We start from the raw sequence: 957,090 nt of genomic DNA, 5'->3' as shown, positions 1-957,090 counted from the left end.
GGGAGGGGTTAGGGGTATGGTATGTATGAATTTTTTTCTTTTTTCTTTTTATTTCTTTTTCTGAATTGATGCAAATGTTTGAAAAAATTATCATGATGATGAATATATAACTATATGATGATATTGTGAGCTGTTGATTATATATCAAGAATGGAATCATCATATGGTAAGAATGTTCATGTTTGTATGTTGTTATGTTTTAAAAATAAATTAATTAATTTAAAAAGAAGATCAAGGGCTTGGCTTATTAAATTGGGAGTGCTCAGTGCTTGAGAGAATATCAATAATTTCCCAGGTAGGGAAACTAAATAGTTTCCATACCTTTTTCTTCAGTGCCTCAAGGGGTTCTGCAAAAATACTCTGGACTATCTCATGGAATTACATTAAGCTATACAGAATCATAGGATATCATTCTCTATTCTAGACTCCATGTATTTAGGTTGTTTAAATAAACTTGCAAGACTGATTAAGTTAGTGTGCTACAAAAATTTTAATTTTGGACAAAATAAACATGTCTTCCTTTGGTCTCACACACTAGTTGAATTTTAAAATACAGACATCATCCTTTAACCTGTATTCTAATTTACCTTAGTCCCAACTAGATCAGCTTCATTCATATCTCTAATTGAACTCTTTTTCATCTGCTTTAACAGTTGCTGTGTGGGGTAATGCTGACTTTCAGAGCTGAAGAACTCTAACTCAGCCTTAGGTGTCACACAGATAACTATAGACTCAGAGAACTACGAAGTCATACACAAAGAGCATAGCATCTCTGAATTTAGAAATAACACTTAAAACTCAGGAATAAATGTGACTGCTATAAGAGTTTACAATCCAGGCCCTAGTTTTCTTACAAGCATCTTTGAAAATTTTTAAGGGGCCAAAAGGTTCTAGAGTGCCAGCAGAATACAGAAAAATCTGATTGCCAAACCTCTAGATTAAATACAGTCAGTGGCCACAAAAGGCTGGGTTATCACAGTTACCTCTCCTATTTGGGGTTCCAGAGCCTCAGGCAGATCCTATCTGGGAGTCGCCAAATTGCTACTGGGCAAAAGCCGTGAGTTTAACGCCTGATGCACACAAATGACCAATTCCTAAGACTCCAGGGTTCAAAGAGAGGGAGTTTATTTGCTAGTTGTAAAGCAGAAGATCAGATGACCTATTGGCACAAAATTCTGTCTTCCCCTCTACTGAGTGGCTGTAAGAAGGAATGAAGTTCGTGAGGCATGCAACTAGGTGAGGACAGTGTGTTGAGTGAAATGTCAGAAACAAAAAGAAAAATATTATCATACTTCATGTATATAGACTAACTATAATTTATAAACTCAGAGAACAGAAGTTGAGAGCATGGCCTATCAGGTTGGAGCTTATTGCGAAGGGTCTTAGATTGTAAGCTTTTACAGAAGTCACATCTATTCTGGAGTTGTAACTTTTATTTCTAAATACTGAGCCATTTGTGTATAATCTGGTCATTCCCTGAAACTTCAGGTATTTGGGTGACACCTGAGACTCAGAGTTAGAGATCTGAAACTATGAAAGTCAGCAGTACCTCATACAGGAACTGTTAAAATTTCAGTTGAAAAAGTGATCAGACTTTGATTAGAGATATGAATGAAGCTGATCTGGATAGGACTAAGGTAAATCAGAACACAGGGTAAAGGGTGATATGGCCCATATTTTAAAACTTCAACTTCTGTGTGAGACCAAAGGGAAAGATGCTTATTTGGTGCAAAATTTATATTTAGGGTAGCACATTATCTACTTTACCTTGTATGGTCAGTTTATTCGAAAACCATAAATACATGGAATCTTAAATAGGGCGTGAGATCTTGTTGGTTTGTTCAGGTTAGTGTGATGTCCCGATACATCCCTGAGTAATTTGGGCAGAGAATAAAAAAATATTTGCAAAGTCCCCTTAAAGGACTGGGGAAAAAGGAGGAAATATTAAGCTTCCCCATCTGGGGAATTCCTGATATTCTCGCAAGCAGTGGGAACAACCAATTCAGTAGGCTGAGATCTTACTCTTGGGGCTCGTGCCTATGAAACTTATTCCTGCAAAGGAGAAGCTAAGCCTACTAATAATTACACTGAAGAGTCACCTCCAGAGAACCTCTTATTGCTCAGATGTGGCCTCTCTAAGCCAATTTGGCAGGTGAACTCACTGCCTTTCTTGCTACGTGGGACATAACCCCCAGGAGTGTAAATCTCCTTGTCAATGCGGATATGACTCACAGGAGAGTCGGGACCCAGCATCATGGGATTGAGAAAGCTTTCCCGACCAAAAGGGGGAAGAGAGAAATGAGACAAAATAAAGTTTCAGTGACTGAGAGCTTTCAAACAGAGTCGAGAGGTTATTCTGAAGGTTATTTTATGCATTATATAGATATCCCTTTTTAGTTCATGGTGTATTGAAGTGGCTAAAGGCAAGTACCTGAAACTATTGATCTGTATTCAAGTAGCCTTGATTCTTGAAGACAATTGTGTAACTATATAGCTTTTACAATGTGACCATGTGATTGTGAAAACTGTGTGTCTGATACTCCCTTATCCATAGTATGGAGAGATGAGTAAAAAAATAAGGACAAAAATAAATAATAGTGGGAGGATATGGAGTAAAAAAAATGGGTAGATTGCAATACTGGTGGTCAATGAGAATAAGGAGTAAGAGGTATGGGATGTATTTGTTTTTTCTTTTTATTTCTTTTCCTGGATGGTGCAAATGTTCTAAAAATGATCATGGTGATGAATACAGAATTATGTGATGATATTGTGAGCCATTGATTGTAAATTTTGGATGCCCTGCATGTGTGGGAAGATATGTCAATAAAAATATATATTTTTAAAATTGTCTCCCTGAACTACAGTTATTCTAATAGTTTCATAGTTTCAAAAGATGGGCAGATTTTAGAATAGCAAGCACAATGGCTCCAGATGATATAATTAGAGATAATTTAGATAATTAGAGCATGTGCATATTGATTTCATGCTTAGTCACAGAATCTCTAGGAAAATGGTGACCTTAATATGATGGGTGTGATTTTTAATATTATAATGAAGTATAGGTCACTTATATGTTAATGTCTATGCTATTGCACATGTCAGGTGGGCCCATTTTGTTTAGATCAAGATAACTTTGTGGTTATCAAGATAACTTTGGAATTGGCCTAGGGCCTTTCACTAATAAACATTAGGGGCTGTCTTTAGTGATTACAAGACTCAAAAGTTGAAAAATTGAATAAAATGGTGTGTCAGTTTGAAACTGTTGTGTACCCTAGAATGGCAAATTCTTTAATCCTGATTCAATATTGGTAGGATTTTTTTTTCAGTTTAAACAATGGGAATTTATTAGTCTCCAGTTTGAGGCTGAAGAAATGATGTCCAAATCAAGACATCATGGAGGCTATGTTTTCTTCCCAGAGACTGGCTGCCAGTGATCCCTGGTTCCTCTGCCTCATGGCAAGGCACATGGTGGCATCTGTTGGTCTCTTCCTTCTCTTCCGAATTTTGTTGCTTTCAGTGTCTTACTTCTGTGGCTTTTCTCTCTCTGTATTCATTCTGTTTCTAAAGATCTCCACTAATAGGATTTAGACCCATCTTGAATAAGGTAGGTCACATTTTAATTGAAGTAGTCTCATCAAAAGATCTTACTTATAATGTGTTCATATCCACAGAAATAGATTAACATTTTTTTGGTGCAACATACAGCTTCAAACCACCATAAACCAGTAGATGGGAAAGAATAAGTCCTTGGTCACAGGGCCAGCAAGAGTGCTGTGACCCCACAGCTCACCTTCTGATAGGGCTCTTGGTTCTATGTCTTTTGGTCTTTGAGGGGTGTAGGAGGACCTAACTCAGAAAAAGTTGAAGCAACTGCTTCCTGAGACTGCTGGAAGTTAGCACTAGGGTGTCCTGCTACTGTGGGCAAGTGTATATATATATATTTTTTAACATGGTAGGATCTTTTTAATTGTTTCCATGGAGATATGACCCACCCAATTGTGGGTGGGACCTGTTGAATTAGGTGGTTTCCATGGGATGCATCTCCATCCATTCAAGGTGGAGTCACTTACTAGAGTCCTTTTAGAGGGAACCATTTGGAAAAGCTTCAGAAACAAGAGCCGACAGAGCCAAAGATGAGACCCAGATGTCTGGGGATGCAGGGCCCAGCAGACATCACCATGTGCCTTCCCAAGAAATGCTAAGCAAGCTGGAACCTGGAGAGCCAAGGGAAGCCAAGAGTTTAAACCAAGTGAGGAACCCCCACAGGAAACAGAGGCTGAAAGCTACACAGCCCAGGAGCAAGGGACCAGCAGATACCAGCCAGGTGCCTTCCCAGCTGACAGAGGTGTTCCGGAAAGCATCAGTCTTTCTTGAGTGAAGGTAACCTCTCATTGTTGCCTTAATTTGGACATTTTCATGGCCTTAGAACTGTAAACTTGCAACTTAATTCCTTTTTTAAAAGCTGCTCCGTTTGTGGTATATTGCATTCTGGCAGCTTTAGCAAGCTAATACAATTGGGTATAAGTGAGGGTCAGTCACAAGGCTTTTACAATCACAAGAGCACAAGATAAAGGCTATATAATCATTATCACAGATAAGGCAGCTGGATTACAGTTCAGAGATTTCTGGCATTTCACTCTAATATACCAGAAAGGAAAAAAGAGAAATATCTATATGATTCAGTAATCATAATCATCCCTTAAATCCTAACTTCTTGGTTACACCCAAACTCCTCATGGACTCAGGATGCATCACCCTCCTAGCATGTGAATGTATTACCAATGTATTACCAATCACGGGTGCTCACCCAGCTTCACTGTCCAGTTTTTATTGGGGTTTCTTTACTAGTTGTGATTGATTGAAACAACACTCATGTGGTTGAACGCAATCTCCAGCTCTGGAGGTGGGGCTGATATTACTTGGCTCAAAAGCCCCAACTCTCTAATTAGATGCCCTGGTCTTTTGGGTCTGGTCAGCCCCCACCCTAAGGCTCTCAGAGTGGCTGGGCCCCTTGAGGGATCATCTCAAGGGTATAAACTATATCAGGTGTCAGAGACAGAGCCCCATGAATAACAAAGACAGTCCTGTCACTCAGGAAATTCTGAGGACGCAAAGGTTAGTTCCCAGGAGCTTAGACAAAGGTCAGACCTGTTTTTGGAGGCCAAATTTCATACTTTATAAGCTGTTCTAATGTGTCATATATTTTATGAATTAAGCCTTTAAATGTAACTCCAAAAAAAAGGGCAATAATGATATCAGTACTTCCTTAAGAAAGTAAATTTTTATCTCAACGGTCCTCTTCTCATGAAAACCCAGTTTCTACTGATGTTCTTTTGGGGATTTAGATACCCGTTCCTTGATTCACTGTTGCTAAGGAAACCACACTTTAGATATATACATTCTCAAATCAGCCTTTATTTCATGCTACCAAAGAGCTGGTTTTTATTTTAATGTCAGTGTGTAAGGCGGCAGGTGGGCTATTTAAAATAACATACATGAAATTGACGTATTTATACTTGGAACTTGTACAACTTATTTACAGACATACAAATACAGGACAATGCTTTAAAAATATTTTACAATTATATGTTCCAACATTTTCAGAAATAAGATGAAATCTTCTGTAAACCATCTCACTACAATAGGTAATAAAAAGGCTTCTTCAGGCCCCGGTGGCTCAGCAGGCAGAGTTCTTGCCTGCCCACGTAAAAAAAAAAGGCCTCTAAATATCCTTCATTTATATAACCATTTAAGCGTTAGTTTTAAAAAATTCATCAGAATCACCAGCATGGTTACACATCATTAGTCACTGCTCAGCAAGATAAATTAGACTCCTTGATTAGCTGTTAGGCTGTACATTGTGTTCTACCTTGTGTTCTAGCAGAAAAGAAATGCCCCTGCACCCATGACTTAATTCTACACTCAGTTTTATAAGAGAAAATTGGCTTGGAGGGCTAAAGATGAGATTGAAAGCATGGAAACCTGCTGACTTTTAAAAAGTCTCCACAGTTGGCAGGGGTTCTGATGGGTGGGCCCTTAGCCTTTCCTTCACTCACACTCTCAGCATGGGGAAGACTCTGGTAGGGAGCATATGCATAACTACGTGGAATCTACAAAGATCATCTTCATCTTCTACTGGAATTTAGTATGGCCGAAATGACAAAGTAGATTTTTCTTTCCAGTGTTGTAAAAAAATTTTTAAAGGTAAATACAAAACAATGAATACAGAAATTCTTCAACAAAAGTCACGATTTGTTCTTGCATTTTGACATAGAAAAGAAATTCAATAGTTGACATTTTTTCTTTCATTATCAACCAAGATAGTACACAAATGTTTTCTAACAAGTCAAATGCAAATTTGAATTAGTTTTATAAAAATACATTAATAAACTTTCATGTTATATGCAAAACTTGAAATATGTTGAATCCTACTTTTTATTATTCTTTTGGAAAAATTAGCCTCAAATATTGCATTATATAATGTTTTCTGGAATTACTGTTTGCACTGCATTTGAACAATAGTCTTCTCCTTTTTCATTTTGGGCAAATTCACTCTATAATCTGCGGTTTGAGTTGAGGTTCAATGTTTGCTGGGAGGTAAAATTTATAGTTTAAAACCACACACAGGGTGGTGCAATGGTGGCTCAGTGGCAGAATTCTCACCTGCCATGCAAGAGACCTGGTTTCAATTCCCGGTGCCTGCCCATATAAAAATTAAAAAAAAACAAACACAAATTCTAAGCAAATCACATGGTTCGTGGGTCCGTTTGGTGCTGTAAATATAAAGGGTTTGGCTATAAGCACTTAAAGACTTTGTTAGGTGTGGACCTTGAAAATTGTACCTTGAGCTCATATGCTCCAAAATTTTAAACTTGGACAAAGTGGCAATATTCTGATAAGCTAGTTTCTTTGCTAAAACAAGAAGAAAACATTATTTTGACCAGATACTCAACGTAATTTTATCCAAAGATGCTATTTTTAGATACTGCATTTACAGGATAAAAAAGAGGGATGACACTAAGTTCAAATACATGCATTGGTAAAAAAAATTCAGAACAGTTAAAAACTGAAATCTAGATAACTTACTCTATTTATTTGCTTTACAAAGGCAAATATATCAGTAACAACCAAAAGGGTTCAAAATAAAGGGGAAGAAAACCCAACTTGCTTCAACTTGAATAAAGGGCTCCTTGCTTCACTTTGTGCAAGCCCCAGGGCCTTTACGCCATCCACAATTCAGTTCTGTAAGGCACTAGCGGTGCTATATGCAGAGCTAGATGAAAAGACAGAAAGCTGTGTTGAAGATGCCATAAATTCTTTAATTTAGTCACAGAAAATGGCAGGTACCTGAAAGGAACATAAGAAACATGGCTTTTCCTTTACTCCCTTTTGCTTTGTTTTCATAATCTTCCATTAGATGCGGAGCTGGAAGTGTATCTGCTCCGACTGGAACGAGTTCTCCAGCCCAGGTATTCTGGCAGCAGCAGCAGGCAGGGGTGGGGTAGGGGGAGGGTGTGCGGCTCAATGAAGTCAATGCAAATGATAAAGAGAAGCATAAGCTACCAGCCAGCAGCTTTAAAACCTGTGTGTAGAGTGCTTGTTCATAACGTTTAGGTAATCGCAGGATGATACACAGAACCATCCTCTACAAGAAGAGGAAGTGGTGATTGACTGGAGTTGGGGGAGGCCTAGCATACTGGCCTTAAATACAACTCTATCTGTTTCACTGGTACTATGCAAAATCTTTAGCCTGAGGCTACATTGTTTTTGTTTTGCCTTTCAAAGAACAGTCCAAGTAGCCATAATACTTGACAGAATGGTCCAAACAGCTTTTGATTTCAAACATGGCTGAAAAATGCAGTGGGGCATCACCTTCCAAACCCACACAAATATTTAGCATAGTTCAATGGTCTTCACGACATGAAAAACACCTGGAATTTTTGTTGAAATTGTAGATTCTAAAGCCACATCCCAGACCTACTGAATAAAAATGCTCCAGAAGATTCTAATGAAAAACCTTGGAAAAAGATAAATAGTATGTCAATGCCTCCAAGAAAGATAAATATCCTTCTGAGACGATACTGTTTGTGGTATGTAAAATAAACCTACTGTCTAGGAAAGCACAGTCAGTTTAGACTTTGGTGTTGGGCTCTCAATAATTACAGAATCAAGTTTCATGTGAAAAAACAATGGTGTTTAGGTAAACAATTCAATGGAAACTGATATAACCTCCCCTAAAATGGAGATAAGAAGCAAAATATTCCTGTTAGGAATCATGGAAACAGTCCCTCCTAAGAATACATAAAAGCTTTGTGTAAGCAGATGCCGGCAGCAGCAGACTTGTCCTTGTTTCGGCCAGGCCAAGCCCCAAGGCCCGGGAGTCCTTAAACAGCAGAGAGCTGGTGCTGCTGGGGCTGCTGGGGCTGCTGGTGCTGCTGGTGCTTGGGCGGGGCAAGTTCCAAGAGAGCCTGGACCGTCACTGCAACCTGGCTCAAACCTTTCTCTTCTAAAATGTGGAGAGGCAAACATAATTGTTCCTGAAATGGGACAACATAAAATAAAAACAAAAGAAAGAAAAGGATGAACACCACAGAACTAAAAAGAAAAAAAAAGGCCCCCATTTTCCCCTCCTAATAATCTATGGGGAGTGAAAAGTAAGTAATGGACTTCTATTAATGTGAGGGAAGCAGACTGTGACTAGTAGTGGAATCCCTTTCAAATTGGTATGTTCCAAGGACTGTCACTTTATTCAATACAATTACAAACACATACAGATCATTTTAAGAACTGGAAAATGTAGGACAAGTCACATAACATATAACAGAAGAAAAAGAGAATACTACGAATGCAACAACTTTCACCCCTGATAATAAAAGAGCAACAGAGATCTATAAAACGAGGCAGGTGAAAACAAAGCTGGCAATTCCAAGTTACCAGATGGCACTGTCTAAAAGAGATAACTTTTTTTTTTAGGAGAAAGTACATAGAAAATCACATACCATAGATATTTTCATACCAAAATTCAGACTGCATGAGACAGGGATGCCCACTACCTGCACTATAATTCTGATTTTGAAAACCATGGTTTTTATACCAGGTAGGGGTGACAAGGAAGAAAGTGAAGTGCATAAACTCTTGAAATTCACATGTAATTAGAGAAATATTTTCTTAATTTGGATAATTCATGGAAGGTCCAGTTGGAATTAAAAATGTGAATTAACAGATAAAAAAATTGCATTAGTAGCTCACTCCTAGTATTTAACAGATTAAATTATGCTGGCAAACTGTGATGCGGGTTTAGTCAGGAACATCTTAATCACAATATATTTGAAAAGTGCATACATGTTGGCTTAAGGAAGTGAAAAGCTTCTTTCTATTTTGTTGGTATCACTGTTGGTTAATTCTTTCATAAAGAGTAAGAAAAAAGGCAAATCTTAAAAATAACATCATTATTGGTTACTAAGATGAAATATTCAAGAAAGAGAAGGGATTGCTCTCACAAAATCTAGAAAGAGGAATTCTGTTTTCACTAAAAAAGAGACTGTACATTGTTAATGAAGCAAACAGAATTTTTCTCTGCTTTTCATTTATTCGATATTACTTGGAAGTTTTACAAAATCAGTTGCAATAAAAATATAGTATTTATTTTTGAGGCAGACGTTTGTACTTGTGCTTCACTATTTTATTTATTTAATACTTAATTTGGGAAAACAAAGTAACTACTATCTTTCAGTCTCATAAAACTAGCAACTTGATTAAATACTTTCAGAGTACAACTGTAAGTATAGTTTAATTATATGTAAAATGAATCTGCATGTGTTTTACTCTCAGAAGAAAACATATTTTTTCCAAGGCCAATTCCCTGATCTCATCTCAATAGTTTCCTGTGACTCATGCAGCCCAGTGGTTTAGATATTGCCTCAAAAGTTTATGGTTTTAGATGCATATTTAGTTTCTGGCTGGCTTAGAGGGAGTGCTATGTGTTCTGAAAAGCAAGCACAATTACTACACCCTAAACCACAGGTGGGACCCGGTGTTTTTTTGGTGTTTTTTTTTTTTTTAAAAAAAAGGACAAAATTCCACAGAACTCTGAGAATTATCACTGCTTCAGATATATCTTAACAAAACAAACAAGACCCTGAACTGTGGAAGTCACTGCTACTGCATAATACGGAGGTTTTTCATCACAGCATTCTATGTTTCAGCATGAACAGTGGGTAATCTTTTAATGTGTTAAATAACTGTTCCGTTTAATATGGAAGAAAATAAAAGCAATCAGATCCCTTGTGCCAAATTCTGAAATGGGACTGTAAAACTTCAAAATTGGCACTATTACGTTTACTTGGTTGTCCAATTTTGTTAAGAGTTCAGAAGATTCTTGAATTTTCAGAAATACTACTTATGAGAACTAGAGTCAAAATGCAATTTATTAAGTAATTTCAAGCATTAAGGTCCAGCAGCTAATGCTTATTAAAACATTCTGAGATAGGCAAAATTCATTACCTTAAGTACAGAACAGAGTGGCTGCCTGATACTTTACCTCCTATTGTTCAGATATAATCTTCCCAAAGGCCTACAAAATATGAGCTCACCTATTAACATGGTTCTTATACCTTAGAAACTATATAAATTCATTTTAAATTCTAAAAGTGAATCTCAGTTAAGGATAACAAACACAGTTTAATCCAGACTGCCTAGCCCCTGAAAGGTCAGCTCTAGATTATTTGCTTGTTGTGGACTATATTAAATGTATACACTGGGCTCAGAACAACAATCTAGGAAATATTTTGGACTGAACATTCTGACCAAATTAAAATTATTAATATTAAATGGCCAGTGCTTTCTAAATGTTCAGACAGCAAATTCTTAGGTGGACCTATGCTACCAGTAACAGGATACTTCAGAGTATCAGGGCACAGTTCCAGCAGAGATTTAAAGGACCAGGTCCCCCCCAAACCAGAAAGGGAACAAGTATTTTCCTAATGAGCAGCTGTTAAGAAATGTTCAGCAACTCACAATTTCAATACTTCCAGTTGTGTTGAGGCTTGTAAAAATGGCCAAATAAGGATTATTGTGTCATGTGTCATATTCTAAGAACAGACTCAGATTTGGATTAGTAAAAATGCTTCAGCATTTATATAAGAGAACAAGTCTGCCAGTAGAAAAAATGCTAGTCCTTTACTCTTTTATTTTGCAATCATAAATGCATATTAATATAATGGGCTGCTCATCTGACATCTAAAAGGAAAGGGTTTTATCTACTTTATGGTTAGATCTTTGATATCCAGGAAAAAAAGAAGACAGCATGTATATAAATGATTCTGAATAAGAAACAAATCTCCTTTACCACACAGAAATGAGGTGAAAAATCACTGGAATGCAATGTTTCAGCTAGAGGGGGAAAATCCAGTAATAAAACATACAGAGAGTTAACATTAAAGTACAATAAAATGCCACAAAACCCAGAAGTTGAATAGATAGAGAGACAAAACTGGATTCTTCTGAATGTTCCCCAAGAGAAAGCAGTGTCTCAACAGTTCTTTTAACGCTCAGGTTTAGCTGAAGGATGTCGGAAGGGGAACAAAGAATGTCCTGTCCAAAGTGTGAGCAGGAAAGGAAAACAGAAAAACAAAGTCAGTGGATCAGAAATGCAGAATTGAGTGTAGAATTCAATAATATGATCATCTCAGGAATATTCAAAGAAACACATCCTGTAACATTTTTACTAGGTTGAATGAAAACAGAAGGCTGAAAAACAAAACTGTAAAGAATCAATGTACTAAGCTTGATTTTACTACTAAATGGCAGGAAAAAACTGGCTTTTGGTGACTATTATGAACATTAAGGATACAATTGACAAAACTGGATGCTGGCTTAGGATTGTGTGTGGCCTGAGAGTGTTGAGAGCTTGCATGAAACAAGCTCTTTCTTGACATTCTTCCCTATTCATGAAAAAAGAATAGATGGGAAGGCAAAGAAAAATATTGGGGATAGGCCGAGGAGAGGCGAGTTTTCAAAAAAAGCCAAGTAAACCAGAGGGCTCAAAGACTGAGGAAAGGATAAAAAGTAGGGGATATTTTACTACGTAAAAGTCAGGTATATTAAGTGATTTGGCTTTCCTCTGAAAATCGAGTCAAGCCCATCATAACTAAGTCCAGTTCACTGTAAAACGAAATGAGACTTAGTTTAGCCTTAGAGATAACCCAAATCTTTCCATTTTACAGATGAAGAAATTAATTAAATATATTATTGGTCTTGACAACACGAAAATATTCTTTAACACATAACTTAAGAACTCTAGGACATAAGACCTTAGATTCAAATAGAAGTTTTATTACCCATTGTTGTTTTTTAAAAATGTAACAAATATTTAATAAAAGCATAATGATGGGTACATGGGTGGTTCAGTGGTAGAATGCCTGCCTGCCATGTAGGAGACCTGGGTTCAATTCCCAGCCCATTCAATTGCCTCTCCCCACCCCCTGGCAGAAAAAAAAAACCAAAGCATAATGATAAAGCAACTATCCATAGGCCCAACTTCATCATTAGTGATTCATTCATAATTATAAATTTTATTTTATATTTTATTACATGGGAGGCACTGGCAAACGAACCCAGGTCTCTGGCATGGCAGGCAAGAACTCTGCCTGCTGAGCCACCGTGGCCCACCCTCATTCATAACTTAACTTGTACAACACTTTAAAAATTATACTGAGACTGGAAACTATTTGCCTCCCATATTAAATCCTTTACATTTTCCAAAGTGGCCATTATTTTCCCTCATTTTCTTTTCAAGTCAAACAAAGCAAAAGGAATTATAGGTTTCTTTTTTCCTCTTGTGGCAGAGGGGCCTTTTTCTCATTTTCCTTCATTTTGTCCTAGGCAAATGTAGCAGCATAATAGGAACACATCTTAAACTGGTGGTGGTGCTAGAACTTTGGATAGAAGTCGAAGGGGAGAGTGAAGAGGTGGCCTATGTGGAATGGCTATTTCCTCTTTCTGGAAGGGAAATGGGTGAGGAAGGAATGAAGTGTCAAGAACCCCAGTCTAACCAGTCTGGAAAAAAAACAGTCATCTAAAATTGTATTTTTTCTATCTCTAATAAGTAAAATTGTATTTGTACTTGCTTTCAAATAACACAGCTCTAGTAGGAGCAGGGCAGGCTAACCCAGGATAAATCCTGTAAACCACTGCTTGGCAAATGCTGAATTAAATGTGGGCTTTAATTAAATGAAATCAAACTGTTTTTGGATTTTGCTGACTGAAGGCAGGCACATTCTGAAAGAACTCAGGTATAAGGATTTTAATTGTGAGATAAATGATGGTGCTGGAAAGCCCAGTGAACAGGTATAATGATTGTAAAGTTGCTAAACAGTACTAACAGGTTTTCGCATAAACTAAATCTGTTAGTGTGTCTTGTTTCTGGGGGCCTTTATCACTCTTCTCTCTAGCTGTGCAGTAATTCTATTTATCAACTCATATCTTTTTTGTGCTTCCCATCCCCTGCACCAGCCTATGCCATATTCTCTTATTCAGAGACACTGTAGTATGGTACTGGAGCAAGTACTGGGCATGTTGGTGTAATGCGATGATCAGGTAGGAATATTTTCAGTAGGGAGAAGGAAAGCATTGAATGTTAATGTTCATATATGAATATTAGAACCTGCTTGTTAATATGGAGAGAATGTATACTATTATTTAGAAACCTACAACGCTCTCTTAATATATTTAAAAATGGTTTATTCTAGAAGCCTTTTAGAAAATAATATCTGATATAAAAACAAAAAATTTGCTATGAATTTTTCCATAGGGAAAAAAAAAGTTCCCTGTTAACAGTACAACATTGTAAATGTACCTAACAACACTTAATAATGTATGTGAATGTGGTTAAAAGGTTAAATTTTAGTTTGTATATATGTTACTAGAATAAGTCTAAATTATTTCATAGTAGTTTTTAAAAAGTAATAAAGTAAAAGGGCAGGCAACAGTGGTTCAGTGGCAGAGTTCTCGCCTGCTGTTCCAGAGACCCAGGTTCGATTCCCAGTGCCTGCCCATGTATAATAATAATAAAAAAGTAATAAAGTAAGGGGTACATGGGTAGCTCAGTGGTAGAATTCTCTCCTGGGTTCTGTTGGAGATCTGGGTTCGGTTTCCGGCCAATGCACTCCAAGAAAAAAAAACAACAACTGTTGCTGTGATGATGGGATATTCACATGGAAAAGAACGAAATATGACCCACACAGCACATCATACTAAATAAAAAATTAAGTAATAAAGCATTAAAAAAACAAAGCTAACTAGAGCATTCTTAATCTGAGATGTGCTTATTCTGATATATAGACTGACTTTTTGTTGTATACGTATACATAATTTAGTTATATACATAATTTTTCCAAGTCAAGTAGAGCAAGTGGAAATGTTTGAAGAGGTCAGAATAATTATTTTTTATTAATTCCTTAGCATTTATTACAATATAATTACTGAAATTTATATGTGTATGATTTCGTCACTTGGTCCTTAGAAATCATTAAGGAAAAACTGTTCAAAAGTATACTGATTAGGGGCAGGCCACAGTGGCTCAGCAGGCAGAGTTCTCACCTGCCATGCCGGACACACGGGTTCGCTTCCCGGTGCCTGCTCATGCCAAAAAAAAGTATACTGATCAACTCATAATGCAAAATTATGTTAATCATCATCAACTTAATTCAAAGCTATTGCTACAAGATTTTAGAGTTGCATTTCTGCATGTAATTAGGAAAATCATATCCAATTAGGCAAAATAAAAAATGATAAATGTATTACCTGAGGTACACCAATTCTTCTGCAAGCTTCCAGAAAATTCTCCACATTTCGCCTGCATTTTGCCATTGTTAATTTAGGCTGTAGTGATAGAAGGAAGGAAAATGAGGCTACAAGCAAATTTTATAAAAAACTGGTGAATTTTTAAAAAACTCTGCAGACCAGGAATCAGTAAGCTTTTTCTTAAAGGACCAGATAATAACTATCGTAGATTTGAGGCCATAAAATCTCTGTTGTAATTATTCTGCTTGATAGTGGCCATGAACAATATGTAAACAAATAATTTAGGCTATGCTCTAATAAAACTTTATTAACATAAAAAGTATGGCTGACTCCTACACTAATCACTTGGCTTTGATTTTCTAACGCAAATGTTAAGGAGAGAAATTGGGGAGGGAAGATAGTATTTTAAAAATTCTTTTTCCACTGTAAAGCAGCATATAGTAAAGAAAATTTGGAAAAGTAGTAAGAAAATTTTAATTACCCACAGTCTCAACATTCAAATATAATCACAGGTAACAGGTTCATTTCCTTTTAGTTTTTTTTAAAAGAAGATAACTTTTTAAAAAACTAACAATATTAGTTCATAAACAGGCTCTAGATGCAACATGTCACCACTCAATGGCAAACTTAAGTTCTTCTTTTCTGACATTTGAATTGTAAAAGTTTGGGCCAAAGAAATATTTTCCAAAGAGTGAAAATTTCTCATAGGAAACTCCTCAAATTATTAACAAGTAAACTTGTTTTTCTGAAAAGATCTCTAATGATTAAAAATACAGAATTGTATCAAGGGATATAATCGTGGGCTTACCATGGGATATAACATATGGAAGAAATATGTATAACATATTCCAGAATAATTAACAACCTCAACTGAACCATCTCTTTAGTTGGTTTCCAATATGTTCAAGCATCAGGCATGGAAACCAAATGTGAGGAGGAAGTCTGATCTCAAGTTTTTACAATGGGAAGCAGATGGAATCCTGTACCATCTCTGGAGAAAAAATGTCACTTGTAAATATCTGGGTTTCTTCAAATATGGAATTTAATAATTCTGTCAGAAAAAGGGGAAACAAGATAAATAATATTTGGATGAAGTTACTATCATCTTGGTTTGAGAAATACAGTGAGGCTAGGATTAGTTTTGTCATAAAATATATAAAGGCAACAAGTAGAATGGAAGGAAAGCAATAATCATTTTGAAATTTCAAAGGGAAAAACTAGCCAGAAAGAGGATAGAAATTAGGTTTCTAAGGAGGGCACCCTTTCTTGCCTGTGCAAAATTCCAGAATTCTGGTTTAAAAAAAAAAAAGTGAAACAAATAGAATCATGATATATTTAATAGAAGGAGTAAAACAATCATGGGGATTACTAACAGTGGAGCTGGGCTCTTTCTCTTCCACATTTCTTTCTTTTTTTAAAAAACTTTTTTTATTGTATAGAATAACATATATACATATTTACAAAATAAAAAAGCAATAGTTTCCAAAGCACTCTTCAAAAAGTGGTTACATATGAAACTTAACCCCACACAGGATAGGTCAAGTCTACTTAAAATCTAGGCCTAAGAGTCACCCCCAAGAGAGCCTCTTCTGTTGCTCAGATGTGGCCTCTCCCTCCAGCCAACACGACGAGCAGTCTCACCACCCTCCCCCTTGCTGCGTGGGACATGACTCCCAGGGGGTGTGGACCTTCCTGGCAACGTGGGTCAGAAATCCTGGAATGAGCTGAGACTCAGCATCAAGGGACTGAGAAAAACCCTAGAATGAGCTGAGAATTAACATCAAGGGATTGAGAGAACCTTCTCGACCAAAAGGAGGAAGAGCAAAATGAGACAAAGTGACAATGGCTGAGAGATTCCAAACAGAGTCGAGAGGTTATCTTGGAGGTTATTCTTACGCATTAAGTAGATTATCACCTTGTTGTTCAAGATATAGTGGAGAGGCTGGAGGGAACTGCCTGAAAATGTAGAGCTGTGTTCCAGAGGCCATGTTTCTTGATGATGATTGAACAATGATATAGCTTTCACAATGTAACTCAGTGAATGTGAAAACCTTGTGTCTGATGCTCCTTTTATCTACCATATCAACAGAAGAGTAAGAACATATGGAATAAAAATAAATAATAGGGGGAACAAATGTTAATATAAATTTAGTTTGAAATGCTAGTGGTAAATGAAAGCGAGGGGTAAGGGGTATGGTATGTATAATCTTTTTTTTTCTCTGTTATCGTTTTGTTTTTATTTCTTTTTCTAAATCGATGCAAATGTTCTAAGAAATGATGAATATGCAACTATGTGGTGATATTAAGAATCACTGATTATATATGTAGAATGGAATGATATCTTAATGTTTTGTTTGTTGTTAATTAAAAAAAAAAAAGTGGTTACAGGATATATCCCAGAGTTTGTCATGGGCTACCATACGATCCTCTCATATTTTGCCTTCTAGCTACTGCAGAATATAGGAGGCTAGAGGGCTTAAATAAATTTTTTATCATCACAATTGACTGTTTTTTCCTTCTTTTTTTTTGTGAAAAATAACATATATACAAAAAAGTTATAAATTTCCAAGCACAGCACCACAATTAGTTGTAGAGCATATTTCAGACACTGACATGGGTTACAATATCACAATTTTAGGTTTTTACTTTTAGCTGCTCTAAAATATTGGTGACTAAAGGAAATACCAATTTAATGATTCAGCATGTATATTCATTTGTTAAATCCTATCTTCTATGTATAATTTACCACCACCTTTGGTCTTTCCATACCTCTCACTGGAGTTGTTTGGGCTATGGTGATTCTAAATTTTTGATATTGGAAGGATCCCTCACTAATATATGATGGGGAGATGGAACTATCTGATGTTCGGAGAGGCTGGGCGAGGTTTCAGGACTTATCTGGACCAGGGACCCATCTGGAGGTTGTAGGTTTCTGACAAGTTACTCTAGTGCCTGGAACCCTGTGGAATCTTATAAATTGCCCTAGGTGTTCTTTAGGATTGGCTGGAGTGGTTCTTTAGGATTGGGATTGGCAGGCTACAATAGGTAGCAAGGTTTACCTGAAGCTTGTGTAAGTGCAACTTTCAGAGTAGTCTTTGGACTCTATTTGAACTCTCTGCCACTGATACTTTATTAATTACACTTCTTTTACCCCATTAGGTCAGAATGGAATTGTTGATCCCATGGTGCCAGGTCTGGATCCAGTCCTGGAAGTCTTTTCCCATGTCGCCAGGGAGACTTTCACCCCTGGATGTCATGTCCCATGTAACGGGGAGGGCAATGATTTCACTTGCAGAGTTGGGTTTAGAGAGACTGAGGCCACATCTGAGCAACAACAGAGGTCCTCCAGAAGTAACTCTTAGGCATGCTCATAGGTAGCCTAAGCTTCTTTGCTACCTACATAAGCTTCACAAGAATAAGCCTCCTGATGGAGGGCATGGCCTATTGATCTGGGTGTCCCTAATATTTGACACAGTATCAGGGGATTCCATGATGGTAAGGTTTAATAGTTCCATAGTCTTTCTCCCCTCTCCTTTTTTTTTCACATGGGCAGGCACCGGGAATTGAACCCGGGTCCTCTGGCATGGCAGGTGAGCATTCTTGCCTGCTGAGCGACCGTGGCCTGCCCTCTTCCACTTTTTAAAAGTAAAAGAATTGAGATGAAGAAGGGAAGAACTGAGACAAGCCGCAAAGAGGCCACAGCGCCAGCAATGACTGAGCCAGCCAAGTCACCATCCCATACCGGCTGTCAAGGATATTTATGAGGACAGGACCCTGACATCGCCACCAAGAATGCAGATGAAACTAACCACAACCCCCAGTTTAGGCCTATCATCTGTCTTTTGGAGTAAGAAACCAAAAATTTGGAGGAAGATGAAGAAAGCTGTTCTGGTGTCCTTCAGAAAACAACCCCCGAGGCTGGAAGGATCAAGGCACAGGAGACGTCAAGCTCCTGAAGCACAAGGAGAAGGGGCAAGACCCTGAAGATCTGCACCAACCACCACATCACACGTCTGTTGGAGTGAAGGCAAAGGTGGGCTCTGACCAGCGCCTGGGTCTGGGACGCACACCCTGAATTCACTGACTAGTGTCCCAAGCCAGAGCTGCTGACCATCTGATTTGTAAAGGCCAAAAATGTACAGAAATTCAAAACAAAGTCTGAAGAATTCAGGAAAGAGAAAAAAAGACCAAAGAGAGAAAAAAGAAAGGCCCAGGCAAAAATGATGCTGAAAAGGTAGCTGACAAACTAGAAGCTCTTTCCTTATGGAGAAGGGCAATTTTTTTTTTTAAGAGGTTAGAGTTCTTTATTTTGTTTTATCGTTTTGTAGTGAGCCACTTGACCAGAAAGCTACCTGTGTGGCACTGCCTCAGTTTTTTAAACAATAGATAACCACAGTATGGTCTTTCCTGTCCTTGTTTAAAATTTTAGGAGGGTCACACCCACTCCAAAGGAGGCCTAATTTACCAGACCTCATTCTAGCTGTGCCTGAGCATCTGGATTCTAGTGAAGAGCTCCTTAGCAGATAGTTGACTGGAGTCTGGATCTAAGTTCTACCACATACCCTGAAAACTTACAGATTTCCAAAAATGATTAGAGGTGGAGATAAACCTTCTGGCTCTGACCCTGGTGCTGAAATCCTTGGAAAGAGAGAGGCTAAAGCAGGAAAATTCTGGTCAGCACCATAGGCCATGCAAAAGCCAATGAACAGAAAGGCTGATTGTAGGAGTTCTTGGCCTTTGAGGGCTTCCAGCCCTCCTAATGAGAAAAAAAATTTTTTTAGCCCTTTTGCTCGGATTTGCAAGGCAGTTTAGTGGAGCAGGTACAGGCCCAGGCTTTGGAGGCAGATAGACCTGGGTTTTATTTATGTCTGGGCAGAGAGTGGTTAAATATACAAAATACAGATTTCAGATCCTAAGGGTTAAGAGTGGGCCTTGGAGTTGGCTGGCTTCAAATTCTGGCTCTAATACTAATTTTCTATGCAGACCTGGAAAAGTGTTTAATTTCTCCAAGTCTCTGACTTCTCATCTGTAAAAAAGGGATACTACTGTATTGAATTGATTCTAAGAGAATTTTTTTCCCACATAGTTATATCTCTATATGTGTCTTACAGTTGGCATTGACCAGACATGCTTACTACTTTAACCTGAAATAAAATATTTCTAAGTGATAAGAAAGTGCTAACTTGAAATATAATATTTCTGAGTGATAAGAAAGCTTTGTATCATGTTGAATTGTCAGTGTTTTTCTTTCTTAGTGGTACACCATTAAGGTATCTTAGATTCAATGGCATATGGTAATGGTATCTGCTTCAGGATATTGTGTGAGGATGAACTGAGATAACTTGGGGAAAGGAGTTAACATCGTGCTTAGGGCAGAGGGAGGGCTCAGTAATGTTAGCTATTAATAAGTTTCTGAATAAAATAGCCAATTGCTTTAGATAAGGGAAAATAGATAAAAAGTGAATTCCAGAGGATGGGACAGGGAGGAATTGGTACTACCAGCCTTGGTCAAAAAGGGAATAAAATTTTATGCACAATGGAAGACAGATTAAAATTAAGGTAAATTGTCAAAGGCAACCCCATCCTTGGGTTGAGAGTGTGGAACACGTCCAGTAGGGACCCAAGGGTTGTCCATAGAAAGAAAGATTTTGGGAAACCAAAATCCTATCCAGAAACACCTCCAAAGGGCTCTTCTCTGACCTAACTGAAACCACAGTCAGAGCAAAGCTCTATTACAGTACCAGCTGAAGAAACGGGTACCTGCATAAAAACTCAAATACACAACCTATAGCCAAGAAAGAGCCTTGGGAGGAGAGAGCAACCCCAGGGTGTTGTGTCAGAGGCTTTGAGAAGGGTCCCAATTAGCATGATGTCCAACCTTCATCTCTCAACCGATCCCTGTAGCCACTACCAGGATTTTGCTCAATAAGGAAAATGGGAATGAACCCTCACACCTGAAGAAAGACAAACTTTGGTCCTTTCCCTTTTGAGCTGGGCTTTAAGGAGTCACTTTACTGTACTCAGCGTGGCCGACAAGACTGATGGGCCCACTTGCAGGCCCTGCTAGCCCATGTGCTGAGCCAGTCTTCAAAGAGAATGTGAGACTATAAATGGCCTTATTCCTGCCATCTAGTGGGATCTGGAATGAAGTATCACTGTTAGCCAGAACAATACCCAGGACCTAGCTGGCACACCCATAACACTAGATTGATCTCTTGATCTCAATAACTGGGTGAACATCCTTTGTGAACATGGCCCTGGGTTACTAGCTGTCTGCCTTAGGGCCTGCTTATGTAGTTGGTTTTGCCCTTAATTTGGTGCCTCCTTAACAAGAATGTAAGTATTAATTTTGGTCCTCTCCCACTCTCCATAGTCCTTATTGATACTATTGAGGAATAAGCATGTCTTAAATTATAATGTCAATAGTATTTACCACATTAAAAATGGGAAAATTGAGAAAACTATGTGATTCATCATGCTTTTATATAGGGTAGCTGAACCCTATGTCGAGGTGTCCAAGACTGTCCCTAAAAATAACTGGCCCATGCTGACTGGGCTTAGTTAGGTTTGACTTTCTAACTATGGTCTCTTTACAGAACTTCCCTTTCTATTTCTCATGCTAATGCTGGATAGCCCCATCAAATCCCTAAACCTCAACTGCTTTGTATTTTGATAACTCCTAATCTAGAGTCTTAATCTTAGACTAGGATACACATATCCTATATAATATGCCTTTTGGGGGTTGTGTACTTGCATTATCTCTAGCTCTGGAAAAACTGCTGAAACTCTGTGAAGGAAGAAGGAGATGGATATGCTCTCGGTCTGTTCCACTGTTCTGCAGCCACGCTTTGAGGAAAATCTCCAGGCTGACAACATCATTGTCTATAGCTTGAAGGTCAATGTCAGTTCCCAGGATAAAACTCTCCTGTTTCTAACTCCTGCTGGACTCTGTTACCAATGACATATTCCAAGTTTATTCTCGAATGTCCGTTCACATCAGTGGGACCATACAGTATTTGTCCTTTAGTTTTTGGCTAGACTCACTCAGCATAATGTTCTCTAGGTCCATCCATGTTATTACATGCTTCATAAGTTTATCCTGTCTTAAAGCTGCATAATATTCCATCGTATGTATATACCACAGTTTGTTTAGCCAGAGAAGGGCAATTTTAAGGTCCCCTGGATGGTCTGAAGGCAAAGAGGCCAAGGAGAAAGCTGAACAGAAGCAATAAACTGTCTTATCCTAATCTTATTTCTTTTTCTTTCCTTTTCCTTTTGTTCCACTCCTTCTTTTTTTTTTTTTCATTTTGTTTTTTACATGGTCTTTATATAAAGAACTAAATTTCAACATTCAGGCTGTTTTTTTCCCCTAAGTTTTTGCTCTGTTGAAGATGACCTCAGAAAATCAGTTTCCCAGTCATGAAAATGTACTGTGCTAACCTCCTTTTCCATAGTGGAAATAGTTATTTTTAAGTCATTGAAAATAGTGAATAAAAAACACATTTGAAAATGAAAAAAAAAAAGTGAAAGTGTTAAAAGAGTAAGCTGTTCACTGGTCTAGAGATGCTGTGTCTTCTCAACTCTGGGCTATTTAAGAGGGAGGTAAATTGAACTGAGGCATAAGAGAAGGTACTGTGGTGAAAGAAAGGCCTTAACTTCAAGAAAAACACAGGACAATTGCTTTTCATCTAAGAGAATCCTTTATTGACTAGAAATTTTCTCTTCCCTTTTATCAGTTTCCCTTTCTACCTTGTTGACACGGAAGCAAAAACAATAAAACTAGCTTTTATTCTTATTAAGGGACCTTAGCTAAAAAGCCTGGGATCCCAATCTGAGTTTCAGAGTAAAGGCTGGGAGTGTGTGCCTACAGGAATACAATAGATGAAAGAGACTGAGAAAAGAAGGGGAACGGGGCATTTTGCTCTACAAAAGAAGAAACCTTAAATTTCTGAAACTCTACTATTCAGATGGGCCAAGACCAATGGAAAGGCCAGAATGAAATGGGTTTGATGTCACAAGCAGAAAAACAACTTTGCGTCTTTGCAAAAAGGTAAAAGGCTAGAGCTCATGTTGCTAAGTTAAAAACTGGTCTACGAATCACTATCATCTCAGACAAAAAGAAAAGAAAGCTCAGAATAATGATCATGGAATCTGACTCAGTATCATTTATATGATGTAGCACCCTAAAACACATAAGGTGTAGGATATAAAATTACCTCTGAGATTTCCCCTTCAGAGAGCAGATTTCCAGCTGATGAAGGGGAAGAGAAGTGGGGGAACATTTATTTCTCCACTCACTCACTCACTCCTGCCTTCTCTTAGCATTTTATCTAAATTCCAGGGATTGTAGGTCAGTGGTTTGTATTCTGATAAAAGCTGTGAATCTACTCTTCAGAAGAATACACATATACACAATTTCAGGGAGTCTGTGGAGTCCTGAAGCATTTGAAGTCCATGAACCCTTGTTTAAGAATCCCTGTTCAGACGATATGATACTATACGTAGAAAACCCAGAAAAATCCACAACAAAATTACTAGAGCTAATAAATGAGTACAGCAAAGTAGCAGGCTACAAGATCAACATTCAAAAATCGGTAGCTTTTCTATACACTAGTAATGAACAAGCTGAGGCAGAAATCAAGAAACGAATCTCATTTACAATCGCAACTAAAAAAATAAAATATCTAGGAATAAATTTAACCAAAGAGACAAAAAACCTATATAAAGAAAACTACAAAAAACTGCTAAAAGAAATCACAGAAGACCTAAATAGATGGAAGGGCATACCGTGTTCATGGATTGGAAGACTAAATATAATTAAGATGTCAATCCTACCTAAACTCATCTACAGATTCAATGCAATACCAATCAAAATCCCAACAACTTATTTTTCAGAATTAGAAAAACCAATAAGCAAATTTATCTGGAAGGGCAGGTTGCCCCGAATTGCTAAAAACATCTTGAGGAAAAAAAACGAAGCTGGAGGTCTAGCGATGCCGGACTTTAAGGCATATTATGAAGCCACAGTGGTCAAAACAGCATGGTATTGGCATAAAGATAGATATATCGACCAATGGAATCGAATAGAGTGCTCAGATATAGACCCTCTCATCTATGGACATTTGATCTTTGATAAGGCAGTCAAGCCAACTCACCTGGGACAGAACAGTCTCTTCAATAAATGGTGCCTAGAGAACTGGATATCCATAAGTAAAAGAATGAAAGAAGACCCGTATCTCACACCTTATGCAAAAATTAACTCAAAATGGATCAAAGATCTAAACATTAGGTCTAAGACCATAAAACAGTTAGAGGAAAATGTAGGGAGATATCTTACGAATCTTACAACTGGAGGCGGTTTTATGGACCTTAAACCTAAAGCAAGAGCACTGAAGAAAGAAATAAATAAATGGGAGCTCCTCAAAATTAAACACTTTTGTGCATCAAAGAACTTCATCAAGAAAGTAGAAAGACAGCCTACACAATGGGAGACAATATTTGGAAACGACATATCAGATAAAGGTTTAGTATCCAGAATTTATAAAGAGATTGTTCAACTCAACAACAAAAAGACAGCCAACCCAATTACAAAATGGGAAAAAGACTTGAACAGACACCTACCAGAAGAAGAAATACGGATGGCCAAGAGGCACATGAAGAGATGCTCAATGTCCCTGGCCATTAGAGAAATGCAAATCAAAACCACAATGAGATATCATCTCACACCCACCAGAATGGCCATTATCAACAAAACAGAAAATGACAAGTGCTGGAGAGGATGCGGAGAAAGAGGCACACTTATCCACTGTTGGTGGGAATGTCAAAGGGTGCAACCACTGTGGAAGGCAGTTTGGTGGTTCCTCAAAAAGCTGAATATAGAATTGCCATACGACCCAGCAATACCATTGCTAGGTATCTACTCAAAGGACTTAAGGGCAAAGACACGAACGGACATTTGCACACCAATGTTTATAGCAGCGTTATTTACAATTGCAAAGAGATGGAAACAGCCAAAATCTCCATCAACAGAAGAGTGGCTAAACAAACTGTGGTATATACATACGATGGAATATTATGCAGCTTTAAGACAAGATAAACTTATGAACCATGTAATAACATGGATGGACCTAGAGAATATTATGCTGAGTGAATCCAGCCAAAACCTAAAGGACAAATACTGTATGGTCCCACTGATCTGAACGGACATTCGAGAATAAACTTGAAATATGTCATTGGTAACAGAGTTCAGCAGGAGTTAGAAACAGGGTAAGACAATGGGTAATTGAAGCTGAAGGGATACAGACTGTGCAACAGGACTAGATACAAAAACCCAAAAATGGACAGCACAATAATACCTAATTGTAAAGTAATCATGTTAAAACACTGAATGAAGCTGCATCTGAGCTATAGGGTTTTTTTTGTTTTTGTTTGCTTGTTTGTTTGCTTGTTGTTATTGTTTTTTATTATTATTACTACTTTTATTTCTTTTCTTTATATTAACATTTTATATGTTTTTCTGTTGTGTTGCTAGTTCCTCTAAACCGATGCAAATGTACTAAGAAACAATGATCATGCATCTATGTGATGATGTTAAGAATTACTGAGTGCATATGTAGAACTAAATGTTGTGTTAATTTCTTTTTTTTTTCTTTCCGTTAATAAAAAAAAAAAAAAGAATCCCTGTTCAATGTATAATGATAGTGACTAAATGTACAAATTTAAAAATGTTTTTGCATGAGGAAGAACAAAGGAATGTCAATACTGCAGGGTGCTGAAAATAGATGGTAATTCATATTTTAAAACTTTAACTTATATGTGAGACTAAAGCAAAAAATGTTTACTTGGTACAAAATTTATATTTTGACTGATGCATTTCCTAATATAACTTATGTGGACAGCTTAATTGAACACCCTAAGTACATGGAACCTTGAGTAGGGCATGAGATTTTGTAGGTCTGTCCAGAGTGATGCCCCAATAAATCCCAGAGTGATTTGAACTGTGAATAAAAAAGTAGTTGTGACACCCAAGATGGCAGCTTAGTAAGGTACGCGCGTCTTAGTTCCTCCTCCAGAGCAACTACTAGGTGAACAGAAACAGTTCAGAACAGCTCCCGGGGCCACGGCAGGGAATGGACACACAGCGTACCCCAGTCTGGACTGGCTAGACTGACTGTGAGACTCTGCTGCGGTGAGATCCCCGAGCGGTGGGTGCATGCTTCCCTGAGCCGCGGCAGCTGGCGGCCGGAGGTCCTCCGTCCCTCCTTCCCGGGCCGGCTGAGAGTCTCGGAGAGGCAAGTTTCCCAAGCCGCGGCGGCCGGCGCCCCTCTTTTGCGGGCGGCTTCCTGGACCGGCTACGAGTCTCGGATCAGAGGGCTACCCAAGCCGCGGTGGCCGGCAACTGGCGCCCCTCCCCTGCGGGCGGCTTCCTGGTCCGGTGGTGAGTTCCCCAGACCGCGACGGCCGGTGCCCCTCCCCTACAGGCGGCTTCCTGGTCTGGTGGCGAGTTCCCCGGGCCACTGCGACCGGCACCCCTCCAGGGAGAGGAGGGAATTTCCGACAGTGGCAGGGACTGGGTCCGACCAAACACCAATAGTGGCATTAATAAAGGAGCCACAGGGTCCCCTTAAGCCGAGGCAGCTGGCGCCCCCACCACGCGCGGCCCCCCGGACCAACTGAGAGAATTCGATCGGAAATCCCCAGGCCGCGGAGAACGGTGACCGGGGGGATCCCTTCTAAATACGTGACTCCCGGGTCCGGCTGGGAACGGTGAACTCTCCCGGGCCATGGTGGCTGGCGCCCTTCCGCAACGCTTGGCGCCCCGGGCCAAATAGGAAATTCGGACAGTCGCTCTCCCGGGCTGCGGCGGCCGGCGATCCTCCCCGCTTTTGGACCCCCAGGCCAGCTGGCACTCTTCCAAGCCACTTCGGCTGGCGAACCTCCCACACGGCGAAGTTTTCCAAAGTTAAAGGACCCACAGCACCTTTTACTGGTGGGACCCGCAGACAAACATGTGCCACGAGCGCCACCTACTGGGCAGGATAAGAAAAACAGAACCCAGAGATTTCACAGAAAAATCTTCCAACCTGTTGGGTCCAACACCCAGGGAAATCTGACTAAATGCCCAGACGCCAGCAGAAGATAACGGATCACGCTCAGAAGATTGAAAATACGGCCCAGTCAAAGGAACAAACCAATAGTTCAAATGAGATACAGGAGCTGAGACAACTAATGCTGAATATACGAACAGAAATGGAAAAACTCTTCAAAAATGAAATCGATAAATTGAGGGAGGACATGAAGAAGACATGGGCTGAACAAAAAGAAGAAATAGAAAAACTGAAAAAACAAATCACAGAACTTATGGAAGTGAAGGATAAAGTAGAAAAGATGGAAAAAACAATGGATACCTACAATGATAGATTTAAAGAGACAGAAGATAGAATTAGTGATTTGGAGGATGGAACATCTGAATTCCAAAAAGAAACAGAAACTATCGGGAAAAGAATGGAAAAATTTGAACAGGGTATCAGGGAACTCAAGGACAATATGAAGCACACAAATATACGTGTTGTGGGTGTCCCAGAAGGAGAAGAGAAGGGAAAAGGAGGAGAAAAACTAATGGAAGAAATTATCACTGAAAATTTCCCAACTCTTATGAAAGACCTAAAATTACAAATCCAAGAAGTGCAGCGCACCCCAAAGAGATTAGACCCAAATAGGCGTTCTCCAAGACACTTACTAGTTAGAATGTCAGAGGTCAAAGAGAAAGAGAGGATCTTGAAAGCAGCAAGAGAAAAACAATCTGTCACATACAAGGGAAACCCAATAAGACTATGTGTAGATTTCTCAGCAGAAACCATGGAAGCTAGAAGACAGTGGGATGATATATTTAAGTTACTAAAAGAGAAAAACTGCCAACCAAGACTCCTATATCCAGCAAAACTGTCCTTCAAAAATGAGGGAGAAATTAAAACATTCTCAGACAAAAAGTCACTGAGAGAATTTGTGACCAAGAGACCAGCTCTGCAAGAAATACTAAAGGGAGCACTAGAGTCAGATACAAAAAGACAGAAGAGAGAGGTATGGAGAAGAATGTAGAAAGAAGGAAAATCAGATATGATATATATAATACAAAAGGCAAAATGGTAGAGGAAAATATTATCCCAACAGTAATAACACTAAATGCTAATGGACTGAATTCCCCAATCAAAAGACATAGACTGGCAGAATGGATTAAAAAACAGGATCCGTCTATATGCTGTCTACAGGAAACACATCTTAGACCCAAAGATAAACATAGGTTGAAAGTGAAAGGTTGGGAAAAGATATTTCATGCAAATAACAACCAGAAAAGAGCAGGAGTAGCTATACTAATATCCAACAAATTAGACTTCAAATGTAAAACAGTTAAAAGAGACAAAGAAGGACACTATCTACTAATAAAAGGAACAATTAAACAAGAAGACATAACAATCATAAATATTTACGCACCGAACCAGAATGCCCAAAATACATGAGGAATACACTGCAAACACTGAAAAGGGAAATAGACTCATATACCATAATACTTGGAGACTTCAATTCATCACTCTCATCAATGGACAGAACATCTAGACAGAGGATCAATAAAGAAAAGAGAATCTGAATATTACTATAAATGAGCTAGACTTAACAGACATTTATAGGACATTACATCCCACAACAGCAGGATACACCTTTTTCTCAAGTGCTCATGGATCATTCTCAAAGATAGACCATATGCTGGGTCACAAGGCAACTCTTAACAAATTTTAAAAGACTGAAATCATACACACTTTCTCGGATCATAAAGGAATGAAGTTGGAAATCAATAATAGGCCAACAGCCAGAAAATTCACAAATACGTGGAGGCTCAACAACACACTCTTAAACGAGTGGGTCAGAGAAGAAATTGCAAGAGAAATTAGTAAATACCTCGAGGCGAATGAAAATGAAAACACAACATATCAAAACTTATGGGACGCAGCAAAGGGAGTGCTAAGAGGGAAATTTATTGCCCTAAATGCCTATATCAGAAAAGAAGAAAAGGCAAAAATTCAGGAATTAACTGTCCACTTTGAAGAACTGGAGAAAGAACAGCAAACTAATCCCAAAGCAAGCAAAAGGAAAGAAATAACAAAGATTAGAGCAGAAATAAATGAAATTGAAAACATGAAAACAATAGAGAAAATCAATAAGACCAGAAGTTGGTTCTATGAGAAAATCAATAAGATTGATGGGCCCTTAGCAAGACTGACAAAAAGAAGAAGAGAGAGGATGCAAATAAATAAGATCAGAAATGGAAGAGGAGACATAAGTACTGACCTCACAGAAATAAAGGAGGTAGTAACAGGATACTATGAACAACTTTATGCTAATAAATACAACAATTTAGATGAAATGGACGGGTTCCTGGAAAGACAAGAACAACCAACTTTGACTCAAGAAGGCATAGATGACCTCAACAAACCAATCACAAGTAAGGAAATTGAATTAGTCATTCAAAAGCTTCCTAAAAAGAAAAGTCCAGGACCAGACGGCTTCACATGTGAATTCTATCAAACATTCCAGAAAGAATTAGTACCAACTCTCCTCAAACTCTTCAAAAAAATCGAAGTGGAGGGAAAACTACCTAATTCATTCTATGAAGCCAACATCACCCTCATACCAAAACCAGGCAAAGATATTACAAAAAAAGAAAACTACAGACCAATCTCTCTAATGAATATAATGCAAAAATCCTCAACAAAATTCTAGCAAATCGTATCCAACAACACATTAAAAGAATTATACATCATGACCAAGTAGGATTCATCCCAGGTATGCAAGGATGGTTCAATATAAGAAAATCAATTAATGTAATACACCACATCAACAAATCAAAGCAGAAAAATCACATGATCATCTCAATTGATGCAGAGAAGGCATCTGACAAGATTCAACATCCTTTCCTGTTGAAAACACTTCAAAAGATAGGAATACAAGGGAACTTCCTTAAAATGATAGAGGGAATATATGAAAAACCCACAGCTAATATCATCCTCAATGGGGAAAAATTGAAAACTTTCCCCCTAAGATCAGGAACAAGACAAGGATGTCCGCTATCACCACTATTATTCAACATTGTGTTGGAGGTTCTAGCCAGAGCAATTAGACAAGAAAAAGAAATACAAGGCATCAAAATTGGAAAGGAAGAAGTAAAACTATCACTGTTTGCACATGATATGATACTATACGTCGAAAACCCGGAAAAATCCACAACAAAACTACTAGAGCTAATAAATGAGTACAGCAAAGTAGCAGGTTACAAGATCAACATTCAAAAATCTGTAGCATTTCTATACACTAGTAATGAACAAGCTGAGGGGGAAATCAAGAAACGAATCCCATTTACAATTGCAACTAAAAGAATGAAATACCTAGGAATAAATTTAACTAAAGAGACAAAAAACCTATATAATGAAAACTACAAAAAACTGTTAAAAGAAATCACAGAAGACCTAAATAGATGGAAGGGCATACTGTGTTCATGGATTGGAAGACTAAATATAGTTAAGATGTCAATCCTACCTAAATTGATTTACAGATTCAATGCAATACCAATCAAAATCCCAACAACTTATTTTTCAGAAATAGAAAAACCAATAAGCAAATTTATCTGGAAGAGCAGGGTGCCCCGAATTGCTAAAAACATCTTGAGGAAAAAAAAACGAAGCTGGAGGTCTCGCGCTCCCTGGCTTTAAGGCATATTATGAAGCCACAGTGGTCAAAACAGCATGGTATTGGCATAAAGATAGATATATCGACCAATGGAATCGAATAGAGTGCTCAGATATAGACCCTCTCATCTTTGGACATTTGATCTTTGATAAGGCAGTCAAGCCAACTCACCTGGGACAGAACAGTCTCTTCAATAAATGGTGCCTAGAGAACTGGATATCCATAAGTAAAAGAATGAAAGAAGACCCGTATCTCACACCTTATGCAAAAGTTAACTCAAAATGGATCAAAGATCTAAACATTAGGTCTAAGACCATAAAACAGTTAGAGGAAAATGTAGGGAGATATCTTACGAATCTTACAACTGGAGGCGGTTTTATGGACCTTAAACCTAAAGCAAGAGCACTGAAGAAAGAAATAAATAAATGGGAGCTCCTCAAAATTAAACACTTTTGTGCATCAAAGAACTTCATCAAGAAAGTAGAAAGACAGCCTACACAATGGGAGACAATATTTGGAAATGACATATCAGATAAAGGTTTAGTATCCAGAATTTATAAAGAGATTGTTCAACTCAACAACAAAAAGACAGCCAACCCAATTACAAAATGGGAAAAAGACTTGAACAACACCTCTCAGAAGAGGAAATACAAATGGCCAAAAGGCACATGAAGAGATGCTCAATGTCCCTGGCCATTAGAGAAATGCAAATCAAAACCACAATGAGATATCATCTCACACCCACCAGAATGGCCATTATCAACAAAACAGAAAATGACAAGTGCTGGAGAGGATGCAGAGAAAGAGGCACACTTATCCACTGTTGGTGGGAATGTCAAATGGTGTAACCACTGTGGAAGGCAGTTTGGCGGTTCCTCAAAAAGCTGAATATAGAATTGCCATACGACCCAGCAATACCATTGCTGGGAATCTACTCAAAGGACTTAAGGGCAAAAACACAAACGGACATTTGCACACCAATGTTTATAGCAGCGTTATTTACAATCGCAAAGAGATGGAAACAGCCAGAATGTCCATCAACAGATGAGTGGCTAAACAAACTGTGGTACATACATACGATGGAATATTATGCAGCTTTAAGACAGGATAAACTTATGAAGCATGTAATAACATGGACGGACCTAGAGAACATTATGCTGAGTGAGTCTAGCCAAAAACTTAAGGACAAATACTGTATGGTCCCACTGATGTGAACGGACATTCGAGAATAAACTTGGAATATGTCATTGGTAACAGAGTCCAGCAGGAGTTAGAAACAGGGTAAGATAGTGGGTAATTGGAGCTGAAGGGATACAGACTGTGCAACAGGACTAGATACAAAAACTCAAAAGTGGACAGCACAATAATACCTAATGGTAAAGTAATCATGTTAAAACACTGAATGAAGCTGCATCTGAGCTATAGGGTTTTTTTTTTTAACTATTATTATTACTTTTATTTTTTTCTCTATATTAACATTCTATATCTTTTTCTGTTGTGTTGCTAGTTCTTCTAAACCGATGCAAATGTGCTAAGAAACGATGATCATGCATCTATGTGATGATGTTAAGAATTACTGATTGTATATGTAGAATGGTATGAGTTCTAAATGTTGGGTTAATTTCTTTTTTTCCGTTAATTAATAAAAAAAAAAAATTTGGAAAAAAAAATTACCAAAAAAAAGTGTTATCATCAAATGTAACAAACTTTCCACACCAATGCGAGTTTTGCTGGTGGGGTGGTGTATGGGAATCCTGTAGTTTATTCATGATTGTTTTGTAAATTCACAAGTTTACTAATAAAAATTTTTTTAATTAAAAAAAAAATGTGAAAAAAAAAAAAAGTATTTGCAAAGTCCCCTTGGGGGAATGGTGAGAAAGGGGGAAAATTCAACTTCCCCAAGTAGGGAATTTCTGATAAGCAGTGGGGACAAGAGCAATAGGCTGAGCCCCCAATCTTGGGGTTTGTTCATATGAAACTTAACCCCGCAAGGGATAGGCTAAGTCTACTTAAGATTAGGCCTAAGAGTCACCCCCAGAGAACCTCTTCTTTTGCTCAGATGTGACCTCTCCCTCTCTCAGCCAGCACAACAAGCAAACTCACTGCCCTCCCCCTTCTCTACATGGGACATGACTCCCAGGGTGTGTACCTTCCTGGCAACGTGGGACAGAAATCCTAGAATGGGCTGGGGCTCAGCATCAAGAATTGAGAAAACCTTCTCACCAAAAAGGGGGAGAGCAAAATGAGACAAAATAAAGTGTCAATGGCTGAGAGATTCCAAACAGAGTCGTGAGGTTATCCTGGAGGTTATTCTTACACATTATATAGATAGCATCTTTTTAGTTAAGGCATAAAAAAGAGGCTGGAGGGAACTGCCTGAAAATGTAGAGCTGTGTTCCAGTAGCCATGTTTCTTAAAGATGATTGTATAATGATATAGCTTTCACAATGTGACTGTGTGATTGTGAAAACCTTGTGTCTGATGCTCCTTTTATCTACCTTATTGACAAATGAGTAAAACATATGGATTAAAAATAAACAAATAATAGGGGGACCAAATGTTAAAATAAATTTAGATTGAAATGCTGGTTGGTAATCAGGGATGGGGGTATGGTATGTACGATTTTTGTCTTTTTATTTCTTTTTCTGGATTGATGTAAATGTTCTGAGAAGTGATCATGGTGATGAATATACAACTATGTGATGATATTGTGAGTTACTGATTATGTATCAAGAATGGAATGATCATATGGTAAGAATGTTCATGTTTATATGGCATGTTATGTTTTAAAAAAAGAAATTAAAAAAGAATCCCTGCTCAGGATGCTTCCAGTAGAATGGTTAGTCAAAAGGACAGAGTGGTGTATACTCCCTATCACTCTGCAAAGCAGAAGGACTCATGATTTTTGCTTTAAGTGAAATCTATAAGAAACTGCTATCTTCAAAAGCTTTTCTAGAACTTCAAATGACATAATGCATGGTTTTAGAGATTAGAGCACTTGTAACTCATCTTTGACCTTTTGTGTCTGGCAGAATGCCCACATAGGGAAGTTACTCAATAAATATTTGAGTAAATTTTGGTTTTGATTTCACTACCAAGTTTTATATGCTTTAATCTCATTTTATACCCATATTTCTCTGACTAGTAAGAATGTCCATTTGTTTCATTTCTCTAAATGGTAAATAAAAAATAGTTTAATTTTTTCCTGTACATATTTTACATTCTTAAATGGAAGGCACTGTGGTCTGGTGAACAGAGAGTAAAGAAGCTCAGTCATCTTTATTCTCAAATTTTACTTTCTATCTATCTGCTCCTAGTTACTACCTAAGTATCTTTCTCCTGAAAATGAAAAATGACAGATGTGTTCTTTAAGAAAAAATAGTTATAGAAAAAAAATTTTCTTAATTCACTGACAGAAACTGGAAAGAATGCAAACTGAATAAATCCTCCCCTCACTGGCCTTTGCCAAACAGCATGTCAATTCCCACTCCCTTAACTGCCACCCCCGAGAACAAATTGTGTCCTTTGAGTCTTTGGGAGCATAGTTGACTTTGGTAATGTTATAGTTCTTTTTTATTCAAAACTGATAATAGAATACTTTGTCCCCCTATATATTTCAGCCTGCATTTCCTAAAGCATAGGACGTTTTCCTTTATAGTCATAACCAAGGAAATATAACAATAATTTCATAATATCAAATATTCAGTCCAGGTCTTAACCAGGTTCCCCAGAAACAATGCCTGTTTTCTGAGGTTACTAAATAAAAAGTGGCTATCGATTTTTCTAAGATGCAAATGCATGACTCTATTTTTGGATGTGCTAGATGGGAACGGCCATATCAGACTCTTTGATTAAGAAACTCATAATTAAAAGAACATAAGGTTCTTAGGAGGGGCAAAGGATTTGCATCTGCAGAGGTAACAAGAAGAATATTCAGAAGTAGCATTCTATAGATCTAGACACAAATGCAATTTGAATCAGGAATTTGTGTCAGGAATGCCTGCTAAACAACACAAATGATGAGAGAATGAGATGACGGCAAAACCTTGTTCAAAAGGTTAGATGCATCTAAGCATGTTATAAATGTACAATATCCATTCAGAGTCATCAGAGGAGGGTGTCACACTACAATCAAACACAATGTGGGAACTCTGATTATATCCTGGTTGCGTGCGTGCGTGTGTGTGTTTGTACTGGGGGGAGAGGAGAGCAGCTATAAGAAGTATTCTTAAATAACTGGGGAAATTTGAATTTAACTTCTGGTGCCTCATCTAATTTTCTTTTACCCAGAATGTGCATCCACCCTCACTTCTTGCCCTACCCCTCTCTCCTGTTGGCTGCTAATGGCACATAGCTGTCTCCTTCTGTAGAGAGTTGTCTTATTCCACCTGGCCTGGGGAAGCTAATATGTTTCCCCTTCTCCAGAGCCTGTAGGTAATGACTGATTGACATGGGACTGAGTCCTCTTGCCTCAAGGTAGGATAAACTCTGTGGGGCATTTCACTCCAAAGTTCCCTGTAGGATCAAGCTGAAGTTTTCTTCTAGCTGAGCCTGCATCCTTGCTTAGCTTTATTCCCCCTTCCCTATACTGCTTCCCTCACTCCCTGTCTTTGGAGAGGAGTCCTTCAATTAAATATAGGTACCCAAATACCTGTCTCAGGCTCTGTTTCTGGGGAATCTGGTTAAGACCTGGACTGAATATTTGATATTATGAAATTATTGTTATATTTCCTTGGTTATGACTATAAAGGAAAATGTCCTAAGCTTTAGGAAATGCAGGCTGAAATATATAGGGGGACAAAGTATTCTATTATCTGTGACTTTTAAACTATATAGAAGAAGCTAGTATGGGAAAATGCAATAAATGTTAGATGGGAGCAGGAATTTCAAGAGTGTCACTGTAGTAATGCTTTCAGCTTTTCTGCAGGAATGAAAATTTTCATAATAAAAACTTGAAAGAATAATAAAAGAGGTATGTCAATTCAAGCCTATACTTTCTCTTGTGGTTGCAATCCTGATTACTGAGGTCAAGTTCTGGCTATCAATCTAAAGAAAACCTACCACTCATCTTGAATGCGTATTATTCCTCATTTCTACCCGAGGTTGGTCACTAGGTGATGCCAGTTTCATCACTGAACTAATCTTCTCAGTCTATCCCCTCTCTCCATCTTCCTTCCCCTTATTCTAATTCAGGGTAGTTTTTCTAGCCTGAACTAATGCAACAGCCTCTTAGATGGGCTCCTTTCCTCTAGTTTTATCACCTCCAATCTATCTTATCAATCACTTAGCAGCTAGAATGACCATTTTACTATAATTATAATCATATTACTCCCCTTCTTAAATTCTTTCAGTGTTTTCTTACTGTCTACGGTAGGATAAACTTCTAACTCTCTGATCAGGTACATGAGGCCTTTGTAAGATGGCCCCTGCATACCTCTTTAGCTTCATCCACTGCCATTTGCCCCCACACCCTGTGTATGATCCATTGTGAACAACTTAAGGATCCCTTGAATGTGCCGTGATCTTTCTTAGCTTTTGCATTTAGGAAAACAATTTCCTATGCCCGACATGCCTACCTCCCTCTTTGTACTGCTGGTATATTCCTACCCATACCTGAAGAATAAATTCAAATTTTACCTCATCTGGAAGGCTTAAGTGGTCCCTTTTTTGTATGCCTATAGCACACCTAATATAAACCTCTCCTAAGATTTACCACACTCCTATAATTTATTGTTTACATGTTTATTTTTCCCTACTAGAACTGAGACTCAGGCAGGAACTGGATATCTGTATCCCTAGCATCTAGCACAATGCCTGCTACTGTGCTTAATGCACGCTTGATGAATAGCCAAACATTTCTCAGCATTATAAACTTACTACAGCCGGTGAGGGAACATGAATGCTTGGGACAGATCGAGGCCGCACATGATTGGCCAAATGGCAAAGAACAACACCATCGGTTAGAGCTGCTCCAAGATCACAAGGAAGAGATACTTTCAACCGGTACTCAATATGCTACAAGAACAGAAAAACATGTAATATATTAATTGGAAAGTGGTTGATACATAGGACATAATGGACTTATAATGGGATATATTTCCTTAGAAATCAAGATAAAAAAGCGATAACAAGAAACACAATACCTATTTTACCTTACCCTTCTATCCTGAGTCAATAACTTAAGTAAATCTAATGTATATGTATGTCATCTGGTCCACAGTAGCCCAGTTCAGCAGAAATCCATTTACAGTTTCTGATTTATAAAAACTGAACTATCTTTCAATTCCAAAATGAAATAAAAAGCAAATCATACTCTTGCTGCTTTCAAAATCCTTTCTTTGCCTTTGGATTTTGACAGTTTTGCCATAATATGTCCTGGTGTAGATCTCTTAAGAGCGTGCCCTGCTTGGAGTTTTTGTGCTGCTTGGATGTGTATATTCATGTCTTTTTCATCAGATTTGGGGAAATTTCAGTCATTATTTCTTCAGATACTTTTCTGTCCCTTTTTGTCTCTCTTGTCCTACTGGGACTCCAGTGTTGCATTTATTGGTACACTTGGTGGTGTCTCACAGGTCCCTCAGGCTCTTTTCATTTTTTTTTCCCTGTTATTTATTTCTTTCTGTTTCTCACACTGGATTATTTTCGATTGCTTTGACTTCAAGTTTGCTGTGCTGGTGAATCGCTCTACTGTGTTTTTCATTTCAATTATTGTAATCCTCAGCTCCAGAATTTCTGATTTGTGCCTTTAATAACTTCTGTGCTTTTATTTTGGTCAAAGAATGTTTTCATACTTTCCTTTAGTTCACTGAACATAGTGAAGAAGTTGATTTAACCTCTCTGACTAATAAATAAATACTTTCAATGTATTAAAAAAAAGCTAATCACATATATGTAAGTGTGTATGTGTGTGTATATATATATATACGTCTAAAAATATTACTTTTATAAGATTTCTTACTATGGGAAACAGAAAGAAAAGGAAAATACTTTAAATGAGTAGGGCCTAGAAGTGAACTATATGGAATCATCTTGCTCATTTTCTTAGTAAACAGTTGAAAATAATTGCCTTAAGAGCAAAATTTATTTTAAATTCATCACAACATACAGCACACAATGGACACTTGTGATTCCATTGAAAATTAAATGTCAGATGAACAAGTGATGTAAGGATTATGGATTATAACATTATTTAAAAAGTGTAATTCAAAGGAAATGTACACACCTTTCGTAGTTGATCTATTAATTCCAGCTCTTCTTCTCGCTGTCTTGACTTCTGTATTGTTATGAGATCTGCAGAATCAGTGGTAGGAGCAGATGATGAAAAAAAGGGGGAAGTATGACCTAGAAAAATATTAATGTGTAAGAAAAAAACGTTCTAGACTACTTGGATCTATCTGAGCATGGTGTCCTTACAAGTATAGAACTTTCTACTTTCTGGTTGACTTTTTAAAAAAGCTCTTATTAGGGAAAATTTTGAATATACACAATAATAGGGAAAACTGTCTAAAAATGATCAAAACTCCATTACTAGTCTGGGTCAACTACTTTTGTTTGTTTCATTACATCTTTAATTGAAAAAATATTGTAAAATACCATGTACAGAATACAAATAGTAAGCATACAGCTCAATTATCACAAAGTATACACAGCCGGATCATAAATGCAGTATCATTAATACCAAGAAACCCCTCTAATTCTTCCTCCCAATAAGTACCTAAAGGTTACTACTGATGTCTAACTTCCTTTCTCCCCAGTCCCCCAAGGGGACTTTGCAAATACTTTTTTATTCTCTGGCTTCATTTTTAAATCTTAGTTTAAGTGTGTCTATCAGTTACATTAAAAAAGACTTGAGATGTTTAGTTTCATTTCCAGGTATCTTCTCCTAGGGGACCCAGGTAAAAATTTGTCATATAAAGTCAAAGAACTTGAGATTTTAAGTAAATTTTAAAAATTACTGATTTATTTCTTTTAAAACACAGAAAAACCTGGGAAAGAGTTCCCTGCAGAGAGGAGGGAGGTTCTTTAGAACCCTGAAAGAGTGTTTCATTTGTTCAAATACTCTATAACCTGGCTTCAGGTGCTACTGAGAAACTTGAAATCCTAACAAACTCAAATTCTCTTCCTTTAAGGTCAGTTAGAATACAGACAAATGCAGTAAGTTTAAAGCTTTGCCAAAGTTCAGTTTAGAAATTTAAAAGCATGTCACATTTAATGGCATTGTATAAAGTCTCTCCGCTTTGTAAATCACTTCACCTACCTTTATTTGTTTCTGCCCTGACAGCTGCTCGGAAAAGGAAGCTTTCAGGACGCTGGGGCTGATTTCTCGGAATGACAACAGCAGGAAAAGAATATACAGGGGAATGATGAACTATATCAGCATGGAAAAGCAAAATAAGTTTTAGGGAAATGGAAATAAATATAATAGCAGATATATATGTCATAAAATTTTAATAAATAGGAAGTAAAGAAATAAAATTAAACAATAATATAAAATTATAATTGTTTATTAATGCAAAGTATGGGATAGAAAAGTAAGCCTGAAAGTGGGAGGTTGCTCGTATATAATTTTAGCCGTCATGTTATTTTTTGCATAACAGTAAAAGCAGAATGAATGTTACTACAGTGAATAATACACAATAAATGTTAATACAGTTAATACAATCTCTTGCACACCAATAGCCCTGGTAGCTATGCTTATTTGATCATGACAAATGTTTGAACAACCAGTTGACTTAAAAAATGAAAAACGATGGGAAATTCTCAATTTTGTGTCTGTTTTCCTATCTTAGAAAAAGATGCCACAGTTACCTAAGAAGTAAACTATCAGAAAAATCCTCATAAGGAAATATAATCCTCATGTGCTTAATTGTGCCTCTGTGTTTATTACCTGTTTCTGCTGTAGGTGAACCCGATGAGGCAATGGATCTGTCATCAGTCTGTGGAGAAGCAGATACGTCAAAAATTATCATTTAAGAAGAGATATTTTACACATTTATGGCAACTTTGGGATTATAAAAGAAAAAAAATCAGCCAACTCCTCTTCAAAAGTAAATCTATTAAAAAAAAAAAGTAGATCTAGAAATGAGTATTTGGGAAAATGAATTTTGTGAGTTTTTTAAAAGCCAACCTTTTTATATAATTGTGTAGAATACGAGAAGGTTTATGTAATACATTCTGTAAAGGTAGTCTCATTATCTAACAGTTCTCTAAGATTGTGAAAAGTGATCATCATCCTAAGGCAGAAAATTTTACTGAAAAATGTATGAGAGAACAAAATTTCACTTTATAAGACTTTTTGTGGAATAGCTTCTGAAGTATTTTTTTCCTTTGGAGAATAAAAGTTAATGTTTTAAGGAAGAGTGAAGGTGGTTTCTTAACTACAGTTAGGAAAAAAGGTGTTTAAGAGATGACAGATATATTTTCCAAACTAGTATTTAAGTCCAAGATGTTTTCAATGCATTGACCAAAGAAACTTTTGTAAAAAGGAGGATGAGCTAGTTAAACTGAAATAAAGTTTATGAGAAAGGGGTCACTTCTGAACATAGTGACCTTAAAGCTAACAACTAAAGCAGATGGACAGACACACATATACACACACAGAATAGCACACATGATCACAGTCTTTTTTTTAATTCTGTCAATATTTCTAGAAATCTTCTATCTCTACAATTGGAGTTGGTCAAATGAAATTAATGACGACAGGGAAATTTAACTACTAAGAAATAAAAAATAAATATATAGAAGACAGGTTGTCGAGTAAATTCTTGGACTGATCTGTAATCATTTTCCAGTAATGATTCCTAGGTTCAGTAGGCTGAAGTGAGACTAACATGAAAGCTTCCCTCCTGAGTAACGTGTTACATCTCCATTAAAGAACAAGACAACATGCTCATCAAGTTCATAGATGCAAATAAACCTAAGTTTAGGGCGTTGAAAACGAAAGGAAATTCAAACAAGAAATTTAATATAAAGTAATTTGTATTACTTTATAATATAAATTAGTAACAGAATAGAAATTAGTGACAGAAATAGAAATTAGTAACAGAATAGAAATTAGTAACAGGAATAGCCAGGCAGTGAAGCAAAAGCTGGGCATACTTTTAAGGAGACAAAAGTAGACCATCCCTATTTTCAAAGTGTGAAATAGGAAAGGAAAGCCAGTTAGCTAAACTAAGACCTGTTCAAGATCAATGGTACAAACAGGAAGAACGTTCATAGCTGATCTATTCCTTTGAGAAAGCCTTCTTGACAAAAGAAGAGGGAAGAGAGAAATGAGACAAAGTTTCAGTGGCTAAGAGATTTCAAACAGAATAGAAAGGTTATCCTGGAGGTTATTCTTACGCATTACATAGATATCCCTTTTTAGTTTATGGCGTATTAGAGTGGCTGAGGGAAGTACCTGAAACTGTTGAGCTGTGTTCTAGTAGCCATGTTTCTTGAAGATGATTGTATAATGATATAGCTTTTGCAACGTGACTGTGTGATTGTGGAAACCTTGAGTCTGATGCTCCTTTTATCCAGGGTATGGACAGATGAGTAAAAATTATGGATAAAAAATAAATTAATGGGGGGGGATAAGGGATAAAATAAATTGGGTAGATGGAAATACTAGTGGTCAATGAGAGGGAGGGATAAAGAGTTTGTGATGTCTGAGTTTTCTCTTTTTTCTTTTTATTTCTTTTTCTGGAGTAATGCAAATGTTCTAAAAAATGATCTTGGTGATGAATACTCAACTATTTGATGATACTGGGAACCACTGATTGTACACCATGTATGGAATGTATGTGTGTAAAGATTTGTCAATAGAAATATTTTTTAAATGTCTCAAAAAAAAAGTTGATCTCTTCCTAATATACAGGAAAATATAAAAAAAAATAGGGAAAAAACCTCTTAGTAGGAGGAATGAGATTAGAAATCTAAAGATATTAGATATTAAAGATTATATATTAAAGATAAAAGGACAAAGTTCATATGGCACTTTATTAGATAAGAATGAAGAGTTGAAATAAACGACACCAAATTGCACTGAATGTTATCTACTTCCAGGAACACAGCAACACACAGATGGGTGTGATGAAAAAACAAAGCCATTGAATAGAGAGGGAGCTTGTAAATGATGATTTCTAAAATGAACTTTTATTGAAACTTTAAGTCTCAGTCATTTACATTCTAGAATACTAAAATAATTAGTTTAAACCACTCTGGGGGTATTAACTATATTTGAGAAATCTTAGAGAAATGGAGGGCAAAAAAGGGCTAAAAATGATCTCAGCTATTAACATAAACCCAACTTTTAAGTCTGGTTAAGTAATAAAAGAAATAAAATCATGTCAAAATACAGCATATAACTGCTGAAATGTGAACAGGATAAGATATCAAAAAATAAAAAATAAATACTTAAAATTTTTAATCTCTTGACAGTGCAGCAGGTCTGACAGACAAAAAAGTTAAGACTTGCTATCTATCTTAAATCTGGAAAATTTTAAATTTAATTTTTCATGATATTTATTATAAAACAAGAACATATGGTTTGGATCACACAAGTCTTGGTACATTCAGAAATGGCCTTTCTCAAGAAGGATCTAAGGGAGTTACCTTACATATAGATCCTTAGCTCTAAGGTATAGATATAGGTATAGAACACACCTAATGTTCTAAGGTATCCATTGAGTTGGGTCTAGTAAATTAACTTCTCTCCTACGCATCTAGATTGGTACTAGTTACGTAACTTCTTTGAGAGAACTCTGAAATAAGCCCCTCAAATAATTTTCTGTATTATTGTTCAATAAGGAACCCAGAAAAAAAAAAAAAAGGCTGGTAAAGGCATGTAAAAGGATCTGAGTTTATTTAGGAAGAAGAGAAGATAAGTCTCAAATAAAATAATAGTCTTCAAATAAAAAGAATCTTAGATTGCTAAATAACAAGAAATCTCTACTCTGGAAAGAAAACAAGAAATAGCATAAACCACAGCAGGACAACATAAATTGTACAAAGACAGGACCTTGATAGTGAAGTTTATTAATTATTTACTATGTCCCATATGGGATACAAATATGGAATTACCATCCCTAGGAGTTTTCAAAACATAAAATACCACAGGTTCTTAATTTTAGAGTTAGTTTGCCTTCAGTTTTTCTAGAAGGTGAAATTTATCATCTTATGACATTACTGTTGCTATACAGCAAAATTATTCTTAAAGGGCCAGGCAGCAAATATTTTAAGCTTACAGGCCATATGATCTCTGTTGCAACTACTGCACCCCTGCTGTTTAGTGCAAAAGCAGCTATCATAATAAATAGAATGAATGGGCGTGGCTGTGTTTCTAAAACTTTATTTCCAAAAGCAGGTAGTTTGGGAGTTATCATTTGCCAACCCCTTCTATAGAGGTTTTGACAATGATAGCTTTGGGGACAGGGGCTCAAATTATTTTGCATGCATGTTAGACAACATAGTTAATTTGACATTTTACCAATGCAAAAATAATAACTCATGATAAAAAATAACCTTTGTTAAGAAAATTAAGATGGCATTGCAACAAAATCTGAATACAAAGATTAACATACACTCTATGGCTGTCTCTGGCATGAAAAACTTTTCAAAAATTTCAGGTGTAATCAATGTTAAATCCAAATAGTTTCATAAATTTAGGAATATTTCATATAATCTGAGAATCAGATTGTGTTAGGCCAATCCAATAACAAATTTAAGATACCCCGCTGTACACCTCCCACCAAGTTTCCTGGTAAATTATAACAACCAGAGATACCTTAACAAGCTTGAAGGCAGAAGAATGAGGCAGGGTAGCAGGACAGCCCACTTGATTCAACCCTGATGACGACTACATTTCAAATGAGAAAGAAGAAACAGAAGGCAGCATTTAAGTCAGCAAAATATCAGGCAGGCAGATCTGATCAGTAAAATAAGGAAAGGAAAGGCCATTGACAAATTTTCAAATGATTCACTAAGATACTGATAGAGCAGAAAGAGATTATTTTGGGGGAAATTCCATAATACATAAAACACAGTTTTTTCTACCTGTGTAATTAAAAATATTCTCAACGCCTTATACCACATTAATCAAGAAGTGAGAGGCATCATTTATGAAAAATACTGCCTACCATTTATGAAGAAATAAAACTAAAAACATCATAATCTTTAGGAAAAACAGCCTGTGCTGTTCTATGAAAGGGGAGAGAAAAATTCAGTCTACGCTAATTTTAACTGAGCAGATCTGCCATGAATATTTTTTCAATAGTAACCCAAATTAGATTTATTACAATTCAATTTAATAGCTCTGACAGGGAAGACAGGACATGAGAATTCTGTACCACACTTTGAGGAACAAACATTTCATTTCTATAACCAAGAAATTACGATCTAAGGGATGATTTTGGTTACTGAATCATTACATAAATATTCCTTTTTCTTTCTGGTATATTGGAATAGACAGAGGAAAACACCTGAAATCCTTAAACTATAATTCAGCTGCCCTGATATCTGAAATGATTGTAAAAGCCCTTATCTTGTGTCTTTGTGATTGTAAGAGCTGTTACTCCCTTTATCCAGTCATTTTAAAGTAATATCTAGGGCAATGGTCCTAATGCAAAGGAACAATCTGAAGTCAGATATTCACTAGTTCTAGTCTCTTACATTTGTAAATTCTATCAACTAGACTCTGCTATTGCAAAGATAATTGTCTCCCTTCCTTTGGCTTATACCTTTAGCATTGAAATGATAACTCTCCTTTCCCTCCTTTCTGCTTAGGATTCCCTATTGAAGTGATAACAGTCTCCCTTTCTGCTTAGAACTTGCTGTTTGAAATTGCAGTAACTTCATCTCCCCTTGCTAAAATCCATAAAAACTATGAACCCCCTAAACCGGGGGAGACAGATTTTGGGCTGAAAGACCATCTGCTCTCCTACTATGTGCCTAGTAATAAGCTTTTTCTCTCTTTGAAACCCTGGTGTCTCAGGAACTGTTCTTTTGAGCATATCTGGCAAAAGAATTCACTGCCTTTGTCTGGTAACATTTCTACCTTGGTGAAACTCTAAACGACCCCTAAGGGAAGGTGAAATTTTCCTTTTCCTTGAGTCCTTCACTCTCTCACCAACCAATACAATTGAATACTCTCAGAAAGGGTATCTTCTAGGATACTTCCAAACACTTACATAAAGTTATTAATGTACTGAACACATTTGCTTTTGCAATTTATGCCATACCAACAAGAATTCTGAGAATAAGGGTAAGTTAGATATATGAAGTGTTAGAATCTACGGATTAGAATTTTGATTACAGGTAAGAGCTGTTCAAAACATGATAATTTTCAAATTGGTAGGGAATGGAAATGAGAGAGAAGTTAGAATTTTCACAAAGCTATGTAGTAAATAAGATTTTACCTGCTAAAACAAACAAAAATACCAAAAGTTTAAAGATATTAAAGGCTTCATAACTTAAATAACTAAAAAATTTAAACTAAGATCACTGTTAGAATGAACTGGAGTGATTTGGTCCAACACTCATAACCATGTAGTAAGCTAAGGTTGAAAGGGGTTTATTGTAAAGGGGGAAGAGGTGGAGGGAGTTGGAAGGGGGAGGGGGAAAGGGTAAAGGAACACTTTCTTCAAGAGCCTGAAGAAAATGTCCATGTGTTGTGAAGTCTTTCTCCTTTTATACTCTGAAGTTCGCTGTCCCTTATTGTTCCTGAATTCTCCATTTGGCAACTTGTCTTATTGCCTTTGGCTAGTATTTTTGCTTCCTTTTTTTTGTGCCTGTTCTGACCTGTTTGCTCCTTCTTGGGTGGAGTTTGAGGTGTAAGTCCTTCTTTGATGTGGTTTCTTGCCCCAGGCAGCATTTGGCAAGAAGCATTAAGTGTTGTGGCAAGGAGGAGGGGGGAAGGGAAAGGGTCTTGAGTCAGTGGACCAAGAATTTCGGCCATTGGTGCAGGGGGAGAGGGGGCTGGGGCCCAAGCTCTGTCCCCTGCGACCTGTCAATCACAGTTGTCTATATCATGGTATAAATGAACAAAAACACAAGTAAGCATTTAGAAAAAGCAATGAGAAGGTCAATAAATACAGCTGATAGATAACTATGTCTCATTTTCCTTGATGAAAAAGCATATAACACATAATGTGTGAAAGAAAAATTACTGCAACATAAGCTACCTAAAGGTAGCAGTGAAGAAACAGACGTACCAAAAAACAAGACTTTTACAACAGTAATATACTGTGTAGCTTGACCTGTTTAGATTTCTTGGGGGCTCTTCTTAACCCAAAGTATTGGAATTACTGTCAATTTCAAACACATATAAAAGGGCTCAAAGTCGTTATGTTGGCAAAAAGGGTAAAAGGCGTTTCGGAAGAGGAAGTGAAATGAGCCTAGATAACTCTAATAATGCAGATGGGATATTGTAACAGGCAGGCCTCTCCCCCTCTTTCTGGTTCAGCTGTCTTCTCTGTGGAAAGTCCCCAACCCCCCCTCTCCAGACCTTCAGGAAAGGGTAAAACTGCAGGCAAGCATAAGACATATTCCTGGGATAGGGGCCCCTCCCCTAGCCTTCAGGAACTGGTGAAACTGCAAGTAGGCAAGGTAAGATATTCCTGGGATGGGGACCCCTCCCTTAACAGTTCAGTTTTGTGCCCTTCTCAACTTAAACCAGCCAACTGTTTACCTGTCTTTAACATGTCATCCTGTCTATAAAAACTGATGTTAACTTTTTGTTCAGGATTCAGACTTTCAGAGGCTACTCAGCTGAGCCCAGTGGCCATAGAAAATAAAACATGCTTCCTAAAACTACGGATCCTTAGTCTTGGCCTGTTCTAATTTCGAGGAACGTTCCCGGAGGCCTGTGGCCTCGTTTCTGGTTTTCGAGCTACATTTCTGGGGGCTCGTCCAGAATGTAAGGCCGGTATATTAACACCTCCCTCGCCCGCGGCAGTGGCGGCGCCCAGACCAGAGACCCGGACAGAATCCAGAGCCAGCAGCGGGGCGTTTCTCTGTCTCTCGGATTCCCCGGGTGGGGCGCCTGTCACTACTGGAGTGGGGACAGATCCGGGACAGTTGCTGGAACCAGGTTTGTAGGAGCACCGCCTGTCTATCTGGTAAGCGCCCGGGTGCATCAATTTCAGTGGAAGGGGAGCCTGATCAACTCCCACAGGCTATCCGAGTACCGTTCTCCGGTGGGAAGGCCAGGGGAAACGGACGTCTTCAGGTTCGGTTCTGGGAAGGGCAGTGTGGGAGGGGTATTAGAGTGTGTGTGTGGCACTGTGTGAATGAGAGGAAGTCCCGGGCCATGCACCAGGCCGTGAGTGAGTTCGGATTCTGCAAGTTCGTGGCGATCCTCACATAGCTCCGGGTGAGCAACCTGGCTAGGGGTTTATACCAGACCACCAAAGCCAAGAGGCACCCAACATCCCCATGGGGGAGCCGCCAGACTGAAGGAAGCGACAGTTTATTAAAAACCCTTTGTTATTTGTCTGTAAGCCCTCCCACTAATCACTGGCACCACAGATATGAGAGCGGAAGTCAGTAAGACACTATTGCGGTGCATGATTTCTAACTTGAAGAAAGCTTTTACTAATGACTGGGGAATCAAGCTGATCCCTGACTGATTTAGGAAACTGTACAAATTAAAATAGACCACTTTTAAAAAGGAGGATAAAAAAAAGAATTTCTCTTATATTATGGCTTATTATTTACTCTGTCTTATAAATTAAATTTTTTACATTTCAGAGTAAGAGGAAAACATCTGTGTAAGGGTTTTAAAATTTATCTCATGAAGAGAATCTGTTCTTTGCCATTGCATGACCTTGGTGAAAAAAACAAAACAGTTAGAATGTGCACTTTAGCTGGGAGGATTGGCTATCCTCCTGGCAGGAGGTATAGTTTAATAAAAATATCTAGGTTCCAGGAAGCTCTTCTTGGTCCCTAGCCAGTTCCTGGAGGACCAAATTGGGCCTGGTCATGTAAGCTAATTGGAATTTGGTCACTATTATGTGAAGATGTCATAAAAAGAGGAAAGAGAAAAGAATCTTATGAGAGAAGAGCACCTCATTAAAATCTTATGCTCTGCTATGTATCTTAACTAAGGAAATTCTGCTGTCCCCAAAGTTGCTATAGATTTTTACTAATGAGGATTAAAATGCTGCTTCTGAAACTCTGGCACTTTTCTTTAGGTATTGATGCCATCTCATCTGGTGATGTAATTATGCTTTATTTTTAAAGATTCTTTTAATTATTTTCTTTAGTTACTTTCCTAATAAAATCTGTTTTTGTATCACTGAGGTCTGTGTTGTCTGCAAATCTGAACCCATAAATTAAATGGCCACAAATATCATGTTGCCTTTAGTGCACAAAATTGACACTATAAACAGGATCCGCATTTCAGCACAGCTTCATAGTGGTGAAGGTCAACAGACAAGCTTTAAAAATTTGTGCAGAAAATGTGGAGTATGTTCTTCTAAATGTTATAATGCTTTATTAGAATCATTCTTGATAAATTTTAAGTTGCAGTTTCTTATCTTTTTGTATGCAGAATGTTTTAAATTTAAATGTTTTCTCTCCCTGGGTTACACTTTCTAATGCTTTAAAACATTTGGGAATTTTAAGTCAGTAGCCCCTCTTCAAAATTTACTTAAAGTAAATTAACAATAAGTCATAAGCTTTAAACATAAATTAGGAAATAATGTCATTTTTTTAATGAAAAAAAGGTCCTCTAAGGTCAAAGTAAAAACCAAAGTGTGCTTGTTTGAAAGGAATTATGCCCCCTAGAAAAGCCATGTTTTAATCAAAATCCCATTTCATAAAGGTAGAATAATCCCTATTCAATACTGTATGTTTGAAACTGTAATTAGATCATCTCTCTGGATGATGTGATTTGGTCAAGAGTGGCTGTTAAACTGGATTAGGTGACAACATGTCTCTACCCATTTGGGTGGGTCTTGATTGGTTTACTGGAGTCCTACAAAAGAGGAAACATTTTGGAGAATGAGAAGATTCAGAGAGAGCAGAGCAGAATGACACAGCCACGAGAAGCTGAAGTCCACCAGCCAGCGACCTTTGGAGATGAAGAAGGAAACTACCTCCCAGGAAGTTTTATGAAACTGGAAGCCAGGAGAAGAAGCGAGCAGATAATGCTGTGTTCGCCATGTGTCCTTCCAGATGAGAGAGGTACCCTGACCGTGTTCACCATGTGACTTTTCAGGTAAGAGAGAAACTCTGACTGTGCTTGCCAACTGCCCTTCCACTTGAGAGAGAAACTGAACTTCAACGGCCTTCTTGAACCAAGGTATCATTCCCTGAATGCCTTAGATTGGACATTTCTATAGACTTGTTTTAATTGGGACATTTTATCGGCCCTAGAACTGTAAACTATCAACTTATTAAATTCCCCTTTTTAAAAGACATTGCATATTGCATTCCAGCAACTAGCAAACCAGAACAACCAAGAAACCCCAGGATGGGATAATTTACCTTACTCCTCACTTGCAGAGGAATGAGCAAAATGTACAGGACCCTGTAAAAATTGGGGAAATAAAATTAAACAGGAAAAGCCTATTTGGGTTGTTCTGTGTCTAGAAAGCATACCATTAGAAAAAGGAAAAAAATAAAAAAGAATTGGAATATATATAAAAAAGGATGGGCTATGGTAATGGAATATAGAAATATGTATGAACAGAAAAATTGAGCAATCTCTGAAAAAAAAAAAGAATTATGAAAAGGAATTGGCAGAATTAGAGGAAAAACTGTCCATGCTGCAGAATCAAAATTTTCTTTTAAAAAAAAATCAAACTTATAATTATCAGTTAGTAGCTGAAAGGGCTGCAGTCCATGTAGCCCAATATAAATATAAAAAGAGATAAGGTAAAATAAACAAAGGGAAAATACATAGTGTATTAGCCACTGCCACTGCTAATTGAAACCCTGATAAATGGGATGGTAATGTGTAGATTAAAGCAGATAATGAAAAACTGGGAATATTTTAGATTAAAAAAAAAAAAAAACCTAGTAAGCCATTAATTACCTGGATGGTCAGAATTGCTGATGCAGAGGCTGGAGGGATGGTGCTGGACTATGCCGACTGCATGAAATTTATAGGAATTAGCACCAATTCCTTCATACAGACTGCTTTTCAGAAGTTTAACCAGCAAACTGGAAAAAGTTCTAACTTGCTGACACTGGCTGAACGAAGGTATAATAAGCAATGCCCTGCTACACTATGTGGCCATGAAATATTAACCCTGGTACACTTTATAAAATGCTACGTAAAAATTAAAAAAAAAAAAATTTGTGTGTTGAAGTTTCAAATATGCATTAACTGGAGTGTTTTGGATATTAAATATTGTTCTGACAGATTCAATTTTTTTTTTTTTTGGCTTAAATAAAGGAAATGTATTGTCTCATGGTTTTGGAGGTTGGAAGGCTTTTTTTCTCTCAGGGCACACAGCGTTCTGGCAGGTTGGCAATGTTTTGGGTTCCTTGGCTTTCCTGTCACATGGTGATGTCTTCTCCTTTCACTTCTGAATTCTGCTGACTTCCAGCTTCTTCTACTTCATGAGGCTTTCTCTTCATAAAGTCTCTTGGTTCAAGAAGGCCGATGAAGTTCAGGGCTTCTCTCTCATCTGGAAAGGCACATGGAGAACACAGTCACAGTTTCTCTCTCGGCTTGGTTCAAGAAGGCCGACGAAGTTCAGGGTTTCTCTCTCAAATGAGAAGGCACATGGCAGACGCAGTCAGGGCTTCTCTCTCAGCTGGAAGGGCACATGGTGAACACTGTGTCATCTGCTAGCTTTCTCTCCTGGCTTCCTGTTTCATGAAGCTCCCTGGGAGGCGTTTTTCTTCTTCATCTCCAAAGGTCACTGGCTGGTGGACTCTCTGCCTCATGGTGCTGCAGCATTCTCTGGTCTCTCTGAATCTCCTGACAGATTCAATTTTGATAATAATCATGTGTGGTGAAATGTTTGTTTAAGGTGGTAACCTGAATATGAAAGCTATAAAGGATATGCTTTTCCTGAGAGAAAAAGAATAGTTTTGTCCTGACATGAAATGAACGGCTGTTACAGAATAAAGAATGTGGGATAAAGCCTGAATGATGTAGTAAGTTGCCGAGGGTTTGTGAAAAGGAAATTATGGTCAAAGTTTAAGAAAAAAAAAAAGTTTTCAATGAACTAGAAGGAAAGGTATTAAAAACAGTACCCAAACTCTTTAGCATCTACCCTCCCTTACCTGAGGTTAAACCAGGAAACATGGTATGGGTAAAAGGCTAAGAAGAAAAAAAAATTGAGGCTCCCTCCAGCCTTAACAGAAAGGTCCTTACCCATTGTTTTAGTAACCCCAACAGCTGTCAAAGTCATGAAGATCATCCTATGAATTGACCACTCTCAGGTCAAAAGGGCCACCGCAGACAACCCCTGGGAGTGTACCCGACCCCGAACACCTGACATGCATCATTCTCTGGGAGCCACTGTGCCCTTCTCCATTGCAGCTGAGATCAGCTGACCAGCCCACAACTAAGGCCTGAATGACCATCGCTGCCCTGCTCTAGCTCACCAGAAGCATCTAGTCAATGCAGGGCTGAAGCCTGAGGAGACTTCCAAGCCCTGTCTCCGTCACCCTGGAAGCTGACTGATCTATGCACACTGGAAGATTAAAGAATCAACACATGACATCCCGCCTGTTTGTTTTTTCTTACTCTTTGCATTTGTCTTTTGTTTGGCAGTTCTAGCCCTCCAGGAAATAAGTCTCCTGGAGTTCTTCCCAAAAACCAACTTTACCCTCTTACCCAGGTAACTTCCTCCCCTTCCTAGCTGCTGCCCAGAGTGTGTGCTTCCATTTCTCCCTGAGCCTAACTGTATTTTCGTGTGGTGGTACTCCCCGTAGCCAGCACCATGCGCCTCACTCCTCTTTTTCTGCTTGGCATGGTCATATATCCTTTCAAGGGGAATAATGTATGCCAGGCATGCCTCAAGACTACCTATGTTGGAAAAAGGTAAAAACTATAACCAGGATTCATGCCAGGGCAGTTCTCAAACTTGACTTATTCTGTATGTACCCTAAAGAAAAATCCCCTAGAATACTACAATCCCACCTCGCCAGGTTCAGTGATGGCTGTTTTTGCTACTCTAGGACGGCAAAACTGTGAAGGCCTCCTGAGAGCTGGTGCTAACTTTACCTCTTGCCCAAAGTTATGAGCTAAACCCTCAGTGAAAAAAAACCTGGGCTCCCGAAAACATGTAACCAAAGCTGCCAGAAGGTGAAGGAAACCCAAAGCAGGTGCTGGGCATAGAGGCCAGGGGGTATAGGCTGTCAAAGCGACAGATCAGACCCTCTCAGGGGATGTTGCCCCTCCCTCACTTGCACACCTCACATCACCCTACTTGGCCCAGGAAGATGGCTGGTTAGCCAAAGATGGGTGAGATTCCTCAGGGGAGGAACAACCTAAGACAGGCACAGTCACAAAGAGGCCATCAGGAGAAAACTTGAGGCCAACAGAGGGAGGGCACAGACCTTCACCCCCCTCAAACTGTGCATGGCTACATTGTTTCTCATGCCCAGCTCAGATCAGGAGGTACCAACAACTGCAACAAAAAAAGGACAAAATATGAATGATGTTATAATCCTAAAAGTTGGGGTAAGCATCAAAGGGGGGGAAATGTAGCACGCAGGCCTCTCCCCCGCTTTCTGTTTCAGCTTCCTTCTTTGTGGAAAAATCCTCAAACCTCCTCTCCTGACCTTCAGGAATGGGTAAAACTGCAGGCAAGCGAGATAAGACACATTCCTGGGATAAGGGCCCCTCCCCTACCCTTCAGGAACAGGTGAAACTGCAAATAGGCAAGATAAGACATTTCAATATGGATGAAAGCAACAAGGAGCTTGAAGAGTGACCCAAAGAAAACAGTGTGATGGCTATTAAATGTCACTCAATACTTATTCAAATCCTACTTTCAAGGTCTTTAAATTAAATTCAGTACTTATCTTGTAATATCAACAAACCTTTCCATCACAGAGCAATTTAATGAGCAGTCACTAGATGTGCTGCATTCACACGCTCATTGAAGAAATATTCATTAAGCACCTAATTTATCCCAGGAACTATGATAGGGACTGAGTATACACAGTTAAAACAGATAATATCTCTATGTGCACGAAGCTGAGAGTCTAGTAGTCCAATAAGGGAGAGATATAAAACAAATACTCGAATAAAATTACCGTGAAGGAAAAATCACTGGAGACATAATAGGAGGGAGGATGAAGAAAGGCCATTTTAAAGATATGTCACTTAAGCTAATACCTGGCAGGTGAATAGGAATTAACCAAAGAGTATATTCAGGGAGGGAAAGGCATTCCATGCAGAGGAAGCAGTATGTGGAAAGGACTTGACATATTTGAAAAAATGTTGGTAGAGTGGGAGCTCAGAGATAAGACTGGAGAGGTAGACAAGATAGAACTTGCAGGAGGTTGCAGGCCATGTTAAGAAGTTTGAACTTTATCCTAAAGGCAATATGAAGCCCTTAAAGTATAGTTTCGAGCAGATCAGAAGTATGATTAAGAATATGATTTTTTTTCTTGCACAGTACTGGGCATTATTTGACATACAAAGAAATATGAAAACATGGTCCTTGCTTTTAAAGGCTATCTAATTTAGAAGATCAAATATGTATACTTATCATTAAAATACAGGAATATGTATTTTGACAAATGGCTGAAGCTATTTCAAATTGCATGTTGAAGAATTTTTGTTCGTTTATTTTCAAATTCCACTTTTTCCTTCACAAGAAAGTCTGGGCAGTTGGATATGTGTTATTTATCTTCAGTTTTCCCTGGTCAGCCAGATCTAGATTTGAGTCTAGTCTTACATTTATTAGCCATGACCTTGGACAAATCATTTAACCATTCTATGCTTCAGTAATCATTTGCAAGTTGGTTAACAAAATTGCCTACCTCTTAAAGTTGCTGAGAGAAGTCAATGATAAAATTTTTGTGTTGTATCTGAACCATTCAATATATGCATGAATTAAAATGATTTGCTTCTCATGCCAATGAACTCCCAGTAAAACTCCAGACATTCATGGTTTTATAATCTATAAGACTGCCTACTTAAAATGTGTTTTAGCTATCTCAAAGGAAATGATGACTATAGGATACATAGAAATTTTAAGAGGGTATGGAAGTTCATGTAGTAAAAATCTCATGTTGAAGCATGCAATTAAAGTAGCTGTATGTACAATAGTGACAAGTTACTAGCAGTTACATATATCAGGAAGTGCTAAAGACAAATTAGATTTTTGAACTGCTAGTTTTCAATACTATTGTGAAAAAAAACATAAAACATGATAGGAAAAACAATACTTGTAATGATCAGAATTATCTTGTAAGGCTGAGAAAAGTTAAGACTTTCAATAAATCTCATGTTATATTCATTTTAAGCTGACAAAACAGGCAATGAACATAAATCAATGTTAAAAATGATAAGTAGGTAACATTCTATTAAAGCATTCTTGAGTTTATAAAATGGACATGGAGGGATAATCATTAGATGTAAGTATTCAAAAACAAAAATCGGGATGTTCAGCAGCTTAAAATAGATAACAAAACAAGATGCCAAATATACAGCATGGAGTCAGAGAATCTATTTAACACAGGTGACTCATGGATCAAATTAATGATTAATAAAGTAAGAGCATCTGGAATTAGAAGCAACATTTATAAAACTATTATTATGTTATGCTGCATACAAAAAAGCCAGTGTTCTCAATATAAATGTTTACTTTTGGAAGCACTGACAAAGATAATTGAATCATAGCTGCAGAATGCTGGAGCACTAGGTAAACCATAAGTGGTAATGTAGGGAAACAAGCTGTAGCTATTTGTAAAGAATTTAGTAATGCTGCTTATCATGTTTTATGGTATTCAGATAATTTCTGAGTGAAAAGTACAATTGCTATTCTACAATCTATAGACATAGCAGTGTAAAACTCCATTTTGTGCAAGGATCTTACCACTAACAAGGCACTATCATCAGTATGCTGAGACCTTCTGGATGGAAAGGGACACTGGAGAGGTGGAGAAAAATGAAGCAGTGTCAAAAAACAAACTACATGCACACACAATGCATTTCACACACAAGGAAAGAGACATTAAGACATACTTGTAAAGATGCTAACATACAGGACCACATTTACAGCCATCTGGAATTGATGCACCAGAATAGCTTATAAGATGATTCTGAGTACTGTTTCTTCCAAAGAGTTTAAACAACTTCAAATATAATCTTATTGCTTAAAAACCTCCTAAATCAAGGAAGGAGTGGAAATTATTATTCTCCAAGAAAGCTGAAGTATAGATATAGCAATAACAAAGAATTTGTGGTCATTTAGTAAGTCAGTGACAAATAAAACAATAAATCCAAGGGTCATGATTTTTAGTCTAGGCATCTCTTCATCAACCTCCTCAGACAAGACTATAATTGTAAATTAAAAAAACTGTACATTTTAATTTCCTGAGAAGATTGTTTTTGGATAATGAATTACCTCAGAATCACCATCAAAATGGAAATGTTGGGGTTAAAAAGGAAAAGTATATTTAACATATCAAACTCTGGCTATCAAATGTGTGCAGGATTATTACCACATGAAGAAAAGACAACTGAAGAATTTCAGTGAAGTATATATATCAGGTATTATATCAATGCATAATTATATATATATATCACATATATTATATATATAATATATCAGGTATTATATCAATGCATAATGTTCTCACATGAATAAGCAAAAAGGAGTTATTATATGTCCAATAAGATTTTAAAAAATCTTTCATTGGATTATTTAAAACATTTCAAACACTACATTTTCCCACACCAGCAACACTTGTCCTTTAAAAACACTGTTGAAAATTGATGCTTAAAAAGTGTGTTAGGCTTTTTCAAATAAATTATTTTATAAAAAGTTGAGTTGAAATTCACAGAAATAATGCCTTTAAACATTTTTTAGGGAAATAATGATCATAAATTGAAGAAATGAAGGGAAAGGTAAAAGAAAATGGTTAATGAGAAAGCCAACTATAATATATAGTCACTTATTAACTTCATTTTAAACAGATAAGAATAGGTTCATAAAATTTTAAAAGACTAAGTAATTTTACATTCTAACTTGTAATGAAAATGTGCCCCTTAATATCATAAAACTAATATGTACATATAATCAGTGATATGCACACTTAGGAAGTGACTATTGAAGCTGAAGTACTATGTAGTCTTTTTTGTTTAATGAGTCAATGCAACATTTGTCTGTGTCAGATACAACTACTGGAACTCTCATTATACTTCTAAAATGGATGAGGGGGATGGATAATGCCTCTGGTGGGGGATGGGACAAGAAGCATCATAATTTCCAGGTGGCTGTATATAGATTTAAAAAGCCCCTTCTACAGATTCTGATAAACACCTTGGTCTGTGTCTTTTTCTTCTTCTTAAGTAGAATTTTGTGAGTGGTAAAAGAAAAATATGGCAATATTTTTCACTGAAAACATAATAACCACATCAAAACATTTCATTTGCATTGCAATAATAATAAATTCCAAAGAAAAGGCGACTTACCTCACCATGTAAGGAGGGTTGTTTCCGTGGACTTTGTGATGCTTTCTGCTGTATATCCAACCCCCGCCACCCAATACAAAAAAGGGAAGTTGGTTAGAACCTGGAACACGTGGCAATGAGAAATTCTACTTACTAAAATAATCACTCACATTAATTTCTGTACTTCTTGTGTTTAGTGCTTTTCTTGACTTATTGGTTAGAAGATGTTACTTTTCCTCTTAAATAGCTTACAATTTTAATGAGGAGAAGAGCAAACTGGCACTATTATCATATATCCATAAGCATTGATAATATAGAAATAAAAAACTATATGTACATGCACACACATATTCACAATTAGAATAATGAACTCTCTCTATATTTGTTCAATGAAATCATTCTAATAGCTTCATACATCACTTCTAGTGCTAACAATTTCAGCTCTCTCCTATCAAATTTTGGATTTGTATTTATATTTGCAAACTGTCTCTTGTAAACCCCAAGTCACCTCATATTCAACATATCCAAAACAAACTCATAAATTCCCATACTAACAGGGTCCTTTACCCAATTTTCTAATTTTTGTAATTATATAATAATAATAAGTATAGTATCTCAAGTGAGTCTTCTAACAACATGAGATAAATATAATCACATTCATTTATAGATAAGGAACTAGATTGCAAGAGAAGTTATGTGACTTGTGCAAGGTTGCAATGTTTATCAATAACTTAGTGTAACTGTGATTTGTACCTATGGTTGCTGACTCCACATTCTACATTTTTTCCACATTACTAGATCCCTGTTAAAACCATTTTTAGCCTCAAAACCTTCCTGAGATCTTTTTTTTTTTAATATTCATTTTCAAGGATTTATTCAATGTTCGCTACACATTTATGTACAAGGCTCACTGATGCTTGTCTTGAAATCTCTTCATTTACAAAATCCATAGTAGTAGGGATGCAGCACCACCATAATAGTATTAAGTATTAGCTGCATCCATAATATTTCTAAAATACTTAATATTTAATAGTTAAATATATTTATGAGGAAACTAGAAGCATAGAATGATTCAGTAACTTTACAAAAGTCAAGCACATAGCCAGTGGCAAAGCTAGATTCAAACTCAGACATTTCTGATCCTATGCTCTTACCACTGTCTCCCCCTTGTAACCTTAGAAGTAATCTAGTTTGATACCTTCATTTTGCACCCTGGTTTAACTATTGCAATTACTTCTTATTTCATTTTCCTCCATGTAGTCTCTTTTTCCTGATTCTACACGAGCAGAATAGCTTTTCAGAAATATCTCTCTCATATTTTTCTCTTGCTTAATAACCTAAACTAGTTTTCTTCTGCAATACAGATCAGTATCAAACTCTGATTTGACATTTAATCATAACAGTCTAAAATGCAATCATTTATGTCTTTTAGTTGTATGATTTCTACAGAAGTAAGCTAAATGAGTTACTGCATGCAAAACACATAGACCAGCAGTTGGGACATGGTAAATATTAGCTGTTATTATTTGTTAAGAGGCAGTATAGCATTGTAGACAGAGCAGGCTTTGATGCCAGCTTTCCTGGATTAGAATCCTTGCTTTGCCATTTATCAGCTAAGTATTTAACCCTAGGCAAACTGCTATCCTCTCTAAGCCTTAGTTTCCTTATATAGAAAAGGGAATAATAATAATAATACCTATCTCACAGGTTTGCTGAGAGAATTATTTAAAATAATAATTATATATTTTAAAATATATTTTAATATTTATATTATATAGTTAATAATTATATGTTTTAAATAGGTTAATATGTTTATATATATATGAAGACCTTAAAATAATGCCTGGTACATAGTAAGCATTCAACAAATTTAAAGAAGTATTACCATTATCACCACCACCATCACCATCATTTTCACCATCTCACCAATTCATTTATCCTACCAAACACAATTTTTCTACTTAAACTGATAGTCTCTCATTCCTAGCTCCCAGCCTGTTTACATTTCCTCAACTTAGAGTGAACCCATTCCTATACCATGATCCATTATTTTCTTCCTCGCTAGGTCCCATCTACTTATTCTTCAGTGTCCTATACCATTTTCTTTTAAAGCATATTCTGATGAATCTTGTTCTCTAATCTCTTCTTCATCTTTGTTATACAACTAGTACTTTATTACAACTTGTCTTATTTTCTGTTTTGTATGTTTGCTTTATATCTCTGACAAAAACTAAGTTTTGCCTGGTGGGCAGGAATTTGTACTTTTTCCTCTTTAGGTTACTTACACAGGCATAAATATGGCCAGCCTTCCATAAGGAATATCAAATCAATGAATGAACAAACGAAGTTAGGCTTTAGAAAATCCAGATATGCCTTCTAACTGCAAAAACTAATTTACTATATATGACTACATTATTTAACATCCCTAGACTTACAGCTTCTCATCCGGGAAACGTGAATACCTCCATCTCCCCTATCTATAATACAGAAAGACATATTTTATAGATTAAATAAACCAATAGAGTAAAGTCCTTTGATTAGTTTTAAAGGAATATGTAAAAAGTTTTTATTTGGTAACAGATCAAGTAGGGATTTGAAGGAAAAGGGAAATGGTGTGACAAATTAGGAGAAATAGTATATGGATACCAGGTTACCTAAACCAAAGTACAAAGACAGAAGGAGATCATGATCACATGGTCAGAAGCAAAATAAGAGTTCTTGGCTAAGTAACTCTTCATTGTTATAAGACACAAAAGGAGACGACATCTCAGGGTAGAAAGTTTTGAGGGGAAGAAGAAGAGTGATAGGGAGGGAGGGACTAAGAGAGGTATTTTTGTAAGTTTCTTTTTATAGGAACATTAATTTTACTTTTTTGCCTTTGTTGTAAAGATTTCCATAAATCAGCTGAAAAAATAATAGGTAGTAGAACTTATCAGATAAGGAGGAATTAGATGAGGAAGAGACCTAAAGATCACCATTATGTGCTTGATACAGTTGAAATAAAAAAAAACATATATCAAGTGCATGGTACTTGAAGATGATGATCTTTGGCTAAATTTATAACACATAGGAGAGTAAGTATTTCAAGAATACAGGTAGTGATTCACTCATTCAATTATTCACTTAATGAATATATATTGAATTTTACTATAGGCTAAGACCTGCCTAGATCTAGAGATGTAGTAGTGAATAAGACAAAAATGGTCTCCGGCCTCATGGAATTCATAGGTGAATGGGAGAGACAGATATTAAACAAACAAAAATAGGAATAATTATTTAATAATGAAGAACAAATTCAAGGCAATTTCTGAGCAGAAAGACATAAGTAATACAGACAAAATAAAATAAAAGGAACAAGATTTAGATGTTCCATAGAGTTGTAAAACCTTCAGAAGAGAAATATTAATAGGGTTTGTTAATTTACTGGGTGAGGAGAGCAACACAAAGGGAAAAATCAAAATGACTCTAAAGTATTGATCCAATTTTTGGTATTCACTACAGTAATGAAGTTGGAGAGAGGTTAGGGTAGTAGCTTACATTTACACAGAACTTTATTATCTTTTTCACTTTCATGACCTTATTAATCATTACTCGGACATGAGAGATTGAGGAAATGGCAGATGGATAGTTAAGTGTGTCTAATGACAGCCTGCTAAGAGGAAAAGGTTATTGTCCTCTGATTTGTCCTCATGCTTACCTGCATGAGGACAATTAATCTAGTCACAAGAAGGAGACAGTCACCACTATTTAGTCAACAGTCCTTATAAAAAGAAAAAAAAATTTTGAGTTGGCATGTCAATTAAGGCAACAACAAAGCAGCAATTCCTTCTAAGTAATTTTGAGTAATATTCAATGGGTTAGAATGACTCACCTTGACAAAGTCCAGGACAGCTTCTCTCTGAATTTGCTTGGTTCTTATTTTCTCCTCCTCATACTGCAAGGCAGCAAGCTGTGCCTCTCTTCGAGTATGCTCTACTAATTGTTCTCTTCTCCGATGAAGTTCCAAGTCTGCATGTAATAGCTGGAACGAAAGTATCATTTTGTTTATGGAAGTGGGGATAAGAATCAACTTATCAATATTCCTTAATCAGTTTACGGACTGACCCAAGCAATGCTTACATTTAACACTTCTTTAACTGTGTTTACTGCTATTTTCTTCCCATCTTTGTACGAGTTCTTATATATTCTAGGAAACCATCATGAGAGTAAAAGATTTTCTGTCTAGAGTCTAAAAACAGTTAGCAAATATCAAGTGGGTATGTTTGAGGACATACCTGTATGACTGAGGACACAGGTGATAATGTTTACAGATAACTGGTAAATAATGGCAATTTAAGTATTACAAAGGAAGAAAACCACCTTATTTAACAAAACAACTAAAACAAAAAACCCCAAAATCTAGCATTATGAAAATTACCTGGTTGTGACTTGGTGACAGTGATAAGAGAGAAGATGGCTCAACAGGAACCCTGACCCCAGGGGGGAAAAAGAAAAGAAAAAACTCTTTGATAACAAGACAAGACAGATGGATATATAAAGGATAAGTGAAATTTTACTGTTAAAGTAGCTTTCTATTAATCATTAGGCAAACAGTCTAGTCAGCACCAAAAGAGTAACTGCATTTTGTAAGCTTGAGCCAAAGTCATTAAATTAAGTTGCAGGAATACCCAATGTCTCTGATTCATGTTTCACATGATGATTATCACTGATTATAGCTAGCTAGCAACTGTCGAAATCAGCCAATGAGGACAATAAAGTTATCTGAGATCATGTTTTCACACAGTTGCATTTCTTCATAACACACATTATCTATCTACTTTACTACCATGATTGAAACAAGATACACATACAGTGAAACTCTTTTATATACAAAGATATTTAGCAACAAAAATCTGGAATACGATAGAATCTGGCTACTGTACCCGTAAAATATTCGTCTTATTTTCAATTGATGAAGAACTTTAATAACAATAGTAAAATACCTTTTGATTTTATTTATAAGAAAAGATGAAACCCAATTTGATGCTTAAAAAATAGTATTTGCCCTTCAGTTTTATCAGTATTAATTCTTACAATATGGGTTTGTCTTTTTTTTCCTGAACCAAATTTAGTTTTTAAGTCTCTGTAACTCTTATGTGTCTCTAAAAAGAAAAATATTGGGGCAGTGACTAAAAAAAAAATTTTTTTTATTAATTAAAAAAATTAAACAAAAACATTAACATATATGATCATTTCATTCTACAAATATAATAAGTAATTCTCAGTATCATCACATAGTTGCATATTCATCATTTCTTAGAACATTTGCATCAATTCAGAAAAAGAAATAAAACGAAAACAGAAAAAAAAAAAGATTATACATACCATACCCCTTACCCCTCGCTTTCATTGATCACTGGCATTTCAAATTAAATTTATTTTAACATTTGTTCCCCTATTATTTATTTATTTTTAATCTATATGTTTTACTTGTCTGTTGATAAGGTAGATAAAAGGAGCATCAGACACAAGGTTTTCACAATTGCACAGTCACACTGTGAAAGCTATATCATTATACAATCATCCTCAAGAAACATGGCTACTGGAACACAGCTCTACATTTCAGGCAGTTCCCTCCAGCCTCTCCATTACACCTTGAATAACAAGGTGATATCTACTTAATGCGTAAGAATAACCTCCAGGATAACCTCTTGACTCTGTTCAGAATCTCTCAGCCATTGACACTTTGTCTCATTTCACTCTTCCCTCTTTTGGTCGAGAAGGTTTTCTCAATTCCTTGATGCTGAGTCTCAGCTCATTCTAGGGTTTTTCTCAGAAATTCCAGGATTTCTGCCACACATTGCCAGGAAGGTCCACACCCCTGGGAATCATGTCCCACGTAGATAGGGGGAGGGTGGTGAGTTTGCTTGTTGTGTTGGCTGGAGAAACAGGCCACATCTGAGCAACAAAAGAGGCTCTCTTGGGGGTGACTCTTAGGCCTAAATTTTAAGTAGACTTGACCTATCCTTTGCGGGGTTAAGTTTCATATGAACAAACCCCAAGACTGTGGGCTCAGCCTATAGCCTTGGCTGTCCACACTGCTTGTGAGAATATCAAGAATTCAACTTGGGGAAGTTGCATTTCTCCCCGTTCTCACCATTCCCCGAAGGGGACTTTGCAAATACTTTTCCACTCACTGATCACATCACTCTGGGATTTATCGGGGCATCACTCTGGACAAACCAACAAAATCTCATGTCCTATCCAAGATTCCAAGTACTTATGGTGTTCAATCCAGCTATCTACATGTTACATTAGGAAATGCACTAGTCAAAATATAAATTTTGTACCAAATAAACATTTTTTGCTTTAGTCTCACACATAAGGTGAAATTTTAAAATATTAATTACCATCTATTTTCAGCACCCTGCAGTAATGACATTCCTTTGTTCTTCCTCATGCACAAACATTTTAAAAATTTGTACATTTAGTCACTATTATTATACACTCCAGGCATTCCTAGATTATACCATCTCAATCTTTATCATCTATCTTTCTTTCTGATTTCATTTAGGGGCAGTGACTTTTTGACATTCAAAGACTGAAATTCTGAACTATGATTATTAGCTATCAGATCACTGGGTTGATTTAAAAACTTAAAGAAATAAAAACAAAACCCATAAAGTTTCAGTAGTTTCTTATTATCTAACAATAATAACACAAATTCTTCAATCTAACATTCAGAACTCTTAACCCATTTAATAAGCATACTTACATTGGAATCTAAGTAGCACAATCTCTACATTCACCATATTAATTTCTTACTTCAAGACTTTGATAATGATGCCCTTCCAAAAGAAAAATGAAGTACAGGATCCCTTCCTCATGTCATCCAAATGCTACTCAGCCTTTAAAAGCTATTAAATTTTACTTCCTTCATAAGGCCTCTTCCAAAAATCCTAATCTATGGGACTTTTCCTATTACCTGAAAAGAGCCTTTTAAGAATCTTATTTTTCTTCTTCCTTTGATGTACTTATATAATCAACACTTCTTTTGCATGATTAGTGTCAGTTTTTTGGATATTTTTCAAAGGCAAGCAGAAACTAACATTCATTGAGCTCTTACATATGTGTGAAGAGCCTTATATTCTGTGTTATGTGCTTTATACATGCAGCATTTCTTGATTCTTAAAGAAATCACTCCACTCAATTACTCTTCACAATAATCTTATCAAGTAGGTACTATTATTCTCATTTTACAGTTGAGAAAACTGAAGCACAGAAAATGAAGTACCTTTCCCTAGGTGACACAGCCAGTAAGTTGTGGAGTTGCATTTGAATCCTTGTCCATCTGATTCTACAGTAGTTTGCCTCTCAACTACTCAGTTGGCAGCCTAAGAGAACTGAAAGGGATCTCAGAAATCATGGGAATCCAAGCTACTAATTTTACAAAAGAGAAGAATGAGGCCTTCAGAGGTTAAGTGATAATTACTTACTGGCCAAGTCTGGATTTAAAATTCAAGCTACCTAAACTGTAGTTCAGGGTTCTTTTTTATTACACCAATTTCTCCTCTACAGCAACAGAAGCTGGGAGGGCAAAAGGGAGAAGCACAAGATTTAAAAGCAAATGATTATAAATATTAAAGAGAAATGACCTGAAATGGCAAAAACTAGTCTGTGACAAGTTAAAAGATGAAGGCAGAAAGGGAAGCATGGCATATGAAGGAATAAAAGTGGTAGTGAAAGGTATTTGAGAATTATAGTTCCTTCATGCCAACCACCTGGTGGTAATGTTGGCCCATTAGAGCTTTGTTATTCATTGGTGTTATCAAGCTATTTATGTGGTATGATTTTTTTCATTTATAAATATGTTTCTCAATGGGGGCATAACTGACATTTTCGGTAAGATAATTGTTTGTTGTATAAGATTATCCCACACTTTATATGTAGCTTAGCCTTATTCTCTGCCAGGAGTACCTGCATTCATTTTTTTAAAATGCAATTTTGAGATATATCTACATACTATATAATCATCCAAAGCTTACAATCAATAGCTCACCATATCAACACAAAGTTGTGCATTCATCACCACCAATTTTAGATTATTTCATTACCCCAAAAAATAAAAAACAAAAAAGAACATCTCAAACATCCCATACCCCTTACCCCTCTGTATTAGTTATTTATTTTTGTCTTTATTTTCCTATTTCTCTTCCCATACACTAGAAAAAGGCAGCATAAGTCACAAGGTTTTCACAATCGCACAGTCACATCGTAAAAGATATATAGTTATATAATCATCATCAAGAATCAAGGCTACTGGATTACATTTCAAAAGTTTCAGGCACATTCTTCTAGCTATTCAAATACACTAGTAGAAACTAAAAAGAAATATTTGCTATAATGCATAAAAATAACCTCAAAGATGACCTCTTGACTCTATGTGAAATCTCTTAGCCACGAAACTATCTTGTTTCATTTCTTTTCCCCCTTTTGGTCAAGAAGGCTTTCTCAATCCCATGATGCAGGACCAGGTTCATCCCTGGGAGTCATGTCCCACATAGTGGGGAGAGTAGAGAGTCACTAATTTTTATTTCTGTAAAATTAATCTTCTGCTAATGCAATCTAGTATGGTTTTCATCTCTAGTTGTTCCATTTCATCCCCTATGTTCTATTTCTTTGCAGAAACTTTCTATTTTTCTATTAATTTCAAGAGGGGTTCACCCTTATTTCTCAGACCATTCTTATATTAGCAGATTTAAAGCCTCTGTCAGTGTGCTGGTCTGAAAGGAAGTATGCCCCCGAGAAAATCCATGCTTTAATCAAAATCCCATTTCATAAAAGTAGAATAATCCCTATTTAATGCTGTATGTTTGAAACTGTAACCAGATCATCTCCCTGTGATTTAGTCAAGAGTGGATGTTAAACTGGATTAGGTGATGACATGTCTCCACCCACTTGGGTGGGTCTTGATTGGTTTACTGGAGTCCTATAAAAGAGGAAACATTTGGGAGAATAGGAGATTTGGAGCAAGCAGAGAATGCTGCAGAATCATAAAGCAGAGAGTCCACGAGCCAGTGACCTTTGGAGATGAAGAAGGAAAATGCCTCCCGGGGAGCTTCATGAAACAGGAAGCCAGGAGAAGAAGCTAGCAGGTGAAAGAAGTGGGACTGGGAGCTGTGCCACAGTGAGCCAGGGGAGGATGATGGAGAGTTAACTCATGAGAAGCATGGGCAGGGAGTATACGGGGGAAATATGAATATGTACATCAAGTTGCAACAAGACCTGAGGGAAGTTTTGAAGTTCCTGGAATTGGCTTGTGGACAGTGTCCTAGGGGAAGTGACCAGGTGGGACCCTCATGCTGCTGCCAGGGAAGTACCTGACTTGCATCTAAGTGGAGGTGCATGACTTTGGAGACATCCTGAAAGCAAAATAAGTAGGACTTGCATCTTGATTGAATGAGGGAGGAAAGGAAAAGGTCAAATGTCACTCATAGAGCTTGGTCTTGACTGTGAGTTTGGGAAAATAAGGGAGGAGCACCTTTTCAGGGTCCTGGGCTCAGTCAGTTCTGACTCAGCCTCCCTTAGTGTCTGGGACTTCTGGACAGATGGTCACCATCTCCTGTGCTAGAAGCAGCAGTGACTCTATACTAGTTAGTTGGTAGTTCATTTCACACCTCTTACTCTACACTGGGGCAAACAATGATCTATTTTCTATCTTTATGGACTTGCCTTTTAAAAATATTTCTTATAATGAAGTCATAGTATCTGTGTCCCTTTCTATCTTCTTTCACTTACTAAGATGTTTTCAAGGTCATCCATTTTGCAGCATGCATAAGTAGTTCATGCCTTTTTGTGACTGAATAATATTCCCATGAATGCATGCTTCTCTGGTGCCATTCCACCAGCACGACCTCCCTGAGCATCTCAGGGCTCCAACCTTGAGGATGAGGCAGATGGTCTTGTATGTCACATAAAAGCAGGGCCACTTCACACAGTGGTCCAAGTTCATCTTCTGAGTGAATACTCCCAAGGGATTTTTTTTTTAACATTAATTCTATTTTTTAGGATAGCGTCTCTTCTGCTACCCCTTCCAATAAGCCATTTCTAGAATATGGAAACATAGGGATAGACCATCTATTCATTCCTCTTGATTTTATTTATAAGATGCAAATGGTCATATGGTTTGCTAACTTGCGATCATCATTTTTTTTACTTTCATTTCTTTCTACCAGGTATCAGAAATTACACTGAGGGCAACTCAAAGTAAAAAAGTGATGCCACTAGTTGGAGGTGTCTCAGACTGTGTGCCTTTGTGTCTCTAAAGCCTCTTTTTCTCATCTGCATGCACGGGCAGAGGGTGTCCCTGCATTCATTTTGGGAAACAATTTCCACATAACAAAAATATTTTCAAATATCCTCTGGGGAGTGCTGTTGTCCCCTGTTGAGAAGTACCTACACATTATACTTTCCTAAATTAAAAAAACACAAGTAAAAACTTAAGTTACACTATTTCCCTCTTTCTCTCCACATTTTTTATTATAGGTTCCAAATCTTTGAAGTATTCACAAAATTCTCTTTCTTAAAAATTCTAGGCATCAAAAAATAAGTTTTAAAAGAATAAATTTTGTTTATAATTTTTAAAAAGTACAGAATAAATTAATGATTTCCCTAGACAAGATTTTAAAGAACATTGAATCTAGGAAACGACTTCCTTCAATTTATTAATCCTAGTCAATCTTTATCTTACCACTCTAAGTTAGTACATCTGCAGTCAAAAGTTTTCAACATAACAGGAAGAGAGGGTTGACAGGGTAAGATTTTAACTGGCATATAACTAATAAGGAATGAAAAATGAGTGAATATAGTCACACTTACTGGTCTGGGAGAAGCAACATAGGATAGTAGTTAATGGACTTTGGAATTAGTTAAGACTGTTTGAATTCAAGGCCTGTCTTTCACTAGTGGGTGTTGTGAAGAATACAAATGGAAAATTCCTCGTATGACAGCACAGGTTCAGATTAAGAAAAGATTCTCCCAGGGCTATCAGAATAAGAATTTCAAGACTTGGAACTTGGATATTACACCTGGGTGATGGAGGTTGCTCAGCAGCAGAATTATTGTAACATGTGATAATATTCCACACACTACGTGTGCTATACAAGTGGTATTTACATGCAGACATGGCTAACGGTATAATAAGCAGCGAGCTCATAATTATCTACTCTTTTGACTGGTATGTATCTCAATCTTCCCAGACTGCCTAGATTCATGTCCTAATGCTCATTTGTGAAAAAATAATGGAGACAATAACCTTAGCTTATGTATATGCCTTGCATTGCCTAATGTTTGCTTTGGGAATAATTCAAAATTAAAACAATCTTAAATAGTTCAAATCATCATTCCTATACATCCTCACAAACCCAGACGAAGCACTATGTTTTGGCCTCATTCATTGAATTAGGTAAGTTATTTAACTTCCCTAAGCCTTAACTTCCTCATTTATAAAATGAAAATAATTAAGGTCTACCTTAATTAGATGTTATAAAGATTAAATGAGATATTGCAAATAAAATGCAATTCCTGGCACACAGTACCTGCCTGAATATTATTAATGACTCATTCATCCGGATACAATCTTAGAAAATAGGTGCCCCCTACTTTCGGTCTCATGCATTTTTAGTATCTTCTGGAGCTGTAAATGTAAAAGGAAATCTTACAGAAATTGGACATGGAAGTCACAGCAGTAAAGGCATACATCAGGGTTATTGCAGATTTGGTTTCAGACCAGAGCAATAAAGCAAATATTGCAATAAAGTAAATCACATGAATTTTTTTGGCTTCCCATGGTATATAAATGTTTAAACTATACTGTAGTCTACTCAATAGCATTATATCTAAGAACAAAAATACAAAAAACAAAAAACAGAAACAGTGTATATACTTTAATTTAAAAATAATCTATTGCTACACAATGAGATAACCCAATCAGTTGAAGGCTTTTAAGGATGAAGAGAGACTTCACTGCTGCTTCAGCCAGTAAGCCTCTCCTGGGAGATCATCCAGACCATTCATTGGAGCCGACAGCTTCACATTCTGCCCTATGGATTCTGGACTCTTCCATTCACATGGTTGTGTGAGACACCTTTATAAATCTCATATCTGCACATCTCTCCTGTTGGTTCTGTTTCTCTACAGAACTCTAACACTGCAGGCAAGAAAGCAGTATAAACCTCAGTGCACATCTCCATCAGAGCTCTTGGGTCACCAGGTGCATTGTCAATGAGCAGTAACATTCTGAAGGGAATCGTTTTTCTGAGCAGTACATCTCAACAGTGGTCTTAAAATATTCAGTAAACCATATTGTAAACAGATGTGCTGTTATCTAGACTTTGTTGTTCCATTTACACAGCAGAGGCAGAGTAGATTTAGTATCATTCTTATGGGCCACAGGATTTTCTGAATGGTAAATGAGCACTGGCTTCTATTTAAAGTCACCAGCTGCATTAGCCTCTAATAAGAGGCCTGTTCTAGTTTGCTAGCTGCCGGAATGCAATATAGCATTTTTAAAAGGGGAATTTAATAAGTTGCTAGTTTACAGTTCTAAGGCCATGGAGATGTCCAAAAGCAAGTCTATAGAAATATCCAATCTAAGGCATCTAGGGAAAGATACCTTGGTTCAAGAAGGCTGATGAAGTTCAGGGTTTCTCTCTCTACTGGAAAGGCAGGTGGTGAACCGGGCAATGTCTACTAGCCTCCTTTCCAGGCCTCTTGTTCATGAAGCTCTCCAGTGGCTTTCTCCTTCATCTCCAAAGGTCGCTGGCTGGTGGACTCTGTGGTTCTCTCATCTTTCTGTCATGGTTCTGAAGCTCTCTCCTCTTTCTCAAAAGGAACTCTCTCCAAAATGTCTCCTCTTTTATAGGATTCCAGTAATTAATAAAGACCCCATGGGATGGGTGGAGACACGTTCCCATCCAATCAAGTTTAATACTTGAGAGAGTCACATCTCTATAGAGATAACCTTATCAAGTTTCCAACCTATAGTTCTGCATAGAGATTAGAAAAAAACGGTTGCTCCCACAAGACTGATTAGGATTAAAATATGGCTTTTCTAGGGTACATAAATCCTTTCAAACCAGCACAAGGCCTAAATTCAATACTGTTGTGTCTCAGAGAATAGGGAGGCCTGAGGACTGGTTGGTTGGTGGAGTAGTCAGAACACACACATTTATCAATGACATTTGCCATCTTATATGGGTGCTTTTTGTGGTATCCCAAAACAATTACAATAGTAATATCAAAGATAACTGATCATAGGTCACCATCACAGATATAATAATAAGAAAAGTATGAAATATTGTGAGAATTACCAAAATGTGACACAGAGACACAAAGTGAGCAATTACTGTGGGGAAAATGACGCCAATAAACTTACTCGTGCAAGGCTGCCAAAAAATTTCAATTTGTAAACGCAATATCTGCAAAGCACAATAAAGCAAAGCGCTTACAACAAGGTATGCCTGTATATCAAAGGTCAACCTGGGTGGATTTGCATAGGACTTTACCAAGTAGAATTCTGACTAGAATTCTCACCTTCCTAGACTGATCTTTTGCTCTGAAGACCCAGAGACTTAATTCTGGCTATTACCTGGGGAGTTTTTAAAAGCAGTTCAAACAATGGTCCAAGGACCTTGAGCATCTCCAAGACCTTCTAAAAACTATTTTTATAATAATACAGAGACCTTATTTTCCTTTTTCACTGTATTGACCTTTTGCTGAGATGACAACAGCAATTGTTGGTAAGACTGCTGGTGTGTTAGCATGAATCAAGACAGTGGCACCAAACTGTGCAAGTAATAATGGCATCCTTTCTTAAAAATATTTTTTACAATTTTTAAAAATATTTCTATTGAGAAATCTTCACATACATACAGTCTTTACATGGTATACAATCAATGGCTCACAATATCATCACATAGTTGTGCATTCATCACCATGATCATTTTTAGGACATTTACATCACTCCACAAAAAGAAATAAAAAGAAAAAAGAAAAAACTCATACATACCATATTCCTTACCCCTTTCTCTCATTGACCACTAGCATTGCAAACTACCCACTTTTTTACCCTTTGTCGCCCCTTATTATTTATTTTTTATCTTTAATTTTTAATCATCTGTCTCATAACCTGGATAAAAGAAGCATCAGACAGAAACAGGGTTTTCAGAATCACACGGTCACAGTAGTTATATAATCATCTTCAAGAATCAAGGCTATTGGGACACAGTTCAACAGTTTCAGGTATTTCCCTCTAGCTACTTCAATACATCATAAACTAAAAAGGGATATCTATATAATGTACAAGAATAACCTCCAGGATAATTTCTCAACTCTGAAATCTCTCAGCCACTCATTCTGGGATTCCTGTCCCACACTGACAGGGAAATTTACACCCCTGGGAATCATGTCCCATGGTGCAGGGAGGGCAGTTAGTTCATTTGCTGAGTTGGCTTAGAGACAGGCCACATCTGAGCAACAAAACGGATTGTCTGGGGATGACTCCTAGGCATAATTATAAGAAGACTTAGCTTCTCCTTTGCAGAAGTAAGCTTCACAGGTGTGAGCCCCAAGATCAAAGGCTCAGCCTTTGAACTGGTAGTCTCCACTGCTTGCGAGAATATCAGGAATTCCCCAGATGGGAAAGTTGAATATTTCCTCCTTTTTTCCCAGTCCCCCAAAGGAACTTTGCAAAGACTTTTTTATTCTCTGCCCAAATTACTTGGGGACTGTAAAGGAAATAAATGTAGAGATGAATAAGACTGAACTATAACCCAGGCAGGCAACTGCACATCAACATTTAGTATTCACCGCAAGTTACAACTGAACAATATTTTCTCTGACAAAGTGAAGACATGAATAGCTAATTAGGCCTGTTGGCCCAGGTCCTGGCTAAGATAAGCTACAGACATCATGATGCCTTCATGGAGAGAGTGGCTCTGGAATGCTTTGTGATACATTAATCAATAAGGAGACCATGTGCCAGTAACCAGGAACTAGCCCCTCCTGAGTATGTGCACAAGAGCACTTCAACTCCTGGAATAGCCCATATGAATACTGGTCTTGCTAAGGAAGACTTTGGAAGTCTTATCCAGGAGGGGATGCTCTGCCTGGGACTCTGTGGACTGACTGGGACTCAGATAAGCTAAAGTCCGGGACTACCCCAGCCAGAAGTATGAGATGTGGGGACTTTCCCTAGTTTGGTGAGAATCTTTCTTTCTCTCTCTCTTGCTTTCACTTTTATAGTCTGCTGGCCAGGTTTAAAAGTGTCTTATGTTTGTTTGTTATACTTGTTTATGTCGATGCACGTATTGTTTTTTATATAATCATTTTGAATTAATAATCAGAAAATTCAAAATAAGGCTTTTTAAATAATCAATAAACTGTTCAAATTGTTAATCAAAGCATGCCTTTTGCTCCTAAATATTGCTTACGTGAAACTGGGATATATCAGGGCACCACACTAACCTGGAGAAACCAACAAGATCTCACTCCTTGTTGAATACTCCATGTAATTATGGTGTTCAAATAAACTGACCATATAAGTTAAGTTCGATAATGCACTACCCAAAATGTAAAATTTGCACCAAATACACATCTCTCCCTTTGGTCTCAGCAGAAGTTGACATTTTAAAATATGGATGATATCTCATCCTTTACCCTGTACTCTGATTTACCTTAGTCCTATCCAGATCAGCTTCATTCATATCTCTAGTCAAAGTCTGATCACTTTTTCAGCTTTTTAAACACTTGCTGTATGGGGTAATATTGACTTCCAGAGCTTCAGAGCTCTAACTCTGAGTCTCAGGTGTCATATAAATACTTGAAGTTTCTGAAATGACCAGGTTATAAGCAAATAGCTCAGTATCTCAGAATTTAGAAATACAGTTACAACTGCTGAATATTTGTGACTGCTGTAAGAGCTTACAATGTAGGACCCTTTACATTAGGCCCCAACCTGATAACCCATGCTTCTGACTTCAATTCTCCTAGTTTGTATACTATAGTTAGTCCATATAAGTGATGCATGATAATATTTGTCTTTTTGTTTCTGACATTTCACTCAACACACTGTCCTTAAGGTTCATCATCTAGTTTCATGCATCACAACTTCATTCCTTCTTGCAGCCACTCAATAGTCTGTTGTACGTATATACCACAGTTCCCTCTTCAATCCCTCAGCCGCTGTACCCTTAGGCCACCTCCATCCATTGCGAATTGTGAACACTGCTACCATAAACACCAGTGTGCAAATGGGTGTCCCTACTCTCAGTTCCTCCAAGTATATACTCAGCAATGGGGTTGCAGGATCATATAGTAAACCCACGCCTAGCCTCCTACTGAACCACCACCCTACCCTCCAGAGGGGCTGAACCTCTCAGCTTCCCTACCAACAGTGAAGAGCTACATCTCTTGCTCCACACTTTCTCTAGCACTTTGTCGTTTCTCTCTGTCCGTTTTTAAAGTTTTATTTGCAGTAACTGTATTCTTTACTGCCATGCAGTTGCAGTGAAAAAAAAAGAGCAGTTTCAGTTAAGAATGGCTTTGATTAAGGAGAAAATATTAAAAGTTTTCCTGAATCTTGATTTTTGACAACATGTATATATTTCCTCTTTTTATTAATTATATATTTAAAAATATATATAACGGAAACATTCTTAACTTTTGATCATTCTGTTCTACCTATATTTTCAGTAATTCACAATATCATCACATAGTTGCATATTCATCATCATGATCAATTCTTTGAACATTTGCATCAATTCAGAAAAAGAAATAAAACAAAAACAGAAAAAAATTCATATACACCATACCCCTTACCCTTCCGTTTCACTGATCACTAGTATTTCAATATAAATTTATTTTCACATTTGTTCCCCCTATTATTCATCTTTATTCCATATGTTTTTCTGGTCTATAGATAAGGTAGATAAAAAGAGCATCAGACACAAGGTTTTCACAATCAGTCACATTATGAAAGCTATATTATTATACAATCATCTTTAAGAAAGATGGCTACTGGAATGCAGCTCCACATTCTCAGGCAGTTTCCTCCAGCCTCTCTGTTATACCTTAACTAAAAAGGTGATATCTATTTAATGCGTTAAGAATAACCTCCAGGATAGCCTCTCGAGTCTGTTTGGAATCTCTCAGCCATTGACGCTTTATTTTGTCTCATTTCTTTCTTCCCCCTTTTGGTCAAGGTTTTCTCAATCCCTTGATGCTGAGTCTCAGCTCATTCTAGGATTTCTGTCCCACGTTGCCAGGAAGGTCCACACCCCTGGGAGTCATGTCCCACGCAGAGAAGGGGGAGGGCACTGAATTTGATTGTTGTGTTGGCTGGAGAGAGTGAGAGGCCACATCTGAGCAACAAAAGAGGTTCTCTTGGGGGTGACTCTTAGGCCTAATTTTAAGTAGACTTGACCTATCCTTTGTGGGGTCAAGTTTCATATGAACAAACCCCAAGATTGGGGGCTCAGCCTGTAGCTTTGGTTGTTCACACTGCTTGTGAGAATATCAAGAATTCAACTTGGGGAAGTTGAATTTTCCCCCTTTTCACCATTCCCCAAACGGGACTTTGCAAATACTTTTTTATTCACTGTTCATATCACTAGGATTTATCTGGACAAACCAACAAAATCTCATGTCCTACTCAAGGTTCCATGTACTTATGGTGTTCAATTAAGCTATCTATGTACATTATATTAGGAAATGCACTAGTCAAAATATAACTTTTGTACCAAATAAATATTTTTTGCTTTAGTCTCGCACATAAGGTGAAATTTTAAAATATTAATTACCATCTATTTTCAATACCCTGCAGTAATGACATTTCTTTGTTCTTCCTCATGAAAAACATTTTTTTTTAAATCTGTACATTTAGTCACTATCATTATACACTCTAGGCATTTCTACATTATACCATCTCAGTCTTTATCGTCTTTCTTTCTGATTTCATTTGTGCCCCCAGCCCTTCTCCCTCTATCATTCTCACTTTCAGCTTCATTCAGTGTTTTAACATAATTCTATTATAGTTAGGTAGTTCTGTGCTGTCCATTTCTGAGTTTTTATATTCAGTCCTATTGCACAATCTGTATCCCTTCAGCTCCAATTACCCAATATCTTACCCTATTTCTATCTCCTGATGGTCTCTGTTACCAACAAAATTCTCCAAGTTTATTCACTAATGTCAGTTCATATCAGTGAGACTATGCAGTATTTGTCTTTTTGTTTCTGGCTAATTTCACTCAGCATAATGTTCTTAAGGTCCATCCATGTTGCTACATACTTTATAACTTTATTCTGTCCTACAGCTGCATAATATTCCATCGTATGTATATACTACAGTTTGTTTAGCCACTCGTCTGTTGATGGACATTTTAGCTGTTTCCATCTCTTTGCAATTGTAAATAATGCTGCTATAAACATTGATGTGCAAATGTCCTTTTGTGTCCCTGCCCTCATGTCCTCTGAGTAGATACCTAACAATGGTATTGCCGGGTCATATGGCAATTCTATTTTTAGCTTTTTGAGGAACCGCCAAACTGCCTTCCACAGCGGCTGTACCATTTGACATTCCCACCAACAGTGGATAAGTGTAGCTCTTTCTCCACATCCTCACCAGTACTTGTCATTTTCTGTTTTATTGATAATGGCCATTCTGGTGGGTGTGAGATGATATCTCATTGTGGTTTTAATTCGCATTTCTCTAATAGCCAGGGAAGTTGAGCATCTCTTCATGTGCCTTTTGGCCATTTGTATTTCTTCTTCTGAGAAGTCTATTCAAGTCTTTTGCCTATTTTGTAATTGGGTTGGCTGTCTTTTTGTTGTTGAGTTGAACAATCTCTTTATAAATTCTGGATACTAGACCTTTATCTGATATATCATTTCCAAATATTTTCTCGCATTGCGTAGGCTGTCTTTTTACTTTCTTGATGAAATTCTTTGATGCACAGAAGTGTTGAATTTTGAGGAGTTCCCATTTCTTTCTTTCTTTCTTTAATGCTCTTGCTTTGAGTGTAAGGTCCAGGAAACTGCCTCCTAATATACGACTTATGAGATATTTCCCTACATTTTCTTCTAACAGTTTTATGGTCTTAGATCTAATGTTTAAGTCCTTGATCCACTTTGAGTTAATTTTTGTATAGGATGTGAGATATGGATCCTCTTTCAGTCTTTCACATATGGATATCCAGTTCTCTAGGCACAATTTATTGAAGAGACTATTCTGTCCCAGGTGAGTTGGCTTGACTGCCTTATCAAAGATCAATTTGTTCATAGATGAGAGGGTCTATATCTGAACACTCTATTCTATTCCATTGGTCAGTATATCTATCTTTATGCCAGTACCATGCTATTTTGACCACTGTAGCTTCATAATATCCCTCAAAGTCAGGTAGCGTGAGACCTCTGACTTCCTTTGTCTTTCTCAGGATACTTTTAGCTATTTGGGGCACCCTGCCCTTCCAGATAAATTTAATTGGTTTTTCTATTTCTGAAAAGTAAGTTTTTGGGATTTTAATTGATAATGCATTGAATCTTTAAATCAATTTAGGCAGAACTAACATCTTAACTACATTTAGTCTTCCAATCCATGAACACGGCATGCCCTTCCATTTATTTAGGTCATTTGTGATTTCTTTTAACAATTTCTTGTAGTTTCCTTTGCATAGGTCTTTTGTTTCTTTAGTTAGATTTATTCTAAAATATTATATTCTTTTGGTTGCAACTGTAAATGGAATTTTTTCTTGATTCCCCCTCAGACTGTTCGCTACTAGAGTATAGAAACACTACAGATTTTTGAGTGTTGATCTTGTAACCTGACACTTTGCTGTACTCATTTATTAGCTGTAGTAGTTTTGTTGTGGATTTTTTTGGGTTTTCGACATACAGTATCTGTCGCTTCCACGGGACCACAGTGCGAAGGACATTAAGGAATGACGAGTGAGACAGATGGGATCACGGGGTCTGAAGATTAGTGACAACAGACTACTTTATTCTTAACTAGTTCCTGTGTATATACTGCAGGGTTTATGTGTGCATGAATTTCGTGAGAAAACAGAGTGCTTACTTTTCAGTGTTTACCCCCTACATAAGATAGCCATAAAGAACTTGGGGTTAAGAAAAAACAAACATTCTCTCCTTCCCAGACTGTTCTCCATTAAGCAGATAACAATCTCCACAGTTTACTGCCACTGCCACTCTGAAGCCAGTTGCTCCCAATAAATTCCACAGGTCTTGTATTAACCCTTGTTCCTACAAGTATCATATCATCTGCAAAGAGTGACAGTTTTACTCCTTCCTTTCCAATTTTGATGCCTTGTATTTCTTTTTCTTGTCGAATTGCTCTGGCTAGAACTTCCAACACAATGTTGAATAACAGTGGTGATAGTGGACATCCTTGTGTTGTTCCTGATCTTAGGGGGAAAGTTTTCAGTTTTTCCCCATTGAGGATGATGTTAGCTGTGGGTTTTTCATATATTCCCATTATCATGTTGAGGAAGTTTCCTTCTATTCCTGTCCTTTGAAGTGTTTTCAACAAAAAGAATGTTGAATTTTGTTAAATGCCTTTTCTGCATCAATCGAGATGATCATGTGGTTTTCCTGCTTTGATTTGTTGATATGGTGTATTACATTAATTGATTTTCTGATGTTGAAACATCCTTGTATCCCTGGGATGAATCCTACTTGGTCATGGTACATAGTTCTTTTAATGTGTTGCTGGATTTGATTTGCTAGAATTTTGTTGAGGATTTTTACATCTATATTCATTAGAGAGATTGGTTTGTAGTTTTCTTTTTTTTGTGAAATCTTTGTCTGGCTTTGGTATGAGGGTGATGTTGGCTTTGTAGAATGAGTTAGGTAGCTTTCCCTCCTCTTCAATTTTTTTTGAAGAGTTTGAGCAGGACTGGTACTAATACTTTCTTGAATGTTTGGTAGAATTCACATGTGAAGCCATCTGGTCCTGGACTTTTCTTTTTGGTGAGCTTCTTAATGATTGGTTCAATTTCTTTACTTGTGATTGGTTTGTTGAGGTCATCTATTTCTTCTCGAGTCAAAGTTGGTTGTTCATGCCTTTCTAGGAAGTTGTCCATTTCCTCTACATTGTCATATTTATTAGCATAAAGCTGTTCATAGTATCCTGTCATTACTTCCTTTATTTCTGTGGGGTCAGTGGTTATGTCTCCTCTTCCATTTCTGATCTTATTAATTTGCATTTTCTCTCTTCTCCTTTTTGCCAATCGTGCTAAGGATCCATCAATCTTATTGATTTTCTCATTTTGCCCTTTCTTCTCTTTTGATATAGGCATTTATTTAGAGCAATAAATTTCCCTCTTAGCAGTGCCTTTGCTGTATCCCATAAGTTTTGATATGTTGTGCTTTCATTTTCATTTGCCTCAAGATATTTACTGATAATTCTTGTAATTTCTTCCTTGACTCACTGGTTGTTTAAGGACTACATATATTTTTAATTATATACACATGCATACCCAGGTATAATAATTGTCTTGAGGAAAAGCACTTTTGTGATTATTTGAGTTGTAGCTGAGCTAAGCTGCTTTGTCAATGAAACATTTTTACTTAAATGACTGACAAACCATTGTGGTTATTCAGATTTAGATGTTTGGCAGACATTTTCTCAAAAATGAATGAAGTGAGCCTGTCACTTCAAGGAAAAAACCCATATTTGTCACCATTGAAATGATTCAAGATTTCAAGTAGAATTAGAATTTGTTGGCTTAAAGTTTAGCAATATTGTGAAGGAATGAATGAATGCATTTTGCATATGGAAAAAACATGTCTTTCGGGGGTACAGAGGGTGGGATGTGCTAATTTCAAAGTGCTGTGCACACCAGAAAGCCATGTCCTTTAATCTTGATCCAATACCACAGGGCAAAAACTCTCTTCATTGGATTATCTCCAGGGTTGTGGCTGCTGAAGCTCTGCTGTGTGATTTTGATTAAATTATCTCCAGGGGGAAATGTGTTGATTAAATTATCTCCAGGGAAATGTGTGGGTGTGGCCAACACGAGTCCTAGAAGATTGAAGATATAGAAAGAAAATGCCCCTGGGAAACTGTTTGAAACAGGAAACTGGGAGAGAAAGGTAGCCCTTTGGCTTCCCATGAGATACTAAGTAAGCCAGAACCCAGAGTTGCATCCCAGAGGAGCTAAGTGAAGGCCCACAGATGCTTACAGAGGAAACCACAGCCATCAGAAACTGGAAGCAACAGAACTGGGAGCAAGGAACAAGGACCAGCAGATGCCAGCCATGTACCTTCCCATAAGACAGACACTGACCTTTCTTAAGTCAAGGTATCTTTCCCCGGATACCTTAGTTGGACATTGTTATGGCCTCAGAACTGTAAACTTGCAACTTAATACATTCCCTTTTAAAAGCCATTTCATTTCTGGTATATTGCATTCCAACAGCTTTAACAAATGAATACACCTTCCCAGTGCAATCATACAAACCAAAGTCCTTGGCCAAAGCTTCCCCACACCATGCCAAAAACGGAGATAGATTTACTTTTGTTTTAAGACTCTCTTTTTCTTAAGTTTCCATTGTCTGACCAACCTGTTTTCAAAGTGATACATTCTCTTTCTTTTTTGCTGGTCTTGAAAGGTAACATTTAGCTATCAATTTTGATTTTAAACTGCTGCTATATAATCATTACTGTGAATTTTTACTATAAAGCAATAAAAATATATTTTATTTAATGTATAATGATAAAATAAAAACATTATACATTTTTATACAGTAAAACATACATACACACAGGCATAAAAAGGTACATTCTAATGATTACATATTTAGAATAACAGGCATTAACTACAATTTCTTCCCTAGATTATTAATTTCATTGCTAAAATTTTCTTTCTTTTATTGGCCATCTATAAATGAACTGGACCAAAAAATTAACAGGACCAAATGTACTAGGATCAATTAAACCCATCACAAACAGTTTATAGGCCATAATTTGAAGAATATGTTTCAGTAATGTTTTCAAGAAAAACTTCCGAAGATATTACTTTCTTTCACCCCATTTCATTAACCACTTTTACAACAGAGCCCCTTTAAAAATTGGCTAAATCCATTGTCTGTACTTTGTCTCATCCCAGTTTATTTAAAACCCACTCTAATCTAACCCTGACTTTCACTGAAACAACTCTTTTCAAGTTTGTCAAGGACCTATTTATATTCCCTGGTCCAGCAGCTATTCTTGGTCCTAACCTTACTGAATCTCAGAGCAGTGGGTGGCTTTCTTTATACTTCTTTTTTGGCTTTTAAAAAGGGGAACTTAATAAGTTACTAGTTTATAGTTCTAAGGCCAGAAAAAGGTCACAGTTAAAACAAGTCTATAGAAATGTCGACTCTAAGGCATCCAAGGAAAGATACCTTGGTTCAAGAAGGCCGATGAAGTTTAGGGTTTATCTCTCAAGTGGAAAGGCACATGGTGAACACAGTCAGGGTTTCTCTCTCAGCTGGAAGGGTACATGGCAAACATTGTGGTGTCTGCTGGCTTTCTCTCCAGGCCTTTTGTTTCATGAAGCTCCATGGGAGGTGTTTTCCTTCTTCTTCTCCAAAGGTTGCTGGCTAGTGGACTCTCTGCTTCATGGTTCTGTGGTGTTCTGAGGCTTTCTCCAAAATACCTCTTTTTCAGGATGACAATAAACTAATCAAGATGCATGCAGAATGGGTGGAGACATGTCTCCATTTAAACAAGTTTAATACCCACAATTGATTTGAGTCTAATCAAGTTTAATGCCGACAGTTGATTGAGTCCTAGCTCTGTGGGGGAGATAACCTAATTAAGTTTCCAACCTGTAGTGCTGAATAGGGATTAGAAGAATGTTTATACTTCTTTACACTGCTTGCAGTAGTAAGATTCAGTTGTCAACTTGGCCAGGTGAAGGCACCGGGTTCTGTTGCTGTTGACATGAGCCAATGGTACGTGAACCTCATCCGTGGCTGATTATATCTGCAGTCGGTCAGGAGGCATGCCTGTTGCAATGAATGATGTTTGACTTAACTGGCTGGTGCTTAAATGAGAGAGCGCAACATAGCACAGCCCAAACAGCTCAGCGTACCTCATCTCAGCACTCACAATTTAGCCCAGGCCTTTGGAGCTGCAGAAAGAAATCACCCCGGCGACAGTTGTTGGAACCCAAAGGCCTGAAGAGAAGGCCAGTAGAGACCATCCTGTGCCTTCTCACATAAGAGAGAACCTCAGTTGAAAGTTGGCTGCCTTTCCTCTGAAGAACTAACAAAATACATCCCCTTTTATTAAAAGCCAATTTGTCTCTGGTGCGTTGCATTCCGGCAGCTAGCAAACAAGAACACTGCTTGAACCTCTGGGACACCACCTATTTTCTCCTACCTGCTGGCCACTCCTGCTGAGTCTCTTTTGTTGATTATTCAAGTTCAGTTCTTGCCTCTTTACTTCAATCTCATTTATCTAACTGCTAACTTGATAGCTCCACTTGGATTTCTACTAGGCTTCTCAGATACAACATAACCAAAAGTTAACCTGAACACCATCTCATGCCCCAATTTTGTCCTTCTTTGTTCAGCCTCCTTGAATATAACATAGTGTGTGCTTCTTGAACATACACATAGCCATGTACTTGCCCTTACACTTTTGTCAGGTTTCTACTAAAATATCATCATTAATCATATAGCATTGTTCTCTCTCTCCCTTTACCCTAACATTACTAGCTCTTTCGTCCCGCTTTATCTTTTTTCATAGCATTATGCATTGCTTGATACATATCTGTTATATTTATTTTTCAGCACCCAGTAAAGGGTAAACTCTATGACAGCAAGGACCGCGTCTGTTTTGTTCACTATCTCTAGCTCTCAGAACAGAGTCAGATATAGTAGGTGCTCAAGTAATAATTTTTGACTAAATGGCAGTGGCAACTTTCCCTACCTAGACCCCAAAATAAAAGCATGGAATACTAAAATATAAGAAACAAAAATGAAGGTAAATCATATGTATCTCTTTTACTCTTGAGCTTATTTGAGCTAAGTAAACCGGACATTTACTTCTATAAGGTAGACTTTGAACTGCCCCCTGCTTTTCTTTGTCTGTAAAATCATATAATTAACGTGACTAGCTTTGTCTACGTAACACGGAAAAAAAAAAGCCCACAACCTTCCAGATGTTACTTAAATGGTCTCTAATTCTATGCTGTTTCTTATAGAAGTTAGTGAACTTTACAGGATCTATTCTGATATTATCATCTATTCTGAAATACAATAATTCAGATTATAAATGTCTTTAAAAATTCAGTTTTTGATAATTAAAATAACAAAGGATAACTTTTGATAGTTTGACTTCAAATTTATATAATTCATCTTGGCAAATTACTATAAACCATTACCAATTTATTACACTTTTTACTTAATATGTCCCCCTACATTTATTATGCATCAGGAGGATAATGCTTATGCGTGATGGGGAGTGGGTGGATGGGAAGAAATGTGCATGGTGGGTGAGGGAAGGGAAAGATAATAGGGATAAAATAAGAAGTAAGCATCCGGGCCGCGGTGGCTCAGCGGGCAAAGTGCTTGCCTGCTATGCCGGAGGACCTCGGTTCGATTCCCGGCCCCAGCCCATGTAACAAAAAACGGAAAAACAAAATACAATAAAACAAGAAAATGTTTAAAGATGTTTCCCTTTCTTCCTTCCTTCCTTCCTTCTATCCTTCCTTCCTTCTCTCTGTCTTTCCTTTAAAAAAAAAAAAAAAAAAGAAGTAAGCATCCTCTTTTTCTGCTTACTACCAGAGGGCTAAGATAACAAGTGGGCAAGTTGCAATTTCTTCCCATCCTCCCCACCAAAAAAAAGTACTCATGACTTCCGTGTCCAGTATTGTGGCAGATCAGATGCCCTCAATGACTCCTCCAGCCAAAACAATGCAAATGCTAAAGAAAATAAAATAAATATTTTTAATGAACTCCTGAGCTGGAATGAAAGTAAAGAATTAAGATTCTAAAAAAGAACTAAAACCAGGAACTCTGGGTAGGTAGGCCTTTGACCCCCATGATCTCTGGCTCCTAGGGTGCTACTCTGATGAATATGTTACATTAAATGGCAAAAGACTTTGCGTATGTAACTGAATTTACTTTTTTGCATATGTAATTAAATTTACTAATCACCTGGATTATCCAGGTGGGGTTATGTGTCCTTAAAAGAAGAGGAAGGAAAAGAGTTTGTGAGAGAAATGTGGCAGAAGGAGAAGTCACAAGAGATTTGCAAAGTGAAAAAAATGTGGTCCACATTTTTTGCTGGCTTGAAGATGGAAAGGGCTATGAGCCATGGAATGCTGATTACCTCTAAAAGTTGAGAATTATCCCAGTCAACAGACAGCAAGGAAATGGAGACCTCAGTCTTAAAACTGCATGGAACTGTTTGGAAGTAAATTCTGCCCAAGAGTGTACAGATAAGAATCCAGGCCAGCTGATAACTTGACTTAGGGCTGTGAGACCCTAAGCAGAGAACTCAGTTGACCCTGTCCAGACTTCTGATCTAGAGAATAGTGGTATAACAAACCAGTGTTGTTTTAAGATAACAGATTTGTGGTAATTTGTTACTGAAGCAATTTAAATCTCATACATAATACATTCTTTTTGCATGGCAAAAAAAGTTGGTTTTCATCTTGGGGGTTTCTGCTAAATCCTGGGGATCTTGAGCTTTACCTATGCAGGAGATTGATCGGGAGAGGCAACAAAGATTAGGTCCACCCAAAGAGTGGAAATGTATTAGAAACCCCTTCTTGAAACAAGAACCTTAAAGGACCACAATCTCATAAGAAGACATGACAATTTCAAAGCATATGAAATTTAACTAAATACTTATGAACTAACTGATAAGACTATAAAAAGCTAAGTTAGGATCTTTCATTTTCAATATTCTCCCACATTCTTTTTCGGTCCCCTATTTCCAATAACTTTAAAACCTTATCAAATGTGGTGGTTCGGTGGTAGAATGTTTGCCTTGCATGCAGGAGACCTGGATTCAATTCCCAGACCATGCAACCCCCCCAAAAAACCTTATCAAATGTAAGTAAAGAAATATTTGTGACAGTTTCTACACAGTAAATTAACTGTCATTTAAAAATACACATATCCTCTCTCTCTAAGTCAACTTGGCAGGTGAAGTAAATGCCCTCTTCCCTATGTGGGACATGACTCCTGGGACATAAATTTCCCTGGCAATGTAGGGCAGAACTCCTGCGGTGAGCCAGGACCTGGCATCATGGGATTGAGAAAGCCTTCTTGATCAAAAGGAGGAAGAGAAAAATGAGATAAAATAAAGTTTCAGTGGCTGAAAGATTTCAAACAAAGTTGAGAGGTTATGTAGGAGGTTATTCTTATATATTACATAGGATATCCCTATTTAGTTTATGATGTATTGAAATAGCTAGAGGAAGTGCCTGAAACTGTTAAACTGATTTCCAGTGGCGTCAATCTTGACGATTATATAAGTGTATAATTTTTACAATATGACTGTGTGATTGCGAAAACCTTGTGTCTGTTGTTCCCTTTATCCATGGTTTGGACAAATAAGGTCAAAAAATAAATAAATAATGGGGGGATAAGAGATTTAAAAAATTAGGTAGATTGCAATACTATTGGTCAATGAGAGGAAGTGGTAACAGGTATGGAATGCATGGGCTTTTTCTTTTTCTGGAGTGATGCAAATGTTCTAAAAATGATCATGATGATGAATACAGAACTATGTGATGATATTGTAAGCCACTGATTGCATGCTTTGGATGGACTATATGGCAAGTGAAGATATTGCAATAAAAATGTAAAAAAAAAAAAAAAAAGATGGAAGGCAAAAAACCAAAGACTGGGAGCTTTTTTAGACTATGATATAGTCTATGCAAAGAAATTCTTTAGAATTGAAGAATGAGAGGTATAACTCTAAATCGTCAAGTTATTTTCAGAAATATTCAATGGGGCACTAAGTACAGTGGAAAGATCATATTAATTGAAAAAAAGAATGATGATATTTAGCATGATCGCTTGTCTTTCTTTCTCTGTTATCCTGCCCAAAGTTTAAAGAAGAAACTTTTTAGGACTTTGAAATTAAGTTAGCTCTCTTTATGTATGAATCTAGACATATCACCACAAAATCTCATTGTTATTAAGTATCCTCAAATTAATTAACTGTATGGTTCCAAAGCAATTAATTAATAATTTAGGCTGACCTGAATTTAGAGTCAATAGATGAATTTTACCTCTTTTTTTAAAGATATAAGCACAAAAGCACATTGCCACTTGGCTCTAAATATATGGTATCTAAAATATGTAGTATCTAAACATCTTCATTATACATAGATTTCTACAAAACCAAAATCATTTCATGAACTTGTCAGTGAGTTTTTAAGACAGAAACAAATTAAGTAGAATTGTTTTTTCATACCTGTTTTGGTGTGAACATCTTCTTATGTCTTCTGTTTTTTGAAACTCTCTAATGGGTACAGGCTTTATTGGTGAACCCTAGACCAAAAAAGGAAGAAACAAAAATAAGAGAAGTTAACCTATAAATGCAGAACTCTGTGATGACATAGTTCTTGTTCAACTTGGCATTTAGAGTTCTGTAGATAACACTAAGACATGTTTTAATAGAATATTCAAATGTGAACTTTCATGTTTAAAAGTATTATAGACTATATTACTATTTTTATAAAAACAAAAATATTCACAATCCATAAAAGTTTATTTTAGTTTAAAAAATTAGATTTCCTTTATCATTGCATTATATAAGTTATAGTGACCATATACAGAAATTATAGTGACCTCCCCAGTAATTTAACTCAACAATAACATTTTAGAGTTGGAAAGGGTCTTAGAGGTCAGCGAGTAAGAACTGCCAAACCAGGGCAATAATTTTTTCACACTGTCCTGACAGTTGTGCAACCTCTTTTGAGTATTTCTATGCAGTAGAGAGTCCACTAGGCAGATCACATTTATTATTTCTCTACCATCACAAATTATTACTTGTCGTAGTCATAGTAGTAGTCAGGATGTTTGTTGGAATATAGAGATAAAATAAAAAGTAACTTCCATTCATGAAAAATACAGTATTACTTAAAAGAGAAATATTGCGATTTATTTATAAACTAAAAGTGCAAAGGTCAATTCTAATAAGCATTACTGAGGAAAATTAAACTGATTAAAGTGATATGGAGCTAACACTGCCAAATAAAAATACAGGTCAAAAGTGGAGGCTTATGGGTTACCATATCATATATTTTCTCAAATCAGAATCTATAGATGCAACACAATTTTATTCTTTTTTTATTTTTTTGCAACACAATTTTATTTTAACACCAAAAATAATAATCAAAATGGGCATGCATCATGGGAAAAATAAGAAAACAACTTATCCAAAAAGGATATGTAAGAATCAAATGTAAAACTATTTATTGTCTATCTCCAAGAAATAGGTACATCACACGTAACTAGAAAATCTTCTTTGGTGAGCTGCTACAAAGGACCAAAACTGACTACCTAGTTTTTGGGTATAAGGATGATATAAAATGAGCTATAATTCTAGAATCCTCGTGAAAGATTATTCTAATTTTATTGAATATATTTGTTTTATTAACCAAAATCTCTCTTAGTATGTTACATCAGTGATTTACCACTTTGGCTTTATTATTATGCAATTAGCTAAAATTATTGCAAGAGGAAAATGTGCAATTTTCAAGATAAAATGAATATGATAGTGGTTTAAATTAAATAAATAAATATGTTATACCCTATTCAGGTTGGGAATGGCCTATGTATATGAGAGGTGTTATAATAAAATTGAAAAATAGCACAGTGTTTAAAACATCACATAAGTTTTTTTAACAACTGACTTTTTAGATAGTATTCAGGAGTATAAAAAGATATTTCTTCAGTGGCTGTTAAATCATCTAAAATAATATTGATTTATCAAAGTTTTACAGATGCCAAGTTTTAGAAAGCCTTTACAGCATAAGAATCATAAAATGTATAGAATGTTTCCATACATAACAGGCAGCTGGAACTGAAAAACTTGTGGTTAGAAAATAATGAAGATAATGAATTAAAGAAATGGTACTATATAATTTTTTACTAGTATTGTAACAGGTATTTTTGTTTTTAATAGAAATAGCATATCCATACAGAAAAATTAATCATAAAATGGTCAAAATAACTACAAAAAGAAAAAAGGAGAGGGTGCATAGGTAGTTCAGTGGTTAGAATGCCCGCCTTCCACAAAGGAGACCCGGGTTCGATTCCCAGACCATGCATTCCCCCTACCCATCCCCCAGAAAAAAGAAAGAAAAATGGACTCCTTTTAACAATTATAATTTTATACTGTTAATTTTACTGCAAATTATTGTCCTTTTGCTCTAATAGGGATGCTGATAGCCTGTCCCAGAAGTTTCATCAATCACTTGGAATACTATTATCTCTGGGTGCAGAACTTTGATTCATAAAACTTTATTCAACTTTAAATACCCTTGTATCTTCTGTACACAGATAAAAAATGCCATGCTCAAAAGCCTACAGAGAGCAAAACCAAAAGATTCTTTTTTAAGAAAATGATACTATCTCCAGAGGACCTCTTTTATTACTCAGATGTGGTCCAACTCTGCAAGGAAAATCATTACCCTCCCCCCATGTAGGACATGACATCCAGGCATGAAAGTCTCCCAGGCCTCATGGGATTGACAATGCCATCCTGACCAGAAGGTGGAAAAGAATTGTTACAAATAAGTCTCAGTAGCTGAGAGAGTTCAAATAGAGTTGAGAGGCTATTCTGGAGGTGACTCTTACTCAAGTTTCAGCTAGATATTGCCATTTATTATGGTTTGCCAGACCCAAACCCAAACCATTCCGGCAACCCAAAAGAATACCTAAAGCTCTATTTGAGGTTCTACAAAGGTTCCATGCAATACGATTACTTTCTAGAAACCTATAACCTCTATGTAGTTCCTAGGCCAGGTAAGTCCTGAACTCAGAGAGGCCAGCCTCTACAGAACATTGACTAGTTCCATCCCCATATCCCATATTATTGACAGCCCTTTCCAACATGGAAAAGTTAGAATGGACATAGCTCAAATACCCCTAAAGATGGGAGAAAGATCAAAGGAGAAGGTGGAGTAATAACAAGGACATAGAGAACTTAAAACAATTTGATAAATGAATTAGACCTAACAGATATATATAGGTCATTACACCCCAAAACACCAGGATATACATTCTTCTCTAGTGATCATGGAACATTCTCCAGGATAGATAATAGATGGGGCATAAAACAGGTCTTTATAAATTTAAGAACACTGAAACTACACAAAGCACTTTCTCTGATCACAATGGAGTGAGGCTGGGAATTAATAACCACCAAAGAATAAGAACTTTCACAATTATACAGAGATATTAAACAATGAATGGGTCAAAGAAGAAACTGCTAGAGAAATCAGTAGCTATCTGGAGCTGAATGAAAAAAAGAATACAACCTATCAGAACTTATGGGATGCAGTAAAGGCAGTGCTGAGAGGGAAATTTATAGCCTAAATGCCTATATTAAAAAACAAGAAAGCAAAAATTGAGGATGTAACTGCTTACCTGGAAGAATTTGAGAAAGAACAGCAAACTAACTTGAAAGGAAATGGGAGAAGAGAAATGATAAAGATTAAAGGAGAGTTAAATGAATGGGAAAAGAACAATAGTAAGAAACAATAAAATCAAAAGTTGGTTCTTTGAGAAAACCAATAAAATCAATAGGCCACTAGCAAGGCTGACAAAGAAAAAAAGAGGATGCAAATAAAATCAGAAATGAGAGGGCAGTCATTATCACAGATCCTGAAGAAATAAAAAAAAAATCCTAAAAGGATACTATGAACAACTAAATGCCAACAAACTAGACAGCTTAGATGAAATGGACAAATTCCCAGAAACACACAAACAAGCTACACTGACTCAAGAAGAAATAGAGACTCTCAACAAACCAATCACAAATAAAGAGATTCAAACAGTTAACAAAAATCTTCCCTCAAAGAAAAGTTCAGGGTCAGATAGCTTCACAGGAGAATTTTATCAAACATTCCAAAAAGGACTAACACCAATCCTGCTCAAACATTTCCAAAAAACTGAGGAAAAAGGAACACAACCTAACTCATTTTATGAAGTGAACATCACTTTAATACCAAAACTAGGTAAAGATGCTATAAGAAAGGAAAGCTACAGATCAATCTGCCTAATGAACATAAATGTAAAAATTCTCAACAAAATATTACCAAAGCAAATCCAACAGAACATTAAAAGAATTTTACACCATGACCAAGTGGGGTTTACACCAGGAATGCACAGATGATTCAACATAAAATCAGTTAATGAATTACAGCGCATTAGCAAATCAAAAGGAAAAAAATCATATGAACGTCTCAATTGAAGCTCAAAAAGCATTCAACAAAATTCAACATCCTGTTCTGATAAAAACACTTCAAAAGGTAGGAATCAAAGGTAACTTCCGCAACACAATAAAAGATATATAGGCAAAACCCATAGCCACACTGCACTCAATGGTAAGAGATTGAGAGCTTTCACCCTAAGATCAGGAATGAGACAAGGATGCTCTATGTCACCACTATTATTCAACATTATACCAGAAGTTCTAGCAAGAACAATCAGGCTGGAAAAAAAAATAAAAAGCATCCAAACTGGAAAGGAAGAAGTAAAACTTTCGTTATTTGCAGATGACATGGTACTATACTTGGAAAATCCTGAGAAATCAACAACAAAGTTACTTGCTAATAAACAAATTCAGCAAGGTGGCAGGTTATAAAAAAGTGCAAAAATTGATAGTGTTTCTATACACAAGCAATTACCTAACCAAGGAGTCAATCAAGAAAAAATTTCATAAAATAGCAACTAAAAGAATCAAGTATCTAGGAATGAACTTAACTAGGGATGTGAAGGACTTGTACACAGAGAACTACATAAATTGTTAAAAAAAAAATCAAAGAAGACCTAAACAGGTGCAAAAACATTCCATGCTCATGGATGGAAGGTTAAACATAGTTAAGATGTCAATTCTAATCAAATTGATGTACAGATTCAACACAGTACCAACAAAAATTCCAACAACCTACTTTGAAGACGTGGAAAAGTCAGTTACCAAATTGATCTGGAAGGAAAGGAGATCCCAAATAGCTAAAGGCACCCTAAAAAGAAGAACGAAGTAGGAGGATTAACCCTCCCTGATTTTAAAACTTATTATAAACCCGTAGTGGTCAAAACAGCATTGTATTGGCAAAAAGACAGGAGTATTGACCGATGGAATTGAATTGAGAGCACAGAAATAGACTACCAAATCTATGGTGAACTGATCTTTGGCAAGGTCCCTGAATCCACTGAACTGGGACAAAAGAGTCTTTTCAACGAACAGGCATGGGAGAACTGGATATGACCAGCCAGAAGAATGAAAGAAGACCCTTACCTTACACCTTTTACAAAAAAAAACTTCAAATTGGATCAAACACCTAAACATAAGAACCAGTAATATAAAGCTCCTAAGAGAAAATGTAAGGAAATAGCTTCATGACCTAGTAATAGGAAGTAGCTTCCTAAACTTTACACCCAAAGCACAAGCAACAAAGGAAAAAAAATAGATAATTGGGAACTCCTCAAAATCAGATGTCTTTGCACCTCAAAAGACTTTGTCAAAAAGGTAAAGAGGCAGTCAACTCAATGGGAGAAAATATTTGGAAATCACACATCAGATAAAGGTTTGATATCTTATACATATAAAGAAATCATACAACTCAATAACAAAAGAACAAGCAATCCAATTATAAAATTGGCAAAAGATATGAGTAGACATTTTTCTGAAGAACAAATACAGGTGGGTAAAAAGCACATGAAGAGATGCTCACTCTCATTAGCTATAAGAGAAATGCAGATCAAGACTACAATGAGATACCACCTCACACCTATAAGAATGGCTGCTATTAAACAAACAGGAAACTACAAATGTTGGAAAGGATGTGAGAAACTGGGACACTTCTGCACCGCTGGTGGGAAGGTATAATGGTGCAGCCACTATGGAAAACAGTCTGGTGGTTCCTCAGAAAACTAAATATCAAGTTGCCCTATGACTCAGCAATACCACTACTTAGTATATTCCCAGAAGAGTTGAAAGCAGTGACACATACAGACATTTGAACACCAATGTTCACAGCAGCACTATTTACAATCATCAAAAGATGGAAACAATCCAAGTACTCTTCAACAGACAAGTGGATTAACAAAATGTGGAATAATATTCAGCAGCAGTTAGATGAAACAAAGACAGATGGATGAGCTTTGAGTACATAATGCTGAGTGAAATAAACCAGACATAAAAGGACAGATACTGTATGAATTCACTTTTATAACTATGGTAAAGGTAAAATCAAAGGCTTATAATACAGAATATGGGAGACCTAGAGATACACAGAAGCTTGAGATGGGCAAACAGTTTTCTAATGAGGTTGAGCTTAATTGCAAGGGAAGAGACATAGTGAAGGCGGTTCACTAGTGGGTCTATAAGTAATATTACTATATTGAAGGTGAACATGACGGAAAGGGTTTGTATAGACTTGTGTCCCACCAATTAACACCACAAATACAAGTAAGTTCCTGCATGAAGTACTCCAAAGGTGTGGATGTTGCACAAAGTGTATAATTTCAGGGTATGGAGGGAAAATGATATTGCATGCTATGGGCTATGTTTAAGAAGAAAACATCAACAATACTGCAGCAATATCAGGGGCACATAATGGGGGGAGGGACAAGAGTTAGGGGGAGGTATGGATTTTCTATGTGGTGAGGGTATGCCTATTGGCTATTGTTCTCTTAGGGACAATGAAATTATCTAAAGTTGATGGACTGCTGACTGTGGACATTATACATGAAGCCCAACAGATGGAGGTGGGTGAAAGATGCACTGACTGAGAAGCAGACTGATGAATGATGTTGTAAACATATGATTGAACATGGTGCTGCCACAAAAAGGAATGAAGTTGTGAGGTACGCAACGATGTGAATGAACCTGTGGGACATTTGGTGAGGCAAAATAAGCCAGAAACAAAAGAGCAAATATTATATGAACTCATTTAGAAAATACTAACAAGAAAACTGGGGCCTAGATTGTAAGCTCTTTGATAGCAGAGTGGTAATTATTTAGTCCAGAGTGGTAATTATTTTTGGAAATTAATGAGCTGTTTTATATATGTGTAACCTGATATATAAGATAAGAATGAAGCCTATCCGACTAGGATTAAGGTAATCCAGAATACAGGGGAAAGGAAGACATTGCTTGCATTTTAGAACTTCACCTACTCCAAAGCCCCAAAGGAAGAAAGTTTTCTTATGTCCGGAACCTAAATTTTCTGTAGCACATAATCTAACACGACCTGTCTGGATAGATCATTTCAACAATCCAAACACAGGGAGTACAGAATGACAGTCTTTAATTCTGCATAGCATAATGTAATGCCTAGATATACCCCAGAACATATTAAGAGAAAATCAAAAAGTACTGGCAAAGTCCCTTGAGGGATGGGAGAAAAAATGGAATTATTAAAATCTACCACTGGGGAAACCCTAGATACTGTGTCAAACATTAGGGTCACCCAAATCAACAGGCCAAGCCCTTGATCTTGAGAAGCTTATGTATGTAGCGGAGAAGCTTAGACTACCTATAGATATGCTTAAGAGTCACCTGCAGAGGGCCACTTTTGCTGCTCAGATGTGGCCTTTCACTCTCTAAGCCCAACTCTGCAAGTGAAACTCTTGCCCTCCCCTCCTACAATGGGATATGATATCCAGGGGTGAAAATCTCACTGGCGGCGTGGAAGAAGAACCCTAGGGATGCACCTGGCCCTGGTACCATAGGAACAACTATGCCACCCTGACGGAAAGGAGGAAGAGAAGTGCGACAAATAAGGTTTCAGGGCCTGAGAGTTCAAATAGAGTCAAAGGCTACACTATAGGTCACTCTTGCACATGCTTCAGTTAGACGTTGCTACCTATCATAACTTGCCAAACCACAATCAAAACCATTCCTGCCAATCCTAAAGAATACCTAGGGCATTATATAAGATTCTGCAAGGGTTCCATGCACTAGGGTAACTGTCCAAAATCTACAACCTCCAGATGAGTCCCTGGACCATATAAGTCAGAATATCAGCTAGTTCTATCCCTCTATCCCATATTATCGACAGCCCCTTCCAATGTGAAATAGTTAGAAAGGAAATAGCCAAAATACCTCTAAAGAGTGGGAGAAAGATCAAAGCTGAGGATAGGTTATACAGAGAAGGTTGGGTTTAACAAAGGAGTATGAATGTTGAATCATTATACTGATATTTCTTTTAGCCTCCAGTACCTTAGAGCAGCTAGAAATAAAAACCTGAAATTGTGGAATTGTAACCCATATCAACTCTGAAATCTGTTCTACAACTAATTGTTGTGATGTACTTTGAAATTTATGGCTTTTATGTATACATGTTATTTAAAGAGAAGAAGTATAATAATAGATAAGATTGGATTTAACAAATGAATATGACTACTGAATCATTATATTGATATTTCTGTTGGTCTCCAGTGTCTTGGCGCAACTTGAAGAATAAATGAAAAATCATGGAACTATAACCCACACCAAACTTTAAAATCTGTTCTATAACTTCCTGTTAAAATGTACTTGGAAATTTATTGCTTATATATATATATATATATATGTTATATTTCACAATGAAGAAAGAAATATTAAAAAAAGAAAAGAAAGAAAAAAAACAGCCCCAAGTTTTTCTCAAATAACCCCTGCTCGGAGCTGGGACCAACTCCAGATATCATCACTACTCATAGTGAAGTAGAGTCATTTTATTATGCTGAACACATATATTCAAGAATGCTATTTCCACTTTAGAGCCTTCACAAATTGGCAGAGATTCTCCAGTGAGCTGAATGCTCACTTGTTTTCTAAAGCTATTCAATGCTCCAGTAGAAGGGACATGCAAGATTTTTAACGGTAAGCAATTTACATTCTGTGTGATTTAGCACGAAAGCTCTAATATAATTAAGCTCATTATACAAATTTTATGGTTATGTTCACGTGTTGTCCCCAAAGTCTTACTGATCAAACTATGAATTACCAGTTAGTACAATAAAAAGGCAATAAAATGAACAATAAAAAGCATAATATTCTTTTGCATTTCTTCAAATGTCTTCCATTACTCTAAGCTACATTTTATCATTCCTTTATCAAAATCCTGAAGTCTACATCCTATTTGAGCAATAAATCTAGACTGCATGTGAGACTACTATCAAATTTCAGAATAAATCTAAAAACTCTGAAACAAACTGGGAATGAACTTAATAAAACAAATAATTGGTCCTGAACAAGCAAATCACTGAAATTCATACTATTATGAAGTGGTCTTACTAGGAGATAGCAACATATACACAGTTAGGCTTAAAAGTATTCACTACCTCATACGAGATTCGCCGTTGTTCAATATATGCCATGAACTGTGAACTGAGACTGTCTGAGTCCAGGGCCTTGCGCTGCCTCAGCTCTTCTTCTTCTTCCTCCACAGTACAGCTGTCAATGTAGTCAATCTGATCCAGATCATGTTCCACTGTACACATGACACACATACACACACACACCAGAGAAAGCATTCAGATTAGACAGCCAATAGAAGATAGTTACTTAAATTGTATTCTCTCCTTTTCCTAACATTTTCCCTATCTGAAAACAGGAAGAATGAGGAAAAGTTTAAATGACATAAGCCTTTACTATTATTAGACTATGGCCACTCTTAAGAAAAGGCTCCAGAAAATCTTAATCTTAATTCACTAAAGAATGTAGTAATTGATGGTTATTATTGGAATATAGATCTCCATTATTTCTTTTGCTTTTGGTAATACCTTACTATTTAAACTGAGCAATGAAGTTTGAGTTTGTGAGAGTGGAAGATTAATTTTAAAGATTGAAAGGTGCACCTACTTCTAGGATTTCTTTTTGTGTCTTACGTTTGAGGCTTATCTCTTTGGGGAATTAGGAGGCAGCAAATCTAGCAGAAAAAACTCAAAGAAAAGTAAAAGGAAATACAAAAGATAAAGGATAAAGCAAATGGACCTGGAGAGACAGAAACAGATATTATTATTTCCTTTTCCAAAACTATACTAAACATTTTAAAAATCATGATCAGAAGAAAGACTTTCTTATTTGCTTAAGCACTGTAGATATTTTGCAGCAGTTTGTGGGCCACATTATTATTTCATCTGAAAAGTCTGGGAATACCCCATTATTTTTAAGTTTAAAAAGTCATTACTCTTAAAAAAAGTCATTTCTCATTGCTACCTATCATAACTTGCCAAATTCCAACCAAAACCATTCCAGCCAAAAAGAATACCTGGGGCAATATATAAGATTCTACAAAGGTTCCATGTACTAGAATAACTCTCCAGAAACCTACAACCTCCAGATGAGTCCCTGGACCATATAAGTCCAGAACATCAACCAGTTCCATCCCTCTATTCCATATTATCGACAGCCCCTTCCAGCATGAAATAGTTAGAAAGGGAATAGCCAAAATACCTCTAAAGAGTGGGAGAAAGATCAAAGCTGAGGATAGGTTATACAGAGAAGGTTGGGTTTAACAAAGGAGTACGAATATTGAATCATTATACCGATATTTCTTTTAGCCTCCAGTACCTTAGAGCAGCTAGAAATAAAAACCTAAAACTGTGGAACTGTAACCCATACCAACTCTGAAATCTATTCTACAACTAATTGTTGTGATGTACTTTGAATTTTATGGCTTTTATGTACATATGTTATTTAAAGAGAATGAGGAGCATAACAGAACAATAGGATTAAACCAATGAGTATGACTGCTGAATCATTATGCTGACATTTCTGTTGGTCTCCAGTGTCTTGGAGAAGAAGAAAAAATGAAAAATTGTGGAACTGTAACCCATACAAAGAACCTTTTTTGTTGCTCAGATGTGGCCTTTCTCTCTAAGCCAACTCAGTAAGTGAACTAACTGCCCTCTGATGTGTATTTAATACTTAATAGCACATCCAAATTCAGAAAAGCCACACTTGAAAGGTTCAATAGCCACATGTAGCTAGTGGCTAACACAGTGGACAGGACAGCACACTGCTAGACATTATTTTAAGTGTGAAGCAAACTGAGAAATATATCTCATATGAAAAGCAAAATTGAAAAGAAAATCACTGAAATGTAAAGGGAATGGTTAATGATGGGAATAATGAAGACAATAAGAGAAGGAAAAAATAAAGAAAACAGACCACTTAAATGAAATATTATTCAGAGAGGAACGCTCTTTTCATATAATATAATGGATTTCTGAAAATTGAAGTAATTCTTTCCTACTACCCCTCAAATTTTAAACATTAGGATTTAGTAATTCAAACTAAAGTATTGCTAAGATCAAGAGGTTATCTCAGAAGCACAAGGAAGCAAATACATCTTTACGTTAATGAACTATAAGAACTATTCCTTTTTAAATGCCAAAATAAGGAAAACTGAGACCCAGATGCCTTGAAGAGCACAATTTCAGATGGAAGAACACGTAAACATCAAGAAATTCACTGAATTCAAAATAATGAGTACAAAAGAGAATCTTTAAAAAGGAGAATGGTATTTCAAAGAAGATCACAGGTAAATCAAGACAAACCGATTTATTCTAGGTGACTTGTCTTTAACGAGGTTTCCTCCCAAAATAAAAATGAGATTTTTTTTTTGGAATATTATATTCTACCTATAAGCCTAAAAACAGACAAATTGAAATGCAATGCCAATGGAAAATCATTTTTTTCAAACAATTATAAAAGAGAAAGTCTTTATGAAGATGAGTAAACAAGTTACAGATAAACAAACAAAAGGAGTGAATGTGAAAAAGACCGCGTTAAAAAGTTAAAATGATTATGAAGATTTTATATTTCATCTGTAATTATGTTTACCTCCACCATTTGTTATCACTAAACTGCTAGGATTCTCTTGGTATTGACTTTCTCTCCGTAGTCTCTGTTCTTTAGTAATCTCTGCTACTCGAAGAGGCAGATCTGAAAATTCATCTGTAGGCTTAAAATAGAGCAGAAACAATAAAATCCACATAATTTAAAATTGGGGACAATATAAGCATGAAAAGCATGGGTATAATACAAGCTCATTAAAATTAAGATTTAATAATATATAGCTAGATTCAAGACACACATGTACATGAATTTAAATTATCTGCATATTATGTAATTATATGGGCATAGCCACGCTTATGTACACAGCCCATCCACACATACATACATACACAAAATTCCAAATTATAAATGGGCTGTGTTCTAAAAGTGATTTTGCTTTGGACTCCCAATAAAACAATATTATAAATAGTAAATTATCAGACTAGCTAAAAAAGTTTTTTATAAATATATATATTGGATACATGGAAATACTAATGGTCAATGTGAGGGAAGGGTAAGGAGTATGGTATGTATGAGTTTTTCTGTTTTCTTTTTATTTATTTTTCTGAAGTGATGCCAATGTTCTAAAAAATGATCAACATTTTGTGATGAATATACAACTATGTGAATGATATTGTTAACCACTGACTATATACCATGTATGGAGGGTTTGCATGTTAAAAATGTATGTGCTTGTTTTATTGATAAAACAATGTACAACATTGTTGTATCAACAAAAATTTAAAAAGAAAAAAGTTTATTTTTTATAATTTAATCCAATTTTTAGCTAAAATATTATACCTTAGTAATTAACATAATACTAATAATTAAACAAAATAAAGATAATATAATTAGCTAAGAAAATTATTTATCCCATCTCTTTGCCCTTCAATTTACAGTCCTATTTGTTTCCTTGCCTTCCAGCACCCTATTGTAACCTCTGCTCAAGTCTACCCAGCCCCTCAAAATTCAGGTTGCAGCTGTAACAGGCTCACTTCATGTTTGCCTTCCAGGATATTATATTATATTTATATATTGTAATAGGGTAGCAAACACATAAAAATATACATTATAAAAAGGTGGGAAGGAAATAAAATACAATGTTTGTATTATAGGACTATGTGGGACTTCTGCCTCTCCCTTTGACTTTTCCATATTATACCTGAAAAATTGAATCCAATTAAGACACTTTCCATTTTCATCATTTTATTTTCTCTTAGTCAGGAATTATAACATGCAGAATGGAGAAACACTTACTTCATTCCCTGACCATCTCTTATCACCACTGTCCACACTATTGAAACCTGAATCAAGGGCTCCATAAGGGCGACCTGAGAATAGTTCTTCATGGCTGCCAAAAAATAATTTTAATTTTTAGCGTAAAGTTTGATATTTTAAAAATTAAGTACTTGAACTAAACCAAATGCAATTTTACTAATAAACATTTTCATGGCATTTAGCCCTACAACTATTTGAAACTAAACGGACATTCTTTTAACTTTTTAATATGAAAAATTTCAAATACAGAATAAACAGAATAGTGTAATATAATATATTATAATAGTATAATGAGCACATCAGCATAGCGAGTAAAATAATCCAGACAAAAATTCTAACATTCTGCCATTATTGTTTCATCCGCACCTCCACCAATTCCCATGCCCCCACTCAATAGTTCTTTCTCCTTTAAAGTGAAATTCACATGTACTGAAATACACCTCTTAGCTATATAATTCTGAAAAATGTTTATACCCTTGTAACATATACCCCTATCATGATGTAGCACTTTTTCACTTTGTCAGAAAATTCCCATCCATCCTTTCCCAGGCAATCCTCTCCACCACCACCCTGACTCCACAAGTGTGTGCTCCTAAGAGGCAATTAGTGTTATGACTTTTTCATCTTAGTGTTGTAAGCAGAATAATAACTCCCACTACCTATCCCCAAAGATGTTCTTGTCCTAATCCCTGGAACCTCTTATGGCAAAGGGGAATTAAGGTTGCTAATTGGATGATCTTAAAATAAAATGATCCTGGATTATCCAAATGGCCTGTAATCACGTTTCCTTAAAAGACAGAAGGAGGCAGAAGAAGAAATCATTGCAACATGATGCTAGTGAAGATGGAGGACCCAGGCCACAAGCCAAGGAATATGAGTGGTTTGTAGAAGCTTGAAAAAGCAATAAACAGATCCTACCCAGCACCTACACAAAGGAACACAACTCTGCCAGCATTTTGGTTTAGCCTGGTAAGACCTGTGACACACTTCTGACCTAAAGAACTACAAGAAAATAATTTGTATTGTTTAACCCACAAAGTGTGGGGTAATTTTTCGTGATAGCAATAGAAAACAAACAAATTAGTTCTGCTTATTCTAGAATGAATAAAAATGGAATCAAATATACTCCTTTGTATTTTTTTCCTTAGAATTATGTCTGTGAGGCTCACCATATTGTTACATGTATTCCTAGTTTATTTCTCTTTATTACCAAGTAACATTCCATTGGATGAATTTTATTTTACTGTTGATGGACATTTAAGTTGTTTCTAGTTTTTGGTTATTGTAAATAAGCCATGAACATGCATGAACAAGCCTATGTATGGACACCTGCTTTCATTACTCTTGAGTTCAATAACTAGAAACAGAAAGAATGAATTATAAAGTAAGCAGAGGGTTAATTTTTAAAAAATAGTTAATCTTCAGCTTAACTGAACACCATAAGTACATGGAACCTTGAGTAAGACATGAAATTTTGTTGGTTTGTCCAGAGCGATGTCCTGATAATTCCCAGAGTGATCTGAACAGTGAATAAAAAAGTATTTGCAAAGTCCCCTTTGGGGAATGGTGAGAAAGGGGGAAAATTCAACTTTCCCAAGTTGAATACTTGATATTCTCACAAGCAGTGTGGACAACCAAAGCTATAAGTTGAACCCCCACTCTTGGGGTTTGTTTGTATGAAACTTAACCCCACAAAGGATAGGTCAAGCCTACTTAAAATTAGGCCTAAGAGTCACCCCCAAGAGAACCTCTTTTGTTGCTCAGATGTGGCCTCTCTCTCCAGCCAACACAACAAGCAAACTCACCACCCTCCCCCTGTCTATGTGGGACATGACTCCCAGGGGTGTGGACCTTCCTAGCAACATGGAACAGAAATCCTAGAATGAGCAGAGACTCAGCATCAGGGGATTGAGAAAACCTTCTCGACCAAAAGGGGGAAGAGTGAAATGAGACAAAATAAGTGTCAATAGCTGAGAGATTCCAAACAGAGTCGATAGGTTATCCTGGAGATTATTCTTACACATTAAGTAGATATCACCTTGTTATTCAAGATGTAATGGGGAGGCTGGAGGGAGTTGCCTGAAAATGTAGAGCTGTGTTCCAGTAGCCACGTTTCTTGAAGATGATTGTATAAATGATACAGCATTCACAATGTGACTAAGTGATTGTGAAAACCTTGTGTCTGATGCTTTTTATCTACCTTATCAACAGATGAGCAAAACATATGGAATAAAGATGAGTAACAGGGGGAACAAACGTTAAAATAAATTTAGATTGAAATGCTGGTGATCGATGAAGGGGAGGGGTGGGGGGTATGGTATGGATGAATTTTTTTCTGTTTTCGTTTTAGTTTTTTTTCTGAATAGATGCAAATGTTCTAAGAAATGATCATGATGATGAATATGCAACTATGTGATGATATTGTGAATTACTGATTATATATGTAAAATGGAATGATCAAAAGTTAGGAATGTTTGCGTTTGTTTGGTGTTTTTTGGTATTTAAAAAAAAAGTCAATCTTTTTAATTTTAGCCATTCCAGTGGCTATAAAATGGTATTTCACTGTGGTTTAAATTTGCATTTCTGATGACTAGTGATTTTTTTTTTTTTTGCCGCAGCCTTCATTGTTGTTTTTCTTTACCTAGAATTCTACAAATCTAAAATTTATCAGTTGATTAATCTTTTTTTTTTACACGGGCAGGCACAAGAATCGAACCCGGGTCCTCTGGCATCGCAGGCAAGCATTCTTGCCTGCTGAGCCACCGTGGCCCACCCTGATTAATCTTTTTAATAAACAATATCCGATTTTCCCACTGATACAATTAAAATCTGACTTTTTCAGTTCTTAGTTCAGAAGCTTATTATGAAAGACACTGCAGTGCTATTGTGCAGTGGTTTGAAGCTATCATGCACCCCAGAAAAGCCATGTCCTTTAATTCTCATTCAGTATTGCTGGGTGAGACCTTTCTGACTGTGCTTCCATAGAGATGTGACCCACCCAACTGTGGGTGGTAACTTCTGATGAAATGGTTTCCATGGAGATGTGTCTCCACCCATTCAAGGTGGGGTTGCTTACTGGAGTCCTTTAAGAGGGAATGATTTTGGAACAAGCCACTAGAACCAACAGAATCCACACATTCAGAGACCTCTGGAGCAGAAGGAAAATGCCCCCAAGGAAGCTTTATGAAATGAGAAGAGAAAGCTAGCAGACATTGCCATGTGCCTTTCCAGCTGAGAGACAAACCCTGAACATCACTGGTCTTCTTGAACCAAGGTATCTTTCCCTGGGTGCCTTAATTTGGACATTTTCATAGTCTTGCCTTAATTTGGAAATTTCCACTACCTTAGAATTGTAAACTTGCAACTTAATTCCCCTTTTTTATTCCATCACCAATTGTGAGCTCTAGACACCAGCATTAAGGTCATTGGCATGATTAAATGTCTGACAAATATCTTGCCCAAAGGTATATTAGCTCCTCAAGAAAATATAACTCAACGGCCATGGTTCCATTTTCATTCTGGCTATATTGCATTCTGGCTGCTTATAGACTAAAACATGCAGTAACACATCTTATAAGAAGGGAAAAAAAGTTTCATTCAAAACAACTCACCAAGTTCTGACAATAGCAAAGAATAACATGGAATAGAGATTGGAAGGAAAATCAACTGAGTGTAGACAAATACAATTAAATTAAATGGTATCCTTAAAAAAAAAACTATTTTAAAACTCACAAGTAAAAAAAAAAAACCTCACAAGTAGAGGGGAGGCCTTGATCCTTATTTTTAAAGATGTTCATTAAGCTTCAATGATTGTTTGCTGCTATCCTCATCTACAGTCATGCTGAGTAAAGCTATAGCTAAATGGAAGTTAAACTGTGTTCAAGAGGTATTAACGTTTACATCTTAATATCTGCAGTCTCTCAGAGAAAGCAAAAGTATCTAAAAACAGTGCTATGCCAGAAACTGATTTCTTGACCAACAATGTTGCTTCAGTATGCAAAGAACTGGTTCATTCTAAAGTGGTCATAGTTGTTGATGACAAGAGGCTTTGTATTTTTATATAGCATATCTTTTGGTCCAGGTGAAAACAAGTTTTTTGAATAATTAAACTTTGACACTTGGGAGTTACTGTTGCTCCTTCCATTCCCATTAGGTCAATGTATGGCTTGCAGCAATAAAGTAGAAGTTTAAAACTTCATGATACCAAGTAGTCTGGGGTATGGTGAGTAACATGGCTCACCTCTGTGAGGTGCAGGGTCAAACTGCAAGAAAGAGTATTTTAGAGTATCATCAAGTTCCATGATTGCAGCTTTGTTACCACAATGATAACAATGGTTTGGAGGACTGAAAATCGTTACTATCTTCTGATCACGGTACCAGTTATATCCTTCCATCACCAGTTGGTAAGCTCTAGACCTAGTGTTAAGGCCATTGGCATGATGAAATGTCTGAAAAACATCTTGCCCAAAGGTATATCAGCTCCTCGAGGAGATATGACCCAACTGCCAAGGTCATCTGGATCTGACCACAGCAAGTCACATATTGAACTCTGTGCTGGTTTGAAAGGATGTTATGTACCCTAGAAAAGCTGTGTTTTAATTCTAATCCCATTCTGTAAAGGCAGCCATTTCTCCTCACTGCTATTCAGTACTTGATGTTTGAAACTGTACTTAGATCATCTCCCTGGAGATGTGACTCAATCAAGAGCCGTTGTTAAGCTGGATTAGGTGGAGATGTGTCTCCACTTATTCGGGTGGGTCTTGATTAGTTTATTGCAATCCTATAAAAGAGGAAACATTTTGGAGAATGTGAGAGATTCTCAGACAGCAAAATGACACAGCCACAAGAAGCAGAGTCCACCAGCCAACGACCTTTGGAAATGAAGAAGGAAAATGCCTCCCAGGGAGCTTTATGAAAGGAAGTCAGGAGAGAAAGCTAGCAGATGATGCCATGTTCGCCACTTGCCTTTCCAGATGACAAAGAAACCCTGACCCTGTTCACCATGTGCCTTCTCACTTGAGAGAAACCCTGAACTTCATAGGCCTTCTTGAACCAAAATATCTTTTCCTGGATGCCTTAGATTGCACATTTCTATAGACTTGTTTTAATTGGGACATTTTCTCAGCCTTAGAACTGTAAACTAGCAACTTATTAAATTACCCCTTTTAAAAGCCACTCCATTTCTGGTATTTTGCATTCCGGCAGCTAGCAAACTAGAACAGACCCTCACTGGAAACTTCTTGTAGGTGATGGAGTGCTCTGATGTGATCCACTGTATCTATGGATGGTGAGAGGCACCATGTAGACAGAAGATCTGCTCATCCACCAAGGCAGAGGAAAATAGTTAAAAAATGTGTAATATATTTCTAAACATTTGCATTTCCGTATTTCCTTAAACATACATATAGAAACCATATACTTGTGTGATCTGTCTGCTCTCATGAATTCCCTCAAAGAATGGTGATGCATTCATGGTAAGGAACCTTAAGAGCTAAAAGCAATGTGTCATGGTTAGGGACAGGTGTCAACTTGGCCAAGCTGTGGTACCTGTTCATCTGATTGGGCAAGCCCGGGCCTGTCTGTTGCAATGAGGACATTTCATAGGATTAGGTCATGATCACGTCAGCTACATCCACAGCTGATTCCATTTGTAATCAGCCAAAGGGGAGTGTCTTCTGCAATTAGTGATGCTAAATGCAATCATGGGAAGCCTTTTAAGGAGGACTCAGAGGAGACAGGTTTCATTCCTGCTTTGGCTGGTGAGCCTCTCCTGTGGAGTTCATCCAGGCCATCCATTGGAGTCATCGGCTTCGCAGCCTGCCCTGTGGATTTTGGACTCTGCGTTCCTACAGTCACGTGAGACACTTTCATAAATTTTATATTTGCAAGTGTTCCCTGTTGATTCTGTTTCTCTAGAGAACCCTAACTAATACACAGCGTAACCGTTCCAACTGAACAAAAGCCTTTGTCATCACACTCTCCCATGGACAAGTAATGATTTGCCACCAGTTCTAAACAGTTCCGTGAGATCATGAAATTGTCCATACAAATCTCCAAGACTGAGACTGGACATCAAACCACTTGCACATTGGATTATTTTGTCAGGATTTCTCTAGACTTCTCACAAAGGCTCTTGACCCTGGGACTTTGAGAGTTGCTTGTACTAGCTCAACCGCTCGATCCACTGGTCCAGCTCTTTGGTGAGTACTTTCTCATCCACAATGCTCCCTACTTGAACCGGCTGCCGCACTACTCCCACGCCACTATCTGCACACAGACTACATACACACACGCCTGTTCCCAGGGTGATACTGTGGCTACTGGTTGGCTCCTGTGCTGGCCACTGACTCTTTCCACAGTGCTTGGTGACTGGCCACTGTGCAGCCTCCTCTTCTTGCTCTAGTTCTGGAGCTTGGCTCTCTGATGACTAGTGTTGCCAAACATCATTTTATGTATTCATTAGTCATTCATATATCTTCTGTGAAATATCTACTCAAATCTTTTGCCCATTTTTAAACGCAACGTCAATGAATCTCATATATATATACTGGGAATTAAACCCGGGTCTCTGGCATGGCAGGCGAGAACTCTGACTGCTGAGCCACCATGGCCTGCCCTCAGAAATATTTTGCTAAGTAAAATAAGCCAGACACAAAATGCTATATACTGTTTGACTCCATTTATATGAAATTCTAGAAAAGGCAAAACTGCTGACAGAACGCAGATCAGTGGTTGCCTGGGTCTGTGGGCTGACTGTAAAGGGTTATGAGGGTAATGAAAATGTTCTATATCTTGATTATGTTGGTGTGACTGTATCCATTTCCAAAAACTCACTGAATTGCACACTTAAATACAGAAATTTTACTGTTTTTAAATTATACCTCAAAAAACTTGATAAAAATGAACAAACTGCCAACGTGGTTGTTCCATTTTTACATTTCCATCAGTAGTGTATGACAGCATCAGTTGTTCCACATCCTCACCAACTTTTGGTGTCACTGGTCTTTTTAACTTTAGTTATTCTAGGGGGTGTGGTTTAATTTGCATTCCCATGATGACTAATGATGCTGTGCCACATTTTTTTGTATGCTTTTTGGCCATCTATAGATCTTTCTTTGTTAAGTGCCCGTTTACATCTTTTGACCATATTTTAATTGGTTTGTTTGTCAATTGAGTTTTTATCAAGTTGTAGGTGTTCTTTATACATTCTGGATACAAATTATTTTTCAGATATATGCTTTGCATATATTTTCTCCCATTCTGTGGCTCGCCTATTCATTTTCTTAATAGTATCTTGTTATGAGTAGAAGCTTTAAATTTTGATGAAATCTAATTTATCATTTTTTAATCTTATGGTTACTGCTTTCTGTGTCTATGAAATCATTGCCTATTCCAGGTTACAAAAATATTCTCCTATATTTTCTTCTAAAAATTTTATACTTTTAAAAGCTAGCTTAATTAGAAACTAAAAACTGATTTTTCATCAAAAATCAGATTTTCAGATTTTTATCTTTTTCATCAAAAAGATAAGGCCTAGTTTAAAACACAGCCTATTAATGTTTTTTGTTTTTTTATATTCATCATCATGATCATTTCTTAGAACAATTTGCATCAACTCAGAAAAAGAAATACAAAGAAAACAGAAAAAAATTCATACATAACATACTCCTTACCCCTCTCTTTCACTATTAACGTTTTATTTAATAAGCCTGCTTAACTTGAAAAGCACCTTTTTTTTTAGTATGCTATTTGGTGGGGGGTTTACATTTTGTTATTTTTCCTCATGACTATTCCGTTATTACTGTACCTTTGGTTCAATTTTTTTGGGGGGGATGGGGAGTGCATAGGCTGGGAATCAAACCTGGGTCTCCTGAGTGGCAGGCTAGAATTCTACCAGTGAACTACACTTGTACCCCTTGAAAAGCAGCTTTTAATAGTGCAAATTTAAAATAACGTTCTTCTACTTTTGGATTCCATATATTCTTACATAGGTCATGTACATAAATGTTTTCCATGAGCTTTAGTGTCATGCTATCACATATATCAGAATGCAAGGCACAGCGAAAGAGCAAGGCCTATGGATTTCAGAGCAGGAATCAGTTTTGCTACTTACAAATGTTATCTCAAAGAAGTTACTTGGTAAAACGACTTCTACCCACTTGCCTATGTGAAAGATCTATGTAAACTAAAAAAAACCCAAAAAACCTTAACCTATATGAATATGGAACAGTTTTTATAACTTAATTTATAAGGATCTTACTTTGTATGTAATACAGACTTCTCTGTGCTAAATAAGCATTGATTATAAAGATCCAAAGATATAGCTACCCTTCTGGCCTCTTCCTCATTTCTCTTTTTAGCCTCCCTCCTCAAACATCATTTAGTAAAAAATCTTTCTCAGCGTAACATAAAATTACCTTTCAGAAAGAAAAGCATTAGATGCTATAGGGTATTCACAGGAAAGGAAGATTCTACAGACCAATTTAGAAAAGAAAAAAAAACCTGGTATAGTTAGTTATAAATGTTTTACACTTATGGTTAGATTTATGTGTCATCTTAGCCAGGTAATGAAGCCCAATTGTTTGGTTAAGAAGCACTGACCTAATTGTTAGCGTGAGGACAATTCATGGACTTAAATCATCAGTAAGTTGATTGTATCTGTGGGTGATTGATTATATCCACAACCAACTGAGGAGATTGCTTTCTGCAATAAGAAACATTTCATCCAATCAGTTGAAGCTTTAAAAGAAAAAGTGAAGTATTTCAGCAGTCAGAAAAGAGAATTTTCATCTCTACTTCAGCTGGCCAGTTTTTCCTGGGGAATTCCTTAAAAACTTCATCAGAGTTCCCAGCTTGCAGCCTGCCAAATGGAATCTGAACCTGTGCATCTCCACAGCTGCATGAGACAATTTTATAAAATCTCATAGTATTTAGAAGGAAAACTGGAGGATAAAATATTGGACTGTATAACATAGTAAACCCTGTTGTAGATGCTGACTGCAGTTAACTGTACAAATATGAGAATGTGCTTTCATGAATTAGAACAAATATACATCACCATTACAAGGTTTTAATAATAGGGAATATATGGGAAAAATGCAACTACGGAGTATAGCTAACGGTAATATTCCTTTCTCTAATATTCTTTCTTCAATTGTAACAAAGGTCCTATACTAATGTTAAGTGTCAATAACAGGGGGATATAGGGGTAAGGGATTTTTCTTTTTGGGCTAATGAGAATGTTCACAAATTGCTTGTGGTGATGAATGCACAATTCTGTGATTATACCAAGAGTTACTGATTGTACATTTTGGATGGACTGCATGGTGTGTGAATAAAAGTATTTAAAATTTAGGATGCTGAATGACCCTTAGACATTTGAAGCCTTACTAAAAGCCAAGCAGTGCTAAAATTAACTTTATAAATACATAATGTATAAATAAGAGGGGCAGACAGATAAAATCAACAAGTTGGTCTATCATAAAACCTCAGCCAAAGATAGGAAAACTGGGGAAAAATGAAGACTATGCAGAGTTTAAGCCTGTAAGAGTAGAAAGTCTTTAAAAGCAGTAAGTTAAAAATGTTACTCCAGAAAAGTAGACTTTTTTACTATAAACTATGTGCTATGTTAATCTAGGGTTGCATTTTTAAAGAGAGAAACTTGTTGGATTTCTTTGCTTTTAAACAACAAATCCCTAAATTAAATCTTCACTTCTCATGGCAGTGCAGTAATGTTTTCTCCTATGGGAAATCTGAAATAAATCTTTACTATCATTCCCATTTTATAGGTGAGAAAAAAATGAACAGTTTTAAGTAACTTGCCCAAGCCCACATAGTCTGTGGCAGAGACAGGAATTGAACCCACTTCTAATATTGGAACCTATATTCTTAATTTCACCACACTATGTACTCTCCTAGGGCATTTGGTTTTAGGAGCACTTTATATTTTCAAAACATTTTTTTCACCAAATTATATTCTCTTCAAGTAAACTGACTGAAAGGCAAAAAGAAAAAAAAAAGACTTGATAACTAATTTGTGTGCATGTGTGTGTGCGGGATCTTAAGGATTGCCTTTTAATAGTTCTCATTCCATGGCTATTGATTTTGGTATAATTACTTCATTTTCTGATAAATACTTAACTGAAAGTTTAACAGTCTAACACTATGTATTTTTATAAACCTCAAGCTTAGGTTTGCCTGTTTTAAGATAAAGCTTTTAAATATTGACAGTGCTAGAGGATAAAGTACCTTATATATAAAGACAAAGATATCACTACTTATAAAATATGAAATATTTTTTAATTAAAAAAAATCCAATTAGCCCATCTTTCATTTATGCTTGTTTTGATCTTTTGTCTAAATGATCTGTCTGCTTTGATCCTTGTTTTAGAGTCCAGGCCTTTAGGCGAGGTACTGTATATGTTTTTTCACTGCAAAGTCAGGACAAAGTACCTAATTTTAAAAGCTTTCTAATGAGAAATAGATTTAAATCACATTGAAATTTTTTCTTTTCTGCAGCTGCCAGAAGAAATATGTATATTTCAAGATTCACTAAATATCTTTTAACTTTATGTACATTTTTTCAAATATTTTCAATTTGAAATTTCAAAAATTTTTGATTTTTGAATTTTTAGAGGATATGGTTTTATATAGTGTATTTTCACACAGGTAGCCAATTAAAATAAGCCCAGTTTTACTGTGATACTTTTCAAGTAGCCAACCAGAGTAGAATTAATACAGCCTTTACATTGTCATCATTCTTTTTTATGCAGTTACTTTCAGCTTCTCCAGGCCCACACTCTCTGGCTCAGAGAATAACCTGATAAGATTAGAATGAGGCATACACAAAGGGTAACCAACACCCCTGGTTTGCTAAGGACTTTCCTAGTTTTAGAACTGAAAGTCCTGTGTCCTGGGGAATCCCTCTGCTCCAGGCAAACTTGGATGGTTAGTCACACCATATACAAAAATGGCCTTCAGGAAGCCAGGTCCATCTTGCCCTGTGAGAAAATTCAGTCTCCTTAACAAACTACCCAACATAACATGACTTCAAATGCCATGGATAATGTCTCTTTAGTAGAAGATGTAATGTGAATCAGTATAGTGCAATGAGGAGTTAAAAATGTGGCTTTTCATGTTTCCTGAAGATGATTGTTTAATGATATACCTTTCGCGATGTGACTGTGTGATTGTGAAAACCCTGTGTCTGATATTCATTTCATTTACAGTATGGACAGATGAGTAAAACATATGGATTAAAAATAAGTACATAATAGGGGGAACAAATATTAAAGTAAATATAGTAGATTAAATGCCAGTGATCAATGAAAGGGAGTGGTAAGGGGTATAGAAAAAAATAGGGGAAACAAAGGCTAAAATATAGTGGGTAGATGGAAATACTAGCAGTCAATGAGAGGGAGGGGTAAGGAGTATGGTATGTATGAGTTTTTTTCTTTGTTCTTTTTTCTTTCTTTTTCTGAATTGATGTAAAGGTTCTAAGAAATTATCATGGTGCTGAATATACAACTATGTGATGATACTGTGAGTTATTGATTATATACCAAGAACAGAATGATTATATGGTAAGAATGTTTGTGTTTGTATGTTGCTATGTTTTAAAAAAAAAGTGGCTTTTTGTAGTCTGAGATCTGGTTTACAACTTGGTAGCACCAATTACTGACTGTGTGACTTTGACTTGCTTAACCTCTCTCAACTTCAGTGTTTCCTTGTTTTAAGTTAAAAAAAAAAAATCTCCTAGAGCTACTATAAAGATTAAATGTGAAAATATAAGCTAAAGATTTGTACATAATAGTAAGTTAGCTATCATTATTATTACTTCTATGAAAAATACACCCTTAAGAGAGAGAATTTCCTATAATAACAAGTTACTAAGTCTCTTGAGTTTAGTTCAGCAAACATTTATTGAATGTCAAGTAAGACACCAAGAATATAAATATGAATAAAGGTTGGTTATTGCTCTCAGAAGCTCAGGCTTTTTGGGAGAATTAATTTCATAACTGGGATTACAGAGACAGGACTTTTTTTTTTACCAGTGGCTTACTCCTTCCTTAGTTTTGTTTCTCTGCCACATCATTGTAAATAAGTATATTTAGCATCCAATATAAAGTTGCTTAAAATCACCTCAGCAAAGTATAGGTCAGTATAAACCACCATTTAAAAATATGTGTGCCCCATAAGTACTTGGAATCTTGGGTAGGAAATGAGATTTTGTTGGTTTGTCCAGAGTGATGCCCCGATGAATCTCAGAGTGATTTGATCAGTGAGTGGAAAAGTATATGCAAAGTACCCTTCGGGCAATGGTGAGAACAGGGAGAAATTCAACTTCCCCCAGTTGAATTCTTGATATTCTCACAAGCAGTGTGGACAACCAAAGCTATAGGCTGAGCCCCCAGTCTTGGGGGTTGTTCATATGAAACTTAGCCCCACAAAGGATAGGTCAAGCTTACTTAAAATTTAGGCCTAAGAGTCACCCCCAGGAGAGCCTCTTTTGTTGCTCAGATGTGGCCTCTCACTCCAGCCAACACAACAAGCAAACTCACCACCTTCCCCATCTACATGGGCTATGACTCCCAGGGGTCGCTGGGCCTTCCTGGCAACGTGGGACAGAAATCCTGGAATGAGCTGAGACTCAGCATCAAGAGATTGAGAAAACCCCTAGAATGAGCTGAGACTTAGCAGTTTCTCATCAGGGGATTGAGAAAACCCCTAGAATGAGCTGAGACTCAGGATCAAGGGATGAGAAAACCTTCTCGACCAAAAGGGGGAAGAATGAAAGGAGACAAAGTATCAATGGCTGAGAGATTCCAAACAGAGTTGAGAGGTTATCCTGGAGGTTATTCTTACACATTAAGTAGATATCACCTTTTTAGTTAAGGTGTAACAGAGAGGCTGGAGAGAACTGCCTGAAAATGTAGAGCTGTGTTCCAGTAGCCATGTTTCTTGATGATGATTGAATAATGACACAGCTTTCAAAATGTGACTATGTGATTGTGAAAACCTTGTGTCTGATGCTCCTTTTATCTACCTTGTCAACTGATGAATAGACCACATGGAATAAAAATAAATAATAGGGGGAACAAACATTAAGATAAATTCAGTTTGAAATGCTAGTGATCAATGAAAGTGAGGGGTAAGGGGTATAGCATGCATAATCTTTTTTTTTTCTGTTTTTGTTTTATTTCTTTTTCTGTTGTCTTTTTCTGAATTGATGCAAATGTTCTAAGAAATGATGAATATGTAACTATGTGATAATATTGTGAATTACTGATTATAAATGTAGAACAGAAAAAAAAATGTGTGCCATGTATAAAATAAAAAGGGTATCACAACAGCGAAATTTGCTAAAGGAGTTGGAAACATTTAAATTTGGAAATGAATAAAAAAATCTGTGATCTTTATAAAAAAAGTAAAGAAAGTTTGTGTATCATTTTTATGTTATACAAGATCAGAAAGGCAAGTTACATACTAAGGATTCAAAGTACCACAGCTCCTAATTTGTATGGTATAGCCGAAGAACTACAGGCTTAATAAAAATTTTCTTTAGCAAGACAGACCCTATCTAAATTGGTCCTAGATCACGGGAGACTGCTATCTAGTAACTAAAATATCTAATATTGAACTAGGGCTTTATGGTCCGCCAATCATTTTCAGACAGAGGTCCCTTGATACTCACAATTACTATTGGGGTTTTGTGCCAGTTTGAATCTGTTGTGGACCCCACAAAAGCCATGTCCTATAATCCTCATTCAATATTGCTGAGTTGGAGCTTTTTGACTGGTTCCATGGAGATTTGACCAACCCAGTTGTGGATGGTAACTTCTGATTAGATGGTTTCCATGGAGATGTGTCCCCACCCATTTAAGATGGGGTTGCTTACTGGAGCCCTTTAAGAGGGAACCATTTTGGAAAAAGCTTTAGAACCCACACAGCCAGAGACCTTTGGAGATGAAAAAGGAAAATGCCCCCAGAGAAGCTTCATGAAACAAGAAGCCTGGAAAGCTAGCAGACATCCCCATGTTCACCATGTGCCTTTCTAGTTGAACCCTGAACGTCATCAACCTTCCTGAACCAAACTGTCTTTTCCTGGATGCCTGAGATTGGACATTTCTATAGGCTTGCTTTAATTTGGACATTTTCATGGCCTTAAAACATGTAAACTTGCAACTTAATAAATTTCCCTTTTTAAAAGCCATTCCATTTCTGGTATATTGCATTCCAGCAGCTTGTAAACTAGAACAGATATAAACTGGATAAAGATCATACTGAGGAAACTAAGGTTCTAAGAAGATAAGTGAACTGCCCAATGGTATGGGGAGCCAGATTTAGAACCATGGTTTCTTACTCCCTTCCCACACTCTGAATGTACTGCTTACTACAATGCAAATTCCATTCATTTTTATCTCTTTGATAAAGACATAAAGGTACAATATCATTCACAGGTGCATGAGGAGACATGAAAATTAATATACACACATACATACATATTTATATAATTGCAACAAATAATTTCTAGTATGTTCTGAAAGAACTGCAAATAAAGTAACACAGTTTTGAACAAATGGAAAATATAGAAGACATTAATCTAGTGAGCATAATGATGGGTTATTATGGCAACAAGAATGTACTGCATATATAATTACCTATTCCTTTGGAGAAAAATGATGTCTTTATGTTATTTAGATTTCATATTTAGGAAAGCTTCCTCCATTTATTCAAGCTTTCTTTAAGCAAAGACATAAAGTTTTGTTTGTTTGTTTGTTTTGTTTTTTGGAGGGACAATCCACAGCATTTTATTCAAATTACTCCATTTCATTCAATAATCTGCCATTTAGTTCCTGGCACCATGAATGTTACTGTCATTATGGTTTCTCCCTGGAAAGGACCATGGTTTTAAAAATTACAAGAGAAGTGGGGGAACACTGAGATTTTTAAAATATATATTTTTATTGATAAATCTTAATATACAAACATTCCACACATGGTGTACAATCAATGGCTCACAATATCATCACATAGTATGTATTCATCTATGAACATCCTTTAGAACATGTACATCATTCCAGATAAAGAAAAAACCCACACACCCCATACCCCTCACCCCTCCTTCTCAATGACCACCAGTATTTCCATCTACTCAATTTATCTCAACCTTTGTCCATCATATTATTTGTTTACTTTTTATCCATATTTTTTACTCATCTGTCCATATCCTAGACAAAAGGAGCATCAGACACAAGGTTTTCACAATCACAGAGTCACACTGTAAAGCTGTATCACTATACAATCATCTTCAAGAAACAAGGCTACTGGAACACAGCTCAACAGTTTCAGGTACTTCCCTCCAGCCACTTCAGTATACCATAAACTAAAAAGGGAACACCGAGATTTATTTGTAGACGTTTATCTCTACTAAAAATAATTCACAAATCATAGTCCTTCAGATTTTTATTTTCACTTGGAGTCTTTTTGGGGATGAAATAGAGATTGTCTCACAAATCTTTGATTAATACAAATAACCTGCCCTGTTGTACCATGTAAAGGAACTGAGAACTAGTTCTCAGAGAACAAGCAGCGGTCCTTCAGGAAAGTAGACCCAATGGCTCTTAGGGGTAATAGACATCCTACCAGTGTCAGCAGACAGAATCAGTAACCCCTTCTCTTATCAGTAGTAGCAATTTCTACCCAATTGGTAATTATAAGGTATAACCAGGTGAATAGGAGAGATAGTAACTAGAGGGTAACGCATGGGTTAGAATCTTTAGAACAGGGATGTGTGCATGTTTGAGGAAGACAGAGCTGGGGGAGACACAGAGTCTAGAGAATGTGTCAGAGAAGAAGATTGTGTGAATAAAAAATACGGGTTTCCCACCCGGGGACCGACATAAAGGTGGTATTAACAGTCAAGGATAATCTTGTTGCCAGGTTTTTAAAATAATACAATGTTTTTAAAGTTATACAATGAAGTTGCTCTATTTAAAAAAAAAAATCAGGCTAACCTCAAAACTTAAGGGACAGAGTCACAGAAAGGAACAGGTTTGCAAACAGCACTATAGACCTCAATCAAAGTCCATATTCATACAGATGATGATGCTTCCTCAGATGCACATACCCAGTAATCATTAGTATCTTACACTCAATCTTTAAAGCTGCAGTAGCAGTTTAATTTTTCTACTCTGCTTTTTCAGGAGAGGAAAACTTCCTTATCAAGGATCATCAACTCCAAGAAGGGAAATAATTAGTACACACATAAAATGAAAAGCTATCTGTTGTACATCTTTTATGAGCACAGGAGAATATTTAATGAAAATTTAAAATAGGAAAAACAAAATTTCTTTAATAATTAAAAACAAGGGTTCTAAATTATAAGCAATTAACAAAGGTAGGAGGAAAAAGAAAATGGAGAGAGAGAAAAGGAGATGATATAGAAGGTAAAAAATTTCTGTCAATACTGGTATTGGTCCCCTCCTGTTCTCACCTCTGTCACAATCCTCCTTTTACAGATGTAGTATAAAGTATGTCAGACCTAATCCCCACCATCTGCCGAAACCTTATCTTTATGGCCTTAATACCATACATTTGCTTTCAGTCCTCTCAGAGTTAAAAATGTTAGACCTAGAGCTCTTAGAAAAATGCTTTCATAGATATGCACAAATTTTAAAATTTCTCCTTGTTTATTTCTATAAATATACTAATAGCTACATTATTCTAAACTTAAATAACTAGATTACAGCTGGTATGTTTTAATATCCTTCATACTGTCTATACAAACATTCAATCTAATAGCCAAAACAGAAAAAAACAAGAATGAAATTACAAAGTTGTCTCTGAGGACTATAAGCAGAAGAAAGCTAGGGAGGCAATAACATCTGTGACCAAATCAATTGTTTATTCATTCAATAAATATCCGTTGAGCATTACTGTATGTATCAAATATTCAACTGAGCTAGGGATACAGTGGTGAAGAAGACAAGAGTGGTCTGTGGCCTCATGAAGCATGCAGTCCCAAAGGGTAGAAATCAAATCTCAATAGAGTAATTATTTATCTGAGAAATCATGTTTTGTATATGTGAAATTCTCAGAGACCTTGAGATTACCCCTTTCTACTATAAAACATTTATATATATAATTTAAATTATTTCTAATAAAAATTTTATACTATACTACAAATTTCCCTTTTCTGGAAATGATATATAATTAATATACATTAGCAGTTTCTTAATGAACACCAATTATACTGTGCTGTAATATAGTGAACTCTTAAAAGATTACTGAACCATGGAAGGTCCTTTGCATATATGCTTAATGGTATCAAACTACTATGCTTTTAAAGCTTTTATGCTTTAAAATATCTTATGAAAAGTATGAAATATATCACAGAGATATAAAGAATGTATATATATATATATATATAAAACACACACAGTTTTAAAAAAATGATGGGACATTATTACCAATACCTCTGAACTCCCCTTAACCTCCTTTTATATGGAATCTTTTTCACTTCCTCTGAGAATTTTTTGTTTAATATGTGCCTGCCTTCTAGAATTTTCTCTTTTAAATCACTTTTTGTACTTGTTACTATGTGCATTAGAAACTCTACTACAATGGAAGTTTATTAATATGCTATAGACTACAGGAAGAGATGCTCAATGTCCCTGGCCATTAGAGAAATGCAAATCAAAACCACAATGAGATATCATCTCACACCCACCAGAATGGCCATTATCAACAAAACAGAAAATGACAAGTGCTGGAGAGGATGCGGAGAAAGAGGCACACTTATCCACTGCTGGTGGGAATGTCAAATGGTGCAAACACTGTGGAAGGCAGTTTGGAGGTTCCTCAAAAAACTGAATATAGAATTGCCATACGACCCAGCAATACCATTGCTAGGTATCTACTCAAAGGACTTAAGGGCAAAGACACAAACGGACATTTGCACACCAATATTTATAGCAGCATTATTTAAAATTGCAAAGAGATGGAAACAGCCAAAATATCCATCAACAGACGAGTGGCTAAACAAACTGTGGTATATACATATGATGGAATATTATGCAGCTTTAAGACAGAATAAACTTATGAAGCATGTAATAACATGGATGGACCTAGAGAACATTATGCTGAGTGAGACTAGCCAAAAACTAAAGGACAAATACTGTATGGTCCCACTGATGTGAACTGACATTAGAGAATAAACTTGGAATATGTCATTGGTAACAGAGACCATCAGGAGTTAGAAACAGGGTAAGATAATGGGTAATTGGAGCTGAAGGGATACAGACTGTGCAACAGGACTAGATACAAAAACTCAAAAATGGACAGCACAATACTACCTAATTGTAATGTAATTATGTTAAAACACTGAATGAAGCTGCATCTGAGCTATAGTTTTTTTTTTTGTTTGTTTATATATATTTTTTGTATTCTTTATTTTTATTTTTTTCTCTATATTATCATTTTATTTCTTTTTCTGTTGTCTTGCTATTTCTTTTTCTAAATCAATGCAAATGTACTAAGAAATGATGATCATACATCTATGTGATGATATTAAGAATTACTGATTGCATATGTAGAAATATATATATACTATAGACTAGGAAATTGATAAGCAGTTTCAATAATGGACTGCTTTTAAGTAAGGTTTGGCAGATTCCAAGAGAGCGCATGAGGATTCTCTTTGGAGTAAAGTTCATGAGCATTACTGTGCCTTCATTGGGGCATCTAGATCACCTTTTTTTTTTTTTTTTTGCCATGGGCAGGCACTAGGAATCGAACCAGGGTCTCTGGCATGGCAGGCGAGAACTCTACCTGCTGAGCCACCATGGTCTGCCCTATATCACCTTTTTAAAGGTCTTTTATAATTCCTGCTACTTAAGATTGTTCTAGATGGTTGCGGTTGCCAAGTAGAGGACATTACAACTTAGGTGTATAATGTAGCTGAGGGATTCGCAGACTCAAAGAATCCAAAGTGACATTAAAAGTCATATCAAGTCTAACCACTTCAGTACTCACCGGTAATATGAAACCTCCAAAATTGAATGACTTGCCTTAAGTCACAAAGTTAGTGGCAGAACTACTGGTTAGTATTCAAGTTATTTAGACCAGTGGTTTTTCAACTGTAGGTGATTTTGCAACCCCCACCCCCACCTGCCACCTCACACCCCATATCTCCATCCAGGGGATATTTGGTAATGTCTGAAGACATTTTTGTCTGTCACACTGAGCAGGTGTTACTGGTATTTAGTGGAAACACAGATGCTGCAAAACCTCCTACAAAATACAGGACAACCTCCCAACAAAGAACTATTGGTCCAATATGCAAATACTGCTGAAGTTGAGAAATGCCGATTTAGAACTATACTTTGTCAAATCTTTATAATCAGTCCACACTTAAGAAATGCATTTTGAGAATAAGTGTGTTAAACAGGATATTTCCCTTTAGTTAAACATTCTGGCAGATTTAAGGAACCAGTTTGATTCCCTGCAATATGGAAAAAGATGAATAGGATATACTCACCAGGAGCCAAAACCTAAGTGTCTCCTATCATAATCTGGCAGATCTGGAGCAATCTTACAAGCTTGTATGTTCAGGTATTTAAATATGTGGACTTTGCCTTTGATACATATCTAAATAAAGTAACATATAAGCGCAACCAAATTATTATTCATCTGAAATATATATGCTCCTTTTAAAAACCAAAATTATAATCAGTCTTTTATTAAGGTAAATTGCTAACAGAGACATTTCTATTAAGTACACACGATATTAAAAATCTAGTATCCTTATTATAACAAAGTATATTATCTGACTCAGTATTATTTTAGGCATTTAACTAATGTAAATATACATTTCGTTTTTTAATTATTGATAAGTCTCGGTAACATAAAATACAAAAAATAATTTATGATAATAAACACTGTTAAAATACCAAGTAAACTGATAACTGATTAGTTTTGTACAGTCAGGGATCTAAATCATATCTCCCCCTCACTCAGGGATTACACTGACAATTTTTACTTTTAGGAATAAAAAATGAAGTATAATTATGCTTTCTATTTTTGCTTTCTGTAACGGAGAAAAACTGGAAATGATTAAATATTAAGGTTATATATTTTTCTGTTATTATCTGTTAATGTCTGTTCTAAATAGTCAAAACATAAATTCTTAAAAATCATAAGATTCCCTCTACATTTACAAAGGTTTACTCATAATAAAGTTTTATTCTTGTTATACAAATACTATAAGCTTACACAGATCAAGAGTGATTTGCAGAAAAAGAAAGGTACAGTGAAATATACATGAGTTGGCAAAAATGTAACAAATTGGAGGATTTCTAGAACCTAAATGTAAAGTTATTATATAATTATTTTATTAGTAGTTGCATTTCCACCACTGATAAACAAATAGCTAAACTGGCTAAATGAGGAGCTTAGGATTTTAGAAAAGAGGGAGGCACAAAAACAATGGTGTAAGAAATGCATTGAGAATTTTTAGTTTTGGGAGCTGAGTGTTTTCATATGTTTCAAGCATTTACACTGTTTCCATTCAAGTTTTACTAGAAAAATATTAAGATGAAATCAACTAAAATTTTCTTAGAAAAATTAAAGAATTTCACTGAAAATAAAAAAGCCAGTATTTTTTTAATTAACTGAAAAAGACTTCTAGAAAAATCTCCTACCATCCAATCTGTTTATTCAAGGCTTCTAAAAATATACATATACATGTAAATTTATTTTAAAAGAATTTCTTTTAAATGCACATAAATTAAAATTGAAATTTCATCTTCTAGTCAAAAAAGCTCATAATATATTTTAAGTTCAACCATGGTTACCTGTGCAGGAGGAGACTGTAGTGGATTGTTATCTAGGATGATCATCTGTAGGTGCCTTAGGTTCCGATAACAAACAGGGATTGTCGTAATTTTATTGCAGGAGAAGTCTAACTTTATCAAAGGCAACTCTGCCAGTTCTACATAAAAGTGAAATAGAAATTAATATTTAATAATAATTTTTAAGTAGACAACCAAAACTCTGAAAACAAATTACCATCTTTTTAATGCTGCAAATTTAAAAAACGTCAAATTAAACTTAAAACCTTTTTGCTACTAAAGGTCAAAAATCTTTCAGATCGGACTTCCGGGTCAAGATGGCGGCTTAACAATGTGCGCGTTTTAGTTCGTCCTCCAGAACAACTACTAAATAACCAGAAACAGTACAGAACAGCTCCTGGGGCCACGTCAGTGACCACACACACAGCGTATCCCAGTCTGGACCAGCTGGACCGGCTGCGAGCACCCGCCAGAACCATAAGTTCCCAAAGCTGCAGCAGCCAGTGCCCCTCCCCCACAGGTCGCTTACCAGAGGGGAAAGGAAAGGACTTTACCAGCAGCAGGGACTGGACACAATCAAACGCCAATTGTGGAACTAATTAACAAATTCTGACTACTAAAAATAGGCCTCCAGCTTAGGTGAACCTGATCAAAGTGGAGGTTGCTCATTTTTACCCCGGCGCCAAGGGGGCAGGACTGACAGAAAAAGGGGGGAAAAAAAAAACAAGGAAACAGAGGTTTTTCTGACTGTGTATCTACAAAGGCTTGACTGCCTCTGGATACAGTGGCAGGACTTTTCAGGCGGCAACTGCCCCAGGCATAGGCAGAACTGAGCTCTTTTGGGGGCTTGTCTGGAACCTGTGCCTTCCCCAGGGGAGGGGTGAAGCCCCCACCCAGGTGGAATCCCTCCATCAAGGAATTCAGACACCAGGACTTGGTAATTTGAAGCCATTAAAGCCAGCCCACAACCTCTCCTCTGTCTCCACCACGCCCCCAGCAGGGAGAGTCTGCCAAAGTTAAAGGTACTGCATCATCTTATGCTGGTGGGACCTGCAGTCAGACAAGCACCACATATTGGGCAGGATAAGAAAAACAGAGTCCAGAGACTTCACAGCAAAGTCTTTCAACCTGCTGGGTCTCACCCTCAGGGAAAACCGACACAGGTGACTCTTTCGTCCTGAAAGGAGGCCAGTTTGGTCTGGGAAAATCTGGCTGGGGTATATAATATCTACGTAGATCCTCCAAAGAGTGGCGGGGAGTGGGGGGGGAGGAGGAAAGGCACCACACAAGCAGGGCAAGAAACAAGAAAACAAGAGCTGAAAAATTCTCCTCTGTTAAACAAAACTTAAGCTAAAGGTCCAGATAAAGCTGAACGGAATGTCAAAGAACAGATAGACAACAAATTCATCCAGCAAGAAAACCCTAGATAAAAGAAGTGAAAGCAATCTCCAGAATAAACTAATTAAGGTAATTAAATGCCTAGACACCAGCAAAAAATAACAAATCACACTAGGAAAACTGAAGATATGGCCCAGTCAAAGGAACAAACCAACAATTCAAATGACATACAGGAGCTGAAACAATTAATTCAGAATGTACGAACAGACATGGAAAACCTCATCAAAAACAAAGTCAGTGACTTGAGGTAGGATATAAAGAAGGCAAGGAAAGAACAAAAAGAAGAAACTGAAAGTCTGAAAAAACAAATCACAGAACTTATGGGAATGAAAGACACAGTAGAAGAGATGAAAAAAACAATGGAAACCTACAATGGTAGATTTCAAGAGACAGAACATAGGATTTCAAAACTGGAGGATGGAACATCTAAAATCTGACTAGAAACAGAAACTATAGGGAAAAAAATGGAAAAATATAAGCAGGGATGCAGGGAATTGAAAGACAATATGAAGCACACAAATATACGTGTTGTGGGTGTCCCAGAAGGAGAAGAGAGGGGAAAAGGAGGAGAAAGACTAATGTAGGAAATTATCACTGAAAATTTCCCAACTCTTATGAAAGACTTAATATTACAGATCCAAGAAGTGCAGCGTACCCCAAAGAGAATAGATCCAAATAGACATACTCCAAGACATTTAATAATCAGAATGTCAGAGGTCAAAGAGAAACAGAGGATCTTGAAAGCAGCAAGAGAAAAGCAATCCATCACATACAAGGGAAGCCCAATAAGACTATGCACAGATCTCTCAGCAGAAACCATGGAGGCGAGAAGACAGTGGGATAATATATTTAAATTATTAAAAGAGAAAAACTGCCAACCCAAAATTCTATATCCAGCAAAATTGTCCTTCAAAAATGAGGGAGAAATTAAAACATTTTCAAACAAAAAATCACTGAGAGAATTTGTGACCAAGAGACAAGCTCTGCAAGAAATACTAAAGGCAACACTAGAGACAGATACGAAGACAGAAGAGAGAGGTGTGGAGAAGAGTGTAGAAAGGAAGACTATGAGTAAAGGTAAAAAGAAGGAAAATTAGATATGACATATAAAATCCAGAAGGCAAAACAGTAGAAGAAAGTACTACCCATGCAGTAATAATACTGAATGTTAATGGATTAAACTCTCCAATCAAAAGACATAGTCTGGAAGAATGGATTAAAAAACAGGACCCGTCTATATGCTGTCTCTACTCAAAGGATACGAGGCCAAGACACAAATGGACATTTACACACCAATGTTTATAGCAGCATTATTAACAATTACCAAGAGATGGAAACAGCCAAAATGTCCATCAACAGACAGTTGACTAAACAAACTGTGACATTTACCTAAGATGGAATATTATGCAGCTGTAAGACAATAAAGTTATGAAGTATGTAACAACATGAATGGACCTTAAGGACATTATGCTAAGTGTGATTAGCCAGAAACAGAAGGACAAATACTGTATGGTCTCACTGATATGAACTGACATTAGTGAATAAATTTGGAATATCTCCTTAGTAACAGAGACCATCAGGAGATAGAAATAGGGTGAGATATTGGGTAATTGGAGCTGAAGGGATACAGATTGTGCAACAGGACTGAATATAAAAACTCATAAATTGACAGCACAATACTACCTAACTGTAATGTAATTATGTTAAAACACTGAATCAAGCTGCATGTGAGAATGATAGAGGGAGGAGGGCTAGGGACATAAATGAAATCAGAAAGAAAGATAGATGGTAAAGATCGAGATGGTATAATCTAGGAATGCCTAGAGTGTATAATAATAGTGAAATGTACAATGTACAAATTTTAAAAATATTTTTGCACGAAGAACAAAGGAATGTCATTATTGCAGGGTGCTGAAAATAGATGATAATTAATACTTTAAAATGTCACCTTATGGGTGAGACTAAAGCAATAAATGTTTATTTTCTACAAAATTTATATTTTGACTAGAGCATTTCCTAATTAATAACTCATGTAGATAGTTTGATTGAATGTCATAAGTACTTGGAATCTCAGGTAGGACATGAGATTTTGTTGGTTTGTCCAGAGTGATGCCCCGATGAATCCCAGAGTGATTTGATCAGTGACTGGAAAGGTATTTGCAAACCCCCTTCGGGGAATGGTGAGAGTGGGGAGAAATTCAACGTCCCCAAGTTGAATTCTTGATATTCTCACAAGCAGTGTGGACAACCAAAGGTATAGGCTGAGCCCCCAGTCTTGGGGTTTGTTCATATGAAACTTAACCCCACAAAGGATAGGTCAAGCCTACTTAAAATTTAGGCCTAAGAGTTATCCCCAAGAGAGCCTCTTTTGTTCCTCAGATGTGGCCCCTCTCTCCAGCCAACATGACGAGCAGTCTCACCAGCCTCCCCCTCTCTGCGTGGGACATGACTCCCAGGGGTGTGGACCTTCCTGGCAACGTGGGACAGAAATCCTAGAATGAGCTGAGACTCAGCATCAAGGGATTAAGAAAAACCCTAGAATGAGCTGAGACTCAGCATCAAGGGATGAGAAAACCTTCTCGACCAAAAGGGGGAAGAATGAAATGAGACAAAATGTCAATGGCTGAGAGATTCCAAACAGAGTCAAGAGGTTATCCTGGAGGTTATTCTTACGCATTAAGTAGATATCACCTTGTTGTTCAAGACGTAGCGGAGAGGCTGGAGGGAACTACCTGAAAATGTAGAGCTGTGTTCCAGTAGCCATGTTTCTTGATGATGATTGAACAATGATATAGCTTTCACAATGAGACTCTGTGAATGTGAAAACCTTGTGTCTGATGCTCCTTTTAGCTACTATATCAACAGAAGAGTAGAACATATGGAATAAAAATAAATAATAGGGGGAACAAATGTTAAAATAAATTTAGTTTGAAATGCTAGTGGTAAATGAAAGCAAGGGATAAGGGGTATGGTATGTATAATCTTTTTTTTCTCTGTTATCGTTTTATTTCTTTTTCCAAATCGATGCAAATATTCTAAGAAATGAATATGCAACTATGTGATGATATCAAGAATTACTGATTGTATATATAGAATGGAATGATATCTTAATGTTTTGCTTGTTAATTTTTTTTAATTAATAAAAAAAAGTTAAAAAAAAATCTTTCAGATCCAAAGTAATTTTTACAGGAAATTCCAGTTAAATATGATGGATTTACTCTCTTTTAAATACAAATAAAATTAAAATGAAGGAATAAAAATAACATAACTTTGCAAGAACAAAGAGAAGGAGTAATATCAACAAATGTTTGGAGGAAAAAAAGCAGAAAGAAGAGTGATTAACTAATGTAGCAGAGTAGGTATAAAATGAAATCTAGTTACCTAAAGGTGGGAATACTAATGAAAGCAGGTTCTTTAATCTGAAGGAACTATAGAAAGTCTCAGAAACTGGTGGCCCTGATACCACAAAAAGATGGAGGAAAAAGAGGAATTGGGTGAAAGCTTGTTTAAAGCAGTCATATGCATAGGTCTCCATTCCCAGTTCACACAGACAGGGTACTTTCTCCAATCCCTACAAAAATCAGCAAGCTACTCTAGAGAACTGGATCAAAAAGGCCATGAGACTGGTCCACCAAATGGCAGCATAAGACGTTCCAGGATATCATTCCCCCACAGAATCCACAAACAATGAGGAAAAACTGGCAGAGCCATTTTCCTCAAAATACAGAAAACAGTGAAAGGGCTGCAGTATCTGCTTGAAAAATGCTTCTGGCACTAAAGGAAATGTCTGTTATATAACTAGCAGGATACAAAGTTAAGACACTGAGAGCTCAGGGATTAATTCCCAGAATAAGCAAGTTAAAATAATAAACGTACAGTGTGCAACAAAAGATAAGACAAAGGAAATGATGTTCCATAAAAAAGAACAAAATAAAAACCCAGAAACCATCAGCAAAGAAGACTAGACATTGGATACACGAGACAAAGAGTAAAAAAATAAAAAAAAAATAAAATAAAAAATTTGCAGTATGATCAAGGAGATAAAGGAAAACACGGACAAAGAACTAAAGGATATGAAGAAAACAATGCTAAATAATTGGAGAATCTGGAAAAAGAGATAAAAATTTTAAAAAAGAATCAAAAAGAACTACTAGGTAGTTGAAGACCACAATAACAGAAATAAAAAAATTCCCTAGAAGGTTTCAACAGCAGATTGGAGTTGGCAGAAGAAAGAATCAATGGTCTCAGACAAGACAAAATTATTTAGACGGAGGAATAGAAAGAAAAAGTAACTTCAAAAAGTGAACAGAGCCAAAGAGACTTGTAAGACACCATACAGTGTACCAATATACACAATCTGAAAGTCCCAGAAGGAGAAGAAACTAAGGGACAGAAGGAATACTCAAAGAAATACTGGCAGAAAATGGCCTAAATTTAACAAAATACATGAATAAACACATTCAAGAAGCTCAATGAATTCCCAGCAGGATAAAACAAAAGGCACAAAGTTATCAAACTTTGTCAAGGACAGAGAGAGTTCTGAGAGATGCAAGAGAAAAGCAACAAATTATGTACAATGAATAAGAAGCCATGGAGGCAAGAAGGCAGTGGTAATAAACTATCTAAAGTGCTAAAGAAAACAATTGCCAACCAAGAATTTATAGCCTGCAGGTCTGTCTATCAAAACTTAGGGAGATATTAGGGCATTTTCAGAGAAACAGAAGCTGTGGGAGATCAATACCAGAACATTTACCCTACAAAGAATGCTTAAATACCGGTACTATTTTATTGTTTTCCTCGGCGTGTAACACCACTTTTTACTCCTTGAAAGTTCTAAAATGCAAGCATATAAAAAGAAATAATAAGTCTATGGTCTTGGACATACCATGTATAAAATAAAATTTGTCACAAGCAGAACAAAAAGGAGAGGAAAGAGAGTATGGGAACAGTGTGATGTGTATGCTACTGAAGTCAAGTTGGTATCAAATTAACCATGATTGTTATAGATTTAGAATGTTAAATTTTATACCATAGTAACCATAAAAAATACATATATATGAAAAAATGTAGTCAGAAAGAAACCAGAAGGGACTCTGAATAGTAAAATACAAAACAAACAAAAAAACTCAAACAAATAAATATGAAAAAGGCACTAATGGAAGAATTGAGGGTCAAAAAAGATTTAAGACTTAAAAAAAACCAAACAGCAAAATGGCAGAAGAAAGTCTTGCATTATCAGTAGTGACTTTAAAAATAACTGGAAGTGTGCACGGGTGGTTCAGCGGTAGAATGTTTGCCTTTCATGCAGGAGACCTGGGTTCAATTCCTGGACCATATACCCCCAAAATAAATTTAAATAAAATAAATAACCGAATTAAACTCCCCAGTCAAAAGGCAGAGATTATCAGAATAGACAAATTCAAAGACATAGTAGGGTGAAGAGAAAGGATGGATTAAAATATACAAGGCAAATAGTAACAAAAAGAAAGTTGGGGTAGCTGATAGCAGTATCATATTAAATAGACTTTAAATAAAAAATTACTTACTTCACAGAAAAAGATTACTACTATATACTAATAGAGGTCACTTCAACAAGAATATATGAATATATATAGCCTATTGGCAAACCCCAAAATATATGAAGCAAATACTGATTGATTTGAAGGGAGGAATAGATGGTTGTACATTAATAACAGTAGACTGCTATATACCACTTTCAATAATGGATGGAACGTCTAGACAGAAGATTAGTAAGGAAACAGATGACTTGAATGGCACTATAAACCAAGCAGACCTAACAGACAAACACAGAACACTTTACCCAACAGCAGGAGAATACACTAATTGTACACGGATCATTCTACAGGGTACCAGATGTAAATCACAAGTCTTAATAAATTAAAAAACATTTAAATCATGCAACATACCTTCTCTGACCAAATTAGAATAAAGGTAGAAATGAATAACAGAGGGAAAACTGAAATATTCACAAAATGAGCAAATTTAAAAACATACTAAAACATTTATCAATGGGTCAAAGAAGAAATCACAAGAGAAATTAAGAACTATCTTGAGATGAACGAAATTGAAAACATAACATACAGAAATATATGGGATGCACAAAAGCAATGCAGAGAGGGAAATTTATAGCCCTAAATGTTACATTAAAAAAGACAGCTCTCAAATCACAAACGGAACCTCACAACTGGAGGATCTAGAAAAAGAACAAACTAAACCCAAAGTGGGAAGAAAGAACATAATAAAAATTAGAGCAGAGATAAAAAGAGAATGAACAAAACCAAAAGTTGGTACTCTGAAAAGATCAATGAAATAGACAAACCTTTACTTAGACTGATGAAGAAAAAAAGAGAGAGGAACCAAATAACTAAATTCAGAAATGAAATGGGGGACATTACTACCAACCCCACCAAAATAAAAAGGACTATAAGAGGATATAGACTTTATGCTGGAGACTCCCGGGGAAGATGACAAAGTAGGGAGTTCCAGGACTCAGTCTTTCCGCCAAAACAACTATTTAACAAGCAGGAACTGTCTGAAGCAACTATTTTGAAACTCCAGAGACCAAAATAACACATCCATGGAAGAGCAGGAGGAAGAGGCTGATAAATTATGGTAAAAAACCTATTAATGGCTCTCTCTGTATGGCAGCTATCAGTATCCTTACCCCTCTCTGTAGGCCACCGCTGAGTCTAATCCAGAGCAGCTGACAGCAAGGGACAAAAAAGATCCTCTCAGCTAAGAATAAGCATATGCATGGTCAATAACAGGTCAAAGCTTTCGATTAGTGAATTTGGATCACCTGGTCCCAGTTCTGAGGATTGCTATTGTTTCAATTCACCCATGACAAAGGTGGCCACAATCACTGGATAGGGGTAGCTGTAACAGGGATTTAAAGACAGGGGCTTCTTCAGGGCTGTGGGGGACAGTTAGATAAAGGGCCTCATTTGTTGGGCAGGCCATAATATCTCAGCTTTGGGGAGCCATCAGAGAAGCTTTTGGTACCTGTGCTGGTTTGAAGCTATCATATACACCAGAAAAGCCATGTCTTTTAATCCTCATTCAATACTGCTAGGTAGGATTTCCATGGAGAGATGACCCACCCAATTGTGGGTGGTAACTTTTCATTAGATGGTTTCCATAGAGATCTGTCCCCACCCATTCAAGGTCAAGTTGTTTACTGGCGCTTTTTAAGAAAGAACCATTTTGGAAAATGCTTTAAATCCACGAGAGCCACCACAACTGACAGAGCTGACAGAATGGTCAGAGCGTCAGGGAACCAGCTGAAGAAAAAGCTAGCAGATCTCACCATGTCCCTTTCCAGCTGAGACATAAAACTTGAACATTATTGGCCTTCTTAAACCAAGGCACGTTTTCCTGGATGTCTTAGATTGGACATTTTTATACTTTTGCTGTAATTTGGACATTTTCACAGCCTTAGAACTGTAACTTGCAACTTAATAAATTTTCCTTTAAAAAAGCCATTCTGTTTCCAATATACTACATTCTGGTAGCTTGCAAACTAACACAGTGCCCTTCTTGACCCCCAAAGTAGGAAAGGTCTGCCTTGGGCAGATATCACTGATAGAAGGATTGAAACTCAAGAAAATCTCTCCTTTATCACCACCTGGTAACAAAACCAGGACATAGACATTCCAGGGAGTAAACCCCAGAGTTGACATTTTAAAATATTAAAATTTATGCCTTCCATGTGGGAGAACCAAGTTCAATTCCTGGCCCATGCATTCCCCCCTCCCCCGCAAAAAATTAAAATTTACAATGTGCAACAAAAGAAAAAATGACAAAGAAACGAGACATGATGGTCCATCTAAAGAGGATAAAAATACAGAAAACACAGTGCTGTGCATGCTATTGAAGTTAAGTTTGTATCAAAAACAAAATAGTTATAATATTCATAAAAAATAATATTTATTTTATATAAAAATTTAACCCTATGGTAACCACAAGGAAAACAGATAAAAAATATATCCAGTTAGAAATGAGAAGGCACTCAATATGGTACAGCACAAGAAAGCAAATAAAAAGAAGGCTTTAATAGAAGTAAGGGACAAAAAAAGTATAAGACTTACAAAGGCAGAAGAAAGACCTGTATAATCAGTAGTGACTTTAAAGGTAAATGGATTAAACTCTCCAGTCAAATGACAGGAATTGGGAGAATGGATAAAAAAAATATGGCCCAACTATATGCTCTCTGCAAGAGACTCACCTTAAGGTCAAGATATAAGTAGGGTGATGGTGAAAGGACAGGAAAAAAAATTCCATGCAAGTAAAAAAGACAGCTTTTTTTTTTTCTCATCAGACAAAATAAACTTTAAGTGAAAAACAGTTCAAGGGGCAAAAGGGTCATTACATACTGATAAAGGGGACAATTCAACAGGAAGATGTAACAATTATAAATATGTATGTACTGTACTGGTTTGTAAGGATTATGAACCCTAAAGAAGCCATGCTTTAATCCTGATCCAGTCTTGTGGGAGCAACCCTTTCTTTTAATCCCTATTCAATAATGTAGGTTGGAATCTTTTGATTAGATTATCTCCATAGATCTGTGACTCGCCCAATTGTGGGAATTAACTTTTGATTAGAAGGAGATGTGACTCCACCCATTCCAGGTATGTCTGGATTAGTTTACTGGAATCCTTTGAAAGAGGAAGTATTTTAGAGAAGCTTCAGAATGAGGAGAAAGTCACAAGATCAACAGAGCCACAAGAGGAGAGCGCCACAAGAACCATGACGGCCCATGCAGCCAAAGGCCTTTGGAGATGAAGGAAAATGCCCCAGGGGAGCTTCATGAAACAAGAAGCCTGGAGAGAAAGCTAACAGATGTTGCCATCTAGTCAGAAGATCAATAAGGAAGTCAGGACTTGAATGATACACTAAACCACCTAGACTTAATAAACAGACATAGAACACTGCAACCCAAAGGACCCAGGATACACATTCTTTTCATGTAAACATGGGACATTCTCCAGGAGAGACCATATATTGGGTTACAAAACTCTCAACAAATTAAAAAATATTGAAATTATACAATGTACATTGTCCAACCACAATGGAATGAAGCTAGAAATCAATAACAGATGGAGAAAGGAAAAATTCACAAATATGTGGAAATTAAACAACACACTCTTAAACAACCAATGTATTAAAGAAGAAATCAGAAGCAAATTAGGAAATATCTGGAGGTGAATGAAAATGAAAATACAATACACCAAAACGTAAGGAATGCAATGAAGGCAGTGCTAAGAAGGAAATTTATAGCTCTAAATGCTTATATTAAAAAAAAGAAGACTCCAAAACAAAGACCTAACTTCAAAACCAGAAGAACTAAGAAAAGAAGAACAAACAATCCAAAGCAAGAGGGAAGGAAAGAAAAAAGATCAGAGTGGAAATAAATGAAACAGAACACCCAAAATAAAAATCTAGAGAGAGAATCAACAAAACCAGAAGTTGGTTCTTTGAAAAAAGACAAAATTGACTAATCTTTAGCTAGACTGTCAAAGAAAAAAAGAGAAGTGATAAAAATAACAAAAATCAGAAATGAAAAAGCAGGACATTATTACCAACCATGGTGAAATAAAAAGGACTATAAGTGGATACTATGAACAACTATATGACAATAAATCAGATAACCTAAATGAGATGGACAAATCTTAGAAACATACAAACTGTCTACACTGACTCAAGAAGAAACAGATCTCAACAAACTAATTACTAGTAAGGAGATTCAATCAATGACCAAAATCCTCCCAACAAAGAAAAGCCCAGTACCAGATGGCATCAGAAGGGAATTCCACCAAATATTCCAAGCAAAATTAACTGCAATTCTGTTCAAACTCTTCCAAAAACCTGAAGAGGAGGGAATACTCCCTAATGTACTCTATAAGATCAATGTGTCTTCATACAAAAGCCAGACAAAATATACCACAAGAAAAGAAAACTATAGACCGATATATCTTATGAAAATAGATGTAAAAAACCTCAACAAAAGACTAGAAAACCAATTCAGCAGCATATTAAAAGAATTATATATCATTATAAAGTGGGATTAATCCCTGGTATGCAAGGTTGGTTCAACAGAAAAAAAATCAAAATAATAGGGGAAGATAAAGGGTAAAAATTGAGTAGACTGAAATACTGTGTCAATGAGAGCGAGGGGTAAGGGGTAGGGGATGTGTGAGTTCTTTTTTTCTTTTTATTTCTTTTTCTGGAGTGATGCAAAATGTTTAAAACGATCAATTAATATAGTATACCACTATGCTGATTTGAAAGGATATATGTATCCTAGAAAAGCCATGTTTTAATCCTAATCAATCTTGTGTGAGCAATGGTTTCTTTTAATCCCTATTCAGCACTATAGGCTGGAAATTTGATAAGGTTATCTCCATGGAGATGTGATTCAATCAATTATGGGTATGAAACTTAGATGGAGACGTATCTCATCCATTCTATGTGGGTCTTGATTAGTTTACTGGAATACTTTAAAAGAGGAAGCATTTTGGAGAAAGCTTCAGAATGACATAGCCACAAGAAGCAGAGAGTACGTCACCCAGTGACCTTTGGAGCCGAAGAAGGAAAACGCTACCTGGGAGCTTCATGAAGCAAGAGGACTAGAGAGGAAGCTAGGAGATGATGCTGTGGTCGCCATCTGCCCTTCCAGATGAGAGAGAAACCCTGAACTTCATTGGCCCTCTTGAATCAGGGTATCTTTTCTGGATGTCTTAGATTAGACATTTTTATAGACTTCCTTTAATTTAGATATTTCCTTGGCCTGTAAACTAGCAACATATTAAATTCCCCTTTTTAAAAGCCATTCTGTTTCTGGTATATTGCATTCTGGTAGCTAGCAAACTAGAACAACCATATTAACAGACCGAAGGAAAAAAACCACATGATCATCTCATTTGACATAGAAAAGGCATCTGACAAAAATTCAGCATCCTTTCTTGATAAAAACACTTTGAAAGACAGGAGTAAAAGCAAATTTCCTAACTTGATAAAGACATATATGAAAAACTAACAGCTAATATTGTATTAAATATTAATTATTATTAAATATTTAATACAGCTAATATTGTATTAAAAGGTAAAAGACTGACAACTTTCCCTCTAATATCAGGAACAAGAGAAGGATGCCCACTATCACCATTGTTATTCAACATTGTACTGGAAGTTCTTACCAGAGCAATTAGGCAAAGAAAAGGAAACAAAAAGCATACAAATTAGAGAGGAACAAGTAAAACTTCAAATATTTATAGATGATATGATCCTATATACAGAAAATCCTGAATAATCCACAATAGACCTACTAGAGCTAATAAATGAATTCAGGAAAGTGGTAGGATACAAGATCAACAACCAAAAATCAGTAGTGTTTCTAAACAAAAGCAATGAACAACTGGAAAAATATCCATTCACAATAGCAACTAAAAGAACCAACAGAATAGAACTGAGAGCTCAGAAGTCAACCCTCACATTTATGCTCAACTGATTTTTGACAAAGTAGCAAAGATCATTCAATTGGAAAAGAATAGTATCTTCAACAAATGGTGATGGGAACACTGGATCTCTACTTGCAAAAAAAAAAAGAGGTCCCAGATCTCACAACATATATGAAAAAATAAATAAATAAAAATAAAATAAAAGAATGAAAGACCTCAATATAAGAGCTAGAATTATCAAATGCTTAGGCGAAAAATGTTTGTAGGGAAGCATCTTCAGGACTGTATGTTAGGCAATGGTTTCCTAGACTTTATACCCAAAACACAAGCAACAAAAGAAAAAAATAGGTAAATGGGACCTCATGAAAATAAAAAAATGTTGTTCTCCAAATGACTTAGTCATGAAAGTAAAAAGACAACTTACAGAATAGGAGAAAATATTTGGAAACCATATATACAAGAAAGGATTATCAATCAGAATATATAAAGAAATCTTTAAACTTAACAAGAAAAGGACAAACAACTCAATCAAAAATAGGCAAAAGACTGGAACAGATATCTCTCCAAAGAAGATACATAAATGCCCAGAAAGCACATGAAAAGATGTTCAACATCATTAGCCATCAGGGAAATGCAAATCAAAACCATAATGACATACCTTGCACACCCATGATAATGGCTGTTTTTAACAAAATGGAAAATAACAAGTGTTGGAGAGGGTGCAGAGAAATAGGAACACTCATTCACTGCTGGTAGAACTGCAAAATGGCAGTGACTGTGGAAGACAGCATGGCAGTTCCTCAGAAAGCTAAGTTTAGAACTACCAAAGGACCCAGCAATCCCACTACTGTGTACCCTAAAGAAGTGTAAGGAGGGGGTCAGAGATTTCCACACTGATGTTGATAGCACCTTTATTCACAATAGCTAAAAGATGGAAGCAAACCAACTGTCCATCAACTGATGAATAAAGTATGATATATATTTATAATGGAATACTATTTAGCTGTAAAAAAGAATGAAATCCTGACATATGCAACATGAATGAACCTTGAAGACATCACGTTGAGTGAAATGAGCCAGTTATGAAAGGACAAATATTGTATGATCTCTTATTTGAAACAATCAGAATAAGCAAACTCACTGGCCGAGCGGAGATGCCTGGCTATGCTTATTGTGGGTGGCTGTGACCAATTAGCAGGTTGCTGTGGTACTGATGCATTGGCGGTGCCTCCCATACCAGCAGAGCTGGACAAGCAAGCATGATACTCAGATGATGAGGGTCCCTTCATGTACCCAGGGCAGTGCTGCTGCCACGGGACACCTCCATTGTTTGACCATAACAAGGGCTGGCTTCTTACCCAGCAGGATCCTAAGGCTTTTGTAGCCTTTTGGCCATTGTGGGCCCTGCCTCTGCCTCTTCTTCTGAAATATCTTGGGGGCTTTGTGATCTGCAAATCCAAATGAGTGCTTCATTCTCAAGATAAAAATGGAGAATGGAATGATACCTATGTGGAGAATCCTCAACAAGGATAGATGTTCCTAGAATCCAAGGAGTTTGTATCCTGGAAAGGCCCCTTGTCTGATATGTAGGAGGCAGGATATCACACAGACTTCAAAGGAAGGCCATAGCCCATTAAAACCAATAAGCAGTAATGCACCCTCAACTGCAAGGGACACTGTAAAATCCTTTTTCTATGTGTGAGAAGTATAAGATCATTCTAAAAGAGGAAGATTCCAGGGGCTTATAAATGCAAAGGTTTATACCTTGGGGGCTCCCTGGAATGCTGACAACTCAGGATCTAAAAGAAAGTTCTGCATTAATAAGCTGCAGAATGAATGTGGAAGTAAATGTGACTTTATAATCAGTAATAATACTGAGTGAGGAACACTATGCAGGAAGAAATCTTCCATAAAAAAGACAGGCAAGGAAAAACATAGGCCAACCTTAAATTTACCAAATACAGCAAGCCTGAGATCACCTGCTAAAATGGCCAAATAAAAGACTTTATGAAACAGCAATCCTGTATCTATAGTAGCTGTAAGAAAACTTTCTCCTCTAAATCATAATACTAAATAAGAGAGATGATTTACAAGAGCCCCATGCATAGGGAAGTCTTCTCTGAGAGAGCAGGTCTTTTTATGCATCAGGAAATTCACAGAGCTGGGAAGTTTCATAAATGACACAAGTGTGATAAATGTTTTTCCTATATATCTGGACTTCATATTCATTGGACAGACCACATGGGAGAGAAGGTCTAAAAAAAGTGATGACTGCAGTAAGTATTTAGTACAACAAAGCTTGAGCTTTTTTTCCTAACTTTGTGATTCTCTTAATCACTGTGTCTCTACAGTAGATATACATTCTAGTTGCTATATCACATGTATATATATATATTTTAATGCAATTTTACTGAGCTATAGTCACATACCATATAATCATCCAAAGTAGAATCGACGGTTCATAGTATTATCACAGTTGTACATCCATCATAATTTTTGAACATTTTCAAAAATTTCCAAAAAAAATAAAAAGAAAAATAAAAAAGAACACACAGAACATCCCATACCCTTATCCCCCCATTATTTATTTATTTTCTTGTCTTTGTTTTCTTACTCACTATCCATATATTGTACAACACATATTTTTTTTTCTTTTTTTTTTTTTATTACTTTCTTTTTTTTTATTAATTAAAAAAAGAATTAACAAAACAATTAGAAATCATTCCAATCTACATGTACAATCAGTTATTCTTAATAACATCACATAGTTGCATATTCATCATTTCTTAGTACATTTGCATCGATTTAGAAAAAGAAATAAAAAGACAACAGAATAAGAATTAAAACAATAATAGAAAGAAAAAAAAACAAAAACAAAAAACCTATACCTCCCATGCAGCTTCATTCAGTGTTTTAACATAATTGCATTACAATTGGGTAGTATTGTGCTGTCCATTTCTGAGTTTTTATATCCAGTCCCGTTGTACAGTCTGTATCCCTTCATCTCCAATTATCCCTTCTCTTTTTTCTTTTTTTTTTTAATTAACGGAAAAAAAGAAATTAACCCAACATTTAGAGATCATACCATTCTACACATGCAATCATTAATTCTTAACATCATCACATAGATGCATGATCATCATTTCTTATGTACAACACATATTTTTAAAAAATATATTTTTATTGACAAATCTTCACACACATACAGTCCATACATGGTATACAATCAATGGCTCACAATATGATCACATAGTTGACATTACATATTTTTTAACTTGAATTGTTTTTCAGAAATAGCTGAATGTAAATAGTAGGGAAGAAGAAGCAAGCAAAGTTAGAAGTTTTCTCCACCCAGAATTGCCCTCTCCAGCCTCTTTCATAAGACATGAAAGATCTCGACCCCCCAGGGGGGGATGCTATGAGAAGCAGATGGTAGGAGGAGCAATTAATAATATGTAGTGTCTGCTTCTGTAAAATATGTAAAAAGTCCTCAATTCTGTTTCATTGAGGATTACATATCAATTCCTTTTTTAGCATGACTGTCTATTGTTAATCTACCATTATTATGAATTTGTTTATTCATTCATTCAACAAATATTCATTAATATTTCCACTATGTCAGGCATTGTGCAAAGAGTTGGAATGCCAACAAATAAAACAAAAAAGGTCTTTGCTCTCTGGAAGTTTGTTTCTAGTGGAGGAGACAGATGATAAGCAAGTAAACAAGTAAATAATGTAGTTCATGATAGTGATTAAAGCTCCATGAAGAAAATAAAATAGCGTGGCGATTTAGAGTGGTGGGGTGGGGTGGGGGTGGGGGTGGGGGCAACATCAGCTAGCAGACAGGCAAAGCCTTTCTGAGAGGTGGCACTGGAACCAACCAAGGCCAGAAGGATGAGAACCACCAGTCGGCAGAATGTCAAGGTCTGAGCCAGTGAGGGCTTGCTGGTGCATTGAAAGAAGAGAAGACCAGGCGGCTGGACTACAGTGAGCAATAAGGAGGGCGAGGCATACTGAGTTGCTCAGTATCTTTTCATAGCCACCCTCCCTTTTTTTTTCTGGATTTGACATTAAAATATCATATATAGGAACTCAAGGAATGCTTAGAAGACTAAAATTCCACAATGGCAAGAATAAAAATCAACCAATTTTGAACTGTTTTTCTCCTCCCTATTTTCACTGCTTTCCCAAATGTAGTCCTTTTGCTCAGGAAGGCTTTGTGGAAATTAAGGTTCTCTGCAACTCTGAAATGGATGATCAGGTTAGCAATGCCTGTCAGCTATCTAGGAGGCTGGAAAATGAACTACTCAAAATATTCATTGAACTACTGAAACAAAGTTTGGTTTTCTCTATTTGAATTATTTCTTCTGTTTGACTGGAAAGGGGGTTTTATATAACTAAAACCTTAGCAACATGAAGATTTAAAAGGAGCAAAAGATTCATTGGGTGGGCTATGAAATTGGAGATGGGATTTTGAGGGTGAATTGGTTAATATCTGTATTGAAATCCAGTTATCACTTCACACACATTTCCTCCTTTGAAAATGAGAGGGCTGACTTAGTTATTTAATAAAGCCCCTTACAGGCCTGAATTCTGAGACTATGATTTACTATGATTTATGTCTTATCATTTGTTTGTGTCACACTGTGGAGCATTAGACAAAAACCTAGATTTTTAGTTGACAGAGAGCTAGTTGAAATATTATTGATAAAATTTTACTTTTAGGAAAAACTAATTTAATTCTAGCTTTATTACTACAGAATTGATAAACAATATATGACATATACATTCAATGGAATATTATTCAGTTGTGAAAAGTAATTAAGTTCTGATACATGTGACAACACAGATAGTCCTTGAAAATATCCCAACCAAAACCATTCCAGCCAATCCTAAAGAACATCTAGGGCAATATATAAGATTCTACAAAGGTTCCATGCACTAACTACAGGAACTTTCTAGAAACCTACAACCTCTAGATGAGTCCCTGGATCAGATAAGTCCTGAAACCTAGAGGGCCCAGCCTCTCCAGAACATCAGCTAGTTCCATCTTCCTACCCCATATGACTGACAGCCCCCTCCAACATGAAAAATTTAGAAAGGCCATAGCCCAAATACTCTGAAAGAGTGGGACAGAAAGATCAGAGGTGATGATAGAGTTATACAGAGAAGGTAGGGTTTAACAAATGAGTAAGACTGCTGAATCATGGTACTGATATTTCCTTTAATCTCCAGTATTTTAGAGCAGCTAGGAGTAAAAACCTAAAATTTTGGAATTGTAACCCATCCAAACTCTGAAATCTGTTCTACAACTAATTGTTGTGCTATACTTTGAAAGCTATTATTTTTTAGTATATGTGCTGGTTTGAAAGGATGTATGTCCCCTAGAAAAGCCATGTTTTAATCTAAATTCCATTTCATAAAGGCAGAATAATCCCTATCCAATACTTTATGTTTGAAACTGTAATCAGATCATCTCCCTGGAGATGTGATTTAATCAAGAGTGGTTGTTAAACTGGATTAGGTGATGACATGTCTCTACCCATTTGGGTGGGTCTTGATAAACTCCTGGAGTCCTATAAAAGAGGAAACATTTTGGAGATGAAAGAGATTCAGAGAGACCCAGAGAAGAACGATACAGCCATAAGAAGCAGAGAGCCCACTAGCGAGTGACCTTTGGAGATGAAGAAGGAAAAAGCCTCCCAGGGAGCTTCATGAAACAGGAAGCCAGGAGAGAAAGTTAGAACAGTATATATGTTATTTTTCACAAAAAAAGTGATGATAAAAGATACATACATTCCTTCTAGGCTCGAATGTTCTAGAGCAGCTAGAAGGAAAAATCTGAGATGATGGTGTATGGTAGCCCATGACAAACCCTGGGATCTGTCCTAGTAACTTTCTTGTTGAAGAGTGCTTTGAAACCATTGCTTTTTTTCTTTCTTTGCTTTGTATGTATGTTATATTATACAATAAAAAAAAGTTAAAAAAAAATAATGGGGTGAGGGGGGTAATATGGAGACCCAGGGCATGGGCAACCCCTCCATATTGAGAGCAAGAGGCTGCATGTAGCTGCCTATGTGACCAAGATAGAAGTTAAAAGTCAACAGATCTCAGGAAGGAAGGAATGTTCAGATAGTATCATAAATTTATTTTATAAAGCATTAAAACTCCTCTCCCCTGATCACTGCTGATAACAAATCTCCAAACCCTTGTGTCATGAGACCCTGCTGAAACTCTGTTCTCATATCCTATGGAATGTTTTTGTCCTAAATTCTTATAAGCTGCCTCTTGCACTCCTGACTTTGCAGAGTGCCACCTGCATCCTGGATGGCTACCACTGGAGACCCTCTCCTGTTGATAAGTCCTAATAAAACTCAGGTTGCCTCTGTGCCTAGCAGGTTCCTTTATCTTGGGGCTGCACCAACCCAAGCACTCTAAGATCTAGGGTGGAACAGGTATAAACAGGAAATCTGTATTTTCTGCACGTTTTTTCTGTAAACGTATAACAATTTTCAAAAAAGGTCTAAATTCAGGGACCCCAGGCAGAATGGAAGGTAGTGATGAGTTGCCAGATGAAAATGGAGAATTAAATAAAAGTCTACACTTTTAATGGTGAGACCTCAGCAGCTTCTCATCCTCAGCTGCTAGAATGGCATTAATTAGGAATACACAACAATGTAGAAGGAATGAAGGTACTCTCTCTGGAGAAACTATACAGTCATATATAAATGACCTTCAGATACTGATATGGACTGTTACCCAATCAAATACCCAGCTTGCTATATCAATTACCATGATACAATTCCTTTCTTGTACACTCAGAACTTGTAGTCAGCTGTAAACAGACAATATACGATCCACAGGCATTTACAAAAGTTTCCAACCTGCAAGATGAAGTTCAAAACAAACCAACAGAAAAAAATAACTTAGAAGAAACAGATACTATGCTGGAAAGAGAAAAAATTAAAAACTAGAATTATATCTCTTCTCAGTGAGACAAGATGTTGGAACACTAAAATTAGAAAAGGATGTTTTTTAAAAAAAATCAGAACAAGACGACTTCTTTCAAGACTTCTTGAAAAATATGCTGTAGAAATAAAAAATTCAAAATGGCAGGAACTTAAATCAAGGAAATCTTCCCCTGAGGGTAAAACAAATTGAGAAAGAAGAAAAATCTATGATCAATCAGAGGCCTAACATTCAATTAATAAAAACATTCAATTAATAAAAATTCCAGATAGAGAGAACAAAGGAACCACAGGAGAAGAAATTATCAAGAGAAGTGTAAAACAATTTCCTAGAATTGAAGATATGAATCTCTGGTTTGGAAAAGAGCCCATCAAGTCTCTGGCACACTGAATTGAAATGCATCACATCAAGGTATGGCATCATAAAATTTCAAAGCAGAAAAAAAAGAGAAGATTCTAAAATCCTTCAGAGAGAAAAAACTGGTTACATATAAAAGGACTGGACTTAGGAATGGCAATGGGCTTTTAATTTAACACTGAAAGCTGAAAGATAATGGAGAAAAGACTCAAAAATTCTGAAAGAAAAAGATTTTTCAATCTAGAATCTACAGCCAAACAAATTATTAATTAAGATTGAAGGCAGATATGTGATTGTGAAGACCTTGTGTCTGATGCTCCTTTTATCCAGGGTGTGGACACATGAGTAAAACAATACGGATAAATAAATAAATGGGGGTGGGAATAAAGGATAAAAAATTGAGTAGATTGAAATACTAGTGGCCAATGACAGGGAGGAGTAAAGGGATATGGGATGTACGAATTTTTTCTTTTTAATTTGTATTTCTTTTTCTGGAGTGATACAAATGTTATAAGATTGATCATGATGGTGAATACACAAATATGTGATAAAATTGTGAGCCACTGATTATATACTATGTATGGACTGTATGTATATGAAGATTCCTCAATAAAAATATTTTTTAAAAAACGATCGAGGGCAGAATAAAGATATTTCTTTTAATCTGAAACCTCAAAAGAATTCCCTCTATGACATGTTCTCATAAAACTATTAGAAGTTGTGGTCCATCAAAAAAAAAAAAAAAAAAAAAAAAGAGGAGTCCAGGAATCAGAGTACTCTACACAGGAGACAAAAAGCTAGGTAGCAACATTGGAAAAACACCAATCCAGATTAGAAGTGAAGGAAAAACGACTCAGTGAGAGAGATATGCAGGATAAAAAATGGAAGTGATAGATAATCTGATCGGTTTGACTCAGAAGGGGTATTGAGAGACTGCTGGAAAAAGTAGGAGAAATTAGCCATAGGTACATAACTAATTAAGCAAATGATAAAACCAGGAATTATTAACTCTAGAAAACAAAACCAAAAGATGTACAAGAAAGGAAATGAAATGAAAGTACATCACTTGCATTGGTAGGGAGCAATATTTACTTAGCTTAATATATAAAGTAAAAAACAATCTGACCAAAAGCTGTAATCAAACTATTCTGGGAAGATGGGAGAAGAGAAGTAAAGGTATGTTATGGTGATAATGTAAGGAAGTTAAATCCTCATCTACCATAACAGGAAGTTAACATAAGTGTTAAAGTTGATAAATCCATCAGCAGTTGTAAAAGCACTTTTATCTAGAAATATGTAACACAAGTAGAAAGAGTCAGAGGAGTTAAAGGTAGATACTTCTGGTCATTAGAAATGGGGAAGGGAAAGAATTGAGGCAAGAGAAAGCAATTGTCTATTTTACACTATTTAATACAATTAGACTTTTAAATGATGTAATATGTTATTTGATAAAAATAAAATTAATTAAAATTCCAAATGGCAAGTTAACAAAAGATGTAACACATTATATACCAAACTCTAATATTTTAGAGATCACCAATGAGTTATCATGAACTTACATATTAACTTGTTTTTGTGTAGATGTTTAAGTCTTCTCCTGCCATCTCAGTTTAATTGATTATTCTGAGATTACAAAATAAGCTGTTAAAAAACATTTGAAACTATTCAGGTGACATAATTTTCTTGGTAGGATGCAATGAAAAGAAAATACTGAAATAAATTAGATGGCATAATTATTAGACTGCAATTATCATCTAAAGTCTTCAATTTTAATACTTAGAAAATGAATCCCAGTGTTTTCCTTAAAAAGATTTCACAGTTAAGTAAATATTATTACAAGATTAAGCCTCTTAAGATCAACCACAGTAGGTGGGTTCTGAAGAGAGTTGTAATCCTGGATGGAAATTTTGGGTTATAAGATGTAGTGAAATAATTTTGATCAATTCTTCTGAGGACCTTCATTTACATTGCCAAAGTAATAGAAAACTGATTAAGGAGGAAATGAGTAAGACAAGAGTTATGAAGGCTACCACACAAGCTCAGGAGAGTAAAGATACATAGGATTCTGGCTGATGTTGTTGTTGAGTACAGGTAGGTTGGAAAAGTCACTTCCTGACATGTTTTTGGGATCCAAAATGTCAAAGTTACGTGGAGAACTGGATCAAATTGGTATAAACATTTGGATTCGACGGTGAAAGCAAAGTATAAGTAAATATGACATTTATTATACACTATAAGTCATATTTTGTAGAACACAGAACATCATTGCCATGGAAATACTTTCTGAAGAATTCTTATTTTTAAGATATGCATTCTGAAATGTCTATGGGTAAATTTCTGGAATTTGTTTCAAATTAATCTAGACAGTAAGGTAGAGGGAAGTGAGTGGGGATACAGATGAAAGAAGAGTTACCACGAGCTTATGGTTATTGTAGGTGGGTGATGGGTACACAGGGTTCATCGTTCTCTAAATTTATGTAGAAAATTTTCCATAAATGAAAGTGTTATAAAAAAATGCATTCTGAATTCAATAAAATAATGGTTCTCCTCATTTCACTATCTTTGCTAGACTTTTCTTTCATGAATTTCATATTTTTGAAAGACTGACAAATTATACTTAATTTGTTTAACCACATTTGTTATTCAAATACATATATAACAAAATTTATGGTCAGCCTAAGACAATGGGTCACCTAGGGCAGTATCTTTCTGATTCATTATTCATTCTACATATTAGCCTCTGTTTGAACATTTCCAATAAAGGATAAGGTTATTAAATTCAGTTCAAAGTCCATCTGTCTGTGCTAATTGTGAGAATGTTTTTCATTACAGTAAACTATTCTCTTATCAAAAACACATTCTATTAACCCCAATAAATGTGAAAGTCCCAGTGTGCCCAATCTAATTTATAGATTGTGTAAGTTGACAAAATCTAAAAATAAAATCACTGGTCTATAGTTATCATAGCTTTAGGGAAGAATTTAACTTTCAAAATTCACAATGGAACTAAATAAGCCATTACATTTCAAATATTGGCCATATCCTTTACACATTTTTGTCTTTTACCTACAAATCTAAGAGATCTTTAAAATAAGCAAACAATAAAATTTCACAGAATCTTACCTTGAGGCAAACGTACTAAGTGATTTCTTCTTACATTAAGGTCTCTCAAGGCCTCCAAATTACCAATTTGAGAAGGTATTGTTTGAATTTCATTGCAGCTCACATCCTGTATCAAAAGGACACAAAGTAAAGAAGTGCTCTAATATTACAAACTCTGCTTTAATCTATATATAAAATCAGGTTGAATAAGATAATGCCTAAGGAAGGACCGTCCCAAGAATTAAAAAAAAAAAAAAAAAAGATAAGATTCCATGTCCAAGAACGAGTCTATAGTGTGTACTGGCATCTAATTTTAAAAAGCAGTTGTATGTATTTTTTTAAACTAGTTTTATTGAGATATATTCACACACCATGCAATCTGTCCAAAGTATACAATCCATGCCTTATTGTATATTCAGAGTTGTGTATTCATCACCACAATGAATTTGAGAACATTTTCATCACTCCAAAAAGAAAAAACCAATACCCATATACCCTCTTATTACTGAAATTTAGCATCAATGCGGTACTTTTGTTAAAACCAATGAAACAGAATTAAAATACTACTGTTAACTATAGTTCATTGTTTGCATTAGATATATTTTTTCCCATATACCACCCTATTGTTAACACCTTTTAATCATAATGTACATTTCTTCTAGTTCCTGAAAGAACATTCTTATATTTCTACTATTAGCCCCAGGAATCATCTATAACAGGATTCATTATGTTATTCTGTCCCAAGTTTTATCCTCTAGCTTTCCTTCTTGTGACACATACAACCCTAATCACACCCATAATTCAGTGCTGTAATTACATTCAAATAATGTGCTACCATCACCTCGAGGTCTCCATCTCTAAACATATGCAAAGAACCTAATTAAAATTCCTGCACAAATTAAGCATCAGCTCCCTGTACATGACTTTAGCGAGCAGAATTAAAATCAAATGATTTAAAAATATATATTTTTATTGTAAAACCTTAACAAACATATAAACATTCCTGGTATATAAATATTCTATAGATGGTGTACAATCAATGGCTCACAATATCATCTCATAGTTGTGCATTCATCAACATGATCAGTGTTTTGAACAAATCAAATGATTTAAGATGTAGAAAGGAGATTTAGAAACTCAGATTGAATGAAAATGTTGTTGAAAACAGAATACATAAAAGTATAAAACCAAATTTACTTAAGACAATATTTTAATTTTACATTGATCTAATGAAACTAGAAGAAACAAAACTATGATGAAATTATTGAAAGGAATCCCCGTTTTTAAAACTGTTCAAGAATATAAATTAAAAATGCATGGAAGATGATTCAGATTACCCTTTAGCAAACTGAATATGAGGGAAAAGATAAATTACAGATAACTTCAAAGGCTATGGGAAAAAACAGATAATACAAACAACTGATTAATTTGATTCCTGTAAAAACATAGGTAGGCCTTCTGATATGTTGGTTAAAAGATTATGCCTCTGAAACCTGTTCTACAACTAATTGTTGTGCTGTGCTTTGAAATTTACTGCTTTTTGTATTTATGCTATTTTTCACGAAAAAGAAAAAAAAGTTGATTGGAATGGTAAAAAAATATTTATTCCTTCTAACCTCCAATGTTCCAGAGTAACTAGAAGGAAAAATCTGAGATAATTGTACCGTAACCCATGACAAACTCTGAGCTTTGTTCTATAACTACTTGTTGAAGAGTGCTTTGAAAACTATTGCATTTTCCTTTGTACCATTTTCATCTGGTCCAAACAAAATGTGGTATATATATACATGATGGAATATTATGCAACAGTAAGACAAAATGACGACCTAACGTCAGACTGATAAGCTTTGAGGACATAATGCTGAGTGAAGTGAGCCAGATGCAAAAGGATACATACTGTATGATTCCACTTTTATGACCAGCATAAAGGTATAATCAGAGGCTTCTAATACAGAATATAGAGGACTTAGAGATACGTAGAAGCTAGAGATGGGTGAACCGTTAGTTAATGTGGCTGAACTCCAATGTAAGATGATAGATAGGAGTGTAGGTGGTTTCCTAGTGGGTCTATAAAGAATATTACCACATTAAAAGATGAACAAGATTGAAAGGGGTTGCATAGACCAACGTGTCCCATTGATTAACACTAGAATATGAATTAGTTCTCACAAGAATTACTTCAAAGATATGATTATTGTACAAAGAGTGTCTAAATCCAGGGTACAGGGAGTAAACTGCTATTGCACGCTATGAGTTATGTTCAATAGGAAACCATCAGCACTACCACAGCAACAGCAGAGGTAAATAATGGGGTAAGGGACAAGGGTTAAGAGAATGTTTAGATCCTATTTGGCGAGGGTGTGTTTGTTGGTTTTCTTTCTCTTGTGAACGATGAAATTATCTAAAATTGAGAATGTTGCTGGACTGTGGACTTTGCGCCCTCTACATGATGCCCGATGAATGCAGGTGGCTGAAGGATGCACTGACAGAGCAGTAGACTGGTGAACAATGGTGTATATGTATGAATGAAGGTTGTGCTGCTACAACAAGGAACAAAGTCGTGAGGCATGCAAGGATGTGAATGAACATGTGGGATACTTGGTGAGACAAAATAAGCCAGAAACAAAAGAACAACAATGGTATGGTCACCTTTACAAAATGCTTATAAGAAAACAGGGGACTAGTTTGTAAGCTTTTAGAGCAGACACATTAAGTCTGAGTGGCGATTATTATATCTGGATTTTGAAAGGCTGTTTTATATAGAGAACCTGATATTTAGAGATAAAAATGAAGCCGACGTCAGGCTATGGTGGCCCAGCAGGCACAGTTCTCACCTGGCACACCAGAGACCTGGGTTTGATTCCCAGTGCCTGCCCACACACACAAAAAAATGAAGCCAAACAGGTTGGGGTTACAGTAATTCAGAATATAGGGGTAAGGAAGACTGTCTATATTTTAAACCACACATATTCGTTGGGACCAATGGAAGAAAGGTTTATTTGGTCTGGAACTGAAATTTTCTGTATTGTGTAATCTAATTCAACCTATCTGTATAGGCCATTTAAACAACTGAAACACAGGGAGCACAGAATACGAAAGAGGCCCTTTAATCCTGTACAGATTATTGTAATGCCTGGATACATCCTAGAGTATGTTAAGCAGATAATCAAAAAGTATTGGCAAAGTCCCCTGAGGGATGGGAGAAAAATATGGAACTATTAAACCTTACCATCAAGGAATCCCGATACCATGTCAAACTCTAGGGACACCCATATCATTAGGCCATGCCCTTGATCAGGAGGCTTACTCTTGTGACGCTTATGTAGGTAGCTGAGAAGCTTAGACTACCTATAGGCATGCCTAAGAGTTACTTCTGAAGGACCTCTTTTGTTGCTCAGATGTGGCCTCCATTTCTCTAAGCCCAACTCTGCAAGTGAAATCATTGCCCTTCCTTCTACGTGGGACATGACATTCAGGGGTAAAAGTCTCCCTGGAGACATGGGAGATGACTCCCAGGGATGAATGCAGACCTGTCACCGTGGGATCAACAATGCCATCCTGACCAAAAGGGGAAAAATAAGTGTAATTAATGAAGTATCAGTGGCAGAGAGAGTTCAAATAGAGTCGAGAGGCTATTCTGGAGGGTGCTCTTATACAAGCTTCAGTTAGACCTTGCTACCTTGCTACAAGCTCCCAAACCCCAACCAGGACCATTCCTGGCAATCCTAAAGAACACCCAGGGCAATATATAAGATTCCACAAGGATTCATGCACTAGAGTAACTTTCCAGAAACCTACAACGTCCAGATGGGTCCCTGGTCCAGTTAAATCCTGAAACCTAGCCCAGCTTCTCCAGAACATCAGATAGTTCCATCTCCCCACCCCATATTAGTGACAGACCTTTCCAATAGGAAAAGTTTAGAATTGCCATAGCCCAAACACCCCTAAAGAGAGAGATGGTGATGGTGGAATTATACAGAGCAGATAAGATTTAACAAATGAATATGAATGCTGAATCATTAAATTGGTACCTCTTTTAGTCTCCAGTATTTTAGAGCAGGTAGAAGTAAAAACCTAAAATTGTGAAACTGTAACTCATGTTAAACTCTGAAATATGTTCTACAACTAATTGTGGTGCTATGCTTTGAAATTTATAGCTTTTTCGTATACATGTTATTTTTCACCAAAAAAAAAAAAAAGAAAGAAAAAAGTCGACTGTGATGATAAAAAAATATTTAAGCCCTCTAGCCTCCTATATTCTGGGGCAGCTAGAAGGAAAAAACCTGAGAGAATCGTACGGTAGCCCATGACACACTCTGGGATCTGTCTTGTAAGGACTTGTTGAAGAGTGTTTTGAAAACTATTGCTTTTTTATTTCTTTGCTTTGTATATATATTATACTATATAATTTAAAAAGTTTAAAAAATATATAATGGGAGGACTTCTGGGAAGATAGAAGAATGAGGACAGGCAGAACTCACTCTTACATCATAAAACAATGAGAACAGGCAGAAAATCTTCAAAGTAGCAGTTCTGGGGCTTGGGGGACTAGAAAAGGACCACTGCAATATACAAGGAGGAGCTGGATGAAAAAGAGAAGAAACTATGATCAAGAAACAGGGCCATTAACAGCCTTCCAAAAGGAGTCGTACCATCTGTTTAAGACCCCAGCTCTGGTTTGGCTGGGAAATACTGACAAACCAAGTGTCAAAGGAGACCTTCAATGCAAACTCTAGCAACAACAAAACCTTACACAAGAAAGGGAAACCATCTTTCAAAATAATTTTATCAAGATATCAGCAAGAAACCAGCAAAAAATCAAAAGGCACACAAAGAAATAAGAAGACATGGCCAACTTGGCAGGTGAACTCTTTGCTCTCCCCTGTATGTGGGACATGACTCCAACAGGTAGAAATATATCCTGGCATATATATCTTTGCAACGTGGGACCTGATTCCCAGTGATGAGCCAGGACCCAGGATCATGGATGGGTATTAAAAAGGCTTCTTGACCCAAAAAGGGAAGAGAGACACTAGACAAAATAACATCTCAGTGGCTAAGAAATTTCAAACAGAGTTGAGAACTTATCCTGGAGGTTATTTTTACACATTAAATACATATCCCTTTTTAGTTTATGGTGTATTGGAGTGTCTAGAGGGTAGGTGCTCCAGGTGAACAGCTAAGTCCTTGATTTTTGCTCTTTCTTGTTTATTAATATAGGCATTTGGGGCAATAAATTTCCCTCTCAGCATATTCTTTGCAGCATCACATAAGTTCTGATATGTTGTGTTCTCATTTTCCTTCATCTCCAGATAGCTTCCGATTTCTCTAGAAATTTCTTCTTTGACCCATGGTTGTTTAAGAGTGTGTTATTTTTATCTCCACATATTTGTGAAAGTTCTTTTTCTTTGGGGGTTATTTATATCCAGCGTTATTCCACTGTGATCAAAGAAGGTGCTTTGAATAATTCCGATGTTTTTTAATTTATAAAGACCTGCTTTGTGCCCCAGCATATGATCTATCCTGGAGAATGTTCCATAAGCACTAGAGAACAAAGTATATCTTGGTGTTTGGGGGTGTAATGACCTATATATGTCTGATTAGACCTAATTCATTTATCAAGTTAACTTCTCTGTTTCCTCGTTGATCTTCTGTCTGGTTGTTCTATCTATAGAGGAGAGTGGCATATTGAAGTCTCCTACTGTTGTTAAAACATCTATCAGTCCCTTCAGTTTTGCCAATGTCTGTCTCCTGTACTGTGGAGCTCCTTGATTGGGAGCATACACATTTATGATTGCTATTTCTTCTGTGTGAATTGTTCATTTTAGTATTATATAGTGTCCTTATTTGTCTCTTATGATGTCTTTACATTTAAAGTAATTTTGTCCAATATTAATATAGCTACTCCTGCTTTCTTCTGATTACAATGTACATGGAAAATCGTTTTCCATCCTTTCACTTTCAACCTTTGTGTCTAAGATGAGTCTCTTGTAAGCAGCATACAGCTGGGTTATGTTTCTTAATCCATTCTGCCAATCTGTATCTTTTAATTGGTAAATTTAATCCATTAACATTCAGAGTTACTAGTGAAAAGGCATTTCTTGAATTCACCTTCTCAACTTTTGGATTTTATTTGTCAGATCTATATATTCCTTTCCTACTTTTCTTTTTTGCCTTTTAAGTTACCCTTACTGGTACTCTTCAATTCTGCACCATCCTCCAGACCTCCCTCTCCTGTCTTCTTTTTTTCAACTGGTTGAACTCCCTTTAGTATTTCTTGTAAAGCTGGTGTCTCTCTTTTTTTTAAATTTTTTAATTTATTAATTAAAAAAATTAACAACAAACAAAAATATTAACATATCATTCCATTCTACATATACAATCAGCAATTCTCAATATTATCACATAGTTGCATATTCATCATTTCTTAGAACTTTGTATCGATTTAGAAAAAGAAATAAAGACAACAGAGAAAGAAATAAAACAATAACAGAAAAAAAAAGATTATACATACCATAACCCCTTACCCCTCGCTTTCATTTATCACTAGCATTTCAAACTAAATTTATTTTAACATTTGTTCCCCCATTATTTATTTTTATTCCATATGTTCTACTCGTCTGCTGACAAGGTAGATAAAAGGAGTATCAGACACAAGGTTTTCACAATCACACAGTCACATTGTCACAGCTATATCATTGTTCAATCATCATCAAGAAACATGGCTACTGGAACACAGCTCTACATTTTCAGGCAGTTCCCTCCAGCCTCTCCACTACATCTTGAACAACAAGGTGATATCTACTTAATGCGTAAGAATAACCTCCAGGATAACCTCTCGACTCTGTTTGGAATTTCTCAGCCATTGACACTTTGTCTCATTTCACTCTTTCCCCTTTTGGTCGAGAAGGTTCTCTCAATCCCTTGATGTTAATTCTCAGCTCATTCTAGGGTTTTTCTCAATCCCTTGATGCCGAGTCTCAGCTCATTCCAGGATCTCTGTCCCACGTTGCCAGGAAGGTCCACACCCCTGGGAGTTATGTCCCATCCAGAGAGGGGGAGAGTGGTGAGACTGCTCATCGTGTTGGCTAGAGAGAGAGGCCATAATCTGAGCAACAAAAGAGGCTCTCTTGGGGGTGATTCTTAGGCCTAGATTTTAAGTAGACTTGACCTATCCTTTGTGGGGTTAAGTTTCATATGAACAATCCCCAAGACTGGGGGCTCAGCCTATACCTTTGGTTGTTCACACTGCTTGTGAGAATATCAAGAATTCAACTTGGGGAACTTGAATTTCTCCCCGTTCTCACCATTCCCCGAAGGGGTCTTTGCAAATACTTTTTAAGCCTGGTCTCTTGCTGATAAATTCTTTCAGGATTTGTTTGTCTTGAAAATGTTAATCACTCCCTCAATTATGAAGGACAATTTGGCTGGGTTCAGAATTCTTGGTTGGAAGTCTTTCTCTTTTCATATCTTTAAATAAATCATACGAGTGCCATCTCGCCTCTATAGTGCTATTTAAGTAGTCTGAACTTAGTCTTCTGTGGTTACCCTTATATGTAGTAGATTATTTTTTTCTTACCACTTTCAAGATTTTCTGCTTCTGTTCTACATTTGATAAACTGATTAGTATGAGTCTTGGGGATGGCCTATTTGGATTTACTCTATTTGGAGTTCATGTAGCGTCTTTGATTTACATATTTATATCTTTTATAAAGGTTGGGAAGTTTTATCCCATTATATCCTCAACTACTCTTCCTAGCCCTTTATGCTTCTCTTCTCCTTCTGGGACACCAGTAATTCTTATATTTGGCACTTTGTTTTGTCCATCATTTCCCCGAGATCCAATTCAAATTAGTTCATCTTTTTTGCTGTTTGCTGTTTTGAGTATTCAAAATTAGTTGTCCTGTCCTCTTGTTTGCTTATTCTTTCTTCTGCCTCTTCAAAACTGCTGTTGGTCTGCAGTATCTTTAATCTCTGCTATTTTTCTATTTATTCTTTCAAATTCCTCTTTATGTTCTTCTAGTATCTTCTTTACCTCCTTTTTGTCATTAGCCATCCCATTTATTTTATTTAGCAGAGTTATATGAACATCATTGATTAGTTCTTCCAATGTCTGTGTCTCCTCTGGTGTTTTAATTTGGTCGTTAGTGTGGGCTATATCTGTTTGCATCATGATATGCTTAGTGATCTTCAGTTGCCTTCATGGCATATAAATATCTTGAGTGGTTTACTTTGGAAGTTGATTTACTTCAGTAAAGGTTCATATTTGTGGGATGGAAACACAGCAGGATGTGGGGCGTGGAGCAGGGCACAACAGTGTGGCAGTGTGTTGCAGTGCAGGTATAGGTGCAAGTTGGTGATGCTATGCTAGTGCCTATGAGCATGGGTGCCCAGAGGGGGTACAAGAGACTTTTAAGTGCACAGGTCTGGGGAGTGGGACCCTGATGTGCACTGGTCCAGGGTGCAGGGCCCTTTGTGCACATGCACAGAGCTCAGGCCAGCGGGTCAGCATTACATCTGTGTGGGTTGTAGGCAGATGTGGCCCAGCTGTGCAGGTCAGTGCTTGCCCTGAACTGGGGGGAGGGGGGGAGTGGGGGGACTGGGAGCTGTGCACATGCACATATCTGGGAGGACCATAAACTGATATACACATGCAAGAGCTCAGGGGGGAATGACTGTATGGGCTGGGGGCAAATGTAGCCTGGGTATGGAAGTTAGCACCCGCAGCCCTTATGTGCTGACAATCGCCTGCAGAGGCAGGGAGAGGGAGGTAGGGCTTGGGAGGGTCAGGGGAGACTGCACTTTTGGGAGAGGTGGGTTGGGTGGGGTTGGGGCAGGTGTCTGTGTGCTTGGCGGGGGGGTGGGAGGTGGGAATGCACATGGGGGGTTGGTAGGGTAGGGGGACTTGGAGCACAGGGAGAGGGTACGGGTGACAGGGCTCAGGTGCATGGGGTGCTGGGTGAGTTACAGGTTGTGGGACTATACCGGTAGGGGAGTGTATTCAAGGAATGCAGCTCAGCTTACTTCCTAGTTTCCATCTCCCTATCTGCGCATTCTTAAGGGCTCCAGGCTTCCCTGTTAGGCTGTTTGCACCAGCCAGACGGTCTCCAGTTCTCTGCTTCTCAGTTCCTCAGCTTCTGCAACCAGGGCCTCCCTATGTGGTGCAGAAGATCCTCCCAGATCACTACACCCTGGAATCACCATCTCAGTTGACCTCTCATCCCTTCTCTAGCTGTTCCCTGGAGCAGGGTTGAACTTGACCTAACCTGTTCTGCCATCTGCAACTCATTTTTGACAAGGTCATGAAATCCACTGAACTGGGACAGAATAGTCTCTTCAATAAATGGTGTGAGGAGAACAGGATATCCATATCCATGGGAATGAAAGAGGACCCCTACCTCACACCCTACACAAAAATTGACTCAAAGTTAAAGCCAGTACCACAGAACTCCTAGAAGAAAATATAGGGACACATCTTCATGACTGAGTGACAGGAGGTAGCACTAATACGAACTAACTAGAATATCTAAACTCATAGTAATAAAACACAAAATGTATGTTACCAAGAGACAGACTGAGTAAGAGAAAGGGGAGCAGTTGCCTAATATACAGAAGTGTTAACAGGTTGAACTTAAGTGTTTGGAAATTTATAGAGGTAAGGGTACCTTGATATTGGGATTACAAGGAATAGCGCTGAATTGTAGGTGAATTTGGTAGAAAGGGTTTGTTTAGGGTCATATCTGGCACCAGAAGGAAAGCTAGAGGTTTAAAAATAGGATTGTATAACACAGTTGGACATTTTAAAGATTCATACTACAAATATAAATAAGATCATTCACAAAACAGTATAAATGTACGACATTTCTACTAAGAGTTAATAACAGATTGGCATATGAGAAAAAAGCACTTATTGCAAGCTACAGAGTATAATTAACAGTAATATATTAAAATCTTTTCATCAACAGTAACAAGTATACCACATCAACACTAGGGGTCAATAATAGGGGGGAATAAGGGGGATGGGATATTTGTGTTTTCTTTTTTTATACCTGTTATTTTTCTTTTTGGAGCAATGAAAATGGTTTAAAATTCAATCTGATGATGAATACACAACTAGGTGATGATACTGTGAGACACTGTATATTTTGGATGTATTATTTAATGTGTGAATACATCTCAATAAAATCTGCAGAAAAAAATGATAAAGGGAAAAAACAGAAAGAGGAAATAGTATCTTGCAATAAGATATCAGGTAGAAATCAGTTTTGGGGTAGCTAATTTTTACTCTGTCACAGGCTCCTTTTCTATGTCTAAGGGCATTTTTTAATCCCTTTTGTAGAAAGCTAAAACTAGCTTTTGCAAGATGTATTTTTTTTGTTTTTCAGTATTTTTATTGATAATCATGCTGGTTTGAAAGGATGTCTGTCCCCTAGAAAAGCCATGTTTTAATCAAAATCCCATTTTGTAAAATGGCAGAATAATCCCTATTCAATATTGTATATCTGAATCTGTCATTAGATCATCTCCATGGAGATGTCTCCCAATCAAAAGTGGCTGTTAAACTGGATTAGGGGAGATGTGTATCCACCCATTTGGGTGGGTCTTGATTGGTTTACTGGGGTTCTATAAAAGAGGAAACATTTTGGAGAATGAAAGACTCACAGAGAGCAGAGAATACTGCAGCACCATGAAGCAGAGAGTCCATGAGCCAGCAACCTTTAGAGATGAGGAAGGAAAACGCCTCCTGGGGAGCTTCATGAAACCGGAAGCCAGGAGAGAAAGCTAGCAGATGACGCCGTGTTCACCATGTGCGCTTCCACCTGAGAGAGAAGCCCTGACTGTGTTCGCCATGTGCCTTCTCAGCTGAGGGACAAAACCCTGAAATTCATCAGCCTTCTTTTTTTTTTTTTTTTTATTAATTAAAGAAAAAAAGAAATTAACACAACATTTAGAAATCATTCCATTCTACATATGTAATCAGTAATTCTTAACATCATCACATAGATGCATGATCATCATTTCTTAGTACCTTTGCATCGATTTAGGAAAAGAACTAGCAAAACAACAGAAAAAGATATAGAATGTTAATATAGAGAAAAAAATAAAAATAATAATAACAGTAAAAAAAGACACAAAAAAACAAACAAACAAAACATATAGCTCAGATGCAGCTTCATTCAGTGTTTTAACATGATTACTTTACAATTAGGTATTACTGTGCTGTCCATTTTTGAGATTTTGTATCTAGTCCTGTTGCACAGTCTGTATCCCTTCAGCTCCAATTACCCATTATCTTACCCTGTTTCTAACTCCTGCTGGTCTCTGTTACCAATGACATATTCCGAGTTTATACTCGAATGTCGGTACACATCAGTGGGACCATACAGTATTTGTCCTTTAGTTTTTGGCTAGACTCACTCAGCATAATGTTCTCTAGGTCCATCCATGTTATTACATGCTTCATAAGTTTATCCTATCTTAAAGCTGCATAATATTCCATCGTACGTATATACCACAGTTTGTTTAGTCACTCGTCTGTTGATGGACATTTTGGCTGTTTCCATCTCTTTGCAATCGAAAATAACGCTGCTATAAACATTGGTGTGCAAATGTCTGTTCGTGTCTTTGCCGTTAAGTCCTTTGAGTAGATACCTAGCAATGGTATTGTTGGGTCATATGGCAATTCTATATTCAGTTTTTTGAGGAACCGCCAAACTGGCTTCCACAGTGCTTGCACCCTTTGACATTCCCACCAACAGTGGATAAGTGTGCCTCTTTCTCCGCATCCTGTCCAGCACTTGTCATTTTCTGTTTTGTTGATAATGGCCATTCTGGTGGGTGTGAGATGATATCTCATTGTGGTTTTGATTTGCATTTCTCTAATGGCCAGGGACATTGAGCATCTCTTCATGTGCCTTTTGGCCATTTGTATTTCCTCTTCTGAGACGTGTCTGTTCAAGTCTTTTTCCCATTTTGTAATTGGGTTGGCTGTCTTTTTGTTGTTGAGTTGGACAATCTCTTTATAAATTCTGGATACTAGACCTTTATATGATATGTCGTTTCCAAATATTGTCTCCCATTGTGTAGGTTGTCTTTCTACTTTCTTGATGAAGTTCTTTGATGCACAGAAGTGTTTAATTTTGAGGAGCTCCCATTTATTTCTTTCTTTCTTCAGTGCTCTTGCTTTAGGTTTAAGGTCCATAAAACCGCCTCCAATTGTAAGTTTCATAAGATATCTCCCTACATTTTCCTCTAACTGTTTTATGGTCTTTGACCTAATGTTTAGATCTTTGATCCATTTTGAGTTAACTTTTGTATAGGGTGTGAGATACGGGTCTTCTTTCATTCTTTTGCATATGGATATCCAGCACTCTAGGCACCATTTATTGAAGAGATTGTTCTGTCCCAGGTGAGTTGGCTTGACTGCCTTATCAAAGATCAAATGTCCATAGATGAGAGGGTCTATATCTGAGCACTCCATTCGATTCCATTGGTCGATATATCTATCTTTATGCCTATACCATGCTGTTTTGACCACTGTGGCTTCAAAATATGCCTTAAAGTCCAGCAGCGTGAGACGTCCAGCTTCGTTTTTTTTCCTCAAGATACTTTTAGCAATTTGGGGCACCCTGCCCTTCCAGATAAATTTGCTTATTGGTTTTTCTATTTCTGAAAAATAAGTTGTTGGGATTTTGATTGGTATTGCATTGAATCTGTTAATCAATTTAGGTAGGACTGACATCTTAACTATATTTAGTCTTCCAATCCATGAACACGGTATGCCCTTCCATCTATTTAGGTCTTCTGTGATTTCTTTTAACAGTTTTTGTAGTTTTCTTTGTATAGGTTTTTTGTCTCTTTAGTTAAATTTATTCCTAGGTATTTTACTCTTTTAGTTGCAATTGTAAATGGTATTCGTTTCTTGATTTCCCCCTCTGCTTGTTCATTGCTAGTGTATAGAAATGCTACAGATTTTTGAATGTTGATCTTGTAACCTGCTACTTTGCTGTACTCATTTATTAGCTCTAGTAGTTTTGTTGTGGATTTTTCCGGGTTTTTGATGTATAGTATCATCGTCTGCAAACAGTGATAGTTTTACTTCTTCCTTTCCAATTTTGATGCCTTGTATTTCTTTTTCTTGTCTAATTGCTCTGGCTAGAACGTCCAACACAATGTTGAATAATAGTGGTGATAATGCACATCCTTGTCTTGTTCCTGATCTTAGGGGGAAAGTTTTCAATTTTTTCCCATTGAGGATGATATTAGCTGTGGGTTTTTCATATATTCCCTCTATCATTTTAAGGAAGTTCCCTTGTATTCCTATCTTTTGAAGTGTTTTCAACAGGAAAGGATGTTGAATCTTGTCAAATGCCTTCTCTGCATCAATTGAGATGATCATGTGATTTTTCTGCTTTGATTTGTTGATATGGTGTATTACATTAATTGATTTTCTTATGTTGAACCATCCTTGCATACCTGGGATGAATCCTACTTGGTCATGATGTATAATTCTTTTAATGTGTTGTTGGATACGATTTGCTAGAATTTTATTGAGGATTTTTGCATCTATATTCATTAGAGAGATTGGTCTGTAGTTTTTTTTTTTGTAATATCTTTGCCTGGTTTTGGTATGAGGGTGATGTTGGCTTCATAGAATGAATTAGGTAGCTTTCCCTCCACTTCAATTTTTTTGAAGAGTTTGAGGAGAGTTGGTACTAATTCTTTCTGGAATGTTTGATAGAATTCAGATGTGAAGCCGTCTGGTCCTGGACTTTTCTTTTTTGGAAGCTTTTGAATGACTGATTCAATTTCTTTACTTGTGATTGGTTTGTTGAGGTCATCTATTTCTTCTCGAGTCAAAGCTGATTGTTCATGTCTTTCCAGGAACCCGTCCATTTCATCTAAATTGTTGTATTTATTAGGGTAAAGTTGTTCACAGTATCCTGTTATTACCTCCTTTATTTCTGTGAGGTCAGTGGTTATGTCTTCTCTTCCATTTCTGATCTTATTTATTTCTCTCTCTTCTTCTTTTTGTCAATCTTCCTAAGGGCCCATCAATCTTATTGATTTTTTCATAGAACCAACTTCTGGTCTTATTGATTTTCTCTATTGTTTTCAATTTCATTTATTTCTGCTCTAATCTTTGTTTTTTCTTTCTTTTTGCTTGCTTTGGGGTTAGTTTGCTGTTCTTTCTCCAGTTCTTCCAAGTGGGCAGTTAATTCCTGAATTTTTGCCTTTTCTTCTTTTCTGATATAGGCATTTAGGGCAATAAATTTCCCTCTTAGCACTGCCTTTGCTGCGTCCCATAGGTTTTGATATTTTGTGTTTTCGTTTGCATTCGCCTCGAGGTATTTACTAATTTCTCTTGCAATTTCTTCTTTGACCCACTCGTTGTTTAAGAGTGTGTTGTTGAGCCTCCACGTTTTTGTGAATTTTCTGGCACTCCGCCTATTATTGATTTCCAACTTCATTCATTTATGATCCGAGAAAGTGTTGTGTATGATTTCAATCTTTTTAAATTTGTTAAGACTTGCTTTGTGACCCAGCATATGGTCTATCTTTGAGAATGATCCATGAGCACTTGAGAAAAAGGTGTATCCTGCTCTTGTGGGGTGTAATGTCCTATAAATGTCTGTTAAGTCTAGCTCATTTATTGTAATATTCAGATTCTCTATTTCTTTATTGATCCTCTGTCTAGATGTTCTGTCCATTGATGAGAGTGGTGAATTGAAGTCTCCAACTATTATGGTATATGTGTCTATTTCCCTTTTCAGTGTTTGCAGTGTATTCCTCACGTATTTTGGGGCAGTCTGGTTCGGTGCATAAATATTTATGATTGTTATGTCTTCTTGTTTAATTGTTCCTTTTATTAGTAGATAGTGTCCTTCTTTGTCTCTTTTAGCTGTTTTACATTTGAAGTCTAATTTGTTGGATATTAGTATAGCACTCCTGCTCTTTTCTGGTTGTTATTTGCATGAAATATCTTTTGCCAACCTTTCACTTTCAACCTATGTTTATCTTTGGGTCTAAGATGTGTTTCCTGTAGACAGCGTATAGAAGGATCCTGTTTTTTAATCCATTCTGCCAGTCTATGTCTTTTGATTGGGGATTTCAGTCCATTAACATTTGGTGTTATTACTGTTGGGATAATATTTTCCTCTACCATTTTGCCTTTTGTATTATATATATCATATCTGATTTTCCTTCTTTCTACACTCTTCTCCATACCTCTCTCTTCTGTCTTTTCGTATCTGACTCTAGTGCTCCCTTTAGTATTTCTTGCAGAGCTGGTCTCTTGGTCACAAATTCTCTCAGAGACTTTTTGTCTGAAAATGTTTTAATTTCTCCCTCATTTTTGAAGGACAGTTTTGCTGGATATAGGAGTCTTGGTTGGCAGTTTTTCTCTTTTAGTAATTTAAATATATCATCCCACTGTCTTCTAGCTTCCATGGTTTCTGCTGAGAAATCTACACATAGTCTTATTGGGTTTCCCTTGATGTGATGGATTGTTTTTCTCTTGCTGCTTTCAAGATCCTCTCTTTCTCTTTGACCTCTGACATTCTAACTAGTAAGTGTCTTGGAGAACGCCTATTTGGGTCTAATCTCTTTGGGGCGAGCTGCACTTCTTGCATCTGTAAGTTTAGGTCTTTCATAAGAGCTGGGAAATTTTCAGTGATAATTTCTTCCATTAGTTTTTCTCCTCCTTTTCCCTTCTCTTCTCCTTCTGGGACACCCACAACACGTATATTTGTGCGCTTCATATTGTCATTCAGTTCCCTGATCCCCTGTTCAAATTCTTCCATTATTTTCCCTATAGTTTCTCTTTCTTTTTGGAATTCAGATGTTCCATCCTTTAATTCACTAATTCTAGCTTCTGTCTCTTCAAATCTACCACTGTAGGTATCCGTTGTTTTTTCCAGCTTTTCTACTTTGTCCTTCACTCCCATAAGTTCTGTGATTTGTTTTTTCAGTTTTTCTATTTCTTCTTTTTGTTCAGCCCATGTCTTCTTCATGTTCTCCCTCAATTTATCGATTTGATTTTTGAAGAGGTTTCCCATTTCTGTTCGTATATTCAGCATTAGTTGTCTCAGCTCCTGTATCTCATTTGAACTATTGGTTTGTTTCTTTGACTGGGCCATATCTTCAATTTTCTGAGCGTGATCCGTTATCTTCTGCTGGCGTCTGGACATTTAATCAGATTTCCCTGGGTGTGAGACCCAGCAGATTGAAAGATTTTTCTGTGCAATCTCTGGGCTCTGTTTTTCTTATCCTGCCCAGTAGGTGGCGCTCGTGGTGCTCATCTGTCTGCGGGTCCCACCAGTAAAAGATGCTGTGGCTCCTTTAACTTTCGAAAACTCTCGCTGTAGGGGGGGTTCGCCAGCCGAAGCGGCTTGGGGGAGTGCCAATCTGAATCTCCCAGCCGGCCCGGGGATCCACGCGCGGGGATGGTTGCTTGCCTCCGCGGCTTGGGGGAGCGCCTGTCCAACTTTCCCAGCTGGCCCAGGGCACGAAGTGTGGTGGTGGGGTGCCGGCCTCTGTGGCTTGGGGGAGCCCCTGTCCAAATTTCCCAGCCAGCCCGGGGCGCCAAGCGTGGTGGGGGAGGCGCAAGCCACTGCGGCTTGGGGGAGTGCCTATCCACCGTTCCCAGCCAGACCGGGAAGCCACGTGTTTGGAGGGGACCCCGGTCGCCGTTCTCCGTTGCTTGGGGATCTCCGATCCAATTCTCCCAGCTGGTCCGGGGTGCCGCGCGTGGTGGTGGGGGAGGCGTCAGCCGCCGCGGCTTTAGGGGACCACCTGTTCAATTCTCCCAGCTGGCCCGGGAAGGAGGGAGGGAGGGACTTCGGCCGCCTGCCGCCCCGACCCGGGGAACCCCGTGCCCCTCGGCGATCTCACTGGAGCGGGTTCTCCCAGCCAGTCAGCCATTCCAGAATGGGGTATGCTGTCTTCTTGGTCTCTGTCGTGGCTCCGGGAGCTGTTCTGTATCATTTCTACTTCCCTAGTAGCTGTTCTGGAGGAGGAACTAAGACCCGCGCGTCTTACTAAGCTGCCATCTTCTCTGGAAGTGGCATCAGCCTTCTTGAACCAAGGTATGTTTTGCTGGATAGATGCCTTTGATTGGATAATTCTATAAACTTGTTTTAATTGGGACATTTTCTCGGCCTTAGAACCGTAAACTAGCAACTTACTAAATTCCCTCTTTTAAAAGCCATTCTGTTTCTGGTATATTGTATTCCGGCAGCTAGCAAACCAGAACAATAACGCAACATGGAAACATATAAACGTTCTTAACATACAAACATTCTATACATGGTATACAATTGATGGTTCACAATATCATCACATAGTTGCACATTCATCACCATGATCATTTTCTTGAATATTTGCATCACTCCAGAAAAAGAAAAAAAGAAAAAAACTCATATATACCATACCCCTCTCCCCTCCCTCTCATTGACCACTATTATTTCCATCTACCCAATCTATTTTAACCTTTATTTTTTATCCATATCTTTTAGTTATCTGTGTATCAGATACAAGGTTTTCACAATCACATAGATATACTATCAAAGCTCTATCATAATACAATCATTGTCAAGAAACCATGTTACTGGAACACAGCTTTACACTTTCAAGTACTTCCCTCTAGCCACTCTAATACACCATAAACTAAAAAGAGGACATCTATATAATGTGGAAGAATAACCCCCATGATAATCTCTTGACTCTGTTTGAAATCTTTCAGCTACTGATAACTTTATTTTGTCTCATTTCTCTCTTCCCCTTTTTGATCAATCCCTTGATGCCAGGTCCTGTCTCATCCCGAGATTTCTGTCCCATGTTGCCAGGAATGTTTACACCCCTGGGATTCATGTCCCATGTACAGGGGGCGGGCAATGAGTTCACTCACTTTGTCGGCTTAGTGAGAGAGGCCACATCTGAGCAACAAAAGAGGTTCTCTAGGTGTGACTCTTAGGTCTAATTTTAAGTAGGTTTAATTTATTCTTTGCAGGAATAAGTTTCATATGGGTGACCCCCAAGGCTGAGGGGTTGGCTTACTGATTTGGTTGTCCCTACCGCTGGTTAGAATATCAGAAATTCTCCAAATGGGAAGTAAATATCTTTTAAGTATTCAGAATTTAATTAGTGGAAAGAGAAACTTTAAGTGACTTAAATATAAGAATTTGAATTGGCAATATGAATTATTACTAGTTTATATTATTAAGCAAAGTTGCAAAGAAATGCCAATAACTATATATTTCAGACTTTATTTCACAGGGCTAATTAGGTCATATATAGTGGTCTAAAATATAGATTCTAGATTTAATGTATTTGTGATGTTTTACATGTTTGTTTTTTCTACTCAGAATCCATCTGAAAAAAAAAACCTGAGGTTAAAATGTACAGAATTCCTATTGGAGTGAGGAGAATATTTTGGTAATGGATGGTCATGATGGTAGCATAACACTGTGAACATAATTATCAGCACTGAAATATCTATCTGAACCTGATCAAAAGGGGAAATGTCAGGTTGGTATATACACTACTATAATAAAAACTAAAAAAAAAAAATCCATGGAACTACACAGCAAAAGCAGTGAACACTCAGTTAAACCATGGACTATACTTAACAGCACAACTATAAAAATGTGCTTTCATCAATTTTAACAAATGTACCACATTTATGCAAGATGTTAATAATAAGGCTGTATATGGGAATGCTATGTTTTATGTATCATTGTTCTGTGAACCACAACTTCTCTAAAAAAAGTAGAGAGAATCTGTGGGCCAACTAGATAAAATGTGTATTTTTCTCTTCATCATGTTCATCTTTGTTAATAAATCTAAATGGAATTACACTCCCAAATATTGATAGATATAACTGCATTTGTCCATTTCAGTAATATCTGTAACACAAATAGTGTTAAAAACATGGAGTATGGAGTTAAATATACTGGTTTCAAATTATTTTTCTGTTATGTAATCTTGGTCAAATTACTTTACCCTATCTAAGCCCAACTTTCCTCAGCTATAAAAAGAAGATAATTATAGTATCAATCTCATAATGTTATTATGAGGATAAAATGAGAAAAGTTTTATTCCCATACCCAGAATATAAAAACTGAAGAGGCATTTTCTTATTATGACACTTTATAAGGAGTGCCAAATAAAGGAGTTCAATTAGGCTTCTTAGTAACATGGCAGTAAAGTTTAGTTTACATTTTTTCCTTTTTTGAGGGCATGGGGCAGGAATCAAACCTGAGTCTCCTTGCATGGCAGGTAAGCATTCTACCACTGAACCACCTGTGTACCCTCATATAGTTTACTTTCCAGTGGAAGATAGGTTCTAAAGACAATATGTAATGTGAAAAATAAGCCTCACCTTTGAAGTACTCATTCCCCTATAGGGGCTCACAAAAGTCAAAATATTGTCAGGTGTTCTAGTTTTCTAGCTGCCAGAATGCAATATACCAGATATGGAACAGGTTTTAAAAGGGAGAATTTAATTAGTTGCTAGTTTACAGTTCTAAGGCCGAGAAAATGTCCCAATTAAAGCAAATCTGTAGAAATGTCCAATCTAAGCCATCCATCCAGGGAAAGATACGTTGGTTCAAGAAGGCTGAGGAAGTTCAGGGTTTCTCTCTCCAGGGAGAAGGCACATGGCGGATACAGTCAGGGCTTCTCTCTCAGCTGGAGGGGCACATGGTAAACACAGCATCATCTGCTAGCTTTCTTTCCTGGCTTCCAGTTTCACGAAGCTCCCCAGGAGGCGTTTTCCTACTTTATCTCCAAAGGTCGCTGGCTGGTGGACTCTCTGCTTTGTGGTGCTGCAGCATTCTCTGCTCTCTCTGAATCTCCCATTCTCCAAAATGTTTCCCCTTTTATAGGACTCCAGTAAACCAATCAAGACCCACCCAAATGGGTGGAGACACGTCGTCACCTAATCCAGCTTAACAACCACTCTTGACTAAATCACGTCATCCAGAGAGATGATCTGATTACAATTTCAAACATACAGTATTGAATAGGGATTATTCTACCTTTATGAAATGGGATTTTGATTAAAACATGGCTTTTCTAGGGGGCATACTTCCTTTCAAACCAGCACATCGGGATAAACAAAATTTAATTTAAATAATTCAAATGGATTGTCAACTTATATACCAAAAGTTTAGTAGTATAGAAATCACCTAATTAAACTGTTTATAACGCAATGTGGGCCTATTAAACTTATGGTTTATTATTATTATTATATTATTATAACATTTGTGGGCCTATTAAACTTATACTTTCAGGTCTTTCTTAATTCTGTATTGAAGCACAAGGGTACTAATAAATATAGAAAATTACTCAAAAACACATCGCATTAATGAGTATTTACCATATAAAAGAGTATAACTATGGGTTTATTATCAATAGATCTTGGACAATCAAAAAAATGAAACAATAACTTACAAGTTCTGTCAAATGTCTGAGATGCCCAATTTCTTCTGGAAGTGAGACCAACTTGTTATTACTAGCAATTAAGACTTTCAATGGTAAATTACACAAATGTATTGGCAATGTCGACAGTTGATTCCGACTAAATGGGTGAGATAGAAAAACAGAACAGAGTCAGAGTTTACCAACAGAAGAAAAGTTTTCTAACTTTCCCATTTCATATTCAATGACCAAAAAAAAGCCCTGCAAAGATCAAACAGAATAATAGATTTGGGATCTAGTTTTCAGTTTATGGCTTGTCAGTTTTGTGATTTTAAGCATAACATTTAACTAATCTGCTTCTTAAAAGATTCTTCATCTATAAATTGGGGATCTTAAAACCCCTTCCTAGTTATCTTACAAGGCTGTCGCAGCATAAAATGAAATACTCTATAAACAGAGTATATTATTTTGCCATAGTAAAACTTATGTAAGAAAAAAATAAAATGGGGAGGTAACTATCATCTTTACCTGCTCCTTCAAAAGGAGAGTTATAAACATATTTTTGTAATCAATTTCCCTCATCCTTATAATATTCTAACCAAATGTATATAAATGATCCAAATACAGCTCTATAAAAAGCAAGTGATAGGTTGTGACTTCAAATATATCATATCAACTTAGTTAAAGGAAAGGAATTTTTTTATTTATACAAAAATACTATACAAATCAGAACCCACAAAATAAAATACTAAAACACATCTATCATCAACATAAAAATAAATTTTCGCTTACGTAGATTAAACCTCTTAATCACTAGGACCAATCCTCATACTCCACCCCACAACTCCTACTTTCAAGATCTTATGCTGACTTAACTAATATAGATAATGAGCCTTAAAACCTTTTTAATCCAATAATTCTACTCTTAGAAATGTATCTTAAATTAATAGAAAAATAAACATTTACATACAAAGAGGCTATACTTGTATTACTTTTATCATGATAATAAACTGGAAAAAATGAAGTATCTAACAGTAAGAACATGGGTTAAAAGTGTATCAACTGTACAGTAAAATACTTACATATGAAAATATTTCCAAAAAATATTACATGAGAAGGGTGAAAACATTTAAGAATCTGACTAAAAGCCGAGAAAAGCAGAAGGAAATGAATCAACATGGTATATCTGGAGTCATATGATTATAGGTGATCTTTTACATTTTTATACTTTTGTACATTTGTACATTTTCTCCAAATAATATTTACAACTTTTATAATGAAAGAAAAACAACAAAAGAGTTCTTATAAGAGGTGAAAAATAAAATAGATGAGTTGAATAAATGCATTTATACTTCCAGAACCTAATACACAAAAATACAGGGTCACATGAGCCAAAATTTATTAACTAAAGTTTATTAAATAAAAGACATGTAATTCTCACTTGATGAAATATATTTGAAAATGTAATTGGAAAAACCACTGCAACAAAACTGCTGCAGGTCTATTAGGCTAACAGCTAGGAGAGTTTGTTAATTCTTGAAAAGCCAGAGACTAAAGGGAGCAACATGAGGAACATAGGAAATAAAACCAAAAAACATGTATAGATGCTGCTGATATGAACAGATAACGTAGATTTAATGAAAGGGAAGAAAGAATTGAAAAGATTACATAATACCACAAATTTTAAGAAACAAACAAAATCTTTACCTGATATTTAAGAATGTTAGAGCCTGTAGGTTTAGAATTGCTTCTGGGATACATCGAATACAATTTTGATACAAATTGAGATTCTCAAGAGAAACAAAGTGACATGCTTCTATAGGAATTTCTGAAAGGCGGTTTCGTGACAGGTCTGAAAGAAAAAAAATTAAATTTAAAATCAGTTCTTAAACTTATTTTATTGAAATGTTAAATAAGCAGGTGTTATGATTGTCTGAATTCCCTGCCTATTATGGAGATCAGTCCAAAATAAGCAAACGTTTACTTACTGACTGAATTTATCATTTTAACATATGCTTCTAATCCTGTTGCTGGGGAATGCTCATTCTTTATGAGTCTCCAGATATACTAAAAAGAAAAATCATTATTCTTGGTGAGTAATACAAGTTATAAGGCCAAAAATTATCTCAAGATCACATTACTAAGTTTTAAGTATATTAGGAAACAAATGAATCCTTAAAGTCCACGTTCCCAAAGGTATGGAAAACATCCTGACATTTTTAGAAAGCCAAAACAAAACAGGACTTCTGGGAAGATGACCGAATAGAATGGCTCAAGATTAGCCCTGCTCCACAGAAAAGTTAGAGAAGGGACAGCAGGGTGAATGAGGTGGCGACTCGGGAGTGTGGCTGACCTGGGACAGCCTTCTGCACCTCATAGGGGACCCTGGTTGCAGAGGCTGAGGAACTGAGAAGCAGAAAGCTGGAGCCCGGAGTAGAGGCGCAGGAGCCTGCAGGAGTGCACGGAGAGGAGCCAGGTACTATGCAGCAAGCCAGGCCGCATTCCTTCGGCATGCTACCCTCACCAGTACAGCCCCATGACTGGCAACTCACCCCACACTCCACGCACGTGAACCCAGTCACGCGCTCCAGGTACCCCACCCCACTTCCCCCAGAGCACGAATCTGCCCCCAACCCCACTCAAGTGCAGCCCAACCCACCTCTCCTGCACCCCTCCCTAGCACTACCTCCCCCTCCATGTTCCCTACAGGCTTTGCCAGCACATAAACGCTGTGCACACTAACCTCCATACCCAGGGCTGCGGGCACTAACCATAACCAGGCTACCCCTGCCCCCCTGCCCATAGTGTCACACAGCCCCACCCACACCCCCTGAGCTCTGCAGCACCTCTAGGCCCACGCATGCACTTGGGGCCCCAACCACATCATTCAGTTATGGGAACCACACTTTACAACAGTTGTAGAACCCCATATGTGCATGGCCCACAGCCATACTTCCCAGCTCTGAGAAAGTGCTGACCTGTAGAGTCAGAGTCACATCTGTCCCCGATCCATGAAGTCATAATGCCGACCTGCTGCCACAGCTTTATAGATGTCCACAAAGTACCCTGTGACTTGGACCAGCGCACACAAAGGGTGGAGCCCCTCAGATTGGTGCACCTGCACAGGTACATCCTCCCTGGTCATTAGGCACCCACATTCACAAGGATCAGCATAACATCTCCAGCCTGTACCTATGGCTGCCCTGCAATGAATTACCACACTGAGTGCTCCACCCCATACCCTGCTCCCTGCTGTACAACCATCCTGCAAACACAAGGCCTTAGACTACTGAAAGAAATCTACTCCCAAAGTAAATCAATCAAGATATTTACATGCTACAAAGACAGTAGATATCACATATCACAATGAAGACAGATATAGCCCTGCCTAATGATCAAATTAAAACACCAGAGGAGACACAGACACTGGAACAACTAATCAAAGATGGTCATACAACTCTACTTAATAAGAGAAATGTGGTCACACTAGGAAGCCGGCGTCTTCTTTTGCCCGCGGGGTATCCGCGGCATAGAAGTGGCAGTGGCTGCTGGGATGAGGCAGAAGCACTACTTTGAGGCTGCAGCACAGAAGCTGCAAGCTGGCTGTCCCAGTCAGGCCTGCTATCTCCTGTAGGGGAAAGATGGGAGAGGAACCAGGAGATGATAAAAGCACTTTTGAAGAAACATATCCCTAGATAAAAGCACTTTTGAAGAAACATGTCCCTACTGTTTCCAGTCGCTGGTGCTGGATAACTCTCGAGTGCATATGAAACCCAAGCCCAGACTGACACCCCAAGTACAGAAACTTCTCCATTGAGAAGCAAAAAATTATACACTCAGTTTTAAAGAAGCAAAAATTGTGAAAAAGTATAAAGACTCCAAAAGTGTATTGTTGATTACTTGTAAAACATACAACAGAGCAGTTAAACATCCTGGTAAAAGTAGAAGCTTTCTATCAGCACTGCAGAACAATCCTAGCACTCCTACAAAGAAACCCAGCCTGAAGGACACCAGGGAAAAAGACTCAATGTTCTGCAAACCTAAATCATGATATGGTTGGTTCCAAAGGCAAGAGTCCAGCACTGATTTGCAGAACACCTTCATCTGGGCAGTCGACACTCATTTTCTCTTCAAAGAATGGGAGCAAAGCAAGAAAACACTTCTCCCAACTAAAAATGTTACTTAGTCAGAAAGAATCCCCCAAAATTCAAAGGTGGACTTCAGAAATTTCTTGTCTTCTCTTTGAAGGATTTTGAAACTAAGAAATAGCTAATATAATTTTTGAAAAGTAAAGTTAGAAAAAGAATTTTTTTTACTAATCCTTAGAATATATGGAAACTAAGTCCAAAAGCAAATTCTTCTTGGCATCCTTCAGTGTCTATGGAGATAACACCTCATTAGAATGAATAACCAATCTGTCCCAGAAAAGATGGTTGTGGGGATCAAAAAAAGTATGTGAAAGGTCCTTGTAATATATAAATATACAGATATTGAGCACTATTATTTTCCCCTCCTTTAATCAGCAGTTTTTTTGTTTGTTTGCTGTTTTTCATATGGGCAGGCACCAGGAACTGAACCAGGGTTTCCGACATGGCAGATGAGAATTCTGCCACTGAGCCACTGTTGTCTACCCTAATTAGCAGTTTTTATTATTTCTTTCCTGCCATAAGAAAATTAAGACATAAATTTATGAGTCAGACTCACCAATGAAGATTTCTTCCAGGTATCTATAGCTTTAATGCTAACTCAAAATAAGGATTAATTATGTGTGTCCTTGTTTTCCTTCAATCACTTACATAACTGTATAATAATAAAATTTGACATTATTCCTATTTTGAGTGCAAAATAAATATCTGGGGCAGTCTTGAATTACAGGTGATTCAATAGGATACTGAAATTTTCATTTTTAACACTATGTATTGCTTCTATAATAATATTTCATGATAGTGATATTTTAATTTGCTCTCATAAAGACTTATTTGTAAGTCTAAAAATTATATCAGCACATAACATAGTAAGCAACAATTGAGCTATCTTAAATATCTTCTGGAACATAAATACATATACATATTTATATACATTTTTAATGATAAGCTAGGATTGTATTCAAGCTGTCTTTTAAAAACTCTTTAAATAAATAATGTAGATAGTTGTAATGAAAATAAGTGAGACAGCAAATGACGTAAAGGAGATCAAGAAGACAGCAGAAGAGCATAAAGAGGAATTTGAAAGAATAAACAGAAAAACAGTGGATATCACAGAGATTGAAGACTCTGTTAACCAAATAACCAGAGGTACACAACACCAGATTTGAAGAGACAGAAGAAAGAATAATGATATAGAGGATAGGATAACTGACTTCAAAGACTCAAAACAGCAAATGGCAAAAAAAGATGGAAAAAATCGAATTGGATCTCAGGGAAATGACAGGCAAAACAAAGTGCACAAATACAAGAATCACTGGTGTCTCAGAAGGAGATGAGAGAAGTAAAGGGCTAAGAACAGTAGTTGAGGATATAATGGGGCAAAACTTCCCAACCCTCATAAAGGACATAAATATACAAGTCAAAGAAGCCAAATGAACTCCAAACAGAACAAATCCAAATAGGCCTTCCCCAAGACACATACTAATCAGTCTGTCAAATGTTGAAGAGAAGCAGAAGATTCTGAAAGCGGCAACAGCAAGATATCCTACTACATCAAGGGAAACCATATAAGGTTGAGTTCAGAGTACCTTACTAGCACCCTGGAGGAGAGAAGGCAGTGGTATGATATATTCAAGACCCTGAAAGAGAAAGACTTCCTGCCAAGAATTCTGTACCCAGCCAAATTGTCCTTCAAAATTGAGGGAGAGATTAAACTTTTCACAGACAAAGAAGTCCTGAAAGAATTTGTCAACAAGAGACCAGCCCTACAAGAAATAATAAAAGGAGTTCAGCCAGCTGAAAAGAAAAGGCAGTGGGAGGAGGGCACAGAATTGAAGAGTACCACTAACAGTAATTTAAAGAAAACAAGGAGAAAGAAGGAAAAGAATATATAGATCTGACAAATAAAATGAAAAGGTAACATGGTAGATTCAAGAAATGCCTTTTCAGTAATAACTCTGAATGTTAACAGACTAAACTTCCCAATTAAAAGATTCAGACTGGCAAAATGGATTAAGAAACATAATAAAGCTATATGCTGCTTGCAAGAGACTCATCTTAGACACTAGGATACAAATAGGTTGAAAGTGAAAGGATGGAAAAAGATTTTCCATGAAAGTTGTAACCGAAAGAAACCAGGAGTAGCTATACTAAAATCAGACATAATAGACTTTAAATGTAAAGACATCATAAGAGACAAAGGAGGACACTATATGCTAATTAAAGGGTCAATTCACCAGGAAAATATAACAATCATAAATATTTATGATCCCAATCAAGGAGCACCAAAGTGCAAGAGACAGACCTTGGCAAAACTGAAGGGAGCAATAGATGTTTCAACAGTAATAGTAGGAGACTTCAATACACCACTCTCCTCTATAGATATGACAACCAGACAGAAGATCAACAGGGAAACAGAGAAGTTAAATAACTTGATAAATGAATTAGACCTAACAGACATATATAGGTCATTGTACCCAAAAGTACAAGGTTATACATTCTTCTCAAATGCAGATGGAACATTCTCCAGGACAGATGATATGCTGGGGCACAAAACAGGTCTTTATAAATTTAAAAACATCGAAATTATTCAAAGCACCTTCTCTGATCACAATGGGTTGAAGCTGGATCTCAATAACCACCAAAGAACGAGAACATTCACAAATATATGGAGATTAAATGACACACTCTTAAACAACCAGTGGGTCAAAGAAGAAACTGCTAGAGAAATCAGGAGCTATTTGGAAATGAATGAAGATGAGAATACAACTTATCAGAACTTATGGGATGCAGAAAAGGCTGTGCTGAGAAGGAAATTTATTGCCCTAAATGCCTATATTAAAAAACAAGAAAGAGCAAAAATCGAGGACTTAACAGCACACCGTGAAGAACTCGAGAAAGAGCGGCAAAATAACCCCAAAGCAAATACAGGAAGAGAAATAACAAAGATTAAAGCAGAGATAAATGAATGAGAGAAAAAAAGAACAATAGAAAGAACTATAAAATCGAAAGTCTGTTCTTGGAGAAAATCAATAAAATTGATGGGCCATTAGCAAGACTGACAAAGAAAAAAAGAGAGAGGATGCAAATACACAAAATCAGAAATGAGAAGGGGTGTGTTACCACAGACCCTGAAGACATAAAAGAAATCATAAGCGGATACTATGAACAACAGAGGATACTATATGCCAACAAACTAGACAACTTAGATGAAATGGACAAACTCCTGGAGACACACAAACAAGCTACACTGACTCAGGAAGAAACAGAAGATCTCAACAAAACAATCACAAGTAAAGAGATTCAATCAGTCATCAAAAATCTTCCTACAAAGAAAAGCCCAAGGCCAGATGGCTTCACAGGGAAATTTTACAATACATTCCAAAAAGAAGTAACACCTATCCTCTCAAACTTTCCCAAAAAACTGAGGAAAAAGAAACTCTGCCTAACTCATTTTATGAAGCTAATACCATTTTAATACCAAAACTGGGTGAAGATGCCATAAGAAAGGAAAACTATAGGCCAATCTCCCTATTGAACACAGATGAAATATTCTCAATAAATTATTAGCAAATTGAATCCAACAACATTATTAAAAGAATTATACACCATGACCAAGTGGGGTTAATACCAGGAATGCAAGGATGGATCAACACAAGAAAACCAATTAATGTAATACAGCACTTTAGCAAATCAAAAGGGAAAAATCACATGATCATCTCAATTGATGCTGAAAAAGCTACTGACAAAATTCAGCATCCTTTCCTGATAAAACACTCCAAAAGACAGGAATCAAAGGTAACTATATCAATATGATAAAGGGAATATAAGAAAAACTGATAGCCAGCATCATACTCAATGAAGAGAGACTGAAGGCTTTCCCCGTAAGTTCAGGAACAAGACAAGGATGTCCACTGTCAACACTATTATTCAGCATTATGCTAGAAGTTCTAGCTAGAGCAATCAGGCAGGACAAAGAAATAAAAGGCATCCAAATTGGAAAGGAAGAAGTAAAACTCTCATTATTTGCAGATGATATGATACTATACTTGTAAGATTCTGAGAAATCTACAGCAAAGTTACTTGAGCTAATAAACAAATTCAGCAAGGTAGTGGGATATAAAATTAATATCCAAAAATCAGGAACATTTCTATACACAAGCAATGACCTAGCTGAGGAGTCAGTTAAGGAAAAAATTCCATTCAAAACAGCAACTAAAAGAATCAAGTACTTAGGAATGAACTTAACTAGGGATGTAAAGGATGTCTACACAGAAAACTATATAGCATTGCTAAAAGAAACCAAAAGAGATCTAAATAGGTGGAAAGACATTCCCTGCTCATGGAAAGGAAGGCTAAATATAGTTAAGATGCCAATTCTCCCCAAATTGATCTACAGATTAATACAGTACCAATCAAAATTCCAACAAGCTACTTTGAAGATTTGGAAAAGCTAATTACCAAACTCATCTGGAACAGAAAGGGACACTGAATAGCTAAAAACATCCTAAATAAGAACGAATTGGGAGGATTAATGCTTCCTGACTTTAAAACCTATTATAAAGACACAGTGGTCAAAACAACATAGTATGGCAAAAGACAGAAGTACTGAGCAATGGAATTAAATCGTGAGTGTAGAAAGAGACCACCAAATCTATGGTTAACTGATTTCTGACAAGGCCCCCAAATCCTCTGAACTGGGACAAAAAAGTCTTTTCAATAAATGGTCATGGATGAACTGGATTATCATTAGCCAAAAGAATGAAAGAGGAGCCCTATTACACCCTACACAAAAATTAACTCAAAGTGGATCAAATACCTAAATATAAGAACTAACACCATAAAGCTTCTAAGAGAAAATGTAGGGGAACATCTTCAAGACCTAGTAATAGGAGGTAGCTTCCTAAAATTTACACCCAAAGCACAAGAAACAAAAGAAAATTAGATAAATGGGAATTCCTCAAAATCAAATGCTTCTGCACCTCAAAAGACTGTCAAAAAGATGAAGAGGCAGCCAGCTCAATGGGAAAAAATATTTGGAAATCACATATCGGAGAAATCTTTGTTTTCCTGTATTTACAAAGAAATCATACAACTCACAACAAAAGAACAAACAACCCAATTATAAAATGGGCTAAAGATATGAATAGGCATTTTTCTGAAGAGCAAATACAAATGGCTCAAAAAACACATGAAGAGATGTTCATTTTCATTGGCTATAAGGGAAATGCAAATGAAGACTACAAAGAGATACCACGTCACACCTATAAGAATGGCTGCTATTAAACAAACAGGAAACTATAAATGTTGGAGAGGATGTGGAGAAACTGGGACGCTTATGCACTGCTGGTAGGAATGTATAATGGTGCAGCCACTATGGAAGACTGTTTGGCAGTTCCTTAGGAAACTAAATATCCAGTTGCCCTCTGACCAGCAATAGCACTACTTGGTATATACTCACAAGAGCTGAAAGCAATGACACAAACAGACATTTGCACACTGATGATCAAAGCAGCATTATTCACAATAACCAAAAGATAGAAACAAACCAAATACCCATCAACAGAAGAGCATATCAACAAAATGTGGTATATACATATGATGGAATATTATGCAGCAGTAAGACAAAATGATGTCCTGAAGCACATGACAAGATGGATGAAACTTGAGCACATAATACTGAGTGAAATTAGCCAGACACAGAAGGAGAGATACTGTATGATTCTACTTTTATGACCCGCATAAAGGTATAATCAGAGGCTTATAATACAGAATACAGGAAACTTAGAAATACATAGAAACTAGAGATGGGTGAACCATTAGCTAATGAGGTTGAACTCCAATGTAAGGGAATATATAGGAGTGAAGGTGGTTCTCTAGTGGGTCTATAAGTAATATTACCACATTGAAGATAAACAAGATTGAAAGGGGTTGTACAGATCTATGTGTTCCACTGATTAAAACTAGAAATATGAATTAGTTCTTGTAAGAATTACTTCAAAGACATGATTCTCGTATAAAAAGTGTTTAAGTCCAGGGTACAGGGGGAAAACTGCTATTGCATGCTGTGAGCTATGTTCAAAAGGAAGCCATCAGCACTACCATACCAACGGCAGAGGTAAATAATGGGGTGAGGGACAAGAGTTAAGAGGATGTTTAGATCCTATTTGGCAAGGGTGTGTTTATTGGTTTTCTTTCTCTTGGGAACAATTAAATTATCTAAAATTGAGAATGTTGATGGACTGTGGACTTTGGGGATGCCCAATAAATGGAGGTGGCTGAAGGATGCACTGATGGAGAAGTAGATTGGCAAACGACGGCGTATACTTATGAACAAAGGTTGTGCTGCTACAAAAAGGAACAAGGTCGTGAGGTATGCAAGGATGTGAATGAACATGTGGGATATTTGGTGAGACAAAATAAGTCAGAAATAAAAAAACAACAACATTTACAAAATGCTTATAAGAAAACGGGGGCCTAGATTATAGGTTTTTAGAACGGACACATTAAGTCCTGAGTGATGATAATTATTTCTGAATTCTGAGAGTTACTTTTATATAGAGAACCTGATATTTAGAGATAAGAACGAAGCCAAACAGGTTGGGATTAAAGTAACTCGGAATATAGGGGTAAGGAAGACTGTCTGTATTTTAGAACCACACATATTCATTGGGACCAATGGAAGAAAGGTTTATTTGGTCTGGAACTGAAATTTTCTGTATTGCGTAATCTAATTCAACCTATCTGTACAGCCCATTTAAACAACTGAAATACAGGGAGCACAGACTACGAAAGAGGCCCTTTAATCCTGTACAGATTACTGTAATGCCTGGATACATCCTAGAGTATATTAAGCAGATAATCAAAAAGTATTGGCAAAGTCCCCTGAGGGATGGGAGAAAAATACGGAACTATTAAGCCTTACCATCAGGGAATCCCCTGATACTGTGTCAAACTCTAGGGACACCCATATCAATAGGCCATGCCCTTGATCAGGAGGCTTACTCTTGTGAAGCTTATGTAGGTAGCTGAGAAGCTTAGACTACCTATAGGCATGCTTATAGAAGAGTTACTTCTGGAGGTCCTTTTTTGTTGCTCAGATGTGGCCTCCGTCTCTCTAGCCCAACTCTGCAAGTGAAATCATTGCCCTCCCCTCTACGTGGGACATGACATCCAGGGATAAAAGTCTCCCTGGAGACATGGGAGATGACTCCCAGGGATGAATGCAAACCTGTCACCGTGGGATCAACAATTCCATCCTGACCAAAAGGGAAAAAGAAGTGTAATTAATGAAGTATCAGTGGCAGAGAGAGTTCAAATAGAGTCGAGAGGCTACTCTGGAGGTTGCTCTTCTACAAGCTTCAGTTAGACCTTGCTACCTATCACAAGCTCCCAAACCCCAACCTGGCAATCCTAAAGAACACCCAGGGCAGTATATAAGATTCCACAAGGATTCCATGCACTAGGGTAACTTTCCAGAAACCTACAACGTCCAGATGGTCCCTGGTCCAGTTAAACCCTGAAACCTAGCCCAGCCTCTCCAGAACATCAGATAGTTCCATCTCCATACCCCATATTAGTGACAGACCCTTTCAACAGGAAAAGTTTAGAACTGCCATAGCCCAAACACCCCTAAAAAGAGAGATGGAAAGATCAAAGGTGATGGTGGAATTATACAGAGAAGATAGGATTTAACAAATGAATATGAATGCTGAATCATTAAATTGGTACCTCTTTTAGTCTCCAGTATTTTAGAACAGCTAGAAGTAAAAACCTAAAATTGTGAAACTGTAACCCATGTCAAACTCTGAAATATGTTCTACAATTTGCTATGCTTTGAAATTATAGCTTTTTCATATATATCTTATTTTTCACAAAAATTGAAAGAAAAATAGTCGATTGTGATGATAAAAAAAAGTATTTAAGCCCTCTAGCCTCCTATATGCTGGAGCAGCTAGAAGGAAAAATATGAGAGGATCATATTGTAGCCCATGACACACTCTGGGATCTGTCTTGTAACTACTTGTTGAAGAGTGGTTTGAAAATTGTTGCTTTTTTATTTCTTTGCTTTGTGTATATGTTATACTATACAATAAAAATTTAAAAAGAAAAAAGACAAAAAACAAAACAATATTTTCCCTTTCTTTATCTATTGAAGGTTCTTAGGGTCATATCAAAGGGAATCTGAAGCCGTCTTAGCTCACAGTGGCCAAAGATGACACAATCTGAGCTTCAATAAAGATAAAAATTGACACAGATTTAAATCTATCAAATATATTGAATGACATGAGCTTATAATCACACATACACACAAAATGATAACAGCAAAACACTTTATTATCTTGAAAACTAACATATTTCCTATAGAAACTGATCACTGATTCAGTTGTCAACTTGGCCAGGTGAAGGCACCTAGTTCTGTTGCTGCGGACATGAGCCAATGGTACGTGAACCTCATCTGTTGCTGATTTACATCTGCAGTCGGCTAGGAGGCGTGCCTGCTGCAATGAATGATGTTTGACTTAATTGGCTGGTGCTTAAATGAGAGAGCGCAAGGGAGCACAGCCCAAGCAGCTTGGCATACCTCATCTCAGAACTCGCAGGTCAGTCCAGGCCTTTGGAGATGCAGAAAGGAATCACCCTGGGGAAAGACGTTGGAACCCAGAGGCCTGGAGAGAAGGCCAGCAGAGATTACTTTGTGCCTTCCCACGTAAGAAAGAACCTCAATGGAAAGTTAGCTGCCTTTCCTCTGAAGAACTAACAAAATAAATCCCCTTTCATTAAAAGCCAATCCGTCTCTGGTATGTTGCATACTGGCAGTTAGCAAACTAGAACATACATCTATCAAATATATTGAATGACATGAGCTTATGATCACACATACACACAAAATGATGACAGCAAAACAATTTATTATCTTGAAAACTAACATATTTCCTATAGAAACTGTATCACTGAGTAACCAAATAATTAAAAGAGGGGCAGCATCTCTATATAAAATGCTCTGGCTATGAATAAAAATGATTAGTAGAGAAAATTTCTTGGATCAAGGTGGTGGTCTTGACACTTCAGCATCTCATTTCCCACAGAAGTTTTGAGCAAAAAGTAAGAAGTGGTAGAAACAGCTTTCTCAAAGCTCCAGAAAACAGTTAAAGTATTGCAGTAATGGAGTGAGCCTTGAATCAAGAAAAAGGTCACTTAAAAGCAGTAGGATCTGAAGGTGCCCTGGCTGGCCCTTACCCCACCTTCCATGGGCTGGGTGCCGAGCCCTCCTGCTCCCAGTGAGTATCCCTGGTCCCGGTTTTGGAGTGAGTAGTGTAACCCTTGTGTAACCCTCGTGCACATACTGGGAACTCAAAAGGATATTATTGAGACATAGCAAAAAATACAAACATAGAATGTAAACCTGTATCACTGCTAAATTTCTTGAACTTGATAATCAATAAGGTGATTAGATAAGTGAATATTCCTGTTTGTAGGAAATGTACATGGAAATATTATGTGTTCAAGGAGTATGATGAGTTCAACCTGTACTAAAAGGTTCAGAAAATAAATAAATTAGATAGACACATAGGAAGAAAGGGAGGGAGGGAGGGAGTGTGGGAGGGAAGGAAGGCAGACAAGTATGGAAGGTAGGAGGCAGGCAGGAAAGAAGGAAGGGCAATGGTGGCAAAATGTTAAAATGGGTGGATCTGGGTTTCTGAAGGGGTGGTGGTATGCTGGGATTCTCTCTTGGGGGGCTGCAAGTGTCCTGTAAGTATGAAATTATTTCAAAACTAAAAGTAAAAAAAAAAAAAAAAAGATTGATAGACTATTACCATTTTGCAACACTCCGTGAATTAATGGATTTCAGATTGAACATCAATGATGTTATCTTTACAAAAAAGACAATCAGAAATTAGTTGCCTCTTACTTGCAGAACACTGCTTATGTCTTGCCAAAGGAACAGTACCTTAGTCTGTTCAAATTTCTGGATCAGCTGTATATTTTCAGGAAATACAGACGACAAAGGAATATGCTGAAGTATAGCTATTCTCTCATTATTATGCATTTAGACTTAATTAAATATACTGTGAGATTCTTCTGCTCATCGATTTTCTCTCCTCTTCATCTACCCTCTCTCTGCTCAGATTTAGTGAGATTCTTTTCCTTGAGAACTATCTTCAGATAGAAGAATTGGCTAATATAGTACCTGAATTCCTGCATACCTGCAAATATCTTGCTTTCACCATAATAAGTAAATATCTTGGCTAGATAAAGTATTCATAGGTCTGCACTTACTTTCTAGTTTCCATAATTGAGCAGTCCAGTACCAATCTGATTGTTTTTCCTTGTTCTTGTCTCCCAATCATCTTCAACACTTTAATCTGGAACTCAGTGAGCTCTTTCAGTCATTCTTCAAAACAGAAGTCTCCTCTACCATATCTTTAGTTGCTTCAGCTCCTTCATCTGATCTTTCTTTCTTCTGTTCTGAAATACTCTTCTCCTTGAATTTGAGTCTCAACAATAATTATCCTCTCCATCAGCTCACATATAGACATATTTGTTCTCACTTTTATGCTGTATAAGCTTGTATAACCTGCCAGAATGCAATATACCAGAAATGGAATGGCTTTTATAAAGGGAATTTAATAAGTTACAAGTTTACAGTTCTAAGCCTATACAAATATCCAAACTAAGGCACCCAGATAAAAGGAAAAATCTGTGATGACAGAATGGAAGCCCATGACAAACACTGGGATCTGTTCTGTAACTACTTGTTGAACAATGTTTTGAAAATTCTCGCTTTTTTCTTTGTTTGTATATATGTCACATTATACAATAAAATGTATAACAAATGTAAAATCCAGGAAGGATTTGTGGAAACTCCTTATGTCTGATGGACATGATCCAAGGCACTGCATACAAAGCCAACCAGAGTGTTGTGGGACCTGTATAAACAGAGCCACTGCCAGTCTGGACTGGGAAGTTCAGAGAAGGGACACACTGGAAGAAAAATAACTTCAGAGGCAAAATCATGGAGGCCAGGGTCTGAAGTCAAGAAGCCTTGGGCCAGGAGAGCAGACCCACCCAAGCACGTGAAGAGGGTGAGTTTGCCCCAAAGGCAGAGGGTGGGCCTTAAAAGTGGTTGCAGTGGAAGAGTCATACCACCTCAGGCTTTGGAAAGGGTGAAGCACATTCTTTGGGGTTTGGGGAGAGCCTGGCTGCCACCACATGGAGGGATTCAGCGTGTGCCCCGGAGATGGCAGAGATCCTAGGTGCACTTCGGATCCCTGAGAGGATGGAGCCAAAAAAAAAGGTGGTCTTGTTGCGTTCAGAGAGAGGCAGGCCTCTGTATAGGCTCTTGGAAAGGGTGGGACTGTGGCTTTCAGAAGCCCCGAAGATAAATGACTCTCAGACTTTGAAATCTAATGGACTTTGCCCTGCAGGTTTTTGAAACTGTATAGGTCTGGTGACCTCTGTGTTCTTTCCTCTCTATGGAAATGCATGTATGTATCCCAAGACTGTTCCTCCTTTGTATGTCGGTAGTAAATAACTTGGTATGAGTCTTCAAAGGTCCAGAGACAGGAGAATTTTGCTTTAGGATAGACCATGCTTGTAATTAACTTTGAGATTTTGTACTGGTTTTAACCTTGTATTGTATTTGTAATGTTACTGAAATGGTTTAAGGTTCTCTGATATTGTTATGGAATGAATGTATTTTGTATATGGGGAAAACATGTCTTTTTTAGGGTACAGAGGGTGGAATGTGTTGGTCTGAAATGATTTATGTACCCTAGAGAAACCATGTTTTAATCCTAATCCCATTTTGTAAAGGCAGCTGTTTCTTCTAATCCCTATTCAGTACTGTATGCTTGAAACTGTAAGCATACAATGAGATCATCTTCCTGGAGATGTGATCTAATCAAGAGTCGTTGTTAAACTGGATTAGGTAGAGGTGTGTCTCCACCCATTTGGGTGGGTCTTGATTAGTTTCTGAAGTTCTATAAAAGATGAAACATTTTGCAGAATGAGAGATTCAGAGAGAGCAGAGCAGAATGACATAGTCATGAGAACCAGAGTCTACCAGTCAGCGACCTTTGGAGATGAAGAAGGAAAATGCCTCCTGGGGAGCTTCATGAAACCAGAAGCTAGGAGAGGAAGCTAGCAGATGACGCCGTGTTCGCCACGTGCCCTTCCAGATGAGAGGGAAATCCTGACCGTGTTCACTATGTGTCTTTCCAGATGAGAGAGAAACCATGACTGTGTTCACCATGTGCCTTCTCACTTGAGAGAGAAACCCTGAACTTCACAGGCCTTCTTGAACCAAGGTATCTTTCTCTGGATGCCTTTGATTGGATATTTCAATAGACTTGTTTTAACTGGGACATTTTCTCAGCCTTACAACTGTAAACTAGCTACTTATTAAATTCCCCTTTTTAAAAGCCATTCTGTTTCTGGTATATTGCATTCCAGCAGCTAGCAAACTAGAACAGCATCACTGTCTGCTTCTAATCTCAAAGGTTTTCTGTAGATATTCTTTATTTGATTAAGGAAGTTTCTTTCTATTTCTAGTTTGCCAGGCATTTATTTGTTTTATTAGTGATGAATACTGAACTTATCAATCTCTTTTTCTTCATCTATTGAGATGATCATAGGATTTTCATTTTTTATTATATTAAAAAATGTGAAATTAAATTTTACCCTCTATTTCATTTACATGGAATTATTTTTTCCTTTCCATTAATTCCTTATTCTATTCATGTGGAATGAAATTAGCTGACTTTCTAATGTCAAAATAAATCTTGCATTCTTGAGATAAACCCAACTTGGTCATGATATACTGTCCTTATATTAGCTGGATTCAGTTCAATATTTGGTTCAAAATTTTTGCAAATGTGATCACTAATGAGATTGAACTGTGATTTTTCTTTCTCATACTATTCATTGTCAGGGTTTGATATTAAAGTTGTGCAGGTCTCATAAAATTTAGTTTGGGGGTATTCCCTCTTTTTGTATTGACTGAAAGGGTTTATACAGATTTCAAATTATCTCCTTTTTAAAGAGTCTTTTTAGAATTCACTGGCCAAGCCAGCTGGGTCTGGAGTTTCCCTTAAAGGAAGGTTTTTCATTACTGACTTTCTTTAATACTTGTAAGACTATTCAGGTTTTTTATTTCTTCTTAAGTCAGTTTTATGTTATAATTTTCTAGGAGCTTGTCATTTTATCAGAATTTTCAGTTTTATTGACATGAAGTTGTTCAGATATCTTTTATATTTTTTAATATTAATAGCATCTGTAGTGATATTAATCTATTTTGGTTAATTTGTCTTCTTTCTTTCTTGAACAATCTCTTCAGAGGTTTGTCAACATCATTAAATGTTTTCAAAGTATCAACTTTGGCTCTGTTAACCCTATTCATTGTATATTTTCCATGCTGCTAATTTCTGCTTCTATTTACATCATCATCTTTCTTCTATTTGAGGAAAGAGGCTGTGCTAGTCTTTCTATAATTTCTATAGCCTATGAATGTTAGCCATTTCTCTTCAAACATGTGCATTTAAACCTCTAAAATCCCCTCCAAATACTACTTTAGCTGTATCCCATTAGTCTGTTTATTCTAATTATTAAAAGAATACTCTAGTTACATTTTGCTAATGATTCTTAGCAACTGTTTTGTGGTAAGAGAATATTTCCTATGTGATTTCAATCCTTTGATGTCTGTTGAGACTTTCTTTATGGTACAGCATATGGTCAATTTTTAGAAATATTCCATGTGACTCTGAAAAGAAAATCGGGAATAATATTCTGTTATGTCTATTATATTACATTTGTTTGATCACATTTGTTTAAGGCTCCTATATCCTTACTGATTTTGTCAGCTTATTCTATCAATTGCAGAGAGAGGGAGATATATTATAATCCTCCATTGTTATCAGTAATCTTATCTACTTTTCCCTGTAATTCTTTCAATCTTTTTCTCTCTCCCTCTCTCTCCGTGTTTTGCTATTAGGTATATATAAAATTTAAAATTATTATATCTTCCTAGTAAATTGAACCTTTTATAATTATGAAATTACCCCTATTATCCCTAGGAATGCTACTGTGTGGTGGACAAACTTTAATGTGGCTCCCATGATTTCTGCCTCCTGATGTTCATTCCTTGTATAAACCATCCCCCTCTTGAGTGTAGGTGAGATCTATGACTTGCTTCTAACCAAAGGAACATGAAAAAAAGGCAATAAGATGTCGCTCCTGTAATTATGTTATATAATACTCTGTGTCTTTCTAGCAGACTTGCTCTACAGTCTCTCTTTCTTTGTTGCTGGCTTTGAAAAAACAAAATGACAAATTCTACAGTTGCTTCTGCCAGCAACATGAGGGAGCCTGGAAGTGGACTGCTTCCCAGTCAAGACTCTAGATGAGAACTCAGCCCTGGACAACACTTTGACTGCAGCCTTGCTAAGTTCCCAGCTAAGCTGTACTTGGACTCCTGACCTACTGAAACTGTGAAATACTTTAAGTTCCTAAGCTTTCGATAATTTATTATGCAGCAAAGAAAACTAATACAGTATTTCCAAAGAATTCTGCCCAGCCCTAAGTTTGGAATGTACTTCTTATTGACAATATATAGATAAATTTTGCTTCTTAAAAACTACCTAATGGGACACTTTATTTATATTTAACAAAACTACCCAACATATTTGGGTTTTTTAAAGGGTCATATTATTTGTGGGAGACACAGTTCATTGCCTTTAAAATATCTATTCTCTCTGTCCTTTTTCTTACAATTAGAACCTCAATTTGTCAATTGTGTTCAACAAACTGCATAACTAGACCAGTGACTGATCCATCCAATTTCATTAATCATTTAAAGTTCAAACTAACGAAATAAAGAAAGATGCAAAATTTAAGCTCATTTGAACTGGAACTGAACTGATATAGGAAATAAGCATTTATAGGCAGTGCTCTGAATTTGTATATAAATTGTATGCCTGAAAATTATCTCATGTTTTCCAGAAGGGGGAAAATTTCTTAATTTTTGTCGACTAATTTTACATTAATGCCATATACTTGAAAGGTGTTTCCTTTCCAATATTCTCTACATCAGTACATGATGCTTTTGTCCATCCGGTTGCTTAAGTCAGAATTCTATAATCATCACTGATACCTTTCTCTTTTCCACATCCTAATCCTATCAGGAAAACAATGTCAGTTTCTTGGTCTAAATATATTTTGAATTCATCCATTTCTCTTCATCTCCTCTGTAACTGCCTCATAGGATAATTCTAAGTATCAACTAAAATAATCTATGGAAAATTACTTTTTATACTATAAAATGGAAATAATATTCCATTATTTATTTACTTAGAGGCAAGTATAATGCCAACTTCACAAGGCTGACAGCAAGAGAGCAAAACTAAACAAATAAAAAATCTCCCAAAACACAGGGTATAGTACAATGGAATAAAATATAGCAGTACAATACAATAATTTATAATGATATTTGATCACCCAAAATAAGGAATATTATTATGTTCAAGATACTCTGCTTTAGTGTGAACAACCAAAGGTATAGGCTGAGCCCCCAGTCTTGGGGTTTGTTCATATGAAACTTAACCCCACAAAGGATAGGTCAAGCCTACTCAAAATTAGGCCTAAGAGTCAGCCCCAAGAGAACCTCTTTTGTTGCTCAGATGTGGCCTCTCTCTCCAGCCGACACAACAAGCAAACTCGCCACTCTCCCCTTGTCCAGGTGGGACATGAATCCCAGGGGTGCAGACCTTCTTGACAACGTGGGACAGAAATCCTAGAATGAGCTGAGACTCAGCATCAAGGGATTAAGAAAAACCCTAGAATGAGCTGAGACTCAGCATCAAGGGATGAGAAAACCTTCTCGACCAAAAGGGGGAAGAATGAAATGAGACAAAGTGTCAATGGCTGAGAGATTCCAAACAGAGTCAAGAGGTTATCCTGGAGGTTATTCTTATGCATTAAGTAGATATCACCTTGTTGTTCAAGATGTAGCGGAGAGGCTGGAGGGAACTGCCTGAAAATGTAGAGCTGTGTTCTAGTAGCCATGTTTCTTGATGATGGTTGAACAATGATATAGCTTTCACAATGAGACTCTGTGAATGTGAAAACCTTGTGTCTGATGCTCCTTTTAGCTACTATATCAACAGAAGAGTAGAACATATGGAATAAAAATAAATAATAGGGGGAACAAATGTTAAAATAAATTTAGTTTGAAATGCTAGTGATCAATGAAAGGGAGGGGTAAGGGGTATGGTATGTATAATTTTTTTTTCTGTTATCGTTTTATTTCTTTTTCTGAATAGATATAAATGTTTCAAGAAATGATTATGATGATGAATAGCAACTATGTGATGATATTGTGAATTACTGATTATATATGTAGAACGGAAAGATCAAAATAGGAATGTTTGCATTTGCTTTGTGTTTTTTGGAATTTAAAAAAATAAAATTAAATTAAAAATTAAAAAAAGATACTCTGCTTTAAAAGGCAAGACAATGTAGAAAACATTTAAAGATTTACATTAAACTAAAATAAAAAGGATTTACATTAAATATTTTAAAACATTTTATTATTTTCTTATTATTATATTATTCTTCAGTAATGTTAAACAAATGAAGAAACTACTGTATCTTTGGGTCACTAGAGTGACACACAGATAACATCATCACAGAAGCCTGCTGTTTTCAACTCTATTTCAATGTAATAAATCTTATTTTACAGATTGCAAACTCAATTGAGATTTGCCAATTAGTGTAAAATGCCACACACTGGATCATAAACAATTTTGCAATGAAGATATATTACGTTACTTTTATGTACCACATCATGAATGTGGCTTTGGCCTTTTACCAACCACTACTGTTTTTTTCTAATCCAGTGATTTAAGCCAACAACTATAAAATCTTTAGCACAGCCATTAGACATATTATTTGGCTGACCAAAGCAGAAAAGTCTATTTTTTTTTCCTGATAAAAATATGATGAAACTTTTGACAGGAAAATATTTGTAAGTTTCAATTAGCTAAAAGAAATGTATGAATGAAGAAAGTTTAAGCATCTATTTTGTAATTAACCATGATTAGTTTCCTAATTTACAGAAATTCCTATCCTTCAAGTTAAACTCATCTGAAAGGTACTGTAAGTTTTAAAATAACATGTTAAAGAAAAAAACCTAAAAGACAGGAAAAATTCCTTAAAATTAATCTCAAACTGTGGAGCACTCACTTCTGAACAGTACATTTTTAGGTGTGTGGGTTGCATAAGAATGATCACTCTGGATTCACACAGAAGATATTTAATTAGACTCTACTACTACGCTGTTAGGGTAGGAGCTATGTTTGTCTTGTTCAATTCTGTATACTGTATACTTGGCACCCAGGAGAGAACACCACGTAGCATGTATTCGATAAAGTACTTGTGCGAAGAATAAGCAAACAAATGGATGAAACAAAAATTGTGGACTCAGAATTGAATAAGATATCTTGTCCTCTATCTATAGCAAGACTACATTATTAACAGTAAAAAAAGGCCAAAACACAGTTTTACTTTTAGGTTTTTTTATGTTTGAAGAAATACTATATAACTTGGATTGAAAATAATTTCTTTCTAAACAAAGAAGCATTTAGATAAAATAAATCAAATCTAATTATTGAGGGAAAAGCCTCGATATTATTTGTATTGAACCACAGACAAATATTATATATATATTAAAAGGCTGAGATGGGTTGCAACTGTAAAATAAAGTATATATGCTATTTTAGGAATATATAGAGTGAATAATGGCTTTAGACTTTTTTTTTACATTCTGCAATGCAGAATGATTTTAATTGCTGACATCTCCTTCGTCTTTAAATATATATAATTTATCTATTTACAAATTATTTGCATGGACTCTTGGATTTTTATTTTATTCCATAGGTTATAATTCATTATTGCCCTTTATTTTGATGGTCAAATTGCCCCAGATTTGACTATGGGAACTCCCCCTCCAGGTTAGCTCCTGTGTCTTTTTGATATGCCCCCTTCAGTTTTTTTTGAGCATTTTCTACTACTAGCACAAGATAATACCTGGCGTTTCTTGTAATGTTTTGGCCCCAGTTCAGGAACCAGATATTTCTCACACTGTATAACAGAAACTTTTAGAGATCTGGATTTGGGTGTATGTATAGGAGAGGGAAAATCTACCAATTCCAAGGGAAGTTGTAGAATAAATAATTGGGTTGTTTTAAGCCATTGTGCTTAAATTAGCACAATGTGCTTCAATTAGCTAAATTAATTAGTGTTATCAATTACACAGCAACAGATAACCAAAAGAGAAATTGGCACCTGAAATGCTGCTGCAACAAAAACCTAAAACATCTGGCATCAGTTTTAGGACCAGGTAGCAGGAAGTGCCCCTTAAGGGCCTTGCTGGGCTGGAAGGGAAGAGAAGAAATTACTTTTAAAGGCTGGAAAAAGGGCCACTAGTTTATTTTTTAGTAGGACAATTAGAGAGAGAAATTACAACTTGCACTAACATGGATGATAGAAAAGGTATCGAACTTATGGGTTTAAATAACAAAAAAATCCATGGCTATCTATAAAGAGATTCACATTAGAAGTTAAGAAATCTATGACAACAAAATCACTAAGCACTGATCTTAAATGTATATATTTTACACACACACACATATATATATATATTCCAGCAATTTCCCATATAATTTTCTTTTTCTCTCCTCACTGATTTTTAGATATCATTCAAATATGTCACATATTTTTCCTGTTCAAATAACGCAGGGAAAACAAAAAAACAACCAACATAAAAGAACCTCTTAGCTTATTCAGAAAATATGGAATTTTGCCTACAATGGGTTCTGGGTTAACATAAGATTGGAAAATATTCAATTTTAGTATTTTTTAGAATCTACAACAACCATCCTTAACTGTGATCCAATTCTGGCTATTTTCTTTCTTCTTGAAATACTGCGGATCACATACTGCCAATAAAGAGTTTTCAAAGTTTTATGAACAACCCTAAAACAATGCAGTGTCAAGAAAAATTATTTCTTAAATTAGAAGTATGATATCATCAAATTTTAGTTCTGGCCCTACCATTTATTACGATATTAATCTCCAGAACATTTCAGGATCTCCATCCTAGCACTTTTAGCAAGATGCTTTCAAATATTTTACCTTTTTTTTTTTTGCAAGTAAGGAGCATGCTGAGAGGTACTTTTTTTCTAGGTCTGTCTCTCCTACTAATTGTTCAATAACTTTACAATTTTATGAATTAGAATTGGCTGACTCCTATTTTCAGGGGACAAACATGGAGCCCAAAGACATAATACCAATATGGATTCTTAAGTCAGAAAACGTTTTTGGGAAACATTTAACTAGAGTGGCATTTCATCTCAGACTGTGGAGCCTGGAGTTTGTTTCCTTGGCTTTGCTATTTACAGACTATATGACCTTGGGAAAATTATTTAAACTTTCTATACTTCAGCTTTCTTATCTGTAGACCAGGAATAACGATAGTAAACTTAATCTCATAATGTTGTAATCTACTTCTTCCATTGTAATGATCAGCCAAATTATAGTATAGGGTTACTGAACTTTCTAATTACAGTTCATCTATCTTGTTCTTCATTATAATGAATTACTTTTCCTGAGCCACCCATTCTCTCCCAACTTTCCACCAAATATTACCTCTCTTTGCTCTTAATATGATTTTAGATTCACCTCCTTTTTCTATTTCCAACCCCTAGTTTTATAATTATCATTGATTGGGACAACTCATAATTTGTATACTCTTGGTTAAATTCATGTTAGAGGTATACTGAAGTAAACCTACAAACATTCAAATATGAGGGATTTCATAATTGAAAATAGATGGTCATTGTCCCCAAACATTGAAGAATTCAAAACATAATTTCAGACATATAGTCTGGGATTCTGTTGGACATACAACATGGTGGTGAGACTTTTAAACAATCTAATCTCTCATTCTTTTGCATTTATCTGCTCTAGACTTCTCCATGTTCTTCCCTATGTGGAAAAAATTGTTCTGTTTGAAAATAATTCAAGAAATATATTAACATATTTCAATAAATAATTTTGGTAAATCTTTAGTTTTCAAAAATCGATACAATGATGTCGATGGTAGCACAACATTGTGAATATAATTAACAGCACTGAAATATTTACCTGAATATAGTTAAAAGGGGAAATGTTTAGGTTATATATATGTTAACAGAATAAAAAAAAAATCCACTGACTGCACTACACAGTGAACCCTAAATTAAACATGGACTATAAATAATAGTACAATTCTAGGAATGTGCTTTTGTCAATTGTAACAAATGTTCCACACCAACGCAAGGTGTTCATAATAGAATGAATATGGAAGTTCTGTATTTTATGCATAATTGTTCTGTAAACCACAAATTCTCTAATGAAGTAAAAAAATGAAAAAAAACAAAAAACAAAAAACAAATAACCACAACCCCATACGGATGTTTAAGAAAAAGAATTGGGTATAGCAACAAATGAAAAAGTATATAAAGACTCACACCATTGAACTTGCATATAAACAAGGATTCCCTCTGCTCCTTGTCCCTGTTCTAAAACTGAGGGCTTCCCCCCGCCCCCTACAATCACACCACCACATTATAAAAGCTATACAGTTATACAATTGTCTTCAAGTATCAAGGCTACTGTAATACACTTTGACAGTTTCAGGTACTTCCCTCTAGCCACTCCAATACACCATAAATTGAAAAGGGATATCTACATACTACATAAAAATAACGTCCAGAATTAGATGGAGGTAGTCTAAGGGTACAAAACTGAGGGAAGGAAGGGGAAAGTATAATGTATCAGAACACAAGGTTGATCAGAATACAGGGTAAAGGATATATTGAGGCATCACACTAACCTATACAAACCAACAAGATCTCACACCCTATTCAAGATTCCATGTAACTATGATGTTTAAATAAACTGACCATACAAGTTGAATTAGATAATGTGCTATCCAAAATATAAATTTTGCACCAAATAAACATCTCTCTCTTTGGCCTCACACAGAAGTCAAAGTTTTTTATATGGACAGTATCATTTTTGTTAGGCCTGGAGGACAGGATCCCTTTCCCCATGATGTGACCCACCCCTGGCAAATATTTCAGAAAGCCCTCTCTCATCCCAACCCACGCCAGCCGAGCATCTCCTTCACCCTCCAGCAGCTGTCCTCTTGTGATAACCTCCCATTACTCAGCCTCCACCCTCTGGCAGATGCATTCTTGTGGTAAATTCCCCTTACTATCCACCCTCCAGCATTTACAACCCTGCATGCCTAAGACAGCTTTAATCTAAGCTTTACCAATGAACAGCTGCCAACTCCTAACACAGCCCCCTATTCCTGAAATCTAGCCAATAAAAGCCTGCCTAACTCCCTAACTCAAAAGTCATAAAAACCCTATTCCCTGTCACCTTGGGGCAGTCGTTTCTCTCTCTCTTGAAATGCTGCCTGGGCAGCTCTGTTTCTCCCTGAAATAAAGTCTTTGCCTAAACTCTTTTGTCCTGCCTCATTCCTAGTAAATTTGCTGAGTTTGCCTTTCAATTCTTTATCCTGTATTCTGATCTTCCTTAGTCCTATCCAGATTAGCTTCATTCATACCTCTAGTCGAACTTTAAACAGTCGCTGTATGGAGTAATGCTGACTTTCATAGCATCAGTGCTCTCACAGTAAACTGCTGCTTTCTAATTCTGTTTGAGACTATCAGGAACAGAAGGTCCAGAAAAGAACATTATCATTTTACTAAGATAATATTGCTCACTTCTTATCAGGTGGCAAAACAAGAAAATAAAAACAAAAAAACTAAGAAATACCAGATTCCTTATAACACAATGATTTGTTAATAATTTAAATCTTTTAAAATAAATTATAAAAAATCTATGTATGTTCATTCTATGAAGCCAACATCACCCTCATACCAAAACCAGGCAAAGATATTACAAAAAAAGAAAACTACAGACCAATCTCTCTAATGAATACACATGCAAAAATCCTCAATAAAATTCTAGCAAATCGTACCCAACAACACATTAAAAGAATTATACATCATGACCAAGTAGGATTCATCCCAGGTATGCAAGGATGGTTCAACATAAGAAAATCAATTAATGTAATACACCATATCAACAAATCAAAGCAGAAAAATCACATGATCATCTCAATTGATGCAGAGAAGGCATTTGACAAGATTCAACATCCTTTCCTGCTGAAAACACTTCAAAGGATAGGAATACAAGGGAACTTCCTTACAATGATAGAGGGAATATATGAAAAACCCACAGCTAATATCATCCTCAATGGGGAAAAATTGAAAACTTTCCCCCTAAGATCAGGAACAAGACAAGGATGTCCACTATCACCACTATTATTCAACATTGTGTTGGAGGTTCTAGCCAGAGCAATTAGGCAAGAAAAAGAAATACAAGGCATCAAAATTGGAAAAGAAGTAAAACTATCACTGTTTGCAGACGATATGATACTATATGTAGAAAACCCAGAAAAATCCACAACAAAATTACTAGAGCTAATAAATGAGTACAGCAAAGTAGCAGGCTACAAGATCAACATTCAAAAATCTGTAGCTTTTCTATACACTAGTAATGAACAAGCTGAGGCAGAAATCAAGAAACGAATCCCATTTACAATCGCAACTAAAAGAATAAAATACTTAGGAATAAATTTAACCAAAGAGACAAAAAACCTATATAAAGAAAACTACAAAAAACTGCTAAAAGAAATCACAGAAGACCTAAATAGATGGAAGGGCATACCGTGTTCATGGATTGGAAGACTAAATATAGTCAAGATGTCAATCCTACCTAAATTGATTTACAGATTCAATGCAATACCAATCAAAATCCCAACAACTTATTTTTCAGAATTAGATAAACCAATAAGTAAATTTATCTGGAAGGGCAGGGTGCCCCGAATTGCTAAAAACATCTTGAGGAAAAAAAACGAAGCTGGAGGTCTTGCGATGCCGGACTTTAAGGCATATTATGAAGCCACAGTGGTCAAAACAGCATGGTATTGGCATAAAGATAGATATATCGACCAATGGAATCGAATAGAGTGCTCAGATATAGACCCTCTCATCTATGGACATTTGATCTTTGATAAGGCAGTCAAGCCAACTCACCTGGGACAGAACAGTCTCTTCAATAAATGGTGCCTAGAGAACTGGATATCCATAAGTAAAAGAATGAAAGAAGACCCGTATCTCACACCTTATACAAAAATTAACTCAAAATGGATCAAAGATCTAAACATTAGGTCTAAGACCATAAAACAGTTAGAGGAAAATGTAGGGAGATATCTTACGAATCTTACAACTGGAGGCGGTTTTATGGACCTTAAACCTAAAGCAAGAGCACTGAAGAAAGAAAGAAATAAATGGGAGCTCCTCAAAATTAAACACTTTTGTGCATCAAAGAACTTCATCAAGAAAGTAGAAAGACAGCCTACACAATGGGAGACAATATTTGGAAACGACATATCAGATAAAGGTCTAGTATCCAGAATTTATAAAGAGATTGTTCAACTCAACAACAAAAAGACAGCCAACCCAATTACAAAATGGGAAAAAGACTTGAACAGACACCTACCAGAAGAAGAAATACGGATGGCCAAGAGGCACATGAAGAGATGCTCAATGTCCCTGGCCATTAGAGAAATGCAAATCAAAACCACAATGAGATATCATCTCACACCCACCAGAATGGCCATTATCAACAAAACAGAAAATGACAAGTGCTGGACAGGATGCGGAGAAAGAGGCACACTTATCCACTGTTGGTGGGAATGTCAAAGGGTGCAACCACTGTGGAAGGCAGTTTGGCGGTTCCTCAAAAAGCTGAATATAGAATTGCCATACGACCCAGCAATACCATTGCTAGGTATCTACTCAAAGGACTTAAGGGCAAAGACACAAACACACATTTGCACACCAATGTTTATAGCAGCGTTATTTACAATTGCAAAGAGATGGAAACAGCCAAAATCTCCATCAACAGAAGAGTGGCTAAACAAACTGTGGTATATACATACGATGGAATATTATGCAGCTTTAAGACAAGATAAACTTATGAAGCATGTAATAACATGGATGGACCTAGAGAATATTATGCTGAGTGAATCCAGCCAAAAACTAAAGGACAAATACTGTATGGTCCCACTGATGTGAATGGACATTCGAGAATAGACTTGAAATATGTCATTGGTAACAGAGTTCAGCAGGAGTTAGAAACAGGGTAAGACAATGGGTAATTGAAGCTGAAGGGATACAGACTGTGCAACAGGACTAGATACAAAAACTCAAAAATGGACAGCACAATAATACCTAAATGTAAAGTAATCATGTTAAAATACTGAATGAAGCTGCATCTGAGCTATAGGGTTTTTTTTGTTTTTGTTTGCTTGTTGGTTTGTTTGTGGTTGTTGTTTTTTTACTATTATTACTACTTTTATTTCTTTTCTTTATATTAACATCTTATATCTTTTTCTGTTGTGTTGCTAGTTCCTCTAAATCGATGCAAATGTACTAAGAAACAATGATCACGCATCTATGTGATGATGTTAAGAATTACTGAGTGCATATGTAGAACGGTATGATTTCTAAATGTTGTGTTAATTTCTTTTTTTTTTTCTTTCCGTTAATAAAAAAATAAAAAATAAAAAAATCTATGTATGTATTGTTTCATTGTTTAGCTCAACAAACTCTTGATTTGCTTTCAGAGAAGCCAGGCTATCAGTGTTTGCTCAGATCCTTTCTTTCAGATGTAGTCATACAATTGCACTCGTATTCTTAACTCTTCTTAGAGATGGCTTAGGCTATCTTCTTTTTTCTTAAACAAATGTGACTTTTATACTCAAGATGGCTAAGATCACTTCCTCACATCCAACCAAAGTAAATCCAGTTGAACTACTTAATACAAGTATTTTAAGTTTAAGCTTAAGTTCTTCAAACTTAGAACAGGTGAGCCTGAACTTGTTCAATTCTAAATGTAGTTCTTCAGAATTTTAGCAATTCTTCAATAAACAGGTTACCTAAGGCCTAAAGGAGAAGCAACAAAGGAACATTCTTCCCAAATCTCCTATGCAAAATATAGATGTATTGGCCATTGTGGATTGCTTATTATCATAAATATATATTTGCAAAGCACTTTTTAGGGAGGTTATTCAGCTTACAATGATCATCTGGATTTCTCCCTGTCATTCACAGAAGCTGATCTTCCCCACCCTCCAGCTTTTTGGTCATATATACCAGTGATTCCCAACCCCAGAGACCCTCTGAAAGGAAGTAACACCGAACATGAGACTCTCTCCCTAGCTTGATAATCTGGCAAACTCCTGACCATCCTTCAAGAGCCATCACAAGCACAACCTTACCACATACATTTCCTTTGACTTATCCAGACATTCAAAGTATTTTCCCACTATATTTCATCTATTACTCCAATGTAGTAATTATTACATGGTACGGAAATTCATTCATTTTAAGTTCATTGAGACCAAGAGCTTTCTGCCTTTAACATCTAATACAATACTTGATCTTATTAAAGGTCCAGTTAAACTGCCAGAATTAAGCAAACTCTGTGTGCTAATATTGGGTATTTCGTGCTCATCAAATCTCTAATTAGCTATTTTATGCTTCTTATTAAAAATGGGAAGATTATTTCTGAATAAACAAAACTTAGTAAGTAATTAATAAATTTTTAACATGCAACCTCCATTAACGGGAGTATGATAAAGAATCCCTGATAAAGAAAATGTTGTAGGAGACACACCTATATACCAGGTCAGATGATAACCACAACACCACCAAAATCCTCTTCGAGATGAATTAAAAATCAAATGGATACTACTCAAAGTAGGGGGAAAAAATGTAACATCTCTTTTTAGTGATATGTACTGTAACAATCTAAAAGTAAGGACTCTTCTAACTGCCTTATCCTATGCCTCAGCAACTAAAGGAATAGACAAACTATTAAAAATAAAAATCCAAAATTTTCTTGAATGTTCAATCTCAAAAATTAGTCTCAGAATAGGTAATAAAGGATATCAATTGTTTATTAATTTCTTTATTTCCTGTCCTCTATGCCATTTGCTTAACCAAGGAGAAAAATGTTTAATATTTCATTCTATTTGGCTATATAATTATAAGAACTGGACTTAGCTCTTTAAATCTCTAAGTGAAGCCAGGAAAACAGAGGTTCATTCCAGTACAAACACAAATAAATATTTTCAACAGTATGGCTTTTATTAAGAAATACAAGAAGTCAAAAGTCTTATGTTCATCTAATAACTCCTTCAGGCCATCCCATGCACTGACATCATCTTTTCCAAAAAAAGCCCTTTATGCAATATCCACATATAAAGTGCGATTGAAGCAGGACTATTTAAGTCCCTGGTTTCCTATCTGGCTCTGAAAGAGTTAACAGACAACTGTAAGTCCCTTGTTTCTTATCTAACTCCAAAGGAACTAATACAAAGCTACAAACTTTGGATGAAAACTTCCTGGGACAAAAATTTCCCTAAAGCCCCCAAACTTCCCCAAACCACTGAAAACTCCCTAAAGCCATAAACACTTGTAAAATCATGGGCCCAAAGCAAACTCTTAATTAATGATAGGAAGCATTAGCTCACAAGGATTGTTAGATCATTTGCCCATTAACAGATTTTATTTGTGACAAAAAAGGGAATTTCGTTAGCTATCTCCTCCTAGAACAAAGAAGACACTTAGTATTCAAAGGTTACTATGGAAACCTGCCTCCAACAAAATTTTCCTGTAACACAAGCTAACCCACTCCACTCAGTGTTATCCCTCCCTCCCTTGGGCATGTCCCGGTTAACTTCTTTAACGTATACTTTCTCTCCTCTTGGGCACTGGTTACACCATCATTTTTATGAGAAGAGTCACTGCTATGAATGCTACAAGGATCTGGGATTTGACAAATATTCTGTGAAAGAGATTTTAACACAGAGCAATACAATTTATTTATTTATTATATATATATTTTTGTATGCTATATGGCGAGGTCACATTTCATTATTTTTCCATGTGAGTATCCCGTTACTGTGCACCATTTGTTTAATTTTTGTTTGTTCAGTTTTTTTACTTGTTTGTGTGTTTTCTGGGAAGTGCATGGACTGGGAATTGAACCCAGATCTCCCGCATGGCAGGCAAGAATTCTATCACTGAACTACCCTTGCATTCTCTACAATTTATTTTTAATTCAAAGGAATAATATTCTTTAACATAGAAATGATAAATGCAAACAATAAAAAAGTTCCAGAACACACATTCCAATATGAAAAAGCAAAAATCTTAAGAAAGTCAACTTAAATAATTATATAATGATTTTAAATATGATTTGATACCTTATGTAACAATCTCCAATGATACTGTTCATGGTGTGTGCTAGGTTGAAATGATGTATGGACCCTAGAAAAGCCACGTTTTAATCCTAGACACATTTTGTAAAGGCAGCCGTTTTTTCTAATCCCTATTCCGTATTGTATCTTTGAAACTTTAATCAGATCATTTCCCTGGAGGTGTGATTTAATCAAGAATGGCTGTTAAACTGGATTACGTGATGACATGTCTCCACCCATTTTGGTGGATCTTGATAAATTTCTGGAATCCTGTGAAAGAGGAAACATTTTGGAGAATAAGAGATTCAGAGATCAGAGCAGAACAACATAGCCACAAGAAGCAGGGAGCCCACTAGCCAGCGACCTTTGGAGATGAAGAAGGAAAACACCTCCCGGGGAGCTTCATGAAATAGGAAGTCAGGGGAGAAAGCTAGCAGATGATACCTTGCTCGCCATGTGCCTTTCAGCCAAGAGAGAAACTGACTGTGTTTGCCATGTGCCTTCTCACTTGAAAGAGAAACCCTGAACTTCATCGGCCTTCTTGAACCAAGGTATCTTACACTGGATACCTTTGATTGGACATTTCTATAGACTTGTTGTAATTGGGACATTTTCTCAGCCTTAGATCTGTAAACTAGCAACTTATTAAATTCCTCTTTTTCAAAGCCATTCTGTTTCTGGTATATTGCATTCCAGCAGCTAGCAAACATGAACATGGTACTTCCTGTGAGGTAATGAATAATACCAAGGACAGAGAACATAAAAACAGATGCTCATTCAATGTAAGTATTGTGGTAACTGATAAAAGTCTGTTATTAAGATTTAATCTTTAAATCTGCCACATTTAAAAAAACACTCTGTACTCAGTTATCTTTTGTGTTTGTTTGTTTTCAGCCACAATGCCATTCCCATGGAAAAGAGAATCCAATGAAGAAATTACAATATTTCGTAATGCTTTTTCTTCCAAAAATCGTATTATTTCTACACAACTTGTGGCCTTTCTGTTTAAAACTGTAATTTTTACTTTTAATAAAGTACTGAATTTATGTAATTTAAAATGCCAATCAGCAATTTCTGACTCTGGTAAGATGGAATACATGTACTTTTCCCTATTTCTCCTGATAAGCACAACTAAAAATCCTGGACATTACATATAACGCAAACAGAAGAAGACTGCAAAAGGTTGAAATAAGAAGGCTGGGATCTCAGAACCTAAGGAATGACATAGTGATGAATGCCCTGAGTTTTCTTTTTGCCACATATATCCTAGACTTAGAGTTGAAGTCTCCAAGGTGTGAACTCAGAAACACCAACAAGCACAACAAAAGCCTGCTCTCTCCAGCCAGGGGACCGTGAAAAGGAAAGCCCAGCAAGACAGAAAACTTTTAAAAAATAACTGCTCTACTCCATTCAAAGACCAAAGAAAAACTGCAGTCTCACCTGCCCTGCCCCAACCAATGGCAGCACTGAATAGGAAGCCTAAACTTCTGTCCTCATCAAACAGTAATGAAGCACTGGACTCTCTCCTTGCCACCAGGATGGTGTCAGAGAAGACCAGATACAAAGCTTGGACTTTCATACCTGACAATGGTAATAAGGCCTCCTTCAAGCCATGGTTTCAGTAAAGAACATAAGGGAGAGCCCAGACTTCTACCCCTACTCAGCAGTAACAAGGCATATCTCCCTCTCCCCATAGGGGTGGTGTCAAAGGAGGCCTAGTGAAGAGTCAGGACTTTCACCACCACCCAGCAGCAACATCCCCCCATCTAATGGTGTCTGTGGAGTTCACATGAACAGCATCAAGAAGGAACTCTGCCTGTAACTTCCATTCCTGTAGTATCAATTAGGAGACCCCATCCTCAAGTGTCAATGAAGACCAAGATAAGAATCTAGATTTCTACCTTCCCCACCCCAGTAGTAATAAGAAGACCCCTACTATAATCAGAGTGGATTAGAGAAAACTAGCTAAAAAAGGTTTAAATAATAAAAAGCATAATACCCCAAATGTCAATCACTTCTCATACCTCAAACTGAATGAAAAAAGACAATTTAAGTAGATGACAGAGATATCAGACCATCATAAAACTATTTTAATAAGTAATTATGAACATGCTTGAAACAAATGAAAAAAAGAAAGCCTGAGCAAATAAACATAAGGTCTAAGCAAAGAAACACAAGACATAAAGAAAAACAAAATGGAAATCTTAGAACTGAAAAATGCAATAACTGAAATAAAAAACTCAGTGGATGGGGTCAATATAAAATAGAAAAAATAAGGGGAAAGAACGGGTTAACTGGAATATAGAAAAACAGAAATTACCCACATGGAACAACAGAGAGAAACTTAACTTAAAAAAACAAAACAAGCGGGAGATGGGGTGCTCCCGCCGCCATCTAGCCCTCTTCTTCCCCCTTCTCTGCCGGCACTCCCGCCACCATCTAGCCCTCCTCTTCCCCTTTCTCCGCCGGTGTTCCCGCCGCCATCTAGCCTTCCTCTTCCCCCTTCTCCGCCAGCGCTCCCGCCGCCATCTAGCCCTCCTCTTCCCCCTTCTCCGCCGGCGGTGCTCCCGCCGCCATCTAGCCCTCCTATTCCCCCTTCTCCGCCGGCGCTCCCGCCGCCATCTAGCCCTCCTCTTCCCCCTTCTCTGCCGGCGCTCCCGCCGGATCTAGCCCTCCTCTTCCTCTTTCTCCACCGGCGCTCCCGCCGCCATCTAGCCCTCCACTTCCCCCTTCTCCGCCGGCGCTCCCGCCGCCATCTAGCCCTCCTCTTCCTCTTTCTCCGCAAGCGGCGCTCCCGCCGCCATCTAGCCCTCCTCTTCTTCTTTCTCCGCCGGCGCTCCTGCTGCCATCTAGCCCTCCTCTTCCTCTTTCTCTGCCAGCGGTGATCCCGCCGCCATCTTGCCCTTCTCTTTCACCTTCTGCTCCGGCGGTGCTCCATCCGCCATCTTATCCTTCTCTTTCTCCTGCTCCAGCGGCTCTCCAACCACCACCGTGCCCTCTTCCGCCTTCACCGGCTCCTCCGCGACGGTCCTCGACAGCCTTGCCATCCTCACCTTTCCTCCTCCAGAACAGCGACTAGGGGAGTAGAAACGATACAGAACAGCTCCCGGAGCCACAACAGAGATAAAAAAGACAGCGTACCCCATCCTGGAATGGCTGACTGGCTGGGAGAACCCGCCCTGGTGAGATCGCCGAGGGGCGCGGGCTTCCCCAGGCGGGGCGGCAAGCGGCCGGAGTCCCTCCCCTTCTCCTTCTGGGGCCGGTTGGCAGAATTGGGCAGGCGGTCCCCTTAAGCCGCGGCGGCTGGTGCCCCAACCACGCGCGGGCCCCCGGACCAACTGAGAGAATTAGATCGGAAATCCCCAGGCCAGGGAGAAGGGTGACGGGGGGGGGGGGTCCCTTCCAAACATGTGACTCCCCGGTCCGGCTGAGAACGGTGCACTCTTCTGGGCCGCGGCAGCTGGCGCCCTCCCGCCACGCTTGGCGCCCCGGGCCGACTAGGAAATTCGGACGGGCGCTCTCCCGGGCTGCGGCGGCTGGTGACCCTCCCCGCGTTCGGACCCCCGGGCCAGCTGGCACTCTTCCAAGCCGCTTCGACTGGTGAACCTCCCCCACGGCGAGAGTTTTCCAAAGTTAAAGGACCCACAGCATCTTTTACTGGTGAGACCCGCAGACAAACATGTGCCACGAGCGTCACCTACTGGGCAGGATAAGAAAAACAGAACCCAGAGATTTCACAGAAAAATCTTTCAACCTGTTGGGTCCAACACCCAGGGAAATCTGACTAAATGCCCAGACGCCAACAGAAGATAACGGATCACGCTCAGAAAATTGAAAATACGGCCCAGTCAAAGGAACAAACCAATAGTTCAAATGAGATACAGGAGCGGGGACAACTAATGCTGAATATACGAACAGAAATGGAAAACCTCTTCAAAAATCAAATCGATAAACTGAGGGAGGACATGAAGAAGACATGGGCTGAACAAAAAGAGGAAATAGAAAAACTGAAAAAACAAATCACAGAACTTATGGAAGTGAAGGATAAACTAGAAAAGATGGAAAAAACAATGGATACATACAATGATAGATTTAAAGAGACAGAAGCTAGAATTAGTGAATTGGAGGATGGCACATCTGAATTCCAAAAAGAAACAGAAACTATCGGGAAAAGAATGGAAAAATTTGAACAGGGTATCAGGGAACTCAAGGACAATATGAACTGCACAAATATATGTGTTGTGGGTGTCCCAGAAGGAGAAGAGAAGGGAAAAGGAGGAGAAAAACTAATGGAAGAAATTATCACTGAAAATTTCCCAACTCTTATGAAAGACCTAAAATTACAGATCCAAGAAGTGCAGCGCACCCCAAAGAGATTAGACCCAAATAGGCGTTCTCCAAGACACTTACTGGTTAGAATGTCAGAGGTCAAAGAGAAAGAGAGGATCTTGAAAGCAGCAAGAGAAAAACAATCCATCACATCAAGGGAAACCCAATAAGACTATGTGTAGATTTCTCAGCAGAAACCATGGAAGCTAGAAGACAGTGGGATGATATATTTAAATTACTAAAAGAGAAAAACTGCCAACCAAGACTCCTATATCCGGCAAAACTGTCCTTCAAAAATGAGGGAGAAATTAAAACATTCTCAGACAAAAAGTCAATGAGAGAATTTGTGACCAAGAGACCAGCTCTGCAAGAAATACTAAAGGGAGCACTAGAGTCAGATATGAAAAGACAGAAGAGAGAGGTATGGAGAACAGTGTATAAAGAAGGAAAATCAGATATGATATATATAATACAAAAGCAAAATGTTAGAGGAAAATATTATCCAAACAGCAATAACACTAAATGTTAATGGACTGAATTCCCCAATCAAAAGAAATAGATTGGCAGAATGGATTAAAAAACAGGATCCTTCTATATGCTGTCTACAGGAAACACATCTTACACCCAAAGATAAACATAGGTTGAAAGTGAAAGGTTGGGAAAAGATAATTCATGCAAAAAACGACCAGAAAAGAGCAGGAGTGGCTATACTAATATCCAACAAATTAGACTTCAAATGTAAAACAGTTAAAAGAGACAAAGAAGGACATTATCTACTAATAAAAGGAACAATTAAACAAGAAGACATAACAATCATAAATATTTACGCACCGAACCAGAATGCCCCAAAATACGTGAGGAATACACTGCAAACACTGAAAAGGGAAATAGACTCATATACCATAATAGTTGGAGACTTCAATTCACCACTCTCATCAATGGACAGAACATCTAGACAGAGGATCAATAAAGAAATAGAGAATCTGAATATTACTATAAATGAGCTAGACTTAACAGACATTTATAGGACATTACATCCCACAACAGCAGGATACACCTTTTTCTCAAGTGCTCATGGATCATTCTCAAAGACAGACCATATGCTGGGTCACAAAGCAAGTCTTAACAAATTTAAAAAGATTGAAATCATACACAACACTTTCTCGGACCATAAAGGAATGATGTTGGAAATCAATAACAGGCGGAGTGCCAGAAAATTCACAAAAACGTGGAGGCTCAACAACACACTCTTAAACAATGAGTGGGTCAAAGAAGAAATTGCAAGAGAAATTAGTAAATACCTCGAGGCGAATGAAAATGAAAACACAACTATCAAAACTTATGGGACGCAGCAAAGGCAGTGCGAAGACGGAAATTTATTGCCCTAAATGCCTATATCAGAAAAGAAGATAAGGCAAAAATGCAGGAATTAACTGTCCACTTGGAAGAACTGGAGAAAGAACAGCAAACTAATCCCAAAGCAAGTAAAAGGAAAGAAATAACAAAGATTAGCGCAGAAATAAATGAAATTGAAAACATGAAAACAATAGAGAAAAATCAATAAGACCAGAAGTTGGCTCTATGAGAAAATCAATAAGATTGATGGGCCCTTAGCAAGACTGACAAAAAGAAGAAGAGAGAGGATGCAAATAAATAAGATCAGAAATGGAAGAGGAGACATAACTACTGACCTCACAGAAATAAAGGAGGTAATAACAGGATACTATGAACAACTTTACGCTAATAAATACAACAATTTAGATGAAATGGACGGGTTCCTGGAAAGACATGAACAACCAACTTTGACTCGAGAAGAAATAGATGACCTCAACAAACCAATCACAAGTAAAGAAATTGAATTAGTCATTCAAAAGCTTCCTAAAAAGAAAAGTCCAGGACCAGACGGTTTCACATGTGAATTCTATCAAACATTCCAGAAAGAATTAGTACCAACTCTCCTCAAACTCTTCAAAAAAATTGAAGTGGAGGGAAAACTACCTAATTCATTCTATGAAGCCAACATCACCCTCATACCAAAACCAGGCAAAGATATTACAAAAAAAGAAAACTACAGACCAATCTCTCTATAGAATATAGATGCAAAAATCCTCAATAAAATTCTAGCAAATCGTACCCAACAACACATTAAAAGAATTATACATCATGACCAAGTAGGATTCATCCCAGGTATGCAAGGACGGTTCAACATAAGAAAATCAATTAATGTAATACACCATATCAACAAATCAAAGCAGAAAAATCACATGATCATCTCAATTGATGCAGAGAAGGCATTTGACAAGATTCAACATCCTTTCCTGTTGAAAACACTTCAAAAGATAGGAATACAAGGGAACTTCCTTAAAATGATAGAGAGAATATATGAAAAACCCACAGCTAATATCATCCTCAATGGGGAAAAATTGAAAACTTTCCCCCTAAGATCAGGAACAAGACAAGGATGTCCACTATCACCACTATTATTCAACATTGTGTTGGAGGTTCGAGCCAGAGCAATTAGGCAAGAAAAAGAAATACAAGGCATCAAAATTGGAAAGGAAGTAAAACTATCACTGTTTGCAGACGATATGATACTATACGTCGAAAACCCAGAAAAATCCACAACAAAACTACTAGAGCTAATAAATGAGTACAGCAAAGTAGCAGGTTACAAGATCAACATTCAAAAATCTGTAGCATTTCTACGCACTAGTAATGAACAAGCTGAGGGGGAAATCAAGAAACAAATCCCATTTACAATTGCAACTAAAAGAATGAAATACTTAGGAATAAATTTAACCAAAGAGACAAAAAACCTATATAAAGAAAACTACAAAAAACTGCTAAAAGAAATCACAGAAGACCTAAATAGATGGAAGGGCATACCGTTTTCATGGATTGGAAGACTAAATATAGTTAAGATGTCAATCCTACCTAAATTGATTTACAGATTCAATGCAATACCAATCAAAATCCCAACAACTTATTTTCAGAAATAGAAAAACCAATAAGCAAATTTATCTGGAAGGGCAGGGTGCCCCGAATTGCTAAAAACATCTTGAGGGGAAAAAACAAAGCTGGAGGTCTCGCGCTGCCTGACTTTAAGGCATATTATGAAGCCACAGTGGTCAAAACAGCATGGTATTGGCATAAAGATAGATATATCGACCAATGGAATCGAATAGAGTGCTCAGATATAGACCCTCTCATCTATGGACATTTGATCTTTGATAAGGCAGTCAAGCCAACTCACCTCGGACAGAACAGTCTCTTCAATAAATGGTGCCTAGAGAACTGGATATCCATATGCAAAAGAATGAAAGAAGACCCATATCTCACACCCTATACAAAAGTTAACTCAAAATGGATGAAAGATCTAAACATTAGGTCTAAGACCATAAAACAGTTAGAGGAAAATGTTGGGAGATATCTTATGAAACTTACAATTGGAGGCAGTTTTATGGACCTTAAACCTAAAGCAAGAGCACTGAAGAAGGAAATAAATAAATGGGAGCTCCTCAAAATTAAACACTTGGTGCATCAAAGAACTTCATCAAGGAAGTAGAAAGACAGCCTACACAATGGGAGACAATATTTGGAAATGACATATCAGATAAAGGTCTAGTATCCAGAATTTATAAAGAGATTGTCCAACTCAACAACAAAAAGACAGCCAACCCAATTACAAAATGGGAAAAAGACTTGAACAGACACGTCTCAGAAGAGGAAATACAAATGGCCAAAAGGCACATGAAGAGATGCTCAATGTCCCTGGCCATTAGAGAAATGCAAATCAAAACCACAATGAGATATCATCTCACACCCACCAGAATGGCCATTATCAACAAAACAGAAAATGACAAGTGCTGGACAGGATGCGGAGAAAGAGGCACACTTATCCACTGTTGGTGGGAATGTCAAAGGGTGCAACCACTGTGGAAGGCAGTTTGGCAGTTCCTCAAAAAGCTGAATATAGAATTGCCATACGACCCAGCAATACCATTGCTAGGTATCTACTCAAAGGACTTAAGGGCAAAGACACAAACACACATTTGCACACCAATGTTTATAGCAGCGTTATTTACAATTGCAAAGAGATGGAAACAGCCAAAATCTCCATCAACAGAAGAGTGGCTAAACAAACTGTGGTATATACATACGATGGAATATTATGCAGCTTTAAGACAGGATAAACTTATGAAGCATGTAATAACATGGATGGACCTAGAGAACATTATGCTAAGTGAGTCTAGCGAAAAACTAAAGGACAAATACTGTGTGGTCCCACTGATGTGAACCGACATTTGAGAATAAACTTGGAATATGTCATGGGTAACAGAGTCCAGCAGGAGTTAGAAAGAGGGTAAGATAATGGTTAATTGAAGCTGAAGGGATACAGACTGTGCAACAGGACTAGATACAAAAACTCAAAAATGGACAGCACAATAATACCTAATTGTAAAGTAATCATGTTAAAACACTGAATGAAGCTGCATCTGAGGTATAGATTTTTTTTTTTACTATTGTTATTACTTTTATTTTTTTCTCTATATTAACATTCTATATCTTTTTCTGTTGTGTTGCTAGTTCTTCTAAACCGATGGAAATATACTAAGAAACGATGATCATGCATCTATGTGATGATGTTAAGAATTACTGATTGCATATGTAGAATGGTATGATTTCTAAATGTTGGGTTAATTTCTTTTTTTCTGTTAATTAATAAAAAAAAAAAAACTTCAGGGACCTGTGGAACTATTACAAAAGATCCAACATTCATGTCATTGTAGTCCTGGAGAAAGAGAAAGAAGGCAAGCTGAAAAAAAAAAAAAAAAAAACCCAGAGAAATAATGGCTGAAAATTCTTAAATCTGTCAAGAGACAGACACCTACAGTTTCAAGAAGCAGAGCAAACCTCAAACAGGATAAACTCAAAGAAATCCACATCAAGACACATTACAACCAAAGTTCTGAAAACTAAAGACAAAGAAAATATATTAAAAGCAGCAAAGATTTGAAAATGAAAAAATAAAAAAGGGTGGCATATTACCTATAGGGAAAAAAGAATCAGAATAACAGATTTCATATCAGAAACCACGAAGGCCAGAAGGAAATGGTTATGTGCTGAAAGAAGACTGACAAGGCAGAATCCTATAGCCAGTGAAAATATCCTCAAATGAAGAGAAATCAAGATATTCTGAAAAGAGGAAAAGTACAAAAATTTTTGTCAGCAGACCTACCCAAAAAGAATGGCTAAAGGAAGTTCTCTAGAAAGACAGGAAATGATAAAAGGAGGACCCTAGGAAACTAGGATAAAAGAAGGAACCTTGGAAATCAGAAAAGAAGGAAGAACTTAATAAGCCACAATATGGGTAAATAAGCTTTCTTTCTCCTTTTGTATTTTCTAAATTATATTTGATGGTTGAAGAAAAATTATAACATTATCTGATGTAGCTGTAAATGTATGTAGAGGCAATATTTAGACAAATTATAAATGGGAGGGTAAAAGAAGGCAAGGTTTTTATACTTCACTTGAATTGGTAAAATGATACTTGTATACTGTGATAAGTACATATAATGTAAAACCTAGGGCAAACACTGAACTATACAAGGAGATACATTCAAAACAGCAGAGTTGTTGGATCTGGGTATGTGGGGGGTATACTGGAGCTTTCCATATGGATCTATATTAGTTTTGCAACGGAAGTGCAAGTTTGAAATTATTTCAAAATAAAAACATTAAAAAAAAATTACTAGCCATGGAAAAAAGTAGGAAAGTATGACCACTAATGAAGATAAAAATCAACCAATAAAAACAGATTCAGAAAAGAATTCACCGGGAATATATGTTTGTAAAAATAAAATAACAGAAAATAAAAATAAAAAAGGGCAAAAAAGCTAAAGAGGCAATAGGAATCTGAAAAGAAAACAAAAAACCTTAATCACATTACAAAGCCCTTACAAAGTACAGATTAATCATATTCTACTGCTTTGGTGGGATGTTCACTTTTCTTTTTTTGTAAATGTTGTATGGTGGGTTCACATTTCATTATTGTTCTAGTTTGTTAGCTGACAGAATGTGATATACCAGAAACAGAATGGCTTTTAAAAAGGGGAATTTAATAAGTTGCTAGTTTACAGTTCTAAGGCCAAGAAAACATCACAGTTAAAGCAAGTTTATAGAAATGTCCAATAAAAGGCATCCATCCAGGGAAAGATACCTTGGTTCAAGATGGCCAATGAAGTTCAGGGTGTCTCTCTCAAGTGAGAAGGCACATGGCGAACACAGTCAGGGTATCTCTCAGCTGGAAGGGCATGTGGCAAACACAGCGTCATCTGCTAGCTTTCTCTCCTGGTTTCTGGTTTCATGAAGCTCCCAGGGAGGCATTTTCCTCTTTCATCTTCAAAGGTCGCTGGTTCATGGACTCTGTGCTTCATGGTGCTGCAGCATTCTCTGCTCTCCCCGAATCTCTCATTCTCCAAAATTTTTGTTTCCTCTTTTACAGGACTTCAGAAACTTATCAAGACCCACCCAAATGGGTGGAGACATGTTGTCACCTAATCCAGCTTAACAACCACTGTTGATTAAATTACATCTCCAGGGAGATGATCTGATTATAGTTTCAAACATACAGTATTGAATAGGAATTATTCTACCTTTACAAAATGGGATTTTGATTAAAACATGGCTTTTCTATGGGACATACATCATTTCAAACCTGCACAATTATTTTTCCATATGAGTATCCTGTTATTGCAGCATCATTTTGTTGACATTTTATCTGTTTGTTTTGCTTGTTTGTTTGTTTTTTGGGAAGTGCATAGACCAGGAATCGAGCCCAGATCTTCCGCATGGCAGGCAAGAATTCTACGACTGAACTACCCTTGCACACCCAAGATGTTCATCTTTATAATGATTTAGGCTTTATTTATATATCTATTTTTGAGATTCAGAAGCCCAAGTGTTCCTTATAAATCTTGTACTATAAAAGGATTCTGTTTCAGCAATTAACAAGAAGGAAAACAATGAGAAAATGGTTCCAAACATTAGCTCAATGTTGTTAAAGAGCTTACAATTTGTGGTCAAATAAACTGTAAAACACTTTCCATTAAGGGAAGCAAATTAAAATAAAAGACAGATGATAATAAAATTAGCAGTCAGGGACTATCAAAGTTATTTTAACTATATTCCATATGCTCAAAATGATAGAGGAAAATTGAGCATGTTAATTAGAGACAAAGCTATAAAAATGATACAAATTAAACCTCTAGAGATGAAAATTACAATGTTTAAGATGCAAATACACTAGCTGGGGTTACAGCAGATTAGATACTGTAGAATAAAATGATTAGGAAACTTAAAGGCATAATAATAGAAACTATCTAAAGCAAAGCAGAGAGATAAAACAGAGGAGGAAAAAAAAATGAATAGATGGATGGGCTGTGGCATAACTCCAAGCAGTAGACTCAATATGGAACTGGAGTTGCTGAAGGAAGGTGGGCAGAAAAAAAAAATTGATGAAAAATGGCCAAAACGCTCCAAAATTTCTACAGATCCAAGAATTCCAATGAACTCCAAGCACAAGAAGCATGAAGAAAACTAAACCACACCACATCATAATCAAATTTCTTAAAAACCAGCGATAAAAAGAAAAATTTTAAAGCAGCCAGTGAAAAAGACATGTTACAAAGGAATAAAGAACAGCAGCAGATTTCTCATTAGAAACCACGTGAACCAGAAGACAGTAGAGTAACATCTTTAAAGTACTAAGAGAAAAAAACGTTAACGTAGAATGCTAAACTCATTTTCTAAAAAAGGTAGCATAAGGAATCCTTGCACTGGAACTGTTTTGAATCTTGACTGTGAAGGTGGTTACATTATGTATACATGCGATAAAATTACATAGAACTAAACATACACATACATGAGTGCATTTACAGCTGGTGAAATCAGTTTCCTGGTTGTGATGGCTTACTATCATTGGGGAAAAGTGGCTGAAAAGTATGTAAGACCTCTGTATTAGTTTTTTACAACTGTCAATAATCCACAGTTAACTCAAAATAAAAAGTTAAAATAAAACAAAAAAATCACTCCTAGATAAATCAAAATGGAGTTCTAAAAATGTTCATAATGAATAGGAAGGGAAGAAAAAGAAGGGAAAAATAGAAAAACAAAAAATCAAAATGGCAGTCTTCTATAGTAATATGAATAATTACACTACATGTAAATGTTCCACTTACTTTACACCACATGCAAAAGTTAATTCAAAATAAACTGGACACCTACATTTAAGAACTAAAATGAAATTCTTAGAAGAAAATATAGGGGGAAATTTTCATGACCTTGGATTTGTCAATGGTTTCTTAACTAAGAATCAGAAGCACAGGCATCAACAACAAGAAAATAGATAAATCAGACTTCATCAAAGTGAAAATTATTGTTCATCAAAGGACACTATCAAGCGAATGAGCACATTCCCCTAGTATACTGCAAATCACATATCTAAAAAGGGTTCAATATCTAGAATATATAAAGATCTCCTACAGCTTAAGAACAAAAAGACAAACAACTCAATTTTAAAATGGGCAAAGGACTTTAACAGATATTTTTTCCTAAGAAGATAAACATATGGCTTCAGGCATATGAAAAGATAATTAACATTATTAGCCATTTGGGTAGCCATTAGGGAAATGCAAATCAAAACCATGAGATGCCACTTCACACACACTAATATGGCTATTATAAAAAAAAGTGAAAATACAGCAAGTGATTTGACCAGTTGTATAGTAATGAAGTGGGAATTCTACTAGAAAGAAATGGCTGTCTCTTCATCCTCCTCCTCAGCTGGTGGGGTCAGTGAAGTTCTGTCATTGGATCTGGTTTCAGTCATGTGGTAATTCTACTGGGGAGGGCAAGGAGCTCTTATTAGAGTGCTTCAGCATTCAAAAAGCAATTAATCCAAGACCTGGGTTCGATTCTCGATGCTTGCACATGCAAAAAAAAAAAAGCAATTTATATATATATATCTGCAAAACTGTACAAGCCAGAGAGGACACATGCCAGAACTGACCAACTGAATAGTATCATCCTGTCATTCATTCAGTGTCTGGAAATCCTCTCCATTCAAGTCCAACGTCAAGATCTGCAGTTAATAAAATACAGTATTTCTGACCTAAAATATTTCTTTTTGCAAATGAATGCGATTTCAAATCAGGATCAATCAAAATGAAACATTTTTTAAATATTCATTTTTTCTATTTTCAGATATCTAGTTCTACAGATTCCAACTTTTTATAACCTCTTCCAGAATGCGTGCTGGAAAAATTGCTTTTGTTTTTATGGGCAGGCACTGAGAATCGAACCCAGGTCTTGGATTAACTGCTTTTTCAATGCTGAAGCACTCTAAAAAGAGCTCCTTGCCCTTCCCAGCAGAATTACCACATGACCCAGAAATTCCACTCCCGCTAGGTAAATATCAACAACAACAAAAATTAAACGGGGAATTAACAGATGCTCACAGCAGCACTATTCACAATTAACTAAGAGATAGAAACTCAAGTGTCCATCACCAACATATGAATGGATAACAAAATGTGGTATATACATACAATAGAACATTATTCAGTCACAAAAAGGATTGAAATAGTGATGGATACATGTTACAAAATGATTCAGCCCTGAAAACATTATAATAAATAAGCCAGGTACAAAAAGACAAATATATTGTATGGTTCCACTAATATGAGGTATTTAGAATATTCATAGAGAAACAAAGTAGGAAGAGATTACCAGAAGCTGGAGGAAGAGGGGACTGAGGAGTTATCGCTCAATGGTTACAGAGTTTCTGTCTGGGCTGACGAAAAAATTCTGGAAATGATAGTGGTGTTGGTTACAAAATATTGTAAATGCATTTAATACTGCTGATTTTTAATGGTTAAAATAACAAACTATATGTTATATATATTTTACAATTTTTTAAAAAAAAGATATTATATAGGGAGAAAACAGCAAGGGAAATGCTCTAGAAAAAGGAGACTAAAGAGCCATGAAAAAAATGCATACAGTCTAAATATATATCAAAAGACAGACACTGGAAGAATGGATACAAAAATTTAATGGAACTATATGATGTTTACAAGAAACTTCAAAACTAAGGATATAGGCAGATTTAAAGTAAAAATTACAATTAGCACCCAAAACAGCAGATGTCTACTTCTTGCTTACTCCCAATTTCTGCTCCCCAGAGGCAACCATTTTCAACTGTTTAAACTCTAATTCTGGCATTTACCACCATATTTATATATAACATATTAAATGCACAGCAGGTTTGTCAATGCATGGCCTTCTATACCAGTGTTCTAAAATATCACAACAAGGAGCCCTAGTGTTGATATATTTTTTCTTTATTTGTTATGCAGGACACTTGGCGCGCCCTTTCAATCAAGAGACTTGTGTCCTTAAATTTTGAAAAGCTGAAATGAATTATTTCTTTGATAATTTCCTCCCCCTTCTTCGTAATACCTGTCAGCTTTTTCTGTTTTTTTTTTTTTTTATCATGTTTGTTTTTCCATCTTTAAAGTCAGAGATAATCCTCAAACATTTAGAGGTTTTTGGTTTCCCTTTCATACTTTAAAACGTAGCATTAAAATTCTGGTTGGAAGCTCTGTATGTCAGGTAAGACTTGTTATGGGGTGAACTTCCCTGTAGAGTATGATATAGAGACCTGATTATTTCATTTGGGTTTGATAAATATCAGTATTCGCTGAAATAAGGAGTTAGATCTTGTTGGATTATACACATTAGTGTGATGCCTCAATATATCCCAGAATAACTTGGGCAAAGGATAAAAGAGTAATTGCAAAGACCCCTTGGGGGACTGAGGGGAAGAGAAAATATTAAACTTCCCATCTGGGGAATTCCAGATATTCTCCCAAGCAATGGGGACAATCAATTCAATAGGATGAGCCCCCGATCTTGGGGCTCACAGCGATGAAACTTATTCCTGCAAAGAAGAAGTTAAGCTTACTTATAATTATGGCTGAGTCACCCCCAGAGAACCTCTTTCGTTGCCAAGATGTGGCCTTCCTCTCTCTAAGCCAACCTGGCAGATGATCTTACTGTCCTTCTCCCAGGGATGAGCTAGGGACCCGTCATCCTGGGACTGAGTAACCCTTTTTGACCGAGAGTATTAAGAAAAACTAAAGTGTCTGAGAGATTTCAAACAGAGTTGAGAGGTTATCCTGGAGATTATTGTTATGCATTATACAGATATCCCTTTTTAGTTTACGGTGTATTGGATTAACTAGAGGGAAGTACCTGAAACTGTTGAGCTGTGTTCCACTAGCTCGGATTCTCGAAGACAACTGTATAACTATATAGCTTTTACAACGTGACCATGTGATTGTGAAAACCTTGTGGCTGATGCTCCCTTTATCTAAGGTATGGACAGATGAGTGAAAAAATAAGTTCAAAAATAAATAAATAATAAGGGGAAGATAAGGGGTAAAAAAAACATTGGGTAGGATTGCAATACTAGTGGTCAGTGAGAGGGAGGGGTAAGGAATATGGGATGTATGGGTTTTTCTTTTTATTTCTTTTTCTGGAAGGATGCAAATGACCTAAAAATGATCATGGTGATTAATATACAACTATGTGATGATACTGTGTGCCACTGATTGTATGCTTTCGATGAAGTGTATGTGCATGAAGGTAGCACAATAAAAAGTTTTAAAAATAAATAAAATAAAATAAATACCAGTATTCAAAGTCTTTTCTTTTAGGCCAGTGAGTTTCCCCAGAGAAACTCCAGTCTACAGAAGGGAACATCAGTCAAGTGAGGAAAGGACTGGAGATCTTACCATTCAAAATGATAGTTGTCACTGATACCTATTTGCATCTTGGAATCTTGCCCTTCTCTTTAGTGGTGCCTATGCCCAAATGCAGTTCCAATTTATTCTCTGCAGGTCCCAACCCCTGCAGAGAGTAAATCTTCCTGATTTTTCTATTACAAACTCTCCTTTAAAAATAAATTTTTAAGATAAAAGGCTAAAATTTTTTTTTTAAGTCTTACTGGAAAAGCCATCAAGGATGCTGGAGTCTAAGAAGGACCACAAAACCATGCTTTATGTGCATACCTTAGCTCAGGAAGAGCAATAATGTATACCAAGTGAATTGGAAAAATGGCTTCATTTTTCGCACAGTTATGTTTTCTACATACTCCAGGAGAGTGGGATGCTGAAAAATTTATGTAGGCTGATAAAATTTTGAAACATACTTACAAAACTGGACTATGAGAAAAACAATAAAGAAATGTAACAAGATAAGTGAAAAATTAAATCAAACTCAGAACTCTTAATTTAATTTCACTAAGATCTTGAAGTCTTGAGACTTGGGTTCTAAGTCTTGTTTTGTTGGTGACTTATGCTCAGCTAGAATGACGGAAAAGTCATTCTATAAACCAAGAAATGTGAAAATGTTTAATGATAAAGATGAAAACTCTGTTCTTTAGTAAAAAGTATATTACAAATACAAGGTATTATTAGTGATGGAAACTTTGCTGCCAAACATGAAATTAATATTGATGGCTTCTCACTTAAGAAAAAACAAAGCTAAAGAACTAAAATAATTTCTTAAAAAGTTTTAAAATAAATCCTTAAAACAACAAAAAAGTTGAAAGTAAAACAATACTCTAAAAATATAATTCATGAAGGAATTAAATTATGTATTACACAAAATGATTTCAAGAAAAAAACTCTAGGAAAGTATGAGACAAATTACCAGTAGTAATCAGTCAACCATCTTACCTTTTATATTCAGGGACATGTTAATTTAGAACCATGGCAGTTTAATATATCAACTTAATACTGTTATATATTATTTTATAAATTCACAATGAAGTGTAAAATAAATTAACAAAATTCAAATCATTTCTAATAATCTGAAATCAAATTTAGATCTAAAAATCATACTTCAAAGTTATATCCATGTCTAGAAAGAGGTCTGAAACAGGTACAGAATACCTTTTTACTTCATAAAACCAGGGGAAGAGGAGAGAAGGAGAAAATAAGAGAACTAATATTTGCTGAGTATATATAAGCACTGAAACACTGAAACCGTTGTGAACTGCTTCCTATTGCCATAATTTCAGTCAATTCACAAACCTGCTTATGAAGTTAGACGCTGCAATATAGGAAGGTTAGGAAACTTGCCTGCGGGGTACATAAAGCTAGTAGGTGATGGAACTAAAATTCAAAAGTATGTCTCTCAGGGGATAAGATGGTGGGTTCACAGTGAAGATCTGTGGAGGCTTGAAAATATGTGTGCCTAGAAGCAGATTTTTAAAGCAGTCTCTCTTCAAAACATCTTTTTATACCACTGTTCTTTTTATAAAACTGTTCTAGTTTTCTAGTTGCCGGAATGCAATATACCAGAAACAGAATGGTTTTTAAAAAGGGGAATTTAATAAGTTGCTAGTTCACAATTTCTCGGCCTTAGAATTGTGAACTAGCAACTTATTAAAATTAAAACAAGTCTATAAAAAACCCTAGAATGAGCTGAGAATTAACATCAAGGGATTGAGAGAACCTTCTTGACCGAAAGGGGGAAGAGTAAAATGAGACAAAGTGTCAATGGCTGAGAGATTCCAAACAGAGTCGAGAGGTTATCCTGGAGGTTATTCTTACGCATTAAGTAGATATCACCTTGTTGTTCAAGTTGTAGTGGAGAGACTGGAGGGAATTGCCTGAAAATGTAGTGCTGTGTTTCAGTAGCCATGTTTCTTGATGATGATTGAACAATGATATAGCTTTCACAATGAGACTCTGTGAATGTGAAAACCTTATGTCTGATGCTCCTTTTAGCTACTACATCAACAGAAGAGTAGAACATATGGAATAAAAATAAATAATAGGGGGAACAAATGTTAAAATAAATTCAGTTTGAAATAGTGGTAAATGAAAATGAGGGGTAAGGGGTATGGTACGTATAGTTTTTTTTTTTCTCTATTATCATTTTATTTCTTTTTCTGTGTCCTTTTATTTCTTTTTCTAAATCGATGCAAACGTACTAAGAAATGATGAATATGCAACTATGTGATGATATTAAGAATTACTGATTGCATATGTAGAATGGAATGATATCTGAATGTTTTGTTTGTTAATTTTTTTTTTAATTAATAAAAAAAAAGTTAAAAAACAAAAGCAAGTCTATAGAAATGTCCAATCAAAGGTATCCATCCAGGGAAAGATACTTTGGTTCAAGAAGGCCGATGAAGTTCAAGGTTTCTCTCTCAGCTGAGAAGGCACATGGCGAATACAGTCACGGCTTCTCTCTCAGCTGGAAGGGCACATGGCGAACACGGCATCATCTGCTAGCTTTCTTTCCTGGCTTCCGGTTTCATGAAGCTCCCTGGGAGGCGTTTTCCTTCTTCATCTCCAAAGGTCGCTGGCTCATGGACTCTCTGCTTCGTGGTGCTGCAGCATTCTCTGTTCTCTCTGAATCTCCTTCATTCTCCAAAATGTTTCCTCTTTTATAGGACTCCAGAAACTTACCAAGACCCATTCAAACGGGTGGAGACATGTCGTCACCTAATCCAGTTTAACAACCACTCTTGATTAAATCACATCTCCCGAGAGATGATCTGATTACAGTTTCAAACATACAGTATTGAATAGTGATTATTCTGCCTTTCTAAAATGGAATTTAGATTAAAACATGGCTTTTCTAGGGGACATACATCCTTTCAAACTAGCATAACCACCCAATAAATATCTTGATTCATCATGGCAGTAGCAGCAGTAAAATGGGCAATACCAAGTAAGAACCATTTTGAAACATTTATTTCTAATACAAAATGGAGCTTTACATTTTGTCAGAAATCTATATACTCTTCCTTTCCAAATGACTAGCACTGCAAAGCAGAACTTGCTTTGACATCCAATGTCAGGATGATAGTATGCTCCCACCCTTCTGTGGATATTTCAAATGAACACACAAACCCTATCCCTTAATCAGAACCTGTGAATAATAATGAAGAAAGACATGACCAAGTGCTGAAAATGAGATTAGGAGAAAAAGGAGAACATCTTAAGGACACATGATAGAACAGCTTAGCAAATGTTCTTTACTCCTAAGCATTGCTGGTATCCTCATGGACAGTATCACAGATGTCAGAGGAAACTGAATCTCCCAAAAGAGATGATTTTCAAGTTCTCTTTAGGAATCAAAGAGAAATGTTATCTATTGCCTTATTTGCCACTTGAGAAAATGTAATCTGGTATATTTACTAATATATCATATAGTTTCATATACAAAAAAAAAAGCACATCTCTCTAAATTCACAACCAGTATGCATAAATATACAAGCTCTTTTCTTTATAAAGCACTGGTATTTTACAAATTATTTTTTTAATACTGGAAAACGGGTACATGATTAACAGGCAGTGTTCCACTATCCTAGTAAAAACCAAAGATTTTCTAAGAGGCACTATTTAATACAGATAAAAGATAACATCGCTAAGTTACATCTTCAGAATCCTAATAACAAGCTAGACACAGAGACTCTTAATAAATATTATTATTATTATTTATTTATTTTTTTTTACATGGGCAGGCACCGGGAATCGAACCCAGGTCCTCGGACATGGCAGGCAAGCACTCTTACCTGCTGAGCCACCGTGGCCTGCCCAATAAATATTAATTTTGAGATGTATAGAGGTAACAGGCTATATGACTTTGGTATACTTGTACACTATGAAGTCACTGGACTAGACTTTCCATCAGATCTTATGATAGCATGGCCCAAAAATTAAAATAAGAGGAGGCAGGGGTTATTTTTCTAAGTCTTATATTTCCTGCTTCATCTTCCAAGTCTCCCAGAATTTTTACTTCTTGATATTCATGGGGAAAAATTGTCATAATTTTTTAAAAACGTAAATAATAAAACTTTTAATATTTTTATATTGTGATCAAAGTCTACATACTGTCCTCCAAATTATTTCTAAAAAAAAGTAAAAGGAGGTCGAGCTCACCCTTGCTCCAAGGAACTGCTAGAGAAGGGACGGGAGGGCAACTGAGATGGCGATTCCAGGGTATAAGTGACCTGGGAGGGTCTTCTGCACCACATAGGGAGGATGTGGTTGCAAAAACTGAGGAATTGAGAAGCAGAGAACCAGAGACCCATCCCCAAATCCCTACCTGAAGCACACCCGCACCTGCCCCAGCACAACCCACCTCTCCTGCATAAGCACAGTCTCTCTCCTCCCCTCCTGAGCCCTATCTCCCCCACCTTGTCCCCTGTAGGTGGTCGCCAGCTCACAAAGGCTGCAGGAGCTTACCTCCATACCCAGAGTATACCTGCCCCCAACCCACACAGTCGTGCAACCCTACAGCACCCTCCCTGAGCTCTGAACACAGGTGAGGAAGACATTGTCTATATTTTAGAACCGTACCTACTCTTTGAAGTCAAAGAAAGAAAGGGTTATTTTGTCTGGAACCTAAATTTTCTGTAGCACATAATCTAACTCAACCTGTCTGGATAGCTCATTTGAACAAATGAAATACAGGGAGCCCAGAATAAGAATGAGGGCCTTTAATCCTTTATAGTTTAATGTAATGCCTGGATACATTCCAGAGAATACTAAGCAGACAATCAAAAATTACTGGCAAGGTCCCTTGAGGGACAGGAGAAAAAATATGGAATCATTAAATTTTACCATCAGGGAAACTTCTGATATTGTGTCAAACATTAGGGACACCCAAATCAATAGGCCAAGCCCTTGATTTGGAGGCTTGCTCTTGTGAAGCTTATGTAGGTAGCAGAGAAACTTAGACTACCTATAGGTATGCCTAAGAGTTACTTCTGGAGGACCTCTTTTGTTGTTCAGATATGGCCTCATTCTCTCTAACAACTCTGCAAATGAAATCACTGCCCTCCTCTCTATGTGGAACATGACATCCAGGGGTGAAAGTCTCCCTGATGGCATGGGAGATGACTCCCAGGGATGAGTCTGGTCTTGGTACCATGGGATCAACAATTCCATCCCAACCAAAAGGGGGAACAGAAGTATAACAAAGCGTCAGTGGCTGAGAGAGTTCAAATAGAGTTAAGAGGTTGCTCTGGAGGTCACTCTTAGGCAAGCTTCAGTAAAACACTGCTACCTATTATAAGTTGCCAAACCCCAACCAAAACCATTCCAGCCAACCCTAAAGAACATCTAAGGCAATATATAAGATTCTACAAGGTTCCATGCACTAGGGTAACTTTCCAGAAACCTACAACCTCCAGATGGGTCCCTGGACCAGGTAAGTTCTGAAACCTAAAGGGGCCAGCCCTTCCAGAACAACAGCTAGTTCTATCTCCCTACCCCATAATACTGACAGCCCCTTCCAACATGAAAAAAGTTAGAATGGACATAGCCCAAATACCCCGAAAGAGTGGGATAGAAAGATCAAAGGTGATGGTGGAGTTATACAGAGAAGGCAGGTTTTAACAACTGAATATGATTGCTGTATCTTTCTACTGATACTTCTTTTAGTTTCCAGTATCTTAGAGCAGCTACAAGTAAAAACCTAAAATTGTGGAACTGTTACCTATTTGCTCTAAAATCTGTTCTACAACTAATTGTTGTGCTGTGCTTTGAAAATTTATTACTTTTCTGTATATATGTTATTTTTCACAAAAAAAGAAAAAAAAGTTTATTGTGATGACAAAAAAATATCTATTCCTTCTAGCCTCCTAGATTCTGGAGAAGCTAGAAGGAAAAACCTAAGATGATGGTATGGGAACCCAGGACAAACACTGGGATTTGTCCTATAATGACTTGTTGAAGAGTGCTTTGAAACCTATTGCTTTTTTCTTTCTTTGTTTTGTATATATGTTACATTATACAATAAAAAAAGCTTAAAAAAAAGTTAGTACAGAAATATCTTACATTTTTAGGACTAGTTTATGATTCTAAAATTAGTAGTTATGCATTTGATATTGCTAGATACTTCAGGGACTCAAAACAGTATCCCTTTGTGTGAACTATCCCATTTATCACACATTTTTCCAAACCTGACTAAAATAACTGCCATAAGTGAGTGGAAAAGAACATTTAATATGTATGTGGTTACTTTAAAGTCTTATTTCATGTGTAATGTGTGAAAACATTAACAATTCAGCTCTTACACACAGCCACTGAAAAAGCAAATGATCTTCAGGAAATCCTTGGCTTCAATATTGCAAATACTCGCATGGTCACAACAATAATTTTATGGTAATCTATGATATCTTCTCACCCCTCCTAAAAGATTGTTCTACTATTTATTTTTCTATTGAAATAAAAAATGCCAGCAGAGTTGATTACAGAATTTCCCCTAAAACATACATTTATTTCAGATCTTTATACCCAACAACGACTGTTCCCATGCTATCTGTATCTCAATAAAGCCTACATAAATTGTAGAGTTGGGGTGAGGAAATATAAGTAACAAAAATCTTTTTACCCCCTAATTCTCTGTTTCATTGTGTCAGTACAATATAAGACTTGTGTTTGTTTCTAAGGCAGAAAAAAAAGAAAGAAAAAAAAAACCCTTAGATGAGAATATATTAGAGCTACAGGTTCCTCATTTCAGAGTGAGGTAGGGTTATAAGATGGTGTGCTGGTTTGAAATGATGTATGTATCCTAGCAAAGCCATGTTTTAATTCTAATCCCATTTTGCAAAGGCAACCATTTCTTCTAATCCCTATTCAGTACTGTATGTTTGAAACTGTAATTAGATCATCTTCCTGGAGAAGTCACATCTCGCTGTGATCTTGATGTGATCTTGAGTGATCAAGAATGGTTGTTAAAATGGATTAGGTGGAGGTGTGTCTCCACCCCTTTGGGTGGGTCAGATTAGTTTACTAGAATCGTATAAAAAAGGAAACATTTTAGAGAAAGCAGAAGACTTAGAGCAGAGAATGCTGCAGCACCATGAAGCAGGGAGTCCATCAGCCAGCGCTCTGGAGATGAAGAAGGAAAACACCTCCCAGGGAGCTTCATGAAACAGGAAGCCAGGAGAGATAGCTAACAGATGATGCCTTGTTCACTATGTGCCCTTCTTCCAGCTGAGAAAGAAGCCATGACTGTGTTTGCCATGTGCCTTCTCACTTGAGAAAGAAACTCTGAACTTCATTGGCCTTCTTGAACCAAGGTATCTTTCCCTGGATGCCTTTGATTGGACATTTCTATAGACTTGTTTTAATTGAGACATTTTCTCGGCCTTAGAACCGTGAATTAGCAACTCATTAAATTCCCCCTTTTAAAAGCCATTCCGTTTCTGGTACATTGCATTCCGGCAGCTAGCAAAGTAGAACAGACAGGGAATTATAAATGCTATCATTTTCTGAGATATGTTCTCAGCATCCCACATATGAACTCTGAAAGCTTACATCCATAGAAACTTTGTTACAAAGGGAAAGAATTATTTACAGTATTATATCCATGGTTCTGAAACTGGAATATGCATGGGGGTGGGTTACAGAAAAACTACAAACTAAACATTACTTGTTTTGGTTTTCACTAATGGGAAACTCACTTGGTTTGGTTTTCCTTAATGTTTAACAATTAAAACAAGCATAAAAATAAAGAGTGGAATTCTTAGGAAAACTCCAAGCATTCAAATTTCAAGTTGGTAACTTTCAAGCTCTACACTCTAGACCTTCCACACCTTCTCTGCTGTTAGGGGTACTTTTATTTAAAAAAAAAAAATTAATCTGTGTCATACTGTACAAACACATATAACACATACATACATACATGTACATATACTTTATATGGCAATAGGAGTGATGCAGGAGATCATGGCTATCAAGTACAAAGAAGTATGAAAAATGAGTCAAGCAAACTATCATGACAGAAAAAACAGGGCAGCTTGTGGGTGGTCTAGAAACCTATCCCGGTTACAATATAGCACTGTTTCTATGAGGAATGCTTTCAAATTTTACTTGTAAATTAAGCTTAAGTTTTTAAAATTGCATATCAAACTTTAGAACAATTCCACTTCTAGAAATTTAACCTCTTCTTACCCCCAAAAAATAGAGGAAAAAAAAAAAAAAGAGATGTGAGCAAAAAGTTACATGAAAGGATGTTCATCTAAGTTATTTATAATAATGAAAAATTAGAAATTGTCTAAAAGCCTGATAAAAGGGATCTGGATAAGTACAAAGATGATGAAATACTATGAAGTTATTAAAATCTTCTTACAAGAGTAAAGATGCAAAATGTCAGAATAGGAAGTTTTACAGATTGCTCCCTCCACCACAACAATGAATGAGCTAGAAGATGACATTGGAATTAACTAGGTGATAACCAGGTTGGACATTTAGATTAACCACAGGATTGCTAGACAGGTGAGAGGATGCTAAGAGTTCAGCTTTTGCAAAAGAAAGAGAGTGTGAACCAGAAGCCAGCCCCCATTCCTCAGCCCCACAGTAGCAATGAAAATGGTAGCAGCATTCCAGCAGCAGTTGGCCAGGGTCAGGGCACAGAGAAGAAACCTATACATAGACTGAAGGTCAAGGTTGCTCTGGGATCCCTGAGACACCAGTGTAGATTTTTATCCTTTGTTTTGGTTGTCTGGGCAGTAGTAGCTTCTAGCTTCCCACCAGCATCTACAAGGACCTATACAGTGGTGAATCAGTTTTTAGTTAGTATTCTTTCTTTTTTGAGTGTTTCTTAGTATGGTAGATCCCACTAGCTTTGGTTTTGGCCCCCTTGGCAACAGCAGCTTCTGGTCTCACAACAGCATCTAATGGGATGTAGAGCCAGTGTACCTTTTTTTGGTTGATTTTCTTTCTCTTTTCTGATGTTTTTTGTTTTGGGGTGGTTTTGTGCTTGGAGTAGCAGATGCCTAAGGAAGCAGTGTGGACTATGGCCTTGGTTTCATCCTTAACAATAGCATAATAGCTTCTAGCTTCCCACTGATATCTTCCAAGAGACTTAGAAGGTAAGTGTATCTTTGGGGGGAGGGGGAGCATATTTTGTTTGTTTTGTTTTCCTTTCTCCTTTCTTTCCCTTCCTTTTTTCTTAGTCTGGCAGACTGAGGAATGAGAGAACTAGATTTCTTGAGTGAGTATAATGTAATACTCAGAATGTCCAGTTCTCAACAAAAAAATTACAAGACATACAAGAAAACAGGAAGTATGACCCAGTCAAATAAAAAAAAGAATTTCACAGAAACTACCCCAAAGGAAGCCTAGCCTGTGGAATTACAAATCAAAAACCTGATACCAACTCTGTTAAATAGGATCAAAGAACTAAAGGAAAACATGGCAAAAGAACAAAAAGAAATCAAGGAAACAACAAATTAACAAAATGAAAACTTCAACAATGAGAAAGAAATTATAAAAATAAACAGAGCCCAGGAACCGCTGGGCTCTGTGTACCAATATATGCATCACAGGAGTCCCACAAAGAGAAGAGAAAGAGAAACGGTAGAAAAAATATTTGAAGAAATAATGGCTGAAAACACCCCAAATCTGATGAAAGATACGAATATACAAATCCAAAATGTTCAACAATCTCCAAGCAGGGTAAATCAAAAGAGATCCACACTAAGACACTTTAAACTGAAAAAAAAGAGAGAGAACCTCGAAAACAGCAAGATAAAAGTGAGGTAGAGAGTAACAAATAAGGTATCAGTGGCTGAGAGAGTTCAAATGGAATCAAGAGGTTACACTGCGCGTCATCCTTATGCATGCTTCAGTTAGACATTGCTACCTTGCTACCTATCATAACTTGCCAAACCCCAACCAAAACCATTCCTGTCAATCTTAAAGAACACCTGGGGCATTATATAAGATTTTACACTGGTTCCATGCAGGTGAGTATGAGTGCTGAACCATTATACTGGTATTTCTTTTAGCCTCTAGTACCTTAGAACAGCTAGAAATAAAAACCTAAAATTGTGTAACTGTAACCCATACCAAACTTTGAAATCTGTACTACAACTAACTGTTGCCATGTACTTTGAAATTTATTGCTTTTATGTATATATATTTCACACACACACACACACACACACAAAAGTTAAAAAAATTAAAAGAAAGTGATGCATCACATACAACGGATCCTTAAAATGATGAGCATTCAATTTCTCATCAGAAACCTTGAAGGCTAGAAAGGCAGTGGGATGACATATTTAAAGTGCTGAGAGGAAAAAAAAGCTGTCATCAAGAATACTACAAAACTGTCATTCAAAACTGAAGGAGAGAATGGAATGATCATATGGTAAGAATGTTTGTGTTTATATGTGGTTATGTTTCATAAATAAATTAAAAAAAAAAAAAACTGAGGGCAGGCCACAGTGGCTTAGTAGGCAGAGTTCTCACCTGCCATGCCAGAGACCTGGGTTTAATTCCCAGTGCCTGCACACGCAAAACAAAATCAAAAAACAAAAAAATTGAAGGAGATATGAAGAAATTTACTAATAAACAAAAGCCAAGGAAGTTCATTATTATTAGATCTGCCTTACAAGAAATACTGAAGGAAATCCTTCACGTTGAAAGGAAAGGACATACTAGAGAGTAATTCAAAGCTATACCAAGAAATAAAGACCTTCACTATAGGTAACTATATGGATAAATACAAATGTCCGTACTACTGAATTTTTCAATTGTAACACTGTCTGTTACTTCTTATATGGCTTAAAATTCAAATGAATAAAAACAATCATACAGTCACTGTGCACACATGTATAAAGGTAAAATGAGTGATATGAATAATATAAAAGGGAGAGAGAAATACAGGAACAGAGTATATGTAGGCTACTAATGTTAAGCTGGTTATAAACTAACACATAACAGATTTATGATATTAAGTGAAATTTAATTATAATTAATTAAACTAACACATAACAGATTTATGATATTAAGTGAAATCCCCATGATAATCAATGAAGAAAATACCTAAAAAATCTATAAAAAAGGAAATGAGAAATGATTTAAAAATGGCTCATTACAAAAGATCATCTAAACAAAAAGGAAGGCAGTAATGAAAGGTCAAAAAAGGAATAAGACACAAAAAACAACCTGAAAAATGGCAGAAGTAATTCTTCCCTTATTGGTATAACTTTAAATGTAAATGGATTAAACTCTCCAATTAAAAGGCAAAGGCCAGGTGGGCCATGGTGGCTCAGCAGGCAGAGTTCTCGTCTGCCATGCTGGAGACCTTGGTTCGATTCCCAGTGCCTGCCCATGAAAACAAAAAAGGCAGACTGGCAAAATGGATATAGAAACTACGATCCAAGTATGTGCTGACTCTGATCAAGAGACGCAAACAGCAGGTGCACAGGTGGTTTAGTGGTAGAATGCTCACCTTTCATGTGGGAGATCTGGGTTCAATTCCTGGACCACACATCTGCCCCCCCCCAAAAAAAAAGAGAGACACAAGCAGGTTGAAAGTGAAGAAATTACTCTTTGCAAATAGGAAACAAAAGAAAGCTAAAGTGATTATAAATTTCAGACAAAACAGACTGTAAGTAAAAAAACTTACAAGACTAAATAAAGCAGACATTTAAAAAAATTACAAGAAGCAAAGAAGGACATTGTTTTGATAAAAGGGTCAATTCAAAAAGAGGATATAACAATCATAAAATATATTCACCTAAAAACAGAGCACCAAAATATATAAGGCAAGCATTAACAGAGTTGAAGGGAGAAATAGAGAGCTCCACAATAATAAATGGAAATTTCAATGCATCACTTTCAATACTGGGGGGGAAATCTAGACAGAAGACCAACAAGGAAACACGGGATGTGAATAACATTATAATTAGATCTGACAGTTTAGCCATTAAAGAAATGCTCTAGCATAATTAATCACTAGATTTGCAAATCAAAACTATAATGAGATACTCCTTCAAACTCTCTAGATGGCTATTGTTTACAAAACTGAAAATAATTGTTGGCAAAGATGTGGGGACAAATAGGATCCCTTGTACATTGTTGGTAGGGATGCAATATGGTACCATCACTATGGAAAACAATTTGACAGTTTATCAGAAAGTTAAACATAACTCCCATACGACCTAGCAATCACACCAGAAAACATGGACTCAAACAGGAATTTGGATATCAGTGTTCACAACCACATTATTCACAACAATCCAAAGACAGAAACAACCCAACTGTCCATTAACAGACAAGTGGGTAAATAAAATGTGGAAAATACATACAATGGAATAGTATTCATCTGTAAAAAGAATTAAGTTTGATGCACGGTATAACATGGATGAAACTTGTAGACATCAGGTTGAATGAAATAACTCAGAAACAGATGGTAAAATACTGTTTTTTTTCTCTAACAGAAATGCTGAGAATAAGTCATAGAGACAGAAAGCAAAATAGAGGTTACTAAAGATTGGGGGGATGAGAGGGAATGAGAGTTACGGCTTAATGGGTAGGAGTTTCTCTTTGGGATGACGAAAATGATCTAAAAACAGTGACGAAAGTCACATAATGTCAATGTACTTAAAGACACAGAACTGTACACTTAAAAATGATATTTATGAGTATTTTATCACAATTAAAAAAAAGAAAAAGAAATATAATGAAATACATCTGATGAAATGATTTGATGTCTTGAATTTACTTTTTAAAAAATCCAGTTCGGGTTTTTTGGTGGGGGAATAAATGAAAGAAGATTAGCAATGAATTGATCACTGAAGTTTAGTGATGAGTACTTAAGGTTTCCTATACTATTTTTTCTTTTAGATTTATTTTAAAATTTTCAAATATAAAATACAAAACAGCTAAAAAACTAAAAGTGAGAATGTGTATTGTCATGAAGAAAATATATGGGAGATTTCAAACCAAATGTTCACTAACAGTTATCTCCAGTAAGTGTAATTATGGATGATTTTTGCTATCATTGTTAAAATTTTTGTACTACACTGACATGTACAACTGTTACTAACATAAGAAAACTACTAAACTGAACCAGTCTGATTAATCAAATAAAATTAGTTTCATTGCTTGCTACTCTTTCCTCATTGTTAAGGCCATAACATGATTCCTCCTGATTTGAACACGTAATATTTTGGTAGACAGTCAATGTACCAGTATATAATTAATGCTTCTGTTAACAAAGAGGACATTTTTCAATGGCACTCTTTGTTAAACAAGATTTTTTTGTCTAAAAGAAAACATTATATATACCCCTCAGATATGAGCCCCATTTGCTGCCTCCTCATCTCTTTGCCTTTGTCTTCAAAACCATTATTTACCACTGTTTCAGCTCTAGTGACCATACTAGCTTATTGTCTTCACAAATGTAGAACATTATATTACTATTATTTTCATAAACAAATAATAAAGTATAAAATTTCAGTTCTATTCAAGACAGTAAACTTCAACTCTGCTGTCCAATATAACTTTCTGGATGGCATGTACATCTAAACAAATATACATGCCATCCAATAGCCATTAGCCACATGTGGCTACTAAGTACCTGATATGTGGCTAGTGGAAAAGAGGAAAGTGATTTTTAATTTTAATTCACTTTAAGTTTATTTTCAATAACTACTCATAAATAGTGGCTTCCATAGTGGACAGCAGAGCCCTAGAAAAATTTGAAATACATATACTATAATCAAAACAAAATATATGTAAATAAGGATTCAAGTATAAGAAATATATGATGTCCACTAAAGATTCCACTGCTTTCCAAGATAAATAAAATCATAATTTTGCATGAAAAATTCAGCAACCTTCATTTTCTACCTTGCAAATAAGTATTATCTCCTTAAATGTCTCAATTCCCATGGCTTCAGTAACAGTACATTAGTTTGCCTCACCCATCTACATTTCTTTTTTCTTTTTCTTTTCTGTGGAATCTTAGTCCCTCTCCTGACATCAACAGTAGGCTTTTTCCAATGCTGAGTTCTTGGCTTCCTGTCTTCCATTTGGAAGGGATTTCTTACAGCAGCAACTATAGTCCTTATTTGCTCTCTGTGAAATAGCACCACTTCACCAAATAACCTCATTCACAGCTTCATCTGTAAAATAACTTAGATGACTACAATTCCTCCACATTTAAGATTCTATGAATACAGGCAACCCAGAATAAGAATAAGGGCCTTTAATCCTGTATAGTTTAATGTAATGCCTAGATACATCCAGAGTATACTAAGCAGATAATCAAAAAGTATTGGCAAAGCCCCTTGAGGATCGGAGAAAAAATACGAACTATTAAACTTGACTACCTGGAAAACCCGATACTGTGTCAAACATTAGGGACACCCAAATCAATAACCCAAGTCCTTGATTCTTGATGGTCTTGTGAACCTACATACGTAACAGAGAAGCTTAGTCTAACTATAGGCATGCCTAAGAGTTACTTCCAGAGCACCTCTTTTGTTGCTCAGATGTGGCTTCATCCTCCCTAAGCCCAATTCTGCAAGTGAAATCATTGTCCTCCCTCCTACATGGGACATGACATCCAGAGGTGACTCTTCCTGGAGGCATGGGAGATGACTTCAGGGATGAGCCTGGTCCTAGCACTGTGGGATTAACAATGCCATTCCAACCAAAAGAGGAAAAGAAGTATAATAAGTAAAGTATCAGTGGCTGAATGAGTTCAAATAGAGTCGAGAGGCTATTCTGGAGTTCACTCTTACAGAAGCTTTAATTAGACATTGCTACCTACTATAACCTGCCAACCCCCAACCAAAACCTAGGGTGTTATATGAGATTCTACAAAGGTTCCATGCACTAGGGTAACTTTCCAGAAACCTCCAACATCCACATGGGTCCCTGAACCAGATTAAGTCCTGAAACCTAGAGGGGCCAGCCTCTCCAGAACATCAGCTAGTTCCATCTCCCTACTCCATATTACTGACAGCCCTTCAAATATGAAAAAGTTACAATGAGTATAGCCCAAATACCCCTAATAGTGGAAGAAAGATCAAAGGTGATGGTGGAGTTATACAAGGAAGGTAGGGTTTAACAAATGACTGTGATTGTTGAATCATTATAGTGATATTTCTTTTCGTGTCCAGTATCTTAGGGGAGCTAGAAGTAAAAATGTAAAATTGTGGAATTATAACCCATACCAAATTCTGAAATCTGTTCTACAACTAATTGTTGTAAGGCGTTTTGAAATTTATTGTTTTTGTACATGCTACTTTTCACAAAAATTTTTAAAATTATATAACTGGAACAGCCAAAAAACAAAACACAAAAACCAAAAAATAAAGGTATTTTCAAATTACTGGGTGCCAAGAGTCATGGATGATGGAGGGAGAAGGGGATAAAGGATAACCCAAGGGAGATCTTTATGGCAACAGAATCATTCATATTTTTATTATGGTGGTAATTACAGGAATCTATATAGGTTATAAGATGATAGAAATATACTATACATTATACCAATGTCAATTTCCTGAGTTTGATACTGTAGTACAGTTACATAAGAGGTAACCACTGGGGTAGACTGGGGCGAAGAGTATAGGGACGTCTCTGTACTATCTTCTGTAAATCTGTAATTGTTTCAGAATAAAAAGTTTTAAAAGATTGTGCTGTGCTTTGAAATTTCTTTTTTTGTATCTATGTTATTTTTCACAAAAAAAGAAAGAAAATGTTGACTGTGATGATAAAAAAAAATTCATTCCTTCTAGCCGCCTATATTCTGGAGCAGCTACAAGGAAAAATCTGAGATGATGGTACAGTAGCCCATGACCAACTCTGGGATATAACAACTTGTTGAAAAAAGTATAACAACAAGTATAACAACTTGTTGAAAAGTGCTTTGAAAATTACTGCTTTTTTTTCTTTGCTTTGTATATATATTATACAATAAAAAAAGTACTTACATGGTTTACATGGTTTTTTTAAAAAAAGTACTTAGATGGTTGTTGAATATATATATTTTATATATACCCCTTAGCACAATATGCTAACCACTCAATAAATGTTTGCTACTATTATCAGCAGCATAACTATCTTTCTAGTCTTCCAAGTTTAACAGCTCAGTCATCTTTGACTCATCATGTTCTTTTTTTAAAAAATGAATTCAATAAGCATTTGTACATTATCTTTATCTTCCAGTATGATTCCTTTCTCAGGTTTTCATTTTCTCATAGATGTGTATTATTACTACAGCCACCCAACCAAATTATTCGATTTTAAATGATTATAGAGCAGGGCCTCTTATTTTTATTTTCCCTACATTACCTAGCATAATGCCTTACATATAAAAATTCTGCTATTAGACAATTCAAATAAACTTTACAGCTCCCTATTTATTCCCCCACTAGATTCCTCGAGTTCTTTGAGGATAGGGAATGTCTTGGTTCTCTTTGTATATTTATACCTGTCAAGGTTCCTTAGTATGCCTCATGAATGAATGAATGAATGAATGAATGTTGATAAGTCCCCCTGTCTTTAAACCTATCATTAATCTACCTTCCTCATACGGGAAAGGCAGCTCATAGAGCTGGATTCTCTAATCCAATCACTTCTTCTGACCAAACTGGCCTCAACACAAATCATTAAGAGCTGTCTCACATTAGTTAGGACTCTTGTTTTGCATCAAAACCTCAGTCTAAATTAAGCAAAAAACGAGTTTATTGGTGCACCTGATTTGAAAGTCCAGGGACAGTACGAACTTTAGGAATGGCTGTTGATCAAAACAGGCTATCTTCAGAACCTGGCCTCACTTTTTCCATCTTTTGGCTCCGCTTCCCACTTATTGACAAGATATCCACTAGTGGTTCCAGGTTCAAATTCTATTTCTCTCACCAATCCCAGTATTCACACACATCTCCTTCTCAATAGCTGTAGCAGAAAATTCAGAATTAACTGTCATGTACACTATCGGAAAATGTGACCAATTCTGAATAATCACTGTGGTGAGAGAGGTGGACTACACTGACTGACCATTAGCTAAGCCTGAGTCATATGCATATCCTTGTGTCAGGGTGGGATCGACATTACTGAGAGGAGTGGTTCCCTAGGAAAATCAGGTTTCCTAGAAAAATCAGGGTATCATTATCAGAAGAAAGGGGAATGGTTGATGGATTGGCAAAAATAACTGGTATTCCTTATACTTCAAGCCTTTTTACATGTTGTCCACCATTACCTGTAACGTCTATCCTGTTTTCTGCCCATCAAAATCCAGCTTACATCCTTTCTCTAAATCTCCTGTGATTCCTTCCTTGTCCACTGGATCATGTCACCCATTTCTAAATAAATTATCTAAAGATCTTTTTAAACAAACAAGACAAAAATCTCAAGAAAATGTTTCAGAGTATTTTAATCATGTCCAATTATAATCTGCATAGGTAACTTTGTTTCCCACAAAGTAAACTCCTGAAGGACAACAGCTCTACCACACACATTCTGTGCTTTATGAAAAACAGTCTGTGAGGCAACTTTGCTATGCATAACATTCAAATAATTTTAATAATTCAAATAAGTGGGGACAGCAATATACTTAAAAATTCAGCGCACAGTAAGAGAAAACTTCTTTGGGATTACCTGCTATTCTTCACAAAATCCTTAGGTTTCCTTTTTTAGTTAATAAAATGTTTCTTAAAAAGCTCCAAACATTGCTTCTAGAAGTGCTTAAAAGCAAGTAAGATAACGAGCTAGATAAACTCCTGTAATCAGCTTGTTCTTGAGCTTCAGGCTTAATGTTGTAACACTGAAATGACTCACACCAATATGAAATCACCATGCCATATAGCCATCACCTGGACATAATCAGGAAATTGTGGGTATAAATGACAATTTTAGATGTTGTTTTGCAGAACACAACAAAGACAAGTGGCTGCACATACCTTACTTAGCAACAAATTCAATTTTAGTACCATTCGCTAAAAAGTACAAATTATATTCAGTAAAACTGTCTCCAAAAAGAGATTAAATAAGCAGGCATTTTACACTAGAGCAAAAATTTCTTTTTCAAAAGAACGGTTTCTTGATAGTTTAACAATACTGCTTATTTTTCTAACATGAGTGCATCATTTGTAATAGTTATCAATCTTCAATGATTGCCCAAATATAGGAATTATGTGAAATCTAAGATTTTAAAATAAATAAAACAATAAATACAAGACAAAAAGTACTACATATTCTTTGGTTGCAAAAACACTATATGAAAATAAAATATTTAACTAATCATATTATACAAATCTATGTAAGAGGTTATTTTCTTCTTTTTACTTGTGTAAAACATGAATAGGCTCAGTTTTTAATATACTCCCTGAAGAAACGATATTTTAAACACAAGGGAAACATACTATGTTGAACAACTCAGTCCTCAGACATTGTCCCCTACAACTGAGAAAACCAAGTAATACCCAATTTCTTATCCTTCCTGCGTTAAAAAAAATGTATAAAGCAAAGTAATGTTTTAAAAGCGAAAATGGACTACAGATATCTATGTAGGCAATCTATGTATCCTTTCTAAGCAGTTTTCTATCAGCTTTGGGGGGGAGGGCTTGAGGAGTAAGGGAGGTTATTATTTACTAACTGGAAAGTAATGGGAGCCTGAAGATTGTCTCATTTTTACAAGAACACTCGGTAAGTCAATTCAAAAAGACAGAGGCTTAGGTTCAAATTAAAAAACAACTGTTTCGGGAAAAAACGCCTTCCTGATAAAGGGGACCACAAGAGATCTCAGCTACCAGGATCTATGAACAGCGCGCGACTTCCCAAGTTTTAGCAAAATCTATTTGGCATTCCATATCCGAAAGGCCCTGCAGAGAGCGGGTGGGGCAAGGGTCCATTAAGGCAGTGCAGAAGTTAATTTTATAGGGAAAAGTAAGAAACCACGCATCAATCCCCGATGTTCCCCCTTCCAGACCGCACTAGATGCTGCTGCTGTCCGTCGCCTCGCCCTAGGCTCGCAGTCCGGCCCGCAGGCCCGGGAGGGCTAAGTGGTTTGGGCACTTGGCTTCTCACCGTTACCCGGGTCCTACCCGAGCCTAAGGAATCAGGTGCTGTTTTTAGCACCGAGGTTGTAACTACCATTGGCAGGGGCGGCCTCCCTTGGCCTCCCCGATCTCCTGCTGGCAGAGATGCCCCTCGCCCAGCTCACCGGCCCGGGTGGTGTCCGTCAGGTCGTGGTTGGCCGCTCCCCGGGGAAACTCCCTCAGTTTCCGGCCGCTCAGGCTCAGCACCCCTGTTATCGCCGCCTCCTCCAGCGCTCGATCAAGAGAGCGGCTCCACGAGCCCGGGCCAGGACCAGGGGCCGCTCCAGAGCTTGGGACGCAGCTAATGCCGGCGAAGTTACCTCCTGACATTGCTACCCCAGAGTACTCGGCAGCCGCGGCCACAGTCACCAAGCCCACGGCCGCCATTTCCCAGCCGACAACTCTCCAGCCCGCCGGCTCAGCGCATGCGCAACCAAGACTGATGGGTGGGCGGGGAAAGGTGCACACAGACCCGGGACGGTTCCCTTGATGGGCAGGGAGGAGGTGTCCCTAAGTACAGAAAGACTTTCAAGGGAAATTATAACCGTACTCCCAAATCTACAATAGCTCCCTACTCTAGGCTCCCAGTAGCATTTGTAAAATGCCTCTAGAATAACTTTCAGACAGCGCTCCTCACCAAAACTTCTATGCGTTTTTCCTTTAGTGGAGGATAAAAATAAGCAGTAAGACTTAATTGTATTGCTGTCAAGAAGGTGGGAGCAGAGGAATGGGATCTTAAATACCTCTGTCCATTATAAGCCAGATCATCTAAGTCAAGATAAAAGCAGCTTTGTGGATTTATTAACTCTTACTGCTTGAGAGAAAAATTAAGTGGTAACTGAAGAAGTGGTCAAAACTGAAACTATTCAAGTAGTGAAAAGTGGAAAATACCACTTCATCTTAAACCAGTTAGACCTATTTATAAAGCAAGGAGTCACCAGCAGTCTTCAGTTTTGCACATTTAAGCCATTCCTCCTGTGATATAAAATTCACCTACAACTAATAAACTAGTTTTTACTGTAGGAAATAGAAGACGGTGGTTAGATACCATTCTTTTCTTAGAGGGATATTATCTAATTGTGGAATCCTGACAAATTTACCGATTAGAGAAAATATGAAAGGACTGAATTGGGATGATGGGGATTATTTATCCTTAGAATTCAGAGAAAAGCAATCTATAGCATGGAGAAAGGTTTTGAATCAAACATAAAGGATTATATGCATAACCAGCGTGGAAGGTGAGAGCAATATTCCAGATTGGGAGGAGGATCAGTATTGTGTTAGTTAGATTCAGTTGTCAACTTGGCCAGGTGAGCATACCTAGTCTTGCTGCTGCGGTTTGCAAATACTAAATATCTTGGAACAGTTTTTGGATGGCTAAAGGGACGATTTTGGAGGAACCGTGAAGAGAATGATGGAGAAGTCCTGGAGGGTTTGAAGAGACTGTTGGTGTAAATGGAACTACTACCAATTTTGACAAAGGAGGACACAAAAGGGAAAAAATTGGAGTTTGCAGAGTGAGAACCATGGAAGTTCGGGTTTGAAGCCAAGAAATCTCGGCCAGGAGAGTGGACCCACCCATATACATGGTGAGGGTGAGTTTACCCTGAAGGGCGAGGATGAGTCTCCCCTCTCATTGCAGTGGAAGAGTTGTGCAGCCTCAGGCCTTGGAAAAGGCATAGCACGCTCCTTGGGGGACTGGGAGAGCCTGGCTACCACCATGTGGAGGGGTTGAGCATGTGCCCCAGAAATGGCAGAGAGCCCAGGGGTGGCCCTGATGCCTGGAGAGTGGAGCCGAGAGGTGGTCTCCTCGATGTTCCCCGAGGGATTTGGAAAGAGGCCAGCCACTGCATAGGCCCTTGGAAGGGGTGGGACTGCCACTTTCTACAGCCGAAGGATAAATGACTTTCAGACTTTGAAATCCAATGGTGTTTGCCTGCAGGTTTTCCTTCCAGTTTCTCCCTATGGATCCTGTGTTTATCCTCCTTTGCATATTGGCATCAGATAATTTGTTTTGAGATTCACAGGCCCACAGCAAGAAGAGAAGTTTTTGCACCTGTTTAAAGTGATGCTTTAAGTTGCCAAGTTGACAAGGGAAGGGGTGGACATGTGTTAGTTAGATTCAGTTGTCAACTTGGCCAGGTGAGCATACCTAGTCTTGTTGCTGTGGACATAAGCCAATGGTAGGTGAACCTCATCTGTTGCTAATTACATCTGCAGTGGGCTAGGAGGCGTGTCTGCTGCAATGAGTGACTTTTGACTTAATTGGCTGGTGCTTAAATGAGAGAACGCAATGTAGCACAGCTAAGCAGCTTGGCATTCCTCATTTCAGCACTTGCAGCTCAGCCCAAGCCTTTGGAGATGCAGAAAGAAGTCACCCCGGGGAAAGTTGTTGGAACCCAGGGGCTTGGAGAGAAGACCAGCAGAGACCACCTTGTGCCTTCCACGTAAGAAAGAACCTCAGTGGAAAGTTAGCTGCCTTTCCTCTGAAGAACCAACAAAATAAATCCCCTTTTATTAAAAGCCAATCCATCTCTGGTGTGTTGCATTCTGGCAGCTAGCAAACTAGAACAAGTAGTATGAACACAGTATTTCAGATTGGGAGGAGGATCAGTATGAACACAATTATAATGGTACATATGGAGGATGTTAAGACCACAGGTCAGAAGTCCATGTAAGGGAGCAATACAAAATAGGTTGGAGAGATCCTACCCATTATTCAAGGCCCAACTCTTCAACGAAGCCTTCTTGATTAGTACTTTCCTGAACTTCTAATCAATGCAAGAGATTATAAAAATGTTTTCTGTTGATATCAATAATGATAGATTAGCAATGGCTGCCCAGACAGTTGTTTCATGAATTACATTCCAGGTCCTTCAATAGGATTCCACAATCAATTGTCAATCTCTGTTGTAAGCATGGGTCACTGCAATAGCAAGCAGTATATTTCTCATCCCTGCAGATAATATTTATCCAATGCATGAACTAGTTTCTGTTAGTCTAGTCTTCCTAAAATTGTTTTATGGCAGTGTTAGATTTTAAGCTATTTAAAAACAGGATCTAATTTTATAATTTTTATTATTCACAGTGACTAATAGCAATTTATATGTTCCCTATTAACATTATAAAGCTATAGATGTCTAAAATACACCATTATGTCATCTACATTTGATTACCTGTATCTCTCACATTACACTTGAATTTTTCTGACAAGGTCTCCATAATTTGGCCCTATTCTTCCTATCTACATTGCACGTGCCATTATAATCACACCATAATATGCTAGTCCCCAGATTGATGACTGATGTTTGTTAGTTCAACCTAATGTTAAGGTCCTTGATATTATAGATACTATGCTACAATTATCTTCTATATCTCAGGGCTGAGCATTCTTTAGGAGTTAAAAAGTAGAAAGAATGAGTGGGAACAAAATAGAGACAGTCAAGATTGAGAAGAAGAAAAAAGAATTAATTTTTAAGCAAAACAGGATATGTAAGTATTCAAAGGCCAAAATAAAGATGCTTCAGATATGGGGGGGGAAATGAAGTTACTACATCATGTGAGAACAAGACCTAGCCAAAGAAAAGATGGAAGATACATCAAGGGCTTAATTTTAGAAAATGAACTTTCCTGAAACTTCTGTGCATTTAGGGTTTGACCCACAAAGTGTAGATGGAATATGAGGGAATTCTCAACTTACTCCTTCAATCATCTCCATAAAGTAGGTAACATCATCATCTTATGAGAATAAGATACAGGAAATGGAGTTTTTGTTGGAGTGCACCAAAGAGTCTAGCAATGAATAAAAGAAGTAGTGAGAAAGTTGTAAAAAGGCTGTAAGCAGTAACTTCTGCTCGGTGGTCTGGAAGCAAGCGGTGAAAAAATAGGCAGTGGGGGTTCATTAAGTGCTAGGAATTGATACAGTGAACTTCCCTGCTTCTTCCAGTTTTTATAGGTTAAAAGTTAACACATTCAAACAAAGGGCAAGTTTCAAATCTCAATAGCTCTTGACAGCTCTATATCTCACTATGCCATGCAGAATTAAAGTCCACTTCCCTACCTCTACGCACTAGAAATTATGGTCACTCACTTAAGATTCCACTTTTACACTTCAGATTCCACTTTTATAAACTCTGAGATAGGATCAGAACCTTGGCCAATCCATTCTCTTCACATGTTAAGGAGAAATTGTTTAATAAATGTTCGGTCTTTTCCTTTCTTACTCCTTTAATAATAAGAAACACTGTAATTTATTTTTTAAAGCTTTATACAAGAAAAGGGAATTTACACAATGTGATTTTCTCCTCAGGGGAAAATGGAAATGGAAGATGTAGAAATTAAACATATACATGCTCCTTTTGGGGGAAAAAGCTCCATATTAACCTTTACACATTGGCAAACCTCATCTGAATACACGCAAAAACAAGGACTTTCAGTCCCAGAATGGTATCACATTTGTCTTTAATCAATCTTTTTTGCTGATTTGATTTGATAGAAAATAAACTATAAGAGCAGAGAAAATGAAACACTGAAAGTCTACAATTTACAAGCATATCTTTCAATCCCTATTTATAGTCCACAAAAGTTCAAACTCAGGTTATAAATTCTTGTGTTTACTGAATTTTTTTTTAAAGAATAATTCCAAACTGAGTTATACAAAAAGAACTCTTTTTAAGGGAAGCTGAAATCACATCGTTTCTTTTTACAGTAACAAAAAAACAAATAATCATATAATTTTGATGAAAATTCAAGGCTATACTATCCAGAAATGAAGAAATAATTTTCTACAATAATATGGCTTGCATTTAGAATGTAGGGCATTCATTCTCTGTAGTACCAAAGTCAGGTATTTTTTTCTCTTTCTTATCTCCTTATTGTAAAAACAAATCAGAAGAAAAATTACCCTAAAACTAGAACTAGAAACATCAGTACTTATCGTGTGAATTATGAAGCTACTGACAGCAAAATACAGTGATATGCATAAACCTATCCTAACAGAAAATAACGATTGGCAATGAAGTCTGTAAGTTACTTCATATTAAGAAGTATTTTATGACTTACTTATAAGCAAAATTGTGGTGAAAAGTTTAAGCCTATCAGGAAAAAATACATAATGTCTAATAAGGAACATGGGCCTTTTCTAATAGGTCTATCTAAGTTGAATACCAAAGTAACAGACTCTCGTAATTGTCACTGGTAGAGTTAGATTTACCTACCATACCACAAATGCTAAAAGCATTGCTATTAGCACTTAGATATTAGCACTTTAGATATCTGCCAAGCCACACACCATTCCAGCTTTAATTTGAAGAGTAAAGAAATTTTTTTGCAATATCAGACATATGCTAGAATTATTGTTATTGTTGTCTTTGAGAATTTAACAGCTTACATGTAACGCTAAACAGAGAATACTGTAATCTTTAATAGAGACGAAATATGTAGAACTAAAAAAAAAAACCAGAAAATAAAACAACTATTATTTCTACCTCAATGGAATCTACTTCTACTTTCTGTGGATGCTTAATTCCCAGGAACAGTTTATAATGAACGAGAATCAGAAGATCTGGGCTCAAAAAGTGACTCTGCCACACATGGGTCTTGAAAACTTTGGGCCTAACTTTACTTTACTGGGATGTAAAATGAGAGGTTGAACTGGATGATCTCTAAAGGCTCATCTAACTCTGATGTTCTGCATTCTAAGTAAACAGATTCTTTTTTTTTTTTTAACTTCTGTTGGCTATCTTCTGTTGGAGCTATGAATGAAATAGTCAAAGAGTAGTCAGAGGGATGCCAATATCAGAGTCTATACTGACTGACAATTTAAATAAGTAACTTTTCAAACCTAGTAATTATATAATCACTATAAAGATCCTTACAACAAACTCCACTCTAAAGACCACATCTCAATCTTTATAGCTAAGAATAAATTATGTGAAACCTGTACATTTTATTTTTTTTTAAATTAACATCTTCAGAATAGATCTAAATGCAACTTTTCCAAAAACACCAAAAAGTACAGGTAAAGCACGTCCTCATTAAATACAAACTTTCAATTTGTGATGCACTGCATCAATGTTTTACATACGCCTTGATGCAAAGGGAATTTTAAATGGCATCCTGTTTTAAAAAACAAAAAATCTTTAAGTACTAAAAAAGAATGACTACAAACCATATTAGCAGCTAAACTTTCAAGAAAGGAAATTTCTTCTCTTTTGTGTATATACAACATATTAGCACTCAGTTTTAATTTATTTGTACCAAAGGCAAAATTTTATATTTAAAAAGAAAATTAAATTACAGATGCATAAAGAATAATATACCAAAGACATTTTGTTGTTTGATGCACTTAATGTCAATATTTGGGGCAATTTTTAAGGTTAAAAAAAGGCATTAATAATAGTTCTGTACAATATTTAACACAACAGGAAAATGAAAACTACCTTCACACCATATTTTCACAAATTGTTCTAATCACAACAAACGCATGTTCAGTTGTTTTTTCCTTTGCTTTAAAATAAGCTACCAGTAATTCTAACCAGTCTAAAATGTACTGCTCCTGGACCAAATACAAACATTCATACTTGCAAAAATTGTTTTTGCAAAGGTACCTTGGCCTCCACAAAAAGCATAAAATAGCTAGAGAGACTGCAGTTTATTTTCAAATACTGTGACTGACTTCCAATAATCCTTTATCAGTAGAAGTATTTTCAAAACACCAGATATTTAGGATCGGATTTAATTCTTTGGTATAAGCATGAAACTGTTAATGACAGTTTTCCATGGCTTCTGAATAAACCAATAAGAAACCTAAGGAGCATGAGTGACAATGAAATCTAGTATACAATGCAAGGCAGGCAAGAGTGATAAACTAAATGTTCTTTTTAATAGGAAAAGTAAACACTAATATTATACTCTAGAGAAACTAACACACATTTAGAGAAAACCAAAAGATCAAGCTTCGTAATGACCAAATTTATAACTTCTAGCTGGAATATTTTGCTGCATTTTGGCATTATGCCATAACTTCTAGTATACATCTATCAGAGGACTCTAAGATCTTGACATAAAAGACTAACTCCTTGTACCACGCCAGTAGGGGTAAAAACCAAATTGTTTCCTCCCCACAAATTCCTGAACTTTATACCATAAATTAAATCAAAGAGAGAGGTATAAAGCAAGGTTATATTGCAATTCTCTTTTCACTTTTGCATTACTTTCCTTTGTGACATAGACAAGTATATTTTTCTTTTTGGAATAGGATACTGCATAATTTGGCAAACTCAAAAGGTTTTAAAATCAACTTTTTAAATAAGAAAGAAGTACAGGTCTTTATGGTTATTAATTTTACTACCAAAATATCTAAGGGACTCAATCTATGTAATAATTATAGTTCTTTTAAATATTATTTGAAAAATACTTTGTGGACATTGGACCAAGATTATACTACATCCAAACAGAATACCTCTACCTGGATTTTAAAGTTTTTCACTCAGTTACCTGTTCCTCAACCTGCTACTTTCTTTCAAGCTTTCTTCATTTACTAAACACAAATTATGAGATTTTTTTACATTGGACCTTCTCCTACAAGGCTCTATCAGATAACTTTGTAAACATGCATTTACAGTCTTTTAACACCAACATCTTAAACTGAGACTAATGCCTAGAGCCATATTTCATATTAAAAGTTTTTCACTGAAGATTTATTATCATTCTGAGGAATTAACCTAACACTAGCTGAAAAAAAAAAAGGAACTGAGTTACAAATATTCCCCTGAATCTTAAAACCCCAAACTGGAATTCTAATGAAATTTTTAAAAAACATTTTTACTGAAGAAAAGGCAACTGCACGTATTACATCGAAACTATTAAAGTATAAGTGACAGCAATGAAGGGCCCCTACTCATATTTCCAAAGACCAAGATTTACCATGGCAAAACCTAAACAATAGGCAAAGGAGATGAAATTCTAAATAGCACTATCACAAAAATAATCGATTTCTATCTTTTTCTTTCTTCTGCTGCATGAGGAACCAAAGAACTCAAACAGAGGGTTGTTCTGCTGAATTAACCATGAAAACTTTAAGAACAGATAGGTATATAGTCCCTGTTATTCTTTCAGGGCATTATTTTATACATGTTTTAAAAAAACTTCACAAATAAAAATAAAGAGTTATTTAGCCTTGCGAATATTTTGCAATAAAGTTTCTTGAATTTCTATGACAAACTCTTCAAGCAATTCAACTTTTCAAATAGAGCTGTCATTCAAAAAGTCCCTTTGACATGGGATCTATCCCACGGTTACAAAGCGGCTTCCTCCTTTGTTGAATGTGAAAGTAGCTCTTTGTTCTTTCAGGATCCCAAATCGCTCATTCAAAGTCATCCCTGTCTAGAGAAAAAGAAAAAGAAGAAAACAATTAACAACTTGACTGAAAGCCATATTTCTTTGGAACAGTAATGTTATAATAATAATAATAGTAGTAACAATAGGTAACATTTTCTGACTATTTTGCATGACCTCATTTAATCTAACAATAATCATAAAAACATAACTGGTTAGAAAAGTTGAGAGAAATTACTACACTTGTCTAGTAACAGCTCCAAAATTTAAATTAAACCAGGCAGTCTGTCTCAGAATCCAGGTCTCCTATATACTGTAATGTCTATATTACACACTATGTATTATATACATATACTATATATAGTATAATGTCTAGAATTTATAATACCCAAAGATGCTTCATGTGAATTACTTTCAGGCTGTACCACTAACTCCAATGATGCTTCTCATGTGGTTTTTGATTAACAATCAACAGAAAGCACACCCAAATTATATTTTCACTATTTGTGAAAGGAAAGTAACAACAGTAACAAAACAAAATAAAACCAGATCTGAGCAGCAGTGAGTGGCCAGGCAGAAACTCCCTGAATCAACTGTTAGCAGCTATGGAGACTATGGGAGCTCAGTACAACATCCAGGGAAGTGTAGGACAAAGAGTCTGAGAAACTATGGTCAAAGACTATGAGTAATTCCATCCACAGCTCTTGGTGCCCATTCCCCACCTTCAAAGAAAGCAGCAACAGGCAGTCTGATCCATGCCTGGGAACTGCTGTGGATTGAGATGGCCATGGTGGGCCTCCACCCCAAGAACAGAGGGGGATACAGACCAGTACTAAGCCAAATACTGGCTGGCAAAGTTAGAAAATGGGATCACACTGGTCTAGGCCATCCCTGTCAGACACTACTGGGTACCACTGTTTCGACCATGTCAGAGACAGAAATGTCAAAGGACTGTAACAGCTTGCCTTCATAGGACTGAGGAGAACAGGTAGCCAAAAAGCACCATCTGCTGTGCATTTATATTTGCAAAAATGTGCAAGCCTCATGATATGGAGGAAAAAGAAAAAGGCTTTTTAGAATTTTTCATGACTCTTTCTCTGCTAAAGCTCTTTGGATCTGGTGTGTGCCCACTGCACAGGTACATGGCCCTGTTTAGGCTGGGAAATACTGTTAAACAAACTGTAAAGAAGAGGCATAACACAAATCCAATCAATGGACACAATCTTACATGAGAGAGAAACTAACTTTCTGAAGAAACCCATAAAGATAAGATGACCAGACATCAGCAGAAAATCACAACTCATAATAAGCAGGAAGATACGGCCCAGCCAAAGGAACAAATTAAAAGGTCAGGGGAGATAGAGAACTTGGAACAAAGTTGTTCAAAGTTAATCAAAGATGTTCAAACGAATCTCTTAAATCAATGAAATGGCTAAAAAAAAAAGAGGTGAAAGGGAAAACTAAAAATGTAGAATCTGTTCTATTCAACTGATGTGGCCATTACATGACCTTGATAATAAATTCTTGTAAAAGTCTGTTTACCCAATTGAGGTTACCATTACATGACCCTGGTAATAAATTGTTGAAATGTGCACTCTAGCTGGGAGGACTGGCTAGCCTCCCAGATAGAGATGTATTTGGGCCCAGCCACATGAGCTCATTGGAATCTGGCCACTATTATGTAAAGATATCATATAAACTGCATGCAAGAAGTTAGACTAGGGAGAATCTCATGAGAGAGAGAGAAAGAGAGAGAATCTTATCTGGGAAGAAGACCATCTGCTGTGGACTTTTGCCAGTCAGACCCTGAATGCTGTCTCTGAGATTCCCTAGCACTTCTCTTAAGGTGCTGATGCTGTCCCATCTGGTGACATAACTATGTCTCATTTCTAATAATCTTTTAATTACTTTCATAATAAATTCTCTTTTTATATCACTGAAGTCTGTGTTGTCCGCAATCCGAGCCTATAAATTAAGAGGCCACAAATATCATGATGCCTTTCATGCCACAAGAAGATATTGGGGGTGCAAGGGTAGCTCAGTGGTAGAATTCTCACCTGCCACATGGGAGGCCCAGGATCGATCCCAGGCCCATGTACTTCAAAAAAAAAAAAAAAAAGCTCAACAAATGGTGCTGCAATAACAGGATAGTCACATGAAATGTGATCCCTACCATACACTATACAAAAAAAAAAGGATATTAGAAGAAAATAGGTGAGCATAAACAAGAATTTGAAAGCTTACAAAGAAAAATAACAGACCTTATGGGACCTAAAAGAATACATTAAATAAAAAATACAATACAGGCCACTGCTGCAGAGCCGATGCTGGGGAGGAGGAGCAGCCACTGCCACCCAGAACTGGGCCCTTAGGGAGGAGGAGGTGAGAAGATTTTGGACAACCCCAGTGCTGCTGACAGGAACATGGAGATATAGAAGATCAAGAAGTTCATCAAGAACTTGGAGGCAGCCCGCAGGTTAGTGCCATATTCAGCCCCCCAGTATCCTCCTGGTTTCTGGACCCTTCAGGGTGGCCACCCTGCACCGTGCCACATGGCTGGATGAGGGGAACCAGCAGTAGCCAACTGGATCTGGACTCTGGCAATGGCACAAGCATAATTTTGTTGATCATTCCTCCCAAATACCATATTTCAAGAGTGGCAAAATGTTAGCAGACGAGTTTGGAAATGGATCTATCATTAAGTCACAATTAAACCACCTTTCATTCCTTGCAGCCATTACATCTGTACAAGAAACTACCTCCAAATGTTCCGGTTGTTTACTGTGGAACAACTATAATGGAAGGAAGAAAGGAAAAGAAAGTCAACATTGCCTTTGAGCCTTTCAAAATCAATCAACACATCATTGCTTTTGTCTAACAACAAATTCCATTATGGAGGCTCTTGCAGCACTACTTTCAGATAACAGCAAGTTTAGCTTCATTGTAAGAGATGGTAGTGGTGCCTTTTTTTAGCACATTCCAAGGAAACACAAGAGAAGTACCGCACAAATTCACTGTGGATCTCCCAAAGAAATACATTAGAAGTCAGTTTGTATTGCATATGCCCTGTGCAAGAACGGAAAAATGACATAACTATGTTTGGAAAGTAGCTGAGACTGCTGTGCAGCTGTTTATTTCTAGGGACAAAGCAAATGTGGCTGGTCTTGTTTTAGCTGGATCAGCTGACTTTAAAATTGAACTAAGGGGTGGACCATGGTGGCTCAGTGGCAGAGTTCTCGACTGCCATGCTGGAGACCTGGGTTCGCATCCTGGTGCCTGCTGCCCATGAGAAAAACAAACAAAGAACAACAACAAAAAAACTGAACTAAGTCAATCTGATATGTTTGATCAGAGCTTGCAATCAAAAGCTTTAAAATTAGTTGATATCTCTTATGGTGGTGAAAATGGATTCAACCAAGGTATTGAATTATCTACGGAATAATTTCACGTTCTCTCCAACATGAAATTTATTCAAGAGAAGAAATTAATCAGACATATTTAAAAATTTTTTTATTTTTATTAATAAAACCAATCCACATACAATATGAACATTCTTTTTTTCATCACATAGTTGTATATTCATCATCATGATCATTTCTTAGAGCATTTGCATCAATTCAGAAAAAGAAAAAGAAAACAGAAAAAAAAATTCATATATACGATACCCCTCGCCCCTCGCATTCACTGATCTAGCATTCCAATCTACTAAATTTATTTTAACATTTGTTCCCCCTATTATTTATTTATTTTTAATCTATATGTTTTACTCATCTGTCCATAAGGTAGATAAAAGAAGCATCAGACACAAGGTTTTCACAATCACACAGTCACATTGTAAAAGCTATATCATTATACAATCATCTTCAAGAAACATGGCTACGGGAACACAGCTCTACATTTTCAGGCAGTTCTCTCCAGCCTCTCTGTTACACCTTAACTGAAAAGGTGATATGTATTTAATGTGTAAGAAAAACTTCCAGGATAACCTCTCAATTCTGTTTGGAATCTCTCAGTCATTGACACTTTATTTTGTCTCATTTCTCTCTTCCCTCTTTCGGTCAAGGAGGTTTTCTCAATCCCTTGGTGCTGAATCTCAGCTCATTCTAGGATTTCTGTCCCACGTTGCCAGGAAGGTCCACACCCCTGGGAGTCATGTCCCATGTAGAGACAGGGAGGGCGGTGAGTTTGCTTGTCGTGTTGGCTGAGAGAGAGAGGCCACATCTGAGCAACAAAAGAGGTTTCTCTTGGGGGTGACTTTTAGGCCTAATTTTAAGAAAGTTTAGCCAATCATTTGTGGGGTTACGTTTCATGTGAACAAACCCCAAGATTGGGGGTTCAGCCTATTGCTTTGGTTGAACAGGACAATATTTTGATGAAATCAGCCACAATGTGGGAAGTACTGTTTTGGAGTAGAAGATACACTAGAGGCTTTGGAAATGGGAGCTGTAGAGATTCTAACAGTCTATGATAATCTGGATATAATGAGATATGTTCTTCATTGCCAAGGCTCAGAAGAGGAGAAAATTCTTTAACTCCAGAACAAAAGAAGGATAAATCTCGTTTCACAGACAAAGAGACAGGACAGGAAAATGAACCAACTGAGAGCATGCCCCTGCTGGAATGGTTTGCTAACAACTGTAAAAAATTTGGAACTACACTGGAAATTGTCATAGATAAGTTACAATCCTTGTGAAAGGATTTGGTAGAATTGGAGTTATCCTGTGCTACCGAGTAGATTTCCAGGAAATGTAAAACTAAGGAGGACAAGATGAATATTTTTACCTTGATGACTATTATGTAGTTGACCTCGGTCTGGCAAACTGTGCCTCATCCTCCAGCATTCAACCTAGGGAGCATACCCTTGGCGGAATCCAAAAAGATCCTTGCCTTACAACTGGGACTTTTCCCAATTTAATCTACAAACACTGGATAGTGAAAAGAAAACCAAAACAAAACTAGACCCAACCCTACACTTTGGTTTGTCATGATGTCAGCACAGCAGCCTACAATTAATTTACTAAAAGTCACTTAGGACTAATTTAAAAAGCATTCCTTTTTACTTTTACTTGATGGTAAAAGTGGTTTCTTTTGAATTTTATGTGGAAAAAAATGATTTTTTTAACCCTCATACATACCAGCAAAAAAACTTTAACGGCTATAAACCTTAAAAAATTAATAGAAGTGAGATCATTAAAAAACAGCAAACAAAAAGCAAAAAACAATTCAAACACATGGAGCCCAAAATGGGAATTAGGGATTGTAATTCCGTATAGCTTACAGTAAAACTCAGACATACCCCAGAGTATGCTGGGTAGTTAACTTAAAAGTATTGGCATTCTCGTCTGCCATGAAGGAAAGCCGGGTTCAATTCCTGACCCATGCACTTCCCAAACAAAGAAACAAGCAAAACAAACAAACAAAAACCTAAACCAAACAGTTTCAACAAAGGGTGCTGCATAAGGGATACTCAAAAGGAAAAAATAATGAAATGTGGTACCCGCCATATAGCATACAAAAGAAAAAAAAAAAGGCAAAGGCCTTTGGGGGACAGGAGAAAAGAAATGGCTCTGTTAAGCCTTACCACCAGGAAACCCCTGATACGGTTTCAAATAATAAGGTCTGCCAAGTCAATAGGCCAAGCCTTAACTTTGTATTTCTGTAGTGAAGAATGTAAGCCTAACTATAATCATGGCTAAGAGTTACTTGAGAAAACACCTTTTGTTGCTCAGGTGTGGCCTCTCTCTCTCTCTAAGCCCAACACTGCAAGGAAAATAATTACCCTCCCCACTACATGGAACATGACATCGGGAAGTCAAAGTTTCCCTGGCAATGTGGGATGTGAATCACTGGGACAAGTCTGACCCTGGCACCATGGGATTGACAACACCTTCCTGACCAAAAGAAGGGAAAAGAATTGTAACAAAATAAGGCATAAGTGGTTGAGAGAATTCAAGTAGAGTCAAAGACTATTCTGGAGGCTGCTTTCACGTGAGCTTTAGCTAGATATTGCAAAATACCACAATTTGCCAAATCCCAACCAAAACCATCCCTACTAACCCTATAGAACATCTAGGGTTCTATCTGAGATTCTACAAAAGTTTCACGTACTAAGATTATTTTCCAGAAACCTATAACCTGCAGATGTGTTTCTAGACCAGATAAGTTCTGAAACCCACAAGGGGCAGCCTCTCCAAGAACATCAACTAGTTCCATCCCCTATCCCATATTGTTGACCCCATTTCCAACATGAAAAACTTAGAATGGGCAGAGCTCAAATACTCCTAGAGATTGGGAAAAAGATTAAAGGAGAAGGAGGAGTGGACCCAGGGTTCCAGCAAGATGGCCAAATAGGATAGGTCGAGTTCAACCCTGCTCCAAGGAAAGCAGAAGGAACAGGAAGGCAACTGAGATGGCGATTCCAGGGTGTTAGTGAGCCAGGAGTGTCTTCTACACCACACAGGGAGGCCCTGCTTACAAAAGCTGAATTAATTGAAACACAGAGAACCGGAGACTGTCCAGCTGGTATAAACAGCCTAACACACCTCTTTCCAAACAGAAGCCCTGAGCCCTCAGGAGAGCAGGAGTAGGAATGCTCTACCTCTGTGTCCCACATGCTGCACCCTGCTCTGCACTCCAAGGTCGGCCTGAGCTGCACCACATACACACAACTCATGCACTGCACCTCTACAACCCTGCAACCCACACGTCATACTCAAAGGCACCAGTGTAGCATTCCCAACCTGTGCCTATACCTGTGCTACAATGTATCACTGTGCTGTTGTGCCCCACCCTGCAAAGTTGCCTATCCTGTTCCACATCCATCCCCTAAAAGCAAAACTTTAGACTACTGAAGGAAATCAACATACAAAGAAAACCAATCAAGGTATTTACATGCCACGAAGACAACAGAAGATTACTAAAAACATCAAGATGCAGACAGATATAGCCCAGCCTAATGACCAAATTAATCCCAGAGGAGACTCAGACTTTGGAATAATTAATCGAAGATGTTCATATCACTCTACTAAATAAAATAAATGGGATGGGTACTGATATAAAGGAGATCCAGAAGACACTAAAAAAGCACAAAGGGGAAGAAAAGCATAAAGGGGAATTTGAAAGAATAAACAGAAAACTAGCAGCCATCACAGAAATTAAAGATGCTACAGACCAAATGAAAAATAAACTAAAATCTGTACAACAGCATATTTGAAAATGCAGAAGAAAGAATAAGTGAACAAGAGGATAAGACAACTGATTTTGAACACTCAAAATGCAAAAGGCAAAAAGGATAGAAAAATCTGAATTGGATCTCAGGGAAATGACGGACAAAACAAAGCATATAAATATAAAAATCATTGGTGCCCCAGGAGGAGAACAGAAAAGGACTAGGAAGATTAGTTGAGGATATAATGGGGAAAAACTTCACAACCATTATAGAGGGCATGTATATGCAAATCAAAGAAGTCCAATGAATTCCAAATACAATAAATCCAAATAGGCCTTTCCCAAGAAACACGTTACTTGGTCTCTCAAATGTTGAAGAAAATCAGAAAATCCTGAAAGCAGCAAGAGAAAAAAAAATCTACTACATACAAGGGAAATCACATAAGACTGAATTCAGGTTACTCAACTGCCACAATGGAGGAGAGAAGGCAGTGGTATGATATCTGTAAGATCCGGAAAGAGAAAGACTTCCAGGCAAGAAATTTGTACCCACACTAATTGTCCTTCAAAACTGATGGAGAGATTAACATTTTCACAGACAAACAAATGCTGAAAGAATCTGTCAACTAGAGACTGGCCCTAAAAGAAATACTAAAAGGAGTTCTGCCAGTTAAAAAAAGAAACAGTAGTGGGAGATCTGGAGGAGGGCACAGAATTGAAGAGTACCAGTAAGGGTAATTTAAAGGATAAAAAGAGATAGAGGGTATTGTGGTCAGGTTCATGTGTCAACTTGGCCAGGTGGTGGTACTCATTTGTCTGGTTGGGCAAGTGCTGGCCTGTCTGTTGCTATGAGGACATTTCATAGAATTAAATCATGATCACGTAGCCTGCTGATTCCATCTATAAACAGCCAAGGGAAGTATCTTCTGCAATGATTGACGTTAAATCTAATCAATGGAAGGCTTTTAAGGAGGATTCAGAATAGACAGTCTCTCTTCCTGCTTCAGCCAGCAAAACTCTCCTGTTGAGTTCATCCAAACGCTCCATCAGAGTCATCAGCTTCACAGGCTGCCCTACAGATTCTGGACTCTACGTTCCCATGATTACATGAGACAATTCTGTAAATTTTATATTTACTGATATTTCCTGTTCATTCTGTTTCTCTAGAGAACTCTAACTTTTACAGAGGGAAAAGAATATACAGATCAGACACAAAATCCAAAGGATGAGATGGTGGATTCAAGAAATGCATTTTCAGTAGTAACTCTGAATGTTAACAGAATAAAATTATCAATTAAAAGATACAGATGGGCAGAATGGATTAAGAAATAAAATCCAGATGTATACTGCTTATAAGAGACTCATCTTAGACAAAAGGATACAAATAGAAAGGATGGAAAAAGATGTTCCACCTAAGTGGGAACCAAAATAAAGCAGGAGTAGCTATATTAATATCAGACAAAAAACAGACTTTAAATGTGAAGACATCATAAGAGACAGACACTATATATTAATAAAACAGACAATTCACCAAGAAGAAATAACAATCATAAATGTTTATGCTTCAAAAAAAGGAGCACCAAAGCACAGGAGACAGACACTGGCAAAACTGAAGGGAGCAAAATAACTTTCAAAAATAATAGCAGAAGACTTCAATAACCACTCTCCTCTATAAATAGAACAACCAGACAGAGGATCAACTAGGAAATAGAGAAGTTATACAACTTCATAAATGAACCGGACCTAATACACATATGTAGGTCATTACCTACCCCAAAACAGCAGGATATACATTATTCTCCAGTGCTCATGGAACATTCTCCAGGATAGATCATATGCTGGGGAACAAAACAGATCTTTATAAATTTAAAAACATCAAAATTATTCAAAGCACCTTCTCTGATCACAATGGAATGATGCTGGATACAAATAACCATCCAAGAACAAGAACTTTTACAAATATACGGAGATTAAATAACACACTCTTAAATAACCAGTGGGTCAAAGAAGAAATTGCTAGAGAAATCAGTAGGTATCTGGAAACAACTGAAAACAAGAACACAACATATCAGAACTTATGGGTTACAGCAAAGGCTGTGCTGAGAGGGAAATTTATTGCCCTAAATGCCTATATTAAAAAACAAGAAAGAGCAAAAATTGAGGACTCAACCACTCATCTGGAGGAACTTAAGAGCAGCAAACTAACCCCAAAGCAAATAGAAAAATAGAAATAAAGATTAAAAGCAGAGTTAAATGAATGGGAGAAAAAAGAACAGCAAAGAGAATCCATAAAACCAAAAGTTGGTTCTCTGAGAAAATAAATAAAATTGATGGTCTACTAGCAAGGCTGACAAAGAAAAAAAGAGAGAGGATGCAAATAAACAAAATCAGAAATGAGAGAAGGGTCGTTACCACAGACCTTGAAAAAAAATCAAAGAAATTACAAGATAATACTATAAAGAAGTATATGCCAACAAACTAGACAACTTAGATGAAATGGACAAATTTCTGGAAATGCACAAACAAGGTATACTGACCCATGAAGAAACAGACGAGCACAACAAACCAATAAAAAATAAAGAGATTCAATCAGTCACCAAAAATCTTTCAACAAAGAAAAGTCCAGGGCCAGATGGCTTCACAGGGGAATTTTATCAAACATTCCAAAAAGGACTAACATTAATCCTGCTCAAACTTTTCAAAAAAATTGAGGAAAAAAGAACACTACCAAACTTATTTTATGAAGCTAACATCACTTTAATTCCAAAACCAGGTAAAGATGCGACAAGAAAGGAAACCTACAGACCAATCTCCCTAATTAACATAGATGTCAAAATTCTCAACAAAATACTAGCAAATCAAATCCAATAACACATTGAAAGAATTATAGTCCACAACCAAGTGGGGTTCACAGCAAGAATGCAAGGATGTTTCAACACAAGAAAATCAATTAATGTAACACAGTATATTAACAAATCAAAAGGGAAAAATCACATGATCATCTCAACTGATACTGAAAAAGCATTCGACAAAATTCAACACTTCAGTGATAAAAAAAAAACACTTCAAAGCATAGGAATCAAAGGTAACTTCCTCAATTTGATAAAGGGCATATATGAAAAAATGATAGTCAGCATTATATCAATGGAGAGAGACTGAAAGCTTTGCCCCTGAGATCAGGAATGAAACAAGGATGCCCTCTGTCACCACTATTATTCAGCATTGTACTGGAAGTTCTAGCTAGGGCAATCATGCAGGAAAAAGAAATTAAAGGCACCCAAATTGGAAAGGAAGAAGTAAAACTTTCATTATTTGCAAACCACATGATACCATACTTGGAAAATCCTGAGAAGGCTACAACAAAGTAACCTGAGCTAATAAACATATTCAGCAAGGTGGCTAGATATAAAATTAATGTGCAAAATCAGAAATGTTTCTATACATAGGCAATGACCTAACTGAGGAGTCAGTTAAGGATAAAATTCCATTCAAAACAGCAATTAAAAGAATCAAGTAGCAAAAAACAAAACAAAACAAAAAAACAACCCTGAAAGAAAAGACCCGGAGTCTGCCCATGCCAAAAAAAAAAAACACTAAAAGAATCAAGAACCTAGGAATGACCTTAACTAAGGATATAAAGGACTTATACAGAGAAAACTACGTAACATTGCTAAAAGAAATCAAAGGAGATCAAAGACATTCTCTGCTCATGGATAGGAAGGTTAATTAAAATGCATCCTGAAAAAGAAGAATGAAGTGGGAGGATTAATACTTCTTCATTTTAAAAATTATTATAAAGCCACAATGGTCAAAATATCATGGTTCTGGCATAAAGCAGAAGTACTGACCAATAGAATTTAATTGCGAGTCGAGAAATAAACCACCAAATCTACCATTAACTGATTTTTGACAAGGCCCCCAAATCCACTGAACTGGGACAAAATAGTCTTTTCAATAAATGGGCATGGGAGAACTGGCTATCAGTAGCCAGAGAATGAAAGAGGACCCTTACCTTACACTCTATACAAAACTTAACTCACAGTGGATCAAACACCTAAATATAAGAACTAGCACCATAAAGCTTTCTAGAAGGAAATGTAAGGAAACAGCTTCAAGATCTAGAAATATGATAGCTGAATCATTAAACTGACATTTCTTTTAGAATCCAGTATCTTAGAGCAGAGAGAAGTAAAAACCTAAAATTGTAGAACTGTAACTCATACCAAACTCTGAAATACGGTCTACAACTAACTGTTGTGCTGTACTTTAAAATTTATTGATTTTTTGTACATATGTAATATTTCACAAAAGAAGTCGATTTGTCCTATAACAACTTGTTGAAGAGTGCTGTGAAAACTACTGCAGTTTTCTTTCTTTCCTTTATATATATGTTGTATTATACAACAAAAAAAGTTTTTAAAAAATTTAACTCAAAGTGGATCAGACACCTAAATATAAAAACTAGTACCGCAAAGTTTCCAGAAGAAAATGCAGAAAAATATCTTCAAGACCTAGTAATAGGAGGTATCTTCTTAAACATTACACCCAAACCACAAGCAACAAAAGAAAAAAATAGACAAATGGGAACTCCTCAAAATCAAATGCTTTTGCACCTCAAAAGAGTTTCTCAAAAAGGTGAAAATGCAGCTAACTCAATGGGAGAAAATCTTTGGAAATCACACAATGGACAAAGATTTGATATTCTATATACGTAGACAAATCATACAACTCAAAAACAGAAGAACAGGGGAACAAGGGGTCAAGATGGCAGTGAGGTGTGGGATTTAGTTTGTCCTCCGGAGCAGACAGTAAATAGCCAGGACCAGTACAGAACAACTGCTGGGGCCACGTCAGTGACCGGACACACAGAGTACCCCAGTCTGGACCAGCTGGACCGGCTGCAAGCCTACCCAGTACCGTGAGTCTCTTAAGCAATGGCGGCCAGCACCCCTCCCCCACAGGCTGCTTCACAGAGGGGAAAGGAAAGAGAGTTTGCCAGCAGCAGGCCCTTAGCGCAACCAAACTCCAACTGTGGAATTAATTAACAAATTCTGACTATTAAAAATAGGACCCCAGCCCAGCTGAACCTTGAGTAAAAGTGGAGGTCACTGGTTTTTGCCCTGGCACAGAGGGCAGGGCTTATGGAAAAAGAAAAAAAAAAAAAATAGAGGTTCTTTTGATTTGAAAAGATCTGGGCCCTGAAGGAAAGGAGGGGGCACAAGGGACTGGAGATACACAAAGCAAAGTAACAACTTCAGCTCTTCATTGGCAAACCCGAGGAACATGGGTCCTCTCAGAGAGGATTTTTCTCTTTTCATTTTGCTGGCTGTATCTCTATAGCTTGACTGCTCTTTGGATACAACTGCAAGGCTTCTCAGGCTCCACTGCCCCAGGCATAAGCAAATCAAGCTTATTTGAGTGTTTGGAGCCTATGCCTTCCCCAGGAGAGGGGTGGGGGTGAGAGGCCAGCTCAGGTAAAATCCCTCCCTAAGGAATTCAGACCTCAGGGTCTCAACAGTGAACCAATTAAAACCAGACTACAGCCGCTCCTCTATCTCCACCATGGCCCCAGCAGGAAGAGTCTGCTGAAGTTAAAAGTACTGCATCACCTTATGCTGGTGGGACGTGCAGGCAGACAAGCACCACATACTGGGCAGGATAGTAAAAACAGGGAGCCCAGAGGCTTCATAGGAAAGCCTTTCAATCTGCTGTGTCTTACCCTCAGGAAAAACTGATACAGGTGACTCATTCCTCCTGACAGGAGCCCAGTTTGGTCTGGGAAACCCTGGGTGGGGTCTATAATACCTAAGTAGACCCTTTTAAGGGGGGAAAAAAGGCACCATACAGTCACGGCAAGAAACAAAAAAACAAGAACTGAAAAAATCTGCACTGTTAAACAAAACCTAAGCTAGAGGTCCAGAATAAGCTGAACGGAATGTCAAAGAACAGATAGACAACAAAGTCATCCAGCAAGAAAATCTTAGGTAAAAAAACTGAACCTCCAGACTAAACTAATTAAGGTAATTAAATGCCTAGATGCAAGGAAAAAAATAACAAATTGTACTAGGAAAAGTGACAATAAGGTCCAGTCAAAGGAACAAATCAGCAATTCAAATGAGATACAGGAGTTCAAACAATTAATCCAGACGGTCTGAACAGACATGGAAAACCTCTTCAAAAATCAAATCAGTGAATTGAGGGAGGATAAAGAGATGGCAAGGAATGAACAAAAAGAAGAAATCCAAAGTCTGAAAAAACAAATCACAGAACTTATGAGGATGAAAGGTCTGTACAGTAGAAGAGATGAAAAAAAACAATGGAAAACTATAATGTCAGATTTCAAGAGGGAGAAGATAGGATTAGTGAACTGGAGGATGGGACATCTGTTCGGAAAAGCAAAAGAAAATATAAGGAAAATATAAGCAGGGACTCAGGGAATTGAAAGACAGTATAAAGTGCATGAATATATGTGTTGTGGGTGTCCCAGAAGGAGAAGAGAAGGGAACAGGAGGAGAAAAACTAATTGAGGATATTATCACTCAAAATTTCCCAACTCTTATGAAAGACTTAACATTACAGATCCAAGAAGTACAGAGTAAACCAAGGAGAACAGATCCAAATAGATGTACTCCAAGACACTTACTAATCAGAATGTCAGAGGTCAAAGAGAAAGAGAGAATCTTGAAAGCAGCAAGAGAAAAGCAAACCATCACATACAAGGGAAGCCCAATAAAACTATGCGTAGATCCCTCAGCAGAAACCACGAAGGCGAGAAGACAGTGCGATGATATACTTAAATTATTAAAAGAGAAAAACTGTCAACCAAGAATTCTATATCCAGCAAAATTATCCTTCAAAAATGAGGGAGAAATTAAAACATTTTCAAGCAAAAAATCACTGAGAGAATTTGTGACCAAGAGATCAGCTCTGCAAGAAATACTAAAGGGAGCCCCAGAGATAGATAGGAAAAGACAGAAGAGAGAGGAGTGGAGAAGAGTGCAGAAAGGAAGACTAGGAATAAAGGTAAAAAGAAGGAAAATTAGATGTGACATATAAAATCCAGAAGGCAAAATAGTAAAATAAAGTACTACCCATGCACTAATAACACTAAATGTTAATGGATTAAACTCCCCAATCAAAAGACATAGACTGGCAGAATGGATTAAAAACAAAACCCATCTATATGCTGTCTCTACTCAAAGGATATGAGAGCAAGGACACAATTGGACATTTGCACATCAAGGTTTATAGCAGCATTATTTACAATTACCAAGATATGGAAACAGCCAAAATGTCCATCAATGTACGAGTGGCTAAACAAACTGTGGGATATACATACGATGCAATATTCTGCAGCTGTATGACAGAATCAAGTTGTGAAGTATGTAACAACATGAATGGACCTTAAGGACATTATGCTGAGTGTGATTAGCCAGAAACGAAAGGACAAATACTGTATGGTCTCACTGATATGAACTGACATTAGTGAATAAACTTGGAATATGTCCTTGGTAACAGAGATCATCAGGTCATAGAAATAGGGTAAGATATGTGGGTAATTGGAGCTGAAGGGATGCAGATTGTGCAACAGGACTGAATATAAAAACTCAGAAATGGACAGTACAACACTACCGAACTGTAATACAATTATGTTAAAACAGTGAATGAAGCTGAATGTGAGAATGACAGAGGGAGGAGGGCTGGGGGCATAAATGAAATCAGAAAGAAAGTTAGACGATTAGCACTGAGATGGTATAATCTAGGGATGCCTAGAGTGTTTAATGATAGTGACTAAATGTACAAATTTAAAAATGTTTTTGCATGAGGAAGAACAAAGGAATGCAATTACTGCAGGGTGCTGAAAACAGATGGTAATTAATATTTTAAAATTTCAACTTATGTGTGAGACTAAAGCAAAAAATGTTTATTTGGTACAAAATTCATATTTTGCATTTCCTAATATAACTTATGCAGATAGTTGATTGAACACCTTAAGTACATGGAACTTTGTATAGGACATGAGATTTTGTTGGTTTGTCCAGGTGATGCCCTGATGAATCCCAGAGTGATTTGATCAGTGAGTGGAAAATTATTTGCAAAGTCCCCTTTGGGGAGTGGTGAGAACAGGGTAAAACTCAACTTCCCCAAGTTGAATTCTTGATATCCTCACAACCAGTGTGGACAACCAAAGCTATAGGCTGAGCCCCCAGTCTCGGGGTTTGTTCATATGAAACTTGGGGAGGTCAAGCCTACTTAAAATTAAGCCTAAGAGTCACCCCCAAGAGAACCTCTTTTGTTGCTCAGATGTGGCATCTCTCTCCAGCCAACACAGCAAGCAGACTCACCACCCTCCCCCTGTCTACATGGTACATGACTCCCAGGGGTGTGGCTCTTCCTGGCAGTGTGGGACAGAAACCCCAGAATGAGCTGAGATTCAGCATCAAGGGATTGAGAAAAACTCAAAAATAAGCTGAGATTCAGCATCAAGGGATTGAGAAAAACTCTGGAATGAGCTGAGACCCAGCATCAAGGGACTGAGAAAACTTTCTCGACCAAAAGGGTGGAAGAGTGAAATGAGACAAAATGTCAATGGCTGCGAGACTCCAAACAGAGTCAAGAGGTTATCCTGGAGGTTATTCTTATGCATTAAGTAGATATCACCTTGTTATCCAAGATGTAATGGAAAGGCTGGAGGGAACTGCCTGAAAATGTAGAGCTGTATTCCAGTAGCCATGTTTCTTGAAGATGATTGTATAATGATATAGTTTTCACAATGTGACTGTATGATTGTGAAAACCTTGTGTCTGATGCTCATTTTATTTACCTTGTCAACAGATGAGAGGAACATATGGAATAAAAATAAATAATAGGGGGAGCAAATGTTAAAACAGATTTAGTTTGAAATGCTAGTGATCAATTAAAGGGATCAGTAAGGGGTATGGCCTGTAAAATTTTTTTTTTCTGTTTGTTATATTTTTCTGTTGTCTTTTTATTTCTTTTTCTGAATTGATGCTAATGTTCTGGGAAATGATCATGATGATGAATATGCAACTATGTGATGATATTGTGAATTGCTGAGTGTATGTGTTGGGAATGTTTGTTTCTTGTAATTTTTTTTTAATTAATAAAAAATTTAAAAAAAAAAGAAACAGAGAATCTGAATAATACAATAAACAAGTTAGACTTAACAGACATTTATAGAACATTACACCCCCACAATAGCAGGATACACCTTTTTCTCAAGCACTCATGGATCATTCTCAAGGACAGACCACATGCTGGGTAACAAAGAAAGTCTCTATAAATTTAAAAACATTGAGATCATACAAAACACTTTCTCAGATTGTTCTAGTTTGCCAGCTCCAAGAATACAATATACCAGAAATGGAATGGCTTTTAAAAAGAAGAATTTAACAAGTTGCTAGTTTACAGTTCTAAGATCGAGAAAAAGTCCCAATCACAAGTCTATAGACATGTCCAATCAAAGGTATACAGGGAAAGATACATTGGTTCAAGAAGACTCATGAAGTTCAGGGTTTCTCTCTCAAGTGAGAAGGCACAAGGAGAACACAGTCACGGTTTCTCTCTCAGCTGGAAGGGCACATGGTGAGCAAGCTGTCATCTGCTAACTTTCTCTCCTGCTTCCTGTTTCATGAAGCTCCCTGGGGGGCATTTTCCCATTTTGCTCCAAAGGTCTCTGGCTTGTGGGCTTTCTGCTTCTTGTGGCTATGTCGTTCTTCTCTGCTCTCTCTGAATCTCTCATTCTCCAAAATGTTTCTTCTTTTATTGGACTCCAGTAAACCAACCAAGGCACACCCAGATGGGTGGAGACATATCTCCCCTAATCCAGTTTAACAACCACTCTTGACTGGGTTACATCTCCAGGGAGATGATCTAATTACACACAGTACTAAACAGAGGCTATTCTTCCTTTACAAAATGGGATTTTGATTAAAACATGGCTTTTCAAGGGTACATACATCCTTTCAAACCAGCAACAGATCATAAAGGAATGAACTTGGAAATCAATAATAGGCAGAGTGCCACAAATTCCACAAATGAGTGGAGGCTCGACAACACACTTAAACAAACAGTATGTCAAGGAAGAAATTACAAGAAAAATCCGTAAATATATCAAGGCAAAGGATAATGAAAACATGACATATCAAAATTTATGAGACACAGCAAAGGCATGCAAAGAGGTAAATTTATTGCCCTAAATGCCTATATCAAAAAAGAAGAGCAAAAATTGAGGAATTAACTGCCCACTTGGAAGAACTAGAGAAAGAACAGCAAACTAACCCCAAAGCAAGCAAAAGCAAAGAAATAATGAAGATTAAAGCAGAAATAAATGAAATTGAGGACTGGAAAACATTCCAGAAAATCAACAAAACCAGAAGTTGGTTCTATGCGAAAATCAGTAAGATTGATGGAACCATAGCAAGGTTCACAAAAAGAAGAAGAGAGAGAGCATGAAAATAAATAAAATCAGAAATGGAAGAGGAGATTTAACCAATGACCCTGCAGAAATAAAGGAAGTAATGAAAGGATATTATGAACAACTTTATGTTAATAAACTCAACAATGTATATGAAATGGACAACTTCCTAGAAAGGCATGAACAACCAACATTGACTCGAAAAGAAATAGATGACCTCAACAAACCAATCACAAGTAAAGAAAATGAATCAGTCATTAAGAATCTCCCCAAAAAGAAAAGTCCAGGACCAAATGGCTTCACACGTGAATTCTACCAAACACTGCAGAAAGAATTAGTACCAATTCTGCTCAAAATCTTCAAAAAAATTGAAGAGGAGGGAAAGCCACCTGACTCATTCTACAAAGCCAACATCACCCTCATAATAAAGCGAGACAAAAGATACTACAAAGAAAGAAAAACTACAGACCAATCTCTCTAATGAATATAGATGCAAAAATCCTCAACAAAATTCTAGGAAATCGAATCTAGCAGCATATTAAAAGAATTATACACCATGACCAAGTAGGATTCATTCCAGGGATGCAAGCATGGTTCAACATAAGAAAATCAATTAATGTAATACACCACATCAACAAATCAAAGCAGAAAAACCACGTCATTTCGACTGATGCAGAAAAGGCATTTGACAAAATTCAACATCCTTTCCTGTTGAAAACCCTTCAAAGGATAGGAATAGAAGGGAACTTCCTCAACATGATAAAGGAAATATGTGAAAACCCCACAGCTGACATCACTATCAATGGGGAAAAACTGAAAACATTCCCCCTAAGATCAAGAACAAGACAAGGATGTCCACTATCACCACTGTTATTCAACATTGTGTTGGAAGTTCGAGCCAGAGCAATTAGACAAGAAAAAGAAATACAAGGCATCAAAATTGGAAAGGAAGAAGTAAAAACTCTCACTGTTTGCAGATGATGTGATACTATATGTCGAAAACCCCAAAAACTCCACAGCAAAACTACTACAGCTAATAAATAAGTACAGCAAAGTGGCAGGTTACAAGATCAACACTCAAAAATATGCAGTGTTCTATCCACTAGTAATGAACAATCTGAGGGGGAAATCAATAAAAAAATTCCATTTACAATCGCAACCAAAAGAATAAACTATTTAGGAATAAATTTAACTAAAGGGACAAAAGACCTATACAGAGAAAACTCTAAGAATCGTTAAAAGAAATCACAGAATATCTAAATAAATGGAAGAGCATACCGTGTTCATGGACTGAAAGATTAAATATAGTTCAGATGTCAATTCTACCTAAATTCATTTACAGATTCAATGCAATACCAATTAAAATCCTAAAAATTTACTTTTTAGAAAAAGAAAAACCAATAACCAAATTTATCTGGAATAGCAGGGTGCCCTGAATAGCTAAAAGTATCCTGACAAATAAAAATGAAGCCAGAGGTCTCACACTACCTGACTTTAAGGCATATTACAAAGCTACAGTGGTCAAAGCAGCATGGTACTGGCATAAAGATAGCTATACTGACCAAGGGAATAGAATAGACTGTTCAGATATAGACCCTCTCATCTATGGACAATTGTTCTTTGATTACGCAGTCAAGCCAACTCACCTGGGACAGAATGGTCTTTCAATAAATGGTGACTAGAGAACTGGATATCCACATGCAGAAGAATGAAAGAGGATCCATATCTCACACCCTATACAAAAATTAACTCAAAATGGATCAAAGACCTAAACATTAGATCTAAGACCATAAATCTGTTAGAAGAAAATGCAGGGAGATGTCTTATAAATCTTATACTAGGAGGTGGTTCTCTAGACCTTATACCCAAAGCACGAGCACTGAAGAAATAAATAAATGGGAACTCCTCAAAATTAAACACTTTTATGCATCAAAGAACTTCAGCAAGAAAGTAAAAAGACAGCCTACACAATGGGAGATAATATTTGGAAACAATATATCAGATAAAGGACTAGTTGTTCAATTCAACAACAAAAAGACAGACAACCCAATTACAAAATGGGCAAAAGACTTGGACACTTCTCAAAAGAGAAAATACAAATGGCCAAAGGGCACATGAAAAGATGCTCAACTTCACTGGCTATTAGGGAAATGAAATCAAAACCACAATGTGTTATCATCTCACACCCACCAGAATGGCCATTATCAGTAAAACAGAAAACAGCAAGTGCTGGAAAGGATGTGGAGAAAGAGGCACACTTGTCCACTGTTGGTCGGAATGTCAAATGGTACAACCGCTGTGGAAGGCAGTTTGATGGTTCCTCAGGAAGCTAAGTATCGAACTGCCAAATGACCCAGAATACCATTGCTAGGTATCTATTCATAGGACATGAGGGCTAGGACAGAAACAGACACTTGCACACCAATGTTTATAGCAGCATTATTTACAATTACCAAGAGATGGAAACAGCCAAAATGTCCATCAACATACAAGTGGGTAAATAACCTGTGGTATATACGTGGAGAAGCCTAAACCTGGTAATCTCTAGTCTGAGTGCATGATGTCTTTTAAGATGTCTCTGCTATGTGGCCTCTCTCTCTCAGCCAACACGACAAACAAATTCACTGCCCTCTCCGTCTCTATGTGGGACATGGCTCCCAGGGTGTGGACCTTCCTGGCAACATGCAACAGAAATCCTACAATAAGCTCGGGCTCAGCAACAAGGATTGAGAAAACCTTCTCAACCAAAAGGGGGAAGAAAGAAATGAGACAAAATAAAGCATCAATGGCTGAGAGATTCCAAACAGATTCGAGAGGCTATCCTGGAAGTTATTCTTATGCATTAAATAGAATTCACCTTGTTAGTAAAAATGTAATGGAGAGGCTGGAGGGAACTGTAGAGCTGTGTTCCAGTAACCATGCTTCTTGAAGATGATTGTATAATGACATAGCTTTCACAATGTCACTGTATGATTGTGAAAACCTTGTGTCTGATGCTTCTTTTATCTACCTTATGGACAGAGAGTAAAACATATGGATTATAAATAAATAAATAATAGAGGGAACAAACGTTAAAATAAATTTAGTAGATTGAAATGCTAGATCAATGAAAGGAAGGGGTAAGGGGTATGGTATGTATGAATTTTTTTGTTTTCTTTTTATTTCTTTTTCTGAATTGATGCAAATGTTCTAAGAAATCATGATGATAAATATACATTATGTGATAAAAAATGTTCATATTGTATGTTGATTTGTTTTATTAACAAAAAAATGATCATGGTGTTGAATATACAACTATGTGATGATATTGTAAGCCATTGATTGTATACCATGCATGGAATGTTTGTATGTTAAGAATGTATGTGCCAGTACATTGTATCAATAAAAATTAAAAAAAAAAAAAAGCAAACAATGCAATTATAAAATGGGCGAAAGATATGAATAGGCATTTTTCTGAAGAGCAAATACAGATGGCTCAAAAGTACACGAAGAGATACTCATTTTCATTGGTATAAAGGAAATGCAGAACAAGTGTATAATGAGATATCACCACACAGCTATAAAAATGGCTGGTAAGCAAACAGGAACTATAAATGCTGGAGAGGATGTGGAGATACTGGGACACTTAAGCACTGCTGGTGGAAATGTATAATGGTACAGCTACTATAGAAGACACTTAGATGGTTCCTTAGGAAACTCAATACTGAGTTGCCCTATGACTCAACAATAGCAGTACTTGGTATATACCAAGAAAAACTGAAAGCAGTGACAGAAACAGACCTTTGCACACTGATGTTCACAGCAGCATTATTCACAATTAACAAAAGATGGAAACAATCCAAATGCCCATCAACAGATGAGTGGATTAATAAAATGTGGTATACACAAACAAAAGAATATTATGCAGCAGTAAGACGCAATGATGTCCTGAAGCACATGACAAGATAGATGAGCCTTGAGGACATAAACCTGAGTGAAATAAGCCAGACACAAAAGGATACTGTTTGATTCCACTTTCATGATCATGGTAAAGGTAAAATCAGAGGCTTGTAATACAGAATATCGGGGACTTAAGAGATACATAGAAGCTAGAGATGGGGGAATGGTTAGCTAATGAAGTTGAACTCAAATTTAAGGGAATAGATAGAAGTGAAGGTGGTTCTCTTGTGGGTATATAAGTAGTATTATCATATTGAAGGGGAACAAGATTGAAATGGGTTGTACAGGCCTATGTGTCCCACCGATTAACACTAGAATTATAAATAAGTTCTGCAAGAATTACTTCAAAGGTATGATTTGTGTACAAAGAGTGTTTAAGTCCAGGGTACAGGCAGAAAACTGCTACTGCATAGTATGGACTATGTTTACCAAGAAAACATCAGCAGTATACAGTAACAGCAGGGGTAAATAACGGAGTGAGGGACAAGAGTTAAGGGGAGTGTTCTAGTTTGCTAGCTGCCGGAATGCAACACACCAGAGACGGAACGGCTTTTAATAAAAGGGGATTTATTTTGTTAGTTCTTCAGAGGAAAGGCAGCTAACTTTCCACTGAGGCTCTTTCTTATGTGGAAGGCACAGGATGGTTTCTGCTGGTCTTTTCTCCAGGCCCCTGGGTTCCAACAACTTTCCCCCGGGTAACTTCTTTCTGCATCTCCAAAGGCCCAGGCTAAGCTGCAAGTGCTGAGATGAGGAATGCCAAGCTGCTTAGGCTGTGCTACATTGCGTTCTCTCATTTAAGCACCAGCCAATTAAGTCAAAAGTCACTCATTGCAGCAGACACGCCTCCTAGCTGACTGCAGATGTAATTTACAACAGATGAAGTTCACATACCATTGGCTTAAGTCCACAGCAACAAAACTAGGTATGCTCACCTGGCCAAGTTGACAACTGAATCTAACTAACACAGGGAGGTTTAGATTTTCTATTTGGTGAGGGTATGTTTATTAGCAGTAACAATAAATTTATCTAAAATTGAGAGTGTTGACAGACTGTGGACTTTGGGCACTATATATGATGCCTAAAGAATGCAGGTAGCTGAAGTAGGCACTGACTGAGAAATAGATGGGCAACTGATGGTGTATACACATGATCGAATATTGTGCTGCTACAAAAAGACATGATGTTGTGAGGCATGCAATATTTCAAAGGAACCTGTGGGACATGTAGTGAGGCAAAATAAGCCAGAAACAAAAGAAAAATTATTGTATGGTTTCCTTTAGAAAATGCTTATAAGAAAACAGGGACCTAGATTGTAAGTTCTTATAGCAGAGATATTTAGTCTGGAATGGTAATTATTATTTCTGGATTTTGAGAGGTTGTATTATATATGTATAACCTGGTATTTTAAGAACAAAGCTTATCAGGTCAGGAGTAAGGTAATTCAGAACACAGGGGTAAGAAAGACTATGTCTAAATTTTAGAAACAGACCTACTCTTTGAGACCAAAGGAAGAAAGTTTTATTTTGTCCAAAACTTAAATTTTCTGTAGCACATAATCTAACTCAACCTATCTGGATAACACATTTGAACAACTGAAATACAGGAAGCCCAGAATAAAAATGAGGGCCTTTAATCCTGTGTATCTAAATGTAATACCTTGATGTATCCCAGAATATATTCAGCAGATCATCAAAAAGTACTGGCAAAGTTCCTTGAGGGATGGCAGAAAAAATATGGAACTATTAAACTTAACCATCAGGGAATCCCTTGATACTGGGTCAAACATTAGGGACACCCAAATCAATAGGCCAAGCCCTTCATTTGGTGGCTTGCTCTTGTGAACCTTATGCATGTAGCAGAAAAACTTAGCCTACCTATAGGTGTGCCTAAAAGTTATTTCTGGATGACCTCTTTGTTGCTCAGATATAGTCTCACTCTAACCCAACTCTGCAAGTGAAATCATTGCCCTCCCCACTATGTGGGACATGACATCTAGGGGTGAAAGTCTCCCTGGCGGAATGGTAGATGACTCCCAGGGATGGGTCTGGCCCTGGCACGTGAGATCAACAATACCATCCTGTCCAAAAGGGTGAAAAGAAGGGTAATAAATAAGGTATCAGTGGATGAGAGAGTTCAAATAGAGTCAAGAGGCAACTCTGGAGGTTGCTCTTATGCAAACTTCAGTTAGACATTGCTACCTATCATGACTTGCCAAACCCTAACCAAAGCCATTCCAGCCAATTCTAAAGGGCAATATATAAGATTCTAGAAAGGTTCCCATGCACTAAGGTAACTTTCCAGAAATCTACAACTTCCACATGGGTCCCTGGACCAGATAACTCCTGAAACCTAAAGGGGCCAGCCTTTTCAGAACATCAGCTAATTCCATCTCCCTACAACTTTTTATTGACAGCCCTTCAAACATGAAAAAGTTAGAATGCACATAACCCAAATACCCCTAAAGAATGGGAGAAAAGTCAAAGGTGATGGTGGAGTTATAGAGAAGGTAGAATTTAACAAACGAATATGACTGCTGAATCATTATATTGATATTTCTTTTGGTCTCCAATATCTTAGAGCAGCTAAAAGTCAAAGCCTAAAATTGTGCAATTGGAACCCATATCAAACTCTTGAAATCTGTTCTACAATTGTTGTATTGTGCTTTGAAATTTATTGCTTTTTTGGTATATGTTATTTCTCACAAATAAGAAAAGAAAGCGATGATAAAAATATATATATATACATATTCCTTCTAGCCTCCAGCGTTTTGGAGAAGCTTGAAGGAAAAATATGAGATGATGGTATATGGTAGCCCATGACAAACTCTAGGGTCTGTCTTGTAACTACCTGCTGAAGAGTGCTTTGAAAACTATTGCTTTCTTCTTTCTTTGCTTTGTATATATATTATACAATAAAAAAAGTTTAAAAAAAGAGGAGGAGGAGTTATAACAGATATAGATAGGATTTAAGAAATGAGTATGACTGCTGAATCATTATACTGATATTTATTTTTGTCTCCAGTGCCTTGGAGCAGCTAGAAGGTAAAACTTAAAATTGTGGCACAGTAACCCACATGAACCTTTCGAATCTATTCTATAACTACTTGTTACAATGTACTTTGAAATTTACTGTTTTATATATATACATATTTCATAATGAAAAATATTTAAAAATAGATATATAATAGAGGCACACAACAGCAGATCTGAAGACGCAGAAGAAAGAACCAGCAAGCTAGAAAAAAGAGCATCTGAATTCAAACAGACAAAAGAAGAGGTGAAGAAAAGAATGGAAAAAGTGATCAGTGTCTCAGGGAAATTACTGACAAAAAGAAGTACACAAAAATACTCATCATGGGTGTCCCAGAAAGGGATAGAAGGGAAAGGGCCAGAAAGAATATATTTTTTAAAATGACTGAAAAATTCCCAACCTTTTTGGAAGAGAGAAGCACACACCAAAGAAGCACAATGCACTCCAAAGAGAATAAATTCAAAGAGTCCCACTCCAAGAAAGATACTCAGATTGTCAAGTGCCAAAGATAAAGAGAGATTTCTAAAAGCAGCAAGAGAGTAGCAATATAACATATACAAGAGAAGACAAATTAGACTAAGTGCTGAATTCTCATCAGAAAGCATGGAAGTGAGAAGTCAGTGGTATCATATAGTTAAGATGCTGAAGAAAAAAACTGCCAGACAAGAATTGTTATCACAATAAAAGAGTATTTGCAAAGTCCCGTTTGGGGAATGATGAGAAAACGGGAAAACTCAACTTCCCCAAGTTGAATTCTTGATATTCTCACAAGCAGTGCGGACAATTAAAGCTATAGGCTGAGCCCCCAATCTTGGGGTTTGTTCATATGAAACTTAACCCCATAAAGGATAGGTCAAGCCTACTTAAAATTAGGCCTCACAGTCACACCCAAGAGAACCTCTTTTGTTGCTCAGAAATGGCCTTTCTCTCCAGCCAACACAACAAGCAAACTCACCACCCTCCCCCTGTCTATGTGGGACATGACTCCCAGGGGTGTGGACTTCCTGGCAATGTGGGACAGAAATCCTGGAATGAGCTGAGACTCAGCATCAGGGGATTGAGAAAACCTTCTTGACCAAAAGGGGGAAGAGTGAAATTAGACAAAATAAAGTGTCAATGGCTGAGAGATTCCAAACAGAGTTGAGAGGTTATCCTGGAGGTTATTCTTAAGCATTAAATAGAATTCACCATGTTAGTCAAGATGTAATGAAGAGGCTGGAGGGAACTGCCTGAAAATGTAGAGCTGTGTTCCAATAGCCATGTTTCTTGAAGATGACTGTATAATGATAGAGCTTTCACAATGTGACTGTGTGACTGTGAAACCCCTGTGTCTGATGCTCCTTTTATCTACCTTATCAACAGACGAGTAAAACATATGGAATAAAGATGAATAATGGGGGAACAAATATTACAATAAATTTACAGTGAAATGCTGGTGATAGGTGAGGGGGAGAGATGGGGGGTATGGTGTGCATGAATTTTTTTCTGTTTTCGTTTTATTTCTTTTTCTGAATAGATGCAAATGTTCCAAGAAATGATCATGATGATGAACATGCAACTATGTGATGATATTGTGAATTACTGACTATATATATGGAACGGAATGATCACAAGTTACAAATGTTTACATTTGTTTGGTGTTTTCTTGTATTTAAAAAACATTTTTTAAAAAAAAGGAAAGAATTGTTATCACAGCAAAGCTTCCCTTCAAAAATGAGGGAGAGTTTAAAATAGTCACAGATAAACAGATGTTGAGAAAGTTTGTTAACAAGAGAACTGCTCCATAAGAAATGCTCTAAACCTGGGACATTTTCTTCAGGCTCTTAAAGAAAGTGTTCCTTCACCCTCTTCCACCTCCCTCCCTTTTTCTCTTTCCCCTCCCTCAAGAAAGCATTCCCTTACCCTCTTTCCCCTGTCTTACTCCCTCTTCTTGCAATAAATCTTTCCATGCCTTTGAAGAAAAAAAAAAGGAATGCTCTAAACCTAAGGGATTGGATAGAAGTGAAGGCATTCATTAATGGGTCTACAAGCAATATTGCCATATTAAAGGGGAATATGATTGAAAGCGGATATATAGATCCATGTATCCCATGATACCAGTTTGAATCTGTTGTGTATCCAAGAAAAGCCATGTCCTTTAATCCTCATTCAATATTGCTGGGTGGGAGCTTTTTGATTGTTTCCATGGAGATGTGATTCACCCAACTGTGGGTGGTAATTTCTGATTAAATCGTTTTCACTGAGATGTGTCTCCACCCATTCAAGGTAGGGTTGTTTACTGGAGCCCTTTAAGAGGGAACCATTTTGGAAAAAGCTTTAGAGCAACCAGAGCCACCAGAATTCAAAGACTCAACAGAATGGACAGAGCCCCAGGGAAGCTGTTGAAGAGAAAGCTAGATCTTGTCATGTACCTTCCTAGCTGCAAGAGAAACTCTGAACGTCATCAGCCTTCTTGAACCAAGGTATCTTTTTCCTGGGTGCCTTATCTTGGATATTTTTATAGCCATGCTTTAATCTGGACATTTTCATGGACTTAGAACTTTAAACTTAAAACTTAATAAAATTCTCCTTTTCAAAAGCCGTTCTGTTTTTGGTATATCACATTCCAGCAGCTTTCGAACTAGAACAGATTTAGTACCAGGGAAGTGGGGTGCTCAGGAGTTTGTAAATACCAAACATGTTGGAATGAATGGCTTTTTAAATGAATAAGGGGAAAGATTCTGGCAAAGTTGTGAGGAGCTTGATAGAGATAGCCTAGTATGCTTTGGTAGAAATGTGGACTCTAAAGATACCTATGACAAGGCTCTAGACAGAAATGAGTTGTGTATTATTACAAACTGGAAGGAAGTCGATCCTTGTTTTAAAATGGCAGATAATCTGGCAAAACTGACAAGTGCTTTTGGCAGATTTTAAAAGTCATGAACTGGGATATTTAGTAGCAGAGGTTTCCAAATTAAATGTGGAAAATGCAGCCTGGTTCCTCCTTGCAGCTTATAGTGAAATGAAACAGGAAAGAGAGAAGCTGAGAACTGAACCCTTGGGTATAAAGAAACCAAAACTTTATGGTCTGGAAAATTCTGGGCTTCCAAAAAGGGAGACCCCAGAGAACAGTGCCCCACATGAGGATTTAACCAAACATGGAAACAGTCAGCCATTTTAGAAAAAGCAAGGATTGGAAATGGAGTTATCCAGGAAAGATATGGGGAAACTCTTTTTATCTTATAGGCATGATCATTGCCTACTACATAGAAAGCCAACAAGGGGGTTGTGGGATCTGTATAAACTGAACCACTGCCAGTCTGGACAAAGAGAAGCAGAAAAGGGACATGCTGAAGGAAAAAATAACTTCAGAGGAAGAACTATGGAAGCTAAATTCTAAAGTCAAGAAATCATGGGCCAAGAGAGCAGACTCACCCGAGTACTTGGAGAGGGTGAGTTTGCCCCCAAGGCAAAGAGTGGGCCTTCAACCTCATGGCAGTGGAAGAGTTATGCTGCTCCAAGCCTTGGAGAGCATGGAACACATATCCTTGGAGATTGGGGAAAGCCTGGCTGCCAACCCATTTTTCTGTAAGGGTTGAGCATGTGGCCCAGAGATGGCAGAGAGCCTGAGTGCGGCCCCAATGCATGGAGAGGGTGGAGCTAAGAAAAAGGTGATCTCCCCAACATCCCCCAAGGTTGAATTTGGAGAGGGCCACTGTGCAAGCCCTTGGAAAGGGTGGGAATGCACTTTCTAAAACTCCAAAGATAAATGAGTCTCAGACTCTGAAATCAAATGGAGTTTGCCCTGCAGGTTTTTAAAACTGCTTGGGTCCAGTGACCACTATGTTCCTTCCAATTCCTCTCTATGGAAATGGGAGTACATATCCTATGGCTGCTACTCCTTTGTATATTGACAGCAGATAACTTGTTCTGAGTTTTACAGGTCCAGAGCCAGAGGAGCATTTTGCCTTAGGACAGACCATGCCTGTAGCTGAGTTTGAAAGATTTGGTACTGTTTCTGACTTTGTACTGAATCTGCACTGTTACTGAAATGGTTTAAGACTTTGTGATACTGTGATGGAATGAATGTATTTTGCATTTGGAAAGAACATGTCCTTTGGGGCTCCAAAGGGTAAAATGTGCCAGTTTGAATCTGTTGTGTACCCCAGAAAAGCCATGTGCTTTAATCCTCATTCAATATTGTTGGGTGGGAGCTTTTTGGTTGTTTCTATGGAAATGTAGCCCATCCAACTGTGGATGCTAAGTTTTGATTAGATGGTTTCCATGGAGATGCATCTCCACCCATTCCTGGTGGAGCTGCTTACTGAAACCCTTTAAGAGGGAACCACTTTGGAAAAAACTTTAGAGCAACCAGAGCCACCAGAACCGACAGAGTCAAAGGGACAGACAGAGCCCTGGGGAAGTCAATGAAGAGAAAGCTAGACGGCTATTTGCCTTCCTAGCTAAGAGAAAAACCCTGAATGTCATCAACTTTCCTAAACCAAGTATCTTTCCCTGGATGCCTTAGATCAGGCACTTTTACAGCCTTGTTTAATTTGGACATTTTCATGGCCTTAGAATTGCAAACTTGCAACTTAATAAATTCCCTTTTTTAAAAGCCATTCTGTTTCTGGTATATTGCATTCCAGCAGCTTTCAAACTAGAACACCCATTTATTAACACCAAAAATATAAATAAGTTCTTACGTGAAGTACTTCAAAGGTATGAATCTTGTATAAAGCATAAATAACATCAGGGTATGAGGAAAAACTACTATCGCATGCTATGGTCTATGCTTAACAGGAAGACATCAACAGTACCACAGCAATACCAGGGGTAAATAATTGGGAGGAAGTACAAAAGTTAAGGGGAGGTTTGGATTTTCTATTTAATAAGGGTGTGTTTATCGGTTATCTTTCTCTTGGAAGCAATGAAAATTGTCTAAAATTGAGAGTGCTGATGACTATACAACTGAGTGAAGGTAATGTGAGTAAAGGATTATTGACTTTGGACATTATACATGATGCCTAATGTACAGATGTGGCTGAAAAATACACTGACTGAAAAGGAGAATGGTGAACTGCGGTGTACACATGATGGAATATTGTGCAGCTACAAAAAGGAATGAAATTGTGAGACATACAATGAGGTGAATGAATCTGTGGGACATTATGTGATGCAAAATAAGCCAGATAAAAAAAAGGAAATACCGTATAGTCTCTTTTAGAAAATAATTATAAGAAAATTAGGACCTAGATTGTAAGCCCTTACAGCAGTCACATTTAGTCCAGAGCTGTAACTGTTATTTCTAGATTTTGAGAGGTTGTGTTATATATGTATAACCTGGTGTTTCCCTGGAGCCTTGAGTACCTGTGTGGCACTTAGGACGCAGAGTAGGAGTTCTGCAGGTCTGAAAGTCAGCATTGCCAACAACTGTTAAAGTGAAATTTAACAATGACTGTTGAAGTGAAAAAGAAATCAGGCTTCTATTAGAGAAAAGAACAAAGCAGATCAGGTCACGACTAAGCTAAATCAGAATGCAGGGGTAAGGAGGACACTGCCTACATTTTAGAACTTCACCTACTCTATGAGACCAAAGGAAGAATGGTTTATTTTGTGCAAAATCTAAATATGCTGTAGCACAATCTAACTCAACCTGTCTGGACAGATCATTTAAAACAACTCAAACACAAGGATCCCAGAATGGGAATGAGGGCTTATAATTCTGTATAGCTTAATGTAATGACCTGATACATTACAGAGTATGTTAAGTAGATAATTAAAAAGTACTGGCGAGGGCGGACAATGGCAGCTCAGCTGCAGAGTTCTCGCCTGCCATGCCAAAGACCCACGTTTGATTCCCAGCACCTGCCCATGCAAATAAATAAATAAATAAATAAAAGTACTGGTGATGCCCCATGAGGGATGGGAGAAAAAATACGCAACTATTGAACTTTACTACCAGAGAAACTGCTGATAATGTCCCAAGCAATAGGGACTCCCAAGTCAACAGGGTAAGCCCTTGATCTTGAGGCTTGCTTTTTCAGACATACAGTCCACACATGGTGTACAATCAATGGCTTTACTTATCACCACAATAATTTATAGAACATTTACATCACTTCAGAAAAAGAAATAAAAAGAAAAAACTCATACATTCCATACCCCTTACCCCTCCCTCTCATTTACCACTAGTATTTCAATCTACCCAATTTATTTTATCCTTTATCACTCTTATTATTTATTTTTTCTCATCTGTCCATATTCTGGATAAAAGGAGCATCAGATACAAGTTTTCACAATCATATAGTCACACTGTAAAAGCTCTATCATTATACAATCGTCCTCAAAAATCAAAGCTACTGGAACACAGCTCAACAGTTTCAGGTACTTCATTGGGGCTTGCTCTTATGAAGCTCATTTATATAGCAGAGAAGCTAAGCCTACGTAGTTATGTCTAAGAGTTACTTCCAAAGGATCATTTTTGTTGCTCAGATGTTGCCTCTCCTCTCTAAGCCCAACTCAGCAAGTAAAATTATTACCCTCCCCACTACATGGGACAGGACATCCCGGGGTGAAAGTTTCACTGGCAATATGGGATCTGACTCCCAAGGATGAGCCTGGCCCCGGCACCATGGGATGGACAATGCCTTCTTGACCAAAAGGGGAAAAGAATTGTAACAAAATAAAGTATCAGTGGCTGAGAGAGTTCACATACAGTGTGACACTCTCAGGAGGCTACTCTTATGCAAGCTTTAGCTAGATACTGCTATTTACCAAATCCTAACCAAAATCATTCCTGTTAACCCTAAAGAATACCTAAAATCTATCTGAGATTCTATAAAAGTTTCACATACTAAGATTACTTTCCAGAAACCTATAACCTCCAGATGGGTTCCTAAGCCAAGCAAGTCTTGAAACCCAAAGGAGCCAGCCTCTACAAAACATTAACTAGTTCCATCCCCCATCCCAAATTATCTACAGCCCTTACCAATATGAAAAAGTTAGAATGGGCATAGCCCAAAAACCTCTAAAGATTGAGAAAAAGATCAAAGGAGGAGGAGGATTAATAAGAGAAGCAGACAGGATTTAACATAAGAGTATGACTACTAAATTATTATATTGATATTTCTTTTAGTATCCCAGTGGCTTGGAGTAGCTAGAAGGAAAAAACGTAAAATCGTGCAACTGTTAACACATATGAAACTTTGAAATCTGTTCTATAACTACTTGTTACAATGTACTTTGAAATTTATTGTTTTGTATATACGTCATATTTCAAAATTTAAAAAATTGTTTAAAAATTTGAGTATTAATGTACCTATTAAGGAACATCAGAGAAAAGAAAGAAAAAAGGATCTGGAAATAATACAGATATTATAGTTCTGTAAATGCTAGAAAATTAAATATTAAAACAAAATTTTAGTCAATATACATCAGTCATGTTGCTTAGGACATCTATTTCATTAGACAATAATTGTTTTATTAATTAAAATAGCCTCAGTAAATGGCCCAAATAAAGAAAAAGAAATAAATTTACCTGTTTTCCAACACTATTTATGTCAAATTGTAGGGGTACACCTTTAGGAACCTTCTTTATATCAGATTGTTCCCGCTTTGCCAAGAATGAGGGTACAGCAGTACGACTTAATCGTGGTTTCTGAGTTCTATTAGGAAAAAATTAAAATGAAATCAGACCAGTTTTAACAATCAAAGGAAAAAAAATCATTTGGTCTTTCAGATATCTTGACTTATATAATGCTTGAATATTTCAGGGCTACTTTACTTCTACTGTAATGAAAAATATACTTCTACTATAATGATTGAAATGTTTAATTAAATTAGGGTCCTCTAGATAACAATGAAACTCTTAAAAGGCATGTAGATCTCTACGTTGTGAAACGTAAAATCCAAAATATACTGGGTCAGAGGGGAAAATGTACAATATTACCTAATTTTTTGTTATATAAACAGAAAATATATATGAACATATTCTTATACACGTAGACAGCTTTAAAAATAAAACCATAAAAGAAACTGTTAAAAGTAGTTATAGTTAAAAAAAGTAGTTATTATGGGACTGATAAAACCAGAAATGAAGAGAATTTTTAATTTAACTTTATACTATTCTAAAGTATTTCCATTTTGAACCATGAGTCTTACTTTTATTCTTACATCTCAGTTTATCCTAACTTGGATATCAAACTCTGAGCAGTAGCCCAATACTCTTCTCCTGTCTTATATATTAAGGGGTTCAATATCTAAAAAAACAAAAAGACTTACACTGGGCACTGCACTGCTCCAGGATTGTCAATGGAGACAGTTAAAATTCCTCCATTAGTTGTAGAAGTCCGCCATCTAATTTCAAAATACAAAAAAAACCAAATTTCATTATGAAGGAAGTTTATAAATTCTCAAAAGTGTTCTTCATAAAAACATAAATTTTAAATGTAGCTGTTAACTTTTTATTAGCGTTCAAGAAATACACATATTTGGATTCAATCATGATATACTGAATTGGAATCTTGGGTATAGGGACTGGACACTTTCTTTATTAAAAATTTCAATGTAATAGATAAATTCACATTAAAAAGTCAAATAGTAAAAAAGGGCTTCTAAAGAAAACCAACAGAGAGGGAGGGGACAAGATGGCGGCTTAGCAATGTGCGCGTTTTAGTTCGTCCTCCAGAACAACTACTAAATAACCAGAAACGGTACAGAACAGCTCCCGGAGCCATGAGAGGGACGGGACACACAGCGTACGCCAGTCTGGACCAGCTGGACTGGCTGCAAGTCTCTGGAACCGTGAGTTCCCCAAGCTGCGGCGGCCAGCACCTGTCACCCCTCCCCCATAGGTGACTTCCCGGAGGGAAAGGAAAGAGACTTTAACAGTAGCGGGAACTGAGTCCAACCAAACACCAATTGTGGCACTAATAAACAAATTCTGACTACTAAAAATAGGCCCCCAGCACAGGCGAAACCGGTCAAGGCGGAGGTCACCTATTGGGCTAACTGAAAAAGAGGAAAGGGGAGGAAACAGGTTTTTGTGGCTGTTTCTACAGAGGCTTGGCTGCCTCTGGATTCAGTGGTGGGACTACTCAGACTGCAACTGCCCCAGGAATAGGTAGAAACAGACTGTTTTCAGGGATATCTCCCACGTGTGCCTTCCCCAGGGGAGGGGTGGAATCCCTCTCTCAAGGAATTCAAACCCCACGGCTTGGCAATTTGAAGCCATTAAAACCAGCGTACAACCTCTCTTCTGTCTCCATCACGCCCCCAGCAGGGAGAGTTTGCCAAAGTTAAAGGAGCCATAACATCTTTTGCTGGTGGGACCCGCAGACAGACAAGTGCCACATACTAGGCAGGATAAGAAAAACAGAGCCCAGAGACTTCACAGGAAAGTCTTTCAACCTGCTGGGTCTCACCCTCAGGGAAAACTGATGCAGGTGTCTCCTTCCCCCTGATAGGAGGCCAGTTTAGTCTGGGAAAACCCATCTGGAGTCTGTAATACCTATGTAGACCCTCCTAAGGGTGAGGAGGGAAAAGGCACCTTACAAGCAGGACAAGAAACAAGAAAACAAGAACTGAAAACTTACCCTCTGTTAAACAAAACTTAAGCTAGAGGCCCAGAAAAAGCTGAACTGAAGGTCAAAGAACAGATAGACAACAAATTCATCTAGTAAGAAAACCCTAGGTAAGATAAGTAAAGTAATCTCCAGAATAAACTAATTAAGGTAATTAAATGTCTAGATGATAGCAAAAAATAACAAATCACACCAGGAAAATTGAAGATATGGCCCAGTCAAAGGAACAAACCAATAGTTCAAATGAGATACAGGAGCTGAAAGAACTAATTCAGAATAAATGAACAGAAATGGAAAACCTCATCAAAAACCAAATCAATGAATTGAGGGAGGACATGAAGAAGGCAAGGAATGAAAAAAAAGAAGAAATGGAAAGTCTGAAAAAACAAATCACAGAACTTATGGAAATGAAAGATACAGTAGAAGAGATGAAAAAAAAAATGGAAACCTACAATGGTAGATTTCAAGAGACAGAGGTTAGGATTAGTGAACTGGAGGATGGAACATCTGAAATCCAAAAAGAAAAAGAAACTATACGGAAAAGAATGGAAAAATATGAGAAGGGGCTCAGGAAATTGAATGATAATATGAAGCGCACAAATATACGTGTTGTGAGTATACCGGAAGGAAAAGAGAAGGGAAAAGGAGGAGAAAACTAATGGAAGAAATTATCACTGAAAATTTCCCAACTCTTATGAAAGACCTAAAATTACAGATCCAAGAAGTGCAGCGCACCCCAAAGAGAATAGATCTAAATAGACGTTCTCCAAGACACTTACTAGTCAGAATGTCAAAGGTCAAAGAAAAAGAGAGGATCTTGAAAGCAGCAAGAGAAAAACAATCCATCACATACAAGGGAAACCAATAAAACTATGTGTAGATTTCTCAGCAGAAACCACGGAGGTGAGAAGACAGTGGGATGATATATTTAAATTACTAAAAGAGAAAAACTGCCAACCAGGAATTCTATATCCAGCAAAATTATCCTTCAAAAATGAGGGAGAAATTAAAACATTTTCAGACAAAAAGTCACTGAGAGAATTTGTGACTAAGATACCAGCTCTGCAAGAAATACTAAAGAGAGCACTAGAGACAGATACAAAAAGACAGAAGAGAGAGGTGTGGAGAAGAGTGTAGAAAGAAGGAAAATTAAGATATGACATATAAAATACAAAAGGCAAAATGGTAGAGGAAAGTACTACCCAAACAGTAATAACACTAAATGTTAATGGACTGAACTCCCCAATCAAAAGACATAGACTGGCAGAATGGATTAAAAAACAGGATCCTTCTATATGCTGTCTACAGGAAACACATCTTAGACCCAAAGATAAACATAGGTTGAAAGTAAAAGGTTGGGAAAAGATATTTCATGCAAATAACAACCAGAAAAGAGCAGGAGTGGCTACACTAATATCCAACAAATTAGACTTCAAATGTAAACCAGTTAAAAGAGACAAAGAAGGACACTATCTACTAATAAAAGGAACAATTAAACAAGAAGACATAACAATCATAAATATTTACGCACCGAACCAGAATGCCCCAAAATACGTGAGGAATACACTGCAAACACTGAAAAGGGATATAGACACATCTACCATAATAGTGGGAGACTTCAGTTCACCACTCTCATCAATGGACAGAACATCTAGACAGAGGATCAATAAAGAAATAGAGAATCTGAATATTACTATAAATGAGCTAGACTTAACAGACATTTATAGGACATTACACCCCACAACAGCAGGATACACTTTTTTCTCAAGTGCTCATGGATCATTCTCAAACATAGACCATATGCTGGATCACAAAGCAAGTTTTAATAAATTTTAAAAGATTGAAATCATACACAACACTTTCTCGGATCATAAAGGAATGAAGTTGGAAATCAATAATAGGCAGAGTGCCAGAAAATTCACAAATACGTGGAGGCTCGACAACACACTCTTAAACAACCGGTGGGTCAAGGAAGAAATTACAAGAGAAATCAGTAAACATCTCGAGGCGAATGAAAATGAAAACACAGCATATCAAAACTTATGGGACGCAGCAAAGGCAGCACTAAGAGGGAAATTTCTTGACCTAAATGCCTATATCAAAAAAGAAGAAAAGGCAAATATTCGGGAATTAACTGTCCACTTGGAAGAACTGGAGAAAGAACAGCAAACTAACCCCAAAGCACGCAAAAGGAAAGAAATAACAAAGATTAGAGCAGAAACAAATGAAATTGAGAACATGAAAACAACAGAGAAAATCAATAAGACCAGAAGTTGGTTCTATGAGAAAATCAATAAGACTGATGGGCCCTTAGCAAGATTGACAAAAAGAAGAAGAGAGAGGACGCAAATAAATAAGATCAGAAATGGAAGAGGAGACATAACCACTGACCTTACAGAAATAAAGGAGGTAATAACAGGATACTATGAACAACTTTATTCTAATAAATACAACAATGTAGATGAAATGGACAAGTTCCTAGAAAGGCATGAACAACCAACTTTAACTCAAGAAGAAATAGATGACCTCAACAAACCAATCACAAGTAAAGAAATTGAATCAGTCATTCAAAAGCTTCCTAAAAAGAAAAGTCCAGGACCAGACGGCTTCACATGTGAATTCTACCAAACATTCCAGAAAGAATTAATACCAACCCTGCTCAAACTCTTCAAAAAAATTGAAGTGGAGGGAAAGCTACCTAATTCATTCTATGAAGCCAACATCACCCTCATACCAAAACCAGGCAAAGATACTACAAAAAAAGAAAACTACAGACCAATCTCTCTAATGAATACAGATGCAAAAATCCTCAACAAAATTCTAGCAAATCGAATCCAGCAACACATCAGAAGAACTATACATCATGACCAAGTAGGATTCATCCCAGGTATGCAAGGATGGTTCAACATAAGAAAATCAATTAATGTCATACACCATATCAACAAATCAAAGCAGAAAAATCATATGATCATCTCAATTGATGCAAAGAAGGCATTTGACAAGATTCAACATCCTTTCCTGTTGAAAACACTTCAAAGGATAGGAATACAAGGGAACTTTCTCAAAATGATAAAGGGAATAAATGAAAAACCCACAGCTAATATCATCCTCAATGGGGAAAAATTGAAAACTTTCCCCCTAAGATCAGGAACAAGACAAGGATGTCCACTATCACCACTGTTATTCAACATTGTGTTGGAGGTTCTAGCCAGAGCAATTAGACAAGAAAAAGAAATACAAGGCACCAAAATTGGAAAGGAAGAAGTAAAATTATCACTGTTTGCAGATGATATGATACTATACATCGAAAACCCTGAAAAATCCACAGCAAATCTATTAGAGCTAATAAACGAGTACAGCAAAGTGGTAGGTGACAAGATCAACATTCAAAAATCTGTACTGTTTCTATACACTAGCAATGAACAAGCTGAGGGGGAAATCAAGAAACGAATTCCATTTACAATTGCAACTAAAAGAATAAAATACTTAGGAATAAATTTAAATAAAGAGACAAAAGACCTATACAAAAAAACTACAAAAAACTGTTAAAAGAAATCACGGAAGACCTAAATAGATGGAAGGGCATACCGTGTTCATGGATTGGAAGACTAAATATAGTTAAGATGTCAATTCTATCTAAATTGATTTACAGATTCAATGCAATACCAATCAAAATTCCAACAACTTACTTTTCAGAAATAGAAAAACCAATAAGCAAATTTATCTGGAAGGGCAGGGTGCCCTGAATTGTTAAAATTATCTTGAGGAAAAAAAAACGAAGCTGGAGGTCTCATGCTGCGGACTTTAAGGCATATTATGAAGCCACAGTGGTCAAAACAGCATGGTACGGGCATAAAGATAGATATATCGACCAATGGAATCGAATAGAGTGCTCAGATATAGACCCTCTCATCTATGGACATTTGATCTTTGATAAGGCAGTCAAGTCAATTCACCTGGGACAGAACAGTCTCTTCAATAAATGGTGCCTAGAGAACTGGATATCCATATGCAAAAGAACGAAAGAGGACCCGTATCTCACACCCTATACAAAAGTTAACTCAAAATGGATCAAAGATCTAAACATTAGGTCTAAGACCATAAAACAGTTAGAGGAAAATGTAGGGAGATATCTTATGAATCTTACAATCGGAGGCGGTTTTATGGACCGTAAACGTAAAGCAAGAGCACTGAAGAAATAAATAAATAAATGGGAGCTCCTCAAAATTAAACACTTTTGTGCATCAAAGAACTTCATCAAGAAAGTAGAAAGACAGCCTACACAATGGAAGACAATATTTGGAAACGACATATCAGATAAAGGTCTAGTATCCAGAATTTATAAAGAGATGGTTCAACTCAACAAAAAAAAGACAGTCAACCCAATTACAACATGGGAAAAAGACTTGAACAGACACCTCTCAGAAGAGGAAATACAAATGGCCAAAAGACACATGAAGAGATGCTCAATGTCCCTGGCCATTAGAGAAATGCAAATCAAAACCACAATGAGATATCATCTCACACCCACCAGAATGGCCAATATCAACAAAACAGAAAATGACAAGTGCTGGACAGGATGCGGTGAAAGAGGCACACTCATCCACTGTAGGTGGGAATGTCAAATGGTGCAACCACTGTGGAAGGCAGTTTGGCGGTTCCTCAAAAAGCTGAATATAGAATTGCCATACGACCCAGCAATACCATTGCTGGGAATCTACTCAAAGGAATTAAGGGCAAAAACTCAAACGGACATTTGCACACCAATGTTTATAGCAGCATTATTTACAATTGCAAGGAGATGGAAACAGCCAAAATGTCCATCAACAGACGAGTGGCTAAACAAACTGTGGTATATACATACGATGGAATATTACGCCACTCTAAGACAGAATAAACTTATGAAGTATGTAACAACATGGATGGACGTAGAGAACATTATGCTGAGTGAGACTAGCCAAAAACTAAAGGACAAACACTGTATGGTCTCACTGATATGAACTGTCATTAGTGAATAAACTTGGAATATGTCATTGGTAACAGAGACCATCAGGAGATAGAAATAGGGTAAGATAGTGAGTAATTGGAGCTGAAGGGATACAGACTGTGCAACAGGACTGGATACAAAAACTCAGAAATGGACAGCACAATAGTACCTAAGTGTAATATAATTATGTTAAATCACTGAATGAAGCTGCATGTGAGAATGATAGAGGGAGGAGGGCTGGGGACATAAATGCAATCAGAAAGAAAGATAGATGTTAAAGATCAAGATGGTATAATCTAGGAACGCCTAGAGTGTATAATAATAGTGAAATGTACAATGTACAAACTTTAAAAATGTTTTTGCATGAGGAAGAACAAAGGAATGTCATTATTGCAGGGTGCTGAAAATAGATGATAACTAATACTTTAAAATGTCACCTTATGTGTGAGACTAAAGCAAAAAATGTTTATTTGCTACAAAATTTAGTTTTTGACTAGTGCATTTCCTAATATAACTCATGTAGATAGTATGATTGAATGTCATAAGTACTTGGAATCTAAGGTAGCACATGAGGTTTTGTTGGTTTGTCCAGAGTGATCCCCCGATGAATCCCAGAATGATTTGATCAGTCACTGGAAAAGTATTTGCAAGCCCCCTTCAGGGAATGGTGAGAGTGGGGAGACATTCAACTTCCCCAAGTTGAATTCTTGATATTCTCACAAGCAGTGTGGACAACCAAAGCTATAGGCTGAGCCCCCAGGCTTGGGGTTTGGTCACATGAAACTTAACCCCACAAAGGATAGGTCAAGTCTACTTAACATTTAGGCCTAAGAGTCACCCCCAAGAGAGCCTCTTTTGTTGCTCAGATGTGGCCTCTCTCCAGCCAACATGACTAGCAGTCTCACCACCCTCCCCCTCTCTGTGTGGGACATGACTCCCAGGGATGTGGACCTTCCTGACAACGTGGGACAGAAATCTTAGAATGAGCTGAGACTCAGTATCAAGGGATCAAGAAAAACCCTAGAATGGGCTGAGACTCAGCATCAAGGGATTGAGAAAACCTTCTTGACCAAAAGGGGGAAGAGGGAATTGAGACAAAGTGTCAATGCTGAGAGATTCCAAACAGAGTCGAGAGGTTATCCGGGAGGTTACTTTTACGCATTAAGTAGATATCACCTTGTTATTCAAGATGTAGTGGAGAGGCTGGAGGGAACTGCCTCAAAATGTAGAGCTGTGTTCCAGTAGCCACGTTTCTTGATGATGATTGAATAATGATATAGCTTTCACAATGTGACTGTGTGATTGTGAAAACCTTGTGTCTGATGCTCCTTTTATCTACCATGTCAACAGATGAGTAGAATATATGGAATAAAAATAAGTAATGTGGGACAAATGTTAAAATAAATTTAGTTTGAAATACTAGTGATAAATGAAAGCGAGGGGTAAGGAGTATGGTATGCATTATTTTTTTTCTGTTACTGTTTTATTTCTTTTTCTGTTGTCTTTTTATTTCTTTTTCTGAATTGATGCAAATGTTCTAAGAAATGATGAATATGCAACTATGTGATGATATTGAGAATTACTGATTACACATGTAGAGCAGAATATGTTAATGGTTTTGTTTGTTCTTAATTTTTAAAATTAATAAATTTTTTAAAAATCTCACCAAAAAAGTATTTAGCTCACATATATCTTCTATTTTTCCTACATATTTCCAAAGGTTTTAATACTTATATCATTATTTTACTTTTGATATACAGGCATATCTCAGAATTATTGTGGGATCAGTTCCACGTAAGTGCAATAAAGCAAATATTGCAGTAAAGCTAGTCCTATGAATTTCTTGGTTTCCCAGACATATAAAAACAATGCCTACACTATACTTTAATCTTTTAAATGCGCAAAAGGATTACATCTAAAAAAAAAAAACAATGCACATTCCTTCATTAAAAAATACTTTATTGCTAAAAACTGATAACCATCCTCTGAGCCTTCGGTGAGACATAATCTTTTCGCTGATGAAGGGTGTTGCCTTGATGTTGGTGGCTGCTGACTGATCAGGGTGGTGTTGCTGAATGTTTGAATGTTGGGGTGGCTGTGGCAATTTCTTAAAATAAGACAACCATGAAGTTTGCTGCATTAATTGGTTCTTCCTTTCATCAAAGATTTCCCTGTAGTATGTGATGATATGTTAGCATTTTACCCATAGAATTTCTTTCAAAATTGTAATCAGTCCTCTCAAACCCTGCCTCTGCTTTATCAATTAAGCCTCTGTAATATTCTAAATCCCTTATTATCATTTCAACAACATCCACAGCATCTTCACCCAAAGTAGATTCTACCTCAAGAAACCACTCTTTGCTCATCCATAAGAAGCAACTCTTCATCTGCCAAGTTTTATCATGAGATTTCAGCAATTCAGTCACTTCTTCAGGCTTCAGTTCTAATTCTGGTTCTCTTGCTACTTTTAACACATCTGCAGTTGCTTCCTCCACTGAAGCCTTGATCCCCCAAAATTATCCATGAATGGTAGAACCAACTTCTTCTAAATTGCTATTAAGATGTTGATAATTTGTTCTCTTTCCAGGAATTACAAATATTTTTAATGACTTTCAGAACAATCAATCCTTTCCAAACAGCTTTAATTTATTTTGCCCAGATCCACAGAGGAATCACTATCTATGGCAGCTACAGCTTTACAAAATGTATTTCTTAAATTCTAAGACTTGAAAGTCAAAATGACTCTTTGGTCCATGGACTACAGAAAGGATGTTGTGTTAGTAGGCATGAAAACAAGATTAATCTCGTGCATCTCATGCCAAGCTCTTGGTTGACCGAGTTTGAGATTAATTTCCTTCAAGAACTTTTCTCTTCCACTCACAATTTGACTGTTTGGAACAAGAGGACTGGCTTTCATCCTATCTTTACTTTCGGCATGCCTTCCTCACTAAGCTTAATCGTTTCTAGCTTTTTTATTTAAAATAAGAAATGTGTGATTCTTCCTTTCACTTGGTCTTAGAGGCCATTGTAGGGTTATTAACTGGCCTAATTTCAATACGGCTGTGTTTCAGGGAACAAACAGATAGTCCCAAGGAGAGGGAGAGATATGGGGAACAGTTAGTCAGTGGAACAGCCAGAACATACACAACATCTATCTTCAATAGGCGCAGTTTATGGTGCCCCAAAACAAGTACTATAGTAATATCAAAGATCACAGATTACCATAGCATAATAATGAGAAAGTCTGAAATACTGTTAAGAATTGCCAAAATGCAAACAAAGACACAAAGTGAACACATGTCGTTGGAGAAAATGGTGCCAACATTCAAGCTCAACGTAGGGTTGCCAAACCTTCCGTTTGTCAAAAATGCTGCAAAGAGCAATAATGCAAAGCGCAAAAAAAAAAAAAAAAAGACAGCTGTCTATATCTTTAAACATATTTCAACTTCTATGTCTTTCAGTATTGTCTCTTGACCCCCTACCTTATATAAAAGGCTAGCAGTATTTCAATTCCTTTCTTGTACCTTTTCTCTGTACCTCTCACTTTCTGTCAGCTCTACCTTTATATTAGTCAAAATCTGAGGTTTGCATTATATTGTCACCAAATTAAGTATTTTGTGCTTTTCTGTAAGTTGATTCTCAAAGTTCAAAACAAATAAACAGCATTTAAATCATCACAATTATGTAAATATTGTTCACTGCAGAGGCAAACAGACTATAATTTTCTATTCCTTATGGTTTCCCAAATCATAAGCCCTGTGCTAACAAGTATTTGTAGCATCAAGTTCAAATAGAATTACACTTCAAATGCTCAAATCATGCCCCATTTTAGTTGGTATCATATCTGAGCCATGATTATATTCTATTTTTGTTTTCCAAAAAGTAGCCATAGCTTTAAATGGCAGATTTTTTTAACGACTTTTATAGGGTTGAGGAAAAAAGAACATGTAAAGAAAATAATTTTTTTTTTCAATTTTACAAATTTTCTAAAAGCTTTAATGGATTTTCTTTGTATTTACTCCCTGAACAGGTTTACTTGTATAAAAACAGTTGTAGAAAAAAGTAGCTATTTCATTAAGATGGAATAAGTAGGGAGTTAAAAAATAACTGAATAATGTATTTGGTGCTAAAACTGTTACAATATTGACATGTGAAAACTTAAAGGTTTTTCGGTAAAAAAAAAAAAAAGTAAGGCCTTTGTTGGAGTTCCAACATAAGAACAAATAGCAAATATAAGTCTATTCCTAAATAACATGTTTAAATCTTTCAAGACGTTGGTATTTAGGGCAATAAAAGTAGGAAAAATATAACAGAAGGAGATAATTTGTTCTCACATCCCAAACCCAATCAGGCTAAATGGTTAATTTACTTTGGGTTTCATTTAAATTCTTTTGGGTTAGGGCACATGGTGATTTGGATAGGTAATATCCTGAGAGGTCTTTTTTTTTTTTTGGCGTGCATGGTCTGATAATCGAACTCGGGTCTTCCCCAGGGAAGGCAAGCATTCTACCACTGTATACCACCCATGCACCCTCATCCTGGGAGTTTTTAAATGGCATCTTGAAAAAAATTCGAACTTACTGGCGAGTTCTCTTTGCTACTACATCGTCTAGCAGTTGTTCTGTGTTCAACTGGGCCTGAACCTGAAGTGGGAAAGAAAAAAACAGTACATTCCACAGACAGTAGAAGATTCGAATCCAAAGACCTATACTGCCCTGCAACTTTATAACCCAGTGTGGTGTGCATATGCAGAGTGTCCCTATTCTGGAAACATCTCTCTGTTTAAATTCGATATGAGAACAAGTGGCAAATACAAGTCTATTCCTAAATAATATATTAAATCTTTCAAGACATTGGTATGTTGGGCAATAAAACTAAGACAGAGAATAGGAAAAATGTAATAGAAAGAACTAATTTGATATCATGTTCTTCACATCCCAAACCCAATCTCTACCTCAACCATGGGACATGCCTATAAAGAAAGCTAAACATGGCTGCTCAGGATCCTTTGTTTAGGTAAAAGAAACCACCACCAAAGCTTTTTCATACCTTCAGGCCTCTTCTGAAAAGAAAAGTTGCCTGACGTGTGTCTTTCTGATGGCTTAATTTATTTCCACTTCTGGTAAAATTGGCTGGAATATTATTCCTGCAACAAAAACATAATTACTATAAATAGTCTAAGACACAACAGACAACATTCGAACATCTTGAAAAAAAATAGGCAAAAATAGTTCAAATCAAGGGCTGAAAACCTGTGGTCCACTAAATGCAGAAGATTCTAAATCATTTCCAACATGAAGCTACTGAGATTTGATTTGGAGGTATCTCCCTCTGCAGCATAACACTTAACAACCTAATTAATTCTAAACTAATTTACCTCCCAAGTATTCAGCTCTCTAACATTTCAACATAAGACATCTTCTTAAGACATTAAAAATAAAATATGCAATGTTATCTCTTAATTTTGGTGAAAGACAAAGTGACAGGTTTATTTACAGGATAAACACAAAGAAAATCACGTAGGCACATTATAGTCAATACGCTGAAAATCGAAAACGAGATAAAGTTTCGTAAAATAACATCTCCTCCAGCTTCTCTTCCTTTTTCACTGGAAACCTTTACATTTTAATATAAACCACAGAGAAATTTATACTGTTCCATTTCTTGTTCTTTTACACACAGAATAATAAATTTTTATTATTATTATTATAAGAAATTATTTTTACTTGACTTTTACTAACTTCTCTCTGGTTTCTATAAAATGTTGATATGGTAGGAGAGAACAGAATTTCATATTTATATACCAAATAAATAAGTGCTTAGCAGGTTAACTAATCTTACTCCCAATCAGACAGCTGTTCAGGAGCAACATTTCCCTTAGTTATTTTCATCAGACCCAGCTAATCCAATTATCATGTAGTCTCATGTAAATGACAGGTTCTTATTTGAGAAGTTCATTAGTTACTTTCTTGGTCACCTTGTTCTTTTATCAGAGAACAATGCCATAATTACAACAGTAGGTCATAATTTTTAAGTTTTTGTTGTGCCTTTCAACATAGTTTAGCAACAATTTTAGCTTCACAAGCATTCACACAGAAGTTTTTCCAATTTGTGTTTTCCATAAATAATACGCATTGTAAGCTTGTGTCTTCCATAGACAGCAGACATTGTGAGCTTGAATAATAAATTCAGCTTTCAGAAACTCCCTATTTTGTTAGAATTTTTAACAAAGTGATCAGTTTTTATTATTTAACTGTGTCAAGAGAGCTAAAGAAGCAACTAATATTTCTTTAAGTTTTAAAATTAGCTAAATTTATTGATAATACTGAATCTATGAAATAAGGAAACTACTATGGAATGCTTCCATGTTGGATGTATTGAAAGATATTCTTAATAGCTGTCTTGAAAATGATGAAATAACGAGAACTAGTGCAAATCTTTTCCTCTCAACACTTAGTACAAGAAGTAAGTCTTTACTTATGCAGAGTTAATACATTACTGTCTTATATTTGAGTACTTACTTTCTGTTTAACTGGTTAGGTCTCTTGAGAACAGCAACTGGTTTCCTCTGTACTTCATTTTGTCTCAGAAGGTTTGCCTTCCTTTTTAACACAGGAAAATACCGCTCTATATTCTTTCAGAAGGCAAGAAACTATGTTATTCAGTTTGCTATATACCTTTCTACAATAAATCTTTCAGAGGCAGAATGGGAAGAGACTGACAAGTGCTTCAATGAGAATGAGAGATGGGAAATTTCCTATCTAAGCCACTGAAAAGATGACAACCAGATTATAATCAAAATACTTGAGAGACAAAAGGAGAGCTTTGGGGCAAGAAAATGAATTACTTTCATTTTGGATATGTTTAATTTGGGGTGCACTACGGACACACAGGTGATGAGAAATGTAGCTCTGGAGCTCAAGACAAAAGTCTAAAAGCCTTTTAGAGATACAAATTGGCAAATCACTTACTTTAAACATGATTCTTGGTAATAAGATAAGAGGGCCAACTTTCAAAACAAATGGGTAAAAAATAAAAAAGGGGAAGTCACCACAGAAAAGAAGTCTGCCTAGAAATGGTTACAAAGAGAAAAAGCAATTACGAAAATTCAGTATCGTAGAAAATCCAGACATACAAAATATCCACCTTTTCTTCTACTATATATATATATAAATTCAATTCATCAATCAAAGCCTAATTCAGGTTACATTATTTTCAGTAATCTCCCTCTTCTTTTTCTACAATATAATCTAGTCAACACAACCCATCACTTAAAGACTTAAAGATGGCCTATCATATTCTTGTGTGAGGTCTATTAGTTTGATCTTTTGTTCTACTTTAAAATATCATTGACAATATGGGTTATATCTTATAAAATAGCTGGATTCCCCTATATTCTAAGTATATAAGAAGTGTTTGATAAATATTCCTTAACTGGACAACAGAAAAATTATAGTCATTTTCATGACCATTGTAGAAAAGGAATAAACATAAAAACAAGAATGAGGAGGAGAAATGCTATGAAGTTTAATGGCCCACTCCAAGCTTTGTATTCTGTTTTTAATGACATCAAAAGCCCTTTTTAGGTAAATATGAAAATTCCTTCTACAGTGCTATTGTCACATGGAAATTTCCTTATGAGTACTTGTCACATTATAATCATGTAGTTATTTAATGTTTATTTTCCCATTAGACTGAGTGTTCATGAGGGCAGGGATTCTTACTGAATTCATCATACACAATCTCTTGCACCTAAGATATAGTGAGTACTCAGTCAACATCTGGGAAATAAATGAGTACACGGACTGGAACTATAACAAACCTTCATATATGATGAACATATGTGCCATGGTCTAAGGTTGATATATGTGATTGAATATCTGTGTTAAAAAAAAATTCACAAGTTTGGTTTCACTATAATTGTGATATTAAAAATTACTTGAAGGCAGGCCATGGTGGCTCAGCAGGCTCTAGACTGCCATGCCAGAGACCCGGGTTTGATTCCCGGTGCCTGCCCAGGAATTAAAAAAAAAATTAGAAAAATTACTTGAAGGAGAGAAAACAAGACATTTTTCTTTTAATCATTTTTTTTTTTACATGGGCAAGCACCAGGAATCAAACACGGGTCCCTGGCATGGGAGGCAAGAACTCTGCCACTGAGCCACTTTTGCCCACCCTACATTAATTTTTAAGGCATTATTTATATGTAATAAAAGTTTAAGTATATGGTTTGATAATTTGGGAATTAAATACAGTTGTGTAACCATACCATAATCAAGATATAGAACAATGTCCTTGCCCTGAAGTGATTCCTTGTACTCCTCTGCAGTGGATTCCCTCCCCTCTCAAAACTCTCACCCCAAGCAATCACTGACCTGTCACTATAGTTCTTTTTCTTCTACAATTTCATACAAATGGAATCATACAGTACATAGTACATAATCTTTTGTGTTTGACTTCATTCACTTAGCATGCTTTGAGACTTATCCACGTTGTCATGTGCATTAGTATTTTACTCCCTTTTATAGCTGAATTGTATTGCAAACTGCAGATACTGACATTTATTTTTAACTACCAAATAAGACAAATGATTAAAAAAACAATCTATTCATTAACAGAAAAAACCAGCTATAAATACTCATTAACAAATTTTTTTTTAAGTTCACTGAAATATTAAATGGCTTCGTAGAATCAGAATCAAGTCATAAATTTTACAGAACATGATATTATTCCAGACTTGGGAAATTCTGCATATAAAAGGGAAAAGTTATAAAACTGGAATTGAAAAAATTATACTTCACAGTAGAAGGATTACTCAGAAACTTAAGTACAACTTTTATTTGACATATTTTAAGTAACTTTCTTTAAGCAAAAAGGAATATTCATTCTTAGAGACAACCAATGCCCCTATAAGTGTTATATAAACACATGTATACATGTTTCCCAATAAGCACTAGGAATATAAATGTGAGTATGCTATCTTTCCCCATTTAGTCATTCATTTCACAGAGAAGAATATTTCACATATATTTATTGAAATAATGTTTACTCAATAAAAATAAAGAAACCATAGAAAGGAAAAGATAAATTAATACAAAGTCTAAGTATGCTCAGAATATTTTGTAAGTGTAATTATCTATAAGTACATACTGCAACGCAAGATCAATAAGTTATACATGAACTTGCTTTAATAAATAGAAAGGGATGGAATCAGTCATTAACATATAACTAAGGCCCTTCCTATTTCTCTCTGTGCTTCAAAGAGTTTCTTTAGAAATATCTGGTCCCAACTGCAACAGACAACTGTTAAAAAGGTGGTAATAGCACAGTTCAGAAAAAGGAAAAAGAATTAGGTAATCGAAAAAATTCTACCTCCTGAAATGGATATTGTGGTGGAAACAAAAGATAGAGTAACAAGTGTGTTTCTTGCCCCATACAAGCTTAAGAATGAATGGGCAATAGAGGCAACTGTCACAACTCACGAAAAATGTCTTGGAGTTGAAAGATAAAATGAGTCAGATTCTTATATCAAAATAACAAAGGACCCTACAGGAATGAGCACATTGGATCCAGTACAAAACTGAGTTACTAAAGCAAATCCAAAACAAGAGAAAGTCTCAAGGAATGCAGAGAAAAGGGGAAAAGAAAAAAGGATTCACATTTCAAAGATTAAGAAAACAATTTATAAATATCCAGACAAAGAAAACAGGTTACCTATGGAGGAGCAAAAATCAGGCTGACCCCAAATTTTTCTCTTGCAACAATAATTGCAGGAAGACTGGAACAGTATGTAGAGTTTTAAGGGAAAACGATTTTGAGTAAAAAATTATATACACTGCCAAGTTATCTTTGGTATGAAGACAAGTGAAAGATATTCTCAGATATGCAGGGGTTGAGAAAAAATTTGCTAAATGATGCACTGCAGCCAAGAGAAAATATGAACTAAAAAAAATACAAAAATTGTGAGGCGACTGCATGAAAGAATTAATGATGAGCATTAAACCTAGTGAAACTGTTATTCTGGAGCAACTAGAAGGAAAAATCTGAGATGATGGTATGGTAGCCCATGACAAACTTTGGGATCTGTCCCGTAAGTACCTGCTGAAGTGCTTTGAAATTAATGCTTTTTCCTTTCTTTGCTTTGTATATATGTTATACTATACAACAAAAAAAGTTAGAAAAAAAAAAAACCCAGTTAAATTGTTACATATAGGGGTTAAAACTAAATGCAAAAATTGATTAGTAAGCTGGATCTAAAATTCCAATTTTTATTATTTTAAACTGAAAGGGGCATGCTAAATGTTCCGTATATAAGGCAAATAAAAACCATATTTTTTAGCATGTGTGTAAAGATGCAGGTTATTAAGCTTAACATAATGGCTTTGCCACTGTGGCTAGGACAATTCATCTAACAAAATTCAAAATCAGTAAGTACAGTTTCATTTCCCCCATTTTTAGTTAAAGAGGAAAACAGCAAGTTTGCCCTTAATGTTAATATTGCAGTGTTCAAAGAAATAACCAAAGTACTGGTTGGACAAGGAAGAGATAAATCTTCTTTTATATACATCTGGCCTAGGGAAAAATCAGTGCTTTCATATAATAGTTCATGTGACTAAATCTGACATTAAGGTAAGTATTAAGCAGAATATTTTGGATTGGAGAGGAAGTGGTTAAAAAAAAACAAGAAAACAGCAAAGAAATACTATTAAAGAAGCATTAAAATTAGCATAAAATAGACTGAAAGAGGTACAGACGAGTTATCATATTCAAAAATTGGTTAAATACCACTAATAAAAAGATCCCAAAAAATTAGTCTTTTTTACCAAAAAGAGGCAAAAAATTAGTCTTTAATCCAGGATACTCAAATTGCAGAAAACAAAAGACACAAGGGTTTAAGAATAATGGAAGCCAAAAATCAGAGAAATTGATAGGGAACATTTCTATTAGATAAAATTCAAACATTTAACAAGTTACATTTAAAAAAATACAGTGAAGAATTAATATTTAAGAGACTTTATATGGTAATTAATGTGGCAAACATTTGTAAAATAAATATAAATAAATGTTCCATAACTTGATGTAGATGGTAGTTTTACTTATGCATACTTACATAAAAAGAAATAACTGTACACTTAAGGTTAGGGTATTTTATGCACTTAAAATTCACTGAGTAATTCTTCAATTAAAGAGAATGCATAAAGAAAAAAATGTAATTAAGAAGTTTTCTAAATTTCTGGATAATAGTCTGCTTCACCAGTACTATATTCTATCCTACTCAAGCTATTAATCAGTGTTTTGGTTGAAAAAAGTGTTAAGAAATAGTAAATTTCAAACCATACCCTGCCAAAATGATCAAACTTACAGAATTTGAATAAATGAGATCTTACTATTCATAGCATTCTATAATTTAACATTTTCAATTCTGAATATTTTCAAATGACTCAAAAGACTACATGTAGTAATCTACAATTTTTATAGGAACAAGTCATTAGTTACTAAGCAAACCCTTCCAGCATCCACATCTCATTAATGTTTTCTAACCCATGAATGATCAGTAACTTCTGTGATAAAATTTTGGAGGGCAAGGTATCCATTGGTAGTGGTAGAAATGAAAAGGAAAGGGCTCTAAAACAGTTTCTGGTTTTAGCCAGAATATGTAAATTTAAGATAACCTCAGAAATAAACATCCTGAATTTTTTACAAGCATGCATTACTTCCATAATCAGAGAAACCACAGAGATTAAAAAATTGAATGAACATTAAATTTCGTGGTAGGTCAGACTAACTGAATTTACAAGAAATAGAAGAAAAACCATTGCGAAACTATCTGAAGGAATGCTTTAGCCAATTCGAAAATTACTCATTGAGATGGAAATAAAACTTCAGTTAAACGTTTGGAAAGTGGGTAACTTACTGTAACTCTAATTTAAAATATCAACTAAAGGATATGTATTTATGGACACAGATGAAAACCTAAGTCCACATGGACATATACATGACTGTTCATAGCAATTATTAATAGCCATAAAGCGGAAACAACCCAAATGTTTACCTCCTGATGAATGGCCAAACAATATGTGGTATATTCATAAACTGTGTCATCACACAGCAATAAAAATCAATGAAGTATCGATTCATACTACAACATGGTTGGATCTCTAAAACATATGTTAAATTCCAGATCACATTATTTTTGTATGATTCCATTTGTATAAAATGTCCAGAAAAGGCTAATCTACAGAAACAAAGTAGATTAGTGGTTGCCTGGGGCAGGGGTTGAGTGTGACTATGAACGGGCATGAGCTTTCTTCTGGGGTGTCAGAAATGGTCTAAAATTAGAGGTGGCTATGATTTTTTCAGCTCTGTACATTTGATCCTTCAAGTTCATTCACAGAAATATTTGTACAAATAAACGAGAAAGGTATTTGACCCAGGATTAAGCCATCATGCTACCTTGTCACTTAGAGGTGGTCGATTCATAGGACTAATTCCTTTTTGAATTCCACTTGCTTTCCTAGCTGCAAGACCAGTGATAATCCCGTAAGGACGTCTCTTTCCAGACGTGACTCTTCCTCTACGATTAAAGCTTTTCTTACCAAAACCTGCAGTAAAAAAAAAAAAGAAACATTATTAATCTAGGAACATACCTAAGGAAGGGCACACAGGGCAATTTTTAATGAGGGTAGAAGGTAGAAGCATTTTATTGTTACAAATATATTCTTTTGTATTACACAAAACATTTTATTTTTTAAAAACCTAATAAGCTGCAGTGCAAAGGGTTCCATGGACATGTTGGACTGCAAAAGATTAGAGGATTCTCACATGTCCACTCAAGCCACTTTATTCTGTCATTACAGGATATTTTAGACTTTCCCTGTGCAACATGGTAGTCACTATCCACAGGTGACTACTGAGTACATGAAATATGACTACTCTGAATTTGCGATAATACAAATAGAACATAAAATATGTAATTAAAAATTTCATATTGATTACATGATAAAATATTTTACATATTAAATAAACTATATATTTTGAATTAATTTCACTTTTTTGTTGATATTAACTTCTGTAATACAGATCCTACAGATTTTTTTTTTTTAAACAGGGGCAGGCACCGGAAACTGAACCTGGGTCTCTGGCATGGCAGGCAAGAATTCTGCCTGCTGAGCCACTATGGCCTGCCCACAAATTTTTAAATTAATATGCAACACATTTCATTTCTCCTAGACAGCTCTAGTTTAGTGCAGAATCACGACATCATACTCCATTTATTTACTACATTGCAACTGGGCTTTGTTACTTTAAGCCCCACTCCATTCAGTCTGTTTTTGCTAAAATCCTAAATACTTTTTCCTAATTTTAAAAAAATAAACATGCTTACTGAAGAACTCCTAGAAACCTATAAAGTTCAGATAAAAAAATAAAAATCATCCATCAACCTACCCCCTAGTGATAGCCACTACTAACACTCCATGTTTTTCCATTCTTCCTTTTACTTGTACACTCAAATTTTAAAAATTAACATTTTTAGTTTCAACTATTTTAAGAAACCCCCAAAAAAAGTAATTAAAAGAATTATATACCATGACCAAGTGGAATTTATGCCAGAATACAAGGGCGGTTCAATATCTGAAAAAATCAACATAATACACCATAAAAACAGAATGAAGGGGAAAAACCATATGATTATTTCAATAGATGCAGAAAAGGTTTTGACAAAATCCAGCACTCTTCCTTCATAAAACACTCAGAAAACTAGAAATAGAAAGGAACTTTCTCAACTTGGCAAAGTTCATTTATGAAAAACCCACAGCTAGCAGCATACTAATGGTGAAAGATAAAGATTTCCCTAAGATCAGGAACAAGGTAACTATGCCTCCTTTCTTCATTACTGTATTAGAAGTTCTAGCCAGAGAATTTGCCAAGGAAAAGAAACAAAAGGCATCCAAATTGAAAAGGAAGAAGTAAAACTATCTTCATTTGCAGACAACATGATCTTATATATAGGGAATCTACAAAAAACTAGAAGAGTTCATAAGTTCAGCAAAGTGTAAGGGTATAAGATTAACACACAAAAGTCAATTATGTTCCTATACAATAGCAATGAACAATGGGAAAAGGAAATAATGATAATTCCATTTACAAAAGCATCTAAAAGAATAAAAATATTTAGGAAAAAATTTAACCAAGGAGACAAAAGGCTTGTACACTGAAAACTACAAAATACTGCTTAAAGAAATTAAAGAAGACTATGGGTGGGCAATGGTGGCTTAGTGGCAGAATTCTCACCTGCCATACCAGAGACCCGGTTCCATTCCTGGAGCCTGACCATGCCCCAAAAACAAAAAAAAAACAAAAAAAAAACAAAAAATTAAACAAGACCTAAATAACTGGCAAGACATTCTACGTTCATGGACTGGAAGAGATGATTCAACTGTAATCCCTATCAAAATTCCAGCAGCCTTTTTTTTTTTTTAATATTTTTATTGAGAAATCTTCACACACGTACAGTCCATCCATAGTACACAACCAATGGCTCACAATATCATCACATAATTGCGATGATTCATCACTATGATAATTTTGAGAACATTTGTATTGCCCCAGAAAAAGAAATAAGAAAAAAGTAAAAACTTAAACATCCCATACCCTTTACCCCTCCTTCTCATTAACCACTAGTATTTCAATCTACCCAATTTTTTATCCTTTATCCCCACTGTGCTGGTTTGAAAGGATGTATGTCCCCTAGAAAAGCCATGTTTTGATCAAGAGTCCATTTCATAAAGGCAGCATAATCCCTATTCAATACTGTATGTTTGAATCTGTACTGAGATCATCTCCCTGGATATGTGATTTAATCAAGAGTGGTTGTTAAGCTGGATTAGGTGATGACATGTCTGTATCCATTTGAGTGGGTCTTGATAAGCTTCTGGAGTCCCATAAAAGAGGAAACATTTTGGAGAATGAAGGAGATTCAGAGAGAGCAGAGCACAATGACATAGCCTAGAGAAGCAGAGTCAACCAACCAGCAACCTTTGGAGATGAAGAAGGAAAACGTCTCCCAGGGTGCTTCATGAAACAGGAAGCCAGGAGAGGAAGCTAGCAGATGATGCTGTATTTGCCATTTGCCCTTCCAAATGAGAGAGGAATCCTGACTACGTTCACCATGCGCCTTTCCAGATGAGAGAGAAATTCTTACTGTGTTCACAATGTGCTGTCTCACTTGAGAGAGAAACCCTGAACTTCATCGGCCTTCTTGAACCGTGGTATCTCTCCTTGGATGCCTTAGATTAGACTTATCTATAGACTTGTTTTAACTGGGAAATTTTCTCAGCCTTGGAACTGTAAACTAGCAACTTTTTAAAACCCATTCTGTTTCTAGTATATTGTATTCCAGCAACTAGCAAACTAGAACATCCACCTATTATTTTTTTAATCCTTATTTTTTAATTTATCTGTCAATACTGTGGATAAAAGGTGCATTAGACACAAGGTTTGCACAATTACACAGTCACACTGTATATAGTTATACAATCATCTTCAGGCATCAAGGCAACCAAAACACAGTTCAATAGTTTCAGGTACTTCCCTTTAGCAACTCCATATAACATAAACTAAAAAGGGTTATCTATATAATCCATAAGATTAACCTCCAGGATTACCTCTCAACTCTGAAATTCTCTCAGCCACTGAAACTTTATGTTGTCTCATTTCTCCCTCTCCCTTTTTGGTAAAGAAGGCTTTTTCAATCCCCTGATGCCAGGTCCTGACTCATCCAGGGAGGCCACCAGTAAAAATGGAAAAAACAATCCTCATATTCATAAAGAACTGCAAGGATTCCCAAACAATTAAAACAATATTGAGAAAGAAGAACAAAGTTGGAGAACTTCCCAATTTCAAAATATACTACAAAACTACAGTAATCAAAACAGTATGATGTGGGGGGTGCGAGGGTACTTCAGTGGTAGAATTCCCACCTGCCATGCAGAACACCCGGGTTTCATTCCTGACCCATGCACTTCACAACACAAACAAAGAAATCTACAACAAAACAAAAACAAAGAAACTAACACGCAAAAAAATTCAACAAATGGTGCTGCAATAACAGGGTACTTACATTGAAGAAGAATGAAATGTGACCCTGTCACACAGCATACCAAAAAAAAGTATGATGTGCTTTGAAATTTACTGCTTTTTTGTAAGTTATTTTTCACAAAGAAAGAAAAAAAAAGTTGATTGTGATGATAAATGTACAGTTATATGATGATATTGTAAACCACTGATTGTTCAACATTTTACTAGAAGCTCTAGCTAAAGGTAATCAGGCAGGACAAAGAAATAAAAGGCATCCAAACTGGAAAAGAAGAAGTAAAACTTTCATTATTTGCAGATGATATGATACTATACTCGGAAAATCCTGAAAAATCTACAACAAAGTTACTTGAGTTAATAAATTCAGGAAGGCTGCAGGATGTAAAATTAATGTGCAAAAATCAGTAACGTTTCTACACAAAAGCAATGACTTAACTGAGGAGTCAGTTAAGGAAAAAATTCCAGTCAAAAGAGCAACTAAAAGAATCAAGTACCTAGGAACGAACTTAACTAGGGACATAAGGACTTTACATGGAAAGCTACGTAACACTGCTAAAAGAAATCAAAGAAGATCCAAAGAGGTGGAAAGACATTCCCTCCTCATGAAGAGGAAGGTTAAATATAGTTAAGATGTCAATTTTATCCAAACTGATTTACAGATTCAACACAGTATCAATCAAAATTCCAACAACCTACTTTGAAGACTTGGAAAAGCTACTTATCAAATTCATCTTAAAGGGAAAGAGACCCCAAATAGCTGAAAGCATCCTAAAAAGGAAGAACGAAGTGGGAGAATTAACACTTACTGACATTAGAATTAATTATAAAGCCACAGTGGTCAAAACAGCATAGTACTGGCACAAAAAAGAAATAGACCACCAAATCTACCGTCAACTGATTTTTGACAAGGCCCCAATCCACCGAACTGGGACAAAACAGTTTTTTCAATAAATGGGCATGGGAGTACTGTATATCAATAGCCAAAAGAATGAAGGAGGACTCTAACCTTATACATGAACATCTAAATATAAGAACTAGAACCATAAAGCTTCTAGAAGAAAATGCAGGGAAACACTTTCAAGATCTAGTAATGAGGTAGTTTCTTAAAATTTCCAGAGCAAAAAAAAAAAAAAACTGATAAATAGGAACACCTCAAAATCAAATGCTTCTGCACCTCAAAAGATTCTGTTAAAAAGGTGAAGAGGCAGCCAAATTAATGGGAAAAAATATTTGAAAATCATACATCAGACAAAGGTTTGATATCCTGTATACATAAACAAACCATACAACTCAGCAACAAAAGAACAAACAACCCAATTATTAAATGGGATAAAGAAATGAATAGGCATTTTACTGAAGAGCAAATACAGATGGCTCAAAAGCACATGAAGAGATGCTCATTTTCATTGGCTATAAGGGAGATGCAGATCAAGACTACAATGAGATACCACCTCACACCTATAAGAATGGCTGCTATTAAGTCCCCTTCAGGGAATGGTGAAAAAGGGGGAAAATACAACTTCCCCAAGTTGAAGTCTTGATATTCTCACAAGCAGTGCGGACAACCAAAGCTATAGCCCGAGCCCCCAATCTTGGGGTTTGTTCATATGAAACTTAACCCCACAAAGGATAGGTCAAGCCTACTTAAAATTAGGCCTAAGAGTCACCCCCAAGAGAATCTCTTTTGTTGCTCAGATATGGCCTCTCTCTCTCCAGCCAACACAAAAAGCAAACTCTATGTCATGTCTACATGGGACATGACTCCCAGGGGTGTGGACCCTCCTGGCAACGTGGGACAGAAATCCTAGAACGAGCTGAGACTCAGCATCAGGGGATTGAGAAAAACCCTAGAATGAGCTGAGATTCAGCATCAAAGGATTGAGAAAACCTTCTCGATCAAAAGGGGGAAGAGCGAAATGAGACAAAGTGTCAATGGCTGAGAGATTCCAAACAGAGTCGAGAGGTTATCCTGGAGGTTATTCTTACGCATTAAACAGATATCACCTTGTTATTCAAGATGTAAGGGAGAGGCTGGAGGGAACTGCTTGAAAATGTAGAGCTGTGTTCCAGTAGCCATGTTTCCTGAAGATGACTGTATAAAGATATAGCTTTCACAATGGGACTGTGTGATTCTGAAAACCTTGTGTTTTCTGATGCTCCTTTTATCTATCTTATCAACAGACGAGTAAACCATATGGAATAAAAATAAATAATAGGGGGAACAAATGTTAAAATAAATTTAGATTGAAATGCTACTGATCAATAAAAGGGAAGGGTAAGGGGTATGGTATGTATGAATTTTTTTCAGTTGCCTTTTTATTTCTTTTTCTGAATTGATGCAAATATTCTAAGAAATGATCATGATGATAAATATGCAACTATGTGATGACATTGTGAATTACTGATTATATATGTAGAACGGAATGATCAAAAGTTAAGAATACATTTGTTGTCGTATTTTTAAAAAATATTTAAAAATTAATAAAAAAAAGATCAGAAGAAAAAAAAAGAATGGCTCCTATTTAACAAACAGGAAACTACAACAGTTGGAGAAAATTTGGAGAAACTAGGACACTTACGCACTGCTGGTGGAAATGTATACTGGTATAGCCACTATAGAACACAATTTGGCAGTTCTTTAGGAAACTAAACATTGAGTTGCCCCTATGACCCAGAAACAGCACTACTTGGAATATACCAAGAAGAGCTGTAAGCAGTGACGCAACAAGCATTTGCACACTGATGTCCATTGCAGTATTATTCACAATTGCCAAAAGACAGAAACAAACCAAATGCCCATCAACAGATGAGTGAATTAACAAAATGTGGTAGAAACATACGAAGGAATATTATGCAGTAGTAAGACGAAATGACGTCCTGAAGCACATGACAAGATGGATGAGCCCTGAAGACATAAACCTGAGTGAAATAAGCCAGACACAAAAGGATAGATACTGTATGACTCCACTTTTATGACCATGGTAAAGGTAAAAACAGAGGCTTATAATAATAGGTGACTTAGAGATACACAGAAGGTAGAGATGGGTGAATGGTTAGCTAACGAAGTTGAACTCAAATGTAAGGGAATAGACAGAAGTGAAGGTGGTTCTCTAGTGGGTCTATACCTAATATCATATTGAAGGTGAACATGACTGAAAGGGCTCGTGTAGACCTATGTGTCCCACCGATTATTACTAGAAATATAAATAAGTTCTTGCTAGAACTACTTCAAAGGTAGGATTCGTGTACAAAGAGTGTTTAAGTCCAGGGTACAGGGGAAAAGCTGCTATCGCATAGTATTGGCTATGTTGAACAAGAAAACATCAGCAGTACCACAGCAACAGCAGGAGTAAATAATGGGGGGAGGGACAAGAGTTAAGGGAGGTTTAGATTTCCTATTTGGTGGGGTTGTGATAATTTTAGATAAAATTACCTATAACTAAGAGTGTTGAGGGACTGTGGACTTTGGACATTACAAATGATGCCTAATGAATTTAGGTGGCTGAAGGATGCACTGGCTAAGAAGCAGATTGGCAAATGGGGGATACATATGATCAAATACTGTGCTGCTACAAAATGAAACGAAGTCGCGAGGCATGCAATGATGTGAATGAACCTGTGGGACATTTGGTGAAGCAAAATAAGCCAGAAACGAAAGAACAATTATTGGATGGTTTCCTTTGGAAAATGCTTATAAGAAAAGGGGCCTAGATTATAAGCTCTTATAGCAGACACATTTAGTCCAGAGTGGTAACTATTATTTCTGGGTTTTGAGAGGCTGTTTTATATATACATATATATAACCTGGTATTTAGAGATAAGAATGAAGTCAAAGAGGTCGGGGTTAAAGTAATTCAGAACACAGGGGTAAAGACACTGTCTATATTTTAGAACCACGGATATTCTTTGAGACCAAAAAAAGAAAAGTTTGTTTTGTCTGAAACCTAAATTTTCTGTAGCACATAATCTAACTCAACCTATCTGTACAGCTCATTTGAACAACTAAAACACAGGGAGCCCAGAATAACAAAGAGGGCCTTTAATTCTGTATAGCTTATTGTAATGCCTGGATACATCATAGAATATAGTAAGCAAATAATCAAAAATAACTGAGTAATGGGAGAAAAAAGTATTAAACTTTACCATCAGGGAGACCCTGAATCTGTGTCAAACTTGAGGGACACTCAAATCAATATGCCAAACCCTTGATTTTGAGACTTACTGCTGTGAAGCTTATGTATGTACTGGAGAAGCCTACCTATAGGTGTGCCTAAGAGTTATTTCTGAAGGACATCTTTTGTTGCTCAGATGTGGCCTCACTCTAAGCTCAACTTTGCAAATGAAATAATTGTCCTCCATCCACATAGGACATGACATCCAGGGGTGAAAGTCTCCCTGGTGACTTGGGAGATGAACTGCCAGGGATGAGTCCAGCACTGCTGGATCAATAATTCCATCCTGACCAAAATAGGGAAAAGAAGCATAACTAATAAAGTATCAGTGGCTGAGAGAATTCAGATAGAGTCAAGAGGCCACTCTAAGGGTTGCTCTTAGGCAAGCTTCAGTTAGACATTGCTACCTATCATAACCTGCATAACCCCAACCAAAACCATTCCAGCCAATTCTAAAGAACACCTAGGGCAATATATAAGATTCTACCAAGGTTCCATGCACTAGAGTAACTTTCCAGAAAACCTGTTACCTCCAGATGGGTCCCTGGACCAGATAAGTCCTAAAACCTAGAGGGCCCAGGCTCTCCAAAATATCAGCTACTCCCATCTCCCTACCCCATATTAGTGACAGACCCTTGCAACATGAAAAAGTTAGAATGCGCATAGCCCAAATACCCCTAAAGAGAGAGACAGAAAGATCAATGGTAATGGTGGAGTTGTACAGAGAAAATAGGATTTAATAAATGAATATGACAGCTCAATCATTAAATTGATATCTCTTGTAGTTTCCAGTATCTTAGAGTAGCTAGAAGTAAAAAACCTAAAATTGTGGAATTGTAACCCATGTCAAATTCTGAAATCTGTTCTACAACTAATTGTGGTGCTGTGCTCTGAAATGTACCTTTTTATATATACATGTTATTTTCCACAAAATAGAAAAAAAAGTTGATGATGATGATAAAAAAAAGTATTTACTCCTTCTAGCCTCCAATGTTCTGGAGCAGCTAGAAGGAAAAATCTGAGATGATGGTATAACAGCCCCTGACAAACTCTGGGATCTGTCATATAATTACTTGTTAAAGAGTGCTTTGAAACCTACTGTCTTTTTATTTCTTTGTTTTGTATATGTTATATTACGCACCCCAAAAAAAAGTTTAAAAAAAAATGGGCAAAGGGCTTGAACAGACTTCTCCAAAGAAGACATACAAATGGCCAAGAAACACATAAAAAGATGTTCAACGTAATTTGCCAGTAGGGAAATGCAGATACCACTTCATACCCATAAGGATAGCAGTATAAAAAAATGTCCAAGGAAAATAACAAGTGTTGGAGAAGATGCAGAAAAATTAGAAATCTACTGCATTGTTTTTAGGCATATAAAATAATGGAGCCACTGTTAAAAATATGATGGTTCCCTGAAAAGCTAAATACAGAATTACAATATGACCTGGAAATTCCACTTCTAGGTACATAACAAAAGAAATAAAAACAGATTCTCAAACAGATACTTGCACTACAATGCTTACAGCAGCATTATTCACAATAACCAAAGGTGGAAATAACCTATGTCTCTTAGCTTGCTTGGGCTGCTATCACAAATAATGAGTTGGTTTAAACAACGTAATTTATTGACTCATGTTTTAAGGCTTGACGTCTAAAATCTACATATCTGAAAGGCTTGCTTTCTCCCTAGTCTGTAGCACTGTGGTGTTGGTCGCAGGCAAACCTTGGAGTTTCTTGGCTCTTTCATCACCTGGTGTTATTTTCTTTATTTTCTTCTTGGTTCCCACTGATTTTTCCTACTTCTTCCTGTGGCTTTCTCCTTAAATGACTTCCAGTAATCCAGATTAAGAACCACACTAGTGAGGTTCCAAGATGGCGGCTTAGTAAGGTACGTGCGTCTTAGTTCCTCCTCCTCCAAGGCAACCACTAGGTGAACTGAAGCGGTGCAGGACGGCTCCCGGAGCTACGGCAGGGAATGGACACACAGCGTGCCCCAGTCTGGACTGGCTAGTCTGACTGTGAGACTCGGCTGCGGTGAGATCCCCGAGCGGCGCGCGATTTCCCGAGCAGCGGCAGCTGCGGCGGTCAGAGCTACACCCTCCATCCTTCCCGGGCCGGCTGAGAGTCTCGGAGAGGCAAGTTTCCCAAGCCGAGGCGGCCGGCGCCCCTCTTTTGCGGGCGGCTTCGAGTCTCGGCTTCGAGTCTGCGGCTACAAGTCTCGGATCAGAGGGCTATCCAAGCCGCGGTGGCCCCTGCCCCCGCGGGCGGCTTCCTGGTCCGGTGGGGAATTCCCCAGGCCGCGGCGGCTGGTGACCGACGCCCCTCCCCCGCAGGCGACTTCCTGGTCCGGTGGCGAATTCCCCGGGCCCGCTGCGGCCGGCAACCAGCCACAGGGTCCCCTCAAGCCGCGGCAGCTGACGCCCTCACCACGCGCGGCCCCTGAACCAACGGAGAGAATTGGATCGGAAATCCCCAGGCCGTGGAGATCGGTGACCGGGGGGTTCCATTCCAAACACTTGACACAAACGCGTGCCACAAGCGCCACCTACTGGGCAGGACAAGAAAAACAGAACCCAGAGATTTCACCGAAAAATCTTACAACCTTGTTGGGTCCGACACCCAGGGAAATCTGACTAAATGCCCAGACGCCAGCAGCAGAAGATAACTGTCCATGCTCAGAAGATTGAGAATATGGCCCAGTCAAAGGAACAAACCAATAGTTCAAATGAGATACAAGAGCTGAGACAACTAATGCTGAATATACGAACAGAAATGGAAAACCTCTTCAAAAATGAAATCGATAAATTGAGGGAGGACATGAAGAGGACATGGGCTGAACATAAAGAAGAAATAGAAAAACTGAAAAAACAAATCACAGAACTTATGGAAGTGAAGGATAAAGTAGAAAAGATGGAAAAAACAATGGATACCTACAATGATAGATTTAAAGAGACAGAAGACAGAATTAGTGATTTGGAGGATGGAACATATGTATTCCAAAAAGAAACAGAATCTATCGGAAAAGAATGGAAAAATTTGAACAGGGTATCAGGGAACTCAAGGACAATATGAACCGCACAAATATACGTGTTGTGGGTGTCCCAGAAGGAGAAGAGAAGGGAAAAGGAGGAGAAAAACTAATGGAAGAAATTATCACTGAAAATTTCCCAACTCTTATGAAAGACCTAAAATTACAGATCCAAGAAGTGCAGCGCACCCCAAAGAGATTAGACCCAAATAGGCGTTCTCCAAGACACTTACTAGTTAGAATGTCAGAGGTCAAAGAGAAAGAGAATCTTGAAAGCAGCAAGAGAAAAACAATCCATCACATACAAGGGAAACCCAATAAGACTATGTGTAGATTTCTCAGCAGAAACCATGGAAGCTAGAAGACAGTGGGATAATATATTTAAATTACTAAAAGAGAAAAACTGCCAACCAAGACTCCTATATCCAGCAAAATTATCCTTCAAAAATGAGGGAGAAATTAAAACATTCTCAGACAAAAAGTCACTGAGAGAATTTGTGACCAAGAGACCAGCTCTGAAAGAAATACTAAAGGGAGCACTAGAGTCAGATACAAAAAGACAGAAGAGAGAGGTATGGAGAAGAGTGTAGAAAGAAGGAAAATCAGATATGATATATATAATACAAAAGGCAAAATGGTAGAGGAAAATATCATCCAAACAGTAATAACATTAAATGTCAATGGACTGAATTCCCCAATCAAAAGACATAGATTGGCAGAATGGATAAAAAACAGGATCCTTCTATATGCTGTCTACAGGAAACACCTTAGACCCAAAGATAAACATAGGTTGAAAGTGAAAGGTTGGGAAAAGATATTTCATGCAAATAACAACCAGAAAAGAGCAGGAGTGGCTATACTAATATCCAACAAATTAGACTTCAAATGTAAAACAGTTAAAAGAGACAAAGAAGGACACTATCTACTAATAAAAGGAACAATTAAACAAGAAGACATAACAATCATAAATATTTACGCACCGAACCAGAATGCCCCAAAATACGTGAGGAATACACTGCAAACATTGAAAAGGGAAATAGACACATCTACCATAATAGTTGGAGACTTCAATTCACCACTCTCATCAATGGACAGAACATCTAGACAGAGGATCAATAAAGAAATAGAGAATCTGAATATTACTATAAATGAGCTAGACTTAACAGACATTTATAGGACATTACATCCCACAACAGCAGGATACACTTTTTTCTCAAGTGCTCATGGATCATTCTCAAAGATAGACCTTATGCTGGGTCACAAAGCAAGTCTTAACAAATTTAAAAAGATTGAAATCATACACAACACTTTCTCGGATCATAAATGAATGAAGTTGGAAATCAATAATAGGCGGAGTGCCAGAAATTACACAAATACGTGGAGGCTCAACAACACACTCCTAAACAACGAGTGGGTCAAAGAAGAAATTACTAGAGAAATTAGCAAATACCTCGAGGCAAATGAAAATGAAAACACAACATATCAAAACTTATGGGACGCAGCAAAGGCACTGTTAAGAGGGAAATTTATTGCCCTAAATGCCTATATCAGAAAAGAAAAAAAGGCAAAAATTCAGGAATTAACTGTCCATTTGGAAGAACTGGAGAAAGAACAGCAAACTAATCCCAAAGCAAGCAAAAGGAAAGAAATAACAAAGATTAGAGCAAAAATAAATGAAATTGAAAACATGAAAACAATAGAGAAAATCAATAAGGCCAGAAGTTGGTTCTATGAGAAAATCAATAAGATTGATGGGCCCTTAGCAAGATTGACAAAAAGAAGAAGAGAGAGGATGCAAATAAATAAGATCAGAAATGGAAGAGGAGACATAACTACTGACCTCACAGAAATAAAGGAGGTAATAACAGGATACTATGAACAACTTTATGCTAATAAATACAACAATTTAGAGGAAATGGACGGGTTCCTGGAAAGACATGAACAACCAACTTTGACTCAAGAAGAAATAGATGACCTCAACAAACCAATCACAAGTAAAGAAATTGAATCAGTCATTCAAAAGCTTCCTAAAAAGAAAAGTCCAGGACCAGACGGCTTCACATGTGAATTCTACCAAACATTCCAGAAAGAATTAGTACCAACTCTCCTCAAACTCTTCAAAAAAGTCGAAGTGGAGGGAAAGCTACCTAATTCATTCTATGAAGCCAACATCACCCTCATACCAAAACCAGGCAAAGATATTACAAAAAAAGAAAACTACAGGCCAATCTCTCTAATGAGTATAGATGCAAAAATCTTCAATAAAATTCTAGCAAATCGCATCCAACAACACATTAAAAGAATTATACATCATGACCAAGTAGGATTCATCCCAGGTATGCAAGGATGGTTCAACATAAGAAAATCAATTAATGTAATACACCATATCAACAAATCAAAGCAGAAAAATCACACGATCATCTCAATTGATGCAGAGAAGGCATTTGACAAGATTCAACATCCTTTCCTGTTGAAAACACTTCAAAAGATAGGAATACAAGGGAACTTCCTTAAAATGATAGAGGGAATATATGAAAAACCCACAGCTAATATCATCCTCAATGGGGAAAAATTGAAAACTTTCCCCCTAAGATCAGGAACAAGACAAGGATGTCCACTATCACCACTATTATTCAACATTGTGTTGGAGGTTCTAGCCAGAGCAATTAGACAAGAAAAAGAAATACAAGGCATCAAAATAGGAAAGGAAGAAGTAAAACTATCACTGTTTGCAGACGATATGATACTATACGTCGAAAACCCAGAAAAATCCACAACAAAACTACCAGAGCTAATAAATGAGTACAGCAAAGTAGCAGGTTACAAGATCAACATTCAAAAATCTGTAGCATCTATACACTAGCAATGAACAAGCGGAGGGGGAAATCAAGAAACGAATCCCATTTACAATTGCAACTAAAAGAATAAAATACTTAGGAATAAATTTAACTAAAGAGACAAAAAAACCTATATAAAGAAAACTACAAAAAACTGCTAAAAGAAATCACAGAAGACCTAAATAGATGGAAGGGCATACCGTGTTCATGGATTGGAAGACTAAATATAGTTAAGATGTCAATCCTACCGAAATTGATTTACAGATTCAATGCACTACCAATCAAAATCCCAACAACTTATTTTTCAGAAATAGAAAAACCAACAAGCAAATTTATCTGGAAGGGCAGGGTGCCCCGAATTGCTAAAAACATCTTGAGGAAAAAAAACGAAGCTGGAGGTCTCGCACTGCCTGACTTTGAGGCATATTATGAAGCCACAGTGGTCAAAACAGCATGGTATTGGCATAAAGATAGATATATCGACCAATGGAATCGAATAGAGTGCTCAGATATAGACCCTCTCATCTATGGACATTTGATCTTTGATAAGGCAGTCAAGCCAACTCACCTGGGACAGAACAGTCTCTTCAATAAATGGTGCCTAGAGAACTGGATATCCATATGCAAAAGAATGAAAGAAGACCCATATCTCACACCCTATACAAAAGTTAACTCAAAATGGATCAAAGATCTAAACATTAGGTCTAAGACCATAAAACAGTTAGAGGAAAATGTAGGGAGATATCTTATGAATCTTACAATTGGAGGCAGTTTTATGGACCTTAAACCTAAAGCAAGAGCACTGAAGAAGGAAATAAATAAATGGGAACTCCTCAAAATTAAACACTTTTGTGCATCAAAGAACTTCATCAAGAAAGTAGAAAGACAGCCTACACAATGGGAATCAATATTTGGAAACGACATATCAGATAAAGGTCTAGTATCCAGACTTTATAATGAGATTGTTCAACTCAACAACAAAAAGACAGCCAACCCAATTACAAAATGCGAAAAAGACTTGAATAGACACCTCTCAGAGGAGGAAATACAAATGGCCAAAAGGCACATGAAGAGATGCTCAATGTCCCTGGCCATTAGAGAAATGCAAATCAAAACCACAATGAGATATCATCTCACACCCACCAGAATGGCCATTATCAACAAAACAGAAAATGACAAGTGCTGGACAGGATGCGGTGAAAGAGGCACACTCATCCACTGTTGGTGGGAATGTCAAATGGTGCAACCACTGTGGAAGGCAGTTTGGCGCTTCCTCAAAAAGCTGAATATAGAATTGCCATACGACCCAGCAATACCATTGCTGGGAATCTACTCAAAGGAATTAAGGGCAAAAACTCAAACGGACATTTGCACACCAATGTTTATAGCAGCGTTATTTACAATTGCAAAGAGATGAAAACAGCCAAAATCTCCATCAACAGACGAGTGGCTAAACAAACTGTGGTATATACATACGATGGAATATTATGCAGCTTTAAGGCAGGATAAACTTATGAAGCATGTAATGACATGGATGGACCTAGAGAACATTATGCTGAGTGAGTCTAGCCAAAAACTAAAAGACAAATACTGTATGGTCCCAATGATGTGAATCGACACTCGAGAATAAACCTGGAATATGTCACTGGTAACAGAGTTCAGCAGGAGTTAGAAACAGGGTAAGATAATGGGTAATTGGAGCTGATGGGATACAGACTGTGGAATAGGACTAGATACGAAAACTCAAAAATGGACAGCACAATAATACCTAATTGTAAAGTAATCATGTTAAAACACTGAATGAAGCTGCATCCGAGCTATAGGTTTTTGTTTTGTTTTGTTTTGTTTTGCTTTGTTCTTACTATTATTACTTTTATTTTTTTTCTCTATATTAACATTCTATATCTTTTTCGGTTATATTGCTAGTTCTTCTAAACCGATGCAAATGTACTAAGAAACGATGATCATGCATCTATGTGATGATGTTAAGAATTACTGATTGCATATGTAGAATGGTATGATTTCTAAAAAAAAAAAAAAAAAATAGACAGCACAATACTACCTAATTGTAATGTAATTATGTTAAAACACTGAATGAAGCTGCATCTGAGCTATAGTATTTTTTCTTATATATTTTTGTATTTTTTATTTTTATTTTTATTTTTTCTCTGTATTATCATTTTATTTCTTTTTCTGTTGTCTTGCTATTGCTTTTTCTAAATCGATGCATATGTACTAAGAAATGATGATCATACATCTATGTGATGATAGTAAGAATTACTGATTGCATATGTAGAATGGAATGATTTCTAAATGTTGTGTTAGTTAATTTTTTTAATTAATAAAAAAAAAAAAAAAAGATTCTCTTTCTTAAGAACCACTCCTGGTACCACGTTGAATTAGTTAGGTTTCTCTAGAGAATCAACAGGAAATATTCATAAATATAAAATTTATAAAAGTGTCTCATGTAACAGTGGGAACGTCGAGTCCAAAATCTGTAGGGCAGCTGATGATTCCAATGGAGTGTCTGGATGAACTCCACAGGAGAGGCTGGCCAGCCAGAGCAGCAAGAGAGCCTGTCTCTTCTGAATCCTCCTTAAAAGACTTTCACTGATTAGATTAAGCATAACTCATTAAAGAAGGCACTCCCCTTGGCTGATTACAAATGGAATCAGTTGTGGATATAGCCAATGTGATCATGATTTAATTCTATGAAATGTCCTCATAGCAAGACAGGCCAGCACTTGACCAACCAGACAAACAGGGACCACCACCTGGCCAAGCTGACACTTGCCAGGTGACCATGACACCCTCTCTGTCTTACATTCTGAAAAGCATTATGAAGGAGTATGAAAGACATCATCCAGTGCGATAATTTACTCTCTCAAGCTTTCATTCCATTTACCCTCTCTGGAGAGTATCTTCATTCTCATTACTTCAACTACCACTCGATGAAGATCTTTCACATTCTCAGTCCCACAAGGAAAGGAGTTTAATACTATCAGAACCACCTACAGAGCTTTAAAAAAAAAAAAAAATTGCTGGGTCCTCCCTCCCTTTTTGGTGACAGGACCTCTTGATACTCCTAAAAAATCACTGAGGACTCCAAAAATTTTTATTTCTGTGGGTTATGCTTATTAGCATCTAGAATTAAAACTAAGAAAATTTAAAACTACTTATTTCATTTAAAAATAATAAACTACTACATAACAGTTATTTTCTATAACAAAAATATTTAAATAGCAACACCGTTGCTATTTTGCAAATCTGTTTATAATGTCTGGCTTGAAAGAACATAGCTAGATTCTCATATGTGCTTCTACATTCAATATATTATAATTATCAAATGTTGTGTAGCCTCTACAAAATCCACTGACCAATCACAAGAGATTCAAAGTAAAATACACAATGTCTTGGAATTACTATGACAACAGTTTTGCTCTTGTGGACCCACTGAAACTTTTAACCCAGAGGAATCCAGACCACACTTTTAGAACCTTTACTATATAGTTTTCTACCACTAAAGGACATTTAAGTGGTTTCTATAAGTAATTAGTGAGTGCCCAAGTTATATTTTGGACATGGAGTTAGGAAGATTTCATTCACCTGTTTGTTCAACTACCCAAAAATATTTATTGTGAGAACGTAAAATGGTACAACTGCTGTGGAATGCAGTTTTGTGGTTCCTCAGGAAGCTAAGTACAGAATTGCCATATGATCCAGCAATACCACTGCTAGGTATCTATTCAAAGGACATGTGGGCAAGGACACAAACAGACATCTGCACACTAATGTTTATAGCACTATTATTTACAATTACCAAGAGATGGAAACAGTCCAAATGTCCATCAACAGATGAGTGGCTAACCAAGCTGTGGTATATACATACAATGGAATATTACACAGCTGTAAGACAGAATAAAGTCATGAAGCACGTAACAACGTGGACAGACTCTGAGGACGTTAATGCTAAATGAAATTAGCCAGAAACAAGCACAACACTACCTGATAGTAGCACAATAATGTAAGCATACTGAATGAAGCTGAATGTGAGGATGATAGAGGGAGAGGGGCTGGGGGCACATATGAAACCAGAAGGAAAGATAGATGATAAAGACTGAGATGGTATAATCTAGGAATGCCTACAGTGTACAATAATAGTGATTAAATATACAAACTATAAAAATATATATTTATTGAGTATCTGCCAAGAGCTCTCTGTCCTACTTGTTCTCTTACCTCAAGCTAACATCCTTATTGATATTACAATGTAGAAATATGTCTTTTTCCTAGACAATCAGTATTTAAAGGAATCCCACATCTGTTTGCACATTTGCTAAGAGCAGAACTCTATATCAGCCCCTATGACATTAGTGGGGAAGAAAACATACTAGCTCCAGCTAAACTTTATGAGATCTTAAACTGCCCCAGATACAATGTATTTTAAGGCTTAGTTCATAACCCTCATAAACAGCAAGTCTTTCTGATCCTTCATGGCCTAGATTATATTTTACCATATACATTAAATCACTCCAATCTTCTTAGAAAAAAATTCCTATATTAAGACCTACAAAACCATATGATATTTTCTCACACACTGTTTTCTCTGGCAGTTATTTTCACACCTGTTTATGCTCCTAAAAATTAACTGCTTGAAGTAAAAGATCACATTTACAAATCCTCAGAACCTGGTCAATTCAGAGCATGTATCAGGTACTTAAAATATGGCTAGCACAAAGGAACGCATTTCTGGCTCCATGAACTCTAAACAGTTATTTTCAAACAAGTCATACATAAATTATGACATTTTTAGTGGAATTTATAAGAAATCTTTGGAGATAAATCATTGGAATTAAATATTTACCTGTTACAGCTAAATATTTGTAATGAAATTTACTTCCTTAGGTTCAAGTGTTATAGAAATGGTCAGGCACATTTATTCTGGAGTTGGAACTATTATTTCTAAATTCTGAGATACTGAGCTATTTGTGCATAACATGATCATTTCCTGGAATTTCAGGTATATGTGAGGCTCACAGTTAGAGCTCTGAAGCCATGAAAGGTAGCATTATCCCCATAAAGCAACTGTTAAAAAAGTTATTGCTAAACTTCAACTAGAGATATGAATGAAACTGATCTGAATAGGACAAAGGTAATTCAGAATACAGAGTAACAGGCTCACCCCTATGAAACTTATTCCTGAAAAGGAGAAGCTAAGCCTACAAATAATTGCCTGAGTCACTCCCAGAGAATCTCTTTTATTGCTCAGATGTGGCCTCTCTCTAAGCCAAGTGAGCAGGTGGACTCACTGCCCTTACCCCTAAGTGGGACATAACTCCACGGTGTAAATCTCCCTGGCAACATAAGACAGAACTCCAGGGATGAGCCAGAACCCAGCATCATGAGACTGAGAAAGCCTTCCTGACCAAAAGGGGGAAGAGAGAAATGAGACAAATTAAAGTTTCAGTGATAAGAGGTTTCAAACAGAGTCGAGAGGTTATTCTGGAAGTTACTCTTATACATTAAATAGATATCCCTTGTTAGTTTATGGTGTATTGGAGTGGCTGGAGGGAAGTACCTGAAACTGGTGAACTGTTCCAGTAGCCTTGATTCATCAGAAAGACTGTTTAACTACACAGTTTTTACAGTGTGACTGTGTGACTATGAAAACCTTGTGTCTGTTGCTCCTTTTATCCAGGGTATATACAAATGACTAAAAAAATAAGGATAAAAAAAAAATAAATAATGGGGATGGGGTTAAAGGGTAAAAAGTTGGGGAGATTGAAATATTGGTGGTCAATGAGAGGGAGGGGTAAGGGGTATGGGAAATATGAATTTTTCCTTTTAATTCTTATTCTGGAGTGATGCAAATGTTCTAAAAATGACCGTGGTGATAAATACACAACTATGTGATGATATTGTGAGCCATTATTATATATCGTGTGTGGACTGTATGTGTGTATAGATTTCTCAATAAAAATATAAAAAAAAAAAATTGGTTTCACCCAGGGGACCAGAAAACTGTTTTCTTAAAAGGCAAGAGATTAAACATTTTATGGTTTTATGAACCACACAATCTTCATCACAACTACTCAATTACGCCCTTATAGAGTGAAAGCAGCCACAGACAATATGTAAAAGAATTAGTACAGCTGGATTCCAAACAAATTTCACATACGGGTACTGAAAAAAAAGTTGAAAAAGTGATCAGACTTCGACTACAGATATAAATCTAAGCAGGATTAAGGTAAATCAAAATACAGGGTAAAGGCTGATATGGTCTATATTTTAAAACTTCAACTTCTGTTTGGAAGAGCTGTTTATTTCATGCAAAATTTATATTTTTGCTAGAGCATTATCTAATTTAACTTGCATGGTCAGTTTATTCAAACACCATAATTACATTGAATCTTGAATAGTGAGTGAGAGTTTGTTAGTCTGTACAGGTTTAGTGTGATGCCCCAATACATCCCAGAGTAATTTGGGCAGAGAACAGATAAGTATTTGCAAAGCCCCTTGGGGGACTGGGGAGCAAGTGGGAAATATTATTAAACTTTCTCATCTGGGGAATTCCTAATATTCTCACAAGTATTAGGGACAACCAAATCAATGGTCTGAGCCCTCAATCTTAGAGCTCACCCCTATGAAACTTATTCCTGCAAAGGAAAAGCTAAACCTAAATCATTATGCCTAAGATTCACCCCAGAGAACCTCTTTTGTTGTTCACATGTGGTCTTTCTCTCTCTAAGCCAAAACAGCAAGTAAACTCACTGCCCTCCCCTCTCTATGTGGGACATGACTCCCAGGGGTATAAACCTCTCTGGCAATATGGGACAGAAATCGTGGGACGAGCTGGGACTTGGCATAAAGGGATTGAAAAATCTTCTTGATCAAAACGGGGAAGAGAGAAATGAGACAAAATAAAGTGTCAAGTGCCTGAGAGGTTTCAAACAGAGTCGAGTGGTTATTCTCAAGGTTAATTTTACACATTATAAAAAAATCCCCATTTTAGTTCATAGTGTATTAGAGTGGCTAGAGGGAAATGCCTGAAACTGTAGAGTTATGTTCCAGTAGCCATGTTTCTTGAAGATGACTATATAATGATAAGAGCTTTTGCAATGTGACTTTGTGATCACGAAAATCTGTGTCTGATGCCTCTTTTATCTACGGTATGGTTAGGTAAGTAAAAATATAGATAAACAAATAACAGGGAGGACAAAGGTTAAAATAAATTGAGTAGATTGAAATACCAGCAGTCACTGAGAGGGAGGAGTAAGGGGTATGGCATGCACGAGTTTTGTTTTGTTTTGTTTCTTTTTTAACTCTTTTGCTGGAGAGATGCAAATGTTCAAAAAAAATTATCATGGTGAAGAATACACAACAATGTGAGGATATTGTGGGCCACTGATTGTACACCATGTATAGAATGTTATATATGTCAAGAATGTTTGTATATTTGTTTGTTGTGTACAATAAAAAACTAAAAACTTACCAGAATTCTGTTGGATTCCCCATCGTATTCTCATCCTAAATTGCCGGGCACCATTTTGTTGGAGTCTCCTATTTAGTCTTGGAAAATTTTGCTTCTTTCCCTCCTTTCGATTCAATTTGATTATATCATCTATGTGATAGAGAAAATGCCATAATTATTTTCATTTTGAACACAATGACTCAATTACTTAGTCTCATTTTCTAGTTGATAGATTTCCTAAGCCCCCAACCTCTTTTTTACTTTCAAAGTACCTACGTAACAGGATAATAAAAGGAAGATAAAACTCAAAGCAGTCATTTTATTTGGGAGTTTTATAGGAAAGTTTAAATCAACAGCTCAAAGCAGATCGATCAATCAATGAAGTGTTCTACTATCCATAGTATTTCTTTCCCTGATTAAAGTAAATGAGTGAAAGCCTATTCACAAAAACTACTAATCCTTACTTTCCATAATTACTTAAGTAGCTACTGTTTCAAGTTGACCACCTTCGAGGGCAGGCCACAGTAGCTCAGCAGGCAGACATCTCGCCTGCCATGCCAGAGGCCTGGGTTCTATTCTCAATGCCTGCCCACGCAAAAAAAATAAAATAAATAAATAAAATTTTTTTAAAAAGATGACCACTTTTCAATAAAACCATAGACAGTCAAAAGAGAGAAATTCTTCAATGGAAAGAATAAATTTCTAAATCAAATGCATCTCAATTTAACAAAAATCTGCTGAGTACAAACTATGTACAATTAAGGTATGTGCCAGGCTGTGCTATAACCAAAACAAAAAGTAAGACATGGTCTCAGTTTTTAATAAGTTTAAATTATTGATGGAAACAGAGATGTAAATAGTAAATACTAAACAAAATTAAATAACTGTCATAATAAAGGTACACTAAGAAAAAAACTGCTATTGGCTCTCTACTTCTCTAGCAAAGTACTTCAAGATTATCTTATTTTACTTTCTACACTGATCTTTCTAAAAAACGTTATTTCAAAACTGCTTTCACCTGTGTCTGATGGTCCTTTTATCCAGGGTATGGACAGATGAGTAATAAAAATAAAGATAAAAAATAAATAAATATTAAGGGCAGCAAGGGGTTAAAAATATGGGTAGACTGAAATACTAGCGGCCAATTAGAGGGAGGGACATGGGAAGTATGAGCTTTTTCTTTTTTATTTCTGTTTCTGGAGGAATGCAAATGTTCTAAAAATGATCATAGTGATGGATAATACACAACTTTGTGATGACACTGTGAGCCACTGATCATATACTATGGACGGACTGTATGTGTGTAAAGATTTCTCAATAAAAATATATTTTTTTAAAAAAGTGTTTTCAAACTTCCACGAGGTAATTCACAAACATCAAACTGTTCTCATACTAAAACAGAACAGTGTGAAATTGAGGAAACCATATGTACTCAAGATGCCTATTTACATCTGTTTAAGGAGATTATAAAAATATTTAAGAAGTATCCAGTTTTTACACAGTCCTCAACTCCCGTATTAATTTTAATGATTAATAAAGAAAAAAAAATACATGTGAAGAACTTCTGGGAAAATGGCAGAATCGACGAGCTCAAGCTTAGCCCTGCTCCACAGAAAAGTTAGAGAAAGGACAGGAGGACAACTGAGGTGGTGATTCGGGAGGGCGGCTGACCTGGGAGAGCCTTCTGCACCACATGCGGCAGCTCTGGTTGCAGAGGCCGAGGAAGTGAAAGGCAGAAAGCTGGAGCCTGGTGTGGAGGTGCAGAGATGAGAGCCCACGGAAGTAAATGGATGAAAGAATGGGACTAGGAAGTAAGCCAGGCCACATTCCTTGGGCACAAGAACCCCGTCACCTGCTCCCATTCCCCATGCTCCATGCACCCCCACCTCACCAACACCCCGTGCATGTACCTGCCCTCCCACCCCCACCCCAAGTGCAACCCAATCCATCTCTCTTGCATCCCTTCTGAGCACTGCCTCCCCCTGCCTATTCCTTGCAGGCTGGTGCCAGCACATAACGGCTGTGGGCACGAACCTCCATACCCAGGCTACCCCTGCTCCCCCACACCTCCACCCCCGCCCACAGTGTCGCTTAGCCTCACTCCACCTGACCTGAGTTCTGCACATCCATTCATGGCACTCCCAGGCCCACACATGTGCACCGGCCCCCAATCACGTCACTCAGCTCTGGGAACCGCACTTTACAGCAGTTCTAATACCATGCATGTGCATGACCCTCAGCCACACTTGCCGGCTCTGAGAAAGTGCTGACCTGCACAGCCGGGTCATGTCTGCCCCCAATCTATGAAGGTATAACATTAACCTGCTGCCACAGCTCTACAAGTGCACACAAAGGGCCCATGTGCCTTAGACCAGCGCACACCAGGGTTATGCCCCCTAGATCGGGGCACCCACACAAAAAGGGAGAGAGTCCCTTTTTGGTAGAGCCAAGTGAAAGCCAGCAGATGCTGCCATGCCTGCCTTGTGCCCTTCCAGCTGAGAGAGAAACGTTGAACATCGTTGGCCTTCTTAATCCAAGGTATCTTTCCCTGGATGCCTTAAATTGGACATTTCTATAGTTTGCTTTAATTGGGACATTTTCTCAGCCTTAGAACTGTAAACTAGCAACTTATTAAATTCCCCTTGTTAAAAGCCATTCCATTTCAGGTATATTTCATTCCAGCAGCTAGCAAACTAGAACAAAAATATATGAAAAACCAATAGCCAGCATCATACTCAATGGAGAGACTGAAAACTTTCCCCCTAGGATCAGGTACAAGACAAGGATGCTTATGGTCACTACTATTATTCAACATTATGCTAGAAGTTCTACCTAGAGCAATCAGGCAGGACAAAGAAATAAAAGGTATCCAAATTGGAAAGAAAGAAGTAAAACTCTCATTATTTGCAGATGATATGATATTATACTTGGAAGATCCTGAGAAACTGAAAGCAAAGTTACCTGAGGTAATAAATAAATTCAACAAGGTGGCGGGATATAAAATTAATTTGCAAAAATCAGTAACATTTCTATATACAAGCAATGACCAAGCTGAGGGGTCAATCAAGGAAAAAATTCTATTCAAAATAGCAACTAAAAGAATCAAATGCTTAGGGGCGGGCCACAGTAGCTCAGCAGGCAGAGTTCTCACCTTGCCATGCCTGAGATCCAGGTTCAGTTTCCAGTGCCTGCCCATGCAAAAAAAAAAGAATCAAACAAATGAACTTAACCAGAGACATAAAGGATTTTTACACAGAAAACTACATAACATCGCTAAAAGAAATCAAAGGAGATCTAAATAAGTGGAAAGATATTCTCTGTTAATGGACAGGAAGGCTAAATATAGTTAAGATGTCAATTCTCCCCAAGTTGATCTACAGATGCACAAAGTACCAATTAAAATTCTAACAACCTACTTAGAAGATTTAGAAAAGCAAGCTACCAAATTCATCCAGAAGGGAAAGAGACCCCGTACAGCTAAAAGCATCCTACAAAAGAAGAGTGAAGTGGGAGGATTAACACTCTCTGACTTTAAAACCCATTATAAAGCCACAGTAGTCAAAACAGCATGGTACTGATACAAAAACAGAAGCATTGACCAATGGAATCAAATCAAGAGTGTATAAATAGACCACCAAATCAATGGTCAAGTGATTTTTAACAAGGCGCCTAAATCCTCTGCACTGGGACAAAATAGTCTTTTCAAAATTGTACATGGAAGAAATAGATAGCAATAGCCAAGAGAATCAAAGAGGACCCCTATCTTACATGTTACACAAAAATTGACTAAAAGTAGATCAAATACCTAAATATAAGAACTAGCAACATAAAGCTTTTAGAAGAAAACACAGGGAAACATCTTCAAGACTGAGTAATAGGAGGTCACTTCCTAAATCTTACACCCAAAGCACAAGTAACAAAACAAAAAAATAGATAAATGGGAACTCCTAAAAATCAAATGCTTCTGTACCTCAAAAGACTTTGTCAAAAAGATGAAGAGGCAGCCAACTCACTGGGAGAAAATATTTGGAAATCACGTATCGGACAGAGGTCTGATTTCCCATACATGCAAAGAAATCATACAACTCAACAACAAAAAAAAACCCAATTATAAAATGAGCTAAAGATATGAATAGGCATTTTTCCGAAGAGCAAATTCAGACAGCCCAAAAGCACATGAAGACATACTCATGTTAACTGGCTATAAGGGAAATGCAGGTCAAGACTACAATGAGATATCACCTCACACCTAAAATAATGGCTGCTATTAAACAAACAGGAAACTATAAATGTTGGAGAGGATGTGGAGAAACTGGGACACTTATGCACTGCCTGTGGAAACGCATAATGGTGCAGCCACTATGGAAGACTGTTTGGTGGTTCCTTAGCAAACTAAATATCAAGTTGCCCTATGACCCAGAATAGCACTACTTGGTATATACACAGAAGAGCTGAAAGCAACAACACAAACAGATTATTTGCACACCAATGTTCAGCATTATTCACAATTGTTAGAAGATGGAAACAAACCAAATACCCATCAACAGATGAGTGGATCAACAAAACGTGGTATGTACATAGGGGTGGGTATCATGCAGCAGTAAGACAAAATGATGTCCTGAAGCACATGACAAGATGGATAAGCCTTCAGGACATAATGCTGAGTGAAATTAACCATACAACAAAAGGACAGATACTTTATGATTCCACTTTTATGACCAGCATAAAGATATGATCAGAGGCTTATAACACAGAATATAGGGGACATAGAAACTAGAGATGGGTGAACCGTTAGCGAATGAGGCTGAACTCCCATTTAAGGGAATAGATAGGAGTTAAGGTGATTCTCTAGTGGGCCTATGTGTTAGTTAGATTCAGTTGTCAACTTGGCCAGGTGAGCATACTAGTCTTGTTGCTGTGGACATAAGCCAACAGTACGTGAACCTCATCTGTTGCCAATTACATCTACAGTCAGCTAGGAGGCGTGCCTGCTGCAGTAAGTGATGTGTGACTTAATTGGCTGGTGCTTAAATGAGAGAACGCAATGTAGCACAGCCTAAGCAGCTCGGCATTCCTCATCTCAGCACTAGCAGCTCAGCCCAGGCCTTTGGAGATGCAGAAAGAAGTCACCCCAGAGAAAGTTGTTGGAACCCAGGGGCCTGGAGAGAAGACCAGCAGAGACCATCCTGTGCCTTCCACGTAAGAAAGAACCTCAGTGGAAAGTTAGCTGCCTTTCCTCTGAAGAACGAATGAAATAAATCCCCTTTTATTAAAAGCCAATTCGTCTCTGGTGTATTGCATTCCAGCAGCTAGCAAACTAGAACAGCCTATAAATAATATTACCATGTTAAAGATGAACAAGATTGAAAGGGGTTATACAGAACTACATGTCCCACTGATTCACACTAGAAATATGAATTAGTTCCTGTAAGAATTACTTCAAAGATGTGATTCTTGTATAGAGTGTTAAAGTCCAGGGTACAGGGGGAAAACTGCCATTGCATGCTATGAGCTATGCTCAAAAGGAAACCATCAGCACTACCACAGCAGCAGCAGAGGTAAATAATGGGGTGAGGGACAAGAGTTAAGAGGAGGTTTAGATTTCCTATTTAGCTAGGGTGTGTTTTGTTGGTTTTCTTTCTCTTGGGAACAATGAAATTATTAAAAATTGAGTATGCTCATGCACCGTGGACTCTGGGCCCTCTACATGAAATCCGATGTGGGTGGCTGAAGGATACACTGTTGGAGTAGTAGATTGGTGAACAATCCTATGTACTTATGCACAAAGCTTGTGCTGCCTCAAAAAGGAACAAAGTCGTGAGGCATGCAAAGATGTGAATGAACATGTGGGACATTTGGTGAGACAGAATAAGCCAGAAACAAAAGAACAACATTGGTATGGTCACCTTTAGATAATGCTTATAAGAAAATAAAAGCCTAAATTGTAAACTTTTAGAGCAGACACACTAAGTCCAGAGTGCTGATTAACATTTCTGGATTTTCAGAGAGAAAGATAAACAATAAAGACTGAGATGGTATAATCTAGGAATGCCTAGAGTATATAATGATAGTGACTAAATGTACAAGTTTAAAAAACGTTTTTGCATGAGGAAGAACAAAGGAAAGGTAATATTTTAAAACTTTAACTTATGTGCGAGACTAAAGCAAAAAATGTTCATTTGGTACAAAATTTATATTTTGACTAGTGCATTTCCTAATATAACTTATGTAGACAGCATAATTGAACACCTTAAGTACATGGAACCTTGAGCAGGGCATGAAATTTTGTTGGTTTGTCCAGAGTGATGCCCTGATGAATCCCGGAGCGATTTGAACAGTGAATAAAAAGGTTATCTGCAAAGTCCCCTTCCGGGAATGGTGAGAAAGGGGGAAAATTCAACTTCCCCAAGTTGAATTCTTGATATTCTCACAAGCAGTGGGGACAATCAAAGCAATAGGCTGAGCCCCCACTCTTGGGGTTTGTTCATATGAAACTTAACCCCACAAAGGATAGGTCAAGCCTACTTAAAATTAGGCCTAAGAGTCACCCCCAAGAGAACCTCTTTTGTTGCTCAGATGTGGCATCTCTCTCCAACCAACACAACAAACAGACTCACTGCCCTACCCTTGTCTACGTGGGACATGACTCCCAGGGGTGTGGACCTTTCTGGCAACGTGGGACAGAAATCCTAGAATGAGCTGAGACTCAGCATCAAGGGATTGAGAAAACCTTCTCGACCAAAAGGGGGGAAGAGTGAAATGAGACAAAATAAAGTGTCAATGGCTGAGAGATTACAAACAGAGTCGAGAGGTTATCCTGGAGGTTATTCTTACACGTTAAACAGACATCACCTTATTAGTCAAGATGTAATGGAGAGGCTAGACGGAGTGCCTGAAAATGCAGAGCTGTGTTCCAGTGGCCATGTTTCTTGAAGATGATTGTATAATAATATAGCTTTCACAATGTGACTGTGTGATTGTGAAAACCTGTGTCTAATGCTCCTTTTATCTACCTTATCAACAGACGAGTAAAACATATGGAATAAAAATAAATAATAGGGGAACAAATGTTAAAATAAATTTAGATTGGAATACTAGTGATCAATGAAAGGGAGGGGTAAGAGGTATGGTATGCATGAATTTTTTTGTTGTCTTTTTATTTCTTTTTCTGAATTGATATAAATATTCTAAGTAATGATCATGAGGATGAATATGCAACTATGTGATGATATTGTGAATTACTGATTATATATGTAGAATGGAATGATTGTAAATTAAGAATGTTTGGGTTTGTTTGTTGTTTTTTTTTATTTTTTTAAATAAAAATATATATATCTCTGGATTTTGAGAGGCTGTTTTATAAATATAACCTGATATTTAGAGATAAGAATGAAGCCGAATAGGTTGGGTTTAAAGTAATTCAGAACATAGGGGTGAGGAAGACAATGTCTATATTTTAGAACAACATAGACCAATGGAAGAAAGCTTTATTTGATAGGGAAGTGAAATTTTCTGTAGTACATAACCAAATTCAACCTATCTGTGCAGTTCATTTGAACAACTGAAACACAGGGAGCACAGAATAAAAAAGAGGTCCTTTAATCCGGCACAGATTATTGTAATGCCTGGAAACATCCTAGAGTACATTAAGCATATAACCAAAAAGTACTGGTAACATCCCCTGAGGGAGGGGAGAAAGTATATGGAACTATTAAAGCTTACCATCAAGGAATCTCCTGATACCATGTCAAAACTTTAGGGCCACCCAAATCAATAGGCCATACCCTCAATCATGAGGCTTACTCTTGTGAAGTTTATGTAGGTAGTGAAGAAGCTTAGACTATCTATAGACATGCCTAAGAGTTACTTCTGGAGGACCTCTGTTGTTGCTCAGATGTGGCCTCAGTCTCTTTAAGCCCAACTCTGCAAGTGAAATCACTGCCCTCCTCCCTATGTGGGACATGACATCCAGGGGTGAAAGTCTCCTGGCAACGTGGGAGAAAACTTCCAGGTATGAATCCAGACCCAGCACTGCGGGATCAACAATTCCATCCTGACCAAAAGGGGGAAAAGAAGTGTAATTAATAAAGTATCAGTGGCAGAGAGCTCAAATAGAGTCGAGAAGCCACTGTAGAGGCTGCTCTTACGTAAGCTTCAGGTAGACCTTGCTAACTATCATAACCTGCCAACCCCCAACCAGGACCATTCCAGCCAATCCTAAAGAACAGCTAGGGCAATACATAAGATTCCACAAGGGTTCCAGGCACTAAAGTAACTTTTCAGAAACCTACAACCTCCAGATAAGTCCTGAAACCTAGCCCAGCTTCTCCAGAACATAAGATAGTTCCATCTCCCTACCCCGTATTAGTGACAGACCCTTCTAATATCAAAAACGTAGCACCTCCAGAGCCCAAACAATCCCAAAGAGAAGTATGGAAAGATCAAATGTGATGGTGGAATTATATATAGAAGATTGGACTTAAATGAATATGAATGCTGAATCATTAAATTGATATCTCTTTTAGTCTCCAGTATTGTAGAGCTGCTAGAAGTTAAAACCTAAAATTGTGAAATTACAACCCATGACAAAGTCTGAAATATGTTCTACAACTAATTGTGGTGCTGTGCTTTGAAATTTATATTATTTTTTTATATAATAAAAAATCATATTATTTGAAATGTGTATATGTTAAAAAAAGTCAACTGTGATGATAAAAAAATAGTTAAGCCCTCTAGCCTCCTATATTCTACAGCAGCTAGAAGGAAAAATATGAGAGGATTGTATGGTGGCCTATGACAAACTGGGATCTGTCCTGTAACCACCTGTTTTAGAGTGCTTTGAAAACTATTGCTTTTTTATTTCTTTGCTTTGTATATATGGTATACTATACAATAAAAAAGTTAAAAAAAAATACATGAGGTCAACAACTTTTTACTAACACTTCACAAAACTAATTATCAATATTTTTTCCAATCTGTACTAAGAAGAATCACACAACAAACTATGTCAATACAGTCTTTTTTGAAGTCAGAGAAGAAAATATAGATTATAAAGACTCTTTCTGATATAATACTGTTACACCTCACCCATCTATAATCTTCAAGACTCTTATTCACATTCAAACAAATATTCATAACGAATATTTCAAATTTCTTCAAAGTACTTTGTCAACTTCACAACTTTGTCAATTGTGAGATAAAACCTACAGTTACAAAAGAGTTCATCAAAGTTGAAGACATTCAAAAACAGCTTTTTTTTTTTTTTTTAAATAAAAAGGCTTCAAGGCAGTGCGTTGGTGGCTCAATGGCAGAATTCTCGTCTGCCATGCCAGAGACTCAGGTTCAATTTCCAGTGTTTGCCCATGTTAAAAAAAAAAAAGGTTTCATGACTATTAAATATATAAACATGTCAGGAAAACAATACTTATGAAACACTACTTTCCTTTAATGAAGTACTACTTAGTCTTTACCAGAAGTCTGAAATCCCAGAGTCATGACAATATACCAAAAAAAAAGAATTTGGTCTGGTGACAAAAAACAGGCAGGGTGCAATTTGATTTACTAGATGACTTTCAAAATAGAGCATATAGAGCCTAAACACAACTAAAAACTAAAAATAGCATGCCATATGAAATAAAATTGTTTCACATTTAAACATTTTATTATCTAAATCCTCAAATAAGTTACATAAGCTACCACATCAGAAAGAATTCTACTAATCTAAAAGAAATGGCTTTCTCCTACCTAAGGAGTGGGTAGTGTAGGCATCAAAAGAAAAAAACAATCCATTACAATGGGGTATTTTATAAAGTTTCTTTCATTGCACAGGGTATACATGGCAATAATAACAGCAGTAATATTAACTGAGTACTAAAAGACATTGTTCTAATAGGCATTCATTTGATCCTCACAACAATCTTATGAAATAAGTATAATCATAATACTCATTTTGCAAATTAAGAAACTGAACCACAATGAGGTCAGCTAAAGGTAACCTTGGTAGACATTCTATATGAATATTGTTATAACTGATAGAGCCAGGATTTAAAACAAAAGGACAAAATGATAGGAAATCAGATTCTAAAACCTCCACAAATTTGATAAAATTAAATAATCACAATGCATAATAATTGTCTAAAATAGATACCATCTCTTCATCCCATCTCTGTAAAACCCCAACTAAAAGAAAGGTACTGGACAGAATGCAGTAGGTTCTTGGCAGAAGGAAAAGAGATCAAATTCTATCTGAACTCTTCACAGTACTTCATTTCTACCTTCAAAGAGAATTACCCCTCGTTTTTTGTCACTTGAACATCCTAATAACCAAACAAAATACATACAGAAAACAAACAAAATCTAGAGATTTAAGAAACACATTGGTTATGAAAACACAGGTTTAACATCTCCCTACAGTATGTATGGCTTGGGGCTCCAGAACCTCTGAAATCCTTACTGGTTTTTTGGGGCAAGTTATTTAATTTCTCTATGCCTCAGATTTCTCCAAAATGGGGATATGTCTTACTGCGCAGCAGGTACTGCTCTCAGCAGTTTATATAATGACTATTAACTCATTTAATACTTAAAGCAACCCTATGAGGTAGATAAGCACTATTATAACCTTTTTACAGATGAGGCACTGAGAAATTAACTTACCCATGATCACATGACAAGTAAGTGGAAGGGGCAGGTTTCCAACGCATAGAGTGTTGCTCCAGATTCCATGCTCTTTATCACTAGAAGTAGATACCTCATAGGATTATTATGAGGATAAACTCAGTTAAAACATGTAAAATGCTTAGTCAAGTGTCCGGCAGGTAGCCAACACTCAATAAACATTCGTTATCACATTATTTCTTTGTCTCAGCTTAAAAGATTTCTCATTTCTTTCCAGTTCACAACCAACTAGCAGAAAGGCAAGACTTGAAGCCGTATCTATTATTTCTAATGACTTAATTCATATATTGGTTTGTCATGTGACAATCACAGAAACCGCGTTCTTGACTTCTGACTAAAAATTCTCCAGATAAACCACGACGAAGAACACATACACACTCACAAATGGAAAGAAATAGCCACCAAGAATGTTCCCAAGATGAATATTATTATAAATACCAACCTCGGAAAAGTTACACCTCTGTATCTACAAGCCAAATACTTTTCATATATAGGAGGAAAATACCGGGGCCACAAAAAGAGGAGGTGGAGCTAATTACATCTGATACCATAACTTGAATCCCGACAAAACTAGAATTACTTTAAACTAGCTAAGTCAAACACAGGCCAGTGCCTCAGTAGTGTTGTCTGAATTTTGAATTGGATCACCAATTCTGTTTTTTATATAATGATCACCAAACCACCCCAGTCTGCTTACATATGCTTATACTCCACGCTTTGCCTGGCTTCTCATCAATCCACAAGAATTTCTCCTTCCGTTTTTGCTTAGTTTCTTTACAGACAGGCAACTTTAAAGTCTGGATAAGGAGGACGGGCTTTTCTAGGCACCACCTAATACAATAACAGCTGATGAAGTCCCTGCAAAACGAAATTTTCTTTCTGACAAACGCTCCAGAGTCGGTGACCCGTTGGTGGCCCCGAGGTCTGTCCCGTCAGAGACCAACTCTCGACGGCTCTTTTACGCTTCTCGTACGGCGCTAGACGGAGGCCTGGGTACGGTAAACACTCACCAAGCCCTTCGCTGGAACAACTGATTTTAACTGAATACAGACCCAACAGGGTTTTCAAAAACACTTCTTCAGAGAGAGTGGCTCAGCCGTTTCTCCTCGTTTCTCAGATAACGCCCACAGCGAACCTGCGCGCGGGGAAACCACGGAGCTTTCCTCACAAAGAGCGGGGCCGAGTAGTAGCACCCTCTGAGGGATCAGGGGGGTACGCACCCCGCTCCCCGCAAGCCTCCAGGTCCGCAGCTGCAACCGCCCCACAGCCCCTCCTCAGACACAGCCTCCGCCAAGTGGACGGTCGGATCCCTAAGCCCGAAACTAAGAACTCAGTATCAAGCTTAAGCTTTACAACTACCCTCCCCCCACCACTCCCGCCACACACGCACATAAACACACAAACACACACGGTTCAGCCCACCCGCAAGAAAACTCGATCCGCAACTGCGGCCAACTGCCCCTTCCCCCACAAACCGCGACACTTGGTTCCACCCGCACCCTCCCCCCACCCGAACTAGATCCAAGTCGGCCCCTCACCCAAAGACATATCAATTTTGTCGAGGTTTTCATTGCTGCGGGTTTTCGGCGGCGGCGCCAGAGCTGCCGCGGCTCCCACCAACCGGGTACCAAACCGGCTCATAACCGAAGACGACGCGCTGGGAACAGTCAGCAGCGAAGGCCTGAGTCCGAGGCCTGCCACCTCCCACTCACGCACGCACACTAACTGCACTGAAGGAACGCGCAGGCGTGTTGGCGGCGTCCTTGCCCTCCCCTCCGCTGCCGAGAGGGCCCGGGCAGCGGGCGGGGTCACAGAGACGAGGGTTGGGGGCAAGAGCGGCCCTCACGCCCGAACTCTCTCCTAGCGGCCCGTGCCGGACAGGAGGAAACATTGCAACCGCTGCTCTCGGCGCTTGCACCAACAGCTGTTGAACAGTTCGTATTTTGGGCCCAAATTGGGGAATGCTAGTCCCGAACAACTCAGAATCACATGCCTTAAATGATATCATGCTCTTCCCTGTTCTTCGAGTGACTTCTGCTGCAGAAGGGTCCACTAAAAGGGCAGACCCCTGCAAGCGTAGATTGCAGGACTGCGTCCTATCTTCCCACTGTCTGGCAAGCTCCTGCACCTGCAGCATGAGGAATCACCGCGTCTGAAAGCAAAGGAAAGGATGCAGTGACAATTCTTGTGTCGGCTTACCAATAAAAGTAAATGCTAACGGTTCGGGTATTCTTACCACCTCGCAACCCAGCACTCTCGAAGCATTTTCCACAGTACTAGCTACCATAATAAGATCTCATCTCTCGGGAGAGGGGTAAGTACCTCTGCTTTTTTGGCTGCATTTTTCTCTAACTCATTTGCACTGCGAATTGATAGGAAGATTCCTTTTCTTTCTGATCACCCCATAGGACAACTTCTTAATATTTGATGAATTGCATAATAACATTTTTTTCCCTATTTACAAAACGTGATATTCCCCTTTCCTCTTACCTCTATTCCCTCCTCCAAAGTAACTGCGCTTGTGTGGAAGCGTTTCGGTTATATCAACCTCATAACAGCTTCAAACAATCGCATATATTTACATCTGAGGAAAAAAACAGGAATAGGTATCCTATCCATTTAGAAATCTCTGCCACCTTTCTCCTCTCCACTTCCTAAAACTTATTATGTATTGAAACAAGCCAGAGCTTCGCGGTGGCCTGAAGTATCTCAAAACCTAGTAATCTATGCTTAGTTTGATACCGTCAAAATGTTACCGGTGCTGTAGTTCCCACCTTCAAGCCAATGACGTTACTATTTTTCGTTTGGGATTTCCTTGTTTTTAAATACCTGGTATTAAGCACATTGCATTTATAAGTAACTTATTTTTAAAATTTATATTAATGAAAAATACATGCCAGTTCCCCTTTCCAGGCCTGAATGTAAAGCAGAAGCTGCAGTGAAAATTATTGGGTCACCTGAACAACAAATGTAAATGCAAGAACATTTTTATGTCTGTAGCACGAATAAAACTCAGCCATCACACTGAGTTATGTTTCTAGCTGAAAGCAAGGACCCACGACTTTTTGTGAGTCTCCATAGTCTTATATTGGAGAAATATATGATTTTTATTAGGCCTTTGGAAATATAAATAACTTCTTATTCTCAAAGGTCAAGTTTTTCCCCCATGACAAAAATATAACCATATAAAAAAAGTGAATCAGTCTAGGATACATCTATCAAGGGGTACAAGAAACGGTGGAGAAAAGTTTGGACTTGTAAAGAACCAACAACAATATTTGGCATACTGAGTCAAGAAGAGTAACATCATGCTCTTAGCACATGCTTGACTTTATTACTGCTTCACCCTGCAACCTCCCCCCCACCCCACTACTTGACAGCTAAGAAACAGGAAAGTGGGTTGGAGAGAAAAAGTAGTTGGTAGTTGGAACACCTGGGTTTTACTGGGTAGTTCCTTTTTCAATCTCTTCAGTCATTCAACATGAGACCACCATGAGTCTCTGGGCCTCATACTCTTCATCTTCAGAATGAATAAATATAACCCTAAGGTTCCTTATAATTCTAAAATACTCTAAACAAAAGACATTTTCTCCGCGTTATTTTTCTCTCACTAAAAATGACTTCTAAAATCTAAAATCTGTGCTCATTTATGGAAGCAAACCACAGGGAGAAATTTTAGGTTAAGTTATTAATGTTATGACAGAAAATTAATGCATTTAGAATTTGAATGCATTTTGAACATCATGTATTTCCAGAACAGATAACAAATTCCAAATGTAAAAAATTCTCCCCATCACCAATATATAAGTGTGCCCCTTTATCCCGATCTTCTCCCCAACTGTGGTCCTATCCCCAAACTCCTTAGCTCTAAAGGAGCTCAATATTTCATTAAGCAATACTATCTATTGTGTTTGGGTCTTCCAGATTTGCTCAAAGGCTGAGGGTCTCCTAGTTTCAGGGCAATCATCCAGATTTCAAAGGGAAAAACAAGAGTGGGGCATTGTGGTTAAGAGTATGTCAGTCCTACACAAAACAACAGTCTGAGACACACAGCAGAAGTGAAGAGGAAGATAAGCCAATAAATCAGAAATGGTTCCTGTCCAAGAAATCAACCAGCCAACTAGAAGGACTAGAGTTAAAAGGGCAACACACAATTTTCTGGAGCATGAGAGGCAGCTGTTTATTTAATTGTATATTCATTGAGCACCAGGCATTGTATTAGGCCTTGGGGATAAACTGGTGAGCAAGATGAATGCAGTCCCTTAAAAATATATATTTTTTCTAAGCACCTCCTATGAATAAGGATCTGTGCTGGACACAGGGAATACTGCTGTGTATGGAGTATAACAGTTCAGTAGCTTCATCTAATTCAAAATAAACATAGAATTAAAGCAGTTGCCCTTTGTGTGAGTTAATTTCACAAAATGTAGAAAAGCTTGTGTCTAGGGTTGCCAGATAAAATACATGAGCAGTTAAATTTGAATTTCAGATAAACAATGAACAATATTTTAGTATAAGTATGTCCCATCTTGCAGATAAACAACAAATAACTTTGTAGTAAAATATTTCCCATATAGTATTTGTACCAACCGGGTATACCTGAATACAAACGTATTGAGTTTAAGTAAAACAAGGCCCTACTGTAACTATAAAAATACCACCATAATTGGGACAATTGACATATCCATCACACCCAAAAGTTTTCTTGTACTCCTTTGTATGCATCCCGCAACTGCCCAGTCAGCCATATGTTTTTTTCTTGATCTTTCACTTAGTATAATTTGAGATTTATCTATGTTATTGTATATATCAATAGTTCATTCCTTTTCATTACTGAGTAGTATAACTTTGTATGGCTATAACACATGTATTTATTAATCCAGTCACCTGTTGATGGATATTTAGGTTGCTTCCAGTTTGAAGTTATTAGAAACTGCTATAAACATTTGTGAAACTGTCTTGGTATGGCTATAGGCTTTCATTTATCTTCAGTAAATATCTTGGAGATAAATGGCAGGATTCTATGGTAGCTATACACTTGACTTTTTAAGAAACTGCCAAACTGTTTTCCCAAGTGGTTTTACCATTTTGCATATTTGTCAGCAGTATCTGAGTGTTCGGGTTGTTCTGCATCCTCACCAATACTAGGTATGGACAGGTTTTTAATAGTTGTCGTTCTAGTGCATGTGTAGTAGTATCGCATGCATTTCCCTAATAACTAATGACACTGAACATCATTTCAAGTATTTATTTGCCATCTGTGTAAGTTCTTCACAGTTTCTTTTCAAATCTTTTGCCCATTTTTAAATTAAGTTTGTCTTCTTATAATTGAGTTTTAAGCATTCTTTAGAATTTCTAAATACAGATCATTCGTAAGATACATGTTTTTCAAAGAGAAAAAGTGTTAATTTCGGTGGCCTAATTTATCATTATGTTCTTTTATGAATTTCACTTTTGATCTCAGATCTAAGAAATCTGCCTAACCCATAGTCACAAAGATTTTCTCATATGCTTTTTTCTAGAAGTATTATAGTTTTCAGTTTTACATTGAGGTTCATGGTCCACTTTCAGTTATTTTTTTACATGTGGTATGAAGTAGGGCTTGTTCTAATTTGCTAGCTGCTGGAATGTGATACACCAGAAATGGAACGGCTTTTTTTTTTCATCACATAGTTGTATATTCATCATCCTGATAATTTCTTAGAACATTTGCATCAATTCAGAAAAAGAAATAAAAAGAAAACAGGAAACAAAATTCATATATACCATACCCCTTACCCCTCCCATTCACTGATCACTACCATTTCAATCTACTAAATTTTGACATTTGTTCCCCCTATTATTTATTTTTAATTCATATGTTTTACTCATCTGTCCATAAGGTAGATAAAAGAAGCATCAGACATAGGTTTTCACAATCACAGTCACATTTACTGCTGCCTCTTAAGCTCAGGGTTTAATTCTTCATTTATTCATTCATTCAACAAACAGTTTAAGTACCTACTAAGTGCATGGCACTATGCTAGGTGCTGAAGATAAAGTACTGAACATGACAGACAGGGTTGTAGAGCTCCCTACTGCCTTTAGGGACCTCAAAGGCTGTGGGAGGAGCCTGCCCACCTCAGCTAGCCAATTTAAAGGACCATTTCTTTAAGGCTTATAATGTATAGTTTCTACTTATGTGCTGGTTTGAAGGGAAGTATGCCCCCTAAGAAAAGCCATGTTTTAATATGGATCCCATTTCTTAAAGGTAAAATAGTCTCTATTCAATGTTGTGTATTTGGGACTGTGATGGGATCATCTCCCTGGTTGATGAGATTTAGTTAAGAACGGTTGTTAAACCGGATTAGGGGATGACATGTCTCCACCCATTTGAGTGGGTCTTGATTGGTTTACTGGAGTCCTATAAAAGAGGAAATATTTTGGAGACTCAGAGAGACTCAGAGAAGGCAGAGAATGCTGCAGCACCACGATGCAGAGTCCACAAGCCAGCAACCTTTGGAGATGAAGAAGGAAGGTGCCTCCCGGGGAGCTTCATGAAATAGGAAGCCAGGAGAGAAAGCTAGCAGATGATGCTGTATTTGCCATGTGCCCTTCCAGCTGAGAGAGGAGCCCTGACTGTGTTCACCATGTGCCTTTCCAGATGAGAGAGAAACCCTGAACTTCATCGGCCTTCTTGAACCAAGGTATCTTTCCCTGGATGCCTTTGATTGGACATTACTATAGACTTGTTGCAATGGGGACATTTTCTCGGCCTTAGAACTGTAAACTTGCAACTTATTAAATTCCCCTTGTTAAAAGCCATTCCGTTTCCGGTATATTGCATTCCAGCAGCTAGCAAACTAGAACAGATTTTGGTACCGGAGAGTGGGGTGCTGCTGCTGCAGTTTGCAAATACCAAACATGTTGGAACGGCTTTTTAAATGGATATGGGAAAGATTCTGGAAGAGTTGTGAGAAGCTTGATAGAGAAGGCCTAGAATGCTTTGGAGAGACTGTTGGTAGAAATGTGGACTCTAAAGATGCCTCTGATGAGGCCTTAGACAGAAATGAGGCACGTGTTATTGTAAACTGGAAGGAAGGCGATCCTTGTTTTAAAATGGCAGATAATCTGGCAAAATTGACTAGTGGCTTTGGCTGGAAGGCAGATTTTAAAAGCCATGAACTTGGATATTTAGCAGAAGAGATCTCCAAATTAAATGTGGAAAGTGCAGCCTGGTTTCTCCTTGCAGCTTATAGTGAAATGCGACAGGAAAGAGATAAGCTGAAAAGTGAACTCTTGGGTACAAAGAAACCAGAAATTGATGTCCTAGAAAATTCTGGGCTTCCAGGAGAGGAGATCCCAGAGAATAGAACCCTGTGTGAGGATTTAACCAAATGTGAAACCAGTCAGACATTTCAGAGAAAGCCAGGATCGGACATGGAGTTATCCAGGAAAGATTTGTGGAAACTCCTTATGTCTGATGGGCATGATCCAAGGCTACTGCATAGAAAGCCAACGAGAGTGCTGTGGGACCTGTATAAACAGAGCTGCTGCCAGTCTGGACTGAGGGGTTCAGAGAAGGGACACATTGGAGGAAAAATAACTTCAGAGGCAAAGCCATGGAGACTGAGGTCTGAAGTCAAGAAGCCCTGGGCCAGGAGCGCGGACCCACCCAAGCATGTGGAGAGGGTGAGTTTGCCCCAAAGGCAGAGGATGGGCCTTCCACCTCATTGCAGTGGAAGAGTCATGCCGCCTCAGACCTTGGAGAAGGTGAAGCACGTTTCTTGGGGTTGGGGGAGAGCCTGGCTGCCACCACATGGAGGGGTTGAGCGTGTGCCCGGGAGATGGCAGAGAGCCCGGTGCGGCCCCAATGTTTGGAGAGGGTGGAACCGAGAAAAAGGTGGTCTCCCCCATATCCCCCAAGGTTGCATTCAGAGAGAGGCAGGCGTAGGCATTTGGAAAGGGTGGGACTGCCACTTTCTAAAGCCCTGAGGATAAATGACTCTCAGACTTTGAAATCTAATGGACTTTGCCCTGCGGGTTTTCGAAACTGTATGGGTCCAGTGACCCCTGTGTTCCTTCCTCCCTATGGAAATGTGTCTATGTATCCTGTGAATGTTCCTTCTTTGTATGTTGGCAGCAAATAACTTGTCATGAGTTTTCAAAGGTCCAGAGCAAATGGAGAGAATTTTGCCTTAGGACAGACCATGCCTGTAACTGACTTGATGAGATTTTATACTATCTCTAATTTTTTACTTCATTGTATTGCTACTGATAGGTTTAAGGATTTCTGATATTGTTATGAAATAATGTATTTTGTATTTGGGAAAAACATGTCTTTTTTAGGGGCCAGAGGGTGGAATGTGCTGGTTTGAAGGGAAGTATGCCCCCTAAGAAAAGCCATGTTTTAATATGGATCCCATTTCTTAAAGGTAAAATAGTCTCTATTCAATGTTGTGTATTTGGGACTGTGATGGGATCATCTCCCTGGTTGATGAGATTTAGTTAAGAACGGTTGTTAAACCGGATTAGGGGATGACATGTCTCCACCCATTTGAGTGGGTCTTGATTGGTTTACTGGAGTCCTATAAAAGAGGAAATATTTTGGAGACTCAGAGAGACTCAGAGAAGGCAGAGAATGCTGCAGCACCACGATGCAGAGTCCACAAGCCAGCAACCTTTGGAGATGAAGAAGGAAGGTGCCTCCCGGGGAGCTTCATGAAATAGGAAGCCAGGAGAGAAAGCTAGCAGATGATGCTGTATTTGCCATGTGCCCTTCCAGCTGAGAGAGGAGCCCTGACTGTGTTCACCATGTGCCTTTCCAGATGAGAGAGAAACCCTGAACTTCATCGGCCTTCTTGAACCAAGGTATCTTTCCCTGGATGCCTTTGATTGGACATTACTATAGACTTGTTGCAATGGGGACATTTTCTCGGCAGCACGTTTCTTGGGGTTGGGGGAGAGCCTGGCTGCCACCACATGGAGGGGTTGAGCGTGTGCCCGGGAGATGGCAGAGAGCCCGGTGCGGCCCCAATGTTTGGAGAGGGTGGAACCGAGAAAAAGGTGGTCTCCCCCATATCCCCCAAGGTTGCATTCAGAGAGAGGCAGGCGTAGGCATTTGGAAAGGGTGGGACTGCCACTTTCTAAAGCCCTGAGGATAAATGACTCTCAGACTTTGAAATCTAATGGACTTTGCCCTGCGGGTTTTCGAAACTGTATGGGTCCAGTGACCCCTGTGTTCCTTCCTCCCTATGGAAATGTGTCTATGTATCCTGTGAATGTTCCTTCTTTGTATGTTGGCAGCAAATAACTTGTCATGAGTTTTCAAAGGTCCAGAGCAAATGGAGAGAATTTTGCCTTAGGACAGACCATGCCTGTAACTGACTTGATGAGATTTTATACTATCTCTAATTTTTTACTTCATTGTATTGCTACTGATAGGTTTAAGGATTTCTGATATTGTTATGAAATAATGTATTTTGTATTTGGGAAAAACATGTCTTTTTTAGGGGCCAGAGGGTGGAATGTGCTGGTTTGAAGGGAAGTATGCCCCCTAAGAAAAGCCATGTTTTAATATGGATCCCATTTCTTAAAGGTAAAATAGTCTCTATTCAATGTTGTGTATTTGGGACTGTGATGGGATCATCTCCCTGGTTGATGAGATTTAGTTAAGAACGGTTGTTAAACCGGATTAGGGGATGACATGTCTCCACCCATTTGAGTGGGTCTTGATTGGTTTACTGGAGTCCTATAAAAGAGGAAATATTTTGGAGACTCAAGAGAGACTCAGAGAAGGCAGAGAATGCTGCAGCACCACGATGCAGAGTCCACAAGCCAGCAACCTTTGGAGATGAAGAAGGAAGGTGCCTCCCGGGGAGCTTCATGAAATAGGAAGCCAGGAGAGAAAGCTAGCAGATGATGCTGTATTTGCCATGTGCCCTTCCAGCTGAGAGAGGAGCCCTGACTGTGTTCACCATGTGCCTTTCCAGATGAGAGAGAAACCCTGAACTTCATCGGCCTTCTTGAACCAAGGTATCTTTCCCTGGATGCCTTTGATTGGACATTACTATAGACTTGTTGCAATGGGGACATTTTCTCGGCCTTAGAACTGTAAACTAGCAACTCATTAAATTCCCCTTTTTAAAAGCCATTCCATTCTGGTATATTGCATTCCAGCAGCTAGCAAACTAGAACAACTTAGAATGATGGGAAAGTTTTGGTAAAGGATGGTGGTGAATGCAGTTTACAGCAATGAATTGTATATTTGAATGTAGTTAAAAAGGGAAATGTTAGGTTGTATATATGGTACTAGAATAAAAAATTCTAGCACCATATATACAAACACTAAACCCTAAGTTAAACATGGACTATAGTAAGAGTACAATTATAAAAATGTGCTTTCATCAATTGTAACACATGTACCATACCAATGGAAGTTGTTAGTAGCAAGGTGGTACATGGGAATCCTGTATTTTATACATGATTGTTCTACAAACCCATAAAGTCTCTTAAAAAAAAAAAAAAGGATCATTACTAGTTTCCAATGCCCTTACCATCTATTTTCTCTGACTGGGAACCTGCTCTGTGTAGACAGGAAAACTTGAAGGGAATTCTTCCTGGCCTCAAGGTTTGGATCTCTCAACTTACTCCTAATCTTCTCTTGGCAAGGTAGGGGTCCAAACCAGCAGGGGCTCTAGGTGGATTTACTGAATGACTGACCAATCATGGCACTTTCCAAATGAACCTATTTTGTCTAATTTATGAAGATATCTTCATTTTGTATTGATATATTGGTGAAGTCTAGGACGGCTCTGGGAAACCAGGATTCTAGAGTTCTGGGTCCTGTAGGCATTCCTATTTTCCCCCATGCTTCCTCTCTCTTTGCCCCTCTGACTTCCCACTCTTGGGTGAGGAGCCCAAGCTGAGCTGTGGACTGACTATCCTCTCTTTCCCTCAGTAAATGGTCCATTCTCGGCCTCTGCTCTATCCAGCTAGATTTTCAGGCATATGGGACAGGAACCAATTGAACAATCCTGAAATGTGTTAAGGATTTGCTCAGTCTAGAAATAAGAATTAAACATTATCACTGTAACATTCTATATTCTAAATTTGCATGTATTACCTATGGCTGGCAACTAAATTTCCTACATGAATGAATAAATAAACCAATATTAAATGCTTGGGGGATGGGGAGGGATGTTGCTATGAAGACAAAATAAAAACCAATTCGAACTTAGCAAAATTCTTTAAGAGCTTTAAAAAACACCCCATTCCATATGAATTGCTATAAGTTTTATAAGTAGTTTTAAAAAAAGAATTTTGGCAAATCACAACATTTGGCAGTCAGTGAATTGTTTACATTTAACATAATTGAATAAAGACTTCTAGAATGCTAAACTGTGGGAAAAACAAAGTTTCACATGAAATACTAAAATGTCAGCTATATTGATAAAGGTGTCATAGGAAAACAAAATCATATTGAGATCCTTGTCTATTTTTAAACATTTTTGGGGTAAAACTTTTAAATGTAGAGAAAAGTTACTAAAATAGTAAAATGAATCCCCATATACCCCTCACCTGGATTCGACCACAATTAAAGTTTAGCCCCATTTACTTGCTTGTTCTTCGTCTTTCTATATATATAACAGTATAGATAGGATTATTATTATTTATTGTCATTGAGCAATTTGAAAGTAAGATGTGGACATGACTATTGAGAATGTATCTGAAAGGATTTTTTACATAACCATGCTAAAATGATCATTCAGGAAATTTAACATTGATGTTAAACCATTATCTAATGTATAGTCCATGTTCAAATTATGTGAGCTATCCTAATAAAGTCCTATATTACAATTCTTGTCCCATATAGGATCCAATCTAGGTTGCATTTCTTTGTCATGCATAGTTTGTCTCCTTTAATCTGAAAAAGTTTATCAGCCTTTCTTAATCTTTTATGATATCTACATATTTAAAGATTGCAGGCAAAATTGATGCATAGATTGTCCCACAATTTGGTTTTGTCTTATTGTTACCTTGTGAATAGGTTATTCATTTTTTTTGTCAGGAATATTATATAAGCAATGTTTCTTCAAAGTTAAGGTATACATCAGGATGCACATGATGTCATTTTATTTTATTATTGGTGATCTTAACCTTGGTCACTCAGTTAAGTAGGTGTGTACCAGTTTTCTCCGGTATAGAAGTATCTTTTTTTCTATTTATGATTACTACATGGTATATGGGGAGATATTTCAAGACTATGTAAATATCCTGGTTCAGAACAAATTTCACTCAATGACTTTAGTACTCACTGGTGATTCTTAACTGAATCAATTATTGAAATTTTCTAAAATTGTGACTTTCTAATTCTCTTATTCCTTTACATTCATTAGTTGGTACTTCTACTGAAAAAGCTTTCCCTTCTTTTTCTTCCTTCCTTTCTCTACTTATTTTAAAAATTATATGTATATATATGTTTTAGAATCCATAGAGACCCGTGAATTCATTTTGTGAAAGTACATGAAGAGTGTAAGGGTTATACTTACCTTTGAAGAGAATGTAGACGTGTATGCACTTCATGAATTACTCATTTTGTTGTTCAAATTATTTTTCACTTGGCCAGTGGGAAACATACTTTAACTCTGAAGATTTAAATATTTTAAAAAATGCTGCTAGAAATAACTTGAGTGAATATAATTAAAACAACATATTCATGAATATATTGATACTTGCTTAATATGTTCAAGAAGACTTTTTCTTAAAACATGTTTTTGGTGAATAGGTAAATATAATTAATTTTTTAAAATTTATTATTTGAATAACTGATTCTTAAAGGAAGGTAGTTTCTGTGACTTTCTCTTTTTACTCTAGCACCTACTGTTTGTATAAAAATACCATCCTGGAAAGCAAATAGATTGATCAAAACCAAATAAACTTTTGACTTTTAAATTAATCCAGTAAGTAGGCCATTACACTTATGCAACATGTATTGAGCCCTGATGCCAGATATTTTTGCATATTTAGTAATTTTTAGAATTTGCAGGTACACAGAACTAGATTAAACATAATCCTTGGTTCATGACACATTCATCATTTTTCCATGAATTCCCATTTAATTTAATTAGTTATTTTAAATAACTTATAATTAGTTACAACTAATTATAATTTATTAACTTTTTAGCTATTTTTAAACTATGTACCTGTAAATCCAGTACTTAAAACAAAAGCTAGAGTAGACATAATCCTATGACCCAGCAATTCTACTCCTACATATACACCCAAGAGAAACTCTGCTTACATATAAGTAGAGATATGTACAAGAATGTTTATAGCAGCACTGTTCACAATAGCAAAAATCTGGAAACAACTTAAATGCCTGTTAATGGGAGGAAGCATGAATAAACTGGTATATTCACACCTGGTTTATTATATACACTCAAAATCAGTGAAATAAAGCAACATACAATATGACGAATTTATCAATATAATCTTAAGCAAAAAAAAGTCCCAAAAGAATAAATGCAGCTTAACATGCTTTTTATAAAGCTAAAAAAAAAAAACCTTAAAAATAATGAATGTAGGACTTTTATGCAAAACTATATATATATTATATATATATTTATATATATGAAAAGAAAGCAATGGAATCATCAAAGAATTCAGAACTATGGCTCCCTGGGGAGAGAGAAAGCAGAGGAAATAGGGGGATGGGCACATGGCTAGTGTATATTATTAATACAGATTTTTGTTTGTTTTTTTGCATGGGCAGGCATCAGGAATCGAACCCAGGTCTCTGGCATGGCAGGTGATGTTATGGTTTTTAATTGATGGTTTTAAAGAAAGTATATATAAACCCAGATTTGCACATATCAGGAAAATCTTGTTTTCCAGAATTTTTACTGCAATTTTACTACTAGAATGTCCTGATAAAGCTGACTTTCATATAAAGGTATGTTAAGATCATGTAGCATTAAATTGGAAATACATTATATGCCAAAAAATTAAGTTGATGCATTTGTAGAAACAGAAACTATTAATCTCAACGATTAATAGTCCCTGTTTCAAAAAGTATAATCCTTTAATAGGAACATATGAGAATGTTTGAATAAAGAATAAGTATTTTTTAATATAAAGGAAAGTTGAAAGTTTCACTTTTGACTCACAAAAGTTTTCTCAAGTTAGAAAATTCCTGCAAGTCATAAATTAATTTTAGTAGCATTGATTTTTTTCGTAGTTATCTTTGATCCCTCTTTATCCTTTACTTGCCATGTCCAGTCCCTCACCAAATAGTGCTGATTCTATTTCCTTAACATTGTTCTTATCCAAACCTCCTTGTTGTCCCTACAGCTACTGCCCTAGTTTAAGCCTGGGCCTCAGCAGCCCAAGAATAACATTCAACCTACAGACAAACAAATTTAAAAATTTGTTGGCAATATTAAAAACTGGAATTTTTACTTAAAACGAAGATTCCAGCCTTCTTTTGAAAACAAAACTAAACAAAAACAGAGTATCTGGCTACCCTAGGCCCATATGCCCATTTAGCAACATTCAATTACCTTCTTGCGCAAGGCATGGATGGGCTTTCCATTTCAGAGTCCCTGCCATTCGCTGTTTCTTACTACTGGCTCACTTTACTTATTTGCATTACCTGTTTAGTCCCTACAGGATTCCGGTTTCCTCTCATACCTATTCTTCCACCATTACCTCCAACATAGTACATACTCCATCCTCTTTCCAAGTTGTCAAAATTAGCTTTCTAGGTAGGGTCGATCATATTACAACTCAATTTTTAAGTCTTTGATTTGTTTCGTTTTCAGGATAAAATCCAACTTCCTTAAAATGGTACACAAGGCACTTCATGATCTGGTCTGCTTGCTGGCCCACACCCTTTTCTTCTCCTCCCCGTCCCAGCTTTGATTACTACTTATAACCAGCAGTTTCCCAAGCCAGCTGACCTTAATTCTCTGCCTGTGCTCCTCTCTCCATCTTATTCCCTTATTCTCCTAGCTATCACATAATCATCCTTAAAAACTGCTTTGACATAAATCCTCCAGGAAACCTTTCCTGACAGCCTTTCCCTCCTATCCTACCTTTGCCCTACCATAAAAATCTGTGTTCTTCAAAGTTTGTTGATTCTTCATTAAAATGCTTGGGGTCATATAATGGGGAAATAAAGAATAAAAATATTGGGTGGATTGAAATACTAGTGGTCAATGAGAGGGACTGGTAAGGGGTATGGGATATATGAATTTTTTCTTTTTTGGAGTGGTGCACGTTCTAAAAATGATCACGGTGATGAATGCACAACTATGTGATGATATTGTGAGCCACTGATTGAATGCTATGGATGAACTATATGTGTGTGAAGATTTCTCAATAAAAATACTCAAACAAATGCTTGCTTTCCCCAAACACCACTAATAGGTGTTTAAACGGGGGGGGGGGGGGGGGGGGTGTGAAGTGGGGTTACTCCTACTTGGTTGACGACCAGCATTATTTCCTGGTATTGAGCTTTGGCTAAGTCTGGTCCCAAAGTGAAGTATGACAGGGGTGTGTAAGCGTCCACACCAATACGAACGGCTGAGACTTGACGTTCCAAATTCCTGTTTCCGGATCCACGCCAAGGGCGCGCCCGCCGCGCACGCGGCCGGGGACTGCGGTCAGTCGGGAGCGTGGCCTCTGATTGGAGGTGGTGCATGCCTGAGCGGCCATGTCTTCACAGGGCTTTGTGGGAGTTGTAGTTCTTGGAGCCGGAAATGGAGGTGGCAGGGACCGAAACTGCGGCTGAGGCAGCAGTCACTGCTGCTGCCGCCACCCGGCTGTAGCGCATCAACCCGTGTCCACACGTTGTGGGTCCTTCCACCGAGCTAAAGGGCTCTAGGAGTACTGAGGGGCTAAGCAGCAGGGACGTCTCCTGAACCAGGAGGTGGCCTCGCAGCCCTCAATGCGGCCGGAGAGCGCGGGAATGGAGCTGGGCGGCTGTGAAGCTCGCCTGCCGGAGGAGAGCAGGTGGGTGGGGTGGTCGCTGGGGTGTCAGAGGCGGATGGATGCGCCGAAGCAAGGGTGACTCGCTAGGGCCTGGACGGCAAGGGGAGCGGTGTGGGGCAGAACCCTAGACCTGAGGGCGATTCCTACCGGTGACTTGTTTGGGAAGAATTTTTGAAAAGAGGGAGAGGTCGGGGCGTGGATAGTGCGAGAGAACGGATTTAATGAGGGTGAGGGAGGTGAATAGGGTTCGTTGAGGGCGCGGGGAACAGAAGTGGGTCAAGCTCAGATCCAAGGAAGTAGATATTTGAGTCTGGGAGGAAAAGACCGAAGTGCTGTAGTGAGAGTTTATAGGCCAGACCTAAAGATAAGAATACGGCCAAAAATTGGTGGCCTAAACTGAAACTTGCGGTGACAGCAAGTTGGGCTAAAATTAAAAGGCTTGATGTAAGAATTTTGGAGGGCAAAGGCTGGAATTTATTAGTGGCTTGGAAAGAAGCTTAAGTAGGAATGAGTATGGGAAGGAAAGAGATGAGGGCCTGTGGATCAAAGTGGGAGATTGTGATGACAGTGGGGTTGGAGGTGAGGCTTACTAATGAGTCTAGAACTTGACCTTTGTCATTGTAACCCTGTCAGAGAGTGGCAGGACCTCTCATTTCTGTTTCATTTTCAAACCCTTTACTCCTTCCTCACAATGCAAACTAAGCAATTTCACATTTATATATGTGAAACTATTGTCGGGAAGTGGGAGATTTAAGATTTTAAAAACTATTTTGACTAAATGGTGAATTGGACCTGTTAAAGGTGCATCACATAGATAAAGTTTGCTTCGTTAATAACTCTGGCTTACCCTTTTTAAAAAGTGAAACGGTGATAATATAGAGCAAGAATGTGGCTGAAGGAAGTCTTCCTTGGCTTTTGAAAAGTTTCAAATATGATGACAATCTCAGGAGCAGCTGGAGTCAAAAGACTGGAGGTAGATTACTTGTCCTTGAGAAAATATCGGCGGGAAAATTAATGTGATGTTGTGCCTGGGATCAGACCTAGTTGATTTTAATGGCAGTACCTCTTATGTGCACAGTTAGCTTGTGGTCTACTGTACAAAACCTGGATTGACAGGACTGTAAGGTTCTGGCTCGACATCTATTAATGATGTGTACTAAGGGAAACTGAAAATTTTACTTGCCTTTTTCATGTTTCAGTTTCTGCTTATGTGTATTTGGCTATTTATTCTCCTCCCAGATATCTGTGAAATGCTTCATGTGACAGGTTCCATGTAAATTCTAAACAAGTTTAGGATTATTATGATGTCCTGCTACCAGTTCATGTGGGAGATGCTGAGTCAGAAATTCAAATTCATATCACTTCCTATGTAGCTGGACATCTAGCTGGGTTAGTTATTTATTTAATGTATTCAGCAAACACTTATTTACCAAAAACAGGTACTATTTTAAGACCCTTACAAACATAAACCTATTTAAACCTATAACAACTGTATGAAGTAGGTACTCTTATTATCACCATTTCACACATGTGAAAGATGAGACATAGGATACATAACTTGCCAAGGTCACACAGTGAATCCCTGCTGAAACTGGGATTCAAACCCAAGCAGTATGGCTCCACAGTCTGAGTTTTTAATACCTGTGCCATGGTATAACAAAGAAATGTATAAGATAGGAAATGAATTTTGTATCATTCTTTGTTTATCACTCATGCCGTTAGTACAGCTCCTTTCTCCTATCTTTTTCTGTCTATTATTCTTTACATGCTTACCTGTTAACCAAGGAACAGTAGTTATAATTTAATTTCAGCCGTGGGATTTTCCCCACAAAGTCCCTTCTAAACAGAAGGGACTACGTTCTGTTTGTGGTTGGTTAACTCAGCATGTATTGTTTAATGAGGCTTCATACAATTGACAGCCTTCTTAACTCCAGGTAGACAACTGGTAAATACAGTCCTTGTACCTGAGAATTGAGGCATTGTGACTGGGTGACTGAAAACCTAAAACTTTCTGTGGCCAACAAAACACCAAATTCAGAAATAATCTTTTTGAGATAACACCCTTTTTTATATGATAAAGACAAAACTTCAAATTTCTGGAAGCAACTGTTGGATTGAAACATGCATAAACTTTAAAGCCAGATAGATCTGCCTGCACTTGAATTCTAGTCCCACTGCTTAATATGGCTTGGTCAAGTTACTCATCCTGTCTGAGTGGGAAGAAGAATGCCTTTCTGTGAAGATTCAATACGATAATGTGGATAAAGCTTCTCAAGAGTGAGTACCTGGTAGGTACAAACTGCCAAAAAAAAAAAAAAAAAAAGAAGTCTACTTTTCTCCCCTCCCAACCTTCTTGAAATATGGTAGTGTGTACGCTTCAGGTTATTGTTGGCAATTGTACTGCTTATTCTTCCTCCTTCCGTGGCTTCTCTGTGTTAACATACTGGGAACTGCAATGTTGGCCTAGCTTTTAAATTTTATGTTTACACTAGAAATGCAACCATGTCATAGGTTTCCCTATTGTTTTCCATCTAGCTAGTTATCACTCTAATAAAATGCCTTAGTGCTAGGGATGATACTTAAGTTTCCCTCAATGCCAGTTAGTTAGAGATTGTCTGGTAAAACTACTAAACAGGGGAATGACCCATCTGTAGTATTATCTCACCCTAGACTGCCTTGGATTGTACAGTGCACTTCTGTACTTGGAACTCAGTACATGCACTGGTCAGTTTTCTTGATGCAGTAATCCAAATAGAGTCACAGTTCAAGTATTAAGATATTTTTTAGTGTCTCCAAACTGAACTCATTCCATTGACTGAAACCTGCTCCTTCTCTTGACCTTTCCTCCTCTTGACCTAAACCTGCTCTTCCTCTGTTCTCTATCTCTGTTAATTGCATTTCTACACAATCAAACCAGAAGACTTGCAGTGAAATTTGATACTGCTTCCTTCATTTCCCATGTCCAAGCAATTAACAAGGTCCTGTGAATTCTGGTCCTGATTTTCCTATTGAAGCCTTCTTTTTCTGTCCATTTCCAAATATATTGGTTTGTAGCACCAATAAAATAAAATGCTATTAACAGAGATAGAGAACAGAGGAAGAGCAGGTTTCGGTCAAGAGGCAGGTTTCAGTCAATGGAATGAGTTCAGTTTGGAGACACTAAAAAATATCTTAATACTTGAACTGTGACTCTATTTGGATTACTGCATCAAAAAAAAAATCTTGGGAATATAATTGCTTCAGGTATGGCCAAATTCAGGTGTACAAAGTCAAGAATTTGTCTCCCTCTCTGGGCTCTGTTTCCCTATGTCTTGGTTTCATTCTCAAACAGTCTTTTTAGAAAAGGATGAACCTGAGCAACTCCAAGGTTAGCAATCCAAACTTGCGTTCGCAGTACTTCCAGCAAAACTCTGGGACTGACTCTTTTTTGGGCTAACTTGAGCTCTTGTGATCAGAGTTTGGAATATGCTGCCCAGTCAGACCTAATTTATATGCCCAACTCTGGATCCTGGGGTAGGTTGAGATCTTCTTGGAACCTCGAAAACAAGACTAAGTTGCAGAAAGCTAGTTCCCTGTGGCAAATAGGATTCTTTTACCAAAAGGAGATGTAAGTTCTGGGCAGATATAAGCGATATATATTCACTGCAGATCCTCATTATCTCCCATTGTGGATTATCATTAGCATCCAACTAGTTTCCCAGTCTAAAATTCAAGTTATGTAATTCCAGGACAGCCTGTATACTGCTACCAGCTAAGTTTTTCAGGAACAAAGTTGCTAGAGTGTTTTGCTTAGAAATGTTCAGTGGTTTCCTATTTAAAATAAAATTGAGTCAAACTGCGTTACCCTTATATTCAGTGTATACTTTTGTCCCTGTGAACTTACCAGGTTTAAAACTGTGAAATTCGCTCACTCTCTCTCCTCCTCCCATGCATTTTCATTCTTGCTTCTCTACACTCCCCTCAAGGTGCAGAGAGCTCTTTGTTGTCCTTTAAATCATGCACTTTTAGAAGACATTCCTGATCTGCCCTTTTCCATCTCTTTATTATAACCCTGCTCACTTTGTAACATAGTGTTTAAATGCCCATTTACCCCTTTACATTCTGAATTCACTGAGAGAAGAAGACCCTTCCTCTTTCACCACCATAGCACAAGTGGGTAGCAAGCATAGTGCCTGATATATAATTGATGTTTCATGACTGTTCATTTGAGGAATGAAAATGTTAACAGTCTGGTCATGCATCTTAAAATTGGGCAGTACTTTTGCCTTTGAAAGGGCCTCTTTTTTCCCCATTCTCTGTATTCATTTTAACATTTATCTTCAATTCCTATTTTTGCCCCTTTCTTTCCCTTTTCCCTCTGACCATGCTAGGGATTGACAGTCTATATAGTATTGGAGCAAAAAAGCAGGAGTTCACATGACATTCTAGTCATCTGTATTGTTAGGTCAATTATCAGTACAAAAAAAGCACAGAAATGTACTTTTATTTTTTATAAAAGCGGTTTTATTCACACACCATACAGTCCATTCAAAGTGTACAGTCAGTGGCTTTCAGTATAATGCAGAGTTGTGCATTCATCACCATAATCGATTTTAGAACATTTTCATTGCTCTATAAAGAAAATCCCATACTCCTCAGACTCCCTGGTGTGGTACCTTTGTTACCACTGATGAAACAATATTAAAATATTACTAAATTAGACCATGTTTGCATCTTCCATAAACCATCCTATTATTAGCGCCTTATAATAGTAACATACATTTGTTCTTTTCATGGAAAAACGTTCTTAATATTTGTATTATTAACCACTCTTATCATCCCCAACAGGGTTCACTTTGTTATACAGTCCCGTGTTTCATCCTCTAACTTTCCTTCTAGTGACATACATGACCCTGAACGTCCCCTTTCAACCACAATCACTCCCAAAATTCAGTACTGTTAATTACACTCACAATAATGTACTATCCATTTCCAAACATTTACCATAAACCTTATTAAAAATTTGGCACAAACTAAGCATCAGCTCCTCATTCTCTATCCTCATTCTATCTCCTGGTAACCTATATTCTCCATATTAGTCTAGATAGTATAGCTTGTGCATTATAGTTAGTTCATGTAAGTGAGACCATACATATTTGTCCTTCTGTATCTGGCTTGTTTCACTGAATATATTGTCCTCAAGGTTCATCCATGTTATTTGTTGCATGCAACAGGACTTCATTCCTTCTTACAACTGAATGATATTCGATTGTATATGTATTACCATATTTTGTTTATCTATTCATAGGCTGATGGACACTTGGGTTGCTTCCATCTTTTGGCAGTTGTGAATAATGCTGCTTTGAACATTGTTGTGCAAATTTCTGTTCGCATCTTTCCTTCAGTTCTTATGGAGTGTATACCTAGTAGCAGGATTGCCAGATCATACAACAATTTTGTACTTAGCTTCCTGAGGAACTGCCAAAATGTCTTCTGCAGCAACTGTACCATTTTACATTGCCACCAGCAGTGAATAAGTTCTTATTTCTGCACATTCTTTCCAACACCTGTAGTTTTCTGTTGTTTAAAAGTAGCCATTCTAGTAGATGTAAAATGGTACCTCATTGTGGTTTCGATTTGCATTTCCCTAATCATTAGTGATGTTGAGCATCTTGTCTTGTTCTTTTAAGTAATTTGTATTTCATCCTTGGAAAAGTCTTTTGTCTGTTTTTAAATTGGGTTGTTTGTCTCTTTATTGTTGAGTTGTAGGATCTCCTTATATATCCTGGATATTAATTCCTTATCCGTTATGTGGTTTCCAAATGTTTTCTCCCATTGAATAGGCTGCCTTTTCATCTTCTTGACAAAGTCCTTTGAAGCACAAAAGTATTCAATTTGAGGAGGTTCCATTTATCTGTTTTTTCTTTCATTGCTTATGCTTTCAGTGTAAAGTCTAAAAAACCACCACCTATCACAAAAATCTCAAACATGGTCACCTACATTTTCTTCTGAGTTTTATGGTCCTGGGTCCTAAGTCCTTGATCCATTTTGAGTTAATTTTTTTAATAAGATGTGAAAAAGGGATACTCGTTTAAATTCTTTTGGATGTGGATATGCAGTTCTCTTGTTGAAGAGACTCTTCTGTCCTGTTTGAGTAGATAGGCAGCTGTAGTGGTTAGATTCCAACGTCACCTTGGCTAGGTGAAGGTGCCTAGTTCTGTTGCTGTAGACCCGAGCCATTGGCATGTGAAACTCATTATCAGTGATTACATCTGTAGTCGGCTAAGGGGCATGCCTCCTGCAATGAATGATGTTTAATTTAATTGACTGGATACTTAAATGAGAGAGCGCAACACAGTACAGCCCAAGCAGCTCAGTATACTTCATCTCAGCACTCGGAGCTCAGCCCAGACCTTTGGAGATGTAGAAAGCTATCACCCCGGGAAAGCTATGGGAACCTAGAAGCTGGGAGAGAAGCCCAGCAGAGATCGCCGTGTACATTCCAGTGTAAGAGAGAACTTCAGATGAAAGTTAGCTGCCTTTCCTCTGAAGAACTATAAGTTTTTAACTAAATAAATCCCCCCTTTATTAAAAGCCAAGCCACCTGTGGTGTGTGACATTCTGGCAGCTTTAGCAAACTAAAACAGCAGGCTTGTCCAAAATCAGTTGACCATAGATGTGAGGGTCTATTTCTGAACTCTCAATTTGATTCCATTGGTCAATACGTCTGTCTTTATCCAGGACCATACTGTCTTGACCAAGCTTTGTAATATGCTTTAAAGTTAGAAAGTGTGAAACCTCCAACTTTGTTCTTCTTTTTCAAGATGTTTTTGGTTATTTGGGGCACATTACAAACAAATCAGGAAGAGTCATGATGCCTTTCCTTCTTCACCTCCCTTCAAGACCTTGATTTTCTTTCTGCCTCCTCTAGAGTATAGGAGAGAGTTTTCAATTTTCAGAGGTTCTTTTGTTTTTCTATTTGATTCTTCTAATTTTGTCTTTATTCACTGTTTTATTGCTTTGTGGTCAGAGAATACAGTCTGTACTATTTCTATTTTGAAGGATTTACTAACTTGTTTTTACACCATAGTACAAGGCCAGTTTTTGTGAATGTTTTATAGGTGCTTAAAAAAGCTACATTCTTTTTTAAGAGTGTTACATTTTGAATCTTTTCAGAATGTAGCTTTCTATATCTAATAGAACAACCTTACTAATTATATATACAATTACTTATCAGTCTGTTTGGTCTTAATTATAAAAATATTTTATAATGTTTTCTTGTTTCTTTCCCTCAGCAGTTTTGAGGATAGTCTGGTTTTAGTTGTAATAATGGTTACTTTTTAAAAAAATGCAATTTTATTGAGATAAATTCACACACCGTACAAACCATCCCAAGTATGCAGTCACTGGTTTATAATACCATGACATAGTTCGGCATACAACCCCATGATCGATTTTAGAACATTTTCATTACTCCAGAAAAGAAATAAAAATAAAAAGGAAGCCCAAATTCTCTCATAACCCTTCTCCCCCCTATTATTAACCCGTAGTATAGTATATTTGTTACTGTTGTTAGAAAGAAAGCTATACCTGAAAGAGAATAAATGCCCACCCGATTGTGGAGAAGAATTTATTCACGATCTTGCAGGAATGGTGCCCAATGGGTGGGGGGTGGGGAATAATGGCTGTCGCCCCAAGCAACCAATAGCATTACTATTTATACCCTAAGCTTAGCATGCAAGTCCCTCCCCTGTTTCTCCACTGATTGGATACTCCAGAGGTTACAACCTTTCCGGATTGTCTAACTAATTTAGATTTCCTGCTGAAGGTTCCTGCTTTTGATTATGCTTTACATTTCAGTGCTCCTGGCCGTTACTTATTTAAACTTGTTTCTACCTATTTGGTGCCAATTCTAGGCTTGCGTCAGAGGTTCTGTCCTTTCCCTACCCGCAAGACTGGTTTGAGCTGTCCCGCAGCCTTTTCCTGTGCCATCTTGTATGAAAGCTAAGCTTAATTTTATTCTTACACTGTTGATGTAATAATAGTGCCATACATTTGTTTTAGTTCTTGAACTTTTTAATATTTGTACAGTTAATCACAGATATTGTCCACCACAAGATTCACTGTGTCAACACCACATTCCCATGTTTTAACCTATGATTTTCCTTCTTGTAACGTACATGACCCTAAACTTCCCCTTTCCACCATACTCGCACATCATTCAACACCATTATTCTTATAGTATAACATGCTATTGTCACCTCTTTCCATTTCCAAACTTTTAAGTTCAAAATGGTTACTTTTTTAAAAAATTTTTTTAATATGACAAGAAACACAAACATTCTTTTTTTAGATTTAAAAATTTTTTTAACATACGATCATTCTGTTCTACGTATATGATCAGTAATTCACAATATCATCACATAATTGTATATTCATCATCATGATCATTTCTTAGAACATTTACATCAATTCAGAAAAAGAAATAAAAAGACAACAGAAAAAAAATTCATACATACCATACCCCTTACCCCTCCCTTTCATTGATCACTAACATTTCAATCTAAGTTTACAAAATGGTTACTTTTTAATTTTAGATAGTGTTTTAGTTTGTTAAAGGTGCTGGAATGCAATATACCAAAAATGGAACAGCTTTTAACAAGGGAATTTATTAAGTTGCAAGTTTACAGTTCTAAGGCCATGAAAATGTCCAAATTAAGGCACCAACAAGAGGTTACCTTCCCTCAAGAAAGGCTGATGCCAGAACACCTCTGTCAGCTGGGAAGGCACATGACAAGGTCTGCTAGCTCTCTCTCCCAGCTTCATCAGTGGCTTCCCCTGGGGTGGCATTTTCTTTCATCTCCAAAGGTCTCTGGGTGTGTGGGCTCTGTTGGCACTAAAGCTTTTTCCAAAATGGTTCCCTCTTAAAGGTTTCTAGTAAGCAACCCCACCTGAGTGGGTGGAGATACATCTCCATGGAAACCAACTAATCAAAAGTTAACACCCACTTCCTGGAAGATGGCGGCTTAGTAAGACGCGCGGATCTTAGTTTCTTCTCCAGGACACCTACTAGGGGAGTAGAAACGATACAGAAAGCACCCAAAGCCACAACAGAGATAAAAAAGACAGCGTACCCCATCCTGGAACGGCTGGCTGGCTGAGAGAAGCAGCTCGGGTGAGATCGCCGAGGCGCGCGGGCCTTACCGGGCGGGGTGGCAAGCGGCCGGAATTACTCCCTTCCCCCTTCCCCGGCCGGCTGGGAGAATTGGAGAGGTGGTCCCCTGAAACCAAGGCGACTGGCGCCCACACCACGCAGCCCCCCGGACTAACTGAGAGAATTGGATCGGAAATCCCCAGGCTGCGGAGAACGGTGACGGGTGGGGGAGGCCCCTTCCAAACCCGTGACTCCCGGGGAATGTGCACTCTCTCGGGCGGGCCGCTGCCGCTGGCGCCCTCCCGCCACGCTTGTCGCCCAGGGCCGACTAGGAAATTCGGACGGGCTCTTTCCCGGGCTGCGGCGAACAGCAACCCTCCCTGCGTTTGGACCCCGGGCCGGCTCAAGCCGCTTCGGCTAGCGAACCCCCAGGACGGTGAGAGTTTTCCAAAGTTTAAGGTCCCACAGCACCTTTTACTGGTGGGACCCGCAGACAAACGTGTGCCACGAGCGCCACCTACTGGGCAGGATAAGAAAAACAGAACCCAGAGATTTCACAGAAAAATATTACAACCTTGCTGGGTCCAACACCAAGAGAAATCTGAATAAATGCCCAGACGCCAGCAGCAGAAGATAACTGTCCACGCTCAAAAGATTGAGAATATGGCTCAGTCAAAGGAACAAACCAATAGCTCAAATGAGACACAAGAGCTGAGACAACTAATGCTGAATATACGAACAGAAATGGAAAACCTCTTCAAAAATGAAATCGATAAATTGAGGGAGGACATGAAGAGGACATGGGCTGAACATAAAGAAGAAATAGAAAATCTGAAAAAACAAATCGCAGAACTTATGGAAGTGAAGGATAAAGTAGCAAACATAGAAAAAATAATGGATAACTACAATGATAGATTTAAAGAGACAGAAGATAGAATTAGTGATTTGGAGGATGGAACATCTGAATTCCAAAAAGAAACAGAAACTATAGGGAAAAGAATGGAAAAATTTGAACAGGGTATCAGGGAACTCAAGGACAATATGAACCGCACAAATATACGTGTTGTGGGTGTCCCAGAAGGAGAAGAGAAGGGAAAAGGAGGAGAAAAACTAATGGAAGAAATGATCACTGAAAATTTCCCAACTCTTATGAAAGACCTAAAATTACAGATCCAAGAAGTGCAGCGCACCCCAAAGAGATTAGACCCAAATAGGCGTTCTCCAAGACACTTACTAGTTAGAATGTCAGAGGTCAAAGAGAAAGAGAAGATCTTGAAAGCAGCAAGAGAAAAACAATCCATTACATACAAGGGAAACCCAATAAGACTTTGTGTAGATTTCTCAGCAGAAACCATGGAAGCTAGAAGACAGTGGGATGATATATTTAAAATACTAAAAGAGAAAAACTGCCAACCAAAACTCCTATATCCAGCAAAATTATCCTTCAAAAATGAGGGAGAAATTAAAACATTCTCAGACAAAAAGTCACTGAAAGAATTTGTGACCAAGAGACCAACTCTGCAAGAAATACTAAAGGGAGCACTAGAGTCAGATACAAAAAGACAGAAGAGAGAGATATGGAAAAGAGTGTAGAAAGAAGGAAAATCAGATATGATATATATAATACAAAAGGCAAAATGGTAGAGGAAAATATTATCCAAACAGTAATAACACTAAATGTCAATGGACTGAATTCCCCAATCAAAAGACATAGATTGGCAGAATGGATTAAAAAACAGGATCCTTCGATATGCTGTCTACAGGAAACACATCTTAGACCCAAAGATAAACATAGGTTGAAAGTGAAAGGTTGGGAAAAGATATTTCATGCAAATAACAACCAGAAAAGAGCAGGAGTGGCTATACTAATATCCAACAAATTAGACTTCAAATGTAAAACAGTTAAAAGAGACAAAGAAGGACACTATATACTAATAAAAGGAACAATTAAACAAGAAGACATAACAATCATAAATATTTACGCACCGAATCAGAATGCCCCAAAATACGTGAGGAATATACTGCAAACACTGAAAAGGGAAATAGACTCATATACCATAATAGTTGGAGACTTCAACTCACCACTCTCATCAAGGGACAGAACATCTAGACAGAGGATCAACAAAGAAATAGAGAATCTGAATATTACTATAAATGAACTAGACTTAATAGACATTTATAGGACATTACATCCCACAACAGCAGAATACACCTTTTTCTCAAGTGCTCATGGATCATTCTCAAAGATAGACCATATGCTGGGTCACAAAGCAAGTCTCAACAAATTTAAAAAGATTGAAATCTTACACAACACTTTCTCGGACCATAAAGGAATGATGTTGGAAATCAATAATAGGCAGAGTGCCAGAAAATTCACAAATACGTGGAGGCTCAACAACACACTCCTAAACAACGACTGGGTCAAAGAAGAAATTGCAAGAGAAATTAGCAAATACCTCGAGGCGAATGAAAATGAAAACACAACATATCAAAACTTATGGGATGCAGCAAAGGCAGTGCTAAGAGGGAAATTTATTGCTCTAAATGCCTATATCAGAAAAGAAGAAAAGGCAAAAATTCAGGAATTAACTATCCATTTGGAAGAACTGGAGAAAGAACAGCAAGCTAACCCCAAAGCAAGCAAAAGGAAAGAAATAACAAAGATTAGAGCACAAATAAATGAAATTGAAAACATGAAAACAATAGAGAAAATCAATAAGGCCAGAAGTTGGTTCTATGAGAAAATCAATAAGATTGATGGGCCCTTAGCAAGATTGACAAAAAGAAGAAGAGAGAGGATGCAAATAAATAAGATCAGAAATGGAAGAGGAGACATAACTACTGACCTCACAGAAATAAAGGAGGTAATAACAGGATACTATGAACAACTTTACGCTAATAAATACAACAATTTAGAGGAAATGGACGGGTTCCTGGAAAGACATGAACAACCAACTTTGACTCAAGAAGACATAGATGACCTCAACAAACCAATCACAAGTAAAGAAATTGAATCAGTCATTCAAAAGCTTCCTAAAAAGAAAAGTCCAGGACCAGATGGCTTCACATGTGAATTCTACCAAACGTTCCAGAAAGAATTAGTACCAATTCTCTTCAAACTCTTCAAAAAAATCGAAGTGGAGGGAAAACTACCTAATTCATTCTATGAAGCCAACATCACCCTCATACCAAAACCAGGCAAAGATATTACAAAAAAAGAAAACTACAGACCAATCTCTCTAATGAATACAGATGCAAAAATCCTCAATAAAATTCTAGCAAATCGTATCCAACAACACATTAAAAGAATTATACATCATGACCAAGTAGGATTCATCCCAGGTATGCAAGGACGGTTCAACATAAGAAAATCAATTAATGTAATACACCATATCAACAAATCAAAGCAGAAAAATCACATGATCATCTCAATTGATGCAGAGAAGGCATTCGACAAGATTCAACATCCTTTCCTGTTGAAAACACTTCAAAAGATAGGAATACAAGGGAACTTCCTTAAAATGATAGAGGGAATATATGAAAAACCCACAGCTAATATCATCCTCAATGGGGAAAAATTGAAAACTTTCCCCCTAAGATCAGGAACAAGACAAGAATGTCCACTATCACCACTATTATTCAACATTGTGTTGGAGGTTCTAGCCAGAGCAATTAGACAAGAAAAAGAAATACAAGGCATCAAAATTGGAAAGGAAGAAGTAAAACTATCACTGTTTGCAGACGATATGATACTATACGTCGAAAACCCGGAAAAATCCACAACAAAACTACTAGAGCTAATAAATGAGTACAGCAAAGTAGCAGGTTACAAGATCAACATTCAAAAATCTGTAGCATTTCTATACACTAGTAAGGAACAAGCTGAGGGGGAAATCAAGAAATGAATCCCATTCACAATTGCAACTAAAAGAATAAAATACCTAGGAATAAATTTAACTAAAGAGACAAAAAACCTATATAAAGAAAACTACAAAAAACTGCTAAAAGAAATCACAGAAGACCTAAATAGATGGAAGGGCATACCGTGTTCATGGATTGGAAGACTAAATATAGTTAAGATGTCAATCCTACCTAAATTGATTTACAGATTCAATGCAATACCAATCAAAATCCCAACAACTTATTTTTCAGAAATAGAAAAACCAATAAGCAAATTTATCTGGAAGGGCAGGGTGCCCCGAATTGCTAAAAACATCTTGAGGAAAAAAAACGAAGCTGGAGGTCTCGCGCTGCCTGACTTTAAGGCATATTATGAAGCCACAGTGGTCAAAACAGCATGGTATTGTCATAAAGATAGATATATCGACCAATGGAATCGAATAGAGTGCTCAGATATAGACCCTCTCATCTATGGACATTTGATCTTTGATAAGGCAGTCAAGCCAACTCACCTGGGACAGAGCAGTCTCTTCAATAAATGGTGCCTAGAGAACTGGATATCCATATGCAAAAGAATGAAAGAAGACCCATCTCTCACACCCTATACAAAAGTTAACTCAAAATGGATCAAAGATCTAAACATTAGGTCTAAGACCATAAAACAGTTAGAGGAAAATGTTGGGAGATATCTTATGGATCTTACAACTGGAGGCGGTTTTATGGACCTTAAACCTAAAGCAAGAGCACTGAAGAAGGAAATAAATAAATGGGAACTCCTCAAAATTAAACACTTTTGTGCATCAAAGAACTTCATCAAGAAAGTAGAAAGACAGCCTTCACAATGGGAGACAATATTTGGAAATGATATATCAGATAAAGGTCTAGTATCCAGAATTTATAAAGAGATTGTTCATCTCAACAACAAAAAGACAGCCAACCCAATTACAAAATGGGAAAAAGACTTGAACAGACACCTCTCAGAAGAGGAAATACGGATGGCCAAAAGGCACATGAAGAGATGCTCAATGTCCCTGGCCATTAGAGAAATGCAAATCAAAACCACAATGAGATATCATCTCACACCCACCAGAATGGCCATTATCAACAAAACAGAAAATGACAAGTGCTGGAGAGGATGCGGAGAAAGAGGCACACTTATCCACTGTTGGTGGGAATGTCAAAGGGTGCAACCACTGTGGAAGGCAGTTTGGCGGTTCCTCAAAAAGCTGAATATAGAATTGCCATACGACCCAGCAATACCATTGCTAGGTATCTACTCAAAGGACTTAAGGGCAAAGACACAAACGGACATTTGCACACCAATGTTTATAGCAGCATTATTTACAATTGCAAAGAGATGGAAACAGCCAAAATCTCCATCAACAGAAGAGTGGCTAAACAAACTGTGGTATATACATACGATGGAATATTATGCAGCTTTAAGACAAGATAAACTTATGAACCATGTAATAACATGGATGGACCTAGAGAATATTATGCTGAGTGAATCCAGCCAAAAACTAAAGGACAAATACTGTATGGTCCCACTGATGTGAACGGACATTCGAGAATAAACTTGAAATATGTCATTGGTAACAGAGTTCAGCAGGAGTTAGAAACAGGGTAAGACAATGGGTAATTGAAGCTGAAGGGATACAGACTGTGCAACAGGACTAGATACAAAAACTCAAAAATGGACAGCACAATAATACCTAATTGTAAAGTAATCATGTTAAAACACTGAATGAAGCTGCATCTGAGCTATAGGTTTTTGTTTTGTTTTGTTTTGTTTTGTTTTGATTTTACTATTATTACTTTTATTTTTTTCTCTATATTAACATTCTATATCTTTTTCGGTTATGTTGCTAGTTCTTCTAAACCAATGCAAATGTACTAAGAAATGATGATCATGCATCTATGTGATGATGTTAAGAATTAATGATTGCATGTGTAGAATGGTATGATCTCTAAATGTTGGGTTAATTTCTTTTTTTCCGTTAATTAAAAAAAAAAAAAAAAAAAAGAGAAGGGATAATTGGAGATGAAGGGATACAGACTGTACAACGGGACTGGATATAAAAACTCAGAAATGGACAGCACAATACTACCCAATTGTAATGCAATTATGTTAAAACACTGAATGAAGCTGCATGTGAGGTATAGGTTTTTTGTTTTTGTTTTTTTTGTTTTTTTTTCTTTCTATTATTGTTTTAATTCTTATTCTGTTGTCTTTTTATTTCTTTTTCTAAATCGATGCAAATGTACTAAGAAATGATGAATATGCAACTATGTGATGTTATTAAGAATTACTGATTGTACATGTAGATTGGAATGATTTCTAATTGTTTTGTTAATTCTTTTTTTAATTAATAAAAATAAAAAATAAAAAATAAAAAAAAAAAAAAAAGTTAACACCCACAATTGGGTAAGCTACATCTCCATGGAAGCAATAAAAAAATTTTCAGCCGTTTGCAAGGGTAGTTCATTGGTAGAATTCTCCCCTGCCATGTGGGAGACCTGGGTGTGATTCCCAGCCCATGCAGTCCCCCCCCCAAAAAAAAATTAAAAATTAAAGAAACAGGATCAGGGTGGGCAGTGGTGGCTCAGTGGCAAAATTCTCGCCTGCCATGCCAGAGACCCGGGTTCGATTCCTGGAGCCTGCCCATGTCAAAAAATAAATAATAAGGGATCATCACATGGAAAAAGAATGAAATGTGACTCCCACTATGCAAAATAATAATAGGAAGAATAAGATCCCAGCGAGCAATATTAATGAGGATTAAAAAGCATGGCTTTTCTTGGGTACAGGACAGTTTTAAACGAGCACAGATAGTATACCTAAAACTGAGGAGGTTGAAACACTGTCTTTTCTCCTGTGCATTTGCTGTAGAATTGTGTTGTGTGGTTCCTTTACCTTGTTTGTAAAGCACTCTGCTTCCCAGACGTTAGGAGGTGAGACTGTAAAGCAATGAGACTGGCTTTCTTATGACTCATGAAATTGACGTAATTGTGTTGCAATCGGACAGTAGTTGTCTCTTCCATTCATTGGAGTAAGCAGAATTGAGTTTCTGCCATGTACAAGATATCAACCACTATTTGAGGAAGTCTATCCTAGCTTCCTACTTCAGTGAAAGCATCATAAGTATTAAACAGGGCATTGGAATTTGTGCTCGCCGGAGGAGTTTAAATGCAGTTGAGATATTCTATGAATGTGGAGCAATGTGACCAATTTTAATTATGTCACAGACTGTCTAATCCTAGAGCATTTGGTAGAATTTTCTCCAAAGCAGGATAGGTGAGAAGCTTTCTTTTAGGCACCCTTTCTGCCTTAGTTAGATTTATGTTGTGGAAGTTCAAAGGGGAAAAAGGATAGAGAAAAGGCAAGGAATATTTATTATCTACCCTATGGTAGTGCTTTCTGGAGATTATCAATTATACTTCACCCTATGAAACAGTTGTTATCACCATTTTAAAGATGAGGAAACTGAAGCTTAAAGAGTTTAAGTAGCTTGCTCAAGGATTGCACAACTAGTTTGTGGGAGAGTTAGGATTCAAATTCAGGTAGGCCTTGCTCTGAAGTCTGTTCTCTTTTCACTGGATTGCTTCTCTTCCTTTCAGTAAAATACAAAAGAAGTAGAAAACAGAACAGCCATATACTGTTAAATAACAATGAAATAAGTATTACTAGAGGAAAAAGTTTATTGACAGCATGTTATGAATGATCTAACAAACAGGTTATGAGATTATTTGTAACCTCTTGGGAAGGAGGTTGAACTAGAGCTGCACAAATCCCTGAATGGAGCAAAAAGAAAGAGACATTCCAAGTGGAAAGATTGGCATGAATAAAGTCATGGAAATAAGAATAAGGGGAGTGTGGGCCATAGTGGCTCAGTGGCAGAGTTCTCGCCTGCCATGCCGGAGGTCTGGGTTCGATTCCTGGTACCTGCCCATGTAAAAAATAAAATAAAATCATAAGGGAGGACATGTGTGTGATAGAGTGACTGTATTGAGATTGAGGAGTACTGAGGTAGAACTAGATTGGGGTAACATGATAAAGACTTGTCTAACTTCATACTGAGGAGTTTGTACATCATCAATAGTTAGGTTTCTGACGAAAGGAATTTCCTTTCCTTTGTTAAATCTACTCACTATTGAAATTCAATAAATTCTATATTTTTAAAATTTAGTATGTATAACAAACAAACATAAGACACTTTTAAACCTGGCCAGCAGACTATAAAATTGAAAGCAAGAGAGAGAGAGAGAAAGATTCTCACGAAACTAGGGAAAGTCCCCACATCTCATACTTCTGGCTGGGGTAGTCCCGGACTTTAGCTTATCCGAGTCCCAGTCAGTCCACAGAGTCCCAGGCAGAGCATCCCCTCCTGGATAAGACTTCCAAAGTCTGCCTTAGCAAGACCAGTATTCATATGGGCTATTCCAGGAGTTGGAGTGCTCTTGTGCACATACTCAGGAGGGGCTAGTTCCTGGTTACTGGCACATGGTCTCCTTATTGATTAATGTATCACAAAGCATTCCAGAGCCACTCTCTCCATGAAGGCATCATGATGTCTGTAGCTTATCTTAGCCAGGACCTGGGCCAACAGGCCTAATTAGCCATTCATGTCTTCACTTTGTCAGAGAAAATTTAGTATGGTTGGTGAGGCATTTGTTGAATAGGTATGAAGTTGCAAAGCATGCCCACAAGTGATCCTTTCCCTCCTAGACATTAAGATTCTGCTGTCAGCCACTAAAGAGATGGAACTGGTCAATGGTTAAGTTCTCCTGGGTGTTCCCTAGGCCCAACAGACTGTATAATACAGTAAAGTATGTTTTTTCTAGAGATATTTTTTAAATTTAAAGAACAGCATAAATATTTAACTATGTACTCTATAAATTAAATACTATATAATCAAAACAAAATATGCAGCCTGATAAGGCAAATAAAACACTTAAATAAAATGTGGTATTCTGTTGCTACATTAATATTACCAATAATTATTTCACTTAATTATGTTTTTTTCCTCCTTAAGGAGGAACCCATTACTTCTTTCCAGGAAGTGTTTTTTTGGTATTAAAAGCCCCAGGTGCCTGCCTGCCCACAATTTTTCAGCATAATATTTGATATTGTAAAAAATCCGTTATGTTGTTTTCCAGCTTCTTGTTTACAAACTTTGTTCGGATTATTGTTCTCTCACTAATTGCTAGTCTCAGGGAAGGTCTAAACATTCTTTCTACTTTCCCTTCTTATCACCACAGGTAACCACTGTTAATGTATCATGATTTCTTCCAGTATTTTTATATTGAGATCATAAATATATGCTTTTTTTATATTTTAACATACTATTATTAGCTTTGGAAACTTCCTAATAAAAATTTTTAGAGATTTCATGATATTCTATCTTATGAATATCACACACTGCTCCTTCCCCACTTCAAGGATCAAATTACTACCTGATTTGTTTGTCCAGAGTGATGCCCCAATAGATCCCAGAGTGATTTGAACAGTGAATAAAAAAGTATTTGCAAAGCCCCCTTGGGGAAATGGTGAGAAACGGGGAAAACTCAACTTCCCCAAGTGGAGAATTCTTGAAATGCTCACAAGCAGTGTGGACAACCAAAGCTATAGGCTAAGCCCCAGTATTGGGGTTTGTTCATATGAAACTTAACCCTGCAAAGCATAGCCTAAACCTACTTAAAATTAGGTGTAAGAGTCACCCCCAGAGAATCTCTTTTGTTGCTCAGATGTGGCCTCTCTCTCTCTCAGCCAACATGACAAGCAGAATCACTGCCCTCCACCTCTGTACGTGGGACATGACTCCCAGGAGTGTGGACCTTCTTGGCAACGTGGGACAGAAATCCTAGAATGAACTGGGGCTCAGCATCAAGGGGTTGAGAAAATCTTCTTGACGAAAAGGGGGAAGAGAGAAATGATACAAAATAAAGTGTCATTGGCTGAGAGATTCCAAACAGAGTCTATTATCCTGGAGAGATTATCCTGGAGGTTATTCTTACACATTATATAGATAACACCTTTTTAGTTAAGGTATTGCAGAGAGGCTGTAGGGAACTGCCTAAATAAATGTAGAGCTGTGCTCCAGTAGCCGTGTTTCTTGAAGATGATTGTATAATGATATAGCTTTTACAGTGTGATTGTGTGATTGTGAAAACCTTGTGTCTGATGCCCCTTTTATCTATCTTATCAACAGACAACTAAAACATATTGATTAAAAATAAAATAAATAATAGGGGGAACAAATGTTAAAATAAATTTAGTATATTGAAATGCTAGTGATCAATGAAAGGGAGGGATAAAGGGGTATTGTATGTATGAATTTTTTTTTTTCTGAATTGATGCAAATGTTCTAAGAAATGATCATGATAATGAAAATACAACTATGTGATAAAAAAGAATGTTCATGTTGTATGTTGATTGGTTTTATTAATAAAAATTAAAAAAGAAAGAAAAATAAATAAATAAATAAATTATAGGGGGAACAAATATTAAAATAAATTTAATAGATTGAAATGCCAGTGATCAATGCAAGGGAGGGGTAAGGGGTATGGTATGTATGAATTTTCTTCTGTTTTCTTTTTATTTCTTTTTCTAAATTGTTGCAAATGTTCTAAGAAATGATCATGATGATGATTATACAACTATGTGATGAAAAACAAAAGAATATTCATATTGTATGTTGATTAGTTTTATTAATAAAAATTAAAAAAAGAATGTAATGATATATGGTAAGGATGTTTGTGTTTGTATATTGTTATGTTGAATAAAAAAAAAATTACTACCTGACTTGGATGACCTGACCTTCCACTCTGATCTCAGATAATTGATACCATGCTCTGTTCCAGGTAACTGGGACTGTGAAAATGAAAGACTAATAAGTTGAAGCTGTGTCCTTTTGCCACTAAAAAGGACATTGGGTGATGGGAGATATGTCAGTATATTTCTTACAATAAATCTCACTTTAGAATTGCATAGTGCTTTCACTTACATAGTTACATGGTATAATATTTTTTTACAATGAATCTCACTTTAGAATTGCATAGTGCTTTCACTTACATAGTTACATGGTATAATATTTTTTCAAAAAAAATAACATTTATTTCCCATGGTTTATTTGTAACTTCTTTTTTTTTTTTTTTTTTTTAACAATGAGAGTCACTCTTATGATTTGTCAAGCTTAAGACTGAGTTGACATTTAGGAAAACTGTTTCTCCGCAGATATCTTTATTTGAGTTGCTTAAACAATTTCTATTTCTCTAGAAGAAAATAGATGGGGGGTTATTCTGATGTTATCTTTACAGTTGGTTGATGAAAATGATTCGGGTGAGGAAGATTATGCTGTTCCTTTCCACTCAGACCTGGTTCCTCTTTGGCGTAGGGTATGAAGGTTGGTAAGACTGGATTATAATTTATGGTGATTTAAAAAGAACATTCTGTGTGCTTGTTAAAGTGGTTCTGCAAAAAGTTGTTTCGATTCTAATACACTTCAGAGGCCTTGCCTTTGCCCAGATAAAGGTTACACGGGAACACTGGGTGATACCATCCAAATAATTATTCCAAACAGGTTTACCTAGGAAAGACTCACCTTACCTGTTAAATGTGGGAGGAGAGAGATTTGATTTCTCCATGGTCATCTGTTTACTTGCATCTAGCCACTCTGTATGTTCTTCATTTTAACTTAATGTTTCAACTCTCTGAAAATGATATTTATGTCATTTGAGTAAAGGATCCTAGAAAGGTAGATACTAACAGACCAGCTATGTAAATCAAATTTTAAAAAAGTTTTTCTTCAACAAGAGCACATACCAAATGTAGATAGTTTGGTGTATTCTAGACTAAAAGCCACATTTCCTTTGTAGCTTTGGTATCTCAGGGACATACTGTGAAGAAGGGAAGCTCTTTAGCTTTATTCAGAGGAATTTGTTAATATGAATCTGAATGCTCAAGATTTCTAGAATTTCAGTGTTCTTTGTATAATTTTAGAATCAAAGCCCTAAAATAACAGGGTACTTGCTGTCTGATTTTGGGATTTATCATAATTTTCTGTGATAATTATGCTGTAAAATTAATACAGATGGATCAGACGCAGATGTGTAGACTTACTTGATGAACTAGATGGCTCTCAGGCCTGTAAGACTTGAATGACGCTTGTTAGAATGAAGCTTGTTAGAAGATCTTATCGTTGAGAACAGGCCAGAGGTTAGTTGGCATGAGGAAGCATAGGAGATGGAGAGTCACTGAAAACACAGTTGGCAGTTAATTGCCCTCTGTGATCGTAATTCTCACGATACAACAACAAATGGCATTTTAGTGCCTGCATCAGTTGTGTGTGCCTGTTAGTTATTTTGAGATAACTCTAAGAACAGGTACAGAAATAGAATAAGGGGAGTTTGCTGATTCAAGTGTTTGATGGTTTAAGTTAAGAAACCCTGGTATATCCCAATTAAAATAAACTTCGGCCATAGTGCCCATAGAGCAGCGGACTAGAATAAGACCCATCTGGCCTTTTATTTTTAGATGGCATTCTAAATCACACCTAGCTTTATTCATTTTAAAAATTATTTGTGGATTTTATTTGCCTATCTTTATCTCAGTCATATAGTTTTACTAAAATGGACCAGAAAATGTATAAAACAGAGTGGTTTTGAGTACTGACAGATTTAAAAACTTTCCAACTCAGAACTCTCCTATCCCCACAGGTATTTAAATGATTTTTTAAAGTAATGTTGAAAGTTCCCTGAAGAAATCATTGTTATTCCCGTTGCTGGCCTTGAAAAGAAGAGTGGTATTCTAATAAGAAATGAAAGGCCAAGGTGAAAATGGGCAAAGTAATAATTGGGGGACCCAAGGGAAGCAGTTTAATACCTTATTTCCTCATGTTTTCCTTAAAACAATTTGATCCAGGGCATAAGCTCTTTTCATTCAATTGCAGTTGGTTTTGAGATTTTATTTGGTTGGGAGCTATGTTGAGAAATGCTGTTTTTGGAATAGAAGAGGAACCTTGAAGATCATTTAGGGCAGCAGTTTTCATACTTTTCCACTACACTGCCTCAAATGGTCCAAGAGAATGAGGCAATTACTAGCTGACTAGTTCGGGACAATGTCCTAAAAGTGGTTCAATGCAAACTTTAAAAAAATTTATCTTAATGTTAGCTTAAAAAAATCATAAGAAAAAGAATAAAGAGTGAGGAAAATTAGCATTCTTATTCATAATATTTGTGTGCAGTTATGTTTGTAAAGCATTTTCTATCCTTCATTATACTGTACTTAGTGCTTGGAAATATATTGAGTAAAAAGTAGCGTTTTAGCTTTTTTGTTTGTTAGTTTGGCAAAAGATTTATTTCTAGTTCTAAACAAATATTCTCATCTCTTTATATAGTTCCCATGTACTGTTATTGTCCAGAAATGGCTCTTAATGAGTCACACTGTTTGTATAGACACAAGGTTATAGGCTTCTTATGTGGTTTGAATGAACAGTGGATAAAAATGACTTTGTAATACATTATGTGCCATACAATGTGAGACTTATTATTTTTTTAAATTTATTTATTAATTAAAAAATTAAGAAACCAAGTAAAACATCAACATATATAATCAGTAATTCACAATATCATCACTTAGTTGCATATTCATCATTTCTTAGAACATTTGCATTAATTCAGAAAAAGAAATAAAAAGACAATAGAAAAAGAAATAAAAGGAACACAGGAAAGAAAAAAAAAGATTATACCTAACATACCCTTTACCCCTCGCTTTCATTGATCACTAACATTTCAAACTAAATTTATTTTAGCATTTGTTCCCCCTAATATTTATTTTTATTCCATGTGTTCTATTCCTTTGTTGACAAGGTAGATAAAAGGAGCATCAGACACAAGGTTTTCACAATCACACAGTCACATTGTGAAAGCTGTATTATTACTCAGTCATCCTCGAGGAACATGGCTACTGGAACACAGCTCTACATTTTCCGGCAGTTCCCTCCAGCCTCTCCATTACATCTTGAACAACAAGGTGATATCTACTTAATGCATAAGAATAACCTCCAGGATAACCTCTCGACTCTGGAATCTCTCAGCCATTGACACTTAGTCTCATTTCACTCTTCCCCCTTTTGGTTGAGAAGGTTTTCTCGATCCCTTGATGTTAATTCTCAGCTCATTCTAAGGTTTTTCTCAATCCCTTGATACTTAGTCTCAGCTCATTCTAGGATTTCTGTCCCATGTTGCCAGGAAGGTCCACACCCCTGGGAGTCATGTCCCATGTAGACAGGGGGAGAGTGATGAGATTGCTTGTTGTATTGGCTGGAGAGAGAGACCACATCTGAGCAACAAAAGAGGCTCTCTTGGGGGTGACTCTTAGGCCTAAATTTTAAGTAGACTTGACCTATCCTTTGTGGGGTTAAGTTTCATATGAACAAACCCCAAGTCTGGGGGCTCAGCCTATAGCTTTGGTTGTCCACACTGCTTGTGAGAATATCAAGAATTCAACTTGGGGAAGTTGAATTTCTCCCCGTTCTCACCATTCCCCGAAGGGGGTTTTGCAAATACTTTTCCACTCACTGATTGAATCATTCTGGGATTCATCAGGGCATCACTCTGGACAAACCATCAAAATCTCATGTCCTACCTGAGAATCCAAGTATTTATGGTGTTCAATCAAACTATCTACATAAGTTATATTAGGAAATGCACTAGTCAAAATATAAATTTTGTAACAAATAAACCTTTTTTGAGATTTATTATTTTTTTATTTTAGTGTTCTTTATAACTTTAGTTCTCTCAGAGTTGCATCTTATGCACAAGTGATAAATTAATAGCAGAGAAAATGTTAGGATGTGGAGTGGGAGGCTTCTTGGCTTAGACTATCTTTGACATGATCAGGGTCAGATACAACATAGTTAACTAACCATTGGTACAATTGATGCTGTTGCAGGAGGGAACACTGGCGGTTGCTGGGTAATTTGAAGACTACTGTGGAGGGTTTGGTGTCAGCCAACAGCCCCAATGTCTGGTCCAAGTATGGTGGCCTGGAACGGCTTTGCAGAGACATGCAGAGTATCCTCTATCATGGACTCATACATGATCAGGTATGCAGAATTCTTCGTTTTCACCAGATTGGCTGAATTGCTTGCTGGAAAAACATTTGTAGTTGGCAGGGGAAAGATGAAGGCCACTAGATATGAGCCCTAGAGGGTAAGAACATGTCTTAAAACATGTTTTTGTATCCAGAGCCTTTCACTTAGGGCCTGATATATCAGAGATGTTAATGGAATAAATAAAAGGTTTAAGACAATAGATTAGCAACAATACATTAAGTCAATTACTTTCCTATTGCTGTTATAACAAATGACTACAACCTAGACTTAACACAAATTCAGGGTGCCTGGGTGGTTCAGTGGTAGAATGTTCACCTTCCATGTGGGAGACTCAAGTTCAATTCCCAGACCATGCCCCCCGCCCCCCCAAAACACACACACGCATGCACACACAAATTTATTATCTTACAGTTCTGGAGATCAGAAATCTGAAACCAAGTGTTTTAGTTGGTAAGCTGCCAAAATGCAATATACCAGAAATGGAGCAGCTTTGAAAAGGAGAATTTCATAAGTTATAAGTTTATATTTCTGAGCCTATAAAAATGTCCAGATCAAGGCATTCAGAGAAAGATACCTTAATTTAAGAAAGGCCAATGGGTCTGGAACACCTCTCTCATCTGGGAAGGCATGTGGCTGGCATCTGTTTGTCTCTTGCTCCTGGGTTCTGATACTTCCAGCCTCTGTTCCTGTGGCAGTTCCTCACTTTGCTTCTCTGGGGCTGGCTTTCACCTCTTGGCTTCCTTTGGCTCTCTCTACGTTCTGGCTTGCTTAGCATCTCATGGGTAGGCACATGACTACATCTGCTGGGCTTCAAGTATCTCTAAACATCCATGTCTGTCATCTCTGAAGCAACTGTTTTCTGAGTGTCTCTCTGTTGGCTCTGAACTCTCTCCAGAATGTTTTCTCTTTTGATGGACTGCAGTAAACTAATCAAGACCCACATGGAATGGGTGGAGTTCTGATATCCAGAACATCTCTATCTAATCAAAAGGTCACACTCACAATTGGGTGTGCCACATCTCTATGGAGGTAATCTAATTAAAAGTTTCCGCCCTCTTCCGGAGAAGATGTCGGCTTAGTAAGGCACACGGGTCTTAGTTCCTCCTCCAGAACAGCTATTAAAGAACTAGAAACAGTACAGAACAGCTCCCAGAGCCACGACAGAGACCAGACACACAGCGTACCCCATTCTGGACCAGCTAAGAGACTCTGCTGCGGTGAGGTCCCCTAGAGCCGTGCGCTTCCCCGGGCCGTGGCGGCTGGCAGCCGGAGCCCCTCCCTCCCTCCTTCCTGGGCCAGCTGGGAGCTTTGGATCGGCAGTTCCCCAAGCCACGGCGGCCGGCGCCCCTCCCCCACGCACGGCTTCCCGGGCTGGCTGGGAGCCTCGGAACAGCGGTTCCCCAAGCCACAGTGGCCGGCGACCGCAGCCCCTTCCACACACGCGGCGTCCCGGGCCGGCTGGGAGCCTCGGAACAGCGGTTCCCCAAGCCGCGGCGGCTGGCGACCCTCCCCCACAGGCGACTTCCCGGAGGGAAAGGAAAGAGTCTCCAACAGTAGTAGAGACTGAGCCCAACCTAACACCAATAGTGGAATTAATGAACAACTTCTGACTACTAAAAATAGGCCCTCAGCTCAGGCGAAACTGATCAAGGCGGAAGTTGCCTATTGGGCTAACTGAAAAAGAGGAAAGAGGGCAAAACAGAGCCTTCTGCGGCTGTTTCTTCAGAGACTTCGTTGCCTCTGGGCTCAGCGCTGGGATTACACAGGTTGCAACTGTCCCAAACACAGAAACAGGCTGCTTTCAGGGCTCTCTACCACCTGAACCTTCCCCGCAGGAGGGGTGAAACACAACTCAGGTGGAATCCCTCTCTCAAGGAATTCAGATCCCAGGACTTCACAATTTGAAGGCATTCAAACCAACCTACAACCTTTCCTCTGTCTCCACCACACACCCAGCAGTGAGAGTCTTCCAAAGTTAAAGGAGCCACAACATCTTTTCCTGGTGGGACCCGCAGACAGACAAGCACCACATATTGGGCAGGATAAGAAAAACAGAGCCCAGAGACTTCACAGTAAAGTCTTTCAACCTGCTCGGTCCCACACTCAGGGAAATCTGATTAAATGCCCAGACGCCAGCAAAAAATAACAAATCACACCAGGAAAATTGAAGATATGGCCCAGTCAAAGGAACAAACCAATAGCTCAAAAGAGATACAGGAGCTGAGACAACTAATTCTGAATATACGAACAGAAATGGAAAACCTCTTCAAAAACCAAATCAATAAATTGAGGGAGGACATGAAGAAGGCATGGGATCAACAAAAAGAAGAAATGGAAAGTCTGAAAAAACAAATCACAGAACTTATGGGATTGAAAGACATAGTAGAAGAGATGAAAAAAACAATGGAAACCTACAATGGTAGATTTAAAGAGACAGAGGCTAGAATTAGTGAACTGGAGGATGGAACATCTGAAATCCAAAAAGAAACAGAAACTATAGGGAAAAGAATGGAAAAATTTGAGCAGGGGCTCAGGGAATTGAATGATAATATGAAGCGCACAAATATACGTGTTGTGGGTGTCCCAGAAGGAGAAGAGAAGGGAAAAGGAGGAGAAAAACTAATGGAAGAAATTATCGCTGAAAATTTCCCAACTCTTATGAAAGACCTAAAATTACACATCCAAGAAGTGCAGCTCACCCCAAAGAGAATAGACCCAAATAGGCGTTCTCCAAGGCATTTACTAGTTAGAATGTCAGAGGTCAAAGAGAAAGAGAGGATCTTGAAAGCAGCAAGAGAAAAACAATCCATCACATACAAGGGAAACCCAATAAGACTATGTGTAGATTTCTCAGCAGAAACCATGGAAGCTAGAAGACAGTGGAATGATATATTTAAATTACTAAAAGAGAAAAACTGCCAACCAAGAATTCTATATCCAGCAAAGTTGTCCTTAAAATGAGGGAGAAATTAAAACATTTTCAGACAAAAAGTCACTGAGAGAATTTGTGACCAAGAGACCAGCTCTGCAAGAAATACTAAAGGGAGCACTAGAGTCAGATACAAAAAGACAGAAGAGAGAGGTATGGAGAAGAGTGTAAAAAGCGGGAAAATCAGATATGATATATATAATACAAAAGGCAAAATGGTAGAGGAAAGCATTACCCAAGCAGTAATAACACTAAATGTTAATGGACTGAATTCCCCAATCAAAAGACATAGACGGGCAGAATGGATTAAAAAACAGGATCCTTCTATATGCTGTCTACAGGAAACACATCTTAGACCCAAAGATAAACATAGGTTGAAAGTGAAAGGTTGGGAAAAGATATTTCATGCAAATAACAACCAGAAAAGAGCAGGAGTAGCTATACTAATATCCAACAAATTAGACTTCAAATGTAAAACAATTAAAAGAGACAAAGAAGGACACTATCTACTAATAAAAGGAACAATTAAACAAGAAGACATAACAATCATAAATATTTATGCATCGAATCAGAATGCCCCAAAATATGTGAGGAATACACTGCAAACACTGAAAAGGGAAATAGACACATCTACCATAATAATTGGAGACTTCAATTCGCCACTCTCATCAATGGACAGAACATCTAGACAGAGGATCAGTAAAGAAATAGAGAATTTGAATATTACAATAAATGAACTGGACTTAACAGACATTTATAGGACATTACACCCCACAACAGCAGGATACACCTTTTTCTCAAGTGCTCATGGATTATTCTCAAAGATAGACCATATGCTGGGTCACAAAGCAAGTCTCGCCAAATTTAAAAAGAGTGAAATCATATACAACACTTTCTCGGATCATAAAGGAATGAAGTTGGAAATCAATAATAGGTGGAGTGCCAGAAAATTCGCAAATACGTGGAGGCTCAACAACACACTCTTAAACAACGAGTGGGTCAAGGAAGAAATTACAAGAGAAATTAGTAAATATCTCGAGGTGAATGAAAATGAAAACACAACATATCAAAACTTATGGGACGCAGCAAAGGCAGTGCTAAGAGGGAAATTTATTGCCCTAAATGCCTATATCAGAAAAGAAGAAAAGGCAAAAATTCAGGAATTAACTGTCCACTTGGAAGAACTGGAGAAAGAACAGCAAACTAACCCCAAAGCAAGCAAAAGGAAAGAAATAACAAAGATTAGAGCAGAAATAAATGAAATTGAGAACATGAAAACAATAGAGAAAATCAATAAGACCAGAAGTTGGTTCTATGAGAAAATCAATAAGATTGATGGGCCCTTAGCAAGATCGACAAAAAGAAGAAGAGAGAGGATGCAAATAAATAAGATCAGAAATGGAAGAGGAGACATAACCACTGACCTCACAGAAATAAAGGAGGTAATAACAGGATACTATGAACAACTTTACACTAATAAATACAACAATGTAGATGAAATGGACAAGTTCCTAGAAAGACATGAACAACCAACTTTGACTCAAGAAGAAATAGATGACCTCAACAAACCAATCACAAGTAAAGAAATTGAATCAGTCATTCAAAAGCTTCCAAAAAAGAAAAGTCCAGGACCAGACAGCTTCACATGTGAATTCTGCCAAACATTCCAGAAAGAATTAGTACCAGCCCTGCTCAAACTCTTCAAAAAAGTCGAAGTGGAGGGAAAGCTACCTAATTCATTCTATGAAGCCAACATCACCCTCATACCAAAACCAGGCAAAGATACTACAAAAAAAGAAAACTACAGACCAATCTCTCTAATGAATATAGATGCAAAAATCCTCAACAAAATCTAGCAAATCGAATCCAGCAACACATTAAAAGAATTATACATCATGACCAAGTAGGATTCATCCCAGGTATGCAAGGATGGTTCAACATAAGAAAATCAATTAATGTAATACACCATATCAACAAATCAAAGCAGAAAAATCACATGATCATCTCAATTGATGCAAAGAAGGCATTTGACAAGATTCAACATCCTTTCCTGTTGAAAACACTTCAAAAGATAGGAATACAAGGGAACTTCCTTAAAATGATAGAGGGAATATATGAAAAACCCACAGCTAATATCATCCTCAATGGGGAAAAATTGAAAACTTTCCCCCTAAGATCAGGAACAAGACAAGGATGTCCATTATCACCACTATTATTCAACATCGTGTTGGAGGTTCTAGCCAGAGCAATTAGACAAGAAAAAGAAATACAAGCCATCAAAATTGGAAAGGAAGAAAGGAGTAAAACTATCACTGTTTGCAGACGATATGATACTATACGTCGAAAACCCAGAAAAATCCACAACAAAACTACTAGAGCTAATAAATGATTACAGCAAAGTGGTAGGTGATAAGATCAACATTCAAAAATCTGTAGCATTTCTATACACTAGCAATGAACAAGCTGAGGGGGAAATCAAGAAACAAATTCCATTTACAATTGCAACTAAAAAAATAAAGTACTTAGGAATAAATTTAACTAAAGAGACAAAAGACCTATACAAAGAAAACTACAAAAAACTGTTAAAAGAAATCACAGAAGACCTAAATAGATGGAAGGGCATACCGTGTTCGTGGATTGGAAGACTAAATATAGTTAAGATGTCAATCTTACCTAAATTGATTTACAGATTCAATGCAGTACCATTCAAAATTCCAACAACTTATTTTTCAGAAATAGAAAAACCAATAAGCAAATTTATCTGGAAGGGCAGGGTGCCCCGAATTGCTAAAAGTATCTTGAGAAAAAAAAACAAAACTGGAGGTCTCACGCTGCCGGACTTTAAGGCATATTATGAAGCCACAGTGGTCAAAACAGCATGGTACGGGCATAAAGATAGATATATTGACCAATGGAATCGAATAGAGTGCTCAGATATAGACCCTCTCATCTATGGATATTTGATCTTTGATAAGGTAGTACGTCGAAAACCCAGAAAAATCCACAACAAAACTACTAGAGCTAATAAATGATTACAGCAAAGTGGTAGGTGATAAGATCAACATTCAATTCACCTGGGACAGAACAGTCTCTTCAATAAATGGTGCCTAGAGAACTGGATATCCATATGCAAAAGAATGAAAGAGGACCCGTATCTCACACCCTACACAAAAGTTAACTCAAAATGGATCAAAGATCTAAACATTAGGTCTAAGACCATAAAACAGTTAGAGGAAAATGTAGGGAGATATCTTATGAAACTTACAATTGGAGGCGGTTTTATGGACCTTAAACCTAAAGCAAGAGCACTGAAGAAAGAAAGAAAGAAATGGGAGCTCCTCAAAATTAAACACTTTTGTGCATCAAAGAACTTCATCAAGAAAGTAGAAAGACAACCTACACAATGGGAGACAATATTTGGTAATGACTTATCAGATAAAGGTCTAGTATCCAGAATTTATAAAGAGATTGTTCAACTCAACAACAAAAAGACAGCCAACCCAATTACAAAATGGGGAAAGACTTGAACAGACACCTCTCAGAAGAGGAAATACAAATAGCCAAGAGGCACCTGAAGAGATGCTCAATGTCCCTGGCCATTAGAGAAATGCAAATCAAAACCACAATGAGATATCATCTCACACCCACCAGAATGGCCATTATCAACAAAGCAAAAAATGACAAGTGCTGGAGAGGTTGCGGAGAAAGAGGCACACTTATCCACTGTTGGTGGGAATGTCAAATGGTGCAACCACTGTGGAAGGCAGTTTGGCGGTTCCTCAAAAAACTGAATATAAAATTGCCATACGACCCAGCAATACCATTGCTAGGTATCTACTCAAAGGACTTAAGGGCAAAGACACAAACGGACATTTGCACACCAATGTTTATAGCCGCATTATTTACAATTGCAAGGAGATGGAAACAGCCAAAATGTCCATCAACAGACGAGTGGCTAAACAATCTGTGGTATATATACATACGATGGAATATTATGCAGCTTTAAGACAGAATAAACTTATGAAGCATGTAATAACATGGATGGACCTAGAGAACATTATGCTGAGTGAGACTAGCCAAAAACTAAAGGACAAATACTGTATGGTCCCACTGATGTGAACCGACATTAGAGAATAAACTTGGAATATGTCATTGGTAACAGAGACCATCAGGAGTTAGAAACAGGGTAAGATAACAGGTAATTGGAGCTGAAGGGATACAGACTGTGCAACAGGACTAGATACAAAAACTCAAAAATGGACAGCACAATACTACCTAATTGTAATGTAATTATGTTAAAACACTGAATGAAGCTGCATCTGAGCTATAGTTTTTTTTGTTTTTTTGTTTGTTTTTTTATATATATATATTTTGTATTTTGTATTTTTATTTTTTCTCTATATTATCATTTTATTTCTTTTTCTGTTGTCTTGCTATTTCTTTTTCTAAATCAATGCAAATGTACTAAGAAATGATGATCATACATCTATGTGATGATATTAAGAATTACTGATTGCAAAAAAAAAAAGTTTCCACCCTACATTATTGAATCAGAATTAAAAGAAATGGCTGTCCCCATAAGATTGGATCAGGATTAAAACATGGCTTTTCTGAGGTATATAATAATATTAAATCAGCCCACAAGGGATAAACAGGGCTGTGTTCCCTAGGGAAGTTCTAGTGGAGAATCTGTTTTCTTGCCTTTCCAGCTTCTAGAACTGCATTTCTTGTCTCTTTCTTCAAAGTCAGCAGCAGTATCTCTCTCTACTTCAGTCATCCTGTCCCCTTTTGCCCCTTTGATCTCTTGCTTCCCTCTGAGGATCCTTGTGATTACATTGGGTCCATCTAATAATCCAGGATAACCTTCCCATCTCAGGATCCTTAGTTTAATCACATCTGCAAAGTCCCTTTTGCTATATAAGTTAGGATTCACAGGTTCTAGGAAATAGAGCATGGATATCATCGGGACCATTATTCAGTATACCACAGTCAGGAAGCTGTTTATGTGGTTTGTATGGACAATGGCTTAGACTTTCTTTGACACAGTCAGGATCAGATACAACAAAGTTAACTAACCATTAGTACAATTGATGCCCTTGCAGAAATAGCTTATAATTGATGCTATTTCCAGAAGTAGATATAATAAAGGAAGAAAAAGGGCCAAGGCAAAAATAATTTTAGATGGTCCCTGACTTTTATCCATGAAATGTTCTTGCAGGATGGGAAGGTGAAACTCCATATTCTCAGTTACATTAAATGTACTTTCCTTTGGGAAAATGCTTTTGTCTAGAAGCCACTGTGATACAGTGGTAATTAATTGCTTAGCCTTGATGAAATTGGTGTAATAAGAATTGTTTCTTTCCTAATACAAAATTATCAGTTCTTCCCCTGTTTCTCTTTGAATTAGAAATTTTAACTAATTCCTGAATTTAGATTTCTCTTCTCACTATCTTTACTTCAGATATATAATAGAAAGAAAGAATTGTGTACCTTCTTTGCTGGATATTCTTACAATATATGTGGGAACACCAGCACATATAAAAAGTGACTAGTGAAAAGAGTTGAAAAGAATTATCATGTGTGACTAATTAGTGGTTAAGAGCAAGGCCAGACTGCCCTACATTTATTAACTATGTAACTTTGGACAAGATACTTAACCTTTCTTTGCTTTTAGTTTCCTCATCAGTAAAACAAGATAGGTAATGATAGTATCTGTTTACTGTGAGGGTTATTGTCAGGTTTAAACAAGTTAGTACATGTAAAGCACTTAGAGCATACGAAGAACTAGCTTAGAGTTTGCGTTGATGATAAGGAGGAGGAGGTAAGGATGACGATGAATCATTGAGATTTTCCTCTTTGGATTTATCCAAGGTGAGGTCTGAGAAATATTTTGAAAATGTTATCATTTTTAGAATTTTATCCCATGAGCTTCACTCTGTAGACAACTGTTTGTTGCATATGAATGGTAGTTTTAGTTGTAGCTTAATTTTTTTCAATATAAACTTTATGCTGTTTCATTCCTTTTCCTTTATAACCTCAAACGTTCTCTGCTTTGAGTAACGAAAATGAGTGGAATCCAGCAATACTAAATGTTTTTTGCTTTATCTTTGGCAACTACTCCCTTTGCAGTGCTGCTGTATTGGCATATTTTCTTATGTTGAACCATCCTTGCATTCCTGGGACAAATCCCACTTGGTCATGTTGTTGGATTTGGTTTGCTAGTATTTTTCTTTTTTTAAATGTTTTTAATGTAAGAATTTACATAAAAACGTGCAAACATTCTTGACATATGAACATTCCATACATGGCATACAACCAGTGGCTCACCATATCATCATATAGTTGTGTTTTCATCACAATGATAATTTTTTTTAACATTTGCATCACTCCAACAAAAAAAGAAAGAAGAAAAAACTCATACATACCATACCCCTTACTCCCCCCTCACTGACCACTAGTATTTCAGTCTACTCAATTTATTGTAACCTTTGTTCCCCTGTTGTTTACTTTTTTGATCCATGTTTTTTTTTACTCATCTGTCCATACGCTAGATAAAAGGAGCATCAAACACAAGGTTTTCATAATCAAACAGACATATTGCAAAAGCTATATCATTATACAATCATCTTCAAGAAACACGGTTTCTGGAACACACCTCAAGAGTTTCAGGTTCTTCCCTATAGCCGCTCCAATACACCATTAAACTAAAAAGGGATATCTATATAATGCGTAAGAATAAACTCCAGGATAACCTCTCAACTCTGTTTGAAATTTCTCAGCCACTGAAACTTTATTTTATCTTGTTTCTCTCTTTCCCCTTTTGGTCAAGAAGGTTTTCTCAATGCCATGATGCCAGGTCCCAGCTCATCCCAGGATATCTGTCCCACATTGCCAGGGAGATTTACACCTTTGGGAGTCATGTCCCATGTCTGGGGGGTAGGGAGCAAGTGAATTCACTTGCCATGTTGACTTAGAGATGGAGAGGCTACATCTGAGCAACAAAAGAGGTTCTCTGGGGGTGACTCTTAGGCCTAATTTTTTTTCTTTATTTTTATTTTTTAATTTGTCTTATGCCTAATTTTAATTAGGCTTAGCCTATCCTTTGCAAGGATAAGTTTCGTAGGGGTGAACCCCAGGATTGAAGGGTCAACCTATTGATTTGGTTGTCCCCACTGCTTGCAAGAATGTTAGAGATTCTCCAAATGGGAAAGTTGAATATTTCCCCCTTTCTCCCCATTCCCCCAATGGGACTTTGCAAATACTTCTTTATTTGCTGTCCATATCACTCTGAGATTTATTGGGGCATCACTGTAACCTGGACAAACCAGCAAAATCTCATGCCCTATTCAAGATTCCATGCACTTATGGTGTTTAATTAAACTGACCATACAAGTTAAATTAGAAAATGGTTTGCTGGTATTTTGTTGAGAATTTGTGCATCTAGATTCAGAAGAAATCTTGGTCTAAAGTTTCTTTTTTTTAAAATGGCGTTCCTTTTATTCTCAACTACTTTTGTTATATGTGCATTTAAAAATTCATTATTTAATAAAAAATGATTTTTAAAATATATATTTCAAGTCTCAAAGGTAATTGGAAGAAATGCATAACATTTCATGTGAAAAAATCATGAATAGTTACAGCAGATATATGCAAGATCCCTCTGAAAGTTGCCAATCTCCCATCAAAACCATCACATTTTAGTATATTTAAAGAGGAATTCAAGGTAGCAAGTTTTATTCCACCTTATGAAACTGATTAAAAACAGTACTTTTACATGTAAAAATAATTTACACTGAAAAACCCAAGTAAAATCTGATACTTTTCTCAAAATAACAAGAACAAAATGAGCAATGAAAAAATAGTAAAAGCCATTACAAAGAATAGTATATTCTTATTTAAATCCCTATGTTTACAGATTTAAAATGTTGTCAATTAATTATATCACTTAGGTTGTAGCATACTTTCAGCTATAATATAGAAAGGTAACATGGGAAATTGGAAATTCAAGCTGCACATATCAAAATAGTTTTAACCTGTGTCTTTGACTTCTTCAGAAATATGCTCTATAGTTTCTTTTTTTTCAGCATCTTAGTTCTTTATTGCCAGAAACCAAACATTATTAGTATCTTATACATTAGTATACATCTAGTGTATATCTTCAGTATGTTTTATACATCTGCATCTCAGATATTTTCTTTTGGAATAATTTTCCTTCTGCCTGAAGTATACCTTTAAAATACTGTTTTGTGAGGGTCTTTTGTGGCCAATCCCTGTATTTTATTTACCTGAAACGCCTTAATTTTCCTACTATTTTTGTAAGATTATTTCATTGGGAATAGAAAGCCAGGTTGACAGTTAATTTCTTTCAGTACGTAAGATACTATTCTGTTGTCTTCTGTTACCCATCTTTCTGGTGAGAAGTCAGTTGTCAGCCTAATTCTAGTTCCTTTATAGATGATCTGCCCTTTCTCTTCAGCTCTCTTTCTCTTTGCTATTCTATGGTTTCACTCTGAGTGTCTGATGCAACCTATTTATCTTGCATGGAATTCACTGGATGTCTTGGATCTGAGGTTTGGTTTTCCTTTAACTATACTAGAAATTCTCAGCCATAATTTTGTCAAGGATTTACTTTCCTTCCTTCTCTCCATCATCTTCTGGATCTCTAGTTAGACCCACATTATTCTAACCTCCATATATATTAATCTACTTTCATATTTACCATCTCTTTGTTTCTCTGGGCTGCATTCTGGACTTTTCTTCAGATCTTCTAGTTCATACTCATTCTCTTCTGAGCTGTGTTTAATTTGCTATTGAACTGATCCCATGAGGCTAGGCTTTTTGTTTGTTTGTCTTTTAAGCTCTTTCAAAGAATTTATTTGCTACAGAATTGCTTGAAACCACCAATGATGAATTTAGGATTTTTTTTTTTATACCAAAAAAACACCAAATTCAAACATTCTTATTTTGATCATTCTGTTCTACATATATAATCAGTAATTCACAATATCATCACATAGTTGCATATTCATCATCATGATCATTTCTTGGAACATTTGCATCTATTCAGGAAAAGAAATAAAACGAAAACAGAAAAAAAGTTATACATACCATACCCCTTACTCCTCCCTTTCATTGATCACTAACATTTCAATCTACTAAATTTATTTTGACATTTGTTCCCTCTATTATTTATTTTAATCCATATGTGTTAGTTGTGTGTCGATAAGGTAGATAAAAGGAACATCAGACACAAAATTTTCACAACCACACAGTCACATTGTGAAAGCTATATCATACAATCATCTTCTAGAAATATGGTTACTGGAGCACAGCTCTACATTTTCAGGCAGTTCCCTCCAGCCTCTGCATTATACCTCAACTAGACAGGTGATATCTATTTAATGCGTAAGAATAACCTCCAGGATAACCTCTCAACTCCATTTGGAATCTCTCAGCCATTGACACTTTATTTTGTCTCATTTCTCTCTTCCCCCTTTTGGTTGAGAAGGTTTTCTCAATCCCTTGATGCTGAGTCCCAGCTCATTCTAGGATTTCTGTCGCATGTTGCCAGGAAGGTCCACACCCCTGGGAGTCATGTCCCGTGTAGACAGGGAGAGGGCAGTGAGTTTGCTTTGTCGTGTTGGCTGAGAGAGAGTGACCACATCTGAGGAACAAAAGAGGTTCTGTGGAGGTGATTCTTAGACATAATTTTAAGTAAGCTTAGCCTATCCGTTGTGGGGTTAAGTTTCATATGAACAAACCCCAAGATTGGGGGCTCAGCCTATATAGCTTTGGTTGTCTGCACTGCTTGTGAGAATATCAAGAATTCTCCACTTAGGGAAGTTGAATTTTCCCCCTTTCTTACCATTCCCCCATGGGGACTTTGCAAATACTTTTTACTCACTGTTCAAATCACTCTGGGATTTATCAGGGCGTTACTCTGGACAAACCTACAAAATCTCAAGGTTGCAAGTATTATGTTGTTCAATTAAACTGTCCACATAGTTATATTCGGAAAGGCACTAGACAAAATATAAATTTTGTACCAAATAAACATTTTTTGCTTTAATCTCACATGTAAGTTGAAATTTTAAAATATGAATTACCATCTGTTTTCAACAACCTGCAGTATTGACATTTCTTTATTCTTCCTCATGCAATAACATTTTTTAATTTTTACATTTAGTCACTATCATCATACACTCTAGGCATTCTTAGATTGTACCATCTCAGTCTTTATCGTCTATCTTTCCTTCTGATTTCATTTGTGTCCCCAGGCCTCCTGTTATCATTCTCACATTCAGCTTCATTCAGTGTTTTACCATTTTTGTATTACAGTTAGGTAGTGTTGTGCTATCTGTTTCTGAATTTTTACAATCTATCCTGTTGCACAATCTGTATCTCTTCCACTCCAGTTACCCAATATCTACCCTGTATCTGTTTCCTGACAGTCTCTGTTACCAACTTGAGACCAACTTGAAATTCTCCAGGTTCATTCAATAATGTCAGTACATGTCAGTGAGACCATACAGTATTTGTCCTTTTGTTTCTGGCTAATCTCACTCTGCATAATATCCTTAAGGTCCATCCATGTTGTTACATACTTCATAACTTTATTCTGTCTTACAGCTGCATAATACTCCATCTTGATTTTTCATGTCTGTTCAAACATTCTGAATTAGTTTTTTCAACTCCTGTATCTCATTTGAATTATTGGTTTGTTCCTTTGACTGGGCCATAGCTTCAATTTTCTTAGTATGATTTATTATTTTTTGCTGGCATCTAGGCATTTAATTACCTTAATTAGTTTATTCTGGAGATTGTTTTCACTTTTTTTTTTCTTTTTTACCTAGGATTTTCTTGCTGAATGACTTTGTTGTCTGTCTGTTCTTTGATATTCAGTTCAGCTTATTCTGGACCTCTAGCTTAGGTTTTGTTTAACAAATCAGAATTATTTGGTTCTTGTGTTTTTGTTTCTTGCCCTGCCTGTAAGGTGCCTTTTTTTTTTTCCCTTAGGAGGGTTTACTTAGTAGACTTGTAGACCCCAGTCAGATTTTCCCAGACCAAACTGGCCTCCTCTCAGGAGGAAAGAATCACCTACGTCAGTTTTCCCTGAGGGTGAGACCCTGCAGATTGAAAGGCTTTCCTATGAAGCCTCTGGACTCTGAGTTTTTCCTTTCCTGCTCAGTATGTGGTGCTTGTCTGCCTGCAGGTCCCACCAGCCTTAGGTAATACGGTACCTTTAACTTCAACACTCTCCCTGCTGGGAGTGTTGTTGAGACAGAGGAGAGATTATAGGCTGGCTTTAATCACTTCACTTTTCCAGGCCCTAGGGTCTGATTTCCTTGAGGGAGGGAATCCACCTGAGCTGGGCTCCACCCCTCTCCTAGGAAAGGCACAGGCTCCACAACTCTCAGACAAGCTCAGTTCTGCCCATGCCTGGGGCAGGTGGAGCCTGAGAAGCCTTGCAGCTGTATCCAAACAGCTGTCAAGCTGTAGAAACACAGCCACAAAAAAGAAAAAGAAAAATCCTTTTCAGAGGACGCCTGTTACTCGGGTTTGCCAATCAAGAGCTTAAGTTGGTATGTTGCTCTGTGTATCTCCAGGTCCTGCGTGCCTCCTCCTTTCCTTCAGGGCCCAGACCTTTTCAAATCCACAAAAAACTCTGTTTTGGTTTTTTTTTTTCTTTTTCTTTTTCTGTCTGCCCTGCCCTTTGTGCATCGGAGCAAAAACCAGCAACCACCACTTTTACTCAAGGTACAGCTGAGCTGGGGGTCTATTTTTGATAGTCAGAATTTGTTAATTAATTCCACAACTGTAGCTTGGTTGTGCTTATCCCCTGGTGCTGGCAAAGTCTCTTTCCTTTCCACTCTGGGAAGTAGCCTTTGGGGAAGGGGTGACAGCTCCCACAGCTTGGGAAACTCACAGTTCTGGTTGGGCTCACAGCCAGTCTAGCTGGTCCAGACTGGTGTATACTCTGTGTCCAGTCACTGACATGGCCCCAGCAGTTGTTCTGTAGTGTTCCTGGCTATTTATTAGCTGCTCTGGAGGACAACCTAAATCTCACACATCACTAAGCCTCCATCTTGACTCATTCTCCTTTGACTTACATTCTTGACATAGTTACAATCAATGGCTCACAGTATCATCACATAATTGTATATTCATCATCAAGATTTTTTTATTGAACATTTACATCTCTCCGCAAAAGAAAGAAAAAAGAAAAAACTCATGTATGCCATATTGTTACCGCTCCCTTTCATTGACAATTAGTATTTCAATCTACTCAATTCATTTTAACATTTGTTCCCCCTATTCTTTGTTTATTTCTTATCCCTATTTTTCACTCATGTGTCTTGGCGGGTGAGAATTCTTGCCACTGAGCCACCATTGCACCACCCTGTGACTAAACATTTTCAGATTTTTTATTTCAGCAATTTATTTTGTCTAATAACTGCTATAGCTGCCTATAGTTATTTTTAAACTGGATTTTTTTGTTGTAAAATATAACATACGTATATATATTTATATGTATGTATGTATACAAAGAAATGAAAGAGAAAAGCAATAATTTTCAAAGCACACATCAACAAGCAGCTACAGAAAAAGTCCCAGAGTTTGTCATGGGCTACCATTCCCTCATCTCAGATTTTTCCTTCTAGCTGCTCCCAAACACTGGAGTCTTTATCAGAGTCATAATAATGAAATTATACAGTATCTGTCCTTTTGTGTCTGACTTATTTCATTCAGTATTACATCCTCAAGCTTTATCCACGTTGTTACACGTTTCAGGACATCATTTTGTCTAAAGGCTGCATAATATTCCATTGTATGTATTTACCACTTTTTGTTTATCTACTCGTTTGTTGATGGCCACCTGAATTGTTTCCATCTCCTGGCAGTTTTGAATAGTGCCACTGTGAACATTGATGTGCAAATGTCTGTTCCTGTCACTGCCCTTAACTCTATACCAAGTATTGGTATTGCCAGGTCATAGAACAATTCAAATTTAATTTTCTGAAGAATCGCCAAACTGACTTCCACAGCGGCTGAACCTATTATACCTTCCCACCAACAGTGAATAAGTGTTCCAATTTCTGTATATACTTTCCAGCATTTATAGTTTCCTGTTTGTTTAATAGCAACCATTCTTATAGGTGTGAGGTGATATCTCATCATCTTATGTGCCCTTCCAGCTGAGAGAGAAATATTGAACATCATCAGCCTTCTTGAATCAAGGTATCTTTCCCTGGATGTCTTAAATTGGACATTTCTATAGACTTGTTTTAATTGGGACATCTTCTCAGCCTTAAAACTGTCAACTTGTAACTTATTAAATTCTCCTTTTTAAAAGCCATTCCGTTTCTCGTATATTGCATCTTAATTTGCATCTCTCTTATAGCCAGTGAAGATGAGCACTCTTCATGTATTTTTAGCCATCTGTATTTGCTATTCAGAAAAGTGCCTATTAATTTCCTCTGCCCATTTTATAATTGGGTTGCTTATTCTTTTTGAATGTATACAGTTGTTGTGCTGTATAATTTATGTACACAGGATATCGAGCCTTTATCTGATATGTGGTTTCCAAATATTTTCTCCCATTGAGTTTGGCTGCCTCTTCACCTTTTTAATAAAGTCCTTGAGGCACAGAAGCTCCTGATCTTAAGGAGTTCCCCTTTGTGTATTTTTTCTTTCATAGCTTGTGCTTTAGGTATAAAGTTTAAGGAGTCACCTTCTATTACTAGATCTTGAGAAATCCAGTAATTCCACACATTTCTTCTAGAAGTTCTGTGGTATTGGCTCTTACATTTAGGTCTTTAATCCATTTTAAATTAATTTTTGTATAGGGTGTAAGGTAGGGGTCCTGTTTTATTCTTTTGTCTATTGAAATGCAGTTCTCCCATGCTCATTTATTGAAAAGACTATTCTGTCCCAATTCTGTGGATTTGGGAGCCTTATCAAAGATCATATGTCCTTAAATTTGGTCGTCAATGCAGTCTTGATTCTATTCCACTGGTCAGTCCTTCCATCTTTGTACCATGCTGTTTTGACCACTATGGCTTTATAGTAAGCGTTAAAAGTCAGGAAATGATAGTCCTCCCACTTCACTCTTCCTTTTTATTATCTTTAGCTATTCAGGGTCTCTTTCCCTTCCATATAAATTTGATAACCAGCTTTTCTAAGTCTTCAAAATGGATTCTTGGGGGCAGGCAATGGTGGCTCAGTGGCAGAGCTCTTGCCTGCCATGCCAGAGACCGGGTTCATTTCCCATGCCTGCCTATGTAAATAAAAAAAATACCCCCCCCAAAAAAAAATTTTTTTTTTTTAAAGTAGGTTGTTGGGATTTTTATTTGTATTGCATTGACTTTGTAGATCAGTTTGGGTAGAATTGACATCTTGACAATAGTCAGCCTTTCTGTCCATGAGCATGGAATGTCTTTCCATCTATTTAGGTCATTTTAAATTTCTTTTAGCGATTTTTTTTGTAATTTTCTGTATATAAGTCCTTGACATTCTTGGTTAAGCTTATACCTTATTCTTGTGGTTGCTATTTTGAATAGATTTTTTCCTTAGTTGTCACCTCAGATAGGTCATTGCTGATTTTTATACTTTAAACTTGTATCCTGCCACTTTGCTGAATTTGTTAGCTCAAGTAGCTTTGCTGTAGATTTCTCAGGGTTTTCTAAGTATAGGATCATGTCATCTGCAAATAATGAATGTTTTACTTCTTCCTTGCCTATTTGTATGCCTTTTTTTCTTTCTCCTGTCTAATCATTCTAGCTAGTACTTCTAATACAATTTGAGTAATAGTGGTGACATTGGACATCCTTGTCTCATTCCTGATCTTAAGGGGAATGCTTTCAGTTTCTCACCATTAAGTATGATGCCAGTTATGGGTTTTTCATATATTATCTTTATATTGAGAAAGTTTCCTTTGATTCCTAACTTCTAAAGTATTTTTTTAATCAGGAAAGAATGCTGGATTTTGTTGAATGCTTTTTCAGTATCAATCGATACGATCTTGTGATTATTCCCTTCCAATTTGTTAATGTGCTGTTTCAATTTGTTAATGTGAAAATTAATGTGTTGCTTAATTTTCTTATGGTGAACCACCCTTGTATTCCTGGTATGAATCCCACTTGGTCATGATGCATAATTCTTTTAATATGACATTGAATACAATTTGCTAGTATTTTGTTAAGAATTTTCACATCTGTGTTCATTATGGAGATTGGTCTGTAGTTTTCTTTTTTTGTGATGTCCTTATCCAGTTTTGGTATTAGAGTGATGTTAGTGTCATAAAATGAGGTAGCATTCCTTTTTCTTCAGTTTTTTTTGGAAGAGTATGAGCAGGATTGGCATTAGTTCTTTTGAAATATTTGATAAAATTCTCCTGTGAAGGCATCTGGTCCTGGGCTTTTTTTTTTTTTTTGTGGGAAGATTTTTGATGACTGATTGAATCTTTTTACTTATAATTGGTTTGTTAAGATCTTCTGTTTCTTCTCCAGTCAGTATAGGTAATTCTATGTGTTTGGGAATTTGTCTATTTCATCTAAATTGTCTCGTTTGTTGGCATATATAGTTGCTCATAGTCCCTTACAATTTTTAAAATTTCTTCATGATCTCTGGTAACAACTCCCCTCATTTCTGATTTTGTTTATTTGTGTCATCTCTTTTTTCTTCGTTAGTCTAGCTACGGGACCATCAATTTTATTGATTTTCTCAAAGAACCAACTTTTGTTGATTCTTTCTATTGTTCTCCAGTTTGTTTATTTCTGCTTTAGTTTTTATTATTTCTCTTCTTTTATTTGGCTTTGGGTTAGTTTGCTGTTCGTTCTCTAAATTCTCCAGGTGAGCAGTTAAATCCTCAAGTTTTGCTTGTTCTTGGGTTTTGTTTTTGTTTTTGTTTTTGTTTTCTGATACATGGTTCGGGAATCGAACCCAGGTTTCCTTCATGGAAGATGAGCATTCTACTAGTGAACCACCCATATACCCCTCATTCTTGTTTTTTAATATAGGCATTTAGGGCAATAAATTTCCCTCTCAATGGTGCCTTTGCCTCATGATATGTTGTATTCTCATTATCTTTTGTCTCTAGATATTTACTGATTTCTCTAGCAATTTCTTCCTTGACCCACTGATTATTGTGTGTTGTTTAATCTCCATATATTTGTGAAAGCTCTGGTTCTTTAGTGATTATTAATTTCCACCCCTATTCCATTATGATCAGAGAAAGTGCTTTGGATAATTTCAATCGTATTAAATTTTTAGCCAGTTTGTCTCCCCAGCATATGATCTGTCCTGGAGAATGTTCCATGTGCACTAGAGAAGGATGTATATCCCTGTGTTTTGGGGTGTAATGATGTATATACATCTATTAGATCTAATTCATTTATCCCATTGTTTAGGTTCTCTATTTCCTTATTGAACCTCTGTGTGGTTGTTCTATTTATAGTGGAGAGTGATATATTGAGGTCTCCCACTATTGCTGTTGATGTGTCCGTAGCTCCCTTCAGTTTTTCCAATATGTTTCTCATGTACTTTGGAACTTCTTGATTGGGAACATACACATTTATGATTGTTAGTTCTTCTTGGTGAATTGTCCCTTTTATTAATATGTAGTGTCCTTCTTTGTCTCTTATGATGTCTTTACATTTAAAGTCTATTTTGTCTGATATTAGTATCACTACTCCTGCTTTCTTTTGGTTACAGTTTGCATAGAAGATCTTTTTCCATCCTTTCACTATCAATCTAATTGTGTTCTTGACTCTTTAAGATATGTCTCTTATAAACAACATATAGATGGATTATGTTTTTTTATTCATTCTGCCAGTCTTTATCTTTTAATTGGTGAGTTTAGTCCATTAACATTCAAAGTAATTACTGTAAAAGCGGTTCTTGACTCTACCATCTTGTCCTTTAGTTTTTATTTTTCAGATCTATATATTATTTTCCCTCTCTCTCTTTTTACCTTTGAATTAACATTACTCATATTCTTCAGTTCTGTGCCCTTCTCCAGGCCTCCCCTCCTGTCTTTTTTTATCAGCTAACATGGCTCTCTTTGGTATTTCTTGTAGGGCTGGTCTCTTGTTGACTAGTTCTCTGAATCTTTCTTTGTCTTAGAAGATTTTAATCTCTTCCTCAATTTTGCAGGATAGCTTGGCTGGATAAAGAATTCTTGATTCAAAGCCTTTCATTCAGGATCTTAAATATATCATACTACTGCCTTTTTGCTTCTATGGTGCCTGTTGAGTAGTCTGAAGTCAGTCTTACATGTGTTTCCCTTATATGTAGTAGATTGCTTTTCACGTCCTGCTTTCTGGACTTTCCATTTCTCTTCAACACCAGACAGTCTGATTAGTCTGTGTCTTGGAGTAGGCCTGTTTGGATTTATTCTATTTGGAATTCACTGGGCCTCTTTGACTTGCATATTCATGTCTTTTATAAGGGTTGCAAAGTTTTCTCGGATTATATCTTCAACTAACTTTCCCAACCCTTTATTCTTCTCTTCTTCTGGCACACCAATGACTCTTATATTTGTGCACCTATTGTTGTCCATCATTTCCCTAATATCCACTTGCATTTTTTCCATCTTTCTTGCCATTTGTTCTTTTGTGCGCTCTAGTTGAATTGTTCTATCTTCTAGCTCACTTCGTCTTCCTTCTGCTTCTTTGAGTCAACTATCATGTGTCTCCAGTATATTTTTAATTTGGTCTACTGTATCTTTCATTTCTGTGAGATCTGCCATTTTTCTGTTTAATCTCCCAAATTCTTCTTTATGCTCTTCTAGTGTCTTCCTGATATCCTTTATTTCTTAATAAATATCCTTGAATAGTTCTGTATTCTGTGTCCCCTCTGGAATTTTGATTTGGTTGTTTGGCTGGGTCATTTCTGCTTGGATTTTCGTGTGCTTTGTGATTTTTTGGTTATCTTGATATGGTTATTTTGCAAGTTGGTTTCCTTCACTTAAGATTTGTATTTTTGGTTTTTTCTGAATGTTTCCTTTTGCATTTTGCCTTATTCTCCACCAAATTAAGGTCTGGATCTCATGTACGGGATACAGTTCAACTTAAGGGCCTATTAGAAGCTAGGCTGTGGTATATGGGTACTTCAGTGGCAAAATGGCTGCCACCATGTGGGAGACCCAGCCTCAACTCCCAGCCTATGCACCAAAAAAAAAAAAAAGGAATAAAAATGGATAATAAAATAATAATTATATAATAAACATATGAAACATGAAAACAAGATCAACAACAAAGCACACCTCAACAGTAGTAGGCCCCAGAATCAAAAGGAGACACCCAGGATATACTTGAAGTGAAGTCAGGTTGGTGCCCACCAAAGGGAGAGAAAATGTAAGAGTAAAAAAAATAAATTAAATGGAATAATTAAAAATAATATGTGAAATAAAAAATAAAGAATAAAAACATAAAATATAAAAATTTTCAAAATGAAAAGAACAGTTATACTACAAATAAAAATGTATAGAAAGAATATATTTTTTAAAGGGGGAAAAGAAAAAAAGAATATTAAGAAAAAAAAGTAAAGATGTAGGCAGGTGGAAAGTTAGCCTGCCTGCACTTACCCATTCTTCCCAGCAGGTGGCAACCACGAGGCTCCTCTTTCCTCAGGCTCTCCCCTCTGTCTGGTGCAGCTGACCAGCACTTACTGTGGCCAGCAGGTGGTAAGCCTGACTCTCCTCCTCCCTCAGCCCTGCCCTTCCTGGCTACATCGATTCAAGGTCGGCATGCTCAGCAGGGGGCTGCTCCTGGCCAGGGGCAGCCTGTAGGCCCGTCTCTGCAGGGGGAACTTGGGAGCCGTTCTGTGCCTGGGGAATCAGCTGATTCACAGCGCTGGCTGGCCTGCTAGACACTGTGCCTGCAGGCGACTATTCCTGCACCCGGCCAGGATGTTCACTTCCCTGGCCCCGAGGCCCGGCCCTGTGGTGGATGATCGGCCTTTCTCCTGTCTCCCTGTAGGTGCTGTCCACTATGACCTTGTGTGGAGGTTTCCCCAGCAGGCAGTTCTGCAAGCTGGAGTGTAAGATGTCACCTCCCTCCTGTCTACCTCCCCCTTGCACCGCAGCCCACCCTGGTGGCGATCTTGGTCACCAGACCCATCCCGATTCCCCCCCACTGCTCTTCTCCCTAAAACTGCCTTAAGACCCTCCTTGTTTACTCACTTCCCAGGACAGTAGTCCCAGTCATTTTCCTCCCGTCCCGTATTTTGTTTCACGGAGCAGGAGTGAACTCATTCTGCTCCACCATCTTCGCTCATGTCTCCAGCCTTGCCTTTCTTATATGCAAAATGAGAATACACAATTTGCCTAGCACAGTTCATGGCACATAGGCTGTGATCAGTAAATATTCCTTTCTTTTCTTTTTTTTATTTCATGTGGTCTGTTGGAGGAGACATAATTATGTTCATTGGAATTTACAAAGCAAATAAATAATTTATCCCATTGCAGTCTGGTTTCCATCCTTAGCATTGATAAGCTTGCCACTGCAGTTTAAGTAAAGTGACATCCAGCTTACCACATCCAAAGAACACATACTGATGTCCAACACTATGGACCACCATCACATCTTCACTTGTATGACATTATTATCTCCTCTTGTCACAGAGACCTTCTTCCTCCGTCACCACTCCTTCTCCATTTATTCTCCTGGAAACTTGTTTTTAATGGGGTTCTTCCCTAGGTCCTGCTCTTCTCATGAGTTCACATTTTCCTGAAGTGAACTCATCCACTTACATGGTTTTAACTATTGCCCATATACTGATGACCCCTAGCTCAATTAGTTGCTGCTAACTCCAGATCCATAAGACTAGCTGTCTGTCATAGGTTATCTTCTGGCTGTCCATTGTAAAGGCTAAGCACAACATGACAAAAACTGAACTTATCTCTTTTGTGAAATTGCCTTTCCTCTTGCTGTATACTGTACACAGATACATTATACAGCAAGCTGGAGTGTAAGATGTCACCTCCCTCCTGTCTACCTCCCCCATGCACTGCAGCCCACCCTGGTGGTGATCTTGGTCACCAGACCCACCCCGATCCCCCCCACTGCTCTTCTCCCTAAAACTGCCTTAAGACCCTCCTTGTTTCCTCACTTCCCAGGACTGTAGCCCCAGTCATTTTCCTCCCATCCCGTAGTATTGTGTAAGATGTCACCTCCCTCCTGTCACTGCCAGCTACTCTGTCTCATAAGCCAAAAACTTGGGGATCATGCCAACATATTTTACAAAAATTCAATATAAATTTCCCAGGCTGATAATCAGAACAGCTACCGGATTAGTAGCACTGCCATTTAATGGATGAATGCACTGACTGTCAGTGTCTTCACAGCAAAAGGGGACTTTCCTTGGCTCTATTACTAATTGTACAGTGTCATCTAGATTAATCACATAACCTTATTACAAGACATTTTCACTATCTGTACTATTAAGAGAAAATGTGTCAGGATGAGGTAGTAAAATAAATGAGATTCTCAAATAAGAATGTAAATGCAAAACTAAATTAAAATATCTTGTTATAATGATATAGCTTTCACAATGAGACTCTGTGAATGTGAAAACCTTATGTCTGATGCTCCTTTTAGCTACTATATCAACAGAAGACGAGAACGTATGGAATAAAAATAAATAATAGGGGGAACAGATGTTAAAATAAATTCAGTTTGAAATAGTGGTAGGTGAAGGCAAGGGGTAAGGGGTATGGTACGTATAGTTTTGTTTTTTTTTCTCTCTATTATCGTTTTATTTCTTTTTCTGTTGTCTTTTTATTTCTTTTTCTAAATTGATGCAAATGTACTAAGAAATGATGAATATGCAACTATGTGATGATATTAAGAATTACTGATTGTATATGTAGAATGGAATGATTTCTAAATGTTTTGTTAGTTAATTTTTTTAATTAATAAAAAAAATATCTTGTTATAGTCATTAAAAGTGATACTCAGTGGTAATGTCTGTGAATGCAACTGCTCATCAGAATAAAAAAAATTTAAGTATATGGTTATCTGTGAAACAGCCGTAATGGTTGTAAGTAGAAGTAAAGAAAACCAGGCACATTTGTCATATACTCATAACACTGAGCAACTACAGAGTTTAGTGGGAACAATCAAAGCCAAAAGTTCCAGTTCAGTTTCACTGCTGCTCTGTTCTGTTTTGTAAAGATCTAAGAATTAAAGTCTGTATCAGAGATTTGTCGTGCCCTCTACTTTCCTCCCAAAGATTAAGGCTTTCAAAAGCGTCTGGTTGCTGTGTCATCAGGAAGCTATTCTGAGTGTTCTGCCCTTGGAGAGGGGGAAGGGATACAGTGATTAATGCTAGTTAGCTATCCGAGCTGTTATAAGGATATGAAATGGAGTATGAGTTGTATTTTTAAAAAAATCTCTCAAGGTCTTAGGAAAGCTATAATGATATCATGATTATATTCTTAGAGGGATCTAATTTTCCTTGACAGTCTGCATTTGGCCTACCTTTTTATCCTTCCATAAGGCAAGGAATAATTTTGTAACCTCTTTTTTGCTGCTTAAAAATATGAAAACACTTGGTCTTCAAGATTTCTCAACTGATTAGAAGAAGTAAAAGGCTTCCTCTTTCTCTACCACCAAGAAAAACCTGTTCTTGTTAACATGGATAAGTACTAAGCCACTTTTAAAAACAACGATAACAAAAGAGACCTATGTGGGTTTTTTTCTAATTATATAGATAATATATGTATGTTTGTTGGAAAATGCCAAAAAAAGAATTAAGAAGAAAATTAATTTCACCTGTAAACTCAATACCAAGTAATAACAACCACTTTTAACATTTGGATAGATTTTCTTATATTTTGTTCCTATGCATTTATGTTATTTTAGATTGAGATTCTGCTGTATTTATCGTTCTGTAATTTGCTTTCAAATATTTAAAATTTTGAATAGATAACATAGTTATAGGTTTAAAAAGTATGAAACTATATATTAAAAATAAAAAAAACATACTCAGTGAAAAGTCTTGTTCCCTTCTTGTACCATAGGTAGTAACTACTGTTTACCAGTTTCCTTCCAGAGAATTTTTATGCTTATAAAAGCAAATATGAATAATTTTCTTTGTTTTTTAATAGTATACTATAGTCACTATTCTGTACTTTGCTTTTTTCACTTATAACTTGCAGATTGTTCCAAGTCAGTACATAAAGAGCTTCCTCATTCTTTTTATTTTTTTAATTAATTTTTAAATTTTTTAAAAAATGTAACAGCAAACGCAAACATTCTTAACTTATAATCATTCCGCTCTACATATATAATCAGTAATTCACAATATTATCACATAGTTACATATTCATCATCATGATCATCATCATTCTTTATTACAGCCCTCATTTTATATGCCATAATTTATTAAACCAGCTTCCTGTTGATGCACTTTTATATTGCTTCAAATTATTTCCCATTAGTGAAAATGCTATAGTGAATAAAATTTTACATAAATCATTTTGTCCTGAATAATAATATCCATTTATGTAGGATAAGTTCCTAGATGTAGAATTGCTACAATAGGAATTTTTTTTGTTTGTTTGTTTGTTTGTTTGTTTGTTTGTTTTTACATGGGCTGGGGCCGGGAATCGAACCGGGGTCCTCCGGCATGGCAGGCAAGCACTCTTGCCCGCTGAGCCACCGCGGCCCTACAATAGGAATTTTAATAGCTATTACTAAATTGCCCACTAGGAACTTTATATTTTTATCTGTTTACATCCTCACCAGAAAAGTATAAAAGTATAAAAGTATGTAATTCCCCATAACCTTACCAATAAAAGGTGCCATTAAACATTTTATTTTATTTTATTTGTTTGTTTTCTTTTTAGGCCATTAACATTTTAAACTTTTCCAATATGATAGATGAAAAATTGTTTCTCTTACCATGAAAGAAGTTTATAACAGCCATTAAAGGTTTTGTTCTCTGAGCTTTTTTTTTCCTATTTTTTTACCCTTTGCCACTTAGATTTTTAGTCTTTTCCTACTGATTTCTATGAGTTCTTTATTTATTAAGGAAATTAGTCCTTTCTCTGTGTTTTAGTTTGCTAATGCTGCCAGGATGCAATATACCAGAAATAGGTTGGCTTTTCTAAAGGAAATTTATGATGTTAGAAGTTTGCAGATCTAACGCTGTAAAAATGTCCAAACCAGGACATCCAGGGAAAGAGACTTTGATTCAAGAAAAGCCAGTGGGCGGAGGTGGGGCAAGATGACAACTTAGTGAGGTGTAGAATTTAGTTCGGCCTCCAGAGCAGGTAGTAAATATTTAGGAACACTACAGAACAACTGTTGGGGGAACATCAGTGACTGGACACAGAATGTATACCAGTCTGGACCAAGTGGAACAGCTGAGGCCCCATACAGAACTGTTAAGTCCCCCAAGCTACGGAGGCCAGTGCCCCTCTCTCACGGGCACAACAGGCTGGCTCCCCAGCAGAAAGGAAACAGACCTTACTAGTAGCAAGGACTTAGCTCAACAAAGCTCCCGTTGTGGAATTAATTAACAAATCCTGATTACTGAAAATAGTCCCCCACACAGATAACCCTGGAATAAGCACTGAAAGCATTAAGACTTTTTGCCCTGGCAGAGAGGGGACAGGGCTAATTTTAAAAAAGGGGAGGGGGCTTTTGAGTTGTTGGAAAAGGGCTAGAGCCCAAGAAAAATAGAGCCTAGACGTACATAGAGCCATGAACCAGCTTTAAGCTCTTGATTGACAAACTTGAGAAGCAGGGGTCTGGCTCTAAAAAGGCTTCATTTTGCTTGTTTTCTGCTCCCTCACAGCTTATTAGATAGAACAGGAAGCACCCTCAGGCTCCAACACTAACCCAGGCAAGGGTCGAATTAAGCTTGTCTGAGAGACAAAGTAACTAGTCAAGTTAAAGGAGTTAATTCCCTAAAGAGTGTATCTTCCCCAAGAGAAAGGTAGGGCCTAGCTCAAGTGGAATCCTTCCTTCAAGGAATTCAGTCCCCAGGGACTGGAAAACTGAGGCAGTTAAAGCCACCCTGCAACCTCTCCTCTGTCTCAACCAGGCCCTCTGCAGGGAGGGTCTGCTGAAGTTTAAGACACTACATCACTTTATGCTGGTGGGAAACTGCAGGCAAACAAGTGCCACATGTTGGGCAGGATAGGAAAAACACAGGATCTAGAGGCTTCATAGGAAAGTCTGACAACCTTCTGGGTCTCACCCTTAGGGAAAACTGATATTGGCTATACTTTTATCCTGAGACCTGGCGCTTTCTAGTCAGGGAAAATCTGACTGGGGTCTATAATATTTGAGGAGACTTTCCTGGGGAAAAGAAAGGAAGAAAGAAAAGGTTCTGTATTGGAAGGGAAAGAAACAGAAAAAAAAAAAACTGAAAAATTCTGATCGGTTAAACAGAACTTATGCTAGAGGTCTAGAATAGGTTGAATTCAATGTCAAGAAACAGATAGAGAACAAAGCCATCCAGCAAAAAAAAAAAAATCCAGGTAAAAGAGTGAAAACAACCTCCAGAATAAACTAATTAAGGAAATGAAATGCCTAGACACCAGCCAAAAACGATGAGTCACACTAAGAAAATCAAAGATATGGCCTGGTCAAAGGAACAAACCAGCACTTCAAATGAGATACACGAATTGAAACAATTCTGGGTGTTTGAGCAGACATGGAAAATCTCATCAAAAATCAAATCAACAGGTTGAGGGAGGATGTAAAGAAGATACTGGGTGAACAAAAAGAACTCGAGAGTTTGAAAAAACAAATCACAGAACTAATGGGAATGAAAGGCACAATAGAAGAGATGAAGAAAATACAATGGAAACCTGCAACAATAGACTTGAAGAGGCAGAAGAAAGGACTAGTTAACTAGAGGACTGAACATCTGAACTCCAACACAAAGTAAAATATAGGGAAAAGAATGGAAAAATATGAGCAGGGTCTCAGGAAATTGAATGACCACATGAAGCACATGAATATACATGTTGTAGGTGTCCCAGAAGGAGAAGAGTAGGGAATAGGGGGTCAAAGGCTAATGGAGAAAATAATCACTAAAAATTTCCCATCCTTTATGAAAGACATAAAATTAAAGGACCAAGAAGTGTAACATACCCCAAACAGAGTAGATCCTAATAGACATATTACAAGATACTTACTAATCATATTGTCAAATGTCAAAGAGAAAGAGAGATTTTTGAAATCACCAAGAGAAAAGCAATCTATCACATACAAGGGAAGCCCAATAAGATTATGTGTGGATTTCCAGCAGAAATCATGGAGGCGAGAAGGCAATGGCATGATATATTTAAGATTCTAAAAGAGAAAAACTGCCAACCAAGAATTCTATATCCAGCAAGATTATCCTTCAAAAATGAGGAGAAGATTAAAATATTTTCAGATGAGCAATCACTGAGAGAATTTGTGACTAAAAGACCAATCCTGTAAGAAATACTACAGGGAGATAGGAAAAGGCAGGAGAGAGAGATCTAGAGAAGAGTGTAGAAACGAAGACTATTAGTAAAGGTAAAAAGAGAAAATCCAAAAGACAAAATGGTAGAAGAAAGTACTGCCTTTACAGTAATAACATTAAATGTTAGTGGATTAAACTCCCCAGTCAAAAGACATAGACTGGCAGAATAGATTTAAACAAGGTGACGCATCTATATGCTGTCTACAGGAGACTAATTTTAGACTTAAGGATAAAAATAAGTTGAACATGAAAGGTTGGAAAAACACATTTCATGCAAACAACAATCAGAAAAGAACAGGAGTGGCTATACTAATATCTGACAAATTAGACTTCAAATGTAAAACAATTAAAAGGGTCAAAGAAGGACACTATGTATTAATAAAAGGAACAACTTAACAGAAGACATAACAATCATAAATATTTATGTACCAAGGCAGAGTACTCCAAAATAAATGAGGCAAACCCTGAAATCACTGAAGGGAGAAACAGACACCTCTTTGATAATAGTTGGAGACTTCAATTCCTGCTCTCACCAATGGATAGAGCATCTAGACAGATGATCAATAAAGAAACAATTTGAATGATACAATAAATGAACTAGACTTAGCATGCATTTACAAAATATTATACCCCACAACAGCAGGATATACATTTTTCTCAGATGCTCTTAGATCATTCTCAAGGATAGGCCATATGCTGAGTCACAAAGCAAGTCTTAATAAATTTAAAAATATTGAAATCATACAAGACACTTTCTCAGATGATAATGCAGTGAAGTTAGAAATCATTAACAGGCACAGGGCCAGAAAATTCACAGATATCTGGAGGCTAAAAAACACACTTTTTTTTTTATAGTTTTAAATTTTATTTCAATCAATAGGCATCATTCTTTGAGGAAACTTCTTTATTAATCTCCTGCTAAAGGCTAATTTCCTAAAAACAAGTTCCTGCTGTAGTGGAATTACCACTAATTCTATGTTCTTCCCCACTTAGTTTTTAATGATTGTTTTTTTCTCTGTGGTGTACTTTTTTCTAAATTTTTATTAGTAAAACCAATCAACATACAAACACGAACATTCTTAACATATGAGCATTCCATACTTGGTGTGCAATCAGTGGCTTACAGAATCATCACAAAGTTGTATGTTCATCACCATGATCATTTCTCAGAACATTTATATCACTCCAGAAGAAGAGATAAAAAGAAAAAAGAAAAAACTCATACATACCATACACCTTACCCCTCCCTCTCATTGACCACTAGTATTTCCCTGTACCCAATTTATTTTAACATTTGTTTCCCCTATTGTTTATTTATTTATTTATTTTTGCATGGGCAGGCACCAGGAATTGAACGCAGGTCTCTGCCATGGCAAGCGAGAACTCTGCCTGCTGACCCACCATAGCCTGCCCTATTTATTTATTTTTAATTCATATTTTTTATTCATCTGTCCATACTGTAGATAAAAGGAGCATCAGAACAAGGTTTTCACAATCGCACAGTCACTTTGCAAAAGCTGTATCATTATACAATCATCTTAAAGAAACGAGTACTGGAATGCTGCTCTACACTTTCAGGCACTTCCCTCTAGCCTCTCTAATACACCTTAACTAAAAAGGGGATATTGATGTAATGTGTAAGAATAACCTCCAGGATAACCTTTCAACTCTGTCTGAAATCTCTCAGCCACTGACCCTTTATTTTGTCTCATACCTCTCTTCCCCCTTTCAGTCAAGACAGTTTTCTCAGTCCCTTGATGCTGAGTTCATTCTAGGATTTCTGTCCCACGTTGCCAGGAAGGTTTACACCCCTGGAAATCATGTCTCAGGTAGAGAAGGGTGGGCAGTGAGTTTGCTTTCTGTGTTGGCTGAGAGATAAGCCACATCTGAGCAACAAAAGAGGTTCTCTGGGGGTGACTCTTAGGTCTAATTTTAAATAGGCTTAGCCTGTCCTTTGCGGGGATAAGTTTCATATGAACAAACCCCAAGACTGAGGGTTTAGCCTATCGCTTTTGTTGTCCTCACTGTTTGCGAGAATATCAGGCCTTCTCCAAATGGGGAAGTTGAATTTTACCCCTTTCTCACCATTCCCCCAAGGGAACGTTGCAAATACTGTTTTTTTTTTCTTGGGGTGCATGGTCCGGGAATCAAACTCAGGTCTCCCCCATGAGAGGCAGGCATTCTCACCACTGAACTCCCCGTGCACCCTTGCAAATACTTTTTTATTCACTGTTCAAATCACCTGGGATCTATCGGGGCATCATCCTGGACAAACCTACAAAATCTCATGCCCTACTATCCATTTAAGTTATATTAGGAAATGCACTAGTCAAAATATAAATTTTTTACCCAATAAACATTTTTTGCTTTAGTCTCACACATAAGTTAAAGTTTTAAGATATTAATTACCATCTACTTCCAACACCCTGCAGTATTGACATTCCTTTGTTCTTCCTCATGCAAAAATGTTTTTAAATTTGTACATTTAGTCAGTTTCATTATACACTCTAGGCAATCCTAGATTATATTGTCTCAGTCTTTATCATCTGTCTTTCCTTATGATTTCATTTGTGCCCCCAACCCTCCTCCTGTGATCATTCTCACATTCAGCTTCATTCAGTGTACTAACATTATTATATTACAGTTAGGTGTATTGTGCTATCCATTTCTGAATTCTTACAATCAGTCCTGTTGCACAATCTGTATCCCTTCAGCTCCAATTACCCAATATCTACCCTGTTTCTATCTCCTGATGGTCTCTGTTCTTAACTGAAATTCTCCAAGTTCATTAATTAATGTTAGTTCATATCAGTGAGACCATGTGGTACTTGTCCTTTTGTTTCTGGCTAATCTCACTCAGCATGATGTCCTCAAGGTCCATCCATGTTGTTACATACTTCATGTATGTAACATGACAGAACTTTATTCTGTCTTACAGCTGTATAATATTCCATTGTATGTTTATACCACAGCTTGTTTAGCACTCATCTGTTGATGGACATTTTGACTATTTCCATCTCTTCGCAATTGGAAATAATGCTGCTATAAACATTGGTGTGCAAATGTCCCTTTGTGTCCTAGCCCTTATGTCTTCTGAGTAGATACCTAGGAATGGTATTGCCAGGTCATGTGGCAGTTCTATACTTAGCTTCCTGAGGAACCACCAAACTGCCTTCCACAGTAGTTTTACATTCCCACCAACAGTGGATAAGTGTGCCTATTTTTCCACATCCTCTCTAGCACTTGTCGTTTTCTGTTTTATTGATAATGGCCATTCTGGTGGGTGTAAGATGATATCTCATTGTGGTTTTGATTTGCATTTCCCTAATAGCCAGTGAAGTTGAGCATCTTTTCATGTACCTTTTGGCCATTTTTATTTCCCTTTCTGAGAAGTGTCTAAGTCTTTTGCTCATTTTGTAACTGGTTTGTCTGTCTTTTTGTTGTTGAGTTGAACAATCTCTTTATAAATTCTGTATACTAGACCTTTATCTGCTATATCGTTTCCAAATATTGTCTCCCATTGTGTAGACTGTCTTTTTACTTTCTTGACCAAGTTCTTTGATGTGCAAAAGTGTTTAATTTTGAGGAGTTCCCATTTCTTTCTTTCATTCTTCAGTGCCCTTGCTTTGGGTGTAAGATCTAGGAAACCGCCTCCTAATATAAGATTTATGTTATTTCCCTACATTTTCTTCTAACAGTGTTATGATCTTAGATCTAATGTTTAGGTCTTTGATCCATTTTGAGTTAATTTCTGTATAGGGTGTGAGATATGGATCCTCTTTCATTCTTTTGCATGTGACTATCCAGTTCTCTAGGCACTATTTACTGAAGAGACTGTTCTGTCCCAGGTGAGTTGGCTTGACTGCCTTATCAAAGATCGGTTGTCCATAGATGAGAGGGTCTTTATCTGAACACTCTATTCTATTCCATTGGTCAGTATATCTATCTTTATGCCAGTACCATGATGTTTTGACCACTGTAGCTTCATAATAGGCCTTCAAGTCAGGTAGCATGAGACCTCTGACTTCATTTTTTTTTCTCAGGATACTTTCAGCTATTCGGGGCACCCTGCCCTTCCAGATAAATTTTGTTGTTCGTTTTTCTATTTCTGAAAAGTAAGTTTTTGGGATTTTGATTGGTATTCATTGAATCTGTAAATCAATTTAGGTAGAATTGACATCTTAACTGTATTTAGTCTTTCAATCCATGAACATGATATGTCCTTCCATCTATTTAGGTCTTCTGTGATTTCTTTTAACAATTTCTTGTAATTTTCTTTGTATAGGTCTTTTGTCTCTTAAGTTAAATTTATTCCTAAATATTTTATTCTTTTAGTTGCAATTGTAAATGGAATTTTTTTTCTTGATTCCCCCTCAGATTGTTCATTACTAGTGTATAGAAACACTACAGATTTTTGAGTGTTGGTCTTGTAACCTGCCACTTTGCTGTACTCATTTATTAGCTCTCGTAGTTTTGCTGTGGATTTTTCAGGGTTTTCTACATATAGTATCATATCATCTGCAAACAGTGAGAGTTTTACTTCTTCCTTTCCAATTTTGATGCCTTGTATTTCTTTTTCCTATCTAATTGCTCTGGCTAGAACTTCCAACACAATGTTGAATAACAGTGGTGATAGTGGACATCCTTGTCTTGTTCCAGATCTTAGGGGGAAAGTTTTCAGTTTTTCCCCATTGATGGTGATGTTAGCTGTGGGTTTTTCATATATTCCCTTTATCATTTTGAGAAAGTTCCCTTCTATCCCTATCCTTTGAAGTGTTTTCAACAGGAAAGGATGTTGAATTTTGTCAAATGCCTTTTCTGCATCAATTGAGATGATCATGTGGTTTTTCTGCTTTGATTTGTTGATGTGGTGTATTACATTAATTGATTTTCTTATGTTGAACCATCCTTGCATCCCTGGGATGAATCCTACTTGGTCGTGGTGTATAATTTTTTTAATGTGTTGCTGGGTTCGATATTGCCTGAATTTTGTGGAGGATTTTCACATCTATATTCATTAGAGAGATTGGTCTGTAGTTTTCTTTTTTTGTAATCTCTTTGTCTGGCTTGAGTATGAGGGTGATGTTGGCTTCATAGAATGAGTTAGGTAGCTTTCCCTCCTCTTCAATGTTTTTGAAGAGTTTGAGCAAGATTGGTACTAATTCTTTCTGAAATGTTTGGTAGAATTCACATGTGAAGTCGTCTGGTCTTGGACTTTTCTTTTGGGGGAGCTTCTTAATAACTGATTCAGTTCCTTTACTTGTGATTGGTTTGTTGTGGTTGTCTGTTTCTTCTCAAGTAATTGTTCGTTATTCATGCTTTTCTAAAAAGTTGTCCATTTCATCTACATTGTCGTATTTATTTGCATGAAGTTGTTCATAGTGTCCTGTCATTATTTCCTTTATTTCTGTGGGGTCAGTGGTTATGTCTCCTCTTCCATTTCTGATCTTATTTATTTGCATCCTCTCTTCTTCTTTTTGTCAATCTTGCTAAGGGCCCATCACATTGATTTTTTCATAGAACCAGCTTCTGTTTTTGTTGATTTTTTCTACTGTTTTCATTTCTCAATTTCATTTATTTCTGTTCGAATCTTCAGTGTTTCTTTCCTTTTGCTTGCTTTGGGATTAGTTTGCTTTTCTTTCTCTAGTTCTTCCAATTAATTCCTCAATTTTTGCCCTTTCTTCTTTTTTGAAATAGGCATTTTAAGGCAATAAAGTTCCCCCTTAGTACTGCCTTTGCTGCATCCCATAAGTTTTGATATGTTGTGTTTTCATTTTCCTTTGCCTCGAGATATTTACTAATTTCTCTTGCAATTTTGCTGGATTTAGATTTCTTGGTTGGCAGTTTTTCTCTTTTAGTAGTTTAAATATATCATCCCACTGTCTTCTTGCCTCCTTGGTTTCTGCTGAGAAGTCTACAAGCATAGTCTTATTGGGCTTCCCTTGTATGTGATGGATTACTTTTCTCTTGCTGCTTTCAAGATTCTCTCTTTCTCTTTGACCTCTGACATCCTGATTAGTAAGTGTCTTGGAGTACGTCTGTTTGGATCTATTCTGTTTGAGGTACGTTGCATTTCTTGGATATGTAATTTTAAGTCTTTCATAAGAGTTGGGAAATTTTCCTCCATTTGTTTTTCTTCTCCTTTTTCCTTCTCTTCTCCTTCTAGGACACCCACAACACGTATATTCATGGACTTCATGTTGTCATTCAATTCCCAGAGTCCCTGCTCATATTTTTCCATTCTTTTCCCTCTGTTTTTTTTTTGCTTGTTGGATTTCCGATGTCCTGTCCTCCAGTTCACTAATCTTATCTTCTGCCTCTTGAAAGCTAACATTGTAGGTTTCCATGGTTTTTTCATTTCTTCTACTGTGACTTTTATTCTCATAAGTTTTGTGATTTGTTTTTTCAGACTTTCGATTTCTTCTTTTTGTTCATTACTTGACTTCTTTATATCCTCCGTCAATTTGATTTTTGATGAGGTTTTCCATGTCTGTTTGAAAATTGTGAATTAATTTTTTCAACTCTTGTATCTCATTTGAATTGTTGGTTTGTTCCTTTGACTGGGCCATATCTTCAATTTTCCTAGTGTGATTTGTTATTTTTTGCTGATGTCTAGGCATTTAATTACCTTCATTAGTTTATCCTGGAAATTGTTTTCATTTCTTTTACCTAGGATTGTCTTGCTGGATGACTTTGTTGTCTATCTGTTCTTTGACATTCAGTTCAGCTTATTCTGGACCTCTAGCTTAGGTTTTGTTTAACAGAGCAGAATTTTTCAGTTCGTGTTTTCTTGTTTCTTGCCCTGCCTGTATGGTGCCTTTTCCCCCCACCCTTCGGAGGATCTACTTAGGTATTATAGACCCCAGCCAGATTTTCCCAGACCAAACTGGCCTCCTGTCAGGAGGAAAGAGTTACTTGCATCAGTTTTCCCTGAGGATGAAACCCATCAGGTTGAAAGACTTTCCTGTGAAGTCTCTGGGCTCTGTTTTTCTTATCCTGCTCAGTATGTGGCTCTTGTCTGCCTGCAGTTCCCACCAGAATCAGATGATGCGATACCTTTAACTTTGGCATACTCTCCCTGCTGGGGGTATGGTGGAGACAGAGGAGATGTTGTAGGCTGGCTTTAATGGCTTCAAATTTCCAAGCCCTTGGGTCTGAATTCCTTGAGAGAGGGATTCCACCTGAGTTGGGCCTCACCCCTCCCCTGGGGAAGGCACAGGCTCCAGACAAGCTCTCAAACAAGCTTGTTTCTGCCTATGCCTGGGGCAATTGCAGCCTGAGAAACCCTTACTAAACCCTTGGTTAGTAAGGGACCAGTCGATGGTTAATTCTACATGTGTCCTCCAATCCCCGAGGTCCCTGGCTATTGTTCATACCCAGAGATCTTAACCTCCCCCCATAGAAGAGGGAAAGGGGCTTTTTCCCCTCTTCTGGTGAAGCAGCTCCTGGGTTCAGGCTCTGAACAGCAGTTTCTTTCTTTACTTCCTTTCTCCCTCTAAGACTTGGGAGCTGACTTCAGTACATTTTTGGTCCTTAGGCAATTTGCTCCATAGTGTTATTGGAACCATATTAGATTACTTATCTATATCCTGTATCTCTGTGCCTGGAGCAATGAAATCCACATCTACTTGCAGGATACCCTATTAGGGCCGTCATACTCTTGGGGAACCTTTCCTATTGCCCTTATTCTCCTCCCTTTTTCCACAGCCTCCCCAACTCTCTGAGGTTTGTTATAGCCTGAGTGGCAAGGGGAATGGGCTTCCCTGTTAGCAGCCTTAGGATAGACAAGAGTCCCGTAGTAATGGTTGGGGGCAGTATGCAATACCCAAGTCTTTCATTCCTGCAGTAAAAGCTTCAGTGTCAGGACCTACAAAAGCTGTGACATAAATGATGTGTTCATCATTCATTCCCAGCCCCCTTAAAACATCTTGTAGCTCCTCCATGTTTTGCCAGTGGTGGGTATTGTATGGTATATTCTCTTCCTTAGGCCATGAAGCCTTAAACCCATTAATCTGCCATACCAATAAGGGGGCAATTTTTGCATCAGCTGAGGTAAAAGGCATTGTTGTAGCAAAGGGTGATTGGTAATAGATGCCAGTCTACTCATCTCCACTTCAGAAACCACTACACCCTCTGTTCCTGTGTCCCATAACCTCAGAAGCCAATTGGGTATGGATTCCTTAGTTTTTTGTTTATATCGCTGCCCTAAATCACCCAATTTGACAATGGTGTAATCTTTCATAGTAACATATAATTCTGTTCAGAAGGTTGGAGTTGCTGCATCCCAGGGGTTTGATTTATGATTCCTTCCATTTCTGTGGAATTATGGGGTGTACTTGTTGGGACTCTTCATCCCCCTCCACCCCCCATTCCTCCTCCCCTTCCTTTTCCAAAGAGGAATCTATGGGGTCCCATGCTTTGGGGTCCCATCCTGGAGTAGCTAAAATCCTCCAGACTCAAGCCCAAGGCACTTAAGGCCTCTGACTCAGCATATCTGTATGCCAGAGTCTCTAACTGACCGTCCACTTAGCACAGGTGATCAGTCAGTGTCCTTTGTTTCCATTTGGGCAGGGCATGAATAGCTTTCTAATTTTAATTCCTCCTTTAGATGGCAGGCTTTACTTTTACCACCTGTTCTGCCTTTGTGGCCATGTGTAAGGTGCCTAAAAGGGCCAGGCTGTGGCCACAGCTACTTGGTGTTGCTTTTTTTTTTTTTTTTTTTTTTCTTTTTTCTAAAATTCAGTTGTCCTGTTATCTATTACAAAACAGTTAGCAAACCCGCCAGAGTTTTCCAATATCTCCACACTCTTGGGTGGCCCCCATTCATCCAGGAGGGCAGCCACCTCTCCCCACATGGATGTACAGGCCAATTTACGATTTCTACCATGGATTCTCCATTTCTAGAACTCATGCCCACTATGGCCTGCAAGTCTGTGGTCTCCTGGCTCACTTGCCATTTGTTCCAGCTCAGCTCTTGAGGGATTCAGGTCAGCAGAGCCCCAAGACCAAAAAACAAACTAGGCAGAGAGTTAGGCGTGGATTTTATTGGGATTTATGAACAGAAGAATATTTTTCCAGTGGCAGCTACCCAGAAAATTTAAGTCACTACTCCACAAAGGACAGGGAGTACAAGAGACAGCTTGTAAGTGTTTAGGACAAAGACATCTGTAGGGTGTGAGAACAGAGTTTTAGCAGGGTTTCATGACACAGAGGTTTGTTATCAACAGTGATCGGGGAGGATGTTTTAATGCTTTATGATACCTTCTGTACGTTCTTTCCCTTCCTGAGGAATCCGATGACTTGGTCATTGTAGGTTGCTACATGCAGTAACTTATTCTTATGGTCACACAGTTATGCATTCACCACTGCAGTCAATTTGGGAACATTCTCATTTCTCTGGGGAAAAAAAACCCATATCCCTTATGTCCCCCTATTATTGACACTTAACTTTGGTATAGTACCTTTGTTACAATTGATGAAAGCATATTACAATATTACTGTTAAGTATAACCCTTATTAGCACCTTGAAATAATGACATACATTTGTTCTAGTTCATGTCAGAACTTTCTTACCTTGTACACTAATGAATAGTTGTTTTTAAAATAAGTTTTACCAGTTTCACTAGGGAGCAGGTCATTGGAGCTTCTCACATTGTTATGCTGGAAGTCGATTTCACTGTATGACATATTATATCATATGCTGCATGTATCACCTGTTCAAAAGAAGCATTAAAATCATTTAAAATAATTATCCTTTAAAATGGTGACATATATATGTAGTCCTTTGATTGCTGCTGAGAGCCTTTGTTGAAACAAATGATGGCTATGTTCTTTTTCCTCTCTTTGAATGGCAACACTAGAACTGGATTTGTTCCAGAATGGTAGTGATTTGCTAACCCTGTGTGTCCCTCAGCAGGTGTGTTGCCGCCAGACTGATTACTGGCAGTTTGTGAAAGACATCCGGTGGCTCAGTCCCCACTCTGCCCTTCATGTGGAGAAGGTAAGCGTATTCTGGTGTGTAAGCACATGATTTCATTATTTGCTTTTTGTCTGAAGAGTCTCCTAAGCTACAAGAATGAAGTGTGTCAAATTTTCAGTTCATTGAAAATAGGAAATTATCCATTTAAGGCTGAGTTGGATGGGAGTGTTATTGGTTTTGTTTTGTTTAGTTTTTTTAATTAACCTTGCAGTGAGTCTTGCCCTGGTACCATGGGATCAACAATGCCGTCCTGACCAAAAGAGGGAAAAAAAGTATAACAGATAAGATATCAGTGGCTGAGAAAGTTCAGATAGAGTCGAGAAGCTGCTCTGGAGATCACTCTTATGCAGGCTTCAATTAGACATTGCTACCTGTCATAACTTGTCAAACCCCAGCCAAAACCATTTCTGCCAATCGTGAAGAACACTAGGGCAATATACAAGATTCTACAAAGGTTCCACGCACTAGGGTAACTTTCCTGAAACCTGTAACTTCCAGATGGGTCCCTGGACTAGATAAGTTCTGAAACCTAGAGGGCCCAGCCTCTCTAGAACATCAGCTAGCTCCATCTCCCTACCCCATATTAGTGACAGCCCTTTCCAACATGAAAAAGTTAGAATGAGCGTAGCCCCAATACCCGTAAAGAGTGGAAGAAAGATCAAAAGTGATAGTGGAGTTATACAGAGAAGGTAAGGTCTAACAAACGAGTATGATTGCTGAATCATTATATTGATATTTCTTTTAGTCTCCAGTATCTTAGAGCAGCTAGAAGTAAAAACCTAAAATTGTGGAATTGTAACCCATACCAAACTCTAAAATCTGTTCTACAACTAATTGTTGTGTTGTGCATTGAAATGTATTGCTTTTTTGTATATATGTGATTTTTCACAAAAAAGAAAAATTGATTATGATGTTAAAAAAATGTTTATTCCTTCTAGGCTCCAATGTACTGGAGCAGCTAGAAGGAAAAATCTGAGATGATGGTATGGTAGCCCATGACAAACTCTGGGATCTGTCCTATAACTACTTGTTGAAGAGTGCGTTGAAAACTTGCTTTTGTCTTTCTTTGCTTTGTATATATTTTATATAATTTAAAAAGTTAAAAAAAAATTTAACCTTGCAAACCCATTGCTCTATACCACTTTCTGTCTTCTGGAGAAAAGTGAAAAAAAGTTTTCTTAATTTCAGGAGATCTGTGTATATGGAAACAGTGAAGCTTTTCAAAATCCAGGGCAAATGGCCAATGATTTCCTGAAGTTGTAGGGGTGGGGGACTGGGGCTGACATGCCAATATCTACTCAAGGTAAAGGATGATGCACCAATTAGAAAAAAATGTGAGATTTGTGGAGGCAAGTGTCACAGGAAGCCAAATATGTCCCTAACCCATGGTAGCACTCTCTTCTCCTGTCCTCCCAGCTTGTTGTCCCTGAGTTATGTATTTATTTAACTATTTATTATGGAAAATGTCAAATGTATACAAAATTAGAATAGTGTGATGAATCCCTAAATATCCACCATGCATCTTCAACATTTGTCAGTTCATGGCCACTCTTGTTTCATGTATACCCCACCCACTGCCAGATTCATTGCTGATGTGATCAGGGAACTGAATCGCAGTGTATCATCCTGTCTTTTTAAAATTTTTTGTTTTCAAGGAGTAGCCAGAGCCCAGCAGTTTCTTTTATTCTTCTTGCTTCACTTTTCTCACCAAGCCCCCCTTCAACTTCTTTTCTCATATGTTGCTCTAGTCATTTCCTCTTAAAAATTGCCTGATATTGCCACCCATGTTTTTTGCACTGATCCTAGCCTATGAGACCTTGCTTTTAGAAGCAGCAGAGTAGAAGTTCTAAACAGAAAATTCTGTGGCGAGTGCCAAAAAGAAGTGCTCTGATTGTTTTTTGTTATTGTTTGGTTTTTGTTTTGGTGGAGAATCTTTTTTGTCATTTTTCTAGATCCTTTCCCCCAGGATTTTGTCACATTCTTTTCTGGAGGCCACCTGAAATTGAGAACTCTGTGGGGGAAGCCAAGGGCTCAAGTTCATTCTTTCTATAAGTACAACAAAACAGATTCTTCTTTGGAGGTGTTATGTAAAGAGCTACGTCTAGCGGTTTTATCCTCTCTTGAAGGTGCACATCTGGTATTAACTGTTTAGTCTTTCACCAGTGTCCCAATCCAGCTACAAAGCTATTGATCACTTCTTCACTACTTTCTAAATGATAACTGGAGAAAAAATACCTGATTATCTCCTCTTACCTGTCTCAATTTAGTTCTGAAGCCATTAGGCCTCAATATTTTGCTATCTACCAGGATCTACTGTTTGTTTTCCTCTATCAAATACCTATAAGTATATTTTGCAAAGGAGTGCACATCCAGTGAATTCACTAGTGATGTAAAGAGTTTACGTCCTCCCATATTGATATATAAACATACATATATTCTCTAAACACAAAGGTTATAGTAACAGATAACTTTTTTTTTTAGAAATCATTCCATTCTACATATGCAATTAGTAATTCTTAACATCATCACATAGATGCATGATCATCATTTCTTAGTACATTTGCATCGATTTAGGAAAAGAACTAGCAAAACAACAGAAAAAGATACAGAATGTTAATATAGAGAAAAAATAAAAATAATAATAATAGTAAAAAAAAAAGACACAAACAAACAAACAGACAAAAAAAAAACCTATAGCTCAGCTGCAGCTTCATTCAGTGTTTTAACATGATTACTTTACAACTAGGTATTATTGTGCTGTCCATTTTTGAGTTTTTGTATCTAGTCCTGTTGCACAGTCTGTATCCCTTCAGCTCCAATTACCCATTATCTTATCCTGTTTCTAAGTCCTGTTGGTCTCTGTTACCAATGACATATTCCAAGTTTATTCTGGAATGTCGGTTCGCATCAGTGGGACCATACAGTATTTGTCCTTTAGTTTTTGGCTAGACTCACTCAGCATAATGTTCTCTAGGTCCATCCATGTTATTACATGCTTCATAAGTTTATTCTGTCTTAAAGCTGCATAATATTCCATCGTATGTATATACCACAGTTTGTTTAGCCACTCGTCTGTTGATGGACATTTTGGCTGTTTCCATCTCTTTGCAATTGTAAATAACACTGCTATAAACATTGGTGTGCAAATGTCCGTTTGTGTCTTTGCCCTGAAGTCCTTTGAGTAGATACCTAGCAATGGTATTGCTGGGTCGTATGGCAATTCTATATTCAGTTTTTTGAGGAACCGCCAAACTGGCTTCCACAGTGGTTGCACCATTTGACATTCCCACCAACAGTGGATAAGTGTGCCTCTTTCACTGCATCCTCTCCAGCACTTGTCATTTTCTGTTTTGTTGATAATGGCCATTCTGGTGGGTGTGAGATGATATCTCATTGTGGTTTTGATTTGCATTTCTCTAATGGCCAGGGACATTGAGCATCTCTTCAGGTGTCTTTTGGCCATTTGTATTTCCTCTTCTGAGAGGTGTCTGTTCAAGTCTTTTTCCCATTTTGTAATTGGGTTGGCTGTCTTTTTGTTGTTGAGCTGGACAATCTCTTTATAAATTCTGGATACTAGACCTTTATCTGATATGTCGTTTCCAAATATTGTCTCCCATTGTGTAGGCTGTCTTTCTACTTTCTTGATGAAGTTCTTTGATGCACAAAAGTGTTTAATTTTGAGGAGCTCCCATTTATTTCTTTCTTTCTTCAGTGCTCTTGCTTTAGGTTTAAGGTCCATAAAACCGCCTCCAATTGTAAATTTCAGAAGATATCTCCCTACATTTTCCTCTAACTGTTTTATGGTCTTTGACCTAATGTTTAGATCTTTGATCCATTTTGAGTTAACTTTTGTATAGGGTGTGAGATACGGGTCTTCTTTCATTCTTTTGCATATGTATATACAGTTCTCTAGGCACCATTTATTGAAGAGACTGTTCTGTCCCAGGTGAGTTGGCTTGACTGCCTTATCAAAGATCAAATGTCCATAGATGAGAGGGTTTATATCTGAGCACTCTATTCAATTCCATTGGTCAATATATCTATCTTTATGCCAATACCATGCTGTTTTGACCACTGTGGCTTCATAATATGCCTTAAAGTCCGGCAGCATGAGGCCTCCAGCTTTGTTTTTTTTTCCTCAAGATACTTTTAGCAATTCAGGGCACCCTGCCCTTCCAGATAAATTTGCTTATTGATTTTTCTATTTCTGAAAAATAAGTTGTTGGGATTTTGATTGGTATTGCATTGAATCTGTAAATCAATTTAGGTAGGATTGACATCTTAACTATATTTAGTCTTCCAATCCATGAACACGGTATGCCCTTCCATCTATTTAGGTCTTCTGTGATTTCTTTTAACAGTTTTTGGTAGTTTTCTTTGTATAGGTTTTTTGTCTCTTTAGTTAAATTTATTCCTAGGTATTTTATTCTTTTAGTTGCAATTATAAATGGGATTCGTTTCTTGATTTCCCCCTCAGCTTGTTCATTACTAGTGTATAGAAATGCTACAGATTTTTGAATGTTGATCTTGTAACCTGCTACTTTGCTGTACTCATTTATTAGCTCTAGTAGTTTTGTTGTGGATTTTTCCGGGTTTTCGACGTATAGTATCATATTGTCTGCAAACAGTGATAGTTTTACTCCTTTCTTCCTTTCCAATTTTGATGCCTTGTATTTCTTTTTCTTGTCTAATTGCTCTGGCTAGAACCTCCAACACGATGTTGAATAATAGTGGTGATAATGGACATCCTTGTCTTGTTCCTGATCTTAGGGGGAAAGTTTTCAATTTTTCCCCATTGAGGATGATATTAGCTGTGGGTTTTTCATATATTCCCTCTATCATTTTAAGGAAGTTCCCTTGTATTCCTATCTTTTGAAGTGTTTTCAGCAGGAAAGGATGTTGAGTTTTGTCAAATACCTTCTCTGCATCAATTGAGATGATCGTGTGATTTTTCTGCTTTGATTTGTTGATATGGTGTATTACATTAATTGATTTTCTTATGTTGAACCATCCTTGCATACCTGGGATGAATCCTACTTGGTCATGATGTATAATTCTTTTAATGTGTTGTTGGATTCGATTTGCTAGAATTTTATTGAGGATTTTTGCATCTATATTCATTAGAGAGATTGGTCTGTAGTTTTCTTTTTTTGTAATATCTTTGCCTGGTTTTGGTATGAGGGTGATGTTGGCTTCATAGAATGAATTAGGTAGCTTTCCCTCCGCTTTGATTTTTTTGAAGAGTTTGAGCAGGGCTGGTACTAATTCTTTCTGAATAGTTTGGCAGAATTCACATGTGAAGCCGTCTGGTCCTGGACTTTTCTTTTTAGGAAGCTTTTGAATGACTGATTCAATTTCTTTACTTGTGATTGGTTTGTTGAGGTCATCTATTTCTTCTTGAGTCAAAGTTGGTTGTTCATGCCTTTCTAGGAACTTGTCCATTTCATCTACATTGTTGTATTTATTAGTGTAAAGTTGTTCATAGTATCCTGTTATTACCTCCTTTATTTCTGTGAGGTCAGTGGTTATGTCTCCTCTTCCATTTCTGATCTTATTTATTTGCATCCTCTCTCTTCTTCTTTTTGTCAATCTTGCTAAGGGCCCATTAATCTTATTGATTTTCTCATAGAACCAACTTCTGGTCTTATTGATTTTCTCTATTGTTTTCATGTTTTCAATTTCATTTATTTCTGCTCTAATCTTTGTTATTTCGTTCCTTTTGCTTGCTTTGGGGTTAGTTTGCTGTTCTTTCTCCAGTTCTTCCAAGTGGACAGTTAATTCCTGAATTTTTGCCTTTTCTTCTTTTCTGATATAGGCATTTAGGGCAGTAAATTTCCCTCTTAGCACTGCCTTTGCTGCGTCCCATAGGTTTTGATATGTTGTGTTTTCATTTTCATTCGCCTCGAGGTATTTACTAATTTCTCTTGCAATTTCTTCTTTGACCCACTCGTTGTTTAAGAGTGTGTTGTTGAGCCTCCACGTATTTGTGAATTTTCTGGCACTCCACCTATTATTGATTTCCAGCTTCATTCCTTTATGATCCGAGAAAGTGTTGTGTATGATTTCAATCTTTTTAAATTTGTTAAGACTTGCCTTGTGACCCAGCATATGGTCTATCTTTGAGAATGATCCATGAGCACTTGAGAAAAAGGTGTATCCTGCTATTGTGGGGTGTAATGTCCTATAAATGTCTGTTAAGTCAAGTTCATTTATAGTAATATTCAGGTTCTCTATTTCTTTATTGATCCTCTGTCTAGATGTTATGTCCATTGATGAGAGTGGTGAATTGAAGTCTCCAACTATTATGGTATATGTGTCTATATCCCTTTTCAGTGTTTGCAGTGTATTCCTCACGTATTTTGGGGCATTCTGGTTCGGTGCGTAAATATTTATGATTGTTATGTCTTCTTGTTTAATTGTTCCTTTTATTAGTAGATAGTGTCCTTCTTTGTCTCTTTTAAGTGTTTTACATTTGAAGTCTAATTTGTTGGATATTAGTATAGCTACTCCTGCTCTTTTCTGGTTGTTATTTGCATGAAATATCTTTTCCCAACCTTTCACTTTCAACCTATGTTTATCTTTGGGTCTAAGATGTGTTTCCTGTAGACAGCATATAGAAGGATCCTGTTTTTCAATCCATTCTGCCAGTCTATGTCTTTTGATTGGGGAATTCAGTCCATTAACATTTAGTGTTATTACTGTTTGGATAATATTTTCCTCTACCATTTTGCCTTTTGTATTATATATATCATATCTGATTTTCCTTCTTTCTATACTCTTCTCCGTACCTCTCTCTTCTGTCTTTTTGTATCTAACTCTAGTGCTCCCTTTAGTATTTCTTGCAGAGCTAGTCTCTTGGTCACAAATTCTCTCAGTGACTTTTTGTCTGCGAATGTTTTAATTTCTCCCTCATTTTTGAAGGACAATTTTGCTGGATATAGGAGTCTTGGTTGGCAGTTTTTCTCTTTTAGTAATTTAAATATATCATCCCACTGTCTTCTAGCTTCCATGGTTTCTGCTGAGAAATCTACACATAATCTTATTGGGTTTCCCTTGTATGTGATGTATTGTTTTTCTCTTGCTGCTTTCAAGATCCTCTCTTTCTCTTTGACCTCTGACATTCTAACTAGTAAGTGTCTTGGACAACACCTATTTGGGTCTATTCTCTTTGGGGTGCGCTGTACTTCTTAAATCTGTAATTTTAGGTCTTTCATAGGAGTTGGGAAATTTTCAGTGATAATTTCTTCCATTAGTTTTTCTCCTCCTTTTCCCTTCTCTTCTCCTTCTGGGACACCCACAACACGTATATTTGTGCGCTTCATATTGTCATTCAGTTCCCTGATCCCCTGTTCAAATTTTTCCATTCTTTTCCCTATAGTTTCTCTTTCTTTTTGGAATTCAGATGTTCCATTCTCCAATTCACTAATTCTAGCTTCTGTCTCTTTAAATCTACCATTGTAGGTATCCATTGTTTTTTCCAGCTTTTCTACTTTGTCCTTCACTCCCATAAGTTCTGTGATTTGTTTTTTCAGTTTTTCTATTTCTTCTTTTTGTTCAGCCCATGTCTTCTTCATGTCCTCCCTCAATTTGTCGATTTGGTTTTTGAAGAGGTTTTCCATTTCTGTTCGTATATTCAGCATTAGTTGTCTCAGCTCCTGTATCTCATTTGAACTATTGGTTTGTTCCTTTGACTGGGCCATATTTTCAATTTTCTGAGCATGATCCGTTATCTTCTGCTGGCGTCTGGGCATTTAATCAGATTTCCCTGGGTGTAGGACTCCGCATGTTGAAAGATTTTTCTGTGAAATCTCTGGGCTCTGTTTTTCTTATCCTGCCCAGTAGGTGGTGCTCGTGGCGCTCATCTGTCTGCGGGTCCCACCAGTAAAAGATGCTGTGGCTCCTTTAACTTTGGAAAACTCTCGCTGTGGGGGGGGGTCGCCAGCCGAAGCGGCTTGGGGGAGTGCCAATCCGAATCTCCCAGCCGGCCCGGGGATCCGCGCCGGGGAGGGTCGCCGACCTCTATGGCTTGGGGGAGCGCCTGTCCAAATTTCCCAGCCGGCCCGGGGTGCCAAGCGTGGCGGGGGGGGCGCCAGCCACCGCGGCTTGGGGGAGTGTCTATCCACCATTCCCTGCCGGACCAGGGAGCCACGTGTTTGGAAGGGACCCCGGTCGCCGTTCTCCGCGGCTTGGGGATCTCCGATCCAATTCTCCCAGCTGGTCCGGGGGGCTGCGCGTGGGGGGGGCGCCAGCCGCCATGGTTTGAGCGGACTGCCTGTCCAATTCTCCCAGCCGGCCCGGGAAGGAAGGAGGGAGGGTCTCCGGCCGCCTGCCGCCCGGCCCGTGGAAGCCCACGCCCCTCGGCGATCTCACCGGAGCAGGTTCTCCCAGCCAGTCAGCCATTCCAGAATGGGGTACGCTGTCTTCTTGGTCTCTGTCGTGGCTCCGGGAGCTGTTCTGTATCGTTTCTACTTCTCTAGTAGCTGTTCTGGAGGAGGAACTAAGATCCGCGCGTCTTACTGAGCCGCCATCTTCTCCGGAAGTCCAGATAACTTTTTTGATAAAGACAAATTTTCAATTCATGATCACAATGAGAATTTGGTTATTTAATAAAATCACTATTCTAATGTTGCCAATAAGATATAAGCAGTTATATCACAAAAAACAGGATTATATTGAGTGGACATGCATTAATAATCTATACTACTTAATATTATACCAAAATTGAATTGAATACAAAATTTCCCTTAATTTTTGGTGGTTTCCAAATACCATGGCACAGATTACCAAAAGAAATGTAAAAACAGATTTTAAACATTTTCACTAAAATGGTAAAAAATGGAATAAACCTTTGAAGTTTTCATCCTCTTTTGAAAATTGACAGATAAATATTTACGATGACTAGATAGGCTTTAAGTATAATGATGCTAGAGAACTGGTCCCTCCTATAAAAACCTTTTTAGGGTTAATTTTCAATGCAAACATTTCTTTGTAAATACTATGGTAATATAAGCTTGGAGACATACCATTAGAATCAGGACAGGGTTGAAAAATAATATACAAGTCAGTCTTATCTGACCTTCAGCCTAAAGTCCTCTGGTTTGCAACACCCAACACTATCCCCCTCCTCTCCATATAAAACTAAATTAAGAAGAGTTGAATGTCTTTACCCTCCAACTTGGCATTCTTCTGCAAATTATCTTTTACTGCATTATCAAGGCAGGAGTCAAGCTCTGTTAACCTCCTTCTCTTGAGTTTAATTAGCAGAGCACCAAATTTATAAATTGATATGGCAAACCAAAATGCTGAACACACTTTTCAAACAGAAGGAAACATATTTTTTTCCATTGTTACTTCTGTGTGCCATGTTATTCTTGAAACTTATAAGAAAAGAATGGGAAAGCTTTTAATCAAAACTAAGGAGGAAATTTCCATGTCTCTGGTGTTTTAAGAGGCAAAAACATCAGGCACATAATTAAGGGCTTGAAGTGACAGAAGAATACAAGAAAAAGAAGACTAAAAAAGACCGAATAATTTTTCTTTCTTCAGTGAAATCTGTAAATAAATGTTTGGATGTTTTTTCCCAGAGCAAGAAATTACAAAATTATTACAGGAAAAAAACTGGAAAAAAAATAACATTGCGTGACAGTGAACATAAGTTTAAAAAGAACTCTTTTTTTTTTTTTACTTTGGCTTCTACTGTTTCCAAAGTATTTATTTAAGTACTTTTACTGAGAAATCTTCACATACACATAGCCCACAGAGAATCAATGGCTCACAATATCATCACATATTTGTATATTCATCACCATGGTCATTTTTAGAACATTTGCATCACTCCCGAAAAAGAAATTAGAAGGAAAAAGAAAAAACACATATATGTCATACCTCTTACCCCTCCCTTTCATTGACCACTAGAATTTCAATATATCCGGATTTTTACCTCTTATCCCCACTTTGTTAGTTAGGGTTCTGTAGAGAAACAGAACCACAGGAGAGATCTGTAAATATGAGATTATTAAGGGATCTCACACAACTGTGGGAATGGAATTGTCCAAAATCCACAGGGCAGGCTGTAAAACTGGCAACTCCGATGAAGGGTCTGGACAAACTCCACAGCAACTTGCTAGCTGAAGAAGCAGTGAGCTTCTCTTCTTCCTTAAAAACTGTGTGTGTGTGTGTGTGTGTATGTGTGTGTGTGTGTGTGAACTCCACAGCAACTTGGTGGCTGAAGAAGCAGTGAGCTTCCCTTCTTCCTTAAAAACTGTGTGTGTGTGTGTGTGTGTGTGTAGGGGGCTTGCCTTAGTTGATTGAGATGTAATCAGCCATAGGTGCAAATCATCTGACTGATGATTTAATCAACCAGCCACAAAACACCCTCACAGCAATGGTTAGGCCAGTGCTTGCCTGAGTAGGCAACGGGGCATAATCATTTGACCAAGTTAACATCAGAACCTCATCATCACATTATTTATTTATTTTTAATCCATATTTATTTACACATCCATCTAGACCGAGGATAAAAGGAACATCAGACACAAGGTTTTCACAATCACATGGTCACATTGTAAAAAGCTATATCATTATACAAACATCTTCAAGAATTAAGGCTACTAGAACATAGTTAACAGTTTCAGCTATTTCCCTCCAGCCACTCCAATATGCCATATTGTATTGGTTATATATTGCATAAGAGTACCTCCAGGATAACCTCTCGACTCTTTGACATCTCTCAGCCGCTGAAAACTTTGTCTCATTTCTCTCTTCCCTCTTTTGCTCAGGAAGACTTTCTCAATCCCATGATGTCAGGTCCCCAGTTCATCCTGGGAGTTCTGTCCCATGTTGCCAGGGAGATTTACACCCCTGGAGTCATGTCCCATGTAAGGGGGAGGGCAGTGAGTTCACCTGCCAGCTTGGCTTAGAGAGAGAGGCCACATCTGAGCAACAAAAGAAGTTCTCTGGGGGGTGACTCTGAGGCCTAATTATATGTAGGATTAGCTTCTCCTTTGCAGGAATTAAGTTTCATAGGGGTGAACCCCAAGATTGACAGCTCACCCTATTAAATTGGCTGTCCCCACTGCTTGCAAGAATGTCAGGAATTCCCCAAATGGGAAAGTTGAATATTTGCTCCATTTTCCCCAGTTTCCCAAGGGGACTTTACAAATGCTTTTTTATTCTCTACCCAAATTACTGTGGGATATATCAGGGTATCACACTAACCTGTACAAAACAACAAGATCTCATGCCCTATTTAAGATTCCATATACTTCTGGTCAAGAATCTCTTTTTTTTTTTTGCATATTTTTTATTTAAGAAAATAGACAATACACTGAGAACCACCAAAAATGAATTATCTTAGTTAGCTTAACCACAGGCATATTTAAATAAAGTATCCGTACAATCATTGTAAAGCCTGTGCTTGTGCAGTAAGTTTCGTAAACCAATTTAAAATTAAGGCAACAAGGAAAAAATCTACATATTCTTAAATTCTAAGTATTAAAAACTAATTTAGATACCTTTTGATCAGCTGAGATTAGACCACTTTTTAACATGTAAAATAATTTTTTGTCACAATAAGCTAGATGATTACAAATTGCTTTCCAGAAATTGTCTACATTATCTTTTTTATTTTTTGAACTTTTTTTTATTGTATAGTATAACATATATACAAAGCAAAGAAATAAAAAAGCAATAGTTTTCAAAGCACTTGTGGTAGTTAGGTTCAGGTGTCAACTTGGCCAGATGGTGCAGGTGCCTAGTTCTATTGTTGTGGACATGAGCCAATGGCATGTGAACCTCATCTGTTGCTGATTACATCTGCAGTCGGCTAGGAGACATGCCTGCTGCAATGAATGATGTTTGGTTTAATTGGCTGGATGCTTAAATGAGAGAGCTCAACTGTAGCACAGCCCAAGCAGCTCAGCATACCTCATCTCAGCACTCGCAGCTCAGCCTCGGCCTTTGGACATACAGAAAGGAATCACCCCAGGGAAAATTGTTAGAACCCAGAAGCCTGTTAAGAAGGCCAGCAGAGATCGCTCTGTGCCTTCCTGTGCAAGAAAGAATCTCAGTTCAGGTAGCTGCCTTTCCTCTGAAGAACAATACATTTTTAACTAAATAAATCCCCTTTTATTAAAAGCCTATCCATCTCTGGTGTGTTGCATTCTGGCAGCTAGCAAACTAGAACAGCACTCTTCAACAAGTGGTTACAGGATAGAGTTTATCATGGGCTACCATACGATCCTCTCATACTTTTCCTTCTAGCTGCTCCAGAATATAGGAAACTAGAGTGCTTAAATACTTTTTTATCATCATGATCGACTTTTCTTCCTTCTTTTTTTTGTGAAAAATGGCATATGTACAACAAAGCAATAAATTTTAAAGCACAGCACCACAGTTAGTTGTAGAACATATTTCAGACTTTGTCATAAAAAAACAATTTTAGGTTTTTACTTCTAGCTGCTCTGAAATACTGGAGACTAAAAGAGATATCAATTTAAATATTCAGCATTCATATTCATTTGTTAAGTCCTATCTTCTATGTATAATTCCACCATCACCTTTGATCTTTCCATATCTCTCTTTAGGGGTGTTTAGGCTATGGCAATTCTAAATTTTTGATATTGGAAGGGTCTGTCACTAATATGGGGTAGGGAGCTGGGACTATCTGATGAAGAACCTCTTTTTAAAATGAGATATTAATGGAAGAAAATACCGTGAAATTAATAATCCTATGAGAATTTTTTTTCAATTTTTATTGATACAACAATGTACAAGCACATTCTTTTTTTTTTTAGTTGCATATTCATCATTGTGATCATTTCTTGGAACATTTGCATCTATTCAGAAAAAGAAATAAAAAGAAAACAGAAAAAAATTCATACATACCGTACCCCCCAGCGTTCCCCCTCACCAATCACTAGCATTTCACTCTAAATTTATTTTAACATTTGTTCCCCCTATTATTCATCTTTATTCCGTATGTTTTACTCATTTGTTAATAAGGTAGATAAAAGGAGCATCAGACACAAGGTTTTCACAATCGCACAGCCACATTGTGAAAGCTATATCATTATACAATCATCTTCTAGAAACATGGCTACTGGAGCACAGCTCCACATTTTCAGGCAGTTCCCTCCAGCCTCTCCATTACATCTTGAATAACAAGATGATATCTACTTGATGCATAAGAATAACCTCCAGGATAACCTCTCAACTCTGTTTGGAATCTCTCAGCCATTGACACTTATTTTGTCTCATTTCACTCTTTCCCCTTTTGGTTGAGAAGGTTTTCTCAATCCCCTGATGCTAAGTCTCAGTTCATCCTAGGGGTTTTCTCAGCCCTTTGATGCTGAGTCTCAGCTCATTCCAGGATTTCTGTCCCACGTTGCCAGGAAGATCCACACCCCTGGGAGTCATATCGCACGTAGACAGGGGAAGGGTGATGAGTTTGCTTGTTGTGTTGACTGGAGAGAGAGGCCACATCTGAGCAACAAAAGAGGTTCTCTTGGGGTTGACTCTTAGGCCTAATTTTAAGTAGGCTTGACCTATCCTTTGTGGAGTTAAGTTTCATATGAATAAACCCCAAGATTGGGGGCTCAGCCTATAGCTTTGATTGTCCACACTGCTTGTGAGAATATCAAGAATTCAACTTGGGGAAGTTGAATTTTCCCCCTTTCTCACCATTCCCCCAAGGGGACTTTGTAAATACTTTTTATTCACTGTTCAAATCACTCTGGGATTTATCAGGCATTACTCTGGACAAAACAACAAAATCTCATGCCCTACTCAAGGTTCCATGTACTTATGGTGTTCAATTAAGCTGTCTGCATAAGTTGTATTAGGAAATGCACTAGTCAAAATATAAATTTTGTACCAAATAAACATTTTTCGCACACATACATTCTTGTTTTTTTAACTTTTTTTATTAATTAAAAAAAATTAACAAACAAAACATTAAGATATCATTCCATTCTACATATACAATCAGTAATTCTTAATATCATCACATAGTTGCATATTCATCATTTCTTAGAACATTTGCATCGATTTAGAAAAAGAAATAAAAAGACAACAGAAAAAGAAATAAAGCAATAACAGAGGAGAAAAAAGATTATACATACCATACCCCTCACCCCTCACTGTCATCTACCACTAGCATTTCAAACTAAATTTATTCTAACATTTGTTCCCCCCATTATTTATTTTCATTCCATATGTTTTACTCTTCTGTTGATAAAGTAGCTAAAAGGAGCATCAGACACAAGGTTTTCACATTCACAGAGTCTCATTGTGAAAGCTATATCATTGTTCAATCATCATCAAGAAACATGGCTATTGGAACACAGCTCTACATTTTCAGGCAGTTCCTTCCAGCCTCTCTGCTACATCTTGAACAACAAGGTGATATTTACTTAATTCATAGGAATAACCTCCAGGATAACCTCTCAACTCGTTTGGAATCTCTCAGCCATTGACACTTAGTCTCATTTCACTCTTCCCCCTTTGGTCAAGAAGGTTCTCTCAATCCCTTGATGTTAATTCTCAGCTCATTCTAGGGTTTTCCTCAGTCCCTTGATGCTGAGTCTCAGCTCATTCCAGGTTCTCTGTCCCACGTTGCCAGGAAGGTCCACACCCCTGGGAGTCATGTCCCACGCAGAGAGGGGGAGCGCACATACATTCTTAACATACAAGCATTCCGTGCATAGTATATAGTTAATGACTCACAGTGTCATCACATAGTTGTATATTCATCACCATGATAATTTTTTAGAACATTTATATCACTCCAGAAAAAGAAATAAAAAGAAGAAACTCATACATACCATACCCCTTACCCTTCCCTCTCATTGACCACTAGTATTTCTATCTATCCAGTATATATTTTTAAATTTTAACGTTTGTTCCTCGTATTATTTATTTATTTTTAATCCATATATTTTACTCATCTGTCCATACTGTAGATAAAAGGAGCATCAGATACAAGATTTTGAGAATTGTTTTTAAGCACAGTAAATTTGAACCTTGGTCTTCATGAAGATACTACAGTTTATATAGAAAACTATAAATATACAACACTCTGGAAGGAAAAAAAGTTACAGCACATTATTTAGCATTCTGTAGGCTTAAAATACTTTGATCCCAGAAGGAAAAGGCTGGCTGATGGAATTTTCACTTAAAAATAAAGAATTATGGGCAGCAGCCGAGCCGCCCGACCTCCTTCCCCCCTCTCTTTCTCCGCCGGCCCGCCGCGCGGCGCCCACGCCCCGCAGCAGCCGAGCCGCCCGACCTCCTTCCCCCCTCTCTTTCTCCGCCGGCCCGCCGCGTGGCGCCCACGCCCCGCAGCAGCCGAGCCGCCCGACCTCCTTCCCCCCCTCCTCCCCCTCCTGCTCCGGCTGCTCTCCAACCACCACGGTGCCCTCTTCCCCCGCCTTCACCGTGCTCCTCCGCCACCAGCCTCGACAGCCTTGCCGCCCTCACCTTTCCTCCTCCAGAACAACTACTGGGGGAGTGGAGATAATACAGAGCAGCTCCCGGAGCCACGAGGGAGATCAAAGGGACAGCGTACCCCATCCTGGAACGGCTGACTATCTGGGAGAACCATCTCGGGTGAGATCACCAAGGGGCACGGGCTTTCCTGGGTGGGACGGCAAGTGACCGGAGTCCCTCCCTTCCACCTTCCCAGGCCAGCTGGTAGAATTGGACAGGCGGTCCCCTTAGGCCGCGGCGGCTGGTGCCCCCACCACACGAGGCCCCCCGGAACAACTGAGATAGTTGGGTCGGAAATCCCCAGACTGCGGAGAACAGTGACCGGGGGATCCCTTCCAAACACGTGGCTCCCCCGTCGGCTGGGAACAGTGCACTCTCCCGGGCTGCGACAGCTGGCGCCCTCCCGCCACGCTTGGTGCCCCGGGCCGACTAGCTAATTTGGCCGGACGCTCTCCTGTGCTGCGACGGCCGGCGACCCTCCCCGCATTCGGAACCCCAGGCCGGCTGGCATTCTTCCAAGATGCTTCGGCTGCCGAACCTCCCCTACGGCGAGAATTTTCCAGAGTTAAAGGACCTACAGCAACTTTCACTGGTGGAACCCACAGACAAACGTGTGCCACGAGCGCCAGCTACTGGGCAGGATAAGAAAAACAGAACCAAGAGATTGCACAGAAAAATCAACCTGTGGGGTCGAACACCCGGGGAAATCTGACTAAATGCCCAGACGCCAGCAGAAGATAACGGATCATGCTCAGAAAATTGAACATATGGCCCAGTCAAACGAAGAAACCAATAGTTCAAATGAGATACAGGAGCTGAAACAACTAATGCTGAATATACGAACAGAAATGGAAAACCTCTTCAAAAACGAAATCGATAAATTGAGGGAGGACATGAAGAAGACATGGGCTGAACATAAAGAAGAAATAGAAAAACTGAAAAAACAAATCACAGAACTTATGGAAGTGAAAGATAAAGTGGAAAAGATGGAAAAAACAATGGATACCTACAATGACAGATTTAAAGAAACAGAAGATAGAATTAGTGATTTGGAGGATGAAACATCTGAATTCCAAAAAGAAACAGAAACTATCCGGAAAAGAATGGAAAAATTTGAACAAGGTATCAGGGAACTCAAGGACAATGTGAACTGTACAAATATACTACGGTATCCCAGAAGGAGAAGAGAAGGGAAAAGGAGGAGAAAAACTAATGGAAGAAATTATCACTGAAAATTTCCCAACTCTTATGAAAGACCTAAAATTACAGATCCAAGAAGTGCAGCGCACCCCAAAGAGATTAGACACAAATAGGCGTTCCCCAAGACACTTACTAGTTAGAATGTCAGAGGTCAAAGAGAAAGAGAGGATCTTGAAGGCAGTGAGAGAAAAACAATCCGTCACATACAAGGGAAACCCAATAAGACTATGTGTAGATTTCTCAGCAGAAACCATGGAAGCTAGAAGACAGTGGGATGATATATTTAAGTTACTAAAAGAGAAAAACTGCCAGCCAAGACTCCTATATCCAGCAAAATTGTCCTTCAAAAATGAGGGAGAAATTAAAACATTCTCAGACAAAAAGTCACTGAAAGAATTTGTGACCAAGAGACCAGCTCTGCAAGAAATACTAAAGGAAGCACTAGAGTCAGATACAAAAAGACAGAAGAGAGAGACATGGAGAAAAGTGTAGAAAGAAGGAAAGTCAGATATGATATATATAATACAAAAGGCAAAATGGTAGAGGAAAATATTATCCAAACAGTAATAACTCTAAATGTCAATGGACTGAATTCCCCAATCAAAAGACATAGACTGGCAGAATGGATTAAAAAACAGGATCCTTCTATATGCTGTCTACAGGAAACACATCTTAGACCCAAAGATAAATATAGGTTGAAAGTGAAAGGTTGGGAAAAGATATTTCATGCAAACAACAACCAGAAAAGAGCAGGAGTGGCTATACTAATATCCAACAAATTAGACTTCAAATGTAAAACAGTTAAAAGAGACAAAGAAGGACACTATATACTAATAAAAGGAACAATTAAACAAGAAGACATAACAATCATAAATATTTACGCACCGAACCAGAATGCCCCAAAATACGTGAGGAATACACTGCAAACACTGAAAAGGGAAATAGACACATATACCATAATAGTTGGAGACTTCAATTCACCACTCTCATCAATGGACAGAACATCTACACAGAGGATCAATAAAGAAATAGAGAACCTGAATATTACTATAAATGAACTTGACTTAACAGACATTTATAGGACATTACATCCCACAACAGCAGGATACACCTTTTTTTCAAGTGCTCATGGATCATTCTCAAAGATAGACCATATGCTGGGTCACAAAGCAAGTCTTAACAAATTTAAAAAGATTGAAATCATACACAACACTTTCTCGGATCATAAAGGAATGAAGTTGGAAATCAATAATAGGCGGAGTGCCAGAAAATTCATAAATACATGGAGGCTCAACAACACACTCTTAAACAACAAGTGGGTCAAAGAAGAAATTGCAAGAGAAATTAGTAAATACCTAGCGGCAAATGAAAATGAAGACACAACATATCAAAACTTATGGGACGCAGCAAAGGCAGTGCTAAGAGGGAAATTTATTGCCCTAAATGCCTTTATCAGAAAAGAAGAAAAGGCAAAAATGCAGGAATTAACTGTCCACTTGGAAGAACTGGAGAAAGAACAGCAAACTAATCCCAAAGCAAGCAAAAGGAAAGAAATAACAAAGATTAGAGCAGAAATAAATGAAATTGAAAACATGAAAACAATAGAGAAAATCAATAAGACCAGAAGTTGGTTCTATGAGAAAATCAACAAGATTGATGGGCCCTTAGTAAGATTGACAAAAAGAAGAAGAGAGAGGATGCAAATAAATAAGATTAGAAATGAAAGAGGAGACATAACTACTGACCTCACAGAAATAAAGGAGGTAATAACAGGATACTATGAACAACTTTACGCTAATAAATACAACAATTTAGAAGAAATGGACAGGTTCCTGGAAAGACATGAACAACCAACTTTGACTCAAGAAGAAATAGACGACCTCAACAAACCAATCACAAGTAAAGAGATTGAATTAGTTATTCAAAAGCTCCCTAAAAAGAAAAGTCCAGGACCAGACGGCTTCACATGTGAATTCTATCAAACATTCCAGAAAGAATTAGTACCTACTCTCCTCAAACTCTTCAACATAATCGAAGTGGAGGGAAAACTACCTAATTCATTCTCTGAAGCCAACATCACCCTCATACCAAAACCAGGCAAAGATATTACAAAAAAAGAAAACTACAGACCAATCTCTCTAATGAATACAGATGCAAAAATCCTCAATAAAATTCTAGCAAATCGTATCCAACAACACATTAAAAGAATTATACATCATGACCAAGTAGGATTCATCCCAGGTATGCAAGGATGGTTCAACATAAGAAAATCAATTAATGTCATACACCATATCAACAAATCAAAGCAGAAAAATCACATGATCATCTCAATTGATGCAGAGAAGGCATTTGACAAGATTCAACATCCTTTCCTGCTGAAAACACTTCAAAAGATAGGAATACAAGGGAACTTCCTTAAAATGATAGAGGGAATATATGAAAAACCCACAGCTAATATCATCCTCAATGGGGAAAAATTGAAAACTTTCCCCGTAAGATCAGGAACAAGACAAGGATGTCCACTATCACCACTATTATTCAACATTGTGTTGGAAGTTCTAGCCAGAGCAATTAGGCAAGAAAAAGAAATACAAGGCATCAAAATTGGAAAGGAAGAAGTAAAACTATCACTGTTTGCAGACGATATGATACTATATGTAGAAAACCCAGAAAAATCCACAACAAAATTACTAGAGCTAATAAATGAGTACAGCAAAGTAGCAGGCTACAAGATCAACATTCAAAAATCTGTAGCTTTTCTATACACTAGTAATGAACAAGCTGAGGCAGAAATCAAGAAACGAATCCCATTTACAATCGCAACTAAAAGAATAAAATACCTAGGAATAAATTTAACCAAAGAGACAAAAAACCTATATAAAGAAAACTACAAAAAACTGCTAAAAGAAATCACAGAAGACCTAAATAGATGGAAGGGCATACCGTGTTCATGGATTGGAAGACTAAATATAGTTAAGATGTCAATCCTACCTAAATTGATTTACAGATTCAATGCAATACCAATCAAAATCCCAACAACTTATTTTTCAGAAATAGAAAAACCAATAAGCAAATTTATCTGGAAGGGCAGGGTGCCCCGAATTGCTAAAAACATCTTGAGGAAAAAAAACGAAGCTGGAGGTCTTGCGCTGCCTGACTTTAAGGCATATTATGAAGCCACAGTGGTCAAAACAGCATGGTATTGGCATAAAGATAGATATATCGACCAATGGAATCGAATAAAGGGCTCAGATATAGACCCTCTCATCTATGGACATTTGATCTTTGATAAGGCAGTCAAGCCAACTCACCTGGGACAGAACAGTCTCTTCAATAAATGGTGCCTAGAGAACTGGATATCCATATGCAAAAGAATGAAAGAAGACCCATCTCTCACACCCTATACAAAAGTTAACTCAAAATGGATCAAAGATCTAAACATTAGGTCTAAGACCATAAAACAGTTAGAGGAAAATGTTGGGAGATATCTTATGGATCTTACAACTGGGGGTGGTTTTATGGACCTTAAACCTAAAGCAAGAACACTGAAGAAGGAAATAAATAAATGGGAGCTCCTCAAAATTAAACACTTTTGTGCATCAGAGAACTTCATCAAGAAAGTAGAAAGACAGCCTACACAATGGGAGACAATATTTGGAAATGACATATCAGATAAAGGTCTAGTATCCAGAATTTATAAAGAGATTATTCAACTCAACAACAAAAAGACAGCCAACCCAATTACAAAATGGGAAAAAGACTTAAACAGACACCTACCAGAAGAAGAAATACGGATGGCCAAGAGGCACATGAAGAGATGCTCAATGTCCCTGGCCATTAGAGAAATGCAAATCAAAACCACAATGAGATATCATCTCACACCCACCAGAATGGCCATTATCAACAAAACAGAAAATGACAAGTGCTGGAGAGGATGCGGAGAAAGAGGCACACTTATTCACTGTTGGTGGGAATGTCAAAGGGTGCAACCACTGTGGAAGGCAGTTTGGCGGTTCCTCAAAAAGCTGAATATAGAATTGCCATACGACCCAGCAATACCATTGCTAGGTATCTACTCAAAGGACTTAAGGGCAAAGACACAAACGGACATTTGCACACCAATGTTTATAGCAGCGTTATTTACAATTGCAAAGAGATGGAAACAGCCAAAATCTCCATCAACAGAAGAGTGGCTAAACAAACTGTGGTATATACATACGATGGAATATTATGCAGCTTTAAGACAAGATAAACTTATGAACCATGTAATAACATGGATGGACCTAGAGAATATTATGCTGAGTGAATCCAGCCAAAAACTAAAGGACAAATACTGTATGGTCCCACTGTTGTGAACGGACATTCGAGAATAAACTTGAAATATGTCATTGGTAACAGAGTTCAGCAGGAGTTAGAAACAGGGTAAGACAATGGGTAATTGAAGCTGAAGGGATACAGACTGTGCAACAGGACTAGATACAAAAACTCAAAAATGGACAGCACAATAATACCTAATTGTAAAGTAATCATGTTAAAATACTGAATGAAGCTGCATCTGAGCTATAGGGTTTTTTTTGTTTTTGTTTGCTTGTTGGTTTGTTTGTTGTTGTTGTTTTTTACTATTACTACTACTTTTATTTCTTTTCTTTATATTAACATTTTATATCTTTTTCTGTTGTGTTGCTAGTTCCTCTAAACCGATGCAAATGTACTAAGAAACAATGATCATGCATCTATGTGATGATGTTAAGAATTACTGAGTGCATATGTAGAATGGTATGATTTCTAAATGTTGTGTTAATTTCTTTTTTTTTTCTTTCCGTTAATAAAAAAAGAAAAAAAAGAAAAAAAAAGAAAAAAAAAAGAAAAAACTCATATATCCCATAACCCTTACCCCTCCCTTTCATTGACCACTAGTATTTAAATCTACCCAATTTATTTTACCCCTTATTCCCCCTATTATTTATTTTTAGCCGTACTTTCTTACTCATCTATCCATACCATGGATAAAGGGAGCATCAGACACAAGGTTTTCACAATCACAGAAGTTACAGTAAAGCGCTTGTGTTACCTAATTTCAGCATACATTGTTTTTATATGGATATATATACACATATCCTGTCAGAATTGTATTGCTTTAGGCCACAGTCCGGAGCAAATATTGTTTTTATATGGATATATATACACATATCCTGTCAGAATTGTATTGCTTTAGGCCACAGTCCGGAGCAAATACTTAGGAAACAAACATAGAGTATCATATTTAAAATAGATTGCAATGTTTAAAGCAGAATTAATTTAGTATATACCCAAACATAAGAAATAGTAAATGTTTAATATTTTAAGAAGTCACTCGTTTGTAGATATATCTTCTTTTGATCTCAGGGGCTTTAGCCAGTTTTCCTATTATAAATGAGATATGTTCGCTTAATAAAAAAAAATTAAAATATGCATTGAGAGCTTACTATGTACTAGGCATTGTACTGAGCCTAGAATCCACACAGCAACTCTGAGAAATAAATACTGTTATCTTGAAGAAAATCTGCATGAAAAAAAAATAAATAAAGAAAGAATTATGAAAAATTTCTGAGTCAGACGGTTCTGAGAGTACACCAGTTAGATAGCTTTTTTTAATGGAAAGAAAAAGTACACAATAATGGTCATTTCTTGTACAAATTAAAAAATGTTTTTGCATGAGGAAGAACAAAGGACTGTCAGTATTGCAGGGTGTTGAAAATAGATGGTAATTCAGATTTTAAAACTTTAACTTATGTGTAAGACTAAAGCAAAAAATGTTTATTTGGTGCAAAATTTGTAATTTGACTAGTGCATTTCCTAATATAATATGTGGACAGTTTAATTGAAAGCTATAAGTACATGGAACCTTAAGTAGGGCATGAGATTTTGTAGGTTTGTCCAGAGTAATGCCTCGAGAAATCCCAGAGTGATTTGAACAGTGAATAAAAAAGTATTTGCAAAGTCCCCTTGGAGGAATGGTGAGAAAAGGGGAAAATTCAACTTTCCCATGTGGAGAATTCCTGAATTTCTCACAAGCAGTGGGGACAACCAAAGCAATAAGCAGAGCCCTCAATCTTGGGGTTTGTTCATACGAAACTTATCCCCGCAAGGGATAGGCTAAGTCTACTTAAAATTATGCCTAAGAGTCACCTCCAGAGAACCTCTTTTGTTGCTCAGATGTGGCCCCTTTCTCTCAACCAACATCACAAGCAAACTCACTGCCCTCCTTCTCTCTACATGGGACATGACTTCCAGGGTATAAACCTTCCTGGCAATGTGGGACAGAAATCCTAGAATAAGTTGGGACTCAGCATCAAGGGATTGAGAAAACCTTCTAGAACAAAAGGGGGAAGACAGAAATGTGACAAAATAAAGTATCAGTGGTTGAGAGATTTCAAACAGAGTCAAAAGGTTATCCTGCAGGTTATTCTTACGCATTATATAGATACCACCTTTTTAGTCAGGGAATATTGAGAGGCTGGAGGGAAGTGCCTGAAAATGTAGAGTTGTGTTCCAGTAGCCTTGTTTCTTGAAGATGATTGTATAATGATAGAGCTTTCACAATGTGACTGTGTGATTGTGAAAACCTTGTGTCTGATGCTCCTTTTATCTACGATATGGACAGATGAGTAAAACATATGGATTAAAAATAAGTAAATAATAGAAAGAACAAATGTTAAAATAAATTTAGTAGATTGAAATGCTAGTGGTCAATAAAAAGGAGTGGTAAGGAGTATAGAGAATAATAGGGGAAACAAGGCTGAAATATAGTGGGTAGATGGAAATATTAGCAGTCAATGAGAGGGAGGGATAAGGGGTATAGTATGTGTACGTTTTTTTCATTTTATTTCTTTTTCTGAATTGATGCAAATGTTCTAAGAAATGATCATGGTGATGAATATACAACTATGTGATGATATTGTGAGTTATTGATTATGTACCAAGAATGGAATGATCATATAGTAAGAATGTTCATGTTTGTATGTTGTTATGTTTAATTAATTAGTTAGTTAATTAATTAAAATTGTCAGTTCTTTCCAAAAGGAAATCTTAAGGGAAAAAAATTCTAATGGTGTAAATCAGTCTGGCTCAGAAAAGAAACTGAACAACATATCCAAAATTCCATCAATAAAATTAATGACAGTACATCTTCAGTATTTAAAGAAATAGGCCATAAACAAGTTCATTCTCAGAATTGTTTTTAGGAAAACCTTATTTGTGCTCCATCATGGATACATAAAGTTCCATGGATTTGTTCACTTTTCATTAGTTCTCACTGGCCAGTTCCACAGAAAAAGAGCCATTTAATATAGTGAACTCCTTATTGGCTGTTGCTGTTTAAATAGTGTACTGCTTCTCGCTGGCTAGTATCAAGGTTCATTTGGTTTTATTCTCCTTAGCTCTGAAGTTCTTCTAAAGCTAACCCTATAGACAAATATTTGGATAAGTGATCAACAGTGGCCTTGCCTAAAATCTTTATGTAACTTGTGTACACACTATCATCTTTTTCCATTAATGTGGAATGAGGCCTGAACACTAGTTTAGTTTCACTAGCACCATCCATTACTGGATCAACTGACACTGTTGCATTGTTAATATTTAGCTCAAGGCCAGAATCATCAGATGGTTTGGTCCATCTGTTACTAAGCCCTGCTTCCTGATTGCATTACCACAGTGAGAACTGTCACTGTTATCTTCTGCTCTACTACCATTTTCAGTCTGTTTCTTGCCTCACTGTAGTTAGTTCATGGACTGTATCTTCAGTCCGTCCTCAGGACTGATTATTGTTCTTGTGGATCTTGGACACTCCCTCTTGATGAGCTTCATATTCATCACAACTTGGATAAAGTTTGCTGATCAATGCATCAAAGTTGAGGTCTGACCTTAGTGATCTTTTGGAAACTAGCTTTTCCCAACAGGTAGGACATTTGTTGCCACTTTAGAAGATTGTGATAATGTTGTTTGCACAAAAAGGATGTAAATACTCCTTTGTAGTTAAGGTGTTCTTCAACATATCCAAACAAATTGGGTACAGTAATTTACTGTGTAAACTTCAAGGTGAAACCGCAATTTCCAGGCCATCTGTAATTGCCTGCTGAGGTGTTTCCTGTAATAAAAATATCAACTGAGTTCCCACGTTTTGTTTAATGCTTGAATGCCATTTGTATGCACAGCCTGAGACATTGCAGTCTCCTGTCCCAGCCTGGGTCTCCGCTGACCAAGGCTGCTAGTGCTACTGCACAATATGATGAGCCTCAACTAGTGCAGTGAAACTCAGAAAATATACCAGGAGCTGCTCAATATTCAGGAGAAAACAAGGGGAAGCTTGCTGAGCCGGTGCTACAAGCAGGACAGGAAGGAGCAGATGAGGTGCTGGATCCCAGACCCTGTTTTGACTCATTGCCTCTTTGCCTCCCAGTTCATCAACTTGCATGAGAACAACCAGAGCAGTGCTGATGGTGTGAGTGAACGTGCCGTTGCAGAGTTGTGGCTACAGCATAGCTTGCAGTATCACTGTCTCTCAGCCCAGCTCCGGCCTCTTCTTGGAGATAGACAGTATATCAGAAAATTCTACACAGGTTGGTAGAGGTCACTTAGCCAGGATTGTTGCATTTACTTTCTCATCCTCTTCCACCAAACTGTTCCTCTATAGTCTCCCTCTAACCTTATACTCTTACTTGATGGCATAGAGAATCTAATCAGAAAGATGTAGCTAATCTTCTCTCCTCCCTCCCATGTAAAACCCAATCAAACTCTGTGCTAAGGTAATTCCCCTGTTCCAGTATCCAGAAGCAAGTAAGAATAACTACCATTTACTGAGTATTTCTTACATGCCAATCACTGTTAAATACTTTGAATACATATACTCTTACAGTAAGCCTTGGAATTGGATATTATTGTCCCTGTTTTCCAATCAGGGGAACAGAGCTCCAGGAGATTTAAGTGTCTTGGCCAAAGTCACACAAATGGTGAATGCTAAAGCCAGGTTTAAAATCTGGGTCTTTCTGACACTGAAGCTTTTTGTCTTGACTTCTTTACTATACTGCACATTACTTAGCCTGTCTTTTATTTTACTTGGCCCTGATTCCCCTTCTCCCCATGGTGGCATAATTCACTTCAGTTATGAGGAGGATTCGTAATTCTTCCTCTCTCCTTGCCTCATCTTCTCCCAGGGCCATACAAGGAGGCAAATGATCTCTTGGTTGAACTCTATCACTGCAGTGACTTTTCTCTCCCCAGATGCTGCCTTCCTGCTAAGTGACGCCCATGTCACAGCCATGCTCCAGTGCTTGGAAGCAGTGGAACAAAACAACCCCCGCCTTCTGGCTCAAATCGATGCATCAATGGTAAAGGGAGCCAGGAATCATTCATGTCTATACTCGACCCCTAGGTCTCAGTATAATATAACCCTCTGTAGTCCTTCAAGTAGGCAGTTGCAAGCCGAAAGCCTTTTGTTAAAAAAAAAAAAATAGCTTGGAGAGAAGGGGAGGTACCATGAAGTATGTATTGAAGTAAAAAAAATCTAAGCTTATCTCTATTTGCGAGTCAGGGGAGGGGGTGCGTATTCTGTTTTGTTGTTGTTTAACGCCTGGGATCTTGAGTCTGAGTGAGCACCTCCCTAAATGTAGCCTTGACAGAGAGTTGGGCAAAAGAGAGATGATTCTGAATCAGGATTAGGGTGTACAGTATCAGAACGAGTATGGCCTAGTATTATACTGGACTCTTTTTGTTCTTTAAGTATAAAGAAAATGTTGTTACTCATTATTAATCCCCCAGTCTATTAAACCCATCACTAATACTCTAATCAGTGTCTCAGCTAGAATGAAATTCAGAGTTTCTACTCCTTTTAGGGGAGAGCCCTTAGCTCTCCTGTTTGTTTTAATTTTGTTTCTTCATTACCATCCAATGAATACTTTCTATGTGCCAGATATGGTGTTGTGCACAATTCATTCATCATCTCAGTTAATCCTTGATAAAGTAGACATTAATCTCGTTTTATAAAGGAGGCCACTAAGGCACAGAGAATATAAGTCACTTGCACAAGATTTGGACCAAATAGTTTGTAAGTGGCAGAGATTTGGACCCAATCTCTCTGATTTCTAACTCCACACTCACAATCTTAAGCACTTTGTTGTACTACCTCCATGATAAAGCACTCCTGGGATGACCATCTAGAAGGACTCCAGTGGCAGAAGCTGTGGTGTGTGGCAAGATTTTGAGGTTTCACAGATGTATGCTGTACTGTAGGCTCTTGCTGCAGTCTAAGCCTGCTGCCAAAGCCAGCTTCTACCAGCATTTCTGCAGTGCTGAGTGCCCCTCTATCCTTAACTCACACTTTTTTTTTTTTTAAGTTTGCCAGGAAGCATGAAAGTCCACTGCTAGTGACAAAGAGCCAGAGCCTGACAGCTCTGCCTGGTTCCACATATACCCCTCCAACCAACTACCCTCAACATTCCTACTTTGGGTCCTTCTCTAACTTCCACCAATCCATGCCCAACCACAGCTCAGGTAAGAGGGCAGAAAGGGGTAGTCATTACATGTATCCCCAGACCTGAAAAATAGAGGACTTTGTGGGTACTCAGATGCTGGGTATAGAGCCTTGGGTTTGTGCAGTTTCTCAAATTTCATACCTTAATAATGGACAACTTAAAAAGTTTTATAACAACTAGCCTAAGATAATTCAGTAGAATCAGTAAAGCAACAGAGGAAAGAGAAATGTTTTAAAATTCTCTAGCATCTCTAATCTACATTGCCAAGAAGGCATTTATAATATTTGCTAACATTTATTGAGTGCCAGCCACATGCCAGGCTGTCTCGTCACTTTCTATTTATTATTATCTCATTTGATCCTCATTACAATCCTACAAGCTAGGTGTTATTATTTATGCTCATTTTAAAGGTAAGGCATGCACACTAAAAAGTAAGGAAGCTAGTATTTCCTGAACCCACGCTCATGACTTAGCAGCTTCCAAATAATTTCTTATTGTTATTTGACTTACCTCTTCTGTGGTGAGATCATGTGTAACAGTGGTCATGGGCACCTAATAATCATGAGAGTTTGGTCCTTAGTTGTGGAGAAGCTCTTCATACGTACCATAGGATTCTAGCCCACTTTTCTCTTCTCTGCCCTTTTATGTCCTAGAGAGAAGATCGACTTCCTTTTCACTCTCTGGCCCTCTCCAGAAACCTCAAGAAAGCAGAGAGCACATCTCACCAGCAGAAAACCAAATCATCCAAAATTCCGTGCTCTCAGTCTCTGCATTAGCCAGTGATACCCCCTCATCCCCAAGGGAGATGAGCTCCAGCACTCTTACCAGCCCCATAGAAGTATCCCGGGTCAGCAGCCAGAATGATTCCTCAAGTGATGCCAGTGAGGAGCCGGAGTACCTGGCCATTGGCAACCTGGATCCCCGGGGCCGGACCGCGAGCTGTCAGAGTCATGGCAGCAATGCCAAGAGCAGCAGCTCCAATTTGTTCTCCTCCAGCAGCTCCCAGAAACCAGATTCTGCTGTTTCTTCCCTGGGAGAGCAGGAGGGAGGTAGGGAGAGCCAGCAGTCCAGTGTCCTTCGAAGGTCCAGTTTTTCAGAAGGGCAGACACTCGGTGTCACCAGTGAAGCAAAGAAGAGCCATACACGCTCCCATTCAGATACCAACATTGCCTCCAGAGGAGCTTCAGGTAATAATAACTACCAGCCCCTGCATAGCTAGGTGGCCTGAATTTACGGTGGGAGGGAGAGTCTATTCTTAGGGTTCTTTAAATGGCAGAAAGAGAAATTCTTAGGGTTCTATAAATGGCTTTTCATGACTTGATAGATATCTTGCTTAGAATTAAATAGTGAAGTTTGTAATGTAATTCAGATACTCAAGAAATCTCTATGAGTATCTTTATGCTTGCTCCTGTGTATATTGCTAAATATTGAATGCTTTCCTGGATTCTTTCACTAGTTCCTGAGCTTAGAGGATAATGAGACGCATTACAGTTTGAGTTTTAAATGTATCTCTCAGACCAAGAGGGAAATATTAAGTAAGTTTTAAAAATAATCCCATTTAATTCCTCCTCTTCCTACAATTCATTCGAAGCTTGGTCAAGATTCGAAAATAATATGAGAGAGGCAAAGTGACATGGAGCTTCCTAATTAAATGGAATATGAGTGAGTGTAGGATGTTGTGATCCTACTGACTGCTGCATCACTAGTTCAGGTTGAGAGGGAGTCAGATAAGGAGGTCCTGGCTATTGGTACTTCCCTCCCCAAAACCCCAGCTTGGTAGCAGGGAGCAGTCTGGACATGGGGAAGGTGGGTGTCATTGCTTTTGCCATCTCCCTGCCATCATTTTTCCTGAGTTGTTGGTATCTGACAGGCCTTGGTTGGTTTTCATTTGTAGTAGAATCTCCACAACAGCATGTATAACATGGATTTGTGCCAGACCCAATTCTGGGTGGGAAAGACCCAGAAATGGCATATAAAATTAAAATGTAAAAAAAAAATAAAAAGACAAACCAAAAAGAAAGATTCTCTTTAGCAACTAGAGCTGCCATTGATTTCTTTTTGTAATTTCTAGAAAAAGGAGAGCTAAGGCTCTCATCTGAAGCCATCTGAAAGAAACACTTTTCTCTCTGTTTTCCCTCAAGAACTTGATTTGACTAAATGGAATTCTTGAGGAAAAATCTCCAAATCAAAGCCTGTCATCCTACTAGCTTTGCTTAGGTGTGAAGAGGGCTTGGATTAGATCCTCACTTCACATCTACTGCTGGAGGCCTGGTGTCTACTGTACTGTAGGCCACTGGCCATTGAGCATGTAAAACTCCCCTGCCCCCATTCTTGAATCCACTTGGATTCCAGAAACCACGGTAACCTGCATTGGAAAAGAGAGCAGGGAAAACCTGTGCAGAAGGGTCTGAGAGAGTGTGGGTCATGTGTAGGTTCTTATACAAGTCATTCCTCCTTCAGTACTAGGGTTCCCTCTTGGGAGTTAAGTCCCCATCTATCTCTGGTAGTAAAAAAGACACTCTTTCTTTCTCTCATTTACTCTGTCTGGACTCTCCTCTGCACATGTCTGTCTACCTACAGGAGGTCCCAGGAATATCACCATTATAGTTGAAGATCCCATTGCAGGTTTGGGAGTCTGTCCTCCTTTCTGTTCTCCATCTCTTCCTTCTGCTCCTCTGTGACCATTTTGCTCAGTTCAGAACCTCCTTTTACATTCTGGTGTCAAATCAAGTCTGGCTAGTCTGATCCTGCCGTGATGCTTGGACCTGTTTATAAAATGGCACCAGGATTTTGCATGATGTATTTTCTGTCCATGACTTCCAACTCCACAATTCAGTCTCCCTACAGCTTCTGAGAGTCAGTCAAGAATTATCAGTTCTCTTTTACCCAAGGGTGAAACTGAAGCCTACTATTTATTTAAGGCATCATGATAAATTAATGGCAGAATTTTTCTTATAATTGGGTACTTACTTTTGGATTACTTTATTTTTCTTGAATTAACACCAGAATGTCTTTGTTTCCCTTCCTGTGTCTTGGATATAGATGCATGGTTTTTTTTGCCTCTCCTAGAGTCCCCCATTTCCTTTTTCTTTCACCTGTCTTCCTTCTCCTCCATTCCAACCATTGCACAGGATTTTTCTAATGATTTAAACCTGTTTGGCTGGTTTTCATGGTGATGTTCAAACTGAGAATTGTATTCTATGCTGGGTGCCATAATTCAAGGAGCTGTTAACACTACAATGTGTCTGAAAGACAGTGTACTATAAGAGGACTGAAAATCAGGGCTTCCTGGAAATGGGTGAAGCCACCGAATATGTTAGTTTGGAAAAGAGGTTAAAAAGAAATGAAATCTGCAGACCACTATTTAGAAGAGCTTTGTTGTTCTTAAAGGAGATAAGAAGACTGTCATTTGGAAGAGCTTTGTTGTTATTATAGGACGTGGGAAATTATAAGACAGGTTTCAAGGAAGAAGAAAGTCTAAGAATTAGAGCTGTTCAGTTGAATGGGCAGTATCATGAGGTAGTGAGCTCAGTAAGTAAAGACCAGATGATCACGTGTTGTAAAGAAGTAGGTAGTGGTTGTTGGGATTTGTTGTGCACTAAGTTTGACTAGGAATCTCACATGCCCCTTCCAAGTCCATGGTTTCTTATCAAGACATCGTAGTGACTACTGATTTGTTTTCAGTTCAGTAGTGAGGAGCAGAGCCCAGTGCCAGCACCACCAGGAGTCTTTAAGGCTCAAGAAGAACACAAGATTATCTCTCAACACAAAGTAGCGTGTTTGCAAGAGGAGCCACTGACAAATTGACAGCATATGTCAAGAGAATGGGTTAAATGCAGCTCATTCATTCATTCTACCAGGGTGTGCTGCTCATTTCTCAGACACTTACCTGCTTTTCCACCTACTCTTCTTTCTGTGGCACTGGTAAATTTGCATTTCACTTTGGAGAATACCAATGTCTCATTTCCCAAGAGTCCTACCTGCTGCTATTTCTCCACTCCCAACTCGCCCTATTCCTTGAAAACTTCTACTCAGGTACCTCCTAATTTGCCAGTCTTCTCTTGAAATCTCTTCCTTTCTTCCTCAGAAAGACTAGGCCCATAGTCATATAGCCGTACCCTTTGACGTCTTATGTTGCAGCCATCATCCTTGGCTTCTTTAGCATTGCCTTCATGCTTCTTTTAAGAACTTTGCTGAATTTTATTTTGTTCTTCTTTTCTGCTGATTCAGAAGTGGATTAAATTTGTAGGTAGGACAAAGTTACATTTCAGGTTTAAGAGAGGCTATATCCTAGTATTTGCTTAGTAAGTGTAAACCTTCTGAGACAGTTTTAAAACCTAGTATCAAAAAAAAATCTAGTCTTAAGGTATCAGAAGAGTTTCAGTGTGCTTGATTGTGGTTTAGCATCTTAGGGCTGTTTTCTTAATTGGTTTGTTAAGAGTATAGAATTGGCTGATATGCCAAGAAAATTTGCTAAGAAGATGGACAAAACGAGAATTAAATTCATGAATTAATTTTGATTTGATTAATTTTCACCTTCGTGTTTCTTCATTCTTCGTCATGTTTTCCCTTTCCCCTAGAATATACCAACTTCCCATCCCTTTCCTCTATGTGTTCCTGTATTCTTTGGCTGTTCTCTGTTGGTGTGCCACCTCTCTCCTGTTTGGGAGGGCTTTGGGAATGGGAGCAGTTAAATGTTGAAACTCCAAAATTGGGGATGTTTCTGTTGCTCACCTTATATGTGTGTTTTTACTCCCTTGTGGTCACTGATACTAGAATCCTGCAATGATAAATCGAAGTTGAGAGGCCCCTTACCCTACTCTGGCCAAAGCAGTGAAGTCAGCACACCCAGCTCTCTGTACATGGAGTATGGTAAGTGACTTTAGTATCAGGAAGGCCAGGACAACTGAAATTGTATTATTTCTCTGCTCTCCCCTTGTACCCACTAAGCTGTGAGCCTTGTGGCTCATCTCAGCTCTGTGGAGAATACACACTATACAGACTCACCCTCCTTTTCAGCATTTTCAGCACCTGTGCTAGAAATCACACTTCCCTGCCACTTCTCTCACTCCTCTCTGACTTAGGAGTCCCCACTCTCTTTGGGTGTTATTTCCATATATATCTGTTGATCCAGATGGAATAATTCTGTGAATGGGTGAAAAGGGTCTTGGAAAGAGGCATTTGAGTATCTGCCTGGGCTTAGTTACCAAAGGACAAGTACCACATGGAAATCATCCAGAGGAGGAAGTCATTTGGTCCTTTTCTGACTCTCAGCAGTGGCTTTTTCCCCCTTTTCTTTTTGGTTGGGTAAAATGCGGAGTATGTTGTCTTTAAATTCAGGTGGTAAAATGATTGTCTCTTACCACCATCCAAGGCCAGACTCTCTCCATTTATTCCACCGTTTTCCAACCAAACGCTTTAGTGCTCTGGGATTCAGAGATTCGAAGACATTCCTTTAGAAGGTAGATATTTTCTTTCCAACCTCTCATTCCCTGTTACTTGGGTTGAACACTTGGGATCGTCTTTACTGGTAAAATCTTCAGACATCTTGAAGAAGCTTGGCTGCTGCTGATTTGCATTCCAAGTCAGAGCTTTTTACATTCACGTTTCATTTTCCCACAGAGGGTAGCCAGTACCTGTGTTCAGGGGAAGGCATGTTCCGAAGACCATCAGAAGGACAGTCCCTCATCAGCTACCTCTCTGAACAAGACTTTGGCAGCTGCGCAGACCTAGAAAAGGTGAGGAATCTAAGGGGCTAATGAAAACCCAAGAATTGAGTGATCTGGCTCGGGGTTGTGGTCTCATTTGTTCCATTGAGGTTTCAAATACACAGCAGTGGCTTGGGTACATGCTGTGGTACAGATAAGCTCAAGAAGTCATATCTGGGAAACTCTTCAGGGAGTGTTTGTCCTCAGTGAATCCAAAAATGTTATTACTGACTTTGTCTCAGAAGCTCCCTTGGGCAGTGAGATATTTTAGCCACATGACTTTTTTCCCTTTACCTGGAACCTTAGGTAAGTGCAATTTCCAGAATCACCTTTGTAATTTGTTCTAAGATTCAACATTTTATGGTTTACCATACCCTTTTATCTTGAGACATTGCATTTTCCTTAATACTTTGTGTACCGGTATGTGACTTTAGGAAAGACCCTGGCATGAAATCCTGTTCTTCTTCTCTACCATAATTTTATGTAGAAAGTAGGATAGAAAGGGACAGGCATGCCTCCCCGTCTCTACGTGGGGTATGACTCCCAGGGGTGTGGACCTTCCTGGCAATATGGGACAGAAATCCTAGAATGAGCTGGGACTCAGCACCAAGGGATTGAGAAAACCTCGACCAAAAGGGGGAAGAGCCAAAGCAGACAAAATAAAGTGTCAATGGCTGAGAGATTCCAAACAGAGTTGAGAGGATATCCTGGAGGTTATTCTTATGCATTATATAGATATCACCTTTTTAGTTAAGATGTAATAGAGAGGCTGGAGAGAACTACCTGAAAATGTAGAGCTGTGTTCCAGTAGCCATGTTTCTCGAAGATGATTGTATAATGATATAGCTTTCGCAACATGACTGTGTGATTGTGAAAACCTTGTGTCTGATGCTCCTTTTATCTGCCTTATCAACAGATGAGTAAAGCATACAGAATAAAAATAAATAATAGGGGAAACAAATGAAAAATGAATTTAGTAGATTGAAATGCTAGTGATCAATGAAAGGGAGGGGTAAGGGGTATGGTATGTATGAATTGTTTTCTGTTTATTTCTTTTTCTGAATTGATGCAGATGTTCTAAGAAATGATCGTGATGATAAATATACAACTAAGTGATGATACTGTGAATTAATGATTATATATGTAAAATGAAATGACCATATGATAAGAATGTTTGTGTTTGTGTGTTGGTATGTTTAGTAAATAAAATATTTTTTTTTAAAAATAGAAAGGCATGGCAACGTATGTGAGTGAAGGGAATCTAGAACAGATTTTCTGACCATCAGTTTTCCTTACAGTAGAAATATGCATCTCCTCTGGGTGTTTTGAATGAAAGCAGTGCATATCTTAGAAGCTGTGTTTTCCAACATTATAATCTCCAGTGAGGCCCCTTGCCAAGCAACTTTTTTGGTGTTCTCTTTCTCCCAGGAGAATGCCCACTTCAGCATCTCAGAGTCCTTGATTGCTGCCATTGAATTAATGAAGTGTAACATGATGAGCCAGTGCCTAGAAGAGGAAGAGGAGGGGGAAGACAGTGATAGAGAGATCCAGGAACTGAAGCAGAAGATTCGCCTTCGGCGCCAGCAGATCCGCACCAAGAATCGGCCACTCTCTTTGTACCAGGAGACAGAGCACGGAAGTGAGTAAGGCCTATGAGCACCTGCTGTTCTTGCCACTTCAGGGCTTCAGGATTAGGCTCAGTGCCTTGTGAATTTTCTTTTTTTGCCTTCCTTTGCGATATTATACCCAGACCAACGGTTCCTTTGCCATTAGAAAAGGTATTTCTTTGTCATTCTAATTTTTTTTCTGCCAGACTAAGAATGCCTAGAGTTCGTCCATTTTGCATTTCAGAAACAGCTTCCTTCCAAACTAGGTTTCTGATATAAGGAGAACTAAAACCTCTGGTCCTAGATTTTGTTCCCAGATAGCAGTAACAACTATTTACATGAAACTTGCTAAGGAGATAAGCCAGTAAAAGAGTTAGTTTCCACTTCATCAGCGTCACTCTCAGCCAAGGTTCTATTTGTCTGTTCCTGTTGCTCATACCAGGTCCCTCTCATTGTGATCCCAAAAAGAGAAAATCTCTTTTTGTCTTGTTTATTACTTTTTCCTTTCCCCCCAATGTAACAGGTTTTCGGGTCACCTCCAGCAGCTCCCAGTTCAGTTCACGTGATTCAGCCCAGTTCTCTGACTCTGGCTCTGCTGATGAGGTTGATGAATTTGAAATCCAAGGTAAGAAGTGACACTTTGTTACAAGGACACCTTCATTACCTGTTTCAGTTTGGGATCATAGGCTGAGAAACTTCTCTAAGTTGGGGATATTCATTATGGTCCATTACGTTGGCTATTGAAAGGGGTAGGCTCTCTTGCTAAAAACAGAAACTTGTTAAATTTAAGCAGAAAAGAACACTGAAAGAAAGTGATCCAGGTGGAATGGGTTGAAGTCACCCTGATGCTTCTTCTTCAAATTTTACCTTATCCTTTGATTCTCACTCTCATTTCTCCTCTTTGCAGCCTAGAAGATACCCAAATGAAATTAGAATCCTATTCTGTTGTGCTCCATAGCACAACTGAAATTGTTTTGAAGTTTTCAAAAGAATCTTTATTATAAATCCTAAGAGAAAAGGACAAAAAGAATCATTGTGGGGAAAAAAAAAGCAAAAAAGGAGAAAAATCAAGTTCAGCAGATAAAACTTTAATTTCTGTCCTACCGGTGCTAAATTTGTACCAGAACCACCCATTCTTTTGTTGTTGTTGCTATTGTTGTTGTTGTAAGCGTCTGCATAGAGGAGGCAAAGGGTTCTAATCTGAAAAAGCAGTTGCGTTAAATCAGTTTAATGCCCCATTCTTGCAAATCATAGATTTCTTCAAGTTTCCATCAGTGAAGGAAGAAACAAAAACCATTCTGGGGCATAAGCTCTTCTTCCATGAGTAATAGAGTAATTTCCTCGCAGTGGTGAATTGTATCTATAATTCTCCACTGTACCCTTTTTCTGGGGGTGGAGGGTAGGGTATGTGTGTGTATAGGCTGGGAATCGAACTTGGGTCTCCTACAGGGGCAGACAGGAATTCTACTACTGTCTCCACTGTAACATGATGAAACCTAAACATTTTGCTGCATGAGGCTCTAATTTCCTGTCTACCCCATTCTAGAGAACCCAGTCATCTGTGCAGACCTCCAGCCTAATAGCTGGATTTCTTCCCCATTCAGAAATTCAGTTTTTACACATATTTTTCCAGGTCTCCAGGGAGTCTTCCTTCTATGTTCTCCTTACATCAGATTTCTAGTCATGACAATAAATAGGTAGTCTCTTAAAAACTCCTTTTTTTTTTCTTCTTTGTGGTTATTTTGATCTCCAAATTAGAAGAAAATAAGAGCGGTCTGCCTTCTCTGTCAGGATCAGCAGTCAAAATTTCATGAGGTAGTATTAATTTTAGTTCAGAGCATGTTACTTCACTGGCAGTCCACTTGACTACTAAGTCTGCTCCCTGCAGCTAAACAGGGAGCAAGAGAAGCTGTTCAGGAATAAGGAAGGAGTCTATTTAAAATAGCTTCCCTAGAGGACAGCAAGAAATGTACTCTTGTTGGAAACTGTTCCTGTAGTAGTGGGCCCAGAGGAGATGTTTAATCAAGTAATTCTCCAGACATTTCAGTACAGGGTTTCTTCAGGGCAGGGCTTCTTAACCTCTCGACCAAATAATTCTTGAATTCTTTGTTATTAGGGAATGTCCTGTACATTGTAGAATATTTAGTATTATACCCACTAGATGCCTGTATCATTGCTGTCCCCTATACCCATCTTGAACATGAAAAATGCCTCTAAACATTGCCAAATATCCTCATTGCCTTGGGAGGTCTTCAGAACTATGCTGGTTTGGGAATTAGCAGTAACTATCTCCCAAGATATAGTCAGCACTTATCAGTGGATGGATGTAAGTTCCTAAGTCATTTCATCTTTTGTAGCAAAAGTCAAGTCCTGATTCTAAGAACATGTGGTATAGGACTGTCATTCTCATTGATTTTCTTTCTGGCTGAATACTAAAGGGCCCCTTTTTGTAATCATTATTACACAGATGGTAGCGAAGGATCTAACCTGACTCACATGTCAAAGAATGGACTCTCAGTGTCAATGGCTTCGATGTTTTCAGGTAGCTTGTGTTGGAAGTGTTGAGTGTGCTCTCTTATGTGCATGTGTATGAATGTTTTTTACCAGCTTTTGTACATATTTGATCACATGGCACTTGTTAAGGTTGTGGGACTACAGAATGTAGAAAACTGGTTGAGAAAAACTGGACTTAAGCTAATTAACAGTCTGGGAAATAATTCAGATAGTCATTTTCCTCATATAACCCAACAAATCCTCCTCACTGACTTTGTCTTTGTTGGTTCTTTCCTCCAGTGATAATTTTAGGTTTAAGTGGTCAAGGTGGCTGATTGAAGTAGTGGAGAGTTTAGAAAAGAACAGTCAAATGAAGAATTTTAGGTCAAACTTTTAGCTAAGATACTGCCCCACATTCAGACAATAGAAATAGATAGAGTGGAATGAAGCTTTGTGGTGTCTCTTTAGAGTGTTGAATTTGCAGAGCCAACTTTCAAAAAGCTTCCTCTTTTAGGTACCTTATATGCGATTAGGATTTACTGCTACAGATGTTGACCTGAAAAATAACACAAACCTTATACAGAAAACTCCAACATACCCCCACTCCTGCCTCATACCCAGATTTGCCAATTTTAACATTTTGCCACGTTTGCCATATCGTTTGGTCATCTATCTTCCTGTTTATCTGTTTTCTGAACATATGAAAGCAGGTTGCACATATCATACTTCTTGAAGAAATAATACTTCCATGTGCATTTCCTACGAACAAGGATATTCACTTATTTAACCACCTTAAATATAGTTATACTGTTCAAGAAATTGAACATTGATATAAAGTTTATAGTCTGTATTCTGGTTTCTTACGTCCCAATAATGTCCTTTTAAGCTTTTTCTCCTCCATTCTTAGACCCCTTCCAGTATCATGCATTGCATTTAATTGTCATTATCGCTTTAGTTTCTCTTTCTTTTTAATTGTGAAAACATATATGCAATTAAAATCTTCCCATCCCAACCCCTCCTGATATACCATTCAATGAGACTAATCACATTCACATGCTGCAGAGTCTTACCACCATCCATTACTATTACTTTCCTTCATTCCACGAAGAAATGCTACACTCATTTTGCATTAACTCAGCTTTGTCTTTACGAGTTGCATAGTCTCTGATCTTTTTTGTGGTCACCATGGGTCTTAAATTTAACATCCTAAATCTATAACAGTCTCATTTAATTTGATACCAAAGTAACTTTAATAGCATCATAAACCATGTTCCTGTACCCCTCCAAATCTTCCCACCTTTGTGTTTTCTTGTCACAAATGACATATTTGTACATTATGAGCCCCAAATAATTGACACTTCATTACATTTTATGCATTTACATTTTAGATTCTGTGAGAAGTAAAAAGTGAGGCGACAAATTAAAATACAATAGTGCTAGTATTTGTGTATAGCGTTATCATTATCTTTATCAGAGATTTGTACTTTTTCATATGGCTTCAGACAATTGTCTAGTGTCTTTTCCTTTCATCCTGTAGCTCCCATTTCTTGTAGGACCGGTCTACAGAAAAGGTCATCCATTTCTCCATTAGGGTATAGTCAATTTGCTTCGATCATAAGGCAAACCTTTATTTGGTTTTCCTAAGATCCTTCTTCTCTTTTGGAAGCTTTAAAGTTTTTCTACCCATTACAGGTTTTATGCCACAAATATGAAGAAAATTTAAACTGAGAAATTACTTTTTATTGTGACCCAATAAAATAAAATATTGTAGTGGGGGAGGGAGGAATCAAAATAATTCTCTTTCAAAGTAAAGACTTAAATTTTATAGTCTTTATATACACAGTTTCCCAATTATGACAATGTAAAATTTGTCTTTTTTCTACTGGGGATTTCTGTTGTTTTCTGTTTTTCATCTGTTTCTAGTCTTTAATCACACTAAGTTTGTTACTGGTATCAAATTTTTTCTAAATAGTATCATTACTCTTTTCATTAACAGTCTTTTTGATTGTGTCCAGAATTTTACAGACATGTTTCCTTTTGATCACCTTAAATGATTTATGATATTGAAGAGTCTCTTGGCATACTGTCAGAGGAAGTTGATTAGAGTCCATAGCACCCTTGAAAAAGGTGCTTAAGCATCTTATGAACATCACCTGTGATAAATACTATGTATACATATAGCTTAATATAATACTTTTCTTAGATCCTAATTTATGAATTAGGCTAGATGGAACAAAAGTGTTTATGAAGAAAGTAGATTTAAAAGTTATTTCTTCCTACCAATAAAATAGATATAAATCTTGTGATCATAACTTTTCTTGTGATCATAAGCTTTCTGTTAATTAACATCTATTTATTTATTTATTTATTATATTTTTTTTTTAGAAATTAAACCCAGGTCTCCAACATGGCAGGTGAAAACTCTGCCACTGAGCCACCGTTGCCTGCCCAACATCTATTTTATTTTTTTAAAACAATTTTACTGAGATATAATTTATATCTTACAATATAAGATATTATATTGTGGACAATTCAATTATAAGTGGACAATTCAGTGATTTTAGTAAATTTACCAAGTTGTGCAACCATCACCATTACCTAATTTTAGAACATTTTCATCACCCCAATAAGATTCTTGTGCCCATTTGTAGTTGACCCCTGTTCCCATTCTCAGACAATCACCAGTCTGCTTTCTGTCTCTATAGATTTGCTTTTCTTGAACAGTTCATATAAAAGGACTCATACAGTACATGATCTTTTATGTCTGGCTTTGTTTATTCCATCTGTTTCTCATGATGGTGTCTGCCAAGTTGATACCATTCATAACTTTCTAATTCTAAACAGTCTTTTCGCTTCTTTGTTTTTAGGGGTTTATTGTTGTGGTTGCTGTCGTCATTTCCTCTTCATCTTCTTCTCTTATAGCTTCATCAATTCTTCCTTATCTTCCTTTGTGGATTCTTCTAGAGTTTCAGTCTTCTGTACTATACATATTTTTAGTCAGAGTCCAATCAGGAGACAGAAATCACACAGAGAAATCAAATAGGGGAAGTTTAATGTTAATAATTATTAACAATAATGGGGGATTGGCCTAATGAAAGATAGGCTCCTAAGGAGTAAAGAGAACTCTAAAGAATACAGAAAGAGGCTATAAAAGGAGCAGACACTATCCCCTAAGACTGGGATAGAGTATCTAAGGAAGGAAGAAATGTAACAGAGGGCCACACCCTGAGAGCTGAGAGCCAGACCTCCTGGCTTACTGGATGGTAGACCTTGTGTTTGAGGACATGTCCATGCGAAAGTGGCACGCCAACAGCACTTGTTGGGAAACCATTCTCTGGGGCACTAGGGTTACCTAACCACAGAAGATGCTACACCCTAGAACAAGAGGGTTACCAGAGGAAGCAGTTCATGGGGAGATGCCAGGACTGTGGCACTCACTATGAAGTTTTCTGAGGGGGTGCCAGGGGAGGCCATTTATGGGAGGTACCACTAGTGGCACTCTGTTACAAAGCCCCCTGAAGGCATGCTTCCCTCAGGGGAGAGCCACATGCACTATGGGATTCTGCCTAGGATAGTACATTGGAACCAGAAAGAAACCTTTTTCTTCTCCATTCTCCCTCCAGTGCCCTCTGTTGACAAAGCTTAATATCATGCCACCTGACCAAGGAGAAATATTTATAAGTCAAGCTCGTTATCTCAGAGTAGACAAAGAAAGCAGAATTGGAGCTGAAAAGCAATGAATTGATAATTGGCACAATATATAATGAGGAAAAGTTCATGAACCATGTTTTCCTTCAAAATTTTTAATTGTATCTGATTCGAGGTAATCAGTTGCTTCTCCCCAACTCCTTTTTTTAATCAATTTTTTCTCCTTTTAAAACAAGAATAAGTGTTGCTCTCCATTTTAAAGTATTTCCTCTTGAATTATCAATTGGAAAAGATTCATTGGAGTTGGATTCACAGTTGTGTTGGGTATCACCTTATCTGTTATGGAAACCGACATTGCACCAGCCCATAAATTCTGAAGTTGACTGTCTTCCTATTTTGTCTTCCACTTATTTTGTTTAAAAATGTACAAGTTTTGCTAGGTGTAGTGGTTTGGAGCTGTGTACCCCAGAAAAACATGTTCTTAAACGTAATTCCTTCCTTTGGGTGTGAACTCATTGTAAATAGGACCTTTTGATGAGGTTACTTCAGTTAAGTGGTGCCCCAGCTCAATCAGGATGATTCTTAATCCCATTCATGGAGATTTTTATAAGCAGAATGAGATTTCAGACAGATAGAGAAAGACACAGGAAGCAAGAAACTAAAGGTCAGTGGAACCCAGAAGAGAAGGGAGAGGCCAGGAAAGGCTTCCATGCATATTGCCATGTGACAGAAGACCCCAGGACCAAGGATCACCAGTGACCAGCCCCAAAACTCTAGTCTTCAGGAAGAAAAGCATCCTTATTTGACTTTGTCTTAGCCTCAAAACTATGAGCTAATAAATTCCCACATTTAAGCCAATCATTGTGTGGTATTTGCTTGAGCAGCCAAGGAAACTAAAACACTAGGGTACCAAGGTTTTAAACAGTTCTTCCCTTGATCCTCCCAATATCAATGTGTGGACATACAGCAAATTCTCCTTGTAACATGTCACTGTTTGTTTGTTTTTAACCTTTTTTCAGTCAATAATAATAGGCTTATTCTTTCTGAGGCATCAGGAATATTTGAATTCATTTCTTTTAGGAAAAAGTGTACTTGTTTTTGTACAACGACATGATTTAAAAAAAACTAAAAAGGTTTTATTATTATGTTGACTTCCAGTTGGAAGGCAACCTTCTCAGACTTCTTTATAAAGGACAAGTTTTCCCCTCTCTCTCCCTGGAGTTGCCAAGCCATAGAGAAGCTCTTTTCCTCCCTGTGCCACCAGACAGGAAGGAAATTTTTCCATGAAGCCTTTTTGAGGGTACAGAAGATTTTTACATTCCACATATATTTAGTGTGTAACCTCTGTGATCCAAGTTCTACAGTAGGTACTGATTCTGATATTTTAAAAAAAAGAGCTAGACAGAGATTTAGAAAATTAGAGAGAAGTTGAGGTCATTTATTTTGTGTTTCTACTTGCTAGGGGGCATATCTCTGTGTGTCCTAGAATGCTTCCTTTTCTCATTCACTGTGTTTGCCTCAAATCTGAGTTTGCGTTTCCACCTGAATTTTTTACCACTCTGACCTCCTCAATGCTGTGCATAATGTCACTAATTCAGCCTAGTTGTGACTTGAGTAGAGCCAAATTATAAATTGTGCTTAGAGCTTCACTAAGTTGTCTCCATCTGGACTCCACTCATCTGTGTGGAATGCAGCACCTAGCTACTATTCTGAGTGCTTAACTGGCAATACCTTGTCATGGTTTCCCATGTCCCTTACCTCCTCCCTTTCTATTTCTCCTGCCCTCATCTCTGGTTTCCATTTAGATGCTGACATCAGAAGGAACACAGGCTCAACCAGCAAATCCTTTATTTCTTCCCAGTCCTTGTGAGTACTTTTTATAAAACCTTGGAGTATGTGGAAAAACCACCCCAGTTCTTGGATATGGAAGGAAAAGGTCATGGATTAAAGGTTCAGATTCACAAAGAGGCAGGGTTTAAGTCATAGTCTGCCTGATGGTGGTGAGCCCAAAGAAAGAGAGCTGAAAGATCTTTGGTCCAAACTGGATGGGCTGTAGTAGAGGTAAAGCTCTCACTGTGGATTGTTCTTCCCCAACTATTGTCTGATCATTTCAGAAGCCTCCCAGAAGATGAAGTTTCAAAAAAGCGAGCATTGATCTTGATATTTGATTATGAAATCAGATTGAACAGATTTCATTGCTTCAACTTAGAAGAAATAATAGCTCATTTGGGAAAAATAATAGTACTTTATAGCCCACAAGACAGTTTTCCTCACTTTATTTTGTAAACAGGCATTATACTCCCCATTTGCAGTTAAAGAAACTGGAAGTAAAGTGTCATAGAATCCGTGCCTAGAAGTACCATGTAATGGTCACAGAGCTACTAAGTGTGATTTGAGCCTAGGTCTTAGAACTATAAGACCAGTATTTATTTTTGTTTCGCCATACCACATGTCTCTAAAGATGATGAGAAAAGAAGCTATGCAGCCCGGGTATGCTGTGAGTGTTTTGTCAGCCCAGAAATTACTGAATATGATATCAGATCCTGAAAGGTAGGCTCCCATCTTCTTTTCCCTATGCTCAACCTTCCTTGGTTTTCTTCTTTACAGTTCCCACTGCTTCCTTAACTCCACATCTGCTGAGGCAGTGGCTATGGGGCTTCTGAAGCAGTTTGAGGGGATGCAGCTCCCAGCTGCCTCGGAGCTAGAGTGGCTAGTCCCAGAGCATGATGCTCCCCAGAAGGTAGGGTTCTTTAGCCCTTCTTCCCCATCCACTGGCCAACCCCAGCAGGCTATGAGCCTTATGAGTCATTCTGACCTTGTTCCCCTTTGTCAAAGTCCCCAGTCTGGCATATGTGATTCCTTCCTTACTCAGAAGCCATTCATTACAAATTTGTTGAATACATTCTTTTAATTTTATTTATTTTTCTCTTTTTATTAATTTTTAAATTTAAAAAATACATAACAGCAAACAAACATTCTTAACTTATGATCATTCCATTCTACATATATAATCAGTAATTCCCAATATCATCACATAGTTGCATATTCATCATCGTGATCATGAACTAATACATTCTTGCCTGGGTTATTCCTAGCAACTGTCAAGCTAGGAGATTGGCCACTTTGCTTTCCTTATTCCACATGACTATTCACTAGACTCAGAGGTGGAACTCCTTTGCTGTGACCACCTTTGAGACACTATGAGAAGGCACATTGTCCAGTTCTTTTTTTGCTCTGCAGTTGAGTCTTTCAGGCATGAAGCACCTGGCATACCAGGGGTGCTAGGGGTAAGGGCAGAGACAACATCAGCAGTGGGTGCCACCACCCTGGAATGCTGTTTTTCTTCTTTTTGCTATTTGGATGCCCTCACTTCTAGTCCCTTGGTGTCTTATGGTTTGTTTCAAGGCCCGAAGTTCTCAGAAATTCTTACCGATGTATGGTGTTCCTAAAATGTGTTTCATTAACTATGCTTCTGTCATGGCCAGAAGGGTCAAACACTCATATTCCCTCAGATTATCCATTCACCCTTTACTTTTATCCTACAGCTTCTGCCCATCCCTGACTCACTGCCCATTTCACCAGATGATGGACAGCATGCTGACATCTACAAACTGCGTATTCGTGTTCGTGGGAACCTGGAGTGGGCCCCACCCCGGCCTCAGATAATTTTTAATGTTCATCCAGCCCCAACGTGAGTAGCCAGTGGCTAATGTCTTTGTGAAACAGACACATCATCTTTGGATTGTCCGGGCTGTCTTCTCACTCTCTTGTCTCTTCCTCCACATATACATACCTGCCACACAGTTCTGTTTATATTTAAAGGTGGAGGAAGAGGATTATTTATCTTGTCCTCAAGTCTTACTCTCAGTTTTCCCATCCCTTCCCAAAGCTAACGGGACATAAGATTTTTTAATATTGGTATTTCCATCCTGTTGCCTTCCTCCCAGTAGTTTTGTGAGTTTACAGTTCTTATCTTCTCTGTTGAAGATAGATGCTTTCTCTCTTACTGTTCTCTCCCTTTTACTATTTCTCATCCCTTGCATTTGTACAGAATACATGGTTCACTATAGAGAGACCCTGCCCAGACCTAAATTCTAACTTTATATCCTGTTTGAACTGGTACTCCCTATAGGAAACAAAACCGACAGGATATACATCTGTTTGTATATATATGTATATGTGTGTGTATAGTATGTAAATAATATTATGAGGTATTTTTTTGTAGGAATTGTTTCATGTGGCTGTGCATGGACTAGTCCAAATTCTGTAGGGCAGGCCACAAGCTGGGAACTCCACTGAAGGTTTTCAATGAAATTCCCCAGGAGAGGCTGGCTGGGTAAAGTAGAGATGGAGATTTTTCATTCTGACTACTGAATTCATTACTTCTCTTTTAAGGCCTTCAACTGATTGGATGAGACTTCTCTCATTGTTGAAGGCTATCTCCTCAGTTGACTGTAGGTATAATCAGCCGTAGGAGTAATCAACTTACTGATGATTTAAATCCAGGAACTGTCCTCACAGTCACAATCAAACCAGTGCTTGCATGACCATATACTGGACACCATCACCTGGCCAAGTTGACACAGGAACTTAACCATCACAGGTTGATTTTGGCCAATGCTAAAAATATAGCATTCCCACACTTAATAAGAGCCCTTGTTTTATCCTCATGCTTTATACCTCAGAGGCCTCATGCAGTTGGTATCTACCAATTCCTTCTTCTTTCTGCAGAAGGAAAATTGCTGTGGCCAAGCAAAATTACCGCTGTGCAGGATGTGGCATCCGTACTGACCCTGGTGAGTATCTTCTACCCCCATACTGCCTCCCAGGGCTTTGCTCTCTCCCACGCTTGGGAGAAAGGAGGCTAAACAGAGAGGCAATAAGAAGAGGTGGCAGGGAAGAATTTGGGGAAGGGAGAGAAGGAAGCTAGAAGGGAAGGGGTAGGGCTAGGCAAGACTGTTGACAGTCAGAGGGAAATGATTTATGGGAGCAAAACACTGGGATTGTATACTGGAGAAGATTCAGTCATTTCAGCTAGATTCTTGGAGGCTGGGTCTTACCCACTCTGCCAGGGTTGTTTACTCAGTGGCTTCCAGAGAGGACACAAGAACCATAGGCCCCACTATTTGAGTATCTGCCAGCTTTGGAAAGCTCAGACAGAGGTGGGAATAGCAATGCTGCCTTACCAGCTTGTAGATGCAAAAGTGACATTTGGTCTCTTGGCTTTCCTGTTTTCCAGATTATATCAAGAGGCTAAGGTATTGTGAATATTTGGGCAAGTACTTCTGTCAGTGCTGCCATGAGAATGCCCAGATGGTCATCCCTAGCCGAGTTCTACGCAAGTGGGACTTCAGCAAATATTATGTCAGCAATTTCTCCAAGGACCTGCTTAGTAAGATCTGGAACGATCCTCTCTTCAATGTGCAAGATATCAACAGCGCCCTCTATAGGAAGGTCAAGCTGCTCAACCAAGTCCGGGTAAAGCCCTTGAAAAGGCTTCCTCACCCTCTCCCTCTGTTCATAGAGGCTTTCCCAAGATCGGCATATTTCTCTTCTTCACAATGTCAGAATTGTAACCATTTTATCCTTTAAGCTCTCTGTGCACTTTTAAAATCTGTTCCCATTTCCTAGATATCTAATTAGCTAGAGTCTCAAGCTTGATTCTGGCAGCTCTGAAGCAATAGATATTGCTTGATGGCAAAGTCAGGATTTCTTCCTTTACTAGAGTATTATTGACTGGAGAATCACATATCATCTGGAAATTAAAATTCTGGAGTTCTCTTCTCAGCTGCTTCCAGCTGGTTGTGTGATTTGGACAGACTCACCAGCCCACTAGTTTGTCCTGTCTGCCTTGCTGAGGGGTCTTCCTTGTTTGGAGACCACATTGGAGAGAGTTAGAGGACAGTCTAGCTCTGTCTGCCGCATGCAAAACATCCAGACCCTGAAAGTTTAAAGACACTGGTCTTTCTTAAAATTCTAAGAATGGTTTCTTCTCTCTTCTTCAGCTGCTGCGGATCCAGCTGTATCACATGAAGAACATGTTCAAGACATGCCGACTGGCCAAAGAGTAAGTCCTATGTGGAGGCCAGAGGCCAGAAATTGGCCCTTGGTATATGAAGGAGAGTTATCTTGGAGAAAACTCCAAAAATGGTACATGAGAAACCAAAGCAGTGACTGTGTCACTGTCTTTTCTCTGGAAGACTAAATCCATGGTTAATCTATCCATAGCAGGCTCAGAGCTCTTCACTGGCTGTCATGGATCACATGGCAGGAGGTTATAAAAGTCACTTCTGCAATCCACACACCCAGCAGTATGGGAGGGGTGGTATAATCTGGAACACCAGGCTGGCCTGAGGCTCCAGGGCTACCCCAGACATTGCCCACCCTTACTACCTCTGCTGGGACCTTTATGCCTCCTGCTTCCTGATAGGGATTCTTCTAGTGTGATGTGGCATACAGAGTGTTCATTCCCTGCTTCCACCCCCTTCCCTTTATTTCCTATAGGCTTCTGGATTCCTTTGACACAGTTCCAGGCCACCTCACAGAGGATCTTCACCTGTACTCGCTGAATGACCTGACTATAACCAGAAAGGGAGAGCTGGGGCCACAGCTTGCTGAGCTCACCAGAGCAGGGGCTGCCCACGTAGAGCAATGTGTGGTAAGAAATTCTTGTTCAGGCATGCAGCTGGGACCTTGCTTAGGATATCAGGAAATGGGGTGGACCCAGGGTTCTTGCCATTTAGCTCTAGGAAGTTGAAATGGCCTGTCAACATTATGAGATAAATGGGATTGGGAAACAGCTAAATCATCAGAGTCTAGAGAACCTAGAATTAGAAGAGGATTGGGTCCTAGCATGGCCCCTGGGTAGCTCAGGGCACGTCTGAGTAGGTCTTCACAAAGGAATTGTCATGCTATGGTAGGAGAAATCCTGGATTAGAATATGGAGAGGGAAGTGGGTCTTGGCTTCATCATTTTCAATCACTGTGACCAAAAGGGATATTGTGTCCTCTCTGAGGTAAGCCTCAATTCTCTTATCTCTAAAATGAAGATAATAACTAATACCTATTGGATGTTCAGTAATTTTCAGCATTGACAAAATGATTTATATGAAAGTATTCCATGAACTTCAAATATTCTACAAATGGTGGGTTGTTATTGTTCTTGATATACTCATCCTGCCAGAATTCAGAAATTCCTTTTTTAGAACTTCCCATCTTAGAATATGCCCATTTTGTGTTTCTGTGGCTTTCCCAGAATTAGAGTTTAAAATAGCATATATATGTAGAGAATACTATTTGGCTGTGGGAATTGGAAAGATTTCACTATAAACTGACTCAAGGGTGGGTGTTGTTTTGGAGAAACATCCTTACCCTTCACATTTTGCCTCACTTGGCTGTGGTTTCTATTTCAAAGTAAAATCATTACCTAGACTGGAATACTGACTTTAGGCACTGTTCCTTCCATCTTTTCCTTTCTTCTGGTGACAGGGTGTTTTTTTTATCTCATGCCTCTCTTTTCTCCACCTTAAAGATTTGTCTAACACTGCCCAGTCTTGGCCCTAGTTTGACCTTTTCCCTGCAAGTAATAAAATCCCTCAGAGGCCATTCAGTTTTGTTTTATAATAATTCATTTTTAGTTGAGGTAAAATATACTTAACGTAAAAACAGTTTTAACCATTTTAAATGGACAGTTCTTTGGCATTAAATAAATACACTGGTGATACTAACTTTTTAAAAAATTTTTTTAATTGAAAAAAAATTTTTTAAATATGACAACAAAGAAACACAAACATTCTTAACATATGATCATTCTGTTCTACATATATAATCAGCAATTCACACTATCATCACAGTTGCATATTCATCATCATGATCATTTCTTAGAACATTTGCATCAATTCAAAAAAAGCAATAAAAAGAAGGCAGAAAAAAATCATACATCCATACCCCTGACCCCTTCCCTTCACCAATCGCCAACATTTCAATCTACTAAATTTATTTCAGCATTTGCTTCCCCTATTATTTATTTTTAATCCAAATGTTTTACTTGTCCGTCAATAAGGTAGACAAAAGGAACATCAGACACAAGGCTCTCACAACCACACAGTCACACTGCGACAACCATATCATCATACAATTATCTTCAAGAAACATGGCCACCAGAGCACAGCTCCACATTTTCAGGCAGTTCCCTCCAGCCTTTCTGTTACATCTTGAATGACAAGGTGATATCTATTTAATGCATAAGAATAATCTCCAGGATAACCTCTCAATTCTGTTTGGAATCTCTCAGCCACTGACACTTTATTTTGTCTCATTTCGCTCTTCCCCCTTTTGGTGCAGAAGATTTTCTCAGTCCCTTGATGCTGAGTTCCAGCTCATTCTAGGATTTCTGTCCCACGTTGCCAGGAAGGTCCCCATACTCCCGGGAGTCATGTCCCACGTAGAGAGGGGGAGGGCAGTGAGTTTGCTTGCTGTGTCGGCCGAGAGAGAGAGGCCACATCTGAGCAACAGAAGAGGTTCTCTTGGGGGTGACTCTTAGGCCTAATTTTAAGTAGGCTTAGCCTATCCTTTGTGGGCTTAAGTATCATATGAACAAACCCCAAGATTGGAGGCTCGGCCTATTGCTTTGGCTGTCCCTACTGCCTGTGAGAGTATCAAGAATTCTCCACTTGAGAAAGTTGAATTTTCCCCCTTTCTCACCATTTCCCCTAGGGGACTCTGCAAATACTTCCATAGTCACTGTTTAAATCGCTCTGGGATTTATCTGGGCATCACTCTGGACAAACCTACAAAATCTCATGCCCTACACAAGGTTCCAAGTACTGTCGTGTTCTATTAAGCTATCTACATAAGTTGTATTAGGAAATGCACTAGTCAAAATATAAATTTTGTACCAAATAAACATATTTTGCTTGTCTCACACATACGTTAAAGTTTTAAAATATTAATTACCATCTGTTTTCAACACCCTGCATTATTGACATTCCTTTGTTCTTCCTTATGCAGGAACATTTTTAAATTTGCACATTTAGTCACTATCATTATACACTCTAGGCATTCCTAGGTTATACCCTCTCAGTTTTTATTGTCTATCTTTCCTTCTGATTTTATTTGTGCCCCCAGGCCTCCTCCCTCTATCATTTTCACATTCAGCTAAATTCAGTGTTCTAACATTATTGTATTACAGTTAGGTAGTATTGTGCTATCCATTTCTGAACTTTTAAAATCAGTCCTGTTGCACAATCTGATACTTTTATCGCTCTGTGTTTCCAGCCTGTTTTCATTACCCCAAACCAAAATTCATACTCATTTAGCAATAACTTCCCATACCCTCCTCCCCCCTCCCCTGGTAAAAACTATTCTTCTTTCTCTCTCTGTGAATTTGCTTATTTTAAGCATTTCACTTAAAAGAAATTATACAATATTTATCCTTTTGTATCTAGTTTTTTCCACACAACATGATGTCTTCAAGTTTCATCTGTATAGCATATACTACACAAACTGGTGTGCAAATAACTGTTCAAGTCCCTGCTTTCAGTTCTTCTGGGTATGTACCTAGAAATGGGAGTGCCAGATCATATGGTAATTCTTTGTTTAACTTTCTGAGAAACAGCCAAACTGTCTTCCACGGTGGCTACACCATTTTACATAGCCACCAACAATATATGAGGCTTCCTATTTCTCTGTAACCTTGCCAACACTTATTTTCAGTTTTGTTGTTGTTGTTGTCGTTTACATAGGCAGACACCGGGAATCGAACCCGGGTCTCCAGCATGGTAAGCAAGAACTCTGCCACTGAGCCACTGTGGCCTGTCCAGTTTTTTAATAATAGCCATCCTAGTGGGTATGAAGCGGTATCTCATTGTCATTTTAATTTGCATTTCTCTAATGGCTAACAATGTTGCATCTTTTTATGTCCTTTTTGGCCACTTGTATACTTTCTTTGGAGAAAAATGTCTATTCAAATCTTTGACTTATCTTTTAATTGGATAGTTTATCTTTTTGTTGTTGAATGGTTGGAGTTCTTTATATATTCTTTATATATTAGTGTCCTTATTGGACATGTGGTTTCCAAATATTCTCCCATTCTTTTTCACTTTCCTGATAATGTCCTGTGAGCCACACAAGTTTTTAATTTTGAGGACATTCATTTTATCTATTTTTTATTTTGATGCTCATCCTTCTGGTGTAAAACCTAAAAATCTATTGCCTACTTTAAGGTCCTGAAGATATTTCCCTATGTTTTCTTGTAAGAGCTTTATAGTATTAACTCTTACATTTAGATCTTCAATCCACATTAATTTCTGCATTTGTTGAGGAGAGGTAAGGGTTCACACTCATTCTTTTGCATGTGAATTTCCAGTTTTCCCCACTCAAGTTTTATATATTCCTTTCCCTCCCCTTCCTGTGTTCATCCTCTTGGGTCAATTCCTAATGTGCTGCCCTCATTTTGCTACCTGTCTCTTTCCTCCTCAGCTCTGCCAAGCCAAGGGCTTCATCTGTGAGTTCTGTCAGAATGAGGATGATGTCATCTTCCCTTTTGAACTCTATAAATGCCGGACCTGTGAAGGTGAGGACTGGGGCTAAGAGTAGGGCAAACAAGACTGAACACAAGCTAATTTTTTTCCCTTCATCCACCCCTCTTGGCAAGAATTTGGTTTGATTCCTGATGCTAAGAAGGGACTGTGGCAGTGACTTTAGCTTGAGATAATAGAAATGATTCTCCTCTTTCTCTCTCTCACCTTCCCAACTTAAATAGAGTGTAAAGCGTGCTACCATAAGGCTTGCTTCAAATCTGGAAGCTGTCCCCGGTGTGAGCGGTTGCAGGCCCGGCGGGAGTTGCTGGCCAAGCAGAGCCTGGAGTCCTACATGTCAGACTATGAGGAGGAACCCACTGAAGCCCTGGCCCTGGAAACCACCTGAAGAAAGCCCATTAAGCCTAGCCTGTCTAGACTCACAAATAATGCAGAACTGAGCCGCCTGTTAAAGGACTTTTCCCACTTGGGGCTTTTTTTTTTTTTTAATTATCATTATTATTTTTTTTAACAACTTGTCTGGCATCCATGTGTAGTCAGCCTGTCTGGCCTTTGTTGGGCTGGTAATTTGGAGGCCCCAAGTTTTTCCTTCAGAACTGACATTTTGGTTACTAAAGTGAAGCTTCTAGTGCCTCTGTCAGGGGAGTAGACAGCCAGAACCAATTCTTCTGCCATCCATGGTCCTCTCTAATAGGCACAGATCTGCTTTCAGCTGCATCTCCAGTTGTTTCTTTTGATGTTGGTGTTTTCTGAGCCAAGCCTTTTTCAGCCTACTCACTTTTCCTTTGCTGCTGAAACAGATACGTAGGGTTTGGGGTTGGTTTGTTTTCTCTGAAATCCTGGAATAGGGTCAGACTATGCCCTGAGAAGAAGCATCAAAGAACAGGACTACATCATGGACATTCTGGACCAGCTTATTTTGGTCTTTTGGGGGCCAAAGAACAGCATCACTGCTACCCTAGAACCCTCAGAAGCCTCAAGGCAGCAGCCATGTCTTCCCTCATTGAAATATTCAAGGCACTGAAGATGCTACAAGCTGACTTTCTTTACCCTGGTGAGCTTGGCACAAAGGATGCTTATTAGACCAGGCCCATTTATAGCCTTACACAACAGGCATAAGTCAAGTAACAAATCTGTTGCTTTAAAGAGCATTCATTCATCAGAGGAGCAGTCGGCCTCCTCTTAGGTGTTAAGATTCCTTTTAGTCAACTTAGCTCTTTGGTACAGCTACCATTTTTCAAGCTCAGGCAAGTCCCTGATGCCATCCTAAGTTGAGGATAGAAACCACACACACCATTTTATTAGTAGGTCCCTTACTCTACACTGTCCTTTTAGATGGTCATTGTGGCTCTGAATAAAAGGTTAGCCCAACTCCATTCTGTTTCTCCCTTCCTGAAATAGAACTGGGGCCCTCCTGATGGCTGATCTCTTGCCTTAGTTTCTTTTGTCAAAGTTGAAGAAGCAGCTTCCTACTATTAATGGTGTTATAGAACTTGACAGTTTGTGGATGTGAGTGTGAATATTCCTGCATTCCTGGGATAACAAGAGCATTTATACCACTGCCAATTATGCACTTAACTCTTTGTCTAGCCTAGTGATACTCATATGTTCAGCCATCCTTTTTATATTACTAATTTTATTGCCTTTCTCCCACCATTGTTGTTTTATTTTCCCACTGTTTTTAATGTGTGTTTTGATGGAACAGTTTTGGATGGGACCATGTATATGTTCGCAGTATTCTTTAAGTTGTTTTACCTTCTAATCTCTGCTAACACAGTGGTCAGGGTTGCTGCTCTGAGAGTTGGCAGTTCTGTGAACTAAAATCCATGACGTTTTTGTTCTGGGACTGGCTTCTTCTTGTGTACCTGTCTTCCATAGTTGGTTCTAGTAGAAGAATCTTAGCTTGGGCGCTGCCCCCGGAAGCTGAATGGAAAGTTGTACATGGTTGGTGGAAGCTGATGAATGCCTGATCTGGAAGAAACAAGGAGATTTACAAGGAAGTTGAGGGGGCACTATGGTAATGACTAGAGCTGGTGCTCCACCAGAGCAAGAGGGAACATGTAGGTATTAGCCCACATAGTTGGTTCCTCTGCCTCAAACTTGGGATCTGAAGGCTCCATCAGGCTGGAAGACCCTGAAGCTTGTTTGCCCTTGTTTGCCCTTCAGTTCATAGTGAGGCTGTAAAAGCCAATGCTTCTGGCGGGCCGCGGTGGCTCAGCGGGCAAGAGTGCTTGCCTGCCGTGCCGGGGGACCCCGGTTCGATTCCCGGCCCCAGCCCATGTGAGAAACAAACAAACAAACAAAATATGATAGAACAAGAAAATGTTTAGGGATGTTTCCCTTTCTTCCTCCCTTCCTTCCTTCCATCCTTCCTTCCTTCTCTGTCTTTAAAAAAAAAAAAAAAAAAAAAAAAAGCCAATGCTTCCAACCCAGCTCAGTCTCTAAAGGGCTGACAAGAAGTTCCCAGACCCCATAAAACTCAAGTCTCACTAAAAGTTAGGCCCTAAGTTCAGACTCGGGGGGTTATAAAAACAGTGCACTCTATTTCAAGTTTCTATTGAAATTATAAATCCAAACCCTTACTCCAAGTCATAACACTGGAGGAGAGTTATATTCTTATTGTCCTGCTTATTTCATATTAGCATAGGATCAAAGGATAGAAAATGCTGACGCAGTTTCTAAAGCTGAGCTTAGCAATCTTATATGTTCCTGGTTTTTCACTTATTTTTCTCCACTTATCCCACCCCATCCCATCAGATTGTATATCTGTTTTAGTGACCCTGATGCCATGTTGTCATCATTGTCCAGATACCCTTTAATTTATTTATTTGAGAGATGGGGGATAGAGGGCAGAGGGTAGAATGTTTTAAAAGCACTTTGCAACTTACCAGTATCTGAAAATCCCCTGCTCTTGTGGGGAGAACCTTCAGAAAGCACTGAAGAGAGTTCCTTCTGAATGAAATGGGATGGAAGAAGTGTTCTTTTCTGTAAATAAAAGGAAAAAAAATAAACAAGTTTGCTTAAAAGGTTGAGACAAGATTCAAGACAGCAGAAGAGTGGAAGGCAAATACTTTCCACTTAAATGAGGCTGTTATTGACTTTCTCTGCCCAAGCTTTAGAGCTTTAGTTGAATTAATGTAAAAGCAGCAAGAGTCTAACTAGAGATGTTTTATGTATGTACAGCTTATATTCTGAACTGGATTTCTACTTGCTGTAGTTCTTGCACAACCTAACAGTTCATCAAATATCTTTAATAAACTAAGGAAATGAAATTCTGACTTTTGTTTGCCTGCCTTGACTATCAGGAACAGTGTTGATTTTTCACTATAAAGCAGACATGCCTTTGAAAATGCAGACGGTGTCTGTGTTGTAATATCAAGAAAATTGGGCTTTGTTGCTGACTTGCTTTGTGACCTTAAGAAAATCATTTCATATCTTTCTTTGTGTGTAAAATGACAGGATTAGAGGGTGGTGCAATGGTGGTTCAGTGCAATAATTCTTGCCGACCATGCCAGAGACCTGGGTTCAATTCCCATAGCCTACCCATGCCAAAAAAGAAAAAAAAAAACAGGATTAGACTATGTGGCATATAGTCCTTTCCAACATACAGGCTGTGCCCCCATACCCATCTCTTTGGTATGACTGTCACTTAAAATAGGGTGATCTTCCTCTCCACAATACTGAATTATCTTAGATGCTTCATTTTTGACTTCTATAAACATCTGGCTCTGACTTTCTCTCTTGTGCTCCTGCCCACTGGAACTCCAGCTCCACCCTGGAGCTTTCCTGTCATTTCCTCTTGGATGCCTCTTTGTCATCTCTATATGTCTAAAACCAACATAAGCATATATCCTCCAAACCTAGCCTTTTGTCACCAAGTTCTGATCATTTTGTTATCTTTGACCCCTTCCTCTCTGAGTCAGGTAGCATATCTGACTCTTAAAGCATTATCTCCTCATTACCTGTCACCAAATTCTGCTGATTTTTTCTTAAATCGGTTTTTTTTCCTTTTCTACCACTAGCACCCCAATTCAGGCTCTTATGTCACATCTCAAGTATCTCCAGTCATGCCAATATCCTGTTCACTTGCTGATCAAATATTTGAATACTTACTGTATGCTAGTTTCTGTGCTAGCCTGAGAGTCTAGTGGGGGAGACAGACATTACATGAAGTTGCCAAAATGAATGCCATTACAAAATAAGAGCTATGAAGGAAGAAAGCAGATGCCATAAAAAAAACAGTAATAGGAAGACCAAATTTAGATTGCAGCAGGAGCGTATCTGCTCCATGTTTGAAAGTGGTACTTCAACCATGATCCAAAGAATGAATAAAGAATCAGCCAGGCTCAGAGTAGGGAGAAAAGGGTGCCAGACAAGGAATAGCACATGTGAAGTTTGCGAGACAAGGAGTTTAGGCAAAGGCTGAAAGAGAATTGTACATTTTATTCTAGAAACACTGGACAGCTATTAAAAACCTTGATCAGAGGACTGGCTCATCAGCTTAAAATTTAAGTTGTGTTCACTTTTCAGAGAATGAATATAGTAAAACAAAAATAGAAGTAACAGGACATGCTCCTAGGGAAACAACTGCATTGCTTCAGGGGAGGAATTAAATTGGTTTAGACTAGAATGCAGCATACTATCATTATCACTGCCACCTCATTAGACCAAACCTCTAAAAACATGATAAGGTCTGAATGTTCTGCTCGGACACTAATATTTTTAAGCAAGGAACAAAAAAGGGAGGGGAGTGTACAGAATCTTGGAAAGATCTGGAAAATAGAGAATCGAAGGAAAATTAAAATACTAAGTCTCAGGGCAGCTCTGTAAATCTCAGTTGCAGAATCTGCAGACCTCCTGAGCCTGCTGCTGAAGTACGTTTTGGCTATGTTGGGGACTTTGAACCCACACTAAATAAAGAGGGACTGTGAGCTGGGCAGTCATGCATTGAGGTATTGACCATGATATCTGTATCCAACATTGTCTATGGCTGCTCGTGTGCGATAGATTTACTGTACCTTCTAATGTTTTAGAGGATGGGAAAAAGGGATCACTATGTCCACAGCAGCCTGCTGGCTCTTCTGCCCTGATCACCTACAGTCCTCTCCCTTATACAATATCCAGGATATCAGAATGCTTGCTTTGCTTTCCCATCGTGATCTTCCTTGGGATTAAAGATGGATGTGATGGAAAGGGAAGGAAGGAATCTGCCTTACACTGCTTTTCTAGGTGCATGGAGAACAGGAGGGTATGCTTTGAATACTGCCCAAAGCCCTACAAACTCCCGCTGGAGGAGAAATTGAAAGCAGAGGGCTATGCTTCTGGTTTTAGAGGTACATCTACTACCAGAACCAGAGAGGTGACAGCAGGTTAAAATAAACCCTGATATAGAGAAAGGATCTTAGGATCAAGGTGGGAGTTTTAGTAACCCACCCTCTGAGAGGCCACAGCAGACCAGTGCCAGGTAAGATGCAAATTTGAAACACTGCAGCACAGATGACCTGTAAACTTTAGGCAGCAAGCCCCAGGTAAATCCTTTCCTTTTCTCTCATAAGCCCAGGAATTTCTCAAATGTTTTTCTTTCTAACAGTGACATCTGCAGTTCCCAACTGGTTTTATTTCCCAACTGACCCACTGCAGGAACAGAAGCCAGCCTCTTAACTTTCCCCCGAGGCTCCAGTTTCCACAGCGAGCACAGACCACTCACTCCTTTAGTACTAGCAGCAGTTACGGGAAAACAAAGAGTTAAAAGGCAACATTTCTTATGCCCCCCTTTTCTACCCTCAAGCCTTTTTTTCTACTTGGAACCTGGAGGAAAGAAATTCAACCTAGATGTCAACAGTGAATCTTTCCACCTGAAGGACTAAAGAAAGCTTAAATGTTTCAAAGAAGAAAAGAAAAATGCCAACTCATTCTCTCCCCCTAACCACTGGAAATCCTGCAACTATAGATCTAACTAAAGGTCCCTACAAGCTGAAAAGCAGGAATGAAGTTTGCAGAGTAAAAAGCAATGAAAAAGAGCTTTTCCACCCTCTCTAATTATTGATTTAATATTTAAATTTAACTTTCTAATACAGTCATGTGCTTAAACCCCACAAAAAGGTATACAGGGAAATGTCTCCCTCCCATTCCTGTATCCCATCTGCCTCAATTCTATCTAGTCTAAAGTAGCTACCCCAAATGTAGCCACTCATTACTTTTAAGGTAAAATTTGGCACATAAAGAACTTTCAGTGTATGGTCACACTTTAGCTTCCTAGCCTCATCTGCCATTTCCTCACTACTAAAAATTTCCCAAATATACCTTGATCTTTCCTCCTTTAAGAACTAGCACAGCTATACCTCAGCTTTTCCTGACTGCATTCTACTCTACATGTCCTCTGAGCCCTTGGCCCTCTGTCCAAACCTCCTGCTACAGCACTCCTTACACTTATTTATTATTTTCCCTAATAGAAGAACAAAGTGAAGGAATGGAATGAATGGAAAACTGTCAAGTGGCCATTCAAATGTAAAGAGCTGCCAGTTCTGTGCAGGGGCAGGTCGACAGATGAAATGACCTTTGGGGGGCATTACTTCCTGACAAGGACTACTTTTGATGTTGCAAAGGCCCCCACTTATCACCATCAAATACTTATTCATCCTACACTCAGTAGCCCTCCCTCTGCAAAAACCCAACAACATCCCCAAAGACTTGGCACAAGCCCTTCCTAATTAACCCAAAGGACCCAAGCTGAGGTCTTAGGCAGAGAGTTGGTCTTGACAAGGTTAGGTCACATATGCTCTTCCTGGCTGCCTCCCTTTCCCACATAGTCACAAGGGTCCTGCAGTCAGGTGAATTTGGTATTTTCCTTTGTAACATGGATCTTTGCAGTAATTGCCCTTACCTTATTACTCTCAGCTTCAGCAGGTCTGATTTCTTCCAACCAAAAGAGCCTGAGTAAAACAGGCTCACTCAAATTTGGGATGAACATGGAGAAGCCTAACCCTGGTCATCTCTAGTCTGAGTGCATGATGTCTTTTAAGATGTCTCTGCTATGTGGCCTCTCTCTCTCAGCCAACACAACAAGCAAACTCACCACCCTCCCCCTTTCTATGTGGGACATGACTCCCAGGGGTGTGGATCTTCCTGGCAACGTGGGACAGAAATCCTAGAATGAGCTGAGACTCAGCATCAAGGGATTGAGAAAAGCTTCTCAACCAAAAGGGGGAGGATGAGAGAAAATAAAGTGTCAATGGCTGAGAGATTCCAAACAGTCAAGAGATTATCCTGGAGGTTATGCACACGCCTTACATAGATATCAGTTGTTTAGTTAAGGTGTAATGGAGAGGCTGGAGGAAAGTGCCTGAAAATGTAGAGCTGTGCTCCAATAGCCATGTTTCTTGAAGATGACTGTATAGTGATATAGCTTTTGCAATGTGACTGTGTGATTGTGAAAACCTTGTGTCTGATGCTCCTTTTATCTACCTTATCGACAGACAAGTAAAACATATGGATTAAAAATAAATAATAGGGGGAACAAATGTTAAAATAAATTTAGTAGATTGAAATGCTAGTGATCAATGACAGGGAGGGGTAAGGGGTATGGTATGTATGAATTTTTTTGTTTGTTTTCTTTTTCTTTTTCTGAATTGATAAAAATGTTCTAAGAAATGATCATGATGATGAATATACAACTGTGATGATATTGTGAGTTATTGGTTATATAACAAAAACGGAATGATATATGGTAAGAATGTTTGTGTTTGTATGTGGTTATGTATCATAAATTTTAAAAAATGAAGTAAAAAAAAAAAAGATCTCTCTGCTGTTTTCCCCCAGATCAAAGATCCGAAGGGGATTCATTATAATAGACACCCTCTATGTGTGCCTACCCCCTCAGTCTGTGTGAGTTCACTGATTGATTACCTTTCTATACAAGCAGACATGATTTTTCCTGGGAAAGAAGGAGAGAACTGCTTGGGAAACTGTGCTGGTTTGATATGATATATGTACCGTAGAAAAGCCATGTTTTAATCCTAATCCCATTTTGTAAAGGCAGCTGTTTCTTCTAATCCCTATTCAGTATTGTGTGTTTGAAACTAATTAGATCATCCCCTGGAGGTGTGATTTAATCAAGAGTGGATGTCAAACTGGTTTAGGTGGAGGCATATCTCCACCCATTTGGGTGGGTCTTGATTAGTTTACTTGAATCCTATAAAAGAGGAAACATTTTGGAGAAATTGAGAAATTCTGAGAGAGCAGAGAATCTACCAGCCAGTGACCTTTGGAGATGAAGAAGGAAAATGTCTCCAGGGGAGATTCATGAAACAGGAAGCCAGGAGAGAAAGCTAGCAGATGACACTGTGTTCACCACGTGCCTTTCCAGATGAGAGAGAAATCCTGACCCTGTTCACCATGTGCCTTCTCACTTGAGAGAGAGAGACCATGAACTTCATCGGCCTTCCTGAACCAAGGTATCTTTCCCTGGATGCCTTAGATTGGACATTTCTATGGACTTGTTTTAATTGGGACATTTTCTTGGCCTTAGAACTGTAAACAACTCATTAAATTCCCCTTTTAAAAGCCATCCCATTTCTGGTATATTTGCAGGCAGCAAACTAGAACAGAAACATTCTGTTCTTGTGATATGTTTTCCCCCTGTCAGTGGGAACAAGAATGATTAGAATGACATCGTGGCACAAGGGACACTGTTGTTCTGACCTCTGACTACCTCCCCTCTGAGCCTCTTTTCTTGCTGCAAAATCTCTGCATGGTTACTTTCCTTAATCCTGCAGTGATGAACATGTCCTTATCTCCCTTCTCTTCCGTCAGTCCCTTTTCTCCTTTCTCCTCCTGCAGCTACTCCAACTGCAACTGTTTTCTGTTTGTTCTGTTTTGTTTTGTTCAGTAGTCATTATCAGAGAAGATACATTTCAAATGCATCTTTAAACTGCCAGTATATTCCTTGTCAGAGACTAAACTAGGAGATACGATGATACTTATATGCCCTTAAAACACCTTAGATATTTTTTTAAATCTTCATGTCTATACTTTATGCTGAGAGGAGAATGATAATGTCATGTGGTAGACAGCTGAAGCTGATAAATGTTCAAATGTTTTCCAATCGGAGATAGGAAAATAGCTTATAGTATAGAATCTTTACTTTGTTCCAAGGCCTTTTGTTTATTGTTACAAATTAGGAGGGGTTTTCTGGAAGCCAAAGCTTGACTTCCAGCAAGTTCTCAAGCTTCTCTTCCTGACATTTAACTTAGATTTGAGATGTTCATAGGCCAAGAGTGAGAAGACTGTTAAATAGGAACAAAGGGCCACTTGGTTACATGGCCAGCCCAGCACTCATTCATTCATTCATCCCAAATAAACATCTATTGAACACTTACTGTGGCTTCTGTGTTCCAGACAACAGGCCAGAACTGAGAAAGAAAGAATCATAGGACATTGTTTCAAAAGATGTTTACTGCAGCATAATTTATGAGAGAAAAAAGTTAATAACTGAAAATATTAAAAAATAGATGCAATCATTTAAATTATGGCTATAGCCACCATGAAAGGAACATGAAAAAAAAATCTTGTGATGCAGTTTTAAGTAAAAAAAGCAGGGTAAAATGTACCCCGTTAGATACGATAAAAAGTGTATGTCAAACATACACGAGCCTGTACTAATATAAATGAATGAATGAATATATGGGGGAGAAAACACAAATCTTCCTTACAGAAAAATTCTAAACACTATGTTTAAAATCTCCTCCTTCCCTCGAAAAATGTACCATGGTAATATAAGATGGTAACAGTAGCGAAAACTGAAATTGAGTAAGGTGTATATGAAAACTCTCTCTACTATGTTTGCAGCTTTTCTGTGACTCAAAAATTATTCCAAAATAAAAGTTTACATATATAAAACTATATATACACCATGATTACAATTATGGAAAAATATGACTGGAAAGAAAAATACCCTGAAGGAAATATATTTCAAAATAACTTTCTTTTTTTTGAGCAATGGGATTATAGAATATTTTTTTTCCTTTTTATCTGTTTACAAAAATATTTACATTTATATTAATTTTATAATTTAAAGAGTTAAGTTTTGGGGTTTGTTTGGTTTGGTTTTTTTGTTTTAAGAAAAAAATTCATGCCCATAAAATGCAGAAAGAATGTACAAAAGTCTATAGGTATTCAGGGGCAGTCAAGACAGCTGTTGCTTTAAAATACCCCAAAACATTCTCCTGCAGAAGATAAACAGACCCAAGTTGACCCCCAGAATATCTAGCACTCCTCCCTTCCTGGTCGCCCCAGCCTCATGCCCAGTTCCTCTGAGAACTGGTGCCCTGTCCAGCCCCTTTGTCCTGAGAGCACAGAGGAAGAGGACACCTTGGGCTTTCTAGAAACCATCTGCGCTTCCAGGCTTCGGAACCTCGGTTTTCATCCTTGGTTGTGTGTAGGGTTCTCGCCATTACCTTAGTCCTAGAGGAACTTGGGCTTCTAGGATGGGCTCAAGCTAATCAGGGTCTCTGGGAAGGCTGAGGCAGAACGGGGAGCAGAGACAGGTTCGTGGGACTCAGGAAAAGTCTGCTCAACTGCAAGGTTTCATTTTAGAGTGCAAGGTCAGAGCAATGGCCATCTAAACAGTTTGCCAAAGGCAATCATTTGGCTTCCCAAGCTCCAGATGCCCCAAAGAGTATGAATGGCATGATTTGACTCTGGCATGGGGCTTCTGTCATAAGCAACTGAGAAGAGAAACCATGCCTTCATTAGCGCTTACTTGCTCTCATCATATCCCTCTTGGGACCCAAGAAGGAATAAAGTCCTGCAACTAAAGACAAAGAGTTTCCCAGACAAATATTTACCCGGCCTGCCTTCTTTCTACAATGTATACAGTCAACTCACAAGTCCCAGAGGAAAGAAAGAGCAAGCCTTCTTTTGAGCCTTTGGTTAACATCTTTCACCACAAAAACTACCAGGAACAAGTTTCTGCTTTTTATTATTATTATTATTATTATTTTAAAACACCTGGCTAAGGGTGGGCACATGGCTTAAGCTGGAGTGCCTGAACTCTTTCCCTTGACTTAGAATCTTGAACAAATATGGTAACGACTGAAAAAAATGGGCGGACGCTTACTCATTAAAGCACTGTGATGAGACTGCCATTTCTATGCCCTAGACCCTAGGGCTACCTGTTTTCTGTCCTGTTCTGAGCCTAGTTCTTTAGTCTTTCCTTCAACTCCATGCCTATCTTAACTCTTTTTAACACATTCCTTTTTCTGCTTAAATTAGCTGGAGGTAGTTTCTGTATCTGGCAAACAAAGAACCCTGGTATATGCTATGAACAGGCAAAATACTCGACAAATTATCCCATCAAATACTGGTTTTCTTTTTTAATACTTCTTATTGTGAAATATAACTTACAGACAGAAAGGGGATAAATGTCAAAGTAGTTGAGGTTTAACAAGTAGTTATAGTGTAAATTTCAAAGTATAGTATGGGTTCCAGTACCACAATTTCAGGTACTTCCATCTAGCTATTCTAATAAATAAGGAACAACAAAGAAATATCTATATAATGATTCAATTGTTATAATCATTTGTTAAATCCTAACTTCTCTGTAACAGCTCCTCCCTCCATTTGATCATTCTCTCAATCTTCAGGGATATTTGGGCAATGACCATTCTAACCTCTTCTTATTGAAAAGAGGTGTCGACGTTATGGGTAGGGGGGTGCAGCTGCTTGATATTCTTGGTGAGACTGGTACCGCTAAGTTTCAGGGATTATCTGGCATAGGAACAATCAGGAGATTTTAAGCTTCTTAAAAATAAATTTAATAAGTAAAACATTTATGGAGTTTTAGATGGAGTCCTGGGTTTTCTTTAGGGTTTTCAGGAATACTGCTGTTTGGGGCTTGGCACTGTGGCAATTTGTAATATCTGGCTGAAGCTTGCATAGAGTAACCTCTATTTGAAATCTCTTAGCCACTAAAAGCTCATTTTGTTACATTTCTTTTCACCCTTTTGGTCAATAAGGCATTCTCAATCCCATGATGTCAAGGCCAGGCTCATCCCTAGGAATCATGCCCCATGTAGAGAGAAAGATAATGAGTTTATTTGTAGAGTTTGGCTTTGAGATAGGCCACATCTGAAAAACAAAAGAGGTTTTCTGGAGGAGACTTTTAGGCATGTTTACAAGTGGGCTTATCTTTTTTTCTAAATATTTTTATTGAAAAAGCTTCACAAACATACATTCCATGCATGGTATACAATCAATGGCTCACAATGTTATCACATAGTTGTGTGTTCAACACCATGATCAAATTTTAGAACATGTGCATCACTCAAGAAAAAGAAGTAAAACGAAAAAAGAAAAACTCATACATAACATACGCTTTAACTCTCCCTCTCATTGACCACTAGTATTTCCATCTATCCAATTTATTTTACCCTTTGTCCTCCCTATTATTTATTTATCTCTTATGCATCTATATATTTTTACTCATCTGTTCATACCCTGGGTAAAAGGAGCATCAGACATAAGATTTTCACAACCACATAGTCGCATTGTAAACGTTATATCTTTATACAATTGTCTTCAAGAATCAAGGCCCCAGGAATACAGCTCAACAGTTTCAGTTACTTCCCTCCAGCAACTCCAATACACCAAAAACTAAAAAAGGGTATCTACATAACGCATGAGAATAACCTTCAGGATAACCTCTCGAATCTGTTTGAATCTCTCAGCCACTGAAACTTTATCTTATTTCTCTCTTCCTCCTTTTGCTTAAGAAGGCTTTCCCAATCCCATGTTACCAGGTCCTGCCTCATGCTGGGATTTCTGTCCCACATTGCCAGGGAGATTTACACCCCTGGGAGTCATGTTCCAACATTTGGGGCAGGGCAGTAAGTTTACCTGCCAAATTGGCTTAGAGAGAGAGGCCACATCTGAGCAACAAAAGAAGTTCCTTGGGGGTAAATCTTAGGCCGAATTTTAAGTAGGCTTAGTCTATCCTTTGCAGGAATACATTTCATAGGGGCAAACCCCAAGACTGAGGGCTCGGCCTATTGATTCGGTTGTCTCCACTACTTGCAAGAATATCAGAACCTCTCCAAAAGAGGAAGTTGAATATTTCCTCCTTTCTCCTCAGTTCCTCAAGGGGACTTTGCAATACTTCATCATTTACTGCCCAAATTACTCTGGGATATATCGGGGCATCACACGAACCTGGACAAAACAACAAAATTGCATGCCCTATTCAAGATTCCATTTACTTTTGGTGTTCAACCAAACTGACCATACAAGTTAAATTAGGAAATGTACTACCCAAAATATAAATTTTGCACCAAATAAACATCTCTCCCTTTTGTCTCAGCAGAAGTTAAAGTTTTAAAATATGGACGTTATCATCCTTTACCCTGTATTCTGATTTACCTTAGTCATTCTTGGATTTATTCTATTTGGAGTTTGTTGGGATTCTTTAATTTGCATATTTATGTCTTTTATAAAGATTGGGAAGTTTTACCTAATTATCTCCTCAAATAATCTTCCTAGCCCTTTACTCTTCTCTTTTCCTCTGGGACACCGATGACGTCCATCATGTTTTCCATCATTTCCCTGACATCCAATTCAAATTTTTCCATCTTTTCTTTTTTTTTTTCCATTTGTTCTTTTATGCATTCAAATTTAGTTGCCCTGTCCTCTAGTTCACTTATTCTTTCTTCTGCCTCTTCAAATCTGCTGTTATGTGTCTAGTGTATTTTTAATTTTACAGTATCTTTCATTTCCAAAACACCTGCTATTTTTCTATTTATTCTTTGAAATTCTTCTTTACCCTCTTCTAGTGACTTCTTGATATCCTTTATGTCTTTTGCCAACTCACTGAAGTTATTTAGGAATTTGCATGAACATCTTTGATTAGTTGTTCCAATTTCTGTATCTCCTCCAGCTTTTAAACTGGTCGTTGAACTTGGCCATATCTTTTTGCATCTTCATATGCTTAGTGATTTTTTGTGTTGATTTCTAGGCATTTGATTGTCTTGCTAAGTTTATTTTGAAAGTTGATTTCCCTCGCTTGCCTAAGATTTTGTCACTGCTCGGGTTTGTATTGAAAGTCTCCTTTTATACTTGGTTGGCCAATAATTCCCTGCCAAGCTAAGATCGGGACCTCATGCAGGAGGCGCCTGAGGTAAAGGCTAGGGAGAAAGGCAGTTTGCCAGAGTGCATTTTCCCAGTCATACCAGCAGATGGCAGTCTTGGGCCATATCGTCCCCTCAGGCTGGCCTCTGAATCTGCCTGCTGGGCAGGATTCAGACCAGGTGAAAATCCAGGCAAGGCCACAGGTCTGTGTGTGCACTGAAAGCCGCCAACTCTAAGATTGGGGATTAGGTACTATGCACCTTGGCAGAGAATCTGCTTGTGGGCACAGTGGGTCTGTTGATAACTGTGTGGTACAGCCTTGGACTTTGGAGTTTCAACTTTCCATGCCCACAGCCAGCCCACAAGTGCCTGGTGCTGCAGTGCAGCGTGGCTTGCTACCGCATCCCTGCCTCTCTGCATATGCACACTGTAAGTACTCTGGGCTTCTGTGAAGAAAGAGACCCAGAACGTCTCTTTCACCAGCCAATTGTCACAGTGTCTCTGAGACCCCACCTTCTCCCAAGGGGAGGGCCCCCCAGTTTCCCCGAAAACCAGTTGCCCACCCCTGTGCACTGCAGCAAGGTCTCCAAGTATAGGCAAACCAAGTCTTCTGGCTCCAGTTTCCCATGCAGGAGCTCCAAGCTGTGTAGCTGAGAAGCAGGCTCCCCCAAGCTGGCTGTGGAGGTGGTTGTGTTGAGCACACCACTCCTTAGGCACCTGCTTCCACCTGCTCATAGCAGGTTGTCCCAGGTGTAGTCTCGACTGAATAAACTCTCCCCAGTATCACAATAGTAATTTCTTTGCTTTTTCACCCAGGTCCTCCCTATGCCCTGTTCCACTGTCCCAGTTGTTTTCTGTCCTTTCTCTCAAATACTGACTTTCTTGTCTGACAAACTGATCCAAGTCATGGGCATGTGATTCTTTTCACTTACCATGTATATAAAACAGGGTTTTTATATAGTGCCAGCCTGTTTCACAATTAAGTTGTAAGATAGAACCACAGAAATTAAATCATTAAGCATCATAGAGTGTTTATGTCCCAGGCACTAGTCTAAGTTCTTTACACATAGTATCCATTTAATCCTTCCAATGCAGTACTTCCAAATGGAGATACCAATATCATCTCCTTTTTATAGAAGAAACTAAGACACAGAGTTTAAGTAACTTCCCCAAGTGACACAGCTAGTAAGCCACAGAGCCTGGAACTAAATACAGGCCATCTGGGTCCAAAACTTCCACTTTACACTATGCCAGAATGAGTGATAAAGACAGAGTCTAGAAGGAAGAGAGGGAGAGACCAAGAGATCAAAGGAAGCCTCAAGAACCCCTTGACTCTGGAGTGCCTTCCCAGAGGGTGGGTGGGCTTTAGATCCATTGAGAGGAGGGGTAAGAGCATCCTGGGCCAGAGGGCGGGGCAGTACAGCTGGAGCAGAAGCACAGAGCTGGAGTTGAAAACAGTGTGTTTCAGAAACTATGAAATACATAGAGTACTGTGCTGGTTTGAAAGGAAGTATGCCCTCTAAGAAAAGCCATGTTTTAATATAAGTCCCATTTCATAGATAGAATAATGTCTATTCAATACTGTATGTTTGAAACTGTAATGAGATCATCTCCCTGGGTGATGTGATTTAGTCAAGAGTAGTTGTCCCTGGATTAAGGGACAACACGTCTCCACCCATTTGGGTGGGTCTTGATTAGTTTCTGAAGTCCTATAAAAGAGGAAACATTTTGGAGACAGAGACTCAGAGAGAGCAGAGAATGCTGCAGCACCACAAAGCAGAGAGTTCCACCAGCCAGTGACCTTTAGAGATGAAGAAGGAAAATGCCTCCCGGGGAGCTTCATGAAACTGGAAGCCAGGAGAGAAAGCTAGCAGATGACGCCCTAATCGCCATGTGCCCTTCCAGTCAAGAGAGAAGCCCTGACTGTGTTCGCCATGTGCCTTCTCACTTGAGAGAGAAACTCTGAACTTCATCGGCCTTCTTGAACAAAGGTATCTTTCCCTGGATGCCTTTGATTGGACATTTCTATACACTTGTTTTAATTGGGACATTTTCTCGGCCTTAGAACTGTAAACTAGCAACCCATTAAAATCTCTCGTTTAAAAGCCATTCCGTTTCTGGTATATTGCATTCTGGCAGCTAGCAAACTAGAACAAGTACTTCAGAAGGTGTTCGAGGAACAGCTGGATAATGAGGGGCCTTCGATGCCAGACTCATGACTATTACTTTACCTTGTGATGAGAGCCCCAGCAGCTTCTTCTCACTCTCTGGGGGGTTTCAGCTCCTCCAATGATTCTGCCTCCATCTTCATATGGATGACTATCAAATCCTATGCCTCATTCACACTTGCATGGCCAACACATGACATACTCATGAGGCTGTCTCATCCAGGCCTCTCAAACTCAGTGTGTTCTGATCTGATCTATTTCTATTCCTTCCCAAGCCATTTCCTCCTCCAATGTCCCATGACTGTCCACCCACCTTCTTTCTCTCTCCCTCTCTGCTCATGTGCAAATCATCAACAAAGGCTATAAATGTAATTTTTCTAAATATCTTTTAAATCTTACCTTTTTTCTCTATGTTAACAGCCACTGCCCTATTTCAATCTATCACTTGAATTATTGCAATCATCTAACTGGGGTCATGTTCTCTTACCACTTCCAATCAGAAGCTAGAGGAAATTTATTCATAAATGCCAGTTGACTTGTTAAAGACCTTTCAGGTACTCCCTGATGCTCCTGGACATGGCCAACAAGGCCCTTTACCTCTGTGCCCTGACTTCCTTTTCACAGTCCCCTCTACTCTCCTGAACTCTACCCCGAGGCCATACTGAAATTCTTCACTTCCTCAACCACCAGACACTGTCTTAGCTCCAGGAAACTGAATCTGAAGGCGTCCTGCAGGCTAAGGGATCTGGATTCTAGACTGAATATAGCAGCTATTCTCACCCCTCCAAACAAGATGCAGTTGTTTTTCCTCTCAAAGTTTTCCTTATTGTGCTGGTTTGAATCTGTGGTAGAGCCCAGAAAAGCCATGTCCTTTAATCCTCATTCAATATTGCTGGCTAGGAACTTCTTGATTGTTTCCATGGAGATGTGATCCACCCAACTGTGGGTGGTAACTTTGGATGAGATGACTTCCATGGAGTGAGTCTCTACCCATTCAAGATGGGGTTGCTTACTGGAGCCCTTGAAGAGGGAACCGTTTTAGAAAAAGCTAGAGAGCCCACACAGCCAGAGACCTTTGGAGATGCAGAGGGAAAATGCCCCAGGAGGAGGCTCTTCATGAAACAAGAGGCCTGGAGAGAAAGCTAGCAAGCATTGCCATGTTCGCCATATGCCTTTCCACTTGAGAGAAACCCTGAACTTCACTGGCCTTTCTTGAGTGAAGGTTACCTCTTGTTGGTGCCATAATTCGGACATTTTTATAGGCTTGCACCACCTTTAGAAATGTCAACTTAGAACTCAATAAATTCCCCTTTTAAAAAGCCGTTCATTTCTGGTATATCGCATTCCGGCAGCTAGCAAACCAGAACACTTAACAAAAAAAAAAAAAAGAGAGAGAAAGAAATAAAGGAAAAGCTAACAGCAATCACCTGTTACATAATAGCGTCATGATTCTTGGTTGCAGGTGACAGAAACCCATGCCAAATTAGTTTGGATAAAGGGTGGGGGGATAGTTTGTATAATCAAAAGCACAAAGAGGCGCCCAGCGTCGCGCACTCAGCCGGTTGGGCCGTCGCAACAGCTGTGGGAGCTGAGGCTCCTGCGGCAGACCCCAGACGGACGTCTGCGGCTCCGGCTTCGCCACCCTCCGCCTCTCTGACCCCGGTGTCCCTGCCGGGTGTTAAGGAAGGGAAGACGCTGGCCCCGGAAACGCAGAGCACACCTTTGGTTGCTTTGACACCCGTCCTCTTCCTTTCCCAGCGGTGGGCCTAGCCAGGTGCTAAGCGTCTCTGCTAGGGGGCGGCGGCGACCCCGGCTGCCTGTCTGTGGAGGAGTCCTGCTGGCCAGCGGGCACTGCGGAGACCACGAGCGTGCGTGCGCGGCGCCGGCCCTTCCTCCAGCTCTGTCCCTGGGCGGAGACCGCGGGAATCCGCTGAGGAAATTCAAGCTAGTGTTCCTGGGGGAGCAAAGCATTTGAAAGACATCCTTGATCATCAGGATCATGTATGACAGTTTTGACAACGCCTATCAAGCAACAGTTGGCATTGACTTTTTTTTTTTTTTACTTTTTTTAAATTTAATTGTGAAAAATAGCATATATGCAAAAAAGCAATACATTTCCAAGTAACATTTTAACAAGTAGTTATACAATAGATTTTAAAGCTTGGTATGGGTTTATAGGTCCATGATTTTTCCTTTTTTCTTCTAGCTGCTCCAGGACACTGGAGACCAAAAGAAATATCGATGTATTGATCAGCAGCCATACGCAGTTGTTAAATCCTGTCCTCTACTATATTTCATTAGGCCTGGAGGACAGGACCCCTTCCCCCATGAGGTGACCTAACCCTGGCAAATATCTCAGAAAGCCTCTCCCACCTCAATCCACACTGCCTGCATCTCCTTCACCCTCCAGCAGTTGCCCTCTTGCGATAAAACTCCCCTTACTCACCTCCACCCTCCTGCAATGCATTCTTTATATATATATATTTCCTCCCCCCAATGCATTTTTGCAGTAAACTCCCCTTACACACTGTCCACCCTCCAACAGTTAAAACCCTGCAAAACTAAGGCAGCATTTAAATTTTAAACTTCACCAATGGAACGCTGCCAACTCCCCAAAACCCACCAATGAAAATCCGCCTCACCCCTCACCCCTAACTCCCTAGCCCCAAGCCATAAAATCCCCATCCCCTGCCACCTCGAGGTGGCCGCCTCTCCCTGTATTGAAATGCTGCCCTGGCGGCTCCGTTTCTTTCTGAAATAAAACTTTTGCCTGAACTTCTTAGCCTCATCTTTGGTGAGTTTGCCAAGTTTGCCTTTCATACTCTTCCTTCTTTTTTTTTTTTTTTCTTTTTTGTGAAAAATAATATATACAAAAAAAGCGACAAATTTCGAATTACATTGCGATAATTATTTGTAGAACAGATTTCAGACTTTGGTATGGATTATAATTCCACAATTTTAGGTTTTTCCTTCTAGCTGCTCCAAGGTACTGGAGACTAAAAGAAATATCAATATAATGATTCAGCACTCATAATCATTTTATTGAACCCAACCTTCTCTGTATAACCCCACCATCACCGGCAGTGACTTTTTAACAAAAACAATGTATTTGGAGGTCCGAACAATTGGGCTGCAGCTGTGGGCAGCTGTGGGTCATGATCATCTCCGTAGTTTCATTTCCAGTTACATCCGATTCTGCTGCAACTATAGTAGTTTATGATATCACAAATGTGAACTCATTCCAACAGAGGACAAAATGGATTGATGACATTGAAATGGAAAGAGGAACTAATGTTATCATCATGCTAGTAGGAAATAAAACAGATCTTGCTGATAACAGGCAAGGGTCAACTGAGGAGAGAGAGAAGAAAGCCAAAAGCTGAATGTTATGTTTATTGAAACTAGGGCAAAAGCAGGATACAATGTAAAGCAGCTCTTCAGTCTCCATCCTGTTGCAGCAGCCTTGCCTGGATTGGAAAGCACACAGAACAAAGGCAGAGAAGACAGGATTGACATAAAATTGAAAAAGCCTCAAAAGCAGCCTGTCAGTGAAGAAGGCTGTTCCTGCTGCTCCCCCATGTCATCTTCAACCCTTCTCCAGAAGCTCACAGCTTTGGACCCTTTACTCGTTCATTGACTGCAGTGTGAGTATTGGCTTGAATCTTTTCCTTTCAATAACAGCGTATTGCAGTTCATCATTGCTGCCTGTCTCATGGAGATGATTAACTTCACAAGCACAAAAGAGTTAGTGTTTTCATTATTTATATTTGACAAAAAGCCAAAAGATTCCAGAATATTCCAGTGATAACTTTAAAACTTAGATACACTTTCTTAACATTGTTTTCCCTTTTTAATGTTATGACAGTGTACTTCAAAATGATGGCAATCTCAACCTGTATGAGTGTGGCTTGATTAAGGAGCAATTTATTTACAACATTTGCCTGCCCGCTTTTCTCACCTCTCCCTTAGCCAATCCTTATTCTTACTTTCCCTTTCTTGGAACAAGCAGGAGATGACAAGGCAGCAGTCAGGCCAAACCCATTGGAATTATCCTTAAATAGGGATGCTATTTGCTGTGGGCCTTGGGTAAAGATGTCCAAAATTATTCTTGAGCATTGATATAAATATTTAAATCTTAAAGATGCTTGAATGGTGCATCTTCACAAGGACTCCTAATGAACATGATAAGAACTTGCAAGTAGATGAACAGACAATGTATATCTGACCAAAACAAATGACCCTTTCACATGTGCTTTATTAGACTTTGGGAGAGACAAGTGAACAAATACATCAGTACAATTTTTTTTTAATATTTAAATCTTCACGGTAAAATTAAAAAGTTCTAATGAACTATTTCTCCCAAGATTTAAAAAATTTCTAGAGTTACTCTGTTAGAAAAATCTTTTCAAACAATGTATTTTCTTTGACATGGAACGGAACTCCGGAGCTGCATCATGGGCCTGAGAAAGGCTTCTTGACCAAAGGGGGGAAGAGAGAAGTAAGACAAAATAAAGTCTCAGAGGCTGAGATATTTCAAACAAAGTCGAGAGGTTACCCTGGAGGTTGTTCTTGTGTGTTGTGTAGATATCCCTTTTTAGTTGATGGTGTATTAGAGTGGCTGGAGGGAAATGTCTGAAACTGTTAAGCTGCGTTCCAGTAGCCTTGATTCTTGAAGATGATTGTATAAGGGTATGACTTTTGCGGTGTGACTGTGTGATTGTGGGAGCCTTGTGTCTGGTGCTCCTTTTGTCCAGGGTATAGACAGATGAGTAGAAATATATGGATAGAAGATGGATGAAAGAGCAGGGGTGGGGGATAGGGGTTGTTCTAATTTGCTAGCTGCCAGAATGCAATATACCACAAACAGAATGGCTTTTAAAAAGGGGAATTTAATGACTTGCTAGTTTACAGTTCTAAGTCAGAGAAAATGTCCCAATTAAAACAAGTCTATAGAAATGTCCAATCAAAGCCATCCAGGGAAAGACACCTTGGTTCAAGTAGGCCAATGACGTTCAGGATTTCTCTCTCAAGTGAGAAGGCACATGGCGAACACAGTCAGGGCTTCTCTCTCAGCTGGAAGGGCACATGGTGAACATGGTGTCATCTGCTAGCTTTCTCTCCTGGCTTCCGGTTTCATGAAGCTCCCCGGGAGGCATTTTCCTTCTTCATCTCCAAAGGTCACTGGTTCATGGACTCTCTGCTTTGTGGTGCTGCAGCATTCTCTGCTCTCTCTGAATCTCCCATTCACCAAAACGTTTCCTCTTTTATAGGACTCCAATAAACCAATCAAGACCCACCCAAATGGGTGGAGACATGTCTTCACCTAATCCAGTTTAACAACCACTCTTGACTAGATCACGTCATCCATGGGAGGTGATCTGATTATAGTTTCAAACATACAGTATTGAATAGGGATTATTTTACCTTTATGAAATGGGATTTTGATTAAAACATGGCTTTTCTAGGGGGCATACATCCTTTAAACTAGTACAGGAGTAAAATATATTGGGTAGATGGAAATACTGGTAGCCAATGGGAGGGAGATGTGGGGTTGTGGGATGCGTGAGTTTTTTTCTTTTTTCTTTTTATTTCTTTTTCTGGAGTGATGCAAATGTTCTAAAAATGATCTTGGTGATAAATACACAACTGAGTGATGATATTGGAAGCCACTGATTGTACACCATGTATGGACTATATGTGTGTGAAGACGTGTCAATACAAAAGTTAACTCAAAATGGATCAAAGATCTAAACATTAGGTCTAAGACCATAAAACAGTTAGAGGAAAATGTAGGGAAATATCTTATAAATCTTATAATTGGAGGCGGTTTTGTAAACCTTACACCCAAAGCAAGAGCACTGAAGAAAGAAAGAAATAAATGGGAACTCCTCAAAATTAAACACTTCTGTGCATCAAAGAACTCATCAAGAAAGAAAAAAGACAGCCTACACAATGGGAGACGATATTTGAAAATGACATGTCAGATAAAGGTCTAGTATCCAGAATTTATAAAGAGATTGTTCAACTCAACAACAAAAAGACAGCCAATCCAATTACAAAATGGGAAAAAGACTTGAACAGACACTTCTCAGAAGAGGAATCAAATGGCCAAAAGGCACATGAAGAGATGCTCAACATCCCTGGCCATTAGAGAAATGCAAATCGAAACTACAATGAGATATCATCTCACACCCACCAAAATGACCATTATCAACAAAACAGAAAATGACAAGTGCTGGGGAGGATGTGGAGAAAGAGGCACACTTATTCACTGTTGGTGGGAATGTCAAATTGTACAACCGCTGTGGAAGGCAGTTTGGCAGTTCCTCAAAAAGCTGAATATAGAATTGCCATATGACCCAGCAATACCATTGCTAGGTATCTACTCAGAAGACATAAGGGCAAAGACACAAATGGAGATTTGCACACCAATGTTTATAGCAGCATTATTTACAATTGCAAAGAGATGGAAACAGCCAAAATGTCCATCAACAGACGAGTGGCTAAACAAACTTTGGTATATACAAACGATGGAATATTATACAGCTTTAAGACAGAATAAACTTATGAAGTACGTAACAACATGGATGGACCTTGAGAACATTATGCTGAGTGAGACTAGCCAAAAACTAAAGGACAAATACTGTATGGTCTCACTGATATGAACTGACATTAGTGAAAAAACTTGAAATATTTCATTGATGACAGAGAACATCAGGAGATAGAAATAGGGTAAGTTATTGGGTAATTGGAACTGAAGAGATACAGACTGTGCAACAGGACTGGATACAAAAACTCAGAAATGGACAGCACAATAATACCTAACTGTAATACAATTATGTTAAAACACTGAATGAAGCTGCATGTGAGAATGATAAAGGGATGATGGCTGGGGACATAAATGAAATCAGAAAGAAAGATAGATGTTAAAGATTGAGATGGTATAATCTAGGAATGCCTAGAGTGTATAATAATAGTGAAATGTACAATGTACAAATTTTAAAAATGTTTTTGCATGAGGAAGAACAAAGGAATGTTATTATTGCAGGGTGCTGAAAATAGATGGTAATTAATATTTTTAAATGTCACCTTATGTGTGAGACTAAAGCAAAAAATGTCTATTTGTTACAAAATTTATATTTTGACTAGTGCATTTCCTAATATAACTTATGTAGATAGTTTGATTGAACACCATAAGTACTTGGAATCTCAGGTAGGACCTGAGATTTTGTTGGTTTGTCCAGAGTGATGCCCTGATGAATCCCAGAGTGATTCAGTCAGTGAGCGGAAAAATATTTGCAAAGTCCCCTTTGGGGAACGGTGAGAATGGGGAGAAATTCAACTTCCCCAAGTTGAATTCTTGATATTCTCACAAGCAGTGCGGGCAACCAAAGCTATAGGCTGAGCCCCCAGTCTTGGGGTTTGTTCATATGAAACTTAACCCCACAAAGGATAGGTCAAATCTACTTAAAATTTAGGCCTAAGAGTCACCCCCAAGAGAGCCTCTTTTGTTGCTCAGATGTGGCCTCTCTCTCCAGCCAACACAACGAGCAGTCTCACCACCCTCCCCTTCTCTGCATGGGACATGACTCCCAGGGGTGTGGACCTTCCTGGCAACATGGGACAGAGATCCTGGAATGAGCTGAGACTCAGCATCAAGGGACTGAGAAAAACCTTAGAAGGAGCTGAGAATTAACATCAAGGGATTGAGAGAAACTTCTCGATCAAAAGGGGGAAGAGTGAAGTGAGACTAAGTGTCAATGGCTGAGAGATTCCAAACAGAGTTGAGAGGTTATCCTGGAGGTTATTCTTATGCATTAAGTGGATATCACCTTGTTGTTCAAGATGTAGCGGAGAGGCTGGAGGGAATGGCCTGAAAATATAGAGCTGTATTCCAGTAGCCATGTTTCTTGATGATGATTGAATAATGATATAGCTTTCACAATGTGACTCTGTGATTGTGAAAACCTTGTATCTGATGCTCCTTTTATCTACCATATCAACAGACGAGTAGCACATGTGGAATAAAAGTAAATAATAGGGGGAACAAATGTTAAAATAAATTTAGTTTGAAATGCTAGTGATAAATGAGAGTGAGGGATAAGGGGTATGGTATGTATAATCTTTTTTGTTCTCTGTTATCATTTTATTTATGTCTTTTTCTGTTGTCTTTTTATTTCTTTTCCTAAATCGATGCAAATGTTATAAGAAATCATGGATATGCAACTATGTGATGATATTAAGAATTACTGATTATATATGTAGAATAGAATGATATGTTAATATTTTTGTTTGTTTGTTGTTAATTTTTAAAAATTTATTAATAAAAAAATAAGGACCCACTTTGGGCATGCAACAATAGAAATAAGTTAATCAAAGGGACATACCCACAATAGGTCTACACTCACAGGAATGGATTAGTATAACAAACATGATTGTGCCAGTTTGAATCTGTGTTGGACCCCAGAAAAGCCATGTCCTTTAATCCTCATTCAATATTGCTGGCTGGGAGCCGTTTGATTGTTCCCATGGTGATGTGACTCACCCAATTGTGGGTATTAACTTTTGATTAGAGGGAGATGTGACGCCACCCATTCCAGGTGGGTCTTGATTAGTTTACTGGAATCCTTTAAAAGAGGAAGCACTTTGAAGAAAGACAGAGAGCCCACCCTGCCAGGGACTTTTGGAGATAAAGAAGGAATTCATTCCCAGGGATGCTTCATGAAATAAGAAGCCTGGAGATAAAGTTAGTGGGCGTCGCCGTGTTCATTATGTGCCTTTCCAGTTGAGAGAGAAACCCTGAAATTCATCGATCTTCTGGAACCAAGGTATTTTTCCTTGGATTCCTTAGATTGGACATTTATATATCCTTGCTTTCATTTGGACATTTTTAGCAGCTTTAAAACTGTAAACTATCAACTTATTAAATTCCCCTTGTTAAAAGCCATTCCGTTTCTGGTATGTTGCATTCCGGCAGCTAGCAAACTAGAACAGTGATCTTCTGAGGTCCTAAAATGATCACAGATGTTAACTCCCCACCATTTCAAGCTGCACATCAACCCTGAGCATCTCCCATTCACAGCCTCAGAGGTTTCCTGAAGCAGAAAGTAAAAACCCACAGCCATACTTAAAGTGAGCTGCTGTCAGCATAAAGTGACATGAACACTGAACAGAAATGCAACGCTAGCCCCTGCTGAAATCAGAGGTCAGGCTAAGAGGGAACAAGTCAGGACAATACATGTCTGCTGCAGTTCACCCTTCACACTATTCAGATCTACTGTAGCTTGATGTGGAGGATTGTCATGTACCCCGACAAAAGGCATGTTCTTTGTCTTACTCTGTGTTCCTGTGGGTGTGAACCCGTTGGTGTAGGGGACCCTTTGAACATGCATTATCAGTTAAGGCATGGACTCGTTTGTAAATAGCCTCTTCTAACATCCTGTTTAGGTGTGGCCAACTGAATTAGGCTGAGCTTTAATACTTATTACTGGAGGCCTTACACTGAGAATCCAGAAGACATAAAAGCCAGAAGTCAGAAGAAGCCACAGGAGGAGAGAATGAAGCAGATTACCATGTCATCATGTGAAGGAGACCCACCATCACCAGAATGCTGCCAAACCCGGGAGAAGGCATAGGCTTTCTGATGCCTTGTTTTTGGGCTTCCAGCCTCTGAAACCATAAACAATAAATTCGTGTGGTTTAAGCCAACACATATATATCAAACAAACAGTATATATATTGTTTGTTTGTTTGAGTTTTCTTTCCTTCTTTTTAAATGTTGTACAGGCAAGGAACTATTGAAGCAAAATTTCTTTAAGAACCAGTGGAAAAAAACAAACAATAACAACAACAACAAAATAAAATAAAATAAAAAAGAAGAACCAGTGGATGAATTTAAATTTGACACTATATCGAAACTATTATAAGCAGTAAAAGCAATTTTATATCTAAAACCTACCAACACAGAACCCTCAGCAGAACAGATGAGAATGTTTAAGGTCAAATTGCAGAAGGAAACAGTATTTTCAGAAGCTCCTAAAGGAAGATCTGAAAAAAGCATACATGAAAGAAGAGGGAAAGAGATGTATGAAAATAAAACATTATTATGCCGATTTATGCCTTATTTTTTAGCTTTTTTTTTATGTTGTGTCTTTCAGATTGGTTTTGCTTTTTATTAGATCTATATAGTTGGGTTAATTAACTGAGATTTAGTTTTTTATTTAAGCTAAAATTTATCTGTTTTCTTTGGTGATATTTACTTCTTTGCCTTCTTTTTTTAACTACTTTCAATTTTTGAAGGTTTTGTTGAATCTACTTAGAACTTGATCACCTTGGCAATATGAATATCCCTTAAAAGATTACACACCAATATACTAGCAGTGCACCCTCTTTACTAGTTATTGTGAGATTGCTATATAAGTTAAAGAACACATTTATAAATCCATTGTTTGCAGGAAGGAAATTCCTGAGTTATAGCTCAGCTTGCTGAATTTATGTTGTAAGCATTCTTTTTTTTTTCTTTTGCATGGGCAGACACCAGGAATCGAACCCGGATCTCCAGCATGGCAGGCCAGAACTCTGCCTGCTGAGCCACGTGGCCAGCCCTTTTATTTTCTTTCTCTCTTTTTTTTTTGATAAGCATTCTTAATACAGTATAAAGAGGAAAAGACTACGACACTATCTTCATACTTTCTTCTTTCCTCATTGCAACAAAACCCTTTAACTGGGAGAATTTTATTCCCCTCTCTTTCCTCTTCCTCCTTCACTTCCCACTTACTGTCACCTTGTAATTTTCAGAGAACATTTTGGATTATAGATCAATAGAGAAATGCTTTCAGATAATCATTACTCCACATACCAATAACTTATGCTCAAAAGACAGGATGGAGTTGTAAAGTGCTTTTATAACACAATATTGTTGTTAAAGGCAAGAATTCTTTTGTCATGGCATGTCCTGAAATAAATATGGACTCAATATGACAGATGGGTTATATTCTTTATTTGGAAGAAGTTGTGATTTCTGACAATGGCGTGATTGTCTTCCCATACTGTAGTATTTTATTCTTTTTAAGTATCTTTTAAGAAAATAACCACTTACACTGCTTTTGATATTGGTCTTTTATTGGCTTGGGGTTCTTCAACTGAAACAATGAATTGTGTTCACAGTCCAGGTTTTTTTTTTAATAAACACAATTTTGCTGCCAAAAATATATAAATAAAATATGAAAAAAAGAAAAAGAAGAAGAACAGTGGAACAACAGGAAAAGACACTAAGGTGGTGGTATAGAAGTGGGCTTTGGATGGAGAATCACCTGAAAGAAGTTGGAATTCTCATCCTGTGCTTTTATTGTGTGGAAAACCCCAAGCTGAAGATAGCAAGAGGATCTCCAGAGGACTCTGACAGAGGCAAATATAAAAGCACCCCATATACATCTCCACAGTCCACCACAGTCCATGGCCTGAGGCACTCTCATAGCGATAATTCCTGCTGAAGATGAACTTGCTATAAATTAATGTTATACCTACAGCTAACATTATATTTAATGGTGAAAGATTGAATGCTTTCCTCCTAAGATCAGGAACGAGGAAAGAATGTCTGCTCTTGCCATGCTTTCGCAACATAGTGCTGCAAGTTCTAACCAGTGCATTAAGAAAGAAAATAAAATATCATGCAGATTAGAAAAGAATAAATAAAACTGTCCCTTTTTACAGGTAGCACAATTATCTACATAGAAAATCCCAAAAAAGCTACAAAAGAAAAAAAAAAAAGCTCCTTGAACTTAGTAATTAGGTTCAGCAAGGTTGCAGGAAGTAAGATAAACATACACACAAAAAAATCAATTGCACTCCTGAATACCAGCAATGAACACATGGACACCAAAATTAAAAATACAGTACGATTCACAATCACTAAAAAAAAAAAAGATATACTTAAGTGTAAATCAAATAAAACATGTTTAGGACTTGTATGTGGAAATCTTTAAATCACTGATGAAAGAAATCAAAGATCCAAACAAACGGAGAGACATCATTTTCATGAATTGAGTCAACATAGTAGAGATGTTAATTCTCCCAAAATTGATATGTAGGCTAAATGAGGTTCACATCAAAATCCTAGCAAGAGGCGGGCCGCGGTGGCTCAGCGGGCAAAGTGCTTGCCTGCTATGCCGGAGGACCTCGGTTCGATTCCCGGCCCCAGCCCATGTAACAAAAACGGAGAAACAGAATACAATAAAACAAGAAAATGTTTAAAAATGTTTCCCTTTCTTCCTTCCTTCCTTCCTTCTCTCTGTCTTTCCTTTAAAAAAAAAAAAAAAAAAAAAAAAAAAAAATCCTAGCAAGACACTTTATAGATATGGATACGATTAGTCTAAAATTTATATGAAAAGGCAAACAAATTAAAATAGCTAAAAGAATTTTGAAAAAGTCTATTCCAATTTCAAGACATATTATATAGCTACTACAATCAAGACTGTTTGGTATTGGTGGATGGGCAGTGGGATAGACTTATAGGTCAATGGAACAGAAAAGAGAACCCAGAAATAGACCCACGCAAATATGCCTACCATTTGACAAATGTGCATCAGTTTCCCTGGGGGAAAGGTAGTCTTTTCAACAAATAGTGCTGGGACAATTGGACATCAATAAGGTAAAAAAAAAAAAAAAAAAAAAAAGAATCTCCCACCCATGCGAAAATTAACTCAAAATGGATCGTGGACTTAAAAATATAATGTAACTTGAACAGACACCTCTCAGAAGAGGAAATACAAATGGCCAAAAGGCACATGAAGAGATGCTCAATGTCCCTGGCCATTAGAGAAATGCAAATCAAAACCACAATGAGATATCATCTCACACCCACCAGAATGGCCATTATCAACAAAACAGAAAATGACAAGTGCTGGAGAGGATGCGGAGAAAGAGGCACACTTATCCACTGTTGGTGGGAATGTCAAAGGGTGCAACCACTGTGGAAGGCAGTTTGGCGGTTCCTCAAAAAGCTGAATATAGAATTGCCATACGACCCAGCAATACCATTGCTGGGAATCTACTCAAAGGAATTAAGGGCAAAAACTCAAACAGACATTTGCACACCAATGTTTATAGCAGCGTTATTTACAATTGCAAAGAGATGGAAACAGGCAAAATGTCCATCAACAGACGAGTGGCTAAACAAACTGTGGTATATACATACAATGGAATATTATGCAGCTTTAAGAAAGGATAAACTTATGAAGCATGTAATAACATGGATGGACCTAGAGAACATTATGCTGAGTGAGTCTAGCCAAAAACTAAAGGACAAATACTGTATGGTCCCACTGATGTGGACCGACGTTCGAGAATAAACTTGGAATATGTCATTGGTAACAGAGTCCATCAGGAGTTAGAAACAGGGTAAGATAATGGGTAATTGGAGCAGAAGGGATACAGACTGTGCAACAGGACTAGATACAAAAACTCAAAAATGGACAGCACAATAATACCTAATTGTAAAGTAATCATGTTAAAACACTGAATGAAGCTGCATCTGAGCTATAGGTTTTTGTTTTGTTTTTGTTTTGTTTTGTTTTTTACTATTATTACTTTTATTTTTTTCTCTATATTAACATTCTATATCTTTTTCGGTTGTGTTGCTAGTTCTTCTAAACCGATGCAAATGTACTAAGAAACGATGATCATGCATCTATGTGATGATGTTAAGAATTACTGATTGCATATGTAGAATGGTATGATTTCTAAATGTTGGGTTAATTTCTTTTTTTCCGTTAATTAATAAAATAAATAAATAAATAATAGGGAGAACAAATGTTAAACTAAATTTAATTTGAAATGCTAGTGATCAATGAAAGGGAGGGGTAAGGGGTATGGTATGTAAATTTTTTTTTTCTTTTTCTGTTGTGTTTTTATTTCTTTTTCTGAATTGATACAAATGTTCTAAGAAATGATCATGATGACGAATATGCAACTATGTGATGATATTGTGAATTACTGATTATATATGTAGAACGGAATGAGCATATATTAAGGATGTTTGCGTTTCTTTCTTGTAATTTTTTTTATTAATAAAAAATTATTAAAAATATATATATATAATGTAAAATAAAAAGAAATTTGACCATATTTAGGAACTGAAGATGTCTATGTCCTATGAGTGAGCACTTTCATTCCTAGACCTAGAAAAACTGCTTACATATATAGAAAGAGAAAGATGTAAGAATGTCTATAGCAACATTATTATAATTGTGGAAAGCTGGAACTAATTCAAATGTCTATCAACAAAAGAATGATTAAATAAATTGTTGAATACTCTTATAATGTAATATTATGCAGTAACTAAAATGAATAATTCTAGATATAGAATTAAAGGTATGGGCATGGGAACTTCTAAATACCATTCTCTCATCTTGGAACATTTTCCCACCCAATGCTCTACTTGGATAAGTTCTGTTCCTTTCTCAAATCTTGGTATAAGCTGCATACTTCTCAAACGTCTCTCTGACCCACATACTTCAACCCCCACCTCCCAGGCCCTGTTAAGTCCTCTCTGTCTCTCTCTCATAGTCATCATCGTGTCATACTGCAATGGTCAGTTCATATGTCTTTTTACCACTAGACTGAAAGTCCATGGATGCAGAATTTTGTCTGTCTTATTCATCGTTGTAGTGTCAGAGTTGGCTTAAAGTAGGTTGTGCTGGTTTGAAAGGATGTATGTCCCCTAGAAAAGCCATGTTTTAATCAAAATCCCATTTTGTAAAGGCAGAATAATCCCTATTCAATACTGTATATTTGAAACTGTAATCAGATCATCTCCGTGGAGATGTGATTTAATCATGAGTGGTTGTTAAACTGGATTAGGTAACGACATGTCTCCACCCACTGGAGTGGGTCTTGATAAGTTTCCGGAGTCCTATAAGGAGAAAGCATTTTGGAGAATAAGGGATTCGGAGAGAGCAGAGAATGCTGTAGTATCACAAAGTAGAGTCCACAAGCCAGCAACCTTTGGAGATGAAGAAGGAAAACGCCTCCCAGGGAGCTCCATGAAACTGGAAACCAGGAGAGAAAGCTAGTAGATGACACCATGTTTGCCATGTCCCCTTCCAGCCGAGAGAGAAGCCCTGACTGTGTTCACCATGTGCCTTCTCACTTGAGAGAGAAATCCTGAACTTTATCGGCCTTCTTGAACCAAGGTATCTTTCCCTAGATGCCTTTGATTGGACGTTTCTACAGACTTGTTTTAATTGGGACATTTTCTCTGACTTAGAACTATAAACAAGCAACTTATTAAATTCCCCTTTTTAAAAGCCGTTCTGTTTCTGGTATATTGAATTCCAGCAGCTAGCAAACTAGAACAGATTTTGGTACCTGAGGAGTGGGGTGCTGCTGCGGTTTGCAGATACCAAACATGTTGGAGTGGCTTTTTAAATGGATGAGGGAAAGATTCTGGAGGAGTTGTGAAGAGCTTTATAGAGAAGGTCTAGAATGTTTTGGAGAGAATCTTGGTATAAATGTGGACTCTAAAGATACCTCTGACCAGGCTCTAAACATAAATGAGACGTGTGTTATTATAGACTGAAAGGAAGACGAGCCTTGTTTTAAAATGGCAGATAATCTGGCAAAATTGACAGATAGGTGTTCAAATAATATTGTTGATCAAAGAATTAATTTTAGGGATGTGACAAATTGATGGAAAGCATTTATAGTGCTGAGATCTCCCTGAGTCTTTTTGTGTCCCCTGCAGCAACCATGCAGAGGCAGCTAGAAAAGGAAAGAGTATTTCCTGACTTGCAGCATCCCAGAATCTCTGAGCTGAAAGGTACCTCAGTGAGGAATTACATCTAACCTCCTACTGAGTGCAGTCTCCCTGAAAGCTGATTTTCCAACCTGGCCTGAACACTTCCAAAGTTTATCACTGTATGGTTAAGCTTTCAGTTGCACATTACAGAAATTCCAATGAACAGAAACAAACAAATGACAATGTATTACCCTCACATACAAGAGAAACCCCAAGGTAGGCAGTTTCTGGTTCTGGTTCAGCTGCTTAATAAGGCTGTGCTGGTTTGGACATATTATGTACCCCAGAAATGACATGTTTTAATCCTGATCCAATCTTGCAGAGGCAGCCATTTCTTTTAATTCTAACTCAATTCTGTAGTGCAGAAACTTTTGATTAGATTTTTCCACGGAGGTGTGACATGCCCAATTGTGGGTGTAACCTTTCAATTAGATGGAGATGTGACTCCACCCATTCCACAAGGGTCTTGATTAGTTTACTGAAGCCCTTTAAAAGAGGAAACATTTTGGAGAAAGCAGAGATGACAGAAACTTCAGAGTTGACAGAGGGAACAGATGTAGATGCCTGGATAACAGTTGCTTCAGAGAACAGAGGCACGGATGACTGGAGATGCTTGAAGCCAGCAGATGTCGCCTTGAGATGTTAGGCAAACCAGAACCTGGAGAGAGCCTAGGGAAGCCAAGAGATGAAAGCCAGCTCCAGAGAATCAAAGTGAGGAACCCCCACAGGAACAAAGGCTGAAAGCAACAGAGCCCAGGAGCAAGGGACCAGCAGATGCCAGCCATGTGATTTACCAGCTGATGCAGGTTTTCCAGACCCATAGCTTTTCTTAAATTAAGGTATCTTTCCCTGGATGCCTTATGTGCCAGTTTGAATTTGTTGTGTGCCCCCGAAAAGTCATGCCCTTTAAGCCTCATTCAATATTGCTGGGTGGGAGCCTTTTGATTAGATGGTTTCCATGGAGAAATGTCTCTGCCAAGGTGGGGTTGCTTATCAGAATCCTTTAAGAGGGAACCATTTTGGAAATAGCTTTAGAACCACAAAAGCCACCAGTGCCAACAGAGTCAATAGAATGGACAGAGCCCACACAGCCAGAGACCTTTGGGGAGGAAGAAGGAAAACACCTCCGGGGGAGCTTCATGAAGCAAGAAGCCAGGAGAGAAAGCTAGCTGACTTCACCATATGCCCTTCTAGCTGAGAAAGAAACCCCAAACTTCATCAGCCTTCCCTAAGTGAAAGCATCCTCTTGCTGGTGACTTAATTTGGACACTTTCATAGCCTTGCCTTAATTTGGATATTTTATGGCCTTAAAACTTTAAAATTGCAACTTAATAAATTCCCCCTTTTAAAAGCTATTCTGTTTCTGGTGTATTACATTCTGATAGCTTGCAAACTAGAACACCTTAGTTTGGACAGTTTTATAGGTTTAGAACAGTAAACTTGTAACTTAATAAGTTCCCTTTGTGAAAGCTGTTCAATTTCTGATGTATTGCATTCTGGCAGTTTATAAACTAAAACAGATGCCTTTGAGCCCAGAGTCTTTCTATTCTTCTGCTCTGCCAGCTTCGGCATGTTGCTTTCTCATCCTTGTGCTTGTTGCTTCTCATTGCAGGATGACTGCCACAGCCCTGAGAATTGCATCCCCTAAGATAGGAAGAAGGGAAAGAGGGGCACCAGCAAGTTTTCCTCTTCTGTCTGCCCCCTTTTATAAGAAAGCAAAACTCTTGAAGTTCTGCAGCATATTTCCACCTATGTTTCACAGACCAGAGCTATGTCACAAGTCTCCATGTGAAGGGATGCTGGAAAAGTAAGATTTAATTTTCTAGGCTCTCTCGTGGAAGGTGACAGGGAATAGTTAGGAATGGTTGTTGTCTGTTTCAGACACTCACTGTCTCCTTTAAAGCAGAATCTCTGTCCTTTAAAGCAGAATCTCTGTCCACATCTGGAGACTGAACAAGAGCCTAGATGGTCCAAGGGTATAACCTGTCCCAAATAGTGATTAGGCATTTCCCAAGAGGCCAAAGAAGCCACATTTTCCTATAGAATAGATTCTAGATGTAAGACCTCATTTTCCCCCCAAACCACAACCCTTCAACTTATTCCTGTTCTGTCAGCATTCCAACAACCCTGTGGTGTAGACAGCTTATGCCAACTCTGAGGGGAGATAGAGTGGCATAGCTCATTTTTCTGACTGATGAGCACCTCCTGGGGGCCTCTCTGAGTGTCTCCCACTGAATTTTGGTTGAAAGAACTCTGGAGTGGAAGCCAGGAGATTGGGGTTCTCACCTCAGCTCTGCAAAACCTGTGCTGTGTGTATGTACCCTAGAAAAACATGTTCTTAAGTTTAAACCATTTGCATGGTGTGGATCCATTGTAAGTAAGACCTTTTGATGAGACTGCTTCAGTTAAGGTGTGACCCACCTCATTTAGGATGGGTCTTCATCCTTTTACTGGAATCCTTTACAAGAGAATGAAATTCAGACAGAGAAAGAAAAGTCATGGAAAAAAGAAGCTGAAATCAACAAAACCCAGAGGAGAGGTGAGAAACCAGCAGACACCACCATGTGCCTTGCCATGTGATAGAGGAACAAAGGATTGCCAGAAGTAGGTCTTTGGGGAGAAAGCATCGCCTTGATAATGCTTTCATTTGGACTTTTTCCCAGTTTCAAACCATGGGCGGGTAAATTTCTATTGTTTAAGCTGAATCATTTCATGGTTCATGGTTTGAGCAGCCTAGGAAACTAAGACACCTGGGGTGCCTCTTGTCTTCACTGGGTCTCAGTGTCCTTATCTGTTAAATGGAAGGGTCAGGCTAGATGATCTCCAAGGTCCCTGCCAACTCAGTTACTCTGGTTTTTCTGATTCAGCCCTGAAATCCCCTAGGACGTGCAAAAATCATGATTACCTTTTCTTGTGTGAGCTAGCAGCTGATTCCATACAGCTGCCTTGGTGCCACACCCTTGTCCTCTGCCAATGGCTGTTCAGGTGTCAGTTGGCTCCTCCTCAGCGGTGCAAATGCCAGGTGAGCTTACTGGGATGGTTGGCATTAAAAGCCTGGACATTGGCCATGAAACACTTCTTTCTTTGCTTGATGCCTACAGCCATGTGGCTGGTTCTCCTCCTCCTGCTGTGGCTGAGCCCTGTGGCCCCAAATTGGGAGACAGGTGAGGAACCAAGCTAGTCCCTGTGCTAGAGGTCAAAGGGGATCCTTGCCTCAAGTCTCTTTCATTCATTTATCCAGTCAATCATTATTTTTTGTTCCTGAGGGCTTGTATTTTCATTCATTGATTAGTTAAATAATTCATTTATTCAGACATTTACTAAGACCCTAATATTCATGTGGCTTCTCTGTGTCTGTCTTCATATTTACAAGATGTTCTTGGGTGATTAGCTTGGGAGGATGCTGTTTTGGTCAGGGAGATATGGAGTGTCCAGAGGAGGTTCCTGGAGGGGGAAAGGGGTAAGCATGTGGCTTGGGAATATCGGCTGTGAGGAGAGGAGGGAAGGTGAGTGTAACAGGCCCAGATCCAGATTAATAGGCAGAGTCACTGGGCAACCACCAGGCACCAGTCTATTTGGCTTGATAAAACATCCCTGGAGATGCAGAACTTGGCAGAGAGAACTCTATGCCATTGGCAAGAATATTTTTGTGTGTGTGTGGGGATGGGAGTTTTAAGGGGCATGCTTAAGTAGCAATACATATATTATTAAATTGCTTTGTTAACTTCTGGTTGGGGTGGGCTTTGGTTTTGCAGAGTGGGGTTTGAAAATTTGAGATTGAAGCAGAATTTCTGGGGGCCATAGAGGAGAGGAGCGGGCTGCCCAGTGGTCCCCTTTGCTCATCCTCCTCACTCAGCATTCACCCTCTTCTCTATAAAACTGTCAGACATATCTGGAGAGTGTTGCCCTGGAGGGGCAGCAAACCATTAACCTTGAGTTCTTCATCCAGCCCTGTTTATGCCTGTTCCTGGCCCCACAGCTTAGCTGTAGAATAGCCTCTTGGGCTGAAGTCAATGGGTCAGACATAAAGGAGTTACTGAGGCATCCCCTCCACCAGGCAGCCTTCCTGATGGGCTCACTTCCCCTCCACTGAGTTCCATAGTCCTCTCTTCTTACCTTAAGCTCAGCACTCATCCCACGGTGTGATGACGTCCTGTTTATCACTAAACCGTGAGCTCCTGGGGGTTATTTACTTAGGGGGTAGGAAAAATACCCATTATCCCCCATAGTACCTGGCTCTGACAGTCACTCAATAGAATAAAATGAATGAAAGAATGAGTGAGTGAGTGAGTGAGTGAGTGAGTGAAGGGGTGTTTGGTCACCATGGGGACAGACTTCCTTTCCATTCTCGTGCTGCTGTTTCTCTGTTGGTACCAGTCAGTACTATTAAGAAGGGTAACTCTCTCCTAATTCAAGGACACTGTAGGGCCCCTGTGAGCCCAAGTTCAATTCAGATCATTTTGTTTAGATTAAATAAAAATTATTTGGAGCCAGAAATACAGAGATGCACTTCTTGCCTTCAGGGAGTTGCAAGCAAGGCAGATACACATCTACAGAGAGAAAGTTGTAACCATAAGGGAGGCAGGATGAATGCTGTGATAGAAGTTAACAAATAATAGGTTTTAAAAATAAGAGGAAAGGATGAAACCCAACTGGGAGGATCTACAAAGACCTCTCCAAACAGATTGATTTATCTTTTTAAACTTTTTTAATGGAAAATTTCAAATATATACAAAAATAGAGAGAGTGTGAAGTTAATTCAGCGTAACCATTGGTCAGTTTCAAAATTATTGACATTTTGCCCAAGCTCATATTCCCATATTTAAAAAATTTAACCACAATACTTTGTCAGAGCTAAAATAATTAACAGTAACTACTTGCTATCATTCAATATCTGCTCAAATTTCCCCAGTTGTCCAAAATGGCTTATTTGAATGAGATTCCAAACGAGACCCACACATTAATATCTAACTGGTGTGTTTCTTAAGTCTCTTTAAATTTCTATCAGTTACCTCTCCCTTTTTTTCATGCCATTTGTTTGTTGAAGAAACAGGGTCACTGGTCCTATAGCATATACTACATTCTGGATTTGACTGATCGAATCCTTTATTTCCCTGTGTTTCTTGAAATCTGGTAGGTAAGGTCCAGATCAGGATCAGCTCACTTCTGTTTAGCAGGAAAACTCCCTAGGTGGGCTGTGTACTTCCTATTGCATCCCAAAGGAGACACGTAATGTCTAGTTTTCCCACCTTTCTGTATCCATCCATTGTAAGTCCATCATAAAAATTTTCCATCACCCTTTCTGTAATGGTTTTAACCATCAGTGGAAATTGATCATCACTGTTCAGATAAATTTTTTCATTAAGATTGCTAAATGGCGGTTTTCTTATTCTATCATTCCTTCTGCATTTGTTAACTGGAATTCTGTAAAGAAGACCTTTTCCCTATCAACTATTTAGTTTGTATAGAAGGCTAGATAAATATTTGAATTTCTTTTTTTTTTTTTAACCATTGTCTTAACAATCCTGAGAAGGTAACTTGCAATATAAGGATGCTTTCTTTTAGTAGATATGGGAATAAGGGTGTTGCAAGAGAAAAACTTAAGCAGAGGCTTGGAGGTGAGAGAACTCAGAGTGTTCTGAGAATGGTAGGGAGATCCTGGCTTGTGTCACAAGAGGGCTTTTGAGTGAGAAGCCTAAACATGGAACAGTGCAAAAAGTGAAGTGAGAATTGCTGGTTCTTCTCCCAGCTCTGTCACTAACTCAAGCATTACCTTGAGCAAATCACTTTTCCATTCTGGGTGTCAGTTGCCCTGTCTCTAAACTGAACGAATTCCTCTAGATAACTGGCTTTGAAACTTTTCTGGCTACAATCCATATTTGTGCATCTGTTTTACACTTAATCAGTATATACATGCATGTATATAAAAACAAGCAAAAATTACGAAGATAAAAGCAAAGCCCTTCTCAGCCAGGAGGGGAAGGAGCGAAATGAGACAAGGTAGAGTGTCGGTGGCTGGGAGATTCCGGGCAGAGTCGGGAGGTTGTTCTTGCGCATCAAATAGGTATCACCTGTTTGGTTGGGGTTTTAACGGAGAGGCCGGAGGGAACTGCATGAAAATGTGGAGCTGTGCTCTGTTGGCCATGTTTCTTGAAGATGATTGTATAATGGTATAGCTTTTACAGTGTGACTGTGTGATTGTGAAAACCTTGTGTCTGATGCTTCCTTTGTCTACTTTATCGATGGGCAAGTAAAACATATGGATTGAAAATAAATAAATAATAGGGGGAACAAATGTTGAGGTAAATTTAGTGGATTGAAATGCTGGTGATCCGTGAAGGAAGGGGTAAGGGGTATGGTACGTATGAATTTTTTTCTGTTTTCTTTTTATTGCTTTTTCTGGATTGATGCAGATGTTCTAAGATGTGATCATGATGATGAATATGCAACTATGTGATGATAGTTATTGATTATATAACAAGAACAGAATGATCACATGATAAGGATGTTTGTGTTAGTATGTGGTTATATATCATAAATAAAAAATAAATTAATTTTTTAAAAAAGCAAAGCCTTACACCTACTATATGCAGTGTATGTGGATATTTTCTTTTCCATCATTCCATTCATTGAAATGAATGTTGGCCATGACCACTGAATTGATCTCTGACTCACCAGTGGCCTAGAATCCTAATTTGGATGGTCCCTGGAGCTCTTTTCCAGCTGTGGCCTCTCTGATTGATCCCTGGTAATGATCCAATGCTGGACCAGGCATTTGGGAAGAGGGAAAATGCAAAAAGGGAAATTGTTCAGTGCAAGAGGCTCCTGAGCTGAATATGGTATAGCAGCCAGACCAAATTCAGAGGCCACCCCTGCTCACCTTGAGAGGTCTGGCTTCCAGGGTCACTACCTCCTTCATCAGAACCTGGGCCCCTGTTTACACAACAGGCTGGGCAGGTCACACCAGACTATGCATCCTCTCAAAGGCCTGCCTCTTGTTGATCTTGTCAACTTTGGAGGGCGTTCAAGTTTTTCTATAAACAAAGCCCCAGACAGGTGCTAACCAAACAGGAGGTAATTGGGAAGGTCAAGGTAGCATAGAGGGTGAACAACATTGAAAGTCCTAAGGGTGGGGACACCTGGGGCCCATCCCCACCTGAGCTGGCTCACCAGCTATCCTGGGCCATGGCCCCTACTTGCCCGATGCCTTGCTTTCCCTGTCTTAAAAGATGAATCCCCTGATCTTGTATTGGATAGGCAATGATCAGATAATGCTATAGTTGAGTAACTTTGGAAATGATGGGAGTTGGGCTGGTGAAGATATTTGTGATTGGGGACCATGGAGACCTACCTCTAACTTTGTGGGGTTTTCTCTATCCCTTACTCTTTTCTTTGAATGTTGGTTTCTCTCTTACCTCTCTCTCTTCCTTATAGCTATTCCCCTGTCTCCCTCCTTTCTGGTCTTCCTTTTCTGTCTTTCTCTTCCATTTCTGTTTCACTCTGTCTCTCTCTTTTAATAACAGTTTTATTGAGATATAATCCACGTACCATAAAATTCACCCTTTTAAAATATACAATTCAGTGGTTTTAGTAGACTCACAAGTTCTACAATGATCACTATCTAATTTTAGAACATTTCATCACCCCAAAAGGAACCTCATACTCATTAGCAGTTATTCCACATTTCCTCCTGCTCCCAGCCTCTGGCAATCCCCAATCTACTTTCTGTTTCTATGGATTTGTCTAGTCTATGGTCTTTTGTGACTGTCTTTTCTTTTCTTTTTTTTTTTAATTGAGATGTATTATATGTACCCAATAATTCTCCAAAATGTACAATCAGAGATTCACAGTATCATCATAAAACTGTGCATTCATCATCACAATAGATTTTTTTAACTTTTTTTATTGTCTAATATAACATATATACAAAACAAAGAAAGAAAAAGTAACTTTCAAAACACTCTTCAATAAGTAGTTACAGGACAGATCCCAGAGTTTCTCATGGGCTACCATACATCATCTCAGATTTTACCTTCTAGCTGCCCCAGAATCACAATAGATTTTTGAACATTTTCATTACTCCAAAAATAAAAGTAAAAAAGAACACCCAAAACATCCCATTCCCCTATGCCCCCTATGGGTTTTGTTTTTTCTCTTTTCTTACTCATCTGTCTATCTATAAAGAGAGTGTCAGTCACAGGTTTTCATAATCACACAAACACACCTTAAAAGCTCTATAGTTATTCAGTCATCTTCAAGCATCAAGGCTATTGGACTGTAGTTGAACTATTTCAGGTGTTTCCCTCTAGCCACTCTAATATACCAAAAACTGAAAAGGGATCTTTACATACTGCATAAGAATAACATCCGGAATGACTTCTCAACTCTATTTAAAATCTCTCAGTCACTGAAACTTTATTTTCTTTCATTTCTCTACACATTTTCTGGTCCAGAAGGCTTTCTCACTCCTATGTGGCCAGGACCAGACTCATCTCTGGAAATCACGTACCACTGTTGCCAGGGAGATTTACACCCTGGGAGTCATGTCTCTCTTAAGGGGGAAGGCAGTGAGTCCACCTGCCAAGTTGGCTTAGAGAGAAAGTCCACATCTGAGCAACAAAAGAGGCTCTCTGGGGGCGACTCTTAGGCATAATCACAACTAGGCTTGGCTTCTCCTCTGCAAGAATCAAGGGCTGGCCCATCAAATTCACAGTCCCCATTGCTTTCAAGAACATCAGGTCTTCCCCAGCCAGGGAAGTTTAATCTTCTGCCCAGATTTCTCTGGGATGTATCAGGGCATCACACATTCATCAGTTAATGGACATTTGGTTGTGTCCACTTTGGGGCTCTTATGAATAAATGTTGCCATGAACATTCATGTACAGGATTTTGTGCAAAATTATTTTCAATTCAATTTATACGGGAAGTGGTCTTATAATAACTATAGATTTAACATTTTGAGGAACTGCTGAAATACTTTCCAAAGTGGCTGAATGAATTTACAGCTCCACTGGCAATGTATGAGGTTCCAATTTCTCCTTACCCTCACCAATACTTGTTATTGTCTATCTTTATTCTAGCCATCCTAAGGGGTTTAAAGTGTTATCTCATTGTGGTTTTGATTTTCATTTCCCTAATGACTAATGATGTTGAACACTTTTTCATGTGCTTATTGGCAATCTATATATCTTCATAGGAGAAATGTCTATTTAATCCTTTGCTCACTTTTAAATTGGGTTGTCTTTTAAATGTTGAGTTATAAGAGTTCTTTATATAGTACTGATACAAGCCTCTTATTGGACATATTATTTGCAAATATTTTCTCCTATACCATGGGTTGTCTTTTCATTTTCTTGATGGTGTCCTTTGATGCACAAATCATTCATTTTTATGAAGTCCAATTTCTTATATTTTCTTTTGTCACATGTCCTTTTAATGTCATATCTAAGAAACAATTGCTTAATCCAAGGTCATGAAGATTGACACCTATGTTTTCTTCTAAGAGCTTTATAGTTTAAACCCTTATATTTAGGTCAGTTGATCCATTTTGAGTTAATTTTTGTATATGGTTTGAGGTAGGGACCCAATGTCATTCTTTTGAATATGGACCTGTTGTCTCAGGACCATATGACTCTTTTTAATATCCTGTTTTGTTTTGTTTGCATGGGCAGGCACCAGGAAACGAACCCGGGTCTCCCATATGGCAGGCAAGAATTCTACCTGCTGAGCCATAGTCACACTGCCCCTTTAATATCCTTTCTTTTTTTTTGTATTGTAATGTTTAGTTTATTTTTGATTTACAATTTTTTAATATCCTTTTGAATAAAGATATAGGGTGTGTGCCAGTTTGAAACTGTCTTGTACCCCAGAAAAGCCAAGTTCTTTAATCCTCATTCAATATTGCCAGGTGGGATCTTTTTTATTGTTTCCATGGAGATGTGTCCCCACCCATTCAAGGTGGGGTTGCTTACTGGAGACCTTTAAGAGGGAACCATTTGCAAAGTGCAGACAGAACTCACACAGCCAGAGATCTTTGGAGATGCAGAAGGAAAACACCCCCAGGGAAGCCTTATAAAATGAGGAGAGAAAGCAAGCACATGTCACCATGTGCCTTCCCAGCTGAGTGAGAAACCCCTAACTTCATCGGCCGTTTCCTCAGATGCCTTAGTTTGGACATTTACATGACTTTAGAACTGTAAACTTTCAACTTAATAAATTCCCTTTTTAAAAACTGTTCTGTTTCTGGTACAGTGCATTCCAGGAGCTTAACAAACTAAAACAGTGTGGTACAGGCACCAAATGCTGAATATGTCTCTTTTTCATCTCCCTTTTTCTCCAGGAAGCTGTTCCCATCCCCAGCCCCTCTGCTGCCTTGGAACAGATAACCACTGCAAAAGAGCAAGCTGTTATTGTGGTGAATTCTGCTGTGCGGTAGCAGACTGCTGCCCAGACCACAGTGCTTTCTGCAACCCTGGTAACTCAGGGGCAGGATCATTTCCACCCATGGCAGAGCCAGATATTGTGACTGGCAAAGGCAAGCTCATGACATGTACTTTAGGCCAAGGCTAGTGTGTGGATTGGATGGCTCTCTGACAATCCTGAAATCTTGCATTCTGTCCATTTCATGTCAAAAATGCCTACATGTTCTTCCTAGATTTGCTTTCCCAATGCTTCTTGTCATCTGCTGCTCTCCTCTGGGCCAATTTTCTTGTTCCACAAGGAGAGTTTAAGTTGTTGGTAGTTGAGGATCAGGGTAGGGCAATGGGATGATTGGATTCCACCTATCTGACCTACTTTCTCTTTCAGTGTGAACGTTTTAGGCCAGATGGGGGCCTGCAGAGAGATGCTTGGAGTGTTGGGCAGTAGCAGAGAGGGTGGGACGTAGGGATAAGGACAGAAGCTTTCACCCTGTCTCTCTCAGCTTCTCAGACTTCCAAGATGGTGTTGCACATGGTGCTCAGGATGGAGAACCCACCAAGCCCTGCCAGAAGCAACCTAGCCTGGATGCAAGGTATGGTGAGTGCCCTGGGGATTCTCCCAGAGGGAGTGGGCAGCAGCCTGTTTCTGCGAGTCTGGTCTTCCAGTCCCCAAAGTCAGGAGCAACATGTATCTATTCTACCAAAGAGGAAGAGGAGGCAGGGCTCTATTGCAATGACAATTTTGAGGTAGGAGTCAGAATTGCTGCCTGTTGACACTGAAATTTGAATTTCATATTATTTTCACATGCTATGAAATAGTCTTCTTCTTTTCCCTTTTTTTTCTCAACCGTTTAAAATGTGAAAAACATTCTTAGCTTGTGATCTGTACAAAACTAGGCAGCAGTCCGGATATAGCCCATGGACTGTAGTTTGCCAACCTCTGCCCTAATTCATCATCCATTTTCTGCTTTCCTTTTGTGCTCCAGAGTTCTTGGCCCAGCACTGGAGAAGAGGCCGTGGCCCCCAATGTAGCATATTATGGCTTTGGGCAGAAAAAAAGACCACATGGTACAATGGAAAGAGCATGGGCTTGGGAGTCAGAGAGACTTGATTTCAAGTCCTGGCTCCACCACTAAGTACCTGGGTGGTCTAAGGCAACTCTCTTAGCCTTTCTAAGGCTCCATTTCCTCATTCTGTTCCAGAGCTTACCTTGTAGGGCTGTTATGAGAATTAATTGAGATAAAATATGGAAAAGGCTTGGTTCTTGGGGGTGTACAACATGAAGTGGTTATTATTCAGTGATGTGTGCATCAGCTGGAGAGGAACAGACCTTCCTTCACTGCTCACTTTAGGCCCAGCAGCTTCTTCAAACCAGCCTCCCAGGAATGCCCCTTACCATCTCCGTGACAGGAATCAAGAAGAGAGTATGACACTGCCGTTGAAGCTCCTCCTTGTACCCAGAACCAGTAAGGCCCATGGAACAGAAATCACCTTCACCACTTTGGCATGTTGGGGGCCATTATTCTTGGGCCCAGTGATGCTTATCTCTCAGCTGTCATCCTACTTCCACATTGGTTTAACCAGTCAAAAATTAAAATATGCAATTGTTGTAAACATATTTACAGGTACATAGAATCAAGGATACAAATTACAAAATATAATTTTGCCTCATGGTGTTTATTGTTCTGTGGTGGTTACAATGAATATAGGAAACATTTCTTGAGCGAAGACATAAAATCCTAGTACACTTCAGCTAAGTAATTTGTGCCTTGATCCCCAACATCCCTTCCTGTAAGTCCCAGAATATCCCAGTCGAGCTCTGTAACCCAAGCCTCATATCCACCCTTTCCTATTCCCAGGCAGAGGACCTTTCTTGGAGGGCTAGACTGGCCTTTTGGGGATTTCTGCATGTGCAGGATTTCAAAGCTCTAGGAGGGGGATGGTAGGGGTTTTGAGATCTGATGAACTCATCACCTTCCTTCTCAGAACTGCTCCTTCTCCTGTTTCTGTTCACAATTCTCCTACCCTCCAGCCTCCTGGGCTCCAAACCTCAGAGTCACTGTCCCTGGCCTTCCCCTTCAAGGTGCTGAGTCTTTCTTATTCTACTTGAGAGTATCATTCTCACCCTTTACATTCCCACTGCCGGAGTCCTAGGTCACAGCCTCTTAACTGCCTCTGGCCCCTGACTCTCCTCTAACTGGTCTTTGGCCAGATAGAGCTCAGATATTGCCAGTTTCTTGCTCAAAAACTGCTGCTTTTCAGGATCCACAGAATAAAAGTTAAATTCCTAAGCATAACATGCCAAATCCTTCACAACACAGCCCCCAATGCACATGTCTAGCCTTATCTCCTGCCGGTCCCCTTCTCCTACTCCTATGCCCCGAATGAATGAAATAACCCACTATCCCCATCCAAATCTTGCACTAGGTCTGCTAATCAGGACACTGGTTTCTAAGTAAATGATTATATCATAGGAGGCCCTGTCAGTACAATTCTTAACTATCAGTTACTGGCTCTCTCTTGACCTCAATTTCTCTGAAAGCAGAACCTTAATAATTTTGGATGATAATCCCAAGGAGTAAGGGTGAGGGGAATGGGAGATGAAACAGAGAAAAAAGAAGAGCCAGTATAGATATGTGTTATCCAGTTGGCCCTTGCTATGGTTACTGGTTATGAACTGTGTCTGAGAACTATCTGTCTGAGGGATGAAATGGGAGTCATTTGTCCATTAGTCCTCATTCCCCATGATTTATGGGTTGCTTAACAGGGTGCTAACTAGCCTACAGTTCCTGTTACTCATGCGTGAATTGCTGAGAAGTTCCCAGAAGTATCCCAGGACTTGACATCAGAGAAATGCTGGGACAGAAAGCAGATGGCATATGGCACAGCACTGCCTGGCTGCACCTGTGAAACCGTCACTGCGGCAGAAGAAGTGAGGCCAAGAGTATTTGTAGTGGTGCACAACATGTGTTCTACCAGCTGGATTTCAAGAACATGTGCTTCATTCCTTCAGTTCTTCTACCAGCAGATTTCTTCTCCTGCCCAGGGACAGAAAAGCCTGGGAAAGAGACACCCTGAACCTTTTGGGGAGAGTCCCCCTCATATATCCAGAGCCTGAGTGAGGTCTTCCTTCCTGGCCAGTCTGTGGTAAGGCCAGCCCTTCCCATGTCCCAAGGAAGAGTTTTTCAGGTGAAGGTCTGTGGCATGTGGCCTTCCTATCCTGTAGGTCTCATAAAGAACAGATGCTAATTTGTGGACTCTTTGCTCTCTCTTGGCTCAGTGCACGTTCTCCTTCCAAATACCTAGTAACTCCATCTCCTCTTGTCTTTCCTACATCACTCCCCTACCCCAGCCAGGATCCCCATATAGTTTATGTAAACTGAAGAGGCACCTTCCAAGATGTTCCAATACAGGTAGAATTTCCTCTCCAGATCAGTGTCCATGTGTGTGCACATGTTTTGTAAGAATTTGAGAGTTTTGCCACGCAAAGGAGGACTCCAAGAGACATTCTCTCATGCAACACGCAAGGGGTTTATTTACCACACATGCGTGGGGCTCACTGAACGCGCAGGAACAGAGAGCCCCGAGCCTGGGTTTGGGAAGCCTTTTTAAGGGCCAGGATAAGGGGGTGGGGTTTGAGGGTTGAACATGAGTTACAGGTTCTGCTTTATGTAGGAAGTAGATAACGAACAGTTTCACAACAAGTATTTCTGGCGCCAGGAGTCATGGGGGTTGCAAGAAGCAGATAACCCCCCCGGGAAAGTCCCGGGTTGTTTTTCTTAGCCTGATGGGGCCCATAACTCTTTCCTTTACAATCCTTCTTTACATAAGAAAAGTTAGCTACTGTTAAGCTTTATAAAATCCTTCTTTACAGTTTGTGTATGTTTTACTTCTACCTGGCCTTCCATCCACCCTCCCTACATCCCCCAAACAGTTTCTCTACAGAAGTCATTTCCCTGGCAGCAGCATACCACCCGAGAAAACTCCTGGGAAAACAGAAGGCTCCCTGAAAGACAAGTTTAAACCAAAATAAGAAACCCACATCCATAAGAATGTCTAAAATTAAAAGGATTGACAATACTGAGTGCTGACAAGGATGTGGAGCAATTGGAACTCCCATGCAGGACTGGTGTAGTGTAAACTGGTACAATTGATCTGGAAAACTGCTTGGCACTGTACATTAAAGGTAAACGTGTGTGTTGTCTAATGACCCCAGCAATTCCACTCCTGGATATATCCACCTTAGGCATACACATGAATGCTTATAGAAGTTTCATACAGAATAGTGAAAACCTGGAAACAACCCAATGTCCATCAAAAGAAAGGTGAATAAATAAATTGTGATATATTTATACAATGGAATACTGCCCAAAAACGATAAAAAGAATGAAATGCTATTACATGCAACAAGATGGTGAGTCTTGTAGACATAATGTTAAAGGAAGCCACACCCAAAAGATTATATGTGCATAATTCCATTGATAAGAAGTTCAAAAAAAGGAAGAACTAATCTATGGTGATACAAGTAAGATTATGGGGGGTGGATATTAACTAAAAGATAATTAAAGGGAGGCTGTTGATGTGCTGAAAAAGTTTTACCTCTTGATGTGAGTGGCATACATATGTAAAATTTCATTAAGGTATGCAGTACTCAAGACTGGTGTGGCTTATGGTACATAGTTTATACCTCAATAAAAGAAGTGAATGAACAATAAACAAGAGCTCCCTGGAGTTTCCTATTCTACAACCTGAGGAAATGGGGGTCACGGTGGAAGGGGATGGTTCTTCAGGCCTTGCCATTCTAGACAATTCCCACTACCTCTTCTGCAGTAACCCTGCTTTACATTGTCCTGTCCATAGAAATTGTGCATATGCAGCATTTGAACCCAAACCAATGTTACCGTGGCCTATGGAAAGCTAGGATATAGCTCAGTGGCCTAGCAGCTCTATAACACTCTATTTCAGGGATATTTTTAAGTTAGCTCTTTTATCAGGCCCTTTGCAGGCCAGTGCTCTGAATTTTACTCACTGTCCTTGTCCAGAGTCAGAGTCCTCTGTACAGTATGTCCTGGTTTAATTGGGAGGGAAGGGGAATGTTCCAGTTTGCTAGCTGCAGGAATGCAATATACCAGAAGCAGAATGGCTTTTAAAAAGGGAAATTTAATAAGTTGCTAGTTTACAGTTCTAAGGCTGAGAAAATGTCCCAATTTAAACAGATCTATAGAAATGTCCAATCTAAGGCATTCAGGGAAAGATACCTTGGTTCAAGAAGGCTGATGAAGTTCAGGGTTTCTCTCTCAAGTGGAAGGGCACATGGCAAACACAGAGTTTCTCTCTCATCTGGAAAGACACATGGTGAACATGGTTAGGGGTCCTCTCTCATCTGGAAGGGCACATGGCGAACACGGTATCATCTGCTTGCTTCTTCTCCTGGCTTCCTGTTTCATGAAGCTCCCCAGGAGGCTTTTTCCTTCTTCATCTCCAAAGGTTGCTGGCTGGTACTCTGCTTCTTGGTGCTACATCATTCTCTGCTCTCTCCAAATCTCTCATTTTCTCCAAAATGTTTCCTCTTTTATAGGACTTTACAAACTAATCAAGACCCACCCAAATGAGTGGAGACACATCTCTCCTAATCCAGCTTAACAACTACAATTGATTAAATCACATCTCCAGGGAGATTATCTGATTACATTTTCAAGCATACAGTATTGAATAGGGATTATTCTACCTTTATGAAATGGGATTTTGATTAAAACATGGCTTTTCTAGGGTACATACACCCTATAAACCAGTACAGGGAAAGACTTTCTAATTACCCTAATGGGAGAGCCTGACCCAAATGTCACCAATGGCAACTCCATACTTTCAGTTCTTCAAGCTGAATAGTTTATAGTTATTCTTAATTCCTCTGTCTACTTACAGTCCACAACAATCTGGTAGGAAATCATGCCAGCTCTACTTTCAAAATATGTCCATAACATGATATCCAGGGGTGAAATTCTTCCTGGCAGCATCAAATCAATAAATTCATCCTGAACAAAAGGGGAAAAAGAAATATAACTAATAAAGTATCAGTGGCTGAGAGAGTTCAAAAAGCGTTGAGAGGTTACTCTGGAGGTTGCTTTTACTCAAGCTTCAGTTAGACATTGCTACCTATCATAACTTGCCAAACACCAACCAAAACCATTCCAGCCAATCCTAAAGAACACCTAGGGCAATATATAGGATTCTTCAAAGGTTCCATGCACTAGGATTACTCTCCAGAAACCTATAACCTCCAGATGGGTCCCTGGACCAATTAAGTCCTGAAACCTAGAGGGCCCAGCCTCTCCAGAACATCAGCTAGTTCCATCTTCCTATCTCATATTATTAACAGCCCCTTCCAACATGCAAAAGTTAGAATGGCCTTACACCAATTACTCCTAAAGAGTGGGAGAAAGATCAAATGTGATGGTGGAGTTATACAGAAAAAATAATGTTTAACAAATGAATATGATTGCTGAATCATTAAATTGATATTTCTTTTAGTCTCCAGAATCTTAGAGCAGTTAGAAGTAAAAATCTGAAATTGTGGAATTGTAACCCATACCAGACTCTGAAATGTGTTCTGCAACTAACTGTTGTGCTATACTTAGAAATTTATTGCTTTTTTTGTATATATATTATTTTTCACACAAAAAAGAAAAAGTCAATTGTGATGATAAAAAAATATGTATTCCTTCCAGCCTATATTCTGGAGCAGCTAGAAGGAAAAATCTGAGATGATGGCATGGTAGCCCATGACAAACTCTGTGATCTGTCCCGTAACTACTTATTGAAGAGTGCTTTGAAAACTATTACTTTTTTCTTTCTTTGCTTTGTATAAATGTTATATTATACAAAAAAAAGTTAAAAAAAAATATGTCTATAATGTGACTTTCCTCTGCTACCCCTGTGCTCACAGCCACCCTCATCTCTCACGTGGCCTAGGGCAAAAATCTCCTCACTTCCTGTTTCTACCCCATTCTTAACACAGCAGCCAAGGTGATCCTTCTAAAATCTGTCAGATTGTTACTGAACAAAGGTAGTGAGTTCTTTGCCTGATGTGTTCAATGACCAATTCCTGAAACACTTGGGTTTCAAAGAGAGAAAGAGTTTACATAGGTGCTAAGCAGGAGAGCAGATGGCCTACCAGCCCCCAAATCTGTCTCCCTGTGCTGCAGTTATTCTGATAGTTTTATAGTATCAAATGATGGGCAGGTTTTAGGATAATGAGCACAATGGTTTCAGAGGACATAATTAGAGGTGATCTAATTATTGAGCATGTGCAGACTGATTACATACTTAGTCACAGAATGAACATTAGAAAATGGTGGCCTTAATATGATAATAGCTGTGGTTTTTAGATTTATAATGAGGCATAAGTGTTATATAGATTAAAGTATAAGCTACTGCATGAGTCTGGACCCATTTTGTTATCAAACTGTTAGCTTTAGTTATCAAGATAACTTTGAACTTGGGGTGGGTTAGTTCTGAGCTGACCCAAGAGCTGTCTTTAGTGATCATAAGATGCCAAGGTAAAAACTGAATAAAATGGGTACAAGTGAGGTTCAGTTACAAGGTTTTTACAATGACAAGGGCACAAGATAAAGGTATTTAACCATCAGAGATGAAGGCAGCTGGATCACAGTTCAGAGATTTCAGATATTTCCATCTGTCTACACCAATATACCAGAAAGCAAGAAGGAATATCTATATAATGATATATCTATATCTATGGCAGCCATAATCATCCCTTAAATCCTAACTTCTCAGTTACAGCTCCTCCTCATTTGACAATTCTCTTGGTCTTGAGGGATATCTAGACAATGACTCTTCTAACTTCTTCATGCTTAAAAAGGGACATTGACATTATGGAGCAAAGGGATGAAACTGGTTGTTGTCCTTGAGAGATTTGCACGTCTGGGTTTCAGAACTTATCTGGCATTGGAACAATTTTTAGGCTTTAAGTCTCTGAGAAACAAACTTAATAAGTAAAACTATTATAGATCCCAGGGTATCCTTTAGGGTTTCCAGGAACTCTGTTGGTTGGGGCTTTCCATGCTGTGGCAGTTTGCAATATCTGTCTGAAATTTGCATAAGAGTAACCTCCAGAATGACCTCTCAACTTGATCTGAAATCTCTTAGCTATTGAAACTCTGTTTATTTCTTTTCCCCTTTTGGTCAACCAGTCCCACAGGCTTATCCCTGGGAGTCATGTTCCACATTGTCAGGGCCAGGCTTAACCCTGAGAGCTATGTCCCATATTGTCAGGGGGACTTACACCCCTGGAAGTCATGTCCCACGTGGTAGTGGTGGTGGTGGGAGTGGGGGGTGTCAGAGTTTGGCATAGAGAGAGAGAGATAGACCACATCTGAGCAACAAAAGAGGTTCTCTGAGCATGACTCTTAGATTATAAGTAGGCTTAGGTTTGCTATCACAGAAATAAGTTTCATAAGGGTAAGCCTCAAGACGAAGGGTTTGGCTTATTATATCAGAAGCTCATATTGCTTAAGAGAATATCAGGAATTCTCCAGGTGGGGAAGTTTAATAGTTACACTTTTTCTCCTGTCTTGCAAGGGACTTTGCAAATTCTTTTTCATTTTTTTGCGCAAAATACTCTGAAATGCATCAGGGTGTAACAGTAACTTGTACAAAATAGCAGGATATTATTCTTATTCGCATCAAATAAAACCTAATTAAGTTGTTTAAATAAACTAACTAAACAGGTTAAATTAGATAGTATGCTACAGAAAATTTAAATTTTGGACAAAATAAACATCTCTTCTTTTAATCTCACACAGAAGTTAAAGTCTTAAAATAAAGACAATATAACTTTTTACCTTGTATTTTGATTTACCTTAGTCGTCACCCAGATTAGCTTCATTAACACTTTAATCAAGGTTTGATTTCTTTCTTTTTTAGATTTTAAACAGTTGCTCTATGGAGCAATACTACTTTCAGAGCTGGAGAACTCTAACTCTGACCCTCAGGTATCACACAGATACCCAAAGTGCCAGGGAGCTACCAAAGTGTACAAAGAACAAAGCACCTCAGATTTTAGAAATAAGTTACAGCTCATGAGTAAGTGTGATTGCTGTGAGAACTTACAATTTAAACTCTAATTCTCTTATAAGCATTTTAAAATAAAGCTACTTTCAGAATTAAAAATATTTGACATTCTGGGCAGGCCACAGTAGCTCAGCAGGCAGAGTTCTCACCTGCCATGCTGGAGGCCTAAATTCAATTCCCAGTGCCTGCTCATGAATAAATAAATAAATAAATAAATAAATTATATATATATTTGACAGTTGTTCTATATTGGGTTCAACCACAAACCATAGCAGGTTTGTCCTGTTTCACCTTTACACATTTACCAGAATTATGTTAATTAACAGGTTTGTCCTGCCTCTCTTTTCAAGTTTCTCCTTGCCAATGAAGCGCCAACCACATATACTTTTAGAGAAGAACTAGAGTAAGGTAGTGTAACTGACAAGTAAAATCTGATTGTTTTCATGATCTGTATCAGTATCATGGACAGTGAGAACATTATCAAGTTTTTAGGAATTTAATGCAGTCTCCAAATACATGAATAACATTTCACTCATGCAAATTTAAATGATAGCTAATGAAAGAATAGAAAATCGTTTTTAATCACTGTAATACTTACCAAATAGCTCATGTAATATGTTAAACTATTTGGCACCTTATTTTTAACAGTTTTCCTTAAAAGAAGAATTGTCTTCTGAAATATAAAGGGTCGATAAGGTCAATATTAACATTAACAAGGATCTTATCCTGATATAAAATTTTTGTGTTCCTGACAGAGCATTCAGATGGCTAAGAAAAAACTTTTTATAACTCTTTATTAAGAGTAGACTAACAATTCACATTATTTAAACAGAAATCAAACTAAACATTAGTTTTTCATGAATACATGATTTGACACAAAAGCTTATTTTTAAAAATATTATAAACATGCTTATCAAATATTTAGTCAGCACTGACCATGAGAGAATTCACTTTTATAAACCTGCAACTTTCCATTCAGTGATGATCACAACAAACAAAATTTACTTTCTCAAACTTACAACTTTCCATATCCATTCAGGGTTTGTAATAAGATACAAACAAAATTCACTTTCACAGACTTTTTAGAATAACAAACAAAGTTCACTTTCACAAGTTTTTTTCAACAAACAAAATTCGCTTCAATCAGAAAATATGATCATCTTAAGTATGGAAAATAATGAAAATACTATCCATCCCTCTATAGCCTTTATTTATCCACACTGCATATAATCAGAAATAAATCTGATAAACTCACAAAGCTCTTGGAACATGTGTAATTCCTTCAAATAATAGTATTCATGAAAGGGAGAAGAGACAGAAATACTACAAAATAATGGAAGAAGGAAGAAATCATTTGGAACCATTCTTTATACTCACAATACACACATGATTATAATAAGCCTAAAATCTCTCAGTGCAATCCAGCACTCCTTTCAAATATCAGAAGAGTCCAAATTTGAAATATATAAGCTTTACAATAATCAAGGGATTTATAACTGGAAAAACATCTCAAAATTTTCTCAACATTATTCCCAAGTGCTAAGTAATAGCAGGAATATATTTGTTCACAAAATTAAGTTATATCTTCTTTTTTTAAAAATTTATTTATTAATTAAAAAAATTAAGAACATACAAAAACATTAAACATTTATATATAATTCTGTTCTACATATATATTCAGTAATTCTCAATATCATCACATAGTTGCATATTCATCATTTCTTAGAACATTTGCATCAATTCAGAAAAAGAAATAAAAAGACAACAGACAAAGAAATAAAACAATAACAGAAAAAAAAGATTATACATACCATATCCCTTACCCCTCACTTTCATTTATTGCTAGCATTTCAAACTAAATTTATTTTAACATTTGTTCCACTATTATTTATTTTTATTCCATATGTTCTACTCATTTGTTGACAAGGTAGATAAAAGGAGCATCAGACACAAGGTTTTCACAATCACAGAGTCACGTTGTGAAAGTTATATCATTTTTCAATCATCCTCAAGAAACATGGCTACTGGAACACAGCTCTACATTTTCAGGCAGTTCCCTCCAGCCTCTCCACTACATCTTGAACAACAAGGTGATATCCACTTAATGCATAAGAATAACCTCCAGGATAACCTCTCAACTCTGTTTGGAATCTCTCAGCCATTGACACTTTGTCTCATTTCACTTTTGGTCCCCCTTTTGGTCCAGAAGGTTTTCTCAATTCCTTGATGCTAATTCTCAGCTCATTCTACGGTTTTTCTCAATCCCTTGATGCTGAGTCTCAGCTTATTCTAGGATTTCTGTCCCACGTTGCCAGGAAGGTCCACACTCCTGGGAGTCATGTCCCACGTAGAGAGGGAGAGGGTGGTGAGACTGCTCGTTGTGTTGGCTGTAGAGAGAGAGGCCACATCTGAGCAACAACAGAGGCTCTCTTGGGGGTGACTCTTAGGCCTAAATTTTAAGTAGACTTGACCTATCCTTTGTGGGGTTAAGTTTCATATGAACGAATCCCAAGACTGGAGGCTCAGCCTATAGCTTTGGTTGTCCACACTGCTTGTGAGAATATCAAGAATTCAACTTGGGGAAGTTGAATTTCTCCCCATTCTCACCATTCCCCAAAGGGGGCTTTGCAAATACTTTTCCACTCACTGATCGAATCACTCTGGGATTCATCAGGGCATCACTCTGGACAAACCAACAAAATCTCATGTCCTACCTGAGATTCCAAGTACTTATGGTGTTCAATCAAACTATCTACATAAGTTATATCAGGAAATGCACTAGTCAAAATATAAATTTTGTAACAAACATTTTTTGCTTTAGTCTCACACATAAGATGACATTTACCATCTATTTTCAGCACCCTGCAATAATAACATTCCTTTGTTCTTCCTCATGCATTTAGTCACTATTATTATACACTCTAGGCATTCCTACATTATACCATCTCAATCTTTAACACCTATCTTTCTTCCTGATTTCATTTATGTCCTCCGCCCTCCTCTCTCTATCATTCTCACATGTAGCTTCATTCAGTGTTTTAACATAATTGTATCATAGTTAGGTAGTATTGTGCTATCCATTTTTGAGTTTTTGTATTCAGTCCCGTTGCACAGTCTGTATCCCTTCAGCTCCAATTACCCAATATCTTACCCTATTTGTATCTCCTGATGGTCTCTGTTACCAATGACATATTCCAAGTTTATTCACTAATGTCAGTTCATATCAGTGAGACCATACAGTATTTATCTTTTTGCTTTTGGCTAGTCTCACTCAGCTTAATGTTCTCAAGGTCCATCCATGTTGTTACATACTTCATAAGTTTATTCTGTCTTAAAGCTGCATAATATTCCATCGTATGTATATACCACAGTTTATTTAGCCACTCATCTGTTGATGGACATTTTGGCTGTTTCCATCTCTTTGCAATTGTAAATAATGCTGCTATAAACATTGGTGTGCAAGTGTCCGTTTGTGTCTTTGCCCTTATGTCCTCTGAGTAGATACCTAGCAATGGTATTGCTGGGTCATATGGCAATTCTATATTCAGCTTTTTGAGGAACCGCCAAACTGCCTTCCACAGCGGTTGCACCATTTGACATTCCCACCAACAGTGGATAAGTGTGCCTCTTTCTCCGCATCCTCTCCAGCACTTGTCATTTTCTGTTTTGTTGATAATGGCCATTCTGGTGGGTGTGAGATGATATCTCATTGTAGTTTCGATTTGCATTTCTCTAATGGCCAGGGACATTGAGCATCTCTTCAGGTGTCTTTTGGCCATTTGGTTTCCTCTTCTGAGAAGTGTCTGTTCAAGTCTTTTTCCCATTTTGTAATTGGATTGGCGTCTTTTTTGTTGTTGAGTTGAACAATCTCTTTATAAATTCTGGATACTAGACCTTTATCTGATATGTCATTTCCAAATATTGTCTTCCATTGTGTAGGCTGTCTTTCTACTTTCTTGATGAAGTTCTTTGAAGCACAGAAGTGTTTAATTTTGAGGAGTTCCCATTTATTTATTTATTTTTTCAGTGCGCTTGCTTTGGGTGTAAGGTCTACAAAACCGCCTCCAATTATAAGATTTATAAGATATTTCCCTACATTTTCCTCTAACTGTTTTATGGTCTTAGACCTAACGTTTAGATCTTTGATCCATTTTGAGTTAACTTTTGTATAGGGTGTGAGTTACGGGTCCTCTTTCATTCTTTTGCATATGGATATCCAGTTCTCTAGGCACCATTTATTGAAGAGACTGTTCTGTCCCAGGTGAGTTGGCTTGACTGTCTTATCGAAGATCAAATGTCCATAGATAAGAGGGTCTATATCTGAACACATTATTCAATTCCATTGGTCAAATATCTATCTTTATGCCAGTACCATGCTGTTTTGGATCTGTAATTTTAGGTCTTTCATAAGAGTTGGGAAATTCTCAGTGATAATTTCTTCCATTAGTTTTTCTCCTCCTTTTCCCTTCTGTTCTCCTTCGGGACATCCACAACACGTATATTTGTGCGCCTCATATTATCATTCAATTCCCTGAGTCCCTTCTCATATTTTTCCATTTTTTTCCCGATAGTTTCTGTTTCTTGTCAGATTTCAGATGTTCCATTCTCCAGTTCACTAATCCTAACCTCTGTCTCTTGAAATCTACCATTATAGATTTCCATTGTTTTTTTCATCTCTTCTACTGTACCTTTCATTCCCATAAGTTCTGTGATTTGTTTTTTCAGACTTTCCATTTCTTCTTTTTGTTTGTTCCTTGCCTTCTTCTTATCCTCCCTCAATTCATTGATTTGGTTTTTGATGAGGTTTTCCATGTCTGTTTGTATATTCTGAATTAATTGTTTCAGCTGCTGTATCTCATTTGAACTATTGGTTTGTTCCTTTGACTTGGCCATATCTTCAATTTTCCTGGTATGATTTGTTATTTTTTGCTGGTGTCTAAACATTTAATTACCTTAATTAGTTTATTCTGGAGATTGCTTTCACTTCTCTTACCTAGGGTTTTCTTACTAGATGAATTTGTTGTCTACTGTTCTTTGACCTTCAGTACAGCTTTTTCTGGACCTCTACCTTAGGTTTTGTTTAACAGAGAATAATTTTTCAGTTCTTGTTTTCTTGTTTCTTGCCCTGCTTGTATGGTGCTTTTTCCCTCCCCACCCTTAGGAGGGTCTATGTAGGTATTATAGACTCCAGCCGGGTTTTCCCAGACTGAACTGGCCTCCTATCAGGGAGAAGGAGTCACCTGCATCAGTTTTCCCTGAGGGTGAGACCCAGGAGGTTAAAAGACTTTCCTGTGAAGTCTCTGGGCTCTGTTTTTCTTATCTTGCCCAGTATGTGGCACTTGTCTGCCTGCGGGTCCCACCAGCATAAGATGATATGTCACCTTTAGCTTTGGAAGACTCTCCTTGCTGGGGGCGTGGTGGAGACAGAGGAGAGGTTGTAGGCTGGTTTTAATAGCTTCAAATTGCCAAGCCCTGGTGTCTGAATTCCTTGAGGGAGGAATTCCACCTGAGTTGGACTTCACCCCTCCCCTGGGGAAGGCACAGGCAGGAACAAGCCCTGAATGCAGCCCATTTCTGCCTATGCCTGGGGCAGTTGCAGCCCGAGAAGTCCCACCGCTGAATCCAGAGGCAACCAAGCCTCCATAGAAACACAGCCACAAAAATTTCCGTTTCCTCCCCTTTCCTCCTTTTCCATTAGCCCAATGATCGATCTCTGCTTTGACCAGGTTCACCCGAGCTGGGGACCTATTTTCAGTAGTCTGAATTTTTTAATTAATTCCACAATTGGAGTTTGGTTAGGCTCAGCCCCTGTTGCTCGTAAAGTCTGTTTCCTTTCCCCTCTGGGAAGTAGCCTGTGGGGGAGGGGCACCGGCTGCCATGGCTTGGGGAACTCACAGTTCTGGGGAGGCTCGCAGCTGGTCCAGCTGGTCCAGACTGGGGTACGCTGTGTGTCCGGTCACTGACGTGGCTCTGGGAGCTGTTCTGTACTGTTTCTGGTTGTTTAGTAGTTGTTCTGGAGGACAAACTAAAACATGCACATTGCTAGCTGCTATCTTGGCCACACACCCTCAAGTTATATCTTCTTAAAAAACTAGATCACAACTCTGTTAATTCAAATGTTACTTTATTATTTAAAAGTCTTACAAGCATCAGGTTTTCTATAAGACCTTTTTAGGTCATTTTTTATTTGCCTTTTAAATTTTTTCCAGCATTTTTATTCCTTTATTAAGATAATTGGCAGGTACTTTAAATACTACTTTCTTATACTATGCTCTGGTACAAATATATGTTAACTTAGAATATGAACTCTTTGAAGCTAAGAATTATGTCTTTCCCATTCATGACAACACTTCCTAACCTGATTATGTAATAAACTCACAAAACATATTGCCTGACATTATCAAAGCCACTACAAATCCAAATTCTTCCACATACTGGAATAACAAGTTGCAAAGTATTTTTAAAACCTGATTCTCTGAAGGGGTAAATTTAACTTCCTCAAGTTGAATTCTTGATATTCTCACAAGCAGTGCAGACAATCAAAGCTATAGGCTGAGCCCCCAGTCTTGGGGTTTGTTCATATGAAACTTAACCCCACAAAGGATAGGTCAAGCCTACTTAAAATTAGGCCTAAGAGTCACCCCCAAGAGAACCTCTTTTGTTGCTCAGATGTGGCCTCTCTCTCTCCAGCCAACACAACAAGCAAACTCACTGCCCTCCCCCTGTCTACATGGGACATGACTCCCAGGGGAGTGGACCTTCCTGGCAACATGGGACAGAAATCCTAGAATGAGCTGAGACTCAGCATCAATGGATTGAGAAAACCCCTAGAATCAGCTGAAACTCAGCATCAGGGGATTGAGAAAAACTTCTCAACGAAAAGGGGGAAGAGTGAAATGAGACAAGATAAGTATCAATGGCTGAGAGATTCCAAACAGAGTCAAGAGGTTATCCTGGAGGTTATTCTTATGCATTAAGTAGATATCACCTTGTTGTTCAAGATGTAGCAGAGAGGCTGGAAGGAACTGCCTGAAAATGTAGAGCTATGTTCCAATAGCCATGTTTCTTGATGATCATTGAACAATGATATAGCTTTCACAATGAGACTCTGTGAATGTAAAAACCTTGTGTCTGATGCTCCTTTTAGCTACTATATCAACAGAAGAGTAGAACATATGGAATAAAAATAAATAGTAGGGGGAACAAATGTTAAAATAAATTTAGTTTGAAATGCTAGTGGTAAATGAAAGCGAGGGGTAAGGGGTATGGTATGTATAATCTTTTTTTTTCTCTGTTATCGTTTTATTTCTTTTTCTGTTGTCTGTTTATTTCTTTTTCTAAATCGATGCAAATGTTCTAAGAAATGATGAATATGCAACTATGTGATGATATTAAGAATTACTGATTGTATATGTAGAATGGAATGATATTTTAATGTTTTGTTTGTTAATTTTTTTAATTAATAAAAAAAGTTAAAAAAAAAATTATCAGGTGCAGGAGACCCGGGTTCAATTCCGGGACCATGCACCACCACCACCCCCAAAAAAAATTATCACAAAATTCCTTTTATTGGAGGTTAAAAAAATCTCTTTGTTTTCATAATATCCTAAAATTACAAACAATCTTAAGAGTACATTGACTATCAAGTTCTGGAAAATATACTGCAATTGTTCTGTAAAGAAGGATTTTATAAAACTTAACAGTAGCTAACTTTTCTTATGTAAAGAAGGATTTTATAAAGAAAAGAGTTATGGGCCCCATCAGGCTAAAACAACCCGGGACTTCCCAGGGGCGGTTATCTGCTGCCTTTGTTATGCAAGGTTTTCTGCTGCCTTGATTATGCAAGGTTGTAACTGCCGGAGAAAGTTTATCTAAGAATGCAACTGAGAAGGTTGAGTAAGGGAGTTTTGCACGAGACAGCTGCTTCTTGCAAGAAGCAGCTCCCATGACTCATGCGCGAAAAATGTTTGTTATCTGCTTCTTGCAAAATGTTCGTTATCTACTTCCTGCATAAAGCAGAACCTGTAACTAATGTTCAACCCTCAAACCCCACACCCTTATCCTGGCCCTCAAAAGGCTTCCCAAAACCCAGGTTCGGGGCTCTCTGTTCCTGCGTGTTCAGTGAGCCCCACGCATGTGTGGTAAATAAACCCCTTGCGTGTTGCATGAGAGAACGTCTCTTGGAGTCTTCCTTTGCGTGGCAAAACTCTCGAATTCTCGCATTCTTACAGTTCAATTTGTCCCATGCCTCTAAATCCAGGAAAACTTTTCCATAACTCTCCAGGTCCTTTCATTTTACTTACTGTAATTTAGCAATCAGATCTTATTCAATTAATCCTATCCCAAGGCTATCCATATTTTAATAATGATCTGATTACTATGGTTGCCACTGTAAATGTATTACTGGAAAAAAATAATTTTACCAAACATGGCTTATTCCATACCATTTTTTCTATGCCTACGTTTTCTGATCTCCAGGCAGGGTTGAAAGAATTCTAAACCACACTTCCCCCATCTTCCTGCACCCAGCCTTTTCCTCATAGTTGCCCAACATGTGTAAGCCCTTGAGGCAGGGATAGGTGGGACAGAAAAAAATGAGGTCTGGTCTGTTGAACTTGGTTTTAAAAATTTTAAATGAGGGCAGTGGGATTTGAGAGTTTCTACATCCTTCATGTAATAATTATTAGATTGATTTCACTTAAATCTGTGACCTGGACAATTGGAAAAGGTCTTTGCCTTTTGTAGAGGCAACCCTCTGACAACCTTCTGCTGCCTTAGGGAAATTCCAGGGGCAGTTTGTTTCTTATGTCCAGGTTTGTTTACAGTAAATACAACAGCTAAGGTTTCAATTCCTGTTGCCCAGAGGTTTTTTGTTTCTTTGTTTGTTTTTTCTTTGTCCCTCTTCTGGGACTCCAGGGGTACTAATTTTTATATAAAAGTGCTTATTTATCTTTAAGCAATTCAAAGGGAGCTATACAAATTTTTTTGTTAATTTGCTATTGCCATCCAGAGGTCTGAGCATATATATGCATTGAGCAGGCAGACAGACACAAATAGAAAGTTGGTCACACGAAACAGAAACACAGAAATACTTTCAAGAAGGACAAATAAAGGATTGAATATACATGATCTTATCCCATTTTTGCCGTTTTGCGGAACAATTATAGAGCCACTCACAGCCCATTTCTCCCATGATTCCAAATCATATTGTGGTCAAATTGTATTACAGAAATAAACCTTTTCCACATAAGACTCATAACTAAAATCTTCCCAGTTTTTCAATAAAGCCCTAAAGTCCCCCTTTTAAAGAATTTCTGTAATCAGTAACCCATTAGGAACACTTGACCTATACAAATGCAGTAAGACATCAACTAAAAAAATACCTAACACTTGTATGTAAATAACACACCCATTAATAACTAGAACAAATGCACCAACTAACAATCAAACAGGCATTAAACACTTACTATTTCTAAGTAGCACACTGATTAACAATTAAACAAGCATTAAACACTTACTTTGTGTAGGTAACACACCGCTTAGCAGTTAAACAGACATACTTAAGTACCAACAATTCATGGTTGTCTGATTTATTTTCCAAGAGTACACTCAACCAGACAAATGAATTTGTAGAGGGAAGTCATTGCCCTCCCCACTACATGAGACGTGACATCCAAGAATGAAAGTCCCCTTGGCAGCGTGGGAGATGACTCCAAGGGATGAGCTTGGCCCTGGCACTATGAGATCAACAATGCCATCCTGAACAAAAGGCAGAAAAGAAGTGTAACAAGTAAGGTTTCAGTGGCTGAGAGAGTTCAAATAGAGTCAAGAGGATATTTGGAGGTCACTCTTATGCAAGCTTCGGTTAGACATTGCTACCTATCATATTTGCCAAACCCCAACCAAAACCATTCCTGCCAATCCTAAAGAACACCTAGATGTTATATAAGATTCTACAAAAGTTTCATGCACTAGGATTACTTTCCAGAAGCCTACCGCTTCCAGATGGGTCCCTGGACCAGATAAACCCTGAAGTGCAGAGGGGTCAGCCTCTCTAGAACATCAACTAGTTTTATCCCCCTATTCCATATTATTGACAGCCCCTTCCAACATGAAAAAGTTAGAATGGGCATAGCCCAAATACCCCTAAAGAGTGGGAGAAAGATCAAAAGTGATGGTGAAGTTGCATAGAGAAAGTAGATTTAACAAATGTGTATGATTCCTGAATCATTACATTGATATTTCTTTTAGTCTCCAGTATCTTAGAGCAGCTAGAAGCAAGAACCTAAAATTGTGGAATTATAACATACCAAACTCTGAAATCTGTTCTACAATTAATTGTTGTGCTGCGCTTTCAAATTTATTGCTTTTTTTTGCATATATGTTATTTTTTACCAAAAAAAAAGTGATTGTGGTGATTAAAAAAAAATTAGGGCAGGGTTTTAAACCGTGTACGGCCCAACATGGGTCAGGGCCTCAAAACCCGTACAGAATGTACTCAGAAAACAGAAAGGTGCAGCTTTCAGAGCAAGGAGCAATGGGGATTGTTCTGGAAGCGGGACCTGCCATACTAACTTCCTGATCTACTTTTACCCTGATGACCCACTCACCCAGTTAGACGGCTGGACTTGGAACTGGAGACAGTTTCTCTCTTTGAAGCTTTTTAAGGCACCAAAGGGTCTGGAGTGCCAACAGAACCGAAAAACCCAATTGCCACAAATGCCTTGTTTACTGCATTTACGTGCTCAGCTGGGGCTCAAGACTCCTTAGGGGCAGTTCCACTCCTTAGGAATCTTTGTCCCATCTAGGGGTCACCAAATTGTTACCGGACAAAGGTGATGTTTCTTTGCCCAGTGTGCTCAATGCAAGGTGCTAGACGGGAGAGCAGATGGCCTATCAGTCCAAAAGTCTGTCTCCCCACACTGCAGTAATTCTGATAGTTTTCTACTTTCAAATGATGGGCAGGTTTTAGATAATGAGCACACTGGCTTCAGATAATGTAATTAGAGGTGATCAAATTATTAAGCATGTGCAGATTGATTACAGAATTATGTAAGAAAATGGCGGCTTTAATATGAAGATGGGTGTGATTTTAAGTATTATAATGAGGTCTAGGTGACTTGCAGGTTAAAGTCTAAGCTACTGCACATGTCAGACAGGCCCATTTTGGTTAGATCCAGCTTTGGTTATCATGATAACTTTGGACTTGGGGTGGGTTAGTTCTGGACTGACCCAAGGCCCTTCATTAATAAACATCAGGGGCTGTCCTTAGTGATCACAAGGCACCAAAGTCAAAGTTGAAAAACTAGATAAAATGGGTATGAGTGAGGGTCAGTCACAAAGTTTTTACAATCACTAGGGCCCAAGATAAAGACTATCCAATCACTATCAGAGATCAAGGCAGCTGGATTACAGTTCAGAGATTTCAGATATTTCTGTCTGTCCAGTTCAATATACCAGAAAGCAAAAAGGAGTATCTGTGAAATGGTTCAGCAGCCATCATCATCCCTGAAATCCTAACTTCTCAGTTATAAGATCTCATTCCTCCTCTAGAGAGTCGAAACTCTCCAGGGCCCTTCCCCCCCCACCCCCAAGCCCTCAAGGCCCTTATCATCTGCCCCCACTCTCTCCCCTCATCTCTACATGCACCTCTCCTACAACTCTGCCCCCTTGCAACTCTCCAACCACACCAGCCTCTGAACAGATCACACTTGCTCCTGCCTTAATCCTCTGGGTCTCTACGGTTCCTGCTCCCTGGAGTGCTCTCCCCCAGGGATCCACTTGGCAAACCTCCTCCCTGCAATATAATACTGCAATCTGCACCCCCCACACACACACACACATACCTACAGGCCAGTGCTCCTGATTCCTCTTACCTCTCTCTTTTTCTCTTCCCCCATAGCATTCATCCCTAAATAATTCACTTATTTGCTATGTGTTTTTTTGCGATCTCTCCTCACTAGGAAGTTCCAGTAGGGCAGGGTGTATTTTACCCAGTGATGTATTCTAAGTGCCTAGAACTGTGTCTGGTGTATAACAGGTGCTCAGTATCTATCTGTTGAATTTATAAAACGACCCTCCTTTGCTCCTTCGGGCTGAGCTTGGTTGAAAAGTTTCTGGATAGAGTTGTTATGGCCCCCAGGACCAGAAACTCCCCCCAGATAAGAGAAAGAAGGCCCAGACAAAATTCAGCCAACCCTGTGAAGCTTTCAGCCAGACTTCCCTCCCAGCAGGTTTCCCATCTCCTCATCTGCAACCTCCCCAGGCTGAAGTGTAACTGTTGATCATTTAAATGATAAAAAGGAAAAGGAAATGGAGAGGGGCAGTCCCTGGAGGGGGGGGGTGTGTGTGTGAAAAAGGCACCTTGAATACCTGTTTGTAGTCTCAGGACCCACCTGTCTCTGGAATGAGGAAGCCCCTCTCCTAGCTGGGTTGAGGCAGAGAGGTAGAGTAAAGGGAAGGAGGTGGCAGAATGGAGCTGCATTCTTGCTGGTTTTGTCCTCATCTTCTCTAAGGGAAGGCTCAAGCTGAATCATAAGCCATTAGATAGAGTTGAACAGAATTTGGGTCACTGCTGTGAACCCGGCCCTCGCTCTCTACCCAAAACCTACCAAGGGGAAATCCATTCTTCTATTTTATAAAGCAAAGAACTGAGGTTGAGTGGGAGGGTGGGAAGAGACCCGGCCTATCGAAAGCACTCTCCAGAGTAACGGTGTAGGTAGAACTGGGGCCCTAGATTCTGACCTCAAACCCTGAAGTATGTCCCACCTCCCTGGCAATCTTCCATCCCTCACCAAAGCCTCCCTCCTCTGTGCAGGCAGTGCAGCCTTTTATCCCAATGCAGAATGAAGTTCTAGGAGCCAATGTCATGCACTCTTGCCCTCCAGAGCCACCCACCTGAGAGGCCAACTCAAAATCCCAGACTACTAGAGCCAAGAGCTTGGAGCTCTTCTTGTTGACTGAGGCCTGGAGAGAACAATGCTTGTCCAACACTGCATAGCTCTTGGGCCACCGTTCAGAGCAGAGCTGGAAGGGAACCAGGACCTTCCTGAGATTCTGTTTTCCATAATGGCATTCAACATGCTTTCCTATACACCAGAGCTGCTTTTATCATAAGCTATTGCCCTAAAATTCCCCAGGCACTTTCTCTCCACCGACTGTAGACAGAGCTGCTCAAGTCCTTGGGCCTTGTGGTAGTTTAAAGCTGTTATGTACCCCCAGAAAAGGCCATATTCTTCTAATCCATTCCTGTGGGTGCAGACATATTATAGATGTAGACATATTGTAGGTGGGACCTCTTGATTAGTTTATTTCAATTGAGATGTGCCCCGCCTCATTCAAGGTGGGTCTTAATCCTCTTACTGGAATCCTCTGTAAGAGAAGAAAACACACACAGAAGCTAAGAGATGAAATTGAGAGAAGCTCACAGAAAAGCCCCAGAGAAGCCACTAAAGCCAGAAGGAGGAAGCAAAGAAACCTAGGAGAGGAGGACCAGCAGATGTCAACATATACCTTGTTATCTGACAGAGGAGCCATGCTCACTGGTAACCAGTCATCAGAGAAGGTGTTGCCCTGTGATGCCTTAAGTGGGACACTTGCACAGTAATTTAGAACTGTAAATTGGTAAGCTAATAAATCTCTATTGAGGAGGTCCATCTCAGATGTGGCCTCATTCTTTCTAAGCCCAACTCTGCAAGTGAAATCATTGTCCTCCCCCTACATGGGACATGACATCCAGGGGTGAAATGACTCCCAGGGATGAATCCGGCCATGGCACAGTGGGATCAACAATTCCATCCTGACCAAAAGGGGGAAAGGAAGTGTAACATAAAATATCAGTGGCAGAGAGAGTTCAAATAAAGTCGAGAGGCTACTCTGGGTTGCTCTTACACAAGCTTCAGGTAGACCTTGCTACCTATCATAACCTGCCAACCCCCAACCAGGACCATTCCAGCCAATCCTAAAGAACACCTAGGGCAATATATAAGATTCCACAAGGGTTCCAGGCAGTAGACTAACTTTCCAGAAACCTACAACTTCCAGATAGGTCCTTGGTCTAGATAAGTCCTGAAACTTAGCCCAGCCTCTCCAGAACATCAGATAGTTCCATTTCCCTACCCCATATCAGTGACAGACTCTTCCAATATGAAAAAATTTAGAATGGCCATAGCCTAAACACCCCTAAAGAGAGGGATGGAAGGATCAAAGGTGATAGTGGAGTTATACAGTGAAGATAGGATTTAACAAATGAATATGAATGCCAAATCATTAAATTGATATCTCTTTTAGTCTCCAGTATTTTAGAGCAGCTATAAGTAAAAACCTAAAATTGTGGAATTGTAACCATGTTAAACTCTGAAATATGCTCTACAACTAATTGTGGTGCTATGCTTGGAAATTTATTGCTCTTTTGTATATATGTTATTTTTCACAAAAAAAGAAAGAAAAAAGTTGATTGTGGTGATAAAAAAATATTTATGCCCTCTAGCCTCCTATATTCTGGAGCAGTTAGAAGGAAAAATCTGAGAGGATCGTATGGTAGCCCATGACAGACTCTGGGATCTGTCCTGTAACTATTTGTTGAAGAGGGCTTTGAAAACTATTGCTTTCTTATTTCAAAAAATCAGTCCATGTCTGGTATATTTCATTTCATTAGCTTTAGCAAACCCAAACACCAAGGAGTAAGATTCTTCTCTAGAGCATTTGGAAACATATTTGACAGCTTCATTCCCCTCCCCCATGGCCCAACTCCCCTCAGCGTCTCTAAGTCATCACTTCCCACTTCTCTGGGTCCGGGCCCTGCTTCTGAGACCAACGTAATGACCCTTTCCCTTCACCCAGCTAGTTCCTTCCCATCCCCATCCCAGACCCCCAGCCTGGCTCTGGTTGGATGCAGAATCCCTGGGTGCTGAAGATGCAAAGACATTAGAGATCAGAGTCCTGCCCCTGCATCGGGAGGTCTGGGGGGGGCTAGCCTCTCTCTCTACTGCATGAAGATCAGGGTGGGCATAAGAGCCGTCACTTACCCATTCATTTATTGAGCACCTAAGATGGACCCCTTTTGGATAAGCACCAACTATGCAGCAGGCATTGTGTGAAAGCTTTACTATCTTATGTAGTGCTTTTATCTGCCCAGTGAGGTAGAGATTTTGCCATTTTACAAACCAGGAATTTGAGGCTCAGAAAGAGTCTATAATTTGCCGTAGATCATAGAGCTGATAAGGTCCAGGGTCCAGATGAAATCCAGCCCTCCATCCTGGCACAGGGATGGAGAGTGGGGGGGACGGGGTGTGGGGAGGTGAAACACCATCTTCCTTGGCTACCAGGCTGCAGGCCTGAGGGGGTGAATATCACTGCAGAACTGATTCCATATCTTCAACCCAGATATCAGCAAGGAGAGGTTGTGGGTCGTGGGGCAGGGTGGGACAGGAGGTGTCAGTATGGCTGAAAGCCCTGGACTCTCAGCTTGGCAGTTGAGACTCTCAGCCTATGCATTTGTGATTACCCAGCTGTATGCTGGAAACCACCAGTCACACCCAGGTAGGTGGCCTGCCCCTCCTCCTTGGGTTGAGGAAGCAGGAAAAGGTAGCAGTGAGAAGCAGCAGCCAGGTCTCCAGGCAGCCAGGATGAACTCTCTTTGGAGCTTGGCTTTACCCCTTTTTTTCTGCTGCTGGGAGGCAGTGGTCCCCAGGAGCTCTGCAGGTAAGGAAGTAAGAGGGGGGCCTGGTGGGTCTTTGGATGAGGGTTTCAGGTGGGCAGCCCTCAGCAGGCAAGGATCGGCCCTTTTGAGTTAATTGTGATTAACCAAAAGGCTATAAAAATATGAAGTATTATTACTGTCGGTTAAGAGTATGCAGATAGCAAAACTTGTGTTGGCACAAGCATGTATGACAATGAAGTACACACAAATAAACATCATCGTAGGGGCGCCATATGCATGTGGAAGGATAAGTAGGATGGTGAGAGTGTGTGTGTTTTGGTGGGGGGGGGGGGGGGTGTGTGGCCTGGTGGCAATTCTTCCTAAAGCTGAAGAATGTGGCTTACCAAGATTCTCACTCTCCAGGATCACTTCCTAACAAAGATGTCCTTCAAAATATAAGATATAGTTTTTGTGTGAAAAGTCGGACTGTCCGAGACTGCTTGGGGAGGGTGGGTTTGGAGAGACGGAGGGGTTTTTGGAAAGAAGGGAACTGACACTGATGTGTCACTGCTAGGAACCATGCCAAGCTTGTTGCAGGAATCATCTGTTTAATCCTTACAACAACCCTAGGAGAGAGACAGCCCTCTTTAAAGATGAGGAGACTGAGGCTTACGGGGATAGAAGTAGCTTGTCTGGAGAGCCAGAATTTGATTCCACGCACGACTAACCCCTGGGCCATGCTGCCTCCTGCCAGCATCTACCATTTGCCAGGCTGGTGGTGGATATTTTACATTTAATTTAATTTAATACTTAACAACCCCAATGAAATAAGTGCCACCAGCTCCATTTTACAGGTGAGAAAATGCAGTGTTGGAAAGGGGAGACTTGCCCAAGATCCCAGGGCCAGAAACCAGCCCAGCAGGGAGGCAAACTCAGGGTCCGAAGTCCACACCCGCTCCGCTCCAGCACCCTCACGTGGGACTGGAGGAATGCACCCGGACAGCTGCGGGAAACGTGAGCTGTGCAGAGGAGCAGGCTTTGCTACGTTTGAGGAGACCCAGGGAATCCACAGACCCTGGGAAGTGAGAGGCTTGGATGGGGCTTGTGAGAAGCCCAGAAATGCGGAGGCTGTGGGAGAAGAAAAGTGTGACTTTTCCCTGAGAGGAAAGCTCAGGGCAGGGGCACACCACGGGGCTCCTGGAAAAGGAAGAAAAAGTCTCAGGAGAGGTCCTCAGCCAGATTCTGAGGGGATCGTTTTAGGACTGTGTGGGCTGAAGCAAAAAAGCTGTTTCTAGTGTGTGGGATCAGGGTGGTTCAGACAAGTGTCTCAGGCTTTAATGTGTGGGCAAGAAGCATTATTTGAAGGCAAACTAGCAGTTATGATAACAGTGTGATTTGCACATGCAGTTAGATCGGACCGAACGGTGATGAGAGCCTGTGCCCGTGACCACCCAGCATCCACATGGGTCCCAGCCTGACATGCACACAGTATTGAAACATGCCCATATGCCTTCCACAAGGGTGGATCCTTGAAAGGACACAATGGGGGAAAAGTGCTTAATAGCCCTCTCAGGCTTTGAAATATCGTAGAGTTTTCCCACTCCCCTTCTCCTTTGTTTTTCCCTGTCTTGGCAACGCAGGTATGACCCTCTTTTCACAGGCGAGGAAATGGAGGCTGACTTGCTTGGCAGGTAGGAGACAGAGTGAGGATTTGAATAAGTATGGCATCTGACTCCAGAGCCAGTGGGAGACAGACCTGGGGCTAGAACCCTGCGTCTTGACTCCTGGTTCAGTGCTCTTTGCATCATTTAGTGGGATACACGGAGAGAACCTGGGGCCCAGGCCTGATGCTCTGGGAAGAAGTGGCCAAATAGACCAGGAAGTTCAGGTTTTCCAGGGCCTTCTTGGACAGGGAGGGGAGGCACTCCCAGTCCTCGGTCAGCTTGAAGGCTCTGCGTGCTGTATGGGGTGAGACCAAACCTAGGCTAGACTGAGGGGAGAAAATCCAGCAGAGGGATCAAGGATCAAGGCAGGGGTTAAATGGGAGGCAGGAGGAAAAGCCTGGGTCCGGGTTCTGGTGGGGGTGGATGGAGGGGTGCTGCTGGGATGGCCAGACCCCCGGGCAGGTAACAGGTGCTGTCACCAGGGCAGGCAATCTCCTCCCCTGTGCTCCACCGTCTGGATATGAGCACACATCTGTTTAAGGGAGATCAGAGCCAGCCTGGAGCAGATCCTGAAGGCCCAGGAAGGCCCCAGGCTGGGTTGCTCACTGCACACTGTCATGTCCCAGGTGGGCTGAGGGCCAGCCAAATGTGTGGCAGCAGGGCAGCTCGCCAGACCCCTTCCACTGAAGGGGAGGTTGGGCGGGTTTAGAGCAGGGAGTGTTGTTGTGAAAAGAGATGAAGTTTGGGGTCTACTACTCACCCACTGTCAAGCCTTGGGGAGATGAGGGGAATGGATGACTGTTCAATACCACTTACTAGGTATTACCTAGGAGATAACCTACCCCTACGTGCTGAGGAAGCTCCACATTTCAGAACCGAACATGTGCACCCACTTATGGGTCTGTGGCACATCAGCTCACTGACTGCTCCGAGCAAAGCCGTGTCCCATCCAGCTAGGGCCCTGCAGAGGCCCGGACCTCACAGCCTCCAATTCAGCATCACCCCCGGCAAACAGCTGTGCTCCCCGCTGAGTGCACCCAGGACTAACCTCTCCTACATTAACCCAAGGACTAAGATGTCTTGTCTACTCAGAATGAGCCTGCTTTATTCTTCTCTTGCCTGGGCTAAAACCTCCATCTAGAACCTTTCATCCTTTCTTGACAAAACTGAAATTGCTCTCAGTATTTCCAGAAACCTTCCTGATCAAAGTTCTTTTGCACAGTAACTCAAGTACCTCATGCAATCCCCAGAGGGTCCCTGCTTACCATTGGGGTCCTAAGTCTCTGGCTGGAACTGACCCTTAGGCCTGGGCTGGGTGCTTTCTCCATATATTCACTTGTTTTAATTCCCACCCCAATCCTGCCAAGCAGATATTATTGTCCTTTGGAAAACAGAGGCTCAAGTAAGCTAAAAAACTTTCTCTAGAAGACAAGGGAAGCAAGTAATGGATCCAAATTCAAACTCAGGCCTGACCGATGCCAAAGTGTCTGCTTTTCTTCTACCCAACACTGCCTCTACGATGACCATGTTTCTATTCCAAACGGCTATCTTGAGGCTCAGATGAAATCACAGAAGTGTGCTATGTACACTTTAAAGAAAAAAAAAAATAAGACGGAGCATGTCCTATGAGTCGGGGCCTGGGGTAACCTAAACTACTTCATCAAAACCTCAACCCACCTTGAGGAGCGGGTATGGCTGCCCCATTTTACAGATGAGGAGAGTAAAGCCTAGAGACATTAAGCAAATTACTCAAGTTTACACATTTAGGAATTAGTTCCACATTTAGGAAGTGGGAGAGTTAACAGCTGAACTCAGGCCTGTGAACTAGCTCCAAACCTCAGCTCTAGTCCACTCTGCCAGGCCCACAAACTCAAGTGACTTCAGGAGCCAGGCATGGAAGTGAACTGGCCAGATGAAAGACAATCTGGAGAGTGGCAGAAGCTATGGTTGAAGGCCTAAAGGACTTCACTTTAACATTTAAAAAATACTAGCCAAACAAAACAATCCTGCCATGTGCTATTTAGTATAGGCAGGCACAGTGGTTAGCCTTCCCAATACTGCTTCCTTTCTCCACAGTGATTGCCCAGAGGCCCGCATGTGTGCAGGGAGAGAGGCCTGTTTTCCCTGCGCCCAAGTGGCTCTCACCTTGACCTCACATTGGAATCTCCTGAGGAGTTTTCAAAATGCTGATGTTTGGGTCCCACCCTCAGAGATTCTGCCCATGCGGTTACAGGCTTTGGGGTTAGTCAGTCACTGGTAGTCATTCCTATTAGCTGTGTGACCTCAGACTACTCAGTTAACCTCTCTGAGTCTCAGTTTCCACATCTGTGGTGAAGGTTGCTTTATCAGTCAGTTAACCAATATTTATTGGCAAGTCTTAGGCCCTGTGGCTGAGGACATTGGTGAAGGATTAAACATTTGTATATATAACTGGCTTTACCTGACTGGCATGCAAATGTGGGTACATCTGTTATTTTTCTAGTTTATTATCCAAGTACCTGAAACTCTTGCCAATAAGAAGTCTAGAATCTCCCTCCCAACAGATACCCTCTTTTTTAGTTTGCTAAAGCTGCCAGAATGCAATATACCAGAAATGGAATGGCTTTTAAAAAGGGGAATTTATTGAGTTGCAAGTTTATAGGTCTAAAGCTGTGAAAATGTCCAAATTAAGGCATCCTGGGAAAGATACCTTGATTAAAGAAAGACCATTGGGTCCAGAACACCTCTGTCAACTGGGAAGGAACATGGCGATGTCTGCTAGCTTTCTCTTCTCATTTCCTAAGGCTTCCCCAGAGGCGTTTTCCTTCTTCATCTCCAAAGGTCTCTGGCTGCGTGCGCTCTCATGGCTCTTAAGCATTTTCCAAAATGGTTCCCTCTTAAAGGGCTCCAGTAAGCAATGCCACCTTGAATGGGTGGAGACGCATCTCCATGGAAACCACCCAAGTAGAAGTTACCACCCACAACTGGGTGGATCATATCTCCATGGAAGCAAGAAAAAAGATCCCACTTAGCAATAGTGAATGAAGACTAAAGAACATGGCTTTTCTGGGGTACACCTCAGTTTCAAACTGGCACACCCTCCTAATGCCAACTGTCAGTCCCCTAATTGTCCGGAAACCTGGAGTTTGCGCACTTCTAAAGGAGTCAGTGCTGCTTCCAAAGTGAGGCAGAGAATGAGTTGGTGAATCTAATCAGGATATCAGCAGGCCCTAGTTTTGGGGCTGCTTTTGCTCCTGCTGCTGTAGAAACTGGCCCAAACCATTTGCTTGTTGATGGCAGTAATTGTGATGCTCTTGCTGGCCTGACGCTGGCATAGTTGGGTTCCTTATATTATTCCGGCTTCCCTAGTTTACCCCCACATGCTAAAGCAATGCCTCTGGTGCATAACTCTGTGCCAGGGTGGCTGGGATCCAAGGGGCTTCTTGACTTGGGACATACTGTGCCCTCTACCCTGAGCCCCAGGTGCTGGAGCTGGACCTGAGTCTTGGGACCAGGCTTCCCTGGCTCTTGGTGATTCTTCTTTTGGGTCCTTAGGTTACTTTTAAATTAGTGGAGCTCAGTAAAAAACATCTCAAGCCGTCAGTACTCCCTAAAAGAGGGGTTTTCTCTTGATCTTTTTCCTCCCAAGAGTAGGGGAATCAGATAAAGTACAGGATGCCTAGTTAAAGTTGAATTTCAGGTAAATAATGAAAGGGACATACTTATCCTGTAGGAGAGGTACCCTTTAGCAAGCCATAAAGGATTCTGCAATAGCCTCCCCAGGTTAATGAATGCCTGCTGACCCTCTACTTGCACAAACTCAGAGGATCAGTCAAGTGAACAGAGAAGTTTTGCACTTTGGAGAAGTTCTAGAAGCTCCTCTCTAAAAATGTTGTTTTGTCTTATCTGGCTCCCTAACATGTGGGAAATGGGTACATTGTTTCTGTAGTTCTGGGATTCCATCCTTATTGTTCTCAGACCCACATGTAGGACTGCTGAGGGCAGGAACAGGAAGCTCTCCTCTTCTCACTAGAGCCCCAAAGACCTGCCTGCTGTCCTCTCTTTTGAAGCAGTCACCACCCACATGTCTCTAGAGGTTCCCCTCCCCCAATCCTCCCAGCTACCTCTACAGATAAAACCACAGGTCTTTCTTACATTTTAACAATTTTTACTTCCATGGAGAAACATTAGTTGATGAGAAAAAAGATTCACTTAGAAAGTTCTGAGAGCCCTGATACCTGCTCTGCTACTTTCTTTGCTATTCTTGAAGCTGGATCCTGGTCACACACATTCCCTCTGACAGCCTGCAAACCGATAATCAACTAGGATTCTGGGCTTGCTCACTTCAAATGGGTCATCTGGATTTTTAAGGACCTCTACCAGGGCAACCCCTGTTCCATGCACACTGCACGGGACTGGCCTTCCCAATACTGCTTCCTTGCTCCTTGTTTAAATAGATGAAAAATCGGGTAAACGATTTCTCCTCCCCACCCCTCCTCTCAGCGGTGCCCAGGACATAAACGCAAGAGCAGATATGGTGTCCGTCCACTGGAACTCAAGGTTTACAGAGTTGGTCTTACCCAATGAAGGCCCCAGTTCCAGCTAGTTCATACCCTTTGGTGACAATGAACCACATAGAAATACCTACCATGACAGGGGTCAGGACACACTCAGAGAGAGTCTTCCAGACCACCGACCTCACTGAGACTTCAGCCCCAGGCCTCACCCCTTTAGAAACTCACACCCTGAGCCAAGACCCCTGCTAGGTCTTTAACCCTAGCCAGCACTACTTCAGAAGCAGAGAACAGGAAAACCAAGGCCGTCTTTCCCGTAACAGAGACTAGGACCCTTACAAAAATAATACCTTCTAAGTTCATGGTTGTGATCTCCACCCCTACAGAGACATCAGCCACAAGTGGTGACACTGCAATAACTGAGATGTCCACAAATGAGTTCGTTACAGGCAGTGATCTCACAGAAGCCATCTTTGGTGTCCTCTGTACTGACAGCAGCTCTGAAGAGGAGCAGATCATCAAAATCGATGTCTTGACATTGGCTCACACCTCCACAGAAGCTGAGACCCTGGCTTTAGATGGTAGAACCTCCCCTGACACTCCAGCTCCAGCTGTCACCACCTCACAAGCCCGGGCACCTGAAATCAATGCTTCAGCTAAAGCCTTGGTTGCCCACAGCGTCACCAATGTGGAGGCTACTAATTGCAGCATTACAGAGATAGAAATGACTGCCATCATCCCTGGGACCCCAGGCACAACTCACAGCCCCATAGAAGGAATGGAGGACCTGTCCACCTCTGAGGCACTAGTTTCACTGGACCCCACTAAAGGCAAATCACATATCACCAAAATGACAACTTCTGTTGAGACCTTAACAGCCAGCACCACAGAGTCAGCTACACCTGATGCCACAGTCGAGACCCCACTCACCACCAATAGCACCACAGAAAGAGAAACAATAGCCAAGACCACTACCTCCAGTGGGAACTTGGTGACAGTTCGCCTCCATCCCTTGGAAGAAACGTCAACTGTCTCTGTTGAGGCAGCAAGCCATGCCAAGGTTACGAGAGCAATTACAATCACCACAGAGGCTGGGTCAACAATGGGCAAAGCTATTTTCCCCGCTGGGTCCCCAGCTTCAGTCTACAGCCCCTCAGAAGTCCACCCAGCCACCATCAAGAACTCCACCCCTTCAGAGACTTTTACTACTGACAGCATAACCAATACACCCTTCCCCATCAATAGGAGCCCTCTTCCTTCTGTCCATCTGACTACAGCCAACAGCAGCCAAGAAACAAACATCACCTTTGCTAAGGTCACAACCTCAGCAAAGACCCTGATGGCAGCCAGCACGGCCAGAGGGAAACCTCCAACAGCCTGGCGCACCACTGCTCGGACAAGGCAGACCACGAAAGGTATTGCAGGTAGTGGCTCTCCCATGTGTGGTCTTTGGGGGTTTTGGGTTTGAAGGATGTCTATATGCTTTAGGACTAGGAAGGAAGGAAGAATCTGAGGGCCTATTCTAAGCCATCTCACTGACATCATCTCTTCATAATCTTTTAGTGGTTCTTGCCCAAATCAGTAACAAACAGAGTTAGGGTGGCATATGGAAAGGGTGCTAGTCTGGAAGTCTGGAGAAATGGTTTGGGCTTTGGCTCTGCTCTTAGCAACCTAAGAGACTTTGTACAAATCTCTCTCTCAATCTGGGCCGCAGCTTCTCTAGCTTTAGCTAGAAGAGGCTGCATTGGCTGAAAAATAAAGTCTTTTCCAGGTCTGACTGCCTATGAAGTAAACTATTGACTAACCACTGTGCATTAGGCAAGGCCCTAAATTTTATTTAAAAGACACAGCCCTCATGGAAACCTATGGTTCAAACATAGTACCCAAAGGAGTAGCATGTGGGCATCTGATCTGAGCTGCTGTCCTCCAGGCAGGTGGGACCCCATGAAAGTGGGTTTCCCTGAATGTATTTTCTGGAGTTGGTACCATTGATAGTGACTTAAAACAAGCAATCAAAATTGGGTGAAGGTTTGAGAGGCCAAAGCTTTATCTCTGAGATAACAGATACTTGTCGGTGAAGATGTCTCTTGTCAGAAGCAGCTTGAGCAGCCCAACTCTACCACCTTTTGCAGTGTGATAGTCTCTTCCTCCACTTCCCTTCACTCTTTCCTTGTGTCTCATCCCTGCAGTTTCCTCAGCTTGCCCTTACTTTCTGAGGAGATGAAATAATAATATTAGTCACCCCAACTGTACTAAATTTCTTCTATGTTTCAGGCAGGGATGATTTAAAAATAGTTCACAACCAGGAAGCATGGAGACTAGCTAGTATTCTCTCTGATGTCAGGCAGTATATCATGAGTTTTTCAGATGCTATCTCTTTTAATTTAACCTTCAAACCAACCTTATTATTAGCTCCTTCTAACAGATGAGGAGACAGATTTAAAGATGGCAACTAAATTGTCCTAGAAAGATAGAGGCAGGATTCAGATGAAAGTCTGATTCCAAAACTCTTTCCCTTGTACTATGCTTTTGTTTTTTTAAGCTCAACTTATTAATATCTTTTTATTTTAAAAATACTTTTTCTTTATTATTTGTAGATTAGATGATCGCCACATGATTTAAAATTCAAAAGGTACAAAAGGACCTACTATGAAATGTCTTTTTCCCACTACTGTCCCCCAATTACCCATTTCTCCTCAACCCAGGTAACTGATGATATCGCTTTCTTGTGCATCCTTCTGGACATAGAATATGCATATAGAAACACATATACGTATTTATATTCTCTTTTGCCCTCTTTTTAATGCAGGTTGGGCAATCAATAAACACAGATCTCTGAGATAAAGTTATCCTTTCAGGTGATTTTTTTTTTAATGGTTGATCAGCATTACATTTTGTTTTACCATTATTTATTTAACCAGTCCCCTATGGATGGAAAAGAAAATGAGTTCCCCACCCCCCCCCCCGGTATTTCTCATGTGTTGTTATTTGTTGGATAAATTCCAATAAATTCCTAGAATCGCGATTGCTAGATTAATTCTGACAGGAAGAAATTACTGCAAGGTGGCAGGTAAAGGCAAGCAGATTAGGGCTCAAAAAATGAAAGAACCAGGAAGACTGGCTTGAAAAACTTCTTCAGTTCCTACCAACTTAGAACTGGAAGAACTGGCTGAGGGCATCCCTTCACAGAGCCACCCTTTCCCAACAGCCCCGTCCGGGGAGATGGTTCTAGAGCCTCTTCCATTTCTCCTTCCTCACACTACTCTTTTGACTTCTCCAAATGAGGGTGGTACCTTTAACCATCGTTTCCTTCACTCTTGTTTGGAAGGTACGATAGTGTGCCCAATTATCTGAGAGAGAGAAAATCCTCTTTTCTCTTGCAGGAAGTGAATGAAGATGTCTTGTGAATGTAGACACACTTACACATGAGTGGGGGAGAGAGCCAGAGGCAAGATTCCACAACACCTGTCTTGATTCCAAAATTGTTTTGAATGTATTTTCATCTTCTTACCATTCTCAACCTGCAGGTGGGGATGAAGGCTTCTTCCTCGTGCGGCTGAGTGTGGCCAGCCAAGAAGACCTCACTGACCCCAGGGTGGCAGAGAGGCTGATGCAGCAGGTGAGTCAGAACTTTCTGGGCCAGAAGAGTAGAGAAGAGTGAGAGGTCCTCAGGGACTCCACGGGAAGGTCTGTGGGATATAGAACAGCAACTTACACTTGGAAAGAGGGTCTAACTTTTGTGGTATCAGGAGCTAAAACCAAGGATCCTTGCCTGACTTTGCTTCTACATGTCTTTTCTGAATTCTTAATTCCTCCTCTTTGCAATGTCATAAATTCTTTGCCCCATCTCTAATTTCCTCAAGTATGATCCTTATGCAGAGGCGAGTAGGATTCTTAGTTGCAAGTAACAGAAACCCAGCTCATAGAAGTTTACACAGAAAAGACAAGGTGTTGGTTGAGAAACCTAGCAGAGGCTCTTGAAACTTCAAATATGGATCCAGGAGCTCAACATAACCGTTAGGGTTTTCTCTCTCTCTTTACTTTACTCCCTTCATTCTACAAAGTCTCTCCACATGTAAGGAAAGGTGGCTTAGCAATCTCAGTCAAGAAAGGCGTGTTCTTCCCAATTCGGTATACCACACCAGGAAAGGACTTGCTCATTGGTCTACAAGGGCTACCGTACCCAACCAGGACCATACATGAAATGCAAAGAAAAGTCCCCAAAGGAAATAGGGATGCTGGACAGGAAAAAAATCCATGTATGTGCAATCTAGATGATGACCAATAGTGGGATATATTTATTCAAGTTTGGGAAATTCTCCTAAAATCCAGTTCATTGGACAGAAGTTCCAGTAGTGGAATTTTGGAATCAGGGTTTTTGAAGATTGGTGTGAATCAGGGCTTCTGAAGATGAATGGTTAGAATGGGCCAACTCCGTGCAGATTTCACTGGTTCAGCCTCTCTCAGGTACGGCTCTTCAGCTCTATAAGGTAGGAGATGGAGCATGATGTAGTGAGATGTGTCTGGGCTCTATTCACAGAGTGTAACCAGTGAAAACCCTGTGCACAGTTTTATAGTGTGTCCCATGCGAACCTCTCAAGCTTGCATCTAGCTCTTTTCACAGTCCATGGATGCCACACATCTTGCCAGGGGTTCTGGCTTGGCATCACCCCTGGTAAGAGTAAACCTGACAGATGTGCTACCTGGGGTCTTATGCCAGGGGTAGAGTCCTGGAGCCAGGCTGGAGAGGTGAGGTAGTTTCCCTTGGCAGATGGAAGCAGGATGTGTTCATTGCAAGTGGGTTCCTTTTTGCAGGCAAAAGAAAACACCTCTGGCTGTAGTAAGCAAAAGAGGGGTTTGTTGCAAGGTGCAAGTTTGTATAGAATCAAAGGAATACCAGAGGAGTAGGCTTGAAAAACAGGCAGGAGGAAGGGCAGAAAAATGATCATCATGATCATTTCTTAGAACATCTGCATCAATTCAGAAAAAAATAAAAAGAAAACAGAAAAAAATTCATGCATACCATACCCCTTACCCCTCCCTTTCATTGATCACTAGCATTTCAATCTAATAAATTTATTTTGACATTTGTTCCCCTATTATTTATTTATTTTTAATCCATATGTTTACTCATCTGTTGATAAGGTAGATAAAAGGAGCATCAGACACAAGGTTTTCACAATCACAGTCACATTGTGAAAGCTATATCATTTTACAATCATCATCAAGAAACATGGCTACTGGAACACAGCTCCACATTTTCAGGCAGTTCCCTCCAGCCTCTCCATTATATACCTTAACTAAAACAATGATATCTATATTATGTGTAAGAATAACCTCCAGGATAACCTCTTGACTCTGTTTGAAACCTCTCAGGCATTGACGCTTTATTTTGTCTCATTTCACTGTTCCCCCTTTTGGTTAAGAAGTTTTTCTCAATCCCTTGATGCTGAGTCCCAACTCATTCTAGGATTTCTGTCCCACATTGCCAGGAAGGTCCACACCCATGGGAGTCATGTCCCATGTAGAGACGGGGAGGGCAGTGAGTTTGCTTTTGTCTTGTTGACTGAAAGAGAGAGGCCACATCTGAGCAACAAAAGAGGTTCTCTGGGGGTGACTCTGCAGCCTAATTTTAAGTAAGCTTAGCCTATCCTTTGCTGGGTTAAGTTTCATAGGAACAAATCCCAAGACTGGGGGCTCAGCCTATTGCTTTAGTTGTCCCCACTGCTTGTGAGAATATCAGGAATTCTCCACTTCAACAAGAAGTTGAATTTTCCCCCTTTCTCACCATTCCCCCAAGGGGACTTTGCAAATACTTTTATTCACTGTTCAAATCACTCTGAGGTTTATCGGGGCATCACTCTGGACAAACCTACAAAATCTCATGCCCTACTCAAGGTTCCATGTATTTAGGGTGTTCAATTAAGCTGTCTATGCAAATATATTAGGAAATGCACTAGTTAAAATATAAATTTTGTATCAAATAAACATTTTGTGCTTTACTCTCACACACAAGTTAAAGTTTTAAAATATGAATTACCATCTATTTTCAAAACTCTGCAGTAGTGACATTCCTTTGTTCTTCCTCATGCAAAAACATTTTTAAATTTGTACATTTAGTCACTATCATTATATACTCTAGGTATCCCTAGATCATACCATCTCAGTCTTTATCGTCTATCTTTCCTTCTGATTTCTTTTGTGCCCCCAGGCCTCCTCTCTCTATCATTCTCACATTCAGCTTCATTCAGTGTTCTAACATTATTGTATTACAGTTAGGTAGTATTGTGCTGTCCGTTTCTGAATTTTTATAATCAGTCCTGTTGGACAATCTGCATCCTTTCAGCTCCAATTACCCAGTATCTTACCCTATTTCTATCTCCTGATGGTCTCTGTTCCTAACTGAAATTCTCCAAGTTCATTCACTAATGTCAGTTCATATCAGTGAGACCATACAGTATTTGTCCTTTTGCTTCTGGCTAATCTCACTCAGCATAATGTAGGACACCGTCACTCTTGGAGGCCACTGTCACCATTGGATGCTCCGTGGCCACTTGACATCCTGCTAGCTTGTAAAACACTGTTACAAAGCAGTCCCTTTGTCTTTTGGTTACTTGTTCCAGAGTTAAAGTACTGGGTGAGAACTTCCAATGGCCTGAGTCTAGCTGGTTATAACCAGTCCCTGCTGCCAGAGGAGAGAAATTATCCGAACCTTTGACATTCTTTTAGGGAAAGGAAGGCTCATTGAGACTCCCACAATGGAGAATCTCCTAAGCATGGGATGGGGTTTTGATACAGGGCAGCCAAATAAATGACAACCCCCCATAGAGATGATAATCAAATAGTAAGTGCAAATCCTAGTTAAAGAGGGAAGCCAGGGTTGAGTGTCAGATCTGAACCCCATGTTTTAGTTTCCAAATTGCTGGAATGCAATGTACCAGAAATGGAATGGCTTTTATAGATGGAATTTAATCAAGTACAAGTTCACAGTTCTAAGGAAGTGAAAGTGTCCAAATTAAGACACCAACAAGAGGTTACTTTCACTCAAGAAAAGTCGATGGGTCAGGAACAGCTCTGTCAGCTGGGAAGTCACGTGGCTGGCATCTGCTGGTCCCTTGCTCCAGGGCTCCGTTGCTTTCAGCCTCTGTTCCTGTGGGGGTTCCTCACTTTGCTTCTCTGGAGCTGGCTTTCATCTCCTGGCTTCCCTTGTCTCTCTCCAGGTTCTGGTTTGCTTAACATCTCATCGCAACGTCTGCTGGGCTCCAAGCATCTCCAAACCTTTGTGTTTCTGTTCTCTATGTGTCTGCATCTGTATCATCTCTGCTTTGAAGTTTCTGTCAGCTCTGAGGCTTCTGCTGCTTCTGGCTCTCTCCAAAATGTCTCCTCTTTTAAAGGATTCCAGTAAACTAATAAGACCCACTTTGAATGGATGGAGTCACATCTCCCTCTAATCAAAAGGTCACACCCACAATTGGATTGTCACATCTTCATGGAGGTAATCTAATCAAAAGATTCCAACCTACGGTATTGAATCAGGATTGAAAGGAATGGCTGCTCCCACAAGATTGGATCAGGATTAACACATGGCTTTCCGGGGTACAGACACTTTCAAACCGGCACACCCCTCAAATAGGAAACTTTTTCGGGGATCAGAAACCAGGAAGACCAGAAGCAGGTCAGGCAGCTGGGGTTCAGGAGTCATGCCACAGGGAGGAGGGCATCAGTTCTTATTGGGAGCCTCCACTGGTGTAGGGCTCAGGGGTCACACAAACAGCTTTAAAGCCAGATAGATCTGGATGTGAATTCTAGTCTCCTCACTCCTAGCTGCATGACCTTGGGCAAGTTATTTCATATTACGTTACCCCCTTCTAAGATGGGGATAATGATATTGGCTACATAAACTTGCTCTGAGGTTTAAATGACCTATGGTGCACCTAAGCCGGGCCCAGCACACAGAAGGCTCTGGAAGTACCTTTGGGCCTTAATTGCAGCACTTACTGAGATGGGCTTTAGGGCCTGTTGAACTGTGAGCTCCTTCAGGCCCTCCTCGTACATTCCCTCCCACTATCTCTTCCTGTCGTTGGCCTATGGTGAGCTCATGGGCCAAGCGGGCTAGAAATAGCGCCTTTTGCCCTCCAGCTCCTCCATGAACTGCATGCCCACATGCCTCCCGTTCAAGTCTCCCTGCTGTGGGTCAGAAGGAGCTAAGGAACATCAACTGCAGCCAGGTGTGGTCCGTGTGCCCAAAGGAGGGCAGCGCTCTTTACGGCCTGGGACCCGACAATGGACTCGAGCCATTTCACTGTGCTGAGATGTGCCTGGAGAGTTCCTATGGTGATCAGCTGCCCCAGACCCCTCACTCCCTACCTGGCCCTGGGACCTTGGTTCACATATGCCTGAGAGTGTGTAAGCCTGAGGTCCTCTGGTCCCAGCAGTGTGCTTGGGCGTCCCTTAGCATGTGTGTAAAGGAAGACCTGATCACCCATCTGTCATCTGCTGTGTGCGTCCATCCTGCATTAAAAGCATGCTCAGTGTGACTAAGAGGTTATCAATTTGACCTGTATGGTTTTTCACAGTTTCATGATTTTGTGCATCCTCACTCCTACCTCTGTACTTCATGCTCCCCCGGTTCTTGGTTTGGGCCTTAATTGCAGCACTTACTGAGGTTGGCTTTGGGGCCTGTTGAACTGTGAGCTCCTTCAGGCCAGAGACCATATTTGTTCATCTCCGTTTCCCCTGAAACTAACTGGGTGCCCAGGGTTTTTTTTTTTAGGATCACCGAGAATGCTGGTTGAATTGATCTGAATTTTGAATTCTGGACATATGCAGATCTAAATGAAAGTCTGTAATACTCAACTATTTCTCCCGTAGTTCATGACTCACATTTTATTGTCTTTAAAAAATTAAACACAGCTTATTGCCTTTTCCGATTGTAAAAGTAAAATTTGATTATGATTTTAAAATTTGAAAAATGCAAAATGATCAAGAGATAAAGAAGAGGGGAAGAAAATAAACATTTCCCAAATCCCACTCACCTCTTTTATACAACTTTCGTTAACATATATTCAATTGCTTACTCAATTTTTCTACTTGTATGTCTAAGAGATACCTCACATTAAATTACGTTCAAATCAAAGCCCTGATCTTTCCCTCTAAACCTGTTCTGCCTGTGTCCTCCCCTCTCAGTTAATGCCATCTTTCAGTTGCTCAAGTCAAAATCTTGTCTTTCTTTCTTCCTTCCTTCCTCCCCCCCACCCTTTTCTTTCCTTCCCTCCCTCCTTCCTTCCTAATTCTCCCTCTCTGCCTCCCCACCTCCTCTTTCTCTCGTATTTTATATCAAATTCATCAGGAAACTCTGCTGGTTCTACTTCCTTCAAAATACACACCAAATTTGACCCCTCCTTATCATCTCCACTGCTGCTTGTTTTCATCCTGGTCCAGGCCTCTGTCACCTCTCACCTGGATTACTACAGTCTCCTCCTAACCGTTCTCCCTTCTTCCACCATTGTCCCCATCCAGATCTAGTCCCAATATATCAGCCAAAGGGATCTTTTTTTTTTTTAAACAGAAGGCATATAAACCACTTCTATGGCTTTGCTCCAAACACACCTATTTCAGAGAAAAAGCAGTTTGTACAATGCCCTATAAAGTTATGCATGATCTGTAGCCCTGTCCCCTAAGCCTCTTTACCATGCTCGCTGCCCTCTAGCCACACTGACTTCCTGGCTATTCCTTGAAAGCCAGCAGGCCTGTCCCAGTCTAGGGACCTTATGCCAGGTGTTCAGTCTGCTTAGAACGCTTATCCTCCAGTTCATTACGTGGCTAACTCGACCGCCTCCTTCACCTCTGCTGAACAGCCACTTTCTCAGAGAGATCCTGGCCGCTGTATTTAAAAATGCAGCCTCCCCTCCTCGGCTTTGTTTTTCTCCATAGAACTGGTCGCAACCTAACATAACGTTTATTTCATTTATTTGTCGTATTTATCCATCTCCTCCAATTAGAGTAGAAGCTTTTCCTCATTGCTGTGTCCCTGGTTGCCTAGAACAGTGCCTGGCTCAATAAATCCTTGTTGAATGAATAGCGGAAACAACAAAACGACCTGGGCATTTTTCTGAATAAGGGGAGTATGTAATTTACCTGACCCCCTTCCTCTTACAGAGCGTGGCAGAATGACTTTTACAAAGTGGGTTGGACAAAAAGAATCCAGACATTCATCCTGGCATATTTGCTGAAAACTTACAGTATAAGAGGAGCTGTGGGGGATTCAAAGGTGGCTGAGGCACGTCTCTCCCCAAAAGGATTAAAGTCAGATGGGGAGATAAGCCTTGCCCAGAAATAACCTGAAATATTAACAGTATATATGGCAAAGCCAGTGTGTCCTTAATATACAAAGAGCTTTTACAAAGCAATAAACAGATAAACATACCAGTAGAAAAATTAACAAGTGGCAAAAACAAGCAACACACAAAGAAAGAATATAAATTCCCTACCCACCACCCTACATGGAAAAAGAAAGTTTGATTTCATCAGCAAAAAAAGTAAGTTAATACAGTGAGATATTACTTATTGCATGTCAAATAGCTAAAGATTTTTTAAAATTATAATATTCTGTACTGATGAGGGTTTGGAGAAAGGGCCCTCTTAAATATTGCTAGTGTGAATGGAAATTGGTGCTACTTTTCTGGAAGACAATTTGATGTCTAAAACCTTAAAAATATGCACCCCTTTAACCAAGCAGTTTTATTCCTTTTTATCTTAAGGCCATAGTTAAGGTACTGTGCAATGAACAATATACATATATTCATTATAGAACTATTTATAACAGCTAAATGAATGGGGGGGGAACAGAAATAACCTAAGATGTTCCGACATAGCAATTTGATTAAATATAGTGTTATTTTATGCAATCTATGGAAGTGTTGTTAAGAAGCATTTTTATTAGCATGGAAAGAAGTTCATGAAATATTATTTTCTTCCTTCTTATTTTTTAAAAATGAAATGTATTTTTTAAAAATATTTTTCCTGTAAAAACTTCTCATACAAACAAATTTCCTTTCTTGCTTTGTACTTCAAATCAGTGATACCAGACACAGTAGGTAAGGGCACACGCACATATGTACATGCTGATTGCTGCTATTATTCTTGACATAAAAACATTCCATACATGATGTACAATCAATGGCTCACACTATCGTCACATAGTTATATATTCATCACCATGATCATTTTTTGAACATTTGCATGACTCCTGCAAAAGAAATAAAAGAAAAAAGAAAAAACTCATACATACCATATCCCTCACCCCTCCCTCTTATTGACCACCAGTGTTTCCATTTACCCAATTTATTTTACCCTTTGTCCTCCCTATTATTTATTTGAAATGGTCTGTTTTTACTTCAAACCACCTTTTCCATTGCTTCCAGAGCTTTTGTTCCCAAAATTCCCATCTTGGTATATAAGGGTCTTTCTGATATGGCCTTTGGCCAATTTTCTCAACTGTGAGTCCCATGGCCCTGTCTCGCATATCCTATATTTCTTCCACAGAAAACTTCTCACCCCTCCCCAGTCACACCTGCTTTGATCTGGAATGTTTGCACGTCATGATTCCCCCTCCCAAAGCATTCTCCATCACCTTGTTCTGTCCTCTTTACCGGAAAGCTCCTATTCACTCTTGGAAGCGCAGTTCAAAAGGCCCCTCCTCATGGTGGCTTTCCTCAGCTCCCTTGAGAGGGGCTGGTTTCTCAGTTTCCTGTGCTCCTCTAACACTTTGTTTCTGTTATATCATTTAACATGTTGTATTATAATTACTTATTTACAAGTTTACTAAACTGTAAGCATCATAAATTATTCATCTCTGTAGCTAAAGAACCTGGGGCTGAGGAAGGCTGTTTGCTGAGTGACCTAGATGATGGACCTGTGAGCAGAGAGCCCTGAAAAATGGGCACTGACTTTGAAAGTGAAGGAAATAGCATTGTGTTAATAATCAAACAAAATGTAAAAGTTAACCAGATGCCAATTTAATGATGTAATTGTTACTTTGCTGCGTGACAATTAGGCATGAATAGAGAGCAGTTTGCATAAAGGTCTATAACACTGTTATATAAAACCAATTCTTAGTTTTCCCTTTCTTGCTTTGTACTTCAAATCAGTGACACCGAACACAGTGGGTAAGGGCACACGCACATCCACACATGCTGATTGCTGCTATTATTAGAATCCAAAAAATTGTAAAATATGGAATATACCATTCAGAAACATTGGGAGTTAAGGTATATAATTTGCTTGTACGTGAGAGTCTCTGTGTGTGCGTGCGTGTGTGCATGAGTGTGTGTATGAATTACTGGAGATGAGAAAAGTTAGTCGAAGGCATGCCACCAAACCAGCAAGAGCCGGAAGCACCTGGAGGAAAATCGCCAGATATTTAAGATTCTTAAGGCGTGTATGTGAGGTGAAGAGCCCACCTATTTTATTAAGACAAGGGTGGGTGTGGCCCTAAACAAGAGAGCCTTTCTAAAGTTACCCGTGACTCAGCACCAACTCTGAGAGGGCGAAAACGCCGGGCCACGGCGAGGGCCACACAATGTGGGACTTTTCTGACCAGAGACTCCACCTGGAACTTCCTCCACAGCCGGTCAGCCCTTCCTTCAGCCCTTGGCCATCCATGTGTGGAAAGCAGCAACTGGTAACTAATTCCACGAGTGTGCCCCACGTTTAAATGAGCAGACATCATTTCTTGGTATCAATAAATGTTTTAATTGGTAAATCATGGCAGTTATCTGTCCTTTTTCATCCTGCTCTTTAAGCGCCTCACCTCAGGCCCCTGGGGAGTTTCTGGAAGCTCCTCTGAGGGCAGGGAAGGGTGGGCGAAGGAATCTACAACCGGGCCAAGCAGCTTTCCAGTTGGCCCCCTTTGCCTCCCCAGCGCCCACCGAGGGTGCCTCACCTGATTGCCATCCACAGACGGTGGCATGGGTGGTCTGTTTCCTCCTCTCTGCCTGGCACCCCGAGGAAAGGCCGGTCAGTTCTTTATTCCGGGTGCCACAGTGACAGAATCTGAACCCACAGAGCCAGCGTGTGAGTGCACAGAAATGTGCAGCTGTAGCTTTGACCTAACCGCACCACTCGTGAGGGGGCATCTCCTGCCCAGCCAGAGAGCGTTCCCTCCACGGGCCCCTTCTCCCCTTCTCATGGTACCCCCCTTCTCCTACGCACCCTTTGAACCGGGGTTGACAGATAAAACTCAGGACACCCAGTTAAATGTGAATTTAAACTCTTTGGGACATCTTTATACTAAAAAAAAATTATTTTGTTGTATATCTGAAATTCAGGTTTAACTGGGCATCCTGTATTTTGATTTGCTAAATCTCAAAACTCTATTTTTGTTTCCTTTTTTTATTCCTTATTACCACTTTGCATATCTGGTACCTTTGTTACAATTGATTATAATTCTATTATTAACTATAGCCTATACTTCACTTGAGGTTCCTGTTTGTGTTGTATGTTCCTATAGGTTTTTAAAACTTTTTATTCTGGTAACATACATGATCCAAAAGTTTCTCTCAACCACATACAAATGTATACTTCAGTGGTATTAATTACATTTACAATGCTCTGTCACCATCACCACCATCCATTATCAAGACTTTGCATCCCCACAAACATAAACTCCGTCCCATTTAAGCATTAACTCCCCACTCCCTCCCCCTATCCTGGCCCCTGGTAGCATGTGTTCTAGTTTCCAACTCCATGAACTTGTTTATTGTAATTATTTCATATCGGTGAGATCATTCAATATTTGTCCTTTGGTATCTGGCTTATTTCACTCAACATGATGTCTTCAAGATTCATTCACATGACAACCTTGCTTTCAATGCTCCACTCCCACAGTGCCCCCACCTCTTCCCCTATCCCAATCAATGGCTATCCTGCAATTGTAGCAGGCCCCCCCAATGTTCTTGTAGGTTAGGGGCCTCTCCACCGTCCCTGGCATGGTTTGTCTGTCACAGCTTTATCGTCGTCCCATCCACCCTCATTGTTCACTGCAAAGAAACAGGGAGGGGGAAGAAATTCAGGTTGCAATGGTCTTGCTTCCTACTTGCCATCTTGCTTTTGTTTATTTTTCTGGTCTCTCTTTCCCACATTTGTTGATACCCAGTATCTATAAAAATAATGTCTTGCACAGAATGGGTTAATTTCTTGCCAAGAGTTCACTGGATTTAGGATAAGATTTAAATTAGTGTAACTTTTGGACCTTATGCTAAAAGGGCCTCAACTCACATTACAAAGTCCTCATGGTAGAACTTAGCACCGGGTCTGCAATGGGCAGGGCCAAGTGCGATCCCACCAGGTCCCCACGTTTTCATTGTCCCTTCTTCTTTGTTCTGCCTTTCCTTCATTGTAACTACCGGACAGTGTACCTCGCCACCCCACTGACCCCGGTGAATGTGTGTCCAATTCTTGATAAATGAATGTGGTGACCATGGTTTTCTATTGAGACCTGATTACACTTTGGGGCCTGTGAGGGTAGAACGAAAGCCTTGTACACAGTGCAGGGGGTGTTGTTGCCTGCTGGGAGAAGCCATTCTCTAGGTACAGCAGACATTTTGGAGTGTCTGCTCAGATGGAAGATCATCTTTCTCTGAGAATTTCCCACAACACCACTTAACCAGTCAAAAGAGTGAGCCTGGGCTTCCAGGTATGTATCATGCAACCTCCCTTTCCTCCTTGTGGCCGCCCTTGATTAGACATAAGCTGAGCCAATCACATTCTCTTTTCAGGGCAAATCCATCTCTCTTGGATTTAGGACCAAGTGGCAGCTACCTCTTATCTCTATATAACAGGAATTGAGATGCTCTAGATGCAGGAGGTGCAGGCCTGCCTGCTGAGAAGAAAAGGATAATGCGGAAACTGATTGGGTTGCTGGGAACAAGCAGAAACAGAAAGCGGCTCTGGGAATGTGGGGTGGAGGAGAGAAATTTAGAGGAGTCAGTCTGGGACACAGGAAAGAACAAAGAAGGTGCACCAGGGGTGCACAAAGTCTAAGGGTGTGTGTGGCCTGCTTCTGGAGCTGGTTCCTGGAAAGGAAGCTGAAACGGTTTAACCCATTCTCCAGGGAACACTGGTGGGTACAGGAGACAAGCAGGAACACATATTTATTCTTTTGTCATTTTTGTGAAACTGGTGGAGAAATCAGCAAGGCAGGGATGGGTCCAGAGAGAGAGAATCTGGACTAACCCTTTGGGGCTATCTCTACCCTCCTCTTCAGAGGGCCAGGCTTTGATGTGTGCTGGGGTGGGGGAGGAAAAAGTTGTTGCAGAGGCTGCGATGGATGGAGCTTCCCAGCATGGAGTACCTACCGAGCACTGAGCAGGAGGAGCCAGTGCTCCCCTGCTCCCGTCGCACCCAAAACTTAATCCCCACATCTGTGCTTAGGCTGTCAGCCACCAGGGCAAAATCACGAATGGAATTCATGGCTTTGGAGACACAAAAAGTCAGAGGGACTTTATTTAAAGAGATTTTAATTAGAAGTAAACAAGAGAGTTTTGTATGCAAAAACATTTTGGTTTTTAACTTAGAACCATCACTCCATTATTAACCCTGGTGTGTATGTCTGAGTGTGTGTATGAGTGTGTGTGTGTGTGAGAGAGAGAGAGAAAACCCATGCATTTGTGTCGTTAGGTCCTTGTGGCCTCTTCCTGTGCACATCTGTCTACTGAGGGTGTGTGTGTGTGTATGAGTGTGTGTGTGTGTGAGAGAGAGAGAGAGAACCCATGCATTTGTGTCGTTAGGTCCTTGTGGCCTCTTCCTGTGCACGTCTGTCTACTGAGGGTGTGATCTAGTCTTTATTCACACTCCTTGAAGAATCCTGGATTGTCTTCAATCATCTTCTTCCTTTTCCAGTCTTTCCAAAGCACTGTGCCAGGAAGTATGTGGACGAAGATGAGGTGGGTTCTGAGGTATCCTAGGCCACAATGGCCCCTTTGGGGCTAGGCCTCAGCTCTCCGAGTCCATGGGGTAAGAGTACCGGGTGCCGGAGTGGCTGAGAAAGCGCTGGACCACAAAGGCCACAGTCCCCAGCAGCAGGAGGGCACCCAGGGTCCCAAAGAAGATCCCGAAGAACGCTCTGAGCTTCATGCTCACGTGCTCACAGCGCTCACCCCAGGGCGTGTAGATGGAGAAGGGCACGCAGCTGGGGACAGAGAGGGGGTGCGCGGTGAGGAGTGGGGAGGCGGGCGCCCAGCCTCTCCAACCCCTCCTCTCCTCCTGGGGCCATAGGGGATTCTCCATGACAGGCTGGACTCCCCCACTAACTAGGGGGAGAGGCCGGAGTCAGCCGTGCTGAGGCAAGGCCACTGAGCAAAGGCTAACAGGCATGCCCCTTATCGTAGGTATCCATTGCCCTCCCCCCTACGTGGGACATGACATCCAGGGGTGAAAGTTTCCCTGGTGACGTGGGAGATGACTTCTAGGGATGAATCCAGACCTGGCACCTTAGGATAAACAATTACATCCTGACCAAATGAAGGAAAACACCATAATTAATAAAGTATCAGTGGCAGAGAGAGTTCAAAGAGAGTCGAGAGGCTACTCTGGAGGTTCCTCGTACGCAAGCTTCAGGTAGACCTTACTATCTGTCATAATCTGCCAACCCCAACCAGGACCATTCCAGCTAATCCTAAAGAACACCTAGGGCAATTTATAAGATTCCACAAAAGTTCCAGGCACTAGACGAACTTTCCAGAAACCTACAACCTCTAGATGGGTCCCTGGTCCAGATAATTCCTAAAACCTAGCCCAGCCTCTCCAAACATCAGATCGTTCCATCTCCCTACCCCATATTAGTGACAGACTCTTCCAATAGAAAAAAAGTAGAATTGCGACAGCCCAGATGACCCCAATGAGAGGTATGGAAAGATCAAAGGTGATGGTGGAATTACACATAGAAGATAAAACTTAACAAATGAATATGAATGTCAAATCATTAAATTCATATCTCTTTTAGTTTCCAGTATTTCAGAGCAGCTAGACGTAAAAACCTAAAATTGTGAAATTGTAACCCATGTCAAAGTCTGCAATATGTTCTACAACTAATTGTGGTGCTGCGCTTTGAAATTTATAGCTTTTTTGTATATATGTTATTTTTCAGGAAAAAAAAGTCGATTGTGATGATAAAAAAAATATTTAAGCCCTCTAGCCTCCTCTATTCTGGAGCAGCTAGAAGGAAAAATATGAGAGGACTGTATGGTAGCCCATGACAAACTCTGGGATCTGTCCTGTAACCACTTTTTGAAGAATGCTTTGAAATCTGTTGCTTTTTTATTTCTTTGCTTTGTATATATGTTATGCTATACAATAAAAAAGTTTAAAAAAAAACATAGATATCATTCACCTTGGAGCCCAGATGCCATGACAGTGAGGATGCGGGCAGATCACAGATAAGCATGCGCAGTCACAAACCCAGCGGCAACCCGGGCTGCTGAGTACCGCCCGCCCTCGTCCTGCCCCCGCCTCACAACGCAGCGCTGAGCTTGGCCTCCGGCTGCTGGGCTCTTTTCCTCTGCCTGGCTGCTGGAGTAAGGGGGCAGGGAGCTGGGGGGTTAGGGGCGGGCCATCTGGGACTGGAGTGGGGACTGGGGTAGTCGGAGGGCGGTCTGCACTCGGGCTCTGGCCTGGGCAGGGCGTCATTGATGATGGGGTGGCATTTCCTTCTTCCTCCCTAGCACAGCTGCAGACTTCCTGCACTCCCCTCAGGGGAGACCCTCAGACTCTTAATGAAGGAACGGGCTAGGGCATCAATCTGTGAGGACCGCCTCTGAGTACTCTTAAAGAGGGGCAGGGTGGGCCTAGAGCAAAACAGTCAGTTTCTTTTACACAAGGAAAGAACTGGGTGGAAGCATATTCAGGTGAAGGAGGGGCAGGAGTTTGGGCTTTGGAAGCCATACCTTGCTACATTAACACCCTCGTCTCTCGGGCAGGTGACTTATCATGTCCCATCTGCAGTTTCCTCATCTTTAAAATGGTCATAATAATACTCACTCCTGTCGCTTGCGTTTGAGAGTAATATAGCAAATAACTCAGAGTAGGCACTCACAAACCCTCTTTCCCATTATCCGCTTCTCTCTGATCCCAGTTCTCACTCAGTTACAAAGGGAGCCACCCTGTTCTTCACATGCCGTGAGGTACTCCGGCGGCCCTGGCTGCTTGCAGTATTTTGCCATCTTGGATTCCCCAGCGCTGTCCTCACGCCTCCTGGCCCCGCCCCCCTCACCTGCACTGGGGCCCGTCCGGCAGGTGCTGGCACTGGCCTCCGTGCTCACAGAAGCCCATGCTGCACGGGGACATGCACGTGAAGCCATTCTGCGGATTGTAGACCAGGCGGTAGCCCGCGTAGCCATCGCATCTGAAGTAAGTCTCCAGCGTGCTGACGTTCACTACCAGGAAGGACACAGGTTAACGTGCAAATGAAGCGGCTGACACCAAAGCAGTATCATTTAGATCAAAAGTCCATTTTCAGGGGTTTATCCCGGAAAGTAACTGGAAACGTGCGCAAATACATATATGTTCATGGATGTCTAGATCAGCATAGTTTGTAATAGCAAAATAAAAAGAGGGGAGAGAATAATCTTAATGTTTAACAGGTGGGGGTCTTGTTAAATAAGTTACTTTATATCATTATGAAAGGACTATTGCATGACCAGTAAATGTAATGGAATAAAAAACATATTAGTTAAAGCTTGTGTTTTGAAGCTGGCCAGACCTGAGTTGAAATTCACATTCTACTACTTACTACTTGTGTGATTTTGGGGAAATTTCTTAACTCTCTCAGCTCCAGTTTCTTTATCTTTAAAAGGACATGATAATAATAGCAACTACTTTGCAGTGAAATTTAAATGAGATAATATATAGAGTACTCAGTAAAGGTGTCTAATACTAAAAAAATGATAGCTATTATAACATTAAAAATCTAATACACTATAGTCAATATATCATGATGAAATAGTATATCCAATGGGAATATGTACACAATCTACAAGGTAATATGTTCACAATGGTTTAATGAAGCGGTCTTCAAACAGTAGGCATGATTTGGTCCCTTAAAAATGAATATTTTTGAAGTTCCCTTGTACAAATTAAAAGGTCAGAAGTATATGAACAAAATAAGAATTGTCTCTGGGGATTGGAAGTACAGGTAATTTTTTTTTCTTTTCTTAAATTTGCATTTCCTAAAGTTTCTGCACGAAGCATATTGCACTTTTATAATAAAAATTGTGGGTTCTTTTGTTTTTGAAAAAAAAGAACTAGAGCTGAGTGGTCGTTGCCCTCCCCTCCTAAACCTCTCACCCCCCGCTGCTACACACATGGTAGTCATGAGGAATTCCTGTTGTGGCCTTCACGAGGGTGAAAGCGTAAACCCGGATTTTAGAAGAAGCTCTTGCTTGGTCCCGAACCGAAGTAAAATAGCAGCTTCTGTTGTGCTTGGAATGGTCACTGCCCTGGTCTCTGCCCCATTCCAGAAAATAGGGAGGGCTATTTTTTTTCTTTCTGACGAGTTTGCCAATTTATCTCATTCCCATTCAGGGAGAATTAGGGACTGTCAGAAGTGAAAGGGACCCCAGAAACCCCATCTCGTTTTCCAGGCTGAGGCCTGGACTGGGAAGAAGGCAGGTGCAGGGTCACCCCCTTGCAGTGAGGGGTTTCTCTCCGCTCCTGGGCCAGATCTCCAGCCTCCAACCAGTATCCTCCAGCTGGAGGGCAAATGCTCAGGGGATGTCCTTGGTTATATTTACAAAGTGCAAATATATATATATTATATATATATATATTTAAATTTCTTAAAATTTAAGAAAATCATTAGAAATTTTATTAAAAGAAAGAAAACCATTAGCAGCAATAGTTTAGGATGGCCTCCGGTGGAGTAATTCCTTAGTCAAACTATACCCATGTGGATCTATTAAGTGGCCTTTTGTGCTCCTGCTCTTAAATCTAAATAGCTGGTCGATAAAATGCTTAAAATTTCTTTCAAAAATTAAAAATGGTCTACCTATAAGTATGCCCTCTAAGAGTCACCTCTGGAGGACCTCTTTTGTTGCTCTCTAAGCCCAACTCTGCAAGTGAAATCATTGCTCTCTCCACTGCATGGGACATGACATGGAGAGATGAAAGTCTCCCTGGTGGCATGAGAGATGACTCCTAGGAATGAGCCTGGCCCTGGCACCATGGGATCAACAATGCCATTCTGACCAAAAGGGGGAAAAGAAGTGTAACAAATAACTTATCAGTGTCTGAGAGAGTTCAAATAGAGTCAAGAGGCTACTCTGGAGGCCACTCTTATGCGTGCTTCAGTTAGACATTGCTACCTATCATAACTTGCCAAATCCCAACCAAAACCATTCCTGCTAATCCTAAAGAATACCTGGGGCATTAAATAAGATTCTACAAAGGTTCCATGCACTAAGGTAACTCTCCAAAACTTACAACCTCCAGATAGGTCCTTGGACCAGACAAGTCCTGAAATGCAGAGGGGCCAGCCTTTCCAGAACATCAGCTAGTTCAATCCCCCTATCCCATGTTATCGACAGCCCCTTCCAACATGAAAGCGATAGAATGGGAATAGCCCAAATACCCCTAAAGAGTGGGAGAAAGATCAAAAGTGATGGTGGAGTTATACAGAGAAGGTTCGTTTTAACAAATGAGTATGATTGCTGAATTATTATATTGATATTTCTTTTAGCCTCCAGTACCTTAGAGCAGCTAGAAATAAAAAGCTAAAATTGTGGAAGTGTAACCATACCAAACTCCGAAATCTGTTCTACAACTACTTGTTGTGATATACTTTGAACTGTATTGCTTTTATAGTACATGCTATTTAAAGAAGAGGAGTATAACAGAGAAGATAGGACTTAACCAATGATTATGACTGCTAAGTCATAATACTAATATTTCTGTTGGTCTCCAGTGTCTTGGTGCAGCTAGAAGAAAAAAACTAAAAATCATGGAACTATAGCTCATACCAAACTTTAAAATCTGTTCTATAGCTACTTGTTAAAATTATTGCTTTTTTGTATATGTGTTATGGTTCACAATAAAAAAATAAATAAAAAGTAAAAGAACTCAATTAACTTGCATCTTACTGGTTTGTGGACCTCAACAGAATATTTTTCCACCATGGGTTGGTGTGGGCTGAAGCTCTGGGACAGGCTCCCTCTGCTCGCACCCACCCTCCGTCATCTCTGTACTCACGAGCCTCCTCGCTGTGCACTTCTCCCCTGGAGATGGGGTTGAAGACCACGTTGCTCCTGGGCCCCCCACTCCTCGGCACCCCCCTCGGCGCCTGGAGTAAGAATGCTTCCACCACAGCGTCCAGCAGCCTTTTGTTCAGGAAGTTGATGACAGGGCCCTGAGGGCGGTACTGGAACTCAGAGATGACTTTCCAGTGTTGAAAGGGGCTTCCTGGGGCCGAGGCAGGGGAAGCCCTGTGTGGGAAGGGCACAGAGAGGGGTAAGGGTGGTGGAGCTGGGGTTACGGGGAGACCCCGGGGGCGGGGGGACGGTCCCACTTACACTGGTTCCACCAGGCTGTTCCAGAGGAATGCCCGCACGTCCAGGGTCCCCAGTCTGTATGCTACCTGGGGTGGAAGATGGAGGAACAGTAAGTAGCGGGGTTGAGGCTGGCCAGAGACCAGACCCTCCTACTTTAAAGCATTTATTCATCCCTGTTTGCTTCCTTCTTTGAACGTGAGTCCCCAGGCCCCGCAGGACGTTGCCACTCATCTCCACATTCCCCGACTCTAGCCCAGCCCAGTGACTGGCATGAGTTCCTGCTTAATATTTGTTGGTGAGCAAAGGACTTAATGTTCTTCCTCACCCTCCTTTCTGCCTCACATTACAAGAGGAGACCCTGAAATGAATGACCCCGACCTTGCTTCTGATCCCTGGTTCACCCACTCATTCTCTCCCCACATGTTTATACCTATTACGTTTGACTAAACCTAGGAGGTGGCTGGGTGCTGGGGATGTCAGGTCGATTTAGGAACTGTCTGTACTCATAGAGCCCACAGTCAGGTGCAATAGAGAAATATCAACAGAGTTTATCACACAGAGTGTTGAGTGCTAGAGCAATAAATATAAGAGTAGTAATCCTTTTTTGAACACTTAGTGTGTTTCAGGTACTGTGCTAAATACATACATTTTCATTTAAGCCATAACATAACCCATTGTCACAGTACTATTATTATCCCTCTTTTTACAGATGAGACATTAAGCGATGTCTACAGTCACAATGTCCAGTAAGAGGTAGACCAGGCATTCAAATCAGGTGTTTAGGATTTTATAGCCTACACACTCCACCACTGTGATACTTCGCCTGTCATTGAGGTATAGACAAGGGCTTGGGAGCCAAGAAGAGGAAGGTCCCAGTTCTCTGGGAAGTCAGGGAAAGCTTCCTGGAGGTGGCACCCCCTCTTGTGTTATATCTTGTAATATCCAAGAAGTACAGGTCTTGAGGGATGCTCATAGGGAAGGACTGGATGACTTGGCCACCTTGGATTCTGCTCAAGGCGAACTGGTCATTCCAACCCTTTCTGAGGTCTCTGTCCAGGGGCTTTCTGATCCCCCTTCCCCAGCCTCCCCCGGGGCAGGAGGCTCTGACCTCCCCTGGCAATTGCATCTAGATGGATACACAAGTGATGGCTCAGCCCTTTCCCTGAATCTACCCATCTGCCTCCCCCACCCAGAGCCTGGCCTGCAGCACTGACCGAGGCGTTGACCTCCACGACGGTGGCATTTTCTTTTTCACTGAGCAAGAGCTGGATGACTCTTGAGGGGAGCTCTGGAGATGGGAAAAGCAAATTCATAATCAACTCATGGGTTAACCCAGCCTCACCCAGGAGAGACAGCCCCATTCTACACAAGGTCACAGGGAAAACCAGATGTGGCCAACTCTCCTGACTTGCACGGTCGTGTTCATTCTACTGTGATCAGGGGTCCTTGACCCTCATCTTGCTAAGCCACAAGGTCTCCCTCAGTGCTTTCTCAGCAAACTGGGCAGCTCATGGTTCATGCTATGACATCTGCCACCATTAGCTCCCATACCCTACAACTGACCATTTGGAGTTCTGTCCTATAAGTCTGAGAAACTTGGCTCTGGAGCTCAGAGCTTCTCTATCTTCCCCAAAGGTGAGATTTGTATGGCGGTGGAAGGCACATCTGGTTGTACCTTGATTGGCGGTTGGAGTGAAGTTGTTCCCAGCCAGCAAGCAGCGATTGTCGGTGAAGGCTGGGGGGCAGGTGCAAGTGGGCTTACAGCCCAGATTCTGGGAGATGTAGCAGTGGCCATGGTTATAGCAGTAATTCGCAGGGCAGGATTTGTTTTGACAGAGGTCAAGGTTCTCCAGTGCTGCAGAGAGAGCAGGGAGATCAGCAATGCCACATTGGGATTGCAGGGAAGATGGATCCAGTCACTGGAAATCTGCTCCCAGGAGAGACTTGGTTTCTTTCCTCCAATGCCCCCTCAATCTGTGTAATGCTTTCAGACCACTCTGAACCTCAAACTATCCTCCCTTTCTCTTGGTCTTTCTCTGCCTTGCACCCCTTTTTCCTCTGCCAGCTATGTATTCTCCCACTTCTACAGAGGGAGCAGAATATTTATCAGACCTTGGGCACGAGAGAAGGACCCAGGAGCCTGTGGAAGAAGAGCCCATTATCCTGTTTTCCTTGCTCCATCTGTCTCTCACTCCCTCGCGTCCATCTTCTTTTCTGCCTCTGTAGAACTGTGATTTTGCTCAGTCTAGCCTCTGCTCAGAAGACAAGTAGTCTCTACATTTTACTTGGTGGCTGGGGGGCTTGGTGGAGCCCCACTATAATCTCCCTCATGAGGCACCCCATGGCTTGGAGCTTGTTTCTGGTTCTGTGGCTACTACTGTAAGTCTCCCCCTCCCTTCTTCTTGGGCTCCACCCCCTATTCTGTCTTTTGTCCAGAGTTTTCCTTATTGATACCTCAAGCCTGCTTTTCCCTGACCCTCCTCTATGCCTGTACAACCTCTTCTCCCCATCCCCTCACCACCCACTACCCTCTTTCCATGCCCTCCTACCAACACCAGCTATATTGAGCATTCTAAAGACTTGATGGAAAAGGGACAGAAATGTTTGCTTTAGCTGTCCTAATTCTTCAGGGTGCCACCTGTTCCCTCCCGCCAGCACCCTGTTTCCAGCTCACGTGCACAGTGACGCCCATCCCCAGTCATGTTTGGAGGGCAGGCCTCGCAGCCCTTCTTAGGATTGCACTTCACATTTGGGAAGCACTGCTCCTCACAGGGGCTCTTGAAGTGTTCGCAGTAGAGGCCATAGGTGTCCCCGTCACACTGGCAGGCAGCCACCTGGAACAGGGAGCTGGTCAATGGGCAGCCAGGAGGCTCAGCCATTAAGGGCTGCTGAGCTCCGGCATCTACTAAACACCTTCTTTGGCCACACCCTGGGCCTGCAAGTCCCTGCTTCAAAGGGCACACAGTCCTCCTGCCCATTTGGCTGCGCTGGGCCATTTGTTTATCCTGATCCCTTCTACCTGGCACCTGCACCAAGGTTTCAGGCCTCTTATCCTCTTTTTTTCTAACCCCATTCATACCATATCTTCTCTGAAATAATTTCTAGAGTAAGGCAGGATCTAAATACATAGATAAACACACACACACACATAAATATTCTACTATTGCTAGAAAACTTGATCTCACAAAGGGCTGCAGTTTTCCTCACTCAACCTCCCCTTGCTGATCCCCAATCAATAACGAACAGCTTCACTGCTCAGCACAGTGGGAAAGTGGCAAAACCCAAAATAATGGCACAGGAAATGTTAATGGTCCCAGAAACCTCATCCAGTTCCCAGTCTCTCTTTTCTGACCCCCACTCTGAACTGACTCGGAAATCTCCCTAAAATAGAAACTTCTAGTACTTAGCTTTCTGTTCTGAAGAATGGATATTTGGGGATCTTGAGAATAATGTATTGAATTTAATCTCTGTTTTTCCCACTTTGTGCTTTTTACTTTTCTGCCCCTTTTCTGCCTTCCACACCCTCCAAGTTCACCCCTTTAAGTACTAATTTTCTCTGTGCATCAGGGAAAAGGTATGTGTGTGTGTGTGTGTGTGCACATGCATGCCTTTGTGGAAATATACAAGGAATGGAGGGAGCGGGGGGCATTGCCAGTCAAACACTTTCCTTCCTGGACTCCATTTATAACAAAAAAGAGCAGGTGGGGTAAGATTCATGGGCCTAGGCCAAACGTCTTGGCTAGAAACTCAAATGGAAAAGGATTCCCTCTAAACAGAAAAAGAGGTGCCACTTTTAGCTGGAGGGAGAGAGAAAAGAGAGAATGAAGGAGTCATGGGGTCCGAAGCTCAGAGGGGCCCGGGAAATCTCATCCTGACAGCATGATGATGAGAAGCTGTATGTGGCTCCTAGGCAGGTGGGACCGAAGCAGCCTTTTTATAAAAGGTTTTCCAAGTCTGAGCAAAACCCAGAAGCTGCAGAGCACCCCTCCGGGACTGAGGGGGTTGGGAGGACAGGCTGTGATGGACAACTGTGTAGACTTGTGCCCAGGGATCACCTGGACACCTTCCTGCCCTATACCTCAGTGCCTCACACTGAGAACTATGGGACTGGAAACCACCAGGAAACACTAAGAAAGTCTGAGGTGGAGGTTTCCTGCCAGACTGACACAGTGGGAACTTGGAGATAAAAATTTGGTTGAGTTAGAAGCAATAAAGAGTTAATTTTTTTCACACATGTGCACTTGTTTAGCCAGAGATCAGCATTTGCTCTAGTCACCTACCATAGTCCCACCTCACCTCCCAACACAGGCATCACCCGGGAGAGGATGAATTACAACATCCCTTCAATCCCCATTTCCCTTCACCTAGACATGGAACCTTCCCTCCCATGCTCCTCCCAACACTCACCTCAAGGGAAGAATTGCCCACCCAGCTGGTCTGGTTGAACAAACACTGGCTCTCTGCACTGCAATTGCAGACTACAGTCTTGGGCCGGAGTACAGATGACAAGCCGTCCTTGGCATTTCTTGCTAGAATCTCCAGTGTAAATGGTTCCAGCAACTTTGGGATCCATAGCAATGTCCCGTTCTCTGCCCAGGGGAAGATGAGATCATTGAGAGTTGGGAAGTTCCTCTGCTCGACTGTCTGATACATCCCGGGGCTGGTTTTAGAGTATCTAACAGCCCGATTGCTGGCGCTGGGCTCTGTCCCACTCCTCTCAGACTGCCTTCCACATCTCATCAGGTGATTTCTTGAGTAAGGTTGGGCTCTTGGAGGGATCCTGGCCATGCTCCAAACTGGAAGTAGCCCCAGCCCAATTTACAGATCATATAGGAACTCCACAGAAGGGAAGGCAGTTTCTTCCTAAGAGACCTTAAGGGCAAAGACCCCCTAAGGAATCCTGGGTATGGTAGATAAAGGCAAGCATCCTTCAAACACTTCACCTTCACAGCAGCCCCTTCCTCTGCCCTCATTTCTTCCTATCCTTCTCACTTGCTGGACCTCTGACTGGCCACCTCTTCAGACATCAGACTATAGTGAAACACTGTTATATATCTACATAGACTCTTTTGCTTAAACTCGTCTTGTATTTTTCAATAAAATAGGAGAAGCCTTCTTAAAACAGGAGGTTTAAAGGAGTTAATGGGGGGAATAGATGAGAGTAACTTCCAGGCTATCACTCTTCAGCAGAGGCGTCCAGTGGAGAACAAAATCTCCTGATGCCATTGTCATCACTCTGGCTTTGATTTTCTCTTGAGCCTGAGTGGATGCCATGTGAAACAAAAGGAGTGCAGAATAAGCAGTACAGATAAAGAAAATGAGGCAGAGAGATGATCAGAGTTTGGAGTAAGGTTACTTAGGGGCTTTGGCTTAGCAGAAGGAAAGCTGCATCCCTCTGCTTTGACTCAGATCACAGGTGCTGGCCTGGGGAGCTCCGGTACATCACTAACGGGGAGAAACCACGATTGCTTGGCCCGGGCACAGAAAATGGGATGAAGAGAGCAGAGCTGGGTAAGCATAGTTAATAAGCACATGACAATAACAAGAAGGGTATCAGACAAAGGCATTTGCATTTCTTTAAATCTTGTTCCTTGTTAAATCCTTCTTGTAAAAGGGATGGGGATGTTTAAAATTAGCATTTGCTTCCTGTTATACTTGATTACTCTAACAATTAGGTGATTGCATAAAGAGCTTACTGTTATATTCAGATGAAATGCTCTTTGGATTAGTTGTCCATACCCAGTCAGTCTGGCTACTGGCCAGAATGCCATAAACCTGTCACTGTTACTCACTGGGGCACACACTTGAACTATAGGTATCATTCCTAAGATATTACGGCCCTGGATACTTAAATATAAGTAGCAGTAAATTGACATAGGGCATAGGGATGCAAAATTATCCAAAGCTTGAATCTCAACCTTATCCCCAGCCAAGCATTCTTACCAAAGAGTGTGAAGTCATCGGAACTGTCTGTGAGAGTGAAAGTGGCATTCTTAGAGTTGCTGGTGTACTGAATCCACTTGGTCTGCCCTTTGTAGGCTTCAACCACATGCTGACCCTCAATAGAGGGTGGGTACTGATCTGAAAAACAAACAGAGATTCTGAGTCGGAGGCAGGACACTCTCTGGCTTACCAGTTTCCTCTCTTTCTCCCATCCTCTGGCTATGTGAGGTACTTCCACCTGCAGAAACAAGAGTTATTCTGTGGACCTGCTCTTGTACCTATGCAGAGCAGGTTGGGGTTGCATTGCCCACCTGACCAAATCTTCAGCCTCTCTTTCTACACCTGCTCATCCTGAACAGAGTGCTATTCTGAGCACAGTGAATCAGAGAACAGGGTTGTTCAGACTGTCACAGAGCCTTACCCTTGGAAGAAGGTTGAAGGCCATGAGGGTAATATCTAGATGGGCATTGCATTTGACACGAATTGAAGAGGAAATTAAATTTTTTACTGGTCTCTGTTTTTTTGGAGCCTTGCTATTTCCTTTTTATTTTTCAGTCAGTCAGTCAGTCATTTGACAAAATATATACTGAGCATTTACTATGTCACTAAGTAGTGAGAATAGACCAATGAACAAAATAGACAAAAATCCCTACCCTTGTGGAGCTTATAGCCTTGCGGAGAAGTGTGGGGAGAGTGGGGTGCTGCTTGGCTTGCAAATACCAAACACGCTGGAACGGCTTCTTAAATGGATAGGGGAAAGAATCTGGAGGAGTTGTGAGAAGCCTGAAAGAGAAGGCCTAGAATGCGTTGAAGATCTGTCGGTAGGAATGGGGACTCTAAAGACACTTCCGATAAGTCCTTAGGCAGAAATGAGGCGTCTGTTATTATAGATTGGAAGGAAAGCAATCCTTGTTTTAAAATGGCAGATAATCTGGCAAAGCTGACTAGTGGCCTTGGTTGGAAGGCAGATTTTAAAAGCCATGAACTTGGATATTTAGCAGAAGAGATTTCCAAATTAAATGTGGAAAGTGTAGCTTGGTTTCTCCTCACAGCTTATAGTGAAATGCGACAGGAAAGGGATAAGCTGAGAACTGAACTCTTGGGTATGAAGAAACCAGAAGCTGATGTTCTGGAGAATTCTGGGCTTCCAAGAAGGGAGACCCCAGAGAATAGTGCCCATATGGGGTTTTGGCCAAATGTGGAACCAGTCAGCCATTTCAGAGAAAGCCAGGATTGGACATGGAGTTATCCAGGAAGGATTTGTGGAAACTCGTTATGTCTAATGGGCATGATCCAAAGCTGTTGCATAGAAAGCCAACGAGAGTGCTGTGGGACCTGTATAAATGGAGCCGCTGCCAGCCTGGACTGGGGGGTTCAGAGAAGGGACACATTGATGGAAAAATAACTTCAGAGGCAAAACCATGGAGGCTGAGGTCTGAAGTCAAAAAGCCTCGGGCCAGGAGAGCAAGAAGGTGAGTTTGCCCCAAAAGCAGAGGATGGGCCTTCCACCTCATTGCAGTGGAAGAGTCATGCTGCCTCAGGCCTTGGAGAGGGTGAAGCACATTCCTTGGGGTTCGGGGAGAGCCTGGCTGCCACCATATGGAGGGGTTGAGCGTGTGCCCCGGAGAAGACAGAGAGCCTGGGTGCAGCCTCAATGCATGGAGAGGGTGGAGCCAAGAAAAAGGTGGTCTCCCCAAAGTCCTGCAAGGTTGCATTTAGAGAGAAGCAAGTCACTGCATAGGACTTTGGGAAGGGTGGGACTGCCACTTTCTAAAGCACCGAAGATAAATGATTCTCAGACTTCGAAATCTAATGGACTTTGCCCTGTGGGTTTTCAAAATTGTATGGGTCCAATGATCCCTGTGTTCTTTCCTCCTTATGGATATGTGTATATGTATCCCATGACTGTTCCTCCTTTGTATGTTGGCAGTAAATAACTTGTTCTGAGTTTTACAGATCCAGAACCAGAGGATAATTTTGCCTTAGAACAGACCATGCCTGTAACTAACTTTATCATGATAGGAATTTGTACTGTTTCTAACTTTATATTTCATTTGTATTGCTACTGAAATGGTTTAAGGATTTCTGATATTGTTATGAAATTAATGTTTTTGTATATGGGGAAAACATGTCTTTTTTACGGTCCAGAGGGTGGAGTGTGCTGGTTTGAAAGGATGTATGTACCCTTGAAAAGCCATGTTTTAATCAAAATCCCATTTCGTAAAGGCAGAATAATTCCTATCCAATACTGTATGCAATTAGGTCATCTCCCTGGAGATATTAACCAAATCAAGAGTGGTTGTTAAACTGGATTAGGGGAGATGTGTCTCCACCCATTTGGGTGGGTCTTGATTGGTTTACTGGAGTCCTATAAAAGAGGAAACATTTTTGAGAATGGGATATTCTGAGAGAGCAGAGAATGACGTAGCCACAAGAAACACAGTCCATCAGGCAGTGACCTTTGGAAATGAAGAAGGACAATGCCTCCCGGGGAGATTCATGAAGGGAAGCCAGGAGAGAATGATAGCAGATGATGCAGTGTTCACCACATGCCTTTCCAGATGAGAGAGAAGCCCTGACCCTGTTTGCCATGTGCTTTCTCACTTGAGAGAGAAACCCGAACTTCATCGGCCTTCCTGAACCAAGATATCTTTCCCTGGATGCCTTTGATTGGACATTTCTATAGACTTGTTTTAGTTGGGACATTTTCTTGGCCTTAGAGCTGTAAACCACCAACTCATTAAATTACCCTTTTAAAAGCCATTCCGTTTATGGTATATGGCATTCTTGCAGCTAGCAAACTAGAACAGGAAGAAAGAATGGGAAAGATACCTATGAAAATTATGAAATGTTAGGTAGTTATAAATGCTGAAGAGAAAGAACAAAGCAGGGGCGGTGAATAAGATGTATGGGTGACTGTGAAATTTTAAATATGGTAGCCAAGAAAGGTCTCACCAAGTTGGTAACATTTGAATAAAGACTCAAAGGAGGTAAGGGAGAGAGCTATGGCTGTCTGGGAAAGGGCCTTCCAGGCAAAAAGGACAGCACATGCAAAGGCTCAGAGCTGCGAGTGAGTGAGCCTGGTGTGTTTGATGAACACAAAGATGCAAGTGGAGCTGGAATGGAATAAGTGAAGTCAGCGTACTAGGAGAAAAGTTTGGAGAGACGTGGGGACAAACCTGAACAGGACCTCGAAGGTCATCATCATAAGGACTAAGCTCATTGGAATGTTTTGAGTAGCAGGGACATAAGCAAAAGAATCTGTTAAATAAATGAAAACAAAATGGGTAGCTTATAGGGGTATGGATGTTGTGGAAGACCCCTAACTCTAGAAAGGCCTCCCTAGACCATATGATACTTACTGAGGGTGGCGTTCATCATCTGATATCTTCTAAAAATTGTCCTAGTGTGCAGTCCAATGCTTCTGTTTCCTGTGACCAAGGTGTCGTAGATGCATTGTCTATCTTCATTACACTCAGAGATCAAAGTTTCACTTAAATTATTTTTCTTCAGTTGGGAAAAGAAGACAGGGGTGAAGCTGGAAGGCAGAAGGTCATTCCTCTTGCCCAGGAGGCTTGTTCCGTTGATTTCCCCTTTAACATATGAGTGTGATGGTGATAGAGCTCCAGTTACATTTCTGCCATGTCCACCCCTTATCCTCAATTTATATGGCTTGGGGAGTGGGAGGATGGTATGGAGCAACAGAATGGCTTCTAGCTTCTGGTTCGAGATCCCCATTCCAGTGAGTAAAGGGTTACTCATTTCCCTGTCTTGTCTTCCCTGGGCATGGGGATGGAGGGGACAAACCTGGCATGGCATCAGAATCCTGAGTCTCCCACTCCCCTCTTCCTGCCCCTGCCCCCTCTGCCTTGAGGTACTGAGGCCCAGACTTACAGGTCATTCCATAGTGAAAAATAGTTTCCTCAGAACTTCCTTGGGGAATGATGGAGCCATTAGGCATCTTGAAGTCATCATCTGGATTGTCATTCCAGACCCCTGAGCAACAAAGTAGGAGGTCAGCCACCCTTTTCTGGAATTGTATCTCTCTTCTTCCCTTGGGAACATCCAACAGGTCATATTTAAGATGGAAAGAGGAGTAGGAGGGGGCCTGGGAAACTGCTTTCTGCTGCATCTGTCCTCCAGGAGCAGGAGAAAGGACCATGACCTCATACCCTGGCCCTCTGCTTTAGGGAGGAAGGGAAGAGAAAGAGAGGGAGGAAATGGAGGAAGAAGAGAAAGAATGTGGAGAGGTAAGGAGAAAGGAAGGAAAGGTATGGGGGGTGAAGGGTTGGCAGAGAGAGAGGCAGGAGGGTGTGAAGTTTGAGGGAAGGGGAAGGGCAATTGCCTGCTTCCCTCCATCTCTCAGTGCCCATTTTTTATTCTCTGTTTCATTTAACTCCACCCTAATATTTGTTATTTCCTTCCTTCTGTTTGCTTTGCATTTAGTTTGCTCTCCTTTTGTCTAGTTCCTCCAGTTATGAGGTTAGGATTCTAATTTGAGATATTTCTTTTTTCTTAATATAAGCATTTAGAGCTATAAATTTACCTCTCAGTACTGCCTTTGGTATGTTTGTATTTTGTTTTTATTTGCCTCATGATATTTCTTTATTTCTTTTGTGATTTCTTCTTTGACCTATTGGTTGTCTAAGAGTGTGTTTAATTTCCACATTTTTGTAAATTTTCCAGTTCTCCCTCTGTTATTGATTTCTAGCGTCATTCCATTTTGGTCATGGAAGATACACTGCGCAATTTCAATCTTTTTGAATTTACTGAGACTTGTTTTACGTTCTAACATGTGGCATATCCTAGAGAATGATCCATGTGCACTAGAGAAGAATGCATATTCTACTGCTGCTGGGTGAAATGTTCTATATGTGTCTATTAGGTCTAGTTGGTTTAGAGTATCATTCAAATCTTGTGTTTCATTATTCATCTTCTGTCTAGATGTTCTATCCATTATTGAAAGTGATATATTGAAGTCTCCTACTATTAATGTAGAACTATCTATTTCTCCCTTCAAATCTGTTAACATTTGTTTCACATATCTTGGATTTCTGCTATTAAGTATGTACATATTTATAATTGCTGTCTCGTTGAATTGGCCCCTTTATCAGTATATAGTAACCTTTCTTTTTCTTTATAACAATTTTTTACTTAGCACCTATTTTATCTGATAATTGTATAGTTGCCCCAATTCTCTTTTGGTTACTATTTACATGGAATATTTTTATCCATCCTTTCACTTTCAACCTACCTGTGTCTTTGAATTTAAGATGAGTCCTTGTAAACAGCATGTAGTTGGGTCATGTCTTTCTGCCAAACTCTGTCTTTTGACTGGAGAATTTAATCTATTTATATTTAAAGTAACTACTGATAAGGCAGGACTTTCTTCTACTATTTGCTATTTGGTCTTTGTAAGTCTTATCTCTTTTTTTTTGTCCCTCAATTTTGTTAATGCCTACTTTCATTTTTATTTGATTTTTTCATACTGTACCTTTTTGAGTCCCTTATTATTTCTTTTGTATATATGCTTCTTATATTTTCTTGTGGTTACCATGGAGCTTAAATTTCAGAGCTTATTCTTGATGCTTCCTTGCCACCCCAGCAATGGGAAACTCTAGGTGATGGATAGGAAATGAATTTCAATTTGGAGAAGCCCCTAATGGAGCTATGTACCCCAGAAAAACATGTTCTTAAACTTAATCCATTCCTGTGAGTGTGAACCCTTGTAAACAGCACCTTTTGATGAGGTTACTTCAGATAAGTTGTGGCCCAGGATAGGTCTTAATCCTATTACTGAAGTCCTTATGGGGAAAGTCACACAGAGAGAAAAAGCCAGAGGGCACAGACAGAAACTGAAAGTCAACAGAACCTAAAAAAGAAGGAAGAGGCCAGGAGAGCCTGTCATATGCTTTGCCATATGACAGAGGAGCCAAGGACCAAAGATTACCAGCCATTAATCAGCCTTGAATGCCATCTTAGGGAAGAAAGCATTGTCTGGATGACACTAGCATCAAAACTGTGAGCCAATAAATTCCCATCATTTAAGACAACCCATTGCATGGTATTTGCTATAGCAATGAGGAGACTAAAATGTACCTCTTACCTCCCTGGTCTACTGTGTGCCCTAAAGGTTCTGTTCCAAAGAGGTTGAGAAAGGTAAACTCAGACTGGGATGACCACAGGCCAATGGGAGAGAAAGCTGCCTTCCTTATGGAGGTCTGAGCTCTTGCTGCAGCTGCTGCCTCAGAGGCAGTGTCCTGACTGCTCCTTACCCAGGAGGCCTTCTGTGTGATTTCGATACTCCTCTGGGAGGCTGGAGGAAGCATGGAGGATGTTGGAGAGAGCCATGACTGAGATCGTCACTGTCCCATCGAAATTGGCCGAAACCAGAGAGCCATTGCGGGTCAGGATGATTCCGGTAGTGTTGAATATCTCCTGACCTAGAACAATGGGTGACAGATGAGGAAGAAATGAGCATTGGAACCCTCTGGACACCACAGTCTTGGCAGTTGTGAAGGTTAAAAGAGGAGACTGAGAAAAGCTCTGGGATATCCTAGAAGTGCCTTCTCTAATGGCCATAAACCACCTCCTTCTTCCTGGGGACTGAAGACAGGGGAGGACTTACAGCACTGGAAGGAAAGAGAGAAGTGAGGAGGGAAAATTTTATACTCTGCTCCTGAGAAGAAGAAGCTGCTCGGTTACAACTGCTGAAGAGGTAGCAGGGGTGGCTACCTCTATCCTCCTGCCTTGCTGCTGCTGCCTCCAGGCCCCAACCCTACTGCTCCCAAGGCAGCTAGGCACCCCACAGAACACCGACCCACAGAAGCAGGAGAGGGCGGCCAACGCCTGTCCCTAGCCTACCTTCTACAACTTCACGGTTGCTCTCAAATGTCACATTGTCGTTGTTGAACAGAATATGGATTGTGTCATTAGCTTCAAGGGACCATCGAACCTGGAAGGAAATTGGAGGAGGCCTAAGCCTGACTTGCAAATGGGTCTGGAGGCCCCTGAAAGGAAGCACCAGAGAGCAACATTCAGGGCTAGAACCTGAGCCCGGGTGAAGATGAAAATGATGGAGCATGTGACGATGAGACTGTGAAAGCTAACATCTGTGGAGTGTTTAGCATGCACCAGGCCTTGCACTAAGCTCATTTCTTTAATTTTCTCATTTAAATCTCACAACACCCCTGTGAGGTAGGAAATATTATATTCCTATTTTACTCCAAGAAAACTCAGGCACTAGAAATTAAGTGACATCTTCAAAGTCACACAGCTAGTAAATGGGGGAGCCAGGACCCTAAACCTTCTGTCTCTAGAGTTTACTCTTGAGTCACTACACTAGCAGGAAGAGTTCTCCGTCCTTCCTGCCTCCCTTTCCCTTCTCCTCCCCATCCTCTTCCTTGTTGTCTTCCTCCTCTTGGACCTTGATTTCCAACTGAAGGTCCCTAAGGGACTCTCTAAGGGGTGGTACAGCGTGCCCTGGGCTTCCCCTCACTCACTGTGATGGGGCCCAGGTTGGTGGAGTTGTATAGAGCAGCAAAGGCAATGAAGTTGGTGGCGTGGGCTGAGCCGGTCTGGGCAGTGCGGCCCTGCAGCAGGAAGGAGGAATTTCTGTTCCAGGCCCGGACCAGCAGGAAGTCTCCCAGCCCATTGAAGGTGAAGTTGGCCCCATCCAAGGTGTTGATGTGGGGGTCCCCAAACAGCCAGGCTAGAAAAAAGGTGATACCACATTGGCCTGGCAAACCTGGAGTAAGAGCTGAGATTTCCCTCTGCCCCTCAGGAAGGACATTGTCCCATTAGGCTCAAGCCTGGGAAGATGTTCATGGAGTATAGAATCCTCCCTGGACACCATTTTTTCCTTTGGGGCCCTCCATCCTGTCCAAGTCTGCTTTCTCCTCAGCCCGCCCTTCTTATCCCTTCCCCAATCCCATATACAAGGCCCTTCCATTTGCCATCAGCACCACACTGGAAACATCTCTACCTCCCCCTTGGCTACAGATCAGCCCCAGAAAGCCAGTCCTTCTCTGGTTCAGCCTCCATATCCCAGAGGCCAACAGGACACCCCACCCAAGAGGCTCTGCTTCAGTCTTGGCCTGGGGGCTGGCCTCGGGGGCCTCACCAGAGCGCGGGGGCCTGTAGCCTGCACAGCCGATGCGAGGCCGCCTTTGCTGGTATAAGGCACAGAACAAGGGCTTGTCGTTCCAGCGGCAGCACCAGTTCTGCGGCTCCAGTTCCTGGTCTGTGAAGAAGAACAGCATGTTGTGAGGAGCTGGAGGAACTGGAGAACAGCTGCAAGGTCTGGCAGAACAGGACAATATTATGGCAAGAGTATGGCTTTGGAATCAGGCACACCTCGGTACCAATCCTGTCCTGCCCAATGACCTTGGGCGGTTGACCTACCCAATTCCAGTCTCCCTGGCAGGCATGTTGGACTAGCCATTGTGCAGCAAAGGCCCTGGTGGGGAACCTGGCACATGGTAGGGGCTAAAGGAACATCCATTCTTGAAGGGTAGGGTGACGTGCTCGCAGTGGGAAGGGTGTGGGTAAGTCGTGTGGGGACTGTGGTGGCTGCAACAGTACAGGGTGGGGGCTGAGAGGACACACAGTATCTGCCCCCATGACACAACTCTGTGCTCTCTAGTTCCTTTGGAGGGTCTCTGGGAGGAGCTGTCTGTAAATCTTCTCCCAAACAGCCTGCTAATCTGGGTCCAGAGGGATGGGGGACAGACCAGGCCCTTCCCCCTCTCCTTGTCTGGAACAATGCCCACCCCCTATTGTGGGCTGGAGCTGTGGGACCAAGTGGAAATAAGGCAAGAGGACCTTTAGTCATAAATTTCTGAATGTCAGCTGGAAGCTTCCTAACTTTACAGATTGGGAAACTGAGGCCCAGAGAAGGAAAAGAGCTGAGAAGAATGGGGAGAAAAATCTCATTCTTGAGGGCCCCACTGCTTAACATGGTACCCCAGGATTGTGTCTGAGGGAAAAGTTTTGTTGAGGTCTCTGAGAACACACATACGTACCAAGCTGCCAAAGACTCTGCACTCTCCAGCCTTCGCGAAGCTCTCCCCAGAGCCCGTAGCTGCAGCACACGCCCCCTTGCCAGGAGGAGAAGCTGCACAGCTGCCTGCTGCCAAGGCCCCACCAGCCTGCAACAAGTCCATACAGACTCAGGTCCAGGCTGGGGGATGCCTGTGGGGTGGGAATTGGGAGTGGGGTGGGGGGTTGTTGTTGGTAGTGGTATATGGGGGATTCCTGGGGAGGAGTGAGGAATGATGGGTGGTTTTATGGAGGACAGTAGAGATGCTCAAGAGATGGAAGGTGTCACCTTTGCTGATGGGCAGGAATCGCAAGTCCCATCGTCCCTGCTGCCAAGAGCAAGGGCAGGAGATCTGGCTCCAGTCCCAGCTGGGCCACTGAGGCTGTCTCTCCAACCACTGCAGACACTTGAGACGGTAGTTGGGCTTTTCTGCCGCATGCAGCTTATAGAATTGCAGCCCCTGGAAGCCTGGGGCAACAAGAAAAAAAGGGGTGATCACAGGGCCTGGGGCCACAGCTTTAGGGACAACCCAAACTCAGGAATGCAACCCCCGGTGTCCCACTGTCCCCCTCTGGGCAGCTTCCAGGGAAGGTTTGACCCGATACAGATCAGCAGTGATTCCTCCCAAAAGCATCTTTGATGAGAGCTCTAAAAAGCCTCAGAGCTTGGATCTTAGGGCAAAATCCTAGGACAAGTGCTGGGCAGAGTGGGCACCCCTGCACCCGACTTGGAGCCAAACCCTGACAGGGATGCTCAGCCCACCCTGTCCTCCACCTTCTTGTCCTGTCACTCTGAGCTCCAACACCCTCCAGCCCTGCAAACCACTTTCTCTGCATGCAACCCCTCTCAGTCAGTGACACCCTACCATGCAGTCACCCCCTCCAGACACCCTTCAGCCTTCCTCTTCCCCAGCACCAACACTTCAGGGGCCAAAGCAGCCAGGACAGAGGCAGATGCCCAGAAGCCAGCTGGGGTCAGGGGACGCCACAGAGAAGGCACATATGAAGCAGAGGCTGCTCCTCTCACAAGGCTGAGTAAGTGTCCCCTACGCCAGATGCCATCTTGGGGAGGGGAACAAAAAAAAATCAGGAGGAGTAGCCCTGGTGGGAATTTGAACTTTAAATAGATTTTAACTGGTTGTAAGTTTACGTTCTGATCACCTCAGCTCCCTCAGATGAGGAAGGAGCTCTAGATCCCAATGTGATTAGTTGTAGGATACAGTGTATTAGATTTTGACCCTGTACCCACACAGGAAAAAATTGTCCAGATAGCTGACATTAGTTAAAGTTTTGAGTAAAATAAACAGTTCTTATAATTATGTATTTATATATCTTCTCTATAATGGTATGGTGTTCAGAGAAGCACATCAAATTCTCTCCCCCAAAACACACACACACACAACGTGCCCACTAGTTTACAAGCTGAGACCTCCTGACAGAAGGGTCCTAATCTGACACAGCCTCTCTCTCCACAAGATGGCACCCATGAATTGACTTAGCTGACATCTCTGATTACCATAAATTTTGCCAGAGAACAAATGAAACTGGACTTTGGCGTCACAATTTACATGGCTGGTGTCCAATGCTAAAATATCCTTTGTTCTATCACATTTTGGAAACTATAACTTTCTATAAACCCTTTAGGATCTTGGGATATTACAATGAGTCATGGAAGTACTGGCCTTCTCCTCAGAGTACGAGCTCTTTTTCCTTCTTTTTTTTTTTCTTCATATTCCTGGCTCATAGTACAGTGTCCAGCACATAGCAGGGGATTAGTAAATGTTGAATGAATGAGCGTCAGGCTGCTGGTTCTCTTCCTTGGTCGATTCCCTTGAAGGGTCTTATCTGGGTTCTCCTCCCAGTTCTAGGAAGGACACTTGAAGTGTTGTCCTAACTGGCCATTCATATCCCCACCTCCTATCATACCTCTGCAATCACTTCAGGCTCTGGGCCCCCACTGAGAGACTGGCTGGGTTTGGCTCATCCTGATGAAGAAACAGCCCCAAATGAGACTGTGTCTAAGGGTACAGAAGGTAACAGTTGCCCCTGGGCAGTGCCAAGACCTGATCATACGTTAGGAGGTCATACCATGCTGGTGACACCTTTAGGGCCGGTGGAAATACCATGATATATGGAGTGGAGTACTAAAGAGGACTTGAGATCAGCTCACGCATGAGAAGGAGTGCTTTTACCTGAGTTGGAATTCAAGAATTGGTCTGGACGATACTTCTTCCACACTGGCTGGAATGTCAGTAGGCTGTTTTGGAAATACCCATCTCCACTGCAGGCAAGGGAAAGAATCTTAGGCCCCTGTCACACATAGGGACTTTCTTCTCACTTGACTAGTTATTATTCATTCAGCCAGTCAGTTAGCTAGTCAGTCAACCCACCACTCATTTTATCCTGCTGGTCAGTCAATTACTCAATCAGCCAACCAGCTCATCAGTCAGCCACCCAGTCAATTTGCTGGCTGGCCACCCAGCCAGAATCACTGGAGGCCAGTACTAAGTAGGAAAAAAGAGATGGATGGGGTAGGAATGGAAAGCCTCTAACTAATTCCATGTCTGGTTGTTAATTGCAAGAAACTGGCATGTCCACTTTGTCATGAGACCTGGGTATGATAACAACAGAGTCTGGCCTCCTTTACATTGGCGTCCCTTAAACTTGGAGGATTGGAGGGGTAAGGGTGGGGCTCTCTAGAGATCAGTATGATGTGATGGCTAAAAGGAGGTCTTTGGAGTTAGTCATGGATTCAACTCCTGATTCCAGGACTCACTAGCTTAGTGACCAAAGACAAGTTACTTAGCCTATCTGGCTCCTAGTTTTCTCATCTGTTTGAAGGGGATTATGGCAGCATCTACCTTGCTGTATTGAGGATTCAAGGCAGTAACATTTGTAAATTCCTCAGAACTGAGTGAGGACCCAGTACAATGGGAGCTGCCACCACCACCATCACCACTGCCCCCACCATTCTTAGCACGGGGTTCCCTTGGTGAAAGCCTTGGGCAGCAGCCCGCAGCCTCACTCTGGGCACATGCCTCCCAGCAGCATCAGGCCAATCTCTCCAACCTAGGACAGTTGACCATCATATCTTATGCGTGACATTCCCTGGGGCACCCTCAGGAGGCTGTGAAATTCCTAGCCTTTTGGATAATTCCACTCCTTTCTCCTCCACAGCACACCAAAAAGCAAATAAAAGCAATGTAATTATAGATTGATCCTGAAAACACCATTTGCATAAGGGAACAACATTTGCAGCAATTATCAGTAACAAATTACATGACTCCCTCACAATTCTGATTGTGCACATCAGCGAAGGGCAGTGCTACGGTTGAGAATGCATCAGAGATTGAACCACCTCCACATTTCATCCATGCAGAGCCTCATCCCCCACTGTCCCCTTCACCACTGTCTCCACATAAGCTATTGAATGCCTCTGGGTGAGTGGTCAATTCTCAGACTAATTGAAAGTCAGGGGAGCAGATTCCAGCCTCAGATGTCTGGGTTTATATCCCTGCTTGGCCATTTCCTAGTTTGGGCAAATTACTTACCTAGTTGTACTTCAGTTTCCTTATTTGTAAAATGGAAATGATAAATAGTATCTACTCCATGGGGTTGTTGTAATAATCATATGAAATAATGCATGTAAAATATTTAGCATAGTAAATGTTGGTTGCTATTATTAGGATATTTGAGATTTCAAAAGAAGTCAGGGAAGTCAAAGCTCTAGCAATTATTACAATGCACAAGGGGTAGGACAGGAAAGAGAATGAAACAGTAAGAAGTGTGGCTCCAGTGGGAACAGGAGTCAGTGTGAGTCAGAGGCATCAGCAAGGAGGGTTCAAGCTTCATCCAAGAGGATGTGGGGTAGGTGCAGTGAAAACCTTGCTCTGCACCACTTATTATCTGGTTGGTACTGACAGCCCCTCCTGTCCTACCTTGTGAAGCCCATGAGAACGGAGTTGCTTGAGTAGTGGGTCCTGTCCCACTGCATACCATTGCTTTGGTAGAGAAATAGGGTGTAGGACCTGCTTCCATCTGTGGAGAGGATGGCCTGGTAGGTGTTGGTCTAGGAGGTGGTTGGAGACAAGCATAGGGTCGTTTGTGAGAAAACTGTGGTCTCCTCTCTGAGACCTGCCCCCCCCACACACACACCCCTGCCCCAAAACACACATCACTTGTTCCTGGCCTACCCAGAACAAAAGCAGAGCTTAAAATGCTGGCAAATTTGGGATTATGTAGAGCAGCTTTCATGCTGGATGTCAAAGCACCTAACATGGTGGGTTTGCCTCCTTTCTCACTTATTTCCAGGGAGTAGAGATGAAGGGCTCTGGTTGACAAATGATTTAGAAGAGGGCTTGTAAGACAAAGTTAAAGGAAACTGAGGGATTAACTAGGACACCAAGGGCTGAAAGAGCTAAATTAGTTTCCTCAGGAAGATTTAAAGACATTGTCCAAATGACCCCTTAACGAGAATAGTGTTGGAGAACCTGCAGTTGGTGAGACTGGATGTTCTCTGAAGGCAGGACCCAATTAGGTGCTAAGAATGTGCTTTGTACAGAGATTAACTTCGCAATTGTAAGAGCTCTGAGTCCCCAGAGGGAACACAAGAGAGATTGTGGGGTATGCTCCATTTCCACTGGATGGCACAGTGGTTAAGAGACAAGAATTTGGAGTCAGAAGAACCTCAGTTCCAGACCTGACTTTGCATTCATTAGCTGGGTGACCTTCAGCAAGTTGCCCAGTCTCTAACAGTCACCTTCCTCATCTCTAAATGTGGATAATAATATCAGGTTGAACCATATGGAATTGCTGATAGTCAACCATTTTTGACCTACAGAAATTCCATTCTCTATGCTTCAACCTCATAATAGACTACTGCACAAGGCTGCTGTTAGATAACATAAGCAAAGGGCTGACTCAGGTCTGGCCCGTGGGCAGTGCTCAGCAAACAGCAGTGGTGATGTTGGTTACTATAATCAGCAATCCTTTCTTGGGGCAGAGAGGACTGCAGGAGAGTGAGCCCTGTTGAGGGTTCTAGGATAGCTGACTTCAGGGTGGTGCTCATTGGTCCACTTACCCCAAAGGTCCAACGGGCGGGATAGGCAGGGGCGTTGACCCACGTGACCTTTAGGGTCCACCTGGCTTTGTAGTGTCTGCCGTTTGTGAACTTGGCAATCCAAGCATCCACCTGCTCAACTAGAGGGTGGGTAGTATCATGGAATGCTTCATATTCCTAAGAAAGGAAGGCAGATAAGGAGAAGGGAACCAGGGCTCTGCCTCAGCACCCCAAGAGATCCCCACTTTCTGCATGGTGACCCCACTCATCTCAGTCTACCCAGGTCACCCATCCTTCTCTCAGGCTTGCATTTTCACAGTTAGCACCTCTGACCTTACGATGAGTTAAAATTTTGGCTGCAGGAAAACTTAGAGGTGTGTGGAGTAGAACGTTAGGCCCTGATATACCCACCAGCAAGTATGTGTACTCCTCTGAACTGGAACATTTCAGTCCTACCACTCATACACTTTGTAGCAAAAACCGGCTCAGATACTATAGTCCCTTGTGCACATTTTACCTCCCTGTGTTGGACTGGAGGCTTCTTAAGGACAGCAGCCATGTGCCTATGCCTTTGGACCCTCTACAATGTCTTGTCCATGGTAGAAACATAATAAACGTTTGCATGCAGTAGCTTTCATTATTTTTTCCCTTGACTAGAAATATTAACCCTATCCAGGAGGACAGGTAGAGGCCCTGACTTGAGCCAGCCTTGTTAGGCGGTACCCCTTATAACCAGCAGCCTTCTCTTAAAATCAAATACTCAACTCTCAGCCCAACCCTGTCACACACCTTCTTGTGGGTGTGCTGGGATATCCCTGCGTCTGTGACAGTTTCATACCCTTATCTACTTCTTCTCTGCCCCATATAAAATTGACTCCAGCACCTCCCTTTCCCCACATTTACGTCAGTAATCCCTCGCCCACCCTGAGCCCAGGTTCTGGCAGCAGTGATACTTAGCACACCCTTCACCCAGCCCTTTTGCCTTTCCTTGCAGGCTGCTGGAGGATTCCCAACGCCAGACTTTGAAAGGCCCACCTGGTAAAATATAGTTCCTCGGTGGCTAGAGAAATCAGCATCATCCCAAAATGGAGCCACCAGGGCCACAGGATCCCAGCCTGTGAAGCTGCCAAAGGGTGGGTTGGGGTAGGAGAAAATATTGTTGTCTGATTCAGGGAAAATGATCTGGCCATTATCTGTGAACTGAGCATAAGGGTTCTTCCAGTTAGTATTTAGGGAGGGAGGCAGGAAAGTATTTAGGGAGAAAAGCCCAACCTTGGGCCTGTTCCTTAGAAATGTGGTCCCCAAGAGTCAGAGATGTCAATGACCTCTGGAAGGTCATCTCATCCATCTCCTTGCCTTTTGGGAGAGTCCTCTTTGTGTAGTGATCTCTCACAATACTCTTCACCTTCATGACATTCCTTACCTCCCAAATTCTTCCAAGGTTATCAGTTTTGCCCTTGTCCAGCAGTGGATCCCCCTGCCTCCAGACTACAGCAGATCAGCCTTCACAGAGCTGACCATTCTTAGTAAATGCCCTGAGCCCCTTCTTAAAGCTTGCACCACTCCCTCACCCCCATTGCTTTTTAACCCTCTCCCTTAGTGCATCCTGACCAAGCCTCCCTTTGCTGAGAGCCTCAGGGGCTAGGACTGTCATTCCAACCCTACTGCTAGAGATATAGAGTGCTTGGACCAGGAATTACAAAAAAATAAACAGCATGAAATGATTAAGTTTACAAAGTATAGCTTTCTTCTCATAAAAAGCTCTAGCAAGCCAGTGGAGAGCTTACTGGGTCCCAGAGTCTGTTTTTCCTGGAGTAAAGATACATTTGTCCACATAAGTAGCGGCCCCATGCCTAGCTCCCTATCTTCCTCAGCTAGAGTTGACATTATAGAAAATGTGAATGTCAATCAAGCCAGTGGCAGGGACACAAGATAAGGCTAATATATTTGCATCCATTTTCCCTTCCCCTTGATCATGGGGCCATTTCTAAGTGATGTGTGTGCTGGAGAGAGAAGCAGGCTCAGAGAGTTGCTTGAGTTGCAGACAGGGACTCACGTAGAGGGAATCCCGGAGAGAGAAGCCAAAGGGGAAGCCAATCTGGGGTTTGAAGAGTGGCGAGGTAAAGTCAACAATCCTCTTGACAAGCTCATGGTCACCAACTCTTGACCCGTAGGGGAGAAGGGAAACACCTGGGTAGTACAAAGAGGAGTAGCAAGTCTTCATGGGCCTTGATCTTCTTTAGGGCTGCAAGAGATCCCCTGAGAGCTTCCCTTGGGCCCCTCCTCCATCTATATTCCCCTAATAGCCCCACCAGGTCTTAACTGGGAGTCATGGAGAACTCCTCTCTCTCCCTTACCATTTGCATTGAACCCATCTCCTCATTTTACTCACTGTACTGGGTTGAATAGTATCTCCCCCAAATTCGTGTCCACCTAGAGCCTGTGAAAGCGATCTTATTAGGAAATAGGGTCTTGCAGATGTAATTAGTTAAGATTAGATCATACTAGATTAGTGTGAACTCTAAATCCAATATGACTGATATCTTTGTAAGAAGAAAGAAATTTAGTCACGGAGATACAGAAGACAGATGGCCATGTAAAGACCGAGATAAAGATTGGAGTTATGCTGCCACAAGCCAAGGAATGTTAGAAGAGATAAGGATGGATCCTTCCTTAGAGGCTGTGGAAGGAGCATGGCCCTACCAATACCTTGATTTTGGATTTCAAGTCTCCTGAGCTGTGAGAGAATAAATTTCTATTGTTTTAAGCCACCCAGTTTGTGATTCTTGTTATGGCAACCCTAGGAAATTAAAAAACAAACAAACAAACCCTAAATTGATACTTTAACTCTTAAGAACTTCTGAGGAATCCTTAAGAACTTCCAATACCAGTTTGGAGAAAACTAGGTCCTGCTGCAAGAAAACCAGTAATTATTCTGCATCTGGTATGGTGGTCATAGTTCTTGTAAGGGTTAAAAGAAAGTTTTCTGATACAGTGAAAATTAGCTATTGAAAGAACTTTTCATAGAATGAGATTTTTTTCCCCAAATATTATTTCCCTAGATGAACTTGAAGATGCCTTAGAATTTGTCCTAGGAATCCCTAGAAGTTTGGGGGCTCCAATTTGAGAAATAATGTCCTAAGTATTTCTCAAATGGATCTCCCCTGTCCATACCCACAGTTAATACCCTATTCAGACCCTCACCTGGTCTTACTTTGAAGACCACAGCCATCCTCACCTGCTCTAACCCCCTTCTCATTTGCCCAATACAAATTCATTCTCCACACCAGGCCCCACAGTGCCATTCATAAAATGCAAATCTACCCATGTCCTTCCTGCTTTCAATCTCCTACAGGACTCCTAACACAGAAGCTTCACCACTTGAAGATTATTTCTAGTAACCCCAAATGCTTTGGGGATCTCTTTCTTTTGTAAACTGTGGGATTAATTTTCACTTCCGTACCTTATTACCACTATCCAGGCCCTCCTACCTGCCTGTAGTGCCTCCCCTCCCCCAGTGCCTATTCACTTTTGCCAAAAAGCCTCTCATTCTCTTTAACTCCACCCTTAAAGCACACCTCACTATCCACTGCATGCAGTCATTATCCTGGTCTGAACCTGTCACTGCTCCTACCAGGGGTCTCATGGTCCCCTGTAATGCCCACTGTTGACCTTGGAGAACAGAGACTGTGGGAGCAGGCAGGGACTAAGCATCCACTTATATGAATGCTATTCTATAAAGGAGAGAAAGAGAGCAGGTAGACTTGCCATGACTCATGTGGCACAGTGGAGACATCCAGAGCTATAGAACAAATTCTCCCCACTTCTCCCACATGGGACCCCATTGGTAAATTCAAAACCTAGTTCCATGGCTCCAGCTGCCACAATCACCACCTCCATAACTAGAACACCCCAGCATAGAGAAGGCCCAGATCTATGGCATCATTTACCTTTCTCAGGCTTGATAGGGACTGGAGGAGCTTTTGAGTGGATAAAGTTGGATGTGCTGGGAGTAGAGGTTTTAGGGGTCCAAGAGGCTGTTAGTGGTAGTGATGCTGTGCTTCTCTTACTGTCTGTACTCAGTGAGGTTGTGATCATTCCTGGATGTATAGGGAGAGAAGACAGGAGTGAGTTTTATGGTACTGAATTAAGAAGTGGAAGGGAGTTATAAACCCTATTGTCTGTCATGTTGGGGAGATGGATCTTGTCTGAACTCAGGGTCATTCTCATACCACTACCGACAGATAAAGTAACTTTCTGCTGGAACATAAAGAATGAAAAGCCTATCAACACTGCCCTAAATCACTTCATCCTCTTTTTCTGAACCACTGATCTCAACCCTAACTTAGAACTAGTTCATTGTCCTTTCTAAAGTACTCCTCTTGTCTGACTGAGCCCAGAGGACACTATAGGATGGGAAAAACTACAAAGATCCACCTATCTGGTGTATTAGCATTCAGACACTACCAAGTTCCAACTATCTGGTGTCTCAGTATTCAAAACATGGAATGGGATGCTGCAGATAGTAAGGAAGAGCAGTGCTGGGATCTGTAAATGAGGAGGTGGGATGTCAGGAGATTGAAAGGCCAGGCACTAATAGAGACAATGAAGATTTAATGGTTGGAACATAAAAACTTGATGTTCTCAAAAAAAAAACACTTGATGCTTTCACTTTGCTAAAATTACTAGAGGAAGTAAAGTTAGCAGAGAGGTAATTTGTGGATGGCACTAGGATAGGAAAAGGACTTTCAGAATAAGAAGATAATAAATGGATTCCAGGAGTGTACCCCTTCAATGAGTAGAATGTAGGTGGAAATAATGAGGTAGGTGTGGATTCAGCTATACCCTGTATTTGGTGAGTGTGGGAACTGACGGATGCTGTGTCAGGTGAGGTACGAAAGGAATAGGACATTGCTTGTCTGCCTGGGTTCCCTGAGACTGAGACTACAGCAGTGACGTGAGAAATTACGCTGGTTGGGGAAAATGACATGCCTCCTGAGGTCCCCAGGGTGGTGTCAGGGCTCATGAGTTTTGCCCAGTGTTCTTTTGTTGGAGTCTGGGTTGTGTGACTCTTCCCAGGGGACATTGGGGTGAAGATTGTCATTGTACCTGGGGTGGATGTATCCTGAGGAACATTTTCTGATGATGAGTGTCCACCTGGATAGGATGAAGAAATTGTAGCTGTGACTGTCCTGAGCATGTCAGTACTGGAGAAATATGATCTCAAGGTTTGGGATTGTCGGGTGGTCTGTGTGCCTTGAGTATGAGTCATCTGAGAAACAACTGCTGACTCTGCAGGAGAAATTCTGGTGGATAATGGCATTGACTGCCTTGTGGGTTCTGTAGTTGTAGAGGCAACAGAGATGCTGGTGCTACTGACAATAGGTGAGATATGTTCAGGATTGCCTTGGGTGGTGATTGGGCTGGTGAGGCTGGTCATGGCAGTGGTCCAGGTTGATGAGTGGGAGGTGGGTTCATCTGATGGAGTAAGAGTGGGTCCAGCTGTGGCAATAGGGTTACTGGTAGCACTCACATAGATTGGCTCTGTAGAGGGGATGTTGTTAGGAGCTACTGATTGAACAGTTACAGGATGGCCAGTTGTGTGTTCACCTGAGATTCCTACTGAAGAAGATGGGACCTGTGTGGGTTCTGTCAAAGAGATTTTGCTAGCTCTGACAGGAGGAGTGATCACTACTGACACATTGTCATGGATGTCTGAAGAGCTTGGGCTTTTAGGGAGAACATCTCCACTTGTGGACCACCTTGTAGGAGAATGAGAGGCCACAACACTGAGAGCGTCAAAACTGACCACAAGTGGCCCTTCAGTTGACCCAGTAGCTGATGTTGACATTGTTGTCTGGGATGTGTGCCCATCGCTGACTGCGACTGAGGGAAATGTAGCAATGGGGCTTGAGGATAATAGAGTGCGCGCCATGCCTTGTGGAGAGGTGTGCCCATTTAGGATGGGTGAAGTAGGGGAGGATGTGACTGTTGAGAAGGTGTCAGTCAACTGGGAGACTGAAGTGATGGTTTCTAATCCACTGATGATTTCTGGACCTTTTGTCTGAGCCATCTGGGAAATGGATGAGGTTTTCTGAGATGAAGTGCTGTAAGAAGTGGAGATGGACTGTCCTGTTGACCGCTGCATTGTTAAGGCCTCTGAGATGGTGAGAGAGATGATGCTAGGGGAAACAACAGACACATTTCCCACGGTTCCCTGGGTAGAATCAAGAGTGGTTGCACTGGACAGCAGTTGAGTGGTTGAAGGAATTGTGTGGCTACCATTGGAGAGACTTGGTGTAAGGACTGTGTAGTTAACAGGAGTGAATCTTTCTGCTGGAGCGCTTCCTGAAGTTGTTTGGCTAATTATAGGGGATGAAGAAGTGGCAGTTGAGCCCACCCAGGTCATGTCAGTCAACAAAGAAATTGTTTTGCTGGTGTGAGGAACTCTAGTAGTCTCTATGCCTTGAATTTGGTAAGTGTGGGAACTGACTGATGTTGAATCAGGTGAAGTGTTGGATGAAGGGGATGTTGCTTGTCCACCTGGACTCCTTGAGACTGAGACCACAGCAGTGGCCTGAGCAATGTTGGTGGTTGAGGAAAGTGACAGGCCTCCTGAGGTTCCCAGGGTGGTGTCCGTGCTCATAGGTGTTGTCCGGTGTTCTGTTGGAGCCCGGGTTGTGTGGCTTTTCCCATGGGACACTGGGGTGAAGATTGTCATTGTACCTGGGGTGGATGTATCCAAAGGAAAACTTTCTGAGGCTGAGTATTGACTTGGATAGGATGAAGACATTGTAGCTGTGACTATTTTGAGCTTGCTGGTACTGGAAAAACCTGATTTTGAGGTTTGGGATTGTCGGGTGGTCTGGGCGCCTTGAGTATGAGTCATCTGAGAAACAGCTGCTGACTCTGCAGGAGAAGTGCTGGTAGGTAATGGCATTGACTGTTTTGTGAGTTCTGTACTTAAAGAGGCATCAGAGGTGCTGGTGCTACTAACAGTAGGTGAGATGTGCCCAGGATTGTCCTGGGCAATGATTGGGTTGATGGGTATGGACCATAACTTTGTTGCTATATCAGCATCATCTGATGGGGACACAACAGAGAGAAGAGAGGGAGTGGAGGTGGAGCTTGTGATTGGGTGTGAAGTGCTGGGGTCTGAGGCGGTCAAGGCATTGGTCCTGTTTGATGAATGGGAGGTGGGTTCCTCTGATGGAGTAAATGTGGTTCCAGCTGTGGCCATAAGATTACTGATAGAATTCACGTAAGTTGATGTTGTTGGGGGGTTGGTGTCTGAAGTTACTGATTGAGCAGTTACAGGATGGCCACTGGTGGGTCCACTGGAGATGCTCACTGAAGATGGGACCTGTGTGTTTTCTGCCAAGGAAACATTGTCAGATCCTTCAGGACGTACTGTCATCGCATTGCTGTGGATATCTGAAAAGCTTGGGGTTGTTGGGAGAACATCCCCATTTGCGGACCACGTTGTAGAAGGAGATCGAGAGGTCACATTGCTTATGGTGTCAGGATTGACCACAGGTGGCCCTTCAGTTGAACCAGTGGCCGAGGTTGGCATTGCTGTCTGAGATCTGTGGCTGTCACTGACTGTGACTGAGGAAAATGTTGCGATGGGGCTTGCAGGTGTCAGAGTGTGAGCCTTGGCTTGTGGAAAGGAGTGGCCTTTAGGTGCCGATGAAGGAGTTGGGGATGCAGCTGTTGAAAATGTATCTGTCACCAGGGAGACTGAACTGGTGGTTTCTGATCCACTGGTGTTTCCAGGACCTTTAGTCTGAGCCATCTGGGAAATGGATGAGGTTTCCTGAGACCAGGTGTTGAAAGAAGTAGAGATGGATTGTCCTGTTGACCTTTGAGTTGTAGAGGTCTCTGAGATGGTGGGAGAGATGGTGCTAGGGGAAATAACAGACACATTTCCCAGGGTTCCCTGGGTAGTGTCAAGACTGGTTGCAATGGACAGCAATTGAGTGGGAAAGGGAGTTGTGTGGCTGTCACTTGTGAGAGTTTGTGTAAGAGCTGAGGTCTTACTTGGGGTAAATCCTTCTGGCAGAGGGCTTCCTGAAGTTGTTTGGTTGATTACGGTGGATGAAGAAGTGGCAGTTTTGCCTTCCCAGGTTGTGTCAGTCAGCAGTGAAGCCGATTTGCTGGTGTGAGGATCTCCTGTGTTCTCTATGCCTTGAGATTGGTGAGTCTGGGAAATAACTGATGTTGTGCCAGGTGAGGTGCTAGACGAAGGCGATGTTACTTGTCTGCCTGGATTCCCTGAGACTGAGACTATGGAGGTAACCTGAGCAATCATGCTCATTGGGTAAAGTGATGTCTCTCTTGAGTTTCCCAGGGTGGTCTTAGGTCTGACTGGTGTTATCTGCCATTCTGTTGTTGGAGCCTGGGCTGTGTGACTCTTCCCTTGGGGTGTTGGGATGAAGTTTGTCATTGTGAATGTTTCCAGAGGAACAGTTTCTGAGGCTGAATGTGCACCTGGATAGGATGCAGAAGTAACTGTGGCTGTGCTGAGCATGTTAGCGTTGGGGAAACCCGGTCTTAATGGTTGGGATTGTTGGATGGTCTGCATACCTTGAGTGTGACTCATCTGAGACGCAGCTACTGATTCATCAGAAGTGCTCATAGATAATGGTGTTGACTGCCTTGAGGGCTCTGTGGTTATAGGGGCATCAGAGGTGCTAGTATCACTGACAATAGGTGAGATGTGTCCAGGATTGCCTTGGGTGGTGACTGGACTGTTGGGGCTAGTCCACAACGCTGTCGCTATGTCAGCATCACTGGATGGGGACACGGTCAAGGTAGGTTTGGGAGTGAAGACAACGTATCTGGTTCCTTGTGAATTGCTGATGTCTGTGTCAGTCATAACAGTGGTCCTGGGAAATGAGTGGGAAGAGGGCTCATCTGATGGAGTAAGAGTGGTTCCAACACCGGTGATAGGGTTACTGGTAGAACTCATGTAGGTTGGTGCTATAGTGGGTTCGGTGTCTGAAGTTACTGATTGAGCAGTTAGAGGATGGCTAGTGGTGGCTTCTTCGCTGGAGATGCTCATTGAAGAAGATGGGACCTGTGTGTCTTCTTTCAAGGAGACACTGTCAGATCCTTCAGGATGAACTGTCATCACATTGCTGTGGATGTTTGAAAAGCTTGGGGTTGTTTGGAGAACATCTCCATTTGGGGACCACACTATAGAAGGAGACTGAAAAGTCACATTGCTAATGGTGTCGGAACTGGCCACAGGTGGCCCTTCAGTTGAACCAGTGGCTGAGGTTAGTATTATTGTCTGGGTTATGTGGCCATCACTGGGTGGGGTTGATGAAAATTTTGTGATGGGACTTGAGGATAACAGAATGTGTGTCGTAACTTTTGAGGAGGAGTGTCCATTTGGTACAGATGAAAGAGGTAGGGATTTGGCTGTTGAAATGTCATCAGTCACCCGGGAGACTGAAATGATGGTTTCTGATCCACTGGTGTTTCCAGGACCTTTAGTCTGAGCCATCTGGGAAATGGATGAACTTCCCTGAGACAAGGTGCTGAAAGAAGTGGTATTGGATTTTCTTTTTGGCCTCTGAGATGTATAGGACTCTGAGATGGTGGGAGAGATGGTGTTAGGGGAAGTAACAGACACGTCTTCCATGGTTCCCTGGGTAGTGTCAAGACTGGTTGCAATGGACAGCAATTGAGTGGGAAAGGGAGTTGTGTAGCTCTCACTTGTGAGAGTTTGTGTAAGAGCTGAGGTCTTACTTAGGGTGAATCCTTCTGGCAGAGTGCTTCCTGAAGTTGTTTGGCTGATTATGGTGGATGAAGAAGTGACAGTTTTGCCTTCCCAGGCTGTGTCAGTTAGCAGTGAAGCAGATTTGCTAGTGTGAGGATCTCCTGTGCTCTCTATGCCTTGTGATTGGTGAGTCTGGGAAATGACTGATGTTGTCTCAGTTGAGGTGCTGGATGAAGGCGTTGCTGCTTGTCTTCCAGGGCTCCCTGAGACTGAGACTACGGAGGTGACCTGAGCAATGATGCTCGTTGGGGAAAGTGATGTCTCTCTCGAGTTCTCTAGGGTGGTCTCAGGTCTTGTTGGTGCTACCCACTGTTCTCTTGTTGGAGTCTGGGTTATGTGATTCTTCTCATGGGGTGTTGTGGTAAAGTTTGTCTTTGTACCTGTGGTAGATGTACCCAAAGGAACAGTTTCTGAGGCTGAGTGTTGACTTGGATAGGATGAAGACATTGTAGCTGTGGTTGTCCTGAATGTGTCAGTGCTGGGGAAACCTGGTCTCAAGGTTTGGGATTGTTGGGTGGTCTGTGTGCTTTGGGTGTGAGTCATCTGAGAACCAGCTGCCAATTCAGCAGAAATGCTGGTAGATAATGGTGTTGACTGCCCTGAGAGTACTATGGTTGCAGAAGCACCAGAGGTACTAGTATCACTGACAATAGATGAGATGTGTCCAGGATTGCCTTGGGTGGTGACTGGGCTGTTGGGGCTGATCCACAATGCTGTCGCTATGTCAGCATCACTGGATGGGGACACTGTCGAGGTAGGTTTGAGAGTGAAGACAGCGAGTGTGGTTCCTTGTATGTTGCTGGCGTCTGTATCAGGCATCACAGTGGTTCTGGGAAATGAGTGGGAAGTGGGTTCATCTGATGGAGTAAGAGTGGTTCCAACGGTGGCGATAGGGCTACTGGTAGAGCTCACATAGGTTGGTCCTGTAGCGGGTTCGGTGTCTGAAGTTACTGATTGAGCAGTTAGAGGATGCCCAGTGGTGGGTTCACCAGAGATGCTCGCTGAAGAAGATGGGACCTGTGTGTTTTCTGTTAAGGAGGCACTGTCAGAACCTTCAGGATGAACTGCTATTGCACTGCTGTGGATGTCTGAAAAGCTTGGGGTTGTTGGGAGAACATCCCCATTTGGGGACCACGTTGTAGAAGGAGATAGAGAAGTCACATTGCTTATGGTGTCAGAATTGACCACAGGTGGCCCTTCAGTTGACCCAGTGGCCGAGGTTGGCATTGCTCTCTGAGGTCTGTGGATGTCACTGACTGTGGCTGAGGAAAATGTTGCGATGGGGCTTGCAGGTGTCAGAGTGTGAGCCATGGCTTGTGGAGAGGAGTGGCCTTTGGATGCCAATGAAGGAGTTGGGGATGCAGCTGTTGAAAATGTATCAGTCACCAGGGAGACTGAACTGATGGTTTCTGATCCACTGGTGTTTCCAGAACCTTTAGTCTGAGCCATCTGGGAAATGGATGAACTTCTCTGAGACGAGGTGCTGAAAGAAGTGGTGATGGATTTTCCTGTTGACCTCTGAGTTGAAGAGGCCTCTGAGATGGTGGGAGAGATGGTGTTAGGGGAAGTAACAGACACATCTCCCATGGTTCCTTGGGTGGTATCAAGACTGGTTGCAATGGACAGCAATTGAGTGGGAAAGGGAGTTGTGTGGCTGTCACTTGTGAGAGTTTGTGTTAAGGCTAAGGTCTTACCTGAGGTGAATCCTTCTGGCCGAGGGCTTCCTGAAGTTGTTTGGCTGATTATGGTGGATGAAGAAGTGGCAGTTTTGCCTCCCAAGGTTGTGTCACTCAGCAGTGAAGCCGATTTGCTGGTATGAGGATTTCCTGTGCTCTCTTTACCTTGAGATTGGTGAATCGGGGAAAAGACAGTTGTGCCAGGTGAGGTGCTGGACGAAGGCGATGTTGCTTGTCTACCTGGGTTCTCTGAGAAAGAGACTGCAGAGATGACCTCAGCAGTGGTGCTGATTGAGGAGAGTGATTTGTCTCCTAAGGTTTCCAAGGTGGTGTGTGGCCTCATTGGTGCTACCCACTGTTCTGTTGTTGGAGCCTGGCTTATGTGATTCTTCTCATGGGGTGTTGGGGTGAATTTTGTCTTTGTACCTGTGGTAGATATATCCAAAGGAACAGTTTCTGAGTCTGAGTGTTGACTTGGATAGGATGAAGAAGTTGTAGCTGTGGCTGTCCTGAATGTGTCAGTGCTGGGGAAACCTGATCTCGAGGTTTGGGTTTGTTGGGTGGTCTGTGTGCCTTCAGTGTGAGTCATCTGAGAACCAGCTACCGATTCAGCAGAAGTGCTGGTAGATAATGGTGTTGACTGCCCTGAGGGTACTATGGTTGCAGAGGCATCAGAGGTACTAGTATCACTGACAGTAGGTGAGATGTGTCCAGGATTGCCTTGGGTGGTGACTGGGCTGTTGGGGCTGGTCCACAACGCTGTCACTATGTCAGCATCACTGGATGGGGACACTGTCGAGGTAGCTTTGGGAGTGAAGACAGCGAGTGTGGTTCCTTGTAAGTTGCTGGCGTCTGTATCAGGCATCACAGTGGTTCTGGGAAATGAGTGGGAAGTGGGTTCATATGATGGAGTAAGAGTGGTTCCAACGGTGGCGATAGGGCTACTGGTAGAGCTCACGTAGGTTGGTCCTGTAGTGGGTTCGGTGTCTGAAGTTACTGATTGAGCAGTTAGAGGATGCCCAGTGGTGGGTTCACCAGAGATGCTCACTGAAGAAGATGGGACCTGTGTGTTTTCTGTCAAGGAGGCACTGTCAGATCCTTCAGGATGAACTGTCATCGCATTGATGTGGATTTCTGAAAAGCTTGGGGTTGTTGGGAGAACATCCCCATTTGGGGACCACGTTGTAGAAGGAGATAGAGAGGTCACATTGCTTATGGTGTCAGGATTGACCACAGGTGGCCCTTCAGTTGGACCAGTGGCCGATGTTGGCATTGCTGTCTGAGATCTGTGGCTGTCACTGACTGTGGCTGAGGAAAATGTTGCGATGGAGCTTTTAGGTGTCAGAGTGTGAGCCATGGTTTGTGGAGAGGAGTGGCCTTTAGGTGCCGATGAAGGAGTTGGGGATGCAGCTATTGAAAATGTACCAGTCACCAGGGAGACTGAATTGATGGTTTCATATCCACTGGTGTTTCCAGGACTTTTAGTCTGAGCCATCTGGGAATTGGATGAACTTCCCTGAGACAACATGGTGAAAGAAGTGGTGATGGATTTTCTTGTTGACCTCTGAGTTGAAGAGGCCTCTGAGATGGTGGGAGAGATGGTGCTAGGGGAAGTAACAGACATATTTCCCACGGTACCCTGGGTAGTGTCAAGACTGGTTGCAATGGACAGCAATTGAGTGGGAAAGGGAGTTGTGTGGCTGTCACTTGTGAGAGTCTGTGTAAGAGCTGAGGTCTTACTTGGGGTGAATCCTTCTGGCAGAGTGCTTCCTGAAGTTGTTTGGCTGATTATGGTGGATGAAGAAGTGACAGTTTTGCCTTCCCAGGTTGTGTCAGTTAGCAGTGAAGCTGATTTGCTAGTGTGAGGATCTCCTGTGCTCTCTATGCCTTGTGATTGGTGAGTCTGGGAAATGACTGATGTTGTCTTAGTTGAGGCGCTGGATGAAGGCATTGCTGCTTGTCTGCCAGGGCTCCCTGAGACTGAGACTACGGAGGTGACCTGAGCAATGATGCTCGTTGGGGAAAGTGATGTCTCTCTCGAGTTCTCTAGGGTGGTCTCAGGTCTTGTTGGTGCTACCGACTGTTCTCTTGTTGGAGTCTGGGTTATGTGATTCTTCTCATGGGGTGTTGCGGTAAAGTTTGTCTTTGTACCTGTGGTAGATGTACCCAAAGGAACAGTTTCTGAGGCTGAGTGTTGACTTGGATAGGATGAAGACATTGTAGCTGTGGTTGTCCTGAATGTGTCAGTGCTGGGGAAACCTGGTCTCAAGGTTTGGGATTGTTGGGTGGTCTGTGTGCTTTGGGTGTGAGTCATCTGAGAACCAGCTGCCAATTCAGCAGAAATGCTGGTAGATAATGGTGTTGACTGCCCTGAGAGTACTATGGTTGCAGAAGCACCAGAGGTACTAGTATCACTGACAATAGATGAGATGTGTCCAGGATTGCCTTGGGTGGTGACTGGGCTGTTGGGGCTGATCCACAATGCTGTCGCTATGTCAGCATCACTGGATGGGGACACTGTCGAGGTAGGTTTGAGAGTGAAGACAGCGAGTGTGGTTCCTTGTAAGTAGCTGGCGTCTGTATCAGGCATCACAGTGGTTCTGGGAAATGAGTGGGAAGTGGGTTCATCTGATGGAGTAAGAGTGGTTCCAACATTGGCGATAGGGCTACTGGTAGAGCTCACATAGGTTGGTCCTGTAGTGGGTTCGGTGTCTGAAGTTACTGATTGAGCAGTTAGAGGATGCCCAGTGGTGGGTTCACCAGAGATGCTCGCTGAAGAAGATGGGACCTGTGTGTTTTCTGTCAAGGAAGCACTGTCAGATCCTTCAGGATGAACTGTCATCGCATTGTTGTGGTTGTCTGAAAAGCTTGGGATTGTTGGGAGAACATCCCCATTCGGGGACCACGTTGTAGAAGGAGATCGAGAGGTCACATTGCTTATGGTGTCAGGATTGATCACAGGTGGCCCTTCAGTTGACCCAGTGGCCGATGTTGGCATTGCTCTCTGAGATCTGTGGCTGTCACTGACTGTGGCTGAGGAAAATGTTGCGATGGGGCCTGCAGGTGTCAGAGTGTGAGCCATGGCTTGTGAAGAGGAGTGGCCTTTGGATGCCAATGAAGGAGTTGGGGATGCAGCTGTTGAAAATGTATCAGTCACCAGGGAGACAGAACGGATGGTTTCTGATCCACTGGTGTTTCCAGGACCTTTAGTCTGAGCCATCTGGGAAATGGATGAACTTCCCTGAGACGAGGTGCTGAAAGAAGTGGTGATGGATTTTCCTGTTGACCTCTGAGTTGAAGAGGCCTCTGAGATGGTGGGAGCGACGGTGCTAGGGGAAGTAACAGACACATCTCCCATGGTTCCCTGGGTGGTATCAAGACTGGTTGCAATGGACAGCAATTGAGTGGGAAAGGGAGTTGTGTGGCTGTCACTTGTGAGAGTTTGTGTAAAGGCTAAGGTCTTACCTGAGGTGAATCCTTCTGGCCGAGGGCTTCCTGAAGTAGTTTGGCTGATTATGGTGGATGAAGAAGTGGCAGTTTTGCCTCCCAAGGTTGTGTCACTCAGCAGTGAAGCCGATTTGCTGGTATGAGGATCTCCTGTGCTCTCTATACCTTGAGATTGGTGAATCGGGGAAAAGACAGTTGTGCCAGGTGAGGTGCTGGACGAAGGCGATGTTGCTTGTCTACCTGGGTTCTCTGAGAAAGAGACTGCAGAGATGACCTCAGCAATGGTGCTGATTGAGGAGAGTGATTTGTCTCCTAAGGTTTCCAAGGTGGTGTGTGGCCTCATTGGTGCTACCCACTGTTCTGCTGTTGGAGCCTGGGTTATGTGATTCTTCTCATGGGGTGTTGGGGTGAATTTTGTCTTTGTACCTGTGGTAGATATATCCAAAGGAACAGTTTCTGAGTCTGAGTGTTGACTTGGATAGGATGAAGAAGTTGTAGCTGTGGCTGTCCTGAATGTGTCAGTGCTGGGGAAACCTGATCTCGAGGTTTGGATTTGTTGGGTGGTCTGTGGGCCTTCAGTGTGAGTCATCTGAGAACCAGCTACCGATTCAGCAGAAGTGCTGGTAGATAATGGTGTTGATTGCCCTGAGGGTACTATGGTTGCAGAGGCATCAGAGGTACTAGTATCACTGACAGTAGGTGAGATGTGTCCAGGATTGCCTTGGGAGGTGACTGGGCTGTTGGGGCTGGTCCACAACGCTGTCGCTATGTCAGCATCACTGGATGGGGACACTGTCGAGGTAGGTTTGGGAGTGAAGACAACGAGTGTGGTTCCTTGTAAGTTGCTGGCGTCTGTGTCAGTCATGACAGTGGTTCTGGGAAATGAGTGGGAAGTGGGTTCATCTGATGGAGTAAGATTGGTTCCAACAGTGGCAATAGGGCTACTGGTAGAGCTCACGTAGGTTGGTCCTATAGTGGGTTCGGTGTCTGAAGTTACTGATTGAGCAGTTAGAGGATGCCCAGTGGTGGGTTCACCAGAGATGCTCGCTGAAGAAGATGGGACCTGTGTGTTTTCTGTTAAGGAGGCACTGTCAGAACCTTCAGGATGAACTTCCATCGCACTGCTGTGGATGTCTGAAAAGCTTGGGGTTGTTGGGAGAACATCCCCATTTGGGGACCACGTTGTAGAAGGAGATCGATAGGTCACATTGCTTATGGTGTCAGGATTGACCACAGGTGGCCCTTCAGTTGACCCAGTGGCCGATGTTGGCATTGCTGTCTGAGGTCTGTGGCTGTCACTGACTGTGGCTGAGGAAAATGTTGCGATGGAGCTTTTAGGTGTCAGAGTGTGAGCCATGGTTTGTGGAGAGGAGTGGCCTTTAGGTGCCGATGAAGGAGTTGGGGATGCAGCTGTTGAAAATGTATCAGTCACCAGGGAGACTGAATTGATGGTTTCATATCCACTGGTGTTTCCAGGACTTTTAGTCTGAGCCATCTGGGAATTGGATGAACTTCCCTGAGACGAGGTGCTAATAGAAGTGGTGATGGATTTTCCTGTTGACCTCTGAGTTGAAGAGGCCTCTGAGATGGTGGGAGAGATGGTGCTAGGGGAAGTAACAGACATATTTCCCACGGTACCCTGGGTAGTGTCAAGACTGGTTGCAATGGACAGCAATTGAGTGGGAAAGGGAGTTGTGTGGCTGTCACTTGTGAGAGTCTGTGTAAGAGCTGAGGTCTTACTTGGGGTGAATCCTTCTGGCAGAGTGCTTCCTGAAGTTGTTTGGCTGATTATGGTGGATGAAGAAGTGACAGTTTTGCCTTCCCAGGTTGTGTCAGTTAGCAGTGAAGCTGATTTGCTAGTGTGAGGATCTCCTGTGCTCTCTATGCCTTGTGATTGGTGAGTCTGGGAAATGACTGATGTTGTCTTAGTTGAGGCGCTGGATGAAGGCATTGCTGCTTGTCTGCCAGGGCTCCCTGAGACTGAGACTACGGAGGTGACCTGAGCAATGATGCTCGTTGGGGAAAGTGATGTCTCTCTCGAGTTCTCTAGGGTGGTCTCAGGTCTTGTTGGTGCTACCGACTGTTCTCTTGTTGGAGTCTGGGTTATGTGATTCTTCTCATGGGGTGTTGCGGTAAAGTTTGTCTTTGTACCTGTGGTAGATGTACCCAAAGGAACAGTTTCTGAGGCTGAGTGTTGACTTGGATAGGATGAAGACATTGTAGCTGTGGTTGTCCTGAATGTGTCAGTGCTGGGGAAACCTGGTCTCAAGGTTTGGGATTGTTGGGTGGTCTGTGTGCTTTGGGTGTGAGTCATCTGAGAACCAGCTGCCAATTCAGCAGAAATGCTGGTAGATAATGGTGTTGACTGCCCTGAGGGTACTATGGTTGCAGAGGCATCAGAGGTACTAGTATCACTGACAGTAGGTGAGATGTGTCCAGGATTGCCTTGGGAGGTTACTGGGCTGTTGGGGCTGGTCCACCACGCTGTCGCTATGTCAGCATCACTGGATGGGGACACTGTCGAGGTAGGTTTGGGAGTGAAGACAACGATTGTGGTTCCTTGTAAGTTGCTGGCGTCTGTATCAGGCATCACAGTGGTTCTGGGAAATGAGTGGGAAGTGGGTTCATCTGATGGAGTAAGAGTGGTTCCAACGGTGGCGATAGGGCTACTGGTAGAGCTCACGTAGGTTGGTCCTGTAGTGGGTTCGGTGTCTGAAGTTACTGATTGAGCAGTTAGAGGATGCCCAGTGGTGGGTTCACCAGAGATGCTCGCTGAAGAAGATGGGACCTGTGTGTTTTCTGTCAAGGAGGCACTGTCAGAACCTTCAGGATGAAGTGTCATCGCATTGCTGTGGTTGTCTGAAAAGCTTGGGGTTGTTGGGAGAACATCCCCATTCGGGGACCACATTGTAGAAGGAGATCGAGAGGTCACATTGCTTATGGTGTCAGGATTGACCACAGGTGGCCCTTCAGTTGACCCAGTGGCCGATGTTGGCATTGCTGTCTGAGATCTGTGGCTGTCACTGACTGTGGCTGAGGAAAATGTTGCGATGGGGCTTGCAGGTGTCAGAGTGTGAGCCATGGCTTGTGGAGAGGAGTGGCCTTTGGATGCCGATGAAGGAGTTGGGGATGCAGCTGTTGAAAATGTATCAGTCACCAGGGAGACTGAATTGATGGTTTCTGATCCACTGGTGTTTCCAGAACCTTTAGTCTGAGCCATCTGGGAAATGGATGAACTTCCCTGAGACGAGGTGCTGAAAGAAGTGGTGATGGATTTTCCTGTTGACCTCTGAGTTGAAGAGGCCTCTGAGATGGTGGGAGAGATGGTGCTAGGGGAAGTAACAGACACATCTCCCATGGTTCCCTGGGTGGTATCAAGACTGGTTGCAATGGACAGCAATTGAGTGGGAAAGGGAGTTGTGTGGCTGTCACTTGTGAGAGTTTGTGTAAAGGCTAAGGTCTTACCTGAGGTGAATCCTTCTGGCAGAGGGCTTCCTGAAGTTGTTTGGCTGATTACAGTGGATGAAGAGGTGGCAGTTTTGCCTCCAAAGGTTGTGTCAGTCAGCAGTGAAGCCGATTTGCTGGTATGAGGATCTCCTGTGCTCTCTACACCTTGAGATTGGTGAATCGGGGAAAAGACAGTTGTGCCAGGTGAGGTGCTGGACGAAGGCGATGTTGCTTGTCTACCTGGGTTCTCTGAGAAAGAGACTGCAGAGATGACCTCAGCAGTGGTGCTGATTGAGGAGAGTGATTTGTCTCCTAAGGTTTCCAAGGTGGTGTGTGGCCTCATTGGTGCTACCCACTGTTCTGTTGTTGGAGCCTGGCTTATGTGATTCTTCTCATGGGGTGTTGGGGTGAACTTTTTCTTTGTACCTGTGGTAGATATATCCAAAGGAACAGTTTCTGAGTCTGAGTGTTGACTTGGATAGGATGAAGAAGTTGTAGCTGTGGCTGTCCTGAATGTGTCAGTGCTGGGGAAACCTGATCTCGAGGTTTGGGTTTGTTGGGTGGTCTGTGTGCCTTCAGTGTGAGTCATCTGAGAACCAGCTACCGATTCAGCAGAAGTGCTGGTAGATAATGGTGTTGACTGCCCTGAGGGTACTATGGTTGCAGAGGCATCAGAGGTACTAGTATCACTGACAGTAGGTGAGATGTGTCCAGGATTGCCTTGGGAGGTGACTGGGCTGTTGGGGCTGGTCCACAACGCTGTCGCTATGTCAGCATCACTGGATGGGGACACTGTCGAGGTAGGTTTGGGAGTGAAGACAGCGAGTGTGGTTCCTTGCAAGTTGCTGGCGTCTGTATCAGTCATCACAGTGGTTCTGGTTAATGAGTGGGAATCGGGTTCATCTGATGGAGTAAGAGTGGTTCCAACGGTGGCGATAGGGCTACTGGTAGAGCTCACGTAGGTTGGTCCTGTAGTGGGTTCTGTGTCTGAAGTTACTGATTGAGCAGTTAGAGGATGCCCAGTGGTGGGTTCACCAGAGATGCTCGCTGAAGAAGATGGGACCTGTGTGTTTTCTGTCAAGGAGGCACTGTCAGATCCTTCAGGATGAACTGTCATCGCATTGATGTGGATTTCTGAAAAGCTTGGGGTTGTTGGGAGAACATCCCCATTTGGGGACCACGTTGTAGAAGGAGATAGAGAGGTCACATTGCTTATGGTGTCAGGATTGACCACAGGTGGCCCTTCAGTTGACCCAGTGGCCGAGGTTGTCATTGCTGTCTGAGATCTGTGGCTATCACTGACTGTGGCTGAGGAAAATGTTACGATGGGGCTTGCAGGTGTCAGAGTGTGAGCCATGGCTTGTGGAGAGGAGTATCCTTTGGATGCCGATGGAGGAGTTGGGGATGCAGCTGTTGAAAATGTATCAGTCACCAGGGAGACTGAACTGATGGTTTCTGATCCACTGGTGTTTCCAGAACCTTTAGTCTGAGCCATCTGGGAAATGGATGAACTTCCCTGAGACGAGGTGCTGAAAGAAGTGGTGATGGATTTTCCTGTTGACCTCTGAGTTGAAGAGGCCTCTGAGATGGTGGGAGAGATGGTGCTAGGGGAAATAACAGACACATCTCCCATGGTTCCCTGGGTAGTGTCAAGACTGTTTGCAATGGACAGCAATTGAGTGGGAAAGGGAGTTGTGTGGCTGTCACTTGTGAGCGTTTGTGTAAGAGCTGAGGTCTTACTTGAGGTGAGTCCTTCTGGCAGAGTGCTTCCTGAAGTTGTTTGGCTGATTATGGCGGATGAAGAAGTGGTAGTTTTGCCTTCCCAGGTTGTGTCAGTCAGTAGTGAAGCTGATTTGCTGGTGTGAGTAGTTCCAGTGCTCTCTATCCCTTGAGGTGGGTGAGTGTGGGAAATGACAGATGTTGTCCCAGTTGAGGTGCTGGATGAAGGTGTTGCTGCTTGTCCACCTGAGCTCCCTGACACTGAGACTACAGAGGTGACCTGAGCAATGATGCTCGTTGGGGAATGTGTTGTCTCTCTTGAGTTTTCTAGGGTGATCTCAGGTCTTGTTGGTGCTACCCACTGTTCTTTTGTTGGAGCCCGGGTTATATGATTCTTCTCATGGGGTGTTGCGGTAAAGTTTGTCTTTGTACCTGTGGTAGATATATCCAAAGGAACAGTTTCTGAGGCCGAGTGTTGACTTGGATTGTATGAAGAAGTTGTAGTTCTAACTCTTCCAAGTGTGTCAGTGCTGGGGAAACCTGGTCTTAAGGTTTGGGATTGTTGGGTGGTCTCTGTACCTTGAGTGTGAGTCATATGAGAAACAGCTGCTGGGTCTGGAGGAGAATTGTTGGTATATAATGGTTTTGCCTGACTTGTGGGGCCTCCTGTAATAGTTTTTTTTGATCCTTGTCCAGTATTTGTGGCTAAAGGGATTGGTGTTATGGCCATGTTCATGTTGTGAGTTACACTGGTCTCTGAATTGCTTACTTGAACATTTTCAGTGGTCTCCATGACCTTTGTCCAGTGAGTCTGGAAATCTTGAGATGCAGTCGTTAGTGGGTTGGGTGTGATTGTGATTGTCCCTTCTTCTTCCTGTCTTTTCCTGCTCTCTGAAGTGAACCAAGTGTAGGAGCTAGTTTTAGATGTAGATGTGCTTTTTGATGGGACTAAACTTTTGTCAGTCCTTGTTAGTGTTGAAAACAGTTCTGTTTGTGATTGAATTGTGTGTCCATCTCTAGAGGATGATGAAAAAATTGTTGTTGCTTCTCCAGGAGGAATTGTTTGTTGCAAAACCAAGGAGGAGACTGAGCTTTCATCATGCCCTTGTGTCATTTCTATGCCTTCAGCTTGTTGGGTCTGGGGAACTGTTGATGTTGTCCGAATTGAAGGGATAGTTGAGCTTGGTGTTGATGGTACTCCTGACTCCAATATTGTTGAAATTTTTGAAGTGACTGGAGAAAATCTTGTGGTTACATGTATTGTTGTTTCCCCTGCCTTTCCTAGAGTGTTATCTTTTGTGACTGGTACAGTCAACAACTCCAATTTTGGCAGAGTTGTATGGCTTACACTAGGAAGGGATGGGATGATTGTTACACCTGAACTGGATGTCTCCTGAGAAATGCTCCATGTTGAAACTTGTGTACTTGAGGAAGTTGAAGGATGTGGTGTTCTCACTCTTGTAACAGTGCTCATTTGAGATTCTGTGGTGGTCTCTCTGTTTTGAGGCTGGTGAGTCTGGGGAAATGCTGACTTTGTGATAACATTATTTGAAGACGAATGTATGGTTGCAGTAGATGAAGGCGGCAATGACGTGCGTATTTCGATATTTTCAGTTGCAGGTGACACTGAATACCTAGCTTGAGATTCTTGGGTGGGTTTTGTGACTGGAGAAATTGTCATCTGGGAATCAGCTTCTGTAGTCTGAACCAAGGAGCTGATGTGGAAAGGTGTAGTTTGTCCTGATATGCTGTCTGCTGTAGAAACTTCAGAAGTTATGGACACAAGGGTTTTAGTTACAGAGTCTGCTTGTTTTCTTGTGCTTCTTTGAGTGGTGATAAATGTCCCTGCAACTTTCAGGGTTTCTGCTGTTCTCTGACTTGAGTTACTGTCTCCAGAGGGTGATTTGGTAGAGGTTGCTGTTTCATCTGATGGGGACAGCCCCTGAGCATCAGTTCTTGGAGAAGTATGTTGTTTTGGGGCAGATGAAGAAGATGGTTGTGTGACTATTTTCATTGTGTCAGTCACTGCAGAGGTTGAACTGGTTGGTAGAAATTGTTTAGTGCTTCCTGTGGGTGACATTTTTTCTTGAGTTGTGGTGTTGAGAGGCAGAAGTGTAGATTGAAGGATTGTGTTACTGGATATTGTCCTATCAGAGAATGTGGACATAAGAGTGCTTGCTATATGAACTGGTTGGCCTGTTGAACTTTCTTTGGAGGTAACAATAGTTGATATTTCACCTGAGGTGGATGTTTCTTGAGAAGCACTCTCAGTAGTTTTGCGTCCACTTGGTGTAGATGGAGGAGCTGGAGGTATAACTGTCGTGCTGATGTCAGACAAAGATGAAGGGGAGTTGTCATTTGGAGGTTTTCCTGTACTTTTTGAATTTTGAGCCTGTTGGGTCTGTAAATCTGTTGATGCTTGTTGAGTTGATGTACTGGCAGGAACTGCTGTTGATAACCCCATTTTATCATCTGAAGTTGAATCACCAGAAATGGTGGGAGAAACGTTGAAAGTGACCATATCTGATGTTTGTCTTTTTGTTCCTTGCGAATTTGTTGGGATTGTAGTAGTAGACCACATTTTGTTTGTCATCTTTGTCATGTCATTGCTACCAGAGGGAGATGTTGTAAAGTTTGGGAAGTTGTTTGAGGTAGTTGTTCCTCCATTAACACTATTTGTTACAGCTGAATGGGTTAACAGTGTGCTTGATACAGCTGAGTCTATGTTATTGGTACTTGGACCTGTTGCAGTCCCTAGAATTTTGTTCTTTGACATAGCTGTTTGGGAGGAATGCTTGAAGGCTGTTGTTTGTGTGTTTGGCAGTACTGTTGAGGTCTCCGTGGTTATTCCTGTAGTACCATTATATACTGCCACAGTACTTGTTATAGTTGTACCTGTAAAAAAAAAATGACCTCCATGAAAACATGAACACTGAGTCATGACCTCATGGGCTCTGCTTTTGCAGAGGTAGATGGGTTATGGCATTCTGCATTGCAAAAGTTGGGCTATCTTTTTTTATTTTATCTAAAGGAGACAAGGTTGCATCTTCTGGGCAAAGCATGTTTTATAAAAAATCTTTTTTCTAATTATACATATATGCATGTTTATAAGTATTGTGTGCATGTATCTGTTCTCAGTCATACTCCAGAAAGGATTTCAAACATCTATTGTGATTTAAGAAGAAAAATGTATTGTATACATTTCTTTAAATACAGAGAATATAAAGGAAAAGCAAATATCCATAATCCAGCTATCTAGTGATGAGTACTATTGATTTTTTAATGAAGTAATCTACATTTGCATATGCATGCAAAATTTATTTTTACAATATTATCACACTGTTGGTCAGTTTTGTGTTTAGCTTTTTTTTTTTTTTTTTTTTGCATGGGCAGGCACTGGGAAATGAACCCGGATCCATGGCCCTGTGTTTAGCTTTTTAAATTTAAATTACATCATAGGCATTTCCCATGCCATTAATTATCTGAAATCACAAATTTTAATGATTTCATAAAATTTGAGTGAATGGACATACTGTTAATTTAACCATGCTGAGCATTCTATTGTTTTCAACTTTATACTCACTATATAAATAAAATTAAGTTCCCAACTACATGTCTGTTATTAAAGCTCACAAAATACTAGACATTTTTTTCCGAATTTGGAGGATATGGCTTTAAATATAAGATACATGGACTCTGTGAGCCACAAGGAGTCAACTCAGTGAAACTGGAGGTTTTAAATACAGCTATTTTGCGCATATACAACCCTATGTCTGGGTGCTTCCAGGTGAATAGCTAAAGGGATTTATTTATTTAACCGTGGCCAAGGAGTCTGCCAACGCAGGGCAGATACCTGCTTATAAACAGTACTGCAATGAAAACGAGCTAACTACTTTGTCACAATTATAGACTATTTGGGGGGAATAGATGATCAGATACGGAACTCTGTGCCTCTCCTATTTGCCCCATATAAAGCTTATAAAGCCATGTGCTGCAGTCTCAGAATGGTGTCTTAGATAAAAATACACACACAATTGAATCGATCAAAAAAATTTCCAAATGCCACACATCCTATCCACATGTTTCTTAAACACCATGGAGTAGATGAATAGCTCTCTCTTTCCTTTTCAAAGCCCGTTTTTCTTCTCCATAATCCAGTGCTTTCCCTCTATCAGTTGTTCTTCTCACCTCATCCCCAGCTACAACCCCCTAAAATCCTTCAACCCTCACCCCAGGAAGAAAATTCTGATCCTCTTTGCCTCCTTCATTTCTGCTATCCATCTGAAAAACCCAAGAAGCTCAGTGCTGGGCAGGCCACAGTGGCTCAGCAGGCAGAGTTCTCGCCTGCCATGCCGGAGACCCGGGTTCGATTCCCAGTGCCTGCCCATGCCAAGAAGCTCAGTGCTGCTGTAGGAATTTCCTAGGAAGACAAGGAAAGGGAAAATACTGTGAACTTGTAAACACTCTACTTGCCTGAACAATTGTACTGTTAAATGACTTTGTTCAGTACAAAGTAATGGAGAGAGCACCCCATAACACAAGAGACTTTATAAGGGCTCAAGTTTAAGGCGACTCCCTTGTCTCAGAAATGGGGGGCAGAGGGGCTTGCTTTATATTCAGATATATGATTACTTTTATTTCATCACCCTTTCCCCATGGGCAGTCCCCGTGAGCCCTTCTGCCACATCTTGGTTCCTTCAGCTTAGAATGCAGAGCTCCCCCTCCTAGTTCACCCTCGTTTTAAACAAGGTGATTGAGCCCAGGACACCTCAGCTAGCTGCTTCCTAAGGTGCCACCACATCAGGATGGCCGGTGTGGCTGGCTGATCATGAGACATAAAGACCATGTAAAGTGAAGATACCACTTCTTCTAAGAGAGCTCTTTCCTCCATGGTGACAGTAGCCAGTTTTTAAAGACTTCATCAGAAGATGCAGATTTCTCATAATTAGCTTCCAAATGCTCAGAGCATTAATATGGTGAATATTTAGAAGGAATTACTTCTCCAAATGGCTAAGAGCTCTAACATATATGCATTCTGAGTCTCAAAAGTAAATTTGTCATAGTTCGGTGGTAGAATTTTTGCCTACCATGTGGGACCTGGGTTTGATCTCTGGCCCATGCAAGCCCCCTCCGACCCCCCAACCCACCCAAAATGAGAATAGTAAATTTGTCAATGACATAATCTAGCTTTTTAAAAAATTCCTATAGCAAGAATCCCCTTGAAAAGGGGATTTTTCATTTGAAAAATGAAAAAAAAAAAGTATCATTGATTTTCTTCAAGGAATTTAGAAGTAAAATAGAATTTTAATAGATTTTGTTTGATTTGAAGTGGCCAGACTTTCTTGCTAACATTGCAAAGCATTCCTCCCCTTTTAAAAGCTCTGAGAGGTACAAAAAGAGGGAGACAAGTTCCCTCACTATGGAGTATAGGAGCTGTAGAGAAGGAAAACGCTCAATTACTCAATACAGGCAGGTCCCTGGGTGGTCAGACCCGGCTGGGCTAAAGGAGCCCTGGAGCTAGTTCTAGTCAATGAAACCTCCCCAACACTTGTCTAGGAGGGAAGCTTAAAGGGAAAATTCTGTGATAGAGAATAAGGGATGGCAGTCAAGATTTCCACAACAAGAGGCACCTGATCGGGGCTTCTTCAAATTAAAAAAAAAAAAAAAGAAAAGAAATCCCAGCGACAAAATGGACAATACCTCTTCTGGAATCACCACTGTCTTCTCGCGAGGAAGACCGCAAGGCTAGACTAGGATGTGAACAGACTACAAACTATGCCAATCCCTTTCCATCTGAATTATAGCATTAATATTTTAATAGAGCATTAATATTTTTTCACTTAAATTATAGCATTAATACCTTATTTTAATAATATTTTACATTTCTTACTTCCCTCCTCCCCATTTTAAGTATTTTCCCCAATCTAGCAAAAACCTAAGAAGTAAGAGTGTACATTCTTGCCTGGTCAAATTATAATGTGATGATAATTTAATCCAATTCGTTGTACCTTTTTTTATTTTTTTAACAAAAATTTAACTCCCAGGCAGAATGTTTAAATATCAGCCCATTTTGTTCCTAATAATGGGCTGCACCTACGCTAGCTACAGACAAAGCCTTAGTCGTTCACTGGAGCTTACCATCCTCTAGAACATTCTTTCAAAGGTCTATGTCTTCTAAACCAATCTGTTTCTTAGGAATTGGTTCTTTCTGGTTTGTCTTTAGCCTCCTGGCTGTTCTCAAACTCTTTTTTTTTTTTTAACCTCAGTGCTCCAAGTACAGTTGGAAGGATGAAATTCACAGACAAGACTCATCTCCAGGGAAGAATTTAGGTTTGAGCACATTTCCTGGAGTTGACTGTAATTCTACCCCTTTCTCTCCTTCAGGGAGCAATTAAGACTTTCGATTGAGTGAGAATTTATGAATCAACTCTAATTTACTAACAAATAAGTGACTCAGTTACAAGGGGCTATACTTTACTAATAGTAACTAGCTGGTGGTGGCAGCCTTTTAAGCAGATGTGGACTAATCCATGGCTGAGCGGTAGAGCTGGGTTCAGGCCCTTGGGCCCTCTGTGAATTGAGTGTCCCCTACTTAAAGGTGGAACCCTCAGTGAAAAGGTGGACTAGAAAAATCAGAAGGAAAGAAAAAACAAAAAAAAGAGAAAGAGAAAAAGAGAGGAGAATGAAGGATACAATAAAGATAAGAATATAACTTAATGATATAGAAATAATTGGAAATAGAATCAGTGAAGCCAAAAGTTGGTTCTTTGAAGGTAAAATAGACAAACTTCTGGCAAGGTTAATTAAGGGGGGGTACAAAAGGAAAGAAGAAAACAGAATTAAAGAATATTAGTAATGAAAACTGACAAATTTATGACAAAAAATAAGAAAATTTAGGTGGTTTGGACAGTTTCCTAGAAAAATATAACATTGAAAATGAAGTGAGAGCTGGCAACAGTGGTTCAGTGGCAGAGTTCTCGCCTGCTGTGTCAGGGACCCGGGCTCGATTCCCAGTGCCTGCCCATGAAAAACAAACAAACAAACAAAAATACTCTTCAAAAAATTAATTGAGAAAAAATAGAAAAATCTGTATATATAAACTATTTTAAGTTGAATTAACATTAAAAAAAGTATTTACTAACCCCTTGCCCCCATAAAAGGTAGACCAAGAAGATTTACAGGACTTTCCTAGCAGACAATCAAGGGATAGGTAATTTCAATTTTATGCAGGCTTTTCCAGAGTTTAGAAAAAGAAAGGATGCTCTACAACTAATTTTATATATTGGTATAACTTAATAACAAAACCAGACAAGGACATATAGGAGAGGAAAACTATAGATCAGTAAACCCATTAACAATATAGATGGAAACATCCTAAACAAGTTAGGATCCTATCAGCAAATTAGATCCAGTACTGGATTTTTAAGAAGTCTTCATGACGCTGAGTTTAAACCAGAAATGTAAGATAAATATTAAAATTCTATTAATATTAGCTGCCATGTAACATGATCATCTCAACAGATGCAGGAAAAGCATTTCATAAAATTCAACACTCATTCACATTAAAAGTCCTAGCAGATCAAAAATAGAACCGAACTCCCTTAACCTAATAAACACCATCAACAAAACTCTATAGTAAATATCATATTTAAGGATGAAACACTGCAGACGTTTCCTTTAAAATAAAGAACAAGACCAGGATGTCAGTGATCATTGCTTCTAATTAACCTTGTGGTAGACTTCCCAGCCAGTGCAATATGACAAAAAAATCATTAAAATAAAAGAGATGATGGTATGGAGAAGTTCTTTTTGGCTGGGAAAAGAAGAAACACACTTATCATTATTTGTAGATGATATAATTATTTACATAGAAGCCCCATAAAACTTGGAAATTGTTAGCAATGAAACCAAGATGTTAGGATTTAAGAAATGATTATGATTACTGAATTACTATATAGATATTCCTTTTTACTTGCAGGTATATTAAAGTAGGCAGAGGGAAATACCTAAAATCTCTGAACTGTAATCAAGCTGCCTTGATCTCTGATAATGATTGTATAGCCTTTTTGTGCCCTTGTGATTGTAAAAAGCTTGTGACTAACCTTCACTTGTACCCATTTTATCCAGTTTTTCTACTTTAGAGTCTTATGATCACTAAAGACATCCTTAATGTTTATTATTGAAGGGCTTTAGGTCAGCCCAGAGTTACCTACCCGAAGTCCAAAGTTATCTTCATAACCGAAACTGGATCTAACCAAAATGGACCCACCTGATATGCACGGTAGCTTAGACTTTAACCTATAAGTCATCCATACCTCATTATAATACCAAAAACCATGCCCATCATCATATTAAGGCTGCCATTTTCTTACATACATTCTGTGACTAAGCATGTAATCAATTTGCACATGCTCAATAATTTTATCACCTCCAATTACATTACCTGGAGCCGTTGTGCTCATTATTCTAAAGCCTGCCCATCTTTCAATACCATAAAACTATCAGAATTACTGCAGTTTGGGGAGACAGGGTTTGGGGCCAATAGGCTATCTCTCTGCTTCAAATCTAGCAATAAACTTTTTCTCTCTTTGAAACCCCAGTGTCTCAGGAATTGGTCAGTGAGCACAGCAGGCAGAACTCACTGCTTTTATCCAGTAACAATTTGGCGATCCCTAGATGGAGCAAAGATTCCTAAGGAGTCCAACTGCCTGAAGTTTTAGAGCCCCAGCAAAGCAGATAAACATGCTAACTGAGCCTTTTGTGGCTGCCAAACATTTTTCAGTCCAGAGGCTTGGCAATTAGGCTTTTCTCTGTCCTACCAGCATTCAGACCCTTTTGATGCCTTAAAAAGTTTCAAAGAGAGAAACCATCTCCAGTTCCAAGTCCAGACATCTGACTGGATCATCAAGGTAAAAGTGGATTGGGAATAAGTTTGGTGGTTTGAGTCCCCTCAACCTGGGCTTGAAGGCTTAGATCTCACTTCCAGAATGATCCCCCTCTTGCTCTTTCTCTTTTCTACATCTTTCTGTTTTCTGGATACCATTCAGTATGGGGTTTGGGGCCGTGACCTGAATTTGTGTGTTGAGTATACGCCTGGAAAATAAGTAATCCAATAATTTATTGGTGTTCAATAAAATCAAGTATGCCTATTTAACTGTTACCTGGTGTGTTACCTCGGTGCAGTAAGTGTTTAATATTTAATCATTAATTGGTGTGTTACTTAAATATAGCAAGTGTTTAATGCCCGTTTAATTGTTAATCGGCGTGTCTGGTCTAGTTATGAATGGGTTTTTATTACTTAAATATATAGTAAATGTTAAGTGTCTTTAAATGTGTTAGTATCTTCAGACGGTGTAACAGGACTAGATACAAAAACTCAAAAATGGACAGCACAATAATACCTAATCGTAAAGTAATCATGTTAAAACACTGAATGAAGCTGCATCTGAGCTATAGGTTTTTGTTTTGTTTTGTTTTGTTTTGTTTTGATTTTACTATTATTACTTTTATTTTTTTCTCTATATTAACATTCTATATCTTTTTCGGTTATGTTGCTAGTTCTTCTAAACCAATGCAAATGTACTAAGAAATGATGATCATGCATCTATGTGAGGATGTTAAGAATTACTGATTGCATATGTAGAATGGTATGATTTCTAAATGTTGGGTTAATTTCTTTTTTTCCGTTAATTAAAAAAAAAAAAAGAGAAGGGGTAATTGGAGCTGAAGGGATACAGACTGTACAACGGGACTGGATATAAAAACTCAGAAATGGACAGCACAATACTACCCAATTGTAATTCAATTATGTTAAAACACTGAATGAAGCTGCATGTGAGGTATAGGTTTTTTGTTTTTTTTTTCTTTCTATTATTGTTTTAATTCTTATTCTGTTGTCTTTTTATTTCTTTTTCTAAATCGATGCAAATGTACTAAGAAATGATGAATATGCAACTATGTGATGTTATTAAGAATTACCGAATGTACATGTAGAATGGAATGATTTCTAATTGTTTTGTTAATTCTTTTTTTAATTAATAAAAAAAAATTATATTGTAAAAAAAAAAAATGTGTTAGTATCTTAATGCAGTTGTATTGACCAAGTGTTTCTGATTGGTTACTGATTACAGAAATTCTTTAAAAAGGGAACCTTTAGGCTTAATTTAAAAACTGAGAAGATTTTAGTTATGAGTCTATGAGAAAAAGGTCTGTACCATTGCCTCAGTATGACTTCGAATCAGGAGAGGAATGGCCTGAGAATGGCTCTGTGGGAAAATTCTACCATTACAATTAAAATGGAAGATTTTACAATTACAATTGTTCTGCAAAAGACAACAGAGATGATGTATGTATATTTAATGTTTTATTTGTCCCTCTCAAAAGTATTTCTGCTTCTGTTCCTTGTGCAATAACTTTTTATTTGTGTCTGTCTGTTCAATGTATATTCTCATACCTCTGGATGGTAATAGCAAATTAGCAAAAACATTCCTAAAGAGCTCTATTTGAATTGCTTAAAGATAAATAAGCACTTTTATATAAAAATTAATACCCCTGGAGACCTAGAAGGGAAAAAAGAAAAGTAATCCCCTGGACAGCAGGATTCAAAGGCTTAGTCATTGTAATTTCAGTAAAAATCTGGACATTAGAAAGACGTCAGCCCTGGAATTCCCCTAAGCCAGCAGAGAGCTACCAGAGGGCTGCCTGGAGGAAAGGGCAAAGACCTTTTCCAACTGTCTGGGTCATAGTTTTAAGTGAAATAGATCTAATAATTGGAAATAAGTAAAAGGAGGGTGTAGGAACTCTCATCCCTCTGCCTTCACTTAAAACCTTTAAGACCAAATTCAACAGTCCAGGCCTTATTTTTTTCTGTCTCACCTATCCCTGTCTCTGGGGTCTAACCACCTAAGGCAGCTACAAGGGTGCAGAAAGATGGGGAACATATACTTTAGATTAATTTCAACTGGGCCTGGAGATAAGAAATGGTCATAGAAAAAATGTTATGGAATAGGCTATGTTTGTTGAAATTATTATTTTTCCAATAATATATTTGCAATGGTGACCACAGAAATCAAACAATTATTAATAAAAATAGCCTTGGAATAAGAGGAATTGAATAAATCTAATTGTTGAATTTTATAAGTAAAATGAAAGGTCCTTGAGAGCTCTGGAAAAGCTTTCTTGGATTTACATTTGGGACAAATTAAACAATTGCAGTATATTTCCCCCAGTTTGATAGTTGATGTGCTTTAAAGGTTGTTTGTAATTTTAGTATTATGAAAACAAAGAGTTTTTTTTTAACCTCCAATAGGAGGAATAAAAAGGTAAATACAGCTGCAGAAAATTGCAGTGACAAGGTTTAGTCCGATTCCTACCGTTATGATGATTTTTTTTAATCGAACAAACGCAACTTCATTCTCCTTAGGTATGGTCTCCATAAATTTAAACAAGCTTACAGATACAATAAGCTAACATTATAAATACATTCTCAACATTTGTCCTAAAAAGTACCCTAACTAGACAGGTTGCATAAACTGAGCAATATACCTGGTAATGATGACACATAAAATATAATAAACATAAAGAGTTGCTGATGCCTCAAATATATCCTAGCTAAGAAAATCATTAAGTTTAGTAAGAACTATAACAGAAATTTCTGAAACCTTGATTACCTGGATTTCAAAGAATATGGCTTTTAAATTACTTTGCCAATTGTTACTCCAGTATATGGAAGAATTTGAATTTGTAGAGGCTTTGTTAATATCAATCGGTATATTTTTGTTAGTTAGTATTCTTATGAATGAAGACATAATTCTCAGCTTCAAAGAGTTTATATTCTAGTTAGAATATGTATGCACCAGGGCATAGTATAAGACAGTAGTAATAAAGGAATTAAAATGCGGGAAGAATTTTAAAAAGCAGATAGATAAAGAATGACCTAAGAAGCCTTCATAAAAGAGATGAAACTTGTAAAACTCTTAAATAAGAAAGTAGCATTTGAATAAATAGAGCTCTGAACTAGTTTTTTTTTAATCCATAAATTAATTTTGTGAGCTAACATATTCTTGGTATTATTTAGTATTTGGGAATAATCTTTAAAAAAATTGAGTATTTTTTCTGGATATAAATCCCTTAATTATTGAAGAACTGATCATATTTCAAACTTGAGCTCTTCAGACCTTTGAAGGTAATGCTGGATTGAACTGAGAAATTTTAGGCATATTATGATGTAATCGTTTGTGTGTTGTGAGTATAAAGTATATAAATGTCTGGCAGCATTCCAATATTAAATTATTTCTTCTTCCATTATATTGTAGCATCTGTCTCTTCTCCCTTTCATGAATACTATTATTGGAAGGTAGTGTGCATGTTCAAAGAGCTTTGTGAATTTGTTATCAAATTTAATTCTAATTATATGCAGTCTGAATAACTAAAAACTATAGGTGCGATGAATAGTATTTTTATTATTTTCCATATTAACATGAACATATTTTCTGATTAAAATGAATTTGTTTGTATCTGACTATAAACTGTGAATTGCTATGGAAAATTGTAGAAGGGTTGAGAACATAAATTTTGTTTGTTGGAGTCATAGCTTACTATAAGCCCTGAATAAATATGGAAAGTGGTAGAAGGTTTATAAAAATGAATTATGCCTGTCCCTAAGGATTACTTCTGGAGGACCTCTTTTGTCGCTCAGATATGGCCTCACTCTCTCTAAGCCCAACTCTGCAGGTGAAATCATTGCTCTCTCCCCTATGTGGGACATGACACCCAGGGGTGAAAGTCTCCCTGGTGACATGAAAGATGACTCCCAGGGATGAATTCAGCCCTGGCTCTGTGGGATCAATAATTCCTCCTGACCAAAAGAGGGAAAAGAAGTGTAATTAATAAAGTATCAGTGGCAGAGAAAGTTCAAATAGAGTTGAGAGGCTACTCTGGAAGTTGCTCTTATGCAAGCTTCAGTTAGACCTTGCTACCTATCATAACCTGCCAACCCCCAACCAGGACCATTCCAGCCAATCCTAAAGAACACCTAGGGCAATATATAAGATTCCACAACGGTTCCAGGCAGTAGACTAACTTTCCAGAAACCTACAACTTCCAGATGGGTCCTTGGTCCAGATAAGTCCTGAAACCTAGCGTAGTCTCTCCAGAACGTCAGATAGTTCCATCTCCCGACCCCATATTAGTGACAAACCCTTCCAATATGAAAAGCTTAGAATGGCAATATCCCAAACATCCCTAAAGAGAGGGATGGAAAGATCAAAGTTGACAGTGGAGTTATACAGAGAAGATAGGATTTAACAAATGAATATGAATGCTGAATTATTAAACTGATATCTTTTTTAGTCTCCAGTATTTTAAAGCAGCTAGAAGTAAAAACCTAAAATTGTAGAATTGTTACACTCTGAAATATGTTCTACAACTAATTGTGGTGCTATGCTTTGAAATTTATTGCTTTTCTGTATATATGCTATTTTTCACAAAAAAAAAGAAGAAAAAAATTGTTGTGATAATAAAAAAATATTTAAGCCTTCTTACCTCTTATATTCTGGAGCAGCTAGAAGGAAAAATATGAGAGGATAGTATGGTAGTCCATGACAGATTCTGGGATCTGTCCTGTAACTACTTGTTGAAGAGGGCTTTGAAAACTATTGCTTTTCTATTTCTTTGCCTTGTATATATGTTATACTATATAATAAAAAAAAAAAGTGAATTATGCCTGTCATCAATGCTGACCCAAAAATTTTATAAGCCTGTTTATAATTGTTTTTAATATATATATTTTTAAAAAGACTTTTGTGTCAAATCATGAATATTTACAAAATTAAAGTTTAGTCTGCTCTGTTAAAATAATGTGAATTGAGCTTAGCCTACTTGGCCTCACTCTCTCTAAATCCAATTCTGTAAGTGAAATCATTGCCCTCCCCACTATGTGGAACACCACATCCAGGGGTGAAAGTCTCCCTGGTGGCATGAGATGACTCTCAGGAGTGAGTCCAGCCCTGAACCATGGGGTCAACAACTCCAGCCTGACCAAAAGCGTGGAAAAGAAGTGTAACTAATGAAGTATCAGTGGCTGAGAGAGTTCAAATACAGTTGAGAAGATCTATTTGCTGGAGTTATATAGAAAGTTGGGTTTAACATATGAATATGATTGCTGAATCACTATATTCATATTTCTTTTAGTTTCCAGTATCTTAGAGTAGCTAAAAGTAAAAACCTAAAATTGTAGAATTGTAACCCATACCAAACTCTGAAATTTGTTCTACAACTAATTATTGTGCTGTGCTTTGAAATTTATTGCTTTTTGTGTATATGTTATTTTTGACAAAAAAGAAAAAAAGTTGATTGTGATGATAAAAAAAATATTTATTCCTTCTAGCTTCCTATATTCTGGAGCAGCTAGAAGGAAAAATCTGAGAGGATGGTATGGTAGCCCATGACAAACTCTGGAATCTGTCCTATAACTACTTGTTGAAAAGTGCTTTGGAAACTATTACTTTTTTCTTTCTTTGCTTTGTGTATATATTATATTACTACAATAAAAAAGTTTTAAAATGTGAAATATTAGTCTGCTCTTAATGAAAAGTTATAAAGTTTTTCTTAATCATCCAAGTACTCTGTCTAGAAGACAAAGATTTTATATCAGAATAATATCCTTTTTAATGTTATGTTGACCTTATCAGACAAGTCTACTCACTTTTAAAGGAACAAAGGATTTGTTCTTTCATCTGGTGAAAATGAGGTGCTAAAATAGATTGACATATTACGTAGGAGGTATTTGGGAAGTATTACAGTGGTTAAAGGGGATTTTCTATGCTTTTGTTAGCTAAATTTGTATGGGTGAACTGTCATTCATGTATTTAGTTAGAGGTTGTATAAAATTCCTAAAAACTTGACAATGACCTCACTGTCCATGTTACGTCCTGATACTGATCTGTGTGATGTTAGACAACAGTCTGATGCTGTTAGTCATGGTTTACTTATTCTTAGAAAAAGGCTACAGGTCATGGAAACAAGCCAAATTTATTTGTTGGTCACATCACTTTGTTTTAATGCATCTCTAAAAGTGGTATGTAGTTAGCTATAAGTCAGTGCTTCACCTGCAACAAAAAGGGATTTTAAAAAAGAAGAAAGACAGGGTGCATGGGGGTTCAGTGGTAGATTGCTCACCTTCCATGCAGGACACCAGGTTTGATTTTTGGGACATACACCCACCTTCCCCCCAAAAAAAGGAGGAAAAGAGAAGCAAGACAAATACATAAATTACATTTTACCTGTTAATTAATATAATTCAAGTAAATATGTAAAGGTGAAACAGGACAAAACCTCTGCTGTAGCCTGTGGTTGACCCCAATATAAAACAACTGTCAAATCTTTTTATTTCTGAAAATAGCTTCATTTTAAAATGCTTATAAGAAAATTAGGGCTTAAATGGTAAGCTCTTACAGTAGTCATATTTACTTTTGAACTCTAGCTGATTTCTAAAATCTGAGATGCTTTGCTGTTTGTATAACCTGGTAGCTCCCTGGCACTTTAGGTATAACTTGAGACTCAGAGTTAGAGTTCTGAGGTCTGAAAGTCAGCATTACTCCACACAGCAACTCTTTAAAAAGATAAAAAGAAACCAGGCCTCGATTAAAATGTGAATGAAGCTGATCTGGTTAAGACTAAGGTAAATCAGAATACAGGGTAAAAGATGATATTATCTGTATTGTAGGACTTTAATTTCTGTATGCGACCAAAAGAAAATGTTTATTTTGTTCAAAATTTAAAACTTCTGTAGCACACTGGCATGGTCAGGTTCATGTGTCAATTTGGCCAGGTGGTGGTGCCCATTGTCTGGTTGGGCAAGGGCTGGCCTGTCTGTTCCTGTGGGGACATTTCATGGACTTAAATCATGACCATGTTGGCTACATACACAGCTGATTGCAATCAGCTAAGGGGAGTGTCTTCTGCAGTGAGTGATGCTTAATCTAATCATCCGAAGGCTTTTTAAGGAAGATTCAGAAGAGACAGTCACTCTTCCTTCTGCAGCCAGCCAGCCTCTCCTGAGAGTTCACTGAGGACTTTCATTGGACCTACCAGCTTGTGGCCTGCCCTACAGACCTTGGACTCTGCATCCCCAGGTGTGTGAGACACTTTTATAAATTTTATATTTACAGGTTATCTCCCGATGATTCTGTTTCTCTAGAGAACCCTAGCTAATACACACACTATCTAATTTAATCTGTCTAGTCAATTTATTTAAACAACCTAATTCAGCTTTATTTGACATGGAACCTAGAATAAGGAATAAGATCTTGATATTCCATACAAGTTAATATTATACCCTGATACATTTCAAAGTATTTTGGGCAAAAAATGAAAAAGTATTTGCAAAGTTTCGTAAGGGACTGGAGAAAAGAATAATTATTAAACTTCCTCATCTGGGGAATATCTCATGAAAGATGTTCCTAATCTTTATGTGACAAAACTATGCAGCTTCATTAAAATACATTAAAGACATACTTACTACATCAATTTTTGAAAATATAGTTAATTGAAAAATCCCATAATCCCACTATCCAGACAACCACATTATTATGTTTCTTTCCAGAATTTTTTTTATGCTTTAAAATATGTTTATTACTATATTATTTTATATCCTGCTTTTTTTACTTTACCTTGTATCATGAGCATTTCTTCATGTTATTATAGACAAATCTTTTACCTCGGATGCTAATTCTCTCCCTTCTGCCCTTTGAAGTCTAGAAGAGAACTGGCTCAGGGGGATTGGGCCAGCTCACCCCAATAGCAAGATCTCATGGGGGGAGGTGCAGGTGGGTGACTTACGGTGGTGCATTGTAAACTCCCCTAGCTGAGCTCTGGAGGACACCCCCTCCCCCTTCCTAACTGAGCCATTTCCCCAACCCTGGAGCTTTCATCATTACCTCACCTTCCCATTTCCCTATAAATAATAGGCTATAGGGGCAGATCCCTCTCCTAGGCACTTCCTTCAGAGTGTCTGTGTTCACCTCTCTGAGAGCTCAGACGAGTTCAGGGGATCCTGTGCCATCTCCTACTTCTTGGAATTTTTCCTTAAAAAACCTTACTTAAGCTTGTTCCATGTGTTGTTGGAATGTATGTGTGATAGAGTGAGTGTGTGTGTGCATGTGTGTGTATTCATGCCCCTCATGAGATATTGGCTATAGACTTGAAACAGTAAATAATATTCCTTCATAGGGATAGCCCCCAGTTCACTTACTGTTGGACACTTAAGCTGTTCCCAGTGCATCGGTATTATGGCAAAACTTGGTGACTATCTTTGTGCATGTTTTGTTTTGTTTCACTATCTCAGCTCATTTTCTTAAGAAAAATTTCTTTAAGGGGCTTCTTAATGCTCTCATAAAAATTTCCATGTTACTAATACATACTGCCAAGTTTCTTTGGTTATACCAATTTACAGTCCCATTAGCAATATGTGAAACTGCCTCTTTCCCAACACCCTCCTCCTTTGAAAAAAAATCTGTGTTTCGCAGTATGGATTTTAAATGTGGTCAAACAGGGCTGTGTCCTGTTATTCTTCCTTATTTACTTAAAGAGCTTGTTATAAATCATGGGCTGAGTTGATTAGTCTCCTGCTACAGCCAATAGGAAGGCAAGTGGACTCCTTCCTTTTCATGACATGCTTTGGTCTAGGGCAGTTGGTGCTATCTGAACAAGTCTATAAATCTGTTAGTTTTGTTGGTGTAAGAAGGAAGAGATTAGCAAAACTACATTGATTGTGTTTGATTTTCACCACCAATTAAACAATACATTTTAACCACTCCTTTAACAAACTATTCAGCTATTTAGAAAAACAGTTTCAGATATCTCAATCTACCAAATTTGGGTAAGCTACTCATAAGAAATCCAGGGTAGGGGGATGAGTGTGGGAGGGCTATAGGGTTCTTTTCAGTAAGAACGTTGTTCTTAAAGATTGGCTACATCAGAATGTCTGGGGAGCTTGTAAAAAGTGTAGATTCTTGGGCCTACCCCCAGAGTCTGATTCCCTTTGAGAGGGTGGGGTCCGGGGATCTGCGTTTAATTATGTGCCCAGGCTGATCCTGATACAGTGGTCCACGGACCCCATTTTAAGAAACATTGGCCTTAAAATGACAGTACCTGGTCTTATAAATTTTTGTATGCCAAAACCGTCTCACTGAAGCTGTAAGGCACAGGGTTTGGGGTCTTGATCAAGCTGTTTTAAAAAATATTCCCAGATACAGATTGTATAATAGGACTGATTGTAAAAATTCAGAGATGGATAGCACAATCTACCTAACTATAATATCATAATGTTAGTACACCGAATGAAGCTGAATGTGAGAATGATAGAGGGAGAAGGGCTGAGGGCACAAATGAAATCAGAAGGAAAGATAGATAATAACGACTGAAATGGTATAATCTAGGAATGCCTAGAGTGTGTAATGATAGTGACTAAATGTACAATTTTAAAAGTGTTTTTGCATGAGGGAGAGCAAAGGAATGTCAATACTGCAGGGTGTTGAAAATAGATGATAATTCATATTTTAAAACTAACTTATGTGTGAGACTAAAGCAAAAAATGTTTATTTGGTACAAAATTTATATTTTGACTAGTGCATTTCCTAATATAACTTATGTGAACAGCTTAACTGAACACCATAGTACATGAAACCTTGAGTAAGGCATGAGATTTTGTAGGTTTGTCCAGAGTGATACCCTGATAAATCCCAGAGTGATTTGAACAGTGAATAAAAAGTATTTGCAAAGTCCCCTTGGGGGAATGGTGGAAAGGGGGAAAACTCAACTTCCCTAAGCAGAGAATTCTTGATATTCTCATAAGCAGTGGGGACAACCAAAGCAATAGGCTGAGCCCCCAATCTTGGGGTTTGTTCATATGAAACTTATTCCTGCAAAGGATAGGCTAAGCCTATTTAAAACTAGGACTAAGAGTCACCTCCAAAGAACCTCTTTTGTTGCTCAGATGTGGCCTCTCTCTCTCTCTCTCTCTCAGCCAACACGACAAGCAAACTCACTGTCCACCCCCTCTCTATGTAGGACATGACTCCCTTCCTGGCAACATGGGACAGAACTACTAGAATGAGCTGGGACTCAGCATCAAGGGATGGAGAAAACCTTCTAGACCAAAAGGGGGAAGAGAGAAATAAGACAAAATAAAGTGTCAATGGCTGAGAGATTCCAAACAGAGTCGAGAGGTTACCCTGAAGGCAATGGAGAGGCTAGAGGGAACTGCCTGAAAATGTAGAACTGTGTTCCAGTAGCCATGCTTCTTGATGATGTTTGTATAATGATACAGCTTTCACAATGTGACTGTGTGATTATGAAAACCTGTATCTGATGCTCCTTTTATCTACCTTATCGACAGATGAGTAAAACATATGACTTAAAAACAGGGGGAATGAATTTAAAATAAATTTAGTAGATTGAAATGCTAGTGATCAATGAAATGGAGGGGTAAGGGTATGCATGCACAAGTTTGTTGAAATAAGGCTGGCTTTGTGTTTACCCTCTCCACCAGGAAATGCCTCTGCCTTTATCAGACCCCTTATTCCCTCTCAGAAGAGAGACTAAATCTCTATTAAAAGGCTGTTCTCTTCCAAAGGGTCGTTGTCTGCTCCCTGCCACCCTACTTGGATGACTGAGTCCATTGGTTCTGAATGTCTCTTTGGGTACTCCTTCCTTCTTCATTGCACCTTCTCTTTTGTGGACAATCATGGTTAGATCTCACAGTCTAAAATAAGTCTTTCATCCACCTTGTGTCCTCCTTGTCCTTATCTTTTGTTCCACTCTCAAGCTTCATTTTTTAAAATTTATTTTATGTATTAAACATACCAACATACAAACACAAACATTCTTACCATATGAACATTCCATTTCATATATAATCAGTAATTCACAATATCATCATATAGTTGTATTTCATCATCATGATCATTTCTTAGAACATTTGCATCAATTCAGAAAAAGAAAAAAGAAAAAAATTCATATATGTCACACCTCTTAACCCTTCCTTTTCATTGATCACTAGCATTTCAGTCTACTAAATTTATTTTAACTTTTGTTCCCCCTATTATTTATTTACTTTTAAGCCATATGTTTTACTCATCTGTCAATAAGGTGATAAAATGTGCATAAGGTTTTCACAGTCGCACAGTCACATTGTGAAAGCTATATCATTATACAATCAGCCTCTCCATTATACCTTAATTAAAAAGGTGACATCTATATAATGCATAAGAATAACCTCCAGGATAACCTCTCAACTCTGTTTGGAATCTCTCAGCTATTGACACTTTATTTTGTCTCATTTCGCTCTTCCCCCTTTTGGTTGAGGTTTTCTCAATCCCTTGATGTTGAATCCCAGCTCATTCCAGGATTTCTGCCCCACATTGCCAGAAAGGTCCACACTCCTGGGAGTCATGTCCCACATAGAGTTCCACTCTCAAGCTTCTTGAAAGAGCAGTCTACACTCTCCACCTCTTCTTGATCACCTCCTTCTTATACTCTGTTCTCCATCTCAATCACTTCAATGAAACTACTTTTCTCAAAAGTTACCAAAAGCCTTCCTAATCACCAAACTCAGTTTTCTCCTTCATCCCCATCCTCATTGGTCTCTGTAAAACTTGGCCCCATTCATTCAACAAATATTTATTGAGCACCTATCTCAATATTCTCTCTTTGACCAGTCTCCCCTTGATATTTTCACTGTACTGCCATCCTTGAAGCCGAATGATTCTTAGTCTCCTCCCAACACTTTCTCTGATCCTTCTGTTCTCTATGTCTCTTCTTCTCTCAACCTCCAGATGAAGTCAGCATCAGATGTCATCTGCCACCTGCTTTCTTCTTCATTTACACTCTCTCCCTGGCTGAACTACATCTGGTTCATGCCTTACATGAACCTTCATGCCTACGTGCCCTACAAATTTGTAATTCTACCCTAACTTCTCACCTGAATTCAGACTCATCTTTCCAGAAACTTCCTCTGACGTCCTAACCTGCTCTCCCACTGGCCTGTCAAATGCAATATTTCCAAGTTAAACCTTTCCTTGAACTGTTTCTTCTATCTTCCTCCCTCTGTTAATTGTGACATCAGTCCTGCAGACATCCGGGCCGGAAACCTCCAAGTCATCTTTGATTCCTTTCTCTTTCTTCTTCCAACATCATAGCTGGACACCAACTACTATTCCTCCAAATTATTTTTCTATTGTGGCCTCCTGTTCACTTTTGTTGTGTCATCCTCATTACTCTAACTGTTGTAGCAGTCTCTTGACTGTTCCTCCTGACTCCAGTTTCCAACTGTAACTCTGAATTAGCTTCCATCACTCCACTGTTGGATTGCTCTTCAACTGTGGGGACGAGAATGAAGAGCAGTTTCTATTGTCTCATGTTAGCAGTGATCCACATTGGAAGTATGGCCTGTATTATCTGCTCTGGAAGACAGCTGCTTGGATCCTGAGGGCATGGGTCTAGTTGTCTTATCAGAACCATGACATCATGCCATTAGAATTCCCCTGTCACTCAAAAACCATAATAAGGATGCCAGAAGCCAGTGTCCTGACATACATCTCCTCAGAGGAGGCCAGTTCATGATGGCTGAGAAGAATTCTGATTATGGCTGAGAAGAGAGGTATCCAATAATTTTGTCAATTGGTTTGCCTGCACTGCAGGATGGTTTTTAAAATAAGGAATGAGCCTTACAGAGGCATTTCTACCCTATGGATCGTTTTAACTCTATAACCCATGGGAGACATTGTCTTCACTCTAAGTTCTTGAGTGTCAACTAACTTTTGTGATAATTGACCCATATATCTAGGAATAGGGGTTTCTTTTGTACCTTTCTCAGCAAGCACTGTTAGACTCTATGAATAATAAAACTGTCAATACCTCATATTTGTATAGTGCTTTATAGCTCATCTTATTTAATAGTGCTCTTATTTCACAGGTGAGAAAACTGAGATTGAAGAAGCTGAGATCTTGCCGAACATCACATTCCTTGTAAATGGCAAGGTTGGAGTCAAAGATGATCTCCAAGGCTCTGAGTTATGTACTATTGCTCAGCTGTGGGGCTGTCACCAAGTAGATGATCTACCCATAGTCTGGGATCTTCTAGTCCTACTTCAGGAGAGCTGCAAGTAATGGATGGAGAAGTGATGACTGACCTGCCCTGTGTGATGGTTTGTCAAATGCAGAGGTATATCACCTGGGACAAATTTGGTACATTTTCAGGGGCAAATGATGTGATCTAGGATTTTTCTGCCAACTTTCCCTGTGTCTTCTTTTTTGTGATGGTGTCAGAGTATGAGGTGAGGATAAACACATACCTTGGCTTGTCACTGGGTGACAAGACTGCTGTCAGAAGACGTGTATGATAGCACCTAAAACTGGATAGTTTCTAAGTTCTCTCAGAGGAGGGCCTTTCCACCCAGAGACTAGGAGGGCAGCAGAGCTGGCACTAAGGTGGGGATATTCCTCACAGCTGGAACCCTCCATGGATCTCCCTGCCACCATTGCAGTCAGACAGAGCTCTCTCAGCAAAGGTGGCACTTTCTCCCTTTGAACTGTGTCAGGTGGGAGATATCTAGCAGTTGTGTCTCATTCCCCTTAGGGCTGTGGAGATGGCAAGATTGATGGTGTTAATAGGCATGGTCTCTGCTGTGGACTGCTGGTGACTCGGCAGGTATGAGGAGGTGATGGGTGTGTTGTTGACTCGGGTAAAGGAGTGGTGGCAGAAGTGGTGATGGTGGTGGCAGATAACATTCCCACAGAGTGGTGAAGTCACACCCTGAAGAGAAAACAAAGCCTGTGCCTTAAGTGCGTGCTGTGGGTTGTGGGTTAAGGCCTATTCATAGCACCTGGTTTGTTTGTCTTGAGCTATTCCTGGAATTGGAGGTGAGGAATGCATAAGCCATTATCACCCACAAAGTTTTACTTTTCTGCTGTTGTTTCCTGATTGGTGGGGCGGTGGGCCAGGCTGTGCCTAAGACAGTGTAAGAGTCTAGGGAAAACACACTGAAGCACGAATCTCCTTCCTAGCCTCACCAGCTGCAAGGATAGGCTGAGGAATGAAGAAGTTGGGGGAGGGAGGCAGTACTACCAGCCTTGTCACCCCACGTGGGAAGTCTGGGTCTGTTTTGTGTGTATCAGCCTCAAGAGTCAATGTGACCCGCGTCAGCACGACACCACACCACACCCCTATCCTCATCAGAGTAGCTGTGCTTCAGAACATGGGTCCCCAAGAGGCCTTGGCTCCTCTGGTAAGACAGGTAGGTTGGGGGAAGTGTTTATACAGTGGGGTCAGAGCTTCTCTGGTAATTCCAGGATTGAGCACGAGGACTCTTCCTCTCTTGGACATTTTTGGTGACCAAGGACTGAACTTTCTGAGGTATCCTTGGGCTATGGGTGACTTCAGGCTTCTTTCCTCCATGGTCAAAGCTGGAGGGGGGCGAGGGGCAGGCAGTTCTAGAACTGCCTCTTGGGGATGATGGATTAGTATGAAATGAGCCACCACTGCAAGGACTGAAGTGGCACAGGTTGCAATGGAGGGAGCAACTCCAGATTATGGGCCCACTATTCTCTTAGAGGAAACAGAAACCATGAGTAGTGTTGTGTTAGCTAACTCTTCCTCCATAATTCCTAGAATTCAAGGTGAGGGAAGATACTAATTCAAAATGCCCTTAGGGTAACTGATCTCATAGTATCTTCCGCACCTAGAATCTTCACAAACATTTGTACAGTGAATTGAACTCATGTGTCTCCCATTCCCTGATCTTTGATTCCTTCAGCTGAGGTTGGAGGGAGGATAAGGTTGTACCTGTTCCCCAGGGCCAGGAACAGGGTTATGTGTTGTTGCTGCCCGAGAGGTGTGGCCACCATGGCAGCAGAAGGTAGCCAAGCTCCTGAGGGTGAGCCTCAGCAAGGAAGGTATGCCTGTCTTAGATGGAGACAGAGAGATGAGTTCCAAAGAAAAGATGGTGCTGGTGGGAGATCAAACTTCTGAGAAGGGCTAGGGTTAAGGCATGGGGAAAAAGAAGTTGGGGTTATGCTGGTGTACGTGGTCAAAGTTGGGTTTTGACACTTCTTAGTTTGATTCTGGACCTTCTGAAGTGATCACTAGAGTAGCCTTGGTGTTGCTATACCAGCTGCTGGGAAGAAGTGAGGTCAAATGACCTGTGGCAATGTCCAAGGTGAAGAAATCAGGTTGATAGGCATTGTTTGGGGTGAGACTTCAGCAGGTATTGTTTGAAAGAAGAGATAAGAGTCTTGCCTTAGAGTCAGCTATGGAGGGCAGATTATAAATTATTTCTGTGGTGTTATTGACCTAGCCTTTTGAGGTCAGCCTAGAGGTGAGGGTTCTATTTGTTGATGAGGAGGGTTTGGGAAAGATGGAATGATGATGCCAGTGAAATTTCGGATACCCTGGTTTCCTCGGAACACAGGTCAGCTGCTCCTGTGTTCCAAGAAGGGATTTAGTGTGGTGATTTGGTGTTTTCTGTCATGATTCTAGCCAGACATGGTGCTGTTAACACTCCCTAACAAGGCTTTTTCTATGCTTGATATGGACAAGTAATAGAATCTGGCAAGGCTGTGGAGTGGTTAAAAATGTGGGTTCTAAGGGGGTGCAGGGGTAATTTAGTGGTAGAGTTCCTGCCTGCCATGCAGGAGACCAGGGTTTGATTCCCAGACCATGCACCACCTCCCTCCAAAAAAAAAAAAAAAAAAAAATCAACAAATGGTGCTGTAATAATAAGCTAGTCACATGCAAAAAGAATGAAATGTGATCCCTCCACCAGACAACATACCAAAAAAAGTATGGGTTCTAGGCTCAGGCTGACTAGCACTTGCTGTGTGATCTGGACACATTGCTTGACTTAAGGCTCGGGGTTCTTCTCTATAAAACCAGGGGGAAGGGTGGGCCACAGTGGCTCAGCAGGCAGGCAAGAAGTCTGCCGGAGACCCGGGTTTGATTCCTGGTGCCTGCCCATGCCAAAAAAAACAAAAAACAAAACAGGGGAAAGATAGTAATAATACCACACTCAGGTGTGGTTGCATGGATTAAATGAGGCCATCTATGTCAGAGGCTTAGCTCCATTTCTTGGCTCGTAAATGGGGCACTGCCTGTTATCCTCATCTCTACACAGGTTCTGAGAGCTAGGCAAAGGCAGCTATCTCATGACTAGGTCCTTATTGGGGCAGAGTCGGTGCTTGCTGTCATTTTATACATATCTATTCCCTTTCTCAGCCCTCAACTGCTGTCACCCAGGCCAAACCACAGCATCTTCTGCCTGGACTCCTGCAGCAGACTCCTAATTGGTCTCCTATTTCATCCTTGCCCACTTCCAATCAATTTCCCTCACTATGTCCAGGGTGAACATTCCGAAGTTCAAATCTGATCATATCACTGCTTCACCTAAAACATCCACAACTGTTCTGCCCATGATAGACACTTAAAATCCACCTTCCATTTCATGGTTTGGAAGACCCTGCACAATCTAACAGCTACTTCTCTCTTTCAAGAACTCTGAAGGGTCAAGCTCTCTCCTGACCCACCATGTGCTCTTCCTTCTGTCTGGTTCACCTTTCAGCCCTCATTCTCCATTGGGCTTAAGACTCAACCACAGGTCTCGGCTCAAACATATAGTACTTTCTCGGAGAGATCTTTCTGGGCTTCCTAATCTGAATGAAACCCCCCTATTTTATTCTTATCTCACCTTGTACTTTATCAACACAACACATTTGTAGTCAGGAGTTTTTCTGTAATTATTTTATGTCTACCTGCATACTAAATCCTCACTGCAGGAAGCTGGGTCATATCTGTTTCATTCTTTACTGTATACACACAGTGCTGCCCTAGAACAGTGCCAGGCTCATGGCAGGCATGCATTCAACATTTGTTGAATTCATCCATGAATGAATAAGTGAAAGAATGAATGAATATCTCACCAAGGGTCATGAGAGCTTCTATTCTTCCCTCCATTGATGGGTTGGGCTGGTTTGGGGGGTTGTTTGTAACAGGTTGGGTGCTACAGTGAACAGGGGTCAGGAGGCATGTCCTCTGGCCCTGGTTACCTCACTTGTGAACTATATGACCTCGAACAAGACACTCAGCTTAGAGAGAGAGCTTTGGAGGGCAGGAACCATGACTCATTCACCTTAGTATCCAGAGAACCTGGCACGAATAGGTGTCCAACAAGTGAAACAATGTCCAAGCTCTTCCCTATTCCGAAATCCTCAAATCCCACTGTCAACTGGACTTTTGGAACCCAAACCACAGTGTAAGTGAGGGAGTGTTTGCCTACAGGAGAGATGTCTATTCAGCCCCTAAAAATGCACATGTGGAAAATGGGGTTGCCTGCAACCTGGCCCTGCACCTAAGCACGGCAGCCACTGTGGAGGCCGCACGTGCAAACACAGATGCCCATTTCCTGGAGCTTTTTCAGAGTCACAAAGAAAATGTTGAATATTTAAACCTTGATGAAGTGCCAACAAATTCAGTTTGTTTCGATTCAGTTCCTCAGCACCAGTCTGGACCCTGGGATCCAATAATGACCAAGTGCTTGCTTGCAATGGACTCAGCCCCTTAGAAGGAAAAATGTACTTTGAAGGTTCAAGGCTGGGATTAAGAGGAGAATCGGCCTATTAGGTCTTCAGTCCTGGCCTTCAGAAAAGTGGCTCCATGAGCTAAAATATGTGCATATTTGAAGACAGGCCCAGTAGCAAAACCACTTGTTTGACCGCACAAAAGACCAACGGTCTTCCAACCTCTCCTGGCAACAAGGACACAAATCACTTGCACATCAACCCTCAGAAGCCAAGCGCAGAAACCAAGGGTGTGGTGAAGATTGCTGGGCAAGGACCCGTGAAACAGTGATGTCAGCTAAAGTGGTACTTCTGGTCAATGGCAGAGGCTGGCGATCAGGGACAGTTTACCTGATAAGCCGCATCCCAAATAATCCAAGCCAGGCCTGCAAGCCCACAGGAAACACAGGGTGGCCTTTTGGAGGTATGAGGACCCTTGGGTGAATGGCAGTGCCCCTGAGCCAACAGAGGTGCACGTTCCATTCCTGTTCCCATCACCCTCACCATCCCCATATCTTCCCCTCACCTGTATCAAACAAGTTGTGGTGGCTCCCTACTATATACCAGGTGCTGTCTCATTTTAGCCTCACAGTAACCCTACGAAATAGTGCCTTTCCATGCAGTGAATTTTACAGATGAAGACACTGAGACTGGAGAGCTAAAGGGACTTTTGCCTATGTTCTCTCAGCTGGTCTTCCGATTTTAAGTTCCTGCTCTTTGCTGTACATCCTGCTGAATCACTGACTTGAATGTGATCAGTTTCTCTGCAGGTCCTCTTATCCAGGACCCTCTCCTTTTGCATGTCCACAGGCACAGAGAGGGTTTCCCAGGGGGGTGCCGATGGGCCTGCAGAGGGTTTTTGTGCCCTCAGTGGCAGGTCCAGGAAGGCTTCACCCACACAGACAGACAGATTAGGGGTTCTAAGAGAGGGGGAGCAGGAGACGCTTCCCTCTGGGACTCTGTGGCCATGGGTCTCCTCCCGTCTCCTGCAATGGCCTTGGTCTCTCACCTTTCAGAGAGCTCTCGGGACGGTGGCCCCTTGGTTACTGGGCCACTGATAAGATTGGAGACAGAGGCTTATTTTGACTCAGTTTCCTCACCGTGGGACACAGAATCAGGGCTGCCAGGCTTGCTTCTGATTCATTCCTGCCCGGAGCCACAATAGCCACAAGTTTCCATCCACTCCCTGTCTCGTCCACCTCTGTCTGCTCCTCCCTCCTACTCTTTACTAGTGAGGACCAGAGCTTTTCCTTAAGGAAATTGTTACCACTGCAGCTCCTTTTTGAGAATGCTGGGGCTTCTTTCCCTGGTCTGGGACAGAGGGAGGCTCTGACATCTGGGGAGGGTCCTGCCAGTACATGTGGCAAAAGACTCTAAACCCAAGGCAGGTTACCTGTAAGCCCCCACCAAGGAGGCAAGGGGGCAGGACTTGCCTCACCCAAAAGCTCTGCTGGCCGGGGTGTGGGCAGACATGGAGTGGGCATGGGGTGCTGACTGCCCATCCTTTCGTGACTGCTTTTCCCCACCCAGGTCCCCTGGATGCTGGGGGCCCTAAAAACGCTGCGGAAAACGCCAACAACTTCTTACATACCAACCGCCAATGCTGCAGTGACTCAATTCAATTCAATTCTGACTCTAACTACCCGGTCAAGACTGACCTTCAGGCACCAGCTGCAAATCTGTGGGCCCAGGACACCTATATTTCTGACCAGCTAACAGCGAATTCGGGGGTTCCCAATTCCTCCTCCTTGTATTTGATAGTTGGCTCACTAAAAGCACTGCATTTCTGATTATAGTTTTATTACACTTAAAAGATGTATAAGAAGCCAAAAATGGTATCATAGTTGTTTTCTTTGGGGGGGAGGGGTTTTGGGGGGAGGTGCATGGTCTGAGAATTGAACCCAAGTCTCCGGCATGGAAGGCAAGCATTCTACCACTGAACCACCCGTGCACCCTAAGTTAGTTTTTGGTTTTGTTTTATTCTGGTTTTTGCATGGGCAACCACCTGTGCACCCTAAGTTAGGTTTTTTTGCATGAGCAGGCACCGGAAATCGAACCCAGGTCTCCAGCATGGCAGGTGAGAACTCTGTCTGCTGAGCCACTGTGGCCTGCCCCCTGAGTTGGTTTTTAGCTCTTAGAATTTAAGAACTTTTGCTATCTGAATATGTAGATTTTTCCTTTGTTGCCTTAGTTTTAAATTGGTCTATGTAACTTAATGAGCAAACATACGTTTTACAATGATTATATAAATACTTTATGTAAGTATACCTATGATTAAGCTAACTAAGATAGCCATTGTTGGTGGTTCTAAGTATATTGCTTGTTTTCTTAAATTAAATATATTTATAAGAAATCAAGTTGAATTAGTTATTTTTTATATATGATCTTAATGTTTTATTAGACACCTTTCTGACTACTTACACATGAGACTGAAGATCACTTAAATGTAGCTCTATAAAACAAGGATATGTATTTATTCAGATGAAAGTGTAATACTCATAAATGTGGGGTTCCAAGGAGTGCCTAGAGCAATGAGAAATTTATAGGTTGTTTTTTTTAAGATGTCTGTTTTTGTCCATAAGAAAAATCTCAAGAATCTGCGCATAAAAAAAAAGAAGAAGGTAGAAAAAGAAAAAAAGAAGCCTAAAGAAAAGAAGCAAAGAGCAGGGTCAGGTACAGTCTCAAATGCACATTTGTCTGTGCCAAGGCGGGGCCGGGTCTCCTGCGTGGCGGGTGGGCTCCTACCACTGAAGCACCTGCACACCCTTAAAACACGCATTTGGTGTCCTGACTACTTGAAGTCAGAACGCTTCACTCTCCCAGCTCAGAGTCACATCTTATCAATCGTGGAAACTCACGCAAGTGTCAAGGATGCTGAATTATATGAGGTTTCTTTACAGAGGCATGATTGAGGGAACCAGTGCCAATGTAAGGGAACTCAATCTACAGCCACCCTCCCTCCCCTCCCAAAGGTTGGGGAGATGGGGCTGACAGGATGTAGCTCAAAGCCGATCCGGCTGGGCCAGCTCCCCTCCCCATCCCATCAAGACCTCAGGTGCAGCTGTCTCCACCCTGCAATCTGATTAGCATATGAACTATTCTGGGAAGGTCTGGGACCCACCATGAATAAACACAAAGCACCCTAATGGTGGGAAATTCCAAAGACTGGGGACAAAACCCAGCCATCTCCCATTCCATTCCTACTTCTGCCACATTCACCCTTTCCATTTTGTTTCCTTTAACATCCCTACACTTCTCAGGGTCACTGTAGGGACCCCCTTCGACGCTGCAGGTCCTTCGTCCCTCGCTCCTTCTCTAGGTCACACACCGTCTGAGAAGTTGGCTTGCTTTCCCTGCCATCTCTCACCCCAGTTCTTCCCCTTCGGACTCCCCTCCACCCACCTGCTTCCTCGCTCTTGAGATTGATGCCCTTACCTGGGCAGCGTGGAAATGGTATCTAACACTTTGGGGCTGAATTTAAGTCACAGAGTGTAGGAACTTCGAGATCAGGAAGTCATACCATTCCATTTTTTACCGTCTCCATTTTTTACAGAAGGACCCAAGGGGGATATAACAGGAATCAGTCCCAGGGGCCAGATCAGTTAGTGGCACAGCCACGGCCAGGTCCCAGAGCTCTGAAACCAAAGTCACCTTCTTCCCCACTGCCCTACGGGTGAGAATTCCCACAGAAACACCTTCCTCTACGTCCTTCTTTTCCGCTCCCCACTCTCCCACTCTCCCTCCTCCAAAAAAAGACAAGACCAAAAGAAGCCTAAAGAAAAGAAGCAAAGGGCAGGGTCAGGTACAGTCTCAAACGCACGTCACGTTTGTCTGTGCCAAGGCGGGGCCCGGGTCTCTCGCGTGGCGGGTGGGCTCCTACCACTGAAGCACCTGCGCACCCTTAAAACATGCATTTGGTGTCCTGACTACTTGAAGTCAGAACGCTTCACTCTCCCAGCTCAGAGTCACATCTTATCAATTGTGGAAACTCACGCAAGCGTGAGTTTCTGTCCTATTTCCCCACTGTGTGACAAGTAAGTGTGTGGTGAGAATGTTGGAGGGATGGGGAGGTGACATTTGTCTCACTTGCTCTTAGGTAAGCCCTTAAAATTTCCAAGGAAGGTAGACTATTCCACTTCACCAGCATTGTGTGTCTTACTCTCTGTAAGAGGGCACGCCCCTTCTGATCCACTTTCCAAGAAAACGCTTCCTTCGGTGAGAGCTTCCCCAGGAGAAGAGGCTGAGATCCTATCTTCGGTTTGGACTCCTGACCCCTCATCCTTCCCAGGAACAGCTCCACCCTCTCCTGGTCCCCAGACCCACCCAGAAGACTCAGCACCCAGAAATACAGAAGGAAACCTGGTTCTGGAGCCCAGAGACACAGCTGGGAAGGTGTTGGGGAGGGGACTGGGGAAGCCTGAATGGTCACTTCTCCAGTAGGTATTCCTCCCGCCACTGTACCCCAACTCTGTACCTGGAGTGGAAAGCAGGTAGGGCTTGAAGAGGCCAAGGCTAATACCAGGGCTATAGCCGGAAAGTAAGCTTCCAAACCCAAGGGCAGTGGCAAGAAACCAACCGTCGCCAGCATCTCGGGGTGGGGGTGGGGGGCCCATCCCTGCCTTTCTGAGAGAGAGTCTGCCTCTTCATTGAGCATGTCCTTTCAGTTCTGCTTGCCTCCTAATTTTCTCCCTCTCTGTATCCATTTTTCTTGGTATGTCTATTTCTCTTCTGTCCTTTCCTCTGACTCTCTATCTTTATATGAGTTTTTCTCCTGTCTCTGCCACTCAGCTTTCCTGTTTCTCCTCAACTTTCATGCTCCTCCTCTCTCCACTCTACCCATCTGTCCTCTTCTCTCCACAAAACAGCCGTGACTCCCCTAATGAGTTTCCCAAACCAAGCAGCCCTCTGCCTCCAGAACACTCTCTGCTCCCTCTCAGTGTCTGTCTCCTTCTCTTTCCCTCTCTGTGTCTCTAGTGCTCTCCCCGCCTCTCTCCCCAGCCTGATCCTCCCCTCTTTCTCCACCATAGGCCCCGGCTCTCCTGAGGGGTCCCCGAGGCGCAGCCACCCCCTCCCCCAGATTGCTGCCCCAGGTGCCCCACTCACCCACTGGCCACAGGAGCCAGGAACCCAAGCAGCTCAGGAACAGCCAGTGGACCCTCCTCATGGCTCCGGAGAGAGTCCCCAACACCCCGTCCCCGGGGGGAAGCGCCTCAGCAAAGAAGCAGCAGGCGGAACAGAGGTGAACCTGTCCCCACCGGCTGCTGGCCTGAAACAGGTGTATTTCCCCAAAGGGGCCAGAATACCAGGGGAGGAGGACAAAAGAAGGCGGGGCCCCATGCCAATCATCCTTGCCCCATCTTTTCTTTCCTCAAGCTCCAACCCCCTCCCCCACCAGGAAAAAGCATACCAGTACACCCACTGCTCTGCTCCTAGTCAGCCTGCGTGCAGCCGGGAGGGGGATAGGAGGGGCATGCTGGAGAGAGAAACCGGGACACAGCAAAGGAGTGAGCCAGCCCCCTGCCTGGGTCCTGGGCCCTTCCTCTCCCTCTCCGGGACTGCCCTGTCCTGCCAGAACTTTGGGCTGCTGCAGTGGAAGAAGCCAGGTCATTTCAGGAGGAAGGAACAGGGAAGAATGGAGAAGGAAGGGGCTGAGAGGGAATGAGTTTGGGGTACATGAAGCGGGGAGAGGGAGTGAGATTAGAGAGACCCTCTTCCCCTGAGGACATGGGGAGTGCGGAGATGATAGGGGGTGAGGAGGAGGCATCAGAAATAACCGGTATGGGGCCTTTCTGAAGGGGGTGGTGGGCTTAGACTATCTGCTCAGTGCCAAGCACATGGTAGAGCAGCCCCAGGGAGTGAATTCCTTCTTCCCAGAAGAGGAAGCACTGATCTGGGGTCCATAGAGCCTGAGGCAAGCTGGAAAAATAGCTTGAGGGATCCAGGGTTGGGTAGAGGGATTAACAGTAGAACCTGGATTGCAGTGAGCAACTGTGGGACCTGGGAAAAAGTGGGGATTGCTCCTGGACACTTCGGAGTTCAGGACACCCCATTTTCACCTCCTGGAACTCACCAGCACAACCAAGCAGGGATAGGAACCCCTGATGGGGCATGCCAGGTGGGGTTCTGAAGGTGAGGGAAGTTAGTTGGCATAGCTCTGCAAAGGAAAACAATGGACGTTTCTCTCACCCTCTACCATTTCATGAATCCCTGTCTCTGGTTCCTCAAGATTTCATTCCCTGCATGCAGGGTGTCTGCAGAGTGACTGGTTCCAGAGACCACGGAGCCCAGGATAAGGAATCTCATTTCCACATCCCAAGCAGAGCCAGCCCTGCTAGAGGGAGTAGATGACTGGGACTGGTACCAGCTCAGAGGGTAATGAAGCTCCCATACTCAACCCCATTGGCCAAAGCTAGAAGTCCAGATATGGCTGAAGCCCAAAGGCTGGACCTTCCAGTTATAATGCAGGTTCTACCAAGAAATCACATGGTACCACCCCCTCTGTGTGGACAAGTGGATCCCATTCTTTCCTGGGGTGGGAAATCAAAAAGGTAAAGAGGAACTTTAAGCACTGAGCAACTGGACAAGATAGGAGGAGGGTACTGATGAAGAGAATTTACACAGACTCAAAGGCCCAACCTGACCTTCTGTATTATTTTTCTGTGTCATTTCTTCTCTTTTTTTAATGCAATTTTATTGAGATATAGTCACATGCCATATAATCATCGTAACTATACAATCAATGGCTCACAGTATCATCATATAGTTGTGCAGTCATCACCACAATCAAGTTTAGAATGTTTTCATAACTTCAAAGAAATAAAAAAATTAAAAAGAGCACCCAAAATATCCCATATCCCTTATCACCCCCCCATTGTTCATTTTTTTGCTTCTCTTTACTTTCTTACTCATGTGCCCATACACTGGATTAAAGGAGTGTCATTCACAAGGTCTTCACAATCACACGTTCACACCATAAAAGCCATATAGTTATACAATCATCAAAAATCAAGGCTACTGGATTACAGTTCAAGCATTGCTGGTATTTCCTTCTAGCTACTCTAATACACTAGAATCTAAAAAAGAATAACTATATAATGCATGAGAATAACCTCCAGAATGACCTCTCGACTTTATTTGAAATCTCTTAGCCACTGAAACTTTATTCTGCTTCATTTCTTTTCTCCCTTTTGGTCAAGAAGGCATTCTCAATCCCTTATGCTAGGGTCAGGCTCATCCCTGGGAGTCATGTCTCACATTGCCAGGGAGATTCACACCCCTGGGAGTCATGTCCCATGTAGTGAGGAGGGGAGTGAGCTTATTTGCTGGGTTGGCTCAGAGAGGCTACATCTGAGTAACAAAAGAGGTCCTCTGAGGGTAACTGTAGGCATAATTACAAGTAGGTTTAGCTTCTCCTTTGCAAGAATAAGTTTCATAAGGCAAGATCCTAGGTGGAGGGCTTGGTTTATTAAATTGGGAGTCCCTAATGCTTGGGAGAATATTAGGAACTCCCCAGGCAGGGAAGTTTAACAGTTCCATATTTCTTCCCAGTCCATCAAGGGGAGTTTGCAAATACTTTTTTTTTTCTGTCCAAAATATACCAGGATGTATCAGGGTATTACATTACCCTGAACAGAATAACAAGATCTCATTCTCCATTCTAAGTTCCATGTAATTATGTTGTTTAAATAAACTGACGATACAGGTTAAATTAGATATTGTGCTACAGAAAATATACATTTCATACCAAATAAACATCTTTTCTTTTGGACTCACACAGAAGTTGAAGTTTTAAAATTCTGCCTCAGTTCTTGATGATGGGTTCTCCCTATAAACTTGCTGTATGTTTTGTTTGGTGACTCTCTCTGGAGTATAGTTTCCCATCTACAGAGGAAAGAAAAGCATTCCAGATTAGACTAAAGTAAAAGTCAGACAGCTTGTTGACTGAACACAGATAACCTCCCACTTCCTAAGGTACAAAAGGCCAGAGGCACAGGGCTCTCCAGAGACTGCAGCAGTGGCGAAGATACCAAGGGGGCATTAGGAAACCTGGGCTTTACTGTGTGATCTGAGTTTTCCTCATCTATAAAATGGGGATAATAACACCTACCCACAAGGTCAGGAAGCTGAAATGAGCTGATGAATTTTAAAGTGTTTTTGCAATGTCCAGACACCTCAATATTTAGTGGGCATTTGACTCCTCATTTCAAACTGGCATCAACTGTGAAGGTAGATACAATGAGGGAAGTCAGGCTCAGAGAGTCAGCTAGGTGTCTCCTACTTGGAGTCAGCTAGGAAGAGGAGCAGTTTGGATTCATTCCCAGGCCCATCTGCAGTCAAAGGGCTTTCCTATGTCCCTTTGAATTTTAAGATATTTGGGGCATGCTCAATGCTAATTCATCCTCATCTACCCACCTCCAGTTCCCTTCTCCTTCTCCCTTGGAGCTCAGCTCCTTCTCTACTTGTTCATTTTCGAGCATTGGGATGTTTCTAGTTCTCTGTGATAAATGCCTCTCCCTTTATCTGGGTGGATCATGGGATAGTTGGCTGTCCTGCCTTCTCCCCTCCCAAGGTTTCTGATGGGACACAGAAGGGGAAATAAGAGCAGAGGAGATTAATGGATTTTGAGTTTTTCCAGAGCCTGGGTGGAGAGCCCCTATGCCTACAGAAGGTTGGGGTTTCCCTGGGAGCAGGAATTTGATTCCAAGTTTAAATTGATATCATGTGGGACAAAGAGAGCTCAGTCTGGATTTGGGTAGAAGTTGAAACAAGGAGAAGATTATGAACTTCTCACTTGGAAGGAAGAGGCAGACTTGGCTTGAACAGAGTCAACCTGGGTCCTGGGCAGCGAGGTCAGGAATTTAAAGGGAGATTTCTCTTCCATAATACCCACAGTGTGAGGCCCTAGTTTTGGGACCCCCTCTAAATGGCTTACCTCCATACAATTTATGACACTATAGTACCACCATGCTTCTAATAAAGCTACTTCTGATCAAACTGAAGCCACCTAGACTGAGCTGGGGCAGGAAGTCAGATATTTAAGTCTTGAGTAAGACTGGAATGCCAGACTCTAGGCATGTCTCATCTCACTTAATTCTGCCCATCACCCCGTAAGGTACATATCACTCTCCACATCTCACACGTCAAGAAACTGAGGTTCGGAGAGATAAACATATACTCTCGTCATCACTGAGTCATGGGGCAGGCTGGGAGATCAAGCGAAGCTGGAGAATGCTAACTCTGCTGGTCACTCTTGGCCCAGGTCACACAGTAAGACACAAAGCTGGAATCTGAGCCCAGTCTGCCTGGCTCCAAGGTACAAGAAGGGAATTAATAACGGCCAAGTGCTTACTATATGCCTGTGGCAGGTATGGAGCTGGACACCTTCCAGAAAGGACTGGTTGTCCAGCTACAAGGAGCACACTTAGTTGACAGCCACCAGCTGTTAGTGGGTCTCAGCTTCCAAGCTGAGCTCCAGATCACACTATTTTGGAGAGTGGCCCTTAGGCCAATGACTGAGCAAGGCAATGATACAAGGATGTGGCCATTTCCACCCGCCACAGGAGTCTTCTCACAGGTGGTCTGCGCCCAGCGGACCTGTGGGGCTGGCAGCGACTTTGCAACTTTGTCAGGCCTGCAGGATGGTCTGAGAGCTCCCCCTGCCCCATACTGCCTCTTCCCTTTTCCTTTCACTGGTTTACTCCCCTATAAATCTTTCCATTCCTAACTCCATTTTGGCATTCGCTTCTAGGAGGATCCATCTTGAGATGCTCAAAGGCTGATGAACATTTTACAGATATAGAAACTGACCCTCTGAGCTGAGATTCACACCTAGATTTGCACTAATTCCAAAGCCCGTCCTCTTTCCACTGCACCGTAACCAACAGCTCAGCAAGGAGGGACATGTGTCTGGAGGACTTGGCAGCCTACTAGGCATGGTCCCCACTGGTAAGAAGCATGTATTATGCTTAGGAAGACAAGACCCCAGGCTTCAAAAGATGAAGACCAAGGTGATAATGCTGAGGTCTCAGTGCCTGGCTCCCTCAGCAGGTGTGCATTGGTGTTGGTGCCACCAAAGAGGAGGGAGTCGAGGCAATAAAGGGAAAGCTCCCCTCTCCTCCACCCCACCCTCCCCCCTCTTCTGAGGCCTGGGCTCTCAGAAGGAGCCCCCAAGCTGTGGGGAAGACCTGGCCTTTGGGCCATACAAAAGCCTGCCATTCTCCCAGGGTTGGGTTTCTCAGCCCCTTTCTCTCACAGTGCCAAGCATTTTACCACCAATGAGCTCATTTCCCTTCTCATGTTTCCTTTGAGACAGAGGGGGACATAAAGCTGCCCATAGAACACCTTCCAGGCATGGGGTCACTGTAAAGGAGGGGCCGTGCTGAGCACACAGGGCAGTGGGTGGGGGTAGGCAATGCTGGTCCAAGGTCCAGAACTCTGCATTTACTCCAATCTCAACTTTAAGAAGAAGAAAAAGAAAACCAGGAAATTAGCAACAGTGCTCCAGGCCCCAGATTTGTCTCCTATGGCTGGGGTTCTCTTCTCCAACCTTGAAAGAAGAAAAGAATCTCAACATACATTCAGAACTGGAAGAGACCTAGGCACCCATGTAACCCCACCTCCTCATTCCACCAAGGAGGAGGCTGAGGCCCAGGGAGGAGAGCGGGTCCTCTCAGGTCCCTCCCAGCAGGCGAGGGGCAGACCAGGGCTTTGAACCCAGGGCTCTAGAGCTCTTTTTGCTTTGCTGCATGGCCTCCCATGTTTACTCAATTGGCTTTGCATCCTCCTCCCACCCCAGTAAGAATCACTGCTCCGAGTTTAAACCTTCACCACCCGGAACACTCGGTAAATGTTGTCAATGGACTGAATGACTAATGGGCCTCCTCCCAAGACAGGCCCACAGAGATCTCCAACTGCAGAGAGCCGAACCCGAGACTAAAGCCATCTTTTTTTTATTAAACATAACAACATACAAACACATTCCTACCACATGATCATTCCATTTTTGATATATAATCAATAACTCACAATATCATCACAGTTGTATATTCATCATCATGATCATTTCTTAGAACATTGGCATCAATTCAGAAAAAGAAATAAAAAGACAACAGAAAAAAATTCATACATACCATACCCCTTATCCCTCCCTTTCATTGATCACTAGCATTTCAGTCTATAACTTTATTTTAATATTTGTTCCCCCTGTTATTTATTTTTAATCCATATGTTTTACTCATCTGTCTATAAGGTAGATAAAAGGAGCATCAGACACAAGGTTTTCACAATCACACAGTCACTTTGCAAAAGCTAAAGCCATCTTTTAAAATAAAGTCTACTGGTTGTGCCCCTTCCAACGTGAAAAAGTTAGAATGGGCATAGCCCAAATACCCTTAAAAGAGTGAGAGTCAGATCTAAGGTAATGGTAGAGTTATACAGAGAAGGTGGGGTTTGATAAACGAGTATGATTGCTGAATCATTGTATTGATATTTCTTTTAGTCTCCAGTATCTTAGAGGAGCTAGGAGTAAACACCTAAAATGGTGGAATTGTAACCAATACGAAACTCTGAAATCTGTTCTACAACTAATTGTTGTGATATGCTTTGAAACTGTTCACAAAAAAAGAAAAAACCTAAAAAAAGAACATACTTCTTAACTAGTTAGTATTTGCCTGCAATAAATAGAAGAGAAATATATATTGGTGAAAAGTAAAAAAGAAGTTTACTGGTTGTGTGTGTTTTTTTCAACATAAAAGTAATGGAAATGTTCATTATAGCAGCTATGGATATGGCTACAACAAAGAGAAGAAAAACATCATCAATACTTTACCACCCAAGACCAGCCACTCTTAATACATTGATGGATTTCTGGCCTTTTTCCCCTGAACACCTAATGCACATAATTTTAATCTGTCATATCATCGATGTAATTATGGTTCCTATGATTTCACCTAACATTAAAACCTAAACAATTTCTTCCTGTTGTTATAAACACTTCGCTCACATATTTTCAAAAACTGCATGATATTCCATCTAATAGACTGCGGCCATAACTTATTTAACTAAAATTGATGTTTGGGTTATTTCTAATTGTCCCTCTTAGAAGCAATGCAGAGATGAGAGGCTTTGTACCTAAAGCTCCTTCTTTATTCAGGCTCATTTCCTTCAACTAGAATCAGGACTGGTGTGTTTTGCTCAACTGCTCTGACCTTCCCTCTCCCATAGCAGGAAGTCAGTGAAATGTACTAGCTGTGAATACAGGGTGTAGAGTGCATTCTCAGACACTTGGGGTCCATTAAATCTCTTAATGCTGACAACCTAATGGTAGAGGCAAAAGCAACAGTCAAATGAGATAATTACTCAGGTGAGCTTTTAAAAATGACTGGTGGATTAAGGGTTCTGCAGGTAGGCTGGGAGGCAGATGGAGTCCCTCCAGGACATTTTCCCAATGGCTGGGCTTCCAGCCACAATCCGTGACCAACCATCAGGCTTCTCATTAGAATATTTGATACCATGATACACAGCCCAGGTGAATTTCCTAGAGGAAGTGATCCCAAGGAAAGAGAAAAGCAAACTTAGCCAGAGGGTTAGAGTAAAAGAAAATGGAAATGATCCTGGAGGAAAACCCAGCTGGGGAGTGAAGCTCCTTCTTTATCCCCTGGTCCCTGGGGAGAGGGATCTGCCGAAGCTGGGGGAGAAAGTCAAAGGGGTGGAAGGGAACAGAGCCAGTGCCAGCGAGTCCCAGTGGGTCCTGTTCCCCTGGTCACAGCAGGGATGACAGAGCTCAGATGGAGGGTCAGCCTGGCAATCCAATAGCAAAATTACTGTATGAACCTGTGTGCCAGCTGCTGTGCATGGGGGATGCTGATATGAGCAAGACCTGGCCCTGACACACGGGTCACAATCTAGAGGGGTCTAGAAAGGGGAAGGGCATTTAATGCCAGGCCCTCTGGCTCTGTGGCCCTGGGGTATAGGTGTGAGTGTTGGGCAATGGGAGAGACTCACTGAGGTCCCATCTAATATCTCCTTGAGAAAAGTTACAATGGATGATTCTTGCTGAATGACTACCTATGGGGTGGTGGGGGGCAGGCCCTGGGACTCCCTGAGCACCTGCCCTTGTCATCACTGAGTTGAGTCACGAGGCAGGCCAGGTGACCAAGGGAAACTGCTAGACTAATCCTTGATCAAACTTTCAGGGGTGGGAACCTGGGCAGGCAGCAGTTCCAGGAGGCCCCGGCCCTGCCTCATTAAGGACAGGCTGAGACCTCCCCCTGCAGTGTGTAGGAGGGCTAAAGAGAAGTGGGGAAAGCAGGAAAGGGGGACCCTGATGAAGGGTCCTGGGCCTCGGGGCTGAGATGTGAAGCTGACACCCCCACCCCACCCCACCCTCGTGATTGGTGATCTCAGCCCTGCTTTCTCAAAGGTAGACCTGCTACAGCTGAGTGAACATATTGTACTTCCTGGTTCCTTTCTGAACTCACCGAAGAGAGTAAGGGTGGGCAAGGAGAGAGGAACGGGACTGTAAGTTAAAAAAATAAATAAAAGCCCCACCCAGGCCCCAGGTATTCCACAGCAGGGCGTGTCAGCCCCAACTCCCCCATGGGATCTCCACCCACCAGTTGTCCCGAGATTGCAAAGGAACGAGCCTAGGACACCTTCCATTTAGCCCACACAGCCCCAGACTCTCTCTTTATTGAAAAAAGTGACGTCTCACCTGGCACCACTTCTTGAAATCGCTTCTTCAGGTGTGCTTGGAATGTCCTCTCTCCCTGATCCCCAGTTCCCACTCTACTCCCTGGAGCTCTGACGGGAGCTGGGATGTGGGCAGGCAGAGGTGAGAGGATTATGATTAAAAGCTTGCACCCCATGTGGATGTAGTCCCTGCAAGGTCCAGTTTTCACTGAAATGAAAGTTTAGCTTCGGGGTCTTGTTAGAATGAGTCAGAGTCGCCTTTCGCCAGCAGGTTTCAGGTCTGGAACAAGCTGCCCAGGACGGGGCCAGCCACCCAGAAGGGGAGTTGCAGGGCCTCTCTTCCTCCTGGGAAAGGAGGGTGTGAGGGCACTGGGGGATCCTAGAGGGCAGAGTGAGGCCCCAGGGGAAGGGCTTTGGAGTCACATTGCTGAACCTGTCTCCCCCATTTGTGCAACGAGGAAAGTAATACTAATCCCTATTAGCTTAGCATATAGTAGATTCCTAACAAACCTTAGTCTGAGCAGGGAAGGTGGACGTGGAAAAAGACAGAAAAAAAATGTTTGGAAGGAGAGCCTGGGGTTCTCGTGGGAGGAGGGGTCAGTTCACGGCAGTGAGAGGGAGTGAAAGGTTCTGAAAGGAGACCGAGGTGGTGGAGGGGGGTGGATACAGCTGTGGGACTCCGAAGGCTGCTGGCCCCACCGAGGGCCTGGGAAACTAGAGGAGGGTCCGCCTGACTGGGTCAGGTGAGTTGCCACTCATCTGCAGATAAACTTGTTCTTTGCAAGGATGCAAGTCGTTGAGTTGTTTAAGGACTGTGATTTAGAGGATGGGGCTGAGGGGCCAGTGTGAGGAAGTGAGGTTTTAAGACTCAGAAGCAATAGGACTGAATCGATCTACTGAAAAATATAACATATAGGGCAGAGGTGTTACTGGACAAAGGCTGTGGATTCTTTGTCCTGATGCGCTCAATAACCAATTCCTGAGACACCAGGGTTTCGAAGAGAGAAAGAGTTTATAACTACACAGGTAGTAGAAGAGCAGATGGCCCAATGGCCCAAAATCTGTCTCCTGAACTGCAGTAACTTGGGTAGTTATTAGAGAACAGGTGGGTAGGGTTTAGGATGATGAGCACAGTGGCTCCAGGTGATGTAATTAGAGGGGGAATCGGATTATTGAGTATGTGCAGATTGATTACATGCTTAGTCACACAATGTATGTAAGAAAATGGTGGAATGAGGTATAGGTGACTTGTAGGTTAAAGGCTAAGCTACTGCGCATGTCAGGTGGGCCCACTCAGGTTAAATGCAGTTTCGATCATCAGATAATTTGGGATTTGGAGTGGGTTAGTTGCGGGGGGACCCAAGACCCTTCAGTAACAGCCATTAGGGGCTGTCTCTAGTGATTACAAGACTCTAAAGTTGAAAAACTGGGTACTAAGTACAGATGAAGGCTAGTGACAAGGCTTTTGCAATCACAGAGGCAGAAGATAAAGGCTCTCCAACCATTATCAGAGATCAAGGCAGCTGGATTACAATTCGGAGATTTCAGGTATTTCCCTCTGTCTACTCCAATATACCAGAAAGTAAAAAGGAATATTTATATCAAAATCGTCTCTTAAATTCTGATGTCTCAGTTACAGGGGGCCTGGCAAGTGTCCCTGGGGCATTTTTGGTCTGAAGGATTTATTTTCTTTCTGAACTCTACTATCTCCCAGAGTCGTCAAAGCCTGCAGGCCGTCGATGCAGCGTGACTATTTGTTGGGAACTCAAATTTAGGCTTCAACGTCTATATCAGAATAGTGAATATATTCTTATTCTTATTCACTTAACATTATTAATATTACCCAATAACAAATTCATTGTGATATATTATGTATAATTATGATGTCACTATATTAGCCTAATTTAAGTGTGAGTGGTGTTTTAAAAAGCGTTAGATGGAATGATCATACGCTAAGAATATTTGTGTTTGTTGTTATATTTTTTAAACATTTAATAATGAAAAAAAAAAGTGTTAGAAGTTTTCATTAGCTGTGTGTGCCTAGAGAGCCCCTGACTGTCTGATCCTCTTTTAGGTGCTTAGGCAGTAAAGCCCCAAACCCCTGGTCACCGTGTTATCATCAGGCCACCTGCCCTCGGTTTGGTCCCTCCTACCAGGAATCAGGCCCTCTCCCAGCTGACCCTGACAGGCTCCGGGCCTGAAGGCCAGCTCTCTAGAGCAACAGGGACCCGGATTTCTGAGGACCCCGGCTGTCCTGAAGGTATGTACCCCCCATCTACCTCCCACCTCCACCCACACCCCCCCCACCCCTGCCTCAACCTCCCAACCCCCATCAGAGCAAAAGTCACTGTTCTTTGCCTAAATACTGAGAACAGGAAACCCACATTCAATTCTTTGGTTGGAGCTGCTGCTCCCCCCGCATCCCCTCACCCCCCCCCCCCAATCCTTGATAGGAATGAACAGCAAATTAAAAATTCATTTGATGGGTGGTACAGCAGTAGAATGCCCCCCTTCCATGTGGGAGACCTGGGTTCGATTCCCAGACCATGCACCACCCCCCTCAAAAAACAGTTCATGTGTTTTTTCCACATCTGAGTTTTTGCATAAATGCTCAATGCATTTTAAAAACAATAACGACTTGTTCTCCCCTTCTCTGCACCTCAAATCTGGTCTTTTATCGGGGAGGCCAGGAGGAGCGGTGCTGAGTGAATTCACAGGTTCAGCCAGGCATGAGGAGCAGCCCCTGACCTCCAGAAAGGACAGGGGAAGGCGGTCAGTCTGCTTGAGGAGGATCAGGGCTCCAGCAGCTGTGGACTCAACCCAGGCTTGGGCATGGAAGGAAGGTAAGAGGAATGAGTGAGGCAGTGAAACCAGAGAATCTTCCGTAGCGTGTGTGAGTTTTTTAATACCTCCAACCTGCATGGCACCATGAGAAATGTGAGACGTACAAGGTATCTGATTCACCAGAATTCCCTCGAACGTAGGTAAAATCCTTTGTAGTAGAATACCTGGCTGGGATCCAGAATGCCTGCTGGAGGAAAATGGCAGCGAAGAGCCTGGGATCCGAGGGGGCATCCCAGGGGCCGTCTTTGTGAGGAGCAGCATCTCCCATCTGGCTGTGCTGGGAGGTGGTGAGCAGGCTTTGTGCAGAAGGCTCATTTATCTGGGGGGCTTCTCAGGGGGTCTCTGCTTTCTAACTGGACGAGGGCTGGTACGGGGGCTTTGAGTTCCTAGATGGGGAATGAGAGAGAGAAGGTAACCCAAGGTGGCAGGGAATAAGAATGCGAAGTTCTCATCTGGATGAGAGGGGGCTCTCTGCAGGAGCAGCCTCCGCTGCGGGCTTCCAGCTTAAAAGAACACTGTGCTTAGTTTAATGCTCTGCTGTCACCATTCTGAAATTCTTAATATGTTTTTAAAAGGGGCACCACATTTTTATTTTGCACTGGGCCCTACAAATTATGTAGCCAGTCTTGGCGGTACCACTACATATGCTTTTCTTAAAAATCACTGTGGCCTGCAAAATCATGCAATAAAAACCACAGGACTTATGGGGGAAAATGGGATTGGGAGACAATACTCAAATACTTTGTCATGACATATTAAAAAGAACAACAGAAATCTAATAAAAATGGTAGCAGTTTTGCACATTAAATGGTTAAACAATACACAAATACCACAGTAAATATGGTACCTTAGCTTGAGAAAGACCTGAAGTTGGCCTGTGGACATGGCTGCCTAAAAAGAGGCGGCTATGTATTGTCATGAAGTGGTGGAAGGAGGGTTATCTGATTCCAGGTGTGGATGGATGCAGCTCACACCACACTTGGTGAAGAAAGGCTGTCAGTAGATGTTTGAGGTGCATGCATTTGTTGGGTGCAATTTTCTGTACTCATCTAGTGTTTCTCATAGATGAAATCACTTGCAAGCAAATGCAAAATTCATGTTAAACTCAAATTGTCCCCTAATAAGTCAATCATGTTGGGACAAGTTCGTGTTTTTGAAACAAGCGTTACAGCAGGACTGACTGCACTTTCTAATATGTACGAATATAAACAACATAAGCCCCCGTGGTAATAATCCATTAGGCAGTCCCTGGGAGCAATGCTGATAAGAGAAGTTGTGTGGATGCAGCCTCAGTGAGGGGTCATGGCTACTGAAAGGACCCACTCATTTGTTACACAGAGATTGCCTGTCCTGTAAACCGTGCGGGCAAATTCTGAAGGCTTCCCAGCAGATCTCTAACCAAATTGCTCTCTTTGATGGCACCAGTCAGATTACTTGGGACAGATTGCCAAATTGGGCCCCTTGACCAGCTCCCACCTCTCAATTTACCCAAAAAACGTTTTTTAAAAATCACTTTTTCTAGACCATCTAGTGGTTACTGGTTCGACATATAGAGCTTGAAAGTTATCACACCCACATCTACAACAAGAAAAAAAAAAAAAAAAGCCAAACATGCTGAAAATCAACAACTCTTCTTAGATCCATCGAAGAATTGAGGTCCCAGGGTAAACTGCCGCCTTGAAAACTGGAGAGACAGGTGGTTACGGAGAATCACAGTCTACGGGGAGCAGAAACCAAGCTCCATAGGAAGACTTCATGAGTGATTGGCTTACTTCTGGAGACCAAGGGTGAACTAGCCTCAGAACTAAAGATTCCCAGGGGCCTAGCTTTAAGGGGTCCCCCAACCTTTCCTGAGTTTTATTTCAAGGAATACCATCAGATTCTCAGAATAAAGATCAGAGAAAAATCTCATGCTTCTTGTAGGGGGAGGAGAAAAGTCACCATTCTGAAACACACCCAGAGCATTCTGTTCTCCTTGACGACAGGCTTCCCTCAAGGGAAACTGCTGTATCAGAGACAAGCGATGTGGGGCAGGGAAACACTCAACTCCAGACCCCTCTCGTCATCTTCTCTCACCTAAGGGAGGTAAAAACAAGAAGCACTGGTGAAGGTGACAGCCAGGGGCATCGGCTCACTAAAAGTCTGAGGCATAATCTCAGGATTATATGCTTCCTTCTCCCACACTTACAGGGCTCCAGGATAGTAACAGGGGCCACAGCTGAAAGAACTTCAAAGCTCACACGCTACTTACAAAGGAATCTCTAACACCCACAGACAATACATAGACAAAACAAGTACACCAGAGAAAACATTAGCCCCTGACAGCTACAGTTACAGGAAACAGTAAACACAGTCTAACTCCTAGCTAGATAAACATAAAACTACACTAAAGTCCTAACTTCAGTTCCTTTTACCTGACTGAGTTTCCTAGGCTGCTCAAGCAAATGCCAGGAAATGGGTTGGCTTAAATAATGGGAATTTGTCTGCTCATGGTTTGGGGCTAAAAGTAAGTCCAAATCAAGGTGTCATCAAGGTGATGCTTTCTTCCCTAAGACCAGTGCTCTGGGACTGACTGCCAGTTATCCTTGGCTCCTCTGTCACACGGCAGTGTCTCCTGGTCTCTCCCTTCTCTACTGGCTTTCATTGACTTCACCTTCTTACATCCTGTGGTGTTCTCTCTCACTCTTTCAGAATTTCATTCTGTGTATAAAGGACTCCAGTAATAGGATTAAGACCCATCCTGATTGAGGTGGGTCAAACCTTAACTGACATAACCTCATTAAAAGGTTCTACTTATGATGGGTTCACACCCACATGAATGGATTAAATTTAAGAACATATTTTTCTGGGGTACATACAGCTTCAAGCCACCATACTGGTATATCATTTCTGACTTTCAACAAAAGAATGCAAGGCATGCTAAAAGGCAAAACACAGTCTGAGGAGACAAAGCAAGCATTGGAATCAAACTCAGGTATGGCAGAGATTTTGGAATCATCAGACTGTCTACTTTTTTTTCTCTCCCCTCTTTTTGAATCTTGTTTTTTCTTTTGTTCAGAGATAACAGCCTAATGAATCTCTCTCATACATATGAGTAAATTATTTCTATGCAGATAACTACTCAAATATCCCTGAGTACCTCAGAGGTTAAGTAACCTGCCCAGGATTACAACTAACAGGAGCAGAGCCAGAATTAGGGCAGAGGATTGTATTTTTCCAAAATCTTTCCTCTCCTACTATACAACTTCCCCCAAAGGCAAAAGAATGTATAGATTGCTTACAAAGTGAAAGAGGCTGTGCCAGCAGAGAGGAGGGGGTAGAGGGCTTGTAAGAGGACCGATTTGAGATGGGGAATGACTATCTGGGGCCCTAGAGGCAGGACCTCCACGTGTTCTTCCTCTCTGGAACCTTTCTGAGAGGCTCCTCCATGGCTCGGGTGGGGGTTGGAGGGTGAGAAGTAGCGCAGTCCAGTAGGGAGCTTTGCCCAGACCTGCCCATCCGCCTCTATACCCAGGGCCTAGGGCTGGGCTGCCAGATCATGTGCGTGAAGGAGGAGGGTCAGGGCAGAAGCATCGGCATTGCTGCAGTTTTGAGAACAAACTCACTTATTTGCTTCAAAAGTGTGCATGTTGGGGAGGGAGGAAACAAAGGGGGCGGTGAGGAGGAGGTAAGAATAACATGAGAATTCCTAACATTTTCGTTTTCAGTTTTTGAATGCATTTGGCAATATTTTAAAAGAAGATTAAACTTCAATGAAAAAAAAAGCAGAAGTTAACCTAAAAAGGCAATTTTGAAAAATTAAGAAAATTATTTGCCACACATTTAAAAGAGATAAATCCTTAATATATATAAAGAGCTCTTACAAAGCGATGATGATATCCACACTTTAAAATAAAAATGGGCAAAGGACATGAATAAACAATTCATACAGAAAGAAGTATGCAGAAAATTTCAATCCCATTTGCATTTAAAGAAATGCGATCTAAGTAAGATTTTTAAATGCAACTTGTAAAGATTTGAAATAAATAATACCGAAGATTGATAAGCGTATGAGGAAATGGACGTTATAATTGCGCTTGGGATTTTAAATTGGCACATTTCTAGAAAGTAATTTGCTAGCACATAATGAGTCTTGAAAACTTTACTTCTAATCTTCAAAATTCATTTTTAGGATTTCAAAGGAAATCAAAAGGCCAAGTATACAAACACATATGTACAAAGCAAATATTGGAAACTATCTGATGGCTAACTACTGGAGTTTGGTTGAGTATACTGCGATGCATGAAAACAATGGAATATATGCATTTATTAAAATGATCCTGTGGCCCATTCAAGATGGTTGAGTGAGATGCTTTGGGCTCCATCCACCCTCCAAAAGGTGAACAACCAACAAGAACTGGCAGAAACACCTTTCCCAAAGCTATGGAAAACAATTAAAGAGCAGTAGTAACAGTTTGACGACTCAGTCACAAAAAGGCAACTTAATGGCAGTAGGACCTCAGCAGGTACTGGCTCCGTGTGGGGCTGGCCCATACTTCCAGTATGGATCTCTAGTCCTACTTCATACAGGAGCACATATAACTGGGTCAATCTGTCTGATGGTGCCTGAAGGATTCACCATCTCAGAACTTGCCCTGCAGGTAGAAGGCAGCTTGCAGAACTTTTCTGCAGAACACTGTGGATGAGTTGTCAAGTCATGCCGCCTGAATCAAGGGATTGTCAGCTGTAGACATGCAGTGCAGTGCCTGGGACTGTAAGGAAGCTGTTTCCCAGGGAAGAGGGGATATTCAGAACCATGAAGCAGGGAATGCCTAGGGCCACATGCACATACCTAAAACAAGACACCTGGGCAGAAAAGATCAGGGAGGCCCCTAAGCTTTCACCTAGAGCTAGTCTCTAAACTTATCGTATGGATAAGCTCTGAAAGAGAGTAATTGCAGAAGTAAATCTGCAAAAACTGGGAAAAATGTTTTCTTTTTTTCCTTTCATTATTTATTTATTTGCTTGTTTGTTTTTGGTGGTTTTTAGCTCCTTGCAATCAAGAAAAGCTCAGTCATATACTAGCTGGATAAAAGTTTAAGGAAGAGATGCCTCAGAGTCTAAATTCCAGCAATGACACATTAAGATATCAAAATCTTCAGGTTTTAACAAAAGATTGCAAAACATAAAAGGAAACACAAAGTGGTGACCCAGGCAAAGGGGAAAATTAGCACATTAGAACCCACCAATGAAGAGGATCATCCTGGGACATACCACATGTAGGCTTCTAAAAGATGATCTTAAATATGCTCAAAGAACTAAAGGAAATCAGGAAAATGCTAGAGCACAAGGAGAAATTATGAAAAGGATGCAGAGCTAAAGACCACAGTAACAGAAATTAAAAATTCTCTAAGGCCTTCAACAGCAGATTGGAGCTGCTAGAAAAAAAAATCAGAGAACTTGAAGATAAGCAATTGAAATCATCCAGTCTGAGAAACAGAAAGAGGAAGGGATGAAGAAAAGTGAATCATGCCTTAAAAGCCTGTGGGGGGAGGCAGGGAAGAACCGTGGGAAACCATCAAGTGTACCAATATATTTGCATTGTGGGAGCCCAAGAAGGAGTAGAAAGAGAAAAAGAGCCAGAGAATATCCAAAGAAATGATGCCTGAAAACTTCCCAAATTTAACAAAAGACATGAATATACGCATCCAAGATACTCAACAAACTCCAAACAGGATTAACCCCAATAGACCCATGGCACAGTATATTATAATCAAATTGTCAAATGCTAAAGCTAAACAGAGACTTCTGAAAGCCACATGAAAGAAGCAACATACATGCAAGCGAACCTCACTAAAATTAAGTGCTCATTAGAAACCATGGAGATGAGAAGGCAGTGGGGGGACATATTTAAAGAGCTGAGAGCAAAAAAATTGCCAACCAAGAATTCTATATTCAACAAAACTGTCTTTCAAAAATGAGGGAGAGATTAAAAACATCCCCAGATAAACAAAAGTTGAAGGACTTCACCACCTACAAGAAATGTTAAAGAGAACATTCAAAGAGAATATCCGCATGTTGAATGGAAAGAACAAGAGATAGTAGATTGAAATTTCATGAAGAAAAAAGATCTACAGTGAGGGTAAAACATAGATAAATGAAAGTGCAGTATTATTGTCTTTTTGGTTTGTAACTCCATCTTTTACTTCTTATAGCTGTAAAAGGCAAATGCATAAAATGTATAATGAATCAGGTGTTTTGGACTCAATTTATAAAGATGTAATGTTTGACGAAAACTACAATAAAGGTGGGGGATGAAAGGGTATATAAAAACATATTGTATATACTATGAAGGTAATTTGGTATCAAGGCAAATGGGATTGTTACAGATTTAGAATATTAAATTTAAGCCCCATGGTAACTACAAAGGAAATATCAGAGAATTTGCAAGCTCATAGAGACAAATTAGACTACAGATTGACAGGGGTAAGGGCAGGAGAATTGGGGAGTTAGTACATAATGGGTATAAGAACTCTGTTGGGGAGATGGGAAAGTTTTAGTAATGGAAGGTGGTGAGGGTACCTCAATGCTGTGAATGTAATTATTCCCATTGAATGGTAGGCTTGGGAGCAGTTGAGATGGGAAAGTTTATGTTGTGTATATGTTCCCACAATGAAAAAAAAAAGAGCATCTAAAGAGACAATGACATTTAACTGCAATACATAATCCTGGTTGAGAGCTAGCAATAGAGGGGAAAGGGCTCAAAGGAGCATTTTGGGGACATATAATAACATTGATAAAATAGACTGTAAGCTTCATCTTGCATTCTTTCTTTATCCTGCTCTGCCAAAGGCATGGCAAAGGCTTCACATCTTTAAGTTTCTTGAATGTGACAATTGCACTTAAGGTGATTAGATAAATGAATATCCTTTTTCTTAAGGAATGTATGTGGCTGTATTAAGTGTTCAAGGAACGCGAGGTATACAACCTACACTCAAGTGTTCAGAAAATGGATTGATAGATATAGATGGATAGATAAGAAAGAAAGAAAGAAGGAAGGAAAGGAAGGGAAGGGAAGGCAAGGAAGGGAAGGGAAGGCAAGGAAGGGAAGGGAAGGGAAGGAAGGAAGAAAAAGAAAGAGAGAAAGAAGGAAAGAAAGGAAGGAAGAAAGAAAGAGAGAGAGAGAGAGGTGGCAAATGTACAAAAGTTTTTAATTGGTAGGTCTGGGTATCTACGGGGTGAAAGGGTATGTTGGAGTTCTCTGTATTATTTTTGTAACTACCCTATAAATTTGAAAATGTTACCAAAACAAGTTTTTAAAAACTAATCAATGGATTCAGAAGGAAGAAAAAACCTTGTGAAGGAGTATATAGCCAGAAAAGTTAATAAAAGATTGCAGAAGCAAAATGTTTTCAAAATGGCTTATATGATCTCTCTCTCTCTCTTTCTTTTCTTTTTTTAAAGAGCTATGTATACGAAAAAGTCTGTGGTGAAATATAACAAAATGCTAGCACCAGCATCCTCTGAGTGGTGGGGTTATAGGTAAATTTCATTTTATTCTTTTTGCCAGCTGGTATTTTCAACAATAGGCATGTATTGTATAATTAAAATGTGAAAGTTACATGAAGCTTTAACATGAAGATTTAAGCTTCATTTTAAATGAGCTTTTCTCAGGTTATTATTGACAGGAGTTTGAATTCCTTGAGAAGATGCTCATTTCTGACAAAAGGGCAAAGGAACTCTAAGAAAGAGGGAGTGGCAGGTCAGTTGAGGCCATCCCAGAATTCCAGAGCTCAAGGGACCCCTAGATCCCCTCGGGCACTGCCTGTCCTGAGGTGTGTGAGGAGCCCCAGTCGCGTGGCCTCAAATCAATGTAGTTGGTTAGGACCAGCAGTTCGCAGAGGATTGCCATATGAAATGTGAAGTCCTTCCTCGTTATTCATGAATTCTGCATTTGCAAATTCGCCTTGTACCAATCATTTCTTTATAAGTCCAAGATCAATACCCACGGCACTTTCGTGGTCATTCATGAACACAAACAGAGCAGCAAAAATCCAACTTGCATGACTCCTGGCTGAGGTGTAATGAGGTGATGCTCAGCTTTCTTGTATCGGCAGTTGTGCTACGAGCAAGTGTCTTTTCTATGCTATATTCAGTGCCACTCTATTTCTGGGCTTTTTGTGGTGATTTCACAGTTTAAAACAGCCCCCAAGCATGGGCTGACATGCTATCTCATGTCGCTAAGCACAAGAAGGCTGCCGTGTGTCCGGCAGAGAACATGCATGGGTAAGATCAGCTTCATTCAGGCAGGAGCCACACTGCCGCACATGATTTCCATGTTAACGAGTCGATGTATGTGAAATAGGCTGTCTTTAAACAGAAGACAAGTTTATATATTAATAAAACAAGGCTATATAATAGTTGGTGGGTGAAAATGTGGTAACTAAAGGCTTGCAAGAATCTAATCTATTTCTTCTAGGAGCAATGGTTCAATATTCACTAATTCAGTGTTGACTATAACTTTATAGAACATGACAACCATGAAGAGAAGCAGTATTTTTAATAAATAAAAATATTTTATAAAAAATATTTACTTACATATATAAATAAGACAATTGCTTTTATTCAGGTTGGTTATTTTCTAAAAAATACTTTTATTGGCAAATCTGCACACACATACAGGTCACACATGGTATACAATCAACGGCTCACATCATCACACAGTTGTTTGTGAAATGATTACCATGATCATTTCTTAGAACATTAGCATCACTCCAGATAAAGAAAAAACTCATACATATCATACCCCTTACCCCTCCCTCTCACTGACCATTAGTATTTCAATGTACTCAATTTATTTTATCCCTTATCACCCCGATTATTTATTTATTTTTTACCTGTATTTTTTTACTCATCTCTCCATACCCTAGATAAAAGGAGCATCAGACACAAGGTTTTCACAATCACACAGTCACACTGTAAATGTTGTATCTTTATACAATCGTCTTTAAGAATCAAGGCTACTGGAACACAGTTTAACAGTTTCAGGTACTTCCCTCTAGTCGCTCCAATACACTGTAAACTGAAAAGGGATATCTATATAATGCCTAAGAATAACCTCCAGGATAACCTCTCGACTCTGTTTGAAATCTCTCAGCCACTGACACTTTATTCTGCCTCATTTCTCTCTTCCCCCTTTTAGTCAAGAAGGCTTTCTCAATCCCATGATGCTGGGTCCCAGCATGTCCCGGTATTTCTGTCCCTCATTGCCAGGGAGGTTTACACCCCTGGGAGTCATGTCCCACGTAGGGTTTATGTGGGTTGTGGTTAAAAAAAGAAGCTTGAGAAATACTACTCTATGGTATCCCCGACAAATGTTTCACTGCCCTGGCTGAGCCCTCCTGGTGACAGGACTCATGTCTCTGTGCTGTTTTTTTTCATAGCACAAACTGTTAGGCATCTTTGCTTGTACTTAACAAGCTCCAGCCACTGATCTGATCTGCTTTCTGGAGTAACCCAGTCCCTCCTCCCCAGGGTGGCCCATCAGACGTTCAGAGGCAGACACCATGGCACCCCCAAGACCAAACCTGCCTCCCCTCATTCCTGCCCAGCTCCTTCACCACCTCTGCCCTGGGTTTCAAGGCCCTGCCCTCCACAGCCTCTTCTGAGTTCACCCTCCCCACCAGCCACCTGGTCCCTATTCAAATATGACTCCCAGGGCGGAAGGCAACATGCCAGGCCATTTGCTCATTCATCAATCCACACAGTCATTCAGTGATAATTCACTGAGCACTTGTTGTGTGCCTGGCTCTATGCTGGGTGAATGGGAGAAACCCAGGTTTTAGGAAAGGCCCAGCCATCTTCCCCTGCAGACCCCCAGACTGGGGGTATGAGAAGAGATGGCACAGATTGGTCTTCATCATGACTAAGCCGTGCTCCCCCACGAAGGCAGGCTGAGGGTTGGTGGGACATGTTCGCCCAGAGTCTGCAGCTGGTGGCAGCAACTTCTGCTTGAGCAGAGAGAAGCCAGCCTCTGTGCACGGACCGGGCACTGCCTGCCGCCCACCATGGGGCTTCTCCCAGCTTCGGCTGACTCCTGGACCAGGCGTGCTCCTCCAGCCACAGCCCAAGGCTACCCTAACCTCTTTCCCCTAACCTGCCCCTCACTGGAAACTGCTGACAGCTCCTGAGGGTGACCTGTGCCCCCTCATGCAGAGGTGAGAGGATAAAGCAGAAACCCCCACCCAAGGAAACTGACTTGTACGAACTGTTAGGCACTGTGCTGGGCCCTTTGTCCCATCAGGCTCTTTTTCTGTCTTTAAGTCACCGTGCATCGAACATCACTGTGTGTTAGGGGTTTTGATATGTTGTCTCTAATCACTGGAACTTTTTGAAGTAGGTGCTATCATCCTGTTTGGCAGATGAGAAAATTGAGCAAGAGTTTAGATTTTTGTACAAGCAACGTCTATCGTTTACTCTCTGTGCCAGTTAGGGGACTAGAAGCAGAGATAAAGGAAGTGAAGAGCAAGCCTGCCAGTCTCTGCCCTCATCAGTCTGGTCTAGAAGCAGAATTAAAGAGAAAGACAAGCAAATCATTATAATTGTGATAAGTGCTTAGGAAGGGAGAACAGCATTCTAGGGACATTCAACAGGGGCATTTATTTTAGTTCAGTGGGGGGCCAGTGAGTGGCAGGAGGCAGAGAACTGAATGAGAAGCACGAGTTAGCCAGGCACAGGGAGGGCAGGACTGCTGTTTGGAAAAGGAACGGCATGTGCTAAGGTCCTGGGGTGGATAAAGAAACTTTGCCTATTCAAGAGTCTGAAAGAAGGCCAGAGGGAGTGGGGCTGAGAAGGGGCTGAGGACTGATATGAGGCTAGACAGCTGGATAAGAGTCAGATCCTTCACTCTTTAAACTCTCTGAGCCTAAGAATCTCCTGGGAGAACTGACTTCCTGCTCTTTACTGGCACCTCGGCCTGTAGGTCTGGGAAGAAGCAGAAAACCAGAGCTGTTAACTATTTCCCTAAGTGGTGCTCAGACAGGTGACCCGAGGAAGATGCTTCAAGGGTCCAGTGATGTAGGGTCTTATTGGCTATTTGAAGGATTTGGGACTTTTTCTAAGAGAAGGGGGAGGCATTGAGACCAAAGTCATGTACCCAGGACCACGTGGAGCCAGGGTTTGAACCCAACTCCACCTGATTCCAAAATCAGAGAGACGCCCTCTTGCCTGAAAGAAAGATGCCACGCTGGGCCCTGCGTCAGATGGTGCACCGAGGCCTGGAGGAGGGCTCTTCCACACGGGGAACCGTCTCCCACCAAGCCAGAGTCTGTGTGGCTCTGGGGTGGGTGAGGCAAGGCGGCTACAATTCCAACAGATCTGGTGGGAACCAAAGGTCAGCGGTGCAGAGCTCCTGCCCCTTTCCCCTGCAGGGGCCTCTCCATCCCGACCCTGCTGCCTCCGAGCCTCACCTTGACTTCAGAATCCCACTGCGAGGAAAAAGAATCTACTGGCGTTGTTCTCCTCCTTTCCTTCGTGAAAACACCGAGGCTCAGCTTGGCAAAGCCATGTACCCGAGGGCCTATATTAAATCAGAAAAATGTGCCGGTGGCTCTGGGAACCAGGGACAGACCGGGCGGGGCTTGTTGATGGCCGGCCAGGGAGGCTGGGGGCCATCGCCTGCCCCGGAGGTTACGAGACAGCAGCAACCCCGTTTGCTCAACACCTCAGACATAGGACTTTTAGCCCAGGGGTGCTCCTCATGGGCCCTCCTTTTGTTCAGGGAGGGCAGAGGGGTCACGAAACTGAGGGGTCTCACCCCTGTGCCACCTCGGGCAGCAGCTCCCAGCCCTGCCTCTCGGTTTCCTGTCCATGAAATGAGGTCGGGCTTGTCCATCTGTCCAGGCCCTTCCAGCTCTGCCGCCATCAGCCTCTGAACCCGCCGGGGTGGGTCTCTGATCCCGGAGGGTGCTGGCACAACAACGTCCTGGCTGAGGCCGTGGTGAATTGGGTGCCAAGAGGAAGAAGGAAGCAAGGGGATGTTTCAAATGCAGTTTCAGTCCCGGCTGCTCTGGGAACTGGGTGGGGGGCCCACCCCTGCCATCACCTGGGCGGGAAGTGCAGGGCTGCGAGCCCAGGCTCCAGGCCAGGCAGAAGGAACAGGACCGGCTGCCGTGGTTATCCTGGCAGAGGCGCCGAGCTCCAGGGAGCAGGTCTCTCCCCACCACGGGTCCAGGGGGGCTCCTTCTCCCCTCACAACTGGGGACGGGCCAGAGGAGCAGGATGAGGATAGGGGCTGATGAAACGGACGTGCAAACGGGAAGACGGGCACAGGAGGCCTTGGGACCTCAGTTCCCACAACTTCCTGGCCATCGTCCCGCCAAGGCCGGCACCATCAGTGGCCCCTTCTTTCCAGCTGAGAGCTCGGAGCTTGCAGCTCCCCAAGGACAGCCTCAGTTCTGGATGTTCCCTGTGCCCTGACCACCCCTGCAGAATCCCACCCACTCACCCATAGCCCTTCTCCCGGCTCTCCCAGGCTCCGGGGCCATGCCTCTCCTCCCCTCCTGGCAGGTTCCTTGGCCCTCCCTGTTTCCCATGTCTTTCCTCCCCTCCATCGCCCTCCAGTTCTGGCACCTACAGTAGCAACGATCCAGGCCTGAACTCTCACCTCCCTGCCTCATTGCTTCCCTTCCTGGTCCTATTTCCCCTTCTTCTCACTTCTCTCCTCCCTCCTGCACCTCTGGGCAGGACTGGCCTTTTGCACTTTGGCTAAGGTTACTGACCCACATGACCTCTTTGGCCCTCAGCAAATTCAACATTTATGATAGATCCACATTTCTTAAGTCCCCGTAATTCTAGCGTTGGGAGTTTCTCCGTGGGAGGGGACAGGGAGCCTGCTGGTGCCTTTGGCGGGGCCTGTCCTCTCAGCCCAGTAAGCCAAGAGCACCATCTTGTCACGGCCCCACAGATGACCCGCTTATTCCTGCTGCCCAAATCCACAGGACAAATGGTGTACAATTCAGTTTGTTAACGTCAGATACAAAACAAACTCCCAAAACTGGCTTGACGCTTGCATTTGCCTATGAGTCATTCCTCAGTGGGGCTGCCCCTTTGTAAGAACTGGAGCTCTCGTGTCTGATGACCAAATAGGGAGCTTGGTGACCCTGGGACCAGAACTAGGAGAGAGGGGAGTGTAAGGCCGCATTTCCCAAGGCAGGACACTCTTCCATGAGATGCTCACCATAAAAAAGGGCTCTGTGGCCAAATAAATGTGGAAGTTGCCCCTTCTGTCAACCTGTCCTAGAAGTTCATGATGTGAACTGGCTTGGTCAAGACTCTGAAAAGAACAGTTTTACAAGAAGTTTTTCAAATTTATTTGACTACAGAACTATTTTCCCTCATACTCCCTAATATTATCCAGTAGATAACACTGGGGCTGTTGCCAGGAATGGTTTCGCAGGCCTCCCGGCCAAGAAGGTGAGTAGAGAGGTGGCAGCCCTGGGGTCATGGCCCTGCCCAGTTCAGTTCTGTGCACCCCCCCTTTCTTGTTTTCCTTGTTGACAAGCCTCTGTTGGCAGTGTGTTTCTTTCTTAAGCCATGCTGCTTGTGTTGTCAGGACACTGACAGGCCTTCTATACCTTGACATCAGCTTGGGGAGCCTTTTTGTGTTTAAGGAGATTTCTGTACTAACAACAGGAGGTGGGGAGCAGAAATGTATTCAGAAGAACAAGTTGAAGGAATTAAAAAGGAGAAAACTCCATGGACTGTGGGTGCCCTGTGCTAATAAAGGAGCAGATGTCTTTGAGGGATTGTGAAATGCAGGCTTGGTTTTGGGGTGAGGTCTGGGGAGACCAGAATTGCTCTGAATTCCGCAGTGAACAGACCCTGGAGTGTCAGGGGTGATCTGGGTGGGAGGGGCAAGGAGAAGCCTTGGGAAAGGAGAGGAAGATGGAGTTAACAAATAAAAACGTAGAACGCCCAGTTAAATTTGAATTTCAGATAATCAGTGAACAATATTTTTAGAATCTTTCCCATGCAATATTTGGGATGCATTTATACCAAAAAAATATTATTTGTTGCTTTGTTTTGAAATTCACATTTAATGTCCTGTATTTTATCTGGCAGCTTTTATTGTGTCAAGGGAAACCAGCAAAGCTGGAGGAGGCTAGGGTGCTGGAGCGGTGGGAGCTCTGGGCCAGGCAGCTGTTTGCTATGCAGCGCAGCCAACGACCTGCAGACCTCAGCCAAAATTCCGCTGCGGTGGTTGCCTCATGGGGTGGGGGGACAGCGATCAAGGAGAGAAAGAGCCATAGCTCATATGTGGGTTAACACAGGGATGGAGGAAAAAGCAGACCGGCTTTGGGAGCATGGAGCCCAAGAAGCCACAAGGCAGGAAACTGGAGCTGGAAGAGGCACAGAGAGCACCTCCTGCAGGGTTCTCGGTGTCTGGGGGAGAGCACCGGACTTGCTGAAGGATGTGGAATGGGGTTTGATTCGATCTTATCACTAGACCTCAAGGAAAGGATGATTCCAATTGACATTTGGGAAATATGTATTTGCGTATGTAACATGTTACAATGTGTTAGTTTTATTCGTCTAACTGTCAGAATCCTAGTGGTACCTTATGGCTATGTTTGTCTTCACTACAAAAGGGACCTCAGAGACCAGTTATTTTAATATCCTCACTGTAAAGATGAAGAAATAAATGGCCCAGAAGGGCAGAGTCATATGGCAGAGCCAGAACTAGAACCCCCGCAGTAAGCTTAGCTCTTTTTACTATTCTAGATGCTCTCTCCACTTTCAAATAAGTTAACTGCTCTGTGTCTCAATTTCCTCATCTATAAAATGGGACAATAATAGTGTCTCAGAAGATCAGTGTGAGGATTAACTAAAATGACGTGATTAAAAGTATCTGTCACACAGGTGAACTCACTGCCTTCCCCACTACGTGGGACATGACTCCCAGGTGTGTAAATCTCCCTGGCAACGTGGGACAGAAATCCCAGGATGAGCCAGGACCCAGCAACATGGGATTGAGAAAGTCTTCTTGACCAAAAGGGGGAAGAGAGAAATGAGACAAAATAAAGTGTCAGTGGCTGAGATTTCAGACAGAGTAGAGAGGTTATCCTAGAGGTTATTTTTATGTATTATGTAGATATCCCTTTTTAGTTTATGGTGTATTGGAGTGGCTGGAGGGAAATACCTGAAACTGTTGAGCTGTGTTCCAGTAGCCTTGATTCTTTTTTTTTTCTTTTTAGTGTTAGTTTCATTTTTAAAAAATTTTTATTAATAAAACCAATCAACATAGAATATGAACACCCTTTTTTTTTTGGATTTTGAAATTTATTACAAAGGTACAGTAATCAAAACAGCATGATACTGGCATAAGGATAGACATATAGACCAACGGAATCGAATTGAGAGTTCAGAAATAAATTCTCACATCTATGGCCAATTTGAACACTCTTTTTTTATCACATGGTTGTTATTCATCATCATGATTATTTCTTAGAACATTTGCATCAATTCAGAAAAAGAAAACAGAAAAAAATTCATACATACCACCCCTTACCTCTTCCTTTCATTGATCACTACTATTTCCGTCTACTGAATTTATGTGAACATTTCTTCCCCCTATAGTTTATTTATTTTAATCCATATGTTTTACTCATCTGTCTATAAGGTAGATAAAAGGAGCACCAGAAACAAGGTTTTCACAATCACACAGTCACATTGTGAGAGCTTTATCATTATACAATCATCTTTAAGAAACATGACTACTGGAACACAACTGTACATTTTCAGGCAGTTCCCTCCAACCTCTCTGTCATGCCTTAACTAAAAAGGTGATAGCTATATGATGCATAAGAATAACCTCCAGGATAACCTCTTGACTCAGTTTGGGATCTCTCAGCCATTGACACTTTATTTTGTCTCATTTCTCTCTTCCCCCTTTTGGTTGAGAAGGTTTTCTCAATCCCTTCATGCTGAGTCCCAGCTCATTCTAGGATTTCTGTCCCACGTTGCCAGAAAGGTCCACACCCCTGGGAGTCATGTCCCATGTGGAGAGGAGGAGGGCAGTGAGTCTGCTTGCTATGTTGGCTGACAGAGAGAGGCCACATCTGAGCAACAAAAGAGGTTCTCTTGGGGGTGACTCTTAGGCCTAATTTTAAGTACCAGTAGCCTTGATTCTTGAAGATGAATGTATAAAGATATAACTTTTACAGTGTGACTGTGTGATTGTGAAAACCTTGTCTGATGCTCCTTATATCCAGAGTATGGACAGATGAGTAAAAACATATGGATCAAAAATAAATAAATAATAGAGGGACAAAGACTAAAATAAATTGGGTAGATGGAAATACTGGTGGTCCATGAATGGGAGGGGTAAGGGATGTGGGATATATGAGTTTTTACTTTTTTCTTTTTATTTCTTTTTCTGGAGTGATGCAAATGTTAAAAAAAAAAAAAACGATCATGATGATTAATATACAACTATATGATGATATTGTGAGCCACTGATTATACACCATGTATGGAATGTATGATTGTGAAGATTCCTCAATAAAAATATTTATTTTTAAAAAGTATCTGCTACAGTTAGTCGTACAATGAAGATTGGCTATTTTTATTAAATCTGTTTACACCTGTGCTATTTTCAGTGGTCTGAGAAATATATGCCAAGACAAGAGTAGATGTGCAAAAGATTTATGGGAGGGAATGTCTCTGAAGGAAAAAGGGGAGTGTATTTCATTATCTAATGCTATATAACAAGTTACCCCAAAATTAGTGGCTTAAAACAAAAATCATTTATTATTTTACACAGTTCCTGAGGGTCAGGAATCCTAGCAGCTTAACTAGGTGGTTCTGGATCCAATTTTCTCAGGTAGTTGCAGTTAAGCTGCCCGCTGAAGTACAGTCAGGCAAAGGCTCCCAAGCTCACTCATCCTGGTGCTGGTTGGAGACTTGAGTCCTCATTATATGGGGCTCTAAATAAGGCTGCTCAGTGACATGTCAGCTGGCTTCCCCCAGAGCCAGTGATCCGACAGAGAGAGTGCAAGCAAGATGGAGGCCCCAGTTCTTTTATAACCTAGCGGGTCATATTCTACTGGTCACACAGACCAACCCTGTGACAATGTGGGACTATACAGGGGCATGCATATCAGGGGCTGGGGACCTTCGAGGGTACATCTGGGAAACTGGCTGCCACAAAGGAAGTTTCAGAGAAGGTGGAAAGAACCTTCAGAACCCAATGTAGTCTGACTTTTGTGAGGGAAAGGGGCAGGAAGAACAATTGTATAAGAAGACTCTTAGACACAGTGCAATCTAATAGTTTCTGTCAGGCCTATATGGAGTCCAAAAGCTAGAGTCACCATTTGGAGGTGTCTCTTATCTTGCCAGACTCTACCTGCATTTTACCCTCACCATGTTTAATCATTGGCTAGTAGCAGTCCGGGGAAGCATAGTTTCTTTGCAAAGGTGGTGTTGTATGCAGAGGGGCAGCACCTGGGGGGCGGGTGTGTGTGTGGGTGTGTGTGAGTGTGTGAGTGAATTATGATCCCTGAAGCAGGAGACCAGAATGTGCATTTTCACAGTTGTCACATAAATTTAACCAAAGATTCCGTTCTTCAAAAGATGATTTGTGTGGCGGATGGGATTGTGGGTTCAGAGAGAAGCAAGATCAAGGGCCAAGTAAGTCACAGGCAAGTAGTTTTCTATTCAGTCACCAAATATTTTCTACACTTGAACTCTGTGTTGAAGGAAGACAGTGTCTCTGCCTTCATGGCATTCTCAGCCTGAGCCAGCCTGCCAGGGAGGTGGGTATCAAGGAAGGCTTCCTGTAGGAAGTGATATCTTGGCTGGATCTTTAAAGACTGTACAAAGTATCCAGGCAAAGAAAGGAGAGGGCTATCAATCAGAGGAAGAAGCATATTCAAACATCCAGAAGCCTCCTCCCCACCCCACAACCCCACCCCCATCCCCCCCGAAATGGGGGAAGAAATCTGGGCCTCCAGCCCTCGGTGAATTGTTAATCACTAGCAGTCAGCTGGTTGAATGCTAAGTTTCTAGGAAAATTCTAGGCATAACCTTGGCTCCCTGCCTCTTTGGGTTCCCACTGAGAGAGAGAGGAGAAAGACTGGCTAATTCATCAGGTCCTTGGATGTGAACCAGCGCTGAAGGATGGTAGGACAGGAATAGGTGGAGGACAAACCCAGTGACCCAGAGAGGGCTAGGTCACAAGGCTTCCCTCTCTTCCAGGAGCTGCTTCCTGGTGCCTCCTCTCCTCCTCCCTGGGAGGAAATGGGACCCAGAGCCCATATACAGAAGGCAGGATGGCAGGGTTGGGTGGAGGGGGCAGGAGGGGAGGAGGTACCACTGGGACATCTTTACTACTCAAACAGCGTCCAAAATACTAGCAACTGGAAGGTGTCCTTTTTCTCTCTTTTTTTCTCTCTCTCCTACTTTCTCTGCCCCTCCAGAAAGTCAGATCTCCTGCTGCAGAGAGGATAATTATTGATAGCCCAGTTGCTATCAAAGACATTAGAATATTCTGCTCAACCAACAAGGCAGCGTAAAATGCACAAGGGTGCCATTCCACACACAATCTTTCATCAATTAGCTAAAACGGGCAGAGCCATCTTCCTCAAAACTCCAGGAAACAGTTAAAGCGTTGCAATAACTAAGAGAGTAATGAATCAAGAAAATACAGCTTGAAAAAAAATGGTAGGAGAAGCTTGTGGTGCCCCCGCTGGTTCCTTCCTACTCCCTCCCCAGCGTGCACCCCCACTGTGGGTCCCTGGCCTTGTTCTGGAAGGAGCAGAGTAACCCCTATGCGCATACTGGGGTGCCTGTCTCTCAGCGCCAATGTATCGGGTGGTATTCTAAAAGCCTGAACTGGGACATTTGTCTCTGGTTTGCCCTCCCAGAACTTGCCCTGCAGGCAGAGGTAGCTTGGAGACAGCCAAAGCATTGTAAGAAACAAGTCAAAGCAGCCTGGGGCAAAATATTACCAGCTTTAAGTCATACAACAGAGCACGCAGGAGAGGGGAGGAATTTATTTCATGGGCGGAGAGGAGGCATTGGACTTCCTGTGTCCGGGGAATTCCTAAAACCACAAGCCAGCATTGTCCAGGACAAGACGCAGGCTCAGAAGAAGATGCTGAAGACCCTGCACTTTGCATTTACTTTGGGCTGATCTGGATAGGGGGCCTGACCTCTGGAGAACATGTACATGATTTCTCACTCAGTTTTCTTCCTCCGGATTGGAAGCCTCTGTGTTAGTTAGATTCAGTTGTCAACTTGGCCAAGTGAGCATACCTAATCTTGTTGCTGCAGACATAAGCCAACGGTACGGGAACCTCATCTGTTGCCAATTACATCTGCAGTGGGCTAGGAGGCGTGTCTGCTGTAATGAGTGACGTTTGACTTAATTGGCTGGTGCTTAAATGAGAGATTGCAACATAGCGCTGCTAAGCAGCTCGGCATTCCTCATCTCAGCACTTGCAGCTCAGCCCAGGCCTTTGGAGATGCAGAAAGAAGTCACCCCGGGGAAAGTTGTTGGAACCCAGGGGCCTGGAGAGAAGACCAGCAGAGACCATCCTGTGCCTTCCACGTAAGAAAAGAGCCTCAGTGGAAAGTTAGCTGCCTTTCCTCTGAAGAACCAACAAAATAAATCCCCTTTTATTAAAAGCCAATCCATCTCTGGTGTGTTGCATTCCGGCAGCTAGCAAAGTAGAACAGCCTCTCACAACAAACTTCTCTCCAGAGGCTACGCTCCTGTTCCCCAGGCTCAACCAGCCACTCTCAGTAGCACAGCCAGAGACATCTATGCAGGTAGGGTCTGCGACCTGCTGACTGCTCAGAGCAGCTACAGAAAATGGGCCATTGGTCCAAATTGCCTTAAGATTAAGGGAGCTAGAAATCTCTGATGGTGGAATGAGGCAGGGTTTGAATTAGAGTGGTGGCTGGCTGATGAACAAGGGGCAAATTCCCAGGAGTCAGGTCTCAAGGAGAAGGATATCTCTAGGAAGAACAGCAATAAACAGCACCTGGGGACCAAGCAACTTCCACCTGAGTGAGTCATCTACACTCAAGCATCCACAGATGAGGGAAAAGGGGAGGTAGTAAAATAATTAATAAAAAAGGGTAAAAGAAAGTCACAGAAGCAAGAAGCTAAAGCAATGAAACCCGGTAGAGAAGAGAGACCAGGGGACACCACCATGTGCCTTGCTGTGTCCAAGATTGCTGGCAGCTGGTCCAAGGGAGAAAGCATTGCTTGATGATGCCTTAATCTGGACATTTTCTCAGCCTCAGAACTGTAAGCTTTGGGCCTGCCCTTCCTCATCCTTGAGACAAACACCATCAAACCTTACCATTGAGGGTTTTACTGCAATGATGAGAGAATCTAGTACCTACTGAAACTGGTGAGACAATAAAGGACACTGTGCTCCCTGCCTGGGGTTCCTCATTGCCATTGTCAGGGAATCACATCACAGGGGAATTCCACAGGGTCTATTGCCTGAAGAAGTCCCACTCAACTATTCAGAATCCTTATGTGGCAGCCCTCTATAAGCAAGTGGGCTGCTTCCTCTTTGGCTGTGCCATCAGCCAGTCCTTCATGGACATTGCCAAAGTGTCCATAGGATGCTTGGGTCCTCACTTCTTGAGTGTCTCCAACCCTGGTTTCAGCAAGATCAACTGTTCCGAGGGCTACATTCAGAACTACAAACGCAAAGGAGGTGTCAGCAAAGTTCAGGAAGGAGGACGTCCTTCCTCTCTGGCCATGCCTCCTTCTCCATGTTCACCGTGCTGTATTTGGTGGTCTCACTGCAGTGCCCACCCACTCCGGCCCCTCCTGCACTTTCACTGCAGTGCCCACCCACTCCGGCCCCTCCTGCACTTTGCCCTGATCATGATGCCGTCTACATGGGATTGTCACATGTAGACCCACCAGCACCGTCCTGGCGACGTCCTGGCAGGACTTGCTCAGGGCTCCCTGCTGGCCTGTGGTATGGTTTTCTTCATGCCTGACCTCTTCAAGACCAAGATGACACTCTCCCTGCCTCCCTCTGTCAGCAGGAAGCAACTCCTCTCACCTATGAACGTTGTCAACAGGCACAATCACCATCACATGGTGCAGATGCAGCCCACCTCTTGAGCTGTTTTTGTAAGATGACTGCTGACTGCAATTTCTTGCTATTCTCCAATCTCATCAGAAAGTAGAGGGTAGTGAAAAACATTTTGCCTAACTGATTTTCACAAGAAAGAAAAAAATGTCTTCCCTTATGGCCTTCTGTTCTAGTTTGCTAGCTGCCAGAATACAATAAACAGAGTGGCTTTTTTTTATTATTATAAATTAAAAAAATTACAAGAAACAGACATTCCCAACACATACACTCAGCAATTCACAATATCATCACATAGTTGCATATTCATCATGATGATCATTTCCCAGAACATTAGCATCAATTCAGAAAAAGAAATAAAAAGACAACAGAAAAATATAACATACAGAAAAAAAAATTTTACAGGCCATACCCCTTACTGATCCCTTTCATTGATCACTAGCACTTCAAACTAAATCTATTTTAACATTTGTTCCCCCTATTATTTATTTTTATTCCATATGTTCCTCTCATCTGTTGACAAGGTAGATAAAAGGAGCATCAGACACAAGGTTTTCACAGTCACACAGTCACATTGTGAAAGCTATATCATTATACAATCATCATCAAGAAACATGGCTACTGGAACACAGCTCTATGTTTCAGGCAGTTCCCTCCAGCCTCTCCATTACATCTCGGATAACAAGGTGATATCTACTTAATGCATAAGAATAACCTCCAGGATAACCTCTCGACTCTGTTTGGAATCTCTCAGCCATTGACACTTTGTCTCATTTCACTCTTCCCCCTTTTGGTTGAGAAGGTTTTCTCAATTCCTTGATGCTGGGTCTCAGCTCATTCTAGGGTTTTTCTCAATTCCTTGATGCTGAATCTCAACTCATTCTGGGATTTCTGTCCCACGCTGCCAGGAAGATCCACACCCCTGGGAGTCATGTCCCACATAGACAGGGGGAGGGTGGTGAGACTGCTTGCTGTGTTGGCTGGAGAGAGAGGCCACATCTGAGCAACAAAAGAGGTTCTCTTGGGGGTGACTCTTAGGCTTAATTTTAAGTAGGCTTGACCTATACCCTATGGGGTTAAGTTTCATATGAACAAACCCCAAGACTGGGGGCTCAGCCTATAGCTTTGGTTGTCCACACTGCTTGTGAGAATATCAAGAATTCAACTTGGGGAAGTTGAGTTTTCCCTCATTCTCACCATTCCCCAAAGGAGACTTTGCAAATACTTTTCCACTCACTGATCAAATCACTCTGGGATTCATCAGGGCATAACCTGGACAAACCAACAAAATCTCATGTCCTATACAAAGTTCCATGTACTTAAGGTGTTCAATCAACTATCTACATAAGTTGTATTAGGAGATGCACTAGTCAAAGTATAGATTTGTACCAAATAAACATTTTTTGCTTTAGTCTCACACATTAGTTGAAATTTTAAAATATTAAGTACCATCTATTTTCAGCACACTGCAGTAATGACATTCTTTTGTTCTTCCTCATGCAAAAACATGTTTTAAATTTGTACATTTAGTCACTATCATTATACACTCTAGGCATTCCTAGATTACATCATCTCAATCTTTATCGTCTATCTTTCTTTGTGATTTCATTTATGCCCCTCCCTCTATCATTCTCATATGCAGCTTCATTCAGTGTTTTAACATAATTGTATTACAGTTAGGTAATATTGTGCTGTCCATTTCTGAGTTTTTATATTCAGTCCTGTTGCCAGAGTGGCTTTTAAAAGGAGGAATTTAATAAGTTGCAAGTCCATAGTTCTAAGGCCATGGAAATGTCCTAACTAAAGCAAGGTTATAGAAATGTCCAATTTAAGGCATCAAGGGAAAGACACATTGGTTCAAGAAGGCCGATGGTATTCAGTGTTTCTCTCACAACTGTAAAGGCACATGGCGAGCATAGCAGCGTCTGCTAGCTTTCTCCCAGCTTCTTGTTTCATGAAGCTCTCCTGGGAGTATTTTCCTTCTGCATCTCCAAAGGTCTCTGGCTGCCTGGGCTCTATAGCTCTTTCCCAAAATGGCTCCTTCTTAAAGGGCTCCAGTAAGCAACCCCACCTTGAATAGGTGGAGATATACCTCCATGAAAATCATCTAATCAAAAGTCACCACCCGCAGTTGGGTGGATCACCTCTCCATGGATAATCAAAAAACTCCCACCCAGAAATATTGAATGAGGATTAAGAGACATGGCTTTTCTGGGGTCCACCACAGATTCAAACCAGCACACCTTCCAAAATAGGTAGTGCTCACCTATGTGGAAAGTGCAACAAACTAACCAAATGCTGGAATCCTGGATGTGCAATTGATTTAAGTGTTCATGGTCTAGTGAAACAAACCATATTTCACTAGGCTTGTTCCGAAACAAACACTAAAACAATTCCAGTAGAGTCTGTTGGTCATCTTTGTGACCTGAGGAATCCCAAGCCTGTGAGGAAAGCACAAATTCACATTGTAGCACATGATGCCAAAAATATCACTGAATCAAGAAAATAGCCTTTGAGGGCTCCTTTCCTACATCTCTTCCCACCCCACTCCATTCTCTACTATGACTTTGGTTCAGGAAGTTTGTCTTGTCTTGGTTGGTTTGTTTTTTTTTTACATAGAAAGAGAGAGTAACCTTGTCCAATGATTAGATTCTGAATCCAAATGCCTTATACTAAGGCCCTATCACTTCCCCAGCCCATAAGCCAGTAACCTCAGCCCCTTGCTTTAATGATTAGGAGACTCTTTGTGGATGAGTGAATTTCACAAAGAGTACAATTTCAGAAGGAACTGAGGGTTCAGACCCTCATTCGTCTTCTTTTGATGCATCATCCTGTGACATTAAAGCATGAATTGCAAGAAGCTGATATTGTGTACCACCAATTGCCAGTCACTTGCACGCTCTTAGAAATGGTTAGGTTTCAGTTACTGCCTTCTCCCATGAAATCCTTGCTGTATGCCCACCAGGATTTCCTGGCATGAAGTACTTCATAGGTATGATTCTTGTACAAAGAGTGTTTACGTCCAGGGTACAGGGGGAAAGCTGCTATTGCATGCTCTGGGCTATGGTTACCAGGAAACCATCAACACTACCACAGCAACAGCAGGGGTAAATAATGGGGGGAGGGACAAGAGTTAAAAGGAAGTTTAGATTTCCTATTTGGTGAGGGTGTGTTTATGAGTTGTATTCCTCTTGGGAACAATGAAATGATCTAAAAATTGAGAGTGTTGATGAACTTTGTTCATTATACATGATGCTTAATGAATGCAGGTGGCTGAAGGATGCACCAACTGAGAAGTAGATTGGCGAACGATGGTGTATACATATGATGGAATATCATGCGGCTACAAAAAGGAACGAAGTTGTGAGGCACACAACATTGTGAATGAACCTGTGGGACATTTGGTGAGGCAAAATAAGCCAGAAACAAAAGAGCAATTATTGTATGGTCTCCTTCAGAAAATGCTTATAAGAAAACAGGGGCCAAAAAGAAAAGAAAAGAAAACAGGGGCCTAGATTGTAAGCTCTTATAGCAGTCACATTTAGTCTGGAGCTGTAATTATTATTTCTGGATTTTGAGAGGCTGTTTTATATATGTATAATCTGGTATTTAGAGATAAGAATGAAGCCGATCAGGTCAGGATTAAGGTAATTCAGAACACAGGGGTAAGGAAGACGTTGTCTATATTTTAGAACTGTTAGGTCGGGGGAATAAGGGAGGGCCCTATGGCGGGAATCATGAAGTCACTCCAGGATGAGAGGTGAACCATTACAATCAAAGGTCCTTGCGCAGCAAACATCTATTCACGAACGTCTAATCACCCACTGCTCAACCCGCTAGCATGATAATCCTTTGTTTAATGTGCCGCCCCTTTCATGTCATCACCTGACTCCTGCCCTTAAAAACTGCACTCGCCAAAGCCCGTACGCGAACTCACTCACTCATTCCTTTTTGGGTTCGGTGAGCTCTGCCCAGGAGTGCAGTCAATAAAGCACGCTCATTTGCAATCCTTTCGTCTACTTTCCTTTCTCTCAAATACCTCATATCTTAAAACTTTTCATCAACCTCACCTACTCTTTGAGACCAAAGGAAGAAAAGTTTATTTTGTCCGGAACCCACATTTTTTGTAGCACGTATTCTAACTCAACCTGTCTCTACAGCTCATTTAAACTATCGAAACACAGGGAGCCTAAAATAACAATAAGGACCTTTAATCCTGTATAGCTTAATGTAAAGCCTGGATATATCCTAGAATATATTAAGCAGATAATCAAAAAGTATAGGCAGGGCAGGCCATGGTGGCTCAGCAGGCAGAGTTCTCACCTGCCATGCTGGAGACCCAGCTTCGATTCCCAGTGCCTGCCTAGGCAAAAAAAAAAAAAAAAAGTATATACTTAGGCAAAGTCCCTTGAGAGATGAGAGAAAATATGGAACTATTAAACTTTACCGCCAGGGAAAACTGGATACTGTGTCAAACCTAGGAACACCCAAATCAACAGGCCAAGTCCTTGATCTTGAAGCTTGCTCTTGTTAAGCTTATGTATGTCACAGCAAAACTTAGCCTACCTACAGGCATGCCTAAGAGTTACTTCTGGAGGACCTCTTTTGTTGCTCAGGTGTGGCCTCAGTCTCTCTAAGCCCAACTCTGCAAGTGAAACCATTGCCATCCCTGCTACATGACATCCAGGGATGAAAGTTTCCTTGGCAGTGTGGGAGATGACTCCCAGGGATGAGTCTGGCCCTGGCACTGTGGGATCAACAGTTCAATCCTGACAAAGACGGGGAAAAGAAGTGTAACAAATATGGTATCGGTGGCTGAGAAAGTTCAAAAAGAGTCAAGAGGCTATTCTGGAGGTCACTCTTATACAAGCTTCAGTTAGACATTGCTGCCTATCATAACTTGCCAACCCTCGACCAAAATCATTCCTGGCAATCCTAAAGAACACCTAGGGCATTATATAAGATTCTACAAAGCTTCCATGCACTAGGGTAACTTTCAACCTCCAGATGGGTCCCTGGACCAGATAAGTCCTGAAATGTAGAGAGCCCAGCTTCTCTAGAACATCGGCTAGTCCCATTCCCCTAGCCTATATTAGTGACAGCCCCTTCCAACATGAGAAAGTTAGAATGGCCATAGCCCAAATACCCCTAAAGAGTGGGAGAAAGATCAAAGGTGATGGTGGAGTTATACAGAGAAGTTCGGCTTTAACAAATGAGTATGATTGCTGAATCATTACATTGATATTTCTTTTAGTCTCCAGTACCTCAGAACAGCTAGAAAGAAAAACCTAAAATTGTGAAATTGTAACCCATACCAAACTCTAAAATCTGCTCTACATTAATTGTTGAAATATATTTTGAATTCTATTGCTTTTTTGTATATATGTTATATTCCATAAAAAAGAAAAAAAGAAGAGGAGTAGATCGAGAAGATAGGATTTAACAAATGAATATGACTTCTGGATTAATATATTGATCTTTCTTTTGGTCTCTAGTATCTATGGAACTGTAACTCATAACAAACTTTAAAATATGTTGTACAACTACTTGTTAAAATGTACTTGGAAATGTACTGCTTTTTCGTATGTATGTTATTTTTCACAATTAAAAAAAAGTTTTAAAAAATCCATGGAATTTACTACATAAGTAGTGAATACTAACTTAAACCATGGACTATAGTTAATAGTACAAATATAAAAAAAAGACTATCATCACTTGTAAGAAATATTCCATACCAATACAAGGTGTTAATAATAGTGCGGTTTATGGAAATTTTGTATTTTACTCATGATTGTTTGGTAAACCCACAAGTTCTCTAATAAAAAGAAACAAAACGAAACAAAAAACCTGCCAACAACAACAAAAAACAGGACCAGATGGCTTCACTGGAGAATTCTAGTAATCATTTAAAGAAAAATTAACATAAATTCTTCCAAAAAATAGTAGAGGAGGAAAAACATTTCCTGGGGCTCATTCAATGAGGCCATTATCATCCTAATACCAAAGCCAGATGACTTTTATGAATATAGATGCAAAAATCCTCAACAAAATACTGGCAAACCAAATCCAACAGCACATCAAAAGAATTATACACCATGATTAAGTAGGATTTATCGCTGGCATGCAATGGTGGATCAACATGAGAAATTAATTAATGTAATACACCACATTTTAACATAAGGAGGGGGAAAAACCCACATGATCATCTCAATTGATGTAGAAAAAGCATTCAACAAAATTCAGCACTGCTTCTTTATAAAAACACTTAGAAAACTAGGAATAGAAGGCAACTTCCTCAACATGATAAAGGGCATATATGAAAACTCACTGTTAACATAATACTCAATGGTGAAAGACCGAAAGCTTTTAGGAACAAGACAAGGATGCACACTGTCACCACTGTTATTCAACACTATCGTGGTAGTTTTTTCCAGAGCAATTAGGTAAGAAACATTTTTAAAAAGCATCCAAATTCTAAAGGAAGAGGTAAGAGTTCCAGTATTTGCAGATGACATGATCCTATAAACAGAAAATCCTGAAAAATCTACAACAAATCTCCCAGAGCTAATAAATAAATTCAGCAAAGTGTCAGCGTACAAGATCAACACCCCCAAACAAGTAATGTTTCTGTACACAAGCAATGAACAATTGCAAGAAGAAATCAAGAAAAAAAAAATCGCTTTACAATCGCAACTAAAAAACTCAAATTTCTAGGAATAAATCTCACCAAGAATGTAAAGAACTTGTACACAAAAAACCACAAAAGACTACTGAAAGAAATCAAAGAAGACCTTAAAAAAAAAAGAAGGATATTTTATGTTCATAAGTTGGAAGACTACATAGGGTCAAAATGTCATTTCTACCCAAAGAAATTTACAGATTGAGTGCAATCTCAATAAAAATTCCAACAGAATTTTCTTCCTTTACAGAAATGGCAAAGCCAATCATGAAATTTATATGGAAGAGTATGTGCCCCTGATATCTCAAAGCCAACTTGAATAACAAGAACAATTTGAAAGAAACCTATTTCCTTATTTTAAATTTATTACAAAGCAACAACAATCAAAACAGCATTGGTACTGGCACATGACAGACATAAAAACCAATAAAAATAAACTGAGAGTTCAGAAATAACCCCCTCACATCAATAGCCAATTGACATTTTTTTTTTTTGCCAATTGATTTTTGACATGGGTGCCAAGTACACTCAGTTGGGAAAAAAAAGTCTCTTCAACAAATGGTGCTGGGAGAACTGTATACCCATATGCAAGAGAATGAAGGTGGAGCCCTATCTCATACCATAGACGTAAATTAACTCAAAATGGATCAAAGACTTAAATCCAATAACCAGGATTTTAAAATTCCTAGAAGAAAACATAGGGAATCATCTTCAGGACCTTGTTTAGGCAATGATATCTTAGATTTTATACCAAAAGCCTGAGCAACAAAGGAAAATATAAATAATTGGAACGTCATAAAAATTTAAAACTTTTGTGCATCAAAAAGGACTTCAGCTTGAAAGCAAAAAGACAACCTATAGGACGGGCCATGGTAGCTCAGCAGGCAGAGTTCTCCAGAGACCCGGGTTCGATTCCTGGTACCTGCCCATACCAAAAAAAAGACAACCTATAAAACGTGAGGAAATATTTGGAAACCATATATCCAATAATGGTTTATTATCCAGAATATATAAAGAAATTCTATAACTCAAGAAGAAAAAGATAACCCAATTTTTTAAATGTGCAAAAGACTTGAATAGACATCTCTCCAAAGAACATATACAAATGGCCAAGAAGCCATTAGGGAAATGCAATTCAAAATTACAATGAAATATTATTTTAAAGCTAGTAGAATGGCTACTATTGGAAAAATAGAAAATAACTAATGTTGGAGAGGATGTGGAGAAATAGGAATGCACGCTCATTGCTGGTGGTAATGTGAAATGGTGGAAAAACACTTGGCAGTTCTTTAGAAAATTCATATAAAAGTAGCATATGACCTGGTAATAAAAATTCCAGGTGTACACCCCAAAGAATTGAAAGCAGGGACTCAAACCAATGTTTATAGCAGTATTATACATAATAATTGCCCCAAAGTAGAAACCACCCAAGGATTCACTGGTAGATGAAGGGATAAACAAAATGTGGTTAATATATATAATAGGCTATTATTCATCCATAAAAAGGAATGAAGTTTTGATGTATGCTACAATATGGATGACCCTTGAAAACATTACAGTAAGTAAAAGAAGCCAGACACAAAAGTACAATTATTATATAATTCCTCTTATGAAATATCTAGAATAGGCAAATTCATAAAGACAGAAAATAGATTAGAGGTTACTAGGAGCTGGGGGCAGGGAGTTATTGCTTAATAGATACAGAGTTTCTGTTTTGGGGGTTTTGAAAATGTTTTGGAAATAGATAGTGGTGATGGTTACACAGTGTTGTGCGTGCAATAACGCCATTGAATTGTACGCTAAAAAATGGTTAAAATGGCAAAGTATATAGTATATGTATTTTACCACAATAATCTTTTTTAAAATGCGTGTGACAGGGGAGGAAGTGTAACGGAGGAGGAAAGCCAAGGAGAGGGCATAACCGAGTACCGGGGCAGAAGACGCACAAAAGGGCGGAAAAGAGGGAGAAAGGACACAGTGGAAAATACTGAACAAATGGTGAGTTTTAGTAGATTTTAGAAAATAGGGTAGTTGTCCAGGAGCATTTTGACAAATTTCTTGGTGCCACCTTACATCCATGGGGAAGTGGGTCAGCAGGCATCTGGGCATGAGCGTATCAGGTCATTTTAGAGTTAATCCTACTGCATTGCTATCACAGAGGCAAAGAAGGACACCACCGGTGGGCAAGGGGCTTTCAAATTCCACCTGCTCACAGCAAGAGGCTGGTGGGAAGGGAAGGCAGAGTCATTTGAAAAGAGAAAGCTGAGGGCTTCTCCCTGAAAACCAGGAGAGTCCGGGTGTAAAGTGGGGAGTGGTGTCGGAGGGCGGGGAAACAGAGAGCAGCTGTGTGGAGCTGCAGAGCAAGGGGGAGTAAGAATCAGCAACACCCACTGGTTAGGAGGAGTCTGCTCCATACCCAGCACTGTGTTCAGTGCTCTCCCTGGATTGTGGGTTGAACGGTGTCCCCCCGCCCAAAAGGTGTTGTTCATGTCACCTGACGATGTGACCTCACTTGGAAAGAGGATGGACACCGATGAAATTAATTAAACTAAAATGAGATCACATTGGGGTAGGGTGGGCCCTTAATCCGATATGTGTCCTTCTAAGAAAGGAAGAGAAGAGACAGATAGACGTGACAGAGGACTCCATGTGAAGGTGGGGACAAGGAAGAAGTCCATGTGGGGACCGAGACAGCAATTGGAGTGATGCATCTATAAGCCACGTGAGCCACACACACTTTGCCAACAATCTCCAGAAACTACAAAAGGCTAGTGTGCCAGTTTGAAAGTACCATGTACCTCAGAAAAGCCATGTTTTAATCCTGATTCAATCTTGTGGAGGCAGCCATTTCTTTTTTTATTAATTTTTTAAAATCATATAACAACAAACTAACACAAACATTCTTAACTTATGATCATTCTGTTCTACATATATAATCAGTAATTCACAATATCATCACATAGTTGCATATTCATCATCATGATCATTTCTTAGAACAGTTTGCATCAATTCAGGAAAAGAAATAAAAAGACAACAGAAAAAAATTCATACATACTATACCCCTTACCCCTCCCTTTCATGGATCACTAGCATTTCAATCTAAATTTATTTTAACATTTGGTCCCCCTATTATTTATTTTTATTCCATATGTTTTACTCGTCTGTTGATAAGGTAGATAAAAGGAGCATCAGACACGAGGTTTTCACAATTACACAGTCACATTGTGAAAGCTATATCATTATACAATCATCTTCAAGAAGCATGGCTACTGGAACACAGCTCTGCATTTTCAGGCGGTTCCCTCCAGCCTCTCCCTTACATCTCCCCGCACCCCACCCCCTGCATGGGCAGACACTGGGAATTGAATGCGGGTCTCTGGCATGGCAGGCAGGAACTCTGCCTGTTGAGCCATCATGGCCTGCCGTCTCCATTACATCTTGACTAACAAGGTGATATCACTAACAAGGTTATAAATGCGTAAGAATAACCTCCAGGATAACCTCTCGACTCTGTTTGGAATCTCTCAGCCATTGACACTTTGTCTCATTTCACTCTTTCCCCTTTTGGTCGAGAAGGTTCTCTCAATCCTTTGATGCTGAGTCTGAGCTCATTCTAGGGTTTTTTCTCAATCCCTTGATGCTGAGTCCCAGCTCATTCTAGGATTTCTGTTCCATGTTCCCAGGAAGGTCCACACCCCTGGGAGTCATGTCCCACGTAGACAGGGGGAGGGTGGTGAGTTTGCTTGTTGTGTTGGCTGGAGAGAGAGGCCATATCTGAGCAACAAAAGAGGTTCTCTTGGGGGGTGACTCTTAGGCCTAATTTTAAGTAGGCTTGACCTATCCTTTTTTGGGTTAAGTTTCATACGAACAAACCCCAAGATTGGGGGCTCAGCCTATAGCTTTGGTTGTCCGCACTGCTTGTGAGAACATCAAGAATTCAATTTGGGGAAGTTGAATTTTCCCCCTTTCTCACCATTCCCCCTAGGGGACTTTGCAAATACTTTTTTATTCACTGTTCAAATCGCTCTGGGATTTGTTGGGGCATCACTCTGGACAAACCAACAAAATCTCATGCCCTATTCAAGGTTCCATGTACTTATGGTGTTCAATTAAGCTGTCTACATAAGTTATATTAGGAAATGCACTAGTCAAAATATAAATTTTTTACCAAATAAACATTTTTTGCTTTAGTCTCACACATAAGTTAAAATTTTAAAATATTAATTACTATCAATTTTCAACACCTTGCAATAATGACATTCCTATGTTCTTCCTCATGCACAAACATTTTTAAAATTTGAACATTCAGTCACTATCATTGTACGCTCTAGGTATTCCTAGATTATACCATCTCAGTCTTTATCATCTATCTTTCTTTCTGATTTCATTTGTGCCCCCAGCCCTCCTTCCTCTATCATTCTCACATTCAGCTTCATTCAGTGTTTTAGCATAATTGTATTACAATTAGGTAGTATTGTGCTATCCATTTCTGAGTTTTTACGATCAGTCCTCTTACACAATCTGTATCTCTTCAGCTCCAATTACCCAATATCTTACCCTATTTCTATCTCCTGATGGTCTCTGTTACCATTGAAATTCTCCAAGTTTATTCACTAATGTCAGTTCATGTCAGTGAGACCATACAGTACTTGTCCTTTTGTTTCTGGCTAATCTCACTCAGCATAAGGTCCTCAAGGTCCATCCATGTTGTTACGTACTTCATAACTTCATTCTGTCTTACAGCTGCATGATATTCCATTGTATGTATATGCCACAGTTTGTTTGGTCACTTGTCTGTTGATGGACATTTTAGCTATTTCCATCCCTTTGCAATTGTAAATAATGCTGCTATAAACATTGGTGTGCAAATCTCTGCTTGTGTCCTTGCCCTCATGTCCTCCAACTAGATACCTAACAATGGTATTGACACGTCGTATGGCAATTCTGTATTTAGCTTTCTGAGGAACCGCCAAACTGCCTTCCACAGCGGTTGCACCATTTGACATTCCCACCAACAGTGGATAAGTGTGCCTCTTTCTCCACATCCTCTCCAGCACTTGTCGTTTTCTGTTTTGTTGGTAATGGCCATTCTGGTGGGTGTGAGATGATATCTCATTGTGGTTTTGATTTGCATTTCCCTAATAGCCAGGAAAGTTAAGCATCTTTTCATGTTCCTTTTGGCCATTTGTATTTCCTCTTCTGAGAAGTCTGTTCAAATCTTTTGCCCATTTTGTAATTGGATTGTCTGTCCTTTTTGTTGTTGAGTTGAATAATCTCTTTATATATTCTGGATACTAGACCTTTATCTAATATATCATTTCCAAATATTGTCTCCCATTGTGTAGGCTGTCTTTTTATTTTCTTGATGAAGTTCTTTGAGGCGTGAAAGTGTTTAATTTTGAGGAGTTCCTATATTTATTTATTTATTCAGTGCTCATGCTTTGGGTGTAATGTCTAGGAAACCGCCTCCTAGTATAAGACTTATAAGATATTTCCCGACATTTTCATCTAACAGTTTTATGGTCTTACATCTAATGTCTAGGTCTTTAATCCATTTTGAGTTAATTTTTCTATAGGGTGTGAGATATGGAGCCTCTTTCATTCTTTTGCATATGAATATCCAGTTCTCTAGGCACAATTTATTGAAGAGACTATTCTGTCCCAGGTGAGTTGGCTTGACTGCCTTATCAAAGATAAATTGTCCATAGATGAGAAGGTCTATATCTGAACACTCTATTGGATTCCATTGGTCAATATATCTATCTTTATGCCAGTATCATGCTGTTTGACCACTGTAGCTTCATAATACACCTTAAGGTAGTGTGAGACATCCGACTTCATTTTTTTTTCCTCAGGATACTTTTAACTATTTGGGGCACCCTGCCCTTCCAGATAAATTTGGTTATTGATTTTTCTATTTCTGAAAAGAACATTTTTGAGATTTTAATTGGTATTGCATTGAATCTGTAAATCAATTTAGGTAGAATTGACATCTTAACTATATTTAGTCTTCCAATTCATGAACACGGTATGCCCTTCCATCTATTTAGGTCTTCTGTGATTTCTTTTGACAATTTCTTGTATTTTGTATAGGTCTTTTGTCTCTTTAGTTAAATTTATTCCTAAATGTTTTATTCTTTGGGTTGCAATTGTAAATGGAATTTTTTTCTTGATTTCCCCTTCAGATTATTCATTACTAGTGTATAGAAACACTACAGATTTTTGAGTGTTGATCTTGTAACCTGCCACTTTGCTGTACTCATTTATTAGCTCTAGTAGTTTTGCTGTGGATTTTTCGGGATTTTCAACATATAGTGTCATATGATCTGCTAACAGTGAGAGTTTTACTTCTTCCTTTCCAATTTTGATGCCTTGTATTTCTTTTTCTTGTCTAATTGCTCTGGCTAGAACTTCCAACACAATGTTGAATAAAAGTGGTGATAGTGGACATCCTTGTCTTTTTCCTGATCTTAGGGGGAACGTTTTCAGTTTTTCCCCATTGAGGAGGATGCCACCTGTGGGTTTTTCAAATATTCCCTTTATCATTTTGAGGAAGTTCCCTTCTATTTCTATCCTTTGAAGGGTTTTCAACAGGAAAGGATGTTGAATTTTGTCAAATGCCTTTTCTACATCAATCGAGATAATCATGTGGCTTTTCTGCTTTGATTTGTTGCTATGGTGTATTACATTAATTGATTTTCTTATGTTGAACCATCCTTGCATACCTGGGATGAATCCTACATGGTCATGGTGTATAATTATTTTAATGTGCTGCTGGATTCGATTTGCTAGAATTTTGTTGAGGATTTTTGCATCTACATTCATTAAAGAGATTGGTCTGTAGTTTTCTTATCTTGTAATCTCTTTGTCTGGTTTTGGTATGAGGGTGATGTTGGCTTCATAGAATGAGTTAGGTAGTGTTCCCTCCTCTTCAATTTTTTTGAAGAGTTTGAGCAGGATTGGTAGTAATTCTTTCTGGAATGTTTGGTAGAAGTCACATGTGAAACCATCTGGCCCTGGACTTTTCTTTTTTGGGAGCTTCTTAGTGACTAATTCAATTTCTTTACTTGTGACTGGTTTATTGATGTCATCTATTTCTTCTCGAGTCAATGTTTGTTGTTCATGCCTTTCTAGAAAGTTGTCATTTCCTCTATATTGTTGTATTTATTAGCATAAAGTTGTTCATAGTATCCTCTCATTACTTCCTTTATTTCTGTGGGGTCAGTGGTTATGTCTGCCCTTCCATTTCTGATCTTATTTATTTGCATCCTCTCTCTTCTTCTCTTTGTCAGCCTTGCTAAGGGTCCATCAGTCTTACTGATTTTCTCATAGAACCAGCTTCTGATTTTTTTTTTTATTTTTTTTTTTTTAAGGAAAGACAGAGAGAAGGAAGGAAGGATAGAAGGAAGGAAGGAAGGAAGAAAGGGAAACATCTTTAAACATTTTCTTGTTTTATTGTATTCTGTTTCTCCGTTTTTGTTACATGGGCTGGGGCCGGGAATCGAACCGAGGTCCTCCGGCATAGCAGGCAAGCACTTTGCCCGCTGAGCCACCGCGGCCCACCCCCAGCTTCTGATTTTATTGATTTTCTCAATTGTTTTCATGTTCTCAATTTCATTTATTTCTGCTCCAATCTTCATTATTTCTTTCCTTTTGCTGGCTTTGGGGTTAGTTTGCTGTTCTTTCCCTAGTTTTTCCAAGTGGACAGTTAATTCCTCGATTTTTGCCCTTACTTCTTTTATGATATAGGCATTTAGGGCAATAAATTTCCTTCTTAGTACTGCCTTTGCTGCATCCCATAAGTTTTGATATGTTGTGTTTTCATTTTCATTTGCCTCGAGATATTTACTGATTTCTCTAGTAATTTCTTCCTTGACCCACTGGTTGTGTAAGAGTGTGTTGTTGAGCCTCCACATATTTGTGAATTTTCTGGCACTCTGCCTATTATAGATTTCCAGCTTCATTCCTTTATGATCTGAGAAAGTGTTTTGTATGATTTTAATCTTTTTAAATTTATTGAGACTCACTTTGTGACCCAGCATATGGTTTATCCTTGAGAATGATCCATGAGCACTTGAGAAAAAGGTGTATCCTGCTGTTGTGGGGTGTAAGGTTCTATAAATGTCTGTCAAGTCTAGCTCATTTATTGTATTATTCAACTTCTTTGTTTCTTTATTGATCCTCTGTCTAGATGTTCTTTCCATTGTTTCCAGTTGGGAGCTGACGTCTCCAACTATTATGGTAGACGTGTCTATTTCTCTTTTCAGTGTTTTCAGTGTTTGCCTCATGTATTGAAGTCTAATTTGTTGGATAGTAGTGTAGCTACTCCTGCTCTTTTCTAACTGTTATTTGCATGAAATATCTTTTCCCAACCTTTCACTTTCAACCTATGTTTATCCTTGGGTCTAAGATTTTTTTCCTGTAGATAGCATATAGATGGGTCCTGTTTTTTAATCCATTCTGCCAGTCTATGTCTTTTGATTGGGGAGTTTAATCCATTAACATTTAGTGTTATTACTGTACAAGTAGTACTTTCTTCTACCATTTTGCCTTTTGTATTTTATATTTCATATCTAATTTTTCTTCTTTTTACCTTTACTGGTATTCTTCATTTCTACACTCTTCTCCACACCTCTGTCTCCTGTCTTTTCATATCTGCCTCTAGTGCTCCCTTTAGCATATCTTGGATAGCCAGTCTCTTGCTCACAAATTCTCCCAGTGACTTTTTTGTCTGAAAATGTTTTAATTTCTCCCTCATTTTTGAATGACAAATTTTATGGGTATAGAATTCTTGGTTGGTAGTTTTTTCTTTAAGTAATTTAAATATATCATCCCACTGTCTTCTCACCTCCATGGCTTCTGCTGAGAAATCTATGCATAGTCTTATTGGGCTTCCCTTGTTTATGATGGATTGCTTTTCTCTTGCTGCTTTCAAGATTCTCTCTTTCTCTTTGACATATGACATTCTGATGAGTAAGTGTCTTGGAGTATGTCTATTTGGGTCTATTCTGCTTGGGGTAAGCTACACTTCTTGGATCGGTAATTTTAAGTCTTTCATAAGAGTTGGGAAATTTTCAGTGATAATTTCCTCCATTAGTCTTTCTTCTCCTTTTCCCTTCTTTTCTCCTTCTGGGACACCCACAACATGTATATTTGTGCACTTCATGTTGTCAAAAATTCCCTGAGTCCCTGCTCATATTTTTCCATTCTTCTCCCTATATTTTCCTTTGCTTGTGGGATTTCAGATGTTCCATCCTCCGGTTCACTAATCCTACATTCTGCCTCTTGAAATCCGACATTGTAGGTTTTCATTGCTTTTTTTCATCTCTTCTACTGTGCTTTTCATTCCCATAAGTTCTGTGATTTGTTTTTTCAGACTTTCGATTTCTTATTTTTATTCGTTCCTTGCCTTCTTTGTGTCCTCCCTCAATTCATTGATTTGATTTTTGATGAGGTTTTCCATGTCTGTTCGAACATTCTGAATTAATTGTTTCAACTCCTATATCTCATTCAAATTGTTGGTTTGTTCCTTTGACTGGGCCATATCTTCAATTTTCCTAGTATGATTCATTATTTTTTGCTGGTGCCTAAGCATTTAATTACCTTAATTAGTTTATTCTGGAGATTGTTTTCACTTCTTTTACCTTAGGATTTTATTGCTGGATGACTTTGTTGTCTATCTGTTCTTTGACATTCAGTTCAGCTTATTCTGGACCACTAGCTTATTTTTCAGTTCTTGTTTCTTGCCCTGCCTGCATGATACCTTTTTCCCCCACCCTTAGGAGGGTCTACTTTGGTATTATAGACCCCAGCCAGATTTTCCCAGACCAAACTGGCTTCCTGTCAGAAGGAAAGAGTCACCTGTGTCAGTTTTCCCTGAAAATGAGACCCAGCAGGTTGAAAGACTTTCCTGTGAAGTCTCTGGACTCTGTTTTTCTTATCCTGCCCAGTATGTGGCGCTTGTCTGCTTGCAGGTCCCACCAGCATAGGGTGATGTGGTACCTTTAACTTTGGCAGAATCCCCCTGCTGGGAGTGTGGTGGAGACAGAGGAGAGGTTGTAGGCTGGCTTTAATCGCTTCAAATTTCCAAACCCTGAGGTCTGAATTCCTTGAGGGACAGAACCCATCTGAGTTGGGCCTCACTCTTCCCCTGGGGAAGGCACAGGCTCCAGACAGTCTCTCAAACAAGCTTATTTCTGCCTATGCCTAGGGCAGTTGCAGCCTGAGAAGCCCCGCTACTGTATCCAAAGTCAAGTCTTTGTAGAAACATGGCCACAAAAAAGAAAGAGAAAAATCCTTCTCAGAGCAGGATCCCCGTTCCTCAGGTTTGCCAATCAAGAGCATAAGTTGGTATGTTGCTTTGTGTACCTTCAGATCCTATGTGCCCCCTCCTTTCCTTCAGGGCCCATGGCAAAAATCAGCAACCTCGCTTTGACCAGTTTCAGCTGAGCTGGGGGCCTATCTTTAGTAGTCAGAATTTGTGAATTAATTCCACAATTGAAGCTTAATTGCACTCAGCCCCTACTGCAGTAAAGTCTCTTTCCTTTCCCCACTGGGAAGCAGCCTGTGGGGGAGGGGCGCTGGCCACCTCAGCTTTGGGAACTCATGGTTTTGGAGGGACTTGCACCCGGTCCAGCTGGTATGCCAAACTGGGGTACACTGTGTGTCCGGTCACTGACGTGGCCCCAGCAGTTGTTCTGTACTATTCCTGGCTATTTAGTAGGTGTTCTGGAGGACGAACTAATCCCACACCTTACTAAGATGCCATCTTGGCACTCCCTCCAGTGCAGCCATTTCTTTTAATCCTGATTCAATAAAGCATGTTGGAAATTATGGTTAGATTATCTTCATGGAGATGTGAGTCACTCAATTGTGGGTGTGACCTTTGATTAGGTGGAGATGTGACTCCACCCATACCAGGTGTGTCTTGATTAGTTTACTAGAATCCTTAAAAGAGGAAATGTTTTGGAGAGAGCCAGAAATGAGAGTTGACAGAAACTTAAGAGCAGAATTGATACAGATGCTGACACCTGGAGAACAGAGACATGGATATTTGCAGATGCTTGGAACCCAGCAGACATTGCCATGAGATGTTTAAGCAAGCCAGAACCTGGAAAGAGCCAAGGGAAGCCAAGAGATGAAAGTCAGCCCTGGAGAAGCAAAGTGAGGAACCCCCACAGGAACAGACTGAAAGCAACGGAGCCCAGGAGAAAGGGACCAGCAGATGCCAGCCCCCTGACTACTCATATGACAGAACTGTTCCTGGCCCATCAGCCTTCTTTGAATTAAGTTATCTTTACCTGGATTCCTTACTGTGGACATTTTTATAGGCTTAGAACTATGAACTTGTAACTTACTAAATTTCCCTTTTTAAAACCCGTTCCAGTTCTGGTAGATCACATTCCGGCAGCTTACAAAGTAACACAGCAAGGAAGGCTTCTCCTCTACAGGTCTCAGAGGCAGTATGGCCCTGCTGACACCTTCATTTCAGATGCCCAGCCTCCAGAACTGTGGGGAGAAAAAATTCTAAGTCACCAAGTTTGTGATAATTTGTTAAAGCTGCCTTAGGAAACTAAGACAAGCACCTCATTTAACACTCACTCATAGCAATACTACAGGAAGGGGGTGTTGCTACTTTATTTTACACAAAAAGAGACTGAGGCTCAGAGAAGTCCATGTCAGAGCTCCACAAAGTATAGTGCATGGACCTATGCCAACCCACACAGTAATTGAGATAAGGTGTTTGGAAACTTTTTTTCAGCAATTTGATAAAGTTTTAAGTCTTTCATATGTTATAGTAAACATTTGGCATAAAATAACCAGGAATAAACTTTAAAAAGAACTGTGGAAAAGTTATATGAATAAAACTTTAAATTGTTAATGAAGGATTTAAAAAAATCCTGAGTAAATGGAACGACATCATGTTTCTGGATACAGTACTTAAATATTGTTTAATAAAGATATTAATTCTCCCTATATTAATCTCTGTGATTAGAACAAAAATGCCAGTGTTGTTTTTTGGAACTTGAAATGTTGATTAACAAGTGCATAGGGAGAAATAAATTTTGAACAATTTAGGGGCACCTGTCTTATCTGATTTACATCAAAATGTACAGTTAAAGTGACTGAAAATATGGTCTCAGCCAAGAATTAGTAAATGGATAATGCAAGACGAAAATCCAGAAAAAAAAATCTTGGGAGTTGTGCTAGTTTGAAAGGATTTATGTACTCCAGCAGAGCCATGTTTTAATCTTAATCAATCTTGTAGGAGCAATCATTTCTTTTAAGCCCTATTCAATAATGTAGGTTGGAAACTTGATTAGGTTATCTCCATGGAGATGTGACTCACCCAATTGTGCATATTAAACTTTCATTAGAGGGAGATGTGACTCCACCATTCCAGGTGGATCTCGATTAGTTTATTGGAATCCTGTGAAAGAGGAGGCATTTTGGAGAAAGGCTGAGAACAACGGGAGAGCAACAGGGCAGAGTCACGAGAATGATGAGAGCCAGAGCCCAGGCAAACAGAGAGCTTTGGAGATGAAGAAAGAATATGCCCCCGGAGAGCTTCATGAAACAAGTAGCCCAGAGAGAAAGCTAGCAGACATTACCATGTTCGCCATGTGCCTTTCAGTTGAGAGAAAAACTCAACCTCATCGGCCTCCTTGAACCAAGGTATCTTTCCCTGGATGCCTTAGGGCGAACATTTCTATAGACTTGCTTTAATTTGGACATTTCCATGGCCTTAGAACTTTAAACGAGCAATTTATTAGATTCCCCTTTTTAAAAGTTATTCCATTCTGGAAGCTAGCAAACTAGAACAGGAGTTAAATGTAGATTTCAACAATGCTAAAATGCTGTTTCTAAGTGAAATCAGATGTAGAACCCCCCCAAATATTTTCTCTATATTTAATGATCATGTCTCCAGAGATGTTTATTTTGCTTCATAATATGATTAGAAACACTTACATATTTGTGAAACCCATCAATAAATATTCCCTGGAAGCAAACAAACAAAAAATTGAAAAACAGAAATTTCATAAGAAAAAATGATGAGTTGGGTGGGCCACGGTGGCTCAGCAGGCAAGAATATTTGCCTGCCATGCCAGAGGACCCGGGTTCGATTCCCGGTGCCTGCCCATGTAAAAAAAATTTAAAAAATTAAAAAAAAAATGATGAGTTGTTTGATTCATAAGATAATATTTTGAAACCAACACTCTTGGAAAAATTGATAAGTCTCAGAAATGTTTTGCTAAAATGATGTTTCATATGACGGACTGGCAAACTATGGCCCACAGGCCAAATCTGGCAGCTGCCTATTTTTGCAAATAAAGTTGTATTGGAATGCTACCACAGCCATTCATCTCACGTATCATCTATAACTGCTTTTGAGCTACAGTGGCAGAGCTGAGTAGTAGCAACAGAGACCATATGACTCTTTTTAGAAAAGTTTGCCAATCTCTTCTCTATATAAATGAACTGGACAAATTAAAAGTTAGATAAAGGGTATCTAATTATGCTATGATTTGCTTGATTAAATTTTTAAATAGGCTTTATTTTTTACAGCAATTTTAGGCTTGTAGAAAAATTGCACCAAAAGTGCAGAGAGCTCTCCTCTACCCCTTTCTCCATCATACAGTTTCCCCTATTATTATAGTCTTGTGTCAATGTGGTACATTTGTCACAATTTATGAATCAATATTGATACATTATTATTGTCCATAGATTGCATGAGGACTCACTCTCTGTGTGTACAGTTCTTTGGGTTTTGACAAATGCATAATGTCAAATGCATAATTACATGAAACTACAGAATAGTTTCACTGCCTTAAAAAAATTTCCTCTACATCACTTACTCTTCTCCTTCCCTCTGCCAACTGCTATTACTGTCCATTATTATGGTTGAAGCTGGATAGAACAGGACAACTGCAGGTCCCTGGCTTCCTATCCAGGTCTGAAAGAGTTAATGGTCAACTGCAAGTCTCTAGTTTCCTCTCTAGCTCCAAAGGAATTAATGCAAACTGCAAACTTCCTAAAGCAAGAATCTCTCCTTATGCCCCCAAACTCCCTAAAACCATAATCGTGGGCACAAAGCAGACTCTTAGTTAATGACAGAGCATGGGGTTCTAAAGATTGCTAAACATCTGCCCCAAACAAATTTTGAATACGTGATAGGGGACCACAAGCACTAATAGTTATCTCTTCCTGAAACAATGCAAACCATGTAAGCCCCTGGTATTCAAAGGTCACCATGGAAACCTGCTATCAGAAAAAACTCCCTATATAACAAGCTAACTTACTCCACTCGAGGTGTGTCTCTCCCTTGAGCATGCCTATGTTATCCCTTTAGTGTGTACTTTTTCTCTCTCTTCAATGAACTTTACTACTTATTCCTACCAGACCTGTTTCATCTCTGAATTTTTTCTGCAAAGAAAGTCACAAACCTAGAACGGCACTCAGCTGACTCTGGTGTCGGTGAGGATCCAGTTATACTGTCACTATAAATTCACCTTTTCCAGACAGTATTGTGTTTTATTAAAAATATAGATCTATGATAAAATTAACAACAAAAAAAAAACCTGATCCTTCACAGATAGTTTAAGAAGCATTGATTTAAGTAACCTGCCCAAGGTCTCCCGGCTATTTGAGGGAAGAATGAAAATTTGACTGTTGGGTCCTGGGTCCCTGGCTGGTTTCCGTGTCTGTCTCTCGATTCTTCCCTATCTAAGCATGAGGAGGGGGTCCCCACGCTGGGCTCTGAATGGCCACCAGAGCCAGTAGGACAAGACCGTGAAGGGAAAAAAAAGTGAGCAAGCCACAGTTAGAAAAAAAAAAAAAAGGCTCTGTGCGGACTCAGGAAGTTGAAGGGGGAAGGAGGAAAAAACTAAGCCCATGACTCTGGGCACAGGGTAAAGCCCCAGGTGATTCAGGGCACTTCCGAGGCCTTGCCAGCCCCTTGTTGCTCAGGTTACCAGATACAAAGGAGTGCTGTCCCTCAAGAAGTTCACAGTCTAGGAGGACATTTACCAGCGTACACACAGCCTGATAAATGCTAAAGAGAAACCAGAGAATAATTAATACTTTTTCAAAGAGGTCAAAAGGTAAAACCCAGGAGAGGAAATGACTTAAAATGAGTTTTACCCACTCAACTGATGAAAGCCACTTGAAAAGATCAAATGTCTGCATTTTTGGTGCCTTCAAATATGTGGTAATGACTGAATTATTGTGTAAACTTTTTGTTCCATTTGGTGAGGGGAGGGAATTATAACGGAGGATATGAAATGAGGAAAAGAAACTTGGTTGGTAAGTATCAAAGACGTCAAAATAAAAACATCCCTGGTGATGACAATGAAAATGGAAGACCATCAGGTGGACTTTGGGTTTAATTTGACCCCAGAGAAATCAACCAGTGAGTAACACAGAATGTTGACGAGGAGAAAAGTCAGGATCTGTAGTGGCACAGAATTTATATGGAGGTTGCGCATGTAACAAAAATTGTCTCAGTGGGTTGGTTCTGCCTTGGTAGCCATTCTTGTGATGCCGTTTGTACACGAAACAAACATGAATTTGGGAAGCCTTTGGTTTTAGCTTTTCCTGTACTTCTCACATGAAAATACAAAAACCTACATAGCAAATGATAAATACAATCTAGTAGGTGCAGCATGGAGAACCCCATGCTAAGCTCCACATCAGCAAAACCAAAAGCCTAACTAGTTTCTATTTCTTACAAATGCCTGGCTTGCCCAGAAAACCAAATTTAACAGCTGATCAATTATTGCCAGTTAACTTCCTCAATGCTGGCTAGCCTCCTCATTCCTAAGCAACTACCTGCCCCACTTTGTCAGACACCCACTCGGCCAAGTAAAATGGAAACAATGTCAGCCAATCAGAGCATTTCCTCCCTTGCGCTTCTATTTGCTCTATATGAACTTCTCCTTTCTACTCCCTCAGTGGAACTGTCTTCTACTCTCTGAATGAGATGCTGCCCAATTCATACATCATTTAATAAAGCTGTGAGATCCTAAATCCCATGAGAATTTTTTTATTTAATGACAAAGAATGCTAAAATTTAATGCCATAGGGTGACCTGATCTTGTCTCTGTAAATATAGACCTGATAAAATTACATAGAGAAAGTTCTGAGCCCCTGTTAAAACCAAAAAGAGAAAGAAAGAAAATCCTGCCCTCTGGGGTTTCCTCTTTATCTTTGAAATGTGAAATCCTCACCAAAGTGGTGGACTCAGCCAATCAAGCCTCTACTTCATTACAAAATAAAGTCCACCTGCTCTAAACCTGCCCCTATAAGATGAACACACCCTGGTCCAATCAATAAGAGCCAAGCTAATTTCCTTTCTATGTCATAGGGATCTTTTGCCATGCTAGAACCCTGAAGCTACTTCTGTCCTGGATTCCTTTGCTGCAGCAAAACTTTGGTATCCTGAATAAAATGCTGTAGTCTGCAAACTCCACTTTCACAGACACAAGAGGCTGGAAATGCAGCCTGCCAGGCTCCAGAAGTAGGGTGGGCCAGCAGGAGGGAGCATCTCGAGGCTGAAGTGGTATCTCTGTGGTTCTCTGTGTGGGTACCTCAATCCTAGTCCTCCTTCCTGAGGTCGCATGCCACATGCCACCACCTCCTGGGCAGTTCCACTTAGATGGGCAACTCACATCACCCATCCCCAACTCATCATTGGACCCCAAACCTGCTCTTTTTAAAAAAATTAACCTTTATTTTTTATTGAGATATAATTCATGTAACATGAAATTCACCATTTTAACCATTCTAAAGTATATAATTCAGTGGTTTTTACTGTATCCACAACGTTATGCAACCATCACCACTAGCTAATTCCCGAAGATTTCATCACCCTCCAAAGACACCACACACACATTAGCGGTCACTCCCCATTCCCTCTTCCCACGACGGTCCAGGTGGCTTATTAATCTACTTTCTGTCTCTGTAGATTTACCTATTCTGGGCAGTTTATACAAATGGAATAATATAATATTTGGCCTTTTGTGTCTGGCTTCTTTCACTTGGCTTCATGTTTCCAAGGTGCATCCTGTTTATGACTGAATAATAGTCCATTGTATATCACAAATTGTTTATCCCTAACCTGCTCTTTCTCTTCTCCTCCATAACCTCTTGAGTAGCATCCTTCATCCAGAGTTCCAAGTCAAAAATTGGGACATCTCCCTTAACCGTTCTGTTTCATTCACCTTCAACATCCACTTGGAGAAGACGCAAATCTTGTCGGTTCTATTCCCTTTTACATCTCTCCTCCCTCTTCCCCCTTCTATTCCCATCCCACAGACCCTACTCTAGTTCAGATACCTTCTTCTCTCATCTGGATGACTCCACCAACCCCCTAAACTATCATATTGCCTCTAGTCGTGTCCCTTCCATCCTTTCTTTGCAGCATGTCAGGAATGATCTTTCTTATTTTAAAAGCTGATTGGGTCTCCATCCAGCTTAAAACCTTTCAATGCCTGTCCATTGTCCTCAGGATAAAGTCTAAATTCCTCATCATGGCTTATAAATCCCTCAGGACGTGTGCTGCTCGGCACTCAGCTTCATCTTGCATCTGACAGCCCATTGATCCGTGACTTCCCTAAACCAGCCAGGCTCTGTCCCCCAGACAAACATGACCGTGTCCTCCAGACACAGCCTTCATCTGTGAAGACTCACTTCAGGGGCCACTTTCTCTCTGAAGTTCTTCTTGACCTCGCCCCCACCCTCCACATGGGAACAGACCCCACACGGGCCTCCCCACGGCAGCCAGACCATTTAGTTGCAGCCTCATGTTTGCCTCTCTGTCAGGTGGTCACTCGGCTGACTCTGCATTGTTCGTCTCTCTGCTCAAACATCAGTGTCTCCTCCGCAGAGAGACTGTCCTTGATGTGCCATGCCACTGCCCATCCTAGGCACTCTCCATCTCATTTCATTTCTGGCACTTATAACTGTCTAGAATCTTATTAAACTATCTGCTTGCTTATTATCTATTCCCCTCACTAGAATATAAGCTCCCTGAAGGCAAGAACCTTGACGGTCTTATTTATTTCTTGAACCCCCAGGTCTAGAACAGGGCCTGTCATAGAAGGGGCTCAATGACTGTGTATTAAATGGCTAATATATATTTTATGTGAAGATGCCTTTTTTTAACGAAAATAAATCACATAATGATAAAACAAGAATAAAGTCACCAGTCTGAAGTCGCTTTGCAGAAGTTAAAGGCCTCGTGTAGCTGGGTTGCCTGCCCATCCAGGACTTCCTCCTTTAACAAACAACTCACCATTGACCTCTGCAGCCCTGAGCCATTCTGGCTCTCCTCTCATTCTCTCACTGGTCCTTTGTCTATGCCTTCCTGTTTCCTCTTCCTCTTCCTTCCCCTCCCAATCATGTGCTTTTCCCAGTATCTGCTTCTCACGTATTCTCCTTTGCACATGAAGCATTCCTTCAGTGGCATCTGGGTCATCCTACTTGGATGGATTCCCAGGCCATATATGTGACCCCAAATCCTTCCATTAACCTCAAACCAGGAAGGTCCCACTTGGAATTCCCTTTGTCCTTCAAATTCTATGATGAACTACTCATGGTTCTTAGCAATGACTACTTAGGGATTCTGTAATCACTGCAAACTCACCATGTCTAAATCTTGTTATAAAATCTTTACCCAGCAGCCATTGAAAAGAATGAGGCAGATCCATACGTATTGATCTGGGGCAATTTCCACAATATGTTACATGAAAATGAGCAAGGTATAGAATAGTAGATACCAGTAGAAATACAGTGCAAGCCACAATGCGATTTTAAATTGTATGGTAGCCACATCTTAAAAAAGTAAAAAGAAACAGGTGAAATGAATTGTAATAATATATTTTATTTAAGCCAATATAGAAAAATATCATAATTCTAACATATAATCAATATGAAAATTATTTATGAGCTACTTTGCATTTTTTCTCATTCTATCTTTGAAATTCAGGGTGTATTTGTATAATGGCCACAATCTCAATTTGGGCTAGCCACATTTCAAGCGCTCAATAGCCACATGCCACTGACAGCTACCAAACTGAACCAGGCAGCCGTCCCCTCGAGTAGCATGCGATTAATAAGCACACAGTAGGAAACTACTGTACAGCACGTGCTGGGAGAAGCGTCCTCACATCCTCGGCGTCTTTCCCCTCGCATGCTCTATGGGACATTCATGACTGACCCTGGGACAGCTGGAGGTCCCTCACCGAAGTACACATTCCAGATTCCTCCTGTGGCCTTTTGGATATCTTATTCTGGCATGCAAAAAGATTCCTTTGCCATTTTTATCCAGAGGTTTTATCCTCCCATCCTGATCCTTTGTGAATCCCCCTCTAGTTGAGTTTGTTCAAAATCAATCACTTAATGAATTACCAAATACCCACTGAGTGCTTATTCTGTGCCAGTTACTTGGACAAACCCCGCCCCACTAGTCTTGGAGCTTCCAGTCTAGCAGAAACCTCCTTCCATCCCTCCCTTGCCCCCTCTCCCCACCTGCCCTCTTCTCACCCTTGGCCCCCTCCTTTCCTCTCCCTGGGCCTCAGACCTTCCTCCTGGCACCTGTGGGCAATGACGTCTAGGTGCCCAGGTTGCCAACCACACCCCTGAGGCTTAGTTTCAATTTCAGAATTTGGCCTTGGTCTCTGCTCTTCCTGGAAAGGTTCCTGTGCATTTAGTCACTCAGCTCAGGGTGGGGGATGGCAGAGGTGATGGCATCACCAGGAGAGCAGGGAGGAGGCCTGGGCTCCAGAGCAAGGACTCGGCTCAGGGTCCTGCAACCTCTGGGCTGCTCTGGAGTAACCAAGGCCAAGTCAATCCTAAAAGGAAGGGAAAGCACTGGCCAGCAATGGGTCTAGCTGAGGCCAGTACTGGGCATGGTCTTCCAGCAGTGACCTGATCTGCCCACACACGGACAGAAGTACTGGGTACCCTGGGGTGTCAAGTCCTAAACAAGACAAGACCGACACAAACCTGCTTGGTGCTTGGTCCAGGCCCTCAGCCCTGTTCCCTAGAATCCTGTAACGCCCCCTCCTTACTCACCTTCTCAGATGCTACTTGGGTTTGCCCTGAACCCACCACCACCTTAACCTTCACGCAACCCTCTTGTGATTGGGTTTCCCACTGAACGACTTGCGCAAAACCTTGCCCTGGACTCTGGGGGTGACCTCAGCCTGCCCTGCCAAAGTGTTTCTCCCTTTAATCCATCAGCAGGTGATTTGCTCTGAAACCCCCCCCACTACACACACACACACTCCATACACTTCTTGGAAGGGATTCTTTAGGAAAACAGAGAGAGAGAAAACAAACAAACAAACTAGAAATGCTCTAGGCATGATAGTGCACCCAAGCTGTGAGGCCATCAGTCTGGATAAGAGAGCGTTTTACTGGTTTGGGGAATGTTCCTCTCCAAGGCTGGACATGGAGGACTGTTTTTCTTCATCCTCTCCCCCTCCTACACAGCTCCTGGCGTTCCCTCCAGGAAGAGGAAAATCCTATAGAACCAAGACTGGGGTAGATGTAAGGTCCGGTGGATGTGGGGGAGGTGGGGTGGGGGCCAGAGCAGCAAGGGTGCCCGATGGCCCCACCATAGCGAGAGGGCCAGAGACTTTGTATGGACCAATGGGCAGCTCTAAACATGGTGTCCACAAGTATTTGATTAGTTTCTAGGAAGATGGCTTTGCAGAACAATGTATCGTCACACCCAACCAAATGATATGAACATAGCTAATATAATACTAGCTAATGTTTTTTGAGCTACTGTTACTAAGCTTCTACATATTTCTCATTGCAATAGTCCCTTGAGGCAAATGCTCTCATCATGTCCATCATACAGATGAGAAAACCGAGGCCCAGCTGCTCTCAGTCCCAAATTCCTACAGAGGTGAGTCAGGATTGACGCAGGCAGGTCCTCTCTTGCTCAGTTACCCTGTGTCCACACGGAAGGGTGGGCTGTAAATGAGCCTTATTCTTTTCTACTATAAACAAACCTGGCTAAAGCCTAGTGACCACCTGAGAAACTACAAACAGCTGCAAGGCAACCAGTGTGGGAAACCTGGGCTTTGGCAACAGGCAGGGCTGGGGTCCAGTCTTGCTCCCCCACTTATTAGTTGTGTGTCTGACCTTGGACAAATTACTTAACTTCTCTGAACTTGATTTTCCTAGCTAAGCAGAGATAATAATAATGTTGCCTTTTAAGGTTACTGGGAGGATTAGGTAAATAACTACATGTAATTTCCCAGCACACGGTTTACTTCTGGAGGCCAGTGGTTCTCAACAAGACCAGGGGCGACCCCTAGGGGACAGTTTAGGAAGTTCTGGGGGGGAAGTTCTGGTTTCCAGTTCAACCAAGTTTAAACCATACCAGAGGCTATGATTTAAAGGGAAGGAACCAGGATCCTCAGGCAGTACACAGGGCAGTGGTGCCCAAAGGGGAAATGTCCTGTTTCCTATGCGGCGAAGTATTTTTTACACAACTTTAAGACACATTGACTTTTCCAGGAACACAACCGCTGCATAAATCAAGAGAATTTTGTCATGTTTTGTTTGGTACCTTACCAAGAGTTATCCTCTATTTTGGAAAATCTTGTCACTGACAGCATTGCCACTTCTGGTACTTGAATAGCCAGAAGTGCCATCCACATTTGTGACATCACAATCACTTAGAAACATGCATTTTCTTCAAGTGCAGATTCCCATCCTGCAGTTCCGAGGTGGGATTCTACATTTCTCACAAGCCTCCCAGGAGATGCAAGGCTGCAGGGCTTAGTGCAGTCCCACCTGCATGTGCAGTGATGCACAGAGAGCACATTGTATTATAAAGCCCACTTTTATTTCTCCTTTGTATGACAGGACATTAGAGAGAGAGAGAGGTGTGCAGGTAGTCTATTGTAGTGTGTTCTCAGAAACACTCTGGAGTAGTGAAAAATGCAGGATTGGGCAGAGGAAGCAGTCAAACTGGGAAGCAGAAACAGAGGCTTCAGTTGATCCCAAAAGGAGCTGTGGGACGGGTCTGGTCCTTCAAATACATCCCAGATTGAAGCTGGAGGAAGGCTTGGGCCCACATCCCACAGTCTCTGGCTCCCCACCTCACCCCAGGGGTATAGCTTTGGCTTCCTATGGTCCCAGCCTCAGGCAATTCTTGGGCAGGACTCAGCTGTGAGCTCACAAGTCCTGCGGCTGGAAGAGAGGACCTCAGTCTTTGAGAGGGATTTGGGCAGCCCACCCAGCATCCACCCCAGACGGTATCCTGATTTTTAAAATTATATGTGTAGGCAGGTTATGTTATCTATGAAATTTCATTTCAGAATAGTAAAAAGAATGTTTCAAAAATAGTCATCATAGAAAGGGGGCAATGGGTTTGGTAGGTTTAGAACCACTGTAATAAGCATGTAGTAAAGGGTAGAAGCATCTATTAATAGGAATAACAGTTTGCCAAACTCAACAAATATTTGTTGAGTGTCTACCATGTGCCAGGCACTGTTTTAGGTACTCAGGAGACATCACTGAACAAAGCAGCAAATGACCCTGTCTCTGTGGAGGTGGAGTGGGCAAGGGTTTACAGGAAGTGATCATAGATTTTGGATTTAGGCCTGAGTCTGCCCTCTGGGTGACCCACCATGCACCCTTTCATGCTTCCCATGGAAACCACAATAAAGGCACTTGGTCTCACTCTCTCTACCCTGCATGGTGGGCTGGTCCTCTAGAACTTAAAACCCTAATCATGAAAACAAAACCATCCCTTTCCAACTTTCCTTTGGGATCCCCCGACCTCCCTGCGCCCCGCGCCTGCCCCATCCCCCCCACCCCCCACGTGAGCGCTTCCAGGTCTCAGCTCCCGCAGTCCCTGCTAACTTCCCCTTTCTTTGCCTGCTAAAATTCTCACCCTTCAAGGTCCTTAACTTTCTTAGATTGTGCTGCCAGGCCTCCTCGTCCCTGCGCCCATCAGAGCTCCTAGCTCAGCATCTTATAAGGATCTCAGTGCGTTCTGGTCTCCCCCAGTTGAGCCAGGAATAGTCTGGCAACCACTGCAGGGGCGGCTCACAGGTAGACTCGGGCACTGCGCAGGGGCTGCGAAGGCCAAGGGGAGGTGGTATTTCGTGAGGGTCAGAGGCCTCAGTAGGACAGCAAGCGGCTACCAGACAGGCTTACAGCCCAGGCTGGATGGGGGGTGGCAGGAATCCCATGCAAATTGCAGTCCCACCAGGAACAAGCTAGTAACACCCTGAAGACAGAATGTGCTGTGTGCGTAGGGAGAGCCCGGTCCATGCCACAGGATGGAGAGGGGACAATCAGAAACCAGGGTTTCTTGGGTTTGTAAAGCCTGCTGGTGAGAGACGAGGCTGTGGTGTCATGAGGCCCAGCCTAAGGAGCAGCTGGTATGAGTGAGGGGGGCATCTGGGGGGCAGGGGACAGAGCATCCTTCAGGAGAACAGGCAGGGCTACCCATCTCTTGGGGTTAGAGCAAAGTGCCTTAGTTCAGTGCTTTTCACATTTTTTCCAGATCTTTCTGGAAAACCATTTAGCAACATTTGTTAAAATAATTTCCTACAAAATAAAGATACTAACAAAACAATGCGTTCATGCATAAAATGGAAACTACACAGCCCTTTAACTAACTATCCTTTGAAAAGATGAATTTAAAGATAGAGAAAACTGCTTGAGGTGTAAAATGCTAAGTGAACAAAGCAGGTTGCAAAATAACACACGCCACATGGCCTTATTTTTATTCAATTATAATACATACAACATCTATATGCATGCATACACACAGAAAAGCTAGAAGAAAATATATCAAAATATGCAGTGGCTCTCTCTGGGTAATTTAAATGTTCTCATTCTGCTTTTTTAACTGTTCCAATTCATGGGCGACCATCACAGAGACATTTTTTAAAAACACTGTGAGAGGAGGGCTTCGACTAAGTGGAGAGTGTGCCCTCCGTCCCCCAGCCCACCCAGGACTTCTCACTAGAGAGTGCTTGCACGCTCTGCCCTCCAGCCCTTCTCACCTGCCCAGGTAGCCCAGCAGCCGAAGCTTCCATCCCCGGTTTAGTCGTGGCCTCCCCCAGGGCCCCTGTCTCTGTCCCTTTTCCTGGAATTAGATCCCAGCTGACTCCCGTTTGGCTCCGGATGGTGGGAGAACAGGAGCATCTGTCCCCACCTCTCCCAGCTTCCTTGGGACTGAGTCCCTTTAAGCACCTACAGACCTGGGCCAGCAGTTCATTGAGTTTCTAGGCAAGGACTTGACACAATCTTATATTTCCCTCCTCCTAGCTGAAATTTAACCTGTGTGGCTGCAATATCACATTTAGCCAAGAGGTGGCGCTGCCTGATGCAAGAAAAAGCATTTTTTTAAATTTTTTTGCCTAGGGGTTCTCAATTTTAATGTCAGGGATGATTAAAAAATAACAATAATAATCACTGCTGGAGGGGCATGATGACATCGCACTGGGACATAAGAACAAAGAGGACAAATTAACCATCTACCCTCACCACAAAGGAATAGCCCGCCACTTCCAAAACTATAGGAAGAGGACTCTCGGGATAAAGAATAGTTCTTGAATACGTTTCCATCTGAATACGGTTACCTGGTTCTTGTCTTTATTATTTAGCCTCAGCACTGCTCCTGGCCTGGCCTTTGGGAACGGTTGCTCTCGCTGAGGATCCCAGCAGTTGGCGCTCCTTACCATCCCCAATTCTGTAAAAATTAATTTGCTTCCTATTAAAGCCTCACCGTGTTCCCAGTGCGGAGCGAGACGCATGAGCTGCCTCTTTCCCCTTACTCTGCCGCATCTCACTAAACTCACAGCTCTGACCACGTCCCTCCTCTGTTCTCCTCTGCTGTCTCCCCTCCGTGTGCAGCCAGAACTTCTTAACACCTCACACCAGCGGCCTGGCCACGCAGAACCCCCCTCTTTGCGGGTCACAGGAAATGCACAACCAACCCACCCCAAATCCAACAATGGACGGGCTCCAACCTTGTCGAACGTCAGGACTTAGAACAAACCAGTTGTGCCTCCAGCCCTTGGCTCCTGCAGGCCTTATCCCTAGAATGCTTCCATCTCCCCTCATCTTCCTGGCAGACGCCTCTTCCTATCCACCAACTTAGCACAATGTCACCTTCTCTGGGGAGCCACCTCCGCTGATGTCACCGTCCCCAGAAGACGACGACCTTCTCCTCTGGGGCACAGACCGTGTCTACTCAGTTTCCCCTCTCAGGGCTAGACACGGAGTAGGTGCCCAACAAATCTTCACTGAATTACTGAGTCTCTATGTTGGCAAATACACCTAGGTCAGCTTTTTCAACATCCTCCCAAAGTCAGTTGCTGGCAAAAGCTGGCGGGCTTAATGAGGAGAGAGGCAGCAGGAAACCCTCGGGTTTAGGGAACTGTGGTGCGTTCTCCAAGAAGGGCGTGTGGGGTTTCTTCGAGCCCCTGAAACATCCCCAGCTGCCCGGTCCTGCACCATCCCTGCCGTTTGTTAAAAATCTTTCAGAAACGCATTAGCTCTGTTTTGGATTCTTAAGTACTGTAAAGCTGACAAAAGTTTGCTATAATTTACAAAAATATGACATTTTTATGGGTGCAAAACATGTCCTTGATCAGGATGTGTTGCAAAACAAACTGTTTACCAAAAAAAAAAAAGTGCAGGGGTTGGGGGGACAACAGGGAAGGACACAGTTGTATGCATAGAACTGTGGTCAGTTATAATAATGTAAGCTATTGATTGGGAGAGACAGGCAGGAACATGAAGAAATAAAATTTATAATGATCACAGTTTATTGGGTACTTATGGCCCAGGCTCTAAACTAAGTGCTTTACATGCATGATGTCATTTAACCCTTACAGTCTATAAAGCAGGAATTACTCTCCCCCTGTTTACAGGCTCAGAGAGATTAAGGAACTTTTCCAAGGTCAAACAGAACTGAGAATAGAACCCAGGCCTAATAGCAATGTCCACAGTTACTTAATATTAAGTATTCCCCATTTTTCTGTATATTTAAATTATTTTTTTATTGCAGATATTTAAAATAACTCAATTCTGCCTTAGTACAGTACACAGAACTTCTTCGGAACTGAAGGCGACAACTTTCCAGGCCTCCAAGCTTCTGGGTTTGGGGTCCCACTCCCCAGGCCAGCCTGGAGCTGCAGGTACAGAAAGGAGACTGGCCCAAACCAGGCCCCATGTGAGAATAGCCTTTGTTTTATTTTTAATAAAATCAGCCTATCAGCTTATTTTCTTATGATTTACCTCTTGTCTTAAAGTTCAGATAATAATACATAAAGCCCAAAGGGCTTATTTCCTTGATGCATAGAAAGCTTCTAAAAAACAGTAAGAAACAGATCTATAATCTATTAAAAACAAAAACAGGCAGCTCAAGTAAATGGCTAGAAAATGCTGATTCATAGGAGAAATGCAAATTAAAACTCAGACACCATTTTCCACCTGTCAGACTGGCAAAGATCACAAAGTTTCCTAACATATACCTTATGACACCAGCTTTCACTCACTGATGGGAGTGAAAACTGGAACCTCTTCCTCTGCGGAGAGCTATTCAGCAATATCCATCACTTCTGCACATACTGTTTGAGCCAAGAATTCCACTTGTGGGAATTCATTCTTCAGATTTATTTGCAAGTAAGTAATAACCCAAGATTTGAAAAAAATGTTTATTTGGTACAAAATTTATATTTTGATTAGTGCATCTCCTATATAACTTATGTAGATAGTTTGATTGAACACCATAAGTACTTGGAATCTCAGGTAGGACATGAGATTTTGTTGGTTTGTCCAGAGTGATGCCCTGATGAATCCCAGAGTGATTCAATCAGTGAGTGGAAAATTATTTGCAAAGTGGTGAGAACGGGGAGAAATGTAATTTCCCCAAGTTGAATTCTTGATATTTTCACAAGCAGTGTGGACAACCAAAGCTATAAGCTGAGCCCCCAGTCTTGGGGTTTGTTCATATGAACCTTAACCCCACAAAGGATAGGTCAAGTCTACTTAAAATTTAGGCCTGAGTCACCCCCAAGAGAACCTCTTTTGTTGCTCAGATGTGGCCTCTCTCTCCAGCCAACACAACAAGCAAACTCACCAACCTTCCCCTGTCTACGTGGAACATGACTCCCAGGGGTGTGGACCTTCCTGGCAATGTGGGACAGAAATCCTAGAATGAGCTGAGACTCAGCATCAAGGGACTGAGAAAAACCCTAGAATGAGCTGAGGCTTAGCATCAAGGGATTGAGAAAACCTTCTCGACCAAAAGAGGGAAGCGTGAAATGAGACAAAGTGGCAATGGCTGAGAGATTCCAAACAGAGTGGAGAGGTTATCCTGGAGGTTATTCTTATGCATTAAGTAGATATCACCTTGTTATTCAAGATGTAGTGGAGAAAATGGAGAGAACTGCCTGAAAATGTAGAGCTGTGTTCCAGTAGCCATGTTTCTTGAGGATGATTGAATAATGATATAGCTGTCACAATGTGACTGTGTGATTGTGAAAACCTTGTGTCTGATGCTCCTTTTATCTACCTTGTCAACAAATGAGTAGAATATATGGAATAAAAATAAATAATGGGGGAACAAATGCTAAAATAAAGTTAGTTTGAAATGCTAGTGATCAATGAAAGCGAGGGGTAAGGGGTATGGTAGGCATAATTTTTTTTTCTTTTCTGTTTTTATTTCTTTTTCTATTGTCTTTTTTCTTTTTCTGAATTGATGCAAATATTCTAAGAAATGATGAATATGCAACTAAGTGATGATATTGTGAATTACTGATTATATATGTTGATGTTTCATTTGGGTTAAATTTTTTTTAATTAATAAATAAATTTAAAAAAAAGATTTGTCACGATTCTAACTAAATGATTGGAAACCGAAATATTCTTTCATCAAAAGGGCCCTCGTTAAATAGACTATGGTACATCCATATGAGGGTATCCATTTAACCCTAAATAAGACAGGGATGGTCTTTCAGTATTGCTATGGAACACTTCAACATAAGTGACTAAACTCAGGGAATTCACAGGCAACATATGATATGGCAGCCTCTGGGGAAAGGAAGGGGCAGCTGGGGCAAGAGACCTTTCACTGCATAATCTTTAGTAGATAGTTATTGTACTTTTTCCTACAGTACATCCTGCCTTGTGGAAATCTACAGTACAAAAATGTGTGTGGTATGTGAGAGTCAATGGCTAGAATAAGTGGGGATTCTGGCCCCACTACCTACCCTAGAAAGGGAGAGATTTCTTAGGGTCTCCCAGGCCTGCACTTCCAGCCTCTGCCTACAGGTGGTGCTACTAGACCTGCCACCCCAGACAGAACGCACTAGTTTGAAGAGCCTCTGGGCTTCAAGTGGCTAAGCAAGAGGCAAAGAAACCGGCAGACAAATAAGTAATATAAAATAGAAACTAAACTTTATTTCTCTGGAAGAAGCAGGTATCTATAGCTGGGGTAGCAACTTTGGCAACAGAGGCTGGTGGGAAAACAAGGAACAGCACAAGGGGAAGAGCTAGGGTCAAAGGGAAGCACTGGTGTCTCTCCAGGGCAGCTGCCTCCCTTGGTCTCCTTCCAGTCCTGGGGCCTTGGGCCCTGGTCCCTGCCAGAGAGCGGTCTGGCACCCTTTCTCTGTTTCCTGAGCCACCTTGGCCTATTTCCAGGCACAAGACCAGCCAAGCCCCATAACATGTCCATGGTCAGGCTGTAGCCACACTGTGCTCAACACCCCAACTGTTCCTCAGGGGTTCCCTGGACAGGGCCTGCTGGGGTGCTGATCCTACCTTCTGTGTGGCCAATTCATCCTCCCTTCCTAGGCCAAGCCTGGCTTCCCCTCAGTCTGGTGCCCCTGGGCAGGGCCTGGGGCCCCACTCCAGCCACAGGCACAGCTACAGCCTGGAGCCAGAGGCAGGTCAGCCAAATGGCCTCCTGAAGCAGCCCCCAGACCTGCCTGCACGGGGCGCCTGCCCGTACCAGGGCTGGGGCGCCAGGGGCTGAACCAAAGTGTGCAGGGACAGCGCTGGGTGAGGAGGAGCGGCAAGGCGGGGCTCCTAGCCCCCTGCTGCCTTTGGCCTCGTTCTGCCCCCCTGGGAGCAGCAGGTGGCAGCAGATCCTCCGGGCGGGCAGGGGCTTCTCCCCACCCTCATCTGACAGATGGGGCTCAAGTGATTCCTTCAGGGCAGATCGTCCAACTCTCCAGACATGTCTCAGCGCCTAAAAAATAGGAAAACAACCAAAAAGCACATCTGTCAACAGGGGCTGATAAGCAGATTACCGAATATCCAGTGCGGGTGGGCACAGAGCACCCCAAGAGTGCCGCGCAAACTGGATGAAAACTGGCAGTTCCAGGCAATAATTTTGGAACTTGTTGTCCTGGGATGCCTTTTGATCTTTAATAAAGGATGAGTAAACTAAGAGAGCGGCCCTGCTGTCTGTTAGAGTATCCAAGGATGATAGGCCTCAGAAAGCCTAAGCATATTTAGATGCAAATTAGGAAGAATAACTATAAGCTAAAATCTCGCATTTGGTGACAGCATATTGTGTGCTGGACACTTGGTGGACGGCCTGACAAATGCATCTCTCATTATCCTTCTAGTCAGGCCTCCGAGGCAGGCGCTATTGTTTACATACATTTCACAGATGAGGAGTCTGAGCTGCTGAGACCTGGAAACATGGGCAAGGTCACCAGGAGAGACTGGGCTCTGGCGTGGGCTCCTTGGCCTCCCAGCCCACCAACCTGAAGGCCCGCAGCCTCCCAGCACCTCGCTGGGGGTCACGCGACTCCACCTGTGTGGCCGTGTTTCCTCACTCTGACTTAGTACAACTTCCACACGTATTTATATTGTTAATATATATTTATAGTATATATCACTGTACGTGTTACATACACATATTTTCAAACTTCTTACCGAAAAGAGGTCACAGATTTTTGGTGATTAGATGGTCCTTTAAAAAGACCTTAAAATTATGACTGCTACTTTAAATGGTGATAAAAGAGGCGAGAAAGACTTGTTTGTATCGCTGGGTTTTAAACGGCTGCTCCCTGCGGCCCTCTAGGGGTCACTAGGGGGCGCTAGTGAGGCAAGCCACCTTCAGGCCAAGAGGCTCCAACTCTGTTTCACTTCTGAGTTCATCAGGACCAAGTGCTTACAAAGAGTAGTTTTCAACTGCTGAGCAGGGCCTGGGGCCCCACGCCAGCCACAGGCACAGCTGCAGCCTGGAGCCAGAGGCAGGTCAGCCAAGTGGCCTCCCGAAGCAGCCCCCAGACCTGCCTGCCTGGGGCACCCGCCTGTGCAGCAGTTTTCAACTCCTTTGTCTTCTAAATAAATTCATTGAGGACTAACTGCCTTCAACCCAAACCATGTCCTCCAGGACTCTGCCTTGTGCAGTGTGGGCTGGGCACTGCCCTCCAGAGCAGGAAGGCGGGCAGGCACGGGGCTCACTCACTTGTGGTGGGCAGGACCACACGAGCCCAGGAGGTGGCAGCCAGCTTGTTCCAGGTTCCAGTCAAACATCTCCAGCACTTTGTGGCACTCGCCCCGTGGCCGCAGACCCAGCCCAAAGAGCTGCTCCACCTGCGGGGCAGAGGGGGGTGCCATGGGCACACTGGGGTGAGGGCACCAGACCTGAGTTGGGGTTGGAGGCGGGTGGGGAGCATGGGGTGGGGCTGGCAGCAGCCTGAGCAGGCAGGAGCTGGCGGTACCTTCAGATACTGGGCAGCCCTCTGCACACTCCAGCCGTGGCTCTGCAGGGCCGCCTGGCACTCCTCTGTGGTCACCCCATGCACCAGGGTCTGCAGCTGGGAACACCACCCACCTGTCAGCACCGCTCCGGTGCATTGCTCTGGGTCTCCCAGGCCCTGCCCCATGGCCAGGCCTGGTACTCACCATCTGGACCTTGTCTGCCGGCCGGCCAGCCTCTGGTCCATCCCCGAGGCAGCCCCTCTGCGGCAGCCGAGCAGCAGCCCTCAGGGCCGGGGGCCAGGCCCCTGAGTTGCTGTTGTTGCTGGAGAAGTTGGCCTTTGGGTCCGGGGCAGCTTGGGGCATTGGTCGGACAGTGGCAGTGGGGGCAGGGGGGGCCGGGGTGCTGGGTGGGGGCAGCAGCAAGGGCACGGGCAGGGGAGTGGGCTCTTCGGGACTCTGGGTCTCCCGTAGGAAGCGCTGGTAACGCTCCAGGTAGGGTGGGCGCTCGGGCAGCAGGTAGTAGTGGGTGCTGCTAACCTTCTTGCCGTCTCGGACGATGGGCAGGATGCAGGGACCAGCCCGTGGGCCGGGTGCCTGGATCACCTGGGGTGTGGCATACTTGGGATCCGAGGCGAAGCTCTGGGTGGTGGGCATGGCCTTACCGGGTGAACTGGAGAGCCGGAGGGACAGCAGGGAGCTGCCAGCTGGCACGAGGGGGCTGGGGGTTCGGGAGCCTTGAGGGGACAAGGGCTCCCGGGGAGGCACCCGGGGAGGAGAGGCAGGTCCAGGCCATCGCCCCGTTTCTTCTTCACCTGGGGGGGCCGGGGACAGCTCGCCGCGGGGGCGCACAGGCCGTGGGGGGATGGGCACCCGGGGGGGCACCTGGGGCTTGTCGTCGCCCACTGGGCTGGGTGAGGAGGCCAGCGAGCCAGCCGGGACGCGGAGCTGCCGCATGCACTCCTGCTGCAGCGCCTGGAAGATCTCCGCGGTCTGGGCCGAGCTGGGCGGCTTGCCCCCACCCTGGGGCGGGAGGAACAGGTTGTCCTCCAGGTCAGGCGGGAGCCGCGCCTGCTCAGGCACGAAGCCGTAATTGGTCTCCCCCTGGCTGGGCCCGGGAGGGACCCCCACGCCCACCAGGGTGCTGTTGATGGAGCAGACCTCAAGGTCATCCTCATCTTGGGCCACGTCGTCGTAGGTGGGTGGCGGGGGCAGTGGGCGGGCGTCCCAGTCCACCACGGGCGTGGGGTGCAGGGGCCGGGGCAGGGCCCGCGTGGGGCTCTGTGGCGGGGTCTTGTCCAGCAAGGAGCAGGCGTCCATGGCCAGCTGTGCCAGGGAGGGAGCGCAGGGCCGTGGGGCTGGGGCTGCAGGCTCCTCCCCAAAGTCTATGAGTGTGACCTCACCCCCAGGGCCGGGCCCTGCCTTGGTCCCAGGCACCAGGGCCGAGGGCTTCGCTAGCCACAGCCCTCGGGCCAGGCCTGGCTTCCGCAGGCCCAGCCGCTTGAAGTCACTGGACAAGGGGTCCTGGTCCTCGCTCACAGGGTCGTAGGTTGGTTCTGTGGTGGGAGACCCCAACAGGGAGGCAGTGTCAGGCAGGGGGCCAGGGGGTGGGGAGGGGAAGAAAGCCGATTATCCCCCACAACTCCCCACTCCAAATGCCTCCAGAGGTCAGCTCTCAGCTGCCAAAATGCTCAATGCATACCCGACCCCATTCAAACAGGACGGCAGAGCCTGCTCTGGAGGCTGTTAAGCCTCTGCGTGGGTAGGTAATTCCTCGGCCTCCATCTCAGCTAGAACAGGCAATGCCCCACTCTTGCTGTCTCAGTTGCACTTTCCATCACAGCCTCCATCTCAGCTAGAACAGGCAATGCCCCACTCTTGCTGTCTCAGTTGCACTTTCCATCACAGCCTCCATCTCAGCTAGAGCAGGCAATGCCCCACTCTTGCTGTCTCAGTTGCTCTTTCCATCAATGCAAGACTCCAAATGACCCCCCTCCTGGGCTCCAGTTAGTAACCCTCTGTCTCCGCCCCCTTCCAGCACACCATTAGTGCAGGCATGGAGTGACGGGCCCCTCCGTAAAGGCGAACACAAGCCGTCCTTGGAGGACAGAGCTCTGGTCAACCACCACAGAAGTACAGATACAGCTTCTGCAGGTCCCAAAGGGCATGTGGCAGGACCGCCAGAGGGAGGTCAAGGTGGGGGCCAGGACCACGCACTTGCTCCAGAAGCCTGGGCTTTTGGGGACAGGGGATGGGTGGGTGGGGAGGCAGGCATGCTGGGCCAGGTCAGCCGCAGAAGCTCACAGCACACACCCGCTTCCCCTCCCAGCCCACCAGGGCTCTGTACCTTCCAGGAGGAGAGGAGGAGTGAGAGGAGAGAAGGGGTGGGGGCAAGGGCCAAGGCATCGAAAGCAGCCCCACTTACTCTGAGTGAAGATGGCAGGCTGAGGAGGGCGAGGTGGAGGCTCCCCTGCAAGAGAGGCCATGCAGAAAGAGGACAGTGACAGAGCAGAGACAAGGAGGGAACACGGAGGGGAGACAGAGACGGACAAGAGGGTGAGGGCAGAGTTGAGGGGTGGGGGGTGTAGGGGGAGAAAGGGAGGGAGAGAGAAAGACAGAGAGAAAGAAGTGAATAGAGGCAGGCAAATGAACACACCCAACAGCAAATGGGAGGCAATGGGGCGGGGAGGATGGGGAAACTGCTTTCCGGAGAGGCAGGCACAGGATCCGGGAGATGGCATGAGGCTCCTGGCTAGGATGAAGCCCGTGGGGTGGTTTTGGCTCAGGAGAGAGAAGGGCAGGGCCAGGGGGAAGTGAGGAAAGCCAGGATCTGAGCACGACCAGTGAAGATGGGGAAGAGGGAGGCTGAGTGGCAGGGCTGATGCAGGGCCGCCCCAAGGAAGCCACCTGGGCGGATACAGCTGCCTCTCGTCCCTCCACCCCCATGCCCAGCAGGAGCCAGGGGCACAGCTGTCCCCCGCACTGCTGCCCTGACCCAACTGTCTCCAGAGCCAGAAGAGCCAGCTGAGGAGGGCTGAGGAGAGAGAGAGCCCCTTCCTGGGCAGCTGAGGGCCTCTGGGACTTGGGAGGCTCTTACTTTTCGCCCTTCCTAGGTGCTGGCTGGGTCGGGAGGTGCTCAGCTCCACGCTCAGCAGGTCAGGGGGGTCCATAGGGTTTCCCAGGTACAGTCTGTGGGGAGAAAAGAGGTCAGAGGGCAGGAGAAAGGGTGGGGTGGTGGTAGAAAGAACACCTCTGGTGGAGATGCGGGGCCTGTCCCTGGGACAGGAATCTGATGCGTCCAGGGGGGTCATCTACCCAAGCTCCTCATCTCACAGGAAGCCAAGTGTGCAGGCTCAGGTGTGCAACACAGGGCTTTCACGCCCCCGCTGCTGATCTGTCACTGGGGGGCAGTACCACGGAAAGAGGGCAGAGAAAGAACACCGACCCCATGCTGAAGAGCCTGGGATCTCAAAGGCCCCAAGGAAATCCCCCAGGGGCTGAACTGGTCCTCCCCAGCCCTAGGCACCCGAGCCAGCAGGAGGAGGCTGCCCAGGGATGCTCTCTGGGCACCCACCTGCTGGCTGGCTCTGCTCCCTCCCCAGGCCCCACAGGGAGGCCCTGTGGGACACTGCCCAGTGCAGGTGGGCCAGGGGGCAAAGGTCACTTCCTCTCCACCCACCCTGTTCCTGATTCACCCTCAACCCTGCATCAACCGTCTGTATCTGGGGCTTAGTCATTGGGCTGATCACAGCCTGGAGGAATGGGGCTGGGCTGGCCACGGCCCGCCAGCAGTGGGGCAGAGGGCACTGGGCCCTCCTTCTGGAGGGTGTCTGCACCCTCTGGTCCCAACTCTCTTAAGACTCACGCCCTCCCATCCCCAGGCCCAACACTCGGGTGGGGGGGGAGATAGAGGCTGGAGGGTGCAGGCACCCACTTCACCTGCCTCTTGGCAGGAGAGGTCAGCAGAGAAAGGACTGCCAGAGATCAGGGGCCTGGAATCCCCCTGGGGCCAGTAGAAAGGCAAGGATGCCAGGGATGAGGAGCTGCCTGGAGGCTCCCTGGGGCAGGGCACCCAGGAAGTAACTAATGCTTCTCTGTGTCCTCCCCAGTGACCTTGCCCTTTTTCTTAAAGGAGACTGCAAGCCCCTCACCGGGGTACAAAGAGTGGGCTCTGTGGAGTTATATGCAGGAAGCCGGCACCTAACACATGCCCCCTGAAGCTCCCTCTGTGGGGGGACTGATGCTGCACCTTGCTCACGGGCACTCCTGGCTCTGGGAAGGCAAACTCACCCCCACCCTGGGCCTCGGTGTGTCCCAGGGGCTGGGCCAGCAGGCACACATCTCTGGGACTCTGGAACTGACAGCGGGAAAGTGCAAGGGGAAAGAGAGGGAACTAGAGGCCCAGTGGGGAAGGCCCAGCCACCCCCCAACCCCGGCCCTGACAACCAGCACCCAACTCGAGATCCTCCTGTCTGGTACCTACACCTCTCACCCATGCTGCCTCCACAGGCTGTTCTAGCATGCAGGCTGCAGGAACGGAAGGAAGCTAAAAAGAGAGGGAAGAAATGAGACGAGTACGGGGCTGGAGAACCTACAGGTGGGCACTGAAGAGCAAGTGAGAAAGAGAAAACACAGAGGCGCCTCTGCTTGTTCATTTGTCGCTGAGGCCTACAGACTGCTTTTTCAGAGTGCGAGTATCGATACTGCCTGCCCGGAGTCCCACCACCTCCTTCTCCCGGCTGAAAGCACCACTAGCCCACCGCGTCCAACATCACTAGACCAGGGAGAATGCTGGAAGAGGCATACGATTAGAATGAAGCAGGAGAAAAATCCAAAAGCACAAGAAGTGGGGAGGAAACAACTAAAACTGCCCATGGAGGGTGAATATAAGGCAGGGTCCCGGAAGGCACGGCATCAGTGGCCTAGGAAGAATGTGCTACCTCAGTGCCTGGTGGCCTGCAAAATGGGGAATCACGTGAGTAAGGATGAGAGTCAGCATCCACCTCGGCTCGGGGCAGGAGAAGACCGCAGTGGGTGTGTGAGAGCTTTGAGGTTGGCCAGGGCGAGGCCTTCTGCAGCTCTCCAGGTCCCTGCTGCAACCGTGCGCATAGGGCCTTGTCACTGCCCCATGGCTTCCCAGCATGGGCAGAACTAGGATTAAAGCTTCAGAGGATGGACTCGCACACCACAGCCTTAAACCCCTGTTGGCACACTGGCCCGAGGAAAACGGACTTGGGAAAAGCCCTCTGGAACCAGATCAGCGGGAAAGCTCTTTTGGTGAACCCCAACATTTGAGCAGCACTTTCTAATTCACAGACGATATTCAAAACTCTATCTGCTGGGTGGGCCACGGTGGCTCAGCAGGCAAGAACGCTTGCCTGCCATGCCAGAGGACCTGGGTTCGGTCCCTGGTGCCTGCCCACGTAAAAAAAAAAAAACTCTATCTGCTGGGTGCGCCCATTTTACAGATAGGGAAACTAAGCCTTAGAAGTCAAGAGACATGCCCACAAACTCGCAGGCAGAAGAGAAAGGACTCAATCAGATGTCCCGATCCTCAGTCTGGGCTCTCTACCGTTCCACAGCTTCCCAAGACAGAGGAAGGGAATCAGGAGGCGGGGAGGAGAAGGGAAGAAATGAGGAGGGAGCGTGCACGCAGGGTCGGAGCTGCTGACCCCGGACGCCGCGGGCAGAGCAGTTGGGTTGGCCCTGCCCAGGTACTCACTCATCGATCTTGTCGGGGAAGCCCCAGCAGTGGCGGGGGTCAGTGTCGCCATGTCCCGTGTGGATGAAGCTGTTCTGTAGGGGCTGGCTGATGTCCTGGGCTGACAGGCCGGCCACGGAGGTCACCACGTTGCGAGGGAAGGGCCCCACACACAGCGTCCGTGTGTTCTGCCCGCGCCACCAATAATTCTCAGCCCTACCCAGCAAAGAGGGCACAGTGAGCCTCAGGGTGCGGGGCCCAGCCCCAGGGAGCAGGCTCCCTGCAACCAAAACACCGATCCCTTCAGCAGAAGGGGAGGGCAGAGGCTGAGGCTGCACGACCAGGGGCTCTGCCATCAGCCTCCTCCCAGTGGCACTCATGACCTGCCACTCCCTCAGGACAATGCCCCTGGCTGTCTGCAAACAGCCCTACTCTGAGTTAGCTACATGAGTCAGATGGTTTTTCCTACAGTTTACAAATATGGAAACAGGTTCAAACAAATGACAAGACTTGTCTACAGTTAAAAGAAAGATCAGAGCAGATCAAGGATTCAAACCCAATTGTGTAGACTGCAAAAGCCAGCGCCCTTCTCAATACCACCAGGGCTCCCCGCTTCCCTGGGTCCCGGGCCTCTCAGGCCACCCCCTTCACTCACAAGCCTGGTCCCAGGAGCTGCAAGAGACGCAGGGCCCCAACGGAGCACCACAGGCCATAGCCCCGGGCTTTGGGGCCAAGCCCTCTGACTACTACATGTCTCCTGCATTCAGACCTTCCAGGGTTTGGAAGCTCGATGGGGTAGCTCAAGCCTTCTCCTCACCACTTTACTTCTCACCGGTGCTTTCCGCCACTTCTCCCGGCAGGGCTCTGGCACCCCTGCCCTTGCCACTCTATCCTCCAGGAAGAAACCTGCTACTTGTAACGTGGCTGGACTGTGCAACCAACCGCCAGTCGCTCACTCTAGCCTCAGATGCAAACCCAATGTCAATGGGATGGGGGTGGGGGGCAGGTGAGTAAGAGCAGAGCTCCCTCTCAGACGCGCTCAACGCCAAAAAGCCCTGTACGCCTTGAGGCTCCTGGGCCCGCTGCTGGAAACACTCAAACCTGATGGACGCAGACAGAATCTGGACTAAGACAGAAGTGACGGCAGCTACGTACTATGTGCTACTGTGGTGGACACATGGACGCCAAGCCCCAGGTCCTCACTGTCACCCCAACCCCTAATGCAACTTGTTCCAGAGCTGCGGGCATAAATAAAGGCCTCCTCTGAAAGGCAGCGGGTCGGGAGGTGCTGGACAGATGGAGGGAAGCCGTGATGCCCAAACACTTGGACCCACTGTTGTGAGGTGACAGTGCTGCCGGGGCAGCGTCCCCTCTAAAGCATGCTATTCCCTGAGACAAAACCCAAACCCCATGAGGCCAGCAGTCCCAGGGAACTGAGGTGGGGATGGGGGAGGAGTGGGAGTCCAGCTTCCTTGTGACGAGCCAAGGGCAGGGCCCACCACCAGACACAGCAAGCCTGTGATTACCACCCTGCCCTCTGGGTGGGAAGGGCAGGAAAGGAAGGAAAAAGAGAGGACAACATCCCTGGAAAGGACAAAGCCCATCCAAAAATAGCAGGGCCCTTCCAAAAAGAGAGAAGCGGCTGCCCTGGGTATGCAGAGGGCCGGCTGGGCTCAAGGCCCTCCCCAAGAATGCCACGGTGGGGAGCACGCCTGGCACTGGGGAAGCCCAGGGATTGCTGCTCCCCCCCACTGTCAGCTCCCTGGCTCTGCATGCACCTGCCCCTCCCCCCCAGTCTTTCTCTCCCTGTCGCAGGCGCCCACCCAGGGCCCGGTACTTGACCCCGTGCTCCACACCTTCCCAGATGAGCACATCACCTTGGGTGAGAAAAGTGGGGCAAGCACTCTGCGGAGTGGAATGGACTCCTTTCCAAGGCCAGGGTCCACCTGGGACCAAGCCCTCCTTGCGTTCTCCTGGTCACTTGGCCTCTGAGTAAGGCAGGTCTGGTAGGAAGTTGCTCTTCCACCCCTTTCCCCTCTCCCTACATCTATAGCCAATGCCTCAGAGGCCTCCTTCTGGAGCCACCTCCCTTTACTGCAGGTGTGGTCGAGGCAAGGGTCCCGCAAGTCCTGGCACCAATATTCAAAAGCATGCTTCTCACCAGGGGAGGGGGAGGCCGAGTGCTGGGGACTCTATGTAAGAGAGACCCCAGGAACAGCTAAAGCACACTCAGAAGAAGCATTCTCCCCTGATGAGACCCAAACGTAACTCCCAAGATTGCCAATGCTCCCCTTTGGGGTTCAGGGAGGGCTGAAGTGCCAGCGGCCCAGACTGCATGGAAGCCAGTCCTCCCCCTGCCTGATTGGCCTCCCCGACTCCTCTCCCTCCATGACAGGCCAGAATCTCCGTGGCACTGGGAGGGTCAGGCCCACCTTCCTGCAGAGTCACTAAAGCAAAGACAGACAGGGAGCGCTTGGGGGAATAAGCAGAGGGCCTAGCCCCACCAGCACCCTGGGAATAACAGACAAGATGAGAAGCTCCTGCAAAATGGGGAACCCAGGCTTAAGTTGAGAACTGCCTAAGGCTTCCCAGCCCTGCCGGGGACTAGTCCCTGGAAATCTTAGCCCCTTGCCCCAGTTCTGGCCTAAGGTATACCAGGAATGGCTAAGCAAATGTTTGCTAAAAATTGTGCTCAAAATACCATGCCACTTTCTCTCTGGGGGTCCCGAACAGACCCGGGCCTCCAGGGACAACCCATGTCCCTGGAAAAACCAGTCCTCCATTTGCCCCTCAGGGCCCGGACAGCCTCACGAGCTCAGCTCACAAAACAGCCCAGTGTCTTCTCTCTGCCCACTGCCAAGGACCTGGAGAAGTACCGTGCCTACAGGTGCAGGCAGAGCCAAGGCAAGGAGTCTGCTGGACTCTGGTGTAGGAAGTTGCACAAGTATAGAGACGGATTCAACAAGAAGGAATCCAAAGCTGAACAGAACATGATATGAGGAGAGCTGAGAACCAGGCTAAGAGGAAGACAGAAAAGGGAGTGTCACACCCATACAAATCCAGACCCAAAGAGACACACACACAGAAAGCCCATCCACCCGGAGACATGGAGACTGAGTCAGCAAACAAATACAGAGGTAGTCGGGAGAGAGGAAAAAAGGGGGAAGCGTCAAAGCTCTGTACCACCGACACACGGGCCCACTCGTGAAGCCTCACCGGCTGTTGTGGCCTCCTGCCCCTCACCTCCCACCTCCTGGGCAGCTCCGGGGACCAAGGGCAGCCGCAGAGGTCCAAGTTAGGGCTGGTGGCTCCCAAGAAGCAGCCAGCGAGCCCACACTGCCGGCAGGCGGTGGCAGAGCCAGCAGCTGGGGCCAACGGGAGCCTGGGACGGAAGGGTGGGGCAGGGCGCACCCACGACAGCCTCCTGGGAGGAGCGCAACCTGACCCCCACCCGCTGCCCGCCCGCTCAGGCGGTGACCCGGGACGCCAGCTCCAGACATACATGAGGGGCCAGAGTCACCCCTCAGGGGCCCTGGGCCCTGGAACACAGGCTCCCACTGAGATGGGGGTGGGGCGGTAAAGCATGGGAACCAGGGGAGTAGAAGAGAGGTCGAGTTCTTCTGGAAGCGGGACTGGCTGAGGCTCAGGGTGGGCCAGGCAGAAGTCACCTTGACTGGAGGCCCAGACTTCTGGCTTAAGGTGCTGCCACGTGCCTCCACTGAGGGCCCCGACCCTGCATCCTTCTAAGTATCCTGTGCTCATGGGCCCCCCAGAGTGTGAATGCCCATGTCCCCTTCCCTGGGTCCTCGGCTCCAAACCCACAGACTGCTCCTTCCTGTTCCCGGGCACCTCTCCTCCTAGAAGCCCCACCATACTCTCCCGCCACCTGCTGCACAGCGACCTGGCTCCCAGATACCCAGGCCTAAAGGCGAGGGGAGCCCTGGCCTCGGGAGGAGGGAACTGGAGCCGTGGCAGGTTCAGGCCCCGTCCCTCCATCACCAGCCTGTGGCGCTGACTCAGACCCAGGAGCTCTCCCCTCTCACCGCCCTCCCATGATGGTGGGGCAGGGCCGCAGGCCCCCAGACCCAAAATCCAGGCAGAAAAGGCTCCCCCAATCCTAGCCTGGTTCTGGGTCAGAGGACCTGGGAGGCGCAGGGAACTTCCTCTGCTTCTCCGCTCTTCTTTCAGGTCCTCAAAACACTCCCCCTGCCCCAAAAGACACCTCAAGCCTGTCCCTGCCTCAACCAGTTTCAGAGACACCCTGGGGATCAGATAACAGAAGGTGGGGTGAGAGGTGGGTGGGGCGTCTAGGGCTTGAACTGCGGGGGCTGCAGGCAGGAGACAGTGACTCAGGAGAGGCCGCCTGTAGGCAAAGACGTGTGTGTGTGTGTGTGTGTGTGTGTGTGTGTGTGTGTGTGTGTGTGTGTGTGTGTGTGTGTGTGTGTGTGTGTGTGTGTGTGTGTGTGTGTGTGTGCGCGTGCGTGCGTGTGTGTGTGTGTGCGCGCGCCCACGCGAGGCAGGGGAGGGCAGGAGCATACCACACTGGGATCAGGAATGAGTGGGCCCTGCAGGGGAGTCTGGGAAGAAAGGGATGAGGAGGTAAGGCCTGGGCAGGGGATGAGGGGGCCCAAGGCTGGGAGCCCAGGAAGGAGCAGTAGAGAAGGCTCGGTGGGAGGGACCCAGGCTGCTTCCATAGGCAAAGGCACCCAGGTGGAGCATGGAAAGCAGGGCTGCGGAGAGGCGGGGAGGAAGGGGAGGCAAGGCCAGAGGAGGACCGTTCTGGAGTTCAGAGGCCCCTGCTGTGGCCCTGAGGCCAGGCTGAGCCATTCTTGTTCCTCGCTCTAATGCCAGCTTGGCCCACACAGCCCCAGCTGGAGCCAGGTGGGGACAGGGTAAGGGAGGCAGGGCTAGGCAGGGAAACGTCCCCTCCGAGTAGCAGCGTCTGTGCAGTCGGCCCGGAGCACCCAGGAGCCTGCCCCTCACCCCGCCGGGCTCCACCAGCCCGCAATCCTGTCTTTTGCCACAGGAAACTCAGAGGCCAAAGGGATCTCTGCCCCGTAGCCCCTCCACCCCGCGCCCACAATAGGTGCAGCCCCAGCCCGCCCACCTTCCCTCGATGACCGTGATGACGTCGTTCATCTCGATGTGCAGTTTGTCCGGCTCCTCGAAGTCCTGGAGGGCCCGCATGTCCGTGGGCTGGGCCTGCGGGCACAACAGGTCACCGCCCGCCAGGGCACAGGTCCTTGGGCAGCCGACACGGACACAGGCAGCCCCCTGCCGGGCCACCCCCGTACCCAGGGGCACGCCTGCCCCTCACCTCCAGCAGGAAGTCCCGCAGGGCCACGAAGGTGGGCCTGTCCTCGGGTTTGTGAGCCCAGCACTGCACCATGACATTGTAGATGTCCTGGGGACAGTCCTCGGGCCGGGGCAGGCGCTCCCCTTCCTTGTCAATCTTATGCAGGATCTGCGGGAGGAGACAGGGGTACAGAGTCAGAGAATAAGAAGGGCATATCCAGCTCTTCACATCCCGCTTTCTGTCCAGCCAGTCCTATGGCTGGAGCTGCGGGCTGTCCCTCTAGAGAAGAGGTCTGCCTGCCTGGGAGGGTCCTACCCCTAGGGCCTCTGACCCTGATGCCCAGGTCTGAGGCTCAGGACGGGTGGGTGCAAGAGGTGGGGAACAAGAGCAAGCCCCAATTCTACCCCCACTGGGGCAGCCCCTTCTCTCTGCTCAGCTGTCCCCAAGAGGTCACACGGGCAAAGGGGTGGGAAGAGGGGTCCATCAGATAAGGGCCAAGTCCAATTCCCAAGCCAAGCTGGGCGCCGGGGGCCACCCTTTGGGGAGCACACCCCCCACCCCCTCACCTGACTGCCATTGAGGCCAATCCAGGGCTCCTGGCCATAGGTAAACATCTCCCACAGCGTCACCCCAAACATCCAGGTGTCACTGGCATGGGAGAAGGTGCGTGTCTTCAGGCTCTCGGGGGCACACCTGGTGGAGGCAGGAATCAGACACAAGGCTTCTCAGAACACCCGAGCACCCCCACCTGGACAGAACTAGTCATTCATTCATTCGACAAGCACTTCTTGTCGTCCCCACCACACAGCAGGCTCTGCTGCAGTTACTGAGGCTGCGGAGGGACTTCTTGTCTGCAGGGATGCACAGGCAGGGAGTAAGTCACCCCTACCTAGGCCTTTTATTCAAACGCAGCCTGGGGCGGCAGGAGGAGGAGGAGGTTTCCCAGGCTTGGGGAAGCAGGGAAAGGAAGGTCAGGAGGCTACAGGAGGGCGTGGGTAGGGTGCGGGTGGGGGAACAAGGGCCCAGGCTGTTTTCTAGTCGGGGGCAGTGGGAAGACGACAACTTCCAGCTTTGAGGCAGGATCCTGGGATTTGGATAATTTCAACAGGAAGGTGTGGGTGGGAAATCTGGACAGGGCCTGGAGAAGAACCCAAATGGCTGGAAACAGTCACACTGGCTTCACCCAAACACCGCCACACTCCCTGGGTGAGGGAAAACGCCACTGCGGCGAAGCTAGAAAAGGGGTGACCCCAAGCAGGCTGGGGTGCAGAGCAGGTCGGAAGATGCCCCGGCCACTGAATCACAGGATCTCTCGTGTGCCTCAAGAGCTGGCCCTGCCACTCAAAGGGAAGGACCCAGGGAAAGTCACTCACGACCTTTAGGCTTCACTCGCCCCATGCATCAAATGGGACTAATGGTACCCTGTCCACTTCCCAGCATTACTTTAAGGGACTTACAAAAACGGTGGCTTAATAATTTACATCCAAACCAGGATGTCAGAGGATGAAAAGTGGTGGTGCTATTAATCGCACGAGGCCAACAGGCACGGTCTGCAATGGATGGTCACCCCTGGCTAGTCGCTGACCAGGTGACCACAAAGCCTTGACTGTCAGGGCTTCCCACAGCCTCAGCTCTGGCAAGCAGAACTGGACCGAACCCTTCTGACCACAAAGCCGGAAGCCCACGCTCCTGCTGGTGGTATCTGAGGACTGTGATGGTCTCAGCACAGGAAAGCTTCACACAGGTATCAGGGAGGCTCAGGGGGTTTCCTGGTACTTGGGTGAGCAGCCCTGACATTCTACAAAGCCCAGTATGGACTGGTCTTGCTGCTGCCCAGGCTCAACTTATACCACCTGCTTTGGCTCTGCCTGAAACACACTTACCAACCGGCCTCTGTCTGCTAACTTTCCTTCATCTTTCTGGTTTCAGTTTCAATACTGAGCCCTCCAGGAAGGCTTTTTTAATTCTCCACTGAGCAGCACTGAGCTTCCTTGAGGAGTCACCACAACATTTACCCCCGTGCCCTCCACTGCCTACTGACCCTGGCACAGGGGCCCTTGAGATTTCCTGGGTGGACAGGTGAGTGGATGGGAGCATAAGCAGGGCACCCCAGACCCAACCAGGGGCTATGGTGGGTGCAAAAGGTCCCGGAAGCTCTGAGGCCCAAGTCTGCTGTGACTTGGGTGGGACGGGGTCCTGACCCTGGGTGCCGGCAGCAGCTGCCCCTCACCAGGCAAAGGGCACCTTGCGATGCTCCTGCATGACGTAGTGGTCATCGTTCTGGGGCAGTGCTCGCATCAGTCCAAAGTCCCCGATCTTGACCAGGTCCCGGGTGGCCAGCAGTAGATTGCGGGCGGCCAGGTCGCGATGGATGAAGCGCTTGGACTCCAAGTAGCCCATGCCCTCGGCCACCTGCACAGCGTAGCGGCTCAGCGTCCCCAGGAGGAAGTGGCCCTGGTGCTTGCGCAGCCGGTCCAACAACGAGCCCAGAGGCGCCAGCTCTGTCACCTGCGACCACGGTGGAAGTGGGGGGAATAAGCCTGGACCAGCCCTGGCCCTCCCTCGGCACCCCACACTGGGTGCCCATTCCTTTCTGGCCAGCCAGAGCTATGCGATGTCCCTTCCTCTAGGAACCCTGCAGCTTCCCAGCCTCTATCTCCAGTTAAAGGGGGAAAATGAAGCCCAAGGAGAAGCAACCCAGAGAGGTGCAGGCTAGAAACTCCACCAACTAAACTGAAAGGCCAGCCCCTCCCGTGGGTGTGGCGCTCTGCCAATGAGCACAGGCAAAATCCAGAGATGGACACGGGCTTGCGGACACAGGCAGGTGGGGAGACGCGAGCAGGATTGGGGCGGGGGGGCTCCGAGACCACAGCCCCTGGCTCAGTCCCACAGCCGCCAGCACTCACCATCTTCATGGGCGGTGTGAGCACCACGCCATAGAGGCGGATGAGGTTGCGGTGGTCCAGCGAATGCATGGCGTTGACCTCCCGGATGAAGTCATCCATGGCCTCTGGCTGGCTCAGCACATCGGGCTTCAGGCACTTCACAGCCACACCCACCTGCCCAGAGTGGGGATTGCCAGACTCAGGACTGGACCAGCCCCAGCATGCGGAGCCCACCTGCTCCTGCCTCCGAGCTGGCCTGGCCGTCTCCACCTTGGATCTGCCCGCTTCAGTGCCTGGGTTCATGCCCCAAGCTCATGGCCTGGTTCAGGGAAGCAGCCGTGGACCCCGGAGCCATCAGCTGAGCATTCCCTTCCCAGGGAACTCCCCAAGTTAATTATCAACCTTAAGGTAAGAGATGAGCCAAACGATGATAGGGTGTTAAATTATCATCGTAAAATGGAACACTAGAAATAACATTTTTAGCAGAGAAGTAAAACGCTTTAAAACACACTGCAAAAAAAAAACTAATCTAAAGTGAGAGGTGTGGGGAGGGTAATTTTCTCGGGGGGCGGGGAAACTGCCCAGAGGAGGGCATGAGGGGGTGTCCCGGGCTGAAGGAAATACCTTGGCTTGACCTGAGTCGTGGTTACCTGGGTCTGTGCACAGATAAATTTTCACTGAGCTGCACACCTCAGAACTGTACTCTTTATTGCATGTAAGGTATTCCTCCAGGGGAAAATTTAAAAACATAACACCAAGAACAAAGGGCAAGATTTACAGAATTATTATCCAAGGTGTGATAATAATCAAACTCAACAAAATAACCAGGAAAAAAAAGGGGGGCAGAAATGTTAACTCTTCTTCCAAGTTGGTGGGATTACAACTGTGGGTTTTAGTCCTTATTTTTCAAGTCATTTCCAAAAGGAGTAATAGTTTCCAAAAGGAATAATATTACCTTTATAATTGAAAAAAAGAAAAAAGGATACGCCCAGTTAAATCCGAGCACCCTGTGACCTGGCTCAGTTCCATTCAAGCCCAGCAGAGGGCAGAGCCATCTCCGAGGGGTGAGGGGGCACTGACCAAGCTCTTGGGGGTCCCCTCCCTCCACCCAATGGGGCCCCCGGGAAACTCACCGTCTTACCCGAGGGGGCGTCCCACTCGCCCCTGCGTACCACGCCGAAAGAGCCATCCCCCAGCTTCTCCAAAAGGCGCAGGTCCTTCTCCCCAATGAGGCAGGTGAGGCTCTGCAGGGACCCCTCCCCTGCGGGGCCCCCCGGGGTGGGCGAGGGCTTCCGGAAGGTGCTCTGGGAGTGATGAGGAGGGAACTCAGCCTCCAGCCGCTTTCCACTGAACACCTGTTTGGAGACAGCCAGGGGCCAGATGCGAGCCTGGGCTCCAAAGCCGGGTCACTCTGTCCTGCCCTCAGGGATCACTCTCAGACCCGTCCTGGCCTTGCCAAACTGCTGAGGGTGGGGGCAGCCTGGCTGGGGCCCAAGCTCCCCCCAGGCTACACCCCCCAAACTAAACCCACAGGCTCAGTGTGGCTGTGGGGTGTTTGCCAGACACAGACAGACAGACATGCAGGCCGTGGGGTCGGGGACAGCCCAAAGCCATCCCAGGCACCACCCGCCCCCCAGGGCCGTACAGTCTGAATCCCCCTGCAGTCCTCCTGCCCCACCCCTCCCTTCCTGGACCCCCTTGCCCAGCACAGAGTCCAGTCCCTAACCCAAAGAGACAGGGCAGGAGTCTGAGGAGCCCGCCACAAACACCTCCCTGTCCATTTTTAGCCCTGGCCCCTTCTCTGGGCTGACCATTTGGCGCTGTCTGTCTGCACCCTCCCTGGGGAGTCGGCTGCCCTTCATCCTGCCCAGGGGAGAGGATAATTTTATCTGAGGTTGAACAGTGTGTATGTATGTGTGGATGTGTGTGTTCCACACACGAAGCTAGCCCTTGCTGGGGAAGGACCTGGGAAGACAGCTGGGTTTCTGGAGGAGCAACCAGAGAAGGGGGGCTGGAGGGATCTCTGTGGCCTGGGTTGGAAGAGGTGGCCATAAGTCAAGGCGCAGGAGGCCCTGAGGGTCAGAAACTGGCCTTGTCAGTGTGACTGGGCTACCTCCACTACGGCAACCAGAGCTGGGACTTCAGGTTGCCCAGTACGGCCTCTCCCAGCCCCCGAGGGTGGAAAAGGCTCCTCTGTATGGGCGATGGGGCCTCTCAGATCTGAGGGCCTCTTCTGGCCTCTCCTCCTTGTCCTTCCCCCACTAAATGGAATTCCTCATGTTAGCAAGCAAGGATCAGCCATCACCTCGGGGGATCCTCCCCATAGAGCTTTGAGGTGAGCTGGGCAAGTACGGCCAGTACCATTTTACAGAAGACATGACTGAAATCTGGAGAGGGTCACTGACTACCCCAGTGACCTGCCGCCCATCGGCCGCATGTCCCTGAGTCCCGACACACCACACTGTTCCCATCTCTCCTGCCTTCACGGGCCCCAACGTGGTCCCTGGGCAAGGGACCAGGACAATGTCCACAGAAGAGGCCACAGGACCCCAAGAGACAGCCCCTTTGCCCAGATCAAGCCAGGAAATTTCTGTTCCCCCATCCCAGTTCAGCGGTTCTGCCCTGTCTGCTACCCACCCCCCCAAGCCCTGAGGCCAGAAGTGAGGAGGGAAGGCCCTGGCGGGTTCACTTCCTCCCTCATTGTCTTCCAGACAATGGGCAAAGTTCCACTGAGTCAGAGCAGGGACTCACTCTACCACAGCTCCAAATTAGGGCAAGCGGGTGGGGTGGGGTGGGGTACGGGCTGTGGGGAAGGAAGCTGTCAGCAGGGCCAGATGACCAGAGAAACCCTCTACAGGCTAGAGACTTGGGCAGGGGGGCAGAGAAGCCATGTCCTCCCCTCCCCACACTGGGCGCAGCCCCCAACACGCAGACAGAGCAAGTGCTCAAGTTAAGGCACACCTGTCCGCGAGCTCCATGTGCAGCAATGCCAGACACTGAGAGGGGATGCTGAGAAGGCCCTGCACCCAGGCTGCCCCCCACCCCCACCCCGTCCATCTCCGGCGGAGGCAGCCACTTAGCCAGGCAGCTCTACAAGCACCCGGTCCGATAAGCCCCTGGAGGACGGAACCCAGCAAGACCGCGTCTGCCCAAGGGATGGGGGCATTCCTAGGACTGGTAGCAGAGCCTGGCCCCCGGAGGCGGCTTCCACCCTGCTCTGCTCCAGCCCACTCACCTTGCTCATCCAAGACTTGCGCTTGCACATGGCCTTCCTCCTCTTCACAGCCTCCCACAGCCGCCGCTGGCCTGCAGGCAGAGAAGAGGAAGAGTGCAGCCAAGGCAGCCCACGCCCCTCCCCACCCCTGGCCCTGAGATTCTGCTTCCTATCCTGCAGCCCTCCTGGGCGCCCTGGGGAGAGCCCACCTCCCGCACTAGACACTGCCCAGCACGACACCTAGGAAACCAATCCCAACACCCAGGGGCTTTGATGGACCAGATGGGCGCTACACTTTACTTCTCTGCAGCGAGTCTCAAACTGCAGGGAGGTGTTTGACCATCCAGACTGAACAGTGGGGGGCTTCTCTTGACTCTCAAAGTGTAAAACTGACTCTCAGGAAAAAATAAGGTGATGGATAGAATTTTCTCAATTTTGAGTTTTTCTCCCATAAACTTTTCTTAAACTGGCTATATCAGGCACTATTATCCAGGTCAAAAAATGACAAACGTTCAGTGTCTCATTTAGCACATTAATACCTATTTAGCCACTTTCAACTGAATACACTAAGTTTCTAATACCCTACAAAGAATATTGCGACTTCTAAGTGCTGCAACCACTGCTCTTAGGATAAATACAAAGATAAGACCTGAGTTAAATTTATACAGAACTTTGCACATGGAAGAGGGAGGGAGACAGTGAGGAGACAGAGACAGACAGACAGTAAGAGAAATTTAACATGCTGAGAGTTTTAATCTTCCTTTCTCCACAAATCTCACTGACCCCTTATGTTCAGAATAGTGAACAGAACAGACTCAATTCCACACTCACAAAGGAAAGGAAAATCAGGGCAATCCATCCCACAAATGTCTGAACAAACAAAAAGGGGGTTGTCGTTAATCCCGAGCTGCCAGACCTTCAAGCAAACCAGTTTTCTTGCTCCTCAAACTCCAGTTCACCTTTACAAATGCCAACTGCCCTCAGTGCACCTACTCCCAGCCCACTCCCAGCCCGGCGACTGACCCCCCAGGATGAAAGGGGAAAGGGCTCCTCGCGCACTCTGGAGGGTGGAGGATGTGAACGGACACTGGAGAGAGGACAAGCAAGGGCAACGTCCCACCTACCAGGCCGGCCCATGCCAATCTTCTCCAGGTCCTCGTTCTTGACGTACTCAAAGTGGGACAGGCGGGTAACGTTGAGGTCGTCGCGGAGCCGCAGGAAGTACTGCTGCAGCTGCACCTCGGACAGCAGCTCCAGGAGCCAGCCCGTGCCCTCCTCGGGCTGCATGCTGCTGCTCCCCAGCCTCTGCGGAGGGGAAGCGGGGCTCAGGCACCGAGGCGTGCAGGGCACCTAGGGTGGACCCTGCCCGAAAGCCCTGGGTACACCCACATCCTGCTCCACTGCTGCCTGCAGGGACTCAAACCACCTTTCCTCGCCCCCCCCCCCCCCCGCAAAAAAAGCTGTACAGTACCCTGAACCTACCTCTCCACTTCCTGCTGACAAGGATCTATCTGGGTAGCTGGTACACAGCCCTGGCCTGGGAGTCAGGAGTTGTGACCAGAGATAAACTCAGCCATGCCTGGGTTCCTTCCTCAGCGGCTCATAACTCTGAGAATCTGATAAAAACTGTTGTCTCTACCGAAAAATGCACATGCTCATTACTAATGAAGTCTGAATAAAATTTGGGGGGGGGGGGGTGCCATATCCCTGAGGCCCATCATGGGCTCCCAGATCTGATGCGCCCCAGGGAAGGATTGAGGACAAGATGAGCACTAAGCAGGGTTCCTCCCAAGGCCTGACATTCCTGGACAAAACCTTACAGTCCCTGGGACCCCCACAACTTAAGTGCTTGCAGCGCAAGTTAAGAGGGAGGGGCAGGCAGTGGTTGGACTTTTAGATGCCCACCTAAACGAGGCAGCCCTGCTCAGCTCCTGCAAGGGTTGTCCGGAGGGACTGTGGCTCAGAGTTAGCAAAGCTTCCAGTTTTTTCAAGAAATATTGGAATTTTGAAATATGAAATTTTGCCATTATTACTATTAGTTTTTTAAAAGGTAACATATGCATATGGAAAAAAATTCAAAAGGCATATAGGAGCCTACAGTTAAGTAAGTCTCACTCCCTCCCCAAAGCATAGCCACTGGGCACCCCTGCATGAAGCCAGCCGCCATCAACGTCTTTTACATGTCCTTCCAGACTCTGCTTTTCCTCTACATAAATATTTACACATTAACCATTCCATTCTGTTCCTTGTTTTCACTGAACATTGTATCTTTCTGATTTTCACTGCTGTCAACTAATGCAAGTTTGAAATACACACACACCCATACACACACACACTTGCAGACCAAACAAAACACCTCTCTCTGCAAGCCACAAGCAGCCAATGGGCCACCAGCGAGCAGCCTCTGATCTACACTCTTTGTGGCACCCTCAAAGCCGAGGGGCCTGGTGCACCGAATGCCAAGCCTATCCCTGTCCTCAGAGCTGAGGGTTTTAACCAGGCCAGCCCCTGGCCCAAGCTCGAGCCTGCCTGAGGGAGAGGGCAGCAGGGAAAGGGCCAGCTGCCTTCCAGGGGCCAGGCGAGCCCCGTTCCATCTCAGAGGTGGCCTCGCCCTAGCTCTCACCATGCACTGTACTAAGAGAAGCTGCAGGCACAGCCCGGACCCAGCGGGAGCCTCCTGCCCCCATAGTTCCCAGCATCTTGCCAACACAGTGCCAGAAGTTCAGACTTTCCCAGGCAGTTCAGGACAGTACAAAGAGTGACAAATGGGAATGAGAAGGCCTTAGTTCAAGCCCTGGCTCTTTCAGCAAGGGGGCTGTACCAGATGGGTGGCTGTCAAACTTTAAGCTGCAACCCTTTACTCTGACAGTTCTCACAAGGACTATGCACCCTCTGTCACAACGGTGGGGGGTGGGGGCAGGCGTGAGCGGCATTTAGCAGGGCAACAAGAACTCTCTTGCAACGAACAGGGCAGTCTCACAAACGGTCCCAAATCCTACACGGTTTTCAATTCCTACAAGTGAAAAACCTGTTTACAACCACCCAAACCTAGAACCTAATTCCATTTTATATACAAACAAGGAAGTATTTTTGCAGTTTCAGTACATACTGAATTTCCTGAATGGAGCTAGTGTATAAACTGAGGGAAAAGAGGACTCTGATTTGTTCAGGACACAGGATGACCTGCTCACTACTTCAGAAAATGTCACTCAGAGCAGCCCACCCTTATTATTTCAAAATCCCTCTCAGCTCTTGCAGATGTTGCCTTCATGGCAGTTCTACTTGAAGTCTTAGCGTCTGACTACTCCGTTATGTCACCTCCTGCAGTCGTTCCCAAGTACTGGCATATTAGAATACATAAAGTGGTATCAATATGGCATATCTTTTGGTCACATTTGGCATCATACTAATTTTCTTTTTTAACCATACACACACACACACACACACACACACACACACAGTGATCAGGTTATATCTCAATTTCATTTAAGAATGTTAACAGTAAAAAAAAAACATCCAGTGTATCAATCGCAGTCACTATATGCCAGCACAGTTCTAAGCAGTCAGCCATATTAACTCATTTACCCTCAAGGAAACCATCTATCATTAAAAAAAAGAAGAAAAGAAAAGAGAGAGGGTTTGTCGTTTTAGAGGGTGGGGGCCACTGCTTTCCAGAAGAAAACCCCACAGGTGCACCGTGAAACTCACTCCACTCTCAGCAGCCTGGCCAGGCAGGGCCAGTCAGCAATTCCACCGTCATTATCCTGTCCCTGAAACAGAGTGGTCCCATCTCCTACACATGGGGTTCAGGTTCAAGATGGGGGTTCCCAGCCCCCACCAGGGCAAGTAGTCAGTGCCCCCCCCACCTCTCCCCCCACCCCAAGTCCGGGGACTCAAGGCTCCCCATCCCTCCCCTCTCCCAGGGTAGGAGGCAGCCCCTCGGAACAACTCAAAGCCATGCCCTAGCTGGTCAGGGTTAGGGGAGACCCAGAGCCCCCCCTTTTCCTCCCTCCCACCCCCACCCCCGCCTGAAGATACTTAGAAAGCCCAGCCCAGCCTGCTTTCCCTGCAACACCAGCTAGCAAACCTGGCCTGCTCAGCTGGGCAGATGCTCCCTTGCCTGCTCCCCGACCCCCCCAGGCACAGGGCTGCTCTGCATTGGGGCGGTGTTAGGGGGAGTAGCCTGGGAAGAACACTGGGATCCTGATGGCGAGAAAGGAGTCAGGATCCTGGGTCTCAGCTCGGTCTCCAACACTCACCCCAGGATGACCCTGGACAAGTCCCTGCCCCTCCCCCCACCAAGTCTTTGTGAAGCACAGAGCACTGCTGCGCCCCGCACCCCTGACCCCCTGCCCGCTCAGTCTTCAACTCCGTGCTTGCCAGGCCCCAGGACGGCGTGGAGTGTGCACACCTGTGTCAGACATGTGTGGCTCTTGTGGCACCTGACCCGCTCCTCTGCACACTTTCCTGACTCACTCGCCAACAAGAACACAGCCGAGCAGAGGAGAGGCCACTCGGCTCAGAGACCCACACACACAACAAGCCCCTGTTGGAGGTGTCCCTTGGTCACTCCCAGTGCTGCTCTCTGCCCCTCAGCAGAATGCTGGTCTCCAGGCGCCGATCTGGTAGCCTGTCAGTACAACTCCTGCCCCCCAGCCCCCCACTCACTGTGTACAGGCGACGCCGCAGTCTGGCCAGGAGAGGGAAGGAGAGCTCCAGGCCAGGGAACCGACGGGCTGCCGGCATCTCCACGGAGCTGCACCCCCTTGAAGGGTACCACTGGGGCTCTGGCCCGAGAAAGTGGGGGAACAGAAGTCTCAGCTCTTGAGCTCCAGGCTCGCCTCAAAGGGAAGCCGGTCAGGTGTCTGCCCCAGGAGCCGCCAAAATCCCACACAGGGGGTGGGAAATGGGGGTCAGAAGAATGGGGGAGACCTCTCTCTGCTGCAAACCTGGTAGAATTTTCACAGCTAGTCTAATAGAGAACAGGCTACTCTGCTCTTCTCCAGCCAGAGTCTCTGTCCCGTTTCTCTGTCTTCTCTCCAGTGCAGTGGTCACAGCTCCAGCCCTCCTCCCTGGCTCCCCCATCCGACTGCCCGCCCTCCCTCCGCCTCCCTCCCTCCCCAGCTGAGCAGCTCTGACACTGGCTGAAAAAGGACCTTTCTGAATCACTGCCAAGACGGCGGCGGGAATGGGGGGACTCTTCCTTCCAACCACCCGCGCTGCCCCCCCCCCCCCCCCGCCTCCCCATACACAAGGCCCCCTGTCTGTTGCTTCCACCCCAGCCCCCACCGTTGCAGACAACTCCTGGGATTTGGGAGTGCGGGCTATGTGAATCAAGCAGCAATGTACAAAGGGGGGCTAGAGGCTCCCCTTCCCCCCACAGGCTTATCTGGGGCTGTGGGAGCTAGGACACGGCCTGAATTGGGAGTCTGAACCCCAAAAGGTCTTCCCTGGACCTTGCAGGGAGACTGTCCCCCATCCCCCAGTCCCAGCCTTGGCTGGGCGTCTCCTGGCTCAGACCCTAATGTGGCCCTGTTACCCTGGTGCCCGACGGAAATAGGAGGCCGGCAGCCTGCCAGAGTGGGGCAGTCCAGCCAAGAGTGAGGGTGGGGTGGGGGTGAAGGATCTCCACCCCCTCCCCCGGGGTTGCCTTGTCTGCTGCTGACAACCCCCAGGGTGCCTCCTTCCCAGACCAGCTGGCCAAAGTCCAAAACCCCCACAAAACAAACAAACATGCCCCTAAACCGCTGCTAGGATGTCCCCAGCCCAGAGTTGTAGGATCCCAGGCTGTAGGATGGCTCTTATATATCACCCACACACAGAGACAACAATCCCAGCTTAAGAGGCCTGGAGACACTCCATCAAGCCTCCACGGGCCCCCCACGTTCCTAGAGCTGACAAATGATCCTTCTGCCCCTCCCCAAAAGGGCGCCAGCTGCTCTTACACCCCCCCCCTTGCTATGGCCCCCAGACACACCTGACAGCTGCAGGAAGTCCTCTCTGACTCCCCCAGCTCCCCCCGCCCCTTGCCCTGGGAGCCCCTGTTTCTTGCACACTGCTCTCTTGTCCCTGGCCAGCTGGCCAGGGAGCCCCAGCTGGCTGGTGGGGGTAGGCAGCTGGGGTGAGAGAGGTTTGGGGAGTCAGCATCCCAGGCTCTCTTTCCATGGCCTCTCTCAGTGTTTTACCTCTCTGGCAGTGCCTGAAGGGACAGTCATTTCCTGGTCTGGGGGGAGGGGAACACCTCCAGCAATCAGGCCCCCACCCCCATTCACCTGTCACCTACCATCTAGAGCTTGTGGAGACAGCCAGATGCAACCTTCCCTCAGTCCAAAGGATTCACCAGTCTGAAGGCCAGGGTCAGAGCTAATGGACAAAGTGAGGTCAAGCCAAGGTCACAGTGGAGTTGACTTTGTCCCAAACCCTGGCAGACCATGCCCATAGCTCAGAGAAGGCTACAGCCTACCCCCTACCAGGCACCATCCAGAAGAACACCCATAGGCCTGCCTTCAGGGAGACAATTTAAGCAGGGGTACCCTCTTGACTGCAAGATGGGGAGTGCTGGGTCAGACTGGACAGTTTAAAAGCTAGCCAGCCCCAGAAAGATGTACCCTAAATCCATCAGATTCCATGACTGACCCTTCCCTTGGTTGTCCCATAAGAACAAACCTTAGCAGCTTGCCCAGCCATCCAGCCATGGGAAGCTGCGAGAAGCAGAAAAGCAGAAAAGCAGGAGAGGGGTGGGATAAGAGCTCAGGCTCAGCTCCAGGACTCCATCTCCCAGTCCAGGAGAATAGGTCTACCTTTCTGCCCCAACCCTCCCAGCCCCTGCTCCCATTTTCCCTATCAGCTACTGCCCTCTGCCGGCCAGGAAGGAAAGTGCTTGGTGCCCAAGCGGAGGGGCAGTGGCCCCCATAAATGGAGTGACCATATTTTCCAAAGCAAACAGGGAGATTTGATAGGATGTACATATCTGAAAGTCTAGTAAGAGGGAATGTCCAAAGCACAGGGACTTAATGCCCATAAAAGACTCTAAACCCAAACCCTGGCAATGCATCCTGTGGGTGTGGGGGAAAGCACACCCAGCCCCCTATCTGGGTCCCAGGGAACCTGCATATACTGACGCAGAAGCCAGCATCACTAATTCACCACCAATGACATCCCCTTCCCCCAACACATGCCACCCTTTACCCAGCCTGACAGCCCTAGGATCTGTCCTCATAGAGCAGGGCTGGGCTCCGGTAGTAGATGGGGATGGAGCCTGCACCCGCCAATGCACCCAGCCTCTCCCCATTACCTGCTGGCCCTCCTCACTCCTGCCCAGGCGCTGGTAAGCAGATCCTTCCCCCATGGAGCCAGAATTCCCAGAGCCAGGGCCAGGGCCAGGGCCAGGGCCAGGGCCAGAGCCAGGGCCAGGGCCAGAGCCAGAGCCAGGGCGGGAAGCAGAGCAGGGCCACAGCCTCCGCCCCTCCAACAGCATCGGTAGCGTCACTGGCCTGCGTCCTGCGGGCTGAGCCTCGAGCATCCTCTCTAGAAGGAGGGCAGGAGCTCCTAAAGCGCCTCGACCTGGGAGGAGGTCCCCGTTCATGCTCCCCACCCTCCAGCCTCATATCCTGCCACTCGCTGCTCAAGTCCGGGTGGTCGCGGTCTCTCCTCCGGGGGAGGGGGAGAGGGGGTCTGTGGCCTTCCTCTCCCCTCCCCCACCCCCACCCTCCATTCAGTCGAGCCGCCGTCCTCTGCAGCGAGGCTCCCGGGCTCCCCGAGCTGTGCCAGCCGCGGACTGACCCCCAGAGAGCAGGTGCTGGGGGCTCCACCTCTCCGACCGGAGTCACGGCTCCCCTTAGCTCCTCGGCCCGCCTCCAGGACCCCAGAGCTCTAGAGCCACCAATCAGGTCTGCCAATCGGCGCCCCTCCCCCAGATTCCAGGATAAGAGGGACCATCCCAGAAGCCCACAGAAGGAAAAACCTCCGCCCTGACTCGAACCGAATTCCGTCCTTCTAGACTTGCAGGGCGCGGAAGCCCATCCCTCTACCTGCCCTAGCTTCCGCGTCGCTTGCCCCCACCTGCCCGGCTCCGCTGCTCCCTTGCTGCAGCCCCCCGCCCCCCGCGGCAGTCCCGCACTCCCGGCTCTCATACGGAGCAAGTCTCCCCAGTCTATTCCCCACCAGGCTGTGGAGGCTCCACCTCCCCCTACTCGGGAATGAGGCAGCAGCCCGCCCCTGGCCTGGTGCCTCCGCCACGTCCGACCTTGACACCTCCTTGCCTGCCCACCCCCACACACGCAAAGACATCATAGGCGGTGCGTCTGGGTACCCGGGCTGACCTCCCTGGCCTCGGAGGAGTGACTCCACTCCCTGCTGGGCTCCCTGCTGGAGAAGCTGCTCCACATGTGCCCACGCAGAGCTCTCATCACCTCCAAGCACTCCCCCAACCCAGGAGAGGAAGCCCCACTGCAAAGAGGCACCTCCTCCAGGCCGGAGGGCCCCAAGGCTCCACAAGAACACCCTCTCATCCCATTGGCATCTGAAGCATCCACTGACTCCTTAGCACCAGGTATTTAGGGTAGAGCTCTGGGCACCCTCACTCCTTCCGGACTAAGGCAGAGGTGGGGGAGGTGGGAGAGGAGGGGGAGATGCTGAGACCCCCCAGGAGGGCACTGGGAGAGTTCCCAAAAGGTTCACACTCCTCACACAGCCCCTTCCCCATGCCTTGTGGGTAGGGGGTAACCAGGTAGGAGGTCCAGGATGCCTGATTTTATTTTAAGCAGAAGCTCCTCTGCAACTTACTGCAGCTATGTCAGAAACTGGTTTGGGGAGCAGCTTCAAGGGCTCAAAGTCAGAAGTATGTGGAGAAAACAAAGCCGAGAAAAGCAGATCCATCCCTTCTTCCCCTGGTGGGCTGCAAGGTCTGATCCAAACCAGTCCTCCTTCCTGCTCTCTACCTCCAAATACCGTCCAGCTGTGACGCATCCACTGGCTGCAACCTACCTCCAGGATTTGGGGGATCCACCCCCACATGTACACCCCCTCTGGTCTACAGCTTGTCCCCTTATCTCTTCACACCACCTTGCTAGAGGGAGCCAGAAGGCACTGGCAACTAGCATGCCTCGGCTGTAACCCCCCCCCCCCCCCCAGGCTAGCCAACAGCATCGGTGAAGTGACAAATCCACACTGAGGAGCAGACGTGACATGCAATTTCCGGCCAAGAGGATTTTTCCAAAACAAGCTACCGTATTCTCAGGAATATATGCCAACCCCACCTCCAAGCTGGCCCTCTCCCACCTCTGCCTGCCTATTCTCCAAGCCCAGGAGGAAAGACAGCATATTGGGGATGAGGAGTGACATGCTCACAGCTCCTCCTCAGACTAAAGGACGACCTAGCCTTCACTTGCCAGCACCACCTAGCCCTGGCACTCTTAACTCACCCTCTTTGCGTAGGACCCAAGCTTCTGGAAAAGGCCAGGCTGGGTCCCCTCGGAACCATATCCCAGAGAGAACTGTAGAATACACCTGGGCAGCCTCAAGGTCAGCCCAGGTCTGATAGCATACTGATCCCAGAAGGCTGGCCAGGGGCCAAGGAAGAGAAGGGGGTGATTCAGACACACACTGTGGCTATCCACACCCTCTCCATCTCCAGAACACAAGAGGCCACTCCCCCCTCCCAGGGGAGGTCCTGAGGACAAGCAAGGCCAAAGCTGTGTTTGCTGGCAGTGCTAGGCCCAGAGGCCTAGAGTCCTCTTCACCCTTCTCCATAACTGCTGGTGTTTCCTAAGATTTTTGAACTCTCTCTTCCTTTTCTCCTTCATGAATGCTGAGCTCCCTGGGCTCCAAGTACCACCCAGTACTGGCCACTCCCAAAAAATCTGTCTCCACTCCTGAGCTCCTGTGGCTCTAGACCCGGGAGGCTGCACAGGTACCATAAACTCAGCATATCCAAACTGAGCTCATCATGACCCCCCTGAGATCTGCTCATCAGGCTTCCATGTTCTGACGGAAAACATCACAAGCTCACTAGACACCAGGGCTAGAAACCTCACCCTGGTCCCCCAACCACCTGGGCAAGCCAAAAAATCATTTCTATCTTGTAATTATTCCTTCCATCAATAACCTCAGGATCAGGAGTCAGTCAGACCTGGGCGGAAACCTTGGCTCTGTCACTTTCTAGTTGAGCAACATTCGAGCAAATGACCTCAGCCTCAGTTTCTTCATCTGCGAAATGGAGATAAGCAGTACCTGTTTCTTCAGGCTGTTGTGAAGATTCAAGGAGATAATGAACAGCACACTAAGGACAGCACCTGGCACCCAGTCAACTCTTGTTATTATCATCAGCTGAACACAGACTTGATGTCCCTTCCCTGCTGATATCCTTCTGAAATTTTGGAGCCAAACTCCTTATTGGTACACAAGGCTCTTGAGGATCCAACCCTTGCCTATTTTTCTACCTCCACTATTATGATTCCCTTCAAATGTCTCTATGTTCCAACCAAATACTTGCCCTTCTCTAAACATACCTTGTTCTTTAATTTCTTTCTGTGACATTCCTCCTTATCTTTGTTTACAAGATGAACTTCTATACACCCTTCAAGACCCAAATCAAATTTTATCTCCTCTGTAAACCCCCAATTTCCTATCCCCAAATGGTTCCTTTTACCATGTTCCTACGTTGTTTCATTCAAGTGACATTTGAAAACAAGAGTAGTAAAAACATGTCATAATACATGTGGAAAGGAGCCAAAAGAACAACATTTTTTAAATGATCTATCATGCTCCAGTCCTTAAGGGTCAGTAGTCCCCTAACACTTGTATTACAACATAATTCTAGGTGGGCCACAGTGGTTCAGCAGGCAGAGTTCTTGCCTGCCATGCCGGAGACCCGGGTTTAATTCCCAGTGCCTGCCCATGCAGAAAAAAAAGAAAAGAAAACATAATTCTATGGGGTGCATGGGTAGTTCAGTGGTTAGAATGCCTGCCTTTCATGCGGGAGACCCAGGTTCGATTCCTGGACCGTTCCCCCCTCCAAAAAAAAAAAAAAAACATAATTCTATGAAGGGAGACTTTTGCACATACCTCTATATTGTGGTTTGTACATTGTATAGTAACCATTTGTTTACATCTGTCACCTGGAAGGCAAAACCTGGCAAGAAACCTGGTCGAGAAGTTTTGCTGAAAAGGACATCAAGCCTTTGTGACAGACAGTGGGGAAAGGGAAGCCTACCTCTTTTCCCATGAGCTGCTGCCACCTTACTTCCCCAATGGGCTCCACAAACAAGCCTGGTTGTCCTCTACCAGCCCAGTGTGCACCTCCCATTATTTCTAATCCAGAGAAGCCACTTTGTGGGAAGAGGGGCTGTCAATCCCATTATAGCCACTTCTGTCCCAGACCCACTAAGCTACTTTGCTTCCACAAAGCTGTTTCAGACTCCATGACAGCTCGGCTGGCCCTTCAGGCAGAGGGAAAGACTTGAATCAGCCTTCACTGCAACAACTTTGGAGGGAGAATCTGGGCACAGGATGCCACAGGGGTTGAAGGGAAGGAGGTCTGGGTCTGGCAGGCTACAACAGGGTAGAAGGCTGAGCGCGATGGGTGGGGCAGACACTCCAGGCAGAGGGGCCCTCCTGTGGCTCAACCCCCAACTAAGAATGACTATGTTATTAGAGTGTGGCCAAACTGAACAAGGGTGGGTTTGATTCTAATACAGTTGAAGTTCTCATAAGCAAAGGAAATCTGGACACAGCCAGTCAGTGGAAGCCAGAGAAGGAGACATATATCATGATGCAGATGGACACAGAGGATGCATTTACAAGTCAAGGAATACCAAGGAGCTCTGAAAATCAACCACTAGAATGCTACAGGCTCCCAGAGAAAGCATGTCCTGCTGACACCTTGGTTTTGGGCTTGTAGCTTCCAAAGCTGAGACAATAAATTCCTGTTGTTTAAGCCAACCAGTCTGCGGTATTTGTCACAGCAGCCCTGGCAAACTAAGACAAGCAGCTCAAGACTGGCATGTCCACCCTGATTCCCAGAGGCAGGACAGTGAGAGCCCCAACACATTCCTGGAGCATCCCTCCCCTGCACACAAACACCAGTCGTGTGACAGCAGCTAAATTCCTGCCGTTGTCTGGGTCTCCGTGCACACGCACGCCACACACTCAGGTGCCAGGGCTGTGATGCTTCCCAAGCACTGTCACGGCGCCAAGGCTCAGCAGGGACTCCCGGGGGAGTGAGGGAAGGCAGGCGGGCAGGACACAGGCCAGCTCCCAGCAGCCAGCCCACTCCAGAGCCCTTCCAGTGGCTGAGCAGAGGCCGCCCAGCTAGTCACCCTGTCCACAGCTCAGACCGCACCCCACCCCCTCAGCAAGAGCCCAGAACTGAAGGGGCCTATTGTTGGGCGCTGGAGGTTGGGAGAGAAAGGAAGAGTAGTGAGAAGCCAGAGCGGTGAACTGTGGAGCATTTACTCTGCAAGAGACATTGCTCGTCCCCTTGGACCCATGTCTCCACCAGAACTCCAGAGGCTGAGAACATTCCATCCAGGACAGGCTGGAGGGCCCAGGGCGGAAAGGTCCAAATCCCTATAGGAGGAAGAAAAAGGTCAGAGGCTTGAAGATATACACCTTAAATCCCAATGTATCCTGGCTGCCCATTTTAACAAGGAGTAAACAAACCCTGGGAAGGGTAAGGGGCTTGCCTAATCCAAGATGCTCAAGAAGCTACTACAAGAAATGGATCCTAGGAGCTGGGGGAGATAATCATTCAGGGCGATGAGGATTTTCTTCTGGTCACAGAGAAGGCCTTCTCTACTTGCTTTCAAGCAGAAGGGGTAGCCTTGCCAAGGCTTGGGACTGGGGATGGTCAGGGGCCCAGGGAGGGGACCTTACCTCATTAGGAGATCAGCAGGGGCAGACAGGAAGAGCCCAGTGCGCTCATGCCCACCAGGGCTCCCAGGAGGCACAGCTGCTGCAGGGAGGGACCCCACCCCTCTCTCCAGCTACTCACCATGTACCTACTATGTGCTCAGCCTGGTTAGGGGGTCTGGGGGAATATGAAGGAGCACAGGCTGGGGCCTCTTGGAGATACTATGTATCAGCCTCTATACTAAAAGCCTCATCTTTCCTGCCTTGTTAAAAACCCTCTTTACTATATCTTAGATAATCCCCATTTTGTAGATGAATAAACTGAGGCGCTGAAGAGGTGACCCGGTCACCCAGAGTGTAAGAAGTGGAGCTAGGATTCGGTCCATACATGACTGTACACTCAAGTGCTTGGCTTAATGATATGGGCCTCTGGAGGGCAGAAATGGGGTCTCATATCCCATACCAGACTGACTATATCCTGAATGCTGAATGAATTCATGGATTCTGTGAGGAAGTTTAATGAAGGAAAAGAGGTTCCAGGAAAAGATTAACAGATTTCTCACATGCATATAATTTCACTCCTTCCCAGAGCAAAATTACAATAAAAAAGATATATATATATATATATATATTTTAGTAAATGCCATACATTCCTAAGGAGGAGACAACCACAACAAAACTTTGGAAGCTAGAAGGCAAATGGGCCAGTGACAATTGACAGCAGGCTAGAGAAAAATCACACACCCCAAGGTGAGAAGCTCTTGATTTAGTTCACCAAATCCTCAAAAGGCCTAGGAACTGGCAGTCCCAGAGCCTCTGGAAAACAAAGAAGAGATGGAAGGGAAATGCTAAAATGCAGAGGATTAGTGAAAATCTGTTTAAGAAGCAATAAGACCCCTACATTCCCTCCCCAGCACTAAGCCAAAGGGTGACTGCCCCTCCAACGTCCTGGCAAAAACCAGGCATTTCCACAGATGAGGATCAACGTGTTACATACAAGGGAGGCATATTAGATGGAGTGCTGGTTTCTCATAATAAATCATGGAGACAAGAAGACCGTGGGTTGGCCTATTTCACATGCTGAAAGAAACTGTCAGCCAGGCATTTTATATCCAGCAAGACTTTCTTCCAAAAATGAGGAAGAGACGAAGACATTCCCAGGTAAACAGAAGCTGAGGGAGTTCATTACCACTGGACTTGCCATATAAGCAATGCTTAAGGGAGTTCTTAGGACTGAAAGGGAAGGACACTAGACAGACCTTCAAAACAGCACCAAAAAAGACTGGCAGTAAAGGTAACCATTTGTGTAATTATAAACGGCAGTATTATTGTAGTATATGGTTTGGTATGTAACTCCAATTCTTACTACAGATGCAATGATAAATCAGTATTTTGGGGCATACAATGGACAAAGATGTAAGTGTTAACAGGTATAAAAACAAATGATGGGAATAAATAAATAAATAGTGGGGATCCTCTATATGGTTCCTTTGCCAGATAAGCCCCTGAAACCCAGAGGTACAAGTCTCTCCAAGAACATCAACCAGTTTCATTCCTCTACCCCATAAGGGTCGACACCCTTTTTTAGGATGAAGAAGCTAAAATGGTCATTACCTAAATATCCCTGAGGACTGAGAGAAGGGTCAAATGAGAAGGAGGCGGTATTAACTGAGAAATTAGGATTTAACAGATGATTATGACAACTGACTCATTATACAGATATTTCTTTTTAATTTCTAGTGTATCAGAATAGCCAGAAGGAAAATACCTGAAATTACTGAATGTAATCCAGCAGCCTTGATCTCTGATAATGATTGTATAACTATATAGCTTATATCATGTGACCGTGTGATTGTAAAAACCCTGTGGTTGATACTCCTTTAATCAGTGTATGGGAGAAGAGTAATAAAATAAAGACATGCATGAACAAAAAAACAGTAAGTCAAGAATATGGGGAAAAATACCTCTACATAAACTATAGACAATAGTTAAAGTACCATTTTAATAATCTTTCATCAACTGTAACAAATGTAACTACTGTTAAAAAAAAAACTAGAATTACAAGAAAAGTGTTATCAATTGTAACAAATTTTCCACACCAATGCAAGTGTTGGTGGTGGGGAGGTGTATGGGAATCCTGTTTTATGCATGACTGTTCTGTAAACCCACAACTTCTGTAATAAAAATTTAAGATCATTTAAAAAAATGGTGGGGGGACAAAGGGGTATAGGAAAAATATATGTACATGCTACTGAAATTAGGTTGGTATCAAATCAAATATTGTTGTTGCATATTTAGGATGTTAAATTTTAACCCTATAGCAGCCACAAGGAAATTAGATGAAAAATATATCCAGATAGAAATAAGAAGGCACTCAACATGGTATAACTAAAAAAAATCAAATAAATATAAAAGTGGGTATTAACAGAAGAGAGGGAGGGACAAAGAAGGTATAAAACTTATAAAGGCTAAATAGAAAAAGGCAGAAGAAAGCCCGATTATCAGTAGTGACTGAAATGTAAATGGTTAAACTCTCCAGTCAAAAGGCAGAGACTGGCAGAATGGCTAAAAAAGCATGACCCAACTATATGCCGTCTGCAAGAGACTCGCCTTAAATTCAAAGATACAAGTAGGTTGAGGGTGGAAGGGAAGAAAAAACACACCATGCAAGCAGTAACCAAAAGAGAGCTGGGGGAGCTATTCCTGTATCAGATAACACAGGCTTGGAAGTCAGAAAGACTGAGACATAGACTTGGAACATAAAAAAGAGTAAGGAAGGACTAACACACATACATGCATACGTCCGTACGTACATACCAGTATATACTGATAAAGCAGACAATTCAACTGGAAAAGTAATTATAAATATATATGTACCCAACAGCAGAGCCACAAAATATATGAAGCAAATACTGGCAGATTTGAAGGGAGAAATTGATTGCTGTAGATTAATAGTAGGAGACTTTATTACACCACTCTCAATAACAGATACAACATCTAATCAGAAGATCATTTAGGAAGTATAAGACTGAATGATACTCTAAGCCAACTAGAGCTAACAGACATATATATATATAACCTTATAACCAACAAAAACAGAACACACATTCTTCTCAAGTGAACGTGTCTCATTCTCCAGGACAGACCACATGTTGGGTCACAAAACCAGTCTCAGTAAGTGTGTTAGATTCAGTCGTCAACTTGGCCAGGTGAGCATACCTAGTCTTGTTGCTGTGGACATAAGCCAATGGTGCGTGAACCTCATCTGTTGCCAATTACATTTGCAGTCAGCTAGGAGGCATGTCTGCTGCAATGAGTGACGTTTGACTTAATTGGCTGATGCTTAAATGGGAGATTGCAATGTAGCACTGCTAAGCAGCTCAGCATTCCTCATCTCAGCACTTGCAGCTCAGCCCAGGCCTTTGGAGATGCAGAAAGAAGTCACCCCAGGGAAAGTTGTTGGAACCCAGGGGCCTGGAGAGAAGACCAGCAGAGACCATCTTGTGCCTTCTACGTAAGAAAGAACCTCAGTGGAAAGTTAGCTGCCTTTCCTCTGAAGAACCAACAAAATAAATCCCCTTTTATTAAAAGCCAATCCGTCTCTGGTGTGTTGCATTCCGGCAGCTAGCAAACTAGAACAGTAAGTTAAAAAATATTGAAATCATACAATGTATCTTCTCCAGCCAAAATGGAATGCATTTAGAAATCAATGAGAACAACACAAAAATTCACAAACATGTGGAAATGAACAATATACTATTAAATAACCATTGAGTTAAAGAGGTTATCAGAAGCAAAATTAGGAAATATCTTGAGGCAAATGAAAATGCAACATACTAAACTCATGGGATGCAGCAAAGGCAGTACAGGAGGAAAATTTACAGCTCTAAATGCTTACATTTAAAAGAAGAAAGACTTAATACATGACACCAAAACTCAAAACTGAGGAACTAGAAAAAACAGGCAAACTAAACCCTAAGTAAGCAGAAGGAAGGAAATAAAGATTTGAGCAGAGATGAATGAAATAAAGAACAACAACAAAAATAATGGAGAGGATCAACAAAACCAAAGGCTGGGTCACTGAACAGATCAATAAAATTGACAAACCTTCAGCTAGATGGTCAAAGAAAAGAGAGGACACAAATAAGTAGAATCAGAAATGAAAAGGGGACCTCACTACCAACACCACTGGAAAAAAAAAGGACTACAAGAGAATACTATCAGCAACTGTACACCAATAAATTAGATAAGCTAGATGAAAAGGACAAATTCTTAGAAGCATACAAACTACCTACATTGACTCAAGAAGAAACAGAAGACCTCACAAACTAAATACTAGTGAAGACAGAGAGTCAGTAATCTAAACTCTCCCAACAAAGAAAGGCCCAGGACTAGACGGCTTCACAGGGGAAATTCTACCAAACATTCCAGAAGACCAAACTCCAATTCTGCTCAAAGTCTTCCAAAAAAACCAAACAGGAGGGAACAAGGCCAACATCACCCTCATACAAAAGCCAGAGAAATAACAAGAAAAGAAAACTACAGATCAATATTTCTTATAAATATAGATGCAAAAATCCTCAACAAAATACCACCAAACCAAATCCAAGAGCATATTAAAAGGATTATACACCATGAGCAAGTGGGATTTATCCCTGGTATGCAAGGGTGGTCCAACATAAGGAAATCAATTAATGTAATATGCCACATTAACACAATGAAAGGAAAAAAAATGTATGATCATATCTCAATTGATGCAGAAAAGGCATCAGACAAAACCCAGCGCGCCTTCTTAATAAAAGCACGTAGAGAACTAGGAATAGAAACATACTTCCTAAACATGATAAAGGGCATATATCAAAGGCCCACAGCTAACAACCTATGTAATGGCGAAAGACTGAAAGCCTTTCCTCTAAGATCAGGAACAGGACAAGGCTATTCCCTGTCACCAGTGTCATGGAGGTTCTTTCAGAGCAATGAGGAAAGTAATAAAAAGCACCCAACTGGAAAGGAAGAAGTAAAACATTCCCTATTTGCAGATGACATCCTATAAACAGAAAATCCTGAAAAATCCACAACAAAGCTCTTAGAGCTAATAAATGAATTCAGCAAAGTGGCAGGGTAGAAGAGCAACACCCCAAAATCAGTAGTGTTTCTATACACATGCAATGAACAACTGAAGAACAAATCAAGAAAAAAATTCATTTTATAATGGCAACATAAAGAATTGAATTGCTAGGTATAAATCTATCCAAGGATATAAAGGACTTGTAGTAGAAAACTACAAAACATTGCTAAAAGAAATCAAAGACCTAAATAAATGGAAGGACCTTCCATGTTCATGGAGTGGAAGACGACATCATTAAGACATCAAAACTACTCAAAGCAATTTATAGATTCAATGCAATTCCAATCACCTTCTTTGCAAAAATGCACAAGTCCGTCATCAAATTTACATGGAAGGATAAGGGTCCCCAAATAGCTATAGCCATCTTTAAAAGAAGAATGAATTTGGAGCACTCACACTTCCCAACCTTAAAACTTATTACAAAGCCACAGGAATCAAAACATTATGGTACTGGTATAAGGACAGACATATGGACCAATGGAATCAAACTGAGAGCTCAGAAATGAACTCTTACATTTTGGACAACTGAATACTGACAGGATGGCAAAGACACTCAAAGGGAAAGAATAGTCTCTTCAACAAATAGTGCTGGGAAAACTGGATCTCCATTTGCAAAAAAAAAAAAAAAAAAGGAGGAGGAACCCTACCACATGCCATACACAAAAAAATCAACTCAAAATATATCAAAGACCTAAATATCTAAATTTAGCCAGAACTATCAAACGCCTAGAATGAAACCTAGGGGAGCATCTTCAGGACCATGTGTTAGCCAATGGTTTCTTAGACTTTACACCCAAAGTACAAGCAACAAAAGAAAAAATAAGTAAATGAGATCTCAACAAAATTCAAGACTTTTGTGCCTCAAAGCACTTTATCACAAAAATAAAACGACAATCTACACAATGGGAGGAAATATTTGGAACCACATATACCCAATAAAGGTTTAATATTCAGAATACATAAAGAAATCCTTCACACCCATAGGATAGCTGTATTTAAAAAAAAGAAAATGACAAGTGTGAGAGGGTACTAAAATTACATTCCAAGAATCTACAACCTCCAGAAGGGTTCCCTAGGCCAGATAAGTCCTGAAACCTGGAGGGGCCAGCCTCTCCAAGAACATCAACTAGTTCCATCCCCTATCCCATACTGTCAACACCCCTTTTCAACATGAAAAAGTTAGAAAGGGCAGAACCCAAGTACCCCTAAAGATTGGGAGAAGGATCAAAGGAGAAGGAGTTATAACAGAGACGACAGGATTTAACAAATGAGTATGACTGCTGAATCATTAAACTGATGTCTCTTTTATGCTCCAGTGTCTCGGAGCAGCTAGAAGGGAAAACCTAAAACTGGAAATGAAACCCATATCAAACTCTGAAATCTGTTCTTTAACTACCTGCTGCAATGTACTTTGAAATTTATTTTTTTGTAAATATGTTATATTTCACAATAAAAAATGTTAAAACAACAACAATAACAACAACAAAAGAAGTGTGGGAGAGGATGCAGAGAACAGCACTCATTCATTGCTGGTGCCCATGTAAAATGGTGCAGCCACAAAGGACAGTTTGGTGGTTTCTCAGAAAGCTAAATATAGACTTACCATGTGATCTGGCAATCCCACTACTAAGCATATACCCAAAATAATTGAAAGCAAGGTCTTGAACAGGTATTTGCACACTAATGTGTGCATTATTCATAGCAGCATTATTCACAATTGCAAAAAGATGGAAAAAACCCAAGTGTTGTGGTATAAATGGATAAATAAAATGTGGTATATATACACAATGGAATATTATTCAGCTGTAAAAAGGGTTGAAGTCTTGCTACATGCAACATCATGGCTGAACCCTGAAGACATTATGTTGAGTAAAATAAGTCAGACACAAAAGAACCAATATTGTATGGCCTCACTGATTTGAAATAATCGGAATAAACAAACTCATAAAGTCAGAATCTAGATGAGATGGGGATCGGCAATGAGAAGTAAAGCTTAAAATGTACAGGGTTCCTATGTGTGATGATGGAAATCTGTTGGTAATGGATGGTGATGATGGTAGCACAACATTGTAAATACAATTAACGGCACTGAGATATACAACTGAATATCATTCAAAGGAAAAATGTTAGGTTATATAGATTATATATATAGTAATAGAAGAAAATCTTTTTAAAAAAATCCATGGAACTACACTTCTTTAACCCTAAGTTAAACCCTGGACTTTAACTAACAGTATAACTATTAAAATGTGCTACCATCAATTGTAATAAATATTCCACACCAATGTAAGGTGTTGGTTAAGCGGTTGTGTATTGGAATCCTGAATTTTATGCATGATTGTTCTATAAACCCACACCTCTAATAAAGGGTGTGTGGGGGGAGGGAATGTTAAAGGATGTCCTTCAGGCAAAAGAAAAATTATACATATAGAGATATAGATCTCTACAAAGAAATGAAAAACAATTGTATTGGTAACTACATGGGTAAGTATAACATATTTACGTATAAGTTACATGACATTTATAGCATATGTACAATTTTAGGAAAAACATAAAGGGAAGGAAGTAATGGAAGTACACTATTTTAAGGTTCTCATATTAATATCACTTGAAGGTAGACTTTGATAAGTTAAAGATGTATGCTATGAAGTCTAATGACATTACAAGAAAAGAAAACTACCTTCGCTTGCAAAAATTCTTAACAAAATTTTAGCAAACAGAATACAACAATATATAAAAAGGATAAGACATCATGACCAAGTTTAACATTCAAAAATCAATTAGTGTAATTCACCACTAGCAAACTAAGAAAGAAAAATCTTACAATGATCATTTCAACAGACAAAGAAAAATAATTTGACAAAATCCAATGCCCACTCCTGATTAAAACTCTCAGCAGAGTAGGAATAGAAGAGGGCACCCCAATAAAGACCATATAAAAATCCTATAGCTAACATCATACTGAATAGACAGAATCCTTCCCCTTAAATATCAGGAACAAGGCAACTGTTCTTCTGTACGAAATTACACCAGTTGGTCTAGTCACTGCAATCAGACAAGAAAGAGAAATACGCAAAAGACATAAAGATCAAAAAGGAAGAAGTAAAACTGTCTTTATTAGCAGATGACATGATAGTCTATGCAGAAAATGCAATGGAACCTACAAAAAGGCTACCAGAAATAATAAGTCAATTTAACAAGATTGTAGGATTCAAGCACAACATGACAAACAACTGGAAATGGAAATTTTAAAAACAATGGCATAATAACTACATTTGTAATACCATCCCAAAATATGAAATGTTTAAGGACATATTTGACAAAAGATGCGAAAGACCTGTAAACTACAAAACACTGCTGAAAAAATTAATGAACACCCATACCTTGTGGTTTGTTGTCAATGTATCTATACATTCAATACAATCTCAATCAAAATCCCAGAAGGCTTTTATTGTAAAATTAACTCTAAAACGCATATGGAAATACAGAGAGCTTAGTAAAAGCCAATTTTGAAATGAAGAACAAAGTTGGGGATCTTACCCTGCTATTAAGACTTACTATAAACCTATAGTAATCAAGACAGTATGGCACTGGCATAAAAACACACCTGCATATATGGACAACAAAGAAGCAAAGGCAATTCAGTGGAGAAACAACAATTTTTTCAACAAATGGGGCTGGAATAATAGGATACCCATAAGCAAAAAAACCCAACTTTAATTCATAACTCGCACCATATACAAAAATTAACCCAAAATGGATTATAGATCTAAATGTAAAACCCAAAATTATTCTAGAAGAAAACATAGGAGAAAAGTGTTGTGACTATGGGTTAGGCAAAGATTTCTTAGACACACCAAATGCACAATCCATAAGAGAACAAACTGATAAAGTGGTCTTCATTAAAAGTTAAAACTTCTGGGCTCTTCAGAAGACACTGTCAGGACAATAAAAAAGCAAACCACAGCCTGGCAGAAAATATTTACAAATCAAATATCTGATAAGAGACCTGTATCCAAAAGATACAAAGAAATCTCAAATTTTAATATTAAAAAAGCAAGCCATCCCATTAATAAAAACGGGTAAACAATTGGAAAAAAAAGATACTACACCAAAGAAGACATACAAATGACAAATAAGCACATGAAAAGATGCTCAACAATATTAGCTATTAGGGAAATACAAATTAAAACTACAATGAGATACCACTACAGACCTATTAGAATGTTTAAAATTAAAGACATTGATTATACCTATATTGGCAAGAATGTGGTGCAACTAGAACTTCCATACGGTGCTTAAGCATATATAAAATGGTATAAGCACTTTGGTAAATAGGCTGGCAATTTCTTAAAATGTTAAATGTATACCTACCATATAATCCAGTCATTTCCGATCTAGAGATTTGCGCAAGAGATACAAAACATATGTCCATACAAAAAATTGCAAGCAGATCATTGTGGGCTTAGGGGTCAGAGGAAATGGTGTGGGAGCACTGACCCCTCGCCCCCAATATCTGCCAGCCAGGACTCCCCCGGATTGGGGAAGAAAGGTCTGATCCCTCTGCTAGGAGAAACCTTTCCACAGGGGAAGGAGACAGCCTTTCCCAGCTCTGAGTCTAGCCCCAGAGATAGTAATAAAAGGAGCTTTTTGCTGAGCACCTGCCACGTGCCAGGCATGGTGCCAAGGGCTTTGCATGCATCCAGTCTTCACAACAGCCTTGTGAGACTGACACCAGTATTTCCCCCATTTCACAGATAAGGGAACTGAGGCCCAGACATTATCTTGCCCATGTACACAGCTAATACGTGGCAAAACCAGAACTAAACCCAGATCTGTCTGATGGCCAAATCCTTTCTCCGTCCCTTCATCTACCACGAATTAAAAGAAATCAACCTGAAATGAGTGGATGAAGGTGTGTGCTTGTGTGCATGTGTTTACAACAGCCAAGTCTCTCCACTTTGGCCATTCCAGAAGACACAAACACCATGCCATGGACACAGCATGTGAACTTCCAGCATGCAGGTGTTTGGGGTGGCAGCATGATAGGCGTGGGACGAAGCTGACAGACAGGTTTGCTTTGGGTTTACATGAGCAGCAGGCTAACCGGCTCCGCCAGCAAGGCCCAAGCAATTGCCTGCCTGGGACGCCATGACTACCTTCACTGCTTCCGGAGGGGTACACTCACTCTCCCCGCCCAGTCTGGTGTAGGGTAGGGGTGCAGGGGCCATCTGACTCAGAGCCACACCTGGGCTGGGGCAGAGATGGGTCCCAGGTAGGCACCCCGAGGCAGGAGCAACTCTGCACCCACCCCTATCCCAGAGCTAGGGCACCAAGAACCCAGACAATGCCATGGAAGAGGTGAGCAGCCACAGGGGGCTGAGGTCTATAAGCCTAGCCCACTAGAGCCCCCTGGCCAGGAATAAGGGGTAGAACTGGCATCCAGGCCATGAGGTAGTCAACAGAAAGCCAAATCTACCCCTCTCTCTCTCTCCAACACACACACACACACACACACACACACACACATGCACGCGCGCCCCACTGCTAGGCTGGGCTTGGAGCTGACCCTGGCTGGTGCAGAATCCCTGATGCCACAGCTACCCATCTGTTCAGCTCCCCAGGGTGTGGCAGAAGTCAGGGCTCATACCACAGAAAAGACCCAGAGTCTGATGGTACAGATACCCCCTCCCCATCCAGCCCTTAAGGATGGGGTCCAAGGTCTCAAGTGCAGACAGAAGGCCTCACAGCAGCTCTCCCCTTCTGCCTTGGCTCAGGGCCCTCACATAAATCAGCTGTGATAAGAAGGTGTGGCGGGAGCAGGTCAGGCTCGTGTCTCAGCCACCAGCTGCAAGTCACATCTCAGCTCATGGGGCCACTGGGGTTACATGACAGAGTCTGGGTAACACTGCCCACTTCCCTTTTCTGGGATGTTTTGTTCACTAGGGACAACCTGTGACTACACCAGTTAAGGCATGGAGGTACCCCTATCTCCTCACCTGCAACTCCAGCCCTGGTACTGGCCCCTCCCTTCCCTCTGCCTATGCCTGGCAAGCACCCAGAGGGTCTCACCTCCAGTCTGGGCTCTAAGAGATGCCCTATCATTCCAGTTAGCATTTACCCGTATGGGGAAGGTGGGGAGCAGGTGGGGTCCTACCTTGCTACTGAAAATTCCACTGCTTCCTCCCTTCCCAGGTTGAAAAACATGCGAGTACACCGACAGTTTTGGAAACCATCCACTCCTGAGGTATCATCAGCCTCCTACTTTCAAACATTCACACCAATGTCCAGCTGAGACCAGAACTGGATTTCCTCACCTGCTTCCTTCTGCTTTCTCCCTGAAGACGGTGCTTCGAATATGTCCAGGGTGAGATGGCCAAAGAGAATACTGAAGGTCTGCCTTCAGGCAGTGGCTCTCAAGTCTCCCAGGTTCACTGCTCTCCTACGCTCCCCCCGCCCCTTACATCCTACACTCCCCTCTTCCTGGTGCAGGACCGTCAGCTTGGGGGTTACCACCTCCGCCGCCGCCTACGCCTTCGGATCCTGTGCTCTTCCGGGGGCCCTTCTCTCTCTTGGGTCCTCTTCTCTTCCAGGTATGTTTCCTGGACAGCCCGGACCACCTGTCCCTCCTGCACCCCGGGCAGCCAATTTACTTCCTGCACCCCCAGGCGCCCCTCCCCCTCAGGACCCTGGGGCCCCACGGGCCGGGCTCGCCCCACCACCTCGGGTCTCACCCGGCGCGTCGGTGCCGCTCCCAGGACCACCGCCTCCCGTCCTGGGTGCCCGCAGCTCTCCCAATTTCGCTCTCCCTGCCCCTGGGAACTTTCGAGCTCTTCTCGGCGTTCTCGGGAGCCGTCCCCAAACTCGGGGAGCTGTTCTGACTGCTGCAGCAGCCTGCGTGGGCTCCCTTCCCCCCGCTCCTGCACCCCGGCGCGGGCCTCGCCACGCTCCTGCACTGCGGGGCTGTCTCCCCACTTCTCCTGGTGCTGCTTGCGGGGCCCCAGGCCCTCCTCCTGCACCACAGGCCAGCTCGCGGAACCCGTCCACCGCGGCGGGCGCCTCCAGTCCGCGCCGTCCGGCGGCCCCCACACCACCCCCAAGCTGGGCTCGTGGCCGCGGCCGCCCCGTTCCTGCACCCCCAAGCCCACCCCGCCCTCCTCCTGCACGGCCGGACCCACACCCCCTTGCTCCTCCACGCCGAGCTTCAGCCCGCGGAGGTGCTGCGGGCCCCAGCTGAGCACCCCGACCCGCTGCGGCTGTTGCTCGGGCAGCGCGGGTTTAAGTCCGCCGCGATCCCGCTGCACTCCCGGCCCGAGGCCGTCCACTGGCTCGGCCCAGCGCACTCGCTTACCCCCCAGAGGCCGCGCGGTCCCGCCCCTCCAGATGGTGCTGCCCTCCGTACCCGCTCACACCGCCCCCCACCCGGCTCCTTCCGCGCCGTCCACCGGGAAAGAGGCCTGCGGGGTCTCGCCCCCGCGTCCCGGGCCAGTCCACCCGCCCTGGCCTCCCGACGTCGAGGTCGGGCCTCCGGGCGCCGCGCCCCGCGCCGGCCCCTGCAGGTGCTCCGGCCCCGCTAGCCGGCCGGCGAGCCAGCGAGCTCCCACCCTCCCGCCGGGTTCCTGCACCCCGCGCGCGCCTGCGCCGCCTGGGGGGGCGGGGCCTTGCGGGGTGCGGCCCCTCCCTTTTAAAGGACCAGTTCCTGTTTACAATCCCCCTCCACACCCGGTGCTTCCCTTCCCCCGCCCCACCCCCGATCCCCACCCCCACTTGGTCCTGCTTGAGCATTCCTGTGGTGCCAAAAGGTAGGAGAGGTGAAGCAGAAGCTAGGGCAATCAGACCGAGACCATTTGGCAAGCCAGTTCTGTTGTACCCATTTTACAGATGATGTAGAGACAGTAACAGTGCCAGTTGGCCCTGAGCCTTTGATTCTAAGTCCCACTGCCCAGGGCTGCTTCCAGCTGGGACAGGATCAGGGTCTGCAGGCTGCATTGTCACTGGGAACAGAGCTCTGAATTTTCTTTCTTTGGCTGGGAGGTGAGGTAAGGATTACTTCGGTTTCCTTTTCTGAGAAATGGGGTGAGAGTTCCCAAAAGGGAGCAGGAAAGAAGAAGGTCCCCCTTGCCTGTGACCGTTTCTGCCTATGTCCTTAGTAGAAAGTGTCACAATCCTGCGACCAGCTCCCCTTCACCCAAACACCCTCCGTGGGCTCCAGGAAAAGGGTTGGAGGTGGCCCTGTCCTAGGCCTCTGGGGCTGCAGAGAGATTGGAATTGTTAAATGCAGCCCCACACTGCATTTAAACATTCACAGCTGGATGTGATCTTGGAAACTTTCCATCCAACTTCTTTAGTTTAGAAATGAAGCAACTGAAGTGATTTTTTTTCCACATGGTAAATCAGCAGCAGCAGAATTGCTTCTTAGAATTGGAGAACCCCCATTCTAGTGCTCCTCCACTGGAACTGAGTAGGGTGGCTCTTTCTACGCTCTGGGTGGTCAAGCACTGGGTCCAAGAGTCAGGGCCAGAGGATAGTAGGACACCAGCAAGGGGAAGAATTCCAGATATCTAAAGAGAGTCTGGTCTGTGTGCTTTTGGGTGGTGGCACCTTGCCATGTGAGGTGGGCAGGGCAAATTTCTACAAAATTACTTGATAATAGTGTCTGTCATGGCTGCCCTACCCCACAGAGCCAGGGCCACCAAGCATGGAGGTGGCCCTCCCTTGGCCAAGAAAAGGTCTGTGGCAGACAGGACCCCAACCCCACTTCTGGGCACAGTCAGGCCAAGGTCTTTCCCCTTATTACCTGACCTTAAGGGAGGAAGTCAGGAGGACAGCCAGTCTCCCTAGCCTGTCTCATACTTCCTCAGAAATAATAATTGCTAACATCTATGGGGCTGACCTATGGGTAAGGAGCTGTACTTTGCATTTACTCTCATTCAGCCTCCCCAACAACCCAGTGAGGTACACATGATCATCCCCATTTTACAGATGATAGAACTGAGCTCTAATGGTTAAGTAACTGGCTCAGGTTTACAGTGCTTGTAGTAGTGGAGCCAGGATTTTAATCCAATTTTCTGACTGTGAAGTCTGTCCTCTGAACCACTAAGGCACAACAAACTAATCTCAAACCTAGGAGCCTTGCTTCAGGAAATATCAAGACTAACTAGATTTTTGGATTCAGTTGATGCAAATAACTGATTTGCTAAGTCAAGCTCAAGAGCAAATAAAGCCAGGAGTCAAAGCACCTCCATCCTGGTCAGTCCTTCTAGACAATTCTCTTGGGTGAGCCTAGCAGCCCACTCCCCTGCCTCCCCTCCAGTTTCCCTCAAGAGCCAGATCCATGGCTCTTACACACCCCGGGTGCAGGGTTATCTGCAGCTTCCGGCTGGAGGAGGGGAGGTCTCTGCCTCCCATCCATCTCCTGTCCTGTTCTCCACCAATTGTCCCCAGCACCGCACTGAGCAGCAGCACTGTGCCAGAAGATGCCTCTGAGGCTATCTCCATGCCCGCATCCTTCTTTGACCCTGGTGCAATAGGCAGAAAGACCAAAGGAGCTGGCAACATGATGCAGGAAATGAGACACAGACTAGAAGCATATGGCTCAAGAGATGCGGGACATGGCCGTGGGGATAACCCATCCCTCTAACGTGCCTGTGCCAGTCTCTTCCCAGATCTGGAACTTTAGGAGAGCTGCCCACAGTACAGTGACTCTGCCAGGAGAAGGACTTGTCAATTCTCGTTCTGAGCGGAGGCGGACCAAGCTGCTTGAGCTTTTTGGTAGTGCCGACAAGGTGCCATGAGATGGTTGCACTGCAGGGGAAGCACGGGGGTGAGGAAGGCAACATCGGGGTGACAGGCAGCCAGGACACCCCAACTGTAAGCGGGCTGCTCAGCCAAGAGTTGGGGGGTGCCACAGAGTGATTGGGCTGAAGGTTCTTTTGTTTTTGTTTTTCTGAAATATAGCAATGTTTTTTAAACTACTGTCACCACCCCTAGTAAGAGGTGAAATTGAATTTACTGGAATTTGACTGGCTATTTTCTTTTCCTAACGAAAGAGGATATGATAGAATAGAAAATATCAGAATGTAATTTTTTGAACTTTTATTGAAGTAAGCATACGTCTGGAGAAGTGCAAAAGTTTATGCATTTTTACAAAGTGAATATATCCAGCACCCTGATCAAGAAATAGAACAGAAGCAGCACCCCTTCTCTGGAAGCCCTCTGAGAAATGTGACTTTTAAAAGAAATTTTATTATATTACTCTTCCACCATGTCCTCCATAACAATGATTCATTTTGAACTTTATGATCCCTCCTGCCACACACACACGCATAAGCTCCACAATATTCATGGGTTTTTTGCCTGGACAGTCACAGGTACCTAAAACAATGCCTGGCGCACAGTAGGTGCCAGTAACATCCCCTGAACGCATGTGAGTGCATCACAGGCAGTAAAAGTATTGTTTGTGACATTTTTGTTTTTTTATGTGTGTGTTCTGTGTCTTGTAGAATCGATTTCTTTCCGGAGGTCACAGTCAAAAAATTCTGAAAGCTACTGCTACAGCTTGAGGGAACTGTGGAAGCTGTGATGCTGGCTAGGGAAATGAGCGTGGGTGAAGCAAAACAACATACTAAGTAGATCAATGCTTCTCAAACTTCAGTAAGCAACTGAATCACCTGGGATCTTGTGGAAATGCAGATTCTGACTCAGCAAGTGGGCGGAGATGTGGGGGTGGGGTGCTTAGTGGACCACAGGCTTTGAACCCAGAGATTCTTAATACCACTGCGTGTAAGAATCACGCGGGAAGCTTTTAAAAATACGTATGCCCAGACGCCACCCCCCAAAACAATTAGATCAGCATCTCTGGGTTGGAGCTCAGCACCTATAAATTTTTAAAGCTCCCCAGGTGATTCCAGTGCGCAACCAGAATTGGGAAGGGCCTGGCTAGAATGTGAACGCTGTGGGGGCAGAGATTTTTGGCCTTTGTCCCTGTCCCATCAGTGCCTGGAACAAAGCCTGAGCTGAAGCAGGAGGGGAGGGGAGGCCTGGGATCTGGGCTGGTCTCTGAGCAAATGATCTGATTTGACAGTGGCCAAAGATTTCTTAGTGGAGTTGAAGCAAGGGATTTAGGATGGAATCGTTGGCCATGGGGGCATCTGCTAACCCAGCTTTGTCCTTCCAGGACTGCGAACAGCACTCCCAAGCAATTTGGTTTTCAGAATTTTCCTGGGGTGTTTGGAGGAGGCGCTGCCAGATGCTGCTACACGGCTGCCCCCTCTGTCCAGCCAAAAAAAGGGCCTAGATATAAGTGCCAAATGAGCAGAGAGGTGACAAGCCCTGGAGTCATTGTTGGCTGTTCCCAAAAGGAGCATCCCAGACTTCTGGATTTTGGATGCCCTCTGGTGGATACCTAGAGTTGGAGTTGGCAACCGAAAGATAAACCAGCGGGTATGGACAGATGCGTAAAAAACATGGATAAGAAATAAACACATAATAGGGGGAGCAAATGTTGAAATAAATCGAGTAGATTGAAATGCTAGTGATCGATGCAAGGGAGTGGTAAGGGGTATAGGAAAAAAATAGGGGCAACAAAGGTTAAAATATATTGAATAGAGGGAAATACTAGTGGTCAATGAGAGGGAGGGGTAAGGGGTATGGTAGTATGAGTTTTTTCTTTTTTCTTTTTATATCTTTTTTGGGAGTGATGCAATGAAATTTACATACTATGTATATTTACGTGCATACTATGTATATTTACAACTATGCATATTTACATGTATATTTTTTCTTTTTATTTCTTTTTTGGGAGTGATGCAAATGTTCTAAGAAATGATCATGGTGATAAATAAACAACTATGTATATGATATTGTGGGCCATTGATGGTACACCAAGTATGGAATGTTCATATGTTAAGAATATTTGTGTTTGTATATTGTTTTGCCAATAAAAATATATTTTTTAAGCGAATGCTTTCAGGCATATCCTGATAAACTGTAAAAAAAAAAAAAGCACCAGTGGGTACAGACACTCGCCATCTCTTGTGCCACATCAGGCACAGTCATATAAGACATGATCTAATATACATAATTTTCAACCTAGTCGGAGAGAAAAGACTAAACATGAAGTATTGGCTCTTTTTATTCTTCATCTACTCCTTCCTTAAGTCACTGAAATCTAATGAGGCGCTGTCAAAGCTTACCTTTAAATGGCAAGGTATTTTTTCACTTTTTATACCTTTCTGCTGCTCCTCTCTCCTCCTTTGCTTTAATCTCCCCCGTCTTGGGGAAAATTCAACTTCCCCAAGTTGAATTCTTGATATTCTCACAAGCAGTGGGGACAACCAAAGCCATAGGCTGACTTCCCAGTCTTGGGGTTTGTTCATATGAAACTTAACCCCACAAAGAATAGGTCAAGCCTACTTAAAATTAGGGCTAAGAGTCGTCCCCAAGGAATCCTCTTTTGTTGCTCAGATGTGGCCTCTCTCTCCAGCCAGCACAACAAACAAACTCACCACCCTCCCCCTGTCTACTTGGGACATGACTCCCAGGGGTGTGGACCTTCCTGGCAACGTGGGACAGAAATCCTGGAATGAGCTGAGACTCAGCATCAAGGGATTGAGAGAGCCCCTAGAATGAACTGAGATTTAGCATCAAGGGATTGGGAAAATCTTCTCGATGAAAAGGGGGAAGAGTGAAATGAGACAAAGGGTCAATGGCTGAGAGATTCCAAACAGAGTCGAGAGGTTGTCCTGGAGGTTATTCTTTTGCATTAAGTAGATATCACCTTGTTATTCAAGATGTAATGGAGAGGCTGGAGGTAACTGCCTGAAAATGAAGAGCTGTGTTCTAGTAGCCATGTTTCTTGAAGATGATTGTATAATGATACAGCTTTCCCAGTGTGACTGTGTGATTGTGAAAACCTTGTGTCTGATGCTCCTTTTACCTACGTTGTCAACAGACGAGTAGAACATATGGAATAAAAATAAAAGGGGGAACAAATGCTAAAATAAAGTTAGTTTGAAATGCTAGTGATCAATGAAAGCGAGGGGTAAGGGGTATGGTATGTATAATTTTTTTTTTCTGTTTTCGTTTTATTTCTTTTTCTGAATATATGCAAATATTCCAAGAAATGATCATGATGATGAATATGCAATTATGTGATGATATTGTGAATTACTGATTATATATGTAGAACAGAATGATCAAAATAGGAGCGTTTGCGTTTGTTAGGTGTTTTTTGGTATTTAAAAATAACAATAATTAAAAAAAAAATCTCCCCCATCTTTTGGTAGATACTGTACAATCCCTGTCTGACTACACCTTTCGCTCGAATGATGACCATCCCGGGGCAGCCGTAACTGCTGCTTTTTTGTCCTTCCTCTCCAGCCTGGTAAGCTCATTTCCAATCACATATTATGCTGCCCACCCCTGCTCTACCCCCATCCCCACCCCTGCACCCGATATCTGCCTTAATTCTGTCCCCATGTGTAGAGCTCCCCCCATATGTGACTACTGTCTTATGTTCCACTAGACATTTCTATGTGTTCAGACCGATCTGGGGAGGTGGCCACAGAACCCAAACTCATCCCCCTCCCCCACCAGCGCTCTCCCCACAAGTCCCCTGGCTCTCATTGGTCCAGAAACCAGTCTTGGCTTCTCGACAGCTTTGTTTACCCATCTCTTCCCTCAGCACTCTACGCAGGCCCCAGATATTGTAGGATCCCATCTTCTGTCTCCTTGCCTCATTCACTTCCTTCTTCTCCCTCTCACCTACCACCTTGGTCCTTGTATCCAAGTCCTAGGCTCACCACCCTCAGTTTTTCATTCAAATAATAACCAAGTACCTTTAAAATGCCAGGCACCTAACTATGAATTTGTTTCCCATGAGATCCCCTCACAGGGAGAGTGCCAGGATTAGACAAGACAGTGCTGTAACAAGTATACCTTGATTGTAAGTGTTCTTTAGATGACCTTGCTGATTTGGGTCTCTGTGCCTCCATGCTAATTCCACATTCTCTTCCTTAAACATTGATTTCATCATGTGAAACTTAAAAATGCAAGAACATAAAATGCTGTATAGTTCTCCCAGGTGGTTTGCAGATCACAGCAGGTTTATAGGACATAACTCATCATTGTAACAGAGTGGGAATTGGGTCTAGAAGGGCAACTAGCCAAAGCTGGAGGTCAAGATACATCTGTGTGCTAGAACTCAAAGGAATTATTTCCAGAAATCAAAGAATTCTGTTTCAGAAATCAGGAAAGCAGCTGGAACAGCAGATACTGTCACCGTCAGCAAGGATACCAATCTATAAAGTTCTGCAGTGGTGAGTCTGTCCAGAGTAAAATGGCAAATGCGATCAGTTGTGGCTGCAGCCAATGTGGTCATGGTTTAAGTCCATGAAGTATCCTTATAGCAACAGACAGGCCAGCACTTACCCGACCAGACAACCAGGCACCATCACCTGGCCAAGTTGGCACAAGAACCTGGCCATCACACCCCCTCCATTAGCAGTGTGGAAACTGAAATTCTGGGAGGTACAGCACATTAGCCAAGGACCTCTGTAATTCAAAAGTAGTGACTAAACTTGAATTAGACTCTCCATGATCCAGATACAAATCTTAGGGCTTCTGCTTTGCTATTTATCCCTTACCCAACTCCTAACCCCTCTAACACACACACAGATATATTATGTCGAACCTGGGCTGCAAAAATAAACAGTGAAGAGAGTAAAAAATATTTTAATTAATCATGGAGGTTCACATACAGGGATTATATATGGTTTAGTCTCTATTTGCTTGGTGAGAAGAGATGGGAAAGCTCCTGAGGGGAATAGTTGAGGAGACCATCTGGGTATTAAGGAAGTCTGAGACTGAGGCTAGCACAGGGTAGTGCAGAACGTTAGGTCCCCCTCGTCACCTCTCAGCACGCATATGCATGAGCACACATGCATGCACGCATCCCCATCCCCATGGGGATCCACTAGGTGCCGGGCGCTATGGATCTGCTGCTCCCCTGGGCATTGCGATCGGCTCCCTGTCATGCGCACTGGGACCAGCTGTCCCACTACGACGCACCGGGAACAGCTCCCCCCTCGGCGCAGCCATCTTCCAGCTGTCTAGTACACTTGGGTAGGAGCCGGCCTGAAGGGAGGAGGTGCAGCAGGATTGCCACCTGCTGGCAAGAAGCGGTAAGTGCCCTCTGGCTACCTGTCTAGGTTTTTTAAAAATATATTTTTCTATATTTTATTAGCAGTATTATTACTTTTTTATTTAAATATATTTCTTTATTATTTATTTTTATTAATTTTTAGTTTTTTATTTCTTATTTTATTTTCTTTCCTTTCTGTACGTACCAGTTTGAGTTCATTCCCGATATATTTTGGGATGTTTCCTTCTGACTTTGGGGCCTAAGTATGGTTTTTCTCTCTCTCTTTCTCTCTCTCTATATATATGTATGTATTTTTAAATTTTTATTATTATTATTATTATTTCTTCTTTGTGGGAGTGCATAGGCTGGGAATTGAGTCCAGGACTCCTGCTTGGCAGGCAGGCCCTCTGCCACTGAAATACCTGTGCACGACTGCCTAGCTTTTAATATATGGTCAAGTAGAATTATACCCCCTACATGAGATCCAGGCCTTGGTTTGGTGGGGAATTACTGACAAACCAAGTGCAAAAGGGAACCTTCAATACAAAACCAAGTAAATGCAAAAGTTTAGATGAGTGAAGGAAACAAACTTGTAAAATAACCTTATTATCAAATTATCAAATGCCCCAAACACAACAGAAAATTACAAAGCATGTGAAGATCCAAGCATCAGTGGCCCAGTCAAACGGCCAAATCAAAACACTGGAGAAGACACATAACACGGAACAAGTACTCAAGGATATTTATAAAGAAATAAAGAATATCAGGAAGACACTACAAAGGCATAAAGAAGAATTTGGAAGATTAAATAGAAAAATGGTAGACCGCAGAAATGAAACATACAGTAGACCAAATGGGAAATATACTTGGGATACACAAAAGCAGATTTGAAGAAGCAGAAGGAAGAATAAATAAGCTAGAAAACAGAACAACTGAACTAGAGCACCCAAAAGAATAAATGGCAAAAAAGATGGAAAATGGAACTGGATCTTAGGGAAATGAGTGACAACAAAAAACACACAAATATAAGAATCATTATTTTCTTCTCCCAGAAGGAAAAGAAAAGAGTAAAGGGTTGGCAAGGTTAGCTGAAGATCTAATTGGGGAAAACTTCCCAACCCTTATATATATTATATATTTTAATTTAAAAAATATATATAACAACCAACAGACACATTCTTAACATATGATCATTCTGTTCTACATATATAATCAGTAATTCACAGTATCATCACATAGTTTCATTTATCATCATGATCACTTCTTAGAACATTTGCATCAATTCAGAAAAAGAAATAAAAAGACAACAGAAAAAAATTCACACATACCATACCCCTTACCCCTCCCTTTCATTGATCACTAGCATTTCAATCTACTAAATTTAACATTTGTTCCCCCTATTATTTATTTTTATGCCATATGTTTTACTTGTCTGTTGATAACGTAGGTAAAAGGAGCATCAGACACAAGGTTTTCACAATCACGCAGTCAGATCGTAAAAGCTATATCATTATACAATCATCTTCAAGAAACATAGCTACGGGAACACAGCTCTACATTTTCAGGCAGTTCCCTCCAGCATCTCCATTACATCTTGAATAACAAGGTGATATCTATTTAATGCGTAAGAATAACTTCCAGGATAACCTCTCGACTCTGTTTGAAATCTCTCAGCCATTGACTCTTTATTTTGTCTCATTTCACTCTTCGCCCTTTTGGTCGAGAAGGTTTTCTCAATCCCTTGGTGCTGAGTCCCAGCTCATTCTAGGATTTCTGTCCCATGCTGCCAGGAAGGTCCACACCCCTGGGAGTCATGTCCCACGTAGCCAGGAGAAGGGCGGTGAGTTTGCTTGTTGTGTTGGCTGGAGAGAGAGGCCACAACTGAGCAACAAAAGAGGTTCTCTTGGGGGTGACTCTTAGGCCTAATTTTAAGTAGGCTTGACCTATCCTTTGTAGGGTTAAGTTTCATATGAACAAACCCCAAGATTGGGGACTTCAGCCTATAGCTTTGGTTGTCCACACTGCTTGTGAGCATATCAAGAATTCTCCACTTGGGGAAGTTGAATTTCCCCCCTTTCTCACCATTCCCCCAAGGGGACTTTTTCATTCACTGTTCAAATCACTCTCCCAACCCTTATAAAAGGCATAAATGTGCCAGTCAAAGAGACCCAATAACCCCAAATAGAATAAATCCAAATAGGCCTACTCCAAGACACATACTAATCAAACTGTCAAATGTTGAAGAAAAGTAAAAAGTCTTGAAGGCAGCATGAGAAAAGTGATTGACTACTTACAAGGGAAAACACATAAGACTGAATTTGGAGTACTGAACGGGCACCATGGAGGGAAATAGGCAGTGGTATGATATATTAAAGATCCTGAAAGAGAAAGGCTTCTAGTCAACAATTCTTTATCCTGCCAAGCTGTCCTTCAAAATTGAAGGAGAGAACTGGTCAGCAAGACATCTGCCCTATAAGAAATACTAAAGAGAGTCCTGTCAGCTGAAAAAAAAGTGACAAGTGAGAGGTCTGGAGGAGAGCCCAGAATTGAAAAGTACAGTAAGGGTAATTAAGGGATAAAAAGAGAGAGAAGGACAATAATATATAAATCTGACAAATAAAAACTAAAGGATAAAATGGTAGATCAAGGACTGTTTTTACCAGTAATAACTTTGAACACTAATGGACTAAACTCACCAATTAAAAGATATAAATTGGCAAAAAGAAAAAATATATAATCCATCTATATGCTGTTTACAAGAGAAGCATCTTAGAACTGAGGATACAACTAGATTGAAAGTAAAAGAATGGTGTGCTAGTATGATAGGATTATGTGTCCTAGAAAAGCCAGGTTTTAATCCTGATCCAATCTTATGATAGCAATCCTTTCTTTTCTCCTGATTCAATAATGTAGGTTGGAAACTTGATTAAATTATGTCCATGGAGATGTGACACACCCAGTTGTGGGTATTAACCTTTGATTAGAGAGAGATGTGACTCCACGCATTCCAGATGGGTCTTAATTAGGTCATGGTCAGGTTCATGTGTCAGCTTGGCCAAGTGGTGGCACCTGTTTGTCTGGTTGGGCAAGTGCTGGCCTGTCTGTTGCAATGAGGCCATTTCATAGAATTAAATCACGAGCATGTCAGCTGCATCCACAGCTGATTCCATTTGTAATCAGCCAAAGGGGTGTGTCTTCTGCAATGAGTGATGCTTAATCTAATCACAGGAAGCCTTTTAAGGAAGATTCAGAAGAGACAGGCTCTCTTCCTGCTTTGGCTGGCGAGCCTCTCCTGTGGAGTTCGTCCAGACCCTCCATCGGAATCGTCAGCTTCACATCCTGCCCTGCGGATTTTGGACTCTCGTTCCCGCAGTCGTGTGAGACGCTTTTATAAATTTTATATTTGCGAGTGTTCCCTGTTGATTCTTTTTCTCTAGAGAACCCTAACTAATACAATTAGTTTACTGGAATCCTTTAAAAGAGGGAGCATTTTGGAACTTATGAGAATGAAATGCACAGTAGAAGAGGTGAAAAAAACAGTGGAAACCTACAATGGTAGATTTCGAGAGGCAGAAGATAGGATTAGTGAACCGGAGGATGAAATATCTCCACATGTTTGTGCTTGAAATCCGATTTGCTTGAAATCTGACAAGCAAAAGAAAATATAGGGAAAAAATGGAAAAATATGAGTAGGAACTCAGGGAATTGAATGACAATATGAAGTGCACAAATATGCATGTTGTGGGTGTCCCAGAAGGAGAAGAGGAGGGAAAAGGAGGAGAAAAACTAATGGAGGAAATTATCACTGAAAATTTCCCAACTCTTATGAAAGACTTAAAATTACAGATCCAAGAAGTGCAGCATACCCCAAAGAGAATAGATCCAAATAGACATACTCCAAGAGACTTACTAATCAGAATGTCAGAGGTCAAAGACAAAGAGAGAATCTTGAAAGCAGCAAGAGAAAAAGCAATCCATCACATACAAGGGAAGCCCAATAAGACTATGTGTAGATTTCTCAGCAGAAACCATGGAGGCGAGAAGACAGTGGGATGATATATTTAAATTATTAAAAGAGAAAAAGTGCCAACCAAGAATCCTATATGCAGCAAAATTGTCCTTCAAAAATGAGGAAGAAATTAAAACATTTTCAGACAAAAAATCACTGAGAGAATTTGTGACCAAGAGACCAGCTCTGCAAGAAATACTAAGGGGAGCACTAGAGAAAGATATTAAAAGACAGAAGAGAGAGGTGTGGAAAAGAGTGTAGAAAGGAAGACTACCAGTAAAGGTAAAAAGAAGAAAAATTAGATATGACATATAAAATCCAAAAGGCAAAATGGTAAAAGAAAGTACTACTCATACAGTAATAACTCTAAATGTTAATGGATTAAACTCCCCAATCAAAAGACATAGACTGGCAGAATGGATTAAAAAACAGGACCCATCTATATGCTGTCTACAGGAAATACATCTTAGACTCAAGGATAAACATAGGTTGAAAGTGAAAGGTTTGGAAAAGATATTTCATGCAAATAACTATCAGAAAAGAGCAGGAGTAGCTATACTAATATCCAACAAGTTAGACTTTAAATGTAAAACAGTTAAAAGAGACAAAGAAGACCATTATGTATTAATAAAAGGAACTTTTCAGCATGAAGACATAACAATCATAAATATTTATGCACCAAACCAAATACTCCAAAATACATGAGGCAAACACTGCAAACACTGAAAAGTGAAATAGACACGTCTACCATAATAGTTGGAGACTTCAATTACCCACTCTCATCAATGGACAGAACATCTAGACAGAGGATCAATAAAAAAACAGAGAAGTTGAATAATACAATAAATGAACTAGACTTAACAGATTTTTTTTTATTAGTTTTTATTTTTTTAATTTTTTAATTTTTATTTTTTTAGTAACGGAAAGAAAAAAGAAAAGAAATTAACACAACATTTAGAAATCATACCGTTCTACATATGCACTCAGTAATTCTTAACATCATCACATAGATGCATGATCATCGTTTCTTAGTACATTTGCATCGGTTTAGAGGAACTAGCAACACAACAGAAAAAGATATAAAATGTTAATATAAAGAAAAGAAATAAAAGTAGTAATAATAGTAAAAAACAACAACAACAAACAAACAAACAAACAAGCAAACAAAAACAAAAAAAACCCTATAGCTCAGATGCAGCTTCATTCAGTGTTTTAGCATGATTACTTTACAATTAGGTATTATTGTGCTGTCCATTTTTGAGTTTTTGTATCTAGTCCTGTTGCACAGTCTGTATCCCTTTAGCTTCAATTACCCATTGTCTTACCCTGTTTCTAACTCCTGCTGAACTCTGTTACCAATGGCATATTTCAAGTTTATTCTCGAATGTCCGTTCACATCAGTGGGACCATACAGTATTTGTCCTTTAGTTTTTGGCTGGATTCACTCAGCATAATATTCTCTAGGTCCATCCATGTTATTACATGGTTCATAAGTTTATCTTGTCTTAAAGCTGCATAATATTCCATCGTATGTATATACCACAGTTTGTTTAGCCACTCTTCTGTTGATGGAGATTTTGGCTGTTTCCATCTCTTTGCAATTGTAAATAATGCTGCTATAAACATTGGTGTGCAAATGTCCGTTTGTGTCTTTGCCCTTAAGTCCTTTGAATAGATACCTAGCAATGGTATTGCTGGGTCGTATGGCAATTCTATATTCAGCTTTTTGAGGAACCGCCAAACTGCCTTCCACAGTGGTTGCACCCTTTGACATTCCCACCAACAGTGGATAAGTGTGCCTCTTTCTCCGCATCCTCTCCAGCACTTGTCATTTTCTGTTTTGTTGATAATGGCCATTCTGGTGGGTGTGAGATGATATCTCATTGTGGTTTTGATTTGCATTTCTCTAATGGCCAGGGACATTGAGCATCTCTTCATGTGCCTCTTGGCCATCCATATTTCTTCTTCTGGTAGATGTCTGTTCAAGTCTTTTTCCCAATTTGTAATTGGGTTGGCTGTCTTTTTGTTGTTGAGTTGAACAATCTCTTTATAAATTCTGGATACTAGACCTTTATCTGATATGTCGTTTCCAAATATTGTCTCCCATTGTGTAGGCTGTCTTTCTACTTTCTTGATGAAGTTCTTTGATGCACAAAAGTGTTTAATTTTGAGGAGCACCCATTTCTTTCTTTCTTTCTTCAGTGCTCTTGCTTTAGGTTGAAGGTCCATAAAACAGCCTCCAGTTGTAAGATTCGTAAGATATCTCCCTACATTTTCCTCTAACTATTTTATGGTCTTAGACCTAATGTTTAGATCTTTGATCCATTTTGAGTTAATTTTTGTATAAGGTGTGAGATACGGGTCTTCTTTCATTCTTTTACTTATGGATATCCAGTTCTCTAGGCACCATTTATTGAAGAGACTGTTCTGTCCCAGGTGAGTTGGCTTGACTGCCTTATCAAAGATCAAATGTCCATAGATGAGAGGGTCTATATCTGAGCACTCTATTCGATTCCATTGGTCGATATATCTATCTTTATGCCAATACCATGCTGTTTTGACCACTGTGGCTTCATAATATGCCTTAAAGTCCGGCATCGCTAGACCTCCAGCTTCGTTTTTTCCCCTCAAGATGTTTTTAGCAATTCGGGGCACCCTGCCCTTCCAGATAAATTTGCTTATTGGTTTTTCTAATTCTGAAAAATAAGTTGTTGGGATTTTGATTGGTATTGCATTGAATCTGTAGATGAGTTTAGGTAGGATTGACATCTTAATTATATTTAGTCTTCCAATCCATGAACACGGTATGCCCTTCCATCTATTTAGGTCTTCTGTGATTTCTTTTAGCAGTTTTTTGTAGTTTTCTTTATATAGGTTTTTTGTCTCTTTGGTTAAATTTATTCCTAGGTATTTTATTCTTTTAGTTGCGATTGTAAATGGGATTCGTTTCTTGATTTCCGCCTCAGCTTGTTCATTACCAGTGTATAGAAAAGCTACAGATTTTTGAATGTTGATCTTGTATCCTGCTACTTTGCTGTACTCATTTATTAGCTCTAGTAATTTTGTTGTGGATTTTTCTGGGTTTTCTACGTATAGTATCATATTGTCTGCAAACAGTGATAGTTTTACTTCTTCCTTTCCAATTTTGATGCCTTGTATTTCTTTTTCTTGCCTAATTGCTCTGGCTAGAACTTCCAACACAATGTTGAATAATAGTGGTGATAGTGGACATCCTTGTCTTGTTCCTGATCTTAGGGGGAAAGTTTTCAATTTTTCCCCATTGAGGATGATATTAGCTGTGGGTTTTTCATATATTCCCTCTATCATTTTAAGGAAGTTCCCTTGTATTCCTCTCTTTTGAAGTGTTTTCAGCAGGAAAGGATGTTGAATCTTGTCAAATGCCTTCTCTGCATCAATTGAGATGATCATGTGATTTTTCTGCTTTGATTTGTTGATATGGTGTATTACATTAATTGATTTTCTTATGTTGAACCATCCTTGCATACCTGGGATGAATCCTACTTGGTCATTGTTCTAGTTTGCTAGCTGCCGGAATGCAATATACCAGAAACGGAACGGCTTTTAACAAGGGGAATTTAATGAGTTGCTAGTTTACAGTTCTAAGGCCGAGAATTAAAACAAGTCTATAGAAAAGTCCAATCAAAGGCATCCAGGGAAAGATACCTTGGTACAAGAAGGCTGATGAAGTTCAGGGTTTCTCTCTCAAGTGAGAAGGCACATGGTGAACACAGTCAGGGGTTCTCTCTCAGCTGGAAGGGCACATGGCGAACACGGCATCATCTGCTAGCTTTCTCTCCTGGCTTCCTATTTCATGAAGCTCCCTGGGAGGTGTCTTCCTTCTTCATCTCCAAAGGTCGCTGGCTGGTGGACTCTCTGCTTCATGGTGCTGCAGCATTCTCTGCTCTCTCTGAGTCTCTCATTCTCCAGAATGTTTCCTCTTTTATAGGACTTCAGAAACTAATCAAGACCCACTCAGATGGGTGGAGACATGTCATCCCCTAATCCAGTTTAACAACCGTTCTTAACTAAATCTCATCAGCCAGGGAGATGATCCCATCACAGTCCCAAATACACAGCATTGAATAGAGACTATTCTACCTTTAAGAAATGGGATCCATATTAAAACATGGCTTTTCTTAGGGGGCATACTTCCCCTCAAACCAGCACAGTCATGATGTATAATTCTTTTAATGTGTTGTTGGATACGATTTGCTAGAATTTTATTGAGGATCTTTGCATCTGTATTCATTAGAGAGATTGGTCTGTAGTTTTCTTTTTTTGTAATATCTTTGCCTGGTTTTGGTATGAGGGTGATGTTGGCTTCATAGAATGAATTAGGTAGTTTTCCCTCCACTTCGATTATGTTGAAGAGTTTGAGGAGAGTAGGTACTAATTCTTTCTGGAATGTTTGATAGAATTCACATGTGAAGCCGTCTGGTCCTGGACTTTTCTTTTTAGGGAGCTTTTGAATAACTAATTCAATCTCTTTACTTGTGATTGGTTTGTTGAGGTCATCTATTTCTTCTTGAGTCAAAGTTGGTTGTTCATGTCTTTCCAGGAACCTATCCATTTCATCTAAATTGTTGTATTTATTGGCGTAAAGTTGTTCATAGTATCCTGTTATTACCTCCTTTATTTCTGTGAGGTCAGTAGTTATGTCTCCTCTTCCATTTCTAATCTTATTTATTTGCATCCTCTCTCTTCTTCTTTTTGTCAATCTTGCTAAGGGCCCATCAATCTTGTTGATTTTTTCATAGAACCAACTTCTGGTCTTATTGATTTTCTCTATTGTTTTCGTGTTTTCAATTTCATTTATTTCTGCTCTAATCTTTGTTATTTCTTTCCTTTTGCTTGCTTTGGGATTAGTTTGCTGTTCTTTCTCCAGTTCTTCCAAGTGGACAGTTAATTCCTGCATTTTTGCCTTTTCTTCTTTTCTGATAAAGGCATTTAGAGCAATAAATTTCCCTCTTAGTACTGCCTTTGCTGCGTCCCATAAGTTTTGATATGTTGTGTCTTCATTTTCGTTTGCCTCTAGGTATTTACTAATTTCTCTTGCAATTTCTTCTTTGACCCACTTGTTGTTTAAGAGTGTGTTGTTGAGCCTCCATGTATTTATGAATTTTCTGGCACTCCGCCTATTATTGATTTCCAACTTCATTCCTTTATGATCCGAGAAAGTGTTGTGTATGACTTCGATCTTTTTAAATTTGTTAAGACTTGCTTTGTGACCCAGCATATGGTCTATCTTTGAGAATGATCCATGAGCACTTGAAAAAAAGGTGTATCCTGCTGTTGTGGGATGTAATGTCCTATAAATGTCTGTTAAGTCAAGCTCATTTATAGTAATATTCAGATTCTCTATTTCTTTATTGATCCTCTGTCTAGATGTTCTGTCCATTGATGAGAGTGGTGAATTGAAGTCTCCAACTATTATGGTATATGTGTCTATTTCCCTTTTCAGTGTTTGCAGTGTATTCCTCACGTATTTTGGGGCATTCTGGTTCGGTGCGTAAATATTTATGATTGTTATGTCTTCTTGCTTAATTGTTCCTTTTAATAGTATATAGTGTCCTTCTTTGTCTCTTTTAACTGTTTTACATTTGAAGTCTAATTTGTTGGATATTAGTATAGCCACTCCTGCTCTTTTCTGGTTGTTATTTGCATGAAATATCTTTTCCCAACCTTTCACTTTCAACCTATATTTATCTTTGGGTCTAAGATGTGTTTCCTGTAGATAGCATATAGAAGGATCCTGTTTTTTAATCCATTCTGCCAGTCTATGTCTTTTGATTGGGGAATTCAGTCCAGTAACATTTAGAGTTATTACTGTTTGGATAATATTTTCCTCTACCATTTTGCCTTTTGTATTATATATATCATATCCGACTTTCCTTCTTTCTACACTTTTCTCCATGCCTCTCTCTTCTGTCTTTTTGTATCTGACTCTAGTGCTTCCTTTAGTATTTCTTGCAGAGCTGGTCTCTTGGTCACAAATTCTCTCAGTGACTTTTTGTCTGAGAATGTTTTAATTTCTCCCTCATTTTTGAAGGACAATTTTGCTGGATATAGGAGTCTTGGCTGGCAGTTTTTCTCTTTTAGTAACTTAAATATATCATCCCACTGTCTTCTAGCTTCCATGGTTTCTGCTGAGAAATCTACACATAGTCTTATTGGGTTTCCCTTGTATGTGATGGATTGCTTCTCTCTCGCTGCTTTCAAGATCCTCTCTTTCTCTTTGACCTCTGACATTCTAACTAGTAAGTGTCTTGGGGAACGCCTATTTGTGTCTAATCTCTTTGGGGTGCACTGCACTTCTTGGATCTGTAATTTTAGGTCTTTCATAAGAGTTGGGAAATTTTCAGTGATAATTTCTTCCATTAGTTTTTCTCCTCCTTTTCCCTTCTTTTCTCCTTCTGGGACACCCACTACACGTATATTTGTACGGTTCACATTGTCCTTGAGTTCCCTGATACCTTGTTCAAATTTTTCCATTCTTTTCCGGATAGTTTCTGTTTCTTTTTGGAATTCAGATGTTTCATCCTCCAAATCACTAATTCTATCTTCTGTCTCTTTAAATCTGTCATTGTAGGTAACCATTGTTTTTTCCATCTTTTCTACTTTATCTTTCACTTCCATAAGTTCTGTGATTTGTTTTTTCAGTTTTTCTATTTCTTCTTTATGTTCAGCCCATGTCTTCTTCATGTCCTCCCTCAATTTGTCGATTTCGTTTTTGAAGAGGTTTTCCATTTCTGTTCGTATATTCAGCATTAGTTGTTTCAGCTCCTGTATCTCATTTGAACTATTGGTTTGTTCGTTTGACTGGGCCATATGTTCAATTTTCTGAGCGTGATCTGTTATCTTCTGCTGGCGTCTGGGCATTTAGTCAGATTTCCCTGGGTGTTCGACCCCACAAGTTGAAAGATTTTTCTGTGCAATCTCTGGGTTCTGTTTTTCTTATCCTGCCCAGTAGGTGGCGCTCGTGGCACACGTTTGTCTACGGGTTCCACCAGTGAAAGTTGCTGTGGGTCCTTTAACTCTGGAAAATTCTCGCCATAGCGGAGGTTCGGCAGCCGAAGCGTCTTGGAAGAGTGCCAGCCGGCCTGGGGTTCCGAATGTGGGGAGGGTCGCCGGCCGCCGCAGCATGGGAGAGCGTCCGGCCGAATTAGCTAGTCGGCCCAGGGCGCCAAGCGTGGCGGGAGGGCACCAGCTGTCGCAGCCCGGGAGAGTGCACTGTTCCCAGCCGGACGGGGGAGTCACGTGTTTGGAAGGGATCCCCTGGTCACTGTTCTCCGCAGTCTGGGGATTTCCGACTCAACTCTCTCAGTTGGTCCGGGGGGCCTCGCGTGGTGGGGGCACCAGCCGCCGCGGCCTAAGGGGACCGCCTGTCCAATTCTACCAGCTGGCCTGGGAAGGTGGAAGGGAGGGACTCCGGTCGCTTGTTGTCCCACCCAGGAAAGCCCGTGCCCCTTGGTGATCTCACCGGAGCTGGTTCTCCCAGATAGTCAGCCGTTCCAGGATGGGGTACGCCATCCCTTTGATCTCCCTCGTGGCTCCGGGAGCTGCTCTGTATTATCTCCACTCCCCCAGTAGCTGTTCTGGAGGAGGAAAGGTGAGGGTGGCAAGGATGTCGAGGCTGGTGGCGGAGGAGCCGGTGAAGGCAGAAGAGGGGAGAGGAGGGAGGGCGGGTCTGCTGCTGCGGGGCGTGGGCGCTGCGCGGCGGGCCGGCGGACCAAAGAAGGGAGAGGAGGGCGGGCGGGTCCGCTGCTGCGGGGCGTGGGCACCACGCGGCGGGCCGGCGGACAAAAGAGGGGAGAGGACTTAACAGACACTTATAGGACAGTACACCCCACAACAGCAGGCTACACCTTTTTCTCAAGTGCTCATGGATCATTCTCAAGGATAGACCATATGCTGGGTCACAAAGCAACTCTCAATAAATTTAAAAAGATTGAAATCATACAAAACACTTTCACAGATCATAAAGGAATGAAGCTGGAAATCAATAATATGCAGAGTGCCAGAAAAATCACAAATATGGGGAGACTCAACAACACACTCTTAAACAACCAGTGGATCAAGGAAGAAATTACAAGAGAAATCAGTAAATTTATCCAAGTCAAATGAAAATGAAAACACAACATATCAAAACTTATGGGATGCAACAAAGGCAGTGCTAAGAGGGAAATTTATTTCCCTAAATGCCTATATCAAAAAAGAAAAAAGGGCAAAAATCGAGGAATTAACTGTCCACTTGAAAGAATTAGAGACAGAACCCCAAAGCAAGCAAAAGGAAAGAAATAACAAAGATTAGACCAGAAATAAATGAAATTGAGAACATGAAAATGACTGAGAAAATCAATAAAACCAGAAGCTGGTTTTATGAGAAAATCAATAAGATTGATCAACCCTTAGCAAGACTGACAAGAAGAAGAAGAAGAGAGAGGATGCAAATAAGTAAGATCAGAAATGGAAGGGGAGACATAACCACTGACCCCACAGAAATAAAGGAAGTAATGGCAGGATATGATGAGCAACTTTATGCTAATAATACAACAATGTAGATGAAATGGACAACTTCCTAGAAAGGCATGAACAACCAACTTTGACTCGAGAAGAAATAGACGACCTCAACAAACCAATCACAAGTAAAGAAATTGAATCAGTCATTAAGAAGCTCCCCAAAAAGAAAAGTCCAGTACCAGAGGGCTTCCAATGAGAATTCTACCAAACATTCCAGAAAGAATTACTACCAATCCTGCCCAAACTCTTCAAAAAAATTGAAGAGGATGGAAAGCTACCTAATTCATTCTGCGAAACCAACATCACCCACATACCGCATACCAAAGCCAGACAAAGATATTACAAAAAAAAAAAAAAAAAGAAAACTACAGGCCAGTCTCTTTAATGAATATAGATGCAAAAATCCTCAACAAAATTCTAGCAAATCGAATCCAGCAACACATTAAAAGAATTATACATCATGACCAAGTCGGATTCATCCCAGGAATGCAAGGATGGTTCAACATAAGAAAATCAATTAATGTAATACACCATATCAACAAATCAAAGCAGAAAAACCACATGATCATCTTGATTGATGCACAAAAGGCATTCGACAAAATTCAACATCCTTTCCTGCTGAAAACACTTCAAAGGATAGTAATAGAAGGGAACTTCCTTAAAACGATAAAGGGAATATATGAAAAACCCACAGCTAATATCATCCTCAATGGGGAAAAGCTGAAAACTTTCCCCCTAAGATCTGAAACAAGACAAGGATATCCACTATCACCACTTTTATTCAATACTGTGTTGGAAGTTCTAGCCAGAGCAATTAGACCAAAAAAAAAAAAGAAATACAAGGCATCAAAATTGGAAAGGAAGAAGAAAAACTCTCACTGTTTGCAGATGATATGATACTATATGTCGAAAACCCTGAAAAATCCACAGCAAAACTACTAGAGCTAATAAAAAAGTACAGCAAAGTGTCAGGTGACAAGATCAACACTCAAAAATCTGTAGTGTTTCTATACACTAGTAATGAACAATCTGAGGGGGAAATCAAGAAACGAATTTCATTCACAATTGCAACCAAAAGGATGAAATATCTAGGAATAAATTTAACTAAAGAGACAAAAGACCTATACAAAGAAAACTACAATAAATTGTTCCAAGAAATCATAGAAGACCTAAATAGATGGAAGGGCATACCATGTTCATGGATTTGGAAGACTAAATATAGTTAAGATATCAATTCTACCTAAACTGATTTACAGATTCAATGCAATACCAATCAAAATCCCAACAACTTACTTTTCAGAAACAGAAAAACCAATAACCAAATTTATCTGGAAGGGGAGGGTGACCTGAATAGCTAAAAGTAGCCTGAGAAAATAAAATGAAGTCAGAGGTCTCACACTACCTGACTTTAAGGCATATTATGGAGCTACAGTGGTCAAAACAGCATGGTACTGGGATAAAGATAGATATGTTGACCAATGGAATCCAATAGAGTGTTCAGATATAGACCCTCTCATCTATGGACAATTGATCTTTGATAAGGCAGTCAAGCCAACTCACCTAGGACAGAATAGTCTCTTCAATAAGTGGTGCCTAGAGAACTGGATATCCATATGCAAAAAAATGAAAGAGGACCCATATCTCACACCCTATAGATAAGTTAAATCAAAATGGATCAAAGACCTAAACATTAGATCTGAGACCATAAAACTGTTAGAAGAAAATGTCAGGAAATATCTTATAAATCTTATAATTGGAGGCAGTTTTATAGACCTTACACCCAAAGCAAGAGCATTGAAGAAATAAACAAATAAATGGGAACTTCTCAAAATTAAACACTTTTGCACATCAAAGAACTTCATCAAGAAAGTAAAAAGACAGCCTACACAATGGGAGACAATATTTGGAAACGACCTGTCATGGTCAGGTTGATGTGTCAACTTGGCCAAGTTGTGATACCTGTTTGTCTGGTTGGGCATGTGCTGGCCTGTCTGTTGCAATGAGGACATTTCATAGAATTAGATCATGATCATGTCAGCTGTATCCACGGCTGATTCCATTTGTAATCAGCCAAAGGGGAGTGTCTTCTGCAATGAGTGATGCTTAATCTAATCATGGGAAGGCTTTTAAGGAGGATTCAGAAGAGACAGGCGCTATTCCTGCTTCGGCTGGCGAGCCTCTCCTGTGGAGTTCGTCCAGACCCTCCATCGGAGTCGTTGGCTTCACATCCTGCCCTGTGGATTTTGGACTCTGCATTCCTGCGGTCATGTGAGTCACTTTTATACATTTTATATTTGTGAGTGTTCTCTGTTGATTCTGTTTCTCTAGAGAACCCCAACTAATACACGACATATCAGATAAAGTTCTAGTATCCAGAATTTATAAAGAGATTGTTCAACTCAACAACAAGAAGACAGCCAATCCAATTACAAAATGGGAAAAAGATTTGAACAGACACTTCTCAGAAAAGGGAATACAAATGGCCAAAAGGCACATGAAGAGATGCGCAATTTCCCTGGTCATTAGACAAATGCAAATCAAAACCACAATGAGATATCATCTCACACCCACCAGAATGGCCATTATCAACAAAACAGAAAACAACAAGTGTTGGAAAGGATGTGGAGAAAGAAGCACACTTATCCACTGTTGGTGGGAATGTCAAATGGTGCAACCGCTGTGAAAGGCAGTTTGGCAGTTCCTCAAAAAGCTGAATATAGAATTGCCATATGACCTGGCAATACCATTGCTAGGTATCTACTCAAAGGATATGCGGGCAAGGACACAAATGGACATTTGCACACCAATGTTTAAAGCAGCATTATTTACAATTGCAAAGAGATGGAAACAGCCAAAATGTCCATCAACAGACGAGTGGGTAAACTACTGTGGTATAAACATATGATGGAATATTCTGCAGCTGTAAGACAGAATAAAGTTATGAAGTATGCAACAACATGGATGGACCTTCAGGACATTATGCTGAGTGAGATTAGCCAAAAACAGAAGGACAAATACTGTATGGTCTCACTGATATGAACTGACATTAGTGAATAAACTTGGAATATTTCGTTGGTAACAGAGACCATCAGGAGATAGAAACAGGGTAAGATATTGGGTAATTGGAGCTGAAGGGATACAGACTGTGCAACAGGACTGAATATAAAAACTCAGAAATGGACAGCACAGTACTCCCTAACTGTAATACAATTATGTTAAAACACTGAGTGAAGCTGAATGTGAGAATGATAGAGGGAGGAGGGCTGGGGGCATAAATGAAATCAGAAAGAAAGATAGATTATAAAGATTGAGATGATATAGTCTAGGAATGCCTAGAGTGCATAATGATAGTGACTAAATGTACAATTTTTAAAAATGTTTTCGCATGAGGAAGAACAAAGGAATGTCATTACTGCAGGGTGCTGAAAATAGATGGTAATTAATATTTTAAAATTTCAACTTATGTGTGAGACTAAAGCAAAAAATGTTTGTTACAATATTTATATTTTGACTAGTGCATTTCCTAATATAACTTATGTAGATAGCTTATGTAGAATGCTGCTTTAAACATTGGTGTGCAGATGTCCATTTGTGTCCTTGCCCGCATATCCTTTGAGTAGATACCTAGCAATGGTATAGATAGCTTGGTTGAACACCATAAGTAACTTTATTCTGTCTTACAGCTGCAGAATATTCCATCATATGTCTATAACACAGTAGTTTAAGCCACTCGTCCGCTGATGGACATTTTGGCTGTTTCCATCTCTTTGCAATTGTAAATAATGTGGCTTTAACATTGGTGTGCAAATGTCCATTTGTGTCCTTGCCCGCATGTCCTTTGAGTAAATACCTAGCAATGGTATTACCGGTTCATATGGCAATTCTATATTCAGCTTTTTTTTTCTTTATATTACTTTTACTATTATTATTATTATTATTATTAATTAAAGAAAAAATAAATTAACCCAACATTTAGAAATCATTCCGTTCTACATATGCAATCAGTAATTCTTAACATCATCACATAGATGCATGATCATCATTTCTTAGTACATTTGCATCGATTTAGGAAAAGAACTAGCAAAACAACAGAAAAAGATATAGAATGTTAATATAGAGAAAAAAATAAAAATAATAATAATGGTAAAAAAAAGAAAAGGAAAAAGAAAAAAAAAAGACAAACAGACAAAAAAAAAAAAACCTATAGCTCAGATGCAGCTTCATTAGGTGTTTTAACATGATTACTTTACAATTAGGTATTATTGTGCTGTCCATTTTTGAGTTTTTGTATCTAGTCCTGTTGCACAGTCTGTATCCCTTCAGCTCCAATTACCCATTATCTTACCCTGTTTCTAACTCCTGCTGGACTCTGTTACCAATGACATATTCCAAGTTGATTCTCGAATGTCGGTTCACATCAGTGGGACCATACAGTATTTGTCCTTTAGTTTTTGGCTAGACTCACTCAGCATAATGTTCTCTAGGTCCATCCATGTTATTACATGCTTCATAAGTTTATTCTGTCTTAAAGCTGCATAATATTCCATCGTATGTATATATCACAGTTTGTTTAGCCACTCGTCTGTTGATGGATATTTTGGCTGTTTCCATCTCTTTGCAATTGTAAATAACGCTGCTATAAATATTGCTGTGCAAATGTCCGTTTGAGTTTTTGCCCTTAATTCCTTTGAGTAGATTCCCAGCAAAGGTATTGCTGGGTCGTATGGCAATTCTATATTCAGCTTTTTGAGGAACCGCCAAACTGCCTTCCACAGTGGTTGCACCATTTGACATTCCCACCAACAGTGAATAAGTGTGCCTCTTTCTGCACATCCTCTGCAGCACTGGTTGTTTTCTGTTTTGTTGATAATGGCCATTCTGGTGGGTGTGAGATAATATCTCATTGTGGTTTTGATTTGCATTTCTCTAATGGCCAGGGAATTGAGCATCTCTTCATGTGCCTTTTGGCCATTTGTATTCCCTCTTCTGAGAAGTGTCTGTACAAGTCTTTTGCCCACTTTGTAATTGGATTGGCTGTCTTGTTGTTGTTGAGTTGAACGATCTCTTTATAAATTCTGAATACTAGACCTTTATCAGATATGTCGTTTCCAAATATTGTCTCCCATTGTGTAGGCTGTCTTTTTACTTTCTTGATGAAGTTCTTTGATGTGCAGAAGTGTTTAATTTTGAGGAGTTCTCATTTATTTATTTATTTCTTCAGAGCTCTTGCTATGGGTGTAAGGTCTATAAAACTGCCTCCAATTATAAGATTTATAAGATATTTCCCGACATTTTCCTCTTAACTGATTTATGGTCTTAGACCTAATGTTTATATCTTTGATTCATTTTGAGTTAACTTTTCTATAGGGTGTGAGATATGGGTCCTCTTTCATTCTTTTGCATATGGATATCCAGTTCTCTAGGCACCATTTATTGAAGAGACTGTTCTGTCCCGGTGAGTTGGCTTGACTGCCTCATCAAAGATCAGTTGTCCATAGATGAGAGGGTCTATATCTGAACACTCTATATGATTCCATTGGTCAATATATCTATCTTTATGCCAGTAACATGCTGTTTTGACCACTGTAGCTTCATTATATGCCTTAAAGTCAGGCAGCGTGAGACCTCCAGCTTTGTTTTTTTTTCCTCAAGATACTTTTAGCAGTTCAGGGCACCCTGCCATTCCAGATAAATTTGCTTATTGGTTTTTCTGTTTCTGAAAAGTAAGTTTTCGGGATTTTGATTGGTATTGCATTGAATCTGTAAATCAGTTTAGGTAGAATTGACATCTTAACTATAATTCCAATCCATGAGCGCGGTATGCCCTTCCATCTATTTAGGTCTTCTGTGATTTCTTGGAACAATTTCTTGTAGTTGTCTTTGTATAGGTCTTTTGTCTCTTTAGTTAAATTCATTCCTAAATATTTTATTCTTTTAGTTGCAATTGTAAATGGAAATCTTTTCTTGATTCCCCCTCAGATTGTTCATTACTAGTGTATAGGAATACTACAGTTATAGAATGTTGATCTTGTCACCTGTCACTTTGCTGTACTCGTTTATTAGCTCTAGTAGTTTTGCTCTGTATTTTTCAGGGTTTTCAACATAAAGTATCATATCATCTGCAAACAGTGAGAGTTTTTCTTCTTCTTTTCCAATTTTGATGCCTTGTATTTCTTTTTCTTGTCTAATTGCTCTGGCTAGAACTTCCAACACAATGTTGAATAACAGTGGTGATAGTGGACATCCTTGTCTTGTTCCTGATCTTAGGGGGAAAGTTTTCAGTTTTTCCCCATTGAGGATGATGTTAGCTGTGGGTTTTTCATATATTCCCTTTATCATTTTAAGGAAGTTCCCTTCTATTCCTATCCTTTGAAGTGTTTTCAGCAAGAAAGGATGTTGAATTTTGTCAAATGCCTTTTGTGCATCAATCAAGATGATCATGTGGTTTTTCTGCTTTGATTTGTTGATATGGTGTATTACATTAATTGATTTTCTTATGTTGAACCATCCTTGCATTCCTGGGATGAATCCGACTTGGTCATGATGTATAATTCTTTTAATGTGTTGCTGGATTCGATTTGCTAGAATTTTGTTGAGGATTTTTGCATCTATATTCATTAAAGAGATTGGCCTGTAGTTTTCTTTCTTTCTTTTTTTTTTTTTTTGTAATATCTTTGTCTGGCTTTGGTATGTGGTATGTGGGTGATGTTGGCTTCGCAGAATGAGTTAGGTAGCTTTCCATCCTCTTCAATTTTTTTGAAGAGTTTGGGCAGGATTGGTAGTAATTCTTTCTGGAATGTTTGGTAGAATTCTCATTGGAAGCCCTCTGGTACTGGACTTTTCTTTTTGGGGAGCTTCTTAATGACTGATTCAATTTCTTAACTTGTGATTGGTTTGTTGAGGTTGTCTATTTCTTCTCGATTCAAAGTTGGTTATTCATGCCTTTCTAGGAAGTTGCCCATTTCATCTACATTGTTGTATTTATTAGCATAAAGTTGTTCATAGCATCCTGTCATCACTTCCTTTATTTCTGTGGGGTCAGTGGTTATGTCTCCCCTTCCATTTCTGATCTTATTTATTTGCATCCTCTCTCTTCTTCTTTTTGTCAATCTTGCTAAGGGTCCATCAATCTTATTGATTTTCTCATAGAACTACCTTCTGGTTTTATTGATTTTCTCAATCATTTTCATGTTCTCAATTTCATTTATTTCTGGTCTAATCTTTGTTATTTTTTTCCTTTTGCTTGCTTTGGGGTTAGTTTGCTGTTCTTTCTCCAGTTCTTCCAAGTGAACAGTTAATTCCCTGAATTTTGCCCTCTCTTCTTTTTGATATAGGCATTTAGGGCAATAAATTTCCCTCTTAGCACTGCCTTTGCTGCGTCCTATAAGTTTTGTGTTTTCATTTTCATTTGCCTCAAGATATTTACTGATTTCTCTAGTAATTTCTTCCTTGACCCACTGGTTGTTTAAGAGTGTGTTGTTCGACGAGCAGTCTCACCACCCTCCCCCTATCTGCATGGGACATGACTCCCAGGGGTGTGGACCTTCCTGGCAATGTGGGACAGTGATCCTGGAATGAGCTGAGACTCAGCATCAAGGGACTGAGAAAAATCCTAGAATGAGCTGAGAATTAACATCAAGGGATTGAGAGCAACTTCTCGACCAAAAGGGGGAATAGTAAAATGAGACAAAGTGTCAATGGCTGAGAGATTCCAAACAGAGTCGAGAGGTTATCCTGGAGGTTATTCTTACGCATTAAGTAGATATCACCTTGTTGTTCAAGATGTAGTGGAGAGGCTGGAGGGAATTGCCTGAAAATGTAGTGCTGTTTTCCAGTAGCCATGTTTCTTGATGATGATTGAATAATGATATAGCTTTCACAATGAGACTCTGTGAATGTGAAAACCTTATGTCTGATGCTCCTTTTAGCTACTATATCAACAGAAGAGTAGAACATATGGAATAAAAATAAATAATGGGGGGAACAAATGTTAAAATAAATTCAGTTTGAAATGCTAGTGGTAAATGAAAGCAAGGGGTAAGGGGTATGGTAGGTATAGTCTTTTTTTCTCTATTATCATTTTATTTCTTTTTCTGTTGTCCTTTTATTTCTTTTTCTAAATTGATGCAAATGTACTAAGAAATGATGAATATGCAACTATGTGATGATATTAAGAATTACTGATTGTATATGTAGAATGGAATGATATCTAAATGTTTTGTTTGTTAATTTTTTTAATTAATAAAAAAAGTTAAAATAAAATAAAATAAAATAAAAAGATTAAAAAATAAAAAGAGTGTGTTGTTGAGCCTCCACATATTTGTGAATATTCTGTTGCTCTGCCTATTATTGATTTCCAACTTCATTCCTTTATGATTTGAGAAAGTGTTTTGTGTGATTTCAATCTTTTTAAATTTGTTGAGACTTGCTTTGTGACCCAGCATATGGTCTATATTTGAGAATGATCCATGAGCACTTGAGAAAAAAAGTGTATCCTGCTGTTGTGGGGTGTAATGTCCTATAAATGTCTGTTAAGTCTAGTTCGTTTATTGTAATTTTCAAATTCTCTGTTTCTTTATTGATCCTCTGTCTAGATGTTCTGTCCATTGATGAGAGTTTGGATTTGAAGTCTCCAATTATTATGGTAGATGTGTCTGTTTCCCTTTTCAGTGCTTACAGTGTTTGCCTCAAGTATTTTGGAGCATTCTGGTTCGGTGCATACATATTTATGATTGTTATGTCTTCATGCTGAAAAGTTCCTTTTATTAATACATAGTATCCTTCTTTGTCTCTTTTGACTGTTTTACATTTGAAGTCTAATTTGTTGGATATTAGTATAGCTACTCCTGCTCTTTTCTGGTTGTTATTTCCATGAAATATCTTTTCCCAACCTTTCACTTTCAACCTATGTTTATCCTTAGGTCTAAGATGTTTTTCCTGTAGATAGCATATAGATGGGTCCTGTTTTTAAATCCATTCTGCCAGTCTATGTCTTTTGATTGGGGAGTTCAATCCATTAATATTTAGTGTTATTACTGTATGGGTAGTACTTTCTTCTAGCATTTTCCCTTTTGGATTTTATATGTCATATATAATTTTCCTTCTTTCTACACTCTTCTCCACACCTCTTTTTTGTGTGTGTTTTCATATCTGTCTCTAGTGCTCCCTTTAGTATTTCTTGCAGACCTGGTCTCTTGGTCACAAATTCTCTCAGTGTTTTTTTTGTCTGAAAATGTTTTAATTTCTCCCTCATTTTTGAAGGACAATTTTGCTGCATATAGGATTCTTGGTTGGCACTTTTTCTCTTTTAGTAATGTAAACATATCATCCCACTGTCTTCTCACCTCCATGGTTTCTGTTGAGAATCTATGCATAGTCTTATTGGGCTTTCCTTGTATGTGGTGGATTGCTTTTCTCTTGCTGCTTTTAAGATTCTCTCTTTGTCTTTGACTGTGGACATGCTGATTAGTAAGTGTCTTGGAGAACATCTATTTGGATCTATTATCTTTGGGGTATGCTGCACTTCTTGTATCTGTAATTTTAGGTCTTTCGTAAGAGTTGGGAAATTTTCAGTGATAAATTCCTCCATTAGTTTTTCTCCTCCTTTTCCCTCCTCTTCTCCTTCTGGGACACCCACAACATGTATATTTGTGCACTTCATATTATCATTCAATTCCCTGAGTCCCTGCTCATATTTTTCCATTTTTTCCCCTATAGGTTCTGTTTCTTGTCGGATTTTAGATGTTCCATCCTCCAGTTCACTAATCCTATCCTCTGTCTCTCAGAATCTACCATTGTAGGTTTCCATTATTTTTTTCATCTCTTCTACCATGACTTTCCTTCCCATAAGTTCTGTGATTTGTTTCTTCAGACTTTCGATTTCTTCTGTTTGTTCATTCCTTGCCTTCTTCATATCCTCCCTCAATTCATTGATTTGGTTTTTGATGAGGTTTTCCATGTCTGTTCGTACGTTCTGAATTAATTGTTTCAACTCTTGTATCTCATTTTAACTGTTGGCTTCTTCCTTTGACTGGGCCATATCTTCAGTTTTCCTGGTGTGATTTGTTATTTTTTTGCTGGCATCTAGACATTTAATTGCCTTAATTAGTTTATTCTGGAGATTGCTTTCACTTCTTTTACCTAGGGTTTTCTTGCTGGATGAATTTGTTGTCTATCTGTTCTTTGACATTCAGTTCAGCTTTTTCTGGACCTGTAACTCAGGTTTTGTTTAACACAGGATAATTTTTCGGTTCTTGTTTTCTTGTTTCTTGCTCTGCTTGTATGGTGTCTCCCCCCACACACACACTTAGGAGGGTCTATGTAGGTATTGTAGACTCAAGCCGGGTTTTCCCAGACTAAACTGGCCTCCTATTGGGGGAAGGAGTCACCTGCGTCAGTTTTCCCTGAGTGTGAGACCCAGCAGGTTGGAAGACTTTCCTGTGAAGTCTCTGGGCTCTGTTTTTCTTATCCTGCCCAGTATGTTGTGTTTGTCTGCCTGCAGGTCCCACCAGCATAAGATGATGTGGCACCTTTAACTTTGGAAGACTCTCCCTGCTTGGGGGTGGTGGAGACAGAAGAGAGGTTGTAGGCTGGTTTTAATGGCTTCAAATTACCAAGCCCGGGGGTCTGAATTCCTTGAGGGAGGGATTCCACCTGAGTTGGGCTTCACCCCTCCCCTTGGGAAGGCACAGGCAGGAGACAAGCCCTGAAAGCAGCTTGTTTCTGCCTATGCCTGGGGCAGTTGCAGTCTGAGAAGTCCTGCCACTGAATCCAGAGGCAGTCAAGCCTTTGTAGAAACACAGCCACAAAAACCTCTGTTTTGACACTTCTAGGTCAAGATGGCGGCTTAACAATGTGCGCATTTTAGTTCGTCCTCCAGAACAACTGCTTAATAACCAGAAACAGTACAGAACAGCTCCTTGGGCCACGTCAGTGACCGGACACACAGTGTACCCCAGTCTGGACCAGTTGGACCAGCTGTGAGCACCCCCCAGAACCGTGAGTTCCCAAAGTGCGGCGACCAGCACCCCTCCCCAACAGGCCACTTCCCAGAGGGGAAAGGAAAGGAACTTTACCAGCAGCAGGGACTGGGCACAATCAAACGCCAATTGTGGAACTAATTAACAAATTCTGACTACTAAAAATAGGCCCCCAGCTTAGGTGAACCTGATCAAAGTAGAGGTTGCTCATTTTTGTCCTGTGCCAAGGGGGCAGAACTGACAGAAAAAGGGTGAAAAAAGAGAAGGAAACAGAGGCTTTTGTGGCTGTGTATCTACAAAGGCTTGACTGCCTCTGGATACAGTGGCAGGACTTTTCAGGCTGCAACTGCCCAAGGCATAGGCAGAAGTGAGCACTTTTGGGGGCTTATCTGGAGCCTGTGCCTTCCCCAGGGGATGGGTGAAGCCCCACCCAGGTGGAATCCCTCCCTCAAGGAATTCAGACCCCAGGGCTTGATAATTTCAAGCCATTAAAACCAGCCTACAACCTCTCCTCTGTCTCCACCATGCCCCCAGCAGGGAGAGTCTGCCAAAGTTAAAGGTGCCACATCATCTTATGCTGGTGGGACCTGCAGTCAGACAAACACCACATACTGGCCAGGATAAGAAAAACAGCATCCAGAGACTTCACAGGAAAATCTTTCAACCTACTGGGTCTCACCCTCAGGGAAAACCAACACAGGTGACTCTTTCCTCCTGATAGGAGGCCAGTTTGGTCTGGGAAAATCTGGCTGGGGTCTATAATATCTAAGTAGACCCTCCTAAGTGTGTGTGTGTGTGGGGGGGGAAGGCACCACACAAGCAGGGCAAGAAACAAGAAAACAAGAACTGAAAAATTCTCCTCTGTTAAACAAAACTTAAGCTAAAGGTCCAGATAAAGCTGAACGGAATGTCAAAGAACAGATAGACAACAAATTCATCCAGCAAGAAAACCCTAGGTAAAAGAAGTGAAAGCAATCTCCAGAATAAACTGATTAAGGTAATTAAATGCCTAGATGCCAGCAAAAAATAACAAATCACACTAGGAAAATTGAAGATATGGCCCAGTCAAAGGAACAAACCAACAATTCAAATGACATACAGGAGCTGAATCAATTAATTCAGAATGTACGAACAGACATGGAAAACCTCATCAAAAACCGAATCAATGAATTGAGGGAGGATATAAAGAAGTCAAGGAAAGAACAAAAAGCAGAAACTGAAAGTCTGAAAAAACAAATCACAGAACTTATGGGAATGAAAGACACAGTAGAAGAGATGAAAAAAACAATGGAAACCTACAATGGTAGATTTCGAGAGACAGAACATAGGATTTCTGAACTGGAGGACAGAACATCTGAAATCCGACAAGAAACAGAAACTATAGGGAAAAAAATTGAAAAATATGAGTAGGGACTCAGGAAATTGAAAGACAATATGAAGCGCATGAATATACGTGTTGTGGGTGTCCCGGAAGGAGAAGAGAAGGGATAAGGAGAAAAAAAACTAATGGAGGAAATTATAATTGAAAATTTCCCAACTCTTATGAAAGACTTAAAATTACAGATCCAAGAAGTGCAGCGTACCCCAAAGAGAATAGATCCAAATAGACATACTCCAAGACATTTAATAATCAGAATGTCAGAGGTCAATGAGAAAGAGAGGATCTTGAAAGCAGCAAGAGAAAAGCAATCCATCACATACAAGGGAAGCCCAATAAGACTATGTGCAGATCTCTCAGCAGAAATCATGGAGGTGAGAAGACAGTGGGATAATATAAATTATTAAAATAGAAAAACTGCCAACCAAGAATTCTATCTCCAGCAAAATTGCCCTTCAAGAATGAGGGAGAAATTAAAACATTTTCAGACAAAAAATCACTGAGAGAATTTGTGACCAAGAGACCAGCTCTGCAAGAAATACTAAAGGGAACACTACAGACAGATACAAAGACAGAAGAGAGAGGTGTGGAGAAGAGTGTAGAAAGAAAGACTATGAGTAAAGGTAAAAAGAAGGAAAATTAGATATGACATATAAAATCCAGAAGGCAAATAGTAGAAGAAAGTACTACCCATGCAGTAATAACACTGAATGTTAATGGATTAAACTCTCCAATCAAAAAACATAATCTGGCAGAATGGATTAAAAAACAGGATCCATCTATATGCTGTCTCTACTCAAAGGACATGAGGCCAAGGACACAAATGGACATTTACATACCAATGTTTATAGCAGCATTATTTACAATTAGCAAGAGATGGAAACAGCCAAAATGTCCATCAACAGACAGTTGGCTAAACAAACTGTGACATTTACATAAGATGGAATATTATGCAGCTGTAAGACAGAATAAAGTTATGAAGTATGTAACAACATGAATGGACCTTAAGGACATTATGCTGAGTGTGATTAGCCAGAAACAAAAGGACAAATACTGTATGGTCTTACTGATATGAACTGACATAAATGAATAAACTTGGAATATTCCCTTGGTAACAGACCATCAGGAGATAGAAATAGGGTAAGATATTGGGTAATTGGAGCTGAAGGGATACAGATTGTGCAACAGGACTGAATATAAAAACTCAGAAATGAACAGCACAGTACTCCCTAACTATAATACAATTGTGTTAAAACACTGAATAAAGCTGCATATGAGAATGATAGAGGGAGGAGGGGTGGTTTCTTTTCTTTCTTTTCTGAAATCAGAAAGAAAGATAGATGATAAAGATTGAGATGGTGTAATCTAGCAATGCCTAGAGTGTATAATGACAGTGACTAAATGTACAAATTTAAAACATGTTTTTGCACGAGGAAGAACAAAAGAATGTCATTACTGCAGGGTGCTGAAAATAGATGGTACTTAATATTTTAAAATTTCAACTAATGTGTGAGACTAAAGCAAAAAATATTTATTTGGTACAAATCTATACTTTGACTACTGCATCTCCTAATATAACTTATGTAGATAGTTGATTGAACACCTTAAGTACATGGAACTTTGTATAGGACATGAGATTTTGTTGGTTTGTCCAGGTGATGCCCTGATGAATCCCAGAGTGATTTGATCAGTGAGTGGAAAAGTATTTGCAAAGTCCCCTTCGGGGAATGGTGAGAACGGGGGGAAAACTCAACTTTCCCAAGTTGAATTCTTGATATTCTCACAAGCAGTGTGGACAACCAAAGCTATAGGCTGAGCTCCCAGTCTTGGGGTTTGTTCATATGAAACTTAACCCCACAAAGGATAGGTCAGGTCTACTTAAAATTTAGGCCTAAGAGTCACCCCCAAGAGAGCCTCTTTTGTTGCTCAGATGTGGCCTCTCTCTCCAGCCAACACAGCAAGCAGACTCACCACCCTCCCCCTGTCTACGTGGGACATGACTACCAGGGGTGTGGATCTTCCTGGCAGCGTGGGACAGAAATCCCAGAATGAGCTGAAATTCAGCATCAAGGGATTGAGAAAAACTCTAGAATGAGCTGAGACCCAGCATCAAGGGATTGAGAAAACCTTCTCAACCTAAAGGGGGAAGAGTGAAATGAGACCAAGTGTCAATGGCTGAGAGATTCCAAACAGAGTCAAGAGGTTATCCTGGAGGTTAAGTACTTATCACCTTGTTATCCAAGATGTAATGGAGAGGCTGGAGGGAACTGCCTGAAAATGTAGAGCTGTGTTCCAGTAGCCATGTTTCTTGATGATGATTGTATAATGATATAGCTTTCACAGTGTGACTGTGTGATTGTGAAAACCTTGTGTCTGAATGCTCCTTTTATCTATCTTGTCAACAGATGAGAGGAACATATGGAATAAAAATAAATAATAGGGGGAACAAATGTTAAAATAGATTTAATTAGTTTGAAATGCTAGTGATCAATGAAAGGGATCAGTAAGGGGTATGGCCTGTAAATTTTTTTTTTCTGTATGTTATATTTTTCTGTTGTCTTTTTATTTCTTTTTCTGAATTGATGCTAATGTTCTGGGAAATGATCATGATGATGAATATGCAACTATGTGATGATATTGTGAATTGCTGAGTGTATGTGTTGGGAATGTTTGTGTTTCTTGTAATTTTTTTTATTTAATAAAAAATTTTTTAAAATCCTCTGTTTCTTTTCCTTTTTTCTTTTTTCCATTAGCTCAATGAGTGACCTCTGCTTTGACCAGGTTCACCTGAGCTGGGGGCCTATTTTTAGTAGACAGAATTAGTTAATTCACCACAATTGGTGTTTGGTTGGACTCAGCCCTTGCTGCTGTTAAAGTCTCTTTCCTTTCCCCTCTGGGAAGCAGCCTGTGGGGGAGGGGTGCCAGCTGCCACGGCTTGGGGATTTCACGGTTCTGGGGAGGCTCACAACTGGTCCAGCTGGTCCAAACTGGGGTACGCTGTGTGTTTGGTCACTGACGTGGCTCCGGGAGCTGTTCTGTACTGTTTCTAGTTATTTAGTAGTTGCTCTGGAGGAGGAATTAAAATGCGCACATTGCTAAGCTGCCATCTTGGCCACACCCAGATTCATCCCACTTCATTCATTTTTAAGCTGAATACTATTCCACTGCATGTCTATACCACATTTTGCTTATCCTTTTGTTGGATGGTGAACATTTGGGTTGCATCCACTTTTTGGCCATGGTGGATAATGCCACTATTAATATCAGTGTGCAAATATCTGTTCCTCTCCCTGCTTTCAATTCTTTTGGATATATACATAGACATGGAATTTCTGGGTCATTTGGTGTTTCTATACTTTAACTTTCTGAGGAAACACCAAACTATTTCCCACAAAATTTTACATTCCCACCAGCAATGAAGGGGTGTTTCTGTTTTTCCACATCCTGTCCAACACTTGTTATTTCCACTTTTTAATAGTAGTCATTTGTCATGGTCAGGTTCATGTGTCAACTTGGCCAGGTGGCGGTGCCCAGTTGTCTGGTCAGGCAAGAGCTGGCCTGTCTGTTCCTACAAGGACATTTCATGGACTTAATCATGATGACATTGGCTGCACCCACAGCTGATTGTATTTGTAATCAGCTGAGGGGAGTGTCTTCTGCAGTGAATGATGCTTAATCTAATCACCAGAAGTCTTTTAAGGAGATTCAGAAGAAACAATCACGCTTCCTACCTCAGCCAGCAAGCCTTTCCTGTGGAGTTCGTCCACACCCTTCATCAGAGCCACCAGCTTTACAGCCTGTCCTACAGATTTTGTATTCTTCCATTCCAACAGTTGTCTAGACAGCCTCTCCTGAGAATACGTTGAGGACCTTCATCAGAGTTGCTAGCTTGCAGCCTGCCCAACAGACCTTGGACTCTATGGTCCCACAGTTACATGAGATGCTTCTATAAATCATATATTGATGGATATCTCCTGCTGATTCTGTTTCTCTAGAGAACCCTAGCTTGGTACTGGGAGTGGTTCTTAAGAAACAGAATCTTAAAAATGGGTTTCTATGAATGGCTATCTACTCTGACTGGACTCAAAAGCACTAATGACTCTGTTTCCTGTAATATGACCGACACTGTGAATCGATGGGGTGAGCTGGCCAAAGAGATAGTCTAAATATCACCATTGGTTCCTTCTAATGCTTCACCTATACAAAGCCAGCCTCTGGGGGAATAATGTTTTTGACACCTTTATGGAGTTTTGTGGAATTAGGAGGTATAGAGATGTTGGCTGGTTGTTGTTAGACATGCTGTAAACATTAATGAGGTAAAGAGATGACTGAAGGCTTCAAATGAGAAGCTTACACATCATATGACATATGTAAAAGTTTCTATGAGTGCCCTAAAGGAAAATTTTATTTCCTGGAGCTGCAGACTTGAGATCTCTGAAAATCAGACTCAGAGTCTCATTGTTAGAGTAGCAACTTTACAACTTAAACTGAAATCTCAGTCTTGCATGGTGTCTGCTGTGAAAGTAAGGGCATTGATTGGAAAAGAGTGGGACCCTGAAAAATGGGGTGGTGACATATGGATTGATAATGATGGTGGTGGAGAGGTTGAAACCCTAGATGTGCTAAGTGTTTTTTAGATAACCCTGTAATAGTCTGCCCTGAGGACATAGCCACCCCACCTTCAGCCTGCCCTGAGGAGTTGGCCACTCAGCCTCCACCTGAAGGGATTAACCCTAGAGTGATTAATCCTGTTTCACCAGATGAAACTGCAAACAAATGCCCTGAAGGCTTGGAAGATACTTCTAATTCTTTTCATGACTCAACCCCACCACCCCTCATTTCTTCTAGGCATATAACTAGACTAAAGTCGCATCAGTCCCCAAAAGGTGAGGTACAAAGTATCACTTATGAGGAAGTAGGTTGTACTCCAAAAGAACTGCTTGAATTCTCCAATTTATATAGACAGAAATCATGGAATATGTATGGCAATGGATTTTAGGGGTGTGGGATACAGGTGGGAGGACTATAAAGCTGGATCAGGCAGAGATTCTGCATTCACTGTTATATCTCAAGGGGTTAGAAAAGGCATTAACAGTTCATTTGGATGGTTGGCTGAAATGTGGGTCAAAAGGTGGCCATTACCTGAGATTGAAATGCCAGAACTGCCTTGATGTAATGTAGATGAGGGGATCCAATGGCTTAGAGAGATTGGAATGTTAGAGTGGATTTATCATGGAAAGCCTACTCATACACCCCACTCCAGAAATGTCTGGAGGATGCACTTTTTACCAGAACTTGAGAAATAAATTTGTGAGACTAGCACCATCATCCCTGAAGAGCTCTGTGGTAGCCCTTCTCTGTAGGTCAGATATTATTGTGGGAACTGCTGTCACTGAGCTGTAATTCTTAAACACAATGGGGATGATCAGATCCTGAGTTGGCAGAAGCCAGGGGGCAAAACTAATCACCAAAGACAAGATGGACATGGCTATCATAATAGACAGCAGTCTCAAAGCAGAAATCAAAATAATCTGACTCACTGAGACTTGTGGAATTGGTGAGTTGATCATGGGGTACCTAAAAATACAATAGACAGGAAGTCTACTAAATTCTTGTTTGAGTTGTATAAGCAGAAAAATTCTAGGTCAAATGAACAGAAGTTTAACCTGAAGTAAAAAAAAACAGAATCATCACCCCTTAATTAATTTCCAGACATGAGACAGTTTATAGACCAAGAGCCCCTTGAATGAGGGGGAGGCCAGGTCCCTTTGGGGGAGTACCCTGTTACACTGTCACAAACTTATACTGTTAATCTTCCTATAAACTTTCTCCAAGGAGACTAACAGCCTTTTCCAGGGTAACTGTGCTTGGATAAAAGGAAATGATCAGATATTTCAGGGATTATTAGACACTGATTCAAAAGTGACATTAATTCCAGGGGATCCAAAACATCACTCTGGTCCACCAGTCAGAGTGGGGGCTTGTGGAGGTCAGGTGATTGATGGAGTTTTAGCTGAGGTCTCTCTCACAGTGGGTCCAGTGGGTCCCTGGACCCATTCTGTAGTTATTTCCCCTGTTCCAGAATGTATAATTGCAATAGACATACTCAGCAACTGGAAGAATCCCCACATTGGCTCTCTAACTCGTGGGATGAGGGCTATTATGGTAGGAAAGGCCAAGTGGAAGCCACTATAACTCCCCTTACCTAGCAAAATAGTAAATCAGGGGCAATACTGGATTCCTGGAGGGATTGCAGAGATCACTGCCGCTCTTAAGAACTTGAAGGATGTAGGGGTGGTGATTCCCACCACATCCCCATTCAACTCACCTGTTCGGCCTGTGCAGAAAACAGATGGGTCATGGAGAATGACAGTGGATTATTGTAAGCTTAACCAGGTGATAACTACAATTGCAGCTGCTATCCAAATATGGTATCATTGCTTGAGGAAATCAATACATCCCCTAGTACCTGGTATGCAGCTATTGATCTGGCAAATGCTTATTTCTCAATGGCTATTAGTAAGGACAACCAGAAACAGTTTGCTTTCAGCTGGCAAAGTCAGCAATATAATTTCACTGTCCTACCTTAGGGGCATATCAACTCTCCAGCCCTATGTCATAATCTTGTCTGCAGGAAACTTGACTGTTTCTCCCTCCCACAAGATTTCACACTAATCCATTATATTGATGATATCATGTTGATTGGACCTAGTGAGCAAGAAGTAGCAACTACTTCCGGAGAAGATGGTGGCTTAGTAAGACGCGCGGGTCTTAGTTCCTCCTCCAGAACAGCAACTAAAGAAACAGAAACAATACGAAACAGCTCCTGGAGCCACGACAGAGACCAAAAAGACAGTGTACCCCATTCTGGAATGGCTGAACGAGCAGGGAGAATCCGCTGCGGTGAGATACCCGAGGGGTGCGCGCTTTCCCGGGCCGGGGTGGCTGGCAACCGGGGTCCTTTCCACACACGTGGCTTCCCGGTCCGACTGGGAACATTGGATAGCGGGGCCCTCCCGCCACACTTGGTGTCTCAGGCCAGCTGGGCAATTTGGACCGGCACTCCCCCAAGCCGCGGTGGCCGGCGACCCCCCCTCCACGCGCGGTTTCCCTGGCCGACTGCGAGATTCGGATTGGCAAGTTAAAGGAGCCACAGCATCTTTTACTGGTGGGACCCGCAGACAGACAAGCGCCATGAGCGCCACCTACTGGGCAGGAAAAAAAAACAGAGCCCAGAGATTACACAGAAAAACCTTTGAACCAGCTGGGTCCCACACCCAGGGAAATCTGATCAGATGCCCAGACACCAGCAGAAAATAATGGATGACGCTCGGAAAATTGAAGATATGGCCCAATCAAAGGAACAAATCAATAGTTCAAATGAGATACAGGAGCTGAGACAACTAATGCTGAATATACGAACAGAAATGGAAAAACTCTTCAAAAACCAAATCAATAAATTGAGGGAGGACATGAAGAAGACATGGGCTGAACAAAAAGAAGAAATAGAAAATCTGAAAAAACAAATCACAGAACTTGTGGGAGTGAAGGACAAAGAAGAAAAAATGGAAAAAACAATGGATACCTACAATGGTAGATCTAAAGAGACAGAAGCTACAATTAGTGAACTGGAAGATGGAACATCTGAATTCCAAAAAGAAACAGAAACTATCCGGAAAAGAATGGAAAAACTTGAGCAGGGATCAGGGAACTGAATGACAATATGAAGCGCACAAATATACGTGTTGTGGGTGTCCCAGAAGGAGAAGAGAAGGGAAAAGGAGGAGAAAAACTAATGGAAGAAATTATCACTGAAAATTTCCCAACTCTTATGAAAGACCTAAAATTACAGATCCAAGAAGTGCAGCACACCCCAAAGAGAATAGACCCAAATAGGCGTTCTCCAAGACACTTACTAGTTAGAATGTCAGAGGTCAAAGAGAAAGAGAGGATCTTGAAAGCAGCAAGAGAAAAACAATCTGTCACATACAAGGGAAACCCAATAAGACTATGTGTAGATTTCTCAGCAGAAACCATGGAAGCTAGAAGACAGTGGGATGATATATTTCAATTACTAAAAGAGAAAAACTGCCAACCAAGACTCCTATATCCAGCAAAATTGTCCTTCAAAAATGAAGGAGAAATTAAAACATTTATAGACAAAAAGTCACTGAGAGAATTTGTGACCAAGAGACCAGCTCTGCAAGAAATACTAAAGGGAGTACTAGAGTCAGATATGAAAAGACAAAAGAGAGAGGTATGGAGTAAAGTGTAGAAAGAAGGGAAATCAGATATGATATATATAATACAAAAGCCAAAATGGTAAAGGAAAATATTATCCAAACAGTAATAACACTAAAAGGTAATGGACTGAATTCCCCAATCAAAAGACATAGACTGGCAGAATGGATTACGACCCAGCAATACCACTGCTAGGTATCTACTCAAAGGACTTAAGGGCAAAGACACAGACAGACATTTGCACACCAGTGTTTATAGCAGCATTATTTACAATTGCAAAGAGATGGAAACAGCCAAAATGTCCATCAACAGACGAGTGGCTAAACAAACTGTGGTGTATACCTACGATGGAATATTATGCAGCTTTAAGACAGACTAAACTTATGAAGCATGTAATAACATGGATGGACCTAGAGAACATTATGTTGAGTGAGTCTAGCCAAAAACTAAAGGACAAATACTGTATGGTCCCACTGATGTGAACCGACATTAGAGAATCAACTTGGAATATATCATTGGTAACAGAGACCAGCAGGAGTTAGAAACAGGGTAAGATAATGGGTAATTGGAGCTGAAGGGATACAGACTGTGCAACAGGACTAGATACAAAAACTCAAAAATGGACAGCACAATAATACCTAATTGTAATGTAACTATGTTAAAACACTGAATGAAGCTGCACCTGAACTATAGTTTTTTGTTTGTTTGTTTGTATCTTTTGTTTTTGTTTTTTCTTTTTCCTTTTTATATATATATATATTTTTTATTATTATTATTATTTTAATTTTCTTCTCTATATTAACATTCTATATCTTTTTCTGCTGTTTTGCTAGTTCTTTTCCTAAATTGATGCAAATGTACTAAGAAATGATGATCATGCACCTATGTGATGATACTAAGAATTACTGAGTGCATATGTAGAATGGAATGATTTCTAAATATTCTGTTAATTTCTTTTCTTTTTTTTAATTAATAAAAAAAAAGTTAATTAAAAAAAAAAGTAGCAACTACTCCTAGGCTTATTAGTAAGGCATTTGCGTGTCAGAGGACGGGAGATAAATCCAACAAAAATACAGGGGCCTTCCACCTCAGTGAAATTTCTAGGTGTCTAGGGGTGTGGGGCATGTTGAGATATCCCTTCTAAGGTGGAAGATAAGTTGCTTCATCTGGTCCCTCCTATGACCAAAAAATAGGCACAACACCTAGTTGGTCTCTTTGGATTTTGGTGACAACATATTCCTATTTGGGTGTGCTACTCCAGCCCATTTATCAAGTGATCAGTAAAAAAAAAAAAAAAAAAAAAAAAAAAAAAAGCTGCTAACTTTGAGTGGAACAAGAGGAAGCTCTGTAACAGGTACAGGCTGCTGTACAAGCTGGTCTGCCACTTGGACCATATAACCCAGGAGATCCAATGGTGCTAGAAGTGTCAGTGGCAAATACTGTCTGGAGACTTTGGCAGGCCCTTACAGGAGAATCACAATGCAGACCCTTAGGATTCTGGAACAAAGTCTTACCATCTGCTTCAGATAAATACTCATCTTTTGAGAAACAACTTTTGGCCTGCTACTGGGCCTTAGTAGAGACTAAACACTTAACCATGGGCCACCAAGTTACCATGAGACTTGAGTTGCCTATCATGAGCTGGGTGTTGTCTCATTCACCAAGCCGTAAAGTTGGGCATGTGCAGCAGCACTCCACCAAATATGGAAATGGTATATATGAGGCAGGGCAAGAACAGGTCCTGAAGGCACAGGTGAATTACAAGAGGAATGGCTCAAATGCCCATGGTCTGCACTCCTGCCACATTACCTTCTCTTTCCAAGACCAGAGCTATGGCCTCTTGGGGAGTTCCTTATAGTGAATTGACTGAGGAAGAGAAAACTCGGGCCTGGTTTACAGATGGTTCTGCATGAAGTGCAGGTGTCGCCCTAAAGTGGACAGCTGCAGTATTACAACCTTTTCTGGGATGTGTCTGAAGAACAGCGGTAAGGGGAAATCCTCCCAGTGGGCAGAACTTCGAGCAGTGCACCTGGTTGTTCATTTTGCTTGGAAGGAGAACTGGCCAGAGGTATATCTGTATACTGACTCATGGGCTGTCACTAATGGTTTGGCTGGCTGGTCAGGGACTTGGAAAGAGCATGATTGGAAAATTGGTGACAAAGAGGTCTGGCGAAGAGGTATGTGGATAGGCCTTTCTGAGTGGGCTAAAAACATGAAGATATTTGTGTCCCATGTGAATGCGCACCAGAGGGTGACTTCAGCAGAGGAGGTTTTAATAATCAAGTGAATATGATGACCTGTTCTGTAGATACTAGTCAGCCTCTTTCCCTAGCAACTCTTGTCATTGCCCAACGGGCTCATGAGCAAAGTGGTCATGGTGGTAGGGATGGTGGTTATGCATGGGCTCAGCAACATGGACTTCCACTCACCAAGGCTGACCTGCCACTCACCAAGGCTGACCTGGCTACTGCCACTACTGAGTGTCCAATCTATCAGTATCAGAGACCCACACTCAGCCCCCGAATATGGCACCATTCCCAGAGGTGATCAGCCGGCTACATGTGGCAGGTTGATTACATTGGACCACTGCCATCATGGAAGGGGCAGCGATTTGTTCTAGCTGGAAGAGACACATACTTTGGATATGGGTTTGCTTTCCTGCACACAATTCTTCTACCAAAACTACCATTCATGGACTTACAGAATGCCTTATCCATCACATGGTATTCCACACAGTATTGCTTCTGATCAAGGAACCACTTCACAGCAAATGAAGTGTGGTAATGGGCACATGCTGATGGAATTCTCTGTTCTTACCATGTTCCCCATCATCCAGAGGCAGCTGGATTGATAGAATGGTGAAATGGCCTCTTGAAAACTCAATTATGGTGCCAACCAGGTGGCAACACCTTGTAGGGCTGGAGTGATGTTCTCCAGCAGGCTGTGTATGCTCTGAATCAGCATCCAATGTATGGTGCTGTTTCTCCCATAGCCAGGATCCATGGGTCCAGGAACCAAGGGGTGGAAATGGGGGTGGCACCACTTACTATTACCCCTAGTGATCCACTAGGAAAATTTTTGCTTCCTATCCCTGCAACCTTGAGCTCTGCTGGTCTACAAGTTTTAGTTTCAGAAGAGGGAGTACTTCCACCAGGAGAAACAACAATGATTTCATTGAACTGGAATCTAAGACTGCCACCTGGTCACTTTGGGCTACTCATGCCCCTGGAACAACAAGCCAAGAAGGGGATTACTTTACTGTCTGGGGTGATTGACCCTGACTATCAGGGGGAAATAGGACTGTAACTACACATTGGAGCTAAAGAGGAGTTTTCCTGGAATATAGGAGATCCCTTAGGGCATCTCTTAGTACTACCATGCCCTGTGATTAAAATAAATGGAAACCTTCAACAACCCAATCCAGGCAGGGCTACCAATGGCTCTAAAACTTTAGGAATGAAAGTCACCCCACCAGGCAAAGAACCACGGCCAGCTGAAGTGCTTGCCAAGGGCAAAGGGAACATGGAATGAGAAGTGGAAGAAAGTAGTGATAAATTTCATCAGTATTCTAGTTCACTAGCTGCCAGAATGCAATGCACCAGAGATGGATTAGCTTTTAATAAAAGGGGATTTATTTCATTAGTTCTTCAGAGGAAAAGCAACTAACTTTCAACTGAGGTTCTTTGGGAAAGCACAGGGCCTTTGCTGGCCTTTTCTCCAGGCCTCTGGGTTCCAATAACTTTCCCCGGGGTGATTTCTTCCTGCATCTCCAAAGGCCTGGGCTGAGCTGCAAGTGCAGAGATGTGGTATGCTGAGCTGTTTGGGCTGTGCTACGTTGCACTCTCTCATTTAAGCACCAGCTAATTAAATCAAACATCATTCATTGCAGCAGGCATGCCTCCTAGCTGACTGCAGATGCAATCAGCAACAGATGAGGTTCACATACCATTGGCTCATGTCCACAGCAACAGGTGCCTTCACCTGGCCAAGTTGACAACTGAATCTAACTACTACAATCAGTGTGCTTAAAATCACAAAATTATTCATTTAAATATGGTTAAAATGATATTTATGTTGTTGTGGGGCACACCGAAAGAGAGACCACAAAATTCAAAATTGCAAGCTAATTGGGAGTCTTTATTAGCCAGCTGGCAACTGCCTCAGAAACTTCCAAGAAGGAAGATTCAGAGAGCAGCCCCCAGAGGTTTTTAAGGTGTGCTTATAAAGGCTAAAATCATGTTGTGGTTTTGCAGTTGCTAGCAAGCAAGCATATCAGAGAAGCAGAAAAATGCCATTAGCTGTTGCCAAAACACATCCCATTCCCTCAGTTTCCTAATATTGGTTATTGTTTAACTCTTGGGGACATTCTGCCCCAATGTTGGGGGGACTTTCCCTGCTTGGGCCTGATTAATTGCTCCTTGCCCTCCACATTCCCCACTGGTTTTATGAGAGAATCAAATCACTGTTTCTTCATTTTGATTATAAATCTGTTGATATTGGGTTCCAAGGACTAATAATTTAACAGTTTGTATTCTTTTTTGCACGTATGAGGTTAGACAGTTGATTACACGGGATCCAAACATTAAGCCTAATAATATGAGAATTAGGGGCCCTGCTATGGTGGACAAGAGCATGGTATCCATGGTGACCAGGAAAATAAGTTTTCATATCACTGGCAGGGGTCCTGTCCATCGGGCCTCCAAGGTGCTGACTGAAGCTTTTTTTATCCAGACTAGGTTTCCGGGCTGCACCTGAAATAGATTTTTTTAGGGGCAGGATTTGTTGGTCCTGGATGGGCTGCCTTCACCAGTTTCTGAGTTTGCTGGGTGGCAGATTGCAGGGCCTGTAATGATTTTAGAAGAGAACAGTTATTTAATTCAGCTATTTTTTCTTTCCCCAATTTAGGGATTAGTGGGGGTGGTCGCCCGAACATGATTTCATATGGGGTAATTCCCTTAATATAGGGAGTACATTTAGTTTTTAGGAGGGCAAATTTAAGGAGACTCGCCCAGTTTTTGCCAGTATGGAGCTTTAGTTTATTCAGTTTCTTTTATTCTTCTATTTATTCTCTCAATTTGCCCTGAATTCTATGGTCTATAAATACATTGATATTTAATATTTTTGCTAACAATTGGGTAACTTGGGCAAAGAACGCTGGCCCATTGTTGGACCCCATTGCAGTCGGGAGGCCAAATTGGGGGACAATTTCAGAAACTAGTTTTGTTTTTTGTTTTTTTTTTTTACTATTTGTGCTGTCTCGGTTCTGGTAGGAAACGCCTCAGTCCATTCGGAGAAGGTGTCGATGAAGACTAACAGGTATCTTTATCCATATGAACCAGGTAATATTTCTGTGAAGTCTATTTCCCACTGTTCTCCTGGGGCTTGTCCTCCTGGTTCCTTGGGTCATTTCTTTCCCTCAGCCAGAATTTACCTGGGTGCAGATGTGGCATCTGGACAATACCTGCTGGGCTTGCTGTTGTAATTGGGGAATGTAGTAATCTCTCTGTAAGTGTTCAGTTAGTTTCGTACTGCCCAGGTGTGTACTTTGGTGAACCTGGGTAACCAAATTTTTCCCCAGGTGCTCTGGCACTAGGATTCTCCCGACCGGGAGAATTTTCCAACCGTCCAGATCTGTTTTAGTGCCCAGAGTTTCACCCATTTTAATTTCTTCCCCAGTATATTTTGGAGGGCTCAGCAGCACTTGCCCCGGTAAAACAGGAAGTATCTGCAGCATCCCCACTGGTTTTTGGGCAACCTCTTTTGCCATTTTATCAGCCAGGGCATTTTCTCTGGCAATTTGAGTTTCAGTAGCCTGATGTCCTTTGCAATGTATAACGGCTGCCCTTTTTTGACAACCATATAGCCTCTAGCCAGCTGCCTTTTTGCAGTCTGACAGTTTATTAGCTGCCAGTAAGAGGTCATCAGTCCATGCAAAAGCAAAGATGGGTTGACTTACCACGGCCAGGGGAAGCAAAAAGAAGGCATCCTTTAAGTCTAGAACAGTGTAGACCTGCTGGCTGGGAGGTAACAGGCTCAAGAGCATATTTGGGTTAGGCACAGTGGGGTGAATGGTTTCAATTCTTTTGTTTACCTTTCAAAGATCTTGCACTGGCTGGAAATCATCGGTCCTGGGTTTTGGGACCAGGAGAAGGGGGGTGTTCCAGACCGAATGGCAGGGGATTAGAATACCTGCCTCCAGGAGTCTTTTGATATGGACTGCAATGCTTTTTTTAGCCTTTAAGCTTATTGGGTATTGTAGGACTCTGAATGGGGTGGCAGTGCTAGTCAGCTGGACAACAATGGGGGGCCGGTGGGTGGCTAATCCTGGTAGGTTAGTTTCTGCCCATACACCTGGTATTTTTTTTTTTTAATTCCCACAAATATGGACCTGGGGCCGGCAGTGCCACCTCTACAGTAAGTAAATACTCTTCCGATAAGGGGCAACTGAGGAGGATTGCTGAGGGGTTTGTATTGAAGGAGAGCTCAGCTGAATCGTTTTTGAAAGAGATGGTTGCTTGTAATTTCTGGAGAAGGTCTCTCCCCAAAAGGGGGTATGGACACTCTGGCATTACAAGAAATGAATGGGTGACAGTGCCTTCCCCAAGGTTAGTGATTCTAGTCTTAGGTCATGGGTAAGACCTTGTCTTTCCCGTTGCTCCCTGTATGGGGATTTTTTCCTTGGATATGGGCCCTTCTGCTTGCTGGAGGATGGAGAAGGTCACCCCAGTATCCACAAGAAATTTTATAGGCTTGCCCCCGATTTCTAAGGTGACCTTGGGCTCCCAGGGGCTCCATGGAATGGAGCCCCAGCCCCATCAATTCACCTTTTCAACTAGAATAGGGACCGGTTTCAGTCCTTTAAGTCCTCTTTTAGGGCATTCATTTTTCTAATGTCCATTCTCTTTGCAGTAGGCACATTGGTTTGCATCTAGGCCCAACTTTTTTCCTTGGTTTCCCTTTCTTTTTTCAACGGTTTCCTGTCTACCTTTTTGTTTTTCCTGTTCAGTCATTGTGGATATTAAATTTTTGGCTATTTTTTTGCTGTGTGGTCCCAGGGTCATCTCTGTTATTAGAAGTCTTTTGGGAAATCTCTATCAGTTCAGACAACACTTTACCCTCGAATCCTTCTAATTTCTGTAACTTTTTTCTTATATCTGGGGCCAACTGGGTGACAAATGCTATATTTATGGCTTGCCTATTTTCAGGCGCCTCTGGATCTATAGGGGTGTACAAGCGGTATGCCTCAAAGAGGCGCCCAAGGAAAGTGGCTGGAGATTCGTCTGGCTTTTGTACGGTTTTGCTTACCTGAGACAAGTTGGTCGGCTTCTTGGCAGCGCTGCTCGTATTCCCTGGAGCAGAGTCTGGCAATACCGATAGAGAGCCTCCTTACCTCTATCAGTGCTGGAGTCCCATCCAGGATGGGTGGAGGGGAACACAGCCTCTAATCAGGTTGATTCAGTAGGAGGTTGTCCATCAGGTCCAAGAATTAACTTCCTCACCTCTCTCCTGATTCGGTCTTATTCCTTGGAGGTGAAGAGGGCCTGGAGGAGCTGTTAACAGTCATCCCAGGTGGGCTGGTGGGTAAACAAGACAGTCTCCAAGAGGGAGATGAGCATTTGAGGCTTTTCAGTGCTAGAGGAAAAGGGAACATAGACCATGAAAGTGGGCGGTCGTCCCCCCGGGGAGGGCCAACCTGCCTCAAGGGGAAAATTGGAGTTCCGGAAGAATCCGGTGATTGTGAAGTAGAAGAAGGGTGGTATGCAGAGCCACCTCTGGTATGGGGGGGACTGAAGGTCACCTCCCGGCTATCAGAAGGGCTGGTTGCCGCTCTTGGCCATTTCTCCCCTCTGGTCTTAGAGGGGGTGGAGGGGCTGTTGAGCATGGGGGAGGGTCCATCAAGAGTGGATCCTCCGATGCTCCTGTCAATACTGGTATCCCTTAATATTTTCTTTTTGAGAGGTTTTTTTTTTTATTAATTAAAAAAAATTAACTAACACAACATTTAGAAGTCATTCCATTCTACATATGCAATCAGTAATCCTTAACATCATCACATAGATGTGTGATCATCATTTCTTAGTACATTTGCATCGATTTAGGAAAAGAACTAGCAAAACAACAGAAAAAGATATAGCATGATAATATAGGGAAAAAAATAAAAATAATAATAAAAATAAAAAAATATATCAAAAAAGGAAAAAAAAACACAAACAAACAAACAAAAAAACTATAGCTCAGCTGCAGCTTCATTCAGTGTTTTAACATAATTACATTACAATTAGATAGTATTGTGCAGTCCATTTTTGAGTTTTTGTATCTAGTTCTGTTGCACAGTCTGTAACCCTTGAGCTCCAATTACCCATTGTCTTACCCTGTTTCTAACTCCTGATAGTCTCTGTTACCAATGACATATTCCAAGTTTATTCTCGAATGTCGGTTCACATCAGTGGGACCATACAGTATTTGTCCTTTAGTTTTTGGCTAGTCTCACTCAGCATAATGTTCTCTAGGTCCATCCATGTTATTACATGCTTCATAAGTTTATTCTGTTTTAAAGCTGCATAATATTCCATTGTATGTATATACCACAGTTTGTTTAGCCACTCGTCTGTTGATGGACATTTTGGCTGTTTCCATCTCTTTGCAATTGTAAATAATGCTGCTATAAACATTAGTGTGCAAATGTCCATTTGTGTCTTTGCCCTTAAGTCTTTTGAGTAGATACCTAGCAATGGTATTGCTGGGTCATATGGCAATTCTATATTCAGTTTTTTGAGGAACTGCCAAACTGCCTTCCACAGTGGTTGCACCATTTGACATTCCCACCAACAGTGGATAAGTGGGCCTCTTTCTCCGCATCCTCTCCAGCACTTGTCATTTATTGTTTTGTTGATAATGACCATTCTGGTGGGTGTGAGATGATATCTCATTGTGGTTTTGATTTGCATTTCTCTAATGGCCAGGGACATTGAGCATCTCTTCACGTGCCTCTTGGCCATCCGTATTTCTTCTTCTGGTAGGTGTCTGTTCAAGTCTTTTTCCCATTTTGTAATTGGGTTGGCTGTCTTTTTGTTGTTGAGTTGAACAATCTCTTTATAAATTCTGGATACTAGACCTTTATCTGATATGTCGTTTCCAAATATTGTCTCCCATTGTGTAGGCTGTCTTTCTACTTTCTTGATGAAGTTCTTTGATGCACAAAAGTGTTTAATTTTGAGGAGCTCCCATTTCTTTCTTTCTTTCTTCAGTGCTCTTGCTTTAGGTTTAAGGTCCATAAAACCGCCTCCAATTGTAAGTTTCATAGGATATCTCCCTACATTTTCCTCTAACTATTTTATGGTCTTAGACCTAATGTTTAGATCTTTGATCCATTTTGAGTTAACTTTTGTATAGGGTGTGAGATACGGGTCCTCTTTCATTCTTTTGCATATGGATATCCAGTTCTCTAGGCACCATTTATTGAAGAGACTGTTCTGTCCCAGGTGAGTTGGCTTGACTGCCTTATCAAAGATCAAATGTCCATAGATGAGAGGGTCTATATCTGAGCGCTCTATTTGATTTCATTGGTCGATATATCTATCTTTATGCCAATACCATGCTGTTTTGACCACTGTGGCTTCATAATATGCCTTAAAGTCCAGCAGTGTGAGACCTCCAGCTTCGTTTTTTTCCCTCAAGATACTTTTAGCAATTCGGGGCACCCTGCCATTCCAGATAAATTTGCTTATTGGTTTTTCTATTTCCGAAAAATAAGTTGTTGGGATTTTTTATTTTTGAAAACATTTTAAAAAGATATGTACCTTTATTAGTAATTAGGAAAATGAAAGTTAAGATGACAAGAAGATCATATTTCATACAATAGATTGGACAAAACAAGAGGTGTGACAATACCAAATGCTACTGTAGGGGTGGGGAGAACATAAAGAGCAGTAGATCTTATAATTTTGCCTTCAGACCCTGGGACACTGACATTTGGGGATGCCACCATCACCCTCCACTGGTGTTTGTCACAGGCTGAGGCACAACCAGTGTCTCTGGGCAGGGAAAGTTTTCTGAGTCACTTCTCCATGGATCTGGAGAACTGTGTCAGCACTGATGCCATTGTCCCAGGATAAACAGTAATAATCATACTCATCCTCAGGCTGGAGCCCAGAGATGCTCAGGGAGGCTGTGGAGCCTGATCTGAACCCAGAGAACAAGGCTGGGATTCCTGAGGGCCAAGTAATTCTGAGCATCACAGCTTTGGGTTTGTCCCCAGGGAGCTGCTGATACCAGGCTGCACCATAGGTTTTTTTTTTTTATTAATTAAAGAAAAAAGAAATTAACACAACATTTAGAAATCATCCCATTCTACATATGCAATCAGTAATTCTTAACATCATCACATACATGCATGATCATCATTTCTTAGTACATTTGCATCGATTTAGGAAAAGAACTAGCAAAACAACAGAAAAAGATATAGAATGTTAATATAGAGAAAAAATAAAGATAATAATAATAATAATAAAAAGAAAAGGAAAAAGAAAGAAAAAAACAAAAGACACAAATGAACAAACAAACAAACAGACAAACAAACAAAAAAAACTATAGCTCAGATGCAGCTTCATTCAGTGTTTTAACATAATTACATTACAATTGGGTATTATTGTGCTGTCCATTTTTGAGTTTTTGTATCTAGTCCTGTTGCACAGTCTGTATCCCTTCAGCTCAATTGCCCATTATCTTACCCTGTTTCTAACTCCTGCTGGTAGTTGTTGGGATTTTGATTGGTATTGCATTGAATCTGTAAATCAATTTAGGTAGGATTGACATCTTAACTATATTTAGTCTTCCAATCCATGAACACGGTATGCCCTTCCATCTATTTAGGTTTTCTGTGATTTCTTTTAACAGTTTTTTGTAGTTTTCTTTGTATAGGTTTTTTGTCTCTTTGGTTAAATTTATTCCTAGGTATTTTATTCTTTTAGTTGCAATTTTAAATGGAATTCGTTTCTTGATTCCCCCCTCAGCTTGTTCATTGCTAGTGTATAGAAATGCTACAGATTTTTGAATGTTGATCTTGTAACCTGCTACTTTGCTGTACTCATTTATTAGCTCTAGTAGTTTTGTTGTGGATTTTTCCGGGTTTTCAACATATAGTATCATATCGTCTGCAAACAGTGATAGTTTTACTTCTTCCTTTCCAATTTTGATGCCTTGTATTTCTTTTTCTTGTCTAATTGCTCTGGCTAGAACCTCCAACATGATGTTGAATAATAGTGGTGATAATGGACATCCTTGTCTTGTTCCTGATCTTAGGGGGAAAGTTTTCAATTTTTCCCCATTGAGGATGATATTAGCTGTGGGTTTTTCATATATTCCCTCTATCATTTTAAGGAAGTTCCCTGTATTCCTATCTTTTGAAGTGTTTTCAACAGGAAAGGATGTTGAATCTTGTCAAATGCCTTCTCTGCATCAATTGAGATGATCGTGTGATTTTTCTGCTTTGATTTGTTGATATGGTTGTATTACATTAATTGATTTTCTTATGTTGAACCATCCTTGCATACCTGGGATGAATCCTACTTGGTCATGATGTATAATTCTTTCAATGTGTTGCTGGATTCGATTTGCTAGAATTTTATAGAGGATTTTTGCATCTATATTCATTAGAGAGATTGGTCTGTAGTTTTCTTTTTTGTAATATCTGCCTGGTTTTGGTATGAGGGTGATGTTGACTTCATAGAATGAATTAGGTAGCTTTCCCTCCACTTTGATTTTTTTGAAGAGTTTGAGCAGAGTTGGTACTAATTCTTTCTGGAATGTTTGGTAGAATTCACATCTGAAGCCGTCTGGTCCTGGACTTTTCTTTTTGGGAAGCTTTTGAATGACTGATTCAATTTCTTTACTTGTGATTGGTTTGTTGAGGTCATCTATTTCTTCTTGAGTCAAAGTTGGTTGTTCATGCCTTTCCAGGAACCCATCCATTTCATCTAAATTGTTGTATTTATTAGCATAAAGTTGTTCATAGTATCCTGTTATTACCTCCTTTATTTCTGTGAGGTTAGTGGTTATGTCTCCTCTTGCATTTCTGATCTTATTTATTTGTGTCCTCTCTCTTCTTTTTGTCAATCTTGCTAAGGGCCCATCAATCTTATTGATTTTCTCATAGAACCAACTTCTGGTCTTATTGATTTTCTCTGTTGTTTTCATGTTCTCAATTTCATTTATTTCTGCTCTAATCTTTGTTATTTCTTTCCTTTTGCTTGCTTTGGGGTTAGTTTGCTGTTCTTTCTCCAGTTCTTCCAAGTGGACAGTTAATTCCTGAATTTTTGCCTTTTCTTCTTTTCTGATATAGGCATTTAGGGCAATAAATTTCCCTCTTAGCACTGCCTTTGCTGTGTCCCATAGGTTTTGATATGTTGTGTTTTCATTTTCATTCACCTTGAGATATTTACTAATTTCTCTTGCAATTTCTTCCTTGACCCACTCGTTGTTTAAGAATGTGTTGTTGAGCCTCCATGTATTTGTGAATTTTCTGGCACTCTGCCTATTATTGATTTCCAACTTCATTCCTTTATGATCTGAGAAAGTGTTGTGTATGATTTCAATCTTTTTAAATTTGTTAAGACTTGCTTTGTGACCCAGCATATGGTCTATCTTTGAGAATGATCCATGAGCACTTGAGAAAAAGGTGTATCCTGCTCTTGTGGGGTGTAATGTCCTATAAATGTCTGTTAAGTCAAGCTCATTTATAGTAATATTCAGATTCTCTATTTCTTTACTGATCCTCTGTCTAGATGTTCTGTCCATTGATGGGAGTGGCGAATTGAAGTCTCCAACTATTATGGTATATGTGTCTAATTCCCTTTTCAGTGATTGCAGTGTATTCCTCACGTATTTTGGGGCATTCTGGCTCGGTGCGTAAATATTTATGATTGTTATGTCTTCTTGTTTAATTGTTCCTTTTATTAGTAGATAGTATCCTTCTTTGTCTCTTTTAACTGTTTTACATTTGAAGTCTAATTTGTTGGATATTAGTATAGCCACTCCTGCTCTTTTCTGGTTGTTATTTGCATGAAATATCTTTTCCCAACCTTTCACTTTCAACCTATGTTTATCTTTGGGTCTAAGATGTGTTTCCTGTAGACAGCATATAGAAGGATCCTGTTTTTTAATCCATTCTGCCAGTCTATGTCTTTTGATTGGGGAATTCAGTCCATTAACATTTAGTGTTATTACTCTTTGGATAATATTTTCCTCTACCATTTTGCCTTTTGTATTATATATATCATATCTGATTTTCCTTCTTTCTACACTCTTCTCCATACCTCTCTCTTCTGTCTTTTCGTATCTGACTCTAGTGCTCCCTTTAGTATTTCTTGCAGAGCTGGTCTCTTGGTCACAAATTCTCTCAGAGACTTTTTGTCTGAAAATGTTTTAATTTCTCCCTCATTTTTGAAGGACAATTTTGCTGGATATAGGAGTCTTGGTTGGCAGTTTTTCTCTTTTAGTAATTGAAATATATCATCCCACTGTCTTCTAGCTTCCATGGTTTCTGCTGAGAAATCTACACATAGTCTTATTGGGTTTCCCTTGTATGTGATGGATTGTTTTTCTCTTGCTGCTTTCAAGATCCTCTCTTTCTCTTTGACCTCTGACATTCTAACTAGTAAGTGTCTTGGAGAACGCCTATTTGGGTCTATTCTCTTTGGGGTGCGCTGCACTTCTTGGATCTGTAATTTTAGGTCTTTCATAAGAGTTGGGAAATTTTCAGTGATAATTTCTTCCATTAGTTTTTCTCCTCCTTTTCCCTTCTCTTCTCCTTCTGGGACACCAACAACACGTATATTTGTGCGGTTCACATTGTCCTTGAGTTCCCTGATACCCTGTTCAAATTTTTCCATTCTTTTCCCTATAGTTTCTGTTTCTTTTTGGGATTCAGATGTTCCATCCTCCAGTTCACTAATTCTATCTTCTGTCTCTTGAAATTTACCATTGTAGGTTTCCATTGTTTTTTCCATCTTTTCTACTTTGTCCTTCAATCCCATAAGTTCTGTGATTTGTTTTTTCAGACTTTCCATTTCTTCTTTTTGTTCAGCCCATGCCTTCTTCATGTCCTCCCTCAATTTATTGATTTGGTTTTTGAAGAGGTTTTCCATTTCTGTTCGTATATTCAGAATTAGTTGTCTCAGCTCCTGTATCTCATTTGAGCTATTGGTTTGTTCCTTTGACTGGGCCATATCTTCAATTTTCCTGGTGTGATCTGTTATTTTTTGCTGGTGTCTGGGCATTTAATCATATTTCCTTGGGTGTGGGACCCAGCAGGTTGAAAGGCTTTCCTGTGAAGTCTCTGGGCTCTGTTTTCTTATCCTGCCCAGTATGTGGTGCTCGTCTATCTGCGGGTCCCACCAGTAAAAGATGCTATGGCTCCTTTAACTTTGGAAGACTCTCGCTGTGGGGGAGGTTCACCAGCCGACGTGGCTTGGGGGAGTGCCGATCCAAATCTCCCAGCCGGCCCGGGAAGCCTCACATGGCAGGGGGCGCCGGCTGCCACGGCTTGGGGGAGTGCCGATCCAAATCTCCCAGCCGGCCCGGGAAGGAGGGAGGGAGGGACTCCGGCCACCAGCCACAACGGCCCGGGGAAGCCCGCGCCTCTCGTGGACCTCACCGCAGCGGATTCTCTTAGCCAGTTCAGCCGTTCCAGAATGGGGTACACTGTGTTTCTGTTCTCTGTCATGGCTCCGGGAGCTGTTCTGTACTGTTTCTATTTCTTTAGTAGCTGTTCTGGAGGAGGAACTAAGACCCGTGCATCTTACAAAGCCGCCATCTTCTCCCTCTAGGCCTTAGAGGTTTTTATTAAGAGGGCCGTTTTGGCTCTGGGGGTGTCTTTCTCTTTGGGACTCCAGCCAAGACTGTAACCACTTGGGTTTTTCTGTTAAAATTTCAATCCAAATTAGTATATAGGGGATTTGGTCAGAGTGGCCTGGATTACCAAAAATCGTCCTTTGGACTTTATAAGCTATAGAAAGGTCTGTGGTTCCCTCAGGAGGCCACCCAGAACCAAAAGTTGGCCACTCCCATGAACAGAATTTTTCCAAGTTGAAGGCATTGACAGGGGCTCTGTCGTCTCTGGACTTCTGCTGGAATTCCTGGAAATTTTCAAAAGACATTGAAGGGGAGTACAGACAGATAAGCTTGACTGACCCAGGGCAATTATGACAAGAACAACACAGAATGTGACGAGACCAACAATTGAGAGGAGGGACAAAACAAACCAAGACAAACAAAGTGTTATCCCTAATTGATTCCTAACCAGAATCCCAGCAAATGTCTTGCTCTGGGACTGGACCTTGGAAGTAATGCTGCATCCAGCCTTCCAGAGGTCCTCACTGGATCCAATACCAGACCTGTACTCACCGGTGAGGTTTCCAGAAACAGATGACTCCACCAGATTTTGTATAATTTCAGAGGGTCCTGTAGAACTGTCCCAGTTCTTGGCCCTTGCCTGGGGTGGAGGAACATCTCTCTTAGGACTTCCGGGGGTGATCCCCAGGACCTGTGGTCACCAGATGTCCCATTAGGGATGATCTCGCTGGGGCCTCCAAATGTTGTGGGGCACACTGAAAGAGAGACCACATAATTCAAAATTGCAAGCTAATTAGGAGTCTTTATTAGCCAGCGGCAACTGCTCAGAAACTTCCAAGAAGGAAGATTCAGAGAGCATCCCCCCGAGGTTTTCAAGGTGTGCTTATAAAGGCTAAAATCATTTTGTGGTTTTACAGTTGCTAGCAAGCAAGCATATCATAGAAGCAGAAAAATGCCATTAGCTGCAGTCAAAACACATCCCGTTCCCTCAGTTTCCTAGTATTCGTTATTGTTTGACTAATGAGGACATTCCACCACAATGTTGTGGGGACTTTCCGTGCTTGTGCCTGATTGGTGTTCCTGCTTCGGCCTGATTGATAGCTCCTTGCCCTCCACAATGTTATGTATATTTAAACAAAATTTAAAAGTTTAGTGGTGTTTTAAAAAGGTAGTAATAAATATGAACTACACCCACATGATCAGTTACAGAAATGAGGACTGTAATGCTGTTTTGTTCATGTTAAAGTATTTAAGTTGTAAGATATCATGTTTAAGAGTGAAACTTACGGGTTTCTGGGCCAAGATGGCAGCTTAGCGCTGTGCGCGATTTAGTTCGTCCTCCAGAACAGCTACTAAATAACCAGAAACAGTACAGAACAGCTCCTGGGGCCTCGTCAGTGACCAGACACACAGAGTACCCCAGTCTGGACCAGCTGGACTGGATGTGAGCCCCCCAGAACCATGAGTTCCCCAAGCCACAGTGGCCAGCACACCTCCACCACAGGTTGCTTCCCAGAGGGGAAAGAAAAGAGAGTTTACCAGCAGCAGGGGCTGAGCCCAACAAAACGCCAATTGTGGAATTAATTAACAAATTCTGACTACTAAAAATAGGCCCCCAGCTCAGGTGAACCTGGTCAAAGCAGAGGTTGCTTATTTTTGGCCCCGGCACCAAGGGGGCAGGGCTGATGGAAAAAGAAAAAAAAACACAGAGCTTTTGTGGCTGTGTTTCTACAAAGGCTTCACTTCCTTTGGATACAGCAGCAGGACTTCTCAGGCTGCAACTGCCCCAGGCATAGGCAGAAACAAGCTCGTTTGAGGGCTTGTCTGGAGTCTGTGCCTTCCCCAGGGGAGGGGTGAAGCCCAACAGGTGGAATCCCTCCCTTAAGGAACTCAGACACCAGGGCTTGGTAATTTGAAGCCATTAAAACCAGGCTAATACCTCTCCTCTGTCTCCACCACTCCCCCAGCAGGAAGAGTCTGTCAAAGGTAAAGGTATCACATCATCTTATGCTGGTGGGACCTGAAGGCAGACAAGCACCACATACTGGGCAGGATAAGAAAAACAGAGCCCAGAGAATTCACAGGAAAGTCTTCCAATCTGCTGGGTCTCACACTCAGGGAAAACCAACACTGGTGACTCTTTCCTCCTGATAGGAGGCCAGTTTGGTCTGGGAAAATCCGACTGGTGTCTATAATACCTAAGTAGACCTTCCTAAGGGTGGCAGGAAAAGGCACCATACAGGCAGGGCAAGAAACAAGAAAGCAAGTCTGAAAAATTCTCCTCTGTTAAGCAAAACCTGAGCTAGAGATCCAGAAAAAGCTGAAGTGAATGTCAAAGAACAGATAGACAACAAATTCATCCAGCAAGAAAACCCTAGGTAAAAGAAGTGAAAGCAATCTCCAGAATAAACTAATTAAGGTAATTAAATGCCTAGACACCAGCAAAAAATAACAAATCAAACTAGGAAAATTGAAGATATGGCCCAGTCAAAGGGAGAAGCCAACAATTCAAATGAGATGCAGGAGTTGAAACAATTAATTCAGAATATACAAACAGACATGGAAAACCTCATCAAAAACCAAATCAATGAATTGAGGGTGGACATAAAGAAGGCAAGGAATGAACAAAAAGAAGAAATCGAAAGTCTGAAAAAACAAATCACAGAACTTATGGGAATGAAAGGCACTGTAGAAGAGATGAAAAAACAGTGGAAACCTACAATGGTAGATTTTGAGAGACAGAAGATAGGATTAGTGAACAAGAGGACGGAATATCTGAAATCTGACAAGCAAAAGAAAATATAGGGAACAAATGGAAAAATATGAGCAGGAACTCAGGGAATTGAATGACAATATGAAGCGCACAAATATACATGTTGTGGGTGTCCCAGAAGGAGAAGAGGAGGGAAAAGGAGGAGAAAAACTAATGGAGGAAATTATCACTGAAAATCTCCCAACTCTTATGAAAGACTTAAAATTACAGATCCAAGAAGTGCAATGTACCCCAGAGAGAATAGATCCAAATAGACATACTCCAAGAGACTTACTAATCAGAATGTCAGAGGCCAAAGAGAAAGAGAGAATCTTGAAAGCAGCAAGAGAAAAGCAATCCATCACATACAAGGGAAGTCCAATAAGACCAAGTACAGATTTCTCTGCAGAAGCCATGGAGGTGAGAAGACAGTGGGATGATGTATTTAAGATGCTGAAAGAGAAAAACTGCCAACCAAGAACACTATAACCACTAAAACTGTCCTTTAAAAATGAGGGGAAAATTAAAGCATTTTCAGACAAAAAACACTGAGAGAATTTGTGACCAAGAGACTGGCTCTGCAAGAAATACTAAAGGGAGCACTAGAGACAGATATGAAAAGATAGGAGAGAGAGTATGGAGAAGAGTGTAGAAAGGAAGACTATCAGTAAAGGTAAAAATAAAAAAAAACTAGATATGATATATAAAATCGCGAAGGCAAAATGGTAGAAGAAAGTACTACCCATACAGTAATAATACCAAATGTTAATGGATTAAATGCCCCAATCAAAAGACATAGACGGGTAGAATGGATTAAAAAACAGGACATCTATATGCTGTCTACAAGAAACATATCTTAGACCCAAGGATAAACATAGGTTGAAAGTGAAAGGTGGTGAAAAGATATTTCATGCAAATAACTATCAGAAAAGATCAGGAGTAGCTATACTAATATCCAACAAATTAGACTTCAAATGTAAAACAGTTAAAAGAGACAAAGAAGGCTATTATGTATTAATAAAGGAACTTTTCAGCACAAAGACATAACAATCATAAATGTTTATGCACCGAACCAAATACTCCAAAATACGTGAGGCAAACACTGCAAACACTGAAAAGTGAAATAGACACGTCTACCATAATAGTTGGAGACTTCAATTCCCCACTCCCATCAATGGACAAAACATCTAGACAGAGGACCAATAAAAAAAAAACAGAGAAGTTGAATAATACAATAAATGAACTAGACTTAACAGACATTTGTAGAACATTACACCCCACAACAGCAGGATACATCTTTTTCTCAAGTGCTCATGGATCATTCTCAAGGATAGACCATATGCTGGGTCACAAAGCAACTCTCAATAAATTTAAAAAGATTGAAATCAAGCAAAACACTTTCTCAGATCATAAAGGAATGCAGATGGAAATCAATAATAGGCAGAGTACCAGAAAATTCACAAATATGTGGAGGCTCAGCAACACACTCTTAAACAACCAGTTGATCAAGGAAGAAATTGCTAGAGAAATCAGTAAATATCTCGAGGCAAATGAAAATGAAAACACAGCATATCAAAACTATGGGATGCAGCAAAGGCAGTGCTATGAGGGAAATTTACTGCCCTAAATGCCTGTATCAAAAAAAGAAGAGAGGGCAAAAATCAAGGAATTAATGGTCCACTTGGAAGAACTAGAGGAAGAACAGCAAACTAACCCCAAAGCAAGCAAAAGGAAAGAAATAATGAAGATTGGAGCAGAAATAAATGAAATTGAGAACATGAAAACAATTGAGAAAATCAATAAAAGCAGAAGCTGGTTTTATGAAAAAAGCAATAATTGATGGGCCCTTAGCAATATTGACAAAAAGAAGAAGAGAGAGGATGCAAATAAATAAGATCAGAAATGGAAGGGGAGACATAACCACTGACCCCACAGAAATAAGGGAAACAATGACAGGATACTATGAACAACTTTGTGCTAATAAATACAACAATGTAGATGAAATGGACAACTTCCTAGAAAGGCATGAATAACCAACTTTGAATCGAGAAGAAATAGACAACCTCAACAAACCAATCACAAGTTAAGAAATTGAATCAGTCATTAAGAAGCTCCGCAAAAAGAAAAGTCCAGGATCAGATGGCTTCAAATGAGAATTCTACCAAACATTCCAGAAAGAATTACTACCAATACTGCTCTAACTCTTCAAAAAAACTGAAGAGAAGAGAAACCTACCTAACTCATTCTGTGAAGCCAACAGCACCCACATACCAAAGCCAGACAAAGATATTTTAAAAAAAGAAAACTACAGACCAATCTCTTTAATGAATATAGATGCAAAAATTCTCAACAAAATTCTAGCAAATCAAATCCAGCAACATATTAAAAGAATTATACATCATGACCAAGTCGGATTCATTCCAGGAATTCAAGGATGGTTCAACATAAGAAAATCAATTAATGTAATACACCATATCAACAAATCAAAGCAGAAAAACCACATGATCATCTTGATTGATGCAGAAAAGGCATTTGACAAAATTCAACATCCTTTCTTGCTGAAAACACTTCAAAGGATAGGAATAGAAGGGAACTTCCTTAAAATGATAAAGGGAATATATGAAAAACCCACAGCTAACATCATCCTCAATGGGGAAAAACTGAAAACTTTCCCCCTAAGATCAGGAACAAGACAAGGATGTCCACTATCACCACTGTTATTCACCATTGTGTTGGAAGTTCTAGCCAGAGCAATTAGACAAGAAAAAGAAATACAAGGCATCAAAATTGGAAAGGAAGAAGTAAAACTCTCACTGTTTGCAGATGATATGATACTATATGTAAAAACCCTGAAAAATCCACAGCAAAACTACTAGAGCTAATAAACGAGTACAGCAAAGTGACAGGTGACAAGATCAACATTCTATATCTGTAGTGTTTCTATACACTAGTAATGAACTATCTGAGGGGGAAATCAAGAAATAACTTCCATTTACAATTGCAACTAAAAGAATAAAATATTTAGGAATGAATTTAACTAAAGAGACAAAAGACCTATACAAAGACAACTACAAGAAATTGTTCCAAGAAATCACAGAAGACCTAAATAGATGGAAGGGCATACCGCGCTCATGGATTGGAATTATAGTTAAGATGTCAATTCTACCTAAACTGATTTACAGATTCAATGCAATACCAATCAAAATCCCAAAAACTTACTTTTCAGAAACAGAAAAACCAATAAGCAAATTTATCTGGAATGGCAGGGTGCCCTGAACTGCTAAAAGTATCTTGAGGAAAAAAAACAAAGCTGGAGGTCTCACGCTGCCTGACTTTAAGGCATATAATGAAGCTACAGTGGTCAAAACAGCATGTTACTGGCATAAAGATAGATATATTGACCAATGGAATCATATAGAGTGTTCAGATATAGACCCTCTCATCTATGGACAACTGATCTTTGATGAGGCAGTCAAGCCAACTCACCGGGACAGAACAGTCTCTTCAATAAATGGTGCCTAGAGAACTGGATATCCATATGCAAAAGAATGAAAGAGGACCCATATCTCACACCCTATAGAAAAGTTAACTCAAAATGAATCAAAGATATAAACATTAGGTCTAAGACCATAAACCAGTTAAGAGGAAAATGTCGGGAAATATCTTATAAATCTTATAATTGGAGGCAGTTTTATAGACCTTACACCCATAGCAAGAGCTCTGAAGAAATAAATAAATAAATGAGAACTCCTCAAAATTAAACACTTCTGCACATCAAAGAACTTCATCAAGAAAGTAAAAAGACAGCCTACACAATGGGAGACAATATTTGGAAACGACATATCTGATAAAGGTCTAGTATTCAGAATTTATAAAGAGATCGTTCAACTCAACAACAACAAGACAGCCAATCCAATTACAAAGTGGGCAAAAGACTTGTACAGACACTTCTCAGAAGAGGGAATACAAATGGCCAAAAGGCACATGAAGAGATGCTCAATTCCCTGGCCATTAGAGAAATGCAAATCAAAACCACAATGAGATATCATCTCACACCCACCAGAATGGCCATTATCAACAAAACAGAAAACAACCAGTGCTGCAGAGGATGTGGAGAAAGAGGCACACTTATCCACTGCTGGTGGGAATGTCAAATGGTACAACCACTGTGGAAGGCAGTTTGGCGGTTCCTCAAAAAGCTGAACATAGAATTGCCATATGAACCGGCAATACCATTGCTAGGTATCTACTCAAAGGACATGCGGGCAAGGTCACAAAAGGACATTTGTACACCAATGTTTAAAGCCGCATTATTTACAATTGCAAGGAGATGGAAACAGCCAAAATGTCCATCAGCAGACGAGTGGCTAAACTACTGTGGTATAGACATACGATGGAATATTCTGCAACTGTAAGACAGAATAAAGTTATGAAGTATGCAACAACATGGATGGACCTTCAGGACATTATGCTGAGTGAGATTAGCCAAAAACAGAAGGATAAATACTGTATGGTCTCACTGATATGAACTGACATTAGTGAATAAACTTGGAATATTTCATTGGTAACAGAGACCATCAGGAGATAGAAATAGGGTAAGATATTGGGTAATTGGAGCTGAATGGATACAGATTGTGCAACAGGACTGAATATAAAAACTCAGAAATGGACAGCACAGTACTCCCTAACTGTAATACAATTATGTTAAAACACTGAATGAAGCTGAATGTGAGAATGATAGAGGGAGGAGGGCTGGGGGCATAAATGAAATCAGAAAGAAAGATAGATGATAAAGACTGAGATGGTATAATCTAGGAATGCCTAGAGTGTATAATGATAGTGACTAAACGTACAAATTTTAAAAGTGTTTTTGCATGAGGAAGAACAAAGGAATGTCATTACTGCAGGGTGCTGAAAATAGATGGTAATATTTTAAAATTTCAACTTATGTGTGAGGCTAAAGCAAAAAATATTTATTTGTTACAAAATTTATATTTTGACTAGTGCATTTCCTAATATAACTTATGTAGATAGCTTGGTTGAACAGTATAAGTACATGGAAACTTGGGTAGGACATGAGATTTTGTTGGTTTGTCCAGAGTGATGCCCTGATGAATCCCAGAGTGATTTGATCAGTGAGTGGAAAAGTATTTGCAAAGTCCCCTTCGGGGAATGGTGAGAATGGGGCAAAATTCAACTTTCCCAAGTTGAATTCTTGATAATCTCACAATCAACCGAAGCTGTAGGTTGAGCCCCCACTCTTGAGGTTTGTTCACATGAAACTTAACCCCATAAAGGATAGGCCAAGCCTACTTAAAATTTAGGCCTAAGAGTCACCCCCAAGAGAGCCTCTTTTGTTGCTCAGATGTGGCCTCTCTCTCCAGCCAACACTACAAGCAAACTCACCACCACCCCCTGTCTACGTGTGACATGACTCCCGGGGGTGTGGACCTTCCTGGCAATGTGGGACAGAAATTCTAGAATGAGCTGAGACTCAGCATCAAGGGATTGAGCAAAATCCTAGAATGAGCTGAGATTCAGCACCAAGGAATTGAGAAAACCTTCTCGACGAAAGGGGTGAAGAGTGAAATGAGACAAAGTGTCAATGGCTGAGAGATTCCAAACAGAGTTGAGAGGTTATCCTGGAGGTTATTCTTACGCATTATGTAGATATCACCTTGTTATCCAAAATGTAATGGAGAGACTGGAGGGAACTGCCTGAAAATGTTGAGCTATGTTCCAGTAGCCATGTTTCTTGAAGATGATTGTATAATGATATAGCTTTCACAGTGTGACTGTGTGATTGTGAAAACCTTGTGTCTGATGCTCCTTTTTTCTACCTTGTCAACAGATGAGTAGAACATATGGAATAAAAATAAATAATAGGGGGAACAAATGTTAAAATAGATTTAGTTTGAAATGCTAGTGATCAATGAAAGGGAGTGGTAAGGGGTATGGCATGTATAATCTTTTTTTTTCTGTTTTCGTTTTATTTCTTTTTCTGTTGTCTTTTTCTTTTTCTGAATTAATGCAAATGTTCTAAGAAGTGATCATGATGATGAATATGCAACTATGTGATGATATTGTGAATTACTGATTATATATATAGAATGGAACGATATGTTAAGAATGTTTTTGTTCGTTTGTTGTTAAATTTTTAAAATAGGCGCCCATGCCCCGCAGCAGCGGACCCGCCCGCCCTCCTCTCCCCTCTTTTGTCCGCCAGCCCACGCGGCGCCCATGCCCCGCAGCAGCGGACCCGCCCGCCCTCCTCTCCTCTCTTCTGCCTTCACCAGCTCCTCCACCACCAGCCTCGACAGCCTTGCCACCCTCACCTTTCCTCCTCCAGAACAGCTACTGGGGGAGTGGAGATAATACAGAGCAGCTCCTGGAGCCACGAGGGAGATCAAACGGACGGCGTACCCCATCCTGGAATGGCTGACTATCTGGGAGAACCAGCTCCGGTGAGATCACCAAGGGGCATGGGCTTTCCTGGGTGGGACAGCAAGCAACTGGAGTCCCTCCCTTCCACCTTCCCAGGCCAGCTGGTAGAATTGGACAGGCAGTTCCCTTAGGCCGCGGCGGCTGGTGCCCCCACCACGCGAGGCCCCCCGGACCAACTGAGAGAGTTGGGTCGGAAATCCCCAGACTGCTGAGAACAGTGACCAGGGGATCCCTTCCAAACACGTGACTCCCCCGTCCGGCTGGGAACAGTGCACTCTCCCGGGCTGCGACAGCTGGCGCCCTCCTGCCATGCTTGGCGCCCCGGGCCGACTAGCTAATTCGGTCGGATGCTCTCCCGTGCTGCGGTGGACGGCGACCCTCCCCACATTCGGAACCCCAGACCGGCTGGCACTCTTCCAAGACGCTTCGGCTGCCGAACCTCCCCTACGGCGAGAATTTTCCAGAGTTAAAGGACCCACAGCAACTTTCACTGGTGGAACCCGTAGACAAACGTGTGCCACGAGCACCACCTACTGGGCAGGATAAGAAAAACAGAACCCAGAGATTGCACAGAAAAATCTTTCAACCTGTGGGGTCGAACACCCAGGGAAATCTGACTAAATGCCCAGACGCCAGCAGAAGATAACGGATCACACTCAGAAAATTGAACATATGGCCCAGTCAAACGAACAAACCAATAGTTCAAATGAGATACAGGAGCTGAAACAACTAATTCTGAATATATGAACAGAAATGGAAAACCTCTTCAAAAACGAAATCGATAAATTGAGGGAGGACATGAAGAAGACATGGGCTGAACATAAAGAAGAAATAGAAAAACTGAAAAAACAAATCACAGAACTTATGGAAGTGAAAGATAAAGTAGAAAAGATGGAAAAAACAATGGATACCTACAATGACAGATTTAAAGAGACAGAAGATAGAATTAGTGATTTGGAGGATGAAACATCTGAATTCCAAAAAGAAACAGAAACTATCCGGAAAAGAATGGAAAAATTTGAACAAGGTATCAGGGAACTCAAAGACAATGTGAACCATACAAATATACGTGTAGTGGGTGTCCCAGAAGGAGAAGAGAAGGGAAAAGGAGGATAAAAACTAATGGAAGAAATTATCACTGAAAATTTCCCCACTCTTATGAAAGACCTAAAATTACAGATCCAAGGAGTGCAGCGCACCCCAAAGAGATTAGACACAAATAGGCATTCCCCAAGACACTTACTAGTTAGAATGTCAGAGGTCAAAGAGAAAGAGAGGATCTTGAAAGCAGCGAGAGAGAAGCATTCCATCACATACAAGGGAAACCCAATAAGACTATGTGTAGATTTCTCAGCAGAAACCATGGAAGCTAGAAGACAGTGGGATGATATATTTAAGTTACTAAAAGAGAAAAACTGCCAGCCAAGACTCCTATATCCAGCAAAATTGTCCTTCAAAAATGAGGGAGAAATTAAAACATTCTCAGACAAAAAGTCTCTGAGAGAATTTGTGACCAAGAGACCAGCTCTGCAAGAAATACTAAAGGAAGCACTAGAGTCAGATACAAAAAGACAGAAGAGAGAGGCATGGAGAAAAGTGTAGAAAGAAGGAAAGTCAGATTTGATATATATAATGCAAAAGGCAAAATGGTAGAGGAAAATATTATCCAAACAGTAATAACTCTAAATGTTACTGGACTGAATTCCCCAATCAAAAGACATAGACTGGCAGAATGGATTAAAAAACAGGATCCTTCTATATGCTGTCTACAGGAAACACATCTTAGACCCAAAGATAAATATAGGTTGAAAGTGAAAGGTTGGGAAAAGATATTTCATGCAAATAACAACCAGAAAAGAGCAGGAGTGGCTATACTAATATCCAACAAATTAGACTTCAAATGTAAAACAGTTAAAAGAGACAAAGAAGGACACTATATACTATTAAAAGGAACAATCAAGCAAGAAGACATAACAATCATAAATATTTACGCACCGAACCAGAATGCCCCAAAATACGTGAGGAATACACTGCAAACACTGAAAAGGGAAATAGACACATATACCATAATAGTTGGAGACTTCAATTCACCACTCTCATCAATGGACAGAACATCTAGACAGAGGATCAATAAAGAAATAGAGAATCTGAATATTACTATAAATGAGCTTGACTTAACAGACATTTATAGGACATTACATCCCACAACAGCAGGATACACCTTTTTTTCAAGTGCTCATGGATCATTCTCAAAGATAGACCATATGCTGGGTCACAAAGCAAGTCTTAACAAATTTAAAAAGATCGAAATCATACACAACACTTTCTCGGATCATAAAGGAATGAAGTTGGAAATCAATAATAGGCGGAGTGCCAGAAAATTCATAAATACATGGAGGCTCAACAACACACTCTTAAACAACAAGTGGGTCAAAGAAGAAATTGCAAGAGAAATTAGTAAATACCTAGAGGCAAATGAAAATGAAGACACAACATATCAAAACTTATGGGATGCAGCAAAGGCAGTGCTAAGAGGGAAATTTATTGCCCTGAATGCCTTTATCAGAAAAGAAGAAAAGGCAAAAATGCAGGAATTAACTGTCCACTTGGAAGAACTGGAGAAAGAACAGCAAACTAATCCCAAAGCAAGCAAAAGGAAAGAAATAACAAAGATTAGAGCAGAAATAAATGAAATTGAAAACATGAAAACAATAGAGAAAATCAATAAGACCAGAAGTTGGTTCTATGAGAAAATCAACAAAATTGATGGGCCCTTAGCAAGATTGACAAAAAGAAGAAGAGAGAGGATGCAAATAAATAAGATTAGAAATGGAAGAGGAGACATAACTACTGACCTCACAGAAATAAAGGAGGTAATAACAGGATACTATGAACAACTTTACGCTAATAAATACAACAATTTAGATGAAATGGACAGGTTCCTGGAAAGACATGAACAACCAACTTTGACTCAAGAAGAAATAGACGACCTCAACAAACCAATCACAAGTAAAGAGATTGAATTAGTTATTCAAAAGCTCCCTAAAAAGAAAAGTCCAGGACCAGACGGCTTCACATGTGAATTCTATCAAACATTCCAGAAAGAGTTAGTACCTACTCTCCTCAAACTCTTCAACATAATCAAAGTGGAGGGAAAACTACCTAATTCATTCTATGAAGCCAACATCACCCTCATACCAAAATCAGGCAAAGATATTACAAAAAAAGAAAACTACAGACCAATCTCTCTAATGAATACAGATGCAAAAATCCTCAATAAAATTCTAGCAAATCGTATCCAACAACACATTAAAAGAATTATACATCATGACCAAGTAGGATTCATCCCAGGTATGCAAGGATGGTTCAACATAAGAAAATCAATTAATGTAATACACCATATCAACAAATCAAAGCAGAAAAATCACATGATCATCTCAATTGATGCAGAGAAGGCATTTGACAAGATTCAACATCCTTTCCTGCTGAAAACACTTCAAAAGATAGGAATACAAGGGAACTTCCTTAAAATGATAGAGGGAATATATGAAAAGCCCACAGCTAATATCCTCAATGGGGAAAAATTGAAAACTTTCCCCCTAAGATCAGGAACAAGACAAGGATGTCCACTATCACCACTATTATTCAACATTGTGTTGGAAGTTCTAGCCAGAGCAATTAGACAAGAAAAAGAAATACAAGGCATCAAAATTGGAAAGGAAGAAGTAAAACTATCACTGTTTGCAGACGATATGATACTATACGTAGAAAACCCAGAAAAATCCACAACAAAATTACTAGAGCTAATAAATGAGTACAGCAAAGTAGCAGGCTACAAGATCAACATTCAAAAATCTGTAGCTTTTCTATACACTAGTAATGAACAAGCTGAGGCAGAAATCAAGAAACGAATCCCATTTACAATTGCAACTAAAAGAATAAAATACCTAGGAATAAATTTAACCAAAGAGACAAAAAACCTATATAAAGAAAACTACAAAAAACTGCTAAAAGAAATCACAGAAGACCTAAATAGATGGAAGGGCATACCGTGTTCATGGATTGGAAGACTAAATATAATTAAGATGTCAATCCTACCTAAACTCATCTACAGATTCAATGCAATACCAATCAAAATCCCAACAACTTATTTTTCAGAATTAGAAAAACCAATAAGCAAATTTATCTGGAAGGGCAGGTTGCCCCGAATTGCTAAAAACATCTTGAGGAAAAAAAATGAAGCTGGAGGTCTCACACTGCCGGACTTTAAGGCATATTATGAAGCCACAGTGGTCAAAACAGCATGGTATTGGCATAAAGATAGATATATCGACCAACCCATTTGGGTTGTGTGTATCTTTTGGCTATTATGACTAATGTTCCTTTGGACATTCATATATAAGTTTTGTGTGGACATATCTTTTCATTTCTCTCAGGTATATATTTAAAAGTGGAATTGGGGCGGGCCTTGATGGCTCAGCAGGCAGAGTTCTCTCCTGTCATGCCATAAACCCAGGTTCGTTTCCTATATTGACTGATCCTTGCATTTCTGGAACAAACACTACATGATCATATATATTAACCTTTTATACATTGTTGGACTCAATATGCTTGCATTTTGTTAAGTGTTGCTTATAATATTCCTGAGAATAGCTGTCTATAGTTTGTTTTTGTATTGTCCGGTTTTGGTATGTTAAGTTGGCCTCATAACAAGCTGGGCAATATTCCCTCTTGCTCTATGTTCTGAAATTTTGTGTAAGAATGGTGTCATTTCTTCCTTGAATGTTTGAGAGAATTCAACAGAGGATCTCTTTGGGCCTCATTTTCTTTTTAGAAAAATTTTTTGATAAAATCAGTTTAATAGAAATAGGGCTATTAAGATTTCCTGATCTTCTCTGTATCAATTTTTGCAATAAATTTGTCTACTTTATCTGAATTGTCAAATCTGTTGGCATAAGTAGTATATTATATACCCTTATTATTCTTTTAATGTCCATAGGATCTGCTGTGATAAGCTTTTTCATGCCTGGTCTTAGCGATTTGCGTGTTGTCATTTTTATCAGTCTAGCTGAAGGGGTAGCTGTGTTTGTTTTCTTATTTTTTTCTTATTTTTTGAGTTAGAGTTATCACTTTTGTTGTTCTTTTCAAAGAATCAGTTTTGACTTTGTTAATTTTCTGTTATATGGTTTATATTTCATTGATTTTTACTCTTATCTTTATTTCCTTTCTTCTACTTAATTTGGGTTTACCCTGCTCTCCCTTCTGTAGCTTATAGTGGAAACCAGGGCATTGATTTTAGATTTTCCTTCTTTTTTCTAACATGAATATTAAAAACTGTAAATTTTCCTATGAGCCAGTGCTGTCCAATAAAACTTTGTTGTAATGGAAATATTATTTCAGGTCTAATACAGTAGCCTCTAGCCACACGTGGCTACTGAACACTTGAAATTGTGACCAGTGTATCTAAGGGACTCAGTTTTTAATTTTAATTAATTTAAATGTTAGACATATGTGACTAACATATGGCTACTGGCTAATTGTATCGAATGGTGCAGCTTTAAGCACTGCTTTACCTGCATCTACAAATTTTGTTGTATTTGTCATTTAACGCAACATATTTTCTAATTTACCTTGATTTCACTTAAAAAAGTTATAAGAAATCTTCCATACATACAGTCCATACATAGTATACAATCAATGGCTCACAATATCGTCACATAGGTGATTTCACTTTAGACCCACAAATAACAAAAGTGTGCTATTTAATTTTCAGATATTTGGAGATTTTCTATACTATCTCGTTACTGATTTCTAGTTTAATTCCACTGTGGTCAGAGAATTCACTGTTTGATTTCAAAACTTTTAAGTCTGTTGAGATTAGGGTGGGCCACGGTGGCTCAGCAGGCCGACTTCTCGCCTGCCACGCCGGAGACCTGGGTTCAATTCCCGGTGCCTGACCAGGCAAAAAAAAAAAAGTAAATCTACTGAGATTTGTTTTATGGCCCAGCCATAGATCTTTTTTTCTTTTAATCTTTTTATTGTAAAAACTTTACATTCTTGACATACAAACATTCCAAACACCAGCACAGATCTTGATAAATATACCTTGCACACTTGAAAAAAAAAGTACTCTTCAGTAGTTGGATAGTGTTCTATAAATGTCAGTGAGATCAAAGTGCCTGATAATGTTCAAACAATTGCTGAGAGGGGTGTTAAAAATCTAAGACAGAACTGCTTATTTTTTCCTTTATTCTGTAAAGTTTTTACTCATATATTTTAAGGTTGTTAGACACACATATTTATAATTGTACTATCTTTTTTTAATTTAACCTTTCTTCCCCCGATTATTTATTTTTAATCCATATTTTTTACTCATCTGTCCATATCCTAGATAAAAGGAACATCAAGACACAAGGTTTTCACAACCACATCACACTGTAAAAGCTATTGGAACACAGCTCTAGAGTTTCAAGTACTTTCCTCTAGTCACTCCAATACACCATAAACTAAAAAGGAGCTATCTATGTAATGCATAAGAATAATCTCCAGGATAACCTCTTGACTCTGAAATCTCTCAGCCACTGAAACTATTTTGTCTTATTTTTCTCTTCCCCCTTTTGGTCAAGAAGGCTATCTCATTCCTATGATGCCAGGTGCTGGCTCATCCCCGGGAGTCAGGGAAATTTACACCCCTGTGTATCATGTCCCATATTGAAGGCAGAGCAGTGAGTTCACTGCCAAGTTGGTTTAGAGAGGCCACATCTGAGCAACAAAAAAAGGTTCTCTGGGTGTCACTCTTAGGCTTAATTATCAGTAGGTGTAGCTTCTCCTTCGTGGGATTAACTTCATAGGGGTGAGCCCCAAGACTGAGGACTCAGCCTATTGAATTACTGTTTACTAGAATATCAGGAACTGCCCAGATGAGGAAATTTAATATTTCCTCTTTTTTCCCCAGTCCCCAAAGGGGACTTTGCAAATACTTTCTCTGCCCAATTTACTCTGGGATGTATCAGGACGTCACACTAACCTATACAAACCAAAAAGATCTCACGCCCTATTCCAGATTCCATGTAATTACGGTGTCCAAGTAAACTGACCAAACAAGTTAGATAATGTGCTACTGAAAATATAAATTTTGCACCAAACAATTATCTCTCCCTTTGGTCTTGCACAGAGGTTGAATCTTGAAAATATGGACCATGTCATCCTTTTCAGTGTTCTGATTTACCTTAGTCCTATCCAGATCAGCTTCATTCATATCTCTACTCAATGTCTAATCACTTTTTCAACTTTTGAAAATAGTTCTTGTATGCAGTACTGCAGACTTTCATAGCTTCAGAGCTCTAACTCTGAGTCTCAGGTGTCACTCTGAGTATCTTGGAATTTAGAAGTAACGGTTACACCTCCTGAATATCTGACTGCTGTAAAAGCTTACAATCTAGGACCCTTTACAATAAGCCCCAGCCTGATAACCCATGCTCTCAACTTTAGTTCACCAAATTTTTATATTACAGTTAGTCCACATGATTGGGGCTTATTTGTCTTTTTCTCACATTTCATTCAGCATACTGTCCTTAAGGTTCATTCACCAGTTGCATGCTTCACAACTTCATTCCTTCTTGCAGCCGCTCAGTAGTCCGTAGTATATCTCAAACACTGCCACCATAAACACCAGTGTGCAACTGTCCATTTGTGCCTCCACCCTGCTAGAGTATTCTGAACAAAAACCAATGACAACTCAGTGTTCAAGCATTTTATTAAGTTAGAAAAGGAATCTCCACATTGTTACACATTCCAGCTTGAATACAATTGCAAGGGCATTTCACTTGTTTAAAAAGATACCACTGAACAATAGGTTGGAAAGTCTGACAAGCCATCTTAAGCCAACTAAAACATTCAAGAACATTCAAAATAACCACTGGACAGTAAAGGCCATGCAAGTCCTAGAATAGTGAATCATGATAGAAGTCACTCATTTTATTACCTTCAAAATGCAGATGTTGTCTTTAGTCAGAAAAAATCTTAAGACTAGCATGTTGTCACTCCTCAGATACACATTTCATCCAGGAATATTAAGATTTTTACTGGCTTGTTTGATTGGAAATAACTAAACTTTAACCACAGAAAAGGTTTTACACATTTACTGCTATAAAATGTGTCCTTTATTCTTAGTATGCCTTGAAGTCACTGAGTTTTTTCATTAAAGTATGTATGCCTGACCTTTTTTCACTTAGCTACAAAAAAACATCAGTCCAAGGAAGAAAAGATTAGAAAGGGGTACACAGGTGGTTCAGTGGTAGAAAGCTCGCCTGCCGTACAGCAGAGACCTGGGTTTGATTCCCAGCCCATGCACCCCCCATCCCCCCCCACATCCCACCAAAAAAGAGATTTAAGAGACTGTGAATAGTGAAACAATTCAGTGAGGCTATAATAATCTAGAGTCTATTTTAACTTAGCTAAGTGACACTAGCGATACTATAGACTTTTTCTTAGTTGGCATTTTTGAACCAGCCAACAATAAACAAATGATTATCAAGCTTATAATGGTGACTGAGTAGAAAATAAAGTCTTTACTCATGTAGCCTCCTATTTGTTCACTATGTACATTTAACTTACAACCACCATACACTTAATGGGTAGGAGACATGATCAAAGAGCCTTTTGCAAACTTCACCTCCCAACATCCCTCATTCCCTACCCCACCCTCCCAACCTCCTATCCAAGCTCCCCCTGCTTTACACCTGAAAGTCAGTCTAGACTCAAAATTGTCTGAACTAAGTTTATAGGAGATACATGTAAATAAGGAAAAGTTAAATTCATTTTGTCAACAGCAAACATTATAAATGTATGCTCCTATACCCCTAAACAGAAGATCCGGAGAAACCACAAATAAAACACCCGTGTTAGGTTTTAAAAAAAGCATCTTGAAGGAAGTAATTTCATTTTACAGTGGTTGGATTTACCCACCAAATACTTAATGACCACAAATGTTTCTGCAACTAAAACTAGAAGATAGAGAATTATAGGGAGCTGGAATTACATGTTAGATACTAACGATCTTCAAGCTTTGAAGATGTCATTGCATGAAGAAAATTATGGGAAACACTGTTCCCGATAATTACGTACACCCTTAGTGTAACATATGGAGATCACTGTCTCCGATATAGACACTGTGGTAGGCAAAAACTACCTTGTTCTTTATACATTATGGAAGACACTGCTCCCGATAATGTGAGTTAGGTTCATGACAAAGGTACTGGAAATTTTGCAAAACTGGAATTAAAGTTGCACCTTGGACAAATTGAACTGCAAAATTTTGCAGATAAAATTACTAACACAGCCTTTAAGTGACATGTATTTATGATGTAATAAAAATTCATTGCATTTAGGAAAACTATCATTTTTATCTGCTCAGCTAAATAGAAGTCGAACTTTATTAGCAATCCCTAGTTAAAGTTTCATTATTCCCAAAATTTAGCATTATATTTCATTTGGCTTATTTTTATTTTATGTGGCTGTTTTCTAAAACCTCAAGCATTGCCCATAAATGCAAAACTTCCAGTATCTGTTGGGTTTTATTAGCAGATGCTGCTTTTATTTAAAAAAAAAAAGACGACAGTATAACTGTCATAATTATGGAAGGCACTGCTTCCGATAATTATCTTCTATTTTAAAAAAACACCATTTATAGTGAACTCTGTCACTGATAAATAATAAACAATAAATATCTCAGTGCCAAAATGATAGAAACTTTCCCACAAGATTAACACTTTGGCCAAAATTTGGCAATGTGTTCTTTAGTCTGACAAACTGAGTCTGAAATCAAATACCTAAAACTGGTTCCTTTTGAAATACTTTGGAAAAAAACAAAGACAACAAAAAACTAAACAAATGCTTATGGGGCTGGGAACAGAGGAAAAGAAAATATACTAAGTCTTTGGTTTCTGGTCTCCTCTTTTCCATAAATAACCTTGAGGTTAATACATTAAGGCCTTACTCCTGGGATAAACAGTTGAACCTCATTTATCCAGCTGAAGGACCTCTATTTCATACCTATTGTCAAAAAAAAAAACAAGTCCCATATCTTCTGAAGGTTAACTGTTCATACAGGCATGAGGAAACCAGCTAAATCCTTATGGAAAGGTTTCTATCTCATTTGGAGAATAAGGTCTTACAACCCGGTATTCTCTCTAGAGCTAGCATCAAATGAAAATGGAGGATGACATTAAGCTACCACTTTTAACCCTCAGTATATACCATCTTCCTCCTCCCACCTCAAAAGATACCAGCTCATGTCCTTAGGATTTAGAGCAATAGTTCAAGAAACTGGTTCTGACTTTTTCATAGCTGTTACAGGAAAAGAGGCAGTTACCATTCAAAGCACTTAAAATTCTAGAGATAATAAGAGAAAATATTCTATCGTGAACATTTTTAAAGACGTTATTCACTTGAAGTACGCAGGTACCTATCCTGTATTAAAAGCTGCTGCCTAAAGACATGTAGCAGTACCTAGATGACTGGGTAGAATTTTAACATTAGGTTTTGTAGCCCTACTGAAAATTTAGCAAAACCAGCACATGTCTAGAACCAGACTGCCCTTCCATTCTTATGCAAGTTATGGGCATCACTTTCTAAAACTCATTGTCAATGTCCCAAATGTCACCAGAGAGGGCATTTGCAGCACCCTGAATAGTCCAAGTAGCTAGAGCCAATTGGTTTCTCAGGAGTGTTTCATTAAAAGCACTGTTATTTTCCTGACACAGCTTCAAGTTCTCTAGTAAAGCTGACAGAGTATGAGAGCCAGAGCCCCAGAAGATGTGACGGAAAGGAGAATCTCTTGGAGATACGTAAGGTGAGAGGAAGTAATATTCCACCTACAAAAAACAAAACACACATGACAGCTTACACAGTACTATTGTGGGGAAAGGACTTAACGATAAAGCAACTATGTAGCATTCTCTTACTTTAAATCCTAAATTTCCCTGAATTTAAGAACATTGAGAACCAGGCTACTAATCTACTAAAGCAAACTATCTAAATTTAAAGCAAACTATCAATTCCCTTGTAAAAGTGAACTTCAACTGTATTGGGATTTATTTGGAGAGGGGGCTGGAGTGTAGGGAAGGTTTACAAGTTTCCACCGTAGGAAAGTCTTCCGTTTCTTCCAAGTGCACTAGGATAAAGTAATTAAGGTCTGAACTAGACAACAGAAATATAGAGAAAATAACAGTAAATGGTCTCCCATTAGTTTTCTCTTCCAATAAATGCACTTTTTAACCTAAATTAGGTTAAATGTCTCTTGTATTTTCAGTTTAGATATGTTAATTATAAATCTTGCTAAGAATTAAAATCTGTGCATTCTAGAAAATCAAAGGATTCTAGGTTACTGGAATTACTCCACTTTTGGGAAATGTAAGATTTACCAATTAAAAATTAGTATGCCTCTCTTTTCTAAGCATTTACTTACTTTCATGATACGATCATTAATTTCCCTCATGATAAATTTGTCTGCTTTCTCGGCATTCCTGAAATCAGTCGTTAGTTTCGAAGTAGCACGGAAAAAGTCTCCACGAGCAGAATACAACCACTGTAGATTCAGATTCATCTCCTGAAGCAGTAAGATACGAAATTCACTACTTGAAGCTGTATTTCTAAGGATGTTATTCTATAACTTTCTAATTTAGGTGTAACAACTAAGAAGATTCTGGCAAAAGGATCTGACTCAAAAGACAAGCTTAAGCCCCAGGGGTAGCTAAACTTAAGCATCTTGTATGAAAGATTTCGAGCTCTATGGACTGTAATAATACTCTTATTTGAGACTAGAAAATAGTACAGGTATCCACTATTAACCTCATTAAAAAACCATCCATAGTATAAAATCCTATGGTGTACACTGGTTCTAGTTCAGTTTCCCTAGGGGGGAAATATCAAATATCTTGGTTTAAGAAACTTCAGAAGCTAGTTATTTCCAGCTGTTAAGGCCCATTTTTTGATCAATAACAATTAGTTTCAAGTTTTAAGAAAACCCTAATAATTAAGATGAGGTTATCAGTGATTTACTTCAGTTAAGGAATGTGCTAAATAAAATCAATTGGATATCACTTAGTAATATTGTCATCTTATTAAGTATTTGACTGCTAGACACACAGGATCAACACTAAATACAACTGGTTAACTACTGGCTATGTTCTCTCTCCATCCATGTCGTATCTGAAAGGCACATGGTTCAAACTTATAGGTTTCAACTTATAGATAAGATTTATTCTCTGGGTCCTACCCTCAGTTCTAGTACTTACTGTATTTAAGAGCTGCTTGGAATACCTGGAGAATGACAGAAGGCCTAATACAGCTCTAGATTCTGAACTACTTGCTGTAGTCTATCCTAGATCTATCCACACCTCCCAACTTCCTTTTCAAATTCCAAGCAAAATTATACCTCAGTTTACTCTTAAATGTACTAAACTTAGCTTTGATCATGTCCTTCTCCAGAAATAGCTGAACAGCCTACTTCAAAATGCTTGATACTTCAAGCATACCTAGTTTTAATCAGTGCTCACCTTTATGACTTCTTTGAATTCATTAATATCCTTCACGAAAGAAAGTAATCTGTAATTATACATCTCATAGTCCAAGTTCAGTTCAGTGTCATGGATAAGTTTTATCATGAGTTGGCCAGCTACTTCTGCTGCTGCACGTGCCATTTTGTTCAACTGAGGAATATTCTGATTTAGTACTTCATAGGTATCCATGGTAGTGCCCAAATAAGGATAATCTGTGTCCTGAAAAATAAAGATAGGTATTATGGAATCCCTGCTCTATCATACCATGTGTCTTGGATAGATTTCTAGCCAGATTCCTTGAAGATGTAAACTTTTTTATCTTCTCTCTGGGAAATCTGACCCATGTTCATGGAAAAAGAGAACATGCATGAAAAGCACCTTCAATATAAAGTATTACTTTTATGCTAAAATGAACCTTCTTCCTAATCACGTAGCACTGTCCATTCATACAAATTAGCTTTCTAACAAGAATGTTTCATGACCAAAAGAACTTCTCTCTACCTTCATTAGTTAATATTAGTAACTATTTCTTTCTCTTCAATTCTATTCCTTACCATTGTCCTTGGTGACAATCTCAGTGACAGTCCTTTAGTGTAACCTGAATTCTTTACTTTCAGGCTACATAATTCTATTACCTGTACCTCTGAACCAGAGGTGTTAACATCTCAGACTACATTTGAAGTTTTTAAAAAACATGACTTCTGAAAGTCAACAGAAGTCATTCATAATTTCTTCAATCATAGGACTTGACACCCAGTCCTTTCTAATGTACTAAACAGACATCATGACCAGCTATTTTAATATCAATTATACTGCTGGCTCTAGCACAAGGTCCAAAGCCAGATCTTTCATTCCTTCTTCACTTCAGATTTCCCCCCTCCTAGTCATAGGCTAAAAAACCCAGTAATAAAAAATCCAGTAAGGACTTGGTCTCTAATGGATTGATAATTTGATGCCAATGTCAATGGCTTCCACCCTGCCTCCCTACTCCCTATGCTAACTTGAGGTTCACCCCTCAGAAGACCCCACTACAAAGCCAGTTTTCCAATCCTATTACTTTAGCATAGAAGCCGTCATCATTTTGTTTACTTTTCCTGGCTTTCAGTGCCTCCTAACTGGCTCTTGTACCAAGCCAATCTTGTTTATCTACAATGTCGTTGGTTTAAAGTTTTGTCTTATGATAACCTAAATCTGTTTGGTGCTTTTATCCGTAACCCCTTTTTAAGAGACTAACGTCTAGAACCATAATTCAGAAGGTATCCAGAACAGCACTGTCCAAAAGAATTTTGTTATGATGGAAATATTCTATACCTGCATTGTCCAATAATAAGCCAATAACTACTCTATTATTTAAGAAATTGATCCTTGTTATTAAAACTCACTACAGGGCAAGCCACAGTGGCTCAGCAGGCACAGATCTCGCCTGCTATGCTGGATACCCAGGTTCGATTCCTGGTGCCTGCCCAGCCAAAAAAAACGAAAAAACAAAAAACTCACTACACTTAATTAAAGAAGTTTTAGGAATAAACCCAAATGCTAACTGAGACTCAATTCCATGTTATCTTAAGACTGATAATAAGAAAGAACGTGGTAACTGTGTAACTTCTTAAAACATTTTAAGCACTATATGAAACTTGGTCTCAAAGTTGATATAAGAATACCTAAGTGTGCCAGTTTGAAATTATTATGTACTGGGGTCATATTTTAATACTGATCCAACCTTGTGGGTACAGCTGTTTCTTTTTATCCTGATTCAATATCGTAGGGAAGAAATTTTTGATTAGATTATCTACACAGAGATGTGGCGCGCCCAATTGTGGCTGAGTCCACCCATTCCAGGTGATCTTGATTAGTTTACTGGAGTCCTTTAAAAGAGGAAACATTTTGGAAAGAACTCAGCCAAAAGACACTTGAAGATACAGATGCTTGGAGAACAGTTGCTTCAAAGCTGACAGCGCCAATACAAGACACAGACGTTTGGAGATGCAAGCCCAGCAGACATCACCATGTGCCTTCCTATGAGATGCTAAGCAAGTCAGAACCGAGTTGTGTCCTGGAGAAGCAAAGCGAAGGCCCACAGATGCAAAACGTGGAACCTCCACAGGAAACAGAGGCTGAAAGCAACAGAGCATAAGAGCAAGGGATCAGCAGATGCCAGCCACGTGCCTTCCCAGCTGACAGAGGTATTCTGGACAGCATCAGCCTTTCTTGAGTGAAGGTAATCTCTTGCTGGTGCCTTAATTTGGACATTTTCTCAGCCTTAGAACTGTAAACTTGCAACTTATTAAATTCCCTTTTTAAAAGCTGTTCCACAAATGTTAAAATAAACTTAGATTGAAATCCTAGTGATCAATGAAAGGGAGGAGCCCTTAAGGGGTATAGTATGTATGAATTTTTTTTTGTTGTCTTTTTATTTCTTTTTCTGAATTGATGCAAATGTTCTAAGAAATGATCATGATGATGAATATGCAACTATGTGATGATATTGTGAATTACTGATTATATATGTAGATGGAATGATCACATGTTAAGAAATGTTTGTGTTTGTTTCTTGTCATATTTTTTTTTAATATAAAATTAATGGAAAAAATTAAAAAAAAAGCTGTTCCATTTCTGGTATACTGCTTTCTGACAGCATTAACAAACTAATACACTAAGATATAATGCTTTTGAGTTCTTTAGACTTACCTCACCAAAAGAGAAAGAAACTGCTGGGATTCCAGAATATGCAAGGAAAGGGAAAGCAGCATTATCAAAAGAAAGTTTCTCACTGCAAGGAAATCAAGAATGTGCCTTTAGAAAGTTTTCTAAAAAACAGACTGTGTTACCATACAACCCATCTCCTATTCCCATATAATCTTAAAGTGAACCTCTCTAAGTATAGGTAAGCTCACTGCAAGGTTTAGTTTACATCTCTACCTAATATAGTAAGTGTAACTTGGTAATTCTAATTTTCTACTAGTTTATTCATTAATTTTTCTGAACTTACACTTTGGCGGCCCAGTTGCTATCCCAATATAGAGCCTGTCTAGTAATGGGATGTTTCACCTGTAAAACAAAAAATCAATTTACCATTAAAACTAACCTTTCTGAATTGGCTTATTCAAGCTAGTCACTAATTTTTCTCCATAAACATTTTATTAAAAATATTTCATTTTTACTTAATCTCCTTGAAAGAAATTTAAGACGGTTAAAAACAATATTAAATTTCCTAAGGTATTCTTATTAGGCACTGCCATCTAATTAGACATTTTAAAGGTGGTTTCATCATTTTAAAGGCCCTCTCTAGCATTTATGATATGCCTTTCTTGTTCCTGGCTTCTCCCTTCTAGTACACATTATACTACTGCCAGCCTAATATACAAACACATTACTGCCTTATTTCAAACCCTGTGGCAATTCCTAGTTTCCCATGGTATCAAGGCTAAGGTCTACTATCGGACCCTTCTTTCCCTCCAACTTTAATCACTCCAATATATAGTCTCACCTCATAAGGCAAGTATCATCCACATATTCACCCTCTTTCAAAATGATGGTCATTCACATAGCTGTCTTTGCTCAATGAATATTTCATATGGTCTTCTTATTTAAGTCTTAAGTATAGCTCAAGTTCATTTAAACCTTCCTTAAAACTCTGACTCTACAGAAAACACCCCTGAGGACATCTATAGTGCAGACTCAGGCCTCATGGCATTTTGTTATTTAAGAAAATATACTACATATTCTTTGAAATCAGAGCTCTTCATATACAACCTCCTTTACCTCACGATTCACTAGGATGAGGACCCAATAAACCAAGAGCCTGACTTAATTAATGCTGCTATAGAATTTATTCTCAATTTCTGTTATTGATTATTTATGATGAATTGAGGCATGTACCCCAACAAAAGACATGTTCTTAATCTTAATCCACATTCTTGTGTGTCTGAACCCACTTATAAATAAGATCCTTAGAAGGTGCATTAACAGTTAAGGTGTGGACTCATTCATGAAAAGGACCTTCTAAAATCCTATTTAGATGTGACCAAACTGAATCACAGTGTGCCTTAATCCATATTACTGGAGGCCTTATAAAAAGAAAAGGCTATAGGAGGAAACCAAGGACACTACTGTATGAGGGAGGATGGCCATCACTAGAACACTATAGACTCAGAGAAAGCACAGCCTAGCACCCTGACTTGGGACTAACGGATTCTAAAATTGTGAGCCAATAAATTTGGTTAAGACACCCATTGTGTGGTCTTTGTCATTGCAGCTCTGGCAAACTAAAACACTAACAATAATTTAAATGTCAATATTTTTCATCTTACATAAATTATAGACAAAAATTAAGTTATACATCTTTGTAATTAGATATACACTCACATCTTGCATTGTTTTCTCAATAAGTGAATACAGCAATGGGCTTGCAGAAACCTTGAGGTTGCCGGTACCTGCAAAGAGATTAACATTGCCCATCTCCAGTCAAGCAACTTTCATACTGCTACTTCTACTTCTCGTAGTGCTTAACAGACAGGAAAATAGTAACCTAGATCAGTGGTCTACACAACAACCATCCTATTAATGAAATAGAAGAAAAAGTGATTTAGGAATCAAGTTCTTTAGTAATTATGCTAACCTTAACTTGACTCAACTGAAGCTCTTACTACTTATATTTGCATACTGTAATGGCGAGGCGGGGGGGTGTTTTTGTTCTTGTTCTTTTTTTGGGGGGGGAGGAGGGTACTTTTCTGATTCACCCAAGTTAGGGCCATCATCTGCTAACTATAGTAAGCATGCTATATTCAATATGTTCTGCTGCATAGGTATACCAGGGAAATATTGACTAAACAGTTAAAGATTTAGTTTAATTTTAACTCCTTCCTTTTTCCTCACAAATGTAGACATTTCACTATTTTCAGTTCGTTCACTGCTACATCTGCACTTTGATTATCCAGCATTTCTCTCAGCAATGCCATAATGTAGCAGAACGTGTATTAGTCTCTACAAGTACCACTCTATATGGTATGCTTCTGTTCCTTCTGATCTAAAATATAGTCCAAACCAGTGTTTTTCAAACTTCCGTGCATCAGATCACCTAGAGTGCTTGTTATAACAGTCTGTTAGATGCAAGCTCAAGTTTCTGATTCAAAAGATCCTGAGCTGGGGCCGGAGAATTTGTATTTCTAACAGTTCCCAAATGATCCTGATGCTACTGGTCTGGGAACCACGCTGAGAATCTCTCTCTAGACAAAAAGCAATCTATGCCAATTCTTTAACTTGTATTATTTACAAGAAAGCTAAGTCAGTCTTTTGATCTGATTCTGGTAAAAATAAATTATAAAGTGCTGCTTTAGAAAACTTTCTTCTGATGGTTTATAAGAAGTTTACCTGAATTCTTCAGCAGCTAATGTAAAAGACACTTACCAAGAACAGCTTTATCCAGATTAATGTATGCAAAAGCCTTTAAATGTAAGGTAGAAAGGTATCCCTAGAAGAGAAGAGAAAATATTAATGTATTAATACTTATTTATCTATTTATCCTATTGAGCAGCTGTTAGGCATTTATTTTTATATCTGGGCTCTACTGAGACTAAATATACAAAGACAAAAATGGTATAATCAAGCCTAAAAGACCATGGTTTCTGGAAAACAGCGTAAGTGAATATAAGCTCAGGTGCCCATTCTGGGTATGATGATATACAGATAATACCTCTAGCCATTCAGTGGCACCAACAGCTCCAAATTCTCCAGCACTCCAACTGGCAAAGACAATGCTTCTTTTGGGTTTAAACCCACCTGAAAGAGTACAAAAAGTTAGTTTTACCTTGGGATATATTACAGAGAGGCAACCAACTTAAGATGAATCAGCAGATTCTAATTCAAGATGGCAGATATAAAAATATTTCCTGGGTGGTAAATGAAAGCGAGGGGTAAGGGGTATGGTGTGTATAATCTTTTTTTTCTCTATTATCGTTTTATTTCTTTTTCTGTTGTCTTTTTATTTCTTTTTCTAAATCGATGCAAATGGTCTAAGAAATGATGAATATGCAACTATGTGATGATATTAAGAATTACTGATTGTATATGTAGAATGGAATGATATCTTAATGTTTTGTTTGTTAATTTTTTTAATTAACAAAAAAAAAAAGTTAAAAAAAAAATATATATTTCCTGGGTGTGCGATGGTGACTCAGTGGTAGAAAATATCACCTGCCATGCTGGAGATCCGGGTTTGATTCCCAGTGCCCACCCATGTAAATAAAGAAACAAACAAATAAATTCCTTTTCCTGAGGCCCCAGATGAAAGGCCAATAAAGGAAAAGGAATAAATTTTAAAAGAAACCTACAAAGAACAGGATAGGGAATCATTAGCAAGTAAGATTTCCAACACATAGTAGAGACAGCTTACTGATAGTCACTCTCTATAACTCCATTCCTTCATCCTTTAACTTCTGGATCAAGAAATATTGGAAAGGTGAGAGATATATGAAATCATAGTATAAGTATGGTGCAATTATCTTCTTTGAAAACAACTTGCTTGGAGGTAATTCACTTAGAACATTGAACTACTTCTAAAACAACTATGAAAGAGGATGAAAATTCACAAATTTTTAGAGAAAATTTCATTTTCTCTAGAGCATTTTTAGAGAAATTGCATTTGTGATAGCTCCTTTTGGGGCTACAGGTGCCAATGTCCACCATCCCACCCCACATCCTGGGTATATGTTTTTCTACATTAAATGTTTTGTATAAAAATTAAGTACTGCACTTACCCAATGACCCAAAGATTCAATAATGTGACAGGGGTTTGCATGTGTTTGTGGCAAGGGTAGAGGAGTGACAAGTACCATGACAGACAGGCTTGAAAGTAAACAGAATAAAATTATAACAGCTGTTAGACCACAGCACATTAGTGTAGAAGTTTGCCACTGATTTCAAATGGATTCCTTAGGGACCAAGTTAGGCTTGTTACATCATTCTGGATATGTCAAACTAAGAATTAGGGCCCAATTAACACTTCCAATGTGTCAAAGAAATTGATGATTCCTAATAGAATGTATAGAAAGCTGTTTTAAAGTCAAATGGTTAAGTACAACAAAAGACCATCTGTCTTAGTGTTTAAGAACTGAGGATATAGAATTAATGAGAGAACCAAAAGAATAGAGGCAGAAGTGAACAAAGCATAAGATAACAGAACTTTTTGTAGCACACGGATGTTCAAGACCTCAAAATCTGTACTCTACCTTTTAAGACCATATCTGAGAATATCCGGGCAAGTTCCAAGAGAAGAGCTGTTCCTACACTTGATTTTGCAGCTCCAGAACCCCAGGCATCCCTCTGGGCCCCTACTACAATATAGCGGTCTTAAAAAAAAGAAGAGGATAAATAATCAATTTCTGTACTCTTTCTTTTCTAATATTGAAGTATGCTAGAATAAGGGTAAAAATGTAGCATATGTATTAAGGTTAAGAGAACCTTACTTTAGATCTGACTTAGGATCCCAAGGGTTAAAATTTCACATGACAACACTAATACTGTTTTTCCTTATTAGCACTGCAACTCTTTTTCTACATTATGATTAACTTATGACAACTTATTTGTGGTCACTAATAGTTTAAGAAACAATTTAAGACCAAGTGTTTTCCTTACAAAAAAATACAACTATTTGTCTTCTTTAAATTGATAGATTTTCCATTCCAGGAATTGGCAAATTACAGCCTGCATGCCCATTCACTTACATTTTGTCAGCTATTTTCATACAAGAGCAGAGTTGAGTAGTTGCAACAGAGACCATATGGCCTGCAAAATGTTTATTATCCACTACTTTAAGAAATCTGCATGCCATTTATCTATTTACTAACTTAAAATAGATATTCTAGTCCTAATGGTCAGTTTTTAACAAGTCCATTTCCTAGGGCCCTATTATCTCCTAATAAAGCTGACACCTCAAGAGCCAATTTAGCACTTCACAAAACCAAGCTAAGATAGCCTTCCTGAACTCACTCCTTCTCTGGTCACATTCTTAGAAGTGCAAGGAAACAGAAATAATAGAAATATAAAACAAGGGTCTTTACCTGGTTCTTCAAAGCCTTTGATAACTCCAAAGATGTTCAAAATTTTTGTCTCTTTCAGCACATTTTTCACAGTGAGCTGCACATTCTTATTTTGTGAGGATAGCAACCTGCATGTAGAGTCTGTTTTCCAAACAGAAGGACAGTCTCCTTCCATATATCTAGAAGCAGAAAACATGGATCAGAGTTCTGAATTGTTACTTCCTCCACGTTTACAAAAATCAGTTAAGATTTTTTGTCCAGTAAAGTGTTCTGCTAAGTAAGAGAACATATAAAACTTATTTCCTAGTGGTCAACCATTTATCTTACTCTAAATTATAGGCAGTCATTTGAAACCATTTGAAAACCATGAGTTACTTCCTAGTTTAACCAATGTTTGTTAAAATTTCTCTACCTCTTCATACTATGTATGCTTTTCTGCTTGAAACATAGCTATAGTTTACATTTGAAATACAAACCAAGGTGGACTCAAAATGAAGGTCATGTAAGTTCATTACTATATTCTCATGTTTCCTAACCCCCGACACTAACAAGGACAGTATACATTCTTATTTCATTTTAAAAAGAATATTCCCATGCTGCTGATAGTTAGATATATTCCTCTACTCCTCATGAGTTATCCAAACAATGACTCTGCCAAGGGGGCTTTCTTAAATATATTTATGTCAAAACATTATTACCCCCATGACACACAGGTAAGAAGATGGGCTGGCTTCACAGTTGGGAAAGACTTTCAAGTGGTGGGCAGAATTTAGCCAAATAGTTCCAAGTTTGGTACGGGTCAATAAGAATCAGCTATTATGAATGCCTTTTAGACAGCATTATTAATAGTCGTGTGATATTTTACAGACCCTTTCATGAAGATACTCTTCATTTGAGACCAATCACCTTGTTAGGTAGATTTTTTTTTTGCATGGGCAGGTACCAGGAAATGAATAGGTAGATTACATTTTAGTTCTCCAATTAAATTGAAGAAACAGGATCAGAGAGATTAGAGTAAAATGTTCTGTATCACAGTAAAGCAATGCTTACATATTGGTCTGAAATCAGGTCTTCTGCTTCTCCATTCTACATCAGTCACAGGAGGGGAATGTGTCCAGATCAAGGTAAAAACTAATGACATGCATTTTAATGAGACTGGGTTCTATTTTTAAAGAGAGATACTAATAACGTAGGGAGGACATCTAGAAGGACTAATCATGATTATAAAGCATCTGGAAACTGTATGTATAGACAAGGAAACTTAAATTGCTCTGTGTTGCTAAAAAGAAAATGCATAACAAGGAATCCAGTTACAGGGAGTAAGACTTAAGCTCAACATCAATCCTAACAAATCTTCTCCTATAACTGAATAGCCATAAGCTGTTGAGTACTTTACAACAGAAGTATTCAAAAAGAAACTATGCCAAGAACACTGCACAAGGAATTCATTAGATAAATTGAACAGGGACTTCTTGACTTGATAAAAAATTCTCTTAAAGGCAATCTTTATAGATTTTATCTATACCAAATTAACAGACTTCCCCAATTTCCCAAATGTGGCAAGTTATAACCAATTGTTTTAAGTTTTTATCAAATCAACTTAAACAGATGATCATTCTTCCCTAATCATAATAAGACAGTGTTCAAATAAAATCTTACTCAAATAGCTTTTCTGCACCAGCTCTGGAAATTGTTTGGACAGGTATGTTAGGCAATCCTGATGACTTTGATGGTGGAAACTGAGTGTGATTAAAGGAAGGAAATCCAGGTGTATAAGGGTCACCTGTTCCCAGATGAGCCTATTAAAACAAAAGAGTAATTAGCTCCACTAGGCACTTATTTTAATTACCCTATAGTACTCAGATTTATTATGAGGCTACAATACAACCCAAGTTTAGTTTAACCTTACAAGTCTGAAAATATGCATGGCTCTACAATACGTGACTCTTGTTTTTATATGGTATATGCTAAATTCTCAATTCAAGACACTACTGGTAAAGCACTTTTAGCAAAAAGTAATAACTAGGTTGCAACATTATCTAATCCATCTTCCTGCTCTCTCAGGAAAAAAAAGGCATTTAAGGTATTTAAAAGGTATTTAAGTTCTATTTATTCCTACTGAGGTAGATGGGATCCAGCAACAATTTGGAGAACCAAACAACCTCATTTACTCAAAATACAAGAACTCACATGTCCAAAGAGTGGAAGGTCTGCCTTAACAACAGGAAACATAGCATGGTCCATGTATATCAATACACCAGCTGCATTTAAGCTTTCAGCATTTGCAACCTAAAGAAAAGCAAGTGAAGCTCAGAAAACTAAGAACTAATTATACAAAATGGAAAGAATACACACTGCACTTTTTATCCAGGACAAATGGTTACATGACACAGCAAAAGACTAGACAGAGACTCCCAAATGTTTCAAATATTTGGAAATATACATTTGGGAAGGAATATTTCCCTTAAAATTATCATTAAGGAGAGTCTGGAAGAGAAGAGAAATAATATAAACCCATCCAAGCCAGCAAGTGTAGGCTTGGCTTTTAATTTTCTTTTTATAAAAGTTATTATTAAAAAAAGACAAAAAATGAAAAACAAACAAAAAAGAAATAAAACATAGTTATTATAAATGAATTCTACAACCACATAAAACTCAGTTACATCAACACAATTTAATCTGCTTTCATTTAAACATTTGTGATTACTTTATTTTCATGAAAAATTATGTCTACAAAATACTCCAAGTGGATATTTGATAGTTTTGAAGTATCCTGTAACTAGATAACTGGAACTTAATTGACTTATTGAGCACTTTAATAAATTAAATTACATTATCAGGCATGAGAGTTCAAGACTGCTGGTTTTCATAACTTAAGAAAATTAACAAGAAGTATCATTTAACTGAAGATGATCTGCTACCAAAATATTTAATAACCCATATTCACCTTTTCCGCAAAAGTAATTTTCCCAGCTCTAACAATCACTAAAGATCCATTCACAGGAGAATTTAAATTCTTAAAGTCGTTTTTAGTGCCAAAATTAACATGGACCAGTTTGCCCTGGAACAAAAGACATTAGATTTAATGAGCATTATAGTAATAAAACAGTCATAGAATCTAAAAAGAGTCTTTACAGATCAAGCCTAAGGGAAGAAACAAAAAGAGGGGGAAAAGGAGGCAAAAGGCCCAGAAATGATGTAGAAGAGTTCTAAAGTCAAAACCTGTCTAGATTATTAGGAATGAAATCAAGATTTCTGGTCTCCTATATATGAGTCTTTCATTATCCCATGCTGCCTTTAAGCTAAAGAATATTTTATATTACTTCAGATATTTAGTGCGGAGAGAAAGGGTAACAACAGGATGTGTTAAACACAGCAACATGTACCAATATAAATAAATATCCAAGTTTAAACATCTATAAGCTGACACAAATATCTGAATATAGGTTGTTTGCAAGGCAACCAAAACCCTCATTGTTCTTTAACAGAACAATCTACCCACCTCTAAACCCCTAGTTTGTAGGAAGACTGGAAAAGAGATTCAGCATTGGCAACAGAAAGGCAGAGAATGACCATAAAACTTCACCTAGCTCAGAAGACACCTACTAGATGTACCCCTGATAATTAAATATGTGGTGTTTAACTGGAAAATGATCTGTTCCGTCTGGCTGTTTTCTATTTCTGAACTCATTTGAACTTATTTACCTAAATTTTGAAAGATGAAGCATTAAAGAATCAAAGACTACACAAGATGATTATTTATAGTTGTCCTCAAATAAAGGGAAATCTGATATATGCATTCACTCAGCAAATACTAACGTGTCAGGCACTGTTCAAGGCTCTGGGGACATGTCAGTATATGAAATCAACCCCTGCCCGTCTGTGTAGCTTATATTCTGGTGTAGAGACAAATGAATAAGTAATATCAGGTACTGTAAATGCTATGAAGAAAAATAAAACTGGATAAGAAGAAATTGATTAGAGAGAGGGTATTTTAGAAAAAGGTAAGACTTTCCCAAAGAGATAATGTCAGAGAATATACTTATACAAAGTGGGGAAACAGCCATGTCAATAATTAGGAGAAGAGTGGGTCCAGGCAGAGGGAAGACAGGTATAAAGATCTCAAAGTGGAAGCATGCTTGAGTTTGAGTGTTTGAGGAACAGTAAGGTCAGGGAGAATAGAGCAAAGCAAATGAGGAAGAGAGCAGAAGATTATTTAGGGCCCTGCAGACCAATGTAAGGATTTTGGGTTTTATTTTAACTCTGGTGGGAGACACTGGAGGGGTGAGAAAAAGAAAAATCTCACAATCAGTTACATTTCACAAGTAAATTTATACTATAATTCCTAAAATCAGTACAATGAGTGTTTAAGCTATTCAACAGGGAAGAAAAGTTGTGTGCACTGTTTTGTCTTACTTACAGTAACTGTCGTAGCTTTACTATATGCCACATAGCCGTCAGGATTCTCCACCTGGGAGAGCATGTTATTGTTCACATTGACTATGGACACTGAGTTCTGATCAGTGCTGAAAAAGAGTAAGTTACTGTGAAGCTAATACCATCCTGGAAAAAAAATTTAAATGGCTTTTAATACATTTAGCATTTCATTTGCATTATTCAACTTGAGGAAATTTAGCTCTAAATTTTAGCCCTGATTTTTACTTTTGAAAGTCTGCTATATTCAGCACACCTGAAAGTAGCTACTTCTCTATAAAATAGTTTGCCATTTTTCAACATACCTGCTTTTGACTTGAATCTTAACAAAATGTTCATCATGCCAAACTTTGCTGAGTTTATATTCACGGAATTTAGTTTCAATAAAATATGCAAGATTTTCTTCTTTTTGAGATCCGGCCTCACGAGGGACATATAGATTTTCATTCAGCCTCCTGAAGGGAAATACATCAATGTTAAAGAAGTAAAAGTTTAATTTAAAATAAACATTTAACTCAAGAATCAAGCAAATTGTTTTAAAATAACTCAACATTAATATAAATTAACTGTGACTTGGAACTTCTGGGTTGACCAAATAGAAACAAACTTGGAAGGAAAATAAATTGCCCAATATCTGAAGTTACTTACATCTTCAAACTTGTTAAAACCTCTTTATTCATTTTAAAGCACTCCTTTAAGAGCCCCATCATAATAAAATATACCCACATAGGGCAGCTTTAGGGGAAGTGAGTAGCTTCCAAAAGATCTGTGTACTCAAAATGAAAGATGGTAATACAATCAATGATCTCAAGATCTGTAGCTTCAATTTCCACTTACCTTGAAACATTCTAAGTACTCTGAAAGCAAAACTGCTCCTTGTTCTGAGTTCCCAGGCTCTTTGTAAACATTCTCATTATTAGTTATTTGATCTGTTTTTTTGTAGGCTTTATACTCTCACTTTAAATCCATATGCCTTACATACAATATATGCAAAAGAATTCACTGAATGAAGCAAAAATGTCAAGATTTCTATTTTAAGACTAAAAGAATTATAGTACCATTGAATTTAGGAAGCTAGCAAAAGGGTAAAGATGAATTTGTTTTTTACACACAGATATGTGTTTAGGAAGACATTAAAAATCTAAGGACAGGAGTTTTAAGAACACTTCTTGCAGTATGGATTAGTGGGTAAGAACCAGAAGAAATCAAGTAACACTAAAGACATATCAAGTCTGTCAAGATATGGAGGATGGAGAATGTTACTGATGATGGTATGGAGAGTAGCAGAGCTCAGCACGTTACAAGGAGTTAAGCTCAGGCTTACTTGATAGTGCTGGTGAATTCTGTGGTATCCAGTTTCTCTGATAACATTGTTTTGAGATTTCCCCAAAATAAGTGAGGTGTTTCAGGGAAGAACTCTTCTGCCTCTGAGGTCTCTGTCTCCTCTGTAGGCCAAGACTCTGTTTTTGCCAGTGTGTCACACTCAGCTTTTGGTACTGCACGTTTACAATAGCCCAAGTAGCCAATCATAAATCCTAAGGATAAAAAGTTTCAGAGTCAACACACAGAATTTCATTTATGATATATGACTATCGTAATTACTAACTTTAGCTAAGTCTTGAAAATACTGGTTTTAAGTAAATTCTAAGCAGTTTGAAAGTAAATAATGCATTTCAGATTTATGTATTTTAAACTATTCCATCTAATAAATTACCTAGTAACTATTTTAAACAGTTATCTGTTTAAAGCATAGGTATCTAACCTTGAACCCCTAGGCTGGATTTACATGCTGCAAATATTGTGAGCATATTTCTAGGTTATCAATTTATCAATTTATTTGAAAATGATTTATGTGTCTCTCTTCTCCCACAATTTTAAGCTCAATGGCAGGTATAGAATCTTATGTCATCTTTGTATCCCTAGTGCCTAGCATAGTGGCACTTAAAAAAATAGAAGATAAAAGTCTATTGAACTGAATTAACAGACTTCCCAGAGTTTGTTACAAGGAACAAAAGTTTTGAATGGCCATTCTTACCAATCAAGAAAAAGACGATGATAGCAATAATCCCATAAAAGATACTTCCACCAAACCTTCTTGGTTTTGTGACACTGGCATGATTACCCTCCATGCTATTATCACCATTTTCTTCTTCATCTGCAGCCAGTTTCATCTCTACATGACTGTTATCACCATCTACCTGGCGAGCCAGACTAAACCGGGTATACGATAATGGCTCTCCACCAAACTGAGATGAAAAAAAAGAGAGAGAGAGAAAAAATAAACATTATGGAGGAGAAGCCAAAAGGGAATAGGAAAATTTACAAAAAGTTTAGTCAGGCACTATACCTGTTATTGTGCCTTTAGTATGGCCTATTGTACATTCTTAAAGAAAAAAAGTTCCCCTTTCAAACAAATATTCTTCCAATTCTGTCAATGTCATCTCATTCAGCCTTTTCATTCAGGTTTTCTGATATGTATGTCTACTACTACACATCTTGATCACTGCTTTCTTTAGTTCATCTTATCTACTTGGCTATCCCCCTCCAGCAATCCAAATTACCCTGAAACTTCTTACAGACTTTTCCAGAATCAATCCTACTCAAGACTGAGTATTTTCTTCTTTTACAGAATTGGTTATGATTCAAGACCACCAGTTCAAACGCGCATAAATACCCGATGGCAGCTTTGGGTAGTATTTCATGTTTATTGCTTTTATATTTCATATTCTCGTGACCTGGTGACACTGACATATATAACTTAAAAGATCTTACCAAGTTAGAGAATGCTGATCTGGCTTGATCCATCATTCTGAGCTGCCACACAGAAGAATCTAGAATTAGAATAGAGAGTTAATATAAGACAATAGATATTACTATACCAGATTAGTGAGAGAAGCTATTCATCACTAAGCTAGATTAATTATTATAAATATATTATCACCTTTCTAGAATGGGTCTTAAACATAAATATGTAGTTTACACAACAATTAAATTTAGTGTGATCCTGAATTGGGGGGTGGGACAGATATGAAGGATAATATTGGGACAAATATAAAATTTGAATATGGACTATCTACTGGATAACAGTATTGCATCGATAATAGATTGGGCTGTTAATTAGTATTGTGTTTTTGGAGGAGAGCATCTTCTTAGATATTTAAACAATTTAAAGATGAAGTATCATGATGTCTATAACTTACTTTCAAATAGTTTAGTAAAAAAAGCATATAGAAATACAGCAGTGTGGCCAAGTATTGACTGGTGAATCTAGATAAAGGGTATATGGACTATTATTTCAATTTTTCTGTAGGCTTCAAGTTTTTCAAAATTACGAATATGGGAAAAATTAGTTAAAACATCATCCATGTTAAGAAGATTTAAGTCATCAAATTTAGTAGTCAAAAAAGGGAACAAATAATAAATACTGTAGATTGAAGAAAAACCTAAAGTAGAATTAAGTCAAGAATGTCATTCTACAAAGACCAGTAACAAAGTATCTCCAGAAGAAAAAGGTAGAAATCCTGATTCTTCTGATTAAAAGAACAGTTCCCAAAAATTATTTGGTAGATTTCTGAACCAAAAAGATTAGATAGGGGGTGGTGTGATGGTGGCTCAGTCACAGAGTTTCAACCTGCAATGCCGGAGACCCTGATACGAGGTTAGTTCAGGCGAATTCTCGCCTGCCATGAGGGAGACCTGGGTTTGATTTCCGGCCCACGCACTTCCCAAACAAGCAACAAACAAACAAAAAGCCAAATAAACAAATAGTCAGCAAAACTGGTGCGGCAATAAGTGGATATGCACATGAAAAAAAGAATGAAATGTGACCCCCCCCATATAGCATACAAAAAGAAAAAAAATAGGTAAAAAGAAAACACAAATTATGCTATCATACAGATGAAGAGGCCAATTATCTAAAAGGGTAAGTGACTTGTTCAAGGCAAAAAAGGGATACTCTAAAAATGAAATTCAGTAGGTTACTGGGTTATAGAAACTATGTTCTCATCTTCAAAAATTAAAGAAATGAATATTCTATTCAAAGAAAAACACACTTCTTCACGAACAAAAAGTCCTATATTAAATTAAAGCATAGGTATTAAAATTTGGACTTTCTAATTAATTTGGTTTGAGTACATCTAGATGTTTAAAGGTGGTATTATTTGAGATTTATAAAATGGACGATTTTAAGGCTTTTCCCATTTAAGCACACTTAGAGCGCAGTAAATACTCACATAGTCCAAAGCAAACTGTGAGATATATACAGATTGTAAAATGAAGGACATTATGTAAACTGGCATTAAAAAAAGTTTCCTATCTAACACCTATAAGCAAAATGTTTCTTTAAATCCCCAAGCTTTTAAGACCAGAGCCAATAAGCAATAGATCACATTCTTAGAAACACAATCTCTTATCCCTTCTGGAACAAAACTTTATCACTGCCACTGCACCAGAACTGTACCAACCCAATCACTAGAGCCAGAACTAGAAGGCTCCACCCTGAACCATTTGAACCACCTTTTTCTAGGAAAAAAAAAAGATGTTTAACAGTCATCTGAACTAGCCATTCCTCAAGTTTTATAGTCTTAAATTAAGACTAAAGTGGCAATACTTATATTTAAATTATTTAATATTTAAAGAAACAATTTACAAATAAATGAGGAGAATGAGTGATTGTGGGTCTGCAAGAACAGGCTAGTATTAATAGAACATGTAATTATGCTTTTGTATCATAAAAATCTAAGAACATATTTTATTTAGAAAACAGATATTTTATTTCTATTTCAACCTCTAGACACAAAATTAAGACTAAAACCAAAGAAATCATGTCAAAGGAAAAAACTGTGACTTAGGCAATGCCCATTTTAACCTCATTTAACTCCACGTCTGTGAAGACCACAAAATTTCCATGATATCCATAAAAGTTACCTCTAAGGTTTTATATTTAACAAATTTGAGTGATTCTTTTAAAACGACCTCACATATAGTAAAGAAGCTTTCTGTTCAAAAGAACCCCTTAGTGAACTTCCTTCCAACTCAAATCACTCCAATTTATGTACTCTAAAAACATGGGAGAGAAACTACTCATACCAGTTGTAATAACACCATCCTGTCCATAAACAGGGAATTCTGATAAAAGACAGTATCTAAATTCCAAACATCACTTAATTGGCTTATTTCAAGATGTCATCACCAATGCTCATTATCACAAGAGACAAACCAAACATCACCCTATTTTTATTCATATTAGCACCTTATATATCTTGGTGTTCTCAATGATAGCCAAACAAACACAAACACAAAACACGTTCAATTTCTCACATTAATAATGAAAATTAAGGTAAGAAAAACACAGCCCCATGTGTTTGAGTAATGGGGGGTGGGAGGGCAAAGATAAGGGGAAGGCCAAGAAAATATACGATAGCCCCAAACTCATTAAAACTCAATTATATTATTTCTACTTTCTTAAAATATGGCATTAATTTGTATTTAATTTTTAAAACAATTTTCTTGAGGTTTTAGGCTACTTTGAGATATCCCAAACATACAGCTAAGGGGACAGGGAATCAGGTACCAACATACACTTTCACTACATATATATATGTTACATATATATAACACACTCAAAGCTGTTACTCATTTTCCTTGAATTGAGGATAAGCCACTTATGTGATATTACTGACAAGTCTACTCCAATTCAGAAAACAGGGTACTGCTTCAAGTCCTTGTAGCTCATAGAAAATGAAGTTTCTCTGCTTGCTTTTGAGGCTCTGTTCTAGCAATCTTCACTACCTAGTAATTTCACTGCTCTCTATTTTCTCCACCATGAGACCGAATCCAGCTGATGTCTTTACACTCTACTGTTCTTCCTCTGCTCCTTGAGGTTCTATTCATTTCCTCCAGGCTCAGTTCAAGAGCCACCTCTGTGAAGCCTTCTCTGACTGATAGTGCTCAACAATTTCCTGTCCTATAATACTTGGTATCGAATTATGTGGTCATTAATAGGGAATTAAGAGATTTTATTTCTTGACAGTTTTGGAGCATTCTTGACGTACATGAAGTTCCAAATGGTATGAAACAGGACACAGCGAACATCCATGGACCTGGAATTTTTTCCCATTCCTGTGACTATTCTGGTGTATCCTAAAATCACCAGGCAAAGATTGGATGGTATAGAGATTTTAAAAAATAGAAAAACTTTACCCCTGGCAGGGCTCATTTTTTCAAGTAAATGGTTGTAGAAACCTATTATGTAAACTACTTCCTCAGACAACTGTGCATTTGCCAGGTGAAGAAGAAAGGAGTTCATGAACCTACAAAATTTCTGTAGGGCCCTCAGAATTCTTACATACTTGTACATAGCCATAATGACTACACAACAGATGATCAAGGTCTTTACTATATTTAAAAGTCTAACTTTATTGGCCTAAAGTAAAAGTGCAAAGGAAATCAAAGGAAACAAGGATGAATCTGCATTCCCATATAGCTTTCTGAAAAGAGAATGTCCATCTTAGAGCTCAGGACTACGTGAACTCATTGCAGTCTATTTGTGTAGTGCTCATGTGGGAGAGCAAACAGAAAGGCACAAACCCAAAAGCGTTCCAACAGGCTTCAGAGGATTGTTTTTAACCAGCTCTCGCTGTCGTTTATTTCAAGTTTATCTGGGCATCTTGCTCCATTATAGAGAAATGCATTATTGGAGGCAAATAACTGCCTCAAGCTTAGGGAAGAACTAACCAAACATGCTCCTGTATTCAAAAATTTTCAGCACAGGCTAGGTTCACAGCCACCATCACCTGACAAGAGCACTCCATCAAAGAAAAGTTATAAAAGGTGCTGTATACTAGCCCTTCGGAAAACATCTCACATCAATGACAAAAAGTGTTCAACTCTGAGTTTTCTTTTAAAACGCACTGAGTTTATTATAACCCAAAATTGAAGAAAAACCCAGCAGGGCCAGAGAGCATTTTAGATGGCCTAAATTTAATTTTCACTGTAGATAACAACCTCTGGAAATCAGCTTAAATTAAACGTCTTTGTAAATGAGGTCACATTCTTCAGCTCAGGGGCAAATGAACCTGCACCTACTATTCCAAACTTACACCTAAGCACAGAATGAAGGTATGAGGTATCTAAATACTTCTGTGACTATATTTACTCCAATTCTCTTATCAAGGGGAGAAAAAAGAAAGCAGTCAAATTCCCTGGATAAGTGACATACCCAAGGTTACTATAAGCAGTGGGGAGAGGGAAAGTATCAACCTTAAACTGGCAAGATATTTTCTTTCCCACCCTCCCTCAACACCTTAGAGAGCTATAACAAACAAGACACAACAGGCCCCTAATGCGTTTATAAATACAGCACAGGCTGTTAGAAATGCCGCTAGTTTTCTCAAGGAAGAAGCCGATTCTAATCCAAATGGCCTCATCTGGCCTCTAGACTACAGGTTTCACAAAAGAGGGGACTGCCTAGCCGGTCGCGATATTCTCAAAGTCAGCGACAGCGGCGTTCGGTTGGATTCTGCCTTGGGAAAACTGAGAATGTGCACATAAGGCCAACAGGCAGAGCCTGGCAAGAAAGATCAAGTTATACCCGAGTTCGAACACACAGTTTGCAGAAAACCCACCTCATTGGCGCATGACATACTCAAAACTGACTCGGTCCAGGCCCGTTGGAAGCTAAGGGTTACGAGCTCAAGGTCACCCACGAACCCCGACGACCATTCCCTAGGACGACTTCCTGGGACAGCCACGTGCTCGCGGCACAACCCGCAAGGCCCGCTGCTGCCGCAGCGCGGCTGTCCCCGCGCGGCGCTGCCCCTCGCTCCCGATCCCGCACCCTAGAGCTCTTCCAGGAGGGCCTGCATTTTTTTTTTTTTTTTTTTTTTTTTTTTTACGGGCGAGCTACTGAGGAAAAGTCAGCCGCGGGGGCGTGAAGAGCTGGAAGGAGAATGGCGGGGCGGAGAGCCGCAGTGAGGTACCCCGCATCTCGCCCTCAGAGCCCAACTGGAGAAGCCATTCGCTGCTCCGCGACCCAGACGAGCTAGGAGGGTGAGGAAGGAAAGGGGAGAGAAGAAGGGGACGCGGCGCCAAAGCCGAGGCTGACCCTCTCCCCACACCCGCTCCCGTCGGTGGCACCTTCAGTCCGCCGCAGCCCTTTGCCACCCGCACACGGGCCCTGCTCCTTCCTACCCGCCCTCCCTGAGGCGCCGCAGCCTTCCCGCCCTAAGGCTTAAGGCTCCGAGTGGCTGCGGGACGATACCGAGACTGGCCGGGCAGGAGCCAGCCCCGCAAGACGAGGGGAGGAAAAGAGGATCCGGGGAGCTCTAGCAGCAGCATGTCACTCACTCAGGGTCCGCCTCCTCCGCCGCGGCTATTCCAACCGCCACCAACCGATGTTGTTTGAGAGGATGGCCACAGCCAACCGACGGTTTATAGTCAGGCTGTTCTCCTCCGGCCCCCTGAACTTGCGTCACTTCCTGTGTCACGTACACCTAAGTAGGTGCTCTGGAAATAGGCCCCCTGGGATCAGGCGCGTGTGCGCGCAGCCCGTCCGGGTTCCCAGCTAGGGCGCGCGGGAACTGGCGCCGTGGCGGGAGGTGTCTGCAGGAGCCGCGCTTTTTGCGCTCGGGCGTCCTCCTCCACGCCTTCCTGCAGCGGTGCCGCGGACCGCTCCCCTGATGCACAGGAACCCTCGGCCTAACCTTGACCGACCTCCGGGCCCTGCGGTGCATGCTCAGATGGTTCTAGAGTTTCCCCCGAGATACTGAATACCGAAATTTAATTGCGTACATTCAAGCCGGATATTTTATAGCGATTAAAGCTATATTATGAATATGTATTTTGCAGTCTCGGAAGCAAAAGGGAAAAAATTAAAAGCAGAATACAAATTTGTATTTAGGATGAATAAAAGCTGCATATGAACCAAGAGTGGCATAGCGCCTTGCGTAATATTTAATACATGAGGGAATGGAAGGGAAAAGAGAAACAAGTGATTTGTTAGCTTCGTTGAACTTTCATCTTCATTGCCGTTATGGTGATTATAGGATTACGCAATACATAGCAAATAAACAAAAGTGGATTATTGTCACTTTTTAAGCTCTTTCCAAACATCCACACTCTCTTCCTCCCTCTGGTCTGTAACCTACCCTCTATAGAGAGAGATAAGACAAGTTCACGGATAGCTACAAAGTGAAAAAGTGACTAGGGCCATAAAAGAGTTGCAGATAAAACGTTGTTGAGGTCAGAACCCTTAAGGTCGCTGAACAGTCCTTTAAAATACAAATCCGTTTCCAAGCCTCGGGCTCCTGGTCTTCCCTTATTCGGTTCTAAGATAAAGGAAGTACAAGAAAACTGCCCTTTCCTTTATCCTTGCTCTCAAAAATCTCTCTTCCCAACGAGAAATGTATTTAAAATCTTATCGCTGTACCTTAGTGGCTCTACTTTAGGAAAAGGTTAAGAAAGGAATGGGATGGTTATGAATTAGCTATGGGAGGGGCTGCCCTGAAATTGAGACAGTAGGCTGAGTCTCCGCCCCACTTTTCTTTTTACAAAGAAACAATTTTAGTATTCCTAGGTGAAAATTTTCTAACCTCTTTGAGAAAATGGGTTTAGGTCAGGACTGAACCTATAAAAATCCAAATTAAAAAAAAAATTATATCCGCTAGTAAAGACTACACAACTTAGGTTATCAATTATATTTTTCATGCTTTTATTAACAATAATGGATATTATGCAATTAAATTCCCTTTTACCATTCCTTTCTCACTAGAATCTTTGCAAGAGAGCCCTTCCCTGCAATTTGAAGTATATTTATATAAAGTTGTTTTGCGTTAGTTGCAGATACTAGCAGATACCATACGTGCTGAGATACACAGTGAGGAAACTTTTTTTTTGCCTCGCACTCATACAAAGGTTCAAGGATTGTATTAGCTTTTTCTCTAATTTCTGTTATTGTCATTATTACACATCATTATTATATATCATTAGCTCCCACTTCTGGACCCACTAGCTTGGACGCCTGCAATGAAATAAAGTTTTGGGTAACCTTTATTTAAATTATCCCGAATAACTGAATCGGTATTGTTCAATCTCTAACTTCCATAAACTAGTACATAAGACTTACACTGGAACCAGAATTCATGCAGTTCTCCCAAAAGGTAAGCAGAAATAAAATCATGTGTTCTAGAATTTTGCATAAAAGAAACTGGAGGTTGGAGAGGAATTACTGTACAATGTACTAAAAACAAAAAATCCTGCAGGACATCGTGAATGTAATTAATACTACTCAATTGTTTACTTCAAAATTGTTTCAATGGGGAAATGTTACGTGTATGTATGTTACCACGTTCAAAATTTTAAAAATTACAACTCACAAATTCCTTGAAGTATGTGGTAGAAGAGCAGAGCACTAAATGTGGAGAGCCAAGGAACAGGAATTTTCAACTTTCTTGAGCCTGGGTTGTATCATCTCCAAAATGGCTCTATGCCTAACTTTCCCCCACCGGTGACCTGGAGATAATATCCCTTAGTTTACTTCCTTCACAAGTGAATTAAAAAGTCAGAAGTTCCTTAAACAACAGTTACACAAAAGTAAGAGCCCAATGGAGGAGAAGCATGGAAATTGAAGCGTTCTAAACAACTAGTAATGGGGTTATTACTTAAAAAAATAAATTTGAAAGCTGCCTTTAAAGGCTTTCTTTAAAGTTTTTGTTTTGAAATCATTTCAAACTTACAGGACATTTGCAAAAATAATACAAAAACTAATACAGGGAACTTCAATATACCCCCTACTCACATATCTAGATTTACCAACTTTTAACATTTTGCCACATTCGTTATATCATTCTATCTCCCTACTTACCTATCTATCTTTTATTTGTCTAACTATTTTCCAAATATTTAGAAGCAGGTTGCATACATCATGCTCCTTGAAAACATAATACTTTCATGCATGTTTCCTAACAACAAAGAAACTCACTTATATAACTTCATTAAACACAGTTATCAAATTCAAGAAATTAACGTTGGTATAAAGCATATAGTCTATATTCCATTTTCTTCAATTGTCCCAGTAATGTCCTTTTCAGTGTTTTCTCCCCTGCTATTACATTCAGACCAGTATCACATATTGCATTTAATTGCCGCTGTCTCTTTAACGTCTTCTGTTTCTTTTAAATGGTGGAAACATATATACAACATAAAATTTCCCTTCTCAACCACTTCCAAGCATACAATTCAGTGGGATTATCAAATTCTCAATGTCATGCTACCCTCACTATCATCCATTTCCAAAGCTTTTCCACCACCCCAAATAGAAACCCTGCATCCATTATACATTAACTCCCATTCTCTCTCTCCCCAAGCTTGTAACCTGTGTTCTATTTTCTGTCTGTATGAATTTGCATATTCAAACTATTTCATATATGTGGAATCATACAATGTCTATCCCTTTGTGTCTGACTTATTTCACTCAACATGATATCTTCAAGTATCATCCATGTAGCAGCATATATTAGAATTTCATTCCTCTTTAAGGCTGAGTAATACTTCCACAATTTTATTTATCCATTCATCTGTTAATGGACATTTGGGTTGCTTCCACCTTTTGGTTATTGTGAATAATGCTGATAAGAACATGGGTATACAAATACCTGTCCGAGTCCTTGCTTTCAGGTCTCTTGGGTATATACCCAGAAGTGGGATTGCCAGCATTGAATCAGTAAATCACTTTGGGTACAATTCACGTCATAACAAGATTTATTCTTCTAACCCATGAACAAGGAACGTCATTCCACTCATTTAGTTCTTCTCTGATTTCTTTTAGCTAATGTTTTGTGGTTTTCTGTGTTCAAGTATTTACATCCTTGGTTAGATTTATTCATAAATATTTGACTCTTCTTGTTGCTATTGTAAATGGAATTTTTTCTTGATTTTTTTCTTCAGATTATTCATGCTAGTATATAGACACATGACTGATTTTTGCATGTCAATCTTGTACCGTGCCACTTTGGTGAATTCATTTATTAGCTCTAGTAGCTTTGTTGTGGATTTTTCAGGATTTTCTGTATATAGGATCATGTCATCTGCAAAGAGATAACCTCTCTTCTGGCTTCTATCACCACATGCTTGGCAGAATTGACGTTTCCTGCAGAGGCACTGTAAATAGGAAAGTTTTACTTCTTCCTTTTGAATTTGGATGCCTTTTATTTCTTTGTCTTGCCTAATTGCTCTGGCTAGAATTTCCAGTGCAATGTTTAATAACAGCAGTGACAGTGGGCATCCTTGTCTTGTTCCTAACCGTAGAGGGAAAACTTTCAGTCTCACCATTAGGTAGGATGTTAGCTGTGGGTCTTTCATATATGCCCTATCTCATGTTGAAAAATAGGCATATAATTTGGAGCAAAATTTAGAGCACTACAAATGTGCCCTGATGAGTACACAAAACCCCTACCTGGTTGGCTTTTATTTTTGCTTGTATTTAACATTTGCATCCATGTAATTCATCCTTTAAGTATACATTCTGTTTCCCCCACATTGTTTGACTTTTCAAGGTATATATTTGCTTCTTATCTTTTTACATGTCTTTGTTTGGTACACAATAATATTCAGTAAATGTTAATCTGTTAAATAATGTTAAATTAATTACCTTTTCTTCTGGTCTTTAGCTGTTCTCAACGAGTGAGACACTCTTTCTGGAATCAGGATATTCAGAAGCCCTTGAAGAACAATCTGAAAAAGAAATCAAGAATATAATTCCATTTGCAATAGCAACTAATAGAATAAAAGTCCTAGGAATAAATTTAACCAAGGATGTAAAGGAGTTGTGCACAGAAAATTAAACGGAAAGATATTCTGTGCTTATGGATTGGAAGACTTAATATCATTAAGATATCAATACTACCCAAAGTGATTTTTAGATTCCACACAATCCCGATCAAAATTCCAACAGCCTTCTTTACAGAAATGTAAAAGCCAAACACCAAGTTTATTTGGAAAAGGAAAAGGGGACTTTGAATAGTCAAAGCCATTTTGAAGAAGAAGAACGAGGCTTGCAGGCTCAAGCTTCCCTATTTTAAAATTTATTACAAAGCCACTGCAATCAAAACAGTATAGTACTGGCCCAAGGACAGGCATATAAACCAATAGAGTCAAATTGAGAGTTCAGAAATCAACTCTCACATTGGTAGCTGACTGGTACTTGACAACTGAGAAAGAATGGTCTCTTCTTAAATGGTGCTAGGAACACTGACTATCTATATGCAAAATAATGAAGGTGGACCTCTACTTCACACGATATACAAAAATCAACTCAAAATGGAACAAAGACTTAAATACAAGAAACCAAACTATAAAACTCCTAAAAGAAAATGTAAGGTAGTGTCTTCAGGATCTTGTTTTAGCAATGGTTTCTTAAACTTTACACTCAAGGTACAAACACAAACAAAAAAAAATAGATAAATGGGACTGCAACAAAATTAGCTTTTCTACCTCAAAGAATTTTATCATGAAAGTAAAATGATGACCTACACAATGGGAGAAAGCATTTCAATAACACATAACTGATAAGGGTTTAATATCCCCAACATATAAAGAAATCCTTCAACTCAACAACAAAAAGACAAACAACCCAATTTTAAAATGGGTGAAACACTTGAATAGACATTTCTCCAAAGTTATACAAATGGCCAAAATGCATACAAAGAGATACTGAACCTTATTAGCCACTAGGGAAATGCAAGTCAAAACCACAAAAAACTACCTCACCCCTGCTAGAATGGCTATAATTTTTTTAGATGGAAAATTACAAGTGTTAGAGAGCATATGAAGAAATAGGAACACATATTAATTACTGGTGAGGGTGTAAAATGCTGCAGCTGCTGTGGAAGACACCCTGACAGTTCTTCGGAAAGTTAAGTGTAGAACTACCATATGATCCTGCAATACCACTTCTAGGTATATACCAAAAATAATTTAAAGCAGGAACTTGAACAGATATTTGTTCATCAATGTTCATAAAGGCATTATGCACAATTGCCAAGAAATGGAAACAACCTAAGTGTCCATTAGGGGATAAATGGATAAACAAAATGTGATATATGCATACAATGGAACATTATTCCACCATAAAAAGTAAAGTTCTGAGACACGCGGTAACGTGGATGAACCATGAAGACATCATATTGAGTGAAGTAAATCAGACATAACAGAATAAATAGTATATGCTCTCACTGATACTAATTTATTAGAATAATCTAGAATATAGGTTACTAAGAGATGGGGAGGGGTAGGGAATAGGGAGTCAAGGCTTAAAATGTACAAAATTTCTATTTGGGATGATGGAAAAATTTTGGAAAAAACCACAACAATTCTATGCATATTTAGATTCTAGTTGATCTTTATGCTTACATATTTTTGTGAAGATAAAGTAGTCTTTTAAATGTAAAAATGTAAACACATTCTCCTCTCAAACTCAGTTACAGGTACAAGAGGGAACCTTCACTGCTTGGCCATAACGCCAAAGTTAAAACACATACCTCTTACCTTAGTTACAGAAGAGGAACCTAAAGGGAAAAAAATAAATGAAGGCATGGAGAATTCATAAACCAAAAGTATAAGGTGAGGGCAAATGGGGAAAAAGGATGCATAAGTACCTTGTCCCTTACATTTAAAAACATTGATGCTTCAACTCAATAATTCAAAATGATTTGTTCTTTCTGAGGTCCAATGTGGGGCCCAAATGGTAGATTTTCTTAGTTCAGCAGTTCTCAAACATTGTTGACTGCACTCTAAGGTAAAAAAAATCCATTTTATTTTGTAATTCAGTACACACAGAGGTTATGTGTATGGTATGTACGTATATGTATGCGTATGTAGGAATGTGTATATATGTATATGTTTATATGTGTATTCAGATAAAACGGCAATGAAAGTTTCAGGAAATAATATCTTTTCTAGACAATATACTCTGGAATGTTCTAGTCTACTTATTTTTTTAAATGCTGATTTCAACACAATAAACCGATTTCCAATGGACTGTGACCTGTATTTGAAAACTACAATCCTAGGCCATCTCCTTTCACAGGGCACAAGTCTTTCTAGTGAACAGGATAAATGCTTTGCTCAAAGTTAAATTTCAACTCCCAACAGTTTCTCTCTGTTACTTTGCCCACTGTTTCAATTTTCTGCCACTCTACATTTCAGCAAATATTGATTGAGGTTTTATGTGTTGGGAGGCAAAGTTAGAAAACATAGATAAATAAAGACTTTTTAAATGCTTCCAAAGAGTGACATACACTTTTGTTAGCAATGGCCAGGCTGTCTTCCTGTCACACTGTAGGTCTTCAGAGCAACCACTACAGAGACCACCGTGACCTCAAGGCATGTTTGACAGGCTGTCTCTGTTTACTTCTCCTTGCAATCCTCAGCCTAGGGTAAACTTCAGGACCAGAATCATAAAATAAAAGTGTGGAATTTTACATTGGAACATGATGCATTCCAGAGAATGGTTGGTGGGCTGACAGCTCATATATTTGAGGCTGGTGCTATTTTCCATTTTATTTTGCATTTCTCTTTTATTGGAAATGTACTTGGAAATGTTCAGCTTCCTGTCCTTATACAGCTGACTACATTAGTTTTTGTCTATAATCCAATGAACAGGAGCAATATCCAAGTTAATAGGGAAACATTTAACCTCACGTTATAGCAAGTGACAAAGATTACTGAGGGCAGAGAAAGGAGAATATTAATTGCAAGAATATTTATGCCAGTTCTATAGAGGCTTAAGTTGGAGTTTTTGAGCAAGACATGAGGATCTATCTAGTCCTGTTTGGGCAAACTGGTATTAGCTTCATAATAGAATTCCAAGTTTGGGGAGGGACTTTAACTCATGTACCATCCCTGGTTTATAATAAGGGCTTGATAAATTTGTGTTGAACTACTTGAACAAAATCCCTCTACTTCATCCCAGCAAGTGGTTGTCTGGCTTCTCCTCTACCCCTCCAATGAAGGCAAATCTATCATTTCCCAAAGCAGAGAGTCTTGGGTAGCTCAGACTGTTAAAAGTTTTTACCTATATTAAACTAAATTCTCTCTCCCTCTACTTACCATAAGTTGGTTATTGTTCAAAGACTGCACTCATGTCCACAGGTGACTTCTTCCAGCTGAAGGTCCCTAGTCCCTTCTAAGGGCCACCATGGAACATGAGTCTACTGCTCCCCACCCTCTGGCCACTTTCGGAACCAATATGGAGAGAGCAGGGCTGTCATTGCTCGGTTCTAGACACTGAAGCCTTTACGAATGCAGCCTGTCTGCTGCCACACTTGCCACTTTTGCACAACACCAATACACGCTGCGCCTTCAGGAGGGTGCACTACAAACAGAATGGCCTTTGGGAGCAGAGAGACCTGGGTTCAAAATCTAGTTTTCCCGTGTACTAGCTAATTGTTCTCATATTCCATACTCCTCTCTTCTTCGTGGATACTGTGCTATCCAGATAATATTGTAGTCTGATATACTGTATTTAGACTGTCTTAGTTTGCCAAGGCTGCTATCGCAAATACCACCAACGGATTTTGGCTTAGCAACAGGAATGTATTGGCACACTGTTTTAAGGCCAGAAGATGTTCAAACCCAAGCTGTCGGCAAGGCTTGCTTTCCCTAGGGGTCCGTAAGAGTACTGGTGCTGGCTGCCATAGTGCTTGAGTTTCCTTGTCCTCTATCTCTACCTCTTGTCACATGGCGATGTCCTCTCCTTTCATCTGTTCTTCCAGTTTCTGTTGACTTCCAGCTTCTTCTTATATGGCCGTCTCTGATTTCTGGAATCCAGTTTCTTCTCTTTATAAAGCCCCTAGTAATATGGAGTAAGACCCACCCTGATTTAATCGGCTACACTTTAACTAAGAATAACATCTTCAAAAGGTCCTATTTACACACAAGTTTATGCCCACAGGAACACAATGTAGATTAAGAACATGTTTTGTTGGGGAACATGATTCAATCTACCGCATAGACTACCTGTCCCAACTCATCACCCAGCTAGTATGGAGCTAAATATGGACAAGAGTCTACTCTCTTTGACTGGAAACATCCTTGTTATATTAGGGACAAATAACAATAGTTAACATTTGTTTAGCATCTACTGTGTGCTGGGCACCCATTCTAAGCCCTTTACATGTTTTAGTTCATGTAATTCTCATAATAATTCTTAAAGATAAGGATTAATATCATTTCTATTTTCCAGATATGGAAACAGATATTATAGCAAGTTAAGTCCTTGTCCCAGGTGACATGGCCTTGAGAAGAATCAGAATTTGGGGATCCATATATTTTTCATTGAAGATATCATTTCATTTCAAAATGAATTTCCCATCACTCTAAAAATTCTCTCTCTTTTTCCCTGCACACAAGCTTTTCTCCATACCTCAGCTTTTCTCTTTTCCACGTTTCCTCTTTCTCTTTGCTTTCCCCCTTCTTCTCCTTTTTTACTGCTGATTCTCTCTATGTCACCCATAGATTCTTCTCCCTCTACCTCGCATTCTCCCTTTTTAACTCCTGTTCTTTCCTCGTTCTTTCTTCCCTTATTGCTCCATACCTTCCTTTGCACTTTGCCTTTACTATACTCCCTCTCTATTTTTTATACCTTTCTCTCTCCAACTTCCCCAACCTCTCCTACCCACTCTCCCGTTTTTTTCTCTTCATTCCTGTATTCAGAAATCACAAAGGGGCAAGCCATTTTTTTCTTTCTTTTTCACATAGATGCAAAATAAGGTACGATGTTTTATACCAACAATTTAAAAATTTTTGGATTCATATTTATGTTGGGGAAAAAGATAATTCTAAACATAAGATTTTGTAGGATAAGTTATGCTCCAGACATCCAGGCATATATTTGACAAGATTGCAGTACATCCATACACATTGTTCCTACAAGATAGCTGATGTCTTTAAAATCTTAGAATGCATACTCACCTTTGGTAAGGAGAGTTATTGGATAAAAAGCATCATATTAACCTTGTTTCCAAAATATAAATGAATCAGTATGGTCTTTCTTATTTTCTTCTTTCTCCTTACAATACCTATAGCTTGCAACACTTTTGCTTGTATCTGAGTTTCCTTTTCTCTGTCATGTAATATTTGGCATCTTAAATAAGAGTACTTTTGATAAACTATGGGCCTGTGTGCCATGTGAACAAATGCTGCCTAACGTTGAGAACTAAAAACAGAGGTCTTTGAAAAGGACACTGTGAGTGGCTGCTAACGTAAATGGGGAAAATAAACAAATGTACAAAGAAAACACTTGCAAACAGCCCATTAAGTGTAAATCCCAAGACATCGAGTCCAGTGTTCAGAAAAATATACCTTATCATCAGAAATTTTTTTGTTTCTCCAGCCTAGTACACAGAGTAGACAATTTTTCCCTTGGTTTGGAAAATGAGCCTGCCAAAAGATTTATTTCTCATACATGGAAATGTGGTCAAGGAGGCAGCTGTATGGTGGTTACATCTGTGACGGCTGGCCTGGCTTCCCCTGGCTCATCTAATACAGTCTCAGAAATATGGAATAGGTAGAACACCAGGACTGGGTTTTCCAGAAGCCAGAGTCAACTAACAGTCACTGAGCTTCTACTCTGCCCTAAGCTGGTCTTGTGCTTGATTCAAACACAACTAACGCTTCTCTTTGAGTCTTTTATTTTGACCTCCCAAAGCTCTGTAAAATAGGTATCATACCCACTTTATAGATGAAGACGTGGAGCACCAAGAGTACAAAATGATTGGCTCAGTGTGACACACCTTATAAATGACAGAGTCTAGCCTCTTCTCAAAACCATCTTTCATTATCTTTCAGGTATTGAAATCCTTTTCCAGAAGGCTGATGGTTGGAGTTTTGTGCTCAAGGTAGAGTGGCTTACTGCCACAAGACCTGGACCTCCCAACCATCTCCATCTTAGGAAAGTTTGAATCTTGTCTGTAATGGAATTTGATGCCTCATGTGCACACACACACACAAAGACCACAAAATATAAAGACTAGATCACAACATGCAAAGTACCTACGCAACTATCCCCCAAAATGCCTCCTAGAAGTAACCTAAACTATCCTAGAGTGAGATTCCGAATTAGGTTACTGATAAGATGGAGGCCCTCAGCCCCAACCAGTCCATCAGAAAGTGGCCAACTGAAACTGTAATCATGATCAGCCATTTCCCAACCTGCATGGGGTTACTGCTCCTGAAATTGGGGTCACATGAGGAAGGGGAGCATTTAAAGAGGCCCATTGGCTTCTGCCATCAAGTCCAACCCAGGACTCAAATGTAGGCAATGGCAGTTCCAAAGGGAAAGAGAATCCTAGAACGGGAACCTGTCCTACAGAGCCCAAGGCCCTCCTTGTGTCGTGAGGCTCCTGACCACGGTCAAGATCTGGTCTTAATTTTAGTAAAGGGAGAGGCAGGACTCCCTACAGGTGTTGGGATGAAGCAAGTTGTAATGGGCTTTTTGAGCCACAAAGCCTAGATTCTAGCCCAGTGCCTCTTAAATTTTTAGGTCTAAAGGAGTCACCTGGAGTTTTGCTAACATGCAGACTCTGATTCAGCATCTGGGATTCTATGTTTCTAACAAACTTTCAGGTGATGCCCATACTACTGGTCTTTGGAACACACATAAGCAGATTTTAGAGGAAAGAGGAATTTTTATTAGTAGTTTTTCCAGCATTCCCCATCAGAGAGGGCACACTGAGAGCCCAGCTGGCAAGAAAGGGTTGTCTGGTTGGCAGCTATTTGTCTAGTGCCTTGGTGGTCTATTATTCTATAAAACTTCTCAGTAGACAGAGGCAGTTCCCAAGGCTGTTGCCATTTAAGTAAAAGGCCCTTAAGACCATTCAGCTCCTTTGCTGGGAAATTGCCAAACTATCCACATATCCTAATTCATGAGATTTACTCTCCCCAAAATATGCTAGACCCTGGCATGGAAATTTGGCCTACATAGCCATGTTCTTTATCCTCACAAATCAGTAAACAGACCTTAGGAATCAGTGTTTTGTGTCCTTGGGTAGATTACTTGATGACCCTGGGTAAACTGATAAAATTAAGTTTCTGAAACTGTGAAACAAGAAATGACCTAGACCTTTTGCAGACTTCACCCAGGTCCCTGGACACACCAGCCCTACAGCCAGTCTCCTGGAGGCCCCATCAGGAAACTCTCCTGTGAGAGGCCAGGGCAAGGACCAGGTGGAATTTTTCAAAAGGAAACACCACTAAAAAGCAAAACTAAACAAACCTCTCTTACTAAGAAGCTAAAGGAAAACAAATTACTAAATCACTCTCCACCCCCCAGCCCCCAACCCAACTCACACACTCACAAGGCATGTGAATCTGGGAGCATAATTTTGACGTCTAGTTAAAGATGGGCTTGAATGGGGCACCAGCTTCGGTCTGCTTCCTCTTCTTCACCTCTCCCAGCTGCAAGAGGGAGGAGGGTTTCCAGACAAGGGCACCTTCAAGTTGTGAGGAAGTGGGTGCTGGCCCAGTGCAGGTGACATTGTCATCCTTTTCCTGGGAAAGGGGCTCCCAAGGTCATCCTTTCTACTCTGGGACTCCTGAAGTTTCCTTAACCCACCCAGGCCCATCCAGAGAGTTTGAGCCTCAGATGAGGGTGGCACTGATCTACACAGCCTAGAGATACCTCCCAGCGGACCCCAGCCTCTCTGCACTGAGCCTGCAGACACTGCCCCAGCCTATGTGGGGATCTCTGGAAGGCCAACCTTTGTCCCTGACCCATAGCCTGCAGTCACTGGGCTGGGTCATGAATGGCCTAAGCCAGCTTCCAGGCTCAAGCAGCTGGTTGGCTTCTATGCTGTCTGTTCCCACGGCCAGAGAGATTGCATTACTTCACCCTGCTTTCAATCCCGAGCTGGCTTTGGGGCCATCCACCAAATCCCAACTTCCTGCCTGAAGGGCAGCTCTGATTTTCTACTGAGTTCACAGAATGCAGAGACCCTGAGTCTGTGAACGATCAACTGTTCCTGGACTCAGGTTCCTGTTCTTCTTACCTCCTTTGTGGACACATTTGGCAAACATTCACCAGGTATCTGCTCTGTACCAGATGCTGTATTGAACAGTGGTGGCAAAACCCTGCCTCATGAGGCTTCCCTTGGGTTCTTTTTGATGACTCATCCGTCAGGTCCCCCACAGGGAAAGGGTCTTCCAGAAGCCTGCCGTTTCCTTCTACAGCATCATAAGTCTTTTAAACTTAAGACAAGCATCCTTGCTTCAAATTTATATATCACTTAAACCAGACAAATTGCCAGCACAGAGGGTCCATAGAAATGCTCACATCATTAGCTATTTTTGAGAAATTTTCTGAACTGTTGTAGATGTTCAAATGCCATGAATTACCTGGGGCAGTGTGGTGGTTTGGAGCTGTGTGTACCCCAGGAGAGCATGTTCTTAAATTCAATCCATTCCCACATGTATGAACCCATTGTAGGTAGGACCTTTTGATGAGGTGACTCCAGTGAAAGCGTGGACTGCCTCAATCAGGATGTGTCCTAATCCTATTACTGAATTCCTGAATGTCCTTTCCCATGAGGGAAAGAAAGTCACAGGAACAAGAAGCTGAAATGAAGAGACCAGAAGACGCCACCATGCACGTTGCCATGTGACGGAGCCAAGGACGACCAGCAGCCAGCCGTGGAATACCAGTCCTTGAGGAGAAAGCCTTGTCTTGATGATGCCTTGATTTGAATATTTTCCAAGCCTCAAAACTGTGAGTGAATAAATTCCCATCGATTAAGTTAATTTCATGGTATGTGCTTCGGCAGCCTTGGGAACTAAAATGGGCAAGTAGGTGATGAGTTGAAGGTCAGGTATCCACAGCTCCCATGCGGACTGCTACATCGGTGGGATTCCTCTGACCCTTTCTCCTTTTGTTCATTGTACAACTACCAGTTTGTGTACTTCTCTCTCCAAATGCCAGCTCTTTATGTTAAGGGGTCTGTTGGGCATCTCCTCTTGCATGACCACCTCAAATTCAACCTGTCCCAAAGAGAACCTAACATCCTCCTCCCCAACGTGGGTGCTCCTGCCTCCTGTGTTCCCTGCCTCCACAACACCATGCTTCACAGATTTGGGGGGACAGTTCTGACAGTCCCGGGCACTCTCCCCATAGCCACCAAGAAGGTGCTAAAGAAACGGATTGGATGGAGCTCCTTTGGCATCAGTTGATGCCTGAGCACAATGAAACAAACTCATTTATTGAGAAAGAGCTTCTCCAAAGCAGCTTCACTGACTTAGAAATAATCACAAAACTGGGATTCAGCACCTTTTTTTTTTCAATCAGAACTTACTCTTTGGTTGGGGACGAGGAGGGGGGCAGTTCTAAGTTTACACAGAAAAGAACCGGGATATGGACACATCCTGGATTTGCACCTCAGCATGTCAACCCATATCACCGACCTGCAGGAGGAAGAGCAAGGGCTTCAGCTTGACCAGGCTCCCCATCACTAGGCTTGTGTTGAGTAATGGTTTCTGTCCATAGAGCACCAGGCTAAACTCTGAGAGGGAGGCTAAGACACATCAAACAAAACTCTGCATTTCCAAGGGCACGTTGACGTATATGTAAGTGTACAACAGAAAGTGGCCAAGAGCCACAGCACCCAAGAGGGAGGGAGATACAGCACCCAAGAATACATGGTATTAGGTGAACTGAAATTCAGAAACAAGACTAGCCTCATCTTTCTGTTCAATCTTTGTAATGAGAATATATGTGTATATCAATGTGTAATTGAAAATAAATTTAAAGGATAAGGCATGGTTCCTGCCTTTAAGAAGTTTATCAAAAGATAAGGAAAAATGGGTGGGCTACGATGTTCTTGCCTGCCATGCCAGAGATCTGGGTTCGATTCCCCGTGCCTGCCCATATAAAAAAATAAATAAAAAGTTAAAAAAAAAAAAGATAAGGAAAAAATAAAAATGAAAAAGTGAGAAATGAAAAGTTTAAAACTGTTAAAAGCTCAAGAGTTGCAAAAGACATTCAGGAGCTAAAACTCGAGGCATGATGTGCCTGCTCAACGAGCAGTTCAACAAGGTCTGCCGGGAGTTCTGAGGAGGGAATGCTGTGTCCAGGGAACACAGTCTCCAGTGGGAAAGCTCCTGGAAGAAATGATACCCTGGTGGTCCTGAAGGTAAGATCTGAGCAGGATGCACGCACTTGTCTACCCACCGCTGGGGCACAGAATGTGGTCAAAAGAGCGCATAGACCCAAGAAGGCAGCTTTGGAATCAAACAAGCCTATGTTGGAATGTCAACTTAAGCTGCCTAAGTATCTTAGACAGATGTAGGGTTAAGTAGCTTAAGCTCTCTAATCTCTATTATGGGAAAATGGGAATTAAAATACTGTCCTCACAGGTTTAAACATGAGGCAGTTTAAATGAGATAATGCATGTGAAGTGTTTAGCATGGTTCTTCACCCCTTAGGAGGGCTCAGAACCATGTTAGCTGTTGTCGCTGCTGCTGTCCTTCGCAACAGGTCAAAACTTCAGGTCAGGACAATTCCCAAGCTGACCACATCCCTTGTTTCTCTTTCCCAAGTCTCACTTTCAGTTCCCACAGATCAGACTGCATTTAATCTCCTGTCCTGACTTTTCAGCCTGACTCCCTGCATCTTCCCCTCTTCTCCACTTGCTCCATCCGGGCCCATGTGGCTCTCCACGGCCACCACTGCCCCCACCCCACTACCCCCCACTTCCCTCCTCCCCAGATGGGTCCTTACTCTTTTCTGTCTCTCTCTCATCACTGGCTGTGGCTTCTGGATCCCCATTCCACACACAGTCCTAATACCTGTGGTCCCTCCGGGTCTTTTAAAGCCAGCACCCCTGAGTCTCATTTATTTGCCCCATCACTGCTACATTTCAGTATTCACATCCAGCTGGAATTCACAATGAATGAGGAAAGGGCCTTCTTGTCCTGTGGCACTTCAACCCAGATGTGCACGTTTCCTAAGAACAAAATCAGAAGGGACCGCTAAAACATTTTCTAAGAAATGTAACATCGATAGTGCTCCATAGCATTGCACCATCTGGATTATCAGGAAGGGGTACAAAATATGCATGGCCTGGGGGAAATTTCAATGAAATGTCGACTTTATTAGTTTTGTAAGGAAAAGTCCATTCCTCCCTATGACAACAGTCTTTTGTTGTTAGCAGAAATGGATGTCCTTGTGTTTTAATCCAGTGCTGGTGTGTAAAAGGTTAGCCATTGGCCAGGAAACCGATAAAAATTAATCAAGGGTCCATATCTCCCTTTCAGGTATACCTTTACTTTCCTGAAGTTTCCCATGACTTTAGATTCAGCAGAGCAGTACAGGGCAAGATAAGCAGAAGACCAGAAACTTAGATTCTGGGTCATTTTACTCAAGAAGTCATCTGTCATAGTGTACAGGGAGTCTCCTTCATTGCTGGTAGGAGTGTGAGATGGTACCACTATACTGAGCATAGACAATGTGACACACTCTGTATATATATTATGTCATTCAACTCACATGACAACCCAACGAGGTGGGTGCTAACGTAATCATGTACGTTTTACAACTAAGGAAACTTAGGAAGGCTGGGGACTTGCTCAGAGAGTAAGGGGCAGGGGCAGATTTGGAGCCCAGGCTAATCTACTCCAGAGCCCATGTTGGCCTGGGCTAGCTCAGGTGGGAAGATGCAGCCTGGGGGGCTAGCTGGTGTGTGATTAATATTCAGGCGGTGGCAGAAGAATAGGGAAGCAGGTCCTGAGGGGGGTTGCCTGGCAACTTCAAAGGCTGCAGTCCTTTTGGGACTTCCCAGTTCTCCCCAGGGTCCCATCACTGCCCAAGTCAGAGGGCTAGGATGGATCCTTACCTCCTCAGCAATGAGCCCCCTTCTTTGCAGAAAGAAAAGATGAGGGGAAATGAGGCCGTTGCTGATGGAGTCACTGCATTGTGCAACATTCACATTTGTGAGTAGTGCCCCCTGGAACTACGCAATGCAGTGGTCTCAGGCTGTGGCATAGTCTGTGAGAAAGAGGGGGACCGTTCCGAGGAGGGAACGGAAGGGTTGCAACCTCGGCGATCTAAGCTTGGGCAGAACAAGTCAACCCAGGTTTCCCAACCACTGAGTCACCTCACATGCCACAGGCATGCACACACCCGCACATGCCAACGGCTTCCACGTGGCAATAGGTCTGAGCTGGAGCCCCACAGAACTGCCACGAAGATGCAGTTCCAACTCAGAAACTCTCGTGAGCACTGCTGAATGCCAATTTAGTGATAATGAGAAAGAAAACACGCAAAGCTTTCTTGTTGGACCACACTGTTGGCATCTCAAGCCTCCACTAAATTCTTCTTTAGCATCGTGATATCTACCTTCACCAAGAGACATTATAATGGAAAGTCACATGAAACTCAATATTGAACTTACTGTAGGAGCTGTTATGGAAGATGGAAGACGGTGATCACCACACTTCTCACATAGTGTCTTTCTCATGAGGCTTACTGGGGATTTTTCTGGAGTTTCAGTACCAAACAAAGCTGAGATTCTCAACTGGGTTCTTTTATTTTTTGATGCAATTTTAATATTCTCTCATATTTTTTTACTTGAAGTATAATATACATACACTAAAATGCACAAACTTCAAGTGCATAACATTTTAGATGGTCACACGTGCTTACACTGGTGTAGCCACGTCCTGAATCACAACAAAAAATATTTCCAGCCCCTGGGGGCTTCCCTCTTGTCCCTGCTCAGTCAATGCCCACAAAGGTAACCTCTCTTCTGGCTTCTATCACCACGTGCTTAGCAGAATTGACGTTTCCTACAGAGGCACTGCTGCAAATCTTTACCCTGATGATGTTTCTTTCTCTGCTGTAGCCCCAGGAAGCTCAGAGTCAATTCTGGGGTCCCAGTCCAGCAACTGTGCAGGACTTCAAGGAAAGCATTTTCAGATGGAATCCCACCCGTCTGGTTTCATCTTATTTTCCTGTCATCCTCAATAGGACAGAGAACTTAAAACAGCAGACTTGGAATCACTCTGACCTTCTCCGTAGCTACTCAACAGTTGTGTGGACTTGGGCAAGATACTTTAGCCCTTTGAACCTATTTCCTTATCAAATACCTATTCCATGGGATTGTTCTAGGGATTAATAAAGTAGTAAAAAAGCAATTAGCCCAGTACATGGCCTACAGTAATACTCAATAAATAATGTAGGGTAACAATTGAAACACTGTTTTTTTGAAATCACCAACAGCCACCTCAAATCCTCTTCTGCAATGACATAGGGGTAAACTATATATATATATAAATAAAATCCTTAGGCAGCCCAGTCTTTCCCACGCTGTGTGACACATTCTTTTTCTATTAGACGAACATAGAAGAAACCAAAGTATAATCAGAAGGGTGTTTGGTAGAAAGGACTTTGGACAAGGGGAGTTCCTCTCTGGGGGTTGCCCAGGCTGTAGAGGACTGCCTCACCCAAGGTCATGCCCTCCCTGGGGGCAGGCTGCACCCATCCCAAAGGACCATCCCAGATTTAGAGCTCTCATGGTAGATCAGCTGAGGCCTTCGTTGCCTCAGAGCTGTATCTCAGGCCAGCCTCTCGCAACCCTGCTTCCCACACAGACGAACGCACCTTTAATAAACTTCCTGCATGCAATGCTCCCTCTTCTCTGTTTCCTAGACACCTTACCTTCAGCAATTGTAAGATTTGCTTATTAAATGGCCCTATCTCTGATAGTTAGATTTTGTCAGTGTTTGTCTACACAGTGGGGATAGGCCTTCCCAGTTCCCCTGAGAGGACAGTCTCTCCAAGGGCATGTGTCTAGACCTGGTATTTATAGGAACTGATCAAAGTGAGAGACTGGGAGGAAATACAGAATTCCCAATGTTTTCTGCACCAATTCCCACCATGATCTCCTACTCTACTACTCTCGGAATGAAAGAAATTTGAAAATAATCCCGCAAACCAATAAGCAGAGCAAGGCAAATCATACTTCTCAGAAGTCCTTGGTCTTCAACTAGATCCTTTAGAAATAATCTTTAATAAAAAAAGAGTGTTTTGTTTTCTCCCCTTAAGTCTCAAGCATAGGGGAAAATGCTACTGTTTTAGTTTGCTAAAGCTGACGAAATGCAATACACCAGAAATGGGTTGACTTTACAATGGGGATTTATTAACTTACACGTTTACCATTCTGAGGCCATGAAAATGTTCAAATCAAGGCATCTACAAGATGATACCTTCTCCCCGAAAACCAGCAACTGGTGCGCCTCCGCTCTTCTGTCCCATGGGCAGGCACATGGCAATATCTGCTAGCAGGTCCTCCCAGGTTTGTCGCTTCCAACTTCTAGTTTCAGTGGCTTCCTCTCTCAGCTTCCTTGAGGCTTTTTTCTAAGTCTTCTCTGTCTTTTTATCCTATTATGAAGGACTCCAGAAAAGAGGATTAAGACCCATCTTTTTTTTTTTAAACATACAAACATGAACATTTCTTACTATATGATCATTCCATTCCCGGTACATAAACGATAACTCACAATATCATCACATAGTTGTATATTCATCACCACGATCACCTCTCAGAACATTTGTATCAATCCAGAAAAAGAAATAAAAAGAAAACGGAAAAAAATTTGTACAGACCATACCTTATACCCCTCACTGATCACCAGCATTTCAATCTACCAAATTTATTTTAACATTTGTTCCCCTTATTTTTCATTTTTATTCTATATGTTTTACTCATCTGTCAATAAGGTAGATAAAAGGAGCATCAGACATGAGGTTTTCACAATCACACAGTCACATTGTGAAAGCTATATCATTATACAATCACCTACAAGAAACATGGCTACTGGAACACAGCTCACATTTTCAGGTAGTTCCCTCCAGCCTCTCCATTATACCTTAACTAAAAACGGATATCTATATAATGTGTAAGACTAACCTCCAACATAACCTCTCAACTCTGTTTGGAATCTCTCAGCCACTGAAACTTTTTTTGTTTCTCTTTTCTCTCTTTCCTCTTTTAGTCAAGAAGATTTTCTCAATCCCTTGATGCTGAGTCCCAGCTCATTCTAAGATTTCTGTCCCATGTTGCCAGGAAGGTCCACATCGCTGGGAGTCATGTCCCACGTAGACAGAGGGAGAGCAGTGAGTTTGGTTGTTGAGACCCATCTTGAATAAGGTGGGTCACATCACATCTCAATTGAAATAACCTAATCAAAAAGTCCCACCTACAATAGGCTTGTACCCACATCCTATAAATCTTTTACAGGATTAAAAGAGCATGATCTTTTCTAGGGTATGTACAGGTTCAAACCATCACATCTACTATTTACTGTGGGTAAGAAAACTTCAAAAATCTTCAAGGCTTAGCACAAAAAGATTTTATGCAATTTTATTAAGATACATTCACATACCATACGATCATCTAAAGTATACAATCAGTAGTTCACACTATCTCATATAGTTGTGCATTCATTATCACAATCAATTTTTGAACATTTTCATTATTCTAAAAGCAATAAAAATAAAACTAAAAGTAAAAAAAGAACACCCAAAACACTCCATACCCCCCTACCCCCTATTCTTTATTTATTTTGTTGTCTTTGTTTTTTTTACTCGCCTGCCCATACACTGGATAAAGGGAGTGTTCAGTTCACAAGGTTTTCACAACACACGGTCACACCATAAAAACTGTATAGTTATACAATCATCTTCAAGAATCATGGCTACTGGATTACAGTTCAACAGTTTCAGGCATTTCCCTCTAGCTACTCCAATACACCAAAGTGAAAAGAGATTATCTACATAATGCATCAAAATGACCTCTAAACTGTGTTTGAAATCTCTCAGCCACTAAAACTTCATTTTGTTTCATTTCTCTTCCCCTTTTTGGTCAAGATGGCTTTCTCATTCCCACGATCAGCAATATTTTTAATGTGAACAATAATGAGTTCCTTCATGGAGCTCCAACTGCAGGGATTTAAGCAGAGAGGAAACACACACCAAAGTGGCAAATTCCAGCTAACAAGATGAAACGTAACCCCCTGTAAACACTATGTGAACTAATGCCTGGTTTTCCGGGTAACTTTCAGAGCCCTGATTCTTCTACAGATATATATTTTTAAATGTATCATTAGTGGTTCAGTTGAGGAGAGGGGCTGGTTAGCAGTAAATCTTGCAGGACTCAGGGACAACTATTCTAGATTTCTAAAGAGGATCCTTATAGATCCCTGAACAGGTTACAATTATATACACGTACAATGTGACTCTCTTTAAATATACCTTTTACAACTTCCTTTTTTTTGGTCATTGTCATAATAAAAGCAATTTACTTGGGTAAAATTTTGTCCAATATATCATTGAGGTGCAGGGTGGATGCTGGCAAGTGCAATAGCAGATAAGAGAAGCTCCCTGGGTCCCCTTATTTCTCAGTGGAAATGGCTCACAATCCTCTAGTCTGTATAGCCAATGTTACCTTTTAGAGGAACCTGGTCTTGGGACTACTGACCAAGCACATCCTTATAATCTATTGTCAGATGAGATGTGTTCTGGATTTGCAAATGACACAGTACACAATCAGTGCCGAATTTGATGCCTAAAATAATCTTATCATGATCACAATGGCATTATTTTGATATGACAATTTTATTATATGCTTCACTTCCCACCAGATTCACATACTTTTTCACTTTCCTTGAATATGTTCCTAGAATATTCTTTCTAGTTAAGTAGGATGTATCACACCAGCCAGTCTTCTGTACTTTATACTTTATTAATATCAAAATTGGCTTTCTTTTGTAAGAGACTGTCTCATCCCTTCCTATAATGGGTAGAGGCACAAGCCAAGGCCAGAGACCCCCTCTGGAGAGGGGTAATTGCTGGTAAAGGATGTTAGAAATACTATATTTGTTGACAGTATTAGCAGTGTCTAATTTTTTCTTACTATAATAAAGTTTTTTGTTTCAGAATACTTCAAATTTACAGGAGAGTTGCAAAAACAATACAAAACCTATACAAAGAACCCCAACATATCTCCCATCCCCAGATAACCAGATCCACCAATTTTAATATTTTGCCACATTTCTTATATCATTCTATCTATTCACCTACGTATCAATCCATCTATCTATAGCTATCTATCTATCCATCTATCCATTGTCTGAATATTTGAGAGTAGGTAATATATATCATGCTCCTTGAATATATGATGCTTCCGTGTACATTTTCCTAAGAAAAAGGATATTCACTTACATAACCACCTTAAGTACAGTTGTCAAATTCAAGAAATTTAACACTGATATAAAGCATACATTCTAACTTCCAATTTTTTCAATTGTTCCAATAATGTCTCATTATTTGGGTCATTTTTTCCAGTCCAGGATCATGTATTGCATTTCATTGTCATTGTCTCTTTAGTCTCTCTCTCTTTCTAAATTATAGAAACATATATACCACATAAAATTTCCCATCTCATCTACTACCAAGCACACCATTCAGAGAGTTTAATTACATTCACAATGTTGTGTTACCCTCATCACCATCCATTACCAGAACTTTCCTATCACCCCCAAATAGAAATTCTATCTCTATTATGTATTAACAACCTCATCCCTTGCTCCTTGGTAGCTTAATTTTTTTTTTTTGTCTCTATGAGCTCATGTGTTCTTACTATTTCATATAAGTAATATCTGTCCCTTTGTGTCTGACTAAAATAAGTCAAAATGATTATTTTACTCAAAATGATGTCTTCAAGTTTCATCTGTGTAGTGGCATCGTATCATTCCTTTGTAAGGCTGACTAGCCTTCCACTGTATGCATATGCCAATTTTTTTTTATCTGTTCATCTGCTGATCAACATTTGGATTGTTTTCACCTTTTAGCTATTGTAAATAATGCTGCTGTGGTCACTGGCATACAAATCCTTGATTTCAATTCTTTTAGGCATATAATAGAATTGGGATTGCCAGGTCATATGGTAGTCTGTGTTTGAATAGTTGAGGAACCACCTTTTCCACAGTGGCTGTATCACTTTGCATTCCTACCAACAATGTAAAACTATTCCTTTTTCTCCCCATCCTCACCATCACTTATTACTTTCTTATTTTTAAATAATAGCTATTCTAGTGGTTGTAAGATGGTGCTTCATTGTGATTCTGATTTGTATTTCCCTAATGGCTAATGATGTTGAGCCATTTGCCTATTGTCTTTGGAGAAATATCTATTTAAGTCCTTCACCCATTTTAGAAATTGGATTGCTTATCTTTTTGTTGTTGAGTTGTAGAAGTTCTTTATATATTCTGAATGTGAAACGCTTATCAGATATATAACCCTAAACAGATATATGGTTTCCAAATATTACCTTGATTCCAGTGGTTGTCTTTTCACTTTCTTGATAATATCCTTTGATGCAAAAGCTTTTAATTTTGATGAAGCACAACTTATCTATTATTTCTTTTGTTGCTTATCTTATGATTTTAATAACAGATCAGCTTACACAGATAAACTGGGACTTGGAATCAACTGTATGGAGCAAGTTTGCTAAAAGCAAGGAAGGACAAGACCAGGGGCCTGGGCAAGGTAGAAGATCCAGAGGCTTAATACTGAAAGACTGCCTTGTTTTGACTTGGCATTTAATCCATTAGATTATATTGTCTGTAATTTTTTTAAATATGGTAACATCCTTAATGTCTATTCATAAGGAACTTTGATAAGTCCACACCCTACATACTATACTATGATGTAAAGGAAGCAGGTAGTGTTCTATGCATTGAAAGCAAATCAATTCCAAGCTATATTAAATTGAAAAGCAAACTTGGAACAGGGGATGGGGATTGATTGGAAAAGGGCTCAAGGAAGCTTTCTAGGGGATGGAAATATTCTACATCTTTTTCTGAGTGGTAGTTATAGGGGCATGTTCAATAGTCAAAACACAATGAATTTAATAATTAAGAATGGTGAATTTTCTTGTATGTGAGTTATACCACATAAAAGAAAATAATCTGTAAAATTGCATATATAATATGATTCCACATTATCGTATGGAAATATATAAAGGAAATAAAAATATTGTTGCTTCTATATGTTTAAAATAATTTCTGAAAGGACACAAAAGAAATTATTAAGAGTGATTAACTCTAGGGAGTAAGCCAGGATAGGCATCAGAAGGAGAGAGATATTCTGGCTTTTCATTTTATACTCTTCTGTTGCATATGAGGTTTTTAATACCCCTTTAAGTGCATGTGCCGGAGTGTGTGTGTATGTGTATATGGGTGTGTATATAGTGCCAATTTTGTTGCAACTAGGGATCTGGCTCCCTGGGGCTGAAAGAACTTCCCAAATCCCCTGCCTTTGCTGCAACCACACAATAATGACGTAAAAATAAAAATAATTTTTCATTTTGGGTGAAAAAGAACTCCCCTAACTACCTCTGTTCTACAGAATCAAACCTGCTCGGCTGTATGGCAGTGACAGGCTTAAGGTAAGTCAATTGTGTTTGGCTCTAATAACCAAAGCTGATTTTAATGGTGTTTATGACTAGTTTTCGAAACATGGAGCTACATGGGTATCATGCTTATTCTTAAACACCTCTCTACTTGTGAAAAAGTAAGGATCACTGTAGGATCGGAAGAAAAATCTCTGAGCCATGGCATTTCTCAGCAGAGAAAAAAGTAAGAAAATAGAATGTGAGCAAGAACCCAAGGCTTACCATACCACACAGGTTTTCATCAGACTCATTTCAAAAGAAATGAATCTGAGAATTCCCAACGGCCCACAGAACACATAGGAACTTCTCTTCATATGTGAAAACAATAAATCAGAAACTTAGAAAATATGTGATGCTGTCTTTACTGGAAATTTCCTAATTTAAGATTCAAAATTTTAGCAATACATAATTTCCTTTTGCCTCCTCTTCTATAAAACCTACTTCTTCATAGGCCCATAGTAGAAACTAGGTCAAAGCTTATAGAACTGAATTGAAAGAAGGAAGCCTTGCTGGTGGTTCCTGTGTAAGTTTAGAGAGCATAGATATTGTCTTAAATTAGGATAGTAGGAAGAACAAGTATTCTACCTTACCTCACACTAAAAATATTTTTTAATTAAAAAAAAATTTTGACATAGCTTGAAAATGTAAATGTGAAACGCTAAGATATAAAACTTTTAGAAAACAACATAGGAGTATATCTTTATGACTTTGGGATAGGAAATAAGCTTTTAAATAAGATATTAAAAGTACAAACCATGAAAGAAAAGATGGATAACTTTTATTCCATTAAAATTAAGAATTTGTATTTACTAAAAAATTCCATAAAGAAAGCAAAAAAACTAGTGATAACCATATTTCTAACATGCATAACCCACAAATGATTTGTATACAAAATGTAGTATATATCATAATTCTTAAAACTGTTTGCCTAATGATGTATATACTATTTTGAAAATACATTTTACAGTAAAAGAAAAATTGAGACAGATAAAATACGGATTTGGAGCTGGAATGGACCTGGGTGAACCTGGTGATGACTCAGGTTACTGAATCTCTCCAACCTCAGTTGGTCATATTATACATGCAGATCACAACAGCTCTTTCCTCAGAAGGCTCCGAAAAGTTTTAAATGACAGTACACATGAAGCACCTTGCCGAGGGTTCGGCACGTGGCGAGAGCTCAACAAATGGGTAATGATTATAGCCATAAATAAACGATAGCGTCAGAGCAGGATCAGAGTCAAGCCCAACTTCTTTAGCTCTCTATGACCGAAGAAGGATTGCGCCCAGAACGCGTGGCTAGGGTCAAGAGGCATTGGCTGCGGAGGAGCCCCAGTCATTGCTGGTGGAACTTAAACGTGTCCATTAGCCTGCCTCTTACATAGCCCATGACATGCGCTTCCAGGTTTTTTTCCGGAGTTGTTTAATCTCGTAGCACCTCCCACCCTGTGGCTGAGCAGAGCGGCTGGATTCTAGGAGTGGCTGCCTGGAGGATAAATCATCTCAATTAAGACACTTTCCTGGGAGGAACTTCCATCCCTGAGGCTGTGAGGCTCTGTTGCTAGCAAAAATACTCCTTGGTGGCAAATAACCACCTTACTTTTTTGAGGGGGCGGGAGGCGGGTACCGGGTGCATCGTCTGGGACTCGAACCCGGCTCTCCCACACCGAAGGTGAGCATTCTACCACCGTGCACCGCACGAACCACCCATGCACGCCCGCCTTACATTTTTAAATAAAAGAAACTAAGTATAAAACTCACTGGGCCCTGACTCAGCGACACTGAAACCTGGAACTCTGAATAGGTTTAGCTTCATGGAGAAATTCCCCCTCAATTATTGGCCCATTCTTAAATTGTCTGCTTTGTTCATAATCACACTTAGGAATGGCAAGTAAGATTAAAAAAATAATAATAATAAAAAAAATAAAAAAACAAGAGACTGACCAAAAATAAATAAAGAGAATGACAAGAAACAGGCTGGTTCCGATCCTCACGTGCTGCTGTCAGGTTCAGACCAGCTGGGGAAGCCCAGGACCCCTGGGGGCACTTCTCCTTAGAACGACTAAAATCAGGAACGTCCCCTCCCTGCAGGGACTGTGGAGCCTGCAGTCACCTCCTCTGCACCTCCTTTTAATAAAAGGCACAGGCTGTGTGGCTGGCGTGAGAGGGTTCTCTGTGGACTCTGAAGAAAACGACCTCGGTGGAATGGGCCGCCACAGCCCCCATTTCCAATGCTGTGCCCCGTCTGCACCATAAGTAAGTCTGTTCTGATCGGATCCTGTGTTTTAGTGTTTTATTCCAAGGGCGCAGTCACCACGTCCGTTTGTTTGTTCTAGGATCTGTGAGGATCTGTTTGTGTAATGAGTACATAGGTCAAGGGGTTTGCTTCCCTTCCAAAACACTGGAGGGAAAGGGGACTTATTGTGGACGGCCGGGTGACTCTGGCCCACCCCGGGTCCTAGTGCCCGGTGGGAGGCAGTTGGGGCCATGGTCGCCCTGGTGGGGACGGTGCCCATTCCACATTGTCCCGCTCTCACAGATTGCTGGGCAGGGATTCAGCAGAACCTGGGAGTGGAGGCTCCCTCTGTCCACTGGGCATGGGGCTTCAGCCCGGACCAAGGGTGGCCCAGAGCCAAAAGGGTAGGCAAATGGTCCCCTAGCAACCCTCACTTTAACTCTTACCTTGGCTCGCTGCCAGTCAGGCCCCCAGCCAAGCAAGGGCCAGACACGCAGGGGAAGAGAAGGGCCATCAGGGCCGGGCCACCCACGGGGCAGTGGACTGGGATAGCCGGGGCTCAAAAAGGGAAACCTCAGCATCCAGAGCACCTCTCAAAATCCACGTGGCAAGCAGCCGCAAGACTGCAAGGCTGCTGAGGGGAATTTCAGGAAGGGCAGTTGATCCACGGAGACTCGGGTTGGTAATCTCCCTTCCTGTGAGCCTCTGGTAATATTCTGCCACCCTTTCAGTCTTCGTCTAAGCCGCAGGAGCGTTGCCTTCTATGCTGGGGGCCGGGGGGTTGAGGGGGAAGGGAATTTTGCTGCATCAGGACGATTCATTGCAACACCATTCTCGGCATCAACACATCTCTTTACTTTTATTGTTCTTTCTGCCAGGTGGTCACCCAAAGTCCTGTGCCTGGTTTTCAACCGATTGAGTAAAGCAAGCACCAGATTGTTTCCCAAAGACAGAACAATATGCATTCAACCACTGACACTGTGGAAATGCAGGCAAAAGCCTGGAACTTTCGTTAGAATATTTGTAGAATTATCCCTCATATTGTTCCTAGTTGATTCTTTCCTTGATGACTATATTTGGAAGTGATTCCCACAGGACACTAGTCAAGGATGAACTAAACTTTAGTTCTGTCTCTCCGTTCCTTGCGAAGTTAACCTATATAATTTTGAATCTTCTAGTAGCCACATTTAAAAAAGCAAGATAAGAGCAGATAAAATCATTTTTAATAATGTATGCTATTTCACCCAACATATCCAAAATATTATCATTTCAACATATCATCAATATAAAATTGTTAACAAGACATTTTACATTCTTTTTCTTTCATACAAAGTCTTCAAAATCTGGTATGCATGTTTCACTTAGAACTCATCTCAATTCAGAGTAGACACATTTCAAGCACTCATGACCACCTGAAACTACACAGCTGGGCATGCCAGATCCTTCTGAAACTGACTTCCATTTACCGAATCAGGAATATTTACCCTTATTCCTGAACAGAGAGAAGGGACTGAAGAGAACTTCCCTCGTTGTGCATCTAATTTCACATGAGCCCAGAGGTAGAAAGCGACTTGCCTGAAGTCACACAAATATTTCACAGCAACACTAGGCTATCGTGACATCTGGAGCAAGTGAACTGTATGAGCTGGTTAAGTAAAGGAATGCAATCTAAAAAATAAGTTGCTAGAGAGAATTAAGAGATGAATGGCTCCCCCTCCATTCTGCTGTGTATGTTGGGTTGCCCCCAGCTCTTTCAAAACCCGGTGCTGAGGCTTAGTCATCCCCACAGCCAGTCTCGTGACTGCCTCCTCCGCCTGGTGGGCTGGTCTCTGGAAAGTCACTGGGGAAGTTGCCTCTGGCTCTCTATGCCAGAGGGACTTTTTTGTTAATCAAAAATACATTTTTTTATTGTGAAAAATAACGTATGTGCAAAAAAGCAATAAGTTTCCAAGCACAGCACAACAATTAGTTATGAAACAGATTTCAGAATTTGATATGGGCTACAGTTTCACAATTTTAGGTTTTTCCTTCTAGTTGCTTCAAGACACTGGAAACTAAAACAAATACCAATATAATGATTCAGCAGTCATACCCATTTGTTAAATCCTATCTTCTCTGTTATAATTCCACTTTCTCCTCTGATCTTTTTTAAATTATTTTTTTATTGATATATATTATATATTCACATACCATGTAATTATCCAAAGTGTGCAATCAGTGATTCATAACATCATCATATAGCTGCACATTCATCATCACATCTGCTTTTTATGAAAAATAACTGTGCTGGCTTGAAATTATCATGTATCCCAGAAAAGCCATGTTTTAATCCTGATCCAATCTTGTGGGAGCAACCATTTCTTTTAATCCTGATTCAACACTGTAGGTTGGAATGTTTTGATTAGATTATTTCATCGGGGATGTGATGGCCCAATTGTGGTATTAACTGCTGATTAGATGTAGATGACTCCACCCATTCCAGGTGGGTATTGATTAGATTACGAGAGTCTTTGAAAGGGGAAACATTGTGGAGAAACAACAGAAGCCTCAGAGCTGACAGAAACTTCACAGCAGAGCTGACACAGATGCAGACACATGGAGAACAGAGACACGTTTGGAGATGCTTGGAGCCCAGAAGACATTGTCATGAGATGTTAAGCAAGCCAGAACCTGGAGAGGCAGATGCCAGCCATGTGACTACCCAGCTGACAAAGGCATTCCTAATTCATGGACGTTCCTTGAATTAAGGTGACCTCTTATTGGTACCTTAATTTGAGCATTTTCATTGTCTTAGAACCGTAAACTTGTAACCTATTAAATTCCCTTTTATAAAAGCCACTCCACTTATGGTATGTTACATTCCAGCAGCTAGCAAACCAACACAATAAATATATATACAAAAAAGCAATAAGTTTCAAAGCACATTGAACAGATTTCAGTGTTTGGTGTTACAATTCCACAATTTCAGGTTTTTACTTCTAGCTGCTCTAAGATAATGGAGGCTAAAAGAAATATCAATATAATGACTCAGAACCCCACCTTCTCTTTATAACTCCACCATCACCTTTGATCTTTCTCCCACTCTTTAGGGGTATTTGGGCTATGCCTATTCTAACTTTTTCATGTTGGGAAGGGCTGTTGATAATATGGGATAGAGGGATGGAACTAGTTGGCATTTCAGGGCTTATCTGGTCTGGGGACCCATCTGGAGGTTTTTGGTAATTTCTGGAAAATTGCCCTAATGCATGGAACCTTTGTAGAATCTTGTATAATGCTAGGTTTCCTTTAGGATAGGCAGGAATGATTTTGGTTGGGGTTTGGCAAACGATGATAGGTAGCAATATCTAACTGAAGCGTGCATAAAGGTGACTTCCAGAGTAGCCTCTCACCTCTATTTGAAGTCTCTCAGTCAGTGATACCTTATTTGTTATACTTCTTTTCCCCTTTTTGGTCAGGGTGGCATTGTTGATTCCATAGTGCCAGGGCCAGGCTCATTCTAGGGATTCATCTCCCACACCGCCATGGAGACTTTCATTCCTGGATGTCATGTCCCATGTAGCAGGGAGGGCAATGGTTTCACTTGCAGAGTTGGGCTTAGAGAGAGAGACCACATCTGAGCAACAAAAGACGTCCTCAAGAAGTAACTCTTAGGCATACCTATGGTAAGTTGAGCTGCTCCCTTACATACATACATTTCACAAGAGCAAGCCTCAAGATTAAAAGCTTAGCCTATCAATTTGGTGCCAGACAGATTTGTATCAGGTCACTCTGGGGTAAAGCTGGAGGATCCATGGAAGATGCACCACCATTTCCCTGTTCCAGATAAACCCCAGGCAAGGTCCTTCCCACACCCATCAGACTCAAACCAGGGTTAGGGAACTGGAAGTGACACCTAAACAGAAGCAACTCCAGAAGCACTGCTCTCAGGTCCAGGAGGGCTCTTGGGGTCCTAGCTACAAATGGAGGTGAGGTGGCTTCCAGAGCCCCTCCACTTGCAGATGCTTTCATTGCCCATTTCAGTGACTTATTCCAGTGCTTCTCAAATTTTATTGTTCATTGGAATCCCCTGGGCATCTCATTAAAATGAAGATTCTGCTTCTGTAGGTTCGTGGTGGGGCCTCAGCTTCAGCCTTTCTAAGCATTACCCAGTGATAATTACTGAAGGTGACTATTATTATCCCTGTTTTACAGGTGAGGAAACCAACACAGATAGCCAAGGTAACTTGCCGCAGCTGGTAAGCGATAGAGCTAGGATTTGAACACAGGCCATCTGGCTCTGAGTTGCTGCTCTTAACAGTCCCTGGTCATTCTGTACACAAGGGTGCTGTAAGGTGGGCAGTCTCATCAGACCCTGAGGCGAAAGTGATGTCTCCACTAGGTGCTGACAAACATGCCTGGGGTCTACAATCAGAACCCTTTTAAATCAGGATGAGGTCTCCACAGTTTGTATACAAATACCTATCAACCTTCCCCTCACCAGACATGGCCCATAAATACCTTTTATCTTCAAACAACTTCAAAGTTTGCTTTTTGTTTTGTTTGTTTTTTTAGGAATTGTGTTAGAAGTCATCAGTCTGGGCTTAAGGAATTTCATTTTTAACTTCTTTAACTTCCTCACTCTGGGGAACAGGGCCTACTAATATGCTTCAAATGTCATGGAGAAGCTCTGTCTTCTCTGTTTGTGGGAGATTGGTTGTGCCATGGTGTTCTGGGAGTTCTCGGTTTGATCCAAAGCTACTGGTTGTTTCTGAGGAAGCAGACAGGTGGTGGGTCTGAATGCCAGTCCAGGGATCCAGTAACTGGGTTCCAGTCTTGCTCTGCCTTCAGGCTTTGCCTACATGGTCAGGGCACATCCCTCAGCTTCCTCATCTGTACAATGAAAGGTCTGGCTCGATGTTCTGAAGTTCTAGCTCACAGCATGTTCTCTTTGAGGGATCTTCTCAATAGAGCTGCTGCTGATTTTCTGCTTGATTGACTCTGTTCCCACCATCAGGGTGATTGGTTCCTGCAAAGCAAGGTGTCCCTAGAGAAGCCCCAAATAAAGGGAGGGGGTGTGTTCACCAGTGAAAAAGTCTTGATATTGATGAGGCTCCCTCTTGGTGAGTCTGAGTCCCTTCAACTTGTTCCCAACCACTCACTCTGCCTCAATCAATGTGGTAGTTAGGTTCAGGTGTCAACTTGGCTAGGCGAAGGTCCCTAGTTCTATTGCTGTGGACATGAGCTAATGGCATGTGAAGCTCATCTGTCACTGATTACATCTGCAGTCAGCTAGGAGGCATGCCTGCTGCAATGAATGATATTTGATTAGTTGGCTGGATGCTTAAATGAGAGAGCTCAACGTAGCATAGTTCAGCATATCTCATTTCAGCACTTGCAGCTCAGCACAGGCCTTTGGAGATGCAGAAAGGAATCACCCAGGGGAAAGCTGTTGGAACCCAGAGGCCTGGAAAGAAGGCCAGCAGAGAAAGAACCTCAGTCAAAAATTAGCTGCCTTTCCTCTGAAGAGCTAATGAAATAAACCCCCTTTTATTAAAAGCCAGTCCATCTCTAGCATGTTGCATTCTGGCAGCATTGGCAGACTAAAACAATCATCTTGATACTTAACCTGCTTGTCTTCCTCCAGCTCTGATTTCTAGACTGGTAAATTCACTCACTAGCTCCCTGTTGACCAACAAAGTCCACACTTTCTGTCATGGCTCCAGGGCCCCCTGTGTTCTGCTTACCTTTCCAGATGCCTCCTGGCTTCTCAACCCTCTCTCTCGGAGTGGTCTCTCTCACTGCGTTCTCCTCCTCACCTCTGTACCTTTTTGCCTGCTATTTCACTGCTTGGCACGCCCCACCCCTCCCCTTGCCTGCCTAGCAAACTCCAACTCACTTTTCAAGACAACTCCCCCCCCCCCCCCGCCCCTGCAGTGGTGCTTTCTGAGACCTCTTTCATGATCCATCTGAATAAAGTGAGTCATCCATCGTTTGTGCTACTATTCTATGAATCCTGATCACAATGTTTTCAGAGTTGTGTTTTCTAATTTGTTTGGGTGCCTTCACCTGCAAGTATCAGGACTCCTAATAGGGGATAAAGCAATAGAAGCATTTAATTATCTCTCAAACAATAGGCTCTTTGGGGGTTGGTTCAGCACTTGACTCTGTCCTCAAGCATCTAGACGTCTTCCCTTCTGTCATCCTCAGCATTCTAGGAGTGTCTTGCCTCATGGCCACAAAATAGTGGCTACAGTTCCAAACATCACATCCTCATTCCCCAGCATGCAAGAAGTAAGAAAGGGTGAGAAAAAGGACATCGTACTCAAGAAGTGTCTTTTTTTTTCCAGAAGGAAAATCTTTCCCAGAAGCCCCTCAGCAATGATTCCCTTACTCTGTTCAGTGACAATGTACCTAGCCCCAGATGTACCTAGCCCCAGATGTGGCCATCCAGGGCTGAGCCATAACAGCCATGGCTTTATTAGATGAGATGGTGACAGATATGGCTGCAGTGGTTCTCCATGAGCAAGTAGCTGAGGGTCCTGGAGACCGGTGAGCCCATGGGAATTTGAAGAGGTGTGTCCAATATTTGTTATCGAGTTGACAATCCGTGGTGTCCACCCCAGTGCCCTCACTTTCTGACTCCTCAAAGGCAGAGATGATGCCCTGTTCCTCTCCATGGAGATCTTGGCAAATCGTTGGCTCCCAATAAAGCTGTTTAAAGAGATGATGAATGAATTCCTGAGTGTGGATTCCTACACTTGCTCTTGACCTGTGGATGACTGTCCTTTCCTCTCCCCGGCTACAGCCCTCTATCAGACCCTCCAGTTTTAACTACTCAACTTGACCAGGCACCTTTAAATGTCCACATTCAAGAGTTGACCCTCTCAAGTTCCTGAGGCCAAAGACCTCTTTTTTTTTTTGTCCTTAAATATATATAAATCCCCCCCCCAGTCTGAAAATCATGAAAGGTTTGGACTAGATGCTTGAATAGTTTAGTTGTATGTGGCTTTTATTGTGAGCCACCTCAAATACTTTTTGGAAGTAGGTGTGGTATAAATAATACATAAATGAATGAATATCTGGAAGTGGGGCTGTTTTTATTTAATCTTGGGAGAAGTAGGTTACCTTTGCGATAAAACCCCTGTTTGAATTAAAGTAAACAGGATGGCCTTGCCCCTGTCTAGAATCTAAAAGATCCAGGCCGATAGAAGGGCCCGGGGAAAACGTGGCTTTGCTTTTTGTATAGCTTGTTGGAAGCAGAAGGTATGAGCTGTGGTGGGGGGTGAGGTCTGAGGTCTCTTCACAGACATCAGAGCAACTGCTTGTGGGATGCAGGGAGCCTTGCCCTCTCTTGGCCTCAGTCTCCCCACATGCATGACAAAGGGATTGGTCTAGACGACCTCAAAGTTTCCTTCTAAGTTGGCCAATGAGGCCTACAAGCTACTCCCCAGAGGGCTGGAGCTGCTCATCCAGGGGCAGTGGGGACAGGTGATGACGTCCTGACCTCTTCCCCTCTCAACCACTTGTGGGCGGGCCCTTCCCCCAGGAGCTGGGAAGAGGCACCATAGTCCACCACCCACTTCCAGTCTTAGAAAGTTGAGGTTCCTGCTCTTAAGTCTGATATCTCTTTGGCAGAAGGCCCAGAGACAGGGTCCCTGACACCTCTGCTCCCGCTGGCAGCTGGGGACGGCCCCACCACGCCACCCCAAAGCTCCAGGTAGACTCAGTAACCACCCCCTTCCCCATCCAGCCTCAACCTGCAGGACAGAGCAGGCAGGGAGGGAGGATAGGCAAAGTGGGGGGATGCCAGTGGGGGTGGGTTGGCATCTGGGGACCCCCCCAACTGAAGAAAGCAGCAACGGGGGGGCTGAAGGGCCAGAACCACAGCACATGGGGGAGAGGCTCACACTTCCCCGGAATCTCTCTCTTTCTCTTTGCCTCCATATCCTCCAGGCAGGGACAGACTCTCTGAATTAAGTTGAAACAGAAGAGAAGGGAAGGGAAGTGCTGCAGGAGAGAAGCATCTATCACAAAGACTCTCTCTCCTCCACTTGACAGACCTCGCCTCACCCACCTCCGGTGTGGGTATCAGCAGCACGACTTTTCAGGACCTAGAGGGAATTCAAGGGCACCCAGGAGTGGGCTCCTCTCTCCCTCTGACTCTGGCCCAATTCTCCCTTCCCCTCCCTGAGAGTTTGGACGGGTCACGGAGACCCTAGGACTAACCTGTGGGAATCAGGGCCCGCCACCTCTATTTTTTTTTTTTTTTTTTGAGATATGATTCACATCATAAAAGTCACTATTTTAAACTATACAATTTGGTGGCTTTTAGTATATTCACAAGGTTGTGCAACCATCATCACAATCAATTTTAGAACATCTTCATTACCCCAAAAAGAAATTCCATACCCATTAACAGCTGCTCTCATTTCCCCCCTTACCCTCCTTATCCTCAGCCCCTGGCAACCATGAATCCACTTTCTGTCGCTATAAGTTTGTCTATTCTGGATATTTCATGTAAATGGAATCATACAATATGTGTCCTTTGGTTCCAGCTTCTTTTACTTAGAATAACATTTTCAAGATTCAGCATGGAACAGCACTCCACTGTCCGCAGCCGTCTCTCTCGGCTTCTGATCCCCGGCCGGCGAAGGGAACAGGAGGGGAGAAAGAGACGGACGCAGGCAAACCGACTCGAGTGATAAACACGGGTTCGAGGCACGCAGCGGTTGTGAGCACAGACCTTTACTGGAGTTAAGCTTGCATTCTCTGTTACAGGTTCCACGCGGGCCTAAGCACCCCGCGGGGAGACAACCTCTGTGCGGCCGTCAGGTACGGCTCCCTGTGGGTCGTCTCCACCCACCCTGTCCGGGTAACCTCTTATATACTGTGCCCAAACCCAATAGGTTAGTGCCACGTATACAGAGGTGATTGGAAGATAGGGTTGGTGGGCGCGTGCGTCATACGCGGAAACAGGATGCGGGCGCCATCTTGACTCACTCGATGGGCGGGGGGAACTCTAGAGCAGGCCGCAGCGTGTCCACTAGGCCTGACCCGGGAGGCGGCTCTCCACATCTCCCCCTTTTTTATTTATTTTGACCCAGTGTCTCCATTGATGAGTGTGCTCCCGTGGGCCTGAGTGGCCCACTACATGTTTTGGTGCTTTGGGGAGTCTGGACTAGGCTTGCTAGGCACCAACCAGAATGCCACCTCATATAGAGACCGGAGAGCCCGTGAGCTGGAAACCACGTGACTCTCCCTGCAGTGCTTCGCCTCGCAACTGGGTTAGGAGGGGGGCAGGAGAGCGGCAACCAGGGTCGAAAGTGTCACTAGGCATCTCTGTGCAATGGCTGGAGCCTAGTCTGGCCAGGACCGTTACTCCGCCGTAGAGATTATCCTGAGACTAAAATTATGACTCCTGGCGCCGCCTTTTATACCCGGGACACAGCCATGGGCCTTGCAGCGGGTCTTGCTTTCGAGCGTCCCGCCCTGAGTGGCCGGGATGGGTCATACGGTGAAATGGGGGACTGGGCAGCAGGGCGGTCGTTGTCAGGAGCACCAGGGGCGAGTGACATAGCCAACATGGTAGTAACACGCAATTGCTGCTGTGTCTGGAACAAGCGTTCTAACAAGCATTTAACAGTGACTAATCCCACTAATAGTCCCACCGCTACGAGAATCCAAGTAGTCAAATTGGGTCAAGAGAACCAAGAGGTGACTCGGTTCCACAGACTTTGTACAGTCTCGCCCAGTTTGGAAAGGTCGAAGGCAACGGGGGTTAACTTGATCTTCCCAAGCACTTTAAGGTCTGATTCCACCTGTTGGGAGAGTGGGGGGTATTAAAACTGGTCCCCCTTCTAAACAATCGAAGGGTGACCGGCGTTTTCGTTGCCATCTCGTCAGTCGCCGCCGTCATCAGCAGAGTTGGAGGCCTGATCTGATGGTTCAGGTTGAAGGCTTGTTGGTTTTTGGGGCAACAGCTCCGTGGCCTCCTCGGGCGATGTCACGGTTCTCACCAGTCTTTCCGGAACCCACACTGGTTGACGTCCTGGCTCCTTCTCGCGGTGATCAGGCGCGGGAAGTCCGCTGCAAGCTCAGGATGCACGTCCTTCTCAGTTCAAGAAGAGACAGTACGGCTCTCCTTGCAGAAGAGGTGTCGAGAGAGGAGGTTCCCCGTACAGGCCACCACTTGTCCGCAGCCGTCTCTCTCGGCTTCTGATCCCCGGCCGGCGAAGGGAACAGGAGGGGAGAAAGAGACGGACGCAGGCAAACCGACTCGAGTGATAAACACGGGTTCGAGGCACGCAGCGGTTGTGAGCACAGACCTTTACTGGAGTTAAGCTTGCATTCTCTGTTACAGGTTCCACGCGGGCCTAAGCACCCCGCGGGGAGACAACCTCTGTGCGGCCGTCAGGTACGGCTCCCTGTGGGTCGTCTCCACCCACCCTGTCCGGGTAACCTCTTATATACTGTGCCCAAACCCAATAGGTTAGTGCCACGTATACAGAGGTGATTGGAAGATAGGGTTGGTGGGCGCGTGCGTCATACGCGGAAACAGGATGCGGGCGCCATCTTGACTCACTCGATGGGCGGGGGGAACTCTAGAGCAGGCCGCAGCGTGTCCACTAGGCCTGACCCGGGAGGCGGCTCTCCACACTCCACTCCTCTTCATGGCCAAATGACATGCCATTGTATGAATGTACCATTCTTGTTTGTCATTCACCAGTTGATGGACATTTGGCTATTTCCACCTTTTGGCTACTGTGTATAATGCTACTTTGAACATCAGTATACAAGTTTTTGAGGAAACATATGTTTTCAATCCTCTTGGATATAAACCTAGGAATGAAATTACTGGGTCATATGGTCTTAACTTTTTTTTTTTTATATGGTCTTAACTTTTTGAGGACCCACCAAACTTTTCAACAGCAGCTGCACCATTTCACATTCCCACTAATAGTGTCTGAGGTTCCAATTTCTCCACATCCTCACCAACAATTTTCCTTTTTGTAAAAACTTATAGTCATCCTATGGGTGTCAACTGGTACCTCACTCTGGATTCAATTTGCATTTTCCTAATGATTTCCTAAAGATGTTGAGCATCTTTTCATGTGCTTGTTGGCCATGTTTTTCTCATTTGGATAAGTATCTATTTAAAGGATTTTTAAACTGGAGGACCTGTCTTTCTGTTTTTGAGTTGTAAGAGTTCTTTATGTATTCTGGATATAAAACTCTTATCAGATATATGATTTTCAGATATTATTTTTCCCATTCTGTGGGTTGCCTTATCATTTTCTTAATAGTTTCCTTTGATACCCATCACTTTATACTTGAATATACCTTGAACCCTGCTCTGTGCCAAGGAGTTGTCTGAGCTTTCCTTTCTTCAGGATGAGAAATAAGCCCATGACTTTTAAGGAGAAGGATACTCAATTACAGAACAATTTATAGCCTTATCTTGTAGAGCACTTTCCAGTTTACAAAGTACCCTCCTGGATATCTCATTCAATTGCTGCAGCAAGTAAGCAGGATGGATACCATAATGATCAATTCCATTTTACAGCTGAGAAAAGAAAACAGCTTTTTCTTTTATCAGTTTATCAGGGTTTATCAATTTTCTATACTGCTATGATAGATTACCACACATTTGGTGGCTTAAAACAACACAAGCTTATTCTTTCGTAGTTCTATAGGTCAGAGGTCCAAGTACAACGTGTCTTGGCTGGTTTTCTGCTCTGGGTTTCAAAGCGTAGGCAGGACTGCATTCCTTTCCAGATGCTCTGGAGATGAACCTGCTTCTAAGCACACTGGCAGAATTCGGTTTCATGTGGTTCTTGTCTCCTTGCTGGCTGTCGGTGCAGGGGCTGCGGGGGGAAATTTGCAGGGTCCAGAGGCTGCTGCATTCCTTCATCTTCAAAGCTAGCAATGATTATTGAGCCCTTTTCATGCTTTGAATCTCTCCAACCTCCCCTTTTGCCTTCAGCTCTCTTTTTTTCATTTGTCAGTGAATTTTTATTTTTCTCAACAATTTATAAATCTCTCTGAGATTTCTTTTTTTAATTGGGATATCTTCACACACATACAGAATATAATCAGTGGCTCACAATATCATCACGTACTTGTGTATTCATCACATTAATCATTTTTAGAACATCTGTGTCACTCCAGAAAGAAATAAAAAGAAAAAAGAAGACTCATCTATCCCATAACCTTTACCCCTCCCTTTCATTGACCAATAGTATTTCAACCAACTCAATTTTTTTTTACCCCTTATCCCTCCCCCCATTATTTATTTTCCTTTTATCCTTATTTTTGTACTTATTTGTCCATACCCAGAATAAAATAAGCATCAGACATAAGGTTTTCACAATCACAAGGTAACATTGAAAAAGTGATATATACAATCGTCTCCAAGAATCAAGGCTACTGAAACACAGTTCAACAGTTTTAGGTACTTCCCTCCAGCCATGCTCATACACCATAAGCTAAAAAGGGATATCTATATAAAGCACAAAAATAACCTCCAGGATCACCTCTCAACTCTGTTTGAAATCTCTCAGTTACTGAAACTTTGTCTCATTTCTCCCATCCCCTTTTGGTCGAGAAGGCTTTCTCAATCCCATGATGCCAGGTCCTGGCTCATCCTGGGAGTTCTGTCCCACGTTGCCAGGGAGATTTACACCTCTGGGAGTCATGTCCCATGTAGAGGGGAGGGTACTGAGTTCACCTGCCAAGTTGGTGTAGAGAGAGAGGCCACATCTGAGCAACAAAAAAGGTTGTCTGAAGGTGGCTCTTAGGCATAATTACTTAGCTTTTTCTTTGCAGGAATAAGTTTCGTAGGGGCAAACCCCAAGAGCAAGGGCTCAGCCTATTGAATTGGTTGTTGCCACTGTTTGTGAGAATATCACGTCTTTCCCAACTGGGAAAGTTTAATATTTCCTCCTTTCTCCCCAGTCCCTCAAGCGGACTTCGCAAATACTTTTTTATTCTCTGCCCACATTACTCTGGGATGTACCAGGGCATCACACTAACTTGTACAAACCAACAAGATCTCACAAGATCTCATGACTCCATGTAATCATGGTATTCGAATAAACTCTCCATATGAGTTAAATTAGGAAATATACTACCCAAAATATAAATTTTGTGCCAAATAAACATCTCTCCCTTTGGTCTCACACAGAGGTTGAGGTTTCACAATATGGATCATATCATTCTTTACGCTGTGTTCTGATTTACCTTAGTCCTATCCAAATCAGCTTCATTCATATCTCTAGCCAAAGTCACCTCAACTGTCTTCTACCTTTATCCAGAGAAAGTGCTCTGTCTTGAGGGTTCACGTGATTAGACAAGATCTGCCTGGATAATTTAGGATATCCTCCCCATCTCAAGGTACATAATTTTAATCCCATCTGCAAAGTCACTCTTACCATGTAATGTAACATACTCCCAATTCCAGGGATTAGGGTATGGAGGGCTTTGGGGCCCTGTAATTGGGGCCCTTTGGGGCATACTGCAGAGACGTTTCATGACCTATCATTCAGTAAGTAGCAGAGGGGAACCTGAACCCACATCTTCTGGCTACCAAAGGTACTCTTTCCACCATATCCCAACTGTCTCAAGAACTTTTGGAGCATTATTTTATCTATACCATTTATTTTTTGCAAGACACACCAAACTAGACCCAAAAAGAAAAGCATCTTCCAAGAAGACGATTTAGCAGTCCCTCTCAGTCATCTGGACTAGGGTCTCACTCCCTGTGGCTGTTCAGGGTGTTCTCCAGAGGCAAAACCCAATTGGTCCAAGATAGGCGTGACAGTGGGTCAAGGCCATCTCTGCTCGTTTATCTGGAAATCTTCAAGAAGGCCTAACATTGCAGATGGATGTGTAGCATACCTGCAGAACACACTTCTTCCCCCTTCCAGAATGGGCAGAATGAGAGAATAAGCCAAGATTCCAAAATAAACTGGGACCTTTAGGACTGAGGTGGACATGTCCCATCTGATTTCTGCCTCTGGCTCCCAGAAAAAGTATACTTGTCCTTCTCCATCAGGAATTTCCTTCTATGAACAGATTGTATTTGGAATCCCTTTCTTTCTTTCATTCATTCAATAAATATTTACTGTGCACCTACTCTGTTTCAGGTACTATTCTAGACCCTTGAGATATATCAATGACAATATTCTAGTGCAGGAGAGGTTGATAGTGAAAAATAGAGGTATAAATGGGTCAATTATGCAGTGTGTTACAAGGTGATAAGAATTACGGAAAAAAGAAAAAGTAGGATTGGGGAGTGTTCTAGTTTTGCTAGCTGCCGGAATGCAACACACCAGAGACAGATTGGTTTTAATAAAAGGGGATTTATTTCGTTAGTTCTTTAGAGGAAAGGCAGCTAACTTTCGACTGAAGTTCTTTCTTACGTGGGAAGGCACAGGGTGATCTCTGCTGGCCTACTCTCCAGGCCTCTAGGTTCCAACAACTTTCCCAAGGGTGGTTCCTTTCTGCTCCAAAGACCTGGGCTGAGCTGAGAGTGCTGAGATGAGGTATGCTGAGCTGTTTGGGCTGTGCTATGTTGAGCTCTCTCATTTAAGCACCAGCCAATTAAATCAAACATCATTCATTACAGCAGGCATACCTCTTAGGCAACTGCAGATGTAATAAGCAACAGATGAGGTTCACATACCAGTGGCTCATGTCCACAGCAACAGAACTAGGCACCTTCACTTGGCCAAGTTAATATCTGAATCTAACTACCACAGAGACACAAGGTGGGCCTCATTGAGAAGGTGAGGTTTGAGCAAAGACTGGAAGGGGTGAGTTAGAAAAATGGGTACCTAAGGTGAGAGCAATGCAGGTAGAGGAAACAGGCTGTACAAAGGTCCTGAAGCAGAAGCTCACCTGGCATGTTGGAGGACCAACCAGTAGCACAATAGGGCTGTAGAGGACAGCCATTTCAAGAACTTTGGATTTAAATTTTGAGTGAAATAGGAAATGATTTTGAGATTTCAGTCAGTGGTTTTGATCAGAAAAACATCATGCAATGTTAATCTTATAACAGGAACTTGGGTTTCTAAGGAATGTTGATTTAAGGAACAATTAGAAAATGAAGGTCTTGGGGATTGTGATGATAAATCAGAGGAAAAGCAAATGGTAGGGTTGGAGTAGCAGTTTTACACACTTGGGAGGAATGTGGGAAGCTGAGGAAGGGGGCCCTGGCCTCAGGCCAGCTCATGGGGAGAAGAGGTGGTTGCTGAGCCTGGTCCACAGGGCTGGTGGGACACAAATGGGGGCCTGTGTCAGGCTACATGACCTGGCAGTCCCAGGTTATCTCAAACAGACTGCATGTGGACAGAGATTGAGACTCTCCCTAGGATGTGTGAGCCACAGAAACATGACCCAATACCTTTTCTATTCAAGCCACGTTGTACCTCTGCAACCTCCAGGGACCCAGAAGGTGAGACCCATCTACACCCAACTCAGAGAATCAGCAGTGGGTCAAGCCTTGTGAGGAGAAACCAGTCAGAACCAACTAGCTCTTAGTGTGTGAATTATCTGCCACAAAGCCAAGCAAAATCACAATAGTCTTAGTAGAAGTGCAATGAGAGAGACCTGGGACATATGTGTGGAGCCAGATGTGGCCAAATGGGAACAGCAGTGCCTTTTATGTCTGATGTCTTAGTTTGCCAGGGCTGCTATGACAAACACCACACACAGGGGTTGGCTTAAACAACAGAAATTTGTTGGCTCACTGTTTTGGAGGCTAGAAGTCCAAAATTGAGGTGTCAGCAAAGCCAGGCTTTCTCCACAGTCTTCAACTTTCTGCTAATGGCAATTCTCCAATGCAAGGCAATCTCTCTCTCTCTCTCTCTCTCTCTCTCTCTCTCTCTCTCTCTCTCTCTCTCTCTCTCTCTCTCTCTCTCTCTCTCTCTCCCTCTCTCCCTCTCTCCCTCCCTCTCCCTCTCCCTCTCCCTCTCCCTCTCCCTCCCTCTCTCTCTCTCTCTCTCTCTCTCTCTCTCTCTCTCTCTCTCTCTCCCCCCCCCATCTATCTATCTATCTCAATCTCTATCTCTATCTCTCTCTCTGGCTTCTTCTTCCATGTTGTTTCCTTTCTTATAAGGATTTCAGCCATATTGGAGTAAGGTCCACACTGATTCAATTTGGTCTCATCTAATTAGGAGGTTTTAGAAGACGTTTTAGTTTTCTTTGGCTGCTCAAACAAATACCAAGTGATTGGGCTGGTTTAAACAATGGGAATTTATTTGCCCATGGTTTTGAGACTTGGGAAAAGTTAAAATCAGGGTGTCATCCAGGCAACGCTTTTTTTCCTGAAGACTGGTGTTCTGAGACTGGCTGCCAGTGATCCTTGGTCCTTGGCCTCTCCAGCACATGGAAATGCAAATGACAGCCTCTGCCTTCTCTTTGGGATTCCATTGACTTTCAGCTTCTTGCTTCCTGTGGTTTTCTCTCTGTCTGAATTTCACTCTGCTTATAAAGGACTCCAGGATTAGTGTGAAAACACATCCTGATTGAGGTGGGCCACACCTTATGAAGGAACCTCATCAGATAATGGGTTCACACCCACAGGAATGGATGAAGATTAAGAACATATTTTTCTGCTATACATACAGCTCCAAACCACCACAGAAGATCTTATTCACAAATGAACTCACACCTTAAGTAATGATTGCATCATCAAAAATCTTATTTACAGACCAAAGAGGGTGACAAGATGGCGGTTTAGCAAAGTGTGGGATTTAGTTTGTCCTCCAGAACTGCTACTAAATAACCAGGAACAGTACAGAACAACTGCTGGGGCCACGTCAGTGACCAGACACATAGCATACCCCAGTCTGGACCAGCTGGACTGGCTGTGAGCCCCCTAGAACCATGAGTTCCCCAAGCCTCAGTGGCAGGCACCCCTTCCCTGCATGCTGCTTCTCAGAGGGGAAAAGAGACTTTACCAGCAGCAGGGTCTGAGCCCAACCAAACACCAATTGTGGCAATAATTAAAAATTTTAACTACTAAAAATAGGCCCCCAGCTCAGGTGAACCAGGTCAAAGTAGAGGTTGCTGATTATTGCCCCTGTGCCGAGGGAGCAGGGCTCACAGAAAAAGAAAGAAAAAAAAAAAAAAAAGAAAAGAAACAGAGGTATTTGTGGCTGTGTTTCCACAGCTTGATTGCCTTTGGATTCAGTGGCAGGAATTCTCAGGTTGCAACTGCCCCAGGCATAGGCAGAAACAAGCTTGTTTGAGAGCTTGTCTGGAGCCTGTGCCTTCCCCAGGGGAGGGGTGAGGCCCAACTCTGGTGAAATCCCTCCCTCAAGGAATTTGACCCCAGGGCTTGGAAATTTGAAACTATTAAAGCCAGCCTACAACCTCACCTCTGTCTCCACCATGCCCCCAGCAGGGAGAGTCTGCCAAAATTAAAGGTACCGCATCATCTTATGCTGGTGGGACCTGCAGGCAGACAAGCACCACATATTGGGCAGGATAAGAAAAACAGAGCCCAGAGACTTCACAGGAAAGTCTTTCAACCTGTTGGGTCTAACATCAGGGAACACTGATGCAGGTGACTTTCCTCCTGATAGGAGGCCAGTTTGGTCTGAGAAAATCCGGCTGGGGTCTATAATACCTAAGTAGACCCTCCTAAGGGTGGGGGGAAAAGGGACCATACAGGCAGGGCAAGAAACAAGAAAACAAGAACTGACAAATTCTGCTCTGTTAAACAAAATCTAAGTGAGTGGTCCAGAATAAGCTGAACTGAATGTGAAAGAACAGATAGACAACAAATTCATCCAGCAAGAAAACCCTAGGTAAAAGAAGTGAAAACAAACTCCAGAATAAACTAAGGTATAAATAAACGAAGGAATAAAACTAAGAATAAATTAAGGTAATGAAATGCTTACACACCAGCAAAAAATAACAAATCACACTAGGAAAACTGAAGATATGGACTAGTCAAAGGAACAAACCAACAATTCAAATGAGATACAGGAGTTGAAACAATTAATTAAGAATGCTTGAACAGACATGGAAAACCTCATCAAAAATCATATTGATGAATTGAGGGAGGATATAAAGAAGATGAGGAATGAACAAAAAAGAAGAAATTGAAAATCTGAAAAAACAACGTATGGGAATGAAAGGCACAGTAGAAGAGATGTAAAAAAAAACAATGGAAACCTACAATGTTAGATTTGAAGAGGCAGAAGATAGGATTAGTGAACTGGAGGAAAGAACATCTGAAATCTGACAAGAAAAAGAAAATATAGGGAAAACAATGGAAAAATATGAGCAGGGATTCAGGGAATTGAATGACACTGGGAAGTTCATGAATATATGTGTTGTGGTTGTCCCAGAAGGAGAAGAGAAGGGAAAAGGAGGAGAAAAACTAATGGAGGAAATTATGACTGAAAATTCCCAACTCTTATGAAAGACTTACAGAATCAAAAAGTGCAGCATACCCCAAACAGAATAGATCCAAATAGGCATCCTCCAAGACACTTACTAAGAAGAATGTGAGAGGCCAAAGAGAAAGAGAGAATCTTGCAAGCAGCAAGAGAAAAGCAATCCATCACATACAAGGGAAGTCCAATAAGACTATGTGTAGATTTCTCAGCAGAAACCATGGAGGTGAGAAGACAGTGGGATGATGTATTTAAGATGCTGAAAGAGAAAAACTGCCAACCAAGAACTGTATAACCACTAAAATTGTCCTTCAAAAATGAGGGGAAAATTAAAGCATTATCAGATAAAAAAACACTGAGAGAATTTGTGACCAAGAGACTGACTCTGCAAGAAATACTAAAGGGAGCACTAGAGAGAGATATGAAAAGATAGGAGAGAGAGGTGTGGAGAAGAGTGTAGAAAGGAAGACTATCAGTAAAGGTAAAAAGAAGAAAAACTAGATATGATATATAAAATCCCAAAGGCAAAATGGTAGAAGAAAGTACTACCCATACGGTAATAATACTAAATGTTAATGGACTAAATGCCCCAATCAAAAGACATAGACTGGTAGAATGGATTTAAAAACAGGACCCATCTATATGCTGTCTACAGGAAACACATCTTAGACCCAAGGATAAACATAGGTTGAAAGTGAAAGGTGGTGAAAAGATATTTCATGCAAAAACAATCAGAAAAGATCAGGAGTAGCTATACTAATATCCAACAAATTAGACTTCAAATGTAAAACACTTAAAAGAGACAAAGAAAGACACTATGTATTAAAAGGAACAATTCAATAAGATCACATAACAATCATAAATATTTATGCACTGAGCCAGAATGTGCCAAAATACATGAGGCAAACACTGAAAAGAGAAATAGACACATCTACCATAATAGTTGGAAACTTCAAATCCACACTCTCGTCAATGGACAGAACATCTAAACAGAGGATCAATAAAGAAACAGAATTTGAATAATACAATAAATGAGCTAGACTTAACAGACATTTATAGAACATTTTACCCCACAACTGCAAGATACACCTTTTTCTCAAGTGCTCATAGATAATTCTCAAGATAGACCATATGCTGGGTCACAAAGCAAGTCTCAATAAATTAAAAAAAGATTGAAATCATAAAAAACACTCTCTCAGATCATAAAGGAATGCCGTTGGAAATCAATAATAGGCAGAGTGCCAGAAAATTTACAAATATGTGGAGGTTCAACAACACACTCTTAAACAACCAGTGGGTCAAGGAAGAAATTACAAGGGAAATATCTTGAGGCAAGTGAAAATGAAAACACAACATATAAAAATTTGTGGGATGTAGCAAAGGCAGTGCTAATGGGAAAATTTATTGCCCTAAGTGCCTATATCAAAAAAAGAAGAAAAGACAAAAATGAGGAATTAACTGTCCACTTGGAAGAACTAGAGAAAGAACAGCAAACTAACCCAAAGCAAGCAAAAGGAAAGAAATAATGAAGATTGGAGCAGAAATAAATGAAATTGAGAACATGAAAACAATTGAGAAAATCAATAAAACCAGAAGCTAGTTTTATGAAAAAATCAATAATTGATGGGCCCTTAGCAATATTGACAAAAAGAAGAAGAGAGAGGATGCAAATAAATAAGATCAGAAATGGAAGAGGAGACATGACCACTGACCCCACAGAAATAAAGGAAGTAATGAGAGAATACTATGAACAACTTTATGTTAATAAATATGACAATGTAGAGGAAATGGGCAACTTCATAGAAAGGCATGAACAACCAACTTTGACTCGAGAAGAAATAGACGACCTCAACAAACCAATCACACAAGTAAAGAAATTGAATCAGTCATTAAGAAGATCTCCAAAAGGAAAAGTCCAGGACCAGATGGCTTCACATGTGACTTCTACCAAACATTCAAGAAAGAATTAGTACCAATCCTGCTCAAACTCTTCAAATAAATTGAAGAGGACAGAAAGCTACCTAACTCATTCTACAAAGCCAACATCACCCTCATACTCAAGTCAGACAAAGATATTACAGAAAAGAAAACTACAGACCAATCTCTCTAATGAATATAGATGCAAAAATCCTCAACAAAATTCTAGCAAATCGAATCCAGCAAAACATTAAAAGAATTATACACCATGACCAAATAGGATTCATCGCAGGTATGCAAGGAATGTTCAACATAAGAAAATCAATTAACGTAATACACCATATCAACAAATCAAAGCAGAAAAACCACATGATCATTTCGATTGATGCAGAAAAGGCATTTGACAAAATTCAACATCCTTTCCTGCTGAAGACACTTCAAAGGATATGAATAGAAGGGAACTTCCTCAAAATGATAAAGGGAATATATGAAAAACCCACAGCTAACATCATCCTCAATGGGGAAAAACAGAAAACTTTCCCCCTAAGATCAGGAACAAGACAAGGATTGTCACTATCACCACTGTTATTCAACATTGTGTTGGAAGTTCTAGCCAGAGCAATTAGACAAGAAAAAGAAATAAAAGGCATCAAAATTGGAAAGGAAGAAGTAAAACTTTCGCTGTTTGCAGATGATATGATACTATATGTCGAAAATCCAGAAAAATCCACAGCAAAACTACTAGAGCTAATAAATGAGAACAGCAGAGTGGCAGGTTACAAGATCAACATTCAAAAATCTGTAGTGTTTCTACACACTAGTAATGAACAATTGAGGGGGAAATCAAGAAACGAATTCCATTCACAGTTGTAACCAAAAGAATAAAATATTTAGGAATAAATTTAACTAAAGAGATGAAAGACCTATACAAAGTAAACTACAGGAAACTGTTAAAAGAAATCACAGAAGACCTAAATAGATGGAAGGGCATACCGTGATCATGGATTGGAAGACTAAATATAGTTAAGATGTCAATTCTACCTAAATTGATTTACAGATTCAATGCAATACCAATTAAAATCCCAAAAACTTACTTTTCAAAAATAGAAAAACCAATAACCAAATTTATCTGGAAGGGTAGGGTGCCTCAAATAGCTTAAAGTATCCTGAGGAAAAAAAAAATGAAGTCAGAGGTCTCACACTACCTGATTTTAAGACATATTATGAAGCTACAGTGGTCAAAACAGCATGGTACTGGCATAAAGATAGATATATTGACCAATGGAATAGAATACAGTGTTCAGATATAGACCCCCTCATCTATGGACAATTGATCTTTGATAAGGCAGTCAAGCCAACTCACCTGGGACAGAACAGTCTCTTCAATAAATGGTGCCTAGAGAACTGGATATCCATATGCAAAAGAATGAAAGAGGACCCATATTTCACAATCTCTACAAAAATTAACTCAAAATCGATCAAAGACTTAAACATTAGATTGAAGACCATAAAACTGTTAGAAGAAAATGTAGGGAAATATCTTATAAAACTTATACTAGGAGGCGGTTTCCTAGACCTTGCACCCAAAGCAAGTGCACTGAAGAAATAAGTAAATAAATGGGAACTACTCAAAATTAAACACTTTTGCACATCAAAGAACTTTGTCATAAAGTAAAAAGACAGCCTACACAATGGGAGACAATATTTGGAAACGACATATCAGATAAAGGTCTAGTATCCAGAATTTATAAAGAGATTGTTCAACTCAACAACAAAAAGACAGCCAATCCAATTACAAAATGGGAAAAAGACTTGAACAGACACTTCTCAGAAGAGGAAATACAAATGGCCAAAAGGCACTTGAAGAGATGCTCAATGTCCCTGGCCATTAGAGAAATGCAAATCAAAACCACAATAAGATATCATCTCGCACACACCAGAATGGCCATTATCAATAAAACAGAAAATGACAAGTGCTGGAGAGGATGTGGAGAAAAACGCACACTCATCCACTGTTGGTGGGAATGTCAAATGATACATTTGCTATGGAAGGCAGTTTGGAGGGTCCTCAAAAAACTAAATATAGAATTGCCATATGATCTATGCAATATCATTGTTAGATATCTTCTCAGAGGACATGCAGTCAAGGACACAAACGGACATTTGCACACCAGTGTTTATAGCTGTATTATTTACAATTGCAAAGAGATGGAAACAGCCAAAATGTCCATCAACAGAGGAGTGACTAAACAAACTATGGTATAAAATACGATGGAATATCATGCAGCTGTAAGACAGAATAAAGTTAAGAAGTATGTAACAACATGGATGGACCATAAGCACATTATGCTGAGTGAGATTAGCCAGAAACAAAAAGACAAACACTGTATGGTCTCACTAATATGAACTGATGTTAGTGAATAAACTTGGAATAGTTCATTGGTAACAGAGACCATCAGGAGATAGAAATAGGGTAAGATATTGGGTAATTGGAGCTGAAGGGATACAGATTGTGCAACAGGACTGAATATAAAAACTCAGAAATGGATAGCACAATATTACCTAATTGTAATACAATTATGTTAAAACACTGAATGAAGCTGAATGTGAGAATGATAGAGGGAGGAGGGCTGGGGGTACAAATGAAATCACAAAGAAAGATATACAATAAAGACTGAGACGGTATAATCTAGGAATGTCTAGAGTGTATAATAATAGTGACTTAATGTACACATTTAAAAAATGTTTTTGCATGAGGAAGAACAAAGGAATGTCAACAATGCAGGGTGTTGAAAATAGATGGTAATTAATATTTTAAAATTTAACTTATGTGTGAGACTAAAGCAAAAAAATGTTTATTTGGTACAAAATTTCTATTTTGACTAGTGCATTTCCCAATATAACTTATGTGGACACCATAAGTACATGGAACCTTGAGTAGGGCATAAGATTTTATTGCTTTGTCCAGAGTGATGCCCCAATAAATCCAAGAGTGATTTGGACAATGAATAAAAAAGTATTTGCAAGGTCCTCTTCGGGGAATGGTGAGAAAGGGGAAAAATTCAACTTCCCCAAGTTGAATTCTTAATATTCTCACAAGCAGTGCAGACAACCAAATCTATAGGCCAAGCCCCAAGTCTTGGGATTTGTTCATATGAAACTTAACCCCACAAAGGATAGGTCAAGCCTACTTAAAGTAGCCAATAGTACTTAAAGCCTAAGAGTCAGCCCCAAGAAAACCTCTTTGGTTGCTCAGATGTGGCCTCTCTCTCCAGTCAGCACAACGAACAAACTCACCACCCTCCCCCTGTCTATGTGGGACATGACTCCCAGGGGTGTGGACCTTCCTGGCAACGTGGGACAGAAATCCTAGAATGAGCTGAGACTCAGCCTCAAGGGATTGAGAAAACCACGACCAAAAGGGGGAAGAGCAAAATGAGACAAAATAAAGTGTCAGTGGCTGAGAGATTCCAAACAGAGTCACGAGGTTATCCTGGAGGTTATTCTATACATTAAATAGATATCACCTTGTTAGTCAAGATGTAATGGAGAGGCTGGAGGGAACTGCCTGAAAATGTAGAGCTGTGTTCCAGTAGCCATGTTTCTTGTAGGTGATTGTATAATGATATAGCTTTTACAGTGTGACTGTGTGATTGTGAAAACCCCGTGTTTTCTGATGCTCCTTTTATCTACCTTATCAACAGACAAGTAAAACATATGGAATAAAAATAAATAATAGGGGGAAAAATGTTAAAATAAATTTAGATTGAAATGCTAGTGATCAATGAAAGGGAGGGATAAGGGGTATGGTATGTATGAATATTTTTCTGTTGTCTTTTTATTTCTTTTTCTGAATTGATGCAAATGTTCTAGGAAATGATCATGATGATGAATATGCATGATATTGTGTATTACTGATTATATATGTGAACAGAATGATCAAAAGTTAAGAATGTTAGTGTTTGTTTGTTATATTGCTATATTTTTTAATTGAATAAAAAAAAGAAAAAAATCTTTACACATAGGTTCACATCCACAAGATCTGGCATTAAGACTTGAGTATGTCTTTTATGGGGGATATGTTTCAATCCCCAACAGAAATTATTATTAATTAAAAAAAAACAAACTCATGATTATAGGGACTTTCATGGTCTCAACCCAACTTCATGTCCTTCCCCTCTAAATGCTCTTCCCCACAAGAGCTTACATTCCACAGCTGAGGAATTCTTCCTTGAGTATTTTCAGGACAGACTCACATTGTGGCAGAAGGACACCTGTTTCCACTGGGCAGTTGCTTTAGTAAGGCAGTCAGTTGGCACATCAGAAAATGCCAACTAGAGGTGAAGCAGACAGGATTTTTCTAGAGACTGTTCAAAAATTGCATTATTGATGATAAGTGAAGAAAATAGGAACCCAAAGTAAGGACACAGTATGATGCCAAGTATGACCATATATATGGACTGAAGCATAGAGGAAAAATATCGTAGGAAATATACTTTAAAAATGAGTGAACTTGTGTCCAGGATTTATCAGTTATATTTTTCTTCCTTGTAATTCATATATATTCTAAGTATATATTTTTATATTTTTCAAGTGTTTCATAGAGGAAAACAAAAAAATACTATTTTTATAACTATAGTGCAGAAAATCAGATTTGGTGTAAGAAAGAAAACATAAGAAAATCAATTAATGTAATACACCACCTTAATAGAACAAAGGGGGAAAAAAGCATATGATCATCTCAATTACGCAGAAAAGACATTTAACAAAATCCAGCACCCCTTCCTCATAAAAACACCTAGAAACTAGGAATCGAAGGGAACTTCCTTAACATGATAAAGGGCATATATGAAAAACCCACAGCTAATATCATTTTCAATGGTAAAAGATTGAAAGTTTTTCACCTAAGCTGAGGACCAAGACAAGGATGCCAACTGTCACCATTGTTATTCACTATTGTTTTAGAAATTCTAGCCAGATCAAGTAGGTAAGAAAAAGAGATAAAAGTCATCCCATTTGGAAAGGAAGAAGTAAAACTCTCCCTATTTGCAGATGACATGATCCTACACATAGAGAACCTGAAAAATTCACAACAAAGCCACTAGAGCTAATAAATACAACAAAGTGGCAAGGTACAAGATTGATGCAAAAAAATCAGTGATGTTTCTATACAATGGTAATGAACTATCTGAAGAGGAAATCAAGAAAAATAGCAACTAAAAGAATCAAATACTTAGAAATAAATTTAATCAAAGATGTAAAGAAATTGTACATGGAAAACTACAAAACATTTCTGAAAGAAATAAAAAAGAGCTAAATAAAAGGAAGTTCATTCCATGTTCAGGGCTTGGAAAACTAAATATTGTTAAGATGCCAATTCTACCAAAACCAATATACAGTCTCAATGCAATTCCAACAAAAATTCCAACAGACTTTTTCACAGAAATTAAAAAAGGAATCATCAATTCACATGGAGAAAAAAAAATTCACATGGAGGGAGTGCAAGTGGTAGAACTCTTGCCTGACATGCGGGAGACCCAGGTTTGATTCCAGGTCCATGCATGTCCCAGAAAACAAACAAACAAGCAAAAATTCAACAAATGGTGCTGCAAAAATGGGATACCCACATGAAAAAATACTGAAATGTGACCCCACCATGCAGCATACAAAAAAACAAAGCAAAACAAAAAAGCCATCCACATGTAAAGGTGAGCAGTCCCAAATAGCCAAACCATCTTTAAAAAGAAGAATAATGTTGGAGGACTCATATTCCCTGATTTTAAAACTTATTATAGAGTTACTGTAGTGAAAACAGCACGGTATTAGCACAAGGACAGGCATATAGACCAACGGAAAATAATTGAGAGTTCAGAAATAAACCCTCACCCCTTTGGCCAATTGATCTTTTACAAGGGTATCAAGTTCACTCAATTGAGAAAGAATGATCTCTTCAAGAAATGATGCTGGGAAAACCGATCCATGTGCAAAAGAATGAAGGGAGAACCCTACCTCATACCATATACAAACATTAGCTCAAAATGAATCAAAGATCTATACTTCCAGGCCAAGATGGAGGCTTAGTAATGTGCGCATTTCAGTTTATCCTCCAGAACAACTACTAAATAACCAGAAACTGTACAGAACGGCTCTTGGGGCCACGTCACCCAGGACACACAGCATACCCCAGTCTGGACCAGCTAGACCAGCTGTGAGTGCTCCCAGAATCGTGAGTTTCCCAAGCCACAGTGGCCAGCGCCCCTCCCCCACAGGTTGCTTCCCAGAGGTGAAAGGAAAGAGACTTTACCAGCAGCAGGGGCTGAGCCCAACTAAACGCCAATTGTGGAATTGATTAACAAATTCTGACTACTTAACATAGGCCCCCAGCTCAGGTGAACCTGGTCAAAGTGGAGGTTGCTCATTTTTGCCCCAGCGCAATAGGGGCAGGGCTGATGGTAAAAGAAGAAAAAAAAAAGGAAACAGAGGTTTTTGTGGCTGTGTTTCTACAAAGGCTTGATTTCCTTTGGATATAGTGGCAGGGCTTCTCAGGCTGCAACTGCCCCAGATGTAGGCAGAAACAAGCTCATTTGAGAGGCTTGTCTGGAGCCTCTGCCTTCCCCAGGGGAAGGGTGAAGCCCAACTCAGGTGGAATCCTGCCCTCAAGGAATGCAGACACCAGGGCTTGGAAATTTGAAGCCATTAAAACCAGCCTACAACCTCTCCTCTGTCTCCACCACATCCCCAGCAGGGAGAGTCTGCCAGAGTTAAAAGTACTGCATCATCGTATGCTGGGGGGACCTGCAGGCAGACAAGCACCACATACTGGGCAGGATAAGAAAAACAGAGCCCAGAGACTTCACAGGAAAGTCTTTCAACCTGCTGGGTCTCACCCTCAAGGAAAACCAATGCAGGTGACTCTTTCCTCCTGATAGGAGGCCAGTTTAGTCTGGGAAAATCCAGCTGGGGTCTATAATACCTAAGTAGACCCTCCTAAGGGGGGGGGGGAAGGTACCATACAAGCAGGGCAAGAAACAAGAAAACAAGAACTGAAAATTTCTCCTCTGTTAAACAAAATCTAAGCTAGAGATCCAGAAAAGCTGAACTGAATGTCAAGAACAGATAGACAACAAATTCATCCAGCAAGAAAACACTAGGTAAAAGAAGTGAAGGCAATCTCCAGAATAAACAAATTAAGGTAATTAAATGCCTAGACCCCAGCAAAAAATAAGAAATCACACTAGGAAAATTGAAGATATGGCCCAGTCAAAGGAACAAACCAACAGTTCAAATGAGATACAGGAGCTGAAACAATTAATTCAGAATATACAAACAGACATGGAAAACCTCATCAAAAACCAAATCAATGAATTGAGGGAGGGTATAAAGAAGGCAAGGAATGAACAAAAAGAAGAAATTGAAAGTCTGAAAAAAACAATCACAGAACTTATGGCAATGAAAGGCACGGTAGAAGAGATGAAAAAAAACAACAATGGAAACCTACAATGTTAGATTTCAAGATGCAGAACATAGGATTAGTGAACTGGAGGATGGAACATCTGAAATCAGACAAGAAAAAGAAAATATAGGAGGAAAAATGGAAAATATGAGCAGGGACTCAGGGAATTGAATGACAATATGAAGCACATGAATAGACGTGTTGTGGGTGTCCCAGAAGGAGAAGAGAAGGGAAAAGGAGGAGAAAAACTAATGGAGGAAATTATAACTGAAAATTTCCCAACTCTTATGAAAGACTTAAAATTACAGATCCAAGAAGTGCAGCGTACCCCAAAGAGAATAGATCCAAATAGACGTACTCCAAGACATTTACTAATCAGAATGTCAGAGGTCAAAGAGAAAGAGAGACTCTTGAAAGCAGCAAGAGAAGAGCAATCCATCACATACAAGGGAAGCCCAATAAGACTATGCATAGATTTCTCAGCAGAAACTATGGAGGTGAGAAGACAGTGGGATGATATATTTAAATTATTAAAAGAGAAAAACTGCCAATCAAAAATTCTATATCCAAAGAAATAAATAAATGGGAACTCCTCAAAATTAAACACTTTTGTGCATCAAAGAACTTCATCAAGAAAGTAAAAAGACAGCCTACCCAATGGGAGACAATATTTGGAAACGACATATCAGATAAAGGTCTAGTATCCAGAATTTATAAAGAGATTGTTCAACTCAACAACAAAAAGACAGCCAATCCAATTACAAAATGAGCGAAAGACTTAACAGACACTTTTCAGAAGATGAAATACAAATGGCCAAAAGGCACATGAAGAGATGCTCAACTTCCCTGGCTATTAGAGAAATGCAAATCAAAACCACAATGAGATATCATCTCACACCCACCAGAATGGCCATTATCAACAAAACAGAAAATGACAAGTGCTGGAGAGGATGTGGAGAAAGAGGCACACTTATTCACTGTTGGTGGGAATGTCAAACGATGCAACTGCTGTGGAAGGCAGTTTGGTGGTTCCTCAAAAAGCTGAATATAGAATTGCCATATGACCCAGCAATACCATTGCTAGGTATCTACTCAGAGGACATAAGGGCAAAGACACAAACGGACATTTGCACACCAATGTTTATAGCAGCATTATTTACAATTGCAAGGAGATGGAAACAGCCAAAATGTCCATCAACAGACGAGTGGCTAAACAAACTGTGGTATATACATACGATGGAATATCATGCAGCTTTAAGACAGAATAAACTTATGAAGTATGTAACAACATGGATGGACCTTGAGAACATAATGCTGAGTGAGACTAGCCAAAAACTAAAGGACAAATACTGTATGGTCTCACTGATATGAACTGACATTAATGAATAAACTTGGAATATTTCATTGGTAACAGAGACCATCAGGAGATAGAAATAGGGTAAGATATTGGGTAATTGGAGCTGAAGGGATACAGACTGTGCAACAGGACTGGATACAAAAACTCAGAAATGGACAGCACAATACTACCTAACTGTAATATAATTATGTTAAAACACTGAATGAAGCTGCATGTGAGAATGATAGAAGGAGTAGGGCTGGGGACATAAATGAAATAAAAAAGAAAGATAGATGTTAAAGATTGAGATGGTATAATCTAGGAATGCCTAGAGTGTATAATAATAGTGAAATGTACAAGGTACAATTTTAAAAATGTTTTTGCATGAGGAAGAATATTATTGCAGGGTGCTGAAAATAGATGGTAATTAATATTTAAAATGTCGCCTTATGTGTGAGACTAAAGCAAAAAATGTTTATTTGTTACAAAATTCATATTTTGACTAGTGCATTCACTAATATAACTTATGTAGATAGTTTGATTGAATGCCATAAGTACTTGGAATCTCAGGTAGGACATGAGATTTTTGCTGGTTTGTCCAGAGTGATGCCCTGATGAATCCCAGAGTGATTTGATCAGTGAGTGGGAAAGTATCTGCAAAGTTCCCTTCAGGGAATGGTGAGAACGGGGAGAAATTCAACTTCCCCAAGTTGAATTCTTGATATTCTCACAAGCAGTGTGGACAACCAAAGCTATAGGCTGAGCCCCCAGTCTTGGGGTTTGTTCATATGAAACTTAACCCCACAAAGGATAGGTCAAGTCTTCTTAAAATTTAGGCCTAAGAGTCACCCCCAAGAGAGCCTCTTTTGTTGCTCAGATGTGGCTTCTCTCTCCAGCCAACACAACAAGCAAACTCACCACTCTCCCCCGTCTACGTGAGACATGACTCCCAGGGGTGTGGACCTTCCTGACAATGTGAGACAGAAGTGCTAGAATGAGCTGAGACTTGGCATCAAGGGATTGAGAAAAATTCTAGAATGAGCTGAGACTTAGCATCAAGGGATTGAGAAAACCTTCTCGACCAAAAGGGGGAAGAGCGAAATGAGACCAAGTGTCAATGGCTGAGAGATTCCAAACAGAGTGGAGAGGTTATCCTGGAGGTTATTCTTATGCATCAAGTAGATATCATCTTGTTATTCAAGATGTAATGGAGATGCTGGAGGGAACTGCCTGAAAATGTAGAGCTGTGTTCCAGTAGCCATGTTTCTTGAAAATGATTGTATAATGATAGAGTTTTCACAATGCGACTGTGTGATTATGAAAACCTTGTGTCTGATGCTCCTTTTATTTACCTTGTCAACAAAGGAGTAGAACATATGGAATAAAAATAAATAGGGGGAACAAATGCTAAAATAAATTTAGATTGAAATGCTAGTGATCAATGAAAGGGAGGGTTTTTCATTTTATTTTTCTGTCGTCTTTTTATTTCTTTTTCTGAACGGATACAAATGTTCTAAGAGATGATCATGATGATGAATATGCAACTATGTGATGATACTGTGAATTGCTGATTATATATGTAGAACAGAATGAGCATATGTTAAGAATGTCTGTGTTTCTTTCTCATAATACTTTTTTAATTTAAAAATTAATAAAAAATTTAAAAAAAGAAATTCAGTATAGATAGATAATAAAAGTACAGAGAAAGAAAAAAGAAAAAAAATGAATCAAAGATATAAATGTAAGAACTAAAACTATAAAACTCCTAGAAGAAAACATAGGGAATATCTTCAGAACCTTATGTTAGGCAGTGGTTTCTTAGACTTCACACCAAAAGCACGAGTAACAAAATAAAAAATAGATAAATGGGACTTAATCCAAATTTAAATAGTCTGTATTGTGAAAGTAGAACGGCAACTCACATATTATGGGAAAATATATGGAAACCCCATATCTCATAAGGTTTTAATATCCAGAATATATTTTTAAAACTCCTACAAATCAATAGCAAAAAGATAAACAACCCAATTTACAAATGGGGAAAAGTCTTGAATAGACATTTTTCCAAAGAAGACATACAAATGGCCAAAGATACATGAAAAGATACTTAACATCATTAGCCATTAGAGAAAAGCAAATATAAACCACAGTGAAATATCAACTCTTACCCACTAGAATGGCTAATATTTGTTTCTGTTTTTTTGGGGGGAGGTGCATGATCCAGGAATCAAACCCAGGTCTCCCGCATGGCAGGAGAGAATTCTACCACTGAGCTACCGTCACACCGCCCTAGAATGGCTAATATTTTAAAAATGGAAAATAACAAGTGTTAGAGAGGATGTAGAAAAATAGAAATCCTTGTACATTGTTGGTGGGAATGTAAAAGAGTGCCACCAATGTGGAAAACAAGTTGGCAATTCCTCAGAAAGTTAGGTACAGAATTGCCATATAAGCCAGCAATCCCACTAATTGTTATATACCAGAAGAGTTGAAAGCAGGGACTTGGAGAGATAGAGTGACATTTTTCTCAATAATCAAAAAGTAGAAGTGACCTAATTGTCCGTCAACAGATGAATGGATAAACAAAATATGGTGTATACATACAATAGAATACTATTCAGCCATAAAAAGCCAAGAAGTCATGACGCATGCCACTATAGGGCGTGAAATATCCACATTGAGTGAAATAGGCTGGACACAAAAGGCCAAACACCATGATCTCACTTATATGACACTAAGCAGAATATGCATATTTATAACGTCAGAAACTAGAATACAGGTCACCATGGGCCAGGTGGCAGAGGGGGGGTGCAAATTAATGTTTAATTTGCATGGCATTTCTGCTTGGGATGATGGAAACGTTTTTGCGGTGAATGATATTGATGGAGGCACTACCGAACTGCATATTTGAAAAGGGATAAAAAGGGAAATTTTAGGTTATAAAAAAGTTACTACACACACAAAAAAAATCCATAGAACTGTGCAACACAAAGAATGAATTTGAGAGCTACTAATTATAACAGTAGTGTTTCACCAGTTGAACGAAAGTGCCACATTTATGCAAAATGTTAATAATAGGGAAAACTGAATGTGTGAGAGGGGACTATGTGGAAACTCAGTACCTTCTGCATGAGTTTTCTACAAATGTACAATTGCTCTAATCTCAAGAAAGAAGGAACTATAGGAAAGGGGCTCTGCCCTTTCAGGAAGGAGGCTCTGCCACCCCTCTGTTCTTGCGGGGGACAGATACCCCAGTGCCCAGAAGGGATGACATTTGCTTGGGGGCCCAGGGAAGGAGCAGCTGTTCTCTAACCCATTTTGCCACCTCTAAAACAGATCTTGTGTGGTCCTGAAATCAGTTTGGGGTTTCTAATCCCCAAATCCCCACACCTGGCAGATTCAACCCTGGGGTGTACTGAATGGACACTAAGCTGATTAGAGTTAGTTGATTAAGTTTCAATAACTTCCTTGTTAGGGAAGGTTTTTGTTTCCTGTGACAATGGATGGTGACCGAAGTTTCTTTCTTTCCCTGGAGTAGGACATGCTTTTTTCTTTATTTGACCCACATCTGCCAGATCTACCACCTAATTCCCCTGTCCAAAGTAGATCCTAAAATCCTAGATTTTCTTCATTTTTATTTACTTTCCATTTTTGTTACACAAGTAATTTATATTTATTGTAGGACAAACATAAACAATAAAGTGGGGAGGAAGGAATCACCTGCAGGCCCACCGACCAGAGATAACTGATGTATTTTTGTCACTTGCATATATATATAATTGTCTAAATTTAATAATATCAAACACATTGAGAATACGGTTTTTCATGAAATAGACATCTTGAGTAGCTTTTCAAGGCCATAAATACGTAGGCCTACATATATATTCTAATGAGCACATAGTATTCCATCATATGAATAAATCATTATTTAACCATCCCCCTATGATTGGAAAGGGCTTTTTCCAGGTTTTTGACATTATAAACAATGCTTTGATGAACATCTTTGTACTCATCTTTGTATTCCTCTCTTCATCATTTTCTTAGGCCAAATTACAGGAGATAAATTGCTGGTTTGAAGGCAAGCAATCTTTTAAAGTACGTCTCTTTAGACTGGGTGAAATCCAAAGCAATGAGCCGCCCACTGTCTCTCCGTCCTGCTAAGTCCAGAAGCTGAGGATGTTAAGTGCAGGCCAGAGATGCTCAGAGGTCCCTGCAGCTCAGACCCTCTGGTCCTGGATTCTCTGGAGAGTCAGGGCTGGGCCAGGATCTCTGCCTGTGAGTCCTGTGATTTTGTTCCATCCCCGGTCACCTCTCTTTTGGGTATGAAAGGCCTTGAACATGTTTGCAGCCTCTGGCCAAGAAAAGTACATTTTCCTCCCTTCCCTAAACTGTCGAACGTGTGATTTCTCCCCCAGCCCTCTCTTCCTTCTGAAGCTATTCCTATGGTTCCCTGATCTGCCCAGCTCTCCGGGGTCTACCACGGTGTCTATCACACGTCCATTCATTCAGATAACTCAGCAACCCTCTGCAAAGTGCTTCCTCCGTGCCGTGTCCCGAGGGACAGAGAGCTGAATGGGACAGAGTCCCCAGCCTCGTGGAACTTATAAATAGCTAAGAGAATTGCAAACTGATAAATTATATGGAGAAAAAAAGAGGGTGATGGGAGGGTGAAGAGACACAGAGAAATGTGATAGGTCACATGGCCCAGCAAATCCTCTCTGAGGAGGAGACGGTGAATGGAGCAAGTTTTTCATTATACTCTGTTGCTTTGTCTTCGTCCCTTTGTTAGACAGGGACTGTTTCATTTCTTGTGTTAAAAATTTTTTTTAAAAGGAAATGAATTTTTGGGCTCTCATGGCATTATTATATAATTCACGAGTGGAACAGCATCCATGATGGAGGGGAGCTCTGAAGAATGAGAGAAAGTTCATATAGACAGAATAAGGAAATCTTAAAGAAAATAATCTAGTGTAAGTACAGAATAGTTTTCCTTATTTGTCTTGGCCTTGAGTTAGAGGAGCTAGACTACATAAGAAAAAGGGAGTGAGTTATGATTGGTTGCTCTCAGGTGTCAGGTTTTGGGAGTGCCAGACATATTACAAGCATTAGGATCTTGGGCCTGCTACATTATTTAACACCTGTATGTCTGGAGGTAACACGGTTCTGGGAACATAGAGGGTAGACATATGGTGAATGAATGAATGGATGAATGAACGAACGAATGAACGAACAAATGAGTGGGCCAATGGAGGTGATGGTTCCATTGTCTTCTATACTTGTTCAGACCCATGTGGAACTCTGAGTCCAGATCCCGGGTGACCTGCTCCTCTCCAGCCCCTCTCCACCTTGCCACCGAAGAGTGAATAGGTGACCAGTACAAGTTTGCTCTGCTGCACAGCAAGCCCGTGGCAGGGCTGATGGGAGAACCCAAAAGACCACTGGAGCACAGAGGTTAAGGACAGAAGTTGGAATCTGGCCCTGCTGTTTACACACCGTGGGATGTTGGGCAAATTACCTAACTCTCCAGGAATCAGTTTTCAAATCTGGGACATGGAGACAATAACATCTTCCTCACTTGAGTTATCGTGAATATTAAATGAGATAAAGTATGCAAAGAGTTTGGCAGGAAGCCGGGCTCAAAAAGAGGAGCAGAAGCCAACTTGGCAGGTGAAATCACTGCCCACCCTCCTACGTGAGACATGACTCCAGGGGTGTAACTCTCCCTGCCAGTGTGGTACAGAAGTCCTGGGATGAGCTGGAACCTGTCATCACAGGATTGAGAAAACCTTCTTGACCAAAAGGGGGAAAAGAGAAATGAGACATCATAAAATCTCAGCGGCTGAGAGGTTTCAAGCAGAGCCGAGAGGTTATCCTGGAGCTTATTCTTATGCATTTTATAAATATCCCTTTTCAGTTTATGGTGTATTGGTGTGGCTGGAGGGAAGTACCTGAAACTGTTGAGCTGTGTTCCAGAAGCCTTGATTCTTGACCACTGCATAAAGATGTAACATTTACAATGTGACTGTGTGGTTGTGAGAACCTTGTGTCTGATGCGCCTTATATCCAGGGTATGGACAGATGAGTAAAAAATATGGATATAAATAAATAAATAAATAAATAGTAGGGGGAACAAAGCACAAAATGAATTGGGCAGATGGAAATAGTAGTGGCCAATGAGAGCAGGGGTACGGGGTATGGGATGTATGAGTTTTTTCTTTTTATTTCTTTTTCTGGAGTGATGCAAATGTTCTAAAAAATGATCATGGTAATGAATACACAACTATGTGATGATATTGTGAGCCATTGATTGTACACCATGTATGGAATGTATGTGTGTGAAGATTTATCAATAAAAATTATTTTTTAAAAGAAAGGGGATCAGCCAGCCCAGCTGTTCCATCAGTGCCCAGGAGCAGAGGCCTGCTAGTGGCTGATTGAAAAGGACTGGCTGTACAGACCTGAGTGTGGTGGGTGCTCCAGGGGCCCGCCTGGCTCCTCCAGAACCCTCCCAGGCAGGGGCCTGGCAGCCTGGGTTCAGACTTCCAGGATGGCGTTCAGGCATATCTTCTACATTCATCCAAATTCTTATCCACATCTTAACTTCTTCTTAAAAAGAATTATTGTAAAATCAATATAAAGACATTAAGGGCAATTTTAAAAGGAAAAATAAATCTCGACGACCCCAATATTCCAACCCAACAATGACATTTTTTTCTCTGTCTAGTCCTTCTTGTCTGCCCAAAAGCATAAATGTTTTATTTGGCTGCAGTCATAGTAAACTAGCTTATATTTTGCATGCCAAATGACCTTTTATTATAAATCTTCCTTCGTAATCCCACAGTCTTTGTAAATAGAATTTTTCATGGCAACCTGCTCTTCCATAAGATGATGTACCATCGTTTCTTCATTCATTACCCTACTGTTGGATACTTTTTGCTGCTGAAGATAAACATACCCTTGTAGGTAGCTTTTTAATTCATTATGGCTGTATTGCTCCCCAGAATTTAACAATTTACACTTTTCTAGCGGTGTGTAAGCACACTCTCACCAACTCTTCAGAGGGCTTTTGTGTTGCTGGCCATATGGTCTAATAGTGTTAGCTTCATCCAGTGCAGTGTAGGGTTTTTTTTACTGCTTATGTTTCTCTTGAAGAAAATTTAATTCATATTCCTTGCTCATTATCAATCCTGATTAGCTATTTATGAACCTAATGCTTTGTCTTACTTGCTGTAAGCTTTTTCTCGCCTGTTATCTTTTTATTATTTCTCTTTTTCAAAATGACCCCTATTTGATTCCAGGCCCAGGTACTCCCCCGCCTCCCAAAAAAATGCAACAAATGATGCTACAATAACAGGATAGTCACATGGAAAAAGAGTGAAATGTGACCCCCACCATACAGCAAACAAAAAAAAAATGACACCTTAAAAAAGAGGGTGCACGGGTAGTTCAGTGGTAGAATGCTCGCCTTCCATGAGGGAGACCCTGGTTTGATTCCTGGACCATGCACCCCCCCCCCAAAAAAAAATGACACAAAAAATTATAAAAGTAATACCTGTTCATGGTATGTTTAGTTTGCTAAGGCTGATGTAATAAATCACCACAGACTGGTCATTTATTTCTGGCTGAAACAACAGAAACGTATTGTCTCACTGTTCTGGAAACCAAAAGTCCGAAATAAAGGTGTTGGCAAGGCCATGCTTTCTCTTAAAGGGGAGACGCCGTTCCAGGCCTCTGTCCTGTCTTCTGCTGGGTGACCGGCAATCCCTGTGCTCCTTGGCCTGTGGCAGTGTAGCTCAACCTCTGCCTCCTTCACATGGCGACCTCTCTTTCTCTCTCTGTCCAAATTTCCTCTCCTGATAAGACACAACCCATATAGGATTAACACCAACCCTAATCCAATTTAGCCTCATCTTAACTAATAACATTTTCAAAGATCCTATTTACAAATTAAATTCACATTTGCAGGGTTATGACTTGAACATGACTTTTGGGGGCGGGGACACAATTACATGGTAGAAAATTCAGGTATTAGAGGAAATAAATAAATATGCATATACATGTGTATGTTGTGTGCGTGTGTCATCTCACCATTTAGAATTAACCTTTAGTATCCTGTTTCAAAACGAACTGTAAAAAGATATTTTTGAATCTATTGAGAAATGAGAATATAAACTGGTTATTAAATGGTATTAAGGAATTACTGTTGATTTTGTTGGGTATGTAATGGCAAAGTGGATATATATTTTCAAAAACAGGTATATCCAATGAGATATCACCTCACACCCACCAGAATGGCCATTATCAATAAAACAGAAAATGACAAGTGCTAGAGAGGATGTGGAGAAAAACGCACACTCATCCACTGTTGGTGGGAATGTCAAATGATACATTTGCTATGGAAGGCAGTTTGGAGGTTCCTCAAAAAGCTAAATATAGAATTGCCATATGATCTATGCAATACCATTGCTACGTATCTTCTCAGAGAACATGCAGTCAAGGACACAAACGGACATTTGTACACCAATGTTTACAGCAGCATTATTTACCATTGCGAAGAGATGGAAACAGCCAAAATGTCCATCAACAGACGAGTGACTAAGCAATCTGTGTTATATACATACAATGGAATATTATGCAGCTGTAAGACAGAATAAAGTCATGAAGCATGTAACAACATGCATGGATCTTAAGGACATTATACTGAGTGAGATTAGCCAGAAACAAAAGGACAAATACTGTATGGTCTCACTGATATGAACTGACATTAGTGAATGAGCTTGAAGAATTTCAGTTGGTAACAGAAACCATCAGGAGATAGAAATAGAGCAGACATTGGGTAATTGGAGCTGAAGGGATATAGATTGTGCAACAGGACTGACTGTAAAAATTCAGAAATGGACAGCACAATACTACCTAACTGTAATACAATAATGTTAGAACACAGAATGAAAGTGAATGTGAGAATGATAGAGGGGAGGAGGCCTGGGGGCGCAAATGAAATCAGAAGAAAAGGTAGACAATACTGAGATGGTTTAATCTAGGAATGCCTCGAGTGTATAATGATAGTGACTAAACGTGCAAATTTAAAAACGTTTCTGCATAAGGAAGAACAAAGGAATGTCAATAATGCAGGGTGTAGAAAATAGATGGTAATTAATATTTTAAAACTTTAACATATGTGTGAGACAAGCAAAAAATGTTTATTTGGTACAAAATTTTTATTTTGATTAGTGCATTTCCTAATATAACATGTGGACAACTTAATCGAACACCATAGTACTTGGAACCTTGTGTAGGACATGAGATTTTGTATGTTTGCCCAGAGTGATGCCCAGATAAATCCAGGGTGATTTGAACAGTGAATAGGGAAGTATTTGCCGAGTCCCCTAGGGGGAATGGTGAGAAAAGGGGAAAATTCAACTTCCCTAAGTGGAGAATTCTTGATATTCTCACAGGCAGTGGGGACAGCCAAAGCAATAGGCTGAGCCTCCAATCTTGGGGTTTGTTCACATGAAACTTAATCCCACAAAGGATAGGCTAAGCCTACTTAAAATTAGGCCTATGAGTCACTCCCAAGAGAACCTCCTCTGTTGCTCAGATGTGGCCTCTCTCTGTGTCAGCCAACACGACAAGCAAATTCACTGCCCTCCCCCTCTCTTCGTGGGACATGATTCCCATGGCTGTGGACCTTCCTGACAAGGTGGGACAGAAATCCTAGAATGAGCTGGAACTCAGCATCAAGGGACTGAGAAATCTTCTGCACCAAAAGGGGGAAGAGCGAAATGAGACAAAATAAAATGTCAATGGCTGAGAGATTCTAAACAGAGTCGAAAGGTTATTCTGGAGGTTATTCTTACGCATTATATAGATGTCACCTGTTTAGTTAAGGTGTAATGGAGAGGCTGGATGGAACTGCCTGAAAATGTGGAGCTGTGCTCCGATGGCCATGTTTCTTGAAGATAATGGTATGATGATATGGCTGTCGCAGTGTGACTGTGTGGTTGTGAGAGCCTTGTGTCTGATACTCCTTTTGTCTACCTTATCGATGGACAATTAAAACATATGGATTAAAAATAAATAAATAATAGGGGAAACAAATTTTAAAATAAATTTCGTAGATTGAAATGCTGGTGATCGGTGAAGGGGACGGGTAAGGGGTATGGTATGTATGAATTTTTTTCTGTCTTACTTTTATTGCTTTTTCTGAATTGATGCAGATGTTCTTAGAAATTATCATGATGATGAATAAACAACTATGTGATGATAGTGTGTTATTGATTATATAACAAGAATGGAATGATCACATGATAAGAATGTTTGTGTTTGTAAGTGGCTATGTATCATTAATAAAAAATTAATTAATTAAAAAAAAACAAAAACAGGTGTATCAGGGGCAGGTGCATACCACTTTCCTGCCCTCAGGTTCCAAGAGGGTGCCGAGAGGGTGCTGAGAGGGTGGTGGTAAGCGGTCCTGTGGCCCAGAAAAATCCTGCAAAATGTCTTTGTAAGGGGTGTAAGAATAGTTCAATGGTAGAATTCTCACTCACCATGTGGGAGACCAGTCAGTGTTCGATTCCCAGCCCATGCACTTCCAAAAGAAAAAAAAAAATAAACAAATGGTGCTGCAAAAATGGGGTAGTCACATGGAAAAAGAATGAAATGTGACCCCCACAATACAGTATATATTTAAAGTCTTTATATCCATCTCCTGAAGACCTGAAAGTAGACAAAGTAATTCACACTCAAGCTGCCTTTTCTGCAAACCCTGCCAACCCAGCACTTTTGTCAGAAGCATCTGCTCCCATTGCTCAAGATGAAAGCTCTATCCTAGACTGCATCCAGAGCTCTCTCATTACATTGGCCTGAGTCTAAATGAAGAAGAAATACTTGCAAATATGGCCATAGTCCCTGGAGAATATGTGCAAGGGTTAGTAGTAAGACTTTCCAGTGGGAACTATGTGGTAGCTCCAGTAACTGTTGGAAATCAAAGGGCAGAAATTAAGCAAGGGATTCCTGAAGTTATTTTGTGTGAGGATCAAGATGGACAAATTGGCCTCAGACTTAAATCAGTAGATAATGGTGTATTTATCCAGCTAGTCCAAGCTAATTCTCCAGCATCTCTGGCTGACCTGAGCTTTGGTGATCAAGTACTCCAGATTAAGGGTGAAAACTGTGCAGGCTGGAGCTCTGATAAAGCACACAAAGTGCTCAAACAGGCTTTTGGAGAAAAGATTACGCTGATTATTCATGGCAGGCCCTTTGAACAGACTATTATCATGCATAAGGATAATACTGGACATGTTGGCTTTATCTTCAAAAATGGGAAAATCATGTCCATGGTGAAAGATAGCTCTGCAGCCAGAACACATCCATGAAATCAATGGACAGATTGTCATTGGATTGAAAGACTCACCAATTGCAGACATACTGTCTACATCTGGGACTGTACTTACTATAACAATCATGCCTGCTTTTATCTTAATTATATTCTTTAAAGGATGGCACCAAACATTCTCAAAAGCTTGATGGGTCACACAATTGCACATTGGAAACTTAGCTGAACTACTCCACTGAAGTTTACTTCTTCATTAACTTCTGTATTATGCATATGTTCTAGTTTGCTAGGTGAGGGAATGCAACACAGCAGAGACGGATTGGCTTTTAATAAAAGGGGATTTATTTTGTTAGTTCTTCAGAGGAAAGGCAGCTAACTTTCCACTGAGGTTCTTTCTTACGTGGGAAGGCACAGGATGGTCTCTGCTGGCCTTCTTTCCAGGCCTTTGGGTTCCAACAACTTTCCCCAAGAGTGATTCCTTTCTGCATCTCCAAAGGCCTGGGCTGAGCTGCTAGTGCTGAGATGAGGAATGCCAAGCTGCTTGGGCTGTGCTCCGTTACACTCTCTCATTTAAGCACCAGCCAATTAAGCCAAACGTCATTCATTGCAGAAGGCACGCCTCCTAGCCAACTGCAGGTGTGATCAGCAAAAAATGAGGTTCACGTACCATTGGCTCATGTCCACAGCAACAGAACTAGGTGCCTTCACCTGGCCAAGTTGACAACTGAATCTAACTACCAAAGCATATGAAGCCTTCCCAGAGCCAAGGAACATTTGCTGAATGGAAATCTTTCTATTTTCCCTATGGCTGAGAATCTTACTAAATTCTGATATCTTGTCCGAACTTCAAGATTGTTGTAGCCTTATCCTGGTATTACAGATGTGAAACTTTCAAAAGATATACAGACTTTCATAGACTAGTTTATCTACTGAAAACTTGATGCTTTCTACAAGCCATTATGGTTAAGAAGACTGCTACAGGCTCTTAGCTTTGTTTTGGAACCGGTCCCTTTCTATAGTGAGTACTGAGCCTATTATTTTATATCTATGGTAAACTCCATTCTTAATGTGTTGCCGTATTACATTTAGAATGATTGCCTTTGATAGTTTTTTTCCCTAGTTCTGTTTATGTGTGCATGTGTGTGTGTAAGACGCCAATTAAGTAATGCTGGTTTCATTCCATTTAAGCATCATACAATGTGTGTAGATGTGATAATTGTGATAATTATCATTCTCTTCACTTAAAACAGTTGTCTTAACCATGTTAATTAAGCATCTATAGTAAAAGCCAAAATATAATTAATTGTTGGCTTTATAAAATACAAAACGTAGTTCTATATTAAACTGAAACATACACTAACAGTTTCACGGTACTTATTGAGCTATAGCAGAGCTATTTAGTTGTATCTGAGATTTTCTAGTCATTGCCTGCTGGCATTCTTATGTTTGACTAAATTAGCTATTTTGGAATCGTCTTGGGAAGTGGTCATTGTTCCATTTCCTGACTCCTCCCTGCAAACAAAATGGCAGTGACACTTTATCCTGATATTTTTGTTTTATGCTTGTTCTAATTACATATATATAAACAAAGATTAAATTTCAAAAATTAATAAGTTTACTAATTAAGATGCTTACAGGACAATTGATGTGATGTCTTGGATTTGCTTTAAAATAGCCCAGCATAAACACACACAAAAAGGGTGAGAGTAATTAGATAAAATTGGTGAAACGTTAATCTATGTTGAAACTGGGTAACGGATATATGGGTTTTTTTTTTTTTTTTACATGGGCAGGCACCAGGAATCAAACCCAGGTCCTCTGGCATGGCAGGCAAGCGTTCTTGCCGCTGAGCCACCGTGGCCCTATACATGGGTTTTTATTCTTCCTACTCTTGTGGAGCTTAGAAACCTTCTGTGACAAAAAGTTTTAAAAGTTATCTTCTCAAGAGATCTTCCTGACTCCGGCCTGTAGTTTCAACCTCATCTCAATGACACTCACTTCATATTCTCATATCTCATCATTCTCCCTGATGAGAATATGTTCCTCCTGCTCAGCATGTTATTAGCATCTACCATACCAAGTGTGTTCTTCTTTTGTCAAGTTTATTTGGTGTATTATTCCTTCCCAACTGGAATATAAACTCTATCAGAGAAGGTTTTTTGTCTGCTCTGTTCACTGCTCTTAACCCAGTGCCTGGTTATCCCAATGATTGTTGAATAAAAATCAAAATCACCATTAATATCTTAAAATCATAGATATTCATCTTTTTATTTTAAACTTAACAGAAGGAAAAAAGATAAACTGGAGTAAAAGAAAGGAATTGCTGATCTTCAGATTATGGTTCCTAAAAGACCCTTCTCAAGTTAAAAAAAGGTAATATACATATATATGTATATCTATAAATGAAAAGCATTGAGGTTGGGGGCAATAGCTTTTTTGCTTTTACTGTTCATTTTTTAATGGGCACAAGTTTAAATTTCCAGGTAGTAAAAATATCAGCACATCCCACCAATATTTAAAGAAACAAACATGTCCTATTTTTCATTTACACACATATCAAGCACAAAGTTGAAAACTTAGGCCTACTTTTTTTCTTTTTATATTTTTACTGTAAACAACAAACAAATTTGCAAATATTCTTGACATGGTTACAATCAATAGCTTACAATATCATCACATAGTTGTGTATTCATCACCATGATCATTTTTTTGAACATTTGCCTCTCTCCAGCAAAAGAAAGAAAAAAAGAGGGAAAATTCAACTTTCCCAAATGGAGAATTCTTGATATTCTCATAAGCAATGGGGACACCCAAAGCAATAGGCTGAGCCTCCAATCTTGGGGTTTGTTCATATGAAACTTCACCCCACAAAGGATAGGCTAATCCTACTTAAAATTAGGCCTAAGAGTCACCCCCAAGAAAACCTCTTCTGTTGCTCAGATGTGGCCTCTCTCTCTTGGCCAACACAGCAAGCAAACTCAACACCCTCCCCCTGTCTACATGGGACACAACTCCCAGGGGTGTGGACCTTCCTGGCAACGTGGGACAGAAATCCTAGAATGAGCTGAGACTCAGCATGAAGGGATTGAGAAAACCTGCTCGACCAAAAGGCAGAAGAGTGAAATGAGACAAAATAAAGTGTCAATGGTTGAGAGATTCCAAACAGAATAAAGAGGTTATGTTAGAGGTCATTCTACGCATTAAATAGATATCACCTTGTTAGTCAAGATGTAATGGAGAGGCTGGAGGGAACTGCCTGAAAATGTAGAGCTGTGTTCCAGTAGCCATGTTTCTTGAAGATGATTGTATAATGATACAGCTTTCACCATATGACTGTGTGATTGTGAAAACCTTGTGTCTGATGCTCCTTTTATCTACCTTATCAACAGACAAGTAAAACATATGGAATAAAAATAAATAATAGTGGGAACAAATGTTAAAATAAATTTAGTAGATTGAAATGCTAGTGATCAATGAAAGGGAGTGATAAGGAGTATAGAAAAAAATAGGGGAAACAGGCTAAAATATTTTGGGTAGATGGAAATATGAGCAGTCAATGAGAGGGAGGGGTAAGGGGTATGGGATGCATGAGTTTTTTTAAATTTTTTTTCTGAATTGATGCAAATTAAAAGAAATTCTAAGAAATGATCATGGTGATGAATATACAACTATGTGATGATATTATGAGTTATTGATTATATACCAAGAACGGAAGGATCATATGGTAAGAATGTTTGTGTTTGTATGTTGCTATGTTTAAAAAAAATTAAAAAAAAAGAAGTAGGAGGAAGACACCCTCTTGTTTCCAGCACAGCCTCTTCCCTGGGCTTCTTCACCAAGTCTGGTTTAATTCTTCCTGGAGTGCTTGCTGGTTTCCCTCCAGCTCCCAGCCCACCCTCAGCTTTTTCACTAACACCCTGGTTTCCCACTTGAACCTGGAAAACTATAAACTATGGATTTTCACCACCATTTTGGGGGGCAGAGAATAAAATGGACTTTATTTCCCTCACTTCATTGAGGCCCAGAGGGGTGAAAGGACTTTTCCATGATCAAAGTTGGAGGGATCAGACACTGCTGCTCTCCCCATCAGGACCACTGCCAGTGGCTTAGGGTAAGGACAGGGGAGAAAATTTAGTGGGTAGGGGACAGTGGAGGCAAGTGGTAAAAAGAGGAAAAGAAAAAGAGGTGGCGTGGTGGGGGAGTAAAAGGTAGTAGGGAAAAGCTACAGGTGACTAAAAGTGTGGAAATAAAACAATAAAAAAAACCCAAAGGACTCCAGGGAAGACATAGATAGAGGCCGGACAGGACTGAGGAGTTCAGGGAGGATGGGTGTTGTCAGAGAGCTTTCTCACAGGAACAAGAGGAGGCAGAGGGAGACCAGGTTGGGCCTAAAGTAAACAAATAAGAAGGTCTTAGGCCACAAAACCTTTCTGCAGCAGAGCACATCTGTGCCACTTGTCCCCATGTTTGATGACTCTCTTGGGGTCAGAGTGCTGGGCACAGAGTCCCTGTGGAAAGCACTTTTCTGTACTGACAGTGGCCTCTGCCCTCCACCCCCCACCCCAGCCTCCTCTTCCAGGTCTGTGTATTTACACAGCTGCCTTGCATTTTTTAGAACAATTTTAACCTGCAGTCTGTACCTGCTGAACCAGAATGTCTGTCCAAAACCATTTATGTAGGCCAAGGGCGACTGCAGCTCTGGCCCGAGGCAGATATAGGCTGGGCCTAGCCAGAGAGGGCAGGAGGCATAGGAGCGGGGCCAGCTTGGAGGCATGAGCTCCCACCTCTGGAGAAGGAAAGCCGAGTGTGGCAGGACCCAGTGTGATTCCTCCATCCAGGAGCCCTTGGGCTTAGGCTCCATCAAAGAAAGAACCTCACTATTGAAAATCTGTAAAATATGGACATATTTCTTTGAAGGTTTGAAGCTTCCCTTTGTACATATTGAACGGTTAGTTATCTCTTCTAAGCAGAAGCAGTCCCGCCGGGGGCAGGAGGAAGGACTCCATGACCTCTGGAAGGCCCTGTCCAGTTGATGATTTATGATGTGACAGCCAGGTAGAAGGCCAGAAGGCCTCCAGGCCATCAGCCTCAGTCCCTTATCTGAGGGCTCAGCCTGGAGCAGACCAAACCCAAGAAAGGTTTGCAGAAATATTCTAAAAATGATCATGGTGTTGAATACACATATATGTGATAATACTGTGAGCCATTGGTTGTAACCATGTATGGAATTTATTTGTGTGAAGATTTCTCAATAAAAAATATTAAAAAAAAAAAAAAGGAGTAAAGAAAGGTTTGCAGAACTGAGATGTGCTGCAGAGCTCATCCCAATCTCTAGCACTCTCTGCCCTGTGCACAGGGCAGGAGGAAATGTGAATGGTTGTCAGAGAGGCTGGAATGGATATTATAAAAACAGCCTGGAGCCTCTAGAACGTGGAAAGGTGGGTGGGAAATGGAATCCCAGCAAGCCAGAGCTGGCAGGGGCTGCAGGAAGCAGCTAGTCCAATTTCTTTTTAGATTGGAAAACTGAGACCCAGAAAAGTGACTCACTTGCCCAGGATCAGAGAGGAAGGAAGGGAAGATAAGGCTGGTAGGTCAGGTACAAGCCTTTCATTCAAGGCATTAATGTCTTCTACAGAATGCAGAAGGATGAGGGTGGGCCTAGCCTGGGAGGCAGCTGGGGTGAATTCAAGGGAGGGTTCGAGAAGCCCCCTGTACAGTTCGAAACTCTGGTCTGGAGCAGAGCCAAGGCTCCAAGCCAAAGAAAGGCATCCAAGCAGTGTGGAGGAAAAGCAATCAATAAGACACAGAGGTGGACCTCCCAGGGCCATACCTGGGACCCAAAATGGCAGCTGACATCTGTGTCGTGACCTGTCTTCTCAGGCTCCCAAAGTTGCCACCCAATCCTAACAACTTCCCCACAGTTCAAGGAGCAAGACCTACCTCCTCACCATTTGCCCAGTCAGTCAGTTGGCATCCGGGAGCCTGCTCTGTGCTGTTTGGCAACACAAGGTACCAGTTTTCTCCTCCCTTTTTCCCACCATCTCTCCCTCCCTCCAACCATCTCTCCTTCCCTCCGCAGCATTCACTGCATTCACAGACAAGCTTAATCCCTTTCCACCAACACTGTAGAAACCCCTTCAGTCATGTTGTATTAGTTAGGGTTCTCTAGAGAAACAGAATCAACAGGAAACACTCGCAAATATAAAATTTATAAAAGTGTCTCACGTGACCACAGAAATGCAGAGTCCAAAATCTACAAGGCAGGCTGTGAAACCGACGATTCCAATGGAGGGTCTGGACGAACTCCACAGGAGAGGCTCACCAGCCGAATCAGGAAGAGAGCCTGTCTCTTCTGAATCCTCCTTAAAAGGCTTTCAGTGATTAGATTAAATAAACATCACTCATTGCAGAAGACACGCCCCTTGGGCTGATTACAAATGGAATCAGCTGTGGATACAGCTGACATGATCATGATTTAATTCTATGAAATGTCCTCATTGCAACAGACAGGCCAGCACTTGCCCAATCAGACAAACAGGTACAAGTTGAAACATGAACCTAACCATGACACATGTGTACCTCCTACTTTTCTCCTCTTTCCTTCCCCATCCTCTCCCTGCTGCTCCTGCCCCACATCAGTTCCCTGACATCCACCTGGCCACCTGCCATAGCCCCCTTGCTGGTCTCTCTGACCCCTCCTCTGCTCTCCCAGACCCCATCCACTTAGCAGCTAGAGAGTATACTAAAACACAGACCCGGTCACCTCACTCCCTTGAAGCTAGTCATGGCTTTCTGCTACCTCTAAGATAAAGCACCAACTTCTTAGAGTTGAGTAGAACATGCGAGTCCTTCTGGAGCTGACTCTGCCCACTCCAGCCTCTTCCCTCTGCCCCACTTTCTGGCTGTGCTGCTGCCAGCACCTGCCAAGCTTGTCCACAATTCCTGGATTTTGTGCATTCTTTTTCTTTGCCTAGAATGCTCTTATACCTTTCTCGTCCACCTGGGAAAGCTCCTGCTTATCTTTGAATTCTTAACCCAAACAAAGCTTCTTCCTTTGGGAAGTCTCCCTTGATCACATTTCTTTCATGACCCAGGATAACCTGCTCTTCCCTCTCTCTTTTCACTTGTCACCTGTGTGCCTATCATCCATCTGCTGGTTGTGGTCGGCAGATCTGAGATGGCCCCCAATGACCCCGCCTCCTGATATTTCCCTTTGTGTAATCCCCTCCCCTTGAGTGTAGACTTATGGATTCACTTCTAATGACTTGAATACTGCAGAAGGCAAAGGTGTCCCTTCTGAGATAGGATTACAAAAAGACTGAGGCTTCTGACCTGAGGACCTTCTCTCACTGGTGTGCTCTCGGTCTGGAGGAACCCAACCATCATGCTGGAGTAATCCCACAGAGGGGCCCATGGGGCAAGGGGCCAATGTTTCTAGCCAAAGTCAGTAAGGATCTGAGGCCGGTTATGGCCACAGAGTGACTTTGCAAGCAGAGCCTCCCCCAGTAGAGCCTTCACCTTGGCTGCAGTTTCTTGTTAAGAGACCCTGAGTCATGTCAATGGCTGAGAGATTCCAAACAGAGTCGAGAGGTTATCCTGGAGGTTATTCTTACACATTAAATAGATAACACCTTTTTAGCTAAGGCATAACAGAGAGGCTGGAGGGAACTGACTGAAAATGTAGAGCCATGTTCCAGTAGCCATGCTTCTTGAAGATGATTGTATAATGATAGAGCTTTCACAATGTGATTATGTGATTGTGAAAACCTTATGTCTGATGCTGCTTTTATCTACCTTATCACAGATGAGTAAAACATACAGAATAAAAATTAATAAGGGGAACAAATGTTAAAATAAATCTAGTAGATTGAAATACTATTGATCAATGAAAGGGAAGGTAAGTGGTATGGTATGTATGAATTTTTTTCTGTTGTCTTTTTATTTCTTTTTCTGAATTAATGCTAATGTTCTAAGAAATGATCATGATGATGAATATACAACTATGTGATAAAAAAAGAATGTTCATATTATATGTTGATTGGCTTTATTAATAAGAATTAAGCACACACTCACACACAAAACTCAATTAAAGGGTTGAAATATAAAGTTAAAAAGTTTCCCCAGAGAAAATGCAGAGCTGGGTTCCAGTAGCCATGTTTCTTGAGGATGATTGAATAATGATACAGCTTTCACAATGTGACTGTGTAATTGTGAAAACCTTGTGTCTGATGCTCCTTTTATCTACTTTGTCAACAGATGAGTAAACATATGGAATAAAAATAAATAATAGGAGGAACAAATGTTAAAATAAATTTAGTTTGAAATGCTAATGAAAGCGAGGGCCAAGGGGTATGGTATGTATGATCATTTTTTTTTTTTCTGTTTTCGTTTTCTTTCTTTTTCTGTTGTCTTTTTATTTCTTTTACTGAATTGATGCAAATGTTCTAAGAAATGATGAATATGCAACTAAGTGGTGATATTGTGAATTACTGATTATATATGTTAAAGTTTTAGTTCGTTTGTTAAATTTTTTTTAATTAATAAATAAATTTTTTTAAAAAATAAGAATTTCAACCTGAAAGAAAAAAAAAAGTTTTCCCAGAGCTGGCCAAAGTGGCTCAGCAGGCAGAGTTCTTGACTGCCATGGCAGAGACCTTGGTTCAATTCCCTGAAGCCCAACCATGAAAAAAAAAAGTTTCCCCAGAAAAAAGAGTAAAAAGAGAAATGGAAAACAGGAGAGAAAAGACAAGAAGAAGAGAGAACCATCCAATTAATAAGAATCCCAGCAACTAAACAGAAAAAAAAAAACAGAAAAGGAGGTTAAGAAATAAATTATCATTCAACTAGTTTAAGAAAATGTCCAAGAATTAAAGGACAGAGGTTCTAGTTTGAAAGGCCCATGGACTGTCCAGCATAAGGGATAAAATCAGATCCACACCAAGGAACATCATCATGAAAAGCCAGAACACTAGGGACAATGAGAATGTCTTACAAACTTTTAAGAAGCAAGTAAACCCTTAAAAGTATCCCAGTTGTACTGTGTTGAGTTGGCATTATCCAGAAATTAACCGTCATATTGCTCCAGAAATGTTAAACTTAATTTTTTTCCATTTGTACAGGGGTAATGCACTGTATTAAACATGTAAGGTCTTATCTATATGGGTTCGATGACAGAAAGTATTAAAGTATTTCTCTAAATAATGAACAAAAAGGAAGCAAACCCAAAGCAACTGCAATGAGTTGCCACTTCATACTTACTAGCATGTTGTACAATTAAAAAAAAAAGGAAAATAAATACTGGCAAGGACTTGGAGAAATTGGAACCCTTGTACTTCACTGATGGAAATGCAAAACAGAACAATGGCTGTGGAAAACAGTTTGGCATTTCCTCAAAAATTAAAAGTAGAATTACCATATGATCCAGCAAATGCACTCCTAGAGAACTGAAAACGGGAACTCAAACAAATACTTGCACATCAATTTTCACAGTAGCATTATCCACAACAGTCAAAAAGTGGAAGCAATCCAAGTGTCCAACAGATGAGTGGATAAACAAAATGTGGCACATGAATACAATGTAGTATTATTCAGACCTAAAAAGAAATGAAGATCTGCTCCTTGTTACAACATGGATGGTCCTTCAAAACATTATACTGAGTGAAATAAGCCAGAGGCAAAAAGACAAATATTGTATGATTCCACTTATAATAGGCAAATTCAGACACAGAAAGTTGAGCAGAGGTTACCAAGGACTAGAGTAAGAATGAATGGGGAGTGTGATGGCTTGAAACGGTCTGTACCCCAGAAAATCATCTTCTTAAAACGAATCCATTCTTGTGGTTATGGAACCATAATAAGTAGGATCTTTTGGTGCGTAAGATTTTAAGTTAAGATGTGTTGTTAAAATTCCCGTTGTTAAAAGCCAGCCCATTTATGTAATATTGTGTTGCAGCAGCCTAGCAAACTAAAACAGAGAGTTACTGCTTATGGTTTCTGTTCGGTGTTTATAAAAAATTTTGGAAATAGATTTGTGATGATTGTGCAACACTGTGTCTATATTTAATGCCACTGAACTACACACTTAAAAATAGTTGAAATGGCAAAGTTTATGTTCTATATATTTTATCATACTAAAAAAAACAAACCAGGTTGCATACAAAGGATTAAGAATCAGAATGGCATCAGCTTTCTCAACAGCCGCTCTGGCAGCCAGAGGACGGACAATTGAGCAATAGCTTCAAAATCCTGGGGGAAAATGATATCCACCTATAGCAACTGAGTGTGAGCCCAAAATGTTTTCAGATAAGATCTCAAAAATTTACTTCCCATGCACCCATTTTCCCAGGAAGCCATTGGAGAAGGTGTTCTGCCAAAATGAGGGAGTAAACCAAAGAAGAGGGAGAAATGGGATCCAAGAAACAAGAAACAATAAAGCAAGGAGCAAAGGGACTTTCTGTGAAGGGAGATCCCAAGATAACAGCTGGGACCCAGGCCTAGAGGGTAACTGTTTCTGTTTGCTAAAACTGCCAGAATACAAGATACCAGAAATGGGTTGGCTTTTTAATGGGGATTTATCAGTTACCAATCACAATTCTAAGGCTAAATTAAGGTATCAACAAGATACTTTCTCTGAAGAAAGGCCAATGGTATCAGGGGTTCCTCTACCACATGGGAAAGCATCTGCTGGTCCTTCATTCCAGAGTTCCCTTGATTTTAGGCTCCATGTGGCCTCGCTTGCTTCTCCAAGGACACCTCTCTGAGCTCTCCGTCTCCTCAGGGTTTTCACTTAGCGTTTCTGGGGCATTTCTCTCTGTCTGTGTCCTCACTTGGTTTCATCTCTCTGTTCTCTGTATCTGTCTCTCTGTACTTTTTCTTTATTATCTTTATAAAGGACTCCAATAAAGGATTAAAACCCACCTTGAATTGGGTGGGTCACATCTCTATGGAAGCAACCTAAGCAAAAGGTCTCACCTACAGCAGGTCTGCACCTGGAGGGATGGATTAAAAGAACATAGGGGTTTCTGGGGTATATAACATTCAAATCAGCACAGCAAGTTTCCAGGCTGGGTAAGATCAGAAGCCTCATCAGATTTGTTCAGGAAGATGGACTATTAGAACACCCAATGTTTTGAACATATTAACTAGAGATTAACACAAATGGCAGAGGCGTTGGTGTTGAATTTGTAACAAATATACAGAATACAAAGCAAACAAAAACAATAAGATAATTATTAACTCAGGAAAAACAAAATGTTGTGCAGGAAAGAGTAATCATTGTATACCACATCAGCTGTAAACAGAATTTACAGAGTCATAAAAATAATAACAATGAATATTGCTTTAAACAAAATTCTAATATAATTGAGAGGAAGGGGGAATGGGAAGTATGCTGCGGGCTGGAGACATGGAGAGTGGAAATGAGCTAAACTCTGATCTTGAATAGTGAAATGTCAATAGATAGAGAATCAGCTAAAAAAGTTGGCAGTGGTTCTGGGGAGCTAGAAATGGGGTCTTGGTTGCAGGGGGATGGTTATTTCCTTGTCACACATCTGAAAGAACTGTTTAGGTCTCTAAACTCTGTGCAAGTATAACTGTTAAAAATTGAAACCAAAATTAAAATCTACTACAGTTTCTACATACAGAAGTACTCAAAACATGTTAACTATTACAATTTATACCAAATGAAGTCTTCTTTAGACATACTGAAATATATTTGCAAGTGGATATAACATATTAGTACATTTGATTGCAAATGATAAAAACTCAACTCCAATTGGTGAAAGCATAAAAGGGATTATATTGTGTCATTCCACAAAGTGGTTCAAAGACACCAGCTTCAGGTATGGCTGGATCCAGGTGTTTGTATTTGCCAGCAGAGATAATTTCATCTCGATTTCTTGGTTCTATTTTCTCTGTGTTGACTTCCTACTCAAGCAGGATCCTCTCACACCTTGGCAAGAAGGCCTCCAGCAGCTCCAAACTTCTATCCTTCCAAGTTAGTGACCCTAATGGAAAAAGAGTGCTTCTGTTTAGTAGTTGCAGCAAAATTTCTGGAATAGATACTCACTGGTCTGGCTTGAGTTGCATGACTATACCTGAACAAACTGGCTAGCTTGACTCATCTGTGATTTCACAAAGGAATATCTGGATGTTGTTATTAGAAAAGGAGAGAATAGATGCTGCAAAACCAACAGTTGTCCCTGTGCCTGAGGACTGAAAATGCTGCTTGCTATCATCAGTGCAGGAACCACTGTTTAGAGACCCCTCTCCTAGAACACTGCATAATTGGCCCGTTCCCTCTGTTTCATGAGAGCCATTCAGTAAGGATACCTCCCATGTTCCCATGTTTTCTCGTCTTTCCTGGCTTTCTTTCCCTGGCTGTTGAGTACTGTCAAGATGTGGTATCCAGAACTGAATAAATCCAGAGCTGAATGAAGTTCCAGGCATAACCTGACCAGCCCAGAGACTAATGAACTGCTCACCTCGTTTCTCCTTGGCAGTGGAGTACATTAAGGATGCATTAGCTTTTTTCAGTGATTGCAGGGCACTGCTGGCTCATCCCCAGCCTGCAACCAACACCATTTATTATGTGAGCAGTCATCAGACAGGTTGAGGAGGAGAGGTCTTCATCCCTTGGTCATGCAGTTGGGGTTTTTTTTTTAACTTAAATAAAGGACTCTGTCCATGTTAAATTTTCTGTTTAAAAAGTTTGGTCCGACGTTGGAGTTCATTTAGGTGTCCTTGAATTTAGATCCTCTTTTCAGTCCACTAACTGTCTCTCAAGGTTTTTATACAATCCGCTGATTTCATTGGCAGAACTACTCTGTTTCTTCACCCAAGAGGATAGTAAAATAAATTAGGACAGGGCCAAGCATAAAGCCTTCTGACCTGCCACCCAAGTCCACACGACATGACACTCATTTCCACTTTCTGGGTGTGTTGCCCAATCAGCTATGGAACAATCAAGGGATATCATTTTTCTTTTCCCATGTTTGTTTGTTAACCTCCAGGCTTTGATGAGGTTCAGTCAGAACCTTGCAGGAATCCAGATGGCTTGGACATGTGCTCCCTAATCCCCTATACCACTCAACCCTATCTAATAGCCTCATCTAGAGCAGTGGTTGCCAAGAGGGCTGTATGTGTCTGCCCTCTCCCTTTCCATCTTTTGGAGATTCTATTTCCTACCCTCCACCCTATGATGGGGAGGAAGCCAGAATCTCCAAGGGGTGGAGAGGAAGGCAGATCCAGCAGGGAGGTCATCAAGTGGCCTGATGACCACTTGATGGAGCGGGCTTGGGCTGTAGAACATGGCAGACCTGCGTGACTTTGAACTAATTTACTGAGCCTCTCCTGAATTCTATTTGTTTCTCCCGGAAAAACATGAATAACAAAACCTGTCATCCTTCTGAGGATTAAATGCCATCACACTTGTAAAGTGCTCAGCCCAGTGACAGCGGTAGCTGTTTTTGCTATCCTTTCTGCTGCTGCTGCTATTTGTTGCTTGGGGGTTTACCCAGCCTGGAGGCAAGCAGATCTGAATCCAGGTCTTCAACTTGGCCCAGAAGCAAGTTTCTTAACATCACTGAACCTCAGCTTCTGAATCTGTAAAACGAGAAACTTAGGGTGTGTGAGTTCTGGGCACGACCAGCACAGAACTTGGAGCACAGTGGTGGTGTACTGCATGTGTGCCTCTTTCCCTTCTCTTCTGTAAACAAAAGAGGTGATGATAGCCTGATATGGCCCACTCTTAGGAAACTCAAGCTCTTTCCCCATCACCTCTTGATTAAACCCCCTTTTATTGAGACTGTAAATTGTTTTCAAAAATAAAATACTACTAAAAAAATTAAGAAAAAAATATCAGTTATAAATGCAGTATGTGTATATCTTTCTCCATCAGGCCAGTTAGCGCTTCAGAAAGCCCTCTCAAGCCACTATTTTTATTAACCTCCTCTTACCCAGAAGGTAACTGACATGCAGGTAGTTAAATAACACCCTAAGGCCAGGCAACTGCAAGGGTGGGGCCAGGGTTTGGAGTTCAAGGGCCACACCCTCCAACTCCAAGATGGACTTTTCCTTCACACACACACACACACACACACACACACACACACAAATTTAAACTTTTAAAAATATCTTTAATTAAGTAGTTAAATATTTTTTTAATGAGATATAAATCTAAGGTTTCTTAGTCCATCACTTTCAATCTTAGTCCACTTTCCAGCTCCCCAAGGGTAACTACTGTTTATGCTCCATGCTACAGATTTAATTCCATCCCCCGCAAAGAAATGTTCAAGTCCTGACCTTTATTACTGTGGATGTGAACCCATCTGTAAATAGAATCTTTGAAGATTATTAGTTCAAATGAGGCCAAATTGAATCAGGGTGGGCCTTAATTCAGTATCACTGGAGTCCTTATAAGCAGAAGAAATTCAGTCCTAGGGAGACAGACGGCTACGTGACGGAGACAGAAATTGCATTATGGATTCCAGCAAACTACCACTAGAACGCTACAGACTTCAGAGAAAGCATGGCTCTGCCCACACCTTGATTTTAGACTTTTAGCTTTCAAAAGCTGTGAGGCGGGTGCACGGGTAGTTTAGTGGTTGGAATGCCCACCTTTCATGTGGGAGACCCGGGTTCGATTCCCGAACCATGCACCCCCGCCGCCCCCCCCCCCCAAAAAAAAACTGTGAGTCAATAAATTCCTGTCACTTTGGCCAGATAGTTTGTGGTACATTGTTGCAGCAGCCCCGGCAAACTTAGGCACTCCAGAACTTAAAAAAAAAAAATAGGCATTTACATTCCTTTTTTATATGTAGACCCTATACAAAATATATTGCATTGTTTTGGTGTGAGCATTTTCACATAAATGACATCATGTACTACACGTGGTTTGGCAATTGGCTTTTCTTTTTTTTTTTTTTTTTAACTCCACAACATGTTTTATGAGTTCTTACTGTTGGAACACATAAATCCGGTCTGTTCCTTTAGCCCACTGTCTTTCCTCACTGACTGTGTCAGGCTTGATTTATCTTTCTCCTGTCGATAACCCCTGCCCTTGCCCCATTTTACACTGCGTGTTGGAGGTGGCGGGTTTGTTGAGGAGTCTCTAGGCTTTCGGGAAGCCTCCCGGGCTGCCTCTGCTGGGAAGGCCTTAATGATGGTGAATTCTCACTTTGAAGGCGGGGCCACCTACAGACCCCGGCTGCTGGGTTCAAGATCAAGGGTTTCCCCCAGGCTGCCTGCCTCAGGAGCAGGAAAGGCCCAGCAGAGCCTGGGGAGCATGTGGCCCTCCACCCTTCTGCTCCCCGCAGGGCCTCCAGCTCCAGGTTCCATTAACAGTAAAAGATAAAAGAGAAGTAAAATAAACACAATAAATGGGCTAAAGGTCACTGAATAAAATGGCAGCAGCAGAACAATAAAAAAAACAAGTGCATGGTCAAGTACAGTGAAACACAAAAGCATACAAAACTAAGCCTTTTTTTGACCAAGGCCTTGATCTAAATTAGGGTGCACCAAGAACAAGCAACACCTGTGCACAGCCTGAGGCTTGAGGCAGGGAGCACCTCTTTAAGAAGGCAGGGAGCACTTCTTGTAGGGTTCATCATTTTTGTCCTAAGATGGGGTCTGGGTTGATTTTGAGCCATAGTCCCTGCGGGGGATTCTCTCTGGACTCCCAGCCCCCTTGCCCATTTTTGAAGAACTGAAGCCTTTAAAGAACATCTTCCAGGTCAGTGGCTAAATACTAGAATCACTTGGGAAGATTTGGAAAAGCAAACTGCCTCCTAATCCCTACACCAGTGGTTGCTGGTAAATCAGTTGGGGTGGTGGTGGTGGTGATGGTGGGACTTCTGCATCAATACTACATTATTGGTGGTGTTTGCTGATTCCCATGGAGTAAATACTTTCACCATGGCCAATTCTAAGCTTCCAGGGGATCCTTTGCAGGATTCTTAGAGGTTCACTGAACACTCACAGGACAGGTATTAAAATCCCTGTTCTACAGACGAGAACATCAAGATTCTGAGAGGTAAAGTAACTTCCCCAAGGTCACACACAGCCAGGTCTCAACTCAGAACTTCTGACACCAGGACTAGGCCTCTTTACGAAACATACAGAGGGGGCCCTGTTAGTGAGCTCTGAGGTTCCCAAGCTCAGATCCAGAACCTTTAAAGGAAGCACCTTCTCCTTTGCCCCTTTCTTGATCTTTAGCCTTGTCCTGCAGGTGCTGACTTGACAGTTGGCAGACTGATTCCACCTGAGCCATAAGGGCCCACATGGTCCCTGTAGCCTCTTGGATGCCCAAGAGAAAGAAAGCTTCAATTACCCCAGCTCCCTGCCATTCCCCCCAAAATTCCCAGAACAGAATTAGGGAAGCCAGGAATGCTTTCAGACCTTCCTTGGAGGGGTCAGGTGTTGTGGGGAGCTGCATAGGGGGTGTTTTAGGAGTCCCCATCCTGCAAGTACTTGAGGAGCCAGAGCTGCTGATTCCGGGACAGCCCCACACAGCTTGCATGCTCCCCAGAGCCACCAGTTACCTAATGCAGGAAGGCAGTATCTCTGTCACCCAAGCAGGGTGGCAGCTCCTGTGGAGAGAGAGCTTTCCTGTGGGGAGGGGAGCATGCCCCCAAGGACCACCTTACAGCTCACCCCTTCCAGTGGCAAAGCTACAGCCTCCTCCTCCAAACTGGGGAGAGGTTGGCCTCTCTTTCCCAGGCCTCCCAGCATGGGTCAGGGTGACTCAGACAGAAGTGAGGGCGACTCAGCCAGAAGTGCTACATCACATCAGGAGAGCTGAGCCTGGGGAGATGAAGAAAGAATAAAACAGTTGATTCCCTCAGTTATCATCCGCTACTCCTGCCAGCTTATGGTCTGCTAAAGTAGGGGTGGGACCTGAGGAGGTGTCCCAAAATAGCCAGGAGCCCTGGCATCCGAGGTCAGACACTGCCACAGAAAATCCTGGAGAGGCTTCCTTCTCATGTCCACCTTGGCATGTCCCCTGGGGCAGACCAGCTGAGCAGAGAAAGGGCAGGCTACCTATGAGTTGATGGGGATTGAGAACACTCCATCTGGCAAGAGCAGATGGAATTGAACAGAAACTTAATCAGGACACTGGCCTTCAGATCCCTGGCTCTGCATATATCACGAAGACAAAAATAAAAGACAAAGGGGCCGGGAGATGGGTGTTATGATGTGGTTTTGTGCGTTTACCTGCGCGTGTGTGTCTAAAGCTATTTGAGTACCACCTGACAGGAGTGGACACTGACTCTGTGTGTCGATGGAAGGTGCTCTTGGGTGGGGCATTAGCCAACAGAAATGGGGAAAAGGGGTCAGAATGGAGCAAGGAACCGAAGAATGAAAGCAAATCATGGATGGTTACCGAGAGAAAAGGATCCCCTCCAGGCTGCATGGATGTGAAAAAAGAGGTCTGAATAAGGAGAGGAGAGGAACCCTACAGCACAGGGGTGGGGGTGGGGGAGCATGGTCCTCCAGAGACAGAAAGAAGGGCCCCCTTATCTGTCTGTTACCTGACAGGAATGGCTGCAAGTAACAGGAAGCTGATTTGCGGGAGCCTCATCAGATATCAGTTTCCTGGTCTCATATAATAAAAATCTGGAAGAGGGCAGGGGCTAGTGCTCAGCACTTTCAGGGCTGGCACCTCTGGAGTTCTCCTGGCCCTCACCGTGGAACATTGTTGTAGCAGTTTCAAATATCAGGTGCTCCTGGCAAAGAGGCAGTAAGAAAAGGGAGCTGGGTAGGGCAGCCGGTCCTGGGAGCACTTCCGCCCCCGTCCCATTGGCCAGCACCGGTCACATGGCCTCCCTGCCCCAGGGCAGGCTGGGAAGGCGGAGGCTTCCCAGCTTGCCCTGTGGCTTAGACCACGCTGGCCGCTCTGTTGCTTGAACAAAATCAGGATGCTGTTAGTAAAGAAGAGGGGAAATGAATATTGGGAAGGCACCAAGCCCCAGAGGTTAGGGCCCCGGGTGGCAAACATTTTGGGTAAAGGCTAAAATGTTATCTGCACAGTTAAGATGATATCCCAAAATTGAGCTGAAAGAGTCTCCTGAGACGGCTGGGTCCCAAAGTCAGGTCTTAGCCCCTTGACCCGATCATCTCAATAAACCTTCCTTAATTCTTCGATTAATCATCCTAGCAACCCATGAGGTACCCTCTGTTATTTTTCCTACTCTGCAGATGAGAAAGGAAAGTATCAGATGTCTAAGTTGAGAACCTGGTCAATGTCTCACAGGCAGCGGGTGGCCAAGGGTGCTCTATCCATAGAATCCTCTCCTTCCACCATATCACACTTCACAGGAACACAGGCCAAGATTTCAGAGGCTCTAATCCACATCCTCCTCACTCATCGGTCCTCAACTTTGCCCCTGCTCCTTATTAGAAGTTGTCCCATCTCACCCTTCACTCAGTTACAGCTCTGGCACTTTCCCAGGATCAGATTACCAGTAAGCTAAAGGCTGGAAGAAAGATCAAAGGTGATGGTGGAGTTACACAGAGAAGGTGGGGTTTAACAAAGGAGTATGATTGCGGAATCATTATATTGATATTTCTTTCAGTCTCCAGTACCTTAGAGCAGCTAGAAGTAAAAACCTAAAATTGTGTGATTGTAACCCATATCAAATCTGAAATCTGTTCCACAACTAATTGTTGTGATGTGCTTTGAAATTTATTGATTTTTTTGTATATATATTATTTTTCACCAAAAAGAAAAAAATGTATTTCTTCTAGTTTCCAGTGTTTTGGAGCAGCTGGAAGGAAGAATCTGAAATAGTGGAATGGTAACCCATAACAAACTCTGAAATCTGTTCTGTAACAACTTGTTAAAGTGTACTTTGAAAATCATTGCTTTTTCTTTCTTTTCTTTGTATATATGTTATATTTAACAATAAAAAATGTTTAGAAAAAAAATTACCGGTTAGGAAGCCTTTGAAGTCAGACAGACTTGGGCTCAAATCCCCATTCTACTATCGGGGTGTGGTTTGCTCTTATTCTTTCTGCTGAGAGCGACCTCCTGGGCTGCCGTGCACGCAGTGCTACTAGGGCCGGCGATGTAATTTGTGAGGCCCCTTGTGAAAAAATTAAGAATTTCAGCGACAGCCGAGTAGTAAAACAGTCCTGCACACCTGGCCCTGTGGGAATACGGGCCCCTAGGCGCTGCCCTCCTGCGGCGCACCCCCCCTCCCCCAGGTCCTGCAGGGAGGGCAGGTTCTGGCCTCTGGAAGATGTGGGTGCAGGGTAGGCCCTGGGGAAAATGGGCCAGCAGGCTCCTCCAGGCTAGTGACCCTGAGTCACAGCTCCCCACTCATGCCTGAGGAGAGTCATTTCTGTCTTGTGAGAGTCATCGGTAGGTGACTGTGTTTTCCCCAACATGGGGTGGATGGCTAATTTCTCCAGCCGGAGACAGAGCTGCCTCAGGTGGTCTCATGGCTTTTGGTAACTGTCTGACCCCCACTGTCTTCTTTGTTTTTTATTTTTTGGGGGCATAGTCCGGGAATCAAACCCGGGTCTCCCGCATAGAAGACGAGCATTCTACCACTGAACCACCCATGCACCCCTTCACTGTGTCTCCTACACCATCACAAACCATAAGCAGAAGACTCAGAAGCAGGGAAAGGGGATGGGAGTCACTGGTTGCAATAATCTCAAATAAAGGAAGTTCCAGGGACCCCCTCTGGTGTCAGAGACAGGCACCAGGGACAGGAACCAAAATAGGACCAGCAATAAACTGTGGGGCAAACATAAATATTTACAATAAGCACCAGCATAAAAGTGAAACTTCTAGTGACATAGGTCTGGGCAATGCCTCTAGAAGTCAACAAGGCCATCCCTCGGCCTCTGGCTATTTTGAGGCAAATGCAGAAAATTCTGTGATGTGGAGCATCATTGGGGCATCAACATTTTTGGAGGCCATCTCACAGGGCAGTCTAGTGATCCACACGGTTGCCATTCCCAATACTTCTCTGCTGCCCACTTAAACAATTTATTTTTAACCTCCCAGCTGGGACCTATCAGATCCTAAGAACAGATTGCTGTCAATGCCCCAGTAAAGCTGGGGATCCCATTTTTGTGCAGTGTGCATCCCCACTTGGGAGCACTAGTGACGAGGCACCCTGGCCCCACCACTCCTGCTTCAGCCCCAAAACCAGGCCAGAAAGATATGGCCACGGAACAGGAATCACCTGGCAGTCATGCCTGAAGCAAGGGATCTAAGTGTGCCATGGCTAACCTTGCTGCACTGGCCAAGCCAGCTGAATGCCAACCCCTCCATGGCCCACAGTTTCAGGGTGGGATACAGCCACTTCTCCTCCAGCCCTGGGTGCAGAGGTCTTATCCTAAAGCCCCTCCTTTGGACTGAGCAAGGACCTGAGGCCCAGTCACTCCAATGGGGTCCTGAGGGAGGACTCACAGCCAAGGCAGGGCTCCAGGCTGGCCCACAGTTCCAGGGAGGCTGAGACTTTGTAATGAACCTCTGTGGACCCCCTTTGCACTGAGCCCAGGAATCAGCATCTGGGCTCAAAGGATGTGGGCAGAATGTTGGCTTGGCTGGTCCACTTTTAAAAATGTTTGGCTGTTGAATAAAAAAGTATTTGCAAAGTCCCCTTGGGGGAATGGCTAGAAAGGGGGAAAATTCAACTTCCCATGTGGAGAATTCCTGATATTCTCTCCAGCAGTGGAGACAACCAAAGCAATAGGCCAAGCCCTCAGTCTTGGGGTTTGCCCCTATGAAATTTATCCCTGCAAAGGATAGGTTAAGCCTACTTAAAATTAGGCCTAAGAGTCACCCCCAGAGAAACTCTTTTGTTGCTCAGATGTGGCCTCTCTCTCTCTCTCTCTCAGCCAACATGACAAGCAAACTCACTGCCCTCCTCCTCTCTACGTGGGCCATGACTCCCGGGGGTGTGGACCTTCCTGGCAACGTGGGACAGAAATCCTAGAATGAGCTGGGACTCATCATCAAGGGATTGAGGAAATCTTCTTGACCAAAAGGGGGAAGAGCGAAATGAGACAAAATAAAGTGTCAATGGCTGAGAGATTCCAAACAGAGTCAAGAGGTTATCCTGGAGATTATTCACACACATTATATAGATATCATCTTTTTAAGGTGTAATGGAGAGGTTGGAGTGAACTGCCTGAACAGTACAGCTGTGTTCCAGTAGCCATGTTTCTTGTAAGTGATTGTATAATGATATAGCTTTCCCAATGTGACTGTGTGATTGTGAAAACCTTGTGTCTGATGCTCCCTTTATCTACCTTATCAACAGACAAGTAAAACATATGGATTAAAAATAAATAAATAATGGGGGGACAAATGTTAAAATAAATTTAGTAGATTGAAATGCTGGTGATTGATGAGGGGTAGGGGTAGGGCATATGGTATGTACGAATTTTTTTCTGTTTTCTTTTTATTTCTCTTTCTGGATTGAAGCAAATGTTCTGAGAAGTGATCGTGGTGATGAATATACAACTATGTGATGATATTGTGAGTTATTGTTTATGTACCAAGAATGGAATGATCATATGGTAAAAAAAAAAAAAAAAGTTTGGCTGTTGAGCTATGTTCTGGTAGCCTGGATTCTTGAATGATTGCATAATGATACAGCTTTTACAATGTGACTATGGGATTGTGAAAACCTTGTGTCTGATGATCCTTTATATCCAGCGTATGGTATGTCTGATGATCCTTATATCCAGCGTATGGACAGATGAGTAAAAAAAAATGGATAAAAAATAAATAATAGGGGGAATAGGGGGTAAAATAAATTGGGCAGATGGAACTACTAGTGGTCAATGAGAGAGAGGGGTAAGGGGTATGGGATGTATGAGTTTGTTCTTTTTATTTCTTTTTCTGGAGTGATGCAAATGTTCTAAGAAATGATCATGGTGATGAATACACAACTATGTGATGATATTATGAGGCACTGATTGTACACCAAGTATGAACCGTGTGTGAAGATCTGTCAATAAAAATATTTTTTAAATGCTTGGTTTGCTTTTCTATGTATAAAAGAGATATTTATTTAAAATCTCAAATATATAGAAAAATGTAAAGAGGGAGAAAATGTAGAGCAGATAGAAACTCATAAAGAAAAAAATAAAATTACCCCACAATCCTACTACCCAGAGACAACCACAGCAAATAAAATGATGTATTTCCTTCTGTACTTTGAATGCATGTGTGTGTGCACATCCATCCACCCATCCATCTCCCCATCATCATCCATCTACCTGTAATTGATATTATTCAATAGACTCTGTTGTAAATACTGCTTTTTTCACTGGACATATTATAACTATTTCCCAAAATCTCCTGTAACATAATTTGGTCATACGGACATAACCTAATTTATTCAATTTGTCTCCTATTTCTGAACATTTAGGTTGTTAAAATTTTTTTCAATATTTCAAACAATGCTGTAATGAGTATCCTCATGTATATATTGTTATCCATGTTTGTAATCATTTCCTTATAATACTTTCCCAGAAATGAAGTCACTGGGCCAATATACATACATATTTTAAGTTCTGTGATACATACCCATTGTGTCCTTCCTTGATGACCCCGTTTTTTTGTTCATGGGGTCACCTTTCACCCAGTTTTCTGGGCCCTGCCCCTTCCAGCACTCACAGGTTCCCAGGTTTTCTCTCCTTTTACTGTTCTCGTGTGTTTTGCTAAATTTGCCTCCCTTGGGTACTTAAAAAAAAAGTTTGGCTGTTGAGCTGTGTTCTGGTAGCCTTGATTCTTGAATGATTGCATCAAGATAGAGAATTTATCTTTAATTTGGATAAATTGCTCTGGAATTTAAGCAAAGTAAAACAGAGTCTCTGAGTTTACAGGGGCAAACTTTGCAGGCTCAAATGAAATTATACAAAAAATCCAGAACCTCTGTTGCTCGAAGGGACTTAGTTAGCATTTACCTCATCCAACCCTTTCATGTTACAGAAAAGGAAAATGAGGTACACAAGGGAATACGATATTCCTTTTCTTGATGGGCAGACCGAGCACTGCCCAGAGCAAATCCTCTCACTCAGTGGACCTCACGCCAGGTTCCAGAACAGCTGTGGGGTCGGTTGGGGCCATATTTGGACTCAGCCTGAGCAGGTCCTGCTGGAGACCACATCCTGGCGCTCAGGAGAAGCCAGTAAAACTCTCCGCAGGGCCCTCTGACCCTACAGGAAACTCTGAAAACAGGTGGTAGGCTTGCAGCTCGGGCAGACCCTCAGTGAGCAGGCATGGGGGCCTGCCCTCAACCCAGACTTGCCTGTGAAAGAGGAAGCAGCTTCGGGGGAGCAAAGAGTTTAGGGCCCAGGGTGCGACTGCGGGCTGAGCCCAGCTGGTTGCATGAAACTGAGTGAGCCACTTAACTTCTCTTAGCTCTTCACTGGTAAAATGGGAAGACTTCTCTCACCCCCTGCCAACCATTCCCCCATTACGGCCCCCATCCCCTACAGCAAAACTCCACCAAACCACTGTCTCCACTTGTCTCTGATTCCTCGGCTCCGATTCTTTTTTAATTTGTACTTACTGCGAATTATTTCTTAAATAAAAATAATGTATTATACATTATATGCTATAAAGATTATTAAAACAACCTAGTCACCTACCAGTTACTCACATCCCTCTCCCTTGCCCACGGGTAATTACTACTGGGAACTTTGTGTTTTTCATTCCTTCCTTTTTCATTAAACTTTTAAGTGTCTGCGAATACTTAAAAGTTTAAGTATGTAAATAGTTTCACATTATAGGGATCCTGCTACTTAGTTTTGTTGATTTGCTCATTAATACTTTATACCCTTGAAATTCGTTTGTTAATGAATGAAGCTGAGGTTTGTTCATTTTCTCTGCCATGTTCCCTTATATGCTATAGCACAATTTATTTGTCCACTTTACTTTGAAAAGCTGTATGGCTTGTTTACAATTTTGTTTCTGGGTTTTTGGTTTTTGTTTTGACAAAACGCATGGCGCTGCCCTGAACTTCTTGGCATGGTGTACCTAGCAGGGGAACTGCTGGCTTAGGTTGAGAGGGCAAATGCAAGTCCTAACTGGGTGGCAATGTTCTAAGCAATAATTTACAGGGCAAGATAATGCGAACTGCGATACAAAGGGCCAGTGCTCCTTTGCACTCTTGCCAGCAAGCAATGCATGCTCCTGCTGCCCAACATTCTTGTCTTTTTTATTTTCGCCTGTAGGATGGGTGTAAAATGATAGTTCTTTGTGATTTTAATTTGGATTTTCCTGATTTCTAATGAAGTTAAGCATCTTTTTTTTTATTTGTTTATTGGCCATGTATGCTTCCTCTTTTGCAAATACACCCGGTTTCATGTTCCCTGCCTTTTTTCTTATTTAGTTCTAGGAATTTTTAATATAGTCTGCATTCTAATCCTGCATTGGCTATTTGTGTTGCAAGTAACTTCTCCTATGTTCATTTTATTTATAGAATCCTCTGATGAATAAAAAAAGTCTTTCATATTATTTCATAGAATAGTAGAATGTATTCATCTTTTTCTTAACAGCTACTGCTCTCTATATTTTATGTAAGAAGATATTTGTATCCCAAGGTCATAAAGATACTTTCCCAGGCTCCTTTCTACAGGGTTTGGATTCTGCCTGTCAAATGGTCCTGGGATTGAATTTTTTTCCGACTACTGTGAAGAAGGGATTTCAAATGGATCCAGACCCAGCCCTGTTTTTCTCACAGGGTTTTTGTGAAGATTAGATGAGAACAGGAATGTGAAAGGACTTTGAGAACTGTAAAACAATGTAGGAATTGTAAAACAATTGTAAAGCCTTGAACTGTAAAACAATGTGCTAATAAGTGGGTATATGATGCGAGTTTGATGGAAATTGAGAAATCGATATAAGAGAAGGCCACTTTAGCCCTCCCTTTGCTAATAAATGTGTAACATGTTCTGGTGCCAGAAACACAACCTCCGTCCCCTTCTGAGGCTGGAGGACACGGCACAAAGACAAGCTGACACATATGACCTTTACAAGAAAGCAAGTTCCAGTAAAACTGCTGCAGTTGGTCTCTCCTCAACCCACATTACACGCTCCATCTACCACCTCACAGTAGAAACCGAAGTGCCAAATAAGGCCCTGAGTCATGGAGAGAAGATTCAATTACACTCGGAAATCCCACTCATCACAGTGTGGTGAGTACCGAGATTCACAAAGGGCTCTTCAAATGTAGCCAAGAGCAGTGTGGGTGCTGCCCAGGACCCTCCTGCACCAGTCCTTCCAGACCACCTGTCCCGGCCCCGGTCCCACCTGAAGGGGCAACCCCAGCTAATAGGTGCCTTTTACAACCACAACAGGGACCCCAATAACTACTTCAGGCAAAACTGCAGAACCCAAGGAGGGGGTCGCCCAGCTTCACTCCGTGAGCTGGAAGATTCAGATCCCAGGAAGCTGGGCTGTGTGGTGGGGGCTGCGAGGACCCGGGCCACGGGGAGGGGTGAGGGGGTCAGCCACTCCGGAGAACGGAGACAATGCCACTGGCCAAACAATCAAACACACCCTTTGACCTGCAGAAGGTGGTATTGTTCGAGCTCCTTGAAGCACACCTGGGCTGGATCCAGAGCTCAGGCCAGTCCCCTGGCCAGGTAGGTGCCTGCTCCTGGGGTCTGTCATCACAGTCAGGGGATTCCAGGATGTCAGCCCGGGGAGAGGAGGCAGTGGGGGACATCCGAGTGGCTGGAGGAAGCATTTGGAGGAAATGAGTGTGCTCAGTATCTTTACCGCAGTGGAGGTTGCACCGGTTTTGTATGTTAGTTATAGCTGAATAAAGCTGTTAAAAATGACAGAGCAGTATGGTGGCAATTTGTATCACATGAGCATGTTGGTACAAACAGAAAGAAGAAAGACCGGATGGACGTCCCCCAAAATGTTACACCGGATTAGTTCCAGGTTGTGGGATTATAGAGGATTTTCATTTTCCTCTGTTTTTTTTTTCCTGTATTTGCTAAAATTTCTAATCAGAAAAAAAAAATGTTTATTTCAAAATAAGAGTCATCTCTTAAGTCTCTGAGATCTTGCTCAGAACAGTGGAGCTAAGTGAGCCTTGGGCTTAGAATGTCAGCCCTGCAGCAAACTGCCTTGGCCAAGTCCCAGCTCTGCCACTGGTTTACTAAACAGCCGAGAGCAATTTACTTAACCCCAATTATTATGTAGAGATGACTGGTGAAGCCTCCCAAGGTGGTTGAGAGATACAAGATGTCAACATAGGTGTTTCTGAGTTCTCACAGCACAGTGAGAACTGGGTGAAGAATAGCTATTCCCTCCCAGTTTTAGCTGCAAGGTATTAAAAAGAATAGAATTGACTAAGGAAAAGGCAGGTTTAATTTTTAAGAGTTGAGTAACCTCTGAAGCAGAAAGCCAGTTTCTGGAATTAAAGGTTTTTGAGGTGTCTCCTACAGGGTATGAGAAATCTTTTATCTTTCAACCAACTGTAACCACCAACTGTGCCCCCCTCCCTGCCCCTCCTTTGACAAAGGTGCCTTCTCCCCAACTCCCTGCCTGACTCTCTGATGTGAGCTGTCTGAACCCAGGGCTTCAGAGCCGAGCTGGCTTCCTCCAGCAAATGGCTTCCTGGGACACAGACCATACCTTACTCTTCTCTTCTTTGTTCCTTCCCCGTAGGCCCCCTCCCCAAGGCCCAGGCCTTCTCCTCAGGGGTCTAGACGCTATCCATCCTTTCCTGTTTCAGTCCCGTGACCTGCGCCGCTTATCTGCCTTCCTGAGCCTCAGCCTCCTGGTGTGTCCGCAGAGCAGCTGACCCCAGCCCCGCCTGGCCCCCAGGGCTGTGGAAAAGGCCTAATTCGAGAAGGGATGTGAAGGTGCTTGGTGACCTGTGCACAAAGCCTCCCAACAAATTCTCCTCAGTGGGTGCCAGTCCCCTGGGACCCACCCTCTGCCTGGAGGTGGGCTGCAGCCTCCGGGCACTGTCTCCAGCAGGGACCACCCCTCTATGATCTGAAAGTACTACTGGAACCTTCTGCTGGCCTTTTCACAAGCTCCCCTCCCTCCAGGCTCACAGGCTCCAATCTCCTCGAGGCCAAGGGACCTCATTCATCTTTCGCCCCCTTCCCCTTTCCTTTTGTGCCCCCCACCCCTCCACACATACAGAGCTTGCTCACGACATGCTCATTTGCTTGTTAGTTTTTATTTGAACTGGGTTATTACGTCTCTGGCAACCATAGCCGTGAAATACGGTTATTAAACTTTACAGAACTAAGGCAGAGGGACAGGTAAGCAACAGATCATTCCAAAGATGATAAACACACCCCAGGGCTTTTAAAAGGGAGCACGAGGATGAAAGATCTGTGTGGAGGGCCCCCAGCATACTTGCACTCCTGGTGGGGAGGAAAGGGCTGTAGTCAGATTTGTGGGGGTGATGGGGGAGGGTGGATGTTATTTGGAGAGTCTATGACTCTCCTTTTGACTCAAATCCTTCTTCCCTACCTCCAGATAAGGGGGTAGAGGCCTGTTGGAGACCCATTTCAGGCCAGACCCACCCAGTGCATGTGAGTTAAGTTCCTCCTACAAGTTCTAGAACTCTGTGATGGCTGGCTTCTGCCTGTTCTGTATCTGCCTGGTCCTCCTTCTTGCTTCCCCCCTCCTTCATCCCCAGTGGGTCTCACTATCTGCGCTGCCACAGGCGTCAGGCCACAGAGTCTGATGCAACCGTTACTGGTCTCACTCAAGCTCCTGCCTGGCACAGCTCAGCAGTGGAGGAGACACAAATAGGTGTCAGCCCACAGCCCTACAGCCACCTGGCTCTCAGTTCCCAGGGGACACCCTCTCCAGGTCCCACCACCCCACTGAGGGTCAGTCAGTGCCACGGATTAGCTCCTGGACTCCCTTACTGTGTGACTAAGGACAATTTACTGTACCTCTCTGAACCTGTTTCCAACGCTATAACGCAAGATAATGACACTCACTCCCAGAGCATTAAATGAGAAAAGGCAGCATTTCCCAAACTTCAGTCCTTCAATCTCCCATCCAAGTTTTTGTCCTGTCACTAAACCAACTGTCATCTCACTTTATAAGAAGGGGTTTTGCTAAGGAGCACAGAGCACAAGCAGCAGATTAATAATACATGCAGCCCCTCTCCTTTTTAATTGACCTTTTTAACTTTTTTATTGTATAGTATAACATATATACAAAGCAAAGAAATAAAAAACAATAGTTTTCCAAGCACTCTTCAACACGTAGTTACAGGACAGATCCCAGATTTGTCATGGGCTACCATACCATCATCTCGGATTTTCCCTTCTAGCTGCTCCAGGATAGAGGCTAGAAGGCATAAATTATTTGATCCGTTTTCAAAACTTCTGTCTCCAAATCCTTCCATTCTTGGTCAGGCCAGGCCTCTTTGGAGCTAGCTATTTCTCTTCTAATACTCGTGAAATTAGGTACATAACCATTAAAATATAAACGACCTGCCAGGCTGCTGCAGCGTGCTCTGGGTAACAGACGGGCGGCCCCCAGCCACGTCCACCCAACACAGGCGGGCATTGGCTATGGGTGGTGGGGAAGCCTCTGCTCTGGGGGAACTACCCGCTGCCCAGACAGCCAGGCTGAGAGCTCTCCCTGCCAGGATTAGAGGGTGGTTGGGGACCTGGGGGGGCGGCCAATTTGCTGTTCATTATAGCCCAGGCCTCTAGAGCTGGTGAGCTGGCAGGGCCCAAAGGCCTGAGCTTGGAGCAGTCTGTCCTGACCAGGATTTATGGATTCGGGGACTGGAGTTTCACTTCTTCAAAAACAGGTCAGTTGAAATGTGCAATGAGGCCGGCATATAAAAAACTGGTAATTGTGCTTTGTGCCTTCAGCAGAGAAAGTGCTTTCACACTGTGCTTGGTACCACACAGCCATCCTGCGAAGTAGGCAGGGCGACTCCTGGAGTGTCACCCCAGCTCACAGATAAGGAAACTGGGCTTCAGAGGGGCAATGACGGGAATCCCCAAGACAGAATGGGGTGGGAGCCAGCAGGGGGATATTTACTGAGCACCCATTGTGTGCTGCATATTCCCACACATTAGCTCATTTAATCATGGGACAGTCCTGTGAGCTATGTCCTAGCAGCCAGATAAGGTTACGAAATATGCCTGAAACAGGCATATTTCAATTGTTAAAAACTGCAGGCCGCCCCTAACTTCCAACTAGGTTATATATTCCAAAATATAATGAGAACACATTTTCCCAATGAAACGATGTTATCATTATATTTGGGTTCCCGAAGCTAGCCCAAGGAGGCCCAATTAACCTGTTATACCCCTGAATTCTTGAATATGTGCAATGAACATTAGGGAAAAAAACACTGTTGTCATGACAGTGGTCAAGATAGCTAAAGCAATGGCATTTGATAAGCAGTTAATGTATCTTGAATGCCTGCCTTAAAATCTAAGGCCAGATGGAAGAATGTATATAATTTCTCCTGCCCTTCTGTTTTAGAATTTAAATGCAAGAAGAAAAGAATAGTGGTGTGAGGGGGAGGTAACACCCTGGAGAGCAGGCCGGGGGTGGAGGAGACAGAATTAGCTAGAGATACCGAAGCTTTGATAGAAGCAGGACCCCGGAAGCCAGTTAGACTTGACAGGAATGGCAGTCAGTGTGGTCAGGGACTTAAATTCTATTCCATGCCAGAGGCAGGGGTCACATAAGGTACTGGCCCTGCCACCTGCTGAGGGGTCAGGGCAATTCCAAGGCCTGAGAAGGAAAGGAGAAGTGATTCTGCCAGACAGGATTTTCTAGAGAAGAGAAATGTGTTTCCGGTGGGTCGAATTGGAAACGCATTTACACCCTGCAGCCACATGCAAAATTCTGGTGGCGGGAGCAGGAGGTGGGTCTGGCCTGGCTGTCATTGGCGGATGAGTAGGGCTGTGGCTGCTTCCAGCTCTGTTGCAGAGACAGCTGGTTCCAACTGTGGAGGCACCACTTGCCAACTGTGGGACTGGACAAGGTACTTCACCCCTCTGGGCCTCAGCTTCCTCCTCCGTGAGATAGAGGTGATGGGGCACTTACCCAGGGGTACGGTTGAGAATGCACTAATGGGCAGACAATAATTCAAACGCAGCGCCTGGCGCAAGGAGGCGAGGGGCGGGGCCTCCTATCTGTCACTCTCCCGCCAGGTTGGTTCTCTCACTTTCCCTGCTTGGGGCTCCAGGGCAATCCCAGGCTGTGGAGGCAGCGAGCTGTAGCCACAGCCCACTTTGTTCCTGGCCTTAAGGATGCAGCTGAAGGGTGGAGGAGGCCTTTCATGACTCAGAGGTGTGATTCTAATTTGAGATCAGGGCCGGACAGCTGCTGGGGCTGCAGGTGGCCACTCCCTCCCGGTGCTGGAGACTGCCAGGCCAGGATCTGTGGTTGCACCGAGGGCCTGATGGGTAAAGGGACTGCCAAGGGCCTGCAGCAGGGTGGGCACAGCTCCCCCGGGCCCAGTGGAGCAGCCCCGGCCATGCCAGCGAAGCTGCCCAGAGACCTCCAGTCCCGAATGCTCTCCTATCACATCAGAGCTGGGAAGGGCCAGGGTGAGGCCACGGACCCAGAGAGGGAAAAGGCTGAGCCTGGGAATCCAGTGTCCTAGTTAGAGAACACTTGCTCTATCACCACGTTTGGTGAACTGGCTTCCAGTCTTTTGAAAATAAACATATGTAAAATTAATACTTGGTTCACTATGCATGAATATATTCCTTCTAAAGATTACTTAAATTAATGGATACATTGAAGTTATTCTGCATTTGTTGGATGAATGACTTCTTATTCCCACTATCGCAGTTCAGGCCTCAGGGTTTTTATCAGTTACTCCCTGGATGACAGCAAAAGGTTCTTTTTTTTTTAATATTTTTATTGGTAAATTTTCACACGCATATAGTCCATACGTGGTATACAATCAGTATGTCACAATATCATCACATAGTTGTGTATTCATCACCATGATCATTTTTGAGAACATTTGGATCACCCCAGAATATGAAATAAAAAGATAAAAGAAAAACCTCATACATATGATGCCCCTTACCTCTCCCTCTCATGGACCACTAGTATTACCACCTGCCATATATCACCTGCAGTAGGTTCTTGAGCGGTTCCGCCTTGCTTTGATGCCCCTCACAGCACTCCCCTCCCCATCCTCACCTAGTCCTACCACAGCCAATGTGGCGGGGGACCAAGAGGACAAGGGGGGCACACAAGGCTGCTCAGAGGGTTCCTCTAGTTCCTGCTCCCCTCTTGGTTAAGGCTAGCTCTGGGACCCCCGTTGGACTTTTCTGAGCACCAGGCTGACTTCCCAGACACTCCCCTCTCCCCAGTGCCCTGGATCCAGCCCTGGTGCCCTGCTCAGCTGCTCCCTCACACTCTTGACATATCGCAAGCAAGGGCTCCCATAGTCAGTGGCTGTTTTCACCTCTGCCTTTTCCCTCTTTCCCCACCAGCGCTGGGTCTTGGAATGCCCCTGAGCTGCTGGTGGTACCTCCGAGAGAAGGATTCAGTCACAGAAAACATAGGCTGGAGCCTGGGGGACAGGCAGGGCCTGAGAGCTTGGAGATGGGCTTGGCAGGGCCGAGCACTGCCCAAGGCAAGGGAACGAGTGAGGTCCCGGAGAGGTGGGCGCTCCCCTAAGCGCGGGACCTGGAAGACTTCCTCGGTAGGAGCTGAGACCAGATCACAGAGGGTGGGAGGGGCAGGAGGAAAGTCTGGAGTGTGTCTAATCCCTGATCAAGGGTAAAGTTTTTTGCACCCAGCTCTTTCTGACCCTTCAGAGGGACCTGGGCTGCTGGCCCAGCTTGGCCAGGAGGCTCTGGCTGTCTCAGGCCTGTTTCAGACCAGAGTAAAGGAGGTTTGTTCCCGCAGGAGAGAGGTGTAGTGGATAGTGCCAGGGCAGCTGAGCATCAAGGAAAAGCCGCCCCTGCTTCATGAGGCTGGTGGGCTGAACCTCCCCTGGAACCACGTTTGAGGCTGGGACGGCGAGGAGAGGCCCTGCATCCAGATCTGGTGCTGAGGAAACCCAGTGAGGCTGGATGGGGTCAGGAGAGCAGAGCTTGGAAGGGTGTGGACCTGCAGCAAGCCCCGGGGACAAATGCCCAAGACCCCACTGGGCAGCAACAGGGTGTGGCGGAAACCAAATAAATTGCTCCTTTAAAGCCACCTGAAACGCAGGTTTCAGGAATGTCTGATTTTGGCTTCTCTTTCCTGTAGCAGGATGTTTAAAGAAAACAAATCTTTACAAGGTTCAACTCCAAAGCAAAGAGCCCTCTGTGTGCCTGCCTGTGGTCTCTCCTGCGGGAACAAACCTCCTTTACTCTGGTCTGAAACAGGCCTGAGACAGCCAGAGCCTCCTGGCCAAGCTGGGCCAGCAGCCCAGGTCCCTCTGAGGGGTCAGAAAGAGCTGGGTGCAACCAGACCTTGAGGCTACAGAGGCCTCTGCTCCGGGGCACCCCAATGCTGGGGCTGTAGGGGCTGACAGACTGTGCTGCCAGCTAGGAGCAGAGGGGGCTCAATCCCTGCCCCCAGCCCAAGTCCAGCCAGCTCTTTCTCCAAGGGATAGACAGTTGGTGGGAAAGGCAGGAGCTGAGGCCACCGGAAAGTGATCCACGCTTAGGTTTAAAATGAGGTGACCCACCCTCAGCCCTGGCCATTTCCAAGTGGAAAACATTTAAATCCAGAGCATGGAAAATGGTCAGGGCCCAAGGAGGGGAAACAGAGATAAAAGAGAAGGGGAGTCACTTCTACCAGGTTCCCACGGCTCCCTTTGCAACAACCTCCACAGCCCCGGGTGCCCACAAGTGACAGTTCACAAAGCATCTTCCCATCAGGCACTGTCTGATCCTACCTGTGAGTGCAAGAAAGTGGGCCAGCATGGGTTTTAGTTCCCATTTTGCAGCTGGGAATAATGCAAACAGTGGCTCTGAGAGCTTAAGGGGCTGGCTCAGGGTTGCACAGCCAGGGAGCCGCAGCACCTGCTTTCCGTCCCAGGTCCCCTCTCGCCCAGTCTGGGCTCTCTCCCCGCATCTCGCTGCCCCTGCCAGGGAAAGGGCAGACAGGAGGGGGTCTTTCAAGTTCTGTCAGTGGTTGAAGGACAGATATCCGGGCACTACTGGGCTGTGGAAGAGTGACTAACCTTTTGGGGTGGCCATACGCCCCCCTCCTCCAGCTACCAAAGGACAGATGAGGAGGTCCAGCGTGACTGAGGTTCAGACAAAGGACCCTGAAGGCCATGGAATAAGCCTTTCCATGGCACTGAGTCTCTTCCCTGGTCACTGGATTGGGGATTCCCAGGCAGTAAGGGCAGCCATGAGGACCACCCAGGAAACCCTGTTCTTGCAGATGAGATGTCAGCCCAAGAACTACCCAGGGCTCCCTGTTTACAGTCCAGGCTCTGACTGATCTGTCACCTCATGGTGGGGTTGTGGAAAGAGCACCAGGCCCCAGAACTAAGGAACCCTGGGGCCCGTCATGGCCTCTATTTGGCTGTGTAATCCTGAGGGCTGAAGCACATGGGGCTTATTGAGAAATAAGGGACGGGGCTAGATGTTCAGTAGGGCCCCTTCCGGTTTGGGAATATTCTATTTCAGCAGCAAGATTGCCCCAACCAGTGGGGAGATGGGCACCTGGCTCGGGGGAGGGAGCAGACAAAGGTGCCCTGTGCAGACTTGCCTTTAGCTGGGCTGAGAATTCTGTTTCCACCCCCAGATCCAGGGGCTTCCAAGAATCACAGTTGAAAGTTATTACTTGAAAGTTGTCAGTTTACTTCACATTCTTGGAACCTGTAGTCCAGGAAAAGGTAGGGGTGGGGGAACGGGGGTGGGGGTAGAGAAGAGACAGCAGGAGGGAGAATGAAAATGAAAAGAGGAGGAGGAAGAGGAAGAATGAGGGAGAAGTGGGAAGAAGCAAGTGGAAAGGCAAGGAGAGGTGAGGCCAGAGACAGACACGGAGTGGAGAAAGGAACAAAGACACTGGGACAGGACTGAGAAGCTACAGGAAGAGGGGAGCCCGGAGGTGTTGGGGAGGGCTGAGGTTCTGAGCAGCTGCCCCCACACAGGGCTCAGAATCAGCACAGCTTTCCACTTCCATCAGCCTGAGACACTCTGCCTGGCCACAAAACAGAAACAAAAAAGGTACTTTCTTAACAAGAAAGTCCCTCATCTGGGTTTGAGGGCAATGCTGTTGGGTGGTCATCTTAATTTTCTCTCGAAGAACTTCCCCCCAGGCCCCCCCGATCCCACTTGGCCTTGAGACACCAACGTTGGTTGATTTTCTGTAAAATGATGACATCAATTGTCCCCCCAAGAGACAGCACCCCTCACCTTTGCCACCTGGCCATAAGGGAACCCATGCCAAACTGGGCAGAAGCAGGCCATGGTAACTGGCATCCCAAGGCACCGAGCAGGGCACAAAGTTCTTACTCATGCAGCACTTTATTCATAATGTAATGGTAATCACCACTAAGTACCTACTGTGCACCAATCCTTGCGCCAAGCTCCTGACATGCCTTGGACCATTAAACCTAACTACAACACTAGGAGATATTTTTAGTCTCATTTTACTGTGGGGAAACCAGGTAGTCTGGCTTCAGAGCTCATGTCTTGACCACATGTACTGAAATAAAATATAGGTCCACAAAGAACCACAGTGTAAAGGGCTATAGAGGTTCTGGCTCTGCCATTCAGAAGCTGTGTGACCTTGGTGAAGTCGTTTGCTCGGCGCTGGTTTCCTCATCTCTAAAATGAGAATAATACAAGTAAAAACTTCATAGACTTGTCGTGAGGATTAAATGAGATCATATGAACCAGCACAGGCCCTAGACTGCTGCCCGATAGAGGTTTTGTTGCCCAGTAGAGGTGAGGGTCGGCTCTCCCCAGCAAACCAACAGTCCCTGGGCCTGCTCCCTTCGGGGGAAAAATTAAAGAGAAAGGATTCAGGTTCTGATGGGGCATCTCCTGGGTACCTGTGCCTTGTGACATGGTAGGATTCCGGGTCCCTGATCCCATACTGGGGTAACCGCCCCCCATCCCCACACACCCCAGCCACCTTGGGTGGGGCAGGCAGGGCAGGGCAGGGCAGGGCAGGGCAGGGCTGAGCAGGCTGCAGCAGGCGGCATTATCGCTCCCAACACAGGGCTGCAGACAGAGTTAAGACCAGCCTTGTTATCGGCTTCCCGGGCCCTGTGCCGAAATGCACTGCCAGGCTCTAACAGACGGCGGCGGGAGAGCCTGGGCCTGTGGTCACTGCCCAAGCCCTTGCTGGGAGAGGGAGCCTGGAGAAACTGATGCGTGCCCACCAGACATTCCCCACGGTGTCATCCTAAGTTGTCACTTTCCACTCTGGGCCTCAGTTTCCCCATCTGTGAAATTGGTGGTAGTGGGGAAGTTGGATGAGGTGGACCTTGAGTTCCTTCCAGCTCTAGAAATTTAGGATCCTAGGACCATCTGTGAGAGAGACAGGATTTTTTCACTGCTGTTTACAGGTAGGGAAACTGAGGCTGAGCTGAGGGAAGTGACTTGGTCACACATTAGCTGGTAGCACAGCTGAGACTGACATCCAGGTCTCCCGATTCCCCGCCCAGTGCTCTTCCTACCCACACACCCCGACCTCCTAGAAGGTTCATGGAATGAAGGTCTGGAGATGGGCACTGCTTCTTAGCTCCCCATCCCTGTGTCCAGCCCACTCCATCAGGCTCTAGGGGTTGGCTGGGAATCCTCGGAGGGGCTCCAGACATGTGGGCATCCAGGGATAGCAGAGCTTCCTGTGATGGGGGAGAGTAGGCCGCACAACTGGGCCCTGATAACGGGCCTCCCCTTATCAGTGGGCCAGGGACTGGGTGGGGTGCATCTCAGAATCAAGGGTAGATGTAGCAGAAACGGGGAGGGGGTGGAAAGGGACTAAGGGTGCAGCTCAACTGAGACCTCCCAGCCTAGCAGGAAAGAAGCCGTCCGTCCTGAGAGTGACCCAAGGCTCAGGGACAGCCCTGTGTGGGTGTGTGGATATGCGTGTGTGTGAAAATCAAAAGAGAGGGGTGGGCCAGTCCTACTTACCCCTTGAGGAGAAAAAGCCTGATCCAAACGGCTCTAGAAATCCTAGACATCCCAGGCTGGGGAGGACTGGAGAGGCCCAGAAGCTACATCCCAGAGTCAGAGGTTTTTCCTTTTGAAAGGGTCAAGCCCTCCTTTGAGTGTCTGAGCAAAGCTACGTCTACGCCCAAGGGGCCAGAGGGAGATGACTCATGCCCGGCCTAGGACTTGGGCAGTCTCTGCCAGAGACTGGGAGAGTTTCCTGCACACCTGAAGGCAGGGCCCTGTAAGTGTGGTCCTGGTGACCCAGGCAGAGGGCAGGGCAGGCTTGGGACAAGGCCTCTCCAGATTCCGGGGCCTGGCCTCCCTGGTCCCCGGTGCTGCTGGGACTCAGGGCAGGAGTCCAGGTGCTGCTCGCCCACCCAGTCAGTTCCACGAATAACTCCCCACAGTGATCCACATCCAGGCCCTGGCCAAGGTTCCTGTGTCCCCCCCCTTCCTCTACTCCAGGCCGAGGCTGCCCACGGGATGCCCATTTGGGAGTGGGGCTTCCCCCACCTTCCCCTCACTGCTCTGTGGCCTCCGCTGAACAGGAGACAAGAGACACAGATCCACAGACACAGAGATACACGTGGGTTCAGGGACTCCAAAGGACTCATTTCCCACTCTCACCCCCATGTTTCAAAACAGAAGGAGACAGCATCAGCATTACATGTAAATGAGGGGTCCTAAGTATTTTAAAAGTAGCCACTGAAGCCATTTACAAAATGCAAGGCCAAAGCAGAGCTGCCTTTTGTATGCAAATAAATACCCTGAACCCTTCCCCAGGACTCAACCCTGAGTTACCCCCAAGGGGCTTGGGCCTGGGGAGATATTGGGACCTGGACAAAGGGGAGCAAGAGAGAGCTGGGGTTGAGTGAAGAGCTAAACCAGTAATCCTGAAAGTCAGAGTCAGAAAGTGGGTGAGCCTGGGGCTGGGACAGGGAAGGAGCTGAGGTCTCCAGAGACTGTGGGAGGTGGGAGGAGTCTCGTGGCAGGGCTTGGGGATGGAGAACTGGACAGAGGTCCTGGGTCTTAGGTCACCCACCCCCCAAAGCTGGGCAGGAAAGGCGGGCAAAGGGGATGGGAAGAGCTCATCCTCCCCCCGCCCCCGCCCCCACGTTTCCCCACACACGTAAGGACACATCCCAGGCCCCCAGGGGATGTTCAGCTGAACCCTTTGGTGGCCCCATCTTCCTCACACACCCTGCTTTTACCCAGATAACAACAGTGGCCATTACCGGTTGCAAACAGCATGGCTCGCACCCAGCCTGGCCTCCTAAGGCAACACTTCTGAAACTTGTGGGTGGCAGAATCACCTAAAAATTCAGATTCCTGCCCTCCCTCCCTCTGACCCCGAGATTGATTTGGTGGTCTGGGGTTGGCTGGGGTAATTCTGAGCCGGTGGTCCTTAGTGAAATACCAGATGGTCTCATACTTGCTGCATTCCTTGCGTACCTACTGTGCGCCCGGTGCTTTGCATGAACCACCGCATCTCATCCCCTGACCGTCTGCCAGGAAGATGACATTATTCCCATTCACAGGATCACACACGGCCACCAGCAGAACCACGGGTTATCGTGCTCTCTCCCCTACCCTCATCCCCATGCCCGGGGGCAGACCCAGGGCCGGCTACAAGGCCTGGAACCCACCACACAGGAAATGGACCAGAACCAGCACCTGACTCCCCAGCAGGAGAGAGGGCCCAGGGAGAGACAGTTATAAAAGATGCAACCTAGACTGCGATGGAGAACCCGACCCCGCCTCCGCGGCCCCAGCGTCTTGCCTCCTAGCCAGACGGCCAGCCCCCGCCCACCCGGGAGGCGCCCGCGCTGTTGGGCTGGACGGGGCCAACCTTGGCGAATTCCCGGGCAGCGGGCGCCCCCTGGAGCCAGGCTCAGGAACGGCAGGGCGGGAGGTGGGCGTTTCCCCACTTTGGCCGTTTTTCTCCTCCATCGTCTCCAGCCCTTGCTGGGAGGTGGGCCACGCCAAGCACTGTGGTTATTACTGTTGCCCCATTTGAAGGACCGAGAGAAACGTTAAGTGACTTATCCAAGACCACGGAGCTGGCCCAATTGGCGTCCTGAACCTAGGTTTCCGGGGCTCTTCCCTCCCAGCTGCTCTGAGGCTCACCCGACCACGTCCCCAGGCTCCCTCCCACCCAGGACAGATCACACAGCGGGACAGCTGTGTGGGATGGCAGGTAATAGGTAGCTAATGGGAGTTTGGGGTCTTAGCTCCTGCCAAGGGAGTGGGCCAGGGCAGGCCAGTGGGCCCTCCACGCAGGGCTCAAGAGATGAGATTCAGCTGTAGGTGCTCCTGGCATCACTGGGTATGAAGGGGCAAGAGGAAGACCGAGTCTCTCCTGGGGGACTCCAGCAGCAGGGGCAGCACAGGGCTCGTGTGGAGCTAAACACGGAGTGGGGGTGGGGGGAGGCTCTTCCAAGCCCCTGTCCGACAGCTCACAAGCCCACCCTCAGGGGAGTCACAAACTGCCCAAAGCCACTCCATTGCACCCCATCCCTCCACTCCACACTTCTGACAGAGCAAGGGAGTGGGCTGGCACCACAGTGCAAGGCCCTGGTGGGGGGCTGTAAGGTACCCACCCCCACCCCGCTCCAAATGCTCCATTTCCATATGCTCCATATCCTGGGCTTCTGAGTAAAAATTTCCTTTAAATAAAGGAATCCCTCTTCCCGAAATTATAAACCACTGGGCTAGCAGTCTAGCTAAGGAAATTGAGGCCCCGAGAGGGTGAGTGACTAGCCCAAGGCTAGTGAGTGGCACAGCACCTTGTCTTTGTGTCTTCAGGGTTGCCTGGGCATACTCTAGAGGCTGGTGACCCTGCTCCCAGCACTCCTGGTGCTGCAGCTTCAGGGGCCCCAAATTGTGGCGGCTTCTCCCACACCTGGACACTCCACAGATGCTCCTCTCCCAGCACACACACATACTTCTCACCTCCTGGAGGGCTGCAGCTTCGCCACTCCCCGGGGGACCCTCCCCTGGTTTGTAGAGACTCGGAGATTGGAACTGGGTGCCAGGCCCATACACAGGGAGGGCCGAAGAACCAAGAGCAGAGGGGCACGTTGGGGAGTGCAGGGTCTGCATAGGTGCCCAGTGGGGCCCCACCACTCTCTGCAGCCACACAGCTTTGGCCATGTACCTGGGGAGCAACAGGCCAGATACAAGGAGTTGTAGCCCTCCCCGGCCTGGTCCCCCACGACCCCCTCAGCTCGAAAAACACACAGCCTAGGGCCCACCCCGTGGGAGCTTAGGCCAGTGGCATCTAGGCTGCAGCACTTCTCCACCACATTTCTTGGGATCAAAGACCCACAGAGCCAAGGAAATGGGTACGTCTAGGAGACTCCCACAGTACCCTGAAGAAAACCCCAAAGGAGCAGGAGCAGTGAGCAGAGGGGCAAAAGGAGACCAAGCTTCACCCCAACCCAAACAGCCCCAGGTCCCCTGCTCAGGCCCCTGTTTTGTCAACTCACTTGGGTCCCAATGGTGCACAAATGGTTAAGTACCAGTTTCTGGCACAGCCCAGGTCAAAAGGGTTGTATCCCTGCAGGTATTGGCACTGGAGGGGAGAGAAGGCAGGAAGAGGGGCTCAGTCAGCAGCAGGGGGCAGGCCACCTCCCACTGGCCCACTCTATGCCAGTCAGTTCAACCAGGGCTCAGCCCACAGCTGCAGCATCTCTGGGGGCAGCAAGACTCCCCAGGCTGGGAAGCTGGGAGAGTGAGCCGAGGTCTCCTTCCTTCCCTGGCTGCCAGGCAGAGCGGCCTCCCCCTGCCCACTTGCGAGCAGCTCTCCCCAGGTGAATGCTGACCCTGCACCCACTTTCCCTACCTTCTCAGGGATTCCCCCCACATCTTGTACCCCCAAGCCATATCCTGCCCCTGTCCATCTCCATCGAGCACACACATCCTCTTATGATCTCCCCCCAGATATACATTCACGTATTCCTTTTGCTTCTTAACTGCCCCAAAGACAATTCCACATGCCCTTTCTTCTCCACTTTCCCACCTCTCATTTTTTATTTTTGCTTCCCCCTCCCCCCAAATTTGTGCTTTCACCGAATTTCAATACATAAAAGGGCAGTTGTATGGAGGCCTACTCACATTTCTGAAACCAAAATCAGATAGCCCTGGAAAACCTGGGCTGAAAGCCCTGCGCACAGAGCAGTCAGAGTCAAGCCCAGAGGGCAAGCCCACCCCCAGTTTGCAGTCTCAGCAGGAGTGGAGGTCAGGGGAAGGATTTGGGGGTTGGAATATGTGAAGAATGCCTGAAATAGGTGTTGCAGATAATAGGAGAGAATCCTGCCTAAGCAATCACAGATGCAAACCACATTCGGGTCCCTCGAGGCTGGAGTTCCTGGATTGGGAGGGTCCCACTCTGAGCAGTGGATGGAGGCAAGGCTGGGCACATGGCATGACCTGAGGTTAGAAGAATCACATGATGTGGGGAGGGGGATGCTGTCGGGAGAGGCTGAAATGATGGAATGAGGCTGGAGAGAGAAGGACAGGCTGACCACAGAGGCTGATGAGTAAGGACTAAGCAAGAGTCACGGGTGGGCTGGGGACCAAAGATGGGTGTGTGAAGTGGTTGAGTGGTGGCTAGAACGATGGAAGGCGCAGACCTAAAGGGCCCCCCTTTCAGCGGTCTCAATGGCTCCAGCCGTTCCCTCTTCAGTGCTGCCCACCATGATTTTCATAAAACAGCCTGTAGTCAAGTCATTGTCTTGTTCAAAGAACATCACTCTCACCAATGCTTGGAGGTCCAAGAGAGTGTAATAAGAAAAGAAAACGAAGTAAAGCCATAGAAATTGTAAAGGAAGAAGTAAAACTGTTCTGATTCACAGATGACACAATTGTCTACGCAGAAAATTCCAATGAATCAACAAAAAAGCTGCTAGAACTAATAAGTGAGTTTTGCAAGACTGCAGATTCAAGATCAATAAAAAAGAAATCCATTGTATGGATAGCACAATACTTCCTGATTGTAGCACAATAATGTCAGTACACTGAATGAAGCTGTATGCGAGGATGATAGAGAGAGGAGGGCTGGGGGCACAAATGAAACCAGAAGTAAAGATAGACGATAAAAACTGAGATTTTAGGAATGCATAGAGTGTACAATGACAGTGACTAAATGTACAAATTAAAAATATATTTTTGCATGAGGAAAAAAAATCCATTGTATTTTCTTATAATATTGAACAAATAGAAGTAAAAACTTTAGAAAACATTTACAATAGCACAAAAACATGAAAAAACTTAGATATAAATCTAACAAAAACTTAGATATAAATCTAAAAAAATGTTCAAGATCTATATACCAGAAACTACAAATATGCTGATGAAAGAAATCAAAGATGACCTAGATAGAGAGGTATTATACCACGTTCACGGATGTGAAAATTCAGTATTGTTAAAAATGTTGAAACTTCCCAGACAAATACAATTCAATACCATCACAATGAAAACCTCACAGATTTTTTTTAGAGATTGAGCAGCTGATTTAAAAATGTACCTAGAGAAATAAAATAACTTGAATAGCCCAAAGAACTTTTTTTTCCCCAAAGTTCTTTGAAAAGGAAGAACAAATTGGAGAACTCGCATTACCTGATTTACAATAAAGCTAAAGTCATCAAGACAGTGTGGTATTGGCAAAATAGAAAGCCCAGAAATAGACCCACACATATATGGTTAATTGATTTTTTACAAACATGCTAATTGATTTTTTACAAACATGCGAAAGAAAGTCAATGGAGCAAGGATGGTCTTTTCAACAAATGGTACTGGAACAATCTATAGGTAAACAAACAACAAACAAACATCTCAAACCCTACCTCACACCATATATAAAATTTAACCCAAGATGAATCATAAATACAAAGTATGAAACTACTGGAAGAAAGCATAGGAGAAAATCTTTGTGACTTTGGGTTACATGAAGATTACTTAGTTATAACACCAACAGCATTACCCATAAAAGTAAAGAAAACTGATAAACTATATTTCATCAAAAAAATTTTAAATCTCTTTAGAAGACACTGCCAAGAAAATGAAACAACAAGCCACAGACTGGAAGAAAATGTTTGCAAAATGCCTATTTTGTGTATCCAGAATATATAAAGAACTTTAAAACTCAACATAAGAAAACAGCACCCTTTTCTTTTTTTTTTTTGCACGGGCAGGCAGTAGGAATTGAACCCAGGTCTCCGACATGGCAGGCAAGAACTCTGCCACTGAGCCACGGTCACACTGCCCCAGCCCAATTTTTTAAATTGGGCAAAAGACTGGAATACACTTCACCAAAAGATGCAGAGATACCAATAAGAACAAGAAAATGTGTTCAACATCACTAGCTAGGATGTATTTGTTTGGAAAATACAAATTACAATCATAAACTACCACGATACATCTATTAGAATAGCTAACATTTAAAACACAAAACAAAACAAAACAAAAATCAAACAAACCCCCAAAATGAGCAATGCTAAGAGTTGGTGAGCATGTAGAACTGGCATCCTCATACGTTGCTGGTGGGATAGATACAACATGTCACAGTCATTTTGGAAGACAATTTGGAAGTTTCTTAAAGAGCGAAAATTCTGAGGAAGTCAGAGTCCTTTCTTTTGGCTCTCAAAACTGCAGATGTTTTGGCCCACCTGTTTGACTCTGCATTTGTTTCCCAGTGAGATGGGGTTCCAAAGACAGAAAACAAAACCAGCACTGTCACTTCTAGGTATTTACTAAAGAGAAGTGAAAGCTTATGTTCACATGCCTGTACATGAACGTTTATAGCAGTTTTATTTATAATTGAAGAAAAAAACAAACTGGAAACAACCCAAACATCCTTCACTTGGTGAATGGGTAAACAAATTGTGGTACAGCTCTATAATGCAATACCCTTCAGTAATAAAAAGGAATGAACTAACGATAACAGGGACAGCATGGATGAATCTCAAACGCATTTTGTTAAATGAAAAAAGCAAGAGTCAAAAGGCTATGGTTCCATTTATATCACAATCTTGAAAAGGAAAAACTATAGAGACAAAACAGATTTGTGGTTTTCAAAGACTGCTGGTAGGGAAAGGAGTTAGTCAAAGGGGCAGAAGGGAATCATCTGGAGTGATGGAACTATTCTAAATCTTGATTGCAGTAATGGCAGGACTGCACACATTCATCAAAATGCATAGAACTGTGCATTAAAAAGGGTGAATTTTACTGCATGTAAATTATACCTCAAAAATCCTGACTTCAAAAAGATCCTACCATGGTTCCCAGGTTTCCACTGTATCAAAACTAAATTCTACGCCTGCCTTTCAGGTTTGTTTGTTTATTTTAATTGGCCAACCCCAGGCAGACAATTTGATTTCCTAGGCGACCTTCTGCTCCAATGAGAAGTTTCCTCCCCGTCCCATTACTAACCTTGCAGTCTTTCACACTTCCTTGCTTTTTTTTGCAAGCTGTGCCTCTCACCTGCGAGGTCCCCTTCTGTCTTCTGCCCCACTACAACCACTAAGTGCCACGCCCTACCTCTCCACGGCGGTCCTCGCTGAACTGTAATTTCCTCCGCCTGTGATTCTGTGCTCCTCAACTCAGCAGAGTCCCCCCTCACAGTGTCATTCTGATTTCAGGTTACACAAGTGCAGCATGCAGCCCTAATCACCTCTACGCCCACCCCTGAAAATAATGTACACCCAGTCTAGGCCGCCTCGGGCACTCTGTGCCGTGCTCTGGCTGGAGCGGGCAGCGGGTGCGAAGGAGCACGAGGAGTGGGGAGAGACCACTGACCTCCAGGAGGAGGCGACCTTTCAGCGGCATCTGAAGAGATGAGTCTGAAAGGACTAACGGGGCACCTTCGGGAGAGGTCCGGAAGGCGAGGGGGACTACTCGCAGCCCGGCGTCCAGGCGCCCCCGCTCGGCCCCGCGTACCTTGCCCTCGTAGGAGCGCTCGGCCGCGCTCACCGACATCGCCTGGATCAAAAGCAGCAGGAAGAGCGGGACCAGGAAGCCCGAGGCCGGCACGGCCACCACGATGCTGTGCGCAGGTTAAGGAGCTGCGCCGCGAGTCCCGGCCTCGACTCCCGCCTCACTTGCCCCGCCCCCGTTTAGCCCCGCCCCCAACCAGACCTGCGCATCCCCTCCCAGCCTCGCCCCCCATCTCACTCGCCCCGCCCCCAAGCCCCGCCCACAACCGGAACCGAACATCGTCTCCCGGTCACCCCCTTCCCGCCCCACTCCGCGTAAACCTCTTCCCACCGTCCTGTCGCCCTCCCGTCCAGGTCCCCGTTCCACCTTTAGGACCCCTCCTTGACCCTGTTAGATTCCCAGTTCTTTGTGGTTCCTCCTCCGAGCCCCCTGACCCCACCCACTCACCCTGATCTTCCCAATCGGTACATCTCCCTAACCCCGCCCACCATTAGCCCCGCCCCTCGCGGCCCCGCCCCTCTGGACCGTCCCAGAACCCCCACGTGGACCCCGCGGTCCTGCGTGGATACGCGATGGCCTTGTCCAGAGAGAAAGGCAGGTGGGTCGTGCGCACCAGGAAGACCAGGCAGGTGGCCAGCACGACGCCCGAGTAAAGGCATAGGGACAGCACGAGCAGCATGAAGAAGCGAAAGTTGCGGTGGCCAATGCAGTTATTGACCCACTTGCAGTGGTGGTCAAAGTCCTGGGCGAGCCGTAGAGGGGACAGGCCTTGAGGACCCATCCTGTGGGCCAGCCTTTATGGCCCCCGAAGCCTGAGGCCTTCCCTTGTCCCCCGAGGCCGCCCTAACCCTGCCCTTGGCTCCACCACCACCACCAAAACTGGCTCCCACAACCCAGGGAGAAGCTGAGCCACAGAACTGCCAACGCTGGCATTTCCGTGGTTGAAGCATCATTAGGGCTTTGTGGCTCGTAAGGTGGCCCATAATGTCCTTAGAGGCAAGCAGCCCACCTGGTCTTCTGTGAAACAACAGCTTGGAAAAACTTTGGGCAGGACCTAGAATATCTCTTGGTCCTCAGTTTTTTCACCCTTTAGATGAGGGTAATAATTTGGGGCGATAAGGACTGGGCTTCACCCACCTAGCCAGCCTCTCAGGGTTGTCAGGACCAGAGAAGACTGTACACTTGTGAACCTTTGCACGTGTGCATATGAGGAGCACTGAGAACCAGGAGACCCTCTGGTATGCACATCAGAGGGGGACGTAGAAGGCTCCCTAGCCCAGGCCTGCAGCCAGCACCTCCCTCAGGATATCAGATATCTAGTGTCAGGGAGCCTGGGACAGGGGCAGGGGCTGCCTTTCCTCCAGTAAGCTTGACCGGGCCCAGCCCAGATGCAGATGCTTTCTGTGTGTGTGAACACCTGTGGGGGCAAGGGCCAGCCTCCCAGGACCAGTGCAGGCAGCCCCAAGGCCTTACCAACACAGGTAACCAAGAGTGGCTGTGAGTGACTGCCACCGTTGGCCTTAGCAGTGCCTGAAGATGGTTTCACTCCCACCCCGGGCTCCACCGTAAGGGGGGATCCCAGTCTTGGCCAGGTGAGCAGGTGAGAGAGACACTTACCTCCACGCAGATGTTGCACCAGGGGCAGTGGTAGGTCCGGGGAGGCCGGTGGAAGCAGCACTTCTGGCACCACTGTAGGCGGAAGGCCCTGTGGTTCACCCACACCACATGCACCATCATGGGACCATGCTCGCTGGAGCCTGGTAGGGCGGCAGGTGCCCAGTGATCACACACTGTGCCACACAGGGGCAGCCGTACAGCAGACCTGGGCCCAGGAAGGGTAGGGAAGAGCTGGGCCAGGGAATCGCTAGTCCCCACTGAGAGAACTGAGTGGTTATGAAGAGCAGGCTGGCTTCCCTTCCTGTCTTTCCCAGTCCTTCCCTCCAAGAAAACTGGAGGAAAACCTCCAGAGTTCTGTTTCTTTCACACCTCAATGGCTTGGGAAAGGAAGTGCCTGAAGTAGGCCTATACAGTTGAGGATGTGGAGAGGCAGGGGGGTCTTGAGGTCCGAGGAGAGATGGGAGGGGCACTTTAGGAATCGTTCCGGTAGGCGTGACCCTTTCTCCCAGGGGTCTGGAGCCTCACCTCGATGCAAGATGCCAGGGTCTGAGAAGTTGAGCGAAACCAGACTGAAGAAGGTGAGGACAAAGAGGAGGCCCGTGATGATGGGAAAGGCCCACTCCCCGTTCTGGGCCAGCCACCTGCAGCTAAGACCAGAGCCTGACTCAGCCTCGATCTGGGGCTGCTTAAAGCTCCCCCAGGGCCCAGTCCACCCGGATCAGGATCCACAGGCCGTAAGAGCTGCTCTGAATATTCAGGCTAATGGCAGAGCCATAGAAGCCACACCAAATGTCACTATGGCACCAGCATTACCAGTCACCTGCAGCTCCCCAAATGTGCCACGCATTCCATACCTCTGTGCTTTTTCACATTCTTTTCCCTCTGCCTAGAATATCCTTCCTTCCCTGACCTGTCTCTTCTGCACTTCCTCCAACCCAGTACTATAATGACCTGTTTCCTTTTCTGTCTCTATGAAACCTGACAGCTTGTGTGAGAGACTCACGGGAATGCGAAGAAGAGGCCACTGAAAACAACCAGCAGCACGACATTGAAGGCAGCGAACAGGCTGGGAAGCATCCAGGGAAACGGGACCTGTGGTGGGGGCCGGGGATCCTTTGTGAGGGGCATGACTGGGCCTCCTGAGCCCCTGGGGGAGAACAGGACCACTCCAGGGCTCCCTCCCCCTGGCTGGCTCCCAGAGCCCCATGGCCACAGAGGCCTCAGAAGCCACAGCCCAAGGCGAAAGGGAAGCAGCTCCAGTGTGACATCACAGAGGCCGAGGAGAATGCGGGCCGGGGGTCCTCAGCAGGGCTGTCTGCAGCCTGCTCTGGCTGCTTCAGGGGACTGTCACTTCCACACATGCTGGGGACTGAGATTAGGGAAACACTTGGGGAGAAGTTTGCTGATTCCAATTTCCCCTGCAGGCCCAGTGCTAAGTGAAGCAAACAGTGCTCATTGTTCCATTTTCTCCTTTTTCTTGTTAGAAAATCACACTTTGGGGGAGGGGGCATCAGTCTTAGCTAAATAATTCCCCACATTCTCTCATTTCCATATTTCCCTCGTTTTCATAACACAATTCTGGTCAATGAGACATAGTGGATGTCCACTGAGGATTTCTATAAAAATTTTTGCCTTCTTGATATAAGGGGAAAAGATGCAGTTGGCACAGCTCTGCCCCCTTCTTCCTGTCTTGAACCTGGACATGCTGGCTGGGGACACCACTTTGGTCCCCTTGGTCACTGTGCTGACCGACAGAACTTGATGGCGTGGTTGAGCTGCTGCCCAACCCTGAACTGCCACCTCTGAGCTGCTAATTATGTCAGAAAATACATTTTCATTACCTGTAACTGACATTCGTCATTTATTTTGGCCACTGAGCATGCGAATCCATTTGGGTTGGGAGGATTCCCCACATCATAAATCTTGATGAGGGACAGAGACCATTTCCCCATTCCAATTGGAGCTGAAAATGCCAGATATTCACTTTCCCAGCCTCCCTTGCAGCTGACGCACAGGCTGGTGACCCAGGCACCACTGGACAGAGAAACCCATGCTGAACCCTGTCTCAGAACTGTGGTGTAGGAGGGAGGATCTCTCTCTGGTAGGAGCTTAGTCCGGCTGAGAGATTGAGTCCTCGATAAAAGTGGCTTTAGGGCTAAAGGGAGGTGCAGGGCTGCAGTCAAGTTTCTGCGCAGAAGTGGCCGCTGAGGCAGCCGTGGCTCTGAGTCCTTGGTCAGAGCGGTTTGGGAGTGTGCTTGGAAGCTCAGCCTCAAACCTGGTCTCCAGTCCTCTCAACCATGCTATGAGCTACTCGGTGTCCCCTTAAATAAACTCTTCTTCTGCTTCACCGGCCTCTGTCTCCTGTTACTTCAAACAAGAGCCACCAGAGTAGACACTGCCCTATCCCAGGGCCCTGACACGCAGGTCACCAGAACTATTTCGTCCAGAAGCAGGCGACTTCATGAACTGGGACTGCTGGCCAGGGTTGGGGGAGTGAGAATTCACAACATGTGATCGAATGATCCAGATGAGGGAAATCTGATTGTGATTGGTTGTCTCAGAATACCGTTGATACAGTTTCTAATGTTTTATTTTCTGATGAGCATACAATAAATTCTTTTTTATACTTTTTGTGCTATCTCCAAGCCTTCAATTTTGCAGGCTATGACCATGGCTCTGACAAAGTCAGACTTTCCTGATAAGTGTTTATAGAAATATATATAAATCTTTCCCTGATTGACATATTAATCCAAAATATGTGATAAAATGATCCAACTTGAATGATCAAGAGATTAAACTTTTCAAAATACTGATTTTCCTGGGCCTGCCCCATCAAGATCCAGGCACACATATAATGTCCAATATGCTGTGATATAAGCCTTAATGTAGAAAACTGTGAATATGTATTATGGGCTAATTAATTTTCAGGAAAAGTTTTAAATGATTCCCTAATAATTTGAATTCAGAGAAGTGCTTTTACAAAAGTTTAAGCTTGGGAAAATTACAACTCTCCTATAAAAAGTGATGTTGAGTTAAATTTTACCTAGTCTAAGCACAATACTTTATACATATTCACACTATTTTTTTTTTAAATTGGGCTCAGCCCTGTTGCCTTCCTCTACCTTCCAAAGGTGGTTGATCCCCAAATTACTCCTTAATAAATATCCTGTGTGCTATTCTCCAGAATCTGCCTCCTGGGGAACCTAACCTGCAACAGTCTGTTTCTGGATATTTTGTTCCATTCAACTATTGATTCTAGCACTATATATATATTTTTTATTGTAGCTTTATAATTCAGTGTTTTGTATCCAGAGCTGTCATCATCTGAATCCTTGAACTTACCATCTTATGTAGTAAACAAAAATGTGATAGCACAAAAATATTCGTTAATGAACTTTCTTGATAAATGAGTCCGCACTCAAATATCTCCTTTCACTTAAAATTAGCTCTCACCTTTCCCGTTCCAACTGCAGCATGAAACAATGTTAGCTGCAATACAACGAATGTTCATTCCAAAGTGAAATTGCAAATCTTGCAAAAAGGGTGAAATCTCACGACATTGATAAAAGTGATATTAGAATACCTTTTTAAACATTTTATTAATGTGAAATATACATACAAAAAGCAACAAATTTCAATGTGCATTTTAACAGTTAGTCATAGAACAGATTTCAGAGTTTGGTGTGGGTTATATTTCCACAATTTCAGATTTACCTTCTAGCTGCTCCAAGACACCGGAGACTAAAAAGAAAAACCAATATAATGATTTATATTCATTTGTTAAATCCTATCTTCTCTCCTCCTGATCTTTAGGGATATTTTAGACACACCCATTCTAACTTGTTTCATGTTGAAAAGTGGTGCAAACCATATGGGATGGGGGATAGAACTGGTTGATGTTCTTGGAGAGATTGTCACCTATGATTTCAGGACTTATCTGGCCTAGGAACCATCTGAAGGTTTTAGGTTTCTGAGTTTCTGAAGAGTAAACTCAGTGCATGTAACTTTTGTAGGATCTCAGATAAAGCCCTGGGTGTGCTTTAGGATTAACAGGAATAATGTTGGTTGGGATTGGCAAACTTTGGCAATTAGCAATGGCTAGCTGAAGCTTGCATAAGAGATAGCCTCTCAACTCTATTTGAACTCTCTTAGCCACTGATACCTTATTCCCCCCTTTTGGTCAAGAAGACATTGTCAATCCCCCAGTGCCAAGGCCAAGCTCATCCCTGGGAGTTATGTCTCACTTTGCCAGGGAGACTCACACCCCTTGGACATCATGTCCCACATAGCAGGGAGGGTAATGATTTTGCTTGCAGAGTTGGACTCAGAGAGAGAGAGGCCACATCTGAGCAACAAAAGAAGTTCTCTGGAAGTGACTGTTAGGCATAATTATAGGTAAGCTTAGCTTCTCCGCTAAGAAAATATGTTTCATAAAGGCAAATCTCAAGATCAAGGGCTTGTTAAATCTGCTACAGACGTCATCTTCTTCAACTACCAGATAATCTAAGGCAAAGCAGTTCTGGTAAATAGCAGTATGCAGCAGAGTATTTTGTTTGGCTAGCATTGATGGTTTTATTGGTTATGATCTCACACACAGCCTGTAGCAGATCAGGTACCACAGATTCATGTTGGTGACTGGACGGCTTGGTTTTTTGAGCTGGATTTTTTCAACGAAATAAGAACTGGAGGCTGTTGGTGGCATCAGTTTCCAAGGGCTGGGCCGGCCAGTGCTCTGGCTTGGGAACATTTTTGACACTGGAGTGGTGAAGCTAGGAGCTGTGTCGGATTCCCTTGACAGCGGAGACTGCAGTTAGCCGGACCTGGTGGGGTTCTGACCACTGGGGCTGCAGTGGCTGTTTGTCCCACTTTCTGATGATGACCCAATCACCAGGCTGGAGAGAGTGGACTGGTCTGTCAAGGCTGAGGTGTTTTTCTTATAGGCAGGAAAAGGTTTTTCCAGGAGGCAGAACGTAGTACAGACAGTACACAGGAAAGAGAGTGTATATATTTAGATAGAAGTTTATTGCTTACTGTTCTAGTTTGTTAGCTGCTGGAATGCAATATACCAGGGACAGAATGGCTTTTTAAAAGGGGAGTTTAATAAGTTGCCAGTTTACAGTTCTAAGGTTGAGAAAATGTCCCAATTTTAAAAAGTCTATAGAAATTTCCAATTTAAGGCATCCAGGGAAAGATACCTTGGTTCAAGAAGGCCGATGACGTTCAACGCTTCTCTCTCAGCTAGAAAGGCACATGGTGAACATGGCGGCGTTTGCTGGCTTTCTCATGGCTCTACCAAAGGGACTCGCTAAAATGTTTCCTCTTTTAAAGGATTCTAGTAAGCAACTCTACCTTCAATGGATGGAGACATACCTCCATGGAAATCATCTAATCAAAATTACCACCCACAATTGGGTGGGTCACATCTCCATGGGAACAATCAAAATACTCCCACCAAGCAATATTGAATGAGGATTAAAAGACATGGCTTTTCTGGGGTCCACCACAGATTCAACCCCACGCATTCCACCCTTTGGACTGCAAAAAGACATGCTTTCTCCAAGTGAAGAATACATTCATTCCATAACAGTATTAGAAAACCTTAAACCATTTCAGTAATTATACAATACAAAGTTAGAAACAGTATAAAATCTCATCAAAGTTAATTACAGCCATAGTTTGTCCTAAGACAAAATTCTCCTCTGGCTCTGGACCTGTAAAACTCACAACAAGTTATTTACTGCCAACATACAAAAGAGGAACATTCATAGGATACATATACCCATTTTCATAAGGAGGAAGGAACACAGGGGTCACAGGACCCAAGCAGTTTCGAAAACCTGCAGGGCAAAGTCCATTAGATTTCAAAGTCTGAGAGTCATTTATCTTTGGGGCTTTAGAAATTGGCAGTGCTACTGAATACAGCCTTGGGGGACTTTGGGGAGATCACCTCTTACCCGGCTCCACCCTCTCCAAGAATTGGGACTGCATCCGGGCTCTCTGCCATCTCCCAGGCACATGTTCAACCCATTCATGTGGTGGCAACCAGGCTCTCCACAAACCCCAAGGAATGGGCTTCACCCTCTCCAAGGCCTGAGGCGGCATGACTCTTCCACTGCAACGAGGTGGAAGGCCCATCCTCTTGCCTTTGGGGCAAACTCACCCTCTCCAGGTGCTTGGGTGGGTCCGCTCTCCTGGACCGAGGCTTCTTGACTTCAGACCCTAGCCTCCATAGTTTTGCCTCTGAAGTTATTTTTCCTACAATGTGTCCCTTCTCTGAAACCCCCAGTCCAGACTGGCAGCAGCTGTGTTTATACAGGTCCCACAGGACTCTTGGCTTTCTATACAGTAGCCTTGGATCATGCCCATCAGACATAAGGAGTTTCCACAAATTCTTCCTGGATAACTCCATGTCTGATCCTGGCTTTCTCTGAAATGGCTGGCTGGTTCCACATTTGGCCAAATCTTCATGTGGGGCACTATTCTCTGGGGTCTCCCTTCCTGGAGGCCCAGAATTTTCCAGAACTTCAATTTCTAGTTTATTTGTATCCAAGAGTTCAGTTCTCAGCTTATCTCTTTCCTGTCGCATTTCACTATAAGCTGTGAGGAGAAACCAGGCTGTACTTTTGACATTCAATTTGGAGATCTCTTCTGCTAAATATTCATGGCTTTTAAAATCTGCCTTCCAGCCAAAGCCACTAGTCAATTTTACCAGATTATCTGCTATTTTAAAACCAGGATCGCCTTCCTTCCAGTCTGCAATAGCACATGCCTCATTTCTGTCTAGAGCCTGGTCAGAATTATCTTTAGACTCTATGTTTCTACCAACAGTCTCTTCTAAGCATTCTAGGGCCTTCTCTATCAGGCTTCTTAACTCCTCCAGATTCTTCCCCTTATCCATTTAAAAAGCCGTTCCAACATGTTTGGTATCTGCAAACTGCAGCAGCACCCCACCTCTCTGGTACCAAAATCTGTTCTACTTGCTAGCGGCTGGAATGCAATATACCAGGGACAGAATGGCTTTTTAAAAAGGGGAATTTAATAAGTTGCTAGTTTACAGTTCTAAGGCCAAGAAAATGTCCCAATTAAAACAAGTCTATAGAAATTTCCAATTTAAGGCATCCAGGGAAAGATACCTTGGTTCAAGAAGGCCGATGACGTTCAACGTTTCTCTCTCAGCTAGAAAGGCACATGGCGAACATGATGGCAGCGTTTGCTGGCTTTCTCATGGATCTACCAAAGGGACTCTCTAAAATATTTCCTCTTTTAAAGGATTCTAGTAAGCAACTCTACCTTCAATGGGTGGAGACACACCTCCATGGAAATCATCTAATCAAAACTTATCACCCACAATTGGGTAGGTCCCATCTCCATAGAAACAATCAAAATGCTCCCATTAAAGGACATGGCTTTCTGGGTCCACCATAGATTCAACCCAGCACACCTACTATTACTTCCTCCTCCCTCAGCTGATTACAGGAAGGCCAAGGTCTGCCAAACACTTACTCAAAGGGGGAGAGCTTCAGTCTGCTTTTGGGGGTTAGGCAGACTGTGGTCAGCGCTTTGGGCTATTTAAGGCCTGAAATTGACAGGTTTTTGTTTGGAGGGTTTTCAGAGTCCAGTTCATTCTTTCAAGCATGGCACTGTCCTGTGGGCGTAGGGAGAGTTTAGTTTCCAGTTGATGTTCAGGGCCTTGGCAGTTTGCTGAACAATGGAGGTGACAAATGGGTCCTTTGGTCAGCATTTAGGTACTTGAGAAGTCCCCATCTGGGGCAGATGTCTTCTAGCAGATGGTGGCACACCTCATGGGCTTTTGCAGTTTGGCAGGGGAATGCTTCACATCAGCCAGAAAACTGGCAGACAAATATCAGAGGGTAGCGATAGCCGAGGGTGTGAGGCAGGTCGGTGAAGTCTATGTGCCATTGCTGACCTGGGTATAGGGATGGGTTGAACAAGTACTTTCTGGCCTCTCGGGGCTCTAGTTGGATGGTGGGTTGGTTCTTTGGCAGCTGAGGCAGTAGGTGATAAGTTGCTGGAGAATGGGTCCTACTGGTGCCAAAGACCTAAAATAGCAGAGCCACATTTGTAGGAGTTTTTCTTTACCCAGGTGGTGTAAACTGTACATTTGGGAACAGACAGCCTGGAGGAGGAGCTTGGAAATCCAAGTGTGTTTGGTGTGAGGGTGGATTCGCATGAGTCTGTCACTTTGAAGCCTTCATAAGCTGCCTGCTTTAAATCTTCAGCTGAGTATTCAGGGAGCTGTGAGGGAAAAGAAATGACAGGATAGGCTGAGACCCTTGGAAGTTTGGTGGCGGCCGGCGCTGTGTGATCTGCTGCGTGGTTGCTTCTGGACTCTTAGGGTATCAGCTTTTTGGTGGCGGGATAGGGGAACAAGTCCAGTTTCAAGCGGGAGGAGAACTGCAATAAGGCAGTGAGACACTGCCCCGGCATATTTAATTGGGGATGGTTGTTGATCAAGCAGTCCTTTTTCTTTCCATAACTGGGCAAAGACATGCAGGATTCCCTAGACATACTTGCTGTCAGTGCACAGGTTTATTTGGAGGGCCTGTCCAAGATGAAGGGCCTGGATGACCGCCTCAAGTTCTGCCTGTTGGGCAGACACATTCGGGGAGAGGGTGCTGCTGGCCATGGTATTTAGTGAGTCATTTACAGCTGCCCATTAGGTGTACCTGGTGCCATTTTTCAATGAAACTGGAGCCATTGGTGAATAGCTGAAGATTAGGATTAGGAATGGGGTGTGTAGAGAGACCCTCTCAAGGCTTAGTTTGGAGGTCAATGCTGCAGATGCAGTCATGACTGGTAGTTTCTGGATCTGTGGGGTGCAGAGGCACAGAGGGTGGCAGGGTTTAGTCAGTCGGAGGCTTGTAGAGTAACCTCAGGGTGTTCAAGGAGAATGGCTTGACATCTGAGGAGATGTCTGCTGGTCGTCCAGGTAGGTCCTCGAGTTGCAAGAACATTCTGAATAGCATGGGGGGAGAGGATGGTTAGAGGTTCTCCAAAGGTGAATTTTTGAGCTTCCCAGACAAGCAGGGCAGCTGCAGCGATGGCCTGTAAGCAACAGGGCCATCCGCTGGTAGTGGCGTGAAGTTGTTTGCTGAAGTACACAATTACCTCAGGGCTACAAGATGAGTCTCTACAGAAGATTCCTCGCGCCAGCCCTCTTCCTTCTGCCACAAAGAGCGGAAATGATTTTGGGGCAAGTGCAGAGTCAGAGCCGAGGAGAGACGCTCCTTAAGCTGGTGAACCCGATGAGCAACTTCACCAGGGACCGACAGTATTGGCAACTGGAGGTTTTCTGCCTCAGTTAGGATATTGTAAAGGGGCTTGACTGGAGTTCCACAGTCCCAGATCCAGAGTCGACAATAGCTGGTTAGGCCGAGGAAGGACTTGGGTTCTTTTGTTGTGAATGGGATAGGGATGTTGCAGATGGCCTTTACCAGTTTAGGGGCTGGTAGGCATTTTCCTCAGTCATGCCCAAGGAATTGGACTTTGGTTTGAGTGATTTGAGCCTTTTTCTGGGACATCCGGTATCCTCAAATAAGATAGTGGCCTGAGCACCGGCAGAAGTTGTAGGAGAAGCCAGGAGCAGATCATCTACACACTGGAGAAGTTTGAGTTTTGATGGACAGTCCCATTCTCAGAGATCGGCAGCCCGAGCTTAGCTGAACAAAACAGGAGAGTTTTTGAATCCTTGGGCAACGTGGCTCGGAGAGGTCAGTCAGGCCGAGAGAAGTAAGGAATTTGAAGATGAGATGGCTTTCAGGGTCCACCAGAATGCAGAAGAAGGCATCCTTCAGATCTAACACCATGTAGTAGTGAAGTTGGAGGCTCAGGATGCTGAGCAGAGTGTAGGAACCAGCCGCAGATCTGTCTGGACGTTGACTGCTCTTAGGTCAGTACCACGCAGACTTCACCATTCTTTTTTGTTGTTGTTGTTGTTGTTGATGGCCTGAATGGGAATGTCCCATGGACTGTCAGGAACATGGTTCTAGGACTCCTCCTTCAAGCGGGTGGGATATGAGTTCCAGAAGGCCGGGGATAAGGTCGCTGTGGAGAGAATACTGGCGAAGGCGAATGGGCTGTGCTCCCGCTTGACGGTGATACAGATGGGAGCGGCAGTGACAGCTAGTCCAGGGAGTCCTGTTTCCCAGACCTGGGGGTTGAGTTGGTCAGAGACCAAAGACAGAAGGTGACCGTAACCAGGCTGGCGTGAGGTGAACCTCTTCAGAAATCTGTTTCCTGCTGGAAGTTTACGGTGATATGGCCATCAGGCTCACAGGAGATGAGAGCTCAAGTTTTACACAGGAGGTCTCTGCCCATTAGCTGATGTGGGCCTTGGGTAAATACAGAAAGTTTTTCAGTTTCTCTGAGATTTGGGCTGTAGACGGGGGTGCTTTTCAAGAGAAAGACCATTTGGCTTCCTGTGGCCCTGTGGACTGATAAGGTGGACTGTACAGGCATTGGGAGGGGCCAGCAGACAGCAGACATGGTGGTACCAGGGTCTATGAGGAATGGCAAAGTTTTCCCGGCCACCTGCAAGTTTATTAGGTTCAGCAGGTGGTCTGGGCCCCTGACCCCATCACTCATCTTCTTCCTCCTTGAGGGCCATTAGGTTAGGTTGGGCCTGGGGAGCTCCCTGTGCCAGGGCATGCTGGTTTCCCCGGTCAGAGACTTCTCCCACGAAGGTCTCACATTCTGGCCCCCCTGTGCTGCTTGGCTAGGCAGGAACCCTTCCTGTGGCTGGTTTGTTTGCAGTAGGCACGTTGGTCTGGTGCCAGGAGAAGGTGACCTCTTTCTCCCACTTTGAGTGGCGGCGTTTCCCCGGGAGCTGATGATTCGCTGTTAGTCTTTCCTATTTCCTTGACTAGAGACCTGGTCAGCCATTACCAGGCCTTCCAGCGCTTTTATTTTTCCAATAGCCTATTCTGAAAGCTTTTCCGAGCCTCCTCTGAGAGGGTGGATAGTGTTTACAACCCCACCAGGCATTTCAGTTAATTTGCGACGGATGTTGGGGACGGATGGGTTAAGAACAGGTGTTTTAGAGTAGGCTCAGCAGCCGGCGGTCAGGGTTTTCACTAGTGTGGGTGCAGATTCAGGGCGCATCCCTGAATCTTTGAAGGAATTGGGTTGGGCTTGCTTTTTCATCTTGATAACATTCCTCTACCCAGTAGGCCAGTTTTTGGTGCAAACTACACTGGCCTCTGATCCTTGTAAGAAGAGGTCTGGAAAAGGAGCCAAGCACTGAACAGGGGAGACACAGGCTTGGCCACTTTGAGATTGAGTATTATCATTAAAGTCCCAGTCCGGGTCGACCTCCCAGGTGAACTGGTCATCTACTGGCCCGTAGCGGGCGATGTTGGCTTGGGAGCTTGCTAGTTGGCGGGCATCTGAAACAGTCTGGGAGATTTCTACTTCCGAAAACACAAGATTAGCCAAGGCTTTTAGATCCCCCCAGGTTGGCTTGTGAGTGGTGAAGATATTTCAGATAATTTCTACCACCAGTCAGGGCTGGAAGCCATAGGAGGCATTCCTGAAAACCATACAGTAATATTCTTCCTCAAACTTCCCAGTCTTGTCTAGTCACATTATCCAGGCATTTAACGAACTTATATCAAAAGAACTTTTAGGTAAAGGGGAAAAATTCAACTTCCCCAAGCGGAGAATTCTTGATATTCTCACAAGCAGTGAGGACAACCAAAGCAATAGGCTGAGCCCTAATCTTGGAGTTTGTTCATATGAAACTTAACCCCACAAAGGATAGGCTAAGCCTACTTAAAATTAGGCCTAAGAGTCACCCCAAGAACCTCTTTTATTGCTCAGATGTGGCCTCTCTCTCTCAGCCAACACAACAAGCAAACTCACTGCCCTCCCCCTGTCTACGTGGGACATGACTCCCAGGGGTGTGGACCTTCCTGGCAATGTGGGACAGAAACCCTAGAATGAGCTGGGACTCAGCACCAAGGGATTGAGAAAACTTTTTTTTTTTTTACAAAACAAAAAATACCTTTATTAGTAAGTTTTTTCAAGTTTAGATTTTAGAGTAATGATTTTATTTTATAAATAACAGTTATTACCCACAGAATGCTATTTTGATCTATATAAAAATATAAATCTTTTCACATATATAAAAATCTTAACATCTAATTTATTTCATCTTTTTTTTGTATGCTATATGGTGGGGGTCACATTTCATTCTTTTTCCATGTGAGTAACCCTTTATTGCTGCACCATTTGCTGAATTATTGTGTGTTTGGTTTTTGCTTGTTTGTTTGTTTGGGAAGTGCATGGGCGGCCAGGAATTGAACCCAGTTCTCCAGCATGGCAGGTGAAAATTCTACCACTGATCTACCCTTGCACCCCTAATTTGTTTCGGTATGTTGGCTTTATTATGCACTATCCAGGAAAAAGAACAGAATCACACAGGGAACTTTTAAAAATGCGAACAGTTTAAGAGATCGTGGCCCCCAGATATTCTTTTTTTTTCTTTTTTAACTTTTTTTTATTAATTAAAAGAGAAAACTTTCTTGACCATAAAGGGAAAGAGAGAAATGAGACAAAATAAAGTGTCTCTGGGAGATTCTAAACAGAGTCGAGAGGTTATCCTGGAGGTTATTCTTACACATTAAATAGATATCACCTTTTTAGTTAAGGTGTAATGGAGAGGCTGGAGGGAACTTCCTGAAAATGTAGAGCTGTGTTCCAGTAGCCATGTTTCTTAAAGATGATTGTATAATGATACAGCTTTCTCAATGTGACTGTGTGATTGTGAAAACCTTGTGTCTGATGCTCCTTCTATCTATCTTATCGACAGGTGAGTGAAACGTGGATTAGAAATAAATAAATAATAGGGGGAACAAATGTTAAAATAAATTTAGTAGATTGAAATGCTAGTGATCAATGAAAGGGAGGGGTGAGGGGTATGGAATATATGAATTTTTTTCTATTTTCTTTTTATTTCTTTTTCTGAATTGATGCAAATGGTCTAAGAAATGATCATAACGATGAATATGCAACTATGTGATAAAAAAGGAAAAAAGAATGCTCATATTATATGTTGATTGGTTTTATTAATAAAATTTAAAAAAAAATACCTCTTTGGTGGTGGCAGGCCAGCAATATCATATTTTGGCCATGTTACAGTACAGCATTTAATCATTTTTTTCTTAGACCTTCCCTTTCCTAGTTTTGTAACACACATTCCAGGGGTTCAATGGGTTCCCCGACTCCTGGAAAGGATTGGCTGTTTCCCATTTTAAGCGCAGGTTAGTTACAGAACAATTTTTATACAGGCAGAACAGTTAAACAGAGGACCCAATTCCAGATTTATTTGGAAGGTCTGGGAGAGATCCTAGGGCGTCCCCCAAAACTGATATACACGCCGTCATCAGGTGGATCCACAGTCAGACAGTTGGCTGAGACCCGTGGTCCCGTTAGAAATGGTACGAGACGGCAGACGCCCATCGATCCCTGGGTGTCTCGGTTGTCTCGGGTCCGCTCAGCGGGTGGGCAGGTGCCTGCAATCCCAGGGTCCGGCCGATCCGACCACGAAGGCCGGGAGCCAGGGGCATCTGACTCCAGATTGCAGTTCAGTCAAGTTCCTGTTCGGGTGCCAGGAAAGGTGTTGCACCCCTGGCGCTGGGGCACAGCTTTCAGTCGAGTGGCTTCTGAAATAGGACGCCACACCAGAGGTCAGGCTCAAGTCATTTTAGTGGGCTGCGCAGCACAAAGTTTTGTAGGTGCTGTTGCAAGTCGGGACAAAGAAGGTACAAACAGCTACAGGTTTTATACATGGCAGGATGCGGAAACGTTCGTTAGGGTAAGTTAGAAACCACAACCATAATTGGGGCTAGCTGCAGGCATGTTACTGATTTATTGACTTGTATACTACGCATGCAGGAGGGACTTTCCAGCTGGCAGATGTGACTGCCTCCTTAGAGTTAATGGCTGCCAGCTAACTATGGCTCCTTTTGATAGCCTCCTGTGGGCTCCACATCTCCCCCCATTATTTATACCTGCTGTTGCTGTGGTAGTGCTGGTTTTTCCTATTAAACATAGCCCATAGCATGTGCTAGCAGTTTTCCCCCTATACCCCGGATTTAAACACTCTTTGTACTGGAGTCCTTAAAACAGCTGACATGGAGAGCAGAGAAATGAAACCAAGGCACAGATGTTTGGAGATGCTAAGCTAAGAGATGAAATCCAGAGTTTGCCCTGGAGAAGCTAAGTGAGGCCCACAGAAGCTCAGAGAGGAGGCCGCTGGGACCAGGAGCTAAAAGCCACAAAACCCAGGAGCAAAGGGCTGGCAGACGGCACCATATTCCTTCCCATGTGACAGAGAAACCCTGGAAGTGATCAGCCTTTCTAGAGTGAAGGTATGTTCTTGTTGATGCCTTAATTTGGGCATTTTCATGGCATTAGAACCATAAATTTGTAACCTAATAAATCCCCTCATAAAAGTAAATCCTAGGGGCACAAGGGTAGTTCAGTGGTAGAATTCTCACTTGCCATGCGGGAGACCCGGGTTCGATTCCCAGTCCATACACTTCCCCAAAACAAACAAACAAAGAAAAAATGAAAATTCAACACAATGTGTGCAATAACAAGATACTCACATGGGAAAAGAATGAAATGTGACCCCAGGCATACAGCATTAAAAAAAAAAAAAAGGCAAGCGATTTCTGGTATATTGTATTCCAGCAACTTTAGCAAACCAAAAAACCCTGATTTTTAAAATTTATTTTCAGAAATGACTCTTCTATCTAGAAAGTCAAAACTGAAGTGATAGATATATCATGTTTTCATATAATTTTGTGGGGAAGATTAAGCCAAAATAATGAATAACACTAGATTTACTCTTCTTGGTTCTAATAATGAGTTAGTGCTTGGCAGCTAGCAGCCTCAGTCTCCCAGTTCCAGAATCTCCAAATGAAGCATCTAGCCAAGCCTTAGCTATGGAAGGTCTGGCCTTGAGTCAGGGTATCATCCTGGTCTAAACCACAGGGAGGACAGGGTCACTCCAAACACAACACAGCCACTTAGGGGCTCTGGGTGGGACAGTAACACCCCATCTGAGCTAAAGTTCTCCCTCCCACCCACACCCTGCCATTTCTTCCTCCCTCGGTGGTGTCCAGTCTCCCAAAGGGTCATCCGGTCCCCCCTGGGGCCTCCCAGTCCCCATGCCCCACTGAAGCCCTGCGTCTCAGCCCAGCTGCCTTCCCTCTTGATTCTCTCCTGCTCTTCAACCCTTCTCTCCTTCCTCCGCACCCTCTAATTCTGTCCTGAAGAAGTTTCGAAGAACATCCTCAGCACCCTTTTATTTGCTTTAGGGAAGATTAAAGTTCAAGGCTTTGGGCAATTAAACTCAAGGCGTCTCACTGGGCTAAAGATGAACGACCTAGGGAATAGTCCAGTGGAAATGGTTTGAGGAAGCTGAGTCAGCCTGAGTCTTTGTCAGGGTGGGGCTGAGGCAATTGACCCACGGGGGGTCAATGCCCTAGCCTTCGTTTTGGTACCCAACCTCTGTATTCGGCACCTTGCTAGCCCCACCTTCCCCATGACTCCCCTGGCATCAGGGCTGGCAATTGGGGCCCTGAGACTCCTGGATCACTGCCTTGTACTGCCCCAAGAGCATATGTACTATAAGAGGAGAGAAAACCAGGGAGAGGACTGTGCTTGATCCCCTGGATATATTTTGAGTATTTGGGGGCAGGAGAAGGGAGTCCTCGTGGTACCACAACAGTAAGCACTTCCTCTGCTTATAAATACTCACCAGTCCAGGGCAGGGAGCCTCCACTGCCCTCCCAGAATTGACTCTCTCAGTGCTCTAATGGACTCCTTTCTCACTCTAAAATCTTTACGCCAACCTCAACAGAGCCCCTAACCCAGGTCACTTTTGCCTCTCTCCCCACTCCACTGGCTCTCTATCTAACCTGGTTTCTTATTCTGAGCCTCAGTTTTCTAATCTGTAAAATGGGAATCTAGAACTTACTTTATGAGAATGGCTGTAAGATTTAAATGAGATAAGGAATATACTGTGTGTCCTACAGCACCTGGCACACCATAGATGCTCAAGAGACAATAGCTGCTGCTGGTGCTGGGATTTCAGTATTTTTATCAATCATTCAGCCAAATACAAAGGAGCACATAGCATGTGTCAGACCTCTTGCCAGGAACCTAGTGGTACTATAGTACAAGGGACCGTGTTTGGCCTCAAAGAAGTTCAGATCAACTGTAGAGCTGCGTTCCAGTAGCCTTGTTTCTTGAAGACGATTGTATAATGATATAGATTTTAAAATGTGACTGTGTGATTGTGAAAGCCTTGTGTCTAATGCTCCTTTTATCCAGGGTGTGGACAGATGAATGAAAAATATGGATAAAAAATAAACAAATAATAGGGGGAACAAAGGTTAAAATAAATTGAGTAGATTGAAATATCAGCGGTCAATGAGAGGGAGGTGTGAGGGGTATGGTATGTATGTTTTTCTTTTGTATTTATTTTTCTGGAATGATGCAAATGTTAAAAAAAATTACAGTGATAAATACACAACTATGTGATGATGTTGTGAGCCATTGATTGTATACCATGTATGGACCGTTTGCATGTCAAGAATATTTGTATGTTAAGTTTTTACAATAAAAATACTTAAAAATACAAATAAAAAAATAAAAACAAGAGAAAACTGTTTGCAGTTGGAAAAAAAAAGTTCAAATCTACTTGGAGAGAGGTGAAGCCACCAACCAATGAAATAGTTCATAAGCATATAATTTGGCAAGTTTTTAAAAAACTGTCAAGCTGCACATTAACCTCACTTTGCAAATTTGCCCCTTAGATACGGCCTCCCCTTCGCCGCATCTTCAGGTCCGGAGGTGTGGCTGGCT

General features: G+C 40.6%; 10 protein-coding genes, 2 long non-coding RNA genes, 2 other non-coding genes and 7 pseudogenes across 59 annotated transcripts; 10 read left to right on the top strand and 11 right to left on the bottom strand.

The window, feature by feature from the left end:
* Positions 1-5,295: 5,295 nt before the first annotated feature.
* Positions 5,296-229,312, bottom strand: LRCH3 (leucine rich repeats and calponin homology domain containing 3). Of its 9 annotated transcripts, XM_077118057.1 has the most exons (22): positions 229,015-229,078; positions 164,019-164,097; positions 163,738-163,882; positions 162,064-162,190; positions 141,631-141,736; positions 118,307-118,443; positions 116,992-117,101; positions 97,431-97,524; positions 96,180-96,300; positions 93,674-93,822; positions 84,588-84,664; positions 60,531-60,582; positions 59,985-60,134; positions 56,135-56,182; positions 54,534-54,587; positions 43,307-43,378; positions 39,428-39,476; positions 38,798-38,908; positions 37,763-37,881; positions 36,418-36,555; positions 14,803-14,880; positions 5,297-8,537 (listed from the first exon to the last, which is right to left on the bottom strand). In XM_077118057.1, the coding sequence occupies exons 2-22, from the start codon at positions 164,032-164,034 to the stop codon at positions 8,385-8,387; spliced, it is 2,106 nt and encodes a 701-aa protein (XP_076974172.1). In that variant the 5' UTR covers positions 164,035-164,097; positions 229,015-229,078; the 3' UTR covers positions 5,297-8,384. The 9 variants fall into 9 exon arrangements, with proteins under 9 accessions (XP_076974167.1, XP_076974172.1, XP_076974166.1 ...); XM_077118052.1 differs by lacking the exon at positions 164,019-164,097 and having other exon boundaries at positions 5,296-8,537; positions 37,763-37,830; positions 229,015-229,312; XM_077118051.1 differs by lacking the exon at positions 164,019-164,097 and having other exon boundaries at positions 5,298-8,537; positions 56,135-56,179; positions 229,015-229,312.
* TRNAG-GCC (transfer RNA glycine (anticodon GCC)) lies at positions 12,390-12,464 on the top strand. Its single transcript has one exon. It is a non-coding gene; the product is annotated as a tRNA-Gly (tRNA).
* LOC143648817 (ran-specific GTPase-activating protein pseudogene) lies at positions 17,652-20,081 on the top strand (annotated as a pseudogene).
* Positions 165,584-166,276, top strand: LOC143648280 (UPF0711 protein C18orf21 homolog pseudogene; annotated as a pseudogene).
* Positions 229,313-234,223: 4,911 nt separating the features above from the next.
* Positions 234,224-322,421, bottom strand: FYTTD1 (forty-two-three domain containing 1). 6 transcript variants are annotated; one of them, XM_077118042.1, is made up of 10 exons: positions 322,169-322,419; positions 313,108-313,144; positions 309,978-310,106; positions 288,804-288,952; positions 282,872-282,984; positions 281,400-281,496; positions 280,932-280,993; positions 270,063-270,137; positions 269,320-269,446; positions 234,224-237,274 (listed from the first exon to the last, which is right to left on the bottom strand). In XM_077118042.1, exons 1-10 carry the CDS (start codon positions 322,199-322,201, stop codon positions 237,176-237,178), a joined length of 921 nt encoding a protein of 306 aa, XP_076974157.1. In that variant the 5' UTR covers positions 322,202-322,419; the 3' UTR covers positions 234,224-237,175. The 6 variants fall into 6 exon arrangements, with proteins under 6 accessions (XP_076974157.1, XP_076974160.1, XP_076974161.1 ...); XM_077118045.1 differs by lacking the exon at positions 313,108-313,144 and adding an exon at positions 320,610-320,689 and having other exon boundaries at positions 322,169-322,280; XM_077118046.1 differs by lacking the exons at positions 313,108-313,144; positions 322,169-322,419 and adding exons at positions 320,610-320,689; positions 322,053-322,093.
* LOC143648816 (eukaryotic peptide chain release factor subunit 1 pseudogene) lies at positions 239,787-240,515 on the top strand (annotated as a pseudogene).
* Positions 322,422-322,440: 19 nt separating the features above from the next.
* On the top strand, positions 322,441-494,473 carry RUBCN (rubicon autophagy regulator). Of its 11 annotated transcripts, none has more exons than XR_013158482.1 (23): positions 336,302-336,623; positions 360,587-360,740; positions 399,062-399,148; positions 424,251-424,410; positions 425,072-425,178; positions 426,184-426,340; positions 426,975-427,508; positions 428,902-428,946; positions 431,098-431,193; positions 431,944-432,059; positions 433,458-433,668; positions 434,160-434,261; positions 436,104-436,178; positions 441,583-441,643; positions 442,385-442,517; positions 443,323-443,468; positions 444,509-444,573; positions 445,017-445,255; positions 445,783-445,844; positions 446,282-446,435; positions 492,736-492,870; positions 493,318-493,407; positions 494,167-494,473. XR_013158482.1 is itself a non-coding variant. In XM_077118040.1 (22 exons), exons 2-22 carry the CDS (start codon positions 360,702-360,704, stop codon positions 450,700-450,702), a joined length of 2,847 nt encoding a protein of 948 aa, XP_076974155.1. In that variant the 5' UTR covers positions 322,441-322,944; positions 360,587-360,701; the 3' UTR covers positions 450,703-452,505. The 11 variants fall into 11 exon arrangements, 8 of the variants coding, with proteins under 8 accessions (XP_076974155.1, XP_076974148.1, XP_076974149.1 ...); XR_013158480.1 differs by having other exon boundaries at positions 492,736-492,930; XR_013158481.1 differs by having other exon boundaries at positions 492,736-492,930; positions 493,318-493,412.
* LOC143648277 (E3 ubiquitin-protein ligase RING2 pseudogene) lies at positions 423,044-424,015 on the bottom strand (annotated as a pseudogene).
* On the top strand, positions 468,046-470,237 carry LOC143648815 (ras-related protein Rab-6C-like; annotated as a pseudogene).
* Positions 494,474-517,481: 23,008 nt separating the features above from the next.
* MUC20 (mucin 20, cell surface associated) lies at positions 517,482-536,467 on the top strand. 3 transcript variants are annotated; one of them, XM_077118032.1, is made up of 4 exons: positions 517,482-517,606; positions 524,088-525,125; positions 527,229-527,320; positions 535,562-536,467. In XM_077118032.1, exons 1-4 carry the CDS (start codon positions 517,531-517,533, stop codon positions 535,595-535,597), a joined length of 1,242 nt encoding a protein of 413 aa, XP_076974147.1. In that variant the 5' UTR covers positions 517,482-517,530; the 3' UTR covers positions 535,598-536,467. The 3 variants fall into 3 exon arrangements, with proteins under 3 accessions (XP_076974147.1, XP_076974146.1, XP_076974144.1); XM_077118031.1 differs by lacking the exon at positions 535,562-536,467 and adding an exon at positions 531,841-532,904 and having other exon boundaries at positions 524,088-525,116; XM_077118029.1 differs by lacking the exon at positions 535,562-536,467 and adding an exon at positions 531,841-532,904.
* Positions 536,468-539,239: 2,772 nt separating this feature from the next.
* On the bottom strand, positions 539,240-571,332 carry MUC4 (mucin 4, cell surface associated). The gene is made up of 24 exons (XM_077118028.1): positions 570,391-571,332; positions 569,232-569,381; positions 567,338-567,471; positions 566,317-566,481; positions 565,303-565,458; positions 564,161-564,291; positions 562,415-562,503; positions 560,512-560,691; positions 560,207-560,332; positions 559,306-559,425; positions 558,686-558,894; positions 558,048-558,138; positions 557,459-557,626; positions 555,078-555,179; positions 554,546-554,776; positions 551,184-551,321; positions 549,648-549,829; positions 547,915-548,074; positions 546,916-547,095; positions 546,455-546,528; positions 545,262-545,326; positions 544,942-545,174; positions 541,970-542,132; positions 539,240-539,890 (listed from the first exon to the last, which is right to left on the bottom strand). Exons 1-24 carry the CDS (start codon positions 571,214-571,216, stop codon positions 539,695-539,697), a joined length of 4,269 nt encoding a protein of 1,422 aa, XP_076974143.1. The 5' UTR covers positions 571,217-571,332; the 3' UTR covers positions 539,240-539,694.
* A 12,465-nt stretch (positions 571,333-583,797) lies between these two features.
* LOC143647600 (uncharacterized) lies at positions 583,798-617,210 on the bottom strand. The gene is made up of 3 exons (XM_077117464.1): positions 617,068-617,210; positions 584,333-588,252; positions 583,798-583,887 (listed from the first exon to the last, which is right to left on the bottom strand). The coding sequence occupies exons 1-3, from the start codon at positions 617,126-617,128 to the stop codon at positions 583,798-583,800; spliced, it is 4,071 nt and encodes a 1,356-aa protein (XP_076973579.1). The 5' UTR covers positions 617,129-617,210.
* A 22,503-nt stretch (positions 617,211-639,713) lies between these two features.
* LOC143648814 (phospholipid phosphatase 3-like) lies at positions 639,714-649,630 on the top strand (annotated as a pseudogene).
* A 35,068-nt stretch (positions 649,631-684,698) lies between these two features.
* On the bottom strand, positions 684,699-716,520 carry TNK2 (tyrosine kinase non receptor 2). Of its 12 annotated transcripts, none has more exons than XM_077118016.1 (16): positions 712,397-716,520; positions 705,200-705,380; positions 704,097-704,167; positions 701,995-702,216; positions 700,883-701,035; positions 700,207-700,484; positions 698,543-698,669; positions 697,998-698,144; positions 697,788-697,882; positions 692,702-692,896; positions 690,077-690,168; positions 689,405-689,449; positions 687,187-688,535; positions 687,003-687,098; positions 686,747-686,874; positions 684,699-685,513 (listed from the first exon to the last, which is right to left on the bottom strand). In XM_077118016.1, the coding sequence occupies exons 1-16, from the start codon at positions 712,583-712,585 to the stop codon at positions 685,507-685,509; spliced, it is 3,375 nt and encodes a 1,124-aa protein (XP_076974131.1). In that variant the 5' UTR covers positions 712,586-716,520; the 3' UTR covers positions 684,699-685,506. The 12 variants fall into 12 exon arrangements, with proteins under 12 accessions (XP_076974131.1, XP_076974139.1, XP_076974135.1 ...); XM_077118024.1 differs by lacking the exon at positions 712,397-716,520 and adding an exon at positions 710,359-711,165; XM_077118020.1 differs by lacking the exon at positions 712,397-716,520 and adding an exon at positions 708,744-709,204.
* Positions 705,559-731,550, bottom strand: LOC143647599 (uncharacterized). Its single transcript, XM_077117462.1, has 4 exons — positions 731,402-731,550; positions 729,565-729,697; positions 728,370-729,446; positions 705,559-705,710 (listed from the first exon to the last, which is right to left on the bottom strand). Exons 1-3 carry the CDS (start codon positions 731,548-731,550, stop codon positions 728,562-728,564), a joined length of 1,167 nt encoding a protein of 388 aa, XP_076973577.1. The 3' UTR covers positions 705,559-705,710; positions 728,370-728,561.
* Positions 731,551-802,126: 70,576 nt separating this feature from the next.
* TFRC (transferrin receptor) lies at positions 802,127-827,967 on the bottom strand. Of its 4 annotated transcripts, none has more exons than XM_077118012.1 (19): positions 827,765-827,967; positions 822,191-822,249; positions 821,454-821,664; positions 820,743-820,953; positions 819,724-819,873; positions 819,405-819,510; positions 817,932-818,045; positions 817,175-817,273; positions 816,644-816,783; positions 815,006-815,163; positions 814,175-814,294; positions 812,641-812,726; positions 812,355-812,418; positions 811,314-811,381; positions 809,938-809,996; positions 809,637-809,718; positions 806,946-807,167; positions 805,856-805,996; positions 802,127-805,262 (listed from the first exon to the last, which is right to left on the bottom strand). In XM_077118012.1, exons 2-19 carry the CDS (start codon positions 822,224-822,226, stop codon positions 805,020-805,022), a joined length of 2,310 nt encoding a protein of 769 aa, XP_076974127.1. In that variant the 5' UTR covers positions 822,227-822,249; positions 827,765-827,967; the 3' UTR covers positions 802,127-805,019. The 4 variants fall into 4 exon arrangements, with proteins under 4 accessions (XP_076974127.1, XP_076974130.1, XP_076974129.1 ...); XM_077118015.1 differs by lacking the exon at positions 827,765-827,967 and adding an exon at positions 827,679-827,730; XM_077118014.1 differs by lacking the exon at positions 827,765-827,967 and adding an exon at positions 827,609-827,696.
* Positions 827,968-842,462: 14,495 nt separating this feature from the next.
* On the top strand, positions 842,463-894,802 carry LOC143647598 (syntenin-1-like; annotated as a pseudogene).
* An 11,456-nt stretch (positions 894,803-906,258) lies between these two features.
* LOC143648268 (uncharacterized) lies at positions 906,259-913,375 on the bottom strand. Its single transcript, XR_013158476.1, has 3 exons — positions 912,260-913,375; positions 911,227-911,376; positions 906,259-906,581 (listed from the first exon to the last, which is right to left on the bottom strand). It is a non-coding gene; the product is annotated as an uncharacterized LOC143648268 (long non-coding RNA).
* A 696-nt stretch (positions 913,376-914,071) lies between these two features.
* Positions 914,072-914,142, bottom strand: TRNAR-UCU (transfer RNA arginine (anticodon UCU)). The gene has a single exon. It is a non-coding gene; the product is annotated as a tRNA-Arg (tRNA).
* Positions 914,143-928,309: 14,167 nt separating this feature from the next.
* Positions 928,310-941,441, bottom strand: ZDHHC19 (zDHHC palmitoyltransferase 19). Of its 7 annotated transcripts, none has more exons than XM_077118009.1 (8): positions 941,198-941,441; positions 940,720-940,841; positions 940,195-940,334; positions 939,147-939,319; positions 938,581-938,686; positions 934,131-934,216; positions 933,588-933,799; positions 928,310-928,678 (listed from the first exon to the last, which is right to left on the bottom strand). In XM_077118009.1, the coding sequence occupies exons 1-8, from the start codon at positions 941,320-941,322 to the stop codon at positions 928,638-928,640; spliced, it is 1,005 nt and encodes a 334-aa protein (XP_076974124.1). In that variant the 5' UTR covers positions 941,323-941,441; the 3' UTR covers positions 928,310-928,637. The 7 variants fall into 7 exon arrangements, with proteins under 7 accessions (XP_076974124.1, XP_076974121.1, XP_076974125.1 ...); XM_077118006.1 differs by having other exon boundaries at positions 928,310-928,674; XM_077118010.1 differs by having other exon boundaries at positions 928,310-928,674; positions 933,595-933,799.
* On the top strand, positions 932,495-942,539 carry LOC143648269 (uncharacterized). Its single transcript, XR_013158477.1, has 4 exons — positions 932,495-932,839; positions 938,283-938,696; positions 940,704-940,772; positions 941,180-942,539. It is a non-coding gene; the product is annotated as an uncharacterized LOC143648269 (long non-coding RNA).
* The last annotated feature ends 14,551 nt before the right edge of the window (positions 942,540-957,090 follow it).

The sequence above is a fragment of the Tamandua tetradactyla genome, chromosome 10 (genome assembly GCF_023851605.1).
Source record: "Tamandua tetradactyla isolate mTamTet1 chromosome 10, mTamTet1.pri, whole genome shotgun sequence".
In the NCBI taxonomy this organism is placed as follows: domain Eukaryota; kingdom Metazoa; phylum Chordata; class Mammalia; order Pilosa; family Myrmecophagidae; genus Tamandua; species Tamandua tetradactyla.
Note: the sequence above shows the minus strand (reverse complement) of the source record. Positions and strands in the feature narration are given on the sequence as shown.

Coding starts and splice junctions, on each gene's coding strand:
- LRCH3 (XM_077118058.1), bottom strand. CDS start 229,276: ATGGCGGCCGTGGGCTTGGTGACTGTGGCCGCGGCTGCCGAGTACTCT. Junction 117,102..118,306: donor TACAGTCTCCTCCTGCACAG/GTAACCATGGTT, acceptor TACTTTATTTAG/ATATGTATCAAAGGCAAAGT. Junction 93,823..96,179: donor AGTGATAACAAATGGTGGAG/GTAAACATAATT, acceptor TCATGTGTACAG/TGGAACATGATCTGGATCAG.
- FYTTD1 (XM_077118047.1), bottom strand. CDS start 322,271: ATGAGCCGGTTTGGTACCCGGTTGGTGGGAGCCGCGGCAGCTCTGGCG. Junction 280,994..281,399: donor TTTTCAGAAGAGGCCTGAAG/GTATGAAAAAGC, acceptor TTCCCACTTCAG/GTTCAGGCCCAGTTGAACAC. Junction 269,447..270,062: donor GGAGCAGTGCAGTGCCCAGT/GTAAGTCTTTTT, acceptor TTTTCCTAATAG/AACTCAGAAACCACGATTAA.
- RUBCN (XM_077118033.1), top strand. CDS start 336,559: ATGCGGCCGGAGAGCGCGGGAATGGAGCTGGGCGGCTGTGAAGCTCGC. Junction 427,509..428,901: donor TGCCTCCAGAGGAGCTTCAG/GTAATAATAACT, acceptor GTCTACCTACAG/GAGGTCCCAGGAATATCACC. Junction 433,669..434,159: donor CCAGGAGACAGAGCACGGAA/GTGAGTAAGGCC, acceptor CCAATGTAACAG/GTTTTCGGGTCACCTCCAGC.
- MUC20 (XM_077118029.1), top strand. CDS start 517,531: ATGAACTCTCTTTGGAGCTTGGCTTTACCCCTTTTTTTCTGCTGCTGG. Junction 517,607..524,087: donor GGTCCCCAGGAGCTCTGCAG/GTAAGGAAGTAA, acceptor CCACCCCTACAG/AGACATCAGCCACAAGTGGT. Junction 525,126..527,228: donor GACCACGAAAGGTATTGCAG/GTAGTGGCTCTC, acceptor CTCAACCTGCAG/GTGGGGATGAAGGCTTCTTC.
- MUC4 (XM_077118028.1), bottom strand. CDS start 571,216: ATGGCGCGCACTCTATTATCCTCAAGCCCCATTGCTACATTTCCCTCA. Junction 569,382..570,390: donor TCAGGATACATCCACCCCAG/GTACAATGACAA, acceptor CTATACATCCAG/GAATGATCACAACCTCACTG. Junction 560,333..560,511: donor ATTCCTGCCCATCAGCAAAG/GTGACACCTTCC, acceptor GACTTGTTGCAG/GCTGGTGGGGCCTTGGCAGC.
- LOC143647600 (XM_077117464.1), bottom strand. CDS start 617,128: ATGAGGAGGGTCCACTGGCTGTTCCTGAGCTGCTTGGGTTCCTGGCTC. Junction 588,253..617,067: donor CTGGCTCCTGTGGCCAGTGG/GTGAGTGGGGCA, acceptor TTTTTTTTACAG/GTACAACTATAACAAGTACT. Junction 583,888..584,332: donor CTGGACACATCTCACCTACT/GTCAGTGATACT, acceptor TCTCTTTCTCAG/AGAACCCAGGTAGACAAGCA.
- TNK2 (XM_077118026.1), bottom strand. CDS start 711,660: ATGAACGGGGACCTCCTCCCAGGTCGAGGCGCTTTAGGAGCTCCTGCC. Junction 688,536..689,404: donor GCCTGCCATCTTCACTCAGA/GTAAGTGGGGCT, acceptor CTCCCACCACAG/AACCAACCTACGACCCTGTG. Junction 686,875..687,002: donor GGGCTGCCCAGTATCTGAAG/GTACCGCCAGCT, acceptor TCTGCCCCGCAG/GTGGAGCAGCTCTTTGGGCT.
- LOC143647599 (XM_077117462.1), bottom strand. CDS start 731,550: ATGGAGATAGCCTCAGAGGCATCTTCTGGCACAGTGCTGCTGCTCAGT. Junction 729,698..731,401: donor CAGATAACCCTGCACCCGGG/GTGTGTAAGAGC, acceptor CCGCCCCCCCAG/GCGGCGCAGGCGCGCGCGGG. Junction 729,447..729,564: donor CCCGGAGGCCCGACCTCGAC/GTCGGGAGGCCA, acceptor GCGGGTACGGAG/GGCAGCACCATCTGGAGGGG.
- TFRC (XM_077118012.1), bottom strand. CDS start 822,226: ATGATGGATCAAGCCAGATCAGCATTCTCTAACTTG. Junction 818,046..819,404: donor GTAAAGCTACGACAGTTACT/GTAAGTAAGACA, acceptor CTTTTGTTCCAG/GGCAAACTGGTCCATGTTAA. Junction 807,168..809,636: donor TTTCTTTCTCTTTTGGTGAG/GTAAGTCTAAAG, acceptor TTTATTTTTCAG/GACACAGATTATCCTTATTT.
- ZDHHC19 (XM_077118005.1), bottom strand. CDS start 941,322: ATGCCCCTCACAAAGGATCCCCGGCCCCCACCACAGGTCCCGTTTCCC. Junction 940,335..940,719: donor CCCTGGCATCTTGCATCGAG/GTGAGGCTCCAG, acceptor CCGCCCTACCAG/GCTCCAGCGAGCATGGTCCC. Junction 938,687..939,146: donor TCTCTGGACAAGGCCATCGC/GTATCCACGCAG, acceptor ACCTGCGCACAG/CATCGTGGTGGCCGTGCCGG.